Genomic DNA, 1,037,629 nt, shown 5'->3' with positions numbered 1-1,037,629 from the left:
AGAAATAATGTAGTAAGATGATGTAAATCAGTAAAGATTATATTTATGTGTGTTTGAATTTAAATTTGCTTGAATAGTAATCTAATCAGAATTAATAGTAATAAATATTTTGTCATCATATAAGTTTCACTTTGAATAACATCTTCCTAGAGTGCACTCCCTACTGTGATGAAATTGCGAGCTTGAAAAATTTCTACATTCCAGAAAAACAATTCTTCCACAAGAGCAATCCTTGAGTTAATTCTTGTAATGGAAAACTTCTTATGGAAAAAAAAGAATCGTTGCAATGAAAAATAATATTAATATAAAAATATTTAAATAAGAGTTTCTACAAGACGAAAATGCAGTAATATCTAAAAATAAATTCTAATAATAAGAAAAATTATAGGAAAATATAAAAAAAAAATTTAAGGAATTAAGAAAGAATTTTTATGTGAGAATATCGAAAGAAAATAGCAGAATGCTGAAACATAAGAAAATGTCAAATTTTTACAAATGAAAATATGGATATTGCAAAATGTTCTCGATGATTTAAAATTATAAAAAAATATATATTTGTATGTATGTTGAAAATTTGACAATGAAAATTTGATAAAATTACTGATAAAAAATGTAACAAGATTCTGCATGTAGTGAAGATTTATTTTTATTCGAGTGTTAATATATTTCTTAGAAATATCTTATTAAGAATTGAAATCTGTTAATATAACATTATAATAATATTTTAAATAGATATTTAATTGTAAAAGGAAAATTACTGATGAAAATTAATAATACTACATATATATAATATGTAATATATGTATATTATATATTTTATTGTTCTTTTTCTATGTAAATATTTTTCTGAGGAAAGACCTACTAAATTATATTTCTTTTTCCATTTTGTTTAAAAGCAAAAATGCGTTACTGGAAAGAAAAGAATTAAAAGACTGTAAATTGCTGTTGAGAGAGATTTAATTTCTTTATGATTTTTATTATTATCTTAATTTTCAGTCAGTAAATATCAACATAGCTATTATTGAAATATATAATATAGATATAAATACTAATATCATATTTTTGTATAGATTCTGAAGTATGAAATTACTTTTTATCATAAACGTGTGAAATATATTTAGCAATCTTGTTATATTTTATTTTAAACATCTTTAAAACAAATTTTAGCTTTAATTATTTTATTATTACTATATTCATACAATAATAAAAAGTAAAAAGATATTATTAAATTAAAATCAATAATTATATTTTCAGTTTTGTATTTTATAATTATTGCAATTATATATTAAAATCTTAAAAAAATACATTAGTTATTTTAAAATGTCAGGATTGTAAATATAAATACTTGAAATGAAACGATTAAAAATTGGTCAATTTATAAATATCATATTCGTTTCATAATCTGAATAAGGAGACTTATTTATCCCATATAAATGACATATTAGGATATCTACTCCATAGCAAATCTAGAGAGAATTTAATCAAACCCTTTCATATTACATATATACATAAAATTCGCCCAGCGTACAAATGTCAATCAAAATGAAAGTGTTTATTTTTGGAAATATCAATCGCTCTAATTATTGGGAGTAATATTACTTTACTTTTGATTATTTTATCTTTAAAAGATAAAATCGTCGATCTTGATATAATTAGAGAGTAATTTAACATGAATTTTTAAATAAGAATATAATATTCATCATTAAATAGAACTGAAAATCTAATTTTAATTAATGAATATTTCATTTTGAATTGTATGAATTTTCAACAAGAACAAAACATATCTTTATAAAAAAAAAAAATATGAACAACATTTCCCTTTTTCGAAATAATGAAATGCATTTATATTAAACTAAAACGATTGTACTATGAAAGATTATATTTTATATGTTTTTTTTTTATGTTTTTTGTTTTACTTTCCAAAATATTCAACAAATAAAATTTATATCTAAATATCTATTAATTGCATACCAATAATTCTGCATATTTTTATTTTTAAAATTCAGAAAACTATTATATTTACTCATATCTTTCTTAGAAATATCTTGTAATCATATCTAATAATGCTTGATAACATTTATATTTTATTAATACAAATTCTTTATTAATGCGTATTTAAAATTAATATTTAATACATGAATGAAACATATCATGCATAAAATCTTCAATTTTCACTTGTGTTACTTACATTATTACAATTTATAGTACTTTCATATGTCTATGGGATAGAAAACACTATTACCTATAGTAAGGTATCTTTTCTTTGGGAAATAAATTCTCCTTCACGTCAATATACATGAAATAAATTTTGTAAAACAGATTTTGTTGTCCACGGATATTCTAATTTATACCGAGGAACTCTTGAAACATTTTCTATCTACTGTAATTATAGAAAATGAAGAAATAAATGTAGTACAGGATATTACGAATTCTATTATAAATGGTAGACGATCTAGAATATTATCTTATTAGTTATTTTAAATGAAATCACCAACTAAATATGAGCGTCATAATCTAGATATCACTTTGTAAGCATGAAAACTTTACGACTTGAACATAAAATTGTGATCATCGTCCATAATAAGATATATAATTTTATCATGAATTTTAAAACAAAAATAAATTGTAATATTAGAATAGTAAGAATTATAAAAAATAGGATAGGTAGATTGTTTATTACAGAAAATGAAATGAAAATGAAATGACGAAATCTATTAAAGCAAAACGATCGAAGTTCTCTTTTGCTTACATAAAATGACAACTTTCTCATAAAAATTTTTCAGAAAACAAATTTACAAAAAATTTCTTCTTTTTCTTATGCAATTGAAAAAGAACCATTATTTTGCATTTCAGTGATATCCATTCATAGAAGTTTACGATTGTCGAAAGAAAAGATAATATTCTGTAACTCTGTACATATATTTATTTGCGTTCATATATTTTAAAAGAAACTTCAAGCATAGTCAATATATCATACGACTTACTCGAACTTTTTTGAAACAAGTTCACTTTCAAATTCATTCTCTTATTTTATATTTTTCACATATTTTTTTCTCTTTCAAAGTAATATTATAGACAATATTAAACTTTACATGTTCAAATTATTAATAAAAGTATATCTCTGTTCATTCCAACAAACAATACTATAAATTTGAAAGGCGCCATTGTTGCAGAATATTAATCAAATTCATATCTCGAAAACTTTTTTCATTAATACTCAATTAATTTTTATGCATATTCTCAAGAGTAAAATTTTAGTTTTTTTTTTTTAAATATAACTGTTGTTTTTATTATGATAATTCTATATATAAATCAACATATTATTTAGTTGAAAAAATACAAATTGGTCAAAGATATCGAATACGCATGCGCAAATAGTGTTTTCGCGCCGTGAACGTCGTAAAGGCCGACAGTTAGAATCGAACCTTTGCACGTGTCGGTTATCCTTTTGTCATTTTATAATAGAAGATAAAAAAAGTTTTGGTGTCGAGATGTTTTGTCTGTTTTATATTTCAATACTTCTATACAATATAAATTATGTACAATTGTGTAGTTGATGTTGATTCACGGAATAATTTTTAATCGAACGTGCATAATACGTATGATTGCTCACGCGTTTGAAGCATGGCTATCATGCAATCCTGTTGCTGTTGGCGGTCTGTAAGAAGAGGTAGCTTCGCTTGTGCTATTTATGTCGGGGTAAGTGCTATCATTATTTTTCTTTATTCGAGATATTTCAATAGTTTTTCCATTAACGAGTGTATTTTTTCGTGAGATTACGTAGATATTTAATGAATATATAACATGTATTATAAAATACCATACAATAAAAGAATAATATTTTGATTTAAAATGTCGGTGTTCTATCGACTGAAAAAGTAATCGAAATATAAATATTTATCAAAAAAAAAATAACGCGATAAAAGTACACATTTTACCAATATGTAGTACACGATATTAAAAAAATGTAAACGTATAAATAGAATATATTGACAAACATAGCAGTAACGTGTTTCAAAATTTTAATTCTTTTTTTTACTTAGTAAAATAAAATAAAATAAATTTCTTTACAAGCTATCTTACAAGCTATAATAAAATAGCTTTCTTTAAAAGCTAAGTGAGTAAAAATAACAAGATTGCTAAATCTTTCTTATTTTATTGTTTGCTTTGTTAAAAAAAATAGAATATAAATAAATAAAAAATAATTATGGATGATAATTATACATATATAGATTAAAATATAGAAGTCACTAATAATACATTCATTTGATAATTAGTAAAAAAAAATTTATTAAATCCTGCCAAACTTTTGGATTATTTGGATGAAAATATGTAAATATATAATGATAAAACGACCAAGATTTTCATTATTAAGATTTTATGATATTTACTTTTTCTTTTTAATTTTTAATTGTCATAAATCATATCACAATAATAAAAAAATTTATGCATATGAGTCGTCGAAATTAATTAATCAGAATTTTATTGCTTAGGCAGGATTGTATACAACTATAAACAAGTGTATTGTCATGAAATGCATTATGTATTTATAGACATATATCCAATTCTCATAAAGGATATTTGTTTTTGTTATTATCTGATCGTTAAATAGGTTATGAATCATTTTTAAACTTTGCAAATATGAAGTTATTTGTATTAATATTCGGATATCCTATTTCTGAATTTGTTACTTTATAAATAGGATTATTTAAATATCGCGTCTCTTATGATATAAAGCCGATTATTGTATTTGAATACATATATATATATGGAATGTATTGCTATAATACTTATTTACACAATAATTTGAACAAAGAATATTACGTTTTAATATTTTTATATACTCACGTATATAACTATAACTATATCATTATTTATGAAAAAGTAATTGTTTTTTACTTCATGAAAATTTAGAAAAAAATATAGATGTGATATATTTCTTTCATTTATATATTTGTTTAAACAATATTTTAATAGCTTTAATATATTTAAAATAATTTTTTCTATATGATAATATTTTCACGTGTTATAAATAATGAAATATTTAATTCTATTCAAATATTAATACGAGCAATTCATATAAAAAATATGTTATAAATATACATATTGCTACGAAATAAATGTTTACTTAATTATTTTTCGAATTCAAACTTTTCGATTAATTTGATAAAATTTACAATTGAAATATTTCTTTATAAATGAATTCCTAGAACAGAAATAATGAAAATGATTAGAAAATTTTTTCTCGATCTCTAAAATACGACGAAAAATCGATAACATTCTACATCAATTTAACTCAAACAAAATTTCAGAAATTTCATTCGGTATACGCGGAACGAAACTAGATTCGATAGATTGGATTTTTTCAAAAATTTTCTGCAATTCATTCGATCGAGTTTGAGAAATACTTTTTGGATCACTTTTTTAAATCGTGAAAGATTCGATACATATTATAGAATAGAAAAAAGCGACAATGATAATTTAATAATGTTTACGCAATACATCTTTTGAATTTATTGGCGTGAAAATCACTCTACATTATAAGATCTATCTTTAACATTGAATTTCTATTAGAAAAGTAATGCTATGCTTTCTAAAATATAGTGATAATTACAAAAATTTCAAGGAAAAGAAAAAGTGCCATCATCTCTTGTAATCTAATTATGAAAAAAATAGAAAACTATTCTATTTAAATTATAAATTTAAGAATTTATTTTGTGAAATAAATAAAAAAAATCTATAGTATATGTATATCTATAGTATATCTATAGTATAGTATATCTATAATATATCTATAGTATAATATATCTATAATATATCTATAGTGTAGTATATCTATATTATATCTATAGTATAGTATAGTATAGAGTATAGTATAGTATAGTATAGTATAGTATAGTATAGTATAGAGTATAGTATAGTATAGTATAGACATTTTTTATTTATTTTAACAAGCAAAGATATTAATAAAATTATTTACTTAGATATACTTTCGGATTTTTCTACCATTATTCATATAAACAAGACGTCGAGATATATATATATGTTAACTTTTATCCTCAAATTCTGGAATTTCAATGATGCTACATCTTTTTTAATTTTCTAATTTTTCATAATGTCATTCAAGCAGAAAATTTCAATATATCTTCATTCCGTAAATAACACGAATAAACCAAGAATTCAACGTTTCAATATAATTAATATAAATTTGATTGAACATACTTATATATATAAATATAGTTTTCATCGAGAACTCGTTTCACCGTATCGCGTTAAATTAAAGATATCCTATATTGGAAAATTTCTCACACATGTACAGGATAACAGAGAAACGGAATTACATCGACCTGGTTGGAATAAAATTAACTTCTTGAAATTTCGGTGCCACATGTCGCTTTCGGCTAGTTTTAAAGACCTTCGACATCCGGTTTCCGTTTTCGACGATCCTGTATTTACGATATCGCCTTCCGCGTCGTTTAATTCTTCTAGCGCTTTTTCCCCAAACAAATATATTTATTATCCGGCAAGATATATCTGTGTCTAAAACGAAACCAATTAATTTGTATTTCGCAGCCGATATACATTGATCCGAGAATAGCGAGAAATATTCGTCCCAAGATTCGTTTTTTATATGTCATGATGTGAAATACGTGTATGTTTTTCCCTCGATATGAAATAACGAAGTTGCTACGTATTTAAATTGAGATTCGGAATTTAAATTCGATTGCAAATTTTTCATTCTTTGCGAAATAATTAAATTCCGGTTCATCGATCAAATTTCGATAGGATGTATACAGGGTGTTTTAAGAAAAAACTAAATAATTTTATCAATATCTTTGGTATGTTAAAATAAATAAAAAATGTCATATACTATAGATTTTTTTTATTTATTTCATTTCAAAATAAATTCTATCTATAATTTAAATAGAATAGTTTTCTATTTTTTTCATTTCAGTTAGATCAAAAGAAATGATGGCACTTTTTTTTCCTTGAAATTTTTGTAATCATTATCACTATATTTTAGAAAGTATAGCTTTTAAAGGAAAAAAATATATAAAAGATTTAATTTTGATAATTTGAATGATCATGACACAGATGTATTTAAAAAATACATGAAAAAATAATAAAAATTCCATTATGAAAAATTTATTTTGTAAAATAAATTGAAAAATAAGTAAAAAATTTATATTCTATATATTCTATAAATTTATATTCTATATGATATTCAAAATAACCTGCTAAATATAAATTTGATTAATATTGATAAATTATTCAGTTTTCTCCTGAAATATAAATAATAAAAAGATAAACGAAAAATTAATACGATTCTATATGTATAATTTTGTTAGAAAAATTTAATATTTTTTACGATTTTATAAATTTTATAAAATTTATCTGAACAATTTCAATATATCAAAACTTTTATAAAACTGGATAATAAAATTAAACAAGTAAGTTGAAACAATGTTAAAGTTTGAACTGAAGAAATTAGGAGAAAGAAATTAGTATAGTTTTATCTAAACTAAAATCCTTGAACGATCGAATTAAACTCGTGTAACGATTTTATGAATTTTAAAACCAAATGGAATATATCATCTATTGCAATAGAAAATTTAATTTTGAATTATGGAAAAAGGGAAGAAGGGCAAAGCAGTTGTATCGGCAATATTTGATGCCTTTATAAAGACATATCCAAATCGTCTGAAAGTGCAGTGGAATATCGGTAGAAAAGCATCTTTGAACTCTTTATTACTCGACATTCTTTTCGTTAAAGTTTCGAAGGGGGTAAAGGATAGAAAGAAAGAAAAGCGAAGAAATAAGAATTAAAAAAGTTTTTATGAAAGAGCCCGATGCCCGTTATTGCATGAAATTAATGATCAAGTTGCAAGATATAATTTATTTCAATTAAAATCAAATTTTCCTAAATTCCAATTTTGAGTGCATTAAGCAGTAATACCTTTTGTCGATGAATTTTCCTTTTTGTTGAATAAATTCTTTAATCAAAAGTTTTTCCAAAACTTCGTAATAGAATGATTAACTTTAACCAAAAAGCTTTTCTTTCAATAAAACATATGAGATTTATTGGAGAGATATATTATTGGAGATATTTCTTCTAAAAAGTTTTCTAAGTTTTATCCGATGAATACTGAAATGAATGAATGATAAGTTCGAAATATTTTGATCGATTATAATAAAAAAATTTTTCTCGAAGATGTAAATTTATCTATTTTCCCTTCTTATGAAATACAATTTCAAAACTATAAGATTGAATCGTATATAAATTATATTTAATTCAGAATTTTAAATCATTATTCTAGAAAAATAATCATTTTATTGTTCTAAATTGGAAATAAAAGAAGCTTATGATTTTAAATGTATAATTTTGGCCGAGATATTCAATGAATGATAAAAATATACAAGATACATAGAGAAGATGATTTTATTCATAAATTCCATCGAACCAAATAACATCGAAAGGGGATTAAAGTATTAAATGATCAGACACGAAGAGATTTCGGAACAAACGAAACAGTTTAATTAAAACATTTATGCGGGAAATCGCACAGTCATTTTAATCCCGTTTGAAAAATCGTGAAATCTAACACTTTCCAATCGATTTAAAATTTAATATTATCGAGTTTACAAAATGATCAGTATCGCGTTAAATTAAGATCAAATTGTTGAAATGATTAAAATTGTGTTAATTAAATTGGGAGGGGTTAAAATCGAAAATGAGAAATACGAGATTCAGATATCGCTGATTACGCGAGATGTTTTCAAAATTTCATAATTAATTTAATATACATCAAATTTAATTTTATTTACTTCCTTCTTAATTTACTCAAAATTTATTCAAAAAATTATTAAAATCAATTTCCTCCTGATAGATGTATCAAACGCGAAAAAGAAAAATATTTCAAATTTAGACAAAATATACTATTTCTCCGTGAAAAAATATTTGAAAAGGAAAAGAAAAATGAAGAAAGAATGTTAAAAAAGAAAATAGAAAAAGGGGAAAATATAAGAAGCGAGATACTTCTAAACCAATTACACATCTAGAATTTTATAATCAAGTTATTGCAGATGTGCAGAAGGATAAAAGACGTGAAAAACTCTTCTGAGAATCATCTTACCTTCAACGTACGATATCGTTAAATGAAAGAAAGGTGTAAGAGAAGCAATAGAATAACATGTGCCATTGCACAAATTTTCTATTGAGTTTCTTTAGCTGACAAGTCATATCTGGTAGAGAAACCAACAATTTATTCCTCGTTCTTTCAAATAGCCTATCATCTCCTTGTGGATCGTTTTTTTTTTTTTATATCACCTTCCCTCCCTACTTTCTTTCAAATTGCGGCCATATCTTCTTCTTCGATAGCTTATTGAATTCGATAAAGGCGTCGTTTCATGGATATTTCCTTGATTACGTTTTATTTCGCATTATACACAGGAATTTCATGATGTAACGTATTGTTAGTTGCAATAATACAACGTATCGTGCTTCGATTTAAGGAGAAAGAATGCTTTTCGAAAATTGAATTTCATCCGATATATGCGTCGCTATCAAAAATATCATCAAATGGTTTATTTTCGTGTTACAAAGTTTTTTAAGTTTATCGATCGAAAACTGAGAACAGTCGGATAGACGAGTGGATGGAAGATGTGATTCATAGTTGAATCAAGATATCAAGATAAAATAATATTTTATACGTTTAATTTTAATGGCCATTTGCAGTTAGAAAGGAAAATAATCTCTTTCTCATCGTATCCAGAAGATAGAAAATTTTCTTAGATCTTGCTTTAATCTTTGTTAATCCACCATAAAATCCAAACTGTTAACCGACGATGATTAATCATTATTTTATATTATTCGCTTATGGATTAAATCTATTCTTTCAAGCGTACTGAAATAATTAATTTTCTTTCTGCCATTTTTCTGTATCTTTATGTCGAGTTTTATATAACGTCAAGAATTATTTGTTTTCATTAAGCATAGAATTTTACAATAATACTCTTAACATTCTTATTACTCAATTTTTTGTAATTTTATTTATATGAAGAATTGTTCTCGAAAAAATCGAATACAAATAAATATTCAAATTCATTCAGTTTTAAATTACTCAATGAATTTTCAATTTTAATTTTTTCAAAAACGACATATCAAAGATAAAAAAAAATGTATTTTTTTTTACGTAGTCATCATCTTCATTTATCTCTTCGTATCTAGTCACGTAACCAATTTCACGAGTACATGACATCTTTTCAAACTTAATTTTCTCGACAACGAATTTATTCGAAAAAAAATTATCACTCTATATTTTTATTTTATTTTAAATAAGAATATCACTTCAATTCGATTCGTGTATGATTTTCGATAGATATTTTTAAAGTTCACGAGCAAAGTGCAAGATCAAAAGAACGAAGCAACGAAAGATTGTCTTCACGCGTTGTAAATATTCGCAAAGTTAATAACACTTTGAGGTACAAAATTGGTTCAAGGCCGACATGACTATCCGACAAGAGACAATAAATTGGGAGAAGCAATTTCAATAACGTCACGTAGAATCGATCCCTCGTCCAACAAGTATAAAGGCGCAACGCACCCTTGAAGAAGCACGCCTTTTACCACTTACTCATCCTTCTCAACTTCTTCTTATGTACCTACGTATCACGTTTCATTATTGACAAATGTTAACAAGCACGCAATTGACAAAGTGAATTTTGTAAATTTAATATAATTTTTCTTCTGTATGAATATCCATCAACGATGTGGAATACAGAAGTTGTAAATGATCAATGGATGAATTTTTTTATTCCATATATTATAGAATGTAATGATAGCTTTACTTAGATGAACTTTGATCTAATAAGAAGTCATGTTTGTGCTCTTTTTTTTTTTTGAAAAGATTTAGTTAAACCTTATTAGAATAATAAACTGTTTAATAAGCTTGCATTTAGGAAAGGGATCAGTTAAGACTGAGCTGCAAAGTCTAAGTGGATTAACCTAGAAAGAAACAAACTTAGAATTGTATTTTATACAGCCAACTTGTTATTTTCTTATTAATAAAATAAGATAAATTACAAGAGATAAATCAAGTAGAATATTGAAAACCTGAAATTTTGAATCTTAAAATGATTATAATTTTGATGTTTTATTCTATGTTGTTATAGGATTGAGATTAATTTTTTAATGCACTTTGAACTGAAAATTTCAATTCTTATATAATATTCTATTTTCATAAATGAAATTTCGATATGAGAAATATAATTAATAATTGTTAATTAATTATGAATTTTTATCGAGTTAATTTTTTTCATGTCCTACAAAAATGTAATAAATTTTAATCAAAAGTCAACGTTAATTGATTGAAAGATAGTAAAGCTCAATGCAATATTATATGGAATATAATCCTTTTTAAAGATTAATAATTAAAATGAATTAATTTTCAATAAAAATATCAGTACCTTTCATTCCAGAATTCATATAAAATGCAACTTTTTTAATTTTCTGGTAATATTTTATATATATTATAAATCTCATCCCACATAAAATATTAGAATAATCAAATCATTTTTGAATATATACTTGGGAAAAATGCAATAAAAGTTTTTGAAGATATAAAACTTTTGAAGATTATAATTATCCCCTATTTAAATAATTTTTCAATTTCATCACTAAAATCTGAAATTTAAAATTAATATAAATACAAATATTTTCATAAATATAAAACAATTAAACTGCTACAATCATTGTAAAAAAAAAAAAAATATCCATACAAAATATTTTCACGATTTTGGAAAAAATCCAACAATTATCATAATAAAAGAAATAAAAATAAAAAAAATTCCACTAGTGTTGAGTATACCTTTCTCATCTTTCGATATTCGATTATTTCTGAATCCGATTCCCAAGTTGTTCCAACCAACTCTACTCGTACTTTTGCTCGTAATCAAAATGATTTATGACAAACAGACGGCTGTTATTTGTCCTTGTTTCAGATTTACTTTATCGTATTGGCGCTAACCACGGGTAAAGTGCTCCAGGGGGAGAGTCAATATCTGCGGGGGAATCGTTCGTTGCCGGAATCCAGCAGTTTCCTAGAATCGGATACCATATCCCCCAGTGAGTGTTCGGGTTGCACCAACAACGATTAGATGCAGCGGGAAAGGGATCCATTGTAATTCCATTTCTCGCTTAATATATGTCGCTAAACCAATCGCTCAATTGTCTGAAATCATTACTCGGTACTAGTAAATTGAAAAACAACGAGATCTCACGATCGACATGCTTCTGTTGCTTCAGCGACGGTATGGTTTAACGTGATGCTGTTTATATGCTCGTGCTGCGGTGTAATTTGCAACATCCTGCTTCTCTATGGCCTCTACAAGGTAAGACGTTCCAAACAAACACTTTAGTATAATGGCTTTCAACCCAGTCGATTGACGACCCACGCAAAAAGGGATCGTCGTTTTAATTAATTAATTTTAATATTTGCAATGCGATTGATTAATTACGAATTTTCAAAGATGTTCGATCATTACGTCGAACACCTATACTTGTTTGATTAATCAACAAGCTTGATCAACCTGACCTAAATAAAGGTCCAATTTACTTCGATCAAAAAAGTTTTTTAATCAGAAAGTATCGAACATATCATCGATAATATCGTTGTAATCAATATTTTTTTTTCAGAATTAAGCATATCACGTAATTAAATCCTGAAATTCGATTAAATTTTATTAGTAAAGTTAATTTAAAATAAAAAAAATTCTTATATAATTTGTTATTCTTGTTGCTTATTCGAACCTCTTCGATTCCATTGACAAATCTCAAACTAGGGACAAATGACAGATTTCTAGAAGATGTACGTATTTCTAAGAAAAAATATAGGTCATGGGATGGCAAGCCTATTTATAATTTCTGCACTTGTCTTGAACAGCATTTGAATCTTTATATCTTGGTGATCAATTGAAATATTGAAAAATAACTTCAAATAACTTCAGTACGTTTTTTTGAATTGATTTTGATGATAAGATTTTTATTTTTCTCTCACGATTTTCATCAAAAAATAGACTTTAGCTCAAATGTCATATTGATCGATCACCGGTTCTTTTATAATTGCATTATTCTGCAAACGTATAAGATTTATGTAATATGAAAAATGAAAAATGGATAGAAATCTGGGTTAAAAAATTTCACCTGGGTAAAGGCAGGTTTTGAAGTTGCAACGAAGGTTTTAAAGTTTTACAGCTTACGTTCTTTACGACGGATATTGTCCGAGATTTTCCGACACGAGTCGTATCCTTTCGAACGAAAGAGGTTTAAAAATTTCTTGTCGGTTTATATCTTGTCGCTATTGCTCGTTTAGATATTATTTTCACATAAATCAATATGATTTGTAAAGCATTTCTTTCAAATAATAAGATTCCAAGGCGATTATTTAGTTTTAACAGAATCACTCGCATTAATCCTAAAATTAATTCTTAAATTTCATATTTATATATGCAATTAATAACTGAATAGAAAACAATACTTACAATTTAGCTGGAAGATTTTTAATATTGAAAAAAAACTGAAATCAATCAATTTGGTAAATAATGTATAACGCATACATTTTAATATCAAACTTTAGTTGATCCTAAAATTAATCCTTAAATTTCATATTTATATATGCAATTAATAACTGAATAGAAAATAATACTTACAATTTAGCTGGAAGATTTTTAATATTGAAAAAAAACTGAAATCAATCAATTTGGTAAATAATATGTAATGCATATATTTTAATATCAAACTTTAGTTGATCCTAAAATTAATTCTTAAATTTTATATTTATACATGCAATTAATAACTGAATAGAAAATAATACTTACAATTTAGCTGGAAGATTTTTAATATTGAAAAAAAATTGAAATCAATCAATTTGGTAAATAATATATAACGCATACATTTTAATATCAAACTTTAGTTGATCCTAAAATTAATTCTTAAATTTCATATTTATATGTGCAATTAATAACTGAATAAAAAACAATACTTACAATTTAGCTGGAAGATTTTTAATATTGAAAAAAAAATATTGAAATCAATTTGATAAATGATATGTAACACATACATTTTAATATCAAACTTTAGTTATCGCTCTTCGATTGTAACATTATAGTTAAAAATGATATTGAAATTTCGTCAAGTTTCTCGAGCTAGTAGTAAGTATAAACGTTATAGTTGACAATTTTTCAAACGTGTATTTTATACGTACATTCTGTAGTATCGAAAATCGATAAATTTTGTTTCGTAACATTTCTTTCTTTGTAAAAATTTTACAACGTAAGAGCGAATGGATATAAAAATTATTTCGACATTTTTTTTCACCCTTCTTTCCATCCATAAGTTAAAATTAACACGTATATCCGTTGAAATGATACCTTGTCTAATTAAGTTCCTAAACTCTCTGGTTTCATGTTTCTGTAGTACCTTAGTCGCCTAATTCTCTTCTGGGAATGTATTTTGCACCAACGTTTAATAGCGAGACATAAACTCTGAATCTTGCGTAACCTTGTTCGTTATAAACCACAGTCTTCATTCCCAAGGTATACGCGGTTCTTACATAAAGTAGAAGTTATTAACAAAGTAGAATTAATTTCAACTCTCGGCCAATCCTTCAATCATTGTATCTGTAACATAGAAAGATAAGAGCGTGAATGATACGAATATAAAAATACGATGAAAAGAAAAAAATCTACTTACCTTTTTGTTTTAAATTTAGTCGACCACGTGTATGATAATTGCTTAGAATAAATTGTAAAAGAAGAAAATTAGATCGTTTAAAAGAAAACTTGTAAGAACAGATTTGAATAACTTGCAATTAAAATTGATTGAATAAATATATTAATATATCAATCAAATAATTTGTTTTTGTTTCTTTCTTCAAGAAAATCGAAATGTAATATTATCGTATCTCAACTTCACTAACTTTTGCAACTATCTTCATCTATCATTTCAAATGACAGACAAAATCCGACCTTTGTGGAAGATCGATAGAATTTTTATCATTGTCTATCGGAAACAGGGCAACAAGTTTTCTGATACGGAAAAAAGCATCGCGAATTGAAAGGCTGAAACGAAATTCTGGCTTACCGGATCGAGAAAGATTTCAATTTTCGAATATACTGCTCTCGAAATCCATTCCTATTTCCTATCTGCATTTCATGCATATTCGTGTGTCTATTTTCGTATTCGCGTCAAATTCCAAAAGTAATACAAGTTGAAAAAATAAGGCAAAAATATTATTTCAAATTTGAAGATAACGATTCGTTATAGAATGATGAATAATGTTACCATTTGTTCAAAAATAAAATTTTCTTTTTCGTATAAACGGGAATATGAGAAAGAATATAAATCTAATTAGAAACGTGTTTATAATTGCATTACAAATCATTTGTTATATCGATCCTCGAAATCTGCGAAAGGAATAGGAAAAGGTTAGAAGAGAAATGTTTTCTGTCTAGTCAACGAGGGTGCACAGAATTTATGAGCAAGATAAGACAACACCCTTGGGCTAACATCCGGTCAACCGCAAAATTTCTTCCCAAATTTTGCCCTCTTCATCGAATTGAATCTTCGTTACCTATTTCTTAAAATACGATCTTATGCAAAATCGATTCTAAATTCTTCTTGAGCAAAATGATTTTTTAATAACTTATTGTCAAGTAATATACAACGTTCGCTTTAATACCTTTAAGAAATTTGAGTTTGCTGAATTTGATTAAATTACACGAAATCATGATTTTTTTTTTCAGAGAAGAAAACAAGATTGACAAAAAGAGAATTACACGAGAATATTTTTCTTATTTAAAAATATTAATTGAAAACAAATTAAACCAAAAAGATAATTTTCTTTCTAAAAATTTACACCAATCTTACAAAGATGTTAAAAATTCCTGGAAATAATTTATCTAAGAAAACAGAAAAAATAAAAAAGAACAAATTACTTTCCAAAGGGTTATTTACTTTGTTGCCGCGCGATCAATGTATCAAACTTAGAAATCAATTTTCGAGGCAGTACACAGCGATTTACAGGGCAACGATGAAATAGTTCTCTTAAATCCGAAGGGAAGCTAACTTTTCGAATTGGATTCTGTCCGATTCGTGATACGTTAATGCAATTAAGTTCTCGTCGAGTTGATCCGGATGTTGCCTCGGTAACGCATCCATCAGTTAGAATCATATACGCGTTCAACGATTAAATTGCGCCTTCTTATTCGAAAGAACGCTCGTCAATCTGGAATAGGAATATCAATTTCGTGTTGATTTATCGACATCTTTTCGCGTGCAATCGACACTGCCATCGCTCACGTTGTGAACGATGCCTTTCTTATGTAAAACACAGACGCAACATGATACAAAGCGCATTCATTTTGAAAGAACGATAATAAAGAAGAACAGGAAACGCTCGATGATATTTTGAGGGAAATATCGTTGTTCTTCTTTGTAATCGAATCAAATTAATTTCAGTCACTGTAGATTTATCAAATATATTTAATCTTGTGATATTCGTGTAAAATTTAGAGGTGAATAAAAAATAAATATATTTGTTTTATGAGATTTAATATAAACTTAATATAAACTATTATTTTCGACAATGTAATTTGTCAAAAATTATTTGTGTTTCGAATGTTTAAGAATTAAATCTAATTATCTTGTGCATTAATTAATTTAGTATCTCCATAAGATCCAATGTGGTTTTTCATATCGTCCAATCATTTTCTAGTTGCTTCCAGATAATTTTCGAGATATTAATCGTCTTATTGTCAATTTTCACGCGGAACAAATCCGCCGATTCCTTCTTCTTATCGACTTCCATTAGTCACTTTGCGGTAAAACCGCGCGTTTATTTCGTGATAGTAATCGATGATGAATAACCATGGCAACCATTTCGCCAAGATCCTCCATATTCAGACCTTCGATTTTATCCCTCTTTGCTCGCCTATTTGTCTACATCCGGAATCTATCATTTTTAACGATATATATCACAAATGAGATATTTTGATTTATTTTACATACGTAAAAAATATCTTAATATTGCAATTCTATTTAGATTTTACAGATTTATTTTCGTTTAAATTTTGTATCGATTCAATTTTTAAACCATTCAGTCTCTTTTTATTTACTTATTTTCATTTATTTAATTGATACGCACAGAATGAGAAACAAAACAAAACTCTTGTAGGATTTTTTTTCACATTCACATCGCTATGTTGATTGCTCCAATTTCCATTTCTTTATCGCTCTAAGGAAAATAATTCAAATATTTGCCTGTTTTAATGCACAAAAATATATTATTGGAAGAAAAATTGTAAAGTTTTATGATATAAATTGCACGTACCTTTTGTTGCATTACTTTTTATGCAAAATATATTCATTTATTCGTGTAATAAAATATATTCCTAAGAGTATACTTTGTATTTATATCGGTGTCTCTCATTTAAATTCGCACGGCATTGTTGTACTTTAATCCATTTTTTTGTTAAAAAAAAAAGAAAAGATACATTGAACATTCGTAATAACACCTATACATATTATAATACACGTCTATTCATTTAATTTTATTATTACATTAAATATGTATATGTATGAGTCAGTTTTTACATAAAATATTCATACATTTAAACATGCTAATACGTGTAAAAAAAAAACTTTTTCACATTGAATTCGATTGAATTTTAAAAACATCTTTCGCGAATATTTACAATCCAAGATAAAAAATGATTTTATCACGAGTATAAATACATAGCCATAATATGTATCACTTCACACTATTTTATGAATAGTTATAAACAGAAACGTATAAATAATATACTCTTAAAAATTAGTTCTGTCATCTATTTCTTCCTTTTCATCGTTGCATCAAATTAATCGATCCAATCTATATATTGCAATGTCTCTTTTCGCGTGTACATAAAATAACAATTTTCATAAATATAATTTGCAACAATAATAAGTTAAAGAACAAAATGAATTTCCATTTTTTGCTAAAAATTAATTAAATCTGTTAAACCAAAGTAAAATATCTCGCATATATATATATATATATATATATATATATATATATATATATATATATATATATAAAGGTTTAATATTATGCCTTTGCGATACATTCATGCGTCAAAAAGTTGATAACGTAGAGATCGTGTTTTAATTAATAAATTAAAAAGAAACGTGATATTTATATCCGCAATTTTTTTTTATGATACATTCTTTGAAAAGTTTCAATAAAGTTAAATTCATAAGTGTGGGAATGATTAAAGTAGCTCTGCATTATTGCAGTTACTTTTCTTTTTTTTTTTAACGGAACAATTCCAAGAAAATAAGATATTGTTTCACTTTGCAAGAGAAACCTCCTTTTCTTTTCCCTCGTAGAGAAGCTCGTTCATACCTTTAACCCTCTGACTATAAGTATACTTTACCTCGACAGTGTTTCTCGTTTCTTGACGAGGTGCAACGAGTCGGATCAAATTCCGACGAAAAGGAATACGAAAGAAAAAGAAAGAAAGATATTAAAAAAATGGAAATGATCTTGAATGAAATTATTTTCTTAAAACCTATGGCCTCCTCCCCATTTATTTATCCTGCTCACTTATGATCGATGTCTTTCAGGATCAACGTGTCTTTCTCGTACCCTGGATTATCGTCGTCATCACCACCTGTTTCGTCGATGTGGCCCACTCCTTATATTTGTTTATCGTTGCTGTAAGTATATCTTTTTTCGATTATATCGGGAAAAGGATAATTATTAATAATCGTCTCTTTGCGTGCAAGAAAAGATATTCGAATATTTGAAGATATATTAATTCTTGTCATTTTTTTATTGTACATATTTTTCTATCTATGAAACGAACAACAGAATCTTCTTATTTAATGAATTAAGAAAAAGTACATACTATTATTCGATTTTCATGGATCTGGAAAATCTTTCGATATTTTTTTTTTTGTTTCGTTTCGTTCAAATCTATCACCGTTTTTCGTGAGAACGAACCATATGATTTCTGGTTCGCGTGAGAAAAGTATGTATGTGCGATAATTGCGAGATTGCCTCTGTCCGTGGAAACATCCATCTAAAAAGAATGATCCACCGATGGCTTCTTTTGCTGCACGAAATACGAGAAAAATATATCGCGATGATACGATTGGAGATGAAAGGTAAAAATGTAATTTCAAAGGGGATCTCGAATACAAACATCGTCTTTGCGCGATCCGATAACGCGCCACTTGCGATTCTTCTTCGGTATCTTCAGATTACGAATTCTTCGACCCAGTTTCCAAACATTTGTTTTTTAAATAGCCGTTTTTATGATCCACGGATAATGAGATTTTTCTCTAATAAAACGTTGAATATGAATGGAACACGCTCATCATTCTAAAATAAAAGAGAAAACAACTTTTCCCTCAACCCAAGAAATTTTCAATACCAAATTTCTCGTTAAATTATCATCTTCTGATTTTCTATGCACGTTTTTCTTTATTCAACAAACGATGGAAAAAATTGTTCCTCGACCACGGTGTAATTTTTTCTCTCAACGAGCTCGATACTCACGAATCGATCGTTCGAAATCGCGGTTTAAACGGTTTCCGTTAAACTTTCTTCATTTCTCCTCTCTCTCTCCTCAACTTTTCCACTCAAGTTACGAAACTTTCCTCTATTTTTAAAATCCTGTACCGCCCCACGGCTTACAACTTTCGCACGACAGGACAGAGTTTCGAACGAGAGGAGGCATTTAATGCCATCCTGGGATTACAACGAGTAACAAGTAACTCTCTTTCTTTCGTACGACACCTAGTCGCGCAATTACCCCTTGTCAGAGCAAATTTTTTTCGTCCCGAAGAATTTCGTGGAAAGAGGGGGAGAGACAAAGGACCATCCAAACTCCCCTCCCCTCTATTGTTCTCCCCCTCTGTTCGTTCTCTCGTTTCACGAACACGTTTCGCGCAGCTGCGCCGTTTTTCTCCGTGGTAAAAGGGTTGAAATGTCGTTCAACCGCGTGATTCGAGAGCCTCGAGTGCTTTTGTCCCGCGATTTTCGTGTCTTTGAAACATAAATTTATCATACATTCGCGCGTTCCACTGGGTTTTTAACATCTTTAAATAAATGGCATACTTTGGTATTTCCACGTATACGCGGAATAAGAGTGTTCAAAATTCTTGTCTTCTATTTTTTTTTTAATATAATTTCCATAGTTTATCTTAAGTATGATCACACGCATCCTCGGTTTCAGGGATACGACAAATTTGTTGATCGAAAGTTTAATTCGATCGATTCGAGCTCCTATTGTATTCAATTCATGGTTATTGACTCGATTTGGACAGGATAAACGTGATAGCATTCCTATATACATCAAGCGATGTGATACAATTTGACCAAGAATTGATCTCCGTATATAGGTTACAAATAGCTGTACAGGAGAGACTCAATTAAGGGAACCGCTATAAAATAGAAATATTTTGAATGGAACAATATTCCTTAACAATTAATTTCTCTTCCCAAGTTTTTATTCCGTTTTAAGAAAGGGGAATAAAGTAGAAAATAGGAGCATCCAACACTTTTCAATTAAAGTAAAATATTGATTTTAGTTTCGAAAGATAGAGGGATGGGATACTACTCCTATCTCGATTGGCATTTTAATCACTCTTTGACACTTTTAGAGCTCGTCACACAGGACTCGGGAAATGCTCACTTCGAATGAAATTTCAACCGACGTTGTAATTAAATCAGTGTGAAACTTTTAGAAATATTAATTAGAAGGATTAAATGTTTTGTAATCTTTCGATTCTCTTTTTCAGTAATTTAAACATCTCTTTTGATTAGATTCAAACTATTGCACAGATTTCTCGAACAATTTTTAAGGTATTCTCCTTTTATATTCTCTTTCCTTTAATTATCAAAATAATCTTCAATTTTTCACGATTATTTTTTTATTAGATTTTGCTTTCGATTTTCAAAAGTCATATCTTTTAATTGATACACAACGAAAATTTTATATATATATATATATATTATGTAGATATATATTTTCATGAGTTTCTTCAGAATAACATAACGTTTTTATTATATTGTTAAATTTCATTTCTCATTCTTATCCAATGGAGCAGAGTGAATAACGACGATCAATTTATGGAACTCTATATTTTCGGACATAGATTCCAGAAATATGGTCCATAGTGGCCATTTATTTAAATATTACCGTAATAACGAGATGATGAAATCCTAAAAGCGAACCGTGCAAATCCTTTTTAAACGTTTCAGACGTGTGCAATCCCCACTTTGATGTAGCAAAAGGTAAAAGACCTGACATAGGTTCGAGTTTTCCGGATTTGTCCTAGTTTTTTAGAGCTTCTAGAACTGGAATCCCAGATTTTTCAGTGATCCGGATTTTATTTTGAGATTTATCTTCAATAATTATCACAATCATAAAAAATAATTCTTCCTTTCAATTAAAAAAATATAAAAATAAATTAAATTCTAATAAAACGATTACGTAAAAATCACTGTAAAACTTGGAAAAAACTTCAGCTCTCTACTATATAAAATGACTTTTTGTGAGAAACGCAAGGTGAAATCTCAAAACTGATATGTGGAAATATCCAAAGCGGATATAAGAATATAAGAATGTAGACACGTTAAACGATAATGGATGTGATGGAGATCGCATGCCAAGTATGTATTTCCATGTACCGTGGGACCAGATGCAAAAGTTCATTCTGGAATAACAGCGCGTCCGCCAGCATTGTACGTCGGGATGCGCAATCTTCATTAAAACCCCTGCCGCCTCGAGCTTTTTCTTCGTAAACCGACAAAAATAGGGGGAACGAAGAAAAATACTTCCTTCCTTTTCTTTTTTCTTTTTCTCCTTCCTCTTCTTTCCCGTATCCACTCGTCAAATTATCGTTACGAAGTCGAAAAGCCGAGCATGCATCGCTCATAAAACGTGTTTCGAGAGTAGAAATGGCCACTCCGAAAACAGTAACGAGAAAACGGTAACATCGATGTAAAAGCACCGTTCTCGTAATTACACGAACATCCACCATCCAACTCCGCCACGTGCAATTTTCCTTCGAGTTAACGGCGCGTATCTTGTTTCTCTCACAGAGATAATAATAAAACGAGACGAAATCTATGCGCAAAATATATTTATCCGAAGATTAATTGCAATATTTAAATACGTAGCTTGTTTTATTCATACCTGTGCGAAATCAAAGGGTATTTACTAGTGAATTATTCGAAGAAATCTTTCATCATCTTTCATCATTGATTACAATGTGCATTTCGTTTAAAGAAAATTTTTTCTTCCAATCAATTGTACAATTTTAATGTATATTCAATTTTTTCAAAATTCAAAATTTAGATTATTATTTCATTGTCACGTTTACTTATTCGATAAAATTTTTGTTGATAAATAAATGACTTTTTTATATTATTTATAAATAATACAGATTATTATTTATAATCAATTAGTTTGTAGTATACAATGTATTTACTTAGAGTACTTTAGAATTTCAACGTTGAAAATTGCATCATTATTTAGTGTTGCGCAATACAAAATTATTGTTACGTTTTATTTTTCATTCGAAAAAGGAATTTCTTTTTCTTTTTTATTGCGCTTCTTTCTTCGGGTCAATATATCCAGTCCATATTGTAATAAAATTTACTAACTATTAAACATATCGAAAGGATGTTTTCTTTCGCATGGCGATAATCAATTTTCGATTCGTAACATCTTCGTAATACAATTTCGTCAATGAAAAGCGTTTAAATTGCTTTTTCTAATTGTTTCGATAAACGATTCAGATCAAAATTGAAATTAATTTTCCATCGATATATTATATTCAACGATTTCATCGTTTTGAAAACAAAGAAAAATCAAGGATCTCTTTTTTCTTTTTACGACCAGTCAACGGTGTTAGAATTTTAAAAAAAACGTACTTTTCTTTTTTATGTACAAACTAATTGCCTGTTAAAAAGTTAAGAGATGCAAACAACGTAAAATTTAATTTATTCCTTGAATGAAAGGCTTTTGTGTGTTAACTATTTTTCAACGGTATATATCGAATATCATTTTATAGCTACGATCGATACATGTATATATATATGCACACACTTGTATAAACTTGACACGAATAATAGAGAACATCAATCTTTATTGGTTTCCCTTAATCGAAACTGTAATGATTTCTCGATCGTTCAGTAAAATTTATATTGTCATACGAATGCAAATATATTATCGTTTAGAACAATGATGGTTAATAAATAAAATAAATTATGGACAGTGATGGATGGAAAAAAAAAGAATACATTTTGAAGTGTCGAATATATCTCATACATTCAAAGGATATTCGGATGATTTAATTTTATCACGTTTCTATTTCAGTCCACTTTTGACCCGACAAAGGTGATGCTATATACGTTGAACTTCTTCCTTTTCTGCCTGAACGTAAGTTTCAATTCAAAATTTCAAAAGTAAATTTACGAACAATAATTGATTCATTGTTTACCATTACATTATCGCTTTTTTAATTAATTTCTAACACGATATTTCCATTGTAAGCTTTTTCAAATCATCACATTCTCCAGTTTCATCCCAGTTCCATCGAAATTTCGTTCTTCCGTTCTTTCTTCTGATCTTGATTTTTATTTTTTAATTATATTCAAACCTAGGTAGAAAGAATGTGTTACGTTATCAGATGACCAGGCACCGGATTTCCGGCTATATCCCACGTATCCTTTACTTTAGATATATTCCGTGTTGTGCGTGATCTCCCAGTATCAAGAATACGTGGCCGGCCGAGGCACTGCCGCGGACGACTACGAATACAGGGTCAGTATTCTGAGACTCTCTCAACGGAGACAGGAACGAGATAAGGGACGAAAAGTTAAGTGTATTAACTGTATTGTCGAATAGTTAGAGCACAAATACGCGATAAATTTAAACACGTAGGCCATTGTAGGGAGCGAAGAGTTTAATATTCAACGAATTTTGAAAGATAAAAAGATATAAGAGAATTAAAAATAAAATTTCACGTATATATATATAAGTAGATTCGTGTAAATAATATGCGTAAAAGAGATGTAAATGTTGTTTTTATTACATAAAATCTAGATATAGAATATTTATTTTACTATTATTGCACTCTTTAAAACGACATTGCCCAATAATTGTACAAAATCTAGAAAAATGTTGTTCCTATCGCATTTTATTTAGGTTACGAAGAACCTCTCTGAAACGAATCCATTCCGGAAATTCTGCTTTTCGAAAGAAATTACAGCGAAAAGGTCTCGAGAGCATATCGAACAATCGTATTATCCAAATGGAAGCTTTATGTCAATCAATCCGAATCTTTATCTGATATCGCCATCCATTTCTTCTTACAATATCCTCAGAGAGAATTTTATTATTTCGTTTTATTATTTCGCAGTAAAATCTCATATCTATGGAATATTAATTTGAAGTCTCCGTTTGAAAGAATAACGATATATCTATCACTAAAATTTAATACTCTCTGTATTTTAAAATAAAATATATCTTCGAATAGTGCAACAATGGAGGGGGGAACTGAAATAAAAATTGAATAATACACGATTGAAAATACGTCGTGCATAATAACAATCAGTGTGTTATTGTTATCGAAAAATCAATATTTTTTTAATTATAAAATTATAAAGTATACGATACAACTATATACATATATATAAAACGCATATCTGGAATACGTTTCGAAGAAAGAATTTGATACTACCTTCAGACATTGATTAATATAGATTACGTTACTGATGACGTTATAGTGTAGAGATCAGGCTTCTATTATTAACTTGTCGGATCAATGTCGACGGTATAGATTGAGCATCATTCAAAATAATCGACACGCGAGAAATTTACTTTTGATTTCACTCTCAATGCTCTCTAATCTCGACGAATTATATTATATTCAGAAAAAAAAAAAACTTTTTTAAGAACAATCTCGATGCAAATCGTAGGTATAAAAACTCGATTCAAACACCGTAAAAGAAAGTTCATTTGCAATTTTCGTAACGGCTTAGATGAAATTATCTCGAACGATCTCCAATTCCGATTAAAAAACTCTTCTCGACGATACCTTTGAATACAGAGAACTCGGTTATTCCAGCTTAAAGTTTTAAAGAGAAACTTTAGAAAAAAAAATCTTCTTTTGCTCGTTATCTTTTCTGCTCCCCCTCCCTAAAAAAAAAAGACCTCGAAATTCAATTATAAAATGGATCTTATGAAGCGACCTTTAAAGGTTCCAGCAGTGAGATATGCCGTTCAGCCGCCAACTACAACGGCTACGTCTTGCCTGAGTTCTCGTAGGGCGGCAACCAACAACGAAACCAAAGCAACCGCAACGCCAACCCAGAGCCCTACCGCGGCTCAGAACACCCTCTCCTTGGATAAAAGTCCTGTCACGGGACGATCGAGAAAACACGTTCAGTTCCCTGACACAACGAGATCCGATAATCAGAAGGGAAAATCCGGTAAGCGGTCCCCTTTTTTTCGCATATAAATCATAATTTAAAACACATGTGTTTCTTGAAGATTTGAAGTTGAATTGCTTTGAATAAATTGCAGAAGTTGCGAAGATAAATTTAATTGGACTTACTCGATTGTTATTGTTTTAAAAATTAATTTGATACCTTTTTAAAATAAACTTACAATTTATAAATCCTGCAATTTCTCTCTCTTCTTTTTTAATAATTGACTTTTAATTAATTATTTTGTTTCATCTTTTGTGGATATATCTTTGATATCTTTTATCGATGCTTTTTTTACTGTTCTCTTTCAATAGCGTAAAGTAAACGATGTTACAAAGTCATAATTATTAATGCAAAATTACGTTAACAAGTAAGGAAAACCAGATTGGATGCAAACGATCCGACATAGAAATAAACTTCAAGGGTACAATATAATGCACGTGGTGTGGAATTTTCAATTTATGTAGCATTATGTGGAATTGATTCGGACAACTGTATCATTAACTAAATTCGTATTGATACAAATCGATCGAAGAGTAGAGACTAGTTATTTCGAGCGAATGTGGGGCGAATATGAAACGGCTTTGAATTGTTACTTAAATATATGAATACATGTTATGTTGACATCGGCAAAACCTCGCTTTACCATTTATTGGGAACAGAATTCCATTGCCTTTGATCTTGAAATTATGTGTCCCCGTGGTAACGCGTGCTTTTACGCTTTCCCGTCTCCGCCTCGTGTTACCAGCACTTAACCCTTTCACTCCCACACGCTGAACAAATCAACAATTTCGAAACATCGCATTCTCGCCGTGCCCATATGTGTGTGTGTATATATATATGTTTCAGAAGTTCCAATCACGGTGTTGGTGCTTAAAATGGAACCGGAGAACGAATACACGACGTCATCGTCCTCGTTGAAATTCGAGGAAACTATGACGATGATCGATCAAGTTGTTCAATCTCAGAAAACCAGCCAAGATACCTGAAAATGTCCACAAATTTATCTTTGTAAAGATAGACTCTTAATGGCAACATTTTATTATTGCCATTTTACTGCTACTACTTGCGAATGGTCCAACATCGCCAATGAATAATTTATCTTACACGGGATGTTCTCAAAGTTGGTCCGTGCTCGAGATAAGAGAATTAAGACCATCAATGCGCTAGCTCGTTCAAAGCTATGGTCAATTCGTATCACTGATTTAACAGATTTACCAAGTTCGCGAGTTTCAGATAATGGTACGATTCTTTAAAAAGGGTTCTTCGTGTTTCTCTTGTTTCTGAAATTCGTGGATAAATTGGAATTGTATGAGATAATTATCTCGTGGAAAACTGTCATTCGTCCTTTTGTGTTTTATGTCAAAGAATAATAACGTGAGATTGATGGCTTAATGCCGTACGAGAATGAATTGAAACGCCAACACGTGTTGTTCGGGTTATCGCGATAGTGTATAGAATGGTCAAAGGCGATCAAATCGAATGTAATGATAAACGTTTACACAACCGTTGATCAATATTGACACCATTCTATTACCGCTATAATGGACATTGATCTTCCAATTGAAGATGGACGCTTCGATAACGCGTGAACTATTTCAAGAGAAACAATAGCTTAATTCTCTGTTAACTGAAATGAATTTTAGAATGGACATGCCCCCATGCTTGCAAGAGTATATCAAACAGACGCATAAAATTGACTATTTGTATGAAGTTGATCGATTGTATTTTTGTAAATTATAAATTTTTAGACAAATGTATATTTTCGGGAGAGAAGAGAATATTCTCTTGTTTTATATATGCAATTTTTTAAAAATCATCCATTTCGTATTCCGTCGATTTAACGCTTGCCCCTTGGTTTCTATTACAGGTTGTAATGTCCGAATATTTATAAAAAAAAAAAAAAAAAAAAAGAAGAAGAACAATGAAAAAAATAAGTGCGTTTCTTACTCTAATATTGATATAAATGTACATATTATTGTAAATTTCATCGTGTTGGTACCTGTTTATATAGAAGTCCTACGTGGACATTCGAAAGGCTGTTCTAACATTTTCAATAAAATAATTTATGTGGTTTTTTAAATCAGTGGTACTGTTATTTTCTACAGCTTGCAACAATTAATAACTAATTATAAATCTACTGAAAAATACTTAATTCGAATATATCCTTAATCACTCTTCGATGAAATTCTTTCTAATTTGCAAAAACGTTTTCCTTTTCGTCTCTGGTAAATAAAACACTAGGTAAAAAATACTAAACACGTTTAGCGCGGAGATGCTCAAGAATGCAATAGAATATGCGTTATATTGTAACACGACGACATTCCAGACACGCAACATAATGAACGACCACATGAAGTTTACGTAGAAGCAAAAACTGACACATGTTACTTTCGCGTATATCGGAAACAATTCGTTTATGATAACGTAAGGCAGAATGGCCAATCCCAACGAGATGCTCACAACGTAAAACAATATCGCTATCAAAGGTAATATTTGTAGATCCATACTGTATATAGAGTTTTCCTGCGCGTAAAAGTAAATAGCCAATAGAAAACTGAAACTGGAAACGCCTATTGTGGATGTAATCATCAAAGGTCTCCTCCCTAAACGATCCACTAAACTAATACACACCAAGGATGAGATCAGATGCATCGTTATTAAAATGATGCTCGTATAAACTTCTTGCAATTCTTCGTTATAATTCTCGAAGATCGTTTGATAGCCAATAAGAATGATCGAGCCTGAGAACGCTTGCAGCATCATTGCACCAATGCTGATGAAGATTATCTTTTTCCCACCTGAAAAATATTTAATGTATCAGATACAGGATTTTTCTTTTTTCTGAAAATTTTACAAAATTTAATCTACCTGATTTAGATATTAGATTGAAGATGGAAGATAACGTTCCTTTGTTGCCAGCATCCCACACCATGATCGAATCCATTTCCTCGCTGATGTCGGCCGAATCACGTAAGAATATCAAAGAATCCATAGCTGCCTCGAATTTCTTTTGCCGCAACAAGTAATAAGGCGTTTCCGGGAACCAGATAAACATCACAAATTGCAACAATGCCAACGACAACGCCACGTAAGAATATTGTTGCACAGTGCCAAGCGAGCCGATTACATAGCCCAAAAGGTTACCGCAATAATCCATTAATACGAAGCAACTGCACAAGGCACCGCGAATGTTCGTAGGAGAGATCTCTGTCACGAACATAGAGCCACTCGTGAAAATTATACCGTTGGCTACACCGCCTATGAAACGTGCGATGTACAGATTCTAAAAAATAATAAAAATTACATTTGATAAGTATCAATATATGACATTAACAATTTAACGTAAATTAATGTGAAAAATTGAGAACCGAGTTGTTGTATAAATATTGAATATTCATTTATGCTCTTGAAATATGAAACGAAAATTTAAATATAATTATTTAATGAATAATCTGAAAACTATAATGTACCATTGTTGTTGAATTCCATACTATTAATAACCAACTTAAGCATGTAGGAATGATGGCTAGTAATATTGAAATTTTTCTTCCTATAAAGTCAGCGATGAATATCGAAACGAGACATCCGAATGACATTCCTAATTTGAACATTGACATTAACCAGGAAGCCTCGCTCGTAGTGATTTCGAAGGGAAGACCATCGATTATCATTGGGGACGTCCATCCCAAAAATAGACCGCCGTTGAGTTGAGCTAAACACACTGTCTTATCGGAACGATTATTGGTACTATAACTTGCAAACGAATAATCGACACATTTTATAGCATTTTTCCTTACCGACAAAAGTGACCAAATAAAGTTTTATATTTGACATATTGACGATTGCCACCTAACACGAACGTTTCTACGAAGAAATAAAATTGTGTTTCGCAACAAATGTAATTGCATAGATAAAAAATATTCTATCAGTCTTTTCTTTTCAGACAAGGTGAACAAGCCGCGATAACGGCTCATTAAAATGTTTTACTATAATTATCATTATAGTATTACGTTCTGAATAATTAGAATAAATAGAAATATAAAATACATTGATAATATTTATTTTATAAAGTGTGTGCCAAGTAAATCATCATAAAGTTAAATGAACTTTGTTGCCATTATTGAATAATCTAACATTTATAATGATACAACAACTCATTTATGGTCAAATGTTTTGCAAAAATAAGAATTAAATAATTACATATAACAAACATGAAAATCAGTGAATAAGATATATATATATATATAAATCAACATTCTTGGTATAATTTTTTAAATATAGCAATATGATTTTATGCAATGCGTGTGTGTGTATGTGTGTCAATCTATATTTTTATAAATAAACACAATAAACATATGTTAAAATATATATTTTTGGTTATAATATTATTAAAGACATTAATTCATTTATATAATCAGAAATTATTTTTAAATTATTTAATTTTATTTTATGGAATTATTTCATGAATACAATACAAAATTTGACAAAATTTATATATTTAATTAAAAATAATTTCTTCTAAAATAAAAATTATGCGATTATACATGAGACATGTTTATTTATTGGAATGCCTTAATTATTTATTGGATCACTTATTATAATATAAGTGCTTACATACAAAATGAATAATTTATTTCGAAATATTTGGAAAATTATGGATTATCCAAATATATATGTATTTTACATATATATGTATATATATATATATGTAACGAGGACACGGATATAATTGCAGTTTACGTAATCTAATAACTTTTCAAAATTCAATTGAAAAACATATAGATTTTATAAATATTGAAGTACAACATGCGATATATAAATTATTAATCTATATTTATTTATCAATAATTATTTCTTCCTATTATTTCATGTTTAATTTTCTTTTTATATGATAAATAAATGGATAAATCTAATAAATTTATTAAAAAAATTCTATATGCTATGATTAAATATTTATAAAGAACATTTTATAATCTTTAATTTTTTATACTATTTAATTATGAGTAAATAAATAATAATAAGATATAAAATATTAAATATTCTTATATTCGTGACAAAATGTTTGATCATATGATAAATTGTCTTAAATAATTCTTAAATGTGAAGACAAAAATATAAATTTCTATATATTCATATTAATATATTTTAAAAATATATTTTAGAACTAATGTTTATGATAATTATATAAATTATCTTAGAAAAAATAATAAATTATTGATTTGTTAAGACAATTTATTCCGTTAAACAAATTTAAATTTCAAAATAATTGTATTATAAAATATCAAATTAAGACAGCATTAATAATCAGAGAAATATTCTCTTGTCTGATTTATATGAGTTTCTCAAAAGCAATTCTATGAATCCATTAAATCTTCAATTTGTATAGAAACGATTCAATCTTGTCAACAGTTTACTATATTCTATAATGAATTTGGTTTCTCTAAAATTTCTATTTTATTTCTATTTTTATTTCTATCAAATGACGTCCAATATGAATATCCATATTAAAAACAAGTTGAATGAATTCATATTTACAATTCAAGAAAATATTATCTATCAAATATATAAATTTCATAAGTTTCTTCTAAAAAGTTATAAATTTCTTAACGCAAAGATAATATTTTTTTTCAAAATTTAGATATATACGTACCTTTTCATTTTAGATGATAAATAATTATAGTTTAATTATAGTTATAATTTATATCCATGCAATTGATCTTGTATCTCTTGCAATGTTTTTCTCCTCGTTTCGGGCACGCAATAATATATAAAAATGATACCCACGATAGTGGTGAAAGAAAAGAACCAAAATGCGATATATGTCCCATACTGAATAGCAATAAGTTGATAAAAGAAAGTGACGATAGTAGAACAAAAATAACAGCATAACATTCCAATTGTATTGCCAAGCGCTTTAACATTCGTAGGAAAAACTTCGCTCATCATTGTGAATGGAAGTGCGCCCAAGCCGAAGGCGTACATGATAATGTAAAATATCGTTCCAATAGCTGGTAACCAAACGATCCCACTGATGTCTAATTGCATTTCCCGAAGGAAAAAAGATAAACCAATAACGAAAGTGGAAATGAAAACGCCCGATGCTGAAAATATGAGTAAAGTCCTTCTATTGTACCGATCCACCACAGATGTACTGATCGCCACACATATTATTTGGATACCACCCAATATCATAGTCAGGCCTTCTAACCCGTTTTTCGTCTCATTGAAAATTATTTCGGCATACGAAAGTATCGCCATACTGCCACTCCATTGTTGAATCGCGATTAAACCCAGTACAACTATTAACGCTCTATAAAATAAAAGAAATTAAATATATTCACCCTTGAAATCAAAAGAAGTTATTATTTGACCATTATTGAGATTGTGTTAAGAATGTTTAAAATCACTTAAAGATTTCAAAAATATGATATACTATACTGTACTTCCGATTTCCTGAGATGCTGATCAATTCCCACAATCCAGTATTATTAGCCAGATCAATTTTTATGTATTTCTCGATGATCTCAGCTTCTTTAGAAACATCCATAGTTCCTCTTAAATGCATAAGAGATGTAATCCCCTCCTGATATTTCCCATGACGCATTAAATGATACGGAGATTCCGGTAATGATATCGAAATCACCAAGAAGAGAATTGGTATTGATGATGACACAAGTGCGAGATCTCTCAAAGAGAGAAACGGTCCTATTACCCATTCAATCAGTATACCAAATTTTACAGCTACGATCAACGATGAAGTTAATATTCCTCTTATTTTAGCTGGTGAAATTTCACCTACGTACATAGTAGCAGACATATGTCCAATTCCGTTACTTATTCCACAAAAAAATCTACCGACAATCAATTCCTGAGAAAGAAAAATAAATCTTTTGTAAATAGTGAAAATTTTATATTTAAAAATTCGAAAATCATCGATTATTTTTTAATATAATACAAAATAATTTAATATAATACAAAATATATTTATTATAAGAATTGTAAAAAAAAAATATATTAAATTAAGTATTAAATAATACTCGATACGCATTTATACATCTCATAGTTAATATCAACTAATATCAATAGACAATATCTACATATCTATATGGCTTAAAGTATTAATTATATCTCTGAGAAATAAAATAATAAATTACAGACTAATCATAGAATCATTTTAATTGAAAAATTATTGTAATTGTAAAATTCACAAAATCATATTCTTTTTTCGATTAACATGTTTATATAATAATGAAATATGCACATTTAATGAAAGTTACCCATGCTGACGTTGCAAAAGCAATCATCATCCATCCTATTATCATTGGTATCGTAGTGAAAAGTAAAGTCAATTTTCTACCAATTATATTTATAATATAAGTACAAAATACTGCACCCACAGCTGCACCCATGGTAAGAATGGATGTAACCCATGTAGCTTGTTGTGATGTTAAAGGTATAGAACTATTATTTTGCATTAAAAGAGACAATGAAGGTGATGGCCAGCCAAAGAATAAACCATATGAAATCATACCTACATTACCTAATAATCAATTGAGAATATTAAACAATTTTTTATTCAATTTTTTACTCTCTTTTCAATGTATTAGCAACTTTAATAATAATATAATAAAATAATACACGTAATAATAAATTTAACAAAACTTACTAGCAAAAACAGCTAAGTATATTTTCTTCATGATGATAGTAAGGCGTATGGAAAACAAATGAACCATCTAGCTTAAAGAAAGATCTATCAAATGATAAAAATAATGTACTTTATAATGTACATACATTCTAGATAGCAGATAATGGTTCCTTATTAAATCTACATAAAGTATTCATAATCATTAAATGAATGCATTGTTATCAGAATACATCTTAAACAGAATATATCTTTAATTATAACGTGACATACGAGATAAAAATATTAAAATACTATTAATATATTAAATTAAATATTGATAATGTCATAAAATTGATTATAATTCATAACATAAAATTGATAAAATATTGAATTCAATTATATTTTATTTCGATTATACGTAATAAAAATAGAATAACAAATAATTTTATATTGCAATAGATATAATCGTATGTTATTTTATTATTTCTAATTATATTTTAGTAAATCTTTAATATTTAATTTATATTATTATATTATTAAACTAATGAATAGAAAATAATTGCATCACACATAATTAATAATATTATTATTAATAATATATATAACTATGCAATGAAGTGTTCATCGATTATTTATTTTTTATTTTGTAAATATATAAATATATATTCTCTTTGTACTGTTTTTTAAAACTACAAGAAATATTAGATTAGTAATAAATACAACAATTAAGTCTATTACAAAAGAATAGTTTTGTATGATTTATTTGTATACTAAGAGATTTATAAATACATAAAATCTAATAAATATTGTATACTACTATATTTCAATTATAAATTAAAATTGATACTGTATTTTTTATCTATTGAATATTAAACTAAATTAATATTATCAATTTGACAGTATATAAATTTATCACAGTTTGTAATGCTTGGAGTTATTTTCTTTTTTTTTAAGATAACTACAATTAAAATATTTCTATTTACAATAATAACTGATATTATTCTTACACTTTCTTTTAATTTTATTATTTTAATAATAATTAACAAAATTTCATTGATCAATTCTGTCACAATTGTAATGTAAATACAATTACCATTTGTCAAATATGTTATAAATTTATGTACATTATATTTATCAATTTACAAGTAATGAATATTAGAAGCCAGAATAAATGTTAGTAAAAAATTGCTTAATAAACGACATTTATATCTTTTTATATGACAAAAGGCATTTGTTTAAATGGATATCAAATCATTGTGTGCGAAAACATGACAAAATATGATTATAAAATTGATAGTATTTTGAATATTACATAAATACTGTTTTCTATTTGCATATACTATGTAAAAACACAGCCAATTATATTAAATTTCTTAAAAAATACTGAGTTTGTATTCTCTTTCCATTACAATTTTATAATACACTTTCCAACTCCAATAACAATGTACTTTTTTAATTTTATAATTTAATACATATGACATTAAAAGAAAAAAATTGTTTCAAATTCATAAGAAACAAGTATACTAAATACAATTCGCGAATACTCATTATATATATTTTACAATATTTTAATATTGTAATATTAATGTTAACAATTCTTCGCCTATTTTTCTTCATATATTATGCAAATATTAAAAATAATTGTGAAATATACAATCATGTACAAATTTGTTCTACATATATAGAAATTCTAGAACAATACACGTCAGAAAGTTTATTAAAACTACAACAAATAAATATGTAAAAATTTTCATACAATACTGTTCTTGAATGCGTTTACACCAATTGATATAATAGTACTGTACTTGTAAAGGAACTGTTAACTTTCTTACTAACATAAGGAAAATGTATTACAAATTTACCTGGAACAATTAATTAATTTTATAAAAGAATATAATCATTTTCATGTTAAAATAACTTAATAGAGGAAACGACTCGCAGGCATATTAACTGCACCCCGACAGTTACTAGGTGGAGGATTTTCATCATCAGAATTCTCATTCTTTCGAAATAATATTGAATTATGCCGTCCGCGTTGAGATTTTTCAGCTTGATGTCTCAATTCCTCAATATAAGCTGTAGTATCATTTGCTACTAGTTCTTGTAAATGTTTATTTAATGTTAATAATTCGGGTTTATCTTCATCATAAAGTCCTTCAAATGGCACAGTTTTTTCATAAAACAATATATAAGGCGTGTCTGGTGGTTTTAAATCCTTAAAATCGTTAAATGTCGTTTGTGAGACATAACTATCATTAAATTTATACCAATTTTGTTTCGAATCGCGAGCGTAAGTGAAATAATGACCATAGTCCATACTATAACCCGAATGAACAACAGCTGCATATAACTGATAATTTTCTGTAGTTGTGCATAATGATGTTGATACTGGTAATTGTATAGTTTCATTATACATCACCTTGTGTCGTAATTTTGTTCTTAATCTTGTATCAAAATCGTAACGAAAATGTTTCAATATTAAAATTAAATATGTAGGTGCATGCAAAATTTTTATAATTCTTTGTGCATCGCATAACTTCATACATTTATCGCAACGATATTTATTTTCACCAGTTAATTTTTCTGGTGTAAGATAATAATTTATAAGATCTTGAACAGAAACTTCCTGATTTTCTTGAATCTCTTCTGGGAAACATAATTGTAAATCGCGAAATTTATCAGTATTATCAGAACTAGTATCACATTGAGCACATTGATAAGTAATTTTACATTTTCCTCCTAATACTCTATGCACAAGAGGTACTTGAGTACTTGTATCTTCTCCACCTACAGATTGTATTCCACTATCTGTAGAATCCGAATGTGAATCACTAAGTTCCTGTACTTGTGCTAAATCTTCACCTGCAATAATATAAATTTAATATAAAATATACTTAGAATAATATTATTATACAAACATTTTAACAAAAAAGATTAAAGAATGGAAAATACCATGAGTAAAATCTGCTAATGATTGTGTTTTTCTTTCTAATACAATACTTCCACTTAAATCTTCTTCAGTAGTCCAACGTTTAATACTAGCTCCTTCCTCACTTATTGATGAAATATCATTTATTTCTCTATCATCCTTATATTTAAGATTAGTATTAGCTTCACCATTTATAGTACTTGATTTTTCTTGCTCATGTAAAAGATCTAAAAGATGACTGTTGAAAAAATAACATATTATTTAAATTACATGGAAAGATATTTTAATCAAAATTAAATATTACAATTAAATCATAAATAATTAGCAAAAACATTTTTTTCAAATATTATTTTAAATATTAATGTATATTTAATTTAAACAATTCAAAACATATTCTCTATTAAATAACATAATTTCTTTTATTAATAAACAATTAATAAATAATAATTATAAATTATTATTTTAATAAAAAAAGTATTAAAATATTAATAACATATTAACCAGAGAAATTCTGAGCTATCTTGTTGTTGACCCGGTAGAAAATAAGCAGGACGTGAAGCTAATAAAACTTCAGTTGGTGCCAAGGAAATTCTTTTTGAATATAATAACAAAGCAAATAGATTTTGCAACTTTTTAAGTACAATTTGATCATCAGTTTTGTTTAAAGGTTTGTACATTAATACTTCATAACAAAATTGTTTAGTCATTAACAATGCTTGTAATACACTATTCATATAACATGTATTTCCAAGATTTGAAAGTCCAACTTTTCCCAAATGTGTTTTTGGAGATTCAATTATTGGTTCAATTTCTTCCATTTCATCTATCCAAACATGTTCATTCCATATTTCTTTAATAATGTGCATTCGTGGTTGAACTGGAAAGCTACTTTCTAAATTATTGCAAACACGTTGATTTGAAAATCTTAATGTAAGTATTTTCATAATATCAACTAAATTTTGTATGCATTCCTTGCTAGATTCAGAATCTTCTTTCATTAGAAAAAAAGATATCACTATTTGTGTGTTTCTTATTATACTTTGAAACAAGGTTGGAGATCCTTGTCTTTTTAATATATAAAATATAATTGTGGAAGCATTTTGACGAAATACAGGTACAGATAAAGCACGAAACATTACATCAATCTTTGCTTTTGTAACTTCAATAAGTATTGAATATTTATGTCTTTTTTCTAATCCAAGTATAAACTCCATAATCCAAATACTTAATCGATCACCTATCCATTTTGGAAGCCAACTACATAAAACTTTTAAAGCTTGAGTTAATTGGGCATCAGAATGTGATTCAGAAAGAATCCAATTAACAGCTTGTGGTATAATAGAAGGTTCTACTACTTGTAATACAGCAGCTAAACCAGGTCCAGGATCTTGTTTTTGTTTAGTATCAGATATTATTCTATATAATGTTTGCAAACATATGAAAATTAAATTATCATTTTCAATGTTCTTAGATTTTGATCTTACTATTTTTAAAAAGTTTTGTACTTTTGTAGCATTATCATTGAATTCTGAAATCTTTTTTGGATCACATGGCATTACAAAAGTAGACAAACTAATAACAATTGCTTCACAAAGTTTTGAATGACTCACAGATTCTGGTAAATATACACTGTGTTCTAATAATACTTGAAGTATCATTGTCAAATGAGACATATCACTGATTTCTGTATTTCTTAACATTGTTGCTATATCATTTGAAATTGGATGAACAGTAAATGGTTTTTCCATCAAATATTTTGAAAACCAAATCATAATTTTTGAAACTTCTTGTACATTTTTTATTTCATCATTGAGTATTTCTCGTAAAATACTTTCATAATTATTTAATTGCCCATATATGGGCTCACTTTCTAATTTTTGAAGTCTGGTCCATCCTTCAATAACATCTGCATTTTTACCAGTTATTATTAAATTTAAACATTGTTTGATGTCGTACTTAAGAATTTGTTCAGTATTCATTGTTCACAAATTATTATTATAACACCTCTTTAAACTACTTCGCTTACAATTTTTAGCAAGAACTATTATTAACCTCAACTAAGAATGACTTTCACGAAAATCTAAATGATTTCATGGTCCTAGAGAAATAAAAAAATAAATGTCAACTTCAAAACAGAAAAAGTAACTACACATACGACATAAAATCAAAATTTATTTTTAAAACTATAAAAATAAATAATATGTTATTTAAAAAATAGTTATATCTGTATTCTAAATCCGTTATAAATTTCATATTTTTTTATGTATTCTTATATATTAAAATAGATTTTAATATATTAAAAATTAAATATTAATATATAAAGTATATCAAAATATTTCATATATAAAACTACAGCTTACTTTAAGTAATAAATCTTTTATGCTTATAATTTTGTAGTTGCATGAAATCTAATTATTTTTACTACATATAAAAATATTTTTTAAGGTTGCTATTTTTAATATACTATTTGAAATAGTCATGATAAAACAGATACAAAACATGATAAACATATAAAACAATTAGTCACTAGAAACATAAGAGCATAAAATGTTGGCTATACTACAGGTTGTTTCGTTAGTTTCCATACAGCTCATACGATACGGGACGGCCAAGAATAGCAAAGAGCACGCGAATCTAGCCGTCCTGTAACTGAGTCTGGTGAAGGCGACCGACCGCTCCCTTCATACTCCGTCAGAACGAATTTTAACGTATATTTTTTTTTCTAGAAAAACACGCGATCCGCGATTAAGTTGTATATGGAGGTAAAAAGTGAGAAACGATCGTTTCAGCGTGTCGAATCACGCAAAGTGAACTGAAGTGAAGTGGCCTCGGCGAAGTTAAAATCTAAAAACGTAGAGAAGAGAGAGAGTGGAAGAAGAGAAAGAAAGAGAAGAGACTGTGCGAAGTGGTTATAAGGTTCTTAAGTGCAGTCGTGCGTGTTTTCGGGTAATGTCTCTCGAGAGTCGTTCGAGTTCAGCCCTATTTAAAAGGGCTGAACAGCTCAAACGCTGGGAACAGTCCGAAACAAATCGCGAACCGACTCAACCACGTCAGATTGCACGGAAGATTAAATTCTCTGCGGATTGTGTGTTTCTGGCAGCATGCGCGGCAGGCGACAAGGAGGAGGTCGTACGTTTACTTCAAAAGGGGGCGGATATCAACACCGGAAATGTTGACGGTCTTACAGCATTACATCAAGTAAAATTCCTTGATTCTTCTTCTTTACTTTTATTTATATTTATTATCCATTTATTATGCATGATTTTTTCGGTATATATATCCACGACAACAAACTTGATTGAATTCCAATTTTGTTTTCTCGTCATGTTGTTCTCCTTAATTATAATTTTTATTGCAAGATGGCCACATGCTCCAGCTATCTAATTTAAATGTAATCCATAAATTTTTCTTTTATATTTACAATGTCATTTAATAATAGGAAAACATGCAGCTTTCGCCACAAAATGCTTGCTTCCGCTATCTCTCGCAATTCAAGCCATACAACTACTCCCTCTGATAACAGTCAACAAAACTGTTTACCCCCACTCTTACGTGATTATTGTTTATATATACAGCGAATGAATTTCAAAAATGAGCAAAATTATTCATACACGTTTATTATATCGAATTATAATAAATTATATCTTGAAAACAAGTATAATAATCTTTTATTTTATCTTAAAAATATATATGTAAAAATTGTTTTTGTTTCATTTAATATTCATCAAAATTTACATTTATAATTATATAAATATAAGAATTATTAAATTATTTTTCAGTTTTAAATTAATTAAAATGTAATAATAAATTTTCTTTCATTTCTTTAATTCTTAAGTTAATATTAATTATGAATAAAATTTAATATCATAAATTTATTATTTATTATTTTAAACTATTAAAAATTGTTTATTTAAATTATTTTATATATAATTATTTAAATTATAAGGAATATCTTATAAATTAATATTTTTTATTGAAATTATATTTTCAAAGTAAAAAATAAATTAAATAATATTTATATATATATATATATATAACTATACATGACTAATTGAACAAAATCTCTTTTTAAAATACTTTTATTTTTAATTATTAATATAAATATTGTATTGCTCAAACAAATTTCCAATATTTATGCATACACAATATCTATAATATATTTTATTAATTAATAATTTACTTTAGAATATTATCTTATTGAATTATTAATAATATGAGTTTTAATAATATTTAAATTGTAAAGTTAAATTGAAGATATATAAGATATATAAGATATATAAAAATATATAAATTAAAAAAAATTAATAGAATATATTAATTAACTCTTAATAAACTGTTAATATTTTTATACATTATTTTATTTGAAAGAGAAATATGAGCAATTAGAAAAATTTATTAAAAGTCTAAAAATATCTAAACATTCAAAAATTATTTTTTTTTAATATATTTAAAAATATATATTTAAACTTTTTTTAGTAGTTTAAATCATATAATTAAAAATTACTTTTATTATATTTTTATTAAATAAAAATATTTTCTTATTCAAATATAATATTCATAAGAAATAAAATTATCATTAGATATATCTTTTAAATTTTTATATTTTTTGTTTATTATTATTATTGAATTAAATTTAATTTAATTTAATTTAAGTTTTATTGAATGAATTATATCATAGTTATGTAATTACTAATTCAGATAAAATCATTTATAAAACGCTAATTTATTTTTTTATTTATCTTTTTGATCAAAATGACTTATCTGAAAATATAGAATAAAATTATTTTATATGAAACATATTATATTTGTTACTATTATTTAAGTGTGATAGTAAGAGGAAGTTTAGGCATTTCATGGATTTGCGAAAATAGAATGTGAAAATACATCAGGCATCAAATGCTATTTATAGTTCTCTGTTAGAAGTCAGAGACTGCAGCATCTGTATTCTATGTCCTCTGTCTTAAAATGTTATGATACATAATGTCCTTTTTAATTTACATGTGACATCATTTTTTAAATAACACTACATTTGTCCATTCAAAGTATAAAATAAATAAACAATTTATATTATATTTAAAATTAATATTATATTTATTTTATATGCATTACTAAATTTATTAGTAAAATAAAAAAGTTCAATAAAAGATCAAGTTTATCAATAAAACAAATTTTTTTTCATTATTTAATAATATAAATGCAAATGAAGTTAATCTTAAAAATATTTATTAATATATTTTTAAAAGTTATATCATTGACATTTATATAATTTTTTATATCTTGTTCTCATATATATAAGTACTGTCTTTAAGATATTTTTATAATTATATCTTATATAACTAAAAAAAGTCACAATATTTCAATTATAGGCATGTATCAATGATGATCTGGATATGGTCGAATTTTTAGTGGAAAAAGGAGCTGATATCAATTGTGGAGATAATGAAGGATGGACACCATTGCATGCAACTGCATCTTGTGGATTTATATCTATTGCTAAGTTAGTATCATTTTTATTTTGATTATATAATTAATATTTATATTTAATAATTATATAAAATAATAAATTTAAAAAGCTTATTTAAATAAAAAAATGAAATATTTACAGATATTTAATAGAAAAAGGATGTAATTTGGCAGCAGTTAATTATGATGGTCAATTGGCTCTTGATATTGCTGAAAGTGTTGAAATGGAAGATATGCTGCAACAACATATAAGTAAAGCTGGTTTGTATTTAGAATTCTTTTATAAAAAAAAAAATATTTATTATTATAAAAAAGATATTTTATAATTTATATATAATTTATGTGGTCTATAGGTATAGATTGTGATCAAGCTAGAAGTGAAGAAGAAAGATCAATGTTAAATGATGCCAGAGCATGGCAATCAGGAGTAGCTGGTAAGGATTCAATCCATCCTAAATCAGGAGCTACTGCTCTTCATGTTGCTGCTGCTAAAGGTTACATTGATGTCATGGAGTAAGAATCTTTAGATTCTATTAAAATAAATTGTTAGAAAAAAATGAATAACAGAAAAAGATCAAATAAAGTTATTATTTGTTTATCACTAATATTACAGAATATTACTTCAAGCAAGATGTGATGTTAATGCTCAAGATTTTGATGGTTGGACACCTTTACATGCTGCAGCACATTGGGGACAATTAGAAGCTTGTGAACTTTTAGTGGAAAACTTTTGTAATATGGACATTAAGAATTATGCTGTAAGATTACAATTGTTTTTTTTTATGAATAACCAAAATTGTCTCTTTCATAACTTTACATTGTTAGGATCAAACTGCATTTGATATTGCTGATACAAATATATTATCAGCCCTGGAGGAATTAAAAGCAAAGCAACAGTTGTGGATGAAAGACCATCCACAAATTATTAATAAAAAACAATCAACTGTACCAAAGAAACGGTTTGTATTATAAATATTTCATAATAGTTAATATTTATAAATTTATTTATAAAAAAATTATAACTATAAAAAAATTATTTACTTATTTTACTGTATTAATTATTTTGTTATAGTATATCAACAAATAATGAAAATACTATAACCACACAAGAATCTGTAGAAACATTTGAAGAAGAAACACCAAATAAAGTTAAAAAGGTTGAATTAGAAATTCAATCTGATAAAGAAGATTCTAGTGGAACAAATAGCGACGTTGGTATGTTTTATTCTTTTTATATTACTTGTTATATGGTTTGTTTAATATGGTTTGTCAATTTGCATGTCTATATTTAAATATTTTGATAAATTATTTAATTTTGTTACTAAATGGTGATGAATTTCTAAATTTAAATATTCTATAAATATTATTATGTAGTAAAAATGTATACATAATTATTTGTTACTTACAATTTTTTTCAATTAGAAAATACATGACAGAATATATTAGAGCACTTTCTGAATTAAAAAAAATAAATTTAGTATTTCTCAATCATTTTATATTGAAATATAAATATATTTTTTTTGTATGAATAATTTTTTCACGAAAAATTTAAAAATATGTTCTATTTATTTTTATAAATAATTGAGAAATACTAATCTAGGTAGGAATAATTTCGTATGAAGAATATATTACGCATTATTCAGTTTTGCAAGTCTATTTTACTTACCTTAACAGCAATTTGTATTTCTTGTAACAATGCTGCATGGACAGAAGCGACACGTGAAACAGATATGGAAGAGAGTGATGGTGAAGGTGAATCTGAGACTAGCTCAGACTCACATTCTTCCACTTACTCCAATCAATCTGATAAGTCTAACGAATCAAACCACTCTCCATGTCTTACAGATGATGGTGAGTTTTGTCTGTAAGACTGTTTTTATATTTTTAAAATTATATTTTATTGCATGTATTATAAAATACATTTGTTTCCTTTTGTTCCTTTTCACGATAAAAATATTATCTAAAAAAATTGATTGTTGAAAACAATATTCCACTGAAATAAATGGATGCATATTTTATTGATGTCCTTTTTAAAAAGATGTTAAAAAAACATAAAATTAATATATTTTACATTATATTAATTTTAATTTAATTTTGCAGAAAAGAAAAATAGAGCAAACAGAGAGGAAACATCATCACGTAACACTTCATCAACTATTGATACTAATAAAGTTCCTAATCAGGTAATATTTGTGTCAATATTTTTTATTATATCTTTTTTTAGCAATTTTTATAATTTGAATAATTCTTTTCAGGCTCCAATAATGCCTCCAAAACAACAGACTGATAATGAAGAAGGAATTATACCATCTTGGCGACGATCTGGTTCTTTTAGAAATAGGGTACAAAATACAGAGACAACTCACACTTTATCTTCTAGTAAGTTCTAAATATTATAGAAATATTTTAAACATAGCCTTAAATAATTAATTAATTTAATAATCTATCTTATATATATATATATATAGGACTTGAAGAAAAAGATAAAAATATTAAGTCACCAACCATGTCAAATAAACTTAATACAGAACCTGATGTTGTATTAACAAGAACACATAGTTTTGAAACAGATGAAAAGTGAGTTATAATATTTAATATATAATATTTGTGATTTTGCAATTTTTTTATACTATATAAATTTCGTTAACACATAACGATTTTTTATAGTACTGTTATTTATAATTTTGTACATTTATAATTTTATTTTTTATTGAAAAATTTGCAAGCATTTAACAAATTAAACTTATTTACATTAAATATTATAAATGCAGTAGCTTTTGAGCTTTATGCATATAGAAAATTAGTGTAGTGTGCATGGCATGATGCATGTTATGCAGGTTTTATGAGCAGTACTTGGCATTACGAGCTCGAATCAAGGCGTTTTCTTGTCCTACTCTCCATTGCTGCAACGCAGCTACTCCTACTTACACCAATACTACGACCCGTTCTGCATCTCTACGCGAAACCCACAGGTGCGCATATTTCGTACATCATTTATATTAATGCTTTCAAAGCTTCTTTATTTATTTTATTAAATTTCTTTCATATACTATAAATATTAATGTACGAAATAAGCTTTATTTTTTTGCTTTGCCTGGCTTCAATGTCAATTAATCATCTTTTTATATACATCACAAAATATTATATGTATTTCACAGAAAAAAATTTAAAAATGGTTGTATTAAATTTTATTCTGGTTTTATGAAATACACAGCTTAAATAAAAATGTAGCTTAAGTAAAATTGTATTTTTCTGCAACATAACAACTGTTATGTTTTGACTTTAGAAGAAAAGAAGCAAAATTAAATTTGGAACTCTCAAGACTGCCACAAGGAAGCAATACACTTTCACCAACATCTACATCAAAAACAATAGTGTCAAGTACACTGCCAACTACAACTACAGCTACTACAACTGCCACAACAACAACTACTACAAGTCCTATTCCAACTAATCAAATACGCAGGTAAATATTAAGAAGAGAAAAAATTTATTCTAAAATTTATGCATCAATATAGAAAAATAAACTGCCATTTATAAAATATTTTTCTATAATTTTCAAATCTTAATCAAAATAAAAATTAAAAAATTCAATAATTGAATCTAACAAATATAGAAAAACTTAAATAGAAATATTTTAAAATTTTATTATTATGGACTAAAATACATGTATAAAGTATATTTACAAAATCAAAGTTTATACATTCATATTTGCATCGTGCAATGTCAATATGGCTGAGTAGTGTTCAACCAGTGGAAGCTACAACCACAAACAATTCAGTAGCAGTTCCTGGAACTCCCACTACACCAGGAGGGAGCAAGCTAAGTCCAGGAAATATCTTCAAGAATTTCTTCAAGTGGGTACTTAATACTTGACTTGGGAAGATTCTCTTGAAATGTGTGATTTTGCATATTCTATGATATCTATATACAACATTAAATTATTAGCAGTGGCATGAAAATTTGCTTTACATTATAATTATTTTTTTCAGTTGCATACATTTATCCTAAGATATTATTTGTCCCAATAACCACTGCCTCATTTTTACTAGCAAAAAATAATAAATTTAATTCAAAAATATTATCACTAAAATGACGAACGTATTAACGAGTTAATTTTGTTAGTTATTTCTAAGTAGCTTCACATATATTTTTTTTATGAAACCTACTTCAGCAAATTTACTGATATTATCACAAATGTTATGACTTCAAATGCACGAAATATTATGAAGGGCATTAAAAAAAATAAAAATATGTGCAACATTGACAGAAAATTATTTTTTAATTTTATAAAAATTTTGGCATGTTTTGAATACTTCAATATATTTTATTGTGCAATATAAATATAATTAAATAATATTTTTATTTCTTAAATATTAAATTTTTAAATATTACATATGATTGTGATTGATATAAATAATAACAATAATAAAAATATGTTTTATGTTAAAATAAAGGCATAATTATTTTGTGTAATATTTTTAAATGTTGCTTGTAAATTATATTTATCATAATATTTAATGCTTTTCTATTTTCTTAAATAAAAATATGAAACATTTTATTATGAATATTAATACAAATTATTAATATAATGTAAATTTCTGTCTGTAGATCATTTGTTCCTCCTGTTCGTGATGAGGAAAGTGAAACACAGAGAAAAGCACATGCAAAGAGAGTAAGAGAAACTCGACGTTCAACTCAAGGAGTAACATTAGATGAAATTAAAAGTGCAGAACAATTAGTAAAAAAGAAACAACAAAATAATGAAATTTCTTCCACAATATCTTCTACACAGGTAAAACTCTTTATTTATATTAAAATATTATTTTAGCATTAAAATATGTCTATAAATCCATTATTATAAGAATGTCAATATTTTAACCCAATATTTTAAACTGTAAAAATTATATGTACAATAGCGAATATATAAATAGAAAAATTCTTTTCTCTAATTCAACTAATTTTATTAATTAATATATCATAAAAGATTTCATTTCTATTTATTTAAAATATAATAATACAAAATTAAACTGCACCATATATATTTATATAAATATATAAATAATAAATAATAAATATATAATATATTATATATAAATCCAAAATATAAAAATTTTTATTTATTTTATATAAATATAAATTAAAAACTGTTTCTATTTATATTGTCACTATTGTATATTTTAATTCACACATTTGCAATACTTATGAAATACTAAACTTCCTAATAATAATAAAAGCTTTATAATTTTTTATTCATTTTTTCTTTTTTTTTTCCCTTTTTTTTCTCTTTTTTTTTTCTTTTTTTTTTCTTTTTTTTTCTTTTTTTTTTTTTTTTTTTTTAATAACTCAGTCTGCAACCACTACCAGCAATACAGCCTCAATTACAGCTACAATAACAACAGCAACTCCTACTACTGTAACTACAAATAAACCTTCTGAAGAACTTAATTTACCTGAAAGACGACCTTCTTGGAGGTTAAAAGTGGATAATGGAAGCAAGGTTTGTGATTTATGCAACTTTTATTATCAAATTTTAATATCATTTATGTTATATTTATATTATATTAATATATTTATATAATTTTAAAAGAAATTTCATTATTTAGTTTCAGTTAGAAGATGCTAATAATAGAACTACTACATTATCTAATCCAGATACTGCTACATATATGAGAAGACCTTCTGCAGGTTCTAATGTACCAAGACCATCATCAGCTCCAATTGAAACTATCGCAACGAGTAGTGCAGAAACAACGGTGACATTACCACTTAGACGATCGTTAAAACAATCTGAAGATAAAGGTATATGCACAGATAAAGGTATATTATAAATTAAAATTCTCATGTATTAATATACTTATATGAAAAAAAAAATTGTACATTGCTTCTACTGATATCTTTCAGAACAAGATAAAGAAAATGATAGTAGAAATGCACAAGCTACACAAGCTGTTATACAAAGGAGACGAAGACCTAAAAGGAGATCTACTGGTGTTGTTCATGTTGATATGGATGTTAGTATTTTTTATTATTTTTTTTTTATTATTAAATTATTATTTGATTTTATCATTAGTATTTCTTAAATAATATATTTTCAAACATATTTCATTCTCTATTTTACGATAATTCATTCTTATTACATAACAATTTATTAAATTTTAATAAATTACTATAATTTATTAAATAATTTTAGGAAATTGATCCTGAAAAGCAAGACTTAACTGCTGGTGGTGATTGTGATGAATCTAAAATCAATCACAATGAGGTTTGTAAATTAATTTTATTTCATACTTTTTTAAAATTGTAAATAAAATTTAAATTTAAAAATTTTTACATTAAAACAAAAATATTAATTAATAAAATTAAAATTTATTAAATTAATTAGAATAATTATTAAAAATAACTATTATTTACATTATTTTTATATTTTAATTAGAATAATCATTATAAATAACTATTATAATATGAACGCAATTTCACGAGGCACAGAAGCTTTGTGTTATTTTTGGGTTAGTTTCTGGGTAGATTAACCTCTATTCGTGCATGCTTTGTTAAAAATAGTCTTCCATTTCTTATACTCTTATATCCATTAGGTCACATATTAAGAATAAATTGTACATATCAATTTCTTTATCTTATATCTATAAATTATATTTATGAATATTATATTGTGAATATTTTCATATTATGAAATTTTACATCAATATAAATATTATTATTTGTAAATTTTAATATACAAATTTTAATATATAATATATATAATATATATTCTGTAATAATACATTACAATTACATAATTCATATAGAATAAATAAATATTTGCAATTACTAACAATTAAATGTTTGAATATATGTAATAATATTTAAAAATTGATTTAAAATAGTAAAATAAAAAAGAAAAGTAAAAAATTAATCATGAACATGGCTTGGTACTGCCTAAAAATATTCTATTGACATTTGAAACACTGTAACACTTTGACATTTAAATGAAAAGGAATTTATTTATTGTTTGCATAGTATTAATACTAAAAAATGGAATGAATTTTGTAAATTTATTTTACAATATATATTATATAATAAAAAATTTATAACTGCATAAATATTATAATTATTAAAATTATTTTAACATCTTTATATATATATAAAATAATACAATATTGGAATAAATATATTTTATTTAAAAAATTTATATTAAAAAATAATTATCTATTAAAATATTTTTATATAATTTGATACATTATTAATATAATTAGAATTATATATTAATTAAAATTATTTAAAATTAGAGTTTCATAAATATTTATTTAACATACAAAATATTTTAAAAATATATATGTGTTTCATATGTGTATAAAACATCAAATATATTTATTCCAACACGTAATCTTAATATTAGTATAGGTTTATACATGTGACCTATAAATAGCATACCAAACTGATGCTTTAGAGTAAACTGGCTGATGTCTTAAGTTCCTCCCAATCTACGTCAGTCAAATATCTACTGTCATTACAACTAGATCGTTTCATATTTGAGTATATTGTGATAAAATAATTTAATATTAAATTATATCACATTAAAATTTTTTAACTTTTTTTAAAAATAACATGTAAAAAAGTTATTTTTAATCTGAGAAAAACAAAAATAGATTAATTTCAATTTTAAAGTAATTTTAATCATTTTATATAAACAATGTCATCCTATAGAAAAAGATCACAAGGAAAACCAACAACAGCTGCAGGATTAAGAGCTCAAGCATCAGCAAATGGAAATTCAATTTTTGGAAACAGATCACGAAGTATTAGTGGATTATTTCCTTTAAATCAAAATAGTTATTCTGGTTTGTTAGGTATTAATGGAAATCCTATTGGATTACCAAATTTTTTTAATAAAACTATAAAAAGTAATGAATCATTTAGAAAAATTCCTTATTCAAATTCTACAAGTAATTTAAATTTTCAAAATCCATATACAACTTATGGTGGAACAGCATCAGGATACGGAAGTATAACTCTGCCAATAAATATAAACTCTTTACGTTTACCATCTTCTACAAGTTATAATTATTTAAATCTTAATTCAAATAATCATTCACAAGTGCAAAGAACAGAAAGCTTTAATAAAACGAAAACAAAACGAAATGTTCAAATTGGATCTAGAAGTTCTAGTTTACAAAGTTTAGCCAGTTCTGAAGGATATATTGTAAGAGAATATAATTAAATTACAAAATTATTATATTCTTTATATCTTTAACAAATAAATTTATTAAAAAATATTTTTAATTTTTTATACATTTCCTTTGTTTTATTTTTTTTTCACAGAGTGGAAACGATCGTACTGGAAGATCTAATAGATTAGGATCTATATCATCATTATCATCAGAAGCACCTTCTATGTCAGTTAGAATAAAATCTACTACTTCTGAAAATGGCGAACTAGATTATAAAAAATTGTATGAAGAATCTCAAGCAGAAAATGAAAGACTCAAAGAAAAGCTTAGGCGATCAGATGAACAATTAAAAGAAACTAGAAATTTATTGGATAAAGCACAAAGTGCTCAAAATAAAACAGTCCTATCTGAAGCTGAAAAAAGAGAAAGGAGAGCAATGGAAAGGAAACTCTCAGAAATGGAAGAAGAATTAAAGGTAAAAATTAAAGATTTTTATTTTATATTTTAGTGCTTTCTATCTTGTATATTATTAAAAAAAAATTATATATATAATTTTAATATATATATATATAATCAGATACTAAATACATAAATAAAATATATTATATATACATGTATATATACAAATACTAATTATATATATATTTAAAACAATTTCAACTTTTTAATTATTATATATGATTATATTTTTTTATAAATTTTTTATTACATATTCCTTAGTTAGAATGCACGTCACAATTTTTAAACAATTACGTTTTGATTGTTATAACCAAATACAGAGGAAGGTGCCAGCATTTCTGGAGTGGTTAATTTGAGAGAAATTCAGAAAGTACAAGCAGCTTTTAATGCATTGCTTTTTTCTTTATTTGGCATTTTTTGGTGCTTTTATTTTTAGTACTTCTTATCAAATAATCACGCTTATTATTTATGCAATATATGATTGATTTTACTTGGCACTTTGTATTTTTTCCTTTTTTTATTTATATTATTTATATTATTTTGTGTGGTTTACATCATGTATTACATTATGTAAATTTGGCCAACAATTAAAAATGATATTATTACATTATTAATGATAAAATACATATAATAGTATTGTCTGATGGGACTTTTACAAAACAAGCGAATTTTGGGCTAATTGTTTCACTGTTTACAGCAATTACAAAAACTCAAAGCTGAAAATGAGAGATTGAAAGCCGAAAATCGGGCACTTACCCGCGTCGTATCCAAACTCACCAATACTACTAAATAGGTAAAGGACATAATGACAGCATCTGCGTTAACAGTGTACATCGTATTTCACGTACAACATTAATTAATTAATTGATTACTTACGACTTTTACATTCTGATCGCAATATTAAAATTTTGAAACGATGTCGCTCACTGACTTATCTTACAATACAGCTTCGCCAAATACATTACGCGTAATTGTGATTATTAAAATAGTTTCATTCTAGGATTTTATAACAGCTTATGATACAAAAATTTAAAGCTTATATAAATTTTTTACTAGATATTATGCTACAATTATATAAAATTACGTTTTTCTCTATTTTACTAATGATACTTACAATTTTATAATGTGCATCTCTTCGTTGATTTTTATATATATTTCGTATTTTTAAATTTTTACAAAAATGTCGTTTAATAAAATTTATAAAAATTTCGTTATTATTAGATTAATTATAAAAACAAATAATTACATTTTTCCAAAATTGAAAAACGCAGTCTGTCTTTTGTTTTTAAATTTTAAATTCTTATTAATATAAAATTTAATTAAGTTTTAAATTTATTAAATTAAATTATTAAATTAAATTATTAAATTAAATTAAAGATTTTAATAAAAAATTTATTAATAAATTACAACTATTTTTTTTTATAATATTATTTAATCATATATAAATTATTATAAAATATTAAATCTTTCATAAAATATGAAATTTTCATAATAATAGAATGTAGACTATTTCAAAATTCTATTCTGATTTTTATAAAAATGTTAAAAATATTTTTTATTTTATTATATTTTTATATAACTTTTAGTTATTATTTAATTTGTAATATAATAATTAAAAACAATATTTAAAAATTCATATAACTTTACACTTTTTTCTAAGAAAGCATGTTTAAAGTAAAATCATATTTTATTGTATTCTGCATTGTTTGATACTCACAAATTCAATGCCCAATTTATATCATATATATTACTTTTTATTTATTCTCTTTTATTTATTTATTTAATTTTATAATGATTGATTTCATAAAATGCATGAAAAACTTAAATAAACAAGATAAAAAGAAGTCAATAATCTATACTTATATTATATATGTTATAAATATATAATTTATTGGAAATTTATAATAAAATATAATAACATAATAATGTTATTTAAAAATGTGAACCAAACATATAATAAAAAAAATTAACTTAAGCAATCAAAATAAAAGATAATATACATATAAAAGTACAAAATATTAGGGTATATATTAGAAATTATTTTATACATGCAATAATTATTTTTGGTTCTAGTTATGCATTTAATCTCAAAATATAATATTATTTTATATAAAAGTAAAAATATATGAATAAATATCAAAAAAAGATTTTAAAAGATTAATGGAATATATTTCAATCTTTTAATTTATAATTATCTTATTTTTATTATATGTGAAAGATTTTTTTAGAGCATTCAAATTATACCTGCTTGTTATATTCCATTTATATTATTCCTTTGATTTTAATATATCTAATTGTTATATTATTTTAAAAACTTTATTTAATATTTGCTTGTTTTCCATTTTTTTGTTTAAATTTTTTTTTTCATTTTGTGCAATTATTTTACCCACTCTATAATGGCATTGCCTTTGTATTTCTTCTTTTAATTTTTATTTTTTTACTTTTTCTTTCTTTTTTAGTAAAAAAAATACAATTAAATGACACAAAATAGTTCTACATTCTTCTTTTTTAGGTGATGGACCAATTGAAATGTGAAAACCAGAGGCTAAAAGATGAAAATGGTGCCTTGATCAGAGTAATCAGCAAATTATCTAAATAATTTCAATTTTAAAAGAAGGCTATATAGCGTTTCTTATGTTACAATTGCATTACAATTGCATTGAATGAATTGTTTTTTAGCTATAAAATATCATGATCATTATTGCTAGTATTCTTATAATGTATATTACATCATCACGTTATTGATGAATTTATTCTTAATGCTAGTAATTTAATTTATTATCAAACAAATTACTCGCGTGGCTGTGCCAAGAGCGAAGAGAGACATTGCTCCTATTCTTATTATTATGAATAGTTGACTATGAAGGATTTAGAATTTTTACTTTCTCACATTACACTCTTCCTGTCGAAGATAAATTTCATGGTTCATTTTAGAGCCAATGCTTTGTAAAACAAAATGTACTTTGTTCAAATTGATAAAAAACAAATGTTCTTTATGACAATTTTTTTTAAAGAATTCACATTATTAATGTTGACTCTTTATAAGAACATTTTGTAAATATGTAATAGGTAATAATAACGTGGCATTTTAGAATTAAATAAAAAAATTTTTTACTTTCAAAAAACATAAAAAATATCAAATTTATTGTATAAATTTGTTTCTATAATTGTAATGCAGACGAATTCGTTAGATATTACAAAATTAAATAGAACAATAAAAAAAAAAGTGAAGATAAGATAATGATTTTCATGCTATTCAAGTGGCCTTTCCTGAAAGACTGCAATTTATAATCCTTCCATCATTGCCATTTTTTATAAAAAATAGAAAACTCATTCTAATTCTAAATAATGTATGTTTTAATATTATTTTATAATTCATTAATTAAGAAAATTCAGCTAAAAATTTGTTAATACATGAAAAGTGTTGAAGATAATATAGTTTTAATAACTGGTACCAAGAATGGAAACTATATTATATTACATTTATTAATTAATGAAATATATTCAATTAAAAGAAGATTTCTTCTTTTTAAATACAAATATTTATAACAAAATTTTAATTTTGATAAAATAATAAATTTATAGGTAATGAAGAAAGGACAAATATATCAATGACAATGATAATATAATGATAATATATCAATGACATGTTTTTTAAAAATGTTATTAAAACTGTACAAAAATAAGTTGAAATAATTATTTTATGATAATGTTATTAAATTTTGCGTAATTATTTAGATACATTTATTACATATTATATAATTGCAACGTGTTTATTGTATTCGGAAAATATTTGGATAAAATTAGCATCACAATATACAATGCTCATTAATGTATAAATATAAAAAAGATCCATTTATACAATTTGTGATAAATAATTAAAATTTTATGAAATATGTTTTTATGTTTGAAATATTTTAAATTCTGTACTTGTTGTAAATATAATGAACTGTAATTAAAATATATAAGCGAATGCATTGTGTATATATATATATATATATATATATATATATATATATATATATATATATATCGCTAATCAATTTTCAAACAATCCTAATAATTATTTGTAACATTTAGTTTTGTGTTGATTTCATAATTCATTTTGTATCAATACATTTCTATAATATATTTATAAAATTATATTCAATATTTCACATGAACAGCATGAAATGATTGAATCTTTAAAAATTTATTCATGTGATAAAGATTGATTCTGCTATTGTATGTTATACAATTATAATAAGCATGTCCCATTCTTAAGATCACATATTATGTAAATGAAAGTTAGTAAATGTGATCTAAAATTTTTGTGAAATATTTTATAATATAATAATATTGTTAAAAATAAAATTTTGTGCTAGTTCAAATTAAATTTTGAAGTTACATAGGAGTCAATTTGTTAAATCAAAGATATTTATTTCATATTTGATTTTATATTTGTGATTGCAATTTATAAAAAATAAATGTTAGAAAAATTACTTATATATATTTCGTATAATATTTTTAATGTGATGATGTGTAAATATGTTAAAAAATAAGAACTTCTGATCATTTATAAAGTTATTATTTAAATGTTTTTATTATAAAAACGAATGAGATGATAATGAAATATTTTGAAATTAACTTAACAATCTTGTCATAATTTTTGAAACTTTGACCATTTCTGCACATCCTTCAGTAAGTGTAACTACCTCATGTAGAAACTTTTTAAATATCTTTTTATTTCCTCTTTTATATTTTTTGACCCATTTTGGATTTGTTTCAAGTACTTTTAAACATAATAATTCTAATTTCTCTTCATTTGATATCATAAACCAATTATTTTCTTCAATAATCTATAATAGAGAAAAAATTTTATTAATTATGAATTATTAGAAATATTAACATAAAAATATAAAAATATAAGAATAATTGAATTCTATTTACCTGTTCTGGCATCTTATTTGATTCACTAAGTAATTTATTTAACAATTTTCTTAGTATATGTTGATTTATTATTCTAGCTTGTAGTAAATCAATTGTCTTTTCAATATATTTCTGATTACACACACTAAAAACACATTTATATAAATATATTTTTTTAATTTACCGTAATAAACTTACCAAAATGCAAGATTCAATTTATGTTCATCTATAAATGCACATACTTCAGAAATAAGAATTTGAGCTACCAACTGAGGCTTACGATGTTTACCATTATTTAAAATGTTACGAAATAATAGATATAATTCTAAATCACTCTAGAAATAAAAATTAATTAATATATAATGTTTTAGATATTTTAGATAAATGTTTTAAACATACCATTATTGCTATAAATACATGTGGTGTAAGGCTGTTCTGTAATTTTTGACGTATTTGTTCTGGCAATTCTGGTAATTGCTCTTTTAAAGATGGGACATTAATTAGATTATATTTATTTTCCATGGTATTATCAATGTGTAAATATAATGGTAGCAAATTTGGTTCAGGCATAAAACGATAATCCTAAACAATAATAAATGTGCAATGTTTCTTATAATAAAAATTATTACAAAAATTAAGTAAATATAAATTAATATAGTTTACATGTTAAATAATATTACATGTTTTTCTTCTTTTTCACGCATAAGAATTGTTTTTTTGTCTATTGGATTCCATGCACGAGTTTCATTGATAACTTGACCTCCTGCTTCTAAAATAGAAATTTGTCTTTTTATCTCGTATTCTATAGCACGATTGATAGCACTTATACTTCCAATGTTTTTTATCTCAGTACGAATACCTAAAGATGTATTAGATTTGTTTACAGAAACATTTGCATCAACTCTTAGGGCTCCTTCTACAACACAAAACTATCTATTATTTATAATATATTATTATTATTTATAAAAAAAATTGTATAAATAAAACGACCTTCCATTTTACATGAACATGTGCCTAACAATTGTAAAATAAAACAAAGTTCTTTCACAAGAGCTGCTGCTTCTTCTCCATTTGTTAAATCTGGCTCAAAAACTAATTCCATTAAAGGTATACCAGCTCGATTAAGATCAATTAAACTTCTGTCATAAATGAAATAAAGTATTTATTGAAATGATTTTATTTGATGAAATAAATTAAATAAAGTATTATCACAATTATTTTATTAATCATTAAAAAGAAAAATTAATAATACCTTCCAGAAACTTCATTATGAAAACTTCTTCCACTATCTTGTTCTAATTGTATTTGCTTAATTTTTGATGATTTTGTGTAAGGTTGTTTATGTATTTCAGGCTTAAATACATTAAATTTAATTTCTCCATTAACAGCTAATGGTTTTTTTTGTTGCGTAATTTGAAAGCCTGCCTACAAAAAAATTATATGTAATAAACATAAAAAAATAAAATTTAAATCATATATTATTTTATTTTTATTTATTTTTTTATTAATAATTATACTTTAGATAATAATGAAACATTATTTATAGAAATTATATTTACAGGTAAATCAGAATAAAAATAATGTTTCCTCTCAAACATTGAGATAGCATTTATTTCACATGAAAGAGCTAAAGCAGTTAATATTCCAGCTTCTACACATTTTTTATTTAAAACCTATAAAAATAATATAATAAGAAATTATTAAATTACTCTATTTTAAAATACTTATAAAATACTTATTTACTGGCATTGTTCCAGGTATTGCACAATCAAAAAGTGACACAGAAGAATTAATTGGACAATTAAAATTTGTAGAAGCTCCAGAAAATAATTTTGATTTTGTTAAAATTTGTGCATGTATTTCTAAACCTATTGTAGGCTTCCATTCTCTTCTATAAAAATATTTTATTTTATTTTTAATATATAATATATGTATACATTTTTAAGATATTTTTACAAAACAATTAGTTAACATACTTACATATCTGTAGAAATAGATTGAATATCACATTTTTTATATATATCTTTGTAACAATTTTTTATAAAATTTTTTAGGTGAGTTTTTCTACATGAAAACATCTTAAAAATATATTATATAAATAAAGTATACCATTTTCTTACATCTAAAAATATATATGTAATAAAATTTATACAATATAAAAATATAAATATATATATGTATTTTTCAAATTTTAATCCAACATTCTAATTTATTTAATAACTAAATTTATATTTTTTACATAATTCATTTTTAAAATAAGAATAATAAAAAATAAATTTCTCTTTGATTACAATTGTACTTACATGCATGCTTATTTAAATCTTATGTATAATTTCAAATATGTAATATGTTATACTATATATATTCTATATAAAAAGTAATGAATATATTTATATAATTTAGACATCAAATTATAAATAATATAAATTAAATTTTTAATTTATAAGTCATTACATTGACATTTTAAGTTATATCAATCAAAATTAAAATATAAGAAAATATCAAAATTTATAAAAAAATCACTTTGTTAAGTTAACAAATTATTGAAAATTATTACAATATATAACTTTACATTTATTTTTTGTAACAATTTAATAAAACTATATCTTTTATATTAATTCATATATTTTTTATTATTCTATAATTTTAATCTATATAATGAATATTTTAAAAATAGAAAACATCGACTTAAATTACAATACTATTGTGGCGCTATCATATGGAAGAATAAGAAGTTTAGAATTAGATACGTATCGTAATCAATATACGTCATACGTTCGTGTATCATTATAAACTGGACCATATTTTATTATTATACGATATAAAAAATAGCAAATAATTATTTAAAATTAAATTAAAATATAATTAATATGCAAAATAATATATAAGAAATACATACAAAATTTATTGTTTGTTATTCTAATATTAAAAATTAAGGTAATTTAAATTAAATTTATGTGTTTACTATGTTATTATGGATATTTTTTACTAATTTTAAAATATTTAAATAATATTGATTTCAATATTTAATTTTTATATTTTTTAACCTTTAAAAAATAAAACACAAAATATAAATTATTATTTTATATGTAAATATAAATTATTTTCTTATATATTATTTGTAATTATAATGTTTTAGAAGTTATAGAAGTTATAAAAATTATTTACTGTCTAAAAAATTTCTAAATATTTTCTCATAAATATATATAATATATATAAATATATTTCAAATTGCAGATGTCAAAATTAATGGAATGGCTTTTATTTGCTACTTTATTTTTTGGTATATGGATTGCTGCAATTTCTAAAAATGTTAATTTATCTTTTATCGCAGAGTGGAAACAAGTTGTTCTTTTCTTTCCACTCATTGTTTTATTTATATGTAGTTTATATGCAGCTATTATTATTTTATATAGAGTTTTCACATTTAACAATTGTGAGCATGCAGCTATTGAATTACAGGAAGTATGTTTAAAAATATCTATAGTATTTATTAATATTATATAAAATATAAACAAATATTGATAAATTTTTTTGAAATCTTATATTTTTAGCAAATAGAAGAAGCTAAAAAAGATCTTCAGAATAAAGGTATAGTTTTAAAAAGTAAATGAATTGAAATTTTTATATTCAAAATCAATATCTGAATCAAATAATATAATATAATATATAATTGTTCTATTTATCTTATATAAAGGTTATATTTATGTATATTTTTTATAATGAAAAAAATATTTAAATTACATAAATTAAAAAATTGTAACATAAGCAAGTGTTTTCTATTTACAAGTAATATTGAATTTATACATATTTTCTTATATACTTATTAACATTAAAAAATGCTAAAGAAATGCTTTTTTGTTAAATAATAATTGAATAATAATAATATTTTTTTATTTTTATGTAAATTTTAATGTTGCTTTTATTCATTACAAGTAAAACTCAATAATAAAAATCTGATTTTGTTCAATAATATTTTTATTTGTAATGTATTATTATTTTTGGTACTTAAAATAATGAAAATTAAATTAAGATGTATATGACATAAGATTTATATATTTTAACTCTCTCTAGCATGAAAATCTTCGATGATAATTTCTAATTATATAATAACAAACATTTGATCTAACAACAAAACATCAAAACATATAGTTTATTTATGTAGAGCTATGTTTGTACATACATATGTATGTATAATAAAATCAAACTATGATCTAATATTCAAGACTTAACTTATAACTATATACTTATACATTTAAAAACAGGGAAACTAATATATTCATTTGTGCCTAGACTCATCATTTTTATTTATTAAATATGTAATTTTGCAATAGTATTTGTTTTACATTGTGCTATATTTCTAAAATTTTAATATCAGTACTAGTATCTTAAAAATTCGAACGATTCCTAATAAGTTACATATTACTATGTTAAGGCTACAACATATTGAATGCGTTTTTATAATAATAATAATCTCATTGCCTTCACTTTTATAGAAAGTTAATTACAAATTTTCTTTATAGATTTATAGTTCTTGTAAGTCACCTTGTATTTATCTATTTAAGATATTCATGTATGATTATTTCTTATTAACTAGTCATAAGTTATTTGAGTTTTTTTAGATGAAAAATGGATATCGATATCGAGGTCAAAACAAATTTAAAACAATATACGTATATGTTACTTAACTTTTCATTTTTTTTTTCACTTCAAAATTTCTTACATTTTATTATTTTGTGACAAATGAAATGACTTATAATGTGTTATTAATGAATAACTATTTTCACCACTTTTGTTTAAAAAATACAAGACTTTTTTTTATACATACATACATAGGCGCAAGTTATACGCAAGTACACACATATATACATATGCAATCATACATATACGGATGCACTTACATAATTTTTATATTAGAAAGCCTATCAAATGTACAAAATATGCTTGTCATACATATATTTTGAATACACATATATCTTTATTTGTGTATACAAATTTATATGTATGTGTAATTGTACAATATCTTCATATATAAATACAAAGTATTTATATCTTTGTATATCATAATTCATAAAACAAGCAGGCTTTCTTACATAAAAATGTAATTACACTGTTCCATATATTCAAAAAACAGAAAGTTTTGCCAAAGAGTAATTTTTAGACTGCAAGGATGGATATAACACTTAATAGCAAGATAGCAAACTTTAATCGCAAAATACTTAAAAAAAGTTATAAATTTATATATTTTGAATAGACAATTTAAAACTACAAAAAATTTAACACATGAAATAGTCTGATATATACTCTCAATAAAATTTTATCATTTATCAAATAATGCCAAATATAAGATTAACGACTAACTAGAGAATTAATATAATAAATATGTGTGCATATAATTATATACAAAGTAAAGATGACCAGTTGAAAGTAAAAAATGCCTGTGTAATTACCCACCCTATATCAGTCCTTTAACTCCTTATTATGAAATCAATGAAGTATATTACTTCAGTCATCAAGACTTTGTGATAACAAAAAATTAGCAGCAAGATTTTCATTTTTTTCACACGCAAAATAGGCTTGTACGACTAAATGTTCCGGAAATCCTAGTGCCTTCAGCCTCTCAATAGCTTCTTTATCCTGAGGTGTTACCTGAATTACAGAAGTTTCTACATCTGATCCTGTTCCTATACCTGCGCCAAGTCCTCCACTTATACCACCAGGAGCAGTTGCTGGTGTAACAGTAGAGGCAGATACAGGTGTAGTTCTTCCTCCAGTACCACCAGTAGTTTCCACTACTCCAAAATAAGATATATAATAGTATAAATGTATTCAAACAGATAAATCAAAACTATTTTTATTTTAATAAAAAATAAAAACTAACCAGGTTCATTAAGCATACGCACAAATGCTTCTTGATTTTGTGAAATAAGTTGTAACAATGCAGGATTGGTTTGACCAATTTGTTGTAATACAGCATTTAATAACTGAGGATTTTGTTGAATAACTTGCCGCATTTGTTGAAATTGAGGTTGCATTCGTAAAAATGCCAATGGATGTTGACCATGATCTTGAAGTTGTTCTTGTGCTTCAAGTTGATCTTCTGGTAAATCTTCAAAAAGTTGAGCTGGTATTCCTGTTAGAAGATATTCAACAGCTCTATCAGGATTGTTGAAACTTGCTCTTAATGCTTGTTCAACTTGTTCTCTTTCATACCTAATGCACATGATATTATAATTAAAATAATTACATAAATATATTTTCTTTCTTTTATTGGACATATATCTACCCCATATCCACAATATTGTTCACCATAGTATTATAATCTTCACCCATTAACAAGGCACTTTCAGCTTGACCTCCAACACATCCAGCAGTAGTACTTGCTTCAGACTGTTCTTGTATAATATTACCAGGGCTTGATGCACCCTGAACTGTAGGATTTGAACTAGGTTGTGCTACTAAGCTATGGCAAAAATCATATATTAAGAATAATATAATAAAATTAAAATAAAATTATTCATGAATATCATTTTTAATAATTTCAATTAAGAAATTAAATTTAACAAATAAAAAAAATAAATAAATAAACTTTAATAAAATAGTTTTTAATTATACTTAAAAAAATTATTATAAAATATACAACTTTATCAAAAATATTTGTTAAATGTAGTTAATACCTAGTTGTACTACTTTCTTCTTTATTATCTGCACTTGTATGTTCTTCATCGGTTGTTGTATGACCATTACCAGTCTTAAGTTTTGTTACCATAACAACTATAAACTTTTTTTCATCTATATTATATTCTGCTAATGGATGATCATCTGTTAATATTTTTCCTATAAAAATAATATATTATTATTATTAAATTATTATTACAAAATTATTCATTATTACATATAATAATATTTACAAAAACAAATAAATTCTAATATCTTTTAATTTTTTAATTTAACAATATTAAAATAAATTTAATCAAAAAAATTATTAATTTATAAACAGCAAAATATATTATAAAATTTACAATCAAATGAAAATAAGGTTATGTAAGCTATATTGCTCACCAGCATATATTAACTTCTGATATTTAGCAGGAAAACCTTTTTGAATTTCAATTTTTTGCTTTAAATCCCTTACCTATAAAAAACGTAGATAAAATTGATTATATTTAAAAACCTATATATTTTACATTTACTACATTCACTTACTGTTTGCGATGGATCAATTTCTACTGTAAATGTCTGCTGCTGCAAGTTTTTTAGTGTTATAATCATATTGTAAGATGAAGAATTAGTGGTACGTTGTTGGTTGATAAAGGAAACTTTGAAGGATCTGGTGTAATAAGGCTATAAAGATGTTTTGGTAAAGATCTTTTCAGCGATGAGTCGGCACTGCTTAAAGCAACTTACAAATGCTTAACTCAGAGTAATATGCAGCTGAAAACATATGATGACATAAAGCAGTATTTCCATTGATGAACAATTGAATATGTGAAGTATGTACTAAAACAGGACTAATTGAAATCTAATTTATATTGTTTAACATTATACAATATTTATTAAAATATTTATATAAGTATTTATATTTATTTTTAAATATTCTAATTAATATTTTTTTTATTAAATATTGTATTTAATTAATCATAATAAGATAAATAAAAAAAATATAAAAAATAGAACAAATATTATAATATCATACCCTATTTTAAATACAAATTATGGTAATAGTAAATTTTACAATATCAGAACTGTCTTTTTGATATAAATGCAATTTAGTTACTAAGAAGTCCCGCGATTTTATGAAATATTCTTTGAAATAATATCGTTAATAACGTAAATATAAATAATTATAATACATTATAATATGTATATAATAACAGAAATGTATTTTATATTTATATATTAATATTATTAATACTTGTACAATATCAGTATAAATTGTTAATATAATTAATATAATTATATATACTTAAAATGGAATATATTCCAGAAATAATAAATTTATTTATTACTTCATTAAAATCTTAAAATTAAACTTAATAAATGATAAATCTATATAAATACTTCATTCAGAATACTATAAATAATATAAATAATAAGATCATATTTCTATACTTACAAATACAATATTAATTCATTTAAGACCATAATTTATATTTATACTAAATATTAAAATTATATTAATACGCTTACTACTGAATGAATATTAAATACGTTTTTATAAATTTTATTTTATAATGTAATTTCATAAATACACATATAAAAATGAATAAACATTGTGATTTTTTTATTTATATGTTTATACATTTGTAAATAATTAGAATAAAACTAAAAATATTTCACAGTTATAATTTAAAAATATATTACATAATAATACTCAATAATTATTCAATAAATTAAATTATAAAATGTATTAAGATACAGAAAAATTATATTGTTTTTAATATTATGAATAGTATATATTCTTATTCAGAATTTAAAAAATTAAAATATAATAATAAATTTTTAATGATTATATATATAACTTATATATTTTTTTTTAATTACATTGATTCTTTTTAACATATTGATTCTTTAATGAAATTATTCAAATTATAAATTAAATTAACCTGTTAATATTTTAAAAATTACATTTTTTAATATTTTTACATTATTTTATAATAATTTATGATTTGAATATCTCAATACATGTACATGAAAAATATATAAATAGTTATAATTTAAATTTTTGCAAATTATGTATATATTATGTATATCTATACATAAATTCTATGTTATATGTTTACTTTTTAATAATCTTTATACAGAGTTATATAACAATAATTAAAATATTTTTTTGATGAAACAATTATTAATATAATATAATATAATATAATATAATAAGAATGGCAGAAAGATTAGTAAACAAGAAAAACTAAAAAAAGAGATCAATAAACAATTTTTTAAAAATATAAAATAAAACTGAATTAATATGTTTCTTTTTTAAAAACATAATTATAATTTTATCTAATATTTACCATATTATTATTATTATTATTATTTATCAATTTTATCTATATGTTTTCTAAGTTACATTAAATTTATATTAACACTTACAAAGTAAATGCAAAAATCCAGAATGTTCTCCAATTTTTATGATAAATATGCATAATTATTCTTGATATGGTGTATTTGAAGTTACATTGATCATCTCTGTTACACTAAAAAATATATAACAAAATTACATAATCAAATTACAAAAAATATTAATAAATTATTAATATAAAATTCTTAAAGTATTTAAAAAATTATTTCTACATATAAAAAAAAATTTAACAATTCAATGCAAGTAAAATATCTTGAAAAAATTCTTAATAAAGTATTTGATATAACATAATGAATTTTCTACATCTTACCTTTTAAACAATTACATGCTAATTATTTCTAGACATTTTTATGTAATTTTTATATTTAAATTTAATTATTTAATATATCAATAAAATCCTGATTTCTCTGAACTAGTTAGATTAAATATGTATTAAACATATGTCAAAAAGAATGATATATTGAATTCTGCATTGATTTTTATTTTATATTACTTTTAAATGACATGAGTTAGTAAATATATATTAGTAAATATATTATGTAATGTATAAAGCATAGTTATATTTATGCAATGTATAAAGCATATATATGAAGCATATGATATAAAAATACGAATAATATAAATTTTTAATAAAAAAAATATATAATTGAGTCACAATTATACAAAAAATTTGAAAAATCAAAAATAATAAAAAACAATAAATGTAACTACATGCATATAATTAGCCTTTAATTCATAATAAAAATTAAATACAAAAAATATATATAATAAATCAATAAGATTTGATATTTAAAAACTATTTATATCAAGCTATGTATAAGACAATATTAACATTCTTGCAGGATAGACATAACACAATATCACAAACACTTACAAGAACAATTACGGTGCCCTAAGCATACTTTGTTGCAGTCATCTTTACATTAGTTTGCTGTATAACATACATTATATAATGTTATATAAGTTTTATTATTAAATTTAAATTCAATATATATAATATTATAAATATGAATTCTTAAATTAATTTAAAAAAAGCATATTTAATTTTTAAATTTTTAATTAAATATTTTCTTAATCTATAATTATTTTTAAAGAAATAATATTTTCAAATTTGTTAAAATCTTATATTATATATCATATTATAGAGATTTATAAATGCACTTATTGTCAAGCTTTCCAATTAATTATTTTTCTAAAAAAATAAATATAATATATAATTAAAATTATTATAAAATACAGAATTAAATTTATTAAGTAATAATACCTTTAATATTCCATTAATTTCTTAAAATAGCTTGATAATAAATGCAATAATGTGATGAATGCAGGTGATAAAAGAAGTACTTATACTATATATAAGATATTTGTTTTATTTAAATACACTGAAATAAGAAATGTTATGCAAAATATTCTTATAAAAGATACTTGTTATAAAAAGATAATATATTTTCTTATATCATATTACCAAATAACTTTTGTAAAAATATTTTTTTCATAACATTCTTTTTTTAAAAAACATTTCATTGTATTTAGAAATAAACATATATCCTTTAAAACAAACATATTGTATATTCTTTTTTTTTAAATTTTATTATAAAACTTTTAGTTCAACAAGAATTGAGTTTTAAAGCAATTTTTAATTTTTTTAATTAAGCCTCTTTTAAGCACAACACCATTTAGTAAAAATCAAAAAAAAAAAATATAATTAATATATAAATTGATCTTTACCTTTTAGAACATTTGATGTGTATTATTAACAATATAATGCCTAATAACAAACAAATACATCCTACAACTATATAAGCAATACCAAGAAAGGGATTTTTCCCACCAAGAAGAGAAGTAGTGCTTAAAATCATTCTTTTCCTACCATTAAAGGCAGACACAGGATATGCTGAAAAAAATTAAATAGAAATTTATTATATATTTATTATTTAAAATTTTAATTTCAATTTACAATTGATAATTTTTACTTACTATAACTAACAGTAAGTATATAATCTCCTGCTATTAAACCTCCAGCAAAACCACCTTCTGTATGGTTTACTCTGCGATATAGTTTTCTAAAAGTAGGCAAAGCAGCAGTTCTCATCCAAACAATTAAATCTTCATTTTGAAAACCATTATTATCTTCATTTTTTTTATCTAACTCAAAAATATGCTTACTCCAATTCTTTGGTTTTGCAAATTTCTCGAATGCTTTTTTTAAATCACCTTCAGGATTTTTAAATTTTATATTTTTATCCGAGGGCCAAGCTATACCAGTTTCTAACAATGGTACGTTAGTCTTATGTAGAACAGAATATAATTTTAATTCATCACTAAATAATGAATTAGCAATAGCACCGCATGGTACAATAGCTTTTCCTTCATCATAAGCAAATGGTTCACAATCTCCTGAGACAACTTCACTTAATTTTCCTAATAATTGATTATCATCCCTTGATTTTACATATCTTCTATGATTTTGATAAAAATTAGTCAAACCATAATACATATAAGTTTTTCCATTGAAATCAGAAGGTAATGTGAAGTTTAATTCACAATTACAAATATTTGAACGATTTTCTGCTATAACATCAGCACATTTAACAGGCATTCCTTTTGTATGATTAATATTTGTAGAATTACAATCAGTGTAATCTAAAATATATTCTTTAACTTGATCAGAAAAATAAAGTAATCCAACTCCAACTGGTATAAAAGCAATACCAATTACAAAAAATGTTGGTAAAACAGTTCCAGCAGTAAGTATTGGTTGCCAAGCAGGTAAACGTTGCTGTTTGAATGCACTGTCTGTATTAAATAAAATATTTGCTATAACTATTCATTATTAATTTATATATAAATTATATATATATATAATTATATATTATATATTATATTACAATTCTATATATTATATATTAATTTATATATATAATTATATATATATATAATTTATTTATATTATAATAAATAATAAATTTAATTCAACATTCAAGTTATATAAAAATTTTATATATATATAAAAGAATATAGATATAATATTTTTATTGAGTAATTCTATTTTAGATAATAAAAATAAAAGATAATAACAAATTTTTTATTTTTACTATTAAATTAAATTAAATTTTGTATAATATCTTCATATATATACTAAATAAAATAACTATAACCTAACAATAAAAATAAGCTTTCATAATAAAACTTACCCGAAGGTTTTTTCGTTTTAGGTATCGAACTAACTTCATTAATAGAAGTCATATTTCTTTATTAAAATAACAATTTATTTTCTTCTTCAAAAATTAAACACTAACATTTGCAAAAATTAGACATTAATTATTTTTAAAACACTTTTGACGACATCATAGAAGAATGATTAATATGATATGATAAATACCTTAAAAATTAACTTCAAATTAAATTATATCAAATTAAACACTTTTATTAATTGTTATTTTTTATTATTTACAAAAAGTATTTCTTTAAATAATTAATAATTTGATACTTATTATAATTCAAACTTCAAATTAATTTTATATATATATATATATATATTCATTATAGATGTTTTATTTTTATATTAAATATTATATTAAAAGTTTTTAGTTCCTTACAATTTATCACTATTTTCCTAGATTAGATAAAATATAGAATAGACTTAATATTTAATGCATTTTCTATGTTTAATAAACCACAAATTCCTTTAGTTTTTATGATTTATCACAGATTGGATATAGCATATGTCAGATGAAGTTTAAGATATATATCTATTATCCCATATATTTTGTGCATTCTATTTCGAGAACAAACGAGTTAATAAATGAACCTACCTAAATACATTTAATATATTTTTTTCTCCCATATTTTGGGAACTAAACTATTTCAATGTCACTTTCAATATTATCGATTTATTCCAGAAGACTATAGTATTTGTAATAGATAGAATCTTGTTTATATTTATTGTGGAAAACTTTTGCACTCAAAAAATGACTCCAATATCCAATTATCTTTGTTTATCTTTGCTCAACTTATTGATTATAAATCTCAACTATCTATTTAATTCAATTTTTATATGTATATATTATATTATGTAAATATATGCATCTCATATATTTTTATATATTTATATATATACTTATAGAGAATTAATATATTTCATAGAACATTTTTTGAAATTCATTTTAAAGATTAAAATCACATAAAAATATACATAAATATTGAAAAAAATGCATAAATTAAATAAATTGATATTTTAAACTATGGATTGAAAATACAATTTATTGTAAAAATAAAATATATTTGTATAAAATATAACTATATAAGGGAAATAAATAACACAGACTTGAAAAACTCTAGAACTTTATTACTCATTTTTTAACTTCTCCTATTTCTGCTATGAAACTTTCTTCAGAAGAAGTATTTTTTTAATTACCAAAATTATTCTTGATAATAAGAGTCAACATGTAATATTTATAAATATTTGTATGACTATTGTGTTTTAATATGTAAATATGGAATTCTTTAATGTTATTTATAATGTGCAAATATTATACATTAAAAATTATATAATAATGAATATTATTTGCATGTGGCTCTTGCATAGCAGAGAATTATTAATTACTTTATACTGACATTTAGCCTGAAAAAGAAGCAAGGAAGTCAGTAACAACTTGTTTCAATTTTGCATCAGAAGCTTCACTAATTGTGTTATCTTTAGCAATAGTATTAAGAAGATCTCGTTGACTAGTTCTGAAAAAATATGAAATTAAATAAATAGAAATGCAAAAATATATTTAAATAAATATGTATAGTAGAATTTTAAATTAAATACCTAATGTGGGCAAGAAATTCTTTTTCAAAAGCTGTAATCTTAGTAGGTTCCATCTTATCAAGATACCCACGAACACCACAATAAATAACAGCAACTTGTTCTTCAATAGCCATAGGTACTAAAAACATTAAGGAATATTTTTTATTTTTTATCAGATTTTCTATATAATTTAAATTCATTATTTATACATATTACAGATTTTTACCATATTGTCCTTGTTTAAGAAGTTCTGTTAATCTAACACCACGATTCAACAATTGCTGTGTTGCAGCATCCAAATCAGAACCAAATTGAGCAAAAGCTGCAACTTCACGATATTGGGCCAATTCCAATTTCATCGAACCAGCAACCTATTAAGTAAAATATAAAAGTTATTTAGAATTTCAGAAAATATATATGAATTAATAAATCAGAAATACCTGTTTCATAGCTTTAGTTTGAGCAGCAGAACCAACACGAGATACTGATAAACCTACATTAATTGCAGGACGAATACCCTTGTAGAATAATTCAGTTTCTAAGAAAATTTGTCCATCAGTAATGGAAATAACATTTGTGGGAATATATGCAGACACATCACCAGCTTGTGTTTCAATGACAGGTAAAGCTGTTAATGAACCACCTCCTAAACTTTCATTCATTTTAGCCGCTCGTTCAAGAAGACGAGAGTGAAGATAGAATACATCACCAGGATAAGCTTCACGACCTGGTGGTCGCCTCAATAATAAAGACATCTGTCGATAAGCAACAGCTTGTTTGGATAAATCATCATAAATAATTAAAGCATGTTTTCCATTATCTCTACAAGAAATTATTTTATTATTAATATTTAAAATTTATATTATTTTAATATTTAAAATAATGCAAAAAAAATAAATATTTAAGGAAATTATTTTATATAAACATACCTGAAAAATTCTCCCATTGCACATCCGGAATATGGTGCCAGATATTGAAGAGGTGCTGCATCAGAAGCAGTTGCAGAAACAATAATAGTATAATCCATAGCTCCACTATCTGTCAAGCGTTTTACTATTTGTGCAACAGTAGATCTCTTCTGACCAATAGCAACATAAATACAATACAATTTTTTCTTCTCCTCTCCAGCATCATTAAATCGTTTTTGATTAATAATTGTATCAATAGCAAGAGCAGTTTTTCCAGTTTGCCTATCTCCAATAATTAATTCACGTTGACCACGACCAATAGGTACTAAAGAATCTACAGCTTTAATTCCAGTTTGCATAGGTTCTCTGACAGATACTCTTAAAAAAAAAAGAAAAAAATATATATATTATATATAGAGAGAGAGAGAGAGAAAAAAAAATCAAATATTAATATATTTGATAGATCAATCTAAATCAAAAATGTCAAATATACGAATTTTGATCCAATTCGTTTTAATTTATTTCAAAAAATTAATTCAATGTATACATAATTGGAATTAAATTTTTATATTTATTCATTTCTTATTTAATTAATTTTTTTATTTAAAATAAAAAAAGTATTCAAAATGATAATCTTCATCATATAATACAATATAATAAATCTATTTAAAGAATAAATCTATGTCATGAGCACTCAATATTAACTCTTATAAATTAATTTTTATAGAATTATATGAAAAAAAATGTGTAGCAATATTCAGATTTAAAAACAAAAATTTACAAAATTTATAAAAATAATATGCAATACAAGTGTTGGCATCAAAAATTAAAATAAGAGAATTTTAGAATAAACTAATAAAGTGATCTCAAAGAGAGAAAGAAAATTGTCATTTTAAATATTTCTTCTCTACAAGTAAAAGGAGATAAGAAATGAATACAAAATAAAAAACTATTACTCTATTACAATTATATATAAAATCTATTTTTTGAACTAAACAAAAAATGAATAAATTAAAATAATATAAATGAAATAAAATAGTATAAATGATTTCTTTAATTCAATAATCTATCAAATATATTGATAATATTATTCAGTTTTCTCTTGGGATAACTTTGTATAATAAAAAATTAAAAGAAATACAATTTAAAGATAAAAATATTTATATTTTAATGAGAATAAATACCTAGGAATGATACCAGGTGCTTTAGTACCAATACGGAATCTCAATTTACTGTTAAGTGGTCCTTTACCATCAATAGGATTACCTAATGCATCTACAACACGTCCTAACAATTCTTCTCCAACCGGAACATCAACAATAGCTCCAGTACGTTTAACAATATCACCTTCTTTAATGTGTCTATCATTACCAAAAACGACAACACCAACATTGTCTGGCTCCAAGTTCAGAGCCATGCCTTTTAATCCTGAACTAAATTCCACCATTTCATCAGCTTGAATATTTTTAAGACCATAAACACGGGCAATACCATCACCAATACTAAGCACTCTACCAGTTTCTTCAAGATTAGCCTATCAGATTATGTAATAATTGATAAAAATTAATATTATATAAACAATATATATAAATATTAATAAAATTTATTATTTTACCTTAGGAGATGCACCCAGAATTCGTTCTTCCAAAATGGAAGAAATTTCAGCAGAACGCCGACTACAAGATACATGATATTTGCAAGAAGATATACTAAGAGGCCATTTGACCTGTAATATTAAATTAAAATTAATTATTATTATACTTCAGAAATAATATCTAAACACTTATTACATAACTTGTTACTATTTGTTCTATTTATATAATCTATTGCACAAAAAAAAATTTAGAACACATATTTTAATTATCATAAAATTTTGATAAAAATTGTTATAAAAAATGAAAAATTTAATAATTTTTTCAAAAGTAAAAATTAAGATAAGTAAAGTATGGATCCGTATGATTATTGCAAAGTAGAAAATGTCGGCAATCCATTTAAATTATTTTCTCATAAACAAATTACAAAAAAAAAATTATTTTTTATTAAAAATTATTACCTGAATTGTAGTGTTCGGCAATTGTCTTGCTATCGAAGAAACCAAACGTAAGGATAAAAGAGCCATTTTAATATATTATAAGCCCGTTAACCGGACTATGAATTCCGAAACGAAGAATGGTCAAGTAAAGACAGGTCCAAGAACGTCTCATGTAGCCCCACTCTTACCGGCAGGAAGTCAATATCCATCGATTTGCGCGTAACCTCGTATCCAGATATATATAATAGTTCATAAATCAAATTGTTTTATATTTAAAAAACATAAAAAGTATATTATTTAAATTATATTTCTAATAAGTTTATTTAATGTATATATACGATTAATTAACTTTATAATAATAAGATATTAATATACTAAATTTTGGCTACGAGATTATTTGCAATTATACAATGCTGTTACAAACAATTGGCGCCAAATTTTGGATTTGAAATATATTGTGTAATATATAATATTAATATTATAATAATGTCATATTAAAATAATTATATATAGAAATATATAATTAATATTAATATATATAAATAATATTTATGATTTAACTATCAACAATTAATAAATAATATTATTGTATATATCATATATTATTTTTATAATAATTATATAGTTTCTTCCATCATGAAAAATATATATATATTTGATATTTTATTTAAATTATTAACATATTATAAATTATAATAATTTATTATTATTATTAAAAATTATGTTTTTTAATATATTACATAAATTCAATGCCCTAAGAATAATATATTGTTATATTTAATATTTAATATTTTTAAATATTTTTTAATATAATATTTAATATTTTTAATATTTTTTAATAATAAATTATTTTTATAATTAGAATAGAATAATAGAAAAGTATTTAGTATTATGTTATATAAGAGTTTCAATACTTATGATTTTAAAAAATTTTATTAAGTTGTACTTCTATAAAATATCATGTTCAGGTTAAGTTGATTAAATATGAAAGCATCATTGCATCGGCGCTAAAGTTTGTTATTGTTGTATGTATTGATTAGTAATAATTGCTTTTGAAAGATATTTTATTACAATTTTTATTTAATAAAGAAATAAGAAGTTATCAAAAAAGAAGCGAAAAATGTAAAAAATTGTGAATCTATAAAAAAATATCTATCATTTTATTAATTATTTTTGAATTTTTTTTCGAGGTTGATAAATGATAGAATAGATAATCCATTGTTTACATGGATTATTATTTTATATTTAACAATATACAAATTATTTTAATTAAAACATATATTTTAGATGAAGGAAAGTTAATTAAATATAACAGAATTTTTATACAAAAATGATATTCTGTTTAATGAAATTATATATTTTCTGTTAAAAAATATTTAATATTAAACAAATAAAAATATGGATTCTGCTACTGAATCAGAGCATATAGAAAAATTAATAAAAGAAGCTGAAAGCTTAAAAATTCGTTTAGAAGATGAACGACAGAAATTAAATGATATTACTCGTAAATATTAATTTTACTATTTTTTAAAAATAATAAAAAGTTTTTTAAAAATATATAGAAAATAAATCATATTAAAATATGTAATTAATATTATTGTTTTAGTTGCTAGTGTAGCAGATAGATTAGAAACCATTAATTGGATTAATGTAAAACCACGTCGTGTTCTAAAAGGTCATCAAGCGAAAGTTCTTTGTTCTGATTGGTCACCAGATAAACGTCATATTGTATCTTCTTCACAAGTCAGAATAGATTTAATATTTTATTTAAACTTTTAAAGTATTTTTTAATATAAAAATAATTCTAGGATGGCAAAATGATAATATGGGATGCTTTTACAACAAATAAAGAACATGCTCTTACTATGCCAACTATTTGGGTAATGGCTTGTGCTTATGCTCCAAGTGGTGCTCTTGTTGCTTGCGGGTATTAAATATATTTAAAATTTACAAAAGAACAATAATCATTAATTATAATATGTTAATTATTATATTCTTTTTTACAGAGGATTAGATAATAAAGTTACTGTATATCCTTTAAGTCAAGAAGATGATGTATCAACTCGTAAAAAAACTGTTGCTACACATACATCTTATATGTCTTGTTGTGTATTTCCTAATAGTGATCAACAAATTTTAACGGGTAGTGGAGATAGCACTTGTGCTTTATGGGATGTAGAAAGTGGCCAATTGTTACAAAGCTTTCTTGGTCATTCAAGTGATGTCATGTCTATTGATCTAGCACCAAGTGAAACTGGTAACACATTTGTTTCTGGTAGTTGTGATAAAATGGTTTTAATATGGGATATGAGAACTGGTCAATGTGTTCAAAGTTTTGAAGGACATCAATCTGATGTAAACTCTGTATGTAAAAATTTATTATTCTTGTTATTAATATAGCCTATATTATTAAAATAAAGTATATTATATTATCAAATTATAAGAAAATGATATGTATATTATGTTATGAATAGGTAAAATTTCATCCAGGTGGTGATGCAGTAGCAACTGGTTCTGATGATGCAACTTGTCGACTTTTCGATCTACGTGCAGATAGAGAAATAGCAGTTTATGCAAAAGAAAGTATAATATTTGGAGCAAATGCAGTTGATTTAAGCATTAGTGGACGATTACTTTTTGCTGGTTATAATGATTATACTGTAAATATATGGGATACCCTAAAATGTCAGCGAGTTGCATTTTTATATGGACATGAAAATCGAGTATCTTGTTTACGAGTTTCTCCAGATGGAACTGCTCTCTCTACTGGAAGCTGGGATTCAACTCTACGAGTGTGGGCTTAATCTTAATAAAATTACATCTATAATCTTTTCACATTAAATAAAAGTTAAAATTTTCTCTATACAGAATATAAATTTTAAATATTGTATAATAACATTATATTTTATTTTTAATTGAGTTTTTAAAATAATAAGATATATTAAATATTGTAATATAAAAATATTGTTATAATTATTATATCGTAGAAAATAAGTGGAAATAGAAATCATATTTGTCACAATTACAACAATGTGATAGCTTAAAATTAATCATTTTTAGGCTGGTCCTAATTTAGAATATTCTGTAAATTGTCTGTTTAATTAGATATATTATTGTATTGTATAAAATTTAATAAAAATTCAATTCATGCATATTTAATATTATTTTTTTTTTTATGTATTACTTAATTTAAATTATATCAAAATAAAAGTTATAATATCAATTTTTTAATCAATTTATTAATTACAATTATAATTCATAAAAATAAGTTATATATTATTGGATTCATGTACAATTCATGCATATCTTGAAATATGTATATGCTTGTGCGCGCGCGTGTGTGTGTTAGTACACGAATGCCTGACGGTGCACTTTATGCACATTAATAATTACTAGTGAAAAAATATATTGTAAATTAAGTACATCAAGTGATATAAATTTACAAAAACAAAAGTTTATTTATAAAGAAAAGAAAAGAAATGCCTCAATACTCAAGTATGTATTGAAAAAATTAAAAATTTTGAAAAATCTAACCTTAAACTTTTTTATTTAATTTTATGCTGTTTTCAATATTTGATATATAAAATATTTTGTTTTAGTTAAAGTAAAGTGGGGAAAAGAACTTTTTTCTAATGTAGAAGTTAATACAGATGAAGAACCAATGTTGTTTAAAGCACAACTTTTTGCACTGACAGGAGTGCAACCAGAAAGACAAAAAGTTATGTTAAAAGGAATGACATTAAAAGATGATGATTGGGGCAATATCAAATTAAAAGATGTAAGAAAATAATAATATTGATAATTTTATTATAACTAATTATAACAAAAGAATAAAACTTTTATTATTTTAATTTTATTATAGGGTATTACTGTTTTAATGATGGGCTCTAAAGAAGAAGATGTCCCAGCAGAACCAACTGAAAAACCATTATTTTTAGAAGATATGAATGAATCTGCATTAGCTACTGCTTTAGATTTACCAGCTGGTTTGACAAACTTAGGAAATACTTGTTATTTAAATGCAACTGTACAATGTCTAAAAACTGTCCCTGAGTTGAGAGATGCTTTAAAGAATTTTCCAGGGGGACTTGCAGCTGCTGGTAGCTCATCGCTTGTACCTGCACAAAGTATAACTGCTGCATTAAGAGATTTATATGATAGTATGGATAAAGGATCAGCTTTGCCACCTGTTGTTCTTGTCCAAATGATGCATTTAGCATTTCCAAGATTTGCTGAAAAATCTGAACATGGTGGATTTCAGCAACAAGATGCTAATGAATGTTGGACTGAACTTATTAGAATGTTACAACAAAAATTACCAGCAAAGGTTATTAAATGACTCAATATTTTATTTTAAATATAAATAATAATGTTTCAAATTATATATTTATATATAATTATAATATAATTATATATTTATATATAATTATAATATAATTATATATATTTTGTATTCATATATCAAATAATCATAGGAAAATCTTGCCTCTGAAAATAATGGACAAAGTTATAAACCTCGATCATTAATTGAACAATATTTTGGAGGAACATTTGATACAGAATTAAAGTGTATAGAATCTGAAGATGAACCTCCTACTAAAGGAAGAGAAGAATTTTTACAATTGAGTTGTTTTATTTCAACAGAAGTCAAATATATGCATTCTGGACTTAGAAATAAGATGCAAGAACAAATTACAAAAATGTCACCAACTCTTGGTAGAGATGCAATGTATACAAAAACGGTAAAAAATTTTATATAATACAAAATAAAAATTTTATTAAAATTTTTTTTAATAAAAATCATATTTTACAGTCAAAAATTAGTAGATTACCAGCATATTTAACAATACAATTTGTACGTTTTTATTACAAAGAAAAAGAAGCAATCAATGCAAAAATTCTCAAAGATGTTAAGTTTCCACTTGAATTTGATGTTTTTGAATTATGTAGCAGTGAACTTCAAAATAAACTTATACCAATGCGAGAGAAATTTAAAGAATATGAAGATCGCTTAATAGAAGAATCTCGCAATATAAAAGATAGAAAAGATAAAATAGATAGTAAAAAAAAAGTTAAACAAGAATCTTTCTGGTTTCCAGATGGTAATAAAATACAAAAATTAAAAATAAATGGAATAAATATATATAAATCAATATTTTTATATATTTTATATATTTATATTATTATATATATTATTATAATTACAGATATAGGATCAAATAACAGTGGTTATTACTCATTACAAGCAGTTCTAACACATAGAGGACGATCAAGTAGTAGTGGCCATTATGTAGCTTGGGTTAGACAAAAAAATGACACATGGTTAAAATGTGATGATGAAAATGTTAGCGCTGTAACTAGTGAAGAAGTATTAAAACTCAGCGGTGGTGGTGATTGGCATTGCGCATACGTTCTTTTATATGGTCCAAAAATTTTAGAAGTACCTGATACAGATAATAATGAGGATTCAAATATTAACAATAAGTAATTCTTATGTAATCAACAAGTTTTCCATAAAATCTGAAACATTTCCACTGTGCATTAGGCAAATGCATTTTTTTATACAGATGAATGTTATTATAATTTCAATGTTAAGATACTATAGTATACTATTGCAAAATCAATGGAAGTTATTTCCTACTAAATTATGAAAATCTAATAATAATATATTACTTATATAATTTTTGCATAATGTGAATATATAAAAGCTATACATTCATTGATTCTATACGCTTAGAAAATATGGTGATAATGAATCTTTGAATTATACAATAATAGATAATTATTGTAAACCATTAAAGTGTTCTTTTATAATAACATTACAATAAAATTACAATTAAAATTAGGATCATCTTCATTAATTTATCAATGTTCTCAATATTTATATTCATTTTATCAATATTTACTTTAACAAATATATTAAAAATATTATACAAATGTATAATATAATATTTTTACAATAATATGTAAAACAACAACAAAAATATAGATCAATAATATGTAATCATAATATTCAAAAAATATTTTTAATAGAAATATAATTCATTATAATTTTATTATTGTTTATACAAAAAATGAAAAAAACTGAATATTATTAAAAAAAATTAATATATAAATTACATCTCTTTAAATTTAGTTAAAAAAAAAATTTTCTATTAATATTTTTACAACATATCTTGTACAATAAACAATGAAAAATATTATTAATTTCTTTTTTATATTTTTTTTATAGAATTATAAATTATTATATTATATTTTATAATATTTGTATATATATTTTGGATTAAATTGATAAAAAGATATTTTAAAAATTTGATAAAAATATTTAGAATAAATATTGATTTATCTATATTGATTGATCTATATCTACAAAGATATAACTGGATAAAACGATACAATCTGATAATATAATAAATGGGCTCTCACACATACATACATGGGTATAAAATACGATACGATATATTCCTATGCACATAGATATATATGAAAAACTTAAGATAGATAATTTGAAATGAGTAACCAGTGCAGTCATAGATGCTAACGATTACGGTTCTCAGTATTATACATATATCGCATAATTTATCAAAAATACCGCGTAATACCTTTAGAAAGTTACAATCACGTGGATATACCGTATTAAATTGTTCTAATGCATTCTAAAACGTTTCGTAGTAAAATCCTATACGCATTCAAATTTTTCAGGTAATAATTAAATTGATAAAAATTATATATATACACATAATATATAATTATATATTATATCATTATATGTCATATTAAATAATTTGATATGCATTAATATCAGTGAAATTGATATAGCATTATACCATATTCTAGTGATATGATACAAAATTATATATCATGCTATACTATAATGATTAATATACATATCATTATATTAAATATTTCACTACGTTTGTGTTTGTTGCGCGCACGAATAATTAAGAAATGTTATTTAATTTTATTTGGCAATTAAATATATAAGTATAATTAATAACGATAAATTAAATTATTCTAAAGAAAATAAATCAATAATTCATACAGAAACATATAACATATGTTATATTGCCTTTTTATAATTGTTTATTATTTCAATAAATATTTTTTTTATTCAGTATAGCAAATCAAATATAATAATTATTTTTTAAGTATTAAAATTAATAACAAATTTAAAACTATATATATAATAATGTATATATAAATAATAAAAGCATATATTTAATTTAGAAGAAATAATCGAATTACAATTTTTTTCAAATGTACAATAAGATATCTCAAACAAAAAATAAGCAAATATATTTAATAAAATTATATCGCTTTGATATTTTCATACTTACATATATAATTTAATATATCATTAATTTTTTTTATTTTTATTCATATTTTATGTTAAAAAGATGTTTTAATTGTTCTTTTATTAATTAGAAAAATTATCAAATTAATTACAACCTTTCAAATTTTTTTTATTATTTAATTTTATTATTTATTAAAATCTTTAAATACTTATTTTTTTTAATTAAAATAAAAAATGAATATTTTATAATATCTTATGTGATACAGTAAAGATATATTAAATATAAAATTATATAGATAATAATTCAACGACTTGTATTTTTGATTGAGATGGTAAAGGATCGGTTAAATTCGGTTTTAGCCGAACTTACCCGAAAGTTATATTTCGCTAGTTACTGGCTACCTTCACCATGGGTGTTTTCACCTCTTTGTTGGTTTCTGATGAAAAGTTTGTCCGTTTATCGCGTTTGTTTTTGAAATAAATAATCTTAGACGTGTCTAAAATATTATACGGAGTGTGTTCATTTCGTAATTATATTTTTTGATGACAGATTGGGTGTGTGTTTTATTTTTCGCTGATTTCAATATCGCACATGTGAAAATTAAGATTTTGACGGATCTGATTTAATGCAATGGCGACGTTACTTTCCATTATATCGTCTACGTTTCTTTTTACCATTGATTATTATTGTGCTTCTAAAAATTTTTGCAATTATGCAATATCAGTGCTAAAAAATCAACAATAGAAAAGGAATGATCTTCTTCTGGTGTAAGATAATTTACATTGTTCCTGGATATTATGAACCGGTGGATCTAATTTAAATCGAGCGGGCTCTCTTATAAAAAATATTTTTTTCTTTAATTTTATCATAAATTTTTATATGTTTTTTTAAAGAAATATTATTTATTTAATAGAAAAAATTTGTAATGAATTCAGATTTAAAAAAAATACTAATTTTAAATTGAAATTTGAATTTTATTTATTATATATTTTTTTTAATTTTATATTTTAAAAATTTATTAAAGATTTTTTCATATTTATTTCTTATTTAAAAAATGATTATATATTTGCATTTATATATTTGAATATATTTATTAAAAATGATCTAAATATAATCAAACATTTAGATAAATCTTTATATTTTACATTTCTAAATTAATTTTTTTATTGTTTTTAAAAAAAAATTTTATTTTTTTTTATATTGTAATTAAAAATATCATATATCAAATTCTGAAATTATAAAAAGAAATTTATTTTTCATAATTTTCTTATTTAAACAATTTTAATATTTATATTAAATTTATATAATTATATATAAATTTATTATTAAATTTATTATTGTTTTTTAATATGATTTTTTTTAAGTTTAAATTATTATAACAATAAAACAGTTTTAATGATAAAATAACCAATAGAAATATATTATTATTATTAATAAAACAATATCATTAATACAATATCATTGTTTTAATAGCATTAATAGTAACAAATATCTATGCAATTGATGTTTTGCAACCTAACCTGAATTGTAAAGGGTCATATTATGACGTCAAGTTTAGATCAACACGACATGACGAAAATGCAATTCTTACTAGTAAAACATACATCTCTTTTTTGCATTATAATAGTATAGTTGTTTTCTATAGTAATGTGATAAAGTGTTATCATTAAAAGTAATTATCTGAATAAATATTAATATAATATAAATTCGTATTTATTATTCGTATTCTTTTGTAAAATCTTTAAATAATTGAAGTATTCAGTTTGTCATTCTAAATGCAAAGTGACTCAATATTATTGTTTAAGAATTTTTTAAAACTTTTTAAAATCTTTTTTTATATATATTTAAATTTTAAGATTTTGAAAATAATATTATTTTATTTGTACATAAGAATTTATTTATCACGGAAAATATGATTTTGTATGGTTTCGAAAATTCGCGAAAATCACAAACAATATTGAACAAAATGCAATTGTTTCAGAAAAAATAAATTACAATTTGTTCTATATCTGATTTATCTAAACGTTCTTCTAATAATAATTAGTAATTCAATTATTATATAAAAAAATGACAAATAAAAAATTTTATAAAAAGAGTAAAATTTCAAGTTTAATTTTTTTTTTATAGTAAACTAAATGCCAATTTTTAGTTGAGTGCAAGATCTTAAGTCTGACGAAATTGTATTTGTAAGACTTAATTTTTTTAATGAGTGTCAGATGTTTGAAATTGAACTAGAAGTGGGGATTGGAAGGAGTGCAAGTGGTCAAAGGAACGATCGGCGTCGGGCGGAGTCGACGGCCGTCACAGTCGATATCCATGCAAAAGGATCAAACATAAAATATTGGAAGAACATTTGCAAAAAGAATTTTTATATTTCATGACTCAGTGACAGTGAATTTGAATTGGACAAATTTGAAACTACATACAAAAAATGGGTAATTGTTTCAGCAGTCCAACAGATACAGAGAAAGAAAAGCCTGATAGAATAGGCAATCCAAATATAGAGGCAGTTGCATCTCAAGCTAGTCCAGTGCCAACACCACCTCCAGATCCTATCAGGCCTATGCCACAAATTCCAGATGCGGATGTGCCAACTGCAAAAATTTTTGTTGCACTTTATGATTATGATGCACGTACAGATGAAGATTTAAGTTTCAGAAAAGGTGAACATTTAGAAATTTTAAATGATACTCAAGGAGATTGGTGGTTAGCTAGAAGTAAAAGAACTCGACAAGAAGGATATATTCCCAGCAATTATGTTGCAAAATTAAAGTCTATAGAAGCAGAACCGTAAGTTTTAGTTAGTTATTTATATTTCAATATTTATTATTTAAAAATATATTTTTTTTGATGAATATAAAATATTTAATTTAGAAACTATTTATACTTTTATTACAATAATTATAGAATAATAGATAATGAATGATTATAAAATTAATATAGAGAGATTAGAATGCTAATCACATAAAAGTTTACAGTTATACATTCATTTAAGAAATACATAAGGTTATTATATATAAGAGATATTAAATATTATATATTACACAATATATTATACAATATAAAATAGATTAAAAAAAATATAATAAATCTTAATTTATTTGCTTTTATTTGTTATATTTCATTATTGGATTTCTATTTATATAATCAAATAGTCAAGTAGTCAATGCGATTTTTTTTTCATTATTTTCTTTAATTATTCATAATAAATATATTGGCTTTTAGATTTTTATTAACAATTAATTTAAATCAATAATATTTTTTATTTTATCTTTTTAATATTTCTACATTCTATAACAACATTAAAAAAATAATATCTTTTTTTTTAACATTAAATTATTTTTATGTTATGTATTATGTATTAAATTTTTTATATTAAATTTTATATGAAATATTTTTTATATCTTGAAATATTTTTTTATTTTATTCATTATTTTAATCATTATTTTTTTTAGATGGTATTTTAGAAAAATTAAACGAATTGAAGCAGAGAAGAAATTATTACTTCCTGAAAATGATCATGGTGCATTTTTAATCAGAGATTCTGAAAGCCGACACAATGATTATTCTCTTTCAGGTAAAAGATATTAAGATATTAAAATATATTTGAATGTATGTTAAAAATATAAAATATGACTTATTACATTTATATATTTTCATAATTATATTTCTAAATTATAAATGACTTAGATTTTTATGATAAAATAATAAAAAATTTTTTTGTAGTACGTGATGGTGATACAGTTAAACATTACCGTATTAGACAATTAGATGAAGGTGGTTTCTTTATAGCCAGAAGAACTACATTTAGGAATCTTCAAGATCTTGTTGAACATTACAGTAAAGATGCTGATGGATTATGTGTAAATCTCTGCAAGCCCTGTGTACAGGTAAGGCAAAAATTCTTATTAAATCAATATTTCTGAAATCTTATGTCATAAATGGAGTTTAGACAGCTTGCTGCATGTACAAAATTGATTTTTAATGATATATTACTATTTTACTGAAGGATATAATATTGCTTAATTATTAAACTTTTTTTTTATATTTATCAAGGAAATTCTTGATAAATACAAAAATCCACTTAAGAATCTTTATTTTGATATTTAATAAATTAAGTAGAAATCCCTTGATGTTGAATATAATCTATGTATAATATCAGATTGAAAATGAAAATAAAAATACAAGTGCATGATTTTTGTTACCTTAATTGTACACAAATTTAGAATAATTAATTTTATATATTATGTAATAAAATAAATGAAATAAATGAATTTAATTATAATATTTTAAATCTTTTTAAGAAATATTTAAATTAAATTTAAATATTATATTTGTTATATATTTATAGCACTGTCTAAACTCCAGTTAGACTTTGCTCTATAAACTGATGTATTTAATAATTATAATATACATTTTTTTAAGAAATGTTATTGGAGAAATATTTAAAAATAGTACACTGATCAAAATCACAGTTCAAGTTACAAAATAATATTTTTTATATATATTTTATTAAAATTTTATTATTAATTGAAGAAGTTGTTAGAAATTATGTTTAAATATATTAATGAAGAAAGCACTAATTTGAATGCTAATAAAAATATAATAAAAAATTCTTATATAAATATTAAATTTTATAAATATTATATTAATATTTATAAGAAAAAAAAGAAAATATTAATTATTATTTTAATTTTATTAAAATTATATATTATATTATTGAAAAGTAAATATATACATATGTATATATATTGTATTATACATATATTGCTAAATTTATTTTAAGAAATATTGAAGTTTGAAAACAGCTTTTAGTTTGATAAATAATCTTGCAAAGTTTGATCTCTGAATAGACTATGTTTGTTTCTCTGTTATTGCTTACCTTACCTCCCGCTGGATTTTCTTGGTAAATTGAATGTCCCAATATGACATAACATGTTAATTTTCTTTTTAATATAAATGCTTTCCATTATGTCTTTGGCCTGTACATACAGCACAAGCCCGTCCTATATGGAATAATGTATCAAAGACATTAGATTATTTTTCATTTAGATAATTCACTTTTTTTATAATCTGACATAACATTGCTAAATTTTTAAATTTTAATATTTTTTTTTTTTTTTTTTTTTTTTTTTTTAGAAGAAAAACGATTGAAAGCACACATTTAAAAGAACAAAATAAAATTGTGTCTGTATGTGCTATTTTGATGTATTATTCATTATGAAAATATTTAACACAAATTTTTTTATATAATCTTCAATAGATGACAGTATTTTATTATTAACATTTGTGTGCTTAAATCTATTTCATATATAGGATATCTCAAATAAACATTACTATTAAATTATCCACATCTTTTAGTATTGATTATATAAATAATAAAGATGTGAAAAAAGACTGTTATTATATATTACATTATAGTATATCATATTAAATATCATATATAAATAATATATTAAATAAAAAATAAGTAATATATTTTTTACTAATGATTGAGATATTCTATATATGCAATTTAAATTCATAAATCAGTTTTTTAATAAAATTTATGTTTTAAAATTCTTTTTTGTATTTGCATATACATTAAAGAATTTTAAAACAAATTTTCTTCCTAATCTTATATATCTAATGAATCTTATATATTTTCTGAAAAATTTTTAATGAACTAAAACAAAAAAGTTCATAATATCATTAAAAATAAATTTTTCTCTTATCAAATTATATGATTTAATGCTCTCAATGATTGAAATTTTCTTCTATATTTTTTATACTTCTCTTTAACTTAACTTTAAGCCATTGAGGGCATTTTATTTTATTAAAACAGTTCAAATATGGTGCTACATTCTTGTTAATAATGTATATATATTCTACAATGAATAAATTTTTAATCTATATATTTATGTCTTGGACTGTGCAAAAGTGTTCAATTACTAAGTTCCTAAAATTATATTTAATGAGTTTACATTCTTCTTACATTCTTATCTATAAAAACGAATGTTAATGACTTGTGAAAAAATATTATTATATGTCAAAAATAAAGATTCATCTATTATAAATTATTTTAAAATTATATTTTATATATATCTTAACTATATATATATATGTTAAGTCTCTGTAAAGCCATTTGAATGTCGATGATATAAATAAATAATTTAAAGTTTGCTTTTCATCACTTGCATCTTGCATAATAGTCACTATTTCTTTATTTTTTATGATTTTACTATTAGATTAGATATCTTAATTTAAACAACACTTATTGTTTGTTATATAATGAAATCACTAAGAATTTAATGAGTAGTTATGCAGCCTAAGCAACATCTTTAAAGGGCTTCTAATTAGGTTTGTATTTAATAGAAAATAAGATCAGTGCTCTAAGTTTTTTTGAGAAATTTTAGAATTTTTATATTTTTTATATTTATATTTTTAATATAATTTTATTTATTATTATACAATTTTTGTAAAAAAGCATCTGCTATTAATGCTATGATAATATGTTTATTTAAAATAATTAAAAAATTTAACAGTCATTGATTAGCACATATTTGATTTTGTTGACAGGTTGAGAAACCTGTAACTGAGGGTCTTAGTCATCGCACACGAGATCAATGGGAAATTGACCGTTCTTCTCTCAAATTTGTAAGAAAATTAGGCCAAGGTCAATTTGGAGAAGTGTGGGAAGGATCATGGAATAATACAACTGCAGTGGCAATAAAAACACTCAAACCAGGAACTATGGATCCTAAAGATTTCTTGGCAGAAGCACAAATCATGAAGAAACTTCGTCATGCAAAATTAATTCAATTATATGCTGTATGCACTTTAGAAGAACCCATTTATATTATCACAGAATTGATGAGGAATGGTAGCTTGTTAGAATATTTGCAAGGTAATAAAATTATTCTATTTAATTATTTATGTTTCTTTATATTTACTTATTTATTCATTTATATATATATATATATATATATATATATATATATATATATATATATATTATATATATATTAATTTTTTTTAATAGGAAAAGGAAAAACATTAAATCTACAACGATTAATTGATATGGCTGCACAAATTGCAGCAGGTATGGCTTATCTTGAATCACAAAATTATATTCATAGGGATTTAGCTGCTCGTAATGTATTGGTAGCAGAATTAAATGTCGTGAAGATAGCAGATTTTGGTTTAGCTAGACTAATTAAAGAAGATGAATATGAAGCCCGAATAGGTGCACGCTTTCCAATTAAATGGACTGCACCTGAAGCTGCAAATTATAGTAAATTCAGTATTAAATCTGATGTATGGTCATTTGGTATTCTTCTTACTGAATTGGTTACTTATGGAAGAATACCATATCCTGGTAAATATATTATCAAATAAAAATTTTTTATATTTGTAAAAATTTAAACAAAAATATTTAATTATTTTCAATATTTAATTATTTTAAAGGTATGACAAATGCAGAAGTTCTTCATCAAGTAGAACATGGCTACAGAATGCCATGTCCACCTGGTTGTCCAACTGCATTGTATGATATTATGTTAGAATGTTGGAATAAAGATCCAATGAAGAGGCCAACTTTTGAAACATTGCAATGGAAATTGGAAGATTTCTTCACTATGGAAGGTTCTGAATATAAGGAAGCATCTGCATATTAAAGTACTAAAACATTTTATAATTCTTGGTTATTTCGTTAATACTTATTGACAAGATATAATAGATATTCTTTATGAATGAGCAACGAGATAGATGCAAATTATTATATAACAATTATATTCAGAACACGAATGTTTGTGATATTTAAGAGTATACTTTATACTAAAAGACAGTCTTCTTTCTATAAAATATGAATGATATCATTCATTTTTTTTAGCAATACAATTATTGCTTTTGTTATATATTCTGGCTGCCATAAAATTGTAGAACAATTTTGTCAATTTATAATGATTATATATAAACAAACATTGAAATGTTAATTAATCGTTTTTAAGAGAGTAATTTACATTTCATTTTTAAAAAATGACATTTTTGACATATAAATGTCAATTGTTATTCAGCACTTTTTGAACAATATCTATGGGAGTTAACATTTTGTAATAATTAAAAATTTATTATTTAAAATCTATAATGCAATTTTTAGAAATATTGACAAATTTAAAAATGCAAACGCAGTTAAAAAATTTTCAACACAGTATAGACAATTCATTTAAATTTTCTAAGGAATGATTTATTAGGAATTTGAAGTTAGGAATTTATTAACAATAAAAAGAATTATTCTTTCCATCTTAACTCATCATTCCTTCTTTTATATATATATATATATATATGTATATGTATGTTTGTATAAACACACATATTTTTATTTTTATCATATTTTTATCATAATTGTTAATTTGTTTATTATTAAAACTTGCAATTATAATACATTTTATATTTAAAATTTATCTTAAAAATAATGTGTTAGAAACTCAGAAGTGACTTCTTTATAATATAAATATAAGACTTCTTGTCAATATTTATTATAATTTATATTTCTTTTTAATTATGTTAACTCTCCTTTATTTTTTAAAAAAAGCACATATTAACTAGAAGCAATGTATCTAATCTAAAAATTATTCCTAATTGTTCATAAAAAATATAATACATGTATAAGATAACATAAGAAAGTATACAAGAGTATTAATATTATTAGTAAACTATTAATATTTGAATTTTTTATTTAAAAATATAAAATAGGCTATAGATTTAAAATTCCAAATTAATATCATTGCTATATGTTATTCATTTGATTATATTTTCATATATATTAATGCAGTTTAATTCTTATTTTTAAACTCAAATTTTTCATTTTTATACATTTGTACACTAGACATTATCTTATTAATTTATTAGATTTACAAATTTAATTTTGTATCAATACTTCTAAAAATTATAAATTCTGAATTAAGTAATATAATTTTTGTAATTAAAATCCTTTATAATGTCTTCATAAAAAAACTTTAAATAGATTAAGCATGTTATGTATTAGCTTATTTACGTTTACATTTGTATTTGATGCTATATTTATAAATATTTACTTTTTTTTTTAATTTTTCATCACTTTTATATAATATGAATTTTATAAAATCCTAAAAAAGTTTATTTTTTTTTTTAAAGACATTAAGATATTAGCTATCTATAAAATGGACATATTGAATTTATAGTATTTTTTTTTCTTATTCTAGTGGATATACATAAAAAAATTATCAGAAATAAAATATATTTGTCTAGTCAGAGACCACTATTCTATTGTGAAAACTTATGCTGTTAAATACATTTATATCATTCTTTTTGTAAAGACATATAAGATATACTGCCAAATAAGTATAAAGAAACAACTATTATATTATTATTATCACACTTAAAAAAAATAATTTGAAAAAAAAAAAACAGTATAATAAAATATCATCATACTGTTAATTAAAAAAAAAATTAAAAAAGAATTTAAAATTAAATAAGATTTAAAAAAATTTAATTGTTTCTGGTGGTCATCTGATGATTAATTAAAAGTATTTTTTTGTATTATTTCAAAAAATTAAATCTGATAGTAAATAGTATTAAAACTGTGTGATGATAGTAAGAATTTAAAGAATCATTTATGTAGGTTGTCAAACTTTGTACAAAAATAAATTTTTATATAAGCATATATATTTATATTTTGTACAGTTTTATTTGATTGTAATGAAAAAATGATCTTTTATATGTATAAATTTCAGTAAAGCACAAACATTTACATGATTTTTATACAATAAGCACAGTAATTTCTTTACGACTTTTTCAATTAAAAAAACGGAGAATATATTGATATATAAGTATTAATTGTGTGAAATAAAATAAAGCATATACTTTTAAAAATAAACATAAGAACTACGACATCGTTAACGAAATAGTATTATCGTTAATAAAATTGTTTATATATAAGTGTATTATGTCATAATTATTATATTATATGCAAGTTTATAATTTTGTATGTATACATAAATATATATAGTATATATGTATAAATATTATATAATTACATATAGTACATACATATTCATATCTTGCGCGTGCGCATTTGTATGTGCTTAATGTATGTATATATATAAATATATATGTGTATATATGTATACATATAGTACATACATGCATATTTAAAATATTATAAAAACAATTTATCTCTTGTTTGTAATTTTTACTGTTCCTTATCTTTCTTTACTTCTTTCGAATATCTATAATTTACTTACAAGTAATACATATGTATATGTATATGTTTTCTATAGATTAAATTACATTTTAATCATATTTTAATATACTTTTTTATCTTTAATATGTTTAAAATATATCTTTTTATTTTTAATATATTTTAAATATATTATTTTGATTAATTATTTTGTATTATATATATTATTTGATAATATTAATCTATGTTAGAGATATATTTATTATAAATATTTTATATATGCAATATTTTACTGCATGTATTATAAATAGATAAAAAAATTGGAAATTATATATAAAATAATAATTTTAAAAATATGTATTTTATATAAATATTATTTTACAAAACTATAATTGAACTATATGGGTTATTAAATATGTAAAATTTGTTTGAATTTTATTTCAGTTTTTTAATGTTGCTTCAATAGTTGGCAATTGATTCTTGATATGAAATAGAAATATCACTAGGGAAAATTACTAAGCAGTAAGTCTCGACAGGTGTTTTGTACAGGTGTTCAGTTGGACAGTGGCGCGTATTCGCGTGTTCAGTATACCTTGTATACTCTTCGGCATAATAAAGTAATTGATATTAAACAAATACAAAAAAAAAATGTGAAATTTTTTATTTAAAATTTTTAAAAATGTCTCCGTTATGGTGTGATGTGATAGATTCGAAGTATCGTGAAAGGTGATCGTTATTAAGAATAATATTTCCATACGAAAGATCAACGGCAGACATCGTGGGATATTGCAGTTGGATATTATGCTAATCACGTTACGATCAGAATGCGAGAAGAAGAACTTGAGATATCACTCAAGGTGATCAAAAGATTAATTTTCATTTTTAATATTTTTTAATATTATATATTTCTATTTAATATTTTTATGTAATGATCACATTTTTATATTAATGTATCACGTTATATTTTTAATGAACGAAATATAAATTCATGCATTTTTAGATATGGATTAATAATTTAATTAAAAAAAATAGATTATTTATATATACCAGACATAGCTTATATGTACATTTATTATTCTGAAGGTGAAAAATAATAAAATTATATTTAAAATAAAATATTAATAGATTTTGAGTAAAACTATTTTAGTGAGATTTATAAATTAAATTTCAAATCAAATTTCGGAAATGCGTATGCGCAGTAATAAATTTTATTACGAATATACGTATAATATAACAAACCGGCTTATTACATTTTAGGTTAAGTATAATATTTTTTTCATTTCTATTAATAATTAAATAAGAATAAATAAAAAAAATAATTATGAACAAATGTATAGAGAAATAGAAAATATATATATAAAAATTATTATATACTATACATGTTAATATAATTTCAAAAATAAAATATTTACAAAAATGGCATTTGTTTTAAATAGAAACTGATATATTTATTTTAAATTTATAATATTTAAAAAGTTCAAATCATTTTTAAACGACTTTAATAGAAATAAAATAATTTTCTAATTAGAAAATAATAATATTAATATTAATATATATAAATAAAAGAATATGTATATTTTTATTTTTCAGAAATTATAAAAGATATATAGACATAAAGATATATAAATATATAGATTACTATTTGTTAACATTATTTAACCTTGTTTCATTAATTGCAATTTCTTATTTGATCATAACGGTATGTATTAATATTTTCATAGATATATAATTTTAATTTTGCATTTAAAACAATACATATATGCATATGTCGTTATATTTTATTTCGTTATAAAAAAAATAATTCATTTATAAATAGAATGTTATTATATTTAAAATTATGATATATTAACAATTAATATTACAATTTATTTTAAATATAATAATTTAATAATTTATATATTAATAGTAATATAATAAAATAATTTATTATCTTATAATAGTAGTAAATTTGATTTATTAAATAATTTCTATTTTAATTCATTTAAAATTGTTTTTGAATAATATGAGTATAATTTTTTTGGTTGTTTTTATTAAAATTTATTAATAATAATGTTTTTTATATCGTTATTATAATGTTTTATATAATAACATATATATAATTTTTTTTTTGTCACTATGTGATCTTTAATTATGTAAAATGATTCTTTATAAGTTTTATATATTTAAGCAAAAGAATAATTTAATTTTAAAAAATATTTCTTATTTAATTTAAGAAAAAATTTTAATCTGATTTAATTATTTTAAGCTTTATCGTGTTATTCGAATAATAGTCTTTTAATAGAAATATAAAAAAAAATTATTTTTTCATTTGAAAAGTTTTTAGAAAGAATTGATTGCATGATTGCATATTGTTTCTTTCTACTTTCTTTTATGATTTTTAGTGATAAATTCATAGAAATGAAATTATTAATATAATTAAATTACTATCATTATTTAAGATTATAATTAATTATACTTTTTCTAATATTGAACTATAAAATTAAAAATCAGATTATATGAGAAATTCATGAGAAAATTAGTTTAATTGGAATATTCAATCTTAAATATATTTTCAGAATCGTATTTAGAAATTATAACTATTCGGATCCAAAGAAAGAATACTCATTAATTATATAATGTTTTAAATTGGCTAAAAAAATTGATATATAGTCTCTATCGGAATATTTTTTGCAAATATTTTCACAGTTTACGAAAATAAAAGTTTCAAAAATATATATTGAGACATTTTTTTTTTATCTATACATATAATACACTATAAAATGTTTATTTGTACAATTTAATATTACTCATTTAAAATTAGTATAGTATACATTAGTATAGTATACATTTAAAAAATAATTTTACAATATTTTATCAATATAAAGTAATGTGATATACATGTAGATTTTAAATTAAAATGATAATCAATGCGATAAAAATATCTTTCATTATTATTTTACATATTTTTATAAATAGTAAATGTGATAAAAATTCATAGAAAATAATTTCTTTTTGTTAAATTTAAATATTATTTTATTAAATTGTTTGATCTATAAATATATTTTAATTTAAACATAAAAACTTATTATAAAATTATAAAAAAATATTTTATGCAAATGTTTTATTAAAAAAATTTAATGATTTTCTTCAACATATTATTTTTTTTATAAAATTTTAAGAACTATGTATAGATTGAATATAGAAATTATTTTAAGCTTAATTATAGAACATTTAATTTCAATAATTATATTGCAATTTCAAATAATATTATTACTTCAATGTTCCGAAATTCAAATAAATATATAATAAATATTCAATATAGAAATTATGCATAAATCTTATTGATGTTATTTCAAATTTTTGATAAATATTTTTAATATGATATTTGCATTTTGTATATTAAATATTTATCATTAATATCATTAATATTTAATTTTATGAACATTGTATTTATTAAAATCGAATTTTTCATATATAAATTTTAACAAAAGTTTGATCTCAAGGACCGGTTCACGTAGATTTAGGTCCTTATCGATTTAACCTACTTCTTTCTATAGGAAGAACCGTTATCTCGATTTTAATAGAATTTTTTGAAATATTTTAATAAATAAAATTTATTAAAATTTTTAAATTTTTTTAAATTTTTAAAAAAATTTAATTCAATATATCATACACAACATATTGTAAAAAAATATAAAATGGAAATTTTAGTAATATTTTATTCGTTAAAATCAATTAAACTATTGCATGTAAAATTATCTCGTTTAATGATGACATTAATAACTTGCATCAATAAAAAATGACAGCACACCTTTGATATTGATGAGAATACGTATATAATGAAGTGTTTCCTCTTTTTCTTTATATGAAATTATAATGTATAGACTAATAAACATTATATGTATAGACTAATAACTATACATGAAAAACTGTTAATCAACCTGAAATCATAAAAAATATTTGCATACAGTTCAACTAAATTTTTTTCCTCGTTATTTGATTTACTTTTATATTTTCATATTCTCTGTGTTTCGAAAACTAATCGATTTTTATTTTATCAATCATTATATTTAAATCATTATATTCATTAATTCATTAAATGAATCTTTACGCTCGAGGTTCTAATCTTTTTAATATACAATAACAGTATTGATTCTTATAAATATGATCATTTATTATGATATATTTATTGATTGACGAAATGCAATATCGATATTAAAAAAAAACGCTTTATTTTTATAGAATTAAATTTATTCTCTTATTAATAATAATTTTTACAAGTGTATTACGGCTATTAATATCATTGCTATTATCTTTGTTGACATTACCCAATTGTTATAATTTTTTGTTATCATTTCATTATAAATTTTATTTTTTATTTTGATTAAAAAATTTCATTATAAAATTGACGTACTTTGAATGAACAATTTATATTATTTATATATATTCTATTATTATATTTTTATATCGCTCGATCATTTTATAATTGATTAATAAGAAAGTTGCGCGAGAAATTAGTTACAGGATCTATGCTCTTTCTTGCTCGTCTCGACCTACAGATTTTAGAAAGTCCATCTTTTAGATGATCACATACGCATGATATCTTTTGTATAATTTGAAATTGTCCGTAATGATAAATAATGGGATTGTTTGCAAGAAAATTTATTGAAATCGATGATACGAATTTTAATTGAGAGGATTTTAATGAGAGAGCATCAAATGTATATAAAAATCTTTATTTACAGGTGGTGATAGTAGGTAATGGAGCTGTAGGAAAATCGTCAATGATCCAAAGATTTTGTAAAGGTACTTACACAAGGGATTATAAAAAGACGATTGGTGTGGATTTTTTGGAACGGCAGATCGAGTAAGTAAAAATATAATAAAAAAATCGTTTATCATTATTTTTATTTAGTAAAACTTTAAGATTAATTATAAATAAAATGATAAGTTTAACACTTTAAAAATACTAAGAACGATGGACTATATCAAGAGCTTTTCTTTTTCTTTTTATAATCAGATTTTTATTATCGCAGAATCTTTATTAGGTCAATCGAGAAAAATTTATTTAAACGAGCTTCGTGATTGTAAACGATATCTATACCTGTTTGGATAATAAAAAATGTTTTATCCATTTTACTAATCTTGATTACTAATCTCGATGAAAAAAATTTATCATAATATTTTTTTATACTACCTCACAGGTTTTTTTTACATATAAAACATATATTGGTACGTAAAATGCATAATGAAATTCGAAATTCCTTCGATCAGTCGAGAACTCGATCTCATTTATTTGTTCGTATATTATTTATCGTAGGCCTTGAAGTGATTGTTTTTTCAGAAAAATTTTATATCTACAAATATGGATGATCGAAATAATTACATTACGCATGAGTACGCAATATCAAAGAGAAAAATCATAAAGAATTGAATATTTATTTTTAGACAGATTTTTATATCCCTCTATTCAAAAAAATTATCTCACGAAGGAACAAGAATATTAATATCGAACATGGGAGGTAAAAATTCGTTTTCACGCTACGTCGGTCGATAATTAAAGACCATGTTAAAGAAAAATGTATAATAGGCATATTCTGCTTTACATGTGTATTTATATGTTCTTCAAGTTAATTGCATTATATGGAAAAATGATCTTCTTCTCTTCTCATTAATCACGGATTTATCGTTTTCCCAAAAACTAATGAAATGATTTTCTATTACTCTTTAATTTCAATTGTGAAAATTATTATTAAAGTTAGTATATTTAATTAAACCGTTATTTTTTTTTGATGATATTCATAATATGTTTCCATTATTGCTTCGATTATTAAAAAGAAATTATTTTTATTTTAATAATAAATATATTCTAAACGTATATTTTTCTTATAAATTTTTCTAATAAATTGTTTCTCTTGTAAGAATAGAATTAAACGATAAATATAATTTTATAATTTCTTTGAAATCATGAATCGTTCTTCAAATTAGTCCATGATTACACGAATATTTTAATAAGATTAATTAGATCTTCAAAAATTTTTATATAATCAAAATTACATTACAAATTCATTATTTCTTAAATGTTAAATAAAATATTTTGCGTACAGCTATATAGACAAACGGCAAAACGTTTTTCTAAGAACAAGCGTATGTTTCTAGGTCCCTGAGAAATGCGCATGTTATTCGTCTCAACACGAGCTATCGTGGGATACTTCCTGATGCACATTTGCTCCGCGATAATCGTGGTCGCCTTTTTAAGAAGACTTTAAACTACTTTTTGCACCTTCTTTCTTCCAGCGCAATGCACGAAAGTAAAAAACAACCGGAAAAATTTCGCAAATCGTATGTTATGTATCTCTAAACAAGACCAATTATAATGAAACAATTTGACAAATCCTTAAAACATTTTATTATGTCGATCTAATCAAATGGTAATTTGAAATCATTGGTTTCAGTTCGTGTTAATGAAAGCACTGTAACTGTAAATCTTTTAAGTAATGAATGGAAGGTTGGAATTAATTCCGGAATTAAATCAAATAACGGAATGCTAAGACGTTCAATCTTGCGCAAATCTTTATGGACTCGTTTGAAAGAAACGCGGTCGAGTTTTCTCTTTTTCCTTTTCACACATCTTAAGTAGATCGAGGATTTTAAGTCAGACCGGTATTTTGTAACAAATATCGGTACAAACTTTTAAAATTTTAAAAGTTTAAAATTTTCCGATATTATGCATATCTTTTGTAGATTCTTTTTTTTTTTTTTTTCAAGAAGAAAAAAAAAAGAATATTATAAATTCATACATATACATAGTATATTATATATTTCAAGTATAATATACCGCTACCGATGACCTTGGTCACGACAGCCTTTCATCCAGCTTTATTTAATTTGCACGTTTTACATATACATATATTCATTCAGTTGAGAAATATTTTATAGTCAAATTTACATCTTCAATCCATGATTTTTATACAGAAATTCTATGATTCGATAACAAAAAAAAAATATTATTTTCTTATTAATAAGATCGGAATACTTATTCTTTGTTTCGTTATCGTAATATTTAAATATTATTTCATATTTTTTTTTAATGCACTTCTATTTATTTAAAAAAATATTGTTGATGAAAATATATGTCAAAAGAAAAAAGATAAGTATATAATTCCTGTAGGACACTAACGATATTTAGTGGTCGTCGAATTGAACCTAGCTGACAGAAATTCTCCAGTAAGATATATATGGCATACTAGGAATGCTATGTAAAAAGCCATTTACGTATAAATCATTCCATTGTCCGTTCTGATTTACGAAGCAGTGTTACGTCCATGCTATATTTTCAGAAGCTTGAACGTAAATCATTTTAATCGGTTCACAAAATATCAAGAAGATAGAGAACTAAAATATCCTCGAAATATAATAGAAGTTCATTTATTAAAAATTTTAATTAGAAATTTTAATTAAGTTATATCTGATCAATTTGAACTTTTATTGATTGAATCTAATTATTCACGAGTACTTCTATTATTTCAATAAAATATCATGTATAAAAGGAAGAATAATATAGATCATTTAGAAACGAAATTGATCAATTCCATTTTCTAAAAATTCTTAATTTTAAATCCAAAAATATATGATTTAATTTCGAAAAGTTTTCCAAGTATCCTAAGAAAAATAAGAAAAATAATCTGTTTTATAGAGTGGATGGAGAGGATGTAAGACTGATGCTATGGGATACTGCTGGTCAAGAGGAATTCGACGCAATCACTGCGGCTTATTATCGCGGCGCCCATGCCTGCGTCCTCGCTTATTCAGCGACCGACAGAGATTCCTTCGACGCCATTCCTTCGTGGAAACAGAAGGTACGACTCTTGTGCACACGAGACATACACACTATGCTGAACCGGTGCAAGCACGTTTCCGTAGGTAGTCACGACGGATGGTGGAATGTGAAAGTGAAGGTGCCATTAAAGCAGGGGGCTGATTTTAAGTCGCTCCACGACTGAATATTTCTACAGGTAGCAACACACCGGTCTTAGATTGTTTTGCGAAAATACGATTCTTAGAATTATGTTTTGTCTAGAGGAGAATCGATTATAGATATAAATTTATATTTATGAGACTTATGGCGCCTTTTATTCTTAATCTTATTTCATTGAGACATTATACCGAGTAATAATTTTATTTTTTGATTATCCTATTGCATATACTTTAATCAATATATTCTATGTATATAATTGTTAAATTATTTTTGAAATCATATTTTATTAATTATCAATCATATTTTATTTTTTATTTTTATATATTATTATTTTATTTGATTATTTATAACAAAAAATTATAGTTCGAGATCATTAAACATTCTCTTGAATTTCTTTCATAGAAACTTGTACGTTCGCTTTTTTTCTTTCTTTTCGGAGAAATATAAACGAGACAGAAGTAACTAAGTTTTATATAGATATAAATACGCAACGAATATAACTATATAAATAAATGTGTCATTGCGAATTGTATTTTATTCAGATATAATTTTTCTACAAATTTAAACTAATTAAATAACCGTATTTCAAATTAATTTAATAATAGTTTTCTCCACCTCTTTTTTGACCGCTTAAAATATAGCTACTTTGTTAATGATTCACAGACAATAAAAACAACGATTTGTTTTTTTCAGGTGAAAAATGAGTGCGGTGAAATTCCCACGGTTCTTGTACAAAATAAGATGGACCTTGTTGATCAATGTGTCATTGATTTGTAAGTCTAACATCTAGTTTGCTTAATTAATAGTGCAATTTCAAATAATCTCAAGCATAGTATTGTTTCAGAGATGAAGCTGAGAGGCTTGGTCATATCCTAGGTTGTAAACTTTTAAGAACATCAGTGAAAGAAGATGTCGGAGTTATGAGCGTTTTCCGGCATTTGGCGTCACGATGTCTTCATGAAATGCGTCGTTGTGATGACGATTATCAGGACGATTTAAGATTATACTCTGCCGGACCTAGATCTCCTTCTGTAATAAGTAACTACTTTTTGCTTTTTTCTTATTCTTTCGTGTGATGTGTAATATTCCTCAATGCGATAGTTATATATTTAATTCTTCAATATATTCATTCTGCTGTAGATTTATTATTCTATAACAGAAAAATATTTTGATAAATAAAATAGATTTTAAGAAATCTAAACAAATATCTTTTTATATTAGTCATACATCTAGATTAGTTAAAATCTAGATTAATTAGAAGTTATTTACAGGATATTAAGATATTTATAATGCAAGAAAAATAAATATGCATATTCGATAAAATAATATATAATCGGTTCATTAAACCGATATAAAAATTATAGTCATATAATAATAAAACTAGTTTTTGGACGATTAAAAATAAAAAATTACTATTTTTAATTTCAATATTTTTTTCAATATAACATTTTTAATTTTCTTAATAAATTAATAATTTTCTTAATAAATTATTTTTATAAATTTACTTATAATTTAATTTTAATAAAATAAAGTTAAAAGTTTTTAAAATTAATCTAACAATTTCTTGTAAACTAAAGATTCATTCGTTTCAGACGTGTATTGAAGAACATAGAAAATTGAAAATGAATGATATCATTGACCGCGATTTGCTATTAAACACATTGATTTGTACAAATAAGAACAATGGAATAGTGTTGATTCAGTGTGTGGCCGATTCAACATAGATGCTGACCAATTGTTTTAACCGGTAATACGTAACTATGTGAAAAAAACAGTGTGCTTTCTTGAAAACTGCTTGAGAAAATGCATAATGTATTAACTATATTGGATATGTATCCTTGTATTTATGGCTTGAATTGATTTTATTGATACATCGTCATCATATTCGTGACTCGTAAGGAAATAAATGTATCAAATCGAATTCAAAATAGATTTCTGTTTTTTCAACTTTTTTCTTTAATATATTTTTTATTTCAAATCTGAAGAATATTTTAGTATCAGAATTAATTTATCATGGATAAAAACGAAAAAAAAATTAAATGAGATTTTTTTTTTGTTTAATTTAAATTAAGATTTAAAAAATAATGATAAATTTATCATTGATATTGTATTTTATTAATCAGTTATATAATATAATGAAATCTATAGGTAAACTAACAATTTAATAAATTTAATTTTCTTTAAAGAAAATAATTATCTAAATAAAAAATATATGAAACAATTTTAAATAATATTTTTTAATAATTCTTCTCTATAAGATTTATCTTAAAAAAAGAGAAGAAGTATAAACAATTTAAAAATGTTTAAATATGATTTTAAATATAATGTTTTATTTATTTATTAATTTAATTTAATGTTAATTATTTAAAGTATAAAATAAAAAAGAATTTTGTTAAGTACCGAAAATAAATATTCATTAATGTTATTTAGAATTACTATCGAGAATTTTAAATAATTTCCTGTAAAATATAAAGATATAAATATATACATACAAAGATATATCTTCAGATCGCATGACTAATAGCATTGATCTTAATAACATATAAATGTACATAATACATACTGATTTCTATATTTTATGTTTTATTGGACATTACTCAAAAAAAAAAAAAAAAAAAAAACAAATTATTCAAAACGAACTTTTTGTTTCGATAGTTATGTCACAAAGAACTTCTAACAATTTTGAATTAAATTAAGTTCTCATAAAACAAATATATATTTATTTAAAAATAAATTATGTAAATTATATAAATGAATCGAAGAAAAAGAATTATATAAAAATAAAGAAAGAATTATATTCTTGTATGATGAAATTATACAATAAATATATAACAAAATATAATGATTAAAATAATATACTTTCATATTAAAATGAAAAAAAAAACAAAGATATTAAAAGAATTTTTAAATTGTTTCACAACTTATAACATTACGGAAATTAAGTATGAAACCTTTATATCATTGAATTGATTTTTAATATCTTAATTATTTAATAATTGATATTTCTTTTTAATGTAATAAATCTTTTTAATTGAATAAATAGAGAAAATTATACAATATAGAATTACTCGAATATAATTAATTTATTTGTAAACATAAATTCTACAAATTGTTTATAGAATATATTTACAGAAGTAACAAAATATTTTAATTAGTATGTATAAAACAATTTGAAGTATATATCTATGTAATATAATACATTAATGTGTGAATGTGAAATTTTAATAGAAGATTTTTATCTTTCTCTCTCTAGATCTTTAATAATTTTGTAATTTATGAAAATATATATATATATATATATATATACATACATACATAATACATACATATATGCATATATATATGTTGTAGGCGCATTTAGTCCAAATGGATCCACATGTAGTCGGAGTATGGGGAATGGTACCATAGTTTTGCGGTCAGGAGCCAAAACAAAGAATCATAAGAAAAGGAATTTTGTAAAAAATGCTTGTAGATTGCTTTAGTCTTTGTATGGATAAATATGTGAAAACTATAATGAATGCTTTAACCATGTACAGATTTATATATTCATATTTATAAGATATAAATAATTTTCATTCCAATATTTCGACACTTACAAATTGATTTAAGATTATTATAAAATACGCACAACATAAAGTATCAAAAACATAACAAGAAAAGATTAATGCAATTATCTTTAAACAATATTGTTATATCGATTAATTTGTAATATATACTTGCTTTGATTACATATAGAACTATCATTATATTTCTATAGTTTATTTCAATTACATATTGAATATTTATTATAATTATAAATGAAAAAATAATCCCAATTTATATAATTTTATTCAAATAATTTTATTAAATAAAAAAAAAAAGAATTAGGAATTTAGGAAATATAAAGTACAAAATAAAAAGAAAACAAAAAATATAATAAAAAAATATACTGAAACATTTTTATACATTGAATTTCTCTTATTGAATATTAATTTTTCTAAATGTTTTAATGTTATTATGAATATGTGTAAATATATTTCTTCTTGTTCCCTGTATGATTTTTTATTTCTCAATCAAATATATATCTTTTATAATCTCTATTAAAAACATGAAATTTTTATATTTTTGTAAATATATTATTTGTATTGAAGATGAATATAGTGATATTCACTGTTCATATACTGAATTAAGTTAAATTATAAATAATTAATAAAAAAAAATGATATAATTTTAAATATCATAATTAAATAAAATAGCATGTTTATAATTAAAGAAATTTTAAAGAATTCCAAATTCTTAGAAAATATTGAAATATATATTAATTTATATATAAACAAATACTGATATAATTAACCAAATATGCTAGTTTATAAGAAAGAAAATATTATATTGATATAAACAATATTTTTTGTGAATGATAATACAAATTATTAATAAAAATAAAGCATTATAATTTTTATATCTAAATTTTAATTTATATTAATACCTCAAGAAAATTGTAAAGAATTTACAAAGAAAAATTAAATATTATAGAAAAATATTATAGAATGCATAAAAAATATATTCATATAAATTTTGATTTATTGTATTTAAATTAAAACTATTTATTAAAAGTATTATGAATTTTACTACATAAAAATAATAGATATCAACAAAAATTAAATTCTTGAATTTTTTTTATGAATTATATGGTTATTTTGAATTTCAAACTTATATTAAAATTGAATTTGTATGTATCAGATATAAAGAATATGTTAATTAAATGTATAAAAAGTGAATAAAAAGTATATATCTATGCACTATATCATATATTAATAATCATTTTAACAACGAAATAATTACATTATATAATAACATGAAATAAAAAAAAATTAATTCTCGCATAAATTAAATAACTTTTGAAAATCTTGCCAAACTGTATAAGAAATTCTTATTTTTTTTTATAATAATTGTAATATAAACAAAATTATAAATTTTATATCAAATCTGATAACTTTATCTACAATAATATAATAAAGTTATAACCATTAATAACAGTTAACATATTAAAAGGTCAAATCTATAATTATAATTTATGTGTAATTTTCATTAACATTCCTTAATAGTCTTTTTATAGTAGGAAGCATTATTAAATTTAAATAGTTAAGATAATAATAAATTATAGATAATAACATAAGTATATCATATGTCAATCAGTAATCACATAAGTATAATATCCACACAAAGAACAAATACTATAAAAATACTAATAATATATTATGTTTATATATTTTTTAAAGAAAAAAGAAAATTAGTAGGTATTTATTATTCAATTAAATCATTAAAGATCAATGAATATAAAATGTCATGATTTACACACATTTATATTATTCATTTTCTTTCTTTTCAAATATAGATTCTAATAAAATTATTATTCTTAACATAGCTTTATTTTATTTATATATTATAACTATTTAAAACATACACAAACTTAGTTCTTATTAAAAAATTTTATGTGAATATATTATGTATGAAAATATTTTTTATATTAATTTTATATTTATACTTCCTACCATAATTAATGTTCAAATGTAAATGTAATGTCCATTAAACCTTACTTCTACATACAGTAAGGCATAGAAACAATATATATAGAGAAAATAATTCACATTATATAATACTTTTTTTACATTTACCATAAAAATCATCATTGAATTATCATGAAGCACCCTGACTTAAGTAACTTTTTGCAAATCTCCTTTAGAACAACTATTGCTCATTTAAGGAGTGATTTATTCAGTTTTCTTTAAAATCAATTATCTCCAATGTAGCTTCATAGTAATTGAATTGTGTGCATTTTATCAATATAATCTAATAATCCTTGTAATCTTTTTTTTATTCGTTTTTGATCATCCATAGTACATCCAAGAATTGCTGTTTCAAAATTTTTATCAGAATTCCCAACATTTTGTGAGGTACAAGCATTCATAAAAGATGCACAACGTTGTCGAGTTCCAGCTGGATCATTACGAAGACCAACAACTAAACTATCAATTAAACCATTTACCTAAATGAATCAATTTATATTGTTAATTATATTAAAAAATATATATAAATATATAATAATATGATTAATACTTGATGTAATGCTTCTTCTTGAATCTGATCACGTTGAATTTTAACCAATACATCAACTGTTAAACATCGCATAGACAATCTTTCAGCATATCTCAGCACATCATCTTTGTCAGCTATTTTTAAAAATAATATATAATTTTGAATATTCTTTTATAATTTGTTTCATAGAAATATAAAAACAATATATAACATACTCATTAATTATATTCTTAATATATTCATATAATACAATAAAAGTCTTTTTAAAATATTTCTAGATACATTAGAATCTTCTATTTTTAAAATATAAGTAAGATTAATACTTACTCTCTTCTAATGCACTAAGAATTTCATTGTTTCTAAGAGTATCTAAGGTTGTTAAGAGAGTATCCCTTTCTTCTTCGAGTCTCCAAGCATCTTTTCTCAATTGTTCTACATGTACTTCGATCTGATCAAGAAGGCTGAATAACCTGTCTTTTGGTTTTGTTAAACCATCACAATCTGCACTTTCCATAATATGTGGTAATGGACTATCCATTTTTTTTTTTAATTTTTGAAACAATATTTCAACAACACAATTTCACGTAATTAAAAAATATGAAAAATTGATTTCAATTGCAAGATACGATGCAAATGCATTAATCGCGTACAAATATATTCTCGGACTCTCGTTGCGTATACTGTACTCTTGTAATCGTGATATGAAAAGATGACTGACGGAGTATATACGGAACATCTATATATAATTGACAACTGAATTATCAATTAGATAGCGCCAAATTCAAAAAGTCTTTCCTCGTAATTAATTTAATAAATTTTATTATAATATATAACAATATAAAAAAATAAAATTTATAATATGTCTTAATAAATGATAAAATTGAATTATATATTTATATTTATTTTTTAAATTAAAATTTAATTTATTTTAATTCAAACTATTTAATATTTAATTTCTATGATTTTAAATAGAAATTTTAAATTAATCAATATTTTCTAATATTTATAGCAAAGGAAAATTCTATATATAAATATTATTAAAGAATGTTTTATATGTTTAATTTGATATGTTATATCACTAAATAAAATAATTTGAATATCTTAATAAAAGAAATTATATTTATGATTAAAAAATAATCATTTTATTTTGAATAAATATAAAATATTTTTATTATTGTATAAATATAGATTTGTATATATTATATATATATATATATATATATACATACATATATATAATAATATAAATTTTTAATATCTTACATAATAAAATATATTATATAATAAAAATCATTTATAATATAAAATTAATTGATTATTTTAATTAATAATATTTTTATTTTTATTTTTATTATATAATTTTATATTTGATAATATCTTGTTGCTGATTTGATACAATTCCTTATGAAAATATGTTCTTTTTCCGGTTATAAGTCGATAAGGTTCATACTGATTTTTCAAGTAGTTCTTTAAAATCCGATTTTCTGTTAGAAATCTTTTTATTTTTTAATCATATAATAATTATTAGATACAAATATTTTATTTTTATTCTAGAAATTTCTAAAAATTAAAGGTATAATAAATGTTTTTTCTCGTTTGTTCCAGGTGATTCTATTTATATTTCTTTCCTATCACAATGGTGAGTATTGAATATTTATTATTAATATATTAAAATTTTTAAGCTGTAATTACAATTAATTTTTATTTTGCAATATTATAAACGTTAATAGATACATTAAAAATATAATAAATTAATATAACATAACCTCAAATTAATATCTGAACAATGCAATAACGTATGAAATTTTTTTAGCCACGAGAAATCAAAGAAATCAAAGATTTTCTTTTGAAAGCCAGAAGGAAAGATGCAAAATGTGAGTATTAAAGATTCTTTTATATTATTTATAATATTATATGATTATAATTATATATATATATTAATTTCCTTTTATTATAAAAATTTAGCTGTGAAAATCAAGAAAAATGCCGACAACGTTAAATTCAAGGTTCGATGTTCACGATTCTTATATACTCTTGTTATTACAGACAAAGAAAAAGCAGAAAAATTGAAGCAATCATTACCTCCAGGTATTTATTTATTTAATAATAAAGAATTATATAATTTTCTGGTAATAAAAATAATATATATTAAAAATAATTATATTGAATTAAAATTTTATTTTTAATAATATTAATATATTTTTAGGTCTTCAAGTAAAAGAAGTAAAAAGAAGTGAACGTATGTAATTGATAGAATAAACTAACTTTTTAACATATGTTGTTTATTTCTCTTATTATTACATAAAAATAGGTTTAAAAATAATGAAAATTATAATCAATAATCAAAAATTTGTTTCTTAATTTCAAAATTTAAATTTTTTTTAATTTTAGTTTTAATTTCATTCAAGTGTTGTAAGATTTTGATTAGAGAGAGATAAAATGCATGGCTGATTTAAAAAATGCTTTCTTCTTTTAAACATATGTTGGTAAATATTCTTTCTTTCTGTTGGTGATGTAGACATCAATTTTAATTCATCATATGTATCTATACATATATTTCCACTATTGCACATTGGTCTTTGATCATAAGGATATATACGATGATAATTAAATCTTATTTGACATTTCCTTGTAGTATGTTGTGTTTGTTGTTTTAAATATCGTTTTAAAGAACAATATTTTCTTTGACACAATCGAGTTTGAAGTTTCATATATTGTGCAAATAATATTGCTAATTCATCATAGGTTTCACTTATTTCTGATTTATGATTTGATACAGTAAAAATATTTTCATTATTAGAAACTAATTTTTTAGGTGTAGAAACAGATGTTTGTTCTGTAGTAAAATTATTTAAATTACAATTAATAAAATTATCGAAATTGTTTTTTAATGAAGTACTGAAATTATCTGATTTTGATATTTTTACAAAACTTTTAGATTCTTTTATTTCATTTTGTAATATATCTATTGATGATTTCATTTTTTGTTGTAATTTTTTTGAATGTGCACATTTATTTAAATTTATTTGCGATTTTAATTCTTTTGATTTGTTTCTTTTAATTGTATCACTTTTATTTATACTACACATAGAAGTATTTTCAGTTTTTGAGTTTATATGTAAAATTTGATTTTTTATTTCAATTATATTAGATGTATTTGATAATGTAGAATTTGTATAAGAATTGTTTGATCTATATAAATATTTAAAATAATTAATCTATTAATTTAAATTAGATTCAATAGCATATTTATAAATTATTAAAAACCTCTTTAATTTGCCAAGAAAAGTATTTGATAAAATATCCGATTTATCAATTGCAGAATCTGAGAAATATTTTGAATCACTAGCTAAATTTTTTGTTAATAAAGAATAAGGTGAACAGCTTGATTTAGATATGGAAATTTTGTATTTTTGTGTATTATCACTAAATGAATCTGTACTTTCAAATTTTAATTCTATCTGCTTGGAACTAATCTGTCTTTTAGAATTGTAAATATCTCCTGAATTTAATTTACATATTAATAATTGTTCATCACTTTGTCTATCAGATTTTGAAGATATTGTTAAAAATTTAAAATCTGTGTCTGAGAAACAAATATCTTTGTCATTCTAGAATAAAAAAAATATATAATTAAGAAATTACATTCAATATAAAATTAAATATTAATTAAATAATACCTGATATGAGTCTTTAGAAAGATTTTTTATATTTTGAGAACTTAATTCATTGTATTTATAATTTTCAAAATCTTTAATATTCCATTTATTTGATATTGGTTTAGGTACATGTTTGTACTTGGTACAAGCTGATGAAAAACATGAGAAAGACATTTTCCAAGATAATTGTTTTCTTAAATCTATATTTTTAGATGTTATTTTATTCTGATTTGGAGCAAGTAATTTTTTCTTTTCCTAATCATAAATTTTTATATATATATATTTATAAAAACTAAATTATCATAATTATTTGCATATAACAATTTTTAATATATTTTTGTAGTACTTGTAAAAGAGTCTTCAATTTATATTTATTTTCATTTTGTTTGTTCATATTTTTTTGTTCATCATGTTTCATGTTAGCTTTTGAATTATGTGTATAAGATTTTAAAAAACGTTTTTTATAAATTTCTTTTATCTTAGAAAAGATGCCATCACTCTTATCTTCATTTCGCCGAGTTATATATCTTTATGAATGTAATTTTAGTATAATAATCAATAACTAAATATGCGTGTGTGTATATATATATATATATATATATATATGTATATATATACATATACATATGTGTATGTATATATATATATATATGTATTATAAATAAAAAATATATACAAATATTACATTGCACAAACAAATTATAATAAACCTTTTAAAAATATAAATGATTTGTCCATAGATATAACGATAAAACGTTATAAATAGAATTATTATAATTAAGATGATGAATAATGTAAGAAATAATTTCCAATTAGAACCACTTTCATTTTGATCAATATTATTGTAATACCTTTTCTCGGTATCAGTCGTTTCCAACCTTGTCCGTTTAAGTTGCATGATAATTATAATACAAATTAGATTATAAAATAAACTATTTGTACATAAAACCACTGTATTTTTAAAAATATAATTCATATATTAAAAAAATTAATTCATTATTTATTGATAAGAATATCTAAATTGCAAAAAACATTTGAATCTATTACATTTTTATCTCTTTTGTTTTATTAACAGATATATCATTAGTATGTTATGAAAATTTTTAAAAATAATCAAATTTATCTATATAATATTTGTATTAATAAAATTAATACTGTATAATGAATTATAATTAATAAAAATTATTAAATTATTTTTATGTAACCATTCTAAAACTACAAATTACAAATAAAGTTATATTTTATATATTATTCACAAATTATTTTTACATCATGTATACCATGTATGCATATCTTAATTATATGCTATATACCAATCACTTACTAAAAACTTATTCATTACTACTTTTTATTTTATTTAAAATTTTGTCATAACATTTTTAGATATTTATTTTCGTACATATAATAAAAAATATTTATTGAATTGATGGATATTTGATAGATTGTATTAAATATAAAATAACTATAAGATCACATTATATTATATGATGTGTAATAATATATAATAAATATGCAATTTAATAGGCTCTGTATAACTTTTGAAAATAACTTTGAAAAAACTCTTTTTACTTGAAAAATATAAAATATCAAATAACATAAGATATATATATATATATGTTTATGTATATAAATAATACTATAAGACATTTTAACTTTTTTAAAACAAAACAAAATTTGGGAAAAACTACCAATTAAATTGTTGTCTGAGAAACTCAGACATTATATAATTATGATAGTTTATTGTATATATAAGTAATATTTGTTGTACTTTATACAAATTTAAACAATAGAAAAATTCCCATTTTTTTAAATTAATCTTTATCATTTTCAGAAAGCAAATTATATATGAATATAATTTTTTTTTGTAATCTTGCTATTCTATAATTACTTATTCATCACATTCATGATAAGTAGCTCTGCAGAAAAAAGAATATAATTAATTTTAATTTAAAGAAAAATCTAAATATTTATATAATGATTTATATTTATTAGAAATAAAATTACCTTTGTTTGTCCATATTTCTTCGAGATAATCTCCTTCCATGCTCATGTGTAGTTAGTGTGTACCTTTTTGTATGAGGACGATTTGCTCGAAGTTCTCGAGCTTCTGTAATTTTAGCTTTTTCAACTTTTTGCATAAATTTTGCAATTAATTCTGGACAATTTAAATTTTCTTCTGGTTCCCATGTATCATCTGCTGATGTAAATCCTTTCCAACGAATTAAAAATTCTCTTGTTTTATTTTTTTTAAAATGTACTTCTATAATTTTTTCTACTTCAAATTCTTTTTGATCATCTTTTATATCTTTTTCTTCATCTGATGCTATTACTTGTTTACCTATTATATTTAATTAAAAAAATTATATAATAATAGATCATTTTTAAAATTTTTTTAAAAACAAAATAATACCATTTTCTGTCTGTTTTTTTGTATTATTTTTAGGTTTTTTAGATTTTTTGTCCACTTTATTTTTTGGTGATTTTGGAGAAATCTCCAACCTTTTAGCTTTGATATCTTCTTCATTTTCTGTATTTTCAGCTAAAAACTCTTCTATTAACTCTGGACAACTTAAATCCTTTTCTTGTTCCCATGTGTCAGAATCTTCACCATATCCCTTCCATCTAACTAAAAATTGACGTTGACCTTTGATAGTACGTTGACTCACAATTTTTTCTACCTAGATAATTAATTATTAATAATTATTATATTTCATTAATCTTATTAAATCAATTTTATGTAAATTATTTTTAATTAATAATTAATATCTTATAATTTTTTAAATGAAAAATAAAATATAAACATATGATATAATCAATTGATTTCAAGGAGTGGATTACAAATATAATATATAAAATTATAAAATATATAAAAATTATTTTACGGAAAACTCTCTTTTTTAAAAAACTTCATTTTAAATTTTCACATTGAAATAATTTTATAATAATTATGTTATATATATATATATATATATATATATATATATATATATATATATTTATTTTAATAGTAATCATATTTATTATATTGCAATCAATAACAAAATATATATTTCGATATAATAGATCGAAACATAATATATAATATACAAGATATTAATTGTTATATATTGTGTTATGTTATAGAATTGTAATACAAGTCAACGCATTAATAATTTTAAAAAACTGAAAAACTAGTTTATACTAATATAATCATTTTGCGATTATATTAAATTAAATTAAATTTTTTCCGGCCGCCGTAAGGCGGTTGTTTACGCTAACACGAATTCTTTTCGATCGTCGTTGCAATCGATCGATTTCTTTTTTTTTTAATTTTTTTTATTAGTTATGTATCATTTAATTTTTGAAAAGATTATCAAAATAATTAAAAATAAAACACAATATTGATTAGGTTGATAAATAATTGTTGAAAGATAATTAGTAATATACCTATAAAATAATTTTTTAATGATTATTTGACTGATATTTTTTTTTCATAATTTTAAAATATATTATAATTAATAACTAATGTTTTTTGTTGATAATATATCAATTTTTTAATAATAAATTCTAATAAATATATGTTACTTTCGACCGATTAAATAAATGACTATATAGGTTAACTTTTGCATTTTTTTATAATAAGATGAATTTTCATAGAATAATTTTTATATAATTTCTATGTTAAAATAAATCAATATATCATATGTCAATTTTATGCCCTATGATTATATTAGGAATGTTTTAAAAATAAGATGACAATATTAATTAATAATTTACTTTTTATATGTTACTTTATTTTAAATCTTTTACTTATTATTCAACAATGCAACAATTTAGCAATTTATAAATAATGATTTAATGAAAATTGATAAATACAATAATATAATATTATTATATGATATATATAATGCATGTGTTATATATATATATGTGAATGTGTATGTATATATGTATGTATATATATGCGTGTGTGTATGCACATGTGTGTGTGTGTGTGTGTGTGTGTGTATATATATATATATATATATATATAAATATCATTAGATTTATTTAAGTTTCTTGTAAAAATAATTCATTTTATGAAATGAGATTAATAATCATGTCTTAGATATAGTATCTTTTTTTTATGATCGCAGAAAATCAAAGTCAATAATACATACTTATAGATGTATCATGTAAACATATAATTGTAATATATATATAATAAACACAATAAATATGATATCTAACATACCTCATATTCTTTTTCATTATTTCCTTCTTGTTTTATTAAAGAAGATGTTTTTTGATCCTCTTTTTTGAGTCTCTTACTAGGACCAGCCTTTCCGACATTCTTATTTTCTTCTTCTCGATCTACAGCTTGAGTATCTTCAATTTCGGACTTCAGAGTAGAATTTTCAGTTGTTTCTTTCTGACTATGACGATTACGCGAGGGACGCTTTTTGGGTGTACCTCTGCGCGGTGATTCCGCGTTTTTATTTTCCTTTCCTTTCTTCATTTCGTTATTATTGTCAACTATGGTTAAATGACCGACGCCATTTTCCTCGGAATTGCTATTACTTGTTTCAGATTTAGTGTGCTTAGTTTTCATACTTAATCTACGCATACTATTCTCACAACTAAAATTTTTCTATTTTATTATGAACTTATAACTTATAAATCGTTAATAATATTCAAACACTTTCTTATTCATATAATTTTAATGATTTTATTCTTTATATTCAGAAACAACACGAAAATGGTTTGGCGGGTTATACTATAGTCTGAGGTCTCAAGCACCATATTGAAACAAAGATTTTAATACAACGCACTTTGTTGAAATAATGATTATATGCATTTTAAAAATTTTTTTAAATTATAAATAAAATGAATATATATAAAATTTGATGAATCTAAATTATATTGTAATAATATATAAATCCTAGTATTAAAAATTTAAAAATTTCTTTTTTAAATTTCATTTTAACCCCCTTGAAGTTTAAACTTATTGTTCTTGTATATATTTTATTTTTTAAAATAAAAAACTTTGTTTTTCGGAAATTGAAATTTTTATTAAAAGATATTATTTTTTTTTCTTTTTTCTATTTTTTAATAAATGAAAAATAATTTTAAATTTCATTTATTTTATGATTTTTATATATGATTATAAATTAATGTAAAAAATTGTTTATTTTTTGTTAATTATTTTAAATATTGTTTTTAAATAGTTCTCAATAAGTATTAAAATAATTATTTTGGATGTAATATTGACTTCTATTAAATTAATTAAAAAATAAACTATTTTTTCGGAATATTAGCTATTTTCTTAAAAATATAATAAATTTTTAATAAAAATTATATAAAATTTATATAATAAGAACAAACATGATCATTAAAAAATATGAATTGATAATATAATATTATTTATTATATAATAAAAATTATGATTTAATAATATAATATTATTAAATTATTAATATATTATGGTAGATTTTTCTTCTTATTATAATAAATTATAATATTTGAATAATTTTATTTAAAAAATGAATTTTTTCTTTCCATAAAAATATTATAATCAAATAGAATAAAATATTAAATCAATATTTCGTTGCTTTGGTAACCAAACATCAATTTATCATTTCTGATAAAACATTAAGACAGTACGTTTTATAAGATTTTTATATAAACATTAATATTTATAATAATTGTTATTTAAATTATGGCTAAGTCTGTAACTACATATGAAAAACCTTTACCACATATAAGTAAATATAATTTTTGATTATGTAAATATAATTATTTAAATATTGTTTTTTTTTTTATTGAAATATTAAATCGAAATATTATATATATTTTAAGAATAAATAATCATTTTTGAATTTCTACGTGAAATATGTTTTTCATAATAGGTTTAGCAGATTGGTATGCTAAGCAATGGGATCTTCAGCAAAATGCAGCTTTCAAAAGTGAAGATGCATTTAAATTAAGAAATACAGGGAAAATTGTTTGTTCAGAGACAATGGTGAAGACTATTTGGGATACTTACATGAATAATACCCGTCTTGCAGATAGGTAATGAATATTTAAAATCATATCTAAGAAAAATTTTTATTATATATATTATATTATTTATAGAGTAACAGAATTATCACGTTGGAGAGAATTATTTCAGAATTTGTTAGACAAATTAGTTGCAGAAATTAAATTATTACGCGATGAGAAAGTTGATACAGAAAAAGAAATAGAAACTTTAAATTTTCCATTACAATTAACAGCAGAATGTATTTCTATGAGAGATTGTCGTAGAGGAACAGAACTTACATATGATGAAGCTGATACAGAATTGAAGAAAGAACTTTGTGTTATTGAAAATATTAAAAAATTATTAACTCAAAGGTAACTATAAAAAAAATCTGTACATATTTAAATATATGTTTATGAACATACAATATTTTATGTAGAGTGCAAGCTTCATGGGAAAAGCTAAATCGTTTAGAAGAAGTAAGATTTACAATGCAATTAGAAGTGGAAGATAAGGATGAAACTATTAAAATAGATAAAGAAAATCTTAATTTAGATAGAACATGTGCAAATATTAGCTATAAACCAAATGCATTAAGAACTCCAAAAGGGTAACAATAAATATTTATATACAATATATGAAATAAATATAAATATTTATTTTATTTTTTTAGTTCAATATCTTATGAAGCTTGGTTAGAACATTGTCGTTATATTAAAACTTTAGCTGATAATGAATTAAGCGATGTATATACTTTTCGAGAAGCTTTAAATGTAATGCGTGAACGTGCTAGAAATGATATTAAAGCTCAACAAGATGCAACGGATTTTAGTTTACGTAAAAGAATATATCAAACGCAAAAAGCTAGAAATGAATTAGAATGGCAAAAACTTAAAGTAAAAAATTTTTTAAATTAAAATTATTATTAAAATTTTACATATAATAAATATATAAATTTGATTATAATTTATATATAAATATATATATGTGTGTGTGTAGATTCAAAAGGAAATGGAGATTTTACAAAAAGAAATAGTGAGACAAGAAGATGCTTTACTACATAAAATTGATTCAATAAAATGTGCACAAACAAGATTAGAAAATCGTACTTATCGTTCTGGTTTTGAACTTTGTCGTGATGAAGCTGAATTAGGTTTAAAAGATGAAGTTTTAAACTTGACACAAACTGAAAAAGACTTAACTAAAGTTTTGGAAAATTCAAAGTATGTATAATAGTGCAATAATTTAGATAATATATTTTAACACATTTTTTATAAAGTGACTAAAATATATTCTACAATATTAATATATTTGTGAAAAATCTTTGGTTGATTTTAATAACAAACAGAAAAATTGATATATAAAAATGTTAATTAATGCATATTAATTTTTGTAGTTATTTAGATCTTATATATAATAATTCTCTAAAGATTTCCCACGAATATATTAACATTTTATATTTGACATATATATTTATTATTTTCTAGAGGAGCATATAATAATTTGGAAGGTTTACTTCTACAAGTTGATAGAAATCTAGATGACAAGCAACATTCTTTAGCAACAGATGTGATGTGTTTAGATATGAGAGCAACATTAAAAACAGGAGATAGAACACGATTGCCAAATGAAACAGATCGTAACATTGTTCTTACACGTATGGAAAAAGAAATACCACTTGAATCATGAATTAATTGGAATTTTTATATAAATTTAAAAAGAATATTTATCAGATACATAAAATATCTATTTATTGTATTATTTAATATTTCCACTGCACACACTTTACTATTTATGTATGCAATGTTTGTATATCATTTTTAATAGCATCTGGATTGGCTTTAATTAAACTGTATTCTGAAATAAATAAATCTGTCAATATTGGTTCTAAAGTTTTTACTGCTCTTTCATGTAATTCTCCAACTTTCTTTGGATCACCATGTTTCATTTCAAATGTAATATAATTTATCCAAACATTTGTATTATTTTTGCCAAATTGTAATGTTGACATTTCATAATATTTTCTTATATGTTTTAATGATATTTCAGGTTGCATAAGTTCTAATTCTATCATCTTTTTGTGTAATTCAAGAGAAAAAGGAGGTTGTAAACAAAGATTATCATATATTTTTCGTGCTTCTTGTATACCTAAAATAAGCAATAATCATCAATCATCAAATGTAATTTTATGCTTTAATTAAAATTACATACTTTTTGTTAGAACTAGCCATTCAATGTAAGTAGGTTTTATTTCTTGAGCAATACTTGGATGTCCTTGTAAAGCTGCTTGAAAAACTTGTTCAGTTTTTTCAGGAAACTTTGCTTGTACATGTAGTATTTTTATTTTCCATAGAGGTAATGATTTTTCACCAAGTATCTGTGTTGCCTAAAAAATTATTGATTATGCATATAATATAGAATTAAATAGAATTAAAATAATATAGAATTAAAAATAATTTCTTATGTAATTGTACCTTCAAAAACACAGATTCAGCTTCTTTTTCTTCTCCAATAGCAAATAAATATCTTAATCTGGCATGCCAAAGACTTATACTATTTGATATAGTTTCAGTTGCTGTGTTTAGAATTTCTTTTAATTTATTTTTGGTTGTTTCATCTTTATCTTCAATACTTAACATATTGATCTATAAAAATATTATTACAATTAAAAATTCTTTCTTATTTTTATTCAATAAATATTAATTGTTAATATTAATATTAAATGTCACTAACCCAATACAAATAATATTTTTCTTTTAATTTTTTTACTTGATGTGCTTGTGATAAAGCAGTTTTTAATAATTTTCTTTTAAAATTTGGTAAAGCTCCAGGTTTTTGATTAATTTCTATTAAACATTCTATATATAAAGACCACATTTCTTCAGTTTTAATTTTCTTAACTACTGTTTGATAAACTTTATTACAAGATGTTATACGATCTCTTAATGATGTTTTTTCTGAACTATCAATTTTCATTGTTGTATTATTACTGACAGAAGGTTGAAAAAGTCCTTCTAATTCTCGTCGGGCCATTGTATCCCACATTAGAGGTTCATGAGTATATTCTTGTATCATATCACTAAAAAAAGTATTAAAATCAAACTAAAAATAATTAACAATTTTAATATAACTTTATTGTATTTACCTAAGAATTTTGTTTTGTAATTTTTCTGTATTATTATGATTCTTTGCAATATTTAATAGTTCTATTATAAATCTAATATCTTTAATTCGTTTTGATGCTTGTTGGTAAATGATATAGGCTCTTTTTAGTCCAATACTCATATCATCATCAGTCTCAGTTTGTACTGTATTATCATCACTATTTTCATTCTTCTGATCATTAACTAATACCTCATCTAATTCTAATCTAAATCATAAAATTAATACTTAAAGAAATAAGAATAATATAAATATTAAAAACTTATAAAAAATGCAATGATTTACTTGAAAGCATCAATAAATAATAATTGAGAAGTTGGATGTATATGCAAACCACGAAGAAGAAATTGACGTGCAATTTGTTTATTTTTATTTTCTTCTAATTCCCAACGTGCTGCGATATGCCAACATTTAGGTTTATCTTGATGAACTTGTAACATTCTACCTAACATGTGACTAACATTGTTGTGAAAATGCTGCCACATTTTATATTCACATTTATATTTATAAATTAATAATTCAGAAGATTTAATAAATATATTATAAATTAAATACTTACAACATGCTTACAAAATTTTATGTAAGCAATCCAAAAACGAATATCATCTTGAAATCTAAATATTGCATCTTTATACAAATGATTTATTTTATTTATAATTGTATAATCAATATCTGATTTCTTTTGCATAATACCAAGTTTCTATTAAATAAAACAAATTTTTACATTTTTTAATAAAAAATTATATTCTTAATATATTAAATTATAGTTAAATATTATCTTGCATTCTGGTTATAATCTTACAAGTTATCTATTTTTATGAGTTAATAAATTTTATTTAACATAAATAAAGCAAATATTAATATTTTATTTTATTATTCATACAGAAATAAAATTCTTGATATAAATCCTGTCTTACAAATTAGACAGTTTTGTTCTTATGATCAGGATGCAAGACATTATAATTATACTATAATTAATTATTTATTAATATGTAATAATATACATCTCTGCGTTGTTTAATTAATTTAAGTAGATCCATTTCATATTGTATATATCTTAGATAATCTTCTTTAGTTTTCATATGTCGCTGAATTTTGTATTCATATTCTTTAAGTTTTTTTGCGATTCCTCTATATAATTCATAAAAATATTAATTCTTTTTTGAAATATATCACAAAATAACCCTTTCACTTACCGAATTTCGTTTTTATCAAAAATTTTAATTCTTTCCATTTGTTCTAATTCGGGAATCATATCCTCGCATCGTTTTTCCACAAATTCTGCCATTGTTACTTTTTTATTTAATTAATGAAATATAATTTAATATAAAAATAATAAAAACTTTTAAGCATGTACTATTAGTCATACACTAGACACACATAATAGGCATACTACATTGATAAACTGATACCTTGGTACTTTATATTTTACTTGTTCTTTTGTACATATATTATGTATCGATGTGAATGGGTAAGCGCTTTACCCATATTCATGTTAAAATTTAATATAAAATAATGACATATATCAATCGATGATTGATATTGAATTAATAAATTATAATTAATAATTAATCAATAATAAACTATACTTAATAACTTAATAAAAAAAATAATTTTTATAATAAATATAATAAATAATTTATTATATTACATTAATAAATTATTAAAAATTAATAAATTATTTTATTAAGAATATTAAAAATTATAAGATTTAAATGTTTCATTTAAATATTAGAATATTAAATATTTTGATGTGACAATAAACCATGAATATGACACAGAGAGCAAGAATAACACAAAAAAAATAAATAATGAAAGAAGGTAAAGATAAGTAAAAATTGTGTAATCAGTGCCATCTTCAGAATATCGGAAATAAAACTTATGAATACTATAAAAAAATATATTTCCAAAAATACTCAAAGAATGGCGTTAATGTTAAATTCTTATATTCCTTTCACTATGCTTTCAGAGAGATTTCTGAAATATATTCAAGAAATGGAATTACCAATACATTCTTATTATGTGTTCTACATTTTCGAAATGTCTTTAATTATCAAAATGATGTTATGCAATTCTTATTATATTTCTATTCTTTTCTCACTATTGCTTTCTTTATTGCATAGTTCATTCGGTAGAATGGAGATGGCGCCACTTGTATCAATTCTTAATATATCTCTATCCTTATCTCACTATCGCTCTTTGTTTATGTAATTCCTTCGGCGGAATGGAGATGGCACCACTTGTATCAATTCTTGATAATATCTTTATCCTTTTCTCACTATCGTTCTTCTTGTTTGGATAGTTCCTCCGGCAGAATGGAGATGGCACCACTTGTATCAATTATTGATAGTATCTCTATCCTTTTCTCACTATCGTTCTTCTTGTTTGGATAGTTCCTCCGGCAGAATAGAGATGGCGCCACTTGTACCAATTCTTGATATATCTCTGTCTTTTTCTCACTATTGTTTTCCTTGTTGCATAGTTCATTCGGTAGAACGGAGATGGCGCCACTTGTACCAATTCTTGATATATCTCTGTCTTTTTCTCACTATTGTTTTCCTTGTTGCATAGTTCATTCGGTAGAATGGAGATGGCGCCACTTGTACCAATTCTTGATATATCTCTATCCTTGTCTCACTATCGCTCTTTATTTGTGTAATTCTTTCAGCAGAATGGAGATGGCGCCACTTGTACCAATTCTTGATATATCTCTATCCTTATCTCACTATCGCTCTTTATTTGTGTAATTCTTTCAGCAGAATGGAGATGGCGCCACTTGTACCAATTCTTGATATATCTCTATCCTTATCTCACTATCGCTCTTTATTTATGTAATTCTTTCAGCAGAATGAAGATGGTACCACTTGTATCAATTCTTAATAATATCTTTATCCTTTTCTCACTATCGCTCTTTGTATAATTCCTTCGGTCGAATAGAGATGACGCCACTTGTATCAATTGTTATATTTCTATCCTTTTTTCACTATCGCTCTCTCGTTTACGTACTTTTTAATTTCGATACTCTGAAGATGGCGTTAATTGTGCAATCTTTAATTTATTTCCGTCTCTCTTATTATTTCCTTTTTTTTAATACTTATTTTTATATTTAAAAATTCATATATTCGAAAAATAATACCGATTTCTAATTATCATTACCGTATTATTATTCAAATTGATTGAAAATATTAGCATTTTCGATATCATTTTAAAATTCACATAAAATTATTTTCAAAAAATAATATTGAAAATTTAAAAAAAAAAAAATCTACGAAAAACAATATCAATTATTAAGTTTCATGAAGAAATGACTATCGAAATTTATTTCTAAAATAATAAAATAAAATATTAAAAATAAGTTTAAATAGTGTTAAATAAATTTAAAAACATAGGAAATATAAGAAAAAAAAAATTAAAATAGAAATAAATAAAATTAATTTTAATTAGTAAAAATTAGTAAAATATGTAACATAAAGAACATAAATAAAAAAATTAATATAAAGAAATAATATATTATTAATATATATAAATAATATATATAAATAATATATTATTACATTATACATAATATTATATATAAATAAAAATTATATAAAAATGTGTAAAATTATATAAATTATAAAATTATAAAATTTAAATATTAAAGGAGATTCAATATAAAAATTATTTTTATACTGATTGCAATTTATTATTAACATATGTTATAAATTATTATAAATAATTAAATGCTCAGTTTCACGTTGTTAATTATTGACTACCACTGCCTCACATTGTCTTTAGATGTTATTAAATTAATTCATTTTTGGCCTAAAATCTTAATACTATGTTTATTTGCAATATCCATATTAAGAATATTCTGATTAACTTAAAGCGAAAAAAAAAACTTTAAAATGTTGATCATTTACAATTTAATTTAAAATCACAAATTATGACAACGGTTTAAAGAAGTCAAAAGAAGGATTTATGTCTTGACGATACAGATTCCAGAGTCGATTTATAAGAAACAATATTCGTTCATAAGACCTAATTCTGATCGGATACTCAAAAGTACCAATGAATCAGGGCGAAATCCTTAATTGACCACCGAAAATAGAGTACCAGTCCAAAGATTTTTGCAATTATTGTATGACATGTACAATAACTTGAAATGACAATAACTTGACAATAACTTGAAATAAACGAGAAAAAAACAACAAAGCATAAAATAATCATAAGAATTTTATTTTTTAGATATTATATCTTGATACAAAATGCTAAACTTGATACTTAAACTTAATCTAATTAATATTTATTTATTTATTTATTTATTAAAATCTATGTTAAAGATATTCTCATTTTTAGAGAAAGAAAAGAAATGAAATTATTAAAATTTTAAAAAATCTTGAAAATTGAAGAATAAAATAACGAGAAAGAGACAATGAGAATATCTTTGTACAGAATAATTTACTAATTATATTTTACTAATACCTGCAGTCTAGTCTATTAATAATTAATCAAAATAATTAAAAGCAATCGCATTTTAGACTAGACTGAAGGTGTGCGTAGTTCTTGGCTTGGCATCGCTTTTCGAAAATTATTATTGATGAAATATATTTTATATTCTTAAATTTAAAAAATTTCGAAAAATTTCTCATGGAATATTTATAATGTATTTTTTTAAAAGTAAAATTTGAAAAGCGATGCCAATTACCGGCTCTCACCCACGGGGAGGTGACTACGCATCGAGACCCATCAGGTTGAATTTATTGAACAAATTTATTAATACAATACAATGATACAATTAATTATCTATAAATTAAATCTTAACCGTAGAAAAGAAATATGATACAATTGTTAAAAAAATTATCCATCGTCATCCAACATCGATGAACTCTTAAACTTATACTAGACCTTAATACTAAATCTTATATCTATCTTATATCTACTTTACATTATGCAAAAAACTAGGACTTAAATCTAAGATGCATGCATCTTATGATTTACATCGAATATAAGAAATTATAATAAAAAAAAATTAAAATTAAAATTAAAATTATGTCGTATGCTCCTTATCGTGATCCAACGTCGTCCAACATTGTCCATCGATACATCGAGTATAAGAAATCGTAAAAAAGAAATTAAAATTTGTATCCTATGTTGATTATCCTGAACCCAACGTCGTGCAACATAATCCATCGATGTCCATCAATACATCGAATATAAGAAATTACAAAAAACAAATTAAAATTTGTTCCTATGTTGATTATCCTGAACCCAACGTCGTGCAACATAATCCATCGATGTCCATCAATACATCGAATATAAGAAATTACAAAAAAAAAATTAAAATCTGTGTCCTATGTTGATTATCGTGATTCAACATTGTCCAACGTTGTCCATCGATACATCAAATATAAGAAATTACAAAAAAGAAATTAAAATTTGTATCCTATGTTGATTATCCTGAACCCAACGTCGTGCAACATAATCCATCGATGTCCATCAATACATCGAATATAAGAAATTACAAAAAAGAAATTAAAATTTGTATTCTATATTGATTATCGTGAACCAACATCGTGCAACATAATCCATCGACGTCCATTGATATACCGAATATATAAGAAATTACAAAAAACAAATTAAAATTTGTTCCTATGTTGATTATCCTGAACCCAACGTCGTGCAACATAATCCATCGATGTCCATCAATACATCGAATATAAGAAATTACAAAAAAGAAATTAAAATCTGTGTCCTATGTTGATTATCGTGATTCAACATTGTCCAACGTTGTCCATCGATACATCAAATATAAGAAATTACAAAAAAGAAATTAAAATTTGTACCCTATGTTGATTATCCTGAACCCAACGTCGTGCAACATAATCTATCGATGTCCATCGATACATCGAATATAAGAAATTACAAAAAAGAAATTAAAATCTGTGTCCTATGTTCATTATCGTGATTCAACATTGTCCAACATTATCCATCGATACATCGAGTATAAGAAATTACAAAAAAGAAATTAAAATTTATATCCTATGTTGATTATCCTGAACCAAACATCGTGCAACATAATCCATCGACGTCCATCGATACATCGAATATAAGAAATTATAAAAAAGAAATTAAAATCTGTGTCCTATGTTGATTATCGTGATTCAATATTGTCCAACGTTGTCCATCGATACATCGAGTATAAGAAATCGCAAAAAAGAAATTAAAATTTGTATATTGATTATCGTGAACCAACGTCGTGCAACATAATCCATCGACATCCATTGATATGCCGAATATATAAGAAATTACAAAAAACAAATTAAAATTTGTTCCTATGTTGATTATCCTGAACCCAACGTCGTGCAACATAATCCATCGATGTCCATCAATACATCGAATATAAGAAATTACAAAAAAGAAATTAAAATCTGTGTCCTATGTTGATTATCGTGATTCAACATTGTCCAACGTTGTCCATCGATACATCAAATATAAGAAATTACAAAAAAGAAATTAAAATTTGTACCCTATGTTGATTATCCTGAACCCAACGTCGTGCAACATAATCTATCGATGTCCATCGATACATCGAATATAAGAAATTACAAAAAAGAAATTAAAATCTGTGTCCTATGTTCATTATCGTGATTCAACATTGTCCAACATTATCCATCGATACATCGAGTATAAGAAATTACAAAAAAGAAATTAAAATTTATATCCTATGTTGATTATCCTGAACCAAACATCGTGCAACATAATCCATCGACGTCCATCGATACATCGAATATAAGAAATTATAAAAAAGAAATTAAAATCTGTGTCCTATGTTGATTATCGTGATTCAATATTGTCCAACGTTGTCCATCGATACATCGAGTATAAGAAATCGCAAAAAAGAAATTAAAATTTGTATATTGATTATCGTGAACCAACGTCGTGCAACATAATCCATCGACATCCATTGATATGCCGAATATATAAGAAATTACAAAAAAGAAATTAAAATTTGTATCCGATGTTGATTATCCTGAACCAAACGTCGTGCAACATAATCCATCGATGTCCATCGATACATCGAATATAAGAAATTACAAAAAAGAAATTAAAATCTGTGTCCTCTCTTGAATACCGTGATCCAAGATCGTCCAACGTTGTCTACCGACATATCGAATATAAGATATTATAAAAAAGAAATTAAAACAAGTATCCAATGTTGATTATTGATCCACCGTCGTCCATCATCGTTCATCGATGTCCATCTATATCCATCTATGTCCATCTATATCCACCTATGTCCATCTATGTCCACCTATGTCCATTGTAATCCATCGTAGTCCATCGTAGTTCATCTATGTCCATTTATGTCCATCGTAGTTCAACGTCGTTCATCGTAGTCCATCGTAGTCCGTCGATGTTCACATCGTAGTCCGTCGATGTTCACATCGTAGTCCATCGTAGTCCATCATAGTCCATCGTAGTCCATCGTAGTCCATCGTAGTCCATCATAGTCCATCATAGTCCATCATAGTCCATCATAGTTCATCGTAGTCCATCATAGTCCATCGTAGTCCATCATAGTCCATCGTAGTTCATCGTAGTCCATCATTGTCCATCGTAGTCCAACGTCGTCCATCGTAGTCCATCGTCGTCCATCGTCGTCCATCGTCGTCCAACGTCGTCCATCGTCGTCCAACGTCGTCCATCGTCGTCCAACGTCGTCCATCGTCGTCCAACGTCGTCCAACGTCGTCCAACGTCGTCCATCGTCGTCCAACGTCGTCCAACGTCGTCCATCGTCGTCCATCGTCGTCCATTGTCGTCCATCGTCGTTCAACGTCGTCCAACGTCGTCTATCGTCGTCCATCATCGTCCATCGTCGTCCATCGTCGTCCATCGTTGTCCATCGATGAAGTCTTAATTTAACTTATTCTAGTTCTTAATACTAAATCTTAAAACTATCTTATAATACACTTAAAACTAGAACTTAAATTTAAAACGCACGCATTTTACAATTTACATAGAATACAATAATTTACAATGATAATATTAAAAAACTAAATCTGAAATCTTATATCATACGTTTACATATTATACTTAAAGCTAGGACCTAAATCTAAGATGCATGCATCTTATCATTTACATCGTGTCTAATAAATTATAATAAAAATATTAAAACCTAAATCTTACTAAACCTTACTAAACCTTAAATCTATTTTATATTATATTTAAAACTAGAACTTAAATCTAAGATGCGCGCATTTTGTCATATACATACAATAAAAAATAAAAATATTAAAATCTAAATCATAATGGTAAAACTTAAATCTATCTTATATTATACTTAAAACTAGGACTTAAATCTAAAACGCATCTTATCATTTATATCGAATTCATTATAATATATTATAATGAGTACACTAGAATAACTAATATCTGTATCAAAGATATTCTGATATTATTTTAAAAAAGGGGAAGAAGATAACGTTGCTCAATTTTTGTTAAAAATTGAGAAACAACAAATGATTAACCAGAATATCCTTGTTCAGATTTTTATTAGTACCTTCAGTCTAGTCCATCGATAATTAATCAAAATAATTGAAAGCAATCATATTTTAGACTAGACTGAAGGTGTGCGTAGTTCTTGGCTTGGCATCGCTTATCGGAAAGTATTATTTATGAAATATATTTTATATTATTAAATTTAAAGTATTTCGAAAAATTTTTAAATACAATTAATATTTTTTTTCAATGAAAAATGTGAAAAAAACGATGCCAATTACCGGGTCTCACCCACGAGGAGGTGACTACGCATCGAGACCCATCTGGTTAAATTTATTTATCAAAATGATTGATACATTAAAATCATACAATTAATTATCTATAAATTAAATCTAAAACGCATCTTATCATTTACATCGAATACAAAAGATTACAATGAAGATATTAAAGTCTAAATCTTAATACTAAATCTTAAAACTATATTATATTCAACTTAAAACTAGGACTTAAATCTAAAACGCACGCATTTTATCATTTATGTAGAATACAATAAATTACAATAAATGATAATATTAAAAAACTAAATCTTAAACTTATCTTATATCATAAGTTTACATATTATACCTAAAGCTAGGACCTAAATCTAAGATGCATGCATCTTATCATTTACATCGAGTCTAATAAATTATAATGAAAATATTAAAATTTAAATCTTAATACTAAACCTTATATCTATCTTATATTATACTTAAATCTAAAACGCACGCATCTTATCATATACTTAGAATATAATAAATTATACCAAAAATATTAAAATCTGTATCCTATGTTGATTATTCTTATCCAACGTCGTCCAACGTCGTCCAACGTCGTCCATCGATGAAGTCTTAAATTAAACTTAATCTAAATCTTAATACTAAATCTTAAATCTATCTTAAAATACACTTAAAACTAGAACTTAAATCTAAAACGCACGCATTTTATCCTATTTACTTAGGATATAATAATAAATTATACTAAAAATATTAAAATCTATATCCTATGTTGATTATTGTTATCCAACATCGTCCAACGTCGTCCAACGTCGTCCAACGTCGTCCATCGATGAAGTCTTAAATTAAATTTAATCTAGATCCTAATACTAAATCTTAAATCTATCTTATAATACACTTAAAATAAGGACTTAAATCTAAAAAATATTAAGGTCAATATCCTATGTTGATTATTTTTATCCAACGTCAGCCAACGTTGTCCATCGAGATATCAAATATAAGAAATTATAAAAAAGAAACCTGTACGCTATGTTGATTATCGTCATCCAACGTCGTCCAACGTTGTCTATTGAGACATCGAACATAAAAAATTTTCAAAAATTAATTAAAACCTATATCTTATGTTCATTATCATGATTCAACGTCGTCCAAATTTGTCCATCCAGACATCGAATATAAGAAATTTAAAAAAAAAAGATTAGAACCAATATCCTATGTTGATTATCGTGATTCAACATTGTCCAACGTTGTCCATCGATACATCGAGTAGATTATGAAATTACAAAAAAGAAATTAAAATTTGTATCCTATGTTGATTATCCTGAACCCAACGTCGTGCAACATAATCTATCGATGTCCATCAATACATCGAGTATAAGAAATCGCAAAAAAGAAATTAAAATTTGTATTCTATATTGATTATCGTGAACCAACGTCGTGCAACATAATCCATCGACGTCCATTGATATACTGAATATATAAGAAATTACAAAAAAGAAATTAAAATTTGTATCCTATGTTGATTATCCTGAACCAAACGTCGTGCAACATAATCCATCGATGTCCATCGATACATCGAATATAAGAAATTACAAAAAAGAAATTAAAATCTGTGTCCTATGTTGATTATCGTGATTCAACATTGTCCAACGTTGTCCATCGATACATCGAATATAAGAAATTACAAAAAAGAAATTAAAATTTGTATCCTATGTTAATTATCCTGAAACCAACGTCATGCAACATAATCCATCGATGTCCATAGATACATTGAATATAAGAAATTACAAAAAAGAAATTAAAATCTGTGTCCTATGTTGATTATCGTGATTCAACATTGTCTAATGTTGTCCATCGATACATCGAGTATAAGAAATTACAAAAAAGAAATTAAAATTTGTATCCTATGTTGATTATCCTGAACCCAACGTCGTGCAACATAATCCATCGATGTCCATCGATACATCGAATATAAGAAATTACAAAAAAGAAATTAAAATCTGTGTCCTATGTTGATTATCGTGATTCAACATTGTCCAACGTTGTCCATCGATACATCAAATATAAGAAATTACAAAAAAGAAATTAAAATTTGTATCCTATGTTGATTATCCTGAACCCAACGTCGTGCAACATAATCCATCGATGTCCATCGATACATCGAATATAAGAAATTACAAAAAAGAAATTAAAATTTGTATTCTATATTGATTATCGTGAACCAACGTCGTGCAACATAATCCATCGACGTCCATTGATATACCGAATATATAAGAAATTACAAAAAAGAAATTAAAATTTGTATCCTATGTTGATTATCCTGAACCCAACGTCGTGCAACATAATCCATCGATGTCCATCGATACATCGAATATAAGAAATTACAAAAAAGAAATTAAAATCTGTGTCCTATGTTGATTATCGTGATTCAACATTGTCCAACGTTGTCCATCGATACATCAAATATAAGAAATTACAAAAAAGAAATTAAAATTTGTATCCTATGTTGATTATCCTGAACCCAACGTCGTGCAACATAATCCATCGATGTCCATCGATACATCGAATATAAGAAATTACAAAAAAGAAATTAAAATTTGTATTCTATATTGATTATCGTGAACCAACGTCGTGCAACATAATCCATCGACGTCCATTGATATACCGAATATATAAGAAATTACAAAAAAGAAATTAAAATTTGTATCCTATGTTGATTATCCTGAACCAAACGTCGTGCAACATAATCCATCGATGTCCATCGATACATCGAATATAAGAAATTACAAAAAAGAAATTAAAATCTGTGTCCTATGTTGATTATCGTGATTCAACATTGTCTAATGTTGTCCATCGATACATCGAGTATAAGAAATTACAAAAAAGAAATTAAAATCTGTGTCCTATGTTGATTATCGTGATTCAACATTGTCCAACGTTGTCCATCGATACATCGAATATAAGAAATTATAAAAATGAAATTAAAATCATTATCCTTTGTTGAATATCGTGATCCAACATCGTCCAATGGTAGTCCATTGTAGTCCATGGTAGTCCATAGTAGTCCGTAGTAATCCATCGTACTCCATGGTAGTCCATGGTAATCCATTGTAGTCCATGGTAGTCCATAATAGTCCATAGTAGTCCATGGTACTCCATGGTAGTCCATGGTAGTCCATAGTAGTCCATCGTACTCCATGGTAGTCCATGGTAGTCCATGGTAGTCCATGGTAGTCCATGGTAGTCCATTGTAGTCCATGGTAGTCCATAGTAGTCCATGGTAATCCATCGTACTCCATGGTAGTCCATGGTAGTCCATGGTAGTCCATGGTAGTCCACGGTAGTTTATCGTAGTCCATCGTAGTCCATCGTAGTCCATCGTAGTCCATTGTTATGCATCATCGTTCATCGTAGTGCATCGAAATCTTAAATTAAACTTAATCCAGATCTTAATACTAAGTCTTAAATCTATCTTATAATACACTTAAAATTAGGACTTAAATCTAAAACGCACGCATTTTATCATTTACGTAGAATAAAATAAATTACAATAAATGATAATATTAAAAACTAAATCTTAAACCTATCTTATATCATACGTTTACATATTATACTTAAATCTAGGACCTAAATCTAAAATGCATGCATCTTATCATTTACATCGAGTCTAACAAATTATAATAAAAATATTAAAATCTAAATCTTAATACTAAATCTTATATCTATCTTATATTATACTTAAATCTAACATGCACGCATCTTATCATTTACTTAGAATATAATAAATTATATTAAAAATATTAAAAACTGTATCCTATGTTGATTATTCTTATCCAACGTCGTCCAACGTCGTCCATAGATGAAATCTTAAATTAAACTTAATCTAGATCTTAATACTAAATCTTAAAACTATCTTATAATACACTTAAAATAAGGACTTAAATCTAAAACGCACGCATTTTACAATTTTCGCAGAATACAACAAATTACAATGATAATATTAAAAAACTAAATCTTAAACTTATCTTATATCATACGTTTACATATTATACTTAAAGCTAGGACCTAAATCTAAGATGCATGCATCTTATCATTTACATCGAGTCTAATAAATTATAATAAAAATATTAAAACCTAAATCTTAATACTAAACCTTAAATCTATCTTATATTATACTTAAAACTAAAACTTAAATCTAAAACGCACGCATTTTATCATTTACGTAGAATACAACAAATTACAATGATAATATTAAAAAACTAAATCTTAAACTTATCTTATATCATACGTTTACATATTATACTTAAAGCTAGGACCTAAATCTAAGATGCATGCATCTTATCATTTACATCGAGTCTAATAAATTATAATAAAAATATTAAAACCTAAATCTTAATACTAAACTTTAAATCTATCTTATATTATACTTAAAACTAAAACTTAAATCTAAAACGCACGCATTTTATCATTTACGTAGAATACAATAAATTACAATAAATGATAATATTAAAAAACTAAATCTTAAACCTATCTTATATCATACGTTTACATATTATACTTAAATCTAGGACCTAAATCTAAGATGCATGCATCTTATCATTTACATCGAGTCTAATAAATTATAATATTAAATAAAAATATTAAAACCTAAATCTTAATACTAAACCTTAAATCTATCTTATATTATACTTAAAACTAGAACTTAAATCTAAGATGCGCGCATCTTGTCGTTTACATACAATAAAATAAATTATAATAAAAATTTAAAATCTAAACCTTAATATTAAAACTTAAATCTATCTTATATTATACTTAAAAGTAGGACTTAAATCTAAAATGCATCTTATCATTTATATCAAATTCATTATAATATATTATAATGAGTACAATAGAATAACTAATATCTGTATTAAAGGTATTCTGATATTATTTTAAAAAAGGGGAAGAAGATAACGTTACTCAATTTTTGTTAAAAATTGAGAAACAAGAAAGAATTAATCAGAATATCTTTGTTCAGATTTTTATTAGTACCTTCAGTCTAGTCCATTGATAATTAATCAAAATAATTGAAAGCAATCATATTTTAGACTAGACTGAAGGTGTGCGTAGTTCTTAGCTTAGCATCGCTTTCCACAGACTATCATTGATGAAATATATTTAATATTTTTAAATGTAAAATATTTGGAAAACATGAAATAAATTTTGTGATATACAATTTTGGAAAGCGATGCTAATTACCGGGTCTCACCGACGAGGAGGTGACTACGCATCGAGACCCACCTAAACCTAACAAATAAAAAAAAAACATTAAGAATTAATGATTAAATTGAACAAATTAGAAAAATATAAAATATATAAAATGAATTAATGACAAGAGTTAAATAAAATATATAAAAATTAAATAAACCTGAAATGTAAAAGAAATATTAATTATGAATACATAAAATGAAATAATCATTTGAATTATACAATGAAATTTGACAAAAATCTTTACAGCATTTTTTTTATATTTTTTACAATGTCCAACGATGAGACTAAATCTATCTTAATTTAATAAACCTAATAATAATACTAAATCAAAGATTCACTCAATTGGTATCCCTGATATTAAAGATATCCACGTTTTATTTCGAACGAAAAAAAGTTATTGACACAATAAAAAAAATAATGTAAGAAAATCTAAATTCTATAATAGTTGATTTACAAGAGTCATCAAACAGATGATAACCATGTTGATCAGTAGAGAGTTGCGACAGCGGCCTAGTAGCTGAATGCATAGAGTCCACAACGACCACGAGAAGGAACTAGAAATCATTTCAGAACCACCGGAGCCGGATTACCAAGACATAGTCCTAACGACTCACAGAAAGGAACTAAAAATCATTCTAATACCACTGAAGTCGAATTACCGAAGACGACATCCAACATACAGGACCTATCTCTGATCAAATATCCAAAGATATTAATCGATCAGAGCGCGGACTTTCGACTGACCACCAGAAGCATCAGTCCGATGAACACTTGCAATTTTTTTATGACGATTCATGAGAAAAAAGTCACGAAAAAAAGAAAAGATAATTATACATCGAGATCTAAAGTTAATAAATAAAAAATACATAAAAAAAATATTATATAAAAATTAAACAAATCTGAAACATAAAATAAAGATTAATTACATAAATTAATAAACATACAATAAATTTTTACAGAAATCTTTTACATTTTTCGCTTTATATTACATATATATTATATCTAAAATGCTAAAAAATATTATATAAAAATTAAATAAATCTGAAACATAAAATAAAGATTAATTATATAAAGTAATAAACATACAATAAATTTTTACAAAAATCTTTTACATCTTTCGCTTTATATTACATATATATATTATATAAAACGCTCGCATTTATAAGAATTATATAATAAAATTAAAAATTAGGTTCCACGTCGTCCATCGTCGTCTCACGTCATCCATTGTCGTCCCACGTTGTCCAACGATGATAGCTTAATGACAATCTATAACTTAAAATCTTAAATCTATAATTTACAATACATAATATTTCTATTAATATTATCCGTATCAAGAATACTCTCGTCTAATTTAAAGCGAAAAAAAGAAATATTCAAAATCATTTGTACTAAATCATTTATAATAAATAAAATTTCAATAAAAAAAGAGAGAACTCAAAATATTCAAAAAGCAACTAAATGGAGACCAAGAAAATAATAAGCACTAAAAGAAGAAAGATACGTGATTGATGAAAAATCAACCCTTTCTGTCGCTCTCATATCACGACTTACATCAATGGATTTACGAAAATCGATGGACAGATGATACTTGCCAGTCGTGACCAGTCGAGGATTACGACAGCGGCCTAATAGCTAAACGTCTTATGTCCCAACGACACAGGAAGGAACAAGGAGTAATAGTCCTTGACCACCTTGAGCCGGATTACAAAGACGACGTTTCACCACAAGACCTAACTCTAATCGAGTACTAAGGTACCAATCGATTAGAGCGCGGACCCTTAACTGGCCACCGGAAGTAGAGCACCCGTCCAACGATTCCTACCACTGTTGCATGATATGAGATTAACTTGAAATAAGCGACTAAAGAGAAGAAGAAAATATAAAATAACTAAAAGGATAAATTGAGGAAGAAAGTAAAAAATGATTGGAATAACTATACGAATAAAAACTCGAAATGAAAAATAATGAAAACGAAAAGCGAGAACATAAAAAAGAGTAAAAAAAATTAAAAATTTTTAGTTTTCGCTTTAAATTATGGAGTATATCTTGATACGGATGGAAACGCACTTATTACAATAAACATAATCTAATACATATAATACATTAACTTATAACTAATATCTGCGGTCCAGTTTAATCAATTAAAAATTAAAAGTCAAAATAATTAAATGAATTGCAAAAATGCAAAATTTATACTGGACTGCAGATGTGCGTAGTTCTTGGCTTGCCATCGCTTTCCATACATTATCATTGATGAAATATATTTCATATTATTAAATTTAAAATATTTCAAAAACTTTAATGAAAAATAATAAATTTTGTAATGTACGATTTTGGAAAGCGATGCCAATTACCAGGTCTCACCGACGAGGAGGTGACTACGCATCGAGACCCATCTGGTTAAATTTATTTATCAAAATGATTGATACATTAAAATGATACAATTAATTATCATCTTATCATTTACATCGAATACAAAAAATTACAATGAAGATATTAAAATCTAAATCTTAATACTAAATCTTAAAACTATCTTATATTAAACTTAAAATTAGGACTTAAATCTAAAACGCACGCATTTTATCATTTATGTAGAATACAATAAACTACAATAAATGATAATATTAAAAAACTAAATCTTAAACCTATCTTATATCATACGTTTACATATTATACTTAAAGCTAAAACCTAAATCTAAGATGCATGCATCTTATCATTTACATCGAGTCTAATAAATTATAATAAAAATATAAAAATCTAAATCTTAATATTAAACCTTATATCTATCTTACATTATACTTAAATCTAAAGCGCACGCATCTTATCATTTACTTAGAATATAATGTCGTCCAACGTCGTCCAACGTCGTTCAATGTCGTCCAACGTCGTCCATCGATGAAATCTTAAATTAAACTTAATCTAGATCTTAATATTAAATCTTAAATCTATCTTAAAATACACTTAAATCTAGGATTTAAATCTAAAACGCACGCATCTTATCATTTACTTAAAATATTTTAAATTCTACTAAAAATATTAAAATCTGTATCCTATGTTGATTATTCTTATCCAACGTCGTCCAACGTCCTCCAACGTCCTTCAACATCGTCCATCGATGAAGTCTTAAATTAAACTTAATCTAGATTTTAATACTGAATTTTAAATCTATCTCATAATACACTTAAAATTAAGACTTAAATCTAAAACACACGCAACTTATCATTTACTTTCGATATAATAATAAATAATACAAAAAATATTAAAATTTCTATCCTATGTTGATTATCGTGATCTAACATCCTCCAACGTTGTCCATCGAGATATCAAATATAAGAAATTACAAAAAAGAAATTGAAACCTGTATCCTATGTTGATTATCGTGATCCAACATCGTCCAACGTTGTCCATCGAGATATCGAATATAAGAAATTTTAGAAAAGAAATTAATACCTATATCTTATGTTGATTATTGTGATCCAACGTCATCCAACTTTGTCCATCGAGATATCGAATATAAGAAAATTTAAAAAATAAATTATAATCTATATCCTATTATCGTGATCCAACGTACTCCACTGTTATCCAATGTTATCAAACGTAATCCATCAACGTCCACCGATACATCAAATATAAGAAATTACAAAAAAGAAATTAAAATCTGTGTTGATTATCGTGATCCAATATCGTCCAATGTTGTCCATCGAGATATCGAATATAAGAAATTATAAAAAAGAAATGAAAACCTGTATCCTATGTTAATTATCGTGATCCAATATCGTCCAACGTCGTCCATCGAGATATCGAATATAACAAATTATAAAAAAGAAATTAAAATCTATATCCTATGTTGATCATCGTGAACTCAACGTCGTCCCACATAATCCATCGATGTCCATCGATACATCGAATAGAAGAAATTATAAAAAAGAATTTAAAATCTATGTCCTATGTTGATTATCGTGATTCAACATTGTCCAACGTTGTCCATCGATACATCGAATATAAGAAATTACAAAAAAGAAATTAAAATCTGTGTCCTATGTTGATTATCGTGATTCAACATTGTCCAACGTTGTCCATCGATACATCGAATATAAGAAATTATAAAAATGAAATTAAAATCTTTATCCTTTGTTGAATATCGTGATCCAACATCGTCCAACGTCGTCCATTGAGACATTGAATATAACAAATTATAAAAAAGAAATTATAATCTGTATCCTATGTTGATTATCGTGAACTCAACGTCGAGAAACATAATCCATCGACGTCCATCGAGATATCGAATATAACAAATTAAAAAAAAGAAATGAAAACCTGTATTCTATGTTAATTATCGTGATCCAACGTCGTCCATGGTAATCCATGGTAGTCCATGGTAGTCCATGATAATCCATGATAGTCCATCGTACTCCATGGTAGTCCATGGTAGTCCATCATACTCCATGGTAGTCCATGGTAGTCCATGGTAGTCCATGATAGTCCATGGTAGTCCATTGTACTCCATGATAGTCCATGATAGTCCATGGTAGTCCATGGTAGTCCATGGTAGTCCATGTTAGTCCATAGTAATCCATGGTAGTCCATCGTACTCCATGGTAGTCCATCGTACTCCATGGTAGTCCATGGTAGTCCATTGTACTCCATGGTAGTTCATGGTAGTCCATGGTAGTCCATGATAGTCCATGGTAGTCCATGGTAGTTCATGGTAGTCCATGGTAGTCCATGGTAGTCCATGGTAGTCCATGGTAGTCCATGGTAGTCCATGGTAGTCCATCGTAGTCCATCGTAGTCCATCGTAGTCCACTGTTGTGCATCATCGTTCATCGTAGTGCATCGAAATCTTAAATTAAACTTAATCCAGATCTTAATACTAAATCTTAAAACTATCTTATAATACACTTAAAATAAGGACTTAAATCTAAAACGCACGCATTTTACAATTTTCGCAGAATACAACAAATTACAATGATAATATTAAAAAACTAAATCTTAAACTTATCTTATATCATACGTTTACATATTATACTTAAAGCTAGGACCTAAATCTAAGATGCATGCATCTTATCATTTACATCGAGTCTAATAAATTATAATAAAAATATTAAAACCTAAATCTTAATACTAAACCTTAAATCTATCTTATATTATACTTAAAACTAAAACTTAAATCTAAAACGCACGCATTTTATCATTTACGTAGAATACAACAAATTACAATGATAATATTAAAAAACTAAATCTTAAACTTATCTTATATCATATGTTTACATATTATACTTAAAGCTAGGACCTAAATCTAAGATGCATGCATCTTATCATTTACATCGAGTCTAATAAATTATAATAAAAATATTAAAACCTAAATCTTAATACTAAACCTTAAATCTATCTTATATTATACTTAAAACTAGAACTTAAATTTAAGATGCGCGCATCTTGTCATTTACATACAATGAAAAATAAAAATATTAAAATCTAAATCTTAATGGTAAAACTTAAATCTATCTTATATTATACTTAAAACTAGGACTTAAATCTAAAACGCATCTTATCATTTATATCGAATTCATTATAATATATTATAATGAGTACACTAGAATAACTAATATCTGTATCAAAGATATTCTGATATTATTTTAAAAAAGGGGAAGAAGATAACGTTGCTCAATTTTTGTTAAAAATTGAGAAACAACAAATGATTAACCAGAATATCCTTGTTCAGATTTTTATTAGTACCTTCAGTCTAGTCCATCGATAATTAATCAAAATAATTGAAAGCAATCATATTTTAGACTAGACTGAAGGTGTGCGTAGTTCTTGGCTTGGCATCGCTTATCGGAAAGTATTATTTATGAAATATATTTTATATTATTAAATTTAAAGTATTTCGAAAAATTTTTAAATACAATTAATATTTTTTTTCAATGAAAAATGTGAAAAAACGATGCCAATTACCGGGTCTCACCCACGAGGAGGTGACTACGCATCGAGACCCATCTGGTTAAATTTATTTATCAAAATGATTGATACATTAAAATGATACAATTAATTATCATCTTATCATTTACATCGAATACAAAAAATTACAATGAAGATATTAAAATCTAAATCTTAATACTAAATCTTAAAACTATCTTATATTAAACTTAAAATTAGGACTTAAATCTAAAACGCACGCATTTTATCATTTACGTAGAATACAATAAACTACAATAAATGATAATATTAAAAAACTAAATCTTAAACTTATCTTATATCGTTTACATATTATACTTAAAGCTAGAACCTAAATCTAAGATGCATGCATCTTATCATTTACATCGAGTCTAATAAATTATAATAAAAATATTAAAATCTAAATCTTAATACTAAACCTTATATCTATCTTATATTATACTTAAATCTAAAACGCACGAATCTTATCATATACTTAGAATATAATAAATTATACCAAAAATATTAAAATCTGTATCCTATGTTGATTATTCTTATCCAACGTCGTCCAACGTCGTCCAACGTCGTCCAACGTCGTCCAATGTCGTCCAACGTCGTCCAACGTCGTCCAACGTCGTCCATCGATGAAGTCTTAAATTAAACTTAATCTAGATCTTAATACTAAATCTTAAATCTATCTTATAATACACTTAAAATAAGGACTTACATCTAAAAAATATTAAGGTCAGTATCCTATCGTGATTATTTTTATCCAACGTCATCCAACATCCTCCAACGTTGTCCATCGAGATATCAAATATAAGAAATTATAAAAAAGAAACCTGTATGCTATGTTGATTATCGTGATTCAACATTGTCCAACATTGTCCACCGAAATATTAAATATAAGAAATTACAAAAAAAAAGAAATTAAAATCTGTATTCTATGTTGATTATCGTCGTCCAACGTTGTCTATTGAGACATCGAATATAAAAAATTTTCAAAAATTAATTAAAACCTATATCTTATGTTGATTATCGTGATTCAACGTCGTCCAAATTTGTCCATCCAGACATCGAATATAAGAAATTTAAAAAAAAAAAGATTAGAACCTATATCCTATGTTGATTATCGTGATCCAACGTTGTCTATTGAGACGTCGAATATAAGAAATTTTAAAAAATTAATTAAAACTTATAACTTATGTTGATTATCGTGATCCAACGTTGTCCACTGAGATATCAAATATAAGAAATTATAAAAAACAAGTTAAAACCTGTTGATAAACAAGTTATCCTATGTTGATTATCGTGATCCAACGTCATCCACTTATCCAACGTTATTAAACGTAATCCATCGACGTCCACCGATACATCAAATATAAGAAATTACAAGAAAAGAAATTAAAATCTGTGTCCTCTCTTGAATACCGTGATCCAACATCGTCCAACGTTGTCCATCGAGATATCGCATATAAGAAATTTTAGAAAAGAAATTAATACCTACATCTTGTATTGATTATCGTGATCCAACTTTGTCCATCGAGACATCGAATATAAGAAAATTTAAAAAATAAATTAAAACCTATATCCTATTATCGTGATTCAACGTACTCCATTATTATCCAACGTTATCAAACGTAATCCATCGACGTTCATCGATACATCGAATAGAAGAAATTATAAAAAAGAATTTAAAATTTATGTCCTCTCTTGAATACCGTCCAAAATCGTCCAACGTTGTCTACCGACATATCGAATATAAGATATTATAAAAAAGAAATTAAAACAAGTATCCTATGTTGATTATTGATCCACCGTCGTCCATCATCGTTCATCGATGTCCATCTATATCCATCTATGTCCACCTATGTCCATTTATGTCCACCTATGTCCATCTATGGCCATCGTAGTCCATCCATAGTCCATCGTAGTCCATTGTAGTCCGTCAATGTTCACATTGTAGTCCATCGTAGTCCATCGTAGTCCATCGTAGTCCAACGTCGTCCAACGTCGTCCAACGTCGTCCATCGTAGTCCAACGTTATCCATCGTCGTCCATCGTAGTCCATCGTAGTCCAACGTTATCCATCGTCGTCCAACGTTGTCCATCGTCGTCCAACGTCGTCCAACGTTGTCCATCGTCGTCCATCGTCGTCCATCGTCGTCCATCGTCGTCCATCGTCGTCCATCGTCGTCCATCGTCGTCCATCGTAGTCCATCGTCGTCCATCGTCGTCCATCGTCGTCCAACGTTGTCCAACGTTGTCCAACGTTGTCCATCGTCGTCCAACGTCGTCCATCGTCGTCCATCGTCGTCCAACGTTGTCCATCGATGAAGTCTTAATTTAACTTATTCTAATTCTTAATACTAAATCTTAAATTTATTTTATACGTCTAAAATGCACGCATCTTATCGAAATATAATAAATTACAATGTAAATATTAAAATTTAAATCTTAAATCTATCTTATCTTCTATATCTTAGATCTATCTTATACTATGCTTAAAGCTAGGACCTAAATCAAAGATGCATGCACCTTATCATTTACATCGAGTATAGTAAATTATAACAAAAATGTAAGTCTTAATATTAAATCTTAAATCTAACTTATATTATACTTAAAACTAGAACTTAAATCTAAGATGCGCGCATCTTGTACATGGAATTTAGTATATTATAATGAATTACAATGAAAATGATAACTAACTAATATCTGTATCAAAGACATTCTGGTCTCTTTTATAAAAATTAAAAAATAGTATAAAAACATGAAAAAATTAACCAGAATATATTTGTTCAGATTTTACTAGTACCTTCAATCTAGTCCATTGACAATTAATCAAAATAATTTAAGGCAATCGTATTTTCGACTAGATTGAAGGTGTGCGTAGTTCTTGGCTTGCCATCGCTTTTTGAAAAATTTTTGAATGCAATTGAAATTTGGAAATTATATTTTTTTAAGTGAAAAATATGAAAAGCGATGCCAATTACCGGGTCTCACCCACGAGGAGGTGACTACGCATCGAGACCCATCTGTTTTTTATTTAACAAAATGATCAATACATTAAAATGATACAATTATTTATAAATTAAATCTAAAACGCACGCATTTTATCATCGAATACAAAAAATTACAATGAAAATATTACAATCTAAATCTTAATACTAAATCTTAAATCTATTTTACTTAAAACTAAAAATTAAATCTAAAACGCACGCATCTTATCATTTACATCGAATACAAATTACAATGAAAATATTACAATCTAAGTTTTAATACTAAATCTTAAATCTATCTTATATTATACTTAAAGCTAGGACTTAAATCTAAAACACACGCATTTTTTCATTTACATACAATATAATGTATTATATTTTTTATATTTATCGCAATTTTTTGCACGCATTTAATCCCACGTTGTCCAACGATGAGGCTTAAATTTAAAACTTAATCTACATTCTTAATATTATATCTTAAATCTATGATTTATATATTCTATTTGCATCATCTGTATTAAAAATACGCTCCTCTTTAAAGTAAAATAAAAAAAAAAATAAAAAAAAAAATAACAGAAAAAGAAGGAAATGGATTGAAAATATGTAATATAATTTATTTTATGTTAAGGAGCGTATTTTTTTACTGAATATGCTTACAATAAAAACTTAATCTAAATGTCTATCTTACATTAAACTTAAAGCTAAGATTAAATTTAAGATTTAAAATTTATTTAAATCTTAAATCTAATTTTAAATTAAAACGTAAACATCTTAAAAATCACATATACAATAAATTAATTAAAAACTTTAAATATAAAAAAAAAATAAAAATTTCATTTTGTTATTTCACACAGGAATTCCGAATATTTATTTAACTATTTCATTATTAAAAATGCAAAAATACTAACAAATTTTATTCAATGTTACCGAAATTATAGAGAAAAACTTAATTTTAATTTTAACAACGAATAATTATTTATCATTTGTTCTAAATAAATCAAATGTGTTTGTATCAATATATCGTAGTAAGAATATTAATTTATAATATTAAATAAATTAATATTCTTATTACATAATGCAAACAATTTTATGTAATATTACGAAAGTTTAAAATTCAAATGAATAAACTTTTTAGCAGTATTTTCATTAACAAATGCTGTAATATTTAGGGGCGCTGAAAAAAAATGATAGCCAAGAAAGGCTATTAGGACCACACTTGTGATCCGAAAACAGGATCATTTCCACAATGTTAGTGGAAAAATTATGGGCATTTTATAAACGCAACGCTACTTTCAAAAACGCGATTATTTTATAGCGCAACACTACTTTCAAAAACGCGATTATTTTTTGACGCAACACTATTTTCAAAAACGCGATTTTCTTTTCAACGCAACACTAATTCTTAAAGTGAATTTAATACAAATGCAAATAATTGAAAGTTAATATCTTGAATTAAAATTCGAAATAAAATAAATATAAAATTTTTTAATACTACTAATACTATTACTAAAAAAAATTATATCATTAAATTTAATAATAATTAAAATTATTAAAAAAAAATCGCGATGTCTGGTAAAACGTAATATTAAAGCAAACGCGATTGTTATATATTCGCAACACTAATGCAAACCGTAATTTATTTGTCGCAACACTAATTAAAAAATCGCGATTGCCCGTTTACCCACTTTGTGATCCAAAAGTAGGACCACACTTTTGCAGCTCTTATAACTGCATTTTATGATCCCAAAACAGGACCACACTTCCACAATATTAGTGGAAGAATCATGGGCATTTTATAAACGCAATACTACTTTCAAAAACGCGATCATTTTTTAGCGCAACACTACTTTCAAAAACGCGATTATTTTATGACGCAACACTATTTTCAAAAACGCGATTTTTCAACGCAACACTAATTCTTAAAATGAGTTTAGTACAAATGCAAATGAATTGAAAATTAATATCTCTATAATTAAAACTTGAAATAAAATAAATGTAAAATTTTTAATACTACTTTTTATAAAAAATTATATTATTAAAATTAAAAAAAATCGCGATGTCTCATTAAACGCAACACTAAATCAAACGCGATCGTTATTTATTCGCAACTCTAATGCAAACCGTAATTTATTTGTCGCAACACTAATTAAAAAATCGCGATTGCCCATTTGCCCATAATGATTGTACGTTGGGCCGGAATTCTCATCGGCCATAAATACTACTACTACTACTACTACTACTACTACTATTACTACTACTGACTCTAAAACGAGCATAGTGACAAAGTAGTAACAATGACTTCCCATTCTTTGGATCCAGACAAGATCCAAAAAATGAGAAGCCATTCGCTGCAGCCCCTCTTCGCGACAGTTTGTCGAGGCCTCTTCGGTCTTCCTCCTTCGGGCGCAATGCCCGCTGAAACTTAAATCTAGGCTCGAGATTTCCTAATCGCGAAAAAAAAAAAATAAAAAAATAGACTAAATCGCGGAAGCTGAATGCACATGGACGACCAATAGTCATCACTGACCATTGTCCGCACATGCGCAGAATCTCGAGCGCACGTTCGTTTCGCCCACTTCGCGACCGCGACCGCGAAATTCGAAAAATCGATATAAGTAAAACCAGAAACGAGTGGTCATTGATGACCATTCGTCTCAGCTCCACTCTCGATTTTTCAAATTGTATTTCCTGAAACAGGTTGTCACGCGAAAACGCGCCTACCCGACCAGAGACTGTGACAACCTGCCCGGCCCTACCTACTTATAATTAACATGCACACCAGAAAATATACTACCTATCCTACCTAACGCTATATTTAAAAAATGGCAAAACAGGCACACCAACACATTCACTCCACGGTTCTCACACATTACACCCGGGTGCAAAATGCCTACACTAGGGAAAGCGTCCCGGGACGCCTCCGACACCCGAGCTTGATATTTCTTTCACACTCTAACTTTACGTACCTTTTACTGAAATCGACTGACAATGGCTAGTGATCATTGCGTAAATCGCGATAAAAATGTATCTTAATTACGATTATGTATACATTCATGATTGAAAAAATGCGTAACTTTTGATATGATAAAAATGATATTATTAAATGATATTGAATTTGATAATTAATTTTATAATTTGCAATATTTCATAGAAGATGTAATATTGCGGTAGTAAATTGTGATATATATAATGATAATAGTGTATAAAATAATAATCGTAAACGATGCAATTCCACAGCCTAATCACACACACACAATGTGGAAAATACATCGTGCACGATCACTAACTCATTGTCAGTCGCTGATTAATACTTATAAACTATGGTCATCGTACCCATTGCCTCTCTCTCACCCAAGTAACACCTGGGCACGTGAGTGAGATCGTGGCAATGGACACGGAAGGGGTTAAACCTGAAAATCCTGAACTAAAAAGATATTATAAGTATCTATTTTTTCTCTAACGGACTAATATTCTTTATTTTATCATCTATTTTTACTTTAAATTTTATTTAATGACTCTAATTTTATTAAATATTAAAATTATGACATCTAATAGGCAAAAGAAAAATAAATAAATTTATTTATAACAAGAAATACTAGATGCAAAATAAAATAATTGAATTAAAAATTAAAGTTAATTAAGTTAACATTAATAGAAATAACCTCAGGCGATTCCTTCATCAAAACATAGTTTCGAAAATACACAATATTCAATATTATTGTTTTGATTCCGAAATCTACCTGTCGCGATATATCTTCTTGCACATTTTCGTATACGAAGGAAATAAATTAAAAATTTTATATTTTGTATCATATGATTATTGAAAATTGAAAATCGAATAATTAAAAAATATTGTATAAAGCAAAATGTAAAAAATAAAAGAAAATTTTTATTTTATTAGTATTTAAAAAACGCGATGTGCAAGAAGATCTAGCCTGAGCTAATAAATAAAACACAGAAAATGTTACTACTCACGGATATAATAAATATATCCGTGGTCACTATGCTCGTTGCAAAAATCTACGTATACAACCAGTCACTCGTGTCGATTCGGACCTTTCGTCCTACGACATGATTGAGTGACCGGAGGAAAATAAATGCATGCGACTCACCCTTAGATGCGAAGAATATTGGCAGGAGGATGTTCCAAAATCTGTAACAAAAAACGAAACAACATAATTTAAAACATAATCCAGATTATTAAAAATTGAATTCTAATTTAAAAATTAAAAATCTAATGATTTTATATCGAGATAAAAACTAAGAATTTAAATAAAATGAAAGATAATTACCTCTTCGCGTGATGGATGACCGCCGTATTTTCTTGAGAGAAGCACTGACTCTAAACGAATTTAAACGTATAGTCTTTTAACGTCTTTTAACCGGTTAAAAATTAAATTCGGCGAACAAACACTGATTCTAATTTCGCGTTATTCTTAAAGAATTTAAAAAAACTTTTACGAAAGCAAACACTGACTCTACTGACCACGCGCGCATACAAAAATTTACTGAAAATAAAATTGTATAAAGGGAGGGATGGGGTGGAAAAAAAAGTAAAATATTCTTTGATATTTTTCCTTTTTTTTCTTTTCAAACATTTGTTTAAGAAAATACTGCTATGAGTTGTAAGATTCTTTTTTCAAAAATGTTTATGAATTATTCGGAAAAATTTGGAAAATTATTTGAATAATTTGGAAAAATTACGTTATAATTGTTCGCTATTAAAATTTAGATTATAATCAATTACAATAAATTATGTCGCGAATTATAAATATTCGAAATTTCTTGTAAAATAATCAAAACTTACAAATTAAATATACAATAACAAATTAAACTTAAACTTAAAACTAGTGTAGTTCTTAGCTTGGCATCAGTTTTCAAAAACTAATTCTAATATAATTCTAATACAACATTTTTAATATTTCTAGTAATTTCAATCAAATAATATAAAATGAAAACCGATGCCAATTACCGGGTCTCACCAACGAGGAGGTGACTACATCGAGACCCACATAATTATATTTATTATATAAACTCTGACAATGTAAATTAAATATTAAAACAAATTAAATGTTAAATATAAAATTAAAAGAAAATTACAAATTAAAATATAAATCAAATTAAAATTTTGAAATAAAAATTAAAGATTGAAAATTAAACCAAATTAAAAATTTTAACCAAAAACTAAAATAAAATTTAAAAATTAAAATTAAAAATTTTAAAAATGAATTGAAATTAAAATTAAATTAAAAAAATTAAATTAAAAAAAAAATTAAAAAAAATTAAATTAAAAAATTAAAAAGCAAATATTTAAAACTTGAAATAGAAATCAAATAAAGTAAATTAAAAATAAAATAAAAAATAAAAATTAAATTGAAAAAAAAAGTAAAGTTAATGTAAATTAAAAATTAAAAATTAGATAAAATAAAAAATAAAAGCAAAAAAGGAAAAATGTATATGTAATAAATATAAGAATATATAATAAAAAATTATTCTAAATGTTATTAAATTTCAGTTATATTATGATTTCGATGTTAACGCGACGCGAGTTCGATAGGAAGTGATTGCTCTCACCCGTCCTGTCCCCTATTTATACAAGCGCGTGAGTCGAAGTCGAACGAAAATATACGACCTCTTCCGAATTTATCAAAATAGATAAATTTCGAATGTATTAATCAATGATTTATCAATTTATATATTTTTACTAATTTAATTTAATAAAATTTAATTTATTGTTAATTTATGATAACAATTTTTATATTTTTATTGTTAATTTATGGACTTAATAACATATTAAAATATTATATATAATAATTAAAATATATTCTTACAAAATAAAGAAAAATTTTGTATTTTATAATATCAATTTTCGATTTAATATTATGTTAAAAATTTATTTCTATTATTTTATACGAAAAATAACTATAAAATAATCACGAGTAGATTTATATGATCAATAATTTAATAAATTTTAAACTTTTATTCTAATTTATTTACTGAATAATATATTATACTATATAACAAGTCGCATATATTTTTTCAAATTAGATTTCATAAAATAAGATTTAATGATGATTTTTTTTAATAATTAAAGAGAAATATATTTTAGACTAGACTGCAGATAGGCTTGATATCGCTTTCCATTTAAAAATTATTATTGAGAAAATATATCTTATATTTCTAAATTTAAAATATTTTGAAAATTTCCTAATAGTATATTTGTAAATTTTTGTTTAAAATGGAAAAAAAATTGAAAAGCATACTACATATTTATATGTATTAAATAACTAATTAATATAATTTTTATATTTTGATTTAATTTTTATATTTTTAAAAATTCAAAATTAATTAAAAATTAATAAATATAATGATTTATACATTTTTATAAATTAAATCTAGATTTACATTATTATATTAATTAATTATATTATTATATTAATAATTAATTTATATTATAATTTTTAATTATAATTTTTGATTTATAATTGTGTTTTAAGATATTATAAATGACAATTTTTTTAAAAAATAATAATTGAGTAATTTTAAATGAAATAAGTGATAATTATCAATCATATAATTATGATATGAAATAAAAGACATGATATGATATGAAATTTTATAAAATCATATTCATTATATTATACTTTAAACTGATAAAGTATATCATAAAAATGATAGAATAAAAATAAAATAAAAGTACATACATATATAAGCAAATCAAACTTTCCTTTGAAAAAGTAGAATGACGTCCATATTGAAACTTTTCCCGCCTTTAAAGTTGGACCAGTAATTGAGTAATAATCTGTCAAAAGAAAATAAGAATTTTCAAATAAGTGAAATAAAATATATAAAATTAATCGATCACATTAAAATAAAAGAATAATTAAGAACAAATTCTATCTTAAAAGAACATACACGTTAATAACTAAAATCTTAACTGAAATCCTAATGATCGAAAAACATTATTATTTCAATTAACGAATTAAAGAAGGGGGAAGGGACTGTATGCGCGCGCGGCAAGTTTAAACCTGTCGAAACCTGTCGAAGCATGTCAAAATATGTCGTGCGTAATAAAAAAACGCAAACTCTCAAAATCTTAGAAAAATTATGACTTATGAATTATGAAAACAAATAATGAGCCTCAAAGCATTGAATAAAAAAGAAAAAAAAATATATGAACAGTACGGAGTGCTGCAGAACGTATTTAAGCACAAAATACGTTTATAATATGTATATATATTAAATGCGCAGTATTGCAAATATATCGATATATTCCGAATATCATAAAATAAAATTCACTTTATGCACGTTCGTTTCAGTATGGACAAAAAAATTACAAAAATCTGTTCTAAATAAATTTATTTCAATAAATTTATTCGTTAAAAGATATATTAACGTGAAAAAAATCAGTCATAAATCGTTATAATGTATCGTCAATCTATTTTTCCTTCCAAGCAAATAATTCTATCCCGAACAAATAAATTCTTTCAAATAAAAATTAAAATCGTAAAACAAACGTATAAAATAAAAACTATACTAAAATGAAGCAACAAGTGAATTCGAATCCCGATTCAACGAAGCACGAAATACCGGTAATCTCGACGGAAACGAAAATCGGAAAAAAACACAAAAAATCCCAAATACTAATTAATTTCGACACTACAATAATAAATAAAATATTAAATAAACAAAATGATAATAATTTATAAATTTAATGATAAAATATGATCAAAATTACTTACTGCGCAGTAGAATTTTCGAAGCCAGCAGCGACGACACGTCCACTCACTATCACTTTCCACAGAAAACTGACCCCCGCCCGCCAAAACTTTCTTAGGAGCCTTCTGATTGGCTGACATTGTACGATTCGATAATCGAAATCGCATAGAAAATTAAATTTATTGCATAATATATTTTATTTATTTTAATTTATAATATTAACTAAAAAATTAATTTACTAATATATTATTAAACTTTAATCTATTATTTTTTTCTTTAATTCTTGTATTTATATATATATTTTTATTAATTTTTTATTCATTAACTATCGATTTATCGATTATCAATTTATCGATTTATTTGTTAAATTATTTATTTCTCTAATGATTTATTTTTAAATATTTTTATAAATTTCTTTAAATTGCTTATTTATATACATATAAAATTAATTAATTTTTTATTTTATCATTTTTTGTACAATTATTTATAAATTTATTTGCATAATATAATTGTTTATATACTTACTTATCCATTTATCTAATGACATTGTCTTATTTATAGATATTTTTATAGATATTTTTAGCCTATTTATTCAAATATGCATTTATTTATTGATTTGTGAAATGACTTATTTGTACACTTTATTAATAATGTCCATTTATGTGTGCATCAAATTCATTCATTTATTTATTTATTCCTTCCCTATTTATTTATATTTATTAAATAATAGTTATTTAATTTAATAATTCTTTTATTAAATCATTTGTCTACTAACTTATTTATAGATTTTTTTATTTTATTCATTTATGTATGCATCAATAAAAATATTTATTTTCTCTTTTATTCCTTCTTTCATTTAGTTATATTATTTATTTTATTTATATATTTGTTCACACATTTGTCTAATGATTGTCTTATTTATGTAAACTTTTTTATTAAATTTATTTATATACACATCAAAAAAGTGTTTATTCATTTATTCCTTTCTTCATTTAATTATTTATATATTTAATAATTCATTTGTCCATTAATTTATTTATAGACTATCTTATTTTATTCATTTATATATATATATCAAATTTATTTATTCATTTAATTATTTATATGTTTATTCACTAATTTATATAATGATTTATTTGTAGACTTCTATGTTTTGTTCATTTATGTATTGAAAAATTTATTTATCTATTGCTTCATTTGTTTAATTATTTATATATTTATTCAATTATTTGTTTAATGACTTTTCTATTTTATTTATTTATACATGCATCAAAATTATTTATTTCATTACTTTATTTTTATTTATTTATTTAATTATATAAATATTTATTCATTCAATTGTCTTGTCAATGATTTATTTATAGACTTTTTATATAGTTTTGTTATAAATGCATTAAATTATTTATTTGCTCATTTATTTATTTATTTACAATATATATTTATTATTTACAGTATATACTAAAATTATATAATAGTTTTTTAATTATTATATGTATATTATAAGTTTACATAAAAATTTAAATATAAATCATGAACAAATAAAGGAATTAACAAATAATTAAATAAAAATAAATAATAAAAGTAAAAATAAATATGTATATATAACTTGATGAAAATATAAGTGAACAAATAAAAAAAGTTTAAGTTAAGTTTAAAAAAGAAATAAGTCATTTATTAAATGAATGATTAAATATATAAATTATTAAACAGAAGTGATAAATATATTTTGATACATACATAAATAAACAAAACAAAAAAATCTATAAATAAATTTACAGAAAAATGAATGTATAAAAGAATAAATATGTAAATAGTTAAATAAATAATGAAATAAAGAAATAAATAATTTAATGTATGCACAAATGTCAAAAATAAATATATAGTGAATAAAATTTAAAAGTTTACAAATAAATCACTAAACAAATAAATGAATAAATACACAAATAATTAAATAAAGAAAGGAGTGAATAAATAAATAATTTGATACGTAAATGACCAAAACAAAGAGTTTAATAAGAGTTAAATAAATCAGTAGATGACAAATGAATGAATAAAAAAATGAATGGATATACAAATAAATAAATAATTAAAGGGGAAATTATATACATAATTTGATATAAGTAAACAAAATAAAAATGTCTAGAAATGAATCATTAGTCAAATGAATAAATAAATATATGAATAATTAAATAATCAAAGTAGTAAATATATAAATGATTTGATACATATAATGAATAAAATTAAGGACTTATTAATTATTTATATATAATGTTTGTTATTACATTTGTATAATGATTTTTTTCTAGATCTTTTTGTAGATTTCACTGTTTCACTCATTTACATCATCATCAATTTATTAATTTATTTATTTATTTCTTCATTAAAAATTAGTTTTGTCATAAAGAAATGAATATATAGTTTTACAAATAGTTAAAAATGCAAATAAAAAAATACAAAATACAAAAATGTATGAATAATTGAAGGAATAAAATAATCAAAAGAAGAATATATATATAAAATTATTAATATTTATATAAATATTTATATAAATATTTATATAAATATAAATATAAATATAAATATATATATACATATATATATATATTATAAAATAAGTGTATCAATAAATAAATATATAAAGTGAATAATGAAAGTGAATAAATAAATAAATAAAAATATTAAAAAATTAATTAAGAAGTAAATGTAAAACAGTAAGCAAATAAATAAATAAAAGAATTGAAAAAATAAAAAATAAAAAGAATAAATAATAAAAGAATTGAATAAGAAGTGAATAATTAAATAAGTAAAATTATAAATTAAAAAATAAATGTTTAAATTAATGAATATGTAAATGATTAAGCAACTAAATAAAGCAATTAATAAAATTTATTAAAAAGTAAGAACAAATAATATAATATAATATATGACAATATATAATAAATATATTAAAAATAATAATTTAAAATAAGCTTGAAAATTATTTATTATATTAAAAAATTTAATTAAAATATTATAAAATCAATCACTCATCGACAAAGTTCGATAAGAAATGATTATTCCGTTCCAACCTGTTTTGTATATATAAGCACGAAAATATGACATATGTACTTTGCCAATTGCTTTAAATTCAAGTTTTCGAATATAATAATTAATAATTTTTCAAATTTTAGATTTTTTATTGTTAATTTACGCTATAATCTAATCTAATAATTCATTACAATATTAAACGTAATAATTAATATATATTTTTACAAGTCAAAGTTGCTATTTTATGATTTTAATTTTCGATTAATTACTGTATTAAAATATTATAAATATTTTATATAAATAATAAATATAGACTAACTGTGAACAAATTTATGATGATTAATAATTTAGAAATTATTGTTATTAATTTACGAATGTAACAATTTTTATAATAATTATGTTTTTAGAAATTAAGGTTATATTTATATATATAATTTTAGTTATTTAATTATTTATATGTTTATTCATCCATTTCATTAATTATTTACTTTTGAACTTTTTTATTTTCTTCACTTATGTATATATTAAATTAGTTATATATCTATTTTTTAGTTATTTATTTATTTACATATTTATTCATTTTTTTATTCATGTATTTGTCTAAAGAGTTATTTTTAGATTTTTTCGTTTTGTTCATTCGTGTATAAATTAATCAATTTATTTATTTAGTTTCTTTTCCTTTTATTTAATTATGTATACATTTATTCTTTGTTCATTCATTTTTAGATTTTTTGTTTTGTTCATTCGTGTATAAATTAATGTATTTGTTTATTTATTTGATTTTCCTTTCATTTAATTATTTATACACTTATTTTACATTTGTTTAGTCACTTATGTTTATACTTTTGTTTTGTGCCTAAATTAATTTATTTATTTATTCACTTGCCTTTTCTTCTATTTAATTATTTATAACTTTATATGTTTTATAATGTTTTATAATTATTATAAGTATATTATAAGTATACATAAATATTTAAATGTAGATTATGAACAAATGAATAAAGAAATGATTAAATAATTAAATAACTAAAAATATAAATGTAGAAATAATTTGATATAAAAAAAAGTAAACAAAACAGAAAGTCTATAATCAAGTGATTTGTTAAATAGATAAATAAATATATAAATTATCAAATTAAAGTAATAAATGATTTGATTCATAATGAAACATAAATGAACAAAATATAAAATTTATAAATAAATCTACAGACAATTGAATGTATATATAAGAAAGAATATGAATTCACAATAATAATAATATATATACATATATAATATAAATTTTATTATTTATATGAAGATATATATAATTAATTACATAAATAAATAAGTAAATAAATAATTTAATACATATGTAAATATCAAAAATAAATATGTAAGTGAAAAAAATTCTACAAATAAATGGCTTATCAAATATGTGAGTGAGTGTATAAATAACTAAATAAGTGCACATAGAAATAAGTATATTAATTTATATCTAAAAAATAACAGAACAAAGAGTTCTACAAATAAAATCAATGAAAACATGAATATGTAAAAAAATACATATATAAAAATAAATAAATAACTGCAGATGTACTTACACAAATAATTGATACATATATAAGTAAATAAATAAAAAATATTTAGAAATGAATCATTAGTCAAATGATTATATATGAATTACTAAACAATCAAAATAATTAATACTTACACTAAATAATTTAATGTATATATAAGTTAAAAAAATAAAAAATCTATAAGTAAATTTATAGATTAAATTAATTAAATATAATTAAGAATAATTAAAGAAGATGAATGAATGTATAAAAGAATGAACATATAAATAATTAAATTAATGAAGAAATAAATAAATTAATAATTTTTTGTATTATATCAAAAAATAAAAATATATATAAATAAAATAAAAATATTAATGAATAAGTGAAAAACAATTGACTAAACAAAAAGATGAATAAATAATTAAATGGAAGAAAAGGCAAGTGAATAAATAAATAAATTAATTTAGGCACAAAACAAAAGTATAAACATAAGTGACTAAACAAATGTAAAATAAGTGTATAAATAATTAAATGAAAGGAAAATCAAATAAATAAACAAATACATTAATTTATACACGAATGAACAAAACAAAAAATCTAAAAATGAATGAACAAAGAATAAATGTATACATAATTAAATAAAAGGAAAAGAAACTAAATAAATAAATTGATTAATTTATACACGAATGAACAAAACGAAAAAATCTAAAAATAACTCTTTAGACAAATACATGAATAAAAAAATGAATAAATATGTAAATAAATAAATAACTAAAAAATAGATATATAACTAATTTAATATATACATAAGTGAAGAAAATAAAAAAGTTCAAAAGTAAATAATTAATGAAATGGATGAATAAACATATAAATAATTAAATAACTAAAATTATATATATAAATATAACCTTAATTTCTAAAAACATAATTATTATAAAAATTGTTACATTCGTAAATTAATAACAATAATTTCTAAATTATTAATCATCATAAATTTGTTCACAGTTAGTCTATATTTATTATTTATATAAAATATTTATAATATTTTAATACAGTAATTAATCGAAAATTAAAATCATAAAATAGCAACTTTGACTTGTAAAAATATATATTAATTATTACGTTTAATATTGTAATGAATTATTAGATTAGATTATAGCGTAAATTAACAATAAAAAATCTAAAATTTGAAAAATTATTAATTATTATATTCGAAAACTTGAATTTAAAGCAATTGGCAAAGTACATATGTCATATTTTCGTGCTTATATATACAAAACAGGTTGGAACGGAATAATCATTTCTTATCGAACTTTGTCGATGAGTGATTGATTTTATAATATTTTAATTAAATTTTTTAATATAATAAATAATTTTCAAGCTTATTTTAAATTATTATTTTTAATATATTTATTATATATTGTCATATATTATATTATATTATTTGTTCTTACTTTTTAATAAATTTTTATTAATTGCTTTATTTAGTTGCTTAATCATTTACATATTCATTAATTTAAACATTTATTTTTTAATTTATAATTTTACTTATTTAATTATTCACTTCTTATTCAATTCTTTTATTATTTATTCTTTTTATTTTTTATTTTTTCAATTCTTTTATTTATTTATTTGCTTACTGTTTTACATTTACTTCTTAATTAATTTTTTAATATTTTTATTTATTTATTTATTCACTTTCATTATTCACTTTATATATTTATTTATTGATACACTTATTTTATAATATATATATATATGTATATATATATTTATATTTATATTTATATTTATATAAATATTTATATAAATATTTATATAAATATTAATAATTTTATATATATATTCTTCTTTTGATTATTTTATTCCTTCAATTATTCATACATTTTTGTATTTTGTATTTTTTATTTGCATTTTTAACTATTTGTAAAACTATATATTCATTTCTTTATGACAAAACTAATTTTTAATGAAGAAATAAATAAATAAATTAATAAATTGATGATGATGTAAATGAGTGAAACAGTGAAATCTACAAAAAGATCTAGAAAAAAATCATTATACAAATGTAATAACAAACATTATATATAAATAATTAATAAGTCCTTAATTTTATTCATTATATGTATCAAATCATTTATATATTTACTACTTTGATTATTTAATTATTCATATATTTATTTATTCATTTGACTAATGATTCATTTCTAGACATTTTTATTTTGTTTACTTATATCAAATTATGTATATAATTTCCCCTTTAATTATTTATTTATTTGTATATCCATTCATTTTTTTATTCATTCATTTGTCATCTACTGATTTATTTAACTCTTATTAAACTCTTTGTTTTGGTCATTTACGTATCAAATTATTTATTTATTCACTCCTTTCTTTATTTAATTATTTGTGTATTTATTCATTTATTTGTTTAGTGATTTATTTGTAAACTTTTAAATTTTATTCACTATATATTTATTTTTGACATTTGTGCATACATTAAATTATTTATTTCTTTATTTCATTATTTATTTAACTATTTACATATTTATTCTTTTATACATTCATTTTTCTGTAAATTTATTTATAGATTTTTTTGTTTTGTTTATTTATGTATGTATCAAAATATATTTATCACTTCTGTTTAATAATTTATATATTTAATCATTCATTTAATAAATGACTTATTTCTTTTTTAAACTTAACTTAAACTTTTTTTATTTGTTCACTTATATTTTCATCAAGTTATATATACATATTTATTTTTACTTTTATTATTTATTTTTATTTAATTATTTGTTAATTCCTTTATTTGTTCATGATTTATATTTAAATTTTTATGTAAACTTATAATATACATATAATAATTAAAAAACTATTATATAATTTTAGTATATACTGTAAATAATAAAATATATATTGTAAATAAATAAATAAATGAGCAAATAAATAATTTAATGCATTTATAACAAAACTATATAAAAAGTCTATAAATAAATCATTGACAAGACAATTGAATGAATAAATATTTATATAATTAAATAAATAAATAAAAATAAAGTAATGAAATAAATAATTTTGATGCATGTATAAATAAATAAAATAGAAAAGTCATTAAACAAATAATTGAATAAATATATAAATAATTAAACAAATGAAGCAATAGATAAATAAATTTTTCAATACATAAATGAACAAAACATAGAAGTCTACAAATAAATCATTATATAAATTAGTGAATAAACATATAAATAATTAAATGAATAAATAAATTTGATATATATATATAAATGAATAAAATAAGATAGTCTATAAATAAATTAATGGACAAATGAATTATTAAATATATAAATAATTAAATGAAGAAAGGAATAAATGAATAAACACTTTTTTGATGTGTATATAAATAAATTTAATAAAAAAGTTTACATAAATAAGACAATCATTAGACAAATGTGTGAACAAATATATAAATAAAATAAATAATATAACTAAATGAAAGAAGGAATAAAAGAGAAAATAAATATTTTTATTGATGCATACATAAATGAATAAAATAAAAAAATCTATAAATAAGTTAGTAGACAAATGATTTAATAAAAGAATTATTAAATTAAATAACTATTATTTAATAAATATAAATAAATAGGGAAGGAATAAATAAATAAATGAATGAATTTGATGCACACATAAATGGACATTATTAATAAAGTGTACAAATAAGTCATTTCACAAATCAATAAATAAATATATAAATAATCAAATAAATGAACAAAAAAAATAAATAAATAGATGCATATTTGAATAAATAGGCTAAAAATATCTATAAAAATATCTATAAATAAGACAATGTCATTAGATAAATGGATAAGTAAGTATATAAACAATTATATTATGCAAATAAATTTATAAATAATTGTACAAAAAATGATAAAATAAAAAATTAATTAATTTTATATGTATATAAATAAGCAATTTAAAGAAATTTATAAAATATTTAAAAATAAATCATTAGAGAAATAAATAATTTAACAAATAAATCGATAAATTGATAATCGATAAATCGATAGTTAATGAATAAAAAATTAATAAAAATATATATATAAATACAAGAATTAAAGAAAAAAATAATAGATTAAAGTTTAATAATATATTAGTAAATTAATTTTTTAGTTAATATTATAAATTAAAATAAATAAAATATATTATGCAATAAATTTAATTTTCTATGCGATTTCGATTATCGAATCGTACAATGTCAGCCAATCAGAAGGCTCCTAAGAAAGTTTTGGCGGGCGGGGGTCAGTTTTCTGTGGAAAGTGATAGTGAGTGGATGTGTCGTCGCTGCTGGCTTCGAAAATTCTACTGCGCAGTAAGTAATTTTGATCATATTTTATCATTAAATTTATAAATTATTATCATTTTTGTTTATTTAATATTTTATTTATTATTGTAGTGTCGAAATTAATTAGTATTTGGGATTTTTTTGTGTTTTTTTCCGATTTTCGTTTCCGTCGAGATTACCGGTATTTCGTGCTTCGTTGAATCGGGATTCGAATTCACTTGTTGCTTCATTTTAGTATAGTTTTTATTTTATACGTTTGTTTTACGATTTTAATTTTTATTTGAAAGAATTTATTTGTTCGGGATAGAATTATTTGCTTGGAAGGAAAAATAGATTGACGATACATTATAACGATTTATGACTGATTTTTTTCACGTTAATATATCTTTTAACGAATAAATTTATTGAAATAAATTTATTTAGAACAGATTTTTGTAATTTTTTTGTCCATACTGAAACGAACGTGCATAAAGTGAATTTTATTTTATGATATTCGGAATATATCGATATATTTGCAATACTGCGCATTTAATATATATACATATTATAAACGTATTTTGTGCTTAAATACGTTCTGCAGCACTCCGTACTGTTTATATATTTTTTTTTCTATTTTGTTCAATGCTTCCGAGGCTCATTTGTTTTCATAATATCGCTTTTCTAAGAATTTGAGAGTTCGCGTTTTTTGTTCGAAATATTTCGACAAGCTTCGACAGGTTTCGACAGGTTTAGACTTGCGGCGCGCGCATACACCCCCTTCCCCCACCCCCTCTAATTCGTTAACGGTAATTCGTCAACGGTTAGGATTTCAGTTAAGAATTTAATTAATTAGTATGTCTTTTTAAGATGAAATTTTTTCTTGATTTTTGTTTTATTTTAATGTATGATCGATTAATTTTATTTTATTTCGTATATGTATTTGAAAATTCTTATTTTCTTTCTTTCTTTCTAATAGATTATTACCTCATTACTGGTAATTTGAAAGGCGGGAAAATTTTCAGTATGGACGCCAACGTACTTTTTCAAGAAATTTGATGTTTCATTTGCATACTGTATGTATTTTGTTTTTTTCATTTATTCTATTTTTATTCAATGGTATTTATGATATAATTTATTATTTCAAAGTATAATATAATAAATATTTATAATGAACATTCATCATATATGTTAATAGTTTTGTTTTAATAATATATATTCTATTTTCTTGTGTATAAAATTTTTTTATTCATAAAAAAATTAATAATAATCAATCCATAGTTTCAATAAAATGGTAATTTTTTTCTGAAATAGATATTTGGTAGAAAGAAGAAAAAAAAATATAGAAAAAATATTTTGCTTCTTTTTCTGTACATTTCCCCCCCATTACTAATAAAGCTTTATTTCCAGACAATTATTGTGATCGCGTGCAATGCGGTCTGTAGATTCAGTGTTTGCTTCGTAACAGTTTTTTAATATTTTAGAGCACAATAGCTCTAATTAAATTTATTTATCAAAGTCGGGAAATTAGAGTCAGTGTTTGTTCGCCGATTGTAAATTAAACGGACGCGTTAATAGTTTTTTATTTTTATTTATTTTTTTTTTTATTTTTAATATTCGTTTTCGGTACAGGGTAGAGTCAGTGCTACTCGAAGGAATAAGGCAGTCATCCATCACGCGAAGAGGTAATTATTTTTAAATTTTATTTATTCTCTTGTTTTAATTATTGATTAAAAAATATAAGCAATCTTCAATTTAAAGAAATTTAAATTCTTTCATTGAATTAAAATCAATAGATTCTCAGTCTTTTCTATTATAAATTATCGTTTTTATAGTTTATTAGATATTCAATTTTTATTCATATTAAAATTTGAAGTTTAATAGATTCTTTTTTTTATTATTTCAATATTTTTATATCATCAATATTATATTGTTAAAAAAATAATTACACGTAATACTTTATATTTTGTTAAAGATGTCAGACTTTGGCGGTATTTATGAACATTTCTACTGGACTTCAATTTTAAAAAATATTTGTGACCGCGTGCAATGCGGTTTGTAGATTCAGTGTTTGCTTCGTAATAGTTTTTTAATATTTTAGAGCACAATAGCTCTAATTAAATTATTAAAATTATTCGCGAAACTAGAGTCAGTGCTTGCTCGTCGCCTATGTTTCAAATCGACGCGATGGTAGTTTTTTATTTTTTATTTTATTTTTTTTAAATATTCGTTTTCGGTACAGGGTAGAGTCAGTGTTTCACGAAGGAATAGGGCAATCATCCACCACGCGAAGAGGTAATTATACATACATATATATATTTGACAATTCAACTTTTTAAAATAATCGATATTGCGTTTTAATTATAATATTTCATTTTGTTATAATTTCCAGTTCCTGATGATGACTGTGACGATGACATCTTGGGCCACGACAATGCAGATTCTTCGCATCATTGGTGAGTCGCATGCATTTATGTTCCTCCGATCATTCAATCATGTCGTAGGATGAAAGATCCGAATCGACACGAGTGATTGGTTGTATACGTAGATTTTTGCACGAGCACAGTGACCGTGGGTATTTATCATACCCATGAATAGTAACATTTTTTGTGTTTTATTTATTAGATCAGGATAGATCTTCTTGCACGTCGCGTTTTTAAGATAATATTGATAGTTAATATTATATAATATACATATCTAGTTATTTTAATATGTTTAGTATGAACTATAGAAATTAGTTTGATTGTTTATAGTTGAAAATGCTTGTGTAATCATTTGTAAAATAAAGATTAAACAACTATATGAATCGAACTATATGAATCTAGTAATAAAAAGGAATATTCGAATAAATGAGAAATATTGAATTGATTTTAATTAAATCTTTTGTAATGAAAAAGGATGTCTTTCAACATTTATATAATGTTGTTATATAATGGATAAAAAAATGAATTATACGATAAAATGCATATTATCATTGATATAATGATATTAATAATAATATAATAAAATATGAAATTATTATTGATATAATAAACAATTTTCAATTTTACTTTTAATCACAATATATAATTATTTGATATGTTAATGTTGCTAAATTTATAATAAGTATGATATGAATTAAATTAAATTAAAATATATGTAATTTTTTCCGTAAAAAAGAAATGTATGAAATGTATGTGCAAGAAGATATTTCGCGACAGGTAGATTTCTAAATCAGAGCAAGAAGTTTTGCATATTGACTTTTCATTTTCGAACATATGCTTTGATGAAGAGATCGCCTGAGGTTATTTTCATTAATATTTCATTAATTTTTAAAAGACAAAGTAGAGTCAATAATTTTTTATTATTAATTATTATAAATAAATATCTTTTTTATCGTATTTTTACTTTCTAAAATTAATATAATTCAATAATTCATTAAATTTATTAAATAAAATATTTACTAAAGAATGAAATGAATATAAAATGATATAATTTTAGCCCGTTAAATTTGTACTAATACTTTTTTTTAGCTCAGGATTTTCAGGTTTAACCCCTTCCATGTCTATTGCCAGGATCTCATTCACGTGCCCAAGTGCTACTTGGGTGAGAGAGAGGCGATGGATATGATGATCTTAGTTTATAAGCTAATAAACATTTTTTAGCGATTGACGATGCGTTAGTGTATCGTGCACGACGTATTTTCCACATTATGTGTGTATGGTTAGGCTGTGGAATTGCGTCGTTTCATTTATCATTTCATAACACAATATAATTATAAATTGAAATATTTAAAATATTCATTGATTAATGCCACAACATTTCCAATAACAATATTTGTACGCAATATTAATTCTTACTTTGAAATTTCGATTTTTGAAAATGATAATAGTCGATGATGATCAAATTTTCATGTTATTTTAATAATTTAATTTTTTAAAAGATATATTTCTTAAAAGAAATTTATTAATAAATATTCATAATTAAAATTAAGATATATACGTGTTTTTATCGCATTTCACGCAATGGTCATTAGCCATCGTCAATTGATTTCAGTGAAAATGGTACGTACCCTTAGAGTGTGAATGTAGTATGCCAAGCTCGGGTGTCGGAGGTGTCCCGGGACGCTTTCCCTAGTGTAGGCTTTTGCGCCCGAGTATTATGCGTGAGAATCGTGGAATGAATGTGTTGGTATGTCTGTTTTGCCATATTTTTAAATATAGGGTTAGGTAGGATAGGTAGTATACTTCTGGTGTGTCTGTTAATTATAAGTAGGTAGGGCCGGGCAAGTTGTCACAGTCTCTGGTCGGGTAGGCGCGTTTTCGCGTGACAACTTGTTTCAGGAAATATAATTTGAAAAATCGAGGATGAAGCTGGAATATACGAATGGAGCATGCCATTCGTATTTGGCTTTATTCATCGATTTTTCGAATTTCCGCGGTCGCGGTCGCGAGGTAAATTCGAAACGAACGTTACGCTCGAGATTCTGCACATATACGATCGCTGGTCATAATTGATAGTTGGTTGTCTATGTGCACTTAGCTTTCGCGATTTAGTCCTTTTTTTTTTCTTTTTTTCTTTGATTTGCGGTTAGTGAGTCTCGAGCCTAGATTTAAGTTTCAGCGGGCATTGCGCCCGAAGGAGGAAGACCGAAGAGGCCTCGACAAACTGTCACGAAGAGGGGCTGCAACGAATGGCTCCTCATCTTTTGGATCTGTTTTTTGGGTCCAAAGGATGGGAAGTCATTGTTACTATTTTGTCATTGTGCTCGTTTTAGTATACGTAGTAATTGTGTGTTATGTTGTCTGGCCTATTGCATGCAGGCCCATCATCCAGATCCAGTCATCATGGGCATCGCGATTTTTTATTAGTGTTGCGTTAAATGAAAATCGCGTTTGCATTAGTGTTGCGTTAAAAGAGAATCGCGTTTGCATTAGTATTGCGTTACATGAGAATCGCGTTTATATTAGTGTTGCGTTAAATAAGAATCGCGTTTGCATTAGTGTTGCGTTAAATGAGAATCGCGTTTGCATTAGTGTTGCGTTAAATGAGAATCGCGTTTGTATTAGTGTTGCGAATTATGATATATCGCGATTTTTTTTGTTATAAATTGTTACAATTTCTTATAAAATATTATAGTTCATACTATCACTTGTTATTAATTTTTCTATTTTTAATTATTAGTAGCTTTTTAATTGTATAGAAATAATGATTTTTATTGAATTTGTTTTAAAAAGTAGTGTAGCGTTGATAAATAATCGCGTTTGTACAAGTAGTGTTGCGAATATATTGAATGCCCAAATTTCTTCCACATGGATTGTGGAAGTACTTATGTTCCTGTTGCTCCTGTTGAATCACCTTAAGTGGCTAAAATAGCTACAAGGGTGATTGTACGACACCAGTCTTTAAAAAGACTGCATTGGATTTTTCGTCATTAGTGTTGCGTTATTTAAATTTGAGTGCATTAGAGTAATGTTGCGTAAAGAATTGATTTTCTTCGGGGATTTTCTAGTTTTTTTTTTTATGTTTTTTTTTCTTAATTGTAAATTAACTATTATTGCAAATAAAGCACTCATCGCGATTGATTTTATATAAAAAAAAAATATTAGTTTATTAGTGTTGCGATACAAAATAAATATTCCACTTTCGGTTTTTCGGTTTATGTTAAGTGGAAAATATTTTTATTAGTAGCCCTTCTGGCTACTGAATTCTTTTCTTTTTCAGCATCCCTTATCACATTTTCTATTTGTAAAAAATATTTGTAAAAAAAATTCTTTCTATTAAATTTTTTGAAATCAATAATGGTGAATGTTCATTATAAAACTTATCTTTTTATATTATTTTAGATGATAGTATTTTTTTTATTATACTAATTCTTTAAGTAAGCTTGTTTCAGATATATTAACTTTCAGCAGTTTGTATATTTCAAAAAAATTTAGTATTTGAATTTATCGCCATTTAGTAAGTAATTATATTTTATAAAATTTTTTTACTAATTATTGGTAGATTAATTTGTTTAAGAGATTATTATGAAATCAATCAAAAAATTCGTGTATAATAACATAAAAAATATAATTATTTTCTTTTCTTTTATGTTATATATTAAATATGTTTCCTGATATTAGATATCTTTCTTCAGGAAATAAATATTAGATTTTTATATAGATAATATTTTCAATATTAGAAATAGAGAAAAATAAATTCTACATAAGATTAATAAGAGGCCATAGATAGGAACAATTGAAAGTATATTTCATAAAATTAGTTTTTTTATTATTAGTTTTTCGTACTTTTATTTGTTTTAAAGATTGGTCTGGAATAAGTGTCAAAATTAGGTAATATTAATATGGGATATTTGTATTTTACAGATCCTCTTGATTTTTTTAAGATTTTTCTGTAGATAACATTTCTGAATAAATCTTTAAATTATAGAAAGATAATACTACTATTTTAAATTAATGTTCATGATTAAGAATCATGTAAGTTATATAATAATTAGGATATTTTTAAGTTTAGGAATTTATAAAATTTTTTTTTTTTTAAATAATAGTTTTAGAATTTATGTAGATTATTTATATGTAGAACTATAATAGAAATATTGCTTAAAATAGAAAAAATTTAAAAAAACATGCATAATAAATGATAATAGTAGTGGTTGTAGTGTTGATATTGAGAATAGTTAAATAAATATATAGTTCTTTGTGCAATTTTATTTTTTTGATTTTTTAATTTTATAATAATACATATTATCAATATTTTATATTTTCATGATAATAAATATATAAAATATATTTATAGTAATTCGAATCATCAATATCTAATATAGAGTTAATTACGGTATAATTTAATTTTTATTTTCAAGTTTAATTGTGTTAGTTTTTAATTCTTTTGCTGTTTGTTTTGCACAATGATCAAAAATTAAATGTTTTGCAAACGGAAGGAAACAAAAATTTATTATTGATTTTAAATAAATTTTTATATGAAAAAAGATAGATAAAAAATGATAATAGGATGAATCTTGTAAATTTTTTCTTAATATATATATATGTATATATTTCGTATATGCTACATATATATTTCGAGGATAAAATGAATAGTGTCTATATCGACCGCTAATAAATCTAGAGGATGTAATAAATATTTTGTTTTTTTGAAATCGATATTTCAGAATGTAAAATACAAAATCCCATAAGATATTACGTTTAAATGATTTGTGTATGATGAAATTAATGAATGTTAAAAGAATCTTTTTAGAAGCTTTCAAAAAATGTTAATATTGCTAATATTTTTATTTTATTTTTATTACAAATATTTTCCAAAAGATGGCACTAATATTAAATTCTTACGTTACTTTACTGCACTTTATTTATCTTGAATATTTAAGAGATGGCAGTGATAGTCAATTATTACAATCAATTGAACATATTTTTCTTTCAAAACAATATTTTAATCTTCAATACAAAAAAAATATACATATTATGTATCCAACTTATGTAGAATCTATTTTTGATCTATTTTATTTTCATATTTTATTTTTATATTTCAAAAAAATATAGAATAATTTTATTATTTTGTAATATACTCTATCGAATATTATTTTCGAACTAAAGAATCATCAGATACAAGAATCGAATTTCATTTATTTATTATATAGATTATATTAAATATCAAATAAATACATTAAATATTAAAAATATGATAAAAATAGAAGATATATAAATTCATTTTTTTTTATCAAAACTTTAATTCATATTTTCAGAAAAAATAAAAATATTTTCTTTAACAAATGCTCATTTTTGAAAAAAAAAGAAGTACAAAATCGAAGAAGTATTTTGCTTCTTTTTTTAATCCTGTTAATACAATTTTTCTTTCAGAAAATTGTGACCGCGTGCAATGCGGTCTGTAGAATCAGTGTTTGCTTCGTAACAGTTTTTTAGTATTTTTTAGAGCACAATAGCTCTAATTAAATTTATTTAAAGTCGGGAAATTAGAGTCAGTGTTTGTTCGCCGATTGTAAATTAAACGGACGCGTTAATAGTTTTTTATTTTTATTTATTTTTTTTTTTTAATATTCGTTTTCGGTACAGGGTAGAGTCAGTGTTTCTCGAAGGAATAAGGCAATCGTCCATCACGCGAAGAGGTAACTATTTTTAAATTTTATTTATTCTTTTGTTTTAATTATTGATTAAAAAATATAAACAATCTTCAATTTAAAGAAATTTAAATTCTTTCATTGAATTAAAATTAGTAAATTCTCAGTCTTTTCTATTATAAATTGTTATTGTTTTTACAGTTTATTAGATATTCAATTTTTATTCATATTAAAATTTGAAGTTTAATAGATTCTTTTTTTTATTATTTCAATATTTTTATATCATCAATATTGTATTGTTAAAAAAATAATTACACGTAATACTTTATATTTTGTTAAAGATGTCAGACTTTGGCGGTGTTTATGAACATTTCTACTGGACTTCAATTTTAAAAAATATTTGTGACCGCGTGCAATGCGGTTTGTAGATTCAGTGTTTGCTTCGTAATAGTTTTTTAATATTTTAGAGCACAATAGCTCTAATTAAATTATTAAAATTATTCGCGAAACTAGAGTCAGTGCTTGCTCGTCGCTTATGTTTCAAATCGACGCGATGGTAGTTTTTTATTTTTTATTTTATTTTTTTTAAATATTCGTTTTCGGTACAGGGTAGAGTCAGTGTTTCACGAAGGAATAGGGCAATCATCCACCACGCGAAGAGGTAATTATACATACATATATATATTTGACAATTCAACTTTTTAAAATAATCGATATTGCGTTTTAATTATAATATTTCATGTTTTGTTATAATTTCCAGTTCCTGATGATGACTGTGACGATGACATCTTGGGCCACGACAATGCAGATTCTTCGCATCATTGGTGAGTCGCATGCATTTATGTTCCTCCGATCATTCAATCATGTCGTAGGATGAAAGATCCGAATCGACACGAGTGATTGGTTGTATACGTAGATTTTTGCACGAGCACAGTGACCGTGGGTATTTATCATACCCATGAATAGTAACATTGTTTGTGTTTTATTTAATTAGATCAGGATAGATCTTCTTGCACGTCGCGTTTTTAAGATAATATTGATAGTTAATATTATATAATATACATCTAGTTATTTTAATATGATTAGTATGAACGATAGAAATTAGTTTGATTGTTTATAGTTGAAAATGCTTGTGTAATCATTTGTAAAATAAAGATTAGACAACTATATGAATCGAACTATATGAATTTAGTAATAAAAAGGAATATTCGAATAAATGAGAAATATTGAATTGATTTTAATTAAATCTTTTGTAGTGAAAAAGGATATCTTTCAACATTTATATAATGTTGTTATATAATGGATAAAAAAATGAATTATACGATAAAATGCATATTATTATTATTAATATAATAAATAATTTTCAATTTTATTTTTAATCATAATATATAATTATTTAATATGTTAATGTTGGTAAATTTATAATAAGTATGATGTGAATTAAATTAAATTAAAATATATGTAATTTTTTCCGTAAAAAAGAAATGTATGAAATATATGTGCAAGAAGATATTTCGCGACAGGTAGATTTCTAAATCAAAGCAAGAAGTTTTGCATATTGACTTTTCATTTTCGAATATATGCTTTGATGAAGAGATCGCCTGAGGTTATTTTCATTAATATTTCATTAATATTTAAAAGACAAAGTAGAGTCAATAATTTTTTATTATTAATTATTATAAATAAATATCTTTTTTATCGTATTTTTACTTTCTAAAATTAATATAATTCAATAATTCATTAAATTTATTAAATAAAATATTTACTAAAGAATGAAATGAATATAAAATGATATAATTTTAGCCCGTTAAATTTGCACTAATACTTTTTTTTAGCTCAGGATTTTCAGGTTTAACCCCTTCCATGTCTATTGCCAGGATCTCACTCACGTGCCCAAGTGCTATTTGGGTGAGAGAGAGGCGATGGGTATGATGATCTTAGTTTATAAGCTAATAAACATTTTTTAGCGATTGACGATGCGTTAGTGTATCGTGCACGACGTATTTTCCACATTATGTGTGTATGGTTAGGCTGTGGAATTGCGTCGTTTCATTTATCATTTCATAACACAATATAATTATAAATTGAAATATTTAAAATATTCATTGATTAATGTCACAACATTTCCAATAACAATATTTGTACGCAATATTAATTCTTACTTTGAAATTTCGATTTTTGAAAATGATAATGGTCGATGATGATCAAATTTCCATGTTATTTTAATAATTTAATTTTTTAAAAGATATATTTCTTAAAAGAAATTTATTAATAAATATTCATAATTAAAATTAAGATATATACGTGTTTTTATCGCATTTCACGCAATGGTCATTAGCCATCGTCAATTGATTTCAGTGAAAATGGTACGTACCCTTAGAGTGTGAATGTAGTATGCCAAGCTCGGGTGTCGGAGGTGTCCCGGGACGCTTTCCCTAGTGTAGGCTTTTGCGCCCGAGTATTATGCGTGAGAATCGTGGAATGAATGTGTTGGTATGCCTGTTTTGCCATATTTTTAAATATAGGGTTAGGTAGGATAGGTAGTATACTTCTGGTGTGTCTGTTAATTATAAGTAGGTAGGGCCGGGCAGGTTGTCACAGTCTCTGGTCGGGTAGGCGCGTTTTCGCGTGACAACTTGTTTCAGGAAATATAATTTGAAAAATCGAGGATGAAGCTGGAATATACGAATGGAGCATGCCATTCGTATTTGGCTTTATTCATCGATTTTTCGAATTTCCGCGGTCGCGGTCGCGAGGTAAATTCGAAACGAACGTTACGCTCGAGATTCTGCACATATACGATCGCTGGTCATAATTGATAGTTGGTTGTCTATGTGCACTTAGCTTTCGCGATTTAGTCCTTTTTTTTTTCTTTTTTTCTTTGATTTGCGGTTAGTGAGTCTCGAGCCTAGATTTAAGTTTCAGCGGGCATTGCGCCCGAAGGAGGAAGACCGAAGAGGCCTCGACAAACTGTCACGAAGAGGGGCTGCAACGAATGGCTCCTCATCTTTTGGATCTGTTTTTTGGTTCCAAAGGATGGGAAGTCATTGTTACTATTTTGTCATTGTGCTCGTTTTAGTATACGTAGTAATTGTGTGTTGTGTTGTCTGGCCTATTGCATGCAGGCCCATCATCCAGATCCAGTCATCATGGGCATCGCGATTTTTTATTAGTGTTGCGTTAAATGAGAATCGCGTTTGCATTAGTGTTGCGTTAAATAAGAATCGCGTTTGTATTAGTATTGCGTTAAATGAGAATCGCGTTTGCCTTATATTTTTGCATTATAAAGAATATCGCTATTTGATTATGAATTAGCTTATTTTTTTATTTATTTTTTTTTTAAATTTTTTTTTTGAATTTGTCTTTCTTATGTTACGATTTTTAATCTAATAAAAGTAATATTTAAATTTATCTTTTTATTTAAAGAATAAATAAAGAATAATAGTAAATTTTTATATTGAATTCACTTTAAGAATTAGTGTTGCGTTGATAAATGTTCGCGTTTTTTATAATTGAATTACGTTTACGAATTGCCCGTTTTTTCCACTTGGATTGTGGAAAATGTTCCTGTTCCTGGATCACCTATTGCAATCAAGAGTTTGTCAAAGGTGGTTATATGACGGCAGCTTCTGAAATAGCTGCAATCTTCCGTTATTAGTGTTGCGTATGATAAAGTTATGAGTGCATAAATTAGTTTATTAGAATTTCGTAAATAATTGAAATAACTTAGATATCTGAAGTATATTTTCGTGATTTTTAAATTTTATATTCGTATTTCTTATTTTTTTTTTTATTTTTTTATTTTTTTGATTGATCAAGAATTACAAATACAATGAAGCACTCTTCGCGTTTTTTTTTTAAACTTTAGCATATTAGTGTTGCGCAAAAAATGTTCCACTCACGGTTTGTTCGGATGTATATTGAGTGGATTATTTTTTTGGTGATCTTTCTGATTACCTGTCGTTGTTTTTTCCTTTTCAGCATCCCCTTATTAAGAGCATTTGTTATTGAAAACATTAATTAAAAAATATATTTTTTTTATTTTTGATTATTTTTTTTATTTAAAATTGAATTACTTAATAATATTTTGATAATTTGATTTTTGTCCAAGAATGAATGATTCTTTTGTTAGAAATAAATTATTTACTTTTTATTATTTTCTATTAATCCAATAATTGAGATTGTTACAGGTTTCAATCGAAGAAAATGAATAGAATAAAAGAGGTATACATTTGCTAAATATTATTATTTATTATTAAATTTTTCAATTCTGTTGTATAATCTGTTTCAGGAATCCTCCAGCTTTCAATGGAATAGAAAAAAAATATTTCATTATTTTTCCATCAGCAGATAAATTTTCTTATATTAGGTGTTATTTTTTTAAATTAGAGAAATATTTAACTTTCTTATAGGGAAATTTATAAGTGACCTATTTAATGTTTTGTTCTTCTTCTTACTGAAAGGCATCCTCGCCTTCTCTACTTTGATTCAAAGTTTCCCAAACCTTATATTCCTATTTTTCAAAACAATATGGTCATGAATCGTTTCTCATCTCAGAACTTCTTCACTCTAAATTATCATTTCGTTAATATTTGATAGCTACGTGACTTTTCACTAGCCATCATATATCCTCCCTTCCTTTTTCCGATCACATGTGGTCATGTCGTATCTATAAATTCTTGAAAATTGTGTGTATGTTCCATAGAATTATGAAAAGAATTTTTTAGATTATCGATATTTTTTAGACAGGCAAGGTTTATAATGAGGTATTTCACTTTTATGTAGATAGAGATGAGAAAAGAGCTTTTAGAATAGGAGCTTTATAAGGCTTGTGTATTTTAAAATGTGTTGATGTTGCATTTAGGATTGTTTTGTGATTTTTTACAAAAAAATAAAAATGACGCCATAAAAATATATTATAATTGAATGCATAATAAGAGATTAATTAATTCATGATAAAGGTGTTAATTAATGTATGATAGGGATATAATTAATGCATGATAAGAGTTGCATGTTAATGGGTAAAATGCTTTGTAATGCTTTGCTATGCTTGTTTTTCTTTGCTATGCTTGTTTTGCTTATTTTGCTTATTTTTTTTCTTTTTTTTTTAACGCTTTTAATTATCAATTATTTTTCATTTTCATGATAATGGAAATGTAAAATATTGATGAATTATTTTTTAATTTAGATTTTAAGTTTAGTCTTCCGCGCCGGTTTTCTTTACAATTTCTTTTGTTTCTTGTGTTGCACGACGATCAGAAAATTGAACGTTTTGCAAATATGAATCAAAAGAAAAATTTATTTAAAAATAAATAAATTTTTACTAAATGGAGGGTGGATGGGACGTCGTGGTTAGGGTGGGTCTCCAATTCGCAGCAACCTCCAAGCGGTGGGACCCGGGAAATCATTATTATTTATTATACAATATATAATCGTATCGTTATATAGCTATAATGATTCAATTATATATTTTGTAAGAAATAATATGAGCTAATTGGCTGCGAACGCGATTATATTTTTCGTGAATATTAGGTTAGAATTTATTAGGTTGATGGATAATATTTTCTATTTAGTTTCTAAAATTATGAAGTATATAAGGGTAGATTTTTATTTCATATTTTTTGAGTAATTTAATTTTGTGCATGTAAGTAGATTATAAATGGTGTAAAAAACATTTTAAGATCTTTGTGAAGTTGGTATTTCAGAACATGAGTGATACAAAGTTCCATCACGTCTATCTTTTGTGAATAGAATAAGAATTGATTCTCGATGTCATCTCTTGAATATCTTTAAAAAAATATTTTTGGTATTTCAGATTGTTATTTTATCTTACCTCGTTTTTGAAGAGATGTCTTTGGCATTCTATAGATGGTGTTAATTTCTTTATTTTTATTCTATTTGTCTTTTTCTAATTATTTGTCGTTCTTGTCTGTATTTGTTTCATCTAAGGCTCTGAGATGGCGTTAGTTCCTCTGTTTTTTATTCTATTTGTCTTTCTTTAATTATTTGCTCTTCTTGTCTATATTTGTTTCATCTATGATTCTAAAGATGGCGTTGATTTCATAATTTTTAACCATTTCTGTCTTTTTTTCATTATTTACTTTCTTTGTTATACTTGTTTTTGGCGTTTAATCATAGACGAGCTATCAATTGAAAGGACTTTTATAATTTCTTTGTTACAACTAGATTTAATTTTTAATATTAGAAATGTAAATTTTATATTTTTGGTATAAAAATATATCTTCAGGATAATAATCTTATAAAATAATATAATTTGATATTTAATGCAAAACACAACTCGAATAACAGTGAAATTTAAACAAAAAGAAAATCTTATTTTATAATAATGAAAGTAGAAAGTAATTTTTAAACATTCTATCGAAAAACGATGCTATCTAATATTTACTTGTCAAATTTATTCTTTTGTTATTTATAATGTAAAATATTTTTAAAACATGCAATTCCAAACATCAATAATACAATTTTGTTCTATGCTGCATCGGTAATATCGAAAATGACTTTGAAATGATAAGAAAATTCTGAAAATGATAAAAAAATACATTAGATATTCTTTTTATTAGATCTATTTAGATATCTCGTCTATGGTTAAACTTTTGTTACGATAAAAAAAAAATTATAATATAGAATAAATTGCTATTTATGGTAATGTTTAATATCAAATTAAATCCTCGAATATCGAGATGAGCGGATCTTGGAAGAAATATTCATTATATACGATAAAATTTTATTTCTCTTATTCATTTGCAAATACGCGATCGTATTATTGATATTACCTTAATTATCGAGAGGTTTCGCCATTAAATGTAAGATGGCGGCAGCTATGGCTGCGGCGCAAACGAGTCGGCGATCGACACGGTTGTGCCATCCATGATGGCTGAGACAGTTTCCGAGATTTCGAGCACGGTGTCGTGAGTACGCGTTCCCTTTATCGCACGTTTAATTGCTAGTGAAGCTCATCTCCAGAACAAAAGGATCCCGGAAAGAATGACAGACAGTCCAGCGGCACTCGTAAGTGTTGTCACTGTCTATTAAATTTTCTAGAGAGAGGTATTCAGGAGCCTCGATGTTCGTTAGGTTACTTATCGAGGAACATGCGCGCATCTAGAGCTTCTTCGCTTTTATATGTCATTGATTGAACGAGGATTGAGCTCATTATTACATAATATTTCGCCTCTTTCTCCACTCGAGCAATCGGTAGGAGTCTCTGAAAGAACTGATCGAGACGGGGACATGTAGTTTACCTCCGATGTGGTATAACGCGCAAACGCAGAGCAGAGGTTCGTTGCCCGTTCGCGGTTGACGTCACTGGCAGATAGTGGTTGTCACCTGTTTCTATCCACAGTGACGTCACGAGTAAACGTGACGTAACAGGGAAGATCGTTCTCTCGGTCATATCGAGAATATGTACTCCTACGTACATGATACGTTAAATAACTTACACCGACGCGTGAATAATATCTTTTATGTCTTATAATTATGTTATTTATGATAATATTGTCCAAATTGATATTTGTAATTCGAGGTATGATACAATGTTCGCCTTTTATATTGATTTCATGTTCAAGTAATTACTATCGATATATTTGAACGAAATCTTATCTTAATTGTTAGTCTGTTGCTATTATTATTTTCGTTATTTTTATATTCGTTTTATATAGAATATTTTTTAACTTGTATTTTAAAATCAAATAATTTATTGTAGACAATATCTACATACTTGTTCAACGATAATGTTTTAAGTAAATAGAAATCATGAAACGAAAGAGAAAGGCTCGAATAGCTCGAATTACAATCGGGTAAATCAAATTCTATTTGTATTTACGACATTCATATATGTAATAATAATTACGTATAGAGCGTTCTTTAAAACGATTTGCATTTATTAATCGAAAAGATGGCCTTTTGAATGATTACAATTTAACATTTTAGTTACAGTCAAACGATCATCCACATTGGAATCTGCGATGTTTATTCCAAGTCTTTATCTAACAATAAAACTATAATGGATAATGGCCACGATTATCGGTGTCGGTCAACACGAGAAAACAGACAAATAAGCAAACAGACACGCAAATAAATGATTAATTAATTCGTAGAGATAGTCTTTTTCGAAATATCATTTTCACATATAGGAAATTTGGACTTCGATTCCATTTTTATTTTCTCAATTGATGTTTTACACCATATTCGTTTCTCATATTTTTCTAAAGATATAGTTAATAGATTAGTATTCTTAGTAAAATTAAAATTGTGACAAACATATTTTATTCATAGGGAGAACATATTTAATCGTATACATATCGTCAACAAACAATTAATTATTTTATCAGTATTATTTTTTCCATTATATTCCGTATAAATAATGTTCTCTTTTGAAAGATTCATTCAACGTGGCGGTAGTAGTTAAAAGTAAAAGCGGAAACGGGGTTGGTAAGGCCGACAGGGATGTAACCAAGTTAGAATGCTTTTATCGTCGAATTAAATGGCCAGGAAAAGCCGGAAGTGCGAATGCCGTTTCAGCGGGGTATTTAATTTTGTATACAGTTCGCACTATTTATTCTACTCCATCGCGCGCATCAGACTGGCTCGAAAAGTATCGCAACGTGTATTCCACTAGCCTCTAGACTCTGGCTTTAATTTTGAATGTTTCGCCTCTCCTATTCCTGTTATCCATCAACGCGATAAGCTTTCAAACTATGCGTGAGTTAGTTACAAAGTATGGTGAGCAAAAGTAATCCCTTATCCCCGACTGTTCACGATTGAATAGTTCATAATTACAACAACGGACTTATTTATTTTTCATGGATGATAATACGAGTATATTTATTATATGTTCTATCTCGATTTAAACCGATCAAGATCGATATGTAATTTTTCCTCTTTGAAATAAAGTTAAAACGTGACGCGAGAAAAATAAAAATAACGACAAGGAAATCGAAATTGAATATATTTGTATCTAATTGTTTTTTTTTTTCTCGATAAAAATATCGAAAACGTGATCTAATATCGGTTTTATTTCGGTATAAGAAGAAACCGTTTCAATCTTGTGGCGAGATAGAATCATGTGCGTTGCATTGAATGGCTGCAATTGTGCAGCTGCAGTTCAGTAACGATTATTGGTGTAGGTGCATGTATACCAATAATGTTAACGAGACACCTCGTATATCGTAATTTCCCTCTATTACGATTGTTTCGCGATCTCCTCTCGTTTCCCTTTCCTTTCTTTTCTTTTTCTTTTTTTTCACATATTAGCTATTATAGATATTGTTCTTCTTAATTAAAATATCCTGTTTAGCAGTTTTTTTATTTCTCGACATATATATATATTGAAATATTTTATTTTTTAAATTAAGTTAGAAAATTAGTGTGCTTTGTAGGGATCTAGAATAGGATCTAATTTATTTTTATCAAGAAGGACGATATAAATTTAGTTTTTAGTACATTCAATACGTTTCGAAATGTTAAATAGAGTATTTTAATTAGTAAAGGACCGTTTATAAATTTTTCCAATTAATTATTTTCTTAATTTTTTTGAGTAATATAGATATTCGAAGAAATGATGGGTCCTTTTAATGAAATAAAATGTGTTCATAATCATAATCATATTAGTGGAAAATTCATTTTATTTTTTAAAAATTTAAAATAGTAAGTAATATCAATAAAATTCAAAATCAAACAAAATTTTATATATATATATATATATATAATATTATTTTTTAAGTTATTTAAAATTTTTTTTCTTTGACACAAATTTTGAATAATAAAGAATATAATAAAAATTGTATAACCATAAAATTAAATAAAAAAAAAATTATTACACGACAAAAGACTTTATAAAATTATTAAAAATATAATAGTATCAGATTATTATAAATATAAAATCGAATTTTATTAATAACACAATTTTTTTTATATAAAGAATATACATTATATTTATTTAAATTTCAATTTATTAAATTTCATATGCTTCTAATCATAATCGGACAATAATTATAACATCAAATTTTAGATTCGAAACGTAATGCATGTACATAATAATAATTATTTTGAAGAAATCCAAATATTGTAAGAATTCGCTATCTACACATTCTAATTTTTCAAACTTTTATAAATATTCGTATCGAAGAAATATCTCGGAAAAAAGAAAAGAAATTTTTAAAATCGTGAAGGATAGATTTCGAAGCGAACAAAATTCGGTAGCAAAAGGTGGAAGAAACGAATAACAGACTCGAAAAAGGAATTTTCCACGAAGTAGGTAACACCATACTGACCCCTATGGGGTTATCGATTTGTCTCAAAGGGTTTTTATCGGCGTGATGAGGGGTTAGTTAAGCGACGAGCAACGCGTAACGCGTTTGACCATCGATGGTGGCCGAGCAGAGCGTGTTCTGGCAAAATTACGGCTGACTTCCCATTGTTTGGACACCAGAAATTTATGATTACGAGCTGCGCTTGCGGTCATATTCCAATTCACATGCCGAGATATTGATCTTAATTTGAATCTACTGGGCGGCGCCTTAATTCAGATCAATTGGACCACCAATTAATTCGAGAGTAACGATCAATCGCCTGTCATGGGAATAATTAGGAATCCACCATTATCGATTGGTGAGAAAAGGAAAAAAAATAAAAAGATAAACAATTATCCATCGATTATATATGTATATCATGCGTGGGATAAAGTTTTTTAAGTTAAATGAAAAGGATATAATAATAGAATTTCGTCGTGATTGTGTAGTAAAATGCAGATAGAAATTATTCATCGATGATTCATGTTACAATTTAAGTTACAGAAGAATGTAGATGAGATTGAGATAAAGATTTTTATTGGAATTTTTTTCATTTGGAAGTAAGAAAACATTATTATGTAAGAAATGAAACGTAACACTAAACTATATTTTTTTTTTTTTTTGAGATAGAGAAAAAGGATGACATAAAAACGTAGGAGAGACGTAACCGACTGACAGGCTTTGTCAATATATCTGTCGTTAAATAATAAATATCCTATTAAATTTTTATGTAATTGCATACTTTTAAAAACGATATTTTAGAATTTGAGAGATATCGTTTCATTTTGTTCGAAATTAGGGGGAAAAAAATTATTCGATTAATGTACACACATATATATATAGGCAAAGGATCAAAGAAAGATTCAAGGATCGTTATTGTTTTGGATAAATTAAAATCATTACGTTATTTTTTTTCTACAAAATTTTCAAATACATACAGCACAATACGTGACAATATTATTTCGATCGGAGGAACAATAGAGATATTGTAAATTCTTTAAAGTAAAACAGGAAGATTTTTGATGTAATGGTCGCGCGAAGGATCCTTAGCAACGAGCGTTTCTTTTTTAATAGATTCCGAAATATATAAGATTATCTGAATCATGTGTTACGAATATCGAGTTTCTGGCGAGCGACGATTATTTACGACGTTATAATTTTCAACCTGGCGTGGGATTCTAATCTATTGCTTTGCAAATAGGCCGCAAAATTCGAACGGTCTCTCGGTTAGCAACTGACCAAGAAATTACATTTTCCTCGAGGGAGAACTTATTTATCGGTTCCCTGATTGTTTGAAGAGAAAAGACAGCTGCGTGAAATTTCTCGTCCCAGCCCATTGAATCACGGATCAATTATATTTTTATAAATATTTCTTTTATCTTTCTCTCTCTTTCTCTTTCTCTCCGTGAGAAAAACTTATGGAAAAATAATTTTGCGCACAAAATTTTCTCTCTTCGTTCTTTATTCTTGACGATACTGATATCGCGTTTGTATATTTTTGAAGTATTCGCGTTACATCTTTATTTATAAAAAAATCTCTTTTAGTCTACTCGATGTACTTTTTTTAACGCAGTGCTTGCAGAAATTTCCTGGCCATGACTAAAAATATTCTCAAGCTACGAGCAGTATCGCGTATGGTTTATTATAGATCAAATAAAAAAAAAAAAAGAAAAATCTTACTGCGTTTGTTTTAATAAATTTGTAGATAGTCATAATGATCGGTGATGAATAATTTCCTCGGTGATATCATTATTCGTGTGATACTATTTTTTTCTTTTCTTTAAGTGAAAACGATTCTAATGTTCATCTCAAAATTATCTCTGAGTATGCAAATCAATAAAATTTGAATCTTTATAGTTACGCTATCTTTTTTGTTTGTCACAAGCTTTTCGATTTCCTAATTTTCCAAATCGATATTTATCAAATCGAATTTATTATCCGATTATTTGTAAAAACGAAAAAAAAAAAAAGAAAACGATTATGCGTTCCGATAGCAACACTCGTAAGAAAAACTCGTGTGCAAAAGAAAGAGATTCTTTTTCATCTTACAAATTTCTTGGAAAAGTTCATTGCGTGTCACCCCCCACAAGATAGGAACACACACACGTACACGTCACTCGCATATGAATGCATTAACTCAAAGATAGTATACCGTTATGGCGATAAAATCGTGCGTTAACTTTAAAAATTTTCTTATCTTATACGAAAGGAGGAAGTAGCAATTTATTTGAATATTAGAAGAAAAAAAAAAAGAGGTAGTGAAAAATATTGGAGAAAACGGTACGTCTGCACGAATACGTTTTCCCGCAGCGATTTCTATTATTTAATTTAACGAGGCGCCCCGTTTACTATTCCATTTGCATAACCGGCCTTATTATCGGTTGTACGGTGGTCCATAATTTCGCGCGCGTTTGCATTCGACTCGATAACTGTCGTGACAAAACGATAACCGGTGCGCAATTAAAGGAAGTTCCGAGAAACGAGCGCATAGATCGTTCGGTTTGGCACGGTCTCCGCTCGAGGGTAACGGAAAGAAGCGGTGGTGGTTGTTGTTTCACGCTGCTACATTCTCCTCCGGTATCTGTACCATCGTTTCGCGGCTGAATTAGAAACTGCACTTAGTTTTCCTCCGGTAAAAGATATTGGGTGGTTCCGCGTCGTCGTTCGAAGACAAATTGCCCGGCTGGATTAGACGAATGTCCCTGAGCGATCGCTGCCGAGACCCGTGCGCCCGATAGAACCTGTTTCAAACCGGCTTCGAGATCCCGCCATTTTTCAATCGGACCCGCGTACTCGAGTTCGTTTGTCCGCCGCTAGATGGCGACACGAGGATCGATTTCCCCTATTTCGAGATACAGGACGATTGTTTTTTCGATTAAAATTATTATTCGAAGCATCTTTGATTTTTGTTACGTTGTTTTAACGTGAAATTTATTATAAAAATAAGAAGAAAGATTGATAAGAATTTGTTTTTTTTTGTTATTATCAATGGTTTCTATAATTATTTTTCAATGGTTTTTATAATTATTTCATTTTGTAAAATTGGTAATCCGGATTTTTTGATGTTATGAAAAATTTAAGAGAGTAAGAATATTATAAGAAAATACATAATATATGTACGGAAGAATAGATTATAAAATAAATTAATATTTGATGAATCAAGAAATCTCTGTTTAAATTTCTTTTTCTTTTTTATTTATGGTCATAATATATTATGCAAATATAAATTTGCATAAATATCCGTAGCTTAAAAATTATTAATATTAATAAATTTTAATATAATAAATTCAATAAATTTTATTTTTTTAATTTAATAATTGAATTTCCTTGCTAAATTTTATTATCAATTTAATCAAAATAATAATTTTCACGTTAAAAGAACAAATTACCAGATTTGAGCCATTACAATAAATCGTATCGTACGATATTTTAAAAAAATCATTTCGTTTTAGTAATCAAAAAGTAAAGAATTAGCAAGATTATGTATCATTCGAAAAGTCTCGATAGCTTTATCGAGAAATTTAATTTCATTAACGAAAGTTGGACGCGATAGAGATGGAGAATTTATTTTAAACGATTGACAAAAAGGCAATTTCATCGATGTTGCGCAATCGTAAAATCGATATTATCCGCTATTTAGCCGTGATGTTTCGATTAAACTCTTCTATCGAGTGTGCAAATATTTTCCTCATTTAGCTTGCTGCCCTGTAACCAGTGTCTGTTGGATAATATTTACATCGGCGCGGCACAAAGTCCAATGAAATCATTACCCGAGACGTCTGTCTCTCTATTTGTCCGTGGCCGACTTTTCGTTCGCTATTTCGCTGAATAACATCGCGTTTACCGCCCTACGTGTTCACATTCGCTACGCGATCAAAATGAAATTCAGGATGTGCAATTACGAGATACCTTAGAGACGTTCATTCAGAATATACGTGTGCGTGTTATTATACAAGCGAGTTTAAATAATAAATCGTATTATTAATACCGTAATAATAATACCGTTTTACTTGTATATAGAACAGCAAATTCTAGGTTTTTTTATATCATATACAAGTTAAAATTTTACGGCAATCTGAAAAAGGACGATTATATTTTTTAAATTTTTGATTAATTTTCAAAGGAGAATATTCGTTTGGAACTTTTCGAGCAATTTTATAAAATTCAAAATTCAATATTTCGTTGTTTAATTTTTTAACTCGTTATGAAATATAATCTCAGGCAAAATTATATTTAAAAAATGAGAAGAATGAAAATTTGAGAGATTCGTGAGATTTCGTGCATTCGAAGAAATTTTTCAAATAAAAATAAAAAAATTGCTGTATAATTATATCGTAGGTATACTTCGTGGAAAGTCAGCATTTTTTCAAGCGAATTTCTTAATAAAGATATTTACGATCGACTGTACGAAGATCGTGGGAGAAGAATTGAACTCGATGAATTCACGTTTGTTGTAAATATAATTCAGATTTTTTTCACTTATTCGTATCGAATATTCCCAATCGAGTACTCTCGTGTACTTTGGTCTTTCAAGTTTCGTTTTTAATATTCACTCGATTCTCCCTGTCAAGTATTATACTGCAAGTATCCGTAACAATCGAGCGTAAAACCGTTCCGCAAGAAATTGATTCTTTCTGGGACGATAAACATGATCGAACGAGGGGCCAAACGAGCGTATTAATTAAATGGCGGATTAAACAAAACGTGGAAGGGAATATGGATAAACGGAACGGAATACGAAAAAAAAAGAAAAAGAAAAAAGAAAAAGTAGGAAATGAGGAAGAAGTGGAGGAAAGAGAGAGGAGGGGGCTCGACAAGATCTCGCGGTATGGTTTCGAATAAAATACTACGACAAAAACGTCGCGTGAATCACGTGGAAATATGCGTACGCACAGTATGCCGTGTCGTTATATCGTTTTTGCCGGATGGCGCATTGTGTAGTACTTTGTAGTCACGTTGCATGTTTCCCAAACGTCACAATAACCGTACGCCCACACTCTCGCATTGCTACTTGTTTCGTCCAACGTGTATGCGCGTGTTCCAAACCAGTTCCTAAATACCCGTCAATCCTTCGCCCGGGACACAAAATATCGTTGCGTTTACACTTTGTTTATTACACGCGTATAAATACATGATACGTATGTAAATAGAAAGATGGACAAACGAATCGAGCTAAATTAAACGAAATCTCTGTAAATGGAAGGTGAAATTGTTTAATCGCTTTAAATATACGAGTTGGGATAAAATTTTTTAACGACCGAGAACAAGGGATTAAAAAATATTACGTGATAAAATGAGATGTGACGGAACGTGTTCGTCGTCTGAATTGCTTCTAGATCATTGTGCTGGATCCGTTAATCCGTAAAGGTATGCGAGAGTAATTCGTAAATGTTGTCGGGTCGGATCGGATTGAGATTTGAAAATTTTGGGATTTCCGTGAAAATCGACATTCCTGTAGAAATATAGATTCTCGTGGATTTTTGAAGAAACATTAAATTTTAACAAAAAGAATTGTCGATGTTCGAATAATTTCGTGATATTTTTCGATATTTTATTATTTTTACTCTTTATAATTTTATTTCGAGTCGGATCAGATTCTCGAAAGTATCTCATTGTCAAAATTCGAATCGTGTTTCGGGAACGAATTAAATATTCAAATCCGCAGCAAAAGTAGATTTTTTCTTTTTTCGTGAAAGAGAAAAGTACGCGCGGCTGATTGTATTAATCAAAGAAATTCGTCGAGAGAAAGTTATTACGAGTTACGTACGCGCGCGCGCATGGTGTAAGCATGGAATTTCGAAAATGTTGCGTGCCCGTTTTAATGCAAACGCGTTCACTGCGGGATAGTTTTTGTGAAACGGTGTGTCGTGCAGCGACGTAAAACTGTTCTTTAGACACCATGCTGATGTATAACAGTATTACATGCAACACATGGGGCATGACTAAAGAGGTTGAAACCGCGGAGACTAGCGTTTCCATCAGCTTATGCATGCCACACGGCACCGCTTGTTTCTCTTTCGTGTTAATAATTGATTTCACCGGTATTTGCGTAATAAATATTCCGTTCCTCTTATTTTTAAACGCGTGCACACGCGTTGATTTACGCGACAACTCGAGAATCCCGTGATTTAAAATTGATAAGATCCCCTTGATTTTCAAATCGAAATTTTCTTTAACCGGTATTACTCGCATATTCAATAGGAATATCGCCTTGATAAATCGTTTCTTTCCATCCTTGACACGATTTCTCGATTTTGCATTTTCTTGATTTCAAGAACCCAGAAAGACGGTGATTAATTGGAATTAATTAACTTCCAACTGGTATCGTTGTCTGATTATCTTGATTCCAAGAACGGAGAAACAACTAGATTTCCAATTAAGCAACGCTGCAAATTAACTTTAATTTTGTATTTTCTTAATTGTAATTTCAAAATTATATTTTCGAAAAACTAGTCAATTGGCCCTGCTAAACGAGAGAAATGATATCCAATTAAGGTGATTCATGTTTATTTAATTTTTAGTAATGCCACTTTAATCCGTACATCGTTTCTCAATTAGAATATTTCGTGAGCTCTGTCGACTGAATCCTTACTTATCTCAATATAGTGTAAACTCATTAGCGAATTAATCTGTAAATTCTTAGTACATGCACTCTTATTAGGTGAACTATTTATTCCTCGACGGATCTAGATAAGTTCTATGTACTAGCAATCCAATCGTTTCGTTAATTTTCATTTACTTTTGAAGAGATATTTAACATATTACTTCTACGTAATATGTAATAAAATTTTTCGCGACTCGAAGCAAAAATCAAAGAGAATAGTTTTGACGAATCGACTCTTCATGATTCTGTGTCTCTAAAAAGTAATAAGACTGTGTAAAAAATATACAGACCAAAGGCATAGCTCCCAACAGCGTTGAAAATATATTTTCTATCGAAATTATATTTTAATTCAAAAATCCACTGCTTCAAAATTTATAGAGATAATTTTTTGAGAAGAAGGAAGATAGATTTAAATATGGAAGCTTGAAATCAAGAAATTGCATAAATCCGTCGTGTCACTCTTCATTCAACGATACGCACTCTTGTAAAATTTGTTGCCAAATTTCATTCATCATGTTATTCCAATTCAAAATCGGAGATGTTGAACGCGTTTAACACGAAAGCGAAATGACGGGAACCGGGATAGATCGGTCTCTCGTTACTCTTGGGACACGGGTCGCGTGAATCAACAGTTTCGCGACAACAGTTTGGTGTTCTCGTTAAGAGCCCAAGAATGTCCAGGATGGTGTAAGAAACCGGGCCAGATGGGATCACGGCTCGAAGAGGCACGCGGTTTGTCCTGGTTTCGCGTGTTGCCGCGCCTCGATGACGTGTCCGCGCGGCGACTCCTCTCCTTGTTTTTGTTTTCCGCGCCAAGCCGCGTCGCGGCACGCTTTTAATGCAACGCCTCCGCATTTCGCGATGAGGAGGCTGCTTGCGCAACACGCTCCGATCGCGGCCCGCATGATTCACGTGAAAACGACGCGCGCCGCTCCTCTCGTCCTCGCTCTGTAAACCGATCCAGTTTGCTCGCAACGCGTACAGTCCGTTTCGAGCGGTCCCGGAAGTCCCGCAAGTTTAAAGTAAATAAGAGGAGAGGATGACGATCTTTTCAGAGGATCTCTTGGACCCTCGCTTTTCCTTTTTGGATATCCTAATTTTATATAGCGAAAATTAGGTTGGTCGGTGCAGGAATTTATGTAGATGGAATTCGCGTTAAAATAGAGGATGGAGGGAAAAAATTGATCGATTGGAATTTTTTCGCGAAAAAGAAATCTGTGCGTTCTGTTACGAACGAAGCCGAGAAATTTGATATTTATGTGTATGGGACGGATGAAAATTTATTTCATTGTAGAGAATTCGTTTATATAAGTCGTTTGAGGTCTAAGATTTTAAACGAGAGAATAATTCTTAAATATTTTTACAATTTCTAAAAGCTTTCCAATCTTATTTCTTCTTAGGAAACATAAAATGCTTCAATTTCTCGAAGAATCTTAAAAAATAAAAAGAGGATACGGCAGATAAGACATTTTAAAGGAGAGAAGGTATAAGTGTTTCGACATTTGTGAGTACGAATATATTTTCTTGCGTAAGAAAAATTCTTCAAATTTTCGCGTTCCTCTCCATCTCGTATTATTATTATTATTATTATTTATTTTGATCTTTTTATGGAATAGCCATCCGTTATGCTATTTGAGATAATCTTAAGAAACGGCGGAAAAAACGATGCTCGGTCTTTCTGTTACGTAGGTGCAGCAACTTCCACGCAAACTTAATCTTGTGTGACTGATGAGAAATGTGCGCCGCGTGGTTTTAACCGATGACGTGTTAGAGCTTTGTTCGTGTAATGGAATTGCTATTTGTTCGCTACATTAGTGTACCGTTTCCAGATTAATATTCTACGTGACGATGGACGCGTTTAATTGCTACCAGTCAATTATAGAAAGTAACTCCCTGTTTATCAAATGGACACTTTGTTAAACTTGACGCGAAATAGTTCACGATTCGATATAAACTTATAATACGTCATAAATGGTATGACGCTCGTAAATGAAAACGTCACGTTTCCTTGAATAGCAAATTTTTAACGTTAAAAAAAATTTAGGTCGAAATATTTCGAAAAGATTGCCATAAGATGCACGAAGGATTTATAAGGATCTCGATTCGCTATCTCGATTTTGTTTCTTCGTTCGTAAAGGAAATATAAATTTGACTCCCTCTAAATTTTCGTTTCAAAATTTCGAGATTTTTTTCGCGACATAGATCGGCGAAAGAATTTTTTTTAATTTGGAGAGGAATGTACACGGTTTATCAAGATCCACTACGATATCAACCGTGTTTCTGAATCCAGCCAGGGTAGTCAACTCTCCCTCCCCCTCTGGCCTCTTTACAAGATCAGATTATATTACTTATGGCTGTACAACCTCACGGTCTTGTAAATTTAATCAACGATGCACTTGCGTGAGTTCGCCTCGTGTCAGGATCGATTGCCGCTGTTCAGAAATTTCGCGAAATATCGAATGATACTTCTCCTCCTTCCTTCCCGAGAACGAAATGCCAGGACCTCGTTTTCTTATATCCTCTCTTAATACTCGAGAGAGCCGCGTTTCTTCTTTTTTCCCCCCCCACGATATTCATCGATCCATGATGATATTCGGTTAATTTTTATCGATCCGTGTCCAAGATAGCGGCCGATCGGGTTTATTCATTAAAATCACGTCCCGCTCTTGAAAAGGATGTTTCGAATCGCGAGGACATTAAAGGCGGTAACGGTGAATGATCATACGGAAAAGGTACTATCGCCACAGAATGACTCACAGGGACGGACTCTCTCTCTCCCTCCCTCCTCTCCGATTTTCTTTCCATCTCTGTCCTCTTTTCCCCGGCTCTTTCTCTGTCGCCTCTACGATTCCACGTACTGCATCTGCATGTTAAGTTAGATTGGCTCCAAGAGAACTGAACCGTAAGCCACCGGAATATACGTTGTCTTCTCCCTCGCATCTTGGCCTCTCCTTCTCCTCCTTCGTGATACACACAGAGCGTGCAAACATGGCCGTGGCGGGTCGTGGCACGCACACATCCCCCCGTTGCCGCGTGTCCCGACACGCGAGCGCGTGTGCACCAATGGTATTTGCATATTTCAAATTATTTCGAGGAAGATGCTAAGTGGAGCGTCGCCTCTGTGCAATGGACCGATCTTCCCTTCATCTTCGTTGCTTCTTTTCTCCGTTCTCCATTCTCTTCCGCCCCCGCAACCGCCTCCCTCCCTCCCCATTACGTCCCGTTCTTTCGGCGTCGTTTCGCTTTCGTCCTCTCTTATAAGTACATGAGTGCACACCGATGTCGCGGAATCGATCCCTCGATTCTTTCCCAACTGCACTCCCCTGTTGTCCCCCCAGTCTCGAAAGAATTAACCGGAGGAGTTTCACCTTGGCAAACAGAACCGATAGGGAAACGTTCCGCGAGCTTTCTTCTTTTTATCCTCCTCTTTTCTTCGATATCACCACCCCGGATTCTTTTAATATCCGATTACCGTCGAATATTTGCCGCCGGATTGGTGGCTGTCGCTATTGGCTTAACTTGTTAGTGATTAGAGGTGTTTGGAGAGTACCAATTTCATTCGATTCGGGTTGTCCGAAAGATAAAAAGTAGGATTAGTTATTTTTTCTTTCCAGAAGCGAAAGGAGAAAAGACGAATGTTTTGTAGATTTTTGAGATTAGAAGTAGACTTTTTGTTTTAAATTCATTTGCGAGAAGATTTATTTAGAAATAAATTAATATAATTTTGAAGAAATACGTTTGAATTGATTATTGTCGTCGTATAGTTTGGATTTCGAAAAAAATTGGGATACAAAAATGTTTCTCGAAGGGGAAATGGTATTTTTAATGAATGGAGAGCGAGGAAGAGAGAAACGTGAAGTCGGATCAAATTCTAAGACGAATTTTAGTTTGTGTTGCGTATCTGTTTTAGCTATCATTTTCCAGTAAATATGTTTAATAAAGCTCGTTTGGACGTAAATAAATTTAACAGTGGTTGATTATTTGAATTTGAAGCGAAATCTTATTACTCGAATAACTGTGATTCGTCGTTTACAATTATGTAAACGTTTCTATGATATAACATACATTTTATTCTCTGTTACTGAATAAATGAAGAATTAATTTTGTAAGCATTACGCAGTTATCGTGTTTGCCGTAGATACGTTATTATGTATTTAAGTGAAAATGTTTCGTGGAATCCTCTCATATTAACATGAACTTCTGTTTACTGAGCGAAATATCATACTTGGTGAGAAGGACTGGGTAAATTCCTATTAAAACGACCTGGTTGTACCAAGTTTCTTGTCCCCTGACAATTTCATATAAACGAACTTCTATAACGTCTAATTATTACCCTCCTCTTGGATCAAAGAATCCAAAATTAACGATAATAATCGATGATTCAAACGTAATCAAAATGTAAAATCTGAAATTCGTCTCTGGCTCGTCCCAGAGTTTACTCCTTTGAAGAGATATTTCTTATTTCGTGTTATACTGATATAACTCGGTTTCTACGATGGATCGATGTAGTCGTTTCACCTTTTTCTACCGTACGATTTGTCGTAAATTTGTTTATTGGCCGCTTCGTTACGATCACTCTACGAGATAAGTAATATCGTAAACGTTCTTTTAATGTCCGCATCCGGTACTTGGCGCCGATGAACCGGCTACGATACGTTTATCCATTTACACCGCTATTCGTGCATTCTTTCGCGCGGCTATTACGACTCTCACGAGATTAAGTCAGTCACGGTTTCTGAAGGATCGTCACATTCGTTTTAGCGCGCGTCGATTTTACGCTGTACTTTCGATTTTAAAAAATCGTTTTTTTCTCGCACAATGGACGATCATTTGTTATTAATTTGTTATTTAGACATTGATTCCCGAGATTATTATTTTTTTCCATCGTGTTTCTGATGTTCGTGTTAATCTAATGTTCGTAATATGGAGATATCATGTTTTCTTTACAAACTATCCTAATGGAACAATGAAATAAAAATGATCTCGGTTGGATCGTTATTAATCAAAAACGAGTAAAATTCATATCGTAACGATGGTATCATAAATTATTCTACAGTTTCGGATTATATATGTAAAAGTAGTAAAAAAATTTCGAAGAGTTTCAAGGTTTCGATCCAATGATCTATCTCTAGAACAATACGATATTATAAATAGAGGTTAATGCTGGCGTGTGTATAATTGTAAATTGATCATGGTTGGCCACCGTTTCTAGGCCGTTTCTTAAACGAGAAAATTTCAATCAACACATGACGGTTGGCCAGCTGGCCTGCTCGTAGTTTCTATATTTTGCGCAAACGTCGATGGAACTGGAATGGAATGGTAGCTGTACGATGTTGATGTCATAATTCGTGTTGACCAGCACCGCGTTGACCGTGGGTATGTTGAGCTTATTGGCCAGATCGTCTTCTTGAAATTCTCCGGTTATCGGATTCATTTGAGAGCAACGTGTTTTCGCCAGCACACACGCGGTCGTGTTCACGTATAATTGGGCTAATTTGACGTCCGTCAAGTTGAAATTGGGGAATATTCTTATGGCTTCGCCGACGCATTCCCTGAGCTGTGCGAAATATTTCTCGATGAACGATCGTTTTTGCTCGAGACTCGAGACAATTTGTTTGCATATCGGTAAATCGAACAATTCAATACAAATGCAATTTTCTAATTTTCTAAAAAGCATCTTTTATCGTTTACATCATTTATCGTTAGATTCTCATTATTTGCAAATATTATATTTACAAAATTGACAGAAGAGACCAAGACAAAAAATTTCAATTACATTTTTGTATTCGTTGAATTCCTTTAAAATTGAATTTTCAGTGCTGTTTAACAGTTTGGTGTATTATAAATCAAGGTAATCGAAGACAATAGGCAATGTAAATAGGTAAAATGCGATAGATTCAATGCAAGATTGTTGAAGAGAAAGATGATTGTACATGGATGCGTGAATGATGTTAAAGAATAGTGATTAATCATAGAATGAGAGAGTAGAAAATATCCAATTGAATGTTCAATGTTGCATTCCACATTTAGTAGTTAGTATCATACACGTAAAATAATAATACATATATACAAAAGTAAAATATACATATACTTACTAGATTTCGTTTCGTAGGTATTTTGAATCAAGTGATATGTACAAATTCATCAATATAAGTGTATCTATGTACAATTCGGTTGTTTGGAAACTGTAAAATTTTGTGATTTAATTTTCAATTTTCTAGGATCGATAGGTTCGGCTCCTGGTCTTACGGTATTCGATTCTATATTCCGTTCACGTATGACGCAAACAGCATTCACAAATTTCTTGTAAAACTTAAAATAAAATATTGACACTTTTCTGGAAGTCGTCCTCAGGTTTGATGTTGTTCTTCTCGGTTTAACTCGTGCATCCTATTTACAATTGCTTTTTCTTTACATTTCTATACAAATTATTTGAACAAAATAACAAGTGCAAGATCGTTTTGTATCTTCTATCTGTTCGAGGCATGCAAAAAATATTTTAAAGTATTTCGCAAAAAAAAAAAAAAAATTGTACGATCTACTCACCAAAGTATCCTTATTTACTTGACGTACGCATTCGAGAAACGAGCAATATATCGTCGTAGCACTCGTTCTTGAATTCATCATGCTCGTGGCGTTCTGTTGCGAAGATGAAAATAAATAATCGATAAAAAAATTTGATGGATAAAACTTACTCTCAAGTATTGTTGACAGTGGCCATAATCGGTATTATTGAGGTAAATATCGGCACAGTTCGAGATAGCCATTAATAAAGAGTATCCAAGGGTTTGACTGGTAGCCCTGAAGAAGCATCCGTAACACGCGTCTCGACGAGTTGTATTTGATCCTTGCGATTGATTGCACAATTGGTTCAATAATTCAGGTATCCTCACACTACAATTCATACGGATTAAATTGACGAATCGATCGATCCACTGTATGAAAATTGATTATCGCGAAGAAAGGTACTTTTTAATGCCAGTTATAGATCCTAAAAATTTAGATAAACCTTCCTGTACCAGCGGTTCCACCAAATTGACAGACGCGAGCAATATTAAAACAACGGATACACGTAGTTTCACCATCGTTATCCAGCATTCATTGGTCATTTGAATGGGTATCCGTTCGTGTTAGGTGCTTTATATCATAGATGAATCTGATATGAAGATCCGGGGACGCGTAGCTTCCGGCAAATAAGCTTTGAGATCTATATTTTTAGAGAAAACATCGATTCAACGTCTGTATTGTTTTGTACAATGATTTTAGCCCTGTTACAATTCGTAATTATTCAGAAACAGGATATCCTATATAAATAATAGCGAGATCTCGTGAAAATTCATTTGATTGTTGTTCTTGTTCCTTGTTCTATCGTGAATTATTATTATCCGTTATGTAAGGGAATTTTGTTAAAAATCATTTATACTGAACGTTACACGTATAATTAATACAATTTATAATAACAGGTAAATTATTTAAGAATATTCGTACGTGAAGTTAAATTTGAGGAAAGACAAAGTTAATCCAATAAATTCAAAGATACTTATTTAATTATAGGATTTATCTTCCATACAAATTTAGAATAATTGAAAAATTTAAAAAAAAAATAATAATTTCATGTAAAATAGGTTTGACAGTAAGACAGTCTCGTCTGATTGGATAGAATAATCTACTGCAAACTATAATTCATCTATAGAAAATTTTACTTTTTCTGTTATCATTTACATTCTATATCTTATCTTCGAACACATTGATTCATTATATTATATTTTCATTCATCTTTCACTTTTCATCGTTACGTATAAAATTTCTCGCGTTGGTCCAATTCTCCAATTTTATTGTTTTGGTTAGAAACCGCGGGCAAAAGTGTAACAATTCTCACATTACCTGTGCGATCGTGTAGACGCACGTCGACGACACGCCGTTGGTCGTCGTTGTTGTCCCGTAAAAATGAACCATGGACGAGAGATCTGGGACGATGGAAGTCGGTGATGGGCGACAGCTCGTTCACGGCACCAGCGAAATCGGCCGGTTTCGCGGATGCGATCCGTCAGATCGGATCTGTCTGACACGATTATTACGTGACGATATGAGGGAACCTCGTGTCGCTCTGGAAACGCGGTTGTTGTATTCAGCGTGGAGAACTGGACCTCCATGGAGCATTTTTCACGCGTGACGTGGCGTGTCGAGATATCGAATAGTTTTATTTCACGATGAAATTTTTGTTCGATGGCAACCTATTCGAAGATGTTTTATTTATTCTCGTTTTTAATGAGAATAAAGTCGCTTTAAAAATAGTGGTAAAAAGTATGCGGAATGATTTAGGTTTCGAGTCGTTATTATTTTTTTCCTTCTAAATACTTCGCTCGATAAGCAAAACTACTCAACCGATGTTATTTTACTTTTATTTCGATGAGGATTTTATTATTCTAAAGTGGACAAAAGATAGGTAAATCCCTATGAAGAGGAAAAAATGAGATAATCACTATAAAAAGGAATAAAAAATACGCAGAATATTTTAGATGAAAACGGTCAATATATTAAAGAATGTGGATAAGATATTATTTTTTGGCTTATTCTTTAAAAAAAACTATTTTATTTATATTTGTTCCACGTGATACTACGATTTTTTTCTAACTATTTATTTATTTGCGGTTGGTTGTATGGTTCCGTATAAAACTCGTTACTGCTCTCTTGAAATTGACTCCCTTGTTGCACATCCGAGCCACTTAAACTCTATATCCTTTGCCACGTTACAATTAGGAGGAAACGTATGTTACACCTGGGCCTTATAATTTTGTGCGCTTTTTGTACCTAAATATCGTATCATTTTTATGTTCACTTCTACAAACATAAATGTAGATGTAGATGTTCTAAAATGTAGTAGGTGTAGACGAATAAAAATTTAAAGGATCGAACAAGTATCATTTTACTCGCGATTCAATCGATATCGCTCGAATAAGCGTCGCAAGATCCATTATTAATAGCGACGCGAAAAATGAATAAACATCGTGGTCGAAGTTCTCTCGATTTTGAGTAGGGGAGGAAAGTGGGCCATCGTGTGCGTCCGAGACGACACACGTGCCACGGTTATTTATACGGCAGACGGTCGGGCAAGAAAGAGGCGACGTTTAGGACATGCGCGAAAAAGGGGCAAAAGAAGGGACGGATGCGACTGAGAGACGGTAAGAGGGATGATGGAGGAATGGAAACGGTGCAATCCCGATGGAACCAGAATTAGAATGACTCACGGGATTATTTGTGTTTATGTAATTCGAGAAATTCGACACGGTGGAGGGACGGTGACGTTACCAGCTGTATCTCGCTCGTCGTGAATCGGCCGAGTTGTTTCATTGGTTTTCAAGTGGACCGCGGTATCACGTTGCACCTTTGATTTTTCGAAATTAGATTTTAAGATCGGTTGGATCCATTATCTGTCTACTTTTTCTATGATTTTTGAACGTGGAATCAACATATCAGTACATGTCATTATGATATTAAATTATCTGTATCATGATAAAAAAAAAAAGAAATAATTAAATCTACACATACTATATATCTAATATCAAATACGAGAAACGCAGAAAAATAGAACGAAGACATTACACTGATACTTTCGAAAAGAAAAAAAACAGACGTGAATCGATTTCTTCCGAGATGTATTTGAAAAACCATCATCGCTATCTATGTCTCTCTCTCTCTTTCGTTCGATACATCGAAATGTATTACTGTTTCGCGACATGACAGCTGCACTCTCCTCCAAATTTCTTCCCCATCCGGTCGGTCAAGCTTCGGGATTCCACTGGTAAAGAGCAATTAAACCGTGCTCGGCCACCACCCTCCTTCGAGGTCGGCCTCGATGACAGCTGCATCTCGCTGTCAATCAGTGTCCTCTTCTCGTTTCTGCGGGCGGTCAATTAAGTGGACGGTAACTCAATCCTTGCGGATGTCCCCACCATTTTATTTCGAGTCTCACGAGAATAACGAGGTGGTGGTAACTCAATTTCACGAGGCGTACGCGCGCGCGCTGTTTTTGTCAGCGACGTTTATTCTCGGCCCTCGTTCCCGGATTTACCGAATAAATAAGCTTTTCTAGTCGGAGGATCGGTGGGAGGGGAGGGGAAGGGAGAAGGTCCACCGAGTTGGAATAATTTAATCGCACGTTCAAATGTATATACTTGTAATACCGATCCCGAGGATCGTTTGTAACCGACTCCTATGCTGAGATAAAGTGGCTGCATTTATTTTGCGATCCGTTTGAACAGGTTGACTGGAAGCGCTAAGTAACTTAAGTGCAAACGTATTCGGATGTTGATAAATCTATACCCCCGGTTATTTACCCCCGACACGTTGACAACCGAATAAATCGAAATCTCGGGCGGAATAAGCACTTAGCTTTTCAGAGAAAACGAAGTTCGTTCCGTGATACGAGAGTGATTTGGAAATGTATATCGATAGTCGAATTGCAATATGCACAAGTAAGAAAATGCACGTTGTAGCTTAGTTATGGACGATTGAAGAAAATCTGTTTATCTCGACGTACACTTATTAAATTACGCGTGATATTTATGCATTTATGTAAAATTTGAACGTATAAAATGACGTGGAAAAAGATTTAATGATATGCATTATAATATTTGAGAAATAATTTAAGAAATCGTCGTTTGATTATAAACATTTTATTCCAAAATCGTAGGCGAGATTAGAAGATTGTGAGATGGATTCATCTTCAGACATAATATTCATACGATAATGTCCTTTGTTAAGAATTTTATTTAATGATCCATAATTAGAAAACTAAAGTATATACAAGATATTATTCATTTGCCTTACATATCAGCAAATAAGTGATTACATATTATTCATACAAATTCATCCCCTAAGATATTTGGTATATATTTTTTTCGAAGAATCATTTTGCCAGACTTTGAAATTTGTCTCGATCAAGTAATTAGGCTCCCAGCGGATTGAGAGTAAAGGGCTAAAGGTTTCCTCCTTCGCCGTACAAATAAAATCAGTGTCCCCCAGAAACCCAACGGCGTGCTCATTTCTGGGGATCTTTTCAAACGTCTGGAGGAAGATCTGTGTTTAGGGGTGTCATCGCCACTGGATACTTTCCAATTACGTTGGACAAGATTTCGTAGGTTCGTTGATTCGTGGATAATCCGCGCTTTGGTGCTCCTTATTGGATTAGGGGTCGCAGCGAGAGGCCAAATGACGGAGCGTATCTCGAATTAAAATTCTTAATTATGGGACAAAAGTGGGAGAAAATTGGCCCGTGCTTTTACGAGTTTTTGGAAAGTTTTGTATACCGAAGATCACGTGGAACACACGCGTCATCTCGTGAAATGATTGGATGATGAAACAATATAATTGAATAAATTTAATTTTTCGAAGTAATTCGTTCGAAGTAATTCTGCTACTGTTCGAACTTGTAAAACGGTGCAACATTGAGAGCAAGTTTCGAAAGACTGTTATTTAAATACAACGAGGAATTATGAGACACGACTAACTTAGTCTTCGGTTTAATGAACCGTGATTAATATTTCACCGTCCTTTCGAGTGTTACGTGATGAGTTTGAACACGATTAGCGTTACGATGGAATCTGTCGATGCATAATTAAACAGAGACTGTAAGTGAATGAAAATAGAGCAACGAGGAGAGATCGAGTTTGAACGTTTTATCAGGCTTCATTTTTAATGTATACACCCGTTTCTGTTTCGTCGCGAAATTATACCAGTTTGCAGTTGGAAAATAGAAATTAGTAAATTTGAGACGGGTCGATATAGAATCGATCAAGACGAATCGGTTAAAACAGTCTTAACAGTTGCAATAATTCAACAGGCATCAATTCTCAAATCTCCATTCTGCTGATTCATTAATCACAATTTCGTCTTCAGACAACCTTTATCCATGTTTTAACGCGTTCGATATGGTAAGAAAAACAATTGTAAAAAGAATGATGAGATTCAAAAGAACAACTGTATATATTAATACTAATGCTCGTACTGAATGTAAAGAAAAATATTTAAAAACTTTTTTATTTTCAAAAAAAAGATTCGTGATCATAAGATTCATTAAAGAGAAACGAACATTCACTTAAAGACTCCAATAACGAGGATGTTACCTCTTCCCATTGTTGCTCGTTTCACATAATCCCCACGTATATTTTGGGGGGTGAAGATAATTTTTCGCTCAATTCCCTTTCTCGAACTCCTCGCTCTCATTAATTTCTCCACGCCTTTATGATTCGTTCCGCTTTACACACGAAACCTCCGCCGGCTTCTCCGCCCGATTCTCTCCCCAAACGCGTCTCAATTATTTTCCCTCCTCGCCACAGCCTTTCTCTCCCGATCCTTTCTGGCCGGCTGATAAGTGCATTAGGTGAACCCGGAAATTGGTAGACATCCCGTGGTGTGTACGCACATTAACCCCACCGTTCGGTTCTCGTCGTTTCAGTCGCGAGCCGGAGGGGTCGGCCGTCAAAAAAGAAGAGGAAGCTGGGCTTTACGTGGCCCGGCCACCAGAGAGAGAGAGCCAGGTCCACGTGCGCGATGTATATCAACAGATTTTAACCTACATACACGCGTCGGGTCTCGCCCTCGAGGAATGCTTTTAGTCTTCTCTCCTCGCTCGAATATCATCGTCGAACGATTTCGCGTTAACTCGTCGCGGGAACGTTCTCTTTTTCTCCTGTCTTCCCTTTATTTTCTTATATCCGCCGTTAAATTCACGGCTCGTAACACCGATAATATCACAGGGGGTTAGTTCCTACACATTTGGCCGGCATATGACACTGGCCTGCGTCATTTGGCTTCCTCTTGTTTCACGTCGATTTACTCATCGTCCAAATAGTTTGACGTAATCTTTTTCGATTCGTGTTAGCTGCTAATTAAAAAAAGGATTAGATAGTCAAGTTTAGAGCAAGCGGCTGAAATCGTTTCTTAATAAATCGTTTCATTTTCTTTCGAGAGAGTAAACAAATAGTAATATTCGTGTACGAAGAAAATAAAGAAAACGCGAATCACGAAACACCGAAATGTAATGGAAACGTGACAGTGCCATTTGGCAGGAAAGATCTCTTAACGTAGATCCCTTCCCTTTTCCCCATTGCGGCCACATTTGTCACCGCGATTCGACAGACATCCGGACACGCGGCACATATGTGGACATCATTTTCGACCCCTAATTCGCGCGTAACCAGAGAGACAACGACTGCCGCGCTTCCTCCACGGGTCGTTAAGCTTTCGAGAACGGTGTGCTGGCCTCTCCATTGGCCTTTCCACCGTTCCACCCTCTTGAGTACCACCGTCGATGAGTATTATAAGAAATTGGCGGTGTAACGTGCGTGTTGATAAAAATCAGTTGGCCACGCGAAAAGGGCATCCGGGGATCGGTCTCGGGGGTGTAATAACCTCGTCGCATTATCGTTATCCTCGACAGATACTTTCATTGATATCACGGCTCTCTCTCAGCTCGCGTGTCTAAAGATTCCTCGTGGCTCGTTGTCGCGCTGAATTTACTCGCGTATAACCGAGAGACGAGTCCGCCTCCTACACATTGTAAACATCTTTTAACGATTATTGCCGCCTGTAAATCGTGCATCCCGAACGTTTCGTGTGCCTCCTCCTCCTCGTCGTCACGCATCCGCGAGCCCGATGACGTAAACGTTTTTGGCCGTTAAATCGTTGAATTATTCCTTTTTCTTTTTTTTTTTCGAGTCCATGATTCGTAGAGACAAACGACGGCCATTACTTTGTCGAGTGAACAATCGGTATCGGTTGTTATCGCATCGAATTTCGGCGGAAATTTATTTTCGAGATCTCGAGAACATTTAGTCATCTGGTTGGGTTTAGATCGGAAGATAGAAGATCCTGAGAATTTTGAACGATTAAATTTAGATGATCTTGGAATCTGATCGGAAATAAAGACAAATAGTGATCGCACTTTCCAGGGATACATTGTGTTTTAAGTGCGCAGTATTCGGTTCGATTCAAATCCGATACTGAGAATTCTAAAATGATAAATATAGATTCGGAGAAGGAGTTCTGCAAATTTTGTTTTTCGTATAATGGTATAAGTAAGAGTCGTTGTTAGAGCATATCGGCTATTCGAATTAATCGGGAGATAATTCTATTGGAGCAAATTGGATAATTGATTAGAATGAAATTACAATTAAAGTTAAAAATATATTTTTAAATATGAATATTTATCACGTAAAAAATATATACAAAAATTTTTTAGTTTTTAGTATACGTTTTAAATTATTATTTCAGAATATATAAACATTTTTACGATACACAAATACACATACTCTCATCTTGTATTCGGATAATCGTTCATTTGGATAATCGAAATTCGACAATTTCATTCTATAAATCTTTTCAAATGTAAATCTCTATCCAATCATTGATTCGCGATTGTAATTACAAACGATTCGTCATCGTTGAATTATCTTTGCCACGGAATAATATTACACCAATCTGATAAATAATAAATAATGGAGACGATAAGCCAGATTACGATATTTGCAGTCATCGCGATTTCCGCGGAATATTTCTTTTTTTTTTTCTTCAATTTGATTTCTCTCTTTCGTAATATGGAAACAGGAGCACGCGGGATCCGCACTCGGTGCGACGCACGGTTTCGAAAAACGCGCCCCCGCAGTTGCAAATCGTCGGTCGACGCGCGAGAAAAATAGAAGCTCGCGACATTTTCGAGGAGCCTGGAATACGCTCGTTAATTTTAACGATCCCATCGAATCGACGATGGCATACACCCCCGTTACCAGCGATGACGACTCGCTCCTCTGCCTCCTCATTTTCCCTCGCGCTTTACTCGCTTGTATACGTTTCACATTTTGATTCGATTGGTTTGTAGCCACTGCACGTGAATAGAATAGTGGCGCCGCGAAATACCTCGACCCCTGCTCGACGTTCGTCAAACTCGTGGCTCCGAGTATTTTAGGCCATCCAACTTCCGGCCCCTTTTGATGGACTAATATTTCACTTTTTGCTTCATGACGTAGGGTAAATAGCTCTCGTTTAACGATCGTTTAGGCACGACTTGAAAGGTTTTCGGTCGTTTTTCTCGATTGTTTTTTCGAATTAAGATTTGTGGAGAGTTGATTGTTGATTTTTTTAAATAAATTCTTATTTCATTTATTTATTTTTAACCTTCTATAATACGGAAATTTAATCGTGGTAATTCGTAACTTTATATTTTAATCTATATTTTTATTACTCTTTGATTATATAACTCTTGGGATAACCGGATTGTTTATCCTAATTGCTGGTTGGTAGAATAAGTTTGGAAAATATGAATATTATCTTTTCAAACGTTCTACTCGTAGTTTCGTTCATCAAAACTTCTACCTTTTTTCGAAAAGCAGAGAGGATAAAGTAGGGACGGGTTAACACGACGCCGTGTATATCAGTGGTCGCCGATTCACGATGGGGTCAGACCCCAAAAATTCGCTTTAAAAGTTCACACTGCGCCACAGGAATTTATCGTGGTCGCCTCTCGAGTGCTCTTAACGAAATTAAACCTGTTCAGCACTGTGCAGAATGTTCACGATGATTGTGTCCACCGTGAAGCGTTTGGACCGAAATCTCGAACGATCAGTGGTAACCAATTTTCTCGCGAATTGAAAACTGGTTGAAATTTTGTTTCCATTATATCGGATTTGAAAATTGTTACAGTATCGATTTCGATTCTTTAAATAATTATGAGGATTATTTCGATTAATCATTTTCTATTCTATGTAGTTTCTTCTATTTCATTCCTCTTAAAAATTTATAAATATCATAAAATGTATCATTAAATGTAACTGTATATTAACTGTACAATAATATGTCAAGATTTTTTAATATTCCAGCAGTTTCATTGTTCAGTTTCGTTGTTGTATAAAAGTTATATATAATATATTTAAAAGAGAATCATTTATTACTGACCAAGGCTGATTTCTTTATTAATCATTTTATTAATAACAATCTTATAATATAATTATTATAAGATAATATAGAATGTTCAATGTTGATTAATTGATTAAATAACTTCCTCCTCGTTATATAGTTAAGAAGTAGATACTTGAATATAATGCATCAATAAATTTTTTTATAATTCAAAAGCATTTTTAAAAAAGAAATTTAAAAAAGAATTCATTTCGATTGATGCGTCAAAAAACAGATTTGTTTTCCTAATCGTATCGATACTTTCAAAATTTATCCAGGCTCTTCGAACAATACAGCTTCCCGGAATACCATCTGTCGATGATTCATTCGAAGGCATTTCCAACCGGAAACACGTGTTGGCTTTTCACCATCGATCCCACGACAAGTCCATGGAAAAACGATACCTGAAATCGCGGTCCTTTCAGGTTCCATTGTTGTGGTTACTGTTGTGTTTTCGATCCATCCACCAAAGATGAAGTGCCGTTTCGTCACTCCCGTACGAGTCGTCGAGAATATTTCGTTCAAGGGAGGTGGATAGGCTCATCGTACCCCTTTCATCCCTCGTCACGGCCTCTTTTTCTCTCGCTCAAATTTCGTTATTTGTTTTCGAGGGTGTTTGAAGATCGTATTTACCCCCTTATATGCACTCAGACTCTCTTGACCGAGCTATCTTTCTTCTTTAAACGGTTTTCGTAGATTTTTGTGATGTTGTCTGACAAGTGAGGAAGAAGAAGAAACACGCGTGGTGAATTCATCGATTTAGTTTCAATGAAATGTTGTTTTGTATACAAAAATAGTATGATTAATCTCGATCACTATCCTTTCACAAAAAACGGGAGAAATTCGAGGAAAGGGAAACGAAAAATTTTTAAGACGATGAAAAAAGATTTGCTGGCAAATAATTTTCCAGCGAAAACGTATGGACGCAATCGATAATTAGAAGTGACATGTACGGGTAACCTAATAAGCTCGCGTGAATGAAAATCTCGTTTTCCCCTTCGTGATTCGTGGCGTGCTGCACCTGATCCGAGAATCGGAAACGAACGTGTAGCTGAATCGGAATCATGCATACACATCGGGGTATAGATGCACGCAGACTGTCGCGTGACTTGAGAACGCTTAAATCGCGGTAATTAGAGAGGTGGGGAGAAAGAAGAAGAAGAAGAAGAAAAAAAGAAAGGATAAGCCAGAAACGAGGGAAATCAAGCGGAAACACGGCGTCACGGCATCACGGCACGTGTCACCGAGACCACGTGTCTCGAAGGAAGTAAGCTCGCAAAACAACCCTTATCGCCTTTGTATCGTTCTTTCTGTCCCTTCTAATGAGTTCCAGCCGGAAGGAAATTTTTTGGACTTCCTTTCTTTCTTTCTTTCGCGCTACTTTTTTAGGGTGACTGCACAAACAGTTGCACTTGGTATAGTAGTAGTTTATATAGGTCCAAGTGTATTTTTGATATTACAAAAATGAAATGTAGAATAAAACTATGATTAATAGAAAATTAGAGTATTTGTTGTAGCTTTTAATAATGAAATTTTTATCAATGTTATATTTTTCAATATTTTTCTTAAGACGAGAATTAAGGGGACAGATTTAAAATTGGAGGACTAAGATATAAAATTTTAGACGAGATTTCCGTCATTATGATTACAAAATTATTTAGTGCGTAGCTTGCTTGTTGATTATAGTTCATATTCATATACGATATTGTTATCCCATCGAGAATCAAAAATATATTCCATACACGCAAGAATTCACTGTATATCCCTAAGCTAATAGACTTAACTCATCATAAAGACCCAAATATCTTACTTCGCGTATTTAAATCTACTAAAATTAATCGAGTAAATAATCGAAAATACAATTGGTTTAAGTAGCTTTGAAACTGGGGTTGGCACATCGTATCCTCCAATTATGAAAAAAAAAAAAGCGATACGATATCGTCGAAAAAACGATGCCTCCATCGTGGAAAGAAGGGGATTAATATTAGGTAATTAAGTTAAAGTTGGAAGGAAGCGCGGACATTTTAAAGTAATTAGTAATTGTCGTGCGGCCGTAATTAGCCCGGTAGTACACCGTTTCCTCGTCGGCTTTGTTTAATCGACTCGAGGGCGCGTCTCCTTGGAAAGGAGATGGTGGTGGTGGTGGTGGTAGCGACGCATTCGAGGAATAAAAGAAAACGTCGTGGTCGGATACTCTTCTTCCTTCCCCTCTTAACGAACAATCGAGCGAAAATTTACAATGTCGTCGGGCGTGGGCCGCTTTGCGATTCTTGCCGCGGACGAGGCCGCGTTATTGCGAGCCGCGCGGATTAATTCACTCCGCTTTGGCCGGTTTCCATTGGCCCCGCGCGCGCAGTCTTCTTGGTTCCGCAGCTTCAAAGCGGCGACCCCGGGGAGCGTAAAAAGGGCTGGCGTTCCGAAGGGTGAGAAACACGGCGGCGGTCGCGCTATACAGAATCCCCGTTTAATAATTTACAGGGCGGGAAGATGCGTGAACCGAGATCTCTCGAGTTTTAATTGTTTTTCTTTAGCTCGGCCCCGTAATGGAATATCGACGACCTGTAGTGATGGATAATGAGCAAAACAAACTGGGGTCGGGGGAGGGGGAAAGCCAAGTCTTTTTTTTTTATCCACGGGATAGAAGGAAAGAGAGAGGATCCACGATGGCGTTGCTGTCTCGCGAGAAAAATGGAGGGCGAATTTTCCCGCGCTCCCTCTTCCTTTTCGTCCCTTCTCGTTCTTCTTTCAACCGTTCTCTTTCTTTAGGTTCGCTACCTTCTGTTGGTCGCGTCTCTCCTGCATTTTTCTGTCCTTCTCGATGCTCCAGAAAGGGCGGGAAAGGGCAATGAGGGGGGTGGGAGAGGAGGGTACGAGAGAAGGTAGCACGACGACGACGACGACGACAACGACGACGACGACTACGGCGACGACGACGACGACGACGGCGACGATGGAATATAGTAGGGGTAGCGTGGTGGCGTGTCGAGTGGGGATGAAACGAATCAATACTTTTGCACTCGGGCTCCCACGGGTTCAGGGCTGTGAAATTTTGGCGCGAACAGGCCCCGCGTGCACGCTTTGCAAACTCTTATTCAAATTTATTTCTAGACACGCGTTTCCAGGAATGTTTAAATCGTTTAAGAAAGAATTGAACGAGCGGTGTACGATCTGTCGGTTTTCAATCGTTTGCCTCGTCGAGGGTTAATGAATCGTAAAAACGGTTTAACGCGAGATATGCTCGTTATTTTTTATTGTTATGTTGTCGTTCGCGTTCGAGTATTAAATAACGTTCGTGTAGGAAATTCGAAGGCTGCGCGAGCGAGTTTACGCACCGCGGTAAACTTGGCTTCAAGAAGATAATTGGTTATTAAGAGTAGAACTATGTTGATGAAATTTAATGTTCCCCACGTACGCGTGTACGAAGATGAAACTTGTTGTTCTTCGAACAAGTTCTTAACGGCGACGATAACGGGATCTCGGCTCGAATAAATACATTCACGCTCGATTAATCGCGTTAATATCATCTCCTCCTCCTTCCCCTCTCTCGTTATTTAATTATTAACATCGCTATTACGAATCGGCCAATTACCGAATAGCCAGCCGAACACGTTGCATATTTAAAGACGAAACGTGTATATCGAAATATCGTTTATTTACCCGTATAAAATACAACGGTGTGTTAAATCTATTTGTTCACGAATTTCGTTCGCAAAAATGCATGGAAAAACGTATAATAGCGTGAAAAACGCGTAAAAAGTATAATTCGAGGATGGAGGAGAGCGTGTGCCGTTTGTGTACAAACAAGATTTTCCCGCCACGAGGGTGGATGGATCGTGGGCGGATTCGCGAAAAAAGCAGGGAAACATAATCGAGAGCCGAGTGAAGAGAAGATCGTTCTCGACGTTTTAAGGGCGACACATGGCCGCGTAAAAATTCGTGGCAACGTGAATCGTTGGAGCGTGATAAAGCTTTCGAAACGGTCGCTGCATGCGCACACGCGCCGTATACACACGCGCCACACGAGCTGCTGTTATACACAGCGATGTATCGTTGGTGAGGAAGGGTGTTAACTTGGCCGAGCCGATGGCCGAAAGCCGAGCCAGCCCAGGTTTTACCACTTGTTCCCTTCGCTCGTAAAACTTAAGCAAAAATTGATACTCCGCGAATTACACGGATAATCGAATTTACGGGAATGTATGACGATGAATGGAGGGGGAGGAGGGTAATAAAATGGTGGCGAGATCGGTGATGGCGGAATTGGAACGGAGTGTTGGACGACGAGAGGTCGCGAATAGGGGAAGGGAGGGGTGGGTTTTAGGAGCCCTTCGACGCGCCACCGAATCACTACGGCACTGCGACCACCTCCCCCGCTTACCCCACGGCGAAACGTATACGTGACGTAGTTTAGTGGGGATGGATGACGTCAGTGGTCGATACACACGGTTCTCCTCCTCGAGTACTACGCCACCCCCTTCTAGCCTGGTCGACGCGGGCCGGTATGGGAGGGGGAGGGGTGGGTGGCTTATTCTCGCTCGTGTGGGTGGTTTCGAGGTGTTCGCCGTCTATTCTGCCGCAATACGAGTCCGTGAATGGCCCCAGCTACTTGCATTCTGCAATTTTCACGGGGAAGGTAGACTTCGTTATTACAGCTCGAGTGTCACGGAAAGGATGTAGGGGAGGGAATGAGAAGGGGGGTGGATATAAAGTGACTAAAAAAAAAGGAGGAAACTGTTTTTTTTTTTTTTTAACGTAGCTCGAAGGAGTAGCTCGAAAATTGCGGGGAATTGTACGGCCTCGTACTTGTGCGGACGGGGAGAAGGGGTGAATGAAATTAGTTTTAGTAATCGTAACCGACGCCTCCAACCCGGTTAACCGCTCGTCCTAGGGCATGGATTTAAAGTCGATGTCGCTTGGAGTTATTCGCTGAATTCGAGAAGTGATTTCTCTCATTAACGAGATCTCAATTTTCGCGGTTATAATTGAATTATAAACCTTGGATATAATTCGAATAGATTTTTTCTCTTTTTTCCTTTTTTTTATCGTTTCGATCAATTTGGTTAAAATTACCAGACGCGTATAAAGAGGGATATAAACACGCACTTTGGACGATCCAATACGCTTATCGATCTAACGACTTGTGGAAACGTGAAAGAGAGCGGTCGTAATTTTTCACTATGACGTCGTTGCGGTTGCGTTTCGAATACTCTGGAATTCGGTGGCGATCGTGCTCCTCCTCCACTCCAATGGTCAGCAATTTAGAAATTCGCTAGACATTCGTGAAATTGGGCATTCGGATTTTTAAGATCCGGTAAACGATGTGGAAGGAGAGGAGAGATAGATGGATAGATTCGTGTTTACCTCGATTCAAATTGACGCTTATGTCGGCGAACATCTTCGTGATAAGACGTAAAATCTGTTTTTCCATGATTGACCGAGTGTTATTGCCGTATCTTCCCTCGCCACGACGTGGCGATAAAAGCTCGATTAATCGAGCCATTACGACGTCTCGTAAGGTCGCACTCCTTATACGTCTAATTCCATTCCATCGTCCTAGTTTTTCTTCTCTCGTCTAGTTGTTTTCCTCGAGGACCACCTCTGTGGAAGGTCGAAGGTCGAAGAGGGTAGTTTTAACGAGTCTTACCTAGATGTCTCTCTCTCTCCCCCCTCTTCTCATCTTCCCTTTACTCGCGTCTAAGGGGGTGAGGATTTCGTTACTCCGATAATTTGACGGTAACGACGCGGTAATCAAGAGTAACGATCGAACCATCTTCTTGGATCTTCTTTGGAGATAGGCGAACTCGATCGTTGTATACCCGCTTATGATGCGCGTAACGATTTCCTCGAAACGACGGAGAGAAAAGAAATAATAACGGGTGTTCGCGCGAGGCGGACAAGATATCCCTATTCTTATTCGAGTTACGCTTTACACGCCTTCCCTTTACAATTTTTACTATTCTCCGAGGAACCGTAAAATTCGACACGATGTAGTACATCGGTTCGATGGCCGATTCGAATAAAAATCGAAACGATCCTATTACCGAGAGTTTTTCAGATCGATGGACATATTATTGCAGTTTTGATTATCGATTATCGATATTGTTTTAGTTATCTTTGAATAAAATAAACACGCTCCTATCACGTAAAAATGATTCAAATATCCTTTGTCTTTTCTCTATGAAACTCGATACAATCATCAAGTAGATAATCATCAACATCTTTCTTCTTTTGATTGAAAAAAATATTGAAATTCGAACTATTATCGCGATTTTAGGATGTAATGATCCTCGTTATGGGTCCATCGAAATGGATATAATTCTCCAAATTTTTTATTCGCGATGGAAGATCGTTAGAATCTCAGCGACGCGGTTTTTTCGAGGCTTGTGCGTCGACTCGCGAAGATAGATGACCCACTGAGATTTCGGGATTGCTTCTGCCCTTTCGAGATGTCATCCGTTCGTCCGAGGGAGCAAACCAGTCTGTTTAACGCCTCTTTTCCTGACAATGCTTCTCCTCTTCCTCTCGTTTACCCTCCAATAAATTTCGAATCGTTTGTGCTATTTTGGGGAAACAGATTGGATACATGGGAAAAGAGAAGGATATTAGCAGGGTTATTATATGATCATTATGCGATAGTCGAGAAGAAATGTGACATTGATAAATAGGTTTCAAGTTTATTTTGTTATTTGGATCATGTTCCTACAAATTATCGTATTGTTAGCGGATTAACTCGATTATTGGTAATCTGGGACTCTCTTGTTTCTGCGCGTGTCGTCGAAGGGAGGATTGTATTGGGGAAAGGAGGAGAAAGTGGATGGCAATGATATTTTCGTGACAAGGAAGGAAAATGAAACGAATGCGGATAAGAAAGCAAGTAGAGAAAGAAGAAGAAGGGGTGGATTGAAAGCGCCTATTGTGCTCTAGGGATGATTACTCTTTGAGCTCGAGCGTTATAGATTTATCCGAGTTGCACAAAGCAGTGTTAATTTACCAGGGAATCGTGGATGATGGGAAATATTGCGGTGAAAAAACGTGATGGATAAAAAAGATAAAATTATTCGAATTATTCGCGAGAAAAATTAAACCGAATTTATTCCGGAAAAATGAGAATTTGTGTGAAATATTCGTGTCCCTAGCTTTTGATTTTTGACTTGGACGCGTTATGCAAATTATACGCGTGGCTTGGGAAAGGATAAATAAAATTTATCACGCGCGGATCGAAGCGAGAATGGGGTTGCAGTCGTGGGAACACGTGGCACACGTGCCTGCATAATTTGTCCGTTATTTGTATCTTGCGCTTTCTTCAAAGAAAGACTCCGTCGTACTTGGAACGATAATTTCGAGCATTCGGGCCCATTCAGCCTCCATAAGTTTCCATCGAACGCAGATTTGTCTATTCAAATAAATCACGTAGCGTACCTCTGTGAAGAAAAAAGAGCGGTTGACGAGGTGATGCACCCTTCTTCGGACAACCCCTCTTTAATCCTGTACATTTAGTTTCATTATTACGCCTCAAAGGATATTTCGACTAGATTTATCTCGAAAGATCTAGGTTTTTCCGTTATCGTAATAATCATTCTTAAATTATATATACATATCTTCATCTGGATTACGAATTTCGTGATTTTTATCCCGATGTATCGTGGTCTGTACTTCACCACAGTCTTAATTTCATCAAGATCGTGCTTTGTAATTCGTTTCTCGCGAATATATAATGGTAAACACTCGTTACATTCTAATCAGAGAGTAAACAACGACCTATCATCGTCGAATACACGCGTCGCACGTCGCACGTGAATTTATCTTCGTCATCGTTTAATGGTACTTTGCTAAGCGCATTAACGTTCCGATCGATCAACGTTTTTCCGTCCCAAAGTTTTTCCTCCGGTGTCGATCGAGGGTGGTCGGTTCCGTAATTGGCTGTACCGAAACGAGACACGACAATGTCAGCGTCTAAATCAGCGGGCATTAGTCCTAATCACTGCCATTCATAACCAAATTTGATTTCCTTTCCCCGAGCCGAGGGGGCATTCCTAATGTTTTCAACGTCGTCGTCCCCCCTTTCACGCCTCATTTTCCTTAGGCAGTCGTCCTAATTTCGCCCGGCCTTTTCCTCTTCGTGCTCCTTCTTCCATCTCTCCAATCCATCGCCTGCTATTCTTTCCTTCTTTCCTTTGTCGTTAACGCATTGTAAAAAGTAGAAGAGCAACGAGACTATTTAATAAACAAATTACAATATCCTCGTTGAAAGACGATAGAAAGAATATATATTAGTTATTTGCTAAATTTTCTCTTCATTGATCTTAAGATTATCGAGATCGATAAAGAGAGGAAACTAATCGATTCTATGTATAAATATTTTCCACTCGAACGAAGGAGAAGAAAATTTTTTCCAATGCATTAGACGCATTAACGATCGAATCCTTTCGAAGGATCATAATTCATGTTTTCCAATTTCCTTGGTCCTCGAGTGTATATTCGACGGGGACAGTTCTTTTTCTTTCTTTCTTTCTTTCTTTCTTTCCACGGACCCTTTTTCCCGGCCAAAGTTCCACCAGGCACGCAGGGACGACCGCGTTTGCTCGAGAGTGACGGATTTGAGGTTCCCCACGATATCGGATAAAGTGCGTGCACGGGCAGATAAGAAAGGCGAAAGGGGCACGTGGCAGAGGATAAGCCGGAGACGAATGGGCCAGTCACGCAATTTCACGTCAAACAGAGGCTTGCACCCCCCTCCGCGACCACTTTCCAGGGCTGCTGCCCCTGCAACCATCTTACGAACCGGGAACGTGTTGTGGTTCTTACCCTCTTTGCCCGTTTCCGCACCTGCCGCCCATCCCAAAAACACACGGCCCTTCCAGGGGATCTTCCGCTAAAGGATTAGCCTCTTACTCATGTCCCGACCGAGCCGAATTCCTGTAAACGTTTGCTGGGAAACGTTCGTTGTGTCGTTAGACGTGGCAATTAACTAGCCAGACGAGGGATCTTATCTTTTCGTGCTTTTTCCAAACTGTAATAAAAAAAATCCTGGATTCCGCGGGAGGTATAACAAACGGCGTTATTTTGCGATATTTAGTTTAACACTTGGATGGAAAAAAGTTAACGATCACGATGATGAATCGGGTTTAAATCTAATTTGGAAAGCGAGCGAAATTTATATCCTGAAAATGTCACGGGTTCGGCCTGAATTTTGCCAATTACGAATCACTTGGCTTCTCCGATATAACACAATCCCCCTGTATTTTCGTACACATCGGGCGATAAATCAACGGCCCGAATATTATTCCACCTTGAAAACCCGACGAACATCAAGCAACATTCCACGCCTCGTTACCCCCTCGATCGCGCGAAAATGGTAACGGTAATCGGATCCTCGACGAAATCCTCGACGAAATATTTTCGTGGAAACGAGAGAGAGAGAGAAACACCTTCCCTTATCCCTCCATTTCGTAGCGAGAAAAGGGAGCAACGGATATTAGTGTGCGGCGTCGTCGCGTTTGACCTGGTTCTCCTCTCGCCCACTTATTCGCTCCTTCTCTCCAAGGGGTTGTGGAAGCCGTCATCTTCTTCAAAACAGTTGCCGCTCCGGAAGACAAGATTTTCCAGGGCATTCCCCTTTGGGATCGGAAAGAACGGGGGCCCTCCACCGGAAACCGGGAATAATACGCGCGCGGGCTCGCGTGTAAATTTCCATCTCGTGCCGCGGTCTGGTCGCTTTACTTTTCTTTGTGCCAAGTGATGTGCGAGCCGTGTCATACCGTTGTTGCCAGACCGTGACGCATACATTCGCGGGCGAATTTCAATCGTAAAAGTGGCGTTGCAATTCTCATCTTGTGGGGATGCGAGGGAGGAGGAGGAGGAGGAGGAGGAGGAGGAGGGAGATCGATGCGGCGATATTGTTAGAATTTTATTGCAACGTGACACGCGGGTAACCGCCGGGGATGGTGTATAGTTACGAGGGCTGAGATTCGTGTTTACGAGTCGAAACTGTCCGGTAAATTGACACACGACCACTGGCTGGGACGCGTTACTGGGTTTTCATCGATACTTGGAAGCCGCTTGATCAGGCAATTCCACGTGGAAGAGAGTGGCTTCGCCAGTTTCATTTCATCATGAGGGCGCGAATCATGTTTTATCTTTTACCCTTCGACTATGATTGCTCTTCCGCGTTCGCAGTTATCGTTACCAGGTCACGGAATCGATTGGTCGAATTAGGATTTTTGGATAATTCTCGTTAATCTGAGAACATAGATTTTTGAATTACTTGATGTATAATATTTGCGATAGTCTCGCGATTATTCCTGATATAATTAGAATTTGACTATTGTATTATTATAATAATTAGAATATATAAGTATATCTAATTAAAGTAGAGAGATATTTTATGGCTCGATACGAATTATCGAAAATTAACAAAGTTCGTACATTCAGAGCCAATATTAATTTTAAAACGCGTCTGCACCTGTTTTCAGTAATTGCGAAAACAAGAGATCTGGAACGAGGCAAATTCGACTGGTCTGGTGTGTATATCCAGTGTCGGGATATAAAGTAGATATTTTTATACAAAATCAATTTGTTCAAAGCAGAAATTGCCCGAGATACCAATAATTGATTCGTACATTTTTTAATCCGCGATAACGATTCCAATGAATTATTCCGCGTGTTATCGTTCGAGTACAGCCAAAAATCGGGATTCCAGCCGGTGAAACGGTCCGATCGCAATCGTTTCCGTCTTTTTTCTTCCCATTTTTAGCGAGGCTAGAGCTCTCGCGGAACGTATTGTCGCGGTCGATCGAGTCTCGGTCGCGTTATTCCGGCAAATTATCCGCCAATATAAACCGTGTTAAATGGTAATCGTTCGATCCCTTATCTGTGCCGTTTCGAGCCGACATTACCGGCAATTACGATAGGCATCGTGGTGGAGGTCGCCGGTGACGCGGATCGGCCTGCAAAAGCTCTCGCTCTCATTCTCTCTCTCTCTCTCCGTATTTTTTTTTTCTTTTCGTCTCTTTCTCTTTTTATCTCTTTTGTCGGTATCCGCCGCGCGGCAACTGTTAGCGAGCGCAACTAACGTGGACACGACATATACCGGCGACCTCGAACCGCGTTCAACGGTGCACGCGTATATGCGTGCGGACTGCGTGACATCTCTGTCATGCGTTACGAGCCTGTGGGAATGCGGATGCCCGTGGTTTCCCGCTGACTTTCATATAACCAATGCGAAATTAGCTTGTGCGTGGTACGGCTGTCCGAAACAAATCCGCCGTTGAAATTTCAATTCTCTCCCGTAATCGCTATTTACACCGCGTGTACTGCAATTTTTGTCTGGAATTTTGCCAAAGTTATCGATATTTCGGCTTTTTTCCCTCCCCCTCGGATATATAGATATATCTTCATGGTGGAGATATTGATTTTTTTTTTTTTTTACAGATAGATAGAATAAGTATTTTCGTTAGCGATTGTCAATTGTTATTTATTACGTTGGAGAGTCTGAAAATATCGGATCAGGTTGGGTAGGGTTGGGTTAGATCGGGGTCGGGTTCTCGAAAGCATCTCGTATATCGAAATATCGGGATTCCCGAGATTTCGAAAATCTAAATCGTCGTGTTTCGAGATCGATTATCGGGAGCAAAGAAATGAGTTTGGTTGTTCGAAATAAAACTCGTGACGAAACACGATTTTTCGGGTTTTTTTCGAAACCTCGGTAATCCCGATATCGCATCGACGAGATCCCTTTCGAGAACCCGACCCCATCCGAGTATCCGAAATTTTCGGATTCTCGTTTCGAAACCTCTATATTTACCCGGCGTGTCTCTCTCTCTCTCTCTCTGAAATTACATTATCCTTGGAATTGGAAAAATTTGATACTCCCCGTTTTTACTCCAGAGATCCAGAAACTTTCGATAATCAGATTCAATCGGATCAGAAGCTTGAAATTGTTAAAGTTTGTGGTCAATCGTATCTGATTATTACCGGGCCGCACGATAAGGATACCGATGCCAAATAAGGTATTCGGTGCTTACGCGCCGAATCAAGTGCAATTGACTGTCAATATCTGGCGGAGGAAAACTTTCTCTTACTCCCCTCCCTTTCTTCTCTCTTACTACGCCGTGATGAAAATTTATCCCCAAAATTATTTCACCAATCGAGTCAAATTTCTCGAAGAGAAAACGGAGGGACAAGCGATTATTACAATTTTCTTCGACAGGAGAAACGGCATTACTCGTTTCCATACTCGTTGGACCGAGATCCAACGATCTCGATAATCTCGTAAGCCTTTGCCCCTTCCCCTCCCCCCCTCCCCCATCCATTGCCCCGGGAAAAGTCGGACGGGATCGTAGATTCGGAGGGTGGCGGAAGACGGCGACGCAACGGGATTAAGAAACACGGTTCCTGGCGCACGTCGGATTTGCATGAACGCGGTGAAATTAGGGCAACCACCGGTACCGGGGTTGAATTGTATTAAATCGAGTCCCCCCGCCCCCGGAAGCCAAATGGGAATCGGTGTCCAATTACGAGCGTTGTCGTCGTATCGTGTTGTAAACGGGTCACAGTTCTCTCTCTCTTTCTCTCTCTCCCTTGTCCGGTCTTATACAGCCGAGGAAAATGACGTGACACCGCGTCCATCGTGTTCTTTCCATCGTGTGTTTTCATACTCGGCCGCAATTTTCTGCAGAGAGAGAGAGAGAGAGCATTTGATTTACGATAATCGACACCGCGTACGTAGAATGCATGGAGGGATAGATAGGTGGAATGGGTGATTTGAATTTCAAGAGTATCGCGGGGAATATGATTTCACGGATAGGATGAGGCTCTCGGTAATACCGCTAACAACAACCACTTCTCTCGTTACCGTAGAATTACAGTTTCTCCGATGAAACTATAGTCTTTCTCTCTTTCTCTCTTTCTCTTTCTCGCTCGAATGGAATGTACAATTTTCCTCGGATGGATCGATAGTTTTAGTTACGTTCTCGTATTGGTGGCAATGTTGGTTTGACAAGTTTAAAGAATATATTATTTTAAATGGTATATTTCTTTGAACAAGTGGATGGAAGTATGTATATTTTATCAAGGGATGAAAAAGTAGAAGTAATTTTTTTTTTGTATGAACGATTTGGTAGTTTGGTTTAGTCTTAATGAAAATATCGGATTTTTTGGCTTATGGAAAAACGGAGAAAAATATCTTAGAAAATGGAAGATCTTTTTCATTTCGATTTAATCTTTTAGAATCTTTTTTTTTTGTTTAAAGATTTCATTTTTTCTTTTATAACGATTTCTCTGTGCTTTGTATAACGTAACTTGTTTCTATCTTTGACTTTTGATGCTCTTTTGATGTGCTCACTTTTGTTACTAAAAGTTCCTTTATGTTTCTACGTTATCTTTCTTATTGTTAGAATTACTTTTCCCGTGTTTATCCCTTGTACATTTTATCCCAGAAACTTTATTTTCGAAATGTTTAGAGTGTTTTTTTTATTGCTGGAACTTTTCCTTTTAAAAAATGTGATTTTTTTTTGGTGCTAGAATTCTTCTTGGTATTTTTCTTGGGTTATGTGCGGAGGAATTTTTTTATTAATTAAATATTATTTCGTGAAAATTTAATCGATTCTTAAAATTTATTCTCAAAATGTTAACGAGATAGAATAAAATTTTAAACTATAAAATATTAACTTTTGATGCTTTATTATTTTGTTGTAAAAAATATTTGTAGGCAAAATTATATGTAAAAATTTGAGGGTTGATTTTACGTATTCAATATGATTTTCCATTGCAAAATAAATATTCTGTAACTCATTATATGCACAAAATTTGATTAAAATTATATTTTTTAGATAGATGAATTATCCTTCTATAAAATATTATATAAACAATTTTGTGGTTGTATATAGTTATTAATGCAAGAGTATTGAGATTCGTTTACGTTGCACATCACGTTTACAATATCTTTAATAGAATGCCTAAATACACACACTGAGAATCCTTACTAATAATACAACATAATACGAGGAGTGACTTGGTTAGAATTCGAGGAGATAAGGGGTTGAAACTTCAATTAGCACCGCGGATAATATACCTTAACTTCCGTTCAATTGTATTTTGAAGATGTATTTACTTAGAGTATTAGTTGGTATTATTATTAGCAAAAAGTTTTTGGCGAGACGCAACAATATACAAAATTTAATAAAAATAATTATAAATTTTGAGATGTAAAATGTTATGGTATAAATGTATGAGAGTGTTAAATGATCTTTGATACGAAATAACTTAAACTTTTGTTTTATAAAAAAAAAAAAAAGTAAAGAAAATAAGATATTAATTGAACTTATAATTAATAATTTTAATATTAACACAGATTATACGAACATGGAAATATCGTAATAGAAAATTATATCGGATAAAAAAATAATGTTCATTTCTTTGTGAACTTACGAATTTATTTTCAACAATTTCTGTCAACTAAATTTTATTTTTCACTGTGTTTACGATAACGTGTAACAATTTAAATTATTATTTTATGTTTATTATGTTTATTGTATATTTAAATTTATTTTATATTTCATACCATAGCATTTTACATTTCAAAGATCGCAATAATTTTTAACAAATTTCGTACTTCATTTGATATAAAACTTTTTATCACGAGTAGTAGTATCGATTTAAAATTTTGATGTAGCATCGGTTTATTTACCAAACTCCGTATAGAAGTAACTCGCTTTGCTCGTTCAACAACTGGCCAAGCTTATCCAAACTCGCAATTAGCGAAGATACGTTCACGGAAGACGCGAGAGTCGAGTGGAAATAGCGGTTCCCCTCGCAGTAAATCCCCGTCTCTAGCAAATTTCCTGTGACAGGATGTAATAAAAGAAAGCAGCAAGTTTTCGGTAAACTCCCGTGACTGCTAACTCTATCAGGGGAAAACAAAATGGTATACGAAACAGGCGAAGGGAAAGACAAAGAAACGAGAAGCGAGGGTGGAAAAAAATTAAAACTGGAGAGCCATTGCCAAGATAGTTTTAAGCGGAACACGTGCCAAGGCTGAGTTTCCATCGATGTCACTGGGTCGCTTCCATGCTGGAATTCGTAGAAACTTAAGAGAGAGAGGGAGAGAGAGAGAGAGGAGAGAGAGTAAAAGTCGAGGATAAGCAGTACCGGCACGGACTTCCGTTGCGGATAACGCGTTGTGGTTCCTTCAAGAAACTCACCATAACGATTCACCTTATGGCCTGTTAATGGTCCAAGTTAGGTGAATTTCCATCGTATTCAGCGTCATGGTAGATACGAATCTTCGAAGAACTCGAAAGAGAAATAAAGAGAAAGAGAAAGAGGGAGGGCTGCGTTTGAAACCGAGGACGAGCGAATCAATGATACGATTGTTCCCGAGATTCCTTCCTGGAATCTTTTCCCTCCGGTATCATTTGCCAATTTTCTGTCTCGATTAATTGCAAAGATAATGCTCGAGGATATATTAACGTACCAATACCGTCGTGGCAAGATGACTTCTCCTTCTCCATTCGACGTCCTTTCTATTTTTCCTTAATTACGAAACGTATGAATAATTTGTTAAAAGAAATTCAGAGGAACAAAATTACGAGTATCACGAGTATTAACACGAAAAACGATCGGGTATTACAAATTCACGGATAAAATAATATATTATACGATCGATCGATCGGGTAAGAAGGTAAAGAGAGAAAAATTGATGGTTGATTCCTAGATTAAGAATCGTAAAAAACAATGTAAAGAGGCTATAAGAAAATGATACGTCGATATACGTATCGGATCGATGAAGCGGCTAACGTGCTCGCATCTCCCGTTATTTACCTTGTTTTTGGAACAAGATATATCGAATACCCTCGCGACAATAATGTTCATGAATTTTCCACTAAGGAGGGCGAAAAGTATCACGTGCATGTACGCGTCCTGCGGTATGCTTTGTAGCGGTTTATTACGAAACTTCGTAACGAGTTACGTGACGAGTTATACGTGTAAAACGTCGTTTTCTTTTCGGCTCGACCACGGACGATAGACACGACATAACTTTCAGCAAGAAACTTATGCTTCGTTTACATTAGCTGTTTGTAAGCTTTCGCGCGGATACGATACTTTGCGAATAACTTCGATGTAAATGCAACATTAAATTCTTCGAGACAATTAAGCTCGTGGTGTTATTTCATTGATAATTCTCGAACGAATTATATGTTCATCGGTAGTGTGAATACTTTCGTGAACAATGAACTTGCGAACAATGTTCATAAATGCTTGGCTGCCTTTACAATGCAACCAAATACTATTTCTAAGCTCGTAAAACACTCGTTCTTCCAAGAATGAACACGATGTTCATTCTTGGAAAGATGAATTGGAATGGAAGTGGTATTACCATCAGACCCAAACGATGAATCATGTTTCTTAGAAATCAATCTAACAATAATTATCTCATCTGAATCGATTCCTGTAAATTCCTGCAATCTCTGCCTTTACCTTCCCTTACAGATATATGTTTACTCGCGTATTCTCTTTCGTGCTTGTTTACGGTAAACCCCGTGCAGGGGCACAGATACGATTTTAATTGCGAGCTCCGATGGAATATCGTGGAAAAATGATGATAAATATTTCGAGGAGAAAAGACGAGCGACGATTCACATCGCGCGTTTCGCGATTCGTAACGATTTTCTACCGCCAACAGGGGCGCTTCCGGTTATTACGATTCCGGGAACAAGAGGTGAATAAATGTAACGTGCACGGAGGTATATAGGTGCACGGTTTTATGCACGAGGTTGTGTGCATCTCGTAGGGGTTCTGTACAGGTCGACTTGGCAGGGTATAAAAGGGGTTCGCTGAGTCGCCATCCTGTCTGGGTCATCGCGTGCTTTCCACAGCCCCCCTTCCTTTCTCCCCCTGCGATCTCTCTTTCTCCGCTCGTTGCAGGTTACACGTCGCGACATGGAAATAATATGGCGCATTATTATCGTATTGGATCAGATGCGGTTGATTCGACACCTCGTGGAAAGAGAATTCGTTCTCGGCGGAATCTCGAAATTGCGAAATCTTGTGCCGCTTCCGGTTTCACAAGTGTCGTAACTATATTGTTTGAGCGTGACGAAAATTTTATTTGTTTGTTGTCGGTATTAAGTAAGGAGTTGAAGATAGATTTTATTTCTTCAAGAGAAATAGGATTTTGAGGAATAGTTTTTTTGTTGAAGTTATACAAAGATCGATATTTCGTACAAATATTATTTTGCAATAAGCGAATAAGCAGTTTTTTTGACATTATTATTGATATTATATATAATATATAGTAATTTTTCGATGTTTATTCCGCGTTTCCATTAAATGGAAAATAAATATTTTATTTACATTATTTGATTCCGTGTACAAATAGTAAAAAAAATATTTGGCTCTCCATGTTTTAATTTTTTTCAAATTTTTCCTAGCTCCGATTAATTAGATTTTAAAAAAAGGTTAAAGCGTAGTTTCTTTTTTTATTTTTAAGATGTTCTTTTTCCTCTTTGTCACGCAAAAATATCGTAAATATATTTACGAACAATTTCGTAAATTTTAAGTTCATATAATCTTCGTGATTCCGGTTCATAAATACGTCATATTTTTACATGCGTGATTAAATAGTGTAATGAAAATTTTACTTATTCTTTATCACTGGTGGATATTGTTGCGTCGGTCAATTTTGAAATAAATATAGGTAATTTTCTCGTAATTTAAAATATCCTATTTTGTGTCGCGTAATTTTCTACTTTATATCACGTAATTTTTAACACAACGATCTTCTTCCATCATGAATCTGGTACAGGCGAATTTCAAATAAATATAGGTAATTTTCTCGTAATTTTACAAAAAAAGAAAAATCATATTTTATAGTATACAATTTTCTATTTTACATAATGTAATGGTAATTTAATAATTCTTGTTCCATGAATCTCTTTCGTAGTAAATTCGTTTGAACTTAGAACGCGTTTATTAACGCGCGTTTAGCGAACTTCTGCGAACAAATCGATTAGTGTGCCTTAATGCTTAGGATGAGCACGTTGAAATATTAAATAGGTCGACCTGATTTTCCTCGCTACTACATTCGCATGTTTGTCTCGAAAAACGAGAAGTAGAAATATCAAGAGTCGGTTACCACGAATATTAAATTACGCGAGATATCACATCTATAATGCAATTCGCAATTTTCATCTACGAATCTACAATCTATATTTGTTTCTAAAATTACACATCCTGTATCTATTAACTTTTACCTACCAATTTTAGGTAGAGGGTATATCTTTTGATCTCTAGAATTACTCGTTGAATTTTATAAAATATAGCACTCCTCACCCACACATTTTCTCCCGTAGGGGAAACCAAGTTCGTTTATCAATCTCATTTGGTAACAATTTATTCCTGGCGAATCGTGTCCTATTTCGTTACGCGAGATCAGTTACAGGATGGAATAACTCACGGTTGACAAATGGTGCTCGATTATCAGATTTATAGCGCTTACAAAAAAAAAAAAAAAAAAAAAGAAAATATCGCCAAGAATAATTAGGATCAGAAATTGCAGGGATGACAGAATATGTGTAAATATATTGGACAGTGGCGAGGAATATCTTTTTTTCTCTCTCTCTCTCTTTCTTTCCATGTTTTTAACGATCAACAATAGGAATGAACAACTATGGACCACTGTACAGGGATGGATAGATTTCAAACGAATTCCTCCGATAATTGAAAACACACAGCTGGATAGAGGATGATTCGTGTAGGGGGGAGGGGGTTGAAAACTGGCGAGCCCAAAAGTTCACGGGTCATCGGGAGTGATCCATCGTGTAACAGGGCGGAAGTTGAAAGTTCACCGTGCCGACGAAGTTGTCGAACACGGCGCGCAGGATATGTGCCTCGAATTTTAGAGTATCGTTGAGCGGCGGATACTTTCGTAAATGCGTCCAAACTCGGAGAGGAGAGGAAAGAGAAGATTGGAAAGAGAGGAAGAGCGGTAGGTAGAATCTGGAATCGCGTTTTACGATCCATATCGATACTCGCTTTTCGAGGATGGCATTACTGGAAATCGTGGAGAGACGTCTGTCTCGTGGAGAATTGAATAATAAAACTTGGGGAATATTTAGTTCCGTTACATTATCTTCGAATCGAACCAACCCTCTTACCTTTCAACTGGATATCCCGATAAATTTCGCCATTCCACCTAACCCATTCGACGATCGTTAAACTTAACAGTTCTCTTCGAGAGGGGTGCGATTCGTGGAGAGGAATGGACGAAGTTTCGCGTGTCCAAATCTTTTTTGCTTTCTTTTTTTTTTTTTATGGAATTCCGTTTTGGTGGTGTTTTCACTCACACGAGTCTCGACGAATGTTTCGTTTTCGATGTTTCTTTCGGGTTTTTCGCGACGTATCGTGTTTACACGCGGCCCACCATCGCAGAATACCACCCTTTTACTATTCAATTATCCTTTATTATCAACGTTATCCACGGCCGTATATCCGTTCAGGTTGCGTGCCAAGAATTTATATCGTCTGAGAATGATTACCTAGTCTGTATACAAAATTCTGGATTCTGCCAGCTTTGCCCGCGTTTGCACCGCGTGTTTAGACTGCGAATGTGTGTATGCTGGCGCGCGCGCGCGTGCGGGGCCACGCCAGATCTAGTCGTGAATGCGAGCCTTAATCTCACTGTGGGCGGTCGACGGTGCTTTAGTTACATCAAAGTGGCAGTAAGCCACGGAAAATTACAGCTATGGGGTTTCAAAGCCGAAACAGCTTCTATATTACTCCAAGGATTCGCTCGGCTCGTAAACTTTTGCGACAAGTCTCGCTCTCGTCTTTCTCTCTCTCTCTCTCTCTCCCTCCTATCTTACTTCTCCTCTTTCCTCCTACTTTTCGCGTTACGATATCTATGATACGTAGGAATTACGGGTAATCAGCCTTGTACAGATTCAAAGATTTTCACGGATTTGCGAACGTGCCAAGATCAAACATCTCGAAAACAATATCTCATCCTCGATAGGATGCTTCTCATTTTTTTTTTTACCAATCAATTTTTTTCTTTCTCTGTGTCTCGTCTTATTATAACTAGTTAAACTTAAGATGAAAGAAGAGAAGAAAAAATATTTTCTAGTGTGCAAAATATAGCGTATTCGCGCGTTTTCACTTTCCCTCTCGAGCGAAATTCTTCCCTCCACCGCTCGAAAAATAATTATTGCAAACCGTTACGAGACATTCCTAGGTAGAGGAAGATGGTCGATGGTCTCGCCGGGCCGTAATTATTCGTCGAAAAGCGCGGAAACAATTTCCAATTAAAATGTCTGGACACGAGTGTCGAAAGTTCTCCAATTTTAACGCGTTCACCCGTTGAATATCATCGATGGAAGAGTACCAGGGGCCTTGGCCTTCGTGGACAAGCGGAAAATTTCACACCTACGCGTCCTGTTTCGAATGGTCCGTTTACGTGCCCACGCAGCTGCGCCAAAAGGTCTTCTTGTCGTCCACGTGTCGCCTACGCGTGACACTGTTTCACCCTTTCAAGAGGGTGGCTGATTACGGAGAAACCATGCTCGACGGAATTTTCAATCTTCTAGATTCGCGTGGGCCAGGCCAATTTTTCGCAGCGGAAACGTTGCGCAGATCCTTGCAACTCGTGTATATCCCCGGCTAAAGCCGCTTTCCATCAAGCGTATTATGCCGACCTTTAAAAGCTTTCATGGCGAGATTTTTAGACGTCCTGTTATTTACAAACGGATCGAGTAGGCGGATCAATCCCGAACGAGGTCGGTCCTTTACGAGCCAGTCGTGAAATTTCGCTTATGCGAAATTTATTTCTTACGATAGAAATTTTATCGCTGATTAATTACAATTACAATACATTTCTATTATGTGAATTATCTGAATCGAACGTCACATTTGGATATACAATTGGATACATGTTACGAAGATATAAAAATTTATATCTTTAGTTGTACGTTATTGGGCTTATAGAAATTTAACTTAGAATAATTAATTTACTTCTAATGAAGAGAATCTTCATATCTTCTTTTCAACCCAATATCATTAACACGACTTCTAACAATTCTAGATCCCTAAATAAAACTTTCCAATCTCGTTTACCAAATTTCGCTATATAAAAATAAAAAAAGAAAATGTCAGACTTCATTTAAGGAGGCAAAAATTTAATCCACTTCGATCCTTCGAGAGTCGATGAATTGGCCGCAATAAAACGCATCGTCGCGTATTCGTGGGACGGCCTAATAATTATTCCTGCTACACATTCGCCATTCTACCCTGTCACTTTCATCGTCTCGATTAATTGGCCGAATTAGTAGACTCTGTACCCCCAGGCCTTATTACTACCAGCCGTGGTATAACCCTGTCTCGATTAATCCATACTTGTTCCCGAAGAAGAATACTCGCGTTAATTGCTTTCATCACGGGCGTCGTCTCTAAAAGCGTTGGCGACGTTTCTCTCCCGCCTCTATCGTGACGCACGCGGGAGAACAATATCAGACGCACGCGGGAAAACGAGTATATATATCGTATATATCGACAGAATAATAAGAGAGGCGTGGGTGAAAAAACGCGTGGAGACGGAAGGGAGACGGAAGCATTGGCAAACTTATCGGCGATAAAGAAGAAGGGATGGTTGGCATGCGTTGGCCGATTCTCTCGTTCCGATTCACCCTGTCGTCCGTCGTTTTCTTGCCCGACCAAATTCACCACCCGTTTTAGCTTTCTTACGATCGCCTCCCCCCCTCTCCCTTTTCTGCGGGATCTTGGGAAAAATATCCATGCACGATGGCCCGTCGATCGCCGCCTCATTTCTTCCGCCGCGCCACTATCGAGGAGGAACGAATGTTCGAGGGAGTGAAAGTTTCGCGCGAGATTCATCCCAAGTTTTCGACTTTGTTTCGACGATTCTCTTTCCACGTGTATCATCGTTGTTGGGAATTTTTTTTGCTTGTTTTGTTTACGATTCTTCTTTGAGATTCTTCTCTTCTTTTTTCTTTTTTTGGTTTAATTTTTTTAAGTGGTATACGCAAGGGGAAGATAGTTAGAGAAGTGACGAATGAAATATCGTATCTTTTGGAAATGAAACGTATTTGATCGTTTGGCAAAGAAAGCTTGGGAATTATATTTTTTTTCGAATCTTTTGATTCTTTTTTTTTTTGGAATTTAAAAATTATTCGAAGAGGAAAATTCGCGAATGAAATTTATTTTATCCTTCGGAAATGAAATATATTTAATGTATTTTGAAATGAAAAGGTTTGAAATTCATCTTTGTGAAATTTACCACATTTTGCTCTCTATCTTGCAATTTAATAGAAATGATTATATTTGTAAAATGGATGGAAAAATTCGAATATATTATACTATATAATTTTTTTTAATTAGGATTAATTTCTTATCTAACAATTGCAATTATTATTATTACATAAATATATGTATTGATGTATCAATTTCCATCAATGATTAAATAAGTTTTCTAAAAGATAAAATAAATTTTATTCACGAATTTTATATTTATTGATAATAGAAAAATGATACTAAATAAACATGATTGCAAAGATTTATAGCTAATTATATATATATAAATCAAATTGTTCTTAGGAGGAACGAATAACTAGTTGATCGTTATGATAGATTCTTATTCAATATCCACGTTACTCGCGGTATTCTAATCGGTTGCTATCCCTTTCGTGCATCTGACGCGTGTGATTACAAGTCTGCAGGGAATTCTGACAGCAAAGTTACATGTTGGTTTAAAGTGTAAGCTATCAGGGTTGAAACGAAACGAACTTCCAACTTCGACTGATCGAATTACAGGGGAACTTCGTTTGTACGAAAACTCCATTTCTACAAACTTTTATTAATCCCTGATTATTTGAACTCTAATTGAACTATTATCCGAACTGCCGAATGTCGCTATATGTGAATGCCTTTACACTCTCATATATACATAGGTATTTGAAGAACTAGAACTAATTACAAAGTTTATTAAATGATTTATCACGAATCAATTAAAATAACAAATTCCACTTGTGCACAACGATCGATTTTTCTGTCGCTCGTTTAAATTTCTTGAATACTTTATATATTTTTATATCGATATAAATCTAACGACGATCGATCAGCGTGTGGTTGCAAAGTTTGGAATATAATCGGATGAACTTAATCATACGAATTCACCCCCGACAGATTCGCATAAACAAAGAATCTATTGCAATCGCGTTTCTCTCGATACTTTGTAAAATATGAGGCCGAGCTGAACGCCGCACCATCTCCTCGAAATAGTCCCAATAGCCTGGCATGAATCGAACAGAAGATACACGTTCACTTACACGGGAAAGCAGTTGAAGAAAACGCGCGGTGAGACAGTGAACGTTTGCCAGTTGCAATTTTAGATTGCAACCGCGACGTATAAATAACGGGGACGCAAAGTCGTAAGAAATAGTGATGGCCAGAAAGAAAGGGCATTTTGCATTTTCTCCATTTATTTCTCGACACGGTTTCAATCTTGAGGGCACACCCTATCCTCTCCTTCTCCACTCCATCTTTCTTTTGAATAATCGAAATCTAAATCTCTTGCCACGATAACAGTTCTGACCATCGATTTTCTCATTCCTTTTTCTTTTTTTTTTCTGTATTCCCCGATGTTTCGTCCTTTCTCTTCTTGTACGCCTCTCCTTATATACGGATGCAAAATTACGTGTATGTGGACTCGCAGGAGGATGCTCGTGCTCCTCTTTTAAATCAACGGAGAACGCAAACGAACTACGCCATTGCTGTTAGTGGATTAAAGTCATACTTTCAAGCGTTGACGGCCAACAGACTTTTACACGAGCAGACCGGTACATAAGAAACGCGTAGAGAAAACGTTTAGAGCGACTGCCGCCGCCTTCTTGCGAACCCACTGTTTTCTTCCCTCTATCGCTCCGAAACAACCCTCTTGTTCCTATCCTTGTCTCCCGCTTTTCGCCGAATGGACCTTCTTTCACGTTTCTGCCCGTGATTGGATTTTCTGGATTTTTCCTCGAGGCCTGACCGCGGAAAAATAGGATGCGTCTCGAGGGTAACGATTTTCGAGAAAATGAAAGGGAGTCGGCGATGAAGTAAGCGATACGTGACGAGAAGCGAATGAGGGGTTTGTCGCGCTTAATGCTTTTACAGGAGATGAGATTTATGATCGGTGTAAAAGTAAAATACGGGCGTGTGATGGATGAATTTAATCGGGGATAATTAATTCATAGAATTTTGCTCCGTGTTTTCGAAAATTAATCGGAAGAATTAATTCTTTAAAGTTGATCCGTTCGATCTGTTTTCAATATCTTTTTTCCATTTTGTGTTTCTATCACGATCTTTATTTTTTTTTTATCAATATATTCAATTACCTTATTCACAAAAAAAATTTCATTCAATATTTATTCCCTCTGGAAATATGGAGAAATTATTCAGCGAAGAAGAAGATGAATCTTTTTACGGTTTCAAGATTGACGTGACATAAATAATTCTTAACCGGATGATTTCGTTCAAATTATGGGGCAACTTTCGCCCCCATAATTTTCATCCAGTTTAACATATTCTCCCGGTAATTCACGACCAGTATTCGCGGTATCCGATGGCGAAACGGAAAAATCCTTTCTGGACTCGGGTTAATCCACGAGATGTTTATAGGTTGGCCTACAGGATGGTCGGTTGGCCTCTTTCATAGTTCGGTCCAACGTGGTGCACGAAAAAGGAGTTGGATGGGGGGAGAGTGGTGCAGTAAAGGCACGTTATGGAGACGCGTCCAACATAAATCACCGTAGATTAACAATAAAAAAATATATTACCCCGCGCGGAATGACTTACCTCCGGCCGGAGCGACAACCACCTACAGTCCTTTTATACCGTGTGTTTGAAATAATAAACAGGGCCGGTGTGTGCGTGAGCGGGCGAGATCGTATTGGTCCCCTACGTGGAGGGCCGAGCGGCGGGTGTTGTACGTGCGGCCCATAAAGGGGGCCGTAACAAGGGCCGTGAACCTCGTAGAATCTCTCTCTGTCCCTCCCTCGCAGTTACAACAACAACAACAAATTCTCGAACCGCTCGCCTCAAAATCGATTTTGACATTCTTCCCCGTGTTCTTCGTTCATCATCGTCTCGCTTTTTCCCACCTGCAATATTTCTTCTATCCCGGTTTAAACGTGAAATTATGGTAAATGAGGAAGGCGGTCGAGGTAATGGGACCAGAAGTCGAGGTGGTTGATAGATGAAGTTCGTAAAGAAGGGAGATGAGCTCGAGGAAGGAGCGATGATGTCGAGAGACACTGTGCATGAGGAAGATGCACGAAGAAGAAAAAAAAAAAAAGGCGTGTTTTGTCTCGTTATACGATATCGTATCACGTGATCGTATGAGCAAATGAATTTTTTTTTAATATTAATATTAATAAATTTTTGGACGGTTGTCAATGGGAATGAGATGCGATATCCTGACACGTGTGCAGATAGTAAAGATAGCAAAGATGGGATAAAGGAATCGCTCATGTTTATTAAAGCAACGGGGACGACCTAGGCTCGATACAAGCCATTTCTTTTTCCGCTCACGGGATCAAGAATTTATACGACCGAAGGGATCCTCGGATTCACCGATTCGAGGGTTTGGAGGAAGGCATTTTTGCCCTTGCTCACATACAAAATTTCCGGATAATTCCGAGTAACAAGAACAATGTGTATCTACGGAGGAAGTACGGGATGAAACGAAATGAATAATGTTCCGTGGAATTTTATCAATTCACGACTCTCGTGAGAATACACGCTCTACCGATTTCGAAAATATTCTATCTTCCGATCTTGTAAACTTTTATCGAATATTAGCAATCGAGTATAGAAAATCAAATTCGAATAATCTATCTGTAATTTGTAACTTTCCAATTATGCGTTTTTATTCGAAAGAGTATCTTGTATATCGGAGCAATCACGATGATTCTCTCTTGGATTCGACCAAGATTTCCTTTCCTGTTTCTTATGACTCGTTCATAAAGTTGAAATTAAAGTCAGAATCGTTGAAACGAGTTCGTTAGAATCGATCATACGAAGGAGAAATATCTTACGTGACTAGACTTCCTAGATATTGATACTCTGATTGTCTGCCATTTAGATTTAATTTGAAAAATTATTCTATCAGATTGTTGCAGATAAAATGTACGATTTTTTTAAAGATCTCAAGAAATTCGATAAATCCTGTCCATTGAAGAATAAGATTAAAATTATTATAATTAATTAGATTAATAAGAAGTTAGCGTTTATTTCACAACGATCTAACATTACCCATAGATTCGATCGAAGACTCGAAGGAAAGGAAAAAAAAGAAAAAAAGAGAAAGTCGAGACACGTAATCCAGGCTAACGCGGTAATAGACTGAAACTTACGTGGAGTTAAGGGCGTCAGTAGCGACGAAGCAATGTTACGAAATGGGGCAGTTTTACAGGCAGTAAAATGTTGATTGGAATCCAGCCGATCGTTCCTCTCTTGGTTCCGCCAACCCTTTCCTCCAACCCAGACCGGCTTCAGTTCACCTCAACCCTTTTCTCTCTTCCGTCTTGCTTCCTTTCGTATATTCGCCAGTATCGGCTTCCTTTCTCCCGCAACAAGGCGAGCATTGCTTCTCCATCGCATACCAAGCGTGAGCGTATATCCATGTAATACGCAACGTGGCGGGTCTGTAATGCGAGGCCTTCATCCCTTCGATTACCATTGATACGGGAATCATCGGCCGATAAACTTAGCTCTGATTTCCGTGGTAAATACAATTTGCAGAATCACGTTGTGAACTCTTGTTTCTGCATGACTTTGCGCGTTCCGCCCCTATCCAGGGGGGGACGGAACCAGAGGGACCACCCTTTGAATATAATTAGAAGGGGAGGAAGTTCGCGTGCCACCTTTCGAAATTGTCTACTTCGTTTTTTTCGATTTTGGTTCCGGGGAATTTTAATCTGGAAGGGCACGTAGCCGTGGATTTTGATATTCCCGAAGCGATTGGGCTTTCGAAGGAAACGAGATTTCTTAATGGGAGGCTTTTGTAAGGAGAGGGTTTTTTTTTTACTTATTATGTTGATAATATTAAGAATAAATGGATGAATAATAATTAATAAAAAAATGTAATTCAAAATAGGCTCTGATCGAAAGATAGGTAAGCGTGCTTCGACTTTTTATATTTAGTGTTATGGACACAATGATTTTTAAAATTTGATCGCTATATAGATAGAACAATTATCGATATTTATTTTATAACTTTAATAAATCACGTTCACTTTGAAGAAAAAAATATTCTTCTTAGAATAATAATTTAGAGAAATGGTTTAAACGGGGATTATATCGATTATATTAATTTTGCTTTTGTCCATATCGCTTCAGAGGATCCTTTTGCAAAGAATAAGAATTCGAATTAGACAGACGGGTGATTAGAGGGACGTGTTCGAATTTTCGGGAATTTGCATACACCGCGAGAAAACGTCTCATTCCGAGTCACCGTTCTGGAATATCAAAGCAGGAACGAACCTAATTCGTAATGTTAGCTGACACACGCGTTGCGTACACGCGCACACACGCGCGACGTTTATACGAGAAGATCATCGTTTAGCCCATTATTCCTGCGCGCTCATATCCTGTTATGAGATTTATGAAGTTGATGGTAGATCAAAGAAATTGTTGCTTATTCGTGTTATGCTATTCGTTTCGTGTGATAATCCGTGCCGTGTTTTCTTTGCATTCTAGTATTTCGAAATATTGCGTCGTTAAGAAAAAATAAAGACGAGACATGTTAATCTTTATATAATTATTAGATTTATAATATTGTCTTGATATTTCTAAGAGACGAAAAAAAAATAACATTACAATATTTCTTAGACGTTGAACATTCAAAGTAACGCAAATTTAATAGATTATATTTAATTTTTATCAAAGTTTCAATCAGATATCTTGAATATTATTTTAAATAATTATGAAAAAAACGAAGAGAAGAATGATAGAACGGCAGAATTTCTTTACGATTGAGAAAGATGTGTGAAAATTTCGAAGAAATAAGTTTGAACAAGATTCTGATTGTTTGAGCGTGAATACAACAATGTTCGAGGGGTTGGAATCGCGTGACGGATGCGAGGACAGTTTGAGAAACGCGGTACGTGTCCAATAGAGACGTTTATTGTGTCCAGTTTCGTGAATTTATCGCTATATCTCATCCTTTGGAAACTTCCCAAAAAGTTGCCAAGTAGTTGTCACATTTGGGTTAACCAGCTCGATGCTCCTTTTCGAAGTAACCAACCCTCTTCGTCGTGTTCTCATTGTATTCACGAGAAGATTAGATTTGCCGAATCGAACGAATCCTTTCCACATATCGATGTTTCTATTATTTATTTATGTATTTAATTACTCAAAATTTTACTCGACAGAATTTTATAGACCGCGTTTTTAAAAAAAAAATCAATATTATTAAAAAGATCGCATCAATCTTTAGAAGATACTTAGAACTCGAGTAGAGATTATTTCGTACAAAAAGCAAGGAAAAAAACAAGTTTTTCTTCTAAGATTCCTTTTTACAAATTCTTCTCATTCCCCGTTTACGGTTCGAGGAAATTGGTTGCACGAGGTTCGCGTTCCCGATTTACTTCACGAGGCATTAATCTTGCTCCTTCACGCGGCGGAACATCAGTCGGCCGGCCACTAAATTAAAGACAAAAGTGACACAAAGTTCCGACGCGACTGTTATTTACATCGTCGATACAACTCCATTAATCATCCTTATTACGGTGGACAGGTGTTAATCGGTGTTCCACGGAGGGGGGGTATAAGATCGCGATTTTCGATTATATAGAAGTCAACGACGTGGAGTCTCATTGTGATTACCAAGCAATATATTAAAACCGGGTGTCGTTCCGACACGTCCGATTTCTCGGAAGCGTAAATCATGCTTCCCTCCCCTCCCATCCACTTGGAAACACCGTGCATTTCGCAACACTTTACCGCGCATACACTTCCTCTCGAACGAAAAAATCGCACGAGCCCCGCGTTTCCCATATAAAGTTCGCGCACGCACGCACGCAGGATCTCGCAGGATGCCTTGTAATTTGCATAATACGCGTTTACCACACGTCCAAGGTGGAAGGGGTAAGAGGGAGAGTAACTTCGGACGTGTGGTAACACGAGGAGCAAAGAGAGAGAGAGAGGGAGAGGAATGCAGGTTTAAAGGCGCTATTTAAATTAAAATTTCCAACAATGAATCCGGACGGGTGGTTAAACCGGGCGGCAGCCGCGCACTGCCCATTTCCGCCGCGGCCAGATGAAACCGAATATTAACCCGCGCGCGTTTCGAGTCATTCATTATTTCTCCCGCGTTTTTTTTTCACCCGTCTCGCCTGGTAACCTCGATAATTGTAACGTGCCGCCGCGTTCACGTTATTGTTCGCGAACATTGTTTCAGAAACATCGATCCGATGTTCTGATACTTTAATGAGTTTTGCGAGCGAGTTAAGAGAGCTTGGTATAAGTCGAAGAATCTGTTCCAAGGAATTTATTTGCGTGGACCACTTCGAGTAAGGAAATCGATCTTATTTTTAAATAGGATTCGAAGCTAGAGAAAATTGCAATAGAACTATAATAGCTTTCTTTCATGTTGTTGCTTGATTTGGAAATATGAAAAAATTTGGATAGAGAAGAGTCTTCATTGGTGTGATGAAATAATTATTTAGCAAGTTGATACTGTTTCTTATTGAAATGAAATTGTTCTATTGAAATTGATGAATAAATAAGTTTATATTAAACCTCTCTATCTCTGAAACGATTTCGAAAGGAATTTAATGCCGTGTTTACATCGGTCTGAGCTATTCGCGAGCCGTTTGTCAATTCTAGTGTAGATACGATACTTTCCCTGTTCTCGAACAACTCGTGAACAGCTCTAGTCAGTGTAGAGTCAGCATAAAAGTTCTGAAAACAGTGTGGTATGTTGCGATGTGCAAAGGGAGAAAAAACAGCGAAGGGAGAGAGAGAGAGAGAGAGAAAGAGAGGAGAAGGAAAGAAAGAAAAGAAAAGAAAAATAAAGGAAAACGAGAGCACGTAACGAATCGCGCGGTCTCGTTCCTCTTGATTTATATCTTCGCAGGAGAATTGAGATTAACGAGATGTCTTGTTTTCTTCTTCCCGTATACCTTTGTATAATGCATCTTTGTCCCTTGCGCTCTCGTATGCGTGCGAAACACCTTATTTTCGGTGGGTATCGAGTGCAAGGGGACTGGATTTGAACCAGGTCTTTTTCGTGGAAGCGAATTGCGTTGTCGCACAGAGACACGAAGAATCTTCGTGAATGGTGGTATCGTGACACGTCCCGAATTTCCGTGGAATGGAAAAAGAAGGAATGGAAACGACTCGCCGATGCTCTAATTATTCGCGTTCTTTTCTCTCCCATGGTAGAAAAAACGTAGGATTGCTTATTTGAAACGTGTCGTTATGAATTAACGCATCTTGGAATATGTTGTTAGATTATTTTTTTTAAGTATTTTCTTCTATTAAAGACTTTTTGATGGAATACTCAAGTTAATGATCGTATCTACGTATATAATACCAATATGGTGCTGCCATCTGGTGTACGCGAAATTTCTTTTATCTTCCGAACTCTTCTTTTTCCTTCCTTGTTCTACGTGTAATCGATCATCAATCTACACTTTCTAATTCGTTATTTTTCTGTAAACGAGCTATTAAATAAGATTTTTTTCTATAAATTATTTTAATATCTTAAAGAGTTAAATGAGCATGGATACTTGGATTTTTGATTCAAAATTCTTCATTGCATTTATGTATATATGACTTTATAATAATTCATATGTTAATTTTTATCTTCCTTTTTTGTTTCTTGATAAGATATATGGGATTTATTCAGTGCAATTGATCATTTGATAGGAATAGATGTATGGATTCGTGTTACATTTAATATTAACGTTACTACAAATTTTTCTATATACCTCTTGCATCTTTCTTTTTCGCCACAGAAAAAAAAAGTATCAAATCTTTTTCGGTTACTTGAGAATTCGTTCACAGATACCAGCTTCTGAGATAGCGACATTTTTAATTCTGATGATGCAGGTGCACTTGCGAGGTCACGTTCGTATCTCGATTTAGATCGATATTTGTGCGGTTCTTTCAATGATGTGGACGTGCTATGAAATGCAGCGAGGTGAAAACATAACAGTGGAAAAGGTAAAAACGGGAAAAAGAGTTTCTGGCAGCGGTGCGTTCACCGTGGTTGCTGCATTTCCTTTATTTTGTTCGACACGTCATGCGAATTCGAACTTGAATGGGTACGCGTTATTGCGGCCAGTTATTACCATAGTTATTATCGCGACACTGGATTTATGATCTATCATTACAATCTGGATGTAGAAAGATGTATCTTCACGGTCAGCTTTAAAGAAAACTGAAAGCTCGTTCCATATCTTGTTCTTCTATTATTTTTTGCATAATGAGAATCATGTTTGACAAGGGTTTCTTAATATCATTCGTGGTATTATTAATAGCTTGTGTTTGACGTTTATATATTCATGGAAGAATAATAGTAGTATGAAAAAAAATCTATAGAATATAATATAAAGTATTCAAAATAAATTATAAATTATGATATTTGGTCCCAATTGGACGATAATTCTTAACTCAAATCCACGACGAATTCATAGACGAAATTAATCTAATTTTCAATCTACGCGATCTCTCTCTCTCACCACAATACACAGATAATCCTCAAAGAGAGGATTAATTTATCTCAAGAACAACTCGTCCTGCGATGAGATAAAACGACACAAAGAGTGTCGTTTCCACGATTTCGTTATCCGTCCGCGTCTCTCCTCGTCGACGACAAATTCATTGTTGCGGGGGATCTAAATAAACATTCGTCGCCCTCCCTTTCGTCCCCTCCCCTCGCCCCGATTCCGGGGCAAAAAAGGATCGGAGGTCGTGCTTCTGTAAAAAGTTTACAGCTCGGTATATATCTCTCTGGCAAAGCCAGAGTTGCAACGGTGTGTGCACGCTGATCGAGCGAGTTAAGAGACGCGCTGTCTGTTCGTCGGCCACGTATTTAGCCGCAAAAATTGCTCACGTAGCGGTACGTGATCGCGGCGTGACGCGCCACCCTTGGATAAGGTTATAATCAAGCAGTTAGACCGGCTTGTACCTCGAAGCCCGACGTGTTTTGTGGTTAATTATACCGCGCGTCTTATTGTCGGTGACCGATCTCGATGCAAAACGAATGTTAATGCGATTCCTCGAAATTTTTGGGTATTGTTTTTTGAAGAAATGATCGGACTATTCGAAGCTGGGTTTAATTATTTTTTAGAAATAGAATTTTAGGGATGAATAGGGTTTAATTAAGGAATGTATTTGTGGAAGAATGATATGTGGACTGTCTTGGAAATAAATGATCAAATTCGATATTGATCTTTTTTGTGAAATGATTCACAAGAATAATTGTTCTTAATTATTAAAAACAAATACGATATCCAATTTATAATTAGTGAAGAAATAAATTTATTGATAATACAAGGTTGCTTAGGTAAAGTTGTTTAATATCATATTTTATATTTTGATTAATCTCCTAATTAGACTTATATCCTAAAGAATTATTAAAAATTATACAAATTAGATATCTGTAATTTTCTTTTTGTGAAACTCGATTTTAATTCTCATCCTCGCTCATTTAACTTTTAATAAATTTCATAAATACCTGGAATAATTCAAGGATCAAAATATTTAAAGCGGAATAAAAAATCTTGAGAAATATCATAATCGGTATATGTTCCAATTTTGGTGATCCTAGTGTAAAATTAAGGAATAGTAAAGCGGTATAATTGTATGTTGATGAGCTCGAAAGAAATAATTACGATCACCGACTGCGAGATATTCGTGCAATTATGCGGTCGTCCTTTGTTTTACTGTTATTCGTGCAATTTCTTTCATTGCTCGTTTCATTACTTCAATTTGCATATAAAACAATCTACCGTAAAAACAGATAATCGCAAATTTTCGCAACGAGATAAGACATTTTCATCGAGGTACACGCATTTCCATAACGCGTATCGTTAATCGTACTGCTCGCTACTGTCGTCATATTCTTTACGATCCCCGTTTCCACGCGCATTTCATTTTATCCGAATTAATTTTTACGGTTGATAATGAGCTAGTAGCTCGCGAATAATCGCGAATATACCGAAAAAGAGACGTAAAGATAAGGATGGAAATAGTCTTTTCAATAGTGATGGGATCAAGTACATTGCAAATTCGAGTTCTTTATATTCTGAATATTTTAAAGGAAGAAGAAATATTTTGGAGTAAATTCAAATGAAAGAAATTTCTTTATGAGTTCAATTTTGATTATTCAATGAAGAAATCAATTTTTCAAAGCAATGATTGTATATTGCAATTCTCGTACATGATATTACGATAAATTAACAAATGAATATATTTGTCTTAGAATAGTTAAAAAAAGCTTAAAATTTCGAAAATTTATCACAAGAATTCACGAGGAATAAACCTTCAATTCACTAATAACAAATACGATTTATTTTAATATCGTACCATTACATAAATAAATTTTTCGAAATTCGTAAATATTCATTCTGAGAATCAAGCGTGTATACCTTGACTAAGTACCAAAATCAACCGTTACCACTCACTGTTCAAATCCTACAAAATCCTTTCGAAGTGAATTCGATTTAAATTTATAAGTACCAATTAAAACTCGATCCCATCACTACACACCACCCGTCACTACCCGTACTACAATTGCACGGTAGTAACGGTATCGTTTGTGATCTTGAGCGGAGAGAGAGAGAGAAAAAAAAAAGAAAGAAAGAAAGAGAAAGAAAAAAAAAGGTCGAGGGGACGGGAAAAATCGAAGCGGAAGAGGCGGCCACCCCCTACTCCCGTCCACCCCCACGCTCCCAACGTTCCGTGCTCGACGAACGTCGCATCCGGAAGTGACTCGGTGATACAGAATATTAATGAAACTCGCACACGCGGCGTATCTACTTTCATCTAGTCGGTAAGTACGCGCTAAGGGGTTCTGCGAGCGATCTGAAGGCGGTGGCAGCAGCGCGAGACACGCACCGTCGTCGAATCAGTTTCTCTCTCTCTCTCGTTCTACGTGACGCGTATGGTACGCGCGCGTCTGAAAAACGCGCGACGGCCATTACTTTCGGATCGGTGGAGGAAGCCGTCTGGTGTCGTCTAGCGGGCCGCTCGAGGCATTAACAAAGTAGGGCTCTGGCGTAAAAAGGGGTGGGAAGATAAAACAGGTGAAACGCTAAAAAATGGGTCAGCCCGCCTCGCCGCGCGCACCCTCGTCCACGAGCGTACGCTGGATCAGCTCTCTCTCGCATACACTCTCCAACATACGTTCGCGCTCGTGGTTGACGCGCGACCCGCCGAGCGTGTATGCGCTCGCTCGCTCGCTCGCTCGCTCGCCTGACAGAAGGGGGTGGAATTACGTACGAGATGGGAGGGGGAAAGAGAGGGTGGTTGCTTCGAGTGTTCCTTTCGCGTGAAAGAGACGGTGAATCGGAGTATTGCTGGGGCGGCAGGGGAAAGAGAAAAAGAGAGGAAAGAAGGGAGAGAGGGAGAGAGAGAGAGATTATGGAAGAGAAAGAATGCGTCAACCAGCCAGTCAGTGGAGAAGAGAGAAGCTGGGGTGAGAAGAGAGAGAGAGGGAGAAAGAAACGGAGCGTAGGGGAGGAGAGAGAGAGAGAAAGAGAGAGGAGGGGTGAGTTTGGTTGGAGTTGAGTTGTCGGCGAATGAGGGCACTGAGGCTGGCGGCAGAGGGTGAGGCCAGACAGAGGCTATTGATCCACCAGGATCCACCTACCAACCCACGTTAGTGGGATAGGCTCGGTCTGAATCGTCGACCCACACACGGGCGCGCGCGCGCGCGGCCTCGTACTACGTAGAAAATGGTTCGAAGAGAGCTCCCTTTCGCAAAACGTGTCCTTTCTACGATGATTCTTGCGTACATGCCTGCTTCGCGTCTGCAATTAGAAAAATCGTTTGTATCTCTTCTTCTTCCCCTCCCTTCTTCTCTCTTCCTTTCCTCGTTTCGTAGAGGAATTCTGTAAATGTGATAGGACGTGAAGAAAATTAGGGAAGGAGAGAATTGTTCGAGAAATATATATATCGTTTGAGTAGAGCGTGAGAAAAAGAGGAAAATAGAGATGGATGGAGAACGAGAAAGAAGGAACGAGGGGGGTATAAAATATTTTCATCGCTTTTTGTAATTTTCCCGCGGCGAAATCTCGTCCGGATATAGTGTCCATATGCTTAGAAACAAGTGATATGCAAATTGAGCACGCTACCCCTTTTTTATCCGGCCTGGTGGATCATTCGGCTGTGTACGTGTAGAGATGTAATCTGATTTTATGACAGGAATAAATTTATTTTTCCTTTTATCGAGGCGAATCTGTATTCTCTTGACTTGCGATAGTGTGACGCGCGCGTGTTACGTCGTCGAACGAAGGAGAAAAATGTCGGACTGTGATGTAACCTTTGGATTGGAGGAAATAGGGTCAAGGGCAGTTGCGCGAACGGATCTCTTATTATAATGGCCGCAATTAGTGATGTAATAATTACCACGAAAGTTTTATAACGAAGGGGTGATTTAATCCTGGGTAACACGATACACGGTTACAGACATTGTTATCGTTGTTGAAATATTTCCTAGTTCTTTGCCGATGAAGTTAACAAGCGTTCGGTGTACAGTGGAAAATTTAATAAATCTGCAAAGCGGAAAGGAGTCAAGAGGTATACGATATTTCCACACGCTAAAGCTACGTAATTAAATTACCCGTGGAAAATTTCTACATCGATATACCCGCGAGTTATGAAGCGGCGTTATTAGGGATTTCATCATTTTCGTATTAGGCGCTTTCCCTCTTTAAATTTTCATTTCAAAACCTAACACATATTTTACGCTTATAATAGATCTCCATAAATTGTTCTGCATCATTTTAGAACCGCTAATATACTTGCTCCTATATACATTGTCGTTCGTAGATAATAGGATATTAATCGATCTCGTGCAGAACGTTGGTTATTAGATAAGAAACTCGTATTTCGTTCACGGGATTGCAACAAACATTAAGGAAAAGAGGAAGAAAAGAAATGCGAGCGAGAAAAATTTATGAAAAATATTAACAGATATGAGAAACGTGATGAATTGATAATTATAAGGATCGAAGGCATTAGATAATTGGATTAATAATCTTACGATGATTAACATGAACTAATTAATGAAGAAAGGATCGAATGAAATTACGTATTTATTTTGGAATAGCAGAAAATTTCGATGAAAAAAAATTCGATGATAATAATAATAATGGCAATACGCATATATTTCTCCGTTCCAAAGCTCTGTAACAAACATCCTGCGGGATACATCCATGGTTGGTCACGATACGTAGCCTAAAGAGCGGGTGTTTTGCATAAATAACTATCCGGGGAGCCGATTCAATTTTCTCTAGGCGTTCTCTAACGGATCAGGTGGTTCTTAAAGTGTATCTAGCTCCCATGGAAAGTTTCTCGGATAAAAGTGTCTCGAGACAACCTGTTTTTCTGTTATACCAATCTTTATTTTTTCCTCTCTTTGCTCTGTTCTTCGAATTTGTGATTGATAGACATAGAAAAGAGGAAAAGGATTATTTATATTTATTTATATTTTAATTGATTCTAAAATAATAAAGATGTGGATGTTAAGTTTATACGAAAGAAATAGACAGAATTTGATTAATTAATGAGAATAATTTTATAAATAAAATTTTGCGTATAATTATGGAAAATATGTGGTCAAAATATAGAAATACATATTATTGTTGCACGCGAATGGCTTTAATCGAAATGAGTGTGTTTACGCGAATTCAATTAATAAATTTAAAAGCAAAAATAATTCTATTTTGTATGAAAATTTATGCGTATATCGAGTTACGTATAAAGAAATTTTTTCAGTAGTAGAGTATCACTTTAAGATTAATCTTTAATATTCTTTTTATTAAAATATAACTTTCTAATTGTACCAGGTTGAACAAAGCTTTGGATATGTAAAACTTCAGTGTTTCATCATACTATTGTTGTAAAAAATATTTCCAGATGTAATTGTATTTAAAACATGCTTGAGGGGATGAAATGAATCCTCAAAGAGATTTAGTACTGAAAGCAAACATTGTTCCGTATAATACATTATGATTTACACATGCACGTGAACTTTTGTTAAAAATCAGAATTTTTGTTAGATGGAATTTTCTTGGAATTAAAGATATAATGTAAATTATTCGTTCAAGTTTGTTTGAAAATATTAAAAAAAAATATAGGGCGTAAGTTTTCGCGAAACGTGCTTGACCGGTTTTTCACTGTGAAGTTTTAATGATCCACTACTTCTTGCTACTTCATATTTTTCTCTTATTCACTTTCCAATTATTTCTTAAGAACATGGATCATATAAACGAAAAATACATTATACTTCAAAAAAAAAAACGTTATGTTTCCGCGTGATTATTTTTAATTTCGAATCCTTGTACATCTTCGATGTTTAATTGAACACGTAATAATTCCATCCAAGTTTTACGCGTTGATCGAGATTTATTCACGGTATACGTGGTCGGATCAATAGATCGAATTGAAAAAAGGATGATACACCATCGATTTCATTAACATTCATCAGCGGTTTTAATTCTCGTTCGTTCGAATGATCAACAAAATGCACATTGATGCGCATTATTTTGTCCGTAATTTGTCGATTTCCTTCTCCGAAAATTCGCCACTTCCAATAAAAAAATGCAAACGACGAGTGTTTGTATTTTTATCAACGAGTGGCTACATCCTTTTTTTTCGATATTTCCATTTTCTTTCCAATTATGTTCATTTCCATATAATGTAAAAACATCGATGCTTCGGATCATAAAAGATCATTCAATGATCGAAACATTGAATTTCCACGAGTGTATCATCATCATTATTTATGAAGATTATTTTCAATCATGAAAGTAATGATTTCTTATGCGTATTTCATTGCTATATCATTTTATTGAAAAGAGAACATCGTAAATAGAAGTTTCCAATCAATTCTTATGAAAACGATCATTTGATTCCAAAATTGCTCGTATATCGATAAACGCAACGAATAAATTATCGGTCGAAAATACGGTTGTTTATTAAATCTCTATCAAATTACAATATCATACAATATCATCGAGTCCCTAGAGATATAGGCCAAGCCTTTTGATGATATACGCGCGAATTTTACGAAGGACCACGCTAATACGTTCACGGATCGAGCGCCATTAGTAAACGGTCGTAAATTCGTAACACGTGTAAATGCGAGCGGAAATAATGGTATCGTGTATCTCATTAATGGCGGACCTAACGCGATTACGACCGCGAAATATGCCTCGGCTAAATATTTCGTAGCGAGGGGCAAATTGGATCGAAGGAAGATCGAACGACGGAGTGGGAGAGGAGGAGGAGGAGGAGGGGGTTGGTACACGTCTATTCACGTCGGTTTTCTCGAATTTAATTTTCCGTCTGCACGGTGGTGCGCGGCACGTCATAGTTGTAAAACATTTTATTGAGAACTGGTCGTGGGTTAGAGTCGTATTCGGCGGATACGTCGACAAGAGGGGGTTGTTGGAAATATTCGAAGCCTCGGATAATAGCGTGTCGTCCCCCCTTCTCTTCTCGGTGGAATACAGTTCACGGAGGGAACCGTAAAAAGTCGCGATGAATTCTAATAAGGCATTCCCATTCTTTTCCCTTTCGATCCTTTCACGGACGTTATCTATTGTTGTTTAATTTTCATTGGTTACGTAGTTGGAGTGGCGAAACGATCGGCAATATCCGTTTCCGCTCCTCTCGAAGGACGTACACGTTTGAAATATTATATATCGTAATTGTATCGTAATGTTATTTCCTTTTCCTTTTTAAAATTAATGCGATTATCCCGAGGAGATTTTGATCTTTTCATTGTGTATATAAAAAATATATCCGAGTATCTGATTTTTCCATTACGTATTTAAGTTTATGCATTTTTGTTTTGTTTTGTAATTGTTCCAAACACTAAAAGTCTAATGTCTCTTGATCGGAACTTCTCTTTTACCGAATGCATATTTTTCCACATCGATTAAATTCGTATACTTGATCGAATATCTCGAAAGATTTTGCTAACGGTTACGCATAAATCGTGTATTCAAATCGCTTGGCTTTTGATATTTTTCCGCGTCGTCATTCTTGCAACATATATCTCGGTCGGTGATCCCGGCGAAACGGTCCTTCTTCGCGGGGACAGCCCTTCGGTTTCGAGTAGCGAAGAAATTCGAGGAGGGCCTTTCCATCCCGGAGAATAAATAAATTGCACCAACGACCGCAATAAAGAGAAAGTGAAATGCCAGAGAAAGAGAGAGAGAGAGAGAGAGAGAGAGAAGAAGGGTAGAATTGTGCAAGGGACAAAGGAAATGAGATCCGCGGAAAAGGCGGAGATATAACGTTATAAATTTATTTATGCAATACAACTTGGCCCATTCGAATTACAATAGCGCGAAATTTAATTGGATCGTTTACAGGCGGCGGTCTCTCGCGGCACGGTATCGGAATAAACGTCTCCCCAAACCACCTCGGCCTAACCCCCTGCACTCTTCCTCCTTCTTTTCTTTCGCTTCTTCCTTCCTTCCTTCCTTCCTTCCTTCCTTCCTTCCTCGTTCGCCCTTGTGCTGGTTGTTATCGAAAAACAAAAGAGAATTCCATCGACTTTCCTCGAGCATGCGGTCGCCTCCTCCTCTTAAACTCGCCCAGGAGAGGAGGAGGAGGCACTCGTGCACCCTTTACTTTTCACCGAGGCCCACCGCAGGGCTGCTACGCATCCGCAAGCGATTTTATCATTTCGCAATAAAACAATTGGAATCGAGTGTACACTCGTCCCGTTCGAGGGAGGTTTTTCCCTCGGTTTTCGTCCCCTCGGAAGCCCAGCTTTGACGGGCCGGGACACGCTTTTATCCGGTTCACGGTGTGCCGCGTAAGACGAATTAATTGCTCCCCTCGAGTGTGCCGCGCAATTAATCGGCCCCCCTTGCGCCCATTTTCCGTACGCGAGATTTTGCATCGTTTTGACGACCACGAATTTTCGATCTTCGCGATCGATCGAAATTAAAATTTCGAGAGACTACGCGTGCTAGGAGGATGAAAGAAATTGATTTTTTGGGAGATACAAGGATAAAATTATGCCCGTAGTATTTCTCTTCATAATTTTTTTCGAAATTACGTGTCTTACGAAAAATTTTCTTTACGATAAAAGAATAAATAATTATTTTCAACTTATCTGTTTAATGTATAATTTCATTATACCGTGATATAGTGATTAATATCAGTAATAATATATATGGCAAATTGAATAATATCATTAATATACGTTACAATGTATATCCATCCTCAATTGGTCTCAAAATTTTTTCAAAGATTCTCTCGAAAATCGGTCAAATAATAAATCCATTTATTTTTTTTTCGTTCCGAAAGATGAAGAGCCGCTTAAAAACTCGCGAAAATACTCGAGGAATCGCGATGCGCAAGATTGTTCGCCACTGAAGTGACAAATATTCGCGTACCCATATTTTCATCTTTGAAAACGTTATCGTTGACAAAGTATCACGAAACGAGTACAAACCAGGAACCACCGAGGTTCCCATTTAAATCGTCGTTTCTGAAAAACATTCCGTTCTTCAATCTTCCTCTCTCTCTCTCTTCTCTCTCTCTCTCACTTCTCACGTCCTTCATAACGGTTTATCTCATCGAAGCAGCCCGCGGAATATTATTTCTGATATAATTCTCGGTCGTTGAGTTTCTTCTTTGGCCGCCGCATTGCTCTTCTCCAACCAAACCCTTTTCTCGTCATTACAATTCTCCCCGTCCTCCTCCAGCTCTTTCTAGTTCTCGCTTCCTATGCGCTTTGGCTTCCCTTCCACGGATCTTCTTCCGTATCCCTGTTTCATTAATTTTATCCGCACGTTTTACGAGCGGCATCCGCAGCCCGAAACAAATTAATTGCGCCACGCCACTCGAATTAATTAACGAGTCCTCGCGGCGAAACTTTTCGCGTACGCCTACTTGTTCGCGATTTTTAACCGAGACTTCAACAATCCTTCTTTCGTTCTGTTCCTTGCACGCGTAGAAAGTGAATATTCTCTGTGACGAAGCGAGGACTTCGTTTTTCGAAAGAGGAAAGAGGATCTTTGCGCGCATACTTGCCGATTTGCTCGTTTGAATATTTAAATAGTATAATTGCGAGATCATTGTAAGCGATAGAAGCGAATACAAACCAGTTAAACTTTGTTAAAATTTTAAACTATAATTTCGTGATTTCAATGGGAGGAGAGACGCGCGGAAATTCTTTTTTATTTATCCCGATACGACTTTTCCAAGATGTGCAAAGAAAAAGATAACTTTTATTCCAATTTTTCGCTCGCACCTCGTCTCACTGACCTACCACAACTCGAGACGCGATTCCTGGAAAAACGTAGTACGCGTTTTCAGAAAAAAAAATGTAGGTCACTAGATTGTGATCCTATTTGTATTAAAATTTAGAGAAACTTTGAATCTGTGTAGCCAGGCAACGAATTAAGATCGCACGATTTTCTCTATTTCTCGAGTGGATTTTGATGACAAAGATTTTTAATTTTTTCACGTGATTTTTATAAAGGAAAGTCGGTGTTTCTTCGAGTAAATGATTTGTTATTATCGTATAACATATATAGACGCGTAATTTAATCTCTTTTTTTTCTTTCGTACTTAAACTTCTTTGTTCCTTCATAAGAAAATCTTTATATCTATGATCGGATCCAATGAAACGAGCTCGTGTTTTCCAATTTCAATAGAGAGATTTTTGGCACGCATAGAGCCATCATATTTACGTTTCTCGCGAGCCGCTAGAATCGATTTGTGCGCAAAGAAGGGGACTGAAAAAGTCTCGGCGAGACGGTTTTTCGATGGGTTTGTTCTCCGTTTCGAAGATTTTTGTTCCAAGTTTTCGCCTCTCTCGCTCTCGTTTGAATGGTCGTGGCGTGAACGAGTCTCGTTTGACGAGGCCCAATGCGGAGGAACGCGTGGCTTTAATTGGCGCGTTGCATTGATTTGGCGGGACACGCGCGTGGGAACGCTCGTTAATTACAAAAGCGCCGCGGAAATTCTTTCAAGAGAGATTGAATCGGCGGGTATCGTTGAATGGGAGTTGAAGGAGGAAGTTGGAAAAGTTAATAAACACAAAGTTTTCTTCCCTTCCCAGGACGAACTCCGCTCGTGTGAAACCTCGACTTGTTAACGAATATCTATAAAACATTTAACCTCGTCAATCGTGTTTACGCTTCTATCGATCGATCGATAAACTTAAATTATACGTGTAATCTGGAAAGTTAAATATATTTGTTCGTCAATCTTTCGACGATGAGCAAGAGGAATGATCGATTAATTGATCGATCGATGACGATATTTGAGATACGATGTAAAGAGATCGTGCTCAAAGATATTAAGTGACTGAGATGTGTTGTACGGCGTGAATGAGATTGTAAGGCGTAAACTGCCTGTGAAATTAATATTGCGAGGAACTCTGAACTTTGATATCTTGATGCGAATCTTAATTATAACGGAATCGTGTTGTGTGAACTCGTGTACAAAACTCTACTCCGTCACAGTCTATTGAATAATAAGTTCGATAAGTATTTCTCTATAAGTTTTTGACAATCGAGCATCGATGAAAAGTACACAAAATTTTTTTTACGTTCTAAGACATACATTATATTTTTTCTTCGATTCCAATTGTTTCACGTAGTCACAAATTTAATTCTTCTCCATCAATCGTCCAAAGAATCGTTCGTTCGAAACATATTTATCCCGGATAATACTTCGTAATATTTGACAGATGAATGCCTCGAATGTTTTTTTAAATTTCACTCGAACTTTGATTAAATCGCGCGTATCATTTACCTCGGCTCGGAACATCGCGCGATTCGAATTCAATCGATGAGATTCGAGTTTCCTTTCCGTATTCCCCTCCGATTCCGTTTAATTTCCATCGTTATCTGGCGCGCGCTACCCGTGAAAACGATACACCCTTTAAAAACGTTGTTCTAATGGCGACATTGTAACGCGCGGCCCCGGGAGCAATAACTAGGTATGACCTCGGTTTACATCTAGATTTACATGTAAACGTGCGTGAATCGTGGAAACTACCGCCTCGTGGTTCCGCCCCGCGTCCCTCCACCGGCCAAGTAAATTGGTAACTAAGTGGTAGGGTAATATCGGTAACAGTTTGCTACGGGAGCTTGTTGCTGTTTGCGCTGCTTCTATTGCATACACGGGCGGAAGTTGTTTGGAAAGGATGTAGAGAGAGAGAGAGGAGGCTAACGATCAACATAAAACTCTTCTTTATACCGTTCGTTCGTTCGGTCCCAGCCAGGAAGTAAATGGAAATTCTTTTGAGTTTACCAAGGAATACGTGAAATTGTCTTAGAATTTTAAACGTTTCCCGTTTTTAATATATCGCAATTTGTTTTCGTTATCGCGAATCCTTTGAATTCTTCCCCCTCTCTTCGTATGCATAAAGTGTTTCTATCCTTCTCCTATTTTTCTCGGTCGCAAAATAATCGAGTTAGTGCATTTTAAACGGGGTTAACGACGAAGTAATGCCCCCCACCTCGGATCGAAAGAACCGTATCGTCTTATATATATATACTCGTGTTATATATACCGTCAAAAAGAAGGAAGGCTCGGGACGTATTCATAGATTTTTCATTTGCATAGAAATCGTTTCGTTGAAATCGATTACGAGTCGCACGTGACCGAACCACGCGGATGCCTCGACGATGTACCTTAAGTTCGTTAGAGGGAACATTACGTCCGAAGACGTTCGCCGGTGCAACGTAATCGCGCATAATTAACAACGGAGGCCGCCTCTCCCATTAACGAAGCGCATCCTAGGTATAGGAATAGTTACGGCGGTCACGTGTGCCGCGTATCTAACGGGAGGGTTTGCTGCGAGGTGGCGAAAGAATATTGAAAGAACGGGGGAGGCGTGGTTCGTGGCCACGGTTAAATTAAGTGTTTCCCTTACGACTAAATGTTTCATATGGCACTTGTAGCGGTGGAGAGCCGAGGCGAGGCTACAATGGGCCGCGCAATAAAGTGTTGGGAAAACTTGGCCGTCTGACGGGACACGGGAACGAGACTACTGCGGTGGTCGGCGGTACCTTAAGCATACGAATATCCACATCAGCGCGCGCTCTGCTTCTGTGTCCTCTCTCTCTCTCTCTCTCTTTTCTCGCCTTACCGTCATCCTTTTCTCCGCTATCTCTATTTACACGATACGTGTGTGGCCTACGATGCAACCCGTTCTTTTTCACGTTCCAGCTTCTCCTCTCGGCTTTCCACGCCGTCCTCTTCCAGCTTCTCCTCTTTCTTCCCCTCCTCTCTCTAACCAACGACCATGAACACCGCTACCACGACAGGATATCGCCAAGTAAGTTGCCGCTCGTTCGAGCAGGGTCTCAATCCAATAACCATTTAAGAGCCTTACACTCGTACCTTACACGTCGAGGAAGCCGCTTTTACACCGCGCCAACCTCTCCCTTGCGCCTCCATCTCTGTCCTTCTCCGACGTTCTCTCTAAGATTATGCTCTTCTTCCACCTGATCTCTCTCTCTCTCTCTTCGCTCTATTCCCTTTGCATCCCTCTGGACACGTTGGTGGATGATAATGGGGTTAGCCAGGCCATGTAAACGTACTTAAGTGTCGTTGGAAGAGATAGAGCGTGGCGTGCGCGGGATTAAAAAGCATTTGTTTCCGTATTGGTTACGCGATTAGTATAGTCCGCCGACAAACTTCGTCTTTATTAACCGGTTAAACTGGACACGAGTTTTACGACTCGTTCCCTTCGATATCGTTTTTCTTGGATTTTCTGAAATGTGATTCGTCTTCTATCTTAACTTGTCATATCGGATATAAATAATATCAAATGCGAGGTTATTATATAAAATAGAGTTTGAATTAAAATATCTCGTGCAATGCTTGAGAAATTCTTTGCTTATTTGTTTCTTGCTTGTTGTTGGATTTTCCATTCGATATGAAAATGACACGAATTACGTTCTTTTCTCTACTCATTCTCATCTTTGATGTATTTAAAAAATGAAACAAGTAATTTCCAGAATGGAATTCTTCTTTGACGGTATACAGTGTGTTTAATAATTAAAAGCACGAAAATAAAAAGAAAATATTATACGTATCGATGCGAAATCTCGATGATTTTATATTATTTTTCCATCGGATCTGAAAATGACGGTGAATAATTACGGAAATAATTTTAATATCACGATACTATTCCATTAAGGTTGTATATATATATATATATCAACACGGTACAACCGCAATGTCTTTATGCAAAGATACCGGGAAAGGGGCGGAAGCCATTGTCATTCTAAAATTTGCTTTTCGAAGAATATTATTAATATTCATATTACCCCTCGTGAATGGTAAAGAATCACGGTGCCACATGACCAGCCATTTTCCTTCTCCCTCTCGTACCTTTTTCAACGCGACAATGGGTTAAGTAATGCATGTAAACATACTTAAGGGTGTCTGAATGGTTGGAGAGAGAAAAAAAAGAGAGAGAGAGAGAGAAAAAACTGCAAAGTTGAAATTAAAAACCATCGTTGGTAACGAGCTGCCATAAACACCGGTCCGCGCATTTATATTTCCTTCCCTTCCCTTCCCTTCCCTTCCCTCTGATCACGCGAACCAACTACATCCCCCACAGTCGAGATAATAAAGAATTTTTCTTCCCGTGTCTCTTTTAACGAGCACGCGATGATTTATTTATATTGAACCTGTGAGACGTTATTTTCCATGTATATTTCCAAAAATGGGAAATCGTGAAGAGAAGGGTGGAAAAGATTCTCGATTGACAGATTTTACATTAATCGTACGTTACTTTGGCATAATTTTCACGGTTTGTGCAATTGATATATTTAATACACAGTTTCACGCGGGAATAATTGTATATCGGTGTTCAAATTCGAGCTTGTATTTAATTTATTGAAATAAAATTGGATTATTTATTTATATACCTTCTGATTGTTCGTTTACACTTGTTTGCTAGGATTTATTCGTTTTATTTATAATCTCGATTTTGTTTATTCAAAGAGCTTGCATTCGTTTTTTTTTTTTAGTTTGTTCGTTCACACTTTCTTACTTTGTTTGTTTATCTATATTTAGAATTCATTTGATCGCATTTATAATTATCCACCCTTCGATTTCTTTCTGATTATTCGCTCAAGTTATATTCATTTGTTTATTCGTCGCGTAACAAATTACGTTTTAACGTTTTAATATAAGTTTAATTTCCGTTCCAATGATTTGTTGCGATATCTCGAATATGAAGTCACACGTGTCTCTTCGTAGTTATTTATTATCCTTCTCCTTCTCCTCCTTTTTTATAAATTTTCCCTTTGCGTTTTTCATAGGTCACTCGACGATATTGCTCGTATATATAACTCACACGTCGAGAAAAATAGATGATCGTACACTAATAGGATGATGGAGTGTGCGAAATAAAATGTAGAAAATTCATAAAATCCCATATAACGATAATATCGTTCAAATGAAGTTAATACATATTATAATTACCCTTGGAAGACTTTATCGATAAGTTAACCAATAATTTGAAACATTCCCGGTGTTTAAAGATTGTTCAACAATGATATTGATAGCTGTATCAATTTTAAAGCTCGACAAATGAAACGAGGCCAGCAATTAATATTCAAACAATCCTAATTTCCCCTCCATCTTGACATTTACACGTCGATTTTACATTCACTTACTGCTCGTTGCGATTACAATTTTTAATCATTCCCGCAATTAAATTCGTGCAACCATTAAATTAAGACTAATTGATTCGTTGCAACTCTCTTCGAGCTCGATTATAACCTCCCCTGCGAAGCATCGGGAAGCAGGCCTCGTTAGATAATCCGTGTCTTGGTATAACAATTACTAGGTCGATATACTCGCGAGCCATCGGCCGTGCCGATTAATTACCTAGCGGCCGAGTGACGGTGGTAATTGGATTGCGATGAACTCTTATCTTGACACCGCTTAATCGGCCGACCGATGATCGCTTTTTATCTATCGAAAACAGAGCTCGACGCACCATTTCGACGGAATGTTTACAAACGCGGATCGCGGCCGAGATAATGGCTAAATATAAATCGTTAGGTATAGGGAATAGCTGGATTTCGATAATGTATTCGAGTATTTGGGAAGCCGATAGGGGAAACGAATTTCCGCTTCGGTATTCGCTTCGGTTCGTTTCGTTTTTCCTCGTTTCTGTGTACATTTGGTATTTTTTTCTTTTTTTGTTAAATGTACGATTTTTTTAATTTTCTGGAAATATCCTGGAATGGATAAATTATTGATTAATTATATTCGGTTTTGTTTCAGATCGAAGGTGACCCGCAGAAGGAGAAGGTAAAATTTGAAACTTTTGTCCCTGCTCGTAGAACGTTGGTCGTAGAATTTTATCAATAGTTGAAACGTAGGTTTGTTTCGAAATTAAATATCGCGTGGAAGGAAAAAGTATTTCGATCGATTGATTAACAATTCTTTCTTTCGAAACGATACGTTCTTCGAATAAATCTTGCGTCCAATTTCTGCATAGGGACGACGAACCTGTCCCTTTCTCCTGTTCGAAAGAACGATCGGGGGGGAGGGAGGGAGTTCGTGACAGAATTCAAACAAATCTTGTCCATCACTAACCCGAACGAAACGAATTTCTGGACCCTGTCTGGAGATCAAGGCCTCGTCGTCGATCTCCTCTACACCCCGAATCAAGAAACAGTCAGTGACGTGCTACCGTGACAGAGTAGGTAGTACGTTTCCGACGACGTGATTCCCTCTTGGACGACAGATTCACTTTTTCTTGGGACGTGAGCGAAATCCAGTCGCTTTCTTGCCTTTTATCCGCTGATAGTTCTAATGCTTCCTCGTGAAAGAATGATAACGGGAAAGAGATCGAAAAATCGATTCGGTTCTACGCGGAAAAATCGTTCCCAATATTCCTACCATTTTTCTCCCCGTTTCACGTTATTTTTCTTGATCGATATAATTGTATAATTATTGAGGAAAACTGTAGGAAAAGAATTGTTTCAACGATGGGAAGAATAATAGGATAAAACAATGTAGTAAGTCTTTCCTTTTTCTCGATTAAAAAATGAAATATTCTTTTCGTAGAATCGTTGAATTTTCGTCTTAACTTTATTTACGTTGAAATTTTTTTAATCACCGTTGATTGAACAATTCCAAAAGATAAACGCGCTCTTTTAATTATATGTCCCGACTTTTCGGCACGCGTTGCCCCTCATCTCGTCGACGTTACATGTTCTCCTCCCGACAAGTCCTTTTATTCGAAGATTTCGCGCGAAACGAGCGGCACACTCGACTCGGGAGAAAAGAATCGATACGTGGCTCCGATAATTCGGCGACTCGAACGTTCTTCGTATTCGTGAATTCTTTTCCGGGTGAGCCTTTTACGGCGAGCCAGTGTAATTAAGGACGCAAAGGTAGCGGTCAATTCGACATCCTGGAAAGTCGGATTACGTGTACACCAGCCTCGTTTAAACTTTTAAGAATCTTGATCAACCTCTGAACACTTGTCGGTACTCCTCTCCTCTGTGCAAGTTGGAACCGCGTTGGAACACGTTTGTTTGCCGACGTTTGCTTTTCGAGAAAAAGAAAAAGATGAAAGAAGGAATTATTCAAGTTACACGAAGAAGTGATTTCGTTTTATATAAACGTAGAAGCGATATGGATATTTAAAACATGAATAGATAAGAGAGAAGTCTTTAGAGATACGATAAATATTCACATTGGATAAGATGTAATGGTCGTAACATGTGATTCTCTGATATTTTCAAAATGATGGCGCAATATTATTTATTGATGAATTTTCAATCGATAGAAACGCGTTTTGGATATTTTGAAATATGAACTTTGAATTTCATGACTAAATTATCCGCCTTTTCAATTTCTTTTTCCAACGAAAAATGGCGCAAAGAAACGATAGAAATTTTAATTTTCACCTCGTGTTACGAAACGCTGGATAGAAAATTTGAAGGGGGAGAGGAGGCTCGTACTCGAGGAGATGCCTGTTGTCTCGCGTTTTTCCCGTGGTTGGATAATTTTGTTCGCCGTGCGCCAGAGGCATGCACGTGGAAACAAATCTTAAAACACGAAGGCTGGGTCTTTATTGGACGACTTTTGGACGGGTAGAGCGCGAACTTTTCATAGCTGGAGGAAGTGTTTTAGTCGTAAAAATAAGTGTACTGTGAGCCGGTTTAACGGTGTCTTAAACAGCGAGTAACGCGTACAAATTTCTGTTGAATTCCGTATATTATATCGTTCGCGCGACAGGTTCTACGGAGAGAATATAAAATCCGTGATTTTTGTCGTTTCTCTTCTTTTATTATATGTGAACTGGTCGATCGTAAAACGGTATAACGTATATTGAATGTTACGTTTAATTGAGAATAATGAAATAGTTCATAAAGTAAATGGAATTATTCATAAACGCGAAAAGCTATTTGTTAAAATGTTGAAAAATTATTAATTTAAAAAAGACAAAAAAAAGATTTTAACTTGAAATTTGCAATACCTAAATGTATGGAAAACAATGGAACGAATATTCATTCGTTCGTGTTATTTCCTGTCTTTCATATATCTTTATTTGTAAATTTTCAAGTCATCGTTTTCAAGCATCGTTTTGTGAAAGCTTCTCTTTTATAACTTTCAATCATTTCTCTGTTTTTTTTTAATTAAACGTAACATAGGAAGCGAAGTCGAGTTTCAATTTAATCGAACGATAATCGATTCGTTTAAACTTTAGAAATATCACTTAATTCGGCCATTCAATAAGTCTAGATAAATTGGACACGCGAGAATCGTTTGCAAAATGTGCAATATACCGTCTTCCATCTAAATACACGAGTCGAGTCAATAAATATTAATCATGAGTTCATTTTCACGACTAATCCAATTAATGTTATTTACTGGACAACACGTATCGATCGAGCTCGATAGAATTTATCGATATGTCTATTCTTGTTAAAATTTCTTTGATAAATGTTTCCTAAAATATTCGATATTCCACAAATTATAACGTGGCGGATTATTTTAACACGTTGATTGTCATCATGTATCTCGCATATTGAATAGAACGCGTTTTATTTTATTTCAAATTGGAATCTTAAATGAATTAAAATTGCAATGTCTTTCTTGTTTATTATTTTAAATATAATTTACACATGCTCGTAATATATTTTTGATCGATTCTAGAGGCCGAAACAAACACAAGCAATTTATTAAATAATACGTGTAACTTTAAATTCATATTGGATGATGAAACGAGGTGAAAATAAAGATACGACAAAAAAATTATCGTGTATCTTGTTACGCAAAGATTACGATACCAACATTCGCATTGAAATATTTGCATTCAACAATAATAAAATCTCATTTAGATCGATCGAGTTATTTTGAACTGGAATAAGTTTCGAAACATTCCTTTCAATTCGAATCTATTTTCTCGGATATTTGAATCTATTCACTCTCATCACTAAGTATAGTAGTGTTTTTTCGCGTTATATAGCCCGGCATACGTGTTTCCCGTAGTTTGAAAATCAAATTCCACCAAGTTTTCCGGCTTCATTGATCTTTTATTGCCATCGAATGCTTTATTCAAATGGGTCGCCGTGTTAGTTAAGGGGGAACGTTTCAAGGTTTCCTCGATGGCCGTTTCGTGGCGAAGGGACGCGTAAAAGTTTATCTCGATGTCTATAAAATGAGGAACGAATTCCGGTAGAAAAAGAAAAAAAAAAAAAAAAAAAGAAGAAACTCGTCGCGAATGTACGCGAAAATATTTAATTCATGGACGCATTTCGTATGATTTATACAGGCGATACGGTGGATTCGATGTGCTTTTATAGTATTGCGCCCCGTGTCTCCTCCTCCGAGGGAAATTTGTAACTTTCTTGTATCTTCAATAACCGGAGGGAAATAACCGGCGGCGAATGTGCGCCAACTATTATCCCGGACGCTAATTTTAATAAAAGTTTTGCGGTAAAAGGGGTGTATAATTTTGATTTTCAACTAATAGCGATAAAAGCGGTCTGCTCGGTATAAACAGTTTATCTGGCTCGTAGATAGGATCGAGAAGTTTGTAGAATGGATATTTGAACATTTAAAATGGAAACGAAATACTATTGGAATACTTGTTTAACTTTTATTTCACGTTCGAGGAATTGTTCTTTAATTATTTTTTAAGGTTTGATTATTTTTTAAAAAAAAGACGATGTAATATTATTATTCTAAAAAATTGTCCAATATTTTCTTATTTTATTGTTGTTTCGTATTATTATTGAAGTTCTTTAAATTATTTATCCTTTTAAATAAAGTTTATAGAAAATTTCGTAAAGATTTCCGGAAACAATCTAATTTATCTAAGATATAAGAAGAAAATATAAGAGAAATGACAACGAGAGAGAAATTATGAAAATCTGAAAATAAGAGGAGAATAGATAGATCTCTAGAAAGAAGATTTTATTTTTAAAAGAAGGAAAGAAATGCTGAGATATGCAAAAACAAACTAAAATCTACTCTTTGGACAAGTTCGAAAAGAGGCAAAAATCCCGAGACTAATTCGATTCGCTCCGTTTAATGCACGACTCTATGAAGCCACAAAGGGATCATTCAGCGGCCAAATTTCCCATCATTCAAGGAACAATTACTCCCGCTATCGCCGAGCAATTTACGTATCTCATTATCGTTCACCCAGTTTCTCAATCCTCCGTAGTTCCACTCGGTCATAAATCTTCCAAAGCGGAAACGGCGAACGGTGGACACACGAGAAAGGGACGAGGAAAGCTGCCACGGGTACCGAAAAAACTCCCACAGGGGCGGAGCATTTTCAAAATTGCCGCGCTTCGATGAAATGGCGCGTAAATCAATCGGCTTGAGCGATCGCTGAGAACGCTACGCTTAAATTTCTCTGGAGCAAAAACGAGTAACGAAGATCCGCAGAGTGGTTGATTGTCGTGTTACACGGTGTCCAAATACGTCAAAAGTCGATCAAGTTATAGCTTTTGCTTGATGGAACGCGCGTTTGAAGAAAAATGGTGGAATACGTTTCCAGAGATTGATACGTTTTCAGAGAAGAGTTAGAGATGTTCGAGTTAAACTATTGAACTCAAGAAAATTGAGTAATATTCGATCGTTAATATCGTATGAAGAAAATTGAAAAAAATTAAAATTAGAATTAATGCAGTAGAGATTCTTTGGAGGATTAATTCTTCAGGACAAATATAAAATAACATAAAGTTGATGTACGAAAAAGCCGGTTAAAGTTTACTAAATTATAATGAAATGAAGTTTATATTAGATAAACCGAGTAATAGAGACGTCTTTATTTAAAATAAACTTAAATTGTTCAATACTTTGATCAACAATTATCATCACGTGATTATTAACTACTAATAATCAATTACTTATCTATTTATACATTGTTTCGTTAATTCTTACTTTCTAATTATTTTTATAACTCTTCTAAATATTATCTTTTCAAACACGACAAAAACATATCCTGTTCAATCTCGAGTACATCTTTCCTCTAAAACGAACAACCCACGTAATCAACATTTTTGTACACCAACTTTTACATTTATTTCGGAATCGAATCCTCCAAATTTATTCGTAATAATAACGCTCTGTATATACATAAGTATACGTACCTAGACGGCGCCATTACCGCGCCTAAAGCACCGAAATTATCGGTGTATCGCGTGGCGAGCCGTGGGAGTGGCGAAAAAGAGAGCGAATCGCAACAAATCACTCGATATCTCGGAAGCCACGCGCCGAGGAACTCGGCGAGCAGCCCGAGGAGACAGGGACGAGGGAGAGGGAGAACAGGCACAGAGAGACGTAAGAACTTTTCTTATTTACGAGCGAGCTTATTTCCTCGGGCTACTGCATATGGATATCAGTTCGGGCACAGAGCGCTGCGAGCCGAGGCGGATGCGAGAATCGGCCGAGCAACGCCCGCGTGGAACTTTAATGCTTGTACCTTCCTCTTTCCGCCTCGCTGCCCAATTCTTTCTTTCTTTCTTTCTTTCTTTCTTTCTTCGTTTTTTTCTCTTCTCTTCTTCGAGAACTGCTCTTGTCAACCACATCTTGATACGTTCTATGATATGCATGGAAAGTTGAAGTATCGGGAAGAAACGAAGATTCGAAGAGGATTGATGGACAAATACGAATATTGGAAACGCGTCGCACTATTGGTGAAATTACTAGCAAGTTTTAAGGTTTTAAGAAAGGATTAAAGTAAGATAATGGATTATCTTGAAACAATTCCAGTTCTGAAATATGAAACGTAAATTAATAAAAAATTCCGACAATATTATATAATATAGTATTAATGAAAATGAAAGCTGAGTATAATAATAAATGAATATAATCGTGGTGAAAAAAATGTGCCTTCATGAATCGTGATGATGCTCAAGAGGGGTTAATGGAATTTTCGAGGATTGTACGCTTGTTCGCGTCAAGAATCATCTCCCATCTAGACACGTGGAGAGAGAAAAAAAAGGAGACTGGAAAAAGGAAAAAAGGAAAGGAAAGAAGAAACAAAGAAGTTGGCAAAGGGAATACGTTTCACGCTTCTTATCCCGTGGAATCTCGTGAATGATTGCTGGTGATTTACTGGAGCCCTACTGATATCTCTCAAATCTCGAAAGTTATGGCGCTGCCGTGGGCGTTCGCAGCATTTCGCGAAAAGTCGACACCCAGATTCTCGCCCACCCGTGTGTGATCCAAGAGATTCGTCGGTTGGAAAAAAGTTTGGCTGTATACTGTCTGATCGTTCTTCTTCCTCGAACCTTCCCTCCTATTTGGCCGTTACGTTGAAATGATTCTTTTGGAAGCTGTATATTGGTTCAATAAAAGAAAAAAAAAAAAATAAAAATAAATTAGAATGGCGAGCGCTTATACGAGCAAAATTGATTCGTAGAAATAAATGAAAATCTGGAATATTGTCATAGATAAAGATAATTTATTATAAGTGATTGAATACAAGAGGAGGAATTTTAAACAAGGTTTAATTGAGAAAGGAATAAAAGATTTCAATTGTCATTACTATCACAGAGAAGGGATAGAGAAAATTTCAAAATTAATAAAAATAAAAATTATAGTGGCAAAGATAAGAAGCATAATAGATCAATGGAAACAGCAGCGAAAATCGTTCGGTGAATCGAGAGAAGAAATTGAGCGGAAAATTAAAAATCTCTCGAGCCATCATTCGGGAGAGAAAAGGGCAAAGTTCGAAATCGAGTGCTGACGACATTTATAAAAGCAAAATAAGCACAATAATGGTATTGACCAATTAAATGTTCTGTGATCAAATTGCCCGACGGTACCAATCGATTTTCATCTTATACCTTCAAGAAACAAAGAAACCCCGATTCAAGAAACCTATTCCTTCCTCGATGCCTCGATAAATAGAAAAGAAAAAAACATCGATTCTTCCCATCGACAATAGCGTTAAAAATTGATCGGAAACGGAAAGGATCGAATCTCATTTCTCTCTCTCTCTCTCTCTCGTCCCCTCAACAAAAATGTTTGGACTCCGGTCAGGAGGGATGAAACGATATATATATATATATATCCCGTATATGACACCCCACACGCCTCTGGGAATTCGCGTCGCGGAGGAATTCAAGAAATAACTCCCTTTGTGGCCGCGCAGAGGGAGCTGCCGAGTCAGGAATTCGAAAGGATCCGGTAGTTTTCGAAAAGGCTCCGGAAACGCGGAACAGAGACATCCACGAGGAGGAGGAGGAAGGGATGATCCTTGCAAGTCTTTGGCGGAGTTTGGCGAGAGGAAGGAAGAGGAGGGAGAGACGTGATGCTGATGCGACGAGACGCGACGCAGCGTGGCGCGGCGTCCAGAGGGGAGGATGGGTGTTCCACCACCCTCCCAGGATCTATATATAAAATAATCCCCAGAAATGGAGGGAATAAATCACTCGAGTCGTGAGAGGCATTCCTGATCAGATAGAGGGGGGAGGGAGGGGTGAAACGGGATAAAAACGTTCTGTCCCCCTTCGGATCGCAAGGAACTTTGCCCTGACCACCTCCTCCCCCCTCGGGCCTTTTCAACCGCGCGTCCAGCCATCGCCCTTTGTGCCCCATTGGCAGCACTCCATTATTCGACCACGTCAATTACATCCCAGCACGCCTAACGACTGAAGAATTCGACGTGGCCGCGGCGACCGCGAGACACGGCCGCCCTTACGTTCCACTCCCTCCCACTGTCTCTCCCCGTGGCGGACGCGTCGAGCACGCTCTCGAGCCCAGGAACGTCAGGGCTATTGGCGGAATTGATAGGAGGCGGAAGGGTGTGGAAGTTTGGAATGGAGGCAAGGTCGACGATTCGGATGTATTTTTGCTCGCGGACCGCTCATTTTCATCCACGTTCTTTTCATTTTCTCCGGTAAATATTTGCCCCGATTCGATTGGAGTTGTTAATAAATATTTGAATTTGCCGCGTCGAAACGGGGAACAGAAACGGATTAGATGGGATATAAGGAAGATTCGTGTGTACGTATGAAATTGCGGAATGGACGAATTAGTTTCGACGCGGAAACTGTGTCAAGGATCGGGTTATTGGTTTACACGAGGTCACGAGAGCTACCAAATATATATATATATATTTGTATGGGGTAAACCCTGAGACGAAAAAAAAAAGGGTATCCTGGAAACGATATATCAAACTTCTCGTCGAGGCTCAAGTTAAACATCGCCGCGATAACGCAATATTCGTGCCGTTCGTCACGGAGCCAATCTACCCTAAGAATCTCCTATTTTATTGCTAATCTTATCTTCAACGCACAATGAGAAGTCGAAGTCGCAGAAAAACATATATAACAGTGGAGAAACTTTTAAAAACCAGACGAGAATTCGTTCCAAGTGCAAATAATCAAAGCTCGATGGATATTTTGAATAATGAATTTTCGTGAAGAATCGTTCAATGTTCGATCGGACATCCTGGAAACAACAACACAAGAAGAAGATTTGCGACAAAAAGAAGTTATAAATTATTTCATATTTCGGATGCTCTTTTCTTAAATCTTAATTAAAACTGATTGCTCCTGCAAACGAAATAAGGAAGAATAGGCAAAAGGAGATTCCTATCGACGTGTGGATCCTTCATCGGATCATACGATTTTTTTCTTTTTTTTAAATTAAGTCTTCTTAATCTTACGTATATTTCGATTCTTTTTCGTTCGACCTATATTTTTCTTTTCTTGGCGAGAATTCACCGAGGAATAAAAGGAAGGGTCAGGAAGATCCCGATCAATTTTTCAAGAGAGATCGCCTGGTCCTGGCGGAAAAAGCGTGGACGATTCTAACAATAATTGATTAAGAGCTGCGAGGGTGCGGATAGGGAACGAGGAGGCTGCCTTCATTATTTTTTCTCGCTCGATACCGAGATCCCCCTTCTCCCTTCTTGCTTCTTTTCCTCGTGTCCTCATTGCACATGGACTCGCTTAACAGTCGCGAAATTTTCATTATACGTGAGCTTGGATAGATGGAGAAAAAATCTTGTGCGAAGAGATAATGCTCGTTGATCCTACGATGAGTTAATATTGGAAGGATCGTGTCGAGCGTGAAATTTTGAAGTTCAAATTTTTTTTTTGATAGATGTTATTTTGAGATTCTTGGAAATTTTTGAAGCCCAAGAATCATTGCTTCAATACGTAGAGATAGATGGATAGATTGTTATTAATTTCCAAGTTTTTTTTTTTATTTTACATAATAATACCGTCTTTTTTTGTACCCGAAACAAATTGTGTGAAATTCGATAACTTATAGAATTTCATACTTTAAATGTGCAAAATTAATAATTATCTCTTGTTGAAAAGAGGATTTATATAAGTTTTGGGCATGAGGAGACGATATATGTAATATTGGAAGATAAATGATTTTTCTGACTGAAATGAAATTTCTTTTATTCAGTCAAGAAATTTATTCTTTTATTTTATACATGACAAGTTTTCAAATTGGATATTTTCCAGAAGCTTTTTCGAATTTTACCGCCTCCTTTCAGCTTCTGCTTTATACAAAAAAAAAGATTAAAGTATTAATTTTATTTCTTTCACAATTGAAAAGTAGCACAATTTCACCAAGTTCGAAAAACAAAGTAGAAACGGTGAAATCCAATTGAGCACCTTTCGCTCATTTATTTCGCTGTTGCATATACAGTGTATATCCTTTTTTGTTTTCTTTTTTGGCGGTCTCTCGCGTCATGATGCGTCGAAAATTCTTGTAAAAAAAACCTCTGTGAAGTCTCGAACCTTGTGCACTCGCGTATTAGAGTGATCATACATCTGAAATCATTTTTTTTTTGTTGAGACATTCTATTTCCGTTCATTATTCCTTAATTTTTTGACAAATATTTCTAAATTTCATAAATTCATCACAAATTATACAAAATATCGTGTCATATTTCTGTTGTCTTTACTTACGATGAACGCAGTCTCTCACATTGAAACTAAATTGCGACAAGGATTCATTATTCGAACTAAACGAGTTATTTAAAATTTACAATTATATTTTTCAAAATTTCGAAATATCGTCGAAAATATTTCAAAGAATTGAAAGCTGATATTGCGTTGACGATGATATATATACACATTGAAAACTATCTTTCGAATATTACATCAAAATCAATTAGGGAGCAGGTAGATATTTCGAAGGTCTGAAAATTTCATCGCCAGATGGTAGCACCGAGTCGAAATACCATCGCACTTCTTTCAGCGAAGTTGAACGTTAATGGGGTTAACCCTAATCGACTGTCCTTAATTTCAACTTGAGAAACACAGTTATCTTACCTTGCACCGTATCTACACCTGTGAGTCGTTAAGTAGAAATTTGCTCTGAAATGACATCGGAGACGTGACATCTCCAGCTTGTGGAAAAAGGTTGCGGCGATGCCCATTATAAGAGCAACCTGGCGGATACGGTACTCCATATGTCGCTACCAATATCGGCCGGTCATCGATCATTTCGTGCTTCTTCTCCAAGTACCACCTCCATATCCGAGTCGGCCGATTTGGAACGGTCTGTAGACGCAACGATGCATGCCCAGCCCTCCTCTCTTCTCCTCTCCTCTCCTCCTCTCCTTTTTTCCCCTCCATTTTTTTCTTCCGGTTTTTGTCTCCTTCTCATCGACAAAAGTTTCGACGAGAAAAAAGGGGGGGAGGAGAAGGAGGAGGAGGAGCGAAGGAAAATTTGATAAGTTTCTCGAGCGGGCGACACGCTCTCTCCAAATGGATCGTTCGATCGTGCTGTGGTATTTCGAATTCGGTTGCTCTTTTTGCCAATTGAAAAAGGATGCTTTCACGTAAATTAATCGAAACGTTGCGAAATTTGAAGAGTAATGCAAATTCCACCGCTAACGTTTCCCCCCTCTTTCGCATCGTATAGAACGTATAGACGGAAGAAAAAAAAATTGAAAGGGAAAACAGGATTGCTGTCCTTGAATGGATGATGCGAGCACGGCGAATTTAAATTATATATCCTAATAAATATAATCTCGAACCGACCTCTTACATACCAATTTCTACGTTTGATTCGGCCTCTGGAATATAATATTTATATTACATAAATAATATCATCATCGTCGTCGAAACTAAAACTAAACAAACTTCTTCTTCGCTTCCTAAAATCGCAATTTTTTTTATATATTCGCATTTTCGAAAACGAACTCGATCGTTCACCATAACATTCTCTTACGTCATCTTTCCCCCGTGTCTTCGACGTAAGGAAAACGCGCCCGTAATTTCGCCTCCACCAGTGATAAATAGACCTTATAGATGGTGGACCCGTGTCGAACATCGGTATATCTCTCGTTCGAGCCCTTTGAGACGAGAAAGAGAGAGAGCATCGTGATCGTGTTTACTCTGCCGGTGTGCATATCGAAGGTCTCTCCGCGGTCGGAATGCTGATCGTTCCTCCTCGAGGAGTTCGTCGTCGTCGTCGTCGTCGTCTGGCCGCGTGTGTACGTTCGGGCACGCACGTCTGATTTATGCGTTGTCGCGGCAAATTTATAGGTTCGCGGCCGTGGCGGAGTTATGAGAAGGAGCATCGTGACCTCCGTCTCCCAGGGAAGCGAGGAAAAGTCGAAAAGTCATCAGGTGAGACCCCAGGAGGGAGGAAGAGGTCAGGATGCTTAGTATGCGTTCCCATGCCCCCGGCGTTTCCATTAACTCCGCGGCTGACTGGGCTGAGCCGAGCTCGATGTATCGTTGGACGCGTGTAAAGCATGTTTGCGAAAGATGCGTTTCTTTCTTCTTGCGTTGGCCGCATTATCGCGTTGCGATGCGGGTAACGAGATGGACAAACTTGACACCGCTCTCGTAATTCTTCTCGTGGACGTTGTTCGAAATTTTTATTAAATTTTATCGCGATTAGTATCGCAACACCATATTAGTTATTAATTTAATTTATCAATATTTTGAAATCGAACATATCTTGGTATAGGATAATATAGAAATAGAATTTGTATATTTTAATAATTAAATTGTGGATTTTAATATTTATATGAAAAATATGTGGCGTTTATTCGTTTTGTTATATAAATTTAATATAGGTAAAATTATCATAACTTTATTTTCTTCTTATATGATGTGTAAATAATATGATACAAATCTCTTCTAGTGTGACTATACAACACATTATTATATAAAATTTCGAGATGAACAAAAGTTATTTGCGTATATTTCAAAGGAATCAATTTCAAACATCTGATAATTACACTTTTCATAATTCAATTGATCCAATCTTACGATTAAAATAATTAATCCCTTCCAAAAGTTAGAAAATAGTTTTGCCCCAGAAAAAAAAAAGAGAACGTGGAACAAAATCTCGCAATTACTTCCCCATTCGTCCGGTTAATTATCCACCCCTTCTCTCGTAAACTACATCCTGTATAGAGATTTCGGGGGGGGGAGGGAGGCATAAAATCGGTAAACGTGTGCGGTGAACATCCGTGAAGAAGGTGGGGGACGCACGGGTATCGGATGAAATCGTAAAGCAGAAACGAGGGTAAAAGTCTTGAAACCAAGAGACAGAGTACAGTCTATAACGTAGGATCGTCTCACGCCTACCCTTCTTTCCCGAGGTGCGGAAAACGACCCGAAGTCGTTTACTCGGTTGGGTCTCCGTGTCGTTGACGGTGACGTGCACGTACGCGTTGTACCATGTATATACAGGGTGAGACATCAAAAACAGGCCACTTGAATATCTCGGTTTTGTTATTGGCGACAGAAAGAAAAAAATGTGTCGGGCCAAACTTGTATGGTATCCAACACGGCGCATAATTTGATAGATTTTCGATAGCTGAACCCGTCAAATGCGACGATCAACGTTCGTACGTAAAAATAAATTATTTTCTTTTATAGTTGACATTGAATCTCTACCTTTTCTTCGTTTTATATAATACTTTTATATAATACGAGTATGATATCCTTAAATGAAACGATGTGTGTTATTCGAATTATTTTTGGCCCACGTTGGAGTTGTAGATTAACTAAATTTCATTTACGTTAAAAACATGGCTTGAGGATTAAAGATAAAGTCGAGCTTTCTACGAAATCTCTATCGAAATACGATTTATATAAAATTATATGCTAAGAGATATATATTTTTTTTTTCATTATTAATAAGCCAAGATGTTCGAGTGATCTGTTTTAGATGTGTCACCCTGTATATGTATACACACAGATGAACGCCATTTCATGTATACGCGTAAGTTAGGGTAGTTGGCGTGCGTGTGAAAATTCATGATGGGCGGAGGAAGTTCGAGGGGGGAGCAAATAAATGGAAAAAATCCATTACGCGGTTTTATTCAGCCCGCGTCACGATATCGAACTACCACTTTTTAATTATATTTCTGTTTGTGCGGGTGCGCTCTCCCTACAGGAGTCCTTCGACAGGGAATTTTTACTTCCGTAACTGGGACCAAACCTCGTTTTAGATCACGCTCCCCCACGGTTTCGCAGAATCTAATTATCCGATGCCTTCTTGCTTTTTGTGCTTTTTGCTTTTTAATCCCCCTGTGGATTACGTTTTGGGGGCGGTGGTGGTCGAGCGTTGTCTTAATGTAAATCGTACGTAGAAATCGAAAATCACGGTATTTAGGGTGAATATGTTAACCCTTTGAGCGGGGACATGTATCTGATATATCGAAAAAAGAAAAAATATATTGAGGAGAAACTTGGTATTTAGGGTGAATATGTTGAATGGGGGAGAGTGGATATAGCTGATATCGATATATTATACGTGTATCTATATGTCAAAGGATGTGATAAGGATAATTAAAAGAATTAATTTTTTCACGCTAAAAAAAGTGTTTGTAAATTTGTAAATGAATTATTGAATAATAGATTTAAGATTAATGGCAAAAATTTTTCCTGTTCCAAATATTCCAAATATCATATTCCAAATATTCAATATCGTTTAAGACTTTCAAAAGTTTATCTTATCTAGAAGAGACTATTTATCCTTTTCCTCGCGTTGCAGGCACGATTATGCAGGCTCGCGAAAACAATAACGAGGTCGCTTGGCTACAAATGGCGGGGGTGGTGTTCTTTTTAGTGGTTCGATAAATTTTTCTCTTTTTTTTTCTTCTCTCCCGTGTATTTCTCTCGATCCAAATTACGTCCAAATTATTTCTCTCTGTGCTGTGATAAAGATTCATCGTCTATCGATATTATTCATCCAAGAATCTTTATCCATATATACTTCTTTTAATTTGTACATCAAGTCCAATTCAAACATAACATAAATCCCTTTTCAAACAAATAAAATTCTTCTATATAAAAATATTCTCATGAAAATTTCTAGAGAAAATTCTACAAATATCACAAAGCAATCTCAGTTTCCTCGTATCTATTAATCCAAAGAAAAAAATCTAGAAAAATATTAAATGATCAGTTCTCAATGTAAACGAGCAGAGGAAAAAAAATTGCAAATTAAATTATTCAGAAACATTGAAATCCTGCCCCTGTGTATAACGAAGCCATTTATCCTAGTCATCCTCGAAAAGCGTTGACGAGCCCGTTTCAAACGGAACGTTGTTCCTTCGAAACAATGGCTCGCACGGAGGGACAAGAAATTTCAAGCGGTCAGAAACGGAACGGATGATTTATCGTGGCGTGCGCGAAATGTAATACGCGGACATAACGCACGCACCGGAACACGATCTTTCACAGAGATCAAATATTTTCGTAATTAGCCATCTACCAGGCCGCGCATCAACCCCCTTCCTCCCCTCCTCCCTCGCATCCCGCCACCGTTGCAATTGATTTAATAAAGAGTCACCTTGCGTCCATTTCTGCGATCACGCGCAAATTGGATGGATGGTTATTGCTGCCCTCGGGTTTCGACCTCCCGTTTTCGAAATACGATTGGATATTAATAAAATAACCCCGGTATACGGTCGTCCAACAATGATCGACGAAATTAATCGCGGGCCTATTGTAACTGTTCTTCGACCGATACGTAAACGTGTTTGCCATTTGCCTTTTTTATAATAGGCCTCTGTAATAGGAAAGAAATTTTGAAATTTCGTAACGAGGAAGCCACGTTTTGATTCGAATGATTTTTTCGATGATTATGGAAAAAGGGCGATGAACTTGACAATGTATTTAAAAAAAAAAATCATCGAAATCGTAGTTTTCTTTTTCGTTATATATATTTGTATTGATTGGAAGGATTGAAATTATAGGATGAATTAATTTAACGAAGAAACTCTTTTTCGAGAAATAAGCATACGTTTTCCCTATCTAAAAAAAAGTCTCGAGTTCGTCAACCGTCTAATAACACATGTCGCGACACATCCTGTATTTCATTTCGTATAAATTCGTCGAACGTGTTCCGAACATGTTCGCAGGATGTTCGATCGGCACAACAAGTGCCTCTTCCTTTTTCCTGTTTTCCTTTTTTTCGATTCCTTTCAATCCATCTCTCTCCCTTCTTCTTTCTCCTTTTTTCATTATTTTTTTTCTCCCTCTTCCCTCTTTCGCTAAGAAGTTTGGCAATTTGTAAGCCATCGTCGTCCACGGGGATATAAACGCACGTGCTATGTCGTGCACGCTTCCGTGTATGTATACGCGAATCATGCATATATGCATGGCACATAATATATATATATATTTTATATATATATGTGTATATATATATACATATATGCATAAGCGAGAGGGGTAAGGGCGAAGAAGGAGAATCACTTTGAGCGGGAGTTCTTTGAAACTGGCTGTCGCGCGTTTATTTCAATGAGGCTTTTAGCTACGAGTATACAACGTTTTTCCTTTTCATAAACGATGAAATCCTTGGGAAGGAAGAGGTTTGTAATCCTTAAAGTCGTGAGTGTGTTTCCATAACTTTTCTTTCTAACATGGTATTTTGAAATTCACCTCGATGAACGTTTTGGGGTTTTTTTTATTATTATTTATGATATTAGTTGGTGAAAAGTTTCGACGTTTGGGAAGAAAGGAAATTTTTCTTTTTTGTAAGGATTGATCGGAACTTGTTTTTTAAATTTGCTTAATTAAATTTGGTACGAGAGGGACTTTAATAAATTCTCCAAATTTAGATCTAGTATATTTTTTCAAGAAATAAAATTTCCTTGAAATAAAAGTTAATTAATTTGATCGACAAAATAGTCGTCGATTTAGGAATAGAATGGTTAAATAATAAATAAAATGTATATTTTTATTGACAAAAATATAATTTTATTCACAGATTTGAAAAGATTATCTTTGACTATTAAAAGAAAAAAGAAATGAGAGATACAGAGGCTTATTTATGAGATAGTCGTAGGGGCGCCAGGGTTTTTGCAAAATTAATTTCTGTCGCGTCAACTACATATTTCCTCCGCGAGCGGACAGCCGGGAGAAAACAATTTGCGATTGATTCCGCTGCGATTGTCAAAGGGTGTTCTCTTCGTCATCCGCTATTATTTGGGTAAAAGCACAAACAATGCTCGTTTATCGCGGTCGTCATATCGTTTTTACACTTGCAATTTTCCATGGCGTTCTATCAAATTCCATTATACACCATGCATTTTCCGCCACAAAGATCGGTGGTCTTGGAATTCTTCTTATTAGGTTTCATTAGATGTGATTAGTAACAGTCAATATAATATTTCTAATATAACAAGAAGGAATAAAGATTTTAAGATAGTCGATGAATTTTAAATGGTTTTAAATTTTTATAAACCATAAAATTAATATTAAACAAGAGAATCGAAAAGACAAGAAATTTGTTGAAATTACGCTAGTATTGTGTCATCGATCATCATACTGTTGAATTACAAGTAATTTGAAATTTTCAAGTGTCTCACGAATATATATACCATCCCTTATAAATACGTATTATTATTTTTCTATCGAAATCATTCTTTCAAAATAAAATTACGTAGGATGACTTAATATTTCAATAGTAGAGTAAAGTTGTATCATTTCCACCACACTTTTCGTCGAATGAATAAATTTAATTCTCATTTATAATTTGCCTTCCCTTCCATTCTTCTACGATCTTTATTGAGACGCGATAAAGAGAAAAACTGGATGGGATAGCGTAGGTAGAAGACAGCAGCAGGAGGCGAAGTATAATTTTCAATTTTGCGATGTTATCCGCATCGATCGAAGCGAACATGAATTTCAGATTGTAGTCGAGGCTCAACATCGCCGGCTTTATCATGCAAACAGCGTTTTCTGTTTAGGCGTTCGAACGAATAAAAACACGCGAAGGAATTTATGAAGCAACGGCACGAGCTTTCCAGCTGAGGCTGAGGAAAAGGGGAGTAGTCGTCTGTCGTGTTATCGAGCCGACTGTAATTCATTCCGGTAAATCCTTTCGATCCTAATTTATGAAATCGTGTACGAAATACCGTGTTGTTCCCCTTTAGAATCGTTGGAAATGTGCCGATGCACACGTGTTGCGTTCTGTTGTTGTTTGTGCATGGGATGCGTCGGTGAGGTGCTGCCATCTACTCGGCTCGATCGTAATAAGTCGTAATAAGTTTGCCAATCTCTGCCAATTTTAACTCCATCGTTCTCGTTCTTTCTTTTTAAAATTTCTTTATATATTTATCGATAGAAATTGAAATTGAGAAATTGATTGAAAGAAGAAATATCTCTCTTCATATTGTTTTTTCATTTTTCACGAAATGCTTAGAATATTAGAATATTAGAATATTAGAATAGCAACGTATTTTCTTTTCATTGATACAAATGGATTTATTTATAATGCTTGAAGATTCTTCTAATGTTATTTATCCTATGTTTTATTGTTGAATGTTTAACAGTAATTTTCTATTATATTCTAATATCAGCGCGTTTAAGTAGAATAATTTTTTAAATGAGATTCAATTGTACACCAAGTTTCTTTTCTCGTTAAAAGAACGCCGTTTGAAAAATGATGGCCAACTCGTTAAAAAATTGGCGCCATTTCGTGAAGCGAGGAAACAAGACTAGGCGAAGTTTTGGGGGGACAGGGAGTTATTGGTTCGAGTAAACTTCACGTATCTTATAACCGTCCGTTATTTCTTCCACTTTCGTCCATTTCGACGAAATAGAGTTATCGTCCCTTTAATTAGATTCTCCTTCTGCGAAGATTCGAAGAAATGAATGATACACCGAAACACACTGCTCCTTTAATCGCGTAATGCGAATTAAAAAGTTCAACCTCGTTGATTCCAATTTTCTTTTCCTCGCCGCCCTGCCGCGGAATTTATTGCACAGGACATCCGGCGGTCTACCAGGGCGGGCAGACACGGTTTTTACCGCTGCTGAAGCGTGAACTTGACTTTGTCGAAGTTTCAGCAAGGTTCAGAGAGAAAAAGTAAAACGCCTACTTGTGAATGAATACTCGCGACTGGCCTGCATCTGTTCTTAATGAAAAAGAATTCGCGACCGGATGCTTTTTTCTGGATCACGTTTATCTCTCGAAGTCTTCGCTGTCGAAATTTCTCCGAAAAAAATTAACGCCATTCCTCGACTATCCTTCCTTAATTCTTGAACGTAATGTCAATTGTTTTTGATTTAAATCTTATCGATAATCTTTGCAAAAGAATTAATATGGGAATCTTTTTCTTTTTTGAAAGTACAAATGATATTGAATTCGATATTTATAAAAATTGGAAACACATTTAGATTCTTCCCTTTTTCGTTGGCGAGAAATAAATTAAAGAAAGGATTTTAACGCATCTTCATTTGCAAATCGAAATCTTTAAAGAGAGGTCAATTTTGAGACCGAATCGTGAGATTGTAGAAAAATAATTAAGAGACACACGGTAAACGGATTTGCATTGCAAACGGTCGATCAGGAGCGTGCAAATAGCCACTTTGTCCGATCGTTGGAGATCGTTGGTTGAACGAGAGACCAAGTTCGCGTTCCTCGTGTACGTTAATTATCTTAAGTGGAACGATTTGATCGGCCGTATACGCGCGGTGGAAAAAAGAAAGAAAAACGCGGAAACTCGTGCCAGTTTCGAACGAACGCGATGAAGAAGCAAAGGATCGATTCTAATTTCCATCCCGAATCGAGTGTTGGAGGATGGTAATGCGGTAACCGTCGCATGGCCGAGGAGAGCATACCGCGCTCCTCGTATAATAACGTAAACTCTTTCCCTTTTCCGTCTAACTGCGACGTCGAATAAAGGAAATGGAAAAGTAAACTGATAAGTAGAAGATGGTGGTTTCCGTTAAACTCGGTCAGTTGCGATCGAGTACGAACGAAACTTTCTTTCTTCTGCTTCTTGCTTTCGGTAGAACGAAAATACTGTATACTTATTGATGGCACGATGCATTCTACAATTTCTTAAAGTAGAATAGATTGGTGCTTGTACATGGCGGAAATAATGCTAAGGAACGGTATATATACGGATAGGAAAAGAGGTATATGCGAGAGAAATAGATCGAAAGTTGCTTGAAAAGATTCTATAAATTATGGTAACGATCACGATAAAATTCGAAAGAAGTTGTCGTGATAATAATAAAATTGCCGTGTAATTCATTTTCCGCCGTTTCGAAACGATATCTCGGAACGATCGTACACAACGTTTCGAACGTTTCCTTATTGACTATTGGATCCAATCTTCCATGGCCTTTTTTTTTTTATTTTCAAGAAAAGATACAACGATGATTCTAATAACTATTAAAATTATTCCAAAAAATAGAGAATACTCCAGACATAGATTCAAGAGAATTAAATATCTATTTTAAATCAAGCATGTACTATACGACGATTATACGATAGTTCAACAAGCTCTCTCTCTCTTTTTTTTTTTTGAACCACCGCGATACTTTCGCTAAGAGATGGTCCATAAAGGGATGGAAGATGGCGTTGGCGCACGTGTCGGCAGCGATCTTGATAGAGGAGGAACGCACGGTTGGCTGGTGAATCGTTTCCTCGTTCCTCTCGATCGAGTCGATCGGTCGACTCGAATTTAGATCGGAGGTTACGACTCGATCACGGCAAGGGTGGCCGTGTGAATGAGATTACGAGAGCGAGATTTCTGGACCGCAGCTGACGCCTCGAGAGGAACCACCACGAGCGGATACGAGCGTTTCGGGAGGGGGGGAGGTCACGGTAATGCGACGCGGTGGAACATTTTGCTCGTTCACCCGTGCATCTCGCCATCAATTTCGCTCATAAAGCGTTCTTTGCTCGACAACTTTCAGCCTCGTCCTTCCCTCTCATTTATTTTTTGTTCTTCGCACTTTCTCTTCCCTCCACCGCCACACCACCCTCCCTTCCCTTCCCTTCAATTTTCGTTCAATCCGCCCCCACAGCTTGTCTCCTCCACGACTCTGGACACGTTCTTACCGTTCGACGCACGAACACAAAGCAACAACCCGGGTCCTTCCAGAATCCACCCTTCGACCTCGTCTAGATTGAATCGGGGGTGCCGGAGGCTAGAAACGTGAATCGCATGTCTGATAAAAGAAAGAAAGAAAGAAAGAAAGAAAAAAAAAGGAGGAAAAGCGTGTACACTCCCTTTCGTTTCGTCTCGTTCCTTTCTTCGCGTCCCCGTGGACTTGGCTTCCTCCCGTGAACTTTTGACTTACGCGACTTACGCACTTTTGCGCGCCACGTTTTCGAGAATCGTTACCTTTCTTCCGTCCCTTGACCCTTGACCCCTTCTTTCTTAAGGATAAGCTTCGATGAGATCTGTTTGAGAATTTGCATACAGCGGTGTTCAAAAGTTTGGGAACAATAGGAAGAAATTTTTTCGAGTAATGAAATAGCGAAATTAAATAGATAATAAGATTATGATCATCTCTTTTTTCTAAACAAATTTTAAATATTCTATCTGTTTACTTTTCTCTGCTCAAAATAATCAAATATTAATAAGCACTTATATTTTACAAATATAATTATTTCCAACTTTTGAACGATATTGAATACTGATAATCCTAAATCTTTGATATTCGATTTCACTTTTATTATTCGATCATTTCGAGTTGAAAAAAGAAGAAAAAAAATGGAGCGATTCTCTAATCCATATCGCGGCAATCAACGATCAAAACATTGGCTCAAAGAATGCTCAAAGAACCGATTATTCTCGGATCGCGTAAGAGGATCCTCGCTGAATTCTTGGCGGATCGCATCAACGCTAAATTACACGCGGTTTCGATGAGTCAACGTATTGTGGCCACCGATCGTCGCACATGCATGCTGAATGCGTCGGTTCAAGAGGCTCGTTATCGAGATAGCAAGTTTTTTTCACCCCCCTCCCTCCTCCCTTTAAAATTTTTCTTTTCGTCGAGAATCGACAATGAATCCTTTACGAGCGCAATCACGGCCGAGAAATGTAACATTAGAAACGAGCTAGTTTTCCGCGTATCATCCGAGTTTTATTTCGGTCCTCTGATCTCACAACACGTTCTCCCAGCGCGATACCCGATCGGATTTGTCTGGATAAACACCCGTTTCCTGCAAATGTAACAATTTAATCCACGAGTTTCCATCCACTTGGTAAACAATGGGCTAATATCGTGGAATCGATCGGTATCTAGCTTAAAGACATCGAGGAAATGCGATTGGATTTGGTGTGGTTGAACCGTTACAAAATTAATTGGCACGAAATCTGTTGCCCGATTCCGAAGATCGATCTAACGTTTTGAATTTATTCCGAAAGCTAGTTTGCTCGTTTGGTGAATAACAATTTTTCTAATTTCTTCCTTTTTTTTCTTTTTTTTTTTTTGCAAATTCTATCATTTCCTGCTCAATTAAATACAATCTTCTTTATCGAACGAATGAATCATTCGTTCGTTAAGTCTATTTCTTGTTTATAAATGATTAAATCTTAAGTTATTAAGTGTTATTCGAATAAAGATGGGAAATAAAATTTTAGAAAGTTTAGTCATCTTTTCTCCGAACAACAACAAAGTAAATTGCGTTCGGTAATAAAGATAAAGTTGGAAAGAAACGAATCATCGAGCGACAAGAAATTATGTACATGTATAAAAGTTAAACTAATCGACACTGTTGAGTTAATCATTTGGTCCCTGAAAAATTAAACGCGAGTTATGCGTTATGTTAAAATTTTTCCGAGAAAATTGAATAGTTCCGACGACCAATAAAAATCATTTTCAGAACAATACACGTGTTTTCCAGGGAATACACGTTTTTATTATTTCGAGATAAGAAAAACGATAAATTAAATTAGGAAAAATGATTGAAGAGAATTGAGCGCTTGTCAGCGCGTGGTTTAACAGGAAACGATTTCTAAATCGTTTCCCAAGAAACTCTAAATCACGGTTAATTTGTAAAACGCGAGTCTCCTCTATATACCAATTTTATCATAACGCGCAACTGGACGAACCGGAAGACACGTAATCGCGCGACTTCTGAGTGTGTGTTCGCGATATCACGTGGCGCCGAACAAAGATTCCTCTCTCGTTCTTTATCTCTCTCTTTAAATACGGTAGAATCTTGATAATTCGAAACTTTATAATATTCGAAAACTTCGATAAGATTATAATTGTATTCCTTCTGTTTTAATTCCCTACTCGATATCCCGATAAATCGAAATACGAGTTATAAAGATTTATTATTTTTGATATTTCGTAGAACGATTCAAAGAATTGAAAGAATTAATAAATTCACTTTCGTTAAAATGTTTTTTCAACTTGGATATAAATCCTCGATATAAAGAAGATTTCAATTCTACCGATCCGAGTTACGAGGATTCGACTGTATACGTGCAACACGCTCGCGATTCACGATTAATTTTATCTCGGTCCCGATGATGATTTTACGAGGAAGTTGATATCCGGCCGTGGCCGATGCTATGTGTGTCACTCGTTTCTGAATGAATGCACGTTCGCCGTGAATGAACGGCACCGAGCGTTATTACGCTGCACGTGAATAGCCGTTCCTCGAGCTTCCGTTCGACACGGCGAACGTCCCCTGGCACGTGACACGTTTGCGCCGTGATATCACCGACCATCGAAGAACAAGCAAAGCATATACGCAGTTCCTCGTTTGTTGGATTACGTATCCGTATTCGTTTCGAAAATAGACGAGTGTTGGATGCTTTTTTTATTTTCCAACCTTCCAACTTCGAGGAAATATAACATGGGAAATGCGATAAAATCAAATATTTACATGTAAACTTATCGGCAAGTTTTTTTATATAAATGAAAACGTTTATATTTATACGTATTTCACGATATAAATAATTTATGATTAGTTTGTAATTAATTATTGTTTAAAAAACGCATAGATAATTAATTATTTTATTCTTTTTTTTTTTTTTTTTTAGATTTTATTTGGTCGTATATTAATTGAGAATAATATTTTAATTATTTGCAAGTAAATTAAAATCTACTAGCCGGTTTAAAATTCATTTAACCGGCCACCTGCTCTTCCAGTTTATAGTGTATTAATTTTAATTGTTATTCATTAAAATTATGTTATAAAGTTTCGTGTAAATTGAAATATGAATATTAATATATAAGTAATAATATAAATAAGAATTTCTTCCTGTAATTGAATTATAGTTTACGAATTTCACGAAATTAGAAATAGAAAACGTACAGAATGATAAATTTAACAAAATGCTCGATACAGAATGTTATTATTATAAAACTTTCAAAATTTTACTTATGCGTACAATTCTTCGAACTTGCTATTTCTCACGATATATTTCAAAAGTTTTATGTTTTGGATAGAATTAGAAATGGAATAAATTTAGAGTAGTTGTAGGGAGTAGTGTTTCATGATTATGGTAATAAGTAACAGTCACGAGGAAAGTAAGTATACTTACATTACCAAGTGTTTAGAGTGCTTTTCTAAAGTAATAAAGTAGTATGAGAATAAGTACGAATACTTAATAACAGGCAGGAAGAATACGAGGAGTAGAGTAGAGAAGACAGTTTTTACAATTATTAAATATACGCAAATTGATGGAAAGAATCAAAAAGCATAATTCATTGTTGATTTCTCTTCTTTTTTTTTTTTTTTACTTACCACGCGTTAATTAAAAAAAAAAAAAAATTTCGCGCCTCTTTCATTTTTTTTTATATCGATGGAATAATTGTTATTCATAATTCATAAGTGCTGTATTCGTAAGAGCATAACATCGATGATAAATACCAGCGCCTTGTTTCTGGGAATAATATTCTTATTGTGTATAAGAATTTTAATAAAGATTGCGCAACGTTACTCTTTTTGCACAAATAATAACTCGTTGGACTTTTTTACAATTTCACGGGAACAATCATTGATTCATAAAGTTTGCGTAAGCTGGTATTAGCTATGAGGTATAATGATTCAACGTAATTGCATTTTGTTTTTAAGATTCTTTTGCGATCGATTCATCGAACGTTATCGAGCGTATCTTGGAAAAAGAATAAATCTTATCTATGATAATTTATATTAACCTGGACGTTTTTGTTTCTAAATATTTCTCAGATACGATACTCTGAATTCTCGTTGATATCACGCGCATTTAATTTGATTCTAATTATATATATATATAATTTTCTTAAATCCTATTTTCCATCAGAATTAACAAAATCTTTGAATCCTTATATCTCGACAACGAATTAAGATATCAGAATGAAAAATATAATGAGTTTTATGGTTTTCTCTATTTCCCTATAAGATTCTGTGGCAAAATTTTTATCTTCTTCCCGCGATTCTTATACAAAAAGTTGAAGTTTCATTCGTAACTTTGCACGAATTTGCCTTTTGACAATATAAACTATACATGCATGTAACATTAACACACGTTCCCCATAATTTTCTGCATATATCCTCACGATTGTTTCACAGGCTGTGCCTATAATAAAATATCCGCAACGAGATACAATAAGTTTTTCCTCATATCGGATAACAATCGATTATCTCGAAAAGATTAATCTGCAAAGCAGACCTACCTACTATATTTCCAATATCACGACCGAATCCCTTATCTTCTTCTCCCGTATCTCATTCACCACAGCTAAAACAGAGAGAGAGAGAGAGAGGCGGGCGCGCAACAATGGGACGATTATCGGGAAAAAAATCGCGACGGAATTAACTCGCTTCGATAACCGTTTCCAAGCTTATCCGTAACAGTTACGCGAACATTACGCCTCGGTTGCCGCGTATCGCGTTGCAAACGCTCTAGATTCTTCCCTCGCTCGTGTGGGTGGCTCGTGTGTGTGTGTGTGTATGCGTGTGCGTGTACGTACGCGCCTGTACCATATACACCAGCGCAGGTATAATACGTACGGGTAACCTGTTGCGGCGCAATTTTTACCAAGGGTTCCGCTTCGTCTAGCGAAACTGACACCCGGCTGTAAATCACTCGCCTCGCCACCACGGACATGCATCTTCGGGGATACGCCGCCGCCGTTGGTCCATTTACGATGCAGACTTATGGAAAAATCGTTGGATCCAGCTCGATTCACTCGCGCGTTTCTCGCGTTATAAAATATGCATGAATTCGATTCGTTGTCCTCTCCATCCCCGTAGTTGTCGTCGCGATTAATGGCGATAGTTCGCGCGACGGATGTTCCAGATTCGATTGGTCGGAAATTATACAGGGATTGTACAGGGAGATAAGAAGATTCGGGAGAGGATGTTAGATTTAGTGCGATGAGAGTGAATTCGTGAATCGAAGATTTGTGACACGAGAAGCTTCGTTTTGGATTTTTTCCTCTTAATGATATGATTAATAAAATTGCTGTAATAAAAACTGATCATGGAAATAGTGAAATTTAAATCGTAATTTAAAGAAAAATTTTTTATTATTATAATTGTAACTATTAAATTTAATGATCCTATAATTGATGAAATTCCTGATATATGAAGGGAAAGATCAGTGAGTTATTCTATTATTGTTAATTAAACAACGAATCGAAAATAGCAGGTAAAAAAAAAGAAAAAAAAGAGGAATCGTTTCGTTATTTCGTGATAATTGAAATCGACGGGGGCGAAATGTTGGACAAAATCCGGGGAAAGGACGGGACGCGTAAGCATGATTCGGAGAGAAATTCGTCGCAAATGGCACATGACGAGATCCCACGCTGTCGTGACTTTGGAAGGCGAGGTTGGTGAAATTCAGGCGGCGGATGCCGGTGATAACTCACTTAGTCCAAATAATGGATTTGGCCCTCTCCTCGGTGGCGAAGATCTCCTTTAATTCAGGGTAACACGAGGAGGGTTCCTTAAGCGAGATTTAAAGGGCTGAATAAGAACGGACGAATTAACACGGTTGGAGCCTTTTAATTATGGGCCTCGAATCTAATTTCCCTTCAGCCTTCGAGCGGGACAAAGCTCGATACAGATTTCCCACGGAATCGTTCTCTCATTCTTATTTCCGTTTGTTCTCGTTCTTGAGGAGTCGCGTGCTCCAATTGTCGCGGACTCGGCCGATTTAACGCCGCTGTGATAACAGCGTTGAATTTGTGTGACTAGGCTATGCGCGCAAGTTCCAAGTTATTTTTCTTCTTTTTTTAGAAATTTGAAAAATTTATCTTCTGCGCGCATCGATTCGAGATTTATTTTGATCTTTCGCTATTCGATTTTATTTTGAAAGAATTATGAAAGCCGGAAAGAAACGCAATAATTAGAAAAATTTCGAATGATACATAAATTTCGATTTCAGTTTCCTTTACAATAGCGTCGAATTAATTTAAATTAATAGAATAATAAAGGAGAGAAACCTGAGAAACGATATCCGGAAGACAATATTAATAACTTCTTTCTCAAATTATATATCGGGAAATTTAGAGAAAAAGCGGGATCGATGTAATTTCAAGTGGAGCAGCATTCAAATTAGACGGACGTAAATCCAGCAAGAGAATCGACAGCAAGAGTATATCGAAGTAGGGTTGGCATAATAATAGGAAATAGGTCGACATGGAGGAACGAAGGAAGTGTCATTCAAACTTGGGTGTCGAATCGACGTAACAGATGTTGGTATTGGTCGCATCCCGAGGTGTGTACATTTCCAGCATCCAACATACCGAGTCGTCTTTACAGAGGATTTTTCTTTTTTTTCCTTCTCTTTGCTTGTATTTTCGGACCAGGTGACTTTGGAATTGTTTCATTTATTTACGGCCTCGTACGGGATAATGGATAGAAGCTCTTCCAACCGGTCCTCGTAAAATCCGTATATCCGAAATCGATCGACCCGCCCCACAAACGTATTTTCGTACATGATACTTTGGCCTCGTGCGGCTCGAATCGGTTTACGTCATTCAATTACGATTTTACGTTTCTCGTGTAAATCTATTCTTAATACAGTCGGCCCATAATCGGAAACCGGGCCTGTGACCTCGATTGAACTTTGCCCGAGCACCTGAACTTCCAGATTAGATGTGTGTTGGTAGATTGAGACCTGTTTCTTTTTTTACATTTGAGAAATATGGATTCTCCTATTAGGAAGAATAAAGATTTAAATATCGTTTTATCCTTTGATGTCTCATTTTAATGAGACTCTTAGAAAGAAAAACTTGATTTGTAGCAAAATAGATAAAGTGACACAAATAATCCTGTTTCTTCATGATTTGTATAGATTGATATATAAGATTGATATATAAAAAAAAAAAACTTTCCAAATTTTGAGATTGAAACTTGAAGGATTGATTTCGCAAAAAGAAAAAAAGAAATACTTCGCGTATAAGCTTCCAAATCGAGCGAATTTCAAATAAACAAAGAAACCAGAAAAATTTGTCGCGAGACATTGTTTGATTCTCTCGAAAGAAAGGGATCGAACGAACGAATGTAGAATCCAAGATTCTGTTGGAAAATTTACGATTCCGGGATTTAAAACATCGCACGGGGTGAAATTTCCAACGTATACGTGACGATCCGTGTCTCGCCTCGGCGAGGGCAACGGCGCGACACACGAGAGATCTTCTAAATTTTTCACGAGCCTCTAATGCACTCGCGGATGTGTTTACAAGCGGTGGAGAAAGGAGAAAGGGTGTGGAAGGGTGTTCATCAAGGCTGGTGCGTAGTCATCGTGGCAAGAGAAGATCGGTATCAAAACTGGAATGACTGCAATCTCGAGGCCGCATCTAGTAGTCTAGGCGAATAAAACAGGTTGAAATTGTCACGTAGTTATTGAGGAGAAAGAAGCGCAGATAACAGGGGAAAGTGATTATTAATCGTCATCGTACTTCAACTTCGTGCCTCGATTCCCAGAAATCGTTTACCTTTGCTGGGTTTGTGAGCGTTTCGTGTCGACGAAAAATTATTATGGCGGAGTTCGTCGAACGAGCCGATGCCTATTTGTAAAAACAACGTTTTTATTGCGATGATACTTGGAAGCGCGTGGAATCGATCCACGGGGATATATTCTTTGGTTGAAGTTGAAGTGGATTGGACAAATGCGAGTCTACTTGTTAGATAAGCGTTCTTTTTGTTTGATCGACATTTTAATTACATATAAAGAAGAAGAAGAAAAGAATTTTTGATAATTATTCTCATTTGTAAGTTTTTAAATCACTTTTTGAGTTGCATTTTGATTAGATTCATCAAATAAATTATAATTGAGAAAGGATATATTATATTTTAACTTGAATTACTTGTGGACTTAAGTATGATAATCGATAGCGTCATGTGACTTAATTTAAATATTATTAACCTCTTAAATTAACTTCATGTTTTCTTTCGTGCATATTATAATTTTTTTCTTTTTCGCCACAAAAATAACAAAACTTTCTCATTTACTTATTTAACAACGATTCAACGGCAAAATTCTCCCCTAAAAAAAAAGAAAGAAAGAAAAATTCACGTCGTCGTGAAAAGAACATCTGACATATCGTAACATTTAAGAGATTAAACTTTTCGATGGAAAGGGGGCGAGAAAGCTCGAAACGAAGAGAGACAGAGGGCCGACGAGTCGCTTTGAGGGAATTTACCACGAAAGAATTCAAAGTCATAATACAGAGCTCGGCTCGTTTGAGATGGGAAACCGCGAAGGAACGACGCTCGGCGTCTAAACTTAGACGCAGCCCGATCCTCACCGACTCGGCATCTCTCCCGCAACGAGTCAACATCCCTCTCTCTATTTTTTTTTTCTTTCCGTTTCTTTCCGTCTGTCGGATGGAAAGCCTCGTTTCTTCGTTCGTTCGAGGGAAGCTCGTGCAACAATAAACTTGGCTGGTGGATTTTAATCGCGGCGATTCATCTCGGTGTATCGGTTAATTAAGTGGAAGTTATGCAGGCATAACTTTTTACCGAATTCATTCGATTTGTTTTTCGATAATAATCGCGCCATTGTTCCCTCGAATTTGGAAATTAAAATTTTTCTGATCCAAGATATTTAAATTGCTGTAGAAAGAAAATCGTACAAGTTCGATCAGATCGAAGTCATTTCAAAATCTGAAATCTCTTCACATGTTCTAAGTTTTGTAAGTTTCTTTTTTTAAAAGATAAATTTTAATATCGTATATAACAAAAATTCAATTAGCTGTAAAGAAAAATTTTTCTCATAATTGAATTTATAATAGAAGATTAAGAAGGTCTCTCCTTTACGATGACTCTTCAAAACTTGCCGTACAATTTTTCTTTTTTTTTTTCGTCAAGTTATTTTCTCAAAGTTCAATAACTTGGAGAAAAGATAGTTTTTATTTTAGTTACAAAGTTTCAGATACATATTTTATTATTCAGCAAGTTTCGTAACGAATAAATTCAATCCAATATACTGTTCTCAAACTTTTGTCGAAACGATAATGGCATAACAGATGATCCATCCATCCTACACACATATACAGTGAGTATAAAAATTTTTTACCACGCGAGTATAAAAATTTTCATAGTCCCTACTATATTCTACTATCTCTTATCACTAATATATCTACTAATAAAACCTGTTTATAAATTCTGATCGGAACGTGTACTCCTCCATTCCGCTATTTCAAACATAAAGAAACAAGGGTAAGCCCCGCAGGCTGTTTTTAAATACTCCGCGAATTTTATCGTTCCATTAACCTTTCTCTTCCCCACGAAGAGAGCCCGTAAAACACCCCATACTTACGTATACACTCACGCGCCTCGTTGCTAAAATTCGCGGCTAATGGCGTCGTAACGGCCATAGGAGAGAGGAGAGAGAAAAAAAAAAGAAAAGAAAAGAAAAGAAACATTACACGTTCCTCCGTGATCGATTTGATAGCGCCGGTGGTAATATGCGATGTTTCAACATTCTCGTGGGTGTAAACCGAAAGGCGGTCCTGGGTGGACGGAATGCCGGGGAAATATTTATAGCGCAAAGTGGGACAAGGAGTCGTGGAGAAGGAGGAAAACTCTCGAAGGAGGAAACTCGAATTACCCAAAGACCAAGAATTCGCCGGGCGGAATGTTGTCTGGTGGACGTTGTCTCCCTCGTCACCGTGCCTCCCCTTCTCGAGGAATCGTTCATTCCTGGTGAGGAAGAGTTATCCGCTCCTGTCGTCGAAGAAAAAAACAAAAAAAAAAAAGAAAGGAACGAGAAACAGAGATTCGGTTGAATCGGCATGGAAGTTCATGACCCGGCGCGTCTACAGCCACTCTGATTCACTCGCGGCGTTCATCCTTGTGTTTCCTTTTGTCAGCCACGCGTTTCGAGAGGCCAGACGATGATTTCACGCGTTATCCCCTCCTCTATTTCTGTTTCGGTCTGTCTCTCTTCCATGTCGGCTGTCACTCGATGACGGGGGAGGAATATTGTCGACGAAATTTCCAGGCGTGCCGCCATCTTCTTCTCTCGCATTCGGGGACACGTGTAATTACGAGCTTCCAATTGTTGTTCCCCGTCCTAGATAAATTCGCTGCGAGTGACGCGCCGGTTAATAAGTTCGAGTCCTAGCCGTCAAAGCGACGAATAATCCTTTGTTGCCGTTCAGAAACCCCCCCTCCCTCTGTGAGGATTTATCGAAATAGGGTTCCAAGTGTCTTTCGAACGGGAGAGGATTGAGGTTTGATCTTTGAATTGGTATTTTCGAAATTAGATATAGCTTTCTGACGAATTTTAACGTTTGTGAATAATCAACTTTTTAATTTGAAAGCATCTTGAAAATCTATAATTAAAGGTTTACGAAAGACATTGGAAATACGATTTCAAATACCAATAAATGTGATGCTATTAAAAGATTCTATATACATGCATTGACACGGATCGGATATTAAATCGTCAAAGGAATATACATTCTGCCATATGCGAAAAAAACATTCACGGTACAAAAATATTTCATGGAGAAAAACAAGAAAAGAAGAAAGAAAAGCGAAGGAAAAAACGAGCCTCTTCCCGAAAGAGGATTCTTTAGAGAATAAACAAGCGCGTCAACGTATTTCCCCTCCGTGCTCAGCTAATGACCTGTTGGCGAGTTTGGCTGGATGGAGGGTTGGAAATTCAAGATTCTCGCGTGGCAGGAAACGAATCGTCGATGGGACGGTCCGATCGCTAATTCCTTCCGAGTCGAGAGAAGAAGTCCTTGCAGCCTCTTACCTCCTCCGATCCATTGAACTCCTTCTCCACCTCCTCCTCCTCCTCCTCTCTCGGCCACCTCCGTCGTCTTTTCACTTCTGTTCTTTTTCGTCTCGCTTTTCTCCTCGTTCGATCTCCTCTTTTTCCACTCTTACACCCCCACGGATTGGTCGGTCGGTTGGTGCTGTGTTGGTATTCAAAGACCTCATAACAGACCTCCTCGCTCATTCTGTCTTGTGGAACGCCACCTTGGTCTCCGTCTTCTTCCTCGCCATCTCCATCTTCTCCTCTTTTTCCACCTTTTTCTTATCCAGCCTGGCCAGCCATGCCCTCTCCTCCTCTTCCTTCTCTTCTTCTTCTTCTTCCTCCCGTCTTGGTCTCCTATTGACAAAGGTATGCGGCCATCCCCCTTTTCCACGCAAGAGAAACGAGAGGCAAAGAGGCAAGGAAGCGTAAGGGAGGAGGCACGGCGATGGTAAGGGGGATGGAACTCGAGAGGGGGAGGATAACGAGAGGAATAGGAAAGGCAGGAGGACGACAAAGAGGCCGACACAATGACTGGCCTTTTCTCAGGCGAGGTTTGAATATATCGGCAGCCCCGTGGAGGGGCATGAATTGGTAATAGAGGAAGTCGAGGTCTCGCCTAACCCCCTTACACCCCCGCTCCCTTTCTTTCTAGCGCAACTCTGCCCGTATTTCTGCTCCTCCTCTCTCTCCAAAGGTGTTCCTCTCCTCGCTTATTTTCTAAGAGGTCGACCTGACTCCTATCTCTAGACAATTTGTGCCCTTTCTAACCCTCCTCTCTCTCTCTTCGCCCATCGCAGTCTCACTTCTCTCTTCGCGGTTCCAGTGCATCTTCGCATTATACCATTTTCTCACGATATGCTCGGAGAGAGGCCATTCTTGAATCGTGTTTGATCTCCCGTTTAATCGATGCTTCTATGGAATTTATGATAATCAAGAACGAAACCTTTCGCGTTACCTTCGTACAGCACGAGTTCTGGAACCGTGTATCTTATCTGCCTGTGTTGGACAATTATTCTTTTATTATTGAATAATTCATTTTGCATATAAACTAATGATCGATAATCGACGATTGCATATTACTGTTACGCTATTATGGAACACATAGTGTAGACAAAATCCAAGTTTTTCAAGATCTCTTGAATATATTTCGTTGATACGATGCAGAGGATGGCGCATATTAGTTTTTTTAAAAAATAGAAAAAAATAATTGATAAGAAGGATAGAAGATAAAAGATCCGGATTTGAGAATCCCTGCTCACTTTCTCGGAATGCCTACTATGCCGAAGGGACTACTTGGCCGTGGAAGCTACTCATTATCATAACACCGATCGCGCATTCGATCTGCCACTTTTATCTAAGAATTTTAACGCTATGGAAATGAAGCGTACGCGAGTCGTCGAGTTTCCACCCTTAACCGGTCGAGAGACTTGCCTTCGAGGAGGCAATTTTTATCCTCGAAAGTGTTTCTTTCGGTATGTTGGAATTATGACGTCTGTCAACCGTTTCCGATGTATAACGAAACGATTCATAATAAAAATAGGAAATGGATTGTGTAACGGATCGATGGAAGGGAGTTGTTACACTGCTTTCGAATATTATTAAGGGAAATAACGTCAACGGTTCGTAACTTGTTACAATGGATGTCACGTGTACTTATGGAGCTACGTTTACATAAATGAAATTTTAATTAGTCGGTGATCAACTGAATTCTAATCAAGTTCACATTGTGTCGAACGTTACGTTCGATTTGAACGTCATTTCGTTGAACAATACAAATGAAGCATTATGAACGAATCTTTATTCTATATCCCGGGTAATTTTCAGAGAAGATTTTTTTCAATATAATAGCAAGGGCATGAAATAAAATAGAAATCAAATCTACAAGGCACGATATTAAAAATAAACGCAAGTGATATAATTTTTTTTATTTAAATTATTTATAAAATAACTGTATAAACGTATCGTATTGAACGACTCGGAGAGAAATTATCCTTCAAAGACATAGGAAACACACTCCTCGAATCATCCGTTCCAATACATCGGAGCGACCCGGCGTAGCCGCGATCACCGCGAAGGATTCCGCAATTGAATTTCGATTATCAAAGCCGGCTTTCAGACCGGTTGCCCTCCGCGTGAGTCAGCTTTTATCGCGTCAGCGTCCGCTACGATCGAAATTCGACCCTCGCCCCGTAACGAAATTAATTAAAACGGACGGCCAGAATTGATATATCTGTACCCTGTCTTATTCCCTGACCATCGTCAAGAAGATCTGATAAAGCCACCCACTGGATCGGCCAAGGAGGAAACCGTTACAAACCCTCTCTCTCTCTCTCTCGCTATAGATAACCAAAGAGAAGGAGGAGGAGGAACGTCAAAGAAATTTCGCCGATGTGCTGCTCGAGACACAGCCGCTCGGCCGGAAGTGGCCCGCGTTTGGTTTCGATAAGTGGCTGTTGAGAGGGTAAATGCCGATGGAGAGAGGAATCCCCGACAAGGGGCCAGGTGGCTGGGGGCGAAGGGGACGCCACGAAGGGACCGAGGATTTGTTCCTGATTGCCTTTTCGCAGGAAATCGAGGTTGGATTAAAGCTTCCCGATTCGCAAGCCGATTCTCAACCTCCTTTTGCCGGATTTCGATTGGCCACGATTCAGCCTCCTCCCGTCTTCCACGATTGATACGAGTGAGTGAAAGAGAGCCGGGTTGGCCGGCCACCTTTGTACCTTTCGTTACGAGGATCCGTTTATTTCCGTGCTGCATATCCCGCGCGAGAACCAATCTCTCTCTTCCTCGAATATTATCCCTTTTCTTTCTCCTTTTTTTTTGTCCTTCCATTACAACCCCTCGTTTTAACCCTCCCAAAAGGAAAGAAGAGCGCAGAAAGAGAGATCGTGAAGTTTCTCGGAAACGAAAGACAAACGTTTTATTTCGCGACGATCCAACAATCCCCTCCCCTCTTCGTTTTAACGACGATCCGGAGCGTGTTACCAGCTCGGTGCCAAGACCTGGCTCTCTCTCGGCCACCGAAAACGAATGGAAAAATACAGCTTGGGAGGGGGGAGAGAAGAAGAAACATCCGGCTTTACTCGTCCCTGCGTAATAAAATGTCGCAGCGGTGCGCTCGCGGCAGGCATAAACTTTCTTTTCTTAATTATCGCCGCTTCGTTAATTTCTACGCGGTAGTCGTAGCTTCTCCGGGACGGCCGTGGCCCGGGGCATGACGAGAGAGAGAGAGGAAGAGAGAAAGAGAGAGAGCCGCAAGAAGCCGCGTGAAAAAAGGCCGTAGACGGAGCGGAGACGAGGGACGAGAAGCCACGGTGGATAGCTTCCACCCCATTCCGAAATTTAGGGTCGAGAAACGCGAATGCGATCCAACGGATCATAAGTAACAAACCTTTGTTTTCCGGTGAGTGAGAGACACACTCTTTACGAGATGCGAGTCAACTTATGGGGCGAGGGTTTTTGTCCCTTTCCCTCGTCAGAGGGCGAGAATGTGAGAGTACGAGTCCAAGAGAGTGTATTTATATCGTTTCGAGGATTTGTGAGAAGGAAACTCGTTCTTTTCACGGTTTTGATGCGTGAAAAAGCTTCTTTTTATCGCTTTGGGACGAGCTTTTGTTTTTAACCGATCCCCAAAATTAATATTATACAACCATCACATCTAAGTTAACATTTGGATTATGAAAAATTAAATAAAATTGGTTAAAAAGAATTACAAGCGAGATATAGATCTCCATCCAAGATTTCATTGTCGTCGCATCGAAAAACGTTTTTGCAACTCGATCTTTTCGTTTCTCCCTTCGAAGAAAACGTATGAAAGATACGAATTACCCGGCCGGAGAAAAGCGGAAGCTACGTGTCAGAGATTACGCGCGTGACGCGACGTCGCGGGAAAAGCGCAAAGGAGGGAAGAGGAGGATGAAAGTAGGGGTCACGCGAGTTTAATCAACTCCCATGGGAACGACCTAAGTTTTTCCAGATTCGCCGCGCGAAATACAAGAAGGGTTGGTCGTGTCTCGAAAAAAAGAAGAAGAAAAAAGAAATAAACGAAAAAACGAGGGCGAGAGGAATATTTCGTATAACACCTTTTCGTAACAAGAGACGCGTCCGCCTAATTGCGCCTTCTTATCGAGACTCGCTCCCGGAAATTTCTGAACTGGATGTATCTACATTCAAAAAAAGAAAAAAAAAGAAGAAGGGAAAAAATGAAATATATATATAGAGAGAGAGAGAAGGAAGAGAGAAACGGGTGGGTGAGGGAAAAGTCGGCGTTACGGGGGTGGAAAAGAGCATAGAAAGGAGTGGTAGGAGTAGCGGAAAGTCAGCGGGGGTAAAGGATGCCGGAGGAGAAAGAAGGGGGGCCGTGTCGCTTTACGGAATTAAGGGCCGAAGGACATAAAACCCGGAGCACTCGACTCTCTCGCTCTCGCCCTATCTCCATTCTCTTTCTCGCTCTCCCCGTCCCTTGCTCGCCCCCCGCGCGCGGGCGTACGCGCCGACAAAAGCACGAACCGCACTGAAAATGTCATTATACAGGCATCTGCCTCTACTTTCTCTACACGCGCGTGCATACGCGTACATACGCGCGTGTATGTATATATGTATATTTTTTAAGAAGAATACCCAGGTACTGCGCGTTTTTTCGAGGCTGAGTGCCGCCGTGTGCACTCGACTCGCACGCATCGTCGAGACGAGCGCGTTTGCACGCGCGCACACAACCCCGAGGAGGAAAAATCGCGTGGCGGTTGAACGTTGTCGTTTTCGAGTCCTCCTCTCGGAAGGAAGAGTACCGAATAATCGGGCGATGCGTGGTGTGCCGAGTGAAACTCGATGGGATCTTTGATGTTGTCCGTTTTTTGGTATCGGAGCTTTTTACTCCGATGTCGACTTTCTTTCGCTGCATTTTTGCGTCGAAATTGCAGCGTACGTGTTATATTTAATTGAGTGTGGAATATATTTTCATACAGTTTTATTCTTAAGATATATTTTATTTAAGGTATAAAGATTAAATATTTATAAAGTCTTACGATATCGACTCGATAATGTTGCCAAATAATAAGGATGATGCGTGAACGGTTTACTCGTCGATTAATCTAAGTAGGAAGATATTGTATATTTTTATTATTTATTTACTGGCTATTGTTGGAAAGAAAGTAAGGCGAAGCGACAAATTCCCCGGTTCGAGATAATCTTTCTTGCGGAACACAAGTTATTATTAACACGGTGCCCAATCGATGAAATTACATTTCGCAAGAAGAATGCTAGCCAGGGTAATACGATAATCCGATTAACGACCTGTTACACGAGCGCACTTGAGAAACGTATCGTTTGTCTTGAGCTCGGGACTACCAATGTGCACCGTTATGTATCTATGCCAGCCTATATACATCTCCCCATAATGCTTCTGAAGTACTTACCAGTAATCGAGATGGTTGCAAAGCTTGCACGAAATTCATACATTACCGTCTGACGGAGGAAGATGGTAAATTGTTCGGGGTAATTGGCGGCATTGACTCTGTCTCGAATTTACGGAACTAGAATACGATACTTGCAAATCTCTTCCTCCTTTTTTTCTCTCTCTCTCTGTCTCTCCGTTTTATGCAATCGAATCACTGTTACTCGAACCGCTACTAACTCGAAAATAAGATAACGAGACTTATGAAACTTTATATAGGTAATAATAATTCTGTTAATTTCTTTTGAAAAAAAAGAAATGTTCTTTCTCGAAGTGTAAACTTATTTAATTCTTTAAACGATTGTCAAAGTCGTTTCAAATTATTTAATTTAGATAATTACAACGAAATTTTATATAAAACGTAACGAGGACATGAACGATATCTTGCTGGCTATTTGTACGCAGAACGTATACGAAGATCGTTAACAAATTGATATTGAGCTATTTTCAATTTTTTATCAAGGGAAATGTTATACAGTTAAATAATATTTCCACGTATCAAAAAAATCGATAAATGAATTTAAAAGATTAAATATTTACTTTCCAACGATAATACGATTTTATTCGATTATTGATATTTAATTCGAAATAAGGGGAGTTAAAGAGACGCGAGAACGAAAGAAATACGAAAATTTGCAAAGGATAAGCAACGAAAACTGATCGCAAATTCGTCGGAGAATTATACGAACCACGCCCTGCTTTAGCTATTCCCGCGGAACGAGTCGGTGCGATTCCCGGCCACTTTCCTCCACCACGATTTACCTCGTGATAAATTAATTCCTAAACAAACAATTGCATAATAATTTTCGCAACGCGACAATTGTTTTACGTTCGACGAATGAACATAAACATCTACGAATTGAACAAAAAGAAAGTTTTATTTTTGATTATTTTATCAAAGATCGATAATTAATATCCGTGAAAAAAAAAAGGAAGGAGGGAAGGAGAGAAATTTTCTTTCGCGAAAACACCATTGATAAAAATCCCAGGAGCAAGTAAAACGAGAGGTTGAGGAAGGGAGGGGGATACACTTGTCAGAACGTGATCAAAACAACGCTCTCCTCTCGATCGCACACGTCCGCACACGTTTCCCGGCGTATCGAGAGCCGAAAGGAAAAAGGAAGAAGAGGAAAAAAAAGAAAATGCAAGGATAAATATTCAAACCACCGCACAATCCCCATCCTTTGCATAACTCTATCCTTGCCCGACACGGCGAGAAACAAGAAGACTCGAACCGATCGAATGGAGATAGAACGAAATGAAAAAAGAAAGGAAAATAAAGAAAGAAAGAGGAACGAGAAAGAGAAAAATCCAAAAGCGATAACGAAAAAAGAGGGACAAGGAAGGAAGAAAAAAGAAAATAAACCAAATAAAAATCTCGACTCGACCACCGACTCGAAACGACGCGATCCTCGAAAAAACTCGTGTCACCAGCATCATCCCCGCGATTTCCCACGCGAGCCCCGCTGCATCGGACACACCCTGTATAGCTGGCGTCCTATCCTTACGAGAAGTTTCGCTGCGTGTATGCGTGGATGAGTTTTCCCGCGCGCGGCAACCGGCATCGCGGCGCGATTGGCGGATCGAAGTTAGCGCGGGAGGCCGTTAGCCCTCGTGCTCGTGGAGGGGCTGCAGGGGAGGCGCGAGGAGAGTGGGGGGAGGGGAAGAGGAGGGGGACCGGAGGGGAAGTCGGCGGCGGATGAGGGGAAGGGTGGAGTAGGGGCGTGATCGGGCCGACGACGAGGGCGAGGGCGAGTGGTAGTAGTAGTAATAGTAGTAGTAGTAGTAGTAGTAGTAGTAGTAGTAGTAGTAGTAGTAGTAGTAGTAGTAGTAGTAGTAGTAGTAAAGCGGCCGCAAGAGGGGAATGGTTGGGATGTAAGGGGGGAGGGGAAGGTTGGCGGGCGCAATAGTGGCGGGCGTAGTACGTAGCATAGTATTACTACGCAGCAGCGAGATACTACGTAGTATCCGAGAGAGTGTAGCGCCCCGCGGGGTTGCGTCCATTGATCCCCCGGGCTGTCTCGCTCGCTCCACCGCTACGCCTTCTCTCTCGCTCCCTCTCGCGCCTCTCCCCTCGCGCTCTCCCAGCTTTCTCCCTTCGCTTCGCGTGCACACCCCTCCCACCCCTTTCCCTTCGCGCGTTTTTCTCTTTCGCTTCGAGGCCTCGATCCCTTTCCCTCGCCTCAACCGACTCTTCGTTTCTGTCTCAATTGATACGCCCGTCTCCTTCCCTTCCATTTATGCCCCTGCCTTTCTTCTTTCTTTCCCTCGTTCGCTTCATATTTCTCCTCTCCTCTCTTCTTCTCTCCCCGAGGCTTCTTGCTTCCTTGTACGCGTAACTCTCTCTCTCTCTGTTTTTTCGTTTCTAACCAGTGTCTCTTTCTCTCTCTTGCTCTCTTTCTGTTCTCGACGCCGCGTTCTATGCCCCGTTCACCAGCAGCTCCGTGTTTCCGTTCGTATCGGCGAGGCTCTTGCTCTTCCTCCTCTTTCCTTCTTCTGCTCCCTCCGCCTCGTTCTCGGTCTCCTTCTCTCGTTCGCGTCCTCTTTCCGTTTTCGTTTCTCCGGTTTTTCCGTCCCGGTTCCACGACCGACGACGTTCGTCTTCTCTGTGACGGCGTGGCGGACGCCAACCCTCGCCGCCCCCTCGAGCGACGTTCGATAGCGGAGGCCGATGCCTTTTTAAGCTCGAATCACGCCGAGTCAGCCGGATTCGGCCAAGTTTCGCGGTTCTTCCCATCCGTCCGACCCGGTGAAAATCCTACGAAATAGAGATCAAAGGCGAGGCCGGGAAGAAGGGAAACGCGGCCATGGCGATGATGGTCGAACGCGCGCGCGCGTACTTTTTTCTCTGGGGTGTTCTGTACTGCTACTAGGAGGAACTACTACCAATGGGTCTCTCGATATTCTGAAAGTGTTTTATATCCGAATTCGAAGGAGGAACGTCACGTCGACTGTTCGAAGTTATTTGCGGCAGATTCTTGGTCTAGCTTTATCTTCCTCCTCTTTTTAACGCATTCTATCTTTGCCATATTTTTATATTTCTTTCCATCGAATCGATTAAATTCGATTTTAATCGAAGCTTTTCGAGAATTCGTTCCTCTTCATCGAACAATCATCCCTGTTGCATCCCTCGAACAAATCGTCAAATTGTACTTTTCTCGAAATAAAATATAAAATATATTCTATATTTAAGACTTCTGATCTTCGGTATTCTCTCACGATCGATTAATTATTAGAACGAGACGCAGATAAAGCGGGCATCTGTTATTTGAAATTTAATTTTCGTTCGTACGACACGCCATTACGGTCCAAAACAACGACGAGCATTTCGACGAGATTGGAGAAATCCAGAGGGATCGCGAGCACGCGTGAGCTCAAAGGGAATATGATTTCGCGCTTTGAATCATCCCGCTTATTTACTCGCCGATTTCCTTGAATCCCGGACGCTCGATACACACGGTCTTGAAACTTTTCCTCGTTTATGCTCGTTTATTGCCGCGGGAGATTATGGAACGAAATGTTAACGCTCGCGGCCTGCAAACGAACCAGAGACGAGATTAGCTCGTTTCGCGGTAACCGAGATTCTTCTCCGCCCCCTCCGACTTTTCCGACCGTGGAAATTTTCGAATCACGAATTTTCGACAACGCGTCCGTGTTTTCGATTGAAAATCTTTCGATTCTCTCTCGTTCGATTAGAATAAAATTCAAGGCGAGTGGATACGTTCAACTCTCTCTTGAATTTGCATCGAGCATAATGCACCGGTCGTAAATTGCAACCCTTTGCAACCCTCGAGACTGTCGATCGATATTGTATGGAGATTGAAAAAAGGATTCGAAGAAATTAATAGATTTATTGTTGTAACATATAAATAAAGTTGATTCAACTTGATGACAGGCAATGGACGATTTAATTGAATTATTGGTTTTTAATTCTGATAATTAAGACAAATAATTTTAAATGGATCGATGTGATAAGTTCATTTTATCAGAGTATATTATATAAATTGAAAAAGAACGTATACATCGACGAATGAATATCTACGAAACTATATCTAGTTGCCAAAAATTAACGCGACATTATTTATTCATAAAATCCAAACGAATCTCTTTCCAAGAATCTCCTTTCCAAGATATAAGAAAAAATATATTGCAATATCGCGATGAATAGATTTGCAAAAAATAATGTAAAAATAATATCTTTTTATATTTCGCGCGTAAACAATAGAGGATCGATCCAAAAATGATGGAGAGGAATGCTTAGGCAAGGTTAATCTATCGCACGCACGCGTTGCAATCCTTCCTTTGCCGCAATCTTTTAATGGCGATCTTTGCGTCACCGTATTGTTCTCGTTATTACGCCGTGAGAAATAATTGAATCGTGCGTATTACGTCTCGGATCGTACAACTTCGTTATGGAACGAAGCGTGAAAAATTAATAACCCTCGCGTGACAAATAATGGCGGTTACGGTGTGACGTCCCGTTTACGTTCTGATCTCACCACGAAAATATTCGCCGTATCGAATATTCGCCACGCGGCCACCGTGTTTTACGAGATCGCGAGATTATGAGCGGTTTCGGTGAATTATATTGCGGGGACCCCGAAGTTTTGCTTAATTGCTGCCTCGGTGCTTTTTCAATGAGGTGTAAGCCGCGTCTCCCGGCCAATAAGAACGAGGGAGGGAGGGAGGGAGGGAGGAGAGACGCCAAACTTTTTTGCGTATTTGCGATTACTCGTCTCCATTAAGAAGAGTAAAAATTTGCACGACTCAGCGCGGACTTATCAGAATAAACTGGCCGATTATAAGTCATCGCGACCGTTTCGAGGTGGCAAAACTTTTTAATTGCCTTCCTCCTTCTCCTCCTCTTTTTCGCAAATTGTGATTCGGGATGAAACCAATCGAATGAATTAGATTTGCGAATTCATTAAATCGAATAATTGATCGATGCTAATTACGAGTTTTTTTTTTTTTCATTATTTCTTTGTAATAATGAAATAAAGGATCGAAATAAAGGAAAAGCTTTCGCCTCCTTTCTAGAAATTATGAAATTTGTTTTAAAATATCATAATGGCTGGGTCATATAATAACTCTTTGAAATTAAAAAGAATTTCCTCATTATTTATTATTCGAGAGAGGAAATATCAAGTAACGTACGTATTGCGTTAGCGATAATTAGAAATACCATAGAAATGAAACGACGTGAAATTACGTGGTCGTAAACGACAATTGAAACGACTCGAATTGACATTAATGCCTCAAAATTCAACTCTTTATCCTCCCTTTATCCAATCACCATTATCTTCCACGTCGCCAATTCAAACTCTGCATTAAAATCTACATTACAAGAAAAACAATCGTCCAAATATCTTGACGTGTCTATAAAATTAAGAAGATCAGACCAAATATTTCGCGAGAAAGAGATTCGTGGAAGGAAATTCATTGGTTTGGCTCGGAAAGAATGGGAATATGACAATGCGCAAAATCGTGGTGCGTGCACAAACGCGTACGCAGTTTGTGCGCAGTGAAATGGAGCCGCATTGGAAAGTAGCACGGCCGTGTTTACAAACAGTAAAGAGCTGGGCGAGGGGAACCGGAAGGGGAGAATCGAGGGGAGTGCAAAAGCCCGCCGGGTTCTACGGCCTACGCACAGCCGTGCGTATATCGTTCATTGTCCCGTTCTTCGCCGACGCGCCACACCGAAAAACCCTTTACACCAACTGTCCACCGGTGCCAATTTCAAATTATAATCCCTCCCTGTTGTTTCGTCCCGAGTTACTGGCTGCTAATGATACAGCGCGCTCGTAAAAACCGAGCAATCGAAACTTTTCAAAACGCGAATACATTTTTCAAGGATAACAATATTGAATCTAGTCTCAGAGTTTGAAGGATGTTGAATTTGATTAAATCGGATCAAGTTTTCGTTAGGTATTTTTAAGAATCTACTATACGATTATTAGTTGAACGTTTTAATGAAAAATTTTTGATTAATTATCAGCCTTGCCAATTAAATTTCTGGAAAATTAATTGCTGTATTTTAGATTACATTATCTCTAAAGAAAAATATATCGTCAAGGATGCAAGAAGTAAGGTGAGACGACACAACAGTTATATCCGATTTATATTCTAGAATATTTTCTACATATTTAAACGCTTCTGAACAAGTGAAATGAAACATTTACCCGTGATAAAATTCCGTTTGATCGCCCTTTGTGTGATTCGCGTTCGACTCACGTTCCTTGGTCCCCGTATATGTTCGGGGGAGGGTATTATTTCGCGCACCGGTGCATCCCGTCTTCGATTCGACTCGGGGAGGATAGCAATTTGCGTAAAGCATGATTTTTATGCGACAAGCTTCCGGGCCGGCGTCGAAAAGTAATTCACCGTAAAATCGATGGTTTACGCCGCGTGTCCGCAAAGTGTCGTTGACTTGAACCACCGCTAATACCACCGCGCTCTTATGCACCCTCTTAACAGACCGTTTGAATTATTAAATCGACTTATGCCCTTGCCTCGCGAGATGCACACTGCCAGAGGCCACCCGATTCGTTATCGATGCCTACATGCACGACGAGAGCACCACACCTGCACTGCTCGCGATGCACAGAACTCGGTGCGCGGAGGTAACGAGAGGAAACGAGAGATATAAAGACTTTTCCCCCTTCCTTTCTCTTCGACCAGTTTGACTTGGCTTATTCGCCGAGATTAAGAACCGAAGTGTCGCCCGTCGGAATGTTGAATTTTAATTTGTCGAGAGTTACGCGTTCCTATTACTTATCCTTCGGAACTGCAATATCCGAGCCGGCGCGCGAAAAGTCAAAGCTCGGTGAGAAATCGTCCGTCTGTGGACACGATAGATTAACGACGAACAAACGTCGAGATTTTCTGGGTTTTATTAAAAAGGAACCGTTGATCACGCAAGCGTAATATGGAGAATCATTATATCTTCTTGTTCTAAGGAATAATTTATCGAGTAATATAAGGCTAATGACGTGCGACAGGTTGTGCAGGCTGTGACGATCGGTCGATTAATTTGGATTTTCATCCCGAAAAGAATTTACAAGATAATTTGTATAATATTCGTTGTACGATATTCGTGACGAAGAAATGCTTTTTTGTTTAATGATTTTCTGATCGATCTTCTTCTTTTTCTTTTTCTTTTTTTGAGATTATTCGTTTCATTCGAAATATAATTAACGTAAGTTGTATCGGAATCGAGAGTTAACAAGGTATTTTCTACGATTTAATTCGTTCTTTATTTTATTATCGCGCAATCGATACTCGAAGCCGTCCTTTGTGCAAGTATGCGGCCGTTTTTCGTTTACACACGTCGTTGCAAACAGGGGTGATTGTCCCTAGACCCTTTCCCTCCTGGACCATCTATCTGTCTGCCCTTTCATGTTCTATATATTGCGTTCTCAGTGTGTCCGATTCCTGACCTCTCTGCGAGCTTGCATCCCTTTTAATCGTTTTAACGCTATTAAAAAAAAATGCAATATCGATAAATTTTAATAATGCCACGCGCGTCAGATCACTCTCCCGATTATAATCCAACTTAAAATTAACATTTACTTTTCTTTAAACAAATTTCCTTAACAATTATCACTCGCAAAATTGGTATTTTTAATTTTTAATTTCTCCCAAGTTTCTGTGGGCAAACGGGTAGCAGGTGTATTAAAAAAGAGTTAAAATATAAATTTCGTTCAAATGAACGATTCTCAACCCGTGGGTCGCGAAATTTTCCTCTCTTTATAATTACTTTCAATATTAATCATTTATTTATTTCACCATGGTGATCGCAAGAGTATTGCAAAAAAGGGGGATGCGATTCAAGGAATATTCGAAAACGAAGGAGGAATTGGAGAAGAAAACAATCGCGCTACAAGTTGCGTCGGCATGTCCGCCACGCCCGGGGTTGATATATCGATTCGCTAAAGGACAACGATTAAAAACACAGGGGAAAGTGAGTCGACGACACGCGTGGAACGATAAATCGAAGCTTTCCGAGCTGCGACCCGGCTGGTATTCCGCTGATATTTATGAGGGTTATTCATTCGGCTTACACACCGGTAACGAAAAAACTTCACCGTGCCTCGTAATTCGATCTCTCGCGTTCGTGCAAGTAGAAATTGGATAAATGCACGAAAATCAGGATTCAAAACCGGACATTTATAGAGCACGTAACAAGAGGAATTGAAATATTGATGGACTCATCCGGCATTCCGGATGTCTCTTTTCTTCTTAATAATAGAACACGCAATATTATAATATTGCTAATCACTTATATAACTTATAATTGTACTAAAGATAATAAGAATTTAATATATCTTGGATATATAAGTATATAATATATCAAGCTTATTGTATCAAGTTAAAAGCAATTCAAATTTGCTCTAGATGAAACGAAATAAAGATAAATTGACAGGTAAGCGATGAAGATAGAGCCGTCTCACTTTTTCTCTCTCTCTCTCTCGCTTCATCTAATGTAATTGCTTATAACTTAACACCGTGATGACGGATGACACTAGCGCCACGTGACCATTAACTACTAATAACCGGCATACTCTTATTCATCAATTTGTGCGCTACTTCATTATATTTCTATTAAATTAAAAAAAAAAAAAAAAAGAAGAAGAAAAATTCAATCACTTAAGATAATGACGATATCTCGCGATATGTCAAAGGATACGTATCGTCCCTCCATCGACGAGGATGAATACAGAGAGCACTCGCCACATCCAAGTTCCATCCAAGATGGTTACATATCCAACTTTTCCCGCAATTTTCATAAAACCGCGCGAAACTTTTCTTCCCTCTTCCTTTCTGTTCTTCCGGCCGGCTCGTACGCGCCGTTAATTAGCAGTTCCCGCCGACTTTTAGCCCACGGATCACGGTTACAGCACCGGTTCTTGCAACGCCATCCCTTCGCATCTTTTCGCGCCGAGCAAACTCTTTCTTCCTTCCTTAAGATCTGGTTTCTGTAACACGGAAGAACACTCCGAAACTTTCCTCTCTTCTCTCCTCTCTTCTCTCCTTTCTTCTCCTTTCCTCTCTTCTCTCCTCTCCCCTCCACGAGTTTTCCGTTAGCGCCACGCGATTCTTGCAGATTATCATCACCGCGCGAGGAATTTCGAACGAAGGGAAATTTGTGGTGGCGCGTACAGTCTATGGAGTTTATAAGGGGACGAAGGGTCGACGAAGCGGTCACATCCGGGGGAAACAAGTTTCTTTTCAGCTTGGTGGCGGCGTGGTTGCGATAAACGCAGCTCGGGAAGACGACGATCTCTCGCCGGGATTCTTCGTAATTATTTCTGGCTCGAAATTTCTTCTTCTTCTTCTTTTTTTCTTCCTCGTCGTAAACGAACGATCGTTGGAAAAGTTTCGCGCGATATTCTTTGGCGAAATTTTAGGAGGGGGAGAATTTAATGAATCGGGTAACGAGTACAAGTTTGAAGCCATTGACGTAGCTTTTAGAATTCATAAATTGAATAGGGAATCGAGTTGGCGAATGTTGGCGCGATAAAAATTTTAAAATTGATGAAGTAGAAAATACCTGTGATGTTTATTATTTAAATTTTTTGATCGATAATATAACTGTACAAGTGTACGAATGATATATATATATATATATATATATATATATATATATATATATATATATCATGATATAGGAGTTTGATTTTGATGAGCTACGATTAATTCATGATAAAAGATCATTAAGAATCGCGTGAGAATTATTTATACGATACACTACTCGAAAACGAAAATTATAATTCTTTCAATTACATTTTTTATCACGCGTGCATCGAGAATTTAGGAGGAAATCAGGTGTAACTCTGAGGATCGAGAACATGAAAAAAAAGGAAATTCATGAATAAAGATTAATCCCGAATATATATCATTCAAACGTAACGTGTGCCCGTAATTTACATTCCTCGTAAAAATTCGTCGCTGACTTTTTTCCCCTGTCCGCGTCCTTAATCGCGAGCACGCCGTCCCTGAAAGGGCCATTGGCTCGGCGAGGTAGAAAGAACGAGACTAGTAAATCTAAACATATTGCGTTAGCAAGGGCGGGAGGGAGGAAAAGCAAAGAGAGCGAGGGACGAGGAGGAAGCTGAAGAAAGAAAGGAAGGAAGGAAGGAAGAAAGGATCGGGCGTGGTAAGAGGGCGAGGAAGGGGGGACAGGTGGCAAAGGAAGGCAGCGCGGCCCTAAGCCACATCGCAGACGTGCCTGTGGGAATAGAAAATCCCCGTAGAACGGGCCTACAGGCCGGCGTGGCGGCGTTCCATTTATGTCCAGGAGCGTAGACACCTTGTGGAGTCTGGTGCCGTAACTCCAGAAGCGGACGAGGGAGGGAACGTGTTCGCGAACGATGGAAAGAGAAAGAGAATGGACGATGAAGGAAGGAGAGAGAGAGAGAGAGAGACGGAGGAAAGGAGACAGGAAGAGGAGAAAGATAGGGAGGAAGGATGAACGAGGGCGAAAGGAGAAAAGCGTTTGGGGCGAGGGTAGGAGAGAGGAGGAGACAGAGAGAGAGAGAGATGCAGGTGGAGAGAGATGAAAAATCGTCTGCGCGCAAGGGTTCCAGGGCGTTCACCCAAGGGTGGGTCCAGCTCCAGACACAACACTCACACCCCCCTTTTTATGGGGTGGTAAAGTGCCCCTCTCTCCTTGCTTTCGCTCTCTGTCCCTTCTCCTTCCTCTTCGCCCTCCTCTCCGCCGCCGCGGCTCACCCCTCTTCATCCCTTCCATCGAGAGCACCGGGAGGGTGGAGTACGTGCTGCGTTTACGTTGCGCCCTGCGTTATTTCGTTTCGTTGCGTGGCACACGCGCGAAAAGCGTGTGTGCCTCGTTCAATGTCTTCGATGCTTTTTTTTTTCCCTCCTCCCCTCTTTCCTTCCGCCTTTTTTCTCGTTTCTTTGCTTCTGACGATGAAAAAACTCTTTTTCTTTTTCTTTTTTTTCTAAACCGCAGTACAACTTTTTACAACTTTCGCGACTCTTCTTCTTAGCTTCCTATCTATGCCTAAGTCATTCCTTTCGTCGTACGTAACTGTATAAACTTCTCTTAAAAAAGATACGCGGAGCATGGAATAAAAATTCTTTTCAGTTTCGAGATGATCGATCCGTCGAAAGTTGAATGGCTTGTTTTTCGCTTCTTTTTCTTCTTCTTCGTATATATAAAACGAACTGGACGGAATGTATCTCTCTTTTGCTTAAACTCGATTCAAAGTAAGATACGGTTACCTCGGACGTAATTTCATTTCAAATGAAGATTTCATCGAATCGAGCGTAGATTCGGAATGGCTCGACGCAGGGCAGAGTTGAGAACCGCTGTAATTAAACACCGGCAAATCCAAAGCGGCGGCCCATTAAAATATCCCCTAACGAGTGTGGGGACCACCCCGTAACCACCCTGTCTGGCGCAACAATGACTCACGCGCACCCCCGTGACTTCTGTACGCCGCCGATCGTCGATCGTTCGCCACCTAGAACACATACCATCGATTTTCAAACTTTCGAATTTTATACGTACATCTCTCTTCTTTCTCTCTCTCTTTCTCTCTTTGTTGACGAATTTTTCATTCGAGTGGATGGATCAATGGTATCAATTTATTACCGAGAATTTTATCAATATTTTATATTAAATGTGGAAACAGGTTTGCGCGAGCAAGTTGATGATTAATTTCATAACTGAGCATGATTAGTGAAGATCTAAGTCTAGTTTTATAAGATTGGGTAATTGTAGTATGTTTCGTAAATGTAAAATGTTCGTGTGATGAAAGTAGCATCTAATTCTTCTCTCTGGTCAAAACTTTTAATTGGGATTTACGTTCATTTATTTAGAAAAAAGGATTTTGATAAATTTGCAAATAATTTTGCAAACTGTAAACAATTGTTTATACAATTGTTTAACGTCACCTCTTTGTTTATTTTATCATCTTCGATACGATATTATTAAAAAAATTACGATTAAATTATACATTATACATTAAATAATCGATTTAGTTTATTTTTAAAATTCGATCGTCCTATCTAATTGTAATCGTATTATTCCGTTCGTAATAATATTATAATAACATCGAGAATTGTACGACAAAGTATAGAAGATAAACATTAATTTCTTACGTCTCGACTTCGAAAGTTTTATAAACATAAACATAAATCGAGCACCGGATTAAAGTCGTGTTAATTCGGAACGGAGTTTACTCGCGTTTCGACTTTCGACCGAGAGCCTTGTTGCCTCCTCACCTGCGTGCCTGGAAAGCGGGTGCAAGTGCGATAAAAGAGCGAGGCGAAGAAAAATTCGGAATGGGCGTCGACATTGGGGAACACCGGGCCGAATTCTTCGAATTCGTTTCTACTGTATTCAGACACGAACAACAGGGGTGGATTGTGTAGCCCTTGCGCCGAAAGAGAGAGAGAAAGGTGAAGTGTTAATCGCGAGGACTTTGAACTCTGTATACGTTTGACTGCCACCCTTCTAGATTTTTGTTCGTCCATTAACATATTACAATCACCGTTATTGGATGGAATGGGTAGTTTCGAATGCAAATTTCTTTTTTTCAATTGGGGAGATTCAAAGATAGAAACGCTTAAATATAATAATAATAATAATAGTAGATTGAATTGAATAGGTATATATTTAAATTAGTACATAAAATATCTATCTATCTATTCTTATTAATTATTGTTGACGATTTTATTGTTAACAATTATCTCAATTTCTCGTCACATTTTTTATTGGTATGTAATTGCAAACATTTTTCGATTCTTCCTCCATCTCCAATATTAATTTATTTAATATTGGACCTCATTCAAATTCAAAAATTTGCGCTATACGATCTCTCGTAAGTTTGGCTATAAAATCGAAGTCTCGTTCAAAATTTCATTGGTCAACCGCTTTAACGAGTTTCGCGTGACAAGCTGTAATTATATTTCGTGTATTCGCGTAAGTAGGTACATAGTGGCAAGGGAGAAAGTATTAAACCACCGTTTTCTTCTTGTCTTCCACCCTTCTCCTCCATTTTTTTTTTCCTCGCGGCTCATTGTAACGGAGTACACACTCCAAACACGAGTGAGTTACCCTCTCTCCTCTTCGTGTACATTTTTCCCCGTTTCGTTCTCTCTTAACTGCCTCTTTAAACGCACTCGAACTGCGTTACCGTGCCACGAATTCTCTTTTGTCTGCGGGGCCGGAAACACGACGATCCTATCGTGGTTTCCGGGAAGATTAACAGGTCCAATTCCCTAGTCTACTACGATTCTTTGAATCTCACGGGCCATCGATTCGTCTGGGAGGAAAAAGGAACTTTCTTGTCTTTTATGTTATACCATAAAATATTCTCGATTCAATTTGCCGATTAGTTCTCCCCTTGAAATAGGCGTTGTTAAAGACATTATTTTGAATCGAACAATCCTCTTTCTAGATCAGGGGATGAATAATATATTATCGTATCTTTTTATTTAAAAAAAATAATTTCAATATCTCATAAATAATAATATCGGAATATTCTTCTCTCGAAACGATTTAATTTCTATCTGAAATTATATTTTTTCGCTAGGAAAGAAAGATAGTTATGTAAATCAAAATAGTAATATCATTCTATATTTTATTTTTACATTTTGCGGATTCGAAGGATAAAAGATGATACGTTCTCGTGGATGTGTAAGAATGATAGTATTCAGTATTAGCTCAAATATTTTTCGCCAATATGATATACTTATTATTTCAAGGTTATTAAAATGATAGATTTATTATCGATAAATAATAATACTTGATACAAGTATCCCCTCGAAATTCTCGTTTAATCAAAAGTCTCTGTTACTTTTGTACGTGGAATATAAAGATATCATATTGAAGTGTAATCTTTTAAATAGTAAACGAAGAATTCAGGTGGCTTTTGTCTCGATCTTTCGAGGAAAATTTAAACAAAGTAGATCGCGAATTGATAGAATCGAAGGGGATACATAAAGGGAATTGTCGCGGAGTTTTAATGAAAGACACAGAGAGATGGGTTTTCTTTTTCTTTTTCTTTTTTTTCTTGCTTTTCAACGAGGAATGCAACTCACGCCTTCTGCTGTTTTATTCATTATCAACGAGCCAAGTTAAATAGCGGGCCGCGAATTAACGATAGGACAAAAGGAATCGTCGCGACCTCTTCGTTTTCTTTTGTCCTGTGACACCCACTAGCCTCGTGTCGATCGAACTTCTTTCGTGCTCCATTCATTTTCCTTCTATTAATCATCTTTCATATTTATCGGCTGTTCTTTTAACGAGAAAACTAGAGATTATAAATATAAAACGAATCAATATCATGTATTAAGCGTAATGTTAAATAATTAAATTATAACTTATATCTATTATATATAGAATTAGTTATAATTTAATCAATCATAATATAGAAATAAACAAGACATCCATATTTTATTAATCTTTCTGTATTTGAAGATATTCGAAGAAATAATTACTATTCATCGGTCAAGTAATTGGTCGAAGAATATTGTGTGTTCGAGTTGTTAGAAAAAACGTACACCACGAGAGTTTATTTCGCAAACTAAATCGAGTGGATCATCATTGTATGGATCATCATACCGAAAGACGATTGTCACTGGGAACTGTCTGGGCGCTCGTAAAACGAACGTCGAAGATTCAGGGTGGAAGAATGTGGACATTTTTGTCGAAACTTCTTCCCATGACCGTAAATCAACATTTTAAACATCCTCGATCCTCTCGTGGCGAAGAGTTGAGGGGAAAAGAGATGAAGAGAAAGAAAGCAAATACGATGGAGAAGGTGTGTACATATACAGGATGTTAATATTATTTGTGAAACATTTTAGGAAAGTTGATTTTAGAGGTGGAAACAAATACGAAAAAATTGATTGAGTTTAACTTATTTAAGTTGTGAGCATTGTTTTAAATTTGCGTTAGAAATAGCGACGAAATAATAATGCCTTGCTTCATCCAACGTAAACTTCAATTAACTTGTGCAATTAACTTAACATTACGATGATCGATACAAGCGCGCCACGTGATCATTAACCGTCTAATATACCTTCGTTATTTATTTATCTATTTGCTTATTGCTTTCATTAATTCTTCACCTGTTTACTTTTTTAAATATCCTTTTATTTTTATACGTATAAATATTCAAATTATTATTATTATTATTATTTTTCGCGATAGAAACAAGATAGTTGATATTTGAGAGCTATATTTACCCAAGTTATTGCAACAAGTCAATAAAATAAATTTTATTTTTACATATATCATATTCTCATAGCATTTTGAAATGCTAAAAGGTGAATTAATATTTTTGAATTTTCGAATTCGTGTCACATTTGTGTTTCTCGAATCCGTCTACACGGTGAAAGGACAGCAATGGACAAAATACAAATAATCGTACGATCAAGCACATACATCGAAACAGTATAGTACAAGAAAGTAACCGTTCTATGCTTCTGATATTTTATTGCGATATTTTTACGACCGACTCGCGAGTTATTTACTCGTAAGTTTTCCTCGTGTTTCCGCACGATTATATGGAATTGTCGACGGATCTGTTGGTTATTTTTCCGATGGTGAGTCCGTTAAAGAGTTAATCTTTCGGAGAAAAATCGAATATTGAATCGTGACCAATCATTGATTTATCGGAAGAATTCGTACAAGGGGATGATTAAATTTATAAATTTAATTATGGATTAAAATTTTTTTTGTAATCATTCCAATTAGATTTTTCTCTCACATTAACATTTCCTTAATTTTTTACTGTAGTACAAATGTTGTTTTATTATTTTATATTATCTTAATTTTTTTATTGTAGTACAAACTGTTTACAATCAAGCTATCCAAAGAGATAAATTTAAAGATAGATTAGAACATTACGCGGAACATGCAAATAATCATTCGTTACTTTTTAAAATATATATACAATTCGAAGTTATAAAAATTTAATCATTTCCACGAAAAAGAGAAAAAAAAGGAAAGATAATACGTCACCATCGACTCGTAAGTACGTTCGTTGGATAAAAATCAACGTAAAAATCGACATAAAATCGAGCCGGATACCGGTTCCAATAACATCTGGTACATCGGCAACTTGGCTGTTCCGCTCCTCCGAGCAAAATTCCGTCTTCATCGGCTCCATGAAATTTTCATCCCACGGCGACTAATCCCCCGATTCCCCTCACGAATTATCTCGAGAATCATCTTATCCGTATTTATCTCGTCGTCCACCCTTCGCACCTCCACTTCCTTCTTTCTCCTCTCCGTGTTCGTTCACAACCCTCGCGCGATTTATACGCGTCGCGCGAAACGAGGAGGGTGTAGGCAGGCATCGTTTCCTAATTACGGGATGAGAAAGAATTATCAGGTTGGTACGTGGCTCCCCGAAGGCACGAGTCGCATTCACAACGTGTGCAAACGTTACACTGAAGGGAAACGTGCGTGCCTGCACTCTTTGTAAGTTGTTTTAGGAGAGGAAAAGAAAAAAAAAGATATCGATAAAAATTTATATTTGCTTATACCTGATTATCGGGAGTAGATGTAAATTAATTTGGCACGAGTTTAAATAAAATTAAAATTTATTTATGGATAGATTATGAAAATGGTTTCCATCGTTCAATTATAACGTTTGAATGAATACTTTGTCAAAATTGCCGAATGGAGTGTTCGAAAGGTAATGCATTACGATAATCTACGTATTTAATTTCAGTTCGTGAAAATTTCTTTTTTAAGAACGTGTTAAAATTGTCCAATAGTATTATCAATGGTAAACTTTTCACGTTTATGTATTCATCTAAAGATATAATAAAATTGCTCACGATATGCAAAACTGCATAAAGATAAAGCGGCCATTTTAAACGCGAGAAGGTTAAACAAACCATTTAGATTCCATTCTTCTAATCGTGTATATATATATATATATGTATAAAAACAATTTACATAAATATCTATCCACTTAGCGCCTCCTAAAGAAAGAAAGAAAGAAAAAGAAAAAAAAAGAAAAAGATTCCCGCATGGAACATTGGCCTGAAATATAAACGACAAACACGGTAATTTTCCGTTTCATTTGACCAAACGGCCCCGTTCGCTATGCCAGAAGTTTGCCAACCAAGTTTCTCGCTCTTATGCGCAATAATAATAATAATTAAATAACAAGAAGAACAAATAATCGAAGCACGGGCATATTTCGTGAAATTCCAAGCTTCGAGAGAGCTTGAAGTTTAATTCGAAGCATGCAAAGCGCCGAATTAGTCGAGGGGGAGGAGTATTATCGAATTTTTCTGAAACGATTCCAGTCACGACATCTCGTCGTCCTTCTTTTTTCTTTTTCATGTGCACGACCGCGAACGCACACACCAGTTGTAATTTGCCTGGAAGCATGATAAGCTGCCTAATTAAGACAACGACGGATGACGGTTAAAGGGGGTTGGAATTGGAGGAATGAGAGAGAGAGAGAGAAAGAAACAAAGCAAATGTTCCGAGGAAGGTTTCCGAGATCGGGCCGGTTCTATCTCTGGAACAACACACGGGAATGTGTACTGAACCGTAACGAGCCGTAAGCAAAATGTAACGAGTTTCCAAATAACTCTCGTTATCCTGCCTTCCATCGCCATGACATTCACATCGGTCCGAATTTTCACGATGACCACTAGGGTTGAAGGGGTTTGGGAGGGGGTCGGTGGTAAAAGCGCTCGGTTCATTACTCGTTTCCCTACGCTCTCAATCAAAAAGTTACAAGCAACTTGGTTTATTAAAATTCGTTAGTGTCGGCGCTTGTTACCAGCCCGGAAATTAACAATCGAGCCCTCAAGTTTTGCGCTGGTTAACGTTGGTACGTGTCAAGTGGGCTGGGAACGCGAGAGGATTTCCTTGCAAAAATCTATCCTCGTTTATACGCGACGGCGTGTAAGGGAATTTGCTATATTCGACAATTGAGTTGTGTCTTGTTTAATACGGATTGGATTTGGTGGATTAAAAGATTCTTAATTAAGTATCGATTTGCCGAGTGATTGATTTTCATAAACAACGTATAATTTGATTTTTCTTTTTCACGAAGATATCTCTGGGAACTGAGAGTCGTACAGGGATAAACGAAAAAGAGTTTCGAAGGGCAAGATTCATGGGCCTCTAATGAATTAAAGGGATTTTCGAACTTTTTCCTAATTTTAATGATCGATCGTTAAGACAAATCTCTAATCGTGTTTACTTACAGACGGAACGAGATACCCGAAATTGCCCGATCCCCGTCATCCGTTTTTGAATCGCGACGTTTTAAAGTACAAACTCGCTGTGTAATTGTGAAATTGCGCATTCATGGCTCCGAGGCACGAGCAGGGGACGAGATGAAAACTCTCCACCTTCCTCCAAACTCTCCCTAACCCTAAAATCCAACGAAACTGGATCCCACGCATCCCCCTCACCTTGCAGACTCGCCAAGATCTCGGATAGGATATCGATTAAAGGTCGCGTCAGGGGTTAACGCCACGCGTCTCCCTCCCTTCCCTGACCCTGTGTACACGGCATTGCGGCGCAATCCCGGCCGGGATCTCGGTGTCGTCGTCCCCGACGATTCGCGGAATTTCCATTCGAGAAATGTGCCGTGGAACGGTAATAATGCCAGCGCCGTAATAAGCCGGACCGGTCAGCGCCCAGGGGTTGAGAGAGAGAGAGAAAGGGAGGGAAGCCGGAGGGAACAGTCCTGAACAGCCTCCTCGCTCCAACTATGCCAACTTTAAACCTTCACCCCTTCCTTTTCCTTCGTATTCGCGATGCGTGTTCTCGCCGAGGAGAGAGGAAGCGAACGAAGGAAAGGTGGCACCTTGCTCCGGAGGGATTCACCTGGCAATAAAGCAACTGAATTAACGTTCCGCTCGCACGGCGGTTCCACCACTCGCCACCCCCGTCCACTTGCGTGTCGAGTATACGGGCGAAGGGGAGGGAAGGGGTCGACTCCTTTGGTCGTCTTCGCTTAGTAAGTTACCACGCATAAGTTACCACCTATAATTCACCCCCCTCGTCTCCCCCCTTATTCTAAAACGCGGAGGCGTGCGTAAATCGTGCACAGGCCTTCATAAATCCAGGTTTGCGCGTGGCGTTAAGTCGGTGTTTTGGCCGGTTTCTCTCGGATGGGGGATCGATTTATCGGCCCTTTGTTACTCGGATCTTGACGAATGATATACACAGTGAAATTTTCGGTTTCCGTTCTTTCCGGAACGGATGTTGTTTGAGATCAAAAAGATCCATTCTCCTATAAATCGAATAATAATTATACTATCTTGTAATTACGAAAGTGTTTCTTCGTTAACGCGAAAATATATATTCGTTGCTCGGTCCGATCTCGACTCGTGTTTGAACGGTATCCGAAACGATCTCCTGGTGGTGGTGGGGCACGAATCAAATTTCGCGTTGATCACGTATCGCGCGCATTTCCATCCCCTGATTTCAACTCGGCGGGGATATCGGGGATGGACTAATATCGTTAATAAACGTTACGCTTGGGCTGGCTTTCGTCGAAGGCATCGGGGCGGAACAAGTCTCGTCGAGTTAATTCGATGAAATTAAGCGGCGGGGGTAAATCACCTTTGTGCCGGATCGGGGGCGACCTCTCCTTGAACGACGTCGCCTTCCGACGTGGCGCGATTCGATCGGCCAGCAGGCAACCCTCGTCGATGCACAGGATGCATAGGATTGCTCGCATATTCCATCGCATCGGGGCGCATTGCGTTATTGGGGCGGGGGTCGATCCGACCGATGGCTGGATAAAATGAAAGAAATCGTTGGAATTTTGGCGGGAGTTAAGGAACGCGCGAGACAATTGAGAAATCTTGTGGCAAAAGCGTTATTATTATTGGTGCAACTATTATTGCTTTCGCTCAACCGGTTAGGAAAGAGAAATATTTTTAACCGTGATAATAATTAATAGCTGTTTTTCTAAACTATTTTGATAAAATGTTACGTGGAATTTATTCATTTGTTTATCGATTAGAAACGTTGTCTCCTTTTCCTTCGTTGAATGGAAGAGGGAGATAGAGAGATTGGTTTCCATTCAAAGGTTAGGTTTATCGATAAGAATCAAACATATTGGCGAGAAAACGCGATACTGGCACAGCAACTTTCAGTTATCTAAACATTACGTTATACGTTATTTCGTAACAAGCTGAATGAATAAACATTTGATATTACAAGCAATCGTGTCTTAAAATATTCAGGTTATCAATTATGGGATTAAAGTGTTTTTCTATTAAAATACACATATCTCTTATCTTAATATTTTTTCCAATCAAGCAACCGCGCGATGTGATATTAATTTTTCTCGCTTATCTCGTTACGTAATATAAAATTGTCAAAAATTATATCTGGATCCCTCTTGGACCGGCTCTTTTAATTAATCGCTCGCTTTTAATGCATTTAATGCGGCGGGTCCCGATTCGATCAGCGATTGAATCGTTTACTAATTCACGGAATCGTCATACGGGTTTTCATCGAAAACACCCGTTGGGTTTCTTCCCTTTCACGGGTGAATTGGAACGTAAAGGGGTGGCTAAAATGAAGCGTGGCCGCGGTAATGTTATTACAAAGCGTTCGGTGGTTCATGTCCCTCTCCCTTACTCGTTGTGTTCATGGTTGACATAATAATTTCATTACGCTGATTGCGCCGATATACCGAACGATATAATGTTTGCCAGTTGTCTCTGCGAGACAACTATCGCAGTTCTAAATCGTGGTGGACGCCGTCCCGTTTTCGCGGAAGGTAATTAATCGCAACGGTTGTCGGTGTAATGACTAAGAGGAGGAGGGCAGGGAATCAACGTGGCGATCTCTCACCACTTTTTTATACCACTCCATTTCTCCACTCCCCTCCCCCTTTAACAGGATTCGTTGCACGATGAGTCAATTTTTACGAGGTACACGTAGAGCTTCCGCTCGTTTCTTCCCCCTCGATGCAGGGGGATGAAAATTGTTATTGGTAGTTGGAGTAAGTGTACGAATAGGTTTTGAATTACAGTAACGGTTAGGATAAGTTATGAATAGTCTATAGGGAGATATTTATGATAAAAATATGAAAAGTAAATTTAAATTACTTTTTCGTTCATATCGATCTTTAAGTATTAAATACATTTTATCGATAAACAACAATGAAATACAATTTCACGAAATCATTAAATTTTTATGAAGTTCTATTTAAATCGTATTGGAAGATATATAAGTTGTATTAACAAAGTATCTGCAAGAAAGATATAAAGAAAGATTTATTTATAATCACGGATCGATCGAATAGAAGGCAGTGTCTTATATTAATCGATACGACGAGTGTTAATTTTAATTAACATCGAAACATAGAAACGATAGATCCAACGAAGATATTCTCTTTTCCTTCTTTTTTTCGTTCTCAACACAATTTTTCTCGCGCTTCCTTTATAGCGAGTGTTGCTCTCGCAAGTCGAGCATTTTAATTGATGAGGCAAGGAGGATCGCGTCGAGTGATTAATAATAACTGAGGGGAGAGAAGGGGCTGGTGTAAGCCAGCCTAAATTCGATTGTAGCCGAAGGTAGCACGGGTTCGCGATTAACGAAAGACGTTTCGCGGCCGCGCCCATTGTCTTTGCCTAACGAACGGTAATAAATGTTATTTTTCGCGGGGTGTTGTTGCGGGACGCTTTGCTTCACACCCGACGCCTCTTTGTGACGGGTAATCCTTTCATTCCTCGCGTCTCAATTGTTGGCGAAAGGGGTTTGAGGGGCGGGAAAATTTTCGAATAGCGGCAGCCGCCGCCTGTGTTTCGATTTTTAATGCGCGCCAACCTCGGTGAAAGGGGGCTTTGTGAAAAGTACCTTTCGTTGGGTGTGTATTGTTCGTGCCTTCCACGTCTTCTGATTCTCCATTTTTGTACAATAATTTGATTTACCGCTAGCTACAGAAATTGCGCCACGGTTGAACCTCCATTATACACGAAGTTTGGCTCCGCTAAAAGCGGACCGGTTCTTGTCCGGATTGTTGCGCTATCTTTGCTCAAAGGTAACGCAAACAGACGACTTTTCTTTAACGCGGTAGCGAAAAGAAGAATAAAATTTAATTCAATATGTTGAGATGTGTTAAGTTAGAAGTTGGAATTATGATTTAAGAAAATACTTTTAGTCCGAATGAATTCGAACTATCGAATCGTAGCAGGAAATTTCTTTCTAGAATTAGATGGAGCGTGTCTAAAATATGATATCGAGTCTAGTCAAATTGTGTCGACAATTTTATTATTTACACACGGAACTGTTGTATTCTTCGCGAGATAAAAACTAGATAGAAAAATTATTATTCGTCAAATAATCGATAATAATTCCAATTCCCGATCGAGAAAAGTATCCATCTGTGAGAAAGAACTCTCCGCCACGCTCACGCGTCAACACAAAATGAAAGGTAAACCGTGGAAACTCGGGAGAGATATCCTACCTTTAGAAAAACAATCTTAAACTAATCCCGGTTATTCCGCCGTTCAAAGAGACTACTCCCCCCCTCCCCCGTCGGATTCAATTTTCCGCGTGAAGGGGAGGGTGGCGCGAGAGGGGTTGGTCGAAAGGCCGCGAAATTTCCGCAAACGAAAGGAAGATTAGCCCTCGTGGCTGCTTGAAACGACCTTCCAACCCCTCCCTTCCTTCCTTCCTTCCTTCCTTCCTTCCTTCCCTGTTTCCTCTCTTATCTGTAGCAACCGCGTAACTCGTGCTCAAGGAGCAGCCGTTGAAGTAGCCGGCTGCAGAAGGTGGCGGTTTTCAGGAGAGAGGGGATGAAAGATGGAAAAGGTCGCGGAACTCGGGGGAGGGGAGGGGGCCCTCGTCGAGAGGCATTTATAAAGCGCGAGCGAACAAACGTCGCAATTAAAACAAAGCCTACGGCATTTGTGCAGCGCTGGTTCCTGCCCTGGTCGTCGATCCCCACGGGACCGAGGCGCAGCAGCCACCCACGCAGCTCTGGGGTGGTTTACGCGGCGAGAAACCGTGGAGGGGAGGAGGGATCCGACGGAAAAAACTGGCAATCTTTTTTCTTTTTTTTTCTTTTTTTTTTTTCGGGGGTAACGACGATTATACCGAGCGCCGCGGTGGGTGAGAAGCGGGAGGGTGACAACCCCAACCGACCTCCTTTACTTCCTTTTTTTATCGTGCGCACGACAATCGAGTAATTAGATGCCCTACGTCAAAGACCTCCGCGTAGGCATCTTTCGTTTTGGGCTGTTGTTTTTTCTTTCTTTCTTTCTTTTTTTTGCGCGATGAATTTTCTGGAGAATTTTTGTTTGTGTTCTCTTCCGCGGGGGATGATGGTCTTCGAGGAGAGGTAGATGTAGGATGAAACGTCCCGTTCATGAAAGTTTATAATAGATAAGATGTTTCTTCTACGAAGTTTTAATAAATTGTTATTCTTTTTTCTTTTTCTACTTATTTCTTATTCTTAAGAAGTTTTTATGAGATGAAAATACAATCTTCGGTAATATTTCGTATTATATAATACAGCCTATTGTTTTTCTCAGAAAAACGGGTAAATTATAATGTTCGGCGCAAACAATAATATTTCTCACAAACATCTTCCATATTTATAGGTATTATCTTAAACGTAAATTAACTAGGTAAAATTATATCTCGAAATTAGAAAACTTAACATCAATCCTCAATTCGAGTAAAAAAATCTTCGTCAATTATTCGTCCATTAACTCTTCTTAAACCTCTCCAAAATCTCTCGCTCCCTTAACGCGCTCCCTTCAAACAAATTTCTCTTACAAAATCTGTACATAACATACATACACGAATTACATTTTTACGAATATCCGAAATATTCTCTCTTGCGACGTGTTATCGTAACCTCGGGCCCATGAATATTTCATAAGAGAGCGAGTACACGAGCGAGTGTTTATCGTGGAATCGCGGTGAAGGAGCGTGTCGCGGGTCGAAGCTGGTACGAAGACGAGCGGAGAAGAGTGTAGCATCCGGAGCCGCTCTTGAACAACGCTTGGGCACTCTCGGTGTCGCTCGGTGATGCAAATGTTGCAGGGGAGGGGAGGAGGGGCAATTAGCAATGCAATTAAGGGGATCGCATAATTAGCGAAGGCTTGCGCGGAAAATATCCTCCTCTTACTTACTTAGCTACGGGAAATTCCGGTCGCCAGACGCTGGAAGGGTGGTGGTGGTGGTGGGCGCCGGATTCGTCCGGAAGCCGTCCAACGGCCGTCCAACGCGGCGGTTGCACGCACGGCCGGCCATGCGGCAAATGTAAAATTAATAACTGGCCCCTTCGCGTCTTCTCGCGCCAACAACCAACGTGTAGACAAATATTTCCTCGGCGACCGAGAGCGATCATCCCTCCCCCGAATATGAATATTTGAGGCGAATTAATATCGCTCTCCTCCTCGATATACGGGGGGAGGATCGATCCCTTGTTACGCCACCCTCACCTTTATTGATAAATCGATCGGGTGCGCCGGGTGCTTTGGCGCGAGTCGATTGCGCTCGAGATATGTAGCGTGATGTGGATGTAGCGGATTTAAGCAGGGATTAGTTTTTCCCTTGCTCCTTTTTTTTACGGGAGGGAAAATTGAGGGGAGGGAGAGGAGAATGCGATTTTAAGTAAGCCGCTTGTCGGGAATTTTCTAGTTATTCGCGATTATGTAACAAATAAACTTTTCTTCTTCATCCTTTTTGTTCTTAAGTCCAAGTCTTTTCGCGATGTCTTGAGAAAGGAGATTGAACAATCAGGGTTGATATCTACGTGTGTATTATAATTCTATTAATTATTTCGAACGAGAGCTTCTTTCTTTCAATCGTGAAGTATTGTATATTTATAAAATATTTGGAAAAAATTTGAAAGTTTATTTATACGGTACACGTTTCTTTCATCGTCGATCTTATTTTTATTCTTTTTTTCAATTGTCACTTGGAATTCGATGCATCGAATAATATAATATGTTCGCATCTCACGTATATAAGTATCGTTTGATCGAAAGATGCGCCTTGCTTTACTCCAAATTCGAAAAAAAAAAAGAAAGGAAATAACGAGTGGAAAGAAAGAGGAAGGGAAGGAGAGACAACGGATAATTAAATAGCACGATTGCAGTTGGCGCGGCAACCACGACCACACGGAAATTCATCCTCGCTCGCTCGATTGCGTATAAACAAGATATGGGCACCCGGTCTCCTCGATACCCTGGTTTAAAGCCGCTTTTCTCCAGACGTAGACAGGAATTACAGTTTAGAATTCGACGGTACAAGCCGCTAATGCCATTGGTGACAGAGTTCAGGTGATTAACTCGGCGAATCGGGGATCAGGAGTGTCTTGTTACCGCGTGAAAACAGAGAATAACGATTCCCGCGCCACCATTCGATCGGATAGATCCTGCGTTTCGCGTATTATGTTCTGGAGATTATGCGACGTAGGAGGAGGAGAGGGAGAGGGCTGGCGGGGTCGTTGAATCGCGCGGAAGTCGATTTATCGTCGAAAGTTTCGCGACGATGCCGCGTAAAACGAACCGTTTATTTTCGAACTTCGTTACTCGATCGCGCGGATAGCTGTCGAGATATCGTGATTCAGGCAGGGGGGCAGGAGGGGGAACGGGGGAAAAATTTCCGAGCTATAAAAACCTTTCTAAAAATAAAATAGATTTCTGGTAAATGCTCGTTCGAAACGAAATCCTTTTTCTTAGATTTATAAATAATTATAATTATACTTGTTCAAAATTTATGTTCGTGGTTCAAAAAAATAATGGAAAAAAACAAAGGAAAGCTTATTTATAGTTATTAAAATTAGTGAGAAAATTAATTCATTTTTAAATTGTATTTCAATCTTGGGATGTACGAAAGAGAACTCAAATCTTTGTATTCTAATTATTTACACCCATATAGTTTTTATTAAATTAAATTTTATTTCAATCAATGCCCAGATACAAATCAAAAAATATTGGAACACAGAGGTTAACTGGAGAGGTTTCCTGAATCATGGAATATAGCTGAAAGAAAACTCAAATATGAATATCTACTTGTTACTTAGCCACATCGATTCTCGAATAATTCAAGTATATCGCGATGATATAAAATTCTTAATTCGACAAATTTGAACGAATGTTCTTGAAGAAGAAAGGAGAAGGAAACGTCTTCGTCGATATCGGCGAAGAAACGTGGCGATTCACGGACGAGGGGGGTAGATAGTTGGACACGCGCTAAGTAGACCACTAGCTCGGCCGTTTCGTTCCGAGAGATTAATTTAGCCTGGCGCGATATCGGCGAAAGAACGAGGAAACTTGGAGCCGAGATAAACATGCTAGATTATACCTGTTGCCCACGATCCCCTGTGACCACAAGCCTTTACTCTCTTTCTCTCTCTACCGGTCATAAATTCAGAAAACCTTGGGAGCCTGTATAAACTCTGATTTAAAGCCTTTTCACGCTTCGACCCTTGGCCTCGTACAAATCGGTTTACCTCTCTATTACACACCCCTGATTCTTAACGTCGTGATTTACATATCGTCTCCGATAATGGATATCTCTCTATCCGTCTAAGGAAGATCAATGTTTAAATAGAATTAGTAAGTACTTACAATTGTACATAAATATGTTCAATTTTGTTGTAATTGAATGATAAATATTGTCTGAAGAAAGTTTAAAAATACGTCCTTTTAAGAATATTGGAAACGATGTTATTCAGCATATTTTCTATCGAGTAAAAAAATAGATAGAATTTCATTATCATGAGATTATTTATCTTATCGGAATTCGTATACCGTGAAAACTTTTAAATCGACACAAGGGTAAAACGAAATGAACGAATCCGGACGACGATTCTTCTAAAGGAAACGCAACCCTCGTTGATTCGTCAACGAGGGGGGTAAATAAACAACAGGCTCGAAACGAATCGTCCGTTGTTCAAGAATTCGTGGCGAGACGAGGAATCAAAGAGGAGGGAGAAGGGGGGGGAGGACCCGTTTTAAACGAAATGGAAATCGTCCTTGATGCTTGCAAAGAAAACTTTCTTCGTGGCCGTTTCTTCGTGGCCCCCCTGCAGTCCATAAGAAAAAAAAAAAAATTTAGAAATCGCTCGGTTCTTAAGGTAAAACAATCCCCTCTTTGTCCTCTCCGTTTCTTTCTTTATCTTCGTTAGCGAAACGGAGGGGAACGAAGTTCAAAAATTCAACGGACGCCAATTGTCGCAGCAATACGTAAGACAGGTCGAAGGATACAAAAGGGAGATGAGGATGGATGGAGGATGGAAGGGTGGCTGGCAAGGTGGTTAAGACGCTCGGTATGGGAGCCAGACGGACAGACAGACGTACAAATAGGGGCGGATGGGGGTTAAATCGGAGTATAAACGCATCGGTAGTGATGGGATTAATTTTATTGTTGCTTATAATCTGTCCAAGAGACAGACAGATGCGAGAAAGAATATTATTAAGGAGATGAGAATTTATTTAAACAACTGTTATTGTGAATCAGTATCGATATCATCATAACTTGAAATTAATATTACATTAATTTTCACTTTTAGATTTTAAATTTTACACGAGAAGATTTTTTTTCATCTATCTTTTCGATTTTACTCTTTAAATTGCATCCCGATATGTTTCTAACGATTTTGAAAACGTGCCACGATTTTCTAAAGTCATAAAATACTGGATCCTTCATTAATGTACATACTCTCAGACACTCGATTCAAAGAACAAATATCGTCAAGTGCGTTCATGGTACGAGGGCATCGTTCCCATCGCTACGCATCAGCCTTTCAGAACGACAGACGCCTGCGTCTGACTACTAAGGGATGGAACCCCTTGCCTTTCTTTCCTCACCATCGGTCCCCTCCGCTACATGGAAGACTACGAAGTTCGTGCATATTCTCCCTACCAGTTCCCCCCTTTTTTCCTTCCTTTTTTTTTTATTCTGCCTCTTCCTTCCACTCTTCCATCGATGGCTTCCCGCAATTTTCAAACACACTGCAGTTAAAATAGGCAAAAATTGCAGTCTCGCTATCGATCATTATATTATCGATTTAGTCTTGATTCGTGTCCAGTTAAGATTCGAAGCAATCATTCTTGGAATCGTTTCATTCTTGGAAAAAATATTCTATTCTTAGAGACGATGAAGAGAAGAAAATATATAAATAAATTATTTTGAAAAATATTTCTGAGTCTCGGAATCGTGATAGATTTTCCAGGAATTTGACGAATCGAATGATCGATACGAAGTATTACAATATTATTCTTATTTATTTATTAAAAACCAGTTTTTTCTTCAGTTATTATTCCGAGATGTTAAAAGGGAAGAAATCATAGACTGAATCGTTTATTCTTTATCGAAAATGGAAACGATTTTAGACTTTGCTCCCCGAATCGACAGTTGCACGCAATCGACATGATCTGCGATCGACGTTATTTCATCTGTATTTCGCCGGAATGGAAGAAAAACGACGAATGAAAACGGTTCGGGAGAAAGATCAAGATGCGTTTTGAAGTACAATGGCCGTCAATAATGGGAACGTTCTTCTTGCTTCTCTTTGTCCACGCGTCAAATGAACCGTCCCGACACCGATATCTATGGTCTCCATTACTTAGCGTAGATGGCTCTCTTCTTCTCCTTTTCTCTTCTCCCTTTGACATTCTCCCTTCCCTCTCTCTTTCTCTCTTGTGCTAACGATGTACCCGCGTAATATTCCCTGCCCTTTGATACCGACTTCCTCCTTAGGTATATTAGACACCTTTTAGAAAACGCCTCAGACGAGGTGTCTCTTTGGCGCAATGCCATCACTCGCGCACAAGTAGTTACAGTGCAACGTGTGATCTGTACAATGTGATACATTTCTATAAAAGTGAACTAAAAATTGTGTAACGCGATTAAGGGGAAATTTGAAAAATAAATACGAACGTCTTTTAAAAAAAAAGTAATAATAGAGTCGATGGAGTTTAATCTTAATTATACGTGCTTTTTATATTTTGCATGTTTTACATAAATATACATATGTTAATGAGTATACAACGATTTGTAATAAGAAGTTACAGCTAGATTGATAACGCGTAGGAAGAATGTATTCGAAATTTACGAATCCTCTCTTTCTCTCTCTTTCTCTCTCTCTCTCTCTGATTGCAACCACTGTGCTCGTTGTTCGTTCTATGGAAATGAAGATGGCCGTTCATTCCGCGAGGGAAACTGGATCGTCGGTGAAATTAAGATCGGCTTGGCATCCTGAAAAAAAAAAAAGAAAAAAAAGAAAAGTCGCTTCTGGTTTCACGGTAATTACCGCGGTCACGTAGATGAGACGTTATTAAAGCGTGTGTGTCCCTTGAGAGAGAGATCGGTTTCCTCGAAGGAAGAGACTTTTTCCCGAATTTTGTCGCAGCTGTGGAAAATTGGACCGAGAATCGAGTGGGAAAAAAATGTGGGAGAAAAAAAGGTGTGGCGAAAGAATCGGGTCGAGATACGAGTACGTGGAGGGCAGATGGTCCAGTTGGGCGGATCTTCTTACGGTAAAGGGAGGTCGGTGGGCGGAAGCGAATTAATTTAATCGCTTCTTTAAGGAACTCGTCGGGCATTTTTGAGCAAAGTGGAATAGGATCGTTTCGCGCTAGACGAAATCAAGAATCAGAAAAGTTGGATCAACTAAATAAGAGCAACTTTTTTTTAATATAACAGGAAATAATAGACAGGAATTTTTATAATTTGAAACAATTGGAACGAATAATTTTTCCATTTTCCATGTACAGAGATTTGTAGAATATATTTTAGTAAAATTTTGCTATTTATTTTCAATTAATTTCAGGATCTTTACGTAGATATTGGGATATTTTATACGAATCTAGAGATGAGAACGACACTAGCGCCACGTGACCATTAATTACTAGGATTATATTAACAGTAGGAGAAAGAAACGTTTCTACTTTTTTCTTTTTCGGTTAGTAGAATTCCATTAGCGGCGTCAGACCAATAAATATCCTTAATTTCGATGTGTATTCTCGGAATTCCGGTCCTCGGACAAAGAGCGTGATCTGCGGGTCTGGCATGCGTTCCTCCGATGCCGGGACGAATAAAAAAGGAGGACGCCTCATGGCCGCGTCTCTAGGCCTCCACCAGAAAACCAGAGTCGATGGGGCACATGGTAAAACGTGTAACGCTTTGTTTTTCGAATATCACGATCGTGGAATCGTAGATCGTTGAACCGTGTTTGAATAGAATCGATGATTTAATGTTTAAATATCTCATTCCTTTTAGACGATGATGGAACGAGAAAAGAGACTTGGAATACGAATTGTTTAATCGAATCAACCAAAGAATCTCTGTCTCTAATAAAAAATAAAAAGCAAAATCGAAAACATTTGTAAACTGCAGACATTTACGCACTCGTAGAAAATTTAAATATACGAAAACCTATCACACGATAAAATATTCGAAACGAAATACGCGTTATATCTCAAAAATAACACTCTTTCATTTCCCTAAATCCATTCGACGTCTCATAAACGTCTAATCATCACCGTGTCCGTCAAAGAGACGTCGAACTTCCTCCAAACATCCGTCGTTTATCATTCACTTCTCTCTCTGTCTCTGTCTCTAATGAAAAATAAAAAGCAAAATCGAAAACATTCGTAAACTGCAGACATTTGCATGCACTCGTAGAAAATTTAAATATACGAAAACCTATCACAGGATAAAATATTCGAAACGAAATACGTGTTATATCTCAAAGATAACACTCTTTCATTTCCCTAAATCCATTCGACGTCTCATAAACGTCTAATCATCACCGTGTCCGTCAAAGAGACGTCGAACTTCTTCCAGACATCCGTCGTTCACTTCTCTTTCTCTTTCTTTCTCGACTGTTTCTGTCCGTCGAGCGAGGGAATTGGAACGTCGCGCCGCCGAGTATAATGGAACGATTCAGAGGCCGCGGATGAAGCAATCGCGGCGCAGTTACGCGGCAGAAAGAGTCTTAGCCTCTCCTCAGCGTGAAGAGAGGTTGGGTGGCAGTGAGTACCGGCAGGTAGGTAAGCGAGGCTACGAGAGAGGAGAGAGAAAGAGAGAAAGAAAGAAAGGGAAAAAGAGGAGGAAAAAGTTGGACCGAGAATAGAGCGGGAACGTACACTGCCTAACTAGGCTATCTATTTCTAGACGACGAGAACTGCCGGCCGGTGTGTTTCGCCGTGTGTTGCGACACGGAAAGAGAGGGAAGGACGGTGGAAAACAGACGCGCGAAGGTCTCTGCCCCGGTGACTCGGTTCGCAGTCGACCGGCGACGGAAATAAATTTCGCTTCTCGATGCCTATGACGAATCGAAACCTTCGATTTCGCCTCTATTATTATACACCCAGGTGCGTGGCAGCCGTGGCGACGGTTTTAAACGCTCCCCTCCGGCTAGACGGTTTTAAAACGATTCCAACCGATCGACCCAACGATATCGTTACACCCATCCGTTGTATAAGCGCGTCGCTCGTGATAATCGGATAGATCGGCGATTTTCAACCGATGCGGCGGCGCAAATACCCTGTACAGTATCGATGCACGTAGTTAGCCGAGTATGGAGGAAAACGTGGTGTCTAGTAAGAGACACTCATCGAGGATGTGTCAGAGTTCTATTAGAGAGAGAGAGAGAGTTCAATTAGAGCTGTTATGATGCCGATAGTGCGATTGTATTTTATTTTTCGTTTTGCTGCTTTGGAGTGGATCCAATCTTTGGGAATTAAAAAATGTAGATGACGTAAATGTATTTGTAGTAATAGTGTAGTTATCGAAGGAAAGGGTATTTAAGAAGAGTTTAGAGTTAAATATATTATCATTGAATTGTCCTTATATTTCGATGAATCTTCTTTTTTTTAATTATTGTATAGGAAAAGGGAGAAAAATATTAATTCCCCTTTATGAATATCTTGTAAATTTTTCTATAAAACAATTTTTTATCTTTTTGCAATAATTCCTCGATTCAAATATTTATCTAATTTCTAGAATTTTTGTATAAACTCGAGTCATTGTATAATTATATATAAATAATATCATACGCATTTGAGACAATTTAACGCAACTCGTTAAAAAATCGTGGATGGAGAAATAGTGGTATTTTTAGTAAATTATTTTATTCCATGAGATAATCACCGCGATAGATGTTTGATTTTTCGGAGGGAAGAGAGCGCTTGTGCGACGACGCACAGGTGCGAGGAGTAGGCATGTCAAGGTTATTCAGTGCACGAGAGGCAAAGCGTTTACGTACGGGTTAAGTGACACGGAGGCTGGATGCTCGAGGCTGTAGCTGTTTTTGCGCGATACGCAACTCGCTGAGAGATTGTACGTTGCAAGGTACACACGACTAAACCGGGTTCGGTAATTTTGTAAATATTGGTTTTGAGGAAAATTGGTTCGGTTGCATGTTGCGCAGGTTAGAAATACGTGTATAGATTAGTTGGAATAGGGGTTGTTTCTTTGAGAATTTCGTTCTTGATAATGTTAAAAAAAAAGAGTATCTAATTTTAATTTATATTTTTAATTTAAAAATAGTTATACATTTGGTAAATAATTAAAAATGGTTAGTTTATTTTTTTTACAATATGTTTCTCTTGTGATATTGAAAGATACTCTTTCGTAATTAGTCTTTGTATTTTAGAAATTTAATTTCTAACTTTAGGATTTTCATCGTCTCGTGATTTGAATAATCGAGGTAATACTTTATTTTGTGGCTCGAAATTTTGTAATTTAATTATTCAATCTATTAGAAGTTCAATTAATTTATATTTTAAAGTCGGAACACTATAATTGATAATACATTGTTACGAACGTTTAAATTTACATTGTAGAAATAAATTGCAAACAAATATTATCCAGAATAAGCAAAACAAATAATTCGAGAAATACATACATAATGTATATATCAATACGAAATACACACATAAGGTATCTCGTGCATAATAATATATAGCGGATAATATACACAATAATGCAGTATGCACATGATAATATAACATACATACAACATCGAACTATTTATATAATACGATACATATAGAATTAGATTAATGATTAATGACGATGCGCATCACCATTTCGCGTAATCACCAATCTACATATTAGCTTTGCGACATATAAATATTGAACAACCCGATACGATGTCCCGATCGTGTATCGTTCACGCAATCAAATCATTCAAATCCAACCATTTCACATTTTTCAAAAAATTATTTTTCACGCTTCGACCAAGTGTTGCTTTCGATCAAATTCCGTTTCTAACCGTTGGAACGTGAGACGACGCGAATGAAAGCGAAAAGTTGAGCGGAAAATTCTAAGATATAACGTATTACTTTGCTCGACCCTCGTCGTTTCGTTGAACTCTCTCCGGCCAGACAACAACGGAGATCCGCGGATCCATTATGGCCGGTCGAGTCGCCGCGCACCCCAAATCCTAATAAAACCCCTCCCTCCCGATGGAAGAAGACACACGGTGGAGCCCCTTTCATCCAGGCAAAAATCTTTCCCATGGGCGATCGAGTGTTGTACGAGGAATAAACTTATTCGTGTAGTAGCCAGGCCCGAATAGCTAGGCCGCGCGCTATTCGTCCTTTTTATTTTTATCCTCGCGCGGCCACCCTACTCTTCCTCCTCTTTCTTCTTTTCCCGTCCGGCTGTTGTTCGTTCCCATTCAACGGACGTTGCAGCGAGCCGCAGAAAAGTGGAGTTCGCTTCATTTTTCAATGAGGAAAGAAGTGGATAAAAATAAGGGGAGAAAAGAAGAGACGAGGAAGAAGAGAGGAGGGTTCAAAAAATGTTGTTTTATGCGGATTAAATCCAGATCTTGGCGGTGCCGGTGAAATAATCGTCGAGTTATTAACCGCGAATTAAAATTTCAAATGAAACGCGCGGAAGAGAGGGAGGGGAGGGCATTGCCGATCCCCGATTGTGCTAGAAAGGAGAGGGAAGGAGAGAAAGGTATCGAGGAGGGAGAATAAGATGAATGGAAAAAAAAAAGGAAGCGAAACGAAAGGAGAGGAGTAAATAATTCCCGCATACTTTATTAGCGAGGTTTAAAGACGAGGCATCGCTTAATATTCGAGCCCGTGGTGGCTCGATTAATTCGTAAAACGTGTGAAAGAAGAGAGTGAGAGAGAGAGAGAAACAAATGGTTGGCCGTTGGCCACCAGATGGTGCGAGGGCAATATACCTGCGCTTCTTTTCTTCGCCCTCCTATTAAAAATAACACGCGATGATTCGCGCGATTTTGGCGTCGGTTGATCTTGGAAAAAAAAAATCTGTGAAAACGGAGACGCGATAACCCAACAACAACAACAACGGCGACGATCACCGGTAATGTAATGTAATGTTTTTGTTCGAGCACAACAAGTATAGAGGCACGCGGGCGGGGAGGGGGGATTGCCGTGTGCGTGTCCTCGCCCTGTGCACGCTACCGCGGCGTGCTCGTATGCGTGTTGGTGGCCCGTCTGGCCTCTGACCCTGAGCCTTCTTGGTAAAAGCCGCAGGTCGCTAAAATGGCACCAGACTTCCTTTGAACCGGTGCAGTGTCGTTGGCCCGTCGGTGACAGAAGGTCGCAGGTGACGAGGATCGTGAAACCAGAACCGGTTGCGCCTCGGGAGAGGAACCTGGCTCTCGCGCCCCTCCCTCCGCGCCGGAATCGAGCTTCCACCGTGTATCGCCTTCTAAGACTTCCTTTTCGTCCGGTTTGCACGAATTCGCTCGACCACCGCCTTTCCTTTCATCTCGACACCCTTGAGCCGACTGTGGGAAACAGATGTGCGTCGGTTCGGGTGCGACGTTGGTAACGAAGTTGTGAGAGTTTTATGGATCGTTTCACGATCTTCGAATTCGAGTCTTTTCAAGAGCCTTGAATTTTCTACATCTATATATATATCGCACGAGGCACGTATAAATATATATATATGAACTAATCGAATCTTTGGATATGATTTTAATTACGTTTCGAATTACGAATTCGTTTTGACAAAGAAAAAAAAAGAAGAGACGTCGTTGGATTAAGCAACGAGAATTTTACACGGGGTATCAAGTACAGCGAAGTATCGATGATGAGACGCGATGAGTCGTCGTTCGCTTTCATCATTTTCGCGGGAAATGATCTCACTTGACCCAGTCTGGCCTGGCGGTCAGGGTCAACGATGGTTCGAGGGGCTCCTCTTCCACGTACAAAGGCTTCGACCTTCGAGACGAAGCCACGGCACGCCCACCACGAGACGCCGCGTTTTCGACAGGCTTTCCGAGAATCGATACTCGGCGTATCCGTTGGCCGCATTACAGGGCCCACGATCATCCAGACGAAGTTCAAGGCCGGGATTAAATCGCGCCATGATATACAGTATAGGTAGAGGGAATCTTGTCTCGGTTGATCGGTCGTCATCTGTGATTCGTTCCAACAAGGGGAATCGGATACTTTTGAATTCGAAGCTTTCTTTCTTCTTTCCTTTTCTTTTTTAAGAATTACGTCGGAGTTGAAAAAGTTGCACGCGTCCCAATGGAACGATCCCGAGGCTTAATTGGATTTAGACCAGATTTTTCGGGCCTACGAGTATTCCGATATTAAAATTCATGGAATTTCAGGATAAATCAAGGACTTGCATTAACGACGCGTGATTTAATCGCCAATTATATTATCGGCTTCCAACTTTTTCCCTATCTCGGTATTACTGCGATTTATTATTAGAATTTCCAGCGATCTATATCCCCCAAATATTAACCAAACATCGAATAATTAATAAATCCATCCCCCTCAAAAAAAAAAATTCAACAGAATCTCTCTCTTTGCATCATATTTCTACGAACAAATATATTTACGATAAACAAATTCTCGATCGGGGGGGAAAACAAAAACACGGAGGCTTTAATTGTTTACGGAATACAGAGAAACAAGATCAATCCGCTTTCCCCCGAAATTGCGGGGGAATCGGAGGGGAGCGGAAATGGCGATGGCGCGTCGATAACCGTGGATGGCGTTGGAGAATCGAGGGACAATCGGCGATATATGGTAAAAGCCGTGGTAATCCCACGATCGGGGATGATCCGCGGCGCGCACCGCTGTCGCGCGCCTCGTAACAGGCGAGCGGCGACGAGTCGCGCACACGTGTGAATGACCGACGTGTGACCGCCGCTTGGTGGACGAGTCCAGACCAAAGGTTCGGGATTGCGGTAGGTCTGGAACGTAATGCAACACTCCGTGGCGGGCTTGCACGGCTCGCACGGAGCCAACCAGCCGGCCGACCAACCGACCGACCAACCCCATGCTACGCGACGGACGAACGTGCGAGAGGAACACGACGATCGAGGCCAGACAAAGCGCCAGATATGCGCTTCTTATTGCCTCACCGCGCCGCCCATTTTAATGCCTGGCTCCCAGGCTATTTATACTTTAATTGAATTTCCGTTGAAAACGCCACGCCGAACTTAACTCCGCGCCGCGGAACGAGCCGCTTCGTCAAAACTTCTGATTCGATCCGATACATCTCGAGAGGATCTATCTCCACTTCGTGGAATCGGGATGGAGAAAAGATCAGTTGGATTATTTGTTTCCTTCTCTGCTTATTCTTATATCATAAACATCCGATATTTCTTTCTAAATATATGGAATATACGTTGTTGTTGCTGCTTCTTCGGATATCTTAAAATTCAATTTGCTCAACATCCGGAAAGATTAATTAAATTTCGAACGAAATTACTTTGCTCAAACTTTATTTCACTTGCGTATTCAATTCTCCGAAGAACTCTCACCTCCCTCCCTCCATTCTTTAATAAAAAAAATTATCGATCAATTATCAATTCCGTTCTTCCGTTTAACTGTTTATAAAAGGTAATAACACGTTCGTTCCAATTACCTTATCGGGAGAGAAAACAAGCGTAAAACACGTGTTACACGATTTGATTCATATTCCTCTCTCTCTCTTTCCCTCCCTCCCTTCTTCCCTCCCATTCGTGGCAATCTCCAAGATCCACGCCCGATCCCACGATTTGCCAATGCTTACGCTACATACATCAGCGGGCTTATGCCTGATTCATAGGGAAGCCATTACCGCGGCTCGTCCGGCCGAATCGATAACCGCGAACAACGCGGAGATAACAGTCTGAACAAGCTTCCTCCCCTCGAAGCTCGCGCTCGACCGTTATCTACGCGTTTCGGGAAGCCGGTTGTGCCCGAACACAAAACGGGGGAAGGAGAGGGAGGGGTGAGCGTGGGACACGTACACACGCACGGTACGCAAGTACTGGCTCGGGGAGCCCTTTGTTCGGAGAATGGAGAGACGCCATGAGAACCACGTGTCTGATTTCCCGCCAAGTCGGCGGCCGAGTAGTACGTACGGCCGCCCACGGCGGGGCAGGGAAACGTGAGACGGAAAGAATACACCGTCCCGTGGTGGGACGAAGGAGGATGAACTGGTGGAGAAGGGTGAACGGACGGGATGGAGGAGGAGGAGGAGGTGGAGGGAGAGTTAAGGGTGAGAGGAAGGGAGGATCGGTGGAGGAGGTCGGGAATGAGGGAATGGGAGTACTAAATGGATGGAAGGAAGAGGGGGGAGGTGAGCATCTAACCGGCGTGCCTGACCGCGTGACTTCCCTTCTTCCGTTCCCTCCGACCTGGTACAACGTACTCGAGGTCTTCTTGTCTGCTGCGTCGCCGAGGAACGACCGGGCAGAAGGGACGGAGGATGCCTTTGGATTCGAAACGAGTTCGCAGTTCTATCGAGAGGGAACGAGAAAGGACGAAGAGAGGAAGAGAGAAAGTGAATATATATATGTATATATATAGGTTGTGTGTAGGTTCTCTTTCTTCTTCCACGTTTCCCTCCTGTGTCTTGTCTCTCTCTCTCTCTCTTCCCGTTTGTGGCCGTAGTCTCTTCGAGCTCGCTCCCTCTTATCCATAATAGGACGCTTCTGTAGTGGGTATATCGTATAGTTGGCTGATTCTTCAAAATCACAACCGGGGAAAATTACTCGCTTTTTTTTTTTTTCATGGGTTCGCGAACGTCTGCGAAGCTTACGCTTCAAAGAATTTTTAGGATCGCTTTTTTCCTTTCTCTTCCCTATTCCTCTCTCTCTCTCTTTCTCTCGAGTGGGGAGAGGTTCGTTCCGCGCTAAAAATTCCACCGACGCTACTACTCCCCACCGTAGGTTGAAATGTGCACTGCCCCCTTTTCGAATTACTTTTGTCAAATCTTCGTCGTATTTACCATTCCTTAAAAACAAGACGTTTCTCATTTCGAATATGAAAATCTGGTCGAATGACATTACAACTCCTTTTGAGATTTTTTACACCCCGATGCAATGTGATTCCTTTTTTGTTTTTGATTTTGTACTTTATTATTAAATCTCAAATCTGATTGAATCTTTACAATTTGCGCAATGCGTCCGGCACGATTCAAATTCAAATTTCAATTTTATAATCAGATTTAAATGGTCTCGTATCGAATCTCGAGAGTTTATATTTATTTTTCCACATTGGGAACGCGGATAGATCCGGCGGGAGAGAGAGGGGAAGAAGCGTGCACGGATCCGTGGCTTTTGTATCTGCATCGAAAGATCCGCCGGTGGGGACGAAGTTCGCGATACACGTCGGATCCCTCGGTTCCCCGCCGTCCGCCCCTTTCGAGCGGTTTCTGTCTGCGTGCAGGGCGGTGGAAGGGGGACAGGGGAGGCAGGGGAGCCACTACAGACGGCGGACGAAGGGACGACGCTCGCCGGGTTCAAATACCTCCGAGGGGCCGCGCCGCTCCTGGATTCCTATGGGCTAACCTGGAAAACTACCGGCCCGGATGACCTCGTGCCAACGCCACGACCGATGCCAAAGGTCGTCCTCGTTTGCCCGTTGTTCCCCCGCGATTCGTAATTTCGCGTAACCGTCCCCTCGTTCCTCTTTTGTCTCTCCCTTCCCAATTGCCTCATCGATAATTGATGTTTGTCGACGTGTGTATGGAAGAAACTTTTTAAATCTCACGATTATTGTCGTGTCCTTTTTTCTTTTTTTTTTAAGCAGAAGTTTAATTAACGCGAGGAAATTAATTCATCTACAGGTGCACCGGTAGAATGATGAATTGAAAAGATGTTCGTACGAGTGGAATGATTCTGTAAGTGCCAGTGGTTTAAAAAAGGAAAAAAAATACAAGTGGAAGAAAATAGAAATTACCCGATTTTTGCACGAATGTATAAATCTTTCTCGACAATTTCGAAGAAGGTACGATTAAGAAGAGAAGGGAAATCGATTTGAACAAAGGGGGAAAGAGAGAGGAACGGCGCGAGATCGCAACATGACCTCCCGAGGAACGTTGCGTCGGATTAGCTCGAAAGTGGAAGCGGAACGATCGAACGAACGGTTCCAAGTCTTTGTTTGCCCTCGGCCCCAGAGCCTGCTGGCAAAAAAACGCGTCTAGACGCGAGGTTCGCGGTGTGCACAATCGTTCAGGGGGTTTATCCTGATCCGTCGAACTGGCGGGACCGTTTGCTCTGTTTCGTGCCAACTACAGTGCTTGTCAGTGAATGGCAACTACATTCTTCCCGGTTTACCAACACGCCCGGCCCGCTGCCCGCCGTTTTATCGCTCTTCGCGGAATGCCGTTTTTTGTCGCGCCGTCGAATACGCGATACCGCCGACATTTTTACCTGAAATTCCGCCCACCCCCTCCCCGGTTAATAGCCGCCGGAACAAAGAAACGTACTCCGCGTATACGAAATTATTACTATAAATCGTCGTTTCCTTCTCGTTCCAATTTTTCCATTTTTGGAAAAATTCTTCGATAATAGAAACGAAAACGCGAATTTTCGAATTTCCCTCTTCGAGGAGAAGGATTTTTAAATTTCTCGAAAAGATTCGATTTCCCTTCCCGTTGAAAATTTCCATCAAGCTTCGATTATTCTTTACTCTGATCGAGCTCTTACAATATATATACGTTCATAGATGGTTGTTCCTCGTGAAACGCAGCAACGAGGTTGAGTACCATCACCTTCCAGGTTCCCGCCAAGCGGATTCTTCTCGTCGGTTGTTGGCCCTCATTGTTTCCCGCCACGCTGCGCGCGCACGTCACCCCCCTCCCCACCACACAGCCGTTACCCCTCTGTTGTTGCCGTCTCACTTTTCTCAGGCATGCTGCCTCCCCTCGTGGGTCTGCCCCACCACACCGGCAAATGGGGCAACAAACTTCCGACTGCGCGTAGGGATTTCTTCGGGGACCTTGGACCCGATCGCGTGTGCGTATCCCTTGGTCACACGCAGACAGCCGCAGGTGGAACTCGTTGGAAATTTACGTGGGCGTGGATAGACACGGGAATCCGTGCAGCCTCGTCTGTTTACATCGGCCTGTTTTGCCATAAAAATTTGGCCATTTTTTTCATCCATCTCGTTTTTTCTTTTAAATTTTGGATCGTGAAGATGAGATTCGTCTCTTTCTATTTCTTAATAATAATTTTCGATACAGGGAAATACGGTGTAGAAGAATTTGCCTATAATTTTGCGTTAGACAATTACGATGTTTATAAAGATGTTCGAGGGATTGGAAGGTATTCGTCGATTGACAATGATTAATCGAAAAAGGGGCTTGACTAGCTTAGAGAGTGTATTTTTTTCTGCGAATTGTAGGGGAAATAGGGGAGAAAGACGGATGAGTGAAATTAGGGTGTCGCTGATCGTTCACTTCGATGAAGTGGCATTCACTTTTTGTGAATAGCTTCATAACCGCATCATTATCACGTTTCATCATTAATTATCAATTTATATATCTATGATTCGAAACTCAACTTCTATCATTGAAAAATTTAAATTGAATTAATTTGAACCAGAGAGAGAGAGAGACTTATCTTAATTGTCATAACCTAACATTTATACGTCATAACCTACCATATGACGCCTCGTTCAATCTTTGATCGCGAAGTATATAATATTTACTCCTTTATCCTCTATCTTTATCTTTGTTATTTGTTCGTTACGCGCTAATGATTCCCGTAAATTGGATCGAATGAACGAATAAATAAATTTAAGCCTCGTCGTGAAACGTAAACTCGATTCCTCGTCCATAGATGCGCGCGCACGCGATTTTGCCGCGTTAGCGATCAGTTGCGCGCGCAGGTACGCGCGCGTACTGAATGAAAACGGCCGGCTTGTCGAGACATCGTCTGGGATCGTGAGATCTTCATTAAGCATCCGCTTTAATTAACGACGCTTGTTATCATGTAAACAATCGATCAAGAGGTGGCATGCCGGGCCGGTAAATTAAAAATTTCCATTCTACTGTCAAGTGGTACGGGCAGGAAGATTTAATATCGGAGTAATTAAAGCGATCGGTTGTGTGTGATTCATCAAGGACGACGACCCCAGCGAGGAGGCGAGTCTCGATGCGCCTCGATGATGAGTACGATGTTTCCCGCGCGCGCGCGCGCGCGCGCACTCTCTCTCGTACGCTGCTGCTTCTTTTTGAATGAGCTGGCTCGTATTTCGAGTACGCATACACGACCTGTGAGAAACCCTCTCGTTGTCGGTCGAACGAACGAACGAACGAACGAACGAACGGTAAAAAAAGAAGGAACGAGTGCGTGCGAACGAAGCGGCGGGAACAAAACCGGGTCTTGAAGCGGAGCCGGGCGCGGAACGAAAAAGAAGGACACAAAGGGTTAACAGGAGAGGTTACAGGCGAAAGATCCCTAATATCGATGGCGGTGTTTAGTCAAAGGGCCGTTTCATTCACTGGCTAAACGAGAAGATCTACCGTGTTCCCTTTCGTTTCAAGGCCAACCGCGAGCGTGCCCCTTTACCTATAAATCTGCGGAATGTTCCGACTAACGGCCTCGCGTGCACCTCTTTTTAAGCCCTCCTCTCTCTCTCTCTCTCTCCCTCCTTCCTCTTCACCCTTTCTTTCTCACTCCCGCTCGAAGCGTCGTGCCAAATGATTCGAGATCCGTCGAAGAATTTTAATTAGACGCGCCGTAAGGCTTCGAGATCATCCCCTCACCTCCGCTTCTGTCTGTCTGTCTTCGCAATAAAACCAACCACCAACATGGAAAGAAATTTCTTCTCGCTTCTGACTTCGTTTATTTGGTAAATAAAATCATGTATTCCCTCAATTCTCTCCAAATTCCAATAAATTCAAGATCTGATTCGATCCACTCTTACTCTCTCGAACTCTTTCCTTCTCCTCTTCCTCTCGAAACTGATAAATTACGCTTCTTCGGCAGGATAAGAGGGAAGGAAGTAGAAAGAGGAAAAGGAGAGGCAATAGCTATGGCGTGGAATACTATTATTTTCTTGACCGTCGGGTGTCGCGACGCGAGCAGCGTCGTGATCGAGGGTCAGGCTATCGTTTCTTCGTTACTTTAATCACCGAATCGTCTTCGAGGCACGGCGCCCTCCATCCCTCCTTGCCCCTCGGCCGACGAGTATCCGAGAACACCCATTGTCGTCCAATTTTCGTGGACGACCATTAGGTCCCGCTGCTTGCTCTGCAGCCTCGTTCGTCAAAGTCCGCAGTGGCGTTCCCGGCAATAAGAAATGAAGCGAGCCTCGAAGAGCATTATAACGAGCTTCACGATGTCGCGCACGTATCGCCCTCCTCCTCCCTTTCCCTTCCTTCACCTACTTCCTTCTCGATCATTCGTCTCACCTCTCTCTCTCTCTTTGACACCACCTCCGACCTTGCGTTTTAAAAAGGAGGAAGTTTTTTTTTTCCATCTCCCCTTTTCTCTCGCCACCCTTCTCCTTCGACAAGGACGAGGTTAAGTGGAAAGGGGAGAGAAAGAGGGGGCGGGCAGGTGCGCGGAAGGGATGGAAGAAGAAGGGTTTCGCTTAGGGAACCATCCTCGAGGAAAAAATTAAAGTTGCGACGCGTACCGACCATCCATCTCCCCTTGGTGGCGAGAGTTAACGCAACATTATGTACTCCTTACAGCTCCCCGAACTTAATGTCGGCGCAACGTGCCCTGCCGGAACACTGGGGTTTGCCTTTTTTTTTTTAACGACCTACAAACCGCGACCGAATAAAATCGAGCTACCCTTCGAATGATGAACAGTGATCGATTCTCAATCATAAAAAAATCATGGTGTCGCGAGCTATAAACAAAAAAGAAGAAAAAGGTATATTTATCGTTTCTCTTAATTTGTTATTATTTTGGGCATAATAGTTTCAACACTTTAGTGAATGTAATAAAATATCGAGGAATTGACATCGGTTCGAGTAATTTACATGATTTTGTCGTGATACCGATGACAGCTTAATGCAATCCAGTATTCCTGTAACACGCTTAATTCGTTTTGTGCTGCATTGAAATCGTATTAAATGAAACCTGATGTAAATCTGAGGAATGTCAATAAAAACAAAGCGGGAAGATGGAAGCATTCGTGTTGTACGAGGATTTATTTAAGTTTATCAAGCATCGTACTACGAGTTACTTCTCTATTACGTTCTCAGAATATCGTGTTGTAAAAGGATTAACCTAGCAATTTTTTTTGGATTCTTCGTCATCGTGAAATATTTGAGAATTGTTTGAAAGTCACAGCGTGTATCGAGCCCTGGTCGCTAATTGATACCAGTCGTACAAGGTGGAAAGAAAAAAAAGAATATTGATTCAAGGATAATTTTGATAATGGTTTCCAGAGTAATTATAGGGATATTATAGCAAAGGGGATAAATTAATCGTTCCTTCTGTTAATTATCGATCAAAATTTCGCTCGTGTAATGACGCAGAAATGATCGATGTAAACGATATTTTATGATGAGTAATTTGGAAACTTGATATTATTAATAATGATGTCACGTTCTTCACACAAACATCGAAACGAGGGTTTCACTTTAGGTGAATGTGGAAAATTGGTGTAATAAAGAGGTATAAAATAAAGAAATAAAATATCGATAATGTTGTTGAATTAGTTAATGTACAATTAACCGTGTAATTCAAGTTGTACGTGGTTCATATTTGTGTTAAAAGTTTATATTATATTACAAATGAATGAACAATGCATACTTTATGTGTTTGTTCCTTATATTTATATTTGTTTAACTTTAGAAAAATATAATTTAGTCTCAAATTTCGTCACTTATTGCATTCAAGTATATTTTATAAATCAACAATTTTAATTATGAAAATTAATTGAACGTATTAGCAAGCTATGCACAATTTCTTAAATTGTTCGTTCAATTAAAATACATCATTGGATATCCTAGAAACTTTTGCGACGTTACAAAATATAATAGATGTACAAACATCTGGGATAAGTGATGAAATAATATCGAGAGTGTCTTTAATTCGTACAACGAACAAGATAAATTTGTCTTTGTCCTAAATTCAAAAACAAGAGTATTTAGCACGGAATATCTCGCAACGCAAGGGACCAAGTGTTGAGCAGAGAATGAACTTTGCGATCTGTGCCCGCTTGCATCTTGTAATTCACTCAACGTTCATTGACACGTTTTCTTAGTTGGATCAACGACCTACTGATTTCTACGCTTCTAACGCGTACACATCGAGCGTGCGGGCAATAACGATTAAACCAGCAAATTGTTCCGTTTGTTACACACGATATTGCCACGATACAGAGTTCTCTCAGCCAGTCTTTGTCTGCTTAGGCTTGGAATGAATTATAGATAACGATTTAAATTCTTTTCCTTTGTTCGTTGTCGTTCATTGTCGTAGACGTAGAATTGAAGAAGAAGAAGAAGACGACGAAGAAGAATAAATATAAAATATACAAAGGGATTACGAAAGTAGTCGTAAAAGTAGTTTTAAAAGCGGCCCAAGCTTTCTTCTCAAACGGTTCAATATGACACGGTGCTTGATTTGAAATGAAAAATTAAAAAAAAAAAAAAAAAAGAAAAAAAGGAAAGAAAGAAAGAAAGAAAAAAAGAAGAAAAAAAAAGGGAGAGAGAAAGTAGAAAAGAGGAAGGCAGAGTAAATAATTCAGCTTGACACGACTCGATTTTCGCCTCTATTCACGCCAACCGTGATTTTCAAAAGTTATTGACAATTAATGGACGGATTATGGGATTGGATCGACGTTCCTCTTCAAACTTACTTCAACGGTGGATGGACTGTCCAATAAAACAGGTGTACCGTTCTCGAAATGCTCAAAGAGCTACTTATCTACGTCAAAATTTTCAATATTACCAATGTTTGAAAATAATTCTTTAAGAATTTTATTTTCTAAATAATAATGAAACGATTATTTCGCACAGAGAGAGAATAAGAATAAACGAATCGACTATTGATACTTTGAAGAATACAAAGAATACACGAAAGATATATTTTCTGTGTATAATAATATATTAATTGTCTCGTCTATTTATACAACTTTTACTCGAAACAGTTGTATAACGGTACACGAGCGAAAAATTACGAGGAATCATTTCCCATTACGTTACTTTCAAACTATGATGTCTGACAATGCATGATCCACTTCCCCTTGCTTCCTCTCTCGCGCTAATTATACCGGGTGATCCTATCTTTATTTATACACCTTATCTTTTAATATGCACTATTACTTTGAATTCGAAAGATCTAACATCAAGATTACTCGTCCAAGATTAGTAGGATATCCATCTAACGGATCACTGTTTTACACGAACATCTTTGTGTATTTTCTTATGAACGACAAACATCTGATTTGAACCATTCGTTTAAAAACCGCTTTCTCATGAGACACGTTTACATCAATTCTAATTAACAGTATTTCTGATTAATAATCATTCCAAACTAAAGAATCAAGAACAGATATTACTCGAATTGGAGAAAAGAAATTTCAAAAATCTTCTGTTTCGTTGATATGAATGACGAATTATTTTGAGATCTTATAAAATCTTCTGACAATTGCTTCGAGTATTTTTTTTATCAACGATTCATTGATGATATTAGTTGAAGGTTAAAGAAGAATCGTACGTAAGAAGTCGCAGAAATCATCCATTTCTGATCACGTAACCGTGGCCATGTCACTTTTCCCGTATCGCGGGCAATTAATCGGCCAAGATTAAATTCCTTCGCATTGTTTCTTCGAGCCACCGATCCGGTAATTAGACGGTGAGTACCGGCCCAACGATAACCTGGTTGCCGGTCGTACATCACATAATCACTGTGCGTTTGACATTTATTATGGCGAACGCAACCACGATGCAGTCCACGGATAAGTTTCACGCACTCCTTGGGAAACGTTCGTACTATTTTTATTCATCTTTTCATTCATCCTTCTCGAGTCACAGGTGATTCTTTTTTTAAATTTGAATCGGTATTTTTGTTCGGAATATATTAAGTAGATATTCTTATTCTAGATTTACAGTTAATAGAATTAATTGATTGTTTGAAACAATTTGATTGAATGTGACGATTGTTGAAACGAAAGATGAAATCGTTACAATTTGTTTCATGTAATTCAATTTGAATATTTAAAAACAAAGATGTTTGGGTGTAATATGAATTAAATCTCTATTATATCCTTCTGATCTGTAAAGTGTAAATTTACATAAACGTTATGGACAAAGTATATTTTTAAGCCTTTAGCCTTAAAGAGGAAAATTTTAATTTCGAAATTCTGCGAGGAACGTGTGTGTTTGACAAACATATCGGTCACAATGTGTCCGTGAAAATCCCAAGAGATATCTAATTCAAAGGAAGGCTAATTAAAAAAGTGTAGTTCTTGAAAAGAGCGAATATTTTTGTCACGCGACACAAGTACAGAGATGCAGAGATATACCAGCTTTCTTCTGTTATTCGGAGTGGATGCCTCTGCAAATCTCTCATGCATTTTCATTCACGTTTTCAGACACGACACTGTGCACGATAACCTCTCGACTCCATTTTTCTTTTTTCTATCTTCACTGATATCGGCGTTTTGTGTTTTGTTTTTTTTTTTTCCTCTGATTCTTCGACTGATTAGCAGTTTTTTGTCCACCGTATTCTTTGGGATAATTATACCGATGTTTATACATATACGAGAAATTTAAATATACAAAAATTTACGGAATGAATTTGATATACAAAAATATTGAAAGCATAAATATTCAAAATATAATATTTTAATATTTAAAGGATTATTTTTTTATAATATATGTACATTTTTATTATATAGAAAACGAAAGAACAGAATATTAGCTTCTTTATTATAAAAAATTAACAATGGATAAACAACGAGTCTCGAAAGGATTAAATCTATCATTCACCCCAAGTCTTTATCTCGTGACGCGCACGCAAATAGACGAGAATCGACGTGGAGAATTGTTGACCTGTAGCTAAGGAGATCTAACATTAGTCTGTCAAACTCTCTGCGGCAGAGAGTTGGAAAGACCAAGGAAGAGGCGGAGGGTGGCGATGGATGGGGGTGGTTGGCTGGAAAAGCCGCGGGCTCTGCTGGCGTGTGCGGGACGGATACGTGCCTGGACTCCATTACAGCCTGGAACCACTCTTTTCTTCCGATAAAAATGAAAAAAACTGTCCTCCATCCCCTCTGCATCAGCCACCGTATCGGTAACTGCTTCGAGAACCGAGTCTATCAACCCCTCCTCGACCCTCATCTCGAGAACCATCCCTTTCTTCCCCTCCTTCTTATTCTTCCTTCCCCTCCCCCCCTTTCCCTCTCCTTTGCTGCCATAGCCACCTTTCGAGTCAGCTCTTCGAGATATGTCCACCAAGCTTGGACACATTCGCGGACTTGGCTTCGAATAGATCGACTCTACTCTGTGTGTGGCTGCACGTTTCCTGCCTTTCTTCTCTTCCACTCTTTTTTCCCTTTGGTTTCTTTCTCTCTTATCTCATATCGTCCTTTCTTCTTTATTTATTTATTCGCTTATTTATATTTGCTTTTCGCTTGTGCACCCTAATTTGCGATTAACTTTTTCTTTTCTCGTCTTGCTTAATATTTATATTTCTTGAACAAGGTTAATAATCTTTATAACACATTATTGAACTATCAAAAATAATAATATAATTGGATGATTATAAAGATTATTAATATAAAGATTGACAGAATGCATAAAATGTTTAAAGCGTATATGATCGATAAGAAACTTTAAATAGGGATTTATATTATTCTCAAATATAATGTATTTTTCATAAATATTTATCGACACCTCGATATCTCGCTTTCCTTCACAACGATTCGTAAAAAATCCTTCGTAATCTACTCTTTCTGCTCGAACATCGGAAGGCTGTCTTCCACGATTCTTCTCATCTCCACCTTGATTCCTTGACAAAAACCCATCCCACCCTTCCCCCAATAATATCGAAAACGGATAAGACGAGATAAGGCTGCGCTAAAATATTAAGATTCCGATTCACTGGCTGATCCGTTAGATAGCGTCAGCATCCACCCATCGCTGAGGATACCCTCTCGTTTCCTTTTTTTTTTTTTTTTTTATTTGCCCGTTATTAATCGCGAGTCCGGTCCCCCTCCTCCTCCCCCTCCTCGAGCGGCTTACGTCCTTTGTCGTGCTCTTCAGACGTCTGTGGAGGAACGTCCGGGGATTGCTTTCAAACACGTATCCACGTTTCAAGGATACGTGTATTCATCGTGTATCCCTCGACTCCCCTCCTTCCTTTATTTCCTTCTTACGTCTGATCCTTGTTTCCAGCCACGGTTTCGAGCGATATTCGCCGGGGTTGATTCCCCACGAATCCACGCGGCAGGATTTCCGCGTGCACCGGCAAAAGTGGATTTTCCTTTTCCTCTCCCCGACGACGAGGACGTCGATGCCGCGAATAAATCTCCATCCTCGACTTTTAAACGTTGCTTATCGTCTTACGCGCTTTGCCTCCCCCGTTTAAAATATCCTTATCCCCGCTGTTCGCCATTTTTCCTCCTCCCCCTCCTCTCGAGGGAGGAGGGAAGAAGAGGTGCGGTCTTGATGCCTCTTCTTGCTTGGGATCTCGAATTTTTTTTTTCTGTTTTCTTCCTCTCCTTCGCTTCGACGATCTTGTAATTTCGATCGATTTTGATCAAGGATTAGGATAATTTTTTTGAATTTTCTTCTTTTTCGATGCGCTGTATTTTTTGTATATTTGTTTGGATTTGTTTCACGTGGTGGATTATAGGATCGACAAGACGATGGTGCGTGTGTATGCACGAATAATCCAAGCATATTAAAAGTCGAAGGGATCACAATATAAAAAGAAAATAATACAAAAGTATATCCAAAACATTCGTTTCGAATCAATTTTTGCAAATGCATTAGATCAGAGAAAAAAATCAAAGATATTAGATTCGCCCTCCAATAAATTTTATATACATGATTGCAAATATAATTCTCATGTATCAACAACGCTACATATTTTATTGAACACGAATATCGTTTCTTTCCTCCAGGAGTGGAAACACAGTCACAATCTCCGGTCGCCTTTCTAAAACACGTCGGTTTCAGAACCTCGATAAATATCCACCCTTTCACGATCTCTCGACCGTGGATCATCGTCCCCGTTTTCTCGTCCCTCAGTTTCCAATTAAATACACCTATTTTCTCCGCTCGGAAGCCGGTTTCTTATCGGCGCGTCTTGAGATACGCTCGCGACGTCCCCAGACATGTTTCCAATAGAACGACGTTTCCCTCGCGATACGTACACGCGCTTTGTACACTATTCCCCTCTATTTTTCCCGATTTTCCTTTCTCTCTCTCTCTCCTCTACGTCCAATCTTGCTTCGATCGTCTCGAGAATCCCATTCGTGACTCGGAGGGAGGATAAATCGAACCAATTACCGTTTCGAGGTAATTGATTGAACCGTAGCGTCGTATTTGATAACGGAGAAATAATATTAGGAATATTTTAGATAGGAAGAATATTCAATGTGTATAAACACAGCTTTGTTTTTGTTTCCATTGTATCGATCGTTTGCGAAATATCGACGCGGACTTCCGAGAAGCGAATCATATCATCGACGATGTTGACAAACGATCGCCTCGTAAGAGGCACGCGCCCGATCCAAATCAGTTCCACGCGAGCCTCGTACACGATATAAATTACGATACTCTTCCTTCCTTCATTTTATTTCAATTCCAATTCCCTCCTTCGTTCAATCGCGTTTTCTAATACGCACTGCACTACGTACATACACGCACACACACACACACACACACACGGTTGAATCAACATCCACGGGAGTCAAATATTTTTTCGTTCCCCCCTCGGTGTGTCTATTTACCTTCGTCAACCGATCGATCGATAATTCAACCGGCCCCGTGGAATCCTTTCAAGAATCGCGACGGTATCGCAAATGGATCAAATTAGAAATTTACCGGGGAGCCGGGGCTTTACAAGACACATCCGATCGGTGGTAATAATTCAGTGTCGCCGCGAGCCGCCACGGGATAACTTCTCGCCGATAAATAATTCGCAGGATCTATCAATCGTTGCTCTTCAACGTCGCCGTTGCTTGCTGGACGATCGTACACACACCGAGCGTTACGATTTTATTTTGGTATCGTTGATCGACGTAACATGCGTATGGACGTGTCCAACGTCCTTTTCGACCAAGTATAGGCTTATTTGTTGATTGAAGGCCGGATGGAAATATTCGATAGGTTGTGGAAAATTATACGCTTCGAATTAAAGGTAAAACGTAAGAAAATAATCGAGATACTTTTTTTTTTTTTAGGTTCATTTCGGGATTCGATTGTTCAATTGCGAAACAGAAAAGGAGGAGAATAGTAAAGGATATTTTTCTTAAAAGTATTCTACGCAAATTTAAAATCAGAAATAGATTTTTCGAAATAGATAAGACTTCTGTGAGACTTTTGTGACTGATTGTATATATTTGGTGAACAGCATTTTGTGACATGGGTATCGGATATAACTTGAAGATCTCGGTGAGATCGGATGGGCTCCTTTTATATTTGTCCCTCTGAATATCTTGCTATGGGGTTTAGTACGTGATTGATAAATCCGGATGAGCCGAGCCGCCTGCCTTCAAACGAATTTCCTTTAATATCTTGCTCTCCGGATCGAGAAGAAAAGAGAGAGAAAAAGAAACAGAGAGAGAGAGAGAGGAATGGCGATGCAATTTCTCATCAGCCCCCGCGAGAATCGCTTTCTCTTCTAGGGGAGTAAATTAGAGAATCGTGTTACGAGGAATCGGCGCTGGCTAAGTGCTCTCTTCACGATTTATTTTCCAATTGAAACAGCTTCATCTGACTTTTTGAAATTCTTGTTTCAGAATGTTTGCGCGATCTCTGTTTCTGGGCAATGATTATGGATATAGTTTAAGTTTCGAGGAGAATTCTTGGGAACATAAGTGTTGGCAAAATTTATTCGTTTCGTATATACATGAGGAAGAATGATTTAAGAATGGACGGAAGAAGAAATTTATTGGTAATTTCTTGATACATTCTGTGTTACATATATGTTTGATTTTGTTAAAATTTACAAGAAAATGTAAGAGTAAATTCACCATTCATTTTTGTTGCTTCTTTAATCGTTTAACAATTTTCTTTGAAATTTGTTAAACATATAACACGCGTTCAAGGATATCCATAATATATTTCATATAATTCGAGAAGATTTCATTGAACCACTCATCAGAAAATATTAAAAATTGTATTGAATTTGGATTTCGTAGATCCATTATAATAAGATTACAAACTATTCGATAGAAAAATCCATTGAACGATAGATTATTCTATATTTAATATTTGCAACATTACCGTTGAACAGTTACTGTACTTATGGAATTATGGCAGTAGCTTTCGAAGAAGGGCATCCGAAGTTTGATGATCCGTAGGTCGTGAAAGGGGATAATGAAGGAAGGATGACGAAGTGCAACTTTCGAAACTGTTGTACACAGAATCGAAGCGGTGCACTGTGAGTAGATAATAATGGAAACCATTCTTATTGAATTATATATTTCAGGATTTACAGACGGAAAATTTATATTATTCAGGACATCTAGATTAGAAACAGAGCTTATTAGAAAATTTAATCATTTCCTCCCCTTTTTTTTATATATTTAAATCAGTCGATAAACGAAGCATCACGTTCCTTTTTTCTTTCTCTTTAAAAATATATACAAAATCAACATGATTCCTCGTCCACACTGAAAATACAAATACAAATATGAATAATCGTATTGCAGGTGTGTAAAAATAATCCCCTTCTCCTCCTATAATATTACATATTATAACTCTAAAACGATCGTTCAAATTGTAGGAGAAGCAGCGAGCGTGTGCACGCGTCTGGGCGGAAATAGCCGGTGGATCGAGGCCTTGGTATTAAATGGCCGCGTGCCGTTCGAATTCCTTTCATCGCGTACCGGTAAATCGCGAGCCGAGGCGTTTTTCGCGTCGCGTGAACTTATCGCGCAAAATCGCGAGGCGGTAACGAGGCGGGCCGCGGATGGATGCAGCTGCAACGCTGCGCCATCCGCATCCTCTTCCCCTCCCCTTCTCTCTCTCTCTCTCCCTCTTCGCCTCTCCCCCCCACGTAATTGGCAGTTCACGCGGCCATTCCGGTGGAAGCCGCACGCGCGCCGAGGTTTTTGAACTCGCGGCCAAAAGAATCCCGCGCGCGCGTTATGCGCGGGCAAACCAGACGCCGGAGGAGGAGGAGGGGGCGAAGGAACGCGACGAAGGAGAGGGACGAGAAGGAGACGCTTCCTCCGCGAGGATCGGGAGAATGGAGGGAGGGATGGCAGGAGGAAGAAGGTACGATAAAGATGTTTCCTCTCGCGCGTTCGCCGATAGTTTCCGTTATTTTTTTTTCCTTTCTTTCTTTCTTTCTTCTTCTTCTCCTTTTTTTTTGTTTTTAAGGAAAGGAAACGCAAGCGAGGGGTGTACCGCGGATTTCCAGCTGCAGATATGTAGTATCAATAGGAAAGGGGAGAAGAAGTAGCCAGGGGGACAATAGCCTTTTGTGAACGCGAAGAAATTGGGGAAATTTATTGCGGAGAATGATTTTCGGAGGTGATGATCTTTGGTTGGTTAGCGACTTTTTTCGGTTTCTTTTTTTTGGAGGTAAGAAAGATTGGAATTTTTCTTATGCAAGTTCTTATGGAGTTTGACGATGACAATGACGTTACGTAAATCTTTTGAATAAAAAGGAGGTTCTTATATCGAGTGATTCGAGTGGATCGACGATGATAATAACGTGGTTGAAAGTAAAAAAAGAAAAGGAAAAGGAAAGGAATTACACAAGAAAGCAAGGAAAGAATGGATGAAAGGAGAAGCTCTTCTTTGCCCGTTGCAAAGTTGAAGAGAAACTTTCTCTCTCTCTCTTCGAAAAATATACATTTGTCGGAATTAATCGCGCTAAAAGCTGCCGCCTCGGGTAATATCCTTAAACGACGTGTCTATCGAATTTTCATGAGGAACGGGGGGAGGGAAACGGCGGTAATGTATAAAGATTCGAGAAAATAAACAAAAGAACGAAAGAAGCACGAGAAACACGGAGACATCCAAAGAAGGGGGGGAAAGAAAGAGTTTTCTTCCCTCTTCGGTCATTCGTCGAAAGTGGCTACGACGACTAAAGTTCGCGACAGGCTAAGAGCTTCTCCACCCGTCCGGGCCAGGCATTCTAAGATTGAAATTAATTATTTCTACACTCTGCAGAGAGAGAGAGAGAGAGGGGATAGGCTGGAAAATTCGTCAGGTGCCACGATGACACGACGATTTCGCGTCTACGCTCAATGCGATTACCAAAAAGCGACTCTCTTCCGTTTTTTCTTTCTTTTTTTTGGATAGAGTTTCCATAGGTTTTTCCACTCCATTCACCCGTTTTATTCTGTTTTTTCGCACGAAAAGTCGTCGGCATTAAACGCCGTCCGGATGCAACTCTTCGAAATCACCGTGTTGTTCCCCCCTCCCCTCTCTCTTTCTCTCTCGACTGGTTTCGCAGGGGCCACCTGCGAATATTTCGACGGAGATTAACGCGATGGAATTTTAGACCGTTTAATCGGCGGCCTCCACCTCCCTCCCCCCCTCTTCTGTCGCTCCAGGAGACGTTCCTCCTGGTTAATTTTCAGAGGTGGGTCGGAAACGGGTGGATAGAGCGCTCTAGGTTGAACGAGTTTTGTGTACATAATTTAGTTTTGATTGGGGATGGAGGTCTTGGGGATTTGGGTTTGAGTGGCGTGGACCTGCTTGTTTTTGACGAGACGAAGTTGAAGCTCTATATAACCGTATGCTCTTTCGCGTTAGATCGTAAGTAGTCGTTCCGAAATAATTTTAATAGAAGAATAAAATAACACTCGATACCGTGTATATCTTTAATTTATCGATCGTTTTCTTTTTCTTTTAATTATAGTTTCGATTAATTTCCTTTACGATTTTCGAACAGCAAGTACAATTTTCAACCCCAATCTTAATTCTCGCTGCAACAATTTTTGAAACGTGACGATCCAAATTGGACGAAGAATGTTTCATAGAATAAACAAAGAAATAAATGGGAAATTATCAAGATGGTCCAAGAATCCATAAACGGTATCGACACATTACCTTTTCCCAAGATTTATCCAATTTTCAACGAGGGAGGCAAGAGACGACCTTCATGATTCCATGATTTCGTGGACCGCCATGGAAATTATCGCGATACGTATTAAATCACCGATCGAGAAAATTCGCCAATCTTTCTCCACCCCTCCTCGAGAAAGAGACATCCTCCCCTCGTTCCAGGGTTAATTCGCGCTAGTCTATTACGGGGAGGATTCTTCCGTTGCGGCGAATAACATTTCGATGATCGATCGCCGATCGCGGTTAAGAGGCGTATTAATTGGGCCGTCGATCGATACCTCTAATTACCGGTGCGCGCCGCGCTGATTAATTACCACCGACCGGCCACGGCTGCTAACCAAACCGAGATCGATGCCCGTTCTCCGCCTATTCTCTTTAATTCGACTCGATCGAGTGATTATTTTACCCACCTGCACCACGCGTGTCCCCCTTTCCCTCCTTTCTTCTTCTTCTTCTTTTTCTTCTCTGCTTTCGGTTCTCGCGTTAACGAAGAGGAAGAGATACGAAGGGAGAGGGAGATTTCGATTCCGTGGATTTGGAAGGATTGTTAAGTTTTCTTCTTTTTAAGATCCCACTTGTTCTTCGTGCGAATGATTGATTGTGACATACGATTTTTCTTGTGGCTATTTTAAAAAAAATCTCTTTCTCTTTTTCGTTTTCTTAAAAATCTCGAAGTCGTCGTTCGAGGGAAGAAGGAAGGAAAAGAATCGAAATGAAGAGGAATAAAAGAAGAGGATAAAATCAAATAAGAAGACGAATTCCATTCGAAACTCCATCTCTTCTTTAACGTCCATTTAATTTCGATATATTTCGCCAGCTCTCCGGCAAAACGGATTTCGCGAGATTGCAAGATAAATGATCGATGGGACACGCGAGCTCAAGCTGACATGCGCGCACGCAAAGAAGAGGAATGGAAATAGGAATAGAAGAAAGGGGGGCACGTGGCGCGTTAATGGAAAAAACAGAGTCGCAATTTGCGAATCGCCATCACGATTCGGGATTCCTCGCTCGTGCTCGTGATCCACTCTTTTGTATTTTGGAACGTGACTCAGGATGGGTTCATTAGCATGAACTACTCACTCCCGCCACGCGCCATTTCGAGAAACTGCGTCGTCGTTCAAAGCGCCGACAGGACAATAAATGATTCGGCATAATTTTCGATGTTGTGTTGTGTCTGCATTTTGTTGATGCCCCCGTTGATGCGTCAATTCGATTATTCGAGCTGTTTTCCCGCCGAACGTTCTCGAACGTAAACCGATATTTTTTTTACGAAACCTTTAATGCTCCGCTCTTTTTTGGAATAGATTTTTGGAACAATGTTCAGGTATTTAATTACAGTTCCTTGCTTCCTTTCGATTCGTTCTGAAATTATTATTTGGATCGTTTCAATTTGCTTTTCGATTTTAAAATTTATCAATCTTTAATTGATGGATTAATCTGTATATATTTTTTTAAAACTTGAATTAGGTAATTTATTAATTAATGACTAATAATTGGAATTCGATATAAATATTAGATCGATGCACATGAAATTGCCACGAAAGTTGTTTAAATTTTAACAAAATATTTTGACTGATTAAACGCATCGTTAAATAATATTTATCGCGCTTTAATTCTTGATGTTGCTCGAATTATTACAATAACAAATTATACGTTGGCAAAATTATATGTGTTGCATAACAATTTAAAAAAATAACAAATCCATTAACAAAATCATCAATTAAAGATATTGATCCTGATAATCTTACCGTTCGATAAACGAGATACAATTCCTGTTACTTTCAATGAACAAATATCAAACGTTTCAATAATCCAACAATTTATGTTCAATTAATAACAAAATTACGTTTATTTGATATATACAACGTACATTCTTGTACGAAAGAACAGCAGCTAGCAATCGAAAGAGAACACGTTCCCTCTTTTTTTTCCCCAAATTGCCATACATCAAAAGCCCTTTTTTGCTGTTCTCTTGCTTCTTTTCTTCTTCTTCTTCTTCTTCTTCTTCTTCTTCTTCTTTCCCTGACTTGCTCGTCGCATCCGGTGATCAGGGATAAGAACAAAGTTTGCCACGAGGACGAGCATTTTGCCACGATTTCCCGACAATTTGGAGCGATTTCACGTTCAGCAGGAGCCCCTCCGTCGCGCTACGTCGATTACGCGTTTACAGGTAATTTACTGTTTAACGACAGCCCCATGCCTGCCCATGGTTGCTCAAGGACTCGACGCCGATTTAATTAGCGTTATCGCACCCTCGTCACGGTTGTCCTTACCTCGCAAAATCTTGCACTTCGCAAGGATTTCGCCACTGGCCTTTACGACGACGGGCTGCCTAACCAGCGGAACGATCGGCGTACAGGCAAATTATTATATGAATTTCGTATGCGACCAGAGCCGTCCCCGGCGAGTTTTTAACGTCTAAAAATCGCAACGAAAAGAGGAGAGGAGATATCGATCGAAATTGGCGAACGTCGGTTTCTTTTAATTGCGAGGAAAAGAAAGAAAAGGAGGAAGGAAAGAGAAGGGACGGAAGGGAGGGCGGAAATCCGTTGATCGTATTTCGATTTCGCCCTCTTTTGGAACATCTCCACCACATGTGTGCACAATTAACCAAGATTGTCTGCGATCTGATATGTAAATCCATCGAATGAAACACCCTTAGAAACTTCTTTTATGAATTTTGATTTCGAGGTCGTATTTTTTCTCTCTCTCTCTTTTATTTTTTTTTTTCGTTGAGGAAGAAGAGCAAGCTTTTGAATTATTGCAACCGAGTAAACTCTTCAGATTTTTAGATATCTGTGGATTCCACGATCTTCTTAATCATCAACGACTTCTTTCGATTTTCAAAGAACTAATTATGAATCGTTAATTATGACCACTCGATCTTCGAATGATCTTGGAGTAATCGATCTCTTCAACGTTTCTCCACGATTCTTCACGCGATTCTCTAATTTACATTCATAAATTTTTAACTATTAATTCGGAGAGAAAATTTTCATCGAAAGATAATTTTTCAAATTTTTCAAATCGACGGGGAAATAACAATATTTTTAACACGTATTTTTCGCTCCATTCGGTTTATTCTCGCGCGTATTACTTTTGTCGTAAGTATGGTAGATGGTAGATTACGGGCGCACATAAGTAAGCACAACACAAGCCGACTAAAATCAAGCGAAGGAAAGAAGGTGGTGGAGAAGTGGAAGAGGTTCGAGATGGGAGAGATTTAACCTTCCAGAGATCCTGGAAATTATGTGAAGACGTATATACACACAGGTTCCCTCTGGTATTGCGAACATTTGTCACCGCCATCTTCGAACTGTCGACTTTCAAGGCTGCTCAACGGAGAAATTTCATCCATGGGATTTATCCTGTCCCCACGTGGTGCACTCGCATTATTTACACGCACGTTTCATCCACCGTGGAAAAGAAGAAATTCGCAAGTTCACGCGATTTAATGTTAATTTGACGATTGACACGCGACAAAGCCCAAACATTTGTCTCGAGAATCCTTGCTTTAATGGGACGAGACATTCTTTCCATCTGGAAATTCTTCCATCAATTATTCGTTCGTAACACGTGTAGAATTATTGAATCTAATAATCTTCTTGTCTCGATGTCGGAATCCGATCGATGATTTATCGAAACGATGTCGCCATCCATAAATCATCCACTTGCTAATTTTAAAAGCTTGTTAATCTATTAACGATCGACGTTAATTTATTTTAATATCGCCTGGATTTCATTATTAAATCGTACAGCTTTATAAGATTTGAAAATAATGAAACAACTATGATAAATCCACTTCTTATTTATCAAGAAATTTTATTTCAAATCACGTCGTGAATTATCCACCAATCCCAATACATTTTTCAATTCATAATACATCGCAATGCTACTCGACAATTGAAACGAAGCTCCTTCAAACTCTTCTTCTCCACATTTTATCTTCCCTGTGATATCCTCAATTTTTAAATCACGACGACAAACTTGCCCGAATTTCCTTCTCCTTCTCTCGATCCCGATTCTCTTCGATGATCGATAATCAACAATTCGATGAATCCTATAAATAAAATAAAAAATCCTCGTATGAAATTTGAAATTAGAACGGTGCGAATAAGAGGAAAAGGTTAACGACAAACGTTTTCGCTCACCCCTTCGCGTTCCGCAAGGGATTCCTCGAATTTCCCCGCCAATATCGCGCCAACGTCGCGCTCGCATCCGGTGGCATCCGCGAGGTGCCACGTGTTTCGCGCAAAACGTGAACCCCGAAGTTCATTAGCACCGCCACGCGCCAATAGCCAGGGCCGTTGCACGCTGGCGCCGAATGGCGCGCCGTGCCGCGCGCGATGAAAGGGATCACCGGCGTAAGAAAGAATTCTTTCCGGCGTTTGCACGTGCGTCCGCCGCGGAAGGGAGAATTCACGCTCATCAAATTCTTTTCGTCGCGAATATTGCCCCCGTCTTTTCCCCTCCCTCTTCGTCTCTTCGTCTCTTCATCTCTTTCCAGCGAGGTGGAGTGGTTGCGGGATCGAAAAAGCGGTCGGTTTTTGTTGTTTTTCCTTCTTTCTTTCTTTCTTACAGAAAGAGAAATTTCGAGAAGAGTAAAGAGTGGTTTTATACGTAAGATGGTGTTGCGTTTCGTGGGATAATAGGTTTGGAATTTTGAAAAGAGGGAAGTATTGGACGAGGCGTGAGAGTTCTTCTGTAATACTTTCTATTATAGTCTTTGAGTAGGTATAATTTTTCATGGTGAAATTCTTCTAGCCGATCCATTTATTTTTGAATAACAAGTATATACGAAAATTGACGTTGAGTTTATGATTCTGTACAATTTCTGGATAAAATTAGCTGGATATTCCATTCCAATGGTACGTATTAGATATCGTTTATGAAATTCGAACTCGATGAAGAACGATGAACCATCGATTGAACGTATATACATCTATATTTATATATTTTTCTCTTATCGCGTATACGATACATATACGTGCGACGTATCAGCGGGCAACGTGATAATCGACCTCGCGTTTCAGCATTACGCGTAGCGAAGCATGTTGCCCATTTTTCGACGTTCAATCGATAGTCACGCGATCGTGGCCGCAGCCTTCCTCCCTGAGAACGTGCCGCTCTCATTTCCAAAGGTCGATCGCCTTGTTCCAACGTTTGACGCAGCTCGGTGTCCTTCTCGGTTGAAAATAAAAACGATGACCGTGTATAAAAAGGCCGGGGAACGTGGCGGAAAGTTTTCGTAACCGGATCTGAACGCGATGCGTGCCGCTAAATTTAACGTCCCCTCCTTCCGTAAAGCAACACCAATTAACCCGCGTCTCCCTCTCTTCATTTTCTTTCTTTTCTTCCTTCTTTACAGCTCGAGGAATGCGAGACGTCGGAGGATGCGCCGATCAAGGTATGGAATCGACCGTCATTAAAGAAAAGACGAATTTTTAACTTGTTTCGAAGGTAGGAATGGTGCTCAAGTTGGAATTGTGGAATTTACTATAATTTTATTCCACGATGTCAATCAAGTTTCTAATAATTTTATCCTTTAAAGCAATTTCAACTTTAAATCCCAATTTCTTCGTTCATCTTTATTATTAGAGACGTAGGTTCAATTACAATTCTTTCCAAATTGTTCAAGAATATATCAATATCAAATTTCCAATCAAATATTTTCCATTCATGAAAGTATCCATTCTAGTAGAGATTGGGAACACGAGGAAGAACAAGCGCGCCGCTATAATCGCATCCCATTCACGGCCAAAGAAGGGGTGTCTTTCCATCGATCGGCCTATCATTCTCCCTTGCGAGAAAAATCGGCCGCGTAAAAATATCTTGCAGTTACGACCCAGTTCCCCCCGCCCGCCCGTCGTTCGAGATTGCATCCGCGCACGGTCCTCTTCCGCAATATCGTCGTTCCGCCCGTTTTATATTAAATATCCGACTGTGCTCGATCCTCGGCCGAGGAGGACTCGCGCCCGTTCGAATGCAATTACCGGCGCATCGATGCTGGAAACTAGGCCATCCCCTATAACCACTTCTCCCCGCGGGGGTGCGCCAGTCGGATGGGGGAGAGGAGGAAGAGTCGCGCTTCTCAACGAGGGGGACAGTTTAAACGGGATTTGCCCGACAACTACATAAATTGCCGCTAATGTTTTCCTTTTTTTTTTTCTAGGAAAAGTGAAGAGGGGATTATACATCGATAACAGGAATTTTAGAGAAACAGGGATTATCTCTTAATACGTTCTAACGAAATGTTGAATAATATTTCAGATACTTGATGTTTGTTTCCCACGATAATTATCTCATCGTTGGCTTAAGAATGTATATTTTCGTTCTATTTCCGTGACGAAGTAACAGCGGTGATTTCAGTTTACGTTCATTTCTCTTACATTCAACAACTTTTCTTCGTTACAAGTATAAACCACTCGCTTATTATTTTTCAGGGAATATTTTAAACATACGGGATCCACCTCGATTACGTCACCCACCCATAAAACGTTACACGGGGAAGATAAGCATCGAAACGAGTTATCGTCCCGAGTTAGACGCTTCGCATATATCCGGGCCCCCGATTTTGGCCCCCTCTCCGAAGTATCTCTCTCTTCCCAACTCCCTCCCCCTCCCCCGCTTGGGCCTTCAATTACGGGCGGCGGCGGCGACGCTCTCACCCCTTGCGACAGGAAACGCGGGCCCTGACGTAAAGTATGACGCGCGGAGTAATTTTAATTACGCGATGCAGCAGCCCTGAATTGTTGCTACCGGGAGCTTCAGACATATTGGACTAATTCACGTCATTCGGGCGACACTTATTAAACCCGGGAATGCCGTCAGCCTTAATCCTCCTGTAGAATGCAAGATGAGCTTGGCGCGTTAAGGGGATGGAGGAGGGGGTTGAAGGAGAAGGAGGGTGGTTGGAGCGCCGGCGAGAGAGCGCCGGAGGAGGACGTGATAATCTCTGAGGCGAGTCCTGGGGAACTTTCCCAAGAGTCCTTCGCCCTCCCCCCTTCCACTCTACTTTCGAATAATAGAGCCGCTAGTTTCGCTCGCTGTTGGAAAGCCGTTCCACCCGATTTTTCCTTCGTATTTCGATCGTCTCTTCTTCCTCTCGTTCTCCTATTTTCGGGTAATAGAGCCCCAATCGTTGTTGGATCATTCTTGTTGATTTTGAAATTGAATTAAGACACGGATTTTTAAATTACATTTATAACAAACATTTCGAAATACGAATTTTATCGTAAATGGTTCTTTTTCTAGCTTCTCAGCTTCGTTTAAAAAGGTGTAACGCGAGATACTTCGAGTGAAACGAAGAAGATATCCTCGTTCCCCGATCACTGGAGGATCAACTCCAGTTGTAGTCAGGCAAGGTGTATCGAGTTAAAAGGGACAGCGAAAGGGCCGTGGAAAAGAGCGTAACGATTGCTCCGCTCTTTTGGGAGCCGCGGGCGGGCGAAGGCGAGACAAAACGTTGAGCGATATAATCGTTGAATAATAATCGGTGCGTGCGTCGTTATCGGGCGAGCATAACGAGCGCTATCGTTAAGTTTTAATGAGCGCTAGCCCTAAATTAATATAACGATCCGTCCGCGGACCGTGACGAGCCGACGGCCCGCGTCCAAGTCCCGTGACGTGACACGATGGCCACACCACCGTGACGACATTCCCTCCGCGGGCCAACCGTTGTATCCCTCCGTTTTCCATCAATGCCCGACAATTGTCGCGATTACGTGTAAATTATTAATCGATCGCATTATCGTTCGACGCTTCCTCGACATCGACGTGATTCGGTGGGCCAATTTTCTTTTCGATTGGAAAATTTTTTTGAGGAGAACGATTGTTGCGCTCCACTTTTAATTCCAATTGGTCACGATTTTTGTTGAAACTTTTGATGGAATCGGTTTTCTAAGTTTTCTACGACAATTGTCGCGATTACGTGTAAATTATTAATCGATCGCATTATCGTTCGACGCTTCCTCGACATCGATGTGATTCGGCGGGCCGATTTTCTTTTCGATTGGAAAATTTTTTTGAGGAGAACGATACATTGTTGCGCTCCACTTTTAATTCCAATTGGTCACGATTTTTGTTGAAACTTTTGATGGAATCGGTTTTCTAAGTTTTCTACGATAATTATCGCGATTACGTGTAAATTATTAATCGATCGCATTATCGTTCGACGCTTCCTCGACATCGATGTGATTCGGCGGGCCGATTTTCTTTTCGATTGGAAAATTTTTTTGAGGAGAACGATACATTGTTGCGCTCCACTTTTAATTCCAATTGGTCACGATTTTTGTTGAAACTTTTGATGGAATCGGTTTTCTAAGTTTTCTACGATAATTATCGCGATTACGTGTAAATTATTAATCGATCGCATTATCGTTCGACGCTTCCTCGACATCGACGCGGCGTGATTCGGCGGGCCGATTTTCTTTTCGATTGGAAAATTTTTTTGAGGAAAACGATCGTTGCGTTCTACTTTTAATTTCAATTTGTCACGATTTTTGTTGAAACTTTTGATGGAATCGGTTTTCTAAGTTTTCTACGACAATTGTCGCGATTACGTGTAAATTATTAATCGATCGCATTATCGTTCGACGCACGCGGTGATTCAGTGGGCCGATTTTCTTTTCGATTGGAAAATTTTTTTGAGGAGAACGATACATTGTTGCGCTCCACTTTTAATTCTCTCGATCCAATTGGTCACGATTTTTGTTAAAATTTTTGATAGAATCGGTTTTCTAAGTTTTCTACATCGTAATTAATCGTAAGATTTATAATGATTCGATGAAAATCGAGGATACTTCGAAGAGTTGTTTAAAGAGGAACACATGCAATATTTAAATATTTCAAGAATTGGCGAGAGTCAGAGAGAATAATCGTAATAATTATCCATTTCATCGATAGTGTATCCCATTCTTTCGAGCCTCCCTTTCACACTCGTGCCGCCCCCCATTGTTCTGAAAATCCATTTCGAAGAATCGCGGCCAAGCTATCGATGTCAATTAACCGGCGAGGCTCGTTCGTTGATTAAAGTCATCCGTCTAGGTAATTAGTGATTAATTGAAGGATCGTCCCTTAAAGCAGCGTGGCAACGCTCCTCCTCTTCCTCCTCGTCATCGCTAATTGGGTGTAATTAGCGCGCTGTTGCCCACTCGATTCCTTCGATAAGCGATCGTTTCAACTTTTGACAGGCGGATCGAACGAATTTCTATTCAAAGATCGTAAATCAAGCATCTGGATGGAAAATCCGCGGCCGGATCGCGCATCGAACTCTCTGAACTGCGTGGACGACGATTGTATCTTTTACCTCTTCCTTTGTTTCGTTTGAAAATTCGTCAAGAGAAAGTGAAACGAATTTTTGAAAATGAATTTTTTCAATATCTTGACCGAATTCATCTTGACTTGGAGTCAAGTCAACAAGAGAACTTTCACGATCCCTTTTCTAAAGTACTTCTCTCCAATTATCGTTCCTTCTCGAACGATTTGTTCCTCGAGAGATTTAAATTCTTATCAAAACTGTGTCAAAACGTCTAGCGTATAAATAATTTGCTCCTCCACCTGTGCTTCTCTCTCCCTGTGAAGGAACAGAAACCAAAAAAAAAAAAAAAAGAAGGAGAGAAAAAAAAAGGAAAGATTGAAATTCCGACCTCGACTTCGAAACAACCTCGAAGACCCGGCAATCTAACAGCGGGAGTCGCCTCGTGACTTTGTCTCCCGCTGTTCCCGCTCCGCGTTTTCAGCAACGTTTCCAGCAATAAGAGTCGAGGCACGTTCGTTCTGGTCATAAAGAGTGGCAAACGTTCGAAAGAAAAGCATCGTCCGATGGTGAATCTCTGATCACCGGAACGTTCGTTCAATTTAGTTAGCCGAAGCAAGCTCGAAGGGCGGGCGATAATTTCTTCGAGGCGAAAAGTATGGCCGATTTAATTGCGAAAGGTATACAGTGGTTGAACGAGGCTGAATAACATCATCAGGAATTATTACGTTACACTGATTCATAATAATAATAACAATAACAATAACAATAATAATAATAATAATAGAGGAACAAGAGGAACGTGTTAATTACTAATTAATTGTTCAATTTTGAATTCAAAGTTCAGTTTTCTCACTGCTTTTGAATGGTTAATATTCTCTGGGGGATATATTCGATGTTCTCGAACGTCCAATTTTTTTTTTTTTTTATTTAAAACGCGTACACTTTGATCGTTAACTCGTCAGACAGCATTATGCCTCGACGAAGCGCAAAGACTACGCTTTTCTTTCATTGAAAAGAATCGTAAAAAAAGAAAGAAAGAATGTGATTTCCATCTAGAGATTTGCATCGGAAGTCGAGCATCACGAAAGTCCTTTTTGTTCGATAGATCATTGAAATGGTGGCGAGGGGTGCACTATGAATAGGGGAGGTCTAAACAGCATGGCTTCTTTTTCCATCGACATGGATCATCGTGACACGCACGGTACCGGCTCACGTTTTGACGTAGATGTATTTGTTTAACGTTTCATCGTGGCCGTCGTTTCTCCCGTCTCTCGTGGGCTAAGTGCATTCAACCTTCGGTCGATAATGGATGTCTGCGGCGTAGACGCGTGGAATGAAGTTTTGACTTTGCATAAACAAGAGTTGGAGAGAGGAGGGCGGATGGAGTTGTTGCGAAGGGAAGATATTATTGTTGCAGTTCTACTTTCATTACGTGGAACAGATGCATAAACTTTGGAACATCTCCGCCTCGAATAAAGCGTAACCAAGAAAGGAACCTTTTCCTCTGTCAATATTTGGATATCAGAGTGCTTGCTTTCCTTTTGTCAAGATTATACGTCTTCCACTTAAGAAAATTATTAAGATCAACTTTAAGGCTTCGAAATTAGGATTTTATTCGTTAGAAATATTATCAATGGTGCTATAATATAATTTTGAGAGTAGCGTGATAGCCAAACACGCTAAGCTTATATATTTCTTTTATAACAAATTCAAATTTCTATATCGTTACCCAAGTAAAATAGACTCAAACAGAACAAGCATGTATTATATAGATTCATCGATTTAACATACCAATTGTACTCTCAATCCTTAAAGTTTCAAACTATAAAATATAGCATAATGATAATTTGATTGAATTCCATTGAGAAGAGTAAAATGGGACAAACACAGCAACAAATTTCTGTTACAAAATCGATCTTTACTTTCAAGACGGGCGAATCTCCTTGATTATGGAAAAAAATTTTCGTGGCCGACCAACTTCGTTAGAAATAAACTACGAAAAATAACGAACGGAATGGATTTGGGGCAATTTTTTTTTTTTTTTTTCCCTTCTCGATCGAGGCCACACGCGCTCAGAAGAGAGAGAGAGAGAGAGAGAGTCCTCGCATACATAATTCATGGAAAGACTTGCGGCGGAGTTGGTTGACATAACCGCGGCGTAACGCGTCGTAATGCGTCATAATGTATAATAATGCATCGTAGCCGGGAGCGTAATGCATGAAAATGGTCCTGCCGCGAGTGGCTTTCTTTATTTCATCGCCGCCATTAAACGCGCCCGTGATTTCCTGCTGGCACGGTGTAATCTAATTTCGCGGCTTGCTCGCGCAATTATTGCCCAACCCCCTCGCTCCCCCCCTCGCGCCGCGAGAAGGTTCGCGCGATACGTCGCTTTAATGGCCATTATTAGAACCGTGGTGAACACGTTTCTGAAACTTCCTACGTGTAATTGTCGAAACTCGATCGTGGAATCGCTACTGTTATCGGTTTTTCCAGGGTTGGAAGGGTTGATGGCCGGTGGAGAAATGGCACTTGAAGGTATCAGGTGTACGATTATTACCGTTGTGATTGCCTTTCTTTATTTTTCGTTTTATTGGTCTCGAAGTTGTGCAAAGTGAAAACTATTTCTTTCCTATTTTTATTTATTTAATCCTTGTATCGATTGTATTCTTTCTTAAACTTATGGAATAGAAATTTAAACGCATCGTTTCGATCCTCGAATTCATTGAATTCGAACTAGCAAAGAGGATGAATTTACATAATAATTAAAAAATTGTCAATGTTAATTAACATTCGTATATACACGTAATTCCGTTTACGTTTCTCTCTGATGATCGGGATAAGACGAAACGAAAGATGCGTCGTTTCAAGTTCCATTTCGAATTTTCCAAGAAGAACACGAAGAAGCATAAAAATTCGTGTATTTTCCGACCGATTTCAATTTTTATTCAATTCCGGCCATACTCTGTGGAATATAGAGTGGCATCATTTCCGTCCAGAGTATAAATTCGATCTTGACAGAGTGGAATGTGAAGCGCGGAGTCGGTACGGCCATTAATGTTTTCTCGTTTCGCGAAACAACGCTTGGCGTCGTTGCTCGTTAAACATGCTAATACACGGAAACTTAGCGTAAAGTATGGTTATTAGGGTCGTCCAGATTATAGCGGGGAAGCGGAACGACGTGGAGAGACGGAATAGGGAGAATAATATATATCGAGCTGTTTTCTCTCTCTCTCTCTCTCTCTCCCTTCCCCTTCGTTCTCCTCCTCGACAAATAGCTTAGAATAATTTAAACGTCCAACGGATACAGATGTACAAATGTTTATATTTCGAGAGACAGAGGTGGTCAAATATAGGTGGAAAGTACAATATTGAACGATCAAACGGAGATTTCCAGAACTCGCGTGATTTCAAATTGAGAAGGAAACACGGGGGGGGTTTGTCTCTCGCGATTTGTTGTCGAACGCGAATGATTAACAGGGAAAATAACAGCAATTTGTATTGTATTTGGGCGGAGTTTATTCCGATAATTATTTGGCGAAATTGGGACGGGCAAATCTGGCCTCGAAATCGTGCCCTAGTCGTGTTTTCGTTTCGCAGCATTCGTTGCGGAAACAACGTTATAGAATGGCACAAAGGAAATGGAGCGAACACCGGTTTACATTGGCGTAGTATGTAATCGTGTGTGATTGGAGGTAAAAGTGGATGGCACGCGAATTGGCTCATTTTTCGATCTTAAATTTAACCCAAACCTAGATCCAAACTCAATTAAATTTCTGAAGGTTGATAGCATCAAATATTTTGCAAAAAATCGGATGGAGATTAAATTCGATACAAATGACCTGGAGATGATCGATATTTCAACCATTGTAATCAAATCGCTCGTAGCTTAAATAATTAACAAAAGCTACGTCACCATGATCATTTTTTTTCTTCCATATTTGAAAACATACGCTTCCTAAACCTCATCCTCGATCAAATCGTTTATTTATTAACAGACACGATGCACGCTACGATATAATTTATAGCCCATGATCCAGCAAAATTGCAAGACGGACAATAGATTCGAGTGATATATGCTCGTCGATCAATTTTTCCGCGATACGAAAGATATGAAAGATAAGCGAATACGATGAGGATAAAGTGGATGATCGAGGAACAGAACGAATTCCATTTCGATTCGATGGTTGGATGCTTGGCGCGGTGCGAAGTCCACGCGGGCAAAAGGCCTGTTACTCGAGACCAGCGCGGTGTCCACGTGAGTGAGAAAACGCACATTGCGAACGTCAATGGGAGCACAGTGACGCAGAAGAAAAAGTAATCTGAGAAACAATACGGATGCGAACATACTACTGTGGCTGCAAAAAGTAGTATCTGTACATATCAGATTCTACATTTTTTTTTTTTTTTTTTTGATATTCCAACAATTTTTCTCTCAATTGTGATAAAAGTGAGAATTAATTAATTGTTAATGAATATAGCGGTACTTTTTGTTTTTTACGCTACACTTTTCGTTACTGTATACAATTCATGGCACAGTACAACTCGTCGCCTTTCTTGTCGATGTTGACACTTTATTCGAAATAATAATTTTTTCCAAATCGAATAACACACGTATAATTGCTATGTTGAGTGATTTTTTTTTCTTTTTCATCGTGTATGATTTATCGGTAAATTGTAAGAATCTGAATATTACGTTTAATCCCTTAAACGTTGTACGTTTCGTCCATGAGACAAATTAAGATTCTAAGGTTTCATTGGATTTTGCGTTTAAGGGTTAAATAATAAGTCCTGCAATGGCGCATAATGCATAATTTTGTATTACAATGATAGTGATACGGTATCGTTGTTAACACACGAGCAGAGAATAACATGGAATATGCATCGAAGATATTTTATCGACAGATTTTTCGGGCGAGATTATAGGGTAATAAACCGTGAATCGGCACCCGTCGCCCATCGTCATTTCGAAAATTCTAAATACAAATTTCTCTGCGCGAAATGTCATCGATTCGCAGAGGGACGATCATACTGTAGAGAAGATCCATGTGGTACAGTATTATAAAGACACATTCATACCGATATTTCCTTATAGATATTTCACGCTTGTTGATCCTCTTTGCGGAATCGAGAATCGGCGTCACTGTACTTTTATTTAATCTCTCTCTCTCTCTTTTTTTTTTTATCTAATTTCGCATCGTGCCTCGCGAGGACACTATCGCTATGACGTAAATGCTGGTCTGTCTTGGTGGATTCGAAATTCAACGGTCAGCAAGAAGCATTGTATTTTGAGAAACCGAGTTTCCAGTTTCTCTTATTAAAGAAATTGTTCACTGAAATCTGTAATTCTTTATTTCACGAGGCGCATACGCGAGAATATATAAAAGAATCGTTTCTGTTGTCGTCCTGTGACGAGATTTATAAAATTATTCGATTCGATCGAGTTATATCTTGCCTCATCAAACTTTATTATATTTTACGTATTTATCGTTTATATATCTTCTTATTTATCATAGAAGAAACAGAAAAATTCCTATATCACGGCAAGCATCGTCATCGTCATCGCGTCGATCCTCAGAATTCATCCTTTTTGCTTGGAATCGAAGCCTCGTGTCGCAGCGACAATTGGATCGGCAGCTCTAGCATCGCGCATTCTATTAATATGCCAGAAACGCGTGCTATAAATTCTATTTCAACCCCAACTCCCTTGAGACAATCCTTGAGAGGCAAGGACAATCGATCCGGTATCCCCGTGAGCCGCACGCGAGCCATCTATATACATATATATATATATATATATATATATATATATATATATATATATATATATATATATATATATATGTATTCACACGACATAACCGTGGATCGCCACTCTCGTTTTGAAATATTCACCTTTCCCTCGTCGATCGACCCTGTCTAATTCCTCCCTCGACCTCCTGCGACCACCCCTGTTGCTCTTTCACGGACTTCGATGCCGAGATTGGACTTTGAATTTTTATGGGACGCGCCGCCTACCCTCTTTCCCATTTCCTTCTCTCTCTCTCTCTTCTTTTTTATGGGGTGAATCGCGTGATATCGCGCGTTTGTCACTCGGAAATTGGCAATAGCGCGTGTGACGTTTTCGCGAAATGTGTGCGGGCGAATTGAATAGAAAGTTTTGTTCGAAACGTTTGTTGTAAGTGTATAGGAGCAAAGGGAAGGAATAAAGTGATTAAGTAAGTGACAGTTGTTTCAACGTATAATATATCTTTGGAAGCGGAATAAAAGTCCATCTAATTCTCGTAAATTATAATTCTTCTCGATTAATGAGAGTTCGTACGAGAGGAAATATTCGCGATAATATATCAAATATATCGATTCGAAGATTCAAAAGATTTCAAAAAAAAATTGTCAAAAATAATAATTTCCAATAACACTCCATAAATATTCCACTCCTTGTAAAATCTCTTGCAATGCACGTTTTTATAAAGCTTCGTAAAACTTATATATATATATCCAGCTTTCAATCATTTCATACGCATCGATACGTGGGATAGAATTTATTTCGAAAAACTTTAATCCTCCTTCGAGCGCGAAGGATTAAAATTTCTTCCACGCGGATACGATACAAAAAAATTCCCGCCCCCGATATATCTCTTCTTCTCCTCCATCAACAGCGATTTATCTCTCCTCGCGCGAAAGACAATTTCAAAAATGGTCAAATCCTCCTACCTGTCAATGAGCGGCGACAAAGGGACGCTCGGAAAATCGGTCGTGCGCGCGATAGAAACCGAATTACCGAATTGCCTTTGACAGAGTCCATTAGCAACGACCGGCACCGATTGGATCTACTCTGCGCTACCAATGACGTCAGAATATCCCATCCCTCCCTCGATCCCCCCATGCTCGTGTAGGCGAGCGTTTCGCGCGGCAACGGTTTACGCGGAACGTGGCCGTAATGCGGAAAGGCAGGAGGAACACGCGTGTCTGCACGCGTCGGGCGCGAAACGGACCTATTTATAGCGAGCCGGCACGAGGTTATAGCCGAGGTTGGGCTTCAATTAGCGAGAGTAACCGCAATTTGCTCTTAGTACTCGAGCAACCGGCCGTCCGCCGCTCAATGATAGCCCCGATCACGGCCAATTTGTTGATGAATTTTCGTATAATGGCCGGCCCCCTACGTTAATTACATAATGCCACGCTCAGGAGAACGGTGAACCTTGATGCCAGGGGGGGGTGATCACTTTTCGTCGGCCATGCGAGATCCGTTTAATTGCTCTTCGATTCGTTTGCGATAATATTGACGATTGCGATAAACCCGATGATTAAAATTGATTTTTAACAGCCGTAGCAGTTAATGTGGAAGATAAAAGTCACGAGAAGAGGGTAAGAATTCGCATTCAACAAAATTCGTATTCGGGAAATGGAGAAAAGCGTATGGCGTTTAACGTAGCGCAGGGATTATGAATGGGCGTCCGACCTATATTTTTTTCTTGGAAATTGTGTGCTATGTTTTTCCAGGAATCGCGTCTGCGGTTTGGAGTAGGTCAGAGACGAGGTGTGAGCGAGTGAGTCAAAGATAGAGATAGTAAACGATTTTTCTTTGCAGGACGATGTATTCCTGGAAGTATCGGGATAAAAATTATTTTAAAGATTCCACGCTTCCAATGATCTTTCATCTATCGATCGAGAATCATTATCTTGGAATTGATTGAATTTTATAAATTAAAAACAGATGAATATATATTTATTTCTTACATTGCTCGTACATTGATCTCATTAATAGTATAATGAAAACTGTAAATTGATGTTGGTCGAGGTAAGTTTCATCCTTATTTATTCGAATTTAATTATTGACTGATTACAAACCGTTTCTCCATCGATAAAAAATACAGGAAAGACGAGAGATAGAATAATCGAAACTTTATGGAATTTTGATTAATACGAGATAATAACGATATCGATCGCGTGACCCGCGTGGGCTCGAAAAGTTTTCGTTTTCCTTTCTTCTTTATTTTTTCTTGCAGGAAAAAAATGGGGAATAATGTTGAAGGGGTTTGCAAATACCGTCCTAATCGTTGGATCGTTATCGCGACATTCTTGCGCCCGCCGCCTTTAAATCCATATTTCCATTTGTTACACAGGACGTTAACTATTACAGATTAATTATGATTGCGCGGGACAAATGAAAAATGGACGAAGCGGAGATATAAATTCTCGATTGTGCACGCGAGCACGCGTGAGCCAAGTGACAGGAGAGGAGTGTAGGGTGTTTGTGCTGTATTGGCACAGCGGCACGGGGAAATATGAAACGGTTCAAGAGAGGAGCAGTGGCTAGTGTCCTCGGGGCTTAGGTGAAAATTGCGTGTTAACAGAGTTTCGTTTATTCGAAACGATGGGCGATCAAAAGATATCGCCATTACGGGAACGTCTTGCGTGTAAACACGTTCGAAATGAAATTGCCAATTAATCTGTAAACGTGCCAGCCCAATTAATCCTCGAAAACGAGGGCTGGCCTTTCGTTTCGCGATTATTCCGTGTGTCGCGAGACACTATTTAATCCGAATCGGTTTCGAGTTGCGCCCAATGACGGATAATTAATCTCGAAATTTAAATTAATCGCGTTGAGCCAATTTTTCTTGTGAAAAATTAATCATGCGCTTTCTTGAAAATTTCTTTATCGGACAGTTTGACATTTTTCCTTTCCTTAAATTAAAATTACCAATTACCGATTAACGATTTCGATCGACTTCGAGCGAAGTAAAGTTGGAAAAAGTAATCGCAACCTATCTCTTCCATCGGCTGACGTGTGTCGCCATAGAAACACGAGTCTCTCCCCGTTCCGGACACGAATTTCGTGAGAAAGAACGATCAGAGCTAGACGGGCGCCGGAATAGAAACCGATGTTATGAGCGGAATATTGAAGATCAGAAGGGACCACCCCCTCCCCTCGACTCGGCTTTGCCTTGCTAATTTTAACTCGATTTGAATTTCTTTGAACGAGTCGCGGTCCAAAGCCCGCCAAAACCGGTCGGTTCACTTTGACTACGAGACACACAACTCGCGTCTCTCCCCGGAATACGGAAACGGCGGCGGCCAACTTTAGCGACAACTCTTGTCGCCCTCGTTTCATCCCGGCTATCATATATTCGTTTCATCTTTATTCTCCTTCCAATTTTCGCGTCGTTCAAAGTTTTTGATTCGTTCGACTGGATGCGAACGAACGATCATCATCGATGGCATCGTAATGAAAATAACGCATACATCCGCGTATTATGCATATTATTCTAAACATTAATTTTTCATGCGAATTTCGACACGCAAGAATACATCTTCTTTAATTCTTCGAGCTTCGAATCTAAAAGTAGTCCGCGTAACTCGAGCCAATGCTCCTTTTCCAATTCGATGCTCGTAATTCAAGATATAGAATATAAGAAAAAGGAAAAACGGGATAGGAATCGATGTAGGAAAGGAGTGGTATAATTTGACCGAAATTCATCTTCAACTGGACGGAGGAAAAAAGAAAAGCTTGATGAGAATATTTTACCAAATTGCTCGTGCATCTCTGCGATAATACTTGTTCTTTATCGATCGAAGTTATCGAGTTATCCATGGAGAATCGTATTGGATGAAGAGAGAGAGAGAGAAAGATAGAGAGAAAATTCTCGCGTCCTCCAATGGCAATTTGCCGGATAGAGGCCGGTGTTGATCACGTGGCGCGTCTTCGAAGAGGGCGAATAAGAAGTCACGAGGCAAATCATTGTCACTTAGGGGTCGAGGAGGAGGATGTTGTTATGTTTCTCGTGATTTCATCATTAGGACGCCACTCAAACACTCAATTCATTAGCTCGTGTCGCGACTCGGTTTGACTCGGGCGCATCGCGCATCGCCGACTCGACGTCCAACAATGAAGAGAGAGAGAGAGAGAGAGAGAGAGAGATAGAGAGGGGGGAGGAAGGGGGTAAAGAGCGAGGTCAACGCCAATTCGAGCGAGTTGGCTGCGAAAAGGCAGAAAGAGAGGAGCACGCCTAGCACGCCCTGGCACTAACCTTTATCCGCTCCTGCTCTTTGTCTGTTTCCTGGCGCCACCCCCTGCAAGTGGAATTAATTTCGATCGTCGATCATTACCAGCCACCGACTGATTCACGAGGCCACGTGATCGAGGCCTCTCCTCAAGGGGTCAAACAGCAGCCTCGTTCAACTCGTTGCGCGCCGATCTTTTCGATTGTTGTTAGCTGTTGATTTCGAGGGCAGATGGCCGATACGATTCTGTCGAGAGTTCAAGAGATTTCTTACTTCTTCTCCATATTCCCTTAATTATCGACGTTTTGTTTCGATATTCTTCGATATTCCAAAAATAAGAAAGGAAAAACAGATACTTGGACTACGAGGATTCTCATTTTGGCGACACGATCTTGATCTCAATTCGATCTATACGTGTGATTCGTAAGTGTATGTATTCATAATTGGATTCCTGGATTTTCTCGAAGCGTACAAATGTATGATCTAATTTGACATCGCTTCTTTCTATATTCGAAATATATTTATACATTCGCATGATAAAACAAGCAGCCTGAAACAATTAATTCCTGCTGGGTTATAAATTCATTTAAAGCTAATATTATCAGTGGTTTTCGGGAGCAAGAATAGACCGCAAAGAAGGTTCGTTCGTTTAACGAGGAAAATTCGAGGCGAAAGAGCTCTTTGCACACAGAGCTTGATTCCCGGAAAGGGTGAGAGACAACGTCTTCGAGTATCTTCACTTTCTCCTCGGTCTGTTTGCCCGTAACCCGGTCGGTTTGCTCGAATTCCTCCCCGTTCGTTCCTCGCCCGGGGGGACAACACGGCCGCGAAAAATTAACGAGCTCGCGTGCACCGAAAAGATGGAAGGAGGAGCGCGTCTCTCTTCTTTTTCCACGATGGCGGTTAGATTTATGTTGACCCCGTGTCTCCTCTAATAAATATGCCGGAGGACTTTGCCGCGAGGACCCTTCTGGTATAACAGGAAGCGACGAAGAGGAGGTGGAGAGGAAATGGCGGCAAGTGCGTAAGCATTAACGGTGCGTGACGCTGGTGACACGCGATAAATGCAAATTCAGGGGTACCATTCCGTGAAAATGGTACCACGTGGCGGTGACTGACACTGATAGAAAAAAATGAGCCTTTGGAATCTCAATTTTCGAAATTTTTTCGATACCATGGGGATTCGAGTCATTTTGAATGACAGGTGAGAAGAATTCTTGAAAATTAAATCTTGTGATTCAAAGAAAGTATGTATTATATGTCACTTGAAACTGATAAGGAATCGTTACAGATTAGACTGATTTCATCTAGAGGCAATTTTCAAGCATCGAAAAGCTGTCGAGGCTTACGAAGATTTCCAAGATTTTTTAAATTGATAAGATTAGAATTTTTCGTCGTGGAATATTTATTCGAATTCCATCCAGGACCTCGAGGATACGAGAAGGGCACGAAGAAACAATATGGATCTTTGGCATGGAATACATCTTTGATACGTTCCAATTCTTGTTCCGCTTTGGTCTCGTTCGAGATATATACGGCGTAATACGATGTTTCGTGACGTGCACCATTCACGCAACTATACGCGCCATTGCGCCCATTGATCGGAAGTGGAATGACGCGGTGTTTGTCAGACGTTATCCCTCGGAATTTGATTACAGTGCTAGATCGAGAAATTAAATTCTTTCACTTCGACACACAGGAAGGAGAGCAAATTTAGAATTAATTGCTTAGAAATTATATAAAATTCTTCCTAGCCTATCAATTTACCTTCTAACGTTTGTTTCTATTTAAAATTTTCCATCTTTTCATTAAAAGATTCGTAAATTTAAATTTGATTCAAACTGAGATTTTATTAGTATTTTTGTTAATTTTAAACCAAAATTAGTTTAGCTTACTTGGAAATTAATAACTGGCATTCCTGTTAAAGTTATCAAGTCGTGAATATATATCGATAAACATTAAGAAAAGAGGATATATAGGAATTTCATTTGCCACGTAGCAAACATCGTGATTACGACGCCACGAGACGTGAACGCGGCACGTTGTCAAATATGCCGATCGATGGGCGTGATCAAGGGAATATCCGGCTGGATTCCGAGGATTTCCCGTTGCGACGAAACGATTCTTCCCTATGGGGGCGGCAGGATTCAGTAATATGCGCCTGTCCGGCCAAAGTCATCGTCCATTTGAAGCGATGGGACGCGTGATTGGAATTCGAATTTCTCTTATGGGGTGAATTTGCATTTCGTTTTCGTTGCTCCATATATTTTCACGTAATTTTCTTGAATTTATTCGCGCGCTCATAATTGCGTTTCTATTTATAAAAATGTAATCTTGGAGCAAATTTTTATTTCATTTTATCGAACGATTTTAGTTTTATGGATGATACTTATATTTCAAAATACAATCTAACTGGAATATAGAATTAAAGTATATCAATAAGTAACTAAATAATATGATACAAATAATCTTTGAACAAATCTCATGACAAAGATACGAATAAAAGAATGATCCTCAAATGATAAATGATAAATGTCATCGGGAAGATTTTCAGTAGAATATAGATAAGTATTTTTTTCGTAAGTTTTTCGCGATCAATTGTTTAAATTACAAGTTAAATAGAGATCTTCTATATCCTTCGAATAACAAAATATATTTTAAATATATCTTTTTTTTATACGTGCATTCAAATTTTGCATAAATGCGTATCAATATTTGCAGATATTACGGATAACAAATTCGCAACGAGAAGAAGGCACGCCACGTTTGCGATATAAATATACATGCGTTGCAGGAAATAAAAGTTTTTCAATGAGATGGCACGCTCGATCCGTCGTGGATAAATGAGCGACTCCTGTTTCTCTTATCGCGGATTCGCAATCGTAAGTTACGACTGGGGAATACGGGGTGGAATCTCGTGGAAACTTGGTCGAATCTCATTATCGGTTGTCTGCGCGTATCCCACGTTTCATTTAATCGAGTTTCCCCCGGCCTCTCGCTTCTCAATTAGCATTTTTCGACCTCCGCGACCACCACGAATTGATCGAAACCCAACGAAAAATCTCTAAACTTTTACTGTTGCGGTTACCGGAGTCGCATTCCCCTTCGATACTTCCGCGTGGAAAAGATAAAAAGTTGGCGGTTCCCTTCCCTCTCGTGAGAATGAAATTAGTAGACTTGTTGTCCAGATTCCCTACCCCCAAATTGCTCTTCCCCTTTTAAATCTATTTAATCGATTGTGGAACTTGGCTCGTCACGTCGCGGACGTATTTTTTTTATAAAAAAATAATCAAGATAGGCAATTATATTTCTGCATTCGCGGTGGCGTTTGACCAATGAACAAGATGAAATTGGTTTTTGGAATTTGATTCTTTTGAATGACACAATATTAATCGCGTATTATTTTTCATATGATATGATTTTTGTATAATTTTGCTTTGATGTACTTCGTGCCTTTGGTACGCACTAAGCACGATGATCAATACGTTATTTTCCTCTTGCATGTGTTGTAATAGGTCAAGAGACACAAAGTTTAATCGAGAAAAAGAAAGAAATTATCATACGTGTTGGAATACATATTAATATAAATAGGAAGATGGATTGGTTTCCAAAATGATAGGACAAATAATTGAAAGAGAAGAATCTAAAATCTAAACTCAATAAAGGAAATCTAGATTTCTAATAAATTTTCCAAAAGACCAAGTGCTCGAAATTCGTTTCTGAAAATGTTTTTCCTCAAACTCTTCTCCGCCAAATATTTATCCGATTATAATTTATAAAAGAATTTTCGACCAATCCTTCGCAATTAATCCCCAAAGCAAGCAAGCAAGCCTAGCCTCTCTTTTCGCTTGGTCCAATAACCAAGCGAAGGCTCGAGTGTCTCCGAAAACAAGGCATCCACGGGTCCATTATCCGAAAACTGCAATCGTCGAGTAGTCTGTTTACCATCGCATCGAGTTAATCATCCTCGGAGAAGCTCACGTCGAGCTGGCCCACGTCCAACCAGCGAGACAAGAGGCGCGCCTTGGCGAACAAAGTTTACCCTGTGCGCGCATCGTGGAACGTGTACTGACTGCCATCGAGTCCCAAGACCGTTGTCACAGACGAGATAAGAGGGGGTGTTAGCAGTTGGCCGGCCAAGCCGCGCAATCAAATGGACCGCTATTTCCCGCGCTCGCCCCACTCGACGAAGCTTTGCGTGGCCGCGTCACCGTCGTCGACGTTTGCCGTGTGTCCTTCGTACGTGAAAGAAATTCGATTCACAATGGAAATTGAAGTAGGCAGACAGTTGAAATTCCCTGTGTGGTTTGGTGTCGAGGAAGGGAGGAATATAAGGGGAGAGGGAAGGATGGAAAGTGACATGAATGGAATAAACTTGCGAGGAGAGAGAGAGAAAGGGAAGGTGGTGATGACCCATTGGATAAGAAACTAGGTGGAACGATAAATGTTGTTAATCGATTGTACTTGGTTAGAAAATACCGATACCGAAAGAGGAGGGTTCTTGTTGTTTGATCTTGTTTGAGGGTTGATTGCATCGGCTAATTGTTCATATCGATACATTAGTCAGAGAGATGTCCTGAAGAATCCTTTTCTGTTTAAAATGAAATGATATTTCGCGTTCGTTGAATTTACACGATTTTCCATAATTCCAAATTAATTTTGCTTAGAAAGCAACTGAACATTTTCAACAACCGTATCTTATATTTATATTTATGTATTTTTCACCAATCACCAATTAAGCATTGACGATAAAAATACATCTACTATTTCACTTTTTTATTAGTCCCACAGAAAAAAATAATCTGAAAATTCCTTATCGTCAAACAAACAACAACGATTCTGCTCAAGATGAAAATCTGGCCGTGCCAATTATTATCTCCTCCATTGCCATTATTTGGAGCTGCCCAAGTGGCCCTGTTTGCGAGCGTACGTGATCAGAAACCGTCTGAATTTCGATACCAGTTTCATTTTTCCAACCGCTCCGTTACGCTTCAAGCGGTAATCTGCGAGGTGCTCGAGGAAATGATACGCGGCCATCAAATCGATACGATTCGTAAGTAGCCGGGTATTGAATTCGATCGTCCCTTCCCTTTGCCGCGGCTCCGTCCACCGCCGTTCCCTCTGTTTTTCACCCTTCTGTTTGTTCTTTCGCTTCGTTTCGAACACGCCGCAATTGGACCACGAACGATCGTTTCGCGTGGACTGATTTCACAGATTTTGTTATTGCATCTTGACCGCTGTTAATGATATTGAGTTTCTTTTTCTTTCTTTTTTCCGTTTTGCGGTTTCGTCGAAAGCGAGATGTACTTTTTTTCTTTCTTTAGGTACTTGAAATTTTTAACCGCGTCGATATCTCTTCACGCAACTTTTGAAGATGTTTCGAGATGATTTATCGTTTATATTTATATTTATATCATTTTGTATACGTGCGACACACAAAATTATTATCATCTCGAAGATCTTTTGAAACATTATATATCGAGATCAAGATATTTTTATCGTTTAAAGGAAAAAAGAAATTATGGATTTGGATTATCTTTTGAGAGGAGGTATTAATCATTTCCATTTAAAAGTTTTGTTTCCACGTTATCGTGAATATTTCTCCGTAATCCTTTTCAATTATTATTAATTCTTCTTCAAATGTTGCAGGTTTATTCGAATCAACATCGCCGAGATTCGCTATTTTACCGATCCAGAAACGATATTTGTTATCAAAATGGCGGCTCGTCCGGTTCTGACTGAATTTATTATCACTTATTCCCCTCCCCTGTTTCGCGTAAACATCAAATTTCCCGTAATTGAACGGCCATCACTCCCGGTGGCCGGTGAAATTTCTTCTTTTCGTATATATATATATATAAAGCTCACAGGATAAAATTGATAGAAGCATGGAATTGCTTTCAGTTTGATTGCGCGACTGGTGGAACGTCTAATTACCGACACCGAATCGCAATGTGCCGGCTGGTCGAGTTTACGGCCAGAAAAGTCGCTCTTCCTTTCATCTGCAATTTATTCCCTCTTTGATACCGTGCCGTAACTAAATTGGATTCACTTTATGGAATCTTTTTTTTTTCTTTCTTTTTTTCTTCTTCTTCTTCTTCTTCCCCTCCTCGATGCAAAAGTGTTTCGAGAAATATCCTTATCAACCGATAGAACGAAGTCCGCTTGCTTGCTAGTTTCTCTGTCTCTGTCTCTCTTTTTTTTTCGAGAGAAAGGTTAGCGGGTCAACAAAATATAACTTGAACGGCATTAAAATTGATGCACAACGTTGACGAGCGATATTTCGACGTTGTTATTCGATGCACAGATATTGTGTATCGCGTCCATGTCGTATGACAGATCTTTTTCCTCCAGAAATGATGAAACGAAGAATCCACTCAGGACCGCGTCGTAAACAACTTGTATACGTAAACATTGTAAGAGGCCAGCTTATTAACATAACTTAGGTTCGTGAATCAAGGTTTCCTCTTCGAGATCCTCGAAACCGCGACGAATAAACACGATTTGAATATATATATCTTCGTGCATCTTCGATTATCATCTCCGTTTCTATTTTCCTCTTTGCGTAAGATCAATCTTGTTGGCAATCATTCTTTATTATTCGCGTATATTTATGTGATTGATTAATTACGAGAACCACTAACAATTTTGGTAAAAACTTCCTTAAAAATTGAAACACTCCTCGTTATTATTCATTCAATTAACTACCAATTATTGAATAAACACGGAAGAAATTTTAATAACTTTAATTTGTGAAATTAAAAATATAAGGATATTCGATACATCGCGTGAAAAGAAGATCTTCCATTAACATATTTTTTCTTTTTTTTCATCGAGTGAAATCAACGACGAGTCAGTTTCTTAATGAAAAAAAAAAAAAAGAAAGAAAGAAAGAAAGATAATTACAAACGAATCTACTTCCCTTATTGCTAACATTTTCGATCGTAATACGATCCGATAATTGAAACACGCAACACGAAGAGTCTGCTCGCCACGAGCAACTGGATTAATTATCCAGGTGAGAATCGGAAGTGAGAAGGACGCGTTAAGCGGAGCGCGTTAAGGAGAAGAAGGAGAAGGAAAGAGAGAGAGAGAGAGAGAAGGAGGTGTAACAAAGAGAGAGAGAAAGAAAGGAAAAAAAAGAAAAAGGAGAAAAATGGCGAACGTGCTCGATGCTCGAGGAGGGGGGGGAGCAAAAAGAGCGAGCGCAAAGTATTAATTTAACCGGGCGTACGCGAGGCCGGTAATCGCGAATGCGTATACACGGGCTTCCGGTTTCCGGCGGCGTGGAGGTTAGACCGAAGAAGAAGTCGTGGAAGAAGTGGTGGATGAGGGGTGGGGAGGGAGAGGAGAGTGGAAGACGGGAGAGCATCGTGAACGGAAGTTGAACCGCTTGGACAAGTTCGGGACCGTCCGTTAAACGCGATTCCTACGCACCACTTCCGGTTTCCGGTTCGTTAGTCAGTCCAGTATCGTGCACTTCGCTGCTCGTCATACCCGACATCTTTTCTTCTTCCTTCATCTTGCTCCACGCGAACGTTTAATCGATTTACGAAACGTTTGTACTTTGTACATTTTGTTTTATTTTATACGTCTTCTTGTATTGGCTCGAGTGAAGAAAGGAAATGAAGTTGTGATAGTTAGATTCAGATATTTCAAAATTTGGAAGATTGAGAAAGTATCGTGGAGTATTGCGTGTTACTTTTGAATGAAGTTATGAAAGACTTGCTTCAAATTAATTTCAAAATGTAACATAATACCGATCTATTATTCTATATAGTAATTTGAAGTAACATTGTTCCCTTTCTTTATATATTTTTATTACTAAATTAAATCTTTAAACGTTTATACCAAATCTTATATCATTTAGTCTCATAGAATGTTATTAACAAAATTCGCAACACTCCAATATTTCAAATGCGATAAATCGTGATAATTGAACATCGTGAAATTTAAAGTTTGTACACGCTTGCAATTTATGCTGAATCGTAATCTCGAAATCTCGGTTCAAACAAGAATTAATTAAAGACGCGTGCGAAACGAGATTGTCCCTTATAAAAATTCGCCATAATTACGGTATTCGTGCACGAGAATGAAACTAAACCTTTTCTTTTTTTTTCTTCGTCTTTTTCCTCTCTCTCTCTCTCTCATTCTCCTCGTTGCAACTAAGCCACGGCACGATACTTCACGCCGTGTTTATGTTGGTAGTGGTAACGAATTGCCGGCCACGGCTTATGCTTTGCGTCGTGTACACTTTTTGTTTAGCCGGCCGTGTATGTAACGCGCTTCTGCAAATATTATACAAGCTCCTAAGGATAACGAGAAAAAATACAGGCGCGAGCCAACCTAATATTTCCTCTTTTCCCTCCTCACGCCCGCCCATCCGGCCAACCGGGGCCGTTGTTACGTTTTGATAATCGAAATCTACGGGTTTGCGGGTGAATAATACTCTTATTGATCCACGAGATTATCGTTCGAAATCACAGCGGAAAAATAATTCAGCGTCATAAATCGGGGTGGAATAGCGCTTAGAAACTCCCATGGGAGGGAAAAATGGTCCAATTTGTTATGCTTTCTGTCTCTCGTTGTATCTTTCCCCCCTCCCTTCCCTTCCACGATGGAAACGATGGAAACGTCTGTTCGTAGGATAGAACCGACGAGATTTGTACGTACGCGTCTTCTGTTTGGAATATTTAACGCGTCCCATTTGCTTCGTTCGCTCAATTTGTCCATCCCATTGGATGATATCTATAAAGAACCATATATAGGGATAAATCAATTCGACCTCGGATCGCGTCCTATACGTCCCATTCTAATCTTAATTGATCGCCGTTTCGTGGATCTTTTGACTTTTATCCGCCAGCGTGATACGTGGATAGATATCAATCTCGAATGAGAAACAGAGGGAAAAGGTTTCGGGAGAGAATTCTCCGCAGAATTACAAATTCTGCAATCTCTATCCTTCCTTCGCGAGTAGTAATTTCTTTTAAACTACGAAGATTTTAAATTTAGAAAAAAAAAAAAGGAATTAAAAGTAAAGATTTATTAATTCCGAATAAAATTTATTTACGCACAACGATATTGATTTAACGTTGAAATATTCGATCAATCGCGAAGTTATACGGCGATGTATAATTTTTTAGTTTTTTTAGATGTTGGATTCATTGGATCGTTTAAAATCGATAAAAGATATTCGATATTAGCAAAATTTTTATCCCCTCGCGCGCTACGTATTTTCTACGGTATTTTTCAAACGGAAACCACATCCTTCCCTCCCCGACGCATAGCCTGGCCGTTACGGAGCGTCGACGAAAGTTTACGGCGAATAATCGGCGTATAAAGCACGGACGGAATTGCTCAATTTGCATGATGCAGTAGTTCGATGGAAGTCGACGACGGTAAGCAACGCGTATGCTTGTGCACGAGGCACAACGGAGGAAGTGTATTAAAGCCGGGGGACTCGTGAATTGCCTTCTCGCCGTTGACTGATTCCACGTCCAGCAAAGCTGCTCTGCAGCCTAATTTTTCACCTGCTCCTGTTCGATGCGTGCACTACACTGCCCGAGAAGTGCAATGACGAGACTATTTTTTTAACTGAGGAACTAATGCAAGTACGTACGTAATAAAATCATTCGAATAATTTTCGCGTATATAATTTTCCAGAGTTCAAAAGAATAGGAAAATGTATAAGATAAATGATGAATAAGATAATTTTAATAATTTTATCTTCGATCAAAAAAAGGGTATATAGGTAGGTGATTGTTAGTTTAAAATTTTTGTATTCTAAGAAATGATAATTTCAGTAGTGAAATTAATGTCGAATCCCGATCAACTCGGATGCTACGCTTTAATCATTGTAAATGTTGCATCAACCAGTTTCGATAATATCGAGGAAGTAACTAATTATTTGATGAATTATTCATAAATCGGTCAGGCGTCAAAGACGAGGGAAGCGTAAAGGACGGGGCAAGAAAAGGGCTTCGAAACCTCAATTAGGGTCGCATGAAGTATATCTCAACCTTGTTTCGTTATTGAGTGAAGGGATACATGAGTATATGTTGCACACGGCCCTGAAAGTTGGCGGTGTAGTAGGAGGACCTTTATCGTTGAAGTTGCTTAACTTGCGGCCATTTTATCTTTGCGTCAAAGTGACTTGCAGATAACAAAGTAGAAGTCGCGATTAAATGAAAAAAACGCGAACATGGATACATTGATAGATTCAGTTTATCTAATTTGAGCTTCTATTTGCGTACACGATTATTTTAATCACACTAACCGCGAATAATTATTTTATCTTAATGGTTTATCTCTTTACTACGTCTGAAATAGTTAAACTAAAATAGATATACGTATATATATATATGCATTTTTCTTTTAATGAAAATTAAATTTTCAAATACATAAATACACCAATCGCGATACGATTCGTTCAATTATTACACGTAAAAATGAATCGTTGTTGACGCATTAGATAACGATTTAGATAATCATTTCGTAGCATTGAAAAAAAAAAACATTAACGTTATTTTAACATATATTATAATCTTTTATCTTACAAATTATTTATCTAGAAATATCTAGAAATATCTAAAAAAAATATTTCAAAATTGTATCGAAAATAACAAATTGAAATGTCAGATCATTCGTGTATTTCTTAGGAAAACCACTTAAAGCCAAATACTAAGATAAATTAATTCGAAATAAAAGTATATTCGATGCAATATAATTCCTTCAAAATCACTTTAAAAAATCGAATATGTGTGTCAAAAACTCGATTTTCGGAAAACGACACCACTTTTGTTTGTTCCCCGAACAAAGGGATGCGCGTCATGTAAACACGTTCGTCTACTTGTAACGGGGTTGAGCCGAAAGGAAGGAAGAATCATTTGTTAGCGTTTAGGTAACGAGCGACCAGGTTCGAGGAAGCGAGAGAACGATATACGGGATGGAATCGGGGAAAGCGAGATGGAAATAGGCGTACAAGTTTGTCTGGTCTGATATTGCCTTCTCGAGAGGACCCGGAGATTTTGGCTTAATCTTCTGTGGCGTAACGAGCTCGCATCGCGTTTAATTGTTATTATTGCGCGCGGGCGGAATCGTGGATCAAAGAAATGCGATTCTCTTTTTAAACTTCTCCTTTTACTTTTCTTTCTGAGCGCATTTCTCATTTCATTTTCTCGTTACGATTAATTATTGTTATTTATAATTGTCAGTGCTTCTCGAATTTATGAGTGAGACAATATTCGACAACGATATGATTCTAATGATTTTTAAAGTGATGTGAAATTGTGTTAATGTTATAAATAACGATGGAACAAGTATTTTTAAGAAGATTAATTCGAATATAAAGCTTGATCTTTTGCAAAAGAAAAGTATTATATTTATTTTTTATTATTAAACTACAAAAATTGATATACAATAATACATTTGTTAAGCACAATAACAAACAAGAATAATAATCTTAATTTATTTATAGATGAAAAAAACAATGGAAGATTCTAATATAAATAATATAAATAGATTAACGTGAATCAAGCAAGCAAAGCAAGAGGATCGTAATTAATGCCTAAGATATCTCGCAAGAGTTTTCCATTCCCTCTCTATCTTACTCGTTTTTGAAAACAAATGTGTTAATATATCTTTCATTGAATCACGCGACTCCCGAGCACAATTTTCCAACGACACCACCAAGGTCGATCGCAATATCATCGAGGAGGAATTACGAGAAATCACGAGCCCCTGCCACTCGAAACTCGTGGCTCTTTTTCTTTGGCACGATTGGATTGCACGCGACCAATTGGATTGGTCCGAAGCGGTTGTAAACAAATGTTGCATAACGATTTGGAAATGGACGATTTCTTCACGTCTTCGGCCGAGCTGTAATGTTGCGTGAAAGTCTTCCAAGTTGCATGTATTAACACGAAGAGAAATCTTGGGCGGAAATAACACGCGATATACAGGTTGTTTGAATTCCTTTTCTCCCTTCGACTAGCTCGTCGTGATAAAAGTGTTAATCCATCATTTTCTTGATTTCTACATCAAAAATTAAATATTCCTCCAATTCAAACAAAAATCTCTGTCCAACTGTTCGTTTCAATTCTAATTTAATTTCTAAATATATAATATTCTTCTCTAATAGAAATTAGAAAAATAATTACAATATATCCATATAATTAACTTCACAAGCAATTGATAAGTGATAATCTCAAACTCAATTGCAAGAAAAGAATGAAACCTCGAAATAAATCCTTCGAAGATTTTGATAAACTCTTCTTCCATTGAATAAACATTTGAAAATTTTTTCTCCTGGTTTCACTCACCTGGTCAAAAGCATAAAATATATATGTAGTACTAGTTTTAACCTCTGCGTCCTGTTTTATGAACGAACAGCAGGAGGGTCGAAACGCTCTCCGAAAATCTGGAGCGCAGCACAGTTCAAGGCACAGTTTCACCGTGTCACGTCGAGTTTCCCTAGAACCGCGAGGCTTCCTTGGGAAGCGAGAAGATAATGTTTACGTAGGACACGTGAAACGACATATAGGGCCACGACGAACGACGATAAGCTGAAAATAATAGGGAACATGCGCGTTTTCCCCGGGGAGGAAGGCAGACGGTCGCAAAGTTGCATTAATGTAGTCAGATATCGTTTCAAACGTGGCCGCGATTCGTCCGCCCCGGCGGACTGTTTGTCCTTATCGTTGTTTCGACGTAATTAGAACACCGCGCTTGTCTATACGCTTATAACAATTAAAATTATCGTTATACCATTTCTCGTAATTGCATTTTGACCATGCTCTATATCCTTGTCTTCGTTTCTTTCTTTCTTTTTTCTTTTTTCTTTTTTTTTTTTAGAAGAAATTTATCGGCCACGTGTCGGGTTTCTGGAATTTGGGTTGATTAAAAAAAGGAGAAAAAGAAGCACGAGAAGGGGATCGTAGAAATTTATCGCGCAATTTTTCCAATTTGATTGTCAACTATGTTTTCGTTTTAATTCAGTTTAATTTTTTAAGAGAAATTATGAATAGCAACACGTTTGATAGATGAAAGTTAAGATACAATTTTTAAGATGAGGTATTAAGAATTCTAGAAGAGATTCATTGGCGTGTATTTTAATGGATAAAGTCGTATTATTTTTAAAAAGGGAATAGGATCGCGTTTTACGAACATAAAACTTCCCTCGGTTTACTTAAATTTATTAAAAAAAACCTGTACCTGTGAACCTGTCGGTTATAATTTGAACACGCGCCATTTTCTCATCTGAATTTTTTAAAATAAACTCGTGGCAACGAGCGACACAAACTCATCGTAATATTATTGACCCGAAATATCAAGAATCTTAGAAAGTTCTCTTACGATTTCCAATTAATTATAACTCGGGGCCGTGTTACGTTGTATTTTAATTTGAAAAAGAAGGAAAGAAAAAAAAGAAAAAGAATCTCATTAAATGATAGGACAAAGTATCAAGAACCCTGGAAACTTATCTCGCAACTTCAATAATTCTGAGAACTTGACCACGTTCTATTTTCCTCTCTCTTGATTTTCAAGAGAAATTCGCTCGCAGGAGAGCTCGCGGCTCAGTGGCCACGGTTCACGTTTCTTGAATCGTGAGGCGTGGAGCATTATTGATGCAAAATATTAAGAACCCTAGAATAGGTCAGGCGAGAGACTGATAACAGTGTGAACGTCGCGATAAAGTCCCGTCGGTTCCCTGAAAACTGAACTCTGTCTTTCAGTTGGTTTTCCCTCGGGCCGAATGAATAGAGCGGACCAATATGTAAGAACTGTGTCGCGATAAGCTGGAAACGAGCGCGTATTTCCCACCGTGAAAATGTCACTCGATGTAAAGTACGTCGTTCGTGTTGTTCGCCAATCTTATAAATATATATATATATATATATATATATATTTTCTTCCCTTAATTACGACACGTTTCTTTGAAATTATTTTCACTTTCTTTATTCTTTTCGTTACGTGATATATTGTAGAGATTTTCGCGAAGGAATTTCATTTGATCAATAATGAAAATAACTTTATCTCGCTCGAATTACCGGAAACTTCCGTTTCTACGATAAATATTTGTATTTATGCGACGGTTTATCGCTTATTTACAAGCTTCGAGCTCGTGAACCCGCCTGTACCGAGGTTATCGAGGATGACAAGGTTGTATGAGTATCCGTTGACCACGATGTGTGCATGTGTAATGTATATTATATTCATAAATGCATATTCATGTGCGTTACACATTGAAAGAAGTAAAGAGATGGCATAGGAATACGCAGGGTGATGAGCTTTGATTATTTCAAATGATTATTCGTTTTTTCAGAGGGCATCAATGAGGATATCAATTTTTTTTTTAATAGAATCGTGTTTAAAATAGAATTTGAATTTTATAAAAATTATTACGCGAAAGACAAAGAAAACAGAAATAGAAGATATTCAAGTTATTTTAATAATTTCTAAAATTATCGTTTTTCTACTATTGAATTTCTTATAGAAAGAAAGAGAAATACAATTTGAATCATGATTCCAGTTGAAAAAATAAACTTGCCTGGATATATCTCCTCCAAAAATACCAGATACCCTTTCGAATCCATTTTCTATCCATTCTTGCAGATTCTGCACATTTCTCACTTACCTTAAATATACAATACTATCCCCTATAAAATATCATGGCAAGCATTTCTTCCACATTTTTCAACGTATATAATTTAATGTCCCACTTGTCTTCCATCTTTTATCTTTTGACTCAAAGTTATAAAGCCCAAGAATTTCAATGGAAATTCAGAAGCAAAGCATTGAAAAATTAACGCATAGAACGTACGACATTTTTTATTATTCACATCACTGCGTACAACCACCCGTTTAAAAACCGATATATAACAGATAACAGAAGAACTACGAAATAGAAGAATGGATTAAACTGGAGAATTTACATTCCAGTTATTGCGTTAAGCGGTGCTCGAAACAACTGTTCCCTGCTCCCCCTCCCTCTTCCATCCAACTCCATTGTATCCATCGTCTCGAGGAAAGCCTGCCATGATGCAGATTACCCCGAATAGCCCGATAAGACGGCCGATAATACGTTTTCTATTGGCGGTAAGAAGGAAGAAAGGAAGTGCTCCCGTTATTTCGACGGATTTCCATCCGGTCCAACGCCTGGATGGACCTCTCTCCCCCCCTCTCTCTCTACGATCCTCTGTCTCCTCGAGGACGAGACGTGACCGGTCACCGATCGACCGAGATATCGGCCGTCTCGAATCGGGGATTTCTTCTTCGGGGGATCCTCTTATCGCTGTGTCCATCTTCGTCCACACGAAGGCACGCCCAGAACCTTTTGAAACGGTCAACTGCATCAGAGGGATTCTTCGCGTCTCCTCTCCATATAGGGAGGAGAGGAGGAGGGGGGTGGGAGAGGAAACACGGGGTACATAGGGAGCGTAACCCCTCCAAGCTGGCCAAGTGTATCGAGGAAATTGTGTGCGACCCTGACTCCGGACTTTCTGCGACACACAAAGTGACTTTTAGGATTGGCCGGCCGTTATCGATGCGACCCACACCGCTCGACCGCTTTGAAGAATTCCGCATCAGCGGAACCGCCTGGTCCTGGCGAGATTCAAGGGGTGGATTCAAGTTCGGTGATAACGTTTGGGGGAGGCGAATCGAGGGAAATGCGGTTGTTTAATTAAATAATCGAAGAGATCCTGGCTTCGAATAAATTTGTGCCGAGAGGATTTGTTGGATTTTCTTGAAAAACGTATTTTTCTATTTAATAATTTTTCTAAATAATCTTTGGAAACACAGATATTGCTAGAACCAAGAATGGAGAAATGTGAATCTTACGGATACTCGAGGAGTATCGTAATTGAATGCAAGTTGAATTAACTTTTTTTAAATACCCTTCATTTCCAAATGTGAATACGAAGTTAAATAAAGGGAAGAATTTTTAATTTAAACGAAGGGTATAAATATCGAGATCAGACCAGTCATCCCATTCCACCGCCTCGATAATCTCTCAGCGGAGAAGAATCTGGATGGATCAGCGGCGAATTCTCGAAGAGCTCATCAAGCAGCGGTGGTGGTGGAGGAACGCAGTGAGAAAGCTCGTCTCGTGGCCAGGATTCCTGATCTTTATCGCGAGCGTGATCGTGGCCGCAGATTCATCGTGGCCATCGGTGTTCATCTGGCCTTAAGCTCGAAATATCCCTCGATTCCCGTCCAAATAATGGCCCCATTCGAGCTTGGCGCAACTGGCTCACCCCCTTGTATCAACGTTCCGCGATATTCATCCGAATTGAATCGACTGGCCAGTTCCACCACAGCCGTTCAAACGTAATCGTTTCTTTCTTTTCTATTCCTCTCTCTCTCTCAATTTTTCGCTAGTTTTATCCAATCTGGAGCCAACGTGCGCATCCGCGAGGTTTGATGGAAACCGTTCGAATCGTGGTGATGGTAATCCTCTGGGAATTGTTGGTATCCATCTCGACGTGGGTCGAACTTTGCTCGACATACACGTATACAGGATTGATACGTTCGCGAACGAGTTGCGTTTAGAGCATCGATTCCAGGAAACCAAACAAACACGATTATTATTACGCCTACTGTCAATATCACGACAACGAATGTATCGATAATAAATATTCGAATCGTGAAAAATATAATGAATATATTTTTGGAGAAAGATGCGAAATTAAAGATATGTGGAGGAAAATGAAGAAGCAGAATTAATGAATAATTGAAACAATAGATAAATGAATAAATATATCGAGTTTAAGTTATCGTGCTGTCGACAATTGAAGGATTAAAAAATAGAATTCCATGTATAAACAATATACAAACATCCCTTGTCTAAATTCTCCATCTCATCCCCGACGAAATATACATTATTACGCGCGATTTCGAGTAGGTAACAGCATACAGTATCAGCTTATTAAACCTAAATATCCTATGCCATCGTCTCCATCCGTGCACAGATCCCGACATTAATTCCCCCATTCGCCATTATTCTCCTTATGGCGGAATGATCTGTGGTGGCCGCGCGGGACCGGAAACAATGCGAAGAGGTCCCGGCGGAGTGGCGGCCGGAGGCGTGAATGCAAGACTGCGCTTGTCGGGGCCTTTCGTGAGCCCGCCACCGGACTGGACAAGCCAGATACGCGGCCGTTGGAACACAATCCGGCGTCGAGGCCGCTTGTATCGAAACCTTCCTCCTCCTCCTCCTCCTCCTCAAACCCTTCTTCCTCGCGCGCGCGCGCGCGCTCGCTCGCCTCTTCTCCGTTCGTAACGAGCTTTGATCTCGCGGTGGCCCTATCGGTTGCTCGACACCTTTGTGCACCACGGGGCCCGTGCAAACAGGCCTGAGCCCAGGACCGGCCGTTCGGTTAAAGCCGAACGAAGCCAAGGAGCCTGTTTACACGATCGGTGTTTGGACACGAAAAACAGCTCGACAACCGGGAAGGGAACAACAAGGCGAGGCTTGTTCGATGGAAACTTATATACGCGTCCTCGTTTCCCGTGGAAACGGAAGGAGGATGATACGTGTAAGTAGATATCTCGTTGGATCGACAGGGAGGAGGGGAAGAGAAATGGGAGGAATGGACGAGAGTTTGTTTTTAATTGATCTCTTTTCCTCCAGGTTGCGGATTTATTATATATCGTTCCATTACTATTGAAAGATTGTAAAAAACTTGGATAATATCGATAATCAATTTTTTCTAAGAAGGAAGAAATTAAATTGGGAGGAACAAACGAAACTTGAAGTAAATTTGGAAGAAGAGAGATATAAATTCGTACGAATAACGAGGTAGAATTAACTTAAATCTCTCGAAATAAATATCTGTATATCGTCCATCGAATTGAATCAAAAATTTAAACAGCTAGGCAAATTTCTCGGAGACTCTTAACGTACGGGGACGAGATAGAAAGGCGCGGAGAGAGAGATTCCTCAGATTCCCAGCAGCTCTTTGGATCGAGGCACACGCTCTCTGCGGAGCATAACGACGACGGTGCCGGGTCCGGAATCTCCGTGGAATCAGTTTTAAATTCGAACTCGCGTCGGTTAACCGTCTTCGGTGAACGGTTAAAAGGCTGGAGAGAGAGAAAGAGAGAGAGAGAGAGAAGATCCTCGAAGTGTTCACAGAACGAGCCCCCTCCCTCCCTCCCTCCCTCTCTCTCTCTCTCTTTCTCTTCATCTCCCTCCACTCTCGGTCCAGCGACCGGTGGAATCCCTAATTGAAACATTGCCGAAACCCGGTGGGGTCCAGCGCGAAGCAGCCTGTTCCAGGAATCGTTGCCGGTGAAAAAAAGAAATTGCTGCCTTCGGACAGGCCCTCGCCGCGCCTTTCTCTCTCTCTCTCTCTCACTCTTATTCCCTGCGTCTGTCTTTCTTTCTTTCTATTCCACACGGCCCTGGATTGTGGCGCGCGTTTCTGTCCGGGGAAAAGGGATTGGGTCGTTGGTGGGTCCGAGTCGAAGGGAGAAAAACGGCGAAAAAGAAGGGAAGAGAAAGAGAAGATGGAGAATGCGGCCAGGAATGCGTCGCACCACACACAGCGCTCTCCTCCGGCTTCTCGTAAAGCTTCATTCACAACTAGTCCATTCGAACGAGAGGATTTGAGGAGGTATCGATTTTTCGACGCGTCGTTTCGATTCGAAACTTTTTCTCGAATTCGAAGAGGAGAATAATTGTGTTGGAATGGAACGAGGTATTCTCGTTTGGAGATATATTTATTGAAGATAAGGATAAGATAATTTCGAATTTCTTAGGAATTTAATTTATTTCTAGGAGAAAGGATCGTAAAAAAGGAAAAAGACGTTTTTACGCTTATGAATCGTTCTAATATTTAAATGCGGTTGCGGTGGAATATATATATATATACGGATGGAGTTAGATTTAATCGAATAATTGAATGCATTTCTCGCGGGAAATTGATTCGCATTGAATAAATGTTCCATCGACTTTTAATTTCCGTGACGTGGAAATAAACTAGTAGGCCGATTACGGTTCTTCGAGTGAAAAACGCTTGACGAAGCCACGGGGAATTGATCAATGCTCCGCTAAAAATTGCATCTAATTTACATTTCACCGGTCCACAAGTTGTAACAATTCATGAACGCGCCTTGAAAGATCGATCAGTTCCTCCATATATATATATATTTATTCTTGGGAATCGAAGGAAAAGGGATTTTTCATACAAATTTTAATCGATCGAGTTTTAAATTGTTACATTTTTCTTTCAAATTGAACTGAAAAATAACCGTTGTATCTTGCGAAAAATACGAAGCCATAAGAACTTGAAATTTTTATTCAAAACGTTTCATTAGCCAATAGTCGTGATAATCTCAATATATTAAGGGATAAAAGAAAATCATTGTGCAAAAATTTTACGTTTCTGAATTAAATAAAATTCTTTTTCGTCTTTGGGCAGAAAGTTTGGTGGGAAAATATGGTGGATCGTGTTGCGCGCGCACGATTGTAAATTCGCGACTGGCTGAACCGGTATCGGTTTTCACGCTCTAATATCAGGGACGAGCCGCCAAGGGGGCAGAAGTGGTGGGCGCCGAACGAACGACGCCTACGTCGTCCTCGTCTCGCTTAGCAGCATTCCACGGTTGTTTTTCCACAAGCCGAAGTCGAATTCCATGCACACGCTATATCCTGCCGACCAATTTCGTGGAAACTTGTTTACGATTCGTCTCGCATGATGAACTCTTATTTATATTCGAATCAAGTTCATCGGACTCTGGATCAACTTTTGGAGAACCAGATTTCCGGTCTGATAGTTCCTTCCTTCTTTTACCAAGCCGAGGGCTATATCGGTAATTTATATCATTTCCTCGCTGCTTCCCTCGTTAGGAAGAAAGGTTGAAACTCGGATGCCGTTTCTTTCTTATCCCAACTTTTTCCCCTTTTCCTTTCGTAATTAGCCATCCCTTCCGGGGCAAAATTCTTTCAAAGATCAACGAACGAATTAAATGTATGTAATTCGCGAGCAAATAAAGTACTTATTGGCATGAATTTGTATAAAAATCTAAAGATGCAACTTTTTCTTTCTTTCTCTTTCGAAAAAGTTGAAACAATCAATTCACTTATCGTGGTATCATAATCGATTATCATTAATTGTTCCTTATAAACTCGTGACTTATCATTTTCACTACACTTGGTCTTTCTAGAACCTTTCTACCTTCCCTCCTTCCTGAGATTTTACTCTCACGCTTCTCCGAACGATACATCAAACTCACCTCTATCGACAATTTAATTGTTCTTCGAATCTCTTCCATTTATCGATCCAAGTATCTAGTATCCCTCTTCCTACGCAAACTTCGCTCCGCAAGAAGAAAAAGAGAGAGAGAGGGAGAAAAAAAGGGAAAAAAATCGCTGCAGACGGCTTTCTCCGACAATTTCTCCGCGATCGCGTAGCGAGGCGTGCGCTGGTCGGAGTTAAAACGGACCAGCAATCGGAGCTGGAGGGAAAGAGGAGGGGGAGAAAGGCAGAAAACACAGCTTGAGAACTGTTGCGCGCGGTGATGAAAAAAAAGAAAGAAAGAAAGAAAGAAAGAAAGAAAGAAAAGAAGAAAAAAGTTCCTAGCATTGTTAGTTACTTCCTTATTATGAGTGACCGGTAGTCGGGTGCCGCGGCGGTTGCTTTTGTGTATCACTTGAGGCGGCACGACGGCCTGTGAATGGCTCGGTGACACCCTGGAAACCGTCACGCCACCCAGTCTAGAAGAAATCTCCCGGTCTCCTGATGCCACGCTCTCAATTTAGCCCGCTTCGTGTACAAACCAATCGCCTAAACTGCTCTTGTTTAGCCCTTGTGCCGCGTCGTGCCATTCCCAACCGGCTCAATGCGGCCTCCCCCTCTCCCCTGTTCTAAAGTTGCGTACGTGTAACTTGCTTAAGTCGATTGAGAGATTTGCCGAGAATTTTAATCTGGATCTTTGATAGCAAGAAACGGAAATTATTAGAGTGCAGATATATGTATCGAACGTAATACTTTCCTCGTCGTACGTACGTATTTTTCCTTTTCTTTTTTTTTTTTTTTTAGAATTTATTTATTTCATTTTTTTCTTATCTTTTTATAGATGGATCGATATTTGTATAGTTGATTATCGTGTTCTATGTTGGTAGTTTGATGGCCGATTTTTAACAAGATTATACGATTAATCGGAGTTCACATTTTGTATTTTTAAACACTCATCAGATTCTGTTCATATTGAACATTGTATTTTTATGTTGGATCGATATATACGTATATATTAATAAAATAATATCGATATGATAACAAGAGATTAATAAATTCTATATCTAAATAAAATTCTATATCTAATAAAATAATATTGATATGATAACATAACAAGAGATTAATAAATCCTATATATCTAAATAAAATAGGTAAAACGAATTTGCATTAATAATATATTAAAGTCAAAATTATTATTATAGATATAATCATGATATTATAGTTTATTAATTTTATTACGAGTTATATATGCAGAGAAAAACGTGTTCAGATAAATCAATAATGCTACTAGGATCAATTAATTGAAATCGAAATTAGATGTCACTTCTAACTCGTTCCCTACGTTGGATTTATCACAAAAGTCAAATATTATTCTCTTGAAGCGTTTCGTAAACGCTTTGTGCGATTCGCTCTGACGATTCGACAGAAATTCATTGTCTTGTGAAAAGTGACCCTACCGGAAGATTTAAACGAAAAATAATTGCCGCTCTAGAGAGGCCCTTTGCCACCGAGAGTACACGAAGAGCAGAATATATACGAAGGGTCACGGGTTGTTTGTTCGACTCTTCGCCCGCATGTTGTACCGAAGTGGATCTATTAGATCGTGGCGATAGGAGAGAAGGCACGGGTGCCATTTTACTAACATTCACACGGTATGTACTAAACTTCCTCGAAATGGCGGGCCCCGGAAAAAACAGATGGCGACTTCTCACGAGTGAAACTTGCTCCTCGGTTATAATAGAAATTCCTTTATTTTACCGTTGCATAATATCTGGAATATAATGGAATACAACGTTTGGAATAAAATGTTTCAAATTGCTATAAGAATGGATAAAAGTTAATCGCTTAATTAAAAATTCCAAACTGGAATATTTAAAACAATTCTTATTTATTAATTCTATTAATAAATACGAGACGTATTTAACATTCTGACATTAACGATTCAAAAATCGTAAATTTTTAATTATTCCATAATATAAATATCCCGCTGGGGATTAAAATCGCCTTTTCATTTTCCATTATCTTTGTAATTAAATATTTCTAACAATTTCATTCAAAATTAAAATATCTATCTGCCTGGAATCCAATAATAATTTTACTCGCATTAATAAATTTTCTGCGCCAACGATATAACCTAGCCTGATTTCTCCGAATTCTATGGAATACGTTTATTCCAAACTCGTAGTTCCTGCTTTCCTATTTCATAATATAGTAGACCACAGACGATTAAACGTTGTGTATTTCCATAATATGAAGCGTATGCGGGCTTCGATTGATCCAAAATCGAGACGATTTTTCCCCTCCAAAGGGAGAGCTCGACCTCGACTTTTCTCGAAAACCGCGCGTTTCCCACGCGCTCTATTCGATCGCCCACGCGGAAGTCGTCGGTCGAAGCGTCTCGGTTCAATGAATGGTATTCTCTGATGCACTGAGAATGGTACGGAATGTTATATTGGTGAAACACGTTTGAACAATCAATTGTAGAAAAATACAATGCAAAAGTTGATACGAATCAATTTATTTATTAAATTATATTACAGAATCACCTTTATGATTAAAGAAACGAAGAATCTTTGGTCAAAATTTTTGTATTGTTATTTTGAAATAACAATAAATCTGAAAATTCTGTATAAAGTTCGTCCAAGCTTTCTAACTTTTTTTAATCAGGTAAAAATAAAATATAAAGAAACAGAATAATAGAGATGAAATATTTTCTCACTGATTTCCCTCTTCTTTCTTTTTTATATGCATTCGAGTGGTCGCAAAGAAATTCCAACAATTTTCCCCCTCGAATATGATGATGATTTCCACTTCAACGACGCGCACTAATAACTCACAAACGGAAGAAAAATCCTTCGACCTACATTCCTGGTCATCATCTCGCAAAAGTCGATCGGCCACCGTGACAGAATCGACATTGTTTCCTCTCCTGGATCCCCTGTGACCCACGGGGACGGTGTCTCTCTGACTGTTCGAAATGTTAAGGGGGACAACGCGGTGTGTTAGTGGCCACGTCCGCCCAAACGCGCGCTTGCTCGCGCGCGGCTCTGGCTCCATTCATGTTTTTAAAGGCCATTATAAAAGTGACAAGCCGGACGGAGTCATTCCTCGCGAGGAAGCGGAAGTCCGCCATTATGCAATGGAAACGTCAATTTCCGGTGGCATTGTCGCGACGATCCGTTTCTCTCTCTTTCCATACCTCCCACACACGGCGTGGGTAAGCGCGGCGGACGTGTAACACGCGCGAAAAATATTCGAATCGCGTGGAAAAAGTGTGCAGTTTCGTGTGCAGAGGTTGGAAACACGTTACGAGCGTGTTACAGGATGCTTCACCCACACGACTCGACGCGGGGATCGTTTCGAATGCGTTTCGCCGCGATTGTAAATACTCGTCGACCGAGTTTACTCCTACCCACACCAGTGCTGCGCTTTTAACCGGCCAGCCTTTGCCCATTTTAGACCAGTTAATCAGCCCTGCCTACGTTCCAGCGAAACGTACGCTTTTCGCGTTTACATACACTCGAAAAAGAAGAGAGGGATAATTTTTGAAAGCCTCGAATATCTCAAGCTCGAAGAAACTGCATAAGGATAGATCTTTTTCATCTTGGAATTAGTTGACTCAATGTTCGATCTCGATTTTCTTAAAGACAAATTAAAGATAATCGTGGTATTTTATCGTAGTACAGTAGCATTTGTATGAAAATGAGAGCGAGCACATTCGCGTGATCAGGCTATTTACATAACAGGAGTCCACCCAATTCTTTCGCCATATGACGTTTCGATTGATAAGAATTTATACGTAAGTATATTTCACCAATATCATTTTTAAAACAACCACGAACCCATAATCACGAATCATTGACGAAAATTGCCAGGTTAATTGCGTCCGACAATTCTATCCCGATCGCGAATTTCTCTTCCCTGCTCGCGTTGCACGCGCGCGATTTCTTCACGATTCCTCGTCTCGGCGCGGTCTCGGCTTCTATCGCGAAAATCGATTGGGCCGGCGTCCCTTGGGTTCGTTGGTTGCACCGCCACCTTACATTTGCCTATCTCGAAGTCGGCATCTTGTCCCCGCCGATGCATTGTGCACCGGCCCCCGGGCGCATTGGTGGACAAGCCGGGCCGCCACAGGCCTACCGCCATATTCACCGACACCGGCAACGAGCAACGATAATAATGGCAGTCGTGCCGCCCCCGTAGCCGGTATTCAACCGGCCGGTTTATCGTCCCCCCGCATCGGTCCACCTTTCGTCAGAAACAGCTTCTCCGTCTCTCTCTTTCTTTTTCTGTCGCGCGAGTCGTGCACGATTCCCTCGCAGTGTCCCTCGGATGTCCACGATTCCGCGTGGGGTTGGATCGTTCCTTTCCGATGCCTTTGATGATTCATTGTTGATTGTGGAGAGCTTTTAAGGAGATTTTTTTTTGGTAGAATGTTTTTTTTCCCCTTTCTTTTCGAGGGTATTTACGAATAAAATACGGCTCGATGATAGTTTTGAAATTTTGTTGATAAAGATTATTAGAGGCTTCATTCTCATAGCGTTTATCGTAACTTTTGAAAATATGGATCCTCGCGGATTAGTTACAGTCGAACTTATTTAATTGCCTGTTTTTTGCAATTCAATCTAGATTCAGTTTCGCGAAAAGTTACACGATTTTCTAATAGCGAAACTGTTCGAGCTGTTTCGCTTTTGGCCGACGATGATTCACACGGAATGAAACGTGGCGTTTTCGCCATCCTTTTATAGAACTTCGAGCCTCGGTTCCATCCTCGAGCAAAATAGTGCCTATTTTATCCATCGAACCTAAATATTATTGTTTCATCGATCCACGGCCTATCCTGTCTTGTAAAAATATCTCAAAATTCAGTAGACATAATTTAGTTGAGAAGTATTGATTCCTTTCTTCTCTCTTCTTTCTCAATCTTGCCTCTATTATAAATGTGTAACGTAATCTTCTCTTTGCAATATTATTTGTAAAGCTATTTTTATTAATTTTAAAATCTATGTAGACATATACATCTTCTTTAACTTTGGAACTAATTAGAACGTAAAAAGTACGATTACACCTCATTTTGGATATACTTTAATCGTATAATATATTCATATTTAAACAATCCAAATTTTCAATGTTTCTTGGGCAACAATTACCAAGATTATCAAAATATTTGCAACGAAGTTAACATTCTTATTAAATTATTTTAATTTAAACTTTTTCGACAGCTGTCATCGATATCCCTCTTTCTTCTCCTTCCTTTTTATATCCAACGTGTTTCTCTGCTTCAACGTTCGATGACGAATCCTCGAGGAAGGGAATCGGGTGCGAAGGGCGCAAGAATTATTCTACGAAATTCTGCGCGTGTAGAGTGTGGGATAGATCGTAGGATAGCAGAGACGTCAGGGCGAACTGCATGAAAATTGGAAAGTTAGTGCTGGGCCCTGACCCTTTGCAACCCGCGCCATATGGGAATCGAACGATTGTATCGGCGCGATGCTTGTCGATAATTTATAGCCGAATCTCGCAATCGACTCTGCCGCCCTTCCGCCTTCCCAACGTCCTTTGTCCATTTTTCAAACGAATTTTTCTTTCTTTCTCTTTTTGCAAACTGGAAAAAATTGTGATCGCGTACGATCCTTTGTCGGTGAAAAGAAAAAAATAAAAACTCGTCCAAAATAAATTATGTTTACACGAGCGAGAAACGTAATGTAAAGAAGATAGGAAATAAATAAACGATCAATTTTCTCGGAATATCTTCACTCGAACTAGAGAAATTCTATTATTCTATATACACTTCCGTGATTAGCTTGATATCGATAAGAAGACGAAAATAGAAGTTGGCGTGTATCGTTTCTATTTCGGTGTGATCAATGTGTTGTCCCAGAATAAAGTCTCGTCAAAGTCGATTACGTATTTAAAACCGCGGTGAGCTCCGTGCTTTCTCGCCTATGGCATTTATTCGATCGATTTCAAAGAAAAAGAAAAATTCCCTCTTAATTCGGATCTAATAATATTTCTCGAATAACCAGTTCGAATATTCCTCGATTCGAATACTTATTCACAAATAATTGCTCGGATATATTCTGACATAAATTAAAGTATTCGAGTGGTACGATAATTAAATCAAAGATATTGAAAGTACGTACATTAAAAAAAAAAAAATCACTGAAACACGCGCCATATTTTTCGAAAAATAAAGGTTATTTCCATTTTCTGTCATCGTCCGTTTCGAAACGGGATTTACGCACACGGAGAATCGGGGGAGGGGGGCGGGTGTTTGAATGGCGGCGGCAGAAATCCGTATCCAAGGAAAGCTCACGGTTCGTTTCGTTTCAAAACAAAATTAATAGGCGCGTCGAACGACCGGCATTATTTTATTGTTACGCCATTTTAACCAGGATTTCGAACGCGATTGTCCTTTACCGCGATAGAAATTAACCCGTTACATCCTCCGATCGTGCGATTTTATCGAGTAATAAGCATTGTTACGGAAACAACCCGATCCTGAGCAAACAGAAAGTTTCGTTTTGCCGCAAGAATTTTCGTTAATCGCGTTTCAAGTATCTCCATTGTTCCCCCATTCCATTATTGTGTACCGCGGTGGACACGGAATAACCGGAACAATGTGTCTCCCCTCCCCCTCCCGCCTCAAATTGATTTTACTCGTTTCGCGGTTTTATCGATAATATATGCAAATTTATGCGAAAGTAGATTTTACCGGCCGGGCGAGGGAGGAGGGAGAAGAGGGACAGAAAACGGAGGGATTTAACTCTTGTTTATTTCCACAATCCCGTGTTGTAAGCCCGTTCGTATTCGAGAGAAATGAGAATCAATTCTTGGTCCTGATCGTTTCTTCCTTCCCTCGTATCGACTCTCGACGACTGTCGAGAGAAAATGTAATGTAATTTTATTGATGCATCGATCTCGAGCGCCGCCGCCTGGAATGCGTTTTACGACGCTCGTTGAGCAATAATAAACTTTGCCCGAAACCTAACTTTGTTTTTAAAGAATTTTAAATTGTCCCTTAAATTGTATCCAATTTTTACAAAGTATACGCTTTAGTAGCGATCTCTTTACATTTGAATTGTTTAAATTTATCATCGTTTTGCCAAACTCGCGAAAACTAAAATACTGAAACTGAAGAAAGAAGGGAAAAAAAATATAAAATATCAATCATCGAAACGAAATTAATCTAAAAAATGTTCTGATTCCGAATAAATATCGAATAGAGATAGCAAGAGGATCCAGGTTCATGGTCCATCAGCGGATATTACCCATAAGTTTATGCCCCTTAAATATGGAAAGAACTTTCATTTTTTTATTAAGCGAATAAACCGGATACGTACTCGCGGAGAGAGGGTACATTCAGTACTGTCTGCGGTCGCCCTTGAACGATCTATCTCGTTCCCGTGACGCGCGTTTGTTTCGCGGTTTTACGACGTTCCATGGTTCCTAGACGTGGACGCCTAGCCGTACACCGGTAACATGGTTTTATGGTGGAGTCATGATGCGACGCCTCGGCTGCCTCGTGGCATGATAAATGGACAGGTCGATTTTCCGAAGGAGCGAGCTCCTCGTACGCATTCCGTGGTGAACCGTGTTGCATCAACGCCATTTTATTTCCCGCAACGACTTTGGCTTTATTTCGCAATTTATCGATGACCGCGTTTTTTTTCTTTTTTTTATCGATGACCGCGTTTTTTTTCTTTTTTTTATCGATGATCGAACGATTTTTAATGGATTTTCTTTGTACTTTATTTTATTTTTTTTTTTTTTCAATATTCCTTCAATATAATTCGAGGAAAAAAGAAATTTTTTTTCAATCAGTTTGGAATAGTTTGATCACGCGATATACGTCTGCATTGTACTGCCCTCTTTAGTTAATATTTTGAAACATCGCAGAAAACTTGTAGGATGAATAAATTTAGACTATTTCTCTTTTATATAATAATCTATTTCTCTCAAAATTTACACTATCTCGTATCACTTTCTGTTTCGTCCAACATATTTCTCGATTTCTAAAAAAAAAAAAAGATTCTTAAGATTTATGCGGCACATTTCATATAAAATTCCTCAAAATCATTCGTTTCGTTTTTTCATTAAAACGAAAAATAGAACGAGATTCAAAATGGCTGTGCCATATATTGACGACAACACTCGTACTGAAAAATTCCTGTTCTTTCTTTTCTTTCTTCATTTCTCCACAAAATTTTAACGCGTCGTGAAACGTATTCCCATATGTATGCGTTGAATGTATTAAAAAAAAAAATGTCTCTCTCTCTCCACACTCTCCTTCACGACTTCAAATTTAGAAACGAATTTTGTCGGCAATTTTCGAAAACGAGTTCGACGACGAGAGGCACGATGGGGTGATTTGCCCCGTTACGTTCGCCGCGTTCGACGCGAGCACGGGGTGATAATGGACAGTTTAATGCGCGCTCTAGAATGTTGGTGGATGCAAATGGGTTAATTACCCCGTGGAGACTTGTGCGTTCTGCACTTACGTGCATGCGAACTCTGTTTGAGTAATTGCCATTTCACGAGGCGACGACACGTGTACGATTAATCGCGAAAGACACGAAATACGGTTCGGTGGACGATTCCATTAAAACGAGAGTTCGCCATTGTTGAATTATTATACGCGGGAGCGGGTGTTTTCCGCCGTGTCGAATACTCTAATGATTTCTGCGAAACAACCGTATTCTTCTTCCCACATTTCTCGGTGTAAGTGGTGGTGTTTTTGTGGAGAAATTCGAAGGGATTTAACTACGTCTCTGTCTGTGGGTTAGTAAATATTTTTACGATGTATTTTGGAATACGAATTATTCATACTTTTTTTATACTTTCCAAGATCGCGTACGGTTATCAAAAATAACGTTAACGTTAACGTAAGTCTCGAAGGGATCAGAAATTATTACCATAGTAAAAATATTATTTTCAACACATCCAAGTATTTATCGTTCTCTTTCTAAAGAAATACCATGTATATACGTATATAATGGATAAATATTTAATTAGAATTTTATTCGGGAATCCTCGTTTCCATTCTAAAGCAGAGTGATCGAATTACTGCAATTTTCGACAAACGAAAATTCTACTCGTTTCGACGAAACTCATTATTTATAAATGCGTACGCATTTTGTTCGGGAGAGAATAAAACGCATACTCGAAATTAACGAGCGAATATTTTCATCACCGTCTACGAATTTCGTTCGTCCCTGGCCCGACGAAAAGCCAGCAATCGAAATCATTATTGCGAATAGACAAATAGAAACATGTTCGTGGTTGCAGAAAATGTTTCGCGTTTCGTAACACGGCGCCGTCGAAAAGCCTGGTTTTGAACTGGTTTCATTCGGTGGCAGGCATGGATTCGAACCGGAACAGGCAATGTCCTCTCCCCACGAAATCTCTTTAAATTCGCGGCAATTTCGTCCTCGACGACATAACGTTCGATACGATGATCGTCGCTGTAAATGTCATGGCCGGGTTGGCCAAGTTGGACACGATCACGAACGCCTTAACGCCTAGGAAATTGGGTTATTGGGTGTATAATGGCCGGACCAGATCCTTGAACTTTTTCACCAGAATCTTCTTGGATAAGAATCCGCGTCTTAAGTACGCAGATGTTGCCAATAGAGTTGTTGTTGCAAATGAATTCATTGATTTCTCATTTTGTATCCTCTCGTTGAAGATTTATTTCATCGTAAAAGATGATTTTAATATTTGAAAGTGAATCGAGCGGAATTTTATTTGGATAATATTTGAAAATGCAACCATCAAGTACACGATATAAGAATAATTGGAATATTCTCTCAATGATGGATGGTTAACGAATTTAAATTAAATGAAAGTCTGAGTAAAAACATTCAGATCTCGAGTGTTCAAAATTTATATATCGGACGAAAATTAAAAATTCGAAAATTAAATCCAATATCCATTTAGAAAATTGTTGTAGAGAATTTGGTAAACATTTGGTGTGAGGAAGGACGAAAGAGGAACTCGAGATCAAGATAGAAGTTTTATAGGTCTATGGAACGTATCGTTCTCGCCACTTTCGTGCGATCTCATTCGACGAGCTTGCGTGCAAGCGTCCGCGGTGTGAGAAACGTCGAAACCATAAATTCCCTCGGGAGCAGCTACTTCTCTCGTTGTTACACGAGCCCGGTCGTGCTTTAATTCGCGCGGGATTCCCGCGAGAAAACGCAACGTCGAGTTTCCGCCGTTTCGAATTTATGAAAATGACCAGCCGGTTAATTTGCATGCGCGTGTATATTTACCTTACCCACGTGTAGTCGATTATATTTTTCCAACGGATTTTTAACATGCGAATTCGAAGATACTTTCAAATTCAATATAAATAAGTGGGGAATAATAGTCAATTTAACTTCTAAACGAACGCGTAACCGGTTAAACTTAACGCGCGTTTCATCTTCTATCAAGCCAACAAATCATATTTAACTTATGAGATATTTCACAAGCGAACACGCCTAATTGCAGAAATAAAACACACAGGGAACAAGTTGGTTCATTACAGATACACGCTTACTCCTTTCTCTTAATGAAACTATTTTCACGGTGGATTTTCACAATTGCCGATTGAAAGGAAGATCTTCATCTTTAATAACTTACTTTAAGTAAAAAAATGGATAGCACGAAACATATTCCATAGAAATTGTCTATATTTTTTGATAAATAAAAAGACGAGAAATTAATCAATCATTCGATAGAACATATCGATTCAATTCGTTTCAAACTTGATTAGGATAGTATAATTTAATCGACCACGAGTTGTAAATTATTTTATCAAATATGTTTTCACAACTTCCAACCAGTTTCCTTAAAATTTTTCCAAAACTTCTTATCTCCTCAACTTTCTTCGAATATACATATATAATCATTTCTGAACCGTCAAATTACTTCTCATCTAACACTTCATCCGTACAATATTCCAGTTCCATACGAGAAATAGACAATCGATGGCCCGCATCTCTCCCATCAAACACCCCATTGAACCCAATTAAACCCTTCAACGATTCCAACAATCCCAACGATTCCAACTTGTTCGAAGGCAGCGCGCAATTTTTCCTCCACGCGTCTGGCGTCGCGGCGAGGAAGAAGCAGGAAGAAGCGGATACGCGGCGTATCGCGTGAGAGCGAGGCGGAACGCGCGTGCACGTGACCGAGAGCGGGCGCGTGTGGGTAGAGAGACGCGCGTAAACCCATTGATTGCCCACGGACCATTCATGGGATCCGCGAGAGGAAGCGGACGCGCTCGTGCGTTTTCGTGTGGGATTGAGCGAGCGTGTGGGTGTCCGCGCTGCCTTATTTGTACCGAGGCGAGCGGTTTTTCGCATTTCCGCCCGAACTGCACGCACCACAGGGCCCACCACCCTATCAGGGGGCCCCGCCGCGGCCTTGCCTGGAACAAGATGGTGGGTGGCGGTGACGGTAGGCTGCGATATTTCTAGTATCTCTCTTACGATTTTTCAAACGTTCGAGTTTTTATAAATCATATGATGCACGAAGAGGGAATTCGATATGCAATAATATTAACGAATCTTATCGTATCTGAGTTTATTTATATGTCTATTGAATGTTTATGTTACGAGGGAAAGGTAGAATGGAAACGTATGGGAATCGAATATATTTGGCAAGTCGTCTCTTATATTGCTTGGTTTAATTTTTAGCTAAGAGTCGATCGTTGTTGTTTAGGTGTCCCCTGAAATCGGTTGGAAACGGGAAAGTCGAGTGTGGGTGGATGGGTGGATGATTCACGAAGGTGGGGAACTGCGAGGGTGGGCGGTGAACGGCGCCTTGGCACGTCTTGGCTGTGTCTTATTGGGTGAAAATAGATGTGCTTCTGGTGGTTGATTGGCGTGGGTATAAAAGGGGATTCGTTTAAAAGTATTGTGCAGAGAGTGTTTCGTTTAATTTGTACGTCTTGTTTCGCGAGAACAACTTCCCCATTGTATTATCCCTTGTTCCTCCTCCTCGAATACTTTCTATTCGGATAACAATATCCTCAAATATTCCTTGGAGATCGCGAAGAAAGGAGAAGAATTTATATATATATACACTTTCCGTTCCCTTCCAACTCCGATCCTCGAGACCTTTTATCGAGAAGGAAAAAGAATATATATAAAAAATAAAAAGAAGAAGAAAAAAAAAGGTGGGAAGAAAATGTCAGGCTGTTAATAAAATGGCGAAAGGAGAGGGACATTTTGCCACGGTCGAAACTCCATTATAAACCGCTTAATTTAATATTCTCGCTGCATAGTCATGAAGTTTAAAGCGTTCCGTGAGACAGTAACTCAAGTAACTAAAGAAGTGGACAACTTTTCTCGTGCCTGCCCACGCGGATATTGCCCACGCGCTTCCGACTTGTTTCCCTCGCGCGGGTTATGCCCTGCCTTACGCTCTCCTGCTGAACCTGAACGCGAAACGATTTGCAACCGTGTAAATTTCCTCTTTTTTCTTGCAACCTTATACGAAAATCTCGTTTCGAATTCACGAAACGGTGCCTCATTTTTAACGAGAGAAAGAGATGTTTTTCTAAATGTACAATCGAATTTCTTAAATCGGCAATCGTTTCTCGGAGGATTTTGTTTTTAAATATCTGTCAATAAGTTTAATAAAATGGCGGGGAAAGATGTATGTATAAAGCGAGGAAGGAAGCGAAGAAGGATTGGAAAGAAGGATTTTAAGGAGGAGGGAGGGGAATATATCCTTCGACTGACGTGGAGATGTGGCGAGGCACATGTGTGGCAGGAATTTTATTCGAAGGGATGAAAATTGCGATGTTTTAATCCGGACATTGCGTATACACAAACGGACAGCAGGTTGAAGAGGGTAAGACAAGGATATTTCCGACACTCGGCGCCAAGGGTTGGGAGCCTCGTTAATGAATTCGGTTGCTTGAACGAAATCCTGTATTTCGTGGCCGGTTTTCGTGTTATGTCGTGTATTTATATTATATACGTGTACCGTATAATTTCTCTTTGAATTCGGTTAAGTTGTCAAAACAAGTTTACCGGAACATCTTGAATAAAAAAATATTATATATAATAGTGGCTGCCAGGTTGGTACGTGTGGGAATGTCTCGAATAAATCGAATCAATCACTTCTCTTGGATAATTCTCGTATTTACTTCTCGTGTTAATTGAAAAACGTTTTTTTCCACGGGATTGCCTTATTTCAACCTTTTAAACTTTTCCATTGGAAGAGAAAACAGTATAAAAGAAATTCCAATTATTCGATGACGAATACGCAAAAACAGATTCGAATATTATCAAGTTATAAAGTTTCCTTATCCGATAAGCATTTCGAATATCGTTCGTTAAAATACAGGCAATTTTAGAAACAGAAAGGCTCCATTCACGTGCTCGAATATTCCATTCTCGAAATATCTATCCTCCCGGCACAAAAGGCTTATTTTTCGTTTCGACCGAGGCCACAATGGGACTCGCGAGGAGAGGAGAGGAGAGACATTGAATGCCCGTGCTTCCCATTATTCGACTCCTTGGTGCACGCGTGCGTACACGCGACGCCTTTGTGCTCGTGGAACACCTTCATCTAACCGTAGTAGTACACACGATACTTCTTCATCGGTCCAACTTCCTCCGACGGACGGGATTCTCTCCTCTTCCAGCAGAGGCTGGAAGAAGAGTTACGCAGCTTTTGTCCTCTCGCGCGCGCACGTGAATATTCATTCTTCCGCCGCATCGATTCCACGCACGCTACAACTTCATTCACCACCCACGCCACCACGCTTTTCTTTGACCCAGTTCGATTGTTTTTTTTTTTTCGCTTCCCCGCTTTTACTATGGTTTTATGACGAATAACAGGCGGAAAAATACCGAGAGAACGGATGGATGGAACGATCTAATTTGACGATCGTTGATTTCGTGTTCTTCTTTCTCTTTTTCTTTTTCTTTTTTTTTAGAGGTGGGATGAGAATAAGAAATGTATATGATTCGATTAATAATACTTGGAAATACTTTTGGATTGTGAAACTTGTTATTTATATTCGATTTATATTAGAAATTAATTGGCAGATCTTATCATTGGACCGAGGGTAAATGTCAAAAGAAAGTGTAAATATTTATCCATAGAAAGATAGTTGAAGGAAATCTAAAGAAAGATTCGTGGAATGCGAAAATAATTCTTCTGTTGGGCGCGATTAAAATTATATCAATATTACGAATATAAAAATATAACGTGTTATTTTTAAAAAAGATGAGAGAGACTTTATATATTAAAATTTTTTATTCAAATAAACATACAGGGAATAATCTATTAATAATGTAATTAATTATTGAGAATTATTCAGGAAAACGAATAACAAGGAATGCAGTAGGTATGTTAGCTTAGTGTCTAACATATCCGAAAAACTGTAAATTTATCATTGCGTGGGAGAAAACAATCCACCAACCGGTTAAACAACTTGGGCACGTGTGTGTCAAGTCGTATGTACGTTGTCCCATTCATTTTTATTCCTGTCATACATATATAAATTATTTTTCCTCATTTTACAACTTTTTCACCACTTTCAAGATAAATAATTGTACAATTATGCGTGTAAATCTATTTCCATCGAAATACTGATCGAATCCGGCCAATAAAATTTAAAATTTATTATGTTTGAATAAAAAAAGAGAAGCGAACGATCGATCGAACCGAATTGAAAATTCAATTCTGGTTTCAATATATTTCCAAACTTTCTATATATATTATTCTATATTATAGTAACATATTTAATTTTAAATATCACGATTCTTTCGAATTAAAAAAAAAAAAAAAGAAAAAAATTAATTCTCAAAGAAGAAGATCAAATCTTTTTTTCAAAATAAAGAAATACATCTTTCTACATTCGCATTCCACGATCTTATCAAACGAGCCTGGTATCGCGTTTGCCACGAGGTAAAACAAAACGCGAGCGGTTTAGAAACGATTAATTACGCTTACAGTTTTATCAAAGTTGCATACCGGATTTAGCAAAGTTGGCGGTTGAATGTTTTCACGCATGCGCCCGATACAGCAACCGGTAGTTCCCCAACACGATGATTAATGCACCAGGCGATTAATTATCAACTTTGTTGCTATTTATTCGTTCTTGACAGCCACGCGCAGCTCATAGTTCCTCTATGCACAATTGAATTTCCTCAATGCGTCTATCTTCTCTTTTTCCACCATTCGTATTAATTTCCTTGCATCGTTTCCTCTTATCAACAACGTTATATCAATCCATCGAAACGCAAATGCCCGATATCCTCTTCCTCTGGGAAAATTTCTTCTTTGATTCCAAATTACGTACATTTTATTGAATTATAAATTCATTTAAATTGACAATTTAAATTATCCCATAATTAATTTTTAAATTAATCGTACAATTGGGAGAAACGTTAAATACCGTCTCAAGTACAATAATACATATATATTCGAATAAACGTTATCGATTTCACGCCGATTAACCAAGATCCCCCTCTAACATCTGTCCATCATCTCGCCTCCCAATTTCTCGAAACGTTAACGCGGCAAAATCCCACCCCAAAATCGGTGCAACCAAAAGAGCCGCATCTACCTCACTACCCCATTCTCACCCCCCGAATCACCGACCAAGAACCGCAACTCCTCTGGTTGGAACGTTGCTGCTAATATCGAAAAGCAATAAAATCGACGTGGACAACGGAGTGGTCCCCTGTCAAAGAAGGTTTCGACCCTCCGGAAAAAGGGCAACTCGCGTGACGCGTGGAAGGAAGGCAGGAGGGCGCCCCTCGATAATTCGGCCGACTTGGTACCCCTCTCCTTCCCTAATCTACCCCCGTGGGCTCGGCTCGTTAGGCAATAGAAGGAAAATTTAGGTGATGGCACGATCCCGGAAGGGAGAGTCACTGTTTGGGGCCGACACCTGTCTGCCCCTCGACGCAAATCGAGGGGAATAAGGGGAGTAGGTGATGGCAACAGATGTTCGTCGATGGCGGAGAAGAGTGGCGAGCCCGGTTTGGGACCCAGTAACCGATCGACCACGCGGTTTTTCCTCCCGTGGAAGTGTATTAATAGGGGAGGATGAAGCACCTGGACCGGATAAATAACGTTGGATAAATAACGACTCCGATATCGGGTTTAAATTATTATACATATATTTGGATAGGGGCGAAAGTTTCTTACTTTTGCCTTTTTTTTATTAATAGATATTTTCCACGCTCGTGACGGAAGGATCGTGGATAATCTTACTTAACGTTCTAACAAAGTAAAAAAGTATGGATGGTAAGGTATATGTACGATTGAATTTTTGAAGAAATAAATGGACCTTGGAGGGAGACTTGGATATTGAGAGACTAAGAAACCATCTTCTAGTTGGTGAGATGAATCTTGCGAGAAATGTATATATATATATATAGTCGAGGCTCTCTTCACTCTCAAATGGGTTTCACACCCTTATTCATATTTATCAGACCTATGCGAGGTATTGGAGCAGTAAGGAATTCGTCCATCTCTTTACGTAAAGCGCGTCAAGGCATCTGGCGAAATTTCATGCACCAACGCGGGCCTGATTAATGTTTACGAGAGCGGGAAAGTAGACGACAGCTCGATTAGGTGTCGCACGCGCGGCCGCTTAGCCATGTAACCGACGACAGCCGGCCGTGTCCGGGGAAAAGAAGCTCGGACGGATGAGGTAATTTATTGCAACGGACCGTCTTCTGACGCTCGAACGACGGTGAACACGATGTCGTTGCGTGCTCTCGAGAGAAAGATGGACGATCCTATAAGGAGCGTGAAATCGTTTCGAGCTCGGGAATCGAGCTAAGGGAATCTCTCATCAATTTGCATTCTCGATACCTCTTTAACACCTTCGTGCCCGCAGAAGATTCAACGGAATAGCTCCTTGACACGGAATGTATACTCGCTATGGATGAAATATTTCATAGTGTCCTCTTTCGACAGATCTTAAATTCTTAAAAATCCTTGTATATATAAAAAAAGGAAAAATCGCGTGTACGATGTTTAATATATCGTCATTTTTTTTTTTTTTTTATAGGTGTGTATATTCGTCGACGAAAAATTCGAGTTAATCAAACCTCGTATCGTTTCCTTGTACGTTCATTTTTCCTGTCTCTTATCCGCATAAGTGGCACGAGTTCTCTCGAGTCGACGAGAATATCGCTCGAAAATAAACGGTGACGGCGTAAAACGCGGTTGAAATATGGAACAGCAATGGCAAACGCGGTGCAGGAGTAGCACGTAACAAGGCAACCGCCTCTGACCCAGCACGCACGCGTTTCCCGCGTTTATTAGGTAACGCATCACGACCAGTCCTGTTTCTCGTTGAAAACGAGCAGGAATCTTGGGGGACAAAAGCTTGTGAACGGCACACAAGCCCGGCCGGCCTCCTCGACCGTTTTAATTGCTCCTAATTTACCAGCTGGATTCCATTGGATTTATTCTCAGTCTGACGAGGTCCAAAAATAACCGAATTGGCGCGCGGGACTGATTGTTTCGTTTAAAAAGTCGGCCTCTGACTCTTCGAGCCGCTTCTTTGCAAGTCCTCGATATACTTGGTACAACGAGTCGAGCCCCAGCGGATAAACGAAACGTTTAAGAGTTGGTTTTACGTAGCTGATTAATGAAAAATATTACTTTTGTTTGAATAGTATTGTTACTACTCGTCGATTCATCGTGACAATGCCAATTTTCAGTTTATAAGACGCAACTAAAAGTACTCGTAATATTTCGTATCGTGATAGTAAAATTCATGACTCGATATTGTGAAAACGCAACTTTGAGCTAACCACATATAATATTTAAAAAATTTTAAAAACTAATTGAATCTTATCGAAATTGGGAAAAATTTGAACCGTTATAACTTCGAAGACAGTGATCCTTGGACAACGAGTGAAAAACCATTAGAAGCGTGGAACTTTCCCCTTTAAAACGCTTTTTCATTTGTTTTAATCCGACTTTTGGTTCCCGAGATATCCTCGTGCAAAGGAAAGAGTGATTTTTAATAATTTATCTTAAACCCTATCGAACCCTATTAAAATTAGAAAAAATTTAAACCGCTATAACTCGAAAAGTAGCGACTTCCGGTCAATGGATGAGAGATCGTTAGAAGCGCGGAACCTTACCCTTTAAAACGGTTTTTCATTTATCTCGATATCACTTCCGGTTCCCGAGATATCGTCGTGTAAAGAAAAAGGTAATTTTTAATCGTTTACTATCTCTATCCTTGACTCTTACTCGGACCTCTCGCTTGCACCTCGTCTCGCCGACCTATCCCAAACTCCAGACAAGCGACAGACGCGATTCCTGGAAAAATGTAGTACGCATTTCTAGGAAAAAGGTATAGGTCAGTACGTTGCGCGCCCATTCATAATCTCTGCGCTGTGTTAAACGCTATACAAACTTTGAATCCGTATATCTCGGAAACCGATAGAGATATCGAGGTAAATCAAAAAGTGACTTCAATGGCGTGTTTTTATCTATTTCCTGAGTGGATTTTGATGACAAAATTTCTCTCATTTTTAATTTCTCTCCACGATTTTTTTTACACGAGAAATTGAAATTTTCATTTATGACGATGAATACATGCAATGATATCATGTAAAATATATGGAAATATTTTAGCATATATTACTTGAATATTTGAATATATTTTAATTATGTAAAAATTCTTAGTTTATTAGATACACGGCGATCAACAATGTAATTAAATAGAGATATGATTGATCGACAAATACTGGTCAATTTGATATATTAAATGACAGTTTTCAGTTTGAGAGTCGTAAGAGGATTATTCCCCGTCAAATTAATTTTATTTTTTGACCCAGATATCGGGGATTTTTTCGAATTGGGACAAATGATGGTAGATCTGTATTTAAATTGGGGAGAATTTGATTCATCATTTTATTGGACAATATTATTACATTTGGCTGTAAACCCTGAATTTTACAATTTCCCGCCGTCACTTTCACATTCTGCATATATGAATTTTTAATATTTACGATATATTCAAATGCAATTTTTTCGCGTTAAAAATGCCGCGCCATCACGTGCATTCGTTTATATCCACTGACTCAACTCGTTGGATCAAGTATAGACAGATTCCTCGGCGGTTTCGCGGTGCAGCTTACGAAAATAACGTGCGAGCTTCGTCGGTTGCTCGATCGGTTTGTCGTGGGTCGAAATATAGCTTTTGGGTTCGGTGGAGGCGAGGAATGCTTTAGAGATGTGTTGACTCGATGTTGATTCGATTCGAGAAGCGTAGAATTTTAGGCAAAGATCTTGTTTTCCTTGGGTGGGAAAGCACGGCAACAAATACATTTCCGAATATAAGATATAGCCCGGCAAAGTCTTGCTCCGTAGGTGAAACCGTGAATAATCGGATAAAGTTCGGATTTAGGATTTCAGGCTGCTTCCTTAATCAGTCAGCTGCTACTTCGAGAAAGATACTTGGGGATATACGTGGTTTTGGCTTTAAGAGAAGTCAAATTCCGGAAAGTTTGATTAAACTTCCACCCGAGTTTGAAATTATTGCGATGGTTTTCCTACTACGAATCTTGGTTCACGGGATGAAATTGCGAAACATTGGCTCGTGTCGAAAGTTCGAAGGATTTTTCCGCTCGGGTGTTTATTTCCTTGTTTCCGTGTTAGATCGAGGGCTTTTATTTATGCGTCGAATTTCCCGATATTTTCGCGGAAGATAAATGGTGGGAAAAAAAAAACGAAGTGAACTTGACACGAATTTCGTGGAAATTCGCGAACGATGATAACGATGATAACTCGGTCAGAATGGTGGAAAAACGATAACGAGAAACAAAATAATAATCCATTATCTGAAACGAGAAAAGAGAAATAATACGCCGCGGGTCATAATGTCGCCATTATCCTCGACAAATTATCTAATTGTAGCTCTCTATGCGCTCGCCATCGTTATATAATATTCGCGAGGTAATGTTATTCTCGAAAAAAAAAAAGGAAAAAAAAAAAGAATCATTGAAATTATTTACAAGCAAATTTACTATCTTATCGTTTACCATACATAAAATTTTGTGTCGTGACTTTGCTTTATCTGTCTCTTTATGCTCATTTATTTATTTTATCTTAATATAAATACGAGGAGAGGGAAAAATTTCGTATTAATCAAATTTCGTAATAACGAAATACATTTTAGACAAAATATTCCAGATCTTTAAAGTGTAATATAGGAAACAATAAAGATAAAATTTGTTTCGTTTGAAAAATATAACACGATAATTACAATAATTCGAAATTCCTTTTTTTTTTTTTTTTTTTTGCTTATTATAAATTATTAAAATATTCAAAGATAATAATATAGATAGAGATGGAGAAGCCTGTTTACAATCATTCCATGGTATTTCGACACGACGATGATTAGTTATTTTTCCCTTTTTATTAGACATTCAAATCTCATCTCCGAGATTTATTTGCTAACAAATTAATTATTCATACAAATCAATGTAATGATATCTACTTTCCGATGAGAAGTTAGTAAATAATCTTTTAAATTACAGTATTGGAGAGATAGAGAGAAGCCTGTTTACAATCATTCCATATCCTATTTCGACACGATGACAAATTACAATTATTTTTCTTTTATTTTTCTTTTCTTCTTTTTTTTCCTTTTCTTTTATCACGCGTTCAAATATCATTGGACATTTATTTGGTAACAGATTAATTATTCATACGAATCGACGTAATATCTATCTACTTTCCAATGAAACGTTGGTAAAACAATCCTGTTAAATTACAGTAGACAGTATTTTCTTTTTCTTCTTTTTTTTTTCTTCTTCTTTTTTCCCTTCTTTTTTTTCTTTTTTTTTTTTTTTTTCGTACATACTTTTAACAAGACTGAAATGGAGGATAATTTGATCGTGGTGTACCAACAACGGTTACGAAATGTTTAGATTACCAGACTTATGAAACATTTATATACAATAATAAGCGGGACTGGGACTGGGAAGGGTTTTGCGGAAGCGCGTGGGAGTGGAGACTGTCTCCGGAGAACTTTGCCCCAAGCGTGTTACGTGCACGTTGTAACAAATGTTCACAATAATCGTATGATAATGGACACGGAAAACACGCATACACACACATACACACACACACGCACACACAGAGTGACTTCTGTCAGCGCTATAATTCGCGGGTGTGCCAACGCTAGTCTACGATCTCGACGACATTTCGCGCTCTTGCGAAACTTGCTCTCCGTTGTTTACAATAATAGAGATCTTTAAGCGTCTTATTTGACGCGAATAATGAAATTATAACAAGGATAAGGTAACTTATAATCGTTTACAATTCGAATTTTATATCTTACTTTAGTATATTTAAACTTTTTTCTCTATTCCTTGTATACTTACATTCAGAATTATAATTGTTGATAATAAAAATGTATCAAAATAAACGTTTTTAAATGTTAAAAGATTCGCGAAACGGATCGACTTACAAACACGGTATATAGAAGATACTTTTCACCGGTGATTTACTTTTTTGTTTACGACCGATTTATCTCTCGTATTTTCACCTTCGCGCTTCCCATTTCACGTGGCGGATTCCCTGCACCCCAGGGGTATGTGGCGGTGTATTGTGGCGGATGAACGACTACGTTACATCGTCCCTTCGTGTACGAATCCGCGCGGCGCATTCGCGGACGCGTGAATCTCATTAAGGCGGAAACATCGCGCGTTTCAAGCTGGTTGCACCCGTCGTTCTTTCGACACGTCCCCTCCTTTGTCTTAAACGGATTGCGGGAGCGTCGAATCGAGACACGAAGGGTATAAATCGGTGGGTGCACGATGTGTCTGGGAAGCGGAATTAATCTTTTTTCTCAGATGTAATTTCTCGTCGTGTACGATCGTTTCTTTTTTCTTTCTTTCTCTTTTTCACGATGTAACATCACATGTTTCAAAAAAGATTCGAAAAATGATGGCACGAGTTTCATTACGAGTATCGCGCTCATTTGAGTCATCAGATTTGTAAGAGTAGTCTAATGAAACATATAATATATGTACGTGTATTAGTATATTAATTTTGCCGAAATTACTTGCTCGTTTTTTTCTTAATTATGAAAGCAAGTTATTTCTAACTAATTAAAACTGTTAATAGGACTAACTTAAATAGATTGGAATTAAATTCGAGTTATACTATTTAAATATATTTTGCTCAGGTAAATAATAGAAATAACATGAAAATTCCAATTCCTATAAAGTGATAATTCATTATTTCAAATCTATTATCCCCTGTCTTTTATCCCGAATAACTCAATAACTCAGATCGAACGGTATTATAATAACATTAAAATATCCCCAACGGATATATAAGAATCGAATACATCATAGCCGATACACGTATCAACAGATAATTTTAACCAACGTCTACGGCAAAACAAGGGACAAGAGCTCAAGACTAATCGTCGTACCAATTACTCACGGTATATGAAATTGCATTGGATCGTTATCGGGCGATTTATCGTGTTGCAGTTGGTATTACGGCTTTCCCGAATAACATCTGTATAGAGGGGGCCGCGGCAAAACGATCGATCTCGTATAAATGTCGTACCACCGATTCGGAGAACCCTTGACGTCGTTTGGAACATTGGCCTGTTCTCCGTGTGGCCGGGTTTTACTGCTATAATCACGACGTGATTGCACTGTTACTGGTTCTTGATACCTATTCGCGTGGCCGCATAATATTGGCTGGGAATGAAAGCGTACGATACCGGGCGATGCTTGACGTGACGCCTTAATCCGTTCCCTTCCCCTTCCCCCGTACGTAGGTTCTTTCGCTCGTGACACCTCGCCATTTTTATTTCGTTGATTTGAAAGGGAAATAATGTAGTCGTGAATGGCATGTGAGCTAGTCCGTTTTGACATTGTGCGATATGCTTGATTAAAATGTCTTATCTTACAGCGTACTTGAAATAGCGTTGAGAGGTCGAAATTGAAGTTGAAGTTCTTTTAAATAAATTGGATTTAATTTTAATACTTTTGCGAATTGTGGAAATGAAATATTTCGTACGTATTTTAACAAGTGATAAAGACTAGTAGGGATATTTTGGGATTAAGAATCAATTAATGTAATGATTGAATATTAAATTTATAAAAGAATATTTTCTCTGTTACACCACTTTTATGTTTTTTGATCATTTATGTAATAAATCTAATATACGGTAGCGGTCAATAGTTCCGCACGATTACCTTTCAGATAGATTATCACGCATTATAAATGCTAATTAACTACAATCTGTAGTTGCGTGGATACTTTATTCGTATACGTGTTGATCGACAATCGACCAATTATTTAACGTATAACGCGATAATAAATTAAAAAGATCGATAGATCGTACACTACATTAACCATTATAACCATTATAATTTATCATATTCCCACGCAGATACATATACATATACATCGAATTACTCGAATTTTCTTTAGGAAAGATAGCTGATCGCAAATAAAATAAAGCAGAATGAGAAGGGAAAAATACCCGATCGATATCCTCCTATACGCTTAACGTAATTCAAATCACAATCTCACGGAATAAATATCAACAGGAATGAATTGCAAAATCGTTCGATGAGCCCTCGAGCGACCAGAGTTTAAACCTCTCAATTAACGAGATCAGCTTGGACACGTTCGAGTAAATGCGCTCCTCCCATATCAAACGATCAATTATTTTTCATTCCGTTTCGCTCGCCTCGGTATTTAAAAGTCGTCGTTCGCGCTTGGTTATTTAAGTCCTCCTGTCGCCCGGAGAGACTCTCCTTTCTCTCTCTCTCTCTCTCTCTTCATCCATTCTCACTCGACATTCCTTCTCTTTGTCCATCGCACACGTAACACACGTGCGTTACGTAATCGTGCGACGCCCGCGGCCGGCCAGCCATGAATGAGTGACTCACGCAGGCTAGCCGCGTGTGTGCGTGACACCGTGGCGTGCGTACAATCACCGTTGGCCACGTGTGCGATCCACGCGCATGCGCCCCACACCTGTTTACGCGTTATTTACACCACTAGGGAAATTTACTTCCACCCTTTCGCCCACCGTTTTCGTTGGGAAACGCGAAAGTTTTCGCGCGTTTAGATTGTAGGTGAGATATTACATCGAAGAGAGAGAGAGAAAGGAAACTCGTCGACACGTCATCTTTCTCTGGCAATTTTAATTCTATTTTCTGTCGTTCAAATATAACATTTCATTTAAATTTTTATTTTTAATATTGAAAGATGTTAGAATGGTTTGACTAATGAATTTAAATAATTGTAGGAAGAGGTTTGATATCTTTCACGTGTTCTTCGCGTGGTGTTTTTAAAACGGTGCTTTATATGCCGGTCGATTTCGAGGGTCGATAGTGAATTTATAATTAATCGTTCGAAGAAATTTCGTACTTCGAAGCACCGGGTATCATGCGATTGAAGATAGGGAAGTAATGTTTTTATTTCTTATTCGTGGTTTGTTGAACCTCTTCGTGTCTAGGATTAATTTTTATATTGTTCCAGGGATTAAGAAAACGTGCAATCATTATCAATTTTCTATTTCTATTTTCTTTGGAACAAGCGAATTAAACTATATCCAAATTTGTCGTACGAAATTCCTCATTTCAGTTTCCATTCATCTCTCTCGAATCTTATAAAAATTGGAAACTTCCGGTTGATAAAAATAATTAACGATAATTAACGTTTTTCCATCCCTCAAATAAAAGCATCTTCACGCCTCTTATTTTTATAAAATTCCCACTTATTCGACAATTGAAGGATGATGCTCCGAAGAGAGGAATCGAATAAACTCAGTCATGAGTATCGGGTTGAGTTTTACGAGCAATAACCGGTGTTAATTTCGTAAAACGCGGCACGTATTTACCCGCTTTACGTGAGCGACGCGCGTAAAATATTATCTCGAGAATTTCGCTGGTTTTCGAGCACGAAAAAAGAAAAAGGAAGAAAAAAAGAGAGGAAAGAACGTTTATTTACGAGCAGACTGATAAGTGGAGTTTTACACGGGCACACGTTTGCTGCGAGCTGTTTCCCTTTACGTCCACCACGGCCGCCTCTTGTGTCGATCCGTTTAATTGAGTTTCCTCTTACGCAAGCCCCGCGTTTTTCCTTCGACGTTGCTCCAGAAAGCCGCGTGGAAAACGGCAGGAGGCCATCTTTCCTTCGTCCCGACGAAATTAATTCGAATCCATCGCCCGTTTAATCCATTTCGTATTTAATCCATTGCAGTGATTTCCAGTCGTTAAAAAAAGTGTTTTTCTTTCTTTTTTTTTTTTTCTTTTCAGTGGATTGGTGACGGTATTTTTAGTTAAGAAATTTTAAGAATTAATTCGTCCGTTTTTTAGAACGTAGAATGAATTCGGATGGACTTGAAAAACAGTGATAAGTCTATTTTTAAGTGTAGAGTGATACGTGTTGACAAGGAGCATGGTCTATCTATATTGGTTTATCGTCGATGAATATTATGAAAGATATGTTTGTAAATGATAGAGTTTTCGTCACGTGATACTATTTTCAAATCATTCGATCATTCTCTAATTACATTCAATCGAGAATATCAAATGATTCTCTCTGAAGAGACAACTGCAAAAGTGCAATGCTATGATGATAAATTTATTTTTATTAATGATCTGTCAGTCGATGACAATTATTACGAGATACCGAAGACGATGGATTTGTAATATTGTCATTTACGCTCGATTACGCTTTAAAAATCGTTTCATTGCACCGTCATATTTCGTATTTTACAAAGATATTGGGACAACAAAAAAATCATGTTAATTTTTATTCGAGTGGATTATTTTTCGTTAGATCAAATGGAAGAACGTCGTGGTTTAAACGTTTGCCCGGTTTATTTATTTGGCTAAGTTTAATTCATCTTCTCCGTTTCTTGGTATTTGGTGTCGTAATTTGGCTTGTATCGAATAAATTCATTTGAAAACAAACGGAACGTTGGAAATTGGAGCGGCACGCTCGATATGGCGTCTCGATTCTCTGCGCGGCGTAAATAAAGTCATTGTAGGCCGTTTACGGTGTTGTCGGCGATACATTTAGAAAGTGGTTTATCTGTGACGATGGGGGCATGACTCAACCGTTCGTGTAAACGCCGTTAATACCTTTCTAGCTCGGCCATTCGACGCGGTGAAAAGAGACCAAAGTCGTTTCTCCAATTGCGTCATAAAGGTACGATAATCGATTGAAATCAGTTTTTGCGATTCATTATACCGATCTGTCGATCTACCGTGTGTATGCAAATCGAAATTATGCAAACGATTCAGTATTTTTCTGTTATTTATTTTCTTTCTTTCTTTTTTTTTCCAGAGATCGATGGAATAATTTCGTCAACTTTTGACCTCGGAGAGATAAAAGAATCTCGAATTGGGCTCGTATCGTTCTTTACGATAAATTCATTTTACGATAATGATATTTTATCCTCAGAACATTTTGAAATCAATGTAGATTAACTCCCTTAAAAAGAGCCGAATAGTTTCACGAATTGCTTTAAGGTTGATACGGTTGCTCAAATTGATTGTAACGATTAAATATTTCCAGTCAAACGAATATAAATTTAAAGTAGATACATCTAAATCCGTTCTCTCGAGGAAAGTTTTACTTCTGATATATTTATTTTTATTAAAGATATTCCCAATTTAAATGGCTATCCTATCCACGCGAAAAGAAAAGCTAAACGATTGTTTTCGATACATTTCTTATACCAGAGGAGACGAATGTGAACGAGAGAGTTCAGATCGACGCACTGCGCCCCTCCACTTTAAACAAAACACTCTCCACGCGTTCCTCGAGGGTGCGGAAAAACGCGGGAACGTTTTTAATTTCCCGCGAGTATATTATCCGACAGTCCGGAGATTTCCTCGAGATTTCACGGGTGACGGGGCGTGAAAACGCGTGTGTGATCGACGCGTACCAGCCAACTCGAAGCGCCTCCAATTAAGAATAATTAACGGGGCGTTATTACGAGCCATCACGTATGCGCATTCATTCGAAACCGGCTGATTTCCGCATATGGGTACTCAACATGAAAAAGGAACGGCGATTATTGCGCCTGTGGGATGCACGCTTCCTCCCCTATGAATTATGTATCGCGGCTAGCCTATCGGCCTATGTTAATTTCCTTTTTCTTTCTTTTTTTCCTTTTCTTTCTTTTCTTTTTCTTTTTCCTTTTTTTTTCCAACGAGAACTTCTGCGATCGAAGCGAAGTGTGATAGACGTGGCGACCGACGACTGGTCCCTGCCACTCTTATCGGTCGTTTCATTTGGATAACGTAATTGGAGTAACGCGATTCGTTGAAATCACGTTTCGTTGCCACCGTGCTCGATTTGATTTCCTGGAAAATCTCTCTCTACTTTCCAGATGGATCGATTTTTCGACACGAATCTTCGTTTGATCGTTTAATAATTTAGTTTTTAAAGAATTTTGAGAAATTTTCCAGTGGAATCCAAGATCGTGGATCACTCGTTTCATTTTTTTTTTTTTTTACAATCGTCAAACTATCCGACCAATTGTCTGAAAATCGAATAAACTTTTTAGGGATAACCCGTTCGAACTACCGTCCAATTATAACCGAGTACACAAACCATAGGTATAATATACCATTGTCTCCGCGAGACAAGTTTCGCTCGAACGAACGTCCCACGTGCACGGCCATCTAGATTTTCGTGGAGCGGGTGAATAAAACCGGGATACAAACCGGCCCTCAATTTGTCCAGTCGCCGTGGAAACTCCGGCTAATTATCTCGTATCTAACGTCCAAGCGTAATTTCTCGTTTCGAGAGTTTCTCCTCTTTTGGGACTTCCTGCGAACTCGTTTCCGCGACGATCCGCGACACGCGTCCCTCCTCGTCGCCGTATTTATAGAAACGACGCTGGACGACAATAAACGCTCGTTAAATAGAACGAGGCGAGGAAGGAGGAAGTGGAAATTCTCGTGACCGAATCCCTGAGTCCCCCTAATGACCAAGCCTGTGAGCCTGTTTCGCTGAAAAATATCGTTTCAAACAGTCGTCTCGAAATGCCACTGCAAGTGTCGTAACTTCCGCTGGTTCTTCAATCGAGTCGACACTAGTCGATAAAGTGATCGACCTACGTTTGGAATCGTACACATCGTGTCATCGATATTTGATAGAACTTGAATATGATTGGCAAAAATAATTTAGAGAATTTACTGTCTGCGAACAATGGAAATGGAGGATCTACTATATCTATACAATAAGGTGATAAATTAGCAAAGTGAAGAGTTTGACAATTTGAATGTCATGGATGAAAGTTGAGCGAAATTAATGCGAATGAAAACTTGGAGAGATTCAGATTTGCTTTCACGGTTAACCAAAAATTAATAATAATTTCGAAAATACGGTTACGGTGCGCGTAAAAGAGAAAGTAGATCGAAGCCAGGAGCCGTGGCTTCCTCTAATTCTCTCCGGGGACCGGGCGAAAAGGGAATCATTTTTCAATTTGTCGCCGGATTTCCACGGTGCGACGGTGTTATTTTTACGAGGAAGCCGGCACCGGGGTTACATTAGTTGTCTCGCGGCGGCCACAGGCGGTCGGGAACTTAATTTTCGGACGTTGTCCGCGCCCTGGCCGTCGAAAGTGCTCGTGAAAACAAACGAGCAAAGGACTCTCGAGCATGCTCACGGGGGTCCTGTCTGCTCCTCAGGCGAGTAACCTCGCTTCGCCTCCCCTGGGATAACGAGCCGACCGTTTTCGCGATCGACCCATCCCTTTCTCTTCGTCCATTCCCCACCTCTCCTCTCTTTCACCTGACAACCCCTTGTATTCCCTCCGAATTTTGTATTCCAAGCTTATGCATTTCCACGCTGTGAAAAATACTCTTCTTCGGGATGAGATTATTATTAGTAAGTGCAGTTATTAGTAGTTTCTGATTCTATCATTTACTTTCGATGTTCCTTTCGAAATCGACGATGAGATTAATCCTGAAAAGCTTTTTCTTGATCCGATTGATTGAAATTTCTAGAAAAAGTTCGTTTACAAAATCGATCGAAAAAGATACTCCTTTTCTCGATCATAATTCTAACGAGCGAACGATAAATAGATAAATTTAAGTAGTTACGTCAAATGTTCATTCTGTGAGAAAAATGAACGTGATTCGACTGGTATGTTTCTCGTTTAAAATCGTAGTAATATCGCAACGTTTGTTTGCCTATATCCCGTTCAACCTGTTGATCCGAGTTATAATTCGATATTACTGCTCGTCAACTACACGACGGATTTTTTAATGTTACATTTACTGGCATTTTCTTTCTTCACCGGCAGAAGAGTTTTTATTAGGAAATTTTTATTGATAGTAACGCGTTTAAAACACATTTCCCGTTGCAATTTTAAACTTGTTGCAATCTTAAACATCGCGCGCGTAATACCCGTTCAACTTTTCAAGTTCATTACAAGATATAAAGTTTCCTGATACCGATAAAATAACAAGCTCTAAGTCAACAATATAAGTAACAAATTATTATTTAATTTAGGAACGAATATATCGGCAAGATAAAAAGATTCGATTCTTCGCTTCGAAAGAGAGAAATATATTGCGCCTTTCCGCTTCCCGCGGAAAAAATCCGCGCGAAAACGGTTGCGAAACGCGCGAAGAAGGCCTCCTGTGAGACCTGTTAAAGCCCGAAAGAGGTATTCGCGGCAATGTTGATTGGGCAATGGACGCCAGCCTTTGATTCCGACGATATTTACGGCGGCCACGGTTCTCGAGGTTTCACTGAACTAGTTTTCTATCGCGAGTGGTGCAAGGATACGACACACATACCTGACGCGCGGCAAACATACGTAAACAGGGAGCCGCGAAATGCGTAGAAATCGATCCGCGCTTTCTCGATCCAGGTTTTCCTTATTTCGAATATATATAAATTCACCGTAGAATACCGTTTCCGAGAAACTTGAGCTGATTTTTCAATCGTCACGAGGATGTATCAATAATAGTTGGGAATTATGATAACAAAGTATTATTGTGAAAATAATTTTGTAATAATTTTGTTAGAGAAAAATTTGGTTTTTAAATAGGGCAGAAATAAAAGGATACAATTATTATTATTATTATTTCTAAGAATATTCAAACTATTGCGATATAAGATTGTTATATCGAAGAATAAAATATATTTTGTGCTCGCAGAATTTTATTTATAATATTTTTTTTTATTTTTCTTTGAATATTAAAAAAAAAAAAAAGAAACTGAAACATCTATTGCTTGCGTATGCTTATTCGAGACTACTGGTCGTAAAAATCAAAGGTATACGATGTTGTAGTATACGGTTGAATGATGGTATTTAAGAATTTTCAGAGATGTTTCATTACGAGTTTCGTGTATCGTGCGAAGTTTATATAAAAAGATTTAAGCGACATTAAATATAAGTGAGTGGTTACTCGATTGGGTGGGCCGAAGTTGCTGGGTGGATATCTTTAGAGTTCTAATTATGCCGGGATTGGCAGTACCATAGAAATACTTTTAGAAGCGTGATACACATACATGTAACGCGTATTTGTATGAGATAACATAAGTTTTTCGAATAATTTTATGAAATTCTTTTTTCTTTTCTTTTTTTTTTTTTTTTTTTTGAACAAGAATTTATTTCGTAATTACAATTTCAAATCTACACAAAATGTTTACATGTATACGCGACCCAACTCGATTTTTTTTAGCATTCTGCCATAATAACTTCAACGTTATGTAACATAAAGGAAGTCGTAAATATTTATCTCTTTCGTGTGCACAATAAATAAGAGCGATAACAAACTATTTTAAAAATAGTTGTTATTAATATTTATTTATAACGTAGAATCAAAGGTTGCCTCGAGCTTTTTAAATGTAAAATTGTATATACGTATTATATTCTTGTCTTTATAATACTTCAAAAAAAAAAGATGACACCGATTTTCAACTTTCGCGATAAACGCAAATTTTTCCAATCTTTTTTCCACGATAGACAATAATAACAAAACTAAATTTAAAAATACGTACGTTTCCATACGGATTGAAATAAATAACATTTTCCACGCGTATTAATTAATAAAAAGTATCTCTTTCTTTAACCATCTGAAGAATCCATGAATCGAGAATCCATCAATTATCCCCCGATTGATCATAAATAAAATAATTCTCGAGGAACGTTCGAACGTACAAATTTCTCTTTACGGATAAAATTTCCATCCTAATTCCATTCCATTCGCGAAAACAGAGATAACGGATATATAAGAGAGGGAGCCGAGAAATTAGAACGTGGACGAGGGAGATGAGTTAACGTGGGCCGCATGCAGCCTCGTCGACGGCGCCCATCAATAATACATGGTCGCCTGCTAAATCGGTGCTACCTGGCCCGAATAATGCCTCTAAAAATACGTGAACCCGGCTTCAGGAAGCTCTGGTGCTTTGGTGGACGCATACCGGCGGTGTCGACCGTTTTGTTCGTCGGTGACGAACGGCTCCGGCTTCTCGTGCGACCTGCGGCCAACGTTTTCCCAACGTCGACACGGAATTTAATCGCGTTTGAGGCGACCAGTTGGGGAACACCTCGATGAATCTCTCTCAATGCCGGTGTCGTGGAGGGCCGTTGATTTGATCCAGGGAAATGGAGGGAAAGAATTTCAGAGGCGAGACTTTTACCGTTTCGATGGGACGACGAAGGTTGTGACGTTTTAATAAGCGTAATAACGAGACTTCGATTTCAACAGAGCTTTTAATTCCACAGAGGGCAGTGATATGCTGCGTTTCTTGGCAAGCTTCATTATCTATTATCTTTATTTATATGAGAGAAGTGGAAGTTGAGCACGTTTCCTTTAGAACCGTTTCGATCGAGAAAATGAAGAAGTGGCTCGAATTTTTCTCTCGTAGCATCGTATCAGTTAGAGGTTCAAATAACATTCATTATTTTAATGGCGATTAACGTACCATTCGTTTGAAATTTCCCTCAATCAATCCCCAAAATTTATATCTTATATCCGTGTAATTGGAATATTGAAAAGAGAATTCGATAAATGTTATATTCTGCTAAATTGAAATATTTTGCAGTAAAATTACATCGATGGAAATATCAAGCGAGCGATATCTCACGAAAGAAAAATCCAGAAAGATCCCTAGTCGCGATGAACACGATCCTATATCGAAGTTTTAGATCCGTTTAACTCGATCCGCAACTTCGTTGCAAACTGGTGCAAGCGAGGAATCGATCGTCCTACTTTTCTGATAGCGGTGAACTGCGTAATAATTGGCAAGCGTGTTTAGATAAGACTGGTAGTCACGGCGAAGGTTGTTAGAAAAGCGTCTTGAGAAACGACTTCGTCGTTGGCCGTTTCAAGGGCGACTCGAGGCGTCTTATTAGCTGATTAATCGGAACAAGTATCGAGAGATCGTCAGCCGCCCCGGAATTGATACGGATTTAAACTTATTGTGTTGACCTGGAAAATCCAAGTTGCTACATCGTAATTGTCAATTTCAATGTTCTTTGCTGCTTATTTTTCAAAAATAATTTACGAGATGGAGATGTTAATAATAAATACATAAATTTGTTTTAGATATATATCCATGTGTGTGTCGCAATAATATGTAATAAATTTGTTAATGCACAGATCTTGCAAGAGGTTGTCTCAAAAAGAGGTCTTGGATCGATTGAATTGAATTGTTGATGAATAATGACTTCGTTCGAACGACAAGAGAGTTGTTTTAAAGAACGAGAATCGTTGAATAATCATGAATAGTTTTAGAAAGCGGAGTTGTATCCCTCTAAATTCAAATAAGTGTACATTTTCAAGAATGATTCATGAAATTCATCGTCGAGATTAACAAAAGAATGAGAATAGTTTCGATGGGGATCGATTCTCTATTTCTAGAGCAATTAAACGGTGAACCAGAGAAAAAAAATTGTTGGAAAAATTGTTCCGGTTGATTTAGTAAGGATCATCGAGATGGAATTACTCGAACGTATAAATAATTCATACTTTTCTCGTTTCCCGCTTATTGTTACTTAATCGATTAATCGATATTCTCAGTATAATAATAAAAGAAAAAGGTGGAATTTGGTTGGAGATTGTTTGTCGAAGAATCAAGAGCAATTGGCTCGATTGAATTCCATCCAGTCTTCGTGAAAAATTTAGAAATGTCATCTTAAAATTTAATTATTAATTTCGAATCTATTTTTCCATTTACTAGATCTATTAGATTGTGAATTTTTTACTTCAAACATTCAAATATTTAACTAAATACAAACAGAAAATGTAGAATATATCATGATTTATATATCCTTGTTTTATTCACAAGAATAAAGAGAAGATATTAAAAAATTTTCCATCAAAACACAATCAGAAAATAGAGAAAAGTATGCAATTGAAGACATATTTTGGTTTATCCCGATATCTCAATTAGTTGCTGAGATATGAAGAGTCAAAATTAATGTTTAAGACAAAAAATTGTGAATGGGACGTAGTGACCTACATTTTTTCGTGGAAACGCGTACTACGTTTTTCCAGGAATCGCGTCCGTCGCTTGTCTAGATTTTGGGATAGGTCAGCGAGACGAGGTGCGAGCGAGAGGTCCGAATAAACAATAAGAAAGAAACTAGTAAACGATTAAAAATTAGCTTTTACTTTACAAGAGGATATCTCGGGAACCGGAAGTGGTATCGAGATAAATGAAAAAGCATTTTAAACGGTAAGGTTTCGCGCTTCTAACGATCTCTCATCCATTGACCGGAAGTCGCTATCTTTCGAGCTATTACGATTTAAATTTTCCCTAATTTTGATAGGGTTTAATTTTAATTTGAATTAAAAAAATATTTGTCACTGTTATTATATGAAGTTTGGTGTTGTAGAACGAAGAAAAGAATGCGGAAAATAATATGAATGAATATTTTTTATAAGATCAAAGATTAATAAGGCATCAATGCGATGCAAATAAAACGATGATTAAGCATCGGCTGATTGAAAACATATAATATATTGATTGAAGATAAAATGTCTTACTGATTATACCGTTAATATTTCCATACAGTTTGAGAATTTAATAATGATGATGTAACTTTTGTTTACTTCGATTTATTACACAGCATTATTTTTTTATTGTTCTTTAATCTTACGATTACCATACACAATGCCATATTGCGATATTATGTAGCAATGTTGCATCGATTAGATTAATGCGTAAAAAAAAAAATATAGAAATAATTTTCTCGATGACTAAGTAATTTCTATTATCTATCTTATTATTATTATTTATCGTAAATACAAAATACAAAAAACAAAATGATATACATTGAATCCAATCTAAATCTAAATTCAATCTAAGATATTAAAAAAAAAAAAAAATGATCATAAACTTCGTTTTAGCGTGTACACATACTCTTGTGAACGTGCAAAATAATGATCCAGCGCGTATCGTGTGCGTGTGAAAGAGGGCTAAGTCGCTGTTAGGTACGAGGACACCGACCGTCTTATTCTTCCACCCTGTTCCCCGGGGTGCGAGAGCACGCGACTATCAGACGGCAGGTGTTCGAGATTGTTGCACTCGGCAGATGTTGGCCCAGCCATCCTTACCTTCCTTCTCGCGCACCTCTCCTTCCTTTTTAGATCCTCTTCCTCTCGAGACCAGCCACCCGGTGCACCATCGTTCCCTCTTTTTCTTCACGATGCCCCTTCCTAAATGTCGAACAACGGTCCCAGCCAGGATCCAGATATTCCCTGTTGCCTCGTGCCATATCCACGGTTTCATTGGATGAAGAGACGGAACGCAAGTTTACACAGTGGTCGTCCACGGTTTCTTCCTTTTTCTCGTTTTCTCTAATGTTTATTATGGCGAGGGTTGGGTTTGGGATAAAGATGGACAAGATGGTCGAGTTTTTGGGGGGAAAAAAAACCACACCTGGATGTTGAGGTAATCTGATTATGGTTGTTATACCGGTTCGGATAGCCGATACGTTTTGCAATGGTATACGATGTATGAAGTAGAATATTTGTTTTATGTAAATATACATACAATAAATTTGCAAATATAATTTCAAAATTCTTTTCTAACAAATGTAGAAATCAAATTAAAACAAGTATTCTTCGGGCTATGTTGTTTCCTTTGAATGTTGAAAGAAATGTAAATGCAGCAATAAAAAGTGAAAATTAATTTTCCTCGTCGTTTGTTGGAGAGTGGGTGTGAGAGTGCATACCACAGAAATTTCTACGATGACGAAGCCCACGTATGGCACAAGTTTTTTTTTTTTCTTTCAAAAAATATGAAAACGGTCTTCCATATCATCCGACTTTCCCTTCGCCAATAAACCATTTCATTATTACATCAACAATCAATATCCCTCCCTTCCCGACTTTTAACGCTACATCGAATATGTCAAGTATACCATCCGAAACAAATCATGGTAAACCATTTCCTCCATATCTCTGCTAACTCTCCATCCATTTCACCCCCCTCCCCCTTCGTTAACTTCCGATATCCCTGTAACCATCTCCGAAACTTCTCCCCAAGTACGAAAAATTCAAGCACGAGAAGAACTTCGATTCTTCCACTTCCCGGCCACATCCTTCCTCCCCTCCCCCGCCCCCAAGTCTCGAAAAGTGGCCAGATAAAAGAGCCCAGACATCCAGAGACTTTCCTGCTGCTCGTTCGTACAATTGGCAGTACAATTGGTGAGCAATTTTCGAAAAGGAGTCGGAAGTTTTCCATCGGCTCGTCAAGTTTTTCTTCTTCATCGGCCACGGTTTGTTAAACAAGGGCCACAAGTTTTTGCGGAAACGGTCGTCGATCGGCTCGTAAGAATTGTATTATGGCTCGTTTATGCGAAGCCGTTACATCCACGTAAATATGTCAATAGCTATATCCAGGGCATATTTCTGTTTGAACGACAATAATGGAATTTTTATGACGGCCGACAGTACGAGCGTTCCGTGCCAGATACGGGCTAAACATATGTATGAATTGCCTATAAAAGGCGGGGCCCCTCTTCATGCAGCTTCTTATACGTTCGAACGATTCGCCTTGTAACTTCCGCCGTTCAACTACGGCCGCGCTCGTACACGCTGTGCACGCGTGTCCTCTAACGCTTTTATGGCCATTACGAAGATAATGCGTCACCGGCGGGGAGGAAGGGGGCCGAAACCTGCCTCCTCTCCTCCTCGTAAATCTAACGCCTGGTTATTCCTCGTGGCATTCGTCGCGACGGATCCTTCGGATCGTAATAGAATCACGCGCAATGCTCCAGTGTATTTGTCCCTCGTATTATCGGGGACAAATTTACGAGGCTCCTCCTCGAGAGGAAATTCTGTTGATTGGAATCGATAGAAAGATTTTTCGTAACTCTCTTTCTTTCCAAGTCTGGACTGTACTTTTTCGAAGGCGAATATTATCGAAAATGTATCGTTACTGGTATATCCGGTGATTATTATCATTGAAATAATACAAAATTATTGTTGCCGTTGAAATATTATGGAAAACGCTAGTGATTATCTCGTTTAATTTTCAGAAAATAACGTTTGTAACGTGCAGCCTTCAGAGCCGCCGTTTATTTTTAACGTAATTAATCAATGTAATCGTGCAATTATTAAAATGTCCTCCTTTCAAGGAAGCTTCTTCTAAAGCTATTAAAAAAAGTAATTGTCTTGAAAGTGTGTTCTTTCTATAGAATTTATCCTCGATGACTTTTTTTTTTCCTTTTCTTTTCTTTCACTAGCAAAGGTAAAGAGAATATTAAAAGGAATAGAAATTTTAATGACGCAATGGCAGCTTTGAAGGTCGTTCCAAAAGGCCAATTCGTAAAATTTTTTTTCGACGAATGGTCGAAAGGCGATTTATTTTTAACCTAAATTGGATTGATTATTAAATAAATCATCACGCATTATTTGAAAAATAATATATTTGAATTAAAATTTTTGTAAAATCGTTTCATCGTTGGACCACTATCACGTGTCTCCTCTTCTACATTTCGATTCTTTTGTAGATATCTTCTTACACAACAACAATAACAACGTGCAACACGTAATAAAGAATGGCAAGTTGAAAAGACGCGTAGTTCGGCCTCGAGATCATCGACTCGCCCGGAGGTAAATAGGGGAGGAGGGAGAGGCTGGCGTAAAAAATTAGAAAGGAACGACTCGACCCTTGTTCGTTAGCAGGCACCATCCTCGAAAAAGAATCCATAAAAGGATCCAGCTCTTTGACAGATACACGAATCCGGCTCGTTAATTTTCTTTCAGCCAGAAAGAGAAGCCGCCCGTTATTTGTCTAGCTTTTTCCCGCGCGCGCGCGCGCCTTCAATTCGAACGGATGGAGCTGTATAGAGGGTCCTGAGGGGCGGTTTCAAGGTAAGCAAAAAAAAAAGGAGGAGAAGATAAACGGTGTTGTTCAAAAAAGCTTCTTCGGCTTGCACCTGCCTGGCACGTGGCCTGGGCCGTTCGTGTGCAAACCCCTTAAAGAACACTCCTTACTCTCTTACTCGTCCTCACGAATCCTCCGATGGTATACCTGGATGGTGCCGGAAACCACTCTTCTCCTTTCTTCCAAGCCTTTTGCGCCGTCCCATCTCGGCCGAGATTTTAACGATTCCGATGCCTGCCCGATGCCTTTCACTCCGTTTGCCATCATCGAAATGGTCAATTAGCCAAGTTATCGATCACGTGAAACGATCGTCTTGTGACCTTTCCTTTTGAGTAATAATTTGAGACGATTTAACGATGCTTGCGAAGAATCGAGAAGGTTTATCGTGATTTTATGAAAGCTTCTCGAAAATAATATTTCTATATATATATATATAATGAATAAAATATGTAATTTAACGTTGAGAAAAGAAATATTTTACTAAGATCGGATATGGATACTTCTCGGTGTGTAAAATTTTCAAGAATCCAATAAAAACTGGAGTCAAATTAATATATTACATTAAATAAATTATGCGTTTATTGAGTTTAAAGAAATCGAGTGATTTATATATATATATTTTTACCACTCGTTAAAAATTTAACGCGAGAAGAGCAAATTCGAAATAATTCGTCGTAAAATGGAAATGTCGAGAAGAGTATAAAATTCTCCTTGTCTGGTTGGTAGAACGGCCGGTTTTCTAACTGCCGGCCATACTCGCATTGTCTGGTCTCGCCAGAAGACGATCGATCCCCCGAAGATCCTTTCCTTCCATCACGCTCTATTAATCCTGAGCGAACGGCCTTACTCGACTGCAGTTTAGAAAGTGCTTCCGCGATCTCGAAATATTTTCTGGTCGCGCAACTGAATCGTTGATACAACACGGATGTGCCGTCGTATTTTTTCTTTTTCCTCTTTGCATTAATATAACACAAATAACTGGGATGAAACAAAAAGAATATTGAAAATTATAACACTATCATTGGAACTGTCCAAATATCAAGAATACAAATTAGACGTGATAGATACGAATAATATTTCCCAAATGAAATTAAAGATACGATCGAGTTTGTCATTAAAATTACTAAAAATGAAAATTACATCCACTTTGTTAAAATGTTAATTTTTACAATTAACATGACGGGGAAAAAAGCATCATCATCTGAATCCAATACATAATTCGATAAAGTTTCACCAAGAAATAAAACAACTTCGATCGAACGATCTTTCGCCCGTTCCATCACCGACCGTTCCATCAACAACAATCCGCGATGAAGATCGATGGTGGATGGGTGTGGTTCGTTTATTAGGCAGAAATCTGCGAGGGCGACGTGAAACGCGTTAAGTTGCTCGGCTCGAGGGCAACGGAGACGGACGAACAACAAACAACGGGGAAGAGAAGGAGGGCACTTCCGGCCGGTGAAAGTCTAAGATACCTGGCTAGACGGCGGAGAGACTGCGTCGCACGATGAATCTCGCAGGTAAGCGGAGCGTGGGGAGCGAATGGAGCGAGACGGGGAGGTGGGAGAGAGCGGGACGGAGGATAGAAAACAGCGTGGAGGAGAAGTGAAAGTGAAAGTGTAACGGCGGAGGAAAAGATCTCGTTCTCTGCCCGTCGTGTGTCCTCCAGACACGTTCTCTCCCACCAGGAAGACGAGGAGGACGAGGTGGAGGAACGAGCGGCCGCTCCGCTCGAAAAATATATCGGCGGTGAGAGGCGGCCGAGAATCGGGATCGAGGATTCCTCGTGGCCGCGACCGGGCATCGTGAAAGCGGACCACCAACAGATGATCGTTTCATACGTATGATGGAGGGTAACGCGATCGACCGTGAGGCGCTCGCTCGAGACACGCAGCGAAAGTTGTTGGAGAGTTTTTAAGGCGAATGGCAAAATGGAAGAATAAAAGACGAGGGATTGCACAGGTGTGCGAGTTTGTTGACGACGATTCGTTTCTCGAATACGAGGCGTACGTTTCACGAATCCATCAAGCAATACGATCTATTTTTATTATCGTTATTCAATTAACATCGTCGAATTTAAATGTTATCCCTTCCTGTCTTTTTTTTTTTGCAATGTATCTATGTAGCTTGTGTTAATCGATGATAGGACGAGAATCGACGAGGTTTCCCGTGAAAAGAAACCCGAGATACGTCTTCGTCCATTGGCGACAGCTCGAGGGACAGCTGTCGCGGAGCGGAAATTGCGACATGTTGCAAACGACTTGCAACATGGCCGAGAAACGTTCCTTTTATTTTCCGACATCAGTGTTTTCCTCCACTTAGACCTTGGACGAATATACGTATTTTCCGAAATTAACATCGTATTTTCGGCCACGCTGTTTCTTTTCGATGGCTCGATAATGTCGTCGATGAATAATTTCTTGAACCTGGAACCTGGTCATCGTTTTGTTTACTCCGTCCCTCTATTTATCTCATAGTTGCTCGTATTTTTGGAAATTTATTAAATTTGGCAGAATATTTTCTTACGGAATTTCTATTTTTTAATTTTTCTCTCTCTCTCTTTCTGTCTTTCCTCACAAAACAGAAATATTCGTGGAAAGTTAGACGTGGAGTGTTTACCAACGATCTATTGCCTGTCATGTGATGATTTTTATGTGAAATAAAAGATGAATAGAATGATAAACAAGTAGTGAAATCAGTTAAAATAACTCGATACCAGTGAAGCGTAGTAATAAGTCTGGGAAGATCATTTATGTAATAACAACAATAACAACAACAATAATAATAATAATTGGTTTAAATGCAACCGCAGTGACAAGAATAAAACGACAACTTGCAAAATATCGTTGCAATCCAAGCTTCGTGTCGCAAGAGTTCGGTTTCGTTTTCTTTCTCGTTTCTAAATTGCACGTCACATGGCGAAACAAACAACAATTGTCAGCATCGATGGACCAAGTCCAAAGTAGCTCGAGTCACGCGACCACGTATGTCGTCTTCCTGTTTCCTTTGTCAGCCATCGTGACACGCTTAAGTGGCTTACGTCTCTTCCTACAACACGGATATATTTTTACATATATTTTCCACAGGTGGTCCGTTCAACGAAAAACTCGCATCGCTCCACGATCTTGCGTGGATAAAACTTTGCAGAGTTTCGGCCCTCGAAACTTATTTTCCGCAAGAGTGAAAATTATCACCGACGCGGTGTTGTCCACACCGCGAAAATACCGAGCCCACTCACGAAAGTTGAAAGTTATCCACCGATAGTCACTTTCAACGATGCAAGTGGCAATGCATTTGCAAAAATATTGGCGAGAGTTGAAAGTTAATCCCATTGTTGTGGATAGCCTCCCTCCGCCTTTAAAAAGAGAAAAAGAAACTGTCGAAAGTCGAAACTAATTCTCGAAGTCGAAGTCTATCGAACGCCACTCGCAAAAATAATTTACCCTCGAATGTGCCTCGGATTTATTTTAAAGAAATGCTTCTTTTTTCTGGAAGGGAAATAGAGAAGACTTTTGCTCGAAAACGCAAAAAGAAAAAAGTAGAAATAAAAGAAGAAATCGTAAGAAAGCTTATTGTTCGCGACGGCCCACGCATTCGGGGCCGGTGAACCAGAGATCCCAAACAAGTATACACACGACAAACACGGCAAAGATAAGATCTTTGGAGTGACATCTTGCAAACGACTCCCTCGGTTAAAAGGACGGGAGAAGCGTCAGGATGGTCGCGTGACTCGACTCATTCCTTGCAGCTCTCCTCGGCCGCGTCGATGATTCTTCTTTTTCCTGGTATTCTTCCCCCGCCGGTGACAATGGATTCAGCTGTTTCCGGCCCTCGTGTCGCCTACGTACTCAATGAAAACAACGTTGCAACCGAAGTTAGTGACCAACCTGCAGGTTGAAGAAATCGAAATCCTCGATCGTGACTCTCATTCTCTCACACTTCTCACAATTTCAACTCAATCAAATATTACCAGATTATTATCGATGAATCTCCAATTTCAATTAATTCATGTGCAAGTGTTGATTACTTTCCTCGACAATAAAGCGCAGAATCAACGCAATACTGGGATCCACTTTGGATTTGGGGTTCTTTATACAAGAAACTAATAATTAATTTAACAAAAAATTTAACCATCGCTACAATATTATCGACAGAGAGCAAGAAAACAAGTCCTAAAATTAACTAATAAATTTGGGACAAGCCCAACAGTAGCGATTGAATAGGAAATCGAAATGTCCCCCTATCATCCTTGCCCCAGAATCACCGTTATCGACGGCAGGGAGCAACGAACGACGCAACAGCGGGATCTTTATTCCCCTCCCCCGAAGAGGTCGAGGCAGAGGCACGGGGGTCGATAAATTCGAGGCGAAATCCTGAGGTGGTCGTGGTGCGGGCAGGTGCGGAGATCGGCGTATTGCGTTGCGACTCTCTGGACAAAGGTCCACGTTGGTGCTCCTCGATCGGAGCCTCGATCGAGGCGGACGCGGAGGGCGACGGGGGGGAGATGGCGAGGCGAGGAGAGGCGGCGGGGGCGAGGGCCGGGTGGAGAGAATATAATGCAAGCTCGGATCTTGGCCGCTAGACTCAACATCTGTCGGCAGGTGGCTCGTCTCGGACATGCTCCGTGGCTTGAGCCCTTTGTGCATCCGCGTGCATCGACCTAGCCCAGTTGGCGCGCACGCAATGCACGTGACTCGGCCGGCCGAGTGCAGCCGCCTCGACGCCGGCTGCTGCTTCCTTGCTCCTGCCGCAACGATCCTCTTGTCGGCTGGTTCTTAACCCCGAGATCCCCGAGATAAAGGGAGGATTGCTGGATGCTACATTCCTCTACGTTTACCCTCGGGGAGGGAAGGAGGGAGGAATGCCGGATCTCGCGACGCGGATCCCTTCTCGCTTCCTCTTATTACGCCTCACCTGATTATATCTCTCTCTGTGTTTCTCGTGAAAGGTGCATTATTCTTTTTACTTTGTCTTTTTCTTTTTATTTTGGAATCTTCACCTGTAAATTTTCAATTCGTCAAATTATTTTCATCGTTTCGAGAGAAGTGAAACTCGTGCAATAATTTCAGAAACGAGCTGTTCGGACAACCTCTCTTCAACCTACCTTTCCATCTACATCACCACATAATATCAAACGCTAATACCAGCCACGTTCATCGACCATCCTCGCAAGAAAGCGAGGACCGTTAACAAAAGGAGAGAGGGGGGGAGGCCCAGTAACAGTAACCCGGCTTGAGAGAGAGAGAGAGAGAGAGAAGTAACGATCCACAGGGAGATCCTGTTCCTGTTCCTGTACACTTGTACACAACCAACGCACTTGCCACATCCCATGATGTCGGCGCCGAAAAGCAACACGGGGAGCGTTAATTCCACGCGGCGTGAATTTACTTTGGCGCGCTTTGTGCACCGGCTGCCGAATGAAGACAATTATTAGCGGGCAGGCGAAGGCCGGCAAAGCTCGGCTTAATACTCGAAAACAGGGCCAAGCCTCCGCGGTGCAGGCTCTAATATCACCGGCCGAGACGCTAACTTGCATATTGCACCTCGAGTTAACCGCCCAGCCTGGCATTAACCACTTTGCCTCGTTTATTATCAAACTCCCCCTCTCTCCTCCTCCCCCCTCTCTCTCTCTCACAGACGCACCATTGATTATTACCATGCGAACGTGTTGCGACGTTCAAGGAGCTTTTAAGATTAGAGGGAGAGAGAGAGAGAGAGAGAAAGAGAGACGTGGCGTTCGATTACGGCCAATGGTGGACGATTAGACCCTCGAAGGATCTCTCGAGGAGCATCCACCCCGTGCGTAGGTTAGGATCGACCGCCATCACGCTCTCTTATTAATGGATATTATATCTTTTGATGAAGATTATACGTATTTCGCGGGACGGCGCCGCTGGCGGGTCTCGATCGTGGCTCTGGATTCTTGCGAGTAGACGTACGCTCCTGCGATCTTCTCCGTCTCTTCTTTTCTTTTTTTTTTTTTGGAAGTTGAAAATTGTATCAAATTGTTCCTTTTGGACGTTTAATTAGCCTGGAGCGTAAAATTGCAGAATAGGTGAGCAGATTTTAAAGGATAAGATAATGGATGTGATAAAATATACTTTTATGTATCATTTAAATGTAGGTAAAAGTATCAAAAATATTTAGATTCGATTCGAGAAAGTGATTCGTCGATGCAAAGTAAACAAAAGAAAGCGTATTCCTTGACATTGAAAAGATAAATTGTACTTCAAACGACTATCATCCCGAACGGCAATTCACTGATCCCTAAATTTCAACCGGGTGGAAGATCCGTTAAAGTCGAACGAGGCGATAATTCCTCGTTTGCGGAAGTTTATCAAGCGATCAACGGTGAACTTTGGTTTCTGGATCACCTTTATACTCGTGTACAATCCTTTACAATCCTGTCATTCTCTATTTTACCAATAATAACTACCGATATTATTGAACGTTTTTTTTTCTTTTCTTTTTATAAAATTTCGTTACGATTTACAAATTACGATTCTTAAGCCTGTATAATTTTGATCGATATCGATATTTTTGAAATGTCTAATCGAAATATATTTAAACAATTTTCAGCAGCGAGAAGAAGTTTTCAGGAAAAATTGCGTCGGGCAAAGTTAACGTCTTTTGGCTAACATCATTAATATATCATCCATCTTTGTATACGAACTCGACATCTTCGACTTTGCTCCCTTTACATCTTTTACCCACTTTCTATTCGAGCAACGTGCACATAGAAATTGATTGGTTCACGACAAAGCTACCGGGATTTATAATCTCCCCGTTCCATAATCAATCTTCCTTTGTAACTCGGCCGACTTGCTCTCGTACTTATTATTCTTCTGCTCCGCGTCTCAAAGTAATTCTCGAGAATCCTTGAGCATCCAGAATCACCTGGCCCAGTTGCAAAATCATCTTTGACGCCACGTTTGACGGACAATCGCAACTGTGTCATCACAGAGACAGAATCGCGTCGATCTGTGGATAAACTCGTCGTCACCAACTATAAAAAAGAAAGAAAAAAAAAAGAAAAACATCTACAATAATTTCTTTGCGTAAATTAATATTAATCGGCAATTATACAACGATTAAATGGAAAAATAAGAATGAAAGAGAACGAGGAGGGAAAAAAGCAAAGGGGAGAAAGAAGAAAATTTTAAAGATAAAAAAGGCCAGGATCGAAAGATTGATTGATCAAGAAGAATATATGCAACGCGTTTCCTTCTGCGTTCATAAATATTTATTATCACCCTGTGATTTATGCGACGATTACTTTTAATACGGCCATCCGATATACTTGATCATTTGTCTTCTGTGAATTATAATTTTTCTTCAAAGCGGAATTTCTGCACCGATCCATCTTGAGAATTGCAAAACGGTGGGTAAGAGCTAAGGAACGCACGACGATACGTTATTCAGACGTTACTCCGACCGAAAAGTATTCACGCATTTATAAAGTTTCGAGTGGTTGGCCTTATTTCAAGTGTCACACGTCTATGCAATTATCTCTAATAAATCAATTTTCTTGCATAAAATATGAGAAGCCCCGAGCGTCGAACCGATTTACAAATTCTTCGCAAGAGTCTACTTCCTTCGCTCAATTTTCATAGTTTGATAATTAAATAATGAAATGATTGATGGACGCTTCAGATTTTCGTGTAAAAGAACGAAATATTTATATTTCGAATAAGAAGAATGAAAATTATTCCTTAAATAATGTATACTTTGAATATTTTGCATACAAGTTAATGTTAACGATCGTATTTATTTGAAGGATTCTTATCGGATGGAAAATTCGACGGAAAATATTTCTGATTTTGAAAAATCCCCGTGACTTAAAAAAAATTTGAAATTGAAACCGTGATAAATAATTCTCATAAGCTGATAAGTAGCATATACAAGATTCACGTGACAAACAGCTTTGGACGTTGACTTTAACGGACGATCTTCAATTAAAGAAAGGAGTGGCGAATAACCGATTCTCGATTTAACTGATGTCTTCATTAAGGGGACGAAGAAAATATTGACTTTCTCGAGGAATCCCTAATGAATCCAATTACTCTTGTCAACACCTACGGATTTTCATAGAATTCTCTCCCAAGCATCGCAACATGTTTGCACGACATTAAAATATCTCGAAATAACTATTCGACCATGACGACCTATCAAGTTTGAAACAATTCCAATGCCTCTAACTCAAATAGATAGATAATCATGTGAAGAACAGTCGCCAATTGAACAGTGTTTCAATGATTTTGAAACACGCATCGTCAAAAAACAATTTTCTTTCTGTTTGCCAGTTCGTTCTCGAGACAGCGAGAAAGAGAATCGAAAATTGAAAATTGGTATCAATCGCTGCATAACAAAATTATAAATCGTCAAAAATTTTATTTTGATCGATCAATTTCATTAGTGAAGAAAAGAATCGTCGTATCTCCAATTTTCATTTCTTTCGAACGTCGAAGAAATCGTGCTTATTTAATCGATACACCCTGTATATAACGGCACGGAATGGCTTCGCGCGAGTTGTTTCGGGTCAAATAGAGCGGAGCGGGGTTAAGAAACGCATCACTGCCTTGCAACGAAGGTTCGGCCGAGGGAAGGATGAAAGGAGAAAGGGAGATGCAGTTTTACCAACTGCCTTGCAGACTTCCTGCGCCCGAGCACCGGGCCCGCTTTCGGCAGGTGGCACTTTGCAACCTTTGTGCATCCAGGCGCGCTGCATTTACCTGCGTGTGTTGCACTCACGCGATGCGACTGGCCAGGATCGTGCGCCACGGACAGGTGCGCTGATTTCCAGGGTTCTTTGACATTCGGTTTCGCCGGGGAAAACATTGACCAACCAAGAGATTTTCGACCCTTCCCGTTCGACCCTTTGTTGTACTCCGAATTTCGCATCGTTAAATAACATTTTGATAAATCTGCGAAGCGGGAATAATATTTCAACTCGACATTAAAGTTTTTTGAAGAATATGAATTTCAAAGTTTTTTGGATATTAAACCTTAAACTATACGTAAATTCGATTGGCCAATGATATTCAAGATTCTCTTTCCACCAACTTCGACCAACAGCATCGACCAAACATCGGGAAAAACAAGAAGAAAACATTTAACCCAAAGCTAGGCCTGCAAATTCACGCGAACAAGGGGTTTGTACTGCCTACCTTTTCACCCTCGTCCGAACATTTTAACGCTTGCCAACCTGAGAGGGCTTTACAGCGAACTTTGCGTTTCTACGTTTCTTCCTTCCTCTGTGCACGTGAAGCCTCTGTTTAACTTTCAAACGAGACACGGGTCCGCGCCGGCAGACGCTCGTGGTGGCGTGCACCTGTCCACGATCGGCCGACTGATATACTTTTTAACGTCGATAATCGAGGTTTTGGTCTCGTGCCACAAGCGACAAGCAGCTGGTGAGCCAGATTAAAATGGCTCGGTATTTACGTTTCTTCGTGGACTGACACGCCGCGCGGATTCGTTTTGTTTCCCTCCCTAATTGCGAGGGTCGTGGCACAGGAACAGGTGTGCGCGCCTCGATTTCGGGGGGGGATTCCCCCGACATTGATTGCAATTTCTTCTTTTTACGTTTTCTTTTTTTTTTTTTTTTTTTTTTTTTTTTTAGTTTACAACAGTGAAGAGACATCTCAATTGTTTCAATTTCGTTCAAGTCACTGGATCTGGATCTGAATAATGCACAAACTGGTTTTTAATTGCAAGAGTTTTTAAGTGCAAGAGACTGTGTTACAATTTTATTGTGTGCCACAAATTATTGGATCGTCCAGTAATAAAGTAAGTAATATTTAAGTATATATTTATTTTACGTGTAAATGATTGTAACATAAAATATGTATGTATGTTACATATATGCAACAATGAAGAGAACAATGAAACTGGTTTTTAATTGCAAGAGTTTTTAAGTGCAAGAGATTGTGTTACAATTGTGCTGTGTGCCACAAATTATCGGATCGTCTAATAATATAAAGTAAGTAAAATATTTAAGTATCTATTTTACGTGTAAGTGATTGTAACATAAAATTGTAAAAATAAATATGTATGTATGTTACATAAATGCAACAGTGAAGAGACATCTCAATTTCAATTTCGTTCAAGTCATTGGATCTGGATCTGAATAATGCACAAACTGCTTTTTAATTGCAAGAGTTTTTAAGTGCAAGAGAATGTGTTACAATTGTGTGCCACAAATTATCGGATCGTCCAGTAATAAAGTAAGTAATATTTAAGTATATATTTATTTTACGTGTAAATGATTGTAACATAAAGTTGTAAAAATAAATATGTATGTATGTTACATAAATACAACAGTAAAGAGACATCTCAATTGTTTCAATTTCGTTCAAGTCACTGGATCTGGATTTGAATAATGCACAAACTGGTTTTTAATTGCAAGAGTTTTTAAGTGCAAGAGACTGTGTTACAATTTTACTGTGTGCCACAAATTATCGGATCGTCCAGTAATGTAAAGTAAGTAATACTTAACTATTTATTTTGTGTAAATGATTGTAACATAAAATTGTAAAAATAAATATATATATATATATATATGTATATGTATATATTTTTTTTAAATAAAACATATATATGAAATTTAATGAATTTGTTTTTTTTATTGAATATCCTACCCTCGGGAATTATAAGGGAAAAAAGGGAGGGAGGGGGAGTATTCTAAATTCGAGATGCAATCTTCTTCTGATCCCCTGTGTCTATTACATAGTCGTAAAACGATTTTTTGGTTCGTGAATTTCTTTCAACCGAGATGACGATACCTTGCACCTGCCTACTTTTCTCCCCCTGCGATCGGGCAGATGACATTTTTCTAATGGCGATGATCCGAGTGGGCCTCGTGCCATCCTTTGCATCTGGCCTCTCTTCCAGGGGATACCTTTGCATCTGTGCTCTCTTCTGTGGAAATAAGAGTACGATCGTGGAAGAAATTTGTACCTGGGTTAGATTATAAACGTAAATCAGTGGAAGAAGGCAAGCTTTTTATCCAATTCTCTCGAAATTTTATTAGTTTCCAAATCAGTTGAATCGTGTTCGACGGATGATATATCTTCTTGTACAAATCTATCATTGTTTTCTTTAATTGCATATATTATACAAATAAACAAAATTAAGAATAATATTCTAGCTCAAACTTATTCGTTAAAAATAATTGTTGACATAACGAGAATCGTTATTCCTCTGTAAATAGTGGAAACAATTAATTTGCAAGCAGTCAGAGGCACGTTAAGAAACGAAATGAATTTAACCCTTACGTCCTGAGTTAACGGTGCAAGTAGTGGCTCTCGTGCGCGATAATCGTGTCAGGATGCATAAAACTCAGGCACACCTGCCTCTCATCGCAGATTGAGATATCGCTGCGTTTATGTCATGATGCCGCACGAATTATCTCTCCGCAGAACGCAATTATCGGCGCCGATTACGAGCAATTAGAGATCTAGATATTCGGTCTTCGACTATTATCACCCTATATCTGGTCTCTATTTAATTAACCATACATTGAATCTCGTTTATTATCTCGCTCGTTAATATCGCACTTATCTAGCTTCATATTCGATCTTTTAACTGAATGAAAGATGCATAATCGATTATGTAACGTTTCGAGAAGTTTCATAATTCATTGTTACAAATTAATCATTTGCTATTTTCTTTTTTTTTTTTTTTAATCAATATTCGAATATTATATAATAAAAATAATATAAAATTTGTAAAATATCTATAAAGCTACGCAATTTAAAAAATAAAATTTATTTGTCGCTGGAACCAGTATAAAGGCTAAAATATCAACACCTGTTATACGGTTCATGAGAATCATTGTTAGACCTTTTTCCACGCCACAACGACGCATCCCTGAAGACCCGTGCAATAAGGTCACTTCCTTTAAGAGCTTTTTTACCTCGCCGAAAGCACTTCTGCACCGATACCGGACGTGTTGCATATGCCACCTGCTCGTTTCTCTTAATTGTACGTTCCAGTCGATCTTTACCTCGCTGCAAAATAAAAGAGCGGTGCAAAAAAAGGACATACTCAATTGGTGCTCTTAAAAAATTTTAAAAATGATAAAAAACACATTAAAAATGACAGCTTCCGTGATAGAATATAAGAATACAAGTTTAAATAATCAAATTTACGCGAAATTGTGAAAAAAAAAGTTTTAAACCGCTACGAAATAGGCCATATTAAGAAAAATGCTAAAAAAGTAAGCAGGGGAACATAAATGTATGGTAAAAGTGAAAAAACTCCTTTTAAGTTATGTTCTCCTAATATAAAGTCGAATTTTTATTGCCGAAAGTTTCGCTCGATCAGAAATTTCCAAGAATTTGACGTCACTTCCGAGAAATTCTAAAATTCCAAAAATTTCGGCGACTCCGAAAATTAGACGTCATTTCTCGGAAAAATTTATTGATCAACCTCTTATCGTATCATGTTATCCTAATACAAAGTAGAATTTTTGGACAAAAATTTTTCAATCGCTACCAAAATTCCCATTTCATATTTTTTACTAAATATCTTGTTTATTATTCGGAATATTAAAATATGTTTCAAATAAAAGTTGATTGATTTCGAAAGGGCTATATTATGACGCTCTCAGTTTTTTAGTAGGTTGACCAATAAGGAGCATTTTTAGCACAACTTTGTTTTTTTTACCGATAACATGTATTTTTTAAAGCGCCAATCGATAGAGCATAAAATTTCCTATAAAAAAGTATTAACCCACTTATAGCGAAAAACCAATAGTTTAAAAGATATAGCAAAAATTAAAAATTTGTAGGAGGTCGACCTCCTGTCATATCATGTTCTCCTAATACAAAATCGAGTTTTTGGCCAAAAATTTTCCTTCGGTCGCCGAAATTTCGACGTTTATACTTTTTTTTTAATATCTCGCTTATTATTCAGAATATTAAAAAATGTTTCAAATAAAAGTTGATTGGTTTCGAAAGGGCTATATTGTGACGCTCTCAGTTTTTTAGTAGGTTGACCAATAAGGAGCTTTTTTAGCACAACTTTGTTTTTTTTACGGATAACATGTATTTTTTAAAGCGCCAATCGATAGAGCATAAAATTTCCTATAAAAAAGTATTAACCCACTTATAGCGAAAAACCAATAGTTTAAAAGATATAGCAAAAATTAAAAATTTGTAGGAGGTCGACCTCCTGTCATACCATGTTCTCCTAATACAAAATCGAGTTTTTGGCCAAAAATTTTCCTTCGGTCGCCGAAATTTCGACGTTTATACTTTTTTTTTAATATCTCGCTTATTATTCAGAATATTAAAATATGTTTCAAATAAAAGTTGATTGATTTCGAAAGGGCTATATTATGACGCTCTCAGTTTTTTAGTAGGTTGACCAATAAGGAGCTTTTTTAGCACAACTTTGTTTTTTTTACTGATAACATGTATTTTTTAAAGCGCCAATCGATAGAGCATAAAATTTCCTATAAAAAAGTATTAACCCACTTATAGCGAAAAACCAATAGTTTAAAAGATATAGCAAAAATTAAAAATTTGTAGGAGGTCGACCTCCTGTCATACCATGTTCTCCTAATACAAAATCGAGTTTTTGGCCAAAAATTTTCCTACGGTCGCCGAAATTTCGACGTTTATACTTTTTTTTTAATATCTCGCTTATTATTCAGAATATTAAAAAATGTTTCAAATAAAAGTTGATTTGTTTCGAAAGGGCTATATTATGACGCTCTCAGTTTTTTAGTAGGTTGACCAATAAGCAGTTTTTTTAGCACAACTTTGCTTTTTTACCGATAACATGTATTTTTTAAAGCGCCAATCGATAGAGCATAAAATTTCCTATAAAAAAGTATTAACCCACTTATAGCGAAAAACCAATAGTTTAAAAGATATAGCAAAAATTAAAAATTTGTAGGAGGTCGACCTCCTGTCATATCATGTTCTCCTAATACAAAATCGAGTTTTTGGCCAAAAATTTTCCTTCGGTCGCCGAAATTTCGACGTTTATACTTTTTTTTTAATATCTCGCTTATTATTCAGAATATTAAAAAATGTTTCAAATAAAAGTTGATTGGTTTCGAAAGGGCTATATTGTGACGCTCTCAGTTTTTTAGTAGGTTGACCAATAAGGAGCTTTTTTAGCACAACTTTGTTTTTTTTACGGATAACATGTATTTTTTAAAGCGCCAATCGATAGAGCATAAAATTTCCTATAAAAAAGTATTAACCCACTTATAGCGAAAAACCAATAGTTTAAAAGATATAGCAAAAATTAAAAATTTGTAGGAGGTCGACCTCCTGTCATACCATGTTCTCCTAATACAAAATCGAGTTTTTGGCCAAAAATTTTCCTTCGGTCGCCGAAATTTCGACGTTTATACTTTTTTTTAATATCTCGCTTATTATTCAGAATATTAAAAAATGTTTCAAATAAAAGTTGATTGGTTTCGAAAGGGCTATATTATGACGCTCTCAGTTTTTTAGTAGGTTGACCAATAAGGAGCTTTTTTAGCACAACTTTGTTTTTTTTACCGATAACATGTATTTTTTAAAGCGCCATTCGATAGAGCATAAAATTCCTATAAAAAAGTATTAACCCACTTATAGCGAAAAACCAATAGTTTAAAAGATATAGCAAAAATTAAAAATTTGTAGGAGGTCGACCTCCTGTCATATCATGTTCTCCTAATACAAAATCGAGTTTTTGGCCAAAAATTTTCCTTCGGTCGCCGAAATTTCGACGTTTATACTTTTTTTTTAATATCTCGCTTATTATTCAGAATATTAAAAAATGTTTCAAATAAAAGTTGATTGGTTTCGAAAAAGCTATATTCTAATGGCCTTAGTTTTTTCGTGGACTCGTAAAAAACTTATCGACCTTCAATTTATTTTCTTTAGTAGGATCATATATTTTTTATTTGATCAATCTATGCATCTTGGTATTCTGTATGAAAATATGTTAAGCTATGTGTAGCTAAAAACTTATAGTTTAGGAAGTAATTCATTTATTTAACTATCTTTCGTAGTTATGTTTCTTTTTATCATAAATTTTTTACTTTAAAAGTTTTTTTATTTCAACCTGAGGATTAATCGAGATAATCGATTAGCAATCTATATTAATTTTTTTTTTTTTTTTATTCATCTTTTCATATGCAATGTTCTACTTATTATCATTACAAATATTCTTATCTCTATTTTTTATAAATTTGTCCATCTTTCTTGTATTTCATTTCGCACATCAAAAAGTCTACCAACATTATCATTTCATCCCCCTTTTACAATTTTTTTTTTAATCGCACCTACCCTATACTTACCTACCACGTGGCGCGTCCACTGGCCTTACCTCGTGCACAGAGTGCTATCTCGGGTATGGAACACGTGTGTGAAGCTGATTAGCAATCACGTGAGCAAGCGGGGGAACGCTTCAGGCTACCCTGCATCGGCTTTGTTTATCACATGGCCCACTGGGGCGAATCTAATAAACCGATCGAACATGGATGGAGGGACAATTGGGTTACGCAAGCGTACGCTTCACGTGTATTCGATTTTTCCTTTTTTTTTTCCTCGTTTTTCAAGGACACGTCACGGCGACACGAGGATACGATTAAAAACGGCATCCGCCTCGCTTCCATAGGAATCTTTCGAAACCAGGACGATGGAGGATTCCGCGCGCGTAAATGTGATTAATCGAGGCGCGTCGAGGGTCTTAGCAAGAGGGTGGCACGCATAAAAAGCCACCCGTCCTAGGATTATATTTATAAAAAAAAAAAACATAAAAAGGGAAGGAATCATTAATCCCGCACGAATAAGCCGGGGAGAAAAGGTTTCCTCTTCTATTTTTACGGCAACGTAACGCCACGCGCGGTAAAAATAAGATTCGCTGAGATCGGTTACGCGGGGGGGAAGATTTTGTTACCTTACCTTACCTTAAAGAGGATCTTCTGGTATTTATAACGACTAAGCAACTCGCACTTTATGACTATTTAACGCTACTTCTTTACTTTTCTATTTTCGATCTTTTTTAAAGTAATATTTTCGAATATTATTTTCGTTGGATTCTGTGGAATTTTGATTAGGAAAAGATAGAATATTTGTGTAGAATTTCTTGAGTAGTGAAAAATATGGAATTTGGAAGTATATTGAAAGTATAAGTATAATAAAATATATTTTTTAATACTAAAATTTTATACGATGAGGAGAAAGTTGCTTCTTGTCAATTATTAAGGATATATACTAAAATTTTATATCTTTTGCATAAAGGAAAAAACTAAACTATCATTTTATTCTAGACTAATGATATAACAGATATGTTATGCAATATTTATGAAGAAAGAAGACCGCAAAGAGACATCTCGTTCGTTATCGATATATAATTGAATATATGTACATATATTCACACGCACACACGCATATTCAATTTCACGTGTAGCCACGATAGGAGTTCGCAGGATATCGTCGAATTCGCAAATTGTTGATTACTCCTCCTCCGATCCTCGGTTTCAATTCCGTGAACTTCCTTTTCAAACGCGCGTGTCAGCGTTCACGGAATAAATGGCATCGTATGAACCGCTTCCGTGATACCACTCAGAACTGCGAAATTCGCTTATTAGAGATAAATTCATTTATTCAATCCCTTTAATCTAATAAACGGCAATTCTTCGACGCCTCTTTAACACGTTCGACTTGAAAAAAGAGAGTAGATATTTGTAGAAATTGAAAGTTACAAGTTCAATTTTATATTTTTATATCATACTATAAATACATTTATTTGTTGTAACGATCGATGTATACGAAAGTGGATTAAGTTAAAGAAAGAAGATTCGTAATTTTAACAGTCCCCACAAATTAACCAATTGCACAAGATTCGTGTAGCCACGAATTCTTCTTCGTTCTCCGTTTCGGAACCACCCCCTTCCATATTAATCGCCCGTTCAATCGTTCCGGAAATTTAATTACGTTTTTGTCCAAAGCCCCAGGGATTTGTTGACAATTCTCGCAGCAACTCTGGAGAGGCGAGTTTCTTGCCGCGATTACTGCCGCGTGCTCGGCTAATTGCTTCTGACTTCTGCGAGTTATCGTCTCTTCTTGTCCTCGTTACGATTAATAAAAATACCTGGTCCCCCGGTGTCGAAAGAAAGAAAAAAAGAGGGAGGGGAAGCTCTCTGAGAGCGGACGAGGAGGACGAAGAACTCGAGAGAGAGAGAGAGAGAGAGAGAGAGAGAGAGAGAGAGAGGGAAGGAAGGAAAAAAAGTAGAGAGAAAGAGTGGGTTGATTAGGCGAGGAATTACGGAAGTTATTGAAGCCGAGTTATGCAAGGCTATGCGGCAGGAGCGTAAAAACTGGGCGCAATCGCGACTGGCGCCTCGTAATGGGCATGCCTACGGCGAGTTATGGCGCAGCAATAATTGTTTCTTCGCGTTTCGTAAGCCTCTCTCTCTCTCTCTCTCTACCCACGTTTCGACTTTAGGTATCTTCTTGCGCTCCTCCTATTTACTGGCCGGCCGGTGTGCCGCGAAACGTCGCAATTTAATTTCCATTAAATTTTACGATTGCAACGAAAGTGTTGCGCAGCGGTGGCGGTTTCGTCACGCCACCGCGAAACTTTCGACAAGTGGGCCGTGTTATATAGCCCGTGTCACGCGATTTTCACGTGGAAATCGGGGGAGGATTAAATTTCTTTGGGGGAGAAACGGTTTCGATCGGAAACCGGGGATCGGGTTGAGTGACCGATTTTTTTATTCGAGCGCAGAAGGGATGGCTCGTCGATAGAAAAATATTCCATAGTCTGGATATTCTTTGTAAAAAAGTGAATATACTTGAATATAAATTGTTTGGAGTTAGAGCGTTATATAAATCGTTGCGAAAATTAGATAGGAGGATGAATTTGAACTTTATTTTTTTACTGGGATCTTTCGTGGATATAAATAGAAGACTTTTCCTTTTTTTTTTTTTTATCGAAACTCAAGAGCAATTTGATGATTTTATCATCGAAGGATTTAAATTGTTTCCGCATTCACGGAGATGAAGAAACTATCCATCAACGAGATATCGTAATAAGTCATTCTGCTTTCGTAACTATCAATCGTCTTGTCGGAATGACTTGCTCTCTTACGAGTATTATTATTATTATTCATTACTCGGTTAAAAAAAAAAGAAAAGAACAGAGGCGCCATTTATGACGTTCTATTTACCTATTCGAATCTAAACAATCTTGGGAAAAAAATCTTTCTCGATCCACATTTATGCAATTTATTCTCAACTTTAACCTCTATTCCGTAAACTAGAATTTTCTGTGTCTAAGAGAATTTGCAAAGAATTTCTTACAAGAATAATACAATAATAATAATAACTTATTTTAAATTATTTTTAATTTTCTTTTTCTTTTTCATCTAATCTCAATTTTCAAGGAAAGGGATAAAGGATAAAGAAAGGGATAAGGAATAAGTGGAAAATAGGGGAAATAAATAATAATTCAAAGATTTTTCAAATATTTTTTATTTATTAAAAATCGTATCCAGTTTACATTTATTTTATTGAACTCGTTGTAGATCTCTATACTCAATAAGAGATCCTTATAAAAATGGTAAAAACTTCTCTGGCTTACTTCTTATGACACCCGATATACATCCGCTCACGAAGTGGAAAAATCTACGCAGCTGTGAGATTTTTCGGTGGCGCAGCTGTGCGTGGGCGGAGTATTCGTAGAATTTTCTCGGGATAATTCCTCTTATCTGGCTATTCGGGGGCCTATCGTCAATGTTATCGGGCAGAGAGATAAGAACATCGTCCCCCAGGAAGTGCACGCGATGAGAGGAGGGCCGGTTAGGTGCACTTTAACGATCCGTCCGCCCCATCGGCTCCGATTACCCTGTAAACGCCATGAAAAATTGTTCTGTTGATCGAGTCGAGGTTCACAAGTTCACCGAGCATCGATCTTATCGATGCCAGATTATCGAAATACGCCCCCGGTCCAACTTCATCTTCCCTAAGATATTTTCCTCAAATCTTCCGTCATCGTTTGTTCCAGGCCTCTCCACGGAATACTTCCAGGGAGTGAAACTTTCCCGTTTTCACGCTCTCCCCGATTTCTATGCTCGCACGATCTGAAAATAAATAATATTGGATTTGAGAAATTTTTATACTTATGAAATCGTTTATGAAAATTCGTACCTGAATCAAAAATAAATCTGGCAATATTCCTGGTAGAAAAAATTTCAAGAATAGCTTCGAAAGAGATCCAATGATGTAATTATTATTGTTTTACTTTACTTTTTTATCCAGATCACTTTCTTCTAAAAAATTCAATATATTGTTTTTTCTTTTCCTTTCTCCATACAATCCATTCCTCCAAATCAACTTCAATAATCCTTCGGTACATTCAAAAATCTTACAATATGTACGCTTATCGTATAAATAAACGATGCGATCCTAAAAAAAAAATATATATATATAAAAGGAAAAAGGAAAGAAACAAAAGAAAAAAAAAAAGAAGTGATGGCGCATTTATAACGCTCGCCTTGACACGGTTCCTTACCTGGAAGGAGGTAACGGGATTAGATGGACGGTCGCGTGCGAAAAAATCGTTGCGAAAAAAATCGCGGCGAAAATCGTTGGGGATTTCCTTTCCTCCTCTTGTCGCGCTGTTGCGCGATTGGCCCACGTGGTCGCGATTCGCGCGCCTCCACTATGAAAGATCGATGCCACGGGTCGGCCATCCGACGATCTTGGCCCGGTTCCCACCGACGCAGCCACGGGATGTCGCGTGCCTTCGTGTCACAGCCTTTTCCACGTAAATATCGCGGTTTCGACGATGATGACAAGAGTCGAAGCGCGTTTCGACTCGATTACGAGAGCAACTACGTATACCGCGATTCCTTGTAAGGCGGTTCGAAAGTAAAGGATGCGTCTGGCAACCGATTCCACGCTGGAGATGACTTCATCGAGGTTCGCTGGCCTCGTGTACATATACAGGGTGTTTATACACTTATGTACCTTTGTACAACAGATTCTAAAAGTTGTACAAAAAGGTGTATCTTGATAAATAAGTTGATCGTTCTTACGTTTGGTTTAGAAGCATAAGATATAAGATATCCAGACGTTTTATAAATATTGATCGTAGTTAGTAAATTATTAGACAATATCTTATTATTCTATTGCGAAGTCGATGAGTTGATAATTAAGATTATAGTGATTAATCATCTTTTTAGTTTGAAATGACACCATGCTTATTCCCATTCTGTTTAACAAATCCTGAAAAGTATTAAATAAGAGAAATTAATATATCGTTATATTAATCGCAAAAAAACGTTAAATCTTCTTCTTTTCCAATAACTATCACAAGAGAAGAATTGTGGCCAATAACACCCTGCACATTGGACTTAAAATTAACTGATCGAAGTTCGTATTGTCGCAAAACGAGATCCAAACCTGAAGTGAAATTTCCCCTGTCTGGCAAATTTCTCAAATTTAAACTTCCTTCCACCGATCCACGTTGCACGTATATCTATATATATATGTATATAATTCGAAACGTTTCCATAGAAATATTGCGCGAACAGTACGGAGCAAAGTTCTCGGGAGCAACGAGCTTAATCGTTTGATCGTTTGACTCTCGATCTAACGCTCGATCTGGCGCTGCTGGAAATGAGCACAGCAAAGTCATAGTCGACGAACGAGCGCGGCTGTTAAGAGGTTAATCGGCAGAGACCCGGCGAGATTCGTGTGTACCGAAATTGTCCGGTTGCTCGTTGCCCACCCGTTCAATCTAAACCGTCGTCGTCGGTCCGCAATTGCTTTCTCACGCTGCACGCCTGGATTCGATGCTAAACCTAATGGAATCGAATACAATAGAACTCCATTTGTATATGAAACTGTAGCTCACCGTAACTAGGCTGTAAGTGTAACTAGGAATAGTACCATCTAATAATTCCACCAGCTGCTATTTTTCGCCCGATCAATCCGAGAAATTTCGAGCTCGTGTAGAAGGAAACACTTTCTCTGAAATGACGATGTTAACGATGTTATCATGACTATTTTGCAAGATAATAGGATAATTCGATTAGAGTTTGGTCAGATATCGATGTGAGATTCGTGTAAATTTTATTAGATGAAAATTTTTTTTTATATGGATTAATATTTATAAACGAGTTCACAAATTTACGCAGCTTCTTTTTTATTTAATGATTATTATTGATAGTATTTGATTATATACACTTTTCTCAAAGTGATTTTTTTTTCCAACGGACATTACTAAAGAAAATTATTAAAGAAAAGTAAGGAATGTCAATGTTTGTTTTTAATAGTTATTGAAAAAATATAGTACAGCGGCTGAAAGATAATCTAAAGAATAGAAAAACGAATGTAAGAACTGTTAAGAGATATCGCACACGATCGATAATATTGGCGAGATAGTATTGTTAAAAATATTGACAATATTGTCAATATAGTTTTACAATGATATTTTCAATCCGCTTTAATGTTTTTCGAAACTGCACACGATCAATAATACCTATTGTCAATATTGACAAGCGTTGATAACTATTGACAATATTATTGATCGTGTGTAGTTTCGAAAAACATTAAAGCGGATTGAAAATATTATTGTAAAACTATATTGGTAAGTTGTAAGTAATAGTAATACTGATAAGCGTTGATAAGTATTGACAATATTATTAATCGTGTACATACTTCGAATATATTTGTCGAAGAATATCAAACTATATAAGTGTGGTAAATTTTCTACCTTCTCCAGCGTCGCCGTAATCAATACAAATGATCGGTGTGACGTTAAACAACGGATATAAAGAAGAAAAGAGAAAAATTTTCGTGAATATTTTAAACGCTTCGTACAAGCGAAGGAACAAAATTTCACACGTATCGATCTAATATTATTCATTACTTCATTTCCAACGAGATAACGAAATATTATTATACTTTATTGTTTGTAACGTAATTTATCCTCCCTATTTGATTTCGTTAATGACTTCCATTTGCCTGTCCGGGAATGAAACTCATAATGGTCGGTGAAACCAGCTCGAACATTCGTCCGCCATTAAATAAATTAAGCTCGGGGCCCAGGTTGCCCTAAAACGCGTAAAAGTTCCTTGAGCCGTGTTTCCATGATGCGGTAATCTCTGCATATTTCAGCAATTTGAACTTGGGTCAAGAAAATAGATGCAACAGTAGTTCTTTAACGACTTCGAAGCGATTCGAGTCTGGCTCCTTGAAATTTCTAGGGACATTCGAGCGATTGGCTGACTTGCACCGCGAATTTTTCTGTTGTACCCGATGTCGGTAAAAGCGGACCAAAGCCGCGCAGCTGTGTCCGTCGTTGTTAATTAATGCTAATACGGATAACGAGTGTTGGTTACTTTGTAATTCGACGACGGTTTAGCACCGCGGAAACCGTTATCCGGACTTAGCCAAAGGATTTCACCTTTCTTTCTTTGTTTCTCTTCTCTCCTCTCGGATAGAAACGCGCCAACCGGAGACCAACAGGGGCCATTAATCTTGTCGTTTTCATTAGATCTTACCACTCACTTTGTGAACACTCCGTCCACAAGATCGCGACAAAATTGTAAATAAACGACGAAAACTCGCGAAGCTTCTTCTTCTTCTTCTTTTTCTTCTTCCCCTTACTATGAAATAGATCCCTAGACTTTCGGTTCGACTCGATCCGTTTCAACCCGCATAAATGGATGTATTTATACAAGTTTTTCTCCGTACAATGGGGGATCCGGCCGTGTTGGGTGAAAGATAGGTTTCTCTAGAAACGTTATTCCCAAAGTTAGCTATTCACTCGGTCATTTGAATTTCAAGTTTCTTCAAGGCTCGAACCCAGCTCCCGGCTCGATTCCTAATTCGGGACGGTTGACCTGAACCTCTCGAAGATTTCTTCTCTTTCCCAAAAAAAAAAAAAAAAAAAAAAAAATGTGTCGATCTTTCGCTATTTTTAACCTATTCCACGATTAAAAGTGGAACGAAAGGAATTGACCTGATGACCACCTGGGTATTATTATATACGTGATGTTCATGTTTTATATTCTATGATGTAGCCTGTGTGAAAATAATGTTTACGAAACAAATTTTCTGCCAAGCTTGGCGGTCTAATCGCGATTCCAATGGCGAATAAGCAGTCGTATTTTAATAACAAATTCCTCGGCCTGGATCGACGTGGTGTGGGCTTTCTATTCGAATAATAGATTCGGTCAGTGCGTCTACCTTCCAGGAAAATTCCGATCGTGCTACGTTTACAATCGCCTCGAATTCCTTCGCGCTCGCCCAGGCCTCCAACATTGACGTAAGAATCTGATGCATCGTGATCGATTCGGTTATTCATTTCTTTCCGTTTTTCAATAATTCTAATCTCCTAATTATCGACGAAAATGACGAATAAATTTCTTAACCAGGATAGAGTATCGATCCTGATTAAATTCGACGATTCTATTTGAGTGATTTGAGTGAAATAAACAATCTATTGTATCTTTATAAGAAAAAGTGTGATACTTGCCTTGCATAACAATTTTAGGAGTTTCGAATTGAAAAGAATTACATTCAATTTTCCATTCCACTTTTCGATAGAGAAAGATCTTCAGAGAAACCTCACTGCGAAATTCTTAATAAATTAAGAATGAATTTGTTTCCAATTTTAATATTTGAACCTCTCGGATAAAACAAATTATCCGTTCGGGCAATATTATAGTATAATATTATCATATTATTAATATTAGAGAAACTACGCATAAAGGTGGAGAATAATGTTCGACTGTTTAAATGCAATATTTGATAAACAAGAATTCTAATTTCAATTCTTTCGTAGCTCAAACGATACACGAGCGGTAACCGCGAGGCGGTAACCCGAAGCAACGGTGTTCCAAGTACTTAGGAATGTTAAGTCCGAATAGAGAAATATTATGCGATTCACACCTGTTCTCGAACGAAAGCAGGCCGCGTCAGAGCGTTTAGAATTCCTTGGGACGAGCGTCACGCGTCGCATTCCGTGTCGCGTCGCATGTTCACCGCACCGGATCGTCGCCGCCATACTTTGCTGTCAGTTTTTAATCGGATCGAGTTGACATTCCACAGACTGACGAACAATCGGCTCGTGTGGATAGCCAGGCCAACTCTGGACTAAAGGTAGTTTTCATTCAGAATAAAAATTTTTCTACCATTCGCTCGATCCATCTTTCGATCGATTAATAATTTGATTAAGAGAACGAATGATTTATTTATACGTGTATACATTCGAATCGATCGAGAAAATTTTCTTCTTTTTAACCATTTTTTAATCGATTAAAAAAGTATACGAAGCCAAATAAAATGTATCGGAAGTGAAAATCAGTGCGTTCTACCTCGTTCAAGAATCTCGTTTGTTATTTAAATTTTTACCGATCTATCAATTAACTAATTATTTCAATTGTTTAATATTGAGTTATGTTCAAAGATCTCTGATATTGTTTCCAATATAAATATTTTTGGCGATTCAGATATAATTCGTTCTCTTTGACAAAATATTTTTATGGGAGAATTAAATTCGAAAGTATATTCCATGAATATATTAACCTGTATACAGATACATAGAAATTTAATAAACGTTAATTCAGTACATATTTTCATTTCATGATGCAGGGAGCCAAGCCTCCAACGTGAAACATCAAAGCAAGAGCGATTTTTTTTTATCTCGATATTTTTTCATGTTCTTATCTGTAGTGACAGACATGAATGAAACATTATCAGTATCAGTTTTCATTCACAACGAAGGATAAGAAATTTCAAGGATATCTTCTGGCAAATATTTGATCTTGAATTAGTAAATACACCATTAATAGCGCTATTTTTACGATACTTATCAAAGTTTATTGGTCTTGGAATATTTTTTTTTTTTCTCCATCACTTCCTGTCCCCCTGATTATCAGTTTGTCACGAGTTCGGCTTGCCAATGGAATATGCATAAGTTAACAGACGTTTTCACTTCTCCTTGCTCGATATATTCGTTCAGAATGCCAGTGAAATTCACGAAAACGTTCACTGTCGGCATTTCTTTTGACTGGTTGACTTGATTTTACCGAACCGTGCACCACCATGAATATTTAATTTAGTTTCTAAAACTTTTACAAAAGGCGAACAATTCGTATCAATCTGATAATGATCGAAAGAAGAAAGTATATAATTTGTTACATGTTCCTCCTCGAACAATTAATTTTTTAAAATATTCATACGTTATCCTGTATAAATTACCCCAAATATTTATCCCCAAATCGTTAATTTAAATAAGGATTTAAATAAGTAACAGACTCGATAAAATGATAACACGAAATGTACGATCGTTCCCTTCGATCACTCTGTGTAACTCTGTTTAATGACTTTTTAATAGATTATTAAAGCCGCGTTACACATGCGACAAGGCAAGGATCAATTTCGAAAAGTATCAATTACGGAAAGGGATCGAGGCGATAAGATGGCGAACCTGACACGAAACTCCACACGTTGCCGATACGAATTACTAGACTGTTCTATACGCGATCCGCGATAATAATTTACGCGGCTCTCTAATTACATCCACACCACTCTGCCCTCCCTGGAAGTGTACTAATAACACCGGGACAGGGTTGGCCGTTTTACAAATCTCGCATTTACATTTACGACTCGTAACTTACGACCTGGCGGCTCGTAAACCAGTTGAACGTTAACGATAATTGCGCCTTGGGTCACGCTCGCCTCTCTGTACATATACATATATATATATATATATATATGTTTCTGATAAATTTCACCTTTAATTAATTTGCGCCACCGCTTCCTCCATCTTTCAACCGGCCTTCTCTCTCTCCCCCCTTGATCCGATCCCAGTTATTTCCTTGTGTATTTTCTTATCCAATCGAGAAGAACAATAGAAATTATTTTCAAGGATTGCTTGATTATTATTTCTTATTAACTTCGACTTTTTCCTTTTTTCACGTTATTTTATATACCGTTCAATTAGAAAAATCCTTTTAAGAATATATTATTTATTTTCTATGATACGGGTGACTTTTAATCTTTTGTTTATAGATTAACCGTTATTTAAATATTAATACCGGTACATGGAATATACGAGGAGAAAGATTTACAGGCACATTTTGCGAGACGCGAGATCTGCGAAAGGGTTGAAGAGACGTTGCATCTGTTATGCCGATGCGTGTTCCGCTAATGAATTTAATTTCTAACGGGGGAGCACGCGTAATCGTCGCTCGTTTTCACGCCGTAAAATTAATTAACTGCGAGATAAATTTCGCGGTTGTAACGCGGCCTTCGAGAGGCCGCCTCGCGACAGATTTAATCGTGATTTATTAACACCACGACGATCACCCTTACGAGGAGAGAGGCCTCGCTTCCACCGGTTGATTGTAATCGTAATGCAAGCGTTGGTTATTGTTGGCCTCCTGTAGGGAGCAAGATTAATGAGCACCTCGCATTAGAACTGCTATCGACTCTTCTCCCATCGTCCTCTCCTCGTTGACACATATATCCTTTTTCTTCCTTTCTTTCTGTCTTTTCTTCTTCTTCTTTTTTTTTCTTTTCAACGTCTTTAATCGTCCCGTCGACGATTTATCACTTTTAATTGGCCTGCACCCGAAGTTTGTTTACGGTTGTAAAGGTATCGATGATATCGCGTGTCGCGATCGAGATATAAGAGAATGAAGAGAACTTGTTGTTGTCGATTTTCGTAAAATCTATTACTCGATTTGAAATTAAAACTGATCATAAGTATTTTGAATTTATGTGTCAATTATCAACAGCCTTGAACTCGAACTCTGACTGAAAAGTAATTAATCGATAATGAATTAATAAATAGATTCGATCCTCCATAAATGTAAAAAAAAATAAAAATAAAGAAGAATCTCCATCGCGTTATCATCACGTTATATATCAGCGTTAAGAAGATTTTGAATTGAAATTTCGATTCTTCATCCACGAGACGGAGAGGCGTGCCTTCGCGCGGCATCGCCTTCGTTTTGTAATTGCTGTCCGTCTGGGTGGAAAAATTTAATTATGTCGACGGCTACGGTGGTCGTAACGGATGCGAGGAGGTTATAACGGCGGACAGTAAAACTTTCCGCGGCTTCCAATTACGATATACTAATACCTGTAAGGTCGGAGGGCCCTTTTCTAATAGCATCGCGTGAAATTGAATTTTATGCCGGGGTAAACGCGATATCCGATCCACGCGCGCCATTTTTCGAAACTTTGGACAGTTTGGAAATAAAATCGTGATCGATACAACGGTTTAATAAAAGGTGTAATTGTTTACCTCGCAGGGCTTTAGAAATTAAAAACGATGGGACGTGTTTCGAGCAGAAGATGAAATCAGTGAAGGAGAAATTGTGTAAAAAATTTTTTGTCGCAATATCCATGCAATCCAGAGATTGGAATGTATTAGCAATATTGATTATTTCATCGATTACGTATTTAGTAACGTATGCTAGAAAAAAAAAAAGACAGGTGAAATATCTGAATGTAAAGAAGTTAGACAGAGAGATCGTATCTTGCGATTTAAGTTGAAGACATATCGGGAATTTCGAAGGAATCTCGAAAAGTTTGTAATATTTTCGAGATCGAGATGTTTGATATATTTAAAATTTCTAAAATTGAGAAAGATTCAAGGCGAAATCATACGATCAAATTCACTATTGGATAGATTTTATCGTGTCGATCGTCGTTTCCATGTTCCACTCGGTTTTTTAATTAATTCGTCACGTGATTAATTACGATTCCATCGATGTTCTTGAAATCTATTCTCCGCGATCGAAATCGTAATTCGAATCATTATACCATTATACCATTGTATTTGTGTGTAGAGTTCACTGACATTTCGTCGAAAGTGAAATTCATCAATTTATAAAAAGAACGATCATTTGTTCGTTTTCTGGAAAAATCCTCTTTCCTCCAACTGAAAAATACAGTTACAAATTATTCGAAAAATTTCAGATATTAAATAATGAAGAAAAATAATAAAGTAATAAACGTTTCATTAAAACCAAGTTTTGTCTACGAGTTTGTCTAGATATTTTTTGCTATTTGTTTAATCGAAGAAGTTTTTCTATCATAATTTTCTATTCCATTCTTTAACTCTCACGCTCCATCAGAACAGTAAAATTTACACGTTCGTGCAAAACTTCACGTATACCTGCATGACATTTGGACTGTTTAACATGCGAAATGCCGAACAAAAAGTCGTAACTTCTACTTATTTACGTGAAATGCGTACCTTCCTCGTCACACGTGTGCCATACGCATTCCTGAATTTACATGACTCGTTTCACATAACTCGTCTATTACCTCGTTTTAACGGTAATACCCTACACTTGAACTTTTGTCCTCCTCGTGGATCGCTCTTTAGTCTCGCAGAAGATTTCGTTAAAAATCTTGATCAGAGAATGAATATTTCGACGAATTCCGAATAATTTCAACATCCTCTTACATCTAGATGAATCATAGATCGTTCCAACGATTTCGTGAAAATTCATAAAAATTTTGTATTTATGAATATCTCTCCTTTGAGAAAGCCCCATGATGCTTACGTTAGAACGATTTTGAAATTGACAGTAATCTAATTTTCAACATTTATTATGTTATTTCACGAAAAGTAAAATAGCATACGCATCATTCGACGCACGATCCTAAAAAATAGTTATCAATATCTCTCAAGAAATATCCTGGATTAAGATTCTTTGATATTTCTCCCTTCCCTCGAAATTTCGATCCGATGCTTGATCGGCCGTCAAATTGTTAACGACACGATCCCACGAGAGAACGACGAGAATCAAAAGGAAGAATTTTCAGCTGACTTCAGGTCTGATCTCGCCGCGCGTGTCCTTGGCGGGGCGAGATAGAAAGCAGCAACGGTTGAAAAGGAGCGGAAACAGGCGTACGTAGACACCACGTGTCTCGTCTAGACGAGATTGCGAGAAGTCTGTGGTCAGGTTGAGGTTTAGATTCGCGAGTATTATTCTTTCCACACGTCGAGAGGGCCCGCTTCTTTCTTCGTAACTCCTTAGCTGTCCGGCTTCGGATGACATCGACGATCTCTGTCGGGCATCATTGCCACCCTGTAACACGAGAGGGCCGCCATCTCGGTGTTCTTCTCACAGTGCGTTTCGCCCGTTTCTTACGACACATCCGCCGTTTCTTTTTCTCGCATTTTTCCACGCGTAGCACAATAAACCGTGCGCAAAAACCAACAGAGTAACGAGCTAATGATATTTTCCTGAAGAATAATGGACAACGAATATTCATCGATATTCTCTCTCTCCTCCGGAATTATACAGATCTCGAACAGATCTTTCTTTTTTTTTTCTTTTCCGTGTAACGGAATAAATGAATAATAATAAATACTCCTGTTCAAAGAAGAACGGTTCTTCTTTCCTCTAACGAGATACCGTTTCCTGGAATTGCCTCCTCCCGATCCCAATTTTCATAGGAGCAGGCTCGACAACAACACCGAATGCCTCCGTCGGCCCGTTCAACAAATCAAGCAACCCTTGGCGGTTCGGGGATCAAACGCGGCCATTCCATTCTGAAAAAGCGAAAGGATGACTGGGCAGAGGAGGCTAACTCGTAACTCGAAGCCGGTGAATCAGTGTGTCGGCGCCTAAATTTCTGAAAGGGCCTCCGACTTGAAACGGCGCTTGGCCCATTCCCGTGGCCGGATCCGCTCCCACGCGTGAACAACCTGCTCTTCTGGCCACGTTGGAACACGCACGTAGGGCACAAAAGGAACGCGACGTGAAGATGATGCTCTCGTGTCTTTCCGTCATTCTGGATTCCACAGTCACGTATCCTGGCGTTGCTTCTGCCCAGTCACGTGTCCTCTTGGTCACGTCGTTTATCCAAGAAATTTATTTCATTTCGCATAAATTTGATGATCGAAATTGTGTTTCATGCTTGTTAAAGGATTGTTTCGTGGTATTGAATATTCTAAGTATTTCTAAGTTATTATGAATATCTATTCATAGTTGAAAAAATTTTTTTCATTGCAATATAGTTGGTATATATTTTAGAATGAATAAGAAATGAAGTAAAAATTAGATCATATCTAATTGTATTGTTCAAATCTTGGTCTTAAGAAGTTTTGGACAAGAGTTAATTCCAACAATAAGATTCGTAAGTCGTCGATTAAATGAGGAAATTAAACGATTGAGAGAAGATGATATATTAAAGTTGTAAAAAAAAAAAAAGAAAGAAAGAAAGAAAAAGAATGAGAACTTGGTACTTGTCGGTTCTCTTTGGGATTTTAATGAGCTTCTAGTTTCTACTCTTATATAGCGGACAGGGCCTATGAGAAGAAGGAAGAAGGCTCGTAAACAGGATTCTAAATCATCCTGCGAACCACTATGGAATATCATTATCGCGTGATCTTTCGAGACAAGCGTTCCTTCAAGCTCAATAACGAATCTTTCGGGATCACGGCCATTGTCCTCTCTTTCTCTCTCTTTCCGTTTCGCCAATTCATTCTTGGAAAAGTTGTGTGAAAGATTTCGAACCACTTGGCACGCTTCTTGGTAAATTTCAGGGTGTAAGGTGAGAAACTGTTCGGGATGCGGTTTAACTGCGTTTAGAAGCTCGAACCGGTAGTTAAAATATGCTTTTGGGTTTCTCTTTGTTTGCACATTGCAAATACATTGGAAGTTGGATAACTGTATTGAAGTTGAGATTCGAACTTGGTACTTATGAAGCGAGGTTGAAGTTTAATCCTTGCATGGTTTGTCCAGAGTGTTTCATTTCTATTTGAAAGGATTGAATATTGAAAAGAATGATCGTTGAAAGAGAGGATTGAGTCAAAATAAACGGAATAAAATCTTTCTGAGCAAACATATATTTTGCATTTCTCTGTTTAGCAATATTATTCGTTTGTTAATTATTCATTTTCTTCAAAAATTTACTGAACACTTATTGAACTTTGTATCTCATTGTATAATTCGAATATAAAATCCTATGGAAGGGATTAAAAAGTGGAATTTTCTTCTGGATCAATCCACGAAAGGATCCAGAGAAAAAAATTTCAAAATCATTTTAATCCAACGTTATAACAAATCTCTGAATACACGTATATTATCTACCTACCACCGATAAACCCACTTGTATCTGACGATTAACAGAAACTTCTCTGGAAACGCCTCTAATCTCGAAAAACTAAACCCAAAGAAACGGAAATCATAAATCACATTACGATTCTAAACAGATCTGAATCCAGAAATGAAAGAAATTCATGGGAAAAAACAACCAACCAACCAACCAACCAAAAAAAAAAAAGAGAAGAAACATGTAGAAAGTAGAAAAAAAGGAGAAAGCTGAAGTACGTATACAAAAGAAAGACGGAGAAAGAGAGAGGAGGAGGGAGGGAGGGGGGGAAGGAGAAAGAGAGGGAAGAATACAGAAAAATTCTGAAGTCGTCGGCCTGGCACTCGGATTCCTTTGTTTGGTCTACGCTCCGTTGCAACAGACGGATAAGAAACGACGTGCTAGCAGGCCGACAGAGTTTCTCGACTCCGCTGTCGGTTGGTGGTCCCTCACGAAGAGACGAATGGTATGCGGGGACGGTGGGTCCGCTCTCCGCGGCGAGGAGCGTGGTGGGGGCTCGCAAGCGGGTCAGGTGGTGGGGGTAACGGGCCTGAACGGTTCCCATTCCGCGTAAGTGGGGAAGGAATGGGGAGGACGAAACCGTGGGGGTCTTGTGAATGAATCTACCTGCCTCCCTTCACCTCGCCTCGTCGCTCGACGCGGCGGCGCTTTTGTTCCGCACTCCGATTTCAACCTGGAATTCTACTTCTACTTCTTTCTCCTCCTCCTCCTCCTCCTCCTCCTCCTTCCTCCCCCTCCTCCCTCCTCTCGTTTCTTTCTTTCCCTCGCCCTTTCTTCCTTTCCGGACCCCCTTTTTCCCGTTTTTTTGCCGCTTTCTCTGTCTGTCTCCACCCGTCCCCTCCTCGTCCCTCGACGAACGGCGCGCTCGTCGTTCGTGGAATTTCGTCGTAAAGATGATCGAAAGGGAAGATGGGTTTAGGGAGGGAGAGTGAGGAGGGAACCTGCTGCCCGCGTGGGCAGAACGTGTGAACGTGGACGAACGACGGCCGGCGATGATTCCTCTCGAGGCGATTGGCTTTTAAGATGCGCGTTTCGTTCGATGAATGGTATGGAACGTGTCGGTGGAATGTAATTGGATTAAATTGGCCTCTCCTTGAAACGCGAATGGCGTTTCCTTATTTCTTTTTTTTTTTTTTTGAATTTGAATAAATTGGTTTGGATATATCCTATATTCCTTCTCTTAAAAAAATACTTGTAAGTAATTATATCTTTGTTTATCGATCGTATATAAATGTTATAAAAAAAATATTTATATAATTATTTTGCTGGTCCATCTGGTTTCCGTGAAATTTCTTTCTGGTGTGGCCGATGAACGGCGAAACCGGACCTCGTCAAAGAGGTTGCGTGGGCCGCAGATCGGTAGAAACGTGTGAACGGAGCCCGTTGAAGATTATTACAGAAGACACCTGTTGGTGTTCCTCGTAAATTCGTCCGGAACGAACGAGTTCTTCCAGCTTGTCTGTTATCGTATCGTATATTGCTCGGATTCGAGCTAGATTTACTTTTAAATTTTCACCGAAATCCGAGGATTTCTTTCTTTCCTCCTTTTCGCCAAAAATTATATTGGATGGCAATTGCTTACAACTCGTATTACAGTTAAAGTGAATGGTTCAGATATTAGAATGGCACATGATGCGATCAACAATTGTATTACTTTTTTAGATAGCAATAGTATTGGGGTATGTTTCATTTATCTTAGAAAATGGAGGGATTAAAGGGATCTCTTCATCGTTCCCAATTACACCATCCTCCAATTCGTTCCTCGACGTCGAAGGGAAATTAAGGAATTTTCGCGAGAAATTATGCGCATAATCCGTCGAGATGCACGTGCGCAGGATAGTTGTTTGCGTTTCACGTGGTCGTTGGAAGGTTTTTCGGCTCCGCCATCGTGGAAAAACAAGCGGTTCACGGGTTGGAATGGAGCCGTGGTGGCCGTTTGTTTGCGCGACGCATTGTCGAAAAAGAAAAAGAAGGGGAAAAAAAATATGCAAATCGAACGAAGACGCCCGGTTTTTCTCGGTTCCGAACGTGGTAAGGAAACGTTTGGCAACCGGGTGAATCCTGGTTTCTCTCTCTCTCTCTCTTGCTCGTTCCATTCTCTCCTTTCATTCCTCCTCTTCCTCCTTTCTCTCTTTTCCTTTAGTCTCTTTTCAGGCCACGTTACCCGACGGAGCGTCGACCTAATCTCCATTTTCCAGCGTCACACCAGCGTGTCCTTTTCAAGATCGTGAATTATGGACCGGCACGAAAAGCTGCTACACACACATCCGCCGCGCGGACCTAACTAAATGGTAATCGAGGACGATTTATCTTCGGGCTCGATCGAGCTTACCCCCGACCCCATCCCCCTCCGCTACCATTTCACGTCATTGTTCGATCCGTGTAAGAGGCACCTGCCACTTGTTGAACCCGTGAAAAACAGAGAACTCTCGCAGTCCCGTGGAGAAAATCGCGTATCTATAGCGGGGTTGAAATCGAGAATCTCACAAATCAGTGGCTACGATTTCGAGATCATTTTCTCCAAAGATTTTCCTTCGAGGAAATTACTGCGTTTGCTTTTTCCAAAATTTCTGTTAATTTCCCAATTCCATACATCGTATTCCTCTCTCATCAATCGTACATCGTAAATATTCTAGCGAGTAAACCACTCCAAGAATACAATCACTGAATGAGAATTCAATATCGTTCCGTTCATCGGGACGAAAGAAATTATTCAATGGAGAGGAGTAAGAAAAAGAATAATTTCCAACGGTGACACATATTTTACCGTAGCGCATCGTGTATCATTCATCCATTCAATCTCTCGAGAGCCCCGCGGCGAAAAGAAGAGGGGAAAGAAGGCATTTTATTTTCGATAATTGGCAATAGTCGATGATCGTTCAACGATTCAACGATGTTAATCAATATCGCGGGCCGGTGAAAAGTTTCCATCCAGGTATTTTAACGATCTTCCGGGAAAGTCGCGATCTTATTAAGCTCGAGGGGTCTTATTATAAAATTTCTTCGCGAGCCGCTCCGGGAAACGACATCAATCGGGAATAAGAGTCGAGTAAAAAAAGATCCGGATGTTTAATTCTGGATAATTGATACCGCGTATACGCAAACCTCGAAGACCTCGAGTTTTAAATTACGGCGTTTCTTCAACTCGTTGAAATGCCGTTCCTCATTGTCCAACACCTTCCATATTCGACCTCGTCTTTCTTCTATTTCTCTCCTCTTGATTCAATGGCTTTAAGACTTCAGAGATATTCTTTATTTTAATTTTTTTGCAATAATTTGGTTGCAAGATGTTTCTTCTGTAAAATAAGTAAAAATTTTGGTATCTTATTGTACTTGCAGAGATAATCGATAATTCTGTTTCGTTGTACAATTGACTAGTAAAAATGAACTTTTCACATCCATCTCCATTTCCCTTCGACGGAAAGAATAGAAAAGAATCCACTCCAGAAATCGTTTATTCGCGATTAGTTGGCCATTGATTTAAGAGGCATTTAAGATTCCGTCTATTCGAAGAATGCGGACAAGAGGGAAATTTGCTGAACCGGTGGAGGAAAATTTACGAGGTTTATACGTCCGTTTCGGGAAATATTGTTTCTCGCAACGGTTGACACGAGCGTCGCGGAGGTCGATAAACTTGAAAAATTATTCCGCGAGTCCGTTTCCGTCATATTTCGGAAGGGCTACTACTTTTGGCCCCCAAGGAGAAAAATGTGCCACGTGTCAGTCCAATTTCCAAAGGGCTGGGAATCGTTTTACTCGATCGTGCGTGAACACTGCCTCGTTTCGAATCCATTCGTCATCCAATCCTCGTGTCTAAATTATTCCTGTATTTTGACACGTTGAAAACACGAGCCTCCACGAGCCTCGATGAATTTTTTATTCTACGATTTCCTTTGATTCAATTTAAGGGAAACAATAACTGCGAATCGTCGCAAGATATTCGTTATGCAAGGACTCGTTTTATAAACCGATAAATAATGAGCTACAGTGTACATTACATAAATACAAGGTTAATACAATTAAAATTTACTATATAAACGTTTTTAATGCAATAATATGCACGTGCTTGGACGTGGAGGATGGTCATTGGATGCAGGGGAAGTCGATGATTAAATAACAAATTTCAAGACAACAATGTAACAACGAGAAAAGAAAGAAGAATCGTCCTCCCTTTTCAAAGATGCATCTTAAAAGTATGGGAAAAACGGAGGGATACAATGATCGAACAATAATAAATGAAAATATGTAAATATCGTTTCGTAGTTGGAAAAACATTCGCTTGCAGTTGTCCATCAAGTTGCACGATCCTTTGTGCGTATGTATGTAGGGAACGGAAGTTATTTGTTGCAAAATTCTATCGATGTGCCGTGTACGGGATAAATGTAGAAATAGATACGTCTCGAGGCCGCCTATTACCGGCATGCTCGGTTCTCGAGATATCGGCCGTTTTGCATGCAAGGCCGTGCAAAGAATTACATATTGGCTTAGACGAGTGGAGGAGCCGAATGTCTTCGAGTTAATTTTCAATTAAGACACGCGATGTTGTATCTTCGACGAGTGTTTTCAATCGAGTTCGCGGCACGAATATTAATACGGTTCGCGCGTCGGTTGTGCTTTTTATAAAATTTTTTATTAACAATTCAAAGGAAAATTTGCTCGATCGGTATCCTTCGTTTCAAACATCTCGAAATCACGTTTCAAAAAAAAAAAAAAAAAAGAAAAATAGAATCGAAGAAAAATCTAGCACGTTTTTTCGAAAGAAATTTTAAAAAGGGAACATTTCATACCAGGTTGTTCGTGACCAGCTTCTAGAGATTCTACGTGCACAAACTTCTACATCACGGGTTAACCCTTTCTGGACATGGATGTAAACAACTATTTTACCTAACATGTTCATCTCGCCACGCTGCAAAACTATGTCCCGTGAAAATTTTGTTTGCCTTGCCGTCAAAATCTCGAGATTTGTCGACGACCATCGCATTTGATTTCGTCGGAAAAACACGATTTCTTTCTTCCTTCCTATATTTCTAAAAGATAAAGAAAGATTGAAATATATTTCGAACGAAAATTATATTTCGCAAAAAAAAAAAAAAAAAAAAGAATTGTCGTTCTTGAGGAATCGAAGCGAAGTAAAAACATTTTCGCAGACGTATAATAAGAATAATTTTGGAATCTATAATATGTATGGAAATATAACCATAAAGATAAAGATAATAAATTCTTTAAATAACTTTACGTTTACACATGTTTACGTTTTCATGCTAAACGATCGAAAAATAATATCCAGAAAAATAATATCCAGAATATCAACGCTAAGTAAAATATTTTTTCACAACTAAATATCAACTGTATATATAATATTATATAAATTATTAATATAAATTATATCTTGTTGAGTGTTTCGTACATTTCTCTAAAATCATAAGCGTTTTCTTTTTTTTTTTTTTCCTTTATAAATACTTACGAATAAAAATCTTTCACCATAAATGTGGCACGTAAATTTTTCGTTCAAACTCAGGATGTCAGGGATGGCCAAGAGCAACAGGATGTAGGAAAACGTCCATCGCTGAAGCGTGACCGTTGGCCACCGCAAATTACGATTATTCCCGCCGTTTCCACCGAATCGTCAAATCGTAAACGTTGTTTACAGGATATGACGTAACGAGAACACCATTATTCCCGGCGATATTACCAATTACCCCTCCGTGCTTCCCCCTCCTCCTTCCCCCCCTCCTCAGTTTCTTGCCCGTCGTGCGATCGGCCAGTTTCTTCCTCCCCTTCTTCTCCCCTTTTTCTCCACTTCCTACGTGTTTCACGGGGAGCCACGGATGCATCGGCTTGTCATCGTGTAACGGTATCACACGCACTCCGTTGCACAACGAGAAAGAGGGAGAAAGAGGGAAGGAGAAGATGGAGCAAGGAGCGAAGAAGAGTATGGAGGAACGAGGAGGTCGCTTCCTACTTCTTTCCGCAATTTCCGCTTAGGAATCGCGAGCTGATTATCCTGGTTGACAATGAGAGGAAAATAATTAAGCGATGAGCGGATAATTAAGCTTGAAACGTGTGTAGAGAGACTGGTTTCTTACTGTGGCCAAATGCATGACTCCTTTTGGAGACGTTTCAAAAAGTCGTTTTCGCGAATTAATTAGATACTAAATTATAGCCCAGTGTGATATAAGATTTTATTCTATGTAATTTCAATAAGACAACGATTTTATTTTTTAGCAGTTCCCAATATTATTACTTTGGAGAATAAAACAAGAAAAATAGAGATTTATACTCGTCTCAAAATATTCATTCTGTAACAAAATTATCACGAATATTTTTTTTATTATCTACCATTTTTTTGTAACATCTTGTATCACAATTTTCACCTCCAAAAGCGACTTCCAAGCGCGTAAGCCCCCGAACCCGAGAACGGTTCCTTTCCCAACAACCGTTTTCCTGCGGCGGTTTCCGGGAAACGGTGGATCCCTCGATCGATCGCCGATCTCTTAATTGCCCCTCGATTCGGTGCTTTCTCACGGTTTCTTGCCTTTATGCGTTCATGATCAGAGCAGATGTTGCGCAGGGATCGAAGGGGATCCGGACGGCTTCATCGATGGGAGAAACCTGTTGATGGAAATAGATATAGAATGGATTACGTTTCGTATATTATGAGCGAGGAATAAATTGATAAATAAATAAAATTGATTAGAAATTAGAAAAGATTGAGTCTCAATGAACGATATTTTTCTATATATCTAAAGTGCATTCGCGACAAAAAGTTTCTTCCAATTTTCCAAATGTAATTATACGCATATCGTAGGACATTTAAATAAATCAAATGAGTAAATAATCTAGAATATTGATAAATTTAAAATTTTCTAAGAAAAGAATAAAAAAAAAAAAACATTTTCATCCATCCAAACAACTCCATTCCATGAAAAATGTATCTTTCCCTCGACGATCCTTTTCACAAAAGAAACCGTTTCCCCACCACTCTTAACAAGAATTCCACTTACCTCGAGTCAAGAGCAGGAATTTTCTTTGAACAAGAAAAGTTCCAAGTTACAAACTATTCTTTCCCAGTCGTTAATTTACAACTTCTTGTCGTTGTGCAAGACTAGGTAGATTTGTTTCTGGAAAACTCGAAATTTTCCAAATGGCTCGACCTTTCTAGGAAGGTTCCGCCATTAGTTGATCCTTTGTGTCAATAGATTAGAAAACAGGGCTGCCTTCTTTTTCTCGAAACTGTCTGCTTTCTTTCGACAATCTCTTTTTTCTCAGTATTTTTTTTTTCTCTCGTTTCTCACTCTGCCCAGGATTATCCCAGCGAATTTTCCCATCCCTCAGAGTTGTCCTTGTCCATCCAAGAAATCGACCATTTCCTTGAAAACTCACGAGATACGATAAAACGATGATTCTTAAGATTAGCCAAGATCGTAAATACGAAATCTGTTCATCCTTGCAATCCTGTTAAAACAACGAAAAATTATTTTTCTTGTTCGAATATGAATATTTTTTTCATAGCAGGGGTTGGATTATTTTAGAAAATGAACGGTTAAATATCAATCCTCGTTTTTGTTTCTTCAGAAATTGAATTCTCATATTTTTCAATTTTAATAATCATAAGTAGTTGATCTATCGATAGTCGTACGATTAATAATAGCTTGATGATTACTGGAAAGTAGATTGCAATAAATTCTCATTACGGGCTTGTCAATCATTTAGTTTCATATTTCCATTGTTCACTCGTTGCCCCTTCTTCAATTCTTCAACAGTAATTTAGCAATAATGTAACAAACATAATTCCTAGTGTTTTTCTTGATTCTAAATTATGTAAACTCGATACGAGGAACAATACTCGATAGATACGTGAAAATTGTAGTTTAAAACGTCGTACAACCGATTGTGAAACAGACCAATTTCTGTCGTAGCCTTTTCATCGTCGAGCCGATAAGAAGAACCACGTTTAAGAGCCTCCTCGTTAAACTCGAAGTTGCTGTAAGGAAGATTCACCATAATTAGCGTTGCTGCGGATGTCAGATGTTCCGTGTTTTTAAGCGATAATTATCAAAACGACGATAGATATAAAATCAACAATCTTGGCTCAGCTTGATAATGATCCATCATCATAATAAGTCATTATCGTTTATCGATATTCGAGAGAATCTTCGACATTTCTAATGATTAATATCATGTAGTATAAAAACACGATGATTTTGGATTAAAAATGAAAAGAATTGGGAAATACTTGGAAAATAATTATTCCATTATTATCGACGTAATTCTCGACGCAAGACATAGAAAATTCATTGGTTTCAATTGCCGATAAATTTTAATAATCGCGTTCCGGCATGACATTTAAGATATGAAAATTTTTTTAAAATTTATTCCCCGTATAACTTATTTGATCGTTTCTTGGAAACGAATTGTGAGAAGATAAGACAAATTTCAATTTTTCAATCTCATTAGCATCATTTGAAAATTTGTATCATTAATATTTATATTTATATATAAATATCAACGATGAAAGAAAATTCGAGCGATCCTCGTCCATATTTTGCGTACACGCGTATTATCGCACGAGCTACCAATCAGAATCGTGGTACGCGTGCCTCGTAAAAGCGAGCATTATCGGTCGAATAAAAATCGAGAGATCCGTGTTGGGGCCGGATAAGAAAGGTCTGTCCACGTTGGTACACGCAATCGTGGACGTTAATAGGCACGTCATCGGGCGGAGCGCGCGAAGCCTGGTGAACGGTAAATAAAAGAGAATGTTCATTACGGGTCGAGGGAACCGGCTTAAACGACACCTGTTGGACACAGTCGTTTTCCTGTTTCGTTGGCCAGTCCAGAAGAGAAGAAAACGGGCTAAATGGCGGCTTCTTGTATCAGCTCGAAATAGCAAAAAAAAGCGGCCAATTCCCTCGCGATAGATTTTTGGATCATCACAATATCGTTGAAAGAAAAAAAACTTGGCAGATCTCGAGCAGATCTGTTTCTCTTGAATCGATTTTCGGTTTATTAAGGTTTGAAAGAAAGAAAGAAAGACGGATTTTTTTGTCTTCCTTGCTTTTTGAAAAATTCGTGGATGATCGGATGATTCGCCTTCTTGAAATTTGAAGAAAGATAAATTTTCTTCCCTCTTCTTCTCTTTTCCGAGAGATTCGTGGATGATTGATTTTTCGTTGAAATTTGTAGAAAGAAATTTGGTTGAAGATTTTCCAATCGTCCTACTTTTCCTCTTTCTCTTGAATATTCTTCGATGATTATCCGCTTCTTAAAATTTAGAGAAGAAAATAACGATACAAGATTGATCATCGTTTCGCAAAAAATCATCCATCTTGTTAAACGTTCCTCCTTTGACATGTTCGTTGACATTGGCACGGCCAATCAACGCAAGAATAAATTTCTATTGTCGGAATTGTCTTGAATATCCTTGTCACGGTTGTTACGGTTGGAACATTATACTGTTTCTTTCATTCGTATTTTTAGAAGCTATGAAGCCAAATCAGTGCGAGCACGTTGGATGGCCAAGCATTATTATACTTGTCTTTTGGCCAAAAATTCATATACTATTGCCTTTCTGTGACAATATGACATTGTACATGACGCGCTAAGATAATATCACGTCAATTTTTATAAGTTACGACAACGTCGACAAACATGAAAATGTCACGAGTCTATTGATATATAGCTTTTCGAAAAATATATATCGGTAAATAATGAATTCATCCTAGCTTTCAGCTATATACTATACCTACTAATAAAAAAAAACATTTTTCTTAAACGATAAATGAATAATAAATATTTTCCAAAAATCTATCTATTTAAGAAATAGATTCCATAAAATCTCAAATTCCACATTGTGCTTCGTTTCACTAAAAATAAACGATCGAAGAAAAGCGATCCTGAAAATTCTCTTAACATATACTATACTCGTTAATTCTTAGATGAAATAAAATATCATTTCTCTCTCGTTGAATCCCAATAATAATCTCCCAGAGACGAGTCGAAACTTTTTCTTGAAAGTTTGTCAAAGGTGTGCGGTGAGTCAAAGTTTTGAATCACGGTTACGTTTCCGTTGGCGGATATTTATTTTCACACAGGGATGAGTGATACAACGATACAAAAATAGATGTTGTAAAATGAAAATATCTCGACGGCCGACGATACGTTTCCTGCCAATTCACTTGGCAGAATGCAACGCTATCTGCGCTCGCAGACCTCGAATCGCGCCCGCTGACAGCGTTAATTGCCGCGGCGCCGGTTCTCCTGATATCGGCTGACGGAACGAAGGAAACGAAAATGAAGAGGCATCGACGACGTCTTACCGCTTTATCGTGGCCGCGATAACAATTAACCGGTTAATTCCCAAAGCAGCGCGATAACGGATATATACCACCACTAATCGGATAACCCTGGTAATGATTTCTTTCCAATCAAATACGAAGGAGGAAGGATAACGCGAAAATAAATTTTTCCACTCTTTTTTTTTTTTCTCTCAAGATTGATTGTACACCCCATGCAAAATTCGAAACGTGGTACGAATGTGAAATATGAAAAAAAAAAAAAAATATGAAAATTCGTTTTACTAAAATTATTTGATGATTTTCAATAAAAAAGAAGAAAAAAGGAATATTTTGTAATAGTAAAAGAGGAATGGTATAATCGAAAGATTTGTTTGGATATAAAGAGATATAAATGAAATATAAAGATATTTTTTTCATAAATTTATCGTATGATTCGATTATTGGTCCTACAAAATTTGACGAAAGTTGGAAAAATCGTTGCTGGCCAGATCTGTTGGAGCAAAGGTAGAGACCTTCGTGATATTTACGTAATCATGGTGGGCGGAAATAGACGCGGGACCTCCTGCTGACCGAAAAGCGTCGGATTGTCGTCAGAAGACACGATAATATCGACGATAACGAAACGATGAGTCGACGTGATCGTTGCCATTGACGTAATCAAATTAGAGGAAAAAGTCTGCAACGTATAATTGTCCCAAAGTGAATCTAAAATAAGCGGCCGTTTGCTTCGAGAATCATTTTCCAAAATCGTGACGTGGTTTGATCTAGAAAGATTGACATTTACACAGTCGTTCACTCGAGAATTTCAATTCTCAGATTTACGCATTTGTCACTGCTACGAGATTGTTGTCGAGATCAAAAGGGAAGAGATATCGTTTTGCTTTTGCAAATTTCTACGAAGGCGATTAAATGACGCGATATGGAGAACACTAGTGTCTTGTCTGCGAAACAGCAACATTTGAATCGTATAAATCCGGGGACATTAAATTAAAATAAACGACTGTATTGTCGGACGATGAATTTTTAAGAAATTAGAAAAGAAAAAAATGTATAAATTAGAAAAATAATTGATCGAAATATCAATGATATATCGTCCAAAAACTTTCATTTAATAATCGTTTACTGTATATGCACGTTTCGATGACAAGATACGAATAGGAAGAATTTTTCGATTTCGGTTACGAAAATACCAATGGAGCGTCCAATGTTCGTGTTCGACTTAATCCCAAAGACTTTGGACTTCGAAGTGACTAACATCTGTCAGATTAAAGTCATTAAAGTCCGGTAAATTGATCGAAGTGCTAGTATATACTGGCGAAGCAAACAAGTCCTAAATATCCTTCGTCACGTCGAATATAAATTCGGTATTGAATAATCCAAGAGGAGGAGACAAGATGGCTAACATACTATCATAAAGTAGTATATAAAGTATATATATATATATACATATATTTTCAATCCACGCATGGACGAGGCAGCCTTCCTTTTGCCGTGACATAAATAAAAACTGTTCCTCGTCGAAATTCGTGCATGACAACGAGGAGGAAAAAAAAAAAAAAAAAAAAAAGGAAAAAAAAAATATACGCTTATAAATATGCATCGTGTTTACCGTATTAGATACGCGAGCTTCGCACGGAATACGTCAGTTAATGAAAACTGTTTTTCGCGTTTATCGCATCCTTCGTCGTTATCGAAAGCGCCTCCAGCGGATCGTCTCTTATGTCTCGTTGTTTTCCATAGATTATAAGCTACACGTGTCGAATGATTTTGCAACTGTTCAAGGTTTACGAACAGCGAAAAAAAAAGAAAAAAGAAAAAAGGAAAATGGACGGATAGCGAGAATGAAAATCGATGTGGATAATGCATTTTGATCTGAAACTTTCTTTTTCTTCCGTGTTTTGAAGCTTGAATCGAGAAAATGATGAATTTATGGAATGATTTATCGGTTTTTAGAAAATTATAAGTTTCTGGTTCTGATTTTTTTTTTTTGTTAATATTTGTTTTTTGTCGAATCTATCCGAATTATTATTTACTTTCCAAGTTGAGAATCTCGTAATAAAAAAAATATTACTTTAGAGATTAAAAGTTAAATAATGATATAAACGTAAGGCAGTATATTGACACAAGAGTTTAATTGGCAATCCACTTCGTTCGCGATTTCAATCTCTCTAAAGGACCGTGTTGCTTTTTATGTTTGAGAAAAAAATATATATCTGCACGGAAAATTACGGTACGGTAGGAAGGAAGACTCTTTAGAAGGAAATTCCGCAGTTTGGTTTTGAATACAGGATGCTTAAATGTTCGTTTAAGGATAGGACTGTTAATGAGGGAAAAAATTAACTTTCCTTGAAATTAATAATTATTCGAGATAAGAAGCACTTCCGCGAAGAAAATGCAGTTTTCCGTTTCCTAGGAAATTATGATTTCTTGCGATGATATTCCTTGAAAAATCCTCGGTGAATGTTAATTATTTCTTCCAAGATTTCGTAAAATGGAGATTCAAGCGCCGCCTAAAGAAATTTATATTGGCAAAAATTTTTATTTGAGCAGGAACATTTTATGGCATTGTTAAAATTATTTGATATTATTATTATTATTATTATTAAATAAGTAAAAGCAATTATCAAATAATTATAGTTGGATTTGGAAAATCTTTTAATTATAACAATTTTTAATATTTTAAGTAAAAAGATACCAGTTGGTAAAATTTGTTCAATTTCTCCATTCGAGTTAAATTAAATTTCTCTCGAATATCATGCTTCAACAATTCCTTCAACAACATTCTCCGATATTTCCAATATTTTCTCTTTTTATATTCTTTTTATAATGAACAAGCTTTCCTTATCCCTTTGTCATCTATTCAATAAAAATGTATTAAGATGAATAAAATAATAATCAAAATCAAACTCTATCGTGTAATCACTTCATACTTTTGAACTTTACCTTCCTGTTTTCCTTAAAAAAAAAAAAACGGATATTTCAATATTTGAATAAAAAATATGTTCTTCCAACTAAATTTAATTTAGTTAACTTAAAATTTAAATATTTCGAAAAAAAAACAAACGAGAATATGATTCAGCAATCACAACCGATATATTGGCTGCATAAAAATGCAAATCGTTTCACGCGTGGATATTTTAAAAAGTGTGAAGTATTTTAACACAACGATTAATCGAGGAAGAAGATAAAATTCCTTCAAAATACTATCGCAAAGTGATTAATTAAAATTACAAGAAATATTCGCTATATCACGTACTTTGTCGAACAAACAATATTAACCGATAATATCTTTTATAAATTTACGATACGAAGTTCCATTTGTTACATAATAACGCTTAAAACTTCAATAAATTTTTTTTTGCCAAGAATACTCCTTGTAACATTTTCAAAATTTCGCAATATTTAAAATAACAAAAGTATTGCTTACCATTGAAAGGATTGATCCTTTCTATCGCGAGATATGAGATGATATAGGACAAGATATTTCGTGTCGCAATATCGTTTATTACGGAGGGGATATCTCTTTTATTATAATATGAAATGTATCATCTGAAAATTTGGAATAAAAAAAAAAAAAAGAAAGAAACGAAGAAGAAGACAAGATGTGGAATACATATTTCAAAGTGTCCGATAAGTGACGTTCAATTTTAACACGTTCAATGTGGGTGACGTGAACATATGTGTCATAGATTTTTCCTCGAAGAAACGTAAAAGGTGCAAAAGAGTTTTCGGATAGATATTCGGATTTCCATTTCCATACGCGTTCTCACTACGAATGTTCCTCGATGCATTTTTCCCTCCTGCCCTCTTGTTTCTTCCTCTTCGTATCAAATAAAAATTAATATACCGAAAATTTCTTGCAATCTTTGATATACCATTTTCAATATAAAATATTAAACAAATATCGAAGGATAAAAGATAATTATATTTCATCCTTAGCATACGAACGATATATATATTGCGACACAAAACATCTGTCAGCGACAAGTTTATATCACAAGATATATCTCGTCCAAAGTTGCGAAAAAAAAAAAAAAAAAGAAAAACACCGGTGCCCTCATTACTCCTGGCAATATGATTCTTTTTCACCGACATGATCTGCATACGATCTTTCCATTCACCCGGCCTCGTTTCTTAAATCGTTTTACAAAAATCTGAAAAATAAATTCCCCAATAATTCGTCCAATTAATTCACAAATGGAACTTAAATGTTCAGCCCCTGAAACAGAAATAAAAAAAATCTTCAAATAGAAAAGGTTCAAAAGATTTCCACGCTTAAAAAAAAAAATAATCTCGAAACAAATCTTTGACCCTGTTCCACATGGATTGAAAAAAAAAAAGAAAGAAAGAAAGAAAGAAACGAGATCCTCTCGAGGCGATAAATTGGCAATTCCTTCGGGCCAACCGCGATTGCGTAACCGCGAGCGTGAAGGAATTTCATCGAGACTTTAACGAGCGGATAGACGGCCGGTTAATTCGAGATGGCGGCTAATCACGAGCGAGGGGGGCCAGAGTGTGGGTATCGTTTCGCGAGAACGGGAAATCGGTCGGGGGCGCGGAGAAACGCGGCCCGGAGCCGGATTCCGCGCGTGCCTTTCAAGGTCCCCCGCGAGTCCTCGATATCGACGCCCGGACAGGAAACGGTGTCTCTCCGACCGATAGCCCTATTTTCTATTTTCTTTCCTTTTTATCAATCGTTCGAAACTAGTTCGCCTCCGACCGGGTGAATGGCGTTTCAGTTTTCTTTCGCTCGCTCGCTCTCGTTACTTCTTTTCTTTTTTCTTTTCTTGAACTTGTCAACATCTCGGAGAGGATTACGATTAATTAACTGTAAAGAAGAAAGGAATTACTCTACGTCCGTTCCCTTTAATAGTTTTTAATTATCATAATGATATCAATTAATAAGTATCTAGTATTGGGATCATATTAAACTTAATACTACGCTTCCAGGAGTAGAATCCAACAGTGATGCACAATAATTCGAAAAAAGTGAATTCATTCTTCTTTCGATTATATGTACATCCATTTATTTACAAAATAACAATAGCATCCTCAAACACAAATAAATTCTTAATAATTGGAATCAATTGAGCATCCTCAAACACAAATAAATTCTTAATAATTGGAATCAATTGAGCGGATAGAGGAAAGTAGGCATCCTGTCAGGACGTGGTTTTGAAAAATCCGTGGCTCCACGTGGCGTGGCCACGGTATTCTGAATGGAATTGCGTCCTCTCGAGACCATTCCATTCCTTTGGAAATGAGCTAGGAGCGCGTTCTGCGGCGGGGCGATAAGCGGTACCGATAACGGGGAGAATGCGCTGACCGGATTTCTCGTCCCGTTGGAATTTCCGCTGGATCCGGTGATACACGTTTCCCCATGGGGGAAGTCGAGTGACCAGGTTCGCGATCCGTCCGAATTATTGTAAATATTTCTGCGCGAAAACTATCCCTCCGCTTCGCTTCACGATTTTCGGCCGAAAATGGGGTTGGCTGGACCAACTTTCGTCTGATGTGCAAACAATGCAACGAAAGAACCGTTTACACGACTTTTTAACCGAGAGTAAATCTGATTAAAGGAGTATTTTGATTGTGAAATTGAACGATTGAGAAAGAAGCTTTCTTTTTTTATTTTTTTGATCTCATTGATTTATATACATAGAATGAATAAATTTATTTTCGATGGTAAAAGTGGATTATGGATTATCAACAATTAATATTAATTTAGACTTTCCCCTAAATACAACAAATTAAACGATTAACTTCGATGAAATTTACAACAATGTCCACCAGAAGAACAGCCGTTCCAACCGTTCCCGAATTGTCTGTTCCCTCTCATAAAAGAAAGATTTACGCCCGGAAACGGCGAAATGCCTTCCTGGACTCATTGCGCCATCGGGATAAACACGAGGGGGAGCATCGCCTAAACAAATCCGAGAATAACCACGGGGACACGGGTGAACCGTAATAAAATCGAATCGATAGCCGCGGATCGTACGTCACAAATTATCCAATTGGCCGAGGCAAAAGATTTATTTCTATCGGCTCCCTTAATTACGTCACCCTGTAATCCAATAACAGTTTACTCGACGTTCCAAGTCACGCTAATCCGTGGATTTTGCGCCACGAGGGAAGGGTGGAAATATTCGAAAATGGCGCGGTTCGTGGCAGAAAAAAGGATACAAAATGGAAACAGGGGAAACAGGAAGTTAATACACGCATGTTTTACGCGTGTGTTTGATCTATGGATATTGGTTCAAGGAATGTTCTTTCGAAATTAGTAAAGAATGCACCATTATATCTGTAATAATAATAATATTCTTGTTAATAATTTTTTTAAGTACTCTCTGAAGAAAGAAAATCGAAACTATGTAGTACATACTTTCAATGGAATTTTTAAAAATCCATTTTCTGTCTCATTTTACATATTTTACATCGCCATGTGTTTATGTAACTATAAAAATTTGATATCGAGAAGGAATGTTTTATTGAAAGTATGTACAACATCGTATTAAATTGGAATTGTTTGCCAAATAATCAAATAATAAAATAAAAAAAAATAAATACACTTTTCGAGAGCAAAATAATAATAAAAAAATATAAGCGTGAAATATAGGAGAGACAAATCGAGAGGGGAGGGTGAAACAAAACTTTCAGAGGAATACTGAATAATAATGACATCCTATCGTCGAGTTATTTACTCGGTGGAGAAGGGGGGTTGAAAGGAAGAAAATAAGGAAAACACGAGGGTTGCCGAGGCTATCGCGGATCCGGGATAATAGGCGTGCCGATGTGCCATTAGCGTGTCATTAGAGCGTCATTAGCGGACGATACGCAAAGCGGAGGCGCAGGAAGCGAGCGATGTTTGTTATTTAAAATCCTATCGAGCCATCCTGCGCCAAGCGCCACCTGTAATTGCGGCAACTATGTGGAGGAATGGCGCCAAACAGGCGTTCGACTCCTTTGCAACCGGATTCGAGACTCGATTACTTTCCGCATAAATGTACCCCGTGATTGGCCAGCAATCGTTTTCTCTCTTCTTTTTGTTAACTGAAATGAAAATTAATCCGATTAAACTACGTTCCTCGTCACGGCTCGATAAGTTTACCTCCTCAATGATTGGTCTCAATAAAAAGAAAGCTTTTTTTTTCTTAAAAGGAAAAAGTCAAAAGTTGAAATTACTTGAGAAAATTCCAGTCTTCAACGTCTTTCTACGTTCCCTCATTTTTTGGAACAATCTGTATTTACTTACACTCGTTTCCTACTCGTTGAACGAACGAGACAAATTATTGGAGGGGATGTGATTAATAGCGGTTAAGTCGAGACAAGGGGTCGAGAAAGACAAGAGAAAGAGATGTGAATGGGGGAGGGAAAAGAAAAAAAAAGAAAGGAGGTAGGGTGAAGGAAGAAATACTTTTTTTTTGAAAAGCCAACTCCATAGATGGCAAGATATTTGTGTGTTGAACGAGGAGGTCGCGCAATTATATGGCGGTGATTAAGGTCGTGGCATTTCGTGAGAGGCCATTAAGAAAAGTTTGAATAATCTACGCGCGTAAAGATTTAACAGGCGTGCGTCAGTTACCACATATTCGTTATCGCGGATTTTCGCCTTATTTTCCTGTACGTCCGCTGTATGGAACCGCTTCTCTGTCAACTTTTAATCGTTGCTCTTGCGAAATAATAATTCAAAAAAATACATCCGTCTCTCCATCTTGACTAACAACGAGTTTCCCCTCTCCCGAATTCATTCCAAATTTGCATTTTCGACAACGATATGACATAAAATTGAGACTCTGGCACTTTAAACTCACTTCATTCGACGTGATTTTCATTTTATTTCAAAAATATATCACCATTGAACAATTTGCTAGAATCACTCTGAAAATTTTCGAATTATTCACGTTTCTCAGGTTTTAAGCCATTGCTGCATCGATGAATCTGCATCGTCTTTTCAAAAATGGCGGACGTCGCCCTCGAATGAAAGACAAACGGAAGAAACGTGGAGCCGCGACGATTTGAGGCGCGCGCTTGCTCTGATTAAACAGGTCGAGCAACGCGATAGAGAGAACGAGACTGCTCCAATATTGACTCGCCGTGTTTGGGCCCCTTTAAGGGACTGATTACGACACTCGCTCACATGTGCACACATGCCACTCAGGAATTTTCACGGGGCCTTGTGCGTCGCGGTCCGATACACGCGTGTCTTAATTCTTTTTTTTTTCTCACTTTTTGCATATATATCGAATAACCCTTTTCTCGATTCGATAACATTTAATGAGTTTTAAAAGAATATGCTTCGAATTCTTTTTGTCTTCTTCGAGTTGATAAAATCGGTAATTTTATGAATTTTACGTGTTCAATAATTGTTAACCGTTTCGAAATGTTATTCAGAAGTAAGAGCAAACATTTTAACGTTCCTTCTCGTCTTCACTTGAGAATATTTTTTACAAAGCGATTTGATATTTTCGAGAACACGTGTCAAACGTATCAAATGTGAACATAGCTTAAAAAGGAAACCGCGTGAACATTCACGAAAAACATTAACACCATTAACGTATCAAGATTGTCGCCGTTTCACCGTTTTCGTTAAGAGGTTTCCAAAGTTTTCAATTTCGAGATAAAGAGGCTCGTTTTCAAACCAGTACCAAGTACACAGAGAAGGCTTATCGATCCGATCCGAAATTGCCAGATTTCGCCGTTGAGCGCAATTTACAACGCGATACAGTAATTTTGCGCCATTACCGCGATCATGGCGGTATATTTTAGCAAAAGAACCCCCTGGCGCGGGTTGTTTCACGTTGCGCGGCCACGATATAAACCGATCAAACGGTGGCCAATCCACCGTTTCTGGAACGCGGATTTCGTTTCCCCCCTCTCGCGTAATGGTTAACTGAAATATCTTTGCATTTTGCAAAACCCTATCCAACAGCAGATCCTTTAAAGAGCTTTCCGATGTATCGATACGCGTTGCGTCTCGCATCGTTGCGTTTCAATCTTCGAAAAAAGGGGGAGGAATAACACGATTTATCAAATTCTTGTGCGCGATTATTATTGCGATCGATTACCCTTTATATTTCAATTTTCTTCGTCCCCTCCCTCCTTTTTTTTTTCCTTCTCTTTCATCGAAAGAAGCAAGAGAAATATTGGCGTGATTAGAGATCGAGTTCCCGAGAACACGTCCGATTCTTTTGTATCGTTTCTTTCTATACACGAGATTACAAATATTTTCGACAAAAATCTCGGTTTACGTCGTAGCCTGTAATTTATCCTTGGCGAAACTTCCGGATCGCGTGTCGGTCCAACTTTCAGCGACCTGCCACCCCTTACACACCGCTTCTGCGTTCCTGTTATTTCGCTTTCTATTATATCATCAATGGCGGCTACTTGGCGGCTTGCTACCGGGTCAATTCGGATGTACCTCTTCCTTATAATTCCGTATAATTTCTTTTGCCTGTAGATTAACTTTCCTTTAGGGCCAAGACGCGTTTCGTTTCGGCGATAAAAAAAAAAAAAGAAAATACACGGTGATTTTTTTACAACACGTTCACTCTTCTGCACGTGTACAATATCGAAAAACAGTTCACAACTCACATAGAGGCCTTCCCATTATCCTCGAGCACGATGAGATAACCCGAATAGAGCTACTGAATTCGTATCGCATAACCTTTAATCTTTAGTCTCTGAATTTGCAAATTTAATCACTTGTATCACTAATTGATTTGAAATAATATATGCCAAAGAGTCGCGTTTACCGTATTTGCATTAAATTAGAAGCAAGACATTACTCGACTACAATGCAAATACCCGTTGCCAATTTGCATTTAAGTAATGTATATCGATAACAACCCGTCCAATAATTTCTAATTCTAATTTTTATTTCTCCCGTTCTCTATTTCTACATAAAGAAAAAAAGAGGAGGAGGAAGAAGAAGAAGAAGAAGAAGAAAGGAAAATTAAATCCACATGGAAAATTTCTTGTTTAAATTAAATCGCTTCCTCGAGAGGTTAATATTTCCATACAAAAAAAGGTAATCAATCGGAGGAAGGTCGAAGACATGGCCATCGGCACGATCCAACGATAACAGAGCAACGGTATTCGCGTGTTTCGCCGCGAAAATGTGTCGCTTCATCCTCTTCGGCTCGCATAAAAGGCGCCAGCCAACGCTCGATAACGGATCGAGCGCGTACGCGCCGTGAGAAAATGATGATAACAACGTTCCACGTGTTCCGTGATGCAACCTGTGCGTACGTACGAGCTCATATGCGCAGCGATACGCGGCCGTTGATGCGTCGAGGTTGGACGTATTAATTTCTTCTCATCTCTGCCCAATATTACAATAGGGCGATCGAAATAATTCGGTATGATTCTCAATATTTTTCGTGTTATTCTTCAATCCAAATTCGTACACGAGAAAATATTTTTTTCCAATCATCCTTCTTTCAATCGTATCATATTTACCGAGTCGCGATGACGGTATTTTTATATATATTTGATGACTTTCGTGTTTCGAAAATATATGAGAAATACGATATGCGTGAAAGGCAATTTTGCAATCGTATGATTCCTCCGTTACGTAGATTTTTCAGAAGAGAATTGGACACTATATGGAAAAAAATATAGAAAAATATGGAAAGAATCTCTCTGTTTTATTAAATTGCCAATTTTGACGATAATTCTAAATTGTTAAAAGGCAGGAGTTGCAAGAAAATTGCTGAGATTACTTAATACTATATGCCACTTGGAAACAAAGCAACGTTATACAAGATATATGAAATGGAAACCCTTTCTCGGCCAATCTTCAATATTAAATTTATCGCTCGATTAACCAAATATCAAAAATTAGCATCTTCCATCTTTAGAAAATCGTCGAAAATCGATCCATTTTAAATTAAATTAACGAATTTAGATAGGGAAAAATTCGATCGTCCTCCAAAACGTTGTACGATTACGTATTATGGCTCAAATGCAACACTCTCGAAAATTTCCACGAGCCTCTCCCCGTGTTCCTCGCGTTTCTCGCCCATTGTCATGCCGTTTGTTTTAAACCGGGAACGTGCGTCAATTCTCCGTGTAATTCAACCGACCTGTTATGTGTCTCATGTATATGCATGCGCAGGCCAATCCAGCGCATTTTAATCGCGACAGCCACGAAATCGCGGTTCAAGAACGTGTGCACAATCACCGCGGATACATCTATTTATCTTCCAACACTCGCGTGCGAAATGATACAGATTATTCCATATTCCTCGTGCATTTTCCATCCAACGTATAACGTTGAACAGATTCTTAAATTGCTCGTGACGTTCTTTTTTTTCTTTCCTCCTCTTCCCTTCCCGTAGGAAGAATCGTTATTATTCGTTATTATCTCAAATAATCAACGGAGAAGAATGGAAATTTTCCAATTGTCACGTCAAACAAGATCGAATCTGTGCAAAGTTGAGCGCGATGCGCCAATTGCGAAATCGAGGATCGGAGAGAAATCAACCACTTCTGTCCGAGCTCGGTTTGACATTTAATTCGACGATCGTGCAATCGATCCGACACAACAAATTCACCCATTAATCACCCAGCTGTCGATTACATAACGCGATTGTCGCACAACTTGGCGGAGATTGGTGGAAACCTTCGCTAATAACCTTCACATTCACCGTGTTAATGAGATTCAAACGGTCGTGGACGAGGAATGATACCTGGATAGATTTACATCTATCGTCGAGGATCGCACGATCTCTTGATGCGTCGAGGATGCGTCGCCGAAATTGAAAAAAAAAAAAAAAAAAGAAAGAAAATCTCGTCGATCTTTATCCATCGTGGATCTTGTTGTTAGATCTGTTCAAAAGAAAGGAAAGTTTCGTTAGAAAATAGAATGGAATGGGTTGGGTTGAGAGGAAAAGGATCGTTTCTCATTTATTCCCGATACGAAAAAGCTTTCGCTTTCTATATATATATATAATTCGATCCTCGTATTCACAAGTTTTTCTTTCACCTTCGATATGTCAACATGTCAGAAGATATGATATGCCGTGACGGCAAATTTGACCAAGGTTTCACGTTTGACGCACTTGCAAAATTGCCACAATCTCTCCAACCGTGAATCGATTATCACAATGACGTCAATTTTCATAAGTGTTTTGTAATGAATGTTTGCGATTCGTTTAATAATACAGGCAATTTTAAAACATTGATGTTGAATTTCTTGATATTTTTTTTTTTTTCCAGAATTATCGTTAAATTTACTTAACTACATTTACAACTCGATTACTATACTTATTCGTGTCACGAAGAATTTATAATAATAAAAACTTTGATGTATAACAATTTTATACAACAATCGATATATTTCTTGGAAAAACAATTTGAAACAATTTTTAAACCATCATCAACTCGATTCTACTTGCATAAATATAATGACTTTTAAAACTATTGCAAAAATTTTCTCAAAAAGAAACAATTCTCTTTTCAAAGAGAATCAATCAAAACAAATATAAATCGTTCAACAAGCGGAACGAGGGAAAAGTAGGAAAAGAAATTTCATCGATCGAAGGGAAACGAAGCTCAAGTTCGAAACAGGGCAAACAAGGGATTAATTGATAGCGGGGCGAGTTATCGGGGGGTGGTCGGACAAAGTGAAGTACTTGATCGTGTCCGATCGAAATTCGGGGCTTCCTTTTGTAGCCAGGTAGAGAGCCTTGGGTATCGGTGCCGTTCAACAGGTGGTTCACGATTGTCATCACACATGTGCGGATTAACCAACCTTCCCTCTCTCTCTCTCCCTCTCTCCCTCTCTCTCTCTTTTTCTCTCTTCCATCTCTCGGTCCCATCGGTGTGTGAACGCGTACATAGCCGAGCGGAGGAGGACACCCACACACATCGGCGGGCCAGCGTCTATTTGTCAGGCACACGAGCTATCGGTGTACAGGAAGCGGAGAGAGCTTACCGCGACGATGGGTCGCTCGAGAAGGTGAGCATATGTAAGGTTCAAAATGTAAGTACATTCAAGAGGTCCTCGCCTTTGCGCCCCGTCATTGGACACCAGTTGCTCCGTCGAGTCAACCACGGCTCGAAAAGCACCCGCGTCCTGGATAAGGTTAGCGGGATAAAGCGCTGTTCCGCGTAATTGCCTCGGTTAACCCCTCCCCCTCCTCCTCGATATTTGCAACGTTCCCTCTCTACTTCCGCTTCCATTAACGGTGACATTTTCTCATTATTTTCGATGGTGATTCGATGGTCAATCTATTTATTTGGAAAGAGCTTCTTTTTTTCTCTTTTCATAGAGAAAGTTCGATTGATCTTTCATTAAGGAAGGGGTATTTTTTTATTGTAAAATTTGGACAATCTTGAGATAAGGGTATCGTTGTCTCGTCTTGGAGAGTATATCGAAAGATATATATCGTGAATGATATCGTTAGTAATGTTATGATAATACATTTATCATGAGAGAAATTGTGAGAAAGAAGGATAGAATTGGAAGCATTGGTATTTTTAATTCGATGCTCAAGTAATCATTCAATTCTTTTAGATAGAATTGTATGTGCTTGTGTGTGCCGTGATTCTTTGTCACTAACAATAAGAATCGATACTTGAGAGATCACACTACGAACACGTTCAAAATAATGATAACGATAGATATGAATTTTGAATATATATATCGAAATGTACTTTCTCTCTGCCTGAGAATTTTGAAAAATTTCTGAAGAAGGAAATTCTCGTGCGTAGGCAAGCATGTTTTTAAACCGTGGTATTTTTCGGAGGAGAGAGAAAGATTGGATTTTTATTATTTTACGGAGTGTGACGATTGGCGAACTAAATTGCACTATTTGCCGGCACGGCGTTGAATATTGTAGAAAGGCGAAAGGGGAGAATTGGCCACTTAAATTCTCGTTAAAGACCGTTTCTAATTGATCTTGGTTCTAACGCCACCCAATTAGGAAACCACTTCTCGTAAAGGAAACCTTTAATGAACAGTTTAGACTTATTAACCCTTTCGAATGACTATGGTCTACTCGCCACGAAATGGTCTTCGTGTATTATATCGGTCGAATCATCTTCGTTCTCTATGAGTAATTGTGATCGATATTACTCGTTCCAGATTGATATACTTTGACAAAACTCTTAAAGAGTATACGATCATTCTTTTTTTCTTTTCTTTATTAAAACTTGATTCATCATCTTCATTCATCATTTATCATCTATCTATTTCTATTACGAAAAAGAATGATTTAAAAACAAATTGACAATTTTCTTTCAACAAAAAGCGTCGTCGAAATTCGAACATCATTTATATCTCTACTTAAATAATTTCAATTATCTGTTCCCTTCTCTCTCCTCCACTTTCTCAACTAATAATATTCATCTCGAACACCAATTCTTCTTCTTCCTCTTCTTCTTTTTCAAAAAATCAACGATCTCTCCCCAACTACTAATAACCACGCTACTAATAATATTCATCCTTCACCATTACCACACCAGACATATTCTTCCCGTCTCTCCTCTCCTTAATCGAACGACGCGAATCGTATCGAGGGGAGAGGAGGCGGTGACGAGAGGTGGCCGTGGCAGATGTCCCCCTTCGCCTCCAAGGAAGGAGGAAAACAGGAGTCGATTCGTGGATCGGACGTAAACTCGCGCGAGGAGCACTCTCCGCGGAAAATGGGAATATCCGGGAAGCAGCGAAGCGAGTGGCCCCGGGTAATTGTGCACTCTCCCTCCTCCTCCTCCTCCTCCTCCTCCTTGGGGGGCGCGGGCGGTGAAAAGCGATGGAAAAACGATGCCCCCGGGCCCCCCGTAATCGATTTCAATTAGCGAAACTGTCGCGCCCAAGGACATTCCTATGAGTACCGTTTACATGGAGAGGGCCTCGGGGCCGATCGGCCAATACCCGACCTTTTTCCCTCCCGTCCGTCGATTTTAATTGGCAAAATTCCCGAAATGCCTGGACGATGTTCCACCCTTCGATTCGTCGCGAGATCGAAAGCAATTGGACCCACGATAGTGATTTCCCTTCCTGACTTGGGCTTCCTCTCGAAGCGAAATAATATGTTAATGTTTTTGGGGGGTGAGAGAAGGGGGTTGATAGTTTTTAATTTTTCCTCCTCTTCTCCGGTCAATAATTCTCTAATCGTTATTATTTCTCTCGAGTAAAACTCGTTTGATCAAATTCTGCCACTCTAGAAGGAGAAAAATTCTTTTCCATTCGCGAGAGCACGGGTTGAAGGGGCCTTGAACGAAATCAAAAGTTCAAACAAATCCTCTCACCCTTGTTCGGTACGAAATGCAATTGCTCTACCATGCTAATTAACCCTTGCATGCTTTCTGACATCGGGTAAATGCAGTGCAGGAACGACGCGAATGTTCGACCGCGAAGCAACCTGGAGCAAACACCATTGTGACGGGAATTTCAAGCATGGCACGAGTGGCGTCTCGCGTCACAACCCGGGTTTGCGTGCGAAAAATTAAACATACCCTCCTCCCATCCCCCTTCGCCTCCCAGCCCGGGGCCACGAACAAAGCGTTCCTTGGTAAACAAAGGAAACGTCTGTTTCTTATCCCTCGTTTTTTTTCCCAACCCTCTCCCCCTCCTCTCCCTGTGTCCCTTTGAAGAGCAGCCGCGCCCGAGGGGGAGAATCTTGCTTTCGTTCGCCGTTCCCCGCGATAAACTCTTCCGGTAATTGTCGTCGTACGAGGGAGAAGGGGTTTGGACCAGTTCTGTAACTGGAAAACTGGCCGCAATTCCGACGAACGTTGTCCACTTGCTGGAAATATCGACGATGATATCGTTTAATTTTTATCATTTTTTTTTTTTCAAGTTTCGTGTACTTACCTGTTTTATCGTAGTTACTCAGGATAATATTAATATTTTTATTGGTATTCGATTTTTTTTTCTTTTTACATATAAATGTATATAGACTTCGTGAAAGAATCAGTGAAAATTGGAGCTGTGTTTTAAAAAATATTTTCTTTTATTCTGGAATATATTCGCACGATTAAGACAGATTATTGGAAAAGATTGATAGATATTTAAAAATTGCAATCTTAATATTTAATTTTATCCTCCATTGAACGACACTTCGCATTCCTAAACACGGTATTCAACTTAAATATTAAATACTCGTGTTATAAAAGTTTCTATGGAGAAATATATATCTCGTTTGAAACTAAACTTTATGTTCCATGTCTTTTGCTCACCTGGTATATATGGACAAACTTCATTCAAAACTGGGACATATCCTTCTGTACAGCATGTGGTGAATAAGAGGCACTGTCACTTCAACATCGTTCGGGTTATAACGTCGTTAACACATGTACCTATTGCAAAATTAATTGCAACGATTGATATGTCACCCGAATCGGTCCACGACTTTCGCGCGTGGAAAAAAGATTTTTAAAAAAAAGAAAAATTCTACTTTCCCATAATTGGAGTAAGCTCATGATGTAACGGGGTATTTATATCAAAATTAATTCCAACGACTGACGTGGCGCACCAGATCGGCCCACAACCGGCCGCACTGTAAGAGAAAGGAACGATGACTCGATTGGGATAAATTATCCAGAAGCTAAATCCACTGTGTGATGTAACACGGTCGAAATTTACAAGAAAAAGCGACCGATCTCTCGTCGCCTTCCGCCGAAATATTCCACGATCTCGATTCTTTCTCCTTTCCTGTTGTGCCTCGCCGTTTTTTCCTCTCGATTTCTTTTTCTTAACTGGTAATAATAATCAAATATTCTTGATACCTCTTGATGATTTCTTTTTTGACTTTCTTTTTTTTTTTGTTGCATAGATTCTTCGTGCATTTTACAGATCTACGGTATAAATAACATGAAAAGTAAAATATTCGAATATCGATTGTATGAAGTGCAATAGAAAAATTATTAATTTTTCGTATTTGAAAAAACGTTTAAATATATTCAGTATGAATCACAATGTTCTTCTTTTTATCCCAATTTTTTAGAAGCAGTTGGTCGAAAAAATTAATTCGAGCGTGTCTTTCGAATCTTTGTCCAAGCAATTTTACATATTTACGTTTCAATTTGAAATTGAGAAGAGGAGAAACTATTTCGCTCGAGGTTTATTTAATCGAGCCAACCTCTTCCATTTACTCACATATTTTTAATATATACCATAACGTTTCGTTCGAATATGTTAATAAACTCTCGCCCATTTTGATTCGCTTGAAAAATGAGATGCGCTTCTCGTTGCAGAAATCGAATCGCGTAAACATCTAGGCACGTGTCGCCGTTGATTATCTCGAGGAAACGAGGCAATTCTCGTGTCACTTGTGTATTTTACGAGACACTCATTATCGAAGAGGATTATTAATGAAATATTTACGGGGCCACAGGTATATACAATCGTGATGTAAATTTATTACCGGCCGACGATAAGCTTCGCGGTTTCCGCATTTGCAATTATGTATCCATATTAATGAATTATTGGTGTACGATCGGTGAAAATTAAAATAATCTCCTCGCTTTTTATCGTTCCATCGCTCGAAGCGATCTCTCGTGCCGATTGCTTTTTATTCCCCGCTAGATATTGATCGCAACGGATTACAAAAACTGTCCAACTGGTATCCGGTAATTAGTCCCCGTAAAGAGAATATTTCCAAACCAAAACTTACCCCTTGCTTTCCGTCATTTTCGAATAATATTTAAATATATATACATTCACGCGTTGGTCCCGCAAAATTCTCTCTCCTTTCCCAGAAAATTCTCGATAATTCCGTTCACTCGGTCCGAAGGGTCGATGTTAAAGCGACGAGGTCCTCTCTTCCTCGTAACAAACACAATCTTTGCGCCCACGGAACCGATAAACGAAATAAAATATTGGAAAATCTCATGCATATACAGTATCGTGGCGCAAACTCGATTGCGGGGGCGGAAGACTCCGGTTTGGTTCACCGGATACGAAACGAATCCCTTTCCACCGAGGTCTAACCTCGTTTCGACGACTCTCGGATCAAATTTTCGACCATCGATCGTACACCCTCCTTGTGGAAATCAAATTTTTCCACGCATCTTGCAAATTTTCTACCGAATCATTCTTCTTCTTCCTCTTCAAGAGAGAGAGAGAGAGAGAGTTTATCCGTGAAAACGATTTCGAACAACACCGAGGAAGAGGAATAGCACGATCGGTGGAAAAATTAGAGACTCGCGTGATGCGTAGAAAGAATTACTCTTGGAAGATGGAACGAATCAACTAATTTCGAAAAAGGAAAAAAGAAAAATGATAGAATAAGGGCAAATGGAAAAATATTCTTTTATAAGGTAACGATATTAGAGACATCGAATCATCGTCCAACGTTTAGGAATTTTTCAAGGGATCTAACATTTTCGTTCTTTAAAAGAAACATACGCATTAACATGATCACGCAACGACGATAATAAAGAAGATTTTGAAAAGGTTCGAAAGTCGTTCGTTCCATTCTCTTTATCGTAAGAAATTCTTACTTATCTTTTGATGTTTATCTTGATGCTTAATGCCCCATTTTTCTCCATTGTGTCTCGGATCGCAGACAAAGAAACGCAGGTGCGAAAAAAACCAAGCTTTTCCCTTCCCCCGATGACCAACGGGGGAAACGGGATCTCTTTGTGAAACGACGTGAATACGAAATGCGTATCAGCACCGTGGAAACGATACGTTATCAACGACGTACGCACAACAACGTACCGAGACACGACTACCGATAAGATATTAACCGAGGCGCGCTCGTTTCGTTTGTTTTGTTTATGGAACGGGGAAACCACGGCGAAACGAGCGTTTGCGGGCTTCGTTTACCTTTATGATTTGTATTCGTTCCCGTATAATGTCACTTTCTATAGAGGCCCACCGAGCATTTCTACTTTCACTTACAGATACGTTCGAGGAGCGCATGCGCGGTCGCGATAGCGCGGCTACTCCAATTTCGTCGCGAATTTCACCGCGTCTCGGTTTCCAATCGTTTCGAGAAAAGTTGAAATTCGAACGGAATAAAATCCGGAATTTCACTTAATTAATTAATCGAACAATTGATATTCGTTTCAGGTTCACGATCGATCGTGAATCGCGACGAGATACCAATACTTCTCGAGATGGTTGGAGAGGAACGCGAGAGGTTATTTTTGAAGTTGAATTATTTCGACGATGGTTGCAACCTTTTTCGATATATACCGGATAAACCGGTTGCTATTTCAAATATGGAAGAAAGTTGCGAGTACTGCCCGCGTGGATACGCGAAAATGATGACCTGGACGAGCTTATATCTGGATATTTCTTGCGAATTTAAAATCTTGGGATAAATTGCTTCCCATTTGTTTGATATATCGGACGATTATTCAGCGTGTGCCCGGTATAAACGTTTATTAGTAGTTAAAAATCTGAGAGACGTTTCTTCTTTCTTTTTTTTTTTTTAAACGGGGGAATATCGTGACGATAATTGGCCGACCTTGCAACAAAATCGGTTCTAGATCCCTTGTTAATTGGCTAACGTTAATTTTTCTTGATACGTTTGAAATAAAGAAAGTTTTTACGATACTGCAATTTATTTTTAAACGTGGAAGAAGAAATCCACGTATTTTTTCGTATCTCGATACGAAACAACAATATACGAATTCCTCTTTTTTTACGTTTCTCACAACTGTTGCCGATTAAAGCAGGCTTTGATAAACTCAAGTAAACTTATCATTAAGATAGATTAAATTAGATTTACATCAAGATAACACGATATTTCTTCACGCACACGTACAAACGGTTGATATAATCCGGTTAATCAATTGTAGAATTGTTAAGTATCCAATTACTTATGGAGCAGGAATGCGGATTACATACATTTAATGCCGTACGTACGTGAAATGATTAATCATCGATCCGGATATGAAAAAAAAAAAAAAAGGAAAAAATAAGACTCCTTATCATCGAGAATAAATCTATTCTAATGTTGCATCCACATGTGTAACAAAAGCGTGACCACTCGAAATCCTATCGAGGGGAAAAACCGAGCAATATCGTTTAACCACTTTGTCAACTCCTCGCTTATCTCCGCTTCGCCATATGATTCGCTTTAAGAATGGAGGACACGCTCGCTCTTGACGTCATTCCTTAGATCAACCTTGGATCGACCAATTGGTCGATCGAATAGACGGATCGGTTAAAAAAAAAAAAAGAAAAGAAAAAGAAAAAAAAGCGAAGAGGAGAAAAGGAAATGAAGCCGGTGCGACACGGTGCTCTCTGATAGAGCGTGGGTGTTTTCCAACAGTGTCCTTTTCCAACGGAGGAGAGAGAAAGATCTCGTTCCGTCTCTCGGTCATCAACACGCCACTGTGACGATAGCAACGACGCACCATGCAAATTAGACGGCCTGCAGCCGGATAACGGTCGATTGTATGCAAATGCGATCGGATTCTGACAGCGACGCCCAATCGGATTCTCTGCCGATCACCGAGGATGAACTTGGGGATCAACCGGATGTCCCTTCGATATTCGACTTATCGTTATCGAGGCCCAAGGATTTTCGCGCCTACGCCTGTGCTTCGAAGCTCGGTCATCAATCGACCGAACCCCATGGTGATCGAATTTCGTGCACGATTTTTCCAACTGTTGAAACCGAGAAAGGTGTGCGAAAGGTTTAGGTTGACGATTAGATATGTTGCACGTTTATTATGGTAATCCGAGTGTTGTTGAAAAATGTCGTTATATTTTCTAAGTTTTATTCCGACGAGCAGAGTGACGAAGAGATGTTGGGATGAGTATTATTTGATAATGTTGGATAAATAGAAAGAGGGATAATAATTAGAAATATCTTGTAGATATTTTAAATTATGCATTCGACGAAATAACCCGCGACTTCCGCCGTCATTTGTCGAGAATAACTTTTTCATTTCAATTTTCGACGAATTTTTTAAACTTGGAAATATATATCTTTGCTTTGCGCAAAGAGAAAAAAATGTCAAGTGGAAAGATTACTTTTTGGTTAACAATAGGCAATGAAATATAATTTATCGGTCGGTTGTTTTGTTAATCGAAAGAATCTTTAAGCTTACGTAACGCGGTACTTGTTTTTAATTACATAATACTTCGAAAATTGTCAAAAATGAATTCGTGAACTGTATTATAAACCCTACGATTGTCTCTGTCTGTCGAAAAAGGTTATAATATTCCCTTGATTAAACGGACATCTATTTTTCGAGATTAAAAATAAATCATCCCGAAATACACATCTTACGTCAAACACTGCACGAAATACCTACATATATATATACACGTTCTAGTAATATATACGGTAAGCTGGTAACGAAACCGCGACAGTTAGGAACGTCCTTGCCATAGCAGTCGCCCACGTGTTCTCACTTGGCCACCTACTCGCTGCATATTGTCTCGCAATACTCTTTCAACCTTCTCTTTCAACAGTCTACGACACCTCTCGCCCCCGTATCCTCTCCCCCTTTCCTTATCTCCTCCATTCTCCCAGTAGGTGCACCATGATATGAAAAATGAGGAGGAAGAAAGGCGCGGAGGGCTGATAAAAGAACGAGGGAGGTCGGTGTATATGTGTGTGTATATATATACATATACACACTCCATTCTCGTGTTCGTCTATTTACATAATTGCAGGCTTACACAATTTTCTTGTCGTAACTCATTTTTCACGGCATTTAAAGCTGGAATTACGCGGCATCGCTAGATTATTCTATAAATGGACGACAGTTGCTGCGAGCGCCGCCATAACGTAATATAACGTGAAATAAAAATGGCAGGGGAGAATTCGAGGGATGATGAGAATCGATGAAAATTAGAGGGGTAGATATTCATTCCTTCTTATCGCACGATCAAATTTCTTTCTCCTCCGTTTTTAGAGCAGGCATTGGCAGGTACGTGTGCGTGAGCTGATTCCAAATTACAGTTTTCCATCGAGAATTTAGCGTTTGTTGGCCGACTTGGTATAGATGTTTACCTTTTGTCCCCAAGGTGGAGTGGTACCGTGGTCGGAAAGAATCGAGGAGAAAACGAAGTGGAAATTGTTTGCCTTCTTCAAACTTTGGATCCCCGTGAGATAGTGGGACGAATTGAAAATTGGAACGGATAAAGTTGAGAAACGACGACCATGTTTGATTCTTGTTTATATCAAATTTCTATCTCGCTTGTATTACATAATAATAATTTTCGTCGTATATTCGATCGAACTCGAGTGGTTGTTGAATTGTCGTATTCGCAATTACACGAATATCCGTCACAACAGCGAAAACAAAGACGTGATGCGATATAAGGAATGCATAGTTCGATACGAAAAATTAGAAATGATGTAGATAATTGATGTAGATGTACCAATCTATCCAATTACATAAAATTCTATTATATTCATTTTATTACGGGGCAAAAGAATTTTATATAATTTAAAATTATTAATCATTTCATAAATATTATTTTAAAAACAAAATGTTTCGGTAAACATTTATCAGATCGTGTAATCGAGCCATCAACGATACCGTCGTTATCGTTATTTTGAAACTAATGGAACGTCGTTTATTTATTTAAAATGGCGTCAATAGTTAGCTACGTCGCTATCTGATTCAGATCCCCTATCTCATCGATATGATCAATAATCCTATCCTATCGTAATCCACCTCGTTTCTTCTTCCAACGTGGCTATTGAACACGAATTGAAAAAAAGAAGGAGATTTCTTTGAACTCTGGTGAAATATAGCGCCGCCATTAAGTGTGGACACTTTTGGCGAGAGCGGGGAAAGAAACAAAGTTGGTGAACGAAATAACCGTGGCGGAGGAGGAGAATTACAACTAGGAGAGAAAGAATTACCATTAGCAGACGTTTTCTCGCGGTGTCGGCGATCGATACACGAGCGAAAGCGGGGCAAGAAAGTGGAAGAGTCGGGGTTTCCGAGGGAATTAATCGCGACTGAAAAGTTTGGAGCGCGGTTGTTTGCGGATTTTCCGGGTGTGCTAACGAGCCGCGAAACTCCGGGGCCCCCTCCTGAAATAAACGAGTCAAATCCCCGAATGGCCCGGGCGGAACGAGCCAACTGCGCCAACGATCGACCTGTCGATCCTCGCCAACCCGCAAACTGTTCTGTAAAAACAATTGCTGTAATTTACGACCACTTTCCCTTTCTGCCCAGATGTCTCTTCTTTCGCAGCCTCGAAATCCTCTTCGTTCGGTCGAGAAATTAAGAGAAATTAAATTTCGACGATATTCGAATGCTCGAGCGTTGGATATTTCTTGAATTATCTCTTAGAGAAATGGCAATTGTGCTTTATATAAAATTCACGAAGGTATTAATGGATTCGTTGTTGTTGTTGTTGTCTTGAAAAAATGAGATGAGAATTGGTTGATTTACAAAGAAATTTCTTATCGAGGAATAAAATTGTTACGTTCAATTATGCACAAATTTTCAAATTATGCTTAGAATATTCAGGTTAAATTGCAGGACAACAACTTGTTTGCAACATGTTTTTGTAACTGTTCTATCGTTTCACCAATACTAATTCATTTTACGTAATACTAAAATGGCACTTTAGATAATTTATTTGTTTTTGAAATGGTCGAATATATTTCTTTATCTGCTCTGAGAAAAATATTGCGATAAAACGAAAAAAAATGCCTCTTTTTCTTTTTCACGATTTTCCTTCTTCTACGAAAAAAGAAAAAAAAAACAAAAGCGTTTAGATTAGTTTGTTTCAATTGTTCTCACACCTTGTAACACACTACACATTTACGTAACAAATTTACGAAACGATCGTTCCGTCCTTAATTCTTTTCAATTGAATTATTGATTTTTCGATCGTAGAAATTATTGGAACGTATCAAAGTTGAAGTAAATCGTACATATGTTTATGGATATCATATGTTTATCCGAATCGAAAACTTGTATCGGCTTGCTACTTGTTGCGATCCGGAATTCCATTCGCGGATTATGTAATAAGACGTCAATCGGTTCTGCTTTTCTGGCTATCATTATGCAAGAATGTTGCACGGTGGAAGCTCGGCCAACTTCAGGCCCCCCCTGAATACGTTTGCATTTAATTATTTGCGGAATTTCGTTTCTAATTAATTCTTTGAAATCGTTCATACATAATAAATTCCCCGATCGAAGTTGCTCGAAATGTCGCTCGATCGAATACAATTTCCCCTGAAGATTCCTCTGCCCGGATGAAACGTGTACGAAATACCATTACGATTCTTATTCACGGTATCACGGCTTCCTGTTATTATGGTGATTCCGAATCGACGTTTTCACACTTGGAAAATTGTCGTCAATGTTGGTCGTTGAATTGACTCGTGACGCAAAAAAAAAAAAAAAAAAAAGAAGAAAAAAAAATTGGTTAACTCAATGACGCATGAATTTTTTACGAGAGTGGGAACACGCTCGAACGTTTCAAAAATATTTTTACAAATTGTTAGGAGGGGGAAGAAGAAGGTTTCTCATCATACAAGGTAGTGGGAAGTATCGAGTTGAGTAAAGTGCGACTATTTTTTTACGCGTAGAAAATTTATACGAACGTTGGATTATTTTAGATTTTTTTTAGATTAGATTAGATTAGAATCAAACTCGCCAAGTCGTGAAATAAATTCAGGCTGAAGTTAAGCTTATTCGATTGCTGAAAAGCGAGAAGATGGAAGATAATTGCAAATTCAAACTTGAACTTAAATTTGTTTCCGAACTTGTTCTAAACAACAGTTTCCAATCCTTAATTTAAAAGTCTGATCTAAATCTAACTTAATCTTTATTTATTTAGCAAGATTATACGAAATACTGTACGAACAATATATTTTTAAATCCTGCTACTTTTAACTAATAATTTGCTGTCATTTTGTCGGGATGTGCACGCAAAGCATTCAAAAAAATCGAAAAATAATTAAAAAGTTTCCATAGATATAATAACTATTTAAACTTGCACTCTCTGGCAAAAAAAAAAGTGATCAACACTTGCCTGAATATTTCGAATCGTAAATAAATAAAGATAAAAATTTGCTGGCATTTATCCGATCCCAGCTCGTCAATCTCGGGGATTAATTCATACTCGCGTACTTGGCGCGTACAACAACGTCATTTAATAACGTCAATAACACGTGAAACGCGCAAAGAAGGAGCGTACAATAACGAGGATTCGTAAGAAAGGATGATCCGTTTACTTTGGCTATGAAAATATTTGCGCGGATATAATTTGCGCAGCACGCGACACGATCAAAAATACTTTAAATACTAATCCCCCCGTTTTACACGATGCCGTGTCCAACCTGTTTCGGGTGCAAAGTGCACGCGGTGATCGTTAAACATAATAAAGATCTTATCGCCGTGTTGATCCCGACACGTCACTTTTCATAACGATCATGGCCATCGATATCACCGGCCGATATCTCGCGTTTGTTGTTCTATTAGCCGGTGATGCGTTATCGGCGACGGGCACAACGACCAGTTACAACGAAATTAATTTCTCGATCGATATCGACCGATAATTGCCGATCAACGATAGCACGCAATGACGTGCTATCGTTGATCTCTAATGCAAGTAGTAGTAGTAGCAGTAGAGTCGCAATTAGAGTCATTGAAATTGAGGTAATCAGATATCGACGCGTTGAATTATTTAATTAAAACGATGACTGGTAGAAAGACAATACCAAAGTTATCGCTGGATCCGACGTATTAATTTTGCTACATAACTTTCGAACCAATTCATCTTGTGTGTACAATTCTGGATCGATTTTATCGCAAGTGTCTCTACGCACTTATCACGTTAAGTGTACGAATGAGAATATTTTTCTTTACGACGAGTTTTCAACGATCGATCAGAAATTCATTTTATTCACAGGTTTTTTTTTTTAAAAAACGATTGTAACACGCGAGACATAATTATTCGAAAATTCGAACGTAGACGACTTATTATTGAATGATCTATTGAAATTCTGTAGTAAAACTCATTGATCGGAAATACCGTTAATCGTTAATCAATGAATCGAGTGGAACCGGTTTCGTGGTGGGATGATTTATGATTTCGAAATAATCGTTAGATCTCTGTTAACTTTTCGTCAGCCTTTTGCTCGTATTTCGAACGTCTTATTGATTATTCGGCCGATTATTACATGTTCTTTCACGATGGTCACGAACCAACGTCATCGCGACGAATTGAAATTTCACGCAAAAATATTTCTCCAATCCTAATTACTTTTATCTTTGCGCAGGGATTGATCGATCCAACGCCACTTTTAATTATCAAAATTTAATTAAATCTCTCGGAGATATCTTTGAAAAAGCGATTAGTTTGAATCTCAAGGAGCTAATTATATTTTACATCATCATCGACATTTCCTATTCGTATCTACACGCGTTTAACAACATCAAGAATTACCCTCGTCATTCCTTGTTAATATGTTATTTTTCTCTATGTCTTCTTTTTTTTCCTCGTTTCATTCTATCCGTGGCGTAATTAATTTCATAAAAAAAAAAAAAAAAAAAAAGAAAAAGAAAAAAAGGACGCGGTCACAATTGGTGATGGCTTATTACGCGCGTGGTTTCCGCTTTGATCGACCATTGCAATTATCGTGTTTACGTTATCGTGGCTAATGTGATACATTGAATCGAAAAAAAAAAAAAAAAAAAATAATCGAACGTCTAGCCTTTTTCTCTTTTTTCGCAATAAACATCGCGATAACGTAAATAATAGGAATAAATTATTCGTTCGAGATTTATAAATAAATCTCTTCTATTATCTCTCCACTTATATTTTTTAATAGAATGTAAAAAAAATATAGTTTGAGAGCATAAAGTTTTTCTCGGTATTGACGTATTTACAAATTAATTCTTTTTATAACTTTTTTTTTTTTTCATTAACAGACAGAATCAAGAAAGAATAAATTCGAGCGAAACGAATCTTCGTTATGGATTATCGAAATCATTTTACTTTCATATATTTATCGATAAACGATAAAACTATAAACGACAATAGTTTCGTTTAGAATTCTAGTCATTTCAATTATATACGATCTAATTTTCTAACTTAACTTGATACATCATTCGTTTACCGTACTGTCGAAGATAAAGAGGATCGAAATGATTTACCCGAGGTTCGTGATTTCGCAAAAAATCGTAAATTATTCAATGGAAAAAGCGGCTTGTATAATTATGTCTATAAATAATATATATGTATATACAAAACTTATCCTCTCCTTCCTTCGTTTACATAATTCCCGAGTTCGTAATTTCGTCGCCGATCGGATACCTGTATGTACACACTGGCTTGATAATTATCCTCATTCTTTAAATATCTCGGCGAATAAATATTAGAGATTTCAGATAATAACGAGGGAAAAATTTACGACCCGATCGAACTTGATCCGAAAAGAAATTATTACTAAGAAATTATACATCAATCATTCACGATTATTAGAATATTTCTAAAAAAAAAAAATAAGAGGATATTATATTTCGGGAAATCAATTAAATTTTCCTTCCTCACCTTAACAATTACGCAAAGTTATCGATTTCATTGATTTTAATAAAATTCTAAACTTGGAACCCTAACTTTAAGGTTAAAAAAAAATATATATATTTTTATTAACAATATTAGTCTATCGAAAAATTATTATATTAATTATTCGTTAACTTAACTTAACTTAACTTATATTTAATTTTCTTTCGCAATTCTATTTCTCTTAAATCGCCACGAACGTCTCCACCGAGCTGTGTACGAGCTGTGTAAAAAGGATCTCAGGGGGTTGGAAGGGCGTGAATTTTATTAAAGAAGGGCTCGGCCGCGGTAAAAAACCTCGAGCTCGGCCCCGAAGCCGAGTAAGGATGGCCGATGAGCTCGAAATATTTTTCGGTCGCGGTGGTCGGCGCAACAGGTGCACACCCGCTTCTGGCCTCCATTAAAGTGTTTACACGGGAGACAAGAACTTTGAACCGTCCGGTTTAATCTCTTAAGCGTTTCCCGGACACGGAGGGGGAGAGAGCGGACGCCAATTGTAGGAAATATTTATGAATTACGTCATTGGTCGCACTCCCTGAACCGATGAACCTGATGCGCGGTTCATCCGACAATGGCAACGAGTTAACGACCCCCTCAAGAACAACGCGCGCTCAGGAAAAGATTTTTATTATCGTGTTGCAAGGCTAAACCATCAAGCTTCAACTATAAAAAAAAAAATATCGTGGATTTCTTTTTATGAAATTGTTTGTGAATATGATTAGAGCTCTTAAAGATAGAGAATCGCTTCATTTCTTTTTTAAAAGCAATATTATAACGCGTGAATCCAATATTTGAATCCAGATCGATCGAAAAATTATTTATTTATATCGGATTGATTAAAGTGTAATGAGATTACAGTCAGTTGAGATTTTAACGATGCTGAGAGCAGAAATTTTTACACTTATTCATTGTAAGCTAAACAAAATTTCAACGAAAATCAGAATATTTTCATTCTGAAGCGATCAAAGTTTTATATTTTCCTCGATTCTTTCTCTAAAAAAGGAAGCTTTCGCTTCTTCCTTTTTATCTTGTTTTTTTCTTAGAATTTACGGATATTTGTTTCCACTATCGAGCGCGAAAAATCTTCTCTCAGGTTTTCTATTTTCGATCTGTCTTCACCTCCTGTCTTTCGAGATATCACGGATTATCTATCACCACGTTGCCTGCGTTAATTTTTGGATATTTTGGCGCGGTTAAGTGTGCCTGAAATATTTGGGTATCGTACAGTTTAAGTGGCCCGATGTCGAAAATGTTTAACGAGGCATTTACGCCCGCCTCCTGTTTGAACAACTCGGCTCGCTCGGTATTCAAACTTATCTCCTCGTTCGACCAGTTAAATATTTTTGAATCTTCGTCCTTCGTGTGATTATCCGTCGAACGATGACGAAAATTTCCTCTCTCCGTTTGGAATATTTCCGCTCTTTTTGTTGATCCATCTTAAAAAAACAAAAAAAGAAAAAGAAAGAAGCGATGCAATTCTTCGACTCGCAACGAATCTTCCGTTTAAAATTGCATAATCGGATTATTATGTGATTTTTATAATTCGTTTTGTTCGAGTCACGTTTCGCTGTAACTTAAACGTTCTCATCGATTTGTTCCATTTATTTTTTGATGAGAATTATTATTTGTTTGATTCGATAGGAAAAGGAAAGAAAAAAGATCGTTGCGAGAATTTAGGTTTCGATTAATGTTCCCTTGAAATGATATTTATACCATTGTGGGTGTATCGTTGGAAACGTAGTAGCATTGAAAACAACTTGTACTCTCATCTTCATTATTGTTTTATGCGAAGAAATCTTCTTCGAGGGAAGAGAATGTTAGGAATGTTATTTTAAATACTCTTCAAATCTTATTTCGACTTTTGAATCTACTAAATCGATTTCTTACACGATAATTATAAACATTTTAATATCAAATTAGTCTAATTTTACGGAATCAACAGAATAGAACAACAATCGACTTAAACAAATGTAATTCAACCAGGATCCACGATGTTGAATTTACAATATTTCACAACATTAGAGAAATCTAAATCTTCCATCTCATATTCCTTCTAATATCACGTGTCTGTGCAAGATCTCTTTTATTAATTTTCAATAAGTAATAATAATTTTCCTCCAATGATAACTTCACAAACACACCAGAATTTCAAGATTTTTCCGCCAACGTGACGATTTAACCGATACGAAGGAGGTGGTTATCGATCACCCGACACGTGTCGGTCTAGACAGATTGACACGGTAACCTATCGGTTAGCCAATAATACTGAAACCTTAGTGGGACGTGGCGACATACACCGCAACCCTTAACACACCTCAGCTATGCTAAGTTGCGCGAACAACCAATTTGTCGAGCTAACACGGCGAATTTCCACCAATAACCTTCTCTTCGAAGAGAGAAGAAAATAATATCGATCGCACGACCGTGATTTAATCACTCTGTCGTGATTATCCTTAAGGCTTTAAGGTTTTTGGAAGGGTATGATATTTCGAAATGTTACAAGCAACGATGGATATACAGAATAGATCGAGAGGATGAAGATTCGATAAGAAATGGAGGGTTGCTCGAGGAATAAGAAACGATTGAACGAGTTAATGAGCATCGTTTCGCTGTATCCAATTGCCCCAATTAACAATGATAAATTATAATCAATTGCTTTTTGCTGATAGCTTTCAGTTCAAGTGCGATGACGGCCGGGCGTGGAGCATCCGAGAAGCGTTGATACATCGATTCTTTGGGAAAATGAAGTTGTGTGAGTTGATTGATTTCAATCTCTCGGTACACTAACAACGCATCACATTCCGAATACATTTGTCTCGTTTTAGGTTTTCCATCAAAATTTACTAATACTTTCATCCCTCTTTCTTCTTATTCCAATCATTCATTATTTCTAGGAAAAATTAATACATTTTTTTTTTTCTTTGGAACAAGAATATTATCCACTTCAAAGTTGGATCAAAAATTATTAACCTCGTTAAAATTTACTTCAATCCCTTGCTTATCTATTCGAAGTTATCAAGTTCATTTAATTTGTCGCGAAAAATCTCGCGTTACGAATATCTTTTTCGAGAGATGGATCGGTCGTGAACGGAGGAAGAGTTAGCGAGGGACACGTGGTGGAGGGCCGGTTGCTCTCCATTCTCTGGAAATCACGGCGGTCGTTGTCTCGTCTCTCGATCCACGCCGCTCTCTTTGCTCGCCGCTCCAAAGCTGAAATTCGAGCGCCTCCGGGTGCTGCGGTTCATTCATCATCCCGCGCAACGGAATCCACATAACTGGAACACCTTTCATCCATCACGTCTCCGAAGCACGGCCAGACGGCTTCATCCGATTATATCCGGATCCGTGGGCCCCCCTGGATCTTTATTTCAACCGCTTTCTCTCTTTCCGCGCACGTGCGTTGTTAACCTCCCCTTCCCTCCCCAATAGAATCTGTACCAGGGAGAATCTGCCATTCCACTGGATCTGCTCGTAATTAACGTGGTTAACAGTGAATAAGTATTTTGTTCGAGTTATGACAAAAGAATTATTTCAACGATTGGCTTCAGCGTCTTGCGATTTCGAGGGAAAATTTTTTTTAAAATTTTTTAAAATTTATTATCATGGATTACCAATTCAAAAGTAGCGTGATGGATTCGCGATCGTTTCTTTTTTCTCCCTCTCTTCTTTTTTTTATTTGTAGCGAACTCTAATGAATCATAGGTTGATCGTAAGGGATTCGTTAAAGCAGATTTCCTTTCTTCTTCTGGTATAAGAGATAGGAGAGGGGGAGGGGGTGGTTTTAACGAGATCGATCTCCCTTTTTCTGCATTTTCATCAGCCCCGCCAGTAGCTATTTCAGCCTCGGTGGATCGTTACAGAAGTTTTCGACTGTGAGCAAATAAGTATAAGATCGGGTTTCCAAAGAGCACTGTCGATGAGTTGCAGAAACGTTGTATCATAGAACCGAGGTCGACTTCAATAATATGTAGCTACGTTTCGGGTAGAATTTGTTTTCGATAAGATTGATTTATCTTCCTCCATTGTTTCACCTTTCGTTCGGGAAGATTGATAGTTGGCCAAGAAATGGCTGCTACCGCTGCTACTGCACTTCTTCTTCCCGATTATACGAAACGTTTTTCGAAGTAACATTAACGCAACAATGCTTCCTACAGGATCATTAGAAATGCAAAAGGGACCGAGGGGCGTTTCAAGGGTCGTTTGTCATCGAGCCAATTGTAGAGGAATCGAAAAATTCACCCTCGTGGCGCCTTCTTTCATAAATATGCGAGATAAATGTCGCATAACGCGAAATATTATTTTCTTCTTTTTTTTTTTCGAGGTTAACATCAATGGAACCAAGATAACTTTCCATTGGTATCAAATTGAATAAAATTGGATAAAAGAAGTTGTTCTCCACATTTGAGAATAATTATCAAAAATAATTTTCGAGTAAATTATTATTCGAACTCTCTCGATGACAATAATTTTCCCCGGTGAATTGAAAAAAGACTTTTAATTAAAGAAGTTCGTTACAGTATTGTTAAAAACACAAGGGGATCAACGAACGTTCAACGAATCGTTTATCATCTGTCCGAAAGAATCGAGAAATTTGCCTTCGAATCGAGTTTTTGCCTTCAAATAAAAAGGCTATTTTCTCCGCTCCGAGGAGGAATAAATCTATCGGCCGACTCGGTGATCAGATAAAACCCGCGACAATAATTAATTTTGTTGCAATCGGATCCGCGACATGCCGACGACCCGGTTCTCTCTCTCCCGTGTAGAATTATTTGCATAAGTGAAACCACTTGCGAAAGATAACGTACTAGGGTACCGGCTAGAAATCGGTGTCCGTGTTGCGTTCGAGGAAGCAGCGAGTCCTCGTTTGAAACTTTTGTCACGACAATGGGTGACAAACTCAAAGTCTCGTAAACTATTACTCGTTGATTACATCAGTGGACAGGAATGCGTGTAACATATTTATATTATTATCCTTCAACCGTTCCAATTTAATCGAATAAACGTTTGATGGAATGAAAAAATTCTCTTACTTTTATTCGATTGACGAAATTAAATTAAAATTTTGTGAAGTAACTTTTTAGATTTGTTTCGATAGGATGGATATTTCCTATAGAGTAGAGTTGTTTTAAAATTATACCTTTCATTCATGGCAATATTTTATCGTCAAACTACGCGAGCTTGAGCAAAGCATTTTTTTTTTTTCCATAGTCGCAACTTTAACTTGCATTCAACAAGTAAATAAATAAAATTCATCCGATTAAATTAAATTTCCAAGAATTGGAAACCAATTCGAACTCGATATCTTATAATCCACTTATGTGTTTGGAATGTAAAGGGGGTCAAGCATCGAAAAGCATACGGAGCGTGGAGTGCAAGCAAACTAGAGAAAATGTCTACAAACCTTGTGGAAAACACGGGCAGTATTTTCTTTCTTCCTTCGCGATCGGGGAAGGCGAGGTTCATCGAAGAGGGCCTTTCGATTTTACGCAATTCGACCTACCAATTTTTTTTCTTTTTTTCTCTTCTCAGAAACTATTCTCAGATGATTTACCGCGCAACGTAAACAAGAGCAAGATTCGTTCGTCGATGAGGAATCAATTTTTAGATGTGGTTGAAATTGCGCTGTGAAAGATAAAAGTGTAAATTTCTTTCTCGTATCTTGTTTTCCGATCGACTGTTTATACAGCAGGAATCATTAACGAATTACCGGAGAATTCGTTCGAATATATAACAACATTCGGACGCTTATACACAAAACAAACAATAATTCCGTTTTGTATCGATGTAAACTTATACTTCGAGACGATGAAATTTTCAACATTTCTTCATTTTTCATAATTTACATAAATACAAGTTTATTTTAAAAATTTAAAATCTTTCCTTTTTGCTCTATCACCATTTACAATAAAAATTTATAAGGTAGAAAATTTTTCCCCTCATTCTTCACCACATCGTCGAAGATTTATTTTATTAGGCACGAACTTCCTTGTGAAATAACGTATGGAGAGGTTTTCTATCTATCCAGAAGGAAGAGGACCCGGAATTAATTTCGATTTATGCCACGAGATTGAAAATAGTTCTTGGAACTATCGTAAATCGGTTTTTACTGCGTGTTTCACCCGCCTTATTATCCACACGGCCTAAAATACATTCCAGCCCCCCTTGAGCCACAAATTTGAGTCGCGTTCGGTTCCGCCACGAATTGCGCCACACTTTCGTCCGATCCTTATTTGCACTCATCCGAAGATCCCACGCGGGTGTTGCGTTTCCACGTTTCTACTACGCACACGCACCGCCATGCTTGCAACTTTGAGGAAAATAAAATCGAAGATTCATCGTGCGTAATGTTAAATATATATATATATTCTTTTATATAATATAAAAATAAAATAGTTTAAAAATAAAATAGTTTCGTTAAGCGAGGATGAAATCGTGAATATTTTTATTATTTTTATTATTTCGTATATAGAGGAAAATGTTAGGAATATATATCTTATATTCGAGGATTCAATGGGCACGTTTTCATAAGTTTAGGAGAATCGAAGGAAGATTTACATTCATATCGAATCATATGGAATACAATGAAATGTAATGCGATATGAAAATCGATCCATCGTGTCTATTTTCAACTCACAATTTTGAATCATCTCTTAAAGAAATTAGATCATTGATTAAAGGTAAGTTTCAACATATCTTTTAATATCGTGATAATATAAATTCATTCATTAATCCAAATATAAACGGATCAACTAACACCTTAAATCGCAGTCTCCATTTCATCGCAAATCTAACGCAAACCTAAAAATTTTAATTTCTCTTCTCCCTTTCAGGACCCCGACGCAGACAGCGATTCTAGCGTTGCATGTAATTCCGTGATCGTAAGTAAAGTCCAGAAATACTTTAGTATAGAAATACTTTACTCTAATTTTTTCCCGAGGCAAATATCCTTGGAACACGAAGAATCGGTAAGGAGGATGCACAAGAGAGATGTGCTCATTTATTGCGATTTTTAATAAGTGATGTCGATATTGAAAAACATGGTTGGAGGTGAAGATGAATTTTTGGGATACTGACTTTCCTTTTTGTTTAAAATTGTATTTATATATACAAAACTTTTGGCAAAGTTAATAGATAATAATTTTTCAATTTAATCTTCTTTAAGTAAAAATTTATATACTCGTTTCGGATCGATCCTCCGAAAAGTATCTCATAAATATATTTAACAATAGTATCTCGATTATCCTATTAGCATTTCATCCATATTAGATCGGATAATCGATTGTAATACTATGTACATATTACAAACATAATATTATATAATATAATACTATATTAATTTTAATCAACTGTCTACAATTATCTATAGATTTACATATTTACGTATTATAAATTGATAATACCAGTATTAAATTATCGTGTTTTCATCGAGTCTTTGATAATTGTTCGCGTAAACGGAATTAAATTTTTAAATTACATTATTTATTTTTATTGTTTAGTCGAAGAAGGATATTCATTTTACTTCGAAACGTTTCTTTATTCTTTTCCTTATTCCCTAGGCGAATAGAAGAAAATAATAATTAATCATAACTTCTTTCCTTCTCTCTCGATTAAATAGAGAGAAAAAATTTTAAAGTAGAATTGAAAAAAAAGAAGGAATATCTCAAAGGGTTACACTTTCAAAATTTCCAAATTTCGAAACCGATAATGCGAGTTTATTTTAAGGAAATTATCACGCAGTTCAGCATTCTTTCTTTTCTTTTTTTTTTCATTCTTTCTTTCTTCTTTTCTTTTTTTTTTCTACTTTTCCGTATTTATAATGAGCATGCGACAAGAAAAAGAGACCTCTCGATAACCCACCACACATTATTAAAGTTCGAAGATCATTTCCTCAAACGGTTTATTCTCTCTTGTTTAGTTCAAGCGAAAGGTTAATACGGTAATAGTGACTCTGAAATGTCGCGCAATCGCTTATCTTAACAAATATTCCTATTATTACCGCGAAAATACATTATAGCATTCTTTCGCCTAATTATAGTGGAAAGAATAAGCGAAGTTGATAAGCAACTGTTCGTGAAACCCAGACTACTTATCGCGTTGCAATTTGTAAACAAACTTAATCTGAACGTGAGTCGTCGAGAGTCGAAGGTTAAATGTTAAATTTCCGTTTCCTGTTCAACCATTCAGCCTCGATAAAATCGGGTATCGATCGATTTGTGAATGATAAATTATTATTAAACAGGAAACAGGAATATGGAATAACAGGAAAAATATCATTTGCAAAAAAAAAATATTCCAAATTGTATTTCATTCGATTCGAAATCTAACAATAATCTAAGAACTTTATTATTTACTGAGCTTATTTTTTAAACTGTACGATCTTAAAATAAATTATTTTCTCGTAATTGTAATCGTGTATATTGCAGCAAGGAACAATTTTAAAGAAACGAGAATAAGAAAGCTGCCTACGTATTTATTATTGTTTCAAATTTAAAATTAAGAAGAAATATATAATTAAAAACTTTTTTAAAAACTCGAAATTGTTCAGCCTTGCGAAACGAACTAATTTCAACAACAATCGATTAACAAAGAAACAGTCGAAGGTCCGCGACGAGTTACAAAATTTCTTCTCGCGCGACAAACCGTTTCAAAATCCTTCGATTCCTTTAATTTCCCAATTCGATAAAATTGGAATCGCAATTGTTACAAATTCTGATAAATTTCACTCGAGAATTTGAAATTATCGAAATTAGCATTCGAGTGATGCGGCATCTCGTCAAGTTATTACATCCGAGTCGACAACCGAGGGGTGAGGAAGAAATTGAATCGCTCGGTGTAAAAATCCAGCGGCGTAACTCCTCGCCTGTCTCCGCCGACAAATGGCTGAAGAAGTCCCCCCCTCCCCCCACCCCGATATACAGGTGTCTAGAGAGTCTAGGTCTCTCGCATAATAAAGACGTTCCTCCCTCCTTCCCTGTTGCGCGTCTTCCATAACCCCGTTGTTGCCTCATCCGACAAAAGGCATTGTTCTTGCGAGGCGGCGCAACCGAATAATTGCCTTATCGACGCGGCGCAACTTTCCTGAATTGCGTACTTGTTGCACCGGGGCCGGCTTCCCTTTACGCTCCGTGCACATCCCTCTCGAGCCCGCCAACTTCTCTTCCACCCACGTGGAACCGCGGGACGGAGGGGATTCGATTTCCTCGCGTTTCAACTCCTCCACCCTCCTCCTTCCTTTGTCAAAATTATTTATCCCGTTTAATTTTATACATAACACGCGTTTCTGAATCGATTTTTGGATCGATTATTCATCGAGATAGCTATTCCCTATTCTCGAATATTTTTGAAATTATTTATTAATGGAGAAAAGATAGATTTATTATTAAAATTAATATGAGACGTTGAGAAGTTGATTTGACGTCTCACGAGCAGTGAATATATTTATACACATATATTTCGAGGTGTTTAGAATTGTGCATTGGAGGATGTTGAAGAAATAGGTCAGGGATGGTAACTTATCTGCGACGTGCAGGCGGTAAATCGTTTCGTTTATCTTTTTGCTTCTTTGCACCCCCGTCTTCTTTTCGGGGGGTTGAATGGGCGAGAACGAGGGGCAACAAAGTGAACAAAGTGTGTGAACAAAGATGCGTGACATAAGTGCGACGCATCTTAACAGACTTTTTAGTTTTCTTAACTATTACTTATTGTTCTTCTAAAGGATTTATGAAAGATCCCCCGTCTTTTGAGAAGACATGTTTAGAAGACAATTAAACGAGATAATATATATTATCTTTGTTTTCCAACGAGGAATAAATTTTGGATAAAGTAATTTTTAAAAAGTACAATTGATTTCATAATTGCTTCTCTTAGCATCGAAGGATTTATTGGTTTGAAAAATTGAAATTAATTGATTAAATTTGTTCGTGCAATTTGACAAGTCATCCGTTATTATTAATAGGAGATTGATTTTTATAAAATGAAAACGAAATTCGCACGATATCGGAACAATATATAACATTTGATCAAAAGAAACGTTACATTTACATTTGGAGAGGAATAAATAGGATATTACAACTAATTGAACACGAATCAGCCGGTTAATTAACCGAAATCTCTATTTGGCTCTAGCCAAGGCAGCGTGAAAAGAGAAGTAGGTCGAGCCTCGTGCAGAAAGTTCCGTTAGCGGCGTTACATAAAGATTTCTACTTATTATCGCTATAAATAGAACTATAAATGCGCGAAGATCGATGAAGGAGAGAGGCGACCTTGCCGGTGCGCCTCGATCATCGTCCATTTCCAAGAAAATCGTGTACTCATCCTTCGAGCAACCCCAAAACAATGCGGTCATCGCGAGAGGGTGAAAATAGGATGTAAGATGACTGGATAGGATACATGTAATACAGTATGGTTGTGCAACGTTTCGAAAAGAGATAAATATTACGGGCACTTCGATCTTTTTTCCGGATATGTTAATCTCCGGTAATGATAAGCTCATTTTTTTGAACCATTTATATCACTTTCTAATTCGCTTTACGTTATTTTATTTTATTTCATTTATTTCGTAATACTAGCTGTGGATAATGAATTTAGAAAATTAAATAATAATCGTAACATGGACGAAGATATGCACAATTTGAATATTTGCAATATTTTTAATTGAAATTCGTTATTCTAAGAATTCTTAAGAAATTATATAATGTAAGAATTAAATTATTCAATAAGATGGATCGAATAAGAAATTCTACGTGAAGATAACAAACGATTTACGATTATACTGTCTCCGTTTTTTCGTGAATGATGTAACAATTTTCTTTTTTTTTTTATATAGCATTTCACGATTGTTTCCTTGAATAACGTTTGTTGAATAAAGAAGCGAGGAATCACACGGGAAAGGCTAAGTTTGAATAATTAAGCGATTTGTCGTGCGCACTGTCAATATTGTGTCTTTTATTATTCATCATGGCTCGTGCAAGTATGTCAACCGTTTCCGTGATTGAAGCATATAAGAGGAAGTTCGGAATGTATTCTCGAGTCATTGGATTATGCTAATGCTCCGTCGTGTACGATCAATTCGGACTTTTACCGGACAGACAGTCTGTCTCTACGTCGGTTTCCAGCCAAACAACTCTCGATCGAATATTATCGAATGGATCGTAGACAGATTGACGACACGAGGCAAAAAATTATTGGATCTTTCTTTCTTTTTCATTACTTTACTTTTAATATTCTTCTAAATTTCTATACTATTAAAAGTATACACTGAATTAAAAAAGAAAGCGAGAGATCATAATTCAGAAAAATTATAAAAACAAACAATAATTTAATTGATAATACGAATAAGAAAGTTGAGTGCTGGATAAATATTTCTATTAAAAATTCGTATAAACATTTTTCTCTTCGATCCCATACACGTAATTGAGAGTAAGTTTCTCGAGAGTCATTCTCAGAGTAATTTATCAACAACATTAACAATAACTTTACTGTCGAATAATTACTCTCATTACAATGTTCACTTGGTTCAAGAATTCCCAAGTTTTACTTTCAAATGGATACCGAGAATCATCTTCTCAACATTATTTCTTACAACTGACTACCTTATTATAGTATATAATACTTCTACCAGTATATACCGCATCGCTATAATAATTTTCACCGTTTAAAATTAATTATCTTCCAAGTGTCAGACGTTCACTCTCACCGCAATATCAATTCCTGCAATTCTCGAGAATTCTTTTTTTCCTCCCTCCTCCCTCCCTCCAAATCTCCATCCAAACTGTCGAGAATTATTTCTCAACATAATTCTCTTACATACTGTGTGTGGACACTGTCTATCGAAAATTGATCGTCCAATAATAATGTCCTCACTGTTCGAGGATTAATCTCCTTGAGTATCGAAGTCAACCAGATCGATCACTCTCACCGTTTAATGTGTCCACTCGCAAGAAACAACTCTTTCTCTCTCCCTCTCTCTCTCGAAAGAGTTTTACTCGCATATCGAATACGAAGAAAAACAGTTCTCGACACTCTTCTCACTCGAGCATTCATACTCGTAACGAACAATGTCATCGAGTCACGGTCGTGGGACAGAAGAGCAACAGGAAGCGCTCTTCCCGTTTTTGTGTTGCTAAGGTCTCCCTCTCGTCGCAATCTTGATCGAAAACGTTGCGCGCAGACAATCGCAGAATCTTCGATGGAAATGCAAACAAACTTGAAGTGACCGTGCTTTGTCACCTTGCGGGAAGTGTCAAGTGACGACAACGCATAAATTCGAGAAATGCAAAAGAAGAAGAAGAAGAAGAAAAAAAAGAGAAAAAGGAAAAAAGAAAAAAGGAAATAGAGAAAAAGACGAGAAATTGATTCTCACGGTTCACGTGTACACGTCAATTAAAAAAAAAATATGTTTCCGCTTGTGCGAAGAAAATGTGAAAATAACTGGTTTTTCTTTCTTTCTTCCTTTCTTTTCTCCCTTTCTTTTTCCTTTTTTTGGTTTCATTCGTTGAATTTATTCGCTCGATGGAATTATCGAATTCGAACGAGAGATCAATATCCACAGATAAAGATATTCTTTGTATGCATTATTATTTAATATCGATCGCATTTAAATCGTTTGATTCGTTTCGTTTCGTTTTCATTGGAAAAATCGATTGCTAAATGGTAAAATTTTAATTATTCGTTGGTAAGTATTCGTAGTAGATCGTGAAAGTTTCAACAAAAATTTCGTCCAATCCAAGGAATGATATATCTTTCCCTATATCTCTCTCTCTAATATTCCACTCATTGGAAATTTTCCATTAGTCCCGATACAACCGAGGTTTCTCAAATAGTCTCCGTTTCTCATCGTACATTTATGACTTGTCGATTCATTCTCGCAGCAAAATGAGCCTAATCAGCATTGTGTGCTGTATAATTTTGTATGTATAATGTAACTCTTAATTACTCTTTTTTTCTTTTTCTCTTTTTTTTTCTTTTTTCTTTTTGTATATAAAGGATCATTAAAACTTGCTAAGTGAAATAAATTAAATTAAATTAGATTTTTTCTTTTTTTTACACTTAAGTTTTCCATAAATGCATAAACTGTCTCTATTCGTTAACCTTCCTTCCATCTACGTGACGTTGATCAATCGCGTTTGCGCAAATTGCACAAATTGACGTGATTATGGAAAAAATTAAATATCGAATGTTGTTGTTTCCAAATGAAATATAACGCGGTATGTATATATTCACTTGGTGAATGTTTCGTTTTAATCGCTCGGAGGAGGAGAATGAAGTTTAATTTAACGAGACTCCTCGAATAATTCTCCTCTCCAATTCGAAAAATTACCAAGAACGGAAGTAATTGCTTTGTTTTTTTTCTCAAATTGTCATACTTGTTGCCATTATCTTCACCTCGCAAGGATTCATCGTACTTTAATCGTAGGAAGATCAACAAGATTTGTAAGCGCAATTTGTCGCGGCTTTGACTTCTCGACATTAAAGAAAAATCAACAACAAGAAGAAAAAGAAGAAGAAGAAGAAGAAGAAAGAAAAAAAAACTCGTAAAACTACGATTAATCGCGTGAATATTAACTTCTCTGTTGAGAATCCTCAAGGAGAATTGATTCTCTTCTTCTGCAAGCAGGTTTCAACGAAATGAAATCGATTATGCTTGCGACGATTTTTTCACGAGAAAATGAAAATGAAAAATTATCTCGTTCGAAGAGATTGAAATGGAAAAATGATCGAGAAAAATGGGAAAAAAATAAAAGAAAGTTTGTCTATTGAAATAAACTAACGAATACCACGAATAACTATACGTACGATAACATATTATCTTAATGATTATTTTTCAAATAATTCGCTCGAATAATGGCCAAGCCACGAAGAAAATGAGATGGGCATAGTTGGAATCTCGCGAGAGCCCCCCTTTCGAGCAAACTCGATAACGTCGATTCTTTTTAAGTGTAAAATTAAAATCACTCGGTGCGCCAATATTAGCATTCGTCCCGATGGATCTTATCGGTGAAAAATTTATAATTAGAATGTCTTAAGGGCAACGATCGATGTAACAGTGATTCCATATAACAGATTCTCCTTTGTTCCGTTCCTCTTAGCCTTTTTTTTCGAACTTGAAAAAATTTCGAAATTACTTTTACGCCATCGATACGAGAGAAGTGATATTGATGTGTCATTTATTAGGAATGAAGGTGCAATTATAGTTTATCACGCTTCATAAGTCACACGTGGAAATGATTGAATTGTGAAATTATGTTCGTAATTATCGTTCGAAAATTGAACTTTTTTTTTTTTCTCTTTTTTCTTTTTAAACGAGCGATAAAAATAACGCGCAGTATTATTGAAAAAAAAAAAAAAAAAAGGAAATAAAGTAATTTTCGTAATCGAGTTTAACATTAAAATACGTTACACAGTATATTTGGACTAATGGATACTTCGATTCAACTCCATTATACAAATTGGAGATACAAAAATCGCTTTTTTGATTTAAAAAAGAAAAAATTATCACGAATATTTCTTATTTTTCTTTTTCAAAATGATATTTCCAGATAGAAAAAAAATATCTATTCTTCCTCCTATTAAAAATTAAATAATTTCTTCCGCGAAACATTTATCCAAATACACAATAAATTGCGCAAATTTATAATTACATTCCAGAAAAATTATTATACATAATCGAAAATGGCGAAGAATTACGAAATTTACGAGAACAATCGGAAAAACGATCTCTCGGTTTGTACACGAAAATTTCTCCCCTATCCTCCGTCACGAGACGGGGGCCGAAAGAATAATAGAGGCGCGGAATGGAAACAGGTTCGTGTCGTCGATAACACGGGATAAAATAATTCCAGCGCCATCAGGAAGCTAATCTCAGGAGGGTTAATCAGCGTCGGAGGCCAAGGAGCCGGGTAAACTTATTCCGCGGGCGTGCCAACTTCAAAAAGGAGAGAGAGAGAGGGAGAGGGAGAGGTGGCGTCCGTGTAATTACAGGACTGGATGGACGACGGCCCCCCATCCCCCGTCTCCCGTGGGACATCGCGACAAGAGGGCACGGAGGCCTATCGACTACTCCATTTCCCCCGTCCCTCCTACCGTCTACCGCCATTTCTAACTAAATTCTCCCTCGATTCGACTCCCGGACGAAAGGGAAAACTCTTCCCCTTGGAACCCCCTTTCTTTCTCTTCCAGGGGAATAATTTATTAGGGGGGCCCCGTTTAGCGAAACGTGGACGCGAAGAAAAGAAACTTTCGAAAATCGAACAAGGAAAATCTCTCGACACTTCTACCGATAACGAGACGTTGTTGCACGGCTGAAGGGGACAGATAAAGAAAGAGGGATGCCTTTTTTAAGAATTTCTTTTTCGTCTCGCTCAAATTTCTGCTCCCTCCGATTATTCGTATCGATAATTGGAAAAATTGGATTTTTACGGAACGAAATAAGCTTGTAATATAAAAAAAAAAATTGGTATCAAAGAAAATATTGCATATTTAAAATGAACCAACTAGTATCGAGATATCGGTGGAAGAGAGAAATATAGGTTATGTTCGAGAGCGTGGTTGGATTATTAGCCGAGTACTCGAGTGAGCACGAGCATCGTCACGTTATTCTTCTTTTTCAATCGTTTCGATGATCGAATCGAAAGAGAGGAAAAAAAGTGGAAGGAGGAGGAGAAGAAGAAAAAAAAGAAGGCGCCTGTTGAGCAGCGTCGTCGTTGCACGAGTCGGGAACACGATAGCGGCGACATCGATGTTTATTTCATTGCGGGCATTATACGTTCACCGAAACGATTACATCAGCGCGGAAATTATTGTTTCCGATTCGAAACGTATTTACTACGCAGCATCGCGTACGAATCGCGTAACAGAATTCTTGCGTTCCACAAGAAATTCTGTTTCGTAAGAGTGTTTCCGCTTCAGAGCCTGTCCTTGCCAGCTATTTCGACCGAGCTGATTCGAAGCTGATCGCTTTTTTTTTTTATTGATAGCCGACCGAGGTATTGGAACGTTGTCACTACTTTGTAAATTTATTTTTCTTTTTTTAATTCGAGAATTGTTCCGATGCAACGAAAAATCGTGGAAGAACCGATAATGAAAATTCAACAACGAAAAATTTCACGACGAGGGGGATAAAATTAAGTTTCGATAATTTTTCACTTTTTCTTTTTCTTTTTTTCGAGGAGAAATATTTCGAAACTTTAACTTTCGACGTTATCTTCTTACAATGAAACTTCGTTAAGTAAAAATTTGCCACAATATCGACACTCGTATTTTACGTGTAATTACAACACCAATTTCAGAACTTCCAATATGCGTATATTTTTTTTTTTATCAGTAACAATTTTTACTTTCGACGATCATTCAAAATAATAGAACACGAACAACGCTCTTCGTTTCCGTAATTTACGTAAAACGGAAGAGAGGATTCGAATAAATGTTTCTCCAATTTTTCACGCAAGACTTTCCATCCTTTTGAGCGCCGATGTTCCGGTCTTCCTCGCCGTTTTTATCGCAACTTGATAATTATTTCGTTATCCTAACGCGCAAAAAAATCCATGCTGCTTGCCAGATAATATAAAACGGTGATTTATATTGTTGAAGTAACAAAGCAAATTAGATAATGTTCCCTAAACGATAAAATAATAATAGAGCGGGGCACATATTAATGCCGCAAGGATTCATTTCGCCTGCGCCTTCCACGACGTGTCGTTAATGGATACGCTAATAATGCATTAGAATCGTTGTTAATATTAACCCCCTAACGATACAATAGAAATTTAACACGTAACATGGATGTAACGAAGCTTGCCTTATTTGCTCGAACACCTTGTTAATTTTTGAGAAAAATTTTTAAAATTATGGAATAACTAGAAGCGATGATTGAAAAAATAATATAGCCGTAGAAGAAGAACTGTATAAATAAAAAAATAATATTCCACGGAGTGGAATTCCATAGGCGAAGAGAAAAAGGTTTCGAGGAAATTTTGTAACAGGAATAAGAGGTCGGGAAATAATTTTACAACAGAACAAGTCTAATAGTAAGCTAGCTCTAGTATTATTAACTTGAAAGGAAACAAAGAAATTTAAAAAAAAAAAATAAAATAAAATGAATTGATTAATAAGACAGATTTATAAACTCTTTTATTAAAAAAAAAAGAGAGAGAGAAAGAAAGAAAAAAAGAAGAAGAAGAAGAAGAAATTAATTTCCATAAAAATATCACGATATTTTTCGTTACACATATAAAGCAGTGAAAAGAAATGAAAACACGCTTGAGGATTATCTAATCGGGTAAATTTGCCGGTTGACACGTACACAATAAATCGGCGAGCACGAGGCAAGTCGCGCGATGTCCAGTTGATTATACGTATTATATATAATTAAGACGAGGTTTAATTAACTCTGTGGCACGTGGCGTGCAATAAATGACGCAAAAGAACCTTGACACGCAGCGGCGTACTCGTTTTCCATTAAGCGTTATGTGCAAACAATTGACCCTGTTTCACCCGTATATATTATGTTCAGGAAGCGAAATAACTTCGATTCTTCGTGGTCTCTTTCTCTCGGTTACGCGATCGGAGACTGACTTTTTTTTCTTTTTCCTTTTTTTTTTATTCCCCCCTCGAACGTGTCTTCTCCTCACAGAAAATCAATCGTCTTCTCTCCTTCGTTCAGATTTAATGAATCTTTCTTTAAATATATATATATATCGTTTATAAAATTTTAAACGAGACGATCTTTTGTGAAAAAAAAAAGAAAAAGAAATCTAGATTTAACGAGAAAGAAGCTTCCTATCATCCCAGTTTCGATATATAATATCGAAAACATTTATTGATCCGTAATATCGAATCAACGTTACGAGGAGAGAGCTGTATAATTAAATGAATCGCAAAATTTCGAAAAAGAAAAATAATGATAAAAATAAAGGAGAAACGCTGGTGATTACGAAAAAAAAGAAACACGATCGTCCAAATTTTTCCACGCGCGAGGAAATAATTTGGCGAGATGGAGAAAAAAATAAGAAAGTGACAAATTTAAAAAGATATCTCGATAATATTCGGGAGAAACGATGGAATAGGCCTACATAGGCCACGTGCCAGTCACGAGGATCGACATTTTGAAACGCGGCCACGTGCGTTGCTGGAATCGACGCGTATATACGCTTCTTGCTGTACACACCATGTCGCGTGCAAATAATCGACCTTATTTCACCAGCGGTGCGTGCATTATCTTCAGGAAGTGAACCATACCCCGCTGCTTTTCCACAGATTTGTGAACTGGAAGGGTTAGATAACGATATCGCCGATCCCCCCGCTTTTCACCGATTTTATTTCTTATATTTTTCATGCTCTCCATCCTCCTCCTCCTCTTCTTTTTTCTCTCTTTTTTTCCCTGCACTATTATCGCAGTTTTTCGGTGATAATGCTTTGCTGTCTATTCGACCGAAATTAAAATCATTATCGCGAAATGAAATATTTCCATATTTCGAGTTTGGAAAATGGAATAAAATCGAGATTAATATCTAAAAATGCGAATCTTTTCACTGTAGAACGAATTGTTTGAATAACAGAGAGACTCGTGTATATATATTCTAGATATATAACAAGTATACAAATAATTACGATATTTCGTTTAATAGAAATTCATATAAGAGAATTTCTCAAAAATTGAAATTGGTCAAACAATAAGAGTTCGAGTTAAAATTCAATCAATTCAGATACCATCGCGTAAATAGATAGTTTTGTTGTAAATTACAGCTACGATAGAAGAAGTAGAAAGGGAAAAAGAAAAAAATGGTTTCGACGAAAAGAAAGTGTTTTCGACGAACTGAATATCGATGGGCAAGAAACACCTGGGAGAGGAGCGAGTAGTGTCGTGGTAGAGGCACGGCGATTACTTATTTGCTCTGTTAACGAGGTTTCCACGGGGGCGAGAAGTCTGGCATCGCTTTAACGAAGCTCGTGGCACGTACGGAGCAGACATTAGCCGGTGACGGGACAGGCAAAATCGAAAACAGCCGGTGTAACGTCGTCTACCGGTCACGTATTCGACCGCATTGATCGTCGTTCATCGATAATCTTATTTCGTCATTGCTGTGTACACGAAAAAACGCGGTGGAAAACGAGGAGTGCAGCCAGAAAAATGCCAATTCGAAAGATACGTGTATGTATTTCTTGAGGAAAAGAGGATGAAATCTGACAGCTCTGGTTTTTGATATATATGATTTTTAATCTATGATAATTCTCGTTGTTAAATTCTGATTGTCGATTATCCGATTGTTGTCTCGTAATTTTCTTTCTATTTGTGAAGGGAATTTTGTTTAAGGAAAATAAATGGTAGATCTGATTTCTATAAAGCACGTAAGGCTCCTTAACTTGATAAATATTTCGAAAAGAAAGCTAAATAGAACGTTTAATTAAAGAGGATAGAGAATTTTTTACATGGATGGAGAACAGAAGTCTGATTCTTAAATTTTTCTTTCAAAAAATTAACATTTCCTTACGTACCTTATGTACTTTAAAATAATAAACGGAATTAATTAGACTTGTGATCCTCTGTTTCGTTCATTTGGAGTATGAATGATACCACTATAAAAGCACGATCAAAGAAAAATACCGCTCCATCAATCGTTCAAGAGTTCTCGAGTTCGAAGTGCGAGTGTTATAATTAAACAAATTATAGAAATGAATTTTAACTCAACTCGCAACTTATATTTTTTCTTTTTTTTTTTTATTAAAGGTTGTTTTCCTTGCGATGGATTAAGACTGCACTTTTTTTTTTCGCGAGAAACGAACGCGAGAGTCGAGGGGGACCGTGGGTCGATCGAACCTACACGACACGGAGTTTTCATTCATCGCTATAAATATGAATGAACATCGGTCGCCGTTAAAAGAGTCGTCGACCTTTTTTTCGGTTTCCCATGTGACGTTACCACTACTATATACGTATATATAGTATATAGATATTCTCGCTTTCTGCAGTTGGTGATGAACGTGGTGTAAAAAAAAAAAAAAAAAAAAAAAAGAAAGAAAAAAAATACACACGTAGGACGTATTCTCGATTTAGATCGACCGATTTGCAAATATCAACCTCGTTCCATCGATCACCACTATTTCATTCGAAGGTGTCTAGGAAAGCTCAAGGTCGAATTCCACTCTTTCCAAAGAATGGCGTTACTTTTTTTTTTAATTCGAAAGTGGAACGACCGTGACCACGTTTCTTCGTCGTCCCCCTCGCGATTCTTTTTCGAATTCGATATATTTGCAACCTTGAACGACCTTGGGCCGTGGGTCGTTCAACTCGATTCACAAATCGAGTCGTCCGTTTCGCGAAAACGAAGGATTTCACGCGAGGGGACGTGAAAAATTGTCGCGTTTCGAAAATGCGACGCGTCATCGTCGCGAGAGATCTGGAACTGTCTTCTTCTTCTGTTGATCGAGTTACGACGGCAAAAGAAATTTTTTAAATTTCTATATACGAGATGGAAATCTCTCGTGAAGAAGAAGAAGAAGAAGAAGAAGAAGAAGAAAAAATTGGAATATCAATTTCCCCTTTGCCGATCGGCCGAGAGTTATTATTATTCTCGTGTTTGTCGACAAAGCACGGCACGATTTCTCGGAATCCCTTCCCGTTTCCTAGAACGCAATTTGTCGTAATAATCGTGTACTCGCTGTAAACGACGTGCATTCTCGTCGACGTTTGTCCATGAATTATCCGCCGCTTACCTAACGCCACCACCGACCGAGGCTTGGCGCCAGCCAGGTAAAAATTCGAAATTTTACGTAATCATTTAATAATCATCGGGGGGGTAAAATAATTGGTGTACACACAAGGCTGAAGAAATAGACACGTGGCCGTGTCCCGACAATTCGTTCCTCGCTCGCACACAATTCTGAAAAATGCGATCGATCGAGTTAATTATCCTTCCTTCTGTAATTCTTTCTGCGTGCTATTTATTATATCGTGTTTACGATGTGCTAATACGGGAAATTATAGGAGCACGTTGACTCACGTTGTCGATACGTCGATAGCAATAACAATAATTAAACCTTATTTTCCTTTCCTTGCACAATTTTTCTTTGCACGTTTTATTATACGTATTAATAGATCTCTTAATCCATTTGCGTGTAATAATAATAATAATAATAATAATGATGACGATGATGATAATGATTGTTGAAATAAAATGCACGAAACTCAGATTTGAACTCAGATTATATTTATCGTAGCGAAAATCCGAAAATGCGGTCTGGTCTCGTTGACGAACACTTTGAACACGTCCCCCTTTTCCATGCATCGGCGTATAGAAAGAAAGAAAGAAAGAAAGGCTTCGACGTCTGTCTACGAAAGTATTCGCTGGTTGGCGAGCAAGGGGAAGCACAGTTACGTGACACAGTTACGTAATTAGGATTTGCCGGTAACATTGTTATTGTAAACACGAATGGGACAAACAGCACATGGTGGATGGAAACTATATTTGTCACAAAAAGACGAAACTCGAGCAACCTATTGGATATAACGGATTACTCGTATTAGAGCTGCTATTATAGAATGCTGACCTTCAATTCAACAACATGCGTAAAAGAAGACGAAGAACGCGTCGAAGGGGAAAAATGGGATTATTTCTGTACATCGATATTAAAAAAAGGAGAGAAAAGAAATGAAAAGCTTCTTCTCGTAAACCATCTCCTCTTGTATACACGTTCTCAACATTTCTTTCCTTAGTTACAACTTAATTCGAAGGGAAATATATCGATCCACATGCGATTCACGAATATACATAACGTTATCTTCCAAACCTTGTTATTACCAGCTATTAAACTTTAACAAAAATAACGAAAATTATTATACGCGCGATAAATATACTCCTCTTGTTTGCAAAATTCGTAAAAAAAAAAAAATCAATCCCCAGAGTGGCATAATTGGCGCATTGACGCGTCCCGTCAACCGATCCAAAGGGGATTCTTCCATTTCGACCTTCGCCCGTGCCACCTGGACTCGCCACCAACACTCCGTACCTGCGCGTCCAGGATATTTGCAATATCACTCTCCTATAAATAGCGACTCCTTTGGAATTTCTTGTGCGTCACCGGGTGTTATTTACATCGCCGCCAATCAGATACGAGCGCCTTTCTTCCGAGAAGCCTTAGCGCCATAATACGCGGGGAGACGTCAAGCAATATACGCGTCATATTATTAGTGGAATTACCATCGGGTCGCGTCTCTATTCAATTGTGGCGAGAGTGGATACACGCGATGATTAGAGCGTCGCGCAGATTCTCGGGGAATCGCGACGTTATTAGGTGGCAAGCTGGCATTTCCGGCCCCCCTCTCCCCCGCAAACCGCATGCATTTTTCGTCTTCGTCGATTCTGTGTGGATTTTACGTAATACATTTATGATATATCGTCGTGTATTGGAAGGTCGGTTCTTTTTTTTTGCTAAGTGGAAAAATTTACGCTTGGCAAGGTTTCCAATTTTTTTTTCCTTTCCTGTCACGAGAAATTCAATATTGAAGTGATAAATGTAATGGTGATGTATAAAATATTGCGCTCGATCATATAATTATTAATTCATCACGTTTGTAGTATTATACGTCAAATTAAAAGCGTTGTAAATAAATATTTTTCGCGCTAATTATTTGTTTTTTTACCAGGGGTAAAAAAGGAATAACGAAGGATATATCCATACGTACACGAGCGTGATCAAGTTCAGAGATTTAATTCGGCACGAAGATCAAGATCAAAGACATTTGAATCCTCTTCTTGCACGTCCTCGTAACGCGCCGTAAGAACCGGATGCGAATCTAGCGTTATGCTCGTAAGACCGTGATTCCATGTCCGCATCACGATGAGATTAGGAGGAAAGCACGGCAGGACTGGACGCCAATTAAACGAAAGTCGCGATCGTGCGCCGCGGCGCACGACGGTGTAAACTGTAGCAATTAAACGGAGAGTATGTTTTAAGGCGACGCTCTTCTGCTTCCGTTATCTCGTTGTATATTTATGCACCGGTATACACCGCGAGGAATCGTACAATCCGAGCCGAGAGATCAAAGTATAGCAAAATATGTCAGGGAAGTGTAAGGTAATCGTTTGCGAATTGCATTAATACGTATCTTTTTCGTTCGAATGGTTAAAATTCGATTAACTTTAAAAAACTAGAAAAAATTTAAATCGCTGTAACTCCGAACATAACGACTTCTCGTCGGTGGATGAAAGACCATTGGAAGCGTGGAACCTCGCTCTTTGAAACGCTTCTTCATTTATCTCGATACAATTTTTGGTTCCCGAGATATTGTCGCGCGAAGAAAAGGTAATTTTTAACCGTATATATTTAACCATCTTAAATCCTGTTAAAATTAGAAAAATTTTGAATCGCTGTAACTTCGAGAATAGTTACTTCCGGTCAATGGGTGAGAGATCGTTAGAAGCGTGGAATCTTACCCTTTAAAACGCATTTTCGTTTATCTCGATACCACTTTCGGTTCCCGAAATATCGTCGTGCAAAGGAAAGGGTAATTTTTCGTTTATTATCTGCGTCTTCGTCGCTTACTCGGATCTTTCACTCGCACCTTGTCTCACTGATCTACCCCAAACTCGAGACAAGAGACAGACGCGATTCTTGGAAAAACGTAGCTACGAATTTCTAAGAAAAAATATACTAATTCGCGGACCCATTTTTATATTGTATCTCGACAACCGATTGAAACATCGAGATCGATCAAAAAGTGACTTCAATGGGGTGCTTTTCTCCGTTTCCTGGATGGATTTTGATGACAAAATTTATAATTCTTTTTAACGAAAATCTGCCAAGACAGATAGTGATCAGAATATCGATAGATATTGCGAGTCCAAACGGAAATGGAATAGAAATATGAGGAAAATTCGACAACTCTCGGTAAGAATGATAACGAAAAAAAAAAAGCATTAGTCTTTATGCGTGATATATTATTGAAACAAACATTTGTATTTATATGATAATTTTTCATTCTCTCCAGCATGGATTCTTCCTCCGTTATTATCGAAATTTTCTCTTTCTCGGTCATTAGAAAACGTGTTAACGAATTTAGTTTCGCTGTTCAAGTGAAATTTGTAAGCATTAATAGCTATGCGGACACAACTGACTCAAAATATGTCAAGTAGTAATTATAATTTACAGGTTTCCCGATTGTAAACCAAGTACCGTTAGTCATTACATTCCATTCATTTAACGCACGGAACCGTAAAACGGAATACAATCCACAACCCCAAGCGAGACCAGCTGATGCCATGCAATTTTTAAAATTCTTCTTCACGATCACGATCTCTAGCCGCCACATCTTGCCCATATGAACATATATACACACATATATGTATATACACTACTTTTACATTGTTCGACGCACACGCATCGTATTCACCCGGTATTCACCTGTCGCCATGATTTCCTATCGGGGACCACGACCACCGGGTTATCGGTCATCGACACGACGAGCACGGCCTTGCCATCCTGCCTTAAACCGAGAAATTCAATTGGCCGCGTTACTTCTCGCTGAACTTGTTTCCTTTCTAGATAAGATTCAACCGAGATTCCTTCTTTGTGCGGAGCACCACCAACTCTAGTAGACTAGAGGTTTGCTATTTCAAAATACTACGTGGCGCGTGGTGTTCAAATGGTGTCATACCGGCGTATTCGTTCCATGAGCATCGTAAATACTTCTTTTCTCTCCATTCATTTCACGTTACTGATCTTATCCTTGCCTTGTACAACGGCTACGGCACGGGTCATCGAAGACAGTGAGGATAATAACGTTTATAATGATCGTAGAATTTTATTTCTTTTGGAAGAAGCAATAAAATTTCTACTAGAATTATTAAACAGAATTATTCTCAGTATTGAATATGTTAATTAAGATATACGACAAATAGAAAAAAATAATAATAATAATAATACCACAGCCACTATTATATGTTTATATATTGAAAATATATAATAATCGATAGAAAATTTTTCATTCTCGTAAAACAGCAATGTGTTCAATGGACACACAATTTGGGCAACGATTTCGATTACGAGAGAGGCGATGAGCCTGTTATTCGTTTCTATTATTAAAAATCGAATCGCCAACAAGGTTAAAAACACGCTTATTATTAAACCGTTTTTAAACCTCGCTCGAAAATGAGGCAATTTCCCTTTCGCGCACGCTCGAAAGAGACGAGCGTGGACAATGGAGAGATGCCAGAGAGAGAGAGAGAGAGAGGTAGGTTTTCTGCACGCGGGAACCGCGTCAAAACCGGTAAAGTTTCGCACGGAGCAACGCCGATCTATCTCTGCCCAGCGTAAACAGCTAACGTTACGTTTTAACGTTAATTACGCCTTTTGACCCGTTTAGCTTTCACCGTGACATAAGCGGCTGGCTATCAACAGCTGGGAATTCATTGCCAACGGGCCTTAAGCCGGCCACCTTTAAACACTCGCCTCTCGATCCGCGTACCGTGACGCGTTTCACAACGTTTCGGCAAACTGTTCTACTCTCATTTATCCCCCAACAATAAGAGGATTTTTCTTAGAATTTGTATCATATTTGATCATTCTTCTTCGAGAAACAGATGATGGATGAGAGTGAGATAGTTTAAAAATCTTTTGAGTCTTGAGAAAAGAGATTTTCCAGACTTTCTAGGATTTTTCATCGGATTTTAGATTTTATTGGATCGCACGCACAATATCCGATTCGAAGCGTTCCAAATCGCATCATTACCGACACGTCGACGAGCATTACTCGGTCTAACGTCACCTGTTGGTGTTCCCGATTTCCAGCTGCAGATATCGGCAAAGCGTTTCACCGGATACACGCGATCATCGACGCGAAATTCGTGACGGGTGGACAGCGAGTGGAACTCGATTCGAGGCACGCTGGTGTCCGATAATAAGCCCGGCCGATTCTGCTCGGGCAGAATTAGGACTTGGATGTCTTGTTCGAGATCTGGATGGAGACGTCTCCGAGTTTGCAGAGCCGTGATCGAGCGTTCTTCCTTTCGAAGATATGTTAATTTCGCGATAACACGGTAATAAATACGGTGGCTCGCGAAAGTGTTTGGGTAGCATTCTTTTTTTTTTTATTTATTCTTTAAAATAATCAGTTTTTTTATTTTTAATAAAACTTCGAGAGTATATGGAACAGTGTTATTCGAGGGTACATAGAATAATTTAGGGAATTCGTGATTACTTTCTCAACTGTTATACATTATTAATCATACATTGGTTGTTGAAATTTTCGGATCGAGTGAACTTCTTTATAAACAGTTTGTAACGTTCGAGTAGCTTCGCGAGCTACTGTATATGTTGCGTTTGAAATCTTGAAACTCTTTTTATTTTTTTAGAAAAATCGTGATTCAATTATAAGATTGTGAATAAAAGGATTTGCAATTTTATGAGTACGTAGAACACTGTGAGACTAAGAGAAGAGATTTTTAAGAGCTAATATACTTGAGATTTTTAAAAGCCAATTATGCAATAAAATTGTAGATAAAAGGATTTGCAATTTTATGCGCTACAAAACTATGGAATAGATTTTTAAAAGCCAATATGCACTTAAAAAATTGATATTACTAATTGTGTAATCTTGTGTAACCCTGTTTTGTTATTTAAGAAGCTTTTTATCTTCGTGTTGTTTAACTCGAAAGCTATGGCTCTCAGATTAAAAAAAAAAGGTTCTTGTAAATCCAATGGAAGGAGAGCAGTGATATTTAAAACCGAGTTGGTATATCAATGCGCCGCTTTTTTTTTAATCGTGTTATGTTAATTTTTCTTTTTTCACGAATAATTTAAATTTATGACACCGCCAATCCCGATATTCTTATCTCTGTCATTTGCCCTTATTACGAATCGGTCAAGCTGTTTAGATATTAAAGCATCTTTTATTTCGTAGAGAGCAAAACCCTTAACCCTTAAACTTTAATCTCCAGAAGATCATAAAATTCAGTATCTCTCGTTCAATTTCCAAAACGAAGTACAAAAATTTAAAATTCATCCCCAACGTTTCGATACGAGGACCGATAAAATTTCGAAATTGCAGAATCTCCAAACTAGCTATACCCTTCCCTCAAAATTCATCTCTAAAAGACAATAAACGATACAAGAAAGCGAATAACAATCTCAATCAACACGAGTCATCCTCAAGCATATAAAATATTTCAGCAGAAGCAATGGTGAAAACGAGAATCGCATCGATACAGATATCCCAATTACGTTCTCCCGAGAGAACGACGGGGCGCAATATTGCGTCAGTTGATATTATGCCTGGAAAGAAAATACTTTCGCCCATATTTCACATCCGACGCCGATAGGTGTGCCGTGACTATTCACGGTGACAGACACGAAAGGCCGGCTATCGTGCTCGCTTTGAGAACCCCGCTGATAACACCGACGATATCGTTCCCCGTTACACGATCTTGCGTAACGTTCCGCCGCGGGATCTGTACGTGTACACATACTTGGCCGTTCAAACTTGACGGCTCTCCGCACTTTCGAACCGTGCAATGACCGATGACCGATCTTAACTTCGACAGGTGATGAACAATTTTTAAAAAAGAAACTTTTAATTTCGAACATTAAACAAAAAATATGTTAACAATCGTTAAATAATAATATATGTATCTTTGCATTAATCTTTTTCTAAATTTGAACATATTCTTCTTTCGTTCATCTTGTTCATCTTGTTCGAAACTTTTAATTTTAAACATTAGAAAATAAAAATCGTTAAATAATAATATATATTTTCGCATTAATCTTTTTCTAAATTTGAACATATTCTTCTTTCGTTCATCTTGTTCGATCTCGACGTCTTTATCTATGTTTTCAATGTACAAATTTCTTTTTCTCTTTCTTTCCTAAGCTCGCGAATGAAAAAAAATAGGCTGCCCCTCTTCTAGAAGACGCGTAACCGGATTGATGGCCGCGTGAACTTCAGCCGCGCGCGCCATTTTTCCCCGATGTGGAACGAGCCTCGCCTTGTCTGTTGACATTCACGCGCAATGCCCCGGCTTCTTCGTGTTTCGACAACAATGACTCGCGACTGTAACGAGCTGCGTAGCGATTGCGCAATCCGCGAGCCATGATAAAGGCGTCGCACGATATCGGCTCGTCGACTACTCCTTGCAGTTGCATCGGGATGCGCCGACAGTTTTTGCTCAACTTGCGTAACGATTGATCGATGATTTCATTACATGGGGAGATCGTTTTTCGATTCGAATTCGGTATGCACTTTCTCCCGATGATTACAATTTCTTATATTTGTATTTCTTTCCTTCCTTCCTTTGATCCATAATAAAATTGGCGTAATTATTATTTAATCGGCGGTGGAAAAGTTGCTCCATGCTTTTTATTATTGTTACTTTTTATCGTTCTCGAGAAAACAAAAATTCTGCGCACACTTATTATATTACGTATCTGACATCGCAGTTTCCTTTATACCTTACGTGGACAAAAATTTGTAAAAAAAAAATCTAAAGTATTATACCGAGATTTTGTTATATTATCCATTTGTTGGATAATGATCTGTTAATCGTTATTATCCTCGCTTTACGATCTCTGGAATCACTTCTTTCTACTTTATCCTCCCATCTTGATCACATTATCCTCTTAATCTTAATCCTACCAGTTGAAAAATCGGAGCAACATTGTCTCAAAAGGGAAAAAGTTTAAAGACACATCATTCTCGCTCCGTGTGAATATGTATCTATTGAAATAAAGAAAAATTTCTTAAGGCCAGTTTACATTTTCGCAACAACGTCTCGAATTAAACAACTTCTTGTTCCGATCGATCTTAAGTCGTTCACAATCGCTCGTATAAACTCAATGTCAACGAAATTGGAACGACTTCCGATCGTTCGGCTACAAGTAGCCCATTCTATTCTATTTTTGATCGATCGACCCGATCAAAAGCTGAGCCCGATGTAAACGCGGCTTTATAACGCTGTACCCAGTTTCTCGTGTCCATTTTGCACGCGCGTTATCGATCTCTATGGCTCGATCTTTTCTCCCTTTTCTTTTTCCACCAAGTGAAACGCGCGCGACAGCAGAGTTTCAGATTATATCGCGAAAATCGATTTATACGCATTGGGAGCAACGGTTATCTATCGGCTGCACACAAGAATCGTAAGATAAGATTTTTCTTTCGACCAGAGAAATATCCTTGAAATATCGTTACATATGCGCGGATCGATGTTTCATCGCGAACAATTAACGATCGATTCGATCTCTCGCCTCGTGTCGATGTTGAGACGGCCGAGATCTTCGCGAATATGGATAAATATAAACGTAAGAACGTTGCCCGGTGGTTATTGCTGTTGATCGTGCCGGTAATAATAATCCTGTGCACGGATCCGGAGATAAGATTTCCGGGATTCAACGGGACAGCCGGACTTATTATCGCGGTTAAAAAGCAAGATATCGATAGGCTCGTCTCGTTTGTGTATTACGCGTAACATAATGATCATTTGAACGATATTACACAATGTCTCGTAACTGTACTAACTATATACTCGCTTCCGAACGAGAGATTCTATCGTGTACGTTGTAACATTTTAGAAATGGATGTTCAAATCGAGATAAATATTTTGAATAAACATATCTTTCTGAACAATTTATTTATCGAATTCTTTTTTTATTCCCTCGCAATCTTTATCTTTTCTTCAAGTCAAATATCGATCTCCGGAATACATACTTTCGTGGATAAAGCGAATTTACTCGACCCTCCCCGTTTAACGCGATTAATTCTATATCGAAACCACGTTAAGCCAACTATGAAGCAACAATACGAGTTTGGGAAAATTTGGAAGCGCAATTCTCGACGGGGAGTATTTTTATAAGGATCGAAGAAAGATGATCGATGCAGTTTTCTCGCGGTGGCTCTCGAGGCGCGTAATCGATTCGATAAGGAAATTACGACGCCAGCCAAGTATGCTCATCCGCGCATTCCCGACGGGAGTCACGAATGGCGCAATTGATCCACGATCGTGGTCGAATCAATAGGTCGAACGACATTCACGGGCCTCTCTATACGCCTTTACGTTACGTCATCGTGAGCCGCGGCCGTCCTTTAACGGAGCGGCGGCCACTGCGCGCGCTTCGATTTCGCATTCAGGTGGAAAAACGGTAAACGGTGCGCCGAATGATCTATCTGGCCGGCGTTCCAGTTGCAACGATAACACGGATTCGGAGTTTATTTCCATATATCCCGATCGGATCCGCGTATTACGTTTACGTTCCACGCTATTTTCGGCCGATCGAGAGCCTTTTGTTATTCTAATTATAGGAATGCAGGGATTAGAATTTACAATGTAATAATAATTCCTTCTCGTTTCGAGGCGCGTCGAGAGGAAAGGAAAAATTTTCGGATTGATTTGGAACCAACTAATCCTTTTTTAATCTTTTCTTTTCGTGATAAATAATAATAATAATATTCTCTCAACGTTCCTTGGAATCCCTTCAAATTTTTCAACTATCACACTCCCAAGATGCAACCACAACCACGACGATCCACGTCAACCTGTCAACCTATTACATCACCATCCCTCCCCTCCCCGATCGAATTCGCTTACAAGTTCAGAATTTGCGAGCAACCCGACACCCAGCGTCCGCATTCCGTCCATCCTCCACCACAATCGACCAAGATCCCTTCGTGTCTGCTGCAGCACTCCCTGCAAACGATCTCCCCGGCGCGAGAGAGGACGGTGCTTTTCCACCAACGTCGTTTATTTTTAACCCAACCACCTCCTCGCCACCAACAAGCCCCGTGGCGTGCCAAGAAAAACGGCCCGCGAATGGGCTTAACGCGGCCGTTTTCGATCCACGTAACCATTCTCGATCCATCCTCGATTCCCGCCCCCTGCCTGCCGACAGTTCCGATTATTTACGTGCAGGTACGTGTACGTACGCGGCCGTGCAGGCGACGACGCGACCTCGCAGCTACGTGCGCACCGCTCCGAATCACCTGGTAAAAACATGCAAGTAGGCCAGATAGTCGCTGCTCTCCTCCTCCTCCACCACCTCCTCCTCCCCCCTGTCTAGATACGACGCAATAATTCACCGTAAACTTTCGACGCGTTCACCGCGCCTCTTTGTCCTCTCGCGCCTCCCCAACCCCTTTCACCCGTCAAACGTGTTGGACGGATCGTGTTCAACGAGAGAGAGAGAGAGGAGGAGGATGAACACGGGGAAGAAGTCGCGAGGAAGGTGTCGGTTTCAAGTACGAGCAACGTCCTCGTTGTTGGGTTATAATGGTGGTGATGGTAATAGGTGTTGTAAGAATTAATAGAAAGTCGAGAGAGTGGAAGCGTTCTTTTTTTCTAGGAATTGCGTCGATTGACGTAAACAACGGCTTGCTACGATTCCGAATTTTCGAAGAGATTGGAAAGGAGATAGTGTTTTATTTGTTAGAATATTTTCAGATATATATATATTCGGGTGGTTCTATATTCTGGCTCATTTTTCTAATTACGGAATTGTTAGCGTGCCGCGTTACATGGTATTTATTTCGTTCGTAACAAACGTTTCATGCAATTGGAATAATTCGGTTGGAGTTGGTTTAATGGGGCATTGATGAAAATTTCGTTCCATTAAATAGAGTTTTACTGCAAGCTTATAATTCGTTCGGATAATAGGAATCCACTAACTCTCCCCACCATTCTCGTTTCTTTGTTCGTATAATAGGATGTTTATGTAACCGGATTTATACTCGCCTATTTCAAATACGTCATTTTTACGCGATTGTTTTCACTAATATCATAAGTTCGGATAAGCGTTGTGCTGTTAGCATCGGCTCGCACAACAGGGACGCAACAACGAGTTCCTCTTGCTCCACAATTCGAGTTTCGCTTAACTGTGGCGAAAATTGGCGAAAATTTTCCCGTTAAATAGGAGGATATTTCGCGAATTTCTCGCCTCGCCTGCCATCATTTCAATATCCCCAAGGACTGTAAAAAAAAAAATAATCGTTCAAAGAAGACCAAGCTAGAGCTCGTTTAATCACAAATTCCAATGAACAGTAGCGCGAATTTCTCCCCATTTTTCCACAGGCTATCATTTCGATATTCCAAAAGTGGTTAAAAAACGTTTACCTAATCGAAAATTTCGTCCAATAAATAGACTTCTATCCATACCAATGAATTCGACTCTCGTTTCTTTTCGAAAAAAAACTCGACGAAAGTAAACATGGAAAGTCCTCTAATAGCGATTTCTCGTTCGCGATTATTCACGTGCGATCGTTTTAATATTGCACGGGGTTGGGAACGATAGGCCGTTCCATTGTGAACGTGCACGCTCGGCCGGGCAAGAGAAAGTCGGCAAGAATTTTTGGCGCGAGTTTCTTTCCCTCGCGTGGGAGGGAAATTAAATCGAGATTCGCGATCACGATTCGTTCACTTCGCAAAAACCGATACCGATCGTTCCTATATATATATTTCTATTCTCTTTCTCTCCAAGAACACGTCATTCCCCCTAAACGTGCAACGTTTACCAATAACACAAGAAAGAATAGGAGAGAATTGAGATTCCACGCGAGGTGAGAGGAATTGGAACTTGTTGCGCAAGCGTACGGCGGCGCATCGAAATTTCCTTGGCCGATTGTCCGCCGCGAAATCCGACGGCCGGTTCATGTTAATTAAATTTAATTGATCATCGCGCTGGCGCCATCGGAGCGTTTCATCGGTAGCCGCCGTATCAAACGGGGGATGCCAACGCGTACGCGTGCGTTAATTTATTCCCTGACCGCGTAAGAATGCTCCCCGCGACGACCGTGGCCATAAATTCTTTTTTTTCTTCTTCTTCTCTCTCTCCTTCGCCCTGTTAACGGTTCGAGGGGGGGAAGAAAGAAAGGAAAAAGAGAAAAATCGGGCGAGAACCGCAATCCTTCGCGTGCCGCGTGATAACAGATCATTCAAACAGTCCGTTCTCACGCTGTTGCGGACTTGTTGCCACACCAACTCGTAATAAGTGGTTTGTTGTTGTTATTGTTGTTTTTCGATTTCGTCTAGTTTCTTCATCGTTCGATTACGTTATCGTGACTTTTTTTTTTTTTTAACAGCGTTAGTGTTCATCGTTTCGATTCATTTGTCGCGAGATTGTTGAAAATGAAAAAGCTGATTTTATTATCGCCGAATTAATTTATTATTCGTGGCGGATTAATTAAACGCGTGAAAACCTTGATGAATAAAATCGATCGATGAAAATAAAGAATGTTCTTGTTCCGTGACATCTCTCGTCTGGCTATGCGAAGATGAATAGATAGAAAGTATTGTAAGAATGAAAAATAGTTTGATCAACTGTTAACTGCGTTACAAAAATTACAGGTTATTAATTAACGAGTTAGAACGAGGAATTTGTTATAATTAAACAGGCAAGATATCTTTTTTCGATGACACTTTTCATTATACAAACACTAGACTTTTTTAAAATATCACCTGTGACATATCTGATCTGATAAATATGCGACTAGTTTTAAGTAGGAAAAACAGCAAGTCGACTAACAGCAGGGATTAATTTTATGGAAATAAAAATTCTATTCGATCGATATCGATTACATCAAATTTTGATATATATAACGAACAAAAAAATTGGAATTCGAGATCGCGATTTTATTATTATTAATTCTTGAAATCGGCTCAGAGAGATTACGATTCGAAAAAACATTTCTCGAGAGAATGAATCCCATTCCCGGAATCGTGGCACAAATATCACAAAACAAATTATAAACGCGTGTTGTTATCCTCGATTCTCAGATGCACGCGAGATGATGCTCGAAATCGCTAATTCCGCTTAATTTATTCCAACCAGCACACACTTGCCCAAGAACGCGACATCGAGTTGGGGGGAGAAGAGGGAGGGATGAGATTCGCAGAAGAGGAAGAAGAAAAAAAAAAAGCAACGAACTTATCTAGGGATTACGTAATATCCAAGTTGCGCGAAATATTGCGGGGAATCGGAGACGGAGAATCGCGACGAAAAATCGTTCAAGGTTCCGGTTACGTCGGATCGTGACGCGTTTTAACCAACTTTCTTGCGCCATGTTGCATAATATCCGCACGTGGATCGATATCCACGGCCTTACGGCCTTTCCGTGGAAATAATGAGGAATAAAAAGAAAAACAGGCGAAGATTCTTAAGGATAAGGAACAACCCGTTTTCGAACGATATCTCAAGGTAATTCACCGGAAATTCGATTAGAACGCCAACGCTATCGATCACGGGCGAATCTAGGCGAGCGGCGGTAGCCCTTACTGCGCACTAGCGTCGTGGTAGTAGTACGTAACTCGCAATCTGATTGCCCCGCTAATGGGGCAAACGGGGAAGCCACAGAAGGCAATTGACACGTGTAAACAACGGATTGCGTTTCGAGCGTCGCAGCGGCGAAAACCGTTTCGTCGACAAGGTGGGCCGCTAATTACGCGATGCGCCGATCGATTTTCTTCTACGTTTCACAGTGAAACGGAAACGTTCCTCTTTCGAATCGCAAATTTCCGCAAACTGTTACGACGATTCCGTGAAATGGTGTAAGGAAGAGGAAGGGAGAGGGAACGAATTCGTGGAAGCGCGCTGCAAAGCGCACACTTGATTCTCGAAAGGAGGAGGAACAATGGGACAGAAATGTCCGAAGGAACGATCCTAGAAGCGATTCCACTTTGTTTTCGTGGCTGCTATACTGTAGAGAGCGGAGGTACAGGCCGTTTCAACGGGGGAACGTTGAAACGGTATCGTTCCGGGCCGGCAAGGCCTTAATGGCCGTATATCGTAAAGTTACGAGTGGTTCTTAATTGGTGGATAACTTCGTTCTAATGACGTAATTAGTTTCTCGACCAAGTTGCCGATAAGTTTACCGATCGGAAGGACACGGTTACCGTTTTAACGACTTCAAAAGTTCAACCTTTTTACCCTTTTAAGCGCAATCTTTTGCGGCATCTTTGCAGAATCCATTACCTCATTAACTTTAAACTCTTTCCTAGTATATACGTATATATATATATTCTCCTTTCTGCGAATTTTCGCCAAGCCGATTAACAATCGAAATTATCCACTTACGTAAAACTCTATTCAACAACAATGATCCGATAGATTAAACCGATTCGATCGAATTATATCGCGAAAATATATATATATATTTTTTGTTTTTCAAGGGACGAGTAAAATTACACACGATCACGTCTCATCTCAACCGTGAATAAGCAAGAAAAATCCAGAACACGGCCGATCATTATAAAATAGCTAGCTTCGGTAGTTAAAACGTAGAACACGGTATTGCACAAGAGGATGCAATACTATCCGCCCGATACTTGCGTCCCTGCGCCTGCAAAACCGGCGTTAAACGCTTCTCTTCAACCCGTTTCGTTTCGAGCTGGCGCACGATCTACGCGCATGATCGTGAAAAAGAAAAGAAAGAAAGAAAGAAAGAAAAAAAGAGAATAAGATTCGCGCGAGTGACGCAACCTGACGAAAGGACGGAGAACTCCCCCCCCCCTTCTTTTGAATCAACCGGTACAGACTTATGGCGCAGAGTGCTAAGCACCCAGTTTATGTAATACACGTAGTAGTAGATACACACGTACCTGTGTCCACATGGTGAGGCGGTGTGCGAGCGCGGTCACACGCGCACCGACACGCTCCGCTCGCCCGTATATACACACACATATACGCGCGTACACGAATGCACGGGCGTCGCGGTCTCGCGCACGCGAGCCCGTGCCGCGAGAACTGCGCCGCGACCTACTTGTCTAGGCCACTGTGTCTGCGTTTCTATGTAAGGCTTTGCGTTTTGTGTGAAATTCGCGTCAGCCGCGCGCGATGCGGAATCGCTCGCCAGTGTATACACCTTCCTGCAAGATTCCAGGCGATCGCCGATCCTCGACGAGGCGGATACTCGTCTCGCCGCGTAATCGCATCCTCCTCCATCGCGTCCTCTCGCGAGGGCGAGCTCGTGTATCGATTTTAACGAGGTACACGTGGGCTGAAATTGTTGCGGAGGATGCTTGTATATTTTGGGATATGTTTTTTTTTTATATATGATGATTATATCTAGCTTTATTACGAAATTTTTCATGGATAATATTGGATAATTGTGTTGCGTTTTAGGCGATTTATAAATTGATCGAAAAATTGTAGTATTGCTTAATCGTATTGCTTTTTCCAGTATGGAAATCTCTTAAGAGAGAACTCTCTCAATACTGTTTCGAACTAGACTTTCGACAAATTGGTATTTGACACGATTCTGCTACAAGACATCTGGCGAATTGAAATCGATCGATCGCAGTTTGGAAACTGTGAGCTAATCCAAGAGGAAGTTGGTCGACTCTCTTGCTGGGCTGGACAGTGAGCGCATTTTCTCGAGAAGGAAATTAGCGCGGACGGATATCCACTCTTTTCGTCGAATCTTCTTTCAAACGAATCGAACGAATTTCGCAAAGATGATTCTTTCCTTTCGTAAACGAAATGCAATACGACAACCTTGCGAACGATTGATGATGACGAGAGGCAGGCAAATTCAGAAAATCGTGAAATACGTATCGAATAATTTTCCTCGAAGATCGAAGAACCGGAAGACATCGTTCCGACCGCGGGATGTTTGTTCAGGTCTGGTGGACCTGATGCGCAGAGTGGATTGGTCTAAACAACAATTAACTACAGTTACAAGTGCGCTGGATTCCGGGGAATCTGGAACGCGACTGTAAAAAGCGAAGTCAGCGATGTGCGCTTCTCTCCCTCTCTCGTGCTCTGTCGTCTCCTTTCTCTATCCTTTCTCCTCTCCTCGCCCCCTCCCTCGCTCCCCCACAGTTCCGCAGTCGATTCCAGTTTATAACGGCGACGTTCGTGACGGCGATGCTCTCGAATAGCTCGAGCCAGGTAGGGGGAGGCGACGGAACCTTGGCAAGAGGAGGAGAGGAAAGATCGAGTGGGAAACAACGAAAACGAATCGTGAGGGACGAAGAAGAAAGGACCCTTGGCAAAAGAAGAGGAGCGAAAAGATCGAATGAGAAGCAGGAATATCTGAAAGAAACGGAGACGGAGAATAGAAGGAGGGGGAGGGAGAGACAATTTCTCCGGAAGGTTGTCGGCAGAGATGGGGCGCGCGCTTTCTTCGGCCGGGCGTTGCTGCAATTTTGCGCAATGCAGGTCTGGCGATGGGTACAACACAGCAGCCACCAACTATTAGCCGCTCTCACTGCCTACGCTGTATTCCAGTTCCAGTTAAACTGGAACTTCTCTCTCTCTCTCTTTCTCTCTGAGAGCCAGGTCGACTTTCAGGTCGATTCAGAGAGAGAGAGGAGGAGGTCCAGACGGCGCTGTCGTCGGCGGACGATCCGCGTCCACGTCAATGGTGTCAGCCTCTCCTCTTCTTCCTCCACCTCCTCCTCCTCCCCCTTCGCAAGGTGGGAGGATTTGTTTGTAAACACGGCCCGTCGAGTTGCAGATCGCGCGCTCCGTGATGCGGAGGTGGGAATGTTGGCACAACGGGCGGGAGGAGGGGGAGGGAGGGAGAGAGAGAGGAGACTTTCTCCCTCCGAGGGGGTTACGTAACCTGAGCGCGCGCCTGTCGGCCGTCTGAGCGTTGCGGGAACGACCTACTTGACCTACTGTTCCTAAGCGCGGCCTCCGTGGCGGATCGTGGCGAGAGAGGTGGAGGTGGAGGAAGAGGAGGAGGAGGAGGATTGGGGATCGGCGACCGACGGGAGTCGAACGGGCAGAGCGGAAACTGGAGGAAGGGCCGTGAGTGTTGGTCGATCGTGGCTCACTGTGCTGTGTGCGCACAGTTTGCTCGTGGGATTCGCGGATTTGCCTCGTGGGAGGTAAAGGCCGATTCTTCCTTTGTGGGTCGACGGGACGAGCGCAGTCGTGGTGGAAAGGTGTAGAAAAATTTGGGTTAAGGATTATTTATTCGAGTCGCGAGCGGTTTAAGGTTGGATGAAGGGAGGTAGGAAGGGGGGAGGATGTTAAATTGCTTATTGCTCGAGTAAACGGGAGCCAAATGATGTATTTTTATGCCAATTTTTATGTTTGTTTTGGAATCTAAAATTGAGCTTCGAGAATGAGCTTCGTATTACTTCGAACGTATTAATATCCTGTTTATTAGAGATATCCACTTTCTATCTAGGTTAAAATGGTCTCGTAATTTGTTGCTGTCTCCACCATTGTCCTTTGTATATTCTTCCGGAAAATTGTTATATGCGATTTTCTTTCCAGAGTTCTGGGGATCTTGGATACGATTTATACATCGAACGATTCGATGAGATACTATTTCTAGCAGGGATTTTTAAGTAGAGTCAGAAATTTCGTATCTAGGATCAATGTGCATAACGCATTCCTCCTCGTTGATATAAAAAACAAAAATGATAAAATCGGTTCAGTTTTTCTATCCCGTATATTCTATCTTCGTCTGAAATTCTCTAGATTTCGATTCTAGATTTTAAATTGCTCGTTTCTAAGATAATTCACGGCTACCATACCGTTTCGACTACCGTCACTTTGACTTCCGTTCATCACGTTTCATAATACATTCGAGGGGGGATTCGTCGATCGCGTCGTTCGCAAAGGGGCCGTCTCATCGAATACTTGACGTCGTTAGCCGAATATTCGTATCCGCGTGTACGAGACGTTTTCTTAGCTATTTGGAAACCGACGTCCAGATCTGTCTGTTAGATATGTTTTTAAACGCGGCTGGCCAACGTGAGCCGGTTACAAAAGAGAAACTTTGTGGACAAACGGCGCACACTTTCTTCTATCGCGACCACGTATTCCCGGTATCAGGATCTAGACTCGTCGAATCACTAGACGGAATTCTTCCAACCGGTAAACAACGACACGGTTAAATTTATATATATATATATATATATATATATATATATATATATATATATATATATATATATAAAATTCTTGCCAGTGGTGTCCAGTGACTAGACACAGAGGCTGAATTTTTCGAGGGATACAGATTAGATCGCATTGGACCGAGAGAGGCAAGAATTAGAGGACACATTGGAGCGTGACCTATTTGATCCATTCCATCGGAGCGCACCAAGTGCAATTCGGGTCGCTACGGTCGACCAATGCACTCGACCCACTCGAGATACGAACGAGCCATGTCCGGTCCATCTGCCACGAATCCTTAAATAAACGACCCGTGAATCCAGCGGCCGTGTTAAAAATATTTCAAGTCCTTCTAGAAGTTCGTTTCTTCTATGGAAAAGTTCACGAGATGCCAAGGATGGTTGGCTGCGGTGTCGGGTGGAAAGGTCAACGTTGAAAAGTTCACCTCTTCACAGAAATCTCTCAAATTATTAAGGTAAAATGTAAATTAAATCGAAATATTGGAAATATCGAGTCCACGTAGAATTATATCTTTTTTTTTCTTTCCAATACAAATTATAGAAATTGATTTCTACAAGTTTGTAAGCTTTATGGCGCACGGATTTGGAAAAAGGATCTCAAAAGTTAAGGAAGAATCATATCATTCGATTTCCATTTCCTAAAACGAATGTTCCTAAAATTCTATCGAGAATATCCGAATCAAACGCATTGCACAGGTTAAACCACGCAATTTAAACAAAAAATTATCAAAAATTTAAAAAAATTTCACGACCATAGACCGAGACCAACTATAAGTAATATATATCTTTTTGATTAATTCAATTTCCTTAATTAATCCCAAACTTAAATCATCATCCTCTTTCAACCGTGTATACGTACACAGTTTACCGCTATCCTCGTTCTAAACCTACTTGCTCGCGTGCCGATCGTTGCCTCGTAACAAGTCAGCCAATCGTTCCCAAACGCAAATTACCGATCAGACCGGGATTTAACCGAGATTGATACCGTTCTCTCTCTCTCTGGCCGGCCAATTAATTCCCATCCATTAATGCCGTAAACGATTTTCCATTTAATTGGGGCACCTGGACGCCCCCCGTGGCGGCGTCGAAATTTTCAAACACCGATTCATCCATCACCGGGCGCGGAAACGAGTGGGTCCAGCTTCGCTCTTTGCACTCGAGAGAAGACCGGAACGAGTCGTGTCCGGTCCCGATGTAATCCGTAAATAGACGGAGATGGTTGCCAAACCGGCGACCGGTGGATTATAGGCGAAGGGGGTACCGCGACATCAACACGGAACGAAAATAGTCGGGATTAGTAATTACCGCCCTCCATGAATCTTCATTCGTTTTTCTCCTTCGAGAGAATTCGATCTTGGAAGATATTTTCCGAAGAAATCATCTTGGAATTTGTTAATGAAAAAGAAAAAAGTCTGTTTCGTTGCGTATACGATGATCGGTATTTTATTTATTACGTAGGAGAATGAATTGAACAGAATATGCTTGGAAATAATTAATTGTTTGAATATAGGATGAATCTTTTATATATCGAATCCATTATATGTATATATTTTATATATAAGTTACTTATATATAACATAGAGATCGTTTAAGGGAGGATATAAAAATTCTCCTCTCGAAGGAGCAAATAAAATTAGACTTTATTTCGAAGATTCTCATCACGCAAGATAGAAACGATGACGCGGTATATTTGCTTTTCTACCGTAGGTGGCCACGAGCGACCCATTTCGGCCAGTGAATCCGCGAAAATAGACGCGATGCATTGCCAAATTCGTGCCGCGAACAAAGTTTCGAAGCCCGCCGTAGCCGGGGATGATTCGTTTCAGGAAAATCGTCTTCCGTGTACTCGAGAGGAACGGCGTCCAAATAACGTCGTAATTCTTGCCCCGCGAGAGATTCGTTTCCTCCTCGAAACGAATTGTTTACGACCGCTTGTTTCCCTTCACGTTTTCCCACCACGAGAAGAAAGATACCAGAAAAAATCATTTCCATTGAAAATTCTTTCAAACGAAAACACCTTCTTCTTCGTTCAAACATCGGTTTCCAACCGGAAGAAAAGAGTTTATAATTAAATAAAATGAAACAAGGGAATTAATCCTTGCCTCGATACAAATACGAAACTTAGATATTTCTTCTTCACAGTTATCTTTCATATGGAAAATATTATATTAATATCAATCAAGGAAGAAGAAGAGGAGAAATTTTCGAAACTCGTTTCTCTCGCGCCTCTTTTGATTTAAAGAAGATTTGCACGGGGGGGTTGAATGATAATCGCCTCTGGTCTTTGGTCCGGGCCAATTTATTCGTGAGAGGCCGGAATAATTTGCCAGGAATAGTAGTCGCGGCCGACAGACGCGGATGGCGTCGGTCTGATCATTTCGGGAGTGACCTACTGCCCTTATGCGGCGCGCGCTCGATCCGCCTCGAATCACGCGGTCGAAAAACCGATTGCGTACGATCCGCCACCCGGCAAAACAAATGTTAAACGCGAGTGCGTGCCACGAACAGCTTGCGAAGCTCTGGCGAGCGTGTCACGATCGCTATGTCGTCGAGCATATCGTTACGTAACGCCTCGTCAGATCGAAAGGGTTGATTCGTTTCGGTCTCCTACATGGTTTTCGCACCATTTTTTCGCTTCTGGTTAATTATAATATATCGATATCGATACAGAGAATAAAATTGTAAAGAGAGGCGCGAAATGTTGGACGAGGATTTTATTTGGATGCAATTTTCAAAAAATTGGACAACTATTCGAAAGTTGGAAGAAATTTAATACATATATATATATATATATGATTTGAAATTCTTTTTATGAGTAAAATAAAGAAGAGGAGAAAGATAACCTCTTATCCCAGAAATGAAATGTTCGTTAATCTAAGCGGCAAAATTCCAATTTTTACTGCACATCTCTCAATATTATCGATTTCTTATATTTCTTATATTCACAGAATAGACGATGTCCATCCAGAAAAATTCACTTATACTTTTATTAATGAATGAAGGACTCGGTTGTACGTAATATTCTACGTTAGAAAGAAAGGAAAAAAATTTAGAAAACGGGTAAAACCGTATTTATTTACATAATATATCGCTATACATTATCTGACCGGCGGAACCTGATGTGAAACTTGGGTACGAGTTGCGTCAGGAATGAAAGTAGACCCGCCAAATGTCATACTCTGTGTAACGGACACTAACTAAGGAATGTTAAATACCGCAATAAAACATAGATACCTCAAGATTTACGATCGGATCATAAATGAAATTAGGATTCTTTATCTTGCGTAAAATCGTATAATAGATCATCAAATAGGCGAATGATTAAATATTAACCTTGCAATAACCGTTTTGCGCTATTGCTTTCATATCTTATTAGTGTCTTTTTTATATTTGAAAATATTTATACAGTGTTGAAAAAAAAAATATATATATATATATTTATGAAAAAAATTTATGATAACGTGAACACGTATACATACGCGCACTCGGGATTTACACGTGGTATTCATGATACACGTGGACTTTAGAGAACATAAATAACATTGGCCGCCTTGAAGTTCATATTATCGTAGGTTCTCGCTGCCAAGCTCGCGAGAATTGCGCGTGCAATACGCGCGTGCAGTACGCGCGTGCAGATGCTCGTGTTTGTGGAATACAATGTGTGCCTGACCGAAGTTGAACAGAACTTGAGAATAAAGCCCGATTCGATGCACGTGTTTCAATTTATCTGCCTACCCAATGCTGATCTACTATTAATACAATATTAAGAAGGAATGTTTGCGCGTACTTTTTCGTATTTTTATAAAACGATCTAATTAAATCCGATCTATCGATCTAATTTCGTATCGTTATAAAAATAAGAAGGAATGTATAAGGCATGAGTCGGAAATATTTTTGGCAGATACTTAATATTTCATATAAATACCTACTACAAAAGTTCCTTCATATCTTAACAAAGTATCCTAAGTGTGTCGTTCCAAGGTTGAGAATAAGCGTGAAGCTGAGAGAGAGTTGAAACATTGGCAACACAATTTGAGACGAAAACGCCCACGTTTTCAAAATAAGAGATAAATGGGCGAAAGAAAGGGAGAGACTGGCACGTTTCACGAGCGAGATATAACGCGAGACTCGAACAAGAATCGTGGCAAAGATACTCTTGAAACAATTGTCTCCTGTCCAAATTCCCTTCAACAAAATTCCATCCCGATTAAAATCCTACATTTCGAATAAATAATTCTCTTCGCGACGAGATCCTTGCCCCGGGCCAAAAATAAGATCCCCCAAGGATTTGTCAAAAACAGAAATTCCGTATTCACAAACAGAAAGCAGTAAGAGCATTTAACCGGCCGCTACTTTGACACAAAGATTCGAAATAGCTAGAAAAGTTGACTCGTCTCCTACGTCCTCGTCTCATACCTTCGAGGCGTCTTCGTGATCACGTGGCGAAAAAACAAAAACGCGAGGACGAAGACAATTTCCCGCGTCGTAATCCGTATACGCGGGCGTTATACAATGTAATCAGCGTGGAATGGAACGGAAGCCCACGTCCCTGGGAAGTCACGTGGCCTACGGTTTCTCTCTCTCTCGCTTCTTCGATACTTCTCACGACACTTCGCCGGAACTACGGCGGCACACGCCGTACGATCTTCCCTTCGACCGACCCTAAGAATGGCCGCCCGTTCACCTTGACCCGGGTCGGGAACGGGCATCGAGCGCGTTCTCCACGCGCGCAAACTTCACCGTGATCTTCTTTTGTTCCCAGTGTTCCGTTTCTGGATCGCGGCCGAGAGCGACACGCCGCGTGTGATTAGGCCTCTAAGCCCGTTCACACGTTACACGGTGGGGTGCACGGTGTGAACGATACAGCTTTTTAGAAAGTGACGATGTTATTGTGTTGTACACTGAACTACGATAATGGGAGGGAAACCGCGTAAACACGGAAGAAGAGGCTTAGCTTGGTTTCGAGGATCCTAAGTTCAGGAGGAAGCGGTGGGTGTATGTAATTAAATCGTCACTCGAAACCGAGGGAATTAAATAGAAGGATAATTCATGGAATAAAAACGGAATGGAAGACTAAATTTAGCATTTCGATCTCGATGATTATCTGTAGAGAAAGTCTTACGTTCTAGGTTTGTGTTAGTTCTAAACCGAATGATGGATTGAAATTAAATGTGGATGTATAATTAAATCGATTGTCACTCGAAATATCGAAGGTATTTGCAAGAATAATTTATTCGGTGGGAAGAAACGAAAGTCTCTCGCTAGAGGGGAACGAAGTGTCAACGATTCGCGGACATAATGCGTCAGGCTGATCCGTTCCGGGACGTAGAAAATCGTCCGTGAGAGTAGAAATCTAACCAGAATATTCTGGAGAGTAGGGAGCCAATGTTTCTCATCAAGGCGCGCACGGGTTTCTCTAAGTTAAAATGAATCGTATCTGAAAATAGAAAAAAGAACGAGTGATACAGACATGCTCGAGCAAATTATTAGCTCGAATAATAAGACTGGTCGAAATTCGAATTCTCGAAAGAAATTCGGAATACGACGATGATACGTTAAGTACCGGGAATTTCGCGCGTAGTTGCAACAGACAATGGGAAGAAGATTCAGCGTGAGGACGATAGCGAGTTTCCTGTTTACCAGCCCACGAACGGGAACGTAGGTTGCAGCTGGCGTTCTAATCGCGAACGTGCCGCTATTCGCACGCTGGTCGCGCTTCTACGCGCGAATACGTGTGTGAATCGTCTGGCGACAAAGCCTCCAGACTACCTCCATTCACGTCTATTCGAAGAAAAATGGGGAAACAAGGGAAACGGGAAAATGAGCTGGAGAATGTGCACAAGCCTCGCATATTTATTTTCCCTAGGCGCCGTTCAACAATCGTTCGCTTTGTTTATAAAATATCAATGAATGGAGATGATTATTTGTAGGATAAACTGTTACCCAACTGTTCAAAAATCGGGATCTAAACAGTCGGGAAATAATGAAACTGATTCTTGGTTTTGAATACAGTTCAGTGTTTGAAGTTCAATTTTTAATAATCATCTTATTCATTATCGTTCGTTAAGTTTGGATTGTTCTATGTTGAACGACTTGGATAAAATCGAGATTTAAACGCTTGTAAAGTAATGAAGTTGATTCTTAGTCTTAATAGTCTGCTCGATCAAAGCTCAGAGTTCATTTTGTATTAGGTCATCCTGCAAATTTGTGCACATTCTTTATCATGGTATTCAGAGCAATATGTAATTGCAATGTGAAAAGATACAACTCATTCTATAATTTCTTTTTTGATAAATATTACACCATTGTGAAAATTCTGCAGTAATTAAATTTTAGTTTCACTAAAATATTTCTAGAAGTAATATTCCTCGAGAAAGTCTTGGAAAATTACTTTATGATAAATAAATAAAACTCAATATTTGGTAAAAGAATATAGTGATTAACACAGGATAATTGGTTTTTCATCTTTTAAAACCTACAGTAATTAACTCATAAACTTATTTTTTTATTTTCTTTGTTATTCAAACTTTTTTAAAAAACGTTTCTTTAAAAAAAACTAAATTATACTTTAGGTATATTAAAAATAAATAAAAATATTTATCTTAACGAAAATTCTGATATTAAAAGATACAATAACTAACATAAATATAATATAGCTATAATAATATAACCTATAATATACCTATAATAAATAAATACCTTATTTTCTCGTGGATGCATTAGTGCCAATAGACATACCGATGACTAGAATGATGATGCCGTCAATGACGATTCTGCTGGAACGGCTTCTCTTTGACGATGACACATCGGCAGGAATAACTAGCCGATTTAAAAGCGGCTGGTTAATCGTTACTGGCGTGTCCGTAATTGCCTCATGTGGCTAATAATAGAGCATCTTAGAGCTGGCTTGATTCAACATGCCTCTGTGCTGATTCATCTGAGACTTTTGTTTATTGTTTACGTTCCGGAGGCAACAGTTGAGTAACTTTTCTCCCAGTTCGAAAGTGGAATATCATTTTGATGGTTGCTTCGATTTGAATTCAGAAGAATTTGTATAAAGTACTCGTAAAGTACTCATCATTTGCATAAATCTGAAAAAAGCATGAAGAAGGTTATAAAAGTAATATTAATATTTCATATTGATCAATTTTTCGATATGTATTTAACGTTAATAATTCTCGTTTAATACAGTGTAATAGGATACATTAGTATTTAAATATTTTATGATACTTGTTTCTAATAAAATGTTAGTAGTTGATATAAAATAAAAAATTTAATAGCATAGATTAACGAAGATATTAATATACTATTTTGTGTCAAAATAACCTATACTATATATAACCTATACTACTTTCGTACAAATATATATAAGAGTATTATATTGACTTCCAATATTTAAATAGCACATATTTCTGTCCTTAATTAACTACTCTGTTAAATTAATTTTGTATACACAAAATTCAAAGGATGTTTTACTCTACGAGGTTATATAATTCTACGAGGAAATAATAGCTTTATACATTGTGTCCCAAAACTACATTTAATTAAAACATCTGCAAAATGAAAACGATTTTACGGTTTAATTTATTCCTTATCTAGTATGAAATTCAATATACCTATTTGTATATTGTATATATTGTATAAGGTGTATCTCACTTAGAAAGGAACAATGACAACTTTCGACAACTTGTATCGACTTCTAATACATAACCAAACCTGTTTCTATACTTAATTAAGACATCTGCGAAACTCAAATGACGTTTTACTTCATATTTGGTGTTGAATATATCGCGTAATAGATATTTCATTTACGAAGAATCAGAAATAAAGCGACAATTTAGAAACAATATCAAGGAAAATAATTCTAATACCTCAACATTATACCAAATTTCACACAAGAAAATTTTTATCAAATTTCAATTTAATCTTTCGTCTAGTTATGAAAATCTACGTGAAACAAGACTACTAATATCCTTTATTAATGGATTTTTCTAAAATTTCTAGCTAAATATTATTCTTTTTTCAATTTTCACTTACACTCGACTACTATATAAAATGGCGTCGGATTTTTAAACAGGCTTGTATGCTTTTGACGCTATATATTTTAAATACTACGCACTTTCGTTAAAATAGTATAATTCTACGTGAAACAAGATTACTAATATCCTTCACTAATGGATTTTTCTAAAATTTCTACCTATATGATATTCTTTTTTCAATTTTCACTTACACTGAACTGATATACAAAATGGCGTAAAATTTTTAAACAGGCTTGTATGCTCTTGACGCTACAAATACTACGCACTTTCGTTAAACAGTATAACTTAACAAAGGTAACTCGGGAACAATGAATGCAAAGCAGTCGTCATTAATTACCATAACCGCACACATTCTCTCTTTAATTCGACTGTGACCACATTCAATTGTTATACTCAGTTCTAGTAATAGCAATTTTTATTATCGTGTACACACCGACTCCATATTTAGAAACTAATAATATTTGCTCAGCGATATCGCGCCACATACCAGGTGCGCACGCAACTTACCTAGCTGCTTGTTCTAGACCTAAAGCCGCACGCACATGCGTCTGCGTTGTAAACATCATCCGTGGGAGCCGCGATTGCAACTGATTCACATTCCATGTGAGCGAGGCCAGTCTCTAGGTCATCGAGGCTAACGAGCACCGTGGGTGCACCAGATTTTATGGAATTATACCGATAAAGTTGCATTCGGAAATTAATGCAATACAGCCATATCTGACCACTAGGGAATAGCCATAAAAGAGTAGTTGCTAGAGGGCGCGACAAGTTAACTTATGAGTCTAAGCGTTGGCGGGGTGAAAACCGCCATTTGTATTCTGTTGTTAGTGGCCCGGGCGTGTGTTTTCGAAGAACGATTAAAAGGAAAGACCAAGAGGATTTACTACGTCGTTGCTCGTGCACGCGATACCAGAGAGAATACGAAGCTGACCTCCGCGTTTACAACGCTACGATAAATTGCGTAAACGGGTTGTCGCGTGCGCCAAAAGCGACCAGTTCGGATGGAATGTGTCACGTTTCGCTCGCATTTTATCCACTCTGTCCGATTCAATCGATCCTTCCAACCAACCAACCAAGTATGTATCCCACTATTTCCGTATTCGTCTTAAGTTTTATAGATTGAATTCCTCTCGTAATTATTTACCGTTTCTTTGCGCGGTAACATATGTGCGCATCGAAGGTTAGGTTTTATAATGATACGTAGCCGCACGCATCGCCATTGAATCGCGATTATAAACGAGCCACAATTGTTTTCATGCCTCGGTTTATCTTATTCTATACGATGTAATGAAATCCAGACGCTATTATTACTGTTACGCGTCCTCCATTCCGGAGAACGCAGCCTACTCATTATCGGCAGACGATATTGATTTAACGAAAAGAAAAAAAGATTATTATAGACGTAAATCGTGAACACATAAATATATTATTCGATCGATCACACGATTCGTCTGGATTTTATAGGCACGACAAAAACACGACGTACGAGAGTTATGGTTATTTATTATCGTATTCGCAATAAATGTGGATTATCGAAAGGTAGCCACGCTTTTACTCGTCTGACGTGGATGAGTTTACGCGAAAGTCGCGGACATTTATCCACAACGCAGAAACTCTTCGAGATCGTAAACAACACGAAATGAGAAACAAGCCCCGCTACTTATTCGCATTCCATTCGTGACACTGTCCATGTTTATTACAAGTGGAAGGACAGCTCGGTGCAACGTTTCTTTATCAAGCGATAGAAGCGAAGATCGACCTTCCGTCGAGAGTAGATTTTATATTTGAAAACTTCTTTGTACAAATTTTAATTTTCATATTGAGGTAAATTTATTGATACAATTTTTTTCTTTTTGATAATTTTTTTTGGGAATGGTTAAATATATCACAAAGGTGAATAAATCAAAACGAAAAGGAAAATTATGATCTGCGCAGTAATAAATTTATTGTTTGAAAAATAACAGTGATATCATCGTGTTTTGGAAATTAAGCAACTGTAAACGTATGTTTACGCATATTTTATTTGACGTTTATTTTTCACTGCCTTTAATGCTTGTCATATTTTATCCGCATATAGGAAAATGCGAAGTAGACAAATATTTTATAAATTTATTACGTATTTATTACGTATAATGCTTAATTTAATTTTGAAATAATCAAACGTGTTTATAAATTTTACGTGTTCTTGAAAATTTTAACAAAAAGCAGCATTTTAATTAATTATTAGAAATCTAATCTATCTTTCTTTCGTTTAATAAAATGATCTTTTCGATAAAAAACGGACACTTTTTTGTTCCAAAAAGAAAGTATATTTCTTTTTCTTTTCGAAATCAATCCTGGGTCGCAATCTTCTTCATCTGAAACCACTTGTCTTCATTGGTATAACATCGTAAATACTAGAAGAACAAGTTTAACCATAAATCGCGTACACGTTTCTACACGTTTACCTTGTTCTAATGATCCAATAAACTCTGGAATATCGTTTATTTACAAACAACTTACGTAAGAATTGTTTGCATACAAAAATAGAAGCACCGGGTATATTTCAAACCTGGAACATAGATTTCACGATCGATATAAATATCGTTATTACGATATTTATCAGTTACGATAATTTTTCACGGAACGACTAACTATTTTCTATTCCCTGTCCTTCATCATTCTTTAAAACAGAACTACAAAATACACAAAGATATATTTTAAAAAAATTTTATAACAATAATTATAAAACAGCCGAGAGTGGATATTTTTAGAACCAACTGTTCGCTGAAATATTTTCCCTTTTCTCGATCCGTCGTTACAAAAAAAAAAAGAAAAAAAAGAAAAAGACAATCGCTTTTTTCAAAAATTTTCTCCACAGCAAAAAATGTCACGACTAATTTTTATTGTTAGATATAACGCGACATCCACGTCTCCACCATTATTTAGATTTTTCCTTTCTATTCCCAAAAAAATATCAAAAATTCTTTCAAAAATTCTTCTTCTCGTTCAATTCCCCCGATAATTTTTCTCGTGTTTAGCTTCCTCGTAAGAAAAAAAAAAAAGATAGAAACTGAAACGTACGAATTCGTAACAATTAATTACAAAGCATCATCGGTTATATAAAAGGTTGATGGCGTAGATAGCACGAGTGTCGCCATGCTTGGTGAGAAGGCAAAAAAAAAAAAAAAAAAAGAAAGAAAGAAAAAGAAAAAGAAAAAAAGGGACGACAAAACGGAACGACACACTTGACGCTTTTATTATCGGTGGCGATGCGTAGACGTGCAATACGGCCGCGGGGATGAGCACGCGCCATCGCCGTCAGATAAACCGTAATTGCGCGAATATAAATGCACGTCATTGTTAGCACATGATACCCGTTACTCGGTAGTAAATCGTGCGATATTTAATACCCGAGGACCGAGGATCGGAAAAACGCCTAATCTAGGAGCATGTGCACTCGCGAGCATGTGTACATTGGATGCACGTGCGCACACACCTGTTCCCTGTGTTGCGTTTGGAAAACTGATATCTCGCCGATGAAAAACACCGCTTATTATTCTTTATTGTTTGTAGACAATGATTTCGTTCCTCTCGTTCGAATTTTTTATTACCTCGTGTTATTATGTTTTTTTTCTTTCTTCTTTTTCTTTCTCTCTCTCTCTCTCTCCCTCCCTCTTTCCTCTCTTTCCCCCTCCTCGACTCTCGAAACTCAACTCTTTTACGATTCAAGTCAAATTAACTCGGCTCTTTGCCTGTAATTATGTAATATTAATAACGTAATAAATTTAATGTTGTGAAGTAAATATTTTATTTTTAGAAATGACTTAAGATCAGAGGAGAAATATCAGAAGTGAAATAATAAAACTTAACAAATATAAGGTAGATACGCTACTGTACATTTATCGCGACGAGAAAATTTGCAATTTTTCAGTTATCGATGCAGATAAAAAAAACCGTATTGCGTATTTGTACTCTTTATTAGTAAGATCCTGTAAATGGATTTTCATCGTGCTTTTTCAACTTTAATCCAAGATTTCTTTAATACCACGATAAAATTTTTATCTTTCGCGATGAAGTAATTACTATTGTGGGAAATGTAAGATACTTGCTTATATTCATCTTCGTTCATCGAGATTATTATAACGATTACGTTATAATATCAAATCTAGTATAATAATCGATCACGAAAAAAAAAAAAAAACAACCTTAATATAAAATTCAATTGTAGAACAAATATTATCAAATTCAACAACGATACTGCTTTACACGAAACTTGATGATGAAGCAAATTTTTTTCTCAAATAATGTAATCACACCAACTTTCACTCGAATTTCCATTTTAATAAAAGTAAAACACGATAGACAATTATTTTTCCGAGATCGTATCAACCCGTCCCTACGAAACGAATTGCGCTTAAAAGCGAAAAAAAAAAAGAAATGGAGAAAAGCGACGAAACGGTACGTTTCACGCGGGAAGTAGTCACGATCACGCAGCGTGCACGCTATCGTCAACGTGCAGACAAAGTGGAGTGTCACGACCGATGGGAATAACAATGGCAACAACAACAACGAGGGCACAAGTCGGTTGTGTGACGCGATCGGTCGAAAGTCCGGATTCGCCGACGGCCTGGTTTCCGGCGATGGGCAAAAGTCGGCCGAGCAACTGCGGAATTACCGTTTCCGCGAAATGCCGGAATAGGAATCGGTGCCGATTATCGATGGTCAATATTTGATTTTCTTACGGCTCTTCGCGGAATCGCGCGCACTTTATCCCGTGTTCCGCGAACCTTGTCGCCGATGCTGATTAAACATCGTTTATCGTCCCTTGCAATCGCTTCATTTTCAAAAAAATATATATATATATATATAAATTTATCTTTCTTTCTTTCTATCTATTTCGTGAAAATGAAGGGACGTAGAGACGAACTTGCGACGGAATGATCTCGAGTGCTCGCTATTTTTTTTTTCTTCTTCTTCTTTTTCCTTCAATTCTATCTATTCTGTGAAAATTGCTAATAGAGAGGTCGAGAGAGAATTAGTTATTAGTTTTGGTGAAGTGGTTTTTGTCCAAACGCGAGAAGGTTCATTAAAAGTTATTGGATTCATAAAACGAGCACATAATGTACATTTTCTGTAAATATTCAGAAGTGAGTTCATTCGAAATTATTGACGAGGAAAATAGGCTTTATGTAACAGTGATATAAAACTGAAAAAAGAAAGAAAAAAAGAAAATTGTTAAATTGAGAAGTGAATAGGATCTGCATTCTGTCTGGTTGCATCGGAATTGCTTCCTTTTTTTTTTTTTCTCTCTCTCTTTTTATCAACGTTTCTTCCCATCGACGCATTTTTACAACAAAAGTAAATACAATTTCGAGATTATGCACGTGCTACGTAGATAGATATCAAATCGTAGATGTTAAATCGATCTGAAATAAATAAACAATAATTACTTACAACTTTCTTTTTAATCAACTAGAAAACTGTAAAAAAAGTGAAATCTTTGGTTATGCATATAATTAACAATCTTAATGCCAGCGCACGTAAAAATTTTTTCCGGGGCTTTTATGAACCAAATACTTCCTTCCAATTAACATTTTGTGTTTTTTTTCTTTTTCTTCTTCTTCTTCTTCTTCATTGATTCTTCATTGATTTCCATATTAAAATTTTATATACACGTATATTTTTATAAGAATTACATCATTTTACCTCGAATCAGTCTCTCGTTGCCGAAAACTTTTCGCCGGAAGCGGTGATTCAATCAACGTTTCCAGGCCACGAGATGGAATTCGATTTTCTTTTTCTTTCCTTTTTTTTTTTTTTTTTGCTCTCGCATCGTGGAAGAATGAGTGAAAGGAGCAAAGAGAGTCCGGCAGTGATTGGATACCTCTCTATTTACGTGTATGCGTACATATTAGGAATGACGAGAAACGCGGCGCGTTTGATAGAAAATATCAACGATTTCTCACGCTTCTTCCCGCGGACTAATGACACGTACGCTTCGGGCTATTGATATGTCGTGCAAGATACGTGACAGCTTGATGTATCCGCGAAAAATGTGTGGAAACCACTTTCGCGCGCCTGTATATCTGTGTGTGCGACACCACCATTGCCAGATCGATTTACGCTGCTTCTTTGAGATCTCAAATGAGCCTCGTTCCGAGATCGAAAGATGAAAATTTTTCCTTCCCTTCCTTCCGTATGCATCCACTTCTGAATGGAAATATTCTGGTCGCGATATCCTTATACGACTTTCTCTTTTCGCCACTTTGTTTCAAGTTCAACTTGTTTCCCCTTCCAATAGAACTCGACTCGATGGATAGAATTATATTCGAGTTGTTCCTACAGGCTGTCGAACGGGCGATAGATACATCGGTGTTTTCATTATTTATCGTGAACGGGTGTGCAGGAAGTTATCCACACACACACACATCCCCTTAAGAAAACTTTTGACGGATGGAGTCCCGCTTTTTCCCGGCAATTCCGCGGGTGGCAAGAAATTTTATTCGCGGGCTGGATCGACGCGATGACAGTGTTACGAGTCGGTTTAAAAAGGGACATAAATCGCGGCCGAGGATAGCACGTGACAAAGAAAGATAACCGATGCGGGAACTTGTTACGAGCATTGCTCCCGCGGGGGGAGGGGAAGGGTTGACCGCGAAAAACCGTCGTAAAAATCGTCGGGAAAATTCCGCTGTTTATTCCGCTGTAAAAGTTTTCGGGATCGAGCTCTTCTATTCCATGGTCGAGAAATGACTGAACACGAGCGTTTCGAAATACGGGGATTTACAACCGTAAATAGCTCGACTTTATTGTGATAAAAGAAAATATTCGAGACGAACGGAAGAGAGATTAAGCGATTGTATCGTTGTGCGTCGCGTTGAATGTTTATATTATTTTTCGTTCTCGGAATTCGACGAATAGGGAGAGAATTACGTCGTTCGTAAGTAAGTAAATAAATACGTCGAAGTTGAAGAAAGATCGGAGAGTTTTTATTTTATTATCTTTCAGGGGAAAATATTTAAAGGAGTATCAATATTTTTCGTTTTTTTTCTTTTTTTTTCTTTTTTACACTCGTTCGTAATTCAACGTATTCCGAAACGTGTCTGATCGATTGGCATTCTAAGTTGAGGCATGGCTGGTCTTGGAAATCGATAAACAAATTGATCGGCAATACGCGGCGTTTATTTCGCGCGTGGCCGCAGTTTTATCGGCAATTAGAAAGTGGATATAATGAATCAGAAGGTAATATCAGCGAGCACGCGATGCAAATACTTTCTATTCATAAAAACAAAGTGGATTTTTAAATCGGAAAACGTTTGACCTTATGGAAAACACGTTTCGATGAATGGCGGCGAAAATTGATTTCCTAAATGGCATCGTAATACGTCGCGTTTGTTGTTTGTTTGTTTGCCAGCTTTTGAGAAATATCGTAAAAAAAAAAGAAAAGAAAAGAAAAGAAAAGAAACAAGATACGTCGAGAACTATTGCGCATGCATCAGGAAGTGTAAGATAAAATTAATTTTAGAAATGATTAATGACATACATACAGGATGAATCGATTATTTGTGTTAATGATCAATTATTTTTATTATTAACGAGCAGAATTTTTTTTTTAATATATATATATATATATATATATATATATATAAATTTATACAATTCTTAAAAACTTTTAAGAGAAATGACATTTGATCTTTTCTTATATTATATGTTTCTTTTTTTTTTTTAAGGAAATTGCAATTTTATATATATGTATACACAATTAAAAAAAAGTGATAGTCATTCGTCTTCTTTGAAATTTATTTTCTCGTTAATTGTTATATAAATAGATTTATAGAGAAGAAACAGAATTGATCCTGAAAATTTACTATAAAAAAAAAAAAAAAAAAAAAAAAAATCAAACGTCATCGAAGAGAAAAGATTTTGATCGATCTATAAATAATGAAAATAATTCATGCCCGTCATATTCGTACGCGTATATCCATCTATCAATATTAAGACGTTCGATCTTCATTAAGCTCCAAGAGTTTACATTTCCAAAAATCGTATTCCTTTCGACGTATCGAAAATATATTTCGAAGCGACTCGATCGCAACACTCCTATTATTACGAATCGAGATGCTAATATAAAATATTCCAGGCGATATTTAGCCGTGGAATTCACTCGATTCTATAAGTGCCCCATGACGCCGCCTCCCACGCTCGTTACGCGTCTCTGCAATTCCTATTCTCGTCCAGAGCCATTGATTCATCCATGTCACGACCACGAATTACTTAAACAAACAGCTGCCACCGAACGAACACAATACATTCTCGGAACTCGAATGAAGCCGCAATGCTGGCCAAACAGCGGAGCCACGCTTCGAGAAGAGGGTTGCACCCGGAAGTCGCCGACAATTCCAGCTGCGGGAGAATCGATCGTGAGATTAATCGTAAATTCTTGACTTGAATAAATCTGGGAATAGGAAACCGATGTAAAGGGCGAGGAATATTTCGTGCTTCTTCATTCTCGCTTATTTATTCACGCTTCGTGCATAAATAATTCTTCGCGAATGGGTTAGTAAAAATAAGATGGAGTCGTGGCTGTTGATGATCGATACATCGAATTAATCTGATTGTAAACAAGTTGCAATCAAATTGGTAAACATACTTTATTTGTACATTTGTAGTTTTTCTCGAGCCGTTTCAATTTTTATTTAGAATATAATTTCTTTGGAAAAAAGAAAAAATGAAATATAATTTCATATAATTTTGAATAATAATAAAAAACTTGAGTAGGAAAAAGATTAAAAAAAAAAACTCCAGACTTTCATCTGTTATCGATTTATTTGCTTTATCGTCGTTATAAGTAGTCTATCGTTAATAAAATAATTTTTTTCCCCCCTCCCTTTAATCGGACGTAATTTCACAGAATTATCAAACGCAAACACCGAGGATTGATTCTTAACCTTGTTTCCTTCCGGGAAAAGAACGTTTATCATGGAATCGTATAAAATATATATATTGGCTTTGGTTATTAAAAAGAAGGAGAGAGAGGATATATTTGTCGATGCTTAACAATGTTATTCCCCGCAATACCAGGAAACATGTGTGCAAATATCGAATATTCTGAGTAGAAACGTGACATTCCTTGCTGAGAACGCGGCGCCCCGATCTTCCCGCGAAAAATTCCTCCCTCGCGGACATTCTTTCGCGCGCCTGTTCCCGGTAGCAAGTTGGCGCGAGTTCTCGCGTCCGACATCTCGCATTCTGGACTCTGACCGCCTCTCTTCTCTCTCTCTCTCTCTCTCTTTTTCTCTCTGCCTCGAAGAGACAATTAAACGGTTAAAGAACGCTCATTGTCACGCTGTTAAACACGTGACGAGATCATCTTGTGGCGCGAGAAACGCGCCTTCCACGGTATGCACTTATACGTGATACGCTAATGGACGAAAATCGATGCATGTGGAACAGTATTTCTCAAAATTCTTTTTTCAAATACGAATGTGTATAAATCTGTACGTATAGATATCATTTAATATTCATAAAAATTTGGAAGATATGAATAATAGTCCGTGATTTTTCATCGTGATAATAAGTTAATTAAAGTTTCCATTTAAGGGAATATAAATATTGGAATAAGAATCGATATGTTATTTTACTTTTTAACCACGATTCGATGAATTCTCACTCTTCAGACGAATAAATAAATTTAGTGAATCAAGGTATTCCCACGATATCGCTCGAAAAAATTCGATTATCACGAATGAATTGGAATCAATGAACGACAAAATTATTCGACATACAACTCGATATGTATCTGCACGTCCATAAATTTATGATTCTAAAAAACTTTTGGCCGATATTGTACACACGTACCATGTATACGCGCATACGTCGATCCATCAATTTTCGAGGTGACTTTGACTTCGGGTCTCGTTACGTCAAATAACGAAACACCGATTTCCCATGAAAATCGTCGATACCTGGTATCCAGAGAGATAGATAAAGACCAGGCAAAAGTGAGGGAAAAAGCAGGAGAGAGAGAGAGAGAGAGAGATAGAGAAAAATACGAGTATCGAGGGTAAATAAGCGAAGCATCGATGTCCTCTCGTTGTTCCCGGAAGCTTATCTGCCTATCGGCGATTGGTCGAACGCGTGAACGTGCGTAACGTACGAATTTGCACCTTTTGCAACACGATTCTTGCAGGCCAGCTCGATTCCAGGTAGTCCAGCCTGCCGAGAACTGCGCAATATCGGCCCCGATTTTCGAATCTTGGGAAACGTCTGAATCCTGAGATGGAAATTTATTCGAATCGCGAATCATCCAGTTTGAAGTTTTCGTTCCGGAGAAAAATTTGAATCTGATGGAAATTCGATCGCGTTTAAAATTTCTTTCGAGCAATACTTCTTTTGCGCGTACGTAGATAAAATTAATAGATGGATTCTTAAGTAGGTCGTGGATTTGAAATATTTTGCTGTATTATTGTCCGATTTGAAATTCGATTTCTTTCGAAGAAAGATCCAAAAATCTGAATCTGAATTTAGAATGCTTGAAATTTTGGAATTGTTTTTCATGCAGTTATTAATTCGTTGGTTTCAAAGTAGGTCGTTTTTCGAAGCGCTTCTACTGAGAGGGGGAGCTATGCCAGTGTTTCAAAATAATTAAAATTACCACTTCATTGATGAACGCCACATCAAAGTAGGTCATATTCGAGAAATACTTTGAGAAGCTATGCATGGCTGCCGGCATAGTTGGCTCTCTTCGTATTTCAAAATAATTAAAATCACCATTTCATCGTTGAATGTCACTTCAAAGTACTTCCCTTGAAGTTACACACGTCATTTTTCTTTTTTTTAAATGATAGTTTCGCCCTCGATTTGGATAACACAATGAAATGAATTTTAAACGACTCAAGATTAAGATAAATTGCTATAGAATCTAACTCGCTCTTTTAATTAAATTAAACTCGCACTTTTAATCAGATACAATATTGATCATTGCTGGAGAAAAAAAATAAAAAGCAACAAACGATCAGTTGCGTAATCATGGTTACCGCATATCATTTTACACGGAAAAAGAGGCAAACTAATTATCTTGGTCGGATCTCGGTCCGACGAGAAGAGGGAAGAAGTGTGATTGAAAATGCAAATTCCTCTTGGAAGCGTGAAATTCACAGTGTAACGCATATTTCCCTACTTGGAAGCATAAAATTCGCATTATCTCGAAACCGATACTATTCCCTTCCAAGAAAATAACATATTTCTCGATTTCCAAGATGCGTAGACCGTCGTAAATGCGCGAGGAGGTTGCGATATTCGATCGAATTTCCCTGTATATTTAGAAGAAAATTCGCGGAAATTCTAAAAGAGACTAATCGATCTCGAACACGTAAACTCCCTTCCTCCTCTTCGATTACGAAGTTTCGAAACAGTTCTGGTTTCTTCAAAAGGATCCCAGGAATCGTAATAAAGTTGGCGATTCGATCGATATTTATCCCGTTTGGTGGAATTTCGCGGATGCGAATATCTGGACGCCGCGTCTTTTTCACGCGGAACCCACTCTCTGACATTTCACATTCTGCTGACACGTTGTTGCGCAAACAGCCATCGGGCACCGTACCAAGTCGCATGACTAAAGCTACGAGAGTCAATGGATCGTCCAAAAATATAGATTCCCTCCAGACGAACCGCTGTTTAATAGGAAACACAAAACCGAGAATCATCTCTCTCTATCTCTGACAGAATGGCGAGCTTAACTCGATTTGCGATTATTTTACAGTTTTGATCGAATCATTGATCGTTCGTGTATCACTTTTCGCTCGCGGCAACAAATTACTTCGATGATATCAAAATAAATTTCAACGGGGACATTGTTATTGCTTTTCGTCGGCGGTTAAGTATTAACAGTTCGATTTAAGAGATTTAAATGGACTTGAAAGTTTCGTTGGATAAAAAGAGGAGAGTATCTCCTTCCTTCTTGACCGATAATTTAACGATGTGTAACACTTTATTTAAAGCTTGGTTAAAATGATTATTTTGATGTATATACAGAGATACGAGGAGGATGAGATGATGAGTTTAGCAACACTCCGTCACAATGCATCAGACGGTAAAAAAAGAAAAGAAAAAAAAAAGAGGAAAAATTAACATAATCGCCAGTCAGTGGATGCGTTTAGAATGGAAATGAAGAAGTTAAAAGTCGGAATGTGTGAGTCGGCGCGTTTCGAGGTGTGATCACAAGGAGCGGTGTCTGATCACATCGGTGTGGACATAACTGTTGTGTGCGTTTTCGCGTTCCCGTTTATCATGTCTAGGTCAGGAACACATGTTGCGACAACACGATTTCCAACGTAACAATTCGCGAATTCGAAAAATCGAAAGCGTATATTTATTAAAAAAAAAAAAAGAAAAAGAGAGAGACTTGCGTTTCAATCGATCGTGATGATCGTGAATTATTAATCGTGCAACTTTTGAAATGCGTCATCACGAAGCAGAAATCGCACGAGATGGAGATACACGCTCGTTATTTATTAAAGTGCACAATTGTATAATTGCCGTATAATTGAATTATCAAATAATAAAGAAATTATATGAATAATTTTTATTGCACGATGAAAAAAAATTTACGATTCCTTCCGTTGCCGAGTTAAATTGCGGAGAATCAACAGGTTGGAGGAAAATTGAAATTTTAAATTTTCGAATCAAAAATTATTATTAGTCGTGCATCGATAATATACTTATAACTTGAGGCTCGCATTAATGAATCTTCATATCATCGTTGGTATTAATATTTAATTTGAAGTTGTTCACACTAATGAATCTTTGCTCACATTAAATATTGAACTTGTTCAATTTATCGCTACTAATGAATCTTTACTTAACATAAATATCTCTTCACTTACATTAAAAGTAAAAAAAAAATGAATAAAAGAAATAGATTCTATCTACCAATTCTCTGATATACAGAAATTGTTGAAAGAAAATTTAAGATCGTTTTTTTATTCTTCTTTTTTCTTTTCTTTTTTTACTGAAAGGAAATTGCATTTAGTTCGATGACGTGGTGATTGCTCGTGGACGCCCACCACAAACGATGACGCCGCGGAGAAAATAAATATGAATCCTGTGAACAGAGGCATAGATATCTACAGTTGTGAAGCCGAGTCATTGAAATGTCATCGTTTCCGTAGAACGATTGGCCAATCGTTCTCTGCACTCTCGTCTCGAAAGAGAATGATGATGATTATTATTATTATTATTGTTGTTGCTATTACTATTATTATTATTATTATTATTTAAATAGAACGCAGTTTCTGCGTTCCACTTGCCGCCAGTTTCCTCCTCCCAGTTAAACTGACTACTTCCGCGGCCGGCGTGTCGTCCCCTCCATCATCGAGCGGAACACTTCCGCGCGTTGAATCAAATACTCGCCAACCGAGTTGATCATCACCTAATCTCGTTCCAAGAGATTAAGCGTTTAAAAAAAAAAAATGTTTTCACGAGCTTCGCCTCGATTCGAAGAATCTTCTCATTCTTCCCTCTTCCTTAAATAAATAATAACCTCTGATCAATTTTAAACGCGCGAAGAATTCATGGTTGAGTGAGGCAGGTTCGTTGATGTATTTATCCATCGTCTTTGCAAACCAATGTGCGACTTGAATATCAATCATATGCACTGAAGTTATAATATTCTTCGATGTTATGTTACTCTCTTCTCTCTATTCTTAATTTATAATAAGTTTATTTAGAAAATTCTGAAAGGTGAAACGATTTGTCAGTTGATCGTATGATATTTCAATATGATTTTTCAAATCGAAAGGATCATTTGCCTCGATATAATATGTGACAACGTTTTCCCATCGGATTGTCGCTTGTTTTCGCGATACGTGTCACGTCGATTACCTATCGCGCGTAGCCATCCGCTTTTTTAAATCGGCCTATTCAATCCGAAGTAAACAGGCAAGGCAGTAAAGAAAGCATCCGACGGAGGAATGTTAATCGCATCGGATGAAACGCAAAACAAAGCGGGAAGAACGCGATTGCTTCGATTGCCGCGTAACCCATCGTTCGTTTCCCTCTTCGAACCCTATTCAACGAAATCTCCATCATCATTTTGTCGCGCCACCTCTCCTCCCCTCGCCAATCGCTTAATCGTGTCGATCGTTTAAATCCCCTCGACGAGGAAGATTGCGCCTCCGTGACACCTTTCCTCCCAGTTTTTAAAAAAAACTTTCTTATCACCAAAAAATCGATCAAACTTCCCGATTTTTATATGCCTCTCTCTATTCTTTCCAAGCTCGAATCGAACTGTTACCAGTATTTTAGATAACACAAGCGAGGAAACAGATCTGTGGAACAAAAATGGAATATTCCTATTGATAGCTGCCGATTTTTCGATCCCTTCTTCGAAATTCCTTTCCTTCTTCCCCTCCCTCGGGAAACTCGTGGGGGAGGGGAGCGTGGCGGAAATTGTAAAAGGCGAAGGCAGCTGGCTCTCGAGGCGAGGCGCGATAACAACGTGGCGCGTTATCGCGTAGAGACGAGGCGTCGTCGTTGTCGGCGTTGAACGAGCCGGGTTCGTTGAGTTCGTTACGGCTCCTGATAAAAAGCGTTCGCGATCGTGTAAGCCTGCCCGCTTGTCGCCGCGTTTCATTCATGGAAACGGCCGTAGCCTCGTGGGATCGATGTTTTTATTTCCAGCGGAAGACCAATATCGTGGAGGGCCTGATAAACCGAGGCGTACACGACACGACGCGGAAGCGCGTGTCACCACCGCGCTCTCTCCCACACTTTAATTTTATTTACGCCGCTCTTTCTTCCTCTCTCTCTCTCTCGAATTCGCGCGTGTCTTTACTTTTGTCTCGAAATCCAGGGGATGTTAAAATTTATTCGCTGGATGAATTTCTTTTTCGCTTCATCTTTGAACTTGAAGGTTCAAAAGATTGAATTATTCTTATTTTAACTTTCTTGACTGAGAGAAACTTAAGTTTCGTATGGTGAAGGATTAGTTTGAACTTAAGATTGCAAGAATATTATAGAAAAATGTATATTATTGTTTGGAAAATATTCTTTAATTTAGTTTCTCTTCAAATTTTTGTTGTTATTTCTTTAAACAATTAGTATTGTAGTTGAAATCATTATATAAAATTGCAGAGGTGGCATACTTGATAATACTTTGATACTTAATATTTTTAAATTATATCAAGATTTGAAGTGAAAATTTTTCGAATCTTGGCCGTTTCTCTAGATCTCGAGTATTATACACGTACGTATAGAATTCAAGTAACCTCGAGGAAGTTTGATATACTTTATATCTACTTTATCATCGTTATCATCGCTGCGAACGGAAGTCAATGTGAAATAATCACTTATTTTTAAATATGTTTACCTGTATCTTTCATTTAAACTTCCTGTTTTCGCGAATTCAATTCAGCAAATATATTTGCAATTAATTTCGTATTTTTAGAAGATTATAAACAAATATAACATCAGATTATTTTTCATTGAAATAATATTATGTTTCTCTAGGTTTTTATACGTGTTACACAATCATGTATACGTTATCTCTCAAGGAAATTCATCTATCTTGAAAAATCTGATTTCGATGAATTGTGTACATATAGATCTTAATCAATATGTATATATATATATATATTTCTCGAGTTTTTACAGAAGATTAGATCATGAAAATCAAGACGAATTTATAATTAAATTAATCCACTTTATACAGAATCTTTTCAATTTTCTCTTTCATTGGTTGCATTTCGAAGATTTCATCGGATAGAATAACATTTATTGGAAATATTCTAATTTATCGGAAAAATCTAAAGTATTTCTAAAAAAAAACTGTATCCATAACGCTACCTCACTTCTTATTATTACTTTTCGTTCAACGTTTATTATTATCAACCGACTTTTTTTTCCCCAAGAAAAACTTATTAGCCTATTTCCTACGACACAAGATTAAACAGAATTCTAATCATTCCAACTTTATTATTTTTCATTGCCTTGTCTTCGTTTCACCTTCACCGCACGTACACGATTACATATCTGCTTCCACAAGCTCTTAGCCTTCTAAACATTGAATCCTCGATTCAAGAATGACGTGGCCACGTGGCTTAATCAAGATCTTTTTTTTTTCTCTCTCGTCTCGATTCGGGATTTCCTCGGGATAAGAGTTAGTCCCTCGAATAAATAAAATCCTTGCGTGAAGAATCGCGGGACGAGGAACGCGGAAACAGTTTGCTGATCGCAGTTCGATGCAACCTCGAATCATTATATCGATCCTGTTTCGCGAATTGGCGAAAAGTTTATTTTTTTTTTTTCGGTCGAAACGATTCGAAACAGGCGGTTCATTTTGTTTTTTTCCTCCAAGCTGTTCGAACGATAAAGAATTCGATGTAAACAGTGAATAACGCACAGCGTGACTAATATGATCTTTCGATGATTTAATCGCGTGACGGATAAAACTGGGCGTGCACGATGCGTGTCCTACCAACGTTATTCCCCACGAGTTTAATACGATATCTCTTATGAGGATTTAATTGTGGCATTGGAAATTCTTGGAAATAATTTTTTTTATTCTTCCCATATTATTATTATTTTTTTTATGTACACTCGACTCGTGTTTACGCAAAAACGTTCGATCAATCGTCTGATTAGTTCCGTGTATTTATGTTTTATTTATTAATGGACAATAAAAAAAAAAAGAAGAAGAAGAAGAATCGACAAACAAAAATGGGATGATGCGAAAGATGCATATATATATATTTATAAATACGAAAATAAAATAAAATATCATTTTCCATATCCTTGTTTCTCTTTACCAAAATAAATAAACGCATCTATCTACTCGTAACACATTCAACTAATTAATTCCGCTCAAATCCTGTGCAAACAACTACTCGTTCGCACAACTTCTTCATTATTCCCTCGCGGAAATATTCATTCTTCGACAAAGGAAACGTCTCGCGAATCCCCCTTGAAATAAAACAAAAATATAATCATCTCTTCGTACCACGGTTTCTAACGACGGGACCAACACACACGGGGTTCGTTCCGTTTTCAAGGAAACCGGCTCCCCTGAATCCAAAGACGACATTCCAAGACCGCGGCTGCAACAAATCACCGAAGAAGGAGGAGGAGGAGAATCGTCATTCCCGCGCAATTCACCGTGCCGATCGCGATGAATCTCCTCCACGAAGGGGAGGAGGATCGTCGCGCGAGATCGTTAGGGCGCACCGGTTACGCAAGAGGCGCTATAACGCTCTCTCGGTTGCATAATAGCCCGAACCGAGCTATTTATACGGATCGGCTTATAGGCGGGTTACATAAATAGAACGACGCGTGCTTGCGCGAGCTTTTTCCTTTTCCTTTCCTTTTCTTACCTCGGCCTCGACAAAGCGACTAGCCAGCCGCGGATCGTGTCCCCGAGGCTTCTCTTCGTATCTCGTCGCGGCGATGATTCGCTTGGATCGCGGCAGGAATTCGTTTGATAGCTTTATTGCTGCTTTATCCACGTTCACAGATTGTGTACGCCAGAGCATACAGGGGAATGTATAATCGATTCTACATCTCGTTCCATTTCGACTCTTATTCTTCTACCCTTAATTGGCAAGTGATTCGAAAGTAAATGGAGATTGAAAAAGAATTTCCATTATCTCTTTCTCTAATTCCTCTTCCTCTTCCTCCACGGAAACGGTAAGGCGACACGCACGAGGATTACAGGAGGAATACCGATTGATTTACAGGAAACTCGAGTTGACACTTTACGGGCCGTGTAAATAACAGGGTGTTAATGCGTGTCCCTTCTCATCCCTTCCTCCTCCTCCTTCTACCTCCCTTTTAAACGAGCCCTCCGCGTTCAGAGGCTAAGTTTTCTATTTTGAAAACGTGATCGTTAACGCCAAGGAGGTTCCGGAGGCGGGGGTCAAGGGGGGGAGCCCGGATGATCCCGGAAAGTGGGCGCCCAAAAGTGGGACCCGCTCCCCCCGCTTCCGGCTCGAATAAAACCGTCTACGGGTCGAAACGGAGTGTCGAGGACGGAATTAGAAACGTTATAAACACGGGCGCGTAAATTTAGAGATGGCCGCCGCTATAAGACTGCCGCTTATTGACTGCCAGCTGCTTGTTTACGGGGTCTAGGGCGAGGGAGGGAGGGAGAGGGGGTGGTGGTTGGTTTTACGAGCGACACCGGTTACGTATACGCCCTACGGTTGCTCTTCGTACGGCTCAGCTCGCAGTTTTTTGGGGACGGATGACGGAGTCACGGCCACGTGGCACATCCTCCGTTGGTTATACACGGAGCGGGGTGATGTATGTATGTATGTACGTGGTGGTGGTGTAATCTTTGACCTTGTTCGTTCGCGACAACGTTATTTGTTCGCGGTTGTTTCGCCTTGGAAAGATTCTATTGGATTTATGAAAGTGGTTGTATACGGTATTATACGCGATATATAATCTTGATACGCTTTCCAAAGAAAGAGAGAAATAATACTTGTTTGTGTGTCGCGGCGCCGTTGTCGTGTTGTTTATACGTGTAAAATGGAAAGAACGTGTTTTGAACGTGGTGGTTTCACCGCCGTCTAACCGTGAACGGAGAGAGAGAGAGAGAGAGAAAAAAAAAAAAAAATATCGTAGTGCAAGAGGTTAATAAGTTTGAAAATACGTTGTCAAGGGTATTATTTTAAGTAATTCTTTTTCAGGATAATAGGATTATTTATCGTTGCTCGTAGAAATTTTGTAAAATTTATTTCTGAAATTAAATTTCCCATTATTGTTATTAAAGTAATTTATAACTAATTATGACTGAATTTTATCCGTAATGCCAGTCTCATTAGAGGCTGAAAATTTTTTCTTTTCACACTTTTTTTTTATTTATCCCCCTATCTCTAAAAATGTTGATTATTCGTATTGAAACAATTATTTTTATACTTTAATCCATCTATCGTAACGAATCTCGAACTTTTCCAATTCTTTCTCAAATGAAATCGACAAGAAAAATGATCCCAGCCAATCGACGTGTCGAGAATATAAAAATTATAACACGTAATTAACACATTCTATATATACATATTATAATAAAATAACAAGATCAATATAAACAATTCGAAGCTTATCTTCAAAGTAATTAACGATCTCTATAAGAGTTAAATAATCGAAAGACATTAATAAATTAATTGCCATTCATATATTCATCAACCGTCCAACTAAGTAGCCGATGATAATTTTCCATTTAACGTGTCATAATGAGAGAAGCGAATTTTTTTTAATAAGGTCAATGGTCAGAGACGGTATAATGTTGTTTTCGTGTTTAATTCTCTTGTTTCTCTCCCTCTCCCCTTCCTTCTCCCTCTCTCTCCTTCTCTCTCTCTCTCTCTCTCTCTCTCTCTCTCTCTCTCTCTCTCTCCTCGTCCACCTCACGAGAAGCAGCTGTTGATTTCGTCGATGGTATTTGGGACATTCCGTTTTGAACAAAGTGAAGAAATACTCGATTGAATTATGGTTGTTATTCAACCCGATAGATGTCAATGGGAATAATTTAACACAGGAATCTCATCGATTGAATTATTTCATCCTGGTGTATTCGTATTCGAAGTGTAAAGAAAAAAAAGAAAAGAAAGAAAGAAAGAAACTTGGTGGTTGAAAAAGGCCGATTGGAAATTGCGCCGTGATTTTTCCAATGAGGAATAATCGTAAGAAATGTTGTCATCCACCAATGTGTATATAGCCGCGAGCCACGTCAACGATAACGATAAGATATAATAGATGTTTATCTGCACGCTTGTAATTATTATGCAATGTAATCGTGACAGTGATTTGATGACGCGGCCCCAACGTTACACAAGGGACGGTTATGGCGGTTTCCAGATTGAAATCAATCGTGAAAATATTCCACACGCGAGGAATATCTCATCAGGAAAGATCTCTTTTCTTCTTCTTCTTCTTCTTCTCCTTTTTTTTCCTTCGCGGGATTCTTTCACGTTTCGATCCGTGCCGATTTATCGCTGTCTCAAACATGTTCTTTCAGACATTCGAGCGAGATAACTTGGATTAACGTAATTTGGCAAAATTAATCGTGACGTCGTTCAAATTGTCGAATACCACCGATTTCATAACAACAACACAACCAAGATAAAAAAATTTAGCCACGATTCTTCGTCGTTAAATTATACGCATTACACACGTGTCGTTTAATTTCATTGTCGTCAATTTCAAAATCCATTTCCTGGTGGAATGCAACAGCCTTAGTTAGCGCCTTGTTTAGCCGATTCGTCGAGCGCGTAAAACAGATAACGAAATAATTAACGTCGTTCTGTAACACGTTACGATATTAATATATATATTCTTCTTGTAGTATAAATCGTGTCGCGAGTTGGCCACGAAAACTTGGGGAGAAAGATATTTTCCTTTTTTTCGACCGATTCTTCAACCTCGATTAATCTTAACAACCGAAACGCTTGGAAATATCGGTGTTTAACGAGTAAAAAAGAACGTAAATCGACTCCAATTTCAACTCTCCCTCTCTTTTTCCTTCTTCGCGTTATCCTAGGAAAGAGAGAGAGAGAGGAGAGGAAAGGGCGGGGTTGTTCCCGCGAACATCCACCCGGGTCATCCGCAACGAGACGATCGAACGTAATGCGCAGGAAGGAAGGAAGGAAGGAAGGAAGGAAGGAAAGCTGGGAGAGAGAGGAGGGGGGGATTGGCGTTATTAAAATTTCCAAAGAAGCGGGCGCGTCGCTTAATCCCATTGTGCGCCGGCTGTTTATCTATCCGGGCTGTTTCCAAGCGGCGCGCTATTTTCGTCCCCCTTTTTCTCTCCGCCGCTCTTCTCCCCCATTTTTTTTCATGAATGATCCGCGAGCTTGCAGAATAGCTGGAAACTGGGACGACGGAAACTGTGTCATGCACACCGCGCGCGCGTACACACACATACAGATATTTCGCTTCAATAGACTCAGAAGCCGCTTTCGTGGCGTATTCCGCTTCCTTCGCCCTCTTCTCCCTGGTCTTCCTTCGATCTATCGGAAGAAATATCAAATATTTCTCCCATCGAATGTAATTAATTTACTTCACTATCATTTCCCTCCTCCAACATTTCGAAGAAATTTTCCTTGACACGAGATTGGTAAAATGATCAGTGTGTTATTGTGGTAAATATTAGTTATTACATCGATTTTTTTAAATCCATATTTCTTCGCGTCGACAGAAATCCGTGTATCTTGTTTAAAATTGATTGTAATGAAATTTTATTTGTAAAACTGTTTTTCTTTTCTTTTTTTAATTAACAAATATTCTTATTTCCGTCGTATAAAGTGAAATATGTATGGAGATTGAGTTTTCTATACAAATAATTTTGCAAAATTATTATTCCTTTTAATTTGTCGTAGCTCGAGGAAGAATTCGCCTCCTCGAAAGGGTTGAAACTTCAATCCTAACGAAACTTATAAATAAGGGATTCAACATTTTTTCCCTCCTTTCCCCTTCCCCTTTTGATGACTTACAACGGAAGCTTTGAAACGGATTTGCTCGGATCCCATCGAGGGAAGAGGGCACGAACCTCTTCAAGTACGACGACTCTTTTGAGATAAAGGATCATCTGGTTGTACGTTGTGCTCTTTATCGAAGAATGTCCTTTCTCAACTTCACAGAAACTTTGCGCTAAACAGGGATCTTTTTCGATACAACCCCGCCCCTAGGGTTGGATAGCAACCTTGCTGCACACCGATGGTTTCCAAGGATAAAATACAGCTCTAAAGTTGAGGAGGAAAAGTCTTCATCAAGCTTCCAAACTGCAGTCTTCTCTCCCCCTTCCCTCCTCTCCTCGCCTCCCTCCCTTTCTTTCGAGCAACCATCTTTTTAAATCGAAACTCTTATGCAAAACTCTCCAAACTCTCCAATTCTCGTTAACTTTCTCGTTGGAACCCTGACTTTTTCCGACTTTCCAATCTAACTCGAGCTTCGTTAAATTAAAAAAAAGGAATAGCGGCGACTTATAAAGAGTCATCATCAAGGGATGACTAAACGCGAAAACAATTTTTCTCGCGTTTCCTCGTGAAACGAAGCTTCTTTTTTTTCTTTCTATTACGATCCGTCTGATTTTTCGAACCAGAATCCTCCTCCTCCAACCACTGCCGTGAACGGTAGCGCTCAGTTTAATAAAGCAGCGCGATAAATCGGCCGTTATTGAAGGAGATAAACGTTCGCTCACTCTACTAAATATTATTTGGACGCGAGGTATACGGTTTACGTGCTGGAGTATGGGCTATAAATATCGCCAGGCTAGGAAAGTGACGAGCTTGTTGTTTAATGCTTTCACCCAGGCCGTAAATAATAATGAAATCTCCCATAAGCTCGATCCCTTATTCCATTCTTCTTATTTATTAGGCTCCCCTTCGACCACTCTGTGTTAGTTTCCCCCATTCTGAAATTTTAAGGACTCGACTCGATATTGCGCGATGAAAAACTCGAGACGGAGAAAAGAACGATCAATTTGCAAAATCGAATAATTTCATCGAGTAATTCGAGTCGTTAAGAGGATGAATATTCGATTCATGAAATGAAAATGGAAAAAAGAGATGGGAAGATAGAAATGAACGAGGAGATAAAACGTCGATTCCTCCCTCCCCGATGGATGGAAACTTCCAAATTTACTTTCGGATTTCGACGAAAATCCATTGTCGCATACGTTACAATCCGAAAACCCACGTGGATCTCGATCGTATCCCCAGAGCGGAATTTATGCCGCGTGATTTTGCTCCTCGATTCGAACAACGGTGTTATAACAACGGCTACAATTTGCCAGGGGAATCGAAGACCTGCTCCCTCGATATTGGCTAATAATCTTTTATCGTGCAACGCTGTCCGTTTTTATTGTATAAAAAAAAAAAACCACCGATCTTCCTTTACGACCTGTCGTAATCGATTTATTTTTCGTTATTTTTCATTTCCCTATCCATCCATTCGCCTTTCCACGATTCCTATCGATTGTTTCGCGAATAAAGCTTGATTCTTGCTTCCTGTTTCTCTTCCATCTTTCTTCTTTTTTTCCTGACCGAGTCTCGAATCATTCTGACGATCGTTGTTATTAAGAAGTAGAAAGACAATCAATTTTTGAAATATTTGAAAAAAGAAATTGCAAAGAGGCATCCTACAATGTTTCTAGCACGTGTTATGGAGGACGAGGATGTTCCAGATTCAGCGCACTTAGAGATTCGAAAGTCGGTTAGCGATGTGAAATTGAAATTAAAAGGGATCGGGTTTCAAAGGGGTCATATCGAGCGATGTCGGTTCACGATAATCAATTTACGTAAAGTCAAACTGCGATCAATTAACGATCTCGCTTTCTATCCCTCTATATTTCCAAGAAATATATCAGGCCCATTCATTAAATCTATCCAACGTATCGGTGTAATTGAAATGATTATTAAATCGATCGTCCTTTCGCGAATTGAGCTTTCGAATTATCCGTCGTAATTATCGATTCTTCTTCCATCCTTGAATTCATCAAGTTATACCTTGAAAAGTGATCGTGCAAATAACGAAATCGTGTCAATAGTGTCACAATTACTTTTTCAACAATTTACGCTGGAAATTAGCCGACCATATTCTTCTCGAACTTCGACTTGCCACGTCGTAGCCTCCTCGTTTCAAAACTTCCATCTTATTAAATGTCGTAAAATGAAGTTTTAACTAATAAACTTCGCTTTATGATATCGTCCTCGTCTTGTTTCCATTATATAAATCTCCCTTCTCCTCCCTTAAATCGAACAATTCGTCCTCTCTCGTCCCTGCACAAATAGCGATCCTCACCTCTCGACTTTTCGCAAACTCGTTTGCATATTTTCGTGGTGTCCCCGTTTTCTCGTTCCGTGGCGCCGCCAACCTAATTCTCCAAAAATTCTAAGGTCAAATAACCAACCTACGATCGATATTTATCCCTTAATATACCTGTCAGTGAAACTAATTACACCGTCTACCCGGCCAGTAAGTCGAGAGGGATTTTTGGCCGGGGTGGCCGCTCAACCTCGGCCAAGAAATCTATCAAAGTCAAGTTCTTCTTTGCGGAATCCGCTGATTCCTCGTCAGGCATCTGCTCGGTAATGCGGTTACCGAGCATATATACGAATCATCTTTCGTTTCCTCCTCTTGGATCCTTGAAGTTTATCCAATTTTTTCCCTAACGAATCGAGGAGAAACGACACGAGGTGTTGGGAAAATATTTTTCGGATAGGAGATTATAAAAGTGTTGGGATAAAGTAAATTTTTCGAAAAGATTGGACGTTGAGAATACATATACAAGAGATACAAGAGGAAGAAGAAGTTCTTTTGTAAAGTATAAACGTGTATACGAATAAATATTCGAAAGAGAGAATAAAATTCGTTCCCACGGTCTTCGAAGTACGTAATAATAAACGTACGTTAAATTCATTGAGCACAAAACATTGTTTATATACATTTCCACCGATATTATAATACCAATTCTCCCCGCCCATATGAGTCACGAGTATACGAAATATACGCGTTCGTAAACAAAAGTCGAGTGTTATCGTTCAGTGTCTCGCCGAATTTCTAACCGCTCGTGCGCTCGTTTCCAACTCGTCGTTTCCTTCCTCGTGGAAGAAATTTTAACAAATTCGCGTTTCCGTTTCGAGATGGAGGAAGAGGATCGACGGAGAAGGAGAAGAGGAAGCGTGGATTAACGAAAGTGAATTGATTTTCGGCGGAGGCGCGAGTTTCGACTTTCAAAACGGAGAGAACACGTGCAACTTGGAATTATTAAAAAAGTGACTCCTTTTTCCCCTCCCTCCTCCTCCTTCTCCGTTGCTCTCCTCCGTTTCGTAGCCTTGTTCTCACGAGGAAAGGGGAAGGAGGAGGAGAAGGAGGAGGAGGAGGAGGCTATTAGAAAGGCTATTAGGCTACCGCTAATAGATTCGTATCTCGACAGGAACCAACCTGGTCAGGCTTGAAAATCTAACGGTGTCCCGTGTTAACGGTGTGCGGTCCATCCATGGATCGTGCGTGGAAGGCGTTACGAGGAAGATCGAAGGAAGATCGATCGAAGGCAGACATCGTCGATGATATTTTTCGCAGCGGGGATCATCTTCGATATAGCTATTCCGTTAAGTGTAGCGAAGTTAGTGTTAAAGTGTTGCTCGCATTCCTCGATACGTTTCTTTCTTTCGCGATTTTCGTGAGGGTTTTCGTTCGATTTGGGTTAAAGATTGAACGTAGTTTTTCGTAATTTGTACTCGTTTCTCAATCTTCGTTTTTCGCGATTGAAACGAGGCTCGTTTGAGACACGAGGATTGAGAAATAAATAATTAGGGATCGGTCGTAGCGTTATCGTGTAATAAAGAACAATGGTATAGGAACGAGTAATTAAAGCATAATTAAAATAATGGAATTTGTAAGTAAATAAGTAAGTAATGGGAACAGATTAAAGCATTACGAGTAATTACAAGTAAGATTTCAAAAATGTGAAAATTAACGTTTAACGTATTGCTTTAGAAAAAAAAAAAAAAAGAATTAATTCCGAGATTAATTAATTTTGATTTCCAAACAGGATAATCGATGCCAGGAGAAACGTTGCACTTTCGAACCGTTCGAATAATAGAATAAAATTTTCGATTCTACGCTTTAATTAATCCGTAACGTATACCGATGACTCATTTTCGGCCAATGTTTTTCTTCTCTTTAATTCTCAAACAATAACAATAAGATATCGGATCCCAGATCATCGCGTATATTCATCGATTCCCTTGATAATTTCACCGTTTATTCTCTCCGTTTCAAAATTTATTCGGAAAATCGAAAGATGAAAAAAAATCGGAATAGCGTGAAATCGGTAACGGCCTAGTTTCTCGACACGATAGCAACATCCCACGGATTATACATGGTTGCTCCCCAAGTCAGCCATCAAGGGGGGGGCCCAGGGAAAACGTTTCCAATCAGGAGTCAATTACAGGCCAATGATGTCATAGTCATTATTAGTGGTGCAATTGCGCGGAATGTCGGCCACTAAGTTATGAAACTGCAAGAATCTATTCGCCGCCACGCGGTGGCCTGTAATGTGGTACACTTTCTCCCGGGCAGAGATAAATATCTTGCGTGTGTGTGTGTGTGAGACGACGGTGTTCTCTTTTAAAACGCGACTATTTGCCAACGCTCGATCGGGCTCCCGACGCGAAAACTCGAGCAGAACAGAAACTCTCTTGTACGACGAGAGGATTTCCATTTCTTTCCCTCCCCTCCCTTCGTCCATTCCGTGATTTATTGAAAATATTTCGTTCCTCTTTTCTATCCCTGTTTCGTTTGTCTTTTCCGCGTATATTAGTTTCTTCCTTCTTCTTCTTTCTTTTTTTCGAAAAAAGAGGAAGGGAGGGAAAGATTAGCGTCGATGAATCCGGGAATTTTTCTCGATAAAATATATGGGAATTCGATCGACACTCGCGGGTTATTTGTTCTCCAAGCATTCGATATATATATAGAGAGAGAGAGTAGGTTTGTTCGATGATACGGGCGGAATGTCATGGATTATACTATCAGAGATTATCATTCCATGGATTGTTCATCGTTTAAGCGTTCTATTTTTTCCCCTCTCTCTCTCTCCTATCTTCGGTGCGATTGATTAAATCGATCGATACGTTTAGATAATATTTTTTTTTAAATATACCGCGAGTATAATTACAAAGTCTTAAATATCTATAGATCATTTCTCCATCCAAGAAAAGAGAAGAAGAAGAGAAGAAAAGTCTCTTGTTTCAAATTCCTCGAGAAACGTTGTTTGGCGTCCGAGTGACTCACATACGGATTGCGTTATGACCTCGGTGCAATATCGATTCGATATTATCGGTATTATTAAAGCTTCGCGGAGACAGGATTCCGACGCCGTCCATAAACGGCGGTGAAGAAAATAAGCGGCGTTTCAAGCGGCCAACATAGTTGGCATTCGTCCGACCCCTGTCCGAACCGACCGAACCCGGCTTCCGTATAAAAACCGTATTTCGATCAATTATTCGTCCTTCTGTATATCGCGCGCCTAATAAATCTTTCGAGTTTCTCTCTGCCTCTGTGTGGAGCGCGCGCGCTCTCTCTCTAAAGATTCCAAGGAGAGATTCCGGAAGAGCGAAATCGTGTCGGTCTTTTTTGAAAAATCTCTGTCAATTTTGCCAGAAATTAACACCATCGTCAAAAGATTCGATTTCGATTTTCCTAGGATAGCTATTTTCATTTATCCATCGACTTGCAGGCTCCTCCAAGCCTCTCGAATTATACACGAAGGGGGAAGAAATAAATTGGAATATCGTCAGAAAAGTCAGGAGGAGGCTGTTCGATTGGATCGCGTGTTGAAATTTGAAATTTTGCCCGGGGAGAATCGTGGACGGCCGCGTTTGCGGAAATCCTTGCCGCGACCCGTGAGCCGCCGCGAGTCCCGCAAGGCCGTTTTAAACGCTGGAATTCGGGCCACTCGTTTCTCTAGAAAGGAGCACGCCGTTCGCTCGCTCTCGCGCGCGCACTTCAAATAATAAAAACCGCGCGCCGTTCTCCCCCCGCTCCCGTGTTTGTTTTTCGCGCGGATTTCGATCCCCTCGCCTGAAACGATCCGGGAGAAAGAAGTTGGAAAGCGAGCGAGATCCTTGTTGCTGCTGCTCTTTATTATCGAGAAATAATTCGAAAGATAACCGAGTTGATCGTGTAACGAGTAGATATTTCAGAAATGTAGCTTCGAGTAGAAGATAGGTAGATGTAATCACCGTTGTCGCCATTATTTCTTTTATCTTCCAAGTTGAAGCTTCTCTTCAACGCCTCAACAATGTAATCGATAAAATTGTAGATTCGATATACCACGATTTTTATATAGATAAGTTTCGAATCATTCGTTCGAATTATAAAATTAATACGAATACGAAAAGTTTTGGACAAAGCTGTCCAAAAAAGAGACGCGTGAATATGAACGTTCGTGAATTATACCACGATTTTTATCTCGACCTAAGTTTCAGTACAATTCGAAGTTCTTTCGAATTGTAAAATTAACATCCTTGATATGAATACAAGAAAAGTTTTGGACAAAGCTGTCCAAAAAAGAGATTCGTGAATATACGTTCGTGAATTATACCACGATTTTTATCTCGATAAGTTTCGAATCATTCGTTCGAATTGTAAAATTAATACGAATACAAAGTTTTGGACAAAGGTGTCCAAAAAAGAGACGCGTGAATATGAACGTTCGTGAATTATACCACGATTTTTATCTCGACCTAAGTTTCAGTATAATTCGAAGTTCTTTCGAATTGTAAAATTAACACCTTTGATACGAATACAAAGTTTTGGACAAAGCTGTCCAAAAAAGAGACGCGTGAATATGAACATTCGTGAATTATACCACGATTTTTATCTCGACCTAAGTTTCGAATCGTTCGTTCGAATTGTAAAATTAATACGAATACAAAGTTTTGGACAAAGGTGTCCAAAAAAGAGACGCGTGAATATGAACGTTCGTGAATTATATCACGATTTTTATCTCGACCTAAGTTTCAGTACAATTCGAAATTCTTTCGAATTGTAAAATTAATATCCTTGATACGAATACAAGAAAAGTTTTGGACAAAGGTGTCCAAAAAAGAGACGCGTGAATATACGTTCGTGAATTATACCACGATTTTTATCTCGACCTAAGTTTCGAATCATTCGTTCGAATTGTAAAATTAATACGAATACAAAGTTTTGGACAAAGCTGTCCAAAAAAGAGACTCGTGAATATACGTTCGTGAATTATACTACGATTTTTATCTCGATAAGTTTCGAATCATTCGTTCGAATTATAAAATTAATACGAATACAAAGTTTTGGACAAAGGTGTCCAAAAAAGAGACGCGTGAATATGAACGTTCGTGAATTATACCACGATTTTTATCTCGACCTAAGTTTCAGTACAATTCGAAGTTCGTTCGAATTGTAAAATTAACACCTTTGATACGAATACAAAATTTTGGACAAAGCTGTCCAAAAAAGAGACGCGTGAATATGAACGTTCGTGAATTATACCACGATTTTTATTTCGACCTAAGTTTCACCGTTCGTTCGAATTGTAAAATTAATACGAATACAAAGTTTTGGACAAAACTGTCCAAAAAAGAGACGCGTGAATATGAACGTTCGTGAATTATATAAATTTCGAAGGCTCGTTCGCAAAGGCCATTGTGCCACTGCAAGATTGCAACGTGAATCACGCACCGTGCCCCCGGACTGTAGCGCCTAATCGAGATCGGGCTGACTCACAGCCTTTCCGCGATCGTGCGTTCGCTACCTTGCGCGCTCGAAAACTTCTCGAGATCCATCTCTCGTCAACGAGATCCCCCTCGTTGAAGAGTTTCCGTGGGAACCGATCGAGAAACGCGGTCGAACGCGGAAGGTCCTCGCGATGACGTGTTGTTCGCCGGCTCGTGAATCGCGATAAGCGGAAGCCGGCATTGTTCCGTGGAACCGAGATCACGGGGTGATTTTCGCGGGAGAAATTTCGCACACGATTCCTCCAATGATTAAAAAAATATACACGAAAGATTCGACTCGCGTGTTCTTCTTGTTTCTAGTTTTGTTCATTCATCTAATTCGTTTTCGACGATGAACGTATACGTAAAGAACAGACGAGAAGACCAATGGAGATCTGTTAATTAGAGAGTACTTTACTTTCTCCTGTTTTTGTTTTTAATATTACGTAAAATTGTGATAAAGAGTTTCTCTCCTTGTGCGCGAGAAATATTATTAAAAAAGGGGGACGCGAAACTTTAAACTTAACTTTGAAATCATTCACGTTGAACGTAGAATTCGCGCATTTTAGGAACGAATGGAAAGATCGGTTTCCACGATCGAGCAATGAGTCAGAGAAGATTTAAGGGGTTGGGCTTGTACGTACGTACACGCGGTTATTTCGGGTCGGCAAATCCTTGCGCGGCGATCCGGCCGTCTCGATGCCCATAAAAGGGCACGAAACTGCCGAAACCCGTGCGACTCCTTGGACAACAACGGGTTGAAATATTCTTATGACGAGCGAAACCGCTTCTTATGGAGGTAATACCGGGAACAGCTTGTCACACATCGCGCGCTTCGTGAACCCTCCTCGATTCGTTCGTGTTGCGATTTTTCGATTTTCGAGCAATGGAATTCCGCGTTCCTCTTCCTTTTTTTTTTTTCGTTTCTTTTTTTCTTAAGGATCCAATCGAAAAGGGGAGGGAAAGGAAGGGAAAGGAGAGCGATTTTTGCCTACGCACGTAAACCAGGCGGTTGACGGTATATCAATTCATTTTGAAAGACAACAACGCTGTTCGTTTCCAGAATGTGTTTTCGATAAATTGTTATTGGCCGAGTTGATAGATAAAAGATAGTTGGTATATAATGGTGTACAAATAGCTTTTGACAAGTTTAAATAACAATTGATTAGGTATTTAAAATAATTAGCAATGGAATGTAGTTACGAGTCGAATTTTTAAAGTTTGTCCTAATTTTATTTTATTTTTTTTTCCTCCTTTATACGCGAAGATTATTAAGGATCAACGTCGGATCATTTTTTAATTTTTAATCCAACGTTGTTGCGCGAACTATATTTATAAATATAATATTAAAGCTGGCCGCAATTCATCGGTATAAAGAAGAAAGTTGCAGAAAATGTTTTTTTTTCTTTTTTTTTTTTTCCTCTTAACTATGTTCCATATATTCACACATGACGTGTATATTATACAAATGAGTCTCCTTTTAAAAGCAATTTAAAATACGCAAATGCACTTGATAAAAACATCTTATTTACGTGACAACGAATCGTGTGTGTAAAAGTAAAAAGGAAAAGATATCGTGTAAAACCTGAGAATTGAAAAAAACGAACGTAGCTACTTATCTATATATCGAAAAAATATATATATATATATATATAAATTTCGAATGGGTAGAATCATTTTGCGATATATCCATAACATTCTCCTCGGACTAATTGGCCTACATTTTTACAATCGTTTAAGAGAAAGAGACTCGAATGTATATATACATATATTCCATTACGTGATAACACTCCAAGATTTTTTAAAAAATCGGCGAGGAATTCTTTTCTTGAATAATTTAAAAATTCTCTCGAAAGGTATGGATTGCTCGCGAATGGAAATAAAGTAAAGTAATTTTCGCAAGGATAATCGATTCGAGGAGGGGAATCGTCGTCCGACTATTAACGCATCCTTCCTCCCGAACAGGTCGATCGTTTCGACCAGCCATCGACCCCGCCATTATGTAAGGATTATGCATTGTATGTATGTGTGTGTATGTGTGTGTATACGTTGTTGCGCCGAAGGCGCACGCGAACTCGCGCGCGTATGATTCAACCGAATAACGTTCTCGAGGAGAATACAGTTAGCGGAGAATCCACGTTAGCGTTAATCTCTGCAGGTGCCAACGTGGTACTTGCCAATTAGGACGCTGCTTATTTTCAACCAGATTACTCGACCGAATTCTCTCCACCACCGAAATTTTTCATTACGAAAATTCCCTCTCCTCCCGAGTGAATTAAATATTCAGGAGTTGGACACGCTCTTTTGCTTTGCAAGAAGCCTCTCCTCGAGTTCGATTCGAAAATTAATTGCTCGAATTGTTGTAGTTTTTATTCGTACGAGTTAAACATTCTTACATTTTCTTCGAGTATGAAAATTCTTTTCTTCAAATTGCTGATAGTTTCTCTTTTTTTTTTTCATTTTTCACAAATAAGTCGAGACTGTACTCTTTCCTTTCGTGAATCTACCGGTTGAAGAATTTAAAATTCATCTTCATCGCGGAATCGGTTTGCGGATATCGAAGCGTTTCGCCAAAAAAAGAGATATTAGATTTGACTTTATTGATTTTATCTCGCGAATAAAGTAGATGGAAAAGCGTAAATTCCTCTCTCTCTCTCTCTCACACACACTCTCCTCTTGCCCAATTACACGGGGGAAGAGGAAACGAAGAGGCGTATGTACGCGAAGACGTTTGAATGAATAGAATATCGCGTTGCTCGTAATTTCCTGGAACATTACTCGCGAATACCGGTGCGCATGCGCGAGCGCTAACGCGCGTGCAAGTATTTATCTCGTCACTGTGCGAGCGTGGTGTAATCGCGAAGACGATGAGCGCACGGCTCGTTGCCCGCTTCGTAGACCAAGCCGAACGGAATTCCGGCTCTGCAATTGCGGAACGCCTCGGTTATTCCGTTCCACGGACCTCCCCTAGGACTACTCGTAACATTTTTCGAAAAGAGAGAAAAGAAAGAGGACTCGAATATTTTAATCGGTTGAACGAATGTAAATGTCGAGCGGTTGATCCTCTTCGGTTCGAAACTTTCGATTAATCCTTGCTCGAATAAAAAGAATCAAAGAGAAATAAAAGAAGAACGTACTGCTCGCTCTCTTTTCGAGGTATTATATACCAGCATTAAACGAGTGTTTTAATCAACGTTTGAACGTTGGACTTATCAAGAGAGAGAGAGAGAGAGAGGACCTGGTGGAGAGGAAGAGATTGGGCCTCCTCGTCCTCCACGGTGGTCCGCTCCGGACGACGTATTAATTGAACCATTCATTTTACCGGCCGATATTAGGCGGTTTAACAAGGGAGGGGGGCGAGGAATCTCGCGAGAGAGTGAGTGGAGGGAGCATTAACAATTCCAGCGGGGTTCCAGACTCGTTTCTTCTCTTCTCTCGGGGGTCGAGGCGGGTGGCATCGAGATCGGCGAACGGCTAGGACGAGAAACAAGAAGGAGATAACGCGACGACGTTGAAGAAGCGTGAGAATCGAGCGGAGGGAGAGGAAGTTAAGGAACAGAGAGAGAGAGAGAGGAGGAGGAGGAATGCGCGCCGCGGAAGGTGCCCGACCGAGAAAAAAGGGAAAGAGGACCGCGAAGGTCGGCGAAGAAAACGTTTCTCGAATGGAATGCCGGGCGAAGTGGCTGCGAAGTGGACGAAATCGCGATTCCTGCGCAACAATAAAAATCGCTCCTCCTTGTTTATCGAGTTGTAAACTGTATATACACATATACTCTATACTCCTTCGTTGCTATATATCGAAATAGATAAAGAGATTGAACTTCGTTCGAGTTTCCCTCGAAATTTTTCCTCTTTATTTCGATCCCCTCAAAACACGTATAGATATTAACGATCCGCGGATCGAAAAGAGGATACGTTCAGGAAAAGAAAGAGAGAAAGATTAGAGAGAAGAGTGGCGAGTGAAAGACGGTTACCGAGTTGTGTACGGTCGAGGCGAAGACCAGTTCGGGAGGAGGATCATTGAACGGAGAGGCCGAGCGAGCGAAGTGAGCGAAGTCGGGTATATACACGACGAAAAAATACAAAGAGCAGAAGAGAAGAAGCGTGGAATGCAAAGAGAAGAAAGGGAGCGCTAAAACCGGCAGGAGGAGGACGAGGAAGAGGAGCAACGGCGGCGGCGGCGGCGGTGGCGGCGGCGGCGGCGGCGAGCAACTGGTGGATGGAGAAGGAGTGGAGGAGCAGAGGGGAGGGGAGAGGAAAGTGGCGGGATAAGGCCCTGGATGCCCTGTGCGCCAGGGGCGGTTGTTGGCGGGTGAGCGTGCTAAGAATACCGAGGAGGAGAGAAACGGCCGGGAAGAATGTAAAAGACAATGGAATGTGTCGCGTCGCGCATGCGTGGCTCCGTGGAATGCGGCCCCGTAACGGCACATCCGTTAGCCACAATGTCTGCCACGAAACGCGGGGCCTTATTGCGCGCAATCGCTCTCCTCCTCTCTCTCTCTCTCTCTCTCCGCGAAACGCGCCTCCGAGGCGTTTCGACGCCGCTCGGAGGAAGGAACGGATTCGCAGGCCGGAAGAAAAATCGGCTTTCGCGTAAGCTTTTTCCACCTCGGTTGCTTCGCTCCTCCTTCTTATTCCTCTTCTTCGTTCCTCCGCTGTGACGTAATTTGTTTTCGTTTCGCGCGTTTCGCTCGTTAACGCGTTTTGTTAGGAAATTAATTAATTTGAGAAATGGAGTTTGAATGAAATTTGAAGTAATAATAATAACAACGGATGTAGAAACAATATTCGATAAATTATTTTATATCGTAATGGACGAATCGTGGTTGAGCGTAGCGTAACGTAACGGAGATGGAACGCGAGACTATTCTTGGTTGATAGGTAAACGATCGCGCGGTGTCGTGACACCGGGTAACACGAAGTCGAGGCGATCAGGTGCTCCCGACCGAGGTGGAACGTTGCCGCTCTACTTTATTCCGGTTGTCCGTGAACATGTTGATGACGAGCGGGAACGATCGTTAAAAATTTCTCGAGACCGCGTCTCGTTTATATATCTCTCGAAGTGTATCCTCGAAGTATAATATCGATATTTTCTCGAATGAAATTTGCGTGTCGTATTAATGGTCCATCGATCTTGTATAAAAAAAAAGAAAACGATGATTGGAAATCGGAATAAAATAAAGAAAATAATTCGAGGGAATAAACATCTTCCCTGCAGAGTGTTGAACCGAATTTCTACCCGGTAATAACAACATTGCGTGCTGACAATTATGTAAACTACGCGCGTTATATAAGGGAATTCCAGTGAGAGCGTGTCGTAAAAAAAAAAAAAAAAAGAGAGAGGAAAAAATAAAGAGGAACTCGTTTCTCCGACACAATAACAACGAGCGAGGCCTTTGAAAGAATTTGGGAAGATTTTGAAATCTGGAGAAGGGAGGATGAGGAGGATGTTACACGTTTCTATCGATACGCGAAGAAAAATTCGACGCGTAAAAATCGGCGCGTAACACCTGTTGTCGAGGCGAGTCCGTGACACGTGAATCGTTTCATCGTTTCGAGCAAAAAAGAAAAAGGAAAAAAAGAGAGAGAGAGAGAGAGAGAGAGAGACTGTCCGTATATCCGTTCGTTCAGGGTAACTGGAATTTACAAATCATGGCCACGGGTACACGTGGCGAAATAGCACGTTATAGCAGCCTATGTGGCTGGTATAGATATAAATATCGTACATTTTATGAGCAGACAGAGTGATTCGACGCTAAATCGACTAATTGACGGGGATATTTCAATATTTAATGTCGGTTAATCGTCGCTGATAATTCATTATCGATCAATTAGCATCCGTGCACGTGATTTTCGCCCGGAGTTATTCCAATGTCTCAAGCACAAGGACAGTATCGATGCTATTTTATTGCCTGCTCTTATCTTTATGCCTCTGTATTTCCTAAGGTGCTAAAGAATATCGTGTAATAATTTTTATCGGTGTGAACGATTGTATCGCTCTTTTCTTCCGATGGAGATATTTCTCCAGCGTCGATATTTCCAACCACGCATAGAATTTCGAATGCGTAAATATATATATTCTTCTATATAATAATCATCAGGGAAGAGGAAAAAGTAACGAGTTTGTATCTAAAACAATTTCTTTTTTTGCAAAACAATTATTATCTCTGAGAGTATTTATTGCAAGAGAAATGACGGGTTACTAAAACGCATTTAAACGCGTATATAAAATTTTCTTGATGTATTATTTATTAACCAGAAGATTATATTTCGAAAATAACACGGATCCTTTGAAGAATCGATTATCATCGCCCCTCCGAATCGACATTCCTCGCTAGGAGAGACATCATATTTCCTATAATCTGTAATCTACGCTCACAACGTTGCGACAAACGGGCAAGAATTTTTGTCACCTCCGCGATGCAGCACAACATCATTAGATGTGTGTGCAAGAAGTGTGGACATTTGTGACTGGTTTCAAGTGTAATAACCTCCCGTAATTATCCGTTTATTTTACGAATAACGCGTTAACGCGTCTCGTTTAACCTTCAACTTGAACCGCGAAAAGAAAAAAAGAAGAAAAAGAAAAAAATCGCACGAGCGAAAGATCGTCGCTGCCTCTCCGCGAGGGAGATGGAACTTGGACGTTTCATCGGCGGGAGGGTTAACAACCTCGGAACTGTGCCTTTCCCATCGTTCTTGCCCGATCCCCGCAAACACCAGTCCAATCTAAACACACGAGATCCGGCAAAGTTGCCGAATTTGGCAATGGAAGCCACCGGCAGTTGTAAAATTACTTCGTCGTCACTGTGACCGCTCTCGAAGAACTCCCTTTCTCGAGGAACTTGATCCACATTGATTCGAATTAATGACAATTTTGCAAATTGCTTTTCACATTGGTTATTTTCGTTGTTTCATATATAATTAATCTCTTGGAAACCGACGGATAAATTGGGATATCAACGAGAAAAATTAAACAATTTTGAAAGTTGAAATAAACCAAAGATCATTTCCTGCAACTCCACTGTCTCCAATTACGGATAAAATATATAATTCAATCGGCCAGCCGGATCACTTTCGACGATATCTTCTTCTTCTTCTTCCGAATTAATTCAAGACTCGAGGACGAAGACGTCCTCGGTCGACAAAGTGGCCAACAATTCACACCGTTATCGTTTCGCAAAGTGACTTCTCCACGCGGAGAGAGCAATCATGATTCGGAGGAGGGATGCTTTCTCGAGCTTTTTCGCGAGATAATGAAAGCGAGTGTGATCGTCGCCTTGATCGTCGCGTGTACGAAGAGCTCGCAACGTTTCCTCGAAAAGTAGCCGTAAACACGCTAAAATGTGACCCTCCCCCCCCGACACGTAGCGAATGGTAATGGGCCGAGGAATTCCTGGAAACCCGGCTCTCCGCTATCGAGAAGGGAACGCCGCGAGCGACCCCTTCTCCGAGGAAAAACGTCCCCTGGATTGGCCGATTATCGAGTATCCCCCCTCGAATATGTCCCCGTTTTTCCCTATTAACCTCTCCCGCGAGGAGAGGAGCGAGCGAAAAAGTTGGCTCGTTTGGCGCCCGCTTATCTCCAATTCCTTCCCCCGGCCTTGCTTTTCCTTTGCGAGCCGCGCTCGCAAATTAGAATCCTCGATCGGGGCAACGAGTTAACGAGCCATCGCGGGATTAAAGGGCCTTGTCGTTTACTCTCCTAAGGGTTATACGCTGATTGCATCCTTTTCGCAATTTTGCATTCTCTTTTTATTTCTTTCTCTCTTTTTTTGCTTGGGAAACGCGTATCGATCAGCATTATTCGAATATGGCGCGATGATTTCGGGATGAGACGGGATTGAAAGAGTTTTTTCTTTTATTCTTATCTCGCGTTGTTGTTCTGTCTGTTGGGGAAAAAATTGACTCGAGCCATTCTTCTCGAACCATCCACCTTCGAATTGGGTTGCGTATTCTTCGTATATCCTCAATAATGCTCGAGTGGAAAGGGGAGATATTGGAATATCTGTCGAGCTCGTGATGCTTAAACTTGGGGAATTTGATCGAGGCGGGCAAACACATGGATAACTTTGTCAAAATTCGAATCATAGATTCCAAGACGAACATGTTTCTCTGCTCCTCGTCAGGATCACGATATCGAAAGATCCATTCTCGTTGTTTGGAAGAAGATCTCGAGGAACGGTGAAGAGTCGAGATGGAAGCTTCGATCCCTGCTTAATCGTTGTTTTTCTAGTCGAGATATTCGCTGAATTCGTTCCTTTCTTTAATGGACAGCAAAGAAGGAGAAATAAAATTGGATGGTTCTTCGATCTACGAGAATGTTGTAAGCTTGTTAAAAAAATCTGCATTTAACAATCTCGACGAATGGATCGGCATCCATTATGCGGATTAATTCCATCGCGACACGTGTCCACGAATTCCGCATTGAAAACGTCGAGCAGCAACACAAAGCGTTGGAGGATCAGAATGGCGATCGAGAGGGGTGGGTCGAATCAACCCCGAGAACGATTATCCTCCAGTCATGGTGCGGATCACGATGCGAGCGAAACTTGGATCCGAAGGGAGAAGAAAAGGTGGATGGATTTCGATTTATCTTTGGAAAACGAGCTCCATCTCGTTAACGAGCAACTTTTACCTCCGCCGTTAAATTCCACCCTCCCCCTCTTTGGCCACGAAAATCCGAAGATCTCCTTTCCAACTTTCGTGACGGATCGATCCCGAAACTGGAGGAGCGCGTCGTCGATCGATGGAAATTATTCTTTGCGGATGTTGTCGGTGAACTTTTAACATCTAATTTCTTCTTCGAATCGATCGAAGGATCTCGACGAATTCCCAATTGAGGAATTTCGCTGTCTTCTTCGCGCAAGGATGGAGAATGGTGGAAAACAAATTTCGTTGGATTATTTGAGAGGAGAGGAGATTCGATCGACGAGAGACGAGATAACGTTGTCGAAAATTAAACGTTGCAAACGAATTATCCCGATCTCGAAAGAGATAAGATTCCACTCGAAGTAATCGATCAAAGTAGATGTTATTAACTGACTCGTATCGCGAAAAATTGCGCTTTCGATAATTACCTTGGCTAAGAAATGACTTAATATATTTACTAACTGACCATACACGACACGCGCGCGTGATTCCCGGATAATACGTCTTATCGGCGATATTTATCCACTTAAAAATACCACGCCACGATATTTCTGCGCGCGTATAATACATTTTTACGCATTCTTTGTTTATTTATTCTCGGAATAATATCGGTCGGAATACTTTTACTCGTTATCTATACCCGAATACCCGATAAATAAAATCTGTTTCGTCTCCCTCTTAAATTATTATTTATTATTGCGCAAGATGAATATAATTCCTGTGCAACGTTATTTCGATTATTACATCGAAAGAATTATCGTATCCGCCCCGAATAAAATTCAATAATCTTTCAATAATCATCTACCTCCTCCAAATTCTATTAATTCCTGCCTCGTTAACAGTTTGTGGAAAAAAATCCTTCCAATTCGATTCCTCGAGGAATCTTTTTGGAAGAAGAGCGTTGGACGAGGAGGAGGAGACTCTTATCGAGATCCGTGTCTCGGAGGATTTTCCGAAATGGAAAGCCAGATGTACGCGAGATGCTGCGACGAGGTCTTGATCGATGAAACGACGAATTCGTTTCCATGGGAAATCGGCTTAGAGGGAGCGAACAACTCGGCAGAGGAGATCTGAATTTTTTCTCCTTTTTTTTTTTTTGGAAGCAAACCCGACGAAACACTCTTGTCGCCGCGCTGAGCCGACTTTTCAGGGTCGTTGAGTCCCTCCTCCGCGGGACAGGGGCATTGTTCAAGAGCTTATATGCCGCCCGATGGCCGCCATTGGTCCAAGCGTGCCAAGCCTGTCCGTAATTCAGTCGGGTAATGGCGATGCAATAAAAGAAAAAGAAGAAGGGAGAGGAATAAGGAGAGGAGGAAGAGAAAGGAATTACTCGCGTCTTCCGGGCCACGGAGCGGAACGCGCTCGCTTCCGGGCGTTTTTCGTGCGAGGGCAGTCGCATCCCTCAGGACGAATGAGGCAATGGAGGGCGACAAGAAAAGACTTAACAGCGACAATGGCGCGTGATTTAAGGAAATCGCGGGCATGGGGATACTTCTCTCCCGAACGACGACGAGAGAGATCGTGCGTTTCAACGGCGTGTAATGGATGCTATAAACGCTGCTGCAAATTTATGGAGGATCGTACGTAATGATGAACGCAACAATTCCGTGGAGATATATATATATATACTGGAGTCATTATTTGGGAAAATATATCGATACTCGAAAGTGAGAGCTACTGAAAAGTTCTCTTTAATCCCGATTTCGAATCGAATAACACATCCCCTCTTGCTTTTTTTAACTCGGCCAGAATCGCATGCATTCGCAGTCTCGATCCGGAGAGGAGAGGAGAGGATTTTAAAATTTCACGTCCGTCCGGTAACGTTCGACTGCACAGGAAAATTGAAGGTCGTGAGATCCTCGACTCTCCTCCCCTGGATGGATCCTCCTCGTTCGACGAGTTATGCAAAAGAAGTTGGCGTGGGAGCCGCGTGGGACAAAGGAAGTGGTTGTGGAGAGTGGAGGAGCCGCCGCCGCCGCGGAAACGGGGGAAAAAATAAAAGGAGAGCGGTGGTGTCGTCGCTCTGGATGGACAGGTGCGTGGCGGGGAAGAAAAAAGGGGAAAAAAAGTAAACGCAGACGTACTAATAAACGGAAGAAATTTCAAAATTCTTACGTAAGCATCGGCCGCGTTTGCGGTGGCGTGCTAATTTCGATAAAAAGTTTATCCTCCGCGCGGATTCCTTTCGAAACGCGAGGCAGAGCGAGAGAGAGAGAGAGAGAGAGAGGGGAGATAGCTTGTGAACGGGGCTTTGATTCGAGACTCCTTGAGGAAAGATCGCTTAGGCGTTGGATCGATTAGATTAGAAACCCCGTGGAAAATAGGGGGAGGCTTGTATAGGTGTCCAAGAGTTGGCGAAATAGACTCGTCGGTGGTGGGAAACTCAAGAATGCGGAGAGGGAAATAAAAGGAGTGGATGGGAGTCGGAGTCGAAAGGAGGATGCTGAGGGATGAGCGAGAAGGACGAACGGAGAGAAAGAATCGTGGCGAAGGAAGAAGGACCAGATGGCGAGGAGAGAGAGAGAGGGGGATGAGAGACTGCAGCACGACGTCGTCGACGACGACGACGACGACGACGACGATAAGGTGGAAGAAGGAGAAGGGAGGAGGCGGAAGAGCGAGAAGGAGAATGGAGAAGGAAGCAGCTAGGGCGAGGAGAAGGAGAGGATGGCCTAAGGTAGCGAGAGTGGAATACTGGAATGCGCTCCCAGAGGCCATTTCAGTTCGATGTCCTCCGTTCGTTCTCCTGTCTTGCCTGCTCTTTGCTCCTTCTCTTCCTCCTTCTTTCTCCCTCCTCGTCCTCGTCTTTTCCATCGCTTTCCGTTCCACCGGCCTCCGGCTTCTCTTCGTTCCCCGTTTATCCCATTCCTTCTTTCCTTCAACCCAACTCTCGTTTCTCTACTCTCTCAGTCTCCCCCCTCCAGATCTTTGCCCAATCGAGATCCTCTTCCGACTCCTTTCGACTTTTCGCCAAATTATACGGCCCTTTCTTGAAAAATTCCTCGGGACACGACTGCCAACCCGTTGACGAGGATGCCAACCAAAGATCGAGGATCATTTTCACTTCGCTCCTTATCTCTTCTTCTCCGAGTAATTTAATTCCTCGAAACGCGGATAGGAAGAGGGTGATAAGGATTCCCTTTCTTTCTCTCCAGACCCATCCCCCGTCATCTTTCTCTCCCCCCTCCTTTCCGAGAGGATTCCAATTAACGAACGATGAAAGAGCACGCGCGCCTTGTTATAAACACAGGTTGAATGAATCGAGCAGTTATACCCCGCATTCTCTACACTCTCCTCGCGGATTAGAGCGCGACAGGATCGGGTCTCTCTTCTCCTCTCGTTGCTGACCTTTGCGAGAATTCCTCCGCTCCGGCGCACCGTGATCAGGAAAAATTTCAGATATGCGAGTCTCGAGAGTTCTAGTCTCCTCGTGGGATTCTAAATATATACATCGTGACGAAGAATTGACTTTTCTTCTTTTTTTCTTTTTGAACTATCGATCGATCAAGGATTCGATAGAGGAATGCGAATCGAAGAGGAGTATAAAAGGATAGAGATTTTCGACGGAGAGACACGTTTGGGAAATTAACACGTGGCGTGCCAGATTGGGAGGAAAGATTCTCTCAACGTTTAATTGCGCAATGTTTACTAGTTGGCCTGTAATAATATTATTTGGCACGAGGAGGCTCTAAAAGGTTGAATCGGAACGCCAGGTGGAAGATTCCATCGAGTATGCGAGTGCAGATGTTGCGGATAGTTTCGGGTATTTAATTAGTTGGCTGGCTCTTGAGTAACCGTGCAACACACCCGTACAATTTAATCTCGGATCCATAGTCTCTCGACCTATTTAACGAGAGATTCGTCGAAAAATTAATCTAATTACGAATAATTTCACACTTGGACTTTTTTGGAAAAAAGAAGAAGAAGAATAACAACGATATTGGAATAAATCCGATCATCCATCTCTCCCTCCCTGACAATAATTTTCACCCCTTAACGAGCCCACGTCCGGAATCTTGCTCGTCATCCATTAACCCGGCCGATAATACTGTCCAAGTGACGGCAATTACGCGCGCAATCGAGCCGCATACTCGGCGCCATTCTCACGCATCCGATTGCTAATCTTAATCGCCTAATCGGACGCTGGTCGATCGACGCCCAATGGAATCGCCTGGCACCGAGTTTCGCCTCTGCTGATCCGTCCCTCCCTCTCTCTCTCTCTCTCTCTGGAGCGGAGAGGATCGTTTATCGTGGGCGACACGTGTCGCAGAGGCGAGCGCAGGCTTGGTGGAGTCGCGAGTTATCGTACCCTGTATATTGTTTCCACCGTCGCGGATCGTACCAAGCCGTGTCTCCACGTGTGTGACAGCCGGTCGGCCGGTCGCTGGTGTCAGCATCGCGGTGCTCTCGCCGCGATAAAAGGGGAACTAGACGAAACGTCTAGCCGGATAGCAGCGAGTTAGCGTCGTCCCAAGCATTGTTCCTACCTTGGGAACGCGGCGTTGGGTTTCAAAAATTGCAGCACAGGAGGAGGCGATAGGAGGAAGGCGATAGCAGATGCTCTTCTCTGTGGGGATGTGAGAAGCGTGGAAAACTGCTACTATCGTCGTTTTTATTTTTTGGGGGGTAAAGGTAAATTTATTTTTATCCCGAAAATGGTTGTGATATAAGAATTTTTGGAAGAGAAGGATTTGATTTATTCTTCTTTTTTCTTTAATCGAGGTACTATCTATGGAAATGATGAAATTCATTTGCATAGATAAGGTCGTCGCTGCTCGTTCGGTTCGGATTCTGTCTTCTTATTGGAACGTAAGGCTTGCGATTTGAGAAGGAATTGCGTGATCGTCGGTTAAAAATTAATTACATTTATTTTTCAATTATGCGCGACGAACATATACGATCGCCATTAATAATCAAACGGGGAATATGCAGATTCTTTATTCTTTGAATAAGCACGTGAGGTGAATGTCATTTTTTTTATTCTTAATTTTTAGAATATTCAGACAATAATAAAATAGGCAGGGAGATATTATATTACAAAAGAAATTCATTGAACGAGCCTGGCAATTATTCATAGGATAAGCTGCTAAGTTTTAAGCTAAATCGGATATTAATTAAAATTTTACATACATGAATGGAGGATCTATTGTAGTTCCAGTCGTATAGCCAATCCGTATATTCCATCTCAAGAGAGAAGAATAGATATAGGGGACGATTTTAATAGTATTTTCGAATACTTGTACAAACACGAAAGTTGTTTGATTCAAAACAAGTTTAATAAATCTATTTTTAAACGTCCTATATTTATTCTCTTTTTGCGATTGCAAAAAAAAAAAAATAGATAAAAAAAATAAAATAAACGTTTCCATTATGAATCTTGCCGGCGAAAAAAAATATTCCAATAGCCCGGGATTATCGTATAACACGACACGTTGCACAGATATATACACGGAATAAATAAATCTACAAATTTCATAAATAATTCCTTTAAGTAACCGCTCACTCGCTCGCTCGCTCGCTTACGTAACTCTTCTCTCGCAAATTTACTTACGACTACTGTTCTCTCGGGAGAGAGAGAGAGAGAGAGGAAAACAATTAATCAACCACTTTAGACGTCTTAACAAATTGGCTGGAAGCTGGCGAACACCATCGCGATTATCTTTGTCCAATTTTACGACGGTTTCGTGACGGAGCGTTTATTTTTAAAGTCTGCCCAGTTCTGTGCGTGTCAAACGCTTAATCTTCCCCGATAATTAGCGTAGAACGTTTATGGTCCGGGCTCCATCCCGGGATTCACGTCGACGTCGAAACATCTCGCCGCGGTGAGAGACGGATGGATAGGAAACGCCGCGATTCCCCTTTTTTCGATTTTTCTTTCCGAATTCGAGGGAAAATTCGGTGGAGACGCGATCGATTGCTATTCTTCCGATGGACACATGATTTTATTCAAATTTTGCCGATTGAAAAACGGATATTGCGCTTTTCAACTGCTAATCAATTTCGAACGAATGGTGAAAAAATATTTCTTTGCCAATTTTTATTACAGATTCTTTGTATCGACGAATCATCCAATCATCGAACTTTTGTTTTATCATTTCCACGAACATTTGGATCGAAATTTACCTTAGCCTCGTGAAATTGGGGAGGAATGGAACTCTCTTCTCCGTTTAGTTTCACCTTAGGCCAGTGAAAGTTTCGCTAATTTTATGCTAATAAACCCAGAAGGATCAGAGACGCGAATTAGAGGAAGAAGCGAACTCTTTCTTTCTCTCCGGGATCAAAGTTCGACAAGGAAGAAGAGACGTGTTATTTCTCTTGGAGCCCGTGACGATAACGTATTCCCTTCGATGCGGTAACAAGGAGTAACAAGGATTCGACTCTCAAAAAAGATATACTTCTCGTCCTCTTCTCGCGCATCCGGTTCCTCGTAAAAAAGGAGAGAGAGAGAAAAAAAATGTAAAATATATACGAAATAAATTGTACACATTCTCGTTGCGAAACACAGACACTACGTAAAGCATCGGAACAGACAATATAATGACATAATTGCGAGAATGAATGGAAAAAAGTATGAAAAAATCGTACGAGTGAATGCAAAAACTGACGAAACTTCTTCTCTTTTTCCTTTTTCGAATGTTTCGACATACGGGAGGAAAAGGATAGAGAAGAAGGAATAAAAAACGAGAGAAAAAGAGAGAAAGAGAAATATATATATAAAAGGTGGAGTCATTGACAGCAGCGCGGTCAAGCGGTTTCGAAGCGTGTAGTTTTCGTCCGCGACAAACGGTTTTGGCCTTGGCGAGGCTCTCGCGCGTGCGGTCACTTCCGCGTCACCGGCCGACGTAATTCGCATAAATTTCCAATACCAACAACGCAAACAGTTTTCTAAACTGTCGCAACCGCTCGCATACGCTGAGGCCGTGCATAAATCTTGGTTCGAATGGTAATCGAGATTGCACTTAGCGCGCTCCTCTTTGCACGCGAATCTCCGCACGTGCCTGCACTCCAGCTGTTTCCACGTTCCATTAAAACATGGTACACATACATATATATATATATATATGAATCTGGTTCGATCGAATTTTTGCCACGGCAGTTCCAATCCAATTCAAGATAAATTTGTGAAATTCGATGAGGCCTCGATACTTGCTCGATTCAAGATAATAGAGATTAGAAACTCGAGGCTTGATCTCTTCTTTATTCGAAATTAATCGATTGTGATATACGGAAGAAGCGGATTCGAATGGAAACGAGTCGTGATAATCGAGAGGATCGAATAGCGATGGTTCGATAATTCGATAATTCGAATGATTCGTACAAAGGATATAAAAAGTGTATTCTCGAAATCGTTACACGAGCCATTCTCACAGACAGCTATGATTACATTACGAGGTATCGATATCGAAAATAACTATACGGACGGTTAAAATAGCACGCCGCGTTACATTGTATTTACGTCACACGTAAATTGGAGTCGTAAACGTGTTCGAATAATAGGGGGAAAAAAAAAAGAGAAAAAAGAAAGAAAAACTTCATCAAAGTCTCTCCACGTGTCTCGTGACGCGCATAAATTCAAAACACGCGCGTACACATACATACGTTTCGTTACGTAGAATCAAGCAATCACGATATCCGTGAAATTCGTTCAAAGTCTGTGAAGAGTTGCAATCGAGAGGTGCACAAACGGTCTTAATCTCATCAGAATCGATTCTTCATTAACTATGCTAATTAATGTGCGAAGATGTTATATCAGTCTGGAATTACAATTTCGAATTGTAACGTCTCGCGGATTTTATTTTCTTCTTTTCTTTTCTCTCCTCTCCTTTTTTTCGATTCGTTTTCAAGGTCGTTTTCGGAGGAATCAGCTGTTGTACCGCGCGTGTAAGAGCGCACACCTGACCGAGCCGAGTCACTTTTCGGGTTCCGGCCAGGCTTATATCCTTCGAACGTTCGGCGCGGAATTTTTATTTCGTTCGGTATGCGTGAACGGTTGAACGACGATCTGGAACAGCGTCTCTCAACTCTTTTTCTCTTTTTTCTTTCGCCGCTACTCGCAGAAAGTGGATACTTTGAAAATCCGTTTCGATGATCCCAGAATCAGAATAAAGATTTCGTGGTAAAATTTTCGTAAAATGAACGGAGAACGCGTTTCTCTATCTTTTCGAATTGTACATTTTTTTTCTTCTGTCTTTTTTGCATCGACTCCTTCAATTTCTTGTTCGACTAATTATAGCGAAAGGATAAAGCAGTGTACTTTTATTATTTGTACATTTTCCTTCGTTTTATTCTTTCACACACTTGAGAAAACAAAGATAATCTTGGAAACTTTTCCATCTCGTTTTTTCGAAACAATTAATACATTTATATCTCTGCTCAATTTTGTTTAAATCCTGTCCTCTCGATTTGGATTGGCACACTCCGAGCAAACATTTCTTTAGCGTTTGGTTGAAAAAAAAAATTCTTGGTTTGATTCAAATATTCATCAAGATTGAGAGACGCTGATTTCCGGATGGTGGCGATCTTTTTAGCGGGGAATTATTGCGCGAGTTACATCGGACGCGGTTCGAAATTCGTGGAATTTGCCGTTTTCTATGTGACCGGTGAAAAAAAAAATGGGATGGAATAAAACCATCGTGACAAGAGCGAGCAAACCAGCGATGTGTGCAAATATGTTTCTTCTGCAACGGTTAAACAGCCCAGGCGTGAATCCCTCGAAATACTAATTGTTCGCCGTAACATCGTTATTTGTCGAGATATTAGCGGCGCGTTGTAATGTTTAATGGACTTTTTTTTCCTCCTCTTCTTCTTCTTCTAATCCAGAAGATTCCCGGTATCGTTACGCGGCAAGAAATGTAACATAAATAGCGGATAATTCTAGTATCATCCTCGACTGAAAAATTCGTTCCTTGCGATTCCTTGGAAACGTGAAGCGGAAGAATATAGACAAATGTGTAAATAACAATATGAATAAACGATGAAAATCACGGCGAGTATATTATATATTGGTTCGAGTGCGTAAATAAGCGTAAAGAGAAAAAGAGAAAGAAGAGGAGAAGGAGGAGGAGGGAACAATACGAAACCCGAGTTGGACGTAGTCGGTTAACAAGTTAATTACGAACGGTTAACTCGTGTGTCAACACGCATAAAAGCGTTTAGATATGTTTGGACGTGGAACCGTCACGAAATATTAGTCGGAAAATATTTAAAAAATTCGACGTTCATCTTCGTTCTTCGACGAAACATTTCCAAAAACATTTCTCCTCCCGCTTCATCGTGACGCGAATAATTGATTCGAATTGGCATAAATCGTTATTCAATTCATCTCGTCCAATATCATCGATACTTGCTTACTTATTATCTATCGTACGAAATTTTCGGGGGGGAAAATTGTTTGACAAACGAAGAAATGGGCCCGATTTATTCTGATCATTTATACCGAAACAAGGATTACGTATTCGACCAGTTGTTGCGCACAACCGCTAGGATCCGTCGCGCTGTGAGTTCACCGAAGCGGCTCTCTAGAATTCGCGATTTATTGCGGCCGAGATCTTAGCGGCGATTCTACGGGACTCGCGTGGTTGAAATTTTATGGTCATTCGCCGTGTATTTATAGCTCGCGGGGCCAGAATTATAGTACGAAAGATTACGTTAATATTAATAGCCGTTGAAGCAACGACACAAGCACGGATCGGATACACTCGGCTCTCCTATGTACGCTCGTTTATCGCCATCCGGGGAGGAAATAGAAATTTCGAAAGCGAGACGACGCTGATAATTGGGTAAAGGCCTCCTTTGAAACATTTCCCCGCCATTTATAAATATCTCGCGCGATTAACGCGATTCTCGGTATTACATATATATATATATATATATATATATATATATATATATATATATATATATATATAAAATACGCATTAAAATTCTCGGCAAGAAATTCTTTGTATTGTATTTTAATATTCAAGAACTGGATATACCGGAGCGTACGTATTAAGATATATCCTTCAAATGTCATCCGCGTTGGGCTCGGCTTAAAAAAGCGGTGGAGAGGGAAATGGAGCCTGTTGCCGGGAAAAATAAATAATATCGATGCAAATTGCCGATCGATACACATTTTATCGATAATTTATCGACACTTTTCCACGTTGCTGTTTTTCTTGATCGAAACACGTTTCGATCGAATCCTATCCTATTTCGATCTCGTATTGATTTCGAGCGAATAAAAGAGAAGAAGAAGAAGAAAAAAGTGGAACGATGTTAACGACATTAATGGATACCCTGGCTACTGTCACGGCCGTGTAATCTCGCAGAGGGGCGAGGGAGAGGGGATCGCGTATCGATTCGAAGATTCGGCTTCGTAAATTGGCGCTTTGATGATCATCGGAGCCGCCGCCTCGACAACGCTGTTAATGACCGAACGGAGCTATTGGAGGAGGCTGGGCTCCGTTGAACGGCGACAAGGTCAATGGGTGATCAGCTGGTTACCACCAGGTAGCACCTGGTGCGTGAGAACTGAACGACCGTTCCTTTATAAATAGCCGTGGATGGAGGAGTCGCCAGTCGACCAAAAACCGATTCTAGGAGGAGGAGGAGGAGAGATATAGATTTTGCCATCTCCGTTGCACGTGCAGCAAGATTAATCGCGGCGCAAACGTGCACGAGGCCGCCGACGCTATCGCTTAATTTACGGCGACTTATTGGGTGGCTAATGTATTAATTCAGGACCCGTCTCTTTCTCTCGTTCTTCTTCTAGTAGGCCGTCCACGCGATCGTATGTATGATCGTGTCTGTGTGTGTGTATTTGGTGAGAAAAAGCGTTGATCGATCGAAAGCGATTGGGTAACTGAACGAGGACTCGAAGCCGGATCTTTCGATTGTTGTATACTCATGGGAGTAGTATTCGTGAAACGATTGTCGTCAAGGACACTTTGCGTAGCTCTCAGTAGTTCAGGGTATATATATATATATATATATATACGTAGTCGCAAACGATTATTCGCGCTACGTTTCTTACACGAGTAGGTGGAGTTGTTGATAGCAGGATATATCAGAGTCGATGTTTTCGTAATCGTTTGCCGATCGAAAATTGGCATTTGTCCCGGGGAAACTTTTTCCTCCCTTCTCGTATCCGTTTCTGCTCTCTTCTTGGGGAATAATGGATGCATTACGTTTATTAACTCAATTTCCGAATATTTATCTGAAGCGTTGTAAAGAAATGGAAGAAAAAATATATATATTTGTCGATCTCAGAGATCAACGAGGAGAAAATCGATTCAATTGTAACAACGAGTATAAGAAATACTCTCGAGGATGGGTTTTTATTTTTCGTGCTAGAGATTCTAGAGCGCTATATAACGATATATATATATATAAGAAGGAGCTCGAAGGAGAGCGGTTTCCATTTCGATCGACGTAGCTCGGTTGGCCGGCGGACCGTTCAAAATGGCTGGCCTCCTCGCGAGGATGGAACGGGCGACGTCCTCCGTAATAAAGCATACATATTTAGTAATAATAGAATTGGCAACCGGCGCAGCCAATTACATAACGGAAGCGGAAGAAGAAGAAGAAAGTGAGGGAGGGAGGGTGAAATTTACGGGCCGCACAAAGGTGTCGTTTCGACGGGATAAAAAGGTGGCCACCGATAAGGCAGCTTGCCAGTGTCGAGCCGCAATTTTAAGCTAGAGAAGATACTGCGAATCCGTATTTCCTCCGCCTCTCTCCCGTCCCTCCGCCGCTACGTCACTCTTCCCTAACGGTCTCTTCCCGGGCGCAATAATGTATCCCACGTAGGGGGAAAAAGAAAGGAATGCTTTCTTGGCAGCACGGCTATCGGATATTTCTCGTTTCGACTCTTTCTTGGAGAGACTTCCTTCAACCTCGATCTCGAGCGAAGATATTTCGCCAGCGGATTAAAAATTCTTCCCATTAAAACCGACCGATGGATCTTGCTAAAAATTTATCTGGCCTCTAAACTCGATATGTTGGTATATTTTTCAACAAGCAGAGTTCAATCTTGTCAAGATCGAAGTAAAGATATTCGTAGATCATTCTCGTTTGCCAATAACAGAGCGACACGCTTTTCTTATTATTCTGAACGGTTGTAAATGACGGGATTGGCCAGGTCAATACGATCCGATTCGAGCTACATAAATAATCGCCGATGCCCCTGATCAGAAACAGGGGAAGGGCCGAATACACACTTCGTTTCCGCCGAGTTTACTTCTCGTGTGACCGTTCTTTGCGCCCAATTTGCTCCGAGTTTCGTGTGCAACGGGTTGCAACAATATTCTCCGCTCCCAACCATCTCGATCTTATCGGTCGTTACGTATGAGGGAGGAAGGAAGGAAGGAAGGAAGGAAGGAAGGTAAACGTGGGTGATCGGGAAACAAGCAACGACATCGTAAGGAAGTAATCATCCCCCTCGGTTCCTCTTAAATAACATCGATCGATGCGCAGCACCCTTTCGAAATGTCGGCCAACAACCGAAAACCCCTTGCTCCCTCTCGTTTTTCTTGGATTATCAGGCTGACAGCCTGCAAAACGCTCGCCCTCCTCTCGATTTATCAGATCCACGCGTGATCACTGCCTGATACATTTCTTTCTTCTTCCTTCTTCTTCCTTCTTCTTTCTTCTTCTCCACGCGGATACAAATTGAAAACTTATCGAAGCGAGAAGGAAAGAAAAGTTTCGTTTCAAAAATCGATGGAGCATTCCCTCTCCCCTTCTGGGAATCGGGTGAGGAGGAAAAATCGGCGAGAGCATTCCTCGAGAGCAGGCCCTCGTGACGCGGGGTCAATGGACGGAATGATTCATACTGTCTGTCCCAGAGGCTGTTCGCGAGACAGTCTGGTTCTGGAACGGCGTTCGAACGGCGTCGATTGCCCGAAGTGGACGTCGCGAGCTGTGCACCAAAGAACGGCAACACGAGCCGGCTATGCATCCTCGCATTCCTCTCTCACGCTGCGCCGGCCTCAGCCGGCCCACACACAACTATCAAACATTAGAGGGAACCCCGACGGCCACCGACCAGCTCGTATAAGGCCTGTCTCGCCTCCTTGCGGGCCCCCTCTCCGCCCCCCTCTCCGGCCACGGGCCTCATCCTCGGGAGGAGGCTGCCTGCCTGCCTGCCTGCCTGCCTGCCTGCCTGGCCTCCACTTTGCGCGCGTGATGGCTCGCGACCCTGCACCATACCATAGATATCGCCCAAGACTCGCCCTGCCTTCGATCCTGTTTCTCTCTCGAGTTCCTGGAAAAACGAAACAAAGAGGAAAGTGCCAACTCGCTGGGACTAGAGTTTTTCCGTTTCCTGCATTTCTTCCGCGGGGAGAAAGAGAGAGAGAGAGAGAGATTCGCGAAGGATGGAAGGTGTCTATCTTCGAGAGGAATGTAGATAGATTTATTCTTTGGATTTAGAAGGACTGAGCAATTTTTTCTCTAGACTTTGTTTAATCGTATGAATCGTAAAACACGTAGATTTGTCGAATATGTAGAAATCGGTGCTTATAATTTTAATGGATCTTTCTTATAAACATTCTTGCTGTGACGATACAGAACGTATGAGAAGAGCGGAAAAAAGAGATCTAAGAAAATTACACGTGGAAGAGACGTCCGTAATCAAATTGAAGCTCAATTAACTGATATTAATGCAAACTAATTTTTTTTTATCCTCTCCACGAAACTTTTTCACTTATTCTTCTCTTTTTTTTCTTTTTCAATTTCTTATAAATCATAATAAGAAGAAAGAAATGTCTTATTCGAATCCGATCTCCGATTCTTTTATCTTTTTCATCATACGTAACATTTCCATTTCGGGATATTAGAATCATATAGTTCTCTTTTTGTTCTTCTTTTCGCAAAAATCTCTTTGAACACGAAGAATCATGAACAATTCGATGTCTCTTCGAATCGAGAAATATTCACCGCGAGTAGGATCCCTCCCGAAAGAATCGCGAGAAGCCATCAGGGAAATTTGCAAGTTTCAGGTTACGCCGCTGTTGCTACGCCGACCGGAGGATCCTGGCTGCGCGCCGTGAAAGGGTGAACAGCCACGAGTATGCACAGATTTAATGATGCCGCGTTGATGTTCATTAAAATTCCATTTCGATGTTCCGGGGTCCAGAGCAGAGAGAGAGAGAGAGAATAAAGGCTGCCCACCGATCATAATTCGAAGAATTGGCGAGTTTCGACGAAATCTCTTGTCGAATTTTCCATTTTTCCGATCAACTCGGTCGCGCGAAATCTATTCCATTATCGACGCCGGGAATTTTCGTCGTTTTTCGAAGAAATATCGGTGAAGAATTTACGATCGTGGCGAGGAACAGTTATAATATATGCCGAACATCGAATATCGGTATCCACGATCTTCTCTCCACGATCTTCTCGTTGCATTCTTCTTCGCGATACCACAGATATCGCGCCGCAAAATCGATTTAATAAGGAAATTAACGATTCTTTTCACAATCGATCCTCTAAGAAAAAAATTAAATCCTTGATAAAATCGACACTATCCTATTCTATCCTATCTCTTCTAACCTATAATTCCATCCAAAATTCGTGACGAATTTTCTTTGAGAGAAAAGAAAAAGAATTAGTATCAGAATCGAAAATAGTTTCCATAATTTTCGCAATCAAGTTTTCCCTCCTCCCCAAATGGGAAATTGTGGAAACGAACACGCCGTTCCCGCGCGAAGAAGGAACAGTTAGCGGACCTTGAGAGTTGGCGATGGTGTCTCTGCGAATTCACGGCACGTCCTCCTAGCTAGACGACCGGCGCGATTTACGATCCGGAAACGAGGCTGGCCGGACGTCGACCGTCCATCCGCGTGTTGGAGATATCGCGATACCCCGGCGGTGGTGGAGTCCGAATCCGTTGGAGTTGGCAAGGAAAAAGGGAGAGTAAGCCCAGCTCGGTGTATAACGGATAATCCTTGGGATACTTGGCGACGGTGGTGGTAGACAGGGAGGGGGAGGGGTTGGTGAAGGCGGAAGGAGCGTAATTTCTCGATCGTGAAAGCATTAAGCAACGTCAGCTGGGCGCAGGGGCTGCTGTCGTGGCCCGTAGCCCGATTCATTAGTTAAATAATGCCGGCGCACGGTCAACGGCCGCCTCGAGTACAGCCCATTCGAGTTAACTTGGCTGAATCGCGAACCAGGTCGACCAGTTTTTTCCCCTAATATCCACCCTTCCTCTTTGACTCGACGGGGGTGGTGATCAGTAAACCATTTTTGGACTTATTCCTCGATACTCGAGACACCTCTTGTCTTATCCTTTCGACGATTTATTATTTTCTTCTTTTCTTTTATTCCAGAGAAATTATTCGAGAGATCATCGTTTCTTATTGTGCTCGACTCTTCTCAGATCAAAAGGCAAAAAACGATTCGCAAGATGAAAAATGGTGGTCGAAGAGAATTTCCCGAAGGGGAGAACTAGCAAATTTATTTACCCCGCGCGAACGTTATCGTGGCCTCCTACCTAAAACGGCGTAACCCTAACGACTCGTGGATAGCGTTCTATCCTATCGTGGATCGTAACTTTCACGTTCGACTACCAGAATCTTTGAAAGAGAGAGAGAGAGAGGCTCGGCTCGCGGAAAAGTGGGCGTCGTTTTATTGTCGCGATTCGAGCTCGTTCGGATGCGTATTACCGCAAAACTCGTCGTTTCGCAGAAACGAAACGAGGAGAAGCGTGTACACGGATAACGTAGAGCGAGAAAGAAAAGAATAGAAGAGGGAGGCGAGGTTGAATGAGAGCGAGCGAGCGAGCGAACGAACGAACGCCTCCGCTGATTTTCCGATCGGATTCCAATGCAGGAAGAGGAAGAGAAGGTCTTTGACTCCTGCGTGGCGCGGCAGACCGAGTCTGGAGGCTGGTTGATCTAAATACCGAGTAGATACGATCACGATTCCAGATCCTACGCACTGCCCGCGCTGCGTTCGCCCCTCTCTATTATTCTCTCTCCTCCCCTTCCTCTCAGCCCCGTTTATCTGACCGATAATAGCCGGGAATCGGCGATCGCAGGCGAAGAGATAGAGAGAGAGGCCCGGATACAGGCGACGCATTTAGCACCGGCCTTAAGAGAACCGGTGTTAAAACGGCGAATGGGTTTTGGGAAAGTCGGCCGCGAGAAGTTTCATCCTTTCTACGGCTCCTCTCCCGACCGATCCTCCACTCGGCGAGGAGGGGGATTCCCCTTTTGTTCTTTCTCCTCCGCCGATCGCTATCCCAAGGAATCCGATTTTTACCGACCAACCCCTCTCCTCCATCGTCAAGGAACGATATCTCCGTCCAAGATATGGATTATCGCCTTTGCGAATTTATTATTATCGATCGGCAATCGGTTTAATGCCTATTCATGTATCGAGATGGAAATGAGAGAGGAAAGGAACGTATGCAGAGTTTTCTTTCTCTGTCTGTATTTTTCCTTCTTTCTTATTTTCATTCGATTAATTAGGAAAATTGGTCGAGGTTGATCGAAGGCAGGTATACAAGTTTTGATTTCGATCGGGAGGCTTCGATTTAATTATCGAGCTTTCAATATGTTTCGGAAGGGGGATGATTACCAGAACCCGTCATCTTTACTTATTTACCTTTGCTTATCTTGGATCTTTAAAGTAATCTTACTTTTCCTGCCGTCGAGCATCGTTAGACGTTTTATTGGGGAGTTTTTTCTTTTTTCTTTTCCACGAGGGGATTGCAAGCGGCGTTGCAGCAATGTAGACACAGGAACGGCAGTGTGTGTACACTGTGTACACCGAGGAATCGGTTTTTGAAACGATTCCCTTGTCGGTGGACGATGTTTTCTCTCTTGTTCCTTCTCTTCTTGCTCGGTTCGGGGAAGAAAAATTCGTGGAACAAACGCGAGGTGGGAAGACGCGTCAAGAGAAGGCGAAGAGGGGAGGAGAGGCGGTTGTGTTCCGCGAACCGCGTGGGCCGCGTCGAGGAGCTTTCGTCGGGAGAGCTTCGTCGTGAAAGTGGCCGTTCACTCGCGAGGGGACGAAAAGATTCTTCCCCCCCAGTTGAGTTGCGTGTTCCTTCATCTTTCTTCTCGGTGACCTCGCTACTTTCCACGCCGATCCTTTTTCCCTGCCACGGGCAAACCGACGGATCGGTGTAGAAAGCTTCGAGAAAGTCACCCGCGACGATCGATTCGTCGTTCAGATATTCGTTGGTCTTTTTTCAGATTTTTGGAAAGGGATCACGTTGCTCGTGGATTTCGATTAACTTTTTGTATATTTGGCAAGATGTTCCAGCTTCGTTTTTATCGATTGGCAAGGACTTTCGAAGATTTAAATTTACCAGAAAACTCGAAAAGATAGAAATTACCATCGACTGCATAATATTTTGCATAAATAATGTAAATAAGTTTACCTTAATTACCTCAGCATTTGTTTTTTCAGCCAGAAAAGAAGAACAAGCTCCAAGCTTTCTCGAATCTTTCCTCAAAGAAGGGGCAACGTTACTTTCGGCGATTTCGATTCCTCTCGATTAGCTTAACGTTTACACTACCCCGGATCAACTCTCCCCATCCGCGAGGGAGGAGCTCGTAGGAGGAGGAGGAGGACTGTTTTCGATCTTCTTTCGATCGAATCCCGTCGGTGAAAGGAAGACAGGCTTGACACGATCTCTCGGCCTACGTGCCATTCGAGAACTTCCTGCTTTTATTCCGCCCGTGAAGATTACGTTTTCGTGTACCGTCTTGTTCCAAGGATAAGATAGCTCGGGTCGGAGTGCGCGGGGATAAATCGTTCCCTGGACTTATTCCGTCGTCCCCGATGGAATCTTCTCGACCATCCCCGAGAAAAGTTTGTCTTTTCACGAAGGAAAGAGACACACTCTCTTTCTCTCTCGAATTAACGCGAGATATTTTAATTCTGCTCGAAAAGTACAATTGTTCTATCATGATAGAATCACGCGTTTCCAATGATCGATTTAAATACTGGATCCACGTTTTCGCACGTTTGCGAGATAATTTCGGTTATCGGATTCCCGATCGATCGAAAAAAAAGGAAAGGATGAGGAGAAACGAAGAGGATGGAGAATTCGTTCGTTATCCGGTTTATTAACGCGATTTGTGCGAAACTCGATCGCGAACGGTTCGCACGATCCATTCCGAAACTAGATCGGATGTGTATATCGAGGAAATCGGGGAGGGGAGGCCAAATCTTTGCTGAATCGACACGGATCGTGGATTTTCTATTAAACGGTCGATAATTAGAGGGGAAAGTGATAATCGACTTAACCGATCATTCGCGGTCGAGGGACAAATTGCGAGACAAATTGCGAGACCTGCTCTCTCTCTCTCTCTCTCTCTCTTTCTCTGTCTGTCTGTCTGTCTGTCTCTCTCTTTGTCGCTCGAGTATAAGGAAGAGAGTGTCGATGGCCGAGATGATTCCGGTGAGAATCTTGCGAGGTTTCTTATGCACAGTTTCTCCTCGCGAACAGTGAAATTTATCGTTGAGACTCGAATCCGTATAAATTTTGTCGCGAACCAGGAACAATCTCCCATCTCCCCTTTTCCAGAAGGATATAAGATTTCAATCCGGAGGATGATTCGTTTCGAAGTTTAAGGTTATGTATATCGTGAATTTTCTAATGTAAAACTCGATATTAAATATTGAATGAACAATACGTGAATGCATCCCACGTTTCTTATCGTATTGTATTAAAATATAATAATTAGAGTGAACGTTCTAGATATAACGTTTGCAAGAGGAGAGTCTTTACTTTACTTTTAAGAAGAAAAATAATACTTTCTTTACCTCGCGCTCCTTATTCTATTATTGATAGTTTCAAATATTCTTCTTTCGAATCGATATCGGTTGGTCGAACGAAACAACGATCCCTGAAAAATTCTGCTCGGTTAAGTGAATTCTGAAGCCGAATCATCAGGAAACGCAGCGATAAATCTTGGTGCAAGGCAGCCCCTTTTAATTACGGTGTTACGGAGCAAACATGGCGGTGAGTCACGCGCGCGTCCACGTCCAAAAACGAAGAAGCTGAGTCAAGCACGCGTCGTCAACCCCCGTCGGCTTAATTCGGCCGGATTGGATCCGAGAGGAAATCCTCTTCGAGAGGCGATCGGAAGAATCATTTCTGGAAGCCCGTTCCTTAATAACCGGTGACGCATGGGTTTTTGCCCGACACCCCTCGTGATTCATCCCTTCTCACTATTCCTTGTTCCAATCCTACCTGGAGTAAGTTTAAAAGTTGTTGATTGTTCTTCTATTCGAGATATTTAAATATCTATTTTTCGTGGAGAGTAATTAATCAACGAGTATCTCCAAAGTATCTATGAAATAGGGTTTGAAAAGTAAATTTTCCTCTGTTCCATTGTCCATGGATCGCGTTAACCCGTGCTGAAAGAAGCTTGAGACGGGATAAGGAGGCGGCAAAAAAGGGGAAAGAGGGTGAAAGGAATGGCCTGGGGTGAAAGGGGAAGAAAAAGTATCCACGAAAAACGCGGAAGAAACGGAAAAAGTGCCACGTGAAATTGGAAGATGGAAAAGGAGAAAGCAATTCTCCTTCCCTCCAAAGGTTTTCCTTTTTTTTCCTTCGCCCAGTTCACAGAATTATACCTGAAATTTGAAAGTTCTATTCTAACTAACTACATTGACTTATTACTGTCGCCTTTCTCTGGATTCCTAGCTTCGAATAACGTAATTATCCTTTTCCTTTTCTTTTTTCAAAGATAACCTTTCCGTCGAAGGATAGAAGATTCCCATAAATAATCTTCGTTGAAAATATTAACAAAACAAGAAATATTAACGATGTATAATCCTTTTCCAAGGTTACATCGAATAATACAATTATATTCCTTTGTGCAAAAAAGAGAAAAGGTTTAACGTTATTAAGGAATATTATAGAATAATCTCTCTTAAAATTAAAATTAAATCGTTTTGGAAAAGAAGAAATATATCGAAATATAGTAAAAAAATCCACGAGTTATTTTCTTCGAGCTCGCCACAAAAAGTACACGTAATTCATTTAATTATAAATCATAAAATAATTTAAATTCGAATATTCGAAACTTTAACTTTCTTAACTACAATTGGTATTCACTTTGTATTCAGAAATCGAGGATATTAATCGATATATATTTTCTTTTCTCCTTCGATCGTTCATATAATTGCATTCATTACAGGAAAAAACAATCTCTTTAAAATTACTCAATTCGTCATCCTTGAAAAGAAAAAAAGAGAAGGAATAAGGAGTACGATATCGAACGATATCGGAGAAGATCTCTGAATAGCGTCTCGAAGAGGGGAGAGTCGCTAGTTTTTCACCCGATCGAGGAAGGATCCACCCCCTCGACATGCTGACGCGTCAATCCTACGCCTCGCGTACCTTGTTCCTTGCCTTCCTCCCGAAGAATCGTGTAGGCGAATTTTCAGGGATCCACGGTGCGCGCGCGTGGGAGGAGGCGTAAACACGCATTGTATCCTCGTCCGATGAAACATGAAATAAGCAACCCCTCCCTCCCTCTCCGGATATGACGGGTGGTATCGCGATTCCTCCTCCATCTTTGCCAGGGTGCAGTCTGCAGAGGAGACGCTTTCACGAGGAGATCGCAATCTTTCGGTGCTCCCCGTAGGATCCATTGAATTTCACAGACGAATCCGGAGGACGAGGCAATTTATGTGTCGGGCGCAGGCATCGGAAGCGATGCTTATAGGGGTGTCGTATCGCGGGATGGATTGATAATCTCGATCTTTCTATTTCTTGCATTCGAGATTTCGAGAAATGCTTCTTCTTCGTCGTCTTCTTCTTTGCGTCGATCGATTACGGATACAAATTGTCGCGCAAATCCATCACGTGCGTTGACACTCTGGTTCGATTATAGGGAAAATTTGGTAAAAAAGATACTACTGGAGTTAAATGATGCGCTTAATTCCTCAGAAAGAGGAAAAATAAACGAGGACGAAAGAGGAATGGAATTTATTCCTTGGAAAATTGGCAGCGTCGAAATCGAAGGAAGATCGTCGTACTTTTTTTTCCTCTTCTACAAAGATTTTACGAAACCTAAAATCGTTCTTTCTCGAAAGATGATCGAAGCATTCCTCCGTTATATTTACGAGCCGAGAAAAAGGAGAAAAAAGAAAGAAGAAATGCATCGAGCGATGAACTCTCCTCTCGAACCAACTTTTTTTTTTTTTCAATCGACCATCCATCGCCAAAGATGAAGCACACGCGTTACACGGGATTCCTGCGCAGGCCGCAGGTGCATCTTCAGTTTGTTCGAACGAGAGGAGAAAGGGGGAGGGGAGGAGATGCAGAAGAAGAAGAAGAAGAAGACGAGACAAGAGCCGAGGTCGTTCTCATCGATGCACGCTCTCTAACTAGCCTCGCGATACAGATACACGCAGGCGTGTTGCATCGTTGCAGATAGAGAGAGAGAGATTATCCAACGTATCGAAAGGAGACGAGGAGGTGGAATAAAGAGACGGAGGAAACGCGTGGATACAGGATGCTAAAGAAGGCTAGCTCGAGCTAGCGACCTTCTAAGGCCGCGTCGAGCGAATGCTGCTCGCCACTCTCTTCGGCTTTTTTCCCCTGGCTGGTCCCCTCTCTCCTCTCTCTCTCTCTCTCTCCCTACTCTCCTCCAGACCAGACATTTCTTACCTCGTCGACGATGAAAGGCATCGAGCGCATTGGCCGCAAACACGATGGAAACACGGAAAGCTCGGCGGATCCTGTTTCCACCACCGAACCCATTTCCTCGCCAATTGTGCCCATCATCAACTAACCACGTTTCTTCTTTCCACGATTTTTCGATAACTTTTGCATTTTTGATTCTCTCCTCTCTCTCTCTGGAGGATCCTGGAATAAAAAATGGGGATTGGGAAGATAGAAAGGAAAGAAGAGGGAGGGGTAATTTAAAGTTTGTTTCGTTGGGATTTTAGAGAGAGAAGAAGGATTGAAAATGGGACGGCGATTTGTGGAAGGAGGCTATTCTCGAGTCAAGGATTTCTAGAATATTAGTAAAAATAAATTATAGGTTTAGAATCTTTGGCTTCTTTGTTGTGCTCGATGGTAATAAGAGACGTGTTATAAACAGGATTCTTCCGAAGGTTAATTAGGTGTAGGTAAGTGAGTAACGGTTTCCACTACGTGCGGAAAAAGTCCTTGGGATCTCTCCTCCTATCGCGCTAAATACTTGCTGAAAGCACCAAAAACACCAGGCCCATCGACCCATCAGTGTTGTCTCCACCGATTGGTTGCTTCGAGCCATTTTCTTTCCCGGTATTTCAACGGTATTTCTTTTTTTTCTTTTCGAACGAAACCGACTGAGAAGCTTCGCAAGAACAGTCTCGACTCGGCCGTGAAATCTGACTGAGTGAAAATTCGTCATATACTTTCAAGATCCAACAAAAGGCGAGACCCGACATAAAAGTGAGTTAAATATATTTTTCCAGACAGTCCAATTTATATTACACGTCAATACGGAGAAAAGCTTTGTCGAAGAATCGTTTTCCTTCCACGATTTCGAGAAAGAGAGAAAGGAAGGTGCTCTTTCTCGAGGAAATTCAGATTCTTGGAAACGTAGGAGGAAACATGAATCGAATCGGAGAGCGGAAAAGTTGGGAAAAGTAAAAGTGAAGGAAGGAAAATACTCGCTCGTCTAATTGGGATTAACGCGTTGCCTTATCGCGGTTTGTGATTAGCCACGAAACGGATTCCGGGAACGATCGTTTAATAATATTCCGTTACGTTGGACGTACAAGGTGAACCGGTGTGAAAGGTGATTGCAACGCGGATGCATTTTTATCCGCTTCCACAGCTTTCAAGAAAACGTATTCACGATATTCAACCGATAAAGCGCGAGCGAAATTCCACACTCGAACATCTTTTTTATTCCCTCGTTTCTCCTCCGATCTCGACAACACCTCGCGAGGGTGGAAAAGATTCGATTCTTTCCCAAAAATTAATTCGAAATTCGTTAAAAATTCTTAAATATAGGAATATTTCTTTCTTCAATCTCTTTTATAAGTTAACTTTTCGAATTATCTCGTACATACATATTTCTTGTAATTATATAATTTTACATAACGATCGATGTTTCTTCAACGAAGATTTAAGATTCAAAAATTCTTCTTCTAATCTAGTACATTTCATACTCGAAAGGATTAGATCAAAGCCATATATCTATTTTTCATCCAAAACAAAAAAATGTTCCCTCTCGTCTTCATGTTTCCACGGTCGAAAGCGATCGCGATTTTCCGGCCGATATTTAAACTCCCCTTTCCTCCCTCTCCGCGCCACTTTTCTCGGTGACCATTGACTTAGAAACTTTATTACCGTCATTATCGATCACCGACACGCACCGTGTGTATACAACCGGCACGCAGCGAGAGCAAGGTTGAATTTAATTCCCCGCGTGCCTATCGTGCGTCACCGATTCTTTCCACGACAGATTCGCTTCGCCGATTTGCCGGAAATAATTCCGCCCATTTTATTGCCGGCGCTACGAAACAACAGCGATACGATACGATCGAGCCTCTTTCGAGTCGATGTCGAGAAAGAAAGAAAGGGGGAGGAGAAAAATGTCCCTGTTTTGCTGTTCGATTCGATCCGAGGAAATTTTTCCCCTCTTCGTTACAAAACATTGAAATTTACGAAATGAAGCGTCAGGAGATTTGTAAATTCTTTTCTTAACCTGTACTTTTTAAATATTTGCGCAATTGTTTACAGGGAAGAAAGCAAATAAAAATCGAATAAAAATAACAATAATTCACTTAGTAGATAGTTCTCGAGGATTTTTCAAAGCATTTTTCAGTTAAGTTAAACGCAAAAACACTCGGCAATGTTTGCATTACCGAGTAGAGGCTCGTCAACTGGCACACGACATGACATTTTCTAAAGTAACGTTGAACACAAGTTGACGATACGTGTTTAAATTTGCTATCGTCTCGATTCGAGCGTGTAACATCCGCGTAAAATCCCTCGAAAAATTCTTCGATATATCCAATAATAATATCCACCACTCGTTTTAAACGGATCCTCAGGAATCCTCTTCTCGAAATTTCCTCGAAGAGAAACGAAGGGAGACGAAATAAAAATGGGGCCAAGAAAACTTGAAGAGAGAGAGAGAGTTGGGCAGAATTCTGGCTGCGCATATCTCGCGTGCACTTTCGTCATCGGCGTGCCCCCCACACGCGAGATGCACGGTCTCGTCGTCGGTGGAAGCAAAAGCGAAGAAAACGCTCGGTATCCGGGGAATGCTGAGGCTAAGGTAGGAGCGGCCGTTTGCCCGCCAGGACACGCGAGGATCCTCTCAGGAGTCCATTCCACCGGCGAACAAGGACGTAGCGCAGAAATGAATTCGACGCCCCGTTCCTCGAGTGGCTCGCGCTTCGTGGATCAACAATCTTCGCGCGCCCAACATCGCAAACGGCCGGCCACACGGATTCTTCCAACGGCCGTGGAATCTTCGTTTTCTATTTGAATACGAAGTCGTCGTCGTCGTCGGTCTTGGACTTCGACTTCGCGGAATTCCATCACTCCTCTCCGCGCGGCTAGTTTACATCTCGGGAGGAGGGAAGAAGACGAAGTGGAGAGCACGGACGGAATGTCCTTCCCACGGAGAGAAGAAGAAGTTCTGGAAAAAAAAAAAAAACTTCTCCTACTTTCTACCTGTACAAGTACCGCGGTGTACTTAGCCGGCAACACGTTTTCGATCTACCATGTCGGAGGTAGTGTAGTGTATCGTGTCCAGGCTCGATTATATCTCAGCGGCAGGTAAATTGGCTTCAATCGTCTTAAGGAAACGAAGCGCGAGATCGTATTTAATAAATCCCCTCGAGCAAGCTTCCATTGCAAGGTTTTATTACTATCATTATTGGGATAGGATAACTCAATCGGCGAAAAGCTAGGATGATGTCGCGAGGGAAGATCGTTGGAGGAAGAATCCGTCGAAAGTTTCCTCGGAGGACTTTTTGTTTTCGAATTGATTTAATCGAAGCGTTGGATCGAAATGAAATATTCGAGATATCGAGCTGCGCTTATCTCGATCGCGATTTATTATTGAACCGATCGAGATCGGGGGAAAAGGAAGGTAAAACGGTTCGATTTCTCCGTGTTGCAACGGTTTATATATACGGCCACCCTTTTCGTCGACGTTCAGGACGAGGAGAAAGCACCCGTCTCTCGGGCCGGGAGAAACTCTGGAGTACGAAACGGAGTTCGAAAAGAAAATCCTTGCTCGATCGAGTCGACAATTATTCTATAATGAACAGTGTCCGTCAATGTTGTCCGTCAATCATCGGCAATAACCGTCACGTTGTACGCGTCGACGCGTCGTAAATGGCGAACTCGCCTCGAAATGGACTCCAAACAGAGCCGAACGGTCGGCCATCACGCGAAACTCGCCCGATGACACGATTCGCCAGTGGGAAAATCACTGTGATCGCGGTGAAACGATCCGATCGGAATTGTAAAACACCTTTCACGAGAGATCACCACGAGGGCATAAGTTTTTCCTTTATTTTTTCTTTTTTTACAACGAAATATCGTCAATTCTGGGTGTTCTTTTTTTTTTAAGTAGATTTCTTCTCTCGATAAAGATTAAGGGTAATAAGAGTCTTTACGACGAAAAGTTTAAATTTAACATCATCGGCTAACTCGACTCTGTCAAGTTTATCCAAGTTTATCGTTGCTTTGTACCGTTGAAATTTAATTTGCCGGACGAAAGAGGTTGATCATGGCCAACAACTTTGGAAAAGGAAATTTTCAATAAGAGGATTAATTAATACAGTATTCGGAACAAACAATGGCCAATAATCCGTAATAATCGCTTCTCGCAGGAGGCACGACTTGGTGAAATCGTTTTTTATCCGATATCTTCAAATAAAATTCAAATTTACGTGTTCTCAATCATTAGCGTCTCTCCATAGTTCTTTATTCCATCCAGAAAGAAAGAATCTATCGTAGGATCGCATGTAAATTTCTTTCCCTTTCTTTTAATTAATAATCCATTTGTTATCCGCGTTACGATCATTCGTCATTCGACTTTTTCTCGTTCCAACGAATAATATTTTCTTCAACGCGATTTATATATCTATAAAACCTTTCTCTCACGTATCCTATTTCTTCTGGCTCGTTTCGCGGAATGCGGAACAGATACGGGTACAGATATTTGGAGGTATCGATCATTCGATCGGTGGAAATTACACGAATGTATATTACACACGCGAGGCCGAGTGTTTCGCGGTGCGTTTCGGCGGCATTTATCAATCGACACACTGATGGATCGCGGCAATAATCGAGGACTAGGACTATTTAGCGAATTTGACGGGTTGAACACGCGGTTGAAGAACCTCGCGAGAACTTGAACGACCGGCTTGTATCCGCGCTCGTTATTGATGGACAGGGGTTGATATATCGATCGATAACGATACCGTGGCAACATTGCCCGTAGTAAATCTTGCAAGGTGTATTGCACACACACGTGCCTGTTACGATTCTGAATAATGCGGGGAAAAATTTAGAAAAACTTTTAGTTTCCTTGTATACTTTTTATTTCTCTTCTCGTTCGAATTATTTTAAAATTTTTTTCTCTGTTGAAGATACAAGATACAAAGATACAAAGATACAAATTGAATTGCAAGGAGGAAACGAGCGTTTCCCTTTTAAATCTAAACTTTATTATTGGAAAGGAGCAGGTTCGAAATGTAAATATAAACGTAACGAGTGGATCGAGCACAGTCGATCGAATGTCCGCCACGCGCGCGGTGTCGAGTGACTTCTGGCTTGTCGCGATCCAGCGAAAACGGGCCGGGAATTCGAGGCAAGGCGAGGCAACAAAGTGGAAGGCGAAACCTTTCGAACCGAATACCGATCCGATCGAGCGCGGCCAGGATCCGGTCCGGCACCGCCATTTTAACCCTTGCATCGGCGCGTGCAACCTCGAAACCGTGCTGCCATATTTGGCCCTGGATCGGATCGACTCTAAAAAAATTCGGTGCCGCAATTCGATGAGAGAATTTCGACGATAATTTAATTATTACAATTTGTCGAAATTGTTAGATACTTTGATCGAATTTCGTCTGAATATTTTTCGCGCGAAAAATAAATGGGATAAGTCGTTCATTTCTTCGTTATTTTAGAATTTAAATTCAATTTAGATTTTGTTTTCTTTGGTTTGGATAAATATCGAATTTAATAAGATTTGAAGAAAAATTGTTGGAATTCTTGGAAAATAATTGGATGGCCAAAGGGGAATATTTCGAGATGTCGAAGGTGGATCAGGAATCGGCGGGAAGGGTTTATAATTCGAGGCCGATTACGCGCGTCGTGTAAAGCACGCGTGCAAAATACGCGTAACGAATGGAATACCGCGAGATTCGCGGCCGTTAATCGCATCGACACGGGCGAAGCAAGCTGCTACAAATCTCGTCCCCTTGGACGAGACATCTGGCCATTATTCGCCCCGGCCGCGGTGCATTATCGTGGAAATCGGCAAACTCGCAATAGCGTTATTCCACGGGTTATTATCGCGCGACCAAATAAACGCCCCGCGTCGCGGAAAACAACTGTCCAACCGGTATTAAAATACCCGCGTATTGTTTTTTGCCTTCATCGGATGGAAATGAAGAAAGAAAGAAAATATCGCGCAAATGCGGCGCGAAATGTGTTGCATTTGCGGCGAGAGAGGTGTAAAAAAAGAGGGGGAAGATTATCTATCGCGCAATTGTGTAATTTTCGAATCGAAGAATAGAACTGCGACGAAAGAATGAGGAGAAACACGTAACTGTTTGCGTCGAGAATTTATTATTCGAAAATGAGCACGATTTTAACGATGAAACAACGATTCCTTGTTTCGTAATGATAATTTTTAAAGATTGTTATTAAATGTTTACCACCATGTGATTCATCGAATCGAATTCGACTCTTCTTTGATCTTGTTCATCTCCTTTTGATCTTGTTTCCAACGCCAACATTTTTCTCCTCCGTTCGTTGTACATATACACGAAAATATTTTCCCATTTTGTAATAACAATAAACAAAAGTTGTGTAAAGTTAACTGTTTAACCGCCCGCCAATATGTGCGCCGTACGGAAAAGGATCCTTGAACTCTCGCAAGATTCGTTGACTTGCCTCGTTTCTAGCTTCCGATATTACACTTTTTTTATGGCTTTTAACCAAACGCCGAATCCTAAATAAATCATCCGAAGAGGAAATAGAGAGCAAAACTCCGTTGATTCCGTTAACATCTTTGCCCATGAAACGGCAAGCTTAACGATCCTTGTTTAAGAAAAATCCTTATTGCGTTCTCTAAAAGAATAGGAAGAAAGATTTTTGCAACCACAATCGACGAATTACGAATAAATATTCGAATAAATGACGTTCATCTCTCGAAAAAGAAGAGTGCTCGAGGATCCTTCGATCGGATCGTGTTTTCTAATCGAGTGACGTAAACCACCGGCGCGCGCATTTTTTCGCGAAATCGAGGTCGCCGGCGAGGAAACGCAAATGCTGGAAGAATCGTGGTCCGGTAACGCGATCCGCCGCGACTCGGTTTCTTCTCTCCTTTTCAGACGCAATATTTTAATTGCTGGAACGCGGAAGCGACACGCTTCTTCGGGGACACCGGTCTCCCTCGGCCAAACCCCGATCGGGTTCCAATTGATCCGGCCTCGTATCGAGCTGTGCCGCATACGTCCCTGATTCTGAAAAACGAACCTCCTTCGATTCGAAACCTATTATTCGATGAAAAGCGCCGTTACAATATTTAGAAGAATTTCTCTCCGAAAGGACAAAGAAGATATCGCAATTTCGATTGTTACGAAAGTGGAAAAAAATTCGAGACGAAGAAAGGACGATGGACGACGAAGAGTTGAAAAGCGAAAATCTCTTCCCCTCTTCTTTCGAAAAATATTTTCCCGCGTCGCGGTCTAGAAACTTCGAAAAGGGAAAAGCAGAAACTTTCGTATAATTTTGTAAGGCAAGCGTGTGTATATTTTGAACAGTTTGGTTGCGTAATCCTGTTAAATAATAAACAGTGGGAGAAGAGGTTGCGTGGAAGGAGAGGTTTTACGAGGTTTACGGGATCCGAGGTTTTTGGCAAGTCGGCTTTTTTCACGCTTCGACTAAAGTCAACAAATTGAATTAAGACGAGGATACACGGAAACGTGTTGGGGGAACACGATGCGGCCTATTTCGGGGATCGACTCGGAACAACGAAGCGAGATTCGTTCGAAAAGGCGGGAAAGCGGTCGAGTTTCGAATCCGGAAATCGATGGGAATAATTAGCCGCGTCCGTTTTATCCGTGTTATGGTGGTTGGCGCGGAATGGCCGGGGGCCTTTTGCGCCATTCCCCGACAGTTATTCGGGGCCAACGATCGAGAAGCTCGCGGAACGGGTCCCTGAACCGTCGCGTTTCCAGCAAACTTCCTCTCAGGCCCTTCTTCTTCTTCTTCTTCTTTGCGAGAACCCATTCTTCGCGAGAATCTTTGACTAAACTTTTCAAGATGAGGAACGCCCTTTATCGATAATTTTTTTGAACTTTCCAGAAATTTCATGGCTTTGAATTTTTTATATATTAGGATTATTGTTAGGATTATTATTAATTATTTATGAATATCTTAGCACTGTTGTAAAATATATCTGCAAAAATAAAATATACATAATGAGACTTGTCTCAGTTTCATATTCGATCTTTATCGATAATTTTTTGAACTTTCGAGAAATTTCATTGAATTTTTATATTAGGATTATTGTTAGAATTATTATTAATTATTTATGAATATCTTGGCACTGTTGTAAAATATATCTGCAATCTGTCTCGGTTTCATATTCGATCTTTATCGACAATTTTTTGAACTTTCGAAAAATTTCATGGCTTTGAATTTTTTTTTATATTAGGATTGTTAATTATTTATGTATATCTCTTATGAATATCTTGGCACTGTTGTAAAATATATCTGCAAAAACGATATATATAGCGAGACTTGTCTCGGTTTCATATTCGATCTTTATCGATAATTTTTTGAACTTTCGAGAAGTTTCATGGTTTTGAATTTTTTTTATATTAGGATTATTGTTAATTATTTATGTATATCTCTTATGAATATCTTGGCACTGTTGTAAAATATATCTGCAAAAACTATATATATAGCGAGACTTGTCTCGGTTTCATATTCGATCTTTATCGATAATTTTTTTGAACTTTCCAGAAATTTCATTGAATTTTTATATTAGGATTATTGTTAGGATTATTATCAATTATTTATATCTCTTATGAATATCTTAATTATGTTGTAAAATATATCTGCAAAATATACATAACGAGACTTGTCTCGGTTTCATGTTCGATCTTTATCGATAATTTTTTGAACTTTCGAGTAATTTCATGGCTTTAAATTTTTTTTATATTAGGATTGTTAATTATTTATGTATATCTCTTATGAATATCTTAACACTGTTGTAAAATATATCTGCAAAAGCGATATACATAGCGAGACTTGTCTCGGTTTCATGTTCGATCTTTATCGATAATTTTTTGAACTTTTGAGAAATTTCATGGCTTTGAATTTTTTATATTAGGATTATTATTAATTATTTATGAATATCTTGGCACTGTTGTAAAATATATTTGGAAAATATACATATAACGAGACTAGTCTCAGTTTCATATTCGATAAACGTGAGACATGTGTCTCATCGTCATTTAAGAGATTTAATTTTTACGTCTACAAAAATATTGGCGTTTTTTACTTGGGTGGATGATAAAGAAAAATAAAATTATAAAATAATCTCGAGATTAACGCGAGATTATTCGCTATCATTCGCGTCATAGCGTGTTAGCGTTATTACGAATTTATTGTTTGTTAATTTTTATGAAATCTCTTTTCAATATCTAATCAATGTGCGTAACGTTTTACGATAAAATTAATAGAATTTCGAAATAATTTTAATTTGGAACTAAAAAAAAAAAAGAAAATAAACGTTAAAATCTTGAATCGTTAATTAAATGTATAAGATGTCGATCCGCGCTTTAATTATGCATTATTGAAAATTGTTGGTTTATCGGCCCGAACACTCTCCTCTCTTTCACGGGAATTCGCCGTTGTAGAACCAGTTTCCAACCCGCGAAACATCGTCGTATCGCGTCGTTGGAAATGCATGCATCGGTGTTTTAAAATAAGGAATCGCCGCGTATTTCTGCTACCGGTATCGGTTAATACTCGATAAAACTCTTATAAATATATATATATATATATATATATATATACACGTATATACGTTCGTAATACATTGATGAATTGAGAACCGGCCGTGTAACCGCGAGGATCGCAATAGGAACAATTCGAAGAATAGATGTTGGCCGACGAGTCCCTCTTATTCGTCGAATGCCATACGAATCGAGATCGTCGTACAATCTGCGATAAAAAGGCAATTTTTCAAACTAATTTCTTCGCGCTTATATTCGAAGTGTTTAGTTTCATTTCTGTTTTTTTTTTCTTTGATGATTGTTTCGTTTCGATAATTCGAATTCTCCTCTCCCCTGCTCTCTCAAAGGATGGAAATTTATTTGAGAGTGAAACTTTCGAAAACTGTTTTCAGGAACGTTTGTTTGTTAACGGATTGGGTGGGAATAGACGGTCCGAAAGTGGTTGTTGTTTTTCGAATCGTGGAAATTTTTCCACGAGGTTAGAAAGTTAAAAATATTAATTTCTCCTATACTATATAATAAACAACGTTTATGTAATTTTCGCCGAGTTTAGAAATTTTTCCACGCCGCTTAATATATCTCGATGGAGCGGACAATGGAATTTTAGAGAGAAAAATTTTCGACAATGGAATTAATTTATAATTAATACCGGCCGTTTAACTTTTTATTATCTTCCCCGTCACTTTGGAACGTTGATATTGTTCAATCCCGTTATTAACAAACGAGTCGTTTACACGAGACTTTCAGTCGTATATAAATTATTCGGGAAGAATCGGTTTACAATCGATCAAATTGGAAAGTCCAGCTCGTAAAATTCTTCTCCAGGAAATAATTTACGGCTAATAAGTTGCGTATTCGGTTACATTACTGCGTGTAAATCGGCGTGGATAAAGATACGCGAACAAAATCCCTTCGATCCCCTTCGAGATAAAATTTCGATGGAAGAATAAAAACCTTGCTCGATCGGATATTTACGGGATGGCCTAAATAAAGAGCATGAAAATAAGAGGAAAAAAGTGCGCAATCACTCGGAATATACAAAGTTGCTAATAAGCCGGCGTGTAAACCGAAGAAATTCCGAAACTCCCGTGTTATTTATGCAACCGTCGTATCGGCCGCGAGGAAATTTACGAGGAAAAACAGAAACTCGTAAACCACGTGATGTGAACGTAAATTTCCTTGCGAGCGAAGGTAAAAAAGAGTGCGGTGGCCGCGAGGACGAGGAAATACGAGTTCTCCCTTTCCCCATTGCTCTCCAATGCAATGATATTTTTCCCTCCAGCGGATTAAACACGCGTAAGATTGATTTTTGATCAAAATCCACCAATTGTTTCTTTTCGATTGTTAAATTCAAGAATTATTCCAAGAAACTTCCATCCTCTTCGCGAAAATTTCACGGATACCTCGAAAGAGGAGTATCAGAAGGAAGAAATTCGACGCAAAATTGGTTCTCCAATAAAATTAGAATGTTGTCGCGCGCGATCAGCCGAGCAAAAACGGCGGACGACACGCGTACTCTAACTGTACAACGACCGGGCGGCGGATGACCGAGGATAGCGCAAAGCTTGCAAAGCGACGCTGAGTGTCGCGCAAAAAGCTGCCACGCCGTGTAAATGGCATTTCGACGAGAAGGGTGTGCGATCTCTTCTGGCCGGATACCTTGACGCGTGCATATCTCGACCTCGAGGAGGACGTGGAGCAAAAGAGAAAAAAGTGGAATCGCTTAGGAGCGAATAGTAGTGGTGGTAGTAGTTTCCACGCGTTGGGTTTCAATAAGGGGCCAGCCAGCCAGCGATTTTTCTAATCACCGAGAAAACCACCGCGGTTGGTGTTGTTTATCTGGAACGAGCCACTGCGACAGTAAACGCGCTCTCCTCCTGTACCGGATGTGGCTTGCAGAGAGGCGAGCCGGATCGCAGTGGCCCTCTCCCGTACCGGTTTCCCCCGGACACGATCCAACGCGTTATAGGTAAACGAACGTCGGGAAAATGTGTCTCTCTTCTCTCATGAAAGTGCACTCGTAGGTTGAAAGGTTCGTGATGATTGTTATTGTCAAATTTTTTAAAACCTTCAACGTATCGACAAGTAAAGAATAAAGAAGAATTAATAAATGCTCGTGTTCTCCATCTGAATAGAAAAACTGGTGGAGTAAGAATGTGAATGGTTCCATTATTATTATAATTATTATTAGGGAAAAGAAATTGGAAAAGGATCAGAATCTCGAGGGAAAAAGTCAAAGTTGTGGAAGGTCATAGAAGGCAGGCTTTCTCGAAGAAGTGGATTTATTATATGACGACGTTAAGCTAGTTGTAAGCGGTGTCTTATCTAACTCAGACGTGTGCACAGCTATTCCAATCTCCGCTATATATTTGCGTCACTAATTACACGAGACCGGTTGTACGCATCGGATTCGCGTCATTGAATCGCGAAATCGAGTCGCAATTAGACGTAATGGATGAGGTGACTGTGGAAGAAGATGAGGAGGAGGGAAAGGAGAGGGGAGAAAAGCGCGATTTCTTTGCTCTCGTCGATGCAAAAGAGAATAAACTTATTGCTCGGACCTTTATCGAAGATAATAGGCTCGAACGCTTAATCATCCTCTTGAAAACTTACTATGTTACTCTTCACATTGTTGGTGAACACGATTCCTTTTCATCGGCGTTACGTTTCAATTAGTCGGATATGTTTAAAATAATTAAAATCAGAAACAAACTGACAATTAAAGATAAAATAATGGCTCGACAAGATATAATATTTTGTCCATCGAGATTAATTTTCCATCCAAATATTCGCTTTTCAATGATCTCACAGATTTTGTAAAATTGAAATTCGACAAAAAATAAATCGACATTGAAGAATTTCAAAAGCCATCACCTTTAGATAGTGGAAAGAATAAGGAGATAAAATTAAATCTTGCAAATCGGCAAACAATGGCGCGAAATCAGCCAAATTGAACTTCGTCTCCGATCGATAAACGCGAATCCAATACGTTGTCTACGCAATTGCGGGAAAAAAATACCAAACCCTCGAACAACACTCGAGAACTTTGCCGCAATAAAAGCGAATTCGAGAGAGAGAGAGAGAGAGAGAAAAAGCCCTCGCAAAGTTATCCACTTTCAGGTCTCGACGACAAGTCGGTGGCTTTAATTTAACCACTTAGCTGCCACTTGCGCCGCAGGTAGCGGGCGAACCCCTGCCGGAATTCCTGTCGAAGACACGGAGGCTTCGACAACGGGCCAGAAACGATGGAATGCGGGATATTCGCGGCCTGGAGGCGACCACCGTTGTAGCCGTTTCCCTCTGTCAATGCTTAGAAAACGAAGGGAAACGTCGCCGATCATCCTTTTCCTTCGCCTGTTTACGAGAGACTCGATGTTGGTGCTATATCCCCATCGAAATTGTGAATGGAAATTCCTTCTCATGCCACCACGTTTCCTTATTAATCATTCTGAAATTTATTCGAAAATTGTCGAGATCGATTTTAATTTTAATCGTTCGAAAACTATTCTTTCCTTCTCTTTATTTTCACTGCAATTACAAAATTATCCTAATCCTGGATATTAATTTGTCAAAACTCGTGTCCAATCTTCCCTAAAAGCACAGCCTAGCAGAAACTAGATTCAGATTTAATCGTGTAGAACTTAAAATTAACTTAATCGGCTCGAACAAAGCGTTACACGCTCCTCGAAAGCCTCGATGATGATCCATCCGTCAAACGGACGCTTCGTTTCGAAGGACGAGAGAAGAAAAGAGGAGGGTTGCTCCTCGAATCGGTTCGAAGGCGGCGCACTAAACGTTGATGTAACCCGCGCGCACAACAAAAGCCGAAGAAGGGGGGCCGATAATTAACCGAGGAATCGGGCGAAAGTCGCGTGGAAAACGCGTGGCGATCCATCTTTCGCGCTCAACAGGTATCCGGATAAATTCCAGGCGGAGAGAATCGAGAAACCCTCGTGGTATGTTTGCTCGAGGCCGTGCGCGGGGGGGAAATGTTGGGATGCCTGATGTGTCATTGCGTTCCCGGGCGCCGTTTCTAGCAGCTACAGTTACGTATCGCGATTGTTGCGCCGGGATTCCGGCAAATGTCGTTCCCCTCCCCCTCCTCGCTTCGAAGAAATTCCAGGCTAATAAGGATTATCCAAGGATCGCGCTTACAAGCGTGTCACGACGTATTAATTATCCTCGTCTGATCAAAGCTCCGACTCTGATAAATACTTTAGAGAAAATGCCATGGAATTATGGATACATGGCATTATTTACATGTATCTTTTTGTAAAAAAGAAATTCGATATCGATGTAACAGCGTCATGATTTGAAAGGAAGAAGGGATAGGTTTAACTATCGAAGGATTAACCGATGTCGAATGTCGAGGCTAGCTACGTTAATCGATTAATCGATCGGGGCCTTTGATCTCTCGATCTCGATTGCGATAAATACGTTTAAGGGGACGAACATCTGGCGCATTTGCGTCAGTTTTTCCAGCTCACCTGACCGGTGAGGCGTCGCCGGTTACGTCAAGGCGCGGCGTCCAAGCCCGCAGGTCGTGAACCCCGCGACAGATGACGGAAATAACCGACCTAACTCTCTTAGCATCGCGAAACTGACTCGAGAGATGTAGCCGTAATACTATCTTTACTCTTTTTCTCCCCACTTTGTTTGACGAGCCGGCGAACGCCCGTTAAGCCCCGTCCACACGAAAAATATCCTCCAAATTAATTATCCCTTTTTCCTGAAAGATACAACGATTAAAGAATCAAAAAAAAAAAGGAATATCTCGACGAGACTCGTGTAATTAATTAAAATGTGAATAGTTCAAATTGAATATCCGAGAAAGTATCGAAATGATAGAGGAAACGTTTGGTCGAACGGTTATACAGTGTTTGGAAAATTGGATCAAACGGTCGTGCAATTCCGTTACCCCCTTGAAAAAGAAGAAGAAGAAGAAGAAGAAAAGGAGGATGATGGTATCCGCCATCTGGCCTCTCTCGCGAGGCACCGGTGTGAGCAACGCCTCTCGAACATTTGTCTCGTCTATGTTTATGCCGTGTCGTCTTCTGGCGTCGAACCGGATTTATCCGGTGGTCTCGGTGCACCGGCTACCATACTCGCGACACCTTACTCGACTTAGCACGAGTGACTTTTCCGAAGGTAAATATAGGCGACCGTTCTCGGTGCCGACTCATGCCGTTCGGCAGTCGATGCCAACGCGAAAGGACGCGAGGCGTTGTTGGCCAGGGTGAAGGGGAGCACTAGCAAGTCCTCGATAGCATAGTTGGTTATCGCTTGCTTTGAATCTCGTTTCCGGATATTCGGTCAATTTAGTCAAACGAAACGATGAGTGTTAAAATTAAATAATCATCAAGAAGGAGGGAGAACTCGTGATTAGACTTGTGTAATTAGATTTTTCGATATATTATATATAATAAATGTAAGAAAGTGGTCGAAAATCTTATGCCATCGCGTATCATTATTAATTCGTTCTGCGCAATACATCTTGAAGATCTATTAAAATATTAGGAAAAATTTAAACCGTTATAACTCGCAAGATAATGACTTCCGGTAAATGGACGAGAGACTGTTAGAAGCGCGAAATCTTACCCTTTAAGAGCTTCTTTCATTTATCCCGATACGACTTCCGGTTGCCGAGATATCCTCGCGTAAAGGAAAGGATAATTTTCTTAATCGTTCGTCCTAAATTAAATTTTATTAAAATTTGGAAAATTTTGATTCGCTGTAACTCGAAAAGTAATAATTTCCGGGAAATGGGTGAAAGCTCGTTAGAAGGGCGGGATCTTACCCTTTAAAATGCATTTTCATTTATTCCGTTATCATTTTCCCTTGCCGAGATATCGTCGTGTAAAGGAGAAGATAATTTTTCGTTCGTTTACTATCTCCGTCCTCGTCGCTTACTCGGACCTCTAACTCGCACCTCGCCTCACTGACCTATCCCAAGCTCCAGACAAGCGACAGACGCGATTCCTGGAATCGTGTGGTCGCACGCATTTTTTTCCAGGAAAAAATATAGGTCGCGGGCCCATTCATAATCCCTGTACTGCTTTTTAAGCGTTTTGAGTTCTTGTATCTCGGCAACCGATTGAGATATCGAGATAGAACAAAATGCGACTTTAATGCGGTACGATTTTCTTTATTTTCGGTGACAAAATTTTCAGCTTCCTCGAGCTTCCTTTAAGTTTCGTTTCAAAGATTGTACGCGAATGCAGTGATCCGTTTTCGCGATATTTACGTAATATGATGTGCTTTTACAGATATAGCAATCGTAAGAAAAAGTTTCAACTTTCCTCAACATTAGGCTCTTAGACTGTTCTGAAGTGAAATCCCTCGTGGAATGATTCCATTCCATACTTTCCTTCTTCGTACACGTCAAAAATTACGTATCTCTTCCTTTAAGAAATTTTCTTTTAAAAAACCGATCGATCTCGAATCGACGCAAATTTCCATTCTTCGCAAGGTTAAATCTCAATCCTCGATCCCTCCACCCCCTCGTTCAATTACGAAACATTAATCCAATTTAACGCGCCCTGGTGGCTGAAACAGCCTCCTCTTATCTCTTTATCCGCCGTCTGAGCGCAGTTGCATTCCTGCACGGTGACACAGAATTTCTCAGCGCATTCCGGCCGCGCGGAATCGCGGCCCTTTCCCGTGGCGGAGAACGCGAACGTGGCCGGTGTGGCTATTTTTCGCGCGCGCTCGTAACAGTCCGCGCGCGTTCTGCCTCGGAGATCGGGATCGAGATCGATCGAGAGGCAATCGTTGTTTGAAAAAAGAATTACCTTTGCATACGACTTAAACGATAGTCGATGCGTTTTCACACATCCAGCTTATGCAGACGGAAAGAAATAGCACAAAATGAAGTCTTTTCGATATTTTATTCTATTATCGTATAAAGTAACTCTGTAAGTCGATACAATTTAATAATATTAATTTCAGGATCCAAACAGAAACAATTATAATTTGTTCAGGATTTTGGAAAAGAAAAAGAAAAAAAGAAAACGTGAGATCGACATGAAAAAAAGAACGAAATGCAAGAGTAATTCAATACAATTTAATAATATTAATCGCGTTCCAGGGTCCAGGCAATTATAATTGTTCAAAATTTTGGAAAAGAAAAAGAAAAAAAGAAAACGTGAGATCGAACATGAAAAAAAGAAGGAAATGCAAGAGTAACTCAATACAATTTAATAATATTAATCGCGTTCCAGAGTCTGGATTATAATTGTTCAGAATTTTGGAAAAGAAAAAGAAAAAGAGAAAACGTGAGATTGAATATAAGTCGATATGAAAAAGAAATGCAAGAGTAACTCAATACAATTTAATAATATTAATCCAGGATTCAGAAAATTATAATTGTTCAGAATTTTGGAAAAGAGAAAGAAAAAAAGAAAACGTGGGATCGAAGTCGATATGAAAAAGGAACGAAATGGAAGAGTAAATCAATACAATTTAATAATATTAATCGCGTTCCAGAGTCTGGATTATAATTGTTCAGAATTTTGGAAAAGAAAAAGAAAAAAAGAAAACGTGGGATCGAAGTTGATATGAAAAAGGAAGAGATTGGCGTTTAATATTAGACCGATATCGTAGAATAATGGTTTTATGGAAAATTTATCGGCGAAATCTATCGCGTCATCGAGATTTCGCGTTATCAGGGAAATCGTATCATCACGACCGGATTGACGATAAGAATTTTCAGGGACGATTTCCTATCCTAGCATTTAATCAGTCATCCGCGACTACGTTTGCTTCCTCGTTCGACGAATTTTCGCGAGCTCGAGTCCATTCGACAGGTAGGTGCACTTTTCGCATACTTTACAACTCGACGTATAACAATCTCGTATCCATTATCCAGGCGGAATATAATTCGAAGGAGTTCTATGGAACTCTTTCCAACCGAGTTCTCGTAGAAAAACACATCTCCCTTCCATCAAGTAGAACGTAAAAAATAAATAAAGAAGCTTGGAGACGATAAAAAAAAGGGGCTCGCATACATTGTGTCAATTTGTATCATCAAATTCGAACCTATATTCCTTTCCCTCCCTTCGCGTTTTCCACTTTCAAAACTCCCGAAACTATCCAACTTGAAATCTTCCGACAGAGACTTATCGAGACTTTCGAATTATATTCGAACCGATACGAATCATAGCCTTCTAAAAAACTTGGGGAATCGTACTCGAAGTTGAGATTCGAATTCGCCGATCGATCCATCCGAAATTCTTCACGAATCTATCGAAGAATCGCAGATACGAATATATCCCTAATCCTAACGTGTAATAAATTTTTGCAGACGTGGACGATATTCGTGAGTGACGGAAGCGGACTTTTGTATAATGCGACATAGTTGCAGTTCGTTCGCCTACGAGCGTCGTATCGTACACCCGTAAACATTTATAGAGCTGGTTTCTCCTCCCCCTTTCCTTTTTCCACACCTCGGGAGTGCAAGTTCGCAGCTGAAAAGTGCGTTCATCGTGGAAGAGCAAAGATATCGAGACTCGTCAATTACTTTAATTTTAATTTCTGCCTCTCCTCGATCATCGCCTCTCATCTTGCTAATAAAATCATAATGAGTCGAATACGAGAATGAGAATCGCGGGGAAGGACGAAATTAAATGTGTCGGAGGGAAGATCGGCGAAGATCGGAAGAATCATTTGGCAGATTCCCTTCCATCGTTCCACGTGTCGCGGCAATTTGTTCCACCACCACCGTCCCCGTAATGTATAATACACACTGGACGGCCGCCAACCTTCCACTCTTTCCCTCGCGTAATTACCGAATTTTCGAACTCGAACAAAACGTCGCGGAGCGGCGCCTAGGCACGGACCTAGGATTCTCGGTGGCGGTGATCGATTCGAGGTGTTCGATGACGTAATTTCGTGGACGTACATACGCGGAGGGATGATGTGCGCGCGACGAAGAGGATGTTACATACACGTATAAATATATACAGTTGAGTGAATGATGTCGTCGTGTAGAAGGCAACGCAGCGCCGCCGCGTCCTATTTCATAAGGACGGCAAGGAGGCTTATCTCGGTGAGTCTTGGAGGAAAGGAAATTTTTAAGATAATTCGAGGATTCGTTTGTAGGATAGATTTGTTCGAAACGGACAATTGATTCCTCTTTATTACCATCCTTCACCAAGTTTCCTCGACACCAAGGACTAAAGTATATCTATCTCTTCCTCCGTTGGTCGACAATTGGCACGGAATACTATTGACGCGTGTTTTTTCTTGTATAACAAGTAGAGAAAGATTCTCTGGCTTTGAATTAATTGATTGAAATTTTACATTTTTAGCAATGTTCGTATACTAAGAGATGTATTATTCGGTGTTGAAGAAAGGAATGAGGAAGGGACAAGTAGTAAGATTCTGAGAGAAGAAGCTACGCTAATTCTTTTCTCTCTCTCTCTCTTTTCTTTTTTTTAGGCTGTCAACACAGATTTATCGGTTGATAGAAGAATTTAGGTTAATGTAGCAATGTTGATACGGAAAGGACGTCGAACTGAATTAGCCGGTTCGCTTTATCACGTGATTTGTTCATCGGGTTAACCTTTAACTGGCCAGAGTAGAAGTTAATTTGATCGTGAATAGCACGTGATTGCGCTGCAATCTAAAACGTCAATAACGACGGTAAACAATGAAGGACGTTGAGTAATAAACACGCTGCTATTAATCCGAGAGATACGACGTCGCCTGAAAGAAAGAAAGAAAGGGAAAAAAAAACAAAATAAAAGTGACAAAAAGCGAGATATCGCAATTGAATGGAAAAAACATAGAATAAATCTATAGAATCTGCCATTAATACACAATCTATTAAAATTAAAATTCAACCAAAATCTATCTTCTTCAAATTACACGTAAATCGTATTGCAAACTCGTCTAAAATTCGCATTATATTCGCGATTAGATCATCACTGATCACGGTTTGCTTTTCAACGGGGAAAGAAGAAAAAAAGAAAAAGAAAAATCCCGTAGCAACGCGATCATCGTGCTTATCTGTTTGTTTATCGCGTTAGATAAATATCGTAGATACCGTATTGTTGTTGTCAGTTATTGGAGAGGAGAGCTATCATAAAAATGGAGAGACGAAATTTATCGGCCGATCGATCGTAGCACAAGTCGGCGCCGAAGTGAGCAACCCCGAAAACCGACACAAGATACGGTACGATCTTTCTTCTCCGTTTTGGCACGCGGCCCGATCCCGGTGATGCACGATGTAGCCGAATAAATCAACCGTGTGTCGGTTGTTCACGTGACGAGCCGACATGTGACGTCAGAACGCCGAAACGTAGTCGGATATAATACATAATGTTTCAAATGGCAAATATAGACACGCCGCTCGTTCTCTCCTTCATTCTTCAATTTCGCCTCCTGCGATTACGTGATTCTGAAAAATATATATATATCGAGAGTTATACATTTTTCTAATATATGTAACTTCTCGTAGAAGGATAATCTTAATGGATTTATAAGGTTTGTAATTTTAAGAACGAAATACAAAAAGAAAAAGGGAGGATGATCGATTACTGTGTTGTTTACTGTGACGATGATAATAGTATGAGAGTCACTGTCTCGTGAACCGTCTCGTGAACAACGTAATCTTTATTATTTCGAATATAATGGAAGAATCTCTGGAATGATTCTGATATTGGAGAACGAGGGCCGCTCGTGAAGAAAGATAATAATTACAGCCCTGTCGGAAGAGGATCGTCGGAGGAACGATTGTATCATTGTTGAAATTCGATTCGTAAAAATAAATGTTTTATAATTCAATATGTTCCGATCGATCGATCGATGATACGAAAGATAGAGAGAGAGAGAGAAACGTTAATATCGATGTATACAAGGAAACACAAGCTTTAATCGGCTAAGAGATTAAGTACTGATTACGTAAGATGGCAGGTGATAACCTCGATAAAAAAGAAAAGGAAAAGCCAAGACGCCAAACAAATCTTTCGTTTTGTGTGCTTCGATCGATGCGTGTACATCGCTTCGGCTATTTAAATCGCTCGCCAATTTAAATATTATCTAATCGACATTCGCTCGCGATAGAAACAGAAATTTCATCAGATAGCGATAGCGGTAGTATTTTTAAAATACAACCGTTCTATTATTCCCATACGGCATTATTCATTAGCGCGCCGTCATTTAGATAAACAGTAGGTAAGGCAATTATTTGCCAGGCGTCATCCCAACTTACAAAGTTTCCAGAGGGGAGGGGAGGGGAGGGGGAAGCGTTTCGTATCGCTCGATTTTTCGTTGGGGGGCCCCGATTATCATCATCACCACGGTCACCAGGGTGTACACGTGTGCGCGTTCGTTTGGAAACGAGCGAAAAAAAGAGAGAGAGAGATAGAAGAAGAAGAAAAGAAAAAAAGAAGCGCAGGTGCGAACGCGTGCACCTGTGTTTTCAGCTGGATTTGCTATGTGTTAGGTTTTGTTTGTAACGTCAACAACCGATGCTCTTCCACCGCGGAAACATTTTTGCCGTCGTTACTTGTATACATTTTGACGATTAGAGAGACTGTGCGTATATATATATGTATATTATTCTTGCGTCTCGTTAACGTCAATCTTGGTGTTACAGGAGGGATTCAGATTTTTTTGTTTCGAAAACAATCTATGATCGAGGATTATGTAACGCAACGAGGTGATGAACACGTGCAAACCATCACTGTTTGCCGATTTTTATAATTCGAATCGTAATAATACTAAAATCATTACTTCCAAATATTTTCCTCCCTTTCGTGATAATTTCTCAACAGTGTACATGAAAAAACAGTTTCGTTCCCTCGAAAATTTATAGGAGGAATCTCGAGGATGAAATAATACCGAAATGTCACCCGGTGGCGTCATTTCGCCTTTTTCCCATTCCTCGCGCGAACAAATGCATAATTCATTCAGTCCCTCTCCTCGCTAAATTTATATAGCATGCATAGAGACACAGATTCCAGTAAGTTTAACCAACGTCCAACCCTTTCGAGCTAACCCTTCCTCTCCTTACGCACGACACGCGTGCGAGCCGCGCGTAATTTATTCGAGATATCGGGGTGGTGGGTCTCGATTATCGGAAAACAGGCGAAAGAAGGAGTCGGTTGAATTATCGAACTGGTTCTGCTATGAATTTCCATTTCCGGTACGCGTTTGTTACACGTCACGGCTGCTAACCTCGTGAAAGCTTCTTATTCGTGACGGTTAATTGTGAACGATGACTGCTTGTTATCGTTAAGTTTCCTTTAAAGAATTCCTCTTTTTAATTTTCTTTTTCTCTTTCTTTCTTCTTTTTTTGTATTTTCTAACGGTAGTGAGAATTGAGAGAGGAAATATATTTCGAAATAATACGAAAGGATTGATAAAAAAAAAAGAAAAGTGATATCTTTCCATGTGCACACGTGTAACAATTTAAAAAAGAATCTATTTAATTTCTCTATTTAATAAGAATAACAATAATAGTCTTCGTAACTCGTTCTTCCAACGATAAGTGAACGATACGCGTCAATCGATATCGAAAAAGAAAGAAAAAAAAGATAACGAGCGACAAAGTTCTTAGAACTTTGACTACCTTCCTCAACAATAAAACCGACTCGACACGGCCGTACAAATATACATTCACGATATTTCCGCCATAATACGTGTTCGTATTTCCACCGATCGTGTGACGTGAGAAAGGCGCGGAAACAAAAATGGAAACGAACCGGTCTATTTTCATCGCGAGCGTAACGAGACAGGACGCAACGTGCGCAGGAGCGAGCGAGTATCGTGAAATCTGCCCCAAAAATAATCCATGGATGGACTGCTCGTTGTAAATCCGCGAGAAACAGAAATAAAAGAAGAGGCGAGAATACTCGAAAGTATTCACGAAACAAAAGTGAAGAAAATCGATCCTTAACCGTCGAACCAAAACTTCTTAATCTAAATTTAAACTGTCTTCGATTCGTTCCTTGTTTCCCTCCCTCCTTTAAAATCAGGAGGCAATGAAGATCGAAAGGAAAACGACGTGTATATATCCGTGTGACGAACGATCGCGTCGCGCCAATATCTTTTCTTCCAGCTTTCAAAGAAAGCACCGGTATCGAAATTTCGCGCGGAACCACTTTACTCTCGATGAAAAATCGGGCTAGGTATTAGCGGTTTTGCATGTATTTTCCATTGTCTCCGCCTGTCATCGTATATCAACCGGCCCCTAAATACTCTATTCCTCTCCTATCCGAGAGAATTCCGCGAGAGAAGCGTAAGTGCACCGATCGAAAAAGCTTCTCCTCCTCCTCCTCTCAGAGAGAGAGAGAGAGAGTGTGTCCGTTATCCGACGGCCATTTAGTCGGACGGGCAATAGGAGGCCCGGCATCGAAATAAATTTATATAGCGCGCTAAAGGGGGGAGGAGGGGTAGCGAGTTCCAGGAACAGAAAGGTCGATCGATCGCGGCAAGTGAACTTCCGCGATACTATCGACGTTGTATTTATACGACGTGGGCGCGTTCGACGGACGACTCGCCCTTGGATCGCGATAACGCGTTATCGCGAGGTCGAGAGGGTTGGGACGGGGGTGGGTTCGGTGATTAATCGGTCCTTGAAAAGTAGGAGGCTACTCCAGAGATGATACAGCGAAATGCAAGTGAGTTTCTTAACTGCGACTGATCGAGTTGCAGAGAGAAGGATGGATCATGAATTTTTGTATTCGTCACAGTGTTTCAGTCACGGCTTTCCACGACGATTTTCCACGCTCCTCTCTTCCTTTTCCCTGAGATAATTCTGGCTAATACACCCGGGGAACAGGTTTCTCTCCTTGAATGTGTAGAAATCTTCGTGACTCGATGATTCGTAGAGAGGAACGTGGATATCGATTTTTCCACGATGATAATGGTCGAAGGATGGAGAAGAAGAAAGGAGATTGGCGAGAGGAAAGCGAAAGCCGTAGAATTTCGCGGTTTTCAAAGGTCGGAGACCTGGTTGGTTCGATCGAGATAACCTCGATACCACCTCGATTCTCGAGTCAAGAGCGGGTTAGGTGGAAATTCGATATTACTTTTCTCCCTTTTTCTGGGGCGGGCCTCGAATCTCTGACCGCCACGGATTACGAAACGGAAATCGTTGCTCGATATCGGCCGATACTCTCTCGCCGCTTTAACACCGATCTCGAACGATTGTCGCTTATCGAGCAATGGAGGATTTCGTTTATATATTGATCATAAGCGTGCATGTTTAGAATCGTTATCGCGGCGACGACGTCGCGGCTATAAATATTTTCTTCCGGTAGGATCGCGTTTCGAAATCTTGGCCGGTGGGTGGGATGAAAATTGGATAAAGTACACACAAGAGGAAGAAGAATTCTTGGGGAGGGGAGATTCCACAGATTAAGTGATACGATACGATTTATTTCAACTTATTTCCTTTTCAATTTGTACGAGTTTTCGTGTCGAGAATATTCCTTTCGCAAGAGTGATAAAATTATTCTTATTATAATACTTGTTGTTCATATGTGCGTTTACTTCTTCGAATTCTTTATTTTCCAAAAATTTACACACGTCTAGTCGTATCTAGTATCCTCGTTCGGATATCTGTAACCTCTCATCGAAACGTTTCGCAGATAAACTTTCCCAGGTTACAGATTAAAGCGCGTGTATATCAGAAGTTGCATAGGAAATTTTTCGCGGGCGAGACGAGCGACATTGACCCAACGGAGGATTCCCACCGTGCCGTCCCGCTATTTTTGGCGAGGCGTTAAGCGGAGGTGATAACGATTCGAGATAAAAAGCGGTTTTATCGCGTTTCGAAAAAAAACGATCGTTTTCGGCGTGTTATTTAAATTTCGCTTTCGGGGAGGGCTTAATCGAATTGAGGGGACGGAAAGCGCGCGCGCATATGTTTTTGAAAGACGTCGCGACGACGCATTGTCGACTTTTTTTTTTTTTTTTTTTGCGTTAGAGGTTACCCGATAAATCGTCCCCCCGTTCGCGTGATCGTGAACAAATCGGCTTTCGAATTGTACACACCGTTTAAGTGACTGCCTCGTGACATTCGTTGATAACGAATTAAACAAACAAATTAAACATTGCATCATTTGATATGTAAATCTATTATTGCTCTCGAGGAAGGAAAAAAATAGGAACGTTAAATATACCTGTACTTTATAGCGTTGCAGAATGTATAATTAAACGATTTTATCTTTGTTCGTTTATTAATCTATAATCTGATAAAATAATAAAAAGGACATTTTTCATTATATTTTATTTTTGAAGTATTTTTACCGAAAGTATACTTCGTCCATTATTAATATAATTTATTTTTTTCAGACAGATAATCCTAATGAAATTTCCTACGCGCCTAAACAATGTAATATTGAATTCTTGATCGAACTCTTCTTCCCTATTTGGAGATCACGGTTTGAAACACATGGCAACATCGATATAACCGATACAGTTGCCTGTATTTTAAGCAGAGGTATGCCGCGAAAATGTAGCGATGTGCCATTCGCAATTGCCAAAGCCATTCGGGATTGAGTTAACGAAACTCTCGTGCCCCCCTCGTGGGACGAATTCCATCGATCGGTGTGATCGGCCTCGTCATTAAGAAAACACGCGAGGAATGTCATTTCTCCTCGATCACTGTCCCGCCCGCTGACTTTCCGGGGGCATTGTTTACGATTGTCATTATTCGCCTTTCTCACCCCCGCTGGATCTCGCGTGCATGACGCCGACGACCACTTTACTTGGGTATAATATAACTCGTTGGAGCCGAGTTGAATTCACGCCGGTGGTATGCAAACCATCGTTCCCCTCCCCCTCGACACGGCTAATTTTCCTTTCCTTTTCATATTCACTTGCGCGCCATTTTTACCGTTTCTACGCGGGAAGAGAGAGCAGGCGAAAAATCGTGGAACGAATCGCGATTTTTAATCATCCCACCTTTTTTTCTTACACAATTTCTTTATTTTCCAGCATTGTTATTATTTCTCGAAGAGAATCGTCGTAGTATCGAGGCTTTTTGAGCTTGCCAATTTTCTATTCCCTTGAAGATTTCAAAAGGAAGGAAGGCTATGTTGAATATTACTCCATACTTTAGCAAGAATCTGTTAGATTGTTAATATTTCCGTTTGTCGAAATAAGATTGGACGTGTGCGGAACATAGATATATCTCTGCAAAGATTAAATACCAAGACTTGATCGTTCGAATTCGGCAAACTCGAGCGAAAAGGACGAGATCCAAGATAAAACGCGTGGCACGTTGAAGCGTGCAAACGATTTACTTTCAGTCGCAACTTTTCATTTCGTTCTCACCTGCGAATGAACCTGCGGTTCTCCGATTTTCGAACACGTAATAATATTTTCATAGCCGACGAATGGACGAGTGGCGAGGCGTAATCTTGTTTTCGTTCTCCGCGGCGAAACTTTCTTCGAAGGCGAAACTCGTGTTCGAACGACGACGCATCGCCGATTCGCTCGTTAACTCGTGGAGAGATAAGAGGCCGAGAAGAGAACGGACGGGGCTCGCTTTCGTTCCCTCCTTTAATCGAGCTATTTACTCCCGCGATCCGTGCAAAATATTTACGCCGCCTCCGACCGGGATACTTTTACGATACTTTTTCCCCGGGGACGGGCCGATATCCCTTTTGTTGTTTCGCTTCTGTCCATTACCGTTCCATTATTTCGTTTCCCCTGTTTCCTGTTATTCGAATCACCACGGTGGGCGCGACGATATTTCTCCTTGGAAGGATTTCCGAGAAAGATCAGGTTCGCGTTTATCTCGCGATATCTCGCAGGTACGAGGTGAAATTTCTGTCGTCGAGGTAGGTAGGTAGGTATTTGGTCGAAGGTCGGGGTATTCGAGGCTCGTCAGAGGCCGGAATTTCGTCAATTTTCGTAAGATCGGCCGTTTTCGTAAGAGTGGTTGAAGGATCGAGAAAGTGACAATTCTCTCGATTCGGTCAATGGCTATTGGAATTCTTTAATAACTTAGATAGCTTGATGAAGTATTACTCAATCCGTCGTTAATGAGTCGTGGTAGTCGGTATGTTGAAAGAATGTTGGTCGTAAATTTAAAATATATATACGTAGTTAGATAGATTATAGATAAATTTAACATTTTCAGATCATATTTTGAGAATATTTCTGTTTGGATGAGCTAACAAAATTGAAAATTACTCGCGACGATCTAATTCAATCCAAGTGAGAAGGAAGAAGGGATATTCGTATGTTCTTGAAGGAAAAGAAAATTGAGAATATTTTTGAGCAAGACTTTCTACTAGCTGTATATCGGGACGAGGATGCTCGTAGCACGGGATTCATTAATACGAGAAGAAGAGCGGAGTGACTAAACTACGCCTTGTGAAAAAGTGAAACGTTTGCCGATGTATACTTTCAATTAGCGAATGGATGAATCGCAAGCGGCAATTAGTCGGCCAATATTCGCACGATCGCGATTCAGCCCCGAACGAATCGCTTCTGCTGAATTTTATTTAACCGGTTCGCCCATTTTCCATCCGAATCCGATCTGTTTGCGAAATAATTAGTAGTAAAAAAAAAAAAAAAGAAAGGAAAGCATTGTTACAATAATGATTCTGATATTTTTCTTTTTTTATAAGTAGAAGCGATCGATGTGACACGATGTCATACAAAGAGAAAAACAAAAATTGGAGAAGAAATATTTCTTCTTTTTCACTTTTCATTAATTCACTTTTGTCCTTTAAACAGGTTAAAACAATATATACGCGTATATTTTGCAACGGTGGCAAAGATTATGGCCCACGTAAAACTCACCTTCGTCGCCTTGAGACGTCTGCGCTATCGTTATTGATAGTGTTATTATGCAGAATCATATTTTCGTCAATGCACGCCCGATCACGCCCGCTTGCTGACTGTGTTTTTTTGGCGCGTGAAAAAAAAGAAAAAGAAAAATAACGCACGCTCGTTTCACGATCTTTTCACGATCGACTTTGTTAAAAATACCTTTTTCTCTTTTCTTTCCTTTTCTTCCCTTCGAGCCTCGTCGAAATCTATCGCGCCGATCCGCGCGTTTCACAAGCAATCGGCTCGTGTAATAAAAAACGAACGGGCCTCGTTAAAAAACGCGTTGCTTCTCCGTTCCTTCGTCTTTTCGTTTCTTATTTTTTTCTCTTCCCCGTCGCTCTACCCATCCTTTTTTCCTTTTGATCTTTGTTCCGTTTAACCGTGTTAACGTTGGGATAGTCAGCATGTAGTATCCTGTTGTAAACGTGTTCGAGAAAGATTTTTCTGAGAAAATCGAACGAAAAAGGAAAGAAAGAGAGGAAAAATACGTCGTAAATTTTTTTAAAAATCTTTCCAAAAGATTGGAAGGCCAGATCGAGCTTCTTCTTCTCGCCGCGATTAGGATCCGATCTTTGATTACGCGAGGTCATGGCAGAAATTCGCTCGTCCACTTTATCATCGAGCAGAATTCTTCTTGTCTGGCGTGACATTGAAAAATTTTCGAGCGAAATGAAATGTTTTCGAAGAAATCTTACCACGCGTGTCCTCTACACCCGATCGACGAGGAAGAGGAGAGGAGATCGGCCGTCTCGGCTCGAGAGAGCAAATATTTTTCAGCTGTTGAGCCGCGTATACGCGAGTGGTTACGTCACAGGAATCCGCGAACTCGAACAGGCGTCGTAAATGCGATCTGCGAATGTAAACACGTGTTCCTATTTTTCCTTTAACTAATCTATGCTATTAATATTTGTGTGCCGAGCGGCTTCATTTATAGCCGTCTTTTATGGCCTCTTTTACGAGCGGCATCCTCACCAGTGTAACACACATCCATCCTCCTAAATTCGTTCCTCCGCATTCGTCGAATAGAAATCGTCTCTCCATTCTCTCTCTCCCTCTTTCTCTCTATCGAAAAGGAAAAACTATGCACGGTGTCGCAACTGAACATACGTTTTCACGATGTTGCTCGAAAACTTCTCCTAATGAAGCTCGACCGTTTACCAACCTCTCTCTCTCTCTCTCTCTCTCTCTGTTCACACACGTACACGTACACACAATCGGCAAATTCGATTAGCAACTTCCCAACGCGAAACTCGCAAAGTCATCGAACTCTACTTCAAACGGAACTAGGTCAAATTATCAGATCCAAAGAAGGAGGAGAGGAAAGATTAAGAGAGAGAGAGAGAAAAAGAGCTCGTGGATGGTTACGGTTTAATCTTCGGTTTAATCGTGCGTGAGAACGAGGACGTGTTCTCGACAGATGGCGAGGTTTCGCGATCGCAGATACCCTTTTGACATCGGGGGCCCCGCGAAACTTTTCCAAACTGCCTCTCCGAACTCCAACTTCGCCACTCGGCGAACTTCACGAGTGGTGGAAGAGAAAGAGAAAGAGGAAAGGATTAGACGCGTCGTGGGTGGATGACGTTGTTATTGTTGTTGTATAGTATAGTTGTTGTTATTGGGCTCGATCTCTCTGATCTCGCAGGTGGCTAACTTCGTATTAAGCCCACTATTGCGTCGTGTGCCGATTTGGCGCCTCGATATTATACGTGCAACGGGGGAGAAAAAATATTTTTGTAATCTCGGCGTATGCTATTGGACGAACGAATTATAAAATTACTCTTACTATTTCTAGTTTCGTCGTGGACACTTGAATTTCTCGAGAAGAGTCATGGAAGCGTCGGGATGAGGTTGGTACAGGGATTGATTCTTTTCGAAATTCATCATCGTTTTGACCGGGAGGGAGATTTCGTTCGAAATCTCGGGATAATTCCTTTTCCCCCGGGAACGTTCCTTTCGAGGAGGAGGGGGAAATTACACGTTCTTTTGTCCGCGGCAAAGACAATTTCGGTCACTTTAGCATTCAAAGCGTGAGCGAGCGGAATCGACGGAAACCGGGAAGATGTGGGTTTTCATCGAGTTAGCGAACGACGTTCTGTCAGGGAATACAAATCAGGTCACCCTGTGCACGGAGGCGCACCCACACACGTGGCTCGTGTCCACACACATATGCGTGTGTGTGTGTGTATGCGCGTGTATCTGCCCGTTTCTGTCCACGGATCCGTGATAAGGGGCGGAAGTCGGGCCGCAGAATAGACGGCCACCTACGATCGATCAGAGATTCCACTGTTGGGACAATAAGTTGGCTTGTTGACACGCAGTGTTAAACTCCCCCCTACCTCGTCTTTCCTTCTCCCTCTCGAATATTGCATCGTCCACGTTTCGAGGGAACGTTGAAACGTTGTACGCCATCCTTAAGGATTTATTCGATCCTTGATCCCGATAGAGAATTCATTTTATTCTTCTTGATTTAATCGCCTTGGATCATCGTGAAGACTGGCCCGAAGAAACTCGATGGATTATTACAGTACGAATATTACGTTGGAAATTAGTTTTGATTGAAGATGATATCAAAGGAAGTACATAAATTTCGTGAAACGAATCTTACAATCCGATCGAATTAATCAAAGCGTGACAAAGTTAAAACTTCGACGACAATACACCACGTGGTCTTGGCCAAAATTCGCTTGGCAGCTTCTGATCGTGAATACATGCCATGCTGAGGCAACCACGCTGACCGGGCGAATCGAAACGATTCGATAGTCGAAAGCGAGATCGTTTTGCATCAACTGCACGCCTCTTCGTTCGTACGAAATCTTCTTAAATTACGAGAGGGAAAAAAGGAAAATTCGAGGAAAAAAGAAGTGGACGAGTCGAGGCGAAGTTGCAACGACAGACGGAATTTAAACGGATCTCGATTTTGGATATCGATAACTCGATATCTCTAAATCATCGATCTCTTTCTCTCGTTGATAAGACGACCCGACGCGTGTAAACAGTGTTTCACAATTTTTCAAAGTGTCGCCGGGAGAAACAATATCGTGAGATTTACAGACAGTTGAGTGAAGACGAAAATTAAATTATTCAATCAATTTTTCTCCTCGTTTTTTGATCCTCTAAAAATCTCAAGCAATATTATACTCGCCATGCACGACCGTGACATTAATATACTGGTGATAACCGAAAAGATGATGAATTTCAAATGTGATCGAATGAGGTGGCCCGCCGATCATCTCGTTGTGCAACAGTGTCATAAATAATCAGACTGCGATTATTGCGCTATAATTGGCTGCCTGTGACAGTGTGTGCCAGTGTATATAATCGACGATATAGTTTTTTAAATTAAATTCACTCGCAAGAAAGAAGGAAAGATTTCCCCGATTAATTCTCATCGTCGGGATAAAAAAAGGGAACGAAAGGACGAAAGCGAAAATCGAATCCCTAAAAATTACTCGATTTTTCCTCTGCTATTATTCGTGCAAACGGATTGTTGTTTCTTCTTCGATCATAGAGGCACGACATAAGATCGTTTTTTTTAAACGCTGTATAAAAATAAAAATAGACGATGATCATAGGCGGCCGACGAAACGATACGATATATATTCTCGTTTACAAAAGAAGAGATTAACGGGATAATAACGTCTGGCCGATCCCCTTTCTCTTTCCTCTCCGTTTTCTCGTACTAATCGGGCACGATAAGCCCGCCACATGAAACGCGGCCGAGATGTTATAATTTCTTCCGACGATTCTCGACGGATCGGATATCGAGCGACACGCGCGCCCGATTAAACTTTGAACTCCTCCCGCGCCGATCTCGTTGCCCGAAAAGATTGGAACGAAACTGTTGGCGCGTACCCTTCCTAACCTCGTACTCCCAGATAAATAACGAAGACGAAGACGAGGACACAAGTCGATTGCAGATGTTGTTACACGTTTCTGATGGATCTTATCTCGCGGTCCAAGTTTTCCAGCCTCCCGAAGGATTCAATTAACGGAGGAGCGTGAAATTTCTGAAACTCCATAATCTCTTGCACGTAGAAGGCTCGGCTGGTGAATGAGGCTTTCGAGGATCGGCCGACTCCCTTGCTCCACCAATGATTCACGCAGCCTACGCGATTTACTATATTGCTGTAAGTGACCAAGGCGTCGTAAACAGCCGATAAAACGGTACAAATACTTTTTTATTTATTGCCAGACGCGGGCATGCCTCGCATTATCGGTCACAGCGATACATTCCTCCTCCTCCTCCTCCTCTTTTCTCTCTCCATCTCGTGGCTCGCCGCCTTTCCGCTCTCTCGGCCCGTGTGCACACAAGCCGCCTCGTGGTCGGCCCGCTTTATCCGCATTGTTCCCTCTCCGCCGCTCTCTTTTTCTAATTGCATTTCTTCCGCACGTCGGCTATCCGGTTTCTCCTCGATTAATCCCCCCCTAACCACCTCCACCCACCCCTTTGTTTTTTCCATTCATGCGAGCGAGCGCTGGCATGAGACGACTGCCGCCGCCTCGGTTTCGCCTCGAGTAGGAAAATTACCGCGCACCAACGCGTGCACCACCATTCGTCTATTGACTTTTGTTTCCTCCACCGTTCGCGGCTATTTACGGGGACCATTGGGAGGGGGGAGGGACGCTCTAATTGCCCCGTCGCGGTTTTTATTCCTTTCTTTCTTACTTTCCAGGATGATCGCTTTTCTAATTCTAATTCTCCTTTTATTATCTCGTATATATATATTTCTCGATATAAGGAGAATAATTACTTATTCCTGCGAAACACTATTTATTAATCTTTCTTATCCGATGTACGAATTTAAAATGTCAAACGGATGAATTGGTTCATCGATGATTATTCGTCGAAAGTGAAGTAGGAAGAAATACACTCTCTCTCTTTCTTCTACGCTTTTCCCTTGATATCATTCCTTTTCCTCTTCCCTCCTCCTCCTGCGCGCACAATGTGATCGATAAAACGTCGGCCGACTTTTTATCGGCGCACTCCTTGGTAACGCACTATCGAGCGAGCGCGGCGATTTCGCTCGAATTCCCGACTAATTAGTCACGTAAGCGCTAGATCCTGCAATCGGCGATCGCTCTGGAATTCGCCGATCAGATCTGACGCGATTGCGCGCCACGAACGTCGATCTCCGTGTCGGTTGGGTTCGCTCCGAGCTGGGTTCCCTGCTCGCTCGCGCTCGCGATCGCTGCCCGATAACAACGAGACGAAATGCCCCGCTCGGTTGAAAACTCGCGGCACCCGATTAATCCACAGGCAAAATCCACGGCCTCTCGAACGGAGATTGAAATTTCGCTCAGGCCGGGCCCCGTTCTCGCGTGCACGCACCTTAAAAGAAAGAAAGAAAGAAAGAGAGTCGAGGGTTGGCGCGTCAGCTTGTGGAAATTACAAGGCTTTAATACGATAATACGCGCTGAATTGGCGCCAGGCGAAAACCGTGGTGTGTATCGCTCTTATTAAAATATTTGAGATCGGAATAAATAGGGGAATTTGCATCCCGCCCTCCCCGCCGGATTCGTGGAAATTAGAGTAATTTCAAGCGTCCTGACTATCGTAACGACCATCCAGGCGGCTGTTAATAATAGCTATTTAATGCCATCCCTCTCTCTCTCTTTTTTTCTCTCCATCGAAAAGTTGGAATTTTTCTATACTATAATGCTACATCTCGCTACGCCACCCGCTATCAATTATAATTGGAGGATCTCTCGAGCAACTTTGTTTCGCCTATCCATCCCCTTTTTTCATCGAGTTAATGCCTCCTTTTTGCACCTTCTTCCTTCCTTCCTTTCTTCCTTCTTTCGAACGATAAATGATCGAAGATGATTTTTTTCCAACGCTATTCAGAATCTTTATAAATTTTGGGAAAGAGAGAGAGAGAGAAAGAGTCGAAAGACGAATTATCTCGATGTGTTCCCGTTTATAGAGCGCCGTGAAAACGATTGAAATCATTGTTTTATTACGCGACACATACAGACACAGACACACAGAGGTAGGAGGCGCGCCTTTATTTGCGAAATGTCCATTGAGGCTCGTGCATTCATTAATTAGCTCGACCATTTATTCTGCCGAACCCGGCTGTTTTTCTTCCACGTCGAACGTGGCGTACGATCCAACAACAAAGGCGAGGTGGTTGTCGCCGGCTGATCGTTTTAACAGCGTTGTAACACGTTATGACACGTTATGTGCACGATACAACACAACGCGTGTGTAGGTACTTTTCGTTTCTTCGAACGATGTCGTCACGATTTTTTGAGAAAGCCCCGCGTGGGGGCATCGTTTCTTCGCCATATGATTATTCGCATAACAATAAACGATTAATCATCCGCGTGTTGCGTAGCACGCACGCACGTCCAATAATCTAGTCCAGTAATCGCGGCCGTAGACAAAGGAACGCGTTTGTATCATTCGAACCGATTGTCTTTCGTTCGACTAGATGGATAGCAGGAATAATATTGAAAAAAGAAAAAAAAAGTACGTTTTTTTTGTCACGGATTAATAAATTTACCACGTGGAAAAAGTTATAAAGTTAATCCTTTGATCTAGGATTAATAATTTTCATTGGATTCGGATTATAATTTAAAATCTATTTAAATTAAAAAAGTATCGGTGTATCGAATTCGGTTTCGATTTCGAAAAGATAGATCGGAAAATTTCATCAGCCGGAAAAACGGCGAATTAATTTTTTCTCATATCGGAGACTGGTTCGACGTTTCCCTCCGCAAGAAACGGAACGGAATGAGAACAGAGCGTTCGTTCCTAGGTGATTAGTCACTCGTGACCGATTTTCCAATGGTTTTCTGGCACCGATATTAGCGTGGCAAAACTGCATTAGAAAATGCATTCTACATATCGGTTCCACCACGTACAATCTTCCGCCTTTTGAAACGTGCGACATTCCATCGAGAAGAATAAACTTGGGATTTTCTTTTTTCTTTTTTTTTTTTGTAATTTGTACAAATTCTGCGATATTAATTCTCGTAGAAATCGTAAAAAAAAAAAAAAGAAAGAAAGGATACGGTAATAATCGTTGCAATTCAATTTCGAAATTTAATAATATGACGTGGAGAAGGAAAATTATTTTCTATGGTCTGATAAAAAGTGTTCCCGCGATACAAAGGGCGAATACGTCATATATTTGTCGTATATACATATATGTTTATTCCCTCAAAGAGGGAATGCTTTTTTCATATTACTATTGAAATGATTGTTTAAACGAGAAATTAAAACGATCAAAGGACGGGTAAATTTTCACGAAATGTTTGACGATTTGTCGGATATCGATGCAAATTTTCCGCATTATGTAAACAAGACCGTAACTTTTTCAATTACATTTTTATATGTTTGCACAATTGTGTCTCTTTATTGCTTTGTAGCCGAGTGTAGCGCACACAGGGGACCGATGATAAGTACACAATATTTTCTGTTATATTAGCTGTTAAAACTAAATATTATACAATTTTCTATGCTTTACTTCCACGATTCGTACGCAATTACATATCGTAACTTTAGACCAATAATCGTTGCAATTATTTCTTTTCTCTTTCTTCAATTTTATGATTTAATTCGATACAGACAATTTTCTTATAAAGTGTATATACGTAACAATACGTGTATATACAAATTTATTAACAATAAGAAATTCTCTCAAGAAAAAAATATTTTCTCCGCGAAAGAGGAACTCGACTGTCTAGAAATCTGCAACAAATTTCTCTGTATAAAGCGTACCAGCATAGGTTTCACGTTGTAGGATCAGCGTGTGGCAGGGAAAGCCGTTATTTCGGAAGCTAGGTCGGTTTGGCGAGGAGCAAAACGATATCGGAGACTCGATCGAGCAAACAATGATTCGACTATTCCGAATGGCGTGTATATTTCAGTATTCGGCGGCCTTCGCCGGAGCTACCAGGCCTCGGCAAAGAGAAAGGGAGCAGGAGAGGGGAAAAAAGGGGAACAAGGATTTGTTTTCATTGACATACCAGAGCGGAGCTCGGCTCGTTTCGCAAAAATCTATTTTCGCGCGCTAATTATGTACCAGCACGTCACGAGACTTCTGTCTCTCTTCTCTCTCTCTCTCTCGTTTCACCGCGTTATTTTGCCTTCTGTGTATCGCCAGTTGGTCGGCGACGGATGATTGTTTGCACTGCGACGAGGCTCTGGAGCAAACGATCACGATAATAATGTTCCAAGTTCGATGACTGCATGACATATTAAGTGGAAATCCTCCTCCTATTGGGATGAAAGGTCTTTTTTTTCCTTTTCCACAGTCATTTCACGAGATGATCGAACGCGAGAGTTCTTTCCATTGTTTACCTCTTCCTTGGGTTATACGCTCTTCCGTATCGACTGATGGAATCTTTTCGCGCTTGCAAGCTCGAGGGACGCGGCCTAATATCGACCACGCACGAATTACGAAACGCGAGCAATCCGTATACTCGCTTATTTCGGCGAGAACTCGACCGATATCCTTCGCGATTTGCGATTCAAAGTGAATTCATTCCTTCGAATTCGATGAATTCGAGATGAGCAAGGGTTAGGTTAGGTTCGTTTCGAAATATAAAGAAGGTGAGCAAGGTTGTCCGATCGAAATATTTTTCTAATCGCGGATGACTAAACTCGAAGCTGCAACGAGACATAACAACGGGCAATTATTCATTTAAAGGAACGATAAATGGCCGCTGATTCGCGGAAGAGTCAATAACTGCGAAACCATTCCCGGTATGCTGGACTTTGTCGTTCCGCTGCGTCTTGCGCGGCAAGACAATCCTAGGCGGAACGTGTAAACAAGATATTAACGTTGAATAACAATATTCTTAAATGGACTAGCCAGGGATATTAATCGGTTTGGTTGAGCGATGCTGTCGGCAAACATCGGTCGAGCACGCAAATGCGTGCTCGAGGGAACTGTTCCGTTCGGTTCGAATAAATGAACCGAGATTTGTAAAACGAATGACCGTCGTCAATCGGTGTGCGGAACTATTCTTCATGCCTTGGAACTGCCATCGTAGGGAAAGAAACGCGAGATTTAATTTCAATAATATCGATGATGATTGAACGATATTTAAACCGTGATCTGATTATATTTTGACTCTCTTTGTCTTTTTTTAGTAAGAAAAATCGAGGTATTTTTTACAGACGTATACCGATTCGTTTAAAATGACATTGTCAATTTGATCGTTATTTTTATCGTACGAGACGCGTCTTGATTTCCCGCACGGCGTCGCGAAATAATTGTTACACAATTCCATTGTAAAATATTTGTCGTGCGATTTGTAGATTCGCACAAGTATACAAGTATACAAGTGTATGTATACGCCCGCATACATTGAAGAGTTAACGTGGTTGATGTACTGCATTCTTGAGATTACGCGTGAACTACTTTTCGAGAGAATGTGTTGCGATAAATTTTTTATCAGCCCGTTGCGTGCTCGATTGTATCGAGCGTGCTGTGATTAGGTTATCAATATACCGTGTTTTCAAAACTGCCAACAAACGGATAGATCAATAATCAAATGTGATACGGAAAATATCGCGAAAGTTTATTTATTATTTTATTCACAGATTAAAAAAAAAAAAACTGCACACGAAACAACATTGCATTATATAAAGTGTAAAAAAAATATAATTCAACCACGTTTCAACACATTTGCACCTGTACATAATTGGAGGGGAAAAAAGTTGTGAAAAAGTCTCGACTGATAACTCGAAATCAAGTTCCAAGAGTATACTAAAACGTTTGGAGAATGGTAGAGTTAGCAAGAAACGCGTAATTCATTCTTTCGCATTTAAGACCGAATGAATAAACGTAAAGAAGGCTTTAAAAGGACAAGCGTTTAAGCAGTCAGGGAAGAGGGAATTGCTAAGTGGCAGGGCAAAGAAGAATACTAAGGAAGGCATTCGTCGGGATACTCGCGGAGAACCGACCGGATGCAACGCCAGAATGGAAGTGCAAGCCTCCGCGCGCACAAGAGTCCGTTACTCGCATCGGGTATTTCCCAGAACGCGACTATAAACAAACAAACACACGAAGAGAGAGAGACAGGGCACTGTGCGCGTGTGATCCTTGCCCTCCCTTCCAAGGCAACAGCACCGACGAGCCAGAAGTTCGTCGAAGTTGGGAGGGGGATGAGAATACTGGCGCCGTCGGTTGAGTAACCCCTCCAGTATCATTGCACATGCGCATTGCGCGGGATTCCCCAGCCATCCCCTACTACCGGTCATCTATTCGCCTCCCCACCACGCGACGTCTCTTTTTCTCTTCTCCTTAGGCGGCGATCAAATTCGCACGTAAAGTCGTTCTCAACGTTTGTCTATGATGACAAACTATCCACAGTGTTTACTGTCGATAATGCACCGATCTTAAGCGAAAGAATCGAATTTATTGGTTATCGACAAGTTCGTTTAATAATTTCCACTCTTTCCAACGGGAAAGAAAATAGACATTTCTGGGCAAACATATCGTAGGAATGCGTAACAACTCTTTCGATGTTTTTTTCGATACAATCGACCGCTTTGTATCGTCAAATATTATTCCGATATATCCTGCTCCGACTCGATTCATTTATAAGAATATACGTAAACGAATAATCGTTGCAACGATGTCGAATTGTTTGTTTCAAATATATCGTGGAATTTCATTATTCGAATCTATGATGTCTCACGATAGTAGTTTTCTAAAAATATATTTTTTTTTCTTTTTTTGCGTTGTTATCACACGAATAAACCGATTTCCGCGAAATATTAATCTCTTTGACTAGATTTATCGAAACGAATTATCAAGACTTTGAAAATATTTCTTCGAAAGAATTTAACGGAACCGCAAGCGAAGAAAATGATATCCCAGCAACCGTGGTCTTTTGTTTTTCGTTCTCTCGGTATCGGGAGGAGAAAAAAAGGAAAAAATGGTCATACCAGAGGAATAAGAAGAGAAGAGAAAGACTCGAGGTGTCTCGATGCTTTCATTGCAATTTTCGCACTTGACCGCAGGGGTAAGCGTGCTTTACGATCCGCGGTAAGATTACCATCGATGCTGGAGGTGGAGGGATCGCTACCCCTCGATCTCCCCACCACTATTCCCGGATGCGGGTCTCGTTTTCTGGTGGTGGAGGGACGCGGTGGTGGGGCTGGGTCGAATGGTGGGGAGGCTTGCCGCCAACGAGTGGCCGGTGGTGGGGGGAAAGCGCGGGTTAGCAGCCGGGACACGCCAGGCGTAGAATTCAGTAAGCGAACGGCTCTCAACGGCCACGAACGTGTTTTTCGTTCTTCGGTTCCCGCGCATGCATATATATATATGTATATATGTACCCGAGACTGATCCGAAAGAAACATAATCGAGACGCTGTCGGAAATTCGCATCATATAAACTGTAACGAACAACCGCGACACATACCCGATTTCAAGAGAGTTCACTAGCAAAAATAGTTCTTCGGTTTATTCCATTTTTCATTCTTCACTTTTATTTTCGCAACTGTGGCTTTAATAATTCAAACTGGATTCCAACAAGCAGTACGTGTCGCGATTACATCGCGGCTACCGGAGGCTTAAAAAATTATTCAAGGTAAGAAGAAAGCGTCTCTACGAGATAACCCCTTAAAAATTTCAACGCGCGTTATATACGGTGAAAAAAAATAACGAGCCAGTCTACGAAAGATGTGATCGAGTGTGACGCCGCGCGGCTACTCCCGTCCAAGTGCTTGTTCTTGCGGAAACAGAGGGAAACTTTAGAAATATTTCGCACCTGTTTACAAATGATCCGACCAGATCCCGCGAAGTGTCGTTTAGGGAATTGGTTGTTATGACAATAGATTAACATTCTTCGACCAATCACGTTTGATCGAAACTTTTATCGTTTATCATTCATGAAAATTCATCAAAATGTTCAACTTGCTACCAAAGAAAGCAATGTTAGAGTCGCTTTATTCTTTTGTTCGATCAAATATCTGAGAATCGTTCGAGGCTAACGTTCCCACGGATCGCGATACTGTTGTCGACGAAGAGAGTGTGGTAACTTTGTACTCAAAAGGCGCTATGGGATGTTCTATGGGATGTGCTTTCCGATTGGTAATTATCTCGTTGCGGCGAACGGTTAATTTTTATCTTTCGTGCTCGTTCCGACATTTCTTTAGTGAGCTCGTCCGTTAATTTTTTTGCCTTGGCGGGAAAATTCGTTATGAGGTTAATTTCGCGTTTGAAATGTCAAATTATTAGATAAACCTTTCGTCGAAGCCTATTCCCAAAACGTTGTTCGCGAAATTGACGTGTAATATTTTCGGGGAAAAGACGTATCAACGGAATGTTTTAATATGTTCGTCGAATTAAAAAGAATCGTTGAAGCGGAGATTTTCGACGAGATTTTGGTGACTTCGGGAACGAAAACGAACAGTGAATGCAGATTCGGTCTACCAAAAAAAGAGGTGAAAGAAGGAGGAGGTTAACACACTGCCTCGAAGCATGAATAATTTACGCTCGCTCGAATTTTAAATAAATTCGCCCGGAGCCCTTGGTTCCAAAACAGGCAACGTAATCACGACACGGTTCGAAAGTTGTTTACGTTCACTGTCGAACGCAATTGCGAATTTTCCATAGAAATAGTGCCATTTCTCTTAGTGTTCGAATCGAGAAATAATTTCTTAGACCACGACGAATTAAAAATTTCATATATTTGTTCAGTGACACACGTACACGAGTGACAAAATATATACGTCTCTGTTCGAAAGGGACGCGTAGACTGGGGACGGTTACTTTTTCGACCGAGAAAGCTAGTCAAATGAACGTCCGTACGAATATTTGTTACGCGAGAAGAAAATCAACCGAAATGTCAATTCCGTTCCACTGTTGAAAAAAAATACGTACGATTCGAAAATTTATATTTGTATATGAAAAAAAATATTTACAATAGAAGAAATAATCGATAAGAAGGAAAAATTTATTTTTCGTGCCTGTCGAAGTTATCGACTAAGCACAGCGTGTATCGGTCATCATCTCTGTATTTCGGCAATGGAAACAAATTGACGGGAATGGTGGAAAGTATCGAGTCATCGGGAATCTCGAGAACGGTTCAAACGCGATACACGTGAACTTGGAGTGATCGCAAAATTCCGCTACACTCGAAAGAGACTCGAAAGGGGAGCGAGGGGGAGAGAGAGAGAGAGAGAGAAAAAGAAGGAAAGAGGGAGTGAGTGAGAGATCGTTGGGTAATGCTCATCGAGGTCCGCGACCGAAAAAACATGTTTGGATCGTCTGCGTGTTTATACGATAGGATGTGAAAGCAAACAATTTTGTGGCCGTGTTGGTCACAACGTAGCTCGATCTTTGTCGATGCCGTGCTTATCTTTCGATGGTACTCGAGAAGGAAAAATAAAAAACTCGAACGATCGCGAGCGTCTACGGCTCATGATCAATTGTTTTAATGACACAGGATGCTTTTCAAATATACGCTGTATATCAAATAATGTTTTCTCGAACGGCTACGACGTAGCGTCTCTCGATGTAATCATCGATGTGTGTAAATATTTCGCGCGCAAGATCGATTGTCCTCTATAACACTCGTAATTTTAATTGGTTATATCATTCGTCATAATATGATATATATATATATACATTCGATTGATGTTGTTTACAATTTGTTCTTTATTTCATAAGTTTGTGCAATATATATATGGTACATTTTTCTTCTGTCACTAGTAAACAACTGAGTAGAATCCTTCCCAATTAATTACCTCTTCTGCTAATTTCATATAACTCGTATTATACAATTCGTACAATTCTTTTAATATAACGAACATTCCTGTGGCATTTTTGTTTTCTCTTGCACGTTAGTGGCAAATGTACAAATCGCACTGCTTCTTTTAGAGCTTTTTTAGAGCTTTTTTTTTTTAAACCAATAAGACAACAATAACTATAGTACAAAGATTAGAAATGTTATTGTTGCACTCTCTGTGAAGCGACAAAGTCGGAATACAATATTCGAGAACGACTGTCGCTTTTTTTTTGTTCGATGCTGATTCTCATCCACTTGTTTGTGCAAATAGTAGACGCATATACGCGCTATATCTTAGGGATAGTAACGAACAATATACGAATACACTTGTTTATATCTAATTAGCGCTTTGGTAATTAAACGAGCTCGTGTAAATAAACAAAGATCAAGTACACGAGCGTAAAAGAGCTCGCTTAGAACATTAATTCTCTAGGCTGAGAAATCGGGCTTGCTGGAAAATCGACGCCGTTCCTCTCTCGAGACCCTTTTATTAGTCTCTCTAGAACAGGCAGCTCGGGCCGTGGCGTGTTCCAATTTAGTCGCACAGCCCGCGCGCGACACGTTTCTCAGCGTCTGCGAATGCAAAACATCTCATTCACGGGCAAAAGTGCTGGCCGCCTGCGCCAATAGGCGTAGTCCCTTCTGGTAGCCGGCAAAAAACTTGATGCGACGGAGTGGGGGTACACGATCATTGCTCTCCGTCTCTTTCCGTCGCCCTTCGTGCTCGTCTTCTCGTCCTCGTCTGGTGTGCGTGTCTCTATGTGTGTGTGCGAGCGCTAAGGGAAAGGAGAAAAGAGAGGAAAGTGTCGCGTACCATCGTCAGAGGGCAGCACTCGACAGGCTGCAAGAAAAACATAACCTCGCGAGCTTAGAGCGAGAGAGGCGGAGAAACGAAGGAGCGTTTACAAGGCGCGCGGATAGAGAATGCGCTTGTCCACGAGGGAAAGAGACGAGACGAGCAAGGCTAAAATTAGAATGTCCGTTGGAATGTTGCTGGGTTGTGTGTACAGGGTGATTCAGCAATCGCAGGAGGATAGAGAGAATTAAACCGCGAGGGAATGAGAGAGACGAGGAGTTTAACGGACGCCCGCGAGATATACGTTATACGTTTTTTAGATTGATCGATCATTGTACGTATTTCGAATTTCATCTTCCGCAAAACTTCTCCATTACGTGTTATCTCGTTTCTTCTCAATCATTTCCCATCTCACGATGGGATTATTATTTCTTGCGTCGATCCCTTTCTCGCGTTTCCTTCTCGAAATTTGTTCCAGATAGAATGTGTCGCAAGGTCATCGACGAATCGAAATGATGCATGGCCGCAAAAAAGGTTATTGTTCACACGACTAACACCACTCGTCCAAGTCGATGAGGTTGAAAGCGCGCGCATGCAGCTATATATCTACGTGAGAGCGGTTTATTTTAAACGGAGCGCGCTCTCTCTGATACTCTTGAACGGTATATATCTACGATCTAAGCAAATTGCGAGGTCGTAGTGGAACGTTAGTCGGTATATCGATTATCCGAGTCCCCTCTTCGCTCGAGACTTCTCTCCTTGATATCTAGCGATCGACGTTGCTCTCTATCCTGCGGTATCCGTCGGTGGTTATCCCCCTTGCTTGCTACATAGTGAGGGAGGGAGAGAGAGAGAGTAGGAGGTAGAAGGAGAGGGTGAGAGAAGTAGACGAGTGTCAGGGGACCAAGGAATAGATAAGCAAATAAATAAACTAGCGGGGCAAAGCGAAAGCCAGCCAGCCAAGCAGAGGGAGTAGTAGGGCTGCTGTTGGGTGGCTCTCGGGCAAATGCTCGACGAGGTCGACGTCCTGACACGGATGGTTGACGCCGTGGGGCCCGCCTCGTAACCGGCCTGGAAAGAAGAACGAGGAAAGGTAGATAAAGAAGATGAAAGAAAGGGCCTTGCCGACTTGCGTTTTCATCGTCTAAATATAAATCCGTCCTTCTCTCGCTCACGCTCTCTTTTCTCATCCTCTGTTGCCGCCGCAAATTCCTTGATTAATTCGTCGAAATTTTTCTCAACTATTGATATATTGGCAACACCATAATCACCCTGTAATAATTATTTAAACGATTCCTTGCGAAATTTACGAGGAATTTAAATATGAGAGAGAAATATTCAACGTTGTATATGATCTTCTTTCGTTTCCTTATTTCTTCGACATTTTCTTTATAAAAGAAAAAAAGATGGATTCCAGATGAGTAAAAAAATGTTATTTTATCATCAACGATCTTTATTCAAACCTTATCCTCCCAAATCTTTTTTCGCTTTGTAGATGGCATCCTTTTTCTATCACCGGATACCCTCTGTCGCTCATTTTTCGGCAACGGGGCGTCTCGTTAAGAGTCGTCGTCGTCGTCGTCGATATTTACCCGCGCCGTTGGCAAAAGGTTTCTCGCAACGCGCATTTCCTGCGCGTCTTTCGCTCGGCGAAAAGCTTGTTTGGGGAGTCAACCGGTGTGCAGGTTTGGGAAACGGTCAAAGACCGTTCCCCGTTGAAGCGTGTAGTAGTGGGAAAGGAGGGAAGGTCAGAGAAGAAAGGAGAGCATTTCGACGGAGGATCATCCGGATTCTCTTGTTCGAGGATGAGAACTTGTTCCTTTCTTTTGTAACGGCCATGGTATAACGCGAGAGATCCGTCTTTGGACGGAAGTACACAATGGCGATGGGAGGAAGGAAGCGGCGAGAGAAAGGGGCGCGATCGTCTTTCGGACCGGAAACGAAGCGATCACCGCTTAAAAATCATCCTCATCGTATGCGTGTACAGCGAAATCCTTTTTCTCTCTCTCTCTCTCTCTCTTTTTCTCCCCTACGAAATCCATTGAATTTCGTCATTGTCAAAAAGTATCTGCCGATTCTTTGACACACAGCTGCCTCTTCTTTATGTAAAGATAAGAAACATCCGTTAAAAAATGCATGTATCGTGTTGATCGTGTCAACGATGCGGTAGAAAGTCGGTTTTTTTTCGGATTACGCAATCCGTGAAATAATAGATAATCGGAGTCATGGCCGAATCGCGCGCAGCCTTGATCTTCGAACACGCACTTCGAATACGAGAGTGAAGCAAACTCTGTGACGTTTTCGGCCGCTTTCGATTTTGGCACGGAATCGTCACCAGGTGGTTGGTGAAGAGAACGATTGACGATTAAACGATTGACGAGTCCGTCATCCTGACCTGCACGACACGGCCACGTGTCGGTTATGATGACGTCACTTCCGGCGCTTGATTTCCTGGTACCGGACGATCGTTAGCGGATGAGAAGAGTTAAGTGGCCGGACACGAGTTCATGCCTCCTTGCGCCCCACCACTTCGCGATTGGAACGCTTTTGTATCTTGCAGAAAATTGACGCCTCGAAACGAAACGCGAGCGTAACTGCCGCCAGTGGCCTAACTACTTCGTTGCTTACCACTGCAGCAAAGTCTCTACGAAACTAAAGCCAAGAATTTGGCGCTTAGAGCGAGGACCTTTTTTTATTTTCTAAAAAAAGAAATAATAATAAAATAAAAAAGAATCGGAGAAAAAGCTTCGTACCCGCGTGGGTTTAACTCGTGGATATACTGCGCGTAAAGTAAATATAAATACGGTGGATAATTAAGTGGTTGGCGTTTCCGTTGCAGCGTGTGGCGAACCAGGCGCTTACCGTTTCGCCACAGCCGGCAGTAACGGTGGAGGGGCCGGTGTCCAAAATGTCTCCACCAACGAACGACGTGACCAATGGTGTGGTAGCGCCACCCAACACCCTGGCGCCCCGGGTTTCACCGACCACGAACCCGGCCCTCACCACCATCAACCCGCCAACGCACAAGCGGACTCCCAAGGACTTCATCTTTGGCAAGGCGATCGGCGAGGGGAGCTTCTCCACCGTAAGTGTATTATCCCGTTAACTCGATTAAATCATTAAGAGACCTCCCCCTCCGAATTACCACCATGGGATGAGAGAAGAAAAGATGGGGAAGGAGCGTCTCACATCCCCCTCTCGAATTCTCTCGGTGCGATTCCTCTCTCCAAAATTTTTCCCTTATTACGGAAGGAAAGTTTCTCTCGAAACTTTTTCCAACGCGGATCTTTTCCTTTCTCTTCGCGAGCTGTGTACGAACTCTGCATCTCGATCTAACATATTGTCGATGATTTCGCAGGTTTACCTGGCCAAGGATATCCACACCGGGAAGGAGTACGCGATCAAGGTGTGCGACAAACGTCACATCATCAAGGAGAAGAAGACGGAGTACGTGAAGCGAGAGAAGGAGGTGTTGAACATGCTCGCGGGCGCGAAGCACTCGTTCGTGCGCCTGTTCTGCACCTTCCAAGACGTGGAAAGACTCTATTTCGTCCTGTCCTACGCGAAGAACGGTGAGCTGTTGCCGTACATCAACAAGGTTGGCTCGTTCGACATCGAGTGTACCAAGTTCTACTCGGCGGAGATCCTTCGCGCGCTCGAATACCTCCACGGCCTGGGGATCATCCATCGCGATCTCAAGCCGGAGAATATATTGTTGGACGAGAAGATGCACGTGCTCATCACCGATTTCGGTAGCGCCAAGATCCTCAAGGACCCGGAGACGGTGACGCATCCCGCGGCCGACGAGTCGCAGCAACAGCAGCAGCAGCAACAACAACAACAACAACAGCAGCAGCAACAACCGTTCCGAAGAGAACGCAGGGGCTCGTTCGTTGGCACGGCCCAATACGTGTCGCCCGAGCTGTTGACCGATAAGACGAGCAGAGCGTCCGATCTCTGGGCCCTCGGCTGCATAATCTACCAGATGGTCGCCGGCCTGCCCCCCTTCCGCTCCAGGAGCGAGTACATGATATTCCAAAAAATCCTGAAGCTCGAGTACGAGATCCCGGATGGATTTTGCGAGCTGGCGAGATCCCTCGTCAGTCGGCTGCTGGTGCTCGAGCCATCGCAGAGATTGGGCGCGCAGGACGAGCACGGAGCCGGTTACCCGAGCATAAGGGCGCATCCGTTCTTCGAGGGTGTCGACTTCGAGACCCTTCACGAGCAGACACCGCCCCCGATATACCCCTACCTACCCGGCACGTCGGAGAACGAGGAGCTGAGGTCGCAGTACAGGGTTCCCGACCACCTGGAGCCCGGCCTCGACGACAAACAGTTGACGAGGCTTCTCGGCCTGGGAATCGGCGAGGACGACGACGACGACGACGACGAGGACACGGCCACGACCGAGCGCGAGAGACCCGCGCAGACGAGCACCGTCGTGTGCGAGAAGCCGAGGAGGACCAAGATCACGACAAGCAGCGACGGTAACATCGCCGACCTGTCGCCGGAGGAGATCAGGAACCGATTGGAGAAGCAACGCGCCTCCAACCAGTGGGACGGTTTCGTCGAGGGAAATTTGATATTGAAGCAAGGGTTCGTCAACAAAAGGAAAGGGCTGTTCGCAAGACGGAGAATGCTCCTGCTCACCACCGGGCCACACCTTTACTACGTTGATCCTGTGAACATGGTGCTCAAGGGGGAAATACCCTGGAGTCCGGAGCTTAGGGTCGAGCCAAAGAGCTTCAAAATTTTCTTCGTCCACACGGTGAGTGTCTTTTTCTTTTTCTTTATCTTCTGTATCCTCGTTTCATGGAGATTTAATTTAATCTTTCGTATCTCGTCTCACAGCCGAACAGAACGTATTATCTGGAAGATCCCGAGGGATTCGCATTGGAATGGTGTAGAGCGATAGAGAATATGCGAGTCCATTACTACGGCCTGCAGGAGTCCACCGCTTAAACAGAAGACTGATGAACGGAAATCGTTTCGGATGGAACAGAGAGCGAATCGTTTCACCGATTACGGTAATCGCAATGTCCGCGGGATTCGATCGCGGATATATATATATCATTATATCCGTTATTCGTGGCCAGAGGAGGAGGCGTTTCGTATAGATCGTTTGTTAGCATTGTAAACTCGGCGTTAGGAGGGATTACATTCTAGGATAGGTTTAGCGTTCTCTCTAACGCTTTCCAAGCGTTATGTGTACAGTTTAGGAAAAATTTTCTAGGTAAAAAAAATTCAATGTGTCGGCGGCCCTCTCTCATCTGATCAAGCTCAAGAGGGAAGCTTACTCTGCGAGAAGAGAAGAAAAAGCGTATCGAAATCGTGCAGTTACACATCTTTTTTTTTTGTTTCTCTCTTCACTAATTGTATTTGTCGTTTTGCTATTTATTGTCGAACTCGGATGAACTTGATTGAGAAAAAAGGCTGCACGGCGTCTCTTAGCGCGTGAATTTACACGGGGAATAGCGAAATTTAGTAGCCAAGGTTTTTAGCTGTGTTGTGTATTCATTCGCACAGCGTTTGAGCGCTGCCGTACGGTGTGACGTAACGTTCGTGATCGAGGTCGCCTGATCCTTTACTTTCGTTTACTAGAGAAAGGGAAATAAAACTGTTCTTCATCCGCGCGAAATTTCGTTTAAATATTCATGATACGTAATCGAAACATCACAATCACAAAATTTTAATCGGGGGTTAAACCTCTGGATGCTTCGTAAATATTTAAGAAAAGAAACGAGGAAAAATAGCGTGTATCTGGTTGGACTATGAGACGAAGATTATTAAATATAGATTATAAGATATGAATGAAAATCAGGTATGCATCGATCACGCGCGTTTATATCAACAGCAGCGTGTAGCAATTTTGTTCCAAATATAGTCAAAATTAATATAGGAAAAATTACAGACGAGTTTTTTTTTTAGAATCGACAGCAACGCGAGAGAGCATGTAAATTGTCTGCTCGCTGTCGATTCATCGACAAATCTAGAATGTCAATTTATATAGTCGAAGTTAATCAAAAAAAAGGAAAAGAAAAAAAGGAAAAAAAAAAAAGAAAAAAAAAAGGGAAAAAAAAAAGAAAAAAATGCAGTGGGGACAACATTGCCGCTTTGCAGCTTTAATAAACAATTTACGTTGCCTGAAAGAGGGATTCCCGGAATTTTGCGCGTTGTTCCGTCGAATCTCTTTGCTCTCTTCATATTACAGTATTCTTCTCGTTATTCGTTACCCCTTTTTTTTCTTCTCGATACGTTGTAAATATTAGCGCGATTTCACGAAGAGCAGGCTTCGTAAAAATACATATATCAATTGTATACATATAGTTCTATATATATATATATATGTATATATATTTATATATACATATATATATATATATATATATTTGTAAGTACAAAGATCGTTGTCCGACCACGGCGTTTTTTCCATTCGTTTCTTAGTTCGATTTACTTTGTCTCCAATCTGGCCCTCGCGGACACGATCGAATTAAATGTGTGTATAGCCGGGAACTATATAGAGAAGGACAGTGTTTAGATCTTAATCGGGAGAGAAATAAATTTTTAGTAATTTTGTTTAAAAACGGAGGATGGAAGAAATTAGTATTTGTTGTACAAAAAGAAGAAAAAAGGGGGGGGAAAAAAAAAAGAAAAGCGGTGGAGATTGGGAAGAAATTTTCTCTTCCCGTTGGAAGACTTGGTGAAACTTGGGAATGTGACCTTATGAATTAAGTAGATAGGTAATAGAATCGTCTAAAAAGAAAAAAAAAAAGGATAGCTTTAAGAGTAGTAACCCCGTATAGATTTGCGAGAATCACACACACACACACACGCACACACACATACACGGAAACACATACACCATCAGCATCACACTCGTTGCGTTCTAAACTATTGTCGTTGTCATTCTTACACTATAATTTTTTTTTTTTTTTCCTAGTATTTAGTAAAGCTATTACGATCGTATCGTTAAGCGATATTAATTAACTGTTTCATCGTATTACAAAACGTATAAGTATTTTTTTTTTTCCCCTCGTAATTGTCGACGTGTATTTAAGTAGTAAACGGTTCTGTTTCTCTTCCTTTCTTTTCTTTTCTTTTCTTTTCTTTTTTTTTTCTTTCCTTTTTTTTTCTTTTTCATTTTTTTTCTCTCACGCGCGATCTTTTGTTAATTTATTATTATTCGCCGTACACACGTCCTGCGTTATTATTTATTTTTTTTTTTTTTATCGTTTACGTTTCCGCGTTAGATCACACGCCTCGTTTACGCGTAGATCACATACAGACTTAGTACTACTACTACTACTACCGCTGCCACCACTGCGATCATTATTATTAGTGCTATTACTATTACTGTGTCCATTTACTATTGCTATTATATTATCATTGTTGCATACGTAGATACACGTATACGTATGCGTGCGCGTCACACGTGTATATGCGTATGCGCGTGTTTATAATGCGTTCTGTAAACTTATATTATTACTATCTCCTCTTTAGATGTAATTTTTAGATACTTTGTAAATAATACTGCCAATTTATCGCGCATCGACTTCCGAAACGCTATGTTCGTTCCTCTCTTCGTGCGTGACCAAGTCGTGGCCAAACCGTGTACGATACAGCTGTATATTATCTATACATAAATATTCTATATATACATATATATTATATATATATAAAAAAAGGTATATATATATACACACACACATACATAGATGCATACAGTTATATAAAATATTTATGAATTGTGAATAGTAGTTAGGGAAATCGTGTATAAACGTTCGTTAAACGTAGGTTATAGGCCGAATACGCGCTTAGGTTAAAATAAAAACTTTGTTGACGTTACCTTCGCCACGACTCGATCGCGCCAATTTCATCGTACGTTGTACTATAAAGGCATCCATATCTCACCATCTCCTCGCGATAATTAGACGAGACATAAACAGGGTATTCGAGGAAGGGATTCGATGGGGGGGGGGGAATGGTTTGGTCGTCGTGCCTGCGAAGCTGCACGAGTATGCTCGAAATAATGGCGATCCGTTTACGGATCGGCATTGTCCTTGTGCCCAGTGGCTTTCCAAAATGACCGCTTTTGGCGTGCCGCGTACGGTGCTTGCGGGCGAAAACGGGGCGCGCAGGCTCGACGATCGTCCACTCTCTCTCTCTCGTCGTTTCTTTCTCTTCAACTAGTGAGAATCGATCGCGAGGAGGTTATCCGATAGTTGTTGTCGTCGTTGATTTCCCTTCTTTCCATTTCCTATCTATTCCTTCATCCGTGCGGAATAGCGTCTCGGTAGTATTTAGATAAAATGAAGCATCTTGACGCGGTCTTTCTGTCGAAAACGAAAGCATATTGTGCGTCGAGGGCGTTCTCAAAATTTCGAGAGGCGTGCGAAATATTGCTTTATCAGAGAAGAAACGCTTCAATCGTTCACGGTCAAGTCCGATGTTATAGTTCCTCGTTGCCCCGACGCAATTGTTTCCTTTTCGAAGAAAGAACGCGTTCGATGATCCTATCATCGATCTTGGGAACCGTTTTTAATCGCGGATCGGTGATACGGTGTGCGGCACTTCTGCGTTTCCATTGTTGTAAACTTTGCAGGTTCTACGTTTTATGCAGACGTTGCAAACTTTCAGATGGAAATGTATATATATATATATATATATATATTTTTTTTTTTTTCCTAAGCGCCGACTCCTATCGAGGGGAAAGGGTTAGTCGCTTTTATTAAATAGTTTTCCGTCGGTTTTGGAGACTGGTCTTGAGATTCCTAACCTCAAAGGGCGACGCTTACCTCCTTTTTTTTTTTTTATTATTATTATAGTTCACTTACTCTAGCTGAACTTAACAAAAAATCTCTAGTGTGTTTGTTGAGAGGCGTTCGACGTGAAAGAATATAGCTAATTTAATTTATACGCTCGGAAGAGAAAAAAATACTTAAAAAATCGAGAACATGTGTATGTAAAGAAAAAAAGAAAGAAAGAAAGAAAGAAAACATTCGAATACACTGTATGTAAATCACGCAAGCAATAACAACAAGGCCTTGCGATCATTCAAATGCCTACCGTTTCGGCGTAATAAGGACGGTTCAACTATTAATTGCAGTATTACTAAATGTATACAGACTAAAATACACTTACACGCCAATACCTACACAACAATTTACGTATACACACTAAATACTTCACACTTGGATAAGAAGACTCTGTAAATAGTTAGCACGTAATTGATATTATAGGCGACAAACCTATTAATATTAACATCAAATTTATTTATAGTAAATTTTCCGAAATATCGTATATATTTGTGTTATTAATCAACACGACCTTTCCTATCCTGATTTTATCATCAATTATAATCAACTAATTATAATTGATTTATTATAATTAATTTCGAATAGTCTTGCTTTTATATTTTAAATTATACGAAAAGATTCTCTTAATAAATTTTTGGTAAGTATATACAGAATGGAGTATTTATTTATATTACAATTATTGTACACTGCATACTAGTTACAATATTTAAGATAATATTAATATTAACCCATAAGTTGCATAAGAATATTTTTGATCATTGAACCGAGATATAACTTAAAGAATTACAGAAAAACACGTCTAGTTATATGAATAATTTATTTCGTTTAAATTATCCTGCGTGCTACATTGACGGTAGCGATCCCCTTAATGTGTTAAAGTCGAAAGATTTTTCTTTAAATTTAATCGGATAAATGTATTAACAAATGTCTTTTTAAGTCCGGCATATTTTTTGGAGAGGCTGGACATTTGTGACATTTCAACGGTGTGTTCAGATACTGCGCACTTTCCTCGGATTTCAACTTTTTTAATTCACCTTTCTCGCGCAACTGATTACAAATATCTGTAATTTGTAAAAAATAAAATATGTGTTTTTAAAAATGATATGTTTCTTTTTTTTTTTTTTTAAAAATAGAGATATATATTTACCTGTTGAATGCAGAAAGAAAGGTGTTGTAAATGAATTCCAATGATATTTGGTCTTTAGACAAGGACTATTAAAATCAGTACTTATTACATGCAAATGTAATCTGTGCATGCTTGGTACAGCATGATATCCGATACTGCGTAAAAATAATATAAGTATTATAAGTATATGTAGTATACTTATAATAACTTAATTTTAATGATATTAAATATAAATAATATCTATACATACAGGAATTCAAATTCCTTATGTTCTTTAGTTAAATCTTCAGCAATAGCATGCATATGTAATAATAAATCTTCATTTTCTTTTTTTACATGCCACAATGATGGAATATCTATTTTTGGTATGATTAAATAATGATTTTGAGCTTTTGGATATTTGTCTTTAATGACAATTATTTTATCATCTTCTTTTACTTTGTATCGAGGATCTTCCATAGAAACAAGTAAGCCTGTCGCCCAATGATGCTTCTTAGGGGCTGTTGCATCACTTGATGTCACTTTTGGTTTGCGTTTCATTGTTATTTTTTGATTGTCACTTTCAACAAATTGTAATTTTTACTATAATATATACTCACACAATGAAACAAATTTTAGGTAATTTGTCCTTTTTAAAAATAGCATAATGCAATACTATAAATAATAAAATACCAAAGTATGGAAGAATATATATAATTAATTTAATGTTTTTAATTTATTGTTTTATAATTATATTATAACTTGATTCACTTGACAAAAAAATATAAAGACTTAAAACAATTATCAATCAAAAGTATTTTTTAGTAATTTTATACTAAAATAAATTAGTGTATAAAGATCAAAGAGGTTATGTTTGTGATATGATGTGCATTATGAGATATAATACATTGATAATTATATGAAAATCGATTACGTTTTATTTGGAAAAATATTGTGCGCACATAATCACTATACATGTTTATAAATTTTCATGTCTTTTGCACTTACTCGATTTTATTCTACTTTATCTTTCAAAGTGCGAAATAAAGTTACTTCAGTTTGACATTTATGTATAGATCAACTATCATTCGAACTTATTTAATGCGCATGAGTGTGCACATGCGCATTTAGATAGTTTTTAAATTTATATTTATAAAAAAAAATTCTAAATACATGCAGTTTTAGGAATAAAAAGATTAAAAAAAATAATTTAAAAATGATTTTGAATCAAATGAATTTAAAATATATCACGATAAGGTAATAACTAAAACTACGATCGATGCAGAAATAAATAGCTTAGTGAATAACTTTAAATTTATTTATTTACTCAAATGGAAGGCAATCGATAAATTTGCAACAAATAAAAATAAATAACACTCTCTCTAGCAATAATTACGTGATCGTTACTTAAACGTACATTATTACAATAAATTCATAGATACTTAACAAAACTTATATCTTTTTCTTTTTCGCATGCTCATACAAAATATGTTCGTGTGATTGTATGTATGTGTGTTCGCGCGTACGCGTGTTTGTATTACATTATTTTTTTCACTTTCAGTACAATCTCATTTAGCTTGTTATTACAAGTATATGTCACAAAAATCCTATATACAGACGAGTTTCGTCCCGTAGAATTTTTAATCGCTTATTTTTTTTTATTTTTTTTTTTAATTGTTGTTTATATATTCATCCAACAATACTCATACGTTCATTATACAAACAAAGACACTTTCACGCGTCTCATGACAGACTATCAGATTCGCACAGCCTGACAAATCAATCAATCGATAGATTTCATGATTCATGATTCGAAGAAAATGAAATAATTACAGGATTGCAATGCTAAGCAACGATACGTTAAAAAAAAAAAAAAAAAAAAAAAGAAACAAAAAAGATGAGGGATCGTGCGCCGTATGCTGATCGATGTCATCATATGATGTCGTCCGCTCACTTGCAATCACTTATATACGCAACTGAGTTTCACAGTTGCTTTATCCTAAATAAATTCATACAAGCAAGCTCATTTCATGGACGACATATCGACAGCATTTAACGACTCTAATTTTACGTATGATACAATATTTTACAACACGATACAAACTTTTATTGTCATGGCAACGGGTGATATAATTATAATGACGAAGCGATACGCGGTGGCAAGGGGATTTTTGGCACGATTTTTTACCCCGATTATTCACCATGTTCTCTCCTTAATTTCCGTGCATATATTTTTCTATTTGCACGATTTGAACTTAAATGCAAAATTAATAGCGTAATCACAAAGTTATTTCTAACAATAATAATTTAATCGAACAAACAAAATAAATGGTACGAGATTCGATTTAAATGCATCGATTTTGAATTGACCGCGTAAAGATACGCGAGAGGGCACTGTAAGTCAGTAGTTCAATTATGGCGCGTGTGAAGTGTTACGCTCGAGTTTCGTGCCCAATATATTTCTTGTTTTATTAGCTCATTTTTACTTGTGATTACGTTGAAGAGTGAATTTCTTAAATAACTATTTAACAGATTGTTTTCGGAAAGTGATTTTCGTTGAAAAATGAGAATTATTTTGCGAAATATCGCAAAATAAAAATTACGAGTGATCGCTTGGCGGTTCTCTTCGAGGAGCATGGTGTCTCGGGGCCTCATGTGATGTTTCTCTATTGCATGTGAACGTTTGGAATGTTGCATATTTTTGCTGCTTCTTTGTGCGATATGGAGTGAACAATGATGGTATGTACTTTGCTCTGCCAAACTGCCACTTTTGATTGTGAAAATAGGGGATCATTTGAATCGATAAAGCAGTCTTTGCACCGTAAATTTGAATTCACTCATTTGTCCAGCAAACAATTAAATTGACATACTTGCTTTAATAGAAATAATATAAATTAAGATAATTTTGTTGGACTATAATGTAAAAGATTGCTTTGTGATTCAATTGTGACATTTTGAGGAAAATTTGATAGCTCTAAATGGGGTTTCAATTAGCACCATCGCTGATCACATACGCTAAAATCGTTTCGATGCACTCACATACACATTTTCACATACATTAATCACGCTAGGTAACATTGCATTCATTACATTCGCTCTTTATTACCGACTTAGGCAGTGCGATCCTTTATCGTTACGTCGGCGTACGAAGCCACTTGGTTCTGCAAAGAATGCCTCAGAAAAATGCAGGACTTTATGCTTTCTATTTTATGTTCATTTATAGTATAATAACACGAAACATAATAGAAAGTTTGTTTATTGTTATATAATATTGCATTATATGATATGATTCAATCATTATAAACATATATTGTTCCGAATTGGACATAACGCGAAATACAAAGTTAGGTTAGAAACTTCGGTGTTCGATCAATTAAAATTCTGAGACGAATTCTTCTTAACTTTTGCTCAAATATATGGACAAAAGCGCGGCTCGTGGTACGCGTAGCTTCGATCTCTTGCTCGTTTGAAAACATGGAATGTCACAAAAACAACAAAAAAGATTCGTAAAGGGAAACGAAAAAAACAGGAGAACCGCACAATACCCTGACATCGGTATACTTTTGTCCGCACCCATTCTGAAAATTTTTATGCGATTATTGATTAAAATATGTATGTGTAACCACTAACATCACATGCTCTGCCTTAGAAAAATTATGTATAGCTGTGCGGGAAAGCCGTCGAACTTTCTTCTTCCTTTTCTTTCTTTTTTTTTAATTATTTTTTTCTCCTTTTTACTTCTTCCAACGCATGTTTACTTTCGAACTCGGCATACAGCATTGTATTTTATATATATGCATATGTATACGTGTATATATATATACATACATATGTTCATATGTATATAACCGTTATGTATATATATATATATTTTTTTTCCGTAAAATAATTATCCCAATTATAACATTATAATTGAATACGGTTTCGTTTTGGAGAAATGGGGTTGACAGAAATGAGATTTGGATGAGGGAAGCATACGAGAAAAACATATACGCAGCTTTCCCGTTTTCCTGTTTAACACACACGCTATTCGCAGTTATTAAAACTCAAGCAACACACGACTGTAGACTGGATAGTAAAAACTAGCTAAAAACGCTCGTAAGGAAATTCTTTGGAGAATTTTGAAGATATCGTCGTTGTTGTCTTACTTCCACTTTGCGGGACGTAATCCGCTATTTCGTTTAGTGGCTCGTCCTCGCATATCTTTACCTTCGTTTCTTTCGAACGAACGATCGATCGAGATACGCGATATCGTTTTCCAGTGAAACCGTTTTTTTTTTTTTTGATCGTTATATCGATCTCGAGTAGCAACAACGATTACAGAAAATGATCCACACGATTCGAATGCTCGATCGATTCTACGAAACGAAAGAACGAATATTCCGTGCATTGGTACTCATACTGACCGAGGAAGACCAAAATATACGCGCATTCCCTACTGACAATTATCTTCTATCATAAAATCCCTTAGAAACGATTGCTTCGTGGTCTTGTTCTCACCCTTGTGCTTTCACGCTACGATCCTCTCGCAATTTTATGCACCTTTTTTTTTTTCCACGCTTATAAATTACTCACCTAGAATTTCGAAGTTCGATCGAAAATTATTACATAGCTAGTTATCCCTAATTTCTTTTTTTTTTTTTTCTTTTTTCTCTCGTAAGAAAGTTCTCCGCTCGATAAAACAAGTTATATAGCGTAAGTTTTTTTACTGTGTAAGTACAATTCTTTTCACGGGAAGTTGCACAGCGCCGGGGTCGCTGGAGAGAAGAATATCATCAGTCAGAGGCAAGCAACTGCAAAACGGTTCGTAAAAATGCACCAAGAGAAACAGTCACAGACTTAATCACAATACATAGCACTTGGCATTGCCGTTGGATCTGGTCTTTGCGCTTCGCTGGATCTTTTTTTTTTTTCTTTTTTTCGTTTCCCGTTGATTTAAGTACACAAGGCCGAGCTCCGAGGAAAAATCTCGGGCTAGGTCGCGAAGTCGACTTTGTCCCAGGTTAAAAGATCGGAGGACATCTTGAAGTCCGAGTCCTCCATGTTGAAGAGATCAAACGGATCTTGGCTACCGGCTAGGAGCGGGTCGTAAATGTCCGTGCCGCTCGACAAACTGGTCGGTGGCGCCGGTTGATGATTCGCCACTGTCGTGGAAGAAGTTGGGGGAGATTGGGGCATCAATGAATCGAGCCAATCCGGATCATCCATGTCCATGGGCATGTCGCCTATGTCCATCAACTCTTGAGGCGCTTCCATCTTCACGCCTAAGTCGCAATCCAATTGACTGAAATCCATCGTGTCCAAGGTCTCGAGGTCTAGCTCGAGTTCCTGAAATGTAAGTACACGTGCATTACCACCTCATCAATGATTTGATTTGAACAAGTATCTCGAATTGATTAACATCACCCGTTCGATACCTTAAGGTCTAAATTCGCGTTATCCGACGACGTTACTTCTTGAGGAGGTTGAGGGTCGGGCGAGGCTTGCTGATTCGACTGCGGGCTGAGTAGCATCGCGGCGTCCAGCTCGCCCTCCGTGTTTAACAGGTCTGTGTTGAACGAGGAGATCTCCTCTTGCTGCTGCAACTGTTGTAACGCGGTTGGCAGCTGTATAGAGAAAGTTGCCAGAGGCAAAGGAGGCGGTGGCGGTGGCGCCGGCGCCGGTGAACTCACGCAATCGCTCTGGGAAACCTCCATCGCGATGGGGCTGATCGGACTGATCGGACTAGCAGCGGCGAATACCAACGAGTGACTCTGACTATCGGCTGGCGCCGTGAACACCAAGTTTTGCTGTAGCTGTCTGTTGGGCGTAGTCGGCGTGGCCGGGTCCTGTGCGGCGCTCGGTGGTAATTCGCCATTCTTGATCAAGATCTCCAGCACGTCGTCCACCACTTGACTCTTGATATGACTTTTTTGAACCGGTTCAATTTTCACCTGAAACGGAATAGTGTTATTTAAGCTTGAACGAACAACAAATTCTTCTTCTTCTTCTTCTTTTATATTTGTAATGATATCATTTTTCACCTTTAACAGCTTGGCGGCTTCGTCGTACTGAGGTGGTGGCGGTTTTCCATCCTCTGCGTTAACAGTTTGTTGCTGCTGTTGTTGGGCTTGTGCCACCAACGCGCTCAGCAATGTCCCATTCAATTTCGTAGGTTTGGGTAGATTGAAAACTATCGCGGCAGGTATTTGAACCGTCGCGCTGTTCTTCGTCTGGTTCTTCTTGTTGTTAATCGCGGTCAAAGTGGAAGAGTCTAGAATGGCAGTAGTATTATTTGGCTGTGCCTGCAGGAACGCGGCGAGGCTAGCTTTCGCGTTCAACTGTTGGAACGTAGCGTGTTGCTGTTGCTGCGTCTGCTGTTGTTGTTGACTTTGCTGCTGCTGCTGTTGTTGTTGCTGCTGCTGCTGTTGCTGCTGCTGCTGCTGCTGCAAGTGCTGCAACTGTTGCAAATGTAGCGCCAGCTGCTGCTGCTGCATCTTGTTCTGTATATGTTGCTGCAGCACCAGCTTCTCAGCGTGAACCGTGGACGGTTGGGTCTGACGGATCTGCTGAAGTTGCTGTTGAGATTTGTACAATTCACGTTGCAACTCTTCTATCCGTTTCCTTTGCTCCTTGATTATGTCGTCTCCTGAAACACGGACTACAATCGTGAAAACACCGACGCGTGTCGCGCTCCGAAAAATTCGTTTCACGAAATTTTATCATCTTTACAACGATTGTAAATTCAGAAAAGAAGTTTTATATATATTTTACGGGGAGGAAAAAAATGACAAGTTTCGAAGTACCTGGAGGGCTGGATGGATCGTCGTGCTCGCTGCCGTGCGGCGAATCGGTCCGTGGACTGTTCGGCTCGTCCTTGACCGCGGAGCCGGGGCTCTTGGCATGCGAGCTGGACTCGTCGGACGTCATTGGCCCCGGCGTGTCCATCAATATATGGCCCATATGCGTCACGTGGGGCCCGTTCGAGTTGGACGTCGAGTTGACGCTAGACGATTCCGTGAACGGTTTCAATCTCTCGATCAGCTGCGGCTTCGAGCCAGATACAGGCAAGTTTCGACGTTTCAACTCCACTTTGAGATCGCTTACTGCAAGGACAACGTTTAATTTACCTCGATAATCGATCATTCTCCCATCCAAGAAGCAAGCGATATTCACCTTTCATGTCCTCCAACTTGCCCAAAGGCCTCAAAGGTGGTTGTTCCGAGGGATTGTTGGAAGAATTGGAGGGCGCGGGGCTCGGTGCGTTCAAGCTGCTTCCGCTGATGCTACCGGCGTCGCTTGCCCCGCTGCTGTTCAACGACAATGGCTTTTGCGCTGCCGGTAGAATGATCTGAGGATACTAAACAAAGTGATCGAATTACGCAACGAATTTTTGCTCACACACATATATATATATATACACAAATGAAATGAATGTTCGAATTGGGTAACTGGCGTTGCTTGTCTCGTAACTGAAGCTCGATTATAAATTTAGACGCGATAACGTAATTGCTATGCAAATCATGGCGGAGAAAGTGGATACGTGGCGTTAACGAGACGTATCCGGTTGAGATTCGTACACTCGCTTGTTACCAACAAGCGTGGAAAGTGGTTACAACCACATTTCCGATCACTTTATTTGTCCTACCTTATGCTGCCATTCGAGCTGCCATTGGAGGAATAGCTGCTGCTGCTGAAGAAGAAGCTCGTAGCTGGTCTCGCCGGGTGGTGCCGAGCCGAGGCCGGAACTCGTGGACGAAACCGAGGTTTTCTGCGCGTTTGGCGGCCCCTGGGAACAATCGTTCGATCATTATTAATCATCGTTTCGAAACACGCCTGTATATACACATCTCCTCGGACAGAATATCATAATCGCAAACAAGAGAAATCACAAAGACGATCCAATTTCGTTTTTCGGATATTTCAATCGAACTTCTACTTCTTCCTCTTCTTCTTTTTGTTCTAGAGAGAGAGAGAAGAGAGATTCGAAGTGGACGGAGATGAAGTTACTCAGGTTCGAGAAGGATCGAGAAGGCGAGGAATACGGGGTGTGATAAATGATACATCAAGATGTTTCCTGCGCCTTCATTTGCACGCCCGTTCACGCCACATCCACGAATGTTTCGCGAGTCTTTGGCACCTATCACGAACTTGCCCGGCCCTCTTTCTTCTCCTCTTTCTCTCGCTGCCGCTACTTGCCTTGGACCCCCTTGGAACACCGCTTCTTCGCCGCTTCTTGGCTTCCTCTCGCTCTTAGGCGCAATTAGCGCTCGAATTACTCAGAGCTAACGAGGTGGGCCTCGGGCCCCTTCGAGAGATCGCGAGAGTTAATCACCCGATACGATCTCCTTCTGCGTTTCGCCCTTTGACTATAGAGGGAGAGAGAGAGGAAGAATCGGTTCCTCGCGGGCTACGGGAGCCGAGATTTACCGACGGTCCGTACCCCTTTTTGTTCTGCTTTCATCCCTTCCCCTCCGCCCGCTTCTCTTATTCCTTTTTTTCTCTCTCTTTTTTACTTCTTTTCCTCGGCCATTCCCCCGTCCGCCTTCTTCTCTCCCCTTTTTGTCCTTTTTTTCGCCCCTTGCGAATTTCGTGTTTCGTTTGCTCTTTGTCTAAGGCCCTTCTATCTCTAAGTTTCGTGTCTTTCTCGATCTTTTTCGCCCCAGTTTCTTTCCTATCTCCTCTAATCGCCGATACGATTACTATTTTTACTCGTAAACAAAAGGGTGGAGGTTAAAATTTTATACCCAGCTCATAAAAATACGCGTTACACGTATTTTTACTTTCCCGTACGGCCAAGTTTAAGCAATATATTCGCACCTTGCGTGCAATATAAAAGCCGCGCGCGTTCACGCCCACCGGTTTTACCCGACAAATATAAACGGAAAAGAGTGAAAGTATTCTCTCGCGTATTATACAATGCACCTCGGATAAATATAAATGTCTGACGAATCTCTCTCAGTATCAGATATACAACAACAACAAGAAAGGGAAGAGGATCTACTTACTTTGTACTCGTGAAACTTGATGGTGCGCGTCTTCGGTTGACTCTTGGTCTTGGACTTCTTCCTGTTCTTATCCTTGCCGGGCGCGTCGCTCCTCTGACACGTGGACGCGGCCGCAATGGGGCTCGCCTGAGGCCTGGGGGTGATGGCGGCCGGCGGTGGTGCCGGTGGCGACGCTATCGAGATATTGGAAAGGGGGCTCAGGCTGGACGTGGTCGAGCCCAAGGACATCGGACTCGGCGCCGGCGCCAGTGGAAGGAGGGTCGTCGACGGACCGTTTGTCTGACTCGCCTGTTAACAGAGATCGTCGTTGCTCTTTTTTTTTTTTCTCCCCTTCCTTCCTTTTTTCCTTTAACTCCCGTCGAACCATCGTCGATTAATCAGCTCGCATCGCCGTGCACACACCGCCAATTTATGAGCAGCGCTTAACGTCCGACGTAAATCTATTTTTGCCCCCTCGCCCCACCCTTCGTTCGCTTTTTCGAGCATCGTCGTCGAATCGTCCTCTCCCCCTCCCTTCCCCTCAGTTTATTGTCCCCTTAAATGTCTTTCTTTCTAGAGGGGGAGGGAAGGGGGACGGCCGTTATCGTCCATCTACATCGACCGATAAATCAACCATCCCCGAAGAGGATTTACGCGGTTCCCCGACTCACCTGCGTGGAAGCATGTTGTTGCTGATTATGCTGGGCCTGTTGATGCGATTGCTGCTGCTGTTGCTGCTGTTGCTGCTGTTGTTGCTGTTGCTGCTGCTGCTGCTGCGAGCCGACCACGGTGTTGCACAGCTCGGCGAAGGTTTGTATCGTCGACTCGTTGGACGCTTGTTGGAACACTGGCGACGTGGACGAGACGACGACGGCACCGCCTGTCGTCGGAATACTGAGGGAGACGGTCACTATCCCAGCCGAGGCAGCCGCCGTTTCCAGAACGTCCGACCGGGACTCCAGCTGGGGCGAGGGCGCCCCCTCCGAGCTCTGGGAGTCGTCCTCGAAGGTGATGTAGTGGTCCGGGTGTTGGGGCTTCGTTACTTGGCCCTCGCAAGTGGCCTTGAAGGGAATGTGACCCTCTGTGCGGAGAGAAGAAGAAATATTGGAAATGTTGAATCGAAGAGGAAAAGATACGCTCGAGGAGAGAGAGCGATTGAGCGATGCTCTTCTTTTTTCTTTTTCTTTTTCATCGTCATCGATCAAAGAGCGCGGTTCGTTGAGTTGGCGAGCTCACCTTTGACCGCCCTTTCAATAGGCTCCTCCGTGTGGAGAATATTCTTTTGGATGAGCTCGAGCGGTCCGGGTCGATGACTGAGCTGGTCGTTCAGCTGGTCGGCCAGCCTGGCCTTCTTCAGCATCCGTTGCCTCTCGGCCAGGCTTGGGTCCACGTGACCCACATCCTCGAGGATATGCTGCCTGACCAGCTCCTCCCTGCCCGGTCTCTGCTGGATCTTCGCCTTCAAAAGATCACCGGTCTTCGCCCGTTCCAGTTGCTTCCTCTGCTCGTGGAACGCCGGTGGCGTCTTCAATGCTACGTAAAGAAAGAAAGAAAGAAAAATATTCGTTATTATTCTTTAACGAAGTTTGGAAAATTTAATTAAATGAACATCGAAATCGATTCGGAGTAGCGGAGCAAGACTCAAATATAGATTCGAAAGAGGAGGGGAATCGAGATGTTTCGAATCCCAATCCTCCACTAATCGGACTAAGAAATGGGAAACAACACGCGTATCGATCGTTTCCACGGATGAAAATACATATTTAGCAATCTCGCGGGAATTCGTTTACCGTTCTATCGTTCAACTATTTCAAACACCTAAATGTTTAAAATACGGTTTTATCGGAAGTATACCGTTCCGATCGAGAGATTAATTTTAGACGTAGCAACCTTGCCGGCCGCCTCCTCCTCGCCGCGAGGAAGCCACTATTTCCAGCCGTGTGTAAAAAAAAAGAACACCGTTCGCCCGTGTCGTGTGTCGTTCCACCCGCTCTGGAATTAAAAAATCTCACACCACCGGCCTGCCTCCCGTGATTTTTATCTTCCCGTTGGAGACACTTAAATCACGGCCGGATGGTGTACGGCGGCCACTTTCATCGAGCTTTCCTCGATGACGGCGAAGGGCGCGATCTAATAAAAGAAACGGACGAGAGAAAGAGAAGAAGAAAGAGAGAGAGAGCACTTTCGAGAGCTTTTAGGACGCATGTCCTCCGACGCATGCTGCACGCATCAATTTCCGGGACGATCGCCCTCAAAGGTTTTCGATGTCTCCTTCCCTCCCTCCCTCCCTCCGAGAGAGGCGCCATTTTGGTGTCAACGTCAAACGAGACGACATTCCTGCACGCCATTAAGTCCCCGGATAAATGATCCTCCAAGCGTTTTCTCTACGCGCACCGCAACTATTTCCGGACGAGGGCAGCTTCGTAACAGCTTCGGAATATAAAAGCTTCGCGCCAGTTACGGTGTACCGACATTGTACATACACACGTGGTGATGGCAATGGAAATCACTCCCGCGAGTTTTATCCTGGATAAATCTCGAGGAAGATAAATTCGCCTCGAATCGCTCTCTTGACGAAAAGCGAAAACGTTTTCCTCGAGGAAACGTTTATTGACCGTTCTTCCACATTTATTGCCGTCTTTAATCGCCCGTTTTTAGAGAAAAAAGTAGAAAACGCGAAACAATAATATATAGTTCGGGAACTCAAATATCTTTCTTAATTTATCGTATCGATTTATATAACAGTAAAAGTTATTGTATATTATTTTATCCAATAGATATAGGAACAAACTCCAAGTATTTTCCAATACATTGTGTATAACGCACGTTTTATTAATCGATGTGCATTCGTGCTTTCTTAAAAAATGAAAATCATGATACGATGATCGTATCTCCGTTTATCGTCGCATATACGCGATTGAATTGGCCGCACAATGGTTTGGGCCGTGGCTTGTTAGCCGCGCGGAAATCGGTGAACCGCGAATCTGAAACCGCTTGCAAAGATAGGAGAATGTAGTCGGGTCTGCGTAGGAAATGCTAAAATTAACCGAACGATTCGAATCAATTAGGCCTTTCCAACATCCCCCCCCCTCCCCCTCCCTCGAGCAATGGCTCGCGGCTTTTGTCTCACCCACGCGAAACCCGCCGCGGGTTGTATCGCTCGGCCCAGCAGCTGTGACCCAATTGTCTAGTTTCTCGTCGAGTAAATCGCGAGTCGATGGACGTCTATCGAGGGAAAAGTAAAAAGGAAGAAAAAAAGGGAATGTTTATAAAAGTGAAGCCTATACACCGTGTTCGGGCGAAATAGAGAAAATTTGAAGAATAAACTCCAGATCGACGAAGAGATTTTTTGATATAATTCGATATTCGATATCTGAGCATATTATACTGCTATTACAAAATTTATATGTGAAAAAAATATTCATTGTTTCAATTTTTCAAAATTCATATTAAAGGAAGAGATGATTAAATTAACTTTTTGCTCGATAATGTTGATCAGAGGTTTCGATCGGAGTTGAAAAAAAAATTTATTTCTCGCTCCAACTCTTTCCTTCTTTTTTTCGATTAGATTAAAAAGAAGAAAGGCGAAAGAAATTAAATCAAATTCAAAACATCAAGCGTTCGATAAATTTAATATCGTCGCGCGACTTTGTTATGTTTATATATATGGAAACGATATTCGAGTTTCTCGTGTAAATAATATTTACATGGAAGGTAATTACGTTCTCGGATACGGGCTCGTATTTTCAATACAAATCGAATCGTTCCATTCGCGTGAAAGCGTCCGCGCCGCGTACATCGTTTCCTCTCCTATTTCTTTCTTTATTAATTTTAATACAATAAAAAATCGTTACAACGAAACGAAAATTTCTTTGCAACTTCGGTTTCGATAATTCATCGAGTATTAAATATATTTTTTATGAACGACGCTCAGAAACAGAAGATTCTTTTCTTTCATTCAATAAAAAGATATAATGATTTAAACGGAAAGAGAGGCTCAACAAACTAAAATCTAAAATACGGTAGTGTATGTATAAATTTCAGATAAATTTAAAGAACGCTTTTTTTAGAGTTTAGTTTCAGTTCGAGAAATCATGAGAGTTATTTGATCGATGGGGCATAAAAATAAATAAGGATCGTATTTCATGGCAATCGTCCCGTTCCAACTGTCCGCATCCATCAAGTAGGATCTCATCGAGTAATCGTTCGAACAAAGAGCGAAGATAACCAACCCTAAATCATCCGCGATCGGAGTGGACAAGTCGTAACAGGCCAATCGAGATTCCGGATTTACGATCCGCGATCGAATGCTCCTAATCGCGATCGCCCTTGCACGACGATTCTTACAACAGCGTTTCTTATTACAGGGGCGTTGATTAAGCGTTGAATCATTGTCTCAGAGAAGAATTTTTCGTTGCATACTTTTCTTCGCGTAAAAATGTATAGCTCAATAGCTAGTTTGATAAATTTGAACGGTTGACGTTTATTATAAAAATATTCAATTTTACGAGTAATGTAATCCAATCTCGTTTTATTTGAATCCTTGATCGATTGTCAAACGCGAAGGAAAATTCGCGCGAAACGCTCGATTTAGATTTCACGATTCTTGTTGCTTCTCAGCGGTTGGTTTAATCGCGCGTGGGCGTGTTGTATAATATAATAAGGAAAATTTCGTCGATTATGCAACCGTTTCCATAGCGAATTCGAATTCCATAGCTTCATTGTTCGCGTAAATTTTATATATATATATCTTGAATGAAAAAAGAATGATTCAATTAGGTATTTCTCGATCAATCGTGAACAAAAGGGATCGCAAATATTTCTAATGACACGATTCAAAATTAGTTTTTTTGAATATTATCGGTAAACTATTATTACTTCTTTCATCCGTACAATATATTTTTACATTGTGTTTCCAATTTAATTCTCGACAGTGTTTTAAAAAGAATTTTTGAATTATTGTTGTTGACAAATGAATCTGAAAAGGTTCCACTCTTTCGAAAAATAATTTTTATATTTTTGAAATTGTTTTGTAATACCGATTCTTAATCTTCCCATAAATATTTAACCGCGACATTGTTTAAAAAAATCACAATACAGAGAGAGAGAGGGAGAGTGTCATTAGTTCGAAGCGTTAAAATTAGGGTTCTTTATTCCGGTAAAATTAGCATGGTATTGCAACGCTAACCGAAGAAATTAATCGCGGCACGTAAACAGATTTACAACAGTCATTGCGTGCCGTTTCCCCGAAAAAACCATTACCCGTTACCACGCGCGATATCTTCGACTCCTGGAAGCTGTAAATGAGTAAATCCCGCGGAACGAAATTGCACATGATGGCTCGCATGAACGCCACTCGAAACGGAGGGTATCGGCCGTCGTATATTTTCTACCCGCCTCGCGATAAACAGGGTGATGCATATTTCGTGATGCGTGGAATTTCGCGATTACGCCGCCAATTAAGTTTGTCCCTGGTCATATACCTGGTAAATCCCCGGCTCGAAATACTCGATGCAGTTCGTATTATTCCTTGCCTTGAATATTTAAAAAAAATCGATTCGAAAAATTTAGAATCTTCTGCCATGACAATTTGAACAAATTCTTCGATTCTCTTTGATCGAATTAGATCGTTCGACCAGTTTCTTGCCTAGTTAAAGGTGGTATCAACAATTTCTTGGGAAGGAATCGTCAGAAAAGATCGGACGAGGCATTAGCTGGCAATTGATCACCGTACGTCAATTTAAGGTACTTTAGGAAGTCGCTCGTGTCCCAGTTACTTCCTTTTACGAGGTTGGCCGAGCCATCACGGGCAATCGCGTGGTAATTAAGTTGTAAGTGGATTAATCGGCCGTTACCAAGGGGAGGAAAAACGCGACACGTTGACGAACTTGTTAAATCTAACTCGAATCCCCTCCTCTCCCTCTAAATTTGTTCGATCGTACATATATATATATATATATATATAGAGATCGTTTCCCTTTGCCTCTCTCGCCAAATACCCGTTAAATACCCGTAATATACCAACGACGAACTCTCCTCGACTTTTTTGCCCACGGTTTTATTGCGGCTTCTAATCCTAATTGAATTTACTGTCCACGTTCAAACTCCTCGTATCCAGCTTTATTCACTCGAAAAGAAATTGGAATAAAAAAGTAATCGAAAATTTTCATTTACAGGTATTTTATACTTACATGGCATGATCCCTTGCGCAACCAGCTGATTGATGGGTCGCCTCAGCGTAAGCTTCACCTTCAGCGCTGCAACAGAGAGAAACAACGATCGTCTTTTATTAATCCTCCCTCTTTTTCTCGCCGGGATAGAGATCTGTTCCACGGATCTCGCTTGCTCGCTCGATCCCCCCTCGATTCGATGCTTATCGATTCCCTTAAACCCGTTCGATTAACCCATCCGTTCCCAGACATTCGTGCACGGACGAATATATCAGAGTTTCGAGTGAAAATGTCGAAAAGGAAAATTTGAATCAAGCTTCGTATCATTTTTCCAATTAATTAATCTCGAGAAGAACAAGTGCTCGTAGTATTTTTTATATCGTTTCTTTGTTTTTTCTCCCTTACGAAACGGTTATTTATATCGAGATTACAACACCACGCCCCGTATGGAACAGCCGCGTAATTTCACCATCATTGCTCGTAAAAAATGGGATGATCAAAGTCGATCGGTGATGGCCATTTCTCGGTAGCCAATATTTTCTTTCCCGTCTAAGCTGTTCCATATGGCGTCGCAAGCTGGGAACGGAAGGAAAGAAAAAGCACGAAGGATTCCCTTCCAACTCGGTTAATTGGACCACCAAAGTTACTCTTTAGCGTCGTAAACTTTTCTCCTTTTCTCAATTTCCCCCCTCCATTTCTCGAGTTATTAATTAAAGAGGGCCGTTTGTGCATAAATCGGTCTATTTCTCGCGCCAATTCTTCATTCTCCGTCCCGTTCGACGGGAGGTGGATATGTCTCCTCCGCGATATTACGGGACGACTACTACTACTACTGGTCTGACCACGCCAACCGGATGCCACCACGTGTAACGGGATTTGCGTACCGTATTGTCGGTGTAACGTTGTTTCTCATGCGGAGACAGCTACCTGTATTTCACGAACGGCTACCTGAAAAGCCGATCCTCGTTGTTGCGCGGATAGGATGGGGTGGGTAAGGGTCAAGTGTCAGAGTTCCTCTTCTCGTTTGCAATGGGGTGTTGAGTGTTTCTTGTGGTAAAGTTAAAGTCGTAACGGCGCTCGTAAACTCGACGGATTTTCGGCTCAACTTTTTCTTCCCCGGTTTGTTTTATCATCGTTGTACAAATATATATATGTATATGATTCAATATATATCTTCTCTTATCTTATTCTTTTTCTCCTCGAGTCAAGCGTGAATACGATTATTCAACTGTTTCATCATTATTTAAATATTTCAATGGCTTTTCTTTTTTAGGCAAGAAACTAATTCGCCAAACGAAAGAAATTCATTCAAAAAGTTAAGATATCTTTCCCTTTCTGGACATCGTTCACAGACATAATCGAGATTCTGGAAAAGAATCGACGATTCGGCGATCGGCTAATTAAAGGACGATCATTGTGATTTGGCGGGTTCGAAGGGAGATCCGCGGATCAAAGGTCGACGAGGGGCACGAAGCGAGCGTGGCGTGGATCGCGGGCCTGGCTACAACAAATTAACACACAAAGGGCCCCCGGTTATAAATACGCGGAGGACGCGCGGGTCGGATTGCATAAATTGGCGGCGTAAGAGGAAGAAAACAGCGGCCCGCATGGGGCCGGCGCGCGATCTGAATTCAAAGAAGGACCCGCGTGCGTGTGTGCGTTTCCTATAGAAAAATGTCTCTCCCCTCTCGGTTTATTAGCCTGCCCGAAAGGATCAGCGTTGATCTCCTCCCTCGATCGGGTCAGATTTTTTTCCCCTCCCTTCTTCCTTTGAATACGTTTCGAACAATCGATTCATCCGCGAATAATCGATCGTTCTCCTAATCGTTCTTATTCCCCTTTCTCGTTTTGAAATAAAACTTTGTCGATCGCTTTTGAGAAGCGTTTCATCTTATTATTTATATTTTCTAAAAAAGGTGTCTATATTATCAGGTTCCTTTTTTCAACGAGAAAGGACGAATATCTTAAATCTGATCTCGTTTCATTAAAATCGGGAAACGAAGATTTGGCAAAAAAGTAGGATGGAATTTTTTTCTCTGGAAAATCAAAATTGCAATTTTATCACAGGCAAAGAAATGAATTAAATGAAACGTTAAGCAGGAAATATTATCCGCTTTTGGTATTTCTATTTATCATCCGAGAATCTTTTAACTGTATGCTCTCTCGCTTATTAATCAACAGCGGATCCACATAGGAAATTTATGGCGTTGAAAGGCAATTAAGGGGTGAGGACGGTGGTCGAGGGGGAAAAAAATTCGATAATCCTGTCACCTAATGAGCATTCCTCGCCGTATCCTCCGCTATCGATCCTGACAATCACGCGTGGAACGCGCGTAACTATGCGCGAGATTGCATATTTCTCCCCCGGTGGCGGAGAAATTCACTCGTCCATTGCTCGAATCCCTACACGAAACTCGGTCGAAAAATCGTCCGTCCAAACAATTTCTCCTCGAAGTAAAAGCAAAATTGGAAACTTCTCAAAATTTAGTAATAGAAATTTGTAGAAACAGTTTCGATTTATCCATCTCTTTAATATTATAGCAAGTGGATATTGGAACACGTTTCAGATCGGGTGTGTAAAAATATCCCATCATAAGTTGACGTTACAATTACTCGATCCAATAACGATTGTTTACTTTGGAAATCGAATCTCGAGTCTAGTTACCGTCTCCTAGACCACTACACGCGAGAATATCTCTATAAATAATCGTATCGGCGTAATGAAAAAAGATATACGGAGGAATAACGAGGAACTGGGACGTGGCTGAAGGTATCATGGTCCACAGAAGACAAATGGTAACGACCAAAACGGCTACTAGACTCAAGCTGCCAAAATACACAGCGCCAAATACTGAGCCAACGTTTCTTGTATCGTTATACGGGCACACTTGTTTCTAATTCGGTATCGCGTTTCATCTTCTTCGCCCCTCGATGAGATAAACCCGGACAATTATTAACCCATTTTCCCCTCCGAGAGTTTCCATCCTCCATCCTTTACCATCCTCCTTTCTCGCTCTTGTCTTCCAATCAATTGCAAATAAGATCACCGTAAAATTTTGATAAAGAAGAATATCCTAAACATAAAGAGAGAAAGATTTGTAAAACGAAGAAGACTTCCAGAAGACACCACACCCTCGCGCACGGATGATGAACAGCTGGAGGTGATCGAAAGTCGGAGATTCCGTGCTTGGAGATGGACGTTAACGAGCGGAGGTGGACGAGGCTCGATATTGCGGACGGAGCGAGGGACGTGCACGTGCATAGTTGTCCCATGTACCCGGTGGGCCGACAGCTCGCGACTCGCCGGCTCGTGGCACCGGCTGTCAGGGTGGCACGCGGATTCCACCCATGTTTCGCATTTCTCGGAGATTTCGCCCTTGTTCCCCCTCCTTCCTCGTTGCGACGAGGGGCGCTAGGCGTTAATCGAGGCCCGTTCTCCATCGCGCCACTTTCCGGGACGAAAGATTCCTGACAGAGTCGATTGTTTTGGCCGGATGCCAGCATAATTTCAATCGCTCCTCTGTCTAACTATCGTTTAATTACATCGACATTTTTGTCCACGTCGATCATTGCGGAGGTATTTTCTCAAAATCGATAAGAATATTTGTAAAACAGTTTTCTTATAAACTTAATGATTAATTTCGCTTTGTGTAAAAAAGTTTGTGATTGATGGAAGGTGCGAAGGAATATTTATAATTTAAATTTCAAGATCGTAGATTATATATTTGTTTTAGATATACGAAAGCCGAGGGAACGTTCGTTTTTCCAGAATTTCACACCGAGGATGCCAGAGATGCCAGAGAGAGGATGCAGTGTTAATTGCGCGGTTCACGGGGTGCGAGCTTCAACTTACGGGAGCTACACTCCATAAGCATTTACGCAATGCATAGAATGCAAATTCGCTTGGTGCATTCCTGCCAAATGAATCCGACCGAATTGCTCACCGCCGCTACCTTCGAAGGCGATCGTTCCGGTCACTGTACGCCGCTTCATTGTCCGCGAACGACAATATATTTTCTTCTAATTTTTAATCGTTGCACTCTGAAATATTGCTTTCTTTCAAGGAATCTTTCTAAATCCCGTATGGTCGTAAGATGCGTGGCAAACAATCGATCAAAATTTATCTCGAAACTTGAGATAATGACGAATAATGGTCGAAGAAAGATCGAAGATCGTTGATTCGACGAAGAAACGACTCCGTGTCTCCTCTCAATCGTCGATATATTTCAATTTGTTAAATTGTCAAGAAAACTTGCGCATCATTTTTCGAAATATAAAATCGATTTCCCGGCTAATATCGACCAATGATCGAGCAATCGAACCGAATGGCTGGGGGTCCGGATCGGGGAATTTTTCGAAATTGAAAACCCTCGAAGAACGACGAGGTTCCATGATGGTTGAAGGCGAGGCCTGGAGCGGCGCCGCCAAATACGTGGCCACGAACGAGGGAGAAAGATTATGATCATTAAGCGCGTCATTACCGGACGTAAATTAGAGTGGTTAAGAGTAATTACGCGGCAGCGGGAGAGAAACCGGCCCGAGCGCACGCTTGCTGACACAGCTGTCGATCCAAGTTAAAACCTTCTGCCGGGGGAATTAATTCGTGCTGTCGCATAAACTGTTGCACCCGTTGAAATTCAATGCCCACGGGGCTCGTACGTTCTTGCGTGAAAGGGGCGCCTTGCGATCGCCCTCGGGGTTTGCACGAATCGAATACCCGTTTGAAAGATCAAACTTTATCATATTATTTGCACGCTCAATTCCTCGTCACTTCGTTCGTTAATCGTCCATTTCCCTCTTTCCAATGTCGATTTTTCCTTTTTTCTTTTCTTTTTTTTCAGATTCAGATATATAAATGGGTTATATATCTCTATTTATGATAGGCGGCAATTTTATGACGACTTCCAGAGTTATACCACTTTCGCTTGAATTTAGGTTGAGCAGATGGGGTGTGTAAGATATTTCCAGTTTTAATTGCTTATAAGCTCAAGTTTATATTCAGTTTCTTTGCTGACATATATAAATCTCACAGGATATTACATGTAGATTCATTTTTAAAATTTTACAACATTTGCGCCAAAAATACAATAAACTTCTTTCTTCCCGCGATTATTTAACGAATTTTTAAACGAATAATCACAAGATTCGATTAAGGATACGTAAGAGTTATCCAGATTTCGTCGTTGTAGCGGAAGCGCAAGTCACGTTTCAAAATCCATTATATGAAAGAGAAAGATAGAGAAAGATATATCCATTATGAGAAAGATAGAGAGAGAGAGAGAGAAGTTTTCGAGTTGTCGCAGAGTTTTACGACCTTCCCTTCGCGTGCCTGTTTTACGACGAGACCCATCGCGCGATAAATCAAACCGGCAAGAATCCTAAGCACGGCGTTAAGGAGTTCCACCAAGAGATTGGAGATTTCTTCCCCCGATCTCATAAATATCGGCCTTTTGCTACTTTGACCCCGATCTTCGACGTTCCTCGTCCCCCCGATTAATCGTTTTACAAATCGTCGCAGAGAATCCCGTGGAATTGGCCGTCGAAGAAGAAAAGAAATCGGGAAGGGGGGAAAGAAAAAAAGAATATGGAAAGCATGGAGTGGAAGAAGGTCGAGGAGGAAAAGATTTACTGGTCAAATAAATCGGGCATGTGGCAATGTGACGGCACACATTGTAACGCATCGCAGCCAGATTTATTTGATGGGCGCATCGTGAATTATATTCGTGTAATTTCAAAAACGCGCGTTAAATACGATTTTGTATATAACGATCTATTTATACGAGATGGAAATTGTTTTTGGGGAGGTTGAGACGAGGAATATAAGAGAGAGAGAGAGAGAGACAAATTTGCCTTTTTGGAGGTTAAAAATATTATTAGGGAATGTAAAGGTAAATTAATTTGTTTGCTCGCGTCGAGGAATTTTTTTCGTTCAAATCGAATAATAAATAATTTCGAGTGGCTTGTGCAATTTTTTTCCTGAACGTTTCACTTTGTAATGTAATTTTGTCACGCAATCTTTTCTTCGTGAACGCGGAAAAATTCCACGGAACGTTTAAAAAAAGGATCGCTTTATTTAAAGGTTAAGCTATTAAAAGAGGTCACGCGTTTCGGAGACTGCAAGACAGAAGCGGAAGTCGGTCGGCCATCGAGAATTCGAAAAGAGGAGCACGTGAGCGGCATGAGATGCACAAGTTGGCCAGAATCGCGGGGGTGATCCAATAATACGGCAGCTTTGGGTATAAATAAAACCACTAGACCAGAGGATTACGACAGAGAACTCTTGTTCCTTCTCTCGCCATAGTTTTCCCTTCGTATTTTACGGTCTTCGTCTTCTTCATCTCGTCCTCGCTTATCCCCAATATTTCCAGCCAAATTGGATCCACCATTGGATGATAATCACGATCGAGTATTTCGAAATAGGAAACTTTTTCAATTTCGTCCTATTATTTTTGATTAATTGGAAAGCGTGTTAACGAAACGAGTACAAAGTTCTCTATATCTAATTAATCATCTCGACACAGATGGACACGTTTTGCATCATCATCTCGCTTTGTGACTCGTGAATAAATCATATCGTGGAAATAATCTATTTTCAAATAGAAAAGCTCTTCGAAATAGATTTCGACCGATTTTTTTTCTTCTTTTTTTTTTAACTTCCTCGTAAACGATTCGTTAAGCCAAACGTGACTAGGCGTGTTGCAAAACAAAAATAATTCCTCGGAAGAAGAATGGGCGATGCGTGGAAGAAGAATAATAACGAGAAGCATTTTGAGCACGTTTTGATTTACTCGCCGCGCGTAATGTCCCTGTGTTTTCTTAGACAACTAACGGCACGTAAGAAGAAGAAGAAGAAGAAGAAACGATAGCGGTAATAAAATAATTTTTAAATCTAAAAGAAGGCGGGTAAGAAAATAGAAAAAAAAAAGAAAGGAAAATAATTTGAAAACACTCGGGGAACGTTTCGACAAAGTTACAAGCGAGAGAAAAAAAAGGGAAATGATTGCTCTTCGAGCCTCTTCTTTAACCCACACGATATGATTTACGCGGCAATGAGAAACGGGAATAAAAACAGCGGCGTTTGTTTAGAAAATAATCGCCTTCTTCGTGCGTCGGAACAGGTGAGCGCTTTCGAAATCTATTACGCATACGCCTTGTGTTTTTCTAAGCCGCGATTAATCGAGTCGATTTAATACCACCGTCGTCGCATCGCAACACATTTCAATGGTGTAACCGGCCTGTAAGACAAACATTTTTTTTAAAGCGGGGCATAAAATGTTATACGTGAATTCTCCGAATGCTATCTCGTGCATGGGTTTCAAGAAACTGCCGATGAAGCGATAAAAATATGCCGTTTGAAAGAAAAAAGTTCCACGAATAGTTGTTGCATCGGGGACAGTTTGTCCGTCACCAGAGCGGACTAATTAAAATTCGAGGGAGCGCGTTGCGAATTTATCGGTTGAATTTTTCACCGACGCATTTCCCGCCATTGTTCGTTGGCCAGTTGTGCGCGCAGCTGGACGCATGCGTCAATCAGTCGTTCTTATGCAAAATGACAAGTTTCTGGTTAATTTCCGAAAATGGATCTAAAAAAAAATACCGAAACGATACATCGAAAGCTTACTAAATCGGTATAATATTCCTCTGTGATATCAATTCTTCATCAAGTTTATTACTTTTCACTCATCGTATAGGTTAGGTTATCAACTCGTATTGAAGGGCGCATGCGCTAGCTTCCATCAATCGAATTGTTCATAATGAAAAGCTTCTAGTTAAAAAGTGGAGTTTAATATCGATCGTTCAACTTTTGAAATATCAAAAGTTACGAAACCGTGCCTCCTCCTCCTCCTCCTTCCTTCTCTAACAAAGTTTATTCACCGCTTTTCATTTTACTATCGCGTATAGGTTAGGTACAACCCGTATCCGTTGAACGGTATTAAGGAAGAGACATCGTTCTCTTACCAACGATAATAAATAACCGTGGCCGGTTATGCTCGGCCGTCGGCTATCTGAATCGATGGAACGAGAATTGATGATGCTTCGAAGACACACCGAGTTGCTCGACTTCTCCGTAACTCCCTTATAACTGATCGCTCGTTCACCGATTCACTCCGCTAACTGCTACAGCTGCTACATTATAACTTCGTAAAGAAACGATAACAAACAACCCCCCTCTCCAACCGTTATGGTGAAACGGCGAGTCGCGGGGTAGAGGTAATCTCTTCGAAAATACGCGTTTGGCTCGAGCAATTAGACGCATAAGTCGAGGCAAACCTCGTAAATCATTTATCCCGAGAGGGACATTTTATTCGAAAGATCCTCCGGGGGACAGACGATCAAATTTGCTGGAAACAAATTATTCCCCTAAGTTTTACAATCCTTTTAAACTCCTTTAAATCATCGCGCTCCACCCAGTAGAACTATCATTAGACATCCATATCCATTCCAAGCATTCCTTATAATATAATTCGAATTTCGAAAATGACATCTTCAATCTTGACACTAGAGTTCAACATTCATAAATTCCAACTTTGTTTTTCCAGATATTTAAAAAGAAAAAAGTCTCCTAATTATTAAATAAATTTCTTCTGAGGGGAATAATTCTAATCGAGAAGACGTGATCGCTCCATTCAATAGAATTATCATTACACATCCATATCCATTCCAAGCATTCCTTATAATATAATTCGAATTTCGAAAATCTTGACATCAGACATTCAACATTCACAAGTTCCAATCTCGTTTTTCCATCAGATATTAAAAAAACAAAAAGAAAAAAGTCTCCTAATTATTGAATAAATTTCTTTTGAGGGGAATAATTCTAAGAGATGTGGTCGCTCCATTCAATAGAATTATCATTACACATCCATATCCATTCCAAACATTCCTTATAATATAATTCGAATTTCGAAAATCTTGACACCAGACATTCAACATTCATAAATTCCAATTTCGTTTTTCCATCAAATATTAAAAAACAAAAAGAAAAAAGTTTCCTAATTATTAAATAAATTTCTTGTGAGGGGAATAATTTTAGGAGATGTGGTCGCTCCACCCAGTAGAACTATCATTACACATCCATATCCATTCCAAGCATTCCTTATAATATAATTCGAATTTCGAAAATGACATCTTCAATCTTGATACCAGAGTTCAACATTCATAAATTCCAATAAATCATAACATTCATAAATTCCTCGTTTTTCCATCAGATATTAAAAAACAAAAAGAAAAAAGTATTCTAATTATTGAATAAATTTCTTGTGAGGGGAAGATAATTCTAGTCGAGGAGGAGACGTGGTCGGTTAATTTTTATAAGTAAATCTATCGTAGTCCAGGAGAGAGAATCGGCGAAGAGAATCACGAGTCAATCTCTGCCTTTTGTCGGCTCGTCTCGCGTGCACAACCTCGTGCAACGGTCGCGAATCGCTTTTATAGGCGAGCACCGCGTATACACCGACCACTCATATATGTACCCTTGTGTGTACATTAGCTATACGCGAGCTTTAACGCGGCGTTAGCACGCTCCGCCTACCGGCTACGCCTTCTAATCGATGTGCGCACTTGTCTTTCGTAACGCTTCTCTTCCTCTCCTCTCCTCCAACACGCCGTTTTCTTTTTTTTTCCCTCCCTCCCTCCCTCCCCTGCGCGCATACCGGGGGAGAAACACACAGTTCCATCATCTTTTTTACACGGGGCAACCGTCGTTCCACCCTGGTGGCCCGGGCCCCAGAAGTTGAACGGGCAAGTGTTTACGCAAACGGAGGAAGCGTTGCAACCGAGGATTGATTATGTGGTTAGATCCTTTCTGTACGCCAACTTCATCTATTTTCTTTTTTTTCCTTTTTTTAGACGAGGAGACTGGTCGACCACTTTCTTCACCGCTCGGATCTTTCGCTGCCTCACGTGGTATGAATTTGTTAAATTCTTTGTTCTTTCTATTTTAATATAATCACTTTTAATAATTGTATTGTTTTATACAGGTGATCCAGGATGAGGAAGAGTTTTTCGTTAGCTATTTCGAATCTTGATTCTTTTAATTCTTTTAAAATTTCTTGCATGGAGGAGGAAGTAAATGCGAATCATTATATTTTGTACAAAAGTGTTAAACATTTGAACTCTCTGTGCAATCTGTTACCTAATCGTAACCACAATCTACACAAATATTCAAAGTAAATTAAATTTCGAAGAAAGCATTATCATACGCATGGATATCGTGTAAAAACAAACTTGGAAGTTGCAAGATCGAAGAAAAAAAAAAAATCAAGCGTTTTCGCAGAAAACATTCCTTTCTCCCTTCCTAACCCATGCGGAAAAAACACGAGGCATCCATATTCCCTGGTTACGACCCACGCAAAACTTCTCGTACTCGAACTCGGGGAAAACGCAAGTTTTGTTTCGTCGTAGAACGAAACGAAAAGTTCCCCTGTCGAGGGAAACTCCCTGTCAATTCTCTCGCGTCATAAATACGTCGACCGTTCCGTCGACCGAGGGTTAATTAAACCTCGTGTTGTACCGAAGGGAACGGTTCCCTCTCGATCCTCCCTAAAAGCGGCGAAAAAGAAGAAAACGCAAGGAGAACGAATCACGAAGAGGAAAGAAGTCATACTCTCTCGAGAATAAGAATAAGAATAGGAAGAAGAAAAAAGTGGCACGAAAAGTCGAGTGGAACGGCAACGTAGCAGCAGTAGTCTGGCAATAGGTGTCTGGTGGCGAGAGAGGGGCGAGAGGACACCCGCCGATTGATATAACGCTACGATTTGCGTAATATACGCTCACCCGTAAAGCTCTCGGTGATTTATCCCGGTAAATAAATAGATTTCGGTGTTGTTAACCCCGTTTCCAGCGGAGGGAAGTAGAGGGGGAGGGATCAACGCGTGTCTTCTTACGCACGGCGGTTGCTCCTCTCGCGGTGGCGTGCAGTCTGCACGCGTTCCCTATCCGATATACGCGTGTGGTGCAACGTCCTGTGGGTCGTGGGAGGAGCGGAGAGGAGAAGGCGAGGGATTAAAAATACTGGAATAGGAGGCTGCAGCGGAGGAAAAAAACGCGAGAGAGAGCTAACGGGGAAAAAAAGAGATGTATAGGGAGATGGTGATATTTCAGAATTTTTGGGGAGGATTTACGAGCGACAGACGCCACCACGGCGATGACTCGGATCCACCACCATCAAGGGTATCAAGGGATCGTCGGGCGCATCTCGATCTTAATTGCCTCTCCACGGTGAAACAATCTACGGATTAAGGGGGAGGGGAGCGGATCCGCGCTTCTTCTTCGAGGCGAAACACGCGCTGGTTGACGTTTATGAGGTTCGTTCACGTCGAATGATCGCGTCGCCGATTGGACGACGATGCTTAGCCTCGAGGCGTTGAATTTCGGTCGAATTAAAAAAAGAAGAAAAGCTGTGTCTCTCTTTTAATAGACACGGGTTCAACGGCCTTGCGTATTCTTCCAATACTTCTTTTCCTTCGAAAAGAATCTCCATTTATTGTCTCCTGATTGCAAACGATTCGAAAATCGTCGAACATACATGAATTTGATGCAATTCATACTCTCTCCAATAAAACGAAATGGTTCGATCGTTAAGGTATTCTAAGCTAAATCCGAATAATCCCCGATAGAAGACAAGAAGGGAACTTCCCCGTTACCTGTGTTATGGTAATTACTACACGTGTAAAGCGTGTGCTCCCGCCGGAGCTCATTGGCATTGTTTCAAGAGTATTGTCGTTCGTTTACTATCATGCCGGTAAATCAACGTTTTTACGGCGGCACGCACCTGCCGCACTAAAACGTTGCTGGTTCGATACACCTCTATGCGTCCTATGGGCGAAAGTTGGCCCCGAACGCATATTAATCGGCAAGTCACGCGAAACGAATCGACAGAAAGCGTCCCGCTGTACGTTAAGCCGGGGACAAGACGAACGAATTCCTGCCCGCGAGACAGCCAACCCGTTTTCACTTTTTGGTAATTAGCCGATTACACGCCACGCATGCTTTCTTCCGTTTTTTTTTTCGTGAAGCGAATCCATCGCTTTCCCGAAAATCGATTTCGATTTGCATCGATAATGAATTTCGTGGATATGGAAGCACGAGCGTGTAATAAAGGAAAATTAAAAGGAAAAAGAATTTATTATCTGCTTCTTAAATCGTGTAAAAAGAGTAAAGTAAGATTAAGAAGAATTCAAGAAAACGAAACGTGAAAATTAATCAGGATTATCGGCGCGATAATTCTCAACGTCGTATCGAAAACAAGGATACTCTCTTCCTGGTATGCACGGTATATAATCGTGAATTGACTGCGTGCAATCGTGTCTTCCCTTCCACGAATATATATCTCCAAATGCCTGATGTTTTCGAAGCGTGTCCGGGGGCCGAAAATAACCCGGGAGAATCGGAGTGTCTCGGTTACGTCTGATTCCCAAACACGAGCACGGCACGAGTCGGTCGTTGATGAAGCGTTTTATTCTTAGAATGAACATCGGGTGTTGGAAAAACAGCGTAAAAACGACAGGTATATTACAGGGGAAACACAATACGGGAGCTTAAATATACACAAGGGGGCCTTTCGAGGCGACGAAAACGAAGTTCACGCTTTTGCGCCTAAATGAGTGAATCATCCCCACGAAAATTGGAATCTTTTTTATTTGTTATCCTTGGCCCCCTCCTTCTTTCCGATATCGACTCGATTATTATTCGCATATTCATCCTCTCTCGAATGATATCATCGTTGATACAGAAGAAGAAGAAGAAAGAAGGGATGCATACACGCACGTAGAAGAGAATTTATGCAGTTCGAAGTTACGTGAAACCCGCAACGGAGTCTTTAATTCCACGGCGAGGCTTCCATCGAAGCCGGGGAAAACACGGTTCATAAAAGCGGCTTTGTATGCATCCCGTACACCCACGTGCCTACTCAACCTCGCTCTCCTCTCCTTTCCTCCTTCCCCTCCGCGGAGCGGGCAACGTGGATGCTGCCATCCCTCCAGGTGAAACCGTTTCCTGTGTCGCAAGCCACTTCTCTCTCTCCTCTCTTTTCGCCTCTGCCTCTTGTTTTCTTTCGACCTCTCCTCGAGAATACCATTATACATTGTATTTTCCCAACTCTCCTTGGATCTCCTTCCTTTCTCTCGCCTTTCTCCTTCCTCCGTTGCGCAAACTCCTCTTTCCCTTCTTCTTCTTCTTCTTCATCATCATCATCATTATCATTATCATCGTCCTCTCTTTTCACCAAAAACACGTCGTTATTTTGTAAGCAAACCCGAAATCCCACAATTCCACGTTAATAACGCATGTTTATTATCGCCCTGTTTTCCCTTGCGACACACGACGAGGAAGAAACGACGATCTCTCCTCTTCCCATCGTTTCTCTCCGCTCTCTCTCTCTCTCTCTCTCTTTCGCGGCTCGGCAATATATCTGGCCGGCGTGGGCGGCCCACGTGGGTTTGACAGCTAAGCCCACGGAAACTGGTTACACCCACAAGCGCGCAGGTCGCGTCGGGAAGAGGCACACGCCAGGTAGGCGCGTTCACCGGGCGTCGTCGCTGACACCGGCGATCTTCCCTCGTCGCGGACACGTGGCGTATCAAGCCCCACACACACACCGCGTTTAACGAGTGTCCAAAGTTTTACATCACACTCCTCCCCTTCGTGATCTTTCTCACGAAATACTGAAATTACTTAGAGCATCTTAAGAGACGACTCTCCTCAAGTTTGACTCGACTTTTTTAAAATTGAAAAATATATAATCGAATACACGAATCTGTATTTCCACGATCGAATCGGTCAGCGTTCCGGGATGTTGGTAAGCGTGGGTAAACTGGCATGTCCAACGCAAAGAAGGCACGTACGCATTTTTTCCTCCCTTCTCCCTCCCTCCCTCTCGTTTCGACCACCTCCCGCCACCATCCACCACCATCCCCTCGCCCATCGTGCCCACCGCATCGAGCACACACCTTCGCGGACAATTAATTTACCTCACGGCGGAGGTATATAGCCCGGAGAGTGTATCGCGAGCTTTACAGGCGTAGCTTGCTGCCGGCCATCCAGAAATGGAGTTGGTTTCGCCGGTTAAGATACGATCGGGCACACATCCTCGCCGCAACCGCGTCGAGAAAAACGCCATAACTTCGAGTCGTATATGGCGGCAATGCACAGGTGCATGCCACCGTGCATCTACCTTCCCCCCGTCCCCTCCGTCCCCTCCTCCTCCTTCGGCCCCCACCGCCGCATCCAGCCACCCCTTCTTCGTGGACCCCTTTTCTCCTCTCCTCGTCGATCGTCAGGAATCAGTCCTCCCGTCATCGTCGTAGTCCTCGTCGTCGTCCACGTCGATCGAACGCGCGTGCAGAATGTCAATTGTTCCTCTCTCTCTCTCTGTCCCCTCCCTTCTCGTTTCGCTTGTTTTCTTTTCCCCTCTGTTTTTCGCGCTCCGATCCGGCTCTCCGGCTCCTCTCCTCCCTCCCTCCCTCGACGAGTGACGGGAGGCGCAGGCCGGGCCCGAACTCTTTTCCAATCTATGATCGTAGGAAGAGGCTGGGTGGGACGCGGGGTTTCGAGGCGAGCGGAACGAAAATGGTGGAGAACGGTTCGTTCGTCGGATAAGAAGGTTTCTTAGAGAAGGTTTCTCGATATTCGTGGCGATTTGAAATGATCGGCTTTGAGTAGATGTAATTAGCAAGTGATAGATTTTGGGGATAATTGTACAAGTCGAAATTTCAAAAGAATGATTCAGCTTCTACGAATTGGAAAATTCCACGTATTCTTTTGCAGTTCTAGATACGAATATATGACTAATCTCCTTATTAAATCTCGGATATTTATGCAAAATAAAATTTGCACGAACTTGTGTACATAATTTTAAATCTTTATATCGTATAAAGCTCGAAAAAAAAAAAAGAGAAGAAGAATTTATTTCTTTCCTTCGATTAACAAGATCATCTTCTCGATTCCTCCCAATCGTTTCGATCATCCTCTCGCCGCAAAACCAATATTTCGACTCGAGGCATCGTAAATATAACTCTCCCTCTCTCGCTCCACGTCCTTTACCCCTTCTATTATCCACTCTCCGTGACGGGCGGCCGCCGGTGCCATTGCTCGGTTGCCAAAGACGAGTGGTAACGAGCCGGTAAAAAATAATTAGTATGTCCGTCGACTCGTTGCTTCTAGAAATAGACCGGTCCGCATAATCGGCCGCCGATTCCGAGACCGCTTTGGAAACCTGCCGCCGCCGCCGCCGCCGCCGTGGCTTTTGCCTCGAGTCCTCTCGCGAGGTGATACCTCGTCGTCCGTGTGTGCGCGGACCAGCACGCGAGCGCTTTCCTCTTCGGCTACGCGAGGGAATTCGCGAGATAAGGGCGCGCAACACGGCCGTCTCGGTTGGGACGCGAGCTCGTTATATCAACGGTTACGCGACACCTGGGCTGACGTTTATTAACCGGCCATCGAGATAATGATCTCTTATTAGCCGGGGGATCGAGTGAATAGCGCGGCCATCCTCTCGTAACGGGGGTAAATTACCCCCCCCTCCCTCTCTTGGAGGTAAACGTTTCTCCGTTTTATTCGTCAACGCGTTGTTCAATGATATCGTGGAATACACGCGGTTCGAGGAAAAATTGTCAATCTTCTAGTTCCTTTTAGTAAGCTTTTTAACGAGTTATTCTGCTATAGAGATAAGCTAAAGCAATATAATTTATTAGTTACACGGTGATAAACGTGGATAGAAATATATATATATATATAATCACGCTTAGGAAATTAAATTTTCAATATCAATTAATGTTTATACTTAACGAGAAATTTTTCTTATCAATTTCATTAATCTATCTCGCGACTAATATAAGCGATCGAGCAAATATGATATACATATTATCCATTTTTTACCATTGAAAATAATTTTTTCAGGGAGCGAAACAATCTCGGTTGAAAAGAGGAGGCGACGAAAGAGGTTGTCGAAAGGAGCGTTCCGCGGACTTCATCGCGACGCGTGTCGCGAACACTGGCTGCTCTCCTCTCTCTCTCTCTCTCTGTCGCTTTCTCTCCCCCGTTCGAGCACGCGGTGAGAGTTGAATTTATGAATGAACGAAGCGAAGGGCGAGCGTGGGCTCGCCCACGCGCTTTATCATAATCGGAACCTCCTAGGCCTAGTCACGCCTGCCTGCCATAATGTGGCCGGGCATAGGAGCAAGGTTGAAGCGCTGGCAACAGAGTTTTCGAGGCGATGGACGAACGGAATGAATGGAACAGCGACCCATTCACCGATTGCGAGACCGCAATCCCTCCCCCGCCGAGGGAATCAATGCCTCTCCTATTCTAATTTATTCGAGGATCGCGAACGTGTCGTCGCGCCACAGGGAGTTGGGGATCCTTCCGTTTATCGGCCGACCCACTCTCCACGAGTTGCTCTTCCTGAACACGTTCCACGCCGTGCCGATGGAAAGAAGCGTGAATGAACGAAGGGCACGCGTGGGCGATCGCTGATGAAATCGACGCTTTCCATCGTTTTCCCTCGATTGAACGAGATCAAGATATTCGAGAACTATTCAACGTTTTTCGTTGTTGCGAAAGAGGGACCTTCTTTAGGAAGGTATTGGGCGTTTTTTAATGACACGCTTCGAAGAGAGAAAGGAGTTATTAGTTTGTAAATCTGAAATGAATCTTTAACTTTCTTGATGATTAATTATTGGAGATTCTTGGAGTAAACTTGAATTAAAAGGATTAGATATATTAATGAGGATGGATGGGGATATTCAGTTTCGAAAATAATGGATTTGTTATAGAAGATGTGAAAAAGAAAGAAAAACAACAGGTTGCATCACGTTCGATCGATCCGAAACTGCATAAAATTGCCTGGCATTTGAATATTGACGTGGGTGTTGGATGATTTACGAATCTAATTTTGCATCGCGAAGGTCGTAATGTTTCGATCGACGAGATAAAGATCGGTTGCGACACGTCGCGAAATCACCCCGGATCCATCAGTAAACAAAGAAAAATGCAATTCCTCGCCAATTATCTTATATAATGATATCTGAACTGCAACTGGAATTTTCAAAACTGGATTTACATCGCGCGTTATTCCATATCTTTGACCAACGAAAAGAGGAAAAGTACCAATTTTTTATATTTTTCAAGGAAACACATTCCATGAAGAATCGTTTCGAAGGATAATCGTAGCAATAAATAATGGACTAGTCCCTCGAATTGCAAGGAGGAGAAAAAAAAAATATCGAGGAATTCCATCGAGGGAGGTGACAGTTGAACGCGAGGATGAATAATAATAAACGGTTGCACGGTTTTCGAGACAATGTACGCGATCCCACACAGGAATTTCAAGTGTTTCGACTAACGAGCGATTTGCATGGAACAACGAACACCAACGAGAAGGAACCAGAGAGCGAACCAGTTTCGAGTCGGATACATTCGTAACTCTTTGGACGCGCGTAACCCGACAGGGGCTCGAGACCTCCTCCCTCCCCCCCTTTCTGTACCCTCGTTCCTCATCCTCGATACGGCGAAGCGAAAATACGCTAATTACGGTTTGAAACTCCCGCGTTACGACCCCTGCCTCGAGACGTTCCATTATCCAACTTGGCTCCGTTCGAAGGCTACATCTTGTAATTACGCCGATCACCATCTCGCTCGATACCATCTTATTCGGCTTAGCCGGTTGCAACGAAATTACAACCGCCTCTCGAAGGGATAATCCTCGAGAAATGGATTTAAGAACGATAGGAATTACGGATGGATTTATCGTATCTTCGAATTCTCTCGAGAGAGAAAAAAGAGAGCTCGCTCGCTTTTCGAGAATTATAAAAGTTTCGAGAATTATATTTTTCCAAATGGAAGTAAGAGTTGGACTGATGGAGTGATGATTAATTGTTCTTAATATATATATACACCGTCATAGAGAATTTTTAATTTTGTTAAAAGAAGGAGAAAAATTACTTAGAGAGATTCTTGTTCTTGGACGAATTTTTTTTCGAATTGTTTATCGAGAAATCGCCGCGTTATAATCACGGGATCTAAGTAAACCCTATCGACGATTATAAAAAGGAAGTAGTTTCTCAGAGGTTGAGTCGGTTAATTCGTTACTTATTTCCGCGATTCTCCCTATTCATTCCTTCGAGTCCAAGTTTTTTGCCAGGACGTTGCACGCCGATTTTCCCCTGTTTTCCCGCGTGCGTGAACCGGGACTCGCGTCGACTCGCACCGGGTTTCCTAGGAACGCGTCTATCGTCGACAATTATCGCAACCAACCGACAGGTGGATGGGATTGCAACGCGGAAAGAGACGGAGCGGAGGGGGAGGGGCAGAAAAAGAGCATTTCCGTCAGACAATTTCATTCTCTCCACCATTTGTCTTCTCTCAATCCTTCGAATGCGAAATAATCCTCCAACTGTTGAGTTTGATCGTGAAAACGAGACATCAGCGGATTTATTCACAGATTCGTGAAATCAAGAAGTATATATATCTTTTAATTAGTGAAAAAAAAAAGGAAAAGAAAGGCAGAATGGAACATTACCTTTGTCGCGCTTGATGCGTCTGCAAATGGCGCACATGCGTCGCGCGCAGTGCTGCCTCTCGGACTTTTGCTCCGTGTCCAAGGTAACCATGATTGATGGATATTTTTGAATAAATAAAACCACTTTCTTCTCTCTTTATACGTGTGAATATATCTATATATATTTGTGTGTATTTATATTAAAATACACGCGCTTCGAAAAATTTCACTGAACAAGTTCTCCTGTCATTACGGGATGGGAACGAGTCGAGTCCCCCTCCCCCGTGTGTTCCCTTCGACTTGACACTCTTACAAAATTTCGAAACGATCTCCTTGGGGTTACACTCGAGCACTATCAAGTCAAGTTTCACGATATTATCACAGCTGATCCGATTTTCCGCACTGACTAGATGATGGAATCAATCCTCTTCTTCTAAACGACGATTCGAAAAAATTCACACCGCTCCTGGCCACGATGCTCGACGCAATCCCAACAATTTGCGGATCCCTGCAACCATCGAATCTTAGAATCGATATTCCTCGATCGTGTCTCGAAGAATCTCTCGTAGATAGAGAGACCCTTTCCTCGATAATTTTTCTTTCCCTCCTCCTTTTTCCTTCTTCTCAAGAAAGAAAAATTTACACCGAATCAAACCACGAGGATAATCATCCTGGAGAGGGTTGAAATATTTATCGGCCAATATTTTTTAGCCCGCTCTTCGATTCCGTCCTCCTCGTTGCCTCCGGAATGTTGGCCCGTTTCTACATTTTATTAACAACCACCGGCCGCTTAATTAATCGTCAACAATTTAAACAATCGGCCGTTTGTGATATAACACTTTCTCTCTCGGCTCCCTTTCTTGATTGGAAACCACGACTACTACTACGACGGCCCACGGTTTGAATTTCACGCGCGTTTTCTCCTCCTGCGCGCAGCACGTACACGGGAATTGATTTCACCTTTGTATATATATATATATATCTCGTTAACCGCGTGCACAACCGTTGCGTTTCGCGCGATTCTTTCGACTAAAGCGGAGCCCGCTAATAACTACGCCTAATCGACGCGGGGATGACGAATCGCGTCGCGTAAGTAAGCTCGCTCACCGCGCGAACAATAAAATTGCGGTGAAACGATCAGGCTCCGCCCATGAAGAACAGAAAATCACCACCTAATGATTTATACTTATACGATGCGCGCACACACACACACACTATTAAACACAAGAATCGCAGAATCGAGGCTGCTGATTGGAAAACGGAGAGTTTTGTCCGAGAAAAATCTTGGACAAACACGCACACACGCGTGTGCTGTTTGATTTAATTTCGAATTCGATCGAAATTACGTGGAAAAACGCGAGGAAGGATTACAACGAAATTTCGATCTTGTCGTGAGAACCGTCCTTCTCTCGTCTCCAACGACTAATTAAGCTTGATTCAATTTGATTAATCCCCGATCTCTGGGGAGGGGGGCAATTAGCGGCGAGAGATCGGTCTCAGTGGCCTAATCGTATCAAATTAATAGAGTTCAAGGATGGCGAGGACGATTTTTCTCCCCCTCCTTCTTCTCTCCTCCTTGTTCTCGTTCGATCCGTCCGTTTCTTTTGGTACTTGCGTGGGCGGCGTTTCGCCGCTGCACGTCGCGAAATTACGGTGAATTATCGACGGCCGGTCGGAGGCGCTTCGTGGAACTTTCGAAAACGTGAGAGGTAAACACTTGCCCGGCGGCTACCCATTCAGAAAAATCGTGGTGAGTGAAAGCAACGCAAAAAAAAGAAGAAGGAAAAAAAAGAGAGAGAAAAAAAGAAATGTCGATCCTCGCCATAGAAAATGAGAAGATTTCCTCTCGAGATCCCCTCGATGAGATTTCACGGTTTTCACAGAGGAGGATGATATCTCGTAGCAATTTTGTATGGAGTTTTTCTTTTTTTTTATTTTAAAGGACGCCTTTATCGAAGATTCTACGGTATAATTATCCGGTAGCCGGGGTAGAACGTTACCATTAAGATCAAGAAAAGAAAGAAAGAAGAAAAAAAGGAGCGAAACCTGCCACCTTGAAGCATCGCGTTTATAGACGAGGCCCGACGACAATCAATTATCCTATATGGAAAACGTAAACAGTCCCTGCCTCGTAGGCGCTCGTGTAAGACGTTACGTGCTATTACCGACAAATCGATTTATCAGTCTCACGCATAATTAACACCTTATATCCGTCGTATTCAATGTCCCTACAATCAGAAACATAATCTCAATTTTATATATGTATATATACTCTGTATTTCTCGACGATTCTACTTCATTTCGAACGTGCCTCCCAAATTTGGAATCCACCATAATATATCGCGATATTACTAGAGAGTCGTATTCTTACGACACGTTGTCCGATTGCGAGTTCATAAAATCATTAAACGTATGGAATGCGAAGCAACTGCACGTTACGTGCGAATGAATATGCCTATTCTTAAACACATAAAAATAACACAGATAAACCAAAATCTCGATCGCAATTCTACTATTCTGCAACTCATTAAATTTAACGCACCATCGAAAATGGATTACGCAACGAATTATTATTATTGTCGAAATCCTCTCTCTGAGATAATATCTCGCCAACGATTCTTCGCGGATTTATTCGAAACAACGGTGAAACAATTACATTTCTACAAATTACCACTTCGAAAAGAAAGATTCGATCGGTTCGAAGGCCCTATTTAATTTACATTCAAATTTTTTAATCGATTTAATTTACGATAGAAAAGCAGTGGATTCCCGAAAGCGGCGGCCGGAGAGACTTCGATGCCCGCGAAAGCGATGCGCCACGCGGCGCGCAATCGCGGCGAGTGGTTTCGCCACCACCGGGCGACGACGTCGCTTTTCGTCCTCGACAGGGCTTAATAACCATCATCGGGAGAGCATTAAAACGACGGCGTCCACGAGGAGGACGGTGTGGAAGCGGCAGTGAAAGTTGACAAAACACGGTGGAACGTCGGCCGACCGACGTGCGTACCACGACACCCACGTAAACCACGTTTAATTAACACCGAAATTATCGAAGCTCAGATACGCGATCCTTCTCTCGCGCTAAATAAGCGCCCACGTAATCACGCGACTCCCCCCTCCCCCACTCCCCTCCGATTATTATGTACATTTTTAATTATCTCGAGATCTTGGTCGCCCACCGAACGCGCGTTTACTTCGCGTTTACGCTCCATCGTTCGTTTATTGCGAATCCTTCGTTTCGCAATTTTTCGCAATATGTTGTTTCCACGAGCGATAACAACGCTGAATGAAACTTCTTAGGAATTTTTTTTCAACTTTGATTTCAATTCGAGATAGGTATGTTAAATTATCAAAAGTGGATAATGAGATCGTGTTTTTCTTTTTACCAGAATTTAAAAATATAATCGAATTACTCGTACAAATTATGATCAGCTCGATATTGATACTCTGTTTTACATATATATACTTGAACTTTGTAGTTTCTTTTCTTGTAACATCTTTAAAACGGTTCCACGATGAAAGAAATTCAAGAACACGATAAAGTGCAAATATGTGCGGGAAAAAATCAAGATGTCTAAAATAATAATTAATTTAATAGATGTTTAATTATAAATCTCTAAAGTTCACGTTGTCGTGCACGAGTTTCGAATAATTCGAGACATACCGCCCACGATAAAAAAATGAAATACCCCGCTCGAAAATTCCATCTCATTTGTATGCTAATTCGTTTCGAAAGTTTTCCCTCGATAATTTTCATCTCGACTCGATCCCGCGTCTTCGGGATACGCGTTTCCTGCGCTAATTGATACGTAACACCGGCTACCATCATCTCGTTTCCTCGCCCTATTACCGCAATATTCCCCCTCGTACACTACTTAAGCGCAATCCGATTTCTCCCAATTCGAAACCGCTGTTTTATCCGTATTACCACGCTTTGCCCCACCATTAGATGGCATTATCGCATTATCGCGATCGATTACGCAATCGCAATCAGTTTCTACCGGATTACTGGTATTCGAGATGCGTGTTTGCCACGTGATTACCCGTAATCACTGTTATAAACCTCGCGATGAAGGATCAAGAAAAAAAAGGGGGTCCTTGGAGAGATACAGGGTGCTCTACATTCGATCCTAGATAAATACAACAAAAATTGAATATGTTTATAGAGTTAAATAAATAATTTACGATATATTATTCTTTTTTCTTCCATCATTAGATCTCTGATTTTTTCATACAAAAATTGAATATATTTATGGAGAGTTAAATAAATAATTTACGATATATTATCTTATTCTTTTTTCTTCCATCATTAGATCTCTGATTTTTTCATACAAAAATTGAATATATTTATGGAGAGTTAAATAAATAATTTACGATATATTATCTTATTCTTTTTTCTTCCATCATCAGATCTTTGATTTCTTTCGAAAATGAATTTCAACGTGATCCTTGAACGTTGATGAGATATTATTTGTTTAGAAAAGAATGGATAAGGAAATGAATCAGTCAGGAAGATAAAAAGAGAGAAAAAATTAGTTCAACACGAGAATATGAAGGAGTGAATAAGATATTTATGAATATATAATTTTTTCGCATTCGTTTCGATGATTTTAAATCAAAAGATTTCAAAGATCGAATATATTCGAGAGCATTCGAGATACAAGGTGCTCTACATTCGATCCTAGATAGATACAACAAAAATTGAATATATTTATGGAGAGTTAAATAAATAATTTACGATATATTATCTTATTCTTTTTTCTTCCATCATCAGATCTTTGATTTCTTTCGAAAATGAATTTCAACGTGATCCTTGAACGTTGATGAGATATTATTTGTTTAGAAAAGAATGGATAAGGAAATGAATCAGTCAGGAAGATAAAAAGAGAGAAAAAATTAGTTCAACACGAGAATATGAAGATGTGAATAAGATATTTATGTATAGTAATTTTTTCGCATTCGTTTCGAAATGATTTTAAATCAAAATCATTTCAAAGATCGAATATATTCGAGCACCCTGTATACTCTCAATTCCCGGCGAATCTTTCTTTCTCGATTTTCAACCTACTTATCACGGACATCGTTATTAACCGGCGGGAATTCGATCCGATGTTCATTAATCCCGCGACGCTTTTCTGCCGTTTTACAACGCCCCGCTTAATTAACCATGGCCAGGTTAATAGCGCAATTTGTTACTTTAACGACTTATCGAGTTACGAAATTAACACACTGGCCACTCTTGTTTATCGAATCCTCTCCTTTGCCACTGTCCGGGCAATCGATGAGAGATAAAACGATACGACGAGTTTGTAACAATTTTAGAAGTCGATATTTAATACGGAGGAGAATTTTAATATCATCTATATTAAAATAGAAAATGTTTCACGATGACGAGACGATTGAATCTCGATTAGAATTTTAGAAACGAAATCCCGAATGAAAGCAACATCTCGATTAACCCCAATTATTCCAATCAAAATCAAATTATCGATTCATCGAGAAGACGAGCAACTTAATTGACGTGGTTAACAATATTTCGATATAATCTACATCCATATATATATATATATTCTCTCGAGTCATGGTACGCAAGAAAAGTGTCGATGACGGTTCGGTTAAAAGGAGGGAGGGCGGCGGCATTATCGAGGCGGATCACGGCCGATCCTTGATAAAAGCGGCTCGTCAGCCGAATTTCAGGAGAAAAAGTAAAGGGGGTTGCGAAAGAGAAATCGGCCCTCTCCTGGATGCCCGAGGAGAGGAATCGGTTGGCCCCTCCCACGAGGCTCCCTGGCGGCTGGCTGGGCCGCTGCCTCGGCCTCGACACGCATTTCCAAAGACTCTTTTCGTCGTCACGGACCCATCAGCCTCCCCCCCTCCCCTTCCCCCGAATAACCGTCGATTCTTATCTGATCGTGCCGATCCTTCCCATGATCTTTCACTACGGCACGAATTTTTATTTCTCGCGTTGCACGCGTTCGATGGAAAACGGAACACGATCTCGCGCCCTACGCGTCGATGTTATCTATATGCTGGCCGACAACTGACAATCAAGGATTCACGATTTCACGAAACATCTCGACTCGAGAGAGAGAGAGAGAGAAACGTGGCACAAAATGCTCCAACGTTTCGACGACTCAATAATAATAACGACTCGGTGGAAAGTCAATGAGATACCTTCTTCTTCTTTTGGGGAATAGGGGAATATCTCGGGATAGGATATAATTTTGCAAGGCTCGACTTTGACGCGAGCCGCGTCCTGTCAACAGGAGGATATAACAGGCATTAACCGGTGAAAGTGGCGCGTACCGCTAAACCAAAATGTCCACCACCGTCTTCTTCAAGCGGGGGGCTAGCACGCACTTTGAAACGAAACCGGATCCCGTTCAATATTCGAGTCATTATGGCTCGCAGTGACAGCTCCTTCTTCCAGACCGAGAGAAATAAGTTTATGAATATATCGATTCGCCCAAGGGGACTCCCTTGATTTTTTTGTTTACCAATATCTCGACGCGCTTCTATACTCGAATATATTATCTCTCCGTTATTCGTCATTTTTTTTCTCCTTTTCTTTTTTTTTTTTTTTTTCGAACGCGTAAAATATTCGTTCTTGGTTATTTATGCTTCGTTTTCTTAAACCTTTCGCCACGGTTGATCCAACGGACGCGCTTGCTTACTTTTTTCTGCATAAGAAGTAGCAAATTCTTAATCTTGAAAAGTCTGCCTGCAAGAACAGTTGCATCGAAAGGCAGAGATTCCGGTCAATTAAAGGGGCTCCTTGCCGATCGAAGGCGAAATCGGTGGGAAAGGAAGAGAGACGAATTCTCTTAACACGAAACATTAACGATCGCGTTTCGATATCCAGAGTTCACATTTCGATTTAATTATCCGATTGGAATCGGTTGGTTAAGATAAGACACGTGTCCTCGTCATCGCTAAGATTATTTATCGAGCCGCCGCATCGGGATTCGCCATAAATTTCTGCCCGGCCACTCGTTAATGGCGATTTGCTCGAACCCCTCCCTTCCCCCGTTCGAAAATAACACCGTCAAATAGCTTATTTCGCAGGAGGAACGATTGTTGACGGCGTTCCTTGCTCGAGGAAGAAAAGGATTGGTGCAAACATTGTCGCCTTTCGACGGTGGAGAGGCCTCGAGAGTCCAATCCCTCCCGTCGCGTAAAATCCACTTAACCGAAACCCACGTAACCGAAACGTAAGGCGAGAAAAACGAGAGTTCCTCTCCTTCTTCTTCTTTTTTCCCTCCTCTCTTTCTCTTTCTTCCTCGAGAAGGATATCTCTTCTTCTCTCTCTCCTCGAGAAGGCATTGCAAAAGAAGCAAAGTACAGGAACCGAAGATGGAAGCGAGAGAACGAAAATAATAATCCAAAGCCCTTCGATTATTATTATTGCATCGTTGGAAGGAGAAGGAAGACGATACCAGGTATCGACACGGTTTACACACTGTTTATTCCTTGTACTTCGACAAGAAACAAGGGAGGGAAAGGGCACTGTATTCGCGCAGGCTCTCGATCATCGGGATTCCAGAGCGGCACACAGCTGTCTGCATACGTCACTCGCCGGGATTACTTATTCGTTCCGTGCGTATTCTTTCTTCATCACGCGGATGGACGGGTTTATTACCCTCCCCTCCCCCTAAATATCCACTGGATATGGAAAAACTGCGGCGCGGAGGCACAAAGGAGGACGGAAGCGGGGAAGAGCGGGCTATCCGGCGAGATAACGACCAGGATGCGCACCATTCAATTTCATCCGCGAGGAGCAGGCGGAGCGTCGGCGGTCGAGCAGGAGCATGTTAGGCGAGGCACCGCACCGTTCTTCTCATCGAGAAACACGCGCACACACACACATACACACACACCATCGAACTCGACACAAGTCACGAGTTCACAACTTGAACCAGGCACCACCGTCGAAAATTTCTTTACTTCTCCACGAGAAACACCTCCACGATCACGGAGTACGTAATACACATATATCTATCTAAGCACAAAAGAAACACACTCCTAGTGGCGATCCTTCGCTCGACAAACTCTCTTTCCCTCTCTCTTTTTCCTTTTTCCTCCCCCCTACGCCTTTACCAGAGGTGGGAAAAGAAAAAAAACTCCCCTTCCCTCCTCGGGTCGAACACCACCCACGGGGGTGTATCGGCGCGGCGGTTCGGGGTTGACCGTTGGGGGTTCGCGCACTATAAATACACCGAGGCACCACACCGAGGGTCGCGCGCACGTGGCGGAGAAGAGTTGGCTCGAAGGCTCGAGGCGAGCAACAAACGCGGCCGTTTCCCGAACGGTTTGGCGGACGGTCGGTCGGTCGGAGGCGGGGGTGGTGGACGTGGACACTACGGGCGGGATACGTGATATCGATGGACGGATCGATCGATGGATCGATCGGTCGGCCGGTGGTTCGATGCGGTGTCGCGCGGCGCGGCGCGTCGTGTCGCGGCACGACACGCGATAGAAATGGGGAAAAAGGGAGAGAGCGAGAGAAAGAACGGGCGACGTGCACGGGCGGCGACGGAGAGAGGGAGGCAAAAAGGGGAGAGAGTGGGAGGGAGGGAGGTAGGGAGAGAGAGAGAGAGAGAGAGAGAAAGAGAGAGAGAGGGGGAGAGAGAGAGAGAGGGAGGGAGAAAGCACGCGCTTCCTGGGAGAGAGAGTGCGATCTGCGCCCGGTCTCTCGGCTCGTCTCTGACTGGTGTTGTGTGCGCCGCTCACGAGAGAGCACAGCCTGTGCGCTGCGTGCTGGTACACGGCCTGGGGGCCACGTGACACGGTCCCCTGCAGGAGGTAGGACCGCTTCGTCGCCCGCCGTCCCTTCCCTCCCCCCCACTGTTCCCCGTTGTATGCGTCGGCGCGCGTGTTTATGCGATTTGCGCGCCAGTGTGGAGCGCGCGTGTGGGCCGCATTACGACCGCTGGCCCGTGACACCGAGCCCACGGCGGAGGGAGAGGCCTCCCTCGTCCCGTCTCCTTCGCTCTCGTCTTCGTCTTCCCACCGAACGAAACCTTCGCGCGCCGTACCCGAAGACGACGACATCCGATCGACTCGTGCAGAACCGCAAGAATCGAAACTGAAGGAAATCCGCCCGTGCGAGACAAACGAGAAAAGAATCTTCGAAGGAGTGGAGGGAAGATTTCGGTGGAATAGAGAGAAAGAGAGAGAGAGAGAGAGCCACTGTCGTGGCATCCTGCGCAGCGAGTGCAAAACGATGCAGAGGCGGGTCGAGGGGAACAGTCGAGGACTGCTCCGCGGCGCGGTGGTGGGGGAAGCGCGGGGCCGGTGGTGGGGGGAGGGGGCAGCATCGAGTGGGAGGACTGGGCCCGCGGGCCCCGTCGCGCCAGGGGTGGGGGGCGCCCGGTCTGTCCTTCTTCCACTCGCCCCGTGGCCTTTTTCCCTGGCGGCGGAAGAGGGGCGAAGGGAGAGAGAGGGAGGAGGAGGAGGAGGAGAGGCACGGTGGACGGGTAGGCAGGGGTGGGGCGGCCTACGACCCCGCCAGGCGCGTGCCCCGAGTCAGCTCGTATACTCTACCGCGCACGATTGATAACGAGCCGTGGCGTACCGCGGTGGTTTACTGCCGCGAATTTTTCGGCTGACCGACCGAATCACCGGCCCCTAACTCATTTCTGCGCGCTCGTTCTCCCCGAGAGAACACTCGGCTTGCACGGACGGACGATCGTCGTGAAAGTAAAAAGATCGAGGCGAGATCGAAAATAATTTCGTTCGAAAAAAATTTTTAGAATATTCGATCCCATCCGTCGAATGCGTGTTTTACTTCGTAGAAGATAGAGAAACGAGTTGTCGTCCCTGTAATCGGGAATCATGAATCAGTTTCGCGTGTAGTTTCGGTGGTTGTTGGCCGTGCCAATCTATTTTCCGCGCGGCGTATAATAGCCGCGGGACAACATAGGCCTCTCGTCGAAATATATCCCGGCACCCATCTTTGCGCAAGAGGCGCATCGGTTTCAGAGAGAGGCCCGGAGAGTCCGTTTCACAGCCGCGATATCGTAGCTTTCTACGGTGGACGGTGGAATAGATGAGACAGCCGAGAGGTCGAGACGAGAGCCAGGCTCGGCGCTTTGGTTGGTTTACGAATATCTGGGAAAAGATGACGGAACGAGGACTGGTGCTGCATCGCGCGCCAGTGTGTATTTATAGAATAAACGAACGAAGAGGATCGTAAGCTAATGGCCGCATAAATAGCGCATCTTTCTCGAGAGGCGGCCGCGACTTTTTAACCGGAAGGAAAACTCTCTCTCTCTTTATATCTCTATCTCTCTCTTCGAGTTTTTAAAAGCGGCTCGTAAACGAGATTCATAAATCCAGGCCCTCGTTCAACACGGCGCGGGGCCGGTGTCGCGGCGAGTGTCGCGAAGAAACCGATTATCCGGCGTTGAACACGAGCTGTAAAAAAGTTACACGAAGGGCGAAGGGAACAAGGCGCGTGATAGGATTACCCGATGGATGGGTCGGGGAGGGAGGAGGAGCCGAAAACCCGAGGAAGTACGGACTTCCGCGAAACGCCGATGGAATTTTAAACGATCATATGTTCCCCTCGAATCCGAACCTCTGTCAAACTTTTTGTATTTTTAGACAAATATCGTTGATCGTATACAATTTTCCCTCTTTTCATCGACCGAGAAGATCGATACAATTTCTTTGCAAAATCTTCAACAATCTCTCATACGAAAAATTTTTATTATATATTTTATTATATATTATTTATTATATATTTTTATTATATATTATTATATTTTATTATAAGAAAAAAGAAGAAGAACGTGTCCATCGATTCGCAATATTACGTCGAAAAGAAAGAGAAAATCCAATTACAAGGATTAGATTCGATATAGAAGAAAGATCGTAAGGGCATTTGTTACATACTTTTCTCGAATGATCGGCAAGACGATTATCGAACGTGATATCCGAGGAGAGGGGGGCCCGATCGTTTGACCGGAAGTGAAGTCGCCCACGCGACCGATTCGTCCGTGATAAGTTGGCGCCGCGGGGTGGGGGCCGTGGCCAGATACCCGTGGCGTGCTCGTCGCCGATCGGGTCACCTCTCTCGCCCACCGTTTCTGTGTTTTGTAAATCGAAAAGTCGATTTCGGAATTGCTCGCTACCGCCCACGTCGGCCTCGCGTTTTTCGACGAAACAACGTCCGGCTTCGCCTACGTCCGGCCAGAAGGGCGTCATCCCAACTTCTGAATTCTGATCTCATAACGTTGTTCGAAGAATGTGAAGATGCTTCGAGAGCTATTCGTCTATTGAACGATCTATCGAAGAAACTATTAAGTTGGAGAAGAAACTATGTCACTGGAGAAGAAGAATTAAGGAGAAACAACAAACTTGTTTAGACAAAATGTAAAAAATATAAATAAGAAGAAGAGTAATTACTCGTTAAAATATCGGAGTCAAAGTTTGTGTCAATTTTGTATTCCCTCCTTTTTTGAAGTTGCATCCCGAAACGTGTTTCATTCAGCCATCGATTTCAAGAATCAAATTTTCGTCGCGATTATGAAGGATTATCTTCGTAAACCTGAGACCTGAGATTGAAGAAACGAAAAAAAAAGGAAATAATACGATGTCAGGCGATGATAACTCTCGCGTTCTCGAGCGTGCAAAGCAAGCGTGAAATCGAGAGAAGGGCCGCGAAAAGGCAAGGCAAAAGAGTCCATCTTATTGACAGTCGGTTGTTCGTCGCGGTGGATTAAGGAAACGGGGCTTAGAGAGAGAGAGATCCTCGCGGACGATCCTCGTCGACAAATCGTTCCGATTGTCGCGCCGCCCTTCTTATCCGCTTATTACACCGTTGGGCCCAGACCGTGGGACTGATCGATGCAACGACACGATCCAACGAGTTCCGCCGCTCCGATAATCCGCACTCGGATCGAATATTAAGTCCGACCTGTTGAAAATCCGACGACACCTCGAGAATTGAGGGATGATTCGAGGATGAATCGTGGTCGAGTTGTGTGCAACGAAGTTTAACAAAAAGAAAGAAAAAAGAACTTCATCGGAGATAATAAAGCGAATAAGATCGTCGTTCGAACGAAAGAAAAGAACCAGAGAGAAGAAGAAATCTTAACAACGCTAATTAGAAAAGTAGTGGTACTGGTACGATTAGATGGTTAATTAAAACGATGCTTACGTACAACACGAGAAAAATCGCGTATTCAAGAATTAATCTACTTACGATTCGTATTTATCCAACCGTACAATATTTAATAAAAATTAATCGACTATATTTTCGAGAAGTTAAATTTGACGAGAATTCGGAACGAGCGAGTTAATCGCAATTAATCAGCTCGTCGCCGTTGGTGTACAGGCTATTTTACATAACCCCCATAGTTAATTAACTGGCTTGATTAACTACCACCGATAACTCTCAACACCGAGTTCATAAACAAGCCAGAGGAATTATCTCCCTCCTCCCTGAAATTTGGAGCCCCTCCTCCTTCCTTACTGCCGATCTAAAATCGGCTATAAACGTTAATTAGCGGCCTCGCAGTCCATCGATAGTCGACGACCTTCCCCTCCTAATTTATGAATAACGATGGCGCGATCCTCCTCGTCATCGTGGACGAGGAGGACGAGGAGGAGGAGGAGCGGAGAGACGATAGTTTTTGCCACGATCCGCTCGAAGGTTGTTCTATTAATTTTCTAACGCACTGTCCGAGGGAATCGCGAGGTGAATGCCGCCGCGTCGCTTCTTACTCGACGATCATTACCGCGTGTTGGGAATGTTAACGAATGTTTCGCACGAGGTTTTGCGACCGTGACTGGTCGCAATTTTCGCCGCTGGTTTCCACCGGTTCAACGGTGGATCGACGATCCACCGGTTTCGATCAATTTCCACCAGAAATTTTCCATTAATCGGCGTTCCTTTAAAGTTCATCTCCAAGCTAATTATTAATGATGAATTGAGATCGAATAACAATAACAGGAAAACTGGAGGATCTATTAATAATAATAGATGTTCATCCAAATTCGTAGAGAAATAACGAGAGGGGAATTTGGGTCAAAAATTGAAACCGATCCCCGTTATCCGATTGTTGATCGGAGTTAATTGCAACGCGATTAGATTGGAAAAGGTTGGAGGAGATTTTTTTTTTTTTATTCCGAAGTTGGAAGTCTTGGAACTTCTAAATGTCTCTATCATTGGAGCGGCAGCTAATTATCTTGGGAGAGCAAGATGGCCGCAACGTATCGGAATTCTTGAAACCGCGAGCGACGATACAATATAAACACCACATTAGGGACGAGATCGAATTCGAACGGAGCAATGTTGCACAGTTACCGTTCCAATTATCCGCAATTTGTATTACCGTTTTGCGCTTTGGGATCTTTAACGCGTCGTATATAGGCGACGACCAGGCACGATTAAAATTTCGCCGCGATTGCAAAGGTCTGAAATATTTCCGACGATATCTGATAATTCAACAAATACCGTTGAAAGGGAGCAGAAAAAGAAGTTTAACAAGCGCGATGAACGCGCCAAAGTGGATATTTTTCTTCTGCTTTCGTCGTGCTATTTTTAAATCAATCTTTGGATAAAAGTCGTTTTAAAAAATGATTATTTAACCGTTGATTACATAATATAATTTTATCTTATTTATATTTACATATATCTCCAGTTTCTAAATAAATTTCGTGGCATTTTTTTCGAAATTTAAATTTAATAGAAATTCGTATCGCAAAGATTTATTTAATCAGATTTTTTTTAACATTTTTGATGATGATTAATAACAATTAATAAGAAAAGAAAATTTAAGGAATACTGTTATTTAAAAAAATATGTGTAATCACAACTATTTTAAAAGGAAGCACGCTTAATATTCGATTCGAGCATTGGGTAAATGAGTTTTTAAAGAAAAAGCGTGTTTCGAGGACGGCCCGATTAAAATTTCTCACGAAAAATTTTTCTCAACCAACACTTGACCGATTTTTCAGGTCTCCGTATTATGCGATAAGCATCAGTCTCGTAGCTCGTCTGAAGTGGCCTGTAAACACAGCCACCTGAACTAGTTGATCGTGGGTGCCGCGCGGATACGAAGCAGGAATTCGAAGAGGCTCGAGAGACTTGGATGGAAAAGTGCCTCGTATTTCATTACACCGTCACACATTGATGAAAAACTTCTTCAAAAAAGAATTTTAAAAAAGTAATATTCAAATTCAATTATACTCTAACTCGTACCAATTTTCATTTTCACTTTTCACTTAGATTTGAAAAAAAAAAAGAAAAGAGAAGCGCGTATTATATTCTTCGTTATACCTCGGCATGACTCAACGGATCGGATCGGTTCGCGTGGTGCAACCACCGAAAATTCGGCCGAGCGGCGAAAGATTTACACGATCCTCGCCCGCTAATTTATGCATTCTCGTGCGTTCGAGGGCGTTAAACACTCTCGTTTAGAGAACGGCGCGAAATTAAGAGCGGCGCGATGCGGGTCGTAAAATAATTTCTGCGCCTCGTGGAGGGATATGATGAGGGATATCGTTGCGCAATCGAAGGTATCGCTCGACAAAGAGACAGAGAAAGAGGGACGAATCGAAATCGTTACTGAAAGAGAGAGAGAGAGAGGATTACCTTAGCAGCAAAGAGCGGATCGAAGAGCGCGCCACCACTTAAAATTCCTCCATGATAAAATTGTATTTATCGGCAATATATTTCGGCGCGTTCAACGCAACGGATGAATATTCGAGGGGAGGGAGAGGAACAGTAGTGCGCAATAAAAGCTGTCGCTATAAAATCCCCGTCCCTCTTCGATAATAAACCCTCGACTTTCCATTCTTCCTCCCCTTTCCACGCGACCTCCTCCGCTCTTTTTCTTTCTTATTGGGCAATTAGAGGTTTGCCGGGTTGCGTGCTCGTCGCGCGACATTATAACACTTTCCGCGCAACACCGGAGTTCAAGGAGTTTGTGTTACGACATAAAGCGGCGCTGCGTTACGCAGGCCAATTACGCCCACGCGCGAGCCTCGCTGTTATGAAGTTCTTTATATTATATCGAAAGAGAATACTTTCCGCTACAATAAGGCCTTCCTCGAACCTGCCTGATCACCACTTCGTAAATTCGCCGATTTAATTCCTCCTTCTGGATCGAATTCAAAAAGATTAATTTTTCGTGAATCGTGTCGTATCGACGAGTCGAGATTTTGATCCGAGAACGAGAGGAATTATTTGAATATTTGGGAGCTTATGAAAAAATGAATTTAAAAATCTAAAGGATTAATATATATATATATATTTATATTGTATAGATATAAGATATGGATAATGGAACGATATAATCGATATTATTATAGCATTCAGGAAAAAGCAAAGAACGAACGTGTAATTACATTTCTGGAAATGTAAAAATATGTTTGGAAAAAAGTTGTCGTTCACGTATATTTAAATTTTCTATTATAAATCCGCACGATAGTCGAACCTAATAGTTGAACCGAGATTTATCGCGGCCGTTTCGCCGCGGGACTAATTTAATTCGCCGCGAAATAAACTTCACGGACCGGTGGCCGGCGCCAGTGCAGTTTATTCCGCGATAACCTTTTGCCGGTGAATAATATTTGCCTTATGGTCGGTGCCGCGACATTGACGAAAGAGAAAATTACCGCAGCAACGGAGAGAGAGAGGAAAAAAGAAAGGAAGGAAGGAAGAGAAACACATTGGAAGGAAAAATTGGATGGATTCGATGATTGGATAGCTCGAAACAAGGAAACGCATGGATGATGACCCATATATTCACGATACGAAAGAACGTTTGGCTTTCGAGCGTTTTGGCTAACAATAGATCCCCCTCGAAGTTGCGTCTACTTCAACATCTCGCTCCATGACTCGCTCTTCAACCACTTATTCGAGTTATCAGAGAAATATTCCAATTTTTCGATTCTTGACGACACAGAAATCCTTGTAATGCAAGTTAAAAACTCAACAAAGTTTTAAAAGTCTTCTTTAAATCAGAGAAGTTTTCTTTCGAATATTTAATTGGTAGGCTTTTGAACACGAATTTGGAGTTTGGAGAATCTCAAAGATTAAAGGGAGCAATGAGAGGGAAAGGAAAAAGGGATTTCGAGGATTTCATAAAATTTTACGAATCTGAAAATTCATTTTCGTCTATGTATCCACGATTTAGAGGGATATTCCTCGTCTATAAGGGAAAGATTTACGAAGATGTGATGGTCATAACCGAAACGGTACGGTTAGATACAAGGTGCAGAATCGCTCGAGAGATCAAACGGGATCGTAATCCTCTTGTTTTCGGGACACGGACGCGGAATAGTTGTGTCTCCGAGTTGGAGAGAGATTTGTAGGGATCTATTTAGCAAACAACTGTACGGGTTCACCTTCGTTGGAACGGTTGAAAATTCGGTTGGTGCGATGAAAAAGACGAGTGCCCGTTTGGCAACCGGTAGACTAATAAAATAAATTGTGCGTGAAGAAATTCGTGCAAGTTATGTCATTGTGCGTCACTGGCATTTAATTTACAACGCGCTATACGTGACCAGTGATCTAACCTCTGAATAATTCTTCCAGACAATATATATATATATACAACCTTCCTCGTGCATTTTCTCTCTTCGAACAATTAGGATAATTAGGAGGACGGAATATCAAAATTATGGATAAATATTCGAAAAATTCCCAATTTCCAAATTGTACAACAAACTAATTAAACACGTATCATATCACGAGGATATTAATGGATACTCATCTTCGATAAACACGTTCTCCTAGACATATGTAAAATTCTCCCTCTTCGAAAGGGCCAAGATTAGGATTAGATTAACGGCGGAGCGATAAAGCTGACGCAAATCGCAGGCAAAAGCTCTCTTCATCTCTATCCACAGATATAAACAATAAGAATTGGCTCAACAGATGTCTGCGAATACAGCGATATCAATTTCGTCCAACAATATTTGCTCAAAGGTGAGATAAATCGTAAAACATGGATTTCCACCGATCGAGCAACAAAATAATTTCAAAGGAGGATGCTCGACGAGGCATGCGGAAACTCGTAACACTGGCTAACAGATCGTCCATTCATATTTGGCGGCTCGTGGCGTGCCAAAAATCCGTTGAGCGGATTCGATAAAGGCTTCGCGGCATGCGTGGTCGTCCGAAATGGCACGCGCTCCGAATAAAATTTCCCTTCCCGATATGCGAATCGATTGATCCCCGCGTGGGCAGCGCGCAACGAATTCGCGAGCTGGCCTCCGATAAGCAATTGGAGCCAATTATCGATGCCGATCATTCCGTGTTTATTTGTTCTGGCAGAAGACGAAATGCCAGAAATACGATAAAAGAAGCCGTGGCTACGATTAACGGGAACGCGATTGGCGGTTAACTCGGTTAACTTTTTATTACAGGTATATCTGCTCGAACAGTGTGGGACGTTGTTTACGCGGAATACGTAAATTGGCAAGGATGGTTGTCGTTGTGACGCCTTCAGGAAGAACGTATATACATATATACACATGTTTTATTAATATAAGCATCACGAATATTGTCTCTATAAAAATTAAATTATCAATTTCGCAAGGATTACAAAATATAAAATTCCACGCATCGTTTAGATTCGTAGAAATTGTAGAATGTTAATTCATTCGTTCTAATAAGGAAAAGAAAAATAGAATTGAAGCTTTGAAAATGTAACATTCTTTTTCTGACAAGATATCGGTAAAGATTAAGTAAATATATATATGTATCTACGAGTCGATCGAAAATGGTACCTGAAGATAGCCAGTAGGCAAATTGTTCTATAGGCGTTCACCAAGTGCTCTATGACTACTACTTGCTTTCTCACGATTCTGCACACGTCAGAAATTTATTACAAGAAGTTCACTTTCAACCGCCTCCTAATTGGCACCGGGTGCCATTTTACTTTATACGGTATCCCGGGCCGCTTCTGTGTTTTCAAGCGAGCAGAATTTGCGTGACCGCGAGATTTATCGACAGCCGGTTCGATTTCCTTTTTCTGCGAAAACGAGGGAAATATTCCCTTCCCGCGAGAGAAAAAGAAAAGAAAGAAAGAAAAAAATTAAAAGCACGGTTAATTACACTACGAAGCCGGGTACGCACGAAGATCATTAGGGCGCCGTCGAATTTGTTACACGTTTCTAAAAGCAAATAAGAAATTAATACCTAGTATACACTTTACACGTCGTTAGAACGCGACGAGTGGCGTTGCATCACACGCACGCCAATTAAAATGAGATTATTAAAACGTCACGTCCGTCAAACTAGGTTGGAAAGAGGAGATCCGAAGAACGTGTAATTTCCAACGTGCATGGAACACGAGGTCGGAATGAATTATTATAAACCCTTCTCGACGTTTCTTCTCCGAGAAAAGAAACGGAAAAAATCATCTGCCTTCTTCAATGATCCGATTCTCTCCGAAAATCGGTTTGTTCGAGCTCGCTTTTGCCTTTGCATCTCGCGGCGCGATCTCTTCATCTCTGAATCTTCAAACGCCGCTGCGTTTCCTGCGTTGGCCCGGAGAGAGGAGGACGGAACAGAAGCGAGCTGCTCGTGCATGGGATGATCGAATCGGGACGATAGCATTGCAAGTGTTCGCTCGAGTGCGACTATTTTTCCTTCCTCCCTGCTTCCTTTATCCCGGTTGGTACAGATTCCACGGCATAACCGCGATAAATTACGAGGGTGGAAGGCCGAAAGGGAACGTTGTTGGGGAGGGGAGAGGTAGAGAAAGAAGGAGAGGACGAGGGCAAAGGAAGAAGAGCGGGGCTCGAGAAAGAAAAACGACGGGTGCAGCTCGCTTTGCACACAATTTCCACGTGGTCGTCGGCCGCCGCGGCGGTATCTTTGCGCGAAAATAAAGTGTCGTTGCCGGCTCGCGCGCTCGCGCTCGCGCTCGCGCGCGCGAGGGAAAGAGAAGCGAAAGGAGCGCGCGGGTAAAGAGCGGCGAGGAGGGAGGGAAGGAATGGTAGTGAGGCCCTTATTAACATTTCTCCGGGATTCGAGGCGAGATTAAATTGACAGGAAGGATTTGCGAGTCGTTTGTTACCGGCTGCCCCCTTGTCCACTCTCTCTCTCTCCATCCCTCCTTCCTCAGCCTCTCCACGTCGGATTTGTTTGCGCGCCGCTACAAAAGCCGATCTCCTCTTCCTCCTCCCCTTTCCTTCATTCACCTTTCCTCCTCCATCCTCTCTTCATCCCTTCGATCTCTCTCTTTCTCTCTCTCCTCGTTCGATCGCATTTCCCGTCCCCGCCGGATGCGTTCCGTAATTATACGTACGATATATCGATAATTAATACGCGGGGAGGAAAAAAAAGAAAAGGAAAGGAAAGGAAAGGAAAGACGTGGATTTCCTTGATTATAAATTCAAAGGGTGGAATGTACGTTAACTCGTCGAACATTTTTCAATGTTCTAGAATTTGTCAAGTCGTTTATAAAGGAAGTTGATTCCGCGGGGAAAACGCGAGCTGATTAACTGGAGAGGGAGAGAGAGGAAGGGAGAGAAGGAGTCGCGTGTATAAATGTAACGAGGGAACATCGAACGACATGGAAATATGCGAGTACATCGTGTGCTCGTGGAAAACTTCGGAACGCCATGTTTCGATGGAAATGTCGCGATTTGCATAAATTAGTCGTTGTCGTAATGATTCCAGTCGGACGCGGTGTTCACCGCTTTGGCGAGCGGCCGATTCTACAACGCAGCCAACTATCCGGAAATCGTGCCTCCTTTACAGCACTTGAAAACCTTATCTATCGCGATGGCGAGGGGGATCGGCATAACCAGACACGCTTCAAGAACCAACAAACTTGTAAAGCCTAAATTAGTATCTATGCGTTTCGAGCTCGTCAAATGCAAGGCACTGGAACATCTATTTCTTTCCCCCCCTCTTTTTTCTTTTTTTCTTATCGTTTGAGTTTATTACGACGACTGGTTCCAATGACTTCTCTCGCATTCTGCAATACACGCATACATTCTATGTATATATATATATATATGTAATAAGAAATTCGAATTCCATTTTAGATATAACTAAAACGTTACAATTGTCATAATTATTCACGGAGGAGAAGAAAATTTTAAGATTGTTTCTTAAAAAAAAATACATCAGGCGATTTATTCAATCAAAAGATAATCTTTAGTTGCAATTATCATTGAGCGGAAAAATTAAACCAATGTGTCTTCTACTTGAACAGGATTTAATAATAGGATTTTGTACTTTTCCATCCATTTTAAGAATTAAAATCCGGAGGGAAGAATCTCGGAGACGAGAGAGTATCGGCAGTTTTGCTCGAACCATCTGGCGGGCAAGAGAGTACTAACAAGAGAGCGCGATAGATCTTCCCGAGGGCCACTTGTATTAGCGTCGCCGGAACAAGCCGGTTGCACGGCGGACGGGCGCAGCCGCGATCAATCGCGACAATACGTATTCACGATTCACGATATCTCGGCGGAGAGCGGCGTGTTCCGGAGCGGGTAGCGCGCGTGTGAGCGCGCGATCGCCGGAATGCAGGTAAGTACATAGTCGTGTTCGGCCGTCGGCGTTCGCCCTGCCAGACGCATTTCTCCCGATAGAGACGAGAGGGAAGAAAAGGGAGGAAGAAAGGATTCGAAGATCTCGCGTCAATCCATCCGCGCCCGTCGATCTCGATCTCGTTTTTTAATTATACGCTACGGGTAACGTTTCGAAGAGCAACGATGGATGAAAAGGTATCCTTCTCTTTTTCAATGTTACTTTTCGATAAGAGTTGTTTGCAATTTGGAATTCTTTGTTCTTGGAAATGTTTAATAATTGTAAGAGTGGAATAAATTATTTTTATACGCGGATTATTATTGTATGAGAAAGTTAAAAGTCGGACAACGAAAGCATTTGCTGCACAAGTGTAGCAATCATTGCATCGGTTCCTGGTGCGTTCCCTTAATCACATGCCCCTCATTAGTAGGCGTCAAAGGTACCGACTATGTGGCGAAAGCCGACGGTCTCTCTCTCTCTTTCTTCACCACCCAGTCCCTTTAAACTTCGATTACGCCTTTTTCTCGCGCGGCAGGGCCAACGAATTGGGCCGCGCGATGAAAGGCCGATTTTTTCGAATTTAATGAACCGAACGAGACGCCCCGATTTCTCGATCGAAGAGAGAAAAAAGAAAAAATAAACGAAATCTCCGATCCACGTGGCACTCTGCCTTTTTTACCACTCGGAAGTTTTTTTAATACTTATCCCGCACTGCGCCTGTTTAATGATCGACGATGAGTAATTATTCTCGAAAGAATAAGGAGAATAAACAACCTATATCGTTGAAATCTGTAGAGTTCCGTGAAAGGAAAAAGCGTATAAAAATAGGTTCCTCCATCTGGAAACGAAGGAAGAAATCGAAAGGGGAAACATTCTCGCATAAACTTTTCCTTCGAACGATACATAAAGGAATGTGCAGAACTCCGTGGCAAAACCGTCCTCATCCAAGTAACCCCCCGTACTCCGAACAACCTCGTAACGAGAAGCGTTTCATAATTGTCCTTAATCTCTCTATCGGGCGGCGACTCGAGACGTTTGCAAAGAATACCGGGAATTCCTCGCGGGATGTCGCACATTTCACCGCGCCGAAAACGTATCGCCACGACAAGAATCGCGCGATAATTTCCACGCGGATGTTCGAATAGGATCGCATGCGCGCCCGACAAGTTACGGGAATCTGTGCGCTAATGATGCGCAAACGACGTTGATTTACGGCGGCCGATATCTCCTCGCACAATACACGCGATAATTTCGCGCTCGTTAAATCAAGCTCAAGATTCTGGGTGAAATGGTGGCCCCTTTGAATCGGTCTATCGGAGTTCAACCCACTATTTCGAGAACTATTCTAAGTCGGGTTCGTCGTCTTATTACGACGACTGCCACCCTCCTTTCAACATCTGTCTCCCAGCAACGAAGCTAATATAACCGGACACTTGTGGCAACGCATTGTGCAAAGTTCTCCGATATCCAGAAATTTGAATTGGAACGATAAATCCACGATTCATAATCCCTTTATTTTAAAGATTTTATTTGATGATCGAGTTAATTTAGATTAAATTTCTCCTTTTTTTAATATCAATTAATAATAATAATTAACGTGAACGTGATAAGATATTCTCGTGGAGAGAAAACGTTTCGATCCAGTTCCACTTTTCGCTCGATGTAAATGCATGCGAGAGACGTTATTCCGACTTCCGAATCGAATTACTCCATAACGCTCGTTAATTCCCCCGAGTTTTTACACCAAGTGGAATAGGAAAATCTCTTCATTCTTGCGGAGAGAGAGAGAGAGAGAGAGAGAGAGAGAGAGAGAGAGAGAGAGAGAGAATTCCATTACCGCGATCGATATCTCGATGACGATTAAATGGAAGTTCGATCCACATTCCATCCGAGGTAACTCCTGTGCGGGTTAAGCGGTATGCGGGATATGAAGTATCATTAAATAACCGCTTTCAATAAGATCCATCGCAAATATGATTCTTTAATGATTCTGACCAATTAAAATAAACTTTTTTTCCCCTCCCCTTCCCCGAAGCGGAGAGAGAGAGAGAAAGAAAAATAATAATTATTGCATTAAACGCGCGTTTCCGTAATTAGGGTGTAATAAATCGTGGCTGATGTCATAATTGAGCGTGCAACGCGTTAAGTGAAATAAGGTTAGGCAAATTGCTAAATAGCGGCGTTAAAATAATACTTTGCATGTTGTCCAACGATATTTCGTTCGGAACGTGAGATAAATCATTCGCGTTGCGCATATTTCAATCGCGAGATACTCACGAGCCGCGTGTATATATACATATATACAAACTTCTGTCGTATTTAAACACTTTCTAAGAAGGAAAAGGGAGATTAATAACCCGATTTTTACACGCGCAACACAACATTACACCGATACTTTTTTCCCTTTTTTCCTAAACTTTACAAAGATAACATTCCAACGTTAATAAAATACTTCCACTTCGAATTTCACGTTTCACATTTCGTCCACCCACAAACGCGAATCTTTCCGTTCATCGCCTCCCAATTTTTTCTCCCCATCTTCCTCTTCGAGCAGAATAATATTATCCAAGTCGATACAGTTCCGCGCTCGTCTCTTTCCCCGTATACAACAAATTCCCTCGTAAACACGCGGGCGAGAAGGAGCCGGCATTAAATCTTGCCACGTCGCAAGAGGAGATTATTCACCGGCGACGCAGCACCGCGTTAATTGCTCGTTAATTACCCTTTATCGCGTATCGCCGTGTGCCGTGTGCACCACGCGCGTGTACCACCTCGGCCACTTCGTTATTCGGCAATTATTTTTATTCGATAAGCGGCGGGCTGAACGACGAAATCCACGGCGGTCGGATCTCGCGGTGGATCTAATTGATCCCCCTGGATACCTTAAATTTCTCCACTTTGCCCGGGGAAGACAAACGTGACAGGGTGGAAACGGGGGGAAGAAACGAGTTCATTTTGAGGAAAACGAAGAGGCTCTTCCTGCTTCGTCGAGTGCTCGTTTTTATGAGGTTTCTATTATGGATTGATCGAGAATGGATGAAGTGAAACTTTTGAAAATTGTTAACTTATATTATAGGATGTTGGTGTATTCGTGAAGCATTATTATATTAAATTAAAGAAAGAAATTATTATTATTATCAAAAAATTGCAAAAAATATTAAGTATTTTTCGATATCGAAAAAGAAAATCAGAGATTGAGATTTGGCCATGAAAATTATTTCTTCCTCTCTTGGAATAAATTCAGTTTATCGTATCGTAGAAATTAAGACAGATTAAGAAGATCGTTTACGAAAAAAAGAAAAAAAAAATTACTACGCAGAGAGATTTATCATTGGAAATTCCAAAAACGGAACGTTAAATTGTAATAATATTCTTTTCAAAGGTTCAAAAATAACGTGGCTAAACATCTGTGGAAAGTATATTCTCGAACTCGAAAACATACAATCGATGTACCGCAGAATCGATTTCGACGTGAACAGCGAAACGCACGGTAACCAATTTAAATTAATGCCGCTCTTAATGCGCCTTACGTGTTTTATGCGTTTTCCCCGCTTTTGTCGTATTTATAGCTGTAGTCCCCCCGATGGGGTTTTCGACTGGCCGCTGCGTTTGTCATTAAAAATTAAAACCATTCTCCTCAGAGGACGGTTATTTCTTTCTTCTCGAAATTTCATTTCCAAATTTCACACTACGGATGGAAGACGACACTCGCGCGGCGGAAACTTAATTACACCGGATTACCTGCGAGAGTGGCAAGATTTATCACGCACCGTCGAAATAATATTGGAAAAAATCCGGCAAAATCCTGCGCGCTTTCACCGGTAGAGACGCCGGTGTCTTTGTTGTCAACTTCCTTATACGAGGGGGACCGTCCTTGCTTGCTTGCTTGCTTGCGCCACAAGATAAACTGGTCACGTCGATTAACGCCACGCTATTTCGATTCCCTCGCCTCGGCCACCACTGCAACATCCTCCCGAACGTCAGGAAACGTCAAAACCGCTCTGCCTCCGTCAGATGCACGGAGATCCTATCCATCTTATTCTACTTGATTCCCAAAAAAAAAAAGAAATCCCTTCGACTATGTCATTTATTTTCTTCTTACGAAAAGAGAGATCTTTTTTATTCTAATCGAATATATTAAATAAAGATACACAAATGGAATAATTTTGGATAAAAAATAATATACTCGCGCTATTGTTAAGAGATTGATCGAATCTTAATTTTATTTTTGATTCTATAAAATGTGATAGAAAAGGAAGTGTAAGGCAACGATAGCTCGGATCGCGCATATATGAATAACTCTGTACTACAATCGAATATATTAAATAAAGATACACAAATGGAATAATTTTGGATAAAAAATAATATATTCGTACTATTGTTAGGAGATTGATTGAATCTTAATTTTATTTTGATTCCATAAAATGTGATAGAAAAGGAAGTGGAGTTAATAATCGTAAGGCAAACGATAGCTCATTTATGAATAACTACTACACGTGACTTAACGATTACCAGAAAAAAAGTCTCGCGAAATTCCCGCGACTCGGTCAATCGCGATGTGGGTCAAGGGCCTACGAGCGCGCCTGCTATCAAAGGAAGTTACCGCGCGCGGGCTTTTCGTTAGTCACACTTCGACTCAAGGAAACTGACCTATTCATCTTTCGCGGAACGTCGAGTGCAGCCTGCTCTGTCCTCGATTTGCATCGTGAAAGAGAGACAGAGAGAGAGAGAGAGTGTGTTACGCGCGTTGATCCAACGCGATTAAGCGCAGTCACAATAAATTCCCATTAAACGGCACGTCTTCCCTATTATGCACGCGCTGTCGGTACGGATATTTTTACGTGATTACACTCGCGTAAGGAAAAATTGCGCGATATCCGCGCAATTGTAACGAGGAATTCGTAAACAATTGGATAAATTCGAACTTCGTTTCATCCTTCTTCAACCGATTTTTCGAATGATCGTGATAATACGCAAGTTTTCCAAAGAATTAATACACTGATGGTGTCGATTTTATTTGAAAATGGAATCACTGGTGGATCGTTTTTCGTTAAAGCGCAATCCTGTCGAGAAGAAACGAACAACGCGTGTATTTCCAGCGAGCGGTATTGTGCAGCGGTAAGTACGTACGTATGTAAGTAACGTCAACTTTCATCTCGCGAGACGGCTTATCTGGCCGCACCAACGTGTACACCCATCCGCCTATCTGTTTATCTGCCGACCGTGGAAGAATCATCGGCATGCGTTTCTACAGCGGTTACGATGCGTGCAAACACAATGTAATGTCGCGATAGCGCTCGTGTTACGTGCCCTCCTAGTGTCTTCGCGTTTCTCAACGTGGACCACGTTGCATGTTAAGCGCGGTCGTGCCCCCCTCGAGATACGTCCCTTGAAAATCAAGCGCGCGATACCATTTCCATCTCTCCTTTCCCCTATCGATCTCTCGATACCTCTCTTTTTTTCTCTTCCTCTGAACACAGAACAGAGAATTCAAGGGGAGAAAAATATATGAAAAAGGAACGACCGCGTGAATCGAACGAAATCGTGAATCGAACCGAGAGATGAAACCATAGAGCACGCGCGCATGCGCTATTGCTTGGCTACCGTAGCGCATGCGCCCACGCCTACGAGCGCACACAACGCTGTCCGGAATAAATGCGTGTTTATCGCGGCGGTGGCGGTGGCGGCACTGCTTTTGAAGCTGGCAGCCAGCTCGTGCTGGCTGCTGCTGCTTGCTGCTGCTGCTGGTTCGTTTCTTCTTCTTCTTCTTCTTCCTCCTCTCTTTCTCTTCCTCTTCTCCTTCAGCTTCTCGTGGTCGGCACGAAGAGAGAGAGAGAGAGGTTCCCTCGCAGATGGGCCCGTCCGATTTACATAAGGCCTCTGCTCTCCTCCACTCACACCGCCACTCGGTGGCCTCTCTTATTAACCGTGCGCGCGCGTTTCACGCACACGCGTACCGTTTATTAAGGGCGCAGCGCACGAGCGCGCACCGCGGGGACACAGAAGCGCCGCGCATGCCTTGTTGCGCTAACAATACGACCGCCCACGTACGAGATATCTCGTTTTATTATTATCCCTCTGTCCGCTCTCTTGCCCTTTCCACCTCCCCCCTTCCCCGGATCCTCCAGCTTCTCCTCCCTCCCCCGCTCCTCTCGTGCTCGCTCCTTGCTCCCTTTCCCCGCTTCCAACCCTTTTTTCTTCTTCCACCAGCGCTATTACTTTTCCTCCTCTCCTCAGGTTTCTCCTTTTGCTCTTGCATTACCGTTTGCATCTCTCCTCCTCTTCTTTTTCTTTTTTTGTAATCGAGATCGAATCGAAAGAGTGAAAATCTTGTATCCACTATCTTCTTTGTCGAATACTTCTCGTGGTGGGGAAAAAATTGAAGAGAAGAGAAGATTTCTACCCCTTTTTCCGCCTCAGCCGGCGGTCCCATCGGGATCAATATATAACGCGCACGCGCTTGCGCTCGAAATGGGAACGAGGAGTTACGAGGTAGGGACCACCTGCGTCAAATCGCATTATACGAGAAACGATACATAATCGCGGGGGCAAACTGGCGTGCCTGTTGTGTACATAGCTCGCCTCATAAAGTCGTAGCTACGACAATGTTCGCCGGAATCTTTTTGTCTGTTCGTCCATTGTTCCGCCACGTCGTCGAATCGTCCTCTATTTGCTGCTACAGGGTGTCGTTAATATCGTATACAGTCTTTATATGGATATCAAAGGTGTATGGACATACTTCTCGCATAATGGTAGCGTTTGCAACGCTGTTCCGCTCCCCTTTTTCTACCCGGTTTTCTCTACCGGAGTTACGTGCCCGCCGCCACCACCATCGCTATTATAATATCTTGCTCGTACACTTTTCTCCTTTATCTTTCTTTTTCCTTTTTATCCGTTTACACGACGTTTCTCCTCTCTCTTTCTCCTTCCCCTTTTTTTTCTCCTCCAATTTTTCATCGTTACGTCGCAAGTACCATATTGCCTCATTCTAATAACATAAAGGAACACGTGAGGTCTTCGACGGTAAAGTTTACGACACGATCGTGAAGGACGACTATTTTTGAGCGGAAACATTAAAGTATTAGCTGCAATTACTTCTAGATGCACTTTAGAATTTTTAATTTCTTTAATGCTCAATAGTTAAACGTGTTATAAACCCGATATTTTCGAAGCCTAATAATATATCGCCTAACTTGTAATGGCAATCGGATGCCAAGTTTCGAGCTTAGAAATCCGTGATCTTTGGAAATCTCGAAGATTTCACGCTCACGTTTTAATATCCATCCTCCCTCGCGAAGGAGAGGCTTATATTTGAAAAATGTTAATCAATTAGGGAAAAGAATGTACGATTTTACAACAACTCGCGTAATTTCTCTTCCAAGAGCGATTGATCTTCCGTTACTAAAAATTCTTTTATTCCACGTTTCATTATCACCTCGCCGTAAGATTAAATATCACGATAATGAATTCGCGTTACGAATGGGCGCCAAGTGTTGTATTCAAAAAAGGGGGAAGGGATCGAAGCGAGCACCGGGAGGGACAGGAATTATAAATCGAAGGTCAACTCGCCCGAGACCCCGCCGCGTCGTCGATTCTTCCAACGGGTTCTTAAGGTAGCCGCGTCATTTTTCACGCCCCCGAATGCGAGCACTTCGCCTCGAGAAACGCGGGAGCGGAGAAGGAGAAGGAAAACGCGGAGAGGATGAGAGAGGAAACTCAAAAAAGGGGCAAGAGTCTCGTTTAGACGATCATCTTTTCACGACTTGGGGAAATAAAGTGGAGGATGAAGGGGAGGGGAAAGAAAGTAAGAAGAATAATCGTGCGTGTGTCGCGTCGAAGCTTGCTCTCGTGAGAGGTCCAAGCGCTTGTCAGTGCGTGAAAGTTCGGAACAAAGATAAATTTGTACCGGTGCGTTCTCCACCCGATGTTCTCCAACCTGGATGGTTACCACATCGATGCCTCCTCCGCTTCTTTCCCTCTTCCTTCTCTCGCTTTTACTTATCCATAAAAATGTCCACGGGATGTTGCGTTAGATGGGCAACATCACGGCCGATTTAGTAGAACAGCTTGATTCTTGTACGACGGCAAATTGCCTCTTCCAACTCGGTTATTTATAGCGGTACGTGATGGAATGACTTTTAGGGGGAGTTTCTTCTCTCTTTTCTTTTTAGTAATCGACAAACAATACTAACCTACTTCCGATGAAATAGGAGAAGCCGAAGAAAGATAGTCGATACAACGTCCTCGCAAATTGCAGAATTTTTCACCTAGTCATCCGGTTCGTTATTTCGACTATCCTTCTCCAATCATCTCCCACGTATGACGCAGCAAAATCAATCGAGATTGGCCCGTGTCGAAGAAAGAATTCATCTTTGGACAGGTGACGGGTGGGAGAACGTATCGATTACAAACTATTCCGCGACTCTAATTCTCGAGCGAAGTATTGGCACGATATCTCTAAACTTGGTGCAAGAAGAAAGAAGAAAGAGAGAGAAAGGAAGATTTCACAAGGAGGAGCACAAAGGCATCGCGAGCATTGTCACTGACAGAACAGAAAGCTGGTATACCTGACGCCACTATCATAACGTACGAGCAACATATCGCATGACAAGAGAGGCCCCGGGAACACAAGGCTCCGCTGCTGACCCCTCTGATCCCCGCTGTTTTTGTGCCGGTCCCTGTCGAGTCGGACCTTTGGGTCCTGGTCCCAAACTGCGAAACATGCCGACACGGTACCGTACCCCCGAGGCCCTCTCACGAAACTTAACCATACGTGCGCGCGTGTGTACGTACGCCGGACCCCTGTGCACGTGAAACACGATATTCACCGTTCTGGGCCACGAACTACCATTTCGTCTCTGCGCTTTCTGCCCTTTTTTTTTTTTTTATAGACCGACTTCCTTCACCGAGTCGAGAAGCACTCCGAACCACTTCTCGACGTCGTTGTCCAGCGACTTGTCGAGGGGGGGGGGGGGGGGGAAAAAGAAGGAGAGAAACAGCAGAAATTCGTTGAGAAATCGAATCGACGAGTTTTATCCATAAACATCATCGATCTAATCATTTCCCAATCGCCGTTGTTCGCCGACAGGTGCACGCCTGATGGGAAAGAAAAGCCGGCGAAAAAGTCGGTCGGATGATTCACGATCGGCGATCGGCGAGCCGAATTAGGAGGAATCTACCTGCGCGAGCGTTGTTTTACGAGGTCGCCGGTGCGGCGGCGGCGGCGATAAGTAACGGCAATTACAAGGAAACGCGACGCGGGTTGCGCCGTGACGCGCATGCCCGGTCGCCGCGGCGCATGCGCGCAACTGAGCGCGGCTTCGCGTACGGTATTTAAATTAACCGATCGATCGATCGGCCGTGTTCACCTCGCGCATTATGCAAATGCCGTGAAAAACACGTAAAAGTGTTTTCTGCAAAACCAATTACGCCGACGCGACATCGGCTGGCCCAAGTTAATTGCGAATTTTTGCGCCGTCCAGTCATTACTCTTCCTCCTTCTTTCGTCTCGTCGTTGTACTCCTTCCGTTTCGTCGCTCGCCTTTCCTCGACACCGATCGTATAGAAACTAAAGGAGGAAGGAGAAAGGGAGAGAGAAAGAGAGGAAAGAAGGGAGAGGAGCGTGAAAGGAGCGCGAAAGAATGTTCCTTTTGCAATTCCATAGCAGGTTGCGGCCGGGCACGAGCCATCATTCTTAAAGGCCGAAAATCGATCCATCGACGTAAATTGTCGGTCTTTAACGTCTCGGGACGACGCGAGTCACGGAGTTATTCGCCGTTTAAGGGACATTCTGTCCAACGGTGTTCATTAGGGGGGAGGGGAAACAGTTGCGCGGTTTACGAGCTGATGAGATCAACTGTTGCGCGTCTTCTTAAACGGGAATGGGTGGTCACCTCGACCACCTCGCTCGAATGATTGTTTACGACGTGATACCGATCATTCCGTGTAATTATATCCGCACGATTTTCCATCGATCTCGATTACGAAACGGCCTCGTCTTTCGAAAAACGAATGTTCATCATCGATATGTTTAATTCATTTAATTAACAATTTGTATTGTCTTTTTTTTCCAGAGAGAAGAGTACAATCAATCCAATTATCGAAAGCGATTCGAACAACTCTTTAGAATTCTTCTCTCAATTTTCTTCCAGTGAAAATAATTGGGCCAACTGCGTGTGTAATTGCGATCCGCTGATGGAACACGGTGAACAAGGTAGAAATGGTAGCATTATTCATTCGAACAATTTGTCGACCATCGCGATGAGATATGAAGCTCCGTTATCAGATTTCTATCCAAGGATCTGTTATCCTTTTCAGGGTGCAATGAGATTCACCTTTTTGCTTCCTGCTTCTCTTTATTCATTCCTTTTCCTTCTTTCATACGAGATGCTCTTCAAACATCTTTTCTATTATTCAATTTACTCGAAATTTCCTGCATCTCGAGATTCTTAATTACATATAATCGGAGCATTCTTATTGGATATTGATTATATCAAAAGAATAATAATCTATATTCAACATTGTTGAACAAACGATTAAAAACGTGTACCCTTTTATATACATATAAAAAGATCGCGACGACCTCGAAGGATACGGTTTCGAAGCAGTTCATTCGCTCTGGTCGTTTGTCAGCCCGGTTCACCTATTTAAACGTCAGAATCGGCGACAAGTGTCGACAGAGAACGACTTCACCTAAGTCAGCCTTGATACATTTCGCCCACGCGGCATTCGGAGAGCGGCTTTTCCATCTTCCGCGTCCCGTACACCTACGTACACCTCTTCAAGGCCGCCCCAGCCCTAATCATTATAGCTGAACACGCGTGGACACGCGTGCGCGCGAGTTGACGAACCGTGAACTCCACCTTTTCACTCCTCTCGGGTAAACAACTCCTCCTCCTCCTCTCTTTCTTTCTCTCCTCTCCGTCGAAAACATGGGCCACAGATACTCCCGCGAGAAAAAAAAGATCGAATCATCCTTCTGGGAAATTCTCTCCCTCCCACGCGAGGAGGAACCGCCTCTTTCGAAAATCTTTCAGAGACTTCGACGTAATATTTCTTCAGCGAGTGAAATTTCAAAAGTGTCAAGATTTCTTTTGTTTCTCCAGCGAGTGAAATTTCAAAAGTATCAAGATTTCTTTTGTTTCTTCAATGAGTGAAATTTCAAAAGTATCAAGATTTCTTTTGTTTCTCCAGCGAGTGAAATTCCAAAAGTATCAAGATTTCTTTTGTTTCTCCAGCGAGTGAAATTCCAAAAGTATCAAGATTTCTTTTGTTTCTCTAGCGAGTGAAATTCCAAAAGTATCAAGATTTCTTTTGTTTCTTCAATGAGTGAAATTTCAAAAGTATCAAGATTTCTTTTGTTTCTCCAGCGAGTGAAATTCCAAAAGTATCAAGATTTCTTTTGTTTTTAGATTAATACGATTTTTTAATAATTATTGGTATAGGATGAAAATGTTCGTGATGGAATGTTACGTTCGCGTGAAAGTACAAGCTGATACTAAAAATTCGAGAAACGAGTTATTGAAAGGACTTGCGGAACACGGAGTGCTATCTTTTAATGAATTGGTACAGGTTTGACTAGACAAAAATATATACATATCGGTGTACATATGTGTGTAACTTGAAAAATATTTTTGCATATACGCAAGGGGGAGAGAGCCTTCTTATTCGCGGTTGATTGGTGCCAAGACTTTCAACGGACAGTAATAGAACTTTATCGCGCTTACATACATTTATATACATCCATTACACGCGATAATATTTTATATTATCGCGCGAGACACGTGAAGTTTTAATTAATTTGATCACCGATTCGATGCAAATTTTTCTTCGCTCGAATAATTCAAAAAGATTCAATCGAAGACTTCAAATCGAAATCCTCGACGAAGTATTTCTTGGCGAGATTTAAATTTTGTAAAGAAAAAAAAGAAGGATCGAGGAACGATTCCTTGGAAAAAGAATTTCGCAATTTCGCGGCGCTCGTTCGTTTCGAAGTTCGACCGCCTTACCGAATCGCTGTCACAATAAAACCCCGTCGTTCCACCTTTCACTCTCGTCAAAGCAATTACAATTCCGGGGCGGCTAATAGGTGCGTGACACCGAGATACGTTAAATCCCGTTTCGACCAAGTGAAATCCACGACAGAAATCGAGACAATCGAGAGAGCGCGATAATCTCTCGTCCGCGATTCGAAAACGCAGTTTGAAAACGGAGAACGAACTCGAAGAGGCATCGAATTAAAACAATTCTCGATTAATTAATCGTTTATGATGTTATGCCTCGATGAAATTTCGAGGAGACATCGAAGTATTTCTTTTTTTATTCTTCGTGAAAATATTTATTTCTCTAAGTATATGGAAATATCTTTTTTAAATTACGATCGTGATCAATAGATTAATTCATTCAATTTCAGAAGTCAATTTCTGAGATCTTCAGAGCTTCCCCCAGTTTTTAATAAAGAAATAAAGTGATATTACAATAAGGAAGATTGTAATTCCGTGATGCAGAGAGGATCTCGAATTCGTTTCGAAGAGATATTCACATTGTCACGCGATCGGGCAATTGTCCATAAAGCAACCGATTCACTTTGAACAGACGTTGCTTCTCCGGTTTCCCTAATAAACAGTGCTTGCGAGCTATTTTTAACAAAGCAAAGAAACGGAGGAACAATAATTCGACGACGAGGTTTCTGGCCCGATCATAACCGTTGGCATAATTAACGCGAAAGGAGGATGGTCGAAGAGCAATATACAACGTTTCTGCAATCTTCATACCGTGAAATTAAACAGCTTCGATTAATGGTAATTCACGAACGGGTTAAGGCTGAGATTAAAGGCTGATATTACAGTTAAATCGACCTTAACGAATGCGATTCAGCGTTGGTTAAACGCTATGGTTAAACGCAGGTGCAAAAAGATATTTTTTAAGTATTCACTTAAATCTGTCTAATTTCTTCTTTCTTTTTCCTTCTATTAAATTTCTTTCGATGACATATGTATCATTTGTTAAAGGTTTAATTACTCTCAAGTTTAACTTTTTATCTCTACGAAAGTGAAGAAAAATATATGAAATTCGTGTAAACGATGCTAATGTATCAATTAAAACTTGAATCTGAACAATATTGTATTCGTATTTCAAAACTGCGAGACATGCAAAAGAATCGCTCGAACCACGATTTCTTCTCGGTTCGAGACTCGAGACCAAATGAGACTATTAGAGGACGAAGAAAATTGCACGATCTTTTGAAATTGAAACGAGAGAGGCAGGCGTAGCCGGGTGGTCGGCATACCGGGTCACTGGGTCTAATTAGGTAATTAGCAATTTGTACTCGATCGAAACGAACCCTCCCTTTTCCCTCCCTCTCTTGTTGTGCAACGATACACACGATACACCGTTTCGTACGAGAGATTACGCGAGGAGAGGCTCTTCTTCCTCCTCCTTTTTCCTCTCGTGCAAGCACCGAGAAAGCGAGGCGAAACAGGAATAAAACGAAGGGGAAGAAAATGGTCCAAGAGTTTTAAGAAAGCGGACGGGCCCTTTCGAGGCAATTACGACGGGCAGGCGAGACAGAGGAGGGGGAGGATAATTACTTTTCGGTGCGCCTGTTCTTGCGACGAGGCCAGCCTCTCGTGCTCGCCCGTTTCGAGAAGAGCCACGGCTGTCGAATACCGCTTTCCAGTTTTAATCGCGGCGATCGAGAAAAATCGCGCTCCCCTCCTCTATATATATGTGTGTGTGCGTACGCGCTAGTGGAGGTCCGGGCAAATTGGCCGTACTTTATGTCACGCGGCGTAATTTACGCGTCGTTCGCCGCCTTTTCGCCGCGAGGTAATGAAATGGTAATAACAACGTTGCGATTCGGGGACGAGCCTCGGGCGGCCATCATTACGCCGCTAATGTGGGAAATTGTGGGCCGACGCGGGAGACGCTCGCAACCGCCCAGCAACGTGACGCGATTTAACGCGCGTTTTCCCTTTCTTTCGTCCTTTCTTCTTTTCAACGCGAAATTTGGGAAAGGATTAAAAGCATGGATCTTATTTTCATCATTGAAAATTTATGGAGAACAATTAAATTAGCTTGGATATAGATTGATTCGTGGCTAATGAAACTCGATTTTTGTTATATCATTTCGACTTGCATTTACATTGATATCAAATGAATTGTGTTATCGAGAGATAATGGATTCGTATAACGTGGACAGTGTCCTTCGATAATGTGAATCAATAAACGTGAGCTTTGTTTGTCGGCTATATTCCAAGAATATCTAGTGCCAACAAAAATATTGTACATAATCGTACATACATCAGTTTCAATTTGTATTGTGACGAATATACGTTGTATTTTAGATTGATCGATGAATTTCTCCACACCTTTGCGCTACGATGGAGAAGAATGGAGACTCGAGCATTCTCAATTCTCAATTTTAACTTGTCGTAATAACGCTCGCCTAGAATCAGCCAGCACAACAGCGGTAGTAATTGTCGCAATCTCAATTTACCGCATACCGCACAGCTCAAACCCATTATTCCTGTTACACAGAAACAGGATTATCGCGGAGAGAGGAAGGATATACCCGATCAAAGGTCTCCACGATTCGAGAGATTTCGTAACAGGGATCCATTACACGAGAAGATTCGTCGAATGGCATTTAAACAAATATCGTCTCGTTATTTCTGCCACTAGAAGTAAAGATCAAAAGAATACTCTTACACTTTTTTAACAATCCTTAATCGAAACAAATATATATACGCCTTGATCCCAAACTAATCTCTTTAAATATTCTGTTTAAGGAGGATACAATGAGAAGATGGTTCCTTTTAATTTAATCAAACCTAAACGTGTTACAAATCCATAAATTAAGAGACGACTTTTTTACCAGAAAAAAAAAAAGTAGACAGCAGTTGGAGAGGATCCAAGTCGAAGGATTTAGTAGTTCGTAAGAGTAGAACGACGATATCCACTGGAGGAATCGGCTCCAAGAGGAATCGATCATGGCGAAATTTCGATCGTAGCGCGCGCGAAGATCTCCTGGACACTGGATGGCATCCGGTTCGGCATCCGCTCGTCGAACGCGAACCGGTCAATTTCTTCGTTGAAGGAATTACACGAGATTTTATCTGGAAGATCTATAATGGCCGGGTGTTTAAAAGCCGGGGCTCGACGAGCGGAACGGCTTCGAGGAATTAAAAAAGCAGGAGCGCGCTCAGGATCAATGCCTTTTGTTTCCTCCTCCCCCCTCCTCCATATGGCCATACTCGTGATGCGGCCTACCGCGCTTCCGCGTGTCTCGAAGCCCGGAAACAGCGGATCCGCGCTCGATTATGGATCGACGCGTGATCCTTGGATCGCCTCTCTCTGGCCCACTAAGGGAAGCTGGCCGTATACGGTCAATTATGAAGTATTTCACGGTGTGTTGAGACCTTGAACAGTTTGATCGCGAAATTTTTCCACTTCGTAGAAGACACCTCGGCGGAGTTTGCCCCCCGACTTTGTAATCGATCTATTATAGAAACTAAGGACGAATGGTTTCGGTTTCATTCTCGTAGGTAACTATATAAAAGAGAAAAAAGAAATGGAATGCGGATGACTGAGAGGCAAGGTTATTATCGATAGTAATTTCAATTCAATTTTTTTGATACTACGTATGATATGAATAGTTGCTCATTTTAACAAGTAATTATTTTTCTCATGCATCGAATTTGGATAAAAAGAATAATAATAATCTTGCATTCGTGGCTTGAATTTTTAAAATGAATTTATATGTTTATAAAATCGGAAGCAAAATTCATCTTCTTCGTAGCCAGATAGCGGCATTTCGCCTCTTCCTTTCTCTCTCTCTCTCTCTATATGTATATATATATATATATATATATCACGATAAAATCGAATAAAAGAGATCCTTGCGAGAGATGAATCCGCGCCGGTTAGAAGGATAGGCGGCTCGTTACGGGGCTCGCGTTGGGAATGACAATATTTCCAGGTAGCCAGTCCTCGTCAGGTGTTCAGGAGTTACGATAACGTCTAATAACAGCGGCGATGGAAGTCGGCACGGTCGAGCGGTGTAACAGAGACGACGAGAGGAAAAAGAGAAGGCCAGCGCGCGGCTCCGTGACATGCTGCGTCGGGCCAGGTGGCCGACCGATTTGCCGCGACCACAATGACGCGTGGGCCGTGGAATTGTCCCGCGTCCGGCCTTTCTACCCCTCTCTCTCTCTCTCTCTCCTCGCATGACACGTGACGAAACCGAGCCGTGAGAGATCTCTCTCCGGGGACACAGAGAAATTGCATCGAACGTTACGCGATCCCATTTGATCTACGATTATTATTTTCGTGCATTCCATTTCCTGTTCTTGGAAACTTTTTATTAATAAAAGTGGATAATATGGAATGATTGTCGACAATCCGTTGGAATTATTCTGGAACGAGAGAATCTGTCTCGAAATTAAGAAGGAAGGAAGAGACGGTTCAGTTCGTCGGTCTGAGAAATGATTCTAAGCGAAGCTAAGTGGTCAACACTCGGTCACGGGAGTTCTTTGGCTCTCTCGAAGATATCCCAGCCCGATCGGCCAGCCTTGATGAATACCAACGATCGTCACTTCCTTCCTCCCGTGTCAATGTGTTCACACGTCGCACCGGCTGCTGAATTTCAATTCAACGCGCCTCCTTTCGATGCACGAATTCCTCCCGCTTGTCCGATTCTAATCTATTATTACTTAAGTCGGTTCGGAGAGAGATGCGGAGAAAGAGAGAGAGAGAGAGAGGGAAAGTGGACGAAGATATTCAACTTATTTAGATGGAAAATTATATATATATCGATGTTAAAACAAAGTTTCAAGTTTAATTTTAAACTAAATAAGACAGGATTTGTTTCAAAATCAATATGTTAATTTACGTAATAACGTTCAGCAAATCGATCAAAGTGTCTAACCGCACGTATGAATTACAAACAGCTCGTTCCGTATAAACCGAGTTCACGGTTGGAGTTCTCCGTAGTCCGACGTCAGTTAACGAAGAAATCCGGTCGATATCGTTTATCAAAACGTACAAATTGATACATCAGAGGAGTTTAAGAAAGTTTTTAAACGAATTTTATCGCGAATATGTTCGAACAACCGATGGATCTTGCTCATTTTTCGAATCATCGAGATTGAAAATTACGAAATATCTTGCTACTAGTATCAACTAGTATTACACAGGAACGAGATCAAGTTTTCGATACTTTCGAATCCGAGTACGAGCACGAAAGTTTCACTTTCCAATTTTCAATTACTCGACAAAACGGACGAAACTATCCAAACTGCCAAATCGTTTCGAAACAAGTGCGATTACACAGTGTTAGAAACGAGTGTTACAAGCCCGTGTAAAATAAACCGTAACAGTTTCAATGTTAAGAAAGATTCGAATCTTTCGCAACTGTCCACTCCCACGCCGTGGACGACGCCGTACGACGTCCCATCATCTCCACCTCCACCATCCTCTTACCCTCTCCAAGAATCGTAGGAAAGTCGAGGAGAGAAAATAGTCGGCGCGATTGTCGGTGGATTGGCACGTGGCTCGTCGCCGGTCCATTATAAAACACCGTGTTACGTGCGTGGGCCGTGCGCGTAAGCATCGCTAGGTGTTTGCGCCTCTCTTTTCCTCTTCTTTTCCCTTCCTTTCTTTTTTCTTTCTCGCCACGAATGCACGCGCACTCGCCTCGGTCGCAAGGATTTTTAACGGTGACGAGGCGTGTGTATATATACGTATATACATATATATATATGTATATACACGCGGCGATTTCAATGCGATACTTTCAGCCGTGGCTCCGATTCGACATATCTCGATCCGGTTCGCCCACGGTGGACCCGGAGCCACGTCGATGGGTATGAATATGCAACGATAACGCGCGCGATTTATTTATAAGTATGACGCGGGGATCGATCCCTCGAGGTGGCAGGCGTGAAAAATCGGCGTAATATTATCAAAACGCTGATGTTACGAAACCGATGGAAAGCGGCCCGCGCCGATATCACAGCCGGCGACTCGCGTATACGCGGTCGAATCGATTAATCTTTCGTTTTCGGACGATAAGAATGGATAGCAATTGGATGGAAATTTTTATTACTATTTTATATATATATATATATTGTATCGAGAGAAAAGGTAACTCTGCAACTCGGATGAGAAGAAATGATTTTAAACGATTCTAAACGCTTTATGGATTCGAGACTGAAAGAATTATCTCGTTGGTGCAAGTTCGAAGGTTCGAAACGAAATCAAAGAATTGGACGAATATTGTTTTCGAATAAATATATACACTGATGTGCAAAATATTGAATATATCGATGTATTAAATAAAACAGGAGGTAAAAAACATCGAAACTTATTTCGAATCTATTTAAAATCCGATCGAATATAATAAAAGAGTCCGTTCGAAGTGGCCCACCCTGTACGTGTCCGCCTCCGATTTTTCCCCATTTATTTTTCGCGCTATCGTATGAATTGCGGCCGCTCAACCGATTGGTTATCTCTGTTCGAGTTCCAAGTTAATTCGAGAGTGCACGCGGCCGACACGCGATAAATTAGATAGAGCGCAACTATTTCTCCGATCCGCGAAATCGATCGCCGCCCCAATTTATGCCCGACACGTGTGGGATTAAGGGAGCCTCCCCTCCTCCTGGTATCGTCGTCGTCTTTTCTGCTGATCGAATGGAAGGATCTTTTTTAGAGAATCAAGGATCTTTCGCGGCGGCGCGTGGTAAATCAACCGTCTCGAAATGGAGTGGCGATAAGTTAAGAGGGGGACTCGTTAAAATTCGAGTAAAGTTCGAGTTGTACACGTGTAACGCGCTCCACTTTTCACGTTGGATAATTTTATCAAAAAGTTGCTCGGCGAGAATGCCAAGGGAGAAGGATTAGTTGCACAGATCGTGTGAGAATATATACGAATATTGTATTGCCAAGGATATAGTAGCCATGGGAATATTAATTCGACGATATCGATTATTTCTTCAACATTGATACCAACAATTTTCTTCTCATTTAACGATTGAAATTTCGAGAATTGGTTGCACGCACAGAATTTCCATTCGAGAGAAGTGTCCTAAGTGAAATCGTCAACGACCGAGTCGCTTCCATCGGTGAGCGTGGTCAAGAGTTAACGCGCCTCCTCTCCGATTACCCGCCGAATAATTCGCGCCCTTTTCGAACTTGAACTTAGAATTTCACTTCGAGGGATTACATTAGACACGAGGAATCAAGAAATTTACGATTCTGCTTCTTATTTAATTAATTTATAAAGATCGAACCAACTCTAAGAAAAAAGAGACAAACGTTCTATTATTGGATTTTTCATACAAACTTTCAATCAAAATCCTGTTCGAAATGAACGATATTGGAATATTTTCGCCGGTACAAGATGGTTTCATGTTAGGAAACGAGGAGATATCGGTTTAATCGACGGCGGGTCCAATTAGCCGGCCATTACGAAATACGTTTGGAGGAGCGGTGAAAATGTTGGCCGCCACGAGTTCTTCTTTTCCTCGCATGTGAGCGGGCAAAGACAAAAACAAGCTGGACCGCTGTTATAATGGAAAATAAGGCTCGTCGCGTGGGACGTTTCATTAATGAAGATGTCTCATTAAGCGGCTCCTTCGTCCGCGGAGGAGAGTCTCGAGGTTATCGGCTCGCCACCGGCTGGAAACGAGGTCTTTTCTCGGGCCCATGCCGCCCGTATAATTTTGACATAATTTTCCATTACGAAACTCTGGCCGCGCATCTTTATGGACCTTCCTCCTCCTCCTCCTCCTCCGTTCCTTCTCGAATTTCGTTGACCCCTTTCGTACCCCCTTCGACCGATAATTACGACTCGCGATCGTGTCGCTCGATTATTTAAATTACCGATTTCCGAATGTCTCAATCGCGGATAACACGGGATCGTTCGAATCGGTTAGACGATCCTCGCCACGGAATTTTAAGGATTTTTCGATCACCGCGTGGAATCTCGAGGCAAGTCGAGTCGAGGCGCCTCGAGATGAAATTCTTTCCTTTTTCTTTCTTTCTCTCTCTCTCTCTTTTGGAAGAAACGTGTTCCCCACACCGTGGAATGTCGAAATTATTGCACCGTATGGGCACAATGTTTGGCATACGCGATAAAATGTCGTAACGAGCCTCTTACCGTCCTGTCAGAACACCGCAGTTGTGGTTATTAGCGGAGGGAAAAAGAGGAGAAATTTCATATTTTAATAATAAAATAAACTTGGATCGAGAACAAGCTTAATAAATAAATTAATTTTCGAACGAAAATAATATATAATACGAAACTTTGTAACACGTGTTAAACTCTCCGATAATAACAACACGTCGTTCGCAACAATTTCGTCGAGACCCGAAAAAATCAAAATATATGCCAATATTTCCACGAAACGCGTAACGTAAACACAACACGTGTTAAGAACGAGACAAAAGTCGAGCAATAGCGTGAGAATCACGGTCGCCTGAGTCATTCCGTCGTCGGCTGTGGAACGCGATCGAGGTAAATTTTACACGTTAACATATTATTTTATACATTTTACATTATATTATATACTAATCTTATTACGTTAACATCCCCCACCGTGCCCACGTTCCTCGAGGTCCCTATCCACCCATCGAAACGATCTTGAATTACACGCCGGTTGATCGAGCTCGTCTCTCCAAGTCTTTTTTGAGTCTCGCCCGGGTCCAGCCGCAAGGATACAAAATAATGGCGTTCTCGCGGAGAAACAGGGACAACTTAGATTCACGAGGAAGAGAGAGAAAGATACTCGATCTCAAATCGGCCCGCACCCTTCCTGCCAACAGAATTTACGATTGTCCACGCGAAAGCGTAGGTAATCGTCGATGATATCACCGTTATAAATAGGCACGCCTCCTGTCCCCCGTATATATTTATACACCGCGTACACCTACCTGTCCACGCGAATATTCTCGCGCGCGATCCCTTTACTCCCCCTTTACCTTATCCAACCACGAGTTGGAGCGGATCTGACCGTGTACCTACTACACGTACACACGTACAGGTGTACGACTCGTGCCTCTCCTCCTGCTGAATAGCGAGGCTGGAATTACGGGGGCAGCTGCCCACCGGGGAGCAAGTTTTCACCGCCGGGAAACGCCGTGTTCTGGATACTCCGCATAGCGCCGATTTTATCCCCGATCGAGGGGGCGAGAATTCGAGAGAGAGAGAGAAGAATGAAAGAGTTCGCGATGTGTAGTGTGTATGTGCGCGTGTGTGTAGTGCGTGAAGGGAGGGGGGTAAAAGTGAATGAAATGTTAACGCGGAAGGCGATAGGGTTAAGTAGATAGTTTTCTGTTCTTCTGGCCACGGAATTATTCTTTCGAAAAATAAAAAAAAAAATCTCCTCGATCTCTTATCCACAGTTTATGCACGTAGTTTAAATTACGAATAAAGTGAGAATTTAAAATCGGGCATTCTTCATAAGCTTGGCTTGGTTTTTATATCTCCTTCAAAACGTGATTCAGCGTTAGGTATATTAGCTCGGTTTCTTGGAAGATGGAAGAAAATAAAGATGGACGCCACGTGTAAGTTTGTTGTTATGGATTCGGTCGCACAAAAAGTAATCGCGGAAGAAAGGCGACAAAGTGACGAGGCCACCATTTTCTACTTAACCGTTGTTACGCGTTGCGGGAAGAGGGAGGGAAGAACGAATCAACGAACGGAACAAACGCGCCGCGGGGGTCGCGTCTCCGCCTCGACGTATTTATACGTCGATCGATCCCGTCGAATCGCTCGCGTGCTGCAAGAAATAAGAAAGAAAAAAAAAAGTAGTAGCGGCTCGTTTGCCGGCCGGTGAAATCAATTTTCGGCTACGTTCTTCACTTGTCTCCTCTCGTTGCGTGCATCCTCGATGAATTATCGCCGACCATTGTTCCACGATCTTACAACGATCGTTCAACTCGTGGCGTCCATCTCTTTCTTATAGTTGAAATAAGGAAAAATTCTCTTTTCGAATGATATTTCAAACGACCGCAGTTTGGATAAGAATTTTATTAATTAGTATATTATCAAAAGAAATGTAAAGAATTTCAAGCTTCACTTCCAATTCCATTTATATATAAATTCCAAAATTGGAGAAACGAATCGTATGTAAAGTTATATCTAACAAGATTGGATTATAATTTGCAGAAATGGCCGATTCGAGGGTTACTAGGAGGATAACTGGAACCTCGAGTGTGTCGGACGCAGCACAGTTACGGGCTGCCACGCATAATAACCGAGGACTCGAGACACCGATCGGAAACGAACGTCGTCGCACGGGGGACCGTTAGGCGTTTTCATCGGTTATTCCGGACATCGAGACCGCCACTTCCTCCTCCGCGCAGCACGCTGGAAGTCGAGAGATTGATCGGGGGCGTGTACGTGCCCGCGATGCAACGGGAAGCTTTAACTGATATTTTTAACGCCATTCCTTGTCAACAGACCATTTCTCATCCGGCCGTGTTTTTAATTTAGCTCTAATTTAGACGGATTCGTAACGAAAGAATTTCAAATTTAACTACGTTTATAATAAATCTTTTCCAATATATAATCGTTTCGAAATTTAGAAATAAGACACGGGAATCAAAATTACAATCGCGATTCTTTTAAGAGCCATACGTATTTTTAATTCAATTCTTATAATTATCTACGTCGAAAGGAGAGGATCCTCATTAAGAAGGGGAAAAAAAGTAGAAACAGGGATACTTCGATAGTTCTCTCGATAGTTTTGATAGGCACGAAAAACATTAATTCGCGGCGAGGTTATATACAATATCGTTGGGCACGGAGGCCGATAAAATTCATTGGTAGCCATGCATTGATCTTTCGTTACGATCGATCGACGATTTAAGAGTCATACGTATTTTCAATTCAATTTTTACTATTATCTACATACATAGTTTCACGTATTTATTAATATTCGTCGAAAGGAGAGGATCCTCATTAAGAAGGGAAAAAAAAGTAGAAACAAAGACACCTGGTTCCCTCGATAGTTTCGGTAGGCATGAAAAACGTTAATTCGCGGCGCGGTTATATACAATATCGTTGGGCACGGAGGCCGATAAAATTCATTGGTAGCCATACGTCAATCTTCCGTTACGATCGATCGACGATTTAAGAGTGATATGTATTTTCAATTCAATTTTTACAATTATCTACATACATAGTTTCATGTATTTATTAATATTCATCAAATGAACTCGAAAGGAGAGGATCCTCATTAAGAAGGGAAAAAAAGTAGAAACAGAAACACATTCCCTCGATAGTTTCGGTAGGCACGAAAAACGTTAATTCGCGGCGAGTTTATATACAATATTCGGTATGGAGGCCGAATAAAATTCATTGGTAGCCATACGTTAATCTTCCATTACGATCGATCGACGATTTAAGAGTGATACGTATTTTCAATTCAATTTTTACAATTGTCTACATACATAGTTTCACGTATTTATTAATATTCGTCGAAAGGAGAGGATTCTCATTAAGAAGAAAAAAAAAGTAGAAACAAAGACACCTGGTTCCCTCGATAGTTTCGGTAGGCACGAAAAACGTTAATTCGCGACGAGTTTATATACAATATCGTTAGGAGGCCGATAAAATTCAGCCGTGCGTCGATCTTCCGTTACGATCGATGGACGATTACAGAGGGATCGCGGATTACATTGGCATCAGATCGGCCGCCTCCAAAGGATAAAAACGGAGAGCGAGGCGGAGGCGGCGCGGATCGTTGGGGGAAAATCGCTCGTCGACGGCAAGAAGCGGTGGAGGGACGGGGGCTTAGAGAGCCGCGGCGTTCTCGTTTTAAGGGTCGTAAAGCGCGGCGACAAGGGCAACGGGGAGCGCGCAAAAAGGGAGCAATAAAATGTAAATGTACTCACATTCCTTGTTGCGATCCATGGCGTGTTGAAGGGACGAGTCGTCGACCTCCGCCTTCGGCGGCGACTGATTACCCTCGGCCATCTCCGCGCCCGATCCTGGAACACCCGCAGCCTTCCTTCCTGCCACGTCCGCCGCTTTATCCTGCTGCGGCGAGGGCTTCGTCCCTTTCTTACCGTTTCCAGCGTCCCTGCGGGTCCGAGAAACGAGCAAAACGTGCCGTTTTGTGAATTAATCTTTCATACGTCGATACGTCGATACGTCGAATCCTCCGGGTTGAGGAGGAGGGAGAGGGAGAGGGGCGAACAAGAGGCCGGCAAAACGAGTGTCAATCGAGGCTGGGCTCGATCATCCTCCCTCCCATCCCCTCGCGTTTTTTGCCGATGATGAAGGAATGACGGATCAATCGACACTCGAACGGAATCGAGTGGAACGTTTTCATCAGAAAGCGACGAAAACTCGCTCTTCTCCTTCTCCTCCCTCCCCTCCCTCGCGACGATCGCCGAGCGACTGACCCCTTCTCGGCAAGAAATCGTTCGAGGGATATATATATCTCTCTCTCTCTTTCTTCTAATAGATTATCGTCGTTTTTCTCATTAGGCGAGGCGAAGGTTTCGTTTCAACTCGTTTTCAATGATTATCCGTTTCGAAGAAATGTTCGTTGTAGATAAGAATCGTTTTAGAAATCGATTCATCTCTAGAATAATTCTCTTGGAAAGAGATATTATCGGCGTAGGTTATTCTTCGTTGTTCAATTTCCAACTGTTTTTCATAATTTTTAGAAACGTCATATTTTCGAGTTAATTTATCCTCTCGTTGTACAAATCTCTACATCAGTATTTCAATTTTTCCTTAATCGTTTCTCTCTCGTTTGGTAAAAATTTAAAAAAATCGCGTATCGATTCAACGCTATCCAACAAAATTTCCACCATAAATTCCTCCTTCTTCCTCCCTCTGTCGAGAGAAAAATCGGCACGCAACCGCAACTCCCCAAAAGATCGCGTGAACAAGGATCGTCGTTTAATTTATATAAAGAGGGTCGGTGACAAGCGTGTATCCGCGCCCGTGCCGATTTTTCTCACGGATTCACACGGCGTAACAAAAGTAGCCAATTAAAGTTTATCGGGGGGACACGTACGCGGAGGTAATTTCGAATTCTCCGGCAACTTTGTTACGACCCGCGCTATCTCCACCCTTTATTAACCGTTATTTACGTTTACTGCCGCGAATCCTCTCGTGGCCACTATATTCTCACGTTTCTCGAGATGATTTATCGGGGTTGATAAGCGGCGATATTTAACATCGATCTCGCGGCGTGTCCAACGCGAGGATAATCTCGAACCGTTGGACACCGTAAAACTATTCTTATAAAACGATAAGATAAGAGGAATGTCAACCCTTTGATAAAATTGTTACCGACGAGAGAGAGAAAGAGAGAGAGAGATATTAACTCTTATGCGAAAATTAATTAGAATGAACTTAGAGAAATTAATTAATTTATCGATACGATTGTATTTTTTCTCGACTGTGGAACAGATACGAAAATCAATCGGATGGGCGGTCATCGATTTATAAATAAATAATCACCTCTCGTCTTTGGATTCTCGCCTGCCCTCCTTCCTGTCCCTTTCCTTCTCCTTTAAGCAGTCCACCTTCTTCGCCTTGGACTTGGACTTGGTATCACCTTTGACGGCCTTGTGCTCGAGAACGGCGCTGGTGTCGGCCGCCACGATGCCCTCGGTGTTCAACTGTAGTTCACCGGAAGTACTCGACGAGGAGGAAGTCGAGGCTCGGGTGTTGGTATAGTCCTGCACGGAGGAAGAGGGGGGGAAGCGTTATATAGTTCAAGGACGCTCGATCGAGGGCCACAGGAAAGCACGATCTTTCGGCTTACCTTAAACCACTCCGGATATATCGCGCTGATGGTGTCCAGAAGATCCTGATCGAGCTGAATCCTCCAGAACGGGGAGCCGCTGTCCAACCTGTGGCCAGACTCTGAAAACGCCCAAACGTTTCATATTTATACAAACTTATGTAACAATCGAAACGAAGATTTTACAATCCTTCTCTCTCCCCTTTCTCCAATTTATCAAACGTAACCCCATTTCGTATAACAAAACGTCGTCCACCCACGACGACGAGGGAACAAAAGGGCAAGTTTTTCGAAAATTCGGATCGGCGACCCCGTCGATCAGAGGCAGAGGGGAGGCGATTAAATATAGGATTTAGAGCGTGCAACCGTTTACGACCCACCGCGCGAAGGCTGACCGGTTCGGGCAGGCCCCAAGGAGTCATTCCCACCGCATAAGGGCTAATGGTACCCCCGACGACCAATAGCCCCGAAGGCGTATCAAAACCTCACGGAATGCCGGCCCCCCCTCTCCGGTTTCTTTCGCGGATTCCACGGGATTCCCTGCCTAATTTAAACGTCCCCCGCCCCCTCCTTTTCCTCTCCTTCTTGCAAAGGGATCTTCCTCTGGACACGAACCAGACACGAAGGACGGGAGAAATCTGTCCCCTCCACATCCCTCGGTTTCGTTCCCCCCCGGGAGGGGACGGGAAGGAAGGGGGATGGAACACCTCGTTACGACGACATTCTACGGCGGGCCGAGACGCGTGCCCTGCCTTCGTGATCGAGGCCACGGAATCGGGATGGGAGGAGAGGGAAGAGAGGAGAGGGGAAAGGAGGGAGAACGGTCCCGCGGGACTTTCGGAACGGAGAAGCTCAGAAAGCCGACAGAAAACACGAACTTCTCTCGATTTTTCGTGTCAGGATCTTTCACTCGTGGAAAATATTTCATAAACGATTCCGTTTGTCGTGTATTGATGAATCGTTGAAGCAATTTATCTATCGATAAATTGATAAATTAAAAATCGAAGAGAGTTAAATAAATGTTTCAAGGCAAGGAGAAAAGAAACGATACGTTTTATTTTTACATTCTTCAAGGTCCAACCTTCCTTGCTAATAATAACAAAAAAAAATTGAAACAATACAGAATGATTAACTCATACTCGACGAAAGACTATCACGATCATAAATCTTCTTAAGTAGCTTCGAGTCACTGTTTTCTTCTTCTCGATAGTACCAGGAAGTGTTTTATATGTATCTCCTTCTCTTCCTTCAAAACACTTTTGGCGAAAGAATCGAAGATTTCACCCTTAAATAAAGGGAATAAATGGTCAATCAGTATGCGAGAATCCGCTGTAAATCACGCCGTGAATCATTCGTCGACATAAATCTCTAACTCTCCCCACGATCAATTGGATCTTTGGACCGGCCCCTCGGACACATTAGTTAAACGCTGCGCATGCCATCGTTTACGGGACACGGATCGCGGGCGCACCGCCCCGTGGAATCCTCCCGAGTTGGTGGATAAAAACCGCGATGGCAACGGCCTAATAGCGCCGATTCGAGGGGGAGGGGATCGATACATCACCGATACAATGCACCTCTCTCTTCGATTAATCGAAAACACCTTTCGTGGGAGGATAACGAAACTTTTCGAAACGAATCAGAATTTCGAAGATTCGAACCTTCGATTCGATCATGTCCATGATGTCTTATTGGAAAAGTAATAAAGATGAGGCTTTTGCCGATCGTTTCGAGAATCGAATATCGAAAGTTGTCACTCGAGTCGAGGTATATTCAGACGTAATGCAACGCAATAGACGGTTTTAATCGGATTCGATTAAAATGACACGAAAGCGAGAAGTGTTCCCCAGGCTGGAACGAATGGAATACGTGTTTCGCGTATTTCCAACTGGTTTTCCAGGGGGGGATACACGGCTTGAAGATCTCGTTGGATGGAATACTAATTACGTCGCTGCGTATCGTGGCCCATACGTCATCCGAATAAGCCTGCGCCAACAGCTACTGGTTTCACGCGGAGACGAAGAACGATGGACTAGGTTGCTCGCGAGAGAAGGAGGGAAAAAAAGGAAGGAGGGAATCTGCGAGATCCTGGAAGCCGACACGATCGACTAGCGGGAGACGGCGCAAGAACGGCCCCCGAAAACAATAACAAACCTCGGTGACTGGTTCAGCCGATCGAAGCAGAAACCTCCAACCCCTTTGCAGAACATATTCCGTGGAAGACCCCGAATGCGAAATGCATTCCTTGGAAGCGGGCACGGCATCGGCCGCCAGTCGAAATTCGGGCAAATAAATCTCGCGCTTCTCTCCTCTTCTTTTCTGTCCCTCCCCCTCCCCCGGCAGGGAGGATCTCGTCCCATTCGCCCTCGTAGTCGTCTTAGTTTGTCTTCTTCTTCTTCTTCTTCTTCTTCTTTCTCTTCTTCTTCTTCCTCTTCTTCTTCTCCTCGCTCGTGAAGATCGTTCGATCTTCGATCCGCTTTTGCACACTGACGAACCCGTCCTCCCAAGCAACATGCTCCCGAGTATATATACGTGTACACACGAATTCGAGTGCGTTTTATACTGGGTGGCGTGATATCCAGTTGTTTCGACCCGTTAGACTTTTCTTCTTCTTCTTCTCCAAGTTTGCGTATTTTGAAATAATTTCGGATAATCGCGAAAAAGTAGAGGCAAGGAAAAAAATCCAAGTCAAAGAAGAGGTTCGATTTGTTTTGATCCGAAAACGGTTTTATTATTTTGCTTTTTTTCCCTTTATTTTCTTTTAAGGTAATTGAGATACAACGAACTTTAATTATTTTCCATGTTGCTCGTAAGGTATTTTTTGGTCTCGTATCTCTCTCGAGATCATTAAGATCCGGCCGTCGTATAATATTATTTTTTTTTCACTTCTTTATGCATCGTGATGGACTGGTTAAACCAAAAAAAAAAAAAGAAACGTCCGATTTAAAATTACAAGGAAGCGCATCGACAGCGTATTCAACATATTTTATACTCCAATTTGGACAATTTCGGTGCTTGATTGATTGAACAGGTGCACCACCATTTTTTCGAAACATTTTACCGAAACGCGTAATCCTCCTCTCTAAATAATTCATATTTTTCCCCATCGATCCGCTTTTTCTATCCCTCGTCCAATACTTCCCTCTTCAAATTACAACGTCTTCGAACAAATTTCCAATTCACCTTTCGTTCTCTCAATTTATTAATCCTCTCCTTCCTCAAAAAAACGAATTTCAAAAACACCCTCTTCCTAATTCTCGAATCCTTGCACCCCAAGCGCGATCGATTCGCGACAAACACCCTGTACAGAATGATCGTGCGCGCGAGAGAGAGAGAGAGGAGAGGGGCACGTGCGTGTTCGCCCTTGCAACGTGAGTCACTCTCTCGTCAGGGTCTGCGCTGGTAGCCGCGAAAAACTGCACGCTGCACTTGGGGAATGTCGTTGGCATGTACAGGGTGTTCCCCTTTGCTGCTGTCTGGCTGGCCGACAAGAACGGCCGAAGAAGCTTTGCCTCGGGATTTCGCTTCCCCCTTTCTTCTCTCCTTTTTTCCCTCCGGCTCGCGGCCCTTTCGGGGAACCGACGCGAGCCTCGCAGGCCTCTTCCCGCCTGGAAGGAAAATTTTCTTTGCCTTAAATCTCGTCTTCCCTCGGTTTTAACCGAGGATTTATTTATTTGGAATATTCTTATCTTCTCTTCCCAAAAAATAATTTTTGGGAAGAATATCCAGAAATCGTGGGACGTGTTTTCTTCTGTGGCGATGAATAGCCAAATAAATGTATTTTCGAATCTTTTGCTCGTTCGATAATATATTTTTATTAAAGAGTGGAAAGAGTTGGTCTTCAAAATCGAGTTACTCCCACTTGATGGCACATTCTTCTTCAAACAAATTCTTCTTTCCAAGATTTAAGGTTGATGCATGTTTAAAAAAAATAATTTCTTTCCACCGATTATCGGTGATTATTTCGGATATTGGAATCACGCGATTCACTCGAGAAAGAGAGAGAGAGAAAAATCGTGTCCATTGGAAGAGAAAATGCTCGTAATTTCGAGAATTAATTGTGGCAATTTAAAAAATTGCCCCCACGAACCGGATCCCGGGGAGGAGAGATACGTGTCCCAGGATCGTCTCCTCGATACTCCACCGATGACTTATTACCGGAGCGACTCTCCTCCCCGGGACTCGTGCGCCGCCTATTGCTCGTTTTTCCACTCTCGTCGAGAGATTATTTAGCACTCCATTTGTCGGCGGCATTGCTGGATTATAGACCGTCGAGATCGACCCAGTTCAGAATGACGCGGCCTCCTCTCTCTCTCTCTCTCTCATACCGTTTTCTTGTTGTTGGTCGATCTTACTTCTTCGTCCGAGTAATGATGCACGAGCGGCGTCCCGTGCATCGATCCATCGATCTACGTGTTGTTATTTTCACGCTTGTTTGCTCGGCCGAAACAATGTTTCGCCGAGGGTGGGGACGAATCATTGAATTTTCCGCTGGATTATTTATATATTTAAATTTCGATCGAGTTTAAAAAGATACCTTATTAGGAAAGACGATGTGCTTGTTATTTCTCGAGTTCGTTTATTCTCATAATATATTTATAAAATGGATAGATCCCATTTTATGATTCCAAGTATAAATTAATTCTTTTAATCCTTTCGAGCAATGGTTCAAGAAGGAGAGATAAATTTGTTAAAAACTAGAAATCTGATTTCGAATAGAAATAATATTCGAGGAGATATTTGGTTGGAAAGGAAGTCGTGTGTACCTTCGAAATAATCTCGAAAGGGTGAGACTCGGAGGAGAGGAACGCACGAGGCGCGGTGGGGAAGAGGGCTTGGCCACAATAGCCGTGCTTTGCCGCTCATTAGAGGCGAGGTCATAGGTCGGTTGGAACCGGCGCTTTGTGCCTCTCGTTCCTGTAACTCACGTACAAACAATGTCCACGCACGGAGTGGATCCCCTTTTTCTTGGCGAGGGCCAACGTTAACCCGGCCTTGTTCGATCCTTTGTCCAAAAGTCAGCGGCGTTAATGAAGCGGATTTTCTTTTCTTCTCCTTTTCTCTCTTTTTTTATTCGACTGGGCGTAGCCGGCCGATCGAGAGCAAAATTCGCGGATCGAAACGATTCTTTCTCACGAATTAATTCGAGAAAAATAATTCGATAAATTAGAAACGAGTTCGATCGAAAAATTTCTCTCCATTTCGAGATGAATCCTCCACCTGTGTGTCTCCTCTTTATATCCTCTTCCTTTCTGCTTCGTTTGAAATAACCGAGTAACCTCTGCCAAAGGAAGGAAGGAAGGAACGAAAAGGGGCGTTGGAGCAACTAATCATCGATTAAGCTCGCCTTACGAACGCGAGGCGATGGTCGTAGGAGGAGGAGAGGAGGGAGGGGAGGACCTACCTCGAGAGCCACCTCGAGAGCTTCCACGGGGTGTCCCTTTGTTCTCGGCCGTCCCACACGGCCGGGTTCCATTGAACCCGGTACGATTATAAATTGCCCTGCGAAAGCGGCCTGGCCTGGCCTATGCTGCCACTTTCCACACGCGTAACCGCGGCCAGGACAAGGCGCGCGAATATATATATATATATATATACAAGGGGAGGGAGGGAGGGAGAGACTTATTTACCGGAGGTACCGGCCTCCACTTAACCCGTAACCCCGAGCTTCGTATATCTTGTCGACAATGCGTACACGCGATGAATTCAATAGCACGGCCAACCCCGCTGCAACCCCATCACCTCGCATTCCCCTCGATAAAGCTAAGGCAAGAAGAAATATGGCGATGGATGGTTTTCATCGCGCGCGCTTCTGCTGCTCTGCGACTCGAGGAAGGGATGATGATCGTCGTCGGTGGGCTCGAGATACGAATCATAAGATGAAAGTTACGAGAGACGAGATATTTTCACCGATTGCAATTTTCCAAGGAGACGATATGATATTGAAACGAAGTTATAAAAAATTATTTGATTATTACTTAATTACGGAAGGAATTTTGTATATTTATATTTTTCGTTCCATTCGGGAGAAGGATTTCTCTGAACAAGATCGATGCTACCGGTTCGATGTCAGGGCGCGTCCCTTTCCCGTCTCTTTTCTTCTTCTTTTTTTCCTCCTCTTCCACGACACGATGCTTCGTGGGCGGAACATTATGTAGCTGACGAAAGGAAAGAGGGGCCGCGCGGCAGATCGATTTGCCTGAATCATCTTTCGGAACGGAGTCGATCATCATCGCGCCACGATCTCGGATCTCGTTGCCTCTCGTTTCGTTCGCCTTCTTCTCTCTCTCTCTGTCGATGGATCGATAACGATCGATCGTGGGCGGGAAGAAAATACGCGAATCGGCCCGATTGAATCATCCTCCGGTCTCGAAGCTACCGGCCAGAAAATATCGGGGTCAAGCCGGGTCGAGTCAAGAATTTTTTAGTCTCCACAAGATTTTTTGAAAGATGATCATTTAACGAGGATCGTTTAACGAACAAATAGAATTCGATAGATAATTCGAAATGTTTGGTTAAATTTCGTTGCAAATAAGAGTACTATAGCGAGTTTTACTTATATTTTTGCGAACGAGAAGCCACGAAGCCTCGAATCTTTTCTTTTTTCTTTGGCCCCGGTTTTCGAAGTGGGGCTGAATTATCGGCCGATCGAGCAGATTTTACGAGTGCGCGAGGTAATTGAACGACGCGTACTCGAAACCGGACTCGATTCGTCCCGAAACACGTCGGTGTCGGCAAACACGGAGAGGAAGCCACCGTGGTCGAAAGAAGTTGGACGGAAGACGAAGCACCGATTTCACCAGCCGAAAGATTCCACCTCATAAATCGTGGACCCAAGTTGCAAATCGATACGGAGATAGGTTGCTACTTTTATCGGGACGGCGAGTCATAACCGAGATTACGGCCCTCGTTTCGGGACCGGGTAATATCGGCACGAGTCGTGGCAACCACTTTGCCATCTTACTCTCTCCTTTCTTCCTTTTTTCAAAGGCGGAGAGAAAAAGAAATTGAGTAAACCATTGCGCGATGGTGTTCCACAACAAATGGAAGAAAATTATTAACTTTCAACAACAACTCGTTCATTAATGAAAAAATATTACGTTCCACACAAACCGTCAGGATTTCTTCCTATTCCTCTCCCATTTTCTCAACTCAAGTCATCAGGATTTTTTTCTATCTCTTCTATTTTAAATTAAACTTCATGTATAACTCTATGTATAAAAGTTGGAAATAAAAAGAGAGAGAAAGAATGGAAGAAAATTATTAACTTTCAACAACAATTCAAGTCATCAGGATCTCTTCCATTTTAAACTAAACTCTATGATATATAAAAATTGGAAATAAAAAGTGAGAGGAAGAAAATTATTACAATTAACTTTCAACAACAACTCAAATCATCAGAGTTCCTTTCTATCTCTTCCATTTTAAACTAAATGATATATAAAAGTTCGAAATAAAAAGAGAGAGGAAAAATGGAAGAAAATTATTAAGTTTCAACAACAACATCAGGATTCCTTCCTATTCCTCTTCCATTTAAACTCTATGATATATAAATGTTCGAAATAAAAAGAGAGAGAAAGGATGAAAGAAAATTATTAACTTTCAACAACAACTCAAATCATCAGGATTCTTTCCTATTCCTCTTCCATTTTAAACTAAACTCTATGATATATAAAAGTTGGAAATAAAAAGAGAGAGAAAGAATGGAAGAAAATTATTAACTTTTAACAACAATTCAAGTCATCAGGATCTCTTTCTATCTCTTCCATTTTAAACTAAACTGTATGTATAAAAGTTGGAAATAAAAAGAGAGAGGAAGGATGGAAAAAAATTATTAACTTTCAACAACAACTCAAGTCATCAGGATTCCTTTCTATTCCTCTTCCATTTTAAACTATGTATAACTCTATATATAAAAGTTCGAAATAAAAAAAAGAGGAAGGATGGAAGAAAATTATTAACTTTCATCAACAACTCGAGCTCAGGATCTTCGTATCTCTTCCATTTTAAACTAAATTCTATGATATATAAAAGTAATAAAAGAGAGAGAAAGAATGGAAGATTATTAACTTTTAACAACAATTCAAGTCATCAGGATCTCTTCCATTTTAAACTAAACTCTATGATATAAAAAGAGAGAGGAAGGAAGAAAAGATTGCACGGAATACGAAGAATATTGATACGTAACATTGTTGAGGAACAGCGGAGCATGGAGCGTTTCGTGCAGCTACGTCGTCGTCGTCGTCGTCGTCGTCGTCGTCGTAACACAGCCGGTGAAAGTGTTGCCCGGCCAGGATGATTGATGTCGCTCGCTCGCTCGGCAGCGGGCCGGACAAACCTCCCTTCACTTGATCGTCGACTTGGAATTCCTCGTTTTATCGGAGCCAGGATATACCCCTCGCGGTATAAATTTCTAACGGCCGATAGATAGCGGGCGATTTTTGAAATCGCGGATCGGTTTCGTGAGAAATGTCGTTGGGAATGCTGATCCGCCTCCTTGGGATATTAATAATCGGCTGCAGGGAGGGGGCAGAAGGCGGGTGGCGGTCGAGCGCGACCGAATACTTGCACGAAACACGAACCGAGGATCGAGGGTGTTCGAATATAGAAAAAATATATAGAAAATGCTTTTATAGAATCGTTGCCTGATCTTGGATTACGTATATCACAAGATTCTCTAACAAACTTTGTAAAAATTTAGAGACAAGATTGTATATTTAAAGACAAGATCTTATAGGTTCGCGAGATAGAAATCGTCTATGCATTTTCTTTTTTTTTTTCTTTTTCGAATTTTTCTATCCTATCCGTGGAACTTTATCGAGATTACAATTCTCGAGCACGTGTCTTTCTACATTATTCCTCTAACGTTTATCGAAGCCCAACCCAGCTCGACGACTATCCCCGACAAACAGTGTTTCCTGACATGTTCCAATGTACGAGACGCTCGACGATAAAAGTCAATCACTCGCCAACATAACCCGATCTCTAAACCAATCCTTTCCATCTCCAATTAATTGACTCATAATAATTTCGATTATTATTCCTCAGAAGAAAATACACCTTAAGCGAATCTTCCGTGAGAGAAAAGGGGAGAGAAAAGTTTATCTGCGAATAATGAGAATAAATAATCGTCACGTGGGCAGGATCTCGGGGGAAAAGACCCACGTCGTGTTCGGCGAATGAAAACGTCGCCGAAAACCCGATAATCGGCCTTATGCTTATCACCCTCCCCGATGATATCCCCAATAAAATCCGCGAGCGAGTCGCCAGCCAGTGGAAAGTTGGTGTTGCACTTGGCGGCGGTTTATAGTTGGAAATGACATCATCTCTCTCTCGGCCGATCTCTCGAGGCGTATACACCTAGCGCGTAATCGTCGGACGAAGGCGTATCAGCTGTGTCGTATCTTATTTCCGTCTCGTAGGTATATACGCGCAGCCATCGTCGTCGTCGTCGTCGTCGACGTCGTCGTCGTTATCCTCGTCGTCGTGGCTTGGGTCTGGGCCCGATCGAGCGGAGAACGAAAGAGAGAGAAAGAGAGGGAGATAGAGGCTAGGCCGACGAGAAAAGGCGAGGAAAGGGAGGAGGGAGGGGGAGTAAGCCGCGTGTGGGTCGCGTGTCGGTGAAGCGAGGCTGGCCACGGCCTAGCCAAGCGTGAGATGACGAACAACCTTGCAGCGATTCGCTAATGGCGCGCTACTGCCAAGCGTAACTTAATCTTTTCCACCTTGGATATCGTTGCTTATCGCTCGAGATGAATATCTCGTTTTCATCCACTCTTTTTATTTCGTGTTTTGTTATTATCCGAATATAATAGGGATCGAAAGGCAATTGAATTTCGAGGATAACGAAATGAAAAGTTTCATTTTCCATTACTTTCATTTCCTCTAATTTCGATGGATAAAGTTGCCGGATACTCATTTCGATGATCGAACAATTGAATTTTGAGGATAACGAAATGAAAAGTTTTATTTTCCACTATTACTTTCATTTTCTCTAATTTCGATGGATAAAGTTGCCGGATACTCATTTCGATGATCGAAAGGCAATTGAATTTTAAGGATAACGATGAAAAGTTTCATTTTCCACCATTATTTTCATTTCCTCTAATTTCGATGGATAAACGAATTGCTGAATATCATTTCGATGATCGAACAATTGAATTTCGAGGATAACGAAATGAAAAGTTTCATTTTCCACCACTACTTTCATTTTCTCTAATTTCGATGGATAAAGTTGCCGGATACTCATTTCGATGATCGAAAGGCAATTGAATTTCGATTTCATTTTCCATCACTATTTTTATTTCCTCTAATTTCGATGGATAAACGAGTTGCCTTCGATGATCGAACGAGTCATCGAACGAATCGTGGAGAGATGAAAAGTTGTTACGCAAGAAAGAAGTTTTCGACGTTTTCGATTCGCGTGTTTCCGCGAAGCTGGAACGCCCGTTCGCCGCGCATTCCTATCCTTTCTTCTATCCCCGAGGGTTTCGTGGTAGCCGAATAGAGGAGTGCGCGGCCCGTTCACTCGTTTTCGGAGTTCTAGAACTGGGGCCGGATTCGTAGAAGCAGGGAGGGCAGAAAGAAACGAAGCGTCACGTCCGATTTTAACGACGAAACCCGGAGATACGATGGAATTATTAATCAGCCAGTTTCTTACGGGGGGCAGGCAGATCCTCGGGGATATAACATTAGCAATTTCATTCGTTCGCGCTTCCAGGATTCGCATCGATATCGATTATTTAACCAACTTCTTCCCACCAGTTGGACGCTTTCATATCGCCCGCGGAGCCGAGGTTTTGCTCCCTCTTCTCTCTATTTAGCTCCCCTTCGTTTTAATTAACCAGTGGAAACCGGTGGCTCTCTCTTCGCATTCCCTTCTGTTCATCCTCGTGAAGAAACAATAGCATCGTTCCACGAGTTGAAACGAGCTCGGTCCTTCCTTCAACTCGAGCGAAAAAAAATCGATTAAAAAAATTCTATTTCGCAATCGAATCCACTAACGATAACAATAAACCAGAACTTTGTTGGAAGCATCGAGAAGGTCCGTTCATAAAGTTAACGGTACCTTAATCCCTTCCTCCTCGAAAGCGAGGAGGAGAAGGAAGAATCGAAATCGAGGGAAACTGCAAGCGCGGCTGACGATGAGCCGCGCGTGGGCCTGACTACACGCGCGCACACGCACAGTCTACTATCACGCCTCCTCGCGTGACGTCACGACACGTTGGCCGTATCGACGCTGCACATCCGAGAGGAGCAGAAAGGCGAGGAGGGCAGAAAAAAGGATCGGGCAGGGAGAAAAGGAGTGACCCGAACCGGTCCACCGCCGGGTCAACAGCACACACACGCCACCCCCGTAGGGCTCGTGCATCGGCCTCGCCGCGCCTCTAACGGGTGTCCCTTTAAAAATCTTCGAAAATGAGGAGAAGGTAACGATCCTCCTCCTCCCTTTCTTCCTTGTTCGTGTTGAGCAAGCTTGAAAATTATTCGAGCGGAGAATGGATCGTAAAGAAGAAAGAAACGAGTGAGAAAGCTTTTCATGCAAGCATTAAGAAAGATACATTGATGCGAAGATTAATTTTGACGATCAGATCCTAATCTCGGCTTAAAAGAGGGAGAATGGAAGGAACAACCGGTGATCCAATTTACATTTTAATTTAAATAATATCCCTGGTTGCGCAGCATCCGGAGGAGACTATCTAGATATCAATGGTTCCAATTACAAGGTACGTGAGAAGGTAGCAGAAGGTGATAACGAAGGCCGATCTCCATCGGTTAATTTACCCCCTGAAACAATCACGAAGACCAATAGGGTCGTTACCCCGATAACGAATCACATTCCCGTCACATAAAGCGTTGTTTATTCGACATAGATCGAGGGAAGGATCAGCAACTGTTCGGAGGATACTCGAGGCATCTTCTCTTTATCATTTATCGAGCGTAGTTACCTTATCGATCGATAATTTGCGTGGAAGCACGGTGATATGATACGATCATATATCTATAATGCGTTGGTAAAATTATGCATTTAATGTTCCGCTTCCGTGCTCAAACATCTCGTGTTTGAGTAATTCTTCGTGAGAAGAATAAATTCGTAAAAAAAAAAAAAGAAAGAAGGATAAGCTGGATATATTCCTCGATGATTGAATTATTACATCAAAAACGGATATATCGTATACGCTTAATTAAGGATTTGAGTGGCTAGTTAAACTCTGACAAATTAAAATCATAAATATTGCAAGATGCACGACTTCCAATTACGAACCAAGTAATCACCGTACAAATTTGCCGTGCATATTCCTTTTCAACGTATCCCACTTCCTACTCTTTTATGAATAATAAACTGAAAAGCATAAAACTCTTCGTCTTCGATATTCACCGTCCCGAGTATCACATAGCGTAGTACGAGGACATCCCGCTCGTAACATGCGCGTAAACGAATAACACGTCGAAGAAAATTTACGGCTTCTTCCCCCCTCTTCCCCCACCATCCCCCAACGCTTCACGGCGAAAAAAAGCCGTGAGAACGTTGCATCTCACCCCACGTGTCTCGAGAGAGAAGAGAGAGAGAGAGAAAGAGGGATCGTTTCTCTTGTTCGACGATTACGCGAAACTCGATCAATAGTTTTTCGAAACTATGCCGCGTGTAATTGCGGCACGAATTCACGGGAGGGAATATCCTCCTCGGTGTACAACGAGAATAGTTGAGGGAGCAAAAACCGTTTTACAACACCGATAGCAGGTTATTAGCGAATCGTCGTACCGGCTCCGTCCATCATCGCCGTCCCCCTCGCGTGTTTCCCGATCTTGCACCCTTTTTTCGAGGGAGCAAGCTATCGAGGCTGGTTTCCGTTTCTCGAGAGCGAGCCGGTCAATTATCTTCGGGATGGATAATACAAGATAATAATAAGTGAATATTAGCGGCGTTTCGGAAGTTTAATGAAAAGGACGTGGCAACGCGAGCCGCGAGCCGGTAGCAAATTATTCCTGGATACCCTGGGCACGAATACCCTGGCCATCCTCTTTTACTACTTGGCCGGGTACTCCCGCCATTTATCATTTCCTACCGTGCAATCGAAGAGAGCGGCGGCGGCAACCCGCAATGGGAAAATGAACGCGTTGCAGGCGTAAAGAGGAGCTGCTACCGGATGGATCGACTGTGCCCGAATCCATCCTGCTAGGATCGATCTAATTTGAGGCGATTTCAACAAGCACCCCCCATTGGCAAATCGCTGGAATACTTGTAAAAATCGACGAAGAAGATGAGATAATAATTTTCGGACGAAATAATCGAGTTAATTTTAATTACCGTTGCATCCAGACCGCGAATTTTCCACGCGAGAAGATATTGAATTCTATTGAAATTAACAACGAAACTTTGAACCGCTGTAACTTCGAAGATATTAACTTCCGGTGGACGAATGAAAGATGATCGGAAGCGTGGAATCTTACTCTTTAAAACGCTTTTTCGTTTATCCCGATACGACTTCCGGTTCCCGAGATATCATCTTCTAAAGGAAAGGTAATTTTTCATCGCATATCTTAAACTCGGTTGAATTTCCTATTAAAATTAGGAAAAGTTTGAAACGCTATAACTCGGAAGATAATTACTTCCGGTCAACGAATCAAAGATCATTAGAAGCGCGCATTCTTCCCCTTTAAAACGCTTTTTTATTCATCTCGATACGACTTCCGGTTGCCGAGATATCGTCGTGTAAAGGAGAGGGTAATTTTTAATCGTTTACTATCTCCGTCCCTGTTGCTTGTTCGGACGTCTCGCTCGCGCCTCGCCTCACTGACCTATCCCAAACACCATATAGATAAGAGACAGATGCGGCTAGAAAAACATAGCGCGTGTTTCCAGGAAAAAATGTAGGTTACTAGGTCACAATTTTCGCCCTATGTTAAACGCTATGTAAACTTCGAGTCCTTATATCTCGGCAACGGATCGAGATATCGGGATGATCCAAAAAGCGATTTCAACGGTACGGTTTTCTCTACCCTTTGAAACGATTTGACGATAAAATTTCTCGTTTCTTCTTACGATTTTTACACGAAAAAGCAAAGTTTCATTTTCGATTTTGACGTAACCTGGTATAAGTTTCACGTTAATACGATGTATATTATAGCTCGATTAATCACTCGCGTCTCTCCCATCGTTGCGGAGGAAAGGAGAGACTTCATTAGATCGAAAAAATTTAAAAGTTGATCGTGTCCGACGATAAACGTTATTAAACGGGATCATCTTTTCCATTACGAGCCTAAATTTCTTACAAAGCGATCTTCGACTACCCAATGGTGACTCGACGCGTTTTATAAAGAAACTTTCCCAAGGGGGCGCACAATGCAAGGGAATCAACGGGAAGAGAAGGTATAGCCAAATTTACAACGGTGGAGAACAAAAGGGAACGGTCCATCGCGCACAATGTGGAGGGCGCCTGGTTATTTATTACGCATAAAGAATTCGCGTCGACGAACGACAACACGCATAGTTGCACTATGCTACTTTTCGCGCCTCCCCTCCCCTTCCTCCCCGGTGTAATGCCGCCCGGTTTAATTATTTATTGCGCGTAAAAGTGCCAGAGAAAAGCGTGTGGAGAAAATTCTTGGGAAGACTTGAGGGCGCGCGAAGAAGGCTGGAGACGCGCCAGTCCTCAGGTCTGATAATTTATCGTCATGTTGATTACCTCGTAACTTGCACCCACGGGACAGGAGAAATGTTTTGTCGCTCGTTACAAAAGGATTCTCTTCTTCGTTGAATCATCCGAATAATATTGAAGAGAAGACTCGAGAATTCGATCGATCTTGTAAACAAAAAAATCTATTGGGTTGGCAACTAAGTAATTGCGGATTTCAGTTGAAGTTGATGACGATCTAATCGAAGCAATAATCGATTCGGATCATCACAACTCGTGAAATTGCAGAGAAGCTTCATGTATCACATGCATTGAAAACAACTTGGCTATGTTGAAAAACTCGATACATGGGTTCCTCACGAACTGAAAGGAAAGCATTTAACGCAACGCATTAACAGCTGCGATTTGCTAAAGAAACGTAATGAAACCGATCCATTTTTAAAACGACTGATAACTGGAGATGAAAAATGGGTTGTTTACAACAATATCAAGCGGAAAAGATCGTGGAGCAGGCCACGTGAACCAGCTCGAACAACATCAAAAGCTGGTATTCATCGAAAGAAGGTTTTGTTATCAGTTTGGTGGGATTACAAAGGAATTGTCTATTTTGAACTCTTACCACCCAACCGAACGATCAATTCTGTTGTCTACATTGAACAACTAACGAAATTAAACAATGCAGTTGAAGAAAAGCGGCCCGAATTGACAAATCGAAAAGGTGTTGTATTCCATCATGACGATGCAAGGCACACATATTTGGTCACTCGGCAAAAATTATTGTAGCTTGGTTGAGTTGTTTTGCCACATCCACCATATAGTCCTGACCTTGCACCATCCGATTACTTTTTGTTTCGATCTTTACAAAACTCCTCGAATGGTAAAAATTTCAATAACGATGATGATATCAAATCGTACCTGATTCAGTTTTTTGCTAATAAAAACCACAAGTTTTATGAACGTGGGATTACGACGCTGCCTGAAAGATGGCAAAAGGTCATTGATCAAAATGGGCAACACATTACAGAATAAAGTTATTTAGTTCCATGAAAAAATTGTCTTTGATTTTCTAAAAAAAAATCCGCAATTACTTAGTTGCCAACCCAATATAAAGAAACGGATCGATAGACGTTACGATAGATAATTATCCAGAGAATACCGTTTGAGAATAATGGAATAATATTCTCCTCGAGTTTCACGAGGGAAGGAAATCGAGGGGGAGGGTGGGTGGATCGGGCTCGAAAGGGAAGGCGGAAGCGGCTCGCTTTGGCCGGCCGCCGATTCCGTGTTCGGGATTTTCGAATCCCGTGGAAGAAGACGGACGTCTCAATCGGCGGCGCGGAACGTCCACGGTGGTCGACAATGGCGAGCAATCGCATATATATCCCTGGCGAGCCGGTGTTCACGCCTGCTAATCACCCAAGGTTCAGGCCTCGGTACGAGGGTGATTAATGGATCGAGGCCGCGTCTCGGGTACCGCGGGACAAAGTTACGAGCCAACCTACCGCAGCCCTATATCAATCCTGATTTCCTGAGGCTGCTCTCACAAAGGGGCCCTTCTCCCCCCTCTCTCCTTCTCGCCGCAGATCCCAATGCCCATGCCAGATTCCTATGGCACGGTACAATGAAAAGGCATGCGTCTTATCCTGTCCCGATTTATTCAGGCCTCCTCCCCTCCCCCGAACTAAAATTGTGCATTAAAAACACGTGTACACACGGCGGCGTTATTGCGCGGATTTGTATCTTTCGAGAGAATGGCATTTCTTTCCATCTCGTCACGAAACGATTGACGAGGTTTCGGTAAATATTCGATGATTTTTGACGATGGTATCGATCGTCAAAAATTGGACACGATATTTTATCGATATCAAGAAGAGTTTGTTAAGAGTAAATTCAACAAGCAATTATCAATTAAGAGAAAATGGTGGTGAGTTGCCTATAGCAAGGAGGTAATATCTCTGCGCGTAATCGATTTTCGGAAAAATATAACGATCCAATATTAAGATTAAGTTCAACAAGCAACTGTCAATTACCAAGAGAAAATGGTGGTGAGTTGCCTATAGCAAGGAGGTAATATCTCTGCGCGTAATCGATTTTCGGAAAAAAATATAACAATATTACATAAGATGCGTGATTATATTTTTGTAATTTTAATAGAACGCGCACGAAAGTTAGGACGGATGAAACAACGCATACATCCGTTGTTACCCATCCGGTAGTCCCCGTTTCCTCGACGACATCGTTCGCGCCGCTCATCAACAATGCATTAACACGTGGCCAGAACGTGATACTGCAATCGGTGCGAGTCGGCCAATCGTATGCCGTCGGTACCGTTAAACCGAAAGAAAAAGCAAAAGGGGAAGAGAGAGAGAGAGAGAGAGAGAGAGAGGAGGAATTGTCGCGGGCAGCATTAACCCTCTTCCTCTCGTCGGCCACGCCCGACTCGTTCGTCGCGAAATGATTTATTCGCGATTGCGTCGACGTACTTTTTCTCCGCCTCGCGCGCTATATCGACCTTAATTATCGGGTCACCCCATAAATAACGCGGATCTCTCTCTCTCTTTCCTTTTTTTCACGCCCCTGGCGCGAGCAAAAAAAGAAGCGGCGGCCGTTGAACAAGCGGCCTCCTCCTCCAATGGGATTCTTTCTTTCTTGAGGAGAGTAACGTTTCGTATATTGGTCATTAGCATCGGTCGAATCGAGTAAAAAATTGTGATTTTTCTTCCCTTTCTTTTTCTTTAGAGAAGATAAATTTAAAGAATCGAATCTTTAGAAGAGCGAGCATCAACGCGTCGTCTCTCTCTCTCTCTCTCTCTCGGATTCAAGTTCCAAGTCTCTCGTATATTTCGTTGTATAATTGCAAATCAGAAATTTTCGTTCGTTATATAGAAACGGGACATTTTTCTTCTCGTTTGAGGAGAGGAGGAACAAGTTGGCTGGATGAGACTGTCGACGAAAGGGGCGTCGAGCTAATTATGCTTCGTATACGAAAGAAGATTTATCGCGTTTGCATTTTCCACGGTGCGTGCGCGGTTCACCTACGTGGATACGCGTACCCACGTCCTCCTTTCGGACGTGGGTGGATCCTGACGACTTAATATTACCACCGCAAATGATATACCAACTTTCGTGCAACCTCGTGAAAACCACGTTGCGCTGGAATATCAACTTTTCATTAGGGAAGGTTTAATCAACGAAATTGTCCGTTGGAAAATCTCGATTTACGGATATTTTTACCAATCTCTCGATAGTTGGGTAAAATTTCAACCTGTAGAAGAAATAATAATAATAATAAAATAAAAGAGAAAAGTAGCTAATAAATAGAATCTATTAAGTTATTGTTTAGCGGAGAGCAATTATATTTTCAAGAGAGGGATTGAACGTCTAGGTGATTTCGTGAATCGTTGTTATATCTTATTTTTAGGAAACGTTGAAAAACGTCACCAAATATGATTCAACGCGTTCATTACATTCGACGGATTTTTAAGCTATTCGAAATTGAACGATCACGTATATATAGCTATAATTATAATATTATATAGTATACTATAATGTTATAACAATAATTGTAGAATAGTTATAATTTTAGTTAGCTTATCGTCAATGTTGCGAATGGACGATTTCCCTGATACGTGTGTAGAGAAACGCGGAGATAATGCGCGATCTTAACAGGTAGAACGGGAACACCTCTGCGGTTTGATGATACCAGCGACGTAACGCGTAATTTGGCAGCGAGGTTGGGATATTTGGAGTAAATTATAGGTTCTTTAAATGAAACATCAGTTTCATGGGTCGGTTCTCAACCTCGCCCACTTATTATTACTATTTAATACGGATATTATCCGCAAGGGAAAATGGTTGGAATTTCACCGAGTTTGGACGTGGTTAATAAAAAAAACCGTGTTCGGTTAATGAAGGTTTCTCGATCGAATTATAATCATTCGGGAGGGAGGGAGGGGGATGATACGCAAAGATCAATCTGGTATAATATCGACAACGATGTAATAACGTAAATTGATATTTCTTATCGATGAAAGTGTATAAACAGTTATCCAACATTAACAATGTATAAAATATAAAGGCGAATCTTTATGAAGGCGATTTCGACAAATTTATTCTCATACACGTAACGTGTATTTTAATTTTTACTAACATTCCAAGTAAATAGAATTTTGGATTGTAACGAGAGTGCATTTTCACGATGAATAGTTGAATATTCTGGTTCGAAGGTTTAACATTTCCCATCTTCATCGATGAAACATGACAAAGAACGTCGCCTTTGCTCTCGTTGCTCGACAGACACGCCTTATTACTCCTTACTATTATTTGATCATGATCGACGTTTCCATTCTGAGAAGTTTCTGATTTCATCTTGTTCCTTGATACTACCGATATTCGATGGAATATTTAATAGTCAAGCAAAGAAATAACTTTTCAATATACAAATAAATCAAAGAACGTTAGAATTAAAAATCTTGTTGAGGAAAATTCGTTGAATTTAACCAGGACAGAGTTAAGAGACGAATTGAAACGAAGCACGAAAGGCAAGATAGCTTCAAAAGTATCGATTCCAAGAAACTCGAGGTATCAATGTTCATTCATGGAGACCACGATAGATTGAACTGTCACAAGGAAGATTACATTCGTCATAAGACATAAACCATAATCTATGATCTGACTCGAATCATCGAATCTTTAATCGACGAGGAACTGATGTCGATTAATTAAATATTGATTGAACTCTGAATCTATATAAATGGAAGAAATAGAAAGGTATATACTTAATTTCCACCGAAATGGATCACATTAATGATGTCTTATACCGCCTGAATCCACTCGAATCACAAAGATACATGGTGGATTCCTCCTCATCTTTAATCGACGAGAAACTAGTATCGATTAATTAAATATTGATTGAACTCTGAATCTATATAAATGGAAGAAATGTAAAGGTATATACTTAATTTCCACCGAAATGGATCAAATTAACGATGTCTTATGCCGCCTGAATCCACTTGAATCACGAGGATACATCGTGGATTCCTTCTCATCTTTAATCAACGAGGAGCTAATGTCGATTAATTAAATATTGATTGAATTCTGAATCTATATAAATGGAAGAAATGTAAAGATATACGCTTAATTTCAATAGATCAAATTAATGATGTCTTATGCCGCCCGAATCCATCGATCTCGCACGAACAATCGAACACTAGATCCTCTATAACATATATTAATTCTTTACAGAATTAATTTACAGAAATATTTTAAATGAATTAATATTCATCAGAGTCGTGATGAATTGATATTAAATGAAGTATAATAATTTTCTTCCTCTATCTTTTTGTATATACAATCAAAGACACATGTACATACATTGTAAGGCTGATATTATTCAAATGTTAAAAGGCCTATTCCTCTTCCAGCCTCGCGTACGTCGGTCAATCATCCGTCAAAGTTATCGATTCGATCGGAGCGATTGTGAACGACGCTTAATCGACTCCCCCTCCTCTCGAGGCTTGCTTGCTTGGTTGTCGGTGTTGCAAGCGAATTCCTCGCAAGCTGGTTGCAAACGCGCTCATTATGCGGTGGCATCTAAACGCGTCCAACCCAATGCCGGGGGATCACGCGATCGTTTCTCGCGGCCGGATGTTAATTTAAGAAGGCGGCTCCTCGAGAACACGCCCCCCCGCTGGATTCGATCCGATCGAATCTCTCGTGTTCGCTTCTGAAAAATCTCCCGTTTCCCATGGAATCGAGATCGAGGGTATATTATGTGACGCCATAAGTGGAACACGCCTTCTCATTCCTCTCCATCAAGAGGAATAGACGAATATCGGTTGAAATTATGGGATTAAAATATTGATGAGAGGAAAAATATTGATGAGGGGAACGATTCGATTCTCTATATTGATTTAATTTCAATACGAATTTTCTCGCGATGAGTTTATATTGAGATATGTATAATACGAAACGGAAACACGACAACGTGGGAAAAGCGAGGTTTAAGTTAAAGAATTAAAAAATGGATGTAAGATATATTCTTTCTTTTAGAATAATAACAAATAAACAATTGAGAAGATGAATGAGAATGTTGAACAAGATAAATCTTCGGTTTTTAAATATCCACCTTCTCTCATGGAACGATGGAAGGTGGACGGATTTATCTCTGTTCGGTCGCGTGACGAACGAATGACGAAAGGTCCTCCTCGGAACGGCGCCGATGACACGGTGAAAATAACACGGGTGACGACTTTGTCCGCGTTGGATGTAATTGTTTCTCCCGTTCGCCTCTCGTTTAAAACCGTGGCAAATTACACGTTCCCCGCCAATTTTCTTCGTTCTAGATTATACCGTGTGTTTATTCGATAATAATCTCGTACGGGATCACGTGTCGAGAGGACGAGGCGGATTATTCGTGTTTAACGCTTATTACGCTACCGTTGCGTGCCGATCGGTATTAGTAATAAATCTACATTTAATGCGCTATAAATGGGCATCGGGAATAATATCTCTCGTTAACTCATCTCTCGTTACAAATCGCTCGTGTCTTTCGAACCTTTCCTTACCTCTCCTTTTTTTTTTCTTAAGAAAATGTGAAAAACTGACCCCGTTTAATTTGCGCTCTAAATTGCTCTCGTTTTTTAAACTCGTTTTTGGCTCGACTTTTTCCAAAACTTATCGTCCAATTGTTACATAATTTCGATACACGGAGTACTTGGAGTGGGTTTTATAGATGATATTATTATTAGAAGGGAAGACTCAATTTAAATCCCTGTCGAGGGTATCTTAATCATCCGTGTGACGTCATTGTGCTTGCAGATATATTGTTCGCACTTCCGCAAATTGCTATTAATCGCGGCCTGTGATTAATGACGACAAGTCGCGAACCCGATATCTCTTGTCGATCGATCGATGAATAATCGATCGGAGTATTGCCGCTCTATAAAACGATTCTAAAAAAAAAAAAAAAGAAGAAAAAGAAACGGCGCTCGCGTTACTCACCGCTTTTTTTACCTCGCTTGAATCGCAGGTATCAAAGGTCGATGGAAAATAACAACATGCCACGGACCTCTTTTTTTTTATTGCGAAACAAAGATTCTACGAATTTAAAGATTGAGAATCCTCGAAAAGGTTCAAAAAATCGATTTTTGAACCGATCGAAGCGAGAAATAATATCGGAGGGAATAAGGGAAAGATGAGCAGACGAAAAGAAATTCCTCGAGGTTACTAGAAGCTCAGGTGTCGTGCGTGCGTGCAGGACGGGTGGCAAGCGAGAAATCGACGAAACGATGCGTCGAGTGTTTCTCGCGGACGGCCGATAATTATCGAGAAAACGCGCAACGCCCATTCGATGATTAATTGAATATTAACGACGACTGTTGCTCGCCTTGTAATTAGGTTTCGAGAGCAACTCGACTCGCTTACGCGTTGAGACGTTGAGAAACGATTTTTAAGGCCGTGGAACGCTGCTGAATGGGAGAAATAATCGAAAACGGTAACTTTTGTCGCGAGACGTAACGATTTTATATTCTTGAATGTAAATTTCTCCTCTGTCTCTTTTCGATCAAATTATTGTGTAACAAAGATACACAAGTATCACACATTCAAATATATTTTTATCAAATTTTATAACAGATCATTCGTTAAAAAAACTGGAAAAAACTCGAGTGAAAGATAATACAGCTCCTTTCGTCGTTTGGTAACGTAAAGGTAAGGAGGAGAAATTTCGGGGCAGGCAGGCTTTAAAGGTCGTTCCCGGATCGAAGAGCGGCGTCGCACGGTGGCAAATTACGTGGACCGATTTCACGGCGGCCACCTCTTAAATGTCGGTCGTCAACTGACAGGCTAACGATCACGTGGCCGAATTGATGACTACCGTTACCTTAATCACAGGTCGGCAATCGCGGCTAACAAGTTAAGGATCGAGGGGGGTGGGGGGCCCTGTGCGTAGTCGCGTGTTGTAACCGCGGCAAACGAGCCATCGATCAGTATTCCAGCGCAACTCCCTCCCTTTCCACCTATTTTCCACGGTGTACGATTATTGGAAATTGCTGAAATCGTGATCAACGGGGTTTATCACACTCGATGGGTCAAAGTTGAAAGATCGATATCATGTGGATGTTTCAGAAATCAATTTTTTTCTCTAAATTAAACAATCGACTCGATTATTATTGGCGAATTCAAGCAGAGGTAGAAAAATAATTATTCAATCATTTTTCTAATATTATTTTTTTTCAGGTGGTTGAAAATAAATTACATCAATCATGCTACAAAATTTCGTCAATGCATTAATCGAAGTCAACTATTCTGTCGCATCGATTCGGAAATTGCTGAAATCGTGATCAACGGAGTTTATCACACTCGATGGGTCAAAGTTGAAAGATCGATATCATGTGGATGTTTCAGAAATCAATTTTTTTCTCTAAATTAAACAATCGATTCGATTATTATTGGCGAATTCAAGCAGATAAGTAAATAATTATTCAATCATTTTTCTAATATTATTTTTTTTCAGGTGGTTGAAAATAAATTACGAATCATGCTACAAAATTTCGTCAATGCATTAATCGAAGTCAACTATTCTGTCGCATCGATTCGAAATAAATCGCAATTCCGAACGAAGAGATTGAGATCGGGATGAAAAAAAACTCCGCCTCGGAATGGAAAGATCTCAAGATTTGTCAGGGTTAACAGAGAATTCCCGGAGATATTTTGATAGTCGATAGGTTGACAAGACCAGTTGCACCGCTAATGTCGTCGTTAAAGCATCCCATTGGACGGATCACACGCAGCAACCGAAGCGGTCGCGTATTACGATCCCTCGGCCGCGTTTGTTCGACGTGATCGGCGCAAACGAGGAGATGTTCCTGTCGGATCGGGGCGTTTATCTCCGATCTGTCGATCCTGCCTCCGCTCCTCGCTACACCAAACACGATTCTCCTCCCTCCTCTCTCTCTCTCTCTCTTTCTCCTCTTCTCCCCACGATCCTTCGTGGCAAATCGCGTTTACCATTCGCGCCTATGATCGTCCCTTTCTATTTCGCTTCCTTTCGTTCCGCTATTCGAGTATTTCTTTTTTTTTTTTTTTCGTACACGATGTTCAAGTAGTAGATTTACAATTTATTGAAAAGGTTTCGCGTGATTTGGATATTTTTAATGAAACACTCTTGGAAAAGTTAATTAAATTACAAACGAATTCGAGTTTCTAGAAAGGAAGAAAGAATAATTTGCACGATATCGAGGGATTGACGGTCAGAGAGATGATCATCAGGCGATAAAACGGAAAGTTGAATGACGATTGAATACCGAAATGAATCACAGAGACCCTCCTCCATCTCCTTTTCCCTTCCCCCCCCTCGAGACTCGCGACAAAATGAATTTCATCACCGCCGGTTATTAATTCCTGGTGCTGCGTTTTTCTTCGACAACGCGCTCGCATGCCATAAATATGACAGCCATAAAATTCGACCGGTCACGTTCCACGGTTTTTCTCCCTGCTGCCGGCCTCCAAGGGCTCGAACGGTAATACCTCTTCGGATTGCGCAGCTTACAACAATCTATGCCGCCCCGCTCGGAATTAATCCTCGCGCAATTGATACCGGACTAAATAGTTGAGCCTTTTTTTTATTACACGTCGATCATTTTAATTCCAACGATCCATCTCTTATCGAATGCTTTTCCTTATCGTAAAAAACTGGACATTTAAATCCGATTTAATCGGGCCCGCCATTAATTATCCCAATCTACTTTCCGATTCATACTTTCGATATATTTTAAAGGGGATTTTAAAGCGTCTCTGAAGAGAATGTCTCCTCGACCGATAAAACCTGACTACTCGGTTTAAAGCCAACAGCTCGAAGTGCACGAAATCGTGGACAGAGATCCATCAATCCGCGAGTCGCTCGATCGATCGTATCGATCGGAAGGGTACGCGCCAGAGAGAGAGAGAGATCCACCGACCACCGGACGCGATTCTCGTCTCGGGCTCATCCGGATTACGCGAGGATACTTTCCCACGGGTTTTTCGCGGCCGATCCTTTTTCCAGCATCGCTATCTCGATCGAGGGATCGATCGATTGGAAATTATCCCCGATTCCGCGAAATATCGTGCTCGATTATTATCGGTGGAGGATCTGGAATACTTTATAAAGTGACTTTTTAAAGATGGTGCGAGTTCTTTCGCGACGCTAAAGAGGTGTGAAGTTTGGAAGAAGAATAACGAAATATCGTTGAGGATTGAGCATTCTTTGGATCTTGTTTATCCTGATAATTTTGAAGAACAAAAGCAATATAAAAATAATACGCAGGAAGATTTAAAAGATAAATAAATATCGATTCGAATATTAATTAATTAGATCGAAGGAAAGAAAAAGTTGTATAATAAAAATAAAATTTGTCGCGATTCTTCTGTAAAAATGTATCTTTAACGAATAGTTAAAGTAACGATATTTTATTTCTAGATCGCGCGTATGCGTGAAAACAGGAAATCCACAGTGCTTAATATTAATTGCACGAACGCGAATGAATCTTTAATGTTCTTCTCAATGCCGCCCGTGACTGCCGTGTAATTTATTCTTATCCCCAATAATACTTATACACAAATTGCAATTGCAGAGTCTCTTCTTAAACTTGAAACAATAAAATCCCCCTTCCAAGAAGGAACCGTGACTCAATCCCAATTCCATCCAAACCCAAACCCATCCCAAAATGAGACACGTATAAAACGAAATAAAACGAAATAACACATCGATTACGGCTGTTTCTTCGCCGCGTAATAATAAACGCGGCCCTGTAAAGGAAATCTCCTCCATCCGCGGATTAATTAATTCGAGGAGCGGAGGCTTAATTAAAACCCGTCTAAATCTCTCCGTCGACCCGATATCTTTTAAACATTCGGGGTCCCTCCGAGAGGAATTCGTGTTTTGCGAGCGCGAGCGTGCGTCGAAAGATGGCTAGACGTGGGAGGGGAGACATCGTCGCCCAGATGAATATGAAGCCATAGATTATTCGTTTGCGCCCATCAATCTGCACCTCCCCCCGTTGTTGGAGGGGCGAGGCGGGTCCCCCTACGTGATCGGACGTTCCGTGGCCAGGAACCGGCGATATTAACCCATTAACGTCTATAAATCGTCGCCGATGGAGCGTGAGTCGCCTGCAGAGAGAGAGCGTATCGCGACGAGCATTTCCAATGCCGAATATCACGTGGTCCCGACGAAGGAGGAGGAGGAGGAGGCGGCGGCGGCGGTGGCAAGACGAGGGCGGATGAAAAACAGTCGCGTGCTCGCGACAGGGAGAGGCGGAGGCACGTAAAACAAGGTGGAAGAGAACGCGTCACGTCTGCGGAACCGCTGCGGAAATGCCAGCTCGTGACTCGTCGGCCGTCACGTGCCACGGTACCGTGCCTTCGGGGACCCTCCTCGTCCACCATTATATTTCCCTTTCGCCTTCTCGTTCAAACCTTTCGACGACCTCGCGAGGAATTGTATCGGGTCAGGTAATAAAGAGAGAGAGAGAGAGAGAGAGAGGGAAAGATGTGAATTATCAAATTCGGCGTTTCGAAGAGAAGAGAGCACTAATGTGTACTATTTTAATTTTAAAAAATAGTTATCGGTCGTGTTACTACAGGAAAGATAATTGACACGTATTAACGTTAATTATAGAGGAAAAGATATTTACTTTAACGATGACGATTATTTCTTACAAATATACATATTATAACTAAATTGTCGGAGCGCATATTTTAATTTGAAAATGAAGAGGCGTTAAATTTTCGTTGTTGAAAAAGATTAAAATATCATACTCCAATTTTCGATATCGAGATAACGAATAATATTAAGCTTTTCCCCCCTCTGTAATTAGAGAAACAAGTTTAAAATTAACGTAATGAGATATAATTAGAGGAATAGAGATGTAGGTGTACCATTGCAATTATCTACACGTGTATTTTCTTTAGAACAAGCCGAGCGTATTATTCCCACGTGTTGGTTATGATTAATCCACTCCTCGGATCGATCTTTTCTCCACCACTGCACGACGCGATACATATTCAACGTTTCCGAGTAATCGCGTATGCAAAATCGGCAAAGAACAGTGGCGCGCGTGCTCGCAATTGAATTAATGGACAAAGCTGGTCGGAGTCGATTACGATTCTTCCGCGATACAAATTGATTTCGTTCGATAGATCGAACGTTTTTCAATAGCGTCGTAAATAATTTCGTCCGAGCAACTAACGGTTCTCTCTATAAATAGTGAACAGATAGAATCTCGCTTATTAAAAACACGTGGAAAATTCATTTTCATTCCCAACGAACAAAGAGTAGACTCGAATTTAATCGGGGCGGGAAATTTGCATGAAATTAATACCCTTGGCCAAGGGTGTGTCCGACACATTGGTATACGAGAAATTCTCTTGGCCGCAATGATCCTAATTGATACGTTTCACGTAAATCCGCACACGCTTTGCGCGAGAGATGAGTTATCGCCGACAATTATCACGGAGTGAAATATACCCGTGGAGAAGGTCAGCCGAGGTGAGCCTCGTGACAACCTGCGATTATTTCGAACGCGAGCTTTTAAGGTGTAAAGCCGGAAGAGGGGCGCATGCGCGATAATTATCGGCAATGCTCGGCTTCGATCGGTGGCCCACCCGATTCGAATACGTTTCATTCCGTTTTCTGCATGCGAGATTATTATAATTTCTCGATACGAACAAGCGTAGGTATACGAAAGAGAACGTATTCGCGTTAGGAAAAAATAACGATTCAACTTTACATTCGTAGCCACAAATTGTAGATTGAATTCGATCGTCGAAGAGAGACGACGCTCGAAAACGATGGTGTGATTAATCGAGTGCGTGATTCGCGTGGATTAATTGGCGTATCCGATGAGCGACAGTTAATCGAGTGCCAAGAGAATCGTGTCCGCTTCGAAGATATTAATTGATCACGGAGCTAATTGTGAGCGACCCTATCCCCCGCGGTTGAAAACAGTCCCGGTGATGCGTGTTTTCGGTGATTTACGAGTAACCAAGCAAACGAATTTCACCCGAAAATTCTGGCTCCTCCTCGAAGCCAGCCTCTTCTTTCATTCATTTCTCGCTTGACGCATTCGTGTAAATGGAATTCTATATATAAAATCTCTTTTTCTCATCCCATTTTCTTTCTTCATCCAATTAAAATTATCAGCGCAGTCGTTTACAACTTATTATCAAAAATCAATACTTTCCATTGTCTCGAACACTATCATTTTGATACTTTCTCTTCTCGATTTCTTGATTGCAGCGATGTCTTCTTGTCAAGAAGAGGATAGTCGAAGAACGAAGGGGTTGCTTGGCACAATCGATGGCACAATCGGAACGCTGTTTGCCGCAACAAAAGTAAGGAAAGAGTCGCGCCGTTTACTGGACCGGTGTTTTCGCGGTCGCCGTAATGTCGTAACGACCGCCGCGTAACGCCGCGCTCTTAAAGATAATGAGCGGTGTGATTGATCGTAAAGGTAATGACCATGGAAGCGCGCCTTGCTCCACGAGGAGGCTGGGAAAAAAACTCGGCCCGGCCCTGCTACGATTTCCAAAACTCCGCGGGAGGTGCTCCCGTTACTTGGTTTTATCCCATCTGAGAAGAGTCTGGGCCCGAGATGAAAAAGGTTTCTCGTACGGTGGAAGCATTGTTTATATACTCCCTCGAGAGTCTCGCGCATGGCAAGTTAATAGACTGTAATATAGGCTGTCCTTTGAACGAAAGACAAGTCGAAAGGAGTAAAAAAAGAGATGCACAGTTGGATTCGAAATTCGAAGGAGGATCCTCTTGGATTGATTGTCTCGATATTTTCCATTAGAAAATTTTTAATTGTTTTTAACATATGTGTAACACGTTTTGTTTTCCGTAATTATAACGAGTTCATTGAGAACGAAACCTAGGCTCGTTTCGGTAAAGAAATCGAGTATATCGTTTCGTTTAAAAAAAATCACTGCTGCTAATGAATGGAATCGGTTTCCTGCTTCACCGGTTCAGGCGTCATTTCAAAGCCATTACTGTGGTAAAGAGTCGATAATGGTCGGATAAAGGTATCGGCACAACGGAAATTACCAATTGGAAAAAAAGCGGGTCGGTCTGTTTGAAGATCATTAGTTAACGATCGTTATTTAAATAGACGATATTTAAAAGGGGAATATTAAATAAGAGAATTGTGCAAGTGGCGATGGAAAAGGAATGTCTGAATATCGATCGATAGTAGTTCTCAATTTCGAGAATTCAATTTTTAATCAACTTGAGGAACTTTTTTTTATCGATATTACAACAGAACGGAAATAAATTAATCGAATCGAGTTCCATTTTCGAAACGAGATTAACGAGTCTCACTTCTAACAGGACGTTGTCTCGTTTACTTGGATTTAATTTTACAACTTTAAAATCCACTAGTAATTAAAATCACTTCAAGACATAACGTCTTATTAATTTAAAAAGGTTTCGATATTTCAAAGGAAATGGACGAAGAAGAATGGGAGATAAGAGAAATATTAAGCGTGACTCTTGGCCATAAAATTAGCGATCAGGTTCGTTGCGCGCCAAGCAATAATATTCGCGAAAGAATGATGATAATAATCGATGACGTATCGGTTCCAGACAGATGGAAAATTTCGAGGGGTGGCCAGTAGCCAGCAAAGCATCGGGGGTCGACGCAAGCGCAAAGAAAAGATAAGTAAAAGGCAGCAGCCAGGTTTGAATATAACGTAGGTGATTTCAGCAGAATTCATGGTTGCTTGATTACAAGTAATAAACCGAGCGTTAGGACAAGATTTATGAGCATCTCCGGGCACCTATAGTCCCTGATCGCCACTCTGGGGCCCTCGTTCTTCTGTTCTTCTTTTGCCGCTCGCGGTCGAGCCGACCCTTCTCCTCCTCCTTCCTTGCGCGCGAGAACCAGAAAGAAAAAAAAAAATTCGAGTTTTTCCTGGAAAACAACCCTTCGATCCGATTTTCATCGACTACCAATTCCTTTCAAATGATATTTATTAACCAAGTGGAAGCAATTACGTATCTTTCTCTATTCGTATTCGTGAATAGAACGATAATTTTCAACGTTTCATTTATTCCAATATGAAAGACAATACTCCTTGCCTTACAATTTTGCATTTACCATCACCTCTTCCTCTTCCCGATCACGATAAAAAAATTACATCGATTCTTTTATCATCTAACTTTCATTTAACTCTTTATCATCTAATCGTCTAACAATCCCTTAAATTTCCGATCATCGACCGGAATGGTCAATTATCCGGTCATCAATCCATGTCCACCGTTTCCACCCACGAGCAGCGCGTCCTCGTCTCACGATCGAAATTCTCCGGGATCCGGCGATGCATCATCCGTTTATCGTATCGCATCGTATCGTAGGGAGCCGGCTGCTCAACAAACTCCGATTCCCGCTTACCTTTTTTATAAATGGATTGCACGGATTCGTCATTAGTTTATCTCGCTCGAGTTCTCACGGGCGAGGGCGTATCGGTATCGGCTTTGCCCGATACCGATTACTCTTCGAGACGCCTAGCCCCGACACCGCGCCGCTTTATCTGGCCAAACGAAACGGCCGTATCGTCGGCCGCCAGTCGGGTTTATTCCCCTTCGTTAGCGGACCCCGATAGTCTTCTTTCGTTTCTTCTTTCCTCTCCCTTCCAAGTTTATGCGTATTCCCGTCGATATCGATTTTCTTGTCTCTCTTTTACGTCGTCGATCGTTGTCAAACACGATACGATTTTTTAATACGAATTTTAACGCGGATTAATCAAAATTTATATATATATTTTTGAGAGAATTTTTTTTTCGATATCTCTTCTCTCCAAAATCTTCTCTCTCGTATTTACTTATGCAAATGAAGTAACGGATCGACGCGTGTTATTCGCGGAGGATAATAACGATAGCCCCGATACGTACACGGATTTCGAGGAGAAGGACATGCGCCGAGAGATCGTCTCCATTTGGCCTGGGTGGCCGATCCCTGTTTAAGCGTGCCGTGAGTGAGTCGTGAGGAACGACGTTGTAAATTGGCGGCGTTCGCCGATAAACGCGAAACGAACCGCGAATTAATCATGGCGCCCGTGGGGGCCGCGGGCCATCGTCCAGCATTCGTTTTGTTCGAATTATTACTCGGCGCGCGTGGCGTCGAGCGTTGGAGGAAGCGTTTGGAGAAGCGAACGAGATGACAGGTTGCGCGCGGAGGTCTTTATCAGCTGATCACTGTGATCAACGCCGGCCAAATTACACTTTTTTTCGCCGAGGATTTGGGGAAAAGTAATCCGGCGAAATTACGAAGCGCCTCGCGAGATTGGAGGCATTGAATTTTGAAGCGGGTGGAATAATTGGAGAAAGATTAATCGATAATTTGTAAATGGGGATGCGATTTTATTTTTTTACTATAAGAAGATTGAAGGATACTTTAACTAAAAGTTGAAATTAAGAAGCGTATTCTTGGATCATTGAATGGGGGTAATTGAAAAGGTCTCCGTTTATAAATTTCTGGTCCAATTCTGATCTTATTATAAATTTGGCTATAAATTGACACGAATCATTCCTTTCAGATGCTGGCGGCTTTTCGAAACGCGACCAGTTCCGTCAAAACGATCCGTATTTTACGCGACGATGAATGGCGATGCTCGGGGGAACGTGAGGCGCATATTTAGCCGGCCGATTACCACCGGGAAGTTTTGGGCCCTTGGGTGGTCGTGGCCGCTCGAAATTCTGATAAACACTTTGGAACGAGAAACTAGGGAGTATCGAGAAAGCCACATGTTTTTCTCCCTCTTCTCTCTCTTTCGGATAATTGGTGTGTTTTCGATCGGTATCGACATCGGTACGTGCAAAACTTTCATGTATTCAACGTAATGTATTCTACATTATATATATCTTATCTTATATATATATATTTTTTAAATTGTTTAGAAACAGGAATTCGAATCTGTTTCATTGTTTTTCTTTTGTAAAAAAAGTTTTAAAGTGTTAATTTTTTTTTTAATTCTTTGACAGCTTACCAATTACACGCGTACGTATAGAAATATTTAATAACTTGGCTTAATATTTACCATAATCAAATTTCGCTTCCCGAGAAAAAAACGATGTGAATGCAAAGTGGCCTTACCTGAAACATAAAAAAACGAAAAATTCTGTAAGATTATAAGTATATCGTTCATTATTATAGTTTAAAGGACTCGTTCTCATTTTTCATGAATTTCATTGAGGTTGAGTTATTTTTTAAACTATCAAGAGAGATTTATCCCTTGGAATATTATCGAGACGTGGAAAGAATCCAATCACAACGTGCACCATTTTCTCGAAACCAAGATCCTTGAATTAATTCAAAGAAAACTTTCCATTTTCTAATTTTTTTCAATTTGTTATTTAATCAAATCCAATCTCCCCAAAGTTTCTCCTCCATCTTTCTGTCCGCCCAATTTACAAGAGATCCAACGTGTAATCTCTCTTTCTCTATCTCTTTCTCTCTCAACCGGTCGTGTACACGAGCACAATTACGACTCACGAATAATTAACGCTCGGTGTTGGATAAAACGGTTTCGGTATGGGAACGGAGAGGAAACCTTGGACTGGATATTGCGAAATCACGAGCAGCGCGCTTGCGAGGCGACAGGAAAAAAAAGAAAAAAAAAAGAAAAAAAAAATTGGCGAGGATCTTTTGCCTCGATATCGCGGCAAAAGATCATTGGGCCACAATAGCACGTTCGATCACGTGGAATTATGCGTCGATGGCTATCGATCTTGGCGTGGAAGTCAAACAGCCTCGTTCGTAATCTTGGCCCCTATTACGAGGGCAGCCTCCTCGAGAGACTGCAAATCACTATCTTTCCCAGCTACGCGAGCACCGATGATCGTTTTACAAGCGAGACCGGCATAATCGTCGGAGGAACAGCGCGTGGTTACTTTTACACGTCGATGGAGGAAAGCGTGCAAAATCTGCCGTTTCACGGAGATTCGAAGCCCGAAGCTATCCTCATCAGAGAATATATTCCATGAATATCGTCTCCTTGATATTCGATTTATTCCGTATATATATATTTTCTCAGTGGAAACGTTTAAGAAAGAAATTCTCTGTCAAGTGTCTTCCCATTTAAACTTTGGATCAAAGAATTTTCTTTTAATTATCAGTCGAAGAAAACAATAAATAGAAAATCACTTTTTGTCTTGAACGAAGAGACAGAGCTTTAAGAAAAAAAGGAATCGCCTTCGCAATCAATATATAAACGAATTTTCTTTTAATTATCAGTCGAAGAAAACAGTAAATAGAAAATCACTTTTTCCCTTGAACGAAGAGACAAAGAAGAAAGAAAGGAATATATAGAGGAATTCGAGCATCTGACAAAAACTTAACTCAACTCAAAAAAAGAAAAAAGAAAAATCTAAAATTGTCCAATCGTCGAAACCCGTTCGTCCCGTCAACCTACTTTCAAGCAAGTTCGAATAACGGTGGAGACGTCGATAGAGTACGCGTCTACGACTCGAAAATAATGGGTTGGGGGGACGAGTCATCCGGCCGCATCTCGCCGGTTCATCGTTTTAGCATCGTCTTGGGCGCGAGGGTTGCCCCTCTCGCGCGTTGCGTAACGCTGGCGCCAGGCCGCAGCGCCGCGGGGCCCAGCGAATGACTCACCGTGGCGAAGAACACCGTGGCCGAGGCTGACCCACCTATCGCGCAACCGTCGAGGACCCGTCCAAGGTGCCTCGGAGACAGTTCGTGAGAGTGACTTGTTCGTCAGGACGATGCGGCTCTGACCTATTTTTTTATTCCGTTTTGCGCCCCGCCTCGCTGGAAGGACCTCTTGCCTCTCAACCTTGACGCCGGCTGCGATTCTTCACCCAGGATCGATGAGGAACACCTAATTGAATTCGTGATTGATACTTGAAGTTCATAAATTTCGATCCTCAAACTTTTATTTCGCTTGATTGAACGGATAAGCAACATTAGATGATCGAATACGTTCGAATGGAATGTAAAATTCTTCATTCAAATAACTTCAAAATACTCGAGACTTAGTCTATTCAAAGTGGAACGAAAAAAGAAGAGTGAAATTGCTCGAGCTTGCATAATCTGGATAGAGGAGAAGTGATAAAAGGGCGGTGGATCTCGCGGTCGAGATCGGGAGCCGAAATGGCGATGGAGGGAGGGGCTTTATTACAACGGGCCAGGATATAAAACTGCGAGAAGGCTGGCCGGAGCGGTGGTAAAACAGCTCGAGAGAGCCGGTCCACCGAGGTTCGCGATCCCGTCGACCGGCTATACTTTCTTTCTCGGCCTCTCACGCGGCATCTCACGAGCGGCCTGACCTAAATGATCATCGAATGCTCGCTTCGCTCGGCTTTTATCGCCCAGCGAACCCGCTCTTGCTCCCTCGCGTAAGATTATCGTTCGTCCTTCGATCGAGTAGTATTCTTCTCGTTTGTTCCGAATTCCAATATCCCCTTTCTTCGTCGTCCTCCGCACTTGCCAATTTTTCTCACTGCGAGAGGATCGTGCGAGTAAGAGTATTTCTTCTCTATTTATCGTCGCTTTTTATCACCTTGGATTATCTATTCCTCGTACTTGTAACAGAGTGTTTGCATATATTGCATTAATAGATATTGCATGCTTGCACAGTAATTTAGATAACGAACGAACGATAAATAGAATTTTAGTCTAATCGAAGAAAATTTCGATAAATGGGACTCCCCTTAATAGATTCGAACTTAATTTCTTTCTTTAATTTATTCCAATGACATCGAATGGACTTCCTTATTATTCCAAATAACAAATTGTCAAAGGAGATATTCAAATTTCACAATCTTTCTCTTCGTTAATACACGTAGCATCGACATCCATCATGTTCAAATCTCTCGTCGTCATCGAAATCGTGTAATTCGATACGTAACGGCGCATCGAAATCGAGGCGACGACGTCAAACTCGTTACGTTAATGTCCGAGGCCCGATGTAATTTCGATACATGACGCGTTACACAGATTTTACATCCGATAAATTATGCAAATCGCGGCCGAGGAGAAATTGGAAATTCGACCGTGCAAATTCGATTCGCCATGGAAATTCGCCGCGGCCCGGCTCCCGTTCCTTTCCTCTAATTACACGCGAGCGCGATCCGCGACCCGGTCGCTCGTAGCGCGTGCAACGCCTCGAATCTCTTTCTTTCTTTTATACATATATATATATATATGTATAAAATCCTCGATCTTCCCGGCTGTCCCTCGAAGGGAAATGGTCGAGAGGAAGAAGGGAACGTCTTGGAGAGAACTCGGGGCGATGGTTAATTACAATTGGCAAGCGTGGTACTCCGGTCACTCTGGCAATTAGTCATGCTCGACAATGGTATTAAGCCGCGGTGGAGGATGATCGATAGCGGTGCGCCATCGGTGGATGAACGAGGGATGGACTGGCAGATTGCTCCTCAGCTGTAATAATCCTCTCGTTCCGCGGGAACGCAAACCGTGATTAATATCACGTATCGCGTCCACGAGAGAGAATTTTAGAGATAATAAGCGAGATCTATTATTCGCCGATACCTTTGATTTGATTGAATTCTTTTTCTTTTCTGGATGATCGTGGTTAGATATATTAGCGAGAAGATATCGTTGTTACAAAGTCTTATTTCTTTTTTTTAAAAGGAAATAAAGATTTGTCCTTGTGATTGTACGATTTCTAAATTTACATTTCACGATGTGTAAATTGTGAGTGATAGGTTTCTAGAAAAGGTATATTTTCAAAAAAATTACGATGCGCGATATCTTATCACTCGTTGGTGAAATAATGAAAGCGATTGTAATTTATAACTCGTACGTTTCGTTTCGGTTAATATATGGATTGGCAATATATATGTATACGAGGAGTTTCATCGTTTATTCCGCGAAGAGAAGGGGATGAGACTTAAAGACGGAGAAAAATTCCACGCGGTTCTCGAATTTTTCGGTAATCTCGGCCAATATTTCGACGGGGTATCTCGACAGTGTCACCGGTGTTGAGCAAGTAATGGGTTGTAATTTGTTTCGGGAATGAGACTGAATTTGTTAAACGTTCGCATTTCTTCGTTCAAGTTTTAAAGAATGTTTATTTAATCGAAATCTTGAAGAGAACAAATCCATGAATAAATAATCGAAATATCTCCACGCAACCTAATTTTTCCCTTTATTAATACAATAATTGAATAATCCCTCTAAAAAAAAATATTCGTTATTTAATTAAAACGTATCTCTTGCCCTTAATAGGAGGATCCTTCTAAAGAATTATTCATAGGCGAGTGAATGAACAAATTACACACTCGATTAAAATGCGATCCCGTGAGAGGCCGGGGAATAAGCGGACAGAAATCACGAGAGTCCAGAGCCCTCGACATTCCTCCAAACTTAACGGCGATTGGGAAAAGAAACGAGTAGCGTGAGAGCGTGGTTCGAGGGAAGGAAGCCCCTTGGAATATCGATCGATGGTTGTGTTTTGTCGCGCGCGGCGCGTGACAGACGAGCACACGATGGGATCCTGGCACACATTCCGCGCCGGCACGATCGTGGCGCAGATCGTTATCGGGGCCGGGCCATCGCCGTTGCGGAGAGAAGCCCGGAAGAAGCGGTCCTCGGGAGAAGGTCGAGGGACGACGAAACGAGTTTCTATATCGACGTTGGCCCCGGGACGTATGTATTTTCGAGCGGTTTGCGGCTACCACCACGGGCAATCGCTTTAAGCCACGTTTACATTAAGCGACTTTCCATCTCCGAACCTATAAAAATATGGATTCGTCGCGTCTTAAATCGTTTTCCAAGTAAAAGGTTCACATTGTGGTCAGATTTAACGTATCCACGTATTTATCTTTGAACGAACAAACGTTTGTTAATTCTCAACGAAACGTTATCCAATCTTATCCATAATCGATAATTCGATATCTTGAATATTTTATAATCGTTTGCGATAATAAAGAAAAAGTTGACGAGTAAAAGTCGCTCGATGATCGAAAGTTGGCTTGTTTTGTTGTAAAAAATCGGACGGACCGTTTCTGACGAAAATAAATCCACGAAATGGACTCGGTTTACCGTTTCAAGCGTGGTCCCTCTTGTTCACGAAATGTAATGTTGCCTAATGTAAACGGGGCTTAACGAATCGCGATCGTCAGGTTTCGCATGGGTGGAAGGCGGAGGTAGTCACCAGGGGAAACTCGTTTGTTGGTTTTTGCCGTCCACGATCCAACGGCAGGGGGAGCTGTAGAGGGAGCCGTAGGCGCTCGCTCGTTCCCCCGCCAATCATCGATTTTTGTAATTTTCCGTGTCGGTTTCTCTGTCTCTTGAATCGGTTAGCTCCTCGCGACGACGACGCACGACCCGACTATCAGTCACGCCGTATGAGCCGCTTGTTACACGCTGATTAAAGGAGACGACGTGCTTTTCTTCGCGAGGATTCGCCGCCGATCCTCTCCGCGCAACGAGAGAGAGAGGACAGGCGTGTATTTATCCCTCCCCCATCCCTCTGTTTCTCTTTCTCTCTCTCTCGATAGGACGTCGATCACCTTTCCACGGGTGAGCGCGCTCCCGCGGCTTTCCTCTGTCATCCGTGACCTTTGGTAGCCCCTCCGCTGTCACGTCTCTGTCACGACGAGGTCGCTTTCGACGCTGCATACCACCGACTGCCCCGTCACATACGCTGATAACCATGATTTGTGCGATTCGTGATGTTGGAGGAATCCGTGATTTTTCTTCTTCGAGATTCGACGATGGAGGAGGTATGATTTTCTCGTTGAATTATTATTATGTAAATAATTCGATTCCAGGATTATTGTAAAGTAAAGAGTTGAGACATGATATTTGCATCTCTCAATATTTCTATTTATAGAAGATATCGAAACGTATGATTAAGAGATAGATAAATTAGAAGAGTAGAGAATTCCTCGTCTCTTTCAAGACAATTTTAAATAAAAGTTTGGCGATTTTTCTCGTCATCGTGGAGCAAATCGGTTGGTACAATAACCTGGGCGAGATTTTCCCCTCCCTTGGCCGGGTTCCTGTCGAACGAACGGGCAGTAAATCGACCGCTCGACTCAATGTCTTCCGTCTCTCCTCGCGCCGCGCGAAGGCGTACACCGAACGAAAGCGTCCGCCAGAAAAACTGTCGGCGAGGCGTACACGTCGCATCGAGAACCACTATGTACGAAGATACGTCAAGATTACAAAGATTAATCTCCCACGTCCTCTGAAAAATTGGCCGTCGAAAATTTTTCGCTATGAGGAGAAATCTTGGCTCGATTTTTTTTTTTGCTTATCCTTTTTTCGTAGATTCGATTAATTTTTCCATTTCCATCTCAAATTTAACGAAGTAACGATTCGAAGATAAACTTGTATAATCGAAGAGATATTTTCAAAAAGGAGATTCGAAGTTTGAGAATTTCTTCCAAAGTTTCGAAAGCTTTTTATTACATCACAAAATTATGTTCAAAATAAATCGGACTCGAAATCTCGACAAACAAAGAATATTTCTAATCGTATCCATAGAAACGGATTTATCACCATCTCGTTCCAAGAGTTCTTTTATAGAACTCTGCCAATTTTTATCATTTTTCCCGCGGTCGGGTCTATCGATTAGATAAAGAGAGTGCCACCAGTTGGGGGGCCAGTAATGGAAAGTCGAGCAGCCGGCGAGATCCATTAGACGATAGCGTTATTCTGGTATTTTCGACAATAACTCAGCAACCTTGTTACATACCGTGCCTGTATATATACGTATCTGTCCAGTGAACTTTTTGCCCGGTAGCATATTAAAACGAAATCGTTAAATCAGACGAACTGCCGACTGTCGGCGTAAATCCTGTACCGATAAGATATATCAGCGGACAAAACGAGTCGACGAGTCGCGAAAAGTTGAGCGACAATTTTTTTTTCAAGCCCCGTGTTACGATGTGACATTAGAATAATTGTCACTTGGGTTTAACTGCGTGAATGATGAACGCGTCCACGCGAATAATGTTTCCAACCAATTTGGCTTGTTTCAAGAAACGACTCGTTTAACTTCTATCCACCGATTATTAGCGAGATACACGATAATGTGACAATTATCGAGGCAGCTATCATTTTTCTTCGAATCGACGTCCCTCGAAAAATTATTACTATCGATTACGTTTACGCGTTCCTCGTTAACTCTACGTAATATTAATTTATTTTTCCTTGAAGCTCGTTCGAATTCAACAGAACCCTTTAAACCCTTCAATTATAAACAAAGGGAGGATCATTTTTCTTCGAATCGACGTCCCTCGAAAAATTATTACTATCGATTACAATTACGTGTTTCTCGTTAACTCTACGTAATATTAATTTATTTTTCCTTGAAGCTCGTTCGAATTCAACAGAACCCTTTAACCCTTGAATTACAAACAAAGGGAGGATCTCTCCTGCCAACTTCAACACAGTCAATTGACATCCCTCTTTCCAATATAAACAAGTTCAATCAAAAACTGAGCGAGGAAAGAAGGATAAAAGCATTCGTTGGGAAGACGACAGCCTCCTGTGAGGACGATCAGAAGAGAGGTAGAGCACCAGCCACCAGTTTAGACATCGATTTGTAAGGGAAACTTGGATAGAGGGAGCTGGTGGATCGTCGTTATGCGGGGCCGAAAGAAAAAGGCCCGCTCCTGTTCGCCGCATGTCCCGTGCCCCTCGTCGGAATTTACGAGCCGGGAGACAGGCCGAGGATCGACGACCGATACACGTCCAGATCCTATCTAACGGGTGCCCTCCGCGAAACTGACTTACGAACCTGACAGGGATTGGCGAGAGATGCGTCGCCTGCGAGCGAGGGATTCGAAACTGGAGAATCAGTTTGCTTACAATCCTATCCAATTTGTTTATCGCCGATATTATAATTAATAACAGAGTAATCCTTGAAGCTCGTTCAAATTCAACCCTTAAAAGAACCCTTTAACCCTTCAATTACAAACAAAGGGAGGATCTCTCCTGCCAACTTCAACACAGTCAATTGACATCCCTCTTTCCAATATAAACAAGTTCAATCAAAAATTGAGAGAGGAAAGAAGGTAGTGTAATCCTTTAGCAAGCCTTCACCAAGGAGGTTCCTTTTGTATCCATCATTGGAAACGAATCGATTGTATAACCGCGTTGCGCAAGAAGATCGCGCGGAATTCTCGCGCGATTTTTCACTGCGCCCAACGTCAACCGCCTCGAACAGGAAAGGGAGGAGAGGGAAGAAAGAGAGAGAGAGAGAGGGAGGGAGGGAGGACGTCAAAACTAACGACACTGGCCTGGGGTCCCTGGAGACCCGGTGGCGACGAGGGCAACCGAGGCCAGGAGCCACCTCGCTCGCGTGTATCGGTACGAGGACGGGGAAGGAACGAGTCATCGAGGTAGCCGAGGCGATTCCTGGTAGGGCTGGCCAAGAGACGTGCCTCGAGAGACAACTAACCGGCAGTGCTATGCCGTCTGGACCAGCTCCTCTCCAGCTCGATATGACGCTTTGTCCGCCTCGCTCCACCTCCCTTCGCGATCGCGGCCCTCTGCTACCTTCCTCCTCGCCCGTTCTCTTCCGTCTCGTGCGCGTCCACACATCGCTCGCAGCAGACTGGCAGGCTACGCGATCCCAGAAAAAGATGATCCTCCGTTGCACGTGCAGATGGGAAATCACGGTGCCCGATCGAACTCGAGTCGGTATCTTTCCATCCCCTAATAATAATAATTCGTAAGAATCGAATGTCATTTTCACGCGACAGAAGAGATTCGATCAGGAAAGTATTCGTTATTGTAAATTTTTAAATTTTCTATCGATCAATTTTAAAATTTTCCTCGAAGAATATATATATATTCGATTAAAGAGGTAAGGGGAATTTAAAAACAGAAAAAAAAATATGGAAAGGTGACGCTGTAGCGAGTTAAAGGTACGACAAGTTATCCTAGAAGCGTAAAAAGCGTGTATTTCAATCGGGCGCTTACATAAGTTGCAGCTATGGGACCACCGTCTAGGCAAATACCGGCACGTGAGGGGAACACACGGTGAAACTGAGCCAACAGCTTGCGATCTCACCTTCCTCCTTAACAAGAACCTTGTTAACCAAGACCCGAAAGGTCAAGCACCTTCCACGACACCGAGGACACTCGTGCGCGGGGGGGGGGGGGGGGGGACTCAAAAACTCAGGCGCCATCGCCTGCGAGTGCGAGAGTTTGTCTTCCGCTTCCTCGGCCGATCTCCTGTCCTCACCCATCGGAGGAACGAATGACGAAGGGCCTGTAACGTGCTCTTGCACAATTATCATCCATTTACCGGCCATCAAGCACTTAGGGACGATTACGGCTATCATAGTAGCAAGGTTTCGTCAGCGGACCTCGAGCAAACGAGGGTGACGGACGGATCGTAATGGCGCGCAAACGATTAGCGGATCCACCTGTCATCGTGGATACACGGCCGCTCCCACCGGCCCCCATTATCATCGCATCGAGGCGCCCTAATGCCTCGTATCCGCTCCCCACAACAATTCCCCGGATCAACAACCGACATCCCTTCGCCAAACGCTCTCAAGGATCGGGATACAAAGATGTCTCTCGATTTATCTTCGAAACGAGTCTCGGAAAATTTCGAAATTGGATTTTTGTTTCTTGTGCAAATATTCCATTATATCAGAAAATCATTGCATCGTTTTATAGGAAAAACCAAATCTATTGATTTCTGAACACAGAAACTCGTCCAAACTCGTTCCGAAGGTTTGGACGGGATCCCCGCAGAAAAATATCTAATCTTGACGCCGTGGCCGCGCCACGGCCGTCGTAAAACATTTCCCGCGCGCCCGACAGATCCGTCAGCTGATTGCGCCAGCGAATTTTTACCGGGGCGCTTCTTGCTCGGGGTGGACGCCGCCACGAGGGCGCACGTACGGGCGAACACAGGCGCGGACGGGTGGAAACGCGGGTCGGCGAAAGCTGAAGGCAGAGGAGGAGGAGGAGGAGGAGGTTTTGCGCCGAGGAGGGACGAACGAACGAACGGACGGACGGACGGGCGGACGTTGGACCCCGTTCTTCTTTCCTCTCTCTCTCTCTCGGTCTCTCCCCCTTTTCCTCGATCCCTCTCTCCCTCTCTTTTTCCATCGAGCGTAGCCAATGAATGCCGATCCACTGATGCGTCGTCGGCTGGTTTGACGAGGCCTGATGGATGCTCCTGGAATCCCGGGACTCCGCTCGGACGCGAGCACGGAACGAGCAAAATCGCGGCTTAAATCGGCAACACGCGCGGTTAGATTATTCCCGGGACCGGTCAGACCCACGATACAAACGATCGCCGCCCCTATTGTGTGTGTATCGGGACACTGTACGCCTCTAAGCCTCTAGCTGCCTCTCTCTCTCTTCGATAGAGCTGGAAATACCGGACGGGGAACCGATATCGCCTCTCGATCCGCCGGGGAGGAGAGGACCTGGATTCCTGTCAAGGGACTGGTCCCTCCGAGAGGAATGCCGCGACATTGTTGTCGCGCGGAAACGCGCGAATTTCTGTCGTTACAGGGGAATTTGATTTCGGCCGGAAGGGAGAAATTTTGGAATCCCCTTTGGAATCTCGAATCTCGAAGAGAAATGGGTATTTATACGCGATAAAAAAGGATTCCCGATTTTTCACGAGAATAATCGTAAAATCGTAATGGATAACTCAAAATGCAGCGATTTTCCATGAACGCACGTTTCGTGGTTTCTTGGAAAAATTCACGACAGTATCGATCACCGTCACCCGAATCGATTTAACAAAATTAATTAAATCCAAAAGAAAAAGTAGTTGAATATATCTCGGAATTTTGTATTTCGAAAGTATATAAATGAAAAGTTTGTTCATATCGCATCGAATGATGTAATGAGATTGTAAATCCTCGAGTTAAGAGTAAATAGGATTATCTTAATCTTTCTAACGAAATCGCTTTAGTTTGGATTAAATTAAAAACCTCATGAAACGAAGATTACGAAGATTCCGATATACACTTCTGGTTCAAGAAATTCAAAGTCGCTTAAATTACGATTCGCGCGGATGAAATTAATTATTCGAAACGAAAAGGAAATCCCCCTTTTCCAGGATTCCTCTCAACGGCGGAGAGCGAATGATTTACCGCGGAATAAATTCAGCCGGGCGAAAAAGAAGGAGCGTCGGGTCTAATTAAGATTCGAGCGGGTGTCCCGAAAACGAATCGCGCATTTGTTACGCGAAAGACGAGCGCGGGTTTCGTGGAAACAAATTAGCATCCCGTTCGGTCTAATTATTCCGCGCTTTGAGGAAGTGGCGGCGCGAAAAGCCGCGGGCCGTGATTTCTATTTTCGCGCTTTCGTTCCGGCGCGAGGGTAACGGGATGAAGAATGAGGCCAATTAACCACTATATCATTAGCTGCGACACCATCGTGGCCGAATTGCCTTTCCTTACAGGAGTAAATCATCTCCGGATTTTGCTCGAAATATACAACATATTAGTACGTTTACTAATAGTCCGTTCAGCGAGCGAATATTTCCGTGACACGTTGTAGATTTGCATACATCGAGCTACGTATTCTACAGGATGTAATTTGAGGATCACTTGGATCGATCCACTCGAATTTTTGTTAATTCTATGATATTCTAATTCTTTGTGAATTTTGTCGAGATCGTAAAAATATATCCTCGTACGTGAAACATTCATCGATTACGAGGTGGAAGAAGAGCAGGAAGAGATACGAGCCGTAAAACTTTAAATACGATATATGAAGAGAGGATAGTTGATAGTTGCGCACGCAAGCGCATTCGAGATGAGATCAGCAGCACCCCGTCGCGAGATTGGTGAAGCTTCCAGGTTGGCCCATTAAGGGAGCAATGACTAAGGTAGTGAGGGATCACGATCATCGTCTAAAAGTGCCGCGTTACTCGTCCGAATTAATATTCGAGTCTCGATATCTCTCATCCCGTGTACGATATTAAACGCGGTTCGGGGCGCACGCGTTCCCGCCGTTAACGTTAAGCGGCGGCCAAGAAAAATCGACCAACCCGATCCGGGGAATAATTCATCTGTCAGTAGTCAAAAACGAGTTACAAGAGGGTGCAGGTGCGCGCCTATTAAACGCCGGTGACGAAAACGAATGACGCGAATAAATCTATTCGTAAATAATTCGCAAGAGGAGGGGAAGGAGGAAAGGAAGTTCCTTTCGAATCGCGCGCCATCACGAGCGAGCTTTGCTCCAACTTTGTCAATCGAGTTTTAAAATTCTATCCGATTTTTATTCGAGATTAAAAGTTTCGATTGTAATTGAAGAGATAATTCCATTATACATTACATATCCCTGGAACAATTAGCTGATCAAACTGAAACACTTAACTTAAGAGAAATCCATTGATGATAAATGAACAATTCTCGAGAGAGCTCCTTTCGAATCACGCGCCATCATTGTAATTGAAGAGATAATTCCATTATACATTACGTATCCCTAAAACAACTAGCTGATCAAAAACTGATCAAAAACATTTAACTAAGAGATAGAAATCCATTGATGATAAATGAACAATTTTCGAGAGAGCTCCTTTCGAATCGCGCGCCATCATCGATCTGCCACGAGCGAGCTTTGCTCCAACTTTGTCAATCGAATTTTAAAATTCTATCCAATTTTTATTCGAGATTAAAAGTTTCGATTGTAATTGAAGAGGAGAGAAAATAATTCCATTATACATTACGTATCTTTGGAACAATTAGCTGAACAAACTGAGACATTTAGAGATAGAAATCCATTGATGATAAATGAATAATTGGAATAAGTGGATTCAATCATATTGACGCCTTCCCCTTGATATCAATAATAACCGTCTCACGATCAGAGTCGTAAAAATCGAGCAATGATCGAGCTACGGTTCCCGAGGGAGAGGACGGGTCTCGATAGTATCGACCACGTCCATCCACGTAGCGCGCTTGGCCAGGTACCATATCGCAAACGAATCGAGGAGCGCGATCGACGTCGAAGAAGAAGAACAGGTGGACGGTGGCGGCCGTTACCTCCCCTGTTTCCGGGAACCAAGAAAGAGAAAGAGAGAAAGAGAGGAGCGTGTCCAGTGGCTACCTAAACCTGGTGGAAAGCCGCGCGGCAGGATCCACCAGCAGTGGATTGCGCGGCAGTAACCCAAACGACCGACAATATAAGCCTGTACGCGTCGCCGATAGAAAAAGGGGGAGGGCGAAGAGGAACGATCTTCCACGTTTCCAAGTCGCGTTATTATCGCTGATCACGTAGCTACTTAGAAGCGGCTCTTCTCTCTCCGTGGCTTTTATACCGTAGGCATCTCTACTGGGCAAGGTAGTCGGGTGAGCCAGCCTGGTTTTACTCGTTCCCTGGTCCCTGCCGCTTCAGCCACCGCGCCATCTCCTTCTCTCCCTCTCCTTATCCTTATTCCTCCTTCTTCTACCGCTTCTGCTCTTTTGCCGTTGCTGCGCTTCTTCTTCTTCTTCTTCTTCTTCCTCCATCTCCTCCTCCTCCTCCTCCTCCTCCTGCTCTTGCTGTTGCTCCTTCTCCTCGTCTCCCGGCCTCTCGCGCTGGTTCTCATTCCAAGCGTTGCGCGCCAGCGCGGCTTTGCAGGTATTTGTGGCGTCGGTGCAGACGACGAGCGGTCCCGGCTCGGCCAGACAGCGCTGCGCCTTCGCGAGCTTCCAGGAATCGGTGCGCGCGGGAAGAAAGGAGACGCTTGCGGAGAAAAGCGCTGGCCGAGGCGGGCGAAGAGGGAAGAGGGAAGAGTCGTGGGGCGACTAGACGGTGGGAACCTTTCCCGGCGCGGACGAGAAGCGTACCCGACACGTCCTATCGGCCGTGTCTTGTTTTGACGCCGAGTCAGCCGAGGTGCATCGACCTCAAAGGTCGTCGTGCCATCCCTCCCCGTCGAACGGAAAAGCGGCCCCGATCCTCCGCTTCCGCTTACGCTCGCGCTCACGCCGGACCCGCCTCGTAAAAAGATCCCCCTTCCGCCACGTGTCCCGACACCTGCCGCGCTCTGGGAAAATGTTTCGGAAACTGCTCCCCTCTACTGCGTATTTTTTCGAGAATTTCGATGCTTAGGAGGTGATTATCGATTTCTATGATCCTCGTAGCAAGATAAACGCAGCAAGAATAAAATGGAATAAAAAGGAAAATATCTTTGGATCGAAGGAATGGTTACTAATAAGAGGAAGTCTAACTGGCTTTCGCGTTTCTTTGTCAATCGGAGGAGCAAGCATCCTGGACTGAAGAGGATACAGTGGATACGTTAGTTGAAATAGTAGAAAAAGCACGAAGAAGTTACTTTGCATCGATAACGCGAATAACTCGTTCCTCGATTGGCTACCTTCCGTTTCGAGCTTTCAGAGGCGTTAACCTCGCCGCGGCAATAAATATTTCTACGGTGGAATTATTTCTACGTGCCGATCAGCCTGGCCCGCTTAGTTAAGCCCGCTTAAATTACGCGCGCGTCCGAGCAATCATTTAGGAAAAACAGTAACGCGTGCCTTTTGCTCGAGAGGGTATCCGGTGACTTTTATTCACCGGGAAGAGGCCTCCACTCTTCCTTCTCTCGCGGTGGGAGAGACGGGAGGTGGACTAGGCACCACAATAACTATCAAGCGGAGCTTATTGTCCTTCCTTCAGGGATGCCCCCGGCCAGGGCCAGCCGAAGGGGTAGGCCCATTGTTGAAGACATACGCGTGTACGTCCGGCAATACGCAGCCGCCTTCTCTCTCGCCGCTCAAGATCTATCGTTGGAATTTGCGTATGTAGATTAACTCCCCTACCGGGGCCTATTGTTCCCCAAGAAGAAAGAGGACGAGCGGGAGGCCGCGGGTATCTCTCGAGAGGTATACGCCCGCTCGTTAAAAGGTGACTTTGCCGGAACAGAGAGATGCCGGTGATGAGAAACGCGAGCAGATCTTGGCCTAGCTTTTGCTCGATATATAGAATAGTCGCGCGAATTCTTGATAAGCAATTGTAACCGAGAGTTGGCGGTTGCATTTCTATGCAGGGAATTTAGAGGTTACGATAGATCGATGTATTGCTTTACGTATCGTACGAATTTTATAAACGCGATTTTAGACTTATAATTATATCGATGATTGTCCGTAACATCTCGTGATTTGCCTCGATATTATTGCCTTCGACAATTATGGTCTAATAATTACATCTCGTATACGCCAATCGAGAGTTGGCGGTTGCATTTCTATGCAGGGAATTTAGAGGTTACGATAGATCGATGTATTGTTTTACGTATCGTACGAATTTTATAAACGCGATCTTAAACTTATAATTATATCGATGATTGTCCCCAACATCTCGTGATTTGACTCGATATTCGATATTTATGGTCTAATAATTATATTTCGTATTATATATACGCGAATCGAGAGTTGGCGATTGCATTTCTATGGAGGGAATTTAGAGGTTACGTCGCGATAGATCGACGTATTGCTTTACGTATAGTGAAGAATTTTATAAGAATTTTATAAACGCGATCTTAGATTTATAATTGTATCGATGATTGTCCCTAACATTGTCTCGTGATTCAACTTGATATTCGACATTTACAGTCTAATAATTATATTTCGTATACGCCAATTGAGAGTTGGCGGTTGCATTTCTATGCAGGGAATTTAGAGGTTACGATAGATCGACATATTGCTTTACGTATAGTACAAATTTTATAAACGCGATCTTAGACTTATAATTATATCGATGATTGTCCCTAACATCTCGTGATTTGACTCGATATTCGACATTTATGGTCTAATAATTACATCTTGTATACGTGAATCGAGAGTTGGCGGTTGCATTTCTATGCAAGGAATTTAGAGGTTACGATAGATCGATGTATTGCTTTACATATCGTACGAATTTTATAAACGCGATCTTAGACTTATAATTATATCGATGTTTGTCCCCAACATCTCGTGATTGGATTCGATATTCGACATTTATGGTCTAATAATTACATCTCGTATACGTGAATCGAGAATTGGCGGTTGCATTTCTATGGAGGGAATTTAGAGGTTAGGTCGCGATAGACGTATTGCTTTACGTACGAATTTATCGTACGAATTTTATAAACGCGATCTTGAACTTATAATTATATCGATGATTGTCCCTAACATCTCGTGATTTGACTGGATATTCGACATTTATGGTCTAATAATTATATTTCGTGTACGGTTATTTTCGGAAGATTCTATGTAGTAGTGGATTAAATTATATGAAACGATGTTACATAAACAAAAACTCACCAGAAACCATCAAGGGATATTCAGGGATAAGAAACGAACGTTAAACGGCACCGTACGTTTTTCCATACCGAAACCATACATACACTCGTTTCTCCAATAAATCGAACAGAAAGAAATCGCATGTCAGTCAGCGACCGTAAACGTCACCCGACACGATTTCCACCGAACGAACGGTACCCGGTTGGAGGTTGCCATCCGCGTAAAATCACTGCGGCAACGGAATTTCAGAAACCGATGTTACGCTCTGGGCAAGAACCATCGAATGCTAAAATACAGTGGCAATTACCTCGGACTCGGACATGGCCTGGACCAATTAAAGGAAGGATAGCAACCGACGCGACCGAGGATATCCCGCGACCCGTGAAATCTAATGCGATCGCATGCGCGCGCATTGGTTCTCTCTCTTTCTTTCTCTCTCTCTCTCTCTCTCACTCGTTCTCTTTCTTCCTTTTCTATCTTCTTCCTTCACGCTGTGCACAGTACAGCAAAGGTACGCGCATGCGTGTGCACATGCGCGCTGCGTGCGTGTGTCCAGGCTCGTAATAAAAAAATTGACGACATCGCCACCGCGCCGGCGACACGACGGCTCCCCGCCGACCAATAGCTATTGATCAGCGGCTCTCTTGTGCCTGTGCGTGGCCGACGGCTTTGGAAAACGTGCAACAGATCCTTGGACCGAGCAATTCGAAAGGGACATTCGAAGCCACAAGCTTGCCCCTTTAAAGTTGGTCACAATTTATTTCGAGCTACGTGGATACTACGCAGCATCCTGTTTCCGTCCACGATCCCTCGCTGTTCGAGATTTTCCAATGGATTGAAACTTGACATGAAGATAATTGCACTTCATTTTGAGGTATTATTTATATTTTCCGATACTCGACGAATGCACATGAACGAAATATATATTCGATTTAGGGATTTAGGTTCGTGATACGAAAGTTATGAATATTTCGATAGCGTATGATTTAGAATAGGTTAGGTTATGCAAACGTTCGAAGGTATGATGACGTCGTATATTTATATCGTCGAAATGATCGAAAAAACGTGATCAAGGGATTTTTTGGTAGAATTCAACGTGACTGGGAAAATATTTAGCGGATTGGTATAGTTATTACGTAGATTTGAGATGATTCAATTAGAAGAGTTATAGAATTATGTATTTATATATAGGGTTATTCGATCTTTCTGCCAACATAACCTAACTATATTTATCGTAAATTTTTCTTAGTTTTCTATGCACGTATACATATTACCGTAAAATTCACTCTAAATTATAATAATTTTCCGTTTAATAGATGAATTAGCGAATCAATTTCCGATATAAATATCTAAAATAAAGTCGTACAAGTATAATTCGACTTTAATTGACAACATTGACATATTATACTATATATCGACATATAACTCATACCATCGACATTAGTGCGATTCGGTTGTTGAAAGTCGTAGGTCTGTCTGCAAGTTGTAATAGGTAGCCACGCTCGTTCGTTATCCACGACGTAGTTCTGCGTCGTTTACCGCTGCCAACTATCTCGATTACTGTCCGAGAAATCGCCGACTTCGAGGTGGACTTGACGACTCTTCCCGCGTACGAAAGACATTTCAAGAATCCAACGCATGAATATTCCTCGTGAATCATCCTAATTGATTTATACCTTCGTCCAGTTATTTTATCGGGAATCTAACGTTCGTTCATCGAAAACTATATTATCGAGTGTAGAATTCGGGAGGGATCGAACAAAAGAATAATGATCTCGAAATATTCGAGCCCAAACGATTTACGATTTCCTGCTGGCCAAGACGAAACGCGATGATTATCGTTTACAGCCGCAGTGAAACGCAGTTGTTAGGCCTCGTTTCGACTGCCAAACGTAGATGAGACAATCGTGAGAACGCAATTAAGTTTCCAGCCAACGATTCAAGCCAAGGATTCAGGCTAACATGGATCATCCTAACCATTACGTCAGTCCCACGCAATATATTATTTACGTTCTGTTCGAGATGTTATTTATCCTTTTCCCTCGAATAATCGTCTCGTCAAAAGAATCGATTGATAAAGATTTTTACGATCGAATAAAAGGCTCGTTCAAGGCACGCACCTATCGCCGTTTATAGATTGTTTACACACAGTTGAAACACAGGTATCGTTATACACGTATTTACCAACGATTTGAATAAGCGCCGGATATTTGAAAACGTGTATGCAACTCGCTGAGAAAAATACGAGTTTTCACAGACATACGATAATTATCTTGGAATAAATCGCGGATATCGTGGCATCGTCGACAAAAAAATTCCACATTGTACTGCGAACGCATCGAAAAGAGAAAAGGAGAGGAGGGTGAAGAAGAGGCACGCAGGAGAGGAGGTGGTTGGGTGCGTGGGAATGCGTTTCCATTAAATCGGTCGATTTCTTGCTCGGCCACGACGAACAAGCGACGAAATCGAACATAAAGCACCGGTAACGATTCTCGGTCAGGATGTCGTGGATTTTCTAGGATGCTTCTTCTAGGGGCCTTCTCGATCATCGATCTTCCGCGTCTCGTTTGACCAACGCGGTTGAACGGTGACACGGAAGGCGTCGTGAGCTTGATTTATGAATATTTTTCTTCGACTTGTACATGTGCTGTCCACGATACCACGATCGTTCGTAAGTCGATGATGTTTTGTGTTGATTTGATTTCAGATGGTCCCGAACATCGGATAGATCCAACCTATGATATTACCGTCAAGACATCGAAGACAAGATGATACGTTATACGGTCAATCATACATCCTCATGCAAGACATTTTATCCATTTTATTTTTGTTAAAACTTTGTCTAGTATGTAGAGTACAATGAATCATACGCGCAGTAATTTCTTTTCATCCCACAAATTTTTATCATTACTTGGATCTTTTGAATACAATTATGTCTAAAATTTTTTTCTGTCTCATATTACAACAAGATATTCGAAAATTACGATAAAGATCTCTCTTATATTCCAGTGTAGTCGTCTATTTCCCCGAAAAGAAATTAGAATAGCTACACAAGCGTTCGAGATTTGATCAATTAAATCAAATTACCCGTCACGCAAAACACCTAAACCTAGAAGAAACTCCAATTTTGGATCCTTGGAGAGAGAGCTACCCGTCTCTCTGAGCAATCAGAGTATATCGGCAACCGGCGGTCGCGATCGAAAGAGACGAGGAGGGTTTAAAAAAGGAGCAGAGCCAGGGTCCAGAGGCGTGTTTCAAAATCGTCGCCGCGACCTTGCCGGCGAGGACGCCGCGTTTCTCCGCCGCGCGGCTCGTTCTCGATCACCTCTCTCGATCCATCGATCGATCGATCAGGTCGGCCCCCAGGTACACAGCTGACCGATGACTAAGATTACGCGGCACCGGCTGATTGTAATTGGCTCGCGCAAAACCTATCGCGTGCGCACTCGCCTCTAAAACGCAGTAAATCAGCGGCGGGTTAAGGATCGCTTATAAATAACCAATTAGAGACACCTGCGTTCGTCCTGTCTCCAGCCGAGAGCCGAGAGCCGAGAGCCGAGAGCCGAGAGCCGACCTTATATCCCCGCGGAATGCAGATGCGCGACCGTTTCGCTTTGATCTTTATTCTTACGCGCGGTATCGCGCGCCGCCGATCCTTTGTACCTCTTTGTATCGACAGTTATACGTACCAGTTGGCATTTGTACCTGGCGGACCTTTCGACGGGCAGGAGGGAGGGGGAGGAGGAAAAAGTATGCGATGCTGATTAATAGGCGAGCCCCGATGGTGTTTCAATCGCCTTGGATCCCGGACAGGAAAGCGCGCCCCGTTTCACGGACACATCTGTGTCTTTAAGGACGCATCTGAGAGGGAATCTAAAGAGGGGTTTGTGCAGGAACAAGGATACGATGAACGGGGAAAGATGGGTTGGGCTTTTTCCACGATTCTTATTGAGGATTCTTATTGGGATGTCCATCTTCGTTTCTGCTTGGATTGGGGACATTAGGTGGAAAGTATATATGTATGTCTCTACGATAATATCGAGCTTCTCTATTCTACTTCAACTGAAGATTCCATTTCGCTTTCGTTTTTCTATTCAGTGCGATATTATAATATTATAGATATCTATATCGATTTTATCGATGGAAATTTTCTTTACAATTATTCCTCCTGGAACGAGGTTCAAATGAAAATTACGAAGAAACGAAGCTTGCGAACGCAACAATACGGTTATTCAATCCTTTCGTTTAATTTAATTTAATTTAATTTAATTCGAAACAATAGTGTCTTATCGCGAAATCATACCTTCCGATTAACCGTAGAGGTAACAAAATCTCACCTATGAACTTGCCATTCGTTTCACGATGCGCTCCGGCAGAAGGAACAAAAAGCGACGCGAGAGGAGGACAACGAGGACAGCTAGCCGGTAGGCAATGGACGATACAGGGAAAGGAGAGGGACAGTAGAACTATGGAAAGAACAGAGGGAACGAACACGGAGGCTCGCGTCATGGTATACATGGATCGTTGTTTGTGTTGATCGCAGTGCAACACGCCACGCAGAAACACATCTGGTCGCGTGGGAAGATCGCGCTCTCATTACACACCGACCACGGTAAAGTTACGCCGTGTTTTTCTATTGGTTCAAAATTCGCGCGTTTCCTATAATTATCTGAAGTACGATGAGTTCGATGATTGGCCCTCTAGCGCGCATGCGCTCAGAGAAATTCACGAACCTCGCATGCGAACTCGTCGCGTTAGTCTCCTTCGAAAAGTGATTCGTGAATTGTACAATAAGATAAAAGATTCAGTTTGTGATTTCGCTTTGCTCTTTGTTCAATTTATCTCCAGTGATTTTCTTCCAATCCAGTTTGGCGAAATATCCAAGTAAGTGATAGCTTCGTTCGTACGTAGATAGCTACCCACGAATCGCATATCCGTTGTTATAGGTTATAGGTTAGGAAATAGGACATTGCGAGAAAATATTATCCCTTAGTTACTAATAATACACGTATAATTTAGAAATAACGCGAAAATATAGTAACGTTTATATAAGAAACAAGAAAGAATATATTCGTCGTTCAATTATTTATCGAATAATCAAGTTACGATGTAGAAAGTGACGCTACGCGACGAGAAGAATCCTATATTTTATACGAATACTGTATTTCACGAAGAAAAATACGCGACAAAACGGCAATTATCGATCGACAAAATGATTCTCTTAATAACGTTCGCGATACGGAGGAAGAGTAAAATTTATAAAGATCCACGATATAAGCGAAGCTGCGGACAAGCACTTACGCTTCTTACACATCCGCCTAACCCAACCCATACACACTACACAACCTGCAAAAATCACTTAACAAAAACACTTCGCACGGGAGAACAGCGGTCATAAACTACCAATAAATTACAAACCGCTGTACCGAGAAAACCATCAACTTAATTCGAAACGAAGGTAGCGGGATTACCGGGGCCTCGTCCACCTCGGTCTCCCTCTTATCCTTATCTCGTCGGCGCGGGTAATTGAATTAAGTCGCCTCGTTATTTCCCGCGGTAATCTCGTGTCCGCACGAGGGGCGGCTTCGTCGTCGTTGCGGATCTCGTCCGCAAGCCCTCCTCTTTGCTTTATTGCCCGATACAATTTGTCCCGGTCCCCCGTTTTATTTATCATACCCGGTGCCCGCTTCCGAGAACCAGGTCCCGATTCCTCGATAAGTTCTGGTGAAAAGAAGTCGGACGGGAAGCCGAGTACATATATATATATATATATATATATATATATATATATATATATATATATATATATATATATACACGTAGGATAGGACGGTTGGTTGCGAAGGTGGGCAGCGAACTTTAATTTACACTCTCGGTGATTTATCCCGAGGCGGCCTCCACTTCCGTCTCCGATTCGACGATCGCCCCGCTCGCTCGTTTCTTATCTTCGTTTTTTTCTCTCTTTCTTTCTTTCTTTTTCCTCTTTGCCGCTCCCTTTTCTCTCGCTTTCGCCGCGAGTTTTCGGGAGAGGGCTCGCGCTTTTTGATTTACGATCCCTCGAAGACCTCGAGGCAGCGGAACGGAAAGGAGGCTTGAGAGGAGCCGCGGAGAGGAAATGGAGAGAAACGGAGGAGGAGGAGGAGGAGGAGGAAGAGAAAAGAGGCCGTTTGTTTTGCTCCTTTCGAGTCAATTTCGACAGTCGCCTCGTTACTCCGTTGAATTTACGACGCATCGGGATGTATCGGCTGCGAGAGACCCGCGGCTCTCGTCGAATCTTGTATTTGAACGTGTTCGAGTATCCCCTCGGCCATGGATAAACGCGCGAAATTATGGCGGAGGCGAGAAACGATCGGCCATCGGGTAATGATGATTAATAGATTGTTCGATCGTGGCGCGTATCATGCGTTAAGGGAGTGTAAATGTATGTGTTATCTATTTGAACGTGATGAATGTAGTTTCGCGAGATGGAATATCTTATATTAGATCTTGATTCGTTACAAAATGTTTATGCATTTACGGAAAAGTTGAATATATTCATCGTTTAATTTCATTTTGCAAAATCACGATTGATTCTATCTATTCCGCGTATTCTTTACTTTGTTGTTGTTTTTTCTTTCGAAGCAAGATTCCTGGATATTATCCGACCGTATTATTATCCGCGTAAACAAGTTCTCCGCGATAAACATTTCCTCCTATTAGTCATCTCCTATTAGTCATCAGTCCAGGTGGCGTCTATTTACAAACTTATCTTAATAAATCTTATCTGCTAAAAGGTTTTCTCAATGCTGACGAACAACAGAAGAAAAAAAAGGAAGAAATAAAAATTATCCTAGCTAAAAGATTTATTCACGAAATAAGATCGCCGAGAAATAACTCTTAATACGTCGCTCTTCTTCTTCTTCTGCATCGAAGATTCATTTTAACGTAATGGAAGACGCTCTCTAAGGCAAGTCAATTATTAGGCACTATCGAGAGATTCATCTAAAAGAAAGAAAGAAAGAAAGAAAAAGAGATCACCCCATTCGTAACTTCTTAATCCTACCCTTTAACTTTCTCGATAATATCAAGCGGATCGCACAAAGTATCAAACGAAACCGAGCCGCGTTCAAAAACCAACAGACGATTCCATCGTCGTCCGTGGTACAAAACAGGAAGAAAGAGCGAAGGGGGAAAAAGAAAGGGAGCAAAAGGAAGTAAAAAAAATCACGGAGTAATTTAAACTCTGTGAACGAGAGGGAGGTAGGAGGGGTTGTTTTCGTCTTGTTTCGAGATCAGATCGGCAAACGTATCGGTCGGAAGCGAGCACCGGTGCCAGAAAGATTGACTTTATCTCGTGGCAAACCGATGTTCCGACCCATCGAGACGGCTCCTCTCTTTCTTCTCCCGTTTCAAATCCGACCAAGGAATTACCAACGAGGGCACAATATGTCGGCCCCCATTAAAATTTCGAGCGATGCAAATGAAAGTTTTTCGGGTCCCGCGAAGCTTGACAAGCGGCTGCTATTCGCCCTCCGCCCGGGGCCCTCCGCTTTATGCGCCACTCTGCACGAGTGACAGCGAGGGCCCCGCCGGAATCTTGTATAATTCGTCCGTTGGATGGAATTAATGGGCCGTCCGCGAATTTATCACTCGTCGGACGGAGCTCGGGGACGGAATCGAACGTGAATATTGATTTCTTCTCTTTTCGAATTTGGGGTGGTAGGAAAGGGGGGAAGAGTGGTCTCTTGAAGAGCGAGTCTTGGAAAATAGGGTAGATATAGGATGACACGAAGATTGAGGAATTTGAATAGGGAGTTTCGTTTGGATGAGGGATTAGATATTTGTGGAGAGATAAGAGATAATACGAATATATTATTTATTTTGATGTAACTATGTAAATTATATCGATGAACAGTTTTTATCTGATTTTTCAAGCGAAGATGAGGATTAATTACGTTCGAACGAGTTTTTCGGACGTCTCAAATTAAAAATCATTTAATAAAATCATTATTCGTCATTATCTATAGTTAGAGCACGTTGTAATTTTTGAAATGGATATAATGGATAATGGTTCGTTCTTCCTTAATGAATGCGCAACAATCGATCCATCTCGAAACAATGGACTATAAAATTAATGGTTCGCGAAACACTATCCTCACCGTGCGGAGGGATCGCGTCCATTAATTTAATAATAATCTCCATTAATTTTTTTGCATAAAATTTCGAATTTTATTACGAATTCTGCGACAAACACGTTGATTCATTGTCCCAGTTAACCGCGCGTAATTTCTTTCCTTCGCCCATTCATTTATTTGACGAATGATTCGAAAGGAGGAACACGGAGGAATTCAATTACGATTTGTGGAATTACCCGTTGCAAATGCACCACAAGAGAACCACCTCTCGAGACACACTCGCGAGTTTCACATTCGAGATTCTTAATTAATTCTCCCGCGAGATTTACGGTGCCATTCGTTACGTTCAATCGCGCCACGTTATATTCATACACCGAATAGAACGTAATCGTAATAAGTATCGATAATATCGATAGTTTTTCAAGATCGCGACACGCTCGCGATTCAGCTCGTTTTCTCGTCACGAGAGTTGGACGCGAATATCAAATCGAATCGAAATAAAATATCTTTGGTGTACTACATATATATATATACGAAATATGTAAATATTGTTTTATCATGAAATTTCTCGAAAAGGAATACCGGTATATATATTATCGCCAATGCTGTACTATAAATTACAATAAAATTTCCCTATATAATACACGCGAAGTAAAAACTATTCTAAAATTATCCTCCTCCCAGTGTCGAAATATTAGAAATATCATTCTAATAAACGGACCAAAATTTTTTTCATCTACCGTAGAAGCAGTGCCATAGACCACGGTTTGGGATTCTAATCCGAGCACCGCGTAAACTATCCTTTTAAGAGGCAACAGCAGCACCAGTGTACGCTGAGAAATCAAGGGAATTTCGCTTAACGAGTCGATTAGAATTCGAGAGCCGAGCCGCGTTACAGGAATTTTATATCGGCGATTTATCGGCATATAGTTTAGGAGTTAAACGGAATTCCACTTTCCGAACCGGCAGCTTCCGTCTAATTTTATCGGCTTCGTTTCCTTCTACGTGCCGGCAAGCATTCGAGGAATCGATATCGATTAGCATCGCGCGTTGGATGGCGAAAATCCGGCCGTGTGTCGCGATCTCGTGAGGCTTCGCTTATAGATTACAAAGGATCGTGGCATTTGCTTGCCGCGAATTTTCAATTTTTTTTTTCGTCAAAGTATTTGTCATCTCTTCGACGATAATTCGATTTTCGGACGAGTTTTTTACACACGTGCATTCGTTTCGAAATCGAAAGATTTTAACTTTCGAGGGAGTTAACAGGTGTCAAGAACAAAGTGTCGGGGGGGAAATTTTTTCGAAACGCGCGAAGAACATTGGCGTGAAAACGTGTTTTGAAAACACGGATCTAGCGAAACAGGTAGCTTAACTAGTTTAATAACTAATTCATAAGTCGCCTGCCTATTAATAACATAATTTTTATCGCACGAGATATAATGTAATATTAATGCGCCGATTCTAGATCGATACACAGATTGTTGTATATTATATCCTCGATAAATGTTTCTTACATGTATATATACACACGTATTAATAATTAAAAACTGGATAAATTGTTTCACAGTCTGATATTTTACAACAAATTTATTCTCTATTCACTTTTTTACTCGCCGATAAAAAAATCCGATTCAGATTAATTCTAACTCGATGGAGGGGGGGATCAATTTTCGATCCCGGGATAAATTTCATTTATCGTCGATAAATTTATCGGGTGTACAAATTTTCTTGACGATCTCCTTACCATCCATAACATTCTCTGTCGGAACTCGGATTCACGAGCAGGTTGCCTAATCGAGGAACGTCTCTAACGGGTGTCTAAATAATTCCTACGTGGACGGATCCCCGTGGGCCGCGCAATAAATTTGCACACAAAGTGCTCTTTGTGCCCGATACCCTCCCCCCCCCCCCCTTTTGCACCTTTCCGCGCCGCTCGCCTAGCCGAGCTTCTTCTTTCTATTTACGCGCGATCTTTCGCCCGTCAGAGGATTTTATTTCCCTTTCCTCCTCATCCTCCTCCCTTCTCCCTTCTCCCTTCGAAGCCTGGAACAGCAGAGTGGCTCGTCCTCTCGCTCTCTGGATTTTATTGTCCCTCGGGATGTTCGTTGAACCACGGGAATGGTTCATTCCGACGTAACGTATTTACGCTTCGCTTCGTTCAAGATATCGTTTTCAAGATTAAACTTTTATCGCTTTCGTGGGAATATAAACAAGGTTTATTTTATTCCTATGTAAATACGTATTATATACTATTATCCTGTAATTCCCTCTCTATATATGTATATAATTCCCGATAATGTTCAAGGATTCTTTTCATTCGAACGGATGAGAAGAGATGATTCACGCGAGTCGTATCAGAAAATTCTATTGGATTTCTTATTTATTCTCTTCATCCGCGTACGGACAGACGGACATATTTTGTTGCGAGAGTTGTAAAATCGATGGAGAATTTTCGATGGTTTGGAAAATTGATTTGGAGAAATGGAAGCAGTTCTCCGATCTCTTTAGAATTTTTTCTGAAGAAAAGAAAAGAAAAAAAAGAATCAAGATTCGAGTAGAAATAGGACAAATTGAAGGATAATTTTATCCGATATTAAATCAAAATTATACCCGTGTAATTATCTTAGAATTATCTTTGCCGAACGTTTCGCAAACGATCGTGACTATTTTATCCTCAAGTAAGCTCGTTTCTCGCGTCATTAATTTCACCCCGAGAGTGCTAGAGAAGAAGAAGAAGAAGAAGAAGAAGAAGAATAAGAAGAAGAAGAAGAAGAAGGAGAAAACGGAGTGGAGGAGAGAGAGAGAGAAAAAAAGCGAGGACGAAATTAACATGACCAACGCGAATGAGTTTCGGATTGTGGGCCACGCGGTCGCTAATGATTTAACGAGCCGGTGGCACGCGATGGGCGTGGATTCCGGCAGGAGATTCGGGAATTAAGATGTTGCAACCCGCCATCCGAGCCCTCCATCTTTCGCGGAATCTCCCTTTAACGAGGGAACCATTGTCTTGATTGATTTTTGCCACGGATTTCTCCCCGCCTTCCGAAAATTTTAACCAATTATTCCTCTTTTTCTTCTTCTTCTTCTTTTTCTTCTTAGGCAGGGGAAACAATTTTAATGATTTAACGAAGGAAGGGGAGGGGGAAAAACTCTTCTGTTCGAGAGAGATGAATTCATTAAGATCGAAGGTATTCGTTAATATTCCATTTCACGGTTGCATCTCTAGTTAAGATGTGGAGGGTAGAATTAGACGCGAGTTTAATGGATATTAAGAAGGAAAATTAATTATGATTTTTTTTTTAAAAATCGAATAATGGTTTTAAGGATAAGGTGATTTTTTCCATATTTATGTATAGACGATTAATATTTGAACAATTAATATAATGTGTCTTTCAAACGTTAAATTTTGAAAGATATGTGGAAATTCTTGGAATAAACGTGAATATTATCGGATTCCATCGATCAAAGCAGACAAAATGTATCTATCTGCACGAGGAAAAAAAAAGATTTTAAGACCTTGAGACAACAGGTGGGCAGATATGTCGAGATACACGCGAGAAATAAAGAAAAAAATCGAAGATAGATCCTCTCTCATCTTTCCTCTTTAATCCTCGGTTAATTAAAACGAAGATTTTCATCCATCTTTTCGAAAAATTTCAATCCGATCTCGTGTGCTAGTAGAAGGTTCGTGGATTTTTATCAATCAAAGACGAAAGAGATCAACGCGATAGATCAATAAAAAAGAAAAAGAAAAATACGAACAGGAGTGCAATATGTATTTAGAAATCCATAAAATTTCATAGGTTTTGATTACTACTCGAAAGCAATAAAATATACAAATGAGCAGAGATGATTATTTTGTAAAAGTTGGTTTTAAAACGAGATCTACAAATTGAAGATATAGTTGTGATATACAATTGTCTTAAATAATAGATTGTAATTGTTTAATTGGAAAATCTGATAATGTTAAGATATCGATGATAAAATAAATTTCTCTTCTCTTATTCAAAACTATCATTAGAAATATCGTTAACCATTCTTTATGAATTAATAGAAATTGAAATACAACACTCTATTCCCAACTCGATTCAAACATTCTTAAAAGTAAAATGAAAAATCTACTTGAAAATATTTCCACCCCGTTCGTACAATATTTCATATACTCCATCCAGACAAATCTACTCCACGTAATACGCCTTATCCCATCTCCGATCTCTCGAAGATCGAGAGTTGCGTTTACAGTGGCTAGCGAGCAGCAGGGTACCTTGTCACCTTGAAGCTATTGCTCGAAGATATTGTAGGTTGAGTGTAGGTAGATTCCCCCTCTCCTCCACCGAGTGATGATCCTTCGCCAACCACCTTGTCCCTCTCTTTCTCTCCTCTTCTAGCCGATAAAGCGGCTAGCTAGTCCCTCTGGTCCCAGATTTTCCCAGGCAGATTTTCACGCGGATCGAGAACGAACGAAGGAACGAACGAACGAACGATCGAGGAAAAAGAAGGAGGCGATGGCGTCGCGACGACGAGAATCGCGCGTGGAACGCAAGCCGGTCGCAGCGTTCTCGGCCGGCTTCTCTCTCGCTCTGAAGGAAGGAGGAACGTTGGTTAAGAACTGTCGATCGCGTGGCACCTCCCGAGAGGGATCTCGATTCTTCCGTCGGTTGGGAAGGGTAACCTCTAGCAGCGACCCACGCGATCACTGCCTCCGCTCGCTTGCCTGCCTCCGCACGCGATCCGCCTCTCGAACGGACGTCCGCGATCTCTCGATGTGGAGTGGCTCGAGGGGCGAATTTGAAGAAATCGAAGAATGATGGATACAATCGGGGGGAGAGGGAGAGGGATTCGTGAATGGAAATAGAGAAGGAGGATTTGAAGATTCGCAGCTTTCCGAATTATTATTCGAATTTTCTCTCCCCCCTCCCTACTCTCGAAAACAATGTGATAATTTTAATTTCAAGATTATTTGAAATGGAAATATCTTGCGAGTTCTAGATCCCCTGCTCGAATAAACTTTAAATAATCGGTATTGAAAGGTGTATGGCAGTTGGAAATTTATGCGGTGTAAATAAACAGGAGGAACAGCAATCGGAAGGTGCATCAATCCAAAAAATTATTTCTCTACGTCTATTTCCATCTACATCGAACAAATAAACCGTATCTTGCGCGCGTATATATTTGATCAGCGGAGGATTCGAGGATTCTCCTCTTCCCCAAATTTGTAACTTGTAGCTATGAATTTTTAAAGCGAAGCGGAGTTCAAGGACCTCCTCCTCTCTCGTTTCCTTCTTTCCTCCTTAAAAATATATTATATATTATATATTATATACGTGTAATAAGAGATCGAATTTTAATTTTGAAAAATCTATACTGCTATACACCCGATACGTTACACCACCCAACACTCGGCCGTGAAATCTTCCACGTTACGAAGGCTTTAACGGTTAAGCCATTACCAGGCCGTCACCCGTTAGATTTCGATGGCAAGGATACCTGTTTATAAGGCGGCAAACCGCGTTGTTGACTGCGAGAGAGCCCGTGGCACGCCGACGCATTCACCTGTATGACGTAGTCCACCGGATCGGATAGGATCGGGCGGGCTCTAGAAGCGGCGATTAGCGGGGCCCGTGGGCGAGCGGATCGCGGAGGAGGAAAGGCGCCGTGGAAAAAATCGAGACCGCTTCGTGTAAAACTAGTTGATGACGTGGTGTGCCAAACACTCGTTCGAATTCGGCTCGGGGAACGAACTCTCTGTTTCTTCTTCCTTCCTTTGTAATCGTGGATACCCATCCAATCGTGGATGGATGATAAACTTTGGAAAATTACATAAAACAGAAAAGAAAAGAAAAAAAAAACGTGACAAGAAATGGTAGAATAACATCATAGAATTAGCAATATCCGTAGCTTTCCTAGGACAGATTTTTCAGAAAATTGGTATCCAATGGATAGGATCTTTTTATTATAAATAAAATTCCTTCCTTCTTTTTTAAAAATTATTCGTGGCATTTTATTTTAGATCAAGCAGGAAAATGATGACATTTTGCAAAGGCAATCGTAATCGTAGATATCCATCCAATGGATGATAAAAAAATTTGGAAAATTACGTAAAACAGAAAAGAAAAAAAACGTGAGAAATGGCAGAATATCATCAATTAGCAATATCCGTAACTTTCCTAGGACAGATTTTTGAGAGAACTGGTATCCAATGGATAGGATCTTTCTATTATAAATAAAATTCCTTCCGCGTCTTTTTTAAAAATTATTCGTGGCATTTTATTTTAGATCAAGCAGAAAATCGATGACATTTTGCAAAGGCAATCGTAATCGTGGATACCCATTCAATGGATGATAAACTTTGAAAAATTACATAAAACAGAAAAGAAAAAGAAACGTGACGAGAAATGGCAAAGTAACTTGCATCAATTAGCAATATCCGTAGCTTTCCTAGGATTTTTCAGAGAGCTGATATCCAATAGATAGGATCTTTTTATTATAAATAAAATTCCTTCCGCATCTTTTTGAGACCCGTCGTTTAAAAATTATTCGTGGAATTTTATTTTAGATCAAGCAGGAAATCGATGACATTTTGCAAAGGCAATCGTAATCGTAGATATCCAATGGATGATAAAAAAATTTGGAAAATTACGTAAAACAGAAAAGAAAAAGAAACGTGACGAGAAATAGCAAAATAATGCATCAATTAACAATATTCGTAGCTTTCCTAGGACAGATTTTTGAGAGAACTCAATGGATAGGATCTTTTTGTTATAAATAAAATTCCTTCCGCGTCTTTTTGAGACCCGTCGTTTAAAAATTATTCGTGGAATTTTATTTTAGATCAAGCAGGAAATCGATGACATTTTGCAAAGGCAAATCGAATCACAGAAATCCTTTCCTCCCATTAATTCGTCATTCTCGCTGAAAATAACCCCACTTCGAGGGGGGAGGGTTATTTTAAATGAAAAAAAATGAGTTTCGGTTATACACCTAACAGCCTACCAGAAGAAGACGAAGCAATCTCGAGCTTTCTGATCCCCTACGAGATCCCCTCCGATTATCTCGATCCATTCCGAACCGACGACGAAACGGCACCGGTACCCGGCGTCCAAAGATTACGTTAGGAGAAGGAGGAGGAGGGGGGGCCGCATTCGGCCCGGCCGTTTCACTTAACGATCCGATCGAGGGGGCCAGAAAACACGTGGCGGGTTCGAGGAGGCGAGCTTCCTCGTATCTCATCCGTATCTTCGTTCCACGTGAAAAATGGGCTTGCGACGGCCAACTCTCTCACGGGATCCGCGGCCGGCCACGACAACACGGCGACAACCAAACCGATCGCGTATCATTCGAATATATCCCCCCACCTCCTGCAAACACGGTTCCACGTATTAATCGCCCCCTCCCCTCCCCGTCGCGATGATTTATTCCCGAATTAAGATCCGGATCCGGATAACGGTAAGTGGAGCGCGTTGGACCCTCTCCAAGATCTTCGAAAGGCCTTCTTAAGTAGCGTGACATTCATTCAGAGTATAAAGTGTGGGGTGTTTTATATATATATTCGCGAAAGATATTTGCCGGGGTATCGAGAGTTTGTTGAGCTATATTATTTATTGAAACGAATAGGAACGTTTTTGTTCATGTTTATTGTTTTGCAACCACGATATTTAAGCTCCACTTTGTTACATTTTTCCTAGCTAGAATAGTAGTACATCGATTCTAATTCCAGGTATCGAGAATTACTGCACGAAAGAACATCGAATAACTTCGTTTTCGAAATCATTGAATCTCAATTAGACAAGAAATCGGGAGACGGAAAGTTGTCAATTGTTCCAAAGATATTACACACACATATATATATTAACCTGTACGAGGAACGACAGGCTGGAGAGATATAACAAAATAGGCTAACCCTCTCCAAGAGTATCGACGCGAGTACGGTGATCGATGGTTTCTCTTCCGGTGTCGGATACTTAAACTCCACTTTGTTACATTTTTTCCTATTATACAAGAATAGTAGTTACATCGATTCTAATTCCAGGTATCGAGAATTACTGCACGAAAAAACATCGAATATTGAATTTCGTTTTCGAAATCATCGAATCTCAATTAGACAAGAAATCGGGAGACGGAAAGTTGTCAATTGTTCCAAAGATATTACACACACACACATATATATATTAACCTGTACGAGGAACGACAGACTGGACAGATGTAACAAAATAGGTTAACCCTCTCCAAGAGTATCGAGGCGAGTACAATGATCGATAGTTTCTCTTCCGGTGTCGGATGCTTATAGCTTCAGTTACATTTTTCCTACCTATACAAGAATAGTAGTTACATCGATTCTAATTCCATGTATCGAGAATTACTGCACGAAAGAATATCGAATATTGAATTTCGTTTTCGAAATCATCGAATCTCAATTAGACAAGAAATCGGAAGATGAAAAGTTATCAATTGTTCCAAAGATATTACACACACACACACACACATATATATATATATATATTAACCTATACGAGGAACGACAGACTGGACAAATATAACAAAATAGGCTAACCCTCTCCAAGAGTATCGAGGCGAGTACAATGATCGATGGTTTCTCTTCCGGTGTCGGATACTTAAGCTTCACTTTGTTACATTTTTCCTACCTATACAAGAATAGTAGTTACATCGATTCTAATTCCAGGTATCGAAATCATCGAATCTCAATTAAACAAGAAATCGGGAAACGGAAAGTTGTTAATTATTCCAAAGATGTTACATATATATATATTAACATATCCTGTACGAGAAACGACAGGCTGGAGAGATATAACAAAATAGGCTAACCCTCTCCAAGAGTATGGACGCGAGTACGGCGATCGGTGGTTTCTCTTCTGTGGCGTGTATTTACGGCGTGTGCGTGCGTCGCCTAGCCGAAGGGGTCTCGGTCCGTTATCGGGCGAAAAGTCAAAAAGGGCCGGGCGAGATTTATCGCGGAGAAGGTGGTCACGTGGCCAATGGACCGTGGACCGTGGCGAGTGTAAACACGTGTTCCTGCCGTTGTATCCGACACCATAAAACTGGAGCACTTGATTTTACTGCCTGTCGCGGCCCCAATGGCGGGTCCCTCCTTCGATAAAAGTGTCCGCGAGGGGCCCCGAAACGCGCCACCACGAATCTCCTCGACTCCCCCCCCTCTCCTTCCTTTTATTGGATCGGTATCTCGGGACACGCGTGACACGCCGCTTTCCCCCTTATTCTTCCTCCTCCTTTTCTTCTTCTTCTTCTCCACCGCGCCGCCTCACACCCTTGCCATATAGGAGGAGGGGAGAGGGGAAGGTAATAAAATAAAATATTCTTAATATTTACGAGCGGACGACTCGTTGCCACTTGGAAGAAAGTCTTCCGTGGAAAGACTTCTGGTCGGCAGTCTTTGTTCGAGGGGACCGCGATTTATCGGGGGTATGTATAAGGGCCACTTGGGGGTCATCGGGGTCCCCGTTTTCGATGCCGAAGAGATACTTGAGGAACCGGTGCGTCAAGGAGATCGTTTTTATAGGCTGGCCGGATAAGAGAGGAGGATATTTATTGGAAATGGGGATTCGGGAATTGAAACGTAAGGTGTTGCTTTCTTTCCTTTTTTCTTTTTTTTTGAAGAGTATCGATAATATTCGTTCGAAGAAGTCGGGATAATAAGAATATAGATTTATAAAGATGAAAAACGAATACGAAACAACGATATAAATGTATGAATAATCGGAGCACGAATATATATATATGTGTGTTGAGAGGCTAGATGTCAAGTGTACGACGAAGTGGAAAGCAAAACACTCCATTTCGGTCATTGTCACCTGTTGCACTTTTCCACAACCCACGCGTCCCTCCTTTGAAACTTGCGCAACCTCCAAGCGCATACAACCTCCTCCTCCTCCTCGCAATTTCCATTCAAACAATCCTCCAGAACGAGCGGAGGAAAGTTGGCGAAATACCAACAAAACTCGTGGTTGGGCAACGAGCAACAACGCAAGCGCTCGAGGAACGTCGCCGGGACGGACAATCGGGCGGAAATATTCTCAGAACGCTGCGCTCGCGATGATTGCGCAACGGAAGAATTACCTGTTTGTACTCCTGTTAGGAAATTAGGTGGAAAAACGAAAAGGCTCGCGGTCGATGGCAAAACTTTCTTAGAAAACCGCTTTCGCGGCCTGCCTCGAAAACACGCGTGGAACACCTGGAACACCTCGAAGCGCGACTCGGGATAGGAGATAGAGGTTTTTCCCAACGATGATCAGCCTCGGTTGGGAACAATACCCGACGGGGCCGTAACAAGCCCGACTTATGACGTGACGATGTTTGATAAATCGATTAAACGATCGGAAAAACTGGCTCGATCGAACGACAATGTTGGTTTCGCGGAGGGAAACGTGCCTCGAATCGATGAAACCAGGCGGTATCCCAGCGGGAAGTTCGATCGGTGGAACGATGCTGGAAAATTACCGGAAAGTGGCTCGTTCGTGACTGGAAGATTGCCGAGAATTGCCTATTTGTCCTTTGCACCGTGTGTCGTTAAGGGTTTGTCGACTCGATACGGGGGAACCGATAATGTCGATGGATACACTTTTTATGCTCTTTCTTTTTCCTTTTCCCTCCTTTCTTTTTTCTTTTGACTTTGTCTTTGCTCCGTTTCAAGGAAGTTTCAATCAAGCTGGTGTTATCGAACATAGCATCGTTCACAGCAAATTCAAGATTCCACGAACATACCTCAACATATGTTGAAATATTTGACGAAGATGAGAATATTTGATGCTTCGAAATGAAAAGAGAAACGAAGAGACTCGTAAACTTTTCTCTCAATCCTCGACAAACTGGCTCCTTCCCTCGATCGAGGAATTTTAATTAAAAATCGAAACGTAAACAACTCTCGGGAATCCATCGGAACAAAGGAATTATATATACCGCTTCGAATTATATTCCTCCGCATCTTTTTCTCCTCCTTCGCGTCTAATGCAACGATCCAAGGTTCGTTTCGAGATGCACACGACGTGGAATTAATTCGCGGCACGTACACACGCCGATTTCCAGGTAGCGGAGAGGAGGGAAGCGTCGCGCTTCGAGATCCATCCCGGCCGCAGCTTTCGTCGCGCGGAATTAATCGATGATTTAAAGGTGGGCAAGGTCGATCGTCGGGGGCGATGATTCAGAGAGAGGCGGTGAGTAAGAGGCGTCTTCTCGTGTTCTGGGACGTGTTTGGGACGTACGGCGAAGACGTACGGGCCCCGGGGAAGAAAAACGGGGGCCCGAATTTATCTTGTTGATCGATCGCCGAAGAGGCAGGAAGAGGCCTGGCCCCCGGGCCCTGCCGCTTATCGGCCCCTGCAATCTTCGCTCCTCGACAATTCGACAATTCCCAACGCGACAAATTTTTGCACCCCCGACACGCGGCTGTCGATCCAAAATGATGGAAATATATCAGCTTCTTGCTGAATTCTGGGAATATCTGTTTCACTCGGAGGGTGTCGGGGGATTCGTGGTGGATTCGTTCGCACCAATTTCTTGCAATTCTTTTTTCTCGTAACGAGATTCGAAGCCTCTGAAGCATCGTCACGTATAGAGATTTGTATCGAAAGCGTGTATTCAAATACGTATGATGAAGATGATTAAGATTATTTTACTGAAACGAGAAAAAATAACAAAAATGTCGAAGCCTCTGAAGCATCGTCACGTATAGAGATTTGTATAGACTTGTATCGAAAGCGTGTATTCAAATACGTATGATGAAGATGATTAAGATTATTTTATTGAAACGAGAAAAAATAACAAAAATATCGAAGCCTCTGAAGCATCGTCACGTATAGAGATTTGTATAGACTTGTATCGAAAGCGTGTATTCAAATACGTATGATGAAGATGATTAAGATTATTTTACTGAAACGAGAAAAAATAACAAAAATGTCACACATACGTGAGGAGTGATGGAATCTCGTGTCTCATTTAAAAAAGAAGAAAGATATGTTAATCTTCCGCTCACTGCAATAATATTACTATAAATGCGAAAAGAAATTGTGACAAGTTGTGATTAGCTGTTACAAAAGAGTGATTTCAAAAAGATAAAAGAAAAAAGGAAAGACGAAGGAATACTGTTCCACTTTCTGGAACCGGATCAGGAAACACAGCTAAAGAAAGCCGGTACTACGTAGGGTATTGCGACTTTCGAGCGTGGAACAAAAGCGCGCACGAGGTCGAAGCATGGTTTAATTAAGCGCGGCCGCTATTAGGGCCGAAAATTCGCGAAGCTCGCTTTAATTTGGACCAGGATTTCGCCACGGTAATAAAACGAAACGGACCGATAAAAGAGAAGGCACAAGGTGTCCGTTTGACTGTCCATCGTGGCCGTGCTCTGTAATAAAGGCGGCTTTGCCTCTGCCCCCATTGTCTTGCCTCCACCTCTTTCTCCCTCTCTCTCTCTCTCTCTCTGCCTCCGCTTCTTTTTTCCTTCTCCCTCCTCTTCCCTCCGAGTCAACCCCTTCTTTCGTTGTTCCGTGACTCGTTATCCCGTCGTTCTGGCTCGTTCCGAGGCAACCGTTTCCTCCCGCGTGCCACGCGGGAAAAGTTTATTGTTAAGGGTCATTTTAGACCCTTGCTCCTTTGCCAGTGTTCGTAAAACCATCTCCGAAATCAGCCCAACGGCAGTAAAACTGGCTTAACGCGCCTTTGCCCTCCCTTCTGATTAGTTCAAATTTCCATAAAGAAATCTTTAAGATAGGATATTGACTGGATTCTATACGATTCTATACGATTCTTCTTCTTCTTCCTCCCTTCTGGCTAGTTCAAATTTCCATAGAGAAATCTTTAAGATAGAGTATTGACTGGATTCTATACGATTCTTCTTCTTTTTTCTCCCTTCTAGTTAGTTCAAATTTCCATAGAGAAATCTTTAAGATAGAATAAGTATTGACTATATAGTAAGTATATTCTATACGATTTCAGATTATGATTTCTATACGATTTCCAGAAAGATTATGCGTATGAAAGATTCAATCAGAATTATCGATTTGGTTTTCACGATTGGTGTTTGACTATTTGAAAATTTGTAATAACAAATATCACACTGGAGGTGATACAGAAAAATAAAATTAGGAGAAATCAGTTCTGTTCAGCATCCCATACCTACTCAAATAATCTCGAATAGAAATGAAGAACTCGAAAAATAGAATTGCATAAATCTTCGAGATTAGACGCAAAAGAATGAAAAAGAAGAGAAAAAGGAGAAAGAAACCGAAAGAAGAGTTTCGTTTCAAAACAAATCACCGTTCCTCCCTAAACGATCTCATAAGGAAACGATTGGTACGCGGTGGCATCCAAAGACATCTCCTCGTCCGAGAGGAGAATCCGGCTGCATTCGATGGTGCCAGGTATCCGTTGCGGTTCTGGTTTCTGGTACTGGATTCTGGTCCGCAGACGGGGGCCCCCGATTAAAATGGAAACAAATGAAGTTGGACGTAATGAGGTCCTGCGGTGAGGGAGAACCCGTTCTTTAATTTATTCCCCTCCTTCGACCAACCTCTCTCTCCCTCTCTCTCCCTTCCTTTTCTCGTGTTACGCTTCTCCTCATCCTCGATTCTCTATGTACTTCCACCGTGTTCCACCTCGTTCGCTCTTCATTTTTCATCCTCCCGTGTATTTCACTCCGTTCCGTGAACTTCCACTTTTGTCCTGATACTTTCTCTCTCCTCCTCTCTCTCTTTTCGATCCAATTCCCCGTAACCTCTGATCACAGGGATACCTGATGTATTCCTGTGTAGATCTTTGCCCGTTCGGAACAAGTTGCAGTTTGTTTGGACAGTGCAAGAAAATTCTTATCCATGAAGATTAAATATCGCGGGTTAACAATTAAATCTGTTGTAGGTTGTTCAATCGACATGGAGCCAAGGAGAAGAAAATTCAAATTCAAACGTTTATCTATCGTATAATATTCCTTCGAATTCGAGGCTTCCTAAAAACACGATCGAGATTATAATATAATGAAAAGAAAAGAAATATGTTAAGCAAGAAATAGGATGGCTTGTTCTTATTCTCCGTTGCAGTTTGTTTGGACAGTGCAAGAAAATTCTTATCCACGAAGATTAAATATCGCGGGTTAACAATTAAATCTGTCTGTAGGTTGTTCAATCGATGGAGCCAAGGGAAGGAAAATTCAAACGTTTATTTATCCTATAATATTCCTTCGAATTCGAGGCTTCCTAAAAACACGATCGAGATATAATGAAAAGAAAAGAAAGGAAATATGTTAAGCAAGAAATAGGATGGCTTGTTCTTATTCTCCGTTACAGTTTGGACAGTGCAAGAAAATTCTTATCCACGAAGATTAAATATTAAACGGGTTAACAATTAAATCTGTTGTAGGTTGTTCAATCGACATGGAGCCAAGGAAAATTTAAACGTTTATCTATCCTGTAATATTCCTCCTGTTTCCTAATTCCTAAAAACACGACCGAGATCATAATATAATGAAAAGAAAAGAAAGGAAATATGTTAAGCAAGAAATAGGATGGCTTGTTCTTGTTCTCCGTTCTTTCGACGAAAAAACTTGACCAAAAAACTTCAACGTACCCGTACTTCAACGTTACGTAATTACCTAAAATATAACTTCGGAAGCGATCCAAATCCGATGTAGAAAGCAAAGAGAGGCGAGGATTTCACCGCGACGAGACCGATCCGGTTGACAATGGGTTGGCAGAGCGGCCGGTTGACATTATAAATCGCAATCAGTGGCTACCGAGCTACCAGAGGGGGAGGGGAGGAAGATGGGCGAGGGGACGGGCAAGGAGAGGGACGGCGCATTATGCAACCGCGGGGATGACCGGATCAGGAGACAGGTTTATGGGCGTTAAAAAATGGCCGGGCCCTTTAAACCGCGTAATTAAGTGCCGGTATTTTAAGCAGCAGTCAGAACTCGAATGCGCGAGTGAATTATACCTACACGGGGGGGATACCGGGTTCAAAACTCACGTGGAAATTCCTTGGCCAATTGTTTCCTCGCCGATATATTATGCAGTTTCTCCTCCTTTGAATGGTGGCGAACGAAACAATGAACGAGGGGTGGTACACGATATGACGTTTAAACGGAGAATTTTCTCTTTTCTTTTTTTTTTTTTTTCCTTTTTTTGTCGGCCGAGGAAATGGGTGGAGAGAGTTGAGTCAAGTTGAGGTATTTGGTGCTTTCACCGTGGATATATATCTTACGCGTGATATATTTTAAAAGTCCATTTTCTTCGGACGCACTTGCGTAACGATTTATCGAGCAATAAGATCGGCGGATCGATAAGCGGGGAAGTTGTAAATTGTAGTATTAATTGCAGTTTTCTCTCTACTCTGCTTAACAATAGTTTCGTGAAATTATTAATAGTTTCGATCTTGTTTCTATATATATATATATGAAATTTGCAGAATATATACGGATATATCTCTTTTTCAAAGAGAAATTACAATAACGAAATGATGTCAAACTCGAAGAACGAAGAATCATTTGCAACGTAATATAGAGTTGATGAGGAGACCGATTGCCGATCAAGGTTCCCTCTCGGATAGAAACAAGGGCGCCAAGTGATTTCTCGAAAATTAAACACGTGCGAGAGCGTGTAATAGCGTGGAATCTAGTGAATCACTTACGGTTTCCCGAGAAACTGGTAACAAGTGGATGCAGATGAAAGTTCGATGCTTACCTGCAACAGAAAGAAACCGGCAATTAAACTCGTTGCCTCGTTGCGTCACCAATGTTATTTCGAAATCTCTTTCGACGTTGAGGTCGAAAGGAAACGTTTAGAAATTGCAATTCGTTTCGAGAATTGTTCTCGAAAATTTATAATAATACAATGTTGATGGTGTTTGATTGAATTCAAAAAATTATATCCCATTTGTTAAAATTTCAAGAATCAGGAAAAATATTTAATCGTTTCTCTCGTTTCTGAATCGGTTAAAAATAAATTTTTAAAGATGCATTCATCGCTTACAATAATTCAAAATGAAGTTGAACCTAGGCTCGTCCCATTTTAGATTTCTTTTCAAAATTCAAAAGTTGGAGATTGGTAAGAAAATGCGATATCTTCAAAGAAATTCCATCGAGCAAATTTCGAATTACATAGAATCATCTCACGCGTGTAACCGATTCATACGTACCCTGATCTCAATGTATCGAGTTTAATCTCTTATAAATAAAGAAAAGAAATAGGATTGATACATGCTTACGCGTAATTCAGTTAGCTCAAGAATATATCAAGAATATCTTGTTATATGCAGATTCGATGTATAATACGAAGGGAAAATAAGAATTCGATCGAAACGAGAATCGATTCCAATCTTATTGACCCTTCTGATTACATCGAACGAGATTTAAAAATGATTTTTCAATTTCGATGAAACTCGTCCACCTTAAAAATATCTTAAAAATACATTTCAGTGTTTTTAAACTTCGAATTCGAAATATTTCAAATCCTTTTAAAAATATCGTACTTCTATATTAATCTGTAAATAAATAATCGTGTGAAAGCGATACATCAAACCCTTCTCCCTCTCCATGACAAATTATCCGCGAAAGTAAACAACGTGAGCGTGAATCATTTGTACGTTTACAAAAGGAATTTAGAATGTTTCGGCACGAGAAGTGATATAAGCCTTTCGATCATCCGGAGAAATCAAAATGGCGGGCGAGCGAGCGCGGCTAGCCTTCATCATCCAAGCCAGATTACAGGGTTAGGGATGCCGATCTCGAATGGAAAAAACGCATCCGACTACAGCATCCCGCGGTCTATCTTATCTGATCTCGCACTTGCAGAATGCGAATCACTTTATGATACGGCCGCGTTAACATCAAAGCAGCCTTGGGCCCACTCGTTCCCGGGAAATCTTCTTCTTCTTCTTCTTCTTCTTCTCCTGCTATATTTGATCCCCGTCCTGGAACGCGGTGGATATTTGAATTTTAGCAGCTTCTTTGCTGTGACGATGCAAAGGATGGAAAGGAAAGAGTACAAGTTGAGGAAAATCTTGAGGAATCTGGGGTAGATATTGTACTCCAGATATTTAAGGAGATCGAATTTTTGTGGAGAAGTTTCAGAAGTGTAGACCTTTGGAATTTGTGGATATTCTTGTGCCACCTGTTTGTCGAGCGTGTCATGGAAGAACTTTTATTTCAATCTCTCGAAGCAGAGAGATTCTTTTAATCTTCGAGAATATTGGACGACGAATTAAACGTGTTTTAGATTATTACAAATTGTTACATTCTACTTTAACGTAGAATTTTATTACAACGTCGTTATCAGAGGAAGTTCAATGGATGTGATAACAAGGATGTGGATAATACTAAGAAAAATTCGAGCACGACAGATGAATCGACCGTTTTTCTTCCCCTCCCCCTTTTTCGAGGGGAATTTAGACCTCCCAGAGTGTGTCGCGACAAGTACAACGGCTTCTTGCCCACAATTGGAGGGACGTTCAAAAGTAAAGTTTTGGAGGAAAGTTTGGCGAACAAGTTTTTCACTTGGTGGCAATTCCTTCACGTAAGCGAAGCTACGTCACGGAACGGGTATGGGGGGTCAATTACAAAGGGAATGGCGGCTCGCGGGGCGAAATTCAATTACGTTAGAAAAACAGGCTGATCCAGCCGTCACAAACGAAATGGCGGCGGACGACCGTGCCGTGCTTTGTGCAGGGACAAACACCACAGGTATCTTTCTTTTCTTCCCTTTTTTTTTTTCTTTTTCTTTATCTTTTAAGTCGCTGTTATCTCGATCTTCGACTAAATTAGAAAAATTTCACCAAGAAATTGTAGAAAGAAGAATGGGATGTTCCTTCCATTTAATCTCATTAATCGTTTAACAGAAAAATTCGTTGATTGAAAATTGACCGAAATGAAAGAAAAATAAATTGAAAAAAATCCCTCGAACAAAAATCTTTCCAAAGATAATAATAAAATGTTCGATACCAAAGGTCCTCTCACTCGAGGTCGTCACTGGAGGCACGATCTAATCGCGGATTAGGTCATAAGCGCAGCCTTAGGGCGAGTCGGGCAAGAAAATAGGTGGCGGAATACCTGGCGATCCGCGGCATGCTTACGCAACCAGCGTAATTATATTTATTAGACGGTGAAAAATTAAACAAAGCCGCGGAACCTTGCGTTTCCACCATCGAGGGATTCACCGATATCGAGAGGAAATAGCGTCGAGAGATATCTTCTCTCTTTCCTTTTCTCTTTTAACGAATATATACACGCTTCTTGGTTAATTTACGACGTCTGCACAGACGAGACGAACTCGCTTCTTTTTGCGAAACGCAGGTCCTCGTGACACGCGATTCGCGTGATCTACAGGGGACGTGTGGGACGTTTAGAACGTTTTCGTAGCTCGTCTCGATTTTATATTCTTTTTTCAGACTCGTTGAAGCGGATCTGTTACGGATTTGAGAAAAAGTTCGCTTCGATTCCAAATACGAAAAGAGAAGTCGAGTATAATCGAAAGGGAGAAAAAAATTATACGAGAATTTTTAAAATCTTGGAGTAACGGAGCTTTTCCAAAAAATCTGATTCAATTAAAACGCGGATGGAACGTTGCCGGAAAATAAAGATAACGATTCGTTAGCGCGACGAGATCCATCTCGTCGAGGGAAAAATTCCACGGTTCACCTATGCGTAACGCGTGTAAAACGATGATAATAATTAATCACGAGAGATCTGGGGCCCTGCGTATATATATATATATATATATATATATATATATATATATATATATATATATACGAGATAACGAGCAGGCCCGTTAATTTAAGTAACTGTTACGATCTCGTGCGATTGCACAACGCAGAGCAACGCGGAGCGAGTGCACGCCTCTCTCGATCCCTGTTGGATCTAGGATCGACGCACATGGCGCGCCGATAGGTAACGATCTGAGTGAATTTTCCACCTTAAATAGGCAAGACGATCTGTCCCTCTATGGCGAAAAACGAAAGGCGTAACCTTCGGGCTCACCTTCGAGCAATTGATCTTCTTTTTCCTCGCAGCGAGAAACCGAGAGGACGACCGGCTGTGCCGCTGCTGGTTTGTCGCGCGAACAAACTCGTTTCTCCAACTTTTGCGCGAAACGAATATACGCTCTTTTCTCTCTTTTTTCTTTCCTTTTTTTTCCCCTATATCTCTCTCTCTCTCTCTTTTTCTCCCGCTTAATTGGATTTTTCGAGAAAAATGACTCGAGTATTTTTTTTTCTTTTTTTTTTTCGAGCGAGAAATTCAGTATTCGGCGTTTAATTAATCCATCGAGAGCTCGGATATTTCGTGCAAGATGTTGAAGACAATCGATTCGTGTGAAAATAAATTTAAAATGTTAAAGAATTATATAGAAAGTTTGCTCCTCCAAGGTATAAGAAAATCGACAAACGATATCGAGATAGATGATTAATTATTCTCTAAATGACGATCGTCAAGTCGATTGGCTCGTCGTTCAAAAATTATATTGATATTTGCACGTACGGAATAAAAAAATTACGAACGGATATTTTATACACGAGTTAATAATAAACGAATCCGACACTCCCATGCTAATGAGACAGCTAATGCCAAAACGTACTTCATCTTGCGATCCGTCGCTCGAGAATGTTTGACAGTTCGACAGTTGTCTTCGATTTCACTCGGAAATCGCGATGATTTTGACACACGCGCGAATTCATTAAAAAAAAAAAACATCAGGAGAAATTTTTATCGATAAAATTACAATACAATTTCGAATCAGGATAAAGAATCGATACGATAATTCTACTTCGCCACGAGATTGTTGCTACAATATGCAAATTTAATTCGCGCGCGCGACGCTCGAGTTACGCGATGATGGAACGAGAACAAGCTGTTGCGATAGTTTTTATTATTATCTGAGAGAGAGAGAGAGAGAGGAAGAGAGAGATAATTATCAGCGCGTGTTGCATTCACCCACGACCGCTTTTTTACGGCTCAACGATTCCTCTTGTGTTCCACTTCTATCCGTGCGCGCTCCACTATTCACTTCCCTCGCAGAAAATTTATTAGCGGATATTTATATGCAAATTTGTATTTTCGTCACCACGATGATTACAGAAGTGGAGAGTGATTCAATCTTTTGAATCGTGGCTACTACAACAGATCTTCGTATAATCGATCCTACGTGCATTTCAATGTTATTTAAATGTATATATACACCTTTAAATTTAAACAATCCAGATAAAAATTACATTATTCGTTGTACATGCATTCATTTCTATGATATATATATACGAAAGAAACTTGTCTAACTCTTTAACCTCTTTCAACAGAGATAAGAAGAAGACGAAGAAAAAAAGAGGGAAAAAAGAGAAACACGAAGAGCGAGCAAGAGAATAAATTATGCGGGATTTCCCGCTAATTTCCTAAAAGACAGGCGCGCAAAAGGCGCCGTAAGGGGGTCGGAAAATTGGAAAGCGAGGCCCCGAACGTTCGTTAGTCCGAATTAATTACACGTCGTTCCACTAACGACTGCCGTTTTCAACGCCTCTTTTTCTCGCGTCCCCATCATCCGTCCACCTCCTCTCCCCCTCCCAACTTCTCTTTCCAACTCTTTCTCCTCTCCACTCGCGGCCAAGCAACGTTGTTGGCCTCGATTTGTCAATCCACCCGACAAATCCTAAGTAGGGACTTCAAGTGTCGCCGCTTTGGATTGAAAGGGCACCGTTTAGCCAACGTCCAGGTGACTTTCGTGCGTTCCGCGAGATCTTTACGACGACACGTCTCGCGCGGCGAACGAACGAACGAACGATGAAACACGGCCTTCTTTTTCCTTCTTCTTCTTTTTTTTTTTTTTTTTTCCTCTCCATCCAACGACGACGTCGATCGTCCTATCCTAGTTATTTCGAGAAGAGAAGTGGTTTTGACGCGTATAGTCTGCTCACGAAATGATATCCTCGAATGATGACGTAATAATAATCGAGGAAACACAGGCAACGTTCTTCCTCTTCATCGACAAATGCAAATTTTACAATTATATATTCGAAGCATTGAAAATCGTACGAATATAGTACGATGGAAGGATTATTAGAAAGTGTGAGCAATATGTAAATGGGGCACGAAGATAAGTTTAATAGCGATCGTTTGATCGAGATTATCGAGGATTTTAGAGATAACGTGTTTGCATATTGATTTCTTATCACGGATTAAAGGATTTCTAAATGAGATCTTAGATATATATGTATTACTTTATCCAAGAAACTTTTTAATTTTATTTTCTGTCAGATTTCCGATTAGGGTGTTACGATATCGGGAATGATTGATATAAGGAAAAGTGCGATTAACGAAATACGAGTCGTTATGTTCTCTGGATCTTTTTCACGATGAGAAGGATCCATTAACCGATTCAACCGACAATCACCGGTGTACGACAGCCACGTATATTATACGTAATATTTCTCGAAAATATTCTCAGAGATATTCTGTTTCGAAGAGAGTGGAAGCTCGTTTTTGCAAAATTCACGCCGGTAGGCGGGATTTTTGTTGGAATGCGAAAACTTGGCCAATGACGGCCAAGTCCTCCGATCACCAGGAGATTCGCCAGCTTTGTCGCCATTGTCCCTTTCCCCGAGCCCTCTCTTTCTCTCTCTCCTATTTTAAAAAACGGCGACATTGGACAATGAACGAGGATCGCCGACTCCGCCATTCATCTTCGAGAGCACGCGAAAAACAATACATCGTTTGGCAATCGCATGTATAACCTGCGTATAAATTTTACGCCCGCAAAGAAAATATTCCTCGACGATATTTTGGCACGGCGACCGGTCCACGGGCCAAGAGGAAAAATAGCGAAAATGGCGGCCGCTGCAAATTATCCCCTGATCCTTGTCACTCGTTAAACGTTCTAAGCTAACCGTTTACACGAATTATATTATTCACGCATAAAATAACGAGTGGAAATAATGGAGGAAGATTTACGATTGTTTCTTTCTTCCTTTTTTCCTCGTCTTCTAATTAATCAAACGTTTCCACGAATATCTGAAGATTATTCCACGACACGATCTTTCGAGTTCGATTATTTTCAAGAGCGAGGAGAAGATAAATAAATAACACGACGACATCAGGGAAAGCTCTCAAACTCGAGGGAACAATGGCTTCGTTATCCGCACGATCCGAACGATCATCGAGATGGATCCCCGTTGTGGAAGAAGCTTCTTCCTCGGCGTGAATGAACGGCCGCGAGAACAATCATAATTCATAGAGAGGTTTACGCGAGCGTGACGCCGCGAGTAATGGCGGCACGCGACAAATCGAGCGGATCTCTCGAGGAGCGGCGGCCTCCGTCGCGTGTGTCTCTGGAACCGCGCGAGCCGAGTCTCGATTTTTGTTGCCCAGCCCGCTTTTCACGAGCGGAAACCGGCGGCTAATGATAACTTTGCCTGCGCGATCGGTATTAATAGCCTTACGATTGCGCAGTTGTTCTCTCTCTCCCCCTCCCCTGTCGGGTCATTACACGCTTTTTGCGGATGTCTTGTTAATTTATCGAGACTTCGTTGCTCCCTTTCCTCTTGTTTATGCACCAGTGATACCGATTCCATGCGGAACGCGTTAGGAACGGCGGGGGAAAGGGTGGGAGGGGGGGCGTTTCGTTTCGCAACGAGAAAGCGAAAGAGCGTGGAAAATCGTGTCTCCGAATTCGTACGCGTGAATTTTGATGATTCTTGAGGCCAGATATCACGTGTGAATTTTATGTGTGATATTCGTGTTACGAATTTAATTCAATTTCGCGTCTATTTCACTCTTTCAAACTATCAATTTCAAACTATACCTCATTCAAACGATAACTCTCGAATAAAACGTGACGTGAAATTGATGATTGAATTTAAGGAGAAGATTTTTTTCAATTGATTTTCAATTGATGATTGAATTTAAGGAGAATCATCAATTTCAAACTATACCTCAATTAAAACGATAACTCTCGAACAAAACATGACATGAAATTGATAATTGATAATTGAAATCGAATTAAAATCATCGATTTCAAACTCTCGAACAAAACGTGACGTAATATAAAATATAAAATTCTTTCGTTATCAGGATATTTATAACATTCTTTCACACCCTGATCCCTGAAGTTTGGGATAAATAGAGGATCGAAAGGTATTGGGAAAAAGAAAGAAAGGAATACGGATAATTTTAATCGGTTAAAAAGGCGAGGGATCGTGTTTATTCACAGTCCATTGCGTGGACGATAATCTGTCGGCGATCCGCATGCAATCTCGCCGGTAAATCATTCGTAGAGAGGTTACGCAAGACACTCGTTTCATTCATACACGCCGCTGGCTAATTATAATTCGAAAGGCGGCGATCGACGCCGCTTTTTACGAGGCGCGCACACTCTCGGAAAGATCGAGGGAGGGAGAAAAGAGAGGAAAAAGAAGTTGGGAAAGGCCGACGCTGAGAGAGAGAGAGAGAGAGAGAGAGCTTGCTCTCTTCGCGAGGAGATGCTGCACGCGTTTCGAAATTCCCGTATCATTGTCGCAACGATGCTTCGTGTCTTCGAGACTCTCTTGTACCTTCGCCTCCTCGTCGCTCTTGAACACCGAGAACGAGGCTAAGCTTTTATCCATTTTGGAGGAGTAAATGTTGCGAGGTTAATTCCGTCCTCTTCATCTTCGATTTCACGGAGATTTCATTATTCAATCGTGGCTTACTCGAGTACATTCAATGAAACTGTGCAACCGTTAAATTCTACAGGCTTGATAGAATTGTATCCCAGTTTTGATTAAATATCTTTTTTTTTTTTAGATACAACGTTTATTATTTTGTTTTTAAATTTAAAAAAAAAATGGACGTATCTTTTTCCATTCGGTTGCACGGCATTAAGATCCGCGTTTCGTTTCGTGCAAATCGATTATCTCGGGAGGAAAGATCCGCGAGCTGTCCGTCACGGAGAAAAGGATCAAGGAAAGGGAGGAGGTGAGAGATTAAGGATCGGGAAGAAATAATTACGAAACCCTGGAGGAGCGACAAGGGGATTAATATCTGACAACGAAATCTCGGTAGGAGGAAATTAATTTCACCGGTGCAATTAACATGTTGATCCTCGATCGAGTCACTCCTTCCGGGAAAAACCGAGAGGTAAACGCTCTCTTTTTTCCCTTTATATGCCTTTTAACCTCGAGAGACACGTTTCACTTACACGTTCTCGATAGACAGAAACATAGGATTAATTTTAGATTCGATTTTGGTCCTCTCTCGTGTTAACAAGACTCCGATCTTTCATAAAATCACAGATATCATCGTGATCAAAGCTTCAAAGATTCATGGAAAATTTGGATTTTGCAAAAATTCCCTTGGCGTGATATCAGAAGAAGAAGAAGAAGCGTACACGCAACATGAAACGGGACGTGGCCCGGGATGGCGACCTTTCCGGTTTTTTGGTATTCCTCGAGGAGGAGCGCGGCAAAGTCGCGCGCTTATAACGGGCCTCGTTCCACGGTTTATTGCCCGTGCACGCGGCTCCAGCTGTATCCACGATACAGGGAATCAGGGAGGGGGTTGGGGCGCGCACGGAAATGGAACGATCTCGCATAAAACGCGACACGGCCCTTAATCATCCCCGGCCGAGTGAAAATTAACATTCAACGTACACGTTGCACGATTCCGCGCGTATGCAAACCACCTGTCCTCGCCTCCTTTACCTTTTATCTCTGCCTTTCTCAATTTCTCCCCGCACATCTTCCTTCCTTTCTTCGTTTCGCGTCTTCATAATTGTATATTTCTTTTCCTTTTTTTTTCGCGACGCGTCTTTCATCTCTGATATAAAGAGATATAAAGGCAATAGCGCGAAGGTATTCTTATTCTTTCTATTCCTTGGAAGAAAATTTGCCTCGATTCGAAATTCAAGGAATCGAGATCTTTTTGGGAATCGATATATTCGTGTATACGCCACAAGATGTTGTTCGATTACGAATGTTTCTTACGTTTGTTGAATTCGATAAATATGAACAAACGAGTCAAAGAAGATTGTAACGCTCGAAGAATTAAGAACGTTTTTTTCATCGAGAGAGAGAGAAAAAAAGGAAGGAAAGAAAAAGGAATTAATGAAAACGATAAATAAAAAAGAGGCAGAAGAAATTTACTCGAACGACAGAATCTCTCCCCTTATTCCTTAATGGATAACGCGGTAATATTTAACGGGCTATTTAACGGAGCCTCGATGCTCGTCGTCCGGGTTAAGACTTAATTTACAAGCATTATCTTCGGCCTGGATGGCATTCCTCTTATCTCTCACCACTTAACCCCTTCGCCCGCGTGGCCGAGAACGCGTAAAATGTCAGCGTGGCCGGCGATGTCAGCGTGTCGGATACAACAGCCTTGGCTAATGTAGATTAATAAGCATTATCTCGGCTCGAAGCTCGTCCGCGATTTACGAACCAGTTTCGTTTATCTCCCGTTTAAAACCGTTTAAAGTACAAAATCCGACGTTACGGACTCCTCTCTCTCTCTCTCTCTCTCTCTCTCTCTGCACGCGAGAAATCCGCGCGAAAATATTATCCTCCCCCCTCAGAGAACGAGGTTTATCGAGTTTATAGGTCGTGCAACGTAACGGTTGTCGAACAGTGATTAAGAGATATAAAGGGAGGTTATTTTCAATCGAGAGTTATATCGTATTTCGGGCGCGAGGAAGATTTCCTTTTTATCGCGCGAGATCAAATTTTTTACGAATGTTTCGCGCTCGTAATTCGTAAATAAAAAAATATATAAAATTTAAAGATGCGAGGCCTTGGTCAATTCCTCGAATCGACGTGTAAGAATCATTCCTTTGGAAAGATCGAATTCCCCTCCTCCTTCAAAAAGAAAAAGATAGAAAAAATCGAAGAAGCAAAGCGTTTCAAAGAAGAAGCGAGAAGCGAGGACAGCGAGGATTTCTCGAGGAGTGGAGGAGAGATTAATCGCGGCGCGGGTCGGGTGTATCGAATCAAGGCGACCCGGTGCGCGCGAACGAGGAGGAATTCAAGCGGCTTTCGACAAGCGGCAGGGTCGTGTGCCGCTTGGCTGCGCTCAGTTACGCATCGGCTACCGGCCTATCAATGAACGCGCCCACGCGCGACTCGCTCTCGAGAGATCGACAGCCTCTCCTTCTCTCTCTCTCTCTCTCTTTATCCCTCGACCGGCTGCGCAAGGTCGTTTAATTCCTGCACGCCTCCAGAAAATAGATTTCACGAATGCAAATCGCCATCACCGACAGTGCGAGGCGAAAGTGAACGGCGCTCGGTGCACACCCGAGTTTCGATGCGTCGCTGTCTCCCTGCACAAGACAGAGAGAGAAAAGAATCTGTACAGAACGGCCAAGTTGTGTCCGCTGTTTACTGGATTTCGTAATTTCCTATAATATCGTGTGGTAGGAAACAATGGAGTTTACTTATTCTACTCTCGTGTAGAAAAATCGAGCTACATTTGAATGATGAGATCATTTCGTTCGGATTGAAAGAGACGTAAAATAATATTCACGTATATACGAATACAATATTTTCATGAATCGTTTAATGTTTACAACAGTACGTATATATGTACATAGATTTCTGCGAACAGACAAAATATGTAAATACAGTCTATATTATCTCACGATAAACACAACGTTTCTAGTCACCGACTACTGTTTTTCATTGTATCATTTCCATTCGGCTTTCATTCAATTTCGCAACGCGCGTTACGAAACATCGTCACACGACACCGTCTCCTCGAATTTTCGAAACGAACGAGCATTCATCCGTCAAAGAAAAGTATAAATTCGTCAGCGTGTTCTTCTTCGGGACGGAAGAAGGGATCTAGGAGGAGGATCGAGTCGGTAAGCAGTTCCGCCGCGTTTCACCTCGCCTTCGGCCATCGGATTATCAATGAACGCCCACGTGCTCAGGATCGATAACTCACCTTCTCCGCTCGTCTCTCTCTTTCTTCCAGCCGAGTCTGTCTCGTTCTGGGAGAGAGCCCATGCGCGGCTCATTTACGAAGCTCATTCTCGAGGCGGAGGAGAGGCAATCGAGTGGCAATTACGGACGATCGTACGAAGAAGAAACGGGTGGGAAAGCTTCTTCCGCCGCGCCCACGCGTGGAAACAGCCGCGAGCCGTTGTTGTGGAGAAATCGGAGAAATGGAAGATGGCTTGTTAAAGCGATCATCAGACGGGAGTAGTTGGGATAGACGAAGGTGATAATTCGTTTCCTCCTTTTTTTCTTCTTTTTCATTCTCGAAGTGAGACTCGATGATGAGAATCGTGCGAGTGTCGAAAGTTTCGGGGATACACGATGAAACGTTAAGATGAAAGACGATGGATTTATATATTCGTTTACCGAAAATTCAGTTTGTTCTGTTGTGCTGTGATAATAATTTCGAAGAATCGTGGAATTTTATGGAGAGATTCGTTGAAAAAGATATAACTTTTGAATATTGCTCAAGGAAGAAAAGAAAAAAAAAAATAATACAATAAATATATGCGCGTTATGGAAGGATATGTATAAATATATATTCGCGCGCATGTTCCAACGCAACGAGGCCAATGTTCTTGTTGTTTGTAATTAATTCCACCTCCACGTCCACGGCGGATAATGACGGCCATGACCTTTTGCGCGATCGTTGACAAGTAGGCGCCATCCTGAACAGTTACGTTTCTGAGAGGGCCCCTTTCTTTTCTCCCTCTTCAAATATACGAGGATCATTTATGCCCAAGCATTAAAAGAAACCGTGGCGTTTGATGGATGACCAAGCGTTTGGGTCTCGCAGAGGATATATATATATTTTTTTTTTTCTCTTTTTCTCGGCCCCCCCGGTTATTCATTACGACGCTCCCTGTTTTCTTTCCACCCTCCCTCCCCTCGATCGCGATTTCGCTCTTCTTGCCCGCACTTTTTGCACCGCGCGAAGCTTTAACTTTACGGTGATTCGGAACGGCTTCGACGATGCCTTCGACAGCTTCGAATATATGTGGCGGTGTCAGGTGTTTCGAACGAACGTTTCGCGTACTCTTCTTCGCCGAAAGTTTACGATCCACTCTCCTCGGAACCGAGTACATATATTTATCCTGCGCCTAATTTTTCTTCCTTCCTTCCTACTCCTCGTACGTATCTAGATACATCGTTGTGAAGTATTAACTTTAGAAACTTTAGAGATTATATCCAAAACTGAAAGTTGTTAGAGATGTAATTTAAGAGTAATTGACGAAAGATAGAATTTTGAATCGGAGAGTTTGCAAGTTGTACATTATTCTCAAAAAAAAAGAAAAAGATACAAAAGAATATATAAATCTTCGTCTAATCGTAACAATGAAATCTGAAACAGGTCGATAATAAGTCTCTCCAGACGAAGCAAAGACGAGATCGACGTATCCTTGGAGATAGGCGAGGCTAGAAGATAAAAGCTCACGAGGATGACGTGATTCGTGCTCACGCGTGGGAGGAGGTTGTCACCGTTAACCAGATCGAGTCAATTTTCCTCGCTCGTCAACGATTATTAACCTGCCAGACGATCGTCGATACGAATTAAAAACGCGTTCCTCTCCGATTTTGTCGGGATAATTGAATACCTGCCGATTCCCCTTCGTCGATACCCGAGAATGATGGAACGACGAAATTGGGAGAAAAAGGAGAGGGGAACGATCGGCCCGGTTTTCCGTCCACTCCACCACCACACGCGGACCCGGTATAACGCGTCGGAGCCGAATTATTACCGCGGCATGCAGATGAGGCTACAATCGAGATATCGCGTGTACCTGGACTCGTACGTATGTATATATATATATATATATATATATATATATATATATATATATATATGCTTGAGATAAGATCATGGAGCTTCGTGGTCCGTTGCACCAAGTGAAGAAAGGAAAGTACTGATACAATTTTTCTCTTAATGAATAATTTCAATACTCTCGTAGGTAATTGTTGAATCATTATTAAATATATCAGGATGCACATACGTTTTATTAATCTTTCAACTACAAGTATTCGATAATTGCAACACAATTGGAATAATCTACGATTATAATATAATGTTAGAAAAATCCTGGAATAAAATTTTCTTCTTCGAAGCTTCTACCATTCTCACTCGAGTTAAATTAATGAGATGAAATATGAGTAAAACGTATAAATTCTGATTGAACTACAAGTAATAATATCGATAATTGTGACACAATTGGAATAATCTACGATTATAATATAATGTTAGAAAAATCCTGGAACAGAATTTTCTTCTTCGAAGCTCTACCATTCTCATTCTCGAGTTAAATTAATGAGATGAAATATGAGGTGAGCAATTTATTAAACGTACAAATTCGCATTCTGATTGAACTACAAGTAATAATATCGATAGTAATAATTGCGACACAATTGGAATAATCTACGATTATAATATAATTTAGAAAAATCCTGGAACAGAATTTTCTTCTTCGAAGCTTCTACCATTCTCACTCTCGAGTTAAATTAATGAGATGAAATATGAGTAAAACGTATAAATTCTGATTGAACTACAAGTAATAATATCGATAATTGTGACACAATTGGAATAATCTACGATTATAATATAATGTTAGAAAAATCCTGGAACAGAATTTTCTTCTTCGAAGCTCTACCATTCTCATTCTCGAGTTAAATTAATGAGATGAAATATGAGGTGAGCAATTTATTAAACGTACAAATTCGCATTCTGATTGAACTACAAGTAATAATATCGATAGTAATAATTGCGACACAATTGGAATAATCTACGATTATAATATAATTTAGAAAAATCCTGGAACAGAATTTTCTTCTTCGAAGCTTCTACCATTCTCACTCTCGAGTTAAATTAATGAGATGAAATATGAGTAAAACGTATAAATTCTGATTGAACTACAAGTAATAATATCGATAATTGTGACACAATTGGAATAATCTACGATTATAATATAATGTTAGAAAAATCCTGGAACAGAATTTTCTTCTTCGAAGCTCTACCATTCTCATTCTCGAGTTAAATTAATGAGATGAAATATGAGGTGAGCAATTTATTAAACGTATTAAATTCTGTCATCCAATTCTGATTGATTTCGAGGGAAAAAATGGAAGCGAAATCGATTGCCCGATTGGCAACAAGACGGCGCAATCACGGGACTGCCACCTGTTCCCGAAGATATTATTTTTACACGCCGTGGTGGCGTGGAACGGCGCGAGAGCGATCATCCTTCATTCCGGAAGGTGAGGCCGAACATCGTCGTAAGTCAACATTTCGCATCGGGAACATTTGAATAATAACTTCTGTACGACACACTGGGAGCGGGCAACAGCGATATTTTATCGAGATCGTAAATCGATACCGCGGACTCGCGGTAGCCTCACGACACGTGGGCATCTTGTACGCCGTAACGACCCCCGTGTCGTCTGTCATCTTTCCTGGCCGCCGCTGCCGCCGCCGTCGCCGTTTCCTTTCCAGCCAGATACCTCGTCTCGAAATTACGTTTTCATGCGGGTTACTCGATCGAACGGAACCATAGTTTGCCCGTTCGATTCCGAAATGGAATATAAAATTCTCTTTTTTCCCTCTCTCGTTCACGAATTACAATTTTAATTTTCAAGGAAAACTGAAGGAACAAAGGAAATTCTAGGACAAGTTCAGGGAGTAATTTTTTCTTTTGCTTCATTCGATCTTCGATCTCTTCAAACGAAGAAAGATAATTGTCCTCGACAAGTATTTCCCTTAATAAAATAATTAATATACGAGGAAAAATCAAGATATACACGCGTTATAAATCATAGCAGGAGACAATATATACGTATTTGCGTGTATTATTACATAGATTCGAGAAATTCTGTCAAGTCACTCTCGACTGGACACGTATCTTCGCTAATTATCCCACCTAACCTGTCCACATGATCGCACAATCGCAAGACCTTTCTCAATCATTCGAGGCACGATCCGAGGGAAACAAGTGGCCGATCAACCCGGGGTAAATAAGAATTCCGTCTGCCTGGTTGGAGAAGGTGGGGGCGTCGTTCGTGCGGTGAATCAGCGCCTGTTTCGCCGCCGCTGGGTTACGCAATCGCGCAACAATATCTGTGCGTCGGGTATCGGCCGAAAGGGTGCAACTTCCGAGTTCCTTTTTCGCTCACGGTTCGTTGCGATACCCAGAAATTCAATCTTTCGAAGGGATCTTCCCCTCCTTTTTTCCTTGGCTGATCGAATGGCCGCGAGGAACAGCTTCGATGGAGTTGCTCGAACCGGATTACGTTAACGTTGTTGGTTTAAGGAGGATGGCTAACGGCGATCGAGAACATTGTTGGATAGAGGAATGATTTTTTCGAAGAGTCCTCGAATCAAAAAAATTATTATCATTAATCTTCGATCTAAAGCAAAAATCTACTATCAAATCGACAAATTTACATTATACGATCCTTGTTAAATTTAAATAATTCATTTAAATAATTCGTGTCTTTTCTTGTTTTTTTCTTTTTACATATAACATCTGCTATTTTCACGGGTTAATCGCGACAAATTGATACGAATCAACGGCGATCGATCACGATCGCGTACGAGGCGATGAAAACAAATCGTAAATCTCCTGCTACGTTCGGGAAGACGGAGAAGCGATACGATTTTGAACGAGAAGTTCGCTCGATAACGATCATCGAGATCTCTATCGAAAGTCGCGAGATCCCCTCGGCGAGATTGTTTCATAATTCGAGAGGCGATATATTATATCTCGCGCCGATATTTTCGACTTATTCGTCCCCCTCTCTCACCTCGATGCGTGCAAGATGGCCGTGGATAAGGGCGCTCAACAATGAGATGATAAAGAAGACGAAGAGGAGGCCCCGAGGCGGCGGTGGCGTGTCGAGTGGGCAGCGATTAGGATCTCTCGAATTATTATTTCTGAGCTGAGAAAAGGGGTATTGGCACGCGCAAGTTGAATTGATTCACCGAACCCGATATTGCTTGTATATTGCCACGCGACGAAGAAATCGAAAGATCGAAAGAGATTTTATTATTTTGAAAAACGGATAATTTTGGATAATTTTCGAGATGCAAAAATTCAGAATCGTTCGTTATTAAGATTTCTTTTAATTACAGATCAACTTTTTTTCTCAATGCACAATCGATGACTATATAAAAAAAAAATACACGAGAAGGAAGGTATAATGGAGGCGATTTATTTTTAATCCTCCAATAAAATAAGAAAATAAGATCGAGATAATGAAAAATTCTAACGCGTAGCACGTTCGATTTTCGCATAAATCTACTTAGTCATTGTTACAACGTTCGAGCGAGAAGGAAGGAGAAAGGAAAGAGAGGAGGCCTCTCGGGTAGAGGAGGCACGAAGAAAATTACTCGAAGCTGCTAGCTGGATGTGCATTAACCAGCGCACTCGACGCTTCGCAAACACTCGTTCGCTGCCAAGATCCCTGACAAACACTCGGGGTCTCTAACAACAAACGAATGGTAATTCTTATGCGGTTTGTCGAGGGCGATAGCGAAGAGATCGATCCCGATCTTGTTCTCGCGTGATTCACCGACGACGTGATCCTCTTATTCCATCCGATCTTTTCTTTCCTTCATTCAGAAATTGAAGATTATACAATAATGTATTCTTATCTTCGTTCGTCGTAAATTTCATTTTAATCCAAAATCATTCGATAAGTATATCGTATTAAATAATACGGTGATAAAACTTATCGATTCAAATTTTGAATCCGAGAGATAATTTTATACCAGTCTTGTTAAAATTAAAAAAAAAATGCAATCGATTTTCCAATTATTTCGATGAAATTTAAAAATTTCATCCTGAAGAAAAATTTCGCGATATCTTTTTAATAAATAAAAAAGATTGGAAAGAAGAAAGTCAAGGAGAGTATGGAATGGAAAGATGATGATAAGAGAGCGAAACACGTTCGATAAATTATTGTCCAATGAAAATGTTCGCACGTGCGATCGAATCCATCGCTATTCCGCATATTCACGTAGGAGTGAAGTGACGTCATATAACCAGCTGTTTCATTAGGGGAGCTGGATAAAAAGCAATATCGATACGATAGGGAAAGAGAGAGAGAGAGAGAGAAAAAGAGATTGCGCGCCGATATTATTAGTGACAACAAGGTCTGCAATATGATGAGGCAAGGATTTACGCCGGCATGGATTATTAAATATGTACTTTCACGGGATGTATCTGCATAATAAACGAGATCGTAACGGATGTATAAAACTCTACATTGTTGATCGACTTCGAATCTTCGAGATCGAAACCACGACATAAAGTATATACTCGATCGAATAATATCGAAACCATCTCCTTTCAGAAATTTCGTTACGATAATATTAATTCCTCTTGAAATTTATATAATCCTTCCTTTGAAATTCAATTCTCCTTTTTCCTTATTTCTGCGAAAAGATTTTTACGTACGAAGCTCGATATCGCAAGAGTTCAGGTTTGTCGTATCGATAAAAATTTTATTACATCCCGAAATCGTTAAGATGAAATGATATCAAAAATTCCAAAAAAACAATAATCCCAAGCAAATTACAATCGAGAAACTCTCATTCAATTCTCATCGATGCAGAATACTAAGTGATAAAAAAATAAATAAATAAAATAAAATAAAACGAAAAAAGAAAAAGTTTCTTTACAATACACGAGGACGAGGAGCAAAGAACAACGTCTCGCGGCAGAATGATCCAGTTCACGGATCGTCGCGCAAGATGCAAATAGACGAGAGAAGGAGAGAAGGAGGGGGTTAGTACGCAGAAGGCGTAAACGAGACACGGTTTGCGGCGAGGATCGAGGATCGTCTCTAGGTCACTGGCCAACGAAAGTTACGTCAGGTTTTGGATATGGTAATACCGCATTCCACGGCCGACAACACCTTTGCACAGCCCTCCCCTCCCCTCCCTTTTCCGCGCAACGCGGCTTAGAGTGGCCGCGATTATCTCGAAAATACCAGCCATTACATCAGCTGTTCTCCCGAAGGGATCGAGGCATTTCATTAATAACCACCGCCTCTCTTAATAACGGTCGATGGAGATAATCGCGACCCCGCTTCCGCCACCAGATTTAATGCGAGGTATGATACTCGATAACAGGAGGCAAAAAAAGAGGCTTGGCGCGCGCTCCCTCCCTCCCTCTCTTTCTCCTCTCTTTCTCTTTATCTCGCCCCCCTCCCTCGCTCGGATGTAACACACCGGTTTGCAAATTGCGCGTATGCAAATTAGAGAGGGAAATTTGTCGGCGAACGAGCTCTCGCACGGTTTCACACTTTGTTCCCGAGTCGCGAAATTGTTTCGCATTTTTGCTTTATAATACCTTCTCGTGCGATCGAATTTTGATCTTTTTTCTTTTTCTTTTCTCAGAGAGACAGCGATGCGGAAAATTTAACGTAGTTGAAGTTACTTGCGTATAAATTGTGCTTTTATAATTTATTGTAAATAATTAAATGATGATGAACGCTTGTACGAAAAGCGGATAAACGTGTCATTTAACGTATAATTGTTTAAACTTAAATTTTCGTCCCTTGGTAAAAGATTTTTTCGATATTTCACGAATTCGATTCTTCTGTTTCAGTTGAATTGGCACGAATGTAATTTCTCTTGGCGGAAAGTGACGCGTGTCACGTTACGGGGGAATGAAAAAGATCAGTTACGAGTCTCGAGTTTCCTGTATCCTCCCCTCGTCTTCACGTTATTACACGTTATTTCGTCGAAAGATAATCTCACGTTACACGTGGAATTAGAAAAGCGTGGAAAACGAAGGGAAAAAGAGAAAGCCTCGTGTATATTTGTAACTCGAGGCGCGACAAATCAAGCATTATCCTGGTAACTGTAAGAGCATTATATTCACATACATAGGAGGCATAATTGCCGGTCAGGTTTTGTCGAAACGGATCGAGGCCCGATAACGATCTTACGTTACCTCACTACTTAGAGGCGGTAAGTTATGCAATCCGGCGGATGGATAACTGTTAAACGCTAGGAAATGGCGCGCGACGCGTCTCTCTCGCGTGGAAAATAAACGTCCCCTTTGACGTTGATAAACATCGCGTGAATAATTCGAGTCCCTCCGCCTCGCCCTTTTTTCGTGATTTTCCCACCCGTTTCCATTTAGTTTTCTATAAGTAGAGCGTGATATAAGAAACACTTCAGAAATTCTGAACCAGTGATTCGCTAAAAGGAGATAATAAAGTAAAGAGTATTTCGGTGGAGCAACGTCTGATCTAATTTGTGATGTAATTTTTTATTACATATAGGTCGAGAGAGTCAGACACGAGGAGACTCGTGTTTCCTCGTTTGTCGGCAAAAGATAATTGGAAAAAGGTGGAGGGATATTGAAAGAGAGGGGCAAACAAATTTGAAGAAATTTACGTGATGCCGTATTGTTTGGGATCAAGAAGGATTCTCGTGAGGTTATTAAACGTGTAAACGAAATAAGCAAACTGATAGAACGGGTACGTAAGAGATAAAAATAAAACTCGACACGTTACACTTTGGTTGGTTAAAGTTTCGCGACGATGAAATCTCTTAATTTTTGAAAATTTTCCTCGGCTCGTGGGAAAAAATATCGAATTATTCAAATTCAAACAGTGGTCTATTAAAATTGATATTCAAAAAAATTATTATCATAGCAAAAATGGAGCATGAAAACGGATAAAAATTGGGAAGAAATCTCGATACGCGTGATGAAGAGGTTGCTTTCGACGAATCCAGCGCCCCTTTATCTGTTGGCCATCTTTTCCACAGCGCGTAAACGGGCAATCGCTCAAGTACGAAATCTCCGGCTCTTTTGTCGGCACGCTTTCATTTTCGCGCCATTTTTGGCGAGGCCGGCTTTCGCCGGTTATTAGTTTAATTCGAGATATAAAAGCTGATGTAACTTGCTTGCAATTAGCTACCAGGCTTTATCGATCGCTGTTTACGAGTCGCGCGAAGGCCAGCCGCGCGGGACTTTCGAAAAATTGATACCCGCCATCCTCGACGAGGTCTGGGTTAATTGCGCCCCTAACCCAACCTCCTGAAAATCAATCTGACAAATTGGGACGATCCCTTAAGGGAATATTCCCTTTATCTTTCCACCGCGCGTGGAAAAAACGGTTTCAACAATTTCAACAATTAATATGGATAACGTTAGAAACGTTCTTCTTATTAGAAAATTTTTTGGAAAAATTGGAACAAGTTAGAGAAGGAAGGAGATGCGTTTCAATTTATAGATCATTAAACGGCTTGTAGAATAATTGAGAATTGAAATTTTAATACTTTTTGGTGATTTCAGGTGGCATTAAGTTGACCATCTATCTATCTTTTCGTGGAATAATAACAAGAAGCAAGTAAGTTACTCGATTTAATGCTTTCGCAACGGATTCGAGTGTCACGATTTACTTACGCCGAATCGAATAATTTTTATTCCTCTTGAAAACTGCAAGTATATATATGTATATAAACTTGTTTACAATTGGTATAAATTTACTTTAATTACGTCCAATGATGGACACGGTTCATTAGGCGAATTTTATATCGGATAGCACTGTGAATAGTTGCAATGTAATAATCCATTAACATCGATAGTTATTATTTTTCGGTATTTTTGCTTTTCAACTCTTTTGCATTTTCGATTGATATGCATTATCGACGTAGATAATTTTTTACGGAACATAGTTCGAACAACAACAATAAGATTAAATAAAGGCAATATCGTATTCCAAACAAACTGTGGTCATAATTAAAAAAATTAAGGTTAACGATATTTTTTTGCAAATCGATTCTATTTGCATTTAATTGACTCGAAAAAGCACTTATTACTTTTTCATAATGCTCTTTCAGATTAGATTGTACAAAATTTGAACGTGCAAAAATCTACACGAATAATGCAAGGAAGTAACTAAGTACTTTAAATTTTGAATTTTCGAAAAAAAAAGAAAAATGAGTGAATATTCGTTGCCTTTTAACTTTAATTTACCAACAATTGACCAAATTTTTTATTCAACGACAAGAAGAACACATTTCTCGATTACATTTTCTTCAATCGGTATACGTGCGCGTAAATCAATCAATATCAATCATCGCAGGAATTATACTCCGAGTTGACCATAAAACGATGTGTGTAATGTAAAAGAAAAAAAGACGAGAAAAAGAAAAAAGAAAAAAGAAAAAATAACGGTGAAAAACAAGGAAAGGCCGAAAGATGGAAGATAATTGAGTTGCAACAACAGGTGAGCCCCCGCGAGAAGTTGTTTAGGGAGATCCCGCCCCGATAAGGCGCAGGCCTGTAAATAAACGTAATCGTCCAGGAAGGCGGGATTCCGGCGAACGAGACGCGTTTACGCTGCAGAGGAGAGCAGATGAGATCTGGCTGGTAATTGTTTCGACCGGCCACGTTCAATTAACCGGCCACGGTTGACGTGACGTATGTATCGGCGGAGGAGACCCCCGTTCAGAAACGCTGTTGAATATTTATTGAAAAATTTAGCAGGGGGGGGGGTTGGCGAAATGGAGGCGATGGTAAGGGGCCGTAATTTATTTCGCGTCACTTTTATCGACGCGATGCATCGCGATCGCCGTTGAATTTAGATGGAAAGAGAGTTGAAGGGAGGGAAGTAATTTCGATACTTAGATCGAAGGAGATAAAGGATAAATTTTAAACCAAGGAAATAATTTTAATTCAAAAATTAGCGAAAATTTCGAGATTCGTTTCCAATTCACGTTTGATCAAAACATCGAAACATTTTTCATAAATCGAACTGCTTCGATTACATATAAATATCCATTTCCAAACGGACAGTACGACCGTTTTGGAAGAAGAAGAAGAAGAAGAAAATAAGAAAGAAACGGGAGGAACGATGTTCGAAATGGGGTAGAATATCCGCGATATCGAAACGGGTCCAAAGATGGGGGGAAATAATAAAAACCGGGCCGGCAAAAAATCTGAGAACAGTGTCCAGTGTTTACAATTACAAGGCTCGAGGAAACTGTTGTTGCAGAAGCAAGCGAAGAGGGAACGGTTGCTGCGGTCCTCCTCCTCCTCCACCTCCTCCTCGCGTAAACCGACGACGAGCGGCCGATTTAATCTGCCTCGGCTCGTACATCGATACACCACCAGAAGCGTGGTATACGCGCCGCGATATTATCTACTTCCATTCCAGCTACTTTATGGATCCATAGAGACACGCCGGTAATAACACGCGGTGCGGTACCCCAGCCTAACCCAGCCCCTATTAACACATTTGTTCTTGGCCTATCAGATCTCGGAGTAACTACGAACGCAACCGTGACCGGCCAAGGAAAAGAGATTAGCGAGCGAGAGGAGAGAGAGAAAGAGAGAGAGAGATAAGATAAGAGAGAGACGAGAGAAAAAAAAGGGGAAGAGAGAAAGATCTCTGTGGGTGGAGGAGGAGATGTCGGAACAACGATGGATCTACGGGAAGGAAAAACGATCCTTCGTTTACGAGCGAAACGCGGATATAATTCTCCTATCCTCATAAGAGATAATACCAGCTTGGATTTCTGCACGTTTTAACGCGTCGTTGACGTTTAAACGTGCATAAAATAGGATCTTTATTAAGATACGAGGCGGAGGATAAACTTCGCGTTGAAGTTGCGAAGGGATGAGGGGAGGTTCGAAAAAAAAGAGGGAGGGGAAAGGAGAAGATTGGAGCTTTCTCCCTTTTGTAAAATTGATTAGCTGAGAAAATGGTGAAAGTTGTGCAAGTTCGTAGAGTAGATAGAATTTATAATGGAGGAGGGAGCGTCACCCTCGATGGAATCGGGGTCAATCGTTTTCGTGTTACGTGAACGTGTAATAATGAATATCAAAAAAAAAAAAAAAAGTAATTTTTTAATCGAACAGCGATATTCGATAACTTTCCTCGATGAAAAAAAAAAAAAAGAAGACAGCGACTGCTTTCGAGAATTGGGAGATCCTATCTGGACAAATTTTCGGAACGGAACACCTTCGTCGTGACGAAGAGAATATTCGTTTTCTTTTTTCTTTCTTTTAACATTCGTCGACTCGTTTCGATACGCGAGTCACTCGAAACATGCAATAAATCACGAAGAGGGGAGACAGATGTTGGGAAATATTCTTAACATTTATTTAGCTTGAAAGCTATTCTTTTCTCTTGTGAAAAATCCAATCCAATGGAATTGACTATTAATCTGATACAGTATATTTATTATATCGATTAAAAGGATCTTTTGGATAAACGATCGAACGAAGATTTAAAAATCGTTCGCGAATCAAGGATTGACCATAAAGTGATTCGTTGTTTCAATGAGTTCCTAAACAGATACTAGGCAAACATCGCCACATGCGGAAAACATTGCTTGTAAAGAAGAGCGTGAAAGTTATTTCCAGTTACAAGAAACATTCTGTCTCGAATTTACACTAAGCCTTTATCCCACTTTACATCGTCATTCTCCTCTCTCTCTCTTCAGCATATCAGGAAACGATCAATTTCCTCATAAATACATATTCCATAAATATCCATTCGTTGCTTCGTTGCAAAGTTTTAAACCGTTCCAAATTATCAATCACGATTCTCGAAATCTTCTCGAATTTTCATCGAGAAAATTATAAAATCGAGGAACAAAGAGATGACAAATGGCATCGCGTCTCCTGTTGAAATATACGTCGAGATATCGAGGGGAGGGAGGGAGAGGAGGATAAGAGGGATGGATAGTTGTGACACGATCCGGCATCCCGAGTCTCCATCTCCAGAGGACGAGCAACGCTCGTCACGATACTCCGCGTCCACGATACTTCTCTCCGCCAAGGATTAAAAACACCGGCGAGATAATGGTATAAGGGAGACGGATGGTAATACACGAATAGATTTCATTTCACGGCTGATGAATTTTCACGATAAGTTACAGGCATTCCTCGACCTTTCCTCCTCCGACGTGGGGGTTCCCGGCCCCGACACGCGCAAGGGCGTCTAGTAAAATAGTAAAATATCGCCGTGGCGCGTTTTTATCGTGATTTTACGACACCTTAAAAGTTTGCCCGGCCCGCGAGATCGACAGTACGCCCCTATCGTGGCGGCTCGCACTTAAACCGTGACAAATGTCACCACCCACGCCGAAGATATCCGACCGTGTCTATATTATATTCCTCCGGCCAATTTCGGGACGCGAATAAATTCCGCCTATTTACAATCGCGCCCGATGAGGCATAAATTTCGGTTCGTTCCATCCGTGCCGAGACACGCGCCCAAGGAAAGAAATGCCACCGCGGGCGGGGGCGGGAGAAGATTCGATAAGAGGAGAGACTTTGCACAATTTCTTTTTTTTTTTTTATTCCACTTTGATTCATTCGCGTCTATTTCGTGTATTCGCGCGATGAAAAAGCGAGGGAACATTTGTTTCTGAACTCGCAAGTTGCGCGAGGATATAATAAATATTGGAACGATATAACACGTACTATTTTGCTTATAATTGAAACACTTGTGGGATACAGCGTTCAGTGTAAAATGTGTAATATACGAAATTGGATGATCGTTTCTCCTCTTCGAGAAGCTCCTGAATTTGCAAGATCATTTTTACAAATTTTCACGACGACGACGACTATCTCTCGTGAAAAAATTACGAAGAATTCTGATGAAAAGTATTCCATTTCCAAAAATAAATTCCGTCCACGTCTGGTCCGATCCGAAAGCGCCCTTCCCCCAAAATTCATCATTCGAGAAAAAAAAGGACGCGCATACCTCGTTAAGAGGAACACAACCGAGCCACCTTTTCCAAATTGCGCGAACACGGGCGCCTCGGAAACGGTAGCAGAGGCCGATTAAAAAACGGCCTCCCCGGCCGGCCGGTCGGCCCTCCTCCGTGACAAATTGATCGCCACGATGACTAATCGCGGCCCGCTAATTGCCGGCGCGAGGCGAGGGGGGTCGTCTAATTAATTAGTCAGTCGCTGTGGTGGTGAGCAAAGGGCGGCGGCGGCGAGAGAGCACGACCGATTAGTTCGGTAGGCGAGAGGCGATAATTGCCCTCGCCGATCACCGACGCCGGATAATTACTAATTATTACTAATTAACCGGACCGCCTCGAAGGCCACGGATGAATCGCCACCGCTAACCAAGAAGAGGGGGGGGGGAGGGGAGGATGTGTCTCTTCGGGCGCCAGGACGAACCCACGCCTGCTGCCTACGCGGCAGAACGCATCGCATCGCGTTTTCAATCCTCGGCTGATTCGTGGATTCGTGGAAGGCGCGTTGATTATTCGGATGGATGGGTAAGTGAAGGATAGATCGATTGATTGAAACTGCAAATTTTCGAGTTTAGAAAACGATTGAGATTGAAGCATGAAAGATTGTGGAAATCGATGTGTGTTAAGATTCGGAACGGTTCATCGATGGATGTTTTGGAAATCTGAATGATATTGAGGAAAAGATTGGTTTCTTTTTTTGTTTTGTTTTTGCGAGGATGATACGAAGTGATTAATTTATGGCCAACGAAACGAAAGAGGATTTAAGAATTTCCTTTTCTGCGAAATGATTGAAAAAAATAATTACATTTCCTGGAATTTCTTCTATTTTGTTTGTTAAATATAACAGGAATTTTGATAACGCGTATTTCGAAAATTTTCCTTGAAATTCGTTTCATTGAGATTTGATGTACATTTTTATGATAGAATTTATGCCTTTGTTCAACTATATAAATCAACGATAAAAAGTGAGCAAGCATATTTATTGAAAATATGAAAGCGGTTTGATTTATAAAAAGTAGAAAGAAGAAACGTTGATTCTTCCGCTATCATAATCAGAAGCTGATAAAATTAAGACTTGGTTACATCACGGTTTGAAAAAAAATTACTTATGAAATTATAGAAGCTAGCTGTATTCCAATATTGGAATGATATATGTATATATATATATTTTTATAAATATTATGCATAAAACAAAAGCAGTTTGTTATCGAGAAAATCCATACATTATATTTTAAGAAGAAAGGAAATTTCGCACGAGAATACATTTTTTCTTTTTCTTAAAGGAACTTGCATAACAATTTCTCTTGCGTAACGATTTTAACGATTTTTCTTACTTGAGTCACACGCAAATATATTATCGCAAATATATTGACCATATACAGGAGAAATATAAATTTCGACAAACTAGTATATATAATTCCTTTTAATTAAATTTAAAGGTTTAAAGCATGCTTGATTATCGCTGGGTAAAATTTCTCTTCTCACAAAAAAAAAAAAAAAAAAAAAAGAAGAAGAAGAAGGAAAAGTAAAAGAAAAAAAAATGACACAAGAGATAATTCAATTTATTGACACATTATAACTAAACAAGAACGTGAAGGAAAGATATTACATACGTTTACATTATTATATTATTCTCGAAACCGGGATTAGAAACGTAATAATTTTTACGAGGAGATTTTTTTATCGTTTATTAGAGTTTCACACCGATGAGAAAGATTCGTATAATTTATTATATAAATTAGCAAATGTATGAGTTGTTTCGTAACGAGCTCGAATGAAATTCAACACGCGGAACGTTTATTTTTTTTTTTTCTACGAGTGCAATACAATTAACAAATACGTTTATTTAAAGAAAAGGGAGGGGGGCGGGGGAGAGAGAAAAAAAGTGCAAATCACACTTGCAAAGTAACGATTATTTAACACGAATAATAACGATGTAACAATTATCGCTATAGATAAGACTCATTGGCACGTACAAAAAGAAAAAAAAAAGGTAAAAAATTATATCTCCAATGATATTTTTAAAAATGTTATTTTTCCATCTTTATCTAGAAATTATCTTATCTTATACATAAAGTGCTTTTTAATCGCGCTTCGTTTGCGTAAAAAAAAAAAATAATAAAAAGAATAAAATGAACGGAAGCAACGATCGAATATCTTCCATCTCGTTGACAAACGAGCGAAACTTCGACGTGCTGTCAATGAGATTAACCCATTACCCGCGACAAAACGCGCGACGAATTACGATCTTAATTTCCCCCCTTTCGTGATCCGGATTCGCGATAACTGGGCGGCCATCTTTATCCGCAGCGCCGGCGAAACCAGCGGTCCTCGAAAACATCGAAAACATCGAAGGGGAAGAAGAGAGGGAGAGGAAATAAAAAAAAAAAAAAAGAAACCGAGAAGATCGAGAAGAGAGTCTTCTCTCGCCCGTTTTCGAGAGATGCTATAACTGCGACCGGTCGAACAAATTTCCTTCGATTCGACCTTAAATGCCACTCGAGGAGGAGGGGACGAGAGGCAAACGAAGAAGGAGGGAGGGATCGTTATCGAATCCTTGGAATCGAAGCGGATGAAAAAGAAAATCGAGCAGGATCTGCGGACTCCCATTGAATACCGGGGGCCCCGGACCTTATCGGCGATGATCGTCTTAATAAATTGTCAGGGTACCTCCCACCCCTTTCCGCCCCCTATTCCGATCGAGCGCGGGGATCCACAATCGGGATTTTATTTCCGCGGCGAGGAGAGAAACGATTTTGGATAGGAATCAACCGGCTTACGTAGCAATTATCTCTGTCAACCGGTCACGTTTCCCTTATCGGCCTTTAGTTTGCCCCCCCCCTCCCGATCTATCGTTTACCGTCGAGCTCGTCCCCCCGAAGATCCCGCCTCGATAATCTCGGCCACTTCCGGATACGCGTTTTTGCACAGGGGATGCGATGGTTCAAAAGGACGTGGTCTCTAAATTTTGTCTGGAACGAAGCTATCGAATCATCTACCCCGGATTCGATGGCGAGATTTCGGTATTGGCTCCTCTGAAAAGGGGAGGAGGAGGATATCCGTGATATCCGGTTTAGCGAAAATGTTATTCTTTCAATTGATTAAAAAATTGCACCGGTCTTATTATATTTTGTTATACAAAATTTGGAAGAATATTTACCCTCGTGAAAGGTTGACACGCTTCGAGAAAAAAGCTTTCTTTCTTACCTGAAACATAAAAGAGATATTAAATCATTGGATTATCGAATCGTGTCGCTCTTTTTATCTATTTATTTATTTATTTTCATTTTGAGAAAACAATTTCTCATTTCCCATTCACAGACAGATCGTATCCAAACTACGTTACAAAAGAACCATTACCCAAATACGCACCTCAAACCTTAATCATCGGTCCCGAATTGGAAATCGATCAAAATTGTCCTCAAAAAAAAAAAAGAAAAAAAAAAAAAGTAAATGATGGCAAACACGGAACCGTGTTCGGGGTGGATTTTTCGCGAGGGGGAGGGGAGGGGGAAGGATCGACGGAGGAATCGGCTCCTGGAAGCAATTGCGGGCTCGCAAAAGGGGGCTGTTATCTGGACGGCGGCGGCACAGGGACAGGGCTTAAATCTCGCCGGTATCTCCTCTCCACGGCGGTAACAAGTTTCAATTCCTACCAATTCCACGGCCATACATCACTCCCGGTAGATACAATGGTGACTTCGGGGGGCTCGGGCCACGGCCTCGGACTTCCATCCACGCGGACGATAAATATCTTATTGTGCGCGAGAAAGAAGTATACTGGACACCCGTGGAAACCGGCACGCCGATGCCGATATCTACCGCGAGAGAATGGACCAATGAGGGGGCCACGATCTACACTGGGGGATAAATGTGTGTGTGTGTGTGTGCGCGTGCGTGCGTATATAAATTTTGTTGAAGAGGAGTGTCTCCTCTCGATTCAGACGTGATCGTTAATTTAGGGAGAGGAGAGGACAGAGAGAAAAAGATTTGTTGGGTGTTAAATATGATCTTGTTGAAAGTTGGTATGCAAAGAATGTCGAGGCTTTTTTTTTTCTTTTTTTCGTTAATTTAAATGTGATATTCTATGTATGTTTCTCTATTCTAGACATATGATACATGGAAAAGATTCCAAAGATATTCCAAATTTATTAATGTTTATTATTTATAATCATTAAGATTTTATTAAAGGTGTAATTTTATTTCATTTAGAAAGTTTTATATTTCGGGATATTTCCAGATTTTAAAGACTCTAAATAAATTCCAACATTGTACATCGTACACGTACACATACACACGCGCGTCCTCCTCCCCTCCCCGTAATGAATCGCTGTAATTAACTGGAAATATGATGATCGTAAATCGTCTTCGTCGCTCGTAACAGCTGATCCATCGAGAAGACAGAGAAAGAGAGAGAAGCAAGTCGGCCGATCTCTCGGATGATTGGGAGCTTCGAAATTGCCGATCCATCGATCGTTCCGCCGGACGAACGGATGAATCGCGGGGAGAGCGTGGCCGATCGCTTCCCGCAACGAGCGAAACACGGGAGAAAAATATTTCGTTCCAAGAGATAACTAGCTTCCGCGCCGATCTTAAAACGCCGATCTTTTTTTCTCTCTCTCTCTCTGTTCGCCTCTTCGTCCTCGTCGCACCTCGGCGCGCCCACGCTAGCGCCATCCTCGTCCCCCAATCGCTCTTTTAAACGGGCAACTGTAACGAACCAGCTTAACGAATCGCAAAGTATAGTTATTAAAAGGGAGGAGAGCATCCCCCCTCCCTCCTCTTCTTCTCGACGCACACCCAGGTACAAAGTGAAGAAGGCCGAGGCGACAGGGAACCGGGCGGGTGATTTTCGATTTCGCAAGCTCGCCACCACGTAAGAGGATCCGGATCTTCCACGAAGGAAGGCACGGCGAAGGAAATTAAAAAAAAAAAGAATCTCCGACGTGGAGAGGATGGAAAGAGAGAGAGGAGGCGAGATTTGAATATGCATAAAGACGTAGGGCGATCGCGTCCTCGACTCTCGCGATCGACGAGGAAGGAGCGACACGATGGAGGAATTTTTAATTGCCGGATATATGATAATAATTTAAAAAGGAGGCGTCAAAGATTAAAATATAACCCCTCGCGCTTTATTGCAACAGCCGCGCCTCGGGCGATTCGAGAGGGACACACCGATGCCAACGATTTATGCACTCCGCGGACTCGAAGCGAAGTTTAAGTTTTCTTTTTTCTCTTTCCCCCTTTTTTAAATACATAATTTTCGATCGGTGTTAAAAGAAGAGAAAATGGGTTCCTCGGAGAAGTGCAAGAATATTTGGAGAGCGAAATTTTTCGAAAAGATTATCATATGGAATTTAATGAAAAATAGTAAGAGTTATGTTTAAGAAAAAAGTAGAATTATATATATAGAAAAACGCGAATGGAAGGAGAAGACGAAGGAGAACACGCATTTGGAGGATGGCGTTTATCTACGATCTGTTCGTATATGTATATGTATATGTATATATATACGCGGAGGCTGGAGAGCGACAACGAGGCTACATTAATTCCGATGTCGGTTTAATCAACGAGCCAAGAAATCGGAGAGATCTTAGCTCCAAAAGATAAGATCCCTTCCCCGCGTGTTAACGTGTTCGATCGACGCGTTGCCGGGCGTTAAATATCGACGATTTCAGCATGCTCGTTAAGGCATCGCCGCGATACAAGTCGCGACGCCTTAATAAGCGGCGTTCCCCCGTCCAGATGCAACCACGACTTCGAGAACAACTTCATCCGACTTCATTTTTCCCGTTTTCGTTCCCGGCCCGTGGATCGAAATAATTTTTCTCTATTTTTGCTCGACGATTTTCCAGACAACCTGTCTCCAACCACCGTCCACCACTACACAAGGCTGAACCGGCAAATAAAGTGTGCGCTCCGGACAGCATTCCTCCTTTTAATAAAAGATGCCGGATTTCTTGAAGCGGATCTCAAAAATTGAACTTGCTTTCTCCAATTCGTCGCACGATTGAATTTTTTCGTCTCGAGGTAACGCGTTAATCCGTTTCCCGATCCGCTCCATTTATTCGATATTTTTTTCAATTTTAAAATGATTCGAAGAATAAAGGTGAAGAGATTCTCATCTCTCACTTTTATTTTTCTTTTTTTAAATCCTTTTGCGTAATATATATATATATATATATCTTGTTTGATACAAAAATATCGATTTTAAGTCTATCATCCACGAGACGAGAAAATCGTGTCTCTTCCAAAGTACATTTTAATGTTTCCAAACAAAAAAAAAATATATTCCATACTTTTTATCAGGGCACTCCTTTTTTTTTCAAGTGGAACAACGATATGTCTATATCCTACCCACGCAGGGAAAAATAGTCGATTTGAGAGACAGGAAATAGATGTCGATCGATCCCCATCGCGTATCCATAAATCGCGGCAAGGTGGCTGGCTCGTTGGAAAAACAATCGGTCGCGAGAGACAAGGGGATGACGTAATAGGACGTAACACGTTTTAACATTTGCCAGGCTATGTTACGCGTTCCTTTTCGCGGATCGTTTGAAAAAATAATTGCGCCAGGATTCGCCATAGGCGCGAGTATCGTTTATTTGGAGAGGTCCAGTGGCCGCCACCCACGCTGGATGATGACCACGTCGATTTTCGTCGATTACGAGATCTCCTCGAAATATTATCCGAACTCTATCTCTCGATATTTATCTCGATCTTGTGTCTATCTAACAAAATTATCATGTTTAATTTATTATTTATAAGAAGATCGATCCAAAGATTTCGTGAAATTGTTTCGATTTATTTTCTTTGGAAAAAATGATCTCCGAATCCAACGAATTTTTGGGCTAAAAAAATTAAATCGAATCTTAGATTTAGCAGTCATCTTCAAAGCTTGATAATTCTTCCAATCTTCGTAATCGTTTGGGATCGATTCGATCGAGTAAAATTCCCGATATCGAAACGAAAGATGATGTAACAGTCAGTTGCAATGAAAATAATCGAAGGAACGAGCGATCATTTGGACCTCTCTCTCCTCGTCCAACTTTTCCAATCGACAAATTTATCCGTCCATCCTTCTCGCGTGGATCATAATAAAAAGTAATGTTTCGCCGTTCCGGATTTAATCTCGCCTTTGGGCGAAATCGTTCCCTTTAGGAAAGGAGGAAAGAAGCGTGAAGATTTATTTAATGATCTTTATAAATGGAAGGCGGAGGGATATTTTTATACCGGTATTTGTTAAAATTAATTTCAATATTGCCTCGTTTTAAAATTTTAGAGATTATTAGGAAAGGAATTACGTTTGTTATCGCGTGTCAACAAGAGAAATTAAATTAATCCTGTCATATCGAAATAAGAAAGATATGGAAATTTTCGCAGAATCTTTTTTATCTCGCGTGAAAGGGAGAAAAAAAAAAATGTGATATAATCAAAGATACATATCGTTAAATCCTCAGTGTGCTAAATTTTTTTGAAAAATAATCAAGATAAGATTTAGAAAGAAAGGATTGTTAAACAAACTATTCCAAATAAGAAGAATACTCGTGAAATAATTGTAAATCAAAAAGTTGGCGCGTTATCGCGTTATCCTTTTTATTGGACGGAGAAGAATTCGATTCCCTGACCCATTTCCAATTGTTACCACGTTTCCAAACAACGTTTTCCAATTTCCTCGAACCAAGCCAAGCCAATTGGAAAGCCGATGAAAAACACATCCCGTGCCTCGGATACCTCCTGCTGTTCCGCTCTTTCCTCGTAACCGGCAAGAAAACTCGCGAACAATCGATTCCACGGAACGGATCGAGCGATCGATACGGCCGGGAGCGCGAAACACGGGATGCTTCTCGATGCACAACGAGTTTACAAAGTAAACAAGAATCGCTTGCACGTGCAAGCGGAGAGGCCACTCTCTGCCCGATGCTGCTGTGCGGTGACTTTCATTCTTGCAGTCAATATATTGCGCGATCGGAATTTTTATACCCGTGTATAATATATAAATTCGTTTTTAAGGCAGATAAACGTCAGTTAAATTTTTTGCCCACAATTTTCGATTTTCGTTTACGTCTCATGCCTTTTACCACCAGCCTTATATTCAAATCGGGTATTTTTTCGCGTTTCATTTTTTTTAAGGAATTCGATACAAGGATGGACGAGAATGGAATGAAAGAAATATAGAAAAATCTATAATCTTCCATTTCCAACAATTACAATTAAACGGTCATCGTGAATAATCCGTTGTATTTTCTTAATCCTTAACGAAGTCACGCTTCGAGTATAAAATTTTCCTAAACTTGGAATAGATAAATAAAATTCAAGCCACGAAGGCACAAGACTTCAACAAGACTCAACTATAACGTGGCTGTAGTGAAATATCCACTGCTAACATGTTCCAGCGAGAAACGATGGAAGAAAATGAATGGGATCCAAGAAGGCTACAATGCGATCAATTCTTCTACCAGTTGCAACGTAGAATCCCCTATCATTAACGCACCCCATTCTTCCCCCCGGACGTGAGCAACGTGTCCACCGTTGTGCACCACGCTTCCACGTGGGGATCCTCCTCCCCAGGTGTTTATCTCGCGCAAATTAACGAGCGAACCGTTCCAGGAACGGCGGAGGGGGAGCGGAGGAACGTTCAATTAATGGGGCCCGGAATATTCGTCCGGCTCTCCGCCATTCTGGTTTTTCAGGTTCTCGCCGTTTCACGGATTCGCCTCGACCAACGTCGAATTGATGCACGAGGCTCGTGTTTTATTTATTCGAATAGCTCGGGCCCCGTTTTTCCGCTCTCTACGCGATCTCGCAGGCCTCTTATCTGCCTCCACCTCGAAGCCTGAAGAGGAGGAAGGGTTGATTTGTTAATTCGTGGGAAGGAAACAGATTATCCGCGGGAATCTACGCGATTTCGATCGGGATTTGTGGAACTCTTAATGGATTCGTGTTCTCGAGAAAGGTGTAAGAGCAAGTTTCATATTTCTTCGATGATAAGAAGGATGATTAATTTAGAATGTTTCTCGATGTTGAGAATAATTGTGCAGCCATTGAAAAATGTTCGATCGATTCATTTCTCGATGAAGAAAGTCGCGATCAATCTTCTCGAGGAAAAATTTAATAAGATTGTTCGGTATAATTTTAAAAAGTTGATATATGAATAATTGTTTAAATATATCCTCGTGAATAAAAATAAGATAATAGAAGAAAAATTATCTTTTATGTTTATATATTACGTTTTATGTTTATTGTTATAATATTTCTTTTTTTCAAAAAATAGACTTATTTTATAGTTATATTTTATTTTTATCCGAACACGTATAATTAACTATATATAAATTACGTTACGTATGCAAGTGTAAGTTATTCATATACGAATAATTGTTCGTTACATAAGTGTTTACGAGTATTTATATCATTTGATCTTTTTCAAATTATAATAACAATGAATAAATTATTCATAGAGTAGTTTCTTTCTTTCTTTTTTTTTTTTTTTTTTACTTATCTCTAATAATAAATTTTTATTACTACCCATCATAATTTTTCACTGTTATTATTCTACTATATATTATAATCAAAAATAGGTTAAAAACAATTCCAATTCGTTCTATCTCTTATGGCTACGAATCGTTGCCGTAAACATCACGTGTAATTATAACAGAATGAACGTAACGAATCGATAAACATAACTCGAAAAGATATATATAAACATATATATATATCATCGAAAAAAAACAAGAAAAGAAAAGAAAAGAAAAGAAAAGAAGATGATTCTTCTCGACGTACAATGCGCGCTATTAATTCGATGAATGAAATAAATAAGAATAAGTTAATAAAATTCCATGCAACGATACAAAATCGTATCGATTTCGTCGATATCGTGGAGCATAGATTAAAAAGAAAGGGAGAAAGAGAGGAAGAAAAAAGAAAAAAATTTAGTGACAAATTAACGAGGAGGGAGGGGAGAAGCGAGAAAAGAGGAGGAAGAGCTCTGGCCCCGAGTAGTCGATGAAAAATGTACGCGTCGATAAGAATCGGCGGAGAGGACCGTAATTACGAGAGCGAGCGATTTTTACGTGCGCGTGACATCTAATTAAAGTGATTGGCAAGTTTAACCGCTACGCCCGGAACCTTTATACACCGGCCCGTGTATAATTTCACGAATCCCCTGCATTTATAAACATCAAGGTAATGATTACCAATTACGTAATTTTATGTGTTTTTCGCTGCCTTCGATTTACATGGAATGCAAAGTCCCTCCGGCCACGTCCTCCTCCTTCTCCTCCTCGAAGGAGTGGGTCCTCGGTGGCGAGGAGGGAACCGGCCGTGCGCGCATCATCGTCCGCTTTGCTTCCCATTTGCATAACGATACGCATTACGAACGAACTAGCGTCGTAAAATCGAATTAATTAAGGGACATCAACCGTGCAACCACCATCCCCCACCGGACGATAGTGGCGATCGTGTACACCGAAAACGAGGTGGCCGTGATTTACGCTCGCGGCCCGATCGAGTCGCGATTATGCCCCCGATTCAATCTTCTCCTCGCTCGAACCCTCCTCCTCGTGAGGAAGGTGAACCGAGACGCGATAAATGACACTTGCGCGTTGGGTGGCGTTCGGGCAATTAGCCGGGATGAAGGTTTCAATCTCTTTGCTCCTTTCTTTTTCTCTCTCTCTCGCTCGTTCGCTCTTCCTTTTTTATTATTACGTAACAAGCTCTGTGAATTTTTTCTCCTTTTCGTCTTTCTCCTGCGAAATTCCGAGAGAAGTATCGAGATATATGTTGAAAATGCTGGGAAATAGGAAAATGCACGTACGAGCACGTATAAGTTCTCTTCTTCTTCTTTTTTTTTCCCCTCTCGCAGGGAAATTCCAATTCCTCGAGCAAGTTTTCACGCGAGTGGAAGCTTTTGCAAGGAGGAGTAAAAGTGTCCGGGAATAATAAAATTCTGTGAATCGCACCGATGCAAAACAGAAACGATTACGTGAGAACACAGAAACGCACCTGTCTCGCTCCAATATCGAGTGAACTTTTTAAATTACACAAATTCGCGTGTCGTAGCTTGATCCTTTTATTTCGTAGCAACATTGTACAGGGTGTAGAAGAGAAGTAAGGCCGTGATTCCGTGAAATAAAAGAAGTTTGAAGAAGGATCTGATTTTAATAAAATAATCCATCGATCCACAGGGAACGTAGAACGATGATTACTTATTGTTTTTTTCTTTATACACCCCGTACATCCAAGCGAAGGAAAATTTGTCGTATATTCGAATTTGTACCATGTTGTATAGTAGGCTCATTTACTTTCAATTAATTTATATTTGCACCGTTTAAAGTCCAAGTCACGGATGTGGATCGTAATTTAACGTCTTAATACATCTATGAATTTGTAAAATGATCGGAGGAATAAAAATGATTCGAAGAGTGACGCGAAATATTTCGCGTTATATGATGATCTTTGTAAATTTTCGATTGTTCCACTGCAATTTTAAAAAAAAAAAGTTATTGTTAATAATTTAAAAGTGAAATAGTCGAATTTTCGTTATCCTTCAATTTATCTAACTCCGATATGTAATATGTATTATTACATTTGTACACGTTCAATAAATCAATTTTTTCGAAGGCGTTATATATATAACCGTATGTGTCACGTTGCGTATGACTATTATCCTGAGTGTAGTTGCAACAATTTGACCAATTTATTTCTGCTGTCTTTACGAGTTCTACGAGTTAGGTTATTTCTTATTACGTTATTTCTACAGTTGTTCCACAAAATCGAACATTTAGAATCTTTCCGTACAACGATTACATGAAGTAAGTAGTAATTCAGAATTTATTTTTATTCGTCAAAATCGAACAGATACTGGTATCCACGAGTTTTTTTTTATAACAATCGAAAGGAAATTAAAAAAAAATTACGTGAAATCGATTTTGTTGCAATCATTTGCCAAAAAGTTGCAAATAAGATTTATAATAATGATGGTGAAACATAAGATTTATTTTATTCTCAATTTTATTCTCGTAAAAGTAGAAATCAGAAATTTTTAATAGGGAAATAGATATGAGGTACTGGCGAAATATCGTTATTTCTTTACTTGATTTAAATTTATTTGTATTTAATTATTAAAATTTCTTCAATTATTAACTTAATATTCAATTAACATTTAAATTTTTATATATGAATCATGACAAGATAATTTAGTAAAAAAATAATTATATTTTTCTCTTTATTCTTTTTTAAATTTCCAAAAATTTCAGGTCATTGTCTCATCGCAAATTAAAATTATATTAAAAATATTTGATCAATTTTTCTCGTGATTCGTATAAGAAAAAAGATTTCTATCTTCGAAGTAATTTACAATTAATTTTTAAAATTGAATTTCATTCAAAATCGTACAACAAGTGGTTTCTATAATTTGAACAGAGAGGAAAAAAAAAGTATACACAATATTCGGTTGAAATTAAAAATAATTTAAGATTTTATAAACTTGTATCAGAATAACGTGAAAAAAAAGTATTTTTACAGATAATTTATAAAATATGATATATCGGTTAAGTATGATATATCGCATAAAAAACATTGAATGACAAAACAAAATAATATATTTGATAATGTGTGTCTTTGTCACAAAATCTTTATGAATTTTAATTAGGACATAAAAATATTTACATAACAAAAATTTTCACACATTACAAGTGATTAGTTTTATAATAAATAAAATTAAAAAATGAAACGAAATAAATATATTTATAAATAACTTTATAGACATAAAATCAAAATGAGGCAATATTATTCGATATTTCATTTTCTTTAAAATCAAATCTATTCGAGTTAAGCTAATTTTTTTCACTAATTTTTTCATTAACAATTTCAAACCATTATTTCATTATATTGGATGTCAAATCTAACTTTTATAAACTATAAATAACTTGAAATTATCATAAATATATCTAAATGCTATAATAATAAGAAATTATATTATCAATTAGCTGTACATTTTAAATATCTCATCGCGTAATCATATACACTAGAAAAATATCTATTTTTTTAAATCTACTGTAATTTCGTTTTACATAGAAATGCATTTTATTTTATCGATAGATAAAATAATATCTAAATATTTTTCATATCGTTACTTGTTACTTGCTACAAATATTTATAGCGTTATTACATGAATTAACATATTATCTCAATAATTGTCTCTATTATAATCGATAATTATCTCAATAATAATACACATTGACCTTGCATTTTGAAAACTTTTTTTTTTTTTTTTTTTTTTTAAATAAGATTATATCTGATGAGAGTTAAAATAATTTTTAAATATTTTTTTCATAAAGAAAAACATTAATTGAGTATATATATATATATATATATATATATCTATTCTAATATTATATTCTTTATTGATACAGGAAACCATGGAATCGTGTATGAGCAGAACTTGTTCGTCGGTGATCGCACAGCAATCGTCACCAGCCTCCATATTTACTTTCTTGATTCAAACGTTAATAGCGTCCCGTTGTAAACTGAACAACCCGGATGAATATCCCAGAGATCGCGTAAATGACGTTTTAAGATCGAACAAGGAATTCGATTTTGTGATCATCGGTGGTGGAACCGCGGGATCTATTTTGGCTCGCAGATTAACGGAAGTGAAGAATTGGAACGTTCTGTTAATCGAACGAGGAGGATACCCTTTACCCGAAACTGCAGTGCCTGCTTTATTCACCAGCAATTTGGGCTTCCCACAGGATTATGCTTACAAGGTAAAACTAAATAAACTAATTTTGGTAATTTAAAATAGAAGAGACAGAAGAGAGAAAAAGAATCGTGTATGTTCTCTTACTATCTGAAAAAAATATACGAATTTTATTTCAATAATTAATTTCAATAATTTGACAGAAGTCTATAAATTACAATATATTTGTACAGAATAAGTCATGTAAATTATTTATTGTATAAAAAAATTTCTGGTACGAACATTTCACGATCAAAAAGGAGATATAATTTATTGTATCGCAAGTTTTAGTACGTAGTAATATTTTTTTCGACGTAAGTATAGTAAAAAATTATTTTAGAATTCTATCATTATAATACAGGCTTCTAAAATCGACAAAATCGAAGGGAATAAATAAAATATCAATTATTAATTTCTCAAAACGCAAACGTTTCCTTTATATTCTCTTCTTTATTTAATTTTAATCATTTCTGTATAAAGATCGAATATCAAAAGGAAGCCTGTTTGAGCCAAGTCGACAAACGATGCAGATGGTCGAAGGGTAAAGCCCTTGGTGGAAGTTCCGTCATCAACGCTATGCTGCACATATTTGGCAACAAAAGGGACTACGACACTTGGGAAAATATAGGAAATCCCGGATGGAATTACGAACAAGTACTCCCGTACTTTAGAAAATCGTTGAGCTGTGCACCCGAATTCATAGCCAAATACGGGACCGATTATTGCGGGACAGACGGTCCTATGAGAATCAGACACTACAATTACACTGCGACAGACGCAGAGGACATAATCTTGGAAGCCGCGCACGAGGCGGGATACGATGTTCTCGAGCCATTGAACGGTGATCGGTTTATCGGGTTTGGAAGAGCGATGGGCACCCTGGACAACGGGCAACGGGAAAATTGTGCGAAAGCTTTCCTCTCCCCCGTCAAAGACAGGAAGAACTTGTACGTGATGACGTCGAGCAGAGTGGACAAGATTCTGTTCGAGAGGAAACGGGCGGTCGGTGTACGAATCACTTTGGACAACAATCAATCGGTGCAAGTGAGAGCGACGAAGGAAGTGATTCTGTCGGCGGGGAGTATAGCCAGTCCTCAGGTATTGATGCTCTCGGGAATAGGGCCGAAGAACCATTTGAAAAAAATGGGAATACCCACTCTCGTCGATCTGCCTGTCGGGAAGAATCTTCAAGATCACGCGATATGGTTAGGAATATACTTGGCCTACAATAATGAATCGGTGACGTCCCCTCCTAGCGAGAAGAGTCAGTTAGATGATATTTATGATTATTTGGAATTCAATGCCGGCCCGTTACGCGTTCTTCCACTCGATCTGAACGGTTTCGTGGACGTGAACGATCCCCACTCGAAATATCCGAATGTTCAATTTATGTTCGTACCTTATCAACGTTACACCAACAATTTGTTATCTTTATTACAAGGATACAATATGAATGATGACATTATTCAAGAAATGCAACAAGCTGTAAAAAAGATGAGCTTGATCTCTATTTGTCCCGTATTGATAAGACCTTTGAGCCGAGGTTTTGTCGAGTTGCGTAACACCAATCCGGCCGATCCTGTCAAGATCTACGCGAATTATTTCGCCGAGAAGGAAGATTTCAATAATTTGTTGAAATCCGTGAATATCGTTAAGGCTTTCTTGAACACCGACATTCTGAAGAAGTACAACATGACGTTATATTATCCCAACATTTCCGGATGTCAACACACGGAGCCAGGTACCGATGAATATTGGGAATGCAACCTGGAACACTTGTCCACCACGTTGTTTCATCCGTGTGGGACGGCCATGATGGGACCGGCTAACGATTCCAGAGCCGTTGTGGATTCGAGGTTGAAAGTGCACGGTGTCCAAAATTTGCGAGTGATCGATGCGTCGATCATGCCGGAAGTGACGAGCGGGAATACCAATGCGCCGACTATGATGATCGCGGAGAAGGGAGCGGATATAATTAAACAGGATTGGGGCGTAAAGATACAGATATGAGAAACTGAGATGATTTCGAAATATTATATAAATAAACAACTTTATTTTATGCATTGCTTTTATCAGCTCGAGTTACGATAATATTCTATAATATTCTTATATTAATGTTTGTAAGCAACTTTTAATTGAAAAATTCAAATCATTTCACGAACATTGTATATCATATCATTTCGATCGATTTTTCCTAATTTCTATGATTAAAACAAAAAATCACTTCGAGGTTCGACTTGAATCTATCGGGATGACAATTCACGGAAGGTAAGTTTCTTCAAAATGAATTCAAAAACCTGGAAAAAATTTTGACCAAGATATATGAGCAATAAGAATTAATATTTTAAATGATATAAATAAATAAATAAATAAATATAAAGGTGGTGTTTTATTTGGCTTATTTTGAAACTTTTCGAATATAGTTCAACGGATATAATATTCCTTCAAAATAATAAAAATTATACTAAGCTTATTTTATGGTAAATATTTATATCTTGAAATTTGATCTTGAATTTTTTTTAAAAATATTCTATCTTTTTTTTATTCGATATATATATATATATATATATATATATATATATATATATATAATATATCAAACAAAATTTTAGATAATATCGAAATTCTTGAATTAAATTCTGTTAAACAAAAATCGAAACAAAAAAAGAAAAAGAAAAGTGATTTCTAAAAATATTTTCCATATAAAAAAAAAATATTTCTATCTTATACTATGTATATTATATATACTATCCTTTCTACTTAAATCAATTCTCTTTTCTCGTAAAAAGAATATGTAATCACAAGAATATTATTTATCACTTCCTCTGCTAGATTATGCAAAAGTGAGGCCAAAATTAAGTATCGTATTATAAATATTTCTCTATCTACTTTGCTTAGTCTAATTTAATCAATGATAATGTTACGTTGCGTATTCTTCTCTTGTGAAAATTCAGCACTAATTAAACTATTTTTCTAAAAAATTCTAAAAAAGATAGCGAACTATCCTTATCTGCTTCTAAATTTTTTCTTTTCTTTTAATACGTGTCTTAAAAATACGTTAAATATTATTTATATATATATAAAAGAAGGTAAAATTTTTCTTTCAAATGAGAATACTTACTTATTTATAATTAATCATTTTTATTCCGTTTCGTATTTTAAATAAATAATTTCCAGTTCTAGTTTTTAGAGACAATCTCATTATCATAAAAATGTATAATATTGAAATCAAGTACATAAATAATTGCCGATAATCTGAAATGATGACATGTTAACTGATCTATGGACGACAAGGTATGAAAAAAATAAGCTAAAAATAAGAAATAGTTTTTTATTTTATTAACAAAAATTCTCAATGTTTAAATTTTATCATTTGACCTTTATATCGTTTTAATATTCTCTTAAAAATTTATTCACTATCGAGAGATTATTATTAAAATTAATAAAATTAAATTAAATAAATAAAATTATTTGAAATTTTTATCGTTAACTGAAAATGGAACATACTAATTCCGTTGCTTAGATAGATACTTTTTTTTTATCTCTTATATTTTGATGTTTTTTGAGGATTGATATAATAAAATCGTATAATTACGAAAAAAAATTAAAATTATGTGTATATTTCGAGTAAATATGAAATACACAAAAATGGAAAAAAACTGTTTCGATATAAGTCAGTTGCTTATCACATCTCATACAGTATACACTATTCTTGATCTTGTTCTCGAATCGAAATGAAAGTACTTCGAAGTAACGGGAAGTATAGTAAAATTAAGTGAATCAAGCAAAAATATTATTCTTGCTCAAAAAAAAAAAAAAAATATCGTTCTATAATCTGAAAATCTAAAAATATAAATCGAAAACTCGTTGTGTTATTTAATTCAGCGTTATTTCTAGTTTATTTCAATCTTTCAATCTTTTAAAGAAAAACTTATTTTATGTAAACAAAAATTAAATTTTAACTTTAGATTATATTAATAATTTCGTAGTGCGTATTAATTTATTTTATTTATAATTTATCTCATTTGCTTCAAAAAAAATCTCGCTTCGAGCAAGAGAAAAACTTGTTTTACATTATTTGTAGATTTAATCACTTAAGAAAAATTTTAAAAGAGAGGGGATTAGAGATATAAAAGCAATAAATAGTTGCTCAATTAATATAATATAATTCTCTTTTGAAGAGAGAAATTAATACAAGAAGAAATTGCAAAGAACACGGATGAACGTATGAGGTAAATATTAACAATTTTTTCTTTTTTAAATTAATTTTATTTAAACTAAGTATAAACTCTTAGTATTCATCTTCATAATTATATTTAGAACGGAAATATAAAGATATTCAGAATTTTTAAAAATAATATAATTTTCTAACTCTTTTTAAATGATATAATTAATTCTCATTACATATTGCTTATAATTATTTTTACAAAATTAATATGAAATGAATGCATACGAATACATATACAATAGCTCGTATTATTTGAAAATTCAACAATCAATCCAAATAACAAATAATTTTTGAAATTATGATTCAAGAAGAATCATTTGAATTGCGTTATATTATTTTTATCGCTCAATTCATAAAACTCGACTTTAATTTTCCAAAAAATATTCGAAAGACAAAAATAACAAAATAAGAATTGACATCTAAATATCATCGATTAATACATTTTATATTTCATAAAAAAAAATATATTGTTGCAGAGAAATCATTAATTCCCGGTGAATAAATCAAGAAAAAAACACGGAAACATGGAATCGTGTATGACGACAAGTTGTTCGCCGATGCTACACTCGTCGCCAGTTTGCATCTTTACTTTATTTCTACAAACGTTGGAGGCATCCTATTATGGATTAAGTAATCCGAATACATACCCCAGAAATCGCAAACAAGAGATTTTAGATTCGAAAATAGAATTCGATTTTGTGATCGTTGGTGGTGGAAGTGCGGGATCTGTTTTGGCTCGCAGATTAACGGAAGTGGAGGATTGGAAAGTTTTGTTGGTCGAAAGAGGAGGGTATCCTTTACCCGAAACCGAGATTCCTGGTTTCTTCGCCAATAATTTGGGTTTGAAACAGGATTATGCTTACAAGGTGAAAATAAATAAGCTAATTTTAATATTTATTTAAGATAAGAGAGAGAGAGAGAGAGAGAGAGAGAGAGAGAGAGAGAGAGAGAAAGTATGTATGTTTTTCTATCCTTGAAAAAATCGATAGAAATTTTATTTCAATAATTATTTTTCAGTAACAATTCATAAATTATGCATAAATGATATGAAATATGAATGATCGATATAGGAAAAAATGTGTAAAAATTAGCAGATAAGAAGATCGTATTTGACGTATATTTTGTATCGTTATTTTCTTGCAGAATTTTCTTTGCTATTCTTTTTTCTTTTTTTTATAGATATGAGAATTATCACTCTTTATAAATATATTGATATAGTTGTTTGTTTATAAGATTTGTATTTTTTTATGAAACAAAAATATACTTGTTGCCTTCTTGTTATTCTTCGTATGATTTACAACGTAAAATTTATATCATTTTAATATCATTTTAATATCGAAACAAATCATCGTTAAATATCATAATTATTTTCGCAATAATTCTGCGACTGTTCGTTTTTCCTTAAACATATTTGTTTAATATTATACTTGAATCTTCATATCGTATCGCACGTATCGTATTCGCGAAAACATTTTTCTTCGTGTATATTTTTCTACAATATAAAATGATTAGGAACGAAAATTTTCCTACTTACATCATAATCGTTATATTATTATAACATATAATTTCAACGATTCAAAATTGGAACGAATAAATGCAACAACGTTGATTATTAAAATTTTAAAACGAAATAAAAAGAAAAAACCTAACATTCCATTCCTTCTTTCTTTATCTAATATTAATCATTTCTGTGTAAAGGTGGAGAATCAAGAGGAAGCCTGCTTGAGCCAAGTCGACAAACGATGCAGATGGTCGAAGGGTAAAGCCCTTGGTGGAAGTTCCGTTATCAACGCCATGTTCTACATCTTTGGCAACAAAAGAGATTTCGACACTTGGGAAAATATAGGAAACCCTGGATGGAATTACGAACAAGTACTCCCGTATTTTAGAAAATCGTTGAGCTGTTCACCCGAATTCATAGCCAAATACGGTACCGATTATTGCGGGACAGACGGTCCTTTAAAAATCAGAAATTACAATTACACTGAAACAGACGCGATAAACATATTGTCGGAAGCCGTGCAGCAGGCGGGATACGACATTCTCGAGCCAGTGAACTGTGATCGCTTTATCGGGTTTGGAAGAGCGATGGGCAACATCGACAATGGGCAACGGCAAAGTTGTGCGAAAGCTTTCCTCTCCCCGGTGAAAAACAGAGAGAATCTGTACGTGATGACGTCGAGCAGAGTGGACAAGATTCTGTTCGAGGGTGAACGCGCGGTCGGTGTACGAATCACTTTGGACAACGACGAGCCGATTGAAGTGAAAGCGACGAAGGAAGTGATTCTGTCGGCGGGGAGTATAGCCAGCCCACAGATACTGATGCTCTCGGGAATCGGGCCGAAAGAGCATTTGAATAAAATGGGAATACCCACTCTCGTCGATCTGCCTGTCGGGATGAATCTTCAAGATCACGTGTCGTGGTTATCGTTTTACTTGAGGTACACGAACGAATCGATCACACCTCCTTTCGACGAGAAGAATCAGTTGGATGACGCTGTTTACGAGTATTTGAAACAAAATACTGGCCCGTTACGCACCCTTCCAGTCGAATTCACCGGTTTCGTGGACGTGAACGATCCTCATTCCAAGTATCCGAACGTTCAATTTATCTTCATGCCGGTACAATTTTTAAGCCAGTTAAGAGATTACCTACGTGCCTTCAATGTGGACAATGATCTGATAAAAAAGATAGAAAACGATGTGAAGGAAATGAAAATAATTTTTTCTTCAGCTACGTTATTGAAACCTTTGAGCCGAGGTTTTCTCGAGTTGCGTAGCACGAATCCGGCCGATCCTGTCAAGATTTATCCGAATTACTTCGCCGAGAAGGAAGATTTCAACACGTTGTTGAAATCTGTGAATGTCATTAAGAATCTCTTAAACACCAAGGTTCTGAAGAAGTATAATATGAAATTATTTTATCCCGACATTCCCGGATGTCGGCACACGAAGCCAGGTACCGATGAATATTGGGAATGCAACCTGAAATACTTGTCCACCACGTTGTTTCATCCGTGTGGGACGGCCATGATGGGACCGGCTAACGATTCCAGAGCCGTTGTGGATTCGAGGTTGAAAGTGCACGGTGTCGAAAATTTGCGAGTGATCGATGCGTCGATCATGCCGGAAGTAACGAGCGGGAATACTAATGCGCCGACTATAATGATCGGGGAGAAGGGAGCGGATATAATTAAAGAGGATTGGGGCATAAAGATATAAAGATGTTGAAGAAATTGGGGCATAAAGATAAAATCGTGTAAACGATTTTATTATTTTATCATATGCGACCCGTGCTACAATGTGTATTTACTGTTGAATTATTTTTGGGAATCGTGACTCATACGAATGGCAATTTTCAATTATACCTGGATTTTATAATATGATAATACTTGAGTCCACATTCCGAAGTTTCTTTTTGCAACATTTTGCAAAAAATTCGAGTCTTATTTCACAAGCATTCGAACAGAAGTTTTCTAGTTTCTAGATTAATTAAAATAATTAGTATGATTTGATGTTGATTTGAATTGATTTGAATAAAATAAAATTCATCAATATCGGAAAAACTTAATTATCATTATTATAATACGTTATAATACGTAATAATCTTACGTAATAGAAATTCTCAATCAATTTTCATTTGAGAAACATGTTTGTAAAATTTATGAAATTTTATGAATTATTATCTGTATCTATTATGTAAATGTATCTATTATGTAATGTAAAAAGAAAATTAAAACAATTTTATTTAAAATAAACGGAGAAAAACGAAAGTCTTTAAGTATTTTTCATTCTTTTATGCAAAAAAAAAAAAAAAAAGAAAAAAAACAACAGTTATTCTATTTAAAATAATCATTAGTATAATGATTTTGATAAAGAAATAATTGTGCATTAATTCAAGGACAACTCTTTACATATAATCATTTCTAAGAAATTTTCGATATTAATTTCGATAAAATTTATCATATGTTATTTTATGTAACTGAATTTTTTTTTAGTACCTTAAAAAAATATAAGTCTTTAAACTTTTTAATAAAAATTCAAAAAAGATTCCTTTAAAAAAATTTAAAGAATTTATTAACGTTTTCTTTATATAAAAAATTTTTATTTTATTTTATTTATAACTCTATCAGAAATTTCCATTTCTGAAAAAAAGAAACAATTGCTTATTTCGATTAGAAATTATTATTATTATTACTATTATGCAATGTAATATACTGTACGTTAAGAACGTTAAGAATGAAAATTTATTACATTATTTATTTTTAATGGAATATTAGTCTTTTGCTTCTCTCGTTAAGTACTATAATCCCTCAAAATCAAAAAATTTCTTCGAAGAATCTCTTTATCGTCTTTTTTATAGCAGAGGCATAAATTCAATAAGTTGTTTATATAACAACTTTGTACTCTAAATGTACTTCAAAATATAAGAATGCAATTATATTCTTAAGATGGTAATATTTGCTTTAAAATCCAATTTGATTATAAAATATTGTAAAATATTTTTATCATTGTAAAACAAAGTTTAAATATAAAAAAAACAAAGTTTCTCTTAAACGTTTACATTAGGGGAAGGAGACGATATATACTTACTTATCTGCTTAAGAGATAATTTCGTTATATTCCACGTAAAAAATAAAAGGAGGGAGAAGCTTATGTACATATATATATATATATGTATATATATATATAAATGTATATATAAAGTTTTGTCACGTAATATTCGTCAAACGTTATTTGAATATTGAAGAAAATACAATACAGGGAGGAACCATTTATTTAAAGTATTAGGTGATATAATTATTCTTGAAAATCTTATTTTATTCATAATATTTTAAATTAACGTAGACATTTGGAATTTGTTACCAAAATATTATTTCCGATAATAACATATAAAATTTTAAATTAAAAAATTAAATTAAATTTAAAAATTATTTTGGGACAGGATATCGTATGCTAGACATTTTCTTACATATAAAATTATTTAGATTTAAAAATTTTCATCCATTGTTCTCGTTATTATATTTATTTCCATAAACAATTTTCCATTCAAATTTATCTTAATTAATTCTAGTCGAATAAATACACGAAAACATGGAATCGTGTGCGAGGGGGACTTGCTCCTCGGCGTTGCAATCGTCGCCAGCTTCCATTTTCACTATGCTGATACAAACGTTAATCGCATCCCGTTGTCAATTAAGCAATACGAACAAATATCCGACAAGTAACGAAGAGAAAATTTTAAATTCGAAAATGGAATTCGATTTTGTGATCGTTGGTGGTGGAAGCGCTGGATCTGTTTTGGCACGCAGATTAACGGAAGTGGAGGATTGGAACGTTCTGTTAATCGAAAGGGGAGTGGATCCCTTACCTGAAACCATACCACCTGGCCTTTACAACAATAACTTGGGCGGACCGCAAGATTACTATTACACGGTATGTAGAAATAATTCGTACGATTATCTTTAAAGAGAGGGTCCAACTTGCTTGGAAAATTGCATATAAATTTTTCGTTGATTATTTGGAAAAAATATTCATCCACATCTATGCAGAAATTACACGCAAATAATTTTTTTTTAAGAAAAATAAAAAATTAAAGAAAGAAATATTATTTGATATTCAATATTGATTAAATTTCGTAATTTTCAATGCTTATTAAGAAATCTCTTAAAATAATGATTAGAAAAATATTACGTTCTCTATCTTCTCATAGAGGTTTCCGAATTTTCAAATTAAAATTCCTATATCATTTATGATGCAAATTATATTTATTAATATGATTGTTTCTCACGTTACTCGTTTTCTTTCAATCTAATTAACCTAATTATATCGAATTCACTCTTCGTTCTATTTAACGCGATATAAAATATTTTTATGAATGAAATTACGAGCTATAATTATTCCATTATATATCGTTCATATTCAAACAAAAAAAAAAACTTTTTTTCGTATTTCTTTTGATTAAAAGCTCGAGCCACAAGAAAGCAGCTGTCTTAGTAACAAAGACAAACGATGTGTATGGTCGAGGGGTAAAGCGCTTGGAGGAAGCTCGGTGATCAACGGGATGATACACATCTTCGGGAATCGAAGGGACTTCGACGGTTGGGCGAGTCAGGGAAATCCTGGATGGAACTTCGAAGAAGTACTTCCTTACTTTAGAAAGTCGATAAGCTGCTCGCCCGAATACATAGCCGAAAACGGCGACAAGTATTGCGGGACGGACGGTCCCCTCAGAGTCAGATACTACAATTACACCGTGACGGATTTCGAGGACGTAGTTCTGGAGGCGGCTCGAGAAGCGGGCCACCCGATTCTCAAAGCCGTAAACGGTGATCGTTACCTGGGATTCGGAAGAGTGTTGGGCACCCTCGACGAAGGAAGACGGCAAACTTGCTCGAAAGCTTTCCTAACTCCGGTCAGAGACAGGAAGAATTTGTACGTGATAACGTCGACCAGAGCGAACAAGATTCTGTTCGAGGGTAAACGCGCTGTCGGTGTTCAAATCACTTTGAGCAACAACGAAACGGCGGAGGTGAGAGCGACGAAGGAAGTGATCCTCTCGACCGGAACTATGGTCAGTCCGCAGCTACTGATGCTCTCGGGCATCGGGCCGAAAGAGCACTTGAAGAAATTGGGGATACCCGTTCTGGTCGATCTGCCCGTCGGGAAGAATCTTCAAGATCACGTGATATGGTTCGGCCTGTATTACTCTTTCGTGAACGAGTCGGTTACGTCCGCCCCCAGCGAGAAGGATCAATTGGACTCCGCTTACGAGTATTTGGAATTCAATACCGGCCCGTTAAGCACCCTCGCCAACGATCTCGTCGCGTTCATCAATCCTGTCGATCCTAAATCCATATATCCGGAAGTGCAATTATTGTTCTCTCAAATCCAACGTTACGATAAGAACGGGTTAAAGACTCTGTTGCACTCTTACAACGCGAACGATGAAATTTTACAAATAATGACAGACGTGATCATGAAGAGAAGCTTGATCATCGCTTACGCCTCGTTGATGAGACCGTTGAGTCGCGGGGTGATCGAGTTACGTAACGCCGATCCAGCCGAACAGGTGAAGATTTACTCGAATTACTACACCGTGCCGGACGATTGGAAGAGATTGGCGAAAGCTGTGCCAACGTTGAAGAGTTTGTTGAACACGACGATCTTGCAGAAGTACAAAGCCAACTTCCACACCTACGATGTACCCCAATGTCGCAACCTGACCGCAGATACCGAGGAATATTACGAGTGTAACATAAGACACACCACTGGCACGAATTTTCACGCGTGTTGCACGAACAGAATGGGGCCAGCAAATGATTCCAGAACAGTTGTGGACGCCAGATTGAGGGTTCACGGAGTGACGAATTTACGTGTTATCGATGCGTCGATCATGCCGAACATCACCAGCGCAAATATAAACGCGCCTACCATAATGATCGCTGAGAAGGGAGCGGATTTGATTAAACAGGATTGGGGCATACAAGTATAAAGGGTTGTATTATATAGGATATGTATATAGATATGTAATATCTGTAATTAATGAAGGAATATATATATAGTGGATGTTTAATATTTTCTTATAATTAAATTATAATATATAAATTATAATATCTTCAAATAAATTATAATATGAAAATCGGCCGATCTTTCTCTCTTACACCGTTTTTGTTTTTCCAATAAATATATATTATTCAATGATCTATAATTTTTATGCATATATACGCATACATACATATACATATATAGATTGTGTTAATCATTTATATTATTTAAATTGATTCAAATTGATTCATTATTATTATTATTTTCATTCAAAGATTCATTATTCATTAAACATTTTCGTGAAAATATTGCTCAAAAATCTAAAAGCGTAAAGTTTGACAAATAGATGAGTTGGCAATTAAAAAAAAAAAAATTAAAATAAAATTAAAATATAAATAATTCGTAAGAAAAGTATGTTTTGAAAACGTCTCGATACCAGCTATAATAACATATAATAAAATTTTCACAGACTTTCTTTCAAAAATATTATAAACTTTCTATAACTTGTACAAGGAAGAATTAATCTTTTGAATGGAAATATTTTTTTTTTAAATATTATTTAAAAATATATTTGAATGAAAGAATATATATTTATGTATATTTTTAAAACAAATTACATTCAACTGTAATGTACTTTTGTGATATATCGTTTCGTTACATTGCATTTAATTTATGTTTATTTAGTATATTTTTAACATTTTTTTATCGATGAATAGATCAAATAAAATTCTAAATAATTTTAAATAAAATTATATATATTAGACAATTAGGTTGTCGTTAAAATATTTATATATTTTGATATAATATAATATAATAATTAAACTAATTATTATTATATTAATATATGTATAATGTATGTATAATTGATCATAATTATATGTATAAATGCCATAGCGATATTGAGAATAAAACGAAGAATAAACGTCATTTTTGTGTAACAAAATATTTTTAAATACACATTAGCGTAATTGATGTCAATTCATATTTTAATTGATATCTAATTTTGCGATACCTGTTTAGCATAAGTTTTGCATTTTGCAAATCATGAATAAACATTTAAAGACAATATTTATGCACATTTCGTAAAAATATTTAAGTATTTTTCACATTGGAAAAATATTTAATTTAAAGTTCGATAAATGTAAATTTAAAAATAAATTTTCAATCTTCAGAAAAAAGAATTAAATATTTAATCATGAATAGTTATTCATTGAATAATTATTAACATTTATTAAAACAAAAACAAAAATTGGCCTATTCGGAAATGTTTCGATCTTTTTTACTTATATGTGAAATCAAAAAAATAATTCCATTATATCATATAATTTTAATACAAAAGGAGAGAGAAACTTAAGTACATATACATATATACATACATATATATATACATATATATAACTTTGTTGTATCATACACGATTAAATGTGCACTTTGAAGAAAGAATTACACATAAAGATCAATTTCAATAAATTCTGAACAAAAAAATTTACGACAAATGTTATATAGAGATAAGTCAAATAAAGTAAATTAAATTTCCTTAATATTAATCTTCTATAAAAACATTCTCATTAAAATTTTAATCTTATTTAAATTAGATGTAAATATTTTTCCTGCTAAAATATTTATCTGTAATATTCAAAAAGACATAAAAATTTAAAATTAAATTTTAAACGGTCAATAACATAAATGATACAACAATTTTTTATTCAAATTTACTCACATTTCTATCGTTTTCAGGTTATCAATTTCCCTTGACATAAACACACGGAAACATGGAATCGTGTATGAGGGGGACTTGCTCATCGACGTTGCAATCAACTTCCGTTTTCACTATGCTGATACAAACGTTAATCGCATCCCATTGCAGATTAAGCAATACAAACGAATACCCTAGGGATCGCAAAGAAGAGATTTTAAATTCGAAAATGGAGTTCGATTTTGTGATCATTGGTGCTGGGAGCGCGGGATCTATTTTGGCACGCAGATTAACGGAAGTGAAGAATTGGAACGTTCTGTTAATCGAACGAGGAGGATACCCTTTACCCGAAACCGAATCACCTAGTCTCTACTTCAGTACCTTAAAGGGCCCGCAAAATTATCGTTATGCGGTAAGTGGATTTGAATAATTTTAACGATCTTTCATTCTTCGATACTCTCTCTCTTTCTAGGAGATTGTAGATTCGAATAATGTGAATATTCCAATATATATCTTTTATTTCGAATAAGGGAATGTATCGACTAATTTTTCAATCATTTTTCCTACACGTGAAAGCTCGAGCAGCAAGAGGGTGTCTGTCTGGGTATGAGAGACAAACGTTGCGTATGGTCGAAAGGTAAAGCCGTTGGCGGAAATTCGAGCATCAACGGGATGATATACATCTTGGGTAATCGAAAGGACTTCGACGATTGGGCGAGCGAGGGGAATCCCGGATGGAGCTACGAGGAAGTGCTCCCTTACTTCAGAAAGTCGTCGAGCTGCTTGCTCGAATTCACGGCGACAAGTATTGCGGGACGGACGATCCCCTTAAGATCAGATACTTCAACTACAGCGTGACAAACTTCGAGGATATCATTCTGGAAGCGGCTCGAGAAGCGGGCCATCACATTCTCGATCCGGTGAACGATGATCGTCACCTGGGATTCGGAAGAACGATGGGCAATCTCGACCAAGGGAAACAGCAAAGTTGCTTGAAAGTAAAATAAATGTGAAACGGATTGATATTGCAGATGGTACATAAAATTTACATAATTGTATAAATTTTTACGTAATTCTATATAAAAACAAAGTGTAAAGTCTGGAAATACAGTTGATTATACAAAAGATAAAAGTTTTGTTTTGAAAATGTCTGGATGCCAGATAAGATACAATAAGATCAGATAAATGACAGGAAGTATCAAGATATCTTTTTCGATATCAACTAAACGCTAATTTCGCAAAGTATGATGGCGTTAATCAGAGTGACCACTGTCCATTTGAAATTAATGATGTTGAATCACTTGACATCGTTATGATAGATTGCTAGTTCGTACTTCAAAGCTGGCCACATCTGGTACGCAGAATCCATTGAGCAATCGTATCTGAATAGTAGTTTATTAATATGCACAACTCGGAGTGGCTCAATGGAGTGGTTCAAAAATAACATTATACGATAAAATAACAAATTCCACAATTTTACACGAAAAGCTTGGAAAGCATGAAATGTGATATTAATATTTAAAATTTTCTACTCATCAATCTGGAAACGTAGAATCTAGAGCAATAATCTTTTCTTTTTATGAATATGTATATGCCAATATACAAAATCTTATTCCAGAAGAATTACAGTTATGTATACTATTTTTCAATATTCAACATATATTCACAATATTAGAATAAATCTAATAAAACAAAATAAATTAAAATTATAAATTACAAATTAAAGAGAAATGAAATTTTATAAATCTCGATGGTCCAACGAAAACTACTTTAAAAAGAAACCGATCACGAATTCCTCATCAAAGCCTTCGTTTTATCAGACACCATTGTCTTTCCAACCTCTTACAAAGTTACCAAGTTTCCGACGTGGCGGAAAAACAATCTGGAAGAAAACTTCTTTCAGCAATCGCATGGACGATTCCCGCATAAATTAAGCGGATCGGAATGAAGTGCGAGCATCGTTATTCACAGCCTTATCCTTGCCTCTTAAACGATCATAATGGAACGATGAGAAACATGAAAGAATGCCTGTTTGCACTCCAAATTACCCTATTTGTAATCGAGAAAGTTATAAAAAGTGCGCGTTACGAAAAGAAAAGAAAAAAAGAAGGGAGAATCTCCTCTTACGCGTGTCTTTTCCTTTTTCCATCGCTCAATTCATTTCCTAGCATATAATAATAATAAATACCTCTCACGTATTTCCATACGTGGTCATCCCATACGGAACGTGTGCTCATTTTTCTCCTACAAAATTATAAATGGTGTGCACTTTGGACATTTACACACGTCTATGCTTCTTTATAATTCCCTTCAGAAACAGGGCACGGTAAAAACCAAGGAATTTTCCTGAGAACAGTCATGCGAACAATGTGTTTCTCGCGCGTGAAACAGTGCATCGTTATTGTAAAATTAAACGAGGAAAAAGCTATTTTGAATAATAAAATTTTGGATTTAAAAAAAAAGAAGGAACGAAGCCACGATCAAATATCGATAATACTTTGTTTTTAAAAGAGTTTGTTTTTACTTCTTTAAAAGAGCAGAATTTTTCCGTTTAAACTTTCCTGAGATATTATCACGTCATCATATTATCATGTTATGATATTATCATATCAGAATCAAGAAAAAAATAATTTTCAACCATGCATTTTAAAACCGATCAAAGGCTATTAAAATTAGAAAAATTTTGATCCGCTATAACTCCGAAGATAATGATGCCTAGTCAATGGATGAAAGATTGTTAGAAGCGTGGAATCTTACCCTTTAAAACGCTTTTTCGTTTATCCCGATACGACTTCCGGTTCCCAAGATATCATCTTCTAAAGAAAAGGTAATTTTTAATCGTATACTTTAAACCCGATTAAATTCTATTAAAATTAGGAAAACTTTGAAAGGTTATAACTCCGAAGTTAATTACTTCCGGTCAATGAATCAAAGACCATTAGAAGCGCGGATCCTTCCCTTTTAAAACGCTTTTTTATTCATCTCGATACGACTTTCGGTTACCGAGATATCGTCGTGTAAAGAAAAAGGTAATTTGTAATCGTTTATTATCTTCGTCCTTTTCAGTTATTCGGATCCCTCGCTCGCACCTCGCCTCACTGACCTATCCCAAATTCCAGATAAGCAATAGACGCGATTCCTAGAAAAACGTAGTACGCATTTCCAAGAAATAATGTAGGTTACTAGGTCACGAGTCCATTCATAATTTTTGCCCTATGTTAAACGCTATGGAAACTTCGAGTCCCTATATCTCGGCAACGGATCGAGATATCGGGATGATTCAAAAAGCGATTTCAATGGTATGGTTTTCTTTACTTTCTGAGTGGATTTTGATTGAAAATTTTTAATTCTTTTTTGCATTACTTTTTATGAAAATTTGAATTTAAATGAATACAATGATTTGTGATATGAAGTATATAGGAGCTTAATTTAATTGTTATATATATTTTTTCTGTATTTTGGATATTTGAACATATTTTACAGTTACATAAAAATTCTAACAATCTAATAATGAAAGTTAAATATTGAAAATTTTCTATCGTCTTGATTTTCTTCGTAATCACGATATTATAATGATCGATCATTGAATCGATAATACAATGGACAAATTCGAATTTCTAGCCGACTTTTGTAAAACGGATTTAAGGTGGATTGGGAGAAATTTCATTTAAATAATAAATAAACGAGCAAGGAACGTAACTTCATTTCTACCCGAATAATGGGCCCGAGACCACGTTTCCGCGCCACGAAGACAATGATAGAACAAATGATAGAACGAGATTTGGCAACGAAACGCCTAAAGTTTGCCTAACATTTCCAGCTTGGCGCCGCGGAAAATCGGTCGAACAAATAATAACAGTCTAAAGAAACTATATACTTCCTCCACGTAGCGAGTCGCCACCTATTTATTTCTCGTATGCACGATCGGCTCTTGTGGAACCATTAAGCCTCGAAACAAATATAACGGTCGATTCAGAAGCGACCAGCCACTGATCGAAGGAAGGGAGGAGAAAGGGGAGGAGTATATATTCCACGTTACCGTGGAATTATTTAGCATTTATGTCGGCCAGATTTATGCAACCGGTAGAGCGCGGCCGGGGCAAACGTTTCACGAACGCTTTTATTGCGGCTACACCAAATTCATTACTACGCCTCGTTTACCCGGTATTCGTCTGCTCGTTATAATTGCTCCATTGTGTCCGGGCCCGAGAGACTTGTGCCGCACGAGAAAAACGAAGGCACGGAAGCGAGGGAGAAAAAGAGAGGAAGAGAGAGGCGAGGAGCACCTTTGAAACCAGTCGACCACGCCATTGTGCGCCCCGGACTTTTCGCATAAAACGGTCTTTACGGTCTAAACCGAAACCGATGACGCAACCAATCCTCGGCTGGAGCCGCGAGAAGAACCCAGAATCGAGATCGTAAACGCGTGTAATACGAGGAATGGTAACGTCGCCTTGCCTATGTGTGGTGTGTCCTTTTCGAAAAAAAAATGTTTTGGCCCAAGAGAATCGAAAAGGGAAATATAAAGATCCAAGAAGAGATGATATGAAAGATAAAAAAAAAAAAGAAAAAAAAATCAACGATGAATACATTGTAAATTTTGCATAAACGTACGAATATTTATTCAGTTTAATGACGAGTATCTGTTCGATTTATAGAAATTTTCGTACAGATTTTATTTTTTAGAATTTTATTAGAACAAATGGAAGAAAGGATTTCTTACGAATATTAGAAGAAAAAAAATCGTATGTAAAGAATTTCTACGCGGAATTTAACGAGTGTTATAAAGTGAATGTGATTATTGATCTACGACCGATCAAGCACGGTACTTTTCTACTTGCCCGCATAAGATTTCAAACTTTACAGTTGTACGTTCGAATCCTTTAAGACCTTTTGATGGTAATAAGATTACAATCAAGAAAAAAAGGATAAGAAGCAAATATAAAATATTACGCGTGTTACAGATTTTCATCCGCTTAATACAATTTTATCTGCGCAAATAAACTTTGTTACCCGATTACAAAAACATGCAAATGGAGGACCCACTGTATAGCGAATCACAATATACACAAATTTTTATCCCATATTATTTCCTCTCCCCCCCGTTTAAAATTTTTATTCAATATCTATTGATAAAATTCTCTTATCTGGCCATGAAAATATGCAAACAGTGAATCGATGGAACAAACGATCATTACACAAATTTTCATTCATCCGGTATCTGATCCGATATTGGACGATCACGAAAATATGCAAATAGGGAATCGATACGACGACGTTTACACAAATTTTCATTCACACCAATCCGTATCTGATCCAACGTAAAAATACCCCCCCCACGATATAAATTCCTTGGTCCGACGACAAAGATATGCAAATAGTGAACTGATACAACACGCGCCATTACACGAAATTTTATTCACAACAACCTGTATCTGATAATGCAAATTTAAATCGTAGAGCGTGAAAAGACAATTTTTAACAAAACTCTTCGTTTTCGAAGAATCGATCTTGAAATATTTCTTTCGCGCGAAAGATACATAAGAGAATCGATTCGAATTTTCTTCCCACGTGATAATAATTCAACAGCCAGAGTAAGAGTAAACAGAAATGACAGTACGTTAAAAATTGTTCCACTAATATTCCTTACACTTTCACTTTTTCATTCGACGCCACAATTTTTTTTTTCTTTTCATTTCCAAACTCGATTCCACCATCTTCACCGAAATTTCCCTTGTGCGATAAATTCGAAGCATTTCCCAATATACACCCAATCGTCCCTCTAACGCTCTGACCAGTATCTTTCCCACGTGAATCGGAGAAAACCCGTTTCAAAAGTGCTCAGCCCGGGATTGGACGAAAAACGCGCGCAACGAGATAAAACAACGAAGAATAAACGAGCCCACGCTTGCTCGTAGAAAAATCGGCAAAAGGAAACCCGTTGAAACGCGAAGGAGCGTGGAAATAAAGAAGTCGGGAAACGGGCGACTCTCTGGAAATGACTTTAACCTGTTCGCTCGCCGCATCGGAACACGAAACAAATTTTATTAGCTGGTTACCAAGCGTAATAACGCTTGGACCCGCTTCAACTTTTATCTCACCCCCCTCCCCGATTATTTTGTTGTTCGTCTACCTTTCGTAAATATTTCTTTTTCTCCTTTGAATTCCTTCTTGGAAGAGAATGTACGTATGTTTGGTTCGTGGGGAGAGACGAGATTGAAGGTGCGACGTTGGGCTAAGAAGAAATTAGATATGCGGATTCGGAAGTTCTATCTAAAGCCTTGGGATGGCGGGGTGTTATGGCCGATGAAATAATATAAGATTCCGCGAATTCCGGTTAAGATAAGATGCTTATGGCCCTCCTACTCGAACGTGTGCGCGAGTGGTTCGTGCGATTCGGGGCCAGTCGTTGCTTTTAACGTAGTTCGTGAACGGGTTATGAAATAACGAAGAGGTATCGAAAAGGATTTGAACACGCATATTTTCTCGATGTGAACATTTTTGAGAAAAATTGAGGAAAGGTGTGTACAATTTTGAAAATCATTCCAAATAAATAATCTTCCTTTTGAATAGTACAAATTAATTGGAAATAAAGTTAAGTAGACATGTGGAAGAAATTGTCACAATTTTAATATCCCAATTCAAAAAGAATGATGATAAAGTAAAAAAGAGAATGTCTCGAATAATTGCTTCAATAATCTCGATAATTAAAAACAACTTAAAAATGTGGCACGATCATGGCACATCACCAAGTATATATATAAAAATTGTTCCTTGTGTCACTTCTTGTCATCATAAAGGTATAAATATAAAAAGGGGAATATTTCAAGAGAGAAGGCATCAGAAAGAAAACGAATTCGCATAAAGTACAATTAATAAACAAGTGAAACGAGAGTCCACGACACGTATATACACAGCAGCAGCTGGTGTAACACGCGTCCATCCAGACAGGTTGGTGCTCTCTCTGAGGAAAAACGCGGTCAACAAGTCGGCACGGGAATATTCGAAGCCAGCTGATTGGACTTCCCGCTACAAATAGGCGGGATACGAACGGCGCGGCCAGCCACAATTTATTTCAATAATTCGCCCGTTAAAATGCTCATCGATCGTCTCGCTGCGATCCGAATTCGGAAATTCTGGAATGGTGAGGAATAACGATCTTATAGCACTAGGCATCCCCCGTCGAAATAAAACGCCTGTTCATTTCTCGATGCAAAAGTCTCTTCCTTCGTTTGACTCAGTGCCTCCAGCTTTTTTTTCTTACTCCTATTGCTTCTTTTATCGTGGTTCCTTTTGACTTGATAATAGAGAAAATATTTAAGGTTTTTAACAAATTGTATTTTGTAGGTCTCAAGCGTTTGGAAAAATGTGAGACATCGCGTTGAAATTGTTATTGGTTTCGAGTTTCTAGCGATGTGAATGATGAAATGGTAAGGTAAGTGGAATATTTAGAATAATTTGGAATTGATTATTTTTAATTGATTTCGTATTTTTGTAACAAAGCTGATTTTTTTGTGATTAGAATGATGAAAGTGACGAAGAAAAAGATCATGTAATTGTAAATGACTGTTTCTTACACGATGAATAAATTATATTGCAATGTCTAGATTTTGGAATGAGAAATTTCGAAGATATGTTTTGTGCAAATACATTCTGTAAATTTCAATAAATTTCTCACTTAAATTTTCCAATGTATTACAAAATCGTGAAAAGATAATTAACAACTGGACAATCATCAATTCGCTAAGCTGCTAAAATTATTAAATTGTTTTCGAATTATTTCATTCTCCCCTGCCTTTTCCTTATTGAAAAAAAAAAAAGAAAAAAGGAAATCGAAGAAACCGAGAGATGTAATTAAAATTGATATTTATCTCGCGAGAGAAAAATAAGAAAAGGGAATGGAGCGGATGATGGAGCGGGCACTCCAACAACAACCAACCAAAGAGCAATGAATCGCGTCTCTTTAATTGCTCCACCCATAAGCGCAACCGAAAGAAAATTAAATTACAAAGATTGATACGTCTGTATCGTGAATACGGTGGCGCGATGGGTCTCGTGTATCGTCTCGAATTTGAATTAGGTGAGCTGTGAGTAGCAATTTCGTGTAGCAATATGTGGCGCACACGAGGCCACGAGCAATAATTAAATGGTAATTAAAGAATTTATTTGCAGTTTGTAATCGAGATTGTATATGCGCAGTATACGAGATGGTAAGGACCTCTTAATTAACCATTAATTCGCATCGGGTGCACGGAACGAATTGTGCCGCAGGCTTTTATCCCGATAAAATGTGCGATCTCACCAATGGTTTGTATTTATGCTAAAGTGTTCTTACACGTGTAATAACTATATATACAATTCCAATTGTTACTCGTTATGATTCAACATATATGTGATATATATGTGTTTGATTTCTCGCGTCAAAATTTTTGTTCGAGTTTTAACAAACGTTCTTGCTGAAACGAGAATAGTTTATATTAAAAAATAGGAAAATTCATTAAGTACAACTCTTCGTTAACAGCAAATTTTGTGAAAACATTAAAACTCTCTTAACTCGTTCAACCTCCTAATTCTCATCTTCTTAATTTCTAATCATATGAATTACGTATCATGGAAGATACGAATTCTATGCAAAACATAAAATCATGTGTTCAATTACATTTTTGTGGAAAAATTTAATTCTCGCGCAAAAATCTCACATTTAAATCTCCACTCCTCGTGGATCATTCAATCGATCGAATGACGCGACTTTCTCTCGATAATAAATCAATTTACGATTCACGATGCGTGTCGCCTCGTTGTCAGAAATCGTGCGGAGTCATCGGCCGATCGGGACGATGGCGCAACGGCGGATGTCGCCGGGGAGATCCGATATCCGGCGACGAATTCGCGAAAGCCGCTCGTTAGCGCGATTATTACCAGCTGATTCATGCCTTAAACTTACCTCGAACTCCAATGGATCGAACAATGAGGATCGAAGGAAGGCAGGGGCACGGGGGATACGGGGCTGGTAATAAGCCGGGGCGGGGTTCATTAAGAGCATTGTTGCATCCATCTCGAGCATGGCCGCCTCCCTCCTTTTTACGTCCACGCGTGCACAACTCTTCCTCCGCTTCTTTGGGAACGGAATCCCCGGCGTCCAAGGATCGAAGGGAGGACACGCGTTTATTTATCCACGCTCGTCGTCGATAAGATGAAAGCCTCTTGTTGTACGAAATTTCCAACGTGTTGCCTCGATTATGCTTTTTTTTTTGGGAGGGGACAGCTTGATTTACCAATTTGGAAGGAGTAGGAGGCGAGATAGAAAGGAGGGATATATTGTTGAGAGGATGTTGAGAGTTGGAATGGAAAAAACGAGAGAGAGTGTGTATAATTTTGATTTGGGAAAGGTTTTTATAGGTATTTTATTTCAATTATTTGGATAACGTATTTGTTTTCGAAGTAGTAAGAAACATTTGTATAATCTTTTCGAGGACATTTATTCTTTTTTTAATAAGCATCGATAATATTTTAATTTGACAATTATTGTTTCGAAAGTATCGTAACTTTAATGCCTTGCAGAGTTTCTGAAAGAAGAACGAAAAATGTCCAAGAAAATTGGGGATTTAAATAAATTGGCTGGTTTTTTAATAGCTCGACGGAAGCCATTAATAGAAAATTACTAGATAGAATCGAAACAGAAATAATTCGTTGATTCATATACCACAGCCCAGTTTATTAGTGAATTCGTAGTTTCACGTGTATGAACGATGAATCGATGTTTATCCGTAGCCTATGATTCAAAGAGACTTATTTTTATCAAGTACAGAAAACGGAACGTTATTTATTTTTTGGCCAAGAATTTCAATGAACAAGTGCATTGCCATGCAATAGCGAAAACTCTGATTTTACGACTATCAAGATATTGTCGTTGTAATTATAATACACGAATATCCGTGTAACATCTTTTAATCCGCAAGATTCCCAAGGAGCGCCATAATTTTAGGCTTGAGGACAAATGTGAAAATATATTGACTCATTCGTCACGAATTTCAACAATGGTTTTGCAATACAGACAAAATCGTGGGAGGTAATGACAAGTTTAACACTCAGAGTAAACAACCGAAATAAACGAGCTCCCGTAATAATTGTTGCGACAATGGATTATCCATTTCTCGAGAAATAAACGCGCGAAAATGTCGTCTAAAAATCCCCAATGGCTTTTCACCGTACGTCAAAACATTCTCGAATTTCCGCCACGATTTTATCAGAGTTTTATTCGCGATGTTTAACGAGATGTTGGTTATACTATCATGTTGATGTTCACCGTTGCACACGAAGAACATCTCGATGCCAAGTTGTTATCGCGCGAAATCTTGCAATTTGAATTATTTTTATCGGCGCATGATCTCGCTTAAATTGCCTCGATTATACATCCGTTTTAATGGTGAGTAATTTCGAGAGATCGGCAATGATGCGCGAATAATGCTTTATGAATTATTTTTTAAGGAAAACGATCTTCTTCGATATCCTTGTAAGAATAAAATTAAAAATGCGCTTTAAAAGGAAGCTTACTTATTATTTATATCTTAAATATCCTTAAATATTATTCGTTCAAACGAATACAAATGCACATAAAAAGTTTCTATTACGATTGAATCTTAAAATTCAATATCAATTTCGTTTCCTCTTAATCATTCCAATTTTTCACTCGTTCGATCGCATGATCGCATAATTCGAGACAAGCCTGTCAACTCCTTTCGAATGATATCACGAGGAAATACGTGATGAAAAGAGTCATCGAGCCACACGAAACACATATATTTAATTACAGGAAGTTCCTCGATGAATGACAAGTCAGCCTCGTTTGTTAAACAATTATGTCAATCGTACCTAAAAAAAAAAAAAGAAGAAGGAAGAGAAAGGAAAAGAAAAAGAGAGATAATGAGTGGCGAAAGAAGAGGAAGAGATAAGGATGCGCTTAGTCGAGGCCATCGAATAATTAATATTCTGGTCGGCTAATGGCGTGCATGTAGCGATATTATGCCGGTTGATTGAGCTCTCTCTCGAAAATTCGCTGACTCCTCGTTGCTCATTATTTCAATCGAGCCTCGTAATACCGCCACCATCCCTTTTGATCCGCTTAAGAATTAACCGGCCATCCCTCCTCCTCCTTCTTCTCCTTTTCCTTCTCTCTCTCTCTTTCTCTCTCCTCGATTCCATCCTCTTTCGGATCATACGGTTTCTCTGATCTTATTCGCTCGTGATGAGCACCACGAGAGAGTTGATCACGCGGCCGTAAAAGCGTCGAAAGCTTAAAAGGCGAAATTAGAACCGAGATCCATCTCGCGCTCGAGGCGATCTCTCGAGATCTTGGTCCACGATTCATCGAGTTTTTAATCTTGCATCATCGGACATCTTGTATCATCCCGATCGGAATTTCGATATGAGCAAGGAAGTGATTATTCGTTAAAAGTTTCGAGAACTTTTATTTTCGAACGTGGCTTTTAATAGAAAACATTTAATAGATTTACAAGAAAAGACTATATAATCGTAATTACGATTTTGCGCAAAGTAAGAGGAAAGAGATAAAAAAAAAAAAGAAATCTCCCAAGGACGATTAATTTAGAGAGACCTAGATTAGAACTTCCACAGTGGTTGATACAGTCGTCATTCGAATACAGTCGGCTCGGTCGGAAATGATATTTCGCGCCAGAAAATAGGCTGCGTATTAATACCATCCTTATTAAACCGTGTGTGTCTCGAGATTTGATCCGTAACGTTCAGGCGTGGCCCGAAGCTTAATAAGCACGGGTTCCTGCCAACAAGCAACGGCTGTGCGTGATTAAACGAACGTTGGATCCCTCCACGTACGTATTTATACGTTATTTCGAATTGGACATCGGCGCGGAACCGATAAGTGAATCCTCGCTCCCGAGAACGGCTTCACGCTCATCGACCACGCTCCCGCGCCCATAATTCCCCTTAATTTTAACCGGCCACGTAAGAAGGGATGGAAACACGTTTTCTTTCTTCCTTCCTTTCTCTCTCTCTCTTTCTTTCTTTTTTCCCTCCCCACCGGTTCAACAGGCCGTGGTTGTTTAATTATAGAGATTGCGCGCAAGATCCAATCTAGAAACGATTTTAGATGGGCAATTGGGACGGTCGCGAGGGGTGGTATTCCGCCTCGAATTTTGGCGAAGCTTGTCCGCGGTCTAAGCTAGAAGCTAGACGCCATACCGGGTGTTGGGAATGTGTACAGGGACAACATGCCACGGATGTTTGGTAGTGCAAGTCCCGTTCGGGGATTGGTTGCATAACAGGCCGACGGAAACTCGAATAGAAAGGAAGGGAGAGGATTTTGTGCCAGCACGCAGCAACCGTCACATCACAATTTCGCTTTCTTTGGACCGCTTTGCGGATCGTTTCGAAGGAGTGAATCAATCCAGGATTCATCCGCGTAAGATTTGTATCTCTGGTTTATATTGCGAAGCGTGAGAAAGTACATATGTTTATGTACGAATTTTTTTAATTATATGGATGTACACGATAAAGATTACTAAGAACTGTTTCTATTTATACGATTTCGAGTCAAATTTCAGATTAGGAATTGTTATTATATATTGCAGAAAATATACGAAAGTTATTAAATGAAGGGAGATTATAATTAATGGGAAGAATTTAAACATCTGTTTCTCTCCAAGTAAATAAACTATTGTAGTAAATATATATATATGTAAAAGAAGATTCTTCTATTACATCAATAATTAAAAGGATACCATAAAAGAAATTTCCTCAAAAATGGCATAACGTACATCGCGCGTCAGAAAAACGTTCGATCGAAAATAAATAGTTTTTCTTTTTCTTCTTTTTTTTTTTTCTTCCAATCGAGAATAGATCCGCTCGAAAATAACCGTTGTCGTTGTTGACATCGATGAAGAATTGGGTCGGCGGATTCCCCTCGAATCACGTACCTACCCAGGAAATCGATGGTGAAGAAGACTCGGCCATCCCTCGTTACTTGGACTAAGACGAGGGAACAAGCCCTTCCGCCCACGTGGCCAACTCTCGAACGAGAGGTTGAAATGATCTCGTTGTCAACGAGCACTCGTAACGCTTACGAAAATAGAAAGTGTCGCTCGAATTTAGGGACGCTTTAGTTACCGGTTAATAGCTGCTGGATATCCGCGTCTAAACTTCTTCTCGCGTGACAAGAGAATAAAGAGAGTAAGATATGGAGAAGAAATTAAAATGGAAAAGGAAAACGACACATTGTGATGGTACAATGTGTAGTACCGTTGTTTGATTCGATCATCAGGAAATGGGATGACGAAAATTATGATATACAAGTATTTAAGAGATGTAAGGAGGAATCATTGGTTTCGGATTATTTATGATAAATTTTGATGATGTTGTACTAGGATGTATATTCCATCTCGTTGAAACCCTCGTCAAGCTTCATCTTTAAAGCGACCTATAATCGAATGTCGGCTCGACGTCCATCCACCGGGAGGAATTCTAAAAATGGAAACAACGTCTTCTCTTTCTTTCGTTTCTTTTTTCTTCTTCTTCTGAATAAATAAATCATAATTGAAAATCGGATGTAAAAAGAGATTGAGGCCAGAAATGTTTTTTATCGAGGACGAAAAGACATTTCAAGAAAAATCTACTAAATACGGTTCATTTTATATTCGAATTTGACATCTGAGTCGAAGAATTAAAATAAAAACGAGCTAGAGAAATCTAAATAAGAGAGAAGAACGAGAGCGATGATTGGAACAGTCGAAGTGGAAATGCTGCGACATTTCTCAATCGATTATCATTATTTTCCTCTCTCCTGTTCGGAGGGAACACAATGGAATTAACATTCCAGGCATAACGATTATAGGGTCGTCGCGGTTTTTCTCCATTCCACGCTCAAGGATCTTCGGCAGGATCGCGTCAATTTTCAAGAAATTCCTCCCTCGGTCGGCTTGCGGTTTTCCAGTCATCCAAGCCGCATCAAGGATGCGCCTTTCTCTAATTCGTTATTGGCTACCGTTACCTATCTCCGGTCTCTCGAACTTGGAACGAGTTCGTCGAGAAAAACGAAATATAACGTAGATATGGCACGCCATGCGAAGATACGAAGCTAGATTTATTGAAATTTGATGAAAAATCGTTGGATTAATTGAGAATTGTCGTCGAGATTGATAATGTACACGAACATACAATCAGATCATTCAAAAACATAATGAATATTCGTTCTTTTGACGTGGTATTTAAAAAAAAACAATTTGTTACAATTTTTTTCTTTCTTTGTTTCGTGAATATATATCGAAACATTCTTTTTATCGAATACTTGTTGTATTATAAAAATAATATCTAATCCATACCATATTACAGTTAATCGCTGGTTAAAGCTCCATAAATGATCGCCAATAATCGCTTACCTGAAACAAACAGAAAGAGAGATCGTACATTTCGTTATATTCTCGTTGAAAAGGGATGATGATTTTTTTTACGCGCAAGGACGTTAAAGTGCACAGAATACGGAATTTTGGAGGGGAGGGGTGCGAGTATAATATCCTTGAAGTGTGAATATTACAAACATTGCATAAACATTGTTATTTATCTTAGCGAGGATCGCCAGAATGTTGGTGTTAAAATAATAACGCGATGTCTGCCAATGTCCCCAAGAAACTGGCTGACGGAAATCGACTCTATTATGATTATCCCGCTTGTATATCGTTTAACTCTGGCGGCCGAATGATTTACGATACTTTGAATTTATCTCCGTTTAAAAATCATTGTTAAATAATAGTCTCTGCTGGTGAAGACACAGTGGAACCGGAAGATCGAGAGATACATCTACTCTATGAGTAGATTTTTATTCGAATTCATTGCTATGAATGCTTTTGTATATTTAAATTTTCCATAAATGCAATCTATATCATCAATATTTGATGATGCAAAGTTTTCTATAATATTTTAAGTCAAAATTGATATTTCAAAATTACTATAATTTTTTTAACGAATCTTGAAATTTTGATTTATGGTAGCATTACACGATACGTATATAAACGAAGATTTCTTCGAGTGAAAGTGAAATGATTAATCATTAAATACAGGTATTTCATCTAATAAAACTAAATAAATTATTATGAAATAATAATTAATCCTTTTTCCCCATAACGAAGAATATCGTTAAGAATAAAAATTACTTGTTTAATCTTCGAATGAAATATATTTATGTATAAGTTTATCATATGTGCAATGATGTACGAGATTTCCAGAAGGTACAGAGCCATTGGAGCAAATGTGCATGCGAGCATCAGTTTCGCGGAAGTGGAAGTCATCAGCAACCATGTTTCGCGGTCATTTGGATGCGCTGCATGACGAATCTATTCTCATTTCGCTTTACCTCGCACGAGTGATGTTGCCTAGGCTACTTTCGGATCGTTTCGTAATTATACCAACAGATTTCTTGGTGCAAAATTTCAATAAAATCGGAACAATGTTTCAGCAATCAACAAGTTAGGTGTTACATTACTTTTTGTTCTATTTTCTGCTCGTCTCCAATATATCAAGTCAAATCGTTTCAAAATTCTCTTCGTCTTTCAATTCAAACAGATTGGAGAACAACGATCCAATATCAATGTTGGTCCAAGAATATTTCTCGGCGAGGAAGTGTATACATATTCAAGAAACATTTTTAGAGGATCAATTCTAAAAAAAACTCGAAGCAAAAGTTGGTGTACAAAAATATCAATTGAACAACTTATTATAAAAAAAAAAGAATCATTTTATATAAATTTTAACCAATTTTTATATTTGTTCCAGCTTCTATAATCAACTCTCCAAAAATTCCTCACGAATATATTGACAATTTTTAATCAAAATACGTTCAGTATTAATCACAAGTTCAAGTATACATTTTATACTAAAATATTCCATTGAAGTTTAAATGTTAAAATCGTTAAAATTAATCGCATCGATCGATTCAATTTCGATTGAAAACGTTTCGAAACACTTTCATCTTGGTTCATCGACGTTAAGGTCACGTGGCCGACGAGCCAATTCAACTTATTCCCCCCTCCTCTCCCCATAATCTAGTAATATCTCACCCGTGTAATTCGGTTGAAACGAGGTATAAGCTAGGATCGAAACCAGTTGGTGTAATCGAACGTCAAATCTTTGAGCGTTGCCGCCGTTATGGAGATCATTACCGGCGCGAGTATACCGCCGGCTCGTCTCGCAATTATCGAGGCTGGCACGCAGCGCTACTGATAATCGCCACTATTAGACAGCAAGAAATATTCCCGATAAGTGGTTTCCAGATAAAATCATTGCGCGTGCGCAAGCGCCTACTCGTTACCGGCCATTTTTTTATTGACAGCCTCGACTGCATCTTAATCTCGCCCTCCCCTCCTGTTTATTGATATATTATTACTCTGGTGCGTGGAAATTTCTTGTTTCACTCGCTTATAACGCTGGAAAATCTATGTTAATTTGAATTAACACATTGTGACATTGATAGAATTCGTGAATACATTATTATAGATATTATGCAATTTGCACTGTTTGGAATGATAATTAGTTAGACGGTGTTCAAGATGAAATTGAATGATCTCGGCCAAGTGAAAATTTACTGATTATATGACACGTTTGGGAACAGTTGATACTTTAAAAATCTAATCTAATCTAATCTGATCTTAGATCTAATATACTCGTTTATCGAATACTATTATGGAATAAATTATAGTAAATGATTATGTGAATATTTCCGATCCATTTAAAATACCGTCGATCAGATGATGTCATTGTTGATACAATTTCAAGAGTATCAATTATTTAAATAAATAACGATTTCCTATTTAATGATATTATATAATAGGCAAGGGTACTTATCTAAATTCTTAAACTTTTTAATCGATATATATTTTTCATCGAGCCATCGTTAGAAAATATTCGGAGAAACATGTAAATGAAAGTAGAGTTTGAGAAATAAGTGATACGTGACAAGAATGTTTGGCGTCTTCACAAAAAACAGAAAGTTAAAACAGAGGAATTTTGAAACGTTTTTCACGATTCTTCCGTGAATTCCCAATGTCTTTCGCGCGTATTCTTACATAATACTGGCATAAACAAGTAGCGCTTGCGCAATCGGTTGCGAATCTTCAAAACGAATAAAATACATTACGAAAATTTATCCACCTATTCTCGAAACAAACTGTACCGATTCCACTCCATACGAAAGAACAAAGAGCCATCGAAGCCAAGCCAAACGTTCAATATTTTCGAAGAATTATCGAAACCAACCCTCCTTCCTCCCTCCCCCATAAAACTTTTATCATACCTATTTCCATTATATTAGCGACCAAAATTTTCATCTGTATACTTTCACATTTCCTCGAACTCTCCTGTTTCCAGGTTTCTTCAATTCGATCAAAATCAATTCGACTACATCATTCACATACTTCTCCACCTCTCAATTTCCAATCTTCTCCATCACGTCGAATCTTTAACCCGTTCTCGAGATCCCTCGATACGACGACGAACCTCAACTTTCTAACCGCGCCGCATCCATCTCCCGACCCACGCTGGTATCGGAGGTAGAGGGAAACGTGAGAGGTAGAAGAGGTAGAAAGTTCGGGAATCCTTCCAAGTTTTGCACATGGTGGCATCCGTAATTCGGATTAGGTCTGACCGCGTTGCTGACCGGCCGTTGCTAGATAGACGGCGAGCTTCTATCCGCAGGGGGAGAGGGGTGGGGGGGTGGGATGCTGAAGAGGGAAACCGAGGGACCGACCGAGGGGGTGGTGGAGGGCGAGACGTAAGAAGTCAAGACGCAAATAGAACTCCCAAGTTAGACTAACGGGCTTGCCAGAGGTGGATCGTGGAAAGGAGGAGAGAAAGGGGAGGCACAAGCACACACACACATGCTTACCAACCGTCTACTTCTTCTTTCCCTCCCCTCCTTCCTTTTCCTTATCCTTTTCGCACAACTCTGCGTCCACCCTCTTTTCCTCACTATCGTTTCACTCAAGACAGATATTTATTCAGTATCATTTAGATTTTCTTTCTTTTTTTTTTTCAGGCCGACGCACTGAGATGACACTCGACTCGAGGAACGATCGGTACGCGGAACGTACGTGGAGCTCGTTTCGAAGTGGAGCATAGGTGGTTCGAGGGATTCCTGTTATAGCATGCGTTTACTTATCTAGAGTTTGAGAAGGTGAGGAGGACACTCGTTGGAGACACATTTGGCGAGATCTAGAAGATAGAGAGAAGGGAGGATGAGGATCGAGGAACGGAGGAGGTATGGAAAATATACAGGGAGGCCAATTTCCAGGAAAACGATTCTCTGCTCTGGTTCCGGGAGAAGATAAATTACAAGATGGAAAAAGGCTTCCGCGTTGTTTGTAAATTGTAGACGATTTCGTCTATATCTATGTATTTATGTATGTATTTTTTGATTTAATAAAGTATTTTATAATATATTTTAGTTGTATTTAATGAATAAGTACAAAACGAAAGAATACACGTTTCCCATTTCCTGTTCCTGTAAATGTGCTGATACTTTATGTAAGATTATTTTCTTTTTTTTTTTTTGAAACTTATTTAAACTCGAGGTTTCTTGTTTTGTAAATATTGAAAAAAATATCTTATTAATAAATGATTTATTAACAGAAAGTATGAATATTTTTCTTTAATTTATTTATTTCGCCTTTTCTATCTGGTTTTCTGAGCAATCGTAAGTAATATATTTTACCTTTGGTTATAATATGCATTCGATTTCTATTTTAGCTTCTTTCTCATTTTTCCATATTATTTAATTATGATGCGTGACGAGTTTATCGATGTGAAATTCAAATCAATAAGCTAATGATGCTTGACCGAAATTTCTATGCGAGTAATCGGGAAGCTGAAAGAGTAATCGAAACTCTGTGGACTAGAGAGAGAGAGAGACACGGGACGCAAAAGATAGATCGTTCGTATCGAAGAAAAAGAGAAGGAAGAATGGAGGAATCAGCAAACGAGGGTGTGAAAGCAGGCTTTCCTCTGCTGCTTTCCTTGATTCAATATTTGCTCTTCGGATAACGAAGCAAAGGAAGGGAGAGAACTGCAACTTCGTGGCCTGTGTTATGGAGGATTCGGTCGGTCGACGACAGTTTTATGAAATCAACGCCGTGAGAGCTTTTTCTACGGATTTTCAAATGGAGAAAATCAACAGTGCATGGAAAAAATGATTGAAGTTTTCGACGAAACATTCCTCGTGTTTAATATAGATATGATTCGTGATTTCGATTAACAAAATAATAAATATTCTTGATATAAAAGTTTTTGAAATCGTTGAAGCAATAATAAGAAAATTTATTTAAAAATTTTTATTCACGTGTAACTTTTAATTTAAATTGGAATGAAGTTTCTTCGAATTTTTATTGAGGATTTTCAATCACGGAATTATTGGATCAAAATTAGTTAAATTAGGAATATTTAGACGTATATCCCTGATTCAAATTTAAAATATCTTTGAAATTTCTATTTTCACAAACTTTCAAGAGAATTGATCTCATCTTGAACATGTGCTACCTAGGAGATAACGTTAGTTCGTGGAGGTATTCGCTCGTGATCCTGAAACGTGATCTCATCTTCATGGATGGAAGAGTGGAATTCGTTGGAGGGATACGTACCGATGAAAAAGGGAAATGAGAGAAGATGGCAAAAAAGGAAACGAAGAGAACTCGTGCAAACATTTCACGGTCCCAGAGGGGGTGCGGAGAAGCGAGCACTTGCCTCTTCGCGATCTTTACATCCGCACTTTAATATATTTTTATACCTATCGTTGCGACCAAGCGCGACGACCCGCTGACACCGAGATTTTCTTTCCACGTCACGACCCAATTGCAAACAAACCGTGAATAACGTGCTCGAATCTCTCTCTCTCTCTCTCTCTCTCTCTCTCTCTCTCTCTCTGTGCTCTCTGTGCGAGTATCAAATAAAATTTACGCAATTCTCTTCACAAATTTCCTTACAATAAAACTTTCTCGTGAGAGCTATCAACTTTAATTAATCGTCAATATTATTACTCTTCAATTTTTACGATATTCCAATGAATGAAACACGAATCTCTATTTTCGTAATTATATGAATTCATATGAATTCAAATATTGCATGAACATCCACAATCGAAATTACTTAATACGTTTAACGCATTTCCAATAGACTTTCAATAGAAAGACTAAACAAAAAAGCCCGATCGTCTGATCTAACTTTCTGTTATTCTGTCAGAACTCGCGTGACCGAGTTTCTGCCTACTCATAAGTTCAAGCTCGATATAAAATCTCACAACGCTCTCCCTTTCTTTCTTTTCTTTTTCTTTTCTTCTTTTTTTCCCTCTATCTTTTCAACGAGGTTCTCGCTTTCGTCCACGACATTTTGTCGCGATATGTTCGCAACAGTCCCAGTCACCACGTGTTCCCTTTCCCACCATCTTCTCACCGCATGCCTCGTTCTCCGTCGGCGGCCGCGATTACTGATTTTTTATACGGGAAAACAACGCAATAGAGTGGGAAGCGGGGTCGAAAAACGTCGTTCCATGCGACACAGGAATTTCACGCCCACGCAAGACGCCGTTATTCGTGGTGATAATTCTCGGTTCAGTCCTCCACTCGCTCTCTCTCTCTCTCTCTATCTCTTTTTCTTATTGGCGCGTTTTACTGAATCCATCCCGTGATGATTACGTGAAATTACCGCGGAGGGAGGGGTTCTTGATTAATAGATATAGCGCGACGGGGGCGATTCGCCCTCCAAGAATTATGGAAGGCAGGTGCCGCGACAAGAAACGGAACACTCCAGATTTGACGATTTCTTTATTCGCCGATATACTGCTCCGTTGAAAAATTACGGCGACGAGGGAGCATCCCTTGGAATCCGGTTGAATCGTTTTCACGAAAAGAAGATCGTTGGATGGAACCGCTTAATGAAGCCAAACACCGAGGACGACATTTTTATTATATGATCGATGTTATGCCCGTTTGGAATTAGTGGTACCAAGTATAACCAGTTCGAAAGAAGGATTATCGTTACTTCTTCCAAGAAGCTGACGATTCTCGCTCTCCTCGTGCTCCACTTATATATTCGATTTCGGATTGTAAGAAGAAGAAAAGAAAAACGGACTGTATTCGTGTATTTGGCCTTAATATACGATACGATCCAATTTGTATCAATTTTTAGAAACGTCCCTCCCGTCGAATATTTTTACACTCGCAAAGATCAAAACTTTTCTTTCTCCAACTTTAACTTCTTCTGTACATCGTATAGAAGAAAAATAATTCCACGATTGATTGAGAATGTTACGATCGTCTATGCAATCGTAAGAATCCATTTATGAAAACTTATATATCTATACGTTTATCTAATTTTCAATCAAATTTTTACCACAACTATTTAACGCAAGCTCTCGTTAAAAATACATTCAAGAATAAAACTCTCAAGAGTTATTTCTCCTATTTCTTTAAACGATCATTCTTTCTAATTTTCATTTGCTAAAAAAAAAAAAATACTCTCGAGAATTTTTCTCTCAAATATACATGTACTCTCGATCTTTTATCTTTTCAAATGCTTTCAAACTTACTCGATCGAAAAATTTAAATTCGACGAAGGGTGCGGAAGTGGTCGATGGCTCGTCTTCCAGTTCTAATAACTTCCGCAAACATGGCCGGCCGCCGGGAAAAGGAGACAGGTATTAACATCGACAGACAGAAAGACAGACTGGTCGAATGCTCGACCCGCTTATCGTGACTCATTCTAGAAAATGTGGAGTGGTGCCAGCCGACAAGAGGGCGGATGAGGTCGCTTGGCACTTCGACCCTCGTGGTAATACATCATTCGGATCTAGTTTTAATAACCATCCCGCGTTTCTCCCGCTGACGTTTACTTCTTGGTTCGTCGTTCGCTTATATTTAGCGATCGATCTCTGTCCACAATGGGCCACCGATTCCTCCGACGAATCCTCATCGTCTCGGCATCACCGAAAATATCTCGGCGACCGAGATAAATATTTATTCGATACAATATTTCTGACGATTTCTCCTATTTTCTATTATGAGAAACCTCGAAGAAATTATCTTATGAATGATAAAACGAATAACGATAATGAAATTTCCACTATCACTGACGAGGAATGTCTAATTAACATTAGTTTTGAAAAATATAATAATTCACAATTTCTCTTACAAATAATATTAAGAATTTAATGATAACAGATTTAAAATTATTTCAAACACCGCTACTATTGAATAAAGAAGGAGGACATTGATCGATATTTTCATAGAGTTTTTTTAGTGCGTAAGTAGACGCACGATTCCAGTGACAAACGTTTCGATCTAGAAGAGGATCTTGTTCTTCTCTAAGGAGACCGTTTCCCCGGAAACGAGCGGTCTCCTTACAGAAACGGCTCGCAGTTTCTTCTTCTTACGTAAACCCCGAGCTATCCGCCTTGTTTTTACTCGGGCTCGGGAATGGCGGGAAACGCAGGACGCGGGCAAACGTCACGTTGGAAAACATAAAGTCACGAATTTATGCCGGCACACGTATATATAGCGACACCGTGCACGATTTCGTCGATCTATTTCAAAGCCCTTTCTTACCCGTTCAAAATATCTCTTCCCCCTTTACTTTACTCACCCCTTTTTGCCGCACTCTTCTCTCACATTTTTGTCCCTTTTTGCCAGGAAGATCGGTTACTCGAGAGGCTCGTCGCAACGTAATTGTACAATATATCTCGAGGTAGTCGAGTATTATAACTCCAACTCCTTAGAGTTTATCTAATATTCTCTGATTTCTTTTCGCGATTATTCAAATACGAAGAAAGTTTGGATTTACGTTAAACAGATATATATGTTAAATTTAATATCCAGTTCGTCAAAGAACAATTTTATTAAACAGAGAATCTTATACTACATATTAGAATAATTCTAATTCATTGTTATTCGATATAATTTCGAATCTATCGCTCTACAGATTCACATTTACACGCTTTGTTATAATAATAATTATCATCCGTGTAAAAGAAAAAAGTACACGTACACTAGAACCATTACAAGCAATTTTATATCACTCAAAGAACAATCAACTATAAAAAAAACTAATTTCTAGAGAAGTAGTAAAAAATCATCGAACAAAATTTCGCGTTCGTTTCAATTCGGTCGAATTACGAGCGCAAAATTGAATTCGTCAAGGGCGCGTACGATAAGGGAGAGGGGGGATGATCGATAAAATCAATGGGGGAAGAGGGGGAATGTTTCGTAACGGGGAATTCTTTTTTTTTTTTCCCAAATGCTCGTCAAGATAATGTCTTAACTGGCCGTTACTCGAAGTCGTTTGCACATCGATCTGAAACGAGTTTAAGTAGCCGGCAAAGTCGTTTACACCTTCCACCAAAAAGCTGTCTGTCTGGAGGGCCTGCACGCCGATTACCGCATCTTTCTTTATAGAGCGCAACATTTACATGCACGGTAAGAACGATCGCCTTTTTTCCGTCTCCTTCTCTCTCTATCTCTCTTTGTCCTTCTCCCTCGATAAAACGTGGATAAGTCTGCTTTCACGCTACGGATGGATTTCGTCTCGTGGAGGGGAGTAACGCTAAGTGGCGCCTCGTGGTGGTTAACCATAGGTGGTTAAAGGAAAGTTTATGCCCGTTTCTTTGGGGATTGCCCCGTTGAAATTGCTCCTCGAAGATGAAGCTCCTTGTTTATGTAAATATATACCTTTACGATGAAGAAATAAAGAAGCGAAGGGGCCATTAACCTTTAGGGGGGGCTAGTAGAAAGTTATTATAACGAGCTTGAGACTTGCACGAGACGACAAGTCACTTTTATGCAAAATAACGTGCTTATATAAATGCTTACAATAAAAATACCATAAAAATCGATACCTGAATTGGTGTAATCAAATCAATAATATTAATATCTTCAAAATATATTATGCTTCTATTTGAACGAAATAGTAACTATATATGCATCATAAAACATAATGCATTTCATGTAAATTTTCCATTGTGATTAATAAAGAGATAATTTAATAAAAATTGACATAAAATGTAAGTACATTAACAATTAAATATCTTGATACTATAAGCACAACGAAGGCTCATTTCGTGATATCTTTCCAATCTAAAATGCAGTTTGTTCATTCTAATAAAAATTAAAATATCAAATTTCGGATGTTTTAAAACGCATGTTACATTAAATAGTAAAGAAAAACTACATAATACAGACACCAATTAAATATATTTAAATAACTTAAAAACTACTGAGTTCATCATATAAATGGTCCTATACCTTTCAGCAGAGAATACCAAGATGCAAAGAATGGAGTATCAAAAAATGAATGGTGCCATTTAAAAAAATAAGATTTTCGTTGATAAGTTTTATATGAATACACCAAACAAAAAAATGAGAGCGTCATAATATAGCCCTTTCGAAACCAATCAACTTTTATTTGAAACATTTTTTAATATTCTGAATAATAAGCGAGATATTAAAAAAAAAGTATAAACGTCGAAATTTCGGCGACCGAAGGAAAATTTTTGGCCAAAAACTCGATTTTGTATTAGGAGAACATGATATGACAGGAGGTCGACCTCCTACAAATTTTTAATTTTTGCTATATCTTTTAAACTATTGGTTTTTCGCTATAAGTGGGTTAATACTTTTTTATAGCAAATTTTATGCTCTATCGATTGGCGCTTTAAAAAATACATGTTATCAGTAAAAAAAACAAAGTTGTGCTAAAAAAGCTCCTTATTGGTCAACCTACTAAAAAACTGAGAGCGTCATAATATAGCCCTTTCGAAACCAATCAACTTTTATTTGAAACATTTTTTAATATTCTGAATAATAAGCGAGATATTAAAAAAAAGTATAAACGTCGAAATTTCGGCGACCGAAGGAAAATTTTTGGCCAAAAACTCGATTTTGTATTAGGAGAACATGATATGACAGGAGGTCGACCTCCTACAAATTTTTAATTTTTGCTATATCTTTTAAACTATTGGTTTTTCGCTATAAGTGGGTTAATACTTTTTATAGCAAATTTTATGCTCTATCGATTGGCGCTTTAAAAAATACATGTTATCAGTAAAAAAAACAAAGTTGTGCTAAAAAAGCTCCTTATTGGTCAACCTACTAAAAAACTGAGAGCGTCATAATATAGCCCTTTCGAAACCAATCAACTTTTATTTGAAACATTTTTTAATATTCTGAATAATAAGCGAGATATTAAAAAAAAAGTATAAACGTCGAAATTTCGGCGACCGAAGGAAAATTTTTGGCCAAAAACTCGATTTTGTATTAGGAGAACATGATATGACAGGAGGTCGACCTCCTACAAATTTTTAATTTTTGCTATATCTTTTAAACTATTGGTTTTTCGCTATAAGTGGGTTAATACTTTTTTATAGCAAATTTTATGCTCTATCGATTGGCGCTTTAAAAAATACATGTTATCAGTAAAAAAAACAAAGTTGTGCTAAAAAAGCTCCTTATTGGTCAACCTACTAAAAAACTGAGAGCGTCATAATATAGCCCTTTCGAAACCAATCAACTTTTATTTGAAACATTTTTTAATATTCTGAATAATAAGCGAGATATTAAAAAAAAAGTATAAACGTCGAAATTTCGGCGACCGAAGGAAAATTTTTGGCCAAAAACTCGATTTTGTATTAGGAGAACATGATATGACAGGAGGTCGACCTCCTACAAATTTTTAATTTTTGCTATATCTTTTAAACTATTGGTTTTTCGCTATAAGTGGGTTAATACTTTTTTATAGCAAATTTTATGCTCTATCGATTGGCGCTTTAAAAAATACATGTTATCAGTAAAAAAAACAAAGTTGTGCTAAAAAAGCTCCTTATTGGTCAACCTACTAAAAAACTGAGAGCGTCATAATATAGCCCTTTCGAAACCAATCAACTTTTATTTGAAACATTTTTTAATATTCTGAATAATAAGCGAGATATTAAAAAAAAAGTATAAACGTCGAAATTTCGGCGACCGAAGGAAAATTTTTGGCCAAAAACTCGATTTTGTATTAGGAGAACATGATATGACAGGAGGTCGACCTCCTACAAATTTTTAATTTTTGCTATATCTTTTAAACTATTGGTTTTTCGCTATAAGTGGGTTAATACTTTTTTATAGCAAATTTTATGCTCTATCGATTGGCGCTTTAAAAAATACATGTTATCAGTAAAAAAAACAAAGTTGTGCTAAAAAAGCTCCTTATTGGTCAACCTACTAAAAAACTGAGAGCGTCATAATATAGCCCTTTCGAAACCAATCAACTTTTATTTGAAACATTTTTTAATATTCTGAATAATAAGCGAGATATTAAAAAAAAAGTATAAACGTCGAAATTTCGGCGACCGAAGGAAAATTTTTGGCCAAAAACTCGATTTCGTATTAGGAGAACATGATATGACAGGAGGTCGACCTCCTACAAATTTTTAATTTTTGCTATATCTTTTAAACTATTGGTTTTTCGCTATAAGTGGGTTAATACTTTTTTATAGCAAATTTTATGCTCTATCGATTGGCGCTTTAAAAAATACATGTTATCAGTAAAAAAAACAAAGTTGTGCTAAAAAAGCTCCTTATTGGTCAACCTACTAAAAAACTGAGAGCGTCATAATATAGCCCTTTCGAAACCAATCAACTTTTATTTGAAACATTTTTTAATATTCTGAATAATAAGCGAGATATTAAAAAAAAAGTATAAACGTCGAAATTTCGGCGACCGAAGGAAAATTTTTGGCCAAAAACTCGATTTTGTATTAGGAGAACATGATATGACAGGAGGTCGACCTCCTACAAATTTTTAATTTTTGCTATATCTTTTAAACTATTGGTTTTTCGCTATAAGTGGGTTAATACTTTTTTATAGCAAATTTTATGCTCTATCGATTGGCGCTTTAAAAAATACATGTTATCAGTAAAAAAAACAAAGTTGTGCTAAAAAAGCTCCTTATTGGTCAACCTACTAAAAAACTGAGAGCGTCATAATATAGCCCTTTCGAAACCAATCAACTTTTATTTGATACATTTTTTAATATTCTGAATAATAAGCGAGATATTAAAAAAAAAGTATAAACGTCGAAATTTCGGCGACCGAAGGAAAATTTTTGGCCAAAAACTCGATTTTGTATTAGGAGAACATGATATGACAGGAGGTCAACCTCCTACAAATTTTTAATTTTTGCTATATCTTTTAAACTATTGGTTTTTCGCTATAAGTGGGTTAATACTTTTTTATAGCAAATTTTATGCTCTATCGATTGGCGCTTTAAAAAATACATGTTATCAGTAAAAAAAACAAAGTTGTGCTAAAAAAGCTCCTTATTGGTCAACCTACTAAAAAACTGAGAGCGTCATAATATAGCCCTTTCGAAACCAATCAACTTTTATTTGAAACATTTTTTAATATTCTGAATAATAAGTGAGATATTAAAAAAAAAGTATAAACGTCGAAATTTCGGCGACCGAAGGAAAATTTTTGGCCAAAAACTCGATTTCGTATTAGGAGAACATGATATGACAGGAGGTCGACCTCCTACAAATTTTTAATTTTTGCTATATCTTTTAAACTATTGGTTTTTCGCTATAAGTGGGTTAATACTTTTTTATAGCAAATTTTATGCTCTATCGATTGGCGCTTTAAAAAATACATGTTATCAGTAAAAAAAACAAAGTTGTGCTAAAAAAGCTCCTTATTGGTCAACCTACTAAAAAACTGAGAGCGTCATAATATAGCCCTTTCGAAACCAATCAACTTTTATTTGAAACATTTTTTAATATGTCCATTCACAAGCGCGATTTATCAGATAATATTGTTCGGACATACTATATAAAAATTATTTAATATGTCATAAAAAACAGAGAAATTCCAATTAAGAGAAATAGAATCTTTCAATTTTTAATAAATTAAAAAAATGATATAAAAAACACAAAGAAAGTGGTAGTTCTCATGATAGAATGTAATTATAGAAGTGTAGGTATTCAAATTTATGTGATATTGTGTAGACAAATGTTTTAAACTCCTTAGAAAGTGACAACATTAAGAAAACTGATAAAAAAATAAACACAGGGATGACAAGTTATATGATAAATATGTACAAACTCTTTTAAGTTATGTTTTAATACAAAGTCGAATTTTTATACCGAAAGTATGGCTCCGTCGGAAAGTTGCAAGAATTTGACTGAAATTCTAAAATTCCAAGAACTTCAGCGATTCCGAGAATTTAACGTCACTTCTTGGAAAAATTTTTCGATCCATCTCCTGTCGTATCATGCTCTCCAAATACAAAGTGGAATTTTTGGACAAATATTTTTCTTCAATCGTGGAAATTTCGACATTAATAATTTTTGTTAAATATCTCGTTTATTATTCAGAATATTAAAAAATGTTTCAAATAAAGATTGAATGGTTTCGAAAGGATTATATTCTGACGTTCTCATTTTTTTACTCGGTTGACCAATAAAGAGCTTTTCAAGCACAACTTTATTTTCTTTACTGATAGCATGTATTTTTTAAAGCACCAATCGATGGAGCATAAAATTTGCTATAAAAAAGTATTAACTCACTTATAGCGAAAAACCATTAGTTTAAAAGATATAGCAAAAATTAGAAATTTTAGGAGGTGGACCTCCTGTCATATCATGTTCTCCTAATACAAAATCGAGTTTTTGGCCAAAAATTTTCCTTCGGTCGCCGAAATTTCGACGTTTATACTTTTTTTTTAATATCTCGCTTATTATTCAGAATATTAAATAATGTTTCAAATAAAAGTTGATTGGTTTCGAAAGGGCTATATTATGACGCTCTCAGTTTTTTAGTAGGTTGACGAATAAGGAGCTTTTTTAGCACAACTTTGTTTTTTTTACTGATAACATGTATTTTTTATAGCGCCAATCGATAGAGCATAAAATTTCCTATAAAAAAGTATTAACCCACTTATAGCGAAAAACCAATAGTTTAAAAGATATAGCAAAAATTAAAAATTTGTAGGAGGTCGACCTCCTGTCATATCATGTTCTCCTAATACAAAATCGAGTTTTTGGCCAAAAATTTTCCTTCGGTCGCCGAAATTTCGACGTTTATACTTTTTTTTTAATATCTCGTTTATTATTCAGAATATTAAAAAATGTTTCAAATAAAAGTTAAACGGTTTCAAATGGGACATGTTCTGGTGTTATCAATTTTTTAATATTTAGAAGCGTAAAAGGTTTACAGAAATAAATATTGTTCCTTTAAATGGAAGTATACATTTTTTAATACTCCAGTAGATGTATTTTAGTATTCTGTGTAAAAAAAATATTATGTCGTATATAGCAAGAGATTTATACTTTCGATGATAAATAAATTTAATTAAATAACTCTTAAACAAATTGTTTAAGTAAAGTTTTTTGGTATAAATGATGCTGTGCATTTTTATAGAGAATAAATAGATTGTGCATTAAAAAGTATATGATGCCATTTAAGAAAATAAAGCTGAACTCATTTCTCAGAATGTTTTTTATTTTCATTTTATGGAATAAAAGACAGGACGACTTGCTTATCGAATAAACACAAAAGTATGCATCAAATTGAATTCATTGAATCAAGATTTAAAGGAATAAAGTCCTCAGTTTCGCGTATCTAAATTGAAATTTGCCGGAGACTCTTTTACATTCAAAAAATCGGAACAAAAAAATCAACTATAGTTTCTTTTCAAAAGTTCTACTTCAAATTCGATTCGATCTCAACAACATAATTCACAGCTGGATTGCAATGTACGTATAATTTAATATTCGGAACGGAATACGCATCGATCGAGTATCTCCACGACAAGAAGAAACGAATCTTAACGTCTTAACTGGGCGGCCTGGAAACAGGTTTAGGTGGTGAACTCGAGCTCGGCGCGAGTTTGCACCTTTTGAGAAAAAAAATCCGGGCGAAATGATCGCTGTATAACCACGCAATAGGCGCACTAACGACACGCGCAGCCATCGATATCGAACGCTTAACGGAATTCCTTCGCAGGGAAATGGTCATCGTAAATAATGCACACGCTTGATAACGGCAACCGGCAAGTGCGTCACTCGCGATTTTGCAAATTGATTGTTATCGAGGACTGATATACGTAAGAGAAATATTGCAAGAGGAGAAACGATAACGCCGAGGTAATGGCCGAAATTCCTCCTGAATTTTGTACTACTGCGGAGAAATAATTTTTTTTTTTCCTTCCTGTATGAGAGAAAGAATTCTCTAATATCCGTTTTGAATTTTACGATGATATTTCACTTGTGGCTTTTCCGTAGTGGACAATTTTAGTGGACGTGGTCAAAAAAGTATATTCCAGTTTATTATAATTTTTTTTTATTTAATTCAAATTCTTTTGAGAAATTGTAAAGTTCATTTATTTCACTTATGACAAGAAACGAATTACATATATTATATATTTTTTCCAAGCGATTTAATAATTTATTCTAATCCGATTCCTCGAGATTCTTCAAAATCAGTGATCTGTATCTCAAATATACTTCGAAGGTCTCGCGTCAAAAATTATATGTAATGATATATATATATATATATATATCGTTTGAAGAGCCACATAAACAACTTGTTATTCACAAGAAAGATAAATTTAATATAAAGTCGATGTTTCCCGTCTAGATGGGTCTCTCCTTGATCTACGACATGGATCTTTCAAATCTCTAATCCTCCTTTACGCTTTCTATCCGATTTACGTAGAACGTGAACTCTTTTCAAAGAGGAAGATCAAACAAGTATCACTGAATGTTTGAGTGAATCATCTCTACTTGTACAAATTAAACTTGAATATTTCTTAATTATTATATAGATTAAACGTTACATATATTTTTGAATAAATATCGCAAAATCCCTGCAGAATATCCCATTCTTCGAATATTTTGTACACGAATATATTACAAGTTTATATTTTCTGTTGTTTAATCGTAGAAAATACAGAGATTTTTCTTGGTTAATAATCGAATTTCAATGTATAATTCCCTGCTGTATAGCACGCAGGATACAATAATAACGAGTTTGTGCAATTTGCTTTACGCAACGTTTCTCGTGTCCATTAAAGCACGAAACGAAATTCGATTCCACACATCCCGACATTAATTTCGATTTCATTTGAAAAAAAAAAAAAAAAAGAAAAAAAAGAAGACCGATTCGATTCGTTGGAGAGAAATTTCAGAAGGTGAATTTTGAACGAAGGAAGGCGACGAAAGTGACGAAAGAGAGGTGGTAACAGGCGACGTTTAAAGGCAAAAAAGGGGCAGAAAGATTCGGTGGAACGCTTTACATAGCGTTTGCCAACGTCTGGCCATGCCGGGAATGGCAAAGAGGGGAACCGTTCTGCCTTTATACCGTCTAATACTACGGACCGAAATATCCGTAATGCAAGGACAGGCCGGGTCTAGCCGCAGATTTTCGAGGGCTCCTGGATGATGTCTTATGAAAATTTCCAACCGACGAGACGCGAATAAACGTGTATTTTTTTTTTCTCTTTTTCTTTTTTTAACTATTATTAATCCATAACTTGCGTTTCTTCTTACCGAGCAGCGATAAAAGAAACGAATTTATCTCACACGCGAGGGATCGTTATTATAGAGTGATTTTAAGGAGGAGATAGATTAAACGAGGAAGTATCAAGCGTATTATATTGTTTGGGCGCGGTTCGAAATCGAGTCGACGATAAGATTTATATCGTGGCGGTTTATCGCGAATGAAACTTTCCAAGGCGAGAATTGAATTGAAACGATGGTTTCCGTAATCGTAGCTTCGTTCGACGTTTTTTTTTTTCTCTTTTGCATTATGACACTTTGAAATATTGAAATATCGTGGAGAATTCTGATATACGTTTATACACGAAAGCATTATTACTTCTCGAATTGAAAATTATCGCGAACTTAAAAACATTTGAGTTTGAAACGTGAAAGGTAGAGGAGATATTGAATTAATTTTTTCCAAGCAATCTTGTATTTTTTCTTACTTCTAAAACAATATATTTATTACAACGGACGCTAATTACATTCTTATGGAATATCATCCGAAGAGGAAATTAACTCGAACAATCGTCTAGCCACGTTCCAATATATTAAAAATAAAAAGAAAGAAAGAAAAGGAAAGAAAAAGAAAAAGAAAAAAAGAAAGGAGAAAAGTAAAAATTTACCTCGAGAATATTTCGAATGGACGAAAAATCGAATCGTCCTCGCTCTTGAACTTGTCCCGATCCCAATGATCCCCGACGAATCGTGGGCGAATACACGGCGTGTCGAAAATATCTGGGCGGTCGATCGATCACGGTATCGCGCGTCTCGTGCACAGCATTTTGGGCGCGAAAACCGATTCTTGGGCGAACAAGGGGGAGGGGGTCGCGTGGGTGAAATGTCGAACGGTCGCGTCTCCCTCGCGAAATTACACGAAAATCGTGTGTGACGTTCGCGGCACGAGTGTGTTTATCGTGGCTGCCAACTACTAACACCGCGCCCCTATAATGCCATGGCAGAAACGATGAATTAATTCTATTCTAGGACAGGGAGCGTCGTTTATTGGTTGCTCCGCGATCCACGCGTAATCGCTCGAGAATTTTGGATGCTGTTGCAAGGCCGAGTGTAAGGAAAGAAGGCAGCTCGAAATACTTCCTAGGATAGAATTCAGCGCGGGCGGCCTGCATCGCGTTTCGTTTATCGCGTTTATGTATGTTTGAGGGGGAGACGATAAAAATATCGGGTAAGATTGGAGTTTTTCTTTGAAATTTTGTCGATATCTCGACAACAATTTTTTTCTATGAACGAATTATGCTTCTTTATATTTTTCGAATGTACAAATTTTTATACGTGAATATTTGTGACAATTGTAAGAAATGAATTCTTCCATGATATTTGTATAAACGAGGAACAAAGAATGAAAGGAATGGATGAAGAAATAGAAAAATCAGTTTGAGTATAATGATTTTGACAGGTTATTAGATCTCTTGGTCCGATTCTGGCACGGATATTTTAATGTAGTTCAACCAATGCCAATTCATTAAGGAATGATCTAAAACTTAAGATGACATATTCTATTTTATTTACGTCTCTTCTTCCTGTGCCCAATAATTCGGTTCTAAAATTCATTGAAAAAACGAAGCGCCATTTAACAAATAGCCAACGATTGTAAATCATCATCATCATCAAACTCTTCTAAACATGAACTCGCATCGAGAGAACTTTCATCGATCGATCCACGCGAAATGAGAGATAATAACGAGATAACAAGGAACCCGGGCCAGAAAAATTTTGACAAATTCGGGGCATTAAGTTGTCATCGTTCGTAATTTTAATAACGAACGAAATTTCCTGTATAAGAGGCGAGATTCGACAAGACCAGACTGAGAACCAATCCAGAAACGGTTACTCAGCGCAGGACACAGTTTACATTTCTTCGCTGATTAATAATGAGCCGTCTACGCGTGAAATTGAATAAGAAACCGTGCATTAATCACGAGACTTTATATTGGTCGAGTTACCACACCGAAACAATTTACCGTTTTTCACGTGATCTCGACCGAGACAGACACACTCGTAGGTGGCCTCAAACTGGCCTCCATCTTGGTAAAAACACGTCCAATTGTGACACTAACGAACCGTTCTCATCTCTCGTCCGATATCAATTAGAGATAACATTCGTGAAAGCCGTCGAACACCGAATATTCGCAATTTTGTTTGGTGTGGCAGGTGTGAGAGAGCAGAAAGAGAAAGAGAGGGGAGGGGGAGGAGGAGGAGGAGGAGGAGGAAAAGAGAAACATCCGGGTATGTATATCGTAAAAATGGGGACGACGGTGACGAACAGTTTTACGATGGCGTATCGTGACCAGCTGTGGAAGTGTTGCGACTCGTGTTTCGCGGAACGTTCGTCAAGAGGAACGTTAGCTGACATTTACAGGCGCGTCTATACTATAAATTGCCCGCGAAATCGTGATCGTTCGAGGTTCATAATTATGTCTAGTGGGCGCGTTACGTTCGCGTGACAAATGATACCAAATTCTCGTATTTTCGTCCACTAACCGCGTATGCTACCGTTTATTTCTGTCCACACTGGCGAGACAACGAATTATCAATTCGCCGATCCTCACCTAATTTCGTTACAGGGTGTGGTCATTCGAAGCTCGATTAAATCCTATTAAAATTAGAAAAACTTTGATCCGCTATAACTCCGAAGATAATGATGCCTGGTCAATGGATGAAAGATCGTTGGAAGCGTGGAATCTTACCCTTTAAAACGCTTTTTCGTTCATCCCGATACGACTTCCGATTCCCGAGATATCATCTTCAAAAGAAAAGGTAATTTTTAATCGTATACTTTAAACCCGATTAAATTCTATTAAAATTAGGAAAACTTTGAAACGCTATAACTCGGAAGTTAATTACTTCCGTTCAACGAATCAAAGACCATTAGAAGCGCGGATCCTTCCCCTTTAAAATGCTTTTTTATTTATCTCGATACGATTTCCGGTTACCGAGATATCATCGTGTAAAGGAAAAGGTAATTTTTAATCGTTTACTATTTCCGTCCTTTTCGGTTATTCGGACCTCTCGCTCGCACCTCGTCTCGCTGACCTACCCCAAACTCCAGACAAGCGGCAGACGCGATTCCTAGAAAAACGTAGTACGCGTTTCCAGGAAAAAATGTAGGTCATGGTTTCATTCATAATTCCCGCGCTATGTTAACCGCTATGGAAACTTCGAACCCGTATATCTCGGCAACGGATCGAGATATCGGGATGATCCAAAAAGCGATTTCAACGGCATGATTTTTTCTATTTTCTGGATAGGTTTTGACGACAAAATTTTCAGTTTTTTCTCGCGTTTTTTTTCTATTAAATACGCTAATAAATTGTTATTTATCTCGCGTTGAAACAATCGATCGTGCGAATAGCCAAAATTCGCATTAATTAATATTCTATTGTAATCTCTCCTTCGATTGGACCATGAATTTCCCTTCAAATTGATCTATATATAAAATTTGGCGACAAAAATTGTTTTTTACATAATACAGCATCAAATTTAATCGTAGAATTTTCGAAATTTGCATCGTGCCATGATAACAAAGTTGCAAGGAGCCAACTACGACTCCCCTCCTGACGTATTCAAGCTTTTAATGGGTTCAAATACATATTACCAGCGAGACAAATCGCGACCGTTATTTCCAAGGTTGCGGATAAATCCGGCGAACCAGTTAGCGGAGACCAAACGTAAATATCAATGTTGAAACGGGCCGTTCTGCGACGCGACAATTTACGTTCTTCTAATGGGTAGAAATAGCCAGTTCCGATTTCGTTCCAGTTCATCGTAGATTTCCTTATTTATTGACATTCTTCGATATTTCCCTCCCCTTAAAATACTTTCAAATTTTGTAAATTCACGTCTATATTTTATTAAATCTTTTTTCCTTTCTTTCGTAATTATTTAGAATAATATAGCAGGCCATCTCCGATTTCCATCCAAATTTAGTCTGAATCTATTTTAAACTTAACCCATATTTTAGCATGATGTTTAAATATTCTTGCCTACATCAAATTTCATTCTATCACATAACTTAAACTTATACGACGTATAGTATCGAAAATATTTTCAATTATTTATGGATATCTAAGAAAATCGTGAATAAAAAAGAAATCTTGACATATCAACAATATAATTTCAAGAACATAGAAATGATTGAGCTAGTTTCTACTGTAAATCAATCTTTAATGTTATAACATAATATTAACCTTCCTTCTTCACAAATTATAGAAATACAATCGAATTTAATTTAATATCGATAAAGCAGAGTTGAAGGTAATTGAAAAGCAAATAAAATGGTGGAAAGTAAGTATGGCATATAAAATCGTTCGATAGCTAAGCGTTGTTCCAAGTGGCTCGATTCGATACATAAAGAAGTTATAGAGTCGTTAAAGCGAGCATTTCAACTGGGACGAATCGCAGAACGGCTGTCATCGCCGTAATAATATTCCGACCTCGCGAATTGCTTCCAATTTTCTCAAGAACTCGTGAAACGTTTCGATTTGATAAACTTGTTTATCTCTACGCGATGTTTGATTGAGCTTTCATTCCAACTGTCATTCTTCTTATCGTCATTAAAATCGATGAATGAACGAATGCGTACAACTTATATAATTTTCATCATTATTCGATTCGATGCATCTGAGAATCGAATCTATCGTGCAGTCGATTCTAAATTCTAAATACAGATATTTCTTCGATCCTTCGCGATAGGATATCCCTGACAAACGGGCTACAAATAATTTTGGAAGTGGCGACGTGTTTCTCGTTTAAATATAAATAAACGCGTGTTTAACGACCAAATTGGCCAGAAACGTTTCTCGAGGGAGGGGAGGGGTGGGGACAAAACGATCGACAATATGTCCGGAAGCCAGCCAATTCTATCTATCAGCGGTCGTACAAAAGCGACTAACAGGAAGTGGATAATGAATAAAGGCAAGTTTCGAGATTCGAGCAACATTGGCATTCAGGTATCTCCTGGTTGACGATTACTCTTATCAACGACACCAATTACCTCTCGAATGTAGTATCGTGACGAAAACTCTAGCCAATCCCTGACCAGAGTAAACAAGTTCGATTCGAGTTGAAGTTTCAATCGATTCCGTTCGCTTATTATTTATCGCGACATGCCCGACGAACTTCTCTCTTCACGTCCAAGAAAAACAATTCGAATCGACAACAATCGTTCACCGTCATCGTTTAATATCCAGTTACAAGTGTCGAGACATTTACAAACTGTTAATTCTTGTTTCATTCGAAACTTCACTCTCGAATATAAAGGATTACGCGGTTGTTTCTATTATTTCGAGGGGGATACTTAATATTTTTTTTTCCAATTACAATCTATATAACAAAATTTTTGCGAATACGAATATCTTTACAAACTTTCATATAATATCAATTTCTCCACTTACTCCTCTACGAAACAACTGAAGAGGGTTGGGGGAGAAAAAAAAAAAGAAGAGCAAGAATCGAGAGAGATTTAGGAAATCGGCGATGATCGTGGTTCATTAATTCCTGGTGACAGGCACAAAGCTGTTTACCCGAATAAGCATGGTGATGGTGGCGGCCGAGCGAATTGGAGCAACGCGACGCCCGGTTCTCCAAAATGGCGCGCGAAAAAGGAAGCGACGAGAATGGTATTTCGTTTGGGTACCATCCAGGTCATGCTCCGGCCGAAGATGAGGGTGGAGAGGTAGAGAGAAGAAGGAGAGAAGGAGGAGGAAGAAGACGACCGAGAAGACGAGGAGGAAAGAGGCAGAGAAGACGGCGAGGCCGCGAAGCGGACAGAAGCGGTTGACAGAAGGAACGGAGTTAAAGAGGTTGGGCTGGTCTCGTGTTGGGCTCATTAAGGGCTACAACGGTGGAGAATAGTCGCTTCCTAGACACCTAGCCAAGTCTGTGCCAGGCGTCGTCATATCTTGTCCGATCCTCGTTTTTCATTTGCTACTGCCTCTTGTTCCAGTCCCCGTCTCTCTAATCTCTGTTATTAAGCGCATGTTGTGTCACCCGATCTTCCGCCCTCCGGCTGAATTACCACGATCCCTTTGGTCCACGCGAATTACACCGCACGCTATTGCTGCGCATCTACTCCAAAAAGGCGACAAAACTGCAATTTCTCCTCCTCCGTTCTAAATATATCCTATGAAAGGTGAAACGCGCGATTCGTTGTGCCGATATCCAGCCACTGAATCCAACAAAAGATTCATTGTCTTCGTTTAAAAGAAAAAAAAACGGCTAGATTTTATTTAGATCATTATATTTATCATATTACGGTATCGTGCGAGGATTTACAGAAATTCGATTTAAGTTGACGCGAGGGATTTGAATTTGGAATGAGATATACGCCGACAAATTTCTCGTCGAGGTTTCGAAACGGCCGAATATATATATATACACAGATCGATACACGCGCGTTGCTAGTCGTCAAGATTCGAGTTAGAATGCGAAACTCGGACAAGAAGAAGAAGAAGAAGAAGTTTCTCGCGGAACTTTGTGATTTACGCGGCACGTTAAATTGCCTACAGTTCATTGTACAGCGGCAAACATCTGCGCGCACACGATGGGGCCGATGAATCAATGCCGGTTACAGCGATCCAGCAACGCGAACAGCCGGCCGCGCTGTATAATCCGCGCGATCTAATTTCGTGAACCGTCCAACTCACTGACTCACTTGGCATCGTCCCGGCCTGCATATTCTTTCGTACGTCGTTTTCGCGGAAGATGAGGCCGATCTCCTCCTCGACAGGAGACACGGAGGAAGGTCGCGGCACGATTGGGACGTGATATCGCGAAGAAGAAGAAGAAGAAGAAGAAAAAAAGGGGGATAAAATCAATCGTATTGTTATCGTATTTATCTCGCGAAAAACCATGGATACGCGAGGAAGGCGGATGGGAAGCAATGTTTATTTCGATCTTAAAGTCCGAGCTGCCTAGATTAGTAGGTCGCATTTATATCACACTATTCCTCGCCACTGTTTACTGCTGCATTTTTAAATCACTTTTTACGACCGACAGCAAGATTTGTTCCGAGGCGGTTGGAGGTCTATTGCGCATCAAGGTCAAGGAACCATAAAACACGATGGAAGAAGAAACTGTTTTTTCAGAAGCCTTTCTAAAATACCTCGTAACAATATTGTTCCCGACGAAATTACTATTTTCTTCTTTACAACTCGACCTTCGCAATTTTTTCACTCTCTCTCTCTCTTTCGAGAAAAAAGAAGAAGAAGAAGAGAGGAAGAAGGGGATGAGAGAAGAGGAGAAGGAAAAGTAAAATAAAGGAAGAATATATGAGCGAGAGAAAGGAATTTTAATGATGAATTCAATTCCGACTTCTTCAGATTGAGATTCTTCTTTATCTTTATCTTAAGAAGGAGACCAGGTGCAAGGTCTCCAAGAAGGTGGATGCAGGAAGAGAAGCGAACGTTGGGTTCGGTTCACTGGTATCGTAAATGAAACGAAGTCTTCGAGGACGAGGTGGATATGCACCGTTGGCGATCCGTTTATTTTTACAGCAATGCCAGGGTGAACGCTCCGCGGAATGTTTAGCTTCGGCACACATCTCGTATCCACGCGCGCGCGTACCTAACCTATACGCTTACAGTTTGCAATGATTATCAGTGGTTACTCGAAATTTCGATGACGATAACAATGAAATGATTTATTTTATTCAATTCAATCAAACCTTTTCAGTGATCTGGGTCTTTTAAAGCATATACTCGATTCATCTTCAACAAAAAAGAAGGAATCAGTATTGCATAATATTTATTTATAATGAAAATTGTCAGATGATATTCTTCGAGATTATTTTTAAGACTTGGAACGTCAAAAATAAATCTTTGATGAAGGGATTTAATGATGGATGGAAGAAAGAGGGAAGAAGAAAAGTTAGACTCTTGTCGTTTGAAAAATTCTGATATTTTGAGGTTATTCTTTAACAAATATTTTATTAAAGCTAAAATCAACGAAGGATATTGTATTGTTTCAAAAATAAAAATAATCAATTCGAAATTGAAATATACAACCGTGAATAGTTACTTAGTACACGGTCTAATGGAAACACATACGTTTCTCTCTATTATAGTTCCAATTCATTCTCCTCTCCATAAAGTCCAAACATCAAAGCTCCTAAGACCCTACTGACCCGAATAACGCAAAATTTCGATCAAACAAACAACGCTCGAAACGAATCACTTCAACCATTTTCCATCATTCATCTCAAAAAGATTTCTCAAGATCCTTCCCTTCTTCTTCAAATCCGCACAACAACTCAACGAAAACGACTTAACAATAAAGAACAACAAGATTAAACGAAGAAAGTTTCTTGAGAAGTGTCACCAAATTGAACTCACGATGACACGAAAACTTTTACACGGTAAAAATGGAATCAGACCGGCCCGAGAGACGAAAAGAAAGTGAAAGAGAGAGAAAGATTTCACTATATTTACGCGTACGCTCGAGGTTCTCGGTCCATTAGCGATGTTTTGCGCGAGTAAAGTGCGTGCGAGCACAGCTGTTACCGCGTAAACCATGCGTACGGCTGCCAAGAGCAACAGGAGATCAGGTCGCCTGTGGCCACGGGCGGTGGTTACACGCGAAGAAAGAAAAGAATCGAAAAAAAAAAAGAAAAAAAAAAAGAAAGAAAAAAGAAAGAAAGGAGGGAAAGATGGCGAGATTATCTTGGATCTCGATCGATAAAAGGCGCGCCATCGTCGCGCTCGGCCTCTCGGCCGCCGCCACACCACCTGTCCCCGTCGTCAACGACTCACTTCCTCCTTGCTCGAGAGTGTTGGAGCGCTTCGAGCACTGTCTTCCGCGAGGATGGCTTGATCGAAGGGGCGGATCAATTTATGGGCGGATTGTGTTGTGAGAAAGATCGGTGATCCCGCTTATTTGCCACCGACGTCGTCGAAACACCGTTTAACTTTTTGCTCGGTTATTTTTGCGGAGGACGCGATGTTTTTCTTACGTAAGGCGGTGGCGGTGGCGGGAATTAAGCCCTGGGTGTCGAAAGCCGGTGGCTCGAATCTTGAAAAGATATTGCGAGGACACATTTGCAGCGAGGATTGATTCCAAGCGTCGTTCTTTTGTTCTTTCATTCTTGGAAGGAGAATCGATACGCAAATTAAAATTTCATTTCATTCGTAGATTCGTAGAGGTAATCAGAAAGAATTGGAAGTTGGAGGTACAATTATTTGAACGGAATATTTTTTTTTCAAACTTCGTATTCGTGGAATGATTTAAACAAACTTTGATACGAGAATGGAAAAGGATATTGAAGGGGAAGTTTGATTAACTTAAGGCATATTCTATTTCTTTTTCTGATCGATTTTCCATGATGGAGACACGTTGCCATTGATGAACAAATTTTTACATCTTTTCAGAACGAGAAAGAAAGCACGCAGAAAAAAAAATGAATAATAAAAAGGTGCCATATTTCCATCATTGAAAGAATGATAAATCCTAGAAAAGATTCGAGCGCTTTACTAACCGCAGCTAATGTATCACGTGGCTATTTTTAAAGGATATCTATTAATACAGTAGTGCACTTTGTTTCACGATTATACTTCCTCGGCGTGATATTCAAGTCCAAGAATACTCGACTGTCCATCGTCGAGGATTTGTCTCTTGTAGAACAGAAGAGCCACGAGTTTCGAGATTAATTCTTATTATTATTAATAACCGCTTATTCTCAACTTATTGTTCCTTTTCTTTTTTTTCAAAGTTCAATAATAACGATCTTTGATCATTTACCTTTACACCTTGATGATTTTTTACTCAACTTTTTCATTTCTCTAATGATTCTCTTTTAATAATAAAATCATAACTTTGTAGTTTATAAATCAACGAATACTTATGCCAAGCAACAACGATACAAATTGGACCTTTTGAAAATCTTCCGATGGGAAGCCACGAAATTTCAAGCTCTTAAATAATAATGATTGAAACTTCGACAATCAGATTTTTACTTTGCTTTATTAAAAAAAAAAAAAAAAATTCCTAGCTCACGATATCTCCGATTCTTCCCCAAATCGTTCACACCGGCGAGAAACAATTATTCCAAACATCCGCGCGATAATGCATCTCGTAAACAAGCCCGAATTCCTCGGGTTAAACAACCCTCGACGGCCTTTACACAATAGCACGATCCATAAATTAGCGGTCGCGGTCCCCGTCGAATTTAATGCCGGCCGACACCTCTCCAATAATAAACCTCTCGTGTCTTACGCGCTGCTGGCGCTAGTGAAAGGATAAAAGTGGCGAGGCTGAACGGGCACAGAAGGGTTGATGAAGCCAATCCGTGGGGAGAGGAGGAGGAGAGGAGAGGAGGAGAGGCGAAAAGTTCGCACGTAATCGGCCGGCGACGTAACAACACGCAGGGAGACGTGGTGGACGGGGAGGCGCGTGTCAGTGGTGCATCACACGAACGGAACGGAACCGGCATGTTACACGAATACGAGCGGCGTACACGCTCGAGCAAAAAGTGTGAGGGTGTCGCCGTTTGGAGGCCGGCCAACGAATGAAAAGCAACCGAGAACGCCGAGCGATCGCTGCCCACGCATCGCCGCATACCGTTCCGATAAATAATCGAACTAGGCGTACCTTAGTAGACCATCGCCCTGCCAAATCCGCGTCCAGCCAGCCTCCTGTGAAGGTCGTGCCGTATATAGAATTCCGCAAGGGGTTTGGAGAAGTTCGAGATCCGAGTTTCTTAAAGTGGAATTATTGTAATTGAATTGAGATTGCGGGGAAAGAGAATAGAGTGTTTGGTTTGTATAGTTAGTTTGAAGGAAAATAGATTGTCAAAGGAAAATGGACGAGTTTGGAGGAGAGGGCGTCAAAGGTATTAAAAAAAAAAATATCGTTTGATACAGTAATTGATCTACTGTATCGGCTCTGTGATAATTTTAATGGGGTGTGGAAGGTAAAAGGGATTCGGAAGTGGCCGAGTTTTGAAGTAGGAACATAGGCAAAGGTGGTATCGTAAATAGAATTTCAAAGGGGTTCGGAAAATTCGATGTAAAATCGATTTGATGTTAAAAATATTGTTTGATCTATTTTCGTTCGTAATAATTTTAAGTCGAAATGGAGTATAAAAGGTCAAAGGAATATTGGAGTTAAGTTCGAGAAAAAAGAAAAAAAAAAGAACATAGTAAAAGGTCGTGTCGTGCGTGAAATTTCAAAGGGATTTGGAAAATGTAAGATCGATTGAAGTTAATATCTAATTTAACGATTCCGTATCATTTTCCTATTGAAACGATCTGGACTTTTAAAACCAGTTAAAAAGTCTATCTTCTAGTTTTGGATGGATAAAATCACCGGTTTTTCAATCCCATTGTCCTGATCGACCTGAATGACTCTCTTCGAATCAGTCAGATTTAAATTTATCCATCAGCAGATGTTGGATTCCGAGTTTACGATCGTCATTCGCGAATCTACGGCTCATTTTTAATACTACTAATTCGAGAAAACGTTAATTCGATTCCTGCAGAAATACGCGCGTAATTCCACTCTCGCATAACGTTCGTTACGCCATCATCGGCAATCGCCGATTTAAAAGCATAAAAGCGACATTTCACGCCGAATAAACCAAATTTCACAGTTTTAGATACGTGTTTCGACCACGTTCGACACTCAACAGAGATTAAACTGTCGCAACGCGAGGGCCGCTCGTTGCTGGAAACCCGTCACCATAAATCAAAACACCTGCCAGTCCGGTTTTCCCATTGGTCTCGCTGAAAAATCACCATGACGAACCAATCCCGATCGATCGTTTTAATCTATTCGCCCAAGCTAAGTGTCCTCGTATCGGGTTTTTCTTTCCTTTTCTTTTTTTCCTCTCCTTTTTTTTCTCTTTTCTTTTTCCTTTTTTCTTTCTTTCTTTCTTTTTCTTTTTTTCTTTTTTTTTTTTTTTTTTTTTTTTTTGATTAACGCGAAGAACAGTCTGGTGGAACGTAAATCAAAAAAAATTTTTGCAAGACCGGGCGCATTGGCAAGGTGGACACTTTTAGATGGAAATTTATAGACGCTAGATGTCGTTCGAGGCATTCTCGTGTCGCATGATCGAACATTTGTCCAGCCCGCCCACGCGATATTTTATAACGATTCCGTGGCCTTCACGAAATATCACAAAAGCAACGTGAGAGAAACCGAAGGAGAGAGAAAGAGAAAAAGAGAGAGAGAAAAAAAGAAAATAAAGATCGAAATAATTCAAAGCTTACGTAATGGAGGAATAAAAAGGCGCGGAAATAAAGACGGTGTACGGCCAGAACGGCACGATATTTCACTGTCCCTCGATAAACTTTCCTCTTTGAAGAACAAGCATGATCTCGTAAAAAAAAAAAAAGAAAGAAAAAAAAAAGGAGAAAAAGATTGGGAATAGAGATGATCATTCGATCGAAGGTTTAAAACTTTGATAATATTTCTCAGTGGCCAGCGGGAACGTGAAAAGCAACGTTTATTGTGTATTTCGAATTTCGATAATAAACAATGTACGTTAAATCTCTGGTGGCAATGATATAACATCGGTTGCCTCCATACGATTCCCCCGATCGCGTATTATTATTAAACGTTGATGCATCGCCGTGGAATCCGGCGCGTATGGCGCTTTTAATGCCCGTTGTTTCAACGTTTCTAGTTCGATCAAATCCGTGGAAATATTGATATTGAGTGTCGATCGCGTCGATCGTAAATCTTAGAAGACGTATTAGTCGAAAAGATTTTCGTTTCTTCTTCAATTCGATTAAATGAATCGTTTCATCGAAATAACTTTGTTTAAAAATGAAATTTTAAGGCATGCAGGATATAGAAAAATTATACGGAAAACAATTTTGAAAATAATGAAATATGAAATCTATCGATATTTTCAAAAAAAGAAATTATAGGATAAGAAAATGATGGTTATTCTCAATGTATAATCCATTATATTTAACATAAATACACAATGTATTTTCTGAAATAATATACGGATATGACGTATCACTTTAAATAATTCAAACTCCATTTAAAGCGAAAAGGGATTATTTCCTGAAAAGGTAAAACAAACTGTCCGACAACGAGGGAGTGAAAAGATTGGCTCTCGAAGAAGAGATTCTACGAGACGGTCAATTAACTTATGACAGGGCGCTTGCTTCCCTTGGAAAGTTAATGACCTCTATCCAAGGGACCAGGTCGCTGATTAATGAAGAAAGTAATTAAAAGGGGCGGACGTTCGTTAACAAGACGAAGAAATGGATTCCTGGTAATCATCGACTCGTCTCCCGTATCATATATCACATCATTTCGCTGTCGTTTCACAATTATTTCCCATTCCAAGTCTTTCGAAGTAATACCCTATTATCGACTCGATTTCGAATCCACGTACCCGTAATTAGCCTTGTAATGCTTTATAAGAATTTGTTGGACGAGCTGTAATGAATCTAGCCTCCCTCTTGAAAGGCTATCTTTCGATTTGTCGATAGTACTCAAACGCGATAATTCTCTAGTAAAAAGAATTCTGATGCCTCGATAGTTAATAGAAGGTAGAAAGAAATTTAAAATTTAATCACAAGTTCTTTTTTTTCTTAAATAAGGAAATAACGAATAGTACAAAGTGTTTAACTTATGAATTCGATAATACAAATCTCTGCCCGAGATATAGAATTAGATAATCATTAGATAAGAATTAAATTCTGAAAAAAAAAAAAGAAATATACGAAAAAAATCATGTTATATCTTTGCATACGTACACGTTTCGCAAAGATAATAATAAAAAAAAAAAATAAATCTCTTCGAAAATATCTAGTCAATCTTTATTTTTTTCTTTTTTTTTTTTTTTTTTATAATACACTCATCGGATCTTATAGGCTTCTGGCGCGGTAAATTCCAACGCAGGACCTTGGCATTTGGATCCGTTAAAGCTCGGATCTCATAACACATCCCTTTTCACTTCGTTTCGCCACCGGCTTCGATACGAGAGAGCGCTTGCAAGCGCGCGTCCGTGAAAACGTGTGTTTACAAGACGTAGACCTAGCGCACACCGTGCGGAAAAGAAACGCGGAGCCCGACTTATCCGCGTATTTATAAATTTTGTTTAAGAATTCTGGATGCAGACGGTGCCGGTTTAGCGGAAACGTAACCGTGCTCGCTAAAAAGAGAGGGAGAGAGAGAGAGAGAAAAAGATCCTTTTTTTAATCGCAGCCATCTGGACGAATCGGGCGCTTTGACGTTTCGAAAAAACAAAAAGAGATACGGCAGCGAAACGATCGGGGGCAAAATCGGTAGAGGAAAAAAAAAAAATGTAGGCCGAAGTGATCGTTACCATCCCTGACCGCCTCGATGTTTGCATAGACGATCGATCGAGAAAGAAGAAATTCAAATAAACGGGCATCCATCCGGTAACACCTCTTGACACTACACGCTTCGATCCTGCAAACACGCGCTTCTATCCTCGCGAATTCTATCCCCATTCTCCCATGTAAGAAAAAAAAACCATCCCTGATTCTCCATTTTTTGGAAAAAGTTAAACGAGGATTGATGTTTGGAAAAATCGTTAATCATGTTGATAATATCGTTTTCGAATAACAACAAAAAAACAAATAATTATTAATTATCAATCCAGATAGACAAAACGCATCGAATACGAGTCATTTTCAATCTAAGAAACCGTTATTTTCTTACGTTCTGTTTTAGGAAAAAAAGGATAAACATCTTGCGTCATCGATCACGACGAAAAAAATCGATCAAGCGAGAAATTTAAAAGAAAAAAAAAAAAGAAAGAAAGAAAGAAAGGAAGAAATAACGTTCGAGAAAGAGAAACTTCTCGTTTGCGTTACTACGTAGGGTCATATGTGTATAAGGAAAGGATAAGAGAAACAGGAGAGAGAGCAGCAGAAAAGAAGGCATGAATCCAGGTGGATAAGGGGCGCCTCTATTCGCAGATAAGAGGGTGAATAACCGAGGATAAAAATACTGGCGGTGAGGAGCGGTGAGAGGCGGTGAGAATGAGGAGGGGAGGCGAGGGGTGAGGGGGTGAGGCGGAGGAGAATGTAGTTGGACGTGGTTGCCATCCGATTGGAATGCGCTATGCGCGTTCGCCTTGGTCTGCCTCAAGCCTGGTCCAAGTGTCCGGCCCCAGAGACGCGGAATAAATGACCCACAGATAAAATTGCCTCCTCACCCGTTCCTAATTAAGAACGATTTTTCGGCCGGAAATTCGACTTTTCATCCGCTTTACGACCACGCGCCATCTGGCTTTTCTCAAACGGCCTGCCTCACAGTCCGAGAAACAAGCAATTTAATGATACTTTCGCGGTTCTCTCTTTTTCAACTGGTGAAACGGCTTTCGATGAGATACGTTTTATTAGACGAACCTGGCTGTTGAAACAAGGGGAAACGTACGTTCCTTATTTACAATATACATTACGTTATACGAGTTTAAGATACCCGCAAACGTATGTTTTAACTTTTTTTAGTGTTACTCATTTTCTCTCTCTCTCTCTTTTTTTCTCTTTTCTTTTAATCTTAGGCGATAACGGAATTAAAAAAGTGCGTAGAGAAACAGTTAGAGAGAGAGAGAGAGAGGAGAGCGAGGGTGTTGACATCGTCCGTGTTACGATTCACCGACCTACCCGCGTCAGCCAAGCCACGAAGCTCCCCACCGTGAAACACGCTCCTCTTTAAAGCCCTATCCCCCAAGAGAAACAAACAGAAGAAACCAACGTCATGCAAAAACGGTGTTACACCCTAGTTACGTGTATACAAACCGATCTATCATTAACAGTATCGTCACAACACACGCGAAAGAGAGAGACAGAGAAAGGAAGAAAAAGAGAGGCGCAAACATCAAATACCAAACATCTCTCCAACACAGGATCTCCGACACAGGCAAAATCAGAACAGAAGGGAGGGGTAAGAGGAGTTAAGGTTAATAAGCGCGATATTAAAGGGAGATGTGGTAAAAAAAAAAGAAAAAAAAAATATTTATTATCAATATTTATTAATACGTTAGTAAAAATAGGTTTCGAGTTAGTAGAAACGGGGGCAAGTGTTCCTCGTGCTTGCGATGGAGAAAGCTGCACACGGGCTGTCGTGGCCAAGTGGTGGCGTACCGTCACAGTGTTTACAGCGCTTCGCCCTCGGCTCAGGCATTCTGCGGTGACCTCGTGACCTCACCGATATTCCATCGTCGGTTCCTGCACTATACACACGCACGCAGCCACGCACGTGCACACCACAGGGAGCTGCACGCGTGCAAACGACGAGAGATCAGGTCGGACGACGAGCTCCTCTCGAAGCACGCCCACCCCCCCCTTTCTTCTTCTCCTTCTGATTTTTATACTTCCTCCTCCTCCTCCTCCTCTTCTTCTTCTTCTTCTTCTTCTTCTTCTTCTTCTTCTTCCTCTTCTTCTTCGTCGTTGTCTTCCTCTCGTTCACTGGAGCGAAGTGGAAGCCACCGTTTCGTCGACAAACGCATCGGCCTCTCTCCAAACTTTTGCTCCCGTCACTTTTGGCCCGGCATAACTTGTCCAGGCGGTTGTCAAGCCACGACAACCGAAACGATCTTGACAAGCGCCTCCAGCGGATTACACGCCCCGGTCACTTCGATCATTGGCCCGACTTGGTGACCAGCGAAAATTTTGGATAACGTCGATCATCTTGCAAACAACTTGCTAATATTTACGGATACGGCCAGTGACATGTTTGTCGCCGTCGCAGATGCGTGGTTCCGTTCGTGGAGAGATGTTGTCGTGGATGATAGTGAGAATACGTGCGCAGATTTCAGATGAGCAAGATCGATGGAATCGTTATTTCTTTAAATACGAATGAGTTTCGCACTTTTGTTTCGTCGTAAGAAGAAGAAGAAGTAAATGGATGAATGAATTTATATCTCGTGATACTTCTTTCCAAAACTCATACTCGTTCCCACTGTTCCGTCTTGACAAATAGCAATAAACGAAACGAAATATTTTTAATCCTCTCTGATGGGCATTAACCGATTATTATTTCGCGAGTAATGAATGAACGTTCGAAAGTCATCGATTCGCACTTTTTCGTCGTTAGAAACATCGAACACAGAGTAACAGATGAACAGTTTCTCGTCTCTTCAAAATTCACCAATTCACACTTTTTTATATATATATGTTTATATATATCGTACTCTTGGAAGCCTCGGTTTAAAAATCGTAATCTAATTAAACATTCTATACAGTTCTTAACTCTACGAAGGTCTATCGGACAGGAGTGTACTTGTGGTCCACGTTGCGTGAGCATTTATGTACAACGCCGGGGATGAACGCCCTCGACGACTTCTTCTTTACAAGGGAATGCAACATCGTCTCGCTGCGGGAATGGTACGTTCGCTTTCGTTTCCGCGAGACGCAGATCGAGGATCCTTCCTCTTATTTCTCCGCGATCCGATCACTCGTTATCCTCCGCTTCGCCTGAAATATTCCTTCTTCCCGTCCCCGACATCTCGTTCCAATTCACCATCGAAATTATTCGAATTGCACGCCACTTTACCTCTCAACCAACGGGGACAGACAGAATATCGACTCGACTTACGGTCTTGGAAAATGTTGCAACACTTTCGTCACTTGAAACTCTCTTCTCACTCTCAACCCCCAGACAATCCTCGAACCTTCGTAAACAGAATTCACGAATTCAACAATCGCGCAAACGTATCGAGCCCCCTTCTTCGATTTCCCGTCGATTTTATTCCCAAACATCCGTCGAAATTTTCCAAGTTCCTTGTACGCGAGAGCTCTTCCTTCGATTATTCCTCGCGAAGGTCGTCGCACTTGCTTTCGATCACGATGTATATATATATATATATATACATATATAAGTAAACATATATATATACATATATATATATATATGCTCGATGAGGCAAGGAAACGTGTAAAAAAAGAAAAAAAAAAAAAAAATCGTGGGATCGTTGAGCGATCGTTCGAGGACGTTTTGCGGGTGTGCTCACATCGCGAGGTGGAGGGCGTCTAGGTCGCCGTAGCGCCTCGCAGCCATGTCACACACGCACTGACGGACGCTCGACGCCGGGACGCCGTCTTCGGCCGGACTCGGTCCACCCTCTCGGCAAGCGTCGGGACGCCTGGCTGCGGGCCAACGCGAAACTCGCTGGAACGCCGCCGAGGGGCGCTCACGGTGGACCGACTAATTTTCAGGCTTCGTACGGATCATTTCGTGTGATCGCACAGTTCGTTATTTAGCCGTTTCGATATTATTGATGTTCGTAGTGAGGAGACGCGTTATTTTATCCAATGATATTTACTATAAATGAAAAATCTGAATAGTTTCACTCTCGAATATATTTATGATGAAATCGACGTATTTTCTTTGTTTAAATTCGATCAAATAAAAATTCGCTCAAGTTTGAAAATAAAACTATATACATATATATATATGTATACACAAGTTGGTCTCGAATTAAAATAAAACTATTCGCCAACGAGTTAAGAAAGATGGTGAAAATTGATATGGCGTGTTCGAACGTCAAGCAAAAACAAGGAAAGGACGTCAACAAATTATCTTGTATAACCAAATCGTTTGGAAAGATGCTGCTACGCTACGTAAATCGAGAGGAAAATTTTTGAAATTGGTTAAAAGTCGCATCGAGAAAAAAAAAAGAAGAAGAAGAAGAAGAAAAAACAGTTCAATAATAGCGACACAGATTGATGGAAGGCGCGATCAGGTCGAGGAATCACGTGGTCGAAAGCGCTGGAAACGGTTGGTTAGGAAGGCGGCGGAAACTGGCGTAACCATTGATTTACGAATGACAATAAATCCAGCCGCGTTATCCGTGCCAAAAGCACCTCCATCCAGCCCCAGTGAATGATTCCTCGAAAAACCGATTCGCGAGAAGATTAGGGGAACGGTCGTTAAACGGCCGGCCTCGTATAGGAGGAGCGTCGCACGGCGACTCTAAAACGAAATTTGACGGATGGAGAGATGCGGGAGAGGGGTGACTGGATCGAGGGGAATAGGCGACTTTAGTGGAGGAAAAGGTGAGGCGACGACAGCGAATCGCGAGTGGGTGTTGGTCTTCGTTTATCTGTGCTTGTAATGACGTCATCGCCTGTATAAAGGGGACTCTAAATGCGAACAGATGGCCTTTATAGTTGACCATAGACAGTGGAGAAGCTCGCGGAATCGCGGAAAATAGACGCCATCGCTGGGTGGCGTTGCACGAGGACGAGCGATTCGAGAACGTTGGATTGCATTATGATAAAAATCGATCGAGATTATTTATGATGTAAGTGGTATTCATCTCCATCATCTTTATTATGTATTTAGATTGATTCTTGGGAGAAATCTTTGTTTATTTCTAGCGTTCTTCGTTTAAAAACATCATGGATTTCAGAAACGATGCGTTCTTTTATGAATTTTTAGTTCGAAAAACTATTATTGGTGGAAATAGATCGTGTCACGAACTTCATTATTAAAAAATATATACTATTGATGATAATTAGACTCGTCGTTAATTTCGCAAAATGGCTGAACTCTTTATGCTTAAAAATTTATTTTTATAGAATCAATGAACGAAGTGTAAGTTTTCAGAATTTGGTCGAGTTAAATCGGATTTTCGAATAGTTATTCAACTTTTTAACCGTGTAATCGTTGAATGGTTATGATTTAAATGGAATTACGTAAGTGTTTTAAAACATTCGTTTTTGAAACAGCTTGGTACGACGTGGTGAAAACGTGGTAACATCATTCACGAATAACAGGAGAGATTTATGAGTGACGGAGTTCAGGCATACTTGCAAGGAATATATTTTCAAGTCGTTTTGCTACACAAGGCTTGTAAACAACATTGGTCGACAAATTTCGCATAAATTAATTGTTATAAGAAATGTGTTCGACTGTACATCAAAGAACAAACGAATAAACTTTTAATACAGAGAAATTATTAAAGAAACGAATGAAATTCTTTTTCTTTTTTTTTTTTTTTAATCATAGACTGATTATCTCGATTGAAGAGAATATTTCTAGAGAGAAGCTAAAAGGAACAAGAAAAAATTGTTGGCTAACGCTTATTTATTAAATTATAAGCAACAGAGTGAAATTCTATCTCCGTCACCATCACACCACATTTCGTCCAAGACAAATTTAAATAAATACACAAATAAATCTCAACCGAGGTATATTTCGTACACTCAGTTTTTGTGCTTATTTTAATCTCTAGAATCGAAAAGAATCGTCGTAAATATATTAATCTAAACGCAACAATTTTTGCCCAATTTAAATCACAAGCTCCACCATAAACGTACTTCGTAATTCCAATTTGAACGTAACCATTCTAACAAAATAAAACTAATTTCATACGATAACGTCTTTGTAAAATATATACTTCTTCATCCGAAGAAAAGAAAAGAAAACAAAAATACTCGATCGTTTTCGTTATTAACTTACAATCCGTATCAATATTTAACTTCCAAGATTTTACGAGAGGAACAAAAAAAAAAAAAAATCAGGCAGAAGAAAGGCACGCATCATTGCTAAAGTTCTTTTTATTTATACACCATGGTCGCAAATTTCGTCGACGCGAAAAGGTTAAGAGCGATCGTTAAAAGGGGGTGGAGGGAGAAGAGCGTGTATTCCTCCTTTTCTTTTCTTTTCTTTTCTTTTCTTTTCTTTTCTTTTCTTTTCTTTTCTTTTCTTTTTTCCTCCCAGCATTATTTCTTCACGAGCGGCAGCAGTCAGCCGCAGTTCAAATGAAAAGGGTTGCCCCCCTCGCGAGAAACCGATGGGAGGCGTATACCGGACGAGTTTTATCGCGCGGGCGCGACGAATAAACGGCTCCGCTCGGGAGCGGCAACGGAAAAAGGGGGGCAACTGAGAAAGTAACGAAAGTAAGGTTTTATCGAAGCCATGGGTGGCTGGTGTTGCGCATGCAAGAACGTACCTTACAAGTTAATAAATTTCGAGGTTTTCCTCGTGACCGTGCCGTGGCTGTGTGCGCTGTTCCCCGCTGCCGGCAGCATCCGAAACAATCCGCTCGCCTTGCGAGTTTCACAACCACCTCGAGGTTTCTCCTGAAACACACGGCGTCGATTTCGCGTTACGTCGCAAATATTTCTTCCCCGCTTGGAGATGAGGGATCGTCGAGTTTGAATCTGCTCGTTGACGATGGAATATGATTTATCGTGAATTCATATTTGAAGACGTTGAGGAGAGAGATTTGGAAGAGAGATTTGGTTTGATTCTTTTTTTCCTAGATAAAATAAAAGGGTTTGATATATTTTCGATTCGAAGAGAAATTATATCCTACGTTTTTTTATTAATAATTTTATATACTTGATACGAAGGAAAAAGGAATAGTATATAAATGTGACGATTTTTATATCGTACAGAGATATTTCTGTTCAAAGGTGTCAAAGAATTTTATGTATGTTCAATGTCGAAATAAAGATAAAATTGAAAAATTAATCTCCTCGATCGAGAGGGTGAAAATCGTTTCAAGGTGAATAGTGTCACATTCGACTCGTTATTTCTGAAAAAAAAAAAAAAGAAAGAAAAGAAAAAAAAAAAAAAGAAAAAGAGAAATCGTCGAATTAATAGCATATACCTTAAACGATACTCATGAATAACTCGAATGTGTCACTGGCGAGTGATTCATCGGCTCTCGTGTCAAAAGATGAACTAAAAGTAAGAATAGAAAAAGTGAGAAGAGAGGGAAAAGAAAAAAAAAAAATCGAAAAGAAATTGTACGAAATACGCATTCGACCGCACGAACGATTATACTTTCAAATATATCGATAACGGGGTTAATTTAACGGGGGAGGGGGAGAGACAATGATTATCACAATGAGAAACAGAAAACTCGATCGGATCGAATCGCGTTCTCAATCCTGGCAAGGACAAAAGTTGCAGGTAAGGTAAGCAGCTCGAGAAGCATTGCACCTACCTAGTGGCGGCTACCTAGAACGACCTAGAACGGCCTTCGACGGCTACAACTACGCAATGGCCGACCAACCGCGACGTAGAAGGCGTATACTGCTTAAAACGATGCCAGTCCCTCCGCTATACTACTATTTTTTATCGGCCATCGCGGATACTGTGAGAAAAACACCTGGCTAGAAGAAAGATTTACGGATCTTTTTGAAGATGGAAAAGAAAAATTCGAAATCGAGGATCTCTCCAATCGATTCGTTCTTTCCTTTTTTTTGATGGATATCGATAAAAAAAAAAAGAAAACAATTTATTACACATTTCGGAATATTTTATCTCATGCAATATGAATCGCTGTGAAAGAGGAATTATTAAAAAAATTGTCCAGAACCGTTCTCATGAATTTCATATTCATTTCTAATTATTACACATTTACGCGTAGAATCCTTATCTTTATAAAAAAGAAAAAAAAAGAAAGAATTAAAGATAAGAGACGCGTGTTTACGAAGATGAATCGAGACCTCTTTCACGAGGTAACGTTGCGGTTCAAGTTGCGCAAACTCGGCCGATACCCATTCTTGGATCATCATTGTAAAAAGAGACACGTATCGCCCGTGAAGAGCGAAACAACATCGTTACAACGGCACCACGGTGGAAGGAGCGATGTAAATATGTAATAAATTTCACTGAAAAGCTGCACGGGGCCGAAAGTGCGGATCTGTTCGGGGCATAAATCGTGGCGGCGTGGTACAATGCGAACAGCGCCTCGATTAATGTTTAACAAGGGTGTCGGAGTGGATTTCGCGGTCGTATCGGAAGCGGTGTATATACCGCTCCTCCCTTTCCTCCCTGCTCTCCCGGATGCAAAGCAGCGCCACGAGGAGGAGGGGGAGGAGGAGAGCCTTAACCTAATTAAGGAAGACAAGAGAGGCGTAAATCACGCGGCGAGGAGAAAGTGATGACGAGAGATAAAGCCGCGAGGAGAGCCGCTCTGTCCTCTTTCTCTCTCCCTTCCGTGGATTTATCTTTCCTCTCCTGTCCTGTCCTCTCTCTCTCTCTCTCTCTCTCTTTCTCTGTGTTTTTTTTTCGCGCGTGTCCTCCGCGGTATGCGAAACGAGAAGAAGCCTAAACGAAAGAGAAGGCGAGATCCAGTTTTCGAGCCTCGCGGAAGAGAATCCCAATTAAATTGGAAACTAAAGTTGGATATCTTCTTTTTTCTCTCTCTTGTTTCTTTTTTATTTCCTTTAGAAGGTTTGAATTATTGATCAACAAGATGATTCGATTACAGGAATATTTTAGAGATTGGAGAATAGATTTTTGATCTACGTTTTTTTCCTTCTCTTCTTTTCTTCTTTTTCATATCGCGCATATCTTTTCTCTATATAAGCGTGCTCCTTTACCTTAGACAGAGTTTTTAACATCGAATCCAAGCTAGAAGCTTGATTAATACACATATTAGGCGCAAGTGGGTCGCAGTAGATCTCGTTAAAGCCTACGTATCCTCGCCTCTGTTCGCTGCATAAATCTGCACGTAGAAATGCACGTGCACTTTAGGGCGGGTACGCACCTGGGCGTGCACGCGGCTGTCGACGCAAATAGGCGTGCGTGATCCAGAATGGACAGTGAATTTGCAACTTCTCGTGGTTATCGTGCTCGTTTAGAGAACACCGCCCGAAGCCGTGTAATTTTTTAATTCGCGTTGTGTTATCGCGCACGGGTTTATAAAATTAAATTTTCGACGCGTTTATCGGCGATGAAACTTACGTAAATTCGACTCATGATCGTTGATAAATTTATTTCTTATGTAAAGAAACTTAAGATAAAAAAAAAAGAATAATAATCTATATTCTAGACACTATCTTTGATGAAATATTTTTTAAAAAAATAATATTTTCTTTCATTTCCTAATCCTTCAATACGAAATACGAATCGAAATAGAGCGCTACCTTTTTTCCGAAAAATAAAAAAAATAACGATACACAGATAAAAACAAACGTTTTATTCTGAAATATCGATTGAAAATAATCCGATTCATCGGCCATCTAAAATTTCACTTTCACGCACCCCTTGGTCGAGATATAAATTGAAAGAATTGCGCGCTCATCTTTCCGAGAGCGAGGGTTACAAATGTCCCTCGGGCATAATTCTGGTAAAACGTGAAGCGTGTTGTATCACGGATGTGATGTACGTGTGCAATACGTGCGTAATACGTGAACGTAAGCGCGCGCGCCCGTCTTTACGCGCCGCGACAGCAGAAATGTTTTTCTTGGGCGCGTGGACGACGTTCGCGTCCGTGGAAGTCGGCCAATGAAGAAGAAGGGAGAGCGAGAGGAAACGCAAGAAAGTATAAGTCGGTCGGATAGTCGGGGGAAGGGAAAGCGGGGGAGGGAGGAGGGGTGGAACGAAAGCGGACGAAAATAAAAGGTGGGCAAAGAGGAAACGGTGAATCAAAGAGACAGCCGTTTCGGGGGATGTTTTTCTAACGACTTCATCGTCATCCCTTCCCAAGCTGTCACGCTGAAACGAGCAACGTTTCTTATCTAATAAATTATCAGAATCAGAAGTGTCGCCGGTGGAGAGATCAGATTCCTCCACGATCCCGTCGCCTGTCCGCTTAACAGTTTTTCCTTGTTTTTGCTCGAGACGGCACGGCTCGCGTGCAAATGTCTCCTGTCGTTGATTTTTTTTTTTTTAGGAGTGGAGTATGGGTGGCGACGTGGGGACGAGATGATATTTACAGGACTGAAAAATCAATCGAGTGCACGTTTTTTCTTTTTTCTTTTTTTTTAAGGTAACCCTCCCATCCAGTCGTGTAAAAAGTGTAATTCGGTGAAAAATATGTTATTACATTATTTCAAATTTTTGCACATAAAATTATGCATACGATATTTTGAAGAAAATAATAATGGAAAAATTCGAAATCGATATAATAAAACTTCCAATTTATTGTGATTCAACCGACAAGCATCCGGTATAAAACTCGTCCAATACTAAGAAAATATTTTTCTCGTCGTTCAAACTTCCCATAGACAAACACCTTCCACCCTTCTAAATCTTCCAAACTTTTCATAAAAGTCACCATCCAAGCTTGATAAATTAATGCTTTTTAATTTAACGATCCACGGAATCGGATGGAAATTCGAGATTCGAGATCGCGGCTAATTGATTCGAGGACAAACGAGCATCACGATCCCGTAAATCAATCAGAACGGAAGCTTTAACGGCGTGGTTCTCTCTCTTTTTCTCTTGAGGATGCTGCGCCGATAACACGGAAAGGTTAGATCAGCGATTATGTTAGAAGGAAGGAAGGTGTTAACGTTTATTTGTAACGAATGGATGGAAAATAAAGAGAAACGTGGTGTCGTTCAAGAGAAGAGCCGCGTGTCATTATTTATACGAGCCACGGAACGTTGATTTCTAAGATGATGGCTGGGAGAGAAAAAAAATAATATTTTCAGCGAGTATTATAAAGAATGTTTTATTTTTTAAATAAATATATCTATATAGAATGCGAGTGCAGCAATATAAAATTTTCAAGAAGAGAACTGTCTTTTTACCTTTTTCTTTTTAAATGGAATAGCAAAAAGATATTAAAAGAATAGATTTTATTACACTGCAATGAGATTTAAAAATAAGAAGATAAGAAAAAATTAATAGATTATACTTCTTTAATACTTCTTTTCACTCTTACCATCACTTTCTCGAAAAGCAAACAATAATACTCTTAACCCAAATCATCAATTGTATTAAAATCCTAAAAGAAAAAAAAGAAACTACCAGAAGAGAACCTCGCCAAAAACGATCGAAAAACCATCAGCTCTAAATAAACCTCCTAAAACCAGAAGGAAACCTAAACCACCTTCTCGAGAAGCAACAGCGAGGCGCGCGCTTAATCCAAACGAAGGGGGAAGAGGATGGGGAGGGAAAGAAACATCGGCGATAAATAAAAATCCTCGTATTAATAGCATCGGGGATCGTTGGCGACGCGAGACGGTAGACCGAAAAAATCCCGACAATTCGAGGCGAAGAAAAAAAGACGAAGGAGGAGAAGGGAGGGGGGCCGATTCGGTATGATCGAGAGTCTTAAGGCTTCCAAGAATAAAATGCGCGAGCAAAAAGGGGTGGCGAAGGGCCGGTTTCCCGACGACCACCCGGTACCACGAGCGCGATACGCTCCAATTTTCCGCGGCGCATCGCTCGCGAAACACGGTGGATTTACGATCGCCGCCCGATTTAGAGGCGCGCGGGCCGCAAACTAATTGCGGCAAAACGATCCGTCCGCGGGCGGCCAACCGGATTAAAAATGAAAGCGGCAATAATAATAATAATAAAAGAAGGCTGGTGGAAGGCTGGTGAGTACGAGGGCGATGGGTCGGTCGAGGCAGCTGTCTCGGGGAACAGAAACTTTCGATTTGTTGGGGAAGAAGGGGAGTGGATGTGGGATGTGGTAAATGGTGGAACGAGAGAAGTGTCCCCCTTGATATGGACACGAGCGTAGAATTTTATTTCTCAGGGGATGGAAATAAAATTGTTGCGTATGTTTGCATCGTGTAAAATTACCTTAATAAAAATATTTCAGCTTTCTATTATTATCTGATGGAATATTGTTCGAAGAAAAAGGTATCCGCGAATATTATTAATCCCCCGTTAGATTCGAAAAGAACGTTAGAGAAGTAAGTGGAGAAGGAATTTTATGAGTTAATAAAGTAAAATGTAAGTACGGATAAATAATACAGATACCCAAGTAATAAAATTTAGTATCGCGGTTTTTACGAGTGATTGTATGTACCGTCGAATCGATAAAGAATTCCTGATTTATAACAATTCGGAATCGGATAACAGTGTTACACTGATTATAAAATAAAATAAAATAACTTATCTCCATCGTCCCTCCCTCTTTTCCTCTAAAATGAAACGCGCGTAAAAGAACGGATCCATTCAGAAAAGAAAAAAAAAAAAAGAAAGAAAATATCCCCGTTTTAACTAACACGAATCGATAATATTAATAATATACCTCGCACCCTCTTCGTTTCTCAACCGGTATAACGATTTCCTTATTGCAACACAAGTCGCGCCGTAACTTCGTTCCATTTTTCATTCCTGCCTCCACCTCCTCCTCCTTCTCCTCTTCTTCTTCTTCTTCTTCTTCTTCTTCTTCTCCGGTGGAGGGGGATGACGCATCGTGGGACACGCCGTGTATTCGAGAAGCCAAGAAGAAAACTCGGTCGTTCGATGATCGTTTCCACCGTATTAACCGCTAATGTGCCGGTACTTTGCGTCCCCGCCACGCGAACCCAGGGATTCGTCCCTTAAATAACGCGACAACCGGCGTTAAAAATTGGTCAATTAAGCGGCGGACCCACGAACAAATGTCGCCCCATTATAAAAGTGCAAGCCCCTTGTACACCGGCGGGCAAAAGTCTCGCGGTTGACACGACTCCGGTTAGTCATGAATCCTTCCTAAAATATAGCCTCACTTTGTCCACCCTTCCCCCGGTCCCCTCCTGTAATAACCCTCCCTGGGTTAAAACCGGCGTTTTTCCAAACCAACAGCCGGGGAAAGAAACTTTTTATCGCGTGATAACTACGATAATTTGATCGCGTCGATTATCGCGATTACCTTTCGCGACGTTCCTTTTACGGTGTAATACGACTTGAACAGGGTATCGAACGTGATCTATGCCCCCTCCTCCTTGTTTCAAATGTCGCGACAGGATGTGTTGAAATAGTTCTTCGATGAATCTTTCACCTTTTGAGCGAAGAAGTTAGAAGAGCTTATCGGAATATATCGTGATTAAGAAAGTAGATTAAGATTTTATTAAAAATAATTTATTAGATTCCAAGGAAGGGGAAAAAGAAAATAGCAAAGCTTCTTGGAATATATTCGAACTGAATATATGATAAATAACGCTATTTTAATCAAAGAAGATGCGATTAGAAGAAAGAAAATATAAAATCCAAATCCTTTTTTTTATTAAATATACGCGCAACATTTATTCTCTGACGATCGTGTAAAATCGTACGATAGCTCGAAAGGAAGGAGACAACAAGAACGATTCGCAGTCTATCTCCGCTTACTTGAAAGGACGCGAAAACGAAAAAGGGAAGAAACAGTTACTTCTCGCCCAATATCCAGGGATGGAGAAGAACGGATTAAACGTGCGGCGCATCGAGTCGAAGCGTTGAGAAATTAAGTAATTTTCACGTGGCCGCGCGGCATAATTCACGTTGCCGGGCATCGACTCGTAAATAATCGGTTCCCTCGTAAAAGATAATCGGGAATTGCGTCATTACAAATGGCCGAGCCTTGGCTGTGCATTACCAGAAGCAGCTTTTACGTCGCGACTGCGCAAATTTAAAAGCTATCGTTGCTTGCAAATTAATCGGCCGAGGTTGAACGAGTCGTCGTCAGAGGGGGAGAAAAGATCGGGTACAGTACGAAAGAGTGGAGAAAAGGAGACGGACGAGCTATCTTCCCGAGGAGACAGATGAGGATGTTTCATTGAGAGTCGGCGAATTTCGAGAAGACGAAGGAGATGAACCGGGCGTACGCGTGTGTACATGTATCGCGTGTGTGAACGCCGAGAGAGAGGGAGAGAGAGAGAGAGAGGAGAGCAAAGGGAGAGCCAGGAGCGGGTGGATGCATTCAGGTTATTTCTGGATCGACCCAGATATCCGCCGACCGTGTTTTCTTGGACCGTGCTTTAAACTGTTTCGGATAATTAACGAATTGAATCGCATTCGCGCGTGTCGGTTGCCGCATTGTCCTCGATCCCGCCGCGGACGAAAACTTCTTTCACTTCAAAAATTTACCACGCCGGGCTACCTTGCCCTACCTGTCCCCGCGACAAAGAGCAAAGGGAGGAGGAAAAAAAAAGAAAAAGAACATCCACGATACGCGCACAACAAACCGATTTATTCTGCCACGTTGGAATTAAATAATACCAAGTAGCAATACCCGGCGAACAAAATTGAACAGTCTCTCTCTCTCTCCTCCCTCCTCTATCTTGGACACGGTTGGCACGTCGTGTATCGTGAGATATCGCGTCATTGAGACTCGAAAGGTGGAGTGCAGTGCATGCATGCACGATGGGACATGCTACAATGCTGTAAAACTCGGCCTACCCGACCACTTTCTCCGGTTGAACCAATTAACCCAAAAAATCGGCCGGGCAAGGACGAACAAATTACAGCACACGGTTTCCCTCCCCTTATTATATTCGAATAATAAATTTCAATTATATGCGAAACTTAAAAGAGAACAATAACCGGGGGGAGAGGAAGAGATAAGCGAGAAGCGTTAAGCGATAAATATCCGGTTGACGGGTCGGTTCCGGGTGACGCGGCGCCGGTAGCCGCAGCGTTCACGCCGCGCAGCGTCCTCCTCTTATCTGGCGAGATTTTTCAACGGGGAGAGGGAGAGGAAGGGGGACAGGCGTGAGCGACATCGAGAGCAACGAGGCGTTCGACCCCTGGACAGGCTGGAACCCGGCCCGGGGTGGTACTTAAAGTCGCGCAAGGGGCGATAAATTCGTCGCCTTGTAAACGACACGTATACACGCGGTGGTTATATACGCGACACCGTTGCTCCCCGGGTCCAGCTGTTTTTAATATCTGGCTGGGGAATCTTAGCGGCGCTAAGTGCGTCGAGTTAGCGCACCGTAAATAATAAAGGAAGATGGGACGAGTTCGACGAACCTGAAGAGAAAAACGCTGCGTCGAAAATTGAAATATAACGTCGTGTATTATTAGGGGGGGAAGTGTCGCGTGGTCGATAAGGAGCGAAGGTAGAGAGAGGTTAAACCGTTAAGAACGATGAGAGTTAGGAGGAGATGGGAATATTTTGGGAAAAAGTTTATCAGAGCCTGTTGTTTTGATGACGTGATTCAACGAGTATGTTTATAACGATAATACGCGACTCGAATGTTTATAAGAGATTCTTGGAAAATTGAATGAAGTCATTCCGTTTTGGTAGATAAAGTTACGTTTCACCTTGTCTCAGTTGTGTTTCGAACGGCTTCGACGAGGCAATCGAGCCCCGTTTCAATAAAAATTTTGTTATATGTATTGGAATTTATTGCGATAAAGTGCATCAATCATCGAATTTTTAAGCGAATTAAGTGAAATAAGCCTCTTTTTATGAAAAAAAGTTGCCGCAATTGGACAATTGTACAATAATTCAACGGTGAGTAAACTTTCTTCTTTAAATAAGCGTATAAATCTTGAGAAAAATACTTTTTAGAGAAAATCGGATTGCTCGCTTTTCTTAAATCTATGTTCCTACAACATTTAACATTTATCTCTCTCTCTCTCTCGATTCGATATCTATACGCGAAAATAGTTGAATAATATACCTCGTTCTATCGGCGGCCAATACATAATTCCGAGACCCAGGACCAGGACGTTAATACCTGGAAGGACGAGGAATAATTTCGAAAGAGTCCTGAGAAAAGCACGTAAGACACGGGGCCGCGTAGTGACGAAAAGGCACGATCATTAAAATGCACGATGCAAATACGGCGTTTTAACACGTTCTCCTACTGAACAAGTCTCGCGCTCGCCGCTTATTTTCGTCTTTAATTGGTATCGCGCTGTGCGGTTCGTTTAACGCCTGTTGCCCAGTTGATCGATGTATCGTAAACGTTTATTTATAGCGGCTTGTCGCCGGTTATGACACCGAACGTTCGCAACTAGTTTCCAATCGATGATCGGGCTTCTCGATCGAGCGAGTTTCAGGAATTGCGCGCTCGATTGCACGGTGGCAAGGATTGCTCACACACCTCGTTCCTCAAACGAGGCCTATTGTGCCTAAGCGTGAACGACGAATTTACAGTTCTTTCGCGTTCCGACGGTGGTTCAATCGAAACGTTGATTGTGTAAAAGGATCGATTAGCGAGACACGGATCGTGTGTTTAAATAAAGTTAAACGATACCACTGCACGAGTGATACACAAGCAAGCAGAGTAGATACGCGTGTAAGTAGCGATTACAACGATTGTTTGTTCTTTTTTTAAAGAGAGAGAGAAGGAAAGGAATATCTATATATATATATATATATGGAAAGTATCAAAGTTGATAAAATTTAAAAAAGAACCGGATCTTGCGGATCAAGTTTCACGTTCGAAAACTTTTATTCGATCGAATTTTACAAGTGGACGTCCCTGTTTGTCCCCCCCCGATCGATAAACCCTGTGTAAATCGATGATGTTCCGCCTTATACTCCCGAATATTTCCGAATATATATTCAATATGGAAGAAAACAATGGAGTTTGGGGATAATTTCACGGGTATCCGCGATCGAGGACGTACCTCCCACGGCGTTCCATCTATTTTAAGGCAGCCTCAGCATCGCAAATTACGCTTGACACGCTGTAATTTCTCGGCGTGATCAATGTCCAAAGCAACAATATAGCACGCGGCGGCGGCCAGGCCGCTGGTGTCGTATCAAAAGAATACCGAATATCGAAGGACGATACATACGTATCGTCTCTCTTTTTGACCGCGGCAACAAAGCCGGACAACATAATCAAGGTAAGGAGGAGCCTGAAAAAAAACCTCCTCACGATGTTCTATACACCTGGGCCACGGGTCTCGAAGGCTCGTTACGATAACGGATACGGCTACGAGGATGTGTTCGGGTAACGAATTCGGGGCCACGATCGTAAAACACTTTCTTTCCGCGCGAGAGGCGAATATTGGCGCGAAGGATTTAAAAAGAGAACAAGTTTCGATTCTCTTCGAAATTGTAAGAAATTGTAAGAATAATAATTTTTAAGAAAAATATAAACAAGTGAATTTGTAAATGACGACTTCTCGAAAGTCATTGTAAAAAATTCTTCGAATTTTCCCCTGTTTCAGACTGTTCGACTCGTTCGAGGTGTTCGAAATCTCATCGCTGCTCACGAGCCGGTTGCGTAACCCGACGCTCGAGAGAAAAAAAGAAGAGAAAAACTCTCGCGTGCACAAGATCGCACGCGTGTGTACGTGGCAAGGTGAGCCGCGTGCGCGAGATATCGCGCACTCGCGAGCGCACCTTGTCGTCCCGGTGTTGGTGGCAGAGGATGCGTGGGTGGCGGCTGAGTCATCCGCTTCAGAAATACGCGTTCACCTTCCCTGCGTGCAGAAAGAGAGAGAAAAAAACACCATCACCGATGCGTCTCCGATTTTTCGCGGCTCGCAAAAACCGTGTCGTCGTCGATTTTCGTCGATCGGCCGTCTCGAGAGAGTTCGAGAATTAACGATCCTTTTCGATCGATCTTGTTCTCGTTGGGATTCGCGAAACGAAGACGAGGAAAGAGAGAGCGAGAGATTTGGAAAAGCTCCTGGTAGTAGGTATCGTAAATTTAGGCGTATCGTTATGCAACATTTACAACGCGGTTGTAAATAACCGGGCAGAATGCTGGTAGAGACTGGTAATAAGCGCGGATCGCGCTTTTAATATTTCTGCGGGAGAATACAATGGGAATTGCTTAAAGGTCGGCGAGTGTTCATGACAAATTTAACCGAACGGTTAACAAGCGTGTACGTAATTCTTGGATGGTAGCTTCGATCGCGAATCTTTCCTGACGACACGTTAGCGTAAAGTAAACGAAACCTTGTATCTTGGAGGTTTAATATACGATACTACCGAGTAGAGAGTTCCCTTCTTTCGCGTAACAAGGTTGAAGGTATGTAAAAATAATCCCCCCCCTTCCCCTTTATTTTTATCACTCGCCGATCGGTAAATGCGCACACCCGCCAATTAGACCCCCGTTTACGCAAGTCAAATATACTTAAATATACGATAATTATATCGCATCGCGTAATTAAACGCATTAACAGAGTTGCGCGATAAGAGGAACATTTCGATATGAAAAGATTCACGTAGCAATTATGTGTACAAATTAATCGATGTTAAAAAAAAAAAAAAAAAGCCACCTCTCCAACATTCCCCATCGTATACTTTCCATCGATACCGACATTTATTTACGACTCTTATTCAATATGCCAAAATGCCATATGGAAATTCGTTATCCATTCGTGTCCATTAACATATATATATATATCGATAGGGTTTCAATAATTTACGCCGATAGATTGCGCGGCTACAATAACGGTTAAAAAACATCGTTCGTGAAACATCCGAGGGGAGGAGGGATCTTCTTCTCGCTGGTTTATTTATCGCTCGTGGCCGGGTGTCTCATCGAGAGCGATTGCGCGAGATAATTCGATGAGTCATCGTTAAGTGGCAACCTGCGCGACGTCCAATTACCCGTAAGGTCGCGCCTATTCAACCCCGTTACCTCCCCATCAAACCGCATTCACGTCGCCCGCTAATGCCGAGGAAAATGGAAGCAAATACTCGAATCGACCGACAATCACCGCAACAATGAGATCCATCGGGGGGCCCTTATTAGGGCCCGCGCGATCATCTCGCGGTTAAATTAGCACGTTGGTTTAGCTACGCTAATCTATGGCGTGGCGCGCGTGCTGAATCATAAGCCATCGGGACTCCACCTTCGACACGCGGTTTGTCCGCAACGATCTTGGATCTCTTGTTAAATCTCTCCTACGCGACGTAAGGAGAGTTTTCTTCTTTTTTTTTTTTAATTTTTATTAACAAATGATTAAATTCAATAATCAAGGTAAACGTGAGATAATTAAGAGAGATAATGGAGGAATCGTTTCGATACAACGCTCGTGAGAACGGGACAATTTAATGGAAGGAATATAATTTGAATAATAAGAGGGGAGAATACGGTATTTATTTCTTAATACTTTCTCCGCAGTATCGAAGATATTTTTAATCGGCGGTATAAAATACAAAATGAGGCGATTTTCTTCGTCTTTTATCTTGCAAAAAATATTGTACAAAACCAAGCATCCTGTACGTGTGTTAAAGAGAGTAAAAGCATTAGTAACAGCTCGTATCGGCTCGTCTTGGCTTTTTCGAATAATTAAATAAACGGTATCTCGGAGCAAAGATTTCGTAATGATTAATTGCGAGCGGCACGGCAACGTGGACGTCAGAAATAAAAGTACGATGGCGGCCGGGCGCCTCTCGAGTTTTCGTTACCGAACCGTCGCGGGCAGGATCTGTCAAGCCGGAAGAAAAATGGGTAGAAGATGGTGCAGATGGCGATCTCACCGTGAAAAGAAAGAATAATACATAGGATGCAAGTTTCGATAAGCAACGCGTAAAATTAGAAATTTTTCAATTGTTCTCTCCGTTTACTGCAAGTATTCACGATCCAGAGAACTTTTAGAAGAAAAATTTTATCTCGAGTCATCTACCACCGTTCTTCTACGTCTTTCTTTATTTCAAAAGTGAACAAAAAGATGACGATGACGCTCGTCGCGAAGAAAGTTTCTCAGATAGAATTTCGAATTTTCATTCCTTCTCCGTTATTACACACTGGCAACAATCCAAGTAAATCGAATTCCTTGAAGAAATGTTTCAATTCTACCCTTAAAATTCGACTACCATTACCATTCGATTTTCGATATAATATATGTCTCCTAAGCTATGTTAGTTTTCCTCAGACTCGAATATATACCGGGAATAACTGTAATCTTCGCCTAACGAGTGTCTTCTAAGCTGTTGGTCGCGCACGGTACGAAGGATTACGAGGATGCGATTGTGATTACGCTGTGCGCGCATTAATTGCCGGTCGCATTAAAGAAAGTCGTTCGAAGCCTCCCCGGGCCACGGAATAAATAATTACCTCTTAATTAAGGCACTCGGGACGAACATCTGTTTCTGGTGGGATATAATCTGTGCTCTGTAACTCGCTTACATATCATACTTTTTTTTCCTCCCCCTCTCCCTCGAAAATAAAGTCCTGATTTACGACGTTGATCCCTCTGCGACGTGGCCGACGCCGCCACCGCGACGAGGACAAATTGCACACCCGTGTTACTTCCTTTCGCATTATCGCATGAATTATATATTTGAAGCGGTGCTTTGGAGGGGGGAGGAAAAAAAAAAGAAAAAGAGAGGAAGAGAAAAAAAATTGTGTAATCGCGTTCGAACCGCGGGAATATTGTTTGTGTTTTTTCCAAAGCTGAAAATATCATCGCGCGTGAATCTCTCTTTGGAATTCGCTCGAGAGAAAGATTCTTTCCACCATTCAAAAATGAAGAACGACGAAGAGGTTGGATACGAGTTTAATGAATTTCTTGAAATTCTCGAAGAAAGAATACCTGTGTTAAAACTTAGAATTTTAACAGATCGAGAAGCTGAATGTTTAGTTTATTTATATCTGAAATGAAGTTTTCATTTGATGGAATAAAGATTTCGGTTAGAAACTTGTATACGGAAAAATTATACGGGAAGGGTATGCAGGAAGGTATTTCTGAGACACCGTTTCGAAAAATAAATATTCGTCGATACAACATGAACGGATCTTTGAAGCAATTCACTTTCTCCCTTACGTACCTGCCTACACATTTATACATATATACATATATATATATATAACAGTGTTTTTGTTTATGCGACAGCGCGTAATTATGCAAAAGTTTTCCATGGGTCCGTACACGCGGCAAAATATACGAGGACAAATTTACGGCGGCCCGTTTCGTAATTTGTAAATTCAAGAAAGTATCCGCTCCCAGCGTGCAACACTTTTTCTCCCCCTCCCTCCCTTTCTCTCTCTTTAAATACGATCCGGGGAGAGATTAAACGCGATACACTTAATACGCGGCCAGATAAATCAAACTGGTAATACGGACATTACACGTTCGCGGCCGCGTGACGGCTCACTTAAACAACATCGGCTAAATTTCATTCGGGCCGATTTAAGGAAACCGCGTGTTAAAGCGCGGTTAACGTTACGATTAAAAGCTCGTTAAGAAGATTTACAAATTAATTTTTCACCCGAATTCGAACGGGTTCCGCTCCCCGAAACTGGACGTGCCATCCAGAAGTAATCCGAAACGAGACACGATTTTAACAGAAAATTGTTTTAAAACCGATTAAAAGTGAATTTTTGTCATTTGTAAAGGAAGAAGGCGTTCGAAATGACGATAGATCGCGACGATTCTTCAGATTAATTAAAGTTACAGTCTTTACAGATCGGTTTTTCTATCGAGGAATAAAACTTTAGAAAGAAACATACATTTTGAATATCGTTCGGCCTGTATCGGTAAAAAAAGAAGACGAGGATTATATGGAAAAAATTATTCGATTTCTTGCTGCGCGTAGCGGACGACCGATGGCCTAACCGAAACCTTACGAAACCAAGTTGCATAGAGATTCAATTAGGATCGTAGAGAATTTGAAAGTTTCGCTTTCTTCCCTCTTCATGTTGAATAACTGGCCTCGTTATGAAGTGCGCTGATATTGCAAATATATTTTAAGTATATTCGCGTGTATATGCAAATAATTGTCGGCGCTTAAAAAAAAATGTTTAATCTTGAAAGAAGCGAGAAATAGCATAGGGTACAAGATTTTTTTCGACGATTAAAAATAATAAATTTCGATTATTACACATATTGCCTCGTGTATAATTATTACAAGAATAAACTTAAATATATATATATATACAAAAATACATAAAATATATCCAAGGTAAAATGCGACGATATCCATACAACGAGAAATTCCCCGGAAGATTTGTTTTACAGCGCCATCCGTGCATCGTGGAAAAATAAAGGCTAAAATATTACCGTATTAATTCTAACGGAAGTTTCTCTCATTAGTGTCCACGTGTACACGCGACCGCCCGTTTCATATTTCCATATTGCGAAATCCATTGCACCGAGTCGTGCATCGAGTCGAAATCCTTACGTCACGCCTCTCCTCGTCTCGTCTCGTCTCGTCTCGGAGATCTTTCGATCCGGGTTAATATCTCGATCGCGAGGAACGGCGGGTTTCATCATCCGCGCGGTTATTCGAGGAACGATTGATTGATAAACGAAACTAATTAGCGGGGTGGAAGAAAAAGGAAAGACAGGGAAAGAGGAGCATTGAGATCCGGGGGAGAGGGTGGTTGGCGATTCTCCACCTGATCCAGCAACGCGATCCTCGTATACCGTTTCCTCGCAAATTGCTCGTTCGCCCGTTACGATACATTTGTATCGCATAACGCGGCGTAACGTGGGCACACTCACGATTTCATACTCGCATCGCCAACCCACGCACGTTACCCATCGAACGTAACGTGACCTCGTTCGATTAATGCAAAAATGTTCCTCCGTTATACGCGGCGCCCATATTTCCGCTAATACTGTCATCGAGAAAATGACTTATCATTCGCCCTTCGCGCTTCTCTCGCTCCCTCTCTTGTGTAAAATTGAACTTGGGATAATTTTAAAGTTGGATTAATTCAATAGATTGTCCTCATCGATGATTTTTTTTTTCTTTCTTTTTAGTTTTTGAGAAAGAGGAGAGGTATGTTCGCAGAAATTAGATTTTTTTTTTTGAAAATGGATATTAAATGTGATACGTTTATTTATTTGTAACATTAAAGAGATAGTTTTAAGTTATAATGTGATGGGATACTTTGATCCGCGTAGAAATTATTTCTTGTTCCGAGGGCTCGAACGAGGAGAAAAGAATTTTTCTTTTATTCCGGTTGTTCCAACAAGAGCTTGCACCAAATCTATTCTCTCTAAGAATGTTTCGTTCGCCTTGAGGCAACCGAAATAGTGCAGACCTTGCCGGAGTCGTGAGCACGGCCTCGAAAAAACGAAATCCGCGAATAGCGATGGATGTGATACCGAATAAAGGAAACTGATTCTCAAGTTTGTAAAATTTCAGATATTAAAATCCAGAGTCGAAAGGAGATATACCGAAAGATTTATTATCTTAGAGTGAAATTCTTAACAAACAGCCCAAATTTTTTCCGGAATTCTTTGATATATTATATACGTATATTTTCAACAAATTTTCTAAACGTTTCTATTAATTCTTAATACAGATAGAAAAAAATATCAGTTATAATCACTATAAAATCAGCAATGTTTCCACGTGTTATCCGTAATAAGATTCTACGATACAGCAAAAATAACTCTCCTTGCCGTCTTATTTTATAATACCAAAAATTAATAATTCACTTCGCCAATTTGAACACGCGAGATCCTCTTGAAAACGATTTCAAGTTCGAAAGAAATATAATACACAGAAAATAAAAATCGTTATTAAAAAAAAAAAAGAAGAAGAAGAAAAGAAAATTTTAAAAATATCAAAAAAATTACGCCAAAAATTAAAAGTCACTCCGACAACGGAATCTTGCGCGTAATCTTGAGAAACGATTACGAAACGGATAGAAATATAAAACGTAAGAAATAAAATGGCGGTATCCGCGAAACGAGATTCCACGGAAGTAGCAGCCACCCCCGATGGCGGTGTGGAACAACGGCGCAAGGCGGTTTGTGTTTATATGGCCGTTTCAACGCCGGCGGAAATTTACAGCCGGCGATCGTAAAACCCGGAGATGCATTTATACGTGCCGGATTTATATGTTTACAGCGTGCGCCGAAACCACGGGGCGAAAAGGGACTCCTGTCGAACAAGAAAGACGAGACAGAATTATGTATGGACCGAGTTTCATTTGCGCACGAAACCGAATCGTTCGGTTAACTCGCAGTTTCGTGAGAATCCGATGTAACGATGTAACATGCGCGCTTTCGAAGGAATTTCGATCGATCAGCCGTTTTTCCTTTATTCTTTCCAGTTATTTTGCTTTTTTTTTACGTGGATTTTTAATTCACATTTATTTCCATTTTTAACATATCGGGATAATTTTTATAATTTGAACATAGGTATTGTAATTCGTATTATTGTTTACTAAAAAAAAATTTTTAAGCGTCTTAATTTTTCTCTGAAAATTTACGGAATAAATTTATATTATATATCCGAAATTCTTCGTACAATGTAAACGTGGTGAAAGTTAAATCGAAATACCTGACAGTGTATACGATTGCATGGCTCGCAATAAACCAATATTGGAGTTAAATAACGGCCCGTACAATTTTTATCAGAAGATTAAATTTACGCTACTTTGGAATTCTACATTTGGCATTCTACACTGAGAATCGAACCGCGGAACATCGATTAAAACCGATAAGCGTATTGAACAGGGAATCGATGTTACGGGCATTAAAACGAGTATCGAGGTCGAAATTAAACAGTTGTTTATCGAGACCACGAGATCCAAAGATGACGTCCTCCTAAATTTCGGATACTTAAATATCACTTAAAGACACCACGTCGACTGATGTAACTGTTTTGGATTTCATTGCCAAACGATCGTCACTTGCACCAGAACGAACCGGCTCTTGTGACGATCCAATGATGAAACGAAAGGATCCAACAATTAGGATCCTCTTCGACACCTTGACCTAGTCGTGGAACGTCATTGACGTCATCGCGAGGTTGCATGGTCAGATTAATATGATTTATTTCTTCTTCATTTCTTTCCTTCCTTTTTTTTTATTATTATTATTTATTTATTTCGGATCATCGTCTTTATTTTTTGAAATTGATGGATTCGTGACGTATTTAAGAATAATGATCTGAAGGTGCATGGATTTTATTATGAAACGAGAAAAGTACTCGATTTAAATTTATAATCTCGTGAAACTAACTCTTCTTTTATATTCTTTTCTAGAAATTCTAGAAATTCATATTCTTATATCGAATTATAAAATTTTTACTTTTATTTTTCCATTCTTTGTGACAAAATGTAAGTAAACTTACGAAACTGATTACTTCGAAACGATTTTGAAAAAATTTAATCACATTACATCGTTAACAATTTCAAAATCCCTCCGACATTGTTCACATTCATAAGAAAGAAGAAGCTATATTAAAAGAAGAAAAAGCAACTTCCAATTATACTCTCCCCGTTCAATCCCTGTCCACCAACAAATTGGACGAGGCCGCTGCTAATCCCATAAAGCCTAGGAACGGACAGCGCCATACCATCGAGCGAAATCGATTAGACGGGGAGGCCTCTTTGAACGTTGGTGTCGCGTAAGTAAACGAATGTCACCGCGAATAGAATGGAGAAAACAAAGTCGTATCTCCGGCCCGGCCGAGTCCCACCGATAGGCTTTTAAACAGAAATCAAGAGAGACGAGCATGCGACGCGTGGCGCCGCTCGTGTAATCAAATTAGTTCAAAGTTATAAATAATGTAATTGGTTTGCCTCCTGGTGCGAGGCAAGCCACGAGGAGATGGACAAGGGAGAGCCAACTCTATCCGTATCTCTCTCTCTAGGCCGAAAAGAAAGAACGAAGAGAGAGAGAGAGAGAGAGAGAGAGAGAGAGAGAGAGCGTGGCCGATCGAAGACAAGGATAAAAAAAGAAACGCCTCGAGCTACCAGTGGAGAATAGAGAAGAGACGGAAGAGGGGCGAGGGTGGGGATACGAGGGAAACATATAGATTAGAATTTTACGGTCGGACGCGCCACGTGACACCAACGCCAACGTGACACGAGGGAGGATTAGGCTCGATCCAACCTTTTCATTCAGATGTTCTTCCTCGAGGAGGAGAATATGATTCCGAAAATGATTCGGTGAATGAACTCGAGAATTAAATGGGAGGGAGAGGGGATTAAATTCGAATGGAAGTCGAGTTGATAATCTTCGTGAAATCGTTCTTCGAGGCGATAAATAAACGCGTTTTAAAAGAAGGATCTATCCAAGGATTAGGATTTTTTTTTTTTTCGTAAGGTTTTCCTTTGTTATTACGAATTGTGTGAATGGATGGTCGGCGAGATTAACGTGGTTGTCGCATCGAAGAGATGCGACATAGTTGGCTGCCATGGTTATTTTTAATTGCGGCTACGCCGTGGTAGGACGGCTTCATCCGCCTCGCCAAGAATAAGCCGATAAAAAGTGTTTAGGCATCTTGTTTAATCATTCGGAATGGGATTTTCCCATCGATCGACGGAACACACGGAGTTTGATTTAAGATTCTCTCTGAAAGAGAGAGAGAGAGAGAAACAGTTATGTTTATTGCCCTTTTAGCAGGCTGGATTATGGTCGTTAACATGGGATAACAAGCGTGATTAATGCTGTATCAGTACTGTATCGGAAGAGGAATTAAGTAACCCTGTTCTTTATTTATATGAGTTTTATTTCTTTGAAATGAACGTGTAAGATGAGAGCTTAACAGAAATAAAATTTCCTTCTTTCCTGTTATTTTGTCGTGTTGTAGAAACGAAAGAAAATCATTGTGACCATTAATAATTGAAAAATGGAATATGACTGCATTAATGTCGCGCAAAAAGAAAAAAATAGAAGAAACGTGACGGTAATTAGAATTTATTTTAACGAATCACTATCAAGATTAATGTGCAACGAGACAAATTGAAGATGCTTCCTAATCATCATGCGTTTACATGATGAATCGCGTTTCTTCATCACTCTCGATCTAAGAATTATTCGAACTCTTCTTTTCGACTTTCAAACGATTTCTCGCACAATTTGTTCAATTAAATCGATTAACAAAGTTTCGTGGCATTTAGATTCAAAGACCATCTTCTATTCTGGAATTGTTTAAATGTCCAAATTCATAGCTAGTTAAAATTTATTCAATGGTAAATTTTTTGAATTTCGAGAAGAGCGTCACTCACTTCCTTAATAAAAATTGATAAATTTTTCCATCTTCGATGAATTGAAATCAAGAAATTCGAGAACTGGAAAATTTCTTAAATTTTCTTGCCAAGGAAATCACTCGACTATTACTCAACTTAATTCTCAATCGAATTCGTCCGTAATTTTTGCAATTTTTTTAGAGGAAAATTGTTCGTTTCTTTAAGGCTTTACAATCCCTTTAATCGGCATTACGAAACAAGCCCTAAATCTGTCGGTGAATTCTAATCCAGACGTAGGCGTTGTCAAATGGCAACGACGAGCGCCTAAGCCGATGCTGGTCTGAGAATTCGGCTTAACTATTTCGGGTTCCCGTGCCGGCGATGCCTGTTTACGACGGTCTCGTGACCGATTTTTACACGACGAAACAAAAGGAACACCTTTGCTTACCGACTATCGAGGTCGCATCTATCGAGTGCTCCCTCGCCGAGTTTCAAATTTCGCGCGCTTTCCTCGCACGATTTAATCCAATACCGAATACCGAAAATGAATTTGACCGAATAAACAAGAAAAAAAACCAATAATAAAATTAATCCTTTCCTCTATAAGTGCAAAGTGTGAAAAATATCGCCACTTATTGAGAATCAATTTCCTCGAAATTGATATTCGGAAACGTGCACGTTATCATTCTTAAACTACTATATGTATATCACAACTATTAGATAATATAATCTTTTTTTCTTTTTTTTTTTAGAGAGAGTCGGTTTCAAAAGAAATTTTAGAAAGTTATTTATATAACTCGAAAAAAACTTTTCCATATGTTATCCATATAATCTCATTTTAAAAGTACAAAAAAAAAAACATGTTATAAATACACAACACAGAAACAGACTCAAGATCAAGCTACACTTCAACGATCCTTCGCAGCACGATTCTCTATCGCTGGAAATTCGAAAAGTGACTGAACACGAATCGCGGGAGCGAGTCCGCGATTCGAGCAACTCGACGTATTCCGAAAGGGCGAATTGCTGCAAGGCAGGCAGGAGCAATTTATCCAGGGAGTACACAGAGTGTATGTGCCTCTGAATCTCGCGGATGCAAATAAAGCCTGGGCCCCGGTTGAAAATTAATAATCCGGAGTGACGAAGCCGGCCAGGTGTTTCTCTCGCTCGCCTCCCTCTCCACCTCGATTTTTGGAAATGCGTTCCAAAAACCGCGCCTCCCCCGCCCCGGCCGGGCCACTGTCTTTATTTCGAGAATCAAGAATGTGATAACTCAAGCAAGCTGAAATAATTCATACGAAACACCCGGTTACGCCATACCCACCCAGAATACGTAACAACCGAAATTCCTGCGCATTCGCCTAATACCAGCCGGTTAAATTGCTGCATTCCGGCCGCAAGCTGCGTATATTTTGCGCTTTAATGCGCGTAAATACAACTGGTGGTAGTGGTGTTGCTAAGTTTTATTAAGCGCAAGGGTGCAACCAAAAAGTCGTACGTTTGTGGCGATTATCGAAGGATAAGTGGGATAATCATTTATACTTATCGATTTATACTTAACTGTATTAACTATAATTCAAATGGTATAATGGAAGATGATACAGTTGTTAGATGATAATTAATTTAATCAACATTCTGAGAGTGAGATGGATTTCTAACATGCATCCATCCTTTTTTGATAATCTTACGAGATGCGTTCAAGAAACATTTTGGAGGGAAATAAATCTTGAATGTTACACTAACCTGTATTCAAATCTTCCAATACAATTCCAGAGCACTATTTCAAAGCACTATCTCGTTTTTAAAATTTCAGAGGAGTAAATCTAATTTGGACGGATCTTATTTAAAAAGATACTACTTGCGTCCAGCATCCCTCGATGTTCAAAGAAAAGGACAGAGTGGACCTATTTGACGAATCATTAAGCGAAACGCGGCTGTGAACCGAGAGAAAGAGAGAGAGAGAGGGAGCGCATAAGTATTTGGCAAAAGCGTCCCTGCCAAGTGGCGGTCCTATGTCTTCAACGGATACTTTTAACATAAACGTTTACCGTTTTCTGTTTTAATGATTCGAGACATTTGGCAGCGGATGACAGGTGCGAAGTCCGCGATGCCCGACTAGAGCTTGAATTAGAAACGAACGCGGACATCCAAACACGAGCAAAACTGTGTAATTCCCTGTGTAAAACCGTTCCGCCCCATAAATTTGATCGCCGTGCCACGCGAAATCGCCGTCCCCGGCCGATCGATTAAACGATTAACAATCCCGATTAATCAAAGGATTAAAAACCCCCTTCAACTCGTTAAGCTTTCGCGCCTTCGCGTACGAGGCTTACGACGAATGATCTCGAATTATCGTTTATCGACGCCTTTAATCCTGGACACGTGTCGTTGAATGCCGATTACGAAAATTCTATACGAGATTAATACTCGAGATTAGAGATAATCGCGATCTTATCGATCCTTGTATCGATATTATATATAAGATATCGGTGCGAAAGGCGGGCAAGGAAATCAAACTGATGCCGATTCGAAGCTAATCGCCGATCTTTCGATCGTTCAAATCGAATGCCTCGATTGAAAATCTTTTTCTATTACATCGATTTGGAAAATTTACAGGGATGGAAATGTTTAAACGATGTTGGAGAAGAGAAGAGAACTTTCGAGCGTTTTTCGCGCCCAACTTTTTCGAATAAATATATGAGAAAACAGTTAAATAGGGAGGAATGTAGAATAAAATAGCCTTGAAAATATCTACAAGGTGCACACTGTTGAGAGCCAACAGTGATGGATTAATATTGAAAAACACCTGCCAAGAGAGATATTTAGCTCTTGTACTTAACTTTGTAAAAGGAAGCGCAAAAGTTGGGCTGGGCAAATATTAGATCCTAAATAGAGAGCGACGAGATGAGAGATCCAATTTCGGGCCACCTTCCACTAGCAACGGCGGGGGCACGCATTTACCTAGGTGTCGAATGAAATTTCACGCTTTGCAACGTGAAACATTCGTGGACGCAACGTGGCGCAAAAGGGTTAAATTAGTGTATCTGGGTGTGTAAATCGCAAATCGAGACTGTTGCGAGGCGATTATAATTACCGGGGAGAACGGTTTCGTTATCTAATCATCAACCGAAAAGCTTTTCCTCGCATCACGGATCGAGAGTGTTTCGCATAGCGCGCAATGAACACCGCTCTAATGAACGTGATATACACCGCGTCGCACCTGTTGCTTAAATATACGCCGTATAGCAAACGTGATTCCACGGTGATAATAAATTCCCGATGGTAGAAAACCGTTTATGAAACTCTGAGAGAGAGAGAACTAATTTTCCGACTCGGGATACGAATGTTTATTTCGAATTTATACGTTCGAATTCGTGGGATTTTGGATGGAATAAATAATTGGTAAAGCGTGTATAATAAATATTTTTGCGTATGTACGAAAATTTGAATACGAGAGAATAAATATCCAAGATAAATTATAATACATAACGAAGGAAGATGTGTATCTTTATAAATTAAAATATCTACACTTCTTGGATAATGTAGCTTGCAAATTATGCACAGCTTTGGCGAGAAAAATTTGCAAATATGTATTGAGAGATTAGAGACATTATAAGGAAAAAATGTTATTACCACTTCATTCATCCACACAGCCATATAATTCATTGAGTCAAAAGAAAACTCTCATCTCCATATCCATTCCACAAACTTTAGCTTTAAAAAATAATCTTCCATCCAGGATTTTTTTAATCGGTTAAATCCGTGCCAAACCGCGCACCTGAACGTGCGAACAACAATCGAGTCAACGAAAGATCTCTTTCTTTTCTTTTCTCGAGAATAGAATCGTGGGACGAGAAGCGACGTGAAAGCGACGGGTGCAAAATTTTCGGCCGCGTTATTGCAACGCTGTTATTTCAATTTTGCCGGTCGGCACGAAACTTGGCACGAAGTACAACTTCATTTTCGAGATCGGTACAGGAGATAGCTTATTACACGCGACAAGGGGTTTTTATCGTCGGAGGCGCCACGCGCCTCGCTTATTCCTCCCCTCTTCGAGGAGAAAAGTTCCTTTCCTCGTTAATTTAACGAGAGGAGAGTCTCTTAGGAGTTGTGAAAGAAACTGTTTGTAATGGATAAGGGAGGGGGAGGAAAAGAGGAAAGAGTTGCGAGTTGTGAATCATCGGGGGGAGGAGGGGGAGAGGAATAAAAATATTGTTTACGACAAGTACAAATTACCGATCGAACGGTTTTTAAAGATAAACTCGGCCACGATGCGAATTCATCCCGTGCGAAATGGCGCGTCCATGTACAGGGGATCGTAAAACAAGACGATAAGAGTGCTCGACGACAGGAATTATGATCTGTTTACCAGCGGGAGGATATCGATCTCGTTGCGGTTGCTTCACGCGAGGCGAAAGTTGGATTAATACCCGGGGAGACCCGTTTCAATGTTTCGATAAAAGTATGATTTATCTCGGGCCAACCGGCCAACGTGGGCATCCTTGACTTCGTTATATTGGCGCGAAGTAGAAATAAATGCATCGCGTGTTGCAACAAACAAACTTCTAAACGGTTTAAATTCATTTTATAATACATGAATTGTCGGATTACGTAAAATGATACCATCCGTTTATCTTCGAAAATTATAATTGTCTTCTTAATCCAACCTATAAATCCAACTTAAATAAATCGCGGACGAATCGAACCTCCCTCGAATTCGATGATGCAAAAATTCATTGGAATTATTTAAATAAATTTCAAAGTTGAAGTATCGTATCGTATCAGATGGAAGCTTCAGAAGCTTAAATTCTTTCGATGTCAACAAGATCCCCCGCCCATCTGTGTTCCATAATCTGTGCTGCCAGCCCAAGATCTCTATCTTCATTATCCTCAATTCCGTTTCCGAGAATACTAGGCCCTCGTTTCTAAGGAAGCTGTCCGCAGGATAACGCGAATTACGATTCAATGGGCGCATTGGCGAGCACGGGCTCACGGTATCCGGTGCATTAAATCACGAAAATCGCGTGAGCTGCCAAAACGACAATAATATTCGTCGCTGAGCCGACCTACGCGTCTTGCACGCCTCTCGCATAATAATGCGCCGGGGAGCAGTAATCTGTGCCAGCGTTGGCCACTGCCAGATTCGAAATATGCGAGCGATTAAACGAGAGGGCTTTGCGCCTCGATCGTGAAAATGACAAAGGTTTACAGCTACATGGAAAAGCAAGCGAATAAATCCCTAATTCGTATGAGATGGAAAAGAGAAAATAAATAAATATATATATATATAATTCTTCTTTAATTTTCCAAATTTTGAAATATCATTATATATATATACACGGATGAGAGGCGCGATTAATGAATTTGAAGATTTGAGTGTAAGATTCGAGTGTAGGCAGAGGAAGTTCTTAATTGATAGGAGAACTATGATTAGCAGTACGGTCATATCTTACTTTGTAATGAAATGCAAGCAAGTGTAACGACGTCAATGGACTCTATCCAATTTCAACAAGTGAATACCTCTTTGATTACATTATGTTCTTAAGTTGTCACGGATACACGTGTGTGCATTAGCGGTAGAATAACCAGGTTGGTCAAGTTCCAGAATGTTTCGGTTCGGTAAGAGATGATTGGATAAGAATATTCTAGCAAAATCGCCTCGGGGAGGGAATTGAACCGTAAAAATTAAAAAAAAAAAACTTAAAAGTGGAAACACGCGGACAATTCGCCGGAAGAAACAATTATTCAAATTAAATTCAATTGAACTCGATTTACGAAAGGTGATAATATCGTGATATAACGAATGAATCCACGAACGAAATTTGTTATCGTCGACTAAAATAAAGGGAAAAAAAAAAAAACAATTTCCAGTTGAAGTCATCAATCAGTCCCGGATCTAAATATTGCTCGGAACTCATTAACTCGTCCTCCCCGTGTCGCTGTTTTAGAGATAACTCAACAGCTTTCGTGGGTCGGATCTGTTTTACCCTGGTATGTCCGCAGTTTGCTTGCCAACCCGCCGAAGAACCCACGGCTATTTGTCCGGCTTGGATTCGCCTTGTTGAACCGTGAATTCAAATTAATTAAACAAAGAGTCGGAGCGTGCACTTACACGCACCATATGTCATTCACCCGATTACATTGTATTCCCCGGTGAGAATAACAGTTTTGCAACGAGAACACGCGAATTCTTGTTCCTCCTATTTCCCGCTACTTTTATACAAACATCTAGTGACATCTAGTAGCGTACGCTATTACGAGTAAGCGCGTATCTAGGGATACGTGTTTTACGAAGACAGTTTTGTTCCATTTTTTTTTTCTTTTTTTAATTAGAAACATTATATCTTACGGCAAAAGGAAAAGGAAAAATATCGAGAGGAAAAATTAAACCGAGGAAAGCCATTACCTGCTATCTAAATGCAAATTTTCATTCGTTTATGAACCAATGAAACTGCTATCATCTTAATATCATTAATGTAAAATATTTTATTTATATTGTACCTCTGTATAAGAGAAATACGGGTTAATAATTTAGATAAGTGGTGGTACGATACGAAAACTTGTCTCGATACATAATCTCGTACGTTAACTAGATTAAATACATTTTACCGTCTTCCAGGTAAATGTACAATATAGATATAAAGATACGTTATCGAGGCGTGTCTTCGACAATGTTCGATTCTACTTTTTTTAAAAAGTAATTGGCAAACAATTAACAAACCGTGTTGTGATAAATTTCTTTGGATATTATTCTATAATCGAAAACTTTGTTTCCATCCCACGAATACTAAATGATTTGTCTAATTCAATTTCTACTTCTTCTTCGATTTTCGATATATTAAATTAATTTTTAAAATTTCGAATACTCCGATAAAGTTTATTATCTAATCTCATTTCCCGATATTCTTCCATCTCTCGCAGATACGGATATCGATTTTATTGAATGGCAAAGATATGGAGAGAGAGGGAAGGTGGATCGGGAAATCGAATGGTCAGCAACAGGAGTAGATTTTATCGGGGAGGTGTTCGTGCAAGTGCGAACGCGACCGCGTGGCCAGAGCCATGAATAAATATCGGCTTGGCGTAAACCTGTGTACACTAGTCCTATCCTATCTGTTCGAGGATCTTCGGGACAAGTTCAGGTTTTAAAGATCGCAGATAGGGGCGATCGATAAAATTTAATGCTTAAAAATGGTGGTTACCCTCGTTAAACAGCTTGTTAATCTTCCGAGATAGGAACAGCTTCCTTATAAGCTACAATGCTTTTATTGCGTCCGATATAATACGATGTATACGATAAAACGTAACAGGTTGATAAAATATGACACGCAGAACGATAATATTATTGTATTGTTATTTATATATACGAATTCTTAGATCCTCCTTAGATCCTTACTTCATAAACATTTCGCAAGAAGCGTAAGAAACAGCAACAAGTCGTCGCGAAATGACAAATGTTATTACGTTATTAGAATTTACATTTGTATCCATTGGAATTTTAGAATTGGATGAATATCTAATAAATTGATTTCAATCTCGAAATGTATATATGATGGAAGGAATCAATGAATTTCGATCACGTTCAATAAATTGTTCGTTCGTTGACAAGTTTGGATAAATAGATTATATGACATGCAGAACGATAATATTATTGTATTGTTATTTATATATACGAATTCTTAGATCCTCCTTAGATCCTTACTTCATAAACATTTCGCAAGAAGCGTAAGAAACAGCAACAAGTCGTCGCGAAATGACAAATGTTATTACGTTAGAATTTACATTTGTATCCATTCGTTGGAATTTTAGAATTGGATAAATTTCTAATAAATTGATTTCAATCTCGAAATGTATATATGATGGAAGGAATCAATGAATTTCGATCACGTTCAATAAATTGTTCAATAAATTGACAAGTTTGGATAAATAGATTATATCCCTTTATAGTTCAAAAGTTCTATCCAACGATCGATCATCCCATTCTACTCCAAAAATATTATAGATCATCGTGTAAGTAATGCGATTTTCCTGAGCGATGAGTCTAATCCTTTTATATTCTAACGCATAAAATGATATTACAAATTTCGCATCCTTCATAAGGCAACCGTTAAAATTGAATTAGCCAGGAGAAGACTACGTACATTTAATAACAATTATTCTCCCCTTCAATTCCCCGTGAAATTTTATTACACGCGGTAATAACGTAGACATAATGCTACATTGCTTAATTACTAACAAATAATAATTTATCATTATCCATAACGTATACGTGAAAAAACCGGAGGCCTGGTTATAAGATCTAATACAATTCGATACCATAAATTCTTTGGACGCAAGAAATTGGCGAATATTCCAAATTCTCGAAGAGATCGTGCCTCCCGTTCCCGATATTCGATCGCATCCGAGCGCCACTATCGATCCTTTTTCGATTCCTCGAAGAGGGAGGCGCGATCTCGAGCTCGCAAAAATCGAACGAAGTAAGGAAGACATAAAGGGGAGGAAAGAATGGAAACTAAGGAGCCACGTGTGTGGTCCCGTCGGAGCACGTGTCGCCGAGTACGGGAACGTGAGTTTTTACGCGAGATTGGGGATCCACGCCACTCGCTTTTTCCCGAGGAATGCCGAAATTCCGTGGCGCAGGCTAACTCGAAAAGCGAGCCTCTCCAGAATTCGACGAGCGAGAGCAGCGCCGGGCAAGAAACAAGCTTGTAATTATCGCGAATCTCATCCCTCACCCTCCACCCACCGCGATCCTCTCGAATCCAGCGAATCGATCACTGTCAATTCTTGCTTCTTTCTTTCGTCGAACTATTCGCATCGGGTAACCGGGAAAAAAACTAGCCAATTAAGCGATAGACGATTTATCGCGGTGTATGATCTTTTTATTCTCGTTTTTTCCTTACGTTTCTTTTCTTTCTTTTTTTTTTCTTCTTTTCTTTTTTAATTAATCTTCTTACGCGTACGCTTCGCGAGTTTTTGGTTTTTATTTTATTACATTTTTACCGGAAAGGGTATATACCTGTTTCAAAGACGCCATTTTGATCCTTCGATAATAGTATTTTATCAAAAGAAATTTCTCAATATTATTATTGATATTAAATTTTTGTCTTTAGAATATTATATTCTGATTGCGCGGATTTTTTAGATAGTTAAATCATGATATTTTGTCAGAATTATGGGTATAGTTTGTTATAGACAAATAACAGACTGATATATGCGTAATTCGAATTAATCTGATGATGTGATTTGAAATCAAAATTAATTCAAAAGAGATATTTGTTATTTATTTGAATGATGCTATTTTATCAATCGGTTTGTTACATCAATTATAATTTTCGATTTGTATCCGTAAATTTTAACACGTATATCAATAAATATATGTTTGTGATACAAAGATAAAAGAAATATATATATATATCGTATAGAATAATTGATTAAGTATAAAATATGAATAAAACCGAGAATATTTATATATTTTATTAAGAATTTGTTGTTATGGCAATTTAAATAAAATGAAAATAAAACTTTATAGGAAATAGAAAAATAATTATATGAAAAATAAAATATATTAGAATAAATAAAACACTTATATACATATATATATAAGAAAATATATAGAAACATTTATTCGAAATACTACACGTGGAGACATCTGTTAGGAGCTACAGTAACTATAAAAGTATCGAACCTTATCAATATCTCGAAGCAACGTTCGTCAATGCGGGAGGCCCAACTTAACCCCAAAATAGAGTAAACATTTAATAAAAATTACAAAGAAAAACCTATCAATAATATTTCTATTTAATTTCGATAAAAAGTAACATAACACGTATACGAGTAAATAATTCTAATCTTATTATTGAAAGAAAGTCTGAATGACATAATTGAAAAGATTATTTGTTCCGGATAGTTTCAATACGCCTATTTATAATTGACGAATTATGACTAATCTTATTCGAAAATGCTGAATCAGAAAAAAATAGATATGCGAATGACATTTGAAAAAACAATAGATTCACTTTAGAAGATAAATATAAAAAGTCGTGCATAGGAACAAGGGTATGCAATAACCATGCAAAGCGTTGAATACTTCGATATAAGATTTTTAATTTAGAAAGATTCTCGTACTCACCGGATTGTAGAGGCCCTTAAGGGCCTATGCTGTGGATTCCAACAAATTATATTCAATTCCTTTAACACTGAATACCAAAAACACTTTTCCGAATCACTTGTCACTAATTAAAGGCCTCACGATGCCAGCCATGACTGCCATTTGGCTCTCATTTACTACGCTAATCGCAAGATGGCAGAACGATGCGACGGAAATATATTTGTGAGTTTTCAACTAAGATTATATTTTCATTGACTGTATAGTTATTTGATTTTTTAATAAAATACAATTATTTTATAGGAGAAATTTAATAATTATATAAAATAAATATAAAACTGTAATTAAAATAGACTGTAATTGATATACTTAATCAAAATATATAATAATATTTTTTTCGATACATATATATATATATATATATATATATATATATATATATATATATAAATTAATAATTATTATTTTGAGTAATAAAAATAAACATTTCCAAAATAGTTTAATTTAAATGAATATAATTTTGATGGTTTTAACGAATAAGCATTATTAATTTATTAGTTTGTTAGTTTATAACTTATAATTTCGTAAATTTAAATTAACCGCCATTATGAATGCCATAGTTGTCTTACTGTGACTGTGCGCGAGAGGTTATATAAATTGTAAAAAATGGTGAAAATTCTGAGAAAAGTGATATTTCTAGATGATTTAAAACCGATATATCATAAACCTTTCTGTATGTTTTTTAATAATAAGTATCTGATATATATAATAATGTATAATTAATGTTATAGGGGAGAAAACAGCATTATTATGGGAAAAGTTTAAAGAAAGTAACCCTGCATTAGGATTATTTGCACCTTTAGCTGCAGTAGTAATTCCGATTTTAGGTGGATTAGTATTTTATAAAAAACTCCATGAAAATCCTTATCCAAAGTATTATGAGTATATTATGGGTAAGTATTTAATGTTTATTTTCAATTAGTTACATTCTTATATAAGTGCTTATATGTATAGTGTAATGTTAATGAAAATTTAACTCTAAATCATATTAATTTATTTTAAACCATTTTAATACGAAATTTTATATTTATTAAATTTCAGTTTTGAGACCTGATGATCCAAGAGTTCAAAATATTAGGAAAGATGAGTCATTGAAAATAGGGCTGTTAAAGGAAAAGGATACAATACTTATGCGACATTAGTTGTGTATTGTGTACTTGAATAATATAGTAAATAAATATCTGTTATTAAGTAAAATCATCATATACAATAATTTTAAATCATTTTATCAAGAAAATGTAGTAAGTGTAATTAAATTATAACAATATATTAAGTAATTTCATATACTATATATAGATGAATAAGTTTTAAATTATATATAATATATAAATTATATAAAACAATATTGAAAATTATTTTGTAAACATTGTTGCATTTCTATAATTAATTTCTATAAAATATCGGCAAAAATTCTATTGCATTGAAAACTAAATCTTAATTTTCTTAATATCGATTGTATGTCGACTTAAATCGATTAGGTTTTTATTGAAAGATTAATTTTTTATATAATATATATTATATATTTATATTATATATATTTTTTTTTAAAAAATATAAAAAATTTTAACTTTTATTTATTGTTAAAAATTTAAAATCTCTATATTATGTTATCAATTATTTAAATTTTAAAAAAATATATTTACGATGTTTTTTTTTTTATATTGCATTTATTTATAAAAGCATTATTTTCGTTTAAAAAAGAAGAAAGAAAAAAATTTAAAGAATAAAAAAAGTCTACTTATAAATATAAAGTCTACCTATAAAAAAATATAAATAAGAAATACATATTACCGAAAATTATATATTAGATATTTACAATATATTTACGTATAGCATTTTAATAAATTGTATATATATATATATATATATATATGTTTACATTATGATTGAATATATTCAAATATCATCTAATAAATATCTTTAAAAGAGCTCAAAAGAGACAACTCAAAGAGAGAGAACACATTTAGGCAAAAAAAAGAATAATAATAATAAATAAATGAAAAATAAACATTCGAATTCTTGTATCTATAAATAAAAAAATGCGTATCAAATTTATTAAAAGTTACATTTATAAGAAATTTATAAGTAAATATATTGAAATAGAAAATAATTTATCGATTTATCAATCAAATATAAATTGTATTTTATCAATCATATTTAATCCTGATAACTATAACGCAAATATCAAGAACTTTTTATCGAAGTATCTTGAATAATTAATAAATGAATTTAAATAATATAAAATAAAAGATCGAATTAATAGACTCGAATAACAAATATTATTCATGCTAAAAAAATTTTCAATTTGAAAAATATAAAATATTCGTAACATCGTTTCGTAATATAACATAATAATAATACTTGATTAAATAAAACGATGATTGGAAAAGTTAACTTTTATTACAACAATTAAAAGTAAATTTAAAAAGAAAAAAACTATAATAATCACGACGGTATAAAATTCAATATTTTAATTTCTATCTAAATATGTATCCATCTATATGTATACAAATAGTTATAATTTAAAAAAAAGAACCAACAATACGAACGAAAACAAAAAAGTATACAAAACAATACAAAACATTTATTCGCATCAAGTGTGCAACAGTTTAACCTAAACCTGGCCTGATGTAGCAGGAGAATTGCACCTGATGGTAGCGCGCAAGATCGTGGGATCATTACGACCTGTCTCTTTCTGCAACGTGCATATACCCGTAACATGGATGAAAATTACTGAGTAATGGAAAAGAGAGAAGAATAGAGGAAGATGGTACAGTATTCGGAGCAACGAGGAAAGGCTAAGTTGATGGCAGAAAAGATAGAGACACGAGTAAGAGCAACAGGAAAGAGGATGGATAAAGCCTAAAAGAAAGACAGAGAGAGAGAGGAAGAAATATCTGGCGAGGGATTTACTTTCCAAAGGGCTAACTTAAAGCAAGATAGGGAGGAGGTATAAAGGAAGTACGAGTATCGAGTATCGCGGGTTGGAGTGAAAGAAAGTGGAAGAATAGAAAACGGATAGGCGGTGGAAAAGAAATGAGCAGAGTAAAACAGAAATACTAAGGGAAATAGAGTGGAAGGGGCGAGATGGGTGGGAGGGAGGTTGGGGAGGCAGGGAGGGGTGAGGCAGAGAGAAGGAAAGCGGCAGAGAGAGTAGAGGGACCTCCGCACGATACGGACCACCCCTCGGTGGTTTGCCAGTGGTTCAGTCAGCGCTTCGCACCGGCGTCGCTTCTCTGCCTGGTCGGTGATTTGTCTCGGTCACAGCCTCGTGCGGATAATCGCGTGGTTCATGTCGCAGGATCAATGAGAGGGAAAGACGTGTGCTTCGCGGGAACAATAACAAAGAGATCGGACACGACTCGTGCTGCAATCCGAGTGCGATCCGAGAGGCATCGACACCACCGTTCGGAACAGGAGTGATTTCGCCTCTTCCGGTTAAACTGGAGGGCGAAGACAAAGGATCGCCGCTTGAAAAGTCGATGCCGCTCCGTCTCGTGGGTGTTTCAAGAGAGTGACTTCCACTTGAAGTGAGGGAAGAAGGACTGGAAAGGATACTAAGGGACTCGAGGGAAAAGAAAGAAGAGGTAACGCAACGAGGACCTGAACGGGTCCTTAACAGCAACTGCTGTGCATGTCTCAAACCTCGTTCCGAAATTTTTCACCTCACGAAGCTCTGCCTACGTCCCTGAGGTAAGTGTATGTACCGTTTCTATATTCATTTTTGTTTCATTCGTTCGATTTGCCACGATGATATTTTCGCAAACACTTTCACTTTTCTATCGTGTCTACTCCAGGATGCAAAGAATGTTACATTAAGAGAAATTTTCGTGTATCTCAGAAAATTTATAAGTTATAAGTAACAAAGGGAATGATTTTGAATATATTCGTTATTTAAATATATTTAAATTCTGCCAATTTAGATACTAATCGAATACGTTAATGCGATTTAACAAATAAATTACAAGCGTTGATCTTTTTTACTTTTCAATTGCTTCGTAGCTAAATTAAATTAGTAGACTCATCTTAATAAGCAGTCTTTATTAAATATCTTTCTTTTATTTCCTTCCATTTCCTTTCTCTTTTTCTTTTTTCTTTTTTACTCTTTCGTTTCGTCGTCTATTAGAATGGAACAGAAATTTTCACATCGGGGAAAACATTTACGATTTTACACCAGCCTTTCATCGCAATCGTAACGTTCCATTCTGATCGTCAACCAATCATTACGCGTGTAACCAATCCTTAACTCGCATGCACATTTTCACGACCGATGTTTCGTAACACGAAACGTTACATCAATACAATTTCCTGGTCCAACTTTTAACAGCAACCTTTCTTTTCCAAACAAATTATCTAAATCTCCGACGAACACCGATACATCCTCGAAACATCTTGACAATGCTTCGCTCCCTCCTTCCATCTCGCCCCTAGTAACCACACCACCTCCTCGAATTGTCTAACTAAGTTTCGAGCAGCCGACGCGTGTTCGCAGAACGCGTGTTTAAAAGTCGGTCGACACCGATCTAAACAGATCGAGTTATTCTCGCGCGCGATGTTTCTTATCTGGCGTTGCGGGCACAATGGCCAAGTTCGGTAAAACGAGTCGTAAAACGAAATTGGACCGCGGCCAAATCGAGCCACCATGAACCGTGGAACCGTGCTACACGCCACCAGAAACAGCTGTTAATCCGACTTGTTGCACCGGGCAAACGGAGCAACCCACGTTTCCCAATCTCGCTCGATGCGGTGCACCGACTCTTTTATTATTCTCCAACAATCTTAGCCATGTGCATTTCTCGTACCGTCGTTTTTGTTTATCTACCTCTTCTTCTTCTTCTTCTTCTTCTTTTCAATCTCTATCTCTTTCTCTCGCCGAGCTTGGAGAAAGTTCACCTCGTTAGTAATTAACTAAGATACGGAGGAGGGGGTCGATAAACGCTTGTTAGGTATATCTACGTGTTATCTCGCGCAACTATTCCAGATGTCTGTGGCTTTAAGCTTTAAACTGTAAGTCACATTAAAGCTTGGCAAATTCAACGATAATATGCAAATTTCGTGAACACGGAAATTTCTTGCAATATAATAATAATAATAATAATAATAGTAATAGTAATAATGGTAGGTAGGTGTGCGGCTATTTTATTTATGATTGGGGCCTCGGATTACGATTATCCTCGTATATTGGAATTGCTATTATAAGAACGTTCTTTTCTTTTTCATAGAAGCGAAATAAGGTTTCCAGGCACGAACGATCGCGTGATATTATAAATGAAAATTAACAGTGTTAATGAAATTAATGAAATGGAAACGTGTACGTGTGTATGACTGACGTATGATTATTTTCTGTTTGTAAAAGTTGTTTATAATATATTTGAATATTTATTTGGATCTGTTCCAAACTAGATCACGATCCATAAAGAAGTTACAGAATTAATTTCAACACTTATTTATTTCAATGTTATATATAGTATTCTACAAAAATATTATGATCCCCATTTAATTCAAATTAATTATTCCATCGCGTGTTAAGTTTCATAATTCATAACGAATCGTGCAAGTAATACAGGAAAAAATAAATACAAACAAATTATTATATACATGAGAAATATATTTTAACACAATAATCAAGAAAGCGAGAAAACTTGTATTTCTTTCAACGATGGAATATTCTAAATAATTAAACTAAGAAGATTACGTCGTATTTATCTCGACAAGATTTCCCTCCGTTTCTCGTTGTGATAAAAAACTCTGTTGGAAACAACCGTCCCCCTCCTCCTTGTATCTTAACAGTAATCGACATTTTCCTCTCCTCCTATTTCACTCCGCTCTAACTAATTTTTTTTAATCCCTCGTCGACGGGGAATTAAATCGAAATGAACTCCTGCATAACTGCTAATTGAAAAATACAACGCTGTCGCGTTGTCACAGATTATGTAAGATTTCCCGGAATATGTGTATCGCCGTTTGCGTATCAGGAACGTGGGGGTGCGATTGTTCGTCGAGATGGATACGACCGGAAGTAACGTGTCCTCGCTTTGAATATCGACGTCGAGTATATATGCATAATATATATACATGTATATATAAATTGTCGGATTAATTTTGGTTCGACGCGGTACGAAACTCGATTATATTATTAAAAATGATTTATCGAGTATCGATATTTTCAAGAGATTTTATTGTATCAATCAGTGAGACGATTAAGAATAGGATAAGAATTGTGATTGAAAACATATAGAAAACAGGGATACATTTAGCTATGCTGAAGTTGATTCTACATTAAAATTGGAATATTTTTTGAATAGATTGAACAATTTCAGAAAAAATTTTCATTCGTTTAAAATACGGGAATTTCGTTCTCGATTCTTTCGTTTTTCTGAAATATATTCTTGGAGAGAAAGATTTATATATTATAAATATATAAGAAGGATAGAAATTATGCAACGTTCGAGGAACATTGATGGAATAAAGATTGTTATACGAACCTATCAATTTTCCAATTCCTTTTTTTATTGACAGACGAAAAAAAAAAAAAAAGCAATTGATCATCCTCGAATGACTATAATAAACGCATACTGGACCGATATACTCTTGTTTACGAGATATTAATATCGATATTTCTTTGCGTGACGTGAACGAAATCGATGAAAGTAATATATTAATTCGCGAATAAAGGACGGATCTGCAATTAAAGGTTTCTGCCTACATTTCATATACATTCGATGTCATATATAACGATGAAAAATATTCGTTTGTCGAAAGTTGAAAGAGCAATTTTATTCGAGCATCTCCTTTTCGTCCATTCCATTGAAAATTTTGCTTGGAAAAATTCTTTCAACATATATCGATCGATTCGAGAAGAGTGGATATGAAATTTATTTCACAAAGCGATTTAACAATATGATAAATCTTTTTCTAAGAAGAGCCACAGAGATTTTTACGAAAGAGATGACTATATATTTTACGAAATCTTGCAGCTGGTATACAATTAATATTGTAAAAAATAATTATATTGGTCATAAAAGTATCTAAGTTCTTCCAAAAATTTGATATATGATTCTTCACTATTTTCTTCTTCTGAATAATTAAATTAATATATGATTTTATTCTTAGATTATTCCCAATGAGAAACAAAGATATTTTTCAATCATCGTATTCAAAGATATTTCTTATAATCCAATTGCTCTGTTTCGATAACTGTTACAAGAATCGATCTTTTCTTTTTTCGTTAATATTTTTTCCCACGAAACTGGTAGATAAATAAAAAGGGATGTTTTATTCGGGTATAACCTTCTAAGAATAGAATTCACGGCGTGAATTTCGTTCTTCGTATTCGCTACAAGCGTTCCAAATTCCACGACCGAGAGGAGGTTAGTGGAGAAAAAGATCGAAGTTTGCCAAGGATCGAAACTTGTGTCCGATATTCCACGGTCTGTTCACGTTTTATCGAATTATCGCTCGTTGACGTTACGAAGCCTTCCATAGGAGACGAAGTCCCTTGAAAAATCGATAGTAGATAAAGTCACTATTTAATAGTCGTGGAAAAAGTTTTCGAGGATATCGTGCTAATCACTCACATCGATCTAAAGTTCTTTTCCTTTGATCTTGATTCTATAATTCAAAGCTCGATGTTGTTCAAATCGATTGTGATTCTTCAGAAACTCGATAGAGAGAGAAATATTTATTTGTTTAACAATTATTAAATTTAAAAAAGAAATATTGGATAACATTTTGTTGGAATTTATCGAGTGAGTTTTATAATTTTTTTTTATAAAAGGAAATACAGGAGAATTTATTCATCGAAATAACTATTCCTACTTCTCAGACAGACAAGGGAAAAATTATATATATATGCAGATTTTTATAGAAATCATGATTTCACGAAAAATTCTTTCTCAATATTTTGTACGTTTTAATTCCGAGATGATTGTCCAGATTAAAAAAGAAATGACATGTATTTTTTTATGGAAAAAAATTCACTCGTTCGTAATCTAATGAAATACCAATAGAGAGAATTTTTATCTATCTACAAAATGGAAGGAGATTCTTCTTTTTTTTTAATCTAGGATAATTGCTCCAGTGATTAATACACGTAGCGTAATCCAAGAATATAAACCAACGACATATTATATTTATCGACAGTAAAGAATTTAAACGATGCATCCCGGTTTCCAGATTCTTCAACATTCAACAGCCCATAAATTATTGGCTGAACCGATTTCCAGAGGGGAAAACCACCATCCATACCCACACGTACCCAACGGTATACATTTTCCAAGCACAGAATGGTAGTTTTCAGTTCCACTTCCAACAAAGGCGTATACATCAATATCTCCTAAATCGAGTCAATCTTTATCCTTTTCTCCCGATTCCTCGCGACCCAGGAAATCGGTTGAAACGACTAAATCGAGCAAGCATCGGGTAAACACCGTTCAAATCCGCGGATCTATTATTATTATTATTATGAAATACGCTATTCTTTCATTCCAAATGAAACCGTGCTACATTCGATTGATGTGATATTTCGAGAAGCATTTGAGAGCGATACTAGATTATTATTAATTACGCGCAATTAATAATATCGCGTGTTCATTTCGTTTGTTTCGTTCGTCTTTGATAGCCACGTTTATATAATAGCATGGTTATTAAGTATATCATATTGAAAGTTGAAATTTCTTACTCAATATTCAATTTGGCACATTATAAATTTTTCTTTTTGAAAGAATGCAATAAAATGCTTGGAGATGATTTGATTGGAATTCAGTATCTTGTGAAAATAATTTTGAAAGCATATATTGTCAAATAATTACCAGTTTTATTACTTTTTTCTTGCTATTCCCATTCGTATTCCATCTTCAGGCATTTCGATGTTTCTTACAATAATACGACGAACGAAAATTGTTCTCCTTAATAAAAAGCTACATCATGCGTTTCTGTTTCGCGTAGCAGCAATAAATCCACCGGCTCGAATCATTCAATCGTGACGTTTATTCCTTGGAGAAGTCACCGATTTCCTACTCTTTCCCTTGCTTTGAACTTGTGTCACTCGTTACTCGAGTTTTCTCTTCGTTCGATGAACGAGAACTCGATCGGTGTTTTCGCGATCCTTGCTTCCGCCTCTTTCCCCTCCTTTCACCCACGGACAACTTTTAATGACCTCGCGCCTTTGAAAAATGTTTTCCTCGCGATAGAATCTTTCCTTCCTTCCTTCCTTCTCTCTCATATTTTTTAAGTACAAGTTTTAAGAGCAATTAAAACAGATTCTTTTTTCACAAAGGCTCGGACGTTTAAGAGAAATTTATCTACCTCTCTCGAACTCTCATCGTATCACAACGTATCCAATTAACATTCCCTTCGAGCTGTCGAACCTGCCAACGAAAATCCATCATCCTCTTATTCTTTCTCTTTCTCTCTCTCCGTCAGCCCATTCCTCGTTGTCATCAAACTTTATTAAAGAGTCGAATTGACCGGACACCAACGTTTCATCGTCATTAATCTCGATCCTCTTCCAGGATTCATGCTATTTTCGATCGCTAATTCGAATTTTATCGTCATAATACGAAACGAAAAAATCCGTGCATGGATCATATCGATCGCTTGAACGACAAGAGACTGTTCTGACGAATTTTTCGCGATACTATTTCGAACCCGTTCTCTTTCGAAGAGATGGTTTGGTTGCGCTGTTTACGCGCACGCGGTTGTTTAATTGCGATTGCCAATCAATCGGAACAATTACGCCCGCTTAATTACCGAAATTTGTTTCTCATCGGCTGGTCTGATGATGGAGATCGATCGGTTCGGTTGTTTTTAAATTCTCGCCCTATATTTGTAAAGTTTCGATCGAGATAGGTTTAAGTGAAATGATTGGAAGGGAGAATTTTAAGAGAGAATTATTAGTATTATTCAAGTAGCATTCATCAATTAATTAAGTAGATATTAATGGATTAGAAATTCTCTTCTATGTTTATATTTCAAATTGATTGGTCAAATCGATCAGATTGGTAAAATTTATTTGCAAGGATATATTTATTTCACGCGTGCAAAAATTTCTATTAATTCGATCAGAGGGAGGAGATCGGTTATAATAAAGGATCGGTTAAATGTAAAAGCCTGGAGAATGGTCGCGAACATCTTGTTCGAGGAAATTATTTAAACGGGTGAATTATAGTCCATTTCTCTGCACAAAAGCACCGGTCCAGTAATGGGAAAGGAATAAAGAGAGGAAGAAAACGAAGGAATTCGTGAAAGAAGGGTCGCGCACGACCATCTAGCAAGAAATTTTTAATAGAATATCTCGTCTACGAGACGAGTTGATCCAGTTTCAGTTTCCTCCAGGGGCAACGGCGGCCTGGAACATCTTCCTCCCGTTTAAACGGTAAAAAACGGTTCGCAGTTACACGGCGCCCTTCGATTTTCAGTTTCATTTATTCCCCTCCCCTCCTCGGTAGAGAGTTCAATCTTGAAAATGGACCGATGTTTAGAAGGAAAGAACGTTTGAGTCGAGAATTTGCATCAAAATCGGAACCGTAACGAGAATAAATCGCAATTCCAACAAATGCTCGTGTTTCGCCCAAATTGTTAACCAACCATTTCGTTATTTTCGCGAATTTTAGGCGATCCTTCGTTATTCGTATTTATTACCACGTTGTGACAAATCGAGGCGATGTATCGTTCAAACAAATTTTCAATAAAACGAATATCGTCGAAAGTTAATTTTCATCACGGTGAAAAATTATCAGAATCAGATTTAATAGCAGCAAAGATCGATCTCTCGTAGCAGAGATTATATAAAAATTACGTAGAGAATAATTTCAATTCAGACAGAGCAGAAAAACAGAATTTGATTTTCGATAAATTCCATCCAAGCATCGTGGATCACATCGATGACACCTGTCGTATAATATTACATACTTATCGATTACCCGTACACAAATCTGGCGAAAAATCACTTCTCCAAACATCATCGACGATATTAATATTCTGGTTGAAGGGATGAAAGGGGAGAAACGACCCTTTGGAAATCTCCCCTCCCCTTCCCTCGAAATCACGTTTCCTTTCGGCCTCGTTAATGGCGCGACGTGATCAATAGAGGCGTGATTCGGACACGCGGAAAGATTAAGCGACGAGGGGCTTGTACTCCTGGAGGAAAACTCTGATTCCATTTCTGCAATCGGCAAACGCACGCGTAATAATCTATAGAAAAGAAAAAAAAAAAAAGAGGGGAAGGAGGAGAGTAGAACAATTCGAGGGAACGTTGCATTGAGAACGTACTTGCTCTTTGAGCAAGAGCAAACGAAAGCAGAGGCACGGTTGAACATTCGACCTCGAGTGGTAGCTTTTAATTAAGCTCAGTCTATTCGACGAATTAACCGCTTTGAGCATTTTTTTTCCCTTCTTTCTTTTTTTTTCCTCCGTTCCACCGGCTTGTTCGACAAGAACATTCTATTAATTCGTTCTATTAATTAGCCAACAGTTAAAACGGTGGAAAATGACAAATTCTGACGGCGAGGAGTGTTTAAAGTTTTAAGCTTCTCTTGCTGGGATGTGCAGATATATCGGATACAGAGTAGAGAAATTGTAATTGATACTTGGATTGATTGATCGAGATATGATCCAAACTTGAAACTCTCATCTTTTGATCGCAATTTTTAAAACTTCTTTACGAATAATAAATCTTTAATAGATCAAATATAAGGAGAAAACGTAAGGAGAACTTGGATGAAACGAATGGAACTTGGAGCTCGAATTGAATAACTGCTTCGCACTTTGATTGGAAAATCTTAAGAATCGTTAAAAATTGTAAAGAAATCGTTGTTTTGATTAATTAGAATTACATTAAGAAAATATATATCGAAATACAGATGCTCTTTGTTCTATAAACATTTCCTCGAAAGTCGAAAGGTAATCATATGCTGGCTCAACACGGTCTGTTCATCCTTGCTGAATTCAATTCAATTTATCCTGCCAATACCCTCTCTTTTTCGCCGACGCGTTCTAATAAATCGGCTGGCTTCGAAGATCGTTACTTAAATCGAAAGACGATGGTGAAGGTAGCGAACGTGGAATAAAACGCCGTGAGAGTAATCGCGTTGCTCTCATACAAGAAAAATCGAATTCTGAGAAGAAGAAGAAGGGATCTGAGAAAATTTCGTGCAAACGAATAATCAGGCAGCTTTGCTCGCGTTGAAGATTCACTTGTATTAATAATATTAAAGGTGTAATTATAGAAATGAAGCGTTGCTTTGATTCAAATTCTTGCTTGAATTTGCTGGAATGCCGTCGCAGGATGTTTAAAGTTGATTTTTTTTTCCTCGGAGAAAGTGAAATTTCATTCCAATTTTCACGCCCAATTTAATCCTTAATAAATCCTCTCTAAGAGGAGATTTTTATTTTTCTAAAACTCGTGAATGACACTCTCCCTTTCTCGAATTTAATAATTCGAGTTCAACTCGATAAGGAAGGACAGACGACGATTTCTCTCTCCATTCATTCCTCGAAATTCACCTTCCCTCTATGCTCTTTAAATTTAAAAATACTTCGGATTCGAGATAATCGGGTAAAATGATAAATCGTGGAAGAACGAAATTTCTTTGAGAAAAAAACTTTCCAAATTCTTCTTTTCCTTCGATTATACGTCCAATAATTCAAAAACGTTGATTTAAAAAAAAATATATATATATAATAAAAGAAATTCGAGTTTTTCCAAGACCACCAATATCGTAATGCATTCCCTCTCACGCCGCTCTCTCAGCAGGGATATGTCTCCTCGGGGATTCATCGGTCATCGGGAAGAAAGCTCCCCTTCTGTTTCGCTTAAGTGCACCGAGAACTCGTAACTCGCGTTACCAGATGTTCCAGATGCAGAGAATCGGTAATTCCCGAACCGAATCCATCCCCTAATAATCTAATAAATGGATAAGTTTGAGGGATTAGCCGAGTGCACGTGCACGTCTATCCGATTTGATCAAAATTTGCGAAGAAACAAATCTTATTCCTGTACATTGCAATTGCGAACGATCTGTAATAAAGTCTCTAATTTGATTACAAGTCTCAGATATGTGGAATTTTTGAACAGCGCTGATCAAACTATCAAATTAAGTTAAAGTTTTAAAATGAAGAGGATAAATGGATGGATGGAATTTAATGGAGGAAAGATCATCGAATGTTCTAACATATAATATTTTAATACTTGCTATGCAATTATCTTTTGATTTCCTTTAATGAAGTAAATTTTGATAAGGAATAATTAAACATTACATATACTTATCTTAAATTCTTAATAAATCTTCGATTTATTCTTTCACATAAAATGCTTCCCTCTTGATTCGCCAAATAATAAAAACTCGCTAAAATAATCTAATAAGTTTGATAAGGTAATTTTGATAAGGAATAATTAAACATTACATATACTTATCTTAAATTCTTAATAAATCTTCGATTTATTCTTTCACATAAAATGCTTCCCTCTTGATTCGCCAAATAATAAAAACTCGCTAAAATAATCTAATAAGTTTGATAAGGTAATTTTGATAAGGAATAATTAAACATTACATATACTTATCTTAAATTCTTCTCGAATCTTCGATTTATTCTTTCAGTAAAATGCTTCCCTCTCGATTCGCCGAATAATAAAAACTCGCTAAAGTAAAAGATCTAATAAGTTTTCCTACCGACTCGGTGATATTTCCAGCGAAACAGGATCCGAGTTAAAACCGAAAAGATGTCAAAGCTGGGTCAGCGCGCCGTTTCCTCGTGCCGTTAAATACGGTTCCGTGCGAAACGTAAAAAATCCCGGTCAATTAGCTTTAAAGTTAACGACACCCCCCTGGTTTTCCAGGCTATTAAACCGGCCGTTAAATATACACGGCGATCGATTACACCGTTTTATTTATAGGGAAAGTTTTATGTCGTGCAACTGGTGTTCAAGGAACTCACCTCCATTCCCCCCCTCTCCGCCGTTTTATTATCCGGTCAATAATCTTGAAAAAACATTGGGAAAGACTTGCAATTTCTGGAGAAATCTATCCTTCGTCTCAATCTCGAACGAATAAAATTGGATTTTTGTTTCTTCTATGATCGTTGAAAATTCCGCCTCAAGAATCTCGTTCAAATAATTCATAATATTAACTTATAACTGTTCCACGGTTTGAACAATTCTTCTAAAATACACACATGTTATAAATGTTATACGAAAAATTCGAAATCACGTTTCCTAATAGTAAGAATAATTAGAACGAATTTTTTGTCAATTTTTTATTCATACTATTGGATAATTGAGTTAGAACTAGATCCATAAATACTTGTATCAATTTTCGTTGGACAAAAATATCCTAATTTAATTATTCTTTTTTTTTTTCGTGATTCATCATCGATCCCAAATCCTTTTGATCGTGTTACTTGAACATGTTGTTAATTCATATTACAATCCCACGTTTCATACAATTGGATAATTGAATTAACTAGATCCATAAACTTATATAAGTTAAATATCCTAATTTAATTATTCTTTTTTTTTTTTTCATTATCGATCCCAAATTCTTTTGATTGATACATTTACTTGAACATGTTGTTAATTACAATCCACGTTTTTAAGTAACTAACGGGTCTAAAATCCCCATAGAGTATCCGGAAAAGAAAGGCTGTGCTCATTAACCAGAGGGGGGAGGAATTATCGTGTTCTCTTAAGATAATGCTAATTACAAAACGAGGTGGCGGGTGTGCGCAGTCTAGCAGTGTTAATAAGGTGTCGGCTAAAGTTCAACCGGTTAAACTGATAAAACTGGAGTGTAACACGAGTGATAAAGAGCCCTGTGTAGTCAACCGGCTATTAAACAGTAAAAGACTTGGACATTAGCTAGCCCTGAAACCGGTGGACCGTGAAACGGTGGAGGGAAAGCACGAGTTGTTGTATCGAACGTTGGCGTGCGAACGTTGGAGAAATACAGGGAATTTTCGATGGGCGCCATTTTGAAAAGCAAGGAGGAAGGGATGGGAAAAATATAAAGGAGTCGTTCGTTTCGTCATTCCCTTTATACGGATATACAGAGATGTCCAAGTTGAAATATTCGGGATGGAAATGTATATCAGCCGACTTTATCTCGTTGACTTTGACGATATACGGCCGAATTTTCGAATTATTCTGTATCTCATTGATACAGTTAAAATATGTATATATATATTGCGAGAGATTGACAATTAAAAATATTTAATTTTCGACGTTAAATACTTGGATTACTTGATCTGATGATCGCATTCATTTCATGAGGAGAATATTCTTCATTTTATTTAGAATATTCGTACAATTTGTTTCAAGTATAGAGAAAATGTCAACGTTAATACATGCACATACTTAGCTTTACCGATTCTATAACGGATGGATGCAAGTTTCACGAGTGTATATCCCCTAATAAGATTGATCGATAATTCGTGGATAAGGTCGTCCTCTTCTCTTGCATTATTCAAACTTCATCGAGATTATTTTTTTTTTACACAAATAACATGATGTACCTTCAACTTCTTAGGGTTATTAGTTGATTACTGCTCGGCTCGAGATGAATTCTCTCGTAACAATCCATCTCCCTTTCTCCCCCTTGATAACTTCGAGTATACAAATTTTACATAGCATCCGACAATAATTTTACCAATTTCGTAAACTGTATTATAAATAAGTGGCCGAGAAAATACAGAAAAAAAGAAAATCTTCGAATTATTTGTCGGATTAAAATTTTCTTTACGTCCAAGAAAATATATCTATTCGAATACTTTTACCCGACTTAGACTCCAAATATTCGAACACAGACAGACAAATCATCTTCACGTATATCGATTGTATCTCTAATTATATAATTCTAATTCTAAATCTATTTTATCTCAATAATTATAATTTAATGGAAAAAAATAAATCTCGAAGAAGAACCATTCCTTATTTCTCTTCTTCGTATACTTTCCTAAACTTAGATATACACCTCGAGCATTCGAATTGCTAAAGTAGTCGATGGAAAGAAAGAGGGATATCCCGAGGGATGGATAGGCCTGGACAGCGTCGCCTCGTGTTGGAACGAATTGCTCGAGGCGAAAGGGTTCGGTTCCAGGATTGAACAGAGGAAGGGGGCAGGGAGTAATCGTCGCCCGCGTAATTATATACCGTGCAGTGGTCGTGCCGCGGGGCTGGAATCTCATCTCGCCCTATAATAGAAAGCTTGTATCCCTCTCCTTCGTTCCGATTATGGATTATGAAAAAACTAATTCGACGGATTAACTTGGTTCCACGGCGCGGCCGTGAAAACACGATCGATCCTCGATCCCGGCGGTGTTTCTTTCGACTATTTTCGAAAGTTCAAGGTCGGGAGGAGAGAGAGAGAGAGAGAGAGAGAAAAAAAAGAAATCGAGGAATGAGAAGAACGAAAGAGTGACATTTATTTACAATGAATGTTAAAAAAGGAAATTTTCGAAACGGAGTCGTTGCACGATTTTATTATTAGATATAATAAAATAGATTAATCTTGCAAGATCTTCTCATTTAACACGATAATATCAACTTGGAATAAAAAAAAAGAGGGTAGATATTTATTCAGGAGGATTTGAGAGCGAATTTGAAAATCAATGGTCGAGATCGAAATTACAAAATTGGGGAAAGAAAGAGGAAAGGTCGATGTTTATTATTGTAACGAGGAGAGAGCGTATTAGTTTGGGTGAACTTGAAACACGCGACAGTAAACAGTGGAAAGAGAAACAGAGGGGCGGGCAAGGGAATCGAGTCATTCGTATTTAGTAAGCGGCGATCGTCGAATCCGCTTACGGGGATTGCGGTGTGCGAACATCGACGGAATAATAGCCGACCGCGCTGCAAGAATTTCCTGTAAATTGATGACGTCCGCGCGACGACCGCCAACGCCAAACGTAACAAACGCTTTTCGAATACCACGTTGATTGATTTTTTTCTCCCCCAAAGTTCACGCTGCGCCGAAAGAAGGAACCATCGGAAAAGATTATTCCCTGGATAAAATTGAATCTCTTTAAAGATAAAAATGTAATTATTATATATATCGTCACGAACGATCATTGATCATATCCAAGAAGAAAGGAAAAATTAATGAAAAGAATTAACTAAAGTTTAAACCGAAAGTATTATTGCAATCTCTAATTTATCAACGTCAACGAGGCGTCGAATAAAGGCTGTTTCTACAGAATTCGCTGCAAGGATTTAAAAAAAAAAAAAAAAAAAAAAACGAAATCAAACATTTCGATTCATCGAATAAAGCTATTGGATGAGCAACGAAATTCTCGTGCGTGGAAAGCAATCGAACAGAGGATACAATTACGATCCGATTTTCGACGTATACATGGATGTATATGGTTTTCGTGTTTCTCACGGCGTTTCTAACGCAACGATGATTTTTCTCGCGCAAGCTGTGCAACGAGCTAGTCATCGCTCGGGATCGATAACCGGAACATCTTTTATTTATTGTTCGTTTTTTCGGCCGTTGGCGGCTTGTAACGTTGGCGAGCAATCGATGCGAACTGCAATTTTGGCGTTGCCCGCGTATTGACGTGTGCGTTTCCGTGTTAGTTTCGAACGTGCTCTATCGATTTATTAATTTTCGCCCATTTGTCTTCGGTTGGTAAATTGTTGCACGTTCGATGATAAAGTATCGTATTTTGGAATTGCGACACGACCGAGTTTCACTCTCGATGCGAGTGTTCAGCATTGGAGAACGATTGTTTCAGAACTTTTTATTCTCAAACCATTCTAAAGACTTGCTTTCTTTGTATTTTAAAGAAAAGAGAATGATTTCGAATTCATTTATTGTTATTGTATTTTAACTTTTTGTTTATTTTTAATAAAATAAAGAATTTGAGAAAGTGTTAACGAAGGAATCGAAAAAGTTACAAGTTGAAGAAAAATCAATAAATAAAGGAAATGGAAGAATGTTTGAGGATCGATTCCTTTATTTCAATTCGGAGAACATTCGCTCTATTTTTAGAATTTTGTGAACAAGTTTGTTCGAATAAACACGCCGTGAAATTATCTGCCGAAATAATTGTCGTAGAAAAACATCGAGAAAATGAGCGCAGCAAGGATCGCGAAAATATTACGCGGTTCCTGTAAAATTCTGCTCGAAAGAAGAACGTATTACGATGCTTCACAAGCGCGTTTTAATTTTGAAAGCAGCACTGTTGTATGTATGCACAGTTCCATCATTCTTCATAGAACATGTAAAAAGAAGTTCTCGACGAAGGAATATTTCTTTTTTCTTTTTTCTTTTTTTCTTTTTTTTTTGTTGTTATTTCCATTGTCTATTGTTATGTTCTTCATACGTACAGATACGAATACCATCGTAAAAAGAGTTTCGAACAAGTGTAAAAATCTTTTATTATTATTTGTTAAACTTCATAATTCGTTACAAACTGACGGTACAACTTAATCGTGATAATTTAACCGAGAAATATGACGTAGAGATAATAAATTTCCCTCCCGTGCGATGAAAACATAGAACAAGTTATTGTAACGATAATTGAACTGTGATTTTTCGTGCAAATACATATTTTTTACGTTTTACATTTTTATACGAACGAAATGAATGATATACAGGTGTCCATTCTAAATTATGAAATTCATAAAACTCGTTTATATCGTCGATTTGAAAAAAAGAAAAGAAAGATTCAATTTACTTTAATCAAAGAACGTAATTTAAAACACCAAATGCTATTATATATTCAAATTAGAAAAAGTTTGAATCACAATGATTCCCAATGGATGGAAGAGATTAATAAAAGAGAGAACTTTAACTTTTAAAATTTCTCTTCTCATTTGTTCCAATAAAAAAAAGAAAAGAATAACCATTTTTAATCGTATACTTTAAACCCGATTAAAATTAGGAAACTTTTGAAACGCTATAATTCGGAAGATAACGGCTTCCGGTCAACGAATCAAAGACCGTTAGAAGCGGGGAATCTTGCTCTTTGAAACCTTTCTTTATTTATCTCGATACGTTTTCCGGTTCCCGAGATATCGTCGTTCGAGGCAAAGGTTAATTTTTAAACTCTATTAAAATTAGGAAAACTTTGACTCGTTATAGCTCGGAAGATAGTGACTTCCGGTCAACGAACGAAAGCTCATTAGAAGCGGGAAACCTTCCTCTTTGAAACCCTTTTTCGTTTATCCCGATACGACTTCCGGTTATCGAGATATCGTCGTGTAAAGGAGAGGGTAATTTTTAATCGTTTACTATTTCCTTCCTTGTTGTTTATTCGGACCTCTCGCTCGCACCTCGTCTCGCTGACCTATCCCAAAGTGCCGACAAGCGGCAGACGCGATTCCTAGAAAAACGCGTAGTACAACGCGTTTCCAGGAAAAAATGTAGGTCACGAGTCCATTCATAATTTTCGCGCAATGTTGAGCGCTATGGACACTTTGAGTCTTTATATCTCGACAACGGATCGAGATATCGGGATGAACCAAACATTGATTTCAACGGCGTGGTCTCCCTTATTTCCCGAATAGGTTTTCATGGGAAAATTGTTGATGGATTCTCGTGTTTTTTATACGAGAATTCGAAGTTTTATTTTTTCATGACTTTACGTGAACGCAATGATTCGTTATTGTAATCTAGAGAGCATATCATTTAACAAGTTTTATATAAAATGTGTAATATGTAATATAATATATAATGTGTAATATTTTCTTATGTTAATTGAATATTTGAGATGACACGATTAAATTTTAAAGCACGATAAATCCTTCTCGTTACGTTATGAATATTTCATTTCGAACTGAATTCGAATTCGAATGTGAAAATGTACGGAACACGTGGTGAAGAATATTGCGAGATGCGCGCGCTACAAGAAGACGTCACCGCCATTAACGGGCAAAAGGATTAAACCGTGCTGTCTATCTTCGTTGGAAAATTAATAAATGGGAGGATGATTGGCATTTGTGCCGTCGTAAGACGGGAATTAAAATGATAATTAACACTTATTAGTAACCCGTGGATTTTAATCGCGTTGAAAATTCCAATCTGTTTCATTTCTCGCCGAGCAAGAAATGTTTCGAAGGAATTACTCCCGTCATCAACCGTAATGCGATCAACGACTAACTGTGTGCAGCATCTTATTACGTTATTCTATAAGTGAAAAACACGAGGGAGAGGGGAAGGGAAAATTGTGAAAGATATAAGAAAAGTTGAAATTGGATCTTCTAAGTGAGGAAAAACAGTAACGAGTAACGTGAACCTTATTTTCAGGAAATGAGATAAATCTTCCATAAAAAAAAAATCGCTGCAATTCTATACGTTCAATAAATATTCTTCGTTCACCTAATCACCGTCGAGATTGAAAAATTTACCTTCTATTTCCACCTTTAATTTTTTTCTTTGTAAAAATTTACCTGCAAAGAGGGGTGCATTGTTAGCGAGCAAGAATTAATTACTACGAATCGAAGAAACATGGTCCGCTAAAACTGGGGGCCGGCGATTTCCAGAACGATTACAAGACGAACAACGAAATTGCGTCGAAGTAACGGGAGAAAACTTCCGCCCGTCAACAAAGTTATAAGTCACCAGTCAAAGTTGCAAAGCCAATTTCACAACGGGGGCTGTACAGTCTCGAGCGAATACGCCAGTTTTAAATTACTATCAATCCTTTTAATCGCAAATTATATCGAAATCGTATCCTATCACCTTTGGATGTCAATTTTTAAGACGAAACAACCCTTCCAAGATCTTAAAAATCGAGACAAGATGAAGAGAGTGAAAGAAGATATAACGAATAACGAAAGTGATGATTCTTCCAATTCTTTTCAACCGAACACTGTCCCCGAAAAATTCGAAAAGACAGAAAGAGAGAAAGAGAAAAGTTAAACAATTTCTCGTCCCTGCGTTATTGTATATACTTTCGTGTCAACGCTCCCTGTCCTACATTCCATCGTCCCTGGAGCGCGAAGTAGAAAAGGAAAAATGGCTTTTTTGAATTAATTAAAGTATCGCTTTATACTGGCGAAAATTCTCCGGGGCAAACGACGCGTGTTCACGAGTTTTCGACAAACAGAGGAGGGAGGAGAAACGGACGATCCCATTTTCGATGGTTTGAAATTTTTTTCCGATGGGATGCCCCGCTTTGAAACGAACTCGTCCCGAATTAACAGCGAACGGTTTTTCGTACGGACAATTTTAACCGGATCGCCCTCCTTGATCCACTTAATTTGAAAATCGATATGACAATTAAATCCGCATCCGTGACCCAATTCGGCATGAAGCAGTTTCTCAAAGGGATCGAGAATATCGGAAACTCTTTTCGAGGGATGCTGTGGAAAGTAGTCGAACGAAGGAATCATTCTTCAAAAATCAATGAATTATTCGAATCAATCGATAACGTTAATCTTGCTTTAATTAATGCCATATCTATGATATATTCCTGGCTGAGAAATCGTATTTATTTATTTAAACTACGAGAATTAGATTCTCGAGTTGTCATCGTATTTCCCAAACGCTCCACATCACCTCGAAGAATTAATAATCGAGCATACGAGGATTCCTTTTCCAAGAATAAATCAGGCTCACGAGCGAATCGTCATCGCCGGTTGGTTGCTGATTTAACGCCAACCTCCCCCTAAGGATTCGGGGGAGGGGGAGCATGAATACAAACGATAATAGCCCGATTGTGGGCGATCTCGCAGACCGAGTGGCGTCTATGCAAATGGCGGCGAAATGGTAACCGCTCGGAGGAGCGCGTGGCCGTCCTTGGAACGGCCGACCGGCCGTTCGTTATCTCTTATCTCGGTCACGTATCCCGTGGACGGATAATCGTGGCCCCCAAGGATTCGCAGTCGCGCCATTGGCGACGATTTAACGACCGAGACAAGCTTCCTCCCCGCGATTTATCCCTTCGATTATCCTCGCGAACAGTTGGTTTTCTTTGTTACCTCGCGAACTGGAGAGTGTGATGATACCAGCCTCGAGATTGACTGTGCGCTGGAAAATTGTGGATGGAAGGAAAGAATTAATTCGATGTAATTTATGTAAATATTGTACAATTTCTTTTTAATCTTTTGAGTGTATTATTAATTTTAAAAGAAATTTGGTGGATAGTATATTTTGGAAGTTTTGAAAAATTTTTGAAAACATATGACGATATATATAATTTTGTAAAATTTATGAATCCAATATGCAAAGTGAAGAAATAATCCTTTTCTTTCTTTCTTGTTGACGTTTAATTTTATTAAAGAGAGAGAGAGAGACTGCGAAGGGAAAAAGAATTGGATTCGTGATAAACTATGAAAATTATGCTTGATATACAATATCAGTCGAGATTGTTTGTGAAGAAACGTTTTCATTGTTCGTGGCGTCACGCGAGGTAATAAGAAAGTTCGAGTGTAAGGATAGTTCTATTTTGTGGAAAATGAGGAAGAGGAAAGTGGAAGAAATTTTCTGTGTAAACGAACAATCGTGCTTGTTAATCCACGAGGAAATATAATACGTACAATTGTTGATCCGCAATTGCAATTTCATAACGTCGAATACATCCAAGGAATTCTTATAAAAGAACTGAAAAGGATATTTCATATAATAAAACAATCATGATGTTTTAACTAATATTATTTAACTAGTAAAATCCTGACGTTTCATTTATGATAGAAAAATATATAACCAAATAAAGAATCATTTATTAAATCTATGCAATATCGTTCTACTTTACAGGTTCTATAACAAACGATTGTTTAAATTTTTACTATTATTTCCAAACTTCTTCATTTCTGCACACTATTCCAAAACTATATTTTATAACTCTTCCCCTAATTAACCGCATTAAGAATTCTTCTTTCTTAAACAGAACAAATATTTCTCATAAATTTTTTCTTTTCCCTACACGCGACCGTCCAGTTTCCATTGTACAATTTTCTCCAATTAACACACAACAGTGATAATAATTATATTAACGAGCAAAAGTTGAACCCTCTTCCCTCGCCACGAAGGAAAAAACGATGAAATTACCTCAATTACCTAATTCCCACCATCGTATAACGGTTATATAAGTTCCACCACAGTTACTCAAACCCCTCCTCTATCATTCCACGTTTCCTCTTTAAAAAGAAAAAAACTCCGTGTCAAAAAGGTATTCGAGGTATTCCTTATTCGCTTATCTTGCCTCCTCTGGATCCGATCTTCGAATGCGTGTTTCTCAAAAACGTGCAGGAATCGAGGGTTTTATCTCTTGGAACGAAATTCAAGACGAGTACATCGAGGTAAGCAAACGAGATCTTGTCGAATTATTCCCTTGTTTCTGGGATTACATACAGTATAGAAATTTGGTTGATAGTATATTTTGGAAGTTTTGAAAAATTTTTGAAAACATATGACGATACGATATATATAATTTTGTAAAATTTATGAATCCAATATGCAAAGCGAAGAAACAATCCCTTTCTTTCTTTCGTCGACATTTAATTTTATTTCGACTGCGACGAAGAAGAAACAAAAATTGGATAAACTATGAAAATTATGCTTGGTATATAATATTGCAACGCACGATGATTTCTGGAATTGAACGCGTGCCAATTACGGACAATTATCGACGCGGTTGTCGGATTGCGCGCGCGTTTTTTCGCACACACGTTGATCGAACCCAATCGTCGTGTATAACGGATCGAATTGAGGAATACGGGAAATCCAATTCTGGAAATTTGTACGTTATATGCGTTGATTTTGATGAAGGAGAGGAGAAATCGTTTTAATGTGATAAAAAAAAAAGTTGCAATGGTTTCTCGTTATCTCATTCAGAGACAAGTAGATTAAGATAGATCAATAATCGAAGAGTGAAGCAACGAAAGTATTTTAACGAGCAAGTTATCATTAAGTTTGATTAAAGCGTGTGGATTTGGACGCAGCTTGGAAGGGGATAATAAAAGGATTTTTATTATTACTTTATCCTCGACAAAAGTACAGGAAATAATAAATAAAAATTTACGATTTTATAAATATCGAGAGGGATATTGAATTCACAAGAGGGATCCAATATTTAACTCTAATTTACAACAATCTTGTTTGATAAATATTTAAGGGAAGTCGATAATTGGTGATTTCGATTAGAGAAAGGATTAGAAAAAAGGATATTTCATCAGGAATTTTATTGTTCGAGGAAACGGCATCTCTCTTGTTTCCTTTTTTCGTTGCTTTTTCGAAAGGAAACGAGAGCAGCAAAAGTGGCGAGAGAAGCTCGTTCCGTTCTCTTATTTGTCCGGTGTAAAAAAAAAAAAAAGAAAAAAAAGGAGAAAGAAAGGGGATGAGAGAAAAAGTGACTTCGTCGCGCGTTTCAAGAATCGTTCAAATTCTCGAGAATAAAATTCTCTCGTTACTTTATGCAACGACGATTATTTTTATGCAATTAGAAATTTAATTCAAAACGGATAAAGCTAATAGCTGAACGTGATTAATCATCGACCGAGGGAAACGCGCTGCGTGTTGTGTACATTGAACTTCCGTTGTGTAAAGTACAGCACGTAGAGGCTCCCATTAAACCTAGTTACGCCGTGGACATTGACTGGAATCGCATTACGAACAGCTTCACGCTGTTAAGGATATCGTGGTATTGTAATGGATCAACTTGAATCAACATTCGGGGAGGGACAGTCTGTTTGGCCAAGTTTTATCACGGATTACTCTCTCTCTCTCTTTCTCCTTCTCCTTCTCCAGATTTCTTTCGATTTAATCCGCGACGAATGAAATGAAGGAAACTGAAGTTTTTTAAGGTTTGTTAACGTTGCTCTTTTCCTCAGCAAATTTCCTTAGTCAATGATTGATCCTCGTGACAGTTGAAATGACAGTTATAGGGAGAGAAGAAAAATCAAGCTTCCTCGTTTCCCCCAATTAAATCTTCTTCCCATTGGGGAGGCTAAATCTAATCGATGAACGTCGCGAAGCCCACCTGATCGTGATTTATTATGCCAAAACGGATCGAGTCCTTCTCTTCGAACGAAATAATTACGATTCGTTGGAAGAAGAACGAAAAAAAGAAAGGAAAAGAGGGATGACATGTGAAAAATAGAAGAAGAAAAATGAAGGATGGAGAGGAAGGTGAAGAGAGAGGGGAAAAACGATTCGACAGGGGAGCAAATTTATTTAAGAACAAGACGGGACGCTTCGATAAACTTTCATTTCGACCACTTTAAGCGGGTCCTTCTGGCCGCCGTTTGTTCCAAGGGATGCCTCTGCCCTCATCTGACCGACACGACCACCCCTCGAGATTAAATTTCGAGGAAAAAAAGTTGATCGAACGACGAGAGAAAGAAACTTGACTTCGACTTTGTCTATTTTTTTCTCCTAAATTTCGAAAATTTAGAAAATATTTCCCTACTCTTACTGAATCGTAACGTAACATAAGATTGGATCGCGCGCCGATTAAACAATTTTTACATTTTTATATTTTTATATAGAAGCATAATGATCGATGAATCATTATTCTTTGAATTTATATATTTTAGAAAAATCTTCAACAGACTCGTACAAAAATTATCGTGATGATAATTTATCATTCAGTTGAATCACGGAATTTTGACGGAATTTCTTATATTTTGGATAAGTTTGGGATTTATATTAAATAATAATAAATTTACGATAAGAAAAATATTCCGCTGATGGATTCTTGTACTTTGTTAATGAATAAAATAAGGGAATAAAGGCAGGGGACAGGTAAGAAGACGGTTTTAAATAACAGGATCGGTTGATCCCCATAAATCCGGGGGTGGTTCCATGGCCTCATCGTAAAGTTCCGGCGAGCGAAATTGCCGAGATAAACTCGGATACCAGGAATCGCAATAACTGCCGATTACATTCGAAACGATAATAAATCCGATATATATTTTTCTCAACGTGCCGTTTCGTGATTCTTTCCCCGTTTTGAAATATTTTGAGAGAGAGAGAAAGAGAGGAGGACTCCTCCTTCTCCTTTTTTGACAATCGGCGCCGTTTAAGCTTCGAAACAAAGTTATGTAAATGAAAGAAAAAGGGAAAAAACAGCGTTGCTCCATCGTTGAACTTTTAATAATTTTCGATCAGGTGTCTGGTTATTTTCGTTATTCATGAATCCACGGTGGTTCGATACCGAACGATTTATTGCATTGATCCTTCGTTGCATTAACGATTTAACGGATTTCGTGGGGACGGAATTTTTCACGAAGGAGAGAACTTTGCTTGCTTTTCCTTGGGATGCAAATGGGTCGGTAAAAGTCCTCCGTGGAGATACGTGGATTTCTTTTTTTTTTTTTTTCGTATACCGGGCGTGTTTCGAGAGAAATAGCCTTTGAGATGAAATTTTCTTTGGAATTTTTTTTTAATCTTGTCTCGAGAAATTTTGTTACGCGAAGGGTTTATGAATCAAACGGATCAAATTATCCGTAAAACACAGCGTGTTTCAAAGGCTTGTATACGAGGAATTGTATATAATATTTAAAAGTCGTAGAAAAATCGATATTGCTTCCTTTTTTTTCTTTCTTTTTTTTATACCTTATTTTAAACGTTTCTCGTTTTAAACGGTTATATTTCACGGAAGTTTTACGTTATACGCCACGCGTAAAATATCGTGAAAGCAACGTATGCAACTCCCAACTTGCAATTTTGTTATCTATTTAACGAAGAGAGTGGAAACAGATGCAAAAAAAAAAATTACGCAGAAACAGACTTTTTTTCCTCCAGAGGATATCTCGATACATTTTTTCGCAATTTATGCGCAAATGAATCGACCATTGCGATTTCTTTTACCCTTTGCTCTTCGACAAATACTTCATATTTCAAGATCATCGAAATACCATCAAAAGACACCATCAAAAAAATTCAAAAACCAAAAGCGTATTGATTCACGCTTCCAGAGAAATAACAATTCTGAAAATCTCCTCTGATTTTTGGAAGGCGTACAGAAATCGCTGTGCACAGAAGAGACAGAAGAGGAGTAACCATTGTCTCGGCAATGGAAAGCCGCACAATGCACCGAAGAGCCGAAGAGTCGAGGGAAGGGCGCCGAGGCGAATTCTAAAGTTGCCGTTGTACTCGTTTCCGATCTTTGCGAGGGGAACAACAATGTTTGCTGACACTGTTCGAGCATACACAGGCCGCGATACGATTAAGTGGTTGGAATGGAAATTTTCAACGGTTTTATTATTTTGCCCCAACTGGGTCGAAGGTAAATACGGCGAATATCTGGCCGGAACGAGGGATGATGCTCGAGAGAGGGAAGCTGAGCTGTGAATGAGCTGTTGCTTCGCGTATTCAACTCGTATCGATCGAACGTAACGCGTTAAAATCCTCTTTCGATGGAGAGAGGAGGAGGAGGAGGAAATTAATACGGTCCAAGTTGCACTCGCCGTCTAATTATCTTAATTTCCTGAATTTCCTCCAAAATTTCCCAGATGAAGGGAACTGTCAATCTCGCAATGATATAAGAATACATTTGAGATTGACGGAGAGGGAGAAATTTAAAATTTTTAAAATCGTCTTTAGATCCAAGGAAGGATTTAAAAATCTTTGATCGAAGATAAGAAAAGAAGAAAGCGATCTTGGGATAAAGGATGGTGGATGGAATGGAAACGCAAAATTGGCAGTGAAGTGGATAAAAGAAGCGACGAGGGACACTTTTATGGACGATCCCTGTAACGTTCGTATTACGCGCGTATTGCGAACCACTTTAGCCTCCGTGAGTTAAACTCGAGTATCAAAAAAACTTTTTGAAGGATGAGCGGGTATATATCCGCGATACTTTTGATTTATGAAATCGACCCATTGAAGGAATCGATCCCTCGTATTTCACGACAATCTCATAACACTTTGGATACTTGGATACGTGTATATCGATGCGATCCACTTTATTTGAAGGATGGGCGAAACGAGGATCGTATCATGGATCTATAAAAAGAGAGGGAAAAAAGAAAAGAAAATTTTATTTATTCGAAGAATTTATCTTATCGATTTCCTTCGAAACTCCCTTCGAGGATAAAAGAAGAAAAAACATTGAGATACTTGTAATCTCAAAATGCAATAGTGAATTATTTCTTGCGCGAAATCTTTCAACGTTGTTCATTAGTACACGCGTTTAATTTAAAGTTAAAAATTTGCAAGTTGAGAAAAAATAACTTTTCACATTTCCAATTATTTTTCCCGAACACGATGAGACGAAATGGGGCACGTCACATCACGTGGAGTTATTTATAATTTAAGTTCTGAATTTTAAATCGGAAGAAACAAAAAAAAACATGCGTACGTAGATTTATCCAAAAATCGAGAATATTCGATGAAGTTACTTTTCTATTTCATGGATCAAATGTGACGAAAATCTTCCTTTTTTTTTCTAAAAAAAGCGATCGAGAACGAAGGCGGTCGAATTAAAAAGTCCACGTGTTTTTTAATAAAACGTTGAACCAGCATTTGCGGAGATTTCGAGCGGGAAAAAGTAGCAATTAACCGAACCGAAATGCGTGCCGGTTACCATTATCGAGTTTTACGTAATAACTCCCGCCTCTTGTAATGGGGATTGCGTTTGAAACAACAATTTGGGAACAAAAGAAACGGCAATCGTGTCATAAATGGCCCCTTCGTTCGTGCCCTCTCTCGTGGAAACGGATCTCTTCCCTCTTCGCTGCGGATTCAATTTGAAATACGATGATAATTGCTGCAGCGATGAAACACAATGGGATTATCGAATCTTAAGGGATGCTTGTGCCGATGCGTTTGCTTCGAGAGAATTTCGAGGGATCAAGTTGAAAGTGAATTTTGAAAACGAAATATCGAAATTGTGTAACTTTATACATTAAAGGGAGAAAAAATTAGAGTCTAGAGTTAATATTAACGATAATTCTTGATTTTTCTTGAGAGAACCTACACGTGCTTTTTCGAATTGGAACGAAGAATTCCAATTTCAAGCAAAAATTCGTGGATTTTTATTTCTGTTACACTCTTAATCATCTCTCACGTATATATATATATATATATATACGTTTCAAATCCGTTTTACCAACCTTGCATGCGAGCATTTATAGCACATTTGTGGGCACATTTATCGAGCGTTTATAAACGTGACCTACTTGAATCTCTCGTCCCATTGATGAAAATGATGGAATCTTTTCTCTTTTCTTTCCCTTTTCTTCCTTCTACTTACGTAACACTCGTAAAAACCGACATATAATGCATAATAATAAATCATGTATTTATCACTACCACCCTTCTTTAATTTTATTACAGTTTCTATTATTCATAGCACCGCTGCGTGATCTCCCTATTTCCATAAACATTATTCAAGCGTGCCGCTTTAAAAATAGGTTAACACGAGTCCATTGAATAACAGATAAAGGGGGATTTCTCGAATGTCGTGTTCGCATCACGGCCGAAACGATCGTATAAATCAAAGTAAAGTGTGCGCTCGCAATTGCGTGACGACTCGCGCACAAGCATGTGTATTGTACGATACGAACGGAAGAAGCGGACATTTATAGAAGGATCGAGCCACTTATCGAGAGTACTCGAGACGTTACGTTTGCGTGGAATATTCGGATGTTAATTGCAAGAGGATTAATGAAACTTGAAAAAGTCATTCGAGGATATTGAATCGGAAGTAATTATCGGTATTAAATTGATCTTGAAATACTATTTCGTAAACTATTTATTAATTATCGTATAAACTTATTTGAGATAAGAAGTTGTAACAAAGCTCGAAGTGGGTGAGTGTTGTGCATTAAAAAAGAAGCGATAAATATTAGAAGATATAACGTATAAAGGGAAAAGATACGAAGAGAAAAATTGTGATAACGTTTTTTTTTTAGTCTCCAACGTTATTTATCAGATATTTTTAAACTTTATTCGTGGAAAAGTTCGAAAGGAAAAGTGATAGAGGAAGAAAAGTGCGTATCGGGAATACGAGCTGTTATGAAGAATTGATGATTCATTCATTGAGATTGAACGCGCAGTATGAGTGAACTTGGCAGAGTAATAAATTCAATTTTCCATCCCATGTCGGCTTTACATCTATTGAACAAGATAAAGTATTTTGAAGCGGGATATCGATAGCTAATTGTTAACTTGTTCCTCGCTCTCGTACAAAAGCAAATCAATTATTATTTTTTCCCCTCGCGCTTCTTTTATTTATACGTGTCGTTTATAACTTTTTAACAAAACTTTGAACTTTGGATAAACTTTCCTGGATCTACTTTCAAAATTTTCTTCTTTCGTACCTATTTTTTTTTTACAACTCAATTTTTGCTCCACTCTGTTTCCATACAGATATTTTAAAAAAGAAAAAAAAAAGATAAATCACGGAACATTGCAGGTGCGAAAAACAATGGATAAATCGACGGTTTGCCAAACCAAATCGTTGCTTTTTATCCGTCCCACGCTATAACGCTTCCTATTGGTTTCGATCACGCATTTGACTTGAATTATTCATGATCACGAGCCTTTGACACGGATACGAGAATTAAATAATAACCTAAACTCGTGTTTTTCACGAGTAAGTCGAAATGAATAGATTTGAAAATGATTATGCGTTTTGCATTTCATATATACATATATATATATACATAGAAATGTTGATATTTTTAAGTATTATAAAAATTTCAATCGAGGCTTATTCAAATTCGTATTGGATGAAGGGAGACAAAGTGAAAAAGAGTTTGTGGAAAATTTTTAGACAAATATTCAAAGTGATTAACATAATTATAATATATAAAATTTAAGCTTCATCTAAAAATTCGCAGTCTATAATTCAACAAGTGAGATATGATATTTTTCTGATGAATATCAATTTTCGTGTTTATTCGAATTTCTGGAATAAATCTTCAAACCTGTTCCACGCGATAAACATTTGCTATTTTAATTGGCCAATGATCGTGTCCATCCCAAGCCCATTTCGAAATCCGATTCCATCCTGTTCGTTCTATATCTCTAAGGAAAATATACGTGTGGGATAATATCATATTTTTCAGCTCGTAACGTTTAATTACACGCTTTATTTCGAGCAGATCTCTTCTTTTTCTTTCCTGAGCGGGTAATTGGAGATCGTGCCAATCGAACTTAATCAAATTTCTTGGAGCAGCAAGCCCCGTCCATTTGCCCCGTCTTCCCCGACAATTAATGGAGTTACGATCGAATAAAAAAAATCGCGATGCTTCTCCTCCTCCTCCTTTTTTTTTTCTTTTTTCGTCCAACCACCTTTTTCCTTCTCTCTTTGTTATTTGCATATTACACGACCCCATGTGCACAATTTTATCGCGCTTGTTAAGGGAAAGTGGGACGGATCCCACCAGCGCCAACTTTGTTCGCTCATTCGTATAAAGCCTGACAATATTTCTTCTTCTTCTTTTTTTTTTTCTACTTTTTTCTTTCTAACTTTTTTTCTACACAATGACACTCTATCAGAAGCGGGGAAAAATGAATCAATTAGTCAGGGAACCGTTTCGAATAGGAAGGGAATACGAGAGACGAATTTTCGTGTACATCATTCGATATTAGTTAGTCTCTCGTGTGTTCTGTGAAAAGTGATTTTCTTTTTTTTCTTTTTTGGCAACGTTACATGTAACGAGAAATGTTTGTGAAAAAGTAATGATTTTGGAGATTAAATTTCTTCAATAGATGAGAAAAGAATTCTTCGATTCTATTATTATTAATCGTTTTTTGCAATAGAATTGCATCGTGCATTAGCGGTTTTAATTCTCGTTTCCATCGCTAGATAGCAGCACCTCCCGTTAAATAATTAAAGCGAATTATCGTGAATTTATACGCGATGAACTTGAGACGACAGAAAAATATACGAGACTTTTTTAAAAGTGATTCGTTGAATCTTTCTTCATCTATCGTAACGATATTTTAATTGATTTATCCGAGACAATAAAAATAGCCGTAAAGAGAACGTTGCGAAGGGGCAAGTTATTTATAGTTGTACGCTTTTTATCGTGTAATGTTCGAGTTACTCGGGCATGTTTCGCGAAACTTAACGCGAAAGCCATTTCCAACGTTCTAATCCGTCGAATCGAGGAGAACAGTTATCAGATAACGGACACTTCTTCTCGAATAAAACGTTTTTTAACAGAATTTAATTTCGCGAACAGGACAAATCGATATAAGAAAAAACGGTTTTCCTCTGTCGTCAGATTAAACAACTTACGTCTTCTTTTTTCTTTTTTTTTCGCTTTGGAAAATATATCCCCGTCGTATTTGTCCGATCTCGGCTCGTTTGATCCCTCGTTTCTAAGTCTTTTTTTTTTTAAAGGACAAGCAGCTTCTCAACTTTGACTCGAACACCGAACGTCGATAAAAAAAAAAGAAAAAGGAGAAGAAGAAAAAGAAAAGAAAGGAAAGGAAATTGATCCAAAGGAAAATCCGTTATGTAACTCGACGTGGCGTGTCGAGGAAGGCGATGAAGGCTTATAATTTTTTACGTGTAGCACAACGAAGAGGAAAAAATCGAAAGAAGACCTCTTTCCCCCCCGATGTATGTGGGATAAAATGGAAATGCCTTTTAAAAAAAGAAAGCCTTCCCTCTTCTGGAAACTCGATAACACGAGCCGTGATATTTAGCCGTGTGATTAATAACGCCTTCTCCCCCCTTATTTTTCTTCCTACGTGTTTCCTTGTTTAAGTCCACGATGAGAAGGAAATTTTCTTGAGATATTCCTTTTTTCTTTCCTTCTTTTTCTAAGAATATATGCAAAGGTGGAGGAATGGAAAGGTTAAATTTTTTAAAAAGTGAAGAAAATTTCAAGTGAAAAAAGTTGAGAGAGAACAGACGTTCCTCGTGTTACGTTAATCATTGGATTAGAATTATAAATTATTTTTAGAAAATTGGATTGATTAAGGAATAAGTAAATTGTGATAACGAAATTTATAAAAGAAAATTATTAGTCTTGTTTATTTTCTCTATGATAAATTCCAAATCATAATGATGAAACTCTTTCCAATACTTTGTAATACTTGTTACGACGGTTGTTAAAAAATGAAAGACAAAGAAGGATCCAGAAGCCTGGAAAAATTGACCTTTCATCTCGAAATATCACGTACGATCTCCTTCTTCGAAGCTCCATGGAATAAGCCCTTTTCGCAAAATTCCAATTATTGCACTTTTATCCTCGACGTGGTTTTACTCTCTCAACGTTTTTACGATCGTTTGTTCAATCTGTTGGCTGCGAAATGGATTATTATTCGAGAACCACTTCAAGGACGATGGTCGATCGTTAAAAAAGGATCGAGTTGACCGCGTACGTTACGATAAATCGCGTGAATTTATTTCGAGTTTATCGACTTATATATATGTGTGTGTATGTGAAGAATCCGTTAATTAATTGAAATTGTACCGGAAATTACCGTGTTCCCGATTCATCGACAATTCGCGTCTCGAGATTATCGGCCGGCAAGTGAAACGAAATTATTATTAACCAATTCTACGATCTGTGCATGCTAATTTGCTCGATCTGAATAAATGATAGAAATTGATCAAACCTAATTAACCGACACTACTGGGCGACAATGTCACGAATCCAGGTCGGAATCCTAAAATCGCATTTAATTAAATGTCCGTTTAATTACGTACCGTGAAAATACACGTGGTGGTATAAAAGCGACGAATCTTTAGAAAATTGTACGAAAAAGTAGCGAAATTGAATTGTTATGCGTGTATTAGACCATTGAAGAATTATCAATTAGATAGGGATAGAAAATTATTAGTTGAAAAAAAAGAAATTAACCAAATTGATTCAATGGCGAGAGTAATAGTGGATCGAATTAATTTTAATTCGATTCGATTTGAATAATCGATGAAAACGAAATGAGATATTTAAAAATTATTTACCGTTTTAATTTCAATTTTTTCCCGCCGATTTATCCATCGGTTTTCACGTAGAATCAAATTTCCCGCACGAAATTCGATATTTTTGCATTTCAACAAATTGACTCGCGATATCGTAAAAAAAAACGCGCAAAAATATTTTTAAAATGTTTTCGTTTTTGTTTCTTTTTGTTTTGATCAAATTATTGTATCTTCTTCGAATATATATTTCCTTCCAACCGATGTAATAATCGTGCACGATGTTTTCCAACAAACGGGCCGATTTTTCAAGCCGATAATACGCGTATAACAAGAACTTTTTCCAATTAAACAACTGCATCGATGATCACGATAACCTTCGTTAACTCGGTGTTACGTATATCAATGCGAGAAAAAAAAAATTAAAACTGTTAATTAAATCTGTCGTATTCACGCTGCGTAAACAATATTTATCGCACAGTCGGGAATGTTGACCATATCTTGTAATACGCGTTGAGGATTTCAATATTTTCGTTCCTGAATTCTTCTATATTGCGTACACACAATATGTGCAATAGTTGAAGTAAGTCTTTTGCACTTAATATTTTTCATTTAATTAAAAACTATATCGAAATGTTCAAATAATTTGTGAAAAATGTACACATCGTGTTGATTAATTTACGATCTATATTATATATATAAAATATATGCAAATGATAGATAAATGGATATTAAGTGATTAGATTTATTTCTAAAATGTTACTATTAATTAATTATTATGTATATACTTACGATCGTTTGCATTACATAACGATTTTTTTCTCGTAATTTTCCAGGAAATTAACATTATTTATATCCAATTTATAAATATTTATGGGTTAAAGTGTTTTTTTTTTTTTTTTTTTACTTCCTCCTCTATTATGAATGTTCAAATTTTTTGTCGCGTCGTAACGTCTTATCATAATTATTCAGAATTAAATTCGCTTTCAAGTATTTTAAGTATCATCCAGATAAAATTGACGTAAAAAAAGAAATACGCGCATTTGCATGAAGATTAATTATTTATGTGCATATATATATTTTTTAAATTTCACGACTTCAAAATATTTTTTGAAAAGTAAAATTTTTAAATCAATAATATTTCAAGAATTTAGAATGCGTATAGAATGTTAAATTCTGTCGAAAAGGTAAAGAGGTGTCGTTAATTGTACTTAATTTAGAATGCACAAGTAGTGGAAGAAGTCCGCGAAATTTGGCCGGGTTCCAAGTAGTAGAAAATATAATTTCTGTTATGCACGTCCAATTACACGCCGGCGGAGCATAAAAACGCGTCATGTCGAATTTAACGAGATCACATGCCGCGAATTTGTTCCACTGGTATTCAGAATATTGGATTTCCCGGTATCGTGTTCACTTTCAAAAGAAAGCGTATTATGTTTCGTATTAACATTTTTTTTTTCGGATCGGCGATGACACCAGCTGATTGATGAAAATTCGATGCACGCGGGGAAAAAAACAATTGCGTCGACACTTTATTAAAACTTGTTGTTGATCGATTAAAATATATATTTTAATATAAAACATTGACTTGTCTCTTCTCAACAAACTCAAATAATTATTTCCAAATTTTACATACATTTCTTTTTCTTTTTCAATAGCCAATATATTTCATCTTTTCTCTTTTCTTTTTCGTTTTATCATTTCATTAAAAAAATCATCCGTCCATCGATCTCTGGCAAATTTTTACAAGACTTATTATTGTCTGAAAGCATCGTTTCGCACAATTTTTACACACAATTCTCTTTTTTCTTCTTTCGCAGTAATGAATATTCAAAATAAAATTTACATTCACCGATATTTTTTTCTAGAAGGGAAACTTGCATGGAAATATATCATCGATACAACGATCGAGAACAAATAAATTAAAAAACTGGCGAAACTTCCAAGCTCCGGAAATCAATCCGCCGAGGATGAAATATATTTCGCAGATTTATAAGCGAACTGGATCGAGCCGACGATCGAAAAATTGCTTACGTGGTTAATATTGATTGACAAGGATTTTCGTTCCAGCTGGAGGCGTGCGGCCGACTCGTGTGCTGCGCGCAGAGGCTGTGCAGAAGCGGAAGCGCAACAGAGGAGGCCGAGCAGCGAATCAATCGGGGGCGAAGGGGTGCACAGGCGGGCCCCGAGTTGGAGGGGCCCTCAGGCTCGGAGGATGGCATCCTTCCGATCCCGGTCAGCCCCAGCCCCGCGTCCACGTCCTCGCAGGAGGACGCGTGCAAACCACCGCCCCGCAATTGCTATCGTCTGGTTATGCTCGGTAGCGCGAGAGTTGGAAAAACGGCCATTGTAGCACGGTAATTTTCAATCTTTTTTTATATATACGTATAAAAAATATAAATAATAAACGTGAAATATCTCCATTGTAGCATGGTAATTTTCAATCTTTTTAAATATATATATATATATATATATATATTTTTAAATATTTAATATTAAATAAATATTTTTAAATATATATTTTTATATTGAAAGAAGAGAGAAAGAAGGAGGAATTCTTGCAATATATAAAAAATATAAATAATAAACGTGAAATATCTCCATTGTAGCATGGTAATTTTCAATCTTTTTAAAAATATATATATATATATATATATATTTTTTTTTAAATATTTAATATTAAATAAATATTTTTAAATATATATATATTTTTATATTGAAAGAAGAGAGGAAAAAGGGGGGAGATTCTTGCAATATATAAAAAATATAAATAATAAACGTGAAATATCTCCATTATAGCATGGTAATTTTCAATCTTTTTAAATATATACACATATATTTTTATATTGAAAGAAGAGAGAAAGAAGGAGGGAATTCTTGCAGTATATAAAAAATATAGATAATAAATGTGAAATATCTCTAAAAATGTGTGGCCATTGTGGCAGGGTAATTTTCAATTTTTATATATATATATATTTTTTTTTATATTGAAAAAAGAAAGAAAGAAGAGGGGAAATAATAAATGTGAAATATCTCTAAAAATGTGTGGCCATTATAGCACAATAATCTTCAATCTTTTTATATATATATATATATATATATATATATATATATATATATATATATATTTTTATATTGAAAAAAGAAAGAAAGAAGAAGGGGAATTCTTGCAGTATATAAGAAATATATATAATGTTTTCTAATAAATTTTATATATATATAAAGATTGGAATATATATATATTTTTATATTGAAAGAAGAGAGAAAGAAGGGGAGAATTCTTGCAGTATATAAAAAAATATAAATAATAAACGTGAAATATGTCTAAAAATGTGTGGATAGGAATTGAATTATTATTTGTTGACGCGATGTTAGTATCGTAAAAATCTTGCATCATTATATAAAAAAATAAATAAATAAATCTTGTAAAAAATATCACGATTGGCAAATAATATACGTAAGAAATAAACGAGGGAATTATTAACGCGTTTCGAAACCGACTTTCGAAGTCGAGAATATATAAACACAACGAATATATAGAAACAGACGATCGAAAGTCGAATTTATTATTCGATAATCGGAGAAACACGAATACACGATACGACTTTAGTATGGAACGTGCGTGGCAGACGAGCACATCGGCTCGAGGAGATTAATAACAAGGAAAATTAAATCGATCGATTATAATAAATCCTCGTTTATTTTAACTGACCAATGGTTGTCGGTAAAAACGGATCGTGATTTTTTTCGTATCATTTATTATTTTTAAATATATTATTATAACATATAAAGAAAAAAGAAATGTTACGTATAACATTGTTTCTCGACAAACAAGATTAATCAAATTTTGAATATTGTTTTTTAATAAAACTATAGGATTCAAAGATTTTTTTATCAAGAAAATATAAAATATTTTTATCAAGAATTCGAGTATTTTCAAGTATTTTAGAATTGATCCTTTGAAGACTTTTCCCTTGCCATCTCATATTTTTTTTTTTTTTCTCTTTTGAAAGAATTACAGAAATTGGGTCGGAAATTGCACGTGCATAGGGAATATAATTTTGCGAAAAAATATAAAAATATTTTCGGATTTTATATTTTGAAACGCGACCAAGATTGCTACTTTATTCTTTAGTCTAAAAATCCGGAATGTCGTGAATTATTATACGTGGACATTTACAAAAAAAAGAATATATATCATATTCCTTTGATCGTAACATAAATTTATTATTAGAAAATTATGAAATATATATTTAATATTCTGATTTGCTTTATAGAAAATTTAACATTTTTATAAAAAATCAGAAACACTATTCTTCAAACGATAGTAATTATTTCAATACTTTATAACTTATTTTACAAAAATTCAGAAATTTGCGTTAAAATCTTTTATCCGGGCGAAAAGCAAGCAAGGTTCAAAGACTTTTTAAACAACGTTCAAAATGGTAACGAGCGTTTATTTGAAATATTATTCCCAATTGATTCGACGTACAATCGAAAGAAATTCCTCGTTGCGTCGCGATTCAAAGCGATCCTATCGATGATATTATTGTATTTTTCCCCACGATCTTGTATTTTCCATCGGTGAAAAGCACACGTATATACGCTTTCAGTTTAAAAAATATCGTCTCGTTGAAAGCTCCATGCGAGGAAATATAAATCGTTCAAATCGATTCCGTAATAAATCTTAATTCGTGAAAAAAAGAATTCGTTCTTTATATATTTATTCGTTAAACAAATTAATATATCATTATCATCTCTTCTTCATTAATCCAATAATACAAGTCTCAACGTAGAGAAAATGATCGTATCAAAAGTTGAAAATCTAGATTCCAATCGTTACTAAAAAAATATCACTCATTTTATCGATCAACGAAAAAATTTCTAGTTTAATCTTTACGAAAGAATTTTGTAGATTACTAGTAATTTGTTTCGCAGCTTTTTGCGATTAAACAAAATGAACAAGGAAATTTTCAAAAATTTCAAAATCTTTCTCGCTGAAAATTCCATTAAAAATATAACGGAGAATATAATCGAGTAATTTCTTTTCTGTAAAATCGATTAAAAAAAACAATATTAAAAAAAAAAAAGCTCGATAATTACATTCGATATCTATATATCGATCGATATACACCTCGTCTTTTCCATCGATAACAGCTACGATCATTCGAACGATGATCAAAACTCTGTGAACGAAACCATCGTATCGGTTCGCTTCCACCCCCGAAATCAGAGGCGCTTTCAACACGGTGATATTTTTAACCGCGGCGGGTTAGAAAATGGACACGGTGTTCGCCGGCGTGGAAAACGTGCCGCAAATTTAGTAGCGGCGATAGATTGCTTCCGATCGAGCAGAAATCATCGAAAATTCCTCGTCGCCGATCCGATTTCGAAAAGTTTTCAACAACGAGCGGGAGCTTTTCCTTTGTTCACGATTCGAGTTTCGCCTCTAAACAAGCGAGTTTCGCTCGCCTCGAATTCGATTCAGTTCGGCGTAAATGCGGCTGGTATTGTCTCCGGTTTCGTTAACCACGCGTTACGACGCTCGACTTGCTAATGGACTCGCCACGGGAATTTCCACTTCGGTCTCTCGACGATTCCATTCGCGGTCTTTACGCCCTATCCTCCAGGAACCGGAATAATTTTTGGTAGATTATGTTTCTTTGTTTCGATAGTGACTTTTTTTTTTAATAGCTTTTGATTCTTATAAACATTAATAAGATTTGCTCGTTTCTCTTTCGTTCATTCTCTCGATATTTTCATATTAGAAATAGAAGATTTCTATTCTATTCGATTTTTTATTCGAAAATTTATTGAAAAATAGTCTCGTGGTTGATTAAAGAGGGATGAAGATGAATAAAATATTTTTTTATCCGCGAATATTGGGAATATTTAATGGAAACGTGAACAGTTTCGAAAGAAATATCTGTAATAATTTCTTTCCATTGAGATCATGTATGTTTGCATATAATTTGCAAACGGATTTCTATTGAATTCTATAATATATTATTACGCAATAATATAACGCATCGAGTAAAATCAAAAATTATACACCGATACAACAAAGGATCCGATATTTAAAACTCGATCTATATATCTTTATTCAATTTCAACAAATAGAAATGAGCATTTCGACAAAAGTTACGTTTAACAATTGGATCCGTACTCCCGATAACTTTTCCAACGGGATTATTAACGCAATATGAAAATTTTCGATATTTTCCTTCCCGTCGATTCGCGTTCCGCACGATCGAACTTGGTCGGTTGTTGCGCTAATGCAACAAAACGATTTAATTTCGCGCGAAAAATAATCCATCGTGGAACACGTAACGTGTAACGTTTAAATATATACATATTTTTGATTCCAAAAAATAAAAAATGGAGATGGAACACGCGAGTGTTGTTCATAAATAAAAATTTACTTTATAATTATCTCTCGATCGAATTCTTCTTTTTTTAAAAAAAAGAAGGTTTCTCGAAGTGAGTTATCGCTCATTATATAAAAAAATGTGAATTTGATCGCAGATTTTTGTCCAACAAGTTCGAGGAGAGTTACACACCGACGATCGAGGACTTCCACCGAAAGCTGTACAGGATTAAAGGCGAAGTCCACCAGCTTGATCTTCTGGACACGAGCGGGAATCATCCGTTTCCGGCCATGCGACGATTATCCTTCTTAACAGGCAAGTCAATTTTGTTTTTTCAAATCCGTGAAAAGGAGAATTTCTCTTTTCCTTTTCTTGATAACGTAATTCGAGTTTGCTAGACCAACAATACAATTATATATCGTATTTTTTAAAAGAATAAATAGAAACTTTAGATAGAAAAAGAATTGAATTTAGAATGTTGTAGCTATTTTTTAAGAATTAGAAAGAATCAGCACTGACTGTTTGATTTAATTGTTTCTCTCGCGCGTACATATACGTATTCTTGTAACGCAATAATGTCGAAATTTAATCGTGTCGATGCATGTAACCAAGTGTCAGAGGACAAAGAGCAAATATTTTCCCAATCCATATTGAACATTTCCAAACACTGTCATCGTAACACTTTCCTACATCCAGTCCTTTTTTTTTCAGAAATAGTTATTTAACTTTATTATTAACTTTAGCTTCAAATACACCCGATATATAACGAGCAATCAATAAAATTTGATCGAGGCCAAGAGAGAGAATATAATTCCAAAAAGAACGAACGATAAGATTTTAACAGATTCCAATCAATAAAATTTGGACTTCGAAATTGATCGTTTTACATTCTTTCCATACGATTAAAAAATAATTGTTAACGAATTAATAACGTTTCAACAAAGATATTTCTTTTTTTTTTTAAATCTCCAAACTATACAAATCACATAATAGTTTCGTTCAAACTCGAATGCTCGCATCCTAATCCATTTTCAATGAACAATTCAGTTTCGGTTTATCTGGACACGCGAATAGTTATCGTATCTCTGCCAGGAGGAAATTTCCCTGTATCGTCTTAATACGTACAGATACGTATAGATAACAGATCCTCGGCTCGAAGCCGCAAGTCATCTCGCCAACTTGTTGAGCATCCTTTCTTCGAGCTTCGTCCGACCTAACTCCGGATGGAAGTTTCGTGCCAAGTTTCCAACCGCTCCTTCGATCCAGGATACCGGCGTGTAACTCTTAAACGGCAAGGAGAGGATTATATTCCGTTCCGAGGACAAGGATATTTTTTGGATACACGATGTCCGACCAACGATACACCGAATTCCCTGCCCGAAATTTTCTGAAACCCGGTGAATCAATATTTGCGCAGAAATTTCCGCTCCGCGAGGATGGACATTCCAGGACACTGTGGGGGAGGGGAAAATCGAAAAAAAAATCTACAAGTGGCCAATCTACGACACGATGCGAAATTGAAGCGAATTATCGAGCAGAAGAATTATTTATATTTTCTTTTTTTTTTTAGAGAATTAAAACTCGTGGAGAATGGAGGATTTTTTAAAGTTTTCAAAATTTCGTTCACTCCTTGGAAAAAGATTGCATGCTTTTTCGACTTATGAAATATCCGTGACGAAGCAAGATTAATAACAAATGCGGCCTCCCTCTCTCTCTAATTCATTTTTAATTATTCTCCCTTCACTTCTGATCTGAACAGAAACGTGCTAAACGACGGTAGTTGGAGAAAGTCGAGGAATTCATTAACGCGACGGAATCGGTTTGGAATGAAAAATAGAGGCCCGCGATAAATTCGCAATTGTAGGATGAAAAACGCGTTTGCATCACGCATGGCACACATGACGATCGTACGCACGGAGTACGCGTACGCGTATTGATCACACTCGGTTTTGAACCGCACGCAAGCGTCACGTGTTTGCCGTGCATACTCGCATCCATCACGTGAACCGCAAAAAAAGAGAGGAGAAGAGGAAATTATTATTATTATCACGTGGAAAATCGCATCTTCACTTAATCTTCCAATCTGAAAAATTGATGAAATAAGGAAACGTGATAAATTTATTTCCCGTTAATATTATAATTATCGTTATAATTTTTTATTTGTATATAAAGTATTGATAACAGGATAAAGTAACGATCTCAATCTCGATTTTGTCTCCCTGAATTATTAAAAATTTTCACACGTTTGAGAGAAAGTGTAAAAATTTTTATAGGAATTTTCGTCGCAATGAAATTCAATTGTTTACGATTGAATCTATGAAAAGAAGCAGGATCTCAATGATGCATTGTCGTGATGTACATCTTTGGCTGGACTGATAGAATCCCCTTTGTTTGTTTAATGCCATGTTAGCCGTGGACCGTCTAATTAAGACGTAACGTGCCTCCTCTCTCGCCCCAAGTAAGATTGAGATTTGAATTTGGAATCGTGCTCCCCTCTCGTGGATATCGCGTTAATGCTCCACAATCCATCTTCCACGAGGCTGGGGAACGGTCGTGGAATTGAAGTTGGAGGACACTAAGGGGCTTAGAAAGTTCGTGGAAACGAATATTCGCCGAGAGATCGTGCTGTGTCCCGTGTGACGACACTACTTATTTCGAGCGATAATTATCGTGGACGATGATGGATTCTTTCTGATGAAAGATTGAAGAAATAAAACTCGTTCGAGAAAAATTTTTATTTAGCAAGTCTCTATATATAAGAATCAAAAACGCTCGAAATAAAATTTCTTTCCTTTCAAAATGTATTTTTAAATATTGAATGTTTGAAAATATATTGAAAATATGAGAAGAAAAAGGCAAGTTTAATTTTAAATATTATAAGAAAGTCACGAAATATTTTCATGTGTTGGATTTTTCTTTGAAAAGTGGAATTTGAGATATGAGGAAGAAATACCTTTTCAAAAAATCAATTCGGTTGAATTTTATCGAAAGGTCGAATATATAACTGTTCCATATGTTTCTCGTCATCCATAAAATATTATGCTTGCACGTAATTTCAATTAACACAATAAATTCGATGATATCCCTTCTATAAACCAACCTTCGTAAACCATCATAAAATTAAGATGGCGTCGCTACATCGAATTGAAACATTAAAGAAATAATCGCGTGAAAAACATCAATACGATATCTACTTACATAAATTTTAACGATCATGTATATATATGTATATATATATATATATATATATATATATATATATATAGCAATTTATAGCGACTATCAATACTTATATTTCTTAACTTTATCCTTGAGATCTCGTTTCTCGAGAAATGGAATGGAATCAAATAATAAAATTATTTCTCCAATTTCTCTGTCTACAATAGAATTACGATATCGCCCGATATTGATTAATTATTGAATATTGAACGAAAAAAGGAAAAAGAAAAGAAACTTTAGATAAAATTTGCGCGGGCACGTTCGTAAATTACACGATTAAAAAATATAGAATTATCGTTCACAAATTTTAATTTCATCGAATATTTGATATCTACATGTATATATATAGAGAGAAAGAGATTGGAGGCAGCCTCGATCGAATTTCCATACGCTTCGATTTAAAATCTGTTTACGTTTCCAAGCGTATCCTTTCTCTACTCACACAGATAGATGAAAAGATATATCTTTTCGCCTGCTTCCGCGTTCTTGTGCAACCAAAATTGCGAGGAAATGGAAATTATTACATCATTATATACTATTTTATTCTTCGTATATATTAAAATTCGCAATCAGTAAATAATGGATTAATAATATTTCCCTTGTTATTCGTTCGGGTACATACACGATTTGTCTCTAAATATATATCAAGACCTATCAAACGTTCGTGGAATTACTTATGAAGGTTTATTGAGACGATGGATAACATGGATGTTATACGTACACCACCTACGTGACCAGTACTTTACATAACAGGCAATACGATAAGGCAATATTGCCGAGCATGGTACAAGCATGGTAATAATATTAGAAAGCCAATTCTAGAGCAGAAGGATTTCGCTGAATAGAATTGTAACGGGGATCGAAAATTGGGATCTTTCCCAAAGAAATTCCGGATAAATTATCTCGTGCGAAAAATGTATCGTAAAAAGGAGGACAATATGAGACAATATCGAGAGCTGAAAATTCTTCGATATACTGGATGGAGAGGATAAGGAAGAAAAACATAAAATAAATAGAATATATATATATATAAGAAGTTATAAGGCGAGGAGAGGAAAAGTGTAGCTGATTTATCGAGTGGAGGAATCGAGAAAAGATATCGCGTTTATGAACTAAGCTAAACGAAAATCAACAAACCGGAAAACAGGGTGAGAGGAAGAAGCATGGAACGAAATTCTGTCAACTGTGCCAAACAAGGCGGTACCAAAGAACAAAAATGTATAACCGAAATAAATAAATAAAATATACTTGATATAATTGCGTTTATTAAATAAAAATAAAGCAATTGATACGGTTAAACTATTCTCATCGTGGCAGTCTACAGGCCATAAATACAAAGCAACTATATATATATATATCTTAAAATCCTATTTATTAAAAAAAATGGAAAAGAAAAAATGAAAAAATGATTAATACAATTGGAATATATCGCAGAAGGGACAATCGAAATCAGAAATAAACAACTTTATATTTAAAAAGAAGGTGAACAAGTAAACTGACTGAAAAGAATAGAAGAACACTTTTCCCTTAAACAAAGTAAAATTGACACTAGAATATTCGACGAAACGAAGCTGCAAATATTTTTGCTTAGAATCCGGTTTTCCCCTTTCTTTCAAGAAAGGGAAAAAACCCCGATGCAAACGAGAGCCGCGCGTCTTTTTTACGTACGATGAGAGACGATGCGAATATTTGCGGAGCGACGGCGGCTATGCAAAACAGGGGGAGGAAAAAGGAGGGGGAGGTGGAGTTATTAAGTTGGCCGAGTTCCTTACACAGGCCGGCATCAAGATTAAGCGGCACGAAAAGCCGTTATTAAAGTCGGCTGTGTACCTACGATTGGAAATTGTAGACCGGACCATAGATATCGGATCATATATCCATGATTTATAACAATACGCCGTTCCAATCTTTTGTTTGCATGGGTGGTGATTAATTTGCATACGATTTAACAATTCGAGTAAGAGTGTGACAATGATTCGATATTCAAATCTTTTGGATTATTTAATAGGAAATTATTTACCAATTTTATTAATTAATTATTGGAAAATTTACAAATGAAGGAAGATTCGATATGTGAAAAAGTTTTGTGAAAAAAAAGAAAAAGACAAGGAAGATCCTAAGTTTATCCAAATTAATATCGGGACAAATTGTGAAAATAAACGCGTTACTGGATATTCGAGGATAGAAATAGAATCCCTTTGACGCAACGCTGCGTTCCTCAATAATTCGAAATTGAAAGCTCTTAACTCGTACCGTTACGTGTTTCAATAATCTAACTCTGCAAATCCTCGATCCTCCCTATTTCGATAAGCTCGAATCGGTAAGGTCCCGAGATATTCCCGATCAACCGAACCCGTTTGATCCGAGCATAGTCTTGCCATAAATTAAACACGCGCCGTTGATCGAATCGCGTCTCCTTCCAAACTTTAAATAATCTCTCGAAGGGAATCGAAACAAAGGAGGGGAGAGAGAGAGAGAGAGGGATAAAGGATCTTCCTCCCTTTTCGTCGGGTTCAACGATCGAATGGGATTCAACGAATGTCGAGAAGATGTTTCTCGTGTACAACGATTAAAGTTTTTCTTCTTTCCTTTATTTTCGAAGAAATAAAGAATTAAAACAGTGTAAAACGACAGTGTAGATCAAAGTATATCAAAGGGGTAAACGAAAGGGAAACGAAAGTGGAGTGGACGAAGTTTTCATCGTCTGGCAAATGAGGCAAAGTGAAACCCGTCTTGAAGAGAGTGTACATGGATGAAATGAGATTCCCCATCAGCGAAATCAGTTCCAACTGTTTTCCCAGGCTAACCGTTAAGCTTGGTATTTTTAGGCTAGCTCGATCATAATTTCCCGTCTCCGCGGTAATTAATCGCGATAGCGTAGATTTCGTTTTAATTAACTCGGCAGAGTGCGCCCGGATTCCGTTTAAACGGATTTCTTCCAATCAAATCCCTTCTCCCTTGACTCTTCGATTCCGCTCGTAAATGAATTATTATTATTATTATTATTATCATCGTCATCGATCATCAGAGCGGTGAATTTACCTTCGAATCCGAGGATCGATTCGATGAATGTGCAGAATTCCTCCCTTTTGTCATTAATTATATTATTAATTATATCGAGATGTAATAACGAATCGAACATTTTTTCCCGTATCGAGGACGGATTTAATAAATTTCTGCTCCTGAATATCGTAGAATCTTTAAAAGAAAAAGAAAAAAAAGAATAATATTGCAATCGCTATATACACTCTCTCACTTTTATATCCCAAGGATACAGCCGTTTTTTAATTACTTCGTTCCTTCCTTTATTTCTAATTTGAAAAAAAAAAAAAGAAAAGAACTCATCGAATCGGTGAAGGAAAAAAGAATCGTTGCCTCGATTTTGCAAAGCAGACAGAGCTGCTAGGAACTCAAAGAGTCCTCGAACGCGCTTATCGTTCATTGTCACTCTGTTTCTCCGACACAGGATGCACAGCTCGCAATGCACACCAACTTTCGATCGGATCTATCCGACGCGATAACGATTTCCTCCTCGATGCAACCGGTGGTCCATTGAAATCGTATATATATATATCGACGCAATCACTTTCGCGACCATCCTGTGTTCGTCACGCAGCCACGTCGATATTCAATCGAGACGGCCGTGATATCGAGTAGATTGAATCGCGACATTGGCTTAACGTCCATTTCCCTTCTCCTCGTGGAACACGCGTTGGAAAAATAAAAAAAAATCCTACATATATATATATGTATATATTTCGCGAGAAGATTCATTGGTTTTTCGCGCGCGGTGAAAACTGAAACTATTTTAACGATGGATGGAGAAGGAGCAGGAGCAGGATACGAGATCGTGTAATTATTTCGAAATTAATTTGCGCCCGGGTTGGAAAGGTGGAATCGCTAAATACGCTCGTTTCGCTGTGTATCCGGTTTTCAGAGAGTTATTGAATTGGAATGAGCTCTCTGGTAACGTTATTTCGTAGGGAATCGTGGTCACGTTCCGGAATAGTTGTAACTTCGTGTCGCGGTTGTTTGCTCCCGCATAGTTAATTTTGGATTATAGCGGTGATCAAGGAGAATCGGTGGCTAAAATACGGGATATCCAGTCCTGTCTGGATTATCATTACGGCTAGCGTAATCCGTATTCTGTAATCGAAAGATTATGTGTTTGCACGGATCGCCTTTGGAATAAAAAGTTAAGTGGAACAGCGAGATAAAGAGAAATTATGTATTGTGTGCAGTGGCAAATAGTAGCCTCTTTTCTGTTTATTTTAACAATATAGAGGGATATAAAGAGGGTGTATATATAAGAACGATTTTCGTTTTATTTAAATCAAAATGAGGTTACAACAAATTCATGAGTTGATCGAATATTTATAGTCCAATATTTGTCTCCAATAGTTGGAGACAATATTGTAAGTATATGTACGATTAATAATTTTAAAATAATATCAATTGTGTTGCCAAGTATTAAATGATTTTTGTTGATTGAATTATATATAGACAAATGGAAAATAAAGATATTCTTTCGAAAAATCCTTTTACTCAGTTAAAAATTAGGAAAAATTTAAACCGCTATAACTCGGAAGATAGTGGTTTCCGGTCAACGAATCAAAGATCGTTAGAAGCGGGGAATCTTGCTCTTTGAAACCTTTTTTTATTTATCTCGATACGACTTCCGGTTCCCGAGATATCGTCGTTCGAAGCGAAGGTTAATTTTTAAACTCTATTAAAATTAGGAAAACTTTGACCCGTTATAGCTCGGGAGATAGTGACTTCCGGTCAACGAACGAAAGCCCATTAGAAGCGGGGAACCTTGCTGTTTGAAACCCTTTTTCGTTTATCCCGATACGACTTCCGGTTATCGAGATATCGTCGCGTAAAGGAGAGGGTAATTTTTAATCGTTTACTATTTCCTTCCTTGTTGTTTATTCGGACGTCTCGCTCGCACCTCGTCTCGCTGACCTACCCCAAACAGCCGACAAGCGACAGACGCGATTCCTAGAAAAACGCGTAGTACAACGCGTTTCCAGGAAAAAATGTAGGTCGCGTGTTCATTCATAATCTCCGCGCTACAGGATACTTTAAATCCTTATATCTCGACGACGGGTCGAGATATCAAGATGAACCAAAAAGCAACTTCAACGGCATGGTTTTCTTTACCTTCTCAGTGGATTTTCACGAAATTGTTAATTTCTTCTCGCGTTTATTTCGTATGAAAAATCAAAATTTCATTTGTATATGATCTATTATTGTAGTACTATGTAAAGATATAATTTTATTAAAAAGAACGAAAATAATGGAGATTATTATTTTAGATTATAGATCTCGTGTATCCTCCAATTTTCAATGCACGTACATTTTTTAAACAAATTACAATATATCTCGAACATTTGAATCGATGGAATATCTCTGAATGAGGATCGCGCAGTAGAAGACACTGGAAAAGGGGGACACTTGTTGCGGATAGAATATAATTTCCTTTCATGTTACATCATAATTAAAGTTCCCTACCTTTCAAATCATATTTTCCAGAATCGAGCCAGCCCACCATTATCGTGTAGTAGCATTATCGTTATAAAAGGCGCTTATTCCCCCTCCCCTCCCCCCTCTCAAGAAAACCGATTATGCACTTATCCCCGAGAGCAAAACGAAGACAAAACGTATCCGGAGTAATGGCGGCCCGAAGACGAGGCTGAATAACGGACATTCGTCCAGGGAGTATCCAACATTCGGGTCGCGTATTCGTAACGATCCTCTCTGTCTCTGGAGTGTTAATTTTTTCCCCCTCCTCTCCCTCGCTTCTCCCACGAGGAGACAGACAAGGAGACAAGAAAGAACGCACGGAACGTGGAAGAAGATTCAGAGACTTCGGAGAGAGTGTGAGAAGAAGAAGAAACGTGCGAGGGATATCTTCAAGATTTTACAAAGTTGAAAGAAAAACGCGTATAAACGCGATTCCATAGTTTTTACGATTATTCATGGCCGTATTTAACCGCGAATAATAGAAAACTTTGGGAAACTTTAGGGCCGGTGGAAAGTGGCCACCTGCTTCGCTGTTAAAGCGTGCACTATAGGTACTAAAGGATTCATAAAATATTAAATCTCGTGCAAAGTTGTACCGTTTTCAACCGTGCCACGTTGTGACCCATATCCTTCCAGTTTGTGTCTGCTATGATTAACGATATTCCCGATTTCTACTCTTTTACGGGATCTCTTTCGAATAATTTCGTTTTATGGGGGAAAAAAAAAAATTGTAAAATTTCTAAAAATCGGACGGATTATTCTTAAAGTATATAGTTAGTTTTAAAATGTCATGATCGGTTAGTCAGTTTGCACTGACTTTGTACTAAAAAAATACAAAAAAAAGTTCTTTAAACTCTAATAAAGATATATCCCGAGATCAAGCGAGATCCTTTATTATTGCCATATAGCAAAACTGTAATAAACACGTTTTTCGCAAAGAAGAAAAAGCAAAAACGCGTGAGAAACAACTTTCAACGTATCTAATAATAAAACGGAAGGGTTTCTTCGTTAAACGAGGAGTCAGAGCAGCAGCAGCGCAGAGAACAGAGAAAGTTTTAAAACCCCTGTAAATTCACTTCGTAGAAAGATGAATGAAATTAACTTTGTCGGGGCTTTGTAAGTTTTTTTTAAATTTTCCAGCAAGAGTTTCCAAATTTTCAAGATTGCGCGTTTAAATTCGCTACAAAAAAAGATACAATAATAACCCCTCGTTACAAGAGAAAGCTACTCGATTAGTTGCATCGTGATTTAAAAATGAGGATTAGGAGAGAGGAAGAGGGAGAATGTTTTCGCCATTTTAACGAAAACATTGTAGCGAAATCACCGTCAATTTTCTTCCGAAAACTTTCAATCAGCGAATTCAGGAGGGGGAGAAAAAGAGAAGAGTCGGATTGGATCGTAGATTCTCTCTCTCTCTCGTTGGCAAACATCGTCGATCGATTGCTCCGCCACCTGTTCTTTCCTGTTCGACGAGGATTTTAAACTCGGGAGGGAAACTCGTTAAAACTCGATCACGGAAACGTATCGAGGATGTGTATGCGTGCATACGCGCGCGGGCGCGATATTTCATTGAGATAAAAATAAGCGCGTTTGAAATAAATATTCATAAGGCTGAGTTTTATTCATTATTCATCATTTATCGATGATTATCAACACGTGTGAAATCTCGCCAACACTCGTCGATAATTAAAATCCACGGTATTTTTTTCCTCTTCTCTCGATGAATAAAGAGAAACAGAATTACGAACAGAATTTCTTTTCTTCTTCTTCTTTTTTCAATAGTTTTCACGATCATCGAATCGATTATGATTTAATAATTGAAAAAAGAAGAATCTTCGTTACATTAATTTTCCAACCAGGAAACAGTAGAAAAGAAGGAAGGAAGGAAGGGGCGATGCAAAAATTGAACCAGAAGGTGGAGCTCGAACGAGCTTAACTATGAATAATTTGCATATATTCGCGAAAGCATGTACGAGATAAACTATAGTTGGGAGGAAAAAGTGCTCCTTCCTTCTTACACTTTGCCATCTTTAAATTTTCCCTCCCTCTTTTATCCCTTCGAAGATCTCACGAGATTGTTGAACATATATCCGCGTAATTATCTATCACTTATTCTTCAATTTTCCATCAATTTTTCCTTCCTTATCCTCGTCCTTCACGCACGAAATAATTCTCCGGAATAAAAAAAGAACATATAAATGTAAATGTCTCGATCGATACACCAGCAATTTTCTTTCTTTTTTTTTTTTTTTTCTATTGCAGGAGACCTGTTCGTGGTGGTGTTCAGTTTGGATTGTCGAGAATCGTTCGAGGAGGCCATCAGACTGCGTGAATCGATCCTGGAAACTAAAGTAAGCGCGACCCAAAGTGCAACGAAGAGCAGGAGCAAGAGTCACTTCAATTTGAAGGTTCCTATGGTCATCGTCGGAAATAAATGTGATAAGGATACAAAGTACGTATCATTGTTTTAGTCCATTAACGTTTTTTTTTTTTTGAACAACGATCGAGAATGTAAGGATATCAATTGTGTTACCGTATGTATACGTGAAATTATTCTCCTTTTTTTCATTCTTTTTGCCATGTTTTTTAAGGACATTTATCATCTTTACAACCGTTTCCAGAGTCAGAAGCTTTCAAGTGTCTGTCACTTGAAATTTATGGATTATATGTTAAAGTGTTGTGACCTGTTTCCAACCCTTTTAATATAAAATGTTATCCTGCACTCGAGGATTTTGCTCGACCGTATTTTTAATGTATTCGCCTTGCGCTTCGTTTACGTGTTCTTAACGTAATCTTATTATTTAATAGACATTCACTATATTACACATATTGTATATGTATATCATCGAAGGAATTATTATAAATTATTAAATATATTTCTTTGATTCTTGACCTCGTTGAAGTGACGTTAAAAAAAAAAAATGTAAAGGAAATGTACATTTTTCATAATATATGCTAAAATATTATCGCGTGAAAACTTTGAAAAACTAGCATGCATTATTCACTCACGAATATTAATCGAGAGATATTTAAATATTTTTGAGTGAATCAATCACTAGATCGATTCTATTCGATATTACAAATCGCATTTGTTACGCAGAATAGTTACGGTGGAAGAGGCTGAAGAGTACTGCAACAGTCAGGACGATTGCTGCGTATTCGTGGAGGCGTCCGCGAAGAGGAACTACCACGTGGAGGAGCTTTTTTACCAACTGTTCGTAGTGGCAGGCTTGCCGTTGGAAATGGCGCCGAATCATCACAGAAAGGTCCCGCTCACTTTCGGATCTCCGACCATGTTACCACCGTCACAGGTAAACTTCTCATCCTTCTCCCTTCCTTTAAAACACTCATCTTCGTAGAAAAGAATTTTAAGCGTCGAGAAACTTGTTCATTTCGATGCTCGACTCGATTCGAAACAGTGGAGGGGGATCTTCGATCGAGATAAACGAATTCGTAGCAGTAATTGAAACGATTCTGAAACTCGATGAACAAAAGAGGGTGCAAGTGGCGTATAATACTCGAGCACCCGCGTTAAATCGGATAAACGATTACGTTCCCTGCACGGAGCGCCGTGTCGAGTGGATCTCTCTTTTCCTTTTTCCCCCTCCCCTCTTTGAAAAGCGTTTGAAAGAGCGACGAAATTTGTTTCCAGCCGAGGCACAAAGCCACCCTGAGTATAAAGCGGCGGCTGAGCGACGCCTGCGGCGTCGTGGCGCCCAACGTACGCCGGCCAAGCATCAGAACGGATCTGATGATTATGAGAACGAAAACGTGCAGCCTGGCAGCCGGGAATGAGAACAACGCGCCCGGATCGAGGATCACCCTGCGCGCGGACGCCAGAAAGACGTGCTCCATCCAGTGATAGATCCCTGCTGTAGAAAAAAAGAATTAAGAAAGATTCGAGAGGAATCTGGGTGTTCGAAGGGCGATCCTCGTTAACGAAACACGATTCCCTCCCCCGATCCATGGATCGAGTCTTTCTCTCTCTTTCTCTTTTCGAAAGAAGAGAAACGATTCTGTACTTTGATGCTCGAAAGAAGAAGGAGGATGAAAACGTGAAATACTCTGACGGTATTTGCGTTTCTCCACGCATAACGACACATAAGGGCGAGGAATCGTGAAGCGAGGAGGAAAAGGGAAACGTTTAAACCGACCACGCCGCTCGCCTTAATTAATTAAAGAGATAGGTCTAGCATAGCGTCCCGGAAGTGAAACGTGTATTAATAAAAGGTAGAATCGGAGGATCGTTTGTTAAGATTAAATCAATCGATCGGAGTTAGAGAGAAGGGGATAAGAGATAAACATTTTCTCGTGATAAACATTCGGATCTTTTTGAGGAACGGTCGATCGTTCGTATGCTCGAGAAATATTTATCGAAATACTTTACTTTTTCTTACTCGAATAAAATTCTTGATCGAAGACATGTTCATGATTGTAACAATGTGTAGATTGAAAAAAATAATGATTCTATTCGTTGAATCAATTTATCAATTTGATTGGGATAATTAATTTGATCTGGGAACAGAGGATCGATACGTAGTTTGTACGAATGGTCGACTGATTCGACTGTGTGACGCTTGGATTCTATTTAAGCATGATCGTTAAGCCGATACGAACCAAATACTGTATACGTGTATATATAATTAATTTATTATCATGGAACGTGATGGCTACACTATTGTATCGAATATGCATGAGCATTGGATCAATCATCGGGAAAAATTTGAAATACCGCTTGGAAATACTCGTTCAATATATCTCAATAATTAACCGGCAATTATAATTCGTCCAATTTATAATCGATCGATTCGAGTTTCATTCCCCCTGTCATCTGTAATTCTAAATTGAACGATTCAACTTGTTTTTAAAAAAAAAAAAAGGAAAAAAGAATAAATCGCGAATAAATCTTGTCGTTCAAATTATTCGAAACGCCTGCAACATTAACGCACAACGTTGCTCAACGTTGAAACATTGTTAATAATTATGTAATAATGAAAAAAAAAAAAAAACATAACGCGTGTAAACGAGATCTTACATCTTTTCGTAAAAAACTCATCCCTGATTTTTCGGACCAAATGAAACGTTTCGTTCTCTTGTAATAAATGCGTAAATAACAAATAATCGAAACGTGCCTCTTTTTCCCTTATCAGTATCATCACCTTCTCGTTTTTTTCTTCCTCTTCTTCCTTTACACGTGTTCTCTTTTTTTTTATCCCAATTAGACTAACAGATCTTGTTTTTTCGGTGGAGAAAAATTATAATAATTCTATCCATCCAGTTCGTTAATATAAAATTACCATTTTTCTCTCTCTCTCTCGTAGTTGAAGCTGTTTAATAACCCAACAACTGGAAACTTTCTTGGTTACAACCTTGTTAGTCAAAGTAACAAGAGGAAAGTAATTAGGGAGAGAGGAGGAAAACGTAGATATTTAAAAAAAGTAACGCGACTCGAATCCAATCCATCTTTCCATTTATGCAATCATTTTCGAAAAATCTAAAAATCCTAACGAAAAAAAATTGTTTTCTTCTTTCTCTCCTTTTCTCTTTTTTCAACAAACTTCTCTGGTAGATTAATTATCCTTATAAAAGAAAGTTCTACCGCGGGAGTAGTTGCGGGGATGAGGCCAATTACTCGATTAATAATACGTTAATTAATTTCCTGGCCGCGGAATTTCCTTTCTGCTCGTTTTTTCCACAACCCTTATTACAGACGGTTCAATTGCAAACACGCTGAAACATCGTTTCCAATTAAACGCGACGAGGGTTTTCCAGCAGAAAAAAAAGATTCCTCCAAGTTTTCTTTTTTAAAATCGCTTCAATGTGATTTTCGACGATCTTCTTCTTTTATTCCGTGCACTTGGACGGCCTTCAGAATGACGGCTTTGGTTATTGAAGGACTCGAAAGTCCATCCATAGTGTGGTCGTTGTTTTATCGAGCAGCAATAGTTTTGGAACAGTAATGGTTTTAGTATTTATCGATGAACAACAACTCGTTCGAGTGTATTCAAATGGCCGTTCAACCGTCGTATCTCTCGTGATATTTCGCTCGATGGCCCTCGCCGACACTTGGAACTTAATTCATTGAAATTCATTGAAATAAAGTCATCATCGGGGTGTGGCTCCTCCTTTCTTCTTCTTTTTAATGGTTAAATATTTCGGTAACAATTAAATCACCGGTTCACAATTTGAAAGAAATTATACTGCTTGCGTTATCCATCCAAGAATGACGTTTCAATCCATTTTCAATTCCTGAGAAAAGAAAAAAAAATTGTTAAATTGATATTAAACACTTTATTTTAATTCATATAGCGAGCAAACTTATATAAATTATTTAATTTTTTTTTTTTTAAAGCATTTTAAAACATGCTTGCGTGATAAGAAACAAAGTATCGAATAATTATTCGTAATAAAAACTTAATGTATTCAAATTAATGCTCGATGATTATGCCTTTCTATATTATAGATTCGCGTACATTTATGTGAATATTTATTATATTCATGAGAGAACATATAAAATCCTGTTAATTATCTGGTATAAAAATTTATAATCTATAATTTATCACCAATTTATCTTGAAATTTTTCTTAAATTCATACAAAAACAATAACTTTATAACTTTATAATTGTTTTCATAAAATTATATTATAATAGCAAGGAATAGATGTATTTTCAATATTAAAAAATTAAAATCGAAGCGTAACTTTTTATCTACACGCAATGCCAGTAGCTTCTTTGGATATTCATATATTCTTGGATTAATCGTCTAAAAGATATCAACAAATAAAAATCCATTTATTCTTAATCCTGTAGGATACATTTTAACGAAATATTCGTTCGAATTTCTCTTTCTTTTTTAAGAATTAATTTTTCAAAATAGCCAGTGCGAGAAATAAAAAATTCCAAAGGTCGTAAACAAAAATTTTGGATCTTTAAAGATTCGAAACTTTGGAAAGAAAAATATATATATATATATAGTGTGGGACATGACACGACGTATCGAGATTCAAGGAGCAGAATCCATTAGAAGGAGTTTCTGTACAGAGAGAGATGACCACAAAATTCCTGACGGGCGGAATGTTTAATTAAACTTCGTCAAGAACTTGGAGAATTTCGGACGAGGCGTCACAAAGCTCGTGCATCGCGAGATGTGTCTCCTTTAATAGCAAGGAAAGGTAATATCGGCGATATAACAGTTTTTTTCCCCGCCAACGACTCGTTTAATTAATTCCAATTTCTCGTTCCTCTCCGTTTTAATTAAAGTATTATCACTTCTATATGAAAATATATTCACATATTATGCTCATTTTTTCTCTTTTTTTTTTTTTTTTTTTATCTTGAGACAAGTAAAATTTAGTTATGCGCAACTTTCGTACGAAATGTAATGTATATTGTCGTCTATGCAAACTAATTCCATTGTTCTAGTATAATTCAACATAGAATGCTTAATTGATTTAATTCTTTAATTCATAAGTATCGTATTAGCATTGAAACGGAAATGAAGTCAACAAATGTTGAAAGAATTAAAATTCACCGGGTGATTAATATTTAAGATTTCATGTTCATTTCTTCAGGCTTTTACATTGAATAATTAGTAGTAAAAAGAGGTGTAATTACTATTAATATTTGTTAATTTCGATATAAAAAGTGAAACTATTAAATATTTATATTTTCATACATTGAGGTAGATTTGATGATTCGTTAATCAGAATATATATATATATATATATTTATAAATGTTTTTTAATGTTTTCGAAATCGTTAGAAAAATGTAGAACGAAATTGATAATGAAATGATAATTTTTTATCGTCTAAATAATAATTTATATGATAAAAGATATGGTACGTCACAATGTCTTAATCACACACATTATTTTTAAAGCAATTATTTCCATTATCGTGAATAAAATTTGCTTATAATGAAGGAAATGTAAATTCATATTTACATATACATCCTACGCAAAAATATGCAGAATTCAATAAAATTTAAAAATTAATAAAAAAAACTATGTAAATAATATAACATTAATACGAAAGAAATATGTATAATCAAACGTGAAAGTGAAAAGTCATGTCGATAATTTTTTTTTCTTCCTATAAAAATAAAAAAAAATCAATTAAAAAAACATAGTCGCATAATTAACTGTCCGTATATTATAAAATGATGATCCAAGGATTTATAAATGACATAATCTTTTTCTAGTGGATATACATATATATGAGTCATAAGATCAACATATATTGTATTATCAAAGCAAGAATATCATACAAATCTGATCAGAGTTATTTTAATTTCAGATATACATTTCATGCGATTATTATAACATGAATGATTTACGATATCTTATTTTTTCTTTTTAATGCATTTCGCAATATCACACAAAATTTCAAATTATAATTATAATTGTTATAATTACAAAAATAGGATATAGAGAAATATATAATGTAGTAGTTTCTTTAAGATACGCAATTCAATTTTGATAAAGTAGCAAACATTATTTATCTTATTAACATTGTTATAAAACAAATTTAAAATATCAATGCAACATCATAATCTGAATCGTTGCATAACACGTATCTTAGTTGTTTGTGCATTTCGATACAATAATATTAATTTAATCTCTATTTTCTATATTTTTAACCAATAACTTTTAATATCATTCTAAAAATTGAAATTTTTAATTTCAAACTAAATAGATTATTTAGAAAATTTTTCTAATTAAATATGACAAAAACAAAAACAAAAAGTACAAAAACGAAAAATATTTTCTCCTCTCTCAAAGAAAATTTTATATTTCTCGATAATTATTTGGAATAATTGTCAATTTCAAAAGTCAAATTATTTTTCGACTCTCTTCTTATCTTCGAGGAATCGCTACTTTCGATTCCTAAAATATTTTCTCGCAAAGGAAAGAGAGCGAGTTGGAAATCACTTTTCATACATGATCGGAGGGCAAACGCTCATGGGAACTGTGGAATCTGCAAGGATTTTATCCTACAAGGAAGGAAATTCGAGAACAGGCGGTTCTAACGAACAGCAAGCGTGAGAATACCCGAGGGAGGGAAATAAATAGGAGATATTTCGAAGCGCGGCATAACCATGAGAACAAGCTGCGAAATTTCGCACGATGAATGACCTCTATCTGAAATTCTCTGCTACTCCGCAGCGATAACGCATCAGGGATTCGAATGAATTATCTTTCTCATTACATGGAAAAAGACGAGGATCTCTCATTGATTTGATCCGTTATTAACGATTCTTATTTCTTTACATTCTCTATCAATTTATTTAAGCATCGTTAAGATGTTGATTTACCATTTAATTAAATGTTATTAATATTAATATATTTTTTCTCGAAAGATTCATTTATAATATCATTGATAAATATTCCTGTATATCTTATTTCTTTCCTATATTCAATTTATGAATTAGATTATTTAATTACATTATTTTTATACGAATATATGAATATGAATTTATCAATGGAATTTGAATAATAATTACTGATGATATAAATAAAAACTATTAAATTAAATTTAAAATTGAAATTTTCTTATATTTATCGATATTTAAATCATAATTTATAATGAAAAAATGATTATTAGACTAATCAGAATAAATTCAAAGGTTTTAAACGCGCGATATTTCAATTAATATAAAATATAAATTTGAATCGAAGAATATAGACACAGGTGAGATAGAATTTATAATCACGCCTGCGCTCAGAAAATCGACCTCTCGAGCCATTGATGTAATCGCAAGCGCGAAATATGCGCAAGCGTATTATCCACAAGGAATCCATTATCAGCACAGTGAATTTTATCGGACGCGTATAGTTGGAGAGCAAAAACTTTACGTCGAACTTGAGCTTTGAGCCGCTAGCCAAACCGTGTCGCATCAACCGTTCGTCGTAATCAAGATTGAAATATTCATTCGCGTGTATAAAAGAACGTAAAAAGTAACCGCGCGTACATAGGCGAGCAGAGGAAACGGCCATTCTCGAGCAACGGGCGTACGCGATAGGCACGTGGACGATACGAATCCTCCGGAATTTTTCTTTCCCAGTGTTAACATGCCACTTGCCGGGCAAACACGATGTGATTTTTCGTCGAATCGAAATTTATAAACGATACGATACAATGAGTGTGACAAGTGCCAAGAATTGTTATATCGAAATATTCTTCGACTTTTATTTGTACGGTAATTGTTTTCGTTGTTAATCTGCCGCGTATATTGTGTTATCGACGGTGGTAATTAAATTCCATTGAATTTTTAAAACTGATCAAAAAATATCAACGATATTATCGAACAAATAATAATAATTGAGATTGTTAAAAATTGAAAATGAAAGCGAAAATTTATATTTTATATTGGATTGAATTAATTTCATTAATCTTTTGATTGATAAATTTTAAGGGATAAAGATCAGAAATGTTATCGTGACATCTTTTCAAACATAATAATAATTATGTTTCTCTTTTTAATATTTTTCAATTATTTAAAATTAATGAAGATTTCAAATATGTTTGCAGGATAATTATCAATCTTGTGAATCATCGAAATTCGAATACATTTTATTGTAATAAATAAATTTTTGAAATCGAAATCTTAATAATGGGTGGTAGACAACACAATAGGAATATTTTCAGTTATGAAACATTAGTTCACGCAATATCTGGTGCTGCTGTAAGTTTAAAAAAAGAATAACAAATAAACAAGTTTTAAAAAATTAGAAAGCTTACTTAATAATTTAATTTTTAATATTTTCAGGGTGGTGTCGTTGCCATGGCAATGTTCTTCCCTCTGGATACAGTACGAAGTAGATTACAACGTAAGTTATATTGAAATATAAGTTATATATTTATTTTATAAATATAAAAAAAATTCTGTAATAAAAATCATATTACATTTTTACGTATTTATTTATATATTGAATAAATATTATTGAAAATAATCGATAAATAAAAACGATAGATTAGAATACTTACAAGCGTTTGTAGCATAAAAAATTAGATTAACTTTCATGTCATCAACTGATTACATTAATGTACGAAATACATTATGTAAAAAAATATATTTATATTTTGTTATGATAAATCTTAATTTAAAAACCAATATTTTCCTTTTTTTCTAGTTGAAGAAGATAGAAAATCGAAAAGTACACTGGCAACAATACGCGATCTCGTCGAAAAAGAAGGACCGTGAGTTTTTTTTATTGTACACTTCAATTATTAAAATAATACATCGCATCTATTATTATTAAAAATTTACATTCTTTCCACAGAGAAACTTTATACAGAGGAATTATACCTGTTCTTCAGAGTTTGTGCGCCAGTAATTTCGTTTACTTCTATACATTCCACGGTTTAAAAATGCTTAAATCGCAGAGAAAGCAATCGGCTAAAAATGATTTATTTCTTGCATCGATTGCAGGTAAATACGTAACAAAAAAAAATAATTATTACTTGAGATTCTATCAAGATAAAAATTTATTATTTCAGGCGCGATCAACGTTCTAACAACGACACCATTATGGGTGGTGAATACTAGATTGAAGATGAGGGGTATCGATCATACACCGGAAAGAAATAACAATAACAAGTATAACACGTTATACGGTAAGTTTTTTAAAAATTACGTGGATAAATAAATCGATATCGGTAAAACAAAATAGAAAAAAATGGCAAATATAATAGAAGCTTATCATATGATTAAGTAAAGTACAATGTCTAACATTTGACGTATGGAAAATAAGCGTCGGAATTCATTTTCATAAATATGAATTCATTCGATGAAAACATTCTACTTGAAATAAATTTATCTATAATACATACATTTAGCTGGCCTTATACATATATGGAAATACGAAGGAATAAAAAGTCTTTGGGCAGGGACTTTGCCAAGCTTGATGTTGATTATAAATCCAGCCATTCAATTCATGACTTACGAGGCTATCAAGAGAAGAATTTGCATGTCTCTAAATAATTCACAACCATCTGCTTGGGTTTTCTTCGTTATCGGTGCCGTAGCGAAAGCGATAGCAACCGTGTTAACTTATCCATTGCAATTAGTTCAAACGAAACTGAGAGTGCGTATTATATATTTTTTTTTTATCATAAATATAAATCATTGTTTCATCAATTTTTATAAATATTATTCACACGATATGATTTTTAATTTTAGCACGGTCACAAATATCCAAATCTACCACCAAACGCTGGCATTTTAGAAATCCTGTTTTACATATTAAAGTAAGTAAAATCTTATTAAACACATGTATATTCATATTTAATGTTATATTTGAATTCTTATTTGCAGAAAGCAAGGATTAATAGGATTGTACAAAGGAATGGAAGCCAAATTATTACAAACCATTCTCACGGCGGCGTTAATGTTTTTCACTTATGAAAAAATTTCAAGATTTGTCTTTCACATTCTTTTGCATAAACCGATATTGAGATAATAAGTTTTTCACACATTGGAACAGTGTTAATGATTAATGTTAATATTGTTCCCCGTGTAAATTTCCGCTTATTGTATAAGTAGTATATATAAAATGTGTAATGCATAGATTACGATAAAGATTAATTATTTTAAAATTAAAAATACTTATTTATATGTAAGCGAGGAAAACGCGTTAGATTAGATCGAAATTTTTTTAGAAAACATTTTTTCATATAGTAAAAATAATAGGGAATAAAAAATTTATAGAAAAATATAAATTGTATCGTATTTTTCGATATTTATCTTATTAATACAACTCGTTTGCATAGGGCGATTAACGAGTCAGCATTGGAATGTCATGAAATAGGTGCTCTCTTGTTTAACCACAAGTCTCAAGTCACGTAACAGGAAAAATATCCATCAAACTTTATCCGTATATCCGGAAAATGTGAACTCAAGTACCGAGAATACTGGCGAATCTCAAGAAAACGCGCTTTCGGTTTCAGTCGCATTTTCGTCGTCAATCCAGTCACTCCATATCGCCTGTGTCGCAGACGCGAAAAATAGATTCAAAATGGGGCGATAAACAAGCCGAACTAATAAATCCTATCAATCAGAACAGTTTAACATTGAAAAGGATTGAACAAAAATCAACAAAGGCGATCTTAAAATTTTGGAATAGACTGAAGCCTCGCAAAAGCGCGAGGAAGAAAATAGAACCCCCTGCGAGTAAACCATTACCTTCTGCGTAGGTTAAAAAAAAAATGCCCGATGAAATTTGATTGAATTCTTTTTCCTTGATTCGCGCTGATGATCGTATTTATAAAAAAAAAACGTAACGATTAACAACGTGAAATGGAAATTTCGTTTCAGATGGAATTTTAATAATGTTGAAAAAAAGATGAGCGCTAGATCACAACGTGGGAATCACGACACGTCGGCCAGCAAACGACTTCACAGCCCGCGTGTCAATCCAAAAAATCGCGGACCGAGACCTCACATAACGTACGATTACGATGCTGCGATCAGTCAACCGGATGTGCCGAGTTTGATCGATTATAAGAAACTCGGACGTGGGGCGATGGTTAGTGGAGTCCTGCTTAAAAAGAGAAATTTAAAAAAACGAATTAAGCCAAGAAAGAATTTTCAGAAAAGATCACAGGAATCGAAAATGAAATCGTTGGCCCAAAAGAAAGGTATACGATTGCCTGGTAGTAAAACCGGGAATCCGGCGAACAAAACGGTCGGCTCTTCTAATAATTTCGACAAGGATCATGTCGATATAAAAGAAGATATTATCAATGACACCATCGACGATTTGTCAAACATACTGAAGGTTCGTACTTTTTCTTCTTTCTCTTTAAAATTTCACGAATTTGCAAAATTTATCATTTATATATCGTATATCTCTTTGTTTTAAATTTAATTTTTTTTTCTTTTCTTTTCCAAGTACTTATTTAGAGGAAGTTAAGAAAATCGTTTTTAATTTGTTGTGTAAATGAAGTAGAATTTCTTATTAACTTATAGAAGAACTTGTTACTAATGAATGATTAAAATTATTTCGCACAAGGATACGACGATAGAGGCGACCGAGAATGAGAACGATAGTGAAATTATAGAGGAGAAAATAAAAAATCCGAAATTAGACGATTTCGAATGCGTTGCAACAAAGTCACCAATTACAGTTAAGTGCAGTAAAATTCCTCGCGCGAAGATCACTATTTTTCCGGCTCATACGCTTCATGAATCTCACGCGGTAGTACATTTTAATTAAAGATAAAACTCAGTTAATGCATATAACATAAATGGATTAACATAAACGGCTTGAACAATAACACGAATTATTTATACACGATAGACCAAGTTGAAAATAAAGGAATCTCTTCACTTGAAACATCCGACGACCGGTATCGACATGTTAGTTATGCAAATAAGATAAAAAAAAATATAATTATATACCGTAGTTATCTGTCATAAATTTCTAAATAACGATTGAACATCAATTTTTTTAAAGTATCGAGATCACGGACAACGAGATGAAAAAAGGATGCTGCAAAGAAGAAAATAAAAAAGACGTGGTTCGTTTCGATTGCGAAATACCAAAAGAAACAAAGTACGCGTACGATAAACGTGTAGAAATCTATTTGGAAAAAAAAAAAAAAAAGATACATTGTAATGTACTCAGGAGCATTGCATTTTATTCAGAATAGTTTGGAACAAAGATGAGACTTCGACGTTAGAGGCGGATGAAGAGTGTCATGGAATGACGTCGACCGACGAATCCCCTCTTTTCAGCAGCATCGATGATCCCCGTGTTTTAACGATCTTACGAAGTTTGAAACTAAACTGTCCTTGTAGATCGTGTACCGAGCAAACACTCCCTTTGAGCATTCGACAAGAGGATGACAGCGATTTAAAGAGTTCATCTCCGGAAGAAATTAGAAAGAAAAAATGGTTGGGATAATGGTTTACTTTGTAAAGTGAGTGAATGAATATTGCAATGATTGTATACATAATTGTTTCAACAGGTCGTTGAAACATCGAAAGTATGTTTATACAAGTACCGAAGATATGGAAGATATGGTCTCATCTGATTGCAGTAAAAAAGGAAGAAAAATTCGATATAAATCGAAGAACATTCTGAATCAGCGTATTAAAGCAAGTTCGATAATACACACAACTCCGAAAATTTCTCATCGTCGGCGAACAAGTTTTTCCTTTTTTAACACTCTTTTTGATATTGTTTTTTGGCCTTATCTATTTCTGAAAACAAATCGGTGAAAGCTTATTTTTTTTTATTTAAAAAAAAAAAAAAGAAAGAAAGAAAAAAAGAAATAAAAAAAAGAATCATGTTCAAGAGCATGATATTGTCAACAAGTTTCTAAAAAATGAATTTTTATAACGATTTCTTTAAATAATAATTCTCTCTTTGAAAGTATACCTTAAAGCTAAAAACTCTGAATATATCATAATTTATGTACAATATATACGCATCGTTTTTTATGAACTTATATCGAAAATTATATATTATTAATTGATAATATATTTCATTCTTCATATAGAGTTTATAGAACATTTTAGAAAATATTTAATTAATGTATATGTTTAAGAAAATATAATTTTTAATTATACATAGTATAAAATACAAATCGATAGTATAATTTGGGGTTTCACCTCAAATATTTCATTATTTACATACATAAATTTTTTATGATAAAATACAATGATTGCGTTTTACGATAAAGTAAAAAAAATTGATTTCAAAAAAAAAAAAAAAATTAATAAACGATAAAAATAAACGACAAAAAGATAAAAAAAATATATATATATAAATATTCTCCACAATTTTATAATACATTGATTGCTGAAAATATAAAATATTACATATCAATATTTCTTTATCAAATTCCTTTCAATTGACCTACCTTTCTTCGTAGGTGTTGATATACTTCTATGAAGTTTCTTCGAAAAAAATGACAAAGTTAATCTGTCGTAAAGATTGTCGATTTCATTTACCGTGTTTTCTAAAATTTTGGTAAGAGCCTTTTCGCTTTGTACTAAAGCTTTATCGGCGATCAAAGATAAATGCAGATAACCTCGATACGTTAACAAAGAACATCCAATTCCTGTATAACTTCTAAAAAGATACAATGATAAAAAAAAAGTAAACGTTTACAGCTATTGAAATATTTTTGCTAAAATAATTTGAATGAAGAAGAAGCGAATAATATGTAATAAAAAAAAAAAAAGAAATTACCTGTTTGGTATCCAAAAAACAATATTTTTTAAAGGATGTCCCAAAAGTTTCACTTCTTGAGGACCAACTAAATTGCTAAACACCATGGTGCTATGACTTTTTAAGATTGGTCGTAAAAATTTGTCGGGTAGCATAGCTGAGAGATATTTCATTACTAAGAAATTCACCGTGTAATCTGAACTTTTTCTCAGAACATCATTCGCTTTTCTAATATCTTCAAGACGTTCTAGAATTTGAGAATTCTCTCGTGGATCTGCAAGCTGTTTACCCTTTATTTGTGAAATGCAGAGGGGCAGTATACCAACTGAAATATTATTTTGCAAGGGGAAGTTCTCGCTCCATTCTTCGATTTTCATCGGCAAAACAACGCTTAATTTTGTTGGAACGAATTCGTTTATCTGTAAAAATGAAATTAGAAAAGAAGATATTCGCAATATATAATACAATTTTTAAATACAAATAAAATTAAATATATAATTACTTACATTAAGGAAATATTTGTGTAAACTAACGGATAAAGCAGCTAATAATACATCTCCAAATCTAGCACCAGTGATACTTCTTATATTTTGTATTTTTGTAAACAATTTTTGATTACAGGCATTTTTGAAATCGTCTTCAAGCCAGTATGAAACAAACTTTTCGCCTGATAATTCTGCTCCATGGAGTGCGCTAAAATAAAACATTTAACATTCTTAATTGTGAAAAATTGATAAAACAAAAAGAGATTAAAAACTGAACAAACAAACCTCTTGTCCATGCTACGAAAAGCTTGTTGAATCAGGCAACCAGGAAGATTTATAATAATTTTCGCCATTTTCAAACCTTTCTGTATCTTTTTACAAATCATTTCCGAGAAGAAAACTTTTAATCTATCTTGTACCGTTCTTAGAAACATTTTCATTTCGCATTTCAAATCTTTTAAAGTAACATTTTGTAAATATTTCAACCATGTGTTAAAATGTTTCCATAATAATAGAAAAAAATATGAGAACATCGTAAAATGAATAAATGGCATCGACGCCGACATGATTTTCTTTTGAAACGAATTGTTGTCCAAATTATTCTCTCCATTCGCAGGATTCATCAATGATACTATTACATTCTGCTTTTTCGTTTTCTCGTTCTTCATTTTCAAACTGCTATCCAACTGTAAGAATGTTTCCGGAACTGGTTCCTTGTCAATAATAACATCTCTAAAGAACTTTAGAAGTGCCATACCATCGCCTAAAGAATGATGGACGCGAAATAAAATGGGAATCTTGATTTTATTCGTCAAACGTTCCTCCATACGTCGAAGATAATGATGACTCAATCTGGGACAACATTTTCCAATTAAGATCTCCCAGGATGCTGTGTGATTCTCCGGTAATGGTTGGTTGCAAATATTCCATAGAACTTTCTTCAGATGACTATTGTAAATATTATCACAGGATCCGTCGCAATTCGTGCGCTCGTATTCCAACCATCTGATACGTTCTCTCAGATCGATCTCTTCACTTCTCTCCCAGAAATAATAGCCAAATTTTCTCTTTCTCTTGTACAACAGCTTTTCAAAAGACGAGCATACTATGCGATTCCTCACCAAATCGCGAAAACTCTCCAGGAAGTTGATATTCGAGTGACGAGCATCTTTTTCTAAAATCATAAGGATATTATTCACAGAAAGTGCCGATGATTGTTCTACCGCCCAAACGCAGTCCATCCCATCAAGGAGACCCACGAATTTATCCTTTAATTGGATCCTTAAAATGATCTCTATGATACAGCGATATAGATAGGAACATATTAATAATAGAATAACCAATGGAGAGAAAAGAAAAGTATAAAACGCGAAAAATGTTTGATACACTTCCGACATGACGTTTTATATTAACTTTACATTTGTTGATTCTTTTGATTCAAAGTTGAGAAATATTTAATCTCCTTCTATTTTTAATCATACATATTGCTCATACCTGTGAAAAAATGAATTGAAAATAAACGAATCGAAAAGCAAATTGTCAAATAAATATTTATTAATGTAATTATTTATGGGAAATTAATAACTTACATGATGATTAATAACGATCAAATTATCCTGAATTTTCTTAGTGCTGGTCAGCACCAAGTAAGACTAGTCTGAATAGAATCGTTGCTTTTATAGGGAAGCACTTGCCATCGATCGTCGTTAACTTGATTTAACATAACTCTTTTATCCGGTTATTACCTTTAGTTGCATAATTCCGATATTCTTAAACATTGCCCTTGTATTGGCAGATATGATCTATACGATCTTCTTCTTAACCGGCTAGAATTCTGCAACTATATGGTTTTACTAGTCTTATTTTCCTAAGATTGAAACATGAAGTTTCTTTCTTTTTTTTAATCGTATTAAGTGAATAAAACTTACATCTTAAATAAAGTCAATTACTCGAAAGAAATAGTGCTGCTATTTTCGCTTGTTTTACATCCATGTCTGGCTTTCTGAAGAAGAATTCTCAAAAAAGAATTTTCACGAGCCAAACGATCATTACGTCGAGTTTCTTGAGCTAATAATGCATCTTTGTTAGTCATCATAGATATCCCAGAATTTTTTTTCAAACCTTCACTTTTTGCTTTTTTCAATGCATCCTAATATATAATTATTCTGCAATTACAAATCAATATTTCCTATTTAATATTTATTCTTTCAATTATTTAAACCTGCAACGTTTTGATAGAACCACGTAACAAAATTTCTTGTTCATCCTTCCTTTTTTTCAAGAACAAGTATTTTTTACAAATATTTTCTACAGCTTCGTTTCGCTCGACAAGTCTTTCACCAAGTGTTAATAATCTTTGTTGAAGATTATTGATCTATAATTGATTTTAATAATTATATTAATTATAAAAAATTGATATAAAAAAAATATGATATAAAATATATATATTATAAAATTTTCTTAAATGCGTATTAAAGATTACCTCGTATGTTTTTTCTTTAAGAAAAGAATTCTGGGAATTGAGTTCTTGTTTTAATTGTTCGTTCTGCATTAATAAAGCATCATATCTACGAAGTTCAACATCAGTGTCTTTTTAACGGTACATTACATTTGCATATATATATTAATTAAGAATACTTTTGATGCCATGTTCTTTGCACTTCCTTCTTCAGAGATTCTGGCAGTACAATGTCGTTTCCGAGACGAATATCCGTAACACTCTGTCGAAATAAATCTAAAAATGTCATATTATTTATATTATAATTATTATTTTAATTATTCATTATTCACCACATCACTTTTTATAATTTAAATATTTTTACATACTGAGCATATTTTTATTGCGTTTATTCGCTTTTCGAAGATCATCCATTATTATTTTATTTTTTGTTTTCAAATTTGAGTATCGTAACCATTGTTCCGCTTCTAAATTACGTGTAATCATGAGACTTTCCTCCAAAGATTTCATTGTGTCGAGAATATTATGTATTTTTATAATATATCCTTCTAATGGAATTATTTTTTGTATACGAGAACCGTCCATATGTTTTTTTAAATTATTGTTTTATGTAACACGAATTAATTGAACATCGACATGAATATCGTGTATTTACTACGTTATTTTTGGGATAAACTTTCAATTATCAGAAATTATCATAATAATCATCAAATTCTATAATTTCTGTTTCTTTTTTTTTTTTTTTTATTAAATTATTTTAATACAAATTTAATAAATTTTTATTAAATTTAAATAATTACATTATAATTGTATCTTAATTTTACGAACACGTAAAAATGCACAGAAAATATATATAAATATATCTTATATTAATCATCACAGACTTATATTAATACATAAAACGTATTTAACACATTAATTTTTACAATTCAAGAAATATTATAAATTATTAATAGAACAAAAAATAACTTTTGCATTTATACAAAGTTGTAAATGTACGAAAATGAAAAAAATATTATCTAGACATTGGACACGGTTCTGATGCGTACTGTTTGAACTTTTCATGAATACTTCTCAAATGATCTCGACAACAATTTCTGGTATCCTCTAATATACTAAGTAAAGAATTCCTTGAATTGCTATTTAAAGCTTCGTTAAAACGTTCCAAAAGTGCACGATCTATTTGCGATACTCCATCCAAATCTGTAGCCATTTCTTGTACTTGCTTGACATTTTCGATTAACGATTCCAACAAAGGTTCCTTCTTCGATTGTCTAAAAATCGATTTGTATTTATCGACTAACTGCTTTATCAACTAAGAAAAGTTTCCTTCTCTCTGAAGGTAACATTTTAAAAGTATATATTTATTCGAAAAAAAACTAAGAAAAATAATTTCAAAAAATAATAATAATATTTTGTAAAATATTGCAATTATTATTATTAAAAGAAAATTAATAATTACTTACAGAAATTTTTGTTCACGTTCGATAATTTCAAAACATATTTCGAATAGCGCCAAACACTCAAGATTGTCTCTGAGATCATATTGTTCCAAAAACTTTTTAAAAATCTCTCTTCCACGAGGATGATTCAACGTTTTATTTATATTATCTGTAATCTGATCTAATTCATCAACACTAAGACCAGAAGTACACTTCCCGATGCAACCGATTGTTCGTTTCGATAAAGAGGTCTGCATATTTTTTTCCACAGGTGTACCTACTTTTCCGTTAGAAATGATTAAACACGTTTTTTTATAATTGATCCATATGTAGTTCGAAATATTTGAAGTATTCGTTATATAATTTATATATATATAATAGTTCGAATTGTCTTTATATGCTTGTAAATATGAAAAATATTTTATATTAAACTTTTTAAAATATGTAATTCAATTGAGAATGCCATTTATAAGAAATAAAAATAAAATCGTTAATAAAATATAACAATTCTTTTAATATACAATTTGTGAACGTTTCTAATTCGTAATTAAATAATTTATTGATTAATTGTATTATAATAATAATTATATTAATTTGATTCAATACTGCAAATGACATAATAAATAAAATTGTACATTTTGTCGAAGACATAACGATAAGTCACAAATCTATGTTCTTATCTAAACTGACGTCATGTGTAGCTATCATATATTGAAAAGAAATTCTTAAAGACTAGAAAGAAAATTGAAAACAATAGACTACATATTATTTTTAACTAGTTTATATTTTTACAATAAATAATTGTAATTTATTGTTATTCTAATTCATTCATAATATCGATTTGAACAATTTTATAGTTTCAATTCACCGTTATAAATTTTTGAACATTTATTTATTAGCAGTTATTTAGTACTTATATAATGGCATTAGGAAATTAATTATTAGTTTAATTTTCACTTCTCGAAAACCACGTGAACATAATAGTTACATATAGATATATAAACTTGGTCGAGAATAATATTGCTTAGGAGATTCAAACAGAAAAGTATTGATCGCAATTTCAACGAAACCGGATTTACAGTGGCTGATTGTCTTAATCGCAAAGATTACTTGTCTCAAAGAATGAAATAGAGAATGAAACGAAATGAAGTTTTAACCGATATGAATTATAACCTTTCATAACCAAATTCATTCCTTTTTTAAAACACTTTTTACTTAATTGTATAAACACTTTATACTAATTGTATTTCATATTTATTTGTAAACTAACATTTCTTAAAAGTTAATATATCACAGATACTTCACTTTAAACATTTAAAAACTTGAATTTACAAAATTAAAATAATTATTACCTAATTTTATTAAATTGTTATTTTGTATATCATAACTACGCACAACACTAATTCAAAACACCAATTATTCACATTATATATACATATTATTTCTGATAACGAATAACGAACAAAAATTTACCCCACTTACTCCTACAATGTCACAGCATAGACTGACGTAACGTATACTTACATGCACCGAAAATATACATATAGCTAAAACAAAACTATATAAATACATCTAGCAAAAAAATATACTTAAAATATTACAAAAATAATATTTATTAAGAAATTTTTATGTTTATATTTAAATGTCTTTAATTTTTATATTTATATCTTCTTTTTCAACAAAAATTTCTAATTTATTCTTTTTTTATCCAGCAATAAATCTACATTTATGATTACATTTTATATAATTTGTTTATTAAGATACAAATGATTATGTTTGAAAAAGAATATTACGAAATTTACGAAAAATTCCAATGTTACTGACGTGTAATTGAATTTGTCTAACATACTAGAAATCACCTTTGTTATTCAAAGCATCATCTCTGAAACAACTGTTTATTCTGAATACGGAATACATACTTGGCAAAATGACAATAAATGATACACAAAGTCTTACAACTCTATAAAAATTATTTTAACTAGTTTTTAATTCTAGTCTTTTATTTTAATATCTATATTAATAAATAATCAATATTTTTATTCAACAAATGATTGAATTATTTTCATTAAATGATTCATTGATTAATGAAATAAATATATCTTAAATATATATTAATATAAATAATATTTATTTTTATTTATTTTAATTATTTGTTTATGCATTATAATATCATTTAAAATTACCGCGGAAAAATGCGCGGGAAAACATATACTTTTTCCCGCCCATTTTTCTATACCATAAAAACCGTTACAATAATAATATGTTCTTAGTATAATCTTATGTTTTTATTAGATATAACGACAAGTAATATGACTAAAATTAATGTTGATCAGTAATACGATAATGGAACAATATTTATATACAACATCAATCCTTTTTGCATTCCAAAAGTCAACAATTCAACAAAATTATACATTTTTCTCACAAACGTCATGTGTGCAATATCATAAAAAAAACACTTTCAAAGAGTACAATTGATAAATACGCTGCATGTCACGGATTATTTGGACGTAATTATTAAAATTAGTTAGAATTGTTATTAGAATTTTCTTTGTTTAATATGTGTTCGCTAATTACATGCACGACAATTTTGTCAGTTGATCTAATGCAAAGATCTAATTAAAACATTGAAACGTTGAGTAACTTTAAAATTTTAATATTATATTTATATAATAATTAAAATATATTTGTAAAGATTCTAAAATATATAAATATAAATTATGGATTCTGAATTTCCTGATCCTGATGAAGAATTTGATTTAATTCATGAGAATGAATATGAAGTTTTAAAAGAAATTGAAGGTATAACCTTATCGTAATATTTTATAAACTTGTGTAAATGATTAGAAAATTTTTTAATTAATTAAATTAATACATTGCTTTAATAATTATTTTCTTTATTATTTTATAATAAATTTTTTGTTATTTGTTATTGATATTTTATAATTAACTCGCGAAATAAATTATAAATTTGAATTTTTTTTTTAGAACTTGAAAAAAGCAATGTAAAAATTGAGAATTTGGAAAAAAAACAAAAAGAAAAAAATAAATTAAATACATCTATACCTAATGTGTATAAAGAATTGAATATTCCTACCTCTAATAAATATAATGAAGTGGCAATTGCTAGCACTAGCAAAACTATTGAATGTAATGATAATTTTGATATAGATATTACAAAAAAAAGAAACTATGATGAATTATTTGGTGATATTTCAGATATGTTAGATATAAATACTTTTGGTATGATTTTTTTTTACATTTACAATATGCAATATTTATATTTAAAAATTATATTTATATTTATATTTATATTATTTTAAAACATACAATATAATAAATAATATTATGATTTATAACTATTTGACTTATGACTATATAACTTATAGTTGATATTCAGGAACCAAAAGATAAAAAACCACGATGGGATCAACCTCAAGAAGTTATTAAAGCAGTATTAGATGCTAGACAAAAATTTAATGAATATAATAGAGGAGTTTCTGTTAATAGAAAACATGCTGAAAAGTATGTTAAGAGAAAATATATCAAACTTTATATTTAAAAGCTATAAATAATTTATATTAATAGCTTACTGATTTTATTTATTATTTTATTAGCAAAAGAGAATCAATATCATTGAGAGTCCCACGTTGGAATTTTGTAGCTGTAACTAGACCATGTGATGCACAACGTATATATATAAGAGTTAAAAGTAATGAACAATGTGAAATAAAAAGAAATATACATTCAATTTCTAATTTATTATCAGTGCCATTTAGCCAAATTAAAGCTGAAGCTGAAGAAATTGTAAGATTTAAAGATACATATTATATATAATTTTTAAATTAATTATTATGTTTTTAACAAAATAATTTTAAGAATTTAAAGTCTTATTACAGATGGTACAGAATGCTATGCGTGCCAGTCGTGAAACTTCTTACCTTCCTAATACAAACATTGCTCAAGATGATGAATTATGGGTTGATAAATATAAACCTAGATCTTATATAGAGTTACTTTCAGATGAAAGTGTAAATAGAGACTTATTACATTGGCTAAAACTTTGGGATAAAATAGTATTTAACAGAAATTATACTCAAAAAAAAAAGAAATTAAATTCTACACTTAATCGTTTTAAAAATAGAAAGTTTATAGATGAAAAAACTTTTAAGGAAGTAGATAATAAAGGTTTTCCAATTCAAAGAATTGTACTACTTAGTGGACCACCTGGATTAGGTAAAACTACATTAGCACATTTAGCAGCTAAACATGCTGGTTATAATGTAATAGAAATTAATGCAAGTGATGAAAGAAGTCCAGATACATTTAGGTAATATAATAAAATAAGCATAAATAAAATTAATATCTTTAACTAAAATAAGATATTGTACAATTATGTATTGTTAAATATAGACAAATTCTTCTTGCATCAACACAAATGAAAGCAGTAATGGGAAGTGATCCTCGACCAAATTGTTTAATTTTAGATGAAATTGATGGGGCACCAGCTGCATCCATTGATCTTCTTCTTAAATTCATACAAGGTAAATTAATTCCAAAAGGCAAAAAAGATAAAATGAATACTGACAAATCTTCAAATATTTGTCATCGTCCTATAATATGCATATGTAATGAACCATATACTCCTTCTTTAAGGTAAATATTTTATTCAACTCAATTATATGATTTATTTATATGTAAAAAAAAAATCATGAACATATATAAATATATATATATTGAATTTATTTTATAGAGCTCTTAGGACTGTTGCACTTATTATATCAGTACCAGAAGTAAGTTCTACAAGGCTGGCAGATAGATTAATGGAAATATCACAAAAAGAAAATTTAAAAGTAAATCCTGATGCACTTTTGACTTTAGTGGAAATATCTGGTTGTGATATCAGATCATGTTTGGGAGCACTTCAATACATGGGTGGTATTAATTCAAAAGACAATCTATCTTTTGCATTAAAAGATAGTAGAAAAGGATTGTTTGACTCATGGAAACAAATATTAACAATACCTATGAATAGAAGTGGAATACTTTCTATTTCAGAAAGAATTCGACTTGTATTAAACATTGTACAAAACGGTATTAAATGATATATTCAACATTTATATATATATAAAACTTAAAACTATATTAATAATATTTATTTTTTATAGGAGAATTAGAAAAATTAGCTCAAGGTATATTTCATAATTATCCAGAAATTTGTAATAATAAATTATATTATATAGCACTATGCTTACAATGGTTTCAATTTTTTGATGAAATTTTATCTCTTGTTGCAAATCTTCAGGTTTGGTCTGTTATGCCTTACCTAAATTACGCGTTTGTTACATGGCATTTATATTTTGCTAAATCAAGAAATGCTAAATTATTTTATCCTTCTATTTTATATGAAGTAAGAATTATGTGAAAATAGAAATATGAAATAATTTAAAATTATAAATTTATTAATAAAGAAATTTCTTTCTTATAGATGAATCAGAAACATGCCAGAAATATTGGAATTCTATCTACTATTCAAAGAAGTAGTGGTCGTAATAGTATAATTTTAACAATCGATATAGCTCCTTTTTTTCCGGATTTGTTATCTTCGCGATTGCGAACAGTTTCCGGACATTTACATTCAATGAAAGAAAAGGAAGATATTAGTCGTATAGTCAATATTTTAATTAATTTTGGTCTTACATTTACTCAAGAGAAAAAACTTGATGGAACTTATGACTATAAATTAGATCCGTAAGAAAATAATATATACTAAAATTAAATAAAATCTTAAATAAAATTTATATATTTATTAATTCTTTCAGTAATATATTTGAAATAAGTATTTTTCCGAATTGTAAATATCATCGAACGCTTACATATCCAGTAAAACAAATACTTGTTCAAGAATTAGAAGCCGAACGATTACGACGAGCAGCAAATGCAATAAAAAATGTAACAAAATGTACACAAAATAAAAACGAGAATGCTATAAAAGAAAATACGACAACAAATTCAAAGGAAGATCTCGTTACTAAAACATGTAATAATATAATTAGCATAGAATCTAAAGAAGCTCAAACAAAAGAAATCGTAAGTGTAATATTTTTTATATTTTTATTTTTTTCTATTCTTTTTTTTTAATATGAATATCAAAAATAATGAAAATTACAGAAATATAAAGATTTTTTTGGAAGAGTTATTACAGTCAGTCAAGATAAACAAAATAAATATGATAAAGAAACTATCAGTTCGCAAACTTTTCTATCAAAAAATGATGTATGGTTTAAATATAAAGAAGGTTTTAGCAATGCCGTTCGTCGCAAAGTTATAATGGAAGATTTACTTTAAATATAATATGGTAATATATTTTAATATAATCAATTCTATGATTTTGAAATATTTTTAATATTTATATTATAATTTATTTATAAATAAATTTTTTGTTACGTTTTTATAAATTGAAAAATCATAATTTAACTTCAGACTTTAAAAAATTAATTTAGAAACAAAATATATATAAAAATTATAAACTCATTTCCATAAATTAGATATAAGAATCATTTATATCTAACAATTTCGTCACAGAAAAGATACAAGAATTTTCTTTCACTATTTTATTTATATTTGCTTTTGGCATGTAATCATAGACGAAGTACGAAATTAATCGAATACATATAAAATACTTTGTTTATGTTATAATTTATATTCAATTCATAATTTTAAGTTTTTATAATATTACTTTTTTAATTATTAAAAGTGAAAAAAACTTTTAAAAATATGTTTGATAAAGGAAATTTAAAATAAAATATAATTAATTTCTTTCTAAATACAATTTTATTATTATTACTATTGGCTGTTAGCATAAAACCCATATAAACTTAGAATTATATTTCTAACATGTAAACGTCATATAAAATATAATATATTTAAAATATATCATTTTTTATATATATTATATCATACAATATAAAATATATGTGTAACACATAATAATGTAGAATTATATTTAAAATATATAAATAGGATATATAGAAATATAAAAATATATATAGGATATATAAAAATATATATAAATATATCAATATATATTGAGATATATTTTTAAAGTTATAAAAAATGAAAAAGATAAGTTTAAAGAATAAATCATTTATGCAAATATAACTTTTTTTTATTTTATAAACGCAGAATAAATGACGCAGATCATTATAAAAATAAGATTACAAAATATAATGTTTTACTTAAATGCACTATTGTGCAATACAACAATAATAATCTAATATGATTTAATTATTACAAAATTCGTATCGAGTCAGCAACTATTACAAACGCATTCACACATTTTTTCTTTCTTTTTTTTTTTCTTTTTTTTTCTTTTTTTCATTTAGTAACTAATGGAGTATCTTTCATACTTCGTTCGTTAAGAAATTGTTATGAAATATCAACTTATAAACACATTTTTTTTTTTCTTAATATCCAAATATTTGTTTTTTTTGGACATAACAAGATTTAAATTTTTAATATGGCTGAATTTTTTATTCACAGCACAGTTATATATATTTTTCTTAACCCTTAACAAAAATATTTTCAAATTCAAATTTGCATTTTTCGATAGATAGATTGGCACTTTCCTTTTAATTTCTATTTTATTTTTATATGTATATTCAAATTTAAACAAAATTGAAATAATCGATGAAGTTATTACATAATAAATAATAAATTTGTTTTTTTATAAGTTTTTAAGAAGAACTAAAAATAAAAATACAAAAAAAAATATTTACGAATATAAATTCTATTAATAATTTGTAATTAAATATATCTGCAGTGAAAAATAACAGAAATCATTGTATTTAGAACTTATTTTTTTTTCGTTAAGGGTTGAGATTTTTTTTTTTGTTAAATAAAGAAACAGAGAGCTAAATTCATATCTTATTAATCCCGGTCTCCAATATACAACTGGAGAAATTTTATATCTCGGGAATATAAAACATTGTGTAAAATCATTTTACTTTTTAACAGTTTTTACACACAATATCATGTTACAATATATATGATACATATATTTTTGTCCGAACTATTTAGAACAACTTTTAGTTCTAATAATCTTGTTCGCGGAAGAATATTCAGGCCTATGTGTAAAATCATAGTTTGTATTATATAAATAAGGATAAAGAAAAAAATAAGAAATAATGAAGAATGTATACCTTTAAAAGATGTTTCAGACGTTTCGTTTATGTTTTTAAATCGAACGAAGTTGTACATGAAAAATTATGTAGAATTATGGTGAATTTAAACTTTTGCCTGCCAATGCAGCTGCCTTAGAAAGTACTATTTGAATATCCATTGAAGGAAAATTCTGAAATAAAAATGTAATATCATAACAAAAAATTAAATAAGTAATTAATAATAATATTATTGTTAAAGTATTATTATTATTAAATACAGATGCATTTTTATATTAAAATTTTTATATTATATTGAATATAATTCTTATTTCAGAGAAAATATTTTACTTGTAAAAGTTTAACATTTGTAGTGAAATCACCAGCAAGTAATTGGTCCCTTAAGAGTCTGAAAAGTTTAATATAATTAAATTATAAATTATATTTACATATATTTAGTATAATAAGTAATATTTACAAAATCATGGCACAACAGATATGTATCAAAAAGCTGAATCTGTTTTCATCAGCAAAAAGAGAATCCCAAATCCTCATAACATCAGGTAATGGAAATTCTTGTGATAGAAGAAGTGTTAACCATCTAAAAATATTTTTATTTATATAAATATTAATCTCTTTTTCACAAAAAAATAATATTAATTATAATATTAATTAACTTAATTTACCTAAAACTATAATATTGTGGACATAATTCTTGTTGATGTAAACGCATCCAAATTTCAGGGTCATTAGCTTTAACTTGAGCTGTAAGTTTGCTCATCATCGAATTTATTCCGAATTCGGCTTCATCTAACGATTTTATGAAAAAATCACGAATTTCACTCATTAAATTCGTAAAGCAAAAAAAAGTATCTGCTTCTGCATGTTCTACAAGAAATATTTATATAATAAAATATTTATAAAATAATCAAAATTTAATATAAATATTTTTCCATAATTTAAAAATACATTCTTCCATAAAAAATATTTATACCTCTCCATTTTTGATCTGGATCACAAGCAAATGCATGATAAATAGGACCAACAATTTCATTCATGCCTTGCACATAGCCCTGTCCTGGATTTAATTTAGCATAAAGAAAAAGTATTCTTTCTAAAACTTCCCAATGTGCTTCACCACCTTCTGCAAGTGGTGCATAATCTTCTGCAGCTTTTCTGATAGAAACTGCTATCTAAAGAGAAATATAAAAAAAATTGTTTGATTACACTAATCTAAGATAACAAGTTGAAATAGTTAAACGACGTTACCTGCTACTTTCCATCAGCATAAGAATGTAAAAATATAAGAATATTAGTACCATTAATTATTTATTATCATTTATAATTACCTTAGTGACACCAAGTCCCTTTCTTTCAACATTTGCACTTCTTAAAACTGTATGTTGTACTCTAGAATGTAAACGTTTTTGTCCACTAGCATTTACAATCTCTTCTCGAGGATAATCTGTACCTTGTTGAAAAAATGATATGTCTGGGCATAATCTCCTATAAATATAATTTATTTCAAATTCCTAAAAAAAGGAAATTATTATCGAATATGATAATAAATTTACCTAACATCTTTATCTATTTGTAGGAGAACTTCATTATCCTTAAAATAGGTTTGCCATTTACTATCAGGGTTTAAATTTAAAGGATGATCATGAAGTGTAACATCTACACGTTCACCATCACTATTTGCTTCACCTGGAGTGACAATCAGATCCTCTGTAAACCATTTTTATTAATAATTAATTTTTTAGTTACATTCCTTATAATTCTGAATAAATTAAACTAACAACTTACCAATAAAGGTTTTATAAAGTGTTCTTTTACGTGTAAGTGTTTCTGACCAACTGAGTCTTGTTGAAGGTAAATAATTTAATAAAAGTTTCCAACACAAAGGTCTTAAACCTCCTTCATCTGGTATTCCTATAAATAATTATCATTTATCAAACAATCTATTAATTGATAGATTAATAATAAGATATAATGTAGAATAAAAAGAAAAGAATAGAAGTTTTAACTCATAATTTTATAATATTTAGAATAATAAACTATATTGATGCAGCACAAAGAAAATTAAGATATATATATATATATATATATATATACATATAGATATATATATATATATATATTTATTATATATATACATACATATATATATATAAGATACATACCATGGAAGCATAATCGTTTGAGACTGATGAGATCTATTTCTTCAGCATTCAAAATATCATCAAATTCATTTAATCTAAAGAAAGAGAAAAAAAAGAAAATTTTTCAACTGAAAATTTTTAAATTAACTACTTCTTGTTATATTATTACCTTCTTCTCAAAATACTCATCGTGGATGATGTACGGCACATGCAATACAGCTTAACAAGAAATTCAGTACGTTCTTATCGGCATTCAATAAGCATGTGGGCGTACAATGATATCCACTTCTCACATTATTGTCAGTGGTCTGCCAGATTGACAAGCGAACTAACAGCCATTTTACTCTTTTGCACGATCAACCGTTTGTTTACATTAAATAATAATTCAAGAGTCTTATATCAGGGTGTGGAGAAATCGTTCTTATCATTGCAATATGGCACTTTATTCTCATGACTATAAGCACGAGAACTATAGTTTCTGCATGTGTTAATTTGACTCTAACCTAACCTATTTATGTATCTTTTACAACAATTCGGATGAGAACAAATTTTTCTCTCGCTATTGATTTAATTTACTTTTCGTGACATTATATCACATAGAAAATAATAAAACGCGATATTAAATTATAAAAAATTTTATGAAGTCAAATTATTGTAGTTATAATATAATTGAAAACTCATATAATAAATCCATAAATTGGAAAAAAAATTAGGAAAATACGAAATATAAAAGTGTTTAAAAGTATTAAAAAATAAACACAATATTGAATTTTTACTTTTAATTTTATATTTTCATGTGCAATTATTATGATACTATATTTAAAGTTTTGTATTATCAATTCTAATTACAGTTATAATTTTAAATAGAATATGCATAATCTTCTAATCGTAATCAAATATCAAATTAGTGGAATTATTTAAAAATATGATCGTCTAATTACTTTGAAAATTAAAAATTAAGAAAAAAAAAATTGTCTTTACAACGTGAAAAAATAGATAAAAGAATTTTTAAGGATTGAAAAGTTTGAAAGGAATTTCTAAGGATAAGAAAGACAGAAGACAGGCTAACATTGTTTATTACTTTTTGTATTCAAGGTATCTCGAATGAATTATTACAAGCAATAATATAATCAAAGGTAATGAATAAAAAGCGATGAAACTAAACATCAGACGTTACATTTCATTCGTTATTGGTCACATTATTTCATTCTCGATTTTATTCGCATTTTTACGGTTCTTTTTTCTTTCTCTCTTTCTTTCTTACACACACACTTTCTCTCACATACACACATTTCTTTCTCTCTCTTTCTCTTTCTCTCCATTAATAATTTGTACTTCTCTATTGGCGCAATCCTTTGCCTCTCTAGTTTCTAAGAAACCGGTTGGATTGCTTCACCAACGTCGACAGATTTGCGAGGTTTTACTATACGTTATCTTTACGACGAGATAATAATATCCATGAAACGATGCAACTCGATTCATATGGATTACAGTCTTCGACATCATTCGATAAACAAATTTTATGGAATAAAAAGCAGAAAAGTAAACAAGAATTACGATACTGTTGTATCGTGAATTAATCGTAAAAAAAAATTTCTGTTTGAATAATTCAAAAAATTCAAATAGAAATAGAAATTTGAATTATAATTTCGTGTTAAAATTATCTTTCTTATAATACATAGTAAGTATCTGGTATCACTTACAGTATACGTATCTGATATTATTTATATATATATATATATTTTTTTTTTTTGCGTACAAGGATAAATCGAACAGAAAATAAATCGAGTCGCATCATTACATTATCAACGACAAATTTAATTGATTGTCGTCGATATTATCGCGCTCGATTCAATAAAATCTGGTTGATTAACAGTAAAATGAACATTTAGTCGTAATAATTCTCTCTTTTTTTTTTTTTTCTTTTTAACCTGTTAATGATTATACATCTAGTTAGTCTTTCTAAATGGTTATTTGGGAATATACAAAGAATGTAGAAAAAGAAGGAAAACTAAAACATTTCTCTTCCTATGAATTAAAATGCTTCGCTTTCGTAAATATCTAAACGTATTTCCTGTAATAGCTAGAATCGCACAATGACGATTTTAAGACGTATCTTCACAGGGAAGCGATAAAGTTCAATGCGTGGACATAACCAGTGCAGTTATATAAGAAGGGTTCGAGATGAAGGGAAACGAGGATCGTTTTCCTGACTCCGTTTCTTTTAGTTGAATTTCTTCGTTTTTTCATATATTGTAATTATCTCTCTTAAAAAAAAAAAAAAAATAATACCAAGAAGAACAAGATATAAATAAAATTCTGCTTTGTATTTTATATTTGAAATTTTTAAATTCTTTCTACGTGAAATTTTGTAATTATTTTTTAATTAGAAAATAGATTAAATAAATTTTAACGAAACACAAATTAATAAAAAATTAATATATTTTTAAAACTTTTAATCTTATTAAATCGATTTATTGAAAACTTAAAACAGATATGCTGATAATAGTGAGAGTCAAAAAATGAAAGGTGAAGCCCTCGTGGCCCTTTAAATACGACAGGTAAAATATTATACAGACTTAATGAGGCACGTCTTAAAATTGCCAATAGAAATAGATGGATATCGCTCGGTTAATATTTCTTCGTACTTTTAATTGTAATGTAATCGTTACAATGTTCGTACAACAATAAAGCAATATGCAAATATTATGAAGACTTTTTTTCTCGAAGTTAACTGCTCGTGTGGCGCGTTCCGTGCATCGCGCAAGTGGAATTAATTACCATTAGGTATAACAATAAAACATTGCACTTGTTCACCTGTTCCCGTTATATTTCTCTGTTTTCCTCTCATTTCGTATTTTTCATTATTTAAACTTTTCGTTCATTTTCATCGCGATTCATATTCTTTTTTCTTTTTTCTTTTTTCTTTTTTTTCGCGCGTATTCGAAAACGACACGAGGGAAACCGAATTATGATTACAGATGATTCGACGATTTCTTCCATATCCATTTTATTTATTTACTTTTTTTTTTCTTCATTTTATTTTTCCCCTTAATTCTTTTTATTGCTGATCGTCGCGGTGCAACGTTTCATCGCTGTTTATATAATAATATACGCTATTTAATGTAATAAATTATCTTTTATATAGTGGAATAATATATTATCCGACGAAGATAATACATTATTTTCGAATAATTATTTTTTTCTTGAAACGCGTGCTTGTAGCTTGCAACGCATCTACAAACACGCGTCCTATAGTCAAGTCGTTTTTCTCGCGAGTTTATTTCCTATTTCTATTTCTTTTTTTTTTTTCCTTTTTCTTTTTTTTCTTTTTTTACTTAACATTTTTTTTCCTTCCTCCCTTGTTTTCTTTTTTTTTTTTAACCCTATACTTTTTCTTCCCTCTACGCTTACACACTAACAGAAATGTCTGGAACGTTTCTTAGCGGATCTTTGGAAATAACCGGACTTCGAATCCGTTTCGATTTTGCACGAAACATCCGGTCCAAGCTTCTTCTGACGTTTTTTTTTTTTTTTTTCTTCTATTTGTCGATATAGTAACGAAATACAGCTTAACTCTATCGATCGACTCGAACGAACGTCGGAAATCATTGGATGTTTGACTCGACTGTTTGCGAGGACTCATCTTGTCTTTCCACGTTGAAGAAGTTTATTTTATACGCCTTTTAATTGGCCTAAACTTGTTTCAATTTCAATATTATATTTTTTTTTAATTTCTTATTTCTATGACAATTTTCAAGATTCTCTATGTTTCATCGATCAATGATCGAACGAATTTAATTTAAATTTAACTTAAAAAAGGGTTAAGTATCTTAATTTTCCATTCGTTCGTTCGAATCGTTTTCAGTGCAGTCGTGTGTTTCATTTATTATTTTTTTAAGTTTTATTTTTTTTTTTTTTTTCCTCCTTAATTAATTATTACGACGCGCGACGCTTAGAATATATCGTTTCCGTTTACTCTATCCCTTTTTTCTTCCTTCCCTCCTTTCTTACTTTTCATACGCAATTTTTTTTTCACACATAGAACGCACACACGTACACGTACACATACACATACACGCTTTCACATTACATATGCATTTCCTTCCTTCCATCCATTCTTTCCTCATATTTCTTTACTCATATCCATACCATGTATTCCTATCTATGTTCACGTTCGTTCTTCTATTATTTTTCTCTCAACTGTTGTAAAAGAAGGAACGCGGATAACTTCTGGTTTCCAAAAACCTTCGTATTTTTTTTTTCTTTTTTTTTGCTCTTTTTTGTTTTTTTTTTTTTATTTTTTTTTTTTTTTACGTCGAATCAATAATCTCGACGATCCTTTTCTTTAATATTCTCGTGACCGAAATAAATCTTCTCTTCGTTGGAATTTATTACCACGATTTTAAAGAAACAGATATATATATTGTGTGCCAAACGAAGCGTGCTACTCTTTAAACCTTACAGAATGTCGCGAATATTTGTTAAATTCATTATTAAATCGCGTGATGAGAAAATAAAAAAATGTAATTATAGAAAATTTCAGAAAGAAGCGATTCTTTTACCAATTTGAAATTACATTTCGCAATTGTTTCGATTATTTTCTTTTTTATCCATCTCTGTTTAATTTGAAGAGATGCATTGACTAGAAATTTAACAAAAGTATGTTTAAATGCTGATGAAAAAAAAAAAAAGAAATTGTTGAGAAAAACAGAGATGAAATTTAAAATTTCGTTTCGTTATTCCCTTCTTGCTAATTCGAACATCGTAGGTTTCAAAATATCATACGTTTTTAAAACCTTACATTCTCATTTTTTTTCTTTTTCTCTAACTACGAGCAGCTTAAGATATCCATGTTCTCAACATCGCTTTCGTTTTTCATAATATCGTTTTATCTTCTAAATTTCCTGCCTGTTCCTTTTCACCCTCGATTCTTTTGCAGATCGACGAAAAATTTCATCATTCGAATTCATTCGAAGAAATATTTAAAATATTTTTTGCAATCTCCGCTTTTTGCAACCGCGTTTATGAATAATTTTCATGATTTCTTGTTGCGAGACATCGAAATAAAAAAATTATAATTATTATTACATCTATTCTATAAATATTTTTCATAGAAAAAAAAAGAATTTTTTTCTCTCATAAAAATCGGCTTACTTTCCTCGATAAATAATTTCCTATTTATACGAGAAACGTTTGTCCTTCATCGAACCAATGATTCAAATTTAAATTGCGCTTTCCTCGAGCGAGCAATAAAATTTAATTGGATGCAAATCACACGAAAGTTAATAAAGCTATAATGCACAGTGTACGACAGCTTTTTATGCTTATTCGTATATATAAATCTAGATATAAATAAATGACAAATTAACGACGACTAATGACTTCATAATCGTAATCGAAATATTACGTTATTACAAAGAATTTCGTTATTCTTTTCTTTCTTCACTCTCCTTAATTCTCCCCTCCTTTTTTTTTTTTCTTTTTTAATCCTCGTCTCTTTGCGAATTTTAATTAAGGCGTGAGATCACGTGACTCAATCTGTTTCTACAAATATTCCGCCCCTGTCGAAAATTGTCTGGAAAACGTTTATTAGTCGCAAAAAAATCTTTGCAATCTTTTGACAATTAATTTTCCACTCGAAGGAATTCAACGTCATTTTGATAATGCACGCCGATTGAGATAAACTCATAGATTTGAAGGTTTCGCAGGTATGAGAAGTTATAAGTGAGAAAGACGCGTGATCACGACGAATGTTTTCGTCGAAAATGCGAGCAATATTAGGCACTTAACATTGTCGCCAGAGACACGTTTGTTACATGCAATTTAAAAATTAGAGCGATGAATTATGCATAACTTCTCAGAAAATGAAATACTTTAATATACTTCCATTGCTGATCCATCGAACGTTTCGCTATTCTAAGTCGCAATTATTATTTATATGCAACGCAAAATAACAAATGTATGAGACAACGTATATATAAATACACAGAGTTTTAAGTAAAAATCACTTTCAAAAGAATTAATTAGAAAAGAAAATATTGCAATCAATGTCTTTCGCGAACGTTAATCTCGTCGAATTAATGCGGGAATTGTGTTAATAGTTTTATATTGTATCGTATTTTTATAGAATTGTCGTCGAAAGATGAAAAACATCGGGAAAACTTTAGAATTGCGTTTTCGAATAAAAATTCGCTATTCGATCGATTTTTCTAACGTGAAAAAATGTAAAACATCCACGTCTAATTCATCTTCTATATCTGTTATCAAAAACCTTGTAAAATTTACAAAACAGTTGTAAATCCTTCACCGTCAAATTACAGATAACAACAGTTATTTCGGTTATTACGAATATTAAATATACCTAGTATCGAGTCGATCGCGATATCGGCACGTTCAAAGACGCACGGAAAGATGATGCGTCTCTATCTCGAAACCAGTGGACAAGGTCAGGCAGCCCGAAATCAAGTGAACAAGAGTCATTAAGATTACAATAAATTAATGGAGGTATTAATTTACTACGTTCTCACCTTTTTAACGTGAAAAAGATCGATATATATCGCTTTCTCCTTCTTTTTTTTCTTTTTTTTCTTTTTTCTTTTCAAAATTCTATATTTAATTCAGTTTAGAATTGTAAACGCCGAGTTAGAAAAATTGTAGCATGATAGAAATTTGAACCAGAGTTGAAGAAATTTCTCAGAAGAAAGGGAATAAAAATTAATTTTCTTTTATAGTTTTTTCGATCGGTTTTCCCATTATCGTACAATTATTATTCCCTTTCAGATTGAAGTTCAAAGGGACAACAGTCTCTTCAGATATGCATTAAAAACCAGTGTTATTTAAAATCGGGTGTTTTCTATTATCAAAAATTCTATTTCTAACAGGTATACGTTCTTCCTTAATCGAATACCGATTATTATTATTATTATATAGTTGTTGGCACTAATTGCCCTGTAAATCAGACATTTTTTTTTCGATCATTGAACGCAGTCTATGGTGGACACGTAGTAATTAAATCTCCAAACGACACGCACGCATACATTTGCCTCTTTTTTTACACTTTTTCATTTTTCTTCTCCTCCTTTTTTCTGTTATTTCGTTTGTTTTTTCCCTTTTTTTTTCTTTTTCTTTTTTTTTCTTTTTTTTTTTTTTTGTTTTAACTCTACAGAACGTGCAACTTTGAAATTGAAAATTTCATTACTTCACACATCGACAAGAATACTGTTAGTTGGAAAAAAATCGAATCATTTTTTAATCGAAGCTTAAGTATCGAAATAAAAATGAAAAATAATTAAATAGAGAAAAAAAATTTAATCAACGAAAAACGTAAGAAATACTTGAATTTTCGTTTCTCAATTTTTATATCGTTATTACTGTATTTACTATTTATTTAGCAATTCATTTTTCTCTATCAAACATCGGTGATTTTTAGTTTTACTTTCAAAATTATTTTCATTTTTTTCCTTAACTTGCAGTAATCAAAAGGGATTAATAAGAGTTTCCAAGACAATACCGATATTACGGATTTATTATTTTTTTTTTTTCTTTTTTTTTTCTTCTCTTACGTGAACATTTGACAATAAAAGAAACATGTTTTAACAGAAATATCGTTTACGAAAAAAATAAATAAAACCAAAAACATTCGAAGAGTTTTACTCGACGCGGTTATCGATTACAAAATAAACCTTAAGAATCCTAGAAATTAAGAATTACGACTTAATTATATATATATATATATATATATATATATATATATATATATATATATATATATATATATATATATAAATATATATATATATATATATAAAAAAAAAAAAAACGGAAAAAATATCTTACGACAGTATTCTCTGCGCTGTGCGATCACTCGTTTTTTAAGCTTTCGTCCTTAGATTATTTATTTATTTATTTATTTATTTATTTTTTAAAGAAATTATATCGATATAAATTTCCCTATAACTAGGAGTCGCAAAATTTTGAAAAAAAAATGATTGTAAACCAATCGTACGTTACAAACATTTTTTCCTCTCTCGACATAATTTATAATTGCCTTTTAAAAGTATAGTTTCTCATTTTTTTTTTTTATATAATCATGATAGATTAAAATTTATCGTTTGAACAATTATCGTTTTCTACAATTTTTCTTTTATATAAGACTGATTCGAACTAAATTCATATAACGGTTAACAATAATAAACGACGATTTCAAAGAAAAAAGAAAAGCGGGAAAATGAGGATTTTATATAGCGTTAACTAGTCGAAATGGACATCGTGTAATAATAAGAATGAGAATAAGAGTGAGAATAAGAATAAGAATAAGAATGAGAATAATAATAATAATAATAATAATTATAATAGTAATAGTAATAGTAATAATAATAATAGTAATAATAATAATAATAATAGTAATAATAATAATAAAAATAATAATAATAAAAATAATAATAATAAAAGAATAAGGATAACGTAGCAGTGAAACAGGAGAATTTCTTTAAAATCTGGTTTGTGTAAATGTAAATAGTAACAATTATCGAAACAGTTTTAAATTCGTACTCGGATATTAGTTAATTGTCTCTCTTCCCTTTTCATACATACGCATACTATCGTGTCAGTTTAATCAGTTTGTTATATAATTTAATAATATACCTAGTATGTAATCATTCGACTCAATGGCAGTCTGTTCTTATTTGATGTAGGCGGCATTTGCGATATTTCTTCGTCAATTTTCTCTTTCGGTTTTCTCTTATTTTTTCTTTTTTTTTTTATTTATTTTTTTTTTTTTTATTTTTTTTTTACGTTTCATTCTATTTCCTTGTGATATTTTTCGTTTTATCTCTATCGTATTATTCCATAGAAATGCAGACGCATGAGGCAAACATAGCTTAAAGTTGAGGAACTTTTTCTTTTTTTTTCGTCCATTTTTTTTTTCTTTTTCTTTTCTTTCATCAATATATTATAACTCTCCTCGTTACAATTATAATTGATATTAAACTCGTGGTGGAATTTCGATTATCTTTCGAAATTGTCAGAATTTCTTCGATTTCCGTTCGAACAGTAACAATAAGATCTCGATTTGAACATTTATTTGATCAAATATTATTCGATGATTTTCACCGTTATATTTCAATATATATATTTTGTAATTCAAAAATCTAAAGAATTAATTGATTTTGCACTTAGATTTTAGACTTATTTTAACAATTTTCAAAACTCAAGATTAAATTTTAATCCATCTCTAAAGAAAATATATATTTTTTCTAACCAAAAAAAAATAGTAATAATAATAATAAATTAATACGCATATAAATTCGGTTCTTAGGAATTAAAATTATATCCAATTAATCTCATTCTCAAAAAATCGAAATTCCACTGTTATTATTTAGATCGAATTTTTATCCGTGGTCTGTCTCGACTTACAATTGTGAAATACGCAATAGTAAAGAAGAGAAAGAAATAATATTCTTCCGATAATACTGTTACAATGTCCTTCGTTATAAAAGTTTGCAATCTTTCATCCATTCTCCTCGTGTTTGTGTGAATTAATTGGACGGTGTTTCGAACGGATCGATCATTTCGATCGATCTTCTCAAAAAATTATTCGACGATCCTTTTTTTTTTTCTTTTTTTTTTACGATTCTACCTGTTTTGTTTTAACATTTGCGAGCAATAGAGATCTTGAAATTGAGATTACATTGATGTCTTTCATTCATATAAATTCATTTACTTGATTTCAGCGTATTAAGTTTTGATGACAAATATCAGTGTAATGTCTCGTCTCGAATCGAATCTTTGAAGTAAGAACTTTCTGGCTTCGATATAAATATCGATAATAAAAAAATTTAAAAGGAAATATTGTGAATATCGTCCGATGTTGTGATGCGGAAGAGATGCGGAACTATCTCGAAAAAATTGTCTTTATCTTTCTTAATCTTCGTTACTTTAATTTTTTGTAAAAAAAAAAAAAAAAAAAAAAAGGAAAAACACTGTACTCTATTTTGTCCGTTTGATTCCTTCGTTTTTATCAATTATTGGAAAGAAAAAAAAAAAAAAACATTCCCTGGTTCCATTTTTACAAATTAAAAGTAATCGCAAGTCTAAAACGCGTATAGATGAAAGAAAAGAAACGAGAAGAGAGGGAGAAAGAAGAGAAAGAGAAGAAAGGGAAAGAAAAAAGGAAGGAAACGAAAAAGAAAACAACCGAATCGTCATTCTCTCTCTCGTGTTGAATGAACATCGATATTTTTTGTCGCTCCAACCTACGTAAACGCTAATTCAATTCTATCAAGAAACAAGAATCCTATCTACGGAACCTTGATCATTGCCATACCCTTAATTCACTTCTTAATTCGCTATTTCTATTTTAAACTCTCGTACGTTTACACCCACTTTCTCTACATCTACAATATCTCTAACATTCTTCTTCTTCTTCTTCTTCTTTTTCTCACAAATTTTTAACACCAGTTACGCTCAATTACACTGTTCTTCCTTCTTCTTTTTCATTCCTTTCATACAAATACATTGTGACAATACGTTCTATCCTTCTACGTCTTACGCTAAACGCAATCTCTCTCTCTCTCTCTCTCTCTCTCTTGCACCGTTTCCATTGGGCCTGTGGCGACCGAAAGTACATACACATTTTTAGAAAAATAATAACGATACTCGATCGATATTCGTCCACGCGAAGGCAACTCGTTGCCATTCTTCTCGAGTCGATTGTTCTCAGTCTCATTGCTCATTGCGAGTCCATAGTTTAAGTAGTAATATCGTAAGAGATGGAAAAATTCGATAGAAAGCACGATTGCCGATTATTTTTTTCTTTTTTTCCTTACAATATTACACGAAATTCAAAAAAATAAAATTTGAATTTCCTTTCGAGCGGATCTTGAGAGATACTTGAGAAATAGAAATTGCTCGCTTCCATATTCTTTTTCACCGGGATTCGAAGAAATGTTTGTTCGATTGTTTTCTCAACGTGTGTGGACGATCAAAGAGAAACGAAGCTTTCAGTCGTCATTTGCCACTAAAAGATCATTAAATCGATAATTATCCTTAACGATAAACCTCTTGTCCTCTAATTAATTCATCGCATAATCGCTCGCTATCCGCACAGCCACGCTCGCCTAAAACGTTAAAAAAGGATTTTCTCCTCTTCTTCCTCCTCATTTCTCTCTTTCACTTTTACCAACTCTTTTTTATAACCCCTTATAAACTCTACGTTCTACGTTTATATTATATTATTCTTCGTCCTCGGCCTCGTCGTTTCTTTACTTATACATATATATATATATATATATATATACTTTTCTTTTCCTCTTCCTTTCCTCCTCCTCTCCACTTCTTCTTCTTCTTCTTCTTCTTCTTCCTTTTTCTTATATTTTCTTCCTTCTATTTAGCGTTTCATTGTAACAATGATTAAACACGATTTAATTTCTTCTTCATTCTTCTTCGCTCTTCTCTCTCGATTCTCTCTAACGCAAAATATGTAAAGATGTTAGTAGGAGCCATTGTTTCGTTTATATATACTTTTCTGTGTATGCGTGTATATATAATTTATATACTATAGTCAACGATAAAAAACTGAAACTCGCCTTGATCGAACGCGAATCGATCATTCACAAGTGATGGAACAAGTAGGTGTATTATTTCGTATCATTCTCTTCCTATTAGGGGAACTCTTAAATGGTGATTCGAACAATTCTTGCTTCTATATAATTTTTCTCATTTCTTTTTTTTTTTATTTTTGTTTTTATTTTTTTCTATCTAATGTATCATATGGATTTTTAATTAGATATCGTTTGTTGAAAATTAACGTAAAAATTGAAAAGAAAAACACGACGACAGATATAAATCCAATCGCGAACGAATCACCATTCAAAAATCCGTTATTTTTTTTTTTTCTTTTTTTTTTTGATCAGTCATTCTTTTTTGCATTTTTAACCGTTCTTTTATTGCTTTTTTTTTTGTTTGTTTGTTTAACCCACATGTGGTGTACTACTTATACGATAGACTACACGAACGAAGAGAATCGTTACTCGTTTCGAAGGAAGAATATTTTATTCTTAAACGATCGAGCAAAACAAAATCGATAATTTACCACACATGGGACGCTGACGTGTATTTCAAATTTCAAGTGTTTTATCTCTATATTTTTGATAAAACAATTTACAATTAAATCGGAAATCAATCTAATTGTGTAACAGATTTATGTCTCATGATTTATCTCGTCTCCTCTTTTCCTTATCATCAATTAATTATATAAATTTATTCAAATTAAATTTTCATCATTACGTATAGACACATCGTTTCCAAATTTTTTTTTTTTCTTAGTCATTGCATAAAAATCAATATTTTATTTTAATTTAATATCTATCAAAGATATTTATATGCCTGGAATTACTAAATAACTATATCTATAAAAGAATTTTAGAAAAATCTTACAAGAGCAATAGGAAGCAGCAATAGGAACTTATACTACTTCAAAAGATAATAGATAATAATTATTATTATTTTCGAAATAATTAGTTTCTCCCTAATCAATAGGGGAAAAAAAAAAACGATACGAGAAAAAAGAGAAATATATTCAAAAATATATTCACTTAAATTTTAAATTTAAATTTTTTCCTTTCTACTTAGAACTATTTATTATTCTTTTATCTCACTTCGATTAACGGAAAGCTAGTTTAATTCGATTATAATCGAATATTCGATTATATATCCAAAAAAATTCAATTTGAAAAAATAAATATATCTTTTTTGACTCTTTATCTTCTCTTTCTAATCTAAATATAAATACCGAATCAATAATTTAATTTAATAACTACGATTTTCTACGATTAAATATTCGAATTTAAAATCTTTATCTCCAATATAGTTATTTAATAATAATAATAATAATATTAATAATATTAATAATAATAATAATATTAATAAACGTAATAAACTTAATAATTGAAATTTGGTCTTTTTTAAAGCGATCTTCGAATACTGGGCAAAATACACGTCAACGCGTTTCTAAATTACAATACAATACGAAATCATCTTCACATGGAATACATTACGCAACATTACGAAAGAAATGCACCATGATGGGGTCACCTGTGTCAATTAACTCAATCGAACTTCCAACTCTATACATATATATTTATACGACTTTTTTCCCTAAGAACTTCGTGAACAAAAAAAAAAAAAAAAAAAAAAAAAGAAAAAAATGGAAAGTAGATGTGCGTTTGTTTGTTAAAAATGAAACCTCTCTCTTTCTCTCTCTCTCTCTTTCTCTCTCTCTCACACACACACAGATACACATACGCATATACACATTCTATGTTTTTCCTCTCTCTTCTCTATTTACGCTTCCGTTAAATATTCGAAGAGATACACAGCTCGAGACTAAAAATGAGATTTTGATCGAGTCGATGCGAAACCTTAGGAAAGTCGAGGCTCTTTCCTTTCTTTTCCCCCTAAATGCTTAATGTAAAAATTAAATTGTGTAAATGCGTTTCACCATAGATATTTCTTTTTTTTTTCCTTTTTCTTTCTCTCGCGTCTGTACGCTAATTCTCTTGCGTTTTCTCTTCTTACTTACTACATTCAAACACGATGCATGTGCGCAACATTCTCGTATACGTAGTACGCGCTCCTCCATAATATTAAATAACCGTGGAAGCGCTCGAATATCGAATTTATACGTGTTCCTTGCTATGCAATCATATACGTATATACGATTTTTTTTTATTATTATTATTTCTTCTTCCCCCCCCCCCAATAATAATATAATAATTATTTGGAACGTTTTTGCCATAAAGTTTCCTTCTTTCTTTCTTTCTTTTTCTTTTTTTGCAATTCTTCTTTCTAAAGAAAATTTAATCTCAATAATAAATACGACACGTTAATTACTAATTTTAAATATTATAAATTTATAATTAAATTTCGTAAATCGTTATATTAAATTAAACCGAAATAATCACCGTATGAAATAAATAATCACAGACGAGAGAAGAAACTTAACTTAACAATATACTCGTAATTCGAATTTACAATTTCACAGAATCGAGTAAATTAAATTATTTATACATGGAACGATATATATTTATATTATACGCTAATTTAATTGAATTTTAGAAAAAAAAAAACAAATAATAATTATCGATCTTGCTTGTTTGCCGAATATACAATATTCGAGTCGCTTACTTCTTAATAATCGAATCTCATATTCGAACGCGAATAAAACACAGACGTATCGTATAGCAAGAAACACGTAAAAGTAAAGTCACGTAGGATCGAAACGAAAATTGTCGCGCGATTACCACGCGTGATTAAGAGTCGAAAAGAAGATGATGGATCGTAAGCGCGATCGTAAGTATCGAACGATTTTTACTACGGAGAATAGAAGAAATCGTCGAATTTAATTTTCTTTTCCCGCTCTAGAGAAGAGAAACGAAAACAAAGGAAAATCGGGGAAAGAGAAAAAAGAAAGAAAAAGTATAAAATCGAAAAAATCGGTTGGAGAACGGAACTGGTATAGTATAATCTCGTATCCGCTTTAGGCCCTCGTTCGTTCGTTCCTCGCGCGAACAACGACATCGAGATGCTTTTATTATTTTTTTTTCTCTCTTTTCTTTTCTTTTCTTTTTGTACCTTATCCTCTAAAGAAGAGTCTCTGTCTCTTTTTTTTTTTCGTTTTTTTGTTCTTTTTTCTTTTTTTTTTCTTTTCACCTCCCCTTCAAACGAACTACATCCGTTATTAAGTTTCGTTTAGTTACATTTTCATCAGTGGAATTTTTTTTCGAAGGTTTACCCTATATATTTTTTTTTTATTTTATTATTTTTTTCTTTTTATTATATTTTTTTTTTTTTCTATACGAGTTGGGAGAGCAATGGTCTCCTCGTACCCCGTCGCGATGCAAAGGGAAATGTTTTTACAAATGTGGTGGAAACGAAGTGGAAAAACGTCGAAATAGTAGCGTCGAAAATCGTAGAAAAATGATGAACACGTCGAAAATCGTAGAAAAAGTTCTGTGTTGTTGTTGTTGTTGCATTGCGTGAGGTACGAGAAACGTTATATTTTATCCTCCTTCGTTTCTTCTTTCTTTCTCACTTCTCTTCCCCTTTATTTCCATCATTACCATTATCGCTTCTTCTTCTTCTTCTTCTTATTCTTCTTCTACTTCTTCGTCTTCGTCTTCTTCTTCTTCTTCCTCTTTTTTTTCTTTTTTTCCTCTCTGCAACCTTGTATTTTTTTTTTTTTCGTCATCCCTTCAACGTAGTACGTTCCTTAGGTAATCACGTGCTATAACGTATGCAACATCGCTATAATAGGTATATATATGTATATATATATACACAATACAATTACGGATTAGCGTTCACATTTATCATACCGATAGATAATATTAATAACATGGTTGTGTATTTTTTTTTTTCATCGTGTAACTCGCTGCTAACAATTCCTACGTATTCCCTAGCTGCTAAACGTTAACTAAAGTTTCTGCTTAATTCATATGCCAGTGTTTAATGTTTTTTTTTTTTTCTTTTATCTCGTGATTTTTTTTTTTTTTTTTTGCGTCTCTGTCTTTTCGTCTCCGCTTATTTCCTTAAACGCGTACATACCTTAAAACACAAGTCAATATTACATCTAAATCCCTCTCGATACAATAGGCATACAATAGGCATGCGTTGCTCGGAACTCAAATACATTCTTTCTTTCTTCCTTTTTTTCTTTTGCGCTTTTTTTCCTCGTCGCGCTGTTTGGAAAATCGGTGATAAATGATAATCGTATGAATCGAATTGACAATTCACAATATCAATTTGAAACGAGAAAAAATATATATATATATAAACCAAAAACAGGACGCATGTATTATTATTACGCTTGTTCGGTTTGTTCTTCTTCGTGTGTGTGTCGTCATAACGTATGACATGTCGATTGAAAAAAAAGGAAAACGTGAAGAAACAGAGGAAGAAAAAAATAGGTGGGAAATAATAAAAAAAAAAAAAAGAAGATGCGATGGTAACGCAAACGAGAGGGGGAAGAGACGCGAAATAAGGGACGTGTTTGCATTCATCGTGTGTGTCTAGCTATAATCTAGCATCTACTTTCCAATCTTTCTTGAATCGCGATTCAAGATAATTTCCCTTTAATGTTTCAATATATTCAATGGAATATTAACAATTATTATTCATCCTTATGTCGGATTGAATATACGACGAAAAATTCGTTTTCTTTAAATTTTTTGCACGATTTTATTTATAATAAATAAATAAAATTCCAATGAACGATTGTTGAAGATCGCGATCCAAAGAAAATTGGAAATCGATAATATAATAGAATGGCTAGTAGAATTCCATTTATTCGAATAATTATTTCAATCGATACTCGATCAATTGTATCATCACTGTTGTTGTCAAATCATCTCCGCGTATCGAATCGTATGTTTCTTTTTTTCTGTTCTTTAATTAAAAAAATCGAAGATGCAGAGAATTAACCAACTCTTATTATTATTATTATTATACACGAATTGCTCGACAAGTTGGGATAAATGGAATCCTAACCCCTGCGTGTAAATTCAGCCGATCGGTGCGTTCAACCCTATCGAATCGATCGTTCCTCCCCTCGAAAGGCACGGGAAAATCATATCGACTCGTTGAGAAGCCAAAGGCTCGCTCGCTCGCTCGCTCGTTCGCTCGTTTCTTAATCTAAGAATATCGTGCTTCGTGTCAAACATGAATTCGGTAGAAAAATGGAAAATCGGGAAAATGGAAATGCGTATTTGCGAGGATCGTTGAAGCGGTGGTGGTTGTGGTGGTAATTGCTCCCAGTGTTTCAGCCTTCTACGTTTCAATATGTATATATACATATATATATTTTTATCGTTTCTTTTTTTCTCTGGTATTTGTTTCTTTTTTTTGGGGAAGGATTTTTTTTTTTTCTCCTTAATTTTCATCATTCGGTTCTCGCGACTCGGAAGGGATTCGGGATCGGGGATTTTTCTTTTTTTTTTTTTTTTGGGAGGAGGGGGAAAGAGAAGTACGTACGAGGGGGTGTTTTAAAAAAAGGGTGTAGACAAGCGGATAGAAAAATGTCCGTCGCGATAAACATTGGATGCCGGAAACAATTTACGAGAAGGGAGTGAACGATCTTTTAATATAATCGGCTGTTTCACGGAATATCAATGAATTTTTTTTTTATCCGATCCGCCACGCTTGTTTTTTTTTTTCTTTTTTTTTTTTTTCCCTCGCGCTGCCATCATCACTACTTATCTATACGAAGGAACAAAAGTCTGGTTTACTCGATATTTGGCACAGATTTAAACGGAATTTCCACCCTGCGTGTTGCTCATTTGCCTAACCTAACCGCAGTGTGCGATGAAGAACGCTTTCCACGCATTCAAATCATTCTTCTTCTTCTTCTTCTTTTCTTCTTCTTCTTCTTCTTCTTCTTTCGCTCTTTCTTTATTACTAATCCTTCTCCCTTTCGTTCGAAAATATTCGATACTTAATTAAAACGGTTCGCGGGAACGTCTATTATTATTTTTCTTTTTCCCATGGCTTTTTTTCTCTCTTGCTTCGATACATATTAATGTGTCAAATATTAAGCATATGGCGTGTGTGTAGTATGTGTAGTTTGCATGTATGTATACATATATATGTGTGTATATATATATATATATATATATATATATATATATATATATATACATATATATTCATGGATTTATATACGCATGCTCATGTGTGTAACAGATTCTGACGATATAGTCGGTCGATGAGATAATATCAATTATTATTATCATTAAATATTTTAATGATTGTGCGGAGAAGATAAAGTCAAATAATAAAATGGTAAAATCAATGGTCAAATGTAATTCGTTTACCAATAATCATCGCCGCTAATTTATCGAGTATACAACAATTGAAGAAATTTTACTTTCATCTGATACTCCAAATCCGATGTATAATGGATACTTCTTTATTCCTAATAAATATATCGTCAGAATTTACCTGTATGTATCGTGTAATAAATCGTCTTGATCGATCTTGTTCGCTCGAATTCTCGCTCGTTTTCGATCTTTTTCTTTTTTTTTTTTTTTCTTTTCGTCGCTGCGAACAACGCGATAAGTCTGTGTTCGGAACGTTGGCAAAAAAAAAAAATAAAAAATAAAAAAAGCAAAATGAAAGAAAGGGGGACGCGGAAGGGAGAGGGGAGGGAAGGGAAGGGAAGGGAAGGGCAGGGAGGGGGAACAAGAAATTAAAAAAATATAATACGGCAAAGTCGTCAAAAGTGTGAACCTTCTCCTCGCGTACTTATTATGTAAGTATCTCTAATATATATATATATATAAGTGGATAGCTTCTTCTTTCTTTCCTTTTTTCTTTGAATTCTCGTAACAATATGTAAAAAAAAAAAAAAAAAAGAGAAAATAGATAAGTATTATGCGCTTGTATACATATATATATACACATACACACATATATATATATATACATGTATATATCTATATATACACATACAGGCACAAATTCGCGGAAAAGGGGATCTCGTACCAATTACACGTCTCACGTATATACGTTATATGTCGTGTGTACATATGTATACATCATCGGTACGATAGTACAGAATACGCAGCCTTACTTATCTATGAATAATTATTAATTGTGGTAGCAATTCATCTTAAGCCTACGAAAAAAGAGAAAAGAAATGATAATATTATTTTATATCCTCGTAACACGAGGAGAGAAACGCTCGCTTCGCTGTCTCGATTCGCGAAGGGATGGATGGATGGATGGATGGATGGAGGGATGGATGATGAGGGAAAATTCGACTTCGATGAAGAGCGACACGAAGGAGCAAATTTATTAATAATAATAAAGATCGGGGGAGACGAATCTTTCGAGATTCATGGGGATGGGTGGAGGGAGAGGGATAGGAGAGAAAGAGGGAAAGAAAGAACGCGATGGATGTTCGCGAGCGGACATTTCTCGTTGTCGAATGTAGAAGACGAAGGGTGGAAAAGAACGCGAAAGTGAAGGAAGAGAAAGAGAAGGAAGAAAAGAAAGAGAGAAAAGAAAGGAGAACGAGACGACACGCCGCGAACCGAAAGGTTTGATTGATATTTACAAGAAGTTAGTAGATAATAGTAATGGCGATGATGGAAATTGGGATGGAAATCGTGAAGTGAAGAAAGGGGAGGCGCCTTGGGGATGGGGGGATGAATCGAGGGAAACATTTTCGACGACTCGGTGGCGAGGATCCCTTTCGTCGAGCTTCGACTTTGCTCCTACCTTCGTTTCGCGAGAGACCGACCACCCTTCTCCTCCTCCTCGAAATAAACTCGCGATCGGCCGGCTCCCTCCTCTCTCTTCTCCCCGCGTTTCGTCGAACGCGGCCTCGTCGATCGTTCGTTTGATTGTCGAAAATCGACGATCGACGAGCCGACTCTTCGAAACCGATTCTCACGTCGAAAGTGCTCTAAGATCTGATCCGATCGGACGATATACGGAATATAGTAATGACAACGATTTCTTCTTCTTTTTTTTGACCGTGGCATGGATGGATCCCGCGGGATGGATCGAGAGACGGATCGAAACGAAGGCGGACACGACGGGCAGTAGGAACATACGGAAACGTCGACCGAACGCAACACCGATAATTAATAATGGTCGGTCGACGATTGCAACATCGAACGCAAGGAGACCTTGCCGAGCGTCTCTTAGAGGAAACGGAGCCTCCGGCTCGAGCGTAAAACATTGTCGCTGAAAAGTATCTTCTTGTATCTTCTTTCTTTCTCTCTCTCTCTCTCCCTCCCTTTCTCTCTGCTTCTCTCTCTCTCTCTCGCATACACACGCTCACTCACTCTCTCTCTCTCTCCCCAATCTTCATCTTCTCTCTTCTACGTACTCGACGCACGCTCTCTTTCTCTCACTCTTTCTCTCCCTCTCACGCGTACAACACACACTTTTTCTCGAAAGCAAATTCCTCTTGATGTCTCGAATGTCGCGTCGCGGGATTTTTTTTTTTTTTCTTTTTTTCGATTGTTCGTTTTAATTCTCGAGCGGAGGCGAGTTTGCCGCGGCGGACGCGCGCGTTCAGTTTGCCGATCGCGACGCGCCTTTCGATCACGAGTGCTTGACCACGATCACGCCAGGCCGCTGTTGGGTCTGCTGTTGTTGCCTGTGGAACTGGAGGAACTCGGCCTGGAGGAGCCGTTGCTTCGCTGAGGCGGCCGGCGACGCGCCGGGCGTCGTCGACGTTTTGCCCGACGTGATGGCCGTTTGTTTATTGGTCAACGCGAGCGGCACGTCCTGGGCCGGCTCGTCGCTGAACAGATGATCTCCTTCGAGGTGGCGTATCGCCTCGACGATCGTTTCCAGATTCTGTCTCGAGGTGTTGGCCAGATAGAGTCTGGCCTGAGGGGAACCGTCGTCCAACGAGTTCGATGGAGACGGCAACCTGAAATTGAAATGATTCGTGTCATTTTCTACGCGGGATCCCAGCCGTTGTCCTTTTTTTACGTTATATTATGAAGAATCCGAAGATGGATATGATTCTGGGACGATTAATGATGTTAGATTTGCGTAATTGCAACGATTACGTATTTATTCGGGGATTGGATAGATAATTGGAGATAATTCGAAAAATTAAAAAAATGATGAATTGAAGATTGTCGGTGGAAATAAATTTCGCGTAAAGTAATTTGGTAAGGTTGCATAAAAATGATTCGATAAAACGTGACCTTTAAACTGGCCGTAATACACGTCTCGTTATCAGTCAAGTGGGATAATATACGCAAGAGGAATCGTTACCAGCGCTTGATAAAACATTAATAAGACAAAGACACGTATTACTATTTACCTTGACATTTACCCTACATATTGAATGCAAGTCATACAAGTATACCATGTAAAGTTCATCGTAAAATTAAAACGCTTATATATCTTATATGCGAGGAGACGATATTAAACTTTATTACGTAATACGAAATTCATTGAAACATTCCCATTAGATATTACGAATTTGATAATTACATTTTTCACAACTGGAATTCAAATCGGAATAAGAAATATTTTTGTATCGTTGGAATGAAAAGAAGTCAAGAAGCGAGGATCTCTGATTATTGACTCGTTGGACCACAGATTAAGATTCACAATGCTGAATAATATGTAACTATTCAATGATAAATCGTCTCATATACCAAAATTAATCATTAATCGAAGATTTTTAATTCTTTTAACACGTTTGGCATCTCCAAACATTCTACATTGAGATTAGAATAAAAATTTCGAGCAATTTTCAAGATTCGTTGTAAATATATATATACAGCACAAGTGTGAAGAATCTTTTTAAAAATGGAATACAAACTTTTGGAAATTGGAAAGTAAATCAACGATTCTTAAAAAAAAAGTTCATACGTATATAATTTTCTAAAAGTTGTGCAAATATATCAGATGCGCATGACCGACTTCTCATCCGTCCTCATTGTTTTCAATTCGAGAAACAAGGAAAGACGCATCGATCGCCTCGTCTTCTTGCGAGCCCCTCGAGCGACTTTCGTCCTTGCGATATCTCTCGGATTATATATATATATATCTACGTTTAAAAAAAAAAGAAAGAAAACGATCGTACAAGGACGAAAATCGCTCATCTGCATAAAATCCTCGACGTGCGAATTGTATTACCCAACGGCAAAATCAAGATTGCCGATCAATCCTAACGAAACGACAACCTCTAAAAAAGAAGAAAAAGAAAAATCTACTTACCTCTCGACCTCAACCTTCGGCTCCGCTTTCATCGCGGCCTCGAGGATGCTGGGTAGCCGCTGCGGTTCCGCGGCAGGCGAGAACGGTCTGGTGGGGCTGGTGGTGATGTACTGGGGTGACGCGTTCTTGAACTCCCCCGTACTCGTGGTGTACGTGACGCGACTCGAGGAGGAGAACGAGTCGCCGGTAGTCTGCTCGTCGATCGCGGAGAACACCTGGTTCTGGCCGAACGTCACGATCTTTGGCGAGCCCGGGCCCGCCTCCTCCTCTTTCATCTCCTCTGGTACCATGTCCGCGGGCTGTGGGGACAGGGGCGGTGAACTTGGATCCGGACTAGACGTTTCCACGGTCTGCGTCGTGCCAACCTGTGCCAAAGACACCACGGAAACCACCTGAAGCGCGGCGACCGCGTCCTCCGTCTCTTGAGCGATCACGTTGTCCGTGTGTTCGATCACCTGGAGTTGGATGACAAATTTTTCTTTCTCTCTCGAATATATTTCTATACATTTCTCCATAAATATTTTTATTATTCCAGATACGTTCTTGGATATACAAAAAAATATATTGAAATATATAAAGTATTTTTTTAAGAGGTTAATGAAAGGACGACTTATATTAGAATTTTGTACATATAATGCGTGGAGGGGAATATTAAAATACCTCGTGAGGTTGGTAAGTGATTAGCTGATTATCTCTAAATCTCTCCGGATACAGTTGATTCTGTATAACTCTCATTTGCTTCTCTAGACGCAACCTCGCGTGACGTTCCCTCTCCAACTGTCGCCTCAGCTCTACCACCTCGTTGTTGACCACGGAATGTCCCTCCGTGGTTACCGTTATTACCGACAATGGTTCAGGGGACATGCTGCCCAATCCTTCGTCACCGCTCTCGCTAACGTGCATCGGTAGGCTAACAACGACGCCTCCTGGAACACAGAGAAAAATTTCGCGCGGGAAATGAGCAAGGAAGTACGAATTTCTTCTTCCAATTTTTTAAAAATTATTCAAACGATATTTCGAAATCCGAGATAATTGTGTTTACTCGAAATACGAGGCGAAAAATATGGGATCTCTTTCTTTTTCTTTTTCTATTCGACTTGAATTAACTCGAAAGTTTAATCGGATCGCGAGGAGGAAAGGGAGGGAAGTTTCGATTCTATCGATCGGATCGCGCGCTTGTTCCTCCTCCGCTCTTGTGCATGGAATAGAATATCCGGAGGGGGGGAGGGATGGGGAAAGAGGAGTCTGCGAGGAATGTAATTACTCGCGCGAAAATGACGAACGACACCTTCTATATTAACTTTCGCCACTGCCACCACTGTCGGCCAACAAATTAAAAAATTCCCCTATACGAAATAATGTTGGCGATAAGTCAGTATCATAAAGCGAGTTATTCTTCGAAATCGGCGACTAAATTAACGATGATGATTCCGTGGATGATGACGTTTTTCGTCTTTCGTCTTTTTTTTCCCTCCCTCCCAATGGAGACAATATTTTTTTTTTTTTTTTACGGCACGATCATTTAAATAAACTCCGTTATTTAAAAATTTTCCTATGATTATCTTTTTATTTATGTATCTCATCACATTTATTATTAATTTTATTATTAATGAATATTTTTACGATACATACTTTATTCATGCAACCCGTCATTTTTATTACAGTTTTAAGATTAGAAAGTAGGATTTTACGATTCATCATAAATTATGATTAAGCGTAAGTATGAAATTAATTTTGATTCGTTTATTTCATTGCTTTTTCATTCGTTTTAAAATTCAATATATCGTCTCGAAGGATTATATAATGTACGTTAATTGACGGCTCGTTAGAGTTGTCACGGGCAAAATTCAATTATCTTCGGGAGGAAGGATGAGGATTAAAAAGATATTCACCTTGATTATCTGGTTTGCGTTTCTTGATCGGAACATCGCCACCCTCGTGCTGATTCACCAACCGTTTCAATTGACAATTCTGTGACAACAGTTGGGTCTTCTCTTGTTCCAGCTGGTATATATATTCGGCAGTCTGCTGAAGTATCGCAGCCTGAAATATAAAAATAATAGTTTTTTTTTTCTTTCTTTCTTATCGTTACTTTATTTGTTACGTCGAAACAATACTTTATATACCCCTAAATCTTTCGTTAAATTATTTCGTTAAATTTGTTTTAACATCCTACTTCCAGACAGATTCTTCGACAGATTTAATAAATTACTCGAATAATACATAATCCTCATACATATTTTCTCCGCATCGATATCCATTCCATCCATATTAAATCAATCTGCTTACTAAATAATTTCTCTACAACACACGACACACGTGAAAAAAATCAATTCTCCGTTTGAAATACACGTACATACACGGAATATCTACCGATTAAATTTGCAACAAATCTTCCATTTTTTCTTTCGAAAGTACACAACACTTCTTTCAGAAATGTAATCTGAAAAGAAACCTCGATCGAAACTACGTTTTCCCATCATGATTTCTTTCAGAAATAAAAAAGAAAAAAAAAGAACAGTTTCTGATTTCCCACGTGATCTTTCTCGGATATAAGAAATCGGAATATCAATAAAAAAAAGAAAAAAGAAAGGAAGAAACGCGGCGAAAACTGGGTCGTGTTGTGTTTAAAAAAGAATCGAGATTAATGAGGTGTAATACAGGTGTGTTTCATAAACGACGAAAGGGGTAAAAAAAAAAAAGGGGGGGTAAAAGATACTTCCTGTTTACATGGTTTAAAGGGGATTTTCTCCGCGCAATAAAATCCAGAATAGCGACGTACATGTTTTATATATATATATATGTATATATTACACGCATCGTACGCACGTACTACGTCGTAGTAAAACATGGCGAAAACAAAAGGGCCAATTGATACCGAGTCGAAGGTAACGGGCTGGCCGTGTGTACGTTTTGCACCTGCCGACAGGTGGTCAACGAACAGATGCCCCTGTTTAGCCCTGAAGCTTCCTCGCGCGATGCACCAGTGTCTTTCCTGTGTTCTTCTTCTTCCATCCGGAGATATGCATTTAAAAATATCACGTACATATATCACGTTTCGTGGTGAATTTGTGACACGAGGAATTTAATTGGATTATATATATTTTTTTCTTTTGTTTTGAGGAGAATTCTTTTATCGTTCTTATTTTCTCAATTATTCATCCACTATCAATAAGTAAGTTCTTTTCTTCTTTTCCATTGATTTCAAGAAAGATTTACCAGGAATCGCCGATTGGTCGAGTTCAACTATTGAGATAAACTGGCGTGCATCTATCACTGTTGCGAAATCGTAGTATCAACACCAGAGTGCGTGAACGTGACGATGAAGGAAATCTTAACGATGCGTTAACGGCGTATCACATTGCGAATCACGCACATTCACAATAAGCTTCTGACATCATCGGTTAAAATCTCCGGTTTTAGATGTAGCGACGGAGTCTAAATAGCGAGCGAATTGAAAAGTTGGGGAAGAAAAATGTTTAAAAAAGGAGCGTGACGTCAAACGTCGTGCGTAGAAGAAAAAATCGTCGCTCAAAGATGATATGTATATATATATCGAGGTATATATAAATATGCAAATGAAAATGGGCGAAAAGAATAGAGGGAGGAAACGGAAGAAATTTGATGAAGGATAAGATTAAAAGGAAACTTGTCAAACGAGAGTAACGAGATAGATTGAAGTGGAGCCTCTTATGGAGAATATTTGAGAGGAGGGAAAGAAACGGTCCACGATGGAATTCAATAAAGGGAGGAGACGAGGAAAGGGAAATATTGCGCGAGGAATGGAAAATGATGTCTCTTTCTTTCTCTCTCTTTCGTGAGATATGATATGGACACGGCGATTAGAGCAAGAAAAGGAGAGGAAATCTTTGAGAAAGAATCATTTTACTTGGGAAAAATTATTATAATTATCAGAAATACGATTTATTTATCGAATTTGAAAATATGTATATATATTAAATTTCTTTTCTTGCGTGTTTAGAAAACCTGTTTATCCTAAAATAAAATAGTATTTGAAAGTTTCAAATGTGTCTCAATGAGAGGTGGACGGAAAAGAAAGAACGAGGAAAGAAAGGGAGAGGAGTTTTAACGAGAGAAAGATGAAAAGAAGGAAGAAGGGTGTCTCGACAATAATATCATCGGTCAAAGGAACCGGATACCAAAAGGAGTGACTCTCTCTCTCTCTTTTATTATCGCGTGTATAAGCGAACGAGATCGATCTTAGAAGCGAAAAAATCGCACTCGGCATCTGTTGTGGACGAAAAGAAAGAAAGAAAGAAAGAAAAAGAAAAGAAACGCTACCCTTGTGCTTCGTTCCTCTTTGTTCTGCAATTAAAAAAATTGTGGAGGATGAGAGGAAAGGGCGGAAATATAATCCGGGATGGAAATTCGAATCCGCATTTGGCGGAATCTGACACTCCGTTTGCAATAATAAATTTTACGCAAGATCGTAATAATAAACAAAAATCTCGATCTCGAGAATTTTTCTTCAATACGTATAAATATGTATATTGTATATCATTCCAATTTCCCGCCCTATTAGTTCTGTTACTTTAATGCTCGCGGAACACCAAAGTAGTTTGATTACGTATCGCGTGACTCGATCGTTTAAATTCGAGGCGAGCCGTTTTTTACCTCCGGACAATTGGCAATGCGAAGGGAAAGGTATAGAAATGTTTGTCGTTCTTTCCAATGTGTTTTCAAGAACAGCGTGATCGGGCTTCAATTTCAAAGGCGTAATGGCGGACCAAATCGTATTATTGCGTGTCGATACGCATTTTCGTATTCAACGATCAGATTCTTTCAGTAATTTACATTTTATAACTTTAAAAAAAAAAAAACGTAAATTATACAACAACGTCTGCACAAAGATTTTTTTAATAAACAATTTTTCTATTTACCTCCAGATCATCGACACTTGGAAGATCTAAGATAAATTTATTTTCTTTTCTTCTTGTAAAATATGAGAGTTTCTGTTAAAAAAGTGGAATTATGGATTTTTTTTACCAAACAATGAATTGTCATTATACGACAAGTGATATGAATACAAAGAAAAAAGAAAACATATATATATATGACAATCGTAAATCGAGGTCGAACCTTGAATATCAATCACATTTTAAACACGATTTTAATTTAAATATATTTGTAAATCATTCGGACGGAGGCAAGCTTAAAAAAGAAAAATTGAAAGTTAGAAAATTAAATTCACCGTACAAATGATAAATTTTTATTCGAAAAGAAGAAGACGAAGAAGAAAAAACAAAAATATACAGTTATTGACCTCGCAAAAATCTTTCCTCTTTTTTTATCGCCATTTCTTTTCTCTCTCTTCCTCTTCACATTTACATATCTACATACTTCTTCTCGAAGAAACTCGACTCTACAGTTTAAGAATCGCGGTTTTACGCTCGCTTTATTGTTTTAGATTGGCGTGACCATCGTTGCGAGCAACGAGGGGTTAACTATAATCGCAGGAATAAACGAGGACAAGACTCGTTTGCTTGCTCGTCCAAACGGAGAGAGAAAGAGAGAGAGAGGGAGAGAGAGAGAGAAAGAGAGAGAGAGAGATAGAGAAGAAAGCAACGCAACGAGGCAGGAGAGAGAACGGTTTCTACGACGATTAGGGAGGCCGGAAGGCCATGTGCACGGTTTCTTCGACCAGAGCTCCGACGCACGTGCCGAAATCTTGTTAATATGCTATTCTGCAAAGTCGTGGCAGGCCAAGGTCGATCCTCGAGCCCGTTTCCTGAACGGACACAGATAGCGATTTATCATTGAGAGAATGAAAAAGAGAGAGAGAGAGACTTGGCCGGTCCGAGTTGGCCAATTTTTTTTTAAATAAATCTCACTCGAATAATAAAATTTTTCTCCAACGACCTCGATCTCGATCTTACAAAATCTTACACAGGATATACAGTTGATACTAAAATTTTTATTTACCAATTTAATTTACCAAGTAAGCCTTTAAACATTCTCATCACAAGAATTAAAGGAGATACATTGAATTAAAACGTCAGAAATAATTTTCAATCAGAAATCTGATCGATTATTATCGAGATTTCACGTAAGCCTTTAAATATTCTCACCACAAGAATTAAGATTTATTGTGAGAGTTAAAGGAGATACATTGTATTAAAACGTCAGAGATAATTTTCGATCGATTATTATCGAGATTTCACGTATCGGCACGCGTCATCCCAGTTTTTATCGGGCCGGCAAATTTTTCGGCCGTATAAATCGCCTATTTTCCCTGGTCCCGTGGTGGAAAAATCAGGATACGACAGCTGTGACCGTGACTGAATGGGCTGACGACATGGCCGATCGATAAGAGGCGAAAGACTAGCGTAGAGGATATAATGCGGCGTGCAGCTGGCGATCGGAGGAAAGGAAAGTTCAACGCGGAACGTTATCCACGAGTTTGTCCAGCTCGTGACCCTACCTGTTCGACGCATCGTTTCCACGTGGACATCCGATTTCTGAAATTAATAACGACGAGGGAGGGAGAAAAGCGTGAAATTTCGCCGTGGAGTGATATCGGAAATTGTGGATTACTATTATATATTCTTAGATGGAAGATATAGTACTTTCACGAGGGATATTGAAAGGCGAATAAAAATTTCGATCGGAGGAGAGATGCTCTTTTGTTAGCATACATATATATATATATATATTTTCTAACTATTTATACTTTATCACGTGCACATGGAGAAATGGAATCTCGCATAACAGGTGTGAGCGATGGATATGATATGAAATGATATACGAGTGAATGTAATTCTAAGAATACACACGAATGCACGGTGTCACGTGGTGTAAAGATTCAGCTTGGAGAGAATATAATTCGCGTATAAATATAATATGCGCCTGTGATCTTTTAAAAATGCGACACGAGAGAGAAACGGTGTCACGTAGTGTAACGTAGACAGAATCGAATTATCTAATAGATTCTATATGATCCTGCAAGAATTAAATTCCCTTGAAAAATCGCGAGATATCGAAGATATTCGCGGAGGAAAAAGAAAAAAACAAATTTAAATTACGGCCATCCAAATTTCTCACAATACGTAATTTCCTTGATAGATGGTTCACAAACGCGTTTCCAACTGGAGGAAGGGATCCGCGTAAAATTAACATTTTCTTGGGGGCCATTCATAACCGCGGCGGTTGTAGTTTTAGGGGGTTTTACAACAGGCCCTGCCGCGCCACGCCGGCCGGATTTCATTGCGTTCTCTCTCCCCATGCCCCTCGGTGAACCACTAATTTCCCCGTAATGCGTGGATTCGCAATTAGCCGTAAATTTGTAGGCTTGGCCTTGCCATCTCGCGCAAACGTTTCCACATTGCATTTATCCATCCTTCTATATTCTTTTTAACGATTTTCTTAATCTCCCGATAATAAAATTTTTGAGGATGGATTTAATCGAATTTCGAAATCTGTCGAAGGATGACAGTACTCGATGAGTGAATCTTCAGATCGTACGAGAGACGTGGATATAATAACACGCGTTCGAGAAATGAAACGAAGGGTGGGCAAAGTGGAAATAACAGGTAGGAGATAAAAATACGATCCCCCCCCCCTTCGGTTTGAAATGCAATCTTGCTTAGCTTAACGTGAAACGCTTTACCGGCCACTGTATGGTCTATTAAAGCGAACGAGAATTGCAAATTACCTGCATTCGTTCGTCTGTCGTGGCACATTGCGGTCAAGCGTCCCGGCGCCGTCAGACGATGCCGCAAATGCGGCGCGCACACCTCGCCAAGCTCCAGAGCGCCGCCCGGAAGCGTGCACGAATAATACGAATTCCTTCTTTCTTCCAAACCCTTTCCTCCCTCCACGCCCCTTTTTTTTTCCTCCACGTTCCAATTCAACATTTTAATATTCCCCCTCGAATGCGAGAAATGCAAATTGTGCGAAGGAATTAATCGATGCGAGACGCCATCTTTTCCTTTCGCCCGATCTTCCTTCCTCTTACTCGAATATATCGCAAACAAAATACCAATCTCTTTAAATTTCACATTCGTTCGATTCAAAATAGGACATTTCAGACATTCTTCCCCGAAATTCCTTTCTTTCTTATCCTACTTGATTCGAAAAAAAATCAGATTTCGAGGGGAAAAACGGGTGGAAGAAACGGGTGTGTACGCGTTACATGCATGCGCGAGGAAAGAAATAAGAAAGGAAGGAGGGAGGGCTGTGCGGCTGGCAGAGAACCGGACTACAGTGAGGGGAGGAGGGGGGGAAACGTTATGCAACTGCATTCTGAACGTGGCGTACTCCCGTGCATACGTGCACTCGAGGACATTACTCCCTGCGTGGCGAGTCCCGCAGCCCGTTTCGGAGCTGCGCTCGGCCGATCCAAAAACCGCGGCGATGGCCAAAATATCTGGTCAACCCGTGTGTGCGTGCGTGCGCGCATCGCCCAGCAAATCGATGCCCGATGCCCTTCTTTCGAAAGCGGTTTCCATCCACTTTTCACCACCGTCCAATTCGATTATCCCTGCCAAACGATCCAGACCCGATTCCTCCACTTCTCACTCGCCTCCGCTGTCTGGCGCCGTTTAAACGCCCTCCTGCATCCACTTTACCCCCCCTCCCCGTATACGAGATCGAGATGAATTCTTCTCGATCTTTTTCAAATTAAACTTTTATGCGATTATATTCGAGTGATTATTCGTATGAAGTTTTCAAAACGAACGGAATGGAATCCGTTTAAAAAATATTTCGTGGATATATATAATTTCCATTCCAAGATTCGAGCAGTTAACAGGTATCTGAGCCATAAGAACGCAGAATATATGTGTGTGTGTGTGTGTGTGAAAAGTTGGAACGGACAATTCGCGCAAAATTCTACCGTTAACGCTAAACTAACAGGAATCTAACGTTCCACCATTTAACGCATCATCGTCTAAAAGGCAATGGAATGCGCGTTCCCAGACACGATATACTGGGGTACTCATATTATGCCGGTTGTATCCATTCTCGACCTTGCACGCGGCTCCGTGATCGTCTTAGAAGGGTTCATTAACATAAATACATAACGTTCGCGTAACAACATTCGCGACGTGGTTCAACATACCCGAGAGTTGGCCGCCGTTAGAGCACGCCGACTCTATAAAATGTAACCGTGCGGAATGCGCGTGGGAATGGAGGCGGCGCAGGGGAAAAGGGAGACGGCGCGAAAGGAGAGCGTGGCGGTGGCTGATCGCCTGTGATCGTTTCCATTATTTAAACACTCGAAAAACCATTAGTCTTTGCGTGTTTTGCTTCTCCGCTCTGGCTTCCCTTCCTTCCTTTTCCAACGTCTTTTTCTTCTTTTTCGATTTGATTCAAACGTTGCATTATATTTTTTCCCTTATTCAAAAAATTATACACGTAAAATCGTGGAATATCATACACGTTCTTTTTGTGTTTCTTTCTTTTTTCTTTTTACTTTTTATTCGCGCGCCGTTTATCGCGATCAATTCTTGGAATTTCGGAATGAATTTCAAACGAGAAAGAGATAAAACGGCGAGAGGAAAGGTTGACGCGGATCGTTATCGATTATTTTGAGCATATCGATGAC

At 36.8% G+C, this 1,037,629-nt stretch overlaps 40 protein-coding genes and 8 long non-coding RNA genes across 114 annotated transcripts in view; 23 read left to right on the top strand and 25 right to left on the bottom strand.

Annotated features, from left to right (window-relative positions):
- Nucleotides 1-3,403: 3,403 nt before the first annotated feature.
- On the top strand, nt 3,404-27,454 carry LOC409078. Of its 3 annotated transcripts, none has more exons than XM_026438911.1 (8): nt 3,404-3,699; nt 12,001-12,124; nt 12,305-12,390; nt 18,662-18,754; nt 23,428-23,490; nt 23,791-23,874; nt 25,313-25,544; nt 26,391-27,454. In XM_026438911.1, exons 1-8 carry the CDS (start codon nt 3,625-3,627, stop codon nt 26,528-26,530), a joined length of 897 nt encoding a protein of 298 aa, XP_026294696.1. In that variant the 5' UTR covers nt 3,404-3,624; the 3' UTR covers nt 26,531-27,454. The 3 variants fall into 3 exon arrangements, with proteins under 3 accessions (XP_026294696.1, XP_026294691.1, XP_026294699.1); XM_026438906.1 differs by having other exon boundaries at nt 23,791-23,928; XM_026438914.1 differs by lacking the exon at nt 23,791-23,874.
- Nucleotides 27,455-27,461: 7 nt separating this feature from the next.
- LOC726505 lies at nt 27,462-33,318 on the bottom strand. The gene is made up of 8 exons (XM_001122237.5): nt 33,211-33,318; nt 32,822-33,084; nt 31,988-32,412; nt 31,239-31,854; nt 29,342-29,393; nt 29,015-29,265; nt 28,413-28,827; nt 27,462-28,342 (listed from the first exon to the last, which is right to left on the bottom strand). Exons 1-8 carry the CDS (start codon nt 33,275-33,277, stop codon nt 27,714-27,716), a joined length of 2,718 nt encoding a protein of 905 aa, XP_001122237.3. The 5' UTR covers nt 33,278-33,318; the 3' UTR covers nt 27,462-27,713.
- Nucleotides 33,319-34,532: 1,214 nt separating this feature from the next.
- LOC412114 (ubiquitin carboxyl-terminal hydrolase 35) lies at nt 34,533-38,207 on the bottom strand. Its single transcript, XM_006568119.3, has 3 exons — nt 36,599-38,207; nt 36,121-36,335; nt 34,533-36,030 (listed from the first exon to the last, which is right to left on the bottom strand). The coding sequence occupies exons 1-3, from the start codon at nt 38,074-38,076 to the stop codon at nt 35,087-35,089; spliced, it is 2,637 nt and encodes an 878-aa protein (XP_006568182.1). The 5' UTR covers nt 38,077-38,207; the 3' UTR covers nt 34,533-35,086.
- Nucleotides 38,208-38,616: 409 nt separating this feature from the next.
- Nucleotides 38,617-53,458, top strand: LOC726541 (protein phosphatase 1 regulatory subunit 12A). Of its 11 annotated transcripts, none has more exons than XM_026439447.1 (22): nt 38,617-39,295; nt 41,464-41,594; nt 41,703-41,821; nt 41,914-42,073; nt 42,174-42,318; nt 42,386-42,519; nt 42,633-42,775; nt 43,271-43,411; nt 43,661-43,743; nt 43,816-43,939; nt 44,029-44,137; nt 44,398-44,532; nt 44,847-45,026; nt 45,304-45,417; nt 46,172-46,355; nt 46,911-47,060; nt 47,167-47,362; nt 47,465-47,574; nt 47,754-47,826; nt 49,270-49,760; nt 49,880-50,203; nt 52,700-53,458. In XM_026439447.1, the coding sequence occupies exons 1-22, from the start codon at nt 39,047-39,049 to the stop codon at nt 52,784-52,786; spliced, it is 3,582 nt and encodes a 1,193-aa protein (XP_026295232.1). In that variant the 5' UTR covers nt 38,617-39,046; the 3' UTR covers nt 52,787-53,458. The 11 variants fall into 11 exon arrangements, with proteins under 11 accessions (XP_026295232.1, XP_026295203.1, XP_026295213.1 ...); XM_026439418.1 differs by lacking the exon at nt 49,270-49,760 and adding an exon at nt 50,885-50,980 and having other exon boundaries at nt 38,641-39,295; nt 43,235-43,411; nt 47,167-47,380; nt 47,754-47,825; XM_026439431.1 differs by lacking the exon at nt 49,270-49,760 and adding an exon at nt 50,885-50,980 and having other exon boundaries at nt 38,645-39,295; nt 47,167-47,380; nt 47,754-47,825.
- A 1,132-nt stretch (nt 53,459-54,590) lies between these two features.
- Nucleotides 54,591-57,819, bottom strand: LOC102654365 (glutamyl-tRNA(Gln) amidotransferase subunit B, mitochondrial). Of its 4 annotated transcripts, XM_026441346.1 has the most exons (12): nt 57,399-57,819; nt 57,076-57,173; nt 56,839-56,986; nt 56,655-56,768; nt 56,348-56,520; nt 56,086-56,234; nt 55,955-56,011; nt 55,776-55,864; nt 55,495-55,677; nt 55,294-55,430; nt 55,117-55,240; nt 54,591-55,025 (listed from the first exon to the last, which is right to left on the bottom strand). In XM_026441346.1, the coding sequence occupies exons 1-12, from the start codon at nt 57,402-57,404 to the stop codon at nt 54,810-54,812; spliced, it is 1,494 nt and encodes a 497-aa protein (XP_026297131.1). In that variant the 5' UTR covers nt 57,405-57,819; the 3' UTR covers nt 54,591-54,809. The 4 variants fall into 4 exon arrangements, with proteins under 4 accessions (XP_026297131.1, XP_026297130.1, XP_026297135.1 ...); XM_026441345.1 differs by having other exon boundaries at nt 55,776-56,011; XM_026441350.1 differs by lacking the exon at nt 56,655-56,768 and having other exon boundaries at nt 55,776-56,011.
- Nucleotides 57,820-57,828: 9 nt separating this feature from the next.
- Nucleotides 57,829-59,803, top strand: LOC727186 (dolichol-phosphate mannosyltransferase subunit 3). Of its 2 annotated transcripts, none has more exons than XM_016915774.2 (3): nt 57,829-57,926; nt 58,333-58,560; nt 58,650-59,803. In XM_016915774.2, exons 2-3 carry the CDS (start codon nt 58,333-58,335, stop codon nt 58,707-58,709), a joined length of 288 nt encoding a protein of 95 aa, XP_016771263.1. In that variant the 5' UTR covers nt 57,829-57,926; the 3' UTR covers nt 58,710-59,803. The 2 variants fall into 2 exon arrangements, with proteins under 2 accessions (XP_016771263.1, XP_001122896.1); XM_001122896.5 differs by lacking the exon at nt 57,829-57,926 and adding an exon at nt 57,971-58,032.
- LOC409340 (UV excision repair protein RAD23 homolog B) lies at nt 59,562-62,544 on the bottom strand. Of its 2 annotated transcripts, none has more exons than XM_623090.6 (6): nt 62,302-62,544; nt 62,158-62,230; nt 61,773-61,932; nt 61,382-61,558; nt 60,977-61,308; nt 59,562-60,887 (listed from the first exon to the last, which is right to left on the bottom strand). In XM_623090.6, the coding sequence occupies exons 1-6, from the start codon at nt 62,365-62,367 to the stop codon at nt 60,601-60,603; spliced, it is 1,095 nt and encodes a 364-aa protein (XP_623093.2). In that variant the 5' UTR covers nt 62,368-62,544; the 3' UTR covers nt 59,562-60,600. The 2 variants fall into 2 exon arrangements, with proteins under 2 accessions (XP_623093.2, XP_006568186.1); XM_006568123.3 differs by having other exon boundaries at nt 59,791-60,890.
- Nucleotides 62,545-63,908: 1,364 nt separating this feature from the next.
- On the bottom strand, nt 63,909-68,148 carry LOC411573 (cell cycle control protein 50A). 3 transcript variants are annotated; one of them, XM_395044.7, is made up of 5 exons: nt 67,993-68,148; nt 67,372-67,559; nt 66,155-66,973; nt 65,906-66,071; nt 63,909-64,292 (listed from the first exon to the last, which is right to left on the bottom strand). In XM_395044.7, the coding sequence occupies exons 2-5, from the start codon at nt 67,421-67,423 to the stop codon at nt 64,244-64,246; spliced, it is 1,086 nt and encodes a 361-aa protein (XP_395044.2). In that variant the 5' UTR covers nt 67,424-67,559; nt 67,993-68,148; the 3' UTR covers nt 63,909-64,243. The 3 variants fall into 3 exon arrangements, with proteins under 3 accessions (XP_395044.2, XP_006568187.1, XP_006568189.1); XM_006568124.3 differs by lacking the exon at nt 67,993-68,148 and adding an exon at nt 67,560-67,601 and having other exon boundaries at nt 67,372-67,471; XM_006568126.3 differs by lacking the exon at nt 67,993-68,148 and adding an exon at nt 65,052-65,108 and having other exon boundaries at nt 64,110-64,292; nt 67,372-67,554.
- Nucleotides 68,149-68,504: 356 nt separating this feature from the next.
- Nucleotides 68,505-72,110, bottom strand: LOC409114 (ATP synthase subunit alpha, mitochondrial). The gene is made up of 8 exons (XM_392639.6): nt 71,934-72,110; nt 71,496-71,606; nt 71,065-71,414; nt 69,902-70,258; nt 69,413-69,794; nt 69,199-69,343; nt 68,994-69,111; nt 68,505-68,911 (listed from the first exon to the last, which is right to left on the bottom strand). Exons 1-8 carry the CDS (start codon nt 71,997-71,999, stop codon nt 68,797-68,799), a joined length of 1,644 nt encoding a protein of 547 aa, XP_392639.1. The 5' UTR covers nt 72,000-72,110; the 3' UTR covers nt 68,505-68,796.
- A 799-nt stretch (nt 72,111-72,909) lies between these two features.
- On the top strand, nt 72,910-75,064 carry LOC409113 (guanine nucleotide-binding protein subunit beta-5). 2 transcript variants are annotated; one of them, XM_006568129.2, is made up of 5 exons: nt 72,910-73,416; nt 73,519-73,640; nt 73,721-73,839; nt 73,919-74,276; nt 74,387-75,064. In XM_006568129.2, exons 1-5 carry the CDS (start codon nt 73,311-73,313, stop codon nt 74,714-74,716), a joined length of 1,035 nt encoding a protein of 344 aa, XP_006568192.1. In that variant the 5' UTR covers nt 72,910-73,310; the 3' UTR covers nt 74,717-75,064. The 2 variants fall into 2 exon arrangements, with proteins under 2 accessions (XP_006568192.1, XP_006568191.1); XM_006568128.2 differs by having other exon boundaries at nt 73,519-73,655.
- Nucleotides 75,065-75,227: 163 nt separating this feature from the next.
- LOC411572 (ubiquitin carboxyl-terminal hydrolase 14) lies at nt 75,228-77,480 on the top strand. The gene is made up of 6 exons (XM_395043.7): nt 75,228-75,407; nt 75,512-75,690; nt 75,775-76,239; nt 76,388-76,654; nt 76,726-77,014; nt 77,120-77,480. Exons 1-6 carry the CDS (start codon nt 75,392-75,394, stop codon nt 77,398-77,400), a joined length of 1,497 nt encoding a protein of 498 aa, XP_395043.3. The 5' UTR covers nt 75,228-75,391; the 3' UTR covers nt 77,401-77,480.
- Nucleotides 77,481-78,205: 725 nt separating this feature from the next.
- Nucleotides 78,206-86,877, top strand: LOC412588 (tyrosine-protein kinase Src42A). 9 transcript variants are annotated; one of them, XM_016917712.2, is made up of 7 exons: nt 78,206-78,614; nt 81,659-81,997; nt 82,663-82,784; nt 82,934-83,097; nt 85,772-86,093; nt 86,229-86,564; nt 86,654-86,877. In XM_016917712.2, exons 1-7 carry the CDS (start codon nt 78,562-78,564, stop codon nt 86,860-86,862), a joined length of 1,545 nt encoding a protein of 514 aa, XP_016773201.1. In that variant the 5' UTR covers nt 78,206-78,561; the 3' UTR covers nt 86,863-86,877. The 9 variants fall into 9 exon arrangements, with proteins under 9 accessions (XP_016773201.1, XP_016773199.1, XP_006568198.1 ...); XM_016917710.2 differs by having other exon boundaries at nt 78,208-78,614; nt 85,766-86,093; XM_006568135.3 differs by lacking the exon at nt 78,206-78,614 and adding an exon at nt 79,588-79,761 and having other exon boundaries at nt 81,443-81,997; nt 85,766-86,093.
- Nucleotides 86,878-89,772: 2,895 nt separating this feature from the next.
- On the top strand, nt 89,773-101,110 carry LOC410157 (ras-related protein Rab-23). 8 transcript variants are annotated; one of them, XR_411126.3, is made up of 8 exons: nt 89,777-90,262; nt 94,130-94,251; nt 95,544-95,726; nt 97,081-97,243; nt 98,056-98,135; nt 98,207-98,400; nt 98,955-99,109; nt 100,714-100,849. XR_411126.3 is itself a non-coding variant. In XM_006568137.3 (7 exons), exons 1-7 carry the CDS (start codon nt 90,230-90,232, stop codon nt 100,842-100,844), a joined length of 909 nt encoding a protein of 302 aa, XP_006568200.1. In that variant the 5' UTR covers nt 89,777-90,229; the 3' UTR covers nt 100,845-101,110. The 8 variants fall into 8 exon arrangements, 7 of the variants coding, with proteins under 7 accessions (XP_026299050.1, XP_006568200.1, XP_003251188.1 ...); XM_006568137.3 differs by lacking the exon at nt 98,955-99,109 and having other exon boundaries at nt 100,711-101,110; XM_003251140.4 differs by lacking the exon at nt 98,955-99,109 and having other exon boundaries at nt 89,782-90,262; nt 100,714-101,110.
- Nucleotides 101,111-102,130: 1,020 nt separating this feature from the next.
- Nucleotides 102,131-104,167, bottom strand: LOC551546 (BAG family molecular chaperone regulator 2). Its single transcript, XM_623939.6, has 3 exons — nt 103,765-104,167; nt 103,459-103,571; nt 102,131-103,387 (listed from the first exon to the last, which is right to left on the bottom strand). Exons 1-3 carry the CDS (start codon nt 103,973-103,975, stop codon nt 103,154-103,156), a joined length of 558 nt encoding a protein of 185 aa, XP_623942.2. The 5' UTR covers nt 103,976-104,167; the 3' UTR covers nt 102,131-103,153.
- Nucleotides 104,168-104,854: 687 nt separating this feature from the next.
- On the top strand, nt 104,855-105,713 carry LOC725383 (60S ribosomal protein L38). Its single transcript, XM_026442931.1, has 5 exons — nt 104,855-104,879; nt 105,043-105,076; nt 105,251-105,311; nt 105,403-105,525; nt 105,644-105,713. Exons 2-5 carry the CDS (start codon nt 105,074-105,076, stop codon nt 105,682-105,684), a joined length of 228 nt encoding a protein of 75 aa, XP_026298716.1. The 5' UTR covers nt 104,855-104,879; nt 105,043-105,073; the 3' UTR covers nt 105,685-105,713.
- Nucleotides 105,714-105,806: 93 nt separating this feature from the next.
- Nucleotides 105,807-107,708, bottom strand: LOC113219001. The gene has a single exon (XM_026442927.1). The coding sequence runs from the start codon at nt 106,524-106,526 to the stop codon at nt 105,837-105,839; it is 690 nt and encodes a 229-aa protein (XP_026298712.1). The 5' UTR covers nt 106,527-107,708; the 3' UTR covers nt 105,807-105,836.
- A 1,079-nt stretch (nt 107,709-108,787) lies between these two features.
- Nucleotides 108,788-111,866, bottom strand: LOC727263 (chromobox protein homolog 5). The gene is made up of 4 exons (XM_001122973.4): nt 111,310-111,866; nt 109,507-109,774; nt 109,101-109,434; nt 108,788-109,012 (listed from the first exon to the last, which is right to left on the bottom strand). Exons 1-4 carry the CDS (start codon nt 111,679-111,681, stop codon nt 108,985-108,987), a joined length of 1,002 nt encoding a protein of 333 aa, XP_001122973.2. The 5' UTR covers nt 111,682-111,866; the 3' UTR covers nt 108,788-108,984.
- A 736-nt stretch (nt 111,867-112,602) lies between these two features.
- Nucleotides 112,603-114,972, top strand: LOC727267 (tektin-B1). Of its 2 annotated transcripts, none has more exons than XM_006568141.3 (7): nt 112,603-112,714; nt 112,964-113,126; nt 113,190-113,450; nt 113,516-113,686; nt 113,750-113,972; nt 114,076-114,299; nt 114,564-114,972. In XM_006568141.3, exons 2-7 carry the CDS (start codon nt 113,074-113,076, stop codon nt 114,763-114,765), a joined length of 1,134 nt encoding a protein of 377 aa, XP_006568204.1. In that variant the 5' UTR covers nt 112,603-112,714; nt 112,964-113,073; the 3' UTR covers nt 114,766-114,972. The 2 variants fall into 2 exon arrangements, with proteins under 2 accessions (XP_006568204.1, XP_001122977.1); XM_001122977.5 differs by having other exon boundaries at nt 112,675-112,819.
- Nucleotides 114,802-118,262, bottom strand: LOC412410 (U3 small nucleolar RNA-associated protein 6 homolog). Of its 4 annotated transcripts, none has more exons than XM_026443404.1 (10): nt 118,244-118,262; nt 117,435-117,531; nt 117,243-117,369; nt 116,798-116,938; nt 116,524-116,714; nt 116,222-116,446; nt 115,810-116,155; nt 115,551-115,721; nt 115,288-115,462; nt 114,802-115,224 (listed from the first exon to the last, which is right to left on the bottom strand). In XM_026443404.1, the coding sequence occupies exons 2-10, from the start codon at nt 117,524-117,526 to the stop codon at nt 114,869-114,871; spliced, it is 1,824 nt and encodes a 607-aa protein (XP_026299189.1). In that variant the 5' UTR covers nt 117,527-117,531; nt 118,244-118,262; the 3' UTR covers nt 114,802-114,868. The 4 variants fall into 4 exon arrangements, with proteins under 4 accessions (XP_026299189.1, XP_026299183.1, XP_395867.4 ...); XM_026443398.1 differs by lacking the exon at nt 118,244-118,262 and adding an exon at nt 117,651-117,795; XM_395867.7 differs by lacking the exon at nt 118,244-118,262 and having other exon boundaries at nt 117,435-117,781.
- Nucleotides 118,263-127,983: 9,721 nt separating this feature from the next.
- Nucleotides 127,984-128,382, bottom strand: LOC107966074. The gene has a single exon (XM_026446274.1). The coding sequence runs from the start codon at nt 128,380-128,382 to the stop codon at nt 127,984-127,986; it is 399 nt and encodes a 132-aa protein (XP_026302059.1).
- Nucleotides 128,383-170,783: 42,401 nt separating this feature from the next.
- LOC410732 (3-phosphoinositide-dependent protein kinase 1) lies at nt 170,784-638,986 on the top strand. Of its 3 annotated transcripts, XM_026443702.1 has the most exons (6): nt 170,784-170,891; nt 244,242-244,268; nt 488,242-488,289; nt 632,526-632,771; nt 633,045-634,454; nt 634,538-638,986. In XM_026443702.1, exons 1-6 carry the CDS (start codon nt 170,868-170,870, stop codon nt 634,646-634,648), a joined length of 1,866 nt encoding a protein of 621 aa, XP_026299487.1. In that variant the 5' UTR covers nt 170,784-170,867; the 3' UTR covers nt 634,649-638,986. The 3 variants fall into 3 exon arrangements, with proteins under 3 accessions (XP_026299487.1, XP_016769980.1, XP_006568006.1); XM_016914491.2 differs by lacking the exons at nt 170,784-170,891; nt 244,242-244,268; nt 488,242-488,289 and adding an exon at nt 619,213-619,263; XM_006567943.3 differs by lacking the exons at nt 170,784-170,891; nt 244,242-244,268; nt 488,242-488,289 and adding an exon at nt 626,332-626,688.
- On the bottom strand, nt 184,827-187,984 carry LOC102656489. Of its 2 annotated transcripts, XR_001706312.2 has the most exons (5): nt 187,746-187,983; nt 187,472-187,670; nt 187,323-187,415; nt 186,872-187,166; nt 186,245-186,333 (listed from the first exon to the last, which is right to left on the bottom strand). XR_001706312.2 is itself a non-coding variant. In XM_016917606.2 (4 exons), the coding sequence occupies exons 1-4, from the start codon at nt 187,883-187,885 to the stop codon at nt 186,016-186,018; spliced, it is 750 nt and encodes a 249-aa protein (XP_016773095.1). In that variant the 5' UTR covers nt 187,886-187,984; the 3' UTR covers nt 184,827-186,015. The 2 variants fall into 2 exon arrangements, 1 of the variants encoding a protein (XP_016773095.1); XM_016917606.2 differs by lacking the exon at nt 186,872-187,166 and having other exon boundaries at nt 184,827-186,333; nt 187,746-187,984.
- On the bottom strand, nt 431,035-433,685 carry LOC102653841. 2 transcript variants are annotated; one of them, XR_001704573.2, is made up of 4 exons: nt 432,965-433,685; nt 432,072-432,787; nt 431,708-431,965; nt 431,035-431,640 (listed from the first exon to the last, which is right to left on the bottom strand). It is a non-coding gene; the product is annotated as an uncharacterized LOC102653841 (long non-coding RNA). The 2 variants fall into 2 exon arrangements; XR_003305619.1 differs by having other exon boundaries at nt 432,072-433,680.
- LOC102653666 lies at nt 449,849-472,649 on the bottom strand. The gene is made up of 6 exons (XR_003305617.1): nt 472,405-472,649; nt 470,546-470,757; nt 469,775-470,459; nt 463,546-469,706; nt 450,661-451,640; nt 449,849-450,268 (listed from the first exon to the last, which is right to left on the bottom strand). It is a non-coding gene; the product is annotated as an uncharacterized LOC102653666 (long non-coding RNA).
- On the bottom strand, nt 456,301-460,317 carry LOC102653639. The gene is made up of 2 exons (XR_001704578.2): nt 456,650-460,317; nt 456,301-456,464 (listed from the first exon to the last, which is right to left on the bottom strand). It is a non-coding gene; the product is annotated as an uncharacterized LOC102653639 (long non-coding RNA).
- On the top strand, nt 519,080-521,526 carry LOC113219090. Its single transcript, XR_003305622.1, has 3 exons — nt 519,080-520,210; nt 520,305-520,703; nt 520,790-521,526. It is a non-coding gene; the product is annotated as an uncharacterized LOC113219090 (long non-coding RNA).
- LOC113219089 lies at nt 523,091-528,776 on the bottom strand. The gene is made up of 3 exons (XR_003305621.1): nt 528,479-528,776; nt 526,948-527,339; nt 523,091-525,685 (listed from the first exon to the last, which is right to left on the bottom strand). It is a non-coding gene; the product is annotated as an uncharacterized LOC113219089 (long non-coding RNA).
- LOC113219088 lies at nt 552,169-562,854 on the top strand. Its single transcript, XR_003305620.1, has 2 exons — nt 552,169-553,033; nt 553,195-562,854. It is a non-coding gene; the product is annotated as an uncharacterized LOC113219088 (long non-coding RNA).
- A 264-nt stretch (nt 638,987-639,250) lies between the features above and the next one.
- On the bottom strand, nt 639,251-640,721 carry LOC408601 (aprataxin). The gene is made up of 4 exons (XM_006567941.3): nt 640,616-640,721; nt 639,879-640,187; nt 639,650-639,783; nt 639,251-639,563 (listed from the first exon to the last, which is right to left on the bottom strand). Exons 2-4 carry the CDS (start codon nt 640,166-640,168, stop codon nt 639,403-639,405), a joined length of 585 nt encoding a protein of 194 aa, XP_006568004.1. The 5' UTR covers nt 640,169-640,187; nt 640,616-640,721; the 3' UTR covers nt 639,251-639,402.
- Nucleotides 640,722-640,911: 190 nt separating this feature from the next.
- On the bottom strand, nt 640,912-926,670 carry LOC408602 (MKL/myocardin-like protein 2). 9 transcript variants are annotated; one of them, XM_026444045.1, is made up of 15 exons: nt 926,511-926,670; nt 895,867-895,996; nt 719,533-719,633; nt 719,226-719,446; nt 717,641-717,828; nt 654,765-654,830; nt 649,810-650,106; nt 649,245-649,654; nt 648,595-648,882; nt 647,235-647,375; nt 646,763-646,946; nt 646,393-646,692; nt 645,631-646,247; nt 645,025-645,540; nt 640,912-644,935 (listed from the first exon to the last, which is right to left on the bottom strand). In XM_026444045.1, the coding sequence occupies exons 5-15, from the start codon at nt 717,720-717,722 to the stop codon at nt 644,582-644,584; spliced, it is 3,255 nt and encodes a 1,084-aa protein (XP_026299830.1). In that variant the 5' UTR covers nt 717,723-717,828; nt 719,226-719,446; nt 719,533-719,633; nt 895,867-895,996; nt 926,511-926,670; the 3' UTR covers nt 640,912-644,581. The 9 variants fall into 9 exon arrangements, with proteins under 9 accessions (XP_026299830.1, XP_026299832.1, XP_026299814.1 ...); XM_026444047.1 differs by lacking the exon at nt 895,867-895,996 and adding an exon at nt 857,739-857,795; XM_026444029.1 differs by lacking the exons at nt 895,867-895,996; nt 926,511-926,670 and adding an exon at nt 891,053-892,999 and having other exon boundaries at nt 645,025-645,192; nt 645,280-645,540.
- On the bottom strand, nt 681,167-682,308 carry LOC113219140. The gene is made up of 2 exons (XM_026444074.1): nt 681,337-682,308; nt 681,167-681,238 (listed from the first exon to the last, which is right to left on the bottom strand). Exons 1-2 carry the CDS (start codon nt 682,288-682,290, stop codon nt 681,209-681,211), a joined length of 984 nt encoding a protein of 327 aa, XP_026299859.1. The 5' UTR covers nt 682,291-682,308; the 3' UTR covers nt 681,167-681,208.
- Nucleotides 772,154-832,292, top strand: LOC410733 (glucose dehydrogenase [FAD, quinone]). Of its 3 annotated transcripts, none has more exons than XM_003251100.4 (3): nt 772,154-772,257; nt 829,587-829,940; nt 830,393-832,292. In XM_003251100.4, the coding sequence occupies exons 2-3, from the start codon at nt 829,593-829,595 to the stop codon at nt 831,920-831,922; spliced, it is 1,878 nt and encodes a 625-aa protein (XP_003251148.1). In that variant the 5' UTR covers nt 772,154-772,257; nt 829,587-829,592; the 3' UTR covers nt 831,923-832,292. The 3 variants fall into 3 exon arrangements, with proteins under 3 accessions (XP_003251148.1, XP_003251149.1, XP_394209.2); XM_003251101.4 differs by lacking the exon at nt 772,154-772,257 and adding an exon at nt 826,161-826,356; XM_394209.7 differs by lacking the exon at nt 772,154-772,257 and adding an exon at nt 827,822-827,984.
- On the top strand, nt 833,594-837,913 carry LOC408603 (glucose dehydrogenase [FAD, quinone]). The gene is made up of 3 exons (XM_392145.7): nt 833,594-834,144; nt 834,617-835,006; nt 835,839-837,913. Exons 2-3 carry the CDS (start codon nt 834,665-834,667, stop codon nt 837,360-837,362), a joined length of 1,866 nt encoding a protein of 621 aa, XP_392145.3. The 5' UTR covers nt 833,594-834,144; nt 834,617-834,664; the 3' UTR covers nt 837,363-837,913.
- Nucleotides 838,800-841,704, top strand: LOC410734 (glucose dehydrogenase [FAD, quinone]). The gene is made up of 3 exons (XM_394210.7): nt 838,800-838,931; nt 839,215-839,576; nt 840,109-841,704. The coding sequence occupies exons 2-3, from the start codon at nt 839,235-839,237 to the stop codon at nt 841,633-841,635; spliced, it is 1,869 nt and encodes a 622-aa protein (XP_394210.5). The 5' UTR covers nt 838,800-838,931; nt 839,215-839,234; the 3' UTR covers nt 841,636-841,704.
- Nucleotides 843,071-844,540, top strand: LOC102653881 (glucose dehydrogenase [FAD, quinone]-like). The gene is made up of 3 exons (XM_006567945.3): nt 843,071-843,210; nt 843,426-843,796; nt 843,961-844,540. The coding sequence occupies exons 2-3, from the start codon at nt 843,461-843,463 to the stop codon at nt 844,240-844,242; spliced, it is 618 nt and encodes a 205-aa protein (XP_006568008.2). The 5' UTR covers nt 843,071-843,210; nt 843,426-843,460; the 3' UTR covers nt 844,243-844,540.
- Nucleotides 847,028-856,061, top strand: LOC107964879. Its single transcript, XR_001704036.2, has 3 exons — nt 847,028-850,528; nt 850,732-850,819; nt 850,907-856,061. It is a non-coding gene; the product is annotated as an uncharacterized LOC107964879 (long non-coding RNA).
- Nucleotides 926,671-927,064: 394 nt separating the features above from the next.
- On the top strand, nt 927,065-927,743 carry LOC551318. Its single transcript, XM_625242.6, has 3 exons — nt 927,065-927,219; nt 927,278-927,439; nt 927,588-927,743. The coding sequence occupies exons 1-3, from the start codon at nt 927,153-927,155 to the stop codon at nt 927,686-927,688; spliced, it is 330 nt and encodes a 109-aa protein (XP_625245.2). The 5' UTR covers nt 927,065-927,152; the 3' UTR covers nt 927,689-927,743.
- Nucleotides 927,744-930,143: 2,400 nt separating this feature from the next.
- On the top strand, nt 930,144-980,548 carry LOC409966 (dexamethasone-induced Ras-related protein 1). 3 transcript variants are annotated; one of them, XM_016914714.2, is made up of 7 exons: nt 955,937-956,241; nt 956,344-956,506; nt 962,385-962,671; nt 966,840-966,997; nt 977,690-977,879; nt 978,528-978,738; nt 979,080-980,548. In XM_016914714.2, the coding sequence occupies exons 2-7, from the start codon at nt 956,489-956,491 to the stop codon at nt 979,287-979,289; spliced, it is 1,074 nt and encodes a 357-aa protein (XP_016770203.1). In that variant the 5' UTR covers nt 955,937-956,241; nt 956,344-956,488; the 3' UTR covers nt 979,290-980,548. The 3 variants fall into 3 exon arrangements, with proteins under 3 accessions (XP_026301807.1, XP_016770201.1, XP_016770203.1); XM_026446022.1 differs by lacking the exons at nt 955,937-956,241; nt 956,344-956,506 and adding an exon at nt 930,144-930,245; XM_016914712.2 differs by lacking the exons at nt 955,937-956,241; nt 956,344-956,506 and adding an exon at nt 949,696-949,785.
- LOC113219392 lies at nt 957,876-960,794 on the bottom strand. Its single transcript, XR_003306478.1, has 2 exons — nt 960,360-960,794; nt 957,876-959,694 (listed from the first exon to the last, which is right to left on the bottom strand). It is a non-coding gene; the product is annotated as an uncharacterized LOC113219392 (long non-coding RNA).
- On the bottom strand, nt 980,294-993,903 carry LOC100577082. Of its 3 annotated transcripts, XM_006565311.3 has the most exons (6): nt 993,680-993,903; nt 992,376-993,584; nt 992,112-992,298; nt 991,627-992,024; nt 991,295-991,506; nt 980,294-981,676 (listed from the first exon to the last, which is right to left on the bottom strand). In XM_006565311.3, exons 2-6 carry the CDS (start codon nt 993,485-993,487, stop codon nt 981,606-981,608), a joined length of 1,980 nt encoding a protein of 659 aa, XP_006565374.2. In that variant the 5' UTR covers nt 993,488-993,584; nt 993,680-993,903; the 3' UTR covers nt 980,294-981,605. The 3 variants fall into 3 exon arrangements, with proteins under 3 accessions (XP_006565374.2, XP_026301804.1, XP_026301806.1); XM_026446019.1 differs by lacking the exons at nt 980,294-981,676; nt 993,680-993,903 and adding an exon at nt 990,322-990,632 and having other exon boundaries at nt 992,376-993,487; XM_026446021.1 differs by lacking the exons at nt 980,294-981,676; nt 993,680-993,903 and adding an exon at nt 990,970-991,233 and having other exon boundaries at nt 992,376-993,487.
- LOC551241 (peroxisomal membrane protein PMP34) lies at nt 985,159-988,147 on the top strand. Its single transcript, XM_006565307.3, has 9 exons — nt 985,159-985,625; nt 985,958-986,111; nt 986,196-986,256; nt 986,560-986,626; nt 986,710-986,858; nt 986,927-987,043; nt 987,266-987,513; nt 987,609-987,676; nt 987,744-988,147. Exons 2-9 carry the CDS (start codon nt 986,040-986,042, stop codon nt 987,886-987,888), a joined length of 927 nt encoding a protein of 308 aa, XP_006565370.2. The 5' UTR covers nt 985,159-985,625; nt 985,958-986,039; the 3' UTR covers nt 987,889-988,147.
- On the top strand, nt 988,295-990,476 carry LOC100577113. 4 transcript variants are annotated; one of them, XM_026446023.1, is made up of 5 exons: nt 988,295-988,617; nt 988,743-989,205; nt 989,440-989,625; nt 989,728-989,786; nt 989,884-990,476. In XM_026446023.1, exons 2-5 carry the CDS (start codon nt 988,771-988,773, stop codon nt 990,077-990,079), a joined length of 876 nt encoding a protein of 291 aa, XP_026301808.1. In that variant the 5' UTR covers nt 988,295-988,617; nt 988,743-988,770; the 3' UTR covers nt 990,080-990,476. The 4 variants fall into 4 exon arrangements, with proteins under 4 accessions (XP_026301808.1, XP_026301809.1, XP_026301811.1 ...); XM_026446024.1 differs by having other exon boundaries at nt 988,295-988,953; nt 989,020-989,205; XM_026446026.1 differs by having other exon boundaries at nt 988,295-989,205; nt 989,884-989,982; nt 990,080-990,476.
- On the top strand, nt 990,098-991,262 carry LOC113218550. The gene is made up of 2 exons (XM_026446029.1): nt 990,098-990,323; nt 990,398-991,262. The coding sequence occupies exons 1-2, from the start codon at nt 990,133-990,135 to the stop codon at nt 990,648-990,650; spliced, it is 444 nt and encodes a 147-aa protein (XP_026301814.1). The 5' UTR covers nt 990,098-990,132; the 3' UTR covers nt 990,651-991,262.
- LOC102653957 lies at nt 993,783-995,315 on the bottom strand. 2 transcript variants are annotated; one of them, XM_026446028.1, is made up of 6 exons: nt 994,917-995,315; nt 994,728-994,824; nt 994,573-994,657; nt 994,312-994,464; nt 994,019-994,239; nt 993,783-993,924 (listed from the first exon to the last, which is right to left on the bottom strand). In XM_026446028.1, exons 1-5 carry the CDS (start codon nt 995,131-995,133, stop codon nt 994,036-994,038), a joined length of 756 nt encoding a protein of 251 aa, XP_026301813.1. In that variant the 5' UTR covers nt 995,134-995,315; the 3' UTR covers nt 993,783-993,924; nt 994,019-994,035. The 2 variants fall into 2 exon arrangements, with proteins under 2 accessions (XP_026301813.1, XP_016770221.1); XM_016914732.2 differs by having other exon boundaries at nt 993,791-993,930; nt 994,917-995,311.
- Nucleotides 995,316-995,467: 152 nt separating this feature from the next.
- On the bottom strand, nt 995,468-997,922 carry LOC100577003. Of its 5 annotated transcripts, none has more exons than XM_006565319.2 (3): nt 997,850-997,922; nt 996,015-996,267; nt 995,468-995,822 (listed from the first exon to the last, which is right to left on the bottom strand). In XM_006565319.2, exons 1-3 carry the CDS (start codon nt 997,905-997,907, stop codon nt 995,564-995,566), a joined length of 570 nt encoding a protein of 189 aa, XP_006565382.1. In that variant the 5' UTR covers nt 997,908-997,922; the 3' UTR covers nt 995,468-995,563. The 5 variants fall into 5 exon arrangements, with proteins under 5 accessions (XP_006565382.1, XP_003250617.1, XP_006565385.1 ...); XM_003250569.4 differs by lacking the exon at nt 997,850-997,922 and adding an exon at nt 997,343-997,561 and having other exon boundaries at nt 996,015-996,270; XM_006565322.3 differs by lacking the exon at nt 997,850-997,922 and adding an exon at nt 997,343-997,561.
- Nucleotides 997,923-998,216: 294 nt separating this feature from the next.
- On the top strand, nt 998,217-1,002,371 carry LOC726742 (chromosome transmission fidelity protein 18 homolog). Its single transcript, XM_001122463.5, has 11 exons — nt 998,217-998,792; nt 998,979-999,233; nt 999,380-999,515; nt 999,608-999,797; nt 999,890-1,000,320; nt 1,000,404-1,000,646; nt 1,000,744-1,001,084; nt 1,001,159-1,001,400; nt 1,001,479-1,001,741; nt 1,001,813-1,002,080; nt 1,002,162-1,002,371. The coding sequence occupies exons 1-11, from the start codon at nt 998,711-998,713 to the stop codon at nt 1,002,336-1,002,338; spliced, it is 2,628 nt and encodes an 875-aa protein (XP_001122463.2). The 5' UTR covers nt 998,217-998,710; the 3' UTR covers nt 1,002,339-1,002,371.
- Nucleotides 1,002,372-1,003,335: 964 nt separating this feature from the next.
- Nucleotides 1,003,336-1,006,835, bottom strand: LOC408604 (TBC1 domain family member 13). 2 transcript variants are annotated; one of them, XM_016914689.2, is made up of 12 exons: nt 1,006,481-1,006,835; nt 1,006,333-1,006,406; nt 1,005,956-1,006,081; nt 1,005,724-1,005,877; nt 1,005,499-1,005,655; nt 1,005,419-1,005,421; nt 1,005,144-1,005,342; nt 1,004,836-1,005,037; nt 1,004,628-1,004,750; nt 1,004,501-1,004,558; nt 1,004,192-1,004,343; nt 1,003,336-1,004,116 (listed from the first exon to the last, which is right to left on the bottom strand). In XM_016914689.2, the coding sequence occupies exons 1-11, from the start codon at nt 1,006,519-1,006,521 to the stop codon at nt 1,004,266-1,004,268; spliced, it is 1,215 nt and encodes a 404-aa protein (XP_016770178.2). In that variant the 5' UTR covers nt 1,006,522-1,006,835; the 3' UTR covers nt 1,003,336-1,004,116; nt 1,004,192-1,004,265. The 2 variants fall into 2 exon arrangements, with proteins under 2 accessions (XP_016770178.2, XP_016770184.2); XM_016914695.2 differs by lacking the exon at nt 1,005,419-1,005,421 and having other exon boundaries at nt 1,006,481-1,006,832.
- A 19,370-nt stretch (nt 1,006,836-1,026,205) lies between these two features.
- Nucleotides 1,026,206-1,037,629, bottom strand: part of LOC726729 (helix-loop-helix protein 11) — a 166,157-nt gene continuing 154,733 nt past the window's right edge. Inside the window, exons 3-6 of the mRNA XM_001122450.5 lie at nt 1,029,957-1,030,107; nt 1,028,725-1,028,990; nt 1,028,065-1,028,519; nt 1,026,206-1,026,757 (exon numbers count right to left, since the gene is read on the bottom strand). Coding sequence (XP_001122450.1) covers nt 1,026,424-1,026,757; nt 1,028,065-1,028,519; nt 1,028,725-1,028,990; nt 1,029,957-1,030,107 — 1,206 coding nt within the window. The 3' untranslated portion in view covers nt 1,026,206-1,026,423. The remainder of the gene's footprint in view (nt 1,026,758-1,028,064; nt 1,028,520-1,028,724; nt 1,028,991-1,029,956; nt 1,030,108-1,037,629) is intronic.

The sequence above is a fragment of the Apis mellifera genome, linkage group LG1 (genome assembly GCF_003254395.2).
Source record: "Apis mellifera strain DH4 linkage group LG1, Amel_HAv3.1, whole genome shotgun sequence".
Lineage (NCBI taxonomy): Eukaryota > Metazoa > Arthropoda > Insecta > Hymenoptera > Apidae > Apis > Apis mellifera.
Note: the sequence above shows the minus strand (reverse complement) of the source record. Positions and strands in the feature narration are given on the sequence as shown.

Coding starts and splice junctions, on each gene's coding strand:
- LOC409078 (XM_026438906.1), top strand. CDS start 3,625: ATGGCTATCATGCAATCCTGTTGCTGTTGGCGGTCTGTAAGAAGAGGT. Junction 18,755..23,427: donor TATATTTGTTTATCGTTGCT/GTAAGTATATCT, acceptor TTTCTATTTCAG/TCCACTTTTGACCCGACAAA. Junction 23,929..25,312: donor AACGAGATAAGGGACGAAAA/GTTAAGTGTATT, acceptor CGACCTTTAAAG/GTTCCAGCAGTGAGATATGC.
- LOC726505 (XM_001122237.5), bottom strand. CDS start 33,277: ATGGTTCATTTGTTTTCCATACGCCTTACTATCATCATGAAGAAAATA. Junction 31,855..31,987: donor AGCATCTCAGGAAATCGGAA/GTACAGTATAGT, acceptor TTTATTTTATAG/AGCGTTAATAGTTGTACTGG. Junction 28,343..28,412: donor CAATCTAATATCTAAATCAG/GTAGATTAAATT, acceptor AATATTTTTCAG/GTGGGAAAAAGATAATCTTC.
- LOC412114 (XM_006568119.3), bottom strand. CDS start 38,076: ATGAATACTGAACAAATTCTTAAGTACGACATCAAACAATGTTTAAAT. Junction 36,336..36,598: donor GATAGCTCAGAATTTCTCTG/GTTAATATGTTA, acceptor TTTTTTCAACAG/TCATCTTTTAGATCTTTTAC. Junction 36,031..36,120: donor ATTAGCAGATTTTACTCATG/GTATTTTCCATT, acceptor ATATTATTGCAG/GTGAAGATTTAGCACAAGTA.
- LOC726541 (XM_026439447.1), top strand. CDS start 39,047: ATGTCTCTCGAGAGTCGTTCGAGTTCAGCCCTATTTAAAAGGGCTGAA. Junction 41,822..41,913: donor ACAACATATAAGTAAAGCTG/GTTTGTATTTAG, acceptor TGTGGTCTATAG/GTATAGATTGTGATCAAGCT. Junction 47,363..47,464: donor AAAACAATCTGAAGATAAAG/GTATATGCACAG, acceptor GATATCTTTCAG/AACAAGATAAAGAAAATGAT.
- LOC102654365 (XM_026441345.1), bottom strand. Junction 56,769..56,838: donor CAATACCTGGAACAATGCCA/GTAAATAAGTAT, acceptor TTATTTTTATAG/GTTTTAAATAAAAAATGTGT. Junction 56,521..56,654: donor ATTTTTATTCTGATTTACCT/GTAAATATAATT, acceptor ATTTTTTTGTAG/GCAGGCTTTCAAATTACGCA.
- LOC727186 (XM_016915774.2), top strand. CDS start 58,333: ATGTCAAAATTAATGGAATGGCTTTTATTTGCTACTTTATTTTTTGGT. Junction 58,561..58,649: donor CAGCTATTGAATTACAGGAA/GTATGTTTAAAA, acceptor TTATATTTTTAG/CAAATAGAAGAAGCTAAAAA.
- LOC409340 (XM_006568123.3), bottom strand. CDS start 62,367: ATGATTATAACACTAAAAAACTTGCAGCAGCAGACATTTACAGTAGAA. Junction 61,559..61,772: donor GAAGAAAGTAGTACAACTAG/GTATTAACTACA, acceptor TTTTTGCCATAG/CTTAGTAGCACAACCTAGTT. Junction 60,891..60,976: donor GCGTATGCTTAATGAACCTG/GTTAGTTTTTAT, acceptor CTTATTTTGGAG/TAGTGGAAACTACTGGTGGT.
- LOC411573 (XM_395044.7), bottom strand. CDS start 67,423: ATGACTTCTATTAATGAAGTTAGTTCGATACCTAAAACGAAAAAACCT. Junction 66,974..67,371: donor TAAAACGAAAAAACCTTCGG/GTAAGTTTTATT, acceptor TATTTAATACAG/ACAGTGCATTCAAACAGCAA. Junction 64,293..65,905: donor CACATCAAATGTTCTAAAAG/GTAAAGATCAAT, acceptor TATATTTTTTAG/TGTAACAGAGATGATCAATG.
- LOC409114 (XM_392639.6), bottom strand. CDS start 71,999: ATGGCTCTTTTATCCTTACGTTTGGTTTCTTCGATAGCAAGACAATTG. Junction 70,259..71,064: donor GCACCTGGTATCATTCCTAG/GTATTTATTCTC, acceptor TTTTTTTTTAAG/AGTATCTGTCAGAGAACCTA. Junction 69,344..69,412: donor AAACTAAAGCTATGAAACAG/GTATTTCTGATT, acceptor TTTACTTAATAG/GTTGCTGGTTCGATGAAATT.
- LOC409113 (XM_006568128.2), top strand. CDS start 73,311: ATGGATTCTGCTACTGAATCAGAGCATATAGAAAAATTAATAAAAGAA. Junction 73,417..73,518: donor GAAATTAAATGATATTACTC/GTAAATATTAAT, acceptor TTATTGTTTTAG/TTGCTAGTGTAGCAGATAGA. Junction 74,277..74,386: donor ATCAATCTGATGTAAACTCT/GTATGTAAAAAT, acceptor TGTTATGAATAG/GTAAAATTTCATCCAGGTGG.
- LOC411572 (XM_395043.7), top strand. Junction 75,691..75,774: donor GCAATATCAAATTAAAAGAT/GTAAGAAAATAA, acceptor ATTTTATTATAG/GGTATTACTGTTTTAATGAT. Junction 77,015..77,119: donor ATCTTTCTGGTTTCCAGATG/GTAATAAAATAC, acceptor TTATAATTACAG/ATATAGGATCAAATAACAGT.
- LOC412588 (XM_016917710.2), top strand. CDS start 78,562: ATGCATTCTAAAACGTTTCGTAGTAAAATCCTATACGCATTCAAATTT. Junction 83,098..85,765: donor TCTGCAAGCCCTGTGTACAG/GTAAGGCAAAAA, acceptor TTTTGTTGACAG/GTTGAGAAACCTGTAACTGA. Junction 86,565..86,653: donor TGGAAGAATACCATATCCTG/GTAAATATATTA, acceptor ATTATTTTAAAG/GTATGACAAATGCAGAAGTT.
- LOC410157 (XM_006568137.3), top strand. CDS start 90,230: ATGCGAGAAGAAGAACTTGAGATATCACTCAAG. Junction 97,244..98,055: donor TTCCTTCGTGGAAACAGAAG/GTACGACTCTTG, acceptor TGTTTTTTTCAG/GTGAAAAATGAGTGCGGTGA. Junction 98,401..100,710: donor TAGATCTCCTTCTGTAATAA/GTAACTACTTTT, acceptor ATATATATGTTG/TAGGCGCATTTAGTCCAAAT.
- LOC551546 (XM_623939.6), bottom strand. CDS start 103,975: ATGGATAGTCCATTACCACATATTATGGAAAGTGCAGATTGTGATGGT. Junction 103,572..103,764: donor TCTTAGTGCATTAGAAGAGA/GTAAGTATTAAT, acceptor TTTTAAAAATAG/CTGACAAAGATGATGTGCTG. Junction 103,388..103,458: donor AAGAAGAAGCATTACATCAA/GTATTAATCATA, acceptor TGATTCATTTAG/GTAAATGGTTTAATTGATAG.
- LOC725383 (XM_026442931.1), top strand. Junction 105,312..105,402: donor CAGAAGGAAAGATGCAAAAT/GTGAGTATTAAA, acceptor ATAAAAATTTAG/CTGTGAAAATCAAGAAAAAT. Junction 105,526..105,643: donor GAAGCAATCATTACCTCCAG/GTATTTATTTAT, acceptor ATATATTTTTAG/GTCTTCAAGTAAAAGAAGTA.
- LOC113219001 (XM_026442927.1), bottom strand. CDS start 106,526: ATGTGTAGTATAAATAAAAGTGATACAATTAAAAGAAACAAATCAAAA.
- LOC727263 (XM_001122973.4), bottom strand. CDS start 111,681: ATGCGTAGATTAAGTATGAAAACTAAGCACACTAAATCTGAAACAAGT. Junction 109,775..111,309: donor ATAATGAAAAAGAATATGAG/GTATGTTAGATA, acceptor TTAATTATCTAG/GTAGAAAAAATTGTGAGTCA. Junction 109,013..109,100: donor AGAAATATGGACAAACAAAG/GTAATTTTATTT, acceptor TTTTTTCTGCAG/AGCTACTTATCATGAATGTG.
- LOC727267 (XM_001122977.5), top strand. CDS start 112,774: ATGGCTAAGTCTGTAACTACATATGAAAAACCTTTACCACATATAA. Junction 112,820..112,963: donor AAAACCTTTACCACATATAA/GTAAATATAATT, acceptor TTTTCATAATAG/GTTTAGCAGATTGGTATGCT. Junction 114,300..114,563: donor AAAGTTTTGGAAAATTCAAA/GTATGTATAATA, acceptor ATTATTTTCTAG/AGGAGCATATAATAATTTGG.
- LOC412410 (XM_026443404.1), bottom strand. CDS start 117,526: ATGGCAGAATTTGTGGAAAAACGATGCGAGGATATGATTCCCGAATTA. Junction 116,715..116,797: donor TAAAATTTTGTAAGCATGTT/GTAAGTATTTAA, acceptor AAAATGTGGCAG/CATTTTCACAACAATGTTAG. Junction 116,447..116,523: donor TTATTTATTGATGCTTTCAA/GTAAATCATTGC, acceptor TTTATGATTTAG/ATTAGAATTAGATGAGGTAT.
- LOC107966074 (XM_026446274.1), bottom strand. CDS start 128,382: ATGGACTACGATGGACTACGATGGACTACGATGGACTACGATAAACTA.
- LOC410732 (XM_026443702.1), top strand. CDS start 170,868: ATGACAGACAGTCCAGCGGCACTC. Junction 170,892..244,241: donor CAGACAGTCCAGCGGCACTC/GTAAGTGTTGTC, acceptor GTTTTGTTTCAG/ATCGAAGGTGACCCGCAGAA. Junction 632,772..633,044: donor GCGAGGGGAGCTTCTCCACC/GTAAGTGTATTA, acceptor ATGATTTCGCAG/GTTTACCTGGCCAAGGATAT.
- LOC102656489 (XM_016917606.2), bottom strand. CDS start 187,885: ATGACCAATGAATGCTGGATAACGATGGTGAAACTACGTGTATCCGTT. Junction 187,671..187,745: donor TCTATAACTGGCATTAAAAA/GTACCTTTCTTC, acceptor TATGAATTGTAG/TGTGAGGATACCTGAATTAT. Junction 187,416..187,471: donor ACTGTCAACAATACTTGAGA/GTAAGTTTTATC, acceptor TCTTCGCAACAG/AACGCCACGAGCATGATGAA.
- LOC408601 (XM_006567941.3), bottom strand. CDS start 640,168: ATGAAACGCAAACCAAAAGTGACATCAAGTGATGCAACAGCCCCTAAG. Junction 639,784..639,878: donor CATAAGGAATTTGAATTCCT/GTATGTATAGAT, acceptor ATTTTTACGCAG/TATCGGATATCATGCTGTAC. Junction 639,564..639,649: donor TTTCTTTCTGCATTCAACAG/GTAAATATATAT, acceptor TACAAATTACAG/ATATTTGTAATCAGTTGCGC.
- LOC113219140 (XM_026444074.1), bottom strand. CDS start 682,290: ATGTCGTCGTCTTCGGGTACGGCGCGCGAAGGTTTCGTTCGGTGGGAA. Junction 681,239..681,336: donor TTTTTCTTTTCCCACCTCTG/GTAAAGGCGTAG, acceptor TTTTGTGCTTAG/ATAGATATATGTGTATTACG.
- LOC410733 (XM_003251100.4), top strand. CDS start 829,593: ATGGAATCGTGTATGAGCAGAACTTGTTCGTCGGTGATCGCACAGCAA. Junction 829,941..830,392: donor CACAGGATTATGCTTACAAG/GTAAAACTAAAT, acceptor TTCTGTATAAAG/ATCGAATATCAAAAGGAAGC.
- LOC408603 (XM_392145.7), top strand. CDS start 834,665: ATGGAATCGTGTATGACGACAAGTTGTTCGCCGATGCTACACTCGTCG. Junction 835,007..835,838: donor AACAGGATTATGCTTACAAG/GTGAAAATAAAT, acceptor TTCTGTGTAAAG/GTGGAGAATCAAGAGGAAGC.
- LOC410734 (XM_394210.7), top strand. CDS start 839,235: ATGGAATCGTGTGCGAGGGGGACTTGCTCCTCGGCGTTGCAATCGTCG. Junction 839,577..840,108: donor CGCAAGATTACTATTACACG/GTATGTAGAAAT, acceptor TTTGATTAAAAG/CTCGAGCCACAAGAAAGCAG.
- LOC102653881 (XM_006567945.3), top strand. CDS start 843,461: ATGGAATCGTGTATGAGGGGGACTTGCTCATCGACGTTGCAATCAACT. Junction 843,797..843,960: donor CGCAAAATTATCGTTATGCG/GTAAGTGGATTT, acceptor TACACGTGAAAG/CTCGAGCAGCAAGAGGGTGT.
- LOC408602 (XM_026444016.1), bottom strand. CDS start 891,092: ATGCCTGAGCCGAGGGCGAAGCGCTGTAAACACTGTGACG. Junction 649,655..649,809: donor TATTGAAAGGGCGGTCAAAG/GTGAGCTCGCCA, acceptor CTCTCCGCACAG/AGGGTCACATTCCCTTCAAG. Junction 645,541..645,630: donor AAGCCGCCAAGCTGTTAAAG/GTGAAAAATGAT, acceptor ATTCCGTTTCAG/GTGAAAATTGAACCGGTTCA.
- LOC551318 (XM_625242.6), top strand. CDS start 927,153: ATGGTGAAAATTCTGAGAAAAGTGATATTTCTAGATGATTTAAAACCG. Junction 927,220..927,277: donor GATATATCATAAACCTTTCT/GTATGTTTTTTA, acceptor TTAATGTTATAG/GGGAGAAAACAGCATTATTA. Junction 927,440..927,587: donor GTATTATGAGTATATTATGG/GTAAGTATTTAA, acceptor ATTAAATTTCAG/TTTTGAGACCTGATGATCCA.
- LOC409966 (XM_016914712.2), top strand. CDS start 949,711: ATGCGTGTTTCTCAAAAACGTGCAGGAATCGAGGGTTTTATCTCTTGG. Junction 949,786..962,384: donor TTCAAGACGAGTACATCGAG/GTAAGCAAACGA, acceptor TTTTCGTTCCAG/CTGGAGGCGTGCGGCCGACT. Junction 977,880..978,527: donor AAATGTGATAAGGATACAAA/GTACGTATCATT, acceptor TTTGTTACGCAG/AATAGTTACGGTGGAAGAGG.
- LOC551241 (XM_006565307.3), top strand. CDS start 986,040: ATGGGTGGTAGACAACACAATAGGAATATTTTCAGTTATGAAACATTA. Junction 986,112..986,195: donor ACGCAATATCTGGTGCTGCT/GTAAGTTTAAAA, acceptor TAATATTTTCAG/GGTGGTGTCGTTGCCATGGC. Junction 986,257..986,559: donor AGTACGAAGTAGATTACAAC/GTAAGTTATATT, acceptor CTTTTTTTCTAG/TTGAAGAAGATAGAAAATCG.
- LOC100577113 (XM_026446023.1), top strand. CDS start 988,771: ATGAGCGCTAGATCACAACGTGGGAATCACGACACGTCGGCCAGCAAA. Junction 989,206..989,439: donor ATTTGTCAAACATACTGAAG/GTTCGTACTTTT, acceptor ATTTCGCACAAG/GATACGACGATAGAGGCGAC. Junction 989,626..989,727: donor CGCTTCATGAATCTCACGCG/GTAGTACATTTT, acceptor TATACACGATAG/ACCAAGTTGAAAATAAAGGA.
- LOC113218550 (XM_026446029.1), top strand. CDS start 990,133: ATGACGTCGACCGACGAATCCCCTCTTTTCAGCAGCATCGATGATCCC. Junction 990,324..990,397: donor GAAATTAGAAAGAAAAAATG/GTTGGGATAATG, acceptor TTGTTTCAACAG/GTCGTTGAAACATCGAAAGT.
- LOC100577082 (XM_006565311.3), bottom strand. CDS start 993,487: ATGTCGGAAGTGTATCAAACATTTTTCGCGTTTTATACTTTTCTTTTC. Junction 992,025..992,111: donor TACACAAATATTTCCTTAAT/GTAAGTAATTAT, acceptor TCATTTTTACAG/ATAAACGAATTCGTTCCAAC. Junction 981,677..991,294: donor ATCAACACCTACGAAGAAAG/GTAGGTCAATTG, acceptor TTCTTTTCTCAG/GAATTGAAAATGGATTGAAA.
- LOC102653957 (XM_026446028.1), bottom strand. CDS start 995,133: ATGGACGGTTCTCGTATACAAAAAATAATTCCATTAGAAGGATATATT. Junction 994,658..994,727: donor CAAAGAACATGGCATCAAAA/GTATTCTTAATT, acceptor TGAACTTCGTAG/ATATGATGCTTTATTAATGC. Junction 994,240..994,311: donor GTTCTATCAAAACGTTGCAG/GTTTAAATAATT, acceptor ATTATATATTAG/GATGCATTGAAAAAAGCAAA.
- LOC100577003 (XM_006565319.2), bottom strand. CDS start 997,907: ATGTATTCCGTATTCAGAATAAACAGTTGTTTCAGAGATGATGCTTTG. Junction 996,268..997,849: donor TGATGCTTTGAATAACAAAG/GTGATTTCTAGT, acceptor ACGGAAAAGTAG/GTACACCTGTGGAAAAAAAT. Junction 995,823..996,014: donor GAACGTGAACAAAAATTTCT/GTAAGTAATTAT, acceptor ATCGATTTTTAG/ACAATCGAAGAAGGAACCTT.
- LOC726742 (XM_001122463.5), top strand. CDS start 998,711: ATGGATTCTGAATTTCCTGATCCTGATGAAGAATTTGATTTAATTCAT. Junction 1,000,321..1,000,403: donor AGAAGTCCAGATACATTTAG/GTAATATAATAA, acceptor TGTTAAATATAG/ACAAATTCTTCTTGCATCAA. Junction 1,000,647..1,000,743: donor CCATATACTCCTTCTTTAAG/GTAAATATTTTA, acceptor TTTATTTTATAG/AGCTCTTAGGACTGTTGCAC.
- LOC408604 (XM_016914689.2), bottom strand. CDS start 1,006,521: ATGTGCCGTACATCATCCACGATGAGTATTTTGAGAAGAAG. Junction 1,006,082..1,006,332: donor CAAACGATTATGCTTCCATG/GTATGTATCTTA, acceptor AATTATTTATAG/GAATACCAGATGAAGGAGGT. Junction 1,005,878..1,005,955: donor ACTTTATAAAACCTTTATTG/GTAAGTTGTTAG, acceptor AATGGTTTACAG/AGGATCTGATTGTCACTCCA.